The following is a 1,130,270-nucleotide window of genomic DNA, read 5'->3' as shown; positions in this document are numbered from 1 at the left end:
CGGATTCGCTGGAAGGTTCCAAAGTGTCGTTTTAACGGTGCTCGCGCGAATCGTTCGGCTGCAGGAAGACGAGGAAAGAGAAGATTATCAAGATCGGACGGCAAGAAACGTTAATCATCGCCGAGAAAACGGAAGGTTTTGCTTTCTCTGAAGCGTTTACTTCGAGTTTTATTAATGCCGAAAGCAAGCACCTCGGCTCGTTGCAGCGTGGTCAAGAGCAATTGTAGTTTCTTTTCCCAGAGTCGCGCGAGGGTTGCAGATCGCATTCCGAGAAGCAATTTTAGTCCGAAGTCCGAGAATTTTCTTCTTTCGATTTGTTTTGCTCTGACTCTCGGACTTTTTCGTTTCTTTCCCGTGCAAATGCAATTTAAGACACGGATCAATATTGCTGGAGCAAACCGTCAAATGTTGCATTTGACACGACTAGTTTTCCAAATAATTTCATTTATTTACGAGTGGTGTTTCGTATCGAGAGTCTGGAGCTCGGCCCAGGCCTCCGATTCGGATCAACTGTGAGAGAAAGGGTCCTCTCGAGTTCTACAATGTTGGGTTCCACGTAACCCGTCCCTCTTCCTTTACGTCAACGGTTTCGAAGTCGTTTTTTCCCGGCCCTTAGAGCAGCACTGTTTAGGCTCGAAAACCGGATTGGACGGGTAGCAATACGGAAATTCTTTGGTGTAAGAATTTCCAACCAAGCGTGCCTTCGTGGGATCGTATTTCTATCCGGTCCTACCCACTACAATATTATTCACATTATTTATACATTGTTGCATCGCTTTCGAACACACTGCCCTCGCACGGTTCGCGTATTAATTCGGTGCTCGTGTTCCTTTATACCCAAACGAGAAAACAAGAAGTAACGTTGCACCGAGAACGGGCCCAAAAGTTTTTAAAGCCACGTTTCTTGCCGCTAGTTTTAAAGAAGCTGCTCGAAGCACAGCGAAGGAAAGAAATACTCGTCGGAATTTTTTTTTTAGGGATCCTCGGTATAGGGTGAAACTTCCAAATTGTTAGCTACTTGGTGAGCTATGCGTGTACGCGCCAGGGAAACGTTTTCCTCCCCAGCAACTCTGCCTGTGTGGGTTCAACGGCCGACGAATGACCTGCATCGTTGTAAAGCTAGTATCCTCGAGTGTCCTTGGTTTCCTACAAAGTTTCTACATTCGACTAGGGTTGCCAGGTCATAAATTTGTGCTTGAATTGGAAGTCGGACTATAGGACCATGCAGTTTGCGTTGTTGTATAAGATTTACAGTTATATCTTTGCTTCAAGATATAATTATGTAAATCCAACCGACGTTGGTTTTTTTCTGTTATTTTTCCGTCCTGGCAGCTTCGTGATTTCGCGTACGAAAAAGTTGTTATATTAATTGTTTGCTTCCTGTCCGTTCGATCGGGTGGGAAATGGCCCTCCTCCCGACCGCAATAAGTCCGTGAACCGTAAACCGAATGGTTGCGTGGAGTGACGGTAATTTTCCTCGATCACGGAGCAGTTCCCGCGACGGTAAAGTTATTTCCCCCATTCGATCGCGGATAAGAGCATCACGAACTACCGGAGAACGGGACAAACAGGAGTCCGTAGGAGCCAATTCGTGATTTTTCATCTTCGTTGACCGATGCATCACCTTCTCTCCGGCAAGTGGAGCACGTATACGTTTATTCGCCGGTGCTGCCCTCTACAGTTTCCTTTCATTGGCCCCTTATCTCCGAGTGATGGTGAATCACCGCGGCCAACACGATGCCGAGAGAGCGAGGAAACCAGAAGAGGAAGAGGGAAAGAGGACCACGATGATGCTTAGCACGTGTGTGTGGTGGTCATGAAATAACCGAGGTACAACCAGAGACAGAGGGAGGGGGGACAAGGTGGAGCGGGGGAGGAGAACCAGGAGAAAAGAGTGGAAGAATCGTGGAGCGAGGGAGAAGAAGAGTGGGAGAAAGAACCATGGGCATGGTGTTGACCGGGCTTTGAACCCTGATCCCACTGGAGTACTACGCCGTAGTACGGACTCCGTCGGGATTGGTTAGCCCGCTCTTCTTGGCTCACCACACTATCAACCCTGCTTCTCTCCCGTTCCACCCTTCCCTTTTCTGCCGCGTTAACAACAACCCTTTCCTCTCGAGACTCTCTATCTCTGGCCATTTTGTACCCGCGAGGCGGCCAACTACCGAGAATATCCTCGAGCACACCATCGACTCCGATGCGCTCCTCGCGGAACATTGCGAATGTTTACAAACACTTTGCCTACATGCAACCACTCTCTAGAACTGCACCTTCTACGAGCGTGCGTTGCGCGTTGCTGACGCGACGCACGTTTCCGCCATTCTACGCGCACACGGGACGCGGATTTTTTGTTTTTATTTCATCGTTTTAATCGTTTTCTTTTTGTTTCGCGGGGGTAGAGGATGACGCGATTGAAAAAGATCGAGTATCCCTCGTTCATCGAACGCGCGTCGAAAGATCCAAACGTGGAAACGATTCGTAGGAAATAAAAATATATTCGCGGGCCAGCGTAAAGAAGAAGCGAACCACGGTCGGAAGGTTCGAAGGACGGACGCCGTATATATTTTACGAAGAGACATAAGCGAGCTTCTCGTCTTGCGCATCCTCGAAGACATCGAACCACAGGCGACTACCGCTTTGTCCTTACTTGAAGAGGCCGACGGTAGTGGATGGGATGATCTTCATCGATGGTGGGGCAAGAAAGATGAGCAGGGTAGAGGAAGGCAGAGAAGGTGGAGGACCGTTGCACTGACCGGGCTTTGAACCCGCTATGTGGTAAACAACAGGTACGTTGCACCCATGGCGCAATTTGTAAGAGCCCAGTCCAAAGAAGACTTCTTCAGGAAGCCACGGTCCGAAAATAATACCAAAGACCACTTCGAATAACGGCTACCTGCCCTACTACCTCCGCTCGGTTTCTTCCTTCCTTGGCAAATCGCAAAGAAAAAACTACAGATCGTGTCCTGTGATTGGGAGCTACGCGGAAATGCGTACAGGAAAGTAGAACTGTCCGAGGCGTGTTCGAAACACGCTCGAGAAACTCGAAATTCGAAACGGGATTTTATTCAAGTCCAGAGACGTTCCTAAGGAAATCAAATAGCTACCAATTACTTTATACGTTTCAAAATTATAAGACGATCCCTGCTGCCTCGAAACTGTTTTCGAGCGGGTTTAATCGCAGCGATTATTAATGCTTCTTTGTTTTGATGATGTACTGTGAACATTCTCTAACGAGGAAGTGGACTATCGGTTCTAATCGGAGGCAAATGGTATCTGGATGGCACAGCGCCGTCGACTTCCGCTTTACAAAGGCAGCTGGAGCCTTGGATATCAAATCTCGTCGCTCATTTTACGAGATGTCGTAACATTTGCCGTTAAACGCGCAATAATTCCGATTGCTTTGCATTAATAACCGATAATTCTGCTAAACCCGTTTTAATGCTACGCAAATCAACGCGGTATATAATTGGAAACTGTTTACACAACAATTTGAATTACTGAGTAGCAAAATGTCGCGGTAAGTAAGTATTAAAAAGCGAAGTAACAGTAAAAACAGGATCTCTTTTGTAATAACGTATCAACGACTACCTTCTCGTGTATAAAATACTGCTCGAATACGACGTTTCGACACGCTACCAGAAAATAAATCTATGCCAGTTTACGTAATTTCATGCAAATTCGAATCTGGGTTTGTCGTGAATCGATATCTCTACCAATGGGCCTAGTTACCGACATTTCCAGTTCCTCTTGCGACCACTAACCGTCGCTACTGTCGCAAAATTCCCAACAACTGTTTCTACCTAACACATATGTTTTTCCTTTTTTAATGTTTAAACAACAAAGTGTCTACCAGACGTATTATTCGTTTCAAATTGTTCGTCGATTACAGTTTAAATTCGTCTTTCGATACATGTATCTCTCCTAAAATGATTTATAAAACACAAACAATGATGATAAATAAAAGGTTTCTGCTGTTTTTCTGAAAGAAGGTGTGGCAAAATTAAAGTTACAAACGTTTTCGAAAATATTGCTTATCTTCATACGCGTGGATTCTCACGGTAATAAGCCGACAACAAAATCGAGGTCACTTCCGGTTTTCGTCACGGAGGCATCTTTCTTAAATATAACGCGTAATTCTATATAAAATTTAATGTCTGATGCTCTTGTCTTCGTAAATTATTCATTTATATTATTCCCTCAATGAATAATGAATATTTATCAATGAAATACCAAAATTCTGCCCTTGTGCTATATTTTTAATCCCTTTTTCCGATGCCAATCGTTCGCGTAATAGAGGCATTTAAAAAGTGTCATTGAAAAGCAAACAGCTGTTGAAAATGTTGAATGCAGGGACGTATAATTTACGATATTTCTTCGATAACGCGTGCATCTTGTATTGTTATTACAGACAACGGGTTTCCCTTTGTTTTTATACAAAATTGATATCGGAATTCGAAGAATTCCTGTGATCGTGTTGGCCGAGGCTACGGACGGGGAACTCTCATTCAAGAATGAACGTCGAAATGTGAGCGTATCGTCTAAAAATACTGGCGGTGGGCCGAGGTGCGCCTAGCAACAGAGATTGCATAGAAGCATAACTATAGTGAACGTGCGTGTTTATACGACGAGGCACAACGAGGACACAAGTTACGAAAAAACGGAGCCTGAGCGACGAACGCGTTGCCATACGTTAAAATTACTTTTAACATTTCGACGTCCGATTCTCGATCGTTTCGAAACTTTGATTTACATTGTTTCGAAAAATAATAATATTCAGTAGATTGGTCAGTTACGGAAGGGTCGTTTCAATCGAAATCAAACAATTTTTACAGGAACACTTTTATCAAATAGTGGTTGATCCTTGTTTTTTTTTTGTCTCGAAATTTCTTTAGTCTCACCTGCTTCCCCAAAATGGTTTTAATTCATACAAAAATAATACCGCTATAATACCTCTTTCCTAATGTCGCACTACTTTTCTATACATATATGTATATTTCTACGTCCAAAAGCATCAGAGATATTTCAAATAGACATGTTTGCTATACCATTTAGAATAATAAATGCAGTTTTACTCGCGTATCGAGCTTATATTTTGTAGGAATTATTTTCTTGCGTGTAAGAACCATTCAGGGTTCGAGACCAACAAAATTAACAAAAAAAAAATGTTCATTTACGGTTAAGGATCACGCCAGTGTATATCGACGAACATTGAAAAGAGCACAGATTGCAGAGAGACACGTGCACCGTCTTTTGGAGAAGAGTTGCTTGAATACAGGGGCCACGTGGCTTTCTAAGTGAAAACGAGATTCTTTCTTTACATCCCCCCTTTCTATTCCCTTCAGAATACCATGACATATACCTCTGGCTAAATCGCTATCCGAATATGAAAATGAAATTCGACCTCACGATTATTTTAAACCGCTTACTCAGTCCGTTTCACTGAAGTAATTCTTGCATAATTTTCTGACCTCGATTTTGAATTCGCATAGAGATTAATAAATAATTATGAATGCCATTAAAAAAAAAAAATGATGCATCCGCGGATCTTTCGAACGTAGAATGCATTGTACTTTATATTCAAGATGTAAAGCTTTGTGTCTGATCGCAATAACCAAGAAGTCGGTTCTTGGAGCAAGAAAAAGAAACGTGGGAAGTAAATTCGAAGCGTAACTTACCGAAGGAACACCTGCCTCTTAGCCGACTTAGAGTTACTCTCTCCTGGGCACAGCTTCCGTTGCACCTGTTTGAATCTTCAAGAAAACAAATTCTGCGAGCTTTTCGTTCAGCGCAAGGAGTTTGTACTGGGATTCAAGGAGTACTAGGGTGGTGTCTGCTGTAACAAGGTAACATTTGGATTAGAAAAATGATAGGATAAAATGATGATTAGAAAAATGATAGGATAGGTGGTCAAAACAACCTACAAAGTGATTGAATTATCAAGGATGAGATCATGGATGATGCATACCACAAACCATATTATTCTCTTTAAAATAAATTCTACCATCGATGGGAAATCAAATACGTGTACCAGGATTAACACCTACGAGGAACCAAGTACACGGGAATAATACATATGTATAGGTTTCAGGCACCCAGGACTCGTAAAAAATGAATACAGGTTTTTTTTGTAGATAATTCTTTTTTTTAATAAACATAGGTATTCACTTATGTAGGTTAGTTTTTTTAGACTCTCTTACGATTATGGTTTACATAATAATATTGTCGTTACACATATAATTCTTAGACGAATACCAACTGGAAGTGAGACACTGGGGTACTTCTGCTCTCCCTTTTCCATTTTTTCCTTGTCAACATTCACCCTCGCAAACAAACATCATGCACACGTGCTCAAGCATATGCAAATCTCCTTTCACACACTATTTACCGGGGCCTTACGTCACGTTTGGAACGTACATACACATCTACTTATTACAAATAAGAAGTACACGCTAAGTTATGTTTACTGAGATCATACTAATACATCACAGGGTTACATAGATATACGATTTATATATTCTCTTTTACTATTTTTTTTCGTTTGTTTCCCGACGGCAGACTCTTTGTATCGTAACCTTTGCAGATCTAACGAGATTCCATAGTCGTTCGACGCGTTCCTTGTTTTTTAATTGTTTTCTTCGTAAAGGCAGGGAGAAATAATGTTTAGCAGTCTGCCGTTGACTATCAGTTTCTTCCGAAAGTATCGTCGAACCGTCCGATCGTGCGATCGTAATCGTCGAATCAGAATTTCGTCGAAAAAGGAAAAGAAAGAATATATAATATTATATGTTCGACAAATTCTTTGTACGGAAATTTTGATTTCAATTTAATTTCTTATCGCGAAGCTCTCGCTGTACGCGTATCGCTGCCATGAAAGCGCCATTGAAACTTCGAATACAACGCGACCGGTATGAAAAACGACCACTAGAATTCCTCAACGAATCGATTCATCCGCTCATAGCGCACTCCGCGAGTGAACTACGAAAAAAATAGCTTTGTAACCACCAGTCGTATTTTTGAATTATAATCTCAAAGAGGGGGAGGGAGGAATGATAAACGGAAAGAAGTGTACCAAGGAGCAGGGTGCGAGATAAAAAAAAAAAAAAATAGAGTTGTTCCAGAAGACGGCTTTAACCAAATTATTATAAACAAAAACTTGTAATAAACAGCTACCATTATAAAATCAATATACCATTTAAAGAGATATATAATTACATTTACATTAATGTTACGGTTTTGCGTAAATTCATCTCCAAATCCACGATGAAAAAAGTAACGAAGGAAGCTTTGGTTCCTTTTCCAAAATAGCGTGTTGGGCACTTTGAACCTACGTACTTTCGTTAACAGGATATAAAATCATTCGGATACAGATGCACCCTCGCATAATTTAAACAACCGTTCAAAGACCTCCAGAAGCAACGATTTCTACTCGCCGAATGGTACTAAAAGGAACCCACTACACGTTTGCTCGGTTAATGGAAATCGCGCAAATTTCAGCCTGATAATACCTCCACGAAAGGTGAACTTTCTCGTTAAACCAAGGAGAACTTTCAACGGTTTTTACACTGCACCACCAATGTCTAGGGTCTGATCGTAAAACGTTAAAATCAGAGGGGAGGGGGAGATCCTTCGCCACAATTTGTACAAGAAAATGCAATGAGATAACAAATGCAAATTCATGACGAGCTAAATGAAGATTGCATCGCACCGGCCGGCCAGATCAATGAGGATTATAATTCTGATTACTACACGACTGATCATTGTACTATAACTTCTACCTTCCAGAACATTTAATACGCAATACCAATTCTGAATTCTGCAATCTTCGTGAAGCTTCGATACTCTATATACAATATACTTGATGCAAATCAGGGCAACGAGAGATGAAAGAAGAGGAGGAGGGTGGGGAGTAGAATACGATCAAGGTTCCTTCTCTGAAGAGATATAAGAAAAAAATCGCGGGGTGATTTGGCATCGGCTGTACTTTCTTTAAGTCGTACAGGAGATCAATGCTTGAACATGGGTAACCAGCTACGTATCTAAATCATATCTTTCTCCAAAATTACTGTCCTCGAGAGACTGATCTCTCCTTCCGGCCACGAAATCGTGATTGCGTTTCCTTTGTTTTCTCAAACGTTTCACAGAGGTTCACTTTCCCCTCTGTATAATTTTTTTTGTTTGTTTTCAGATACCCTAAGAAAGAAATAATTTCGCGATCGTTTCAAGGACTCGGTCGATCGAAACCACCGCGAAAGTTCGTCCGGCGAGTCAAACTTTGTTTTCATTAGTACGTTAACAGAACATCCGCGAATCCTCGGCAAGCTGAAAGGTCGTCGAAGACTCGCGGAGGGTTCAAAATGGAAGCAACTTTTGCCTCCAGGGATTAAAACGGGTCTTCTATTTGCCGATGTTTCGATCAGAAACGCAATGCACTTGCCACTTAACACCTAAGATTCGCTTAAAATTTACGTGTTGTATCCTAAAAATATTAATATATTTTTTGTCTCCTTACACTCCCGTCTAAAGTGTACGCTGTGCAACGACACCATCATCGTCATCGTAATTCAACCCTCCCTTGCTTCATTCTTTAGAATCGAACAAACAAATATATATTACATTAATTAATTTCGTGAAATCATTACTCTCTCTGTCTGTCTCTCTATATATATATCCTAATTGTTACTCTGTGTTTAACCTAATGCAAAAAAAAAAGATAACGACACGATGAATTACATGTACATGTATTTAAAAAAAAAAAGAAAAAAAAAATTATAAAGAATAGAAAAAAATAGCAACAACCGTGGCGTATCGTACTTTCTTCCGTCGGTTTCCTCGTGCATGGTCGTCGTTGTTACTATTTTGCAATTTCCGTGGCATGGCTACGAAAAGTGTATGCGCGTACGTAACGAAAACTGGCGATGCTTCGTGGTTTCTTTTTTCCTCTGCCTACCGTTTTCGTCTACATTCATGGCGGATAAATCTACGTGAATGGCACAGCCAACGGACCTCGCGCCTCCTCTGTCGGAGCTTGCTTCTGCCGTTTTCGTTCCTCCTGGCAGTAACGCTTGCTTCGTGGTTCCGGTCCCTCTCGCGCGGACAAATGAAAGAAGGACAGCGAGGCTGAAGGAGGAAGCCGGGAAGGCTCTTTAGCTGCGTATCTGACCCGCGTTACGGGCGATCTTCTCCGGCGGCTCTATCATGCTCTTCGCGCTACCGTTTAAGCTACGTTTACGACTCTTCATGAAGTCTGAAAACATACAACAATCGAACATGTATACATCCGCAGAAACACGTAATTCGCTCACAAATACAAAAAACGTTCCGAGACCTTGCGTGATAAAAAAAAACACGACGAAGGAGACGGGTAATTTTAGCTCGTTAATCAACAAAGTTTCAACCGTTCGGCGAGCGTTATTCGAATCGAGTATTCTAAAATCGAGCGTCTTCCTAATCGCATGCAGCGTGAAGTTCGACCTTGTGCATCACTCGCGATAACCTTACGAATGTAATCGACTCACCGTGTCTGTTAATTATATATCGGTGGCAGATAAGATATCCGCGAGTCGTCGCGAACCTCGTTCGGAATTAAAACGCGCTAGACCGAAAGTACCTCGAAGAGAGAAAGAGAAAACGTCGCATAAATCGTGCAATCGTTCCGAAATAATAAGAAGCACGAAACATTGTTCCTCCTATGCGCGAGACGTTGTTTGCGAACCTTTAATGAGTCACGGTATAGGAAGCTCGGCACAAAAACGCAGCCTGCACCAAGCTGATCACTCGCGATCATGAGTCACGTCGGCGTCGCATTCAGCTCCGAACGAACCACAAAAACCCCTGTCGCCCCCTCGATCCCCTTCGGATCAACATTTGGCGAATTTCCACGGGGAAGCTCTACGCATCTGTTCAATTTTCCGAGCTAACCCTCCGTGACCTTTCCTAGTCTCGCTCGCAACGCCACGCGACAAAATTATGGATATTTCGGGGCTAAAGAACCGCGTGTGCCAACGGTCGCGAACCCCCTTTTCGATCACGCCAGATCGGACGCTCAAGTAACATTTTCAAGAATTCCAAAAGCATCGAAGAATCCACTTAGTGTCCCGTTTGTCGTGGAACGAGCCTATTGTAAAACACCCGATATAAGAACGTAAATCTCCGTTGTAACAAAAGCACGCGGTAGAGACAAGTACATTAGCATAGTCCTCGTCCAGTATTTCTTTTTTCTATGCCACCCTTTCGGCGAGTTCGCAAGCAGTTTCACGAAGCCGGAAAGAATCGATGCGTGCAATTTAAATGCCGGGATTGTGCGCGTATGCGGGTTAGAACGATCAGGATTTAAAATACGAATCGAGCCACCCCGCGTGGCTTGGGGCATCCACCCCGGTTTAGTCAGGGATGCGATCACGATGCTAGCACAGCTGATACCCCCATGGCTGGCAACGCGCAGGAGGCGCACGCTCGCACGAAGGTCGCACGCGTGAACAAAAGCTGATGACCGACAGGGGTACGCGGAAGAGAACGGGAACGGGGGTGCAGCAACCCCATATGGACTGTACAGCTGACCGCGTGGCTCATTAATAACGTACGTTAGGAAAATCAGTCGGCACCCCTATTGCACTTACAGCCAGACAGAACGGCGGTACGTTACGATCGTGTTCGTTATCCCGTATACTCGAAAACATGGGGAACAGAGGGAGGAGGTAGACGCGTCGAAACGGACCGTATCGGCAAATCAAAACGCGTCGTGCGGTGTATCGATCCGGTTAATCGAACAGCGAGCGTATCGTCACGATATTATCGTTAAATAATAACGGTTACCGTCGCGCGACGCACGCGACCACTGAAAGCCGAGCCGCAGAATAAACATCAAAGGTAAGACCAATTACGCGTAATCTCGCGCAATTAAGCCAATGTTTGAGCACGTCTCGGGTCGAAGACTCTGCTCTAACTTTGCAGAAATGCCTGTAACGCCGAGACCACACCGCGCGATTAGCGATCAGCGTTTTTCTAAAGAACCAATGGCGCGAGAAAATGATAAAACCAGGATTTACAGTCGACACAAGTCGGAGAGGGCTCCGGAAAAATCGCGTTCCTCGAGGGACAACTGTAATTAGTAAATTACCCAACGAATTCGGAATTTTTTAGTTGTGAAAGTGTCTTTAATTTGTTTTTAATTGCGTGACCACAATTTCTGTTTGATATGATACGAAAAGTATTATCTCGCAAACTCAACGGCGTGTAACGTAGTACCGATCAAGGTCTCGAGAGATAAGAAATGTAAAATATAGAGAGACCATATATAACAAACTTCACGAAACGTTTCGTACATCGGACGCGTACACATTTGCGTCGTTCCTCGTTAATAAAAAAAAAAAAAAAATCAGTCCTAACCGTAAGTATGCATTGCATTAAATAAGCTTAGCGTATTGGAGACGCGCCAGTTTAGCGTACTCCAAACACACGGTTTTTCAACAGTTTTATCGAACGAGCAAATCCGTCGTTGTGGATACAATGCGACGCATAAACAAATGAACGTCGTCGCGTGCTGCTGCGACGCAAAATGTGTTTACACCCGTGTAGATGCATGGCGTGCGGGACACATGACGAGTCACGTCCAGAAATAGTGGCGTCGCGTGGGTGGTGTGCACACCCGAATAATAAATAGGCGAAAAAAAGGGAACTAGACCGTGAGGTACCATCTGAACAAAATGGCCGTGTCCAAGATACAGATACAATACGGAAGGCCTCGCGTGAGAACACGTCCGAGGAAGCGATAATACACGGGGTGTCCGAAAATTGCACCCGATTTGGTCGAAAGGAACGTTGTTGCAGAAATTCGGTAATGCAGAAAAGATCGCGTGCCCCGCCGGGTATTCAAATAATCGATAGGCGAATTATTCTGTAATAATATTTATCGTTATGTCATTCTTGTTTACGCTCGCGCGCGTATAATTATCGAACGATGCTTATCCGTGCCAAAAATATATTTCTTCAATTTTATTTTGATTTTTATCGCTCAACTGTGAGTTTACATTAATTTTATCTAATTCGCATCCGTGGAAATACTTTCGTTATTCGACGAGCGTTCGTTGCCGAATCGGCCGATCGATTCATCGACGTAATGTACAAAGTCTCATTGTAATATAGATCTGGAAGTCAATGGTATTCTTTAATGCACGAAACATATATGCACAATGTGGTACACGGGTGCAATTCCTTCTTTTTATCAGGTGCTTACGTAATTACGCAAATTACAAAGACCTTGGCTGTCGGTCGACGTATTAGATTGACCTAGGCTGTACACACTTCCCGTATAAATAATACCAGTCAATTAACTGCGATAATGCGCGTTAATCAAACGGAATAATTCAAGAAATCTCGTGTTCGGCCTCCGAGTAATTGAAATATCAATTTTCCTTATGCATTATACCGGTCATTCATATTAGTTTGAAAGTTAATTCCTAACCTCATAGCTAATAGAGAATTGACGTCAAATTAAATATAGATGTTGAGGTTAACCCTTTAGCATTCAGTATATTTAAGTTAATTACGTGCTAGACGTGTTCTTTTTCGTAAAGGAAGGACTCTTTGAACATTGAAAAGGTTAACTCGAGCAAAGATTAGTAACTTTTTCGCAAATCTTGCACAGTGACCGACAGTCGTTTTACCCGCATGGGGGAAAAAACGCGCGTGTTTACGTCACTGTTTCGTTTTCAACGTACAATGGCAATTACGAGGTAGGAGAAAAAAGAACGTTATCGCTTACCGGTTATGGAGGACTGTTTCCTCGTCGTGGAGGTCGATAAAACAGGGGTGGTGGGTTCGACGATGTACACTTTCTTGTCCGACTCGAAGTCGAAAATTTCGTTCATGGTGACCTCGCCGATGTGCGGTACTCTTGGTTCTTGCGGCGGCGTCCTTTCCGATTTCTGGAGGATCGGAGTCGTCGGGGATTCTTTACGCAGTAATCTCGTGGTGGGCGAAGACTCCCGTGCCTTTCGTGGCGTGCTAGGCGCGTGTTTCCTTAAGTAGGGCATACCGCGTAGGGCATAGGGCTCGGGGACTACGTCTTGCGGCGTGACGAGTTCCCACTCGTACCTCGAATTCGCCCTCGGTATCTCCAAGTGAAAGTCAAATCCCCATCTCTCAGCGTCGAGTATGGACTGAGCGCGAAGCTCCCGCTCCGCCAATGCACGAGCCGCGGCATGATCGACAGGTCCGAACAGGTCTCTTCGAACACGGGCAAGGGCTGCTCTGCTGGGCACCGCTCGTCCTCCACCCAAATTCCTACTCATTTCCGTCATCATCACCGGATTCAACACTCGTGCGCTCATATTTCGTCAGTCTTTCGCGCCGACAACGTCGCCGTTCTCCTCGCACGGTTACCAATATCTAACTACGGTCACACGAAGAAACAGCTTCTGTTTCTTTTTTTGCGGTCACGATTCCTCTCTGTCTCTGATTTCAGAACGTGATCCGGCACCTGGCCAGCACCACTCTCTCCGAACTTCAACACGCGCACACCACTAAGTTAATAATCGTCCGTTTTTGCATAGGTTCGTTGCGTTCGCACACGTCCCATTTACGAAGATGATTCTTCCAGGAATCGTCCACGGAACGTTGAAATACTCGCGGCTCGCCAAGACGTGGCAACGTTGTCGTGGCGCGACCCACCGAATTTCGAATAATGGCCGTGCTCAGCGTCACCTCGCGACTACGCTGATCGTTGACTCGTCCATGGGCGCACAAAATAATCCGCAAAAATGATTTTCGCCAGCACACATTCGCAAATCGACGGATTATCGACGCAACGAGAATGTATTTCCACCGTAGAAACGTGCACGACCACTAACAAAGTTTGGCAACACGGTAAACACAGTACTGCGTATCACGAGCGAGTGAGACGCAAGATATCAAAACAGCAACACGGCTATCTCATATTTCCTGAGAGTCCGATACACGGTCCGACCGCCGAATTAATCGAAATAACGTCCAGGAATTGACGACAGAGTCCGTTCTCGATCTTTCCCTTTTCTTTTCTCATGAATTCGTCACTATAGCCTGCGGGAAGATAGAATCGGCAACGTTGCACGCACTTGCGCGTGAGCCTCCCAAAGAGACGGAGAGCGTGTTTCGACGTGTTCCCGCGAAGAATGTGACGATGTTGTTGAAATTTAAAATTTCCTGCTTATTCTGCTCAACCGATGTCGTAATTATCACGTTCGTGTACGATGACGCGCAACAAAGATATCACGTTCGGTCCATTATCCAACGGAAGAAAATTTCGCGGAAAACGTATTGCACACGGCCCGAAAGCACCAATATGCTGCTCGCTGGCACGATGAGGAATCACCAAATTGACTTCGTTGCTGTATAAAATCCAAAGAAGAACGCTTCCCGCCAAACACACGACTGTCAAGACACACGCGTGGTTCCAAGTTCGGCGGAAGGTCGTACACGATTGCGCAGTTATGTTGACGCCTGACGATGTGCGTGCGTACTCTGCAACTCACGGAGTTGCGCGAAGACACGTCCAACACGTGTAAAGCGCTCTCTAGCGACTGAAGCATGCGCCTCCCGTTGCAAGTGACCAAGCCTCTAAACTCGTCGGTCATCTTCGGCCATCGTCGGTCTCCCTCGGCGTCACCCCTTTTCCCTCTGCCGCTACGGGGAAGAAACGAAATAACCGCCATTTGCAGAATACAGTCCCTTCAACCTGAGCGCAGCACTTCAAGCTTTGAAAATACGCACGAGAAGGTTGTACAGTTATTGGCCCCTTCTCTACAGCACATAAACGAGCAGAATGCTGATGATAGTCATTGAACGTGTACCAGTATGCCAAGTTCTATGGTAAATACCCTTCAACTTCATTTTTCCTGTCGGGTCTATTTTACCCAAAACCTTGACAAACCGATAAACCATGATCGTGCATTTGTTCGCTACCTTTTAGTACAATATGCACAATTATGCTCAAACTGTGATAGTACCTGCTATTGATAAGAAAGAAACAAAACTTTGTTCCAAGTATGGCTAGTACAATCGAAAATTTGAAAGCTAGAGAACTATAAAAGTTGGGTTAATTTTACACGGTGAAAGTTTCGTAGTTGACGCTGACATAATGCTATTTAGAAACAAGTTGATCGACGAGAAATGTTAAGCACGTCGTGTATTGACAAAGGGACGAAAAATAAACAAGTCCAGCTTTCAAAACAACGGCTGTAATCTTATCACGGACACTCGTACGTACGTTTATTCGGCGGATTTCCATGTTTGCATGGCAATACGTTACGAACAGTGAATGTATTTGCATACTGTTCAGATTATCGTGGACATTTCGTTTTGACCGATAGAAGCTCCCATGGTTTAAACACCGTGCTGAGAATTAGAACACCATACTTGGACGAAATGGTCAAAAGACTTTATCTTTTTGCATTTTCGTCGAGACCAAATACGAAACAGTAAATTGGGTTAACTTGTATTTACGTCTACAAGTGTTTGGAATATATATTTAGATATGTCAATCGACTGTTTTACATTGACTATTGTTTGTATTTGTATAAAAAATCGTATATTTTATTGTGCACGTTTGAATTACGTTTATTTATTCGATTTCAGAGTTTAAGTAAGAATTTAAATTTATACGCCAGCCTAATGTACACGTATAAGTGCTTACGAGTTTTAGTTGAAAAATATTATGCATATGTAAAATATCAATTGACGATTGCTCGTTAATTTTCATGTATGTCTCGATGGTGATTGTTAGGCAGCAGATGTTTGTTGGGTCGTTGTTAGGAAAGTCACGAGATCAACGAGGCGAATCGACACTTTTCATTGATAATTGTCAATTTACTTCGTTGCTGTTCTCGTGGCCTAAATCGTTCGTATTTTCTGCAGAAGGCAACGGAGAAATGGTTTTGTGTCGCGTGGGACGCAACTCGCGTCGAGCAGACTGTGCACGAACGATCATCGTGACCAATCACGGCGCGCGTTGCCACGTAGCGTTGAGTAGTGTTAGTGGATATCCGTTCTATAAAGTATGGCCGACCAAATGGCGCCACTATAGGCGCGCGGGAAACTTTCAAACATTCAAACCGGGCACAGACGACAAAAACAATTTCCCAGTAAACATTTTGCACCGTAACCGTGATATCTTATGCAATTATGATTAGAATCGACGCCAAACTCTTACCGACGGCTCTAACCTCAATTTCGATCGTTTGTTATTTTCGAATCTACCTTCGGAATTCTGAAAGCGATATTCGGAAATGTTTTTAGCTACAAGGAAAATAAGAGAGAAACAAATAAAAAAAGCGAGAAAGACAATCGAGAGGAATAAATTCTCATGCAAAGATTGTAAAGCGTGTCGTTGGAAATGAAAATCCCACGCAACATCCAGGAAGTGGTGAGGGTGGCACCGGATGCATCTCAATGAGGGGAGAACGAGCGAATGAGTCGCGTAAAACAATCCTTTTTGCGTTTCACCGAGACTACCGTCTTTCTTTCATCTGTGGTTAGGTGGAGTACCCGTTTAGCAAGGTATTTCGTTGCACAGGTGTTCTCTCATGGTCCGCTCTAGACGAAGGATGGAAAATAAACACCGCTCGTGTGCTCCCTCCTCATCCTTGCCTCTTATTCCGTATAACGCCTACTGCATCTATCTTCCAGACGATGAGCTGTCCTAGATTATTTCTCGAGGAAGCTCGTGTTTATACATCCTGCATAGACGACCGGAAGACGCGTGGTTGCATCTGCATCGTGTGTTTACTATCGAGGTAGTCACCTGTTCCGTCAGAAAAGAGGATTTCGCTATCAAATCCGGGTTTGCCGTCCTTGTGCGTTATCTCGTTGCTTGTACGCTGCTTTAGAATGAAAATGTAACCGCGATAAATCATTTTTATCGAGCTCAAGGTGGTAGATTCTGGAACTCGAGGTTGAGAATGATGATACTCCTTCGTACGACGCGATAATAGATAATGCGGGTTTTTTTTTTTTTGTTTACGCCAGCGGAATTGCAAGATTTTAAAGATAGTAGATATCGATATCGATCGGTATTTAATAATCTGCTCGTCTCGGGATCGTTCATTAGCGATACGTGTTTGTGAAATTCTTGAGCACGGTATTGTCCAATGGTTCTTCGGAACAATGAAGGTGGTGCGCGTTATATGCGAACATCTTTTGTCGTAGTCGTGATTGTGCCCACTTCCGTGGGAATTCGCGGAACGGAAGTGCAATTTTTGGCAATGGGTACACCACCGTCAGCTTCCATGGCGCGAGCAACGTGAAAAAAAGCGATTCTTAAGAAGCAGTGCCAGGTGCATGGGCCGCCTTCTCACGAGAGCTCGCGATTAAATGTTAAGAAATCGTGATACTCGTGGAATTAGAGTTGACGTTCCTTTCAGAGAAAGTTAAGCGACTCTCGATATAATTGTGTACACACGCAACTGTAAATCTTCAGGGTTTAACTTTAACGTAGTGTAATTTGCACAATTTCGATGTTATATTCGTTAGCATAAGGTCTTTCGTAGAAAAGCGAAATGTTTCTGTGTCGTCGAAAGATGCATTTAACAGATGTGTCATCTCATTCTGATGCCTAGAAATTAGGTCGTGCATAACTCGAGCACCATATGCTTCAGAACGTCCAATCCTTTTGCACCAATCGCATATCACAACTGTTTTTTATTATTAAAAAGGAGAGAAAGTTTTTCAAGACATTGCCAGACAGTGATTTATAAATTTATAAAGAGATATATTATTTCGTTTGTCTATAAAAAGTACAGTCATTTTTTATAATTTATTCACAATATATAATATCATTCGTTCGTTAATCACGCGTATTGCACGCTGTTCTTCAATAAATATCTAATTAAATAATTATATACGGTCACTATAAAATTGGTATAAATAATACAATAACAAATATCACGGCAAACGACTTTCGATTTCCAAATTGCCATTAAAAGTCGAATTCTTTCGTTTATGTTGAAACTTGTAACTTTGGTTTACTAGCTCCTCGGACATTTGATTATGTCCATTCTGACTAGAGGTCAAATTTATGTTCTATTAGACGACGACTTTACAATTTCTACCTAAAATTTCATCGATCTCTCGGCCTCAGTATCACTCGTTTCGTTCGAATTGGAATAGCAATTCCTTCTTCAACAAAGAATCTCAAGATGAACGAATCGTCTCGTCACTATTCTCATGTACTGTCAGTCATGTTCTCATCGTCTTTGTCTTCCGGATGTTCCGCAATCGTAACGTGGTCGTCCTGCACGGCTTGCATATTTTCCACCCGATTGCACGACTCTAATTGATTACGAATTTCGTTTCGGTCCCTATCGAGTTTCACCCATTCGTAACGGCCGGGCAAAGGTTCTTCTTTCTCGAAATCGAAATTCCATCTCTGCTTAGCCTGCGTCCAAACAAAAACAGAAAGTACCAGTAATGCCGGGGGATATTAAACACCGTTGAGCGCGTATTTACTTTCGGATCAAGGTAATTTATGTTTTCTTCGTTACTCACGTTCTCTCGGTTCTTCCGTGCCTCTTCGAAAAAACAATTCGCCAGATTGTCTTCGACGCCGGATCGTCGTCCCGAGTCGCCCTCGTTATCGACCTCGTCGTCCTGGAAAAGTCTTCTACGCACGTTCCGAAGTCTTCTTCCCTCTTGCAAATCGATGTTCGGATATTGCATCGTAAGCCGGGCCCTAATAGATTCGAATTAACTTTAGACATTCGCGATACCTAAATCGACAGAATCGTACAATCTTAAGTGAGACGATGGAATCACGGAATTATCGCGCGTTATTAAAGCTACCGACTGTAGCCGCGATCGGTCGGTTTTGATTTGCGATGCATTCGAGAATAATAATGGAATAATTATACAGAAGGCCGTGGACGAACAGATGATACAACCATGCTGCGTATATTCAGACTTAAGAATATCAAATAGTGCAATGCAAGTTTAATTACTGACGCGCCACGCGCGATGTAACATACATAGTAGTTCGTTGTGGTTTGTAAACAGTATGATATGCATCGAGTGACTCGCTGCGTCGGAGAGCGCGCGAGTCTATGCACGTAGATTGGCAAAAGAGAAAGAGAGAACACAGAAGAGAAACCCGTAGCACTGTCGGCCAATGTGCCGTTGAACGGATGTATCGGAATGCATTTCACTTCCTGCATGAACGTATGGTCGCATACCGGCTAATAGTTATTATTCTACATACGTAAGCGCAGACGAGATAAATTTTTGCGGGCACAACAAAATCCTCGATTAACGAAAACGTTTCTTTCGCTGTGGAATCGGGGGAAAATTGTTAAGAAGTTTCGTAAAATTTGTCAGACAAACTGGTCTTTTCACCGTGAGAAAGCAATCGACACTAGATTGTGCTGCTACTGGGTTTCTTTAGTTGGTCAGAAACTGGTTTGTCTCGAAACTTTTGCTACCGTAATATGAATTTTCGTTTTGGGGTCGTCTAGACGGAGGTGAAACTCGAGGGTAGATTTAAAGCGTGTAACCGCGACTGCAAATAAATCTGAAAGCGTAATTTTATCGAGGTACACAATCAACGGGTGTGTAAGATCAAGGCACCTTGCGCGAAACAAAGAATCCGTACAGAGGAGCGTGCACCTGCCCAGACCTCGCATCCGCCGTTTATGGTCCCTGAATCTTTTAATATCGGTGTCGTGGCCTTTTCGACCCGCTGCAATAACAAACTCGGAATTATTTTTATTTGGTGAAATCAGGTGCACGTCCCCTTCCTGGCCCGATCGTTACGTTTAAACGAAAAGCTCTTTGATCGGAATACAAATCCATTCACGGTGTCCGTTAGTCTCCGGCGTTAATTAGAACACTTACATTTTCGACGTAACTTTCATTTTCCAACCGGCCGGAGGGCAGAATCGCGGACAGGATTATCGCGATTTTCTTTTATTACCGATCACAAGCACGTAAACACGTAACGCGATTCACTCCGGTTTCATTTTGGTATCGTGAAGGACTCGTGATTTCCTTCGATGGAAATGCGTCCCCTACGGTTTGCTGTCAGCTGGCGAAAAGTTCTTAGCTCGAATAGCAACGGGATCGATAATCCCATCGTTTTCGTCGGGGGTGTGGACTCGTACTAAAGTACGAGGGGGTATTTTAGTGCGCGCGCACATTGCAACGAGAGATGGTTCGTCAGTGCGCATTCGCACGGATATCGATATTCGACACTCTCGGTGTGCACCAACGTGCGACTCTATCTCTCTGTCATTGCACCGTGACCATTCGATTGCAACCATCGGACTGCGAGAAACGCTTTTTTCCCTCGATATTACGTATATTTTATTAGCTCGGGGTCTATAAAACGTCCTTTTCCCAAGCTTTTATCTTGCCATACGGTCACATAAGAGAAACTTGACTGTCAATTCTTGTACTTCATCGCCCCACGTTGATCTTTCCGTTCAGAGATGGACCCGCGTGGCAGAGTAAACGTTCAACTATATGTTTGTTAAAACGACTTGATAAAACTAAATTTATCGCTCGGTTCCATAACGCATCACAAACTCTACACCTTTTTCTCGATGACTATGGTTTTTAAACTATCATAAATATTGCATAGAAGCAAACCTATTAAACGCGATAGCGTGGGGCGCATACGACCTACGCGACTCGAATAGAAAGTAACTAAATATCGACTCAGCCCGGAACGAGACAAAGACCACTACAATTGCAAACAAATATTGCAAATAAAATGTAGATTTCGATGAAACTCCACAGACTTATAAAAGAGATTTCAACAAGTGTTACATACTCAAAGTTTCAAAACAGCTCTACGTATCGCAAGCATCGAATTGATAACTCTGCGGCACGCGTGCTTGGATCGTGGAATCGAATTTTAAACAGACTCGATAAATAACATGATTCTCAAATAACACTTAAACTAACCTCGAGTTCAGATTCCCGACGACTCGATTCTCGAGCATAATCTAATTCTAGATTGAATTCACCGGCTGGTTCTTGAGGCACTAATACCGAATCGGTCGTCCGAAAATCTTTAAGAAAATGGAGTACTCGCGTAAATGCAATTGCACAGTTAGAGGCAGAGGCACGAGGCTGCAGCCGGTGCAAGGCTCCAAGTGCGACTGACGGAAAGTTAGAATAGTCACTTGCATCCCAGGTGCAGCGGAATAGCCTAGATTCTCTTTGTAGACTATTAGTCACGAGCAACAGTGTAACAGACGCATGCGCGAATATTCATTAACCAAGTGATTCATTATGTTGTCGTTCGTCCCAGAATGTAATTGTTCGTGACTGCGATGTCCTTTCGCGGATAATTTCCGTTCGTTCTTCCATGACTCGATTTCGTTCGAGGAAGACTCGAAGAAATCGTTAGCGAATTATCGACGAGCTCCCTCGTCCGCGAATAATATCTATTTTCGGGGAATCGTCGAGGGCAATTACGAGCGGGAGGATCGTTTGACGGATGTTTGTCCTCGGAAGATCGATCGTTCGATCTGCAGTACTATATCGGTGTCGCGAAGCTCTGCCAGCGTATCGAATTCTAGTTGTCGGGCGATAAACCGATCGATCAATATTTGCGAGCCGGAATAAGATCGAACGCAATCGAGAGGCGAACTGTTACAGCCGAGGAAAGATAGGAAAGAGGCTTCTTCTTCGCGTTGCCAGGGAGAAAAACTGAAACGTTTCCGTGAGAGTGTGGCCGGTAGAATGGCGGGAAGTAGAACGGTAGGAAATTCTCACATATAGAGAGATACACGTATTCTCCGGAGAATTCTTCGTAGGCTGTAAAAAAGCGGCAGCTGGGAGTAACCTAGCAGCTAGATAGCTTCTCGGTTCTGCGCTTCTCGGACGTGCTTCTCTTCTGTTTTCCTTCACCTTACGCTTCCTTCGATCGTCCGACCTTCTTAACGGCTTCGTTACAACCGTCGTTTCGCACTATTCCGCGCCGGTGTTCCGCATCGTAACTTCCGAGAAAATTGCTGCAACTAGGTCGCCCATAATTTAGTTTCTTTTTTTTTTCTTCGCCGATCCGCGCAAGTCATTCTCGCGCCTTGCTCATCCATTTTCAACTAGTCAGCTGTCGATAGAATCTCTCTTTCGGAAAAAGGTCTATACGCTTCGATTCCTGACACGACGCGAACCGTTTGCATTTTTTAACCTCGGTTGATTCCGGGTTCGATTCCCATAATTACCCAGTCACGAGATCGCACGCGCTAACGTCGGGTAGAGAAATACTCGATCACTCGGTAGAGGAACTTGACCATTGGAAAGGATCCAGGTTGAAGTTCGCAACGTTCGCGATGTGCTCGAACGTTTACCGCGTGTGACCAGCATGAGCATCGCTTTTAAACGATCAAACGCGCCTGATTAATATTAACGCTAGAGAACCGAACCGTTACCATCCAAAATGAAGCGCAACAGTAAACCGTCGATGCTTTTTGCGCCGAGTCTCTCCGTTCGAATTAATTACGGGCGGTCGACGAATTTTGACGTAAACGATTTCTTATCGGCGCGAGGTCGGTGTACGGAATTTTTACGAGAACCTATTCATAGTTTCGACACCCGATTTCGTAAACCGGCTATGCGAAAGCCGACGCGTCTGACCGATATCGGAGTTGTTGCTTTTGCCTTGAACGCGTCCTTCGCTCGGTTTGTTATCGTAGTCGTGAAAATTACGTAGTTTTCTCTGCACCGTTCGCTCCTATCTGCCTTATCGCCAATTTGTTTCAAACACTTATTCCATATTAGATACGAACCGTTGCTAGATCTTTGAGCAAACGTTGTTCTCCTTTGCGGTAATTGAACGACGACGAACTCGTGGGGCGATTCGACCATTGCGTTTATTTAGTAACATATGTTCCCCGTCCCTCCTGCATTCCTTACTCGATCACATAAATACCGATCAAAGTACGTTGCATTAATTTCATTTCAAAGTTTCATATTAGGATACAGGTCGTTCCGGAGTGGGAATTTTGGTTGCTTTCCGATAGCTATATTTCAACCGGCGATTGCCACGATTGCGTACATTTCCCAACGAACCGTGCCCTTTTCGAATGATTGCTGACAACGAACTCCGAGCTCTTCCTATGAATGGAATGCATATTCATTCATTCTCCTTCACGGTATCGTCGCGTATACACGTGTTGCTCGCCGCGGATCCCGACATATGCTAAAATCTTTTGCGCCAACTGTCGCTTCCTGCGCGTATCCATTGACCTTGAAATATATTCCAGCGAAAAGGAATCACCCTGGTTGCGCTCCGTTTGACGAGGAAGCGCGTAAAAAGAAAATGGTTCTCGAATATAGGAAGGATACCGTCACTATCTTTCGCGTTTGTACCTATTCCTGCAACCGGGCTTTCTAACGAACGATTTCACGTACTCGAGGTTCGATATAAATAGCCACGAGTGCCGGAACAGCCGCGATTTGTTATACTTTCTGTATAACAGAAAAAAGAAATAAATGCAACGAGCCCCCCCATCAATTAGGGAGCAGAGACTGTTCAGCTTGACGACACTCCCTTTAAATCGTTCCCTTCTGCGGACGCGCGTGTGCCCTGCGTTATTTAAACGCAGCCTGGATCGTTACGGAGGGCTCATCCGATTCGGAACGCCCTCGGGAATGTTTCCTGTCAGACGTTTTCGTCGGATGTACGCGTTTTTAGGGGCGGAAAACCGTACGAGGAAACCGAACGACGCACGGAAACGCTACCAAAACGTTAAAAACTGCCCCGAAAGTACCTCGGATTGGGTTTCGGGGTGGACACGAACATCGAAGACCATATTAAATCCTACATGTTCGATCGACCATCAGCGAATGTACGTTTCTTCGAGAAAAAGTGACTTTTCCCCGGCAGAAATACACTGTGCGGCGTCTCTCACGTGCGGCCAATCTGTCTACGAGGCGTCGCGTCGCTCGTCGCCGGAGGCATTTATAGAAACGGGGCTGCGGAGACGCCGCGCGTAGGGCAAGAAAGAATGGAGGAACGCACGCAAAAAGCGAATCAGTCGGGCGCAATCGTTGAAATTAATTCAGTTCGCCTCTGCTATGCGAAACGGCTAATCGCATTCTCGCACCTGTTATGCTAAACGATTCGGTAGCTCGTACGTAATCGTTTTAAAATATGTGCATCTAGTGAACAGTACGCGTCTCCACGCAACGGATAACACGTTATTTTTGCAAATGAATAGGTCGGGATTATCGGTTGGCTGTAATCGACGTAATTATTTATGTTCGTTAGCGGAACAGTTTTCGTGACCGCTGGAAGATGCCTGGGAAAATTCTTCCATCTGTTCCGTAAACAAGAACCGCGCGAAGGGTTCGTTAACCGGCCACATCTCGCATTCCACGCTTAATAACAACGAGAAATCATTATAGGGATATATACCGTGTGCACGTGGTTGCACTCGCCACGCAGCAGGATCCACGATTCGCCCTCCCCGATGCGCCGTCGATGATCTTTATCGACTTAATTAATTTGGAATTCCGCGCGATACCGAGTATTCCGGGACGCGCGTGTGCGTATTGCGCGATGTTCAATCATCTTGGTGTATGTTTCGCACGGAATAATTAACGCGATACGGTAGAGTCCCTATTAACCGGCACGTTTCCCTCGACCAGGCTTCGATAAATGTCACGGAATACATTTCACGGTCGCGTGCATCCGTTTCTTCCAATAATCCGCCAAACGTACGTTCGGAAGAAGAAACGATCGCAGGTGTTGGGAAAAATGAACGGTGACACGATTCCGAGGAGGAGGGACCGCTCGCGGTCGTTTCCCATCGTTTTGATCATAAATTCGCGACAATGGTTCCTCCTCTCGAAATAGGTTAAACCACCCACACCTCGTCGCAAATCTACACACCCGTTCGGCTTTCCCGTCGATCCCATCGGACGGAAATAGATTCACGTAGGTCGTGGACACAGCTGCGGATTTCTATCTAGTATTTATTTTGTGTTCACGCACCGTTCGCCCATTTGCGGCAGGTCAGCGTCGTTCCTCGACCCACGTATCGGCCAACGAAACGACACTTTGCCGTCGAGTTTCCCTGGCAGAAAAAATTCCATGTCCTCGAAGGCGACGCGTCGCGTGGACTCGCTCGATTTTACGACCGTCGCTAGCCACCAAACAGACTCTCGCCTTTTTTATTTTCACCCGCTACGCCCTCGGATTTTCAAACGCGTACAGGGTGGCAGGCACGAGACCTTTTACGAGCGGTTTTTCCCAGAACCTAGCTCGATAAAAAGTAAACAGTCGATTCGCGATTCGCTCGAGATGGGCACGCCGTTTCCTCGCGAATATTCAAATTGGAGCGTTCACGGTGGCCGCGCGTGCAACTGCAAATTAGCCGAGGCAGAAGCGCGATTATCGGTTTGACGGTCCGACACGCGAGAAGAAAGCGAAAGCGTCGCGCTAAAAGAGTCTCTTGACCTACCAGACTTTCGACGCGATACGTACTCTCGTAAATTTCCGTCGACGGTCGGTTGGTCCTCCTCCGCGTCGCGAGTTTCGCGCGATAGGAACCGCGCGGTTCGGAAATTCGATACGGAAGCTCGCGAGAGTCCTCGTTGGCGTTGTTCCGGCGACAGTGACAAAGCCCATTGGATACTGTTTTACGCCGTGGTCGGCAGAATAAAGAGAAAGGTGTCTCCCGGTTGCTGTGGGTGCATTCAACCTGTCCGGAATTTAAAACCCTCGCACAATAACCTCCTCTTTCGTACGCAGAGAAATCCAAGACTCGCCTCGTGAACTCGAGGAGCACAGGAAAGGCCAAACCAACGATGTAACGTTACACTGTTAAATCCCGTATGTAACGCTAGTCTCGGCCAGCACTCTCTCCGCTCGTGAGTTACCGGATGCAGGACCGACCGCAACGCGACAGGATCCATGCTGTCAGGAGGGTTGCGTGTCTTATCGCGAGACAACCTCCTATATCAGAATCAAAGGTGTCAAACGTGCCATTAGGAAACAAGATGTCGAGACCTCGGCGACAAATCTACCGCCATTTTTTACCGAAACGAGAAACGACCATAGTAGATATTATTCAAAATGAAAGTCAAGAGAATTAGCTGTGTCGCGTACCTGTGTCTCGCAGCCAGCATGTTGACGGGAATTCCGGGCCTTGTAAAGAAACGCGATTCGCAAGAGGACCGTACTGTGCAAGTTTGCCGCAGTAACTGAAGCTCTTTGGCTTCGTTACGAGGTGCAGAACGCCGACAGCGCTTCCACGTTTTAAAGCCTCTCGTGCATCGAACTGCACTCCGAACGCTTAATCCATCTACGTGTGGTCTATTTATAAGTGGAAGCGTGTATGTCCCTCTATTCCCCGATACGCCGATGTGCCTGCATGTGTGCCGCGCATAGACGGTACGCAAAACGCTCGCACGCGTGCAGGCCGCGTAAGCTCGAGAAAGGGAGGCTATTTCCGGAAAAAAAGGGAGTCGGGCGAAAGCTGCCGTGCCGCCAGAGACACAGAGGTCGTCCGAAAATTCGGCTAAAAATAGTTAACCATTCCCCAGACTCGCGTGGGAGGATTTGTTCCGATAAGGAAATCACCGTGTTTCTTTCAAACCTCGCACACCGAATGCTGGGTTTTCAAATCTCGAGCGTCCGGTGTCCGAGGGTTAATTGAACGTTTCGAAGCGCACCCTGAACCGTTTGCCACTTGGGACGCATAACGGGTATCGCGAGCTGCATTAGCGGACTCGATGGGGGAACGTCTGGTCGTTTCGCGATAAATTTAAAACGGTCGAATCTGCGGTGGTCGTCTCCGCGTAGCACTTATCCGAAAGTGGATGCACTCTCGGACGAGCGATCGAAAACTGTCCCGAGGCTGGTCGCTTTCGCGCGGATAATGGACGGCGTAGGCCGTGAGTAGACTCGGAATTTTAAGTGCTTAGATGTCGCCGCGTGTCGCAAGCTCGCGCCGCTTTCTAGACATTGGCAATAAAAGGCGCGCCGTAAAATTCCACGGGAACAATATCCGCTATCCCCCGAAGCCCGTTCTCACGAGCGAAACTCCGACGCGTACCCGATTACTCGAATCGTTTTCGCGGAAAGCCGAGCACGATGCACGACCCAAGACCTCCGCGCGTACAGGGAAGAAGGCCAGCAGGCGCTTAACGATTTCCAAGGCAGTTCCGAAGGCGGTGGTACGGAACGACCGAAACACAAACGGACACTCGCTTTTTCGCTCTTTATATTCAGACTGGAAGTGATTTCACGGTTCGAAGGACCTCTCTTCGGCCTCCAGACAGGATCTAGGCGAGGCATCCTGCCAGCGATCCTCCCTCCATGTAGGCCTCACCTCCTGGCCAGGCGTCAACCGCGATAATGTTTCTATTTCTTTCTCCTTTTCTTTCCCCCCTTTCCTACAGCTATTTTCACGGACCGTGCATCAAATAACAGGTCTTTCCATGTTTTACAGATTTTACTGTTCTTAATCTAACGGACGATCCCGGAATAGACAATCTCGTAAGCAAGATCTCACAAACCATGAGAACGAACAGATTTCGATGCCTCTGTGGTTGTCGTCGCGATCGAATTCGCGACACCGATTCTCACAGGAAGGTTCTGTCCGTGAGAGACAAGACGGAGGACCATGGTCGATGGTTCGTCGATGGACATAACCCCGCGTGGTTCAATACGGTCGGTCAGTTTTTGCGGTGAGTCTTGGTCCAGCGAGCAAAGGAATCAGAGGAGAGTGGCCCGTGGGACATCTGCTCGTCGAACCGCACTCTCTGCAAACGTACTTGCATCCTGGTAACTAGAACTTACCTGATCGGACGATCCGTCGAAACTTCACGGGTGGGAGAAAACTGGCCCGGTTGAAATTTCATCGGGACCGACGCCGGCTCCTGCGCCACGGATTTCTACGTTAAAAGCATCATCGAGTAAGTCACCATTCTATTAATAATTGTGGTTAAATATGTTTTGACATAAGCACTGCATTTCTAACATTCGACGTGCCCATCGATAACGATTTGACTCGGTCGAGGACAGTGCTAGGCCTTTTTCCACCGAGTCAATGATTCCTCTGTCTTTCACGACGTGTGTACTTGTTTAACTCTCGAGCTCGGTTTGGACCCTTGACCAACCGACGGATTTATGTATCTCACGACGGTCTCGTTGCTCGAATCAGACAGAATTACTGTCCATCGTTTCGAATGCAGTTTCTTCGATGCAGCATCTGCCCCGTTAGGGCACACACTCCCAGTATCGACGGCCAGAAGATACACGCTTTGGTTCGAACATCTTTCTGGCACGTTCTTTTTTCTTCTTTTCCCCCGTGCAATTTCGACTTCCCTTCGACCATCGACACGTGTACTTTCTTCCACGCGTATCCGGCCCAGTCTTTCGTTCGCGTCCCTTAAAAAGAGCTAATTTTAGGCCCGCCTTTGACGAGGGTTGCACGGCATCGTGAACGACAAAATATTCTCCTCGCGTGTAAACATCGCGAACACAGTTCGGATCGAGGATCTTTAAAGCCAACGTTTTTATTTTTCTCCTCGCATTTACGATTTATTTTTGGCGACTAAATTATATATTTTTACGCCCTAAGGCAGTGTCTAGCGTCTCAACCGACTTCTCATTTTACGTTTACTTCTTTCAACTTGGTAATTCGTCCTATAGCCACAAAAATAATTCAAGCGACGAAAAATCATTGTCCTAGAACGCTACGATCCTGGACCACAATGGTTTTTAATGACTCTGCAGAATCGTGCAGGTTAAAAGGGCACGAAAAAAATGTCAAATGGTCCACGTGCGTAGAAACGGTCATCGGGACCAGTTTTCGCGAACTCGTGGTAAAGGGGTCGAAAGGACCGGCCACTCGATATGAATATCCTTTAATTACGACGGGCGGTTAGTCCCCTTTCGGAGCTCGTGTTTACAGGGTATTAGATAATATGGGGACCAACAGGGCCCGTGAAGCGAGGAAAACGAACGGGCGCGTGCTACCGTTGGAAAATAAAATGCCACTCGGTGAGTTCGTTAGTCCATTGTGGACATCATTTGGTGGCTCTCGATCGGACATTACCCCTCTCATTTACCATTCTTCGATCCGCTGAAAAGATCGTAATTTATCGCCGGTTACGTTGCTTTTTCTGACCCACGGTTGGGACGCGTTCGACAGTTAGACGGAATTTTTTAAATACCCAGGAACTCGTTCATTTTGGACGCTAAACAGGATTTTTCTGCCGCGTACGTTGCATCGAGTGTCTTTGAAAGATAGTCATCTTTTCAGAAATAACGGCTGCGTGCTACGTTGACTTTGAATCGGTGGTCATTAGGTATTTGATCGCTTAACCTGTATTTTACCGACGCAAACCGAAGCGTGTGAAAAAGGATAAAGAACACCAACAAAGGGAACGCCTTTCTGCCAATTGCAGAACCGTCCGATCGCATGGTACGTAAAAATACTATAAAACGAACAAAAAGACAGAATGATCCTGCATCAAACGATGGCTAATGAAACCGTTGGCGTATAAAAAGTGATCGATTAACTTCGGTTTCGTCGGAAGAAAAGAAGTTTGATCGATCGCGCACGGATCGGCGATCCATCAAAATCGTCCCGATGGAAGTTCGCCGGGGTCAGGTGGAATTTCAATGTAGGCTGCTTTCATGGCTAATTCAATCAATTAAGTCTGCGGTGGGGCTTGCTCTACACGTGTTCCAACGATAAACAGTCATTAAGCGCGCCTTTGACGACGCACCTGGATTTCACGTTCGTCGACGGCCAATTCCGAAAAGAGAAAATTTGATCTACGGAAGGGCGTCTGCTTCGTATCTGCCATAACGCGTTGGCGTTCTTTTTCTTCCGTACTCCGAACTGTCTCTCTTTTCTCGAGTAATTGGATATCGCAACGACGAGGTCCTTAACGATCTTGGATACAATAACGCCGATGAGGTCACATCCTGTTTTAGGTTTCCAATTATACTCCGCTAGCTAAAACGTAAGATTCGAACGCAACCTCTCCTTCGATATTCGCCGGTAGAGGCAGCAATATGATTTCGATAAGAATCGATTTGTTTAAATGAAATATGAGAGAAACTTTAGTCGGTTAACGGTTTCTTGCGTAAACGTTAGCGACGCGAACGTTTGGTCGTAACGGTTTGAAAATCATTACCATGAGTAGGGTGTTTAGTCCATATTCGATTTAACACGATCGTACAGGCCACGAAAACCAGCCGTATTAGTTACCATTATCGAAATGACCAGCTAGGATGACAGCCATTAAAACCATGAACCAGCTGCTTCCCTTCGTTGGGCTCCCCCATGGTAGAAGACCCTGCGGTGCATCACGCATTATAATTAACCGTCTATATACCATATTCGGCCACCCCCATATTCGTACCTCGCCGAAGATAAGTAAATGCTCGGACACGCGTCTACACAGGGTGTGCTAATAAAAATCTACTAAGTAACGTTGCTGTATTAACTTAATGTTTCTCTCTAAGAATGTTTGTTTATGAACATTCATATTCATAACACTTAATACAAGACGTAATCCTTGGGAAAAGTTTCAGGACGATAACCTTTTTATACCCTTTTGATAGTATTTCCTTCAGTTTACTGTTCGAACTACCTTTCTGAAATACATCATCTTCTTCAAATATCTTATGGTTATGCAGTTTAACAATTCGTGGCTCACGTTACAAACATATTAAGAAATCCTATACGAATACATAATGCAATTTAAAGTTTTCTTTTTCTGGCTGCCTAATAGGTAAAATAATAAAATAGGGAACTAACAGATGTAGGAGTTAATTCTCTTGATCCACCCTATAGTGTACCCCACGCGTATACCACGGACCTCCATGGCTTCAGTCCAGGTGGATATTACAAAATGTTCGTTACAAATAGTAGCCATATTCTTCAGCTGCCTAATTTTCAACTATCCCAGTCGAGACCCTCGTGTCGTGTGTCTAACGAACTTTCAATTTGTTCTCGAATCAGCTGGACAGTTCGTCCAATCTTTATCGCGTTACAAATATCTACATATGTATATTCTATCATCGTATGGTCGTATCTGATGCCTAACAATTTATTTTTCTAACGTTAACTATCTATGCTATATGCTATACAGGTCGAGGGATGAAGGAATTTGTAGACAGCACGCGGTTGCGTATGAAAGCACGATCGTTTATTATTCGATTTCCCTTAAATTACTAGTTGACTAGAGTTTTTCATAATCCTAAGTTTTCGGATATACATAGGACATTTTCCAACATCTCCAAAGACAAGACCAAGGAGAGAGGACGTTTCATCTTCGTATTCGATTATTCTTTGGAGGCGCTGCATACGATGTTGGTTCATCGAAGAACCAACCGATTCAGGCTTTCGACGGCTCACTGGTATTTTACAAGACCTTTGTCCATCGCAAACCCCCATTGAAACTCGTTAAGCGGTAACCTTGTGTTTTGACCACGGCGAAAGGATTTTTTCTCTTCTCGTCGAGGTCAAAACGATTTCCCTTTTATCTACTTCGCTGATTGTGGAAACTAGGCGACGCTAATTATGCTACTCGTGACAGTGAGCTCGTCCAAACCTCCATAAATCACTCAGTGCGGTATTTACAGGAACATTATAATTAACAGTTCGCAATTAACGCTAACGAGGACGTCCTCAACGATTGTCTAGCTCGGAACGACGATGGATATCACGAAAAAACGGCGACGAATAAATATACAGAGTTCTATAACGCGATACAGCAGTCGTAAACACATGCGATTGGTTGTTTTCTCAGTTTTGCGACGCCTTTTTCGATGACTTCATCGTCGTCGTCGTCGTCGCTGCCTTCGTTGTTTTCGACACTTCGATCTGCTGCTTCGAGGCATCCAACGATGATGTAAGGGGCTTCTTATTCACTTCGCACACCTTTCGGGCTCGCCAGTAATCTGCACAAGCGGAAAATAAACCAGGTTTCAGATTAGTATGCACATTTAAAGTGAAAGTTGACAATTAACAAGTTCGAGGTTTAATTTTTTTAAAGAGGATATGAAAGAAACAAGATATTAAATCGATAGTATGGGTTATAATCACGAGTGTACCGTAGAATACCCCTTCGAATTGGTCGTAGCCAGCGTTGGTTGGAAAAGGAAAGCAGAAGAAATTTCAAGGAAAACCGTTGCGAAATCTTTGTTCGCAGAAGCATGTTGTACGGTTTCATTGGGCAAGAGGTAGGACGACACTTGCAAAAGTCGGAGGGGTCGACTTATTGCGACGCAGTTTAACCTGTATGGGGAACCACGCCACGCGAGAAACACGAAATTTCCACAACAAAAGCCACGGACGGACAAAACGTCTTGCGGACACCCTATTTTCGATCAGGTAGTCACCTGAGCGCCCTCGCTGCTTTCCTTTTTTTTTCTCTCTCTCTCGATTTCTTGTCCTTTCCCTGGCCGGCAGGTGCGATTTCGCGTTAGCAACTTCTTGTTTACATTGTTCGAGATCCACGCAACGAACACGAACGTAGCGAAATTAAAGAAACCGGGATCGCGGTATCGAGCACCATTTTTCTAGAGCAGCTCCCGATATTGACAAGTGCATAGACTTAAACAAATCAGAGGAGAAACAGAAGCGGTCAAGCAACGACCATATGTCGAGGACGCGTTGATCCTTTCTTCCTATCTCCCGTTCTCCCTTTTCGCACTGGTTTGCCATATGGCGCGCGAAACCGAGCTTTCTTAACTAACGTCCTCTGGTTTCCCCTGCTGGCTTGAATTCCGTCGAGGATTTCGTCTGTCAACATCTGTTTCCTCGCCTAGTCGCGCCACAAAATATCTCGAAGCGCGACGGTTCTCGAGGGGTCCGACGTCTACCTGTCCATATGCTTCGAGCGAGATTTGGGCACAAAGATCGAGATTACCTTTGTCCATAGAGCATCGCGGAGGCCCCTCGTTCTCAAGCGTTTTTCAATCAAACGAAGGATTTCCACCCAAGGAGCCTGAAAGGAGGTCAGTTTCTTTTCGTTTCTTTAAAGAACACGCGCAAAGAACCCGAATCTCCCTTCGTTTCATCCCCAACAAACTAGACGTTTCCAAGACTCGACAGAAATTTTGATTTTCGAGGATCCATAGCTTTCTGTTTCGGTATTTTAGGGCGAAAGTTCAAATATACGTTTTCAGCGTCATTACCGATCGATTAGAGTGCAATTATAGGAATCTGTGTTTGTCTAGTCGTATGCGGGTCGGTGGTGTGGCGAAACGCGAGCAGGTACGAGGGGGCTGAAGGTAACTGCCGGCTAAATGTAAATGCAAATGCGGTTATAAGAAAGCACCTATTGCGACAGGTGGTGCACGACCTTCTGAAGGTCCCGTTGACGGTATCGCGTGCTCGCGAACCTGATTTAATCGTGGGAAAAAGACTCTGTAGTTCTTACAGTTCCGCAGCGGGGGCGACAGGTGTCGGTGGAAAAGGGCTGGTTGCGATGTCTCGCTCCGTTGACTTTTCACGGATCTCCGTACGCTTCAGCCCGAAGAACCAACACAGCTGCGTATTATCAAGGCATATCACCTCGCTCTTATGAAATATCCGACTAAACGCTCCGTTTTTGCGCCGGTCGGGCGTAAATACTGCGCGTACGCGCCTCGACGAAACAATGCAACTTGCATTGCGCCGGTGCATATGATACAACTCCAGGAAATTCTTCGAGAGTGGCGGATAAAGGATGAATTTATGTATTTTAAAGTACAACGATTCAAAGATCAACAAACGTGATCTTGCTTCAGGGTAAGACAAGGTCTCATGCATCAAGGATAAAGATATAAAAGCTTAGTGAATTTTGGTCAAAATGGACCTGAAGTCTGATCGTGAGTTAGGTTCCATGCACGTGAACTAAACGAAACAATGGCTAGTCGGAGAGACGCCTTCTATTATCACTGGCAAGCTAACGAAGACGTTAATGGCAATTGAAATATTATTCGCGAACGGTCGCATGCGAAGTGTGCACTTGGTCGACATAATGTGATATCCATTGTGCAATTTGTGACCGTTGGGGTACATTGGCTCCGGTGCGCGAGCGTGTAAAGAAGTTAGGCCCGAGGAATGCAAGGAATGCGATCGTAAGACCGTCTTATTCCATGAAAACTAGGGCCCTTCGATGAGTCACAGGACCCTTCAGGTATTTCGTCCGTCTTGAAACATGCATGACTCATCGGCGTGATTCATGCGACGACCTATGGGTACACTTTCTAGACCTTCCCGGTTCCCGTCGTCCAAACTTCTACGTCAATTCTCAGCTATGCGATTGGAAAATACCATTCGTGTGCCGTTCGATCGTAAGAAAAATCGACAAGAAAGCCGTAACTCGTGCTTAGGTGGTTCGCTAGGTAGAGGCGCGCGTAGAAGAAGGAAGCGGGATGGCCTACAACGGGTTTGTAATTTTGGAAAGCGATAGTGGCCAGAGTGGAGAGGGCCCGTCAGAAAGTTTCTGGATAGTCGCGTAAAACCAGAAGCTGGGAACTGGCAACGAAAGAGGGAGAAAGAAACGAGGCGGAAGAGGCGCGGAGGAGCGAGGCTAGACTAAGAAAACAGGTCGGAGCCACGCGACCGGCCTACGCTGCGCCTGCGCCTACGGTGCCTTCCCTTTCCTCGCCAAACGCCATCGCTTTCCCGCCAAAAAGCTACGATGCTCTTTACCACGACGCTACGCTTATCAAATTTATTTATACTTCGTGCACTCTTCCCATTCCGTTTCTCCGAGCATATTTCCGATACAGAGACACGATTTAACTCGCTGTTACTCAAAACCGCGTTCACTCGAAACTTCGCAATCGCTTTCTCGACGGAGGTATTTCTTCGTAAGATTTCGTACCACGCTATAACCTCAAAACGAAATTCTTGTCGAAAATACTCGATAAAAAAAATGGAGGATAGTCGTAATAACCATTCTCGGAACCTGCCACCATGGGCAGGAAGCTTCTAAAGTTCCATGGTAAGAGCTTTCCGAGTAGTGCTGAGTCACATGCGACGTATCGCGGATACTTGTACACCCAGGAAACCATACGCTCCATTATCTTTTAAGGCTTCGCGTAGAAATCCGTAACTTCACTCGCGAGGGTAAGCAAAGGGAAAGATAGGAAAAATGTGTACTCACCGTGAATACTGGTCTGCCTCGAGTACGGGTTGCTCCGTTTTTTCGGCGACGGTTCGTACTTGTCATGGTGTTTTCTCTGATAATTGTTCTCCTTATCCTCGGAACGCGGATCGACGCCCCATCGTTTCGCGAACTTGCTCCTTTCCATGTCCAGCGCCTCTTGGAGCATTTCCACGGTCTCCCTGGAGTTTGGCTTGCCGAACAGGCAACGTGGTACGCGCGAGGCCATGGTCGTGCTGGACAACACCGTGAAGTGAACCTCGCGACAGATCGAAGCTGCCAGCATCTCGAAAACTTCTTCTGTTTCGGCAAATTGAGCGAGCAACGTGGCGGAAAAAAACAAATTCCCAAATTTGTTCTTCGTGCGACGGGTTTCCTTCGTACGATTCTTCCGAGCACGCTGCGTCGAAAACGAAAGGTGCGAGGCTCCGATTTCTTCGTGTCGGCGCGTTCTGTGTCCCTTTAAGAGCCGTTCGGCAGGTATTTCGATCGATTTCCCTCGACTTTTCTGTCAAGTTTCCTCGAGAATTCCTCACCGAGCCACAAGAACCGAACTAGATAACTGGATTCAAGTCTCTGGTCTTCACCGCTCGACGGCCAGACTCCTTCTGGTTGAATCTTCAAGGCAGCGAAGCTTGGTTTCGAGTCCACCGTTTCGTCGAGCCACGAGGTCCGATGTGACCCTTCCACCGGCCTCACCAATTCAAATCTGATTGGTGCGCCGCCATGGTTGCGCAGTAAAAATGGCGCGCACTCACAGTCGTTCTGTTTCCCTTCAACGATAGGGTCCTTTCCTTTTCTAACTTATCGAGCACGTTTCTCTCCTCGTTTTATCGTCCTTTTCTCTCTTTTGCGCCACGAACCGTCCAACGGATTATGCTAAGCGATTTTGGTCAGAGAAGGGAAGAAGAGGCTCGCGCCATAAAGCCTACCTTTTATTTTTTTCTAAGTAGCACCACGTATAGAGCGATCACGATCGCGCGAACGTTCTCCTATTCGAGAACGTGTTCCGTGGTTCCTCTCCTCGAAATCGCTTCTTCTTCCCTTCCTTTATCGTCGTCATTTTTCGCGGTTCGCAGACTAGAAAACAACGTCACTCGGTCAGCTTTGTTTATAGAGGGTGTCCCAGAATGCGCGCTCATTCTTATAGGATAAATATATTAGAGTAGACGAAACAATTTATTCCTCAAGATCGTCTTAACGTGAAAGAAAAATTCTAAACGCCGATATTTTTACGTTTGATTTCCTCGTGCATCCCCATAATTGTATGCCGTGCGCCCATATTGATTCTAAGGCTGGGACAGAGCACGGGGCTTAAGATGGTTTAAGGGAAAGGATTCGGAGAAACGAATTTTAAAAGAAGTCGTGTCAGGTGACGGATTGTCGAACGTCCAGAATCGTCCGGAATTACCGATACATCGTGACCGAGGGGTGGTTAGACCGATTGTCGTGAATAAGTGCCACGTACGTATTTTTGCGGGAAGGGCAGCGTTTTACGACGAAGAATAAAAAAGAACGATCGCCCGAGAGCAGGTGGACCAGACCGAGAAAGAGGGAGAGACGGCGTAAGAACAAGTTTCGCGCCGAAAATTTACCGGTGTCGCAAGTATTTTTACAACAAATCAGAAAATTACATTGTCAGGTTTGATACGCGATACGCTCGATCGTCGTTCGGTTTTTGAACAAGGGGATCCCAATTTTCGTTTTCTCGTCGCGTCTTGTTTTTGTACACGATCATTATAATCGAACGACTTTGGTGGTAGTGTTACGTTGCGATACGCAACACGATAGGGGTTCGTGTTTTCTATGGCGCATTGTGAATGTCAGCGAGCGAAATCATCCAAGGTCAGGGTTTAATTTTAGTACAAGGCCTTGCGCTTGATACTCCAAACCGGACGGTTGCAAATCGTTCTTTCTATTAACACTTCGGAGGCGCGTACGACTAATCGCTGTCGACATTTCGGATAAAACGGATTAGCATCTCGAATTCTCGGACTTTTTCGAGCGAAATACTTGCTTACGTATCTGTGCGTAACTAAAATGCTGACGCTAAAATGCAAATCGAAACAACTTGATGAATCGCGGCCCAAGGACTCGGACGAGGTTCGTTCTAGAACGATGGGGGTAAATTCGACCGTTACAGAAAGCGAGCTGAAAAACACCATACACTGTAGATCATGCGGGCACGCGAGCATATGCGTTTCGTATATGTGCAGGACGGCCTCAAGTGTGATCAAAGCACGGGCAGGTGAACATCGTGACCACGATGGTCAGCCGCCGTAACGATTATTACCGAGGTTTGTGATTGTTTTAAGAGATTTTTCTCCAACCATTTCACTCGTTAGATACCGTATCTCTTACTCTTATCTCCCAACCCCTCGCCGTACGACTTAATTTGTCAGACGTATACTACTTAATTTATATCTCGTGGTAAAAAAATCCATTGTTTATTTTTATATTTCTCGCGTAGAAAGGAAGACCGATTCCATCGGGCGTCGTAAAAGAGCGGTTTCCGTATTTTAATTCATGATCGTTTCTAAAAGCAACCGTTGGATCCTCGAGGGAATATCGACTTCCTCCTCGTTCGTCGTTTAAACGCGGGAACATCGATATCCGTGGGGGATTTTCAGTTTGAAGGCTCGGGAGCTCCCCAACGAGTTCGTTGTTTCCGGTCCCGAGCACCCAGACCGGAATACACTCGGGGAACACGGTGACGTCAGTGCATCGTCGAAAATTAGAGAGAAACCGATCCGCAGGGGTTCTGTGTCAGGATGTAGTTAATACCCGCGACTTTAACTCGAACCGAAGACGATTACCGGTATCCGATCACTTTCCACGCTTCTGAACACTGTAATGGACAAAACGGTTCTTCGAACGTTCGATTTTCAACGAATTTTTCGTCTCCGTACCAGTTTCGGTTCACCTTTGCATTTGAAAGCGAATAACCGTGAAAATAATTGTTAGAAGTAAATATTTTTTGGGGGGAAACGATACCGATCGCCGCAGAAAATTGTCAGAAAGATAGAATAGGAGTACAGAAGGAAATCGCGTAGAATGGAATTTAAAAATTTGAAACTGAACCCTTTAGCCAGCGGTCCGAGCAGCTGGCAGCATATGTTCGGTGCGAATGAAAGAAACGAAACGTCTTTTTGTCGCTGAGAATACCCTGTCCGGCGTTGTTCTTTTTCTTTTTCCTTGCAAATTCTCCCTGGGTCAAGGGAAGCTGTTTAACATCATCGACGTAACGTACACCGATCGGCATGTTAGAAACTTCAAAGCGATATCCTAGTGTGCAGCCAACAATAAGAATCCGATTATTGCTGACCGAGCGTGTCGGTATTATTACTGGAAGCACGTGCTTCTCTTTTTTGGAAACTCCGAAACACGTTTCGAATAAAGCGTGGTTGCATTTATATTTGTAAACCATATGAATTGGAGACGGTTTGGAAGCAAGTCCATCGATCGCAGGATATTTACCTTACGTATTTCCGGAAGCTGTTGATAGCGTTATCAAAGTACGATGATTCAGGGACAAAGGAACGAAGGGACGAGCAGAGGAAAAGAGAGGATGAAACAAAAGAGGACGTGTTCGCAATCACCTGTACGCTCAGGTATCCCGGAGCGTAAGAAAACAAAGCTGGCTTTCCACGTGCACGTTTACCACGAGGAAGCCGACAAACAAACAGAATCCTCCTAGGCGCGGGCGTCTAAGGGAATTCGATCCTTTCCGTGGTGTTTTGTCATCCGGCTGCAGCCACGAGTTGCAACGATCCTCCTCTCGATTTTTCTGAATTTTCCTCGATGCTCGTCGACTACAATCCTTTCTCGTTGGGCTACCTGGCCCCGGAAAATGGTTCTCGATGAAACGCTCGTCTCCCCCATATTCCTACTCACGGTTCCGTTAAGCGGATGTCTATTTTCCCTCGCCAGATGGAAATTTCTCGTTTATGCGTCGCGCGCGTCATGGACCCAGAGGATAAGTGTCGGCGGGGGTGGCCAGCTGCCTCGATGCAGATGCTCGAAAAATTCTGGAATTTCGACGGCACACGCCGAGGAAAAAAACAAATGTATTAAACAAACTTTTCGACCGAGAATGCTGTTTGGAACCGGGGGATGTATCTTGACGTCGTGACCGAGAAAGAAAATACTCGAACCCGGAATCCACTTACAGAGCGACCCGCTCGCAAACGCTACGCTAGACCCTCTTGTAACACGGCATTCTGGAAACACTACCCAAAAATTGCGACAGCTCTCCTATAACATCGTTTAACGCGTTGAGCATTTCGGTAAAATACAATCTACAAAACTATTGTTACTTTCAATTCAATTTACGAGAAGTTTAATTGGCAGTGCAGAACTTGTGTGTTCGGTCCAATCGTTGGATACCGCGCAAATGAAACGGAGTGCACTCTCTCCGGATGGTGTCTTTTAACGGCAGAAATTATTTGTCGACAAGGTAACGTTTAATATACGTGCAAATAAACGCATTTAATGCGAGCAGTTACACGTACACGATGGGAAGAGTGTATGGGAACTGTTGCGAGCAATCGAGCTAGTTTATTCGTGGCAGAAAATCGTGCGTGCGAGCGAACCTGAGCGGGAGGGAGAGGAGGAAGCGTTTAACACAGGATGTGTTTCTCTCCACTCTGTAGCCGTGCGTGCAACGTTGGATTTCGTTCGTTTCCCGGCTTTAACCATCCGTACAATAAACTGAAACGATAGAGAAAAGACCGCCTCTCCGACGAACTGTCTCGTCTTTGACAATTTGCTGGACACATACTCGTTAATTTCTTTAACGATGTAAACGTTCGATCGGCCAAAGTGACAGAGAGAGAGAGAGAGGTGATTTTGAGGGTAAAAAGGAGCTGCATTAGATACGAACAATGCGGGAGTAAGGCGTGACAGAGTTTTTGGAGTCTTGGGCGATCCAGCTGCTCGTACCTACCTTCGCCGTTGCCCTCTCGAAACCTCCTCCGCACGATAGTTCCTTCAGATAGACTGAATACCAGCAGATCTCCCGAAGAGACGCCCCGGAGGGGGTGGAACAGCTGTTCTCCGCATAGAAACAGAACCTTCGTGTCCGAGCGCTTCCAGATAGCTTTTACCACGCTTTGCGATCTCCTAATGGCCTCGAATTTGGCATCGTGAATCTTCCGAGGCCGTACAATCCTTTTTCTTACCCTATGTTTTATAGGTTTCACGAAATAATGCGGATATCGGCAGCTGTTCACTCGCGAGAAATTATTAGACTGTTGCACGTTAAAACGAAACGCGAAGTAATTTCGAAGCGTATCAGTTTGGTGGTCACCGACATTTCATGGACAAGAACCCAATATGTGGGAGTAAATGATTTATCGAGATACGATGGTAATCGAAGTCTAGCTTGGAGCGCGCGGTCGAAGCTCGTGGGTGGACAAGGAGAGAAAAAGAAGTTCAGGAAACGCAGGATCGCCAGATGCGAAGGGTAATTAAATCGCCGCAAACAGGAGCAGGACCTTTCACGTTGTTTGACGGATGGCAGCCCTCGAGGCTGCTACCATCTTCGAGAACCAGATTCAGCGCTCGTCGTGCGGTACGCGAGCGAAAGATGAACGGAAACTCGGGTCCGTTGGCTATAAATTGAATATGCTCCGGCTCTCGATGCGCACCTGCGACTCGTTGCTCGCTATTTTTCACCGTGATTATTTATTCTCGACTTCCATGGAACTGGTCGCCAGTTACACGCTCGGTATTTAAGTGTACGGCTTCGTCTTTTTATTTCGCGCGCCGCTCGGTGCTCGCGACGATCGTTAAACGTTACATCGTAAACAGATGTCGATGTCAATTAAATCGCTGACTGAACTTCCGTTCGATCCGGCATTAGGTGGGCTCTCGTGTTTCTTTGGACGAGAAGCAGGAAGGAGGACATCCGTTCGAGAACAAAAAACCGATACGTCGGCGAGCACTCTGCCCAATACAAAGAAATTCGATCTGCGAGCGTTCGACCGGTCCATTTGCTCTCCTACCGAACGAAACGATTATTTTCTCGATCGAGTAATCCGTTGCCAGCATTTCAAGGACAGTGTTGCAAATATCGAGACTGCTTGGGAACAAGGTTCCCGCCAATATCTTAAAGTCCGCTCGAGGCAGTGTAACGGCCGTTCGTCCGAGATGCCTCGAAAGTGGCAGGTGCAACTCGGGCCAAACTTCATTAAACACAATCCCATCTGCGCCCTCATACTTCCAAAACGTCTTGCGGCCGACGTTGCTGCCCGAGACGAGGAAAAAGGAAGAAGGACGGAAAGCCTGGAAGCTCCAAAACCGTCGACAAACGCGTTTCGAACTTCTGTTTCTTTTCCACGCAAGATGGATCGAAAGAAACAACGCTTCGCATTCAAGCAAAGATAACAATCCATCGACTCAACGTTGCAAAGTATTAAAACTTCTCCTTCAGTTTCTTTTTGTAATGGAAACGATCGGATGGACCACCCTGAGGAAGAACACAATTTTTTAACCGTTGGAGTAGAATTTCTGACGATGTGGAAACATCAAACGCCCAGCCCCGAATACTTTCGGCGCCGAGAGAAACTCCAACCGAAGATCTGTTTCGGTTAAAACAGAAATCGTTTCCTGGAAGGAAGATGTGGCCACGTGGCCGATCCTTCTGGCACGCGTGCCTGGTCCTTCGGGCCTCTAAAATTTATTGATATTCGGATACTGTCCGACGACCAAAAACGAAACAGGAATCCAAATTGAACCATTATCCATGCTAGTCGACGAGTTTTTAGTAATTATTCGTCCCGGTCGCTAAAATGTTTGTAAACGTATCTGGAACTTGATCGACGAACCCGAACCTGTGTATAATTATTTAACCGTTTAACGTATCGTGTAATTCTGCACCAGTCGACACGGTTTTCGAAATTGCCCCTGACGCTCGAACGGTTAAATAATTGGAAGCTCAACGACCGTCGTTTCGTTTAAAAACGTACGGTTATTGGTTCTTTTTGCGATAGAGGGAGTGGAATATTTATATAAAGTCCGGGTAGAGCGGGCAATAATAATTGAAGCGTGCACCGTAGCTCTCGTGTAGGCACCTCGTGCACCAAGCTGGCTAAGAATGCAATGAAAGGAACACTTGCTGAGCTGCGAAGGACCTTGGAAAAATCCTCCCCTATTTTCCCATGAACTTGCCGTCTTAGGAAAAGGTGCTGCTTAGGTATTTTCCGTAGCTTACGATCCGCAGGACATCGTAAAAGGGAACCCAGCGAGGGAAGAACGAGGTGTATAATAGGGCTTCCAGGACCTTTAAACTTTTAAAGGGACGACCCTTGAACAGCTGACGCGTTCTAAGGTGTTCAGGTATTCTGTTTGATAAATTCTGAACATCTTCAATAGGTTTTAGACGACAGAGACGAAGACGCTCCGCGGGAAACGCGCGGCAAATTGGCGGGAAATCCGCATTTCCGGTAAAACGCTTCCACGTTTTACGTTGCATTTAATTTGAGTCAAGTTTAAAAGCAACACGATAATAATAGAATAATTATTCGATCGCGTCGTACGTGTCCCTTTAAATTTTGAAATTACCAGGTTCGAGTGTTCCTTCCGAGTTCTTAGAGTTCGTAAATCTCGCTATTGTTGGAATGGTTAGGTTTCCCTTGGTTTTGGAGGATCGGAGAACCTCGTAGCTTTGCCTCAGGTAATCCGAAACGTTGGAAATTTAAATTTTATTGAAGTTTCGGTGTTTGCTGAAACCTGAATAGTGCTTTGATTGATTATCTTCCGTACGAAAATGAATTCGATGATTCACGATTAATTGCTGGACGTGGGAAAGCGGAAATTAGCGTCGATATATTTGCGAGGGTGCATATGAGAAACAAACTGGGGTACATAATTCGAACAGCGTAAGAGATTTATTCTAATCGTAGCCTAGTTCCCACGGGAACCAGAAATTATGTTCTATCCATAGTTTCCCCGGACGATCGTGAACATTCTAGCGCAACAATTAACACTGATAATCTATTGCGGCATCTGCTGTCCATGATACGATATCCAGGTGCTAAATGGGGGGTGTGTCCAGCGTTTGATATTGCTTCAACCGGAAACTCTATGAAATACGATATTTTTCCGGTTACGCTTTCCATCATCTACTCTTGATCAAAGTAGTTTCTTTCAAGTTAAACTAACGAACGAATAAATAAATATGTTCAATTCGGTTGTTCCCTGATTTCGAGCGCGCACGTTTCCCATCGAATTTTACGATTTTCCATTCAAATCGATTTCCGGTTCACACGGCCACGGTCATGATGTAACGCGTATCGGAGTTTGGCAAGTAATAAGATAATTGGGGTGGGCGGTACCGTGACGAAACACGAAGGGTAGTCGATGGGGATCGTCAAATTGTTTCCTAAAGCGGGATAATTGACGAATTTACTTTCCCAGTGCCATATGTGAGCGTACAGATACGTTATTCGAGAAAATATTATAATTTGAGTGTACGAGCTTAAAAATATCAACGTTAAAACTCACGTTGACGATCGTTTCGCGTTGGAACGCATCGTTTCCGGTCCACCGACGTAATTTCTCGTTTCTGCTGACTCTTTTGTTAACGATTCTGCCTCGACTACCGGTCAACGCATAATGCGTCGGGTTTGGTTCCCTTTGATTTTCGTGGCTCGTGGGTGGTTGCGATTTTCGATTAATACTCACGCTGAACGTGGGCGTAAGAAGCGAGGGGAGAGGAAAAAACCGTGACGAGCGTGACAAAAATTGCACAGGATGTGGTTGCACGCGCCCACGAAAATCGACATTAACCGTGCATTAAACGAACGCAACCCTTCGCTCTCTTTTCGTTCGCCATTGTTCCCGGCAGCTGCTTAATTCACGGTTTCGCCCGATTTTCTTCCGTCTCTCTCGGCTACTGGTTTCTGCAAACCCGTGCTTCCTCGAAGCTTCGTTAGCAACGATCAGTCGACCAATCGATAATAGTTGCTAAATAGAACAAAATAGAATAGACGGTCGAATGTTTGCCTTATTTAGAGACGCCCGGACAATGTACGGAGTTTCGTTGCAGCTTTTCCAACGAACAACACACTGACTGTAACTGGTCGGCTGCGTAACGAGCACCCCCGCAAAGCGGCGGTTTCTCGGCGAATTTGGCAAATCGCTGAAACGAGAATTACGGCCGCGATACAATGGCGAGGGTCGCGCTGCGGCTCGACAATGAGATCGTTCTGTTTGCCGGCCTCCTCTGCTATTATTTCCAGACGGCAAGGTACGCGTCGTTTATGGACGGACAAACATCGTCGTCGAAGGGACTCGCGACTTGTTTGTGTCGACGAATAAAAACGAAATTACTTTGGATTGTACGCGGGAAGAACCAGACGCGTCCATCTATCGAATATCGAATGTGCAACGTGGGGTACGTTGAACGATATTGATACATCTGCTCGATAGCAACGATAGCAATCGTCTCCTCCCGCGGAGACACAGCCATCTCGACGGATCGATCGGTCTCGATCGATATTGCTCGATCGACCATCTGCCAAAGACGCGTTTCAAGGGTTAGCAAACCCTTCCTGGACCACTGGTGGACTTTTACGGACGAGCGGTTGGCCACAATAGACGCGAAAGGTGCACGAACAAAAGGGGATGAACGGATACGCCGATTGTTCAACGCGTGACACGAATTTCCTCTATCGACTCTGGAAGGAGACATATTTTTCGTGCTTAGGCCGAGTTTCAAGTTGCTTTTCCCTAAATCGCATCGCTAGAGTGGCGGATAGTTGTAACAAATTGGTCAGAAAAATGATGGACATAATGTAATAGCATTATTTGATGCGGCTTTCGTTCCGGTAAATTTCGCCGGGAATCCATGCACGGTAATACGCGGCATTAAAACGTTATTATGAATTTGCATATTCCAGATACGCGCGGTCTGCTTCCCTCCTGCAACAAACTCCGCTTCGTGCCTACGCTCGTTAATTTAACTTCCTCTCGCGTCCTCGACTGTACGTGTGTCCACGAGTTAGAGCCAAAGGCAAACGTATCGCGGCGAGCATCCAATCGTCGCGATTAAAGGATTACCTTCCATAATCTTGCGCTTCGACAAAGACGAAAGGGTGAACGTCGCACGTTAGCCTGAGACACCACGTGGCCGACCACAAAACGAGCAAATTACGCGAGACGAACAATGTCGTCGCCAGTTTCACGCGCGAACTTTATGTTCCGTGAACGAGAATCACCCTTGCAGAACTCCTCCAATCGATGGACGTGTGCAAACGACCAACGACTATCGCGCAAAGACACACGGTCGTTTTTCGCGCGTACGTTCGAAAATATTCGGCCATCCGCCAGGAAACTATCCAGAGAATCCTTTGAACGCGATTTCCTCCGGCATTCGCTTCCGGATTAAGCGACGAACGATAGGCACGTGTCTTCTCCGTCCGCAAAAGGGTTTCGGATGCTCGGGTTTTTACGATCGAGATACACCCGATAACACCGGATATATAATTTTCTAGTTATTTACACGCAACATGGACCAAGTTCTGATTGTTCGACACGTTTGTTTCTCGTTAATTCCTTAGGTATCTAGCGACTTATGGACTAGTTCGATATCCCAAATTATATACCAACGTCGTTCCAAATATGCTGCACTTCCTCGACTATCGTTATTGTCACGAAAAGAGAGGACAAAGTGGAAAAGGAGGAACGCGTCGACAGGGTCTTCTTTGTGTAACCGTGACCCATTACTTCCATGCTGGGGGCACGTGAACCATATGGTCCACGTGGCCGGCGATGCACGCGTTCTCGATGCCCGATCGAGCTATCGAATTCACGAAATTTAAACTTTGCACGCGCGATCGGTTCCCCGTCCGCGCTTCGCTGGCTTCATGGGAAACAGCGTTCGTCGTGTCGTGTTCCTGCGCCCTCGCTTTTTTATTCTTTCCCTCTTTCCTGCAAACCCGCAACCCTTCCCTAAATTATATTCGGGTTTCAGACTCGCGGAATTCTGGTCCCAGCAACATCGAACTCTCGCCCCATGATCGAACGCGCGATTGACATTCAAATCACCCGCGATTGTTTCGCGCAATTTAATGTATACCGTGTTGTGGTCGTCAACGCGTTGCAATTAGCCGGGGGTTCACCGACCCGTGGCGTTGAATATTAATATGCGACGGACCTCGCTGATCCGAGAACTTGAACTCGGTGTTTCTTTTTGCCGTTTGTCGGCCCGAGAAAATTTGAAACGCAAGATTCGCGTTAAGGGGAATTAATCTGGATAGCACCCACGAATTTCGATGGAGCTAGAACAGTAAATACCGCGACAAATTTTAGATCGATTAACATCCGATCGCGAATTTGATCTGATGCGTTTTCCAACCGCTTCGTAGTGTTTCTCGAAGATTGCATTTTATTCTTGTTTTTGTTTGTCGTCGAATTTGTCGAGTTCGACCGTTACAGGAACGGCAATCGTGCGAGGCGTTCCGCGCATTGTTCATTGTGCAACGACGTGCACCTGCGCTTTACGATTGCTGAAAGCGGAAGAACCCCCCCGTGTACATGCTTCACCTGTGCTTTCCTGTACTCTCACGCATGCACCGTGTCTAATAAAACCTGTTAACGCGCACTATGAGTAACATGTGTTAAGAAACAGGTCTCTGGACAGTTTCTCTCTAAATTTTCAAACGAAAAAATGCATGTATCTTCGATCTAAAGCCCATCTATCCTACCATGCGGTATAATGCACGTAAATCTATGATAGTTTCTTGCTTTTAGTATTACGTAAAACCTTCTTTCCCCTAGAAGCTCGACTCCAATTCGTCCAGGGAAAAATACAATGTATTTGCTATGTTAACAAAATATTCGTCACCAGAGAACAATCTTGTTAGTTGAAAATATTTTATCGACGGTTGGTACTGCCCTGTGGCGCTTTAATCACAGACGAGGTATACGAGTAGACCTTTTACCTTATCGACTTTCGTAGCCCAATCTGACTGCCATACCGACCTGAAAATTCGGAGGTGATTTTAGCGGCCTCTTCTCATGGATGGTGGTCAGTTGACAAACTATTCTCTGAATTAGTGTTGATGGGCTGACAGCTGTAGTGTGTGCATAAATACATGCGAGTTGACTATGCAGGGATTGAAATTCATTTCTAAATCTGTTGGTAATATTGCAAATGACATGGAAATGGTAATGGGGTTTTAAGACCTCATAAAAATGGGCCGAAAAAATACATTGGGTGAAAAGTCTACAGCTAGCAAACATAGAAAATGTTTTCCTCTCTATTATTAACAATTGTCAATAATAGTAACCCTGTAAACTATGTAAATGAATGAAATTTCATTCGATATTTATAGAAACTCTTTTAAATTCAGTCATGTCCAGAGCCCATCCATCGATATGTTATCCACGTATTCGCAAACATAGCGCTAGACAGATGGCGCCAATATTCAAGTTTCTGGTACGGACGAAACCATGATCGATCGCAGCTTGTAAAATCCTATAATTATCAATTTAAACCGCAGATTAGTAATATTGCACGAAAACGATATTATCGTAAAGCTATGCTCAACAACCCCTAGTTTCTACAAAATATCGAATGCGAAACGTTTCGTTAAAAATAAATTCAATGCGTTAGAACTATACTGTTTTCTGGGAAACGTACGAATCGTGCTGTAGTTCCTTTCAAGGACCTCGGTTTGGTTAGTGATACGGTTGGCCATATCGATTACTTTATAAAAAGATTCAAGGAGCGCCGTCGAAGAAACAATCGCACGAAACAGGCAATAACGCCCGTCCGCGTATCAGGAAAAATACCAACGAATATATCGGTCGCGTTTGATCGATAGACGTCCGAGTCGAGTCGTAAATCCGAGCGACGAATGCGTGAACTTGGTAATTCCTTATTACCAAAATGCGCTTAGAGAAAGCGATTTCTTCTACGAAATTGCTAGGCTACTCATGAAAACGAAGAAGCAGAAAGCCTATGGACGACAAGGCAGCGCGCCTCGGCAGCTCTACCGCCGATAAATTTATCATTCGTGTCTATTTACATCCGAATCGATAATCGATACCTTGGGCGCACCTCGCACCTAGCGTACATCCACGCACGCACACATTCGCTGGCCATCGCGTTAGCACGATCGAGATTGGGTCCGTTCGTGCACTTACACGGCGATTCGAAGCTAAGGATCGATTTCGATTTTCATGTAATAAGTTCCTGAAAAAGGAAGGATCAAAGCATTTTAAAATATTAACTTTAAATTATCTTTCAAGTTTGCAAACAAAACGAAGTACATACGTGCTGTTACTAAAAACGACGCGAGTCGAGGAAACGTATAGAATTCAAGATACGACCGTGTACCTGCCACACCGGGCGAAAGGGTGAAGTTGAGAGAAAATGGCCGTTATACAAACCCGACAGTCTCGGTTTGTCTGCGAATTCGAATCCAAAAGGAGAAAGGCTCGATAAATTGTAACAAATTCTGGTCGAGTAAGATAATTTATTGCTAGCGGAATGGTACGAAAACAGTTTTATAGAAAAAAGGAACAAGTTAGTTCGTTCCGAGGACACACCGGTTGTCGTGGGGCCGCCTGGTGCCGTCATCCGGAGAGTTATCATTCCACTCGCGCTCGTTCCACGACCTCACGAAACATCCCCTTGCCCTTCGACCTCCGCCGCCATTCCCTGCCTCTCCGCGACCCGAGCGGTTTCCAAGCTTTTTCCGTCTTCTCTTCTCCAGACGGCCAACAAACGCCGTCGTACGGCCTGCTTTCTTCTCGAGCCGTTCGACGAAACCGAGAGAATTTCCCCACGACGGAGATTACCGAGGCTGAATCGACGCGTCAGGAAGGAAAACTCAGATTAAACAAGCGGTCCCCGGGATTCCCCAAACCTGCCAATACTCTCTTTAGGCCCCTCGTCGCTCCATCCATGTCCGAAGGTTCTTTGTCGACTGTAAACAACCGACGAATCGTTATCGCTGCCTGGGCAATTATCGTCTATCGAATCGAATGATTTACAAAACTATTTTTATGACCTTTTTAGCCAACTAAATAATACAGAGCTGATTGATAACGGTTCAAAATTTCAACGTTCGGTACAATAGCGATAGAAAAATGAACTGGTAACGACGTAGGATTTGAGTGTCTCTTTGAAAGAGTAGATGGGGTTTCTAGGGGCTTTGGAGTAGAAGCGAGGATAATAGAACAGAGTTTGGGACGTAACGTTTCGGAGCATAAATCAAGACACTGTGAAGCAGGAGCGAAAATGGCGAACGTAGACTTTTGGATGGCGCAGGCAATAAACATATTAAGCTACAGGAGTTGGTACATTACAATTGATTCACGCTATTCCGCTGGGCGACCGTCCATAGAACCTTCTATAGCTTTACCTACGAAGGTGTTCACACCCGTGAGTTAGCATGCCGCCTGGCGATCCCTTTGAAACAGCATCGGGCAACCTTCTTTGCAGCGGGTCGAAATTGAATCCGAAATAATCCATGCGGGCCGCTGTAACCACAGCCTTCGGGAACCTAATTCAAAAATTTATAGCTTGGAATGTTTTATTTTTCAACGTGAATAACAACGACTACGATCGAAGCCTCTGTATTTTCTACGTTCGTTTTTCAATATCGCATGGAGTCTGCTCGGAATTGCAAAGAATCGGTTGCTCGTAGTCGAAGGATTTTTTGACAGAAGGTTACCCGTAGCCATTCGATTGCTGGAGACTATAACACGAAACGCATGCCGCCTGCGGAAGTACTTTTTCACGCGCTGACTACATCGGCGCACGTTACGAAAAGTAGCACGCAGGAGCGTAGCTATGGGGGGAGTTTTATTTCTCAAATATAGATATTTCACCTTTACCAAGATTCGTATATAAAAAAAAACAACTGGGACATACGTGTTCCAATACAACTTCCAAGTTTGTTATAATCGATGTTAAAATCCAAAGAGAAAAATGTGGCCTGAAACTCTATGACGTTTAGACGGTTCAATGATCGTGTGTAGCAACGTTTCCCGATTCTACGACGATATTGCAACAGAGTAGCGATAGGTGACGCAATATTGCGCCGAAATCCCGAGTTTCCTGGTCTCGTGGCGTTTCGAGTCGAGTCGTACGGTGACCGAGGTGAGTTCATAAACCTGAAGCGCGAGTAGTGTCGCAACCCCGAAACGACTAGGTATTCCAGGTCCTGGAAGCCAGCAGTCTACGAGGTGCTCGTATCGCCGCACGTTCGGAGGTAGCTTATCGTCGCTGGTTGTAAAACAACAGATAAATGGTACGTGGAGCGCACGCGGCCGACTTTGAGATCGCGGTCGACTCGGTCAAGCAGGGTCACCGCTTCCGTGACTGTCCTATCTGCGAACGTGTTCGTCGGCGTCCATGAGCGCCGCGTGACCGTGCGCACGTACGCGTTAATACACGGGCAAACGTGGAATAATAGGTGCGCGCACGCACGGGGCGTTTGCTATTCGCGACCACCCCGTTCCTCGACTAGGATTGTTCGGAATTTCATTCGCACAATAGGGTATTTCGCCAAAATTATTATCGTTATTTCGCTGCTTTATGGTACTTTAACTCTTCGTAGGTTACGCAGGCCGTCAGGGGCTAATTCCCATTTTTCCCTGACTTTCGCGCGAGGGATGGTCCCCGAGACTTGACGCTTGCTTATTGTTCAGGTTTCCTTAGGTGATCAAACTACCCCGTACGGTAATGAGTCGATTAGGTTAGTTCTATGCGATCTGTATCGAAAAAACGGTGTGCTAAGCGAAGGCCTCCGACAATAATTAAAGTCGATTAAACTCGAGATACGAGCAACGTTGATTAAAGCATGCCTGAATTCTTGATTCCACGCTTGATGATATGCCAGTGATACAGACCATTATTAACCTTGAACGGAAAAATTTCATCGGCGAGAACCGAACGATCGTGAATAGTTAGTAGGTTAAACGATTCAAAATGGAAGCGTAACCGTGATACTGTCCGTTCCACCTGGATCTTTCATTTTTCGAGATTCGGGAGTCCGAAGTCTTCCTTTCTGGTCTCTCTTATTGATCTTCGTTAACAGCTACGCGTAATAAAAAGAATTCATTATCCATACGAGATTGGAAACGGTGAGAAATATTAGTGTTGTCTCGAAGAAATTGATAAGGTCCATTTCCGTTTGAACGCGTCGCCTCGATAGATTGGCGGTCGTTGCAAATTCGGAAGAACCTGACCGGGTGAACTCGCGTCGGTTTTATCCGTAATAAAATTATATGCTCGTACGATAACGCGATTAACTTCCTATCGATCGACGATACGCGTCGTGCGTAGCGATGGACGTTCGAATCTTTCCTAATCCCCCACAGTCCTAATTATGTTTGGCTTCTGAAAACGATTATACGATATGACCATTGCTAGACACTAATATAAATTGAGAAAAAGCGAACGAACGTATCTGCAAAGTATGAAAATGATCTGAACAATCGAGGAAAAAAAAGTTACCAAGTATGACCTATTTCGTCGGCCATCGGAGTGGAAAGCTCCCTTAAAGTCGCGCGGCAAAGCGAAAAAAGCGACGCTCCCGCTACCTAAATAGAAGTTTCGTTCGTATCGAGATTAACGTCGTTCCCATCGGAGAACGAGGCGAGACACGAAATTCGATTTGAGCCCGACCACGCGACGTCTCGAAACTGTTCGTCGCACGGTATACACCGAGCGACGTTTCCTCGTCGATCGTGGGTGATTCAATTAGAAAGGACACGGACGATGAAAAAGCGTCTCGCGACGAACATTAGGGAATTCTGAAATTATTACCTTGTATAAAAACATATTCCGTTCGGATAATACAGCGTTGGGATAGTAGAACGATCGGATGGTTGAACATTCGGGTAACAAAGGTTCGTATAGTGGAGGTTCTACTTTACTTTGGCTCTATACATAATTGAAAACATTGAAACGAAAATGTTCTGGCACTCAACGCGCGAAGATGGATGGTATATACCGATACTTGAGTTTTCAAAATTCGGCCATAAAACCCCCGGATAATTCATTTAATGAAGCGAAGGAAACCTTCGAACTTCTTTCGCGCTTGCGTTCGAAAAGAAACTATTGTCGGCGTATTGTAGCCACTTCGAAGTCATAGAATTTTTACGACCACCGCTATTATGCGAAATAACAAAGATATTACCGTAGCCTGTTCTAGCGAAACCTGGTGCAATTAAGGTATCGGTAAGTCAGCAGGTATCCGACACGTTCGTGGATGTTTAGTCTCGATGAATTTAGTATCGAGTAGCGAAAAAAGGGTTATACCTGAGAGCGAAGAGCAAATCGAGAGTAACGGTGGCGAAGGGATTAACCCGTTGTAAGCGGAGCGTAGAAAGCGCGGGCCCTATTCGGGCTGGCAAACGGCGTACGGCTCGGAGCGCGATTTTATTCGGGGCCCCGGTCACGATTTCCACGAGCGTCGTTAACGGTTAACCGAAAGTTCGAGGCGTTTCGGTATTCCCCTTTGATTTTTCATCGGTGCTCGCCTCGTCCTCACTCGGGATTCTTTTCTCGACGAACGGTCCAGGGCCGCCGCTCGAGAGGCGAACCTTCGAGCAAAACGACTTTCAGAGCCCGCAGTAATGTACTTTCACATTTGCAAGACCGAGGCATTGAATCGCTGGAAACTCGTTTCTTATTGCGAGGAGGAAAAGGAGCGGGAGAGACGGGGCAGACGGAGAACCGCCTTCAGCGGGAATGATTTTTCGCAACGATGCACCGCGAAGCACCGCCGCGCGTGGCTTCTCGCGAAAATGATAGCCGCTCGGCTTCGAGGTTCGTTTCGAGAGCTAAACGGCACGATGCTTGGTCGACGTTCGGATCGGTATCGTGCACGTGATGGATTCGTTAAAAAGAAATTGTTGGATAACGACGAACGATGTCCGTCGGCGAATTTCGAAGCTACGTCGCGTACGACGTTTCTGGCCTGCACTTTAGAAGGTGGCCGGCCGGTGTGTACGGAGTCCACGGTACTCTGATATTTAGAGAGCGATCTGTATTCACGTTCTCGGGCAGAACGGCAAGTGCAGTGACCCAGTGACACGTGGAAAATCTGGTCCGTGGCACGGCGCACGCCGAGAAGATTCGAATTCGACGGATCGAGCAGTCTAATATCGACGATGACGGCCGACGCGGAGGCACGCGGCTTTGCTTTTGGCAAGGAAAAAAACCGCCTGGCCGTGGTCGTCAGCCGCTAGGCGCCACGAACGGGGCATAACCAGAGACCATTTTAATTTACATCCCACCTGCCAGCCGCGCGAGAACTCGCGTGCTCGTCTACGGATTCGTTCGCTCGACTTTCCAATCCGCGACACTCTACCTTCGACGCCGTGAGCTTCTGCCCGATCGAATTACTCCTCTCCGTCGCACGTTGCGATACGAAAAGAACAAAAGTCAACAAACTGATCGTATAGACGCGACGGCCCCGTCTTGCACTTGGCAAACCTAACAGGACTCACGAAATTAGCGCGTAATTATGTAAGAAATGAAACGCTATCATCGATGTACAGAATGTTAAAACAAATATTTTTGCTCGAAACGCGAAAGTTTTCGCGCGAAACACGCGGCCGTCGAAGTGTTAATAAACGAGGCATCCGACGCTGTTAAAAGTATAAATAACAATACTGAAATAACGGACGGGATTGTATTTATTGCGTTTCCAGGTCCCCGAGAGAAGGAACGCGTGAATTTTCGTATGAAAAACGGCTGCCCGCAGGCTTTTGGACCCGTCTCCTCGCCTCTCTCTCTCTCTCTCTTTTTGTCCATTTTCGAAAGGCTCTTCCCATGGAACCGTTGAGGGATTTTAAGTAGGGTGCAAAACGAGGGCTTGGGTGGGGTCGGGCGGGGCGTACCGACGGTTCTGGCTCTCTTTATTGCACCCTCCTCTGGGTCGGTGCCGTGGACCCAATTCGCTCCAAGACCTCGACGTCGTTATTGCGTGTACCGTAACGCGTCTTCGCTCGGGGATTTTCTGATTCGAATTATAGAATCCGATGGCCGACAACTGCTTGTCGTTTAATGGTCACTGACGTCACGCCGAAGACGCGATTAGAACGGGCTGGGTCTCTAATGGTTTCGTGACGTTTCGCGTTACACCGGGTTCATTATTCTTATTGTTATTAACGGATGCGGTCTCTCTTCGGTACATTGACGATACACAATGCGAACAAATTTACGAAAGTCCGATCCACAAGACCACGGACCGAAACGAACGTCCACTCTTCGAATGGAAAGTGCTAAATACGAACAGAGTCGTTCTTATTTTTTTCCCCCAACGAATTATTAGTCTCGGATTGCCCTACATATCACTCGTATATCGGAAAGAGCAAACTTTTGTACGGTAGAACGTCGATTATCGAAGCCCCGATTGTTCGATTATTTATCGGAATACAAGTGGAACATATATGTACATAAGTACAGCACCACTAGCTATCGCTATTTATACTTCGAAATCTGTATTTGCCTGGCAAATACTAGACGTTAACACATAATTAAAATTAGATGTTTCGTTTACGCTGTGAATAATAGAAAAAAAAGAACAGCGGTTAAAATTGAAAACGATGAGGCAGTTTCCGTCATTTTCAGGGGAGAAAGTTTCCGATTCTTCTTCGGAGACGATGCTCGTTTCCTTGGGCGTTTTTTGCCATGCCGATGGAAGCTTTTCACCGATATTAATAATTATCCTTCGCGACGCGCATCGAGGCGATCGGACGGCATTTCGCGTTAATGCGAGAAAAAGCGCGGCTGTATCTTTAGACGGTGACTGACGCAGAAAGATCCGGTTTCACTTGGCTCGAACGCAACCAGACTATCTTCTAATCTAGAGGCCGAAATTTCTCGCCACGTTATCGCCTACTTTCGCAAAGACCGCTCTAAAACAAGACCGGGTAAACTGTCGATCGATCGACCAAAGCGATTCTGCGATCCCTCCTTAAGATCACGTGTATTCTAGCGAATGGGCGCAGCTCCCGGATACGGGCGGATCGGCAATATGCGAGGCACCGGGCTATTTTTATGTATTTACAAAAAGACTGCCCGCCACTGTTATTAATACTCCATCACTCCAACGAAGTAGTCGTAAAGATATCGCCCTCTTCGACGCACGATCCTCGGGATCTTCGAGACGCGTCCCTCGCTCGGATGCACGCTAAATCGTCGCAGGGTTGCGTAAAAAGGTGAAATTGCCTTCGAACGTTTCAATGTTCAAGTTCGTCGAAACGTTTTCGTCGTCCTTTCAACGACGAGTTATTTTTGTTGGATTCTTTTCTTTCTTTTTATTGGATACCGTCACGGACAACGATCGACACTTTGCACGAAAAGGAGGACTTTCGAACGCTTTGCTGACCGATTAAATTTAACGATTAAACGTAACGCGTGTTCGTTCTCATCGATGTCGAACGCGGCACGGCCGTGAAAGTGCTTAGATCGTTTCAAGTTTTACTGCGTTTCCGTGGTCTCACCGCGATGGTTACAAATCGCTAGTTCGACCACCCGTATACCATTGCCTTGTCTCTTTTTTTTTTCTACGCCGGAAACCGGCGTATCGTTGTAAAGCGGTACAACGAGAAATCGATGGTGAAAACGATTGCGCGAAACGTTTATTTCGAACCATGAAACGTTAACGTTCAGAGAATTAACGAACAACGCGCGTCTGAACGCGTTTTGCGTACGCATGATTTGCGGCATAGATCTCTCTAACCGACAAACAAAATTCTCTTCTGGATCGTTTGCTCAGCATTGAAAAAGTATTAACGGCCGCGTCATTCGTCAACGTCAGCGCGATCCCGCTCAAACGACGCACGAAAAATGTATCGGAGCGACAAAATATGAAACACGCGTTAAAATTCAAAACTAAAGCTCGTAAATAGACATATATCGGTAAAAAAAATCGATATAAAGATGTTTGAAATTTTGGTCGTAAAATCCCGGTTTGCAGAGGATTGTGCGCCGTATGGGCCGGAGATTTGTGCGATAAACGGGTTGCGGAGATGCGGGGGACGTCGTGGCGAACAGTGTATATACGTCAGTGTCTGGCACACATGAGTCATTCTGGGAGGAAACGGTGACGGGGCGCCTGATGCGCCCACGATATGGTCGTCCCTGCGCGGAAAGTGAGCGTAAATCGCCGAGGCGTTCCGAAGATGGCCGAAGCGAGGCCGTCGTGCGGCAGTCGAGCCCGAGCGATCCCCCGATCGCGGTCGTGCGTGGTGGTGCGGCAGGTACGGCAGTCAGTAGTGGATTAGCAGCAACGGGAGCAGCAGCAGCGACGACGGTGGCGTAGCGCTAACACGAAACGAGCAAGGGAAGGAGGAGGAGGTATGATCGCACGAATGATCGACGACGGGAGGAGACATCGTCGAACGGGTAAATAACGGATCGTCGTATTTACCCAATGCTGCGAGAGAAACCGTCGTGAAACGAAGGTGTCCTGGATGCAAACGCTGGCTGCTCCACGGAATATGTACGTGGCGGAGGTGGGCGCGGGCCGTGCGAAAAAGTGGCGAAAACTGTGAGAGAGGTGCAGTGGTGGTCGTGGCGGTGGTGGTGGTGGCGGTGGCGGCGGTGTGGCGTTGCTGGTGCTACTTCGGTGTGTATGCGCGCGTGTATTGGTGGGACACGCACTTCGCCGGGGCCGTGGTTTTACGCTCTCTCTTTCGCTCCTGTTCCGTCGTCCGTTCCCTCTTTCTCTCGCCCGTACCCCTCTATTCACCGCCGACTATCCACCTCTTTGTCGCTCGTACGGAGGCCATCGTACCGAAAGCGACCGAGCCAGGCCAGCCACTACGCAAGATGGCTGTGTGTCGCTAACGAGAGGCCGACAAACCAGACGGGGAAAAGGCAACCCGGGGATAAACGGAACATGCTGCTACGTGAACGTCGGGCCCGTCCCTGAAGAGAGAGACACTGGCCAAGAAGCGAGAGGTAAGTTTCTCTATTACGAATTTTCATTTTTATCCGTCGCTCTGTTTCGCTTTCTTTCCGTTTTTCGCTCTTTATCCGCAACACCGATCGTGTTTCCATCCCCCTTGCTTGTATCCCAGAGACGACGCCTTCTGGAATTTTTCTCGTGGTTGACAGGTCGCCGAACGTAACGCGACTCGCGTGTTTTTTCCATTCCCTAATCCTCCGAGTGTACGTGGACTCTACCATCTCGCGTACGCGTACATCGATACACGCATGTTCCGTACACGAAAACGTAAACAAGTTAAAGCTCTGCCCTGACGAATAGTTTCCTGGACATCGAAACCCGATCCCTGGCGTGCTCGTCCATCGAAAACTCGTCGTCGGAGCGAGACGCTCGATCGGACGTGGTTCGATCTTTTAATTTGTTCGCAACGATAGCTTGTCAGTTTACGTCTTTACTCCAATTCACGACTAGACGACGACTATGCGATAGTGCGAGCCGAAAAACCGAAACGAAAACATCTGTTGCCGAAAGGCTGCGAACTCTGAACATAACCTCAAAATGGGTCGTTTCTTGTACCGTCGCGCGTACAAGATACGTGCCAAGTTGCGTCTCTCGTCGATCTGCGCTTTCATCGACGAGATACGACCGCGGATGAGTACGTGCGTGCACGCTCGAACCTAATAAACAACTTTCATCACTAATTTTGCATAAACTTTTCCAATCGTTTCGTGTGTGAGTTCTCAAGATACTTTGCGCCGGAGCGACGAAGAACTTGAAGAAAACATGTTGCGCCACGAAAATTCCAGTACCGACGAGCAAGATCCGCCGACGGAGTGGAAAAGTTTCTGCGTCCGAATACGCGCAACCGTCGGACGAGAAACATCTGTCAGTCGAAGAGCGACCGACTGCGTCTACGCCAGCTGCTGGAAGTCACCGAGTTGAAACTTCTCTTGATTGCGATTTCGGACTGTCAGACGATATTGCACTACTGCAATCGTCGGTTATAGTACGTATATACAGTGCTCGCCACTGACGCGAGTATTGTTGGTTTCGTTGGCTTCGTCGACGCTTGATTCGCATAAGTTAGCGTGGAAACTTTCCATACAGCGCGTCGACGTGTTCGTTTCAGACCACGTCCCGACGTACCTGACCATTTACCAATACAGCCAAACTTGTTCTGAATTTTACGCATTCAGCATTTTGTCCAACGTTCCGTCCAATGGAGAACGACGGATTTTTAGCTGGATACCAATATTTGGTGTCGCGTTACGGTACTTTTATTGAACGGAGACGATACGACTCGATTCGTTATAAAATTTCGTAAGCCTGGTCGCATTATCGCGTACCGATATAGCTACTGCGTACTCTACTGTCGCTAAAAAGTGTTGTCACGGTTACGAACGATATTTCATTACTGTCTCGATACAAATGTACGTACGTCATCGGATCGAACGTTATAAAAGAGTTCCACGAAAAACAGAAAAGCCTTGTCTTGAACTCGATTGTGCTTAAACTCGTGTTTGTACTTCACCGGCTGCCAGGGGGCAACGGAACATAATTCGATCGTCGTAGACCCCGGGACTCTACGAAATTGAAGGGAATATACTAGTGCTCGTACTCCGTATTACGTATTCATTTTGGAGTAACCTATTAAAGTAAAATTGAAAGTCGAGAATACTTTTTTAATACGATGTAGAACAGTTGTCAATTGTTATTTCATAATGTTTCAATGTACTGGGTTCAAAGTTTTAAATTAAAGGAAAACATTTCGTATGAATTACCCTAATGCAAGAGCGACTCGCGAAGTCATTTCCTTTTGCACGGCGGAACGAGGAAAAGCAATTTCGAGAAAGAAAAAAAAGTAATCCACGAGTCGAATCGTTTTCCTGCGGAACTACGACTCAAAATCCAATTAGTTTCATCCGTTTCCCCTTCCTCCCTGGAAGCCCAATCGATCGATGCTCTATATTTTCGCGTCTGATTATCGTTTTCTAATTATTGCTCAACGTCTGGGAGTCCGCGTTAAGTGCGGAATGTATAATCTGGAAAGCTAACACGATCGAGGGGGTGGAGTCCCTACTCGATTTTGGAGTTTCTCGAACGCTTGACCTTTCGACCGCCCTTTCCAACAGAATCTTGCGTACTCGTTTCGCTTTTAAACTTTGTTCTAGTTATGCGTGTATTTTACATGTGCTCCGTTTTCTTTCTAGGTGTCTAAGATGAAGAAAAATCATTCGATGGTCCGATTTAATTAGTACATAGATACGAGGCATGGATTTGAAACAAAGAATCGCTCGAACACAAGTTCGATAACCCAAAATAATCATTGCGATCAGGGTGTATTCGTCACTACCGGCGTTGATGTTAATAAAAACGCAAAATCATTCGCGTGCGATACATTGACCTTCGAACGACATCGAATAGAGGAAAGGCGATTATTCAGGAATATCCATAGAATCCGAGGTGCGTTCTATTATGAAAGAAGGTCGAATCTCATATCCGAATGCTCGGAAAGCATCAGCCGATCCAATCGCTGGGTCAATATTCGAACCCGTACTGTACCGAAGATTCTCATCAATTGAGTTGTCCAAACCCAAAGATCTCTTTTCTTCGAGCCGGGTATTCGAAAAATGGCCACTGTCGTCTAGGATACGTTTCTATCTAAGGTCGAAGAGGAGAGAAAGGAATTTTTTGTTCGCGTTGTGCTTCGTATTGCATGCGGTCCACGAACAAACGGCCCCCTTTGGGCAGGAATAAACGATCCGCGTTGCGTCCGTAAAAATTTTTCGTCCGTTGGAAACTTTGCACGGTTCGTAGCGTTCTATTTAAGGAATATAAGCTCGACTCGTCGGACCTCTACCTCCGCTGGAAAACAGTTTCGCTTCCGGTGAAAGCTTCGCCATGGTTCTCCTTGTGCTATCCAATTACTGGTCCATCCATCGTTCACCGCAGGAGTTTGTTGTTATTGCGAGACCACTTTGCCGATGTTTTCGAAGCGACTTTGCAATTTAATTTGACGAATTTGTTTGTTTTTACGAATGCACGTGTCGCGGCGGGAACACGACAGGCGTAACGTTCGATCGATAGAAATATCGTTGCATCTCGTTACGGTGTTTCTTCGGATGGATTAAGAGAAACTCGTATAAACTATAACAGTTATTATGAAAGTGGTCCAAACTTAGAAACTATTCTTCTAAGATCGTTAAATTTTACGGTCTAACGCCGTAACAGAAAAATGTATTGAAAATATGACAGTTATTCTGTCACCACGCATTGGGAAAAATGATTTACGCCACTGTCAAAGTAAACACAACATACAGCAGATAACAATGGAAATGACAACTTCATTTCATTGCATACTTCGTGACAACTTGGCAAACATTCTTCGATAATAATGGAATATACTAGATGATACGATGTAATATTAAATGAAAATCGAAATTTTTTTTATGCCACTTTCATAATAACTGGCTCGTATGTATATCGAAATATACGCTTTGTACCAGATATTTTATACTTCAACGAACGCTTTGCGTAAACGCAGGAATTCACCTTTCGATTTCTTCGACACGACCAATTTCGTACGTACCTCTCGATGCACGTATCAGCTTTCAGACGAAGTCCCATAAGTACTTTGGTGATCCCACGAGGATCTACGATTACGATAATCAAATCCATGTTCGCGTTTCTCCCGGATCTTGATCTTTTTTCGCTTTAACCGCTAGAAGGCTCGAACAGTTTCAAATTACACGTTTGCAACTTTACAGGAGGGTGCGACCTTTTGTAAATTTCGACTCTACATAGATTAAAAACCATTAACATAACAGATGGAGCGATTGTTTGAAAAAATTATAGGCAACGAACAAAATTGGCGTAGATCAAAATGACCCGAATAGTTTTTCTTTTAGATAAGCAGAAAGTAGTCCTTGTTGCGCCGAGATTACCATAATTGGAAGCAAATCGACGTTACATCCATAATATCGTGATTTTTTTTTTTCGTTTTGCCATGATTATAGTAATCCTCGATTCTTGGCCAATAGGATACCTTTATTCGCACGCGTAAACGTCGCACAGTAGTTTTAAATTGGCATAATCACCGAAGCCGCAAGTTTACGCAGCTGAAACCCGTTTAGTTATGTATTTTAAGGTCTAACGAATAACTAGAATTAAATCCGGCATTGACGCAAGCTGTTGCAACAAAGTTACACCTAATCGAAGCTCGATTCATCGAAACTTCGCTTTTCTAAAACTAAAAGACACATATACTACAACGATTTATATCATTGTGTACATATTATACATGGAAAATACACTTTAAGGGTAATAAAAAGACTAGGATCCATATTTGCTTTATCAAATCGTTGCCTCGTCAAAATGACGGTACAGAAAACTCGTCGTTGCGATTCCTCGAACAAAAAATCGAACCGTGTACGAGCATTTTTTAGCACAACGAAAACGCAAAGCGTGTTAATTGGAAAATTCCGTGGTCTTTATTATCACGTTACCGGGAAAAGCACGGAATTTTACTGAGAACAAGCCGAGGAAACGTATAATGTATTTATTGCGTGGTATAATCTCGACTATCGATCGCGGGTTTCTACGATTCCGTGAAAAGCCCCGTACGCGTTGCTCGAAAACACCTCTTACATAATGTTGAGCAACAACGTATTGCAACTCGGTCTGTCGCTTATTTGCACGACTCCGGATTTACGTAAAAATTATAATTAGATCTCGACGGACACAATGATAGTCTCGTATCGCCGGTCAGAGGTAACCGATTGAAACACGCGCGTGCAGCGGGAAAACTCGAACGTCGCGCGGAAAATGCACGCGGCTCGCATCCAAGATAGCGAAAATCCGTTCTCGTCGGAAATAGCTTTCTCGAAACGAGCATGAACGCGTGGAGAGTCGTGGAAAATCGAAAGATAGCACCGATTCTTTGGTGAACGAAGATCCATAGACCAAATTCTAGTCTTGGATTATCGGTTTCTCGGCGCCTATTGCGATTCAACCGAGAACAAATAGACGCGTTTGTTCGATGTACGGTACAGAGATTAGTTATTACTCGGGCTTACGATTATCCTGCTCCTTGGATTGTTAGTATTGCCGTTCCACGCGGCACGTTACAAATGAAGCTTAACGCGTGATCATCCAATTTGTCGGCGAACTTTTGTGCGCGCGATTGCGGGTTATAAATACAGGACGTAACAGCAGACGTTTATGATCGCGATACTAGACGGTTAATTTACGACAACAGACGCGTTGGAAACCCTTTGTAGGCTGCTCGGACTGGAGAACTGGTACGATGTTGTTCCACAGTATCCTAAGATGACTGTCTCGTGGTCTCATCCGTTGTTAGAATGCGACTAGATTCGGAAAGATTCGAACGCGGTCCAGCATTTCAATGTGTTCGAGTTTGAAAGAGGCCGTGGAAAATTCTCCGTCAGTTATCGTTGGCACTTCTGGGCTTTTCCGTTTGACGCATACACACCGATCGAAACTGTACCGTCGATATTAAATCGCGACCGACTGTAAAGTTCAATTCTGGTCCACGGTGCAACTTTGCGGGAATTCTGTGTGCCTTGCACCAACTTTCGTTGCTGCCTTCGTATAACCACGTCGAATGAGTCATCGAACAGTACCGAGCAACAAGGCTCTCCCATTGCAATGGAAACAATTGCTGTGTTCGTGTTTAGAAAGTCATGGTGGCGAATCGTTCGCAAAGCTCGTCGTAAAGAGTCACTCGCGGATAATGAACAGAGGAGACAACAACGTAGTCGACACGAGGCATCCTTTTTTACTCGAGTCGTATAAAGATCTCTTACTAGACGAAGGACTATCTTCTAACAAACCTATTAGTTTTCGGGGAGACGACAAGACCGTCTTTTGTTCTTTGGGATATTTTTCAACATCCTCGCGAACTCTGACCGACGCGCAGAAGAAGCTGCGACGCGTCGTTTGCCACTCGACCGCCGACTCCGTCGTTATTCGTGACTTTGAAACGATCATACGAGTCGCGGAGATAACTCGAGATCGGGCTGTCGCGCGTCAGCAATCGACGCGACTTTGCATTGCAAAGTTTTGCCCGTTGGCTCCCTTGAGCTTATCGTCGAGCGTGCACGACCGATCGCCGATCCAGCGACTGACACGCTCAGCCAACGTCGTACGGTGTTTTTTCGTTCGATACGGACGAAGTCGAGACACGATGATAAAGGTCGACTGGTTGCGAGTAAACTGAAACTCTTCGATCTGCCATCTCAGGCGTAAGACACTGTTACGTAAAAGTTGCTCCTTTTATTACGACGTTACGTCTCGTGGATAGCTCTACGTTCAAAAGACGCCTCGATAACGACACGCATTATTCCGCTTTTCCGTCGTTCGGCACGTGGAAGGCTCGACGCGGCTTAAAAATTCTCCAGAATTCCATGTAACATTGTTTACTATAAATACCATATTAACCCTTTGCACTTCGATACCTACGACAACATACGTAGTATTTACAACTCAAATTGCACGGAAACGCTGGAATTGTGTATCGTAGCGAAGCTAGCTCGACGCCTCCGATCTAGAAAAGATCTCTGTCGTCGAAAGCGAACGAGAAACACTGGCACACCGAGCTGCGCGACAGTGACGAATTTGGTTGGAGCTTAGCTTCAGTTTCGCCTTAAACGAAACGCAAATTCGTGGATTTGATCGCGAATTCCGCAGCTGGTCGTCTCGATCAGCGTTTCGATGGACCCCTTCGATCCTCTGCGAAGCAATTTCGAATCCATTAGAACGATATCGGGTTATCCGCACGTACCAGTTTAGCAGAACTCTCTCTCTCCCTGTCTCTCTGTCTCTGTTCTGCTGAGCGTCGGGACGGTTAGCATAAACGTAACTGTACTTCGTGGTACCGTAGATCGTTCATAATACCGAGCAACACTATTTCTAACAAGCAGCACTATAATTAGAGCACGTCGTGCACGCGGTTATACGAAGTTGGAACGAAGGGAGAAGATATAGGAAAAGAGAAGGAGATACATGGATGACGAGTGACGCGCGGGGGCGGAACCGATTTGGAGCTATCGAAAGTTTCCAAAACGCCTGGTCGCGCGGGATCGATCATCGCACGCGCGATTGATCCCCTGACGATATTTTCTCGCGTTTTCGGTGTCCGCGAGTACGCGAATTTCGTGTTTTTTCGCGATCGATAAGAACGAAGACACGGCCGCTATCTTATCGGTAGCTTAATTTCGTAAACGCGGCGTTGCGTTGGCGTGCTAAACCTCTCGGAGATTAGGTACCGTCGACTTTCGAAACCAACAGGACACTTTGTGCGTGTCCAGTATCCAGTCGTTATCCAGCGTTGGACGGAAACCGCCGAAAATCTGTCGCGGAGCTATTTCGATCGTCAACGCGCGGAAACCCGATATTCCGGCGGTTCCCTTTCGAGTGCAGAGCTCGAATATTCCGAACCGAGTGTACCGAAATATTTCAAGTGGCTCGGAAAACTGCGAGCGGAGGGCAAAATGTATGTATCGCTCGATAGGATCGAGTGTGCTTCGTCGCGAGTCGGGACGAAACGAGTTCTCGAGCGCTCGAACAGAGTTCTGTTTTTGAGAGCCACTGTCCCGAATTACCGTGGTACCATACAAAGGCACACGCGTACGCGAACGAGACTCTAAAATATTCATAGTCGTCGTCGCTCTTCGCGTGTACTTTTTATATATCGCGCGACGATAGCTGGCCGTGGGTTCTCCGTTCGCCTAAATCAGAATAACACGACGGTGGTCCCTGCGTGTCCCCTCTGCTCCATCGACGACGCTCCTTTTGCTCGCGATAAAAAGTATTCTCATCTATAGAATAGCTGATTCACGCGTGCTTTCTCCGTTTTATTTCGTTCTTCTTCTCTTGCCTTCTTTTTCCGTTGTTTACCGCCTAGTCCAACTCCCACTAGCAGTTTTTTGGCTCTCGTGGAAACAGGGTTTCTGGATCGCGATCGTTTCGTTCCAAAACGAACAACACCACCCAGCTGGCAGTAATTTTCAAGCGTTAGACGCGGGAAGACAGTCCGCAGACGTTGAAAGCAATGCTAGCCACGCAATTTTTAGACCTTCTGTTGTTTTTTAAAACGATAAGCAAGCTTTCGAACCTCTCTGGATCCAAGTTGGAATATTCGTTCGACGATCGAGCTATGGGCGAAGTCTGCGATAGAATCGACTTGGGAGACCTCCCACCAGTTATTCTTCGAGGGGAACTCTTCTTCTTACTGCCTTAGCCCGGTGGCTTGGATACCCCCTGTTCGGTAGTATTCGATGAAAGCGGCGATAGGATCGAGAATATCGCGCGTATCTTTATTCCTATAGAAACTAGATCTACGAAAAGATACGTAACTATCGAATATTAGTCGATATTCGTAAACGATAGGATAATATTAGGCGTACGAACCCACTACTCTTTACCAAATTTCTTGTTTATTATTGGAAATGTCTAGGACCACAAAGGGCTTGAGGCAAACTACAGATACCTAGCTCGATTTCTTTAATGTTCTGTATACTGTTGTCCTCCGTAAGAAATTTCGATCGAGGTGGCGACGAACGGAGGGATCCAGTAATAAGCGTTGTATCCCTTTCTAATTGCAGGGAATGTGTGACATGTTCATCCAAACACAGCAGACGAGTAGCGTCAACGGCAGCAGCAGCAGCAGCAGCAGCGGCAGCAGCAGTAACAACACCGTTCACCACCATAGCAAAAAACGCAAGTTGGAGTACAACGTGAGCCAGCCGGTGATCCAGCACGCTTTGGTTCAATCGACCGGCGACTACCAATTAGACAATACCGGGCTGCAACAACGGTACTCCGTGAACGGTGCTAATACCGCGTTTAGCTCGCTGCACAACAATAATGCGCTGCAGAAGAGTAGCCCGAACCAACAGACTCTGGTACGAGCCTCGACGATCAAGCTCGTAGACACGTACCAACGCTGTAGCCAGAAGGTTGGTGCCGCTTCCCGCGATCTCATCGCGCCGATAAAGCTCATTTTTCTATTCCCGACCCACGGCGCGATCCTGATCGCTCGATCGCGTCGAGGAAAGTCTCGGACCGCCGTGTCTCTTTCCCCGTCCAGGGACCCACCGACGTTAACGCTCTGCCTGCTCGTCTAATCGAGATAGATGCTCGAGATACGCTTCGCCTGCGATTAGAATTTCGTAATCGCGATCTATTAACTCTAGAACTTCATTCTGTCCCTTTTCTCTCGGAAACTTTACCATTTGTTCGTTTAACAAACCGTACCAGCGTTGTTTCTACGTCGAGATGCGATGAGCTAGAAATCCTAGAGGCTTCTTCGCCTCTTGTGTCATTCGTTTATCGATGTTTCTTCGCAATTGCACCGGACGCGTTCGATTCTCCACTGCGCATTTTGAAATTCATTTGGCGTTCAGCGCGATAACGAACCTCGTCGTCCTCGGCTGCGTTTGTCTCCGCTTGTTTCTTTCCGTTGCTGTCGCTCGTTTCCGCGACTCGTCGCAGCACGACGTTCTGGTTACTAAAAATAGTGCGTGCTTTTTACTTCCGCAAGCGGATACGGTCGTTCCATTGTCCGCCGTTTCTTCTCCTTGTTCCCATTTGGATAATTTTAACAGAAATCCTAGTTCCGATGTTGTGGACGCGAGATTTAATTCGGATTTTAACTGTATTTTAGGAAGGTGAACGCATACTCTGAAGAATCCCAAGTGGTACACGACAGAATTTCCGTTTCAGTCACGCTTTCCCCGCGTATCGATGTTTTCTAAATTGGATTTTCCAAACCAGATACCACGAATGCATTGTATCTACAGGATGATAGTCATCCACGTCCGACAGCTAGGGATTGCCATCGTTGATGGAGAAACTTTCACAAAAGTAGCCTTGTGTTTTGCAAAGTCGTAAAGCATCCATGCTCGCTTGCATTGCTTAACGACCTCGTGTGTCCACGTTCGCTAATTCTGGAGAGTAATTACGGACCATGGAGGAGGTTTTCGTTGCTCGTCGATCAAAAGAGAGATGTATCGCGGGCACGGATTGAACGGTCGTTTGCCAGGTAATTTCTCCGTGTGGCGTAGTTACATATCGATTGAACTTCAAGGCTTCCATTTCATATTTCATACCGGTCATCGCGACGTATGTACTTCCGCCGGGCGAGCGTTTCAGAACGCCCGGTACGAGTATTCTATATCGATCGATGTATCGCGGAAAGAGCGTTTATCGTCTGATTATGAAAGACACACCGTTGCCTCCGTGATCTTTTTCGTTTCAAGCGGTGTCTGTCCACGTTTCGCATTTTGCCACCCACGTATACGTGCTAGTTCGATTAAATTTCAACAACCGCGCACACACGTGACCGATGAGATATTGCATCGACTGGATGGACACGTGTTCCGGAACTTCCAGGGCTTATGTTTGCTCGCGCGCGTGCATATGTATGTGTCTTGTGGCTGTCTTTCTCGAACATTGGGTTCGAAACCCTTGTGTGCTCCTTCGTACGTTCGTCGCTTATTCGTCCCCTTCCAACCAAAGCTACCGAAGCTACTGTCTACGATTTCTTAACGTACAAAAATTTTTGTATAAGGTATATTCCTCCTACAGAGAAAAACTTGGTCGAGGGAGGGTAATGGTGACGGTCTGGCAGTCCATTCCGCCAACGCGACGAACGCAGTGGGTAGTACTGTAGTGTCGCAACACCATACTCAACAGCAACAGCAGCTGCAACAACAACAGCAGCAGCAGCAACAACAACAGCAGCAGCAGCAGCAACAACAGCAGCAGCAGCAGCAACACAAGCAAACAGGCATGACGGCGCACAGCAAACAAGTAACCAACGCTGCCAATGGAGGCGGTGGCAGCAATCCCCAGGGCGATGGGGATTATCAGTTGGTTCAGCACGAAGTCCTATACTCGATGACCAATCAGTACGAGGTCCTCGAGTTTCTGGGCAGAGGTACTTTTGGACAGGTACGTTTCCTCTTCCACTTGTCCGGAGATAGGATATTGTTCCCCGAAGATCAAAGACGCATCGTTTGCTCCTCGACAGGTTGTGAAATGCTGGAAAAAAGGAACCAATGAAATAGTGGCCATCAAAATTTTGAAGAACCATCCATCGTATGCGCGCCAAGGTCAGATTGAGGTGAGTCAACAGGATGTTTAGTTAGGGTCATTGAACGGAAAAGTCGAACTACGTTCAAATGCGATTTCGATTTCACGCAGGTCTCCATCCTGTCTCGACTTAGTCAGGAAAACGCGGATGAGTTCAATTTTGTGCGTGCTTATGAGTGTTTCCAGCACAAATCCCACACCTGCTTGGTCTTTGAGATGCTAGAGCAGAATCTATATGATTTTCTGAAACAGAATAAATTTTCACCATTACCGCTCAAATACATCAGACCGATTCTCCAGCAAGTGCTCACTGCTCTTTTGAAACTAAAGGTGAGTCATGTTTCGTTGTAATAATGGCGTGTTGTCGCTCGCGACTATCGATCGGAGATTATCACAAGAATATACGTTTGTAGCAATTGGGGTTGATTCACGCGGATCTTAAGCCAGAGAACATCATGTTGGTGGATCCAGTACGTCAGCCTTACCGTGTGAAAGTTATTGATTTTGGTTCAGCCTCTCATGTGTCAAAAGCTGTCTGCAACACGTATTTGCAATCGCGATACTATCGTGCGCCTGAAATTATTCTTGGACTTCCGTATTGTGAAGCGATAGATATGTGGTCACTCGGCTGTGTGGTTGCAGAATTGTTTCTAGGATGGCCCCTGTACCCTGGTAGTTCGGAATACGATCAAATTCGATACATAAGTCAAACGCAAGGCCTACCGACAGAGCACATGTTAAACAACGCTAGCAAAACAACTAAATTTTTTTATAGAGACATGGACAGTAAGTTTAGGCAACTTTAAACCAAGTTGATACCGTGTTGCGTCGAAAGGATATTACTCAAAGTCGAATCGTTTGTAGGCACGTATCCATTTTGGCGATTAAAGACACCGGAGGAGCACGAGGCCGAAACGGGTATCAAATCCAAGGAGGCAAGAAAGTATATTTTTAACTGTCTCGATGATATTGGTCAAGTTAATGTTCCAACCGATTTGGAGGGTGGTCAACTTTTGGCTGAAAAAGCAGATAGGAGGGAGTTCATTGACCTCTTGAAGAGGATGCTCACGATGGACCAGGTAGTAATATCTAATTCATGTTTCGATTGTGCCAGGAGACAAAATTATAGCGATTCGTTTGCATTATATAGAGGAGGTATCCTTTATGGAGAGTTTATTGTTGGTTTCGCAGGAGCGCCGAATAACACCCGGAGAGGCTCTGAACCACGCTTTTGTCACTCTGGCCCATTTAGTTGATTATGCACATTGCAACAACGTAAAAGCTTCCGTCCAAATGATGGAGGTTTGCCGACGAGCTGGTGATTTCACAGCAAGTCCGGCGCATCATCAAGCTCCTCCAGCACCTCAACCACCTCCGCCAACGTCGTTGGTAGCAAACTTTGTGCCGACGACGAACGGCAGTGCTGTTACTTTCACCTTTAACAATCAATTGACCAATCAAGTACAGCGATTGGTTAGAGAGCATCGCACGGCGCAAACAGGATACGACAATCTGGTTCGTAAACGAATTTTCTTCTTTTCTCCTCTATCGACGATGCGCGTTCGTTGTTTTCATTTGTTACACGATGGCTTCTTTTTATCGTGCTGTATCTTCTCTTTTTAGTATCAAATATACAGTAACAGTAGCCGTCGTGCGACTCAATACAGTAGCTCATCCAGCGGATCGAATAGTGGCCGAAGCGGAGTGCACGATTTTCCACATCAATTGGTGCCTGGTCTACTTTGTCATCCACCCAGTTATCAGACGATGCCAAGTCCTGCGAAGCACGTAGTTGTTGCCCAAGTAAATGCAATACCGTTTTTCTCGTTCTCGTAAGTTTCTCAGCGATCGTTTAATCATGCTTCGCGTTCTCTACAGCCTCCGCAAGCACAACAGGGACCGCTGCAAATTCAACCATCTATCATATCGCAGCAGGCTGTTGCTGCGGCAGCTGCGGCTGCTCAGCAACAGTACGCAGCAGTACCCGTGTCTATGGTGGAAACTGGACGTCAAATGTTGCTAACGGTACGTATGGTTCGCCGTGAACAAGTTTCGAATTGTTCGCGAGCGATCGGACGATAGTATGTTCGTTTGTCTTCTTACAGAACGCTGTACAAACATCATGGCCCGGTGGTAGTCGTCAAATGGCCGCCATCGTGCCGTCGTGGCAACAATTGCCGCCGCAACACGCAGCCATACAACAGCCGCTGCTGAGCGACGCTGGAGATTGGGGACGACCTCTTATCGTGGACAGTTCTGCCATCTTGCAGGTAGGTCTGGTAGAAAAGATCGTTTTGGTACACAGACCGAACAGTTTTTCAACTAATCTCCCTTGTTTTGGGGAAGGATCAGCGGCCAGTATTTCCTGTCACGGAAGTTTACAACACCAGTGCCCTTGTTGAACATCCGTCTCAGAGTTGGGGTAAACGTGGCGGAACGAAACATCATCAGCATCACGTGACGGTACCACAGCAGTCCCAACATAGGCACGAACACAAGAAAGAGACGCAACAGTTGAGTCCGGTAAAAAAGAGGGTAAAAGAGAGCACACCACCGAGCAATATGAGAAGGCATTCGCCTACCGGTGGTCATTGGCAACAACAAACGATGCAACAGCATCATCACGGCAGCAAACACAACAGCAGCCACAATGTAGAGCATCATCAGGTTACATCCGGTCGGCAGCAAACCATCACTATCCACGATACACCATCTCCGGCAGTCTCCGTTATCACGATTAGCGATAGCGAAGACGAAACACCTGGCAAATGGTAAGCTACCATACATTGCTCGCATTTACAGTAGAATATTCGAACGTAGTTAGAAGAAAGTATAATCTGTAGTCATAAAATTGACCGGAGGAGACGACTTCGTATTTGTTATGAACGTAACAAATCGTTACAATTAGCCAAGAATTATAGAACGCTATTATTTTTTGCTTTGTTGAAATTTTTGTACGGCTTTGTTGATATAGAAGTATGATCATCTCGATGTATCATCTACAGATTGTAATTATCCTGTATATATCGAGTTGCGTAAACAGGAGTCTCGTCTATAAACGTAACCAACCGTAGCATATGTATATTTACTAGAATTTTATCAGTAGAATAGAAAGTAGTGGAATCATGCATGAATATCATTGACAGCTGTGGAGATCGCCAATGTGGAACCTGTCAAAATTTGGCGACTCGCCTGTCTGGCGATGGGCGTCCAGTCCGCGAGGAAGTCATACGAAGGTACATTACCGTAATGTAATAATTGCAACACATACGATAGATATAGTACATATCGATCGATCGGTTAACAATCTCTAAGATTACGACGTAACACACGTGACGCTGCACACATTTCGCTAAGTTTACATTTTAAGCACTAACACGTTTGGGGTTGTTTGGTAGTTACGATGGAAATATTTTCAGGAACGCGTGCACGGTATCCATTATCTCGTCCACGACCCTAACAATCCCATGACTTACAGCTCTAGCGTTTAATACAATTTTGTCGCGTTCGATGCAATCTCTAACCTCTAAATTCTGGCTGGAGTTATTCAACGTTCGATCTATTTTACGCGCAATTGAACGTATTCGTTTTTAATTTCAGTACGCAGTCGACGCCGCGCGTAGTCCAACCAATGCAACAGACTCATTCGAGTAGTCAGTCCCATACCAACGGACATGTTGTAGCGCATAGTACTTCTCAGAGAGCTCAGCGGAAAAATATTATTAGTTGCGTGACAGTCGGTGACAGCGACGGTGAAGCTAGTCCAGGCCGAGCACATACTCACCTGTACCAACATTTACCGCAACATCCTCAGCATCAGCAGACCACACAGTTAATTAAACACGAACCCCAGCAACAGCATCACGTTAGCAGGTAATCAGCTTGTCCGATTAAAGTCGTAATACCCAACCGATACGTGCTCGATACGTGACGTAAATCTATTGTTCGTTGCAGCAGCAGCTCCGGATATTCTTCTCAATCGCAAAAGAAACGATTATTGGCAAAAGTACAGTCCGAATGCAATATGGTAAATGTTGCGACCAAACCGGAACCCGGTGTCGAGTACCTCGCTCCACATCCGTGTCACGCGCCAGCCTGCAAAGAGCCACCGACCTACCAGGTTAATTTACAACTTAAATTTCAATCTATATGATTTTATTTTCAACTGCATTCTTTTTGTTACGCAATTTTTCCATATGATCCTAGTTTGTTTATTTTTATTGGTAATCAACTGCTCCGTTTGCGGGCGTATCGAAGAGAACAACAACGATCCTGCTCTACACTTATTGGTTCATATCCCCTTCCCGTTTTTTAGTAATCTTTCGTTTGAAAATGTTTTTCTAGGATGATGCCTATGACATGCATGACTACTTCTTGCAGTATGTGACCACGAGTAGCGCGCATCCGCATCTTCAAGAGCAGCACATCGTGTATACGACCGGCACGGACAAGCGGGTATCATGGCCTGGAAAGAGAACCGAGTACAAACACGAGTACGTTCAACCGCCGGCTGCTCATTCGAGAGACCACCAAAAGTGGGCAGTCGCCAACACTGTGCATCAGTATAGGTGAGCGGTTCTATCACATTTTACACTCAAAACACACTCGAAGCATGCAATACGGCACATAGATGTAAACAAGAATCTAGCAATAAAGAATAGACCCCTAGATACGAGTAAGAATTCGTGTGCACGTAGTTTGACAGAATCAAAAGTTCGTTGATTCTCTCGGTTTGGTCTCTGGTAGTCCGTTTAGAAGACAGACGTATCTTACAGTAAGTAAAAGACGCATGGGAATTGCATAACAAAGGGTTGGATTTTGTTTTGGGTTTTGTAGGCAGAGCCAGGTGGTGGGTTCGGCAGCCCATCCGGGTCATACCCACAGTCATCATGGGCATCCGGCCCACCTCAGTCCTGGGGGCGGTGGCGGGGGCAGAAGTCCTGCAGGGGGGCCTGTAATAGGAAGTACCCAACATCTGGGACAACCCCTGTACCAGGAGTACGCTCATGTGCGTTCAAGGGCCCATGCCGTGCCACCCCCGGTGTACGTTACCGCCGCGCCTTCTCAGGCTCCTACTGCTATCCAGCAGCAACAAGTGCCCACCTATCAGGGATTCACACCCGGGTGGGTACCTAGACACCTAGTTGATGCATGCATGTGTGTACCATTTATTATATTTTCGTTCTAGTAATAGTATCAGTTCAGTACGTTATAATCCTGTGATCGTACGTAGTTGTTGCAACTATTAGAGCAACATGTTCCCGTGCCACTGTTTTACTAATTTTTCTCTATGGCATGCTACGAGATTCGATCGGATAATCGATACCGTTTTTTTTTTTTCGAGGTACACGTACCGGTGTTACACCTTTAAATTGCTTAGTTTGTACAAGATGCAACGTCGATTGCCTGCTTATGTACAGGCTGATTCTCCCGCGAGTAAACGCGAAAGGAATGTCGCCGCTTCGATATCGCTGTCGCATCGACGATCATTACTTTCGAGTCTACTGACGGAAGACTTGCCCTCTATATCTATTCTTGATAAAACCATGAGTGCGTGTAGAACGAAAAAATTATCATATAAGAAAACAAAATATTTCATTTACCCTTTTTTTAGAGCTTTATGGAGAGTTTCTAACATTGATTATCCCGTTTTTTACAGCTCGTCTCCATTAACGTTGTATGATTCTAGTCGAGCGTTGCCACCACCAGCTCATCACAGCTCGGCCAGGCCGTTGCTCGCGAGTCATGCAGCGCACCCACTGCCTGCACACATGCAGCCAACGGCCGTATACGGATTGGCTCCGCTTTCGCCGGCCAAACATCAATATCAACCTTCTGGTTTGTGGTTCACCGAGTAAATTGTACCTCTGTCTAGCTCAAGATAAGGGATACTGAATGGCGCGCGAAAATTTACGCGATACCAGATTACAAGAAAACTATCGAACGAAAAGAAAAAGACAACCAACCAGGTATTACAACATCCTATGCATTCATTCTTTATAAACTTTCTACTAGCGAACGAAGGGAGCTCTTCGCGATGCTGCTGCTGCTGCTATTGATTATGAAAACGCAATGAAAACACACACACACACTAAGGCTTAACGAGAAAATTCATGACTGAAGGTGACTCGACCGAGTCCCGAAGCAACACAGAAGTCGCTCTACAACATTTCAGTTTCTGACAATCCGTCCTAAGCAGCGATTGATTGCTCCTTTCAAAACTGCCCGTCTGTTAATGAATGGAGATTATCTACGATTCGAATCGTAGCAAAGGCAGATGAACAAACATGATCCGAGTGTTGGATTAACTATCGATCGGCATGCGTTGTACACAATTAACGTAACGCTTCCCTTAATGTTTCATCCTGCCCATCGATAGTAGGTGAGTTGTCTTTTTCATTTCGTTCGATGAGACGAGGTTGCGTGTCGATGAAATGTACAAAATAAGAAAACGACACAAAGAGAGGAGGCTTTTTTACGCTTCCCGTCGCGCAACACTGTTTCCTCAGTGAACCATTTGCTACGGTGATTTGTATTATTTGTATTATTTGTTCGAACTGTTACTTTGGTAATACACTGGTCGACGTACAATTTTGTCCGACTTAGGCGGCGCATATGTTGTACACGTGACACGGTACATATACAGTTACAGTATTTTCTGACGAGTTGTCACGATTTTTACCTAAGAGATTGTCGTAAAGTTATTCCCAACGCTTCCTGAAATTGCCCACACCGTGTTAACTGTATATCTCGCTCGTTCTCGTTCCCGATACATACAAAGGCTGAGCAAACCAGAAAGATAACAGCAAGCAAATGTCACCAGCCTATTTAAGAAGTTGTCGTAGCTCGCAGGTCTCAAGCCCCGGACAACTTTTCAGAAAATACTGTACGTATGTATTATATGTATACTAAACGTTTCGTGACTTTTGGGAGAGTGAATGTTGTTGTCGCGCCAAAGAAAATTTTACGGGGACGTTGTGAAAAGATTGTCGGACAGGCGATTTCGTTGGAATTCGCAGAAACGAGAGAAATTTATGCGCAGTTTAAGCAGATAAAACCAGAGATGTTTGGGTGGATCCGGTGAAGTTGTGTCGCTTCACCGTGAAACAGCAAGCGTATTTTATCGAACCACGGCGTTACAGCGGGGATATAAGTTTGCATTTCTTTTACGATGATACTTCAGATCCGTATCATGCATAATTGTTTTTAATACTCGGTGACAAAAGTTATCTTTGGTCCGGCAGAATTCCCGATCATTTGGCGACGACGATATATCGCATTGTTTTCGCCCGGTTGAATTTCGACCCAGCCAAAAGATTTTTATCGTCGAGTGCAGCGACACGCTTGAACGTTTCAAACGTTCCCTTTTCAAAACGTAGGCTCCCTTCCCGTTTCTTCTAGGGAAAAAAGGGGGCCGATCTATTGCACGCGTTCACAAGAACATATATACACAACGCTACTATACGCGACATATTGATTAATTGTAAAAATGTGTTTTGAGTTTTATCGTCCTAGATTTATTTCATGCTGTTTCAAGTATACTTATGCATCCTAGTAATTGGGTGTCCTTTAGAGGATGTCGTTATTACGATATGGAAGCAACGCGCGTGGTTGAGTTTGAAATCGAATACTTCTCGTGTTTCGATTCGAATGGTGAAGAGGGTAATCGCGCACGATAACTTGTATTTGACAAAAGCTGTGCCTCCTCGCAGCAGCCTCACTATTTATTTGTTTCGCGTAATTAATCTTATTGTCCCCTCGTCGTAACTATTAATGGTTACTATTACTATCGTTACTACTACTATTATTATTACTATTATTGCAATTAGGCATCATCGTATTTAAGGTAATTACCAGGAGTTCGAAGTTTTGCCTCTTTTTTTTTTTTTTTAGATATCGCGTTTTAAATAGATTTGCGCGTTAGGATTGTTCGATAATGAGATTCACATTAGCGTTATTGCAGATTCACATTAATGTTCGACATGCTTCTTCATCAATGATCATATGCATCTTCTCTTTTCTATATCGTGTTTCAACGTTTTGCATTTCACCGAGGGTTGTAGTTTAAGAATGTACCCGTCGAGTACATTGCACAAATCAGCGGTACACAATTAATTAGTATGATACAACACGATGAATTAGAACGCATAGAATTGCAAAGCTGCGTTTCGGGAGAGACGAGAATCGATCCACGGGACATATTTTCGAATACGATTTCTATCGAAAAGAAACCTTCGTTGCAGATGTTATTATGTCGGATTGTACACACATACACGTACATACACACACGAGTAAAGAAACTTTCTTCAGCGTAGATTCTATATATTCTGTCGCGACAAACGCATCGACGCAAGGTTTTAGTTATTTCTTTCAGTTCCCCTCGTTGAATCATGTTCTTCCTTCTCGCACTTTTCCACGACAGTATGAAGAAAGCGATATTTCTAATGTCTCTTTATAACGTGCATTCGTAACGCCGAACAAACTGCATCCGGTATACACATGTGAATGTCCAAAATGTGGAATTGTACATAATTATTACGAGTAGCTCTCTTCCTACATTTCGATGTTCAGCAGCTGTAAAAGTGTAGATCGCGCACATCGTTCTTCTACTCGCGACACTTTTAAGGATAAAAAAAAAAAAAGGGAGGATAGAGGTTTTTCCGCGTGCTGACGTATATTTCGTGGTTTTTAATGGAATGACGCTTAGGCATTGTTTTGCTAATTATTTTATATACATAGCTGTATGATAAACGTGTACGGGAATATTAGCTATGGTACGTTGATTAGAGTGATCCATGTCCAGAGTTTAATTAGGAGTATTTTACACGTAGAGCGAGAGTGTGAGTGAATGATAGGGTGATACATAGAGGCAGAAATATAAACAAAGGATGCTACGTAGGGAGAATGACGAAGTAAAATTTTAGATAACATTATCACGATTCCGCGAAACTAAAAGAAAATTTTCAAAGTTTTAATAAATACAACACGAGGACGCTGCTGATTCGCTACTTTCAGTCGATAGAATCGTAGATGTTGATATCGTTATACAGAGACCACGGTTTCGTTTAAAAAGTTTCTAAACAATAGTTGTTTCTTTCGGTACTATCAAATTCATTGCGACGCGTCTATCAACACGAAACGATAAAAAAATTACATATAACCAAGTCGATGTGCCTGTTTAATCATACTTACGATTAATCATACTTAACGTTTGTATATTTACTGGAAACAAGGGGGAAAAAAGTGACGACGATAGAAGGAGGGGTTGCGGGGGTGCGTCACGAAAGGGTTGCAGTATAGAGAGGGAGAGATAAATAGTTAGAATCAGCATGAGTGCTGTACGTTCTATCAGTCACACGATACGAACGTACGATTAATTAACATACAAGCACGTTCGCGCGCATACATGTGTATATATATGTATGTATGCTTCCATGTAGAACGTAGAGGGTTGTATAGCATAGAAGAAAACCTACCTTCTCTTCTCGCAATTCGCGAGATAAAGTCATATCCTTAGATTTCACACATTCTACTACCGTAAAGGAAACCGTTGTTAATAATAATAATAATAATAATATATATGTGTATATATATATACGCGCAGGTGTATCTATAGAAACATTTTTTTGTTTATTCCTTCGCGAATCGGTATATGCACAAATACACATTATACGGTGTACACGCGACAGTCGTACGCATATAGTCATTTTCACATGCTTCATTTTCGCCTCTGTATACGTGTTTGGACGTATATGTAGATATATACGTGTCACTAGATCGTAGGTGGAACTTTTTTTCAGTCAGGTTTTTCGTTTCTTTCACCCAAAGAGCAAGTTTTGACTGACGATGCGAGGATTCTGTAAAACGTTTAGTATTAAGATCGTAATTATCGCACCGTGGATTCGGATTAACCGTCGTTTAGATTATTTTATTATTACATTCATCGTTGTTAATAGCGTGCTGTGGGCATACAAAGTATTCGCGTGGATGTAGAGTTTTATTCTAAGTAGTAGGATATTTTGGAGTCAGATATCGATTATTCTCTAACAAGTAGAAAATATTGTGGTCGATGTGTTACTAATAACAGCTTTTGGGTTTACAAAACGTGGTGTATACGCTATTCGCGCATGATCCTATGTTATAATAATAGTAGCTTCTCTCTTAGATGTAGATCGTCAGTCAGTACAAGCTCAAGAGTCATATGTTCAGTCATCATTACTTTTAACACACATTTTTCACCGTATAGTTTAGGAGTAAGCGCGTCGCTGCAACGGAGAGTATCTAATTAACAAAAAATAGAAGCTATTACTATACACACACACAAACACAAACACACACATATATATATATATATATGTACTATACGCGGGAAAAGAAATTGAGTAAAAAAAGAAAAAAGTATACCATAAACTGTATCGATGGTTCTAGTTGTGATATTTTATTAATTATTATACATCATAAATATTCGCGTGGCGAATATTATTTTGGTCAGGCTTTTTTGAATGGCCAAGCGTGTACACGGGGCGAGATGTAACCACATATGGAACCGTATAATCTTTAAATTAACGGGATTCATATGGTTACACGTTATCGTCAACTCTCGTCACTTCCGATCGGACGATAGGACGCATTACCTTGGCTGCTCGCCAACATCCGCACGATTAATCTTGCGTATCGGAATATTCTCGTTAACGTGGCGTTGATCTTTCTGCCGGCGAATTTTCCATTCGTTCGCGGTTTTTCGCGAACCATAATAACACGACATTTTAGAGACTGTTTGCGATAGGTTCTCGCTTCCATGTGCCACTCTAAAGCCTGCTAGAGCAAACAGATATTTCCATCCGATACCATTGATTGTACGCGTCGTTGAGCGCAAATGTAACGGTCGCTTCTTCCTTTCGGGTGACACGAGACGATACACGAAACATACACATACACGCATACCCATACTGAAAGCTATTATAGAGATAGGATTATTTTAATCGTTTTTAAATTTGTACATACGTTTCTTATCGCATCAGGGCAAGGGGAGGAGCAAAGTGATTTATTAGTCTAGGTGTAGTGCCTAAAATGTTGTAATGAGATTGTGTCCAATAGTGAATTTATTTAGCGTTGAATCTCTAACGATCGGTCGGGGCGTTCGTACAAAAGGATACGTGAAATTTCCTCGAATCGCGAACGAACGAGATACGAAAGGGCATATATAAAAAAAAAAGAAAACGTTGAAAGATGTTGTACATACGCCCCGAATCGCGAAACGAATAGACGTTCGACGAACGAGTTTAGTACTGTTGGAAACGTCAGATACTCGCGTTGAAATGGCCAGAAACGAAGAAAAAGAACACATACACATACACAGGAATCAAAGGGACGGATCCACGAGAAAAAGATCGTTTCTTCGTGGGCTTGGGATTTAACGTTCGATCGCGTTGTATGGGAAAGTTTGTATGAAATTATTATATATTGTCACTGTAAACAAAGTAACTGACTTTTTGCGAGGAATAGATAATTTAAGTAGTTATAAATATAGGAAGAGAATAACATATTTTTGGAGTTACTACTAGAGAATTGATATCGTATTGTGCTCTGTGAGGTCTTAAGCGTCTGTCTTCTTGCGTTCTTTGGACTTTAATCGTCGGTAATTGCTCATCACGATCGGACCACATTTACACTACAATAAAAAAGAAAATTAAGCAGCCGTGCAACACTGAGATCGCATGATCAACACGATTGTCCTAAACTTTTCGGTAGAACTTTGCTCACGATCTCGTAGACTTAACTGACAACTGCGCCAGCGCGAGACAAATTACAATAGTCCATAGTTGTTTTTTAACAAAAAAAAAAAAAAAAGAAAATAAAAGAAAACGTAACGCAACATTTTCGAAATTTTAAGACGATACGACGAACCTGTCTGCTCGTTCTCCGTACAACGGCTCGATAGTTTTCTCGCTGTACATAAACGAAAAGAGTAAATGAAGTCCGATTAGGGGAAGCAAGATCGTAAATGATAAATTGCGCGAGTAAATTAGGATAGAATCGACGATTCACCTATTTGACTGTTCTTCGATGTTCTTAATGTTCACTATTACACTATGGTAATGTCGCAAATTAATATTAACGGTATTACTTGTATTATATATACGTTCGTCGACTTACGCATAATGCTATACAAGTAAGTGATTAAACGATAAATTAAACATGGAGGTGAACATTCGTGTACAAAAAATAACACATACACAACATCACCGCTTAGACGTTGTTAATCGTTAACAGTTTTTCATCTTTATGGGTGACGGATTTTTTAGATCGATAATTAGACACGCCTTGGCATATAGTTAGAAACAGTCTCTTCGATGTAGAAGAAAATAGAAAAAAAATTTGATGTTTCGACGTTCGTACGGTTTACAATTAGTATTCTTCTTCGTTTTTTTCGTCTTGTTCTTGACGATACACGCAAACTTTTCGAGCGTTTCGTTCGTGCCACGTAAATACCTATATATTACCTGCTACGAGATATAGGGTTGTTCGATTTTTAGAAAAATGGTTCGTTTAGGAAAGGAATTTTTCTACGCGTCGTTCCAAGAACATTGGTTATTTGTTCGCTTGGTCTTCGAGGTGTTTTTAGTTTCGAAGATTACGGAATTATTTCAGTAAAAGTTTTATTTCACTATGCTCTGTATAGTTTCTTTGTGTACGCCGTCGTTGACGCTAGTTTTCGCGACGGTCGTTCGATGTAGCCGAGAAAAGGGAATAGATATGCTTGATGATAAGGAAAACTAGAGAAAGAAAAATCGTAACGAAGTTAACACAGGTCTATATAACAGCTCCGTGTAATTTAGAAGTTTATGCGATCGTACGAATAAGCCGAACTTGCTATTACTGACTACACCTATCGTTATATGGCTATTCTATATATTTGTACCATATATGAATGTTCGTCTTTTGTGTATTTTGATTATACTATGATAGGAGTAGCGCCATTTATACTATTATTATTAATAATCATTCTAATATCGTTGTGATTACGAATACTATTGTATTATTTTTCATCGATGCCGTGCGGGATATTACAATTGATTCTAAATACGCGACTTTGTTAACACGTTCGATTTTTATTGCGTCTCTTAGTCTGAAATCGGTCGTTGGAAATTTTTATACATCGTACAGTTTGAACTTGAACACCTCGACAAATCCGTCGATCAAATCTATGGAGCACCTCGATCTTTTCATCTTCCACGACGACAATGATTTAATCTGTTGTTCTTAGAAGGCACTCCGCCTCTATTTTGTTCTTCGATTAAAAATTTAGAAATGGTTGGTATTGGCGCTAAACTTTTGGCGATTTCGGCCAACTTAGTTTTCCTTCTACTGAATTTTCAAAACGTCTTTCTGCGAAACATTTTCGTAGCATTGCCTTACTGGTATATTATTATAGATATGTATGATAATTACACACCTACACACATAGCACACGTGACACCCTTCGAGTGGGTAAGTCATTCGTGCCGTCGATTAATGTACTGTTTGCCAAACTTCTTTATCCCATTATACGTACGGACCCAGTTGTGTAAATGTATAAATTGTAATTACCGCGTGCGCTCGAATTTAGCGTCATTTAACTGCGTCTTTCGAGCTTAAAGTTCTCGTTGAATCGGTACTCGATAAGGAATAATTTATAACATAAAGACGATTCTATTTTAATCCCAGACATATTACGTTCGATAACAATTGCTAATTTGTTTGAACTTTAATCCGTTTATAGCTGGAAATAACGTTGATATTCAATACGTTTAAAAATTGTAAGGATACCGGTCTCGCCACTATCGATCGACGAACACTAATGTATATATTTTATACTTAAACAATTTCTTAAACAGCATTGGCCAGGAACCGTAGTCGATCCATAGTTGAAGGACACGTCAATGTATATTTTGCCGCGAGGCTCAACAATATTTTATAGATTTATTATTACCGACAGGACATCGATCGTTAGACGCGTTTCAGTAGCATAAATTCGAGCGTAGGCGGACCCTTCGTACGACCATGCATCTAGCAACATATAGTAACCCCGATTGATCGCCGGTCGAGGCGATGCGAGAATAACGCAAAGTTTCTAAAAGGCGGTATTTAGCGTAAGAAAAGAAACACAAAACGAGAGAAATGAAATGAAAAACTGTTTTTTAAGCTTTCGCAGGAAGTCTGTCTCAAAGTATTATTAAAACTCTCAGGCTGCGCCGATTGTCTTTGCCGCGTCGCATGACGTGCGCGTAGGCGCACTGTCGCGAGGTCGTCGAATGAAAGAATGATGGTGTTCAACGACATATCCGGGTATCGAATCGCCGAAGCGCAATTACGTACCTAACTTTCCATTTGATTCTCGTCGAGAAACGGTTTGCTTGTTAGAATTATTTAACGACAGGGGCTCACGCGAGTCCGTAACGATAATAATTGCTGTCGCAACGGAACTACCAGCCGACGATCAATTTGTTTAACAGTAGAGCGTGCCTTATATCGACGATCCGACCAGAATCCTTTTTAGAATTTCGTTCGACCGGACTAATCGTTTTCCCAAAGCATGATCGTCTCGCGTTCGTGCCCGGCTGTCCCTTTGAACACCGCTTCTATATATGCATATACAAATATTATGTAATAGGATAAAAACAATGAAATATCCATTGCTTGCGCGTGCGACGAATTATTTCAGAGGTCGACCAGAGTACAAAGCGTAGGTTTAGTTTGGTCTTTGGAAATAGTTTGCGCACGCGATCCGGAATCGATGTCGTCGTCGAACGTTCGAAAACCGATTGAAATAACGCGTTAACGAGACAAAGAAAGAGAGAGAGACAGAGAAAAAAAAACCAATAAGGATAGGGTAAAATGAAAAAAAGATAAAAAAAAAAAAGTAGCTTTGAAAATACGTAGCGGAAAACGCTGTTACCGTTTCACGGCGTTGCGTCGACCGAATGTATCCGACTCCCGTTGTTTGGGTTCTTTTGTATCCGACAATAAAAAGAAACGAAAGAAACGCGCGAACCAAGGGACGAGAGAGCGAAGCGCTTGGCGCTCTTCGACGCCCACCGCGAATCAATTACCAGAGACAAATCAAAAGTACTTAGGCTTAAATCGCTTCGCGACCGAGCGTGTGACCCGAATCGCTCCAAACGCTATCGAGTCAACCGCTGAATATCGCGAAATACAATCGATCTACCAAGGCTCGTCGCTCGGTCGACGCAACGTTTCTCAGGGCATTTGCGGACGAGATACCGTAGCTTGATCGATTAGTATTGTTAAATGCTTGCTCGTTACACCCCGTGCGTGGTCTTGTTAATCTTTAAAAGAGGAAATAATTGTTCGCGTAAATGTTTTAATAACATCGATTTCAAGCTTCTGGACGCGGGCCGCGTACTGACATCACTGGTGTACAGTGTTAAAATATATACAATTTGAATCAAAATTTTGTAAATTAGCCGTTTTTCAAATGTTACCATAAAGGTCGATCGATATTGTCGGACGCGATTCGGTTCGAACAGAAGTATCTCGTATTTGTACCATCAATCATCGATCAGCCATCGGTATGTTTGAACTGAATCGCAACGCTATAGTGTATAAACATTCGTATATTATTGCCTATAAGAATATTTGAACCGGTTCGTGTCTGAACGAATAACATGTATCGACCTTTATACTTTACAATTGTGTTCGTACACTTTGAACTTGAACCCTTTGACTACGGAAGGCGTATTTGTACGATCGATAAATATCTTTCACTACATTTTCTGTTTTATTAAACTAATATAGCATTAGGATTGTTATTACACGTTGCATAGCATTCGATTAAATAGCTGGGTATTAAAATGTACTTTAGTCTCAATTTAGTTGCTGAAAGCACAAAAGTAATGGTTCTGAACTAAAGTGTGCCGCAGTCAAAGGGTTAAGAATCAGTGTCTCGACAACTACGGTCGGACCAGTTGCAAATTAGAGCCACTAGCCGAACGGCGAATTTGTTTCGGTCCGACCGTAGAAAAGTGTCGAATCGGTGTCTCGTCCGTAACGACCCTCGCCTAACAGACAACGCGCAGAACACGTTTACGTCTAGGCAACCAAAAAAAATTCTAATCTCATCGCGGCGCAGCTTGCGACTACTGCAAACCGATTCCCGGTCGGGTTTGGTAGTGGCAAGCTCCGCAATTCTTCCGACAACAGGGGTCTTACAAAACTAATCGGTGACGACTTACTTAACGAAACGTCTCTCAATTTTTAAGTCGCGCACCGGCATTTAGGTGGTGCATATATCCTTGGGGGCAAGAAGTCTATTTGATATTTATATTTTAATATACACGGGCCGATTATATTTAGTGTATTGTAATTATTGAATATATTAACTGATAGCCCCGGGGTCTGCTCGTCCAGCGACACGGAAACGAACTTGTCGCGACTGTGCGTGGAGAATCAGAATTGCACGCGGATGGAAAATTGCGTGGGACAGGTATGCATCGATGGACGAGCAGCCCGCCGGTGTGAAGAACCACGATTTTCTGTATATTACTGTAGTATAATAATCAAACACTAAAGACTAATGCTTAAGGTGATCGACGAGAGCTACGACGCTCTTCGAAACCGCGTAAGTGTATTCGAGATATTACTATATGCAACCTGAAAGATCGAATACGAGACAAAGTGCGAATGCGAAATAAAAAATTTGGTACGAAACGAAAGAGAGCGAGCGAGAGAGAGAGAGAGAGAGAGAGAGAGAGAGAGAGAGAAATAGGTACACGCAGCGGTACAGACGTCTCACTGTGTTTTAAATGGTTAATAAATGCAAATGTCCGTGTATTCGCTCGGACACTTCATGAACTGAGTTCGCTGTGTCACGACTGTATTCTTTATCAAACGTTGTCCTTTTTTTTCTCGCTTTTACGCACCGTTTCGCGTCCTATTCGATGCTACTGTCGTTTCGTCCGTTTGAATTCGATTTATCGTTCGCTTTTTATTCTACAAACCTTGAGAAGAGTCGTATCTTCTGTTTCGTCGAAGATAGACGAGCGCGACGTCGCTTTTTCCATAAGTGCAACTGGGGCGAGTGCATCGTTGCATTTATGGGAAAAGCGGAGGTCACAGAAAGATTGAAGCTTTCCTCTGTTACTTTTGTCTTCGACGAAACGCAGGATGTACGATCCGTTTCAATCGTGTGACGCGTAACTTCGTTGGAAAACGTTCTTTACGGACAACCTGTAACGTGTTTCATTCCCGAAGGAAAATTCTGTCAGTTTTGAGGAGCACGAGAAGTGTGTTGTATTGCTACTTTGACGCGCGAAAACTTCGCGACAGTTCCATCGGCGGTAACAATTTGAAGGGAAAAGAGATTGTAACGTAAAAAATTACTTCTTGTATTCTGTGCTTTCTGCTGTCGGAACACTTTCACGATGCGTCGTCGATACGATATCTGGCATCACAGCAGAGAAAGATTGCGATCCGTCGTATCGTTTAGAGAGATCGAGGAATTTCCCCGTCGATAATCGCTACGATACAGTAGAATTTCAATAATCGCGTGAGAAACGGCTGAAGATCCCTGCAAGTATCGGGTCTCGTGCAATTAACGAGACAATCGATTCCTTCCACTCGCAACTTCGCTCGTTCCTAAGCGACCATCCCTTCCAATTCTCGTTGCGTTTATCAAACTTCTACTGTACCTCGTTCGATCGACGATGGATCCTTTCGACAATACGCAGACCGAACCGTTCCAAACACGCAGGTCCGAAGAGAAGCTTCCGAAAGAGTTAACTAATTAATCACTGTACCTGTTATATTTACTACTTAAGCCCGCAATCAAAGGAACCGAAGTTTGATCGCAGCGACGAAACGCGATTGTCGCGAGACATTGATCAAAAAGAGCCTCGCCGTTTTATGAACCGACAGATCAGACGCGATTAGAAGCGGAGGCTCAAACGAAACACGTCCCTTTTTATAACTACGCGAGTGCAGATTTTAGCGATGCACGCTGTGCATACCGATTCTTCTCTCGAGCGAGCAAAGAATACTTTAACGCGTCTCGTTCGTGTCTGTTTCTTCTCTGATCTAACATGCTTTTAGCGCGACACGTTCTAGATACAGATATTTCACGGTCGACCCGTCGCGATGGGGGACAGAATAAAAACGTAGATTTTTACGATGCTCGTAGGACACGTTTAGAGAGTTGTTGTAAACTGTATTGTAATTAGAGCGACGGATTCGTAGCGCGGAAACGCCGAACACTTGTACCATAATCGTGTATTCTCTGTAGTTTTTCATCGTTAGACGCTAAGGATAATTCTCCTGTTTTAAATAATCGACCAAACGGACTAACGTTATCTTCCAGAAAGCTTATGGTAAGACGACCGGCAATTTTCAATAAAGAGGCCTCGATACGACGAGACTTGCATCCAGGCATGTCTCGCGACAAGCGATCTGTAAATAGTCTCAAACCCATCGCTTATCGCAAAACACTTCAATGCAAGTCTCACCGTGTAGAGAGCATCTTAAAATTATATCGAGTACCGGAAACGCGATGAATCACATGCTTATTTAACACTTTGCAAACTGGAATTTCAAAAATTCTCCGGGATCCTGCACACCTTCAGTTTCGGCACATTGAGTTCAATTTTACGCCGCTAATTAAAAGTAAACGTAATTCGGAAACCACATTCGTTTCGAGCAATCGAAGAAGATTCAAAAATGAAAATTGCAAAGCTCTCCTGTGAGAAAAGAAAACACATATCGGTGTGGTTACGCGAAATTCTCGATGGCTATAATATTCTTCTCAGGCCAATTTCCGAAGGAATGGGCGCTGGAAACATCAAGAACCGCGATTTCCGGATCAAACGATACTTGACTTTCTATTCATACTTGTTCTCGATTTCTCGTGAAACGTACCGTTCACCTAGATAGTACAACAAGAGTAGAAGTTCCTCGCAAACGTTATTAAGAAGCGAGACTGTTCTTTCGATTGCAAAAAGACATCCAATTCAACCGAATAGAGAATTTAAACAGTTAGATGTAGCGCGACCGCGTCTGATAGAAACGACCGGAGCAGTTGCAAAACGATTTTAGAAACTTTTCAAAATTCACGCTTCCTACAGCTTGCGACGTGTGGCGATTTTTTCATGATGCCCTTCGATAAACTGGCACGATACGAAAGTATTCTCTGAAAACGGGAAATCGTAAACAGAGAAGCGTGAAGTAAACGTAGGAAACTGCGAAATACAATAAATACGGTTGCAACAGTCTTGGAAAAGCTAATAGAAAGAGAAAAGTAACGCTTGTGTTTCCGTGTCTGTCGTTTAAATTGTTTCGTTTTTCACCGGCCGGCGATATCGTCGAGATATCAATTAAATTCATACGACGAACAGTAATCTCGTCAACCTTTATTATTATCGCGATACTGTAACTTTGAAGCTAACAAGTTCGAAATAGAAAACGGATCATGTACTGTCTAAGCATGCGACTGAATAATCACCTGAAATTATTGTATATCGCGTAATACGGTAGAAGACGATAGTCAACGATTGTATAAAGTCTACGACATTTTCGAGCATTTGTTATATACATATATATACATACATGCATATATACATATAATATATACCTGTACACACACACCACAAACCAGGGTATATAAAAACGATTGCACAAACCAAATCGTGCAAATTCTTCTTGCAAAAAGAAATCGAAAAATCGCTTACCATTTAGCAATCTGAGACTTTGTTTTCGAGATATTAACAACATTTAAAATTTTTGTGTGCAAAGTGTCACGAACACGAGTTTCCCGTGTGTGAGTGGCGACAGTCTGATTGGGATATAGATAGCGCCTGTCGAGAATTACGTTAGTAAACATTAATTGCTTACATTTCGAAAACGAAGCCTCCGATCGTGAAGTGGCAAAAGATTTTTCGCATAAGGAATTTGTATGTTTCGGCTTGTCCTATCATTTATAAACACTATGTATGTATATATACGTATGTATGTATATGAATATGTATATGTATATGTGTATATATATATATGTATACTTGTAATAATTGATAAAACCAGGGTAAATATTACTATTATCTGTGTGTAATATTTAAATGCCACGTACGTATTTTCCATTCGTACGTCTCTGTAATAGCAATGCGTGTTTGCACTAACGAGATAGAAGAGGAAAATGTGTATTAAATGATAACGATAATAATAATAATAATAACAATAACGACAGACACGCCCGGCGACGCATTTATTGTAAATAACGGTAATAAAAACTATTATATTTAACAGACCCTCGATTCGTTTAGCAGGCTCGAACACATTTATGCAAATGCGTTGAGAGGATCAAGACTAAAAGAAGAAGAAAATTGTAAAGCATGTAACTCCGTAAACTGTCATAGATTTATATTACTCGTTATCGCTCCTGCCTATTCGCAATTTTTAACTGTAATATCTTATAAACTCGTTGGACCAAGTCGTTGTGAGCACTAGTCCATGAATTTAGACACGTTTCTAGACGGTTTCTGATCGTTGTCAAAACGCTCGCCGGTTTTCGCGCTCGAGCAGAAATTTTCTGGTAGCTTGTGTCGCGAATACCGATTCTTCTAACGACTGAAATTACGCTGCATGAAGAATTTTTGTGTTTCATGGTAATCCGATTACCAAAATTGTATTGTTTAAACATTCTTTGAAATACGTTACAGTTGCCTAATATTTGGATAGCATACTGCTATATTTGTTGTATTAAATGTTATTGAAACAATAGATCGATTCTTTTTATATCGTATCGAGTTATTTATTTTAATTTATAAAAAAAGAAATTACAAAGATATCGTGATCGATTAATACTATGATTATTTACGATAACCGGTCTCATGATTTGTAAATAACGACGGAATGCAGGCTACTAGAGACGCGCTCGACTCATCGATGGTGGACGCGACGCTCACATCGACAAGGCTTGTAAAACGGAAGACTATTTCGTAGACGTCGAAATGTTTCTTGAATTTGACTGTCGTTGCGTCTCGCGAATCGCTCCGATAAGATCGTGGAAAAAAAGGCAAATTGCAATCAGTTTCGAACACGAGACCGTGACACAATGAATTTTCTTAACGAATGTAGTATTTTTCAATGCACCCGTTTAATTTCTATAACATAAGCGCCTACGGAAACCTCGAATTAATTGAAATACGTATATTCGCCAACACGCCAATGGTTGCACTCTTTGTACATATAATAACGTTGAACGGCGAGCAAGTTACTATTGTCATATGGTACATGTACATATTCATATATACTGATAGATCGACGATAATAACGTTACGATTACTACAAAGTGAATGTTGCCTTTTGTCACGTTGGTTAATTGTAACCAAGAGACAAAAACAAAAAAAAAAAAGAACAAATATTGATGAACTATGTACGATTGTATTAACAACTAATAACAATTACTATCTATTGTATTACGAGTACTAATTAACAATTACTGCGTACAATATGGAGATTCGTATGATTGTAAATGATATGTGTTGCGTTGATATGTATCGCGTCCCTGGATTGAATTGGGGGCTGTGAAAATAAATCAACCAGACACTTTGTTGGCCTTCTATATTGCCCTGACACACAGGAATATTAATATATGGGTCGACCGAGTGATGTCTTTTTAATAAACACTAGTGCCTGATGTTTCACAAATTTCAGTTATCTTCATTTATTTTTCATTCACAGATATGGTATAAATACTAATTCTATTTTCACGGAGACGGAATTAGTGGTCAGCGAGCATGTATGATTCGATTCCATCAGCCAGTCTTTACTGAAACAGATACATTAGCCGACGAGACAACTTCTTTCGACGGTTTACAAGCGAACAGCGAACGGGTTCGAGATATCGTTCGAATCGGTTCGAGATATCGTTACTCTGTAGTGCTGATAGAATGAATTTCTTCCGCGTGCGCAATGGTTGGCACAATTTTTATCGCGGAAGAAACAATGGTGTTTGACGGTCCGTGAAAGAAGTACATCCTAAATCCAGCTGCTAGCAAAAGATGCATCCCAAGAATTACCGCTATATATATCATTCTATATTTCCCTAAAAATTGACCAGTTCTCTATCAGGTAATTTCATCATCATAGCCATTTCATTAATAGTTTCCTACACGAGCAATATTTCGATATATTGGACTACAATTTCGGAAGAATACTGCGATTTTTTACCTTCTATTACAGGCATCAAAGATCTTAATAAAACTCCACCAGACAAAGCAGTTGCTATTACTACTAAACTCCATTGTAACCATCCAATTTGTATTGTCCAGAGAAAGGCTACAGGGACATAGATGGCTAGAGAGTAACCATAAAGACACAGGAGTTCTAAGAGGCCTGGTGTTGTGTAAGACTGAAATAAAAGCATCTTTTTGTAGATTATTACAAGTATTATCTGTAAATACAAAAGAACAACATCAAACCTCGATTAATTCTTCTTCTGTGTCTCTTGTGCTAGTGGTCCATTTCAAGGCACCCCATAATGTCATTGGTAACAGCCAAGCATACAAAAATATACAAGTAGCAGCATATGATACAATGTGAAATTCATACCTCCAGTGATATTTCCCTGAATTGGCAGTTTGCAAGTAATCAGCCAAATTGCCACTAACTGCTATAGAAAATACCAATGTGACACAAATCCAGAATGGACCATAGAGATCAGGATTAGGTCTTATGTGAGAAATTAAATAGTTTTCACTGCCATGTGGAATCATAGATCTTTTGATTCTTTCTACAACATCATTTGTGTTCACATTAAAGAATTTCTGATAATACTCTATTGTCCAAAAGCTACGTTGCAATGCATCTGAGGAAGGAAAAACACGACTCGGAAAAAATGTACAAATGTCTTCTACCTTAAATTTATATCTTCAAAATATCATTGTCAAATTGTCAAACCTTCGCTTTTATCGGGCATCCCTTGCAGATCCTCGATAATGCCGATGCCCGTCGCGTCATTGGATAGGTTATTAAATGTTTGATGACTGGATGCATGGACATTTAATTGTGCCTGACCAATGTTCCCTTCGTGATGTATCGAAGGAAAATCTTGAAAGGAAATGAACTGTTGCTCGTTAGCTTGCGTTTGACTTCCATCCATAGCTACTATTTTACACCTTTTCTCGTCAATTTGACAACTGGCAGACACACATAACACATAACAACTACTTACGTGTTATCATACTCGGTTGATAATCATCCAGTCATCAACAGCACCATCTAGAAATCATCGCTAGTATCGCAGACGAGCCATAGAATAAATCGAACCATCTTGGTTCCCGCAAACCGAGAACAGAAAAACGCATTGAATGTCCGGTTTGCATATTTTGTACTCTTTATAAATGCAAAAGTGCAATTGTAGCTATGTTTAAAATAATTAATGATCGCCAAACTCAATTATAATTACTGCCATTCTCTTTGCACTGTGATCGTATTCTTTTCTGGATTGGTAACGTCGACTGTGACACGAAAATGCATTGGATGATAGATCTATATTGTATCTGATTCATGATTTATCAAATTATGGTATATACTATCCTATATCAGATCACGTATACGTGAACTTGTAGAGTTTCTCGGAGAGTCGACAAAGACAAACTGACACTCGTCCTCTTCCTCGATTCTCCGAAGCTCACTGTCCTATACCCTTCGTATGTAGTTATGTGGTAGCGGTAGCAGTTGATCGACTCGGATTGACAGTTCGAACAACACAAACGCAAGAATTATTTTAAACACAGTCTAATACCGAGCCAGTCTTTCATTATAACATTTATTAACAATGTATTCCATTTTGTAAGATCAGTAGATTTATAAAAAAAGGTAAAGTATACTTTTGAAATTGTTTGCTTTTAGGCGCGTACTTTTCCTGGAAGTATACAAACTTTCGTTGCTTTAGTTTTGTATATTGACAATAAAATTATTAATCGCGGTGTTACATATGAGAATAATTGTTATTTGTAAAGGTAGCTGAGTATTATTTATTGTTTAACAGGTTAGGTGATACTGGTCTCGCGAAATTGTGTTGGCGGCGACCACGTATTGGAACAATGATACAACGATCTACCAAACTACTGAGACTCCTTTATAATACTAGCCGCTATAATAACGATTGTTTGTACATTTTTCAAGTAGGATATGCTAAGAGGTGTGCCAGTACTTTGTTAACACACAATCATAATACAAAATGCAAGTTAAGCATTATTACGTACGGTCAGGAGATTTTTGGTACCAAAATAAGGGGGCATTCAGAAGAATGGAAATGGATACTAATTACAATGACAAGGTCAATTTCTGTTGTTGCAAAGATGCAGAAAGACAAATCTGGGAACCTGGTTAAAAAGCCAGAGGATCAATCACAACATACAATAATAGAATTAAAAGAAGAGAATTTAGGTCAATTGAAAGAAAGAAAATTAGATGTCAAACCTGTTTCTACTGTAGATAATCAAAGTAATAAACAGAAACAACAAGATCATACAGTAGAAGGTATAACAAATGTTTATATAAAGGATGACCTTTTTTATTAAGTCTTTTGTTTCTTTGATTTCTATTCAAATTGTCCTTTGTATTAAATCGTTTTTTTTAGTAAAAAAGAAAATGAAAGTTGACAGAGGTACACAGTCTTTAGAGCGTAACTTTATCACACCAGTTAGAGCTATGTCTGATTTTTTATTGAAGCCTTCAGATCTTGAAAATTTACCAAAGACAAAACGAAGATCGCCATACGAATTTGAACCACCAATAACTGTTTATTGGAGAAAAGATGTTGAAGCCAAGTAAAATGATGTTAATACTAATTTTAAGATTATACAAATTTCGTATTAATATTCAGTAAACTTGGTTTATTTTTAGAGCATTGGAAGTGTGGGGATCACGTGAAGCCTTAACAAAGAAGCTACTAAAAAAGGAACTTGAACAAAAAACGTATCAGCAAAGTAAGGATAATGTATCTATTTGTACTACATAATTTTCGAAATACTTTAAATTGAGATTGAAAATAAATTTTACAGGAATAATTGTTGCATATTTTATTATCATGAATATCTTCTTCATAAACTAACTGGTATAAACATTGCAACCTGCTTTTCGTCCTAGATATATTTACCGTCAAACGAAGACTGAGAGATTATAGGCGAGAAATGGGCAGCAAAACAACCGAATTCATTCAAGAACAAGAAGGTCTTTTTGGAAGATCTGGTAAAGTGGTTTTAACTGCAATTGTAATGTAAGTTTTGTCGTCTTACCAGCGTTTAATGAAATTTCGTTATTTAACTAATAAATTATTTCTTTATCCAGCAATGCTTGTAATTTCTTGTGCAAACTATGCGCATGTGTCTTTACTGGCTCGCATAGTATGTTTGCGGAATGCGTACATTCGGCTGCAGATACTTGTAATCAATTAATATTGGCATATGGAATTTATAAATCTGTACAAGTAAGTGTATGCACGAATTCGTACTACATACATGCAGTTAAGATAAAAAATGCCTGAATATTTAATTTATGTAAAATATTTCAGAATCCTAATCCTGATCATCCATATGGATACACAAACATGAAATACGTTTCGTCTTTAATATCCGGTGTTGGTATCTTCTGCGTTGGTGCTGGTTTATCAATTTATCACGGAATTCATGGCCTAATAAATCCGTCACTGGTAGAACCATTCTACTGGGCATATTGTGTCCTAGGTGGTTCTTTAGTATCTGAGGGAGCGACGTTATTAGTGGCAATTCAATCGATAAAAAAAGGAGCAGAAGAAAAGCAGCGAACATTTAAAGAATACGTATTAGGAGGACAAGATCCTTCTGTAAATGTCGTGCTTCTGGAAGATTTTGCATCTGTAAATATTTAGTAACTAAAGCAAACTCAACGCGAACGAATACAGTAGCGCCCACTTAAGTACCCGCATTTTTGCCCACTTAAACGTCCGCGGTTATTCTTGGAAGCCAAGCGGCGTGTCGAGCATAACTTGACGCCGGTCGTTATCGATACATTGTACATATGGTTTCGGGTGCCAACTATTGTATCTCACTCGCACTTATCCTCTTTCCTTATCTCCGTTGAATTCTGAGAAACCGGCCCCGAGCACGGACGCTTAAGTGGGTACTACTGTATTTCGCTATAAATGTTATTTTAAAAATAATAGGTGGTCGGTATTACTACCGCAACAGTCTGCATGAGTTTAACTTCTTACACGGGAAATTCAATGTATGATGCTATCGGGTCCATATTGGGTGGTTTTCTTCTTGGTGGAGTAGCAGCGTTTATAATTAAGACAAATACTGCTGCTTTAATCGGGAGAAGTATATCTCAAGAAGATCTTGATAAGATAAACACAGAATTAGAATCAGACATAATGGTAATATTCCCTTATTTGTATTACTATGAATATAGAAATAAAAAGTTTTCTACTGATTAACTGCCTATCAGGTTCGAGCTATTTACGATGTTAAAGGTATCGATATGGGCAATAATTTAGTTCGATACAAGGCCGAAATCGATTTTGATGGAAAAGAATTAACGAGGTGCTACCTTGATAAAAACGATATTGTTGCAATGTTGGAGGTACAGAAGCTTTTGTGAAACCTTTATGAATCGGCACGCTATTCTGAAAATTGTTGCACTTCCAGGAAGTACGAACTATGGAAAATATCGACGAGGTGGAGACATTTCTTCTAAAACATGGTGAAGGTATCGTGGATATGGTTGGTGGAGAGATAGATAGGATGGAATTAAAATTAAAGGTATTTTGCAAAGATCCCATCGATATTTTTTGTTATGAGGTTATAATTTCTTATCACTTAGTGCTAATTTGTAACGTTTTTTGTATTTTAATGGTATTTATAGAAGAAACATCCAGAGATTCGACATTGCGACCTGGAGATCTTGTAAACGCTTTTGTACTGGAACACAAAAGCATACATGGAACAAATTTTAATGTAAATAATGTGTATTAATAATCATGACGCAATTTGCGTTGCATTAACAGCGTTATTTATATAGAGATAGTACAGGGGTCTACGTTGATGAACAGAAAAAAAAAATAAAGCGAATAAGTTCGAATCTCATGTTTCATAATTGTACAGTTGGTGAAACTCATTCGTATCGCATGAGGGAACAGTTACAAAGTCCGTCTACCCTTTCTCCTTTACAATACTTTATAATGATTTATCTATCCAATAAACAGATTATTATTTATTGAGTACCTTAATATACCTTAATAAATAAAAGAATAATATCAACATGTGGCGCAATCTATCACTAACCCAGACCTAACCCATGACAACAAAGCATCAAACAATTTGAAATTGATCGGACAGGCTACCTAAATGTAAACAACATGGCAGATTAGATGAATATACTATTGCACGTAAAAAATACCGCCTTATGAATCGATACTTTGACAATGCGTCATTGCAACATTTGTACAGAAAGTTAGGCGATTAGCCTTTTCTATTAGTCTTAAAATACCTTCATTTTAAAAGATGTCAACTGAAAAGGTAGGTTATGCGTTAACATACTTCTTATTGGAATCTTTATTCACCTTTTTATCACATTATTAGGAAGAGTTATCATTCCAGACTATTATTATCCAAATACTTTACGTATTTACGTTTTTACAAAGTACATAATAGAGGAATTTTCTTGTTTGAAATATGTACTAAACTGTCAAATTTTTTAATGTAGGTCCTTTATCAGTTATATCAACCTCATGGTACTGGTACTGTGTTTATTACTTGGCGTCCTGGTAATAGTACTCATTTAGCAACAACTGGTTATGATTCTTCAGTTGCTATTTTTGATAGACAAGGAGATTTACAAGAACGTATTCAGATTTCTGGTTTGTGTACTGGTTTTGGATGGGATTCTGATGGTGATTTATTGGCTATTATATCACAAAATTCTTTTACCATCACATTATGGGATGCAACAACTGGGAAAAAGTCACAAATAGATGCTGGTGTAAGAGATGGCTTGACATGTATAATGTGGGCAAAGAGAAATTGCTTATTAGCTGTTGGAACACAGAAAGGAAATTTGGTACTTTACGATCATATAAATGCTAAGTATGATATTGTACTTCTTTAGTAATTAGCATAGAATATTTTTACATATTATCATGCACGAAAATATATTGATTTTTTGGTTAATAAACAGGAGAATACCAATTTTGGGAAAGCATAAAAAACGTATAACTTGTGGTGCTTGGTCTTATGAGGGTCTTCTTGCTTTGGCAAGTGAAGACAAGGTTTTAACTATTAGTACTAGCGACGGCGATACACGACGCGAAATATCGCTACAGGGTGATCCATCTGAAATTCAGTTTAATGAAATGAAGATGGATCATAGGATTGGGGGTGAAAATACAGTATGAATCGTTTTTTAACTATTATCAAACATACTATTATCGCGCTTATGTATTTAAAATATTAATTTTATGCTACCTAATAGGTATCTCTTATTATTAGTAAAACCACATTGTTCCTGTATAATATTTTGGATCCAGAGAATCCTATTGAATTAGCTTTTCAAAAACGTTATGGTCCCATTATAACTTATAAATGGTAAGGTATATTATACAAATGAATTTAAGTACAATAATTATTATATTTATCAATAATTAAAATTTCTACGGAAATTCAGGTACGGCGACGGTTATATATTAGTTGGTTTTGAAACTGGGCATTTTACTGCAATATCTACACATATTAAAGAGGTTGGACAAGAACTATTTCAAGTTAAGAATCATAAAGATTCTTTAACTGACTTAGCAATAAGTCAGGTCATAGGAAAAATTGCTACATGCGGAGATACTACTATAAAAATACATAGTCTGCAAAATTTAGAAGAAACTGAACAATTAATCACAATAAGCGGCGAAACTGGAATTAGTAAAATAGAATGGTCGACGGATGGATCAATGATAGCAGCCGTGACTTACACTGGCAACGTTTTTGTCTATTTAATACAAATTCCGAAATTATTTAGCGTTTGTGGAAATAAAATAGCTTTACTTACTAGTTTAACAGAAGTTGCAGTACATCTCTATATGTTAGACAAGGTACAGTAGTGTCCACTTAAGTGACCGTACTTTTGCCCACTTAAATGTCCGCGGTTATCCCCACTTGATACTTGACGCCGGTCGTTATCGATACATTGTATATATGGTTTCGGGTGCCAGCTATTGTATCTCACTCGCATTTATCCTTTTCTTATCTCCGTTGAATTCTGAAAAGTAACTATGCCCACTTAAACGACCGCGGCCGGTCCCGAGCGCGAACATTTAAGTGGGCACTACTGTATATCAAATATTAAAGACAGCAAAAAAAGCAACAGACTACATAAAGCTATGTACATAAATTTAAAACTACTTCCCAGGTGAAACCAGAACCAATAATGATTAATACTATAATAGAACCATCGGTATTAGCAGTGGGACCTATGCATGTGGCAGTGGGTTTAAATAATAGAGCATTGTTTTGGGACTTATCTGAGAATCCTTATAATACTACTGTACACTTCGAACGAGATTATTTAGCAACAATAGATAGTATACGATTGAATGAAACCTATGTCTCAGTTTTATTTGATGGAAAATTGCAGTTGCATATGGTAGCAAATTAAATAAAAAACAATTAGAAGTTTATGTCAAAATATATTAATAATTTTATTATATGTATATTATTATAGATTAAAGTTGATCAATCTTTAACAAAAGACGGAAAAGACACAAAAATGTTTCCAGACTTAAATGCTTCAGATTTTAGAATAACGTGCCATGCCCTTAGTACAGATTTTCTTATCTATGCTAGCGATGTAAGTTATTTAAAATGTATAAAAGTCTAAACATATAATGAACAGACTAATCTACATTTATGGTATATTTAGATGGGTCACATAATCTACTTTTGCCTTGAAGTTTTCAATCAGTCTATAGAACATATACACAATACGGGTATAAACGAAATCTATTTAGATGCAAATGGGACACAATTATGTTTTATAGATAATAAATCTGATGCTTATGTATATAATCCTATGCAAGAAATTGTGTTACAAATACCCGATTGCCCGGATTGCATACAGGGTATAATTTGGGATCAGAATATTTTGGAACGTAATATATTTGCCGTATACAATAAAAATATTATTGTTACGTACATATTTGTAAAATATTTTATCGAAGGTGGGTCAAAAATGAAAAATAAAATAATTACGGTAAATATGTTAAAAATGGTTTGCAAACAGGTACAAAAGTCGTTAGGATAAATACAACAAAACTACCGTCTGAAACACTACCGTTATTAATGTATTCCGGAGAATTAACATTAAGCTCAATAAATAATAAATTTATTCAAATTACATTATCTTCGCACGAAGATATTGGGAATATTGTGGAATCTACAAAAAAGAAAGAAATTTTGGAGAATCAGATTTTGTGTAGAAGGTAAATATTCGAGTTTTCTATTAATTTGATGAAAATAAAATACATATTTATTGTATCTCAGATTTCAACAAGCATGGAACACTTGCGAGAAAATTAATGAAAAAGAATCATGGTTAAAGTTAGGGGAAAGTGCCATTGTAAACTTAAACATTGATTTCGGTAAATTTCGTTATTATTATACACTATAAAAAATATATAGATTATATAAATATTTTATTCCTGAGTAATTATTTTTTATTATAGCCATTCGCGTCTATCGTTATATAGAAGATGCTTCGATGGTTTGGGCATTACAAAACATGGAAAATATAGATGAGTTATCACTATTATGTGGTCATGCATGTATCTTACTTGGTGACTATAATCAAGCAGAACAATTTTTTTTGCAATCTTCGGAACCAGTGCAAGCACTGTATTTAAGGAGAGACTTGATGCAATGGGAACAAGCGCTGAATTTAGCGCAGAAACTAAAAGCTGATGAAATTCCTTACATCGCTAGAGAATATGCTCAGCAGTTGGAATTTATGTAAAAGTTTTATATACAATGTATAAATTGTGTATGTTTGAAAAATATGAAAGATTGCATTTTGTTTTTTCAGAGGTAATTATCCAAAAGCTTTAACAAACTATGAACGTGGATTGGTAGATAATAATACTTCGTCTAACAACTCCGTACATAATCCACACCATCGTAATCTGTGTCTTGCCGGAATTGCAAGAATGTCTATAAGATGTGGTGACAGTAGAAGAGGAGTGAGCTTAGCAATGGACAACGAAAGTTCGAGGCAATTGCGAAAAGAATGTGCAGAAATATTAGAATCAATGAAGGTATGTGTAATCATACATACACAATCTATATATGTGCTTTTACAATTTACATACTTTTACAGCAATTTAACGAAGCTGCATTATTATATGAAAAAACTGAATACTTTGACAAAGCAGCATCTGCATATATAAAATTAAAGAATTGGCAGAAAGTTGGACAACTTTTGCCACAAGTATCATCTTCCAAAATTAGTATACAATATGCAAAAGCCAAAGAAGCTGAAGGCAGATATGAAGAAGCAGCTAAAGCATACGAGACGGCAAAAGATTACGAAAATATAATAAGAATTAATCTGGAATATTTAAACAATCCTGGTAATTTAATTATTGTTAAAACATTTTATATAGTACATTTAATTCAATCACGTTTTAAGTATGTACTATAATTGTATATTTATAGCGCGAAGTGTGGAAGTGGTACAGCAAACTAAAAGTATAGAAGGAGCCAAAATGGTTGCAAAATATTTTCAAAAAATGAACGATTATAATTCAGCGATCAAGTTTTTAATCTTATCGACTTGTCACGACGAAGCTTTTCAGTTAGCCAATCAACATGGGAAAATGGAATTGTATGGAGAAATTTTGATAAATACAGTTGACGATAGCAACGCACGGAAGGAAGACTTTAGAAGTCTTGCAATGCATTTCGAGTCTCAAAAAAATAATCTTTTGGCAGGAAAATATTATTTTCACGCTAAAGAATATCAAAAGGCATTACGACATTTATTGAAAGCTGCTCAATTAATGGCAGACGAAAATGAGGTTTTCACACTAGCTATCGATACAGTCGCTTCCTCAAAAGACGATAAACTAGCGAATCAACTAATAGATTTCTTATTGGATGGAGACGGATTACCAAAGGTAGCATTACGACCTTGTAACAATATATAACAAGGTAATAATTTTTTATTACATATTTATATTTTCATAGGATCCAAAATATCTATTTCGACTCTATATGGCCAGAAAACAATATAGAGAAGCTGCAAAGACAGCAATCATAATTGCAAACGAAGAACAAACGAATGGTTTGTTTTTATGGTGTATTTATTTATCATATCATTTTCAAGAACAGCGTGTATCGTGTAATAAATTATTTTCAGGAAATTACAGAAATGCTCACGATGTTCTGTTTAGTATGTATCAAGAATTAAAGAGAAATAAGATCAATATACCATTAGAGATGCAAAATAACTTAAGACTTTTGCATTCGTATATCCTTGTACGACTTCATGTAAAAAAAAATGATCATTTGCGCGGTGCTCGCATGTTAATTAGAGTAGCCAACAATATTTCGAAATTTCCATCACGTTAGTAAACAAAAAATGAAGTAGTTTGCAATAACATGAAAAGTGGTATAGACTTATTGCAATAAAAATATTATTTTAGATATTGTTCCAATTTTGACTTCTACTGTAATAGAATGTCAAAGAGCTGGATTAAAAAATGCGGCGTTTAATTTTGCTGCTATGTTAATGCGTCCAGAATACAGAAATCAAATTGATGCTAAGTACAGTAAAAAAATTGAAGCAATTGTGAGGAAACCACCAAAATCAAAAGATAACGAAATTGAAGATGAACCTTTAACTCCATGTCCTTATTGCAAAAGTAAACTACTTGAAACAGAGATTACTTGTGATAAGTGCAAAAATGCGATACCTTTTTGTATAGCTACAGTTAGTTTTCATCAATACTTCTATATCTATTATGAAATATAATGTATTCCTTTTTAAATATGGGATAACTTTTAGGGACGACATATTGTTGAAGATGATTTCACAACATGTCCCCAATGTGATTTTCCTGCCATAAGAAGTGAATTTATACGGTATATACATATATATATATGTGTGTCATTTTATATTAAATATAAGTCTATTAAATAATATATAATTTTATCATACTTCATTACATCAGGATCGTCGAGTATGAAGGAACATGTCCAATGTGTTCGGAAAAAGTAGACGTGAACACAATTTCGTCAACTCTTAACATTCATCCTTATCTTGATTTTCAAGATGAAAAAGTTTCAGGGAAGGCTTAATCATTTTTATTTATACGTGTATATCGATTTCGAATTTGAACCAATATTTTCATTTAATTACGAAAATGTATTATACGATATGGATAAGCATACTTCGTTACAAATGCAAAGTATAATTATCGAATTATTCTTATGAAACGGTGCCGTCCAATATGAGTACAATGCAACTAAGTACAAGTAGTTTAGTCATAGAGCATCTATGAAACTTGTGCACGAGTCAAACAATGCTCACGTATAGAAATATAATATGTAGTATTGTCTTAAATAAACTAGTCTCAAGTAATTATTGATTCACTCAATTCTATCATCGCTGTCGCATTTGCGACACTTTTTATTATTATCATTCTTTATATTGGAATCATTTGTCTACTAGATATGAACGTTTGCACGTTATATAACTTATAAAAATTCCTTTGCGTACAATTTCGGGAAAGCTAATTGAATCATAAATATCGTGAAAATATAATGCGAAGTAAAAGCGACACCTAACATAGTACGCTTCACTTAAAACTCGCATATCAATTCTTGCACAAACACATCATAACTGATCGCAACACGTACAGGAAGAATGACAACACGGCATGACTTTGAAAAATTGAAACTAAATAATGACACATTAAATTTTACGACTTAATATTTAAACAAATGATCTAGATTTCTTTTAAAATGTTACTGATTAACGCAATTCTTTCGCGATCGTTTAATTCGCATTAATTTCAATATATTGATTTTGTTAAAATAAATTCAATTCGTGCGAGTACGAGATTGGAATCTGTAATAGTTTCACGTTTATAACCATTGAGAACCATTCGTTTGAAGAAATAAACTGAATTAATTGATAAACAATTAGTAACATGTGTCGTCTTACATTACAATAAAACAATTTTCATACCATTTTTATTCATACCGATCTTTCATTAAGGTTTATGCATATCGCACGACGAATTTTGTTCGAATTACGATCAAATACGTTACTATTATCAACGTTCAGAAGTACTTATGACGTAAATGTAGTTTTTATTTTAATAGTAACAATAATATTAAAGTTTGTTCAATACGTACATACTTACGACTATCACTTCTTTCACATATGATGTAACCGAAGAATGTCAAAGTTATCAATGTTTTTAGATTACATTTTTTACTTGCAAAGTATTGCATCAAACATACAAAACAACACACTCCAGTCTAGGTAACTTATAAGAACAGTTCAGCAACCCCATAATTCAAAAAGAGAAATTTTGAGTTATTTTTATTATCGGTCACACAGATCGTTCCTTCAGGGTGAAAACACCCTTTATGTGAAGATAAATAATTCCTCATTTATCTATACCTATATCTTTAGATCCACAGTAGATACACAAAAATGGTTAGAATACGAATTTAATAGATTGTTTGCTTTCTAAAGAGACACTATTAAAAGGAAACGATTTTAGGTTTAAATAAAGCGATTCCCCACTATCGACGCGTAAAATAATTAGAATATTTCATCTCGTTGAAACCTCATTATAAATGAAGATGGTATGTTAACCTTATCAAACAACATGGTTTGTAAATAACTTTAACTGGTATGTGCATCTTGCACATCCCTGTTGCACTTCGAACGATGCGTCATCTGTTATTTTATGCATTATCAATTATATCATGTAGATATAATTGTTCTCAAGAGGGAATCTTTTTATTTCAATCAAAAATTCGTATTGTTTTAATAGCATTTTCTTAGAAAACATAAAAAAGTATTAAGCTTTTATTTTAACCTTTTGTTTATCGTTACTATAGTTTTAAAGATATACAGATAAAAAGAGAAACACCTATTTACGCATGGAGGTGTAATTATGACCGATAATAAAAATAGTTAAAAACTTCTCATAAGGTTCTCAACAAACTTACACAGTTTTTAAAAAAATGGAATTTTCGAATTGTCGAAGTTCTCTTGTTAGTAGTAGGATATGTAATTTGCATCGACATATATGTATGTATAAAAAATAAGAACTACAATGCAAAAAGATTCCAATGTTCTAAATCTTTAGTAGTTTTGGCAAGAAAATAATGCATTTAGTTAAAATATTACTATCTCTACATATTGTAAATATATTTAGTATGCGTTTCAAACATAATCCATTGAACTGAAAAGTTGAGTTTACGAATACTGTTTCTGTTGTCAAGGCAAAGCATTATATAACAGAGTTTTATTGTATGTTTTTGAATTATTTTTTTTATGAGTATCACCTCTTTTCGATTTTATCACCCATTTTGAGGCAGCCTATATAATCCCATCGTTGTAAAATCTACAATACAGATGCCACTGATGCCAGTACGATGCGAGTAGTGCGAGTAGCGCGATCAGTGCCGGTAAGTCAGTAGTACGCGTTTTAAGTTGTACACAAGTTAATTCAATAATTTAATTTATTTTTTTGAAAAATTGTTTCGAGGTTCTTTTTAAACGTTTGGTAACGCGCATCAAACGAAGCTGATCGACGGTAAACAGAAAACATTTTATTCCTTGACACGCTCGCAAACTGCTGGTCAAAATGGCGGAAAAGAATGACTTGCCGGGTTCAACCTCGACTTCTACCGGGCAAGAAAGCCAACAACTGATTCTAAGTTTCGTTGGGGAAATCGTAAAGAGTCCGATAAATCTGATTCTAGTAGCCGTAATCGCCTTGTTGGTTTACAAAATCGTTAAAAGTAAGACAAAGACGGAGAAACCTATGGAAGAAATAAAGAGATTGCCGAAACTACGACGTGACTTTACAGTGCAAGAATTGAAAAAATACAATGGCACAGAATCAGACGGACGAATATTGGTTGCTGTCAACGGTAGCGTTTACGATTGTACCCGTGGTGCCAGATTTTATGGACCCGGTAAGGTTTCAATCTTTTTCCTATGACATTTTTTTACGCGACCGTCGGACGTATTTTCTTCATTGCACGCACGATTATTTCACAATTACTACTACATTGTCCTTACCTCGGTGAATTCAATATCATTCTTAATTATTTCGCGCTGCCTTCCATCGAACGTCGCTTATCTAAAACCCGGCAATTATGCAAAAATAAACTCACAATCACGAGATCGTGATAATGAATTCTTAAAAGTTGTGATATAACAGTATGTCGATAAATTTGACATTTTAATTACGCGTGTAGTTTTATGCGTATTACGCGTAAGTTTATTACGCGTGTATGTAATACATAATCGTGAGAAATGCTGTGTAACTACTCCAAAGTGGATAATGTGTTTAAATAAACTAGTCAATTACGATTATATTTATCGCTTATTACGTGTTACAAATTTAATCTTAGTTTTGCAACTACATGGTCTTTAGTACTTACTATGACATTACTATGGATTTTAAATTAATTTTAATTAATTTTGTTGTAGGTGCTCCATATGCAGCATTTGGTGGACGTGATGCTAGTAGATGCTTAGCAACATTTTCCATAGAGGTACCAAAAGATGAATATGATGACCTAAGTGACTTGAATACTACAGAAATGAATTCTGTGATAGAATGGGAGGAGCAATTTAAAGGTAAGTTATACATATTTCAGCAATTATACATATTAAAACTTTCATTAAATAAAATGTTACAATAAACATTATTCTAATATAACATACATGTAATAGATCTATGCATATTGAATTGTAATCTACATGATTTAAAATTACAGTTATAAGTTTTGAATGTAATTGACAATAAAACATAGAATAATTACTAAATTATTAAACAAATTATTTTTCATTTCAGAGAAGTATGATTATGTTGGAAAACTGCTGAAACCTGGTGAAGCTCCTACCAGTTATACTGATGAAGAAGATGAAGGTAGTCAGCAAGAGACTGAATCAAAATCTGAACAACCAGAAAGTGAAACAAAGTCTGATCATCAAGCAACTAATGCAAAAACCAAGGATGATTGACCACTTGATTATGTATCAAATGCCAAACAATTTCAAAAGAATATTGCGCACATACCATTGTTAAAGAAACTTTTAAAATCATGGCTCATGGAAATATTTCTGGATATTCAACTAGATATTTTGCTACATAACAATGATATTAAAATAAAAAGTAAAGTGGTATCTTTCGATCAAGTTAGAAGTATGTAAATGTTCAAAACTGGTATTAAATGCAAAGCCTTTTTTTAAATATGTAATTTTCCAAACAATAAGAACACTTGTATGGTAAAATGTTTTTATATGTGTACAAAAGATTTCGTAATGATCCTTAAAACTGGCACTAGGCTTAAGACATAACTTTTCAACTATATTCCATTATTAAAGATCTTTGTTTATATTGTCATTCATAGTTTGCCACATAATATTGAATACATACAATATATGTATTGATATCTATAAATTTTAATAGAATGGTGTTATATTTAAAATTAATGCAGGACTCTGCATACTTACAGTAGTGCCCGCTCAAGTGTCCACGCTCGGGACCGGCCGTGGTCGATTAAGTGGGCATGGTTACTTCTCAGAATTCAACGAAGGTAAGGAAAGATGATAAGTGCGAGTGAGATACAATAGCTGGCACTCGAAACCATATATACAATGTATCGATAATGACCGGCGTCAAGTTACGCTCGATGTTCGAAGCGCTTGGATTCCAAGAATTTATGGAGATAACCGCGGACACTTAAGTGGGCAAAAATGCGGTCACTTAAGTGGGCACTACTCTATATGAAAAAAGCATACAATAATTCTTGGCATAAAAATACTTTTTGAAAAGAAAAAATGATACAATCTATTAAACAAGTAAAAACTCTAATTCATACTTATTTTATATCTTGGGCAATTTCATCAAAAAATCATACCGAAATCATTGTATAAAGATATGGATGAAGTATGAAAGTACTAATTTTGAAAATGCTTCTTTAATACAAAATTACATTAAAATTCAATCTGAAAGTTTATAGAGATAAACGTTTACACTAGTCTTGTTTACATGATTAAAAATGGTGGTATATTTTGTAATCTTATTGAAAATTTTAACATGCTCGTGTAAATTATTATTTAAAAATGGGGATTTCTTGATAATTGCTAACATTTGTAGTAATAGTAAGATTAAAGCCCATTTATTACCATATGGTTATTTATCGAAATCTTTTTAAAATTGTAGAAAGTAACAGAGCTTGCATTTATTTGGTTACTTGTAAACATGCGTTACATAACTTTAATATGCATGCATTCTTTAAGTGTTTTAATTATTTTGTGCAATTATTTCAATTTTAATAATAATTTAATTACATACAATTTTTGTAATAAATTGATATTTATAGTTCGTTTCAATTTGAACTAAGTTATTAATTCGATTTCTTCCAAAATGCGTATTTTTAAACTGTGTTGAAGAGAGTAACATTTATTGTATAATAAAAACTGTTTTCATCAATTTGTGAGTTACTATAAAAAATAAGAACCATTTTATTGTAATTTATATGAAAATTTGCATGTAGTTTGTCAAATTTTAATATGTGTATGATTTTAACTACATGGAAATATTTTCAGTTTAGATAAGTCAGATTGATTCTGTATCATTCCTGTTAAACTGAAATATTTATAATCTATTTTATGATTATTTCAAGTAATTAATATGTCCTATTTATCTATAATGATACTTTAATGAATTTTAAATTTCAACAAGCGATATCGTTGAAGAGAAATATGCATTTCTTTTTACAATATCTATCATTCACTCAATCTCGTTCATTGATACAATCAACATATAACAAGAGACTGAGTCCTTTGCAAGCATTTGCATTGTCAATTCTATTCATTTTCTAATCTTGAATAATAAAATTAACAAATATTTTTTATATATTTATTGCACTGAATTATATAAAAAAAACTGCTCAGATTAAAGTTAAGATCAAATAGTTGATCAAACATAACAAATTTTACATCGTATAATTTCAAGATATTTAACATTTATATTATATGAAAAATATTATTTTATGTCAAAGCATATTGTTGCATTTCCTTTGTTAAATGAAATGATTCAAATTTTACATCATTCTATGTTAATTATTACATATATTGGTTAGTAGGAATCTCATATAAGATTATTTGTAAAAAGTGTTATGTATTGTTATTCAATTGTACTTTTTGTTATTACAGAAGAGCGAGTGGACAGTTTGTAAGGTGAAGGTTTTGGGTACTCTGTTATTAGATATCATGATACCAAAAGATAATAATAATTTTTGTTCATATTAAAATGTTCCTTTCAAACAAGTCCTTTCACTCATTTGTACTTAGTTTGTCCCATCCTCCTTGTAAGTATAATACCCGCGTATTTCTAAATATTGAAAATACGTGATTGATCTATAAAATATCGATGATAATTCATACAAGAATCTATTAAATAACAATTTTGATTTCGTATCTACCGTTAGAAATTGTTTCTATTAAAATCAAATCTCGGTTTTATTTTATTAGTTTGTATGTTGTACAATGCTGTTAAATGTCCATTATTAAATAATCAATAGTTTGCTACAATCTTAAGTTCAGGTATAGCCGTTGAAATTGACAATGAATAAACATTTTTGTACGATACAAGTTATTTTGTGAAGCATGTAAATATAAACATATGTCTGTACTAATGCGTAAAAGTTGCGTGGCGTTTGATTAGTTCTTTGAGAAAATCTGAGAGAATATTTCCTCATTCGATAAATATAAAATCGTAAATGTGTTGTTAAAAATTATACATTAGGAAAGAAAACCAATTAAAATCTATACAAAAATTCGGAACAAAACTTTTGAAAGGGATAAAAATTTAACTATATTATTTTGTTGCTAAAATGTTAATTTCCTTTAACAATCATTATTAATGTTTAATTTATCTGTTTTATAACAACATTACTATGAGAGATTATCATGAAATGAAACAGAAATTCATAAATCGAAACATAATGTGAATTTGTGTCCCTTCGAAATTAAGGTCCACTTTAGTTATACATCAGTGTATTCGTGTATTGCTTCGTACAGGATAATTGTTTCACTTAAACGTGAAAACCTGTACAGTATAAGAAACTAAATTTCTTTCCAAATGTCATTTATACATGCTTGAACAAAATAAAAGATTTATAATTATTGCAACTATTGAATTTTAACGAAATATATATAATGAGGCATATTCTTCTATTACCTTCAAAATAAGGTATATGTATAATGTTTGCCATTTATAAAAAACATTAGTTAAAATTAACTTGGATAAGATAATCATTTTAAGTTTGCATGCTTTTTATAGACAATTGTATCATATTGGTTTCGATAAGTACGATTATATCGAAGTTACGAGTGTGAACCTATGTTCTTTCGAAACATACTAAGGCGGATATTGGAACAGAACTAGGGTCGTTGATATAATGTATAATTGTGAGTCGCTAAAACGTTTATCTCCGTTGTTATATAGTTATCTTTTTGGCATGAACGATGCTGAAAACAGTTCGATCATAATCACCCAACCACTCTAACTCATGGTAATTGTTGAGTTAAAGTTTTACGATTTGTATCTTTTCCTGTAATTTTAGTGATACTACAATAATATCGTAGTATTTTGAAGTGATTACAATTTAAAATTGAAATCATTTACGATTCATACTTTCGGTTCATTGCCATTATTATGTTATTAAGAATTATTGTTACTATTATGAATTAGTTAGTATTGTAACCGGCGAGATAAATGGTCTTCGTACATTAAGGGAGACATGAATTATGAACAATAGCAGTTATCGTAATTTAAGGCATGACCTTGCTTCTTTAACCCATTATAATTATTTTGTTACATGAGTACGTATTCGATAAATTGGCATTAAATAACCAAGACATTTTTCATTGATTTATATGAAACAATATATACTTGAGTTTTCTTTAATGACCAATTAAAATTCAATATTTGTCTTATATCTTTGATTTTTTATTACTATTTATAATAAAATGAATAATGAATCGAACTAATAATTATAACAAATAATATAGAATGGAATCATATCGTATCGACAGGCGAGATTACGAAAACTGCGTTCGTTATCATGGCAGACACCAACAGTGATAACAATGACTCAAAGGCTGCGTGAAAATAGCTTGTTCGGTTTTGTAATAATCGAAATGCAAAACGAATATGCGGTAATTCGTGTTTCAAACTTCGAACAAGTTTTTAAGCAGATTAATGTATTGGCCTGTGTTAGAGATCGGTCAATGCACCCTTCGTGGATATTTTTATTTCCACTCGGTCATAGAAATATACACGATCGGTGCGCAGTTTCGTTAGATACCGCAATCTTGTAGTCAACGACTATTTTCACGCGATATGAAATAATAACAAAAAGATATTACGAGTCAGCTGTCAATCGAACAAAAATCGAACCAAATGAATTGTAAGTGAACAAACTTGATTACTACTGTGTCGTTGTAACACTTTAAAACATTTTGGTTAATCAGTAGTTACGTAACACTTGGTTAGAGATTATCAACAGATTTTCGTGATTTCTTTCCCCCTATTGCAATTTAGTTTTTTCTCTTCGGGTTTACATCACTTACACGATGAATCCTTTAATAACCGTGCTCAATTTGAAAACAAATAATACCCCTAAAAGAATGTTGACAAACCGAGAAAATATTTGGATAACCGTAAGATTAAAGATGTATCTGTTAGCATCGAAACAAAAGATCTTGATCAAAAGATTCGAGAATGTAAATATCAAGGTATCGTAATAATTCCTATAAAGACTCATTCATTATACGTATACGTTTTGTTAACAGCTCCTCGAATGAATCGAGATCACATTGTTGAAGAAAACAACGCGAGACAAGAGACTAGCAACAATCTACAAAGAGCCGCTGTCACTGAGATGGCTAGGTGGCTGCTGTCACGCCGTTATCCAGTTCCCGTCCCATTTCCAATACTCCCTCTTCTCTCACGTTCACGTTCACCTCTTTCTTTACACAATTCTCTGTATCTGACACTATCGTGCGCGCGCGCACGCATAAACGCATGACCGAGAGAAAGAATAAGTGTAGCAAAGAGTGACAAAGAAAGGTGTAGGAAAAGGGAGATGGAAGCAAGTTCACGCACAATATATGCGTGTGACGGGTCGCGTGCCGTTCGCACCTATCCACACGAGTCAGATTCTCTTTCTCGAAGAGAGGACGTTCTGCGCAACGCATTCTCCCCACCTTGCGTGCATTCTTCCTTTTAACCTGTCGATCGAGAAATCCCTGGCCATCTTGTAACAACATCCCCTTTTGACACTCTTAAATTTGTAAATACATTATCGAACAAAACCCTTGATGTTTGTTGTTGCACGCGAAATGGTGAATACAGATCTTTGTTAAAAAAGAGATACATTATGTACGAACTCAACAAGTTAATTATAAATCTAACCGAGTAATGTAATAAATCTTTCATCGCGATTAAAAAGAGAAAGTGCTCATTCGTGTGACGAATAGACGTCCGCAATTTATAAAATTTAGTTAACGAAATAGTAGGGAAACATAGTAAGAGAGTAAAGTGATTACTGTCTGCCTTAAATAATATCAAACGTAAGCCATTTTGGTAACATTACTTCATTTATCTACGATCATTAACGTCTTTAATAAATTTTGATTACTATACGGTAAAATAGTGTAATGGACTACTATTAATTCTAAGAGGCATTAAATTTAACAATTAAAAGTACTATTTTTTAATTTACTACGAATTTACTTATCAAACGTGATTTTTTATATAAAATTCTTTAAATGTAATTAATATTAATAATAATAATAGAACTATCAAAAATACTTTATATAATTTTTTAATTTTGATACTATTTCAATAGCATTACATAATAATGGCGGACATTTTAACGATCATATTTGATGTATATAATTTTATAATACAATGTAAATAAATTATAAAAAATTTAACTTTTATAATAATGTTACCATAATTTACTTTTACTTTCATCAAACGACTTCTAATGCTTCTATACAAACTATTAAGAGCTTTATAAGTACAATACATAAACGTAAAGTAAAGATTTATAACATGTGTATACAATAAGATGTTACATAAAAATCCATTTTTGAAATGCATAGAGGTAGATCGCGTGAATCACTATTCCAGTATTTTACGTTATAAGAAACAAATAAAACTAGGATATTTTGCGTATTTCGCAGGTTATGAAAATCACCATTGTAGACAGTATCGTGACTGGTTATTATAAAAATATCTTGTAGATAATTCAAGTCGTTAAACTTTGATGTAAAAGTGTTGTGAAACTAATAATAATGAGTCTGATTTAAAAAGCGTCATACAACCACCGTGCGAGACCGGCCATCATCAAATGGCGGCAGAGGAATAAACGAAATTCTCGTAGCTGTTGGACCGGCGGCGTGAACGTAATCACGGCGTTCGTGGCCTCGCAGCAATTCGACCAATCACGACTAAACGCTAGGTCACGTGAACGGTCGAACCAATCAGGCGGCCGGTCTAACGTCACGGTAACCATACGGAGCCAGTCGGACATTTTCTGACAAGCGTAGAAAAACTTCTCGTCAACAGCAGCCGCCATTTTACGTTAGCCGATACTCGTGCAGTGCGGAACTCTCGCGATCGCTTTTCTCGAGCGAATTTCTGTGGCGCGCGGTGGCCGCCCCGGAGCCGATTCATTTCATCGTCCTCGCCTCCTGGCGTCTGTGATTGCCTCGAATGTGCGGGGAAAGCGAGCCGCGTCCGCGGTGATCGTTCGCGCGCCCCGTGTCGCAGTGTGCCAAGGCGAGAGAAGAGGAGAGGAAGATGGTGCCAGCGGGCCTTGAGAGCGATATCGTTGCTGCGAGATAGCGCCGTGCGCGCAGCCAGTCCGCCACACTCGAGTGTTTGACGAGAGTCGTGTGCGACCGACTACTAAACGAATTAAACGCGAGGACCTCGTTCAGTAGTGTGTGCATTTAATATCACCGTAGTGATCCTCGCGATTAGTAATACTCAATAGTCCTGGTAACTTCTCGGTCTGTCCCGTGCCTCGCGCGAGTGGTCCGTGCGCCTGTCGACAAAATTTACTGTGTGTGCGTGTGTGGGCTTTAGCGCGGGGTTCGACGTACCCCCCGACGATGCCCAATGGTTGATCGTGTAACGAAGCGTGCTCGGGGACGCTCTATGCGCCGCGGTTCTCATTGTTATTGTCATGCCTGCGAATACGCTAAAAGCTTGGTGAATTTTCACGGCTTCACCGACAAGGAGGAAGAAGTAGCAACAGTGACCAGCATCAGCAACAGCGGTCTTCTATTGGCGTAGTGCAGCGTTTCGCTCGCCAGTGTGTGTTACCCGTGTATACGTGCCTGCGTGCGTGCTGCCTGTCTGCCTGCTGCCTGCCTGCCTGCGTGCGTGCGTGCGTGCGGTCGACTCGACGACTCGCTGCCGCCGCCGCCGCTGCTTACTTGCTACCGAGAGTAAACAGCCTGAAAGAAGAAATAATTAACCCTGAAAAGAAACCATGGCCGACCACCTGGTGGACGGCCCGCCGAACAAGCGGCCGAAGCTTGGAGATCCTTTTCAAGGGACTTCGGACTCCGCGGGTAAGTTTTCACTTTTAATTCTTCTGTTAAGAAACTGGTGAATTAGTCCAAGTCGCATCGCGCGACTAACCTTTCAGGGATTAATTAGTCGCACGAAGTGACACATAAGCGTTCTTCTGGTTATATGCGATGTGCTGCACGCATCTTTCTCGTTTCATTGAGAAATATATGTCCGTCGATTAGATTTCGAAGGTATACTGTCAGTCTGTTGATGGATTCAACCTTTGAGCAAAATTACCTACCTCATGCTCGTCGATGCTTCGAGTTTTTACTCTTAAAGTCATCTTCGTATTTTGTTTCTATAGATGTGATGATTGTCCTCGTGCGAACGCCGATATTTTCAGATTGTATTCTCTTTTCCATAGTTATTTTGTATTTCTTGATATCTCGCAAGAAAGCGTTGTGGTTGTAGCTGATTGTTTAATTTTATGTTACGAGTGTCACTCTTTGACAGGGCCCTGTACTCGAAGTATTTCGAGACCGTCAAAAATTAGCTTTTCTTACTTTATTGATATTTGTAACGATCGAAATCAGTACTGGTTGTTAGTTAACTGTTTGTAAACTAACCTAAACTGTTCAAGAAATGCCGTCGTGAAAAGTACACTATATTACGAATTGTGCATCGTGTTTCTACCGGTATAATAAATCGTCCGAAGCCGTTTTTTAATATTTTTTGACATTTATCAAATCTATAGTAAAGTTTATTTTACAAAAACAACAAATTACGTTCGAGAATCATTGATACCACGTTATGACAGTGTTATCATTGATGTAAGTGAATGATAGAAATTTATGGACATAGTTAATTACAGATTATGGTTGTCTAAGATTTAGTGTTAATCAATTACAGTTTAAATATAAATTATATTTTCTTGTTCTATAATTCTGAAGGAATGCACACATTGAAGTTGTTTTATGTTCAATGACAAGTAATTTGCATATTGTGTATAAATTTTGCTCAGAGGTTACAGGAATACTCCATGTTTCAAACATAATTATTTGTATCTAAACAATCTACAACTTCTGTCTTGTTGCACATTCTTTCTCTTATTTCAGTTTAATGCTAAGAAATAATAGTATGTTGTAAGTTTTTTTTTAGTTGTCTTTAGACTTAGTTCTTATTTTACTTTTGTAGTGCATGGCAGATGCATGTAAATTTAAATAATGATTAAAAAGACAATTTGCTGGCATGATTAAATACCTTAACCATCTCCTTATTCTTATTTTCTTTAAATGCTATCTTATCACCTTAACAGTTTCTGAACTCAATAATATTTCATATAATCCCATATTGAATCAAGAACGACCGTGTCACTTAAATATTTGATGTATAAATTGCAAAATTTAGTCAGGTTTACGCAAAGTAAGTAGCAGACATAGTCTTTGTTACTTGCGATTATATTACTATTAGTTCAGTTATAAGTATTGGTATTATTTTAAACAAAATTTAGGCTGTTTCTGCTGCTTAAAAGCTGCAATCCAGAGCATAGGCAATTTTCCACAGTCTGAAATATAAACTGTGATATATGTAGTGGGTATGGCGCCTCTAATGATGCACCATACTTATACAACCTATGGGGGAGGTGGCAGTGGTAACATGCAACAAATGCAGGGCCCGCCACAACAGCTACATCTGCCACAGCATCAGCTGCAGCCACATTGGAACAACCATACCGTCCAGAAAAGAAGTAAATATTATTACAAAACCCAGCAAAAAGTTCAAAAATATTAAGTCCAGCACTACAGAATTTGTTTGTCTGTCCATTCATCTCATTTATTAATACCATAAAATTATAAACTCATTTGATTACTTCCAGTTTATGTCATGATTTACCAGTTAGAAATTTCATAAATTTTTGTATTCAAAAAAGTGTGTATAGTTTTAGCATATTGTCACTATGGTTCAATAAAGTTAGTTTATTATTATTACTTAAAAAAGTTAAAATGAAAGAGAGGATTACATTGATTACCTGTGTAATAGAGCATAACTACGAATTTATATAGCAGATATGCTTAATACTACAGTCAGATTGATTTCTTTTATAAGATACTGGAGAAAAATTGGATCACTCTTTATAATATAGGAGAAGTTACATGTATAAAGGGATATTTTGGTTTGACACACAATATAGAAATTTAAATACATATGCTGTCAGTTTTAAATGCATTTAGAGATAATAAATGTAATATGGACATGCGACACACATGCACAGAGCTCTAAATTTTTACACTAGGAGGGAAATATGTTAAATAATATATATGTATATATATATATTACCAAGAATAAAATAAAAAGCATTCCTATTTATTGAGCTAAAGTTATACTAGGTTCCTAGGTGGGTAAATGTGGTCTTTTATATTGATACATTTTTACACTATACAGGTAATTGGTACCAAAGTTTAAATAAAACAATAAAATGATTTACATTATTTTGTACGAGTTTCAGAAACTTTATTTTGCTTTTTTTTCAATGTTACAGCATTAAAGATTATTCCATTTGCAAACAATTGTAAATACTCTTTAGAGTGACTATGATTTCTTCGCATGACTGTCTACTCTAAAGTTTGCCATCAGTAGCTTTGCTGCTTTTGTAGTTCAGCACGGCGTTATTGCGAATAAATTTTTACTCCACTGTAGTATGATCTCCTTTAAGTTATGCTCATGCAGTGTATGTCTCATGTCTTATTTATATATGTATTTGTTTGTTTATATTTACATGTAGTTTGTTGTAGTATCTTTTCATTATTTTAATTTCTTTTTTTTTCGTTTTTTTTATTTTTTATTTTTTTTTTTGATATTTGCATTTGACCCGTTTTTTCTCCGTTGATGTATGGTCAATCACGGATAATCAAGTAAGTTAAAAGATACACTCGCGCAACAAATATATTTCAATACTCTAGGTTAATTTAATTTGAATAAATACAAGTTATCTGTAATTTAAAACATGATATGTATATAAGTGTTACAAAGTGTGTGCATGTGTGCATATATGTGCATGTATACTTACATGCAGGTATATTATACAACACACATCAAATGTTACACGGTAGTATGAAGATCCTACTATTGAAACATTGGATAAAAGCTATGGTGACGGTGCTGAATCTTATCTTTATAATGTTACTAATGGTTTTTTGGTTTCTATGGTACATGTTACATCTAATATCATAATCTGATCTCAATTTTTCAAACTGGTTATCTAGAAAAGTAATTTTTCTTTCTTGTAATATCAAACCTGCTTATAAGTTCCATAATTTGATAGGAATTTAATTTAACATTGTAACATGCTTACTATCAAAGTATTCCTATGATGATTATACATTTCAAAATTTTACTTTTGTAGTAACCAGTATTTTTTTACAGCACTGCAGATATTAGCAAACTATTACTAATGTAAATGTCTATTCTCAGATTACATAACAAACACAGATATGTTTGATCTTGAAAATGATCTACCCGACGATCTATTATCATCGGGGTCTTGGGGTTCCGCAACCGAGAGCGCTAAACCACCAGCAACAGGCCCAGGTCCAGGGCAGCAAAATGGTGCCCTTGACTCGGAACTTCGACAGCATGTACAGCAACAACAACAACAACTTTCGCATCATCTAATACAACAACAAGTTCGTAGTAAAAAAAGATATATGTATATGTATATATATTTTATGGAAACAATCATATTTCGTGTCATTTGACCTTAGTGTCTTTTGAAACAGGGTAACAAGAATTTGGTTGCTAACTCTTTAGTAATGGCTGCTGGAACCTTGGGTAACAAAAGTCCAAATATGCAATCTCCGCCGAATGTTTCTGTCTCTAAAGTAGTTGATCCACAAATGGTTGTGAGTCTGGGAAATTTACCAAGTAGCATAGCCAGTTCTTTGGCAAACAATCAAATGTCTATTGCAAATTCTATGGGAGGCCTTCAATCGTCGATGAGCATGGCAGGTAGTAATCCTACCATGTCAATGTCAGGTGGAATGAATTCTGGCCTAGTTATGACCAGCACTGCTAGTGGAAATAATAATATGGGTGGAATGGCAGGTGGAAGTTTAATTGTGACCAACAGTTTAAATAAACAGTCTTTAAATACTGTAAGTTTTATTCATATGTGTGGCTTGTATAAAAATATGAAATATTCAATCTGGGATTTTGGTATTCTAGGTAACCATGATGAGCTCTAATACTCAAGGAATTCATCATCCTAGCGGGCCGCATAGCGTTGCTCAAATGCAGAATGGACCTGGAATAATGAACACCAGAGCTGTAGCAATGCAACAACAACAAGCGCATATGGTTAGTGCTGCAGCAAGAGGTCAAAGTCCGCATCAACAAGTACATCAAGTTGGTATTGGTCCTGGGCAAGGAGGTCCACGAATGCAGGCTCCTCCAAACATGGCAAATATGCCAAATATGGGACAAATCGGCGCATCCAGTCCCTATAGTTACGGTAATAATATTAACTATACATGTTACTAACACATTTTAAAACCACGTTTAAAAAAATATGTAATTTTCGGACAGCATCTCCAGGTAGTGGACCAGGGCCTGGTGTTACCGTATGTACTAATAGTCCTGTTGGAGTTGTCGCGCCACAACAAAAAGGAGTAGGGACAAACATGACTGCCATGCAAGCTGGTAGATTTGGAACTACAGGACCCATTGGTTCTGCTACTGTTGTGGGTGGTCCAGAAGGTGGTATGGCGCAACAAGCTCAACCTCCTGCTCCAAGTCCAGCTCAATCTCAATCCGGTGCACCAACAGGAGTGCAATCTGGTCCACAACAAGCTACTCAGGGCCAAATATCTGGTACCGGTGCTCCAGCTGGTAAATATTAATTTTTATGTTTCGATAAAATTACTATGAAAAATGAATTCGGTTGTATGAGATTTTTGTATTGCTAGGTGCTACAAAATCAACCGCCGATCCAGAAAAACGTAAACTTATTCAACAACAATTAGTTCTTTTGCTTCATGCGCATAAGTGTCAACGTCGAGAAAGCCAAGCTAACGGCGACGTTTGGCAATGTACATTGCCAGATTGTAAAACAATGAAGAACGTGTTGAACCATATGACTGCTTGTCAAGCAGGGAAAAATTGTACAGTGCCACACTGTAGTTCTTCGAGACAAATTATTAGTCATTGGAAACATTGTAACCGCAACGACTGTCCTGTGTGCTTACCCTTGAAACAAGCTAATAAAAATAAAACTACAAACGCTGCTGCGGCATCTACGTCACAACCAAATAGTCAACCAAATCCGAGTGCAACCGAGATGAGAAGAGCATATGATGCTTTGGGTATTCAATGCCCTACGACAACGCCTGGTTTAGGACCTGGTCAGTGTGTTACTAGAAGAATACCTGCACCAGGTATGCAAGGAGCAACCGGGACAATGGGAAACGTCAGGCTAGCTCAACCTCAAACTCAAGCTGCTTCGGGTCAATCTGTGGTTGGTGCCGGGCAGCAAGTAGTTGCACCAAATGTATCTCTTCCTTTAAGTTCTGATTCTAATACTGTCGGGGTAGCTGGTAATCAGGCCGCGTCCACTAGTGGAGTTACACCTGCTGCAGCAGCGGCTGCTGTAAACATACAGCAATCGGTTAATGTGCATCAATTATTTGGTTTAAACGATTCAGGGCAGCTCAATGTTGCGGCTGAAAATAGGCTAGCTAGCCCTCAACTTCCAGTTGGAGCTCAACAAAGTCAAGTAACAGCAACGCCGATGCCAGGAACGAAGGAGTGGCATCAATCCGTAACTCCAGATCTTAGAAATCATCTTGTTCATAAATTGGTTCAAGCAATATTTCCAACTCCCGATCCAAATGCTATGCTTGATAAAAGGATGCATAATTTGGTTGCGTATGCAAGGAAAGTTGAAGGTGATATGTATGAGATGGCTAATTCTAGATCAGAGTATTACCATTTACTTGCTGAAAAAATATATAAGATTCAAAAGGAATTAGAGGAGAAGCGTCAAAAGCGGAAAGAACAGCAACAGTTACAGGCGCAACAGCAACAGCAACAACCTCAACCTGGGTCGTCCGGAACAGCTGGTCCGGGTTTGAGGCCGTGTGCTCCACCTGGCGTCGGAACTGTTCCACCATCGCGACCAGTTGGAACAGTTACTCCTAGTTTGCGTAGTCATTCACCGGGCATGGCTCAACTTGGAACTTTACCTACAATGGGCATTCCGCACAATAGAATGCAATTTTCTCAACAACAAGCCCAACAACAACAACAACAGGTGCAGGGTCAGGCCCAAACCAAAGTCCAAGTTCAGCAACAAATGCAGCAGCAGCAGCAGCAACAACAACAACAGCAGCAGCAGCAGCAGCAGCAACAAGGAATTTTAGTTGGTCCACCGGGCCCTAGTCCAAACGGACAAACATCTTCTAACCCTAACGTCGTTCCAAATCCTGGTCTCAGCCCTTTCGGACAACCACAAATGTCACAAGCAAATTTAACAACTACTACCACATCTGCAACAACTAGTCAATTTCCAACCTCGAATGGCACTTCCGGTTTACCTAACAGTTCTCCTGTACAAAGTCAACATCAATTTCCCGACCTAATGAAAGTTAGAATGGCACAAGCTCAAGCAGCAATCGCGCATAAACATCAACAACAACAGCAGCAGCAGCAGCAACAGCAACAGCAGCAGCAGCAGCAGCAGCCACCACCACAACCACAGCAACAGCAAAATCAGTCACAGCCACAACAACCGACAAGCACTTCTAATCAAAGCTCTGCGGCAACATCAATGCCTCAAGCACCATCACCGTTCAATAATATGCAGCAACAAAGTAATCAACAACAAAGTCAACAATTCAACAATAATCGGCCTCTACCATCCGTTTCAACGTCCAATGATAGCGGTATCAGCACGTCAACACCTCAAACAATACCACCTCCTGCGTCTAGCGGGCCTAGTCCCGGTCCAGTGACAACAAACGGACCTCAATCTACAACTTCCACACCTAATACACCGCTAGTTCCTTCATTGATGACTCCAAATCAAACAGTTTCTTCCGCCAACCAAACACCACCTCATCCTGGCACTACACCATCCCCCGCTGGTCTCGCAAGCCTAGGAAAAGGGATGACATCTCAGGAGAGGGCTGCACTAAATGCGCCGAGAGCTTCGTCTATGTCTTCGCAAATGGCCGCTATTACGGCTGCTTTAGATCGTGATAATTCTCCTAGTCCACCGATGAATAACAATAAAGGAAAACTGGATTCTATTAAAGAGGAGAGTATGAAAATGGAAATCAAACAAGAGGATGGTTCTGAGAATCATAGAATGGATGGTGGTAAAAGTGTAAACAACGATATGTCTATTAAAACTGAAATCAAAACAGAAGCAATGGAAGAAGGATCTGGGGAGGGTATCACGAAAGAAGAATCTTCCGGTATCAAGGAAGAGCCAGTGACACCGATGTCCAGTCAGGACACAACACCGGACATCAAACCATTAGTTCCTGAGCCGATACAGTCGAGCGGAACATCGACGGACAAGAAACGGTTGTGTTTGTTTAAACCCGACGAATTGCGTCAAGCACTGATGCCAACATTAGAAAAACTTTACCGTCAGGATCCGGATTCTATACCGTTTAGACAACCGGTTGACCCGCAAGCATTAGGAATCCCAGATTACTTTGACATCGTTAAAAAACCAATGGATCTTTCGACGATCAAAAGAAAATTAGATACGGGACAATACAGTGATCCATGGGAATATGTCGATGATGTGTGGATGATGTTTGACAATGCGTGGCTTTACAATCGTAAAACCTCGCGTGTTTACAGATATTGCACAAAGGTAACGTTGATTCTTGGATTTTGCAATTACTGTGCAGTTTTGATGTTAGTCTTGTGCAACGAAGTCACGAATATTTCTCTTGGGTTTTAGCTTTCGGAAGTTTTTGAACAAGAGATAGATCCTGTAATGCAGGCTCTAGGATATTGTTGCGGAAGGAAATACACGTTCAATCCGCAAGTTTTATGCTGTTACGGGAAACAGCTCTGTACAATACCGAGAGACGCAAAGTACTACTCCTATCAGAATAGGTCAGTATATTAATGAATCTTAGATGAATAATTATGTGTAACAAGAGAATTTACTCAATAACTGACAAAGAAATAGTCTGCATGATGGGAACACATTAGAAGGTTTTATTTTATCTTCATTTTGTCCTTTAGCAACTTCTCTATCTAGATAATTAGATATCTTGTCAATGATTTCTCTTGCTCCCGGCTGTCCGCAAAGAACATTGACGTTAGATTTATTCTATTCAATTTGAGAAATTCAAATTGTCCAATAGGCGGCGTATTCGATTATACTATAGTGCATTTTTATGAAAGGGAAATGTTCTACGACCGAGTACGCTAAATTAAATTGGCAGGCTAATTAACCTGTTTCGGTGATATCAGTCGTTACAGGCCAGTCCCCTGACCTACACGTTTGTTTCTTTATTATATATATATTTTGTAATTACAGTATGTTTACCGATGTGAAGATCGCACACATGAAATTTTAAATTTTATTACGCATATACTTAAGGGATATATAGTTTCGTGCATAGGAATATTTAAGAGGCAAATGTTTTTACCAAATATATTTTGTATTGTGGGTAGTTTAGCAATGCGCGCGTTCATTTATTGTGAAGAGATACGGTTGTAACCCTTGGGTATATGTAATTAAGTAATTTATGTATATAATATATTGTGTCTAACAATGGCACTCTTCTCTTCTTTGTATGTTACCTTCGCTCTACCCATGGGTTGCGCACGCACACACAAAATCCTTGTTTGCTGCTTGCTTCTTGTGTTGCCCGCGCCCCTTGCTTCTTTCCGACTCTACTACTTCATGCCACGAAAATTGATACTTGGAAATTGGACGATCGAAATTGGATACCTGGCGTAATAATAAACCTAAAACAAATTGTATCTACAATAAATGACAAAAATGACGACTCTCTACAATTTTTGGAATACAAAATGAAACGGATCCAAACATATATAAATAAATAAACATACATATAAATAAATAAATATATATATACATACATACATATACATATATATGTATGTATATATATAAAATTGGATATTCGACATTTGGAAACATCTGTTGGGGCGTGGAAATAAAATATTGATCTCCGTATGATGCACGCATGACATTGACCAATTGAAATTTGGATCTAAATACTATTGGAACGAATAGTCTAAAGGCATATGGTCTTGTTTCCGACAGATACACCTTCTGTCAGAAATGTTTCAACGACATTCCTGGTGACACTGTGACGTTAGGAGACGATCCAACGCAACCTCAGACGTAAGTTTCAAAACGGTAGAAATCTTTCGTGAAACTGTACTCCACCGACTACATCGAATACGAAATATCTTTTTTTATTACAGTGCCATTAAAAAGGAACAGTTCCAGGAAATGAAGAACGATCATTTGGAATTGGAGCCTTTTGTTGTGTGTACAGATTGCGGTAGGAAAGTGCATCAAATCTGCGTGCTTCACATGGAATCAATTTGGCCGCTAGGGTAAGTAAAAATATTTCCCGCCGCTGGGGTAAGTAAAAATATTATATTAAATACTGATTTATTATTGTTTTCGCAGGTTTACTTGTGATAATTGTTTAAAAAAGAAAGGACAGAAACGCAAAGAGAATAAATTTAATGCTAAACGTTTACCAGTTACAAAATTGGGCACTTATATCGAAACACGAGTAAATAACTTCTTAAAGAAAAAGGAAGCTGGTGCCGGCGAAGTCGCGATTAGAGTCGTAGCGTCAAGCGATAAAGTGGTCGAAGTAAAGCCTGGAATGAGAAGTAGATTTGTAGAAAACGGTGATATGCCTGGCGAATTTCCGTATAGAGCGAAAGCGCTGTTTGCATTTGAAGAGGTTGACGGCACCGATGTATGTTTTTTCGGCATGCATGTGCAAGAGTATGGCAGTGAATGTACACCACCTAATACCAGAAGAGTCTATATCGCGTACTTGGATTCCGTACACTTTTTCCGGCCTAGACAATTCCGAACAGCAGTCTATCACGAAATACTTCTTGGATATTTGGATTACGCGAAGCAACTCGGGTAAGTTCGAAGTGATTTACCATGTATGTTTCAGAAGGTAATATCGATGTTAAAAAACATTTATCTGGAACTTTTGTGTATTATAGATACACCATGGCTCATATCTGGGCTTGCCCACCTTCTGAAGGAGATGATTATATTTTTCACTGCCACCCCCAAGAACAAAAGATTCCAAAGCCTAAGAGATTACAGGAATGGTACAAGAAAATGTTAGATAAAGGCATGGTCGAGAGGATCGTACTTGATTACAAAGTTAGTATCATGAATTTAATTTAATATAATTCCCTGATACAGTCTGAAGTGTTACCTAAGATTTGACTGTTAATCTTGGGTGTCAAAGAAGACTAAAAGTAATGTCTCAAAAAGCTAATGTTCTTATTGAATTTATAAATTGGAACATAGGATCGGTAGACGACAATTGAGAAGAAAATTTATCATTGGCTTAATTTTTTATTTTTAAACATGATCGAATAGTAAAATAAATGTGTATTGTTCATTAATTCTAGGATATTTTGAAACAAGCAATGGAAGACAAATTGTCGTCAGCTGCCGATTTACCATATTTTGAGGGTGATTTTTGGCCCAATGTTTTAGAAGAAAGTATCAAGGAATTAGATCAAGAAGAGGAAGAAAAACGTAAACAAGCTGAAGCTGCCGAAGCCGCCGCCGCCAATGCGGTATGTAGATTTAGTAATAAATTATTTAAGATGAAAAATACAATTTCCGATGTTGTGAAGATACTGATCATAGCATATATTATATCGAACAATTCATTTCAGATTTTCTCGTTATCGGAAGATTCTGAAACAGGTCCGGATGGAAAAAAGAAAGGACAGAAAAAGGCCAAAAAGTCTAACAAATCCAAAGCGAATCAAAGAAAAAACAGTAAAAAATCTAATACTCCTCAAACAGGAAATGACCTTTCGGCAAAAATTTTTGCGACCATGGAGAAACATAAGGAAGTGTTTTTTGTTATCAGGTTGCATAGTGCTCAAAGTGCAGCCAGTTTAGCAGTAAGTGTACAAAACTTTTTTTTTTCTTTACTATTTACAGTAGTACCCACTTAAGTGACCGCACTTTTGTCCACTTAATTGTCCGTGGTTATTCCCACCAATTCTTGGAAGCCAAGCGGCTTCGAACATCGAGCGTGTCGAGCGTAACTTGACACCGGTCGTTATCGATACATTGTATGTATGGTGTCAGCTGCCAGCTATGGCATCCCATTCGTGCTTATCTTGTTTCCTTATCTCCGTTGAATTTTGAGAAGTAACCATGGCCACTTAAACGACCACGGTCGGTCCCGAGCGCGGACACTTAAGTGGGCACTACTGTATTTTATGCACGAAATAATGTCATCGAATACTCGCATTCAACAACAATGTTATTTCAGCCCATTCAGGATCCTGATCCCGTTATTAATTGTGACCTTATGGATGGTCGTGATGCTTTTCTTACAATGGCTAGAGAAAGACATTACGAATTCTCTTCTTTGAGACGTGCGAAATTTAGTTCTATGTCCATGTTGTATGAATTGCACAACCAAGGCCAAGATAAATTTGTCTATACTTGTAATAACTGTAAGAGTCATGTAGAAACAAGATATCACTGTACGGTTTGTGATGTGAGTGTCAAAGTAACTATTTTTATGAATATATTTCGTTTCCTTTATCAATGGATTTAATGGTATCGTTTATCCTAACAGGACTTTGACCTGTGTATAAGTTGTAAAGAGAAAGATGGTCATCCTCATCATATGGAGAAACTTGGTTTAGATTTAGATGATGGTTCATCGCCGGCCGATGCAAAGCAAGCAAATCCACAGGTAAAATATTTTTCATGCGCATCAAATCTTAGGTTAGGTTCCACGTCAAGTGTTCCATTAGCAGCATTATATCGAACGTATACAATGAGTGTTTTTATGTATTTTTCAATAGGAGGCTCGTAAACTGTCGATACAAAGATGTATTCAATCGTTGGTACATGCGTGCCAGTGCAGAGATGCTAACTGTCGCCTACCCAGCTGTCAAAAGATGAAGAGAGTAGTAACGCATACAAAGGTTTGCAAGCGAAAGACGAATGGTGGCTGTCCAATATGTAAACAATTGATAGCGCTATGCTGTTACCATGCTAAACACTGCCAGGAGACTAAATGTCTAGTCCCGTTCTGCTCGAACATCAAACACAAGTTGAAGCAACAACAGCTTCAACAACGGTTACAGCAAGCGCAATTGTTGAGGTAAAGAGATGGATAATAACGCTAGCAAAATTAAATCGGATGAAATATTTAAGATGGATTTTCAACCGATGTATTCTTTTCTCATTACAGAAGAAGAATGGCTGTGATGAATACCCGACCAACGGGTCCTGTAGGAGCAATGCAAACTGGACAGCAAACTTCGAATGTTACTATGCCAACTGGTGTTGCTATGAAACCAGGAGTTAGCCCCACTAATTTACCTTCGCCGCACCAACCTGGAATAGGGCTGAAACCTGGCACACAAACACCACCTGCGCATGTTCTTCAGGTTGTTAAACAGGTACAAGAAGAAGCTGCAAGACAACAGGCGCCGCACGTAGGTTATGGCAAAGTAACGCCAGGCGGTGGTGTCGGTGTTGGAGTTGGCGTGGGAGGACAAACAGGTGGAGTGATGCCTCCACCACAAATGCAACGGCCGATGCCCGTCCAAATGGCAAATCCCAGTGGTACTCATCTCATTCCAATGGATCAGTGGACACCAAGGTATTATTTTGTTTGCAAAAATGAACATACGTCGAAAGGATTTGATGAATGTCCATATGTATTAGAACCAATGTTTTCATGTGTAGCAGGTATCAAACGAGTGCGGTGATGCAACAAAATCCTGGTTTAAGGCAACAAACTCCGCAGCAATTAATGCAGCAACAACAGCAACACCAGGGACAACCAGGAATGGGAATGGGAGGACAAATGCCGAGACAACCAGGCGTTATCGGTGGTCCGGTTAGTCAGGTTGGGCCGCAGGCTCAAAATAACATGCACAAGCATGTATTGCAGCAACTTATGCAGACTCTTAAGAATCCCCATACTCCCGAGCAACAAAACCAAATACTTCAAATACTCAAAAGTAATCCACCGATAATGGCCGCTTTCATCAAGCAACGGGTATGATGATAATGATTTCACATGTACATTTTATTGTACTGTTATTTATTGTTCTCACTCTCGGTTTTGACGATTTCTATTATCATATGATTTTTTAAATAAAAAGGCGCTTGCCCTTCAGCAACAAAGTGGTCAGTACGGCGGTGGAGTTGGGGGACCTCTGGGTCCTAATCAGCCGCAACAACAACCTGGTTTGCAGCATATGATGTCTCAACAGCAACAGCAGCAGCAGCAGCAACAACAACACCAGCAGCAGCAGCAGCAGCAGCAACAACATCAGCAGCAGCAGCAGCAGCAGCAAGGTAGAATGCAGATACAAGCGATGCTGAATCAACAGCAGCAGCAGCAGCAGCAGCAACAACAACAGCAGCAGCAGCAGCAGCCTGTTCAGCAGCAACCGCAGTGGTACAAACAGCAAATGCTGGTGATGCAGCAGAGACAGCAGCAGGCTCAACAACAACAGCAGCAGCAGCAACAACAACAACAGCAGCAACCGTTCACACAACCACCGGCGCCTCCTTATGGTCAACAGCGACCAATAAGGCCGTCCCTTCTCGGTAAGAGTCATTTGATTCCCGACAAAATGAGATTCGTCGAGCCGCTTGGTTCGTGGTCTAACGTTTGCCACGATTCCGCGTATTCTTCCTCAGGTTACAGTGGCTTTAGTGAACAAGGCTACGGTCAACCCGGTTTAAAACCAACTCCACCTCCGATACCTTCTCCGCAAGGTGTGATGGGACCTCCAGGGATCTCTGTACAGCAACAGCTCATGCAGTCCGTTCGATCTCCGCCACCTATTCGATCTCCTCAACCAAATCCTTCTCCGCGACCGGTTCCATCCCCGCGTAATCAACCAGTTCCTTCGCCTCGATCAGGGCCGGTACCATCACCTCATCATCATCCACCTCATGGTACGCCGACGCATTCACCGGCTCATGAACTCGGCGGTCCAAGCGAAATGATGCTCTCACAGTTGAACGGCGGCACGGGCACGCCAACAGGTCATCCGGGGACCATGCCTCATCACCCATCTCCGGCTCCACCGCCTACTAGTGGCACAGACTCCAGTGAAGTGACGCCTATGACGCCACAAGACCAACTCTCGAAATTTGTCGAAGGATTGTAGTGACTGTTAGTGAAGTCGGTCGATACGAGTGACTACGTTAATGGACGGGCGACGATGGTCTCGCATCGTACGTCAACCGTTTAAAGGACGGTCCGCTGTTCCAGCTCTCTGTCATGAGGCAGAGAGCGTAACCTCCATCCGTTCTGCGTTCCTAGCTTCGTGGAGATCAGGTACAACTACTTACGTCCGGTACACTGGCACGTGGAGTGCTGCTGATGTTGAACCACGACGATGAGTTAAGAAGTACCGCTGATGGTGCGATCAAATTAATCCGGATGGCGCGTGTTCCATATTTCTATCTCCGAGTTAAGGTGCAGGAGCGATACAGCGTGATGTGGTGCTGTTTTAGAAATGCTCCGCAAAAAGATACTACAGCTGGCTCAATGGACACTTTGAACTTCTTACGTTACTCTGTACAGTCGTACCTCAACCTCGGCTCCTTTTCCGATCGAGGATCGGCGGAACGACGCGAAAAATTATTCGAAACTACAGTAAATCAAGAGAGAGACTATTAATACGCCCCAACCCTAAAAAAAAAAACACGCGCATACGCATGACAGACAGACAAACACACACATCATGCCCCTACCTTACCATTTGCCCTCCCTCCCCTCCTTTCACACACACGATCTTTTTCATCTTTACCACCTTCCCTCCGCTGCTGCTCGTGCAGGCTGAGTGAAATCGTACAAATGTGTTGTGTATACTTAACGTTAATTAATAATTAATAGTTCAAATACTATTAGCGTAGCGATTATATGCAGTTATTATATACCACTATTATTATTATCGTGACGAGATGCAAAGTATATAACAAAAAGAAAAAAATAAGGACTGTGTATGAAATGGGAAGATATAAAGAACGAAAGAAAACCGATGACATTGTATGTAAGGAAGGGAGAACAGAAATTTAGTGGAAAAGTTAAGTAATGTTAACTTAGGATAATTTGTTATTAAGAAATCGCTATGGCTGCCGAAGGTTGTACCTTAGCAGCATTAAATTTTATGGATCATTCTGAAATTAATCCTCGGATAATCTGCTGGATACGAGTCGTCCTCATGAGAGAGAGAGAGAGAGAAAAAAAATATGAGGACGATTCTCTTCTCTTGATAGGACAGGCGAGACAACGCGGATTAACGGTGTCGCAACCAAAAAGTAGAAATTCACGACAAGCTGCTATTTGCTAGTACGGGAGGATTTATATGAATCGTGTTAATTTTTGAAAGGCAAAAAGTAGCTTTTCATTTACGGGGGTCCGATATGTACAGTTCAATCAAAATGTAGCTACGAAGCGTAACCGAAACTGGACCTCCGTATGAAAAGCGTTCTGTACATACTATACTATTATTACGATAATAATAACGATTATTATTAATTTCCCTGTCTCTTATGAATTTATTATTATTATTATTATTATTATTATTATTACTGATTATTATTAATTATCATTATTATTATCATTATTACTATTATTAATATTATTGCAAGAGATCGAAAACGTATAGAGGTATAGTGTATTGTTCGGGAAAACAAAAAGCGAAAAAGAGTTCCACACGCACACACGTATACGCGCGCGCGTTATGAATGGGCTACACCCGTCGTGCACGAAAGAGAGAGAGAGAAAGAAAGAAAGAAAGAGCGCGCAAGAGAGAGAGAGATATATATATATAACAACAACAACAAACAAAAACAGATACACGTAACACGTAAATTACCGACACTACGTGACTATGCCAGTGCTGTATCATAGTAAATTGTAAGTGTCATTTTTCATCCCACTGTTTTCTTCGATACCTATTTAAATGATTAGCTGATAAAACGGATGATGATGACGATGTGTGCAAGGTATGGTTCGAGAGTCCGTATCGTCGTGAATTTTATTTGAAATACACGGTGTACAATGTAGCCCATTATGTAATTATACTGTAGCCGATTTAGTCGTAACGAAGAAGAATTTTACACTCGAGATGCGAATATATCGGTGTAAAATAGTCCTTGCGCGTAAAACTTTGACGTTACCGTCAACGAGAAAGAACTCTGTAAGAAAACTTCAAAAAAAACGAACCGAAAGAAATTAATCTACTCGGAAGAAAAACTTTACCGTGATGTATTTAGTACGTTGAACACACTTATGACTGGATATACAACATATACACGCGACATCGTACACCGTAACACGTGCTCCACGTGTGCTTAACTATTATTATTATTATTATCATCATTATTGTTATACGTTGGTACATCGATGCCCTTCGAATTCGTTCGAAGAACAAAAGATAACTTCATTCACACAGGGAAAGAAATTTTAACGTGAAGATAAATATATGATCGCCGATGTTTCAAACAAATTCGATCATAGGCGCGGTGTTACGTAGAATCGATTCTCAGTATAGTTCCCCACGAAAATACGTAACTTACGTCAAGTATTATTAATATCAAAGTCAGTAATTGCGTTTTTCTAAGTTTGTTTTTATCGTATTTGCGGCATGGACCATCTATCGAAAAATCATCGACATCAGAACATTCCTTTTTTTGTACATTCATTCTTCTCCGCTTTTCCCCCTGTCTTTGCATCTTCATTTTCTTCCTCGGTACGTGTAGATTCGAGTTTCCAATGATGGAAAAAGGAGAATTTAAGGACGATTTAAGTATCGAACGGTTTAGCCTGATCGATCTATAAATCTGGAATGGAGTCGTAGGTGCATCTCGTGTACACGCGCAATTTTTAACAGTGAGTTGAACAGCGTTAGAACAAAAAGAGACGAAAAGTGAGGATCAACCGGAAACTCTTTAAGTGTCACAAACGACGAAGCACGGACGGTAATTGAGACTATAGATTTAAATAAACGATTTTACCTAACGGAAGGAGAATTAATCGTAAACGACAAAAACCCAAAAGTATTTGGCTTAGTATGGCTGTGTTTAGGGCAGTGTTGTAAATCTGAAAGTGGTATACCTTTTGTGGTAGACGTTCGAACGCTGTCGGCGTGCCACTCCGATGATCGCGATCTATCATCTATTTTATTCATTGATTCTATTAAATTAATTAATATTATTAAAAAGAAGAATGATCGCGATAAAGTTCGTTTGCGAACGAACGGATCGCGGACGCTTCGCTAGTGAAAAAGGATTTCTCTATCTTGAACGTGTTCGTGGAACAAATTGCGAGTGTAAAAATGGTTCTTAAGCGCATTTGAACATAGGGAGAGAAAGAGAGAGAGAGAGAGAGTGTGACTGAGTGAGTAAGAGAGAAAAGGGAAAGATCTTGCAGCGTTCGGAAGTTCGCAGATTGTTTCCGAATAAATACAAAAAGAAAGGCAATGGCGAAGCGGAAGCGGTTTTGGCTCGTCGGACCTTTGTTGGTACGTCGGCGTTCGGGGCAATTTATTGTAACGAGAAGCGAATGATACAACGCTATATATAAATATATATTATACGATTTTGTTTTCTTTTTTATATTAACGGAACACAATATAGGTCGCGGTTATATCATGAGATGAAGATAAACAATAATTAATTAATTAATCAATTAATTAATTATCCAATAGACGATAATCACAGGCAAAATTATGAAACATAATAATAATGATTATTATTATTACGCTATTATTATTGAAATACCAACTATAGAGTACTACTTTTTCTTATGACATTTCGTAAATAGTAAATTGACGATGATGATGATGATGATGATGATGATGATGATGATGATGATGATGATGATGATGATGATTGTCTAATTAAACGACTAATGAGACGCAAATGTAACATTTATCCCCCAGGTGGAAAAAAGATAGAAATGAAAAACACACCATTTTCGATCCCGGTCTCCTGTTTTTCTTCTCCCAGGAAAGAGTCGAATAGGATGGATGGAAACGTTCAAGTTTTTCCCATTTTCTCTCAATCCAGTCTCAAATTCCTGATCCAACACTGCATCGGTCACGATAAATATTGTACAATACTTCGACGACGCGCGTTCCTTTATTTATTTTCTACCGGTGGGATTCTCATCGTTCTCGCTAAACGAGACGTATGTACACATACACATGCATACACACACACTCACGCACTCACGCGCGCGCGAATGGAGAAAAGGACACATTATCAGTCACTCGCCATTCAGATTATATACCTTTTTGTAATATGTCCTGCTGTAAAGACCGCTCGCAGAGTGACTTAGGAAAAACTTTAGTTGCTATTTCTTTTCTTTCGCCTCGTTGTTTTTCCTCTATTTCTTTTATAAAACGGCGTTTTTTGTAACATAAGTTCGGTTTATAAAAGCGCGAAAGTTAGCCTCGCGACCCGCTCGGAGAGGGAAAAGTGAATTTAGGTTTTTTGCTACAGTTTTATACTCTTGGACGTGAACAAAAGAAAAAAAAAAAAAGACTTCGTTTTTCCTCTTTGACGATTTGTAAACGTAGATAAGGACACCTGTATGTTGATGTTCAATGAATATTTAACCCGACTATTGTTACATTATTATTAAAAAAGAAGTTTTAAAAATACATTCCAATTTTTATTTTTTTCTCAGTTCTGATTCTCTACATGTTGTACATACGTGTATCGAAATACCAAAATCCTCAAAGAAAGATGTATCTCTTATCGATAATATTTATATAATCACGAAGAAGAGAGTATTAAGAAGCGAAGAACGAATTATTTTTATCTTATCTTCCGGGGACATAGCAGAGCGATCTCTTGTTATCCGTGTACATCGACAGCACACTTTCATTTTTTGTCATTGCGCGTGTACTCTATAATAAACGATTTAAATTTATAGCGTGTGAAAAACTAAAGTTTTTCTGTTAACTCTGTTGTATACAGTGGCGCCTCGCTTGCTTACTCATGCACCCGTGAATTCTGATTCGAAGATTGTTTCCACTTTTTGTAATTTTATTTCTAACGTTTTATTTCTTGCCGTAGAAAATGGTCTCTTTCTTACGACTCTTTTTTTTTCTGTTTTACGCATATTTTACACGAATATTTGTATATGAACGTCGACGATGATTTTCCTTTTTTTCTTATCCGGACGAGAAGAGCATTGAATCGAACCGATTTATCAGTAAGATCCAGCATTTGAACGCGAGCGTGTATGTACCATTGTCTCGGACCGTCGACAAAATGTATAAATTCACGATTAACGAGGACTTCGTGTCCGAATGCGAGACAGTCGATCTGTTTCAATGATCTTCGTTCATATTTTAGTACCTGTTCTTGTTCACTCTTATACGAGCTTGTTCAACCTACCCCCAACGACAAAAAGATGTAACGAGAAAGAAAAAAAACTCTTTGCGTTACACGATGGTCCAAAATCTTGGTTTGCTAAGTACTTTCCGGTACTTATTGCCTCGATACACCATCCTCGTCGAAACAGTGATCCAAAAAAACGAGTCGGGACTAAAATATGCAACGAACGTAGCCGCGTCTCGTTTCCGTTTTCGTCCCTCTATTTATTCCGGTTGTGTCACCGTGCCCCCTTTCCTTAGGCGTAAGAAAACTAATCCCTTATCCGATTGCAGCTTGTAATGTAACAACGTAAACGAATAACCGACACGTAAGAGTTATACATATATGTGTATATATTTATACATACCGTACCATTAACGCAACACGAGAAATCTAACGAAATAAAGTTTACGTATGAACATTTGAATTATCTGGACGTTGTTACCTGTACGCTATTGGACAACCTCGTTCACAACTGTAGCCGATGTTTCGCGCTCAGAACTATTCCCAACAATAATGTCGATCCTTCGATTAACCATCCTCTTGTAAAGCATTTTATTTATTTTATGGGTCTCGTTGTCGTGTGCTGGAAACAAACGCTAGCGAGGATTCGTTTAAAAAATTGTCGCTCGCGATGCGATCGCGTGATCGATAAAATGTATTACCAAGAGATTTCCGTGAATTTTCCTGCTAGATTCCTCTTTCTTTTCCCGTGGAAAACCGATATTCGAAGAGACCGACACGTTTTACCTTTATTTTTCGTAGCGACGAATCCTCGTCGGACGAGATATATCGGACTGATGACAAGGAGGAAGTTCAGAGTCCCCCGTTCACTTACACGCACGTTTATATGAACATTTATACATGCATACGTATATTCTATATACATATTGTACACGCGTGTACTAGACAATGTACCAACACTATTATTATCGTGACGCCAGGACCATGGTGAATTAAAGCTCAATGTATAGATATGTATAGATTATTGTAGTAAACGCCGAGCTGTGAAGAGAGGAAATTTTCCAAGTGCAGAGAAAGGTGCGCTTATTACATACTTGGAAACTGCGCTTGCACCGATCAAGCGCGACGAGGAATGTTTCAAGTACGTTAAGCAGAACAATATTCGTCCAATGGAGTAAATAACGGGTTCCCGATGATACGTATTATAACCAAAGAAGGCTTGGTGGTTTTCTAATCCAAAAATAAGTCGAAAATGTATGGCGAAAGAAAATCGATTCCGATGATTACGCGCGTGCTACCGACTATTTACATTTTCGACTTACTTTTAATTACGAGCCATCTTTTCTTCGACTGTACCAAAAATTACGGGATTCCCTGTTGTATATCGATGCAAAATTGTAACTAACAATTATAAGATCCCACGCGTTACGCGACCTTTTCATTTTATACACGCGCTCGAGTAAGAATTGTAATCGTCCTGTAAAGTACATATATCGCGGCTCCTTTTGTACTATGTCGATGCGACATCGATAGTGATACATTCCATTTTGAACGCGTCGCATTATTTACGTAAAATGGACCTTGATTTCCACGGGATCGTGTCCGCCCCGTGACCACAAGATTCGTTTTCATCTTTGTAACGACCCTTTTACGCGTTTCATTTCAGCGATTGGTTTGCGACACCGATATTACCCTCGTAACGGAATTGTATAGAAAACAAAAAAAAAAATATACAAACAAAAATATTTAATAAACAATTTATTGGTCATTCAAGTTTCGAGTGTCTACGAAATCACTGGTTCTTCTCGCGTCGAGGTATAAACTCGCATCGTAAAAAACCATCGCTTATCGTGAACGGAGGCTAGGTTTAAATATCGATTGGCGTCTACCGCGTTAAGCATTGAATTGCAAATTAACCGCCGTACGTCTCGACACGCGTATTTTTTGTCGTCTCGCCAAGATTGCAATTGAAATTGATAAAACGAGAATGTACTGCGTGCCCGTAACCGTCGACGCAAATATGTTTGATCAATACGGAAACATGCACGGTTTGTCTTGGTTGCCCATTCTTTTTAACCTCTTAACGCTGTCTAATTTTTCGGTTGATTCTAGTTGAATCAGGCATTTGAAAGTATAACCCTATAAAAATTACCAAAAAGACAAAAGTAAACGTTAAGCGGTTAACTTAACGTTCAAGTTGTTCATTCAAGATTCAGTATGCGATTGCTGTTCGAAATGCAATGTCTCGAATATCGAAGACTGCGTAACCTGGACACTATCAGTAGTAATTTGCGAAAAAAACAATAGCTTATGATTTGCCTTGAAACAATTACGATCACACGAATCGCTCAATAATCTCTAAAGCCGTGTTACGTTGTTATATTCGTTACATTGTTCGCGTAGAAAAGACATTATTTATACAAAAACTACACTTAACATCGATCTTAGATACTCGCTCAGGAATTTCTTTGTTCGCGTTAAACTGGAATACTTTCGATTCGTACACGCCGTTGCTCCGTTCGCTCAGATCGCGAGCGAACGATGCGTCATTGAATTCGCTTTTAATCGAAAGAATTCAGACAGAATATTATAATAAAAGCGACAACTTAATTATGAACAATGATTTAGGTTTTGATAGGGATAGTGGTGCGTCATTAGACGATTATCAATGGTCGCAGATCGAGAGAATCGTGTGTCATCCGTGATGTTTGACATGGCTTGGCACGCGTTGTCAAGATGGTGGTGGTAATGGAGGCACGACGACGATAGTCGGACCTTTACGTATCATCGTCTCGTTTCGGTGTTCCTCTTTAATTCTTCCCTATCTCTTCAGAGGGTGTTTGGCTTTGATCATGCACATTAATGGTAGGAAGCCGTTGGCGATGTGTTAGTTGGTGTATCATCGTGAAGAGATTACTAGACGGTCGGTATATCTGTGAGATTGCTGGTGTGCCGTCCAAAAATAGACAAATGAACGACGAGCGTGCCATCCTTGTCGGTGGTTCCACGCACTTCGTAACAATGCACGATTATTAAAAGGTTCGTGATCAAAACCAAATAGGAATGGAGGTACTAAAAACCAGCCAGGAGATAGTGCACGAAGGGTGGCTTATTAAATCACCACCCACAAAACTTTGGCGAGCGGTTAGTATTTTATAGAATCATGACAAACACGGAATTCTTTTCGCTCGTAAACTTTTCATTGTTTACGTTCTTGAACGCTTGTCAAAACCACCGTGCCCAGATCCCGTCGATGAACTCCGAATTCTAACCTCAAACTATCGGAATGCTTCTATTGACTTTTTCTCTATCGAGTAAATCGTATGACTCTTAATTCGTTTGCTACGTTTGTTTAATTCCAGCGATGGAGGAAAAGGTGGTTTGCTCTTCGACATAGTGGAGAGTTACCTGGACAATACTTTTTAGAGTACTATACAGATAGACCTTGTAGAAAATTGAAAGGTCGTATCGATCTTGATCAATGTGAACAGGTAGGTTTCCAATTTGTAAAATTCATTAGGTTTCAGCGATTCATAATTGAAATTTATCTATGTCTGTTTGCAGGTAGATGCAGGACTAAGATTTGAGAATCGAAAGCAGAAGTATCAGTACATGTTCAATGTTAAAACACCCAAAAGGACATATTATTTAGTAGCAGAAAGTGAAGCAGATATGAACAAATGGGTGGATGCGGTTTGTCAAGTGTGCGGTTTGAAAGCATACACGCAAGATGAGGAGCAGCAGTGTCAAAGTATATACTGTTGTTATTTATGTTATTTAAGATCTAATGCATTTTCAGTTTCATCTGAAATTACTCTCTTACAGTGTTCCAGTTTGAAACCCAAGAATCCCCACCAATTTCGCCTACTAGCACTATTTCTGGTCCTTATATTCCTATTAGCGAATGCATTTCTGGACGTCGTTTAAACGATACCAGTTCTCTTAATTCAGCTCTTGGTCAAGGACCTGAACATTATGATGCCCCCAGACGATTGGCTCCTTCTCCTCCAAGATCCCCGACGACTACTGACGCGGAAAGTGTCTTCACCGACGACGAGTGGACTGCTCCTGTGCCTAGCGTTAACTGGGAAACGTTTCCTTCCTCGGGTAATTATTTATTACTAATGTTTGTTTTGTTTCATCCAAGTACGTAACTTGAATCGTTCACGGTAGGTGAAACCAAACAACCGCAAGGTTCGAACGACGCCGAAATTGGTTCTTGGAGCGTTAGAAAACGATTTGGAAAGTTGAGGATCGTTGATTCTGCTGTACCGCCTTCCGTAGAGAAGTTACCAGCACCTCCTAGGCCACCAAAACCTCCGCACATGTTACCTGAAAATCCTGGTCATAATTATTTAAATTTAGATGGTGCTACCGAAAGCTCAAAACCTACTACTCCGGCCACCCCCGCACCATCGACACCTGCGACTATAACCGTGACGGATGAATCCTATGATTTTCCGAGATCTCACCAACCGGGACAAACAATCGATACAACTCCGATCGATCAATCGTCTAAACATTTTTACTCGAACGCCGCCCCTAGTACCGTCGAAGAAACGCGTGTGTTTCGATACGATTTTCAAGAAGACGAACCATCGAGTCCACGTTCCGAAAGTTCAACAACTGCTACGTATTCAAATTTACCCAGTCCACTTGTTCGAGATAATTCGACTTCTGTACCCACGACAATGGCACCTCCACCACCAGTTGTTTACCGAGAATTAAAACCGGGCAGAAAAACTAGCGACTCTACGTCAATTATTAGTAATGAACCTTCACCCGGACCAATAGCACCAGTCGTAGAAATGAGTTCTGCGGAACATTCGCCTGCCGAACCGCCGAGTATTAATAGAAAGCTCAAACCACCATTAAATAAATCTCCGGTGGAAGGCACAGGTATTTACATCTTCGTTTCTGCATTAAATCCAAATTTGAACAGAAGAGTTTAAAGAAAAATTCAATGTTCCAGGACCTCTACAACTAGCTTCTCCGCCTGGAAGAGGAAGAATTAGAGCAGCCCCTAGTCCAACGCCCCCGTCTCATGTACACTCAAATCGGAATCAGTCAACATCGGACGAAGATAACAATGCTTTCGATGATAAAGAAGAGGTTCGTAAGAATAAATGATTTTTATATCGTGTATACCAATACTATAACGACGATATTATTTTATTTTGTTACAATTTTTTCCAGATATACTACTACCAGGATCAAAATACGTTCATTCCCGCTTCGAATCGACGTCTTGTTGTTTTGCAATATTTAGATCTTGATTTAGAGGCGACAGAAAGTTTTACCTCTTCAAGCTTACCTCCAACTCAGTCTCCACCAAATACGACGGTATACAAAACAGTGGATTTCTTAAAAACCGAAGCATTTAATCGTACCCGCCAACGAGTCGAGGAGGAAAGGAAACAATGCACGGACGAACTTGCTTAGCGTGAGCTTTTGTTTTTCTTTTAAATTTTGTTGACTAAATTCTTGAATACATCAAAGAGAAAGGGCGGGAGATTCGCGAACATTTTTAAGTTGTGTATAGTATTGTTACTATTTTACTAGCACTCTATGACATTACAAAACTGCGATACTCACGCAGTACTTAGCGACTCTTCCGATGCTTTTTTAAATCGTTATGTTTGTTATTAAGTCGAAGATGATTTCAAATCTTCGTTATCAATGATATACGACTAGTTGGAAACCGAAGAGATAGCAATATTCAATGGACCAAAAATGTAATGTTAAAGTTAAGGGAAAACGATAAAGAGACGATAAAAGAACGCGCTTTTGCGGGACTTGATGTATCACAATTTGTTAAAGAATTTTTAATTAGAAGAGTAAGTATTATTACATTTAGGTACGGTCACTGTTTTTATATAGGTTTTACATACATTTAATACAAGAGAGAGGCATTTTTATTATCGACCATGCAACGAATTAAATGTGTATGGTATTGCTGAAATTTTTTAGATATCCTAATTTTAACTATTAAACAAATAATATGTAATATATTTTCGATGTGCCTGAATTTATTGTTTATTTTCTTTTTTTTTATTTGCTGAGGTGATGAGTTGTTTGTTAGGGTATATCATGGACGGACAATGGAGTATCATATTTATGGATGTAGATACGGTAGATGTACAATTATTTCACAACTATTCTTCGCAAAATTAATGTCGCGCAAATTTATTTTCGTCTATATTGGTTTTAATAGTTTTAAACGAAAACCGTTGATATAATTATTTATATCTTACGCTATTTCGATTAAATTATACTTTTGTTGTTATCTATATTCTCTTTTCTCTCATGACGTTATAGGACAGGTTTTTAAAATGTATAATTTATATTTAATTACTGACAGTGTGTTCACTGTACCTGCTGACACGAGTTAATAACGTATGGTAATCAGAAATCATGGCCATAAAATCACAATAAACGAAAGACATACGCATATTTTTTAATAACGATTTACATCTGTTGGCCTTAGATATAAGGTCGTCGAGCAATATGTAGTGAGACAGTCTGCTTTTCGCATCAGCAAATTAAATAAATCGATGGCCCTGTTCGTTATGTTCCACGAGCTCTTCCCCAATCGCTCCTTTATTAAATGTCAGCTTTCCATCTTCGCCTACCTTCTTCGGCTCGTTTCTTGGCCTACACGTAAAATACGTTTCACCATTTTCACTTTTTCCTGCATGAATTTCTTATGTTGCAACCCAATTTTACTAAAGATCCAGCATCCATATGTCCAGGATCTACATCTAGTCTCTTGAAATCCAACTTGCTATAATCCATCTCAAACCCTTAGATGTGACTAATTCCTTGAGTGACATTTCATCTTTAGCACAATTGTTTTCTAATCTATCCTTAGCTCTGATTCCATGGATAGGTTATCCTCACGTTTCATGAGCCTGTATATTGCCTCTTTTTAATGGGCTCAATCAATCGTGAATAATAAATCAATTCAATTATCGAATTGATCGTATGTTGCGTTCTGTAGAATGGGATAGACCTGGTCTATAACCTTGCTAACACATAAAATTCTTCACTACTACTATATTACTATCTATGTAGTTCAGGATCTATTATTGGCATCTGTAACTCTACTGTCGTTATGTCTATCCCAGAGTGCTTCTATTACACTTCCCTGTCTCATTACAGGTGTTCCATTAATGGTTTGTTCCCTTTGTAAGTTTTATGTCTATTAGGTATAAGGATTTTTTAATAACCATTACAATACAGAATCACATGCCATAGCTAGATGTGTATACATATATACGCACTAAAAGTACGTGAAAATATATTTTAACTATGAAAAAAATGTATACATATACAACAATACATATATGTATACAGTTTTATTTTTATAATGGCTGTATTGTAATTTCCTCTCCATAAAGGAAATTTGTACATTATTGGAAAATTATTTGCCTTATTATTTGTGCGAGATAAAATAATTACTGATCGATAATATTTTTAATTGCCGGGGTTTCAAGGTAGCCTTTATTAAACATAATTTTAGTTTCTTATAAGTACGTGTGATCGTAGAAGAAATCGTAACTCAATAATGCACACTGGTACGGAATCTCAAAAAGCTAGTCCGATATATAATGAGTTTTCAAATTTGTATGAAAATTTGTATGCAATAGAGTCGTGTTATTTCGTCTCCCGATATATCGCTGTGGTCGATTTATTCGCACGCATTTCCACTCTTTCCTTCGTGTATGCGTTTCTGTTCGCGTGGAAAGGATGTTTGGTATACCGATTAGATTCACAGCTAATTTTGTTTGCCCCGATTCCGTATGATCTACGCTTTAAATTGAGACCAAAGTACTAGTGGTAGTAACTCTTTTATTAGGGACTCTGTTCCACTGTGCAACGTGAGACGTTGGTTTTCCAAATTATATTTATGCGTTAATGTATTTTATTCGTAGTAATGCATGTACAGTATGCATGACTCGTATAAAGAAAGCAACGTACAAACACGGCATTAACATATTTATATTTCTGCAAAGATTTGTATATTATTCGAAATAAGTTTAAATAATTTTTTTGATCATTAACGGTTAACGAAATTGAATTATAGAGCAACAATCGGAACACTAGTGCGATCGAATGAAATTTAATTTTCGTATAAGTAACTGGAAGCATCGTGCATTACATCTGCTTTTGCTTGATCTCTCACGATACATTAATGTTACGTTTAAATGGACATCGTCCAAATTCGTGTTTTCTAAACGGCAGAAATCTGCAAATATTTGATTGAAAAATGTGAAATAAGAGTTTTCGAAAGTAAGAAAGAAGCACCTGTCTTTATTCACCGTTACCACAGAGATAAAAGATAAATAACTCTTTATTCGTTACTTGTTACATAGAAATAAAAATGTCAGCTATAAAATGAAATGTTTTGGAACGAACGAAGAAAGATTTAATTGTTCGATCGAATAAATGTTACGAATAAATTGTTATATTCATGTTGGTCTTATTGGTTATCTATTAATTGAATAAAATAAATAGGAATGTCGAACGATGCGAACGAAAAGACCTAGAGTGGAGTATATGCGAGCCACACGGCGTCGAAAGCATTTACAAGTTTCGAGTATCATTATCTTTAGTCGATATAGCATGCTGTTTTATCGACGCCGTAGTTGCAAGGTCGTTAGAATGTTCATGCAAATGCTGCCAGGTTATTGGCCTGCGTGACGGTTGGTGGTGGGATCGACGGAAAACAGAGCCTCATTCGCTCGCTAACCGTCGAGCGGGCGTTAGTTATTTTTGTTCGTGTTTGTCGTTTACATTGTTTTCTTTCGTCGTGAAACCGAATTGCATCGCGTAAAGAGCATCCCGCGTCGCGGTAAAGAATACACGAGGTGCTTCCTTCTATTTTTTGTGTTGAACCTGTGAACCATTGTATTTTTGTGTTTTACTTGTCGACTGTTTAACTGAAAAAGTGTGCTCGTCTTTGTGCAGTTATCCTGTTTCATTAAGGGACAGGAATCCAACCAGACGAACTGGACAACGTCGAAAACAATTGCAGCAGCATTTCCAGTTTCGCTTTCAAGGTAAGCACGTTACACGCAACGTATGTCGAAATTCGAGTTCCACGTGATGATCGATCCGCAGCCACTTGTTAGCTGATGAGATACACACGAACCGACGATGACTAGATTTTAACGTTGACGTAATTTTACGTGTATTTTCTATACTCGAATAATGTGACTCTACATTCGGTTCCGTTAGCTCGAAGTCCGTTTACATAAGAAACGATCTTTCGAAACGTTGGATCGCGACATGTGTAGCGTACCTGTTACGCACTACTCTCGTACGAATTTAATATATCCGAACAGTTTTCTCGTTACGTTGCTTACGTAAAGCTAGGTTTCTCCATTTTGTCGAGAAATGAAATTTGTCTAATAGTCGCGTGCATGCGAACGTTGCCGTAGCCACTTGTGGATTTTCCAACTATTTAGCCAACTGAATCAACGTACATGGTTATTCGCGTTACCGTTCCTGACCCCTCTCGGCGTTGCAGCGTGACATTCGTTACAAATATCTGAATTAATGTCAGTCGATTCCGTGTTTGATCCGAAACGCTTCGCGCTCGATGTTCGTTGAACACTTTGAACGTGTTTCTAGTGTCACGTCCGATCGTGAGACGGTTTGTTACCACTTTATGGGGAGCGGGAGTATTTTTTCTTTCTCTATCGCGAACTGTCAACGAAGTATCTTCACCGAGTCGGCTTCTTTCTCAAGATAGTTCCAGCGTTTCGTCAGTCAAACAATGTTTATGGTTTCCCTTGTACATGCAACGCCAGCTCGTTATGCATCCACATTGTTGTTGCGTTATTGGCGGTTATTGCGAAGCGCGCCGTAGCAAGTGAGAAATTCTCATGCACAATAACGATCATTATCGGTAACGTTCTTCGGGCAAGCGTAATATATACGACGCGTGCATTCTTTCGCGAGCTTTCGTAATACCGCCATGATGGAAAAATTGAACTTCGATCGCCGCGGAACAGAACCAAATGCAGGTTAGAGCTTGTTTACATCCTTATTGCTCGCGTAACGAAGTTGTTGAATATCTTAGTTTCCAATCGTCTCTCGTATTTACTTTCCTTCCTTCTGAAATGAACGTACTAACCAGGATCAGTGAAACGTCCATTTTGTTTACAAAAGTCGCTATTTACGATTCAACTTTATCGATACCGAATGGAAACGTGCAAGATTTACAATTACTATTCCTCTGTTTACGGTGGATAGAGTCGAGAATAAATATTTTAATTAAATAACGGACCATACGACATGTATTTAATTTGTAATTTTATGTCTACAGAAAAACCAGCGGTCAGAATTTAGACGAAAGCCTCGTAGAGTCAGATTTTCTTCTTTGATGTTTGCTAAAATCGATCGAGCTGTTTCGAAAACATTTTAAGAACCAGATCAAAGATTCGGTTTTAGTTATCGGCGCAAGCACGCGGGGCGCTCTTTGATCTCGATCAAGTAGAACGGGAGAACGAATTTGAACGCCACGATGAAGAAATCTCTGAAAATAGATAGGCGCCGATAGCAGCCGCACCTTTGAATCCCACATTAGCAGTTCGACAACCGAAGTCCATTCGAACGAAAAAGCGACTTCATTCGATATTGGTTTCCTTTCGGTGGGTCCCGCGACTCGTTGGTGTATCTCGGCATATATCGGCAGATCTTTTTGTCCGAGAAATACAAAGTTCAGCATTTTCTTTATTCTACTGCAGAATAAACCGTCGACACATTATTCCGCGTTCTATTCAGTATGGGAGTATCTCTCAGGTTTTTCGCAATAAAGAACTTGGAAGACCGATCCTTTGTGTCTCTCGAGTTCATTTGGACTTTGCCACAAAGAACTGTTCCGAATTGCCCGTGAGCTATTATTCTCGATCCTTTTAGAATTTAATTAAAAAGCTATAAATCCCTCGACTACGCAGCAACTGTATTCGATGCTAAACGTAATAACTTACAACTTTGTTTTGATATACATATTCTTACTTTTATATAAATCTTTTTAGCTTAAACGTAAAATCAAACTTAATTGATTCACCCATCGTTATTGCAGTGTGAAGAAATAAGAAAAGCGATTGATACAGTTGAGATCATAGTAGGAACGTTCTATATTATTTTCCTAAGGTATAGATCTTCGGTCCCATAACATTGTCATTATAATCTAGACGAAACAGTCCTGACACGACCACGCAGACGTAAGAGTATCTGAAACGGTCATAAACACTAGACTCGAACTTCTTTACGACGTTTTCTTTTTCTGGTCTCTGCTCGAAAGACAGAGACACAGGAAGACCACCTGACGCGCAGTTCCCTGGTACGAGACTTGCTCCCTGGAATCGGTGTGGAGCTTTTCTTTGCTTTTCCGGCGCATTCCAGCCTTTGTGCCGCGTTTTCTTAGGACCGGTTTACGCGCGTCTTACGGAGCTGCAGGTACATCGACCCGTAAAAACCACCACCCACGCTACAAGCGGGATTTATCTCTGGTATTCTCCCTCGTAACGTTCTCGAAAGAGAGATTTCTTAATTTCCATTCACGCCTAAGCGAACCCGAATCCTCCGCGGACTTTAGAAGCACGAACGCCAGGGAAATAACCAGGGATCCCCAATTCACGTGTATTTTAAATTATTTTCATACAGGGTGCTCGGCCACTCCTGGGAAAAATTTTAATGGGGGACTCTAGAGGCCAAAATAAGACGAAAATCAGGAATACTTATTTGTTGATGGAGGTTTCGTTACAAAGTTATTGACAATTAAATTTAAAAATTTCACATCGTTCTGGAAAAATTATTTTCGGCTGCGGGGGTCAATTTCAATCATTTTTGGTCATTACACATACCTTCGAAATCCTATCCACTTTCAAGAAAAAAATTCGAGAAGGTGTGAAATTTTTCGACGGAAAAAAAAAATTTCAAATCGTTCTAAAAAAATTATTTTCGGCTGCGGGGGTCAATTACAATCATTTTTGGTCATTACACATACCTTCGAAATCCTATCCACTTTCGAGAAAAAAATTCGAGAAGGTGTGAAATTTTTCGACGGAAAGAAAAAATTTCAAATCGTTCTAAAAAAATTATTTTCGGCTGCGGGGGTCAATTGCAATCATTTTTGGTCATTACACATACCTTCGAAATCCTATCCACTTTCGAGAAAAAAATTCGAGAAGGTGTGAAATTTTACGACGGAAAAAAAAAATTTCAAATCGTTCTAAAAAAATTATTTTCGGCTGCGTGGGTCAATTACAATCATTTTTGGTCATTACACATACCTTCGAAATCCTATCCACTTTCGAGAAAAAAATTCGAGAAGGTGTGAAATTTTTCGACGGAAAGAAAAAATTTCAAATCGTTCTAAAAAAATTATTTTCGGCTGGGGGGGTCAATTACAATCATTTTTGGTCATTACACATACCTTCGAAATCCTATCCACTTTCGAGAAAAAAATTCGAGAAGGTGTGAAATTTTACGACGGAAAAAAAAAATTTCAAATCGTTCTAAAAAAATTATTTTCGGCTGCGGGGGTCAATTACAATCATTTTTGGTCATTACACATACCTTCGAAATCCTATCCATTTTCGAGAAAAAAAATTGAGAAGGTGTGAAATTTTACGACGGAAAAAAAAAATTTCAAATCGTTCTAAAAAAATTATTTTCGGCTGCGGGGGTCAATTACAATCATTTTTGGTCATTACATATACCCCTAAAATCCTACGCATTTTCGAGAAAAAAATTCAGTACGGGCGGAACTTTAAACGTTAATAACTTCGTAACAAAGCCTCCATCAACAAATTAGTATTCTTGATTTTCGTTTTATTTGGGCCTCTAGAATCTCCCATTAAAATTTTTACCAGGGGTGCCGACCACCTTGTATAGATAGAGATAGTATATCTTTATACGTTTCTTCGTCTTTAGGAACCTCCTTTGCAAACTATTTCGATTAACTTGCTCGATGATTCTGAATATCCCGTTTAGTCAAAACGGGCACGATAATCAGCGGATTTCACGATGGCGTAGATGCCGTATCTGGCTTTGGTTCCTGTCATTTTAAAGCGGGTTCGGCTCTTTCACTCTCTTTGCAGATCCGAGGCGCCTGTAGGGCGCGCCTAAACCAGGTCGACCCGCGATATAACTCTTCTCTCGGTTTCCTGTCTAACGCAATAAACCGCACGCGTGTTGTGTGTGTTCGCGTAATAGTGTCAGGGCACGGGACACGTCTGCCGGAAAGAGGGAGAAACGAACGAAAACACCGCTTTCGTTTCACCGAGCACGGGGAATCTGCGCGTGATTCCTGCCGTACGACTGTGCGCTTAATTATTCGGGAACAAAATCACGCGGAAGGATGATAATTGTTGCTCGAGCAACGAGGGAGAAAACTTGGCCTTTCGTTTTTAACGATTTTTGGCCGGAAATGTTTCTATAGCTTTTTAACGAGGCCTCGATCGTCAAATTAGTATTTTTGATTTTCGTCTTCTTTTGTCCTCTAGAATCTCCCATTAAAATTTTTCAAAGGGGTGGCCGAACACCCTGTAGAATCTATCATGCCCGCAGAGAGCGGGATATTTCATATCTGTCCGATAAAACCGGCGATATAGTTTCGTTTCCCCGCGGTGTTCGTCTATTCCAAGGGGTCAGTGTTTTATATTTTCTAACAACGAAGCGAAACAGGCATCAGTCGCGTGCGTGATAACGGTCACGAGCGGTGTCCTATCTCTATCATTCGATCGAAAGTTGACGTCGTAAAATTTCGTAAAAGCTCGGATAATTCGATCCCGCTAGACATCGTTTACTGACCACCCACGCGATCCTTGGACACGGCTGTTCGGCACGAAAGTACCGAGAGAGCGTGCAATGGCCGATAGACGTCCCGACGATCGTTACGAAATCGAGCGAACAGACGCGGAAAAGACGCTCTCGCCTAGCTGTTCTACCGTAATTAGCTTACTGTAACGATTCGAAGCTCAGGACTCTTAGGGTCTCTACAGATTCGATAGAAACATCGTTTTAATCGTGTTGGAAAATATTTTCTTCAACGTTCTTAGATCTAAGATCTAAAGATTTCATAAATGGCGTCAACTGCGTTAATTTACTACGATGTAAAGGTCCCGAAGCAGTTTTGACTGAAATACGAGTTCGTCGCGTATACATGGCGAGCGTAACTTGGCGGATTCGCACTCACGCGATTAGCCGGCAAGCGGTACGTTGGTTTCTGAAAGTTGCCTTCGAAAACTAATTCGCTGCGGGCTGGAAAGTTCAGCGACCTCGGTCGACGAATCATCGCCACGGCGGGCGATTGAATTCAAACGTGCGGTTTTTCCAACATAAATTTCGCCTGGCAACAGAAGTTTCCTTTCGATCCCGGGCAAAACGAACCGAAACCCCGTACAACACCTACGTCCGTGCGCGACGATCATTAGCGACATTCCGGAGTGTCGGTCGCCTAGGCCTGCCTACCTGTCCGTGGGTCGGCCCGTGATAAATTTCTCAAAGCGGCCAGCACGCGACCGCCCTTAATCCTTGTTTCGTTTTTCGATCGGCGCCTCCCGACATTCCCCTCGCGCACACGTGTACACAAATATTTGCGCGACGAGCGCGATAAACCTGTTCCGACACGTTCGTTCTTGTTCTTAACCGGCATCGGAACCACCATTCCGCTCTCCATAGAAATCTGTTAACCTAGCTCCTATATACGGTGTTTAGACCTAGAGTTAGACGCTTCTTCGGAACCTAGTATCGAAGGGAAACGGCTTCTGTCTTGGGTAGTGGATAATTCGCAATTTAACGCGACCGACCCCGTAGCCATTTATCCGAGGTGAAAAGCGATCAGTTATCCGGGGATTGCGAATGCAGCAAAGAGGACGCGAGATGCGCCGCAACCGGTCGCCGTGGCTGCGAGCAAAATAGAGCGTGGCACGCTCGAAGGAGTTTATCCGTCGGATCGTGGCCGAGCGGATTCGACGATCCGCGAGAGCCAGAGCGACGTATCCACACGTGCATAACCGGTGCACGGTCGACGTTCGTCTCCGCGGCGGGTTTTCTCCGATCGAAACTGGTTCGCGGATAAGGTCTTTAACCTTCCCAGCTTCGTCGTTCGCAGTCGGATCGGTCTAGGAACGACAGCGCAAAAAGAAGCGCTGGTAACGAAGCTGTTCCTGGAGAAAAGCCGCGCACGTGCTTCTGCCACGTTCCTCGTACTCCTCGACGAGCATTACGAACACTCGTGGAACGCCGTATGCTCGGTGTACTCGCGGACCAAGGTCCATTTGCGGGTCGACCATCGAAACATCGACGAGTTATACCTCGTGTCGTATACCCTAGAATCCTAAATAGACTTTCGTCACGTTCTCCTAACGTAGCTGCGAGGAAGTTCGCTTTAGGATCTTTGACCATACGTGTCGCGTAGACACGGTTCCCATCGCCCTAATCAGCGCATCCGCGTGGCCGCACTTGGCCACGGACTATCGGTACGATACCGGATTGCAAGCCTCCAAGCGTCCACGAGGCCTTTCTAAATCTCTACCTATCTCTTTCTGGTTGCAACAGTCAGCGAGTTGACATATTGAAACCGCAACTCCCACGGCAGGCTTTGGCTCTAGCCCGCGATACGAGGTTACCGCTGCCACTGCGATGGTCGAACCCACCGGTCAGCGCAGGTGAAACGGGGCCATCCTCCCCCTTCGCCTAGGGCTCCGGGAATTGCACCGGGAGGCAAGCCCCAGCCGGTGCACACTTCCATCGTCGACCCTCGTAGTACCGTTTTTACCACGGTGGAGCTTTTCTGCTATCGGTTACCTCGCAATTCGACGCTTCTAGCACGTGGAGACACCCGTCGCGTCGACGAGCAACGCGATAATTGTTTGCGAACACCTTTGTACGCGATGAATCCGATTCAATCGCGACCCCGTTGAAACTTTTCTCGCGTAGTTAGAGTTCTCCTTCGATCGAGACAAAGGAGTCTTTCTCCACCCGCAGACGAAGAGTCTTGAAACTTGTGCCTCGTCCTGTCAGGTCTCGCGGCAACTTCTTGCGTTTACTTATTAACGAAGCACAAAAGTGTTCTTCGAGCCGATACAAATCTCGTGCCTCGAAATGCTGGGAAGTTATCCACGTAATTTCCTAGAATCGCATCCATTTTCGGTCCCCATAACCGCAACGAACGTGATTCGTATGCGAAATAGGGATGCGTGCGTGTGTTCTGCACGAAGAATGGCTGCGATTAGGTTGTATTCGCCGTCGACATAGATCGTAACGGGGGTAAGCGTGTGAAATTTGTTTTGATTCCGGTACGTGCTTTCGCGTCGTCACGAGAGAATTCCTTCTTCCGGCGTAAGAGGCGCGTGCCATTCGTGTTTGTACCGTTACCGAGCGTGGACGTACGAGACCGTAATCGATAGTCGAATCTTCGTTTCGCGTATCAGAAACACGCTACGATTTTTCAGTTTACTCGTGTCTTGGAGCATCGATTTAGTTTCCTTTCTTTCTCGTGCGAATAAGAGGCCTCGTTTCGTAACACGTCTATAAATCTAAAATAAGTCTAAAAACGTCTAGCAAGAGTGTCCAGCTCCGTGGTTAAACGCTTGGAATGAAACTAAATAACGAGAATTGTTCAAGAACGAGTCGCTAGTCTAGAACGATTTCCTGAAGTTGCACAGCTCGACGAGTAGAACCGTTCGTTGTCGCAATCGGGAGAAAGTTTCGAACGATAAGTCAGCAACGCCGGAAACGGTAGTCGTTCCCGAGTTTTCAGAGATCAGCCTTAGTTTTCACTGATGGAATACGCCCCGTGTCGCTGGTCCCATCGATGCTCGAGAAGCATTGTTGGTCGCGTTCTTGGTGAAATCGCGCCCATTTAGTAAATATTACGACACGTTCTGCTCGCCGCTAGAGAAGCTTGGCTCCTTTCGAATCGAGCACACGTGATTCACGACGCTTCCTCGTGCGCGGTAGATCCGCGCGTCGACGCTAGCCTCGGAAGTTTCGTAGCTCTTAATACTCCCAGATCTATAAAGATCTGGGAAATTTTCAAGAGATCTAAGCTTCGAATTTCTTGTACATAAATTTGAATCGATTCGAGGCGTTCGAAATCCCATCAGAGAGCAACTTGAAGTTACTTCCGCGGTATCGACAGGTAGCTGCTAAAAATGGCGGTACGGCGGTAACGTTTGGCCCAGTTTAGCTAGTTTCCTTCCCATTGTCGAGAACCGCGCGTTTCTAGAATTGGATATCCCGATGAATGGGCTTGCACGAACCGAGAGCTGGGTTATTTTCATGGCGTCTTCCATTCATTCTCGCGTTAACAACGAACGCTAATACTCCCGCGACAAAGGCAGACGGTACGAAACGGTCCGACGGAGCAACGCGCATCGTATCGATCACCGTCGAACAAAAAGAAATACATCGCCCTATTCCTTGAACCGTCTCGTATAAAACACTTACCTTGAACGCGGTACGACGTCGGAAATAGAGCTTGAACAAATTAATTCCGGTCGCAAGGATACTGGACTATAGGATCGCAAAGGGTTGAATGCTACTCGTTGGACAGTTTTCCGGCGCCAGTGGCGTCCCGAGAAGAGTATCGAGTTCGACAGGCCGAACGTTTCGCACGACGTTGCTCGAAATCGTTACGTTTAACGAGAATAACTCAGTGCACTTGCGAGTGACCATGGTTCCGTGACGAGCCCGTCGATCGGCCTAAATGATAATACACCGGGTGTTCGTTTCTTTTTTTCTCTCCAGCCGCTCACGGTCCGACGATCTATCATTGTAACGCAAGAGGGAAGCGGACAAATGCACGATAAGATCGTTGATACGCGTCCAACGTGATTTATTATCGTACGTTTGTTCCAATTTATCCGCCGTGCCACCAAAATGGAGCAGAACCTAACGAGCGCATCGCTTTCGTCCCTTTCCATCGTCGAGATTCTAGAGGCAGTTCCGATACGAATCATCGTTCGACTAAGAACGCTAGATGGGCAGAATAATCGTCAAAAGTTTGACGCGTTCACCAAATTTCGATCAGCCGTCAAACTTGACGCATTAGAAACCATATTTAAGACCACTTATGCTACCAGTTTTTTCCGAATTTTCTAGGGAATCGTGTAGGATGGTTATCGAACTGTAGAAAAGGGATCTAGACAAAATAGCTGCATCTTCGACATAATGGGCAACATCGAGGATTATTCCGCAGATGTTCCTCGCGTCGCGATCGGTTCTGCGAGTTCGATCGTACGAGTCCCATCGCGAAACCCGAGTGTATTTCATTAGCGGATTTCATTAAGCTAATTAGGGCCTCTCGTTACCGACTCGTTCCGTAATTACAGTCGCGGAAACGCTTCGCGGAATCCGTGCGAGCCAGAAAATCTATGTACACATTCTGATCTCGACGTTCCAATTTTTTTTTTTCCTTTTTCTTCTTTTTTTCGACGCGTTTCTTTCGCGAGCTTTGGATTCCCGCGACGGAACTCGATCCCTCGTTAGCAAGAAAACGAGAACAAAACGACAGGGACATTTTCAGGCTGATTTTTATTACGTCGAGGACGCGACGCCTCGAACGACGTCAAAATTATTTTGACCCTTTGACGAGCTCTAGTTAAATCATACTAGACAGCGTTATGCCCGTAACTACGGTTCAAGTTAAGTTATTGCAGCTATGGATCTTCATTTCGAATTTTATTATACACGTATATATTTTCATACATATGGCGTCATTCACCGATATAACTATCAAAGCATGCAATCAAACATAAATATGTAATAACAACTTGCGAACGCTACAAAACGAAGATTACTCTCCGTCCGTGTGCATTTTCCAAGAAAATATACTCGTCAAAGGGTTAAATTAACCGCGGTGCCGATTATCGGGACGCAGCCTTGGCTTTTTGCTCGCGGATGTATGTCCAGGTGACGCGGACAGGTGTAAACAGCAGACAGGTGCGGGAAAAGTGGTATAACACCGATTTCCTGTTCTCCTGGCTATGGCGTTTCCACCGTGACTCGAGATTTCCCTCTCGTCCGTAAATATGTTGAAAGGATTAGAACCATGGTGAAAGAAACCTCGATCTTTCTCGTTCATAATTGCCGCAAAGAGGATATTCGAGCGTGAAGCTCGTGCTTTTGGGCGTCGCTGGAAAATAACATTACGACTTTCCATTGTATTCAATGCCCGCTCGAATCATAGTACCCCTTGCACTCTTTTTTAATATTAAATCCCGCGGATTCGTTGATACGATCGTTGTTGGCGCATCGAGACCGGGGCCAGTTTGATTTCGGTACGAACAACGATGAGATCTCGTGTCCGGCGATGTTTAGAAAGCGATTCGCGTATTCCCCTTCAGTTTCTCCGCGATTGTAAATTGCTCCGGAGTGGCAGCTCTCCTGGCTGTGTTCACCGAACATCCGAACGCGTTTCTCGGGGCCTGCGAAAACGCTGCAACGCAGTTTCTATTTAAATATCACTCGAACCCGTGCACGTCGACGGATCCCGGCCGAATTCCGTCTATCGACCACGAGCGAACCTCCATTAACGAGAACTCTTTCTCGGTCGCCTGCTCGCCGAGTATGAAATCCGTGCAAACGAACCGCGCCGTCGAATTCCGAGGGTCCTTCGTCGGAATCTAATAATTTGCCCATTTTTTCTTAGAAAGAACGTTCCAAAGTCGATATTGATTGCAAAAGTGGGCGATCCTCGAGCGTTCCGAGTATTGACAAATTTGCGAATTACCCCGCAATTAGTCGTATTCGAAATGGTTTCGACTATGTACCGAGTGTCGCTTCGTGCGTCGAGATTACCAGCGCACAGATACCACGTCGCGCGTGTGTGTTTATGTGTCTTTGTCCGATAAACGCGACCGCGTTTTTGTTGCATTTATTCTGTCGCTGGTTGGTTCGCTCTCTCGCACACAGCGCGTGTAAGACGCATCGACGAGATCGCGGCCATGAATGCAATGTGCACTGGCCCGCTCGGCCACGCTCTGCTTGTCCTTGCGAACGCGACTCATTACGATGCATCTTTCCCCGTCTCTCTCTCTCTTTGCTTCCCCGGCATCCTCTATTACTTGTTCCATTCTACACCTATCTCTTTGCCTGCATCGTTTCATTCTTTTCGTTCTCTTTCAGCGGTTCGTCCTCCTCCAGATCGCGAGTACGATTATAATCGCTCGTGTCGCCGGCTGGTAATCTTATTCTACCGGTTTTTCTTTCGTTCGATCGTTCCTTCCACGCGCGAATTATCCTCGAATGACGCGTACGTTTGCGCAAACGTGTTTCTCCCCCTGGGCGAAAGGCGTGCGCGCCATTAAGACTTTATTAACCCTTGGCCTGGACGAATCCGACTCGTCGTTAGTTCCTTGTGCCAAGTTCCAAGAGTTTGAGAGTTTTTAACATAAAATTACACGGCTGAGCGTCAACGATTAAAGTTTACGGATTGCCACATAGTCCAGAGGTTGTATTCAAAGGATTAAGGGTCACCGATCTCGACGTTCGACTCGTCCTTGTTGTCTCTACGTGATTTCTTGCCATTCCGCGAAGGAAGTCCTTGAATAGGATCGTGAACACCGGCGCGAATCTAGCACGAATACAAATATCCAAGCGGTGCCGAGGATTCTCGTAATCTGAGACCGCCCACATCCTTTCGACGGCGTACTACCGGTTCTCACGTGCGCCGGTAGAAAAGGCTCGAAAGGGTTATTCCGTGGCTTGTATCTTGGTCGAAAGTTTTTCGCGCGCCGCGCGTAACGGAGTGGTTCGCTTCCGTTTCGCCGATTTCTCGAAACGGGTCGCGGCTAGGACGAAACGCGATCGATCGTTCGCCGTGTGATTTTTGGATCCTGTCGACGGGCTCTCGATATCGAGGTCTAGTTTGTCGGGGATCGCGGCATCCGTGAACTGGAACACCCGGCTTCGTCGATCACGACTCGCGGTTTCGAGGTTCACCGCAAATTCGATCTCGGCCTGGTATCGTTTTTCATCGGCGCGCCATAACACGACGAGAGGACGGCTGTTGTGAAAGAGGCGTCGATGAATTCGACCAGGCGAGTCGATACATCCTGTAAAAGACACTCGAGAAAAAGCTGTTGGTTCGCGGGGGAAAAGAGCTGTTTACCGAGCATCGAATCGGTATATATATAATAGCATCGATATGCAGTTTCCAATTGTCCGAAACCAAAGTTTTGGCCCTACGGTCAACCGTTAAGAGACTCGTTGCTTCGTCCTTCAACGATCTCGGAAACTTTGCTCTTCTCCGGCCCGTTTTGTCTCTTTCCCTTCTCGGAAGTTGTTGGACTTGGTCGAATTTCCCCGGAGAATCGATCGTTCTAAACTAGGGACTGTTCCAGGAGGCACCGACTCCCTAATACAGTCAAACGATGCGATCGTTTCTGTTTCTCGTTTTTTTTTCGTCGCTCGGGTAGGAACGCCTCGTTTCCCTTTTTGCCCTCTCTGCTCCTCTCTGTCCCTTATAAATTCTGACGCGTGCACGATCGTTAAGCTGTAAGAAGAAACGGGTTTTGTTGGTCCGTAGGAGGAAGCCTGCTAGAGGCTTCCATTACCGTTGTAAGACTACGGCTCAGGGCCGTGTTACGCAAGAGGCGGTCCGACGAACTCGACCAAAACCGTGTGTTCCCCCCGTTGGCTCCGATCCGGACGACCCTTTCTCTCCGGTTGAACGCGTTCCTCGGAACTAGCGAGCACTATGCGCGCCACCATGCGATTTATCACTGGTTACACCACGAGCAATCTCAATTTTAATGCCATGCGAAACGCTCGTACCGTGGGACGACTTCGAAGGAAAGGATCGTACTTGAAAAAGTCATTTTCGAACCTTCGACTGTTTGCCAAAAATCCAAGATGACTGACGAAAGATTTCTCGATCGCGTATAGTCGGGCAACACGGTGACGAATAGTCGTACACTTTCGCCCGGTGAAAGTGCACGCAAGCTTCGTAATGTTGCGTCGATGGTATGGTAATCGTATATTCCATCCGGTGGTATTAATCGCGCAAAGATGCCAGGCGGGGTGACGCAACCGGTGCCGCAATTAATGATCCTATTCGTCGACGAAACAAAGAGCGGAAGACGCGCGACGGAGCGAACAATCGCGTTAAGGAAAAACCGCGATAGCCCGGCGAGAAGAGCGAGCGAAAGCGAAGGAAAGAAAAATGAGAAGTGCGTATATCAGCAATTCGGTCGACTCGTTTCCCGGACACTGCAGCCTGCGTTTCCCTTGCATATACAGACGCTGCACGCCCACATTCCATCCTGTCTGCGGATCCCTCCGCTAATTCTCTCTCTCCCGTGGCAGCGTTAATGTTTACCGAGTACTCGACACGTGCTTTTTCGTGGCGACGCGCGCTAAAAACTCGCCCCAAAGAGCAAAGAACCGCAGGAGCAACGCGAGAAGGAAGCAAAATGGAATCTTCGAACGTCGAACGTATCGTAAAACATTCGTACGGATCGGAAGGAAACCGGTACCAGAGAGACTCGTAAATGTTTTCATCTTCGAGTCGCAAAGGCCTCGGCTGTTTAATAGATGAGCCACGTTGAATAATTGGGCAGAACTCGCGCGACGGTAGAAGAGTTCGCGTTATCGACAACTCGCGTGTAACTGGAAAGGACGACGACCTCAAAACACCGACAGTACCTTGGGAGTTCAGAAACGATCGATAGTTCCCCCAGTATGCACGTCTATGCTGCTTTTCGAGCACCTGTGTTTACATATTTCCGGTACGAAAACCGAAATCGTGCCTGAGGGCATTGTTTCCGGGCTATTCTTATCGGTCTGCTTTTGTGGTCGCAACTGTACGCTGTTGTTTTAGCACACTTGTATCGTTCGCGACGTCGTTAGCATTTTTTTTCGTAAATCGCGTTAGAAGAAGGAAAGAACGAATCGAAACTTGAACGGCGTCGAGAAGATATCCGATCCTAGGCGATTGGAAAGTCGGTGTCCGGCTGTATAGGATGTCCCGCGGAAAAAGAAAACGTCGAGACTGTAAAGTAAGCTTGTCGGAGGGAAAAATGGCGCACCTAGAAGGGTCGGAGCGGTATCGCGTGAAACGCGGCAAGGACATCGTAGACTCTCGGAGCCGGCTGTGGAATGTCGTCCTTCAAGATAGTCGGGAAGGTGTCGTTGCCTCGCAGCCGTGTCGCGGTTGCAGCACGGTAACATCCTTTTGCACGGGCCGAAGATAGCTGCCGGGAGTCACGGTAGATTAATGACTTCCTTATGGCATTTACGTTCCCTCGTGTATGCTTTGGCGCGCACGTGCGGTCGGCCGTGTGTGCGCGCCAGGATCAGGAACGATAGGAATTTCGAGCGAGAGTGCATCGCGCCACCAAAAAATGCCTACTCGAGGCGCGGAGCCGACTTCCATGGGCTTGGACGGTGACGTTATTTCACGCGCGAATCGTCCGGTTCCACGATTCGCTAGAGATACGTCGTTGCCGAGTCCGGAGGAACTTGCTATCGAACGCGAGCGATCCTCGATACGAACGCTTATTGTCGTCGACTCAATGTTGCTTCAGGCTCGATTCGCATTACGTGTCTGCTTGCGGTACGTCAGCCTTCCGATATCTGCCCGACACGAATGTTAGACAATATACGCGCCGGTGCTTGTTGAAACTGCAGTACCAGGGTACGAAGGCTGATAGACGTTCGAAACAATGACGAAGAGTCGTTGTAAAGGGATACCAACTTGGTCGATCCCCGTCGATTGGTTCTCGAGGCAGATTACTTTCACCCTTTGGGAGCGACGGAACGTTTCCACGGAGAACGCGTCGAGCCGCGACTCGGTGAACTTACAACGCGAATTATGCGATGGAGCAATCTCGTAGATGCCGCTCGAAATGCATATTTCAGTCGATACGAAACGGTAGGCCAATAATGTCGCGTGTAGAAAGAACGTAACAGGATATAGAGGAGGCGAACTTTTCGCTCCTCGAAGTTCCGAGCGCGAGTCGCGGCGGGCACGTGTAACGTTCTAAATCGCTGTCGGTTAGGCCGCGTCGAAACGAAGAAGAACAAGATGAACGGCTATTCGTGTCGAGGCAATCGTTATCGTTCCCAGCCGAGGCTATATCGGCCATGTCCACGGACAAGATAAAGGGGCCACGTAAACGCGGATTTGCGCTCGGGTTACGGAAGATAGAGAGAGGAGCTCGAGAGACCGCGTCGGAGTGGAGGTTGCCGTTTTACACGGAGAACCGTAATGATCGCGGCTTGTGTAGGGTGGATACGTCGAGAGGACGATAGCGAAACTTGTATTATCCAATCGTCGGGAGTGCTCACGGATGGCGTTTATGGCGACCCTAAGTCGTGACCGATCCTTTGGTGGGAATCCGCCCTGAGATCGACTCTCATACGCCTCGAGAAGGAGTTTCCACGTCTTTCTCTCTCGGTACCCTGTCCTTTCTCCTCGTCGATCTTCCTCTCGTGGGCTTTCTCGCGTCGATCCATCGCCTCCGCGTTCCTCTCCCTTTCTCTCGACTCGATATTCTCTCGGTGGGTTAGCTCGCCTCGCCCGTTGTCTCCGTTTCCCGTAATCTTTGCCGTCTACTAATGGCTCATCGGTTCGCACACAGACGTTCCTCGCGATCAGTGGCATGTTCCTCTTGCGTGCTGCACGGAATCGAGCCCAACAGAAACCCTAGTTTCCAAAGCTTCGTCTCGGAATCGTTCTACGCCGCATCGATCAGTCTTACTCTGTTCGAATCAAAGTATCTTGCGATTTTAAATAGAAATGCGTTCGATCGGTTTGGTAACGCGTTGATCGCGAGTTCGGCTGGCAGAGTCGGCAGCAATCTCGCGCGCGATTAGCCCGTTGCACGGGAGAGGAATTTTCTATTCGCGGCGCTGGCCCTAATGGCACGTTTTCGCGACGAGACGCTGGCACGTTGCGCCAATTCTCCGTGGAATTTCGAAACTGAGTAGCAGAACGTTCCATTCGCCGTCTCTCCCGGCTTCCTCGAAGTCCAGACGGATTCGTACGGGGCCTGGTCGCCCTTTCGACCGTATAACTTCTTAAAATAGCCCTGGGTCACAGCCGGGAAAAAGGAGGTGGAAATCGTGAGTCGTCGGTATCCTTGTTTTTGGATCATCTCGCGGCGCCAACGGCTCGACCGAAATATTTGGCTCGTCCCTTTCTCTCTCCCGCTGCAACTTGCTTTCTAATCGTTTGCCCAAACGGTTTCTTCTAATTTATTCTCTCGATTCAATTCGCGTTATCGTAAATGGAACTTAAACAGAATTGTGGAGCGTATCGTGCGTGTCGCCGTGACGGCGCCCAGTGCAGTGGAAAGAGTCGTTATCGTTTTAGATATCGTACCGTAGTTGTTAACGTCCATCCGGTCCAGACAGACGCGCTAGAAAAAAGTATCGCGCGGCGAACTACCGTCAGTTTTGACGTACGAGACAAGGAAAGGGTTAAAAGCTCTCTTTCGTCGCTGCATCGCTCCGCGGGGCGTTTATCGCTGAAGGCAGCGACTGTTGATAACTTTTATGTTCTCTGCAAGCTCGTGTCACTTCCTGTCAGGCTATTAGAGCCCGCTTTTTGACGCGCGGAGCATCCCTTTCGCAATCGTTTGCGGCCACGTTTTTTTAAACCTTTGTCCGTTTTGACGCGTCGACGGAATTTCTGAAATCTTCACTCGGAAACATTCCCGGCACGGTTCAGCAAATTCCGTAACGGGAGAACCACTCTAAACGCTACCGATACAGTTCCTCTTAGACACACGACATCGGCAATTTGTCCGCGATTTCTCAAAACGAACAAATTACGCGTGTTCCCGGAATAGCTTTGCAAACACGCGAGCAGATACAGTTCTCGTCCAGCATGAAACGAGCCGCAAGAATTCGCGTTGGAAGCTACCGAGCGACGCACGGAATTTCGCTCGACGCAGAGACTGCATAATGACGGCGCATTCGAAATTATGAAGCGAGTCGGCGGAAGCTCGCAGCTGTTTCCACGTCCTAAATAGTAAAGGGCTTTCGTCCTGGTAATCCCGATCGTGTTACCTGCAGTATTAGCGGTCTGCGGGGAAAGGGGGCCATACATCGACGAGAGCAATTAACGTGCCAATTAGCCGAGCGAGAGACCGAGGCGTTTGCGGCAATTAATTCGAAATTGAACGCGTCGACAGCACCGGAAGTCACGTCGATGGCCGTTTCGTCGCGCGGCTCGCCTCGTCGTGTCTGCAACCCCCTAGCTCCTGAAATGTATCGGGAAAAATTGCGCGAGATTCACTTTCCAGAATTAATAAACCGTTTTTTCGTCCTCCGGTTGAGTACTTGCGAGAGAGGCATAGGTTGAGCGTGTCCCTCTGCTGTCGAGTGCCGGGAAGCGATGAAACTTTGCATGATAAAAGTAAGGAAAAATGATAAAAGGGTCAGGCGGTCGCGTGTTCGACACGCTTGGTCTAGGGATTTGTTCGAACGACTCGTGGGTGTAGACGGTTCGATTGTATCGGTGTGGAAAGCATATAGTCGATATACCGGTAGTCAATTACCCTCCTACCGGTTTTCTGGATGGCCATAGCTACGTAACGGTTCAAGCGGGCGGGGAAGCCTCGCAAGGTTCGGTCAGCTGGACCGGTTCGCCGTTTCTCGGTAACCCGTTCCTCGTACCTTTATGGAACAAAGAGCAGGTGCGCCCGACGATTTTCGCACCAAATTTACCCCCCACCCCCTAGGTTATTTATTGCTTCTCCTTCGACGAGTGAGACTGATTTTGAACAGCAGCGAGGAAACTGGCGGAAGATACTGCGTTTGTTATGGAGATATCAGCGTTATCTCAACCCTAGATTTATGGACGTCGGTGCTGACCGTTTAATTAAAAGAAGGGGTTTCTTTTAACACGTTGACTGCCAGATCATTTTGTTTTTAGACAATTGGAAACTAGCATACCAAGAATTTGTCATGGAATTTATTTTCACTTATTTCAACTCCTCGGTGAAAAGTTGTGTCACCGAATTCTGGTTGATATCGTACGCTAATGGGTGTTATCGCAATACCAGTAATACAATAAAGAATTATGCTAGGAAGCAGATTTTCCACAGATAGGGTCCATCTTTATTTTCAATATTTTCGATTCGCTTTAGGAGGAAAGTTCGATCCGCGACGCGGCACAGCGTCCATCGCGAAGTCAATTTCCGGTGAAGTTTTCTAGCCGAGGACGGGAAAGAAGCTAGGAACGATGGAATGCTTAAGGAGCAAAGTTAAGCGCATAAAATGTGGGTTGAGCGAGCAATATCTTCCGAACGAAATGCTCGCCGACCTCGAAACTTTTTCCACGGGCCGGTGCGTCTTCTGCTCGCTCCGCGTTCCCGTAGCCGCTTCCAAGTTCAACATATCGTTCATCGTAGACTTGCAAGTTTCTCCAGAGAACCACGGTATACAAATTCCTCCGTTCTTCGATACTCGGATCAACTTTAAGTTTCAAAGGATTAATTGTAGTTATTTTTCGTTGAAAACGTCGCGTAACTTGCGGTCCGCCTCGCATTCTGCAAATTAGGCGCAGGGAAACGAGAGAGGAGAACCGACTTTCCCGTTTCGCGGTTTTCCAACCAAGTGCTCGCCTCTCGTGCGTTCAAAGAGCGTCTCGCGTTCTTTAATTTCCGTCCATTAGAGCAGTTTAGAGACGCGGGGGAGGGGAACCAGCGCGAGCGAACATTTTTCCAAAGAGCACACGCGGTAGGAATGCTTCATCGACGAAAATGCCAGTTGAAACGAGGCAAGATAGGTGCCCGCGTATTTGCGTAACAAGGATCTGTGTCGACGTTCTATTAGGTCAGTCGCAAGTTATTACGCGGGCTTTCCAAGAGACGTTGCCATCGACGCAATAGTGGCGAACGCTGAACGGCGTACTCGATCGAACTTCCACGACGATTTCACGTTTAAAGCTCGTAAAGCTATTTCCGACAAGTGAGACTTTTTCCTGAACGCGTGATCGGACTAAATACCATCAGCTTACTTGGTGTCTTTTCGCTCCAGTCAGTTTATACTGTTCCCTCGAGCATTCCTTTATCTTGTATTTTCTAATTGCATTTCGTCGCGTCGGGTTTCTTGGCGACACGGAAAATTCCGCGCGAGTCCGAGCCGCTTGCTCTCGAAGGGAAGCACGTAGACGGAAGTTGAAAAACGCGGGAAATTGTCAAACTCGCCGGTCGGAAGAAGGTTTTGCCGGCACGATTCCTCATTAAAGACGGCGAACGGTCGGATCCGTCGGCCTTAAACGAGCGCAGAGAGAAGTCGTTCGCGAAGCACGTCTTGCGGACGAACCGACGACAGAATAATTTCATGTATTATTTATCGCACATTCCGCGCGACTCCCTGGGCCCGGCGTTGCACGGAGTGCTCCGCAATTTACGTCCGGCAGCCCCAAGGTGCTTCTTATGAAGAACACGTACGCAGGAGCCTCGCGGTTTCCGCGGAGCCGCAAAGCGACCGGGATATAAATTCAGGAAAGCGACCGTTTAATCGCGACGCTCCCGTATAGCAGGAAACACGCTCCGCGAATTTTCCCGTACACCTCCGGTGCAATATTTCTGCCGTAATATCGATGGTATGCAAACGATTGACGCCGTTCTAATCGAATAACACGATCTCTTTGGTTAGTATTCGAACGCCTGGGACAGGAATCGTGTCGAACAAGAATTTTAACTCGTACCACGCGAATAATATTGAAGCAACGTGTTTGGAATGATTTACTCTCGCGCCACGAAAGCTCGCATCTACCGATTCAAAGAAAAGTTCTCGAACACGGTGAACGTTCTTGCCTGAGGTTTCTTCTCTCGCCGCGTATAGAGAGACGTAAACGGTTAAAAAATAATTACTCGTAGCAGCGACGACGTAATTACTCTGTTGCCGGTGCACCACCGACGGTGAACATAACTCGAACCGCGACCTCGCAATAGTAATTCGCGGTTGCTCGCGGTTCGCTCGAGAGTACCGTAACGGCGAAACGATTGTTACTGTTCGAATTGTCGCTCGCGGTGAACGGGCAACCAGGTGGGAATCAATCGATCGAAGCAGCCTCGATTTTCGTCGTTGTTCGATCTAGGATCGGCGAATATCCGGGTCACCCGGTAGAGACACGGTATGCACCGACATGCAACACGGTTTCATCGCGTGGGAATACGAACTTGCCTAGTAGCCGTCTGCTACTCCGTTTCGATGTACTTTGACGGCTAGCTGAGAGAGTCGAGAGACAGAAAAATTCACCGACAGGCGAGATCCCTAGCAATAAAATCTTTTAACGGTACATTTCTGGGGCACCGACGGCTTCGAGAGTCCGTCTCTTACCCACGATCGATCCCGCCCACCGTGGAAACACTTTTCACAGCCATTTTTCTCCGTCGATGAACGTTCCCTGTCGAATCGCGCCGTATTCTCGCCGCTGGAGACGTACAGGGTGATTTTTACAAAGATCTTCCGTCGAGCGAGCACTGTAGTCGTCAACTGTATGCCAACGGGTTACATTGAAAGTGAATCTTCGTAGGACAGAATTGTCACTCTAGGTCTTAGAGTTATTTTTTCACGTACATTCAACCCTGTTCCGGGTCTCACCGGCATTTCGGAGGCGCTCTGTGCAACGTGGTCTTGTAAAAAGGTCGTCGGTGAAAAACAACTGGACGTTTGAATGGCTCCGTCGCGGTTAATAGCCAGGTTTTAGCCGCGCTTCTCATCCGCGTGGGTCGCCGGCGAAGAAAGAAAACGTGCGCCCGGTGTCCCTTTAACGCGTGTCATCGACCCGGTGGAAAGGTCAGGAACCAACGAGAGCCTGCTTTTTCGCACAACACGTCTACGCGCGCTTCGTCGATCCAGAAAAACGTGCGACCGCAGCAGTCGAGCACGCGATACCGGTTGTTTTTCCGGGTTACACGTGACTTATCGTTCCGCGATCGAATCCAGCGAGCGGGACGTGTCGTTCCGTGGATCCCAACTGTGTTTCGATGATTCTCGAGTGACCCAAGTTTTAAAATCGGCCCACTTTTAGAAGGACGATCGGCGGACGAGAATTTCGGACTCGGGCGAACGCCCCAGCCTCGTCGATCGATCGGTAATTCCGTGCATTTAAATACCGTTAGTCTCGAGGCTAATGGCGGTGCGGTTCTTTCGCCTCGTTTCGAGCCCAGAACCGTTACAACACTTTCGCTGAACGTCCCGCGCGGTTTTTGCCAGCGCCGGCAACGCGCCGATGATCGGCGATGATTCGCGAGGCTTCCAACGCGCACTTTCCTCGCTCGATCTCCCTGCGCCAGCCTCGTTTTCCATTTTCATCTCGGTCCCAGCAGCGATTCGCGATTCGTCGCGCGTCTTTTCCATCCCGGAAGCAAGTTCCTTCTCGACGCAGCGCGATCCATTAGGTCCCAGCGTCGCCCAAAGGAAATCTTCGCGAGCTTTCAGTTAGTTACGGATCGTTCAAGTGGAAAGGTAATTAACGCGCGTGGCATTCCTTTTAACAGCCTTCGACAGGAGAACCAGATCGTTCCTTTCTCGCTTCTCGTTATCGAAGCGTGTACCTATCGATCGTCGAAAGCAAAAATTGATACTGTTGGAAGTTCGCGCGTTGGAAAGTTTCGGATTGTCTCGCGCGAAAGCAAAATAATTTTACCACAGACGTGTGACATGATAAACGACAAGAAAGCGGTCAAAAGAACTCCGTGGACGTTCACGGGTAACCGACCCCGTTCAGGCGTGAATTTTTTCTTTAGAAAACGTCGCGATCGTTTTTCAGATAAAACTCGTAACGTCGTAGCAGTCGGAGGGTCAGGCTCCCGATGTAAATCTCCCTCGTTACGAGTTGCGTCATGAATTCATTGCTCGAGGACTCGTCTACGAGGAAACAATTTCGCGTCAGGCTACTCCCCGGGACGTTGATCTAATTTCCGCGGCCATTTTCTCATTAACTCGAGAAAGGCTGCGCGGCTCTTTTATATCGGTGACTTCGAGCGGGATGGAGAATCTAATTTTCGTTGATTGATACAAAGGACGGTTACGAGTCGCGATAACTTGAGACACTCCCGATACATCGTCGTCGCTTAGGCGTGCGCTGGAACCATGCGACACGACGTCGCTGAGTCATCCGACGATGATCCCGAGTCAACGAAAATTCCGTCGACGCGACGCGCGCTCCTTAAATTATTATATCACCCGATAGATCTTTCGATCCCTCTATTGAGTCATCCTGGATGGTTCCGTGGCTTTGAATCGTTCGTGAACTATGCACTCTAACTAATAACTGGGTTTTTTCTTTTATTTATGTTGCACTGTGGTATACGAAGATATAAAGATAGACTGTCTAATTGAGAATTCTCGAGAATGTTAATTCAGACTCTGGGTGTTATACTGCGAAGTAACAGCGTATTTCTACGTCTCGACTAGCACGGCGACGGAAAATTCCGCTTGAAACGCGTTGAACTGGAGGTCAAAGCAATTAACAGTGGCTGTCCAGGTCTGCCGAACACTCGACGGATCGTTTCTGGAACGATTCGCTCGCGTATAAAGGAAACGGCTGGTCGGCCAGTGAGTCACGTATATTGTTCATCGTTTAGCAACCCACGACGCCTTTCTCCGTCTGAATTAACGGCTCCCCGGCTTTTTGTCGTCGAGAAAGACAACGAACGCGTCGCACACGCGCAGCAATCGCATCGTCGGAGATGCAAAGATGACTCCGACTGGTAGTACTTTGTGAAATCTGATATTTACACAGCCGTGTCTTTAAATAAGTAATTGCAACGTTTACTGGAGAAGAAACGGTGGTCAGAACGTTTGAAACCGATGCGCGGCGATGGAATCCCGCGAGCTAGACAAATTTGCTGGATCGTGGGTGGCTGGTCGATTTGCATAAAGCTCCGAGACGCGTCTGGTGCGTGGGCGGTCTCCGGAACGCTCGAATTTGATCGAAAGAGAATGCCTCCGTAGACTTCTGAGCCGTGTCGCAATTGCACGATCGGCCAATGATGTTAAATAGAAGCGTGCGTCTCAGTCCGGAGTGGCAACGTTTCTGGAACAATTGGCCGATAAATTTCCGAGCGGTCAGAGAGTCGCCTCGTTTCATTTTCTAAACAGCCGTCGTCGTTGTACGATCGTACGGTCGGATTTACTTTCGATCGGTGGCCTACGGTTTCCATATCGTACCGTCTGTCGACGATACGTGTATAATCTGGAAATAATTCTTCGCCACGTGGTCGCGTTCGATCGGAGGTCAACGCTCCGCACATCACTCGAAGTAAAAGCGCACCGAATACTTCCCGCTCGAAGACGATAGCGGCTCTAATTTAATTTGCTCTTATCGTCGTTCGTCCCTCGTCGCTCTGGGGGGGATCGAATTACTCGCCAGACTGCGGCAGGTCGATTTCCAAAATGACTCCTTTTTTTCAGGACGCGTGCACGCACGGAATCGGTGCGCCGGTGAGTCATTTTTCTCCATACGCGTTTCTGTAATCTCTGAAAACGCAGGGGGAAATTGACTGGAAGAAAGGAGGGACAGGGATTAAAAAGAACAGGGAAAAAGGTCTTCCACGGTGACTCAGAATTCGTTCGCGTAGTTCCATGCTCAAAGAAATATGGTATCTTTCTTCAACGTGATCTTGGGATATAAACATCGCGATTGCCACATCTGTGTAGATTGTACGAAGCCCTCCATTACGGTTCTTGCGTGTGCATACAGTACTGGGACAGAAGTATTGACACGTTCGTTTAAAATGAAGCGATGAGATTTTATTTAGTAGTTAGCCAATTATCTCGATGGATTATAGCAATATCGATTCGGTGATGTACGAGTCGCCGACAAAGTCAACGCATCGAATTGTCCCAAGGGAGTGGTGGGAACAGAGGAACAATACGCCAGTAATTGCCGAAAGAGAGAAAAATTTAAAACTAGAGGCCGGCGTTAATCCCGTTCCAGCGGGAAAAGAACGCATCGGGAAATGAGAAAAGTCGGGTGGGGCAGAGCAATTGCTTCCTGGTTTTTCACGGTATTCGTGATTATTCGCCGGAAGGAAACAAAAGGAGAGGCAATACGACGATGTTCCTCCGGGGTCTCGTGTTCCTCTAGCGTGAATCCTCCTCTTGTTTCGCTACAACGGCTGACATATTTCTTTCACCGGGCACAGAGGCCAGGAAAACGAGAAGTCTGGACGGAGTCTGTCCCATTCTTTCTCTAGTTTTCTAGCCTGGGTCGTTACCGATGCCGCCATTGTCCGGATGCATTTTCGCGATGCACGCGACAGTGCTCGCTGAAACGCGGCTTAATTGCATCTATCGTTTTCTAAAGCGCTACGAATTAACCCAATTCGTGACGGGACGATCGCCGAGCAATTTCTCGTCCAATTTATCGTGACTTACGATTGTTACCGTTGTTGGAACATATACTTAGTCAATGTCGGGAGCGCCAGTTGTTTACGAGCTTTGCTATTGCCTTTTACGTTAACTATAAAACTGGGCATCCAATGATTTCCTGTGAAAAGAAGCTATCGATTCTCCGTTAACAAAGCGAAGGAGGATAACCGGAAGAGAGAAAGGGGTGCGAGAGGGTTGGACGTTGTCTCCCGTTTCGATCGAAGAGCCCTTCGAGCGTAGAAGAGCCACCGTTACTATTTTCTACCTCTGTTTCTTACTATGGGACGAAAATACACTCGATGGTACTCGTTTCGGAGCAGACGTTTCTTAAATAAGCAGCAGCTTGCCGGTCCGGAAAGTCCCTTCGAAAAAGAGGAGTGCACGGAACGAGGCGCGCTTCTCTCATCCGCTACTTCCGGGACTACCCCTGACGCCTGTGCATCATCGTGTTTCTCCTAGCTCCTGGTTTAGAAACTGCTGGAAAAACGAGCCATACGCAGTTTCCAGGACGGAGCTTTACAAAACGAGTCGAAGCTCGAAAACTGTTTGCGCCTAGTTTTTTTTTTTTTTTTTTTTTTGGAGCACCACTTCCTCGAGGCCGGGGAAATTTTCGCGAGCCGACGAGTGCTCAGCGTCCCAAAAACAAAGCTGTTCTCGACCCTTTAGAACCATCCGCGCTAAAATATTGCGTTTCACCGTGGATAGTTGGCGCGTCCGGTTTTTCTGTTTTCCACAGAGATATTTATAGTCGCGAATATGAGAGGCACGGACGCGAATTACGTCGCGCGGTTCCCTGTTTATTCCCCCCCTTTTGTTTCGTTTTTCTACCACCCCAGAATTAACCGGATCAACGGCGTACGCGCGTGCATATCGCAGCGTTTCTGACCCGATGTGCGTTTCGAGCCGGCTGCTTCCACGCCGTTCGTTCACTCCTTATAAATAGACGCTTGAAATTCTGTCGCGTACTGGCGTGGCGGCTCGAAGATCCACGAGAGGATCCTAGGACGCGGAATAGATCACTCGTCGACGGCCATTCATTAGACGCGAAAGCGTCTGCACGGTCCTCCGATGTTTTCCTTGGGCTCTCCGGCGGCTGCTTCTTTTTAAAAGCGATTTCCACGAAGCTTGTTGACACTCTGTGAAACGGGACCGCGTTTGAAACCAAGTACGATCTGCCCGTAAAGACGGTTTTACAAAACCGCGAGCTCGAAAGACCCCGGTCGGATGTTGGAAACCACCGAAGTAAACGGAAGCCATTTCGAATCGCGCTTCTCGACGTTTTCGGAGGAAATTGAGCGTAAATTCTCGAATATCAGCTTTGATATAGTTTTTAAGCCCACGAAGATTCGAATCGTGTTCTCGATAGACCTGGGAGCGTTAATAGTTTCGATAGCAGTTGCGATACATCGTACACATACATCGGTACGGAATAATCGAACAAAGAAGGCTCGTACATTACTATTTCATCCATTAAAAAGGAATGTACCTTGCTCCAATTATAGGCTTTGTCGGGCGTATCTAAATTTACTAATCTGTTTTCCGTTTTGTTTGCAGATATTCGGGGCACGGCAACACGAACCACATCTATCATGTCGGTTCCTATTTAAGGTGAGCATCGCGTATTCAATAACGATGTTTCTACGATATTATCTCGCTTCCACGAACAACGAAACCTTGTTTGTGCCGGCGTTGCTCGATCGTGGTACAGTCACGGTTCGATTGAATTATACTCGGTGCTCTTGAAACGGATTCGATGTTCGTGTTTATAGCGTTTCGAAGTTTCAACATTGGGTTCAAGGCCCTTCGAGTTGTTCGAAAGTATACTTCCAAGTTAAAAATTGTTCAACGTCGATCGTAACCGTATCACGATTGAAATTATATACCAATGGTGGCCAAACCTTGTCAAGATAGGAGATACGTATCGCCTGTCAGAAATACTCGAGAGTCGTATCTTCTTATTCCATGTAAAACTTATCTCTGTACAATTATATTATAGCCATCTAAAAAAATACTTTCTGGAAATGGTTACTGTCAATCTATTAACAAAGGAATATCATGTTTTATTCAAAGTCGTAGTCTAGAGGAGCAGCAGTTTGGCCACCATTGCTATACAGACCGAGTTTCCTTGAATGCATCCGTAATTCGATGTAACTGTGCGCGTTGCCAGCCGTTTGACAATAGAATTTACGCAACACGATCCTCCTCGAAGCGAGAATCGATTGGTCGTAATCGTGCGTTGCATAATCGAGAATATCGGTCACGATCAGAGTCGAGTAAATTTCATTCGTAAATAACGAATACAAATTTCATATTCTCTTGTAAACAAGCTGATATATGTAGGTGTCAGTTTAAAAAATCCTCTAACAGTTTAATTTATTCTAAACTTTGTAGTCATCACTCGACAATTAAATTTGCCCGACTTATCGATTCGCTTTTATCCGAAGTCTCGACGCAACGTCTCTTGTAATTGTTCGTTCGTCAGGGACCAAAAGGGACAAAAGAAGGTGGCGGAAGGGAAAAACGTAATATTACGGGTACATTGTGTCCTCGGAGGCGATAAAAGGTATCGGAGAAGGAGATGGTGCTTTGCATCGGATCCTGGATATTCGAGGAACGAGAGAATCGATGCCTCGTTATAAACGGATTGTAATTATTCTGCAGAACCGGAAGTGTGCAATTCCGCGGCCGTTCGACGGACGAGTCGCTCGGCTTCGAAATTCCGAGATCTCGTCAATTTTTCAGCTCTTCCGAACTCCATCCATCGATCGTAGAAACGGCTTCTGAGTTGGGAGATACAGATATACTCCATAAATCGCATAACAATCAAAGTTAAATCTTTCTCGCTCCGAGAATTTTCTTTAATATATGCAACCAGCAACTTTGTACATCGTCTCGTTGGTTTATATAGTATTTTATATTTGTATAGACGGGAAATCGGACCCGTGTCGTAATTATACGGTAAAAGTAGAAGTAAATTCGAGGATCGCAAAGTTGGTAGCAGCTATAAGTGAGCCTTCATTTCACTTTTCGAGTTTGACGATTAAGCCTCCGGACAATGAAACTTGGACACGTGGTGTATAAGCGCGCTTTCTCCTCGAATGTGGGGAGAAGTTCTTTAAAGCGGCGTTAATTGCGCTACTCGGGTGCCCCATCATCCGCTCTGCGTACACGCGACGAAGAATATGACCGGGAACGACGTTATGCGCGACGTTTTAATGGACGGTTCGACGCGTTGTGAAAGTTGCGTTAGGGTCAATGAAAAAGAATTAATAACAGAGAACTCCTCGAGGAGTTCCTTAGTCGAGAGATTAAAGCAGAATACTACGTATTATTAAACAACAGAGAAATGTTTCGTACACACAAATTTCATAATGAAACGCTTTCACGATCGATGACGGCAAGAACAAAGGTACTCTAAAAAAAAAACGCGACCGACGACGACAAGGAGCTTTGAGAAGGATCATCTGGTACTTAAGACCTCTACAGACGAATTACCGAGAAATATCATCGACATAACTTCCAGATGAGCCAGCGGTCGATCGAGAAATTCGAGAGAACTCGACTTAGGAAAAACATCGATTCCTCGCAGCTGGCGTGAAAAACGACTGCCTCTATTTACATTTGAAAAATCGTACGAACTTTTTGGCCAACCTACCAGCTTCTTTTCGAAGACGGAACACACCTGGAATGTTCAGTATTTTATCTTGTAAAATGGAGATGTAGGAGATAGGATATTTTTAGTGAGAACGGCTTGCTAACTCTCGAGGAAGGGAAAAGCATCAGAGACCCGAATTCCGGTGTGGGTTGCGTTAGAACGAGAGTGGGAGACGCTAATGCGTGTGTACCGTGTGGGGCAACGTCATCCCATCAGCAGGATAGCTTATGGCAGCTATGTCAAGGCCGCAGCAATCTCTCGACTTTATCTAACGAACTTAGCTCGATTAGTGCTCGCACGCATTTACTGCTCATTCGTCGAGAATGCTTGCATAAAATTGCCGCCGGCACTTTCACCTCGTTTGCTGGTTGCAAACTCGTTGCAACGAAGGCGACCGTTTCCTCCGAAAAGAGACAACGACGTTTGCTTAAGAGCATTGCAGCGATTACGATTGGAAAGGCGGTTTCGATATCGAAGTGTCATGGAACCAACGAGGAAGAAATTCCGTGGAATATTACACGTTCGCAGAGTCGTTTCTCGGCGTACTTTTATTCGTTTAACGTCTTTATCGCGTCGTAACAGAACAGGACTCGGGACAGCGTTTGAAACAAACGCGTAGGAGTCTCGGAACGAAGGCATCGGAGATGCATGATGCATCTCTGTCGCAGAGTCAACCAGCCGGAACATCGAAACAGTGGTTACATGATCAAAGTTACGAGCATAGTAGGAAGAACGAAATCACAAGTTGCGAATACGCTAAGACACAAGGATTATAAACCACATTGCAGTAATAAAAAAACATGACGCGAAGAGTATATACGAGGGACGTAAGCGAGAAAAATCATAGTGCCATGGCAAAACGATGGTCAGGCCAGCAAGGAGAATCGAATATTATACCAAGAGATATCGTACATACGTATACACGCGCGGTTAAAAATGTAGGAAGATGATTTAACGCCTCTTGCCGCTTGAGAAAACGGCGTTACAACATAAGTTATACTAATGTAAATATTATTGTACGTGACAAGAACAAATTACGCGTTGAGCCGTCTTTTATGGATAACAGGTGTATGCTTTAACGTCAGCTTGTTTTAGCGAACGTTCGACCCTGAGAGTCGCATGCAACTACATAAGATCTAACAGCGGGAGTCTGGACTATGTTGCATCAGAAATTGTTTAACTTTCGGAAACCTATACTCTATAATTTTAGATCTCGTCAGAGTTAAAGTCATCGTCGTTCTGCGCTACCCCAGATGTGTCCATGGGACGGAAGGGTTGAACCGGAAAAAGGGCTCTTGTTCCGGGTCACCGTGACGTCTTCTCTCCGGTGCTCTTTAACGTAAACAGTTCGGCTGGCCGTAGGGATAGGAGGCGGCGGAGAGACGCGGATACGCGAAGCGGTTAAAAACAGGGGGGATTTAAAAGGTGTAACGCGAGCCGGTGACGATACCTTAACGAGAACCGGCAGCGTTAATTTCGCCATCCCGGCAACCTTGCGCGTCCCGCTGCGCCGCACGCGGAGTCGACGTGGTCGTCAGCTGTGCGAAGGTCAGGGTCGTCCGGCAGCCGAGGGTGCAATCGATGCGCGATACCGCCTCTCTCTTGCACCCCTCGTTCGGTGCAGTTACCATGGAGACCATCTCCTGACCCATTGCTACAGAGCGGAGCCCGTCGACACGGAGAGAGGAGGCTGGCTGCATCGGGTGACCGTCTTCCGGCGAGAGCGTGCCGCAGACAAGGAACAGGAACACGCGGAAGAGACGGACGACCACCACCGCTTCCGCGACTCGACGCGCCTCGCTCTTTTCCGCGTATCGCGCACCGGACGAATTCCACGCGTTTTCCTTCCTCGGCCTGCATTTCCCACGTCGTTCGTTCCAGTGTTTCTTTTCTTCTCTTAACCATCGGTGGAGATGCTACGAGTGACCTTGCCCTCCGGCGAGAGAATTCGAGAACGAGGGTAGGAAGCGACACGGCGAACGGGACTTGGGATAAGCCGTGTAATCGTCGATCGAGCATAAGTGGTACAACGACGTAGTGTGTACGAAGTAACAACGAATTTACTCGAATTTACCCCGGTCGTCGTAAATTGTCGCGAGATCCGCGAACACGATCCCGGGTCGTACAACGAATTCGGTCGTCGGGGTTCTTGGAGAACCGGTCGTACAGACAGGAACAACCGGAGGCATTGTGCAAGGTCGGTACGAACGGAGACTAAGGTCAGCTGGTGCGGATCGATATCGCCGAATTCTCCCGACGTAGTTGCCGCTCGTATGTTTCGCTCGTGATTCGCGGAGGTCGAAACGTCGGCGGGAAGGATACCGCGAACAGGAACGTGAACGCGTAGCGAAAGGATGGAGGGCTGGAAGAGCTGGAAAAGGGCCGAGAATTCATTTCTCGCGGCATGGTACCAACGCGTCAGAGAGTCTTACGTCGCGGCCTGGTTCTTCGGGGTGTTTCAGACCAGCAGGATGTCGACGAGCACCGCCACCAGCGGCGGGGGCGGCGGCGGAGGAGGTGGAGGAGGAGTTGGAGGTGCCTTGACACTGATGAGCTGCGTCAGAGAGGCATCGCCTCCTCCACAGATCCATTATCATCATCAGCAGCAACAGCAGCAGCAGCTGCATCGAAGCCTCGGCCTCGGAGAGTTCTCCGCGCAGAATAGCGTCGATCCGCTTCCAAAAGGTTCGTATTTCGTTTCTTTTTACCCTCGAAGTCGTGTCTATCTCTAAAAGAAATTATAAAAGCAGAGATACCGTAATGAACGTATGACATAAGACTCGGTGAACTCACGTACGTTGAAAAGTACAAAGTAACATTTTTTGAAAATTTTATTTCTACCTTGTGAATAGTCAAGGATGAATGTCCACCCTTTAAGCAAATTTCCGCAGCAAAAATTGCTTAATACAAATCCCCGAAGTGTCCGATCGTTTTGAATTTCCGGGTTGGGGATCGTCCCTTGTTAGTCGTATGCGTGGGTCGTGTAACTGAAAGGTATTCGATGCGAGGAAATAATGGGGCATTGTGCACGAGCTTCGATGTGTGCCGATCATGAAGGTCTTCGGCGGTGTGCGTTAAAAATATCGAGTAGAATCGCGTGTCCACGGCGACGGTCTAGACCGTGCACCGTTGAAGAGCGACGTTTCGCTCGAGGATCGCATTTTCAAGGTCTCAGCCGTAGATTACAGCGTCGCGGGTAAACGAGCCGTGCTATGAAAGACGGATTTACGTAAACGGCGCGTTCCTCGCGAATCGTTCGCGTACTCTATCGATTCCGCAATTTTCGAGCCATTTCAGCGAGCATATTTCATCGGAAGCATCGTAGAATCCACGCTACGCGTTGTCTTCGATGCATCGTCCAGGCGGCGTTCTATCGTGGAAAAATGGTAACGGTAATTATATTCGATCGCGTGCACGGCTGTTTAGAAAACGCGTTAAAATGTTTTTTGCCCGAGAGCCAGGAATTAAGGTGAAAGTTTTTCCCGGTGCGACTCGCTACGAATTCCCGTTCTCCCGTGCGACGAGAACGGGAATAATGGACGTCGCCGCAGCGAGTTATTAAAGGGTAATCCGGCGGAGTGCCCTTTATTCATTGTCGTCGTAGGAACGTGACTTCGTTGCCGTTACTCGCGGGACGTTGCGTTTCCGAGAGGGTACAACGACCTCTTTATTTTCATTAGCCTCCGGTAGATTACGAGACTCCGGGCTGGATTAGCTCTCGTAAGTTAATATCTGAATCGGCCGGATGATTAGCAATTAACTCGTGCCGCGCTTTCGAGACGCTGCGGGCTCGCGATGGAAATGGTTCGTTTCTCCGTAACCTCGAGCTTCTTTGCTCTTGGCATTTAACTCGAGAACGTCTAGAATCAGATTTAACGTTCGGTATTGGCTAATAAGCGCAGACTATAATCGACGAAGCAATCACCGTGTCACGTGGAAGCGAAACTGTCCAACGCGGGAGAAAACATCCTCGTTCTTTCGTTCTAGTATTATATTTTTGGTATCGGACGGTGCATACCAAATGGGAGTTGACGTACCCTCGATTGCATAATGTTAACGACACCGCGAGGCTCCGTTTGTTTCGAGGACGTGGTAACAGATGTTTTTGTTGCTTTCGGACAGGCAGACCAGAACGATTCACGCGTAACGTTATTTTGTACGCTCGAGCGATGTCGCAGGTTGCTGATGCGTGAAAAGCACACTCGCGGAGAGTATCGGGCACACGTGAAACAATCTTTTTTGTTCCAACATCGACACTCTTCGCAGAGCGTTCCACGAAAATGTCGACGGAAAATTCAAGCCGAAAGTCTCTGAGAATAGGATCCTCGACGGGCTCTTTTTCGACGGAGGTACTCGCGATTGTCTTTGATTTAAGGTGGGAGGATCGAGTGGAATTTTGGTAAGGAAAGGTGGAGCCCACGCGTTATTGAGCAAGAACACACGGCTATTAACAGAAACGGCGAAACTAGGCCATGGCCAATCGTGGAATGAATGGCCACTCGAATGCGCGTATTCAGTTACCATCGGCGTCGGAACTTACGTGGAATTGCAAGATTTTCAGCCATCGCTGGGATATACCGTACGTTTCCCCCCTCGCGATACAAACGAAAACGCACCGTGAAAGCGTTAAAAAGAGTACAGCTCGAATCGAAATGTCGCGTGTGACGGGAGAGAAACTTGCTGATATTTAAGTCGGAAGTTTTCTATGATCAAAGAGAAACGTTTACCTGCCCGTTGCATCGACAGTCAGGAAACGAAAATTCTGAACGTATTAAGTGCCTGTAGGAAATCGGGACGAAGGAAAACAGGATTTTTTATTTATTTCCACTTAAATACCGAGGATGGAATAACTGAAACGCGTAACGGAATTTTTTTAGTTTTCGAATTAATTGAAAATGTATTGCAAAGAAAGCGGTTTGTTTCATAATTGAAGAATCCTCGTGGAAAGTAGCTTAACTGCTAAATGGAAAACACCGTTTTCTTCAAACACCGTTAAACAAGATTATATTTTCCAACTTTCGAATTAAAGCTGAAACCAGATTGATCACGATCGTCTTATTAACTAATTAGATATCGATTGAAGCGACAATGCAATCGCGTTTTAAACGTCATTAAATACAAATACAATTTTCAAGATAGGAAGATTTCACAGGAAATTCTCGCGAGTGGAAAGTTTCAATCGTCGAGAACTCTTTCTCGAAAGATAGGTTTGTTTATTGTTATTCATAAGCATGATTATAAGATTCGATTCCTTCGTAGATTTGTTACTGTCGAGTATTATATATAAATCGAATTATAATGTCGAAGTGACCTTTACTCGAAAGGTGATTTTTCCCACCACGTTATTTATTTTATTTTTAGATATTCCTTTTTTCAAAAACAAATTTATAGCCCCTATATACTACAAGCAACTGATATAGATAATTTACTTTACATTGCGAATAGAATTTTTATAATTATTCCTATTATTTAAAATAGCGAAGATATCGATACAACCTGTTTCTAGGGGGACATCCTGTGCTCAGTATCGCTCGCGAGATTGGACGAAACAATTATCAGTCTTTGTACATTTTTACCATATAAGACATACCGGACCGATAATAGGGTTATCGTGTCTCCGCTGCGTAATCTTATCGGGATCGTTTTCTGCGTTATCACACCACAAAGTCTGTCACTTGCAAGTAATGTGTGCATTCACAAATGTACGCGGAAAGTTCAGCAAAATACTCTCTGCCTGATTTCCAGGACTTTTTCGGTAACGTGTGGTCATCGTTTACATGTGTCGTCCAGTTCGCTTAATCGCTATGTTTTACATCAATTGCATCGTCGATTAATGAGCGTGTCGTTAAATGTTGAACGTCAAAATAAGTAGTTCGATTTCGGGAACGTTACCCTGTTATTTGCGTACGAATAATGGGACCCTCGGTGCAAATAAAAATGTCTTGTCGCTCCGAAACGAACTTGACATCGAATAAGTTGGTACTGAAGTGCATACAGGATCTGGTTTCAAAGGTGTTATCTTCTACGCTAGAAAGATTACGGGTTCAAAGGAAGGTACGTGACTCGGTACCGCGGGGAACGTCGAGTGAATCGGTCTCGAAGAGAAAAGGAAAAGTAACCCTTTCGGAAACTATAGCCCCGAAGAACACAGACCATCGAGCTTTTTTCGCGAGTTTCGCAGCTTCAATCGTGCCTAAGGACGAGCCGAGGGTGTCGTTTCTACCCTCTGAATCGTTCCCTTCGCTTTTGCCCTCTCTGTTCTCCGTACCTTTTCGACGATTGAAAGCGTCGAGGCGCTTTGCGCCGTCGCGACCCTCGTTCTTCGGGATTTTCCTTTCACCTTGGACCGCTTTGTTGGAACCCTTTCTTTCGATACGCCGCAATTAAAAGGCATCCGTGCGTTAACGAGTGCTACGTCGGTCTCGAGGGCTCGTGTTATTTGCTTATCCCGCACCCTCGGGTGTCTCCCGCCTTCCGATAACGCGGCATTGTTGTTCTCCCCGTCGCTAGAACTCGGAAAAATTGCTGTTGCACGCGTTTCGCCAGGCAGACGATGCTCTTTCGGCGTTCCTCTCGTCGCGCGAACAGATAAGCTTTATCCGTTGGTCCTGGAGCCGAGGATGAAATTGCCTCGACGGAAAGTGGGTCGGTCGAGGGAACTCGAAATCATTCTCCCTCGTGGAAATTCGATTTTCCCTCGGCCGAGCGTCGAAACCGAGGCCGTCGCGAACTGGGACACTCGGGGAAACAAGTTTCCTATCAGCGTCGCTTAGAAAGGTGTCGAAAATAATTGGGGAGTGTTCGTAGAAAACAGTGCAAGGACCAGTTGCATACTGTAGTCCGAAATTTAGGTTTTTCGTAATGGTTATTCGGAGTAAACGTTTTTCGTGAACCTACGTTACGAACAGTTGTCCCTGCTTTCTAAACGAGATTATCCGCTGGACAGATACCAATCCTGCGATCGATAGACGCGCGTTTGATGATCAAACCAGGAGTATGCTTAGGTATTATCTATTTGGCCGCGATCAGCCTGTTTCACTAATCGTTTCGAAAGCCTTTTATGGTTCTGTTTATCTAACCTCGTCTGCTTAGAAACTCGTTTGTTGCTCGTTGTTCTTAAGAAAGCAGTTATCTATGGGGATTATGTATTCATTATTTCTATCATTTTCCACGTGTGGTTATCTTGGTTTTCCCATTAAATTTCCAATAACTAATCATCTATATTATCACGTTTATAATATCTGAAACGTCAGACTCTACTAGTTATTGTATGTTGGGAATCGCATCATGGTAGGATTAGGGTTAAAACGCAAACGAAGATGCGGAATCAAAGCCCGTATTCCATCGTCGAGAGATCAAACTATCGACACGTTTCTCTGTCCAATTTCACTTGTGATTTTCAGTCGCGAGAGAAAATTCCGTCCTGCGGGGATTCGTTTCGAGCAGGTTTCTCCCGATGAAATCGAGTTTTCATTTCCTACCGATATCGAGTTCCCGAGGACTTTGCCGTCGGCGTCGAATCCGCTCGGGTAGGGTAGAAACGTCGCGCGAGCAACCGCGTTACGCAATTCGAGGAGAAAGTCACGCTAAGATACGTTCGTTTAATTGTCTCGTTCGGATTGCACGGAAGCTGTACCAACTACTCGTGCCATTCGAGCAGATTGCGCTTGAAGTTTTCTATCATCCCCGAATAACTGGTTTTGATTTCTGGCGCCCCCACAGAGCCGAAGAAGCGGCGCTTTCATCCACTCCGCGGCCTACGGAAGATTTTTCGACGAAAGAGTCGGGGTGCTGCGGATATCAGACAAGTCTCCAGCCACGTCGACAAGGATGCGGACATCGTGCGACTGCCGCGGGAGGACATCACCGACCGACATCCCGCAGGACGTCCTGAAGAGGCTCGCAGTCGAAGCGCCAGCGAGCTCCTTACCGACTCCTGCGATCGGGAAAGGTACGCACTCGTGCTAACGATTAAAAGAAAATCTATTTTATAACAAGAAGAGGTGTCTGCTATAAACAAACAGTTCGTGATTTATCCCGTACAGCACGGCGCGAAGCTTGCGTAAAGCACGCACGTACGATATATGTAGCTGACCTACTGTCCTTTATTTTCGTAATTCGGTTGCGACCATTCGCCAATAAGTCGGCCAGTCGTTTCCCCACCAGATCAAGTCACTCGATAGACCTGTCGATTTTCTGTTTCACAACCCGGCAATAGAGCGGCCAAATAAGTACGAAAAAGTAGGGGAAGGGTGTCGGTGCGGACGCCATTTTCGATGTACCATTGTACCTTTCGACCCGCGGAACAATACAGTCGTAAAACGACCCTGGTCGAACGATCATCGCGGTCGGTTCTAGAAATTTGTGTTTTTAATTAACGCCAATCGGTCATCGAAAAGCAGGTAGTCGTTACCTAAAGGCATTCAGCTTTTCATCCTACTAGAATTTAAGACTATGAATTTAATTGACCGAACGCATCGAATAAGTAACGTTTCCTTTCTGTTTATTGCCTCAGCGTATTCCTTAGGAGGACTGGCATGGAAGAGTCCTTCGTGAAACTACGAGGAGGAGCCGGGAAATTGTCTGTGTCGCACGACAGCGTTTTCCCCGGGGAGGTTCCTCACACTCGGCCTCTCTCGTCGTTGGCCAGCCTGGCAACCCTCGAGGTCAGTATCTCCTTTATTTACTAGCGAATCCACGGAGCGTCGAGATTCCTCCGGGACGTCGTGGACGTTCGACGAAATTTTTCAAACGAGCCACGAATTTCGTGCCAGCTCTCTCTCCGGCTCGAAATTTCGATCACGTTCGATGTTACACCGAGACGGAGCTTGTCTCGGATTACATCGAACTCAAACCGACAAACGTGGAACCAAAACGACCCGGGGATCTGCTCGACGCGCGTTTAACCGTCGCGATCGATGCGATTTCGCACGTCTCCGGCGTGGAATGATAAACAGAGGCGCGACGAAGACGATTATTCTCATTATCCAATGAGCGTAATGTCGGCCGAGGCATTCTAAGCACGCGTGAATCGAGTTAAGGCGGTTACACGTGTCCAGGATCGGCTCGTGACTCGTCTTCCAATTTCCTCGTTCGCTTGCATCCGCGCCAATGAAGCGTCAGAGTTCCCTGTAATCCAATTAACCCCTCAGGTACGATGCAACTTTCAATCTCGAGCGATGCGACGAGGCTCGACGCTACAAACAGAGACGTCGCGTCTCCCACACGGTCTTTTGGCGATCAGATTTGATTCGTAAACGTAGAAGAATTGCGATTTTTCTATGAACCGATACGCGACTAATTTGCCCGATATACAACGGGAGAACGAAACGGACTCGCGGAGCAAGATAATATCAACCGTGAACTTCGTCGCCGAAATCGAGCCACGATTGGCAAAAACGGTCGTTGAATTATTTATGGACGGAACCACGCGACGGAGTGCACGAAAAAGAGAGAAGTTGGCGGACCCGGTCAAGTATAGCGACGGTTTAATCCTTCTCTTCTTTTTCTTGGCGAGCACAGGCCAGCGAACCGAGGCGCGCGAATTTGCAAACAAATGATCTATTGTCACGGCGCCGCGGCGCTCCGTCGATCGACCAAGATTCCGCGGGACGATTTACAACGCGTCGACTGTCCGCTTTGTTCGCTAATTGTCGTCGCGTGCTCGATGTTATGCAAATCACGAGACTCGCTCTCCCGCCGAGGCAGCTTTTTACAGACCCGTTTTTCGAACGAATCGACCGCCCTCCGCGTCCGAACAAACTTCCTTTCTATTAGGCGTACGCGTAAGCTTCGGTCGCTTTGCGAGCGTTCGAGCACAATTATTTGTTTGGTCGGCAGTCATTCATCCGAAACATCGCGAGATATAAAAGGCCAAAACTTTCGATAAACGAATAATAAATGAATATTCCACCGGCGAGATCGAAAAGAGATTCGACGATTCGGTCAAGCAGAATCTCTCGTTCGGAACAAACGAAAGCTAGGTTTCGCTGGGAATTACCGTATCGCGAGCGGATTTGTATCTCGTTCGAAAGCGAAGGAGTCGTTGTTTTGCTACGAGACCGAGGTTCGCGTTCGAATCTCGCGAACAAACGAAGAAACGGCGAGCACAGGTCCTTTCTATTCGCGGTCCGAGTGGGAATAAAAAAGAACCGACACACGTTCCGTTCTGATACTCGAGGAAAGTCAGGAATTGTTTTCACGTTCGTGGAAAATGACGTGACAGTAGGCGTCGTGACCGTTCCATTTCTTCCTTCATTTTCCAGCGGAGGCAGACGAGAAAAAGCAACGAGATCGAGCACAAGGAGTACAATCAACACGTTGTTCAGAGGCGCAGGATATCTCTTCGGGTAACCTTTCAGAGTATCTTAAAGCCATGCTAGCGAGGAACGCGCTCGACACGCCTTCCCTTCTGCGCCGTCTTTGAAAAGCTATTTTTTTAACAATATTTTCGAACGCGTGTCTGCGCCACCCACGCTCCTCCACGCTCGGTAAAACGACGCTTAACGATGCACGCGCGACAGTCGACGAGCGCGCGAAATTTTTCGCTCGGTAATTTCGACGCTGCCGCGCGCGTTTATCGGCGGAACGCCTTGCAGCGAGACCGAAAAAGAAGAACGAGGAGAGAACATTCCGTAAGAGTTCTTTGAAACGGAAATCGTCGGCTTGGAAACGAATTTTTTCAAACTACCGTTTTAATAGTGCCGACGAAGCTGAAATCTAGGGCACGTGGTTTTACAGAAACTATAATTACGGGTAGCATTGTGGATAATTGTCGAGCGTACGTTCGTTTGCAGGTGCTCGAGCAAATAAAGACGGTCATAGAGAACCGGAACCAACTAGCCGCTGCGACCTCGTCGGATACCACGAACACTGTGCACGTAAGTATCGAGACGAATCGGACCGTTTTTCCTTTTTTTATTTCACCTCTTCGTTACGCAATCCGTGAAAATATGATTACAGTCGAGCCTCGATTCAACAGATTTAAAATGGATCGTCTTAGCGACCGGAAGACCGAACTCCGGGTCCATTTTTTAATTAATTCGAGTTTGTAAATTCTTTATTTGCGTAGAAAAAAGAATCGCGGTAGGGACTTTTACTCGGCCATCGACCTCTTCCCGGCGAGACACCAGTCCAATTTTTCTCCCGGCTTTTATCTCGATACGAAAGTAAGGCCTGAAGTAAAGTCGTCGCGGTAAAAGACGAGAACGAGGCAAACGGAAAAAATTTATTAAGACGTTCATCCTTGGAAACCAGACTGATTTTTTTATGCTCCGTTGCAATCGTCCATCGTAGTCCGGACACACTTTTCACGTTCTTCCTCATTCTTTGGCGCCTTTCGTAACGTTGCCTATCGACGATAACTGTTTACGGTTGGAACATTAGCGATACAATAATAATCTAATTTACTATATAACAAAGTACTATCTAACATTCCATTCTTCCAATATTCACGACTCTTTAAACATTATTAGAAACAAAGATATACGGGGCGAACGATCGTTTAAATGTCTTCGGTCCGGTTTGCGTTAGAAGAGGGGATGGTCGAGGAAAAAAGTCGACGACACGGCAAATGAATAGATTTCACGCCTCACCTTCCAGAACTATTTAATTATGTCTGATGTCACTGTTCGTTTTTGCGTTTCAGGCTGTCGGTGAACGTTATCAGCAGGAAACCGCCGAGGTAAGATAGCACGACGAGTTTTCATTCCGAGTGTCGATGCGGTTGCGCTGCGCTCTGCGATTCGGGCGAATAGTCGCGCTCGCGACGCGTACTTGTCCAGTCGTTTCACGCTGTCCAGTGTCTTTGATCCTCGCGAGTCGTTTATAGTTCACGGACGATCGTTTCAATGCATCGAAAAAACGTTTTAAATTCAGTTGACGGAATCGAACGACACCCGAATCGGGAATACAAGACAATCATGAACGCGTTCGACGGTGAAGTCTGTTAAAAAAGAAAACGAAACAACAAAGATGGCCGACGAAGCCACGAATCGCAGACCGTTTGGAATAATGTTGAACAGGGTTCTATTTCTGGCTTCGATCGTCTCGAATTTTCGGAGAAACAGATTAAGGGTAAGAGGGAAGCGTCTCTTATTCGTTCGTGTAACTTTCTCTCTCGTTTGACAGTTCGATACATTCGCGGGTCCGGCGACTCGTTTATTAACTACTTTCATTCGTTGCGTCACCTGCATTTACAAGCCTGCTGGTATATTTAGATCGACAGCGAAGGAAAATCGACCAATTTGTCCGTTATCTTTGTAGTTTAAAACGTGCAACTTTATCGTTTCAAGACGTGTCAACGCGAGTGCAGTGCTTGGCCGAAAGAAAGGAAACTGATATTAGTTCTGTTTTTATGCCAGTAATTCGAAAATGCTTCGAGCACTTGTACCAGACACTGTCGCCCAAATATTAAATCATAAATCTAACAGTTTAGGGTGACAGTAACTGGAGTATTTGTCCTGCATCCGATCGTTCGTCAACCCCGAAGTTTAATCCGGACTTCCTTCGATTTTCAGAACCGTTTCTTCGGCTTTGAGAAGCAGGAGAGGGGCGGGGAGGAGAACCAAGCGAAGGTGAGTCCTTAATCCTGAAGATCTCGGTCGGTCCCGCCATTCGTCTTAACGCAATAACGGGGAGAAAAACGAGCCGCGGACGTTTCGCTAATAGGCGTCTCGTAAATCAGTATCAGCCGGGCGAATTTCTGCGAGCAACAGGTGGCGAATGGCGAACCGACAGAGACTCGTTAATTTTCCTCGCGCGGTGTTTCGTTTACGTTGCCAACCAGTCGGAAAAACGGTATTGTCGATCGCACGGAACCACGGACGACCGAATGGAAACGTCGAAAGCAGCTGGTCCGCGGCTGCTCGTCTCGAGATTTTATGGCAAAAAAAATTAGAAGAAAATCGAGAAATAGCGGAATACGCAATTTATACGAAGAAGTCTCTGCGCGTTTTGCCCGAGACGAAATAAAATCGTTCTCGAGACAGTGGTTTCAGCGCCGACAGAATGTTTTACGTCCCTTTTACGGCGTTCTCGTTGTTCTGCTTCTCTCGCGATGGGCTTGCCTCGCTTCTGCACCGCGGCACGTCGCTATTATTTCCAGCCATCGCGAATCTCTGCTCGCTACTTTTATTGTGCCCGTCTCGCGACACGCGACAACCGTTAAAACAATGTCGCGAGGAAAACGCTTCCACGAACTTGCAGCCGCTGAAAAAGTGGGTTACGCTTTATCCGATTCGGCCGTTTGCTTTTGCGCTGGTAAAACTCACCCGCGTCTAAAAGTGCGTTCACGTAGCGTTATCGAAAGTTAATCTCATCGAACGAGAAGGAGAATTGTTGGATTCGATGTGTCCGAAAGTCGCGGGGATTTAATATTGTCGGAGCGTCGGAGTGGAGGTGTTGTAGGGCACGATAAACAACTGTTCAAAATAGACGGGGAAAAAACGTTCGAGAGTGAGCGCACAGTGAATAGGACACTGTAAGAACGACGCGATATGGAGTTTACCGTTACTTGGCCTGAAGACTCGTTACAGCGGGGATCAAGCCGTCGAATGCTTCGAGCAGGAGACTTTCGAGGCGGCTTGCTTTCGGTTCATTGGGAAAGGAGGGATATCAGGGACGCTACATCGCAGCTGGTAAAGTTGTTTTCGGTCGGTCAGTTCATCAATCGGATATATGCGTGTATCACAGACGAGATATACGAGTAGACTTTACACCTCATGGACTTTTGTGGCCCAATCTGACGGTCATACCGACATGAAAATTCAAAGGTGATTCTAGCGCCTTGAAAAAATTATTTTCAGTTGGGAGAGTCAATTACAACCATTTTTGGTCAACAGACATACCCCCGAAATCCCAACCATTTTCGAGAAAAAAATTCATTACCGAAAATATGATGCGAGGTCAGAAATGTTTCTAGGATTTGCTTATTTTTAAAAATATGTTATAAAATTCCAGGTTTGGGGAATCGTGACACCAAGTTTTTACGTCTGTGTGGTGAACGTCCAGTTAAATTCATTGTTTTCATATTATCGAAAGAGTTTGTTTACCGGTAGAAGCGCTTTCAATAGTGGCGCTCGAGTAGATACGGTCGGTAATACACAGACAAGGGGAACGAGACTACTGCCGGTAGAGATCTCTGCCTCCGAGCGTGTCGATAAAACGGAACAGTCAGTGGTAGAGCTTATTAACAAACAGTTTGCAGGTACCTGTAACACGACACCCGTTACAATCACCCGAGTGATTAATAATACTCATTAACGGAACACTATCGGTGACGCCAGCGTCCAACTATTCGCATTTAGCACAGTATGAAAGTCGGAATTTCTTGGTTTTATCAATGCCTACAAATTTCTTATTAAACTTTCAACTTACCGACGAATCACCGTGCCATAAATAGACTTTAACGAACAGAAATTAGTATTCGCTCGAGCGGGCAAAGACGAATTGGAACATCAAACGTTGGAAACTGCCACGAGACTTTCTTTTGCCATTACGTAAAAATGCTTACAAGAGCACGACGCTCGCGGCACCGTTTAAGCGAGAAAACGTTCGGTTTTATGATCAACTTTTTACCCCGATCGATAGGTTGCACGCTCGGATGTAATCTCGATGCGATCCGGTCGAACGTTTCGAAATTTCTTTACAAATCTTTGAACCATTTTCAAATGCAAAAGTATTGCACTGATAGAAAATCCTTTTCGGGAATTAATTATGTTCTAATTAACTCTGTTATAACTTGGATTTCTAGCAGGATCATAACGTTTAAACAATTCAAAAACATCCGGGTTTGTAACGAAATTGCACAACACCACGTCTACGAACAAAATATCGAGCATCGCTTTCCATTTCTTCAATCATTAAATGTAACCGTGATCAGACGAATTCATGATTATTATTACAGTAAAATTGATCAACTCTTACGGAAAGTAATAAAGACGTAGGAATGCGTTGCACTTTCTCAATAAGAGAGTTATCAGAGTCGGACAAGATTTTATTCAAACAATAATTAGCCTATAGCAATTAAATTCGGAGAAAAAAACCATTGCTATCGCCTATAAGTGACGAAATATTACAAAACAACTAGATTATTTCCGGGGGGGGCATAATAATGCACGATGCAATAGAACCAGCCATAATATTCGAACGTACGATAAGAAAGGAGGCATAGGTCATTTTGTTTGACAGAAAAGAATCGAACGGTGGCTTGCAACTCGCAGGGATCTCGATTATTAATTTCCCGTTGGATCGTTCGCGTATCGAGCGACGAGATAATCGCCGGAAGATTTACAAGAGGTTGTTGCGCCTGTCTGTGTGTACAGCTTTTGACATTTGCACGCGAGCATGTCCCAGCGGAGGGTCCGTAAGCCAGTTTGGTATTTGCGTGGCATTTATTGCACTGCGTTGCTTTCGTCGCGGAATGCCAACAAGGCCAGCAGAATCCTTGCAGATCCTTGCTGGAGGACTGTACCGTTAGCGCGGCGAATAAAACCTTCTCTCCTCTGTTTATCCAATAAATTGGTACGCCTGGCCGCGCGTCGCGTGCTCCAACGGCGAAAGGTCAACGAATACGCGCGGTTCCTTCGAAATTTAAACGTTCCCGTCGTGCTCGCTAGCCGCGAACGCTCGTTTCCTTCTCGTTCGATGTTCCACGTCAGAATTTTACGTAGGCTCGTCACGATCCGCCGTTGCGACAGGATATTCCGAAATTCGCCGCGGTTTCACCGACAATGCGGTGCGCCTGGCGTATTACGGAACCTATCCTCGCAACCCCAGCCTAACCGACGAAGGCCTCGTTTCAACAAATAAAAAGAATAATCCGAGGAAAGTTTTGAAATTGAGGAATCGGTTTTTGGCGATTTTTAAGATAGAAATCGCACAGAGACGTAGCTTTGCACATTTCACAAGCCAAGGCCTCCACTTTTGCAATCTCTGTCGAGTGCCCGAAACTCGGAACGATCGAGTACGAAGGTCTGCCCGTTTACCGGATGTCGAAAAAGCAGAGAAGATCCATGGTCGCGTGCACGCACGAGCGGTTTTCCGTTGCGTCGCGACACTCTGCGGATTACGAAAGGAAAAGAGGACGACTAAAATGGAGGTGGGGATGGTTACGGATAGGTCAGCGACGATACGAGAGGTACTCGGAGGAATATAGAGCGGACCAAGATATCCTGATCGAGCGTGAACGGGCTCAAGAAGCGTCGATCGCCGGCGAAAGACCCGGTTTTTAGAAAGCAACGCGTTCTCGCTGGTTCTGCTACGTTTTCGCGGTGTCGAAACGTTTTGTCAGAACGAAGCGAATGTCTAGGTAACAGGCCATGGAGGAGGGGAACGGGGGAGTATTCGCGGTGGTGCTCGAACGAACAGCTGGCAGCCAACAAGATTGGTAGCACCGTTACCGCTGCTTGTCCGATTCCTCGTAGATCAGTCTCCTCGATCGTACGTCGTCCCTGTCTTTCTCTTGTCAGGGGTCATTAGTCTTCAGTGGCGTATCAGGACAGGATTTGCCTCGCGTTCCTGCGTACTTGCAGCCTGATCCTTCGACTCCTTGCGGTTAGAAGCTTGCTCGAAACAACCGCGAGACGCCGGAGGCATTTGAAACCTCGACAACTTGGCGAAATTTACACGAACGAAACGGTAGCACGGTAGTCCCTCGTTAATATTCGCTACCGTTTCATCCCCGCCAATTCCTGGAACTGCATCGATAAGGGTAACGAAGGTGCAACCGAAAAATACGGATAAAACGGTGGTTTGAGCGTCGGGTTTCCAGATTGGCACAGATCGAGGCGGGGAAGTTGTCACGCGAGAGTTTCGTTTTAACGAAGTTACGGAAGCCCGCGGAATCGACGATTTCCCGGATTGGTGGAACGCGTTATCGGGTCGTTCGTGTGGCTCCCGATCCCGCGATTACGTCCCTGTCACCTGCGCGCTGCCATTGCCACTTCTACCCGCCGAAAGTCAACCAGCCGAGGAGAAAGAATCGCCCGTTGCGACCGGCCAGTACGACGACGCGTTTTCCGCACGCGACACGCGTACGCGCGCCTCCGTCCTCGTTGTTCTCCGGTTCGCGCGAAAGGGCTTCCCTCGCCAAGTCGACCCGTACGCGCGTACTTTTCGATCGATCACCGCCAGCGAAGGTCGAGGCGGCTAGCACTCGAAGCTAGCGGTTTCTAGCGGATCCTAAGCTTCTTCTCCGACAGTCGTACGAGCCGATTCTTCGCGCGAACAGTGAACATCGTGTGCTCTGTGCGGATCCGTTGCATCGTTCTACCGGAAGTCGGAGTCCTCCAGGGTGTTTCGATCGTGGCAAGTTCGACGTTTCGAAAGCAGTGATCGCGTGTGCTCGCGAGCGGTGTCGGCACGGAAGTTTCGCGAAAAGTATTCGTTCCTCGTCGGGCCACGGGTGCATATTTACGAGTCCAGTGAATTTTATTCGTGATTAAATCCGCGAGGAAACGCCGCCAGAAAGCTCGCTATGGATACGGAATATTTCGCACTCGAGCGTTATCAAACGAAAGTTGCAACCTTTGGGCAGAAGATTGGTCTCCTCGAGGAATAAGTACTTTTCCGTTACGAGTGTCCGCTGAGACAAAATAAATTTCGAGTAAATAACTAAATCTTCGATACGCATACTCGAAGGACGATAAGAATAGGAAATTATCTGTTAATTATCTCTATAAGAAATGGTTTGCAATTGGTTGGTTGCCGTTGGAATAGCCAAGCTTTATGCGTGCGTGTCTCCGTATCGTTTACAGAATCAAACGGCTGCGGTTGGTTCGAGATGGAAATAGAGTTCGACTCGCGTTCACGTTCGTGCGAGACGCAACGATCGGGTTCCAAGATCGTTAAATCGAGAGCGAAGGATTCACCGCGTTTGGCAATCAGACCGAGTCGATCGGTCAATTCCGAGACAGATAAACGACTCTCGATGTCGGTACGAGCTGACGTTGGAAATTAGCATGCTTCCTCCATTCGTTGTACTTCCTCTTCCCTCGCTTCAGTACACGCACGCATTCGACGTAACGGCTCTTGCTCCTTTTTCCTACCCGCTCGTACAAACAACAAACATTTTCTACGTTTAATCGATCGACGTTTTGCACTTTTATCAATTTCTGTCAGGGCAATCCTTCCCGAGAACGATGTTTCGTCGTTTATGGTCGCTCTTTCGCGGTTTCTTGCTCGACGGGCCGCGAAATTTTCTTCTTCCGGGTCGTGGAAACCGCGAAATCGACCAGATCTCCGATCGCGTTGGCGATTGTCATTCGTTTGTTGCGTTGTTTCCGAAACGGATACCAACGGAATCGACGAAACGACCGTGTTCCCGATCTCTTTTGCCCCGGTGTCGTTGACTCCGCGGTGTGTTACCGCGTTTTATCGAATCTACGTGCTCCGTTCAGCGGCCATTTAAATATTTATAAGGCTGGATCATACGAATTCGTTCTACGTCTGCGATCGCCTGAATTTTTTCGCGCGACACCGAGTTTTAAGAATCTTAAGTGGCGTACGGTGAAATATTGTCTCTGAAACAAAGGCAAGCACGATTCAATAGGAATCGTTGAAAAGTCGTCGATGCGATTCGGAAAAATGAGACGATCGTTGCTTCGGCTCGAGGTTGAAACCCAAGACTGGTCAGATTGGATTTTTCATCCGGCGGAACAACAACGAATCTCACGTTACGTCGTCGCGATCGATCGTCCTGCGAAAGAAATCCATCGTCCAGCTTGGTTTTCCTTTCGTATTCGCTTTCTTCGCGTTCCACGCGATCGAAATTGATCGAAAGAGAACAGCTCGAAAACGAAGTTGATTTCCCGTTTCTTCCCCGTGATTCGACAAAGTCCGCCCAGAAACCAACGCGTAAAAAGAGGATAACGAGAACGAGATTTGGCGATGTTTATCGGCGTTTGGCGCGCTCGCTCGCGCCGATAAAATCCGGTCTTGGGCCGCGCAATTAGCCGCGCGATCTGACGAAACGTTCACCGTGAGAACTAGGCGAACCTCAAATCGTACGCCGTCTGTGTCGCTTCGCGAAACGAGTTCTCTTTCGCTCGAAACGAGTTCTTGAGGACGCGTTAGCAGCGTGACCGAGGTTGCAGATGAAAGAGAAGAAAACGTAATCGCAGTATTCTCGCGATATACTGACGCCCGTGAATTTAACCCATTTCTTTCGTACTGTTCTCGCGACGTTGCGCACTTCCGTTTCGTTCCTACGTTGTGGTCCAATAACTCTGCCCCGAGTCTCTTTGCGTTAAAAGACTTACGTGTAATTCCTCGTGCACGAAACGACCATGATGGGTCTGTAATTAGCTTCAATTTTCCGTGTTGCCCCGATCGGTTCGTATAAGGTATTAAAAGTCGACAAGTTATTGGGTCTAGAAATTAATACCGCGGTGTCGGTTGTTTAATTGGACCCTACACCACGCTCCTATTTTTAGCTCTTAGTGAAAACTGGTCGTGTCGTACAACTAAATGTTAGAAATATTCTGCCCGAGCGGCTTTCGAGATTTATTTTTTTCTCTATTAGTAAACGAGTTAACCCTCTTATTGCAATCGCGTTAGCGAAAGTATATAAATAAAAAAGAGAACGCATTTAGCAAATACGGCGAATACGGTTGTGCAATATCAGATCCTAAAGTTGAATTATACAATTTCTATTTGTATTACTATCATTGAATTATATAATTTCTGTTTGTGCTATCGGTCTTTTCTAAGAGTTGAAATCTCGGTTCCAGCGCATTTTCGAATCGGTAACAGTTTCAAAGGGAAACAACGACGAAGCAATCTCGGTGAAAACATCGCTTGGCGTCCGAGTTCCCGATCCGTTGCGGTGGATGCATTTTCACGCGACCCGTGGATCATTTTCGTCCTCCCGCCTCTCTCTCTTCCGCGTATTTTTTTCCTCTATCCGTGTTTTACGACAATGCCACGGAAACGCGAGCACGCCAGTCGGTATGGCGTGCCAGATTTCCAACATCCTGCTGACACGCAACTCGCTCGTGTCTCGTCGCCGACGGAACCATAGTTCGATCGACATCGTTTACCCAGGGGCGTGTAACTGGAAACGAAACTGTTCGGAGACATTCATAACACATACGAAACGAACTCATTTCCACTAATAGAAAGCAAAGTTCATCGTCAATGAAACACTTGTAACAACAGGATCGTCGTAACGATCTCGGTTTCAGTTTCTATCTTGTAATTTGCACAATTTGCTTTGCTTTCCATGCCCGTGAAAGTGTCCGATCCGCGCGGTCGTAAACCGGACGGCGCGAATTAACTCGTTCGGATCGGTGCGCGTGAAAATCGATACGTCCATCGATCTGGCGTACAAAGTAAAACGGTATCGAACGATCGACAAATAATCCCTAGGTAGACTAGGTAGAATAAGGGAAACGTTGAACGCGTGGGGATTCGTGTCGCGTGAACAAAACTAACGGTGAATGCGAGAAACAGTCGAGCAATAAAGCAAATTGAGTATGATGGCACAATAAGATACAATGAACCGACTGGCCAACTGCCAGGGAAACGGACGACAGGCGGACTTTGCCCCCGTATCGCGGGCAACGTGGAAATCGATCTTGATCGCGTTCACGGTGCTCGATCGGATCTTCGCGAGGAGATGTGGGCCACCGATACGTCCAGAGACCGATCTAATCGTGACTACAGCCTGTTAACTGTTTTTATCCGCTTCGCGTTAAACGTTGCGACGTATCGTTGATTCCAACTCGGAGCGTAATCTTCGATCGCGAACTGTTCCGTACTCTGTGATTTTCTGCCTCTGGCTGCTCCTCGACCATCTTTACTTACAAGTGGGCGGCCACGGATGTGGGAATCGATTTTTAATCGACGCTAACGCATCTCATGTTGCTTTCCATGTGCACCGAAAACAGTACACGCTGCAAGGTTTACAAAATCTGCAAACTTTGCCTATTCTTTTCCATTTGCGTATTGATTATGTATTCGTTTATCTCTTAATGAGATCGTTTGACGTAGAAATGAGTTTCAGCGTGTACCGTTTCCGGTACACGTGACACGGGAACGTGTTAAGGGGATATTCGTGTCTAGCATACGTGTAAACTGCACGAAAGTTTGATCGATAAAGCCGTAAAGAAGATTGTTTGGCTCCGGGTCCGTGTGTGGGTAGCGAGGTAAACGTGGCCACGAAAACGAGGCGGCTGATTCATCCGATTTGCGAAAAAGGTAACACGCTTTGTCGATTCGTTCCGTCGGCTGATTCATGAACGTTACGGACCTGCTTACTGTTTTTTATTTAGTGCAACTGACGTTGTACGCAGTTTCTTATCAAAGGTCGATTACCCGTAAATAAATATATCAACGAACCGGGGAACCGGTGAATAATTTCCCGATCGAGTCCGTTCGTAAATCGGCTCGGTGATCCCGTTCGACTGGTCGAGACGTCGCCGGTTGCGCAATCCTGTTCGAGTTTTCTTCTCCTCCACGGTGTGTCGACGTCACTTTCTCTTCTCTCGTGGAAAATTATTATGTTCCGCAATTTCCGCCGGGTATCCTACGTACGTATCCGGTTGGAATGCAAGCGGACAGATCGCGTACAGGTGGTAACATAGGTGTGACCGACTGCAGAAACAGCGCCCAGGGATTTTGCAATAATCGAAGGTGTTGCGCGCGCACTCGTAGCCGAGCGTCGGAATATTCCTGTCTATACCTGTAACTTTTAGTCGGTAAAAGACCGATTAATAGGCTACCGTTCGGTAAAGAATATTCTTTGATCTTGACGATTACTCGTCGTAGCTGGTTGACCGTCCACGCACGGTTCGCGACCGAGTTTGCCGCTAAGGGGAACACTCGCATCTCTTGATCGCGAAGGATTGGTATTGAGTAAACATCGTGGGCGAGCGACGTGGGCACGTCTTTGGCCTGGTTGTTGCTTGAGAAACGTTCGCTGGCTCCAGCGTTAACATTAAACAAACGGTCCTGATCGTACCAATCGACCGTTCCTCCAGTTTGTTGTCGATTCGCGGAGGGAAAGTGCAGAAAATTTCTCGCGAATTCGAAATCCCCACACAGGCGGCGGATCTTATCGACCGTTTCCGCGAAACGACGCGAAAGAACGTCGTTTCTTCGCCGTCGCGATACAGATTCCGCGCATTGTGTCCGTGACAGTTGCTCGAGGCCGCTTATCGCACGCGAACGAAATCGAGCCCGCGATTTCGTCGAAAGGATGGAAGGTCGCGTGAGAAGCGGTTGGGATCTCGAAGATCTGCCTCTGCTGTGAAATCCTGAGAAAAACGACAGACGTTAAACGCGAAAACTAAGCAAGCGAGATTAGCAATTAGGAGCGAGCGCGATTGTTCGTCGATCGAACCTCGGAGATAGCCTCTGACCCGTGCAAAACATTTCTTTCGGAGTTATGAGCTCCTGGTTTTTAATAAATCGTAATACAATACTGTAGTAAAAGAGTTACGAAATTCGAAGCCACGAAAGCTGGTTTTAATCTCGTTACGAGACCCAGCTGTTGGCTGCTTTGACGAATTGGTATCCAGCAGAATAATTTCCAGACTTCTTAAAGTCCAGACGTTAAGCGACCCTCGACGATCGTGGGATTCGTTGGTTGAATTCTCTGTGAAACGCTTGCAGGGGCTTCGCGACCGGTAATTCGAGTTCCCGGTGCCCTATGACGTTGATCTCGCGACCGTTCGAAAATCCCTGCACTGAAGGGAGAACGGATCGATCGTCGTTGTAGCGTGTATTTCGCGTCGAGATCGAGGGGAGAGGATCCGAGCATCATGGTGGTGTCTCACCGCGAGGGCAGCATCTCGTCGAACATACGCGCGATAATCGAGCAGCTGAACCTGAACCCGGTGGAGAGGAGACGATTGATCGACCGGACCAAGCAGGACACGACGCGATGCAAGAGCTTCCCGAGCGTTCAGACCACGGCGAAGATCAGCATCGGCGTCTACGGTTGCAAGGAGCAGGTCGAATACAAGATCCCGGCGCCGATCAGGCGGATGTACAAGCTCGAGGATCGCTCGAAACCCAAACCGGAAACCGGGCAAAAGATCGCGATTAGAAGAGAGGCAAAGGACGACGCGATCGAGGTAATCGATCACGAGGGATTTGGCAATCCTCGATTGTCGCGTAATCACGCTCGATTTATCGTTGTTCCATTCGCGAGTCCGTGAGCATTTTCACGCGTGTAATTTGTCGCTTTGGTCTGGTGGATTATCCGTGTCGACTCGAACGGGATTTAATGCTGAAATACTGGTTAAGCTACGTTTAAGAAAAGTCATTTTTACTGTCCAAATGTTCGATTCGACGCGTACTCACCTTGCAATAATTCCTCGCGTAACGAGCTTTGCGGGAGAAAATGCTCACGGATTGGCGAACCATCCCCAATGCTGTAATAAAGTGTTACGTGAATCTGGACGAAAGGACAAGGCCAGCGTGGACAAGACGTTCGGATCGATAAGATCGGCGCGTAAAATGGAGGATCGGTCGAGGCCGAAGCCAGAAAACAGACGGATGATCCTTCAGGCTAAGAAAGAGCAACCCGTACGTGCCGAGGATACGATCGAGGTAATCGATCAGATCCCGCAACTTTGACGCTAATAGATACGAGATAGAATCGTTCGCTTTGATTTGTAACGCAAACACGCGTCGCGGTCGCCGATTTAATAAAGACACGCGGCTGCTTTTAATCGCCCCCGCGACATGCTATCAGTTGTTTACGACCACTATTCGATTCGATGTGTCCGTCAAATGATAGGATAAAGCGGAGGATCAGTCGCCGGGATCCGTTAGGGCTCCGTGCAGGATCGAGGATCGACCACGCTTGAAGCCGGAAGCGAGGCAGAGGATCCCACCGGTCATCAAAGAGGCTGCTCCACGGATCGAGGAGACGATCGAGGTAATCGATCGACCATCGAACGAGACACAGTACTCCAATTGCTTCGTAATACGTATAAAAATAGTTGTAAGACCGTTAAATCCGTCCCCTTTCCTATATTCAAACGCTCTGTCAAGCGATCATCAATGTTAATCATCGTGCAAGATTGATTGTATTTGTTTGGCAGAGCATTCCAACGGTGGAACTGGGGCCGTTTGTTGCCCGGTTACGTTTCGAGCGATAATAAGGACCGGTTGCAGGTCGCGGAGTGCACGGTAGCACAAACGAAACCTTTTCTCGGTGAAGAAGTGTCTTTCGAGACGGCACCTGCAACCGGTTCCGAACGATCGCGGTTAACTGGCTGCACTCGCTCGCCCCGATAGCGGTTAATACCGTTATGGTCGGCGCTTTGCACGCGCGAGCCGAAAGGCGAGAAACAATGTCGCGAATAATTCGTTCGATGTTCCCGTAAATCGGAAAGGCTCGTTGGCAACGTAACACCGATCTAAAATAGTTCAAACCGGTTTAATCCGGTCAAAACTGGACTTTTAATAAACTGGGTCAACGTTAATGTGCCTTGTCTCTTTTTCCAGAACTCAACGTCGTCGAAGGACGCGATCGATCGAGTTATACCTGTGGCCAAAGAAGACTTACGTGAGTATCGCGTCGACATCTTTTAACGGGATGTTTGTCGATCGAACGAACTTGGTTGCAATAAGATAAATGTCATTAGTCTACATATAATAAGAGAATAGTACGTTTATAAAGCGCAATCGATAACAGTATTTTAAAGTGTGTCGTCACGATGTTCATTTCGTTTCGAAAGGCAAGAACGACTAATAGACTAATCGAACGCAGCTTTCGTTTGCCAAACAGCGGAATTAGAGAGCGCGAGCTTGAACCATACAGCGGCCCATCACCGAATCTCGGTGAGGCCAAAGAACCGGAGGCCTCCGAGACGCACAACTTCGCAGGCCGCGAACACGTCTACGTCGACGATTACAACCATCGCGGAGGACTCGTTGGATAGTTTGGAGCCACATCCGGCCAGCGTGAGCAGCGCCGCGTCATCGCCCACGGAGCCTAAGAACATAACCGTCGCGAGGAAATCGTCGAGTCGATTATCGCGCACGTCGGACATATTCGAGGAACTGGAGTCGAAACTGCCGAGGAAGCCGTCGAGCAGCGTGGCCTCCTTGTCTCCGGACAGTCTGGACGCCATGAACACGTCGAGGACGAGCGTGGAGACGAACGAGGAACAGCCGGAGGCCCGGCCGATCGTCAGGAAATCCTCGAATCGGACGCCCAAGAGCTCGGAAATGTTCGAGGAGCTGGAATCGAAGTTACCTCGCAGGAGATCCTCCAACCGATTGTCGAAATCCCCGGACAGCCTGGAAGTGACGTCCTGCTGGTTCTCCAAGTCGACCGAGGGCTTCGACAAGCTGATGGAGTACGAGGAATCAAAGCCAGTCGTCCGAAGGTTGCTCAACCCGATCTCGAAGTCGTCCGATCGCGTCTCTAAATCCTCCGACAGCCTGGAGGCCATCGAGGCGTTGACCAGCGACGAGTCCATCGAGCGTAGGAGAAGCAGCTTCGAGTTCCGCGCGCGCAGAACGTCGAAAAATATTTCCAAGTCCTCGGAGAACTTCGAAGCCCTGGAACAAGCTCAGGCCGGCACGGACACCATCGTGCAGGAGCTGCAGAAACGGAGCAGCATCTCGGACATCAACTTGTCCAGGGGGAGGCGATTGTCGAAGAGCATCTCTAAATCGTCGGAGAGCTTCGAAAGGATCGAGATCAGTGAAACGAAGGACACGGAGGAGGATAGAGACAGTTTTGGTAAATGCTGCAGGAGATCGTCGAAGAGGATGTCCTTCGAGAGCTCCGACAATTTGGAACTGGACGACCGACTGGAGAACAGAAGGATCAGGAGGACACCGAAAAGAATACCGAGCACCAGTTTCGTGGACATCGTGCCCGCGGACGATCAGGAGGAAGAGAAGAGACCGATGCCGGTCAGGAAATCGTCCAGGCTACAAAAATCGTCCGAGAGCTCGGAACTCGGTAGCACCGACACCCTGGACTCGGAGAGAAGAAACAAATCCTCCGAGAGTACAGAGACCCTCGACAGTTTGGAGAGAGACCTGGACCAGGACAGGAAGCAAGAGGAACTTGCGGACGGTGTTATGGACAAACGCGAAAAGAACGTGAGTAGTTTTATCAGTGTTATAGAAAGGGTTATTCCAAGACACGCGAAAGATAATGGTGCATTTCTTTTCGTAGGACTCTTGGATCAACAAGAATATACTGTCGACCGATTCGGAAGAAATCTCTGTTGCTGACGGATCCGAAGACTCGAAATCGCTAATCTCGCCGGACAAGTTCTATTGGCGACAGTCGTCCGAGTCGAAGGAAAACATCGACATCCACCAGCTTCTAGCCATCACGATAGTTACCAGAATGACCGATAACGGCAACAACCAACGAAGCTCTGTGATTTATCCGAAAAAGAAGCAGCAGATGACCGGCTCGCAACCCACTTCGCCGGTCGCCAAGCAGGAAGATAACAAGATGATCTTCGACAATCTCCTCGTCAGCAAAAACGACGAAGACCTGCAAAATATGCTTAACGGGAATATATCGGAGGTGTCTACCGACACTAAAAGCTTCAAGGAGAAGCTGATCATGTTCGAGAAACTTGGGAAATGAGCTGTACGTTAAGCAAGGTACGCGCTCGCGCGCGCGTCAATTATATGCAAAACAAACCGCCACATACGCTCGTTTAACTGATCTTCGGTTATCGAGATACGCTTTGAACGATCGAATTTGAGAGGAAGAACTGAAAGAAAACGAGACGAAATTGTACGAAAATATCGATCTTCTGTTTAAACACCGAAACGACACAACGCCTTTATTCAGCGAACTATTTTATATACATTTTATTTGTAGATGAGAACAAGCTGGGGGTGATGAAGATACAAAGATCGAAACTGTTCGTCTGGTCAAGAGGAGACAATAACGTAATTTTCTGAAACTTTTTTATAATATTTTTTCATACGAAATTTGTTCGTTTCATCGTCGTAAGATAAAAGCGTGAGAAGGAAATCGATATTGCGAAAAGGTTTTAAGTTCGTAACTGGTTATAAACCGGGTTCGAACCGTTACGTTGTAATTAATTATTGAAAATCGTAATTTTATTTAATTTCTTCCATTGCCGTATTTGTTTCTTTTTGTTCGTAACAAAAGTCGCGTAGAACGAGAGATCACCGGATTGTATCCGGATCCAGTATTAGATGGTCGCACTTACGAATTCGTAAAAACAGTTTGTAAGCGTTGTCGCGCTTACATGAATTCTTCTAGCGTAGGAGCGTAGCGTTTCGTGAAACTTGTTGTACAGTAGTTTAGGGGTGCGAGTAAATGTGTTTCATTCCATTGTGTAAATATACAAAGTGGACCCCCGTTGCAGAGTTAACGCGATCGTGAACGAGAGAAATTATCAAAGAAAGAGGCACGAATTATCGTTCGATGTCTATGAAACGAACACAGGGTACGTTACAAATTAAAAACGTTGTTCGAAATCGATCATATCTAGAGACCTTTGAGGTTATCTATGGAAAGCGTTGACTTTCCGTGCCGATTCACTTACTTCCTGTTTATCGACGTTCGCGACACGCGAAATCGACAGAGAAACTCTACTATCTATTGTTCGGAAACGACGTAAACGTTTCTTGTTTATTTTCACGAATATACACGATACGTACGAGTCGGTTGCGCTTGAAAGCGTCGGAAGCAGCCTAATCTAAGCTGGTGCCCTTTTGTAACATTATCATCGGGCCTTTGATATAAAAGTTCACTATGACACGCCGTGAACGCGGTAATACGAACGCAAAGGGAAACTCGCTTACGTCCGTGAAGCATCCGACATTTTCAACCACGAAAGCCGAGCTCGTCTTTTTTGATCTTTCAACACGAATGTTCGAGGCGATACATTCCATGTTGAAATCAAACGAATTGTGGAGCTCTTCGTTGCGTAAGTTGCAGGGAGAAAGCAGGATCATCATAGGGTGGAAAAAGACTACAGAGCGTGTCGTCTCTGTCACGCGGCAACCTCGTGGCAGACGAGATACTTCTTTTCAGTCTTTTAAGTGCCTTAACGAAGTAATGAGAATGTAATCGACTGGATGTAATGCTGAATAAGCAGCTCAGAAACGTAATATCACCTCTATCCCCCCACCTTTACTTTTTTAGTTCTCTAGTTGATTGTAAACGTCTCAGACTCCAAAAGATACCGTGTAGATCGTTAGATTAAAGAGATAAATAGAGAATCGAGTTAACCGTCGCTATAACGTTGTAAGAACTCGCATAATTGAGAAGATATATATACATATATATACAAATATGTATATATGTATGTATGTCCTGTATCACACGTAATACAGGAAGAGCAAATCGCCCGTTATTAATGTAAATAAAGCTGCCATCGTGAATTACAGTTCGACAACAGATTTTTCTTTCTCTTTATTGAACCCGCATACCAACACACCAGTACACCCGGCGCATCTTTAAACAGTTACAAAATACCTCGCTGATTGATGATCGACAGTATTAATACGTCTCTACATTACACACATACACACATGCGCGCACACGCAGATGGTATTTAAATATTCCAAAAAAGAAATGCTTCCTTCAACAGGATTTATATCAACACGCGTAGATCACGTAGATTGATTGTGTCGTTCGAATTGCTTCATAAAAATTTGTTTGGTACAAAAAGATCAGGAATGTATATAACTGTGACACAATATTGGCAATGACGGCGTAACAACGATTTTAATGTACGTATCACGGATATTAAATTGTCTTTCAACGATCTTCTCTACTGTTCGAAGCAAACAACGAGTTCGTCGCTAGCTGTTGCCAACATGTTATCGGCGGCGAATTCCATTTGCTTAATTACTCCAAGGACGAATAACCGATCGCAGTACGTCGTTCGATGAAACTCTGTCTTTATGTAACACGCAAGGGATGGCCAGGCTCTCGCTGAGGCTTTATCAGTTGTGCTTATCGTTGACGGTAAAACAAACATGACGTTAATCTCGACCATGCAACTCCTTAAATTAACCGTAACGTGTTAAGCGTTCGCAAAATCTTACAATTTTATCTTAAGAATTAAATGTCTACCGTGTTAAATTTCTTTGTCGTGCATTGCATTATGATCGAAGTGCAGCAGTGACACGCGGAAAGTATTGGAAAGCTTGAAATGAAAAAAATTATAATGAACAAGATATAGAAGTTACACCGATAGTCTACAAATATTATTACAGTCAAACTATAATGCGATCACCGGGATTATATTGAACAAATTTGACGAGACTCTGGCAACGTGGCTGTACGCGCTATCGGTATGTATCTTGTTCATTACGAGCATTCAAATATTTGCTTGCAAACGTTGAAAACGAGTAAGTGGAAACAAGCCTGACGTTGAATGAATGTACGCAGCCGTTATTAATCCTTGCAACTTTTACGCTTTATGTTTCGATATCACACACTGTCTCGTGTATCTCGCCTGACGAGATTTACAATTCGTCGTGTGTGTCAACGGACTCCGTGCTGAGATTGCATAGGGCAGGTGTAGAAAACTCCATGCTGTACTCGCATCGGCTAGGTTCAGTCACTGAGACTAGTTTGTTTTCTTTACCACAACTTAGATCAATGATTGTGGAACGCGCCGGGCCGTTCCAACAGGTGAGCCCCCTTTGGTACTTCATCTTGGAGTACTTTTGATCTTTAGGACCGATCCAGTCGTACCAATGACCCAAGGTGATATCGTTGCCACCGGATTTAGACCTCTGCGTCGTTTTATCGAACATGCACAGCGTGTAGACGTACTCCAAGTCCGTGTACTCGAAGCATTCTCCGTCCAGAGGCGCGAATTCCTGATCAGGACCGTAGTCGCGATCTAGTTTCTCTTCGAGCTTCCTAATCTCTAATAGCAAATCGTTCACGGATCTCTCTGCCGCCTGGAAATTCTCTCGAGCACTCGTGGCTTCATCGACCAAGGCTTGGGTTTCTTCGTCGTACTGAACGGCTGGTTCCTCGACTTTTCCCTCCTCGTCGCCCGTTGCCTCTTCTCGCTCGCCACCGTCGTCTTCCCCTTTATCGTGCTCCGCTAGTTCCTCCGCAGGTTCGTGTGCCTCTTCTTCGTCCTCGTTAGATTCGCCCGGTTTGAACATACCTAAAATAACGTGTTAATTGAAATAAACAATCTGGAATAAAAACAGTAATCTACTCGTTTCTGCTAACCTTGTTCCAACATTAAGAAAGGCTTGACGTTTGCCCAAACAGAGTCGATAAACTCTCTAAGATTAACTTCCTTCTGGTTGTTCAAGAAATACAGTGCCTCTTCCTCGGTCACAACTCCATCCTTGTCTTTGTCGAATGTTACTCTGGTTCTGAGTTCTATGATCGTTACAGTATTACTGTTATCAGAGTCCAAAAGTTTAAAGTAATCTTCTGCTTCTGATTCTTGCAGTTCTTCCTCCTCCTCTCCTTCTTCCACAGCAGGTTGTTCCGGTTCTGCTGGTTTGTATTTCTCTAGAGCAGCTGTTTCTCGTTCCTCCGCTTGAGTCTTTAACAGTTCTTTCTCCTTCTTCACAAGCTCTGCTTCTTCGTAATCGGCTCTGAGTGCCACCAGACGACTCTGATAATCGTTCTTTAGTTGTTTGCCCTTGGCGATCAACTCTGCCCTTATTTTGTTACCTTCTCTGATCAGATCCTCTGCTTTCTGCTGTTTTATTCTGGCTTCTCTACCAAGCTCGTTGCAATTATTTGGGCATTCCTTGTTCGAACGATATTCGTCGCTGCCGTCGCAACAATCGCACACGCCATCGTTTATCCAGGTAGAGGGTATATAATGGGGTTTGTGACCGGTGTTTTCGCAGTAAAAGGAGCCATTGCTGCAAGCGGGTGTACCTGGCTCGTCGCTGCCGTCAGCACAATCGCAATAATTATCGTTGACGCGCGTAAACGGTATCAACAGGCTTCCGTCGAGACACTGGAAGTCGCGGTCCGGCGAGTACAACGAACTTTCCGTGTTAGGTATGCCACGAATTTGCAGCACTTTAGTACCGGCTACGTGGCCCAATAGAATCAACAGATTGACCGACAGAATAAGTACCAGGCATACCCCGTGATCGTTCATCATCGTTCTCCTCGATAAGTTACTGCTACTATTGGAGAATGTTTTCACCCGCGAAAAACTGTCCGATACTCTTTCGGCGAAAACTAGCAATTTTTGAGGTTCGAAACGGTAGGACACGAGCCAGAACACGCACGCACACTCGTGCACGCCTACACCTACTCCGTAGGCACGATATGCGTTTTGCGTTACAACGAGGTAGATGTACTTCACTATGCCGACAAAACGATACAACCTGTGGCGCTACGTTTGCACACGAGGCGGTTCTTTCGGTTGCGTAGTCATCACATTCTTTCGACAATAAACGATCAATGTGTAGCTATGTCTGTCCGTATACCGTACTCTAGTCTGTATATATTACACAGCTTTATGTTACAATACGGACAACTGTGCCGTGCGTATCATCAAGTTATCAAGTAATGAACGTATAATTATTAAAAAATGCACGATAATCGTCACAGTAGTCGAAACAGCAGTAGCAGCAGCAGTACTTGTTAACAGGAGGTGTACATTCTACAAGGTACAGGACAATAATTGGTCATATCATTAGTGCAATCCATATGCACTGATCATGTTACGGAAGCTCGATAAAATCGAAGCATTTCAAATTTGTATTGTTCCGACCTCAAGTCATAGACTATATTGAGTTACGCAGAGTGTTTGCTTAGACGTAATAAGCCAAACTTGGCGCTATTCGTGGTGTGGCTCACAAACAAGGTGCGATAGCATATTTTGTTCAGAGATCCCAGGTCTTGCATGCGTCAATTTCTCTACCTACAGTAAGAGATGCAGGATTCAGCACCCGGTGTACTACTCACACATGCCAGATCACGCGTACATGAGCTCCTGAAGTTTTGGAAAGCCGACAAAGGCAAACTGGCACATGCTCTCTCTCTCTCTCGATTCTTGAGTAGCAGTCGAGAGAGCCGCCCAAGTTGCGTGGAATAGTTCGTTACTTTCAACGATAGATGGCGCTTATTTTTCGACCTCAAACCCCCTGGTGCTAAAACGCCCAAGTTTGTCGTGGAATAGTTCGGTACTTTCAACGCTAGATGGCGCTTATTTACCGACCTCCAGCCCCCTGGTGCTAAAACGCCCAAGTTTGTCGTGGAATAGTTCGATACTTTCAACGCTAGATGGCGCTTATTTACCGACCTCCAGCCCCCTGGTGCTAAAACGCCCAAGTTTGTAGTGGAATAGTTCGTTACCATCAACGCTAGATGGCGCTTATTTCTCGACCTCAAACCCTCTGGTGCTAAAACGCCCAAGTTTGTCGTGGAATAGTTCGTTACCATCAACGCTAGATGGCGCTTATTTCTCGACCTCAAACCCTCTGGTGTTAAAACGCCCAAGTTTGTCGTGGAATAGTTCGTTTCGTCCACGCTAGATGGATTTCTCGACAAACTTGGACGTTTTAGCACCAGAGGGTTTGACGTCGAGAAATAGGCGCCATCTAGTATTGAAGGTAACGAACTATTCCACGACTAACTTGGGCGTTTTACCATCCGGATTTTCCAGTTGTTCAAGAGCGAGAAGGCAAATGTTAGCCTTTCTCTCTCTACTCCCACGAGACTCTGGCACCTCTGCCTATAGTTTGAGACATCATGTATAAAATTTATATATTTTGCGTGGGTAGATAGGTATGCACAAGCGACGCGTGCTTTCAAGGTTAAATGCGTTTCTAGTGAGCGTCGTGGCGCGATATTATGAGAGAGACGATAACTCGAATGATTCTCTTGAATTTGAAAATTGATCGTGTTACTGTGGTCGCGTCAACCTGTCCGTTAGTGGGCAGGCACGCTACTGCGTAAAAAACAGCAGTGTACGTCTCCGCAGTTTGACATGTGACCGGTTTAAAGTTTCACACGTAACAATAATAATTCGCTCCTCGCCCTACTACTAGATGCAGTTTCGAGGCTGCCGTGCTTTAGGTTATGTTGTGTTTATATCGTAGCCCGTGCAAACCGATTCTTAGTCATTTTTATTACGTCGCGGACATCTCTCTCAGGAGAGGTTCGGTACGGGCGCCGTGCTACGAAATATGAGAAAGCATACAAACAGTTCGTGCGTCGTGGACCAATTAGAATACCATTTGATGATACTCTGTCGTTACGTTCTGTTGCACTAATTTGATACACGGGCCAAGGTTTGCATTTTTTTTTTTTAGTAATTGTATGCACGTACAGCAACATATATGGTACATATGCATATGTAGGTGCGCTGTGTATATGCAATCGCATATTGTCTAGATTTATTCACTTTCGATATTTCGTAATTCCGAGAATCGAAATGCATTGCCGTTTTCGAATTGATTATATCATCGAATTTATATTAGTAACTGAATTCATTAGACGATATATAATCAATTAATACTCGTTCTTTTAATTAAAGCACCTGTGTTACAAAACCTTGTCCTATTTTTGTAAACTGTTGTATATATCTGTATTCAACCACCAAAGCCCTGCATTCCTGTTGCTTTTAGACATATGTTGTGTAGCACAGAATTGGGCAAATGTAATCAGATTACATTTTGTCCGACTCTGGTATAGTAACACTTGTACAATCATTTTAACATCTTGCTGATCATTTGCTAATTACAGAACAGTAAATTTGAGTAAAGCTGTTGTATTACAGGTACCATAAGGCAAGGTAATGAACCTAGGACTATCGCCGTACGATGGTTTGGAGAAAGAGTCAACTTCTAATAATGCATTGGAAAATGGAGGTGGTGCTACAAAAAAATTGGCTAGAGGTATATCTAGAGCAACAGAAAATGCAGCTATTGTCTCTTATGCCCGTTCTCAGTTAGCTACTATAGGGTCGTTAGATACCCCAGAGTTCACATTTTCGCTTCCTGACCTAACTGTATATCCAGGTAATTCATTTGGTAATTCACTACACTGATCATGAAAGTGTTTACTTTGTTTCATTGTAATGATTTATTAAAAAATTATATTTAGATTCATTTCGTCAATTTTTGGAGAAAGATCTGATAGAAGGTGGGTGTTTGACTTCTCTGGAAGCTGCTGGTCGTTTAAATTGGTGGTGTGGAGGTAAACATGGAAGTAACAGAGTTCTATGGCCTTTGGCAACATCTGGGGATGGCAACTGCCTCTTACATGCAGCTTCCCTTGGCATGTGGGGCTTTCATGATAGGCTTCTTACATTAAGAGAAGCATTGCATAATACTTTAGCTAAAGGAGAGTACAGACATGCATTGTTTAGACGATGGAAATGGCGACAAATGGGTTTAAATGCAGCTGCAGGATTATCCTATACGGACGCGGAATGGTTAACAGAATGGCAAACCATTGTAGATATGGCTTCTCCTATCTTTAGAAATCAAACTGCTACATCTTATCAAAGTCTCGAAGAAGTTCGTAAAATTTTTATATTTTATTTTAGAAGATACTGGTTTCGAAATATTAACGATGACTACATTTTTACAGGTGCACGTATTAGCTTTAGCTCATGCTTTAAAGAGGCCTATATTAGTTATAGCTGAAACTATGTTAAAGGATGCTGAAGGTGTAGCTTTAGCTCCGATTCCGTTTGGTGGAGTGTATTTGCCGTTAGAAGTACTACCATCTTACTGTCATAGAACACCATTGATTCTAGCATATCATTCAGCACACTTTTCGCCGCTCGTCATTGTCGACGGGGCAAGCGATTTTGGAGATGGTTCTAGCGAAGGTGTTAGCATACCTCTAGTAGACCCAGACACAGGTCAATTATTACCAGTTTTATTCGCGGTAGATCCCGGTCCCGACTGGGATTGGCAAGAAGGATCTCGAGACTTATTGCCTTGTCAGCAAGATACGGTACCTAGTTCAGCAATTTGGAACACAATTCTACCATGTATTCAAATACAATTACGTGTATTTATGTTTAGATGGAAATTTTATTACGAGAGTATTTGGACTGTGAATACCAAAATTTCACGTCCGAAGAAATGGAGAGGCTATCCGACACTGACGGTTCGCTGTCTAAAACGGCAAAGCAATTATTAGGCGTTGCTAAACAATTTGGATCGATTGGCAAATCCGTTAGTAAAAGACTGTGGTCTATGGCAAAGAGACCAAAAAGCCCACCACCCACGGCGGGCGGACTTTCCACGGAAGGTTTATTATGTGTAAAAATCAGAAGTAGACGTCATCAGTACGTGGATCAGATGCTTCAAAATTATCTTCAATGTGCTCACGCAAGGTTTTACGGCTTTTTAAATACATTTGTTCCCGTTTCAGCTACAGAAAATAATAACTTATTGATTATATAATATTGTATAGGTACCTGCAGGATCATAAGGTTGACGAGACTGGTAGTGAAATGAATTACGGCGCTGGTAAATCCAAATTTTATGCTGCTAGCGACAGCGGAAGTCACGCAAGCGTCAGCAAATTGTTACCTATTAATCCAAATAAAGATCGTACTCTTTATCTTTCGAGGTATATTTTACAAAGCACAGCGTATTTTTACTAATTATTGCTAATAAGTGGTTTCAAGCGATTGTTTCTTACAGATCTACCTTTTACAATGACCAAGTATCGTCCGAAAAATTGGAGCCAGAACCATGGAATGATAGCAGTGGTAGTCTCGGGGTACGTGTTAATACATCGTTCGTTACAAGTTACGAAAGTTAATTATTTGAAAAATTTTTCAGGCTATTGTTAAGGAATGTCGCAACGAGCAATGTCGATTCTATGGTTCGGCGGAAAATGATTACTATTGTTCTCAGTGTTGGGCGAATCGACGTTACCGCTGAAGAATTAGTCACAGTGGGGCATGACAATAATAATACTTTACTATTGTTCGTATTAAATTATGTATAATCAGATTTAGACGTAACACTAGCCATTTTACCGTGAAGCTTAAGAAAAATAATCGACCCGCCAGATTTTCTTCTTCCTGCAATATCGAGTAATCCTGTAACATTATTTTTGTATTTAATGGCATTCATCTATTTCAAAAGCATATCAGATATACAGGGTTCGATTTTCATCGATATATATATATACACTATATGCCTTTCGTGTGTAGCTTATGAACCAGCCGTTCCAAAGAAGAAGTTATATTTTCAAATAGCAGTAAATCAGTATTTTCAGGACGGACGAATAAAAAATAATTCACGACTTCTTTGCACGTGCCTTCTGTCGCGTATGTTATGTAAATGACAAAAAAAAAAAGATGAAAAAACAAACACAACGATAATACTCGATTTTCAAATGCTGCGACGGGAAATTCGTTTTCCCCGCAATAATCTATCGCTTTTAATATAATGCTTTGTACTTATGAACTGATCGCGTCTCTCTCGTACATTGGCTCGTCGAGCGAGATTATTTAGAAAACCGTGATCCCGAGATGTTAAAGTGATATCCAAATCGTTCTTTATATTTAATCTCGTTGCCTGTTGGCAATTACTACTCGTGTAAAGCTGTGTGAAAAATAAAACATATTTTTATATTCTGTGTACCTCCCGATCACTTCCCGTCGTTAACGAAATATATTTCGTTCCATACTATTGTACAAATCAGAATTATGTAACCTCTAAACTGTACCTTATATTTATATTAATAAACGATAAAAATCAAAATACATATTTTCCATTAATTCCATTAATTCCTTAATTTCTATAAATTCGAAAGTTAAAAGTATTATTTGAATCTAATGAAGTTATTCAACCATTTCTCTATGCATTATTTAATGTAGTTAATAAGTTATAAACGATTACTTGTGATTACTGGAAGCGATTCTTATGCCAAAATAGTGTCGCCATCTAATATCAGGGATTCGTGCTGCTAAAATCATGCCAGGATCACAGAATGTTATAGAAGGTATCCGGAGTACAGGTTCCCCTACTCCTGGTACTTCTGCTACGCAGTACCTTGATTATTTACTAATGACTCTTTTTCTGGAATTAAAATATGAATTTTTAGAATCGAAGAATGTAGCATAGACCCTTGGCAACATTCAAGGATACTTTCTATAACCACTCCGCCCGTAATTAACAAGTTATTAACGATTATCGGAAGTCGGAACATCTACGGCTTGTATTACTGTCCGCTTTAATCGATGAATTTATCAACTTTTCAACAATAACACACATATTTTCGCTATCAGAGAACCAAGTAGACATCCCTTGCAGCATTCAAGGATCGATTTTGTAACGATCCTCGCTCTAATTAATTAGTTATTAGCGATAGATCCGTAAGGTGTCGCGTTAAAAGGTTAGAAACAGCGTGCCGACTTCCGATATTCGTTAATAACTATTTAATAACACATGCCATGGTTAGAATAGATATCCTTGAATCTTGCAAAAGGTCTACACTATATTCTTCAATTTCAAAAGTTCACATTTTAATCACAGGAAAGGCGTAATTAGTAAATTAAGGAGCAGTGGTTATATGATACTGCCAATAATATTAACTATCAATCTAAATTTTTATCAATTTCTTACCTAAATATTCCTTTTCTGCATACTGTATTTTCTAGAGTTGTTTGTTTTAATTTTCACTAGATTTAATTAAGATGCCTTTGGTACAGGCATAAACAAAGTATGGGATAGATGTCACAAGCTATATTTTTTCGTAACACATGGATTAAGGGCACAGACAATGCATAGTGAAGATGCGTAAAGCAATCTTTTTTCGTGTGACACAGACAAGGAATGCATGAGTTCAGCTCCAAGGTGAAGACGAGAGACCGCGGTTTAAGATATAAAGACAGCGTGTCCGAGCTTTCAAAACACATCAGTATCAGATTACTTCTTCTGGCTCAGGAATGCCAGCAATGGTAAGAATAAAATCACTTTCGAAAAATATTCTAGAATACACAATAAATAGGTACAGACGTATAATAGACTTGGACAGTATTTATATAAATTAAAAATTCATACCAAAAGCATTGACTAAAATTTCGATTAAAAATTAATATACTTCAATCGATCTAGTTACTTGTGTGTCGATTAACAGATCGATATTGCATCTTGAAACAGCGCCTGTGATTGGCTGTCATTCATTCTGACGTCACAAGGATATAAAGACAATAAATCATTAATTAATCGTTTATCTGATATCTTTTTGTATTTATTATATTTATTTTATATATTTCTTTTATTTATTATGAGTTTTATTATGAGTTTAATCTTTCGAAGATACTACGTGACTCCTTCATCCCACTCCCCACCCCTCGCGCGGGAGATGCGTCCGATCCTGTCCGTTAGTCTTCGTCTGGAAAGTGGTGTGATAAGTGCGTTAACGGTTTCGCGTCTAATTAGATACGAATTTTTTATTTTTAACGGTTTTTATTCACTTCGTCGTTCTCCATCGATGCATTTATACAATATTAATAAGTGTCTGTTAGCAAATTTGTGTTTTATTTCTGTGAGAGCCCGTAATTACAATTGAAGCACATGGGACGCTCAAGCGTGGTCAAACTACGGTCACGCAGTCGACGCGACGCCATAATGCTTTGAGAATTTGTGACCACGTTTCGACAGGAAACCTGTATTTATGCGAAAAAGAATACTTGGCGATGCCCACGTGCGAAAAATGTAAGTAACCTTCGTATTTTGTTCCGAGTACGCTTAAAAATAATTGTTTGATCGAAATTTTCCTACATCAAGTTTTCGAGTACGGTCGAAACCTTTTCGTTAAAACATTTACTCTTTCTTTCGACAGGATCCTAACATCTCATCGTCGTAGTTGTGGATCTAGAGAAAGTCGACGATGATTTTGCTGCTGACATTGATGCTGACTTCGTTACTGACTTCGCGATGACTCCTACTAGCAGACATCGTCGTCCGGATGCTTGTATTCTACAATTGGTGAGTCGCACGCCATTTTATTTCCTCTGGTCCCCAACCATGTTGTAGGATGAAATATCCGAATTAACACGGGTGACCAGTTATATACTTAGTATTTTTACGCGTTTACTTCTCAGAATAGTGTCTGGGAATTACAATGCAGTTGTATTAGCTGCATCAGCTGCTAGTCTTCAAAGCTAGAAACAGCTGTTCCTGGTTATCAATCGCAATTTACTTTTGACTATTGAATTTTCAATCGATTGGTTTCTTCAATGAAATTAATCGATTGATGTCTAACCGTGGACCGTGCAGCATTAAAAAACCGACGTATCCCTGTAATTTCATTTCCTGCCACAATAAGCGCTACGATCGTTTTCCATAGCTTGTTGGTAACGTTGTGGGTGCGAGTTCTGAAATATCGACCGTCATTCGTCCTTTTTAGCTGTTGGTAATATCTGGTTTGTCGAAACACAGATAAGGTATATGAGTAGACTTTTTACCTTATGGACTTTCGCGGTTGAATCTGACTACCATACCGACCTGAAAATTCGGAGCTGATTTTAGCGGTCTCTTCTCATGGATGGCGGTCAGTTGAAAAACTATTCACTGAATTAGCATTGATGGGTAGACAGCTGTAATGTGAGCGCAAATACATGTGAGTTGACTATGGAAGGGATTAAAATTTATTTTTTTCGACACCATCGTCGAGTACGTACTCTGTATGGAGTTCACATGCAGCGATTGGTATTCTGATTAATGATTAATACCATTACCATCGCGACATCGCGTTTTACGGGCAAAAAGACAGATTTCTCTCGCATCGCGAACGTCACCTCGTCGGTGGTCGCAGAACGTTTTTACCACGAATAAGATAGATATGTTTTACTCTAAGTAGGTAATGTCGTTTTTCAAAGAGCTTAATCAACTGATGATTTTATGGTTTTTTACCGACTGTTTGGAATCAGTCTTCTCGACAGATGGCGGGGTAACAGAGGTTTTAATCGTAGAACTATTTTTATAGTAGACAATGTACAGAGTTTCGGAAAGTAGTGCTTCATCTCGATGGATTTTCCATAATTATAAATTCTTTGGATTCTCTCGAATTTACGTTCGACTACGCTTTTAATTCTATTTACCCCCTCGACAGATAAAAAGAAGTTGCTTAAAAATAAGTAAAAGTCATCCATTGCAGCTGTAGGTATTCTACATTATGTCGATTGCCATTTACACGATTGACACTCGAGTTAGACGTACAATAAATCTTACTCCGTTGTTTGCTTTTATACAGCCTCGGCGCGGAGCTATTGGTTGATTGACTTTCCCTGATCGATGGTCATCGCAGATTTATTGCCGAACATGGGGGAACTGTGTTAAAATTCCCTCTATGCGATAAATTTTACCTACGTATGAATTCTGTAGAAAAAGTGACGAACGATATTGACGGGCGTGTCTACACAATTCGAATAAAATAAAATCCATTGAATCCTATCATACTATAGACTCTACAGGGAACATGTTTCGTTCAATTTTCTTCCGGAACGTATTCGTGTCAGGAAGTAGACACGTAGAGAGGCAGGAAGTTGAGTCCTTGATCATTTCGTTTATCAATTTTCGTAAAATAATGTCTCTTATTCCGTTAGTGGAAAATTGTAATGGAAGATTCTAGAGGCTAAAATAAGACGAAAATCAAGAATACCAATTTGTTGATGAAGGCTTCCGTACTGAATTTTTTTCTAGAAAGGGAGTAGGATTTCGGGGGTAGGTCTATTCACCAAAAATTATTGTAATTGATCCCCGCAACCCAAAATAATTTTTCTAGAACGATTTGAAATTTTTTAATTTTGTCGAAAAATTTCACACCTTGAATTTTTTTCTAGAAAGTGGCAGGATTTCGGGGGTAGGTTTATTCAACAAAAATGATTGTAGTTGACCCCCGCAACCGAAAATAATTTTTCTAGAACGATTTGATATTTTTTTTTTTCACCGAAAAATTTAGGCACCCTGTCGATTTTTCTTAAAAATGCGTTATTCATTTTTAATAATTTTGTTTGACGCCGTACAGAAAAGTTGTTTAATACTTTTTTTGTAGGTAGCTATGAACTCTACTTCAGAAAAAAGTTTCATTGAAATATATTCACTATCGTAGGAGTTATGGCTGTTTGAAAATTGGACCATTTTTATGGGGTTTTTCTCATTTTTCGGGGTCAAGGACCAACTTTTCAAATATTTTTACGATTTGTACATATTCTCCACCAAAATACGCGTAGTTTGCTTTTTTAAACATTAAAATCGTCCAATCCGTTCAGAAGTTATGACGTTTTAAAGATTCGCATGAAAATTCAGGGAAACATATCAATGGATGGTCAGACATGGCATTTTCGGTTCGGAATTTTTTTCTCGAAACTGAGTAGGATTTCGGGGGTATGTATCATGAACAAAAATGATTGTAATTGTCCACTGTAATTAAATATAATTTTTTTAATATGATTTGAAATTTTTTAATTTCGTCAAAAAATTTCAGTACCTATTCGAATTTTTTTCTCGAAAGTGAGTAGGATTTCAGGGGTATGTGTATTCACCAAAAATGATTGTAAATCAGCCCCGCAACCAAAAATAATTTTTCCAAAACGATTTGAAGTTTTTTTTCCCCGTCGAAAAATTTCACACCTCGAATTTTTTTCTAGAAAGTGGGCAGGATTTCGGGGGTAGGTTTATTCAACAAAAATTATTATAATTGACCCCCGCAAGCGAAAATAATTTTTAAAAGTTATGAATAGTGTTAAAATTTACGTTCCTTTGTCAACACTTTGTGATATAAGAATTTATAAAACGTAGACTTCAGTTTTTTTACTTTTTTCCATTACTGGACACACTGTGGATAAAATCGTTCGATAGGAAATGAAATTAAATCTCGTAAAATATTTTTGACGACCACCTTAAGTATCGCGATTCGTCAGTGAGGCAATAAACCGCGCATCAAAGTCGAGAAATTATTGACTTTATCTGTCTCCCATCTCGACCCCCTTTCTCTAGCTTGCGGCGGGCAAATACGCGGTAGCTTTTCGTATTTTTTTTTCTTTTGCTTTTTTGATCGACAATGGCAAACTTACTTGGACTATAAATCGCCTTAACCCGACGCGAGTGATCCCTTTATTGCCAGCCCTTCGAAACTGGGGAAGGCCGGTTCACTCTTTCGTGCTACTTCGCGCAAATAAATTTGCACGATCGTTCCACCCTGCACGCGCTGGATTCTGTCGGGGAGAACGTAATTTATTTTCGCCCGTCTGCACCGAAGGCAATTGCATCATTTATATACGGACGCGACCAGCCGGCCCAGGGGTGAAAATTTGAAATTAAAACCCGCGTTACCCCCGCTGAAAAGTCCCGTTACGCGGCGTTCGCTTTCTTCGTATTGCGCCTTTGCACGCGTCGGGCACGCGAGGAATTATCCGTCGACGATCAGGGGCTTCGATAACACCGTGGATTCTGCAATAGTCACACGGATAAATAATAGAATCTACGGATTAGAAGTTTTTCTAAATGTACACGAGGTATACTTTCCTGGAAACGGCTCAGAATATTCCACTAAAATCACTAGAAAGTAACGTGAAAATTAATTTCTCGTGCCTTCATTATTTTGTCAATCTTTATCGAGAATGCATATTTTCGTGTAATAAACGAGTATTATTCGAGAAAATTAGCTTCCATACTCTCCTGTTACGAATTTCTTATTGTTGTTACTGGGCATCGATTATTGGCCAATTTATTTATCGGACATGTTTTGTGCCCCTATTTTTTCCGATAATCAACGTTCTGCTATAATTGACGTTGATGAGTCGTCGATTTAAAAATGAATATTACTTTGAATCTTTTGACAATTTTTTTTTATTTAATTTTTACTGTTGCATCAATCCATTAGGTTAAATTAAATGATAAATTTCATACTCTTAACATAGAAATATAAGGTATACTAGACTAGACAGAGATTAAGTTAAATTAAATGAAATATGTTTATATGTTTAAGAGATTTTAATACTCTTGAGCAAGAATCTGCAGTCCTGGTTACTTCTTTGGAGTTTCCATCCATTGGTATTTCGGGCAATATTTCGACAATTTAAATTATTCTTATTCAAAGAACGCAGAACGGATATTTCATGTATCACCGCCTCGCGCGAATGTTCTCTCGTCGAACGCATCTCAAACACCTTTCAGATTTTCCTCTCAGCTAGCATCGTCGCGTCTCTCCCTTTCTCCAATGCGTTTATTAATTTTATTTACCCGCGAAGAAAGCGTGCCCGTTTTCGAAGCGACGCGATCAAATGTAAACGAATAAACGAGAAACGCATAAATTTCGTTTCCTCGCTTTTGCCGCGGTCACTGTACAAGCCCCGCGGAGCTTCATATTTTATTCGTCGCATTTTTCGGAATTGATATTCCACCGGCGGCGCAACGAAGTGTTTACCTATTTTCAAAGTTAATATTTCAGCGTGTAATTGTTGTCGATTCGACGTTAAAACCGCGAACGTGAAAACGGTCGAAAGAAAGATAAAAAAAAAAAAAAAAAAAATATAAAAAAAAAAGGTATACGCCAAAAATTTACGACTATCGCGAGGAATGGAATATTCAGTTTACATTTAATTTGCCGGCAGCGCATTATTATTTTCGAACGAGCCGAAACAAAATTGGAATTATTTATGAAACGTATTCGTCGGTGTCGCGTTGAAATTCTGCTGCGTGCTTTCGATTAAATATCATACAGTTAAATAAAACATCGTTCGCCCGATGGAAAACAATACGCCGGTAGATACGAAACGGGGCGTATTTACACAGAAGTAATTTCCCGATTGTTTCGCTCTTTTTTTTTTGTTTTTTTCGAAATACCAAGCGTTTCGTGTTTCAAGGACCCGCGAAAAGAGGATAGGGGAACGAAAGTGATTTACGATTCCACCGGAATATCGGTACCATTCCGCTCGAAAGGGAAGCCAAGATACTTTGGGCTCGCGATAAAATTTCTATGTGAGCCTGTTTCCACGGCACATCAATGGTTTACCGACCGAGGCCGCGACATCGTTCTCGCCGACCTTAATTTTCGACGCCCTGGAACTCCTGCAGGCTGGCGGAAACAATGCGACTGCAACTTCCTCGCCCGATACGAGCCTGCACTCGTAGCTTGCGCCGCGAAACGACCTGCAGTGAACTTTTTTACAATCGTTTCCTTCTGTTAAATTCCGCGCAGAAGGGTCTGCGATTATGCGCCGTTACGGGCGATCAAATTTTTCCAGCTGTTCGTACGCTGGCAAGGAACAAAGTCCCCAGACGCACGGAATTAGAAAACGTTATCTCAAATAGAAAAAAGGGACAGGGTTCGAACGATTCAAATAAAAATTGAAATTGATACCTATGGTAATTTTTGTGGAAACCTTCATTTTTTACTCGTCGTGTATAAACGTTTGTTCAACCCTCGCGAGTCGTTCGTTCCGTTTTAATAACTCTAATTTCGAACAGAGTCTTTTGTTAAGAGCAGTGCGTACCGGAAACTTCTTGTAACGTTGCCTGCAAAACCAGGTGAACAATTACGATATTAAAATTGCTGTAGCTTTAAAATAAAGTTAACATAAACATTCTTCTTGTTTCCACGTACTAGCTTTATCTCCGGACGCGTAACCATACTTCACGAACATCCTGCGAAAAAGTTGCTTTCGCAATGAAGGATCTAAACTCTGAAATATGTTTTACCTTTACCGGGGACAAAGAGAAAAGGCTGCCTTTCTTGTTAACAGAGATGGATTCAAAGGAACTGTGAAAAATAGCCCCGAGCGACCTCCCGTTTATATCGCATAAAATATCATAGGTATCGCGAAAAAAAATTAAAAATTATAAAAATAACGGCTGCAGGGGGCGTTTAGACGTTTGTAACATATTTCTGTCTGAATCATTGTTACGCGTTTCGAGGGTGCTCTTATTCAAACTGTGGAGGAGATTGATAACGCCGATGGTTATCTTAACAAATCACTTACAGCTTCTGTTGAACGTCTTCGACCAACAATTTGTAGTCTAGTTCATAAAAGAGGAAAGCATAAATTACCGAGGAACCATCGATCACGGAAAGTGCGTGTTTAGATATGTAAAGAAATCGAAATTTACTTTAAAATGCTGAAGAGAATGAAATTTCTTTTAGAATCTTTTGAGGGCGAATTCCACTGATTAATCCGGGATCCGAATTAACTGTACGAGGATCAGCTAGGGTCCAGCGTGTTTAATCGTCGACAATGATCGCGCCCTGGTCGTCGAGAACTCTGTAACCCGCAACACGGCGCGTTCAAAGACACTTCGTCGATCGAGAACGCGAAGCTGTCGCGACCAGCGAACTGTAGGATTTACCGCCGGATCGATCGAAACTTTCCCGTTAAAAAATATCTTCGGACGCGGTTCGATAGATTTCGTGGCCGCGGTCGGGCTTCCGGGTCAGATTCGTCGAATCCGCAGCGAACTTTCCAACGACGGAATAATGTTTCTGTCATTTCGTTGCGGCAGAAATGAAGCGACCCAACCGAGTTTCGCCGAGTGGAATTGGAGAAAACAAAGTCCGGGGGTAGGCCAGGCCGGGGCGACTGCTAACTAGAGGACGAAGTTAATCTCAGACTCGTCAACCGCACCGGGATTAGCATATAAATTTGCCAAAATGCTATTCGTAGCGCGTACATATGTAGGCGACCGCGCGCGTGTCGGGCTGTATATCGCGACCGTTTTATGATGTCGCGCGGACACCCGATTATTTTACCTTTGTCGACCCGTCACGGTTCTCGTCGACCGCCCGTACAATTTACTTCCCGTGGATTGCGCGACGGTTCGGTTACACGCTCGCAGGCATCGCGCGAAGAAAGTTGCCGTACGAATGGAAACAAGCACGGCTGACGACTAACACAGCCCCCGTATCTCCTCGGCGAAGCACAGCCGAGCAAATAGCTTCGCGGGTTGCTCGTAATAACAGGAAGTTGCGCGTCACCGAATATATTGCGCGAATTCCCCTCGAGTCGAATACGTTTGTCCCGGACGAAATGGTAATCGGCCCCGTTGTTACATCGAGCGGAGAATGCGCGGAACGTCGACGACGAACGACGAAACGTCGTCGAAAGCGAGTCCATTATCGACAACGGGGTACTTAGGCCCCCCGTATCAGCTACTTAATACCCTCCCCCTCCCGGTCGCAAGTACGCGGGGAATTTCGTTGCATCGAGGGGGGTGGTGGCAGACGTCCCAGATACCATCGGCCCACCCGCAGACGCGAGGGATTGAATTATTTAACCACGGTTCCCACGACCGGCCGCAAGCCTAATTACGAATGGAGGCGAGTTTAGAAACTGCTAGACTGCCGGTGGTCCAATTAAATTGTTATTCGTCTCTCTCGGGTTCCGTTACTTCCGACCGTGCGAACGAAGATTTCCTGGGAGCATCTATTGGGACGCGCCCCAAGCCAAGTGGTCCAGTCACCCGAATGATTAATCTGCCCGGCAAAATAGCGAGCGCGTAATGAAGTTCCAAATTCGCTGCGAAGTTACCGAATCCGGCGCGAAATTCCAACCGGATCATCCGATAAATAGCTCCGTTCTCCTTCGCCTTTGGTCCGTCTTACAGCGAAACTTTATTGCTCGTCGGGAGTAGAAGGATTTACTTCTGTCGTGGATCAACGGTCAGAATACGGCGCGCAGCGTAGGTCTTATCGTACGAAAATACGATTGATTTTAAACTACCAACTCGACGATAGTCCGCACAAATGTAAGAGGGTACGCGGCGTTGGCGGGCGGTGTTTCAAGGCCGGGGGGTTGCGAATTAATGGAAAAAATCTGGGATTCGTGACGTAAAGAAAAACAGAGGATCAGGGCGCGGAGCCAAGAGATGGAGCGAGAAGGCTGGATGGAATCAGTTTCCTCGCTGGGTCTATTTAGTTTCGCGGAGGATCTCTAAATCGCCGGTGTTTGTTCCGCAAGCAAAGAAACGCCGGCGTGCATCGAAAATGCTCGATAGCGGCGGCGAACGACCGTCTAATATACCGAGGAATCCTCTTTCGTGCTGATCGTGACCCGTCCGGCCGATGTTGATCCGTTGCGTTCCTGGCTAAAAGCTTCTCGGCCAATGGTCGAAGGAACGAGGAAGACAAAACCCGGGACAACATTAAGGGGAGATATTTCCATTAAGAACGTTCAAAAAATTGATTCCCTTTCGTTGATATTTATCGCAGAAATTATGTAAGAAAATAGGAATAGACGTCATTCATAATTAGTATCTAAGGATTAAGATATGATCGAAAGGTTTGACCTACTTTTTGAAAAGCTCCTCCATCTTTTATGGCCCCTAAAAGTTCATTAAAATTGAGAGAATATCAAGTGATTTTACGCAATTATATTTTTTCTTTCTTTCGGTACGGTCGATATCCACGTTCATCCATTTTAATAATCAGCTTCCCTCGTACGTTTTCTATTTGTGAAACGGCGTCAGTGGTATTAATAATAAAGATGTTTTTATTTGAACACCGCAGCTTCAAGCGGATCAAATATTTATTACCACTGGTGGAAAAAGATTTCGGAACAGTATTAATGATAATGAATTAACTGTGGGTGGATGAATAGAACGTATTTATTATAATTGTACAACGTTGGATGAAACTATTTTACAAGAAATCGATACAATAACAACGATTTGCCTCGCATGTCTTTCCGCTCTCAATGACCAGTTTCACACACGTCGCTCTTTCATTCTCTCTTCAATCATAAAGTATACAAATTATTTAGACCATCCCTCATACAAAGCATCACTCACTTCGTATCTATGAAACAAACTCCGTTTGAAAGAAATCGCGAAGTATATCAAAACGATCGCTTCTCTGACAAAAATCTTCTCCCAAAACTTACATTGTGAAAACTGTTTCGCCACCGAGCGCGGTAAATTATCGCCGCGAGATCTCTGGACGTAGGCGGCCGCTTTTACAATTTCGTGACAAACAACGCCGTAAATAATTGCACGGAAATTGCTTGCCCGGTTTCCGGGTGTTGTCACCGTAATCGTCGCGTCCGTGAAGCATGGGTAGCACTTCTCCGGTATGCATCGGCGTCCTTACATCGGCCATTTCGTATGCACGCGCTTTTTACACGGTCGCGATAGTCTCGCGTTGAGAAATAAATAAAAAAAAAAAGTAACGCCAAAGGGATTTTCGCGCACGATGGGGCTTTAATCGACGAGGTTTCATTTCGAAATCGACGTCCGGATCGAAAATGAACGAGAGAAAGGACCGATCCGAGCGCGGATTTCGGAAGTTCAATTTTCCAGCGGGAATGCCACCTGTAACGGCAAATCCGTATGATCTTTTTGTTTCGATTCCATGGGAACTTCAATTCTCCCGTTGCTGAATATTCATGCGATTTTATTAACCACGTTCCGAACATTGCACCCCGTACGGCCCCTAAAACGTCCTTTATCTTCTTAGACCTCCGATTTTGTCCCCCGTCGATTGTTCGCGTCACAGCTATGGAATCGTCCGGCGAAATTAAATTTCGCTCGATCGTATTGTTATGACGGATTTACACGCGCGTCACGTTAACGCGTCGCGATCAATTTCGCGAGTGGAGTGACGATTCGCGTAACAAACTGCAAATAATATCTGTCAAACGTCGTCCCGTGCATTTATCGTGTTCTATTAGGTCGCGGGGAAATAAATGATCGTTCAGCGCTCGTGTGTTTGATTCGTTGTACTCCAAACATAATTTACACGCATCGATCAAGGTATCTTCTACCGCGATACAAGCTCGTTCAATCCCATTTTAAAGACTTTCACAATTTTACTTACCTTCTGTTTTTATCCGTTCGTATGGCAAATAAGGCGAAACAGCGATCTCCGTTAATCATCGAAACGCATCTCGCGTATTCGTATACCCGTTTGAATTTCAGAGACTGTTGCGGTTAAAGTATGAATATCAGAGTCTATCTGTAATTACAGAGCCCCGTGAGTATTCCCATGAACGACGTCGATTGCGAATAGTTGGAAGGACTTTGGCAAAGGGTAAAGTTGTTAATTGCTCTCCGATTTACAGAAGCACCACGCAGTCGCTGCGTTCTACGCGTAATTCAATCGCGAAGCCACCGAATTAAAGATCGAATCGCGTTCGGATATTACTGACCGTCAAACGTTTAGCCTGACCCTTATTAAATTTCCTGTTCATCCACGGGGAATATCCTCCGGTTCTCCCGTTACGATTTGCCTAATTGTAAGTCTTCTTGGTTCCAACCTAAAAGCCATGCCTCGCCTAGGACTGCTCGATCAATTTAATAGTCGAATATTGTACGGGCGTTCGAATAACGATATTCAAATATTATTATTAAACTGTGAAATAGTCTATTTAAATTTTACCTCGCGATAAGGGACGAAGTAATTTTCGTCAATATCCGACGGAGAATGGTCGAGTGGCGATCGCCTTAAAAATAGTTGAAGACATTTATAGACGGGCGGCAAAGAAATAGAGACTACGGATAGAAAGGTTACCTGGGGGGTGGACTTGGGGGCCTTGGCACCGACTTGCTCGTTCGGCTGTGTAATAAGGATATTCCGCATGGCGCGTACATAACGTGTAACAGTGGTTTCTAAGCTCTCGTCGGGTTCAGAAACTACCCTCGGCCCGGTTACGTCCTCGATCGGGCGAAAACTTTCCCCCGAGTCGCGTTAAAAAGTATACTTGCAAAGCGAACGCGGTGGGCAACGATACACGGGTTTTATTTACGCCGATGTGGACGATTTCCAAGAACGTTCCCTCTGATCGTTGGATAAAGCAAAATCTGTATCGGTATTATTTCGAAATTAATAATAGTTTGCGAGAGGCTACAATTTTCCGATTGTCGACAGGAACATCGCGAACGTGTCATTTGTGCACGTTTCATGGTACGTAGGCTGTCTATTTTATATTGATTTTATTTTACTGGCTTCTAGTAGGGCACCGTAGAATTCAAGATAAGGAAATAAAATACACTGCACGATTTGCTATCTGGCGCACGTAAAGGTTACAAGGCAAACTGATTTCATTTATTATCACTCTACGAAAAGCTGGATAGAAGTTCTCGCAGCGAAGCAATCGCATTTTCGGCCTTGTTCGTTTCGTCTTTTTGATAATTTTATCGCACGCTCGCCGCCCTATAATTTATTAGTTATTTCGCGTCTTATTTTCACTGCTAGCGCTACGGGCATTCGTCAAAATTATCCGCGTATTGTAACGTTATTAAATCACTGCTCACACGTTGATAACGCTACCAACTTCCAAAATACATTCCAATTTGCTCACCCAGCGAAGCAATCTCAACGAAGTTGCCTCTCAAATCTCGTCGTCGAATGTATTCCCGACGAAGATATTATGAATAACAACATTTAGGAGTATTCAGAATTTCGCTGCGCTTGTGCACGCAATTACGATCCTACGAGATCGCAAGTGCATTACCCTCGGAACGTAATATATCCAAGAAAACGAATCGAAAGCGAAAAATGGCGTCAAATTAGCCCTAGCGAGGACCCAGGGTAAGGGGCTCGACAAGTCGACCAATCGCAGAATTCTAAAAATATTAGTTCCGTCGCGTAAAGTGCTTCTAAAATATTTTGCATCCACGTTCGTCGCGCCTTAAATTCTTTTTCATTTTTCGACTTTTATCGTGTTCGAAACGTTCGAAAGGACATCTTTGTTTAGCAAGTTTTTCGCGCTGTAGGCGGTTTGCCGTGAGATACAAAGTTTCTCGCGACGACAGCTCGACGGTTCTCTCACGCGATGCTCGACCTTTTCTTTGGTTTTCGAAAGTCGGGGCGGCGAAAATAGTGTACGGGGGTGGATCGTGGGGTCATCGGTGCATCCCTCGGCCCTTCGATCCGTTTCGTTCGAGCCGTGGGGCCGGGGAATTTTTCCCACGCCGCGCGAGAAAATTTTCCTCGCGGTATTCGCTAGCGCGAGCACGCATATTAGCGCGCATTCATCCTTCGGAATAGCGATAGCCTCCGACCCGAGAACAATTTATCAGTCCGCGAACCGGAGTACCCATCGCCGAGCCTCGGCTTACTTATTTGCACGTTTTCGCAGTTTACATCGTTTTAGAGCTCTCCTAACGCCTGGATCCTCCGTGGTTACGCGATCCGCGGCAATGAATTGGCAATACGAGCCGAAACGCTTTTACTCCGCTTCGAGATCGCGGCCATAACGCTCGTATACGCTCCGAGAGGTCGAGAGCCCGGTCGAAGAATAAGAAATACATCAGCTTAGTCTTCTCGGTTTTTTAAACAAACTTTCAATACACATGTATGCGCACAGGGTGTTTCGAAACGATGAGACAAACCGAAACGTGTAAAAAGAAATCGAGAAGTCGAGAAGTCGTTCACCATTTTGCAATCCGAAGCTTCGACTTCGAGTTAGGAGGATTTAAATTTTTTATCTGGAAGAACGTAAGATTTCTTACAAAGTGTAGATAGTAGAATTATTCTATCAATTTAATGTAATCTAGTCTATAAGTCCCGTAGTCCCAGGAAATACTCTGATTCTATGCGTTTTCGTAGTTTGACGTTAAAATAGATGGAACTTGGAATACAAGAGCAAGAATAAACGAAATTTTGAATAATTTAGCAAGTTTCCAGGATAAACGGTACCGAGAATTTTCAAAGTTTCGCCTAGCATCCTTATGAAAATGTTTTCAACTCGACGGGTTCTTCAGATTCTGTTCCTTCCGTGTTTGCTCCAAATTGCTTCCATTATTTGTTAGTTAATATTAAAATAAGCGTGTGCTGATTGTATGTAAATAGATAAAATTTGAACAGCAACGAGTTCACGGAGTACATGCTTCATTGAATTAATGTTTGTATCTCGTTAGTGAACAAGCATGTAATCAACGGATTAGCGAGCGCACAGTCTTATGTACGTATAACTAACAAACATTACTATCGAAAAACCCAGTGAGTTCAACAGGCTTGTGTAAATTTCAGTGTCTATTAGAAGTTGAATAACGTCTGGCATGAATCAGAATCTGAGTAAATTTTTTACACAAATTTAAAGATTTTCAGAAATTATACAATTTTTATTTAAATTATTTTGTTATACCTTCGCACCATAACGATTTACAAGCGCTTAAATAGAAGGGATGGCTTGGATAAAGGGATTGATTTCTTTCGTAAAACGAAATAGTAATACGGAATAATTACGGTTAAGTTGTTAAGTATGCCTAATAAACATTTGTGCAAAGTTTTATTTAAATATTGGTTTACCTTTTCTGTCGAATCGATAAATTGTAATTAGATGTGTCGAGCAGAATTTTTATTTATGCATTCGAGTTTTTCACAGAATGCTCGTTTCATCCGCATATATTTACTTTTAACCATTTCCCATTACTCTGAAATTTTCGTTTTCATGCAGCATTTTCCAATTAAACGTATTTCATTCATTCAACGAGATGCTTTTCTATCCCGGTACATCGTTTTAATTTTATAAACTGTTTCGGAAATATTTATTGATAAAACATCAATATCTCATTAATTTATATTTCAGAAGATGCTATAATTTGGTAAAATCCGGTATACCGCGAAAGTTAATATTTTCCTCCAAGATATTAAAAAATATTGAAATATTTTAATCAGTCAATTTGGTAAAAGTCGATTTTAAATATTTGATTCGATTTGTTACATTATCTATGCTTGTGAAAATTGTATGTTATTATATTAATGGGGCGGAAACGTGCTTATTCAGAATTAATTACAGATTTTGATTTATGCCCGATTGGAGGGCTCGAATAGCTCTCTAATACTTCAGGCTGATCATAAAATCGCATGATTTATGCAATTGTTGCAGAAGTTGCGCGAAATGTAAATTTAATATTAAGCGAATATACAACAAAATAGAGAGATCTTTTCATGTCACGATTCTTTCATTTATAGTCGTCGAACGCAGTAAAATCAAAGAGCAAACAATAGTAAAGGTCGTACAATCGCGTAAGATAACGCGTTTTAAAAAATGCTTGAAAACAGAAGTCAAGTATAGAATCAATAATGATATAATACCCTCTGAAATTCGCAGATTTTATTTAAAAAAAACTATGCCAAGTGTCTGGCAACTGGGGCGTGTCCAATTACTTGGACAGCTGCCTTAATTTGCATGGATGTAAATTATCGAATCGAAAAGTGCCGTGCCGTATGAATATTAAAGCGAGTAATCATAAGCGTACCGAATCATCGATCGTTGATGTACTTAGAAATTAAACGATCCCCCCTAACCCCCCTGCCCCCCGGTCTTCCTTTTGTCCGAAAGGAGAGATATTACGTGTTCCCGGCGAGGAGACGCGAAACTTCGTTCTCGGGGAACCGAGAAGCAGGTAAGCGTTTATTCGCGTGATTCCAAAGCGAGCAGAGAATGGACAAGAACAACGGGGATCGGAAAGTTGGGGCAAGTAGTTTTTCCGTCTCAGCGGTTAGCAATCTAGAGTTTTGAGCCCCGAGTTAACTGCTCTTGTCCGATCCGCGAGCGATTCTTAACCCGCCGGGCATTGTAGACCAAACGGAATTCCGTGTCGACGCCGATTCCCTCCCTCCTTGTCTCATAACATCGCGAACGCAGCAGGAATGCGGCTAGGACACCCGGAGAATTCCATGTTTTCCAATATTTGTAATGAACGTTCGACGGCGAAGAAAGCTTTCCGGCAACGAGTCCTCTCGGCCAAGAGAAGCCCCAGCGTTATTTTACGAGAAATCTTTTAAACCGAAGACAGGGACGGTCGGGGTTGCGGCGTGGATCGTGGAATTTCACGACGTTGTCTCAAAAATGAAATCGTTCGCTTTACTTAAGTAAGAAGAGAGGGGGGCGACGGACAGGGAGAAGATCGAAAAGTTGGCGAAAGTAGATTTTCTGCTTTCGTCGTTCGCAAAGCGAAGCTTTGAGCGCCGGGTTAACTGCCCGAGTTCTGGAACGACGATGTCCGTTGTGCCCGCGGTACTTAACCCTTGGGGCATTGTAGTCAAAGCAGAATTTCGTGCAGACATCGGGTTTCTCCGTTTCCAAGGCTGATGCCACGGAAACTAACGGCACTCCGTTTCCAATAGACCACGATAACCGAAATTCGTTTTTCATGAATAATTCCCACAATCGCGACCTGTCGATTTCTCTTTACCGTTCTCTCCGATCGTTCGGACGAGATTCAATTTTAAAATTGAAGGATCGTCGATCCTTCCGGATAATTCGAAACGTAACAAGTTATATATAAAATTGCGTTCTCTGTGGCGAGAAATTTTAGCTTTACAGTAACAAAGTTTCGTGCTAAAAAAATTCTATCGGATATTTTCGAATTATTTTCTCGTGCAGAATAACCATGTTAATGTTTGCGTCGTCAGTTATCGTTTGTATTATCGGGAATATGGTGATTCTATGTAAAAAATGGATGGAAAGTATAAAATAAAACGTTTTCATGCGAGACATTTGCTTGTGATTCGACAGATGTTTCTCCGTTCGGATGAATTCTATTCAGTAATCAGACGTATCAAATCAGGACGTTGAGTTTGGAAGCAGGTCGTTTTACCGATTTACTTTTCATATCGTGTAAAAAATTAGATAAATCGTGCTCATCTTAATAACTTTTGAAAATTGAAAGAACATTCTCCAATTTAACGGTTAGACGATTGAAATATAAAACGTGCAACGAAAGCATGGAATTCGTTGAAAACAAAGTTCGCGGTTTCGACTTTAACTTTATAGTCACGCGCGGGAACTGTAAACCAAAACTCATAAATTGTTGCCCGTTAACAAACAACTATCCGCATGAAATAAATAAGAGAATCGGTGCCGCGAATAATGGATGTTCCCGGATCTCTCATTTGTCCTGAAACTAAGCTGATGGCCAATAAATTAGACGGCGCTCGGATTACGACTGCAGGGTCAACAAAAGGCTAGAATTATAACGAACGAAATTATTTAAAAACGGTGCTTCAACGTCCGAGGGTGGAAAAAGCAAAGGATTTTTAGGAGTTTCTCTAGAAATTTGGCACGGCTATTCTCGATTTAAAAAAAGTGCAAAATGCGAGAAGGTCGATTTGAAAGCGTTCGACGAACCGTAATGGAAGAATCGAACTTGATGAAGGTTCGTGTAATTCGTGATTCCGACGCACCAGCCCACAACGTTTTGTCCGTGAAGCAGTTTTTAGCTAATAAAAACATCGGTGTGCTTCAACACCCACCCTATTCGCCAGACCTCGGTTTCTGCGACATCTACCTCTTCCCAAAGACCAAGTCGGTGCTCAAAGGAACCCTATTTCTTGTCGGTAGAAGATGTGACGGCAAAAACGTCGGAGATTCTCAATGGCCTTGCAAAACATGACCCGCGGAATTGCTTTGAACGTTGGCAGTATCGTACGTAGCCGCGCGTCAACTCAAAAGGGAACTTACTTCGTTATAACTATTTTAAAGGTGACCGTAGTTGATTCTCCGAAGTTTTAAAATAAAAAGCATTAGAATCAAGGACTTAGTTTTATGCGTCAGACATCGTGGATTATTTTTTCTCTCCTAGGTTTGATACCGTTCGGTCTAAGGGTCGCGTTTAATATTTCAAACAGAGTAACGCGTTCCATCTTTTTATTCCTTCTTCTCCCCCAAGTATTCAGTTTTACCTTTTATTACGGTCTACATTATTCTAAACATTTTTCGCTTAGAAATGTTTTAGACGCGTGCACGAGCAACGACGCCCTCGCTGTTCTCCATATCTTCGCATTTTTGCTTATTCTTCCAACGGCAACGTACACGCGAAAATTTTACGATCGACTCAATTATTTGCAGTTCTTTTTTTTCTGGTAGAGCCAGTCGACTGCCATTTATATCGCTGAATATTTGCTACAGAAAAATAAGGGAGAAGACATCAATTTCGTTTCAGAAGAATCGTTTACGATTAATTAAGCTAATCTATTTGTTAGCTAGATGTGATTATTATTTACGGTCGTAGGACGCCAGAAACACAAAATACTGGTAGTCGTAAATATGATAACGTAGTTAAAGAATTAACCGCGCAAGCTGGAAGGTTGACCCGAATAGAATGCACAACCGTAGAAAATCACTGGCATCGCGAAACGACTATTAAACCGTCATTGCGGGCGTGGATAATTGGCAATTATTTACAAACTAAATGGTTATTACAGTTCTTCGTTAGCTCTATATCAAAAGGTAACGCGAAGGAAGGTGGTTTCGGACTTACGTTGGTGTGTACGCGAGATTTTCGCTTTCTTGATTTACATGCGAGTAACAAACACGAAGCCGAACGAGGCAAAAACCATAAACGAGAATGCGATGATGCCGCAGGGATAGATGCCCTGGATGTGGGTTAATGAGATAACAACTTTACAGGTAATTCGCCCTTTTACGGATTATCGATCGGTCGGGTTCAGGATCCCCCGGAAATCGCGATATGTTAGGCTATCCCAGAAAATATTGTGTATTTCCGACTCTTCGCTTCCTGATTAGTTTTAAACCGTCCGTGGAAACGAAAAGGTTGAAGCATATTCGTTAGCACATCGTTGGGAAGCTATTTTTCCGCTGATTGCAAAGATATATTTGTCACTTGTTCGCGTTTTCATTGCTCCCATTCTCTTTTGTAAAGCCTCGGTAACTCGAAAATAAACAGAACACGGTTCGTCCGCGCGATTCGAATTTATAAAAAATTTGCTTCTACAGTACGTTTCGTAAAATGATGTTATTCTAGTAGAAAACTGTTCCTTTTCGTTATTCCCTGTAGGTTTCTAGTTTACCGAAACATCTAGCCTAAACGAAGTTCCAAAGAATTTTTTTTAAAATAGAAGGCGATTCGACGATTATGGCGACGTAATACGTGGACGTGCATATATTTTTATATCCATGGCGTTGCAGGAGCATGAAAATGCTTTCAGAACCGAGACAGTAGGTCATCGTGCTCGAAATTATGTTTTGTCGCGGAGATTACTTAATAAATTAAGGTTTTGATGCGTCCGCTATTTTCTGGGAGAAACCTAATATTTCTGTTATTCGACGAGATACAACCGAACCGTCGTCGCTGGGATCGTATAAATAATCCTCGGTGTGTCGCGACGGAATTCCCTACGTCGAGGCTCGAACGGGCAAAATTTTTCCGATCTGCTCGACAATTCGATTTCAGAAGCGACGGGGGAGCGGACGTACTTGAATGCCGGACAAAGTTTTCGAAAGTACAAGTTTCGGATCGACCACCGCGAATATATTCCGTGACGTTTCGCCGGAATACCGTGTTTGCCCAAAGTTGTAAATCTCCCGCCGTACCAAATATTGTTCTTTTACCGGAATACTTTCGTCGATTTCCTCCTCTCCTGCGTTGTAATGGCTAAATGAATTCCGTATGGAACGCTCCCAGTCGAAATCTTGCTTACTGTTTGTTTCGGGAGTTCGGGTTTTAGCATCGGTAGTCGACACTTTTAGGAAGGAAGCTCGAAAATAAGAACGCCAACGGTCTTTTCCGCGCTCGAAGAAACGAGAATAAACTGTGTTTTCTTGCTGGTATAGCCAAAGAATGTTTACTCTTTAAATATTTTCTGAGTAGGTTAAAATAAAGATACGGTAAGATTGGAAAGACAAAGGGGAATTGAAGAGAAAGAGAAAACCAACAAAGCAAAGGAAGAGGAAATAATAATGAGAGAAACTGAACAAAAAAAAATCACGAGTAGGAAAAGTCAAGAAGGTGTTTTTCTCATTTCCGGGGAGTTCAAATTTTGACGCTAGGAACGTGCTTCCAAGAATCCTCTGTAAATGAGTGGGAGGAGCGGTCAGAGAGCAGCGTCGAAAAATTCCTACGGTCGAAAATACGGGAATGTCGTAGAAAGAAAATAGCAACGAATATCTTGTTTTCATTTTTTTTTTATTTTATTCAAAATTATTCCATTATAATAGAAGTAGCTCTTATATTATATATTTTTAAAATACGTCGAAGCGAATAGTCTCAGAAAATCGTGTGGACGGGAAATGTTTTAACCGCGGTCTTAATTCTCTTTCTCCCATCTTTGTACTCTTTCCTAATGGAGCAAAGCTGTTTATTTTTATTTCATCGCTTTCTTGGCGACGTTAATCGCTACGCTTGGGGAAGGGAACCAGTAAACGACCGAATTCGTTCAAGACCGTAAACGTGGCGGCCCTACGAACTTGACTCGTGTACAAATGCGTCGATTTAGAAACTATTTCCCCGTATTGCGCAAAAATAATTCCGTCCCGGGACAGAGCGATGCTCGACACGATGATGCCGCGCTATCGTTTATTACGAATCGTTCGACCGCGACGCCGTTACATCGAACTGCAGACACTCGAAAAAAAAACCAGAATCCCTTCTGGAATCCTCGTTCCTGCAGCAGCTGGCAAAATTGGTTATCGATCCCGAGAACGGTCTAGTTTCCGCGGCGTCGAAACGGTCGGGAAATTAATAAAATCAACGATAATGTTAATGAGACCATTTAGTAACATTTCATTTATTCCCCCCGATTGCGTTTTATCGTGTTTTTACGAAATCCCACGGCCACCGGCGGGTGGTGGCTGTTTCCCTGGCTGGTTTATCGGTCGAAAGCTGAGTCGAAGCTTTCCCCGTCGAGCCACTCGACTTGTTAACGGCGGCTCGAACTTAGGGATTACGACACGTCGAACCGTAAATTCATTTACGATCCGCGTAACCGCGGATATTGAAAAGGAACCGGGCGCCGCATTATCTGGCTGCTTTTACGACAGAACGAACACCGCGACGCGATGTATTCGAATCGAGAGATGAGAGCTCCAGTTGCGTGATTAAAACACACCCCGACTTTAACGTCCTTGCACATTTGCGTCGCACCGTGTCGGTCTAAGGAACAATAAAAGAAGAGGGGTAGAAACTTATTGGTCACCACCGGGTCGTTTCGTTCCCGTCGTTACTGCTCGCCAAAGTTCCAGGTACGAATGATTTTTAAATTGAAATACAATAGATTTACGTTGATCGAGCCGACAGTTGATTAATTCAAAATCGTGAAATATCAGTGCCGTCGTTGCGAGAGGGTAGTTTGAGTCAGCCGCTGTCCGGCATAGAAATCATAGAGATTCATTAGCTGGCCCCGGAATATAATTACACCTGAGGGTTTAAACACGGAACGACCAGTCCTCTTATCATACGAATGATACACAAACGACATCATCTTGGCTCCGAGTGTATTTAATCGTAAGGACGTTTCCTTCTGGATCCTCCTCTTCGAATTATCTATTTTTTATCTTCGATCCTGCGAGTCGCGATGGCGGGAACAAAGTCACGGTCGTTGGCATTCCGGTTAATTGAAGAGCCAGGTAATAACGTGCGTGCGGTAATTCGCGCCTCCGTCTGGGAACTACGCGAGTTGGCGTAATTAATGTTACGGAACCACGGGAATGAAACAGAACCTTAATGCCCTCGGTGTGCTCGCGAAAGCAAATGAAAAGATGAAAGAAAATTTCTTTTATTCCGGCGGGATATTGCGCGTCGGTTTACGACATTGCTAACGAACAACTTACACGTTCGCGGGGCAGACGAGATTATAGGAGACGCATCTTTTGTGGGGGGGGCTCGAGCTTAATGGATGAAAACTACCCTTCAGAATTTCATTCCTCTTACGTTACCTTGAAAACTCGCCGAGGTACGAAATACTTTTTAAAGAAACTCTTTTGAAGATGTTTCCGTTTCCGCGGCCGCCGAGGACGGCATACTTTCCCGTGTCTTCTTCCGGCTATTTGGTATCGCGTTTCGCAGAATCTTTTCCTACAAATGATTTAACCGTGTTCGAATACGTTGCGCGTTTCTCGATGAATGCCCTCGGATGTCGAGGACTTTGTGCACGTGCTGACCCAGAGATAAGTGGCGAAACTTTTGGAGCTTGTCCCATTCGTTTCGAGGATGAATAGGGATCACGGGATCGTATGAATAGGAAAAATGTTTTTACGCGATCCAACTAAATACGTGGGCCGTCGCCGAAGCTGACAATGTCACGAAACTTTTCTGCTATTTGCTTTAGAACGTGTCAAATTTTCTCGCTCTTAGTAGCCATGTTACTGCTCGAAAATATCCTAGGTTCTAAATTTAATTTAGTTTGCTTCGAGAGAAAGATTCGGAAGCTGTTGACTAGCGCTTTTTGTTAAGGTTTGAAACCCCTATGGATATTGTGGAGATTTCTGTCAACGTTTATAGGCAACTTGCTATTTACAAATAGAGTCGATACGAAGAGCGATAGTCGTCTCGCAGTACAGTCCACCAGATTGATTCCAGAGCACAGGGAGCACGTAACTCCGAAAGGCGATACTCTGTCTGACCTTCCACTGGCAGCCGCTTATTTGATTCCACCGTATGTAAACTTATCGTTTGTGCACTACGAGGGTGTCCTTTATGGAGGGAAGTACACACTAGACGCTAAACATTATAGGTTCTGAACGACCCAGCAGGGCGCTCTATTGGGATTTAACTTCATTTCACATTCAAGGGAACGTAAGCCGGTCTGGTGCGCCGGTGACAATCGTCTTAGTAGGTGTACGCCACTTCAAACTCGGTCTCAAGATCCCAACGCGACGTGCTGCGTGGCATTGATGCGCCGTTGCTGGGATCTTCGTTATAAATTACTACGCGAGTCTGTCGACGGATTATTTCCACAAGGAAGACCGAAGGACTCGTAATGTTTAATTAAGTCGTCTCGGAAAATATCGCGAGTCTCGAAATGATGTTGCAGAGTGGACGACAAAGTATCCTGGGACAAAAATTTCACGTAGTTCGGTGACACGACTTTTCTCCCTAAATTCATACGCGAAATTTTCTACATACATCGACTTTAATTCTTTAAGACGCAGAGGATCGTACGCGTAATTTACGGTTCAAAAGTAATAGAAAGCAAGGTGCCTAGTGCGCGCAATATTTTCTGGGCCATCCTAATATTTCATAGTCGCGATAACGAAATATTCTCCGACTGGAATCGCGATCAACTCTCGAGGCACCGAAACTGGGTCGGTATTTTCCGCGAGAGGACTCTGCGCGAAAGGAGTTCGCTCGTCGCTTCGTGTTTGTACAAAGTAGTCTCTCGTTTACTGTGTTTCTGAAATGAAATGTAGTATTTGACATTACTTCGTTCGCCTCCTCCTTTGACGCAGCACATTTCGGTAGCTTTTCTTTTCGATCAATTCTGACCTAGTTGCCGTGCTCCGTGCCTCGTTAATGTTCCAGGGAATCTAGAGTGAAAGTGACTGTTCGCCAAATAGCTCCTCGTGTGCATCGAATGAAATTAGTCGCTCGGGATTGCAGGCCAGGAACGTCCTCCGATCGATCGGATATTTTATTCGCGGCTGTGGAATGTTACGTCATTAAATTTATCGCGGAGATATAATTTATCGACGAGAGAACGAATAGCTGAGACGCCTGTAAATATTCTCCACTTGTAAAAATCGAAGACGATTATCAGAACTGTTCGAAAATTCTTCTATCTTTGAAAGAATCTTTGGCGTTTGTCTAATTCGTCGTCCATTATTCGAATAATGGTTTGCCTCAGCGAGAAAACGTTGCGCGGAGCGCGAATAAATCAGAAGTAAGCCTGTGTAAACATCGCGAGTTTAGCTGGCCATTTCTTAACGTACAAGCGAGGGAAAGGCTTACATTCTGTCCCAGGAATTATGACGTCTTTGCGAGGACGTCGTAAAAAATTTCCCTCGCAGCTCGGCCCTGAAACGTTTCAGGGAAAACCGATACACGCCCTGCGCGGAACGTTATTTTCGTTTAACTCCCGCAATAACAGCGGCATCACGAGCTGTTAAACTACTATTACGGCAATTTAACGCCATGCGTCGCGGACGAGGCCCGCATCATGATTTAATCCGAACAACGTGATAGCGTGTATCTTGATGTCTACGTTCCGTGGAACGCGATGTGCTCGCATCTGCGGGGAATGTTTTAGCACGTGATCGCTTCCGGTGCTTGCACCGATGCCGGACGTGTCCGAGACGGGGCTCGTTTCATTGATAATTGCAGAAGTCTAATATCGACAATCGAGTTTAATTATGAACAGGAACGTATCTATACTTAAAGTATGCAGGATATTCTTAACGAGATGCTCGACTTATGATCGAAATGTGATTTATTTATAATCGATCTTCAACGATACATTGAAAATAGAAGAGGGATAAATTTCGAATGCGGGAGTTTAAATTACCAAGTCTGTTCGATTTTTAAAATCTTATTAGTCGAGTTTAATTAATTTTATTGCACAAAAGATAAGCAGATTCGTATTGCAGTTGGTGTTTGTAGAGTGCAGGTTAGAGCTTCCTGACCCAACGCGTCGTATTCGGTCGGTTTTCATCAATCGGGAGGAGGTTCGGAAGTCAGAGTTAAAAATAAGAAGTTAACCATTTGTCTTCATCAACTTACAGCGTTCTCCTTGTCCGTCGCAGAGGGCTCTTCCCCTTAATCGATAGCAGGGACATCCGTGAAGCTGGCCTTCTATCCGACCATCCATCTATCCATCCATCTGTCTGTCCGACCATGAAACTAACGCAGCGTGCAACGCGATGCAAGAAGCGTCCATTATCACTGTACAGTTTTTTGCCGTTCGCGCCGCGGGACTTTTTCATTGATTTTAATTTGTCGAAATGAAATTCCGTCATCTGCCGTTCGCTGAGTATTCGCGGAACGTTCGCGAATTCTAAGAGCCTATAACGTCATGGCTCGCTTAATGATCGCTCGACGATGAATTAATCGAGAAACTACCAACGGGAAAAGGATCAATCCTGTTTAATTTTAATTTGTAAATTCTACTTCTTGCAACGTCGTATCGATATTAGACGCATTTACCCAAAACTTTCAGTGACTCACACAGAAGTTGGGGTCTTCCATTTTTCACGTCCTCCACATAGAGAATTCCTAATTAATATTAATAAACGTTCCGCTAAAAGAAGAATCGTATACTGACCGAAGCAAGAAATCTTGCCACACTGCACAGTTTTCGTCGCGTATGGTTGAAACACGGTACGGTTTACATTGGAAAAGATAGAATTCAAAATCTATTCGATTTGCCTCTCAGCAGAGTTTCATGGCTACCACCCACCAGGATCAACCCGTATCCGAACAGAATCGACATTCGTCTACATGCATTTCATTTCCTTCGCATACTTTGCTCGCACACAAAACCGTATCTAGGGCATGGCCTCGGTCCATAGGTGCTTCTACTTCAAGAACGCGCTTTCGTATCGTTATTTACTACTATTTATTGGTTAGAGCCGCTCCTCGCAACATTTTCGAATCCTCGAAACATTCCCAATTTACTTGGATTATTTAGGCCTTTCTATATTCTCCGATAAGTACTTAAATGACCATCTTTTGCAAATAAGGACGTTTACCCTCGAGTCTATAACGTTTCGCCAACGTAAAAATTCGTTTGATCGATATCTTGCACCGGTGAGCACTGGTTGTATTACCCGCGGGTGTTTTCTTCCGACGCGTTGGACGTGTTTCGATCCGTGGCACGTGTTATCAGCGACGTTCCATAAAACCGTGGCCATCGGGGATTCCGGGCGTCGAAGGAGAAACGACGCGTCAGAGAGATCTCTGCGGCCGTTGGAGACGGAATGAAATGAAAACGACGCGGGGTATCAACGGCTCGCGTTAACGGCGCATTCTGGACGACCGTGTCCGTAGTGTCCAGCAGGTCGGAAATCAAAAGGGGGTGAGACGAGGTTAGCGCCCGTGGATGGACGCAGCCAGGTACGACGGGCCAGAGATAGGGATAGATTTAAAGGTCTGTTTTCATTGCTATTCCGAATCGTGCGGGCTTCCGCACGGCTTCTGTCGTCCTGTACGAAGGCATCGGACTGATTGGTAAATCTACGGCTGCTCAATGATGCGTTTATTTGCCGGAGAATTAGGGCAGGAAGCGAGACAGAACGACGACGACCGGGGAACGAGCAGAGAGACACGGACCGGGGAGTTAGGAAACGGAAAAGAGCGGCCTCCAGGGAGGGGGCTTGGCGGGGTGGAATCCACCCTTTCCTCTGGAGGGCCGGCGTACTCCACCGCAATCAGTAAACCTGTAAAACATTGGATTAGGTGGCCTAACTCGACCTTACCCCGGCTTCGCTGTACGAGCGAACTTCCAATTTCCAGCCACGGCTTGCCTATACGGTCTTTGTTCCAGCGTCGCGATATGTTATCCAATCGCGTCCGAATTATTCGTCTTTTATTTCCCCGATCGGCCCCAAAGTCTCGGTCGACGCTCCGCCATCTTCCTCTCGAAGGACTCCCGTTAGTCTTTGTATTTACAACGAGCCACCGAAAGTACTCGAACGAAGAATATCGCTCGTCGAGGAACAGTTTTTTACGATACTAATATCGGGGTCATTTTTTATTCCACAAACGCGGAATCTGTATTCAGTTTCCGGTGTCCGAAAGGACCGGGTGTTCTGATTTTTTCGGGGCTCGTATTATTCATTTTGATGTATGTTTAAAATCGTAGATGAGAAAACAAATATCCCATTTCCCTGAAATATTCGTACAGGAGCAAATTAACGAATTGTCCATGCGGAAGCGAGTACGTTCGCTCGAAAAATTTGTATTTTACACTCCATTTTTCCATCGATATTACATTCCTAGCATATTCGTTGTTAAAACAGACCCCTCCTTAATAGAACCATTTCCATATTTTATGATCGGTGTAACAAAAACAGGTTTAACGACATCTCCCATTCTTCTTCATTTTCTCTTTTCATTTCATTTCTATTCAAACGTTGATTCCTGATGAGGATTGGAAAATCCTATTACGCGTAGATAAAGATAGAAACGAAAAGATCAACAAAAAGTAATAGTTTCTGTCATAGCTTGGCAGGAATTTGTGCAACATTGTTTTTTTTCTGGTACCATGCGGTGAATTCTAAAAAAAAAACTACACTGAATTTCGCGAACTAAGCTTCTTTTATGGCCAACATTTCTAGGCAATGTGTTGAGTTTGGGAAATAGTTCGTGTTACTTGATATCGGATTTATCATGGGACTGCTGTGCTATACAGAAATTAACTGGAGCGCGCGGTTATCAGTCGTTATTGTTATTTCGTTTTATTACACGCAGTTATTCACTGTTTGCGCAGTTTTTTGTTTGTCGTTGTTCCGAAAATCCGACACGGTGTTTGTTGCTGATGCTTCGTTTGTTCGAGTTTTGCATGCTGTTTACCTTTAATAATCCCGAACGCAGTTTGATATTTCCGCGGGAAAATAACGCTTTGTCGCGAAACGTTCCACCGGATAATAGACAAATTCATATAAGGAAATATGATTTTTCGCGGACTGATGCGTCGCGATGCTCCTCTGGACTCTACGTTTTCAAACTGTCTGGAATATGCCTTCCAAAGGAACAAAAAAGAACTTGCGTTCTACGTTATTTCATTTATTAAACATTACGTTGCTTGTATTGACTTTTATTGATAGTATTATTCATTCGTAAACAAGGTTATTTAACCTTTAATTATTATAGTAGATTATTCGATGGATATTTACTAAATCGTGTAATAAAATCATGAAAAACATTATGTTGATATAATATTACATGAGGATTCAAGTTTAATTATTAGTTTGTGTGAAAATTTCGTTAAAAGAAACGCTTTTGAATCGACAAATTATATTTGCTACATTATATACCCTAAATAATTTGAAGTAATAAATTCATAATTTATAGCGACACAGCATGGCAATATTTTTATTTTAGTTTCCCCTGTACAAAGCTATTCTCTTCTTTGAAGTGGTTGAAACAATACAAGAAAAACGTATTTCTAAAGTCGTTAAACATTAATGATCGTTATATTAATACAATGGCTAAGTCGTTTAGGTTTTCTGCATTATAATTTTTTCTCACGAATCATTTGGTTGTGCAATTCTTTACCAGTGTCCTGTTTAGGGAAACATTGCTGTAAACATTCCGATTAAAAATTCGATCGACTACGCTATCGATGTGCTAGATTGAGTTACTTTTGGTCGGTCGCCGTGAAAATTTAACGACGTTCAACAATGAAAAACCTCTTCTGCAACGACGCGCTCTTTGCCGATGAAAATTCTCCTTTGTACCTGGCACCACCGTTTGCACGTGTACTCGAAACCGTGTATCGTTCAAAGGATCGTCGGGTAATTTTTTAACGTCGGAGCGTTAGCTTCAGAAGGTCGTACCGAGCCAGTTTCGTCGTTAGAACGCGGAGGCGTGTTTCGAACGAAATTATTATAATACAACGTAACAGAATGCGATTAGCGCACACTAGGTCACGCGACCGTTGCACACTAGCTCGTTCCTTAGTTACAGTGAATATTCGTGTGAAAAATTTAAAGTTACCTTAATTAAACTTTACAATATCTGGAAGTTGTATGTAGGCGCGTATGCGTTCAAAAATGTCCTAAATTCGCTTATTTTTGTTCGTACTCGTTTTGTTTAACAGTGGACAATTCTCCGATAACGGTTGAATTTAATAAAATTCTCAATTTAAATTTAGTAAAACATTGATCGTCGACGTGTTTGTTGATGAAAAAGCACGGAGGTTCCTACGTTCTTGTTTGTTTGTCTTCAATATTTATATTTTGCGACATATAATAACAAAAAGTAGAGGAAAACACACTATACTGTTTAACAAAAAAAAAAAAGAAAAATACAAAAAAAGAGCTGCAGAGCACAGGAATAAACGTTACGCCTAACGAATAGAAATAAAATAAAAATGAGATAGTTGATTGCATAAATAGTTAATATCCGATGATCTCAGGAAAAAGGAGGTCGATCAATTTTTATATTCTTGCGATATTCATACCTCTGTCGCTAGTTCGAATTGTATAACGAAATTATCCATCTACCTAGTCACTATATCTTCTCTTTCATCTACCAGAATAAATATAATCTTTTAATACCTCTTCGGGTGAATTCGATTACAATAGTTTTTGAAACCGTGTTACCCGAAACTCGAACACGGTGGACGATCGTGTATATCGAGAAATGATTTAAATTCTTTTGTGAACCTTTTATCTCACCTTCCGGAATAGTGTATATTCATAAAAAAATGAATCGATGTAAAATTTTAGATCGATCGGATAATGTAAAACCGTGAACCGTGGTTCCGGATCTTCTGTACACTCGTTCGGTCTTTATTCCAAGTTTTTTTAAAACAGTACGGTGAAAAATCAGATTTACTTAGAGTACTGTGATACATATTCGCCTTGTTAATTTTTCTTTTCCTTCGCAGTATTAAAAAATATATTTTAACGAGCTGGTAATAGACATCTTTAAAGTTTGAAATAGATTTTATGGGGGTGTAGAGAGGTATTTACGCAAATCATGTATTATTGCACAAACTTTCTTTTACGTCGTACAATCGTTCTGGGGAGAGGGGGTGTACGAGTAAAAAAATTCCGAGGTCAAGGAATAAGGACCACTCCGGTGCACATGTTCGGATACGTCGGAATATTTCGTCTGCGAAGATAACCCGCCGCGCGCATCCGGCATCGTGTTGGCATACGCGGGATGATTCGCAATCCCTCCATATAAATCGAAATTGTAGCGCGTATTTGGAAACTTCCGATTTCAATTTCGATCTACAAACAGCCGTCGAACGTAGACAAATTCTTTTTGAATCGATTTTGCATTTTCGTCGCGCGAAATCGCCTTGAATATACGAGACTATTCTCGCGTCAAACGCAAGACCCGTTTTCTTAATAAACGACGAGGCGTTGCATAATTGTCGCGAATTAATTGGAAAATATTAGAGTCCCCTGTTCGAGATTATTCCATAATTAAATCAAGAACGTAGAAGAAGGTAAAGAAAATCGCACGACCGTACAATGCCAGTCGTAGTGACCCGTGAATTAATTAGTCAAGAACATTAAATCTAAGAATCTTCGCGATGGGTTTGTTTAGCGCGCGAAAACAGAAGAGACATTCCCGTGTTTAATTTAATCGCGCGCTTTTACCCTCTTCCGGATCTAGTTAAGTTGCAGAGGAGTGGCATTTATAAGTAACGGTAACGAACAACAGCGCTAAAGAATTAAAAAGAAGCAGTATTAATTAAGAAACGATGTTGACATCGCTTATTGGGACTAACACATTTTAATTATGCATCAGCTGGCAAGAAACCGTACTCCCGTTTGTCGTCGACAATCGTATCGAACGAAGACAGTAGTAGTTAATTAGAAACATTTAAATTGAATTAAATAGAAAGAAATTTATGGACCCGGACGCCTAGCAATAATAACCGTCGACGCTTTTGTTCGAAAATCTGTTCGCAATTTGAACAAATTAATTTTATATTTAACGTTTTCCACCGTTAATTTTATATTTCTTTTTCTACTATCCTCATTTTTAATTCTCGTTTATTGGAAAGTGAGTTAAGGCAAAATGAAAAGCCTTAACAAGATCTCAGACGTTCGTGAAAATACATATTTAATAGAAAACGTATATAAAATTAGATTTCTGCCTGTTACATACATTTTTTTCGTCGGAACTAGGTTTTAAGACTGTATTTTCTATTTTGCATATTTTACGTAATACATATGTTTTGCATATTTTGGCTGAGTGACGCCTACGTGTACGAAAGTATTATATATGCTGTGTGTATTCTGTTTCTCATTGAATTTTCACACGATAACGTTCGCGAATATCGACGTATCAATGATATACGAGTAGATTATACCGATTGCGAGAAACGTATTTAAAATATTCAGCACGTAGCGACAAGTAGCGCACCTTAAGGGAGGATTTCCATCAGAAATTAGTAAAGATAGGAAATAAGTAAGTTATTTTCGATCGTGGTTATAATAGGATTTCAATATCGTCGCAAAAAGTATATTTAAATGTATCGACATAAATTTGATAGGGGCGATAAACAGACAGCTTCCTATGGAGTTGAAATTTCAGGTCAATCGATTTAGTTATTCCCGATACATACCACCGATGGTCCAGAAATACATTTTTAGTAAAACCTGTTGAATCCTTGGAAGGAGTGCATACGAGCAACACAATTCAAAGTAAAATTAAGAATATATGTTTAGGTTGTTTAAATATTAAAAAATATAAATAACAATTTTGACAGCACGGATTTATACCTGTTTCTCTGTCAGCGTGTTATTCCTTTCGAAGGTAACTTCGTTAATCGGTATAAAAAGAAATATTTTCAAGAATACATATTTTCAGAAAATCCAATAAAAGGAAGATATTTCGAACGGTCGCGATAGAAATTTACCCTTAAACGTTAGACGTGGTAAAAGAAATCGTTCCAGTATTGGATTTAAACCACAATTTTAATCGTAAACCACTTATCGACTTTATTCATTTTAACGAGGGAAATGATACAAAATGAAGATGCAAGTGCATAAACAGAAAAAAAGCAAAGTACTAATGGCGAAGTTCCGTGAAATTTTGTTTCGTGAATCTCTTGACTTTTAAAATTACGACGTCGATATCGAACAAAATCTAAATTTACTCTCGGTACGTTCGCGAAGCGTAGATGATCTGTTAGTGATATTTGAGATACAAGATACTAATGGATTTGATACTACTTCCGATCGAACCAGTGAAAATTTATCAAACATACAAGTGATGAGGGAATTAAATGTAGGAAGTTCGGAATCACTGGCAGAGCAGTTAAATACAGATTCCCAATCAGTTTGCTCCGCAGGAGTACGGAACTGTCCCTCAGGTATGCTCTGCATATCACGAATACGAAGAGTATATCAGAGAGTGATCACTAATGTGACTTATACGTGTCTGGTGGACCAGTACTCGGATCGCAATTGATTAATATTAATTGCGTCGGGGTTATTCGAATAGCATTTCCTACTTTGGCTAGGTCTGGTAATAATTGCTAGGTACAGGAACGACGAATAAAATTTTCTATCGCAAAATATCGTTTGGAATATTATAATTCCATCGGTGCCCTTTCGAAGGAACTGAAACTTTCTAACTCGACGGAATCAGGAAAATCGATTTCGTTTCGTCGTGCACAGCTCAGGAACGACCGAAAATCAAAACGATCTCCAAACCAAAGCATTACGCGAACACGTAGACGTAAATCCTTCAAACGATGGACCAGATATCGGTACTCGACGTTTCCACCCCCTCCGGGGTTCCGACCGCAACTCCATCCGCTTTTGCACGCAACGATCGCACGGATTCGCGGCGGGCGCGCGCTGTCTTCTTCGAAACGCTCTCAGGATCCTCGAGACTCGAGGTCTCGAGCAACCACTCGACAATGTTTTCGTCCGAAATCGTCATGCAGTGTGGTGTAATCCGAATGTGGTTAGACCCAGAGGGTGGAGGGAGGGAGGGGGGGTTTGTAGAGCGAGAAGCGAAGGGAACTAGGTACGAGCAAAGGGAGAAAAAAGACAGAAAGAAAAGAAACGAAAACGCGAAAAAAAAATTGGAAAAAGATGTGGAAGGGCGGAAGGAAGACGGCGAAGAAAAACCGAGGGAGGGGGAGGGGTATAAAATCGAGAAAGCCGGTAGGGGGTGAGCGGTACCTGGTGCGCTCGCGCACACGGACGACGCGGAGTAGAGGCTGATAGCAGCGTGCGCGCAAAGTTCGCCACTGGAGAACCGAAGGGTGGTGCTGGTATGCGTCTCCAACACATCCTTCGACGCCCGTAGCCATTGGGGTAGCCTGGGTAGTGGTAGCAACGACACTGAGCGCCGGTGGTGGAAAACGGTAGTGGTGGTGGCGGTGGGCGATAGTGGGGGAAGGATGTCGGAGGGTTGCTGAAGTTTCCCTAACGCTCGATGGCGTACCAGTGCGGATCGTGATTCTGTGGGACGTGCAGCGTCGCGGCGCCCAGCTCTGTCGGCCTGTCTCAGTCGGTCCGCCAACGGTCGACGAAACACGCACGTCGTAACGGATCGCGATCGGTTAACGGGGGCGGTAATGTCATCGGGATAGAAGGCCACGACGGGTCATCGTGACGAACGCGACGGGTCATCGACGGCTCGCGTCGTCGGCGTGTCGCGTGAAATTACGTTGGCTCCGTAGAAGGAGGAAAAGGCGTAAAAAGAACTCACCGAGGATCTTTCGCGACCGACAGTCGTTGCGCGCGTGTTTCATATTCTTCAACGTCTGTCTGTTCCTTTCACTGTACTTATCCGTCTTCGCGCCGGAAACGGGACAGGGACCGGAAGGTACGGGGCCGCAGATGCCGAGGAAGAATCTTTGGAGGAGGGAAAGAGGTTCTCTGCGTTTCGTATTCGGCGACGAGATCATTCTTTGCACGGTCCCATGGAAAAGCTCCCTTCTCGGATACGTTTTCTATATATTCGTAAGGGAGAAAGAGGACCGGAGCGAGCCAGGAGAAAATTGCACAATGACAAACGGAGCGAGCCTTTTTCATTTCTCTGCCTTCTCTCTCTCTCTCTCTCTCTTTTCTCTGCTGTCTTTTTGTCTTTTTTTTATATGTCCCATTGGAAAGCACCTCTCATTTTACCCGGGCGTAATTTTCTGCCCGCTAAAAGTGCGAATGCCCAGGCCGCATTGTTCGACCTTTCACCCGCTAAATTAATCATTCGAACGTGTCCACCGGCCCGGTCGGCACGGTTTATAATCGCTCGAAATGCGCGCGGCCCGAACCCCCTCCCTATGATCTCGATCGACGAACTCTGAATCCGATTCGATGATTTTTTCACTTAACGCGATAAACGCTCGCTATGGCCGTAGCTTCGTCGATGCGTATCGAGCCGCACTACTTAATACCGATCCGCTCTAATCTAATTGACCAATCTCGTTCGCGTGGAAATCCGCGTCCCGCGGGAGAACAAAAAAAGCGGAGAAAAATATATTCGCTCGTCATACGCCCCACGGTACACGTATATATATATATATATTTTTTTTCCCCTCCTAGAACCGTTCCCGGAGGACGATGCAAATTATTAATCGGTCCACGGGCGATGTTTATTAATCAGTCGGCAATACTTGCCACCGAGAACATCAATAATACTGTCGCTGTTTATGCGGCGGTCGTTAATCGTGGCCGCGATGCAATATTTCCCAACGAGCGCGGTCAACGAGACGAATCGGGACGGGAAAGGAAAAAAAAATGGAAAATTTATGCGTCGACCCGCGTCGTTTCAAATCGAAAATTGGACAGCGCCGCGACGCGGTATCGACTCTGTTCGTCCCGCGGGCGATTCCTCGCGGGAAAAACGGTAAATGCCACCGGTACTTGTCGCGCGAACGTTCGTGAAAAATGTATTCACGTTTCGGGCGTCGATCGAACCTCCGAGAACTCGTTCGATCGGCGGCGGACTTCCCCCGCGCTAGAAATTATTAACTCGCGTCGAGGCTGCGGTATCGCCCTCGATCTTCGTCCGCTCGGTAGTCTTTACCCTCTTTATCAATTTTCGGATGTCGATTCGAGCGTTATCTTCATCGACGGGGCAGCTGTGTTTCCTCCGCTGACGATCTTGAGCGTCGTGGAACGATCGCGACCGGACAAAATAGTCGATGGAACTAGTCACCGCCGGCGATCGTCACGGATCTAGACTCTCGATCTCTTTCGGTAGATCGTAAATAGGCCGACCGACGGTGGACTCATTGTCAGTGGTATTTCCAATTGGCCCGTCGCGATCTCTTGCGAGGAAACCGGTTCGACGACCGGCTCTCTGACTCGGTTCTCTCGCTCCTCGTTCCTCCTTCTGATTCCAGTTCGTGGGGTCGTCCCTCGTCCCCTCGTTTTACTCCTCCGCGTCGCGAGTTCTCTTCGTTTATCCTCTCTCTTCGTCGATGGACGGTTCGCGGTCCAGCTTCCTCGGCGGTGGCTACTAGTCTCTACCTTGCGTTTCAGTGTTTACGCGGCGGACGTATTGCTGCTCCGATCGAAGGTCGGTCGAGCGCAAGATCCTGCCGCCGGTCGGTGTACGTGGACTCCGGTGGACCGCGGGCAGGTATCACGAATCGTCTTGCGGCCGAACCGGGCAGCCAGGGAACGGAAAATCATCGGCGGTCGCGAGACGGGAGGCGACCTTCTCGAGATCTTGCGGAGAAATACGGGTGACCTTGCATCGTTCTGGAAGACGGAGGGGCTCGTTGGATTCCTCGAGGCGTAAAAATTTTGATTATGTTCCATCTTTGAGGCAGAACGGAAACTTCGGCCACGGAAGAGCGCTGCGGGACAAGGTTGTCCGCCATCGGTCGATTTACAAACTTTTCGACGGTGCGCGAGCAGTCGTAACGTACACCAACCCGAGGAGCTCGCGGAGAACCTTTTCTGGGTTTTAAAGAAGGATGGCACGAGGGATCGACGAACCGTAAACCGAGCTCGTCCTTTGTTCCTCGCGTCTTCTACCGTATGTCGTGGAACGACTATCGACGTTATCTTTTAATCCGATTGGCCGAGGCGTGGTGTCGCCGATAAAGATTTCGATTCAGTGCGCGTGCAAACAGTACTCGTGACTTGACGATTCAGTGTTCTCGACGAACAACAACACAGTGCGAAGACTAGTGAAACCCGTGATCGTTTGTTTTGCAAACGCCTCGCTCGGAGATTCTCCATTATCCTTCTCGAACGTTCCAAGGTTTACGTGGGTTCGAAGGAGCATCCTCGCGCGGCGGTAGCTCCTTTGGATCGGCACGCTGCCGGCGCAAGAAACTGCTTAAAAGCTTGATTAATTGACCTCTGCTGGCCGGCTATGCATCGCTGGGGCTGCGCGGCTCTCTGTTAGAAACAGTGGCTCGAACGTTGTTTTCCGCGAAACAACGGACTTCTAGCTACAGCGTGGTTTGGTATAGAACATCGTGGACATTGGTGTTATCCGAAGGAACGCAAACGTGTACGAGTGATAGCAACACGGGACCAGCCGGGAGTGAAAACTCGTGGTTGCGTCGTGAGGGTGGGGGAGGAGTGTAGAGCGAAGCCAGGTACACCGCCAGTGTTTGATCCGTCGCGATTCAGACAACACGTATAGCAAGCGCGTTGCGGTCGACGAGTGTCGTTCGAGAGTACAAAACACGATCTTTGCTCGGTCGGTGAACGCTCAAGGCCCCGGAAACACCGCGTATTCCGTCGAGGATCGCGTGCGCGGTTGGCTTCGTGCTCGATAGTCGTCGTCATTAGGCGTTTAACCGTAAGTGTAACGAAACTTCCCGTGTGCCCCTGGTTATCGTCAGGTCATCGTGTCGGCCGTCAAATCGCCAACGGTTCGTCCGCGCGCGTGTCCGCGAGTGGTGGTTTTCGATGATTTTTAACGAATCGTTGCTGTCCGCGAGAAACTGGCAAAGCGCGAGTGGGAAATCGAACATTCCGTGAACTGATAAGTGAATACATCCTTGGAATCGTGTGTCCAGTATCAACGACGATCGAATTAGATTAGAATCGACGACGGGCCGCCTGCTACGGGCGGACAAAGATCGCCTACACCATGATCCCAGATTGGTGGCTACGGGGACGGATTATCTACGCCTACCTCTTATGGGTCGTCTTCAAGGTGGCTGCTGCTGGCGGCTTTTTCGGTGAGTCTTACAATACTGTTAGTTATGGGACGTTGAACTTTATCGAAGCTTCGCGAGCCAAGGTACGAAACGCGAAGGTTGCGCAAAAGATGGCTTGCTTTAGGAAGCTGGTTCGAGAGGTGAAATCGAGTACAAAAATTCTATTAAGTTCAAGGGTGGCAAAGATTACAGTGAAACTTCCAAATTTTATGTATTTTCCGATGTTGTATTGGATCGTCTAACTCGAAAAATGTTATCGAAGCTATTACGAAAAATATCGATATAATTTCAGCCAATAGATTAACGAATAACACGGATATAGTTCGCACGTAAGAACGAAAGTGAACGTCTTATCTACTTCGTAGATTGTTTACATACTCGACGCTACGTCGTATCTAACAGCGAAGGTTACTTTTAAGGAAAGTAATGCCAGGCATGTCTTTGATGGCTTTTATCTCTATAAAACAATATTTATAAGATATTTTTACTCACTTTCACCGCTTGAAACAGCTCTTTCAAGAAGACAAGTATAGAGATATCACATATTTTATAGATGGCGTTTCACGAGATACTCGACATACCTTTCTACGAGAATTTTGCGATATTACGTAGCTGATACTTTCAGTTGGTTTACTTTAGATATACGGTTCTAGATTTGTTACAAAATAGTGGTGATTTAATCAAAACGAATTATATTGGCACACTACTGTAAACTTGGTACGTGGAATACGAATTTCCACTCTGTACACCGACCATAAACGCTTTGACTTTTCGAGAATGGCGCTCTTTTTTGCACACGAAAGGGATCCGCGACGCGTTAATCCTTCATTGCTCGACGCGCCATTGCGGACAGGAGATTGCATTGTGTTTCGTAGACTTTGTTCCCCTGTACCGGGTGCGACGTATTGTGGACACCGTGTTTTTCCACAGTCCCGCGGGAAGATCGCGATGTTCGAGGTCGAGCCTCGTCTACGCGACACGAATCGCCGGGCTGCCAGGATTTTTAATTACTCGTCGCGAGCGACCTTTCCTTTTACATACGCTGGGCTTTCTCCAGGGAAACTAATTTCAATCCGAACGCGAACGCTGTTGCGACGTCGTCGAGACCTTGTCGTTCTCCAATGCGAACTAGAGTCGACGTCCGGAGAACAGATTTAACGACGATCATTATTTTCCAATGCGATCGTTTCGGGTATTACGACGATAATACGTTTGCATTGTTGCGTCCAATTGGTTCGAAATTGGAGCCTAATGCTTTCCCGATAATTGAAAAAGCCGTACTTTTCTGAAAAACCGTAAACAAGCGGAGACGCATGAAACGCGACGAGGAATTACTTTAACCTTTTCATCGAGGCGTGCAAGAACAAAAGGCAGAGTACGATGGTCGACAACTTCGACGATGCATACGCGGGCCACGGTTAAATCGAACGCCTGCTGGTTTTTTTTTTCTTCTTTTTTTATCGATTACTTCCGGCACATTCTTTACGTCGCAAAACAGAACCGTCGTATTGCGAGTATAATTCACTGTTAGCGGTGGCGCCGCTGTATATAAGGGAGCTAGCCCGAACGTAAATAAAAGCAGCCTTTTGTCGAAACGTGAAAACGTGCTCGAGAACACCCTTTCGCGGGATTTAGAGTTATTTCCGCGGCGCGACATTTTTCCACGGTTTTCGAAAGGTAATGGACCGAGTCACAGAGCACAATGTGGGCAATTTCTCAAAGCCGTTCGATCCTACCGATGAATGGACGATTAAACAGTTGTTCCCCCCAGTGCTTCAAATTTTCGTTTCAGTCATCCTAATCCAGCCATGTCAAACACGTTTGCACCCTGTTTGTTGTTCTTGTAAATCTTTTTATTATGTTTCTATGTAATTTATATTCGAATCAGTAGCCCCGATGGAACGAAGTAATAATTTTACTCGCATCATAATATATTTTTTAATTCGTTCGGTCTTTTAAAAATAATACCCTCTGATAGCCGATGTGGAGCACGTATTATCTTCAATGAGCACGAACGAACTGATGTGGTACGTGCATTGCTTGATACGATCGCATACCGTCCGATACGACAGTATGTTATCTAATACGATTATGTATTGCCTTTCGTCGCCAATTTTTGTACTCGATAATACACGCGAATACTTTTTTCAGTCGGTAAATGAAATTGTTTCAACCCTGGTATTTCGTTTTATCGGATTCACTAGTACCAAAAGACAGATACACGGATTCGTGGAATTTTTCGGGAACCCGAACCGACCTCAATTTCGAGTGGCCAACTTTGCAGATACCCTAACTTGGCGAACTTTCGGGAAATTTTACGTCGAGCCGGGCTCGGGACGCGGGACTGTTAAGGGTTAATTCGATGATTTGCGAGCGGGAGGGGGTGGTCGCGCGTCGGGATTTTTGAACGAAGAGAAACGTTCCTCAAATTAACAGGAGGTAATGAAGTTTGCAACACGTCGCCGCGGCCGAAACTATTGAAATTGTTGGCAAAGTAGGAGTTGCCTCGTCGAATCTCCGATGCAATAATCTATTATCGCGCGGGCCACGTGCATGCTTGCACCTCGCCGAGAGGGCAGCTTTTAGCGCAGCAAACTATCGCTTAACTTTTCGCGAGCCCGTCACGTTCGCCTGATTGCGCATATTTGTCAATCCGTAGCCGTTCGCGGTGCGCGGCCCACGAGATCATATTACCCGCCGAGTTAATCGCCAGCTTACCGCTCGAAATTAATTAGTAACCGCGGTAAACCGCGTTTCGTATGCTTCTAAATGCCTGTTGCCGGTTTCGAGGGACGATACACCGCAACACTGGCCGCGCTATCTCTGCGTATCATTGACGCATGACGAACGTGTGTACACAGGACGGAGAAAACATTTCCAGCGTTTCGGCAAACATGGATCACGATAACGCGTCGGCCGGAGAATTTTCATGGTCTAATCAAAGTAATTTTCGATTAATTACTCCTCTTCGGAGTCGAACGGTCCTTCCGTTTGAAAGACACCCTTTGATTCGCTTTAACGCGTCGACATGTTTCCCGACACTATAAAAAGGGTACAAGGAGACATAGTTACAGATTATATATCTATTTAAATAACATCTACCTTTGTAATCGTTAAATTGTTAAGCTACTTCGATTTAGACGCGTAGCGTGTTGGGGTATCTAAACCGAATTACGTTTTTAGAATCTTTGTCGACCTTTCTGTTTGTTTGTTCGAGTGTTTGCTTGTTGGATCAGGGTTAACGCAAAATTTACTAAACTAATTTTGATTAAACAACCACTATTCTGTTGCGTACACATCGGTGAACACGATAGGCTATTTATCATCCCACTTATACCTAACAGAGGCAAATACGGAACATTTACAATTTAGCGTCGCGATTAAATTTAGTATTTGCATTTAATATCCATAAACTAATCCGACCTATTAAATATTAGCTGTACTGAGCCAGTTTTTTGATTTCCAAAACTATTAAACACTTTACTTTTTGCTTCACTTTACATTTAAACCCCTATTTTTGTTTAAAATGTTTTGCTAAAATCAATGGAAAACATATGCAGGGTGTTCGGCCACCCCTGCGAAAAATTTTAATAGAGGATTCTAGAGGCTAAAATAAGACGAAAATCAAGAATACCAATTTGTTGATGGAGGCTTCGTTAAAAAGTTATTAACAATTAAATTCAAAAATTTCAAATCGTTCTGGAAAAATCATTTTCGGTTGCGGGGGTCAATTACAATCATTTTTGGTGAATAGACATACCCCCGAAATCCTACCCACTTTCTAGAAAAAAATTAGAGAGGTGTGAAATTTTTCGACGAAATTAAAATATTTCAAATCGTTCTGAAAAAAATATTGTTAGCTGTGGGGATCAATTACAATCATTTTTGGTGAATAGACATACCCCCGAAATCTTGCGCATTTTCGAGAAAAAAATTCAGTACGGTCGGAACTTTAAACGTTAATAACTGTTTAACGAGGCCTTCATCAAGAAATTGGTATTCTTGATTTTCGTCTTATTTTGGCCTCTAGAATCCTCCATTAAAATTTTTCCCAGGGGTGGCCAAACACCCTCTATAAAGTATACCTTTCAGTGTTATATCAGTTATAAAGTACTATTTTTAAAAATTTGATACTATCAGTCCACCAGGGACCGTTAACGTCTACAAGGAAAGTTTAATGTTCATCTCCTGGGATCGACGTAGCGTTTAACGTGTTAATAGAAGCTATACTTATCACTTTCAACGATGTTTTAAGTAGTAAACTCGTCGTGGAATATTTATCAATATATTATGACTGCGAATTCGGTATTTTTTATTCATTATAAGTATTGACGAGACTGTATAATTAACTTCTATACCTAGCATGACAAAACAGAAGCATGTCAGGGAGACGAGGTTTTCGCGAAGAAAAACTTGGAGCCTCGGTTACATTTTGTTAATGGAATTTTCATCCTTACGCAGCACATAAACGACGGTCCGGTTTCTAGTTAGCAAGTCCGCGAAGCAAGTGATTTAAAAGTATGTTTCGATTAAAATACAATTAAGCCAAGAATCATAGCGAGGAAAATTAAATTAACATAAATTAGCATGGTGAACGTGCGCACGCGCTTCTCGTACGCTCACGCGTATTAAATTTTATGTAAATGGAAGACTCGGAAATAATGTCTACAAACGGTGTTTACAATTAATACGCGTAATACTGCTTCCGTTCGTCGTTATTCTCGTAATTAACCTGTCGAAATGTGAATTTGTTGCGTTAACTAGGAAGCGTTTTAAAACTGAAACTTTTCAAGGAACAAACGTTGATTCAACAAGAGGACTCTTACGATACAGGGTCGAAATATTTCGGATTAAATTTGTTCAAAAACGTAGCATTCACGCAGAGATTAAGAATAGCTATAAAATGACCCGAACAGTTCCGTGGAAACTTCGATTTTTCTAGCGTCAAATTCGTTCGATTCAAAACGTGGCTCAGTTTAGTTTCATTTCGATATCAATTGATATTAATTCGGAGGCGCTCTGCTCGCCCCCTTTATTAAACGGTTTAGTATCGACTGCGGGGATCGTAATGCGAAAGGATGGTCCCTCCTTCGCGGTGAGTCGCGATTTCTGTCGTTTTTTCATGAATAAAGAATTTTCAATTTGCACGAGGAGGGAATTGCTGAACTCTGGCGGTGGCCGCATATTCTACACGATAATAAAAGCATGAATAGTGAAGGGAGGCCCGCGGAAAGCGAAGTTCGATGAAGAAGTCGCGCCGCGACCTACCCGAATCGATAACCGGGTGCGTTCTTCTTCCGACACATTAATCTTCGGCGTCCCGATCGATTCCGTCCAGGTAAATCGGGAGTTATTAAAATACAGTGATTTTTTGCCAGCCGCGTGGCCGCTGCGCGAAACTGTTTGTGCAGATAAGCGTGACCAATCGAGGATCGAAACTGTCGATTGTGTAATATTCGCGAATCTACGGGAATCATTATTACGTTGCCGCGTCATCGTGCTAACACAGCTTACAGCGTATCGTGGAACCGTTCCGCCAACGAATATAAAAATTATTAGGCAAAACAGTAGTTCATAACCCTAGAACCCTAAAAAAATCAAAAACCTTCGTAAGACTAGTCTGTATTTAATTTAAAATATCGACGAGCAACTATTATTGACTCTTCTGGTCCGTTGCCCTCTGTTAACCAAATTGGCATATATTTTTCCTTCATCACGGAAAACGTTTAACAATAAATTGATACTACACTATACTTTGGGGGCCCTTTAATTATTTTCGTACGGCGATCGCAACGCGTTACCTCTCGAATTTCATCGGATGAATTTGTCAACTCATTCGTCCGTGATTAATTAAAATATCTCTTCTCTCGTTAAATCGAGTCGTTAATTTGTATGTCTCGTCGAGTCTGTGACACCAAAATGGTTGACCGGCGCGCCCGAACTAACGACGCTTGGGGCACGCGATTAACTTACAAATTCGCAAGCCGCGATCGATCGACGATGCCGGATAAACTATTTTCGATACCAGCCGTATTCCGGGAGAGGGATGCTCGTTTCCAGTAGACACTGTTCCCGACCTAACGCAGGAGGGGGGGAAAAAATGCCTTTGCGTGCTGCAAATACGTACGTCGCGAGGAGATCGCGACACGAAATAGAAAACGTGCTCGAGAGTCGGACAGAGTACACATTTAAATCCGGCAATCGATGCGATCGTCATTCGAGAAGCTGCACATAGGTCCGTTTTGTTCTCCAGCTTACCCGGACGCATAAATGAAACCGGGCCGTAAATATACGCGAACGTCGTATTCAAAGAGAGGTCCGCCGTGCAAAGTAATAATAAATTAACATTCAACAATCTTCAAAAGGAAAATAATTGAAACTACAGTACAATTTTTTGATGCGTTTTTTTCTGAGATAACTTGTAGTGCTTCCCACGCACACTTTTCAATTTGTATTACGAGGAGCCATTCTTCGGCGGGAGTTATGGTTCTTTAAGAATTTCAAGCGCGAATATCGACGACCGTCGTGATTTATCGGAGATTAACGAGTAATTCATAGATCCCGATATAGCTCGTTACATTCTGGCCACATTAGCCTGTCCCATTGGAAGGGATACTAATCATTATTGATTATGTCATCGAAGCGGATAGAGAAGGACGTTGGCTCGTTCAGCTTGTCTAGACGTCAGATAATTATTTAACATATAGGGCGTTATAGGTCAATGTATTCCGTGTCAACTCGATTTTATGCAAATTTTCTTGAAGGATATTGCACTTTTCCATAATTTATTCCATTCCTGCGACGACACAATATTTGTTCCAAACTTTTTACGCTTTCATATTTAAAATTTAAACGCGACTTCGAATGTCAATTAAAATTCAGATTTTATCTTTGTTAGTCTACGCTTTCGATCCTCTTCTTTAGTACGGATGCGATACGTTTCCATTCTTGCGATGCCATTTCTCACGATCATTAATCTGTCGCTACGGAAAAGTTTGCCTTCGTTTATACTAGGTTTAATTCGTTTAATATCAAAGAATGTTGCTACGTAGAATTTTAAAAGTTCGCAACAGAAGTATTAAAAAGAAACAATGTTGAAAGCAACACGTATCCGTTGGAAGTTGCAAATAGTGAAAGTCTGCACGGTCTTTTCGCAAGAATGTTCGCGTGGGATGGAATCCTGTTGCTCCTCCGATTTCGCGCGTGGGCGGAGGCGTGCAACATCTTGGAGTTTACATCCAGCGCGAGCAAATGAAGTGCATCTCTCTGATTAGGTCCGTGTTCCATTCGTTTCGTAGGAACTTGTCGAACGGCTTTCGACTTTGAGGTGGCGTTTCATCGATCGGTTCGCAAGTTCGTTTGCATCGTACGAAAGCGAAAGAGCGCGCGACCTCTTGCACAACCTGTTAGACAAACTTCATCGCGACGAGGGACCGCGGCTGACTTGGCAGTGAATCCGAGGAGCATTAACTCACGCCCGCCAAGAATTACGACGTCTAGTTTGCGCGTAGAATGCGCTCGAAATAACTGAATTTCCACGCGACGCCGGACACTTATCGCCCGTTATTATCGGTAGAAGTGATTCTAGAAAGGAACGAATCGCGTCGTATCTGTCTCTCTTTATATCGACTCGGACAAAAGCTCAGACGGTCGTATGTCTGATACTCCTCACATAATAGCGACAAAACACCCGTCTCTCTTTCATTCGATGAACTCCGAGCACTTACGACGAGAGGAGGCTTCTTCAGCCATTCTCTTTCAGATCGCCGGATGCGGTTGATCAAACTCAGCCTGACTCGTTCTCAACAGATTAACGTGTTTGCTTCGTAGCCTGTCCTTTTTCGTTGCAAATTGCCTTTGATTAGCTGCTTGTCGACTCTTTTTTAGCAAAATTCGACACAGCAACGAATTCCTAGTTTATAAGCAGCGAAATATATCTATCCTAAATTTAATAGCTTCAAGGAAATTCGGCTACGAAGACATTTGAATCTTTGGCCGGTGTCTATGATGAACTATAGAACAGTAGACTGATACTCCAGCAAAAGTTGTGCCACTTCGATATATTTGCCTGGATATATTAGGGATTTCTTTGAGTTTCTAAAACTATCCGGCTGGAATGTTTTACACGTATGCCAGTGAAAATATGTTGCTTATCTGCTTCTTCGAAATGTTCTAATACGGCCGGCTTCGTTTCATCATGTGGAAATTTCCTGCCCCGAAGGCGGAACTTCGATTCTGGAAATAGATAACACTCGCTCGGAGGTAAATCTACGTTGTAAGGTGAATAACTCGGCTGGATAAAATCCGCGTTTTTTTTTTTTGTTTTCTCCAAACGCAACATGAACCATATGAACCGATGCATCGTCAGTGAGGATTCGCGAGGCTTTACACAGTTTTTTATATTTGTTTTCTTCGATACGCGAACGCAGTTGTCGCAGTATTCGCAATATTCGGCGTATTTTTTTCTTCGAAACGAACGAAGGGTATATATCCCTATTAACCCTAAAAAATATTAAACGTTGGCGTCATCGATTTATCCAGTTTGCTCTTTTTTTTCAGAAGCCTCGTACAAAGGCTTCGATCTTGCTAGATCGACGCCGTTCCATAGACTTTAGTTTTGAAAGAGGATCATAATAAAGAACCCAGGTTTTGTCCTCCGGTCACAATCGACTCTAAACTTTCAGTTTGCTAGCTTTTGCGGAGCTTTAAAGATTCTTTAGCGAAGTCGAATCGCTGCGTATTTTTCACAGAAAAATGAATGCTCCGCACTCCGCCCTGCTCTTGCTTTATTCAGATGTTGATGTTTGCGAAGAATCTTCGGAGCTGTTGTTTAAAACAGAGCGATCCTCTCGGCATTATCCTCGACAATAAAACATCAACTCTGCGGTGTTTTGTCTTTTGTTATCGGAGATCGGACGATTGTTTCAACGTGAGACATAAAATTGAAGGAATTCTATAACCATGGTCGAAACGTTGTTTGATTTAGTCGGTGTATTTTATTCCTGCAATCTGTTTCCCCCAAACAATATATTTTCCTCGATCGAGCGAAGACAAACAGTTTACTATTATTAATACACGATACGTGTTTATCCCGGAAATCGTCGAATTGCCAAGCGTGCATTTAACGTCACGAAGGAGGAAAATACGCGCCCAATGAGGGGTATCGTTCCCGGCTGTTAATCATCGCGCTGGTCCACGCTCGTAGAAATATAACTGGTTCCGCTCGAGAGATATCTCGTTAACGCCCTTCTAATATCATTTTAATTATTCGTCACCTACTTCTTTTCTGCGGAACGTCGAAAGGCTGAAATTCGTTAAAGGAGGGCTGAATTCAAGCCACGTCAGAACGCGTCTCAATTAAGACGGATGGTCGGATTCACAGAATATCTGGAACGCTGTCGAATGTGTCGCGCGTAATTCGAAAAAAGCGGGCGGGCAACGGAGGCATATTGAGGAGCGTTACGACACGTATGTCACGGAAGGTTGGCGAAATTTTTCACGTTGCAAATCTGGCTCAAGTGATTCGGCTCTAACGACGACGGGCACCGATCAATTGTCGAAAACCGGGGACCCGTGAAAAGTACTTTAATCGCGGCCCCGATCCCGAAAGCGCGGAAATATGTCAAAACTTCTAGTGGGTACCTCGACCCGTAAAATAGATAAGTATTTATCGATGGATAAGGCAATAGTATTAACCATTAGCAGCACGGTCTTCTTCAGTTACTGTTGTGAATTCGCAAGACCATAATCCGGAGGGTATAGATGGTGAAAAACAAGGAAAACGAGCCACTTCTGTTATACGCGTGCTTTGATGGAATTAGGTCCTGTAGAGAACAGGGAGAGAAAGATCAAGCCAGTTCTAACACACACGATTTTTATTGGTAGGCGATCTCGTCCCGTACGGTCCAAGGAATTGGAATAAAAGATTACAAGTTCTGAAATTTTTTCTGAAAACGGAGGGTGTCTCGTGTGACCTCCTTGCGCCCCTCGCGATCCAACCCTCTCTCCGAGCACCGGCATATACGTCTTCGCGCTATTATTAAACACTCGCAGAGGCAGAATGTCGCGTTTAATGAACACTTAGCAGTGAATATCGCCTTGAATGTAACGCCCTCGCGATTCAGTACGTACGAATGGGGTAAGTGAACCGTGCAGGAAGAAAGGTCGCATTCCGGAGATAGCGGTACGCGCCCTCTGAATTAGACCTAAGGTATGCGCGTATAAACGCGTGCAGATGTGCACCCACACACACACGGGCTCGTATAGAGGTTGTGCATACGAAGAATGCGCGCACCTGTCTCTCTCTCTGTGCGAGCGTTGGATTTGCATACGTGTGTGGGTGTACTTGACGATAACAACTCGACTGCACCTGACCGGTATATACACGCGTCCGTAGACAGATGTAACAGTCGAACAATGAAAAAGTGCGACGTCTGCCGCGATGCCGCTATTTAAAAAAACATGTGCCTCCACTCGATGGAACAAGCTTTGCTTCTGAATCTTTGAATCAACGCCGTTTGGAAATATATCGTTCGATCTCTACCGAGATGTATAACCGATGCCGTGAAACATTTACGGGGATCCGTTCTTGTTCGTAGCGAGCGCAAAAACAAGAGGTGGATGCATTTGAGCAAACGCGTTAAAATTCACTGTTCTTTGTATTATTTCAATAGCCATTTATCGGAGATAAAATTCCGAATCTACGTATCGAATTTGCGTTCGTTGTTCGATGGTTCGACGAGGAAGATCGTTAGAAACCATTTGCTCGTGGAAAGTCTGTTTTTTTGCGATACGTCTCATCCATTTCGGGATTGCTTTTCGATTCGAAGTTCTTTCCACCGGATACTCCGGTTTCTCGCGGAGAAATCGATACTCCGCGAGCGTTTAGCGAGAAAACGAAGGTGAATCGAAGGTGTCAGGAATCACCGTTAGATAACCACGGTCGTTCGCGAGCGGGACCGACTGAAACGAGCAACGAAGCTGTAATTACGTACGTGCCTACCCGATACCGGCGTTAATACCTACTCCGCACAGACGCACGTACACACGCAGGGCCTAACACGAACCGAACAGATCTCTGCAAGTGCCTAACACTGGTAAGTACTTACCGAGAAAACGGCGGCGAGGCAGAGTGAAACGCAGGAGGTCGCGATCCATGAGAGATTCGTAATTGCGAGCAAATCGCGCGGAACGCACGCAAAATGGACTGAAAGAACTCGTATTCGTCAAAGGTTTTGTCAAATGCTATTATCGACAACTCCTACGCTGAAAGACTGGTATGGAATCTCGCCTGGGAACAATTGTATCGATTCCATGGTGTTCGCCAGTGTTTAGCAAAAGTTATTTAGAATAAATTCAATTTATCGGTAAACGTAAATGGAGAGTAAATTTTTCGATATGGGAACGTTTCGTGTTAACGATCCATTAGCGAAGTGTGTGGTCCAATGTGATCAATTATGATATACCAAACCTTCAGATTCCATCAATGTCGATGATCTATTTCACGTTTCGCGTTTTGTTTTATTTTTATTCCATTTTGCATGAAATTTTTAAACTGCTAGCAGTTACACTCGTGTAATTAATGTCGATTCTAATTTTCGTATCTCGCGCGAATAACGTTGCATCACAATCCGAACGTTATTACGCTCATTTTTATCGGAGGTTTTTGTAAAAAGCACAGCGTGTTCGTAGCCCTTCCGTTACGATTGCTGTCATGGAAGTTAAAATTAAAATTAGTTGCACGAGCGTAACTACTACGCAACTCGAAAATGTGATGGAAAGTGTAAAGGAGCGAGTAATAAAATATTTTAACGTCCGTGGCGGTGCGTTTGAACACCTGCCGCGATGAAATAATTCCTAATATAAAATATGAAATATCTCGTGAAATGTTACGTTTTCGATGGTCGAGCCATAATAAGTTTACGCGTTGAATGACAAAAATCGATTTACGTAAAAACATTGGTTTTGTTTGAAGGCTGTATATTGCACTTCCACCTTTGTAACAAACATAATTACATCGTGAAACGATACTCCTCGTTGGGGGAATTCAACTTTTTCCTGTATCAATTTTTTGTATCTTCGTTTGGAAAAGAGCTACAGCTTGACCCAGTTTCTAGAATCACCCTGTATATACGTATATTCTTAGTCGATACAAACAGGTCTTTATTTCGTTCAAAGCTTTCAACTACCCAATTTTGTTCTCCAGAGTGAAAGTCGATAGAAATGACTATCAAGTAAAGACGAACTAAAAAATCCACGAAAATTGTCTCGTGTCACACAACACTCCTTACACTTTACGTATAGAGAATTTTATTTTAAACGAATTTTTATCTTTACCCGATTGAAATCGACCAGCGATTCGGTTTGCATTAATGATTTTGTACGCATTAGTTTAATTACTATTCTGATTACGTTCTTGCCCGGTGACCTACAAACTAGCGATAAGTTCAGAAGCTAAAGTTGAGACAGTCAGAAAACAAACTCGACGGCGGAACTTGTCGGGCAAGATTCCGTGACGCGTGTTCATATTTTATGACTTAAGTGTCGCGGCGACAAAATTAGGATCATAATTCGCGCGGGAACGCGACGCTTGAGTAACGAGACAATTTTAGGGACATTTCTTGGAGGAAGTTGTACAAATTCTGAGCAGGCTGATATACTCTGCCACCGATAAGTCTGGATCCCTTTGAATCTCTAAGACAGATAAACATTGAAGTTACGCTTTTCTGAGATTATTATCATTGAACAGGAATTTGGCATTCTTCATAATTTGGTGAAATATTGAAGATCGTTTACAACTGCGTCGTCCGTGATAAATTGATCCTTCTGCTAGGAATAGAAAGAACGAGATAAGTTGCACGATTCAAGCCCAACCCTGTCGTGTACGAAGCGTTCCCTTTTTCAACGCCGCTGTTTCCGGTTTAAAAAATAGATTATTCCTCGCCTTGGGCGGCGTTCTATTTTCAAAGCTCCGACGACACGGAGTCGAGAAGATTACTCGAAACGTCGGTTGTCAAACATTTGTCCAACGTAATGGCGTATCACGAGCAAACGAGACAGCGAGCCTCTCAAAAGTATATCATACGGCCATAACTCACGCTCGATCACTGGAAAGGAATCCCGATCGAGGTTGTTCGGATCCTCGATGCGTTCACGAAGAGAGAGGAGCGTCCTGGAACGCGTGGATACATCGATCCTGGAGGTGCATCCCCTCGGTGCACCATAGACGGAGGAAGACTGGAAGCATGAAAAGGGGTGGGGCCACGATTCTGGGCCGGATGCCAGTGCGTCTGAAATAGAAAGAGAGAGAGAGAGGGAACGATAGGAGAGAGTTAGGCCAGTCATCAGTATCGTCGAAATTGAATTTCTCGAGGGCGATTAGACGCGGGTCGCGTATGTAGAGTAAAATGGGCGAAGGGATGGTTAACGGAGGGAACGAAGACAGGCCAGATGGGGAAGAGGGATAAACGGAAGCGCAAAACTTCCTTTCAAAACTGGAGAGCCTTTTCTGCGCGATTTCGCGGTTATCGCGTTCAAACGGTTTAACACCGACGCGTCCATTATGCCCTCGCGTTGCTTGCAAGGGTAGTTCGGAAACTCGGAAAATCCGATACTTTTCGAAACTATGCGGGTTTGATACTGAGAGAAGTTTACAGATATTTTTATCATTAACCACGATTCGTTCTTTTGGGGTGAAAACGTCCCTTATACGCACGCCGTTGCTCGTAAGCGTAAGATCACTCCTACTGCTTCTTCTACTCTACTTTGAAATGTTTGAATCGAATTTTCTTCTATCGAGAAAAAGATAAGGGAGTCGTCGAAATTGAATTCCACGGGGGCGATTAGACGCGTCCTCGTACGTAGGGTAAAACGCGAGAAAGGGTGGTTGTCCGAGGGAAACGAATACAGAGAGGCTGAATGGAGTCTAGGAAAAGGGAAGAAGGATGGGAACCGGTGGGAGGACTTTGAAGCGTGAGTAACGAGTCCGAAGAAGTTGGAAAGCGAAAATACGCCAAGCGGGGGAAAAACAGTCGCGGCGGGAGCGTCGAGAATAGCGGAAATGAGTTGGTAATGGTCGAAATATGTCGAGTTTCGTGACAGTGAAGTATCGATTTGCGGTCATCCCGCATCGACGTGTGTATGTATATTGATCCGTAGGTGGTCCGAGCGCGGTATTGCCCGTACGGTCAGCTTTTTACTCGCGTGGGTTCGATTTCACCTACCCTCGGATATGTTCGAGTTTATATGCGCGCGTACGACCGTTCGAACGCACCTTTAGACGATCCGCAGTTCCCATTTGCACAGAGGGAAATCGAATCGGTGCAACGCGTAGTATCGGTGCCGTGCATGTACCTATTGTGATCCCATTGTGATCATTTGATCAATAGACGCCAACATCGCTGCGTCGTTTTACAAGGCGTCCCTGATATCGACAGAACACGATATCGTTCCCGATCTTTGGATCGATCGAGCCATTTTTTTCGTTCGAATAGGCGGAACGTCGTCGCATTCAAGCGTTTCGATATACAGTGTGTTCGGCCACCCTTGGGAAGAATTTTAATGGGAGATTCCAGAGGCCAAAATAAGACGAAAATGAAGGATACTAATTTGTTGATGGAGGCTTCGTTAAAAAGTTATAGAAACATTTCCGGCCACACAGTATATTTTCGGTAAAGAATTTTTTCTCTCGAAAGTACGTAGGATTTCGGGGGTATGTGTGTTCACAAAAAATGATTGTAATTGATCCCCGCAACCCTAAATAATTTTTCTAGAACGATTTGAAAAAATTGTTTTTCGTTGAAAAATTTAAGCAGCTACCCCCTGTCGATTTTTCTTAAAAACTCGTTTTTGATTTTTAATACATTTGTTTGACGCTGTACAGAAATGCTGTTTAATACTTTTTTGTAGGTATCCATGAGCTCTACTTCATCACTAAATTTCAATTAAATCCATTGACTATTTTAGGAGTTATGTACGTTTGAAGATTGTACCATTTTTTATGGGGGTTTTTTCATTTTATGGGGTCAAGGAACAACTTTTGCAATATTTTTCGAATTTCTACATATTCTTCACCAAAGTACGCGTTGTTTGCCTCTTCAAACATTAAAATCCTCCAATCCGTTTAGAAGTTATGATGTTTTAAACATACGAATGAAATTTCAGTGAAACATATCAATGTATGGTCAGACATTATATTTTTCGTAAAGAATTTTTTTCTCGAAAGTGCGTAAGATTTCGGGGGTATGTGTAATGACCAACAATGATTGTAATTTACCCCCGCAACCGAAAATAATTTTTCCGTGAATGATTTAAAATTTTTAATTTAATTTTTTAATAACTTTTTAACGAAGCCTCAATCAAGAAATTGATATTCTTGATTTTCGTCTTATTTTAGTCTCTAGAATCTCCCATTAAATTTTTTCCAGGGGTGGGAACACCCTGTATACCCTTTGAATAGAAATATTTAATACGGGAGAAGGTTTAGCCGAGCGAGTAAAAATTTTCAAGAAACGTACATGGCTTACGAAGGTCAATATTTAAATTTAATACTGTAGCGGATCGTTTTCTTTCGAAACTCTTCCGTGTTCGGAGTCCGGTTGTACGTTTTGGGGTAGTCAAAATCTGAATATTCTTATTTTACGGCGTTGTCTCTTGTATCGTGTTTCCATTGCAGTCGAGGGATCCAATATCAAAACTATGTCGGGAACGTTTGGATAATATGCTGTCGAAATCCATGTTTGTAAAATATCTTGGTAATATTTCCTGATACTGATGCACGGCTTATTGAACTGTCAGGTTCGAACATTGTACTATTGACCACAATGTTCCAATGACTTCTATTAAAATAATAAATAATCGTAAAGATTATTTCCTACTGTCCACTGCATCGTATAATCTATGTATTAATAGAACAAAATATTCCAATTATCCAGACGGATACCAAATAATTTCGTGAATAAAATCGAAACAGAATTCGCGCAACAAAGTTTGCAAAATCCTCCGTGTCTAAATCGAACTTGCGAAATTCGGCGTCCAATGAAACTTTCGTTTCCGCGCGTCCAATCTGTGGGATTGGCCGAATCAATCGCGAGGATTCGTCGCCTATCATTTTGCACGGTTCGCGTTACTTTCCTTGTCGCGTTTGCCAAGAACTTTCTTGGCGTCTTTCCCTGCCGATGATTTGCACAGTTTACGAAGGTCTGCGTGCAAGATGGCTAATTTGCATTCAGCGGGGCAACGTACTTGTCGAATTCCTATTAACACCGACGCCGGGGTTACGCGGTTACGCGGGAAAACGTACACCCGCGCGAGCTCACCGCGTCTAGAATTTATGCGAGGATGGTAACGAACTCTGCCTATTATTGCGCGACACACTCGCAGATATCTGCTAACAGAGTACAGTTTAACCACTTAACGCTTCTATCTGAGCATAGCCGAGTGCGCGCATATTGCATTCTTTCGCTAACCAGAGTTACGTCAGCCGTTTCGAATTGCAACCGATAGAAAATAACTGACAGAAACCTAAATAAGGAAGTTCGAGAAAGTGAAAAATATTTATTACGTTTCCCAATCTATTTCCAAACACGGTATCTGAATATTTCAAATAATTCCTAACGTTGATCGTCGAGTGATTCGATCGATTTTCCCATTCAAGTTGACAAAATTTAATAACCGCGTCAAAAACGCCACTCGAATCTAACGAGCCACGCGAAAGAGCCGCAAAAAGTCGAAGTACGAGCAGACGCGTCACTTTCGAAGCCCCCTACTCGTCATTAGTTTCGTTCGTTGTTCGTTTAAACATTCTCGCAGCGATTCGCGCGGGATTTAAGAGCAATTCGCACGAGCGACGTAGCGGGGGTGGAATAAAGCGCGAAATTGATGTACATTCCGTTGCCGACAGTCGTGTTTCTGTAACATTTTATTCGCAGCGACGGCCGCGGAGCGCACAAATCATCTCTGAAGCTCGGAATTGGGACGCGTTCTTTCTGATTTACACGCATCGTGTCCTCTCGTTTTTTTGTTATACTCTCCTTTTTTTAGTACCCGTTCGGAGTAAAATGATCGTCGATTATCGGAAGTTTATTGAAACGTTGCACGCGTCGCGCGACCGTTACATTTCGGCGGTGCTTGCCCGTGAAAAGTCTTTGCCAGAGTCGTTTGTTCAACCCCGTTCTCTCGATGAAACAGCTCGCATAATAACTCTGTAATTATCACGAAGGCCATTGTTGGTTACGCCGCACACTTCAGATGAGGAAGAACGATAGCAACTGTATTATTTATAGCGTGTAAGGCCGTGTATCACCGTGTTTCCCCTTAAAAGCTATAATTGAGCTGACCACGGATGCTTGATCTCCGCCTCGCGGATACAAACAGCGTCGTGCTTCCTTCGCGCAACTCCGCCATTATCGCGCTGACATGATTTACATCTGCTCTTGTGTTTTTACCCTAGTCGTGCTTAATCGAATGATATAGTAGGCTGAAAAAGCGACTATTTATTCCGACGAGTATCCCCTAACCGGTATCGCGGGGTAGTTTTCCTCGTAATTGCTTCTGCTAATCGTACGTCAATAAAAATATTTGTCTTCCAGTAATACGTAAAATCGAACTTAGAAAATTTGTAACAAGACATTATTATTTAAATTAATTAATGATAGTAATTGAATACTGAAAGCGTATTCATTGAATCGGAAGTTGGATAAACGAACCCATTGCTCGCTAAGCAGGCTGGTACTTTCGTAACACTGCATTCGAGTTCGAATTGTTCGGGCAGAAAAGTTGGCTTAAGCCAGACATTCGTTCGTTACCCCGATAAGGTAATTTCTGATCCGATTCTACCATTTCCAGCCGTTTCCCATTAAAATTTTTCATAAATTCGCCGATATGCTCATCGAACAAAGGATACTTTATCAAATCTGCGAAGATGCATCGCCATACCGCAACATGGGCGGATAAATTGACACGTTGCGAGTCTGCAGGTGCACAGCAGTCTCGAACAACGCGATATTCGTGTTTACTTGGAAACTTCGATGCACCTTGAATAATTTGCCAACTTCGAATCGCTTATGCGTGGCTAAACTGCAAATAGAAGGTCGTTCGTAACGACGAAACGTACTACGACGTTAAGTCGAAAAGTTACCGTTAATCGTTGCCGCGGGACCGCATTTAAAGAGGGTCGTCCGTTCGCTCGACCATGGATTTTACTGCTTTTGTCTTGAAGCTGAAAAAGTTCTTTCCTGTTAAACTTTGGCGAATATAGCGTTCGACTTCGTTCCTCTGAACAGTCACTGTCAGTAGTTTGCTCCACGTCATCCGCCACCCAGAAGCGATCTTTTATTCGTGACGTTCAATCTTCGCTTGCTCTCCGTGAAATATTCCATTCTATAATTAAAATATAAATCCTTCGGTTATCGTTAGGTGCTTCGACTGGCGTCGCTCCGACAGCAACACGGCGCTAAAACGTTCCGTTCCCTGCCGTTGTCTAATCTTTCATGCAAAGTGCAGAGACAGCACTGGAAGCTTTCCGCAATCATAATGCCTTCGAAATGGTCCTGCAACGCACGACGCCCGGTTCCTCGACACCGAGCAAGCTGTGGCCACAATAGAAACTTTGCCTATCGTGGACGCGGTATCGAAAGGCGGACGGGAAATGCTCAGCGATTCGAGCCTTTCTGGTAAATTGCAGGCCGCGTCTGGCTCGAAAGTACTCCGGGAAATCTTTCCTGTCCGAAACAGGGTGCACGAACGCCACCCGGGCGTAATGCTATTTACGTTTTGGTACGTCGCGACTTCCGTGAACGATTAAGTTTCTCGACTTCGATCGGGCCCGTTTGTTTGTTCGTCCCGGCTATTCTTTGCGCGAAAACGAAGTCACCTGACTCCGCGATTGAAAATTTTATGCTGCGCTTCCGGGAGAAGTTTCTTCCTTAATGGATCTGTAGATCAGTGTTTCTCAAATTGTCGTCTGCGAATTCCCGGAAGTAAACAGAATAAAGAATAAAGAAAAACTTGTTCCTGTAGTGTTTTATTGTTATTAGAGGCACCCATTAGAAAGTTTCGCGAATGGTAAAAACGTCGAGAAAGAAATTGGGGATTGAAAAGCTCGGGAGCTGAAAGTTTTCGCACGGGTTTCCAGCGTCACATTATTTTTAAATACGTAAAGCAATTTTTATCCGTAACATTTTTGTCGGATCGTCGAAAGTCAATTGTGTACAAATGAAAATTTCATTCTGCTTTCCGTCGATAGCTTCCATTGTTTAGGAGGTTCCCGGTCTGGTGTAGTTTGAGAAACACTGTTGCAGGAAACTTTGGAAAACGGTAGACCGCAATCGAAGCTTGCAGAAACGAAAGGCGAAGTTTCAAATATTCGTTACTTCCCGCGAGGATTTTTCATCGTGTCGGTGTTATTAATGGTTCCGTCGGAGATTTCAGGCAACGGTCAATTATATTTTTATCCATGGAAAATCATCAAATACGGTCTTTACCGCTAACGAACTTTAAGCTTTCCGCGCGTCTGTAACTATAATTACCGAGATACTGTCCTCGGAGCGCTATTAGTTAGCCCTTATCATGCAATTTTCGCGTGAGCCAAATCTTCTCGATAAATCAGATGCTTTTTTGCGATCTTTTAAAACGATCCTGTAGTCCGATCGACGGACGCGCTAATCCCGCTCGTATTTTTTTCCTCGAGTCGAATAAAAATAACGACCTGGAAGTTGATTCGCGTGTAACGGTCCGCGACGAAGGGAGAACGGATAACGGAAAAGGACATCGCGTCTTCCAACGATATTCAGCCCGGTAGCGTGTTGATCGGCGTTACAATTTGCACGGGCGAAAAAACGTAGAGCAAACTTAAAATGCTAACGAAGCGTTCTGAATTGATTTGATTACTTCCGTTGGAGCTGGTGATTTTAATCAGCGCCAGTCAATTTTTCCGCCGGTCCTGAAATATTTGAAGAATTGCAATTAATCGTGATAGGCAACGATTCATTTAGTCTCACGCTGTATGTTCTGTATTTCATGGCAAAGGCGGCTGCCTGTAGCTCCGATGGAATATCCGAGAGCGATATTGCGATTGTTGCAGTTATTTAAATTACAAATGCACTCATCCACTGTCCACCTCTCACTCTCTCTCTCTCTCTCTCTTTCTCTCTTGTGACTTCTAACTATGTATAATACTTTATTGCACGACACCCGGGCAACCTATTTGCTCGCGCCGGGGTGAATTTAATATTTTTCAGCGATCCGCGTTAGTTTATTGAATTGTTATTTCATTCGCAGGGATCGAAAATATTTACCCAATCTCCTCGCGCAAAGACTCGCAATCAAGCTCGCTGGTACGCTAATTAATATCGACGAAGCGCGTACGATAATTAAACGCGCTTCGTTAATCGTTCACACGCTGTACTTGTTACTCGCGCGACCTTTTTGCAGCGAAAGCTCAAAATTCTGATACCGACGATTAAAATATGACTTTTTCAGCCTCGAAATTATAGATCATCGTTTTAAACGATTTCACGGTACTCGATGAAAGACATTGTTCGTCCATCTGCTCCTGTTCGTTGTATTACTTTCGGTTCGAATTTCTCGAAAATTCCTTCAATACAATTGATTTTTAAAACTTTCCTGATATCTGCAGGTGAACCGACATGTCCTGTCATTCTTAAAATACTTCAATCAAATCCATATACTACTAATGATTCGGATATCTGCCTCACTGTCGTTCGGAGGAATTTCGAGCTCGCTTTTAAAGCCACGTTACATTTTCGACCGTCCACTGTTTGTTGCATCGATAGAAGTGGTCGACCTTAATTGGAGTTGATAGAAATATATTTCTTTCTAAATTTTCTAAATTTAACCAACTAATGAATTCAATGCGTGCGAAAATATTTTGCTTATAGGGACGAGTTTTGCGCATTTAGACGGCTATTCGTGGTCAAAGTATTAATTAATTCACGTACGTATAAGCATCCGAGTGACAATATTTCTTTCGAAGTAGAAAATAAAACGTCGAACGCGAGAAAACCGATATAGAAGTTCGATTTTCAGAGCATTCTGCATAATTAATCGCACGCTTTTAGCATCCGTACGCTTTCCTGGTTCCTGCGTCGCGTTTGATAAGGAGCGACCCTAATGTTTATTTCGATTTACCAATACCCTCAGCTTTTCCGCTTCGTTCGGCTGATACGGAGCGACGGTCGGCTCCGTTCTCTTTGTCGAAACATTGAACCACGTAGAAAAGGACCGATACTTCGCCAGAGAGCCAGAGAGAAAGAGAGAGAGAAAGAGAGCGTAACCAGTAATTGGTTTCAAGTCCTATACTCGCGAGAGCCGCATTCCCCGTTTGGCTGCAGTTTTCCGTTCGTGTGGGAAAAGCTCGTGAGCATTATAACTTTCCCAGGGCCCATTCGAGATCTCCTTTAGACAAGCTCGTAATTCGCCCACTTCAATTTTATTCTTTGTTGCAACTTAACTCGTTGTTTAGCCCGGACCAATGCTTGGAGGGGCCTTTTGGCATTGGGAAACAGCAAGGCTTAACATAGTTCATTTTTCTGAATACAAATCAATGCCTTGAAAAACTAGGAGAGGTTTTCTCAATTATTAAATTAACTTTCGAGAATGTCTAATTAACAAATGACGCGGATACAAAATTACCAAAATGTTCGAGGAAGACTTTACTTTACAAATTCATTTTGTAACGATTTTCTATAATGGGTTTTTATCCTTCATTTGCTGTACCTTTTGACGAAATTTTCGATCAGTAATACGACATGAATAATTGAGTTTAATGTAAAAACGTTCACAGATGATGTCCATTGATGAATAATTCTGGGAAAAATCATCGAAGCAAGATCATTGAACAAAGCTTTTCTTTTCAAACTGAAAAAAGAGCAATTCATAGTAGATATTAAAAAGTTAGTCAATATTGCAACTATATATAACTAAAATAATTGGAGGGATACGTGAAAACTGTAGGTCACGAATGGTTCGCAGGCCGTATGTTACCAACCCCTGTTATATACCAATAAAAATTTTATTTTCATCAAATTCATGGGTCACTGCGATTCACCTCCTATTAGCTTCTTCGTTAAACATTTCCTACTCCAATAGATTGTCCTCGAGCAAGACACGGAATTCAACTCCGAGTCCTCGCGTTTATCAAAACAATTACTATCGTACATTATTCAGCTGTGCAAAGCATGCTTCGCTGCGTAGGATTTTGCGAACGATGTAAAACAATTGCACATTGTCGCGTGTCTCATGCGACGCAACAGTAACTAACGCAGAAATTCCACGGATCTTGTCGAGTTTTATCGTTCGTTTTCTACGGTCAACGCACTTCGTGAATCTTGATTTGCCCCAAAATACAGTTCAGATTTATCAAACGGTAAATTTAACTCGTTAGTTACGAAAGGAGTTCGTAATGTATTTTTGAAAAATGATCTTCGCGAGACCCGAGAGGGGAAAAGCGAAGAACCACTGACATAAGCATAGACGCGCCTAACCTTACAGTCGCGTGATAACCGCGAAGGCGGCGGGTAACCCGCTCAGACGCATAATAAAATTTCACGGAGAGAGATACACGGCGCAAACCGATGGAACTATTCCACCGGGTGGCACGCGATGTGACGTGACTCGCGGATGGACAAGAATTTTCTTGGTTCGCATCGGTTCCGACGGTTTATCTTTTACACCTATCGCGTCTCCCCGCGGGTTTGTCGACGGGCGGGAGCATCGTGGCAACGATCGAACGCGAAGGAACGCGGAGGCAATCGCGACACGGGCTACGGGCAAATAAATATGTTGCTTCTTCCGTGTCGATGCAATCGCGCGGCGCTCTTAACGCCAACAAGCCGATCGTTAATCGTGACCAGCAATTGGCCGCGCAACGTTTCGCTGAAACTCTCGCGACACCGACATCCATTCCGACGATTAATAGCGTTCGTACCGACGCAAACGTTTTTCCCCAACTTCGCAACTATCCGCCATGTTAAACGCAATTGTTTCGGTGACTTGTTGATCGCGTGCTTCGCGAATAACCACGGTTTCGTCGTTGCAACAAGATTCTACGCGAGAAGGTACGTCGAAAGTGCGGGGTAACATTTTTTCGTAGTCTCTGAGATAATTGAATTTGAAAATTAGTCGAACGCGATTTACGCGACGCGTCTGTCCATTGCTCGTTGGTTCTACTTGCGCCGGCGTTCGAGTTCGTACTTTATTGCACGCGACCTCCGTAGAGCTTTCATTTTCTAGAAAAAGGAGAATAAATGTATCGGAATATTTTTTATTCGCAACGTTCCTCGAGACACGAAATTCTACGTTTAACGACGCTTCCGAGCAGACCACGCACCGATGAATACGCAACGTTCGAGGGAGCGGTTACGAACGGTATTCGGTGTAAAAAGGTGGGAAAGAAAGGCACGCTGTTGGGATCCCGGAGCAGAAGACAACCTGGAAGGTGACAAAAAACCGTGCTCGAAGCGGACAGATAAATGGAGAGACGGACACGGCGAGGGAAAGGGAGAGAGAGAGACGGATGATATCTCGGTGTTATCGGCTGTTTTCTGGCTCGCGAAACATCCCCGTGTCGACCGATATGCGTTTTTTCTTAAGCGGTGCAGAATCGCTCGACTGCGCTGTCTGCGCGAGAGCTTTGTTGCGATTGTTCGGGGCACAACGACCGTTTGATTAAAAAGAGATTCGTCGCGGTGAATCGTCGAACGCGAACGTGCGGCTTTGTGCACCTCGTATTCGTCAGGATTACAGTCATATGCGGCGCGAGAACTTGGCAAACACGTCTGTCAAAACGCTTTTTTTCCCGAGCTTTTATTGAACGAGCCCGGCCGCATTGCAATTGGCGGCCAGGCCGATGCGACTCTCCATATCCTGCACCGCCGTACACCCCCTGGACGCCCGTTGGCTCGCAAGCTAGCCTCAATCTCGGCCGTTCTTGCTCGCCGATCCGACCGAAATACACTCAGATTTCGCCGAGAGACGGTCAAATCGCCGGGTCTTGAAAATTTAACGATCTCGTAAAACTCGACCGCGGTCGGGATCCTCGAACGTCCGTGGTACGAGCCGAGCATTATGTTATACCCGTGTTTAAGTAAATTTTATTGCTGCGGACGTCGTGGCCGCGAATCGACCAAACCCTCGTCAGAGTTCGTAAATCGCGAGAGATTCGTCCACGACCACTTCGATGTACGAGACAACTGTTGGGGAATCGTTTAAAATCGCAACCGAATTCGTTCGTTCGAACAAATCTGAAATTTTAGATCTCTGAGTTCGGTGTGATATATTCCAATGTTACGCGTGTGTTAATAAAGTATAGGTGGCTTCGATGAGAGGGTTGGTTTTTCCCTTAAAGTTGAATAGTAGCAGCAGAAAAATTCAACGCGGCTCGTAGGTTTGACCAAGGAAGTGTATTATTAAAATCGACTGTAGAACGGTGTTTTAAATTTCAAAGTACTTGAAATTTAAAGTTCCAGAACCACCATGGCAATTTCTTGAATTTTAACAATCCAGCGAATGTAAATTAAATTCGAAGAAAACGTGGAAAACTAACATCGACCTTTTCGAAACTCTAGACCATACTACCCCCTCGATAACTATACATATTTCATCCTCGGCCGTGTTCCGCTGTAATTTGCATAGAAGACGAAGGGAATGTTTCATGTAGACAAGACTAGAGCGAGAACGGTTTTTCGTCTAGAGAAACATGCGCGAGCCGTGGAATGAAATCTCGCGCCTAAATTGCATCTCAAGACCACGAGATTCGCGGCGATTGCCAGGAATTTTCAGCCAAGTGCTAGTTAATGATGTACAAAGCGTCCCACGAAACGCAAAAATCGTTTTACGACTCAGAAGTGAGTAACTGCAACGCTAAAGCCACGTATCTAGAAATAATTAGGGTTATGAAAAATCAAGGATAGTAGTTACTTTGTATTTTCTTGCACTTCCGTATTTAATTTTGCGTTAATTTACATTGCTCCATTTGTATTCAGGTTGGAAGATTGTCTTGCTCGTTTCAATAAATTAACATACTACTCGTCGAAACTTTCTGATGAATTTCTAACTACACACAGGTCGTGAGCTTTGGATCATTGTTCACGTGGTAACAGTCTGTTACAGGCTGAAGTAGTTAACTTCAATGTGTCAAATTGCATGTAAAGTGGTTTATTCTGGCAAGTATAACTACATTTTTGAACTTGAAACGTTATCGAATCGATTGCAACGATCAGCAATTCATTCGTTTATTCAAGTTACTAATGAATATTTCTATAAAGCAATACCGAGTGTTCATGTGTACAGAAATATCAATTAATACACTCGATATGTTTTTCACCCCAGACTTTGGGCCCAGGTGCAGTTTTCAGCCCTTTTGTATGCAAACGCGTCGAACATTTTTGACTACTCTGCAATCTCTCATAAAGTTTAATAAAAATTGGTAATTCTCATTTTTGGTAGTTCTATTGCGGTATAAATCAATATCTAGTAAAACGAATGAAATCGCTAGCAGATTAAAATTCCGGGCGAACCGAACGCGATTCGATCGCGGAACGAAACGGTTGATCATCCCCCCGTGCACTGAAAGACGTCCAAAGCGATCGACGGGAATGATTAAATGGATTCATGAACGCATACATATTTACTATAGTCCAGTGATTTCTCGATAATTCGATTACACGTATGATTTATTTTGCTACGCGGATTCAAACGAAAAAAACAGATCCCAACGGAATAGTTAATTTATGTGGCGAAACCGCGGCTGCGTATACTATCGTTACACGTTATCGATCATTTATCGATACCCGGCGTTCCCGTTTACAATTTTCTAGTAAAATAAATTTAACGAGAAAAAGAAGGGGGACGAGTCGCGGGACGCGGAGCGAGAAAAATCGTTTCGCGGGATGCGCATTGTTGGAAAAAATCACGCGAACCGTGATGTTTATTAAATATTCACGAAATGAACAAGCGGAGCCACGGAAATTGAGGGAACGCGCGAGAAACAACGCAACGGGATGTATTCGACGCAACGTTTCGAGCGTTTCGGTTTTTTCTCGCGTCGGCCATGGTTTCACGCAAGCAGTTTCGTAGTCGCGATAGATTTTTTTACGAGTTACGGTGTAACGCTGCTGGGGACGCGAAAGTAGTTTATGGGTAATCAAAACTCGCTGTTTAAACTCCACGAAATTTGCGAAGCTGCTCCGCGAATTTCTCGAGGACAGTGCGGGATGCATCAACGAATAAGGTCGACGCTCGATGAAAATACGCGCGTCGTTTCATTCGTTTCTTCGTCGCGTAATATGCTCTTTTATACCGTTCTTCAGGATAAACTGAAAGATGGATGACTTTTATTTCTAAAGGTAATAAATTCAAGAATGCTCGAAATGCTATCCAGTTTCTGTGAATCCTTTCAAAGCGTCGCGTATTCTTCTTGAAACTGTTAGACTGGAGCAAACATCATTTTCTATATAACTGACTGTATCCGATTCGCTTTCACTCATTCTCGCAAGAAACGTCAGAGGTGTCTCTTGTTCTCGATTTTGATGAAACTTCGCGAGTTTGTAGAGCGGAAAACGACAGACAGCGTCGTAAAAATAAGGGTTACGTCTTCTCTTTTAGCGACGAAAAGCCAAGTTTCGGAGGTGAAACTACTCTTCAAGATTTCAGCTTCGCGATGTTATCTTCGAAACTATCGGACGTGCAAGGAAGTCTTTTAAACAGATTCCGTGCGGTATTCGAAGGAATATCACAGTAAAAAATAGTTAATTAGTTTCTAAGATTATCTTAGTCGACAAGAGATACTTCTGCCTTTCTTTTGGGCGTTCTAAAAACCTGCGATGTTTCATCAAAATCGGAGACAGTCGTTCTTACTGTTCTCACTCTTGTTCCCAATGTGTATAAAAGCGAGCGAGCCTCGAGCGCCGAGGGAAAATAAGAACGATCAAATTTGGCATACCTTCTCTTTCATTGTGTCGTGGTTCGGTCGCGAGTCAGTGACAATTTAAGAGAAATCACTGTAGTTCTAAATTCCAATCCACTTCGTCTCGCTGAATAATTCGCGAATCCTGTTCCATTCCCGGCCCCGCGTGACAAAGTTTTATACGACTCGTGGAAAATTCTCGGCGCAATTTCGCGCGACCGATCGCTTCAGTCAGGAAAACAATTAACTCTTCCAAATCATCGAAACGCAGGAATTCATGACGCTGACTGTTATCTGCGCGATTGCCAGGTACCGTGAAGGATTCCAGGCTCTAATGAACTCGACAATCGCTGCCTCGTCCTGGCAATTAACGATCTAATTTCCGGATAAGCGTGCTCTCTCGATTGCCGTTTTCGATCGAGTCGCCCCTGCGCGATGGTCCTTTCGATACAGTCGATCGGACTGGCTTGATTTTTCGGAGAAAGACTGTTACTCTGCAAAAAATTAGGACTCAACGTAGTTTGTACCAATAGTTAACATAAATTGCTTTTAAATATTCTACCCTTTTGGCATGGAAACCTGGTGAACAGCTTGCACTTTAATAGTAATAGAAATAGTAAAATTATTAAAGGGATCGAGGCCACTTTAGACGTAAAAGGTAGTATAGAATATTAATGATAGCGTTGTGTTTATAAAAAGAGTTCAGTTTAAAAGTTCCGAGTTTCAGTGGTATCATTTATTACAGACAGTAATTCGAGATAATTCGCGTAAAGTAAAGGTTTAGCTTCGCTGAGCGCAGTAGCGAAGTTATTAATGAATATGATGAATAGTAATGATCCAGGGCGTGATCCATGCGATACGCCAGAACCCACCATGATCATATACGAGATAATTGATTCCTAATTCCCGCTTCTTGTTAAGTGGATTTCCTCATATCTTAGACGAACAAAATCAAGCGTTTTCTTTCCGCGCTCGGGCTTCTTTTCACACGTTTCATTTACCAAGACACATACGCTGTTTCTCACGCGGTTCTTTTATTTTACACGGTCCTCTTTTTGCGCGTTTCCTTTTTACGCGGTACGCATCTTCCCTGCAAAAAGAGACCCAGGTGTGCGGTCTTAAAGTTCAACGTTCCAAAAGTACATTTCTAAAATCGCAAAATTCGAATACTATTCGGAGACTTGTCTATTTGAATACTTTTTTCTCCAGATGCGTTGATAAAATATTCTGCGTAAGATGTTCGAAAATGGATTCCACGTTCTAATAAATTCCACCTCGAGGAGGGGGTCGGAGAAAGATTCCTCGATTAAATCTTGTTACCGCAGGAACCGTCGCACGCCGCGACGTTGCTCCTCGAAGTCAGTTTTTCGATGTCCATTAAGTAAATTGAAACGTTCGTTTTCATTCTCTCTGGCTGCTCGTTTCTCCCTTTTTCGACGGCGGATTATTACGGGACTTGGCTCGTTTCTTTTTTAGCCCGGTGTACGGGATTTTTGTCCGCGCGACCGGGTGAAAATATCCGAGTCGGTGGAAAAGGCGGAGAGAGAAAAACGGTGGAAAGCCAGAGGGAGATCCGACTATCGGGGAAAAAGCGCGCGTCCCTTTTCTCGAGCGTATGGCGATGTATCGCGTAATCCCGCGGATCAGCCGGTTCCCTCACTGCGTCGCCGCTTAACGCCGCCATTAATATTTATACGATTCGGAAAGCATTTGATATTACCGATGGCGGACCCGCGCGGACAATAATTTAATATCCCGACGCAATAACGCGACAGGGCCGAGACACCGCGTCGTCGAGAAAAAGGGGGGGGAGTTTTTGCCGCGGAAGGATGGGGCAGAAAAGGGAGCCGCGACTACTGCGAAGCTCCACGGACCCCCGGGCATTAAGAGATTAGTCCTGTCCACTGGCACAATAACTTGGGATGAACACTTCTTAGGGGCTGCGCCCGTATGAATTTCCCTTTTGATCTCTCCGCGGTTACTCTTGCCCGCAAGCATTTGCATTAGCGGGTTTGTTTTCTATTGGTTTCGTAGTCGGAGGGGGATGAGATCTCGTCGAGTGCTTTGACTGAGCGACCATGAATAATTTTTGGGGGAATCTTTGAATTAATTGCTGGTAAATCATAATAAAAATTAATGCTATTGGCTCCCGTTTATCGATCCCTTTGAAGGTACAAATTGTTATTGGGGCACCACGAGAATTCTCGATACGTTTTATTATTAAAAGTATTTGTGCTTGCCAAATAACAACATAGATGCATTGGAAACTAACAATCGGGTTGATATAGTCTTTATTGATTTGAAGAATGCATTCGATATCAGTTACGACTGTATTAATTAGCAAATTATTGGAAATTTAAATGTATGGTAATCAGTTGGGCAATGAGTATTTGGATAAACATATTCAAATTGTCAAGTTCAATGGCCGCTTTATGCTTCGTATGTAGATTCGTTATTGGGTGCTTTATTTATTAATTATGTTGCATGTTTGTGAATGATTTTAAAGTACTCAACGTAGCGGGCTCTGAAAAAAGCACGACTGTTACAGATAGATCTGGACAGTTTAATCTCTTGGCGTCGAAAGAACGAGCTTGCATTCAACATTGATAAATGTGATGTAATCTGGCGCGCAAGAAAGAATACATAATGCAATTTTCTTTATAGAAATAATGGTCAGCTATTTGAAAAACCATAGTCTTGTCGAGAAAGAGGGTTGCACGTAACGTTTTCGGTAACTTGGTTTTTCGCCATCATCAGAACCATTTATTATTTAATTGAACGTACGTACATGTTAATATTTTGAAAATATGTACTTTGGAGACATAAATGCAGCCCTATATTATTTAAACTTAATTTGAAAACCGTCGAACAGCGTAGATTATTTACTATGTAGCTAACATTACAATTTTTCCTCTTTACTTTTAATTAAAGGTTTTACCTCGCATCGACTGCTAGGTAATTAGCGACCTTACATTTTTATTTTCAGTAATAAATGGTATAATATAGTGCGCACTCTCTTTAGAGTTAATTAAATTTTATGTTCCATCCAGTCCGTTCAAGAGGTTACTTGCGCTTTACAAAGATTTTTATCTTTTCATGGACCTCGTGATCCAATTAATCGCATTATTGAATCACTGGATCATAATCATTTATATTTAATCTATGTAGCGACATAAATTCCGAAGTATATTATTACGAAAATAATTTTAACTGGCTATAGTACGAGTGCATTTTAAAAATTTTCACAAACCATTTTTCATTTGTGCCATAATACGGTTCGAGTGAACGATACCGCCCTTACGATACGGCATATTTTTTTCTCCCGAAATATTTCTAGAACGGATGGGAAACATGAAAAAAATTTCATTCACGGAATTGCTCGCGTATAGTTATCGAAAAAACAATTCGAAAAAGCCGAATTTGTCAATAATTATTTGTATACGATTTTGTGGAGATTTAAAAAGGGACGCAATTTTTGTTAAAATTTTGTTCGATATCTCCTACGATTCTGAAAATATTCCACGAGACAAAAAGAAATATTTTTTTATGTTTAAAAGTGCGATTAAAATGGTTTCGTTTCATGGATGAACTGGTTTGCTTGCGCAGAGTGTTTGAAAATTTTAGGAATTTCTCGCTCCGCGAACGTCTCTCGTCGGCAGTTGTTTTTTTTCGATAAATTAAAAGTGTGAAATTCATCGGTTACAAAATGGCTCTCAATTTCAGAAAAATTCCCCTGAAATTGAGAGTGTTTTTAAAGTCGATAAATGTCGCACTTTCGATTCGTCGCACGAAAGTTAAGAGGAAAAATAAAAGTAACGTTTAAATTAATTAGCCTATTTCGTTGCAAAATTATTAGTTTCTCTGATGACAGAAAATTGCATTCCGACTGGCAAGAGCAAATATAACGTGAGCAAGGTTTGATGAATATACTAATGATGTAAAACATGAAAAGGTACTGAAATTCCATACTGTTGTCCATAATTTAACTTTCTATCGTACAAAGGATTGTTGTCTAGTATATTAAATTTAAAGAGCGACTCGTAGGAGAATATGTGACTTAAACAAGAACGAGTGTAACAAGACGAGTATGCCTGACGAGTATAACAAGAGTGCAAAACATGAAACGGTAGAGATGTTTCGCTTAAAAGCCTTGAGGAATTTAGATTCGCTAGAGTGCTCAACGACGAATATCCTTTCTGCTCCCGTTTATTGCATTCTCAATAATTATACATTCCAACATTTCCATCCACGCAAATCGACCGATACTTTCGACGGAACGAGGACGCGTAATTGAGAATCTCTTGTTACTTTCGGTTCAGGGAACAAATTTTTGTTCAAAACGTCTCTGGAAGCGATACCGTTGTGGGTCCCTGGATTCGATGGCGCAAGAAGAGGGGCAGCGCCGTAAAACGGTTTCACAATTCCTGTTTGTATAAAATATTCCGTCGGTACCATGAATCTTTTCTGCAAAATAAATCTGAACACGGTTCGCGGAACGCGACGACAAAGCCGCGCGAAAAACGTCTCGTTGTAACAATGCAATGAAATACGGAACGAATCGAATTTGCGCGCGTCGTTCGGCCGTCGAATGAAATCGACGCGCCGGCTATAAAAACACAATGGCGCAGATGTATCCGAGTCGGCGAGGGTGGCGCGTAAACGCGGAAGTGTCCGTCTTAGAGGCGCGTTGAAGCGCGAGGCGCTTTGGGGTGAATAATTTGTTTCGTTTATGCGTCGTTTCGGTACAGATACCATCGGTTTGCCCCGTCACGAGTGGCCGGCTCTTATATTTATTCAGAAGGTCTGAGGAGCACCGATGGGGACCGATCGCCTAGGGAAGATGCCCGGGAAGTCGGCAATTGATTTTCCGTGCCATGTAGCCTGCTCCCGATCCTCCTCGGTATTTCCGAAACGACCGGCCACGTCGATAGAGGCGATTTGTAGCAGGTTCCGCACGATGCTTCCGAAATTGACTTATGGCACCTCAAACGCGCCTTTCCATTCCGCTGATCGTACGCAACTCCGCGCCCTCCGATCATTGTCAGACATAAGTTACACCGATCCTCCATACAGACCACGATTCGGTCATCGTTTAGAAAATCAACCACCCGCGCTTTTGATTAGATCGAACCACACATAGTAATTCTAACCACTCGAATTTTTACCAAGTATCAGTACGGTCGTTCATGACTGAACCCTCTATTGCATATTTTCTGTCAATGGAATTATTTCGTAGCTATTTGTATACCGAGTAATACTAAAAATTTGCAATGATTCCATGGAATTTCGAGGGAAATAACCGCGACGAGAAAGTATCGTGAATCGATCGAGGCTCGTTTTCACGTGGCGAGGCGCGCAATTTCGGCCACGCTAATCGATATCTTATTTCCGAAAGTTCGTCCCGGTATCGCATCGCGTCGAATTCGATTCCGCGCGTAGCGAAGAAGTCGCTATAACGAGTCTCGTGATGGCAGCTCGTAACCATTTGCCTTGTCTCGGACGCGTGCATCCGGGATCCGGGGAATCGTACGCGTCGTATAAACCACTCCCCGCGCTCGCGTTAGAATAGATTCTGTCAAATCAATCCGATTCCTGGACGAGTATTCGCAGAGCCGCGGCGATCAAGGTTTCGGCGGTTATCTCGTAAAATCCACGCAAATCGTACGCCCCCGGCGCGTTTACAGTCAGATGCAGCCGCACAGAACGCGTATATTCGCGAACCGATGTGAAATTGAAGAGCGTACGCGCGGCCACGACATACATGTATTCTCCTAGCTGCGTTACACTCGAAACGCACGGAACTGTTTACATTCGTATTATAGAACATTCCGTTAATTGCCGCTCGTAACCTGGCTCCTCGATATAAACTACCGACCTCCGTGCAGCAGGCAAATCCGTTTTAACCGGAAGATACGACTGGAACAACGTTGTGCGTTTCCCCGTGGCTGGAGGCATTTTCGCGCCACCTTATGGAATCTCGTTTTTTAAATTTAAATTTTTAATATCGCGTGCAGAATTTGGGACTAGAAACAGCAGGTTATCGAAAGAATTACTCGTACCGTGAGAGATCTGGTTGTACCGTGTATTCTCCTGGTCATAGAACACGGCGAGAACATGTAACCAAACAATAGCACGAACAATGTACGATCGGTCGAATCAGCGATTAGCAGTACCATCAAACATCTCTGGAGCTATGTTAAACAGAGGCGGGGTATAGACCAGTCCCACTTCGGTGGAACATGGAGATCAAATAGTTAATTAGGAAGCCGAAATTACTAACTTGTTTGCTTACAATTTTGAGGCAATATATCAGTCACGTATTAACTTATCAACTCCACCGCGGCAGACCAGCACCGTAATCATTGAAGTTAATACGATAATATACAGGGCCAAACACCCTGTATACAGGATACACCTATTCAAATCGATCTATCTTCGAAGCTATCAATTATAAAATTTTAATTATTCGATGATCTACAATTTCATCCGACGGTTAATTATTTAATGGATCGTATCTAGTCGTAAAATTACCTCGACGAATATAAGTTCTTGGTGTCTAGAGAACCGGCTTTCATTTAACGCGGATAGCTGCGATGCAGCGGGGCGCGTGAGAAGGAATGCCACATTTATATTTCCCTGTAGAATTAAGGGCGCAATATTATCCATCGTAAACCGACTGCGAGCCTGGAAGTTATTTACGATTTCTCGTCGTGCTTCAAACTACACCGTAGTCACATCGCGCGAGGGGCTGTTAAAACATTAGGTTCTAAAAGAGCATCGGGGCTTGAAAAATCCATGGTACGTCTGGCCTTTGTTTCGGAGAATGTTCAGGAATAAGGTTAAAATTCGCGTAGCCGGCATCCGGAGGCTATAAAGCTTGGCCCTCCGTATCGACAAGACACACTGTTCGATCGTTGAGGCGCGCGTGCTGTTGTTCAGTGAGTTTAGATTGAAACTGTCTGGGACCGATCGTCGTTTTATATCGATAAAACGTACAGGTGCACGGCAATCTTGCCGCGCCATATCTCCGTCGCTAATGATCAATTTACCTTTACCGACTTTAGCCGGAAGACGAATTTGACTCGGGAACTCACGGACGGGGGAGGGGAAATTGAAATCGTTTAATCCGAAGTATATTCTCATCCGGCCCCCGTGCGTCTTGTAACTATCTCCGCTCGTTCTCTCAACTTTGAACCGTCGAAGTTCGTCCGTCGACGCTCCCTGTGACGCGACGCCGGATTTCGTAACTCCCGGAGAAAATTTTGCATTATACTTGACGAGACTTTCCGGCACTTTTATTAGCTGAACCGGCGGTAACGCCCAGACGGTAACTAATTAAGAATCAGCCGGGGATCGTTCTGATTAAAGGAGCCGACGACGGACTCGTTTCTTGTTGCCGTGAAAGAAACGCAAGTCGCTTTCGGTGATGCAATTAAATCTCTTCGCCGAATACGGAACGAGCGTCGGTCCGGCCGCGGAGAAATCGATTCTCGTCGAAGGGAAAGGCGAAACGATTCCTTACTAGCTTGAAACGTTCGAAGTGTGTTTCCTAATTTATTGGCAACAGTTGAAAAATCCGCGCGTGTTCGAAAAGATCCACGAACTCAACTCCGAAGTTATTTAGAAATAATAACGCTTGTTCTGTAAAAATTACGGATCCTACGAGAAACAGATCGGAATTGACGATCGGGTTAACACGATCCATCGTTACGAAGTTATCCGCGAGGAACTACGTCGAAACAGAAAAATTACGTTACAAACTAGTATTTCCGGGTCGGGTTTCTCGCCGCCAATCACATACCAGAAGTATATCGGGAGCTTCTTCCCTCTTGAAAGTTCTCGTCGGTATCCCGTTCGAGTTCCAGTTTCAGAGGTAGCAGTTTCACCTCTCGTGAAAGTATGCTGGCCAGAGGGGAGAGGCTATAATATTAGTTTCGACCGACGTAGGGAAGAGTAACAGAGGGGTAGAGATCGTCGTTTCGGCGGAACGAGAAACACGAAGACGCCGAGAGTTGCTGGGGCCGTCTAGGAACAGAGACGACGAAAGGGTGGAAGAGGGTCGAAAAGGCAACGAGGGCGGTAGAATGGGGGAGGGGGATGGAAAAGAATGGGTGACTGAGCGGAAGCAAGGCAGGCGAGGGGGCCAGAAGGAAGCAAAAGAGGAGGTTCCGTACGTGACGGCGGTGCTCGCAGTAAGGTGTCTCAGAAGTCGCAGATGTCTCTTGATTTATTGGCGCGACAGCTTCCGGAGACGAGCGGCATTCCGAAAATGGCGCCGGTGCGGCAACCTCGTAGCGAGCACTCATCCCTCTTCCGTGGCAAACTTCCGCGTTACCTGCACGGAGGGAGGATCGGGTCCGAGCTCGGCTCCGGTAATTTTCATTTCTGATCGGCTGGGATTCGGATTCGCATTCGAAGGGCGAAGGGTGGAATCGTCCCCAGGAATTAAGTCCTGGTATAATTGACGAAGGGAACGACTCGTTAGTTACGGCACGTCAGCTTTGCCTCTCGAATCGCATCCGCCGAACACGCTAATTAGAGTGATTCACGAGGCCTGTTTCCTCGTCCGCGACAACGAATAAATAGATGTCGTTTAACGAACGCTGGAACGGGATTATCCTAAATCTCGACGGTGGCTGTCATCGCGAGACAACAGAGATTTCCTTCCGGGAATTTGCTCCTTTCTATCAAACGCGACGACCGATATAAGGAACGCTCAAATTGCGGTCTGAGCAAGCACAGTTTATTCAACGTCCCCGCTCCCACTTCGCTAGGTCATGCCCAAATAATTTGTAACATTCGTAATGACAGCCATGTTATCTAACAATTTATTCTGTATAATATTTAATCTGATTCGTAGTACTTTGGAATAATCTACTTACTGTAAACATCCTCCCGTGTCGCTTCTGACACGGAGTTGGCGTTTCAGAATGTACGTCGTCTGAAAATTAATTCCACGATATTTAATAGAAGCTCGCGATTTCCCCGCGAGAAGGGACGACAGGCGTGTAAACAGCGCGCGAAGAACGAATGGATATCCGGCGTCGAAAGGGAACAATTCTCGCGCGCTCTGCAAGCATCGAGGGGGATGAAAAATGCAGGGCGATGTTTCCGTCAGGACGACCGCGAAAGTCGAGGGAATTAATCGTTTCGTAAGTGAAAAATCGAACGTTCGGGTATCGAACGGTCATGGTAGGAGAAAAAGCATCGCGTCCCGGAAGCTGGTCTCTTAACCACTCTCTCGATAATGTTCGCGCGAGCGTGAAACGAGTTCCCTCGCCCCTTCGGTATCTCCCTTTCTAACGGACGCATCTGTACACAGAGTTAAACAAATACAAAGGGCCCGGTGCACGCGTCGCACACACACGTACGCGGGGCGTACAGGTATTATTCGGTCGCCGTTTTACGAAACAGAGCACGAAGGGACGGTCCGAGGACCGCGGGGAATGGAGGGGAAAATTGACTCGGTCGTGAAATCGGAATTGCAGGGAAATGAACAGCTAGCCCCGGCGTTGGCCGAGATTAGATATTCGAGAGTAGCGCGGAATGCCGCGCGATCGACACCGACGTGAGAGAAACTCTCGGCGTCCTCGGGATCGATGTTTCAGGATCAGGACGCCTCCGAACGACGTCCCCGAGGGTGTGGCGACGTTTAATTTATTACGCTCGTTCCGGGATGCCCTTCGCCCCGGGACCAATTTAAATAATTGATTCCCAAGAACAACGCGATCTTGGGAGTTTTGCTCTTCTCGACGGGCCGCAAGTTCGACGCCGAGTTTCCATAGTGATTTCCGCAAACATCCGATAGCGCGAACGAACCGTGCACCACGGAATTTCGATGAACCCTCGTCCCTCGCAGATGGTTTGCCTCATGACGGGGTTCCGAAATGTTTGTCGTTTCCGGGTGCGGGTATTTTGGACAAAATTAAGGAGGACGCGGTTTACGATGTCAGTCGTAAAAGCGAACGTATATTCTTCGCGTTACGACCGAAGGGTTTTGGGGTCATTTCAAAAATTAAAACGTCTTCATTATTGATATAAAATATCAAATACGATAACTCGATAATAAGTAATTTAACATACTTTCTATACGTTTGCTATATATATATTAATTTGCATCGTCGAAGTAGCTCTGGTAGCACGTTTGCTACGAAAGGACAATTTATCTGCTCGGTGACGCGGGTTCAATTTCCGTCCACAGAGTATTTTTTGTTTAATTGGTTTTCTTTGTCACCGTAACAATCATACGTATGATGTCGAACTGTAATCATGCACGTATTAAAAGCACAGAAACAGTCAGTACCATCGATGTACACGTTGCTACATGGACCAAATGTATTGTTTGTCCCACACGAGCTGGAAAATGCCTTTGGCAGCAGTTTTTCACATGCCATTATTAAATACCGCGTAAAAATGTTTTATTTTGTATTTTTCCCATGGATTTTTCGCTCCAGACTTCTAAAGCCTGCCGAAGAATAATTGCTTTGCAATTAGTGTGGTCGGTATTAGTCGCAATACCTTGGACCAATATTCTTCTATAAATTCTATTGTCCATTTTCGAAATAATTGTTTCGTTACATTTATTTTACAAAATTAATTATGTTCCGGGATATATTTTGTAACATTGACGAATTTTCTCGATTCACATTGCGCATCGTTAATGAAATAGTAAATGAAAGTAATTAAACTGAAACAACGTTCGACGAACAGGATTCCAACCTACAATATTCGATCATCGGTCGAAATAATTAGAACTTCAAGTTTTTCAATTTTATTTTTCGCCTTGACTTTCTGTAAGTTTATAATATCGCGATGCATCCCTGTTTTTCACCGGAGCGACTCAATTTCGAACGAACGCAGGGTAAATAAACTTTTCGAACGAGTGCATCGGGCGACCGTAGTCGTGAATGAAGAATGTTTGAGACTAAGCGACGGAGAATGTTTACGTTTGGCTATCGGTTTCGAAAGCAAAGTGAATGAGTTCCGAGGATACACGCGGAGCTTTTGGACGCTCGATGATATATACACAAAATGTTTGTGTGGTTTATGTATAGAAGCAAAAGAATACAGTGCGATTGGAAACCGAGGGTCGGTCAGAGAATCACAGTCCATCCGGAAGCTTCGGTTGCGTTGAAAGTCTAAATGAAAACAGCGAGGCTACTATATTGTTTAATGTCACCGTTTCGTTTTGATAAACTTTATTTATAAGAAAAGTGGCGTGCAATAATAGTCATACTGTTTCTGAAAAATTCATGAAAAGCGCAACTGTGCTTCGTGATTGTTGGAACCGTTCATTGACGATACCCTGAATAGACGACCTGATAACCCAAGATAACGAAGATAGCATTTTCTTGACGACTGACAGATATCGAAATTAATACTTGAGATTATCGAAATTAAATTAATATTCTCAAAAGGTACTCCAGTTTTCCTAGATCGAATTACGGAGTAGAATCTGACAGTTCTAAATTACTGTGCGCGAGCGAACATTTCCGTCCTTGGTGTTCCGGAAAAAGAACGTCAACGGCAGGTTGGGAGTTCCTTAGATAGAGAGTTCTAGGTCTCTAAGAAGATCGACTCGACGAGTTCGGCCGGAGTCGTTATATTCCCGAGGTATTTCCAGTTCGTATCGGAAGCTATGGCCCAGAGTGGATTCAACCTCCAAACGGGGACTGACCGTTCGTTGAAAAGAATGGAGCAACCGGACGATAGATTGACGTGGAATTGCGAGCGATTGGGACGTAGGTGGCGGGATGGACGTCCTGGAGGAAAAAAAAAGGAGGAAGAGAGCGCAGGAAGCCGAGAAAGCTTATCAAACGAGTTTTCAAATTACAGAAGTGATCCTCTTCGTAATAGACTCTCCTATTGCGACTTATAGGATCTACCTTGGCTCGAGTTGAGGGAAGAAAATTATAAAAGAGAAGAGATTCGCGTCGGAGGCAGAGGAAATGAGAACTGAGAAGAGTGGAAAGTGGAGAGGAGTAAACGAGCAGGAAGAAAGGGACAGCGAGAAATGGACGGGTTAAAAGTGGTCGGAAACAAAAGTGTGTTGTGGACGATGTAGACGGCCGAGGACAGAGGAAACTGTCGCACTTTTGAAATAACTTTATTGCGCCCGATACCATAATCTGGGATTCTTGAACAGCTGCTCACCTCGTGAAGGCCAAGATTCGTTTAACAATTGCCTGCCACAGACCGATCTGAATATCCTAGGACAGTCAGAAACTGTCTCCAAACTGTTCTCTTTGAAATCATTGGTATTGCGAAATGTTTCATTCTGTACAGTATGGTTTGGCAAGTACGTTGCCCTGAAAAATGAAATTTTGCGGTTATATGCGATACAATCAGCCGAGAGCTATCGTGGAAAAAACTGTTGATCAGTGCGGGTTGGTTTTGGGATCGATTTGCTGAAAATATAATGCCGCTATTATTGTTTGATTTGGTTTTAAAAGAGAGTAGTAAATTATGCTTTTGACGTGCAGTTATCAGAACATCACGTTTCCACATTTGAGATTTTCAGGATCATATTCCTGTCTCTAACACGCCTGTTTTTGAACCCCAAAACCAGCGTTTCTATTTATCTCAACCATACTATATTTTAGTTTAAATTCATTTGAAAAAAAGCATTTGATCGTTTCTGTCAGTGGCATATTATTTTCTTCCATAAAGAGAAATAACAGTGACAGAAACGACTCGATAAACGAATAAAATTGACCGATACACATTTTATTTAATATTTATTTTATTCGAACGGAGTCTTCCCAATTGCCGTCAAATATTTCAATCTTGAATATTCATTTGCAAATTCGGAGCAGCTGGAGAAAGTAGTTGGACCGACTTGAGAGACAAGATTTATAGCAACTTTAGGGACGTTACTATACGCGTCTCGGTGCCAGATGCGAGAACGCAGCAGGGCGTTTTAGTACACTCAGCCCCCGTTACAACGGATGTAAATCGCGTACACATACAAGACATTGAATCTCGCTTTATCCCAGCCGGCTGTTAAGATATCTATTTGTCGCGATGAGGCCATGATAGTTTCCCTCGCGATCACGTTCCGCGACAGGACGGGACGAGCTTCGTTTACCAATCGTCGTCGAATTCTCCTCATTAGAGAGTTTAATGGACGGTTCGTCGTTGCGTAATCCGGATTGTTAAAACGCAAATACGTCTCCCGTTGCATGAAATCAGGATTTAAAGGGATTATTTCGATCGCGATCGAAACGTCACATAACGCGACAGTGGAATTGTTTTCGTACCGAGTACGGGCACGCTCGTCAACCCGTACGTCGGAATTACCATTTTTCCCTCGTTCGCGATCGGTCCCGACGGCGTATCGATCTTCGAACGAAGCCCAGCAATTACGCGCGAATCGCGTCTGAAACGCGCGTTCTCGACGGTGCTCGCGCGTTTGGAAACAGATTTGCCCGCGGATGCACTGGAACAATAACTCTCCTCGTCGACGCGTTAAAACGACATTAAGGGCGTCTACGTGCGCGGTGTCGCGGACGAAATTTGCCTTCGTCCTGGCTGATAACAGCCGCGGCCGCCGAGTTTTCCGCGAAGCGGAGACGCGGAAAAGTAAGCCACCGGCGCGGAAAGCCTGCCAAACGGAGGCTAATTTTACAAGGTACTACTACGCTCCGCTGCCTTCCCGCATTTTACGCCCAGACTGGCACTCCAACGTCCCTCGACTTGCTAAAACTCTCGTCTTTCATGCAGTAAAGAATCCTGTCTCTCAAGTTACTACAAATCTTGTCCCTTACATTGTTACAAATATTGTCTATCAAGTTTATAAAGATCTTCGAAAGATAATTATGCATAATGCAGCGTACTATTATACAGAAATTAATAGACTTGATCTTACGTACCGATGCACGAACGTGGAAAGCATATGCAAAACGTATGTAGAATATATGCTGTCGTGTAAAATAAATTATTATTATTATTGTCATTATTACGTTAATTCATGAAATATTTATGTGCATCCATTTTTTATACGTTCCCCAGATTAGTATTCGGCATACATGCATAAAATTCGCGGTCTAGTCGTTAGTAACGATTAGGTTAGAGAAGCCTGACATGTGTCCATTAAGCTTGAAACATTATTTGTAACTCTGTACCAGTATTGATTTTAAAATAACGTTTACAAATAAAAAACACGGTCTTCGTTCGATCACCGAATTTAACTGGCAAACGATGATTCGCTTAATTATCTATTGCTTAATGCACGAATTCTTTTTACGCGGATAAAATAAAATTCAGGAACATGGAAGTAATTATTTAATGCAGAAAAGTATCGATTACTCCAAAACATATTTTTTATATTAATATACTTATCATCGGAGTTCGATAACTCTGGAGATATTCTTTTTTCTTATTGGAAAGCGTTTTTTTTTTTAGCGCATGCACGCGAATGATCGACGCAGGTACAATAAAATTAATATAAGAAATGGCAGGAAAAATTTAATCTTCGTCGGAGCGATGCTCACGGCTCCCAGGCTGGAACAAATTGCGCGCACTCGATCGAGTGCCTCGGTTCAGTTCGATGAAGCTAGTTTTACTCGACTCGGTTTCCGAGTGCCTGAATATTTCGCACGCGTGTTGGTTGACGGACCGTCGAAACGAGCGGCGCCATTGAACGGGTCGTGAAAGACCACCTTTTATGACGAAACTGCCCGATTAATGGACAAGAGCAATTACCAACGTATTCTCGGGTCAGAAGCTCCGTCGTACGCAGACCCCTCTTTTATTTGCCTTCCAGCTACTCTTTGTCTTTCGCGACGCTTCGATAAATCGATTACAAAATATTTTACGGCTACGCCGACGTTGGAAACGATCGGCTGTATCGTTCGCTGCAATTACTGTAATGCCGTTACCGGAAACGGGTTCGCGCAGTTATCGATAATTTTGTTAAATTGCATCGCGAACATCCGCGGACGCGTCGATGCGCTAAAAGCTGTACAATGTCGTGCACGAAAGTCTCGTTTCCACGGGCAGCGTCGAATAATTTTTCCGATCGACGGTCGCATTAATTGCTGGAAGTCGACGCAGTCGCTAATGACGGGCTCGATTAAATGCATCGCGAGTCGAAATATGTCCCGTCGGCCTTTCGACAAAGATCGAAATAATCAAGGGATTGTACGGAATTTCCTTGCTGGGTCGCGTTAAGGGATCACGCCATATTTGCGACGAAGAATCGTTAAAATATAGATCTTATAAATTATAGTACAGGGCGAAAAGACTTTCCACTTATTTTGATGCTCAAAGGAATTGGATTTTTGTGAAATTGTTGGTCTGGTTCTTCGTCCTTAAGTGGCCCGAATTCTCGCGTTTAATGTCAAAGCGCGGACGGAACGACGCGTCTCGACGCTAATCATTCCGAAAGATACCGGACGTGTTTCGAGTAAAAGCGAGTGCTCGGCCGCTCGGCGCGATTTAATGCAATTTACGGGGCCGTTCCTTCATCGAGCGACGTTAAATCGAATGACACAAACGATTGCACTCGTCGGCGCGAGTTCGCTGAAGCGACTGTTCGAAGAGAGTGCTTTGCTCTATGCAGTCACCTTCGCGGTCTTAACGTGTCGCAATTAAGCACGCGCCACTGAACGATGCCATATACGTATTATGAAACGACGTTACGGATGTTTGAAGTCTGTGGGTTGGTGGGCTCCACACGTATCGAGACGCGTATTACGAAACACGGATTCTTAAGAAACGCTCCCCGTTTATTGCATCGGTACACGTCGGATTTATGAACCGAGATAAATGACTTAACGTGACTCGTTTTGCCGGTAATTTATTCATGGAACGAGGCTCGAAAAAGTCGCGTCTGGTTTCGAGATCTAGAACGTATTTACCGGAGATATGCAAAATTCTATCGGAATAATAGAATACCAAGATAAACGTCGAATAATTTAGTAGCAACGATTACTCGTTCGTACGGTTAAATTTTCTCATTCCCGTGGGGCTTGTTTAGAACGCGTCGAGTAATTTTGTGCACTATCGAATTTTGTAACAACTTCGTCGATAAAACAAGGACTATCGGGAAGACGATGCAAAAAGATGAATAATAACCTCGTAATTACTGTTAACGATTGAAGTGCGGAGAGATAGCGTACATAGTTGCGTGTCGACACATGTAAAAACATATTCCGCGAGGCAACGGTAAGCACTTTTATCAGTTACATGGAAAGTTCTATCTGCGGGAGAACTTTTCCATTACAGTCCGGGATAAAAATTACCGCAATAATAGCCGCTATAATAGTCGTCGTGTAACGCATGCACCCACACACGATACAACGACACGACCGAGGCCCTGTATGAAAAGTCACCAACGGTAGGGGTTGGATTCGCGACAGAACCTAGAGGGTGGGGAAATAGGGGAATAAAATTGCGGTCGAGCGTGCACGTTGCATCCGATAAACCATCATCGGAGACCTTTAATCGTATCGAGGAGCGTGGCCCTTTATTTATTCATCCCTCACGGACATCCGCGCCACGTGTCCTTCGGCATGTTCTTTTGTGCATAATTAATCGCAAGTTAGAGCAACGCCATGGAAGTATACCGAGGCGAAATTTAAAGTGCTTTTTCGATCCATAAATGATTCAGCCCCGCTACCAGAGAGTCACGAGCCCGGGAGAACATGCACAGTTTCTCTCCCGTCTTTGGTCGGAAAATACGCGTGGCCCTTCGCGAACGCGCACAAGGGTGCACGCGTACGATTGGTCGACGGATAGTCGAGAGTAACGAACAGCTAAGGGAAAAGTAACTCGCTAATAGATTGATCTTTTAAGTGCTTGGATATTCAAAACTCGGGAGTTAAACTCCGGTATCGTTGACTACTTGGCGCAAGAAATTTCGCGTAACTTACGGCTCGTTACCGGGGGGTAGCTGGAAATTTGTTACATCCAGGACCCGACCGCTCGCGCGCGTGCTCTCTTCCGCTGCGTTGCAATTATCAGCCTCTAATGAGAAATTCCGCAGCAACCGCGTCAGCTTGCTTTCCTAAATCGTCCCGGGGTGCCCTAAAACGGTTTAATTGAAAGATTGCGGACACTTGGAACCGTCGGGGCGGTACATTTAGAACTCCTTTTCGAAACATTCTCTGGACCACTTGCAGCGTTTTACGATATCATACACTACTCTCGCGTTACGATTGCACTCTGTGCTTCGATTCCATTTTAATGTAAACAATCGTAATAAAATTTGTCGAGGGATAGTGTTTCGGATGGGCTGATTTGGTCTACGGTGAGAGACAGCTGGAGGATCAGTGGATGGGTATCGATGGTCTGTTAGGAAATGATGCTTCATCATCCGGGTATCGCCACTATCGATATTAGACCCATCACTGGCGATCGTGATTCCTTTTCTATCTCGCGATACATGGCCGGAAGCGAGTCCAATTTCCACGGTCATGGTTCTCCTCGACACGTCCCGTGTAATTGCTATAAATACACCGAGATACGTCCCGCGGCTGGACAGATCGATCTCTGATGCTCCGGACGAGTCGGGCGCGTCGTAAGTCATGTAGATCAATCTCGTGGCGGAAGTTAGCCCGCCCACCCTTCGTCGGGTACGCGTGTCTCTCCGGGGTGCGTCGTGATCGCGCCATCGCGAGTTTTTCAATTCCGGGTAAAATATCGTTCCGGTGGCAATATCGGAAGTAAATCACGAAGACCGCAGCGGTTCCGGGCGACGAGAAAAAGGGGGGAAAACCGCTTGCCTCGCGGTTTAATCGAGTTAAGTGAAATTGTGCGACTCATGCAACGGCGGGAAGAAAGATGGGAAGAGACGGACGGCGAAACGATTGCGGGAGGAGGATATCTCGCTTTCCCGCGTTATCCCGAACGACCCGCACTCCGCACAAATTACACCCAATTCCACGTGCTCGAAAACGTAACGCTCCGCGCGTCGGATTTCTGTTAAGAATTGCATTAACGTCTCGTCGCTGGGTTCTCGCCCCGTTCGAGAGTGATCGCCGTCATTTTCTAGACATTTGCCAGCGGGTTACGCGATCGGTTATTTTCTTCTGCCTTCCGGTTCCCAAATTATCGAACAGCAGACGGAATTAATTCGAAGGTTATTATTTTAGACGAATTTCACGTGAAGCAAATTCACAATAAAACGTTAGGGCGGGACCGTGCGAGGGAAGCAATTTTGCAATTAGTCAAGTAGATAATTCCTGAAACGAACCACTAATACGGGAAGAATACATGTCAAGCGGATATTTGCATCGACTTTCACGAGTGTCGGAGTTTCCATTCTCCGACTAATTAAATCGATTACTGTCCAGAAGCTGAAAAGAGTCGTCGATTAAATCGGAATTTGATAAATTACCCCGGGCATCGGCCGCACTTGGAAAATATTATTTGCATACTATCGACGAGTACAACGCGATAAATGCAGAGTTTCGTGAAAGCGCGAGGCGTCGGTCGCCGAATAAATTTCCGAGTTGCATGCATTATTCGTTATCATTTAATAACGGACGTGTCGCGCGATTTTCATTATCGGCCGCGTGATACCTTGCGTTATTGTACCGTTTTTCACACCGCTTGGATTGTTAATTGTTATCGGCGAGGCCGTGTTAACGCGTCAAGCGACGTGTCGGTCACGGATGTCCTGTCCAAGAAAATTTTCTTTTCCACTCGAATCGAGCTCGAACTGTCCTCGTTTAGAATTCCATAATTTCCTCAATTATCTAGAAATAACTTGGAAGTTTTCTTAGAATACCGCCAAGTCTCTATATTTTATACGTATTCAAATAAAAGCAAATGTTCAATTTAAAAAGATCAGATTGAGAAGATATTTTGATCAAAACTATCGGATTTTTAATTTTTCACACTCTAGTATACAATTTATTCTCGCTTAAACGTGTCACGCGAGTTTTCTAAAGTTATTGAAGAAATTAATTTCTTTCGTCGATGCTTCGAATCAAAAAATTTGAGGACACAGAGACTGTTCTGGAGAGTCGAGGGTATGAAAAAGGGGTGAAGGAAGATGGATCTCTGTTAACGGGAAGATCGTAAGGTTGGGTGCATCGAACCTGACGAGAGTCAGCGAGGGTACGAGATATTTGGAATCTGACAGAAATAATAACCGGGTTGGCTTTTAGCCAAATAGAAGACAGGGGTAGCTGGGTGACGAGGACACGGTGTGTGGGTGTGTGCGGTTCCCGTTTCTGACTGATGGATTTGTTTGTCCCGTCGATTCAGCGCCGCAAGTTTACCAGCACAGTGGACTGGCGTAACATCGTTCGTACACACGCGCGAAACCGTGTTCGCCTACGTGTGCACGCGTATGACAGGCCGAAATACAGTGTCAATAACCACGGAGCTAAATGCACAGGACGGGCTGCGGCGATACCCATCGTGGAGGGGTGCCGATGCGGTGTCAGCCCTATTATGTCTACAATAATTCAACGTTACAGGAACGGGCGGAAACTCTCCGCGAACCGAGGTACGGGAACCTCGGGCTCGATATCGACGGGGGGGATCCACGCGCGGTCATCATCGCGGTGTCCCGTATCTTTCTTTCCCATCCCCTGCGACCTTTGACCCCTCCTTTCGCCCTCGTCCACGTTGCGGCACAATCGTTCGCGGACGTCGCGTCGGGCCGTCGTTTTGTCCCGGTATCAGAAACCGCAATCTACATCAATCTCGACGCCGATGGGTTCGGAGTTCCCTTAATTGGATAACCGTCGCGTTTTTCAATTTTATCGCGAGCAAAGCGAAATCCTTTTGACGATGGTACCCTATCTCGCGACCGTTCGATGTGATTTCAATCAAACAGGAGATAAAAGCAACACTTCCACCTACCCGTCCTTTGTCTTCCTGTTCGTTTTAGCCTGTTTTCGTGCTCGCGCCCGTGCCTCTTGTCCCGCGCATCGGTTTGCTTTTGTCCGTCGTTCGGATCCCATAAAACGTATCAAATATGCAACGAACGACACGCCCAGAGAGATCGTCGCGCGTACAATAACGCGTCGCGTGTCGACCGTTTATCGAAGTGTTCGATCGACGGACACGAATCGTGTTTCCGTTACAGTTTTCGGGCAATGTTACCGGCCACCGTGCTGGCATTTCGCGCTTTCGAAGCTCAGATTTTACAGTTCTATGTTGCGATCTTTGGCCAACGTTTCGCGCAGAATGCTCTTCCTCGCTAGCCTTTGTAACAGAATACAGCGAACTTTTTGTGTAACTTATACCTCAGAGCTACGGACTTTGGTTACGCGTAACAGTCGTCTGAAGTTTCTGCTCGTTAACACGTGCCTTGGACCATGTACGAAACTTTACATTATTGCAGGACTGCGTGTTGTAAGCATACACTTGTCCCTCGCTGATAGATACGTATCGTTTAGGACATGGTTATTGTAATGGGTACAGATAGTTACTCGCGACCCGCAGTAAAGTTTCTTTGGCATACATTGCAAAATGTTATCTATTATATTTGTTTCTTTCAATGTCTATGTTCTCAGAATACAGTCCGTTTTTCAAATTTTCGGAACAGTTTCATAGAGGTATGGATTTCCCGAGTTTTTGCCAGGCGTATCACGAGAACACTGTACGCTGTAATGTCAACAAAATTAGAATAATCGATAAGGTTCAGTGTCCAGTGACCCTTCTGCACCAATGTCCTCCCAGTAACTTGTCTGGAATGTCCATTTTTTATCTAAAGGAGACAGAGTCAACACATGGGTGACAAATGACATAGCGCCCGTCGACGGGGTGAACTTTTTCCCTTAACCCTCTGTTGTTCTTTCATATCATCCTTCATAAAAGCAATTACTTTTCGGTTATTTATACATTCATGATGGATCAAGGATCACGAATGTTATTCGTATTATTCTCTAAACTATAAAGTTTAGATTAAGAATATTGACAACTTGTGGACGAAGCATTTACCTACGGACACCTGACGAACAATAACTAGAATATTTATTTATATCTAGTGACAAAGCGTTACGTTTATTTTACGACTAGCCTACACACTAGCAAATAGAAGCAACAGTAACGTTCGCATTCCTTTTATAGCGTACAAGCCGTAAAAAGACAAGTTACGTTTCGACGCGTGCGAAGTCTGAACCCACAAGAAGCACTCAAAAATGGTCACTGTTAAAAGCCACTCGAGGAAGAAGCTTCTCAAGTGTGTTCTTCGACGAGCGTTCCACACGCGTGGAAGTGGCTTTACGTTACCACGTAATAGTACGTGTATTGGCTCCCCTCGGCAGAGGGTGAAACGTGGATACGCGAAGCGACGTCGTCCCTTGGCCAAGGTCAGGCACGTTTGACGGGAACCGGGAGTCAGCACTTTTTTCCTCTGTTTACTACCCCCGTGACGTATAGCCCTAGATTTCCAGGAGACCCATCAATAGACGGGTTGCACATTTATTTATATTATCGACGTGCACCCCTTAACACGTAACGACCATATAATTTAGGGAGATTTAAACATTTTTTTACTTAAATTTTACGTGCCTTTTCAAGACTTTTTATGGTTGTGCTTAAGATCTCAGTCTCCATGTTAATATTGCATTCGTCATACGAGTCTACGCGGTACTGATGACTGTGATTCCGCTCGTGATTTGCGTCTTGCGTGCCCTTGCGTTTCAAACTTTGCTCGTTAACTGTGCTAGATCGAATCTGTTACGAACGAATCGAAGCAGGTTTCACTTACAACGATAAAGTTAGTAAAGCGCAGCAAAAGTAAGAAGAACGCTGCAGGGATGTGTCGTGACGAGCACAGATAATTTCATCGAGTCGCAGAGTCTGACCGCGATTAAAGCGACGCTCTTTCACAGCGTCGTTAACTTTGCGCCCGTTTCGTTGCACGGAATCATCCCCGAGTAAGTGCATCGTTCGCGTCGCGTCGTATTAATTCACAATTGATACGTATTAACGCGAACCCATATCGCCGGTTAATTTGCAGCAATGTTAATGGTCGACGATACCCGGTCCGATTTAATTACATTCGCACCAACCGGATATTCCCTTCGCTCGGGTTTTCCATTGGACCGTCCTCGAATCGACCCAAAACTCTGCTCGTCCTCCGGCTAGACCCAAAACTCGCCCCTGCCCTTCGATCTGTCGCGCGTTCGTCCCTTGCCCTCGGTGCATTTACCGAGGAAGGGTGGTCCCACGGCGACGCCCCTTTCGTCGCGATTTTCCTGCCTCCACCCCAGCTACTGTCGAAAATAACCCCTAGATCGTTGCCACGCGACATCCTCGCCCAGATTTGTCACGGTCGAGTGTCCTGGTGATCCTCCGACCCACTCGTTACGGCAATCTAACAAAGGTCTATTTGTGTCGTATAATTCGGATATACGAGTTGTTAATTTTTCTTTTAAACGAGTCACATCGTATTCTAGGATGATAATTCTAGATAAATCACGAGATGTCAAGTGCTTAGACTATTAAAAATTCTCTATTATATTTAATAAAATTTCAAACTGTACAATTATGAATATAAATACTATTAAGTGGTGACCAATACTCCAGTTCACAATAAATAATAATGTATTCTAACAACGGTTGTCGATTCGAAGAGTTCGTTAACTTTCCTCTCGGAATCTGGAAACTCGCGGGTTACATAAATCGCGCGGTTGTTTTTTCCTTTCGCTTTGTTTATAACCAGGCTCGTTTTTTTTTTTTTTTACGCGGGAAGTCAGCATTTATAAATGGTGATTTTATGCGCATAAATTTGGCGCGCAGGACGGGACAGAAGGACTTGTATATTTCTGGGCGCGAGCCGTCGAGTGGCGGGAGCTGTATTTTCGTTTAGCGAACGGCGAGCGTTTGTTTAAACGGGCGCGTGAATTATTCCGCGACTCGATGACGCAGCGATAATCGACGGTAAACGAGGAAGACTCTCGCGGAGTTTCGTTTTTAACGAGAGGCTCGATCGTATCTAGCCCGAAGATTCCATATTTATCGTACGGGCGGAAGAAAGGGGGGAAAAAGAAGCGTGGGTCCGTCGTTCCGTGGCGGAGGGGCGAAAAGTTCTAGTCACGATGCAAAATACGATCCCAAACGATCCAAGTTCGCGCCGATCGGCCGACGCAATCTCCGTAAATGACTCCATTGCGTGATCCACGCAGAAATTCCCGGGCCGTTGTCTTCCAAAGCGTTCGTAGCACGGGGACCTCGACGAGCAACCGAACTTTCTTTTCCGTCATCGGTCGGACGATCCATAATTACTGTATCGCGTGATCGATCGATCAGCCAACGGAGAGTATAATCGCTCGCGATAACGAAGGGAGCGCTGTGTGCCGTTTAAGCGCGCCGCCGACGAGTCTCGTTTACGACGCGATGAATGACGAAGTTATCGATCATCGAGCAGGGCTGCCAATCTTGGTGCCATCGTATCGAATCTGACACGTTTTCGAACCGGCATTATCTACGAGATACTTGAATTTATTACGCATTTGGACGAATTCATGGTTTCGAACGCGCGTCGAAATACACGCGTCTGCGGCGGCGCATTTTTTGAAGGGTATGTGATTCGACAATAATGGCGACATTAAAGGCGGATGTGTGGAGTCGTTTGCATCGAAAGTAGTAGCGCGGTGTTGCCGAGGAATGCAATAGCTTTCGGTTCGATATCGGAAGACCATAAATCATCGCGCTTGAAATTATATTTTAAAGCAAAGTATTCGCTCGGTGGCAGTGTCAAAGGAATCCTAGGAAATTTTCTTCGAAGGGAAGCATTAAAATGTAAAAAACTTGTAGGAGATTAATGTCAATATCGCTTCGTCGTACATCCTCGTTAACGAAGTTTATTCTGGAGCAAAGGTAGAAACTATTTATTTACGAAACTCTTCCAAGTTCGCAACGTTGAATTTATTGAATTTGCCATGTTGAAACTTGGAATTTTTATGTGTGCACTTTTTTGAAACGCTTTCCCGCGTTTACTTTTCGTAAGCATCTCGAGTAATTGAATGTAGAAATTTGCAGAAACGAATAATTTTCTTACGTTACCTTGCAACGTAGAGTTTCGCTCGGGATTGGATAGAAAAGGGATTCTTTCACGACCGAGAGGTTGTACAAAAAACATCGCTGAAACGTTCGATCCGAGTCACCGTGCGCCATAACGCGAAATGGTCAACAGCTTTCAGGCGTAACGAAAAATATAGAATTTTTGCTTGGTCCAGAAAGGATCGCTGTTGTTTCGCGAAGAATGAGTGATGCCCGAAGGAATCTCAGGAGGAAAGTTTTCAGGTTGAACTCGACGTCGAGGGCAAAATACCCGGTAATGTGTATATCGTAAACATTCGCTGGGACTTCGCGAACAGCAGTTAATTCCACATCAATCAAACGGTGCCGGGCCCACAATAAAAAGAGAACCTCGGGGTTTAACCATGCGAAACTAACGTTTCCCCGGATCGAAGTATCGCAAGAACTGCACGGGGTCGCGCGTGAGTCATCGGTATCTGGCAGAAGCGAAAGTTGAACGTTTCCATCGCGTCGATTCATAATTCACGAATCGTTAACGAGCTTTGCTATTTCTCTCTTTCCGACCGGCCAGAGTCGTTCGTTTCTCCCAAGATCCAGGAGATTAGCTCCGGGTCGCTGGAACATCGTCGAACGACGTAACTTTTCCCGTGTCGTTCGCTCGATCCCCGGGACGTCCAAGTTTCTTTTCAAGATTACGGTCCGCCTCGCGCCGGCCTCGCTCTCCCAAAGGAAATACAAATTCCTGATTGGCGAAGTCCAGTTGTCGTTCCCCAGATAATTGGCTTAAATTGGACCGGCGACCGACTCGAAAGTCGTGGAGCGCGCACTCGACGGGAGAAACAGTTAGGGAAGTAGCGGAATTAGACAAATCAAGTTACACCATTAACTTCGCATGCATAGCCGCGTAGAAGCGTGCAATTATGCGTCCGCGGGAACTTGGTAAAGTCTTGTCGTTTTCCTGTTTTCCCATGCGACACCCGAGATTAGGTTAACCATCAATGACAAATGCAGAGGATTCAGTTTATAACTTTTCCCCGGGAAATCGTTCGCTACGGAGTTACCGAGTTCGCGTGTCTCGCTGAAACTTAACCCATTAATTATACAACGTTGCTTACTGATTTTTATTCGCGGTACTTTCTAAATTTAAATAAACTCAAGAACATCTACAAAGTAAATTCGAGTAACCCAGTTTCGTCGTTAGATATACATATTTCCATTTCCAAAATATGCAATGAGAATATTCTTCAGTGGCTACAAAGAACAATTTCTCTAGTAAGAAAATACAGTTCATTCGCTGATCTTTTCTATCGTCGTAGATCGAGAGAGAGAGGGTTTCGAGAAACTGCATTGCCGAGGAATTTTGATTCGAGAAACGCGAACTGGCGTCAGAACGGCTAGGTGACAACTAAGAGTGCTTGTGTTTCTGCATGTTTGGGGGTGAATGTTCTTAAGGGCGGTCAGTGTGCCGTGAGAGTGGAGCTTAGAGCGAGAGCTGAGAAAGGAGATCAAGTTGAGCGACTTTAGAGCGCCAGCAAAGAGTTCCAGCGAGAGACAAAGGGCAAAAGAGAATTGCTCTGTTTGAATTTTTCCTTGCCTGTTCCCAATGCGTCTATTTCAACGGAGCTAAAAGTACCTTTCGAAACAGCAAAGATTGGGGTTTCCGAATCGAGGGGTCTTCGTACTCGTCATAACAATCCTTGCAACTCTTATTATATGAGTTAAACACATCGATTCTTTATTAATATAAAATCCTCTTCGAGATGGATCGTGAACGAGGTAGCTCGAATTTTCTAGTTCGAATCAATCGACACCCAATCGATTCTTGCTCTTCCTAGTGAAATCGCTGATTTATTAAAGAGCACGGGTAACGCGATGCTACGCGATTGGAAGTGGCATCGTGTGCGCGAGAATATATCGCGAGAAAGAGGGAAGAGGGGCCAGTGTAAAATACACAGAACTCGCGGAATACCAATCTCGAATTATCCGTGGACTTATCGCGTTTCGTCAAGTCGCGCGAAGTTGAAAGCTGCTCGGGGAATATTTTCATTCGCTGTGAAACCGGACGCCCGGGCTGATGGCGCGGGATATCGGGGCCTGTAGTCGAGCATAGCGTGTAAAATTTCGCAGAAGAATTCGAATTAAAGCGGCAAATCGGATTTCCGGCACTGTACGCAGGTGTTAACGTGTGCTCGTGCCCGTGTGTGCGACGCCTAGCTCGAGGAGAGTGCGTCCATTTTCTTTCGACGCTTTGTTTCGCAAATACGATGGTGGTTCGTACTCGAACGAGACCCTTCCTTTCCAGATACGTGCATCGAACGATTTGTTTTCGCGAACGTACGAAGTCGGGTAATTTTTACCTACGAGGTTTCACACTCGACTTTGACGTTAGAATTTTTAAAATATTTCTTAACACCGTAAATGGAAAATCCAGCACGTTTTTACGAAACTTTCCTCCGAACGGACACTTTCGTCCTTTCGTTGAAACTTCGTCTCTCGTAAGAAGTACAAGTATGAGAAGAACGCAAAGCTTCGTCGCCCTTTCGACAACGATGCACGCGTCTAGCATTTAGTATCTGGCCCTCGGGATTTCGCCAGATAATTTTCTCTGGAATTTTGGGAAATTTATAAATCTCGAATTCCGGGAATTCCGCGAATCCTTGCAGGGATCAAATCTTTTTTCTTCTAATAACTGCAAATGAATATTATTCGTACCACCATTTGATGATATTTTCATTTCGGGCAACTGAGAACAGCAGTCGATTAAAATTTAAAAAAGCATCAAACGAGAGATAAGTGGAAATGAAGCGGCATTTAAAAATTTCAGAGACGAAGAATTGGAATTTGTATCTGTAGTATAAAATCAGTTAAGTTCGCAGGATTCTCTAATAAATTAAAACATTCTTCCATACCTTTCGAATAAATAATTTTTAATTAGTTTTCGTGGAATTCATTTTATAGTGAACAGGACTCAGCTTCCACGCTCGTAATTCACAGAAATAATTTTAATACCATTGCTCAGTTAAGTTAATAAATTGTAAAATCATAGTCGTGCCATGTGTAAAATATGTATTTAACACTTTTATTTTATAATTGTTTTGCAAATAATGCTCGTTATGAGCATAGCTTAAAAGGAAATATCGAATACATTGATTTTAATCGGCTTATCAAACTGTTACGTACACATACTACTTTCGTAGCTGAAATTTAATAGGCTGTGCAATTACGTCACTGTGAAAGTCAGTTCAAACAATTGACTAATACCGTTAACGAGGACCACTAACAAGGAATTTGCTAATTATCATGATGAATACAGCTCAACAAGTTTAATATGATCCCTGAGGCTCTCAGCGTGGGGAAGTAACTGGTTGGCATGTAATCGGGCGATTAGAGCAGTTTACGCTCGCAGCCTAACTAGCTAGTGTTAATTAAAGAGTCGCATAATTTATTTTTGGTATCGTAGGAACACGTTGAACAGAAACAATCATCGGATGTTGCTCAAAAGAAGTAGGACTACGGAAGATTAACAAGAACTGGCGTCGAAACGAGTTCAGGGATTTTACTTCACTTGTCGGGCTAGACTTTCTATACTTAAGAATAAAGTAAAGCGCGGACACTGCTACCGTAAACGACTCGGTATCGCTTAAGGCTATATCGATTGCAGTAATTCGATAATAGTTCGTCGGTAATTAATCGAGTTCCGCGATACTCCCCGAAGGAAGAATTGCAAAAGTCTGGGAACGTATTTCGCGAACAAAAGGAAGTCATTATCGATAAAACTAAGCAAGTAATTGTTGCCTGAATACATAAGCAAGTTTCGGTCATTATTTTTCAGAGGGTCCACGGCGCGCCCGAAGCGAACGAAAATTGCGCGCGGTAAATTTGAAATGCAGATCTCGCGCGCACTTCGCTCATTATTTTATCGAAACTTCGTAATCGGTTACGCGCGTTTTCAATACGCTCGATTCAAAGTTTTCGACGATCGGGTAATCGATTTCCGTCGTCGCGACCTCCCGTTCCCTGTTTTATTACAGGAATCGAATTTTCTAAATCGACACGAGTCCGTTATCGTGAACGTTCGACGCGCAATTAAACCGAAATCGCCGTGGAAAGTCAATTACGTTCACTCGACGCAAAGAACTCGCGAGGACAGAATGGAATTGTTAAACTAGAATTCGACCATGTTTTGAAGTTTGGGTAACGTAAAGTTGAAAGTGGGCTTTAGAACATTACGGACGCTTAGTATCGAACGACAGCCACGTTTCTGGAAGAAAATTTAAGTCGTCAGAATCCCTTATGTTTGTTTAGATTCGACTATCGTTTCCCCCATATCTGTTTTACGGCGAAATAAAATTGTTAAAGTAGAGAAAAGAAGTTTCGCTTGAGATTGACTACTTGTCTGACCATACCTCGACATTTCTACTTGCGTTGGTTACATTGATAGTGGCATAATTAGGAATTGATACCATTGACGGAAAACTGATAATGCAGTGTCAACGTCAATGTTTACAAATATCAAACAAGTAGAAGTATCGAATATTTGTCAGACAAGTAAACCGAGATTTACTCGGTCGCCAGCGGACCACCATTAATTTTGATCGGAGAATGTCGAAAACTAAGTCTAACATCGAAGTCTAATTATTAATAAATTTGATTTTTTTTCCTTTTATCAAGCTATTCAGCTGTTCTTTCTTTTTTCGCCTTTGCGTTGGCAATTTTACAGCGAATTAACGACGATGCGGTCGACGGAATAAAACTCGGTGCGCGGCGAACGACTTCGAATTCGACGAAGGGGAAAGGAGAACGACGCAAAAACTGTAATTAGCCGAATCGTTTCGCGTCCTCTTGGTTGTTCGTACGAAGGGCTTAGGCGACATCGCGGGAAACGATACGCGATCGGGGGAATCCTGAGAGAGGAAAATCTTTTCGTTCCCTAGGTTGGTACCCGCGTCTGCATCGGGAAATGATTTTATAGCAAATGGACCTTTAAGCGACGATCGTTCCGTCGGCGATTATCCGGTTTCGCGTTATGGAAGTTCATTGAAAATTTCCACTCGAAATGGCTGCACCCTCGACTGCGGTCCTCGAGCGTCGAATAAGCATTCGAGGCGGATGCGCGCCGAGCTTTTCTCTCTTTCCCTGTAAACGGTTTTTCGCCGTAAACAGGCGAGAGAAACGACTACGCCCAACCGCCTCTTCTATATCTGGAATATATAATTCCGAGCGTGAAGGCTCCTCGAACTTGTTTCCTCGTTTACTCGCACTCCGCGCGATTGAACGTACCGCGTCGAGGAGATCGATCGTAACGCGCCAGCGGAACGGAAATAAGCGGACAAGTTTTATCGAAAGTTTCTACCCGGCGAGAAGATTAATAACCCCGTGTCGCGGGGGCGAGACCACTTAACTGCTATGCCTGCAACAGTTGTAAATAAGACGTATGAAATGTCACGGGCTCTTAGGAGCGAAGTCGAGAATGCGTCGTGGGTGATTACGGAACCGAACCAACGACGTGCTCATTAATACCGATACGTTTCAATTCTCAAGCATCCCTCGAGCTATCAAAGACAACCTAAATGTTACAGTTTTAATATATATATTTTTATTCGCGATGAATAGAGGCGAGAAGTTGGCTGAAATATGTAGCTTTGATACGGGGGTAACGATGCATAGTATCTGGAAAAGAAAGTGCAATTTTCATTAATCTTTGAGTCGTATTCGTGACAGTAAGTAGGGACAGTTAGTGTGTTGGCGAGTCCTTTGTTTAGCGTTCGTTGGCCGCCATAAGGAAGAGCACCCGTTTCCTTCATAGCCCCTATCTCGCTCGGTGGAATTAATGGAGTCTCCTGACACCTTAAATTGCAATTATGCACCTTTCGTTTACGGTGTCTGTCCGTGACGTTCGGCCAACTTCCTTCGGGCGTCCGTAAAACAACGGAGATCGAAATAATGGCGTCGGTAGTTGGAAATGCGCCGTTAGAGAACACAATCTACGAGCTCGCCGAACTATGCGGAACTAAGAATTCGCCGGCGTGGCTGGCTGACAGAGAAACTTAAGCTGAACGTAATATCTGTATAAATGTTTGATACATAAGGAATCCCGAACGGAATGCAAATTTCGCGTTTCGCGTCGGCCGAATAGCGAAGGTGGACTTCCCGTCAAGGCAGTCTATGGGCTCGAATGTATATTATTGTTGAAATTGTGCAATTATATTCTTGCACCCCGACCCTGCGAAAGCAGCCAATTTATACGCAGAGTTTCTAATGCGCTTAATACGTTCAAAGTCTTCTTAGATCTTAAAACAATTTGCAGGAATTTCTCGTCACAGATATTTATTATACTTACCCATAGCTAATGAGAAGTATTTCGATGAGATTGCAAAAGAATTTCAGCAAACTTCGGATTAAATCATTTCCAATTGTCTGGAATCAAAATATTGACCCTCGTAGAATAAGTCATCCGTTTGGTCTGAAAGTTAACGCGATAGTAAAAATCATTGTTTCTCGTTATTACGATGCATACTAATAAAAAATACATGAAAACTTATTGAGCCGTGAATTTAATAGTACTAAAACTGTGAATCGCCTGACGACAAAAGCAATTTCCAATTTATATGCTCCGTGATAACAGATTATTATCCATGTTTACTATCGTCATGATCATCCAACAATGCTATACAGGATGTTTCATGACAATGATAAAATTCATATACGTGTGTCGTATTTAATCATATTTCAAAGTTATGGCCATTTCTATATTGCGACATCTCGTAATCACAAACTGAGCTCGTATGATTGATTTTACTATTTTTTATACACTCCTCGAAAATTTGTTTTATTTATATATTTAATTAGGTTACGTAAAATAACTTTCCTCGTTTACAGGAATGCCACTGTACGCATTCAAAATTTCATTAGTTAGTTCTGCTATCAGATATCAGTGAATACAATTGCCCACTGATACTTAGAAGTTCCCGTTTTTCCAGTCCCGTATCGCGGCCGAAAGCATCCTTACCAGACAATGGAACAACTCTCTTCTCATTACAGAACTCATTCTCGCGACAGAAGAGTTAATTAAACGCCACGTTTTCAAAAGCTCACTCCCAGGGTAGTCAGTTTCGTTAATGTTTACGCGAACACCTAATGACAACGTTTCACAGGAACGTTTCAACCGATCATTACACGGAGAGCAGCGATAGAAAGTTTCATTCCAATTTGAAAGCACAAGACAAACACAAGCACCTAGGTGCACGGAAGTTCTCCCAAAGGTTAACATCGAAACGTATTGTCGTTTACATTCGATTGATTCACGTCGTCTCTGTAGCACCAAAGTTAACAAGTTTATGGTTTCGAGAGTTTCGTTCGATCACCGCCGACAATTTATCGCCTTCGAGTTGCCATTAGCCAATCATTTTTATCTCTCGATCGTCGAAATTTCCGCCCGTCAGCGGTTGAACGCGATTTAATAACACCGTATGGTTCGCTAAGTAATTAGGCCACCTAAACGACCGCGATAAGAGGAAGTCGCGTGAACATCGACGTGCACCAATCACCACTAAGTTAACTGATCCGAAAGTAAAGCCTCTGGAATTTCAGCATGTTAATACTGTTATACTTTTCGTCGATAGATTCAAATTTTCTCGTCGTATTCTTTAATTAACCATGTTTTACTTCTACACGGGTTCTACAAATATTGTTACACTTTTCGCTAAAAACAAACAATGTACTGTTATTTCGTGTAGTCACTTCAATTCCATGTAGTTTTTCCTTAGCAATCTTTGCATGATAGATTGAGTGCCGAGATCGAAGGCAAGGCACTCGTTGTTCGGCTAGAAAATAACATACATATTTGCATGCTTGCGTCGCATTTACTCCGTTCGGTACTCGCAGGCGATTTGTCGCACTGCTAAACACGAAGACGAATTAAGCATCGTGGCGTATCACTGTTTGTACCATTTTTCAGGTCTTTTATGGTACACTAATTGCGTCAAACATGGTCGTTCGTGTCCTGCGCATTTTTCAGCGGGTAATAAATCTAAAAAAAGAATCGAACAAATTCGTAATTCTATCTTCAAACGTTCTGAATTAAAGTGATTAAGAGTTAAAAACACATTTAAATCTTTATTTTGAATTGGACGTCAAATATCACCTCGTTCTGAGAGAGATCTGCGTTGAAATATTCAACAGTATTAATCACATTAAATTTCAAATTCCCTTTTTGTTACGTCCACAGACCAATAGATTAAAGTTAATTATACTCTTTTCTAAATTGCAGTAATGAATAAAAAATTCAACCATTTGCGAGTAGAATGACAACCTTTCACGTTACTGGATTAAAGTTTACTCTGTCGTTTGATATCTAAATTCATCTTGTTCATTCGATTCTTCGACGGAATTATTTTCGATTATGCGGAAGGAAACTTTATGCCCTGGGGCATTCGCTTATCAAACGCGGACACTTTCCGTTGTAGACTATAATGCACGTTTTGAAGCATTCAGCTCCACAGCTTCGCGACCCTAGTTCTCCCGTTAGTAGTTTGTCACCGTGTTGCCTTCTCTTTCAGAGCGTATCCGTCAAAATCAACCAACAAAGGTTACCCATGTAGTCATACAATCGAGGCGAAATTCACAATTTCGCTAACTTTGCTTCACCCACCGTGTATAGAAAGTTGTAGTCTTGCAAGGATGTGTAGGTCGTACATGGAAACTAACGTGAGACTATCGCCAGTTTACCTTACAGTCGGCTTTATCGAGTACTAGTTACAACCATTTAATTCTACTTCTCATCCGTTCCAAGCATTCTACGTTGCCCATTAATTATTTCACGTGAGAGGAGTCAACGGGAACGCATAACAGTTTACGTAGGTGCATTAGTTTTGGATCTGCGGTACCACAAATTCACTGGAAATTGTCAATCAGCTTGTGCATCCAACCGCATTCTGCTAATCGGAAGTCGTCGTGGTCCAACTAATATACCCAGTTAATATACAATAATTTTGAGATTACCTTCCAAATAATATAGAACCATTTGGAGAAGCTCAAAGTCGTTACTCTCGTCAAATGCTCATCTGATCAAATTGATTTCATCCTTGAAAGTGTCTCCTCGGATAGTTAGGTAGTGCCAAATATTGAAATTAATCGACGTAAGTGCATCCACGATGTATATTTGGCTTGGCCAAATGAACGCAGCTCCGTGGTTACCGGGAGCGGTAATTTCGCGATTCTGGTGAGAAATTCGTTTAAAAATTATTCGTAGCTCGCGAACCATAGTTTGCTGACCTCTGACCCAGAACATCGTAATATACCACTAGCGGTTACGCGCAGCACAATTTCGGAAACCCTGATTTACATGATTTCATGATGCCAGTTCGTTCTCGTTCCTCGTTCATCGAACGTAACCGGTTTGCGCTATGATATCGCGAGCAAGGAATTCGCGCTGTCAAAATAGCGGCTTGCCGTACCGAAAACCATGACAAACGGTGAAGTCATTAGACGTGCGCGCGGTCTGCGAGCCTACGATAATTCCTTAACTAATAGAATTAGCAATATCGATCAGCAAACAGCCTTCTGCATGGATGGATAACCGCAGGAGCCGCAGATGCCGCAAACGCATCAAATAGGCGCACATATTAATCGAGCTGATAGACGCACTGCATCGTGCACAACGGACTGGAATATTTTCGTCAAAGTAGGAATTCCATGCCAAATCGATCAATTTTTGTTCACGATGCGAATGCACCTCGATGAAATGTAACGCTGTGCGGAGTTGGAGGAAGCTTAAGTAATTGTTTCGCGGATTTTAAATTTAGACACGTAGTATCAAATTCTTTGTAGCGTGAAAGTTGCAAGAAAATTCTTCCTCTAGAAAATAATTGGCGCAACGAGCAGAGAGGCTTGTTTCGCGCGCTTTCGCCATAACTTGTTTCACGAGTATGCGTTCACCGGGGTTTCCGTACAAAGTCCACTGTTATCGGTGGCCCTGATACCGTTTCGATCGCTTCCATCCAGCGCCACAGTCTTTTTTATCGCGCGATCGGGGACTTCAATTTTTCTTGAATGCCGCGGCCGCTTAGCGAACGATTCGCGAAATGTCTCGGGCCGGAAGCCTTTTAGCTGGCAAACGATTATCGTCAATTTCAATCTCATCGCGTCGAAGATTTATCCAGGAGACGGTGAATTTTCAAACATTTACCCCGACGCTGATATATTTTAAAACGCTCCTGGAACTACAAGCTTGAATCCAAAAATAAAGACAACTCGGGGAAAGAAAGTGACAGCACATTTTTAGCAGTTTGCAAATTACCGAACACTATTGAATCGTTTAATTCTGATACCAAATTCTGAACTCTGTTTTCTTAAAAACGGGGTCTCAAATTTTATCGTTTATTTTCAAGAGTACTTTGTACGAGGAATCATCCGGCATAATATCATGAAAAGGAAGTTTCTAAATAATGTGCAGAGACAGAAAAGGGAAATAAATGGTAGCTCCGGAATATATTATGAGAAAAGAAATTAGAGAAAGGCAAGAATGGAGACAGAGACCAGGTAAATGTTAAAGGAACAAACTATTATTATATTCACAGTCGAGTTTTGAACGATGGGACGAGAAATATGCATCAATGATATTTGTATGTTTTCCGTTCTTCTAACATAGAACGTGAATAAATGAGATGAGAAATAGCCTCGATTGGAAGGAAAACAGCACACATTGTTACAATTTACAGTCGAGATGTTCATTATATTGAAAGCTGCTAAAAAGTGGGTTTTAACGTTTCGAAATTTTATATTCTTTTGTCTTCGTGGTTATTCCCTTTTAAATGCATAATAAAGTGCACTGATGCACGTAGTCCGAGGGTGGCGTTGGGTCGAAAAAGCTTGGTCCACGCTGCACTGGATCAAAACCAATAGCGATACTGTTACATGGGTCAATTGTATGTGCATGTGGGTCATGTTCCATCGAGGTGCAGGTGTTACCATCGAACCGTAGAAGAAATTAAAAGTTTGTATCCCCTGTACATTTCGTTTTATCATGGATCAATACGTATCGAAGGGGGCTAAAAATACAATCGAAAATTATCGGATCCCTAGCTTGCATAGACTAAAAATATATTTCATAAAAAATTAAAAATTTCTCTCCACTTGTCGACAGGGTTTGGAAAAATTGTATTCGCGAGAAACTAGCACAAATAGATTTATTTACATTTTAAAATCCATTGATGGATCATAAATATAAACGTAAATGTAAAACGTTCGTTAATTTACGAATAAATTCAAAATTTTGATTCGTTTATGAAGTTTACACGATCCTGTGTTTTTTTTTTTTAATTGAATGTCCGATGATAAAAATAGTTAACAGATATTAGTATTATCAAACGCTCCTACTGGCTGGCGGTGTTATGAACAGCGAAGTTGAGCTTGAAATACTAACGCCAGTGATTATGGTTTTGTAGGAGCATGGTTAATGGTTTATGAGTTATTTAATGTTAAAGTTTTGGCGGCCTCTTCGTCTTGTAAAGTACGGGAACGGTTCCTAAGTAAGGGCATAAGTAGGATACTTGGTAATACGTTTGTCTTCTACCACGACTTAGTAATTTTTTCTGCGCAGTTTCGAACCTCGTAGGAGCTTTCCCCGGTAATATACAGTTTCTATTTCCTCGAGCTTTTTTTCTTTATAAATAATGCGACTCTTACCATAGTTACATTTTAATATCGAATTCTTTTTTATATTTATTTCGCTGAATTAATACGCGTAGGAAAACTGAAACTTTGCCATGCATAAGTATGAATTACAGTTATAAATATTACATAAGATACGCGTCCAGATACAAACTGTACAAAATATATTTTACGTGGCGATGAAGCTCACGTGGCATAATTCGTTCTTGTGCTTCAGCGGACGAACAGGCTGTCAAAACTTTAACATTAAATATTCCTTTAGCTAGTCAGTTTATTAGAAAATATACACGACTTTGGTTTTCTTGGTTAATTAAACCAAATTTACATCTGGAAGACTCACGAGACGAGGTTTCTTGCAATCCAGGTTAAGTTCTAGGCAACATATTGGCCACTGGCTGACTTATCCGACAGTCTTCCATGTTATTACAATGGAAAATGATACAAGAAACGAAAGACAGGTGCGTTAAGCTCGCGAAGACTTCGATAATATAAATCTTAATCGACACGGGAAATGTCTATCAGAATGAAATATTTGATCCGTCGAAATATCGTAAAAATCAGTGGTGGGCGCAGCTGTGGGCCAGTTGTTGGTAATTTTTCCATCGCGGCAACGACGCCGCGAAGTTTACGGCGACGTAATTTAATTCGGGGCCGGGCACGCACGACGGACGATCCTTCTTCAGTTACTTTAGTACCTAATCGATCTTATCTTGGCTGCCGGAGGACACCTGCACCGACGAACTTTCCGAGACGCAGTTCCTGTGGACTGAACTCATAAGCCACGTTAACGAACCACCGCGACGTTTCGTAGTTGTTCGCGTCATAAGTTAGCCAATTAGCCCCTGACAAGATTACGGGGCGATGTATAAACGTCTCATTTCTATTTACATACGAGGTCAGTACTTCAAGTCGCCTGGGCTGTCTGGATCCGGCAGCCGGCGTGTAGACGTTTCCGACTGTAGGCGGAGGAACGTGCCCGTACACCCTAATTACAAACGACGCTACGTGTACGTCTCCGTGGATAATAAAAATCCCAAGAACATAATTCGAGGTCAGAGGTCGACGATGAATAATGCACCGGACGTATTCGGAATCGCGTCGCGGCCGTGATTAAGTTTTTATCGAAGTAAGCTTGAATAATGATAACGCGGATTTGCATTCAGCACGACACCGCGGCCTAGTTGCGAACCGATAGTCACGTTTTCTGTACGGGCGCGTATCCGGTCGGGAATAAGCATTATCGACCTAATGGATTTTTGCAAAAATACCACGGCGTCAACAATTTCGACGGTACTTCTAATCGCAACGGCGAACGTTTTTGTCGTTGCTGGATTTAGGGAACGGGTAGTTATTAGAAACGATACAGTTAGACTCCAACAGGTGGTTATTCTTCCAACGGCGTGTTAGTTTCTTTTTGCACACGTAGGCAAGGGGTTAAAGTCGATCACTCGTACACGTTTCGTTCCATCGATGTATCTTCGGACGCGTGATGACAAATTTGTCGCGCTATCGGAACAGAGACGAACGGGACGCGCGGTGGAAACGAAAAACGTCGATTCGTTGTCCGACGTTGCCTCGAAATGCCGGGAAATATTCGAAATCCTATTTATTCCCTGGAAATCTTTATTTCCGAGACGAGGTTCAACGCTCTCGTCGATTCCGAGTGGCATTGGAATATTCTCCGGCATAACGCGGCGCGCATGGGTTGAGCATCCTCGAAGGGACTAATAAGCCCAAGCTCCGCTGGCTTCCTGAAAAGCCACAATTGCGGAGCTTTGGAAACGGAGTTCGTTTTTGCAACCTTGCACGATCGAAGGAACGAGACCGCAGGAATAGTACAGCACGCTTCCGGTGTCTAGAAATTTCGCGAGAAGCAACGTCGATGATCGTGGACCGACAGAGACGTGGGGTGGCTTCATTGTTCATCCGATTGTGGGTACACATTCCCATGCCAGTTTCGCGTCTGTTTTGAAACTGCCTCGTTATCGGTAGAATTCCTTCCGGGTTCGTTACTTGCCTGATTTCTTGCCCCATCGATCACCCTATCTTCGTTTAATTGCTACGTTTTGTATACTCGTTTATTTATATTGTCACGCGTAGGAAACGTAGAGTAAAATTCCATCGCATGATGCTTGAAAAGTTGCCCGCCACGACCAAGAACACGATTTAGTCGGCGCGTCAGACCATTACGCGTCGTTTCTACTTGGTCGTCGTTTTCCCACTCTGAGGTATCGTGTATACACAGATAGATATTACTGAGTTTAAATTCGTCGATTGCAAGGCCATTCTTCGAAGAAATGCGAACCCAGTATCGATTAGCAATGTTGTATACGCGTGTACCGGGGATCAATATCTGCGAGATGTACAGTCTCAGTTCGTTCTGAGGGAATTTTCTTAATGTTCTCCGTGGTGGACGTAACTATAGAAAATCAATCTGACTGTTGGAAATGTTGTGTAAATACATAATGTCGGGAACGGTTGTACGGATCGTTGAGAGTCGCCATCTTCTGCAACGATACAATTGGTTCGCAATTGCGATTGTCAATTAAATCGTATTGACACGTGTTCACAGGGTAAAGAATACAAAGAAATTTAATTAGGAAAAGTTCAACTAAATATCCAAATAAAAAATACCCACGCGAGATACGAAAATCAGATGACCGACGAATAATTTGAGTAACGACGAGTGGTTTGCGCATTTATCGGACTTTAAGCCCGTTAGAAATCGATAGACCGTTTACCGTATAGGCGCATTCCGGCAGGAAAAGAGCCGCGTTCTGTGCAAGGTTCAATGTCTCTATAAATTGATGCACAGGGACGGGAAATATATGTACATCCGACTATATATATTTGAGCTATATATAGATGGGTTGGCACTCAGTCGGGTACATACACAGTTATGCATTACGTTTCATTATCTCCGGCGTCGACTGGCGTCGTTCCTTTATGCAATACGTTACGCTCGCGTATCGCGTGTTTGCGCATTCTTCGCGAACGAGGGCTGCCACGTAAATTTTGTGAATTATATTGCACGCTCGAGTCTACGTGTAAACATTGCTCGCTAATCTGCTTTGGTCCATCCGCGCGTCGAGCAAACTCTGCTTTATCGATTCTTCGTCGATCGGGAATGAATAAATCCCCGACTGTTCGATGCTAATGGACATGACATCGGGATTAACTGTACGCGCGGCTTAATCGTACTTTGGCGAAGGATGCTCGTGCCATCCACTCGTCGATAGAGAAAAAGTACTCGCGTTGTTTATGAGACCAAGATTCGATTTCGAATGCTTCGTTCCGTTAAATCGGATCGTTTTAGCCATGCAGATCGTCGAACCTAATACGTGCTTGAAAACGGTCGCTACTTACGCGGAGCTTGATCGACTCGCCAGATACCGACATAACGCGGGAAACGGAGCGTAAAGTCGCGAGAACGTTCGCTGCTTTTTAAAACCAATATCGATTTAACGGCACGAGACATTCGCGGATCAAATAAAAGAAAAAGTTATAGAAGTTCACCCTTACACGCTATTCGATATCTAACCGTGAATGGCAAGAATGATTTTAGAATTATATACAGCTTAGGCTCGTAGACGTATTAATTTTAATCTCGTTCATCGGTTGCCTGTTCCCCGTCTTCCCGTTGTTCGCTTCTTTATCTTGATCATTGTTCTCGGTTGAAACGCACCACTAGTACAGAGGAAAAGGATCGACGATCCACGGTTTACCGTGCCAGGATTCGAACTCGGGGTCTTTCGTTTACCGAACTATTGCTCCGACCACTCGAGCTAGCCAGACATCCTCAGATTCTTTCATTCAATTCCAAGGAAAGGGCACGACATGGTCTGGAGTGCTCGATCCTTCGTTATCCCTCCGTTGGACCGTGCAAGGGTTGCTTGCGTTCGAGGAAGAAGCAAAACACTTGACGCGAAATAACGCTCCGCCGGACGAGTACGTAGCATTTAATTCCTGTGTGCCCATTTGTAGGTCCCAGGCTTTGCAAGTATTCAAAAGAATACGATCCCTAGCACTAACTTAATTCACTTACAGTCTGCGATAATTTATAACGCGTTTCAAAGCTCTTATCCGCGATAGAAATTATATTTTCGAACCTTTCTTGATAGTTAAATTCAAATGTCGCCGCGGTTGATGCTGAGCGAAGCAGCGTCTCTATTTTTACGAATATCTTCACGAATTTCAACTTCGTCGATCCATCCCTAAACTACCCCATTACCTTCCTGTTCAGTTATAGACAGTCGAAACGTACCTGAACTCGAGGCTCGTCTTCCCTCCGGTCTGCTTCTCGCAACACCTTCGCTTTCGAGTTAAACCTTCCTCGAGGGCGTCAGTTGCGCCGTCACAATCAGTCGAATCATCGCAATTAAAGGAGCAATTAGTAGCGCGACGAGCAACGCGTGAAATTTTCAACCGTTTAAACAACTGGCGAACGTTTATGAACACATAATCGTAGCAACCATCCGCGGTAAAAGAGGTCGTCGCGCGCTCGTTGCCTTTGCAAACGCCAGGATAATGCACGGTATATACTGACGAGCCCAATTACAAGCCGGCTTGTATTTCGCAAAGGTGTGCATTAATTAACACAAAGTTTCCCTTTTTCTCCTGTTCGTTTCGCTTACCGTCCGACGTCTATTGCCCTCGCGGCTAAACATTTTTCGCCGAGATTGTTTCGTTTTCGGGAAACCTGCACACGCTAGCCTGCACGTGTTTGCGCGTTCCCTGTGCTCGGTTTCGTACGAACAAACGTAGTTGTTGTTGCCTCGGTATTTGCTCCGGCAAGTGAAACGTTCGCAACTAACAAACGTTCGTTTATTTTCCGTGAAACATGCGAGACCGCGCGTGTCCGATCGTCGGGGAAACGCCGAGGGAACTTGGAGTCGCTCCGCGGAATTGTTTGGTCCTTTTTGCAGGGACGTACGTATAATAAAACGAAAGATAAGTTGCCTCGTGGTTCTGATTTCACGGCAAAACATCGCGTCCGTGCACGAAACCCTGCTCAAACTCAAACAAGTTCGACCGATTAAGATACATCGCCAGACCGTACTTTTTCCACCTGAGAAACTCGATGTAAAATCATACTTCGTCATTTATCGTTGCGAAATCGTTGGGTTCGTTTGTGAAATTCTACTAAGGACTAACGATAATACTTAGTATTCCACGTTCCTATCGTCAATCTCGTCGATGTTCGTTCGAACGATCATCGTTCACGGTTACGGAGCGAACGTTAATTTTCCTTTCGCGAGACGGTCGATGTTCGTCTATTTGTAAAATTGTTAATTGTCTTGGCTAATGAAATCCCCAGGGCGAGAATAGACTACCTTAATAATGGCTGCCGCGGAACTTTCGAACGGCGCACGGGGGCCGTCCAACTTTCGCGGAGTTCTCGGATTCGATGGTATTCGGGTTCCGTGATGTGTAATTTAAAAATTAAATAACTCCCTCGTGCCGGTGGAAACTCTTTCGAAGCGAAAGTAACGCTGAAATTTTAGGGCTTTCCTCGAGGATCCTATCCGGAAGCGTTTCCCGCTTTGAGCGCCGAACCGCCCGGAAAACGCGCTTCAAGTTTGCGTTCCAAACGCTCGGGGAACGGGGAAAGAGTACAACGTACCCCTTTATGCGTATCAAACGAGCGGTTCGCGACGACGGCCGATACCGAAGGGGTTGTTTAACGCGAAATTAAAAGCGTTGCTCGAACGTTGCTTTTTCGTTGCGCGAAACACGTTAACCGTAGATTTCACGGCGATAACGAGACGACGCAGCTGCGTGTTCGCCTACCCGGTAACGCTGACCGTGATTTGTAATTAAATCGATCGGTGGACAACGTCGAAGAGCGACTGAGAGGAAAGGGTGACAAAAAATGTTCGTTGGACGCGATTGTGCGTCGGAAATTTGCAAAGAAACGGTCTCACAGAGGAACGGGACCGAAGGGGCGACGAACGTCGAATATAATTGCGAGCAAATATCGCTGGTATTTCTGGCCGGTGATCGATTTCCGATCTTTGATTTGGGATTCGCCTGAGAGCATCCCACGGGAGATTGCTCTACAGCAAATACTCGACGCTCGATCGCGCGATGCGTACACACATCGGCGTCGGGATATTGCCGTCGACCGATCGACTACGAAACCCGTACGATCTGTACGCTCAAAAACTCGAGAGAGCTGCGATCTTTCCGAAGGTTCGCGCGATAACCTTGATCCGGATCTATTTACCTTGCGTAAACGAAATAATCTTTGCTCGTCTCGAGTAACTTGAGGGTTCTCTCTAATTTTCTACGAAACCCTAATCACGTTTTACGGACCATTTGGAGAACACAGTTTGCTATATTTAATATCTGCAAAATGTTTCCACGATGGCAGGCAGAAAATCGCGATAATTCAAACGACGCGTTTGTACAATTTCCTCGAGCAGGAATTTAGAAAGACATTTATTAAATGGTAAATACCACATTCCATACAATATTGCATAACCTCTTCAAGAGTACTGACGCACATAGTGCGAAATATTCCAGACAACCGCTTGTCAAGCTCTGTTTTAAAGAGAGGAAACGCACATGTAATTTTAAATAACATAGAATCAACGTGTAACGAGGTAGAGTAGAATAAAATGAGCTAGAAGGCTGAACCATATAATACAAACATTCGTTTCACTGTTCTCTCTACGAAATGGATAAAAAAGTAATTTTTGTACACATAATAATATTTCATGGGTCCATATCAGTTAGAATTTTACTTTACTGCACAGAAAATAATTCTCTAGTCTGCAAAGGTAAAATGATAAAAGCAAAGTTTATTTCAGTCGAACTCCGATAATTTGTTACTATAAGTAGATGTTCAATCCATGTTTCTCAGTAGTGAAAACACTGGTATTAAGAGTAATTCTGGAAACTGGGACGAGCCGTAGCTGTATTCCAGCGTAAGTGTAAAAAATTGACAAAGAAACGAGTCAAATCCCGCAACGAGGAGTGTCTTTTGATGATATAATTTTTCTGGTGCAACCGTGCAACATGCACTTCCACTTCTTTTCTTTTTAATGCAACCACGCATTTTCTCTACACGAATCTATTCCTTTCATCATTCTGCAATACATACGAAGGTACTGACTATTAAAACTTGATGTTTTACCGAGATGCTTTACACCGTTACATTTGTAGTTTACTACACAATTTTTAATCGCATACTTTGACATTCTCCATTACAAAAATTGCGTTAAAATATACCTTCCACTTCGAATAATTATACTTAGCTCTTCATTTTTCAAGAAACCGACGCGACAGAGGAATCTGGTTGCCAGATTCGGATTCAACGCATCACAGTTTATAAAACGCGTCGGAAGTTTCGCAAGGGGGCGAAAAAGAAAATGTTCTTCGTCTAGTGGCGCTATTAACGATCTCGGTTCGAAGGGAGAACGGGGGTGGAGAACGAAACGTGGCGAAAGAAAAATAAAGCGAACAAAGTGAACAGGAACATGACACACCGAGGAAACGAAGCCGCGGCGCTCTACAAAATATCGATTAGTCGGTTCAAGATGTTACACGGTACGCTGAGTTTAACTCGCGAGAAGTAAACTCCCTTTGAGAGCACGCATAAACGTATTGGCATCTGGAGCAGAAAAATTCTGGCGGATATTTGAATAACCCGATTACATGTACGTGTGCCGTGACCTTATTCCTCAGGGAGGTACACTCGAATATGCAGTTTCGTCGAAATACTCGAGAAACTTTGTCGATTGTTGCTTTTATCGCCTGTCTGGACTTTGTTACGTGTTTCGCGGAATCGTCCACCTTCTCTCTCTCTCTCTCCGGAAAATTAAATTATCGATAGTTGCTACGAGATTATCCGTTTGAGGTGGAACCTCGTCGAGTCTCTTATCTCGAAGAAGACGTAAACCCTTAAGAACCCTTGTCCAATTTTAGGATGTGCTTGCAGCAGGGCATAAAAGGAGCAGCTTGTAGCTCGACATTGTAGTTACTTCGATTAGTGGATAATAAAATGTTTATTGGATTATTCGGTAGAGACGGATCTCTTCCCGGTGTAAACAACGTTTCTTGAAATCTGATTTCAAATTCTATATCTCGAAATCTATTTGACGAACGAAGGAAGAAACGTGGTTCAGTTTACAATAGAACTGTGGAAGAATAATTGCTAAAAGACCCAGATAAACTTCCATAGACAAACGTTGTTGTGCTCTTCGGAAAATCTATGCACACCGTATCAGTTTATCGGCTGCGAGTACGGGGATCAACGTCGTTAAATGGAAAAGTAAATGGAATACGTACAACGTAGCAAAGAGGACTCATTTTACACGACGCTCGTATCAATTTTATTCCCCAGTCGATCGATCGACGTTGTTCGCGATCGTCTACGTTCACGCGCGCACCGAAGAAGCCTCGAAATCGAGGGACACGCTGCGAGCGAGGCATCGTTCCGGAAAAACGAGCAGAGAAAAGCTTCGGCTCCTTTCGCCCGGTAGCTTTATTGGATTTTTCGAGAGGCGTCGATCGACGAAGTCGCGATTTTAAAGGGCACCGAACGTCCCCATAACCAAAGCGAGGGGAATTAATTGCTCGATCCCGCCTAATTTCGAGGCCCCCGGTTTCGTTTTCGCGCGTTTCGAAACCCAATTTTCACGTTCGCCTCGGAGGAACAACGTATTTGCAACCCTTCGATCCCAGAACTGCCCTCGGGCCATCGATCCGTATCGCCCAAACCCAGCCCCGTCGTCTCCTCGATGCTGCAGGATCGAAATCTTCCTTCGTTGTTCGCGCACAGAGCCGCGTAATTGCCGTAGACGGTCCTTTGCCTCCGCCTTTTTATCCGGCCGTCTGATACTCGCAGTTGCTTTCCGTTAGCCACTCTTCGTTTTTATCCTCTTTCTTTTCTCATCGCGACAACTTGTTTCGCAGCTGTGCCGCCTTCAGCGACACAGCCGAGCGTCTTAATCGGACGCAGATATTGGGTCTGGATATTGCAACGATTGCCGACAGCCTCGGGGAATTTTTGCGGCCCGGTGTCCGTCGGTCGAAAAAATTTACTTTGCAATTTACCGCCGCGTACGACGAGCCGTCGACAGACTCCGCGCCGCTACCGGGAACGATATACAAACGCGCGATATTAAAGTTGCCCTGATGCGACGATCCTTGGCCCTGCTTCGTCTCCTGAATAATGCACCGGGTCGAGTAATAAGCTTCGAGACGGAGCGACGCGCGGGAAATTCATCGAATCCACGGCCAAAATCCGAAACCTCGCTTTGCATGGAAAATTCACACTTCCGAACGATACACAATCATTCTTTCCATTTACGTTATTATTACTTTCTGGACGGGGTCCAAAATAAAATAGACTCGACTCTTTGCAACGTCTCTAGTTAAAGCGTTTCGAAGCGTTTGCAGAGCACGAACGAAGACACCAGAAGGCGCGAAAATGCCTCACGCGATCGGTCGAGGGTTAAATCGCGGCAGTTGTTGGTTGTCCAGAAGGCAATTTCCCCGGAACAAAACCGTACCGGTTTGATTGAAATATTAACGCGTGAAGCACACGCGACCGCAAATTCGCCAAGTTTCGCGTGTCTGACGCGTGTACGTTCGCGCAACGAGCATACACCGGCGATAAACGCAACGGTTCGCGATCTCTTGACTTTCTCGAAATTATTCCATCGATCCCGATACGAGCGCGCGTTATAACGCGTCGGGACGCCCGGCAGGATCGACGCTACGGCGTGGCTCTTTGATTAAAATACAGGATCGACGCGTCGGTGGAGGTTTTCGCATTCAACGAAATTCGGAGTGCGCCCCGTTTCGAAGAGCAACCGGTGTAGCATAGTCGCGTTTATAAACACGATTTCGGTCGAATCGTTCCCGTTTAATTCCGCGATCGTGAATATTTAACGTCGACGAGAGTGCATTAAACGCCTGGGACGCATTATCAATTAGCTCGTAACGTTTTCGAACGCGTTTCGATTGTCTGGCCGTCCAAGAATCGGCGTCGTTTTCTGCTTTGTCGAGCATTGTTCAGTCGCTTGAAGGAGAATTGATCCGGCGCTGGTCAGACGTCGCTTTGATGCATTATTTAGCGCGCTCGTTCAATCGTTGATCGAAATTTTACGAATGCTTTTGAGAGCTATGCGGAGTGCTCGGCCACCCCTGGGAAAAATTTTAATGATAGATTCTAGAAACCAAAATAAGACAAAAATCGAGAATACCAATTTGTCGATTGAGTCTTCGTTGAAAAGTTATTAATAAAATTATTTTTTTTCGTCGAAAAATTTTCCGGTCGATATGGAACTTTCTAATAACTTGTTAACGAAACCTCAATCAACAAATTGGTAGTCTTGATTTTCGTCTCAGTTTGGCCTCTAGAATCATCCATTCAAATTTTTCCCAGAGGTGGTCGAACAACCTGTATATTTACTGTTGCGTCGCTGAACAAAAAGTCCCGAGCACTCTGTAATTTACATATTGGTCGAGTGGTCAATAGGAAATCATAGACCATTTGCATATATTCCTGTCTCGTATATCTTCTTCGCGAAAGTAGTATTCGACGACTCGTACGGGATTCTTTTTTCTTACTTTTTACACTCTGTGTTTTAAGAAGTTTGAAAGAGAGCACGATACATTTGAGTATACGATGTGCGTTCATTTGGTACACGGTGAAAAATCGAACGGCGGTTAGCGGTATTCGGTACGTGACTGAATTGTTGGCGCGAGCTTTCTATTTCCTGTAAATATTGATTCCGTTGCGAGGTACCAGCGGGCAAAAAGAAATATTTGCCGAACTTTCTCAGCCGTGCAGATCAGAAGAAATAATCTAAACTTCTATCAGAGGCATAGGAGTCCGGAGACGTTTCTGAAATATTACGCTGTCAACGAACCAAGTTTGGCAGAATTGTACGGCGAATATTTCCAAAAATGAGGGATCGAATATAAAGTGTCGGTTGCTTCTTTCTTCCTATACATATAGCCTCTCTTGCACTTTGAGTTTCCCCACGTTTGGATTCGAAATAAAATGTCTCCTTCGATATCGATAGCTTCAGAATGCCAAATGGCTGCAGTAGAGGTATCGGTCAGGATAATCGAAGAAGCGTGTAAATTTTGCAATTGCTAATTACGGGTGTCCGTGATCGATAGCGGTGGCGAATTCATCCGCGTCCCATACTCGGGGCTAATAACTTTTCCACTGTGATTTCCACAGCTGCGCGACCGCAAACTGGATTCTATTCTCGCGGCGATGGACAAAGGGATCGCGGCAAAGTGGAACAAAAGAGCAGACCTTTCGCGCGAAGGGACGCCGTTTCTCGTTTGGAGCTTCATCGTCGAAGACAATACGACGCGCGATTTAGAGAGACGCCCGGTAATTTGTAGTAATTTTTGAGCCGGTTGTACCGGGTTGGTTGGTAGGCCGAGAGCTGTACGTGGCAAAGAAGGAGAGCCCGCTCTCTGCCGTTGACGTTTGGCCAAGACACACGACTGGTCCGGTTGGTAATGCCTGGCGAGCGTCTGTCTAATTTAAATTGCATCCCGGTGGTTGCATACACACGGCCATTTTCTGTGCGGCCAGAGCCACGGTCGCTTGTGAAACCACCCCCTCGGATGCTTCATTTAATACGTAAGCCGCTGCATTCCAGTTCGCGTTTTGAGCTTCGCAGCGAAAGTCCCGATACGGTCGATCGGTTCCGGAATGTTGCGAATTAGCTTGATTTTCCCGAGGAAAACTTCTGCCGTGGAATCTTCGCCCGGAAGCGATTAAATTGCCGCTGGCTATCGATTGGCTCTTGCTCCCTCGATTTTTGGCTGCCGTGAAATTTCTGGAGCCGAGAGAATTTTCTACGTTTCGTAACTTTCAACATGTTTTGTCGGCGAATCTCGTATTTTGCGTACAGCATAGATATTAACGCGCCATTCTTTTAATAAGATATCGTTAATACCGTTTCTGAAATCTAAAAGTACGACTGTGTCGGAGAGCCGCGCGAGCAGTTACTTTGGTCACGTAACAATTTATTTCTCACTTTACCGTTAGTCATGGTTTCGCGTTCACAAAGACACGCTATCCGTTCTACTATACGGTATGGTCAGCAAAGTGTTCGGAACTGTGTTAATTGCATGACGTTGCTAACGATAACGAAGCCTTTCTGTCTGGGTTTCATTAGTCTTTTATTAGTCACGTATTAGTTTGCTCGCCCAATGGCCTTTGAGGGTTGACTTCGCTTCACTTGCCAAGTAACAACGTGTTTCTTGGACGCACAATATATCGCGACACTCGAGACGAGATTACGGTACTTTGCGATAAATTTCATTATGCAATGACAAAAAGCAATTCGTTGCGAACTCAATGAAATCGTGGAGAAACGAAACGAATTAATATTTGCTAAGTCTTCGATGGTCGTGCGAATTTCGTATCAAAATATTACGTGTGCTGAATATCATTGACCTGTATCCGCTAATAAAATATTTCTCCTTCAATATGTGACTATAAAACAAGGATCTGAATATCGTAATTCCGGGAAAAATAAAATTGAAAAAACCATTTCTCGGGATCCCGGTCTCGCTACGCGCGGGCATCGGATGATTAAATATATTTAAGCACGTTTCCCGGTATTGCTTTTCCTTTGTTCAACCCTGCGTTCCATATTTGTTTAATCATTACATTGAAATTATTTAGTATCGTACGATTCTCATATTTTCCGAGGATTCAATTTTTCATTGACCCGTCTGGTTGTTGTGTATTGAATTCCCGTGTGCGAAGAAATAATCGTTGGACAAAAGCAACGGTCCGAATGTTCGAATATCTGCAAACCAATTAATCATAACTAAATTTAAAATACGCAGTGCGTGGTGCACGCCGATATAATTGTACGATAAACTGCGGAATATTACAATACAATTCATATTTTGTCGTTTTGTATTAACGATCGTACGAGCACTGAACGTGTCGGTGGTTCGTCTCAATTTTTACGAAGAATATTCAAATATTCTTGGCGCGGGGAAAATGATGGAGAAAGCAACGATGTAATTACAATTTAAGGCAACCATCGGTACGAAAGTGGATCGATATTTCGAGCACTCTCTCGTTTGTATCGTACGTTAGGAGGACCGAACTAGGCAACCTCGTATCTCTAGTAGTTCATCATCAGTACGTAATTAACGCTCGCTATGTTCGCGTAGTTACTTACGTGCCAGAGAAAAGTTTCGCCTTATTGTTGATCATCGTTGCTCGTCGTTCGACCCGTGGAAATTAATCGGATCACGGGAAATTGCTGTGCCGCGGAACACGCGATTTTTTCGCGGGAACTCCAAAGCTTCGTCTCGCCCGACGAAATTTATAATAACATCCGACACTTTGTAAATTCCTTCAGAAGCAGCCAGAATAAAGTTCGTATAACGTAACATTTATTCAATAACTTTTAACGAATTGCAACCTGTTGGTTAGAAAAATCAAACACGAATTACGAATCGTTACGACCACATTAAATATTATGGCTGGAGATATTAAGTCGTTTATAAAAGCAACTCTCGATCGCCGTGTCGCGAATCGGCGGAAACAGGGCGAATCAATCGTCGAGTGTAAACGATATTGTTTGACCAGCCGCGAATTAGACGGAACATTTGCGATCTCGTTGCAATGTTTGCCCGAATCGACGGGGATGAACTGCAAACCCCAGAAACGAATAAACACGATTAATAGCGTATTCTCGTTGACACTCGTCGTTGAAATCTGCCCCGGGATGTGGGGAAGAAGTTCACGCGCCCATACCGACCAACGAACCGACACGGGACACGTACGCGCCATCTTGAACTTGTCCCTGCAGAGTTATCCGCTAGACAAGCACGAAAATCTGCCGTTTTCCCGTGAAATCGCTTCTCGTGTCTTTTAAATCTCACATGATCGTACGATTTTATTCTACGCGGAGTCCTGTGGGACGACTAACGAAATCATGCACTGAATTTTGGCAAATTTTGGATATCGCGTTATTTAAGAATATAATTTTTAATTTCGATTTCTGGAGCCTACGGTAGATTAAATATTTAAAGCACTGGATCAAAGTTATTCAATTTTAGTCAAGTCAAGGTAGTTTAGAAGCATGTAACCACGGGTTAGGATTAAACTGGATTAACTAACATAGCGAGTATTAATTCAATTAAGTCGAAGAGTCATTAACGCGAAGTAATGAGGTTTCGCTTAGGAAAAGTTAACACTTTAACAAGTTTGAAACCCTGTGATTTTTAAATTACGAACACTCATTTTAAATAATCGAAATTGGTGGAGCTTTTCCGAAGGAAAATATTCAACTTTGAACAGAATTGTACGCATCATTAAGCTATAACTACAGGAGTCTTCAACATATAACAATAATTCCAGTTTAAATTTTAATTTTTCTGCTTACAGTGTTAGAGCGTACGACTCTGTTCAGAGTCCTATAATTTGTCAATTTTTCCAATTACGATGAATCCTTGGCCGATTTGTATTCTCTGCAATAGTTAAAGAAAATGCAGTGTTCTGGATCGAACTACCCCTTTAATCGGGTGAAAAATCAGCGACAAATTTAAGGACCCCGCTCTGGTTAAATATGATTCTGCGAGTGAAATGAATCGAATGGGAGCACATCGTATCGTTCGGATTTTGCCTATCGAAGAGGAACAGATCAAATCTCCCGCTGGAGAAAATGTATTCCCTATTACGGAATCAGCGACATCGCGCATTATCGGCACTGTATCGGATTTATTGAATCATCGGGGAACTGTGATTTCTATCGGAGACCTTAATTATCCGTGACTGAATTTCGTCTTTCGGATATTACCGGATACTTGCACCTAATGTACCGACTAATACCTTGTCGAGGGATCAACCCCTTCGAGAAAAGCAAAGAGAAGAATAGAAGTGAAGCGAAGAGAATTCTTCACAGAGGAACCATACTCAGGGCCTTAATTTCTGAATTGTTCGATCGCGATTACATATTCTCGACAGACATTGCTCCGATCGTTCTGCACTACGCACTCTGTGTTTTCAATGTCTTAACGCGAATTAAACATTCATTTCCAGTGAATTTATCGTGGTTATAAATTAGCGTAGAAACCGCTTCTTCGAACTTCTGACGAGAGCAGCTGGTAGCGTGTAACCGATGCGGCTTATACCAGGAAGTCTCTGACAACTTTTCCTTTGAATAGAAAGGTAATACTACTTTACAAATAAAGTATCGTGCGATACACGTTTACGCCGATCCATACATACCAGGGTTACATATTGCAACACGCGATGGGCTATAGATCATACAAGGAATCGGCTTGCATTCTTCGCAGTGCTCTGAGTCACGTGATGCATATCAATCTGTCATTCGGTTTACAACTAATAGGATTTTAAATTCAATTAGCCAGCCAGAGAATTCTTTCGATTATAGTCAAATGATCCTGGAACCTGATTGGGGCCCACGTTACCCACATATTTTTACAGTATCGTGTTTTAATTAAGTAGATTCTGGCAAATAAATATAAACGACGAACTGCGACGTAACGACGGAAAATTTATGATACAACGTATCATGAATATTATTTAAATATCGAGCACACTTTCAGTTTTATTCACGAGCCACTAAAATTTATGCTAGAGGTGGTAACTGGCATATTCCCTAGGTTCAAAAATGTTCAAACACGGTATTTACTTGTTGACAGATTGGCATATTAAATCCACATCGTTAGACAGATATGTAAATCACCGTTCAAACTGTCCCGCTATGCAAACCTCGTGCACTGTTTATAATTCGGTGGATGAAATAATTTCACTCTCCGATCGGTCGGGCGACGATAAAAATATTTGCATTAGTAATGGGTTTCTCGGTAAAAACGACTTTCCTGTACGCGTTATAGAATACCGTGTAATTTTTTGTTCACCCTCGCTTAGCATTAGTCTACGTCCAATAAAATATAAGGGAATGATTAGACCCCGGAATTACCCCCTGAAAACTTATTATTATCGAGGAAAGTTGCTCGAATTACATCTTATTGACTCGAACTACTCTCTCACTCTCTCTCGGGACTTTTCTTTCCAGTTCGAGTCTATATTACGAGGGTTAGACTCGAACATTTCTTAATACAGCGACGTCAGGGACACGATAGACTAAGAATTTCCGCATCGACGCGGAGCACTTTAACGTTCCTCGCTCGAATGCCACGGATCGTGAATTTCATGACATTCGCCGTATTAAAGGAGCGGTTCTCGCATTTCGAGATCCGGCTGACACCCTCTGGTTCTCTCGGTCTCAATGTATGCGCTACGGTAAAGCGAAGTGGTTTCCACTACAACGTCGTCTCTCATCCGTCTGTCTCTCTTTCGCCGCGTCCTTCAGTGTTCTTAACCCGAATAGAGTCGCACACGCTCGCCAGCTCCATTGTGAAGATCTCACCCTCCTCTGTGCGTCCGCCCACGCGAACAACCGATGAAAAACTGTCGCGGTTCTTTGCGTCGACGTTAAACTCGTAACAAGCATCCCCCTCGTGTTTTTGTCCACGCTCGGATCCGTCGAGCGCGAAAATTGACCCGAGTACGCGCCGGAACACGCACGCCGGAGCCAGCTTCCGGCGAACGGTGTTTATCTCGAGAAACGAAACACAACAACGCGTTAAAGATTACGTCGTTGTAACTTTACGCGCCAGATAACGAAACGAACTTCCTTTCATGGGTCGTGTATCGTGAAAAACATAATATTTTTTAATTGAACGCGCTGTCGGGCTGTAAAACCGAGGGTGCGCTGTAAATTTAACGAGCAAGTTAACAGCGACAATGGTGCATCGATATTAATAATATTAATATGCAGATGCACCGTAGGAGGATTTGTCAACGAAATGAAGAATCTAATATCAGTAGGGCGAAGTTCGATTTAAATCCCGGTTCTAAAGTTGCGGAGATAATCCTAATTTAAATCACGGGTAGCCCGTGTAACGCGACGGGGATTATTACAGAAGGTGCTTACGGAAAATCGGAGACTGTACGTACAGGGTAGACGAGAGCGAATGGCTGCGCCGAAATTTCGGTAATTCCTCGTGCAGAAATAAACTTCAAACGCGGGATAACGTTTTTCGACGCGAATTTGGTTCCCAAAAGTGTTAGGAAAACTCGTCCAGCACGCGCGAGCAAACGCGTCTGTCGATTTTTTTTTTTTTTTACCGTGGCCAAAATTACAATTTTCAAATTCACATCGGGGACTCAAATTAAAATTTTACGTTCCTTTTTTCCATCGATTCTTCAAAATAAAACGGTAAAGTGACTCTATTGGGGTTAAACTCTCAAATAAATATCGTCGGTGGTTTCGAGTAGAAGCGATTGGCCCGCGTCGAAGCGTCGCGACGTCTAATCGGCCGGCACGCCGATGCACCTCCGTTGCCCCGTGCAAGAAAAAGCGAGACTCCGTATCGCTCACCGAGAACGACACTATTCGCAGCTGTTCGGCTCGTTAGATCTGCCTCTCCTCGAGATCGCTGGTTGCGTTTAATGTATGCACGAGCGTAGAACGTGTCGCAACAGTGCTCCCTCCGGGCTTCTATTACCCTCTCTTTCTCGCGATTCACAACACGAACAGGGTCGCATACCTGTACGGCGAGCACGCGACCAATAAGCTCGACCAACAAAACATGTACGCGTTGCTAAAAGGAGTCTCTACAAGAGCTCGACGGAGGTCGCGAGGGGGGGTGTGGAGAAACGAGGGTGGGTTTGTTCGTGGAAGAAGGAGGTGTCTCACGCGTTAGTGGAATACGTACGTGCATTGCACGTGGGAGCAGTGGGAGCACCGCCACATTGAATATAAATAAGCTGAATTTGTTGAATTACAAAGCCGGAACGGCGTCGTCGTCGTCGACTGCGACGGTGGCTACAGAGTAGGAAGAGTGTGCCAGAAAAGGGTGAAACGGAGGTCGGAAGAAAGAACCCGAATGGTTGCCTCGAGCCTTTCGGGCTTTGTATACTTTCGACGCTTTGTACGTGTCGCAAAGTGGGTGGGACTGATCGCTTTAAACTGAGAAGGGTTCGTCGCGACGCGTTCCCGCGTCTCTATAGGGCGACACGGCCCTACGAATAGGAGGATATTGCGGGTGGGAGACGGTCCGCGAGCACCGATGATGCATCCTCTACGCGATCGTCTTCGGGGTTGCACGCGCACGATCGTTCCATCTTGCTCCTTCGTATGCTTCTTTTATGCGCGAAAGCAGCGGACGCGGGAGGCGCCGATCCCTCTGCTCGGCGGATCGGTGAGAATCGCGAGTTCACGGATCCGCTGAAAGGATGGAAAGAAGCTGGTACTTTGGAAAGCTTTCAGGGAAACATGAGGGGATATTCTGGAGCCCGCTCGAGGACACGACGCGCCGTGTTCGAACACGCGGGACCCGATCTGCGCCCCGTCTGATCTACACGCGATATCCGGAGATTTGGCTTGCGATACAAACAAGAATACGGCGGAAGGATCGCTTCTCGACGCCGCAGACGCCCAGAAAATTAGCTACGAGTTCTAGAATTATCGCGACACGTTTCACTTTGACGATGCGTGCCCCAAAAAATGGGAGGATTAAATGTTTTTATCGTTCAATCGGTTAAAATAACTGGAACCATTGTCAGTCTATTTAGAAAAATTATTTTAGCTTAGTCTGAGGACTAAATTCACAGACACGGTCAAGCGCAACCTGGTTTGTTTTAATATTGGAAAGTGCAATAACAACGTTTGCACCAGCTCTGGTGAACATTTTGTGTTAGCGTAAACAAATGAAGTGTAAATTCTAATGCAACGCATTATTCGGGATATTAAGTTTTGCACATTTAATGCGCACGTGCAGCGAAACATCGATTATCGGAATACCGATTAATGGAATAATCGGTTATCGAAACACCAATTAACGGAACGTTCGATTATCCAAATAGTGGTCTCCGACGAGGACGGAAGGGAAATACAATGTTTCCATCTTTTATCGTGCACGATGCCTTCGCGGCATTATTTAACATTTATAGGTCAGATTTTATGAGTGATGTCTGTGCTTCTTACATCAACCTGTTCGTGAAAATAAAACAGACGGTCGTAACGTTGGAAAAGAATAGATCGAATTCCAACGAAGTTATACTTCACGTTTGCGTGAGAGTTGATTTTTAAACATATGTTAGAATATGAAAAATCGACTGACGGGTCTGACTAGTTATGGGTATATTCTCCTTTCTATAAATCGAACAGTCTCTATGATTCTTTAAAACTATCAATTACTTGTACTGGTACACTCTTGACTTATTTACTAGTCCTCGTGATAAGACCGTAATGAATCCAGCCGTAATGAAAGACTTTGGGAGCTTCCTTTGCGAGCACTCGTGCAGAACTCTTCACTGAAAAATTCGAAACGCGTCAAAGTAGTCGCGATAAAAGGTGTCCAGATGGGTCCGCGTTCCCCAACGCAAAACGAGCGAAGCGGTGAAATTTCACCGTTGCGTGTCTCATCCGATTAAAGAAGCCTCGCGACAGGCCAACTGAAAAATGTCGCGCGCGCAGGGAGTTGCCAGGGAACGAACAAAGCCTAACAATCAGCTGTGCCCGGTATAAACAGGCAGCCAACTCTCGTCGAAGGGTCCAGGACAAGGCGGATCCAGAGGGCTAAGAGAAATCATATAGAATCGGGGTCCCTCGGGTATCCGGTGATATAAAAGGAGACAAAATACACAGAGGCCGCGGGCACACGAGAGATATGGGTCTCGTGGAAGAATGAAAACGAGATTTCCCTCCGCGACGTGGAATCGCTCGAGCTTCCTCTTATTTTTCTTCGGAATGTTTCAGCTTCCTCTCGCGGTCCAAGGAATGACCCTCTCTCCGGCCAATCGCGGTCTTTCAACGTCGAACATGCTTCGAATGACAAGAACAATGGGCTTTTACCCTTATTAACGAGATATGACAACATGGAGAAAGTTGCGAGAGTAGAGGGACGATTCATAGACGTTTCGAGAGATCCTTGGGTATATTTTTCGCTTCGATGCCGTCGTTGCAGTTGCATATTTCATTCGACGGTTAATTAAATTCGTTCTGCTCGAGCCGGAGCGTCATTAAGCGAATGTGAAATTAATGACTGCGTTGAGCACCGACGGACGGGGCAAGAGAGGGTAGGGGCTTTTGTTCGCTGCTGTATCGTTTAGCCGGGGCCCTTTATTCGATGGACCGACGAAACGCGGGATCAAGCGGATACGGATCTTTCACAAAATGCGACAACGTGGTTTCTAATAATTTATGCCGGGGAATTTCGGTATGGTCGCGACGATGCATCGATCCCTTCAAAAATGCAACCGCGCGTTTACGATGCGATTGATCTCGAGATGCATCGCCAGCTTTTGCTCGAATATGAATGGACGATGTTTCTGGATCGTTTCGTTCGGCTTTCGAGTCGAAACGGTGGGAAATAATTCATCAAAATGCGGCTGAAGTGGTCACGTTTGTGAAAAATGCGAGCCTCGCGGCGCAACCACGCGGATTTGTCAACGCGTTCTAGCAATCTTACATCTCCGGGGACGATGATTTAGTTTATTCTCCAAGGTAAAAAGAAAATTAAGAAGCAAAGTGGAAGCGGTTGGGAGACGTAAAATTTGTTTTATGCGTTATTTACTGTAGCGTATCGCGCGTATAACATTCGTTTCCATTGTGGTCGAGCCTAGTTCGGTCAAAATTTAATAGACCACGCTATTATAACTAATCGGGTTTGCATAGATGAGCAAATAAGAGTAGTTATTATTGCATATTCCGTTAAATTTTGACTAGGGTCAGCTTCAATGGAAATGAAGAATGGCTTGCTGGAACGCCAGATAGATTACGATTAAACGCAACGTACGAGATTTGTAACCAAATAACGCGTAGATAACGGTGATGTTAATTTTATCGGTAGATTTCAAAGTGCGTTCTGTTCTGTGTAGTCTGGACACTATTATGGTTGCAATTCCGAGCGGATGTTCTTCTAATGAAATGTAATCTAGCAATCCCGTTAATATTGTTGGAATATCGATTATCTCTTAACGAGTCAGTGATATCTAACGGGAATTTATTGTTCCATGGAAGAACTGTTCTGTGTCTACTCAAATTATTCTATCTTACGATATTTTAATGTTTCACAACATTTCATGAAAATCGAAACGCGAACGTAAAGATATATTTTCTCAAATGAATGCGCAGTTTTATGCAGCAATATTTCCGTACGGGTCCATGACGTTTTAAAGGGACGCAGTTAGTAAAAAAATAAGCTGCCATAAAAGGGGCGGATAGCAAACCGTTTTAGAAGGGAACTTCGTTCTTCTAATCTTTTTACGCAGCCCTGCGCGACATGAATTTTTCAGCCGAACGGTGCGTTCTCGTTTCATCGCGCGTAACGTTGAAACAGGGGAACAATCGCCGCCACGATCTAACCCGACGAGTAACAGGAGCAACTTTCCCGATAAAAAGTCCATCGAGGGGTTTACTAGCCGCGCGAGCTTTTAAGGGTTAATTTTTACAGCGGGTCGCGGAACCGGCCGAATCAACGGGTGCCATACGTTGTAACTGTTTTACAGTGATTTCATGGCCGCCGCGCAACATCCGAAGACCTTTAATCGATTATAGTTATCACGATTGAAACCTGTGCTCGACTGGGTGCCCGTAGTCCCTGCACGGACTGTATCGAGCCGGAGAATTCGATCAAAATTCAGGGAAAAACGGCAGCGTATGAATAAAAAATGAATTCCTGAAAGAACAACACACGTGTTCCCGGTGAACGTTCTGCAGACCTTTATCGTATTTCACAGTCATGCGCGATCGACATACCGACGATATAGCGGGCATAACGTCGTTGGCAAACATGAAATAAAAATTCAAATCAAACTCAATGGTTTGCGATCGAATAACAAAACGATCGAGAGTCTTCATGCTCGCGCGAGCAAATTTATAAATTCAATTTGAACGTTTCGTTTCTTTCTCGATAGCGCAAACAAAGACGTTTCTATTTGTTATAGACGTAAAATATAGTAATTTGTACGAGGGATATATTAAACTAAAACGAAGTTAATTTACCGAAATAAAATTTCTTGCTCGACTGGAAATACGGAACGATGCTCGAGAGAAGTACAATTAGGTTTTGCGTACTTCTCAATGCTTTCTGAGAAAATTTCGCGTAATTCCTGCGAACAGAACATAAAGAATCGGCGAATTTAAGGGTTCTCGGGCCAATAGTCTCGTCGGTCGATATTCTCGCTAATATAGGAAGTGGTATTGATGTAAACGTTGCGTAATTTTCCAGGGGGAAATTCGAGATTATTCAGTCCAGGCGAGATCGGGACCTGGTTTGCAACAGGGTTCGATAATAAGTGCATCGATATCCAATACGACTGATTACGCAGTTCACTGAACACCGTGACTGACGTCGCTGAGATAATCGAATGCAAAGGAGTTCGGTGCAAGGAATCGGGATAAAGGACCTCTCTCTTTCTCTCTGAAACAGTACTCATCCGGATGCCAACATTTTCCATGCCGATACATTCCCGACGAGCTTCGCGCGGATTGTCTCATCGAGTTTCCGTGTAATTATAACGTCTCATTAACTGTCAAATAAAACAGGAAACGCGCGAGATATATCGTCCTCTATAAATTGAAATAACTACCAATAACGTCTGTCCGCGTATTACTAATGTTAGGTGCCTGATCGATCAGACTCACTGTTAATACGTCGGCGGTACTTTGCACTTTAAGGTGTTTCCACTAATTTCGGGGAAAACGTTAGCAATTTATTTTGTAATTTCTACGATGAACCGTCGAGTTAATCAGCATCGTTGAATGAGAAATTCTAGGCCAAGGAAAGACCTGGAATAAAATAAACGCTAGAAGACACACACGGGCGAATTGAACTCCGCGGCAGCGAGCCCTTGTGTAGCTCTCGACCCATATCGCCGATTTCTATTCAATTTAATTTCCCCGGCTTGTAATTCATAACGGCGAAGGGAACAACGGCGTCGGATGCAAATTCATCGGGCGAGTCCGCTCGAAATCTTGCGTGAAAACTTGGCCGCGAGCTCTCGAAGCCATCGAGCGAACGAGAGGCGAGCAACCGCGGTTCTTTCCCTTGCAAATAGACCCCGCTCGGTCGCGGACCCTTAAAAAGAAAAGCACGGAACGAGAGACAGAGAGAAGGAACGATTGAAAGCGGCGAAGCTTTTCATCCCCCCGGCTACTCGAGCCGATGAGTTCGGGATACCACCCTCGTTGAGATGCATCGTAGAGTGCGTCGATGACACAGCGTGACGTCGGCTAGCGTGTACGTGGGCCACGTAGGTACGTACGCAGCCTTCGTACACACTCGACGATACTCGACGATACTCTCGAGCGCACGTGTGCGGAGCGTCGGCGTCGGTGGTGGGTTGGGGTCGATCGGTGGATGTCCGTGTACCTGTACGGGTTGCTGGTCCACGTTGCGAAGGCCCTAGACTCGCAGCTAGGCAGAGTATATCGTTTGGGACGTGCCTGGATTAACGAATGAGTAATAACCGGAATGGTTGCTCCGCTGGTATTCGTATCCACCGGTAAGAGAGACGACGAGAGGCTACAACCGGAGAAGGGAAACGTGCAAGGGGCCAAGAGACCATCGTTGGAAACTTTACTACCAAACTCCTAGACCGAGCAGATATCGTCGCGGAAACCTCGACCGCCATGTCCTGACAATTAATATGCGGATTATGAGGTATCCTTTAAACGGGTAGCCGGAGACGCGCGTAAACGCTCGACCTCTGATCTATCTTGGTCCGTTCGCGCAGCCTCCGAGAACCGGATAGTGCGGTTGTTACCGGACCGGGGAGGCTACGTGGCCACCATTTTACGCGCCTCTGCATTATACTGAGTGCTCCTGGATTGCACGTAACTCGATGCACGACCTCGGGGGCTTCCAAGCGGAAGGATTTTCCAAACAATTGTTACGTAGACATTGAGAAACGTCAGTTAATATTTACGTTAGGAAGATGTCAACTACCCCCAATTATAATTTCGACCGAGACTGATTTTCACGGAGGATTTAGGCAAGTTTGCTCCGGGGGACTTTTGATTTCGACAAAAATTTGTTAGCTCATGGCAGAAGTTGGAACGTAACGAGTACGAAGTCGTATCTGGCTGGATCTGACCGTGATCCTTCTCAGCTTGATCCTTCCACCCACGAAGTTCGTTTCCAACGACGCTGGCGTTGTCGTGGGCGCGTGGATTTTCGTTTAAGCTGAAATTTCCATGCGCCCGGGAATTTACGGGTGTAGTTTACGGTCGTTACGAGCCGCACGGGCGTTAATACGCGGAATGTAACGCCGCGAACGAACTGTTTATAAAATCTGGAACATCCAGGGGCGGGCGAGACTTTGGAGATTAACGGTAACGTGGGCTGTCACGGCTCGTTGATCTTGCTTTCCCATCGTGGCTCGTGATTCTCGTTGGAAGTAAATGCATTTCGAGTCATTCTTTCGGCCCTCCGAAGAAATCTTTTTGATCGGAGCCGTCGAGTTTGTAAAACACGCTAATAAAAATCTGGAAATGTTAACTCTGAAATCACGCCCGATATATTTAGTTGAATCGAATTAAAACATATTTGGCGAACCCGATGTTGAGGTATATTATATTTCATAATGGATAGAATCTAATTTGCTGCCTCTGGTGCCCGAAATAAAGCCTTAGACGAGGTTCTAAATTTAGCGAGACATTTTATTCGTACCGAAAAAAACGGCGGAAGGACGTAATTCCAGCTGACGGAAATAAATGCAGCATCCTTCATTTAGACGGATATACCGCGATGGACCGTAAACGAAGCACGGAACTAAACGAGGCGACCTTACGACGCAATCTTAAGCGCGCCAGAGAAAACGTTTGTCTTGTTTTGATTACGTTTCTCATCGAGGAGCATCTACGTAAACCTCGAAAGAGCTCTAATAAAAAACGATGTTTCCTCTCGAAGGCGGGGTAAAAATTGATCGTAAAGGACAATTACCGAACTTTCCCCTGGAGACTTGAATCTCGATCGTCGAGGATCCTCGCGAGCCTAAATTCAACGACGCGGTAACCGGGGGCCGCGGTTGCTCGATAAGCGGTTCGCGGACGCTAAACGGGCGGAGGAAAAAAGCTGTGGAAAGTTTGAACCTCGAAGATGGGGTGGTGGGAGGGGATCAAAAGAACACAAAGTTTTGGCCCGCTTAATAGTTTCCGGACGAGATGCTCGATAGCGGATAATAATAAATAGCGGCAACGAGGCGGAGGACGGACAGAGGTGGGGGTGGCAGTGCGAGGCGAACGAGCGAGGACAATGGGCGGCCGCAAATAATTTCCAAACTCGAGAAGAGCAGCAGCCAGGTTCGGTTAAGTTCTCTCTGTCGTGGGGCCGGATAAAAGGGAAAAGGCGAGAGGAGATAGGGCGTACGGCGAGCAAAGACGGGCGGACGATGGTAGCCTGAAGGGGGTGGACATAAATTCAAGCATTTTTCGCGAAGTTTTGGCCCCCGGGACACAGTAATGGCGTGCAGCGAGGCGAGCGCGATCGTTTACGTCGCAATATGAGGGAGGGCCTTCGGCAGGTGGGGAGTGCTCGAACGGGCCACGGTCGGATAGATGGCCAGAAACGAACGGAACGTCTATCTAGGCCGTGGTTAGGATCCGTTCTTTGTCCCTGGCGGTATTACGAAAATCCCTCGCGGCATTCGAATCTGGTTTCATCCCCCTTTTCACGGCGCACGTGGCGCGGATTTATTTAATCGGTACGCGTCGCGAGCTCCTTCCCGTCTACGACGCCTGACATCGATACAGGGTCCTCGGTGACCTGTGAAGGGATTGCGTCGCTCGAACAGGGTCGCACGGATCATGGAACTTCACGCAGGTTATACGCGCGCGTGCTGCAACTTCGTCGCAACGATAAACAACGCGAATATAAATAGCTCGGACGGGCACCGTTTAATGGACGCTTTTCGATCGTCGGCTGTGGTCCTCGCTAAACGCGAACTTTAGATATAAATATTATTTGGGACTTAAATTATTCCACTTGCCAAGTAAACTCGACGCGCACGAAGGTATCCGATAAAAAAAAATTGAACTCGTACCGTTCGATGAACGAGAATTAAATTAATTTTAAGGTGTGCGATATTTTCGTCCTTCAAAGTGCTTTCATGACTCACTCCGGGGGCAGAGGGTCAGGCGACGCTTAGGCGACAGAACGGCCTTAGCGTTGCACGTGCGTAGAGCCGTCATTGCGTTTATTCCGCCTGACAGCCAATAATTGACGGTGTAACGTCGACGTTACCGAGAGAACGTCGCCGCCTCGACCAGCAATGAATAATAGATCCGCGGACGTCGCAAGGTAACGCCTGGACGATCGGGGGTGTTCCCCGGCGACGTAGACAAACGTGTCGTAAAAGCAGCTGGCTAAAGTTTCGCTTTAATGCCGCGGTGGTCGTCGTTAAACGAGAGGAAACCGGTAGCACACCCCGGGTATACTCTGTTATGGAAAATAATACGTCCATCCGGACGGACCGGGATTCCCCCGGAAATAGCGTCTCGGACAAAAGTAATCTGCGCGCTAAACACGGGGATAAAAGTTGTAATGAGATCGAGTCACTGATTTTTCCCGGAACTAACGGAAGAACAAGAGGTTATTACGGAAGTTTACGAGCGATACGGAAATCTGCCGGCGGAATGTACTCGACACCGGGTAACGGGGATTCGAAACTGTAATGTACCCGCTCCCCAACGTCTGGTTCAATATTTTCCTTTAATTCTGTACTGCTTGAACGGGGTCAAACGAGCCCCGGTGTTCTTTTACGCAATGTCGTCTCTTCGGTTATAGCAGCTCGCGCGATATTGCCTCGTACCATCGGTCTCTTGTTGAACTTTGACTCGTTAAAAATAATGCGTGGAATTCCACGATCGCTGGGAAACTACTCGCGTCGACTTCGATGTTTTTTTAGGCTTCCGAGACCAAGTTTCCAACCCAAACGTAACAACTTAACTAAAAATTTTACTATCAAAATCGCAGTCAGACCTATTTCGCGTTCCTCGAGAGCAACGAACGAAAAGTACGTCGTTTCGAGACATCGTATTCCGCGGAGCTGGTGATGTATCGTTTTCTTGCGTTTTCCGATGAAAATGTACGAGTACACGGAAGTCGAATCCTTCGCGATCCAACGGCGTCGTTACTAATGTTGCAGGCGACTGTACGCGCGAGCTTTACGATCTCCTACGAGCCGATAAATATTTGGCGCGGAATAAACCTGGTAGCAGCTGTTCGCGCGCGTTTATAAAGAATCGCGAAGCTGGCTCATTCATCGACTTGCGGCGTGGAAACCGTGCACGGCTGACGCTGCGGTCCTTCGAGTTTAATTAAAGAGATCTTCCGTTTTAGAACGCTGAAAAGGGACGCTTTGTAACGTATTTATTTTGTCACCGTCGACGAGAGCTTTTTAAACTTTTGCCCATTTCTTCGTACACATTTCAAGAAGACTAACTTTTTTTTATGGAAGGGATGTAGGTTTGTTACATTTAACGTGTCTCTTTTAATCTGGTTTAAGCATCGCTTTATTTGGTACGTAAAATACGAAACGAATTATTTTCGTTACACGTCACCGCATACGTTTTGCAATCTGTCGCGGTTGCTTTCAATCAATACGGATTCGACGACTGCTCGATGCTACCAAGCAATATCAAATAAATTTCTATATATGGATATAAATAGTCGTTTTGGATTCACGTTCGATCGATCTTGTATTGCAGGGATTTTCGATAGTACTCTCCTCTCGCGATCAAACCGGAATCGCTATATTTTATACGGAGAATTTTCAACAAGATTTTGTTTATGGAACTGGAAGGAACTGAACTGTATCCATAAATTGTCATATTGGAAACGTACTAGAAAGCCTTCTCATAGCTGTAAAAATTTTATGTAGACGCTTGCGAGAATGTCTCACCAGTGTGGTCAGATCGGGCATAATTGAGTGCATCGGAATCGACAATAGTGACGACGAACTTTCTTAGCGTCTAACAGAGTGGTGAGGATAGCAAGCATATGCTACCGCACGGAAGTTCGTCGTCACTATTGTCGATTTCGGTGCACTCAATTATGCCCGATCTGACCACACTGTGTCTTACAATATTCTCCACTGTCGATATCTCTTCTGTTTTTGAAGGAACAGTAAATAAAAATGATAATAATTTGGTTCGCAGGGGGTAAACTTCGACACCGATCTTGTCTCAAATATTTCATATCGTTCGCACGATAATAGATTCGTTTCATTTATTTACTAGGATCAATTCAGCTTATGATTCATGCCGCGGCGCACGCACTGTTCGCACAAAGTCCATTTTAAATCCCTGAGAACGCTGCACGCGATCCCGCGAGGAAACGACGTTCCCATCGCGCAACCCCCGTCCGGAAGAAGTGGAAACAATGGCGGCGCAAAGTATCCCCCATTGAAAAATGTCCGGTGGCTCGGGGCGCACAGTTTTCCGTTATATACGTAGATCTATTACTTTAAATAACGACGTCCATAAAGTACCTTGTCGGCTGAGCCACGATAATTTCCCTCGCTCGGAGTGGTTCTATGCCGCTGGCAAAAAGAAATCACAGGACCCTTCGGGATGTTAAATAATATTAAGCAGGTTAGAATTAGCCTCGAAACGCTGTCTCACCGTCGTTCGCTGTACGGTAAATTTTATTCGTTATAAGATCGTCGCTATTCCAGCGAACAAATCTTATTGTACGTTATCGATTTATTTTTTTTTTGCGAAATCGGTGTGTATAGGATTCTAGCCGGTCCCGAGTGGCGACCTTATAACGGAGATTTATTATACCGAGGAATTCGTCTACCTCGTCACCTGGAGGAGAATCGAACGCGGGAGGAGTTCGACGACAAAGCAAAGAGAAAATAAGAGGTCAAAATTGGAGGGTTGTCCCTTGTAAAAGGACCGACGACCGGCGCGTCCCGTCTTTGTCTGTATCGTATCCGGTCCCGTTTTTCGTTCCCCGGCGCACTGATTCCTTCGACATCCAGCTCGTGACACGAATTCGGGATCCGAGGACGAGAGAGACTCCGTGGAAAGTAGGTAGTGGAACGCTGGAACGAATGGTTCCGTTTCTGGTTAGACAAACGACTTCGTTCAACGTCGATGCATCCTTAATCTTAGAGTACACCGTTGGGGCATGACAAATCCCAACCGACAAATATTCCTTCGCGTGTGGTAAACTTATTATTCACAAACGAAACAACTCGTCGATCTTTCAACCGTTGTGTAACAATTTTATATTAACATCCTCGGTCGTGTTTGGCAAACGATAGAAAATACTTTCGCCGCAGTACCAACGCAGGGCGAAAGTTTCTTTTTACATTTCCACAATAACTGTGCTTTCTGTTATTTTAAAAAATTGCGTCGCCCGCTTGTCATGCATAGTCGAAAAGGACAGAAGCGTCGCGCGTCCGATTTTCGAACGTTTTTCCCTCGGATATGAATCCCCCGATTTTCGCCAATGTTTGCATGAAATTTTTCGATGTTTTCCGTAAATAAACACGAGAAAATTAATTGCCCGGTCGTTGGAAATCGGTCGCAGTCCCGGATGGGATTCTGTTTTCCTTTTGATTTTTATGGAAACGCGCGACATATCGCGGTAAACGCGAGAATATTTCCAACTCGTTTTTTTCCATAGAATATATTCAGCCTCCCGGCAGGATATTTGGACACGAATGTAGCAATTTTTTTAAAAATCTCGATTCTACATTACGCGATGACCGAGCTTCGGAACGTCATATTCAGATTAATGGAATAGGAACTTAATCGAATGGATAAAAAACGTTTACGAATACGCGGGTTTCGTGCTAGGCAATAGAAACACGATTTAATGCAACGCATTGCAATATCGTTTACTCATTAACTGCCAATCTTTTACCAGAAATTTTTGCAAAATTCTATAAAGTTGTCGATGAAATTAATCAAAATACCAACGTTCGCAAATTCGATAGACTACCATTTATAAAAGCCCAGTATCTCGTTAGGAATTTCGATGGCGGACATGTTAACGAGAAAGTCGAGATAGTTTGGTGGAATTATATCTTCTCTAGATTCTGAGCTTTATTTCCCGTAATCTGAGAAAGAAAGGTAAGCTCGAGTCGCGAAAATGGCGAATTCGAATTATACGATTTGGTGGAAATGGGAATTTGGAATTGGAAGAAATGTGTAACGATTGTATATTTGATAGCAGAGCGGTTGGTACCGAAAGAGGGGAGGGAGTTAGTTTCTAACGGTGGCTCGGATTGGAACTCTGAGTAGTGAGTTATTGGTTATTGGAATTTCCCAGGTTTTAAGGTATCTACAATGAAAGAAATTGCAACCAATACCGCGCCGTTCAACTGTGTCTGCTATTTCACATACAACAGCTAAATGAATGTCGTAAGGCGACTGCAGCGGCTCTTAACAATCGTATCGAGTCGCAATCTGGTAGATCTGGACAGCTGAGCTTCGTTTCTAAGGCTGCTAAAGTCCTCCTAAGCTTTCTGCCGTTGAATAAAATACGATATCCACGATCAAAGTCAATCTCGTATAAATACTCGCGATTCTATGCGAATGAATGCGATCAAAACATAGATTGTACGCAAATTATCAGACATGAATAAGCTGCAATATTCTTTGTTTCGCAAAATTTAATTAATTTCGTTAATATTTATACCGACCGTTGCGAGAACATTATTGAAATTTAATTCAGTTTTATAATTACCTCCTGTTGAACGCAACGAAGGCACTTGTTCGGTTGCCCGTAAACAAATTTTAATGATTAAAATTGGATATTCGTAGCTCAGAGGGCACAATTGCTCCCTTGTGCTCCTTTGTGCGCGTCTCTGGATGCATCGTTTCGACTCGCGTGCTTTGCCATTGGCGCACGTTCGCGAATTTCAATTGCGCGGGGTTTGGACCTTTTTCGTTTCGTTGTTTGCAGTCGCGTGGATTAAACGATGCTTTCATCCAAATCGCACGCCCGTGGACGGCTTAACGAGCAAACGACTTAATGAAAACTGATTTTCGTCGCGCGAGCTTGGCCACCGGTGTTCCTCCTTCTGTTTTCACGGGAAATTATACGCTCGGCGGGACGCGCGCTGGCCGTGGAAACGACCGAAGGAAAAACGAATATCCACGAGAAGCCATCGCGAAATAAGCTTTCTTGGATGTTCTTACTTCGTCGACGCGAACGATTACACCGAGCACTATTAGGCGTACAAAAAAATTTCCTTCTTTTTCGTCGATCAGATGCACGTTAAAAACTCCACTAGACTGTTTATCAAAATATTACATCCAGCAAGTAAATTATTCGTTTCGACGAAGAGAAACTGGGTAGAATGCAGGCCAGTATCGTTGGTAGCGGGATCAAGTTCCAAAATGGAAGGATATTCCCTGCCAGAAGAATTTCCGGGAACGCATAAGCAAATTACTCGACCGAGTGCGCCGGTGCAGACTTTAAGCTCGGTCGTCACGGTGAGCTACGTCTCCAACGCCGATTTCTTCCCCGTCCTTCCGGTCTAAGCGGCTTCTTACGCGCCGGAACACGAACTCACAAAGGACGTCGCCCACCTCTCGACTTTTTTCCCCCTCCTCTGCTGCGCTTCGAAGTCATTCTTACGGGTCGTGCTCCCTTGACCCGTTGAGCGATTTTAATTAATTCGGCAGGAAAAAGGAGTTCAACAAGAAGCTTTCTATTCCGGCTCACAAAATTGTCTCACGTCAAGCGTTCCTTTCATATTTTTTCGATAAGATCCCCCGCCCCCTCCATTCGTCTCGCCGTAGATCCTATCTCCTTTTCGTATCCTCTTTTCTTATACCTTCTACCCATTTCTTCTTTATTCCGTTACACTCTGGCCTGTCTGTAACTAATTGAATTGCAATCGCGAGTTTGGTAGAAGTGACTCCTTTCGTTTATTACTTTAATAACTCGAGGCAATCGGTTCAGGTTATGAATTAAATTCTCTTAAATTATTTACAAATTTGTATACTCTATATATTGGACACGATTCGTTGGCAATTTTTTGAACCTCAGCGAAGTCGGTGCTCGGTAATAATAACGTTCAATTATGTCGGTGCATCGGGCAGTTCGGCGACAAAGCTGCGTGGAGCAGCGGCCTCTTTGTCGCGGCGCAAAACGGGTAGTTACTCGGGGAGCTCGCGAGGAAAGGCGTGCCCCCTGAATAGCGAAAGGAAAACGTCTGAATTATTCTTTTCATTCGGTTCAAGACCACTTCTCGGTGTTGCCACTCGCGGCGAATTCGAGGCGCGACAAGGCGAAACGACCAGTCGCGCGAAACAAACAGGCGCCGCGTGAGTTACGACCGGTACGATTGTCTTTCGACGATCGTCTTCGTCGCTAATTCGCCCGAATGCGTTGGCTCGCATTACGTATGCACATTAATATGTTATGCTTTCTCCGGGCCCTTCGAGTTATTCAAGTTATTCTCCCCCGGCAACTTCCTAATTCCACGCAACGCTCGGGAGCCCCGCGGCTCGCGATAATTGATTTTCATGCAGCGTTGAAACTTATCAATTTTAGCAGTCGCGAGAGCGTTACCGCCTTAAGTAGTTGCGCGCGTTAATTCCGCCCGTCTAAATTTCGAGGCACGGGGAAGAATACCCGCTACGTGTACTTTATTACGATGATTATGCAAACGTCAGGGGGAGGGAGGGAGGGAAAAAAAACGACGCCCCGTTATACAGCAACTTGATGCTTCTGTTCCCGAAATTGTTGTGCATTATCCGCCAATTTTCGTGGAACGACGTTTCCCCAAAGTTTCCGCGGAATTCCCCGACGAAGGAATATTGTACACAGAGCGTAACTGTAATTTTATTCGAATCTAAACGGTATCGTATTTTTCAATTTAAATCGGGGTCTAGTTCAACAGCGAGTTCTTCGTGTAAATAATAGAAAGGGATAATCGAGCAGCTACGATAACCCGCAGAGTTTGAATGGCGGTGTAATTGAGAGTGACAAGTAATTTTCGTACGACTGCGTGTCGTACGATAGAATTCTCCGAGCGATGCAGCAGAGACGAAGTACTTAATGCTGTTAGGTATTTAACCGAGTAAGAGGATGTGTTTGAACTTACAGACGCCATAAGATAAACGAGGACGATTGTTTAGAGTGCGTGGTGTACGCGAAGATACGGCGACGCGTCGCGAACCTAATCCGCTATAAGTGTCAGCTCCGGCAGATAAATTAAACGCCAGAAGTAACTCGAAGACAAATGCGTGACGCGTGCGGAGCAGGGTGGACCGTATTTGTAGCCCGGAGAAAATTCTGGTCGTGCGACCTCCGCAAGTTTCGCCATTTCGTGATGAATTATTATCTGCGAAAGGGAAAACTCATCGAACGATCGGAACACGTGCCGCGAGCGACTCTGGCTTACGAACGAGTCCACCGAAAATGGAAAAACACGCGGTAGATATTGATAAAACAAGAATCCCAAGACTTTGAGGACAGACTTATCGTTGTTTTGGCGGTAAAATAAACAGTGATGGGTCAGAAAACTTTTAGAGACACTGGAGAAGCGGTTCTCTTAGGATCGTCGAGAAGGTCCTTAGGCGACGGGTTAACTCCAAAGCTCGAGCAGTGACCGGAGTCAACCGACACTCATGAATACCATTCGAGCGTTCTCGTTCCTTTCTCGACGCCTCTGACGAATTACGGTTACGCTCACGTGGCGTGACGGCGTCGCTTAAAGGGACAACGCTAAACAAGTTTACGTTGACGGCGCTTTGAGCAAATTAAAACGCGGTTGTCGAAGGTTTCTGGCCCCCGTGATTCGGTTGGCGTTTCGTTCGTCTTCCGCCGGGGTGTAAAAAAGGGAATACGAGAGGCGAAGAAACAAAACGGACGGCGCGGAGAAATGGAGCGAACCGGGCACGCTGTTGCGTTCGCACACACGCTCGGTGTAAACAGCGCTAAAAAGAATTTAGTGGCGCGAGCGAACCGTGCCGTTAACGGTCCGCCGAACGCCATATTCCGAGTTGCACTGTTCTATTTTTTTTTTGTTTTTTCTTTTTAACCGATTCCTTCCATTTTCCCCGCTGTTTTCCCTCGCTGCGAGAAACTCTGGGCAGCGCCGAAACGATTCCCGCGGACGCTCGACGCCGCGAATTGTTCTCGTCGTTCGCGTTCCCCGCGGACGGATGAAAAGGCACCAGCCCCATCGTTCCGGTTATTTGTCAGTCGGATGACTCGAGTTTACGTACCGACGCCCGGGGAATTGAAGACACTCGCGTCGGGGAATGTGTCGCGCGTTGATGGGTATTTAAACGCGTTGTTCGTTTCGCGCGGCGGCGTCGCCTCGATGCGCCATTGTCGTTTATTTGAAACGGATAGAGGAAGAGTTTTAAACGAGCGGCGTTACAATTGCAATCGATACAGGCACGGGAAATATCGTTTCGCCGATGAGAAGTCCGTTCTTACCACTAAACCTACCGCAACCGATCAAATAACCGGTTGAATGCTTTATATTCGAACTAGACAAAATTTGGTATCAAATTCTGATTAACTTCCGATGCAAATAGGAAATATATGTATAGAAAAAATGAAAGAAGAGAATCTTCAGTTTCCACTGTCTTAGACAAGTCTACAACGCGTATTAAAAGTAGTGAAACTTTAGACGCGTGCAGTTCCGAAATTACTAGTGCTTTATCCATTATTGAGCCACTGTTAGCGGCGGCAAGGTCTCCCCTTTAAAATGGCTTTTGGTTTTTGTCGATACGACTTCTCGTCTTCGAGATATCGTAATTTATGTAAAAGGTAGTTTTTTAAATTTCACAGTCCACACGCTCTTCGCCTTACGAGAGCTCATTAACGCGTATTAAAAATAGTAAAACTTTAGACGCGTGCAGTTCCGAAACTACTAGTGGTTTAATAATTATTGAGCCACTGTTAGCGGCGGCAAGGCCTCCCCTTTAAAATGGCTTTTGGTTTTTGTCGATCCGACTTTTCGTTTTCGAGATATCGTAATTTATGTAAAAGGTAATTTTTCTTAATCCGACCGTCTCACTGTCCGTCGCATGTACAATAGCCTATTCACGCGTATTAAAAATACCAAAACTTTAGACGCGTGCAGTTCCGAAACTACTAGTGTTTTGTTAATTATTAAGGCATTGTTAGCGGCGGCAAACCTTCCTCTTTAAAATGGCTTTTGGTTTTTGTCGATCCGACTTTTCGTTTTCGAGATATCGTAATTTATGTAAAAGGTAATTTTTCTTAATTCGACTATCGCTGTCTTCGTCTAGCGCGTCGGACCTCTCGCTCGCTCGTGCGTCGCGCTGACCTACCTCGCGTACGTGACTGTCGTGACCTAGTTCCGAGTAGTGTTTCCAAGAATTTACTACGCGCTACTACTTACGCGCGCGCGGTCATTCATCACGCGTCAATGAAACGTAAACAAACGCTCGGACGCTCGTATCTCCGTAACTAGCCACCGCATCGACTTGAAACTAAAATCCTCATATCTCGGGAACTAATTACGCTATCGGCTCGTACAAACGCTCATTTTAAAGGGCATTTCATCCTCTATCCGATGACTATAACAACTGTTTTTAATTATGCTGTCTACTTTATTTATTTTAACATTTACTTTGACGTTACATACCCAAAGTAGTTTTAGCACTTCCTACTGATCGTACGACTATTGTACGGTAAAACTGGATCATAAATTGTTTATTTAATTGAAAATTAATTAAAATTTGTATACAGTGTGTTTGCATAATTACTATGCCATTTTTCGGAACAAAATTCGTTTTCAAGGGTGTTCTATTTTTTATCCGATGAAAATTAAAAAATTTTTTTGACATAAAAGAGAATGATGTCTTATGAATAAACATCGAAACAACTTTTTATATATATAATGCAAAAATGATAAGTACGATGCCTCGTAAAAGAGAAAAAGAAAGATTGGTCGCTTGACCGGTTATGGTAGGAATGGGTATACATGGAGTGTCGGTAGGCTTAGTGTAAAGGATCGATTGATACAGCGATCACGCGCTTTGAATTTATATTTATTCGCAACTGCCGTGGATGGTTTTACGCTGGTTTTTTACAGCATTACTCACCCGGGCATTTAGAATCGGCAATAATGACTTTTACACCAGCCGTGGCGTGTTTTCAAAGTCGTAAAACGTAATTGCTCTATAAAATTCCCCAACCTAATAAGAAAATATAAGCAACATCGCCTTCACCCTATTATTCACACCATTATATACACGATACTAAAACGAGGATCTAAAGCTTCGGGAACTTATAGTACTCAGCGAGGGGAGTAAAATATATGTTAAAATTAATTCTGTCCGTGTAAAACATGAACACTTTTTTTTACGTTCGAGTATACAGGGTGTTCGGCCACCCCTGGGAGAAATTTTAATGAGGGATTCTAGAGGCCAAAATAAGACGAAAATCAAGAATACCAATTTGTTGATTGAGGCTTTGTTAAACAGTTATTAAAGTTTGAAGTTCCGACCGTACTGAATTTTTTTCTCGAAAATGCGCTAGATTTCGAGGGTATGTCTATTCACCAAAAATGATTGTAATTGAGCCCCACAGCTAACAATATTTTTTTCAGAACGATTTGAAATATTTTAATTTCGTCGAAAAATTTCACACCTATTCGAATTTTTTTCTAGGAAGTAGGTAGGATTTCGGGGGTATGTCTATTGACCAAAAATGCTTGCAATTGACCCCTGCAACTAAAAATAATTTTTTGAGAACGATTTGAAATATTTTAATTTCGTCGAAAAATTTCACACCTATTCGAATTTTTTTCTAGGAAGTAGGTAGGATTTCGGGGGTATGTCTATTGACCAAAAATGCTTGCAATTGACCCCTGCAACTAAAAATAATTTTTCCAGAACGATTTGAAATTTTTGAATTTCGTCGAAAAATTTCACACCTATTCGAATTTTTTTCTCGAAACTGAGTAGGATTTCGGGGGTATGTCTGTTGACCAAAAATGCTTGCAATTGACCACTGCAACTAAAAATAATTTTTTCAAAACGATTTGAAATTTTTGAATTTAATTGTTAATAACTTTTTAACGAAGCCTCAGTCAAGAAATTTATATTCTTGATTTTCGTCTTATTTTGGCCTCTAGTATCTCCCATTAAAATTTTTCCCAGTGGTGGCCGAACAACACCCTGTATAGAAGAAGAAATTAAAGGTCAGAAACAAAATTAGCCTTTCCAATACCAGAATTGTGCAACTCCGTTGAATCATAGATGCGCCAGTCTACCAGAGTGCATTCGATACCGATAAAAGGCTGGATCCTTGCAGCTATAACTGCTCGGTACTCGGCGATTTCAAGGAATAATCTGTCTAAACTACCAGAGGGAATACCCCAACCAATTACGTCTCAAAAGTGGTGAACGTTGATGGCATCCTCTCCATATCTGGATACAACTTAGTTGTGAAGTAGTTACTCTTCTGATCATCGAAGTTGAAGTACGGCTGGGCACGGTTAGCACCTGAACGAGTGATCAGATGGTATCCCTCGTGTGCCGTTAGCGAATCAGAAGTTTGAATCTATCTAAAACTATAGGTCCCATGCTAATGATAAATATTGATGTCGGTCTGGAGCCAAATAGAAATGGCAACTTGCTGCGTGTCCAGCGTTGTACCCAGTTAGCAAACCTTAACGATAGTTAACGATCGCTAATAACCGCATCGGCGGTGTCTAAATCCACCGACGTACTGTTTGGAACACTCTGTCGACTCTTCTTCCGTGGCAGTGTCGCGTCGATAGTTCTTGTTGCTCGAAAAGTCTCGAAGTTTAGCAACGATCGAAGCTGCTAGGTCTATTAATCGGCCCTCTGCATCCCTGTTTCCTATCCCGAAGCCCTGGAACGGTTCTCGCCCTATTTCCATGATCGTCAGAACTTCGATATCCCTCGGTGAGTTGTTCCTGACAAAGACCGAATTGACGCACATATGGGAAGATGACGAGGCCCGTGAGACGCAGACGCGAACGCTCCGCCTCTGAGGCGCACCGAGCGATCTGTCGTCGATCCTTTGTACTCAAAGAGATCGTTCCATTATCTGGCCAGAAACATCGTCGCAAGGCGGAAGTAATTGCAGATGTTTGAGGCTCCCACGGCTAAGGTTCTTACAGCTGATACTGCTCGAGGCTCTGCCGGATATAAGCCATATGTAAAGACGACCTCAAGAATGTATTAATTACGCGCGATATTAATCCAATGAGCTCTGGAACTGGTTCCATTTAGATTATTGTGATTTCAAACGTCCCAGGCTCTTTTTAGACGAAATTAATTCCGTGATACCGGTTTTAATTTTTATTCGGCGAATTAGTTGTTTATCTTCCGTTTGATATTCGAAATTTTCGCGTACGGCGCGTCGCTGTCACTAACAAATACATTTCATTCCGCGCTGCATTTTCCACGGTTCCTTACGCATTTAGCAGCGATAGACAAAAACTACGCGCAACGCTGACGGACATCGGGGGTTTCTTTTTAAACCAATGCCGAAATTATATCCGGGAAGTCAGAAGCAGTTTCAACTGGAATTAGTTGCAGCTCGATGATTCTTGACAACCCGTTTCGTGTTTTTTTCGGCTTTTTCAATGTCCACGTCACTTCAACTTCGTTGCATGTTTGGAAAGCCACTTCCTATCCAATCCAATCTAGTAGCCCTTTGAAACTCGAGATTCGTGACTGTCAAAAAAAAAAAAGGGAGTGCTGTCACCCAATACTGATGCACCTTCTAACGCAATATCGCTGGATGGAACAATCAACGTAATGACTGCGAGCTCTGTCATTGATTCTTGGTCGGACCCTTCTCTGGGTCGGTTAATTCCTTTAAACGCGCTGTTCAGGAAGCCATTTCATTTATTACATTAACTTGTATATTTGTTTACATTTGAAACTATATTTTGTCTCTGAATTTCTAGTTTTTTAAAGCCTCAACTTATCGATCATTTTAATAATGGATATTGAAGATACTTTCCATTGAAACTCGTACAAGAATTTTCCTAAACACTCGACGTTCACAAAATTTTTTTATTTAAAAATTTTTTCATTTTCCCCGTTCGATGGAAGAAAAAATCCAATTGAAACTGAAAATCACGACTCCCATTGTTGCTACCTCGACGATGAAAATAGATGTTTGTAATTCTAGGAAAAATTGCTTCCCTTTCTTTTTTTTTCGATCAAACTAACATTTTGTTCATATTTAGATTGACAGTTTTTACGTTTTATTGACATTTATTACGCCCATATTGCTTCCGCGCGAGTCTCGGAACAGCTCTATTATCCCACCCACGACGTTCTCCATCAGCTCCCAAGGCGTTATTCGGAAACGACCTCGACGCTGGATGGCAACCTCGTAATTTTTACGATAATGTTTCGCGTTTACTTTACTGATCTAAAAGCCGTAAGAGGAACTATTAGCCGGTCAAGACGTACAACCAGTTCGGTTCCTTCTCGGCGTGCTCGTTCGTGTCGTCGTTACGCTCATCGTCGTCGCCATCTCTTCGTGGACGACGGAACAGGAAATAGGAGCATTTTGGTTCGCGAGCGTGGTCGTAAGTGGAACTCGCGAAACAGTTAGGTCCGAATGGGCCATTCAGCCCGTCGAAGGGACATAGAGTCAACCGAAAAAGCCTCGATCGTTCGCACGTTCGTGGTTAGTTTTTATTTTGCAGCCTCCTCCCTTCCAACTTTTCGTTTCCTTTCGATAGGGCCTTCGTATCTCTATAATTTTAGAGTTTTAATATCGACTCGTGAATCTGGGCCCTGTCTGAACGTGGTTCTGTTCCATTAATTTACAATAGATAATTTCTATTCGATACACGCGTACACGAACAACGTCGGAATTCGCAACTTCGATGAATGAGATTGATGAAGATTGATACTCGCGGTACAGTTTAATTACATATTTTAAATCGTCGAGTCACGGGTAGCATTTTGCGTACACCCAGGAGGTGTAATCTACCATGCAGTGAAAATACGTTAAAATCGAAAGCAGACGATTTCCGCTTTTCCCTCGGCGAGAGTGAAATAAGGGGAGGCGAAACGGATCGATGCGTCTTCGTCGAGCGTAATCGGCGAACGCACCGTATGGCCGGCTGGCTACGTGACCGAGGGCTTCGATGCTGATAGAAAGTAATCGAGTTAGCCGTTACTCATACTTTACGGGCCCTCCTGACAAATTGAAAACGGAAGACCGACGCTTGTGTCGCAAGAGTCGTCATTCTCGCCTCTGGCCAGCTAGGAGGACGTCGAGATTAATTCCGGGCGACGATACGCGTTTGGAGATCTTCGTCGATAAAGGGGCGAAAGTATTAGCTCGAACGGAAGATGAGAAAGTCAGTTATTAGTATCTGTCATTTACGAGCGTTTCGAGAAATTCTCAAAACTTCCAGACGGAATTTAACCTAGACTAAACTTTCATCCGACGCCCACGCACACCTGTAGCTTTTAATCGGTTATTGAAGAGGAGGCAGGGAAAATCCTCCCTCGACCTTCCCATACACAATTGCTTCATTTCCTGCGGGGGTGGATGGTCGATTAATTATCCACAGTTGAATTTCTCCTATCGAATATTACAGGGTTCTCGAGAACCGTGGCAGAAATCAAGTCGTTTTCTATTCTGTGCAATACAATTCCCAATTTTAATTCTCAGCTCTGAAAGTAAGTTTAAAAATAGTTTCGGCAATTTTTAACCACCGTCGAGTACCAAACCCTGTACAGTGATTGACCATCAACGTTTTGATTCGGTCCACGCTTTCGTTGTTTTTTTCTTTCGCGTTGGCTGCGAGTGTCATTTGTTTAGCAGCCGTCGAAACGGTATCGAAGCGCCCGTACGGAGCATCGCGTTGCCTTCGAGACAATAATGGGGTTATCGATAGTTATTGGAGTGCACTCTCGGGTTGCGCGCAGGGTGGATACGTGGCTGCCATTGCTCGCCTCTTTTCGGGGCATTCTCGCGGAATAAGTCCGCCATTTGTCAAAGCTCCACTTTGGAAGCTTTCGGTGGCGAGTAAGCTCGCCTGATTGAGTAAATCACAGCCGTTTCCACCCTCTCTCTGGCTCTTTTTCTTCCCCCCGTTCGCCTCGTTCCCTCTCTGTTTCTTGTTCGAGAGTCTCTCGCTCGGTGTACGCGTCTCCATTCGAAAATTCTTTCCCTCGCTTTTCCTCTGCCCGCGTCGGACCAACGTCGTCTTTTTTCCGCCCTCGGGCTTACCCTTCCCGTTCTCGCCGCTGATTGAAATTCAGCATACGTTTTCGCAGGTAGCCAGGACGTCGATCCGAATCCAGGCGCCACGGATTCTCGCGAAACTGACCAAATCGCCCGTATATACGGCGAGCTTCACGATTCTCGCACGAACGGCAGCTGGAAATAGGCTCTGACGATTTCTTCCAGCGCTTTTCGTCGAGCACGTGACGAGGTATACGTGTACCTTTTCCGAATGACCGGCGAGAAACTGCCTGCGCTCGGGATCCATTGTCTTCCTAAATCGGTTCACACTTTGGTGCAAGGTTTCTCAAACATCACGCTCCCGCGGACCCTCCTAATACAAAATACATTATCGACAGACTTCGTAGAATTAGATTTTTATTCTAATTACAAGCTGGGTTTAAATATATCGGTAAAACTACTGGAAATGAAATCAGAAGGTTTTAACGAACAGAAGCAGAGTGGAATTGTTTTGCCTCGGAGGTTGTAAATAGCCTTAAACGAAGCTCGAATTCGGACCGCTGTCTCTTATATTCTCGATGGCGACCAAATGTCGCTTGGACGTATCGGCCACCAAATGTTGGAAAAACATTTTTCAGAGGGACCCGCAGTCCGTGTATCGAATCGCGCTTCAACGGACACGCGGACCATTTTTTAGTTTTTATCAGCAGACTGACTGCCGTGCTAAAGCGAACGAGAGAGACGAGCGACGAATGAAATTAATGCGGAAGGTTATTCACGTTTCCGGGCGCTCTCAACAAGTATCGCGTTTGGAGGGTAGCCAATAGCTTAATCAAACAAACGATGCCCAGAAAATTCAATAAATGAAGTAACTGCGCGAAATAGGGAATCGTTTGTTCGAGATTGATTTACATAGCGAGAATAACAGCTTCCAGTGGATTTACCGTGACAACTATTGCGTCATGATTAATTCCCGTGACATCGAAGATCAATCGTATCGTCACTTCGGGACGACCGTTGGGGACGCAGAATTATTTATTTCGAACGTACGAGAATTCGACGTACGTCGGTACAATATTGCTTTTATCGTTACTATAAATAATTCGTAGCATCGCTTTGTCGCGTTAATTGGATAGCCGTACGAAAGGAGTAAATTTATGCATCGTTTGCGTTATTGATTAGACCCGAAGAAATAGACTTATCGATATAAATCTTCGCTCGCGTGTTTCTACAATTGTTGTCCACTTTATCGAGCACGAACCATCGATCATTTTTCAGATAGATAGGTACCATTGTGTCGAAGCACGTGAAAGAGTTTGATGGCGTCCATGACTCAAGAAATTGTCATTCGAACAAAACCGAAATCATGCAAAAACTTATACAGGGTATTCGGCCACCCCCGGAGAAAATTTTAACGGGAGATTCTAGCGGCCAGAATAAGACAAAAATCAAGATTATCAATTTGTTGATATTTCAATTGTCTCGTCCATAGACTATTAATTTTTTCAAAGTAAAAATTTTAATGGAACGTTCTCCAATTCTGATGGAGGTTTAAGTTTCCTCCTCCGGCGCGTTTAAATTATATATCGCCGTCCGTTCGCGAGCAGTCTTGATTGGCAAAGGGTCGGTTAGGTGGAAGACCAGCGGAAAACGGTTTCGCGGATTTCTTCGCGGGTCTCTGGACGGAAGAAGTTGCCGCTGCGATCCCGAATGACTTTTTACAAATGTAAATTCCTTATCAAACTCCAAGTCGGATTACAAATTCGGAACGGGGCAAAGTTTTCCCTCCGTCGGCCGCGGGTGTCGTTTCACTCTTAAGAGGGCTGCTTTACGAATGCTGGAAGAACGACCTGCTGGTGGAGGGGGCGAGAGGGGGTCAATCGGAGAGCGAAGATGGTCTAACCGAGAAACTTATGAGAGGAAAATTACGACCGTGGCTACCTAATATGCATAATAACATCTGATTTGGAATTTGCATTCATACCTGGCTACGGAATCGCGACACTCGCCAACGTCGGGCGTATCGAATGCGTGTAAAACAACCCCTCGCGGCCAAAAAACATTCCCTGGACAGCGTGGGAATTAATTCCCTCTTCGAAAGACGTTTACGGGTCTTCGTACGATTATTTAAAACGGTTCTATCGCGACGGGAAGAAATCTAATTAAAAATTTAAAAGATCCAGAGTCCTGGGACAATTAGCAATATCTAGGATGGTCCGACGGTTTCCTGGTTTCGTTGGACGCGCGCGGAACGTTCTACGTAATTCCAGTTTTCGAAATTGCGTTTCCTTGCCTTCTCGCCTGGCTCGCCTAAATTCTATTTAATAAGGGACAAAGATCGCCGGGTCTGTGCGCACATTTTAACCGGTTTACGCGATTCTGCGACGATCCACGCAGCGGCTGGCCATTTCGGCAACTTTCCACCTTCGCGGACACACGGACGCGCCGGAGGTTCGGTGCAGCAATTATGCAGCGGCTGGATAAAGGGATGCACTCATATCTGGTTATAGAACGAAATGGTGGCGAGTCCAGTACCGGAGTTTCTGACGCAAATTCTGGCGTCGTTGCCATTTCCCGCCCTCTTCCGCCGTTGGTCTGCCTTTCGGTCTTGCCCCACATACACTGGGTGATACTCCAAACCTAAGCAAAATCTTCTTCAAGACCCGTTCACAGGCATCCTTCACAGATCCTTCTGTCTGGAAAAAATTGGGTATTTCTAACGCGCGATAGAGATCGTATCTTGTTTTGATGAAGAGAAAATAAAGAAAAGATCTATATTTGGTAAACCAACGTATTTCGAAGCGACGTTTGCTCGATTCTGTTAGCGTGGAATCGTGACGTTACGCGAGGACCACCCTGTACATCCGTTTCTGCTTCGGTTTCTCCTGGTTTCCCCCTTTCCCTAGTTCTCGTCCGTTCGCCATCCTATCTTCGCTGGCCTCGAGCACAGGACGACGTTTGTGGTCGCGACACTCACACGCTCGGCTCAAGTTGACAACAAGCAGTCGCTCGCCGACAGTTAAGCCACTTCGTCTGATAACGAAGCGGGACCGCCTGCCTCGTTATTTATTGAAATGCATGCGTGCGAGCAAAGTGGCGCAATTGCATTCTCGCATAGGGCAGACCGGGCTGAGAGACCGCGCGACGATGTCGTATACCGACGGGACGATTTATTCGAGGGCACCGGTTAATGGCGACCGGTCGCGTGCTTTTGATTACACGTTAAACTCGCCGCCCGGTAATTGAGATACGCGGACGCTTCAGATATTGAATAAATAAACAAATGGACGATCGCGTGGCGTCCCACCTCCACGGAGACAGGCGTTATGGACGGCTCTAGCGATTCCTGACGCCCTATAGTCAACGTCCTCCCTCATCCCCATTTTGACATAGTTAAATAATCGCAAAAATTTCGCAAGGTTATCGAATTATCTCGACGCTTAAGATTACAAAATTTTCCTAAAGCTAAGGGAAAGAGTATATTTAAATTATCCGTTTTGTCAAGCGATTTGCGTGGCAATCAGGGCGTTAAATATTCCCGTGGTCGAATGGTCTTTGCAGAGCGATTGTCGCGCAACAGTCCCGTGGCGGTCGAGCCGTTTGCCCGAATCTCTTCCCGCGCATCGGTCCGCGGCGCATAAAGGACCCGGTACGTCGAAAGTTAAGCGCCCCGGTTATAGAAATTACAATATATCGAGTACAATGTATGCCGGTGACACGTGTCGCGTATTCCGTACTGTTGACAAACGTACACGCGAAATTCTATTACGAGCTGCTTGTAGCTTTCACGTCGGCTACATGGCCGCGCAAACAAAACGAATGTCGTGCCAGGTTGGAAAGACAAAGGATTAGCGAGGACCGTAATTCACGAAACCGTCGCTGCCCCGTAAAGCCCCCGGAAAGCCCGGGAAAAGTGTGCTTTACTTTTCCCCGGCTATTGTGCCCGTTTCACGAGCGATCCAGACGTTTCCTTTATTCGGACCGTGTGTCCCGGTTCAATTAGTTTTCCTCGAAATCGCGACCTAGCTGTAATAACGCCGTCGGGGTCGAGCTATCCGGCGGCAATCAAAACGCCAATGGGAATCGACTACGGTCTTCCCCGAAGCCCCGGAGTTGGTCATTGCGTGGCCATTGTTCCTGGGAATAATTTCTCGTATTGAAACCAAGCCGTGTCCCACATGTCGCCGCGGTGCTAGTCGATACGTCGCGTCGACGCCGACTTCGTAATTTTCTTCGCCGTCGTTTCGCGCGGTTTCCGGGAAGTCGACGTATCAGGCGCGAACGTACGCAAAAACGTCGTCGAGGAAGCGCGACACACTAGCTAGACGGTACTGCGTACAGCTATGCATGTTTAATACTCGAAGAGCCGGGTTCGACCGATGCAACGTGCTCGTTACACGTGTACGATCCTTAATGCAAACGGAGTGCATCGATTCCCACCCACGTTGACGCTTTGTGTGTCGTACGAGTCCGGGTTTCTATTTCTGACGACTTTTAGGAATTTATAGGGAGACCCTAGAGTTTACGGAACAGTGACAGCGATTATTAAATCGTTCGTTCGATCGAACGCGCGCGAGAACTGTTTGGACGTTTCGTTCAGTAGTGTCGGTCGAGTTGGGTCAGACACACGAGAGATTCTTCGACGGCGAATGAAACGAATACCACTCGATATAAAAATTTCATTAATATATTAATAATTTCAATGTATTTTTTATAAAATTTTAGAGTCGATATTAAGTTAGAATTTAAATTAACTTGTATACATTTGATTCTATTAATCCGACAAAGTAGAAGCCTCCTTAAATGCATGTGGGTGTCTGATCAATATTTGAGTCGTGCATTATGGAAGTGGCGCGAACCTATTAATCTCTGTTTCGTAATGCAGTATGTTTTGCATTTTAATCGGCAGAAAAATATTCATAAGTGTTAATTGGTTGGCTGTATGCTTCTGGTGACAATCGATAACTAAATTAACAGATACGAAAATATAATACACATTACCCGACGAATTATATGCATTATTTCCGGAATTATCTAATTCCAGTAGCCTCTCCCTAGCGTCAGATGCTTAACTAGTTATGTCCTTCGAGTGGAATATTTTTTTTTAACAAAAGTAACATTTTTATATAAATAGAATGACGTTTTTATCACGTGAAAAATAGTACTAACAAAACTGTGAAATGGAACTCGAGAGGGCAAATAAAAGGTTTGGAATATAATAGTCGCTGCACACCCACGCAATTGCGCAGCCTAGAAGTCATATTGACCAAGAGAACTTACTTATAATTTACAATTTTCCGGTGAGATAACCATGACAGTACATTTTATCGATATTTCTCGTTGCATACTTTGCAGTTTCAACCACAAAGTTGAAAACTATTAGCAGTTCGCAGCCCGCGTGCATGCACTATGGTTCGTTACAGTGAAGAACGACCGTGCAATCATTATGCACTACGTTTGACCGTATAGTGGATACATTCGGTCGCGAGACACCAACTTCAACGTTTCCATTGAAAGACATTAAAATTAAATTACCAGGCATTAAATACACGTGCGGTGGAATGACCGAATGCAGTCGACGTTTCACTAAATTATATATACGGGGACGTTAAGAAAATCATGTCACGATGGAATTGTTCCATTGTTTAGTAATCTCTATTTTATTAATAGAAAAGGAAAGGATAATTAAACAACGCAAGGCTCGAAAGCATTGTGCTCGCGCTTTAACATCGATATCGATATTAAAGTTCTTTACACATTCGTCCGTGTGTATTAGATCGACACATAGTTTACACGCGAATCTAGCGTGGTAGGGAACGCGTTAAGGAACAAAGTGATGGAGAAACTTTTTACCGTCTCCGGAATATCGTCCATAACGTAGGTTATTAATCCGTGCCAAGGATACTGATAAAAATTGACCATTACGTCGCGACGTGCCGCGGTGGCAATATAGTTGTCCAGGATTACTTAGGAACCTTTTAAATACCATATGCCCGTCCTTTTATGTATCGTAAAAAGGAGTCGTAAAGAACGTACTATGTTTTTGTTGCAGGTAAGCGTCCCATAAACGAGACTCGCTGCAAGACGATGATTCAATTTCGTCTTGGCGTGCGGTAATGCGTAAGTTTCAATGCACGCGATTATGTAGCTCTAAGAAATTGCTGCGTTAATACTTTGCCTCCATTTGGTTCAATTGCAATTGCCCGTAACGATTCTATCGTAAAGCCTACCGGGTGGGAGCAGAACGGAATCGTTAAAGGTAAGATACATTCGCAGAATCGGATGATGTTCTCTCATACGAGTCTCGATAACGAGACGGATATTGCTTTTAAGAGCTTCGTCTCTTCTTCGAGAATAATCGACTTGCCAACGCTCTAATTAACGTTTATTAAGAACCACGTTTGTCCGCGATATTCTCTCATTCAACTTGCAAAGTTTTATTCCGAACTCTTAGAGCTACATACTTTATTTGTGCTGTACAAAAGACGAGTCAATATTTTTTTTAGAAGTTTTTGTGGCAAAGGGGATAGAAGGTTCTGCCTTTTTAAAATTAGCGCAAACCTGGTATATTTGTTGTAGAGTCCTCTTCTCCGCCCACGTTGCACGATACAAATATTTAAATCAATAAACTTTTGCAAGTATTGTGAATTTATTCGGTTCGGTTTACGAAAAAAAAAAAGAAAACACGATGCATGAACCGGCCAAATATATACGCAACAGAATCGAATCCAACAGAAAACAAAAAATATTTCAATCCGACAAATCAAAATCTATCGAACGTAGTTTCGTTTAGAAAAATATTTCTCAGTAGTCCCATTTTCCCCCGTATCATCTTTTCTATCGAAAATAACTACTTTCCTTGTATCTTGCGATATTCTCGTAAGGTGAATAGAAAGGATCGAATCCTTCCGGAGAATATTCAAGATGAATACGGTTCCCTTCTTTTCGGTTGATAAAATTTTTGGCGGAACTTCTTAACGATCTCCGGTCGGGAAGAATATGTTCCTCGATACCGAACGCGTTCAGCAAAATACCGAAAACGGAAAAGGGATCGTCGACGGGACTTTTTCTCGAGGAGATCCGGAGCCGAAGTTTCGATCCGCGGTAAACAAAAATCCTTTCGCTGCAGGGAGAAATGGGTGACCCAAAATCGGAAGTTGTTAGCCCATGTTCGGGGAGCTCGAGCCGGCCAATAACTCGGCGAACAATCACGACTGATTCTGCATCTCGATGAAGTTGGCCAAGACCGCGTTCGTAGTCGTTGTCCCGCAGGAAGAAAGGAGAAAGACTAAGGGGGGGGAAGGAAAGAGGGAACACGGAGTAACAGGGATTCATTCGGAGATGAGGGGACGACGGGTGTGTACTTCGGGGACGACCACTGGTTGAGTTTCCTCAGACGGCTCAAACGAAACTTACTTGGCAAGTTTCCATGGCGCGGCCCGCGGAATAACAATCAATTAAATTTCCGGAAATTCGCTAGACGAGGACGCGTCCCGACGGATCTTCGTCGCTTTCGTCGACTTCGATTCGCGAACCAGACAAATCTCTTTCTATTTTTCAACCGTACGTAAAAATAACGTTAACAGATACGTCACTCCGATTTTTTGATAAATACTCTAGGTTTCGAAAACTATCGGTGAAAATTCTGGTGTAAAAATATAGATTTAGAACGAGATTACAATCGGTATCTGGGAAGCGTCTGTTCCGAGTTCGGAACTGGGTTATCTGTAATAAAAAGTTGCAGAAAATTTAGTTATCAGATTAGTTTTCTCAGCTTTCGACGCTTTCCCGTTACACGAAATTTATTTGCGACCGTACGACAGTCGCTTACGGCGAAGTTAAGAAGAGCCTGAACGATTTGAAATTACAACGTTGCTTTCTTTTTCGAAATACTTCTTCCTTCGAATTGTAAAGAATTTAAAATAGCATTTGAAATATTTAAATTGTATCCAGCTCTGTGCACAGCTCGACGTGAACTTCTCTCCGAGTTTCGTTAGCTCGAAAGTCCTTTGAATATCCTCCTACACAGTTGCACGAGATCTTTCGTATATACCTTATCAAGATTCAATAGAGTACTTACGAGCAGGTAGAAAAAAAACCCTGCGTCGTATATTTAAAGTTGCGCACCTCCAACAAATTGAAAATAATTCCAAAATCTTCTATCCTTGATATTTTGATTCCTTTTTAAATCAAGAGCTTGAGAATCTATAACCTTTCGAAGTAAATTATATAGAAGAAAGCTACGATAAACACATTCTTTTCAAACTCCGTGTAGAGCAATCGTTTACATATTCAATCTCTACGCCTCAAGTGGAAAAATTGCTCTGTTACTCTACGTGAAATTTATGCGTATTGCGCGATAGATTACGATCGATTTGTTACTCGGTTAATTCACACCGTGGAAAAAGCTGTGGAAGTTCGATATTTTATATTTCATATAGCCAGGCATTCTTCAACGCTTCGCTGTTCGGTTTTCTCTGCGATAAATGAGAATCCGATTGTTCGGCAATCTGGAGTATTTATTGGCTCGAAACTTCTATTGTACAGACCACTTCTAACTTCAGCTTTTTTCGGAATAAAAAGTGAATTCTTCGATTAATCTCTCGTTTCGTTTGGAAGCCATTAAAAGACAATCGCAGCTTTTTACGTAACTAAAGAATACAGACGATTTTGTATTAATTTTCTACGTGGTTGATAATTGCATCAAGTTTTCATTCGATCCAAAAAATTGTAAATTGGGTTTTACGCGGTAGTGGCTGGTTATTCTTGCGCGATAAACTCTCGCGTGAACATCGCCGAGGGGCAATTTTTGCAGCCCCGTGCCAATACAAACCTCCAAGGAACATTCGATTTTTCATAACGCCGAGTAGAGTGGAATTTGGAAAAGCGACAACTCCCCCTTTTCCCTCAGTAGCGGAAGAACATAAGTGTGCCGTCCGGGCAATTTATATTAGAGTAGTCAGTACTCCGATATCGAAGAAGCAAAGCAAATAAGAACAGACGAGAAGGAAAAGAGCGAACTCCTTCGCAGCCTCCCACCTTTTACCCCCTGTCAGGCCCTTTTCCGTTTCCGACCCGAAGAATGGTAAGTCTTCCAGTAATATAACATTAACCCCTATCGACGATCCGTGACCTGAATCGGACTTCTTCGGAATCGTCTTCCTTTCAACGAGTGTAACTTTCTTACGAACATCATCGATCGAACGAATATGCCAGCTGTCGTTCAGCGATATTCCGGAGAAACGATAATTTCTCAGCGATGGACGCTGCTCGCAGAGTTAAATAAAATGTGATTGAAATCGAAAATTAAATTCTACAGTTGCTGGAAATAAATTGCAGGTAGCAATCGACGATCAACCGACAAGAAAACTTTGAACAAATGTTCGTTAGACCTACCTGAGAATTATACCGTAATTGGTTCGAGTCACTATTTTAGTTTAAGGGAGATATCAACCCTGTCGTCGATAAAATAAAAGTTGTACGTTATTTTCTTTCCCTTACAATCGCAAGAAAAGCTTCAGAAACAATTTTTTAAGGCGTCACCAATTTTTCCTATTTTTTATTTTGCAAATGTTTTATAGCGTTTTCGACCTATGTGCGCACGGATGAGACCCAAATACTTGCTATCGTTCAACCTTTTTAGATATTGGAACTCCAAACACGATGTTATTAGGATCTGAAATTTGTTTTTGGCTCTGAAACCACCCTCCTTATTGTTGATTCGTCCTACTTTTTAGGTAGACCGCCTCTAGTTTTTCTTTCCATAAATTTTCATACCATCCATCCAGCTTCAACGACTTGGACTCTGTCTCGACTCTACATGGAGTTTCCATTTCCATCATTTTTCGAGTACTACATTTTCGAGATATACCATCTACATACGACCACGTATCTTCTATTCTTCCCATAGACACATATTTTTCCTCCCACTCGGAAACTCTAGCTCTCGTTATATTCTTAATGGATTATCGTGACGTCGTATATAGTTCTTGCCTCTCTCAGATCCTGGTTTATAATGACCCTATGTTTTCTGTTTCTTCGTACACATATTTCTGAAATAAGCTTTGGAAACAATATTTAGCTGCATCTTGCCTCTGTGCAAACTTTATTCTTCTTGCGTTTCATCTCTTGCGGCAAATGGATGTTTACTTTACATGCATGATGCCGCTATACACGTTAGTAACGTGGACAATAACGACGGTACGCGGAAGGACCGATGGAAAGGGTGGTTTTTTTTTGCAAAACGAACGCAATCGTGTCAATTCGTTTCGATTTACATCGATCGCGAGACACGTAACGACATTCCAGCCGCGTTGTCCGCGATCTAATTACACGCTTTTGCTTTAATTGGACGCACCTGCACTTGATCGCGTTCAAACATACCGGACCAATCGATTCCAGCTCTTTTTCCTGCGTCTACGTCCAGCTCGGCGTCCCTATCGCCGGAAACGACGCAAAACACCGAATAATCAAACCGAACAAACCGAAATTCCAGCGTTCCCTTCGTTATTGTTTCTTGCGTTCGAATTATACGTTTGTTGGTTCTGTAGAATTTTTACATCGATGCAATTTCCATTCGTCGTTAAAGAATTTATTTCTTATCTCTTGCGCAAAAATGTTTGATAAAATTAATCGGATTTGTAGTTTAATGCACGCAGTTCCGGAAATAAAATTTCTGAAATGAGATAAAGTTCAAATTGACCATGAATCATTTTCGAGCTGTTCGAAATTTTTCACCCGATCGTTTCGCATTCTACACCCTTCGAATTCCAAACGTTCCTGTCGATTCAAGAGACATACAAGTGTCTAGGTCGACACCGTCTTCGTGAAGTCTCTTGACAACGCCATTCTTGTCTACGTCGATTCGAGCGACGCTGACGGTGGCACGAATCGACGAAACTATTTACGCGCGAGTACTGCTCGCCGAGAATTCCGCATCGATCGTCCACCGTCTATAATTTCATTAAATCCATCTGCCGCGTTAATCCAGTTCTTGATCTTTTTCTCGTCGCCGTGGACGAAAGAATTTCACCTAGGTAGGAGAATCGGGGACTAATAATTCTTAATTATTCGCCGATGGAGCTTCATTAATACTGACGTACCCGTGAAACGAAACGACCCTCCCAGCCTACGGATCGGTTCCATTTTTCCCGCGGAACGGAAACTCCCGCCATGAATTCTGTAACTAGCAAATAAGCATTTCAATATTCGCTTATTCTGAATTTTAAGTCGTCAACTGATGTTATGCATATTAACTTTCGATCGATAGGTTCCATCGCGTTTATATTAATTCCATTACGGATATGGATTCGTGAATTTATTATATACTTCGTCTGTTGGGATTTCTGCTTCCAGTTTGCTATTAAATATGATGTGTCTGTTTTATTTACACATATGGCCGTAAGATCTTTCGAGAAAGTGTTTCTGTTGCGATAGTCCAATATACTTGTAATGGAACCTACGGCAGGAAGGGTATATATATCATCGAAACGACGCCGACGAAGGGGTTTTACGATCGCATTTTCGCAACGACGATCACTCGAAGGGATTCCGAAAAGCGTTCGAGGCCGGAAAAGACTTCTTCGTTCAGTTCTACAAGCTGGGAGTGGTCCTACAAGCCGGAAAAGAGGATGAAGGGCGAAACCGAGAACGGTGGACGGACGAGGGGATGCGTTGCTGGAGAACGGATTACTTAAATTGTAGAAGGCTCGAAAGAAGAAACCAGCTTCGTGCTGCTGGACCCCGGCTACGAGATGATGGATGAAGGTATCACTCCAGGAAGTAACAAACATCTTTATTGAGAAATCTGCTAGTAATGGGTTGGGTTCAACGAGACCATCGTGGAATTGATTCAGAAACGTCCAACAGTATATCGTCCAGCTCCTCGAAACCTTTGACTGTGTCCGTTGCTGTGGTACGTCTTCTCGACCTCCGTTTTCCTTGGAATTGTAGAAAGTCCCGTATTCTTCCGAATCGGGCACACTTCGGTCCACGGTGATTCTGTTCAAGCATAGAATTTAATAAAGGAATATCAAGAATTAACAAATTGTGAAATTAACAATTCCAATTTTGTCGCTCATCAGTCGTATAATCAATAGGAATTGCTGAAACTTCTTTGGGTATATAACGTCAAAGTAAATGACAAAATAAACGTAGAAGGAAACATAATTAATTATAGTTGATATGTTCATTGGATAGAGGATGAAATGCCCTTTAAAATGAGCGTTTGTGAGAGTCGATAGCGTTATTAGTTCCGGAGATATGAGGATTTTAGTTTCGAGTCGATCGGATGGGACCGAAGCGCTTGTTTACGTCACGAGATGAATGAACTTTCTTACTACGGCCTAGCAAGGTCGTTGACCGCGCGCGCGTGTAGTAAATAGTAAACGTGACGTCACTCGGTCACTCGGTTAGTGGGTCAACGTGCGACAAGGAGGTCCGACGCGTCAGACGGAGACAGAGAGAGTCGAATTAAGAAAAATTACCTTTTACATAACTTACGATATCTCCGAAACGGGAAGTCCGATCGACAAAAACCAAAAGCCATTTTAAAGAGGAAGCTTCACCGCCGCCAACAATGGTCCAATTATTAATAAAACACTAGTAGTTTCGGAACTGCACGCGTCTAAAGTTTTAGTATTTTTAACGCGCGTTAATAGCCTTCTCTAAGGCGGAACGCGGAATTTAAAAAATTACTTTTTACATAAATTACGATATCTCCGAAACGGAAAGTCCGATCGACAAAAACCAATAGCCATTTTAAAGGGGAAGGTTTACCGCTTCTAACAATGCCTCGATAATTAATAAAACACTAGTAATTTCGGAACTGCACGCGTCTAAAGTTTTACTATTTTTAATACGCGTCAGTAGACTTTTCTAAGACGGAGAGAGCGTGGATAATTTATGTCGACGATGAAGAAAGTTTCATACGTCCAATAAAATAAAATATAATAGAATATTCTCGTTCGAATGAAAGAGTTTCTGGGTTTTCAATCGGTAGTACATTGCCCTGGGGATTTCTTGAAATCAGTCTGCGACACTTTGTTCGAGCGACCCATTATCGGATCCACGAGACGTACAGCTGTTCAGGAATCCTGCGTTATGTTGTCGCCATTGGTAAAGTAATTTCAAAGACGAGAAGGTCTCCCACTTGGCAGCAAATACGCGTCGCTTGCCTTGTCCTGGGCGCTTCTTGGTTCTCCTTTGTCTGTTCTTTCATCTTCAACGTCCTCTATCTATTGTACAGATCTTGCACGATAGACGGAAGCGTGAAATGGACAATACCACTGTGCATGTTGGGTCCGCGATCAATTGTCGCGTTCAATTTCCTAGACGACGGGAGGGTCTCGGGGAGTATTGTTCCTATCGCTGAAGCGAGTTGCCTCGAAAGCGATGTACAGACAGGGAAAGAATTTCTAAGAAATACATGCAAAAGATAGATGTTTTTTAAACGATCAAAACAATACTCGGTCTATTTAACTATCTCTAAAGTTTGGGAACGGACGATCGAGGATGTTTAAACGAAGAGAGATTCCCCACGCGTGCCTCCGCGTTCGATTTAATGAGAAAAATTTTCGTGACTGTCGCGGAAATCAAGACGCTGGAACTTTGGTTGTCCGTGGTCTTTCTTTCCTCGATCTTTCTAGTCGTCTTTGCTCAATTCGTTGGCGAGTTTCGGGCTCTGTCCTTTCCCGTCTTCGACGCGATATCGTACGCTCCTCGAAACCATTCCCCGACTCGGGCTCTCGATCCATTAAAACTCGGCGCTGAGTGGACGACGGGGCATTCAATATTTTCACGATGCTTCCCGAGGAACTCGATTTAACAGGAACGAAGTAAGAAGTCCAGGCGCTCGCTTCTTCCACGGAGTTTCGCATTATTTCGGCGGCCAGCTGCCTTTCTTGTCGTTAACGAGCTGTTTTTAGTTCGAATTATCTGTTAGACAGAGTTCGAACTTAATTCCCCCCACCCTATCCCCGTTCAATTCTTGCCGCTTCGAGTTTCAAGAGGATCGTTATACCGGCGTCGACGGATTACGCCCGGTGAAATTCAATCGACGCACGATCTCCTGCAAATCTTCCGACTCTTTTATCGTTCGTCGCCACTTGACGCGTTTTCCATCGCGGAAAAAATCAAACCGCTTTCGAGTATTCGAGAATTGAACGTTGCAAAACAGGCCCCTCACGATTGAAAATCCGTGATGGTGATTCACACTCGACAACTTTCTCCTGCAATAACGGCGGTAGGCAGTGATACAGCGACTGAGCAAAGATATAGAAACGAAGAGGTAATGATACAGCGAAGTTCGTAGAAATTATTTGGATTTTAAGGATCCCCGTAGTGGAGCCGAGGGTGAAACTAGAGCGAAGTTTAGAGTACATAAGCAAAGTTTGAGTTCGAAAGAAAATATTTAGTTTGAAGGCTTCGTACGTTACAATCCCCGGGTAGCGAGAACGTTTCCAATTAAAACGATCCTAAAGTGGTACCATCCTAGAAATCAAAACAAGGGGAACATTCTCAGCCAGAAAGATGTCTCTGTCGAGAGGTGTTCGGTGTTATCAATTCTCCCCGATGTTTGGAACTGTACTCTATACAGAGTGTCTCGTTTGATCCAAAGTGAATTTTCAACGCTTTTGGGGTAACGTAAAATTCGCGGGAAAAGTGGTAAGCACGGTCATGCGAGTAAATAGTAACGCGAGTTGTAAAGGGGTGTTCGCTGATAAGCCGAACGACGGTCGATGGCCGATTCCGCTGATTAGCATTTTTAATTTAGTCCGGTCGGTGTTCCTGGCGGAGAATAGGCGAGTCGTAAACGAGCCAGCGAAAAAACAGCGGGGTGTGGGAACGTCCCGGGCGGAAACGTACGTCCGGAAAGTTGCTCGAGGCGCGGCTCGTTCGTTTCCCGTTATCCGGGCCGAGCCTCTTTCGCGTAATTGTTTTGAAAAGTTGCGTGTTAATCGCCGCGGCTAATATTACACGTACAAGATTTCGCGTAATTCTTCGCTTGTGCACGGTCGGTATCCGCCTCGGAAAGCCCCCGGGCGCATTTGCATGCTCGTAACTTGGCCCGCGCGCCGGCGATAACGTACTTAGACGGCGATGTCGGGGCGCCCAGCGTCCCCGCGCGATGATAATAGTTATAAACGCTGCCCGACCAGCGGAAAATAAAGCGACCGTCCGATCGGATCGTTCAGAATTGCAAAGTGGAAGATCGACCTCTCGCGGAGCCGATAACGCGCTTGGAAAGTCGTCCGCCGCGTCGGTTGATTAGTTCTCAGGTATCACAAGTACTCTTCCAACCTTTCCTTTCGTTGCTCATTTATTCGTGCAAGCTACCACGCGTTATTAAGGATAACAGTTCTGCTTATGACATGGAATTAAAATTGTTTCGAGTGGTAATTTTGCATATTTGCGTCAGGGTGCTCGAAATGCCAAACGTAACGTTTGGAGGTCGCAGAGAGGGTCCCAGAGCTGGATAGAGAAGGACGGATGGCAAAATGACAAGTTAGTTTCGGTGTATGGCGACGCTCTACTTACGGTGAACCGTAAATGATGTAGTCCAGGTAGGCGGGATCAATTTCATGCTCAGGCGCACATACTGATTTCATCGAATTATTCGCCGCGTGAATCACACAGATAATTCCCTTGCAATCTCTTCTTCGCGAATCCTCGGTTTTGCTGACAGACCTACACGCGTCTCGCGACTGCTCGGTGATCAACCGCTGCTGGTAAATAGGCGGTATCCATCGCACGAAACGTCTCTGAGCTGTCTTTAAAACACTGCTAAACACGGTACGCATCGATTCGAATTTATCGATTTTGCTGGAAGTAATAACCCTGAAGAATATACTGTAGGAGGAAAGGTTTTTCTCTCGTATTATCCCACGATTATTAACGTTTGTTCTTAAATGAATACAACGACCGCGGAGCATAGGAATGAAATTACATTTTGGCCATTGAAATTGTTTAATGTTTGGTAATTAGGTATCCATTAATACCACTAATTTCGAGAGCGGAACTTTGTCGCAAGACCTGTTTACGTCGTATATTTGTACGACATTAAACTCCTACGCTCGGATAGGCAGCATAATCTGTCTCAGACGACATCAGCATTGTTTACACGTGACGCGTCGGAGTCTCGAAATATAAACAGCTTTAGCTATACATCAGCCGAGTTATACGCCCCCGAAGTGAAGTATTAACGCACTCGAGTGAAACGCCCACAATTTTTGGTCAAATTAAAGGTAAAACTAAACTCTTTCTTTAGAAACACTTCAGTTTGTAGTACTCAAGAAGAGCCAATCTTTTCTTAATTTTAAACAGTATCAAATGACACTCGATAGCTACGGGACGTCAAGTCTCATCATCCAGTCTCATCCCCGTCGCGCTGAGGCCAGTCCCTCAGGGATCTTTTCTAAGTTGTTGAGCTATATACGTTCATAGAAGGTCCTCGGGATCTGCTTCGCCGTGTCTCGTCTTTTCTTCGCTCCATTTTCGTCCCTCTCTCTCTGCTCTCTCTGTGGGCCGAATTCTCACTGGTTCCTTTCTACCTCGCTAGTTCCTCTTTTATACGATCTTGTGAAAACTTCTGCACTATCACGTCTTGTATCTCGCCTTCCCTCCAGAGAGCTTTCCTTCGTCATCTGTCTTCTGGTAGTCGCGTTCAACGGTGCTCCGCGTTTGCGGCTCGAAGAAGTCTGCCCCGTTGAACTTCGACTCCCGGCGACAATAAAAGGAATTCGACGCGAGTCCGAAGTTTCGATGAAAACCGACCTGGATTACCGCAGACTTTAATTTTACACGCTACGCGACATCCAAACGTCTCGAATAACCGTGTATGATCGATTTCAAAGCTCAGGTGAGAAGCTATAAAATTCGAGTGGGACTTAGGAAGCATCCCCCGTCGTTTCTGGGCCCGAAAAAATTCATTTCAACGCGTCAGAATATACTTTATAATTGTGTTCGATGGCTTCTCTGGTTTCAGCGATCGATCGAAACAACGGTCGAAAAGGGCGTTCCGTTTTGCACGGAGATTCTACAATTTCTTGGCAAGCTTGTCAGCCGCTCGTTACCCGTCCACCACCGCGTTATCAATAGCCGTTAGCAGTTTTGGCTTACGTTGGCCGACCCTTTCTTTGCTTTTGTTATTCCTCCCGAAGGTGTCGCGCGCGGCTACCTGGTTAAACACTGCGGACGGGGACGGTAACGACGTAACGAGCCGCTGGACGGAAAATCGTTATCGGATGCTTCGATCAGGAATGCCAGGGAAAGCGAGAAAGTGTTCGAAAATATGAGGGAAAGCGAGCGTCGAGTCGACACGTCGGCGAATCGGAAATCAATTTGCCGTGCTCCGGCACCGCGGACCCGGATCCTTGTCCAAGTTTCGCCGCGAGAACTATTCCCCGAAACGGACAATTAAAACCTGCCTCCGGTATAAATACCATACGCACACCTGGACACGCTCCTACGCTCCAATAGAATACAATATACGCGCCTCTATATCGCCCTGAATCGATAGCAAAGTAAAAACAGATCCAGAGGTATAAAGTTAAACATTTTTCCAGGCAAATTGAACACGTTCTTTTCTAATTCGTTAAAAAGAAATGGCCTTTACGAATACAAATTCTTTATATCATTTCGTAACTTCGTTGTTCGACTTTGCTCTGAATATAATAAAACTCACTTACGAATGAAAGCTATCCAGACGCCATGTCTGGTTTCTTAGGCAGAACCCATGAATTTCATCGACGATATAAAGCGTTCGTTATGGCGCCGCGGCGAGAAATTGAATGAATAAAAGAAATGGCTGTTACACCACGGTACATCGTACAGATGAAATCGAGTATTATTTGGACGCTTACCGGGGCCCCAATGATCCACGCGAATATTACACGATCTACCTTCTCGATCGAGGTGGTCGAGGCAGAAGCGTACTGTAACTTTGTTTTCGGATAATTGCTGGACTTCTTTGACATTTCGTTTTCGGAATCAGTTCATTTAGTCCTGTTAGCCACATTTGGGCGACGTAGGAACGTATTAAAACGTCAGGACCAGACTATATCTTCTTCCCCTTTGTATTTTGATTTCTCGATGGGCGAATATGTCGAGGTCGACGCGTTCTGTCGTTCCGGCATCCCAGGGTTATTCTCCTTTAGCGGGCAGCGGAGGAAAACGGCGGGGGGAACTCGTAGTCACGAAAATGGAAAATCAACCAGCCGCGGTGTAATCGGACTCCGCCTTTTCACCGCGCTCAAAGCCCGTGACATCGCAATAATGAGAACTTCGCCGTTCCGCGAAAACCAAAGGCGACGATACAACGAGCTAGCTAGCCGGCTAACGGCCGCGTCAAAGCGACGACGACAACGGGAAATTGTTTTATCCGTTTTCTGCCGACGATATTAAAACAAAAATGAGCGGACGCGTCATCGCGTTAACGTTTCCCGGGCGAGTTTGGAATTAGAACTGGGACAACGTACGGAAAGGCTTGAAAGCGTCGTATTCGGGGACGATTCTTTGACGAGCATCCCGATTTCGGGACGAAAATAAAAGTACCGTGGGAATGGCACCGAAGGGACGTTTCACTTTGGGGTTTTGATTCTGGGAAATGCTGAAAATAAATCAGTTTTAATTTCCAAAAGTACTTTAGTGGGAATACAATTTTTTTGTGCTACAGTAATCAGAATTCGAAAATCGTGCATATTTGCAATAAAGTACGACTTGGACGAGGATGCAAGTAGAAATAGTGAATATTGGTCAGACACACGCAAGGTCTTGCGTTAAAAATTTGTATTTATATGAGGAATGCGTTTGTTGTGAAGGCACGAAACACAAGAAATACCGCTGGTCGTCGGTATATTGTTAGCGCGAATACGTGCAACAGCGACGTGCTTCCCACGCATTAATTAATTAGCTTCGAAACGTGAAAGCACGAGGCTGCGAAGATAACACTGAGAACGCGCGGAAGAAATTCCAAAAATACTTTGACGATGTTGATGAAATATGTTCCGTTTCACCGAGGAAAATTAACGTTCCTCTAATGGACGGTGTGTAATCGTAAATAAATGAACGGAAGCATTCCGTTATTATTTATCTAAAAAATTAAAAATTAGAAACGGTGAAATGGAATTGAAAGCGGTTACGTGTTCCGTCATCTTTCGATTTAAGGACCACGGTACAAAATATAAACGGTTGCGTGTAATTTAATAAAAAATGAATCGTCCCTCGTTCTGGTTCGCGAACGATTCGAGAAAAATGGCTCGTGCGCGGTTTTGTCCTCGCCTCTTTGTGTATTTTCAAAGTTTTTCCTTTCCGTCCAGATTTCGGAGTGACCTAAACAAATAGTACCCCGGAGCAAATTCACGTTGAAGTTCTTTCGCCGTTCTATCAAGATAGCGCTCGCTTTTTCGTTGCAACGGGGGCACCGCGGAAACGGGAAGAATCGCAACACGGGCTCCGAGCGTACCGTGTAAGAGTTCATCGATGGAAAAAACCAAAAAATTAACGTAAAACTTTTTCTCGTTCGATAGACGTCGGTACGAAAGAAGCTTCCATCCGACGAAGAGGAAAATGGAATGCAAAGATCGATGAAAGGTCGGGGACAATACTGCATAAAATATCCGTTACAGATCTTTCTGGCATATTTTGATTAACTCGATCTTTGGAAATATATTTCGTGTCTTATTTTTAGGCCAAGAATTCTGATTTATTTTCAATCTCAAGATTATTTGAGACGTTAATCGAAATTCAACGTGTCACTAATTTTGCACCTGTTCTTCTTCTTTGACGTATCGTTGTTTCGCGAACGAAAATATCTCGTTCGGGAACATTATTTTTACGTTACGTGAATTTATATGCGAAAGCTGTGTTGACTTACAAGCGGATTACTTAAGATAGGATTAAAGTTCAAACATACTGGACGTTTGTGCACGCATGCACGACGGATGTCCGGTGGAAAAAGTTGTTTTGCATTTCTAGGAAAAATACTCGATTCCCGTCACGTTTCGAACAAATGCGTGCATTTTATTTTGTAATGTGTCGGACGTTACAAAATAATCAGACGCTATTTACATTCAAATTACCGGTTGCCAAGTTTATTGGAAGCTTCTCCTCCCTTTCGAAAAGAATTAAAATTTCTATTCGTATGATATACAAAACTATGAGCCTGTAACCAATGAACGGTTCGACAAGGGGCTTGATTTACGAGTTTACGATTTCAAGGACCAAGTTCAGAGACACTATTCTGTATTTACGTGAGAGTTAATTAGGTAAACCGAGCGCGTTTCAGTATTACAGTAACTGATGATCGTCGCCCTATTCGACCCAACGGTATTTATCCCCGTTCTCGGTAAATAACATTCCCTCGTCATCGTAGAGGTCTTAAATTTTCATACCAAAGTCAGTCGTACGTAAGACGTAGAATCGGTACGAGCGCGTTTACATTCGCGACAGAGATTCCGTAAGAATCCAAGTGTTTCGTAATTTTTATATTTATATTCGCGTGTTGGAATCTTCTATCATCAAATTTCCTGTGTCTGGCTATTTTCAACGTGTGATTGGACGTAACCTAACAGCTGGAGTGTGAACACAGAGAGCAGAGACAGGTAGAATATAAAATTTTGATAAATTTTCCGACTTCAGAGTGATCTACGAAATATTCTGTACAGTATATCAATAAAATAGGAATAAAACGTGGAGATCACGCAGCGAATTCCAGCGTGTCGCCTCGATGGCGTGACATTTGCCAGAGATTCGGTCGGGTAGAGACGCGACAAAGGGCGAGGATGGCGATAACGCGGAATAAATTGAAAGTTCACCGGGAATATCAGCGACGATGGGCGAAAATGTCGACGATAACGTTTCACCGTAATTTTCCCCGAACAAGTCCGTTCTTTGTTCCGCGGTCGACTTCCGGTATTATCAGTTTCGCAGTTTGCAACATTTCGGCCGATTCTCTGGCATCCAGCGAGCAATGGGATTTTAACGAACGTTTCGTCGCTCCTCTTCCCGCTTTCGCGAAGACGCGACGGAGTGCATTAAAATATTTTCCGTTCCTCCTGTTTCCACGTCGCGTTTCCGAATTTTTTCCCGACTTTTTGCGACGTCTGTCGACCGGGACGACGCGTCGAAACGCGACCCAAGATCCCGATCGATCGTCGTCGCGATCAGCCTGTCCTTGCATATCCTAGCGCGAAAGAAATCACATTTCCCGTGTACGTATAACTCCGTGTACGTCGGAGCCGTCGAAATATTAGAAAAAGGACGAGGGAGACTGCGATATAACGAAAACCGTGTTTCGTCGTAAAATCGAAACGAGCCGGCAAGACGGAGTCCACTTTGCGGAAGGTCGCAAAAAAACCCCACCGAACGTTTTTATCGGCTCGAATTTTCGTTCGATTCCCCTCCCGTCGAGTTTCCACTAGCGACAACAGCGTATAGGTATCGCTCGACGCGGAAAGAGTAGACAAGCTGTTTGCAGGTATTGTCTCTTTTACTTTTCCCGTTTAAGCAATTTCTCGATCGCGAACGCTTATGGGCCGGGGGATGAAAACGAAACGGGTTTGATATTTCGTTCCAGGCTGGATTATAGCTTTTGCGGTTTATATCCAACACGAAGGCTTGCAAAGTCATTCGTTGCTTTCTTGAAGAATTGTAAAAAAATAACTTTCGACTTTGTTCCCATACACCAGAGGAATGAATACGTTTGAAAGAGGGGGTGGAATTAAGAAAGCGAGGGTTTGGTCGCAGTCGGGGGAAACGATCGCGTTGCAGGTGCGCCGAAACTCTTGACCGATAGCGTGGCGCGTCTGTGTTTGCGATTGGTGGGCGCAGGTGACACACAGGATACACCCGGGGGTGGGCCACAAATCATCGTGCATTTCAAGTCGTCGGATAGAGCACCGAACTTCGTACGTCACGGGGTACGGCGGTACACGTAGCCGCGGACGTCAACTGAAATATTATGAGATTACGTATAACGAATACGCTTGGCCTGCAATCCACTCGAGAGGCTCTCTCGCGCCCTTTCTAGCAGACGACGCCCACACAACGGACGCGTGCACACGACGGGCACGCCACGGTTACGAAACACCACCGTTCACGGGCGCACGCATCGCACGCGAGATTTACGAGGGCCGATCTTTCTTTGGCCGCCGGAATTAAAACGACGCCCGGGTTTATGATTTTCAATTTACCGGATGGTGGACACGCTTTTAAGCTGCCACTGGGAAATTGAATACCGAGCCGTTTTTTGCTACCCCTTACAGCTTACCGGGCCCGGGACGTTAAAAACATCCGACGGATTAAATACGCTGGCCCCCCCCCGGAGGAGAGAGAAAAATTAACCGAAAGAACATCCATGCACGGTCGAGCTTCGATCCGGATTCTTAAATATCTTCAAAGACCGATATTAGTTCCGAGAACCGCCATGGTAGATTCGTTGTTAGGATTCTCCGACAGTCCCCATTTTATCGAGCTTAGAAATCTGGACTGGTTAGTTCCAATTTAAACCTCTATGGGCCCCTGTAACTTTCAGGTCACATGTTAATATGTCGACATTTTACTAAATAATTTTAGTTTTCTCACGAGATGACATGTACGTATTAATTATTTAATGTTTCTGAGATAACTAATAACTAGACTGCGGATATTTATGCATTTGTGGGAAATGTAAATTTTCAAAAAACTACAGAATGCATTTAATATGCTAAAATATAAGAGATGTTTCAAGTAAGATACGAATTATTATATTTAGGGGTTGAGACAACCCTCTGTAAAGTTTCCATTTCATTAATTCTATTAATAAAAATACGAATTTGCATAAAGATCCGCAGTCTACTAATAACAATATTGATGACGGTTGTTTATATTCAAGAAACAAATTCGGTCCGTAGAGGGTTGACGAAATTGCAAATTTCCATAAATCAAGAGTTCTCCAACGAGCAGCGGGATAGATTGCAGATAATTCGAAGACTGAAAGCATCGATTCCTTGTTCGCGAGCACGGGTAATATTCGCGAATTCGTGGTCGCGATGTGTTTCCTCGCCTCGTCGTTCGCGGCGATTTGTCACTCTCCCGTATTGGCAAGTTGACCATTTTTCATTCGCCCGGACCGCAGGGGGGGTGACTTTTGCGCGTTAAAGTATTTACGTCACCGGGAAGGAAACGGCGGGCCGCGAAGTCAATCCGAGGCCGCGACAACGTAAATTCGGCGAAATTTATTCCGCGCTGACGCACTGCATTTTTCACGCTCGCCGGGAATAAATTCTCCCAGCCGGCCAACCTCGGTCCCCCGATCGGTTTAGATTCCGCGAGACCCGTACGCGGGAACAACGAGCACGGAGGCAACGAACCGTGGCAGGGAACGCTCGAAGAGGCGATAAGGGAATAAGGGACCCTCCACCCCCTCTTTAATTCATTCCTTTCCGAACAAGCGGCGAACTGCGCGCGAGTAAACATCGCGATGAGTGGTCCCGCGGGTGAAAAAGGAATTTTAACCGGCGCGCGATGCATTTTCCCGCCGTTTCCACCCATCCGGTGGTTCCCGGCGCCGTTCTAAACTGGTTTTCAACCTGTCGGAAAATATTTCCTCGAGGTACCCCGCTCTCTCTCTTCGTCGTGGTCGCTGGACTCTCGTGAAAACGAATTTTTATGAATCAAACGCCTTCCCTGGCTTTGTTTACCCTGCGCGGGGACCGACGCGAAATTACTTTACGCGCGAATTCCGCGACGGAGTAATTACGTGCGTAATTAACCCTTTTGTGTTACAATCTGTTGCTTCTTCCGCGCCCAGGCTGGAAACTGAACGAACGGCTGTCGTTTCTGTACCGTGCTTGGGGGAAATTGAAAATCCTCCTCGACGATAATTTTTGAATGAAAACTTTTAAACGGACTGAGATCAAAGTTTTCGCTCGTCAATGCGTTGGGCAGTAGTCCGTAAAGAAAATCGAAGCTTTGCGATTCTGAAATAAACGGTTTCCATAAATCAAAGCGAACCCTGGTGCGAGGGTTAAATTTCAAATCGTATTCATTCGAACCCGAGACGATCGATGGCGTAAGAATGTTCTCGCCCCCACTGTTCGGTGGCGTAAGTGCGAGGGCACGAGAGGTTAGGAGAACCAGCAGGAGGACGAGTGCGAGATAGCTTCGGAATGATTTATACGGGCCATGATAATCCATCACGCCCGCCCAGTGGTGACCAGGCTTCTTCGTTCCCCGGGATCGGGATGGAATCATCCCTGCGATTTAGCAAACTGCGTAGCGATACGTTTGCTCCTTTATGGGCAATATCGTAGGTATTCCGAGGAAAGGGGGGGTTTGAATCGATGTCAAGGAACCTGCGTAAATTTTGCGCGAACGCGATCCTACACGCCGTTCCACGGCGGCTCGCGACCGCAAATTTATTTGTAGATAAATCATCCGGAATCCTCAGACGGAGGGAACAACGACGATCCGTCCGCCCGGAGAATTATCGCGCGACAAGAGGGAAGGATTTCTAATAGAAAAGTTAAAAACACGATAATGTCGTCGTTGACATTATTACGCGCCTTCCAGTGTTTACGTTCGCTTGGTTCCTTTCGATTTAAAAGAGATTTGCGTTCGAGGAATGTGCAGCCCGTGGACGAAAATATTAAGTTTAGGGAAACCGCGAGTGCTCGTGTTCGGAACTGCGTATTAATATCGGGGACAAATGAGCGAGTACTGTTTCGAAAGTAAGACGAGGATGGGGAGTACCGTGTCGTGTTCAGGATGATTTTACATAGACAGGACGCGGCCGTGTCTCGTAATTCGCCCTCGAACAAGGAACGTCGGTGTATGCATTTTTAGCCCTTCCGCAGAGACTCGTTGAACATGTCGGACGGTTCGCATAGAATGTTTACCTACAACTTCTGAAACTGAAAGTTACGGTAACAGTGATCCGGAATTAGCATTCTCCGTGTTCGTAAGCCGGCTTGCGAAGTTGCGCTTCTGAATATTCCTTGCAATACTGGCTGAGTCGCGATAAAGTATCGGATTAGCGAACTTCCGTATCCTTGATTAAGCGAGAAAGGGAAACGTTATAATTTTAATCGTATTTAGACGGCTCGAAACGTTCGAGGAATCAACCGTACGCGTGGGAACTAGCTTATCCATCGTTCGAGGAATAAATCTGCCGTTTAGTGGGCGATAACCTTGAAAGGGAGCTCAATAATATTCGTAACGAAAAACTTGGCCAACATTTTGCGGAACGTACGAAGATTGCTTTCTTCTCTATTGTCTATCTCATAGGCAATAATTTTGAGGGGAAAAAGCAAAGACTGACGCAAACTCCCCTGCTCGGAGCTGAGGAATACAAAAATAGGGCGTCGATATATTTTTTTGTCCTGGTAGATACAGAGGTCGCGTAGAACATTATCCAACCTATTGTCACGTGCGTTTGAATAATGTATGGTCTTGTACATTTTTGGGATTTCTTCAGGAACGTTTGATCAGTGAAACAACCGCATAAAATGATAGACGCAAGTATGGTTGTCAAATTGTAAAATTGTCAGGACGTTATCGTCAGTTGCAGGGAAAATCGATTTGCCTCGATACCTTGAAGAGCAACTGTCGTGGCAGTTTTTAATCCCGAGAAGTAAAGAAACTGTCCGAGAAGTTGCAGCGTAAGTAGTATATAGAGTCCACTCGCGTGGCATCGACACTGACCAAGGCACAACTGGGACTAATCCCTCGAAAACTGGGGCTCGACGTGCTAGCGAGCGAACGCTTCTTGCGTTTGAAAACAGGTCTCTCGCGTTTAAACGTGTCAGCCAAGTGGAGCACTGGGATCTCGTAGTTTCAGAACGGAAGAAAACGACTGGTATACAGGGTGTCGTGCTACAAACCCTTTTCTTTATTTCAAACAACACGGAACAGTATTTTAGACAGTATAAATAAAATAAATTTAACATTCTTCGTGACTTTAGTCACCACCAACTTCGGAACAATTATTACGCGAAGTTTATTATATACAGGGTATTCAGCCACCCCTGGGAAAAATTTTAATGGGAGATTCTAGAGGCCAAAATAAGACGAAAATCAAGAATACCAATTTGTTGATGGAGATTTCCTTAAAAAGTTATTAACGTTTAATGTTCCACCCATACTGAATTTTTTTCTAACATGTGGATAGGATTTCGAGGGTATGTCTATTAACCAAAAATGGTTGTAATTAACCTCTGCAACAGAAAATAATTTTTTTAGAACGATTTGAAACTTTTCAATTTCGCCGAAAAATTTAAGCACCTACCTCCTGTCGATTTTCCTTAAAAATTCGTTTTAGATTGTTAGTAATTTTATTTGACACCCTATAGAAAAGTTGTCTAATACTTTTTTGTGGATACCCATGAGCTCTACTTCAGAAAAAAGTTTCATTGAAATATATTCACTATTGTAGGAGCTATGGCCGCTTGAAAATTGGACCATTTTTATGGGGGTTTTCTCATTTTGTAGGGTGAAAAACCAACTTTTCGAATATTTTTGCGATTTGTACATATTCTCCATTAAAATACGCGTAGTTTGCTTTTTTAAACATTAAAATCGTCCAATCCGTTCAGAAGTTATGATGTTTTAAAGATACGCATGAAATTTCAGTGAAACATGTCGACGCTATGGTCAGACATAAAATTTTCGGTGATGAATTTTTTTCTCGAAACTGAGTAGGATTTCGGAGGTATGTCTAATGACCAAAAATGATTGCAATTAACTCCTGCAACTAAAAATAATTTTTTCAGAACGATGTGAAAAATTTTTTTTTTGCCAACAAATTTCAGCACCTATCCGAATTTTTTTCTCGAAAGTGGGTAGGATTTTAGGGATATGTCTATTCACCAAAAATGCTTATAATTGACCCTTGCAATCAAAAATAATTTTTCCAGAACTATTTGAAATTTTTTAATAACTTTTTAATGAAGCCTCAGTCAAGAAATTGATATTCTTGATTTTCGCCTTATTTTGGCCTCCAGAATTTCCCATTAAAATTTTTTCCAGGGGTGGCCGAATACCCTGTATACAGGGAAAAATTTCAATGTGAGATTTAATAACTGGAAATGTTTCCATAACTTTTTAATGAAGTCTCAATCTACAAATTAGTATCCTTGATTTTCGTTTTATTTTGGAGAATAAAACTCCAGAATCTCTCATTAAAAGTTTTTCCAGGGTTGGTCGAACACCCTGTACATAAAGGTAGATTGCATGGAAAACTATTTAAAAAATAGAACCGGTAGCCTGTTTTATCGCGAAGAGAAAGTATCATCTATCCCAGAACCGAATGTTTCTAAAATATCGTGCAAGTTTTGTTTCGTCCCGTTCGAAACAGAGAAGATATTTAGGTTTGTTTCCAGATAGCGTGTATTTGTTGGGGAACACGTACACACGGACCGTGCATTTTTTACTCGACCGCGATAGTGCTAAGGAGATCACGTAGCATCGTGGATCGTCGTACTTACATTTCATTACGACTCCTGTTCGACCCTTTTTCTTTATCCCCAACGGTTGGAATACTTCGGGGTGCTGTTACAGTCGCACGAACGAAGGGCTGTACGAACGTTTCGCCGGCATTACGAGTACCCCGTTTGAATTTATTCAAACTAGCCGCGTTTCTATGCACATATGTTCACATAAACATCGCGCGATACGCGTTGCTTCGTTTAATCGAGTAAATCCTCGGGGCAGAGAGATGCTTCTCGATTTTCGGGGGAGGATTCGAAGGACTTTCAAGAAGCATCCAGTGTTCTCAATTTTAAATACAACGGGACATTCGTCTCCACTGCGCTTCGATTCCTTAGAATCAAATCAATTTCAATGTTCGTACAATTTTGCACGAATTTAAATTTCGATCGTGCAACGTACGAAACTTGCATTATTTTTCGAATCCCGTGCGTTTCGCGATCCGTCGGGTTTCGAGGTCCGGCCAAAAGCGGCACTTGGCTGGAAAATCGTTAAGGTTTCGCTCGACACCAATTTTAGTCGGCAATCAGGCCAGCCCTTATTGCGGCAGGGAAAAAGCTTCTTTCCCCGGCGAGAGCTTTCTCCTCGGCGTCCCGTGGCGAAATTAAATATTCTCGAAGCTATTTGCGGTGGCGCGCTCCGTAATCGATGATGGCACTTAGTGCCTTTTATCGATACATGGGAGAAATTAGGGGTGGAAATAGGCTCTTTATATTCGTATTAACCTCGCCGATGGCCAAAGAGGATCCCCGTGGCGCCAGTAAGTACATTCAATTTGACTGATCGCATCTGTGGAGCGGAAAGAGAGGGATGCCAACCTTTAGAGTGTTTACTCGCGGCTCCGGGAGTGGGTGGTGGCTCTCGATACTCGTAATTAAAAAGATATCGTCGCTGCGTTTGCCCCGGGGCAGACGGTAAACATCCATAGAGAAAGAAGTTTGCGTTTCCGCGGGGGAACGAACCAAGTCTGAACTTTGTTACCCTTCTCGAGGGTATTAGCCACGATCCTCCCAGGAATCAAATGCTCCTTGTAGATGTCCTCGAGTTTGTCGTTACGTTAAACGACTTATTATTTACCTACCCCTTCAGGGAAGAACGAATTGCCGTCGTAAATGCTACAATGCGCAATGGTCGAACAGAACAACGCACAGTTTTGATCGTACCTCTGTAAACGTTAAACAGTTTCGTGTAACGCTAAAACTTACTTGCGTAACTGAAATCGCGTTTAGAGAAAAACTTCTTTAATTGGAATTTACACTATTTTTCATCCTTGTATGAAATTCGAATGTAAAATTTAACGAAGGATGGTTTTTCCAGGTTTCAAAAATTTACCTTGCTCCAATCAATATTCATATTTCACGAGCGAACTACAAATGTTGATTTATGCAGTTTTGTTTAAAATGGTATCGTTCGATTTTTCGCTCTTCGGTTATTAAACTTTTTATTGAAGCTTTTCAACGGCCTCGACCGTTGTCCATTTATTTTTAACAACTTTCGTTACTTTCGTACGAGGATTCCCAACCGTTCCCCCGTACATTTCATTTCACCTCGGTTAACCGTAACGGACCGGTAACGTTGAGGTTCTAATTCCGGAATTGGATCCAAGATCATTTGTCGTAACAAACCGACGATCGTCCAGAGAAGTTTCCAGCCTCGACAGGCGACAAGTCGCCGCGAATAATTTTACAAATCGTAGTAACGAGGCTTTCCTTGTCTCGCCTCCGTCGGGATGGCGTTAAAGCCGTCGCAAATGAAGGATCACGCCGGTGCCGCGGCGCAGCTAAAAAGAAAAGAAGTCCCTCTCGGTCTCCGGAGTCGGAGTTGAAAAATTCTCCGTCTTAGACGTGGAATGAGTGACCTTTGAAAATGAGCTTCATTAGCGCCCGCTGTTCCCGTCTTCTGTTCTATCCTTTATCCCGTTCCTTAACGCTTCGATTTTGATAGGCTAATTAACTGCGCTGTACCCGACTTTCGTCCTAGGTCAAGAGTCATTACCGAGGAGTGCTTACGTAATACAACAGAGCGTTAAAAAAAAAAGAAAAATTCTAGGATGTACGTGTCAAGTGCACAGAAACTTTGCTACGGGATGCCTGAAAACACTTGGTTAACGAAACTCTGAGGAAACGGAGGTTCCTCTAAAATTCAAGCATTTTCTTGACTTTGGTAAAATTCCGTCGAGACAGATCGAGCGATTTTTAGCCCTCCCGAGCATTTGTATTCAGAGATGAAAGTTCGTTTCGTAACGTAATTTCCTGACGGTGGTTCTTTGTTAATCGAGCCGTGTTTGACGAATTTCACCGAGCACCCTCTGTCAAGCTCCTCAACCCGTTTTTTCAATTTCGTGTGTATAAATATTGCCCGCGAGGGGGGGTTGGCCACGCACGACACAGATTACAGAGGCAGAAAATAAAGTGCACGGAGACGTTTCAGGGTCTCGTTTAAACTGTCGCGAACCCGAGACTGAAGTGGATCTACTCAACAATCCCTCGGTATCGTCTTCTTTATTTCTTTTTTTTTTTTTCTCTCACTCTTCGTCTCTTCTTTCGCGTTCGCTACACTTACGGCGGCCTGGCCAATTACCGAGGCACCGGAACAACCAGACACTGCAAATTGTGATTAATTGCAACGGCGTGGCCGCGAGCCTTCGTAATTAATAAAGGGCGGTAATGTCGAGTCACGTCCACGGCTACGTGGACGATGTACATTCCAGACGATGGCTCCGATCTCTATTTAAGCGGCTCGATAAGGTGACATAGGCGGTAGAAGATAGGGAAAGAGTGTTGGTCACGACGTAGTCTCCGAAATAAATTAACGACACCTGCACAGAGCTGGTGAACCCTTTACCCACGTTGTTTAATCGTGTGTTCGATTCAGAGAGGGAAATAACAATTTGCGCCGGTATATAAAATAAAAATCTATTTCATAATTAAAACGAAATATCGCGCCGCGTTTTTACTCTCTGAGAGGGAAATAACAATTGGCACCGGTGTACAAAATAAATATCTATTCCCTAATTAAAGCGAAATATTGTACCGTGTTTTTACGAGGAAATTGATTAATAAATACTCCGCTAAATGAAGTATTTTTTTAAAGCGATATCGACTAGCCTGGAGGATTCGAGATTAGAAATCTGTTCCCGCTGAAATTTTTCCCACGTGGAATCTAGTCGTCCAGCTTCGATCGCAAGAAGATAGCAGGCAGGATAGAATGCAATGATCAGCTTAGGGAGAACCGTACGAGCCTATTCCGCTCTCTAAACTTGTGCATTCATTAACCGACTATGCTTTTGATTCCAACCGAATACCAAATGGGAGTCAGAGCGATGCTGACAGTTCTCCCTGATCAACTGCTGATTTCGAATCGAGAGTCTGAGTGCTTCTGTGATCTCTCGCTGACGACTGATAACCAACTGACTGACAACTTGATGCTAACAAGTATCTTCGTAAGGTACTATGAACTCCCTTCCGTTATGCGCTCGATGCGCTATCCCTCGAGAGGGTACGCGATACACGAAGCATCCTGATGGACAAAACTTTGCCAATGACGCGGAATTTCATACTCCGAGGCTCGCGTCTGCTTCCCGCGGTGTGCAAGCAACAATTCTATAACGTAACCTAAAATTCTCTAGTTCGGTTCCGCTAACCGTGCGGCGATAAAGTTTCTATAGACGATTCGGCGAAACGGTCGCGGCTTGGCGGTACAAGTTCCGCGAATCGAAAGCCACCGCTCTTTTATTCCTCCAGTATCGGACGCTCGAGCTAAAGTATTCAACAGATTTTACGATTTCATAGTCCTCAAACATCGTGGCCATCGATTCTCTCGGACATCTTATTAATAATAATTTAAACCGTTTTCTCTTGGTTTCCTATGCGTATTTATACACTCCAACGAAAACGTTAAGTTCGCTTTATCCGTTGTGGATTCTCGATTCGATAAATTTGTTTCGCTTATCTCGTTAATCGACAGGTCGTAGCTCTATTCTGCCTGCGACTGGCAACGAATAGCGAACACGACACGAGTTCTATCTAATCGATCCTCTCGTTCGACGTGTGTAATAGAATCCTCGATCTCGAAAATAGCAAAATATTCGCGACCCGTCACGGGTCCTGTCAGCGTCCTGTTCCTCGGTTTCCGGCCCAGGAGAAGCGATCGAGCACACGCGAGACTTCGACATGATTCCCGACGTTCGAAGGAGAAAAACGTGTCAGTCGCGGATAATCAATGGCGGTGATTCCGAATGGCGGCCCGTTATCGGATGCATCGAGCCGTCCTCCGTCGAGATGACGGGCGTAACGACGCTCTTTGTTGCCATTGTCAATTTTTATCGGGACAGAACGAAACTGTCGCGCGTACCGCGCCCCTTCGCGGACCCGAATTTATCGAAATAACGTTCCGAAGGCTTTCGTGCCGGGTCGCTGAAAGCGGGAGTCGGGTCTTTGTAAGCGACACGTGACTTTGCAATCGGTCGCCGATGTCAGTATTAAATCGAACCACAGGGCGGAAAGGGGGAGGGCGGGTGGGAGGGACAGGTCAATTAGCGACGTAGAGCTGCGAAGCGCCTTGATTTTTTCCCAGAGGGTCACACCGGGGCTCCCCTGTCAACCGACTTTGTGCACGTTGCCATAAAATATTAATATCCCCTCCCTGCGGAACTTAAAAGGCTCAAAGGATCGCCTAGCGTTGAAAGGTAGAACCGCGAAAAATCGCTCGCGATCACGGGACGCGTCTCTTTGAACGGCATTATTCCGCTGAAGGTTTCGCGACCGGATGAGAAACGGGAAAAAGGAAAATTGTTTGGAAAAACGGTGTAAAAAATGGAACGGATACGTTAATATGCGCGATAGCTGCCAAACGGTTCGCCTGACGTCTTTGCCACCTGAATCGAACCGTGTCGCGCGTTTGAACGGAGATTTAATCACGGATTAATTAATACGTCACGGAAAACTGCTCGTTTCGATCGCACGAACTACTTTTGGGAAAGATCAAAGGCAACGATCGCGGGTTTACAAATGAAAACGAATCAAAAGCTACGTTCTAATATTATTCCATCGACTTCGAACGGAAACGGCTCGCCGATTTTTCGCGAAAGGCTCCGAATGTTATGCAAATCTATGCTGACTGGAGTCCCCGAAGAGAAAGAGTTCCCCTCGATCTGTAACTTTTTTTTTTTTCTTCCTCCGATCCGATCGCAGGGTATCGCGGGTAACGGGACAAAGAGGAGGCAGTCAAAGGCGCGAAACGAAACGCAAAGGGTCGCGAAGGAAGGAAAAAGCAGTTTCTCGGTGTATCCCGGTTCTTCGTACGGAAACTTAGAAAGGTTTCGTCTTAGTTGTCTGACGTGATCCAGGGTGTCTGAGGAAAATCGAGGCGGTAGTGAAAATCTTGAGTCGGTTCCGAACGACCGGCTTGGGACTCGTATCGAGCATCGCTGTCCGACATTTGATCGTAACGAGGTCATCCTTCAAAGAGAACGAATTCCTTTGATATTGTATTCTGTAATGCATTCCCGTCGAACGAGAAAAGTTGCATGGGAGACGTCTACTTCCGTGCACCGTCGCTTATTATTTTTGTAAATGTTTGTGCACGTTGGTTACGAGACAAGTCGATACCGTGAAATGGAATTTATTATCCTTTCGTACAATTCCTCTACTATGATTATTTAAGAAAACAAGGCGCATCGTACGTTTCCCTTAATTCGATCCTCGAGTGGATTTTTACAGGCAATTGTATCGACGATGGTAAAGTTTGGCGATTCGAAAACCCTATACGTGGCCATTTACGTAATGGAGCAGCGTTCCATTAAACGTTTACAATTATTTCTAAGCGTTCGGTAACGAAGTATTGTCTTACGTAATACGATTAAACCGAGCGATTGCATCGGTGACCGTTGGAGCGCGAAAATTCATTCCATCGATTACAACGAGAATTTATAGAACGGGCGAAACCCGGGGCGAATGCCTGTTTTAAAATAGAAAAATATCCGATCGAAGCGTCGGGAACGAGTACGATGAATTTCGTTACGAAGACGCGGGGATGCACTTTGACTCGTCCGGGCGTTAGAGCCGAATACCTCGTCGATTTCCAAATACGCGCGATAATTAATGGCCTAATAGAGGATTACGTTCGGTTAATTTACAGTGAAAGTCACGGCCGGTGAGCCGCTGATCTATGGGAAAAGTTCGGCCGCGAAATTTCTCCGCGCGGAAGCAACAGCCGCCGTTGCAAGACGCGTTAAATCAACCCGCGAAAATTATTACCGAAGGAAAAAAGCGCGGGGGGGCCGGACTCGCGGCCGTTTCTCATTAACGCGTCATTAACTCTGAAAGGCCAGTGGGCCGGGAAACAAAGAGAGAAACAACCTGAGCCCGAAACCGGGCGTGAATTATCGTAAATTGGCAAAGACACGAGTAATCGCGCGAATTGCGCTCACCGTATTCGCGGTGTAATCTGCGTTCCCCGAGAGCCGGGCCAATTTTTAGGAATTCCAGCCCCGTGACACCGTGGAAACATTTTCCCCCCCCGTAGACGGCAAAAGAAATTACGATGTTTGGTTTCCACGATTCTTTCGAGACCATCGATCCGACTGGAGTATTCCCGACGAATCGTTGGCGGTTTCGAAAGATAAAATGCACGTCTTTCGATAATATTCCCAACGCAGGTTCTCAATGTAATTACCGTGCTTCCTGGTTGTTTCCACCGAACGTCGAGAGTCTATTAAATCTGCAAGCATTTCCGATCGACCTCGATATCCTGCGTGCTTTTCCGTATTGTGCTCGTGTTTCTATGGTTCGTTGTACGTTTCGACGTTGAATGCCGATACAAAAACGGATCGCGTCAACAAGAAGAGCAATTTCATTGCGGCCGTTCTTTGGAAAGCGAAACGATAAATGTCGCGCAACGTAGATTCGACCCCGTTTATTAATTCATTTGTCATTCCGCCGATGAAGCAATTGTGTGTCGGGTTTACGAAGACAACTTAATTAGTAGGGAATTAATTAGTTTCCATATATTCGGCCGGGATAATGCGAATTTCATATACATCGCCCCGTTGGTTCTCCCGGCGTTTTGTGCGGTTCTTTGACGGAATGTATTAATCGCATCCGCATAGAATGGAACGACGAGTAAATGTCGGTGCACCGGTGCACGGGAAGATGAGAAGACTATAATTTCATCGCGTGATCATCCACCGTGAGTCACATTATCAGAAACGCATTCCTCTCTGTTATTATACGTCTGCTCGAAACAACAAACGCAGATCTTCGAACAATTAAGTACCCTTCAAAAAGGTTTTCAATGGTTCCGACGTTGAATTCTTGAATACAGAAGGACGCTTGTATACCGTACAATTGACAAACGTTAATATTTCTCTGGAAATTTTGACGATTGTTCCGTCGAAAAAGCGACGTAGCCATCCAGTCACAGAGAATCAAACGTAATAGCGTTTAATTCAAGGGTCCGCGTTTCCAAGTCTGTGTACGGACCATGTCGAGTGTTATTTCTAACATTAGGAAAAGCAATTATTCTCCGAAGTTCTCATCGCGTCGAGCTCGTTGTTCTGCATGCCCCAGAGCTTCATTGATCGCGATTACAGAGAAACACGGGTGCTTCATTCACCACGTACCTCATCGTAAATTCATTCGCGTTCTAGTTCGTAGTAGATCCATCGCCCAAAACACCCTTCCTCGAACCGACGCACAAGAACCGAGCTTTACATTCGAACGCCGACGGAGATAGGGACTTCTTGGTAGCTCTAAACGTGCTGTTAAACCTCGCTTCGAATATTAACATTCATCCCAGGGGCGTTGAGTTAGATATTACAAAATAAACGTGGCTAGATCTTGTTTAAAAAAGCTTCCAAAATTCTATATTTACTCTTGGACTAATTCGCGTTAAAAGTTTACGATTAAAATTCGCTCAAGTCTGACCGCTGGAGGCAATAATTGGTATCGCGTCGTTTGAAGATCGTCGCCAGAATGGATCGCTGGTTGAGCATGATTTCGTTCGTCGCGTTTGAATTACGCGATAACGAGGTAAAATCGCGGCAACGCGCAGTGCCCTCGTGCAAGCGACCGAAAAGAAAGAGTAGAGACACAACCAAACATCCGCAGTAGGTGGATTACGGAAATACGAGTATTTCAGCGACGAAGGAACAAGCATTCCCTGCTCACCCTTGTTAACGAATCCGTTCGAGCAATAGAACGTCCTTTATCGCGGCTTTGATCTTGCACGATATTTGCGAATAATATCGGCCGCCTTTTCTCCAGCCGGGAAAGAAAATTCTATTCTTTGTGGCGCTGCCTTTCTTTCCGCTTTGTGCTCGCGCTCGTGTACCCGCGAACGAGCAACCCCATGAATAAAGGGGTTGTTGCACGATGACACAACGTTCTGAAGTAAGAGTCCATTTTGTGCTTCGATTTTCGCAACGATCGAAACCTCCGCGATTCCTCGTATCCAGAGTATCCCAAGATAAACGTAGTTCGATGGAATTATTAAATTCTATAATAATTCGCTTGAGCGAGCTCTTTGACTTTACAATTACAAGCTCGAGGGATGTCGAGGGTAGATTATTATTCAACGATCGACCAGCGAATCCGTGGCTGGTTCACGACTTGGGGCGTAAACCCGGAACTTCCCTCTTCTCTAGCACACTTTTTGACCCAGTTGACAACTTTCGAAAGACTCCGCGCGGCTGTTTAAACCTGTAAACAGCCACGTACGCTCTTTAAGCCAGAGTATGATGGTCGTTCGTAGCACAGGCTGGGTTCCGTTGTCGTAAAATGGCGCGTGCACCGAGCCAACGGATACCATTCGCCTTCTGACAGGAGCTGTTGCATCACGTTTTGCATACGGCTTTGTGTACAGGCTGCACCAAGCAACTAGGTCAGGCCACAACTCTCTTCTTACTAATAATACAAGAAGACCCGAGAGGAAAATTTCGCTGAGCCCAATCACACTGTTTTCTTAAATCGTACGCGCTAATCTTTTTACAGGGAATTCTTTGGGAAGTATCGCTATTCCAAGGTTACTCGAATTAGTCGTGTATTTATTCTTGTCGCGCTAATTAATGTTATTATTGCGCGTTAAATAAAACTCATAGCGACGTCTAGGAACGCATCGGGCTGCAGAGGGTGGACGAGACCCATTCTTGTTTCGCTCGTCGGAGGCCAGGGCGGGTTTTTGTTCCTCGACAGCGACGAGTCCGACCTTTTCTCGCGATTATATCCTCCGCGCGTGTTTTAATAACGCAGACGAGACGGCTTATTATGTAACACGACGCCGTAAAGTTTTAATATTTCGCGTCTTTATCCACCATCGGGCGGTTCCCCTGCCCCCCGCCGCCGCGCGTCGTTGCTTTAATCCTCCGGGGCCCGTTAACTATCGAATCGACGAGAGTTTTTAATTTCATCGTCGTCCCGCAATTTCGTCGGTAATGATCGAAATTTCCACGCACCGGTTCGACGGTTCGAGGACCGCGCGCGAAGGGGCAATTACGCCGCGCGATTGGCCGCGGAGCGAGAAGGCGTAATGGAGTTTCCTGGGAAACCGATTTAAACTTATTTCGCGGCATGAAATTTTGAGGCGAACGCCGGTGAAACGCCCGGAGATTTACGACAAAGACGCCAGCGCGACACGGAGTCTCGAGAATTTGAAAAAAGCAGCCACCGCGGCGGTAATTAATAATTCAAAAGTATTCTAGGAAGATTACGACTTACATAAAAGAAGTTTTTAATTTATCTTTGGACCATCCTTCTCGAAGTAGGAAAAATCGAATCTACGAAAGCGTTGTTTTAGGATTAAGAATTTTCCCGCGCGGGCCAAATAACGTACAAAGTGATTTTTTTATCATTTCTCGGGGATTGGTAGCTGTGCACGGAAGAGGGCGAATTATCGAGCCGATTTCCCGTAGAGTTGTACGATTCTAGAACCGGCAGATAAAACGCCGACATATCTCGTCTTCCCTTCTGGGCGGGCACGCGTTAAGTTCGCCTTTTTCGCAGCCATTTTCTTCCCGACCGCCTGCAGCCCTCTCGTCCATCTTCCAGCACCATTCCGTGCGCTTAGCCACGGTTTCTTTCCTCCGTCTTACACCCTCCCGCGCCGAGTACCGAACCCGACTGGCTTTCCTACGAAAACGCTCGCTTTATCCGCGAAGTGGCCGCCATTTCGGACCCGCGTTCCTCGCCTGTTTCTCAAAACGTTGACGACTCTTACGAGCCCCGTTTCCCCCGGCATTCGTCTTTCTTTTCGCGCCGTCGAAAGAAGTCCTGACGACCTACGTGTTCCCACGTACCTCCGCAGCCACTCTTGCCGTTCAGCTTCATTGCTGTTGCAGCTGAGAAGCTCGAGCTGGCGAACGAGGCTCTCGACAAGAAATTGAGAAACAGGGGGAGGGGAGGGGCGTACACGAGAATTGGCTTGTGCCTAAAGGGACGCTCGAAGTAACTGTTCTCGACTTTCGTCTGGAAGAAATCTTGTAATGGGAGGAGGAATCATCGTTGTTGTTTCTTTGCTCTTCAAAGTTCGCGAATGAATATCTCGGGGATACTTAAGAGCGAAAGAATAGATGGGAGTAATAATAAAATACATAGTACTTCAAAATTAAATGTAATAAAAAATTTGGAGCCAGACTTAAACGGTTGGAACGAAACTAACGACGACACTGGCGGTAAAGGATAGACAAGTTAATCTTTCACTTAATCGAAACTGACGTTCCCGTATGTTCCCTCGAAGTAATGTCTGACGACTCTTCCGGGGAACGATGCAGCGACCGATACTGAATTTGAAAGGAAAAAGATCGCGTTGTGTAGTAAAGTGTTCCGTACGTCTCCGAACTTTTCGACTTCGCCAGTCTCTAACTTCTTTCGTGAAATACGACGTGTCCATCTTGCGATTGTGTTTCTAGACGTTCCATTGGCTGCCGTGTGTCGGCCAAGAGTGGCAGTTTCTACGACTGTACTTACCGTGGTTCGAAACGATCTATCCTTCGTGCCTCTTCCATCGAGTTACTAAATATCCTTGATCAAAATAGTATTTGTAAAAATAGTTTATCGAATATTACAGTTTCGACACCGTGAAATTGTGGATTCAACAGAATGGTCGAGCCTCCTAATTTATGGATCCTTTGATCCTCCCTCCAAGACTCCAATTAGTGTACACTGGCCTACAAATCGAAACCTCGTTTTCCCCAAGTGAGAGCTTGCACTATTTCCCACAGAAAGATATAATCGAGTCATAATTTTGTTTAACTTTGACAGGAATCGATATAGTATAAGGGTTGGTTGAACTCGAAGAAAGTCGAATTGCGTTCGTGGAATAAATGTGGAGAAACGATGGTACTGGCGAGCGTGGTTAAATTTTTCAGGGAATCGTGTCCAACGACAAAGGATTTCGAATGCGTCCTCGAGGAACGGGTCGAGCGTGGGTGGAAGCTGTTGTAGCGATCGCGTGGGTTAGCCGCGCGACTTAATAGAGTGGCGGGGTAAAAATAAATTGCCCCTCTACGGGAAAAAGATTTCCCCCGCGGCGAGAAGCGGTTCCGTAGACTGCCAGCAGACAGGGGTTCGAAGCGTATCGGGGTCGAAGGGGGTCTCTTTCACCGTAAGGATCCCGGAGAAAGGGAAATTGTTTGCACTTTTAAGAGGTTGCGATGTTTCAGCGTCGCTGGTATCGTTTGAACGGAATTTCAGCCAAAGCGACCGCCCGCTCTATCGATCTCACTTTCTCGTTCCCGTTTTATTTCGCCCTCTCGGGGAATCGAGCGCGCGAAACGGAGCCGAAATTCGCAACCCTTCCGCGCCGAAGGACTAGCCGAAGTTCGGCGTTGAATAAACACGACGATGTCGGAGGAACTCGGAGTTCTCGTAGTAAGAAACGGGACCGAGGGACGGTAATGAAAATATTAGTGTTCGCCGTTGTTCCCAAGAAAGATAAGTTGAGGAAAAAGGGCTTTAATGGTAAAGGAGATAAGTACGTGTTTGTCTTTCTGGCCATCCCTTAAACTCCCCGGGAGTTAAAGGTTCTGAGTGGCAGGCCTCGTTGCCCGGTAGGAGGATCGTTTGCTCGCGCCGTACATAAATCAAAAGTGTAAAGTCTTTAATTATTATTTCTTCTTGTCTCTTTATTCGTAACGGTAGTCAAATATTAGCGTTCGTCGTTGCTTCGAGAAAAGTACGAGGAATAAAATTTGTTCGAGGACTCGCAGGGTCGGCGTTTTAGTAGCGCGTCCGACCATCGGTCGATATTACTACTTGATTCTTTGTTCCCGGACGTAAGAGGATTATCTGTGCGTTTACGTGGAATAAAATCACATACACGTCAAGAGTAGCACCAAATCTCACGCGTTCCCAAAGAATTTTCAAACTAATTTTCGTGGAAAACGGGAAATACTTGGTCGTAAGGCTCTCGGAGCGTCCAGCAAATTATTTAGTTGTCCTTTTAAGCACGTCCGCCGGTTCTCCGCGTTCTCGATGCGCCGTATAAGCGCGTTTACGGTGATTCGGACGGTAGAAAGATTAACGCAGCTCCAGTTGTCATTCGCAGAAGCCTCCTCGGTCGTCTTTCGCAATCTCTTTCTCGGCGGGATCCACCCTCTGAAGATTCAGCTCGGTGAGCACGACTCTATCTTCTCTGTAATTACTTTCTGACTCGTTCGCGCTTTTCAGGATCCCGGCGCTCGCGCCGTCTTTTTTCTCCTCGAATGATCATTCTGTGCTCCGCAACGAACAAAGCCGCGTACCCCGTCGCCCAGGGAACTGAATTCGGTTTTCCTCGCGACGGACGAATTCAGTATCCAGTTTGCCCTCCCGACGCGTTTCTTTTCCTACCCGGTTACAATCGAGCCACCGTCGCTGCACTTCGCTTATCGCCCCTCTCCCCCTGTGTCCGTCTTAATTGAATCGTTTAAACACAAAGGCGTTTAATGCGTCCGTCCAATCTTGAAAATATGATAGCGCGAATCCACCTTTCGCCCGGGCCTGGCGAGAACAGATTGAAGGTTCGTAACTCCATTAGCGCTTCGTAGACGCTATTTTCTGTCTTTAGCCATCCTGGAATTAAATCGGGAATTCTTTTCGTTGTTTCGAGCAAATATGGATTGGCTTTTCCTGCTCGACGTCCAACAAAGCTGTAACATTTGTCAGGCTGTTGGTAATGGACGTGGTCGTCCGGTAACTTTGTATTGTTAAACGACGACCGTGGTGAAATGTGTAGTCGCTTTCTATATTGGCCGGGCAAAGGGAACGTAGCCAGAAACAACGAGGACGCTAACGGATCTCATTATACGGTTAATAATGGCAAACGTTGGTTTTCATTAACGCGCCTTTCATAACGCTGTATCTTAGCGCCGTGCTCTGTTCGTTTCTCCGCTCCGTCGGTGCTCGTTCCCCCGTTTGTTCCGACATATTTATTTGTTTGGGAAAACCGACGGCGAGTTCGCCGCTGCACTCGTTTCCATAATTAATTGTGAAACTGACACGAACCCGTCCCTGTCGACGTTCATTTCCCAGCCATCGAACGAAATATCCCCCCTCCCCCGATCGCTGGATGAAACGCGTGTAATTATTGAGTCGAGTTGCAGGGAATGTAAGGGGGCGTTTTACGGTTCACGGTACGGTGGTTCTGAAAAGAGGACTAGTCGCCGGAATAATGCCAAACAAGCTTTTAATTGTGGGCTAAATTGTTTTCCGTGTTCGTATGAATCCGACGGTCGCGCACGAAAATTCCATCGGGGCGAACAATTATGCCCGATTTCGAGGATCAAACGGCATTAATCGAGCGTACCTGTAACGACAGCTATTTCGACTTGAAAGCGAAACAAAGTCGCGAAAAGCATTGTCCGTCGACTGCGCCGTGACAGCAATTTTCAAGGAATTTTTACGTCGAAATTTAAATTACGAAAATCGAATCGTTCGTTCGCAAATATCGCCGCGAACGCGCGTTTAATTTGGTCCGGTTGCATTCCGATAATTTGGTTATTTAAATCCTGAAATCCGTAGACGTCCGCGGAGGCTCGGTTCTTTTGACGCGTTTTTTTTTTATTTTATCGGATTTTATTAATTAAAATTTTACAGGACGGGAAAGCTGGTATAAATCCCAGCTTCGTAACTGTAATCACTAACCACGCAGAATTTTAAGCGTACCAACGGTGTAATCTATTCCGATGATGAAGTTCGTCCAAATATTTTCGTAATTCATTATCCGTGGTCGATGGTTCGGCGGATATTATTACTCCTTTTGTCTGGCGATGCTGCGGTTCGAGTTTTCTACGTGTAACTTATTTTCATCGTATCATTTTCCAACGGTCAACCTATTCGTTACCGTAACAGGATATTTAATTAAAGTTAACTTCTAATGTCGCGGCGTTCCGTGCATTTCCAACGACGACGGATATTCCTGTAGCGAGCTTTACGACTGTGTAATATACGATCGATTAAAATAGTTAACATTTAAAAAAACATAGGAACACCGACTGGACTTTTATTCTAAAGTTAGCGAGGGTTGGAGCATTTAAAATGCAACGATCGATATTCTGCACGCGCGGCGATCGTTTTAAAGGATCGATCCGGTCGGCAGAATGTGCGTAGAGTGCGTGTACGTCCGTGTGGAAGGAATATGGTAATCTCTCGGTAGCCAGTTACGCCGCGGGCCACCGGTACGGGAAGATTCTCCTCGAGTATCTAAATAGAGCCATCAAATATAGATCACGAACACGATACGTGCGAAAGCATTATCTATACGGCCGATATCCGTGGTTCGGTGTGGTTCATGCGACCTTAGACGGCCTCCCTGCCATATTGCGCGCAGGAAAATTATGGCCAGATCAGGATTCTACGCTTCCGTTCCCGTTTACCCTGAATCCTTCCGCCCGCAGCGTGATCCTCGCGGCTGTTGTTACGGCGTCAAATTAAGCGCCAGGTTGGGAAGACCTCGGTACATCAGAAATTGCTTTATTTTACGACGGAGACCGGGGCCAACTGCATTCGATGGTAAAATGTTAACCAAACTGTACGTATTTTACAAAAGGTTAACCCGTGGGTTTGGTCTTCGAAGAGTCGAAAAGAGTCGTAAATTTATTCTGTCATCGATCGAATAAAAAATTAACCTCGTTGGATTAAAACCAGCAATTTGAAAGAGCCTTCAGGCCCATAAAGTTATCGCGATCACTTTCGTATCGTTATATTCTGTATCGCATAAACGAAGAGTATAAATCTAGGCGGATATTGGAAGCCCCCTAGGGAACGAATCATCCACGATCGAAAAGCGCAACCGGACGGTCAAACGTTTTACAATCGCGTTAAGCTCGCTTAATTTCCAGTTTGGAACTATTCGTGATCGATTGCATTCGCAGCTAATGAGATAAATGTTTCAATTATCGACGCGTTTTGGAACAATCGGAACGTAGCCGTTGTACCGTGGCGCAGGATCACGTATAGCTCTTATATTGACAATTAAGTTGATGCGGCGTTGAATAGTTTTCGACGAGCGTCGGCGTTACCTAGATTAAATCATATAAATATTGAAACACTGACCGTCCGCTGATCCACTTGTGGATCCAAACAGTTTTCATCCGGGAGCCATTCGAATTCAAAACATACGTGTATACGCGATACGAACGAAATATCGAGTGTTTCGTAATCGTCATTGAATATCGATAACTTATAAAAATGACAGAATCGTACACGTCTGAGGAAAGAACTCCAGTTTTTTATTTTCTTTTTAACGACACTCTTCGATAACTTTGTGATTTTCTATCTCAGCCCTCCGCAGAACTTTCAGTCGATATCGTTGGTCCTCGAGCTCCCTTTAAAGGGCTAATAAAATGCAAGACTTTGTGGAACGACGGGAAATACCTTCGTTGTACGAGAACAATCTTATCGCGTCGTTTCAATTGAAAACGACGAGAAGGTAGGATACGTGGCCTACCTCTGCTGGCTGAAGCAATTTTCATACGTTTCTCCGAGAATTTTACGATCCGAATTTCGGTCAAACTCCGGGCGACGAACGGCTACGAAGCAGCAGAAATTTGTTTGTTCTCGATCCTCCGATTTCACGACTTTTATTACACCCCAACGAGAAAGGAATTATTTACTTATTGCTCGAACCGAAGAAAAATTTAACCGTGCTCGTTTGCGATATTTAAACAAACGCCTTGAGCTATTTCTGATTTTACATTCTTGGCGATATTTTTGCTCGCGACCAAAGTTCTTCCCCGCCACGTTCCGTGGCGCATAGCGGATCTTTGCTAACTTTATCCCTTCCGAAAATCTCTCGTGAACCGCTACGGGCGATTCTTATTCCACGAATTGTCTTTCCACCCTCTCGAGAAACGACGATACGTGCGTCGTTTTCCCCCAGATAAATGGCCCCTATAATAATGGCCGATTCGAAAGTTCCGTGTGGTCTCCATTCTCGCTCGACGAGGGCGATTTTTCGCGCCAGTTTCCCCCGAATCGGAATTCTCCACTTATTTCAGCGTATAAATTCACCCTTTGAATCGCTCCGCAAACGAGAATGACGGGGTAAAAGTATTTCCTTCTCGCCACAGATTAAACGGTTTAGTCGACGAATCGAGACTCCGCGGGGGCGTAGGTGCCTCGAAAGATGAGCGACGATGGCCGCTGGGAACGTTCAAGGCCACTCCGGGCCAAGCAACGATGAAAAAGTACCCGTCTTCGTTATGCATTCGTTATGGGCGCGGGCTTTATTCGCTTTACGGAAGTGGCGCGATGAAACAAGCACTCCATCGCAAATGAAGTGGATTCCGCGCGCGAATAAGGCCGCCGGATGTGTTTATAGAATTCATTTCTGCGCCGCGGGCGCTCGGGAACGTAAAGTGGCGTGCTTTAGATACGAGTCGTTCGCAAACGTTACACGTACCATGTAATTTTCTACTTTCATTTCCTTCTCTTTTTTCTATTCTTGCCGCCACTCTTAACCGGCGTATCGTAGCTACTTCCACGCCCCTCCCGTCAACCCTCCGCGCGTTTGGACCGAGCACAAGCGAGCCAAATATTACGTTTCTCATACGACGAATTAACCTTTAATATTTCTTTGCAATGGCTATTTTTAAACTGTATCGAACCCCAAGCGCGATAGAACCGCTATGATTACGGTATTTTCGTTCGTCGACGAAATACCGGGAAGAAGCTTTTATAAATCAGAGGCAGGATCGAGTCTATCATACGTTTACCAGAGCTTTTATTGCTTTTGACGCTGACTGTGCTCCCCAAGTTCCGGGCAATAAAGAAAAATGCTGTATAAACTGGTGGAAGCAATCTCCTCGGAGCGAAGCTAAACATAAAACGTTCTCGCAGACAAAATACCGTTGCCGCGACGGTCACGCGGGAATTCAGTCATTTCAAGACGTCGACAACGAGATTTCGTCGTGTTATTGGGAAAACTGGATTTCGCGGGGTCCGGGCGAGTCGTATTTCACGTCGACTAAGCGGTCCGCCCGCGCACAACAGATAAATTCGTAGAACAGCGGCACCTCGATGGGGAACAATAAATGGCCACTAGGCTCGAATAAACAACGACAGGTTGGAGGGCTTATTTACATTCTATATGAGCTTTCGGATAATCGATACTCTACCGGCCAAGCGGCGCCGTGATAATTCAAACGCATGGTGTTTCGATAATCTCGGCGCTCTGGTGTAATTGACGTTTCAATCTTTCGGGCGGGTCACGATCTCGCCGATTTCCCCCATTTACGCTGCTACTTTGACCCTCGTCGACCCATAATTTACACGCGATAGTCCGTAACGCGTCGGAATATAATACCAAGCGCGAACGTTCGTCGATATCGAGCTGCCCTTTCGCGAAATATTATCTGTCGGACAGAACGATAAAAATGCGATATCGCCCAGCCGCGCGAGATTCGTTCGATGGTCTTAAAAATTCCTTACTTTGAGCACGGATAAGTACCACGGGGTGGGCTTGAATACTGTCTGGGGGTTGACCGCTTTTAACCAGTCGGATTTCCCCCGGATGAAAACGGGAACAGGAAGGAAACGCCGTGGCAGAGAGACGTCGGAGGGTGACAGGGAAAACGAGCTGACGTTCGGGGCGAGACGGTATCCGAATCCTTTAAAAGAAACCGGCGTATTTTCATCACGATCTTAATCTTTTCAAAGACCCCGAGTTTCCGGGAAACGCAATTTCGCGAGGCCGGGGCAACGATCGGTCGATTCGGGGTCGTAAGGTCGCGCCCGTTACTCGAGGTTATGCACGCATAACGCGAAAGTTTTAACATCGTCCCCCGGATAGACGAGGGAAAAGAGTTACGGGGCTGCCTTTTCAGCCTTTCGATGAAGCTGTTCTCAGCGTACGCCGGCACTGCGGTTAATAATTTGCGGAAGCCGCAATGATAAGTATAACGCCGCGACGCGCGATCCGGCACGTTCAGGCATCGCGTGAGGCGCCTTAGAAATGAATTAAGTTCCAAACTTTGCATATCTTCCGCTCCACTCATCGTCGTGCAGCGTGAACCCCGACGGTACCTGTCCACCCCTATTACTACGTGTACGGACGAGTAATGCGCCATTACCGTACACCGATTTTCATTTTCTTCGCTACGTTTCAATCCGCGACACTCAGAGGACGAGACAATTGAGTCTGATAACGATCGTTTCGAAATTTTTATTGTTTATCGAATTACAAGTCGAAGGACTTGGAGATTTCAGTTTAGAAAAGGGTGGAAGTTCGATGAGGCACTGTTGGATATAGAAAAATAATTCATATACAATTTTGTATTGGCCAGTTCTTTATTTTAGTTTTACACATATTTATACTGATATTTCCGCTGCCAATAAATGCGACTAGTAGAAGTTCGATTGAGGACATTTTTAAGTAGAGCATCTTCGTTTTGAGTGGACTTTGTAGCGTGTGTAGGCGATTGTTTCAAGCGATGATGTCCTCAGAAAGTGGAGACTGGACATTTTGAAAACTGAGCTAGTGAAATGCTCAGTTTGTGAGTAGTAGCGTTTGGTATCCTAAAAGGAGGTCGGTTTTCGAACGTAGTGTCTTCATCTTGGAACCAACAGGACACGTTGGAATAGTGGACGACGTTATTAAATGCAGTACACATATTGGTTGTGGCAAACCTTGCTGAGAGGAACTAATAACCTGTAGATACACTTGGTCCATGGAAACTCTGATTGCTCGAATTCGTAGAAGCTTTAGGAACATTCTACCATACTCTAAGGTAGAAGCCATGCAGAAGAATTGAAATTAAGTCCATTATAAATCACGAGAAATAGTGAAATTTGTTTGTTCTTTAGTGTTGACCATACTCTAAGGTAGAAGCCATGCAGAAGAATTGAAATTAAATCCATTATAAATCACGAGAAATAGTGAAATTTGTTTGTTCTTTAGTGTTGACCATACTCTAAGGTAGAAGCCATGCAGAAGAATTGAAATTAAATCCATTATAAATCACGAGAAATAGTGAAATTTGTTTGTTCTTTAGTGTCGATTTATCTTCCTATTAATATTCTCTTGCAACAAATTACAGTGAAACTAGTTACTTTTTCATACGATTCACGTTCAGTAAATTAAGCTTGCTGAAACGGAAGCAATACTTTCTCACTTAACAGCCTCGATTGTCAGGTGGTCCCTCGGTTCTCTCCAGATTTCTGTTTTTACTTCACGGTGTCCGTTTTCTTTCCAATTTTCTTTCTTCCTCGTTTACCTTCTATTTTCCTAGTTTAATTTTCTCCAGCTGTTTTTGCGCCACCAGCGGTGCCTCGAACGTTTCGCGTAGCCTCGTTCGAGCGACCTTATCTTTAAAATATTCCAGCATTGTGCAGGCACAAAGTTGGCCAAAGAACGTCAACGCTCGTTCCTCTCTGACACGTTATTAAAACGGACGTTACGCTCGCCAGTCCGCCAGGAGACCTTCGACCCCGAGGATGCCAGGATGCTCCCGGTTCGAGGAAACGACGCGACCTGGAGATCCTCGAAACGTTACATTCCGAACGGTTTATTTGGAACCGGCCACGAAACTCGACGCTTTTACGAGCTCTCTGCCTTTGCAACTCCCTCGTCAGGGCCTCTCGAACGAAACTGACCAGCTGACGGATGACGGTGCTACACGTAAATTCAAAGACATTCCTCGGAAAAAGACAGTTACAAATGGCCACGTTTAAGAATCGTTTAGGTAGAGCCCAACTAAATTCCATCGATTCTTGGAACGAACCATCTTCGAAATTTTTCTATTATAAATATAATATTCTACGGTTACGATACTCGGGAATTAAAAATTTTGCAACCTAACGCTGCGTGGTACGACGCAAGAAATTGTTTCGCTCCAACGGGGGACCAAAAAATTGGCCATTTTCGTGCATCGTCCTTTTCGCGTTAAGCGAGAACGATGACGTGTTTACGGATCGTCGGGAAACGCAAGAACCAGTGCCATTCTCCGGGATCTAAGAGAGACGTGCGTTAACGTTCCCACGGAACGAAAGTAGATTTATCGCAAAGTGTATGGTAATGATGCGGGGATCGCTGAAGTGTGTTTGCGGCGGTTATGGATCGCGTGAACCGGGAGTGGTCTTTTGGTGAAAAGTTGCTGGAAGCGGCGTCGAAATTTGAGCGACGCCTGCACGCGTTTGCGTGCTCGCTCGGTTTGCGGGGATCGTAAAAAGATTGAAAAGCAAGAGTCGCAGTCAAAGCGCCCGCGAAGAGGATCAACGTTAAAGGGTTGCATCGAGATAGGGGTAAATCAGCGGAGAACCGGAATCGGGGAACGAAATTTTCGGCCAGCAATCAGGCAGAGCGTGTTCGCAACAACTCGTAACCGATTTGTAAACGGTCTATTGTCATTCTTTCGTCCAGATTGACGCCTCTTTGAAAATGTACTTTGAAAGTGTCTGAACGCGATTGCGAGCGCGTTAAAAATCGAAATGTCAAACGACTATGCCGGGAAACGTCATCGATTTTTCGTCGTTCGGCTCTCGAACGGCATTCAGCGCGCTGTCGCGGCCAGAACGATTGGGCGGCACGGTTTATGAAGCTTTCGGAGGGGAGAATTTTCCATAATTTCTGCTGCAAAATTGCGCCGCGATTCGCGACGATGCCGCAAAAACTCATTAACCGAATCAACGGCCGAATAACATCGGTACGTTTCGAAACGGTTAACGTTCCTCGCGACAAAACGACCGGTCGTTTCTCCAACGGTGTCGAAACAATTGACTCGTCGTTTCGATACCCCGATAAAGCGGAGCTTTCCATAGATAAAAACCGTCCGATCGCTGTTTCGACGGAACGTGAGAGCACCGGGAACAGAGGCGCGCTTGATCGGTTCAAAGTAAGTGCAGTTTCAGCCGATTCAAAATAATGAACGATATTTTAACGAGAGATTCTAGAAGCCAAAATAAGACGAAAATCAAGATTACAGATTTTTTGATGGAGGCTTCGTTAAAAAGTTATTGATAATTAAATTCAAAAATTTCAAATCGTTCTGGAAAAATTATTTTTAGTTGTAAGGGTCAATTACAATCATTTTTGGTCATTATACATACCCTCGAAATCCTACCCACTTTCGAGAAAAAAATTCGAATAGGTGCTGAAATTTTTTGGCAAAAAAAAAAATTTTCAAATCGTTCTGAAAAAATTATTTTTAGTTGCAGGGGTCAATTGCAAGCATTTTTGGTCAACAGACATACCCCCGAAATCCTACTCAGTTTCGAGAAAAAAATTCATCACCGAAAATTTCATGTCTGACCATAGCGTCGATATGTTTCACTGAAATTTTATGTGTATCTTTAAAACATCATAACTTCTGAACGGATTGGACGATTTTAATGTTTAAAAAAGCAAACGACGCGTATTTTAGTGTAGAATATGTACAAATTGCAAAAATATTCGAAAAGTTGGTTCTTGACCCCGCAAAATGAGAAAAACCCCATAAAAATGATCCAAGTTTCAAACAGTCATAACTCCAACAATTGTGAATATATTTCAATGAAACTTTTCTCTGAAGTAGAGCTCATGGGTACCTACAAAAACGTACTAAACAACTTTTCTGTAGGGCGTCAAACAAAACTACTAAAACTGAAAAAGTAATTTTTAAGAAAAATCGACAGGGGTGCTAAATTTCTCGGCGAAAAAAAAAAATTTCAAATCGCTCTGAAAAAATTATTTCTATATTCTGGGGTCAATTGCAATCATTTTTGGTGAATAGACATACCCCCGAAATCCTACCCACTTTCTAGAAAAAAATTCGGTACGGGCGAAACTTCAAACGTTAATAACTTTTTAACGAAGCCTCCATCAACGAATTAGTATACTTGATTTTCGTCTTATTTTAGCCTCTAGAATCCGCCATTAAAATTTTTAGAACCGCCGTAAACGTTAATAGAGAATAATTATTAGAAAAATCTTCCCGTAAGAAAGTTGCTCTGTTTAAAGGAGCGCACGAAGACCGCTCGTACCGTTAGTTTACCATGCTGCGTAACGATCAAACAAATAAAAATGGAGAAGTACGTGCCGAAGAGGTTAACGAGGCTCGTCAGTCGGCTCCCTCCAATTTGTTTCATCGCGTATTCCGAAATTGGACGCTCGAGATACCGCTTGTCCCCGATCGCGAGACGAAAGAGAGGAACAAAGGACGGATGATATTTCGCTATCCGGTGGAATCGCGGGTATCTGTGGTTGCGCGTGTCTTCTCGTGGCTGCTCCGTATCAACCCGCGCCACCCTTCGCCGCGCTTAAGACGCCGATAAGCCGTTCGGGTTCTCCCACAAAGGTCAATCATTCGTTAAAGGGACGTAGCCTCCCTAGGAATCGGTTCTCGATCACCAAAGGCGGATTTACGAGGAGCAGGAGTGGCAAGACGGGATCCAGGGCTCTCGGGGAGCGTCGAGTGAATAACTAAAAACGTTTAACATAATATCTGATCTCGCGTAAAGGCCCCGGGGGCGCCCTTTTGCGCTACGCCGTATCTTACTCGGAGCCCAAAGGCTGTCGGGGACAAATGCAATTTTTCCACCGGCGTGGAATCAAATGAAAGATCCGACCGCCATTGGTAACTACCCTCATTTTTATTCCAGTTTCTGTCTTCCCCTCCGACCCGCTTCTCTTTTTCTCTATCGTCGTTTTTATTCCCCTTTTTCTCCCCCCGTCGCCCTGTTCCCTCCTTCTCGGCTGCTGTTTTCCCCGTCGTTCCTTTTTCCCTCGACGATCCCTCGCACTCGATATCTCCTTGGACGTATCAGTGCTCGTTATTTAAGCCAGTGAACTCGCACGTGACACAGTGCAGATTACCTGGCCCATGACCCGGGATCGCGCCACTGGCCGCACTCTGCGGTTTTCGGCTACGTACTCAGCTTTCCTTAACCGTTAAGTAGACTCTCGACGGTTTATTAAGTACGTACGAGGCGTTCGGTAATTGTCGCTACGGTGATTCCGCGCGAGAAAGTAAATTAGAGAACGGGGGGAGGGCGTCCAGGTAAATCAACTTTATTTTAATACTCTGATGGCAACTATCTGGGACTGGACTCGACTTCGCTCGATTTTTATCTACGGAGTTGCATTTAATTAATCGTGTACCTTGTAGAAATTACGAGTGTCGAGCAATGGAAAGAAAATAATTAATTATGAGAAGAAATTTAATTAAGAGATAAGAATTGTGTGTTTGGCGGGACGGACAACATTGTTAAGATTCAACGAAAATAATAAAATTTACCGTTTTATCGTGTACTCTTCATTACTCGGTACAATAAATACCAGGATGGCAATTTGCTTTTCTCGTAACTCGAACCTCGAATCTTATTCTACGTGAACGTTTGGAAAACTGAACGCAGACTGATAAATACATATTGGACCGACGAGTTCGTGGGAATCTGGAAACGCCATTTTGTTAAATAGCAATCTCCCGTGAAATCGAACGGTATTCGTGGCTCGTTTGTTGCGCGCGGCGTTAAAAAACGCGAAGTCGACGGTTCCCGTTTCGACCGAGCTTAGTATCGCGGAGTACCCGTTGTGCCGATTACGTTACTGAACGCGAAAAAATGAAACCCACGGCGCGTAATTATCCGGTCGCTTCGCATCCGATCGAAAACGTTCCATACATACAATTTCCTCGGAAGCGTAGTACTTTTAAAGCAACGATGCGCCGTAACAGTGGGAGGACGCGAAACGATAGAGAGAGAGAGAGAGAAAAAATAACGCCAGCACTTTTGCCGCGATTAAAGCACGGCCGATGCTTTTCTGGGACGAGCGCGATTTAACGCTGAATCCGAAGGTACACGAAGGGTTGCGCGAGATGCATTTACGATATAGTTCCCGTGTATTTGTCTCCCGGAGCGTTCGCGCGGCCATGAGATTTGTTTGTTCCACTTTACTGATATTTCCTGCCGGATCAGCTGTCCCGGAAATGCGCCGGATTTATAGCCTTTCGTGTGATTTAACGTTGGCCCCCGGTGTAAAATGCGAGGCAGAAAAAAGGCGGCGAATAGAGGTAAACTGGGGTGTCTCGGGAAAGGAGATCGGAAAAAGCTTCGTGGAGGCCGAAAGGCGAGCGGTGAAGTCGGGATCGGGAGGTCGGGAATAAACAAAAATAGAAAGTCCACGTCGATGGCGCCGTGGGTTGTCGATTTTTCAGGATCTACCTCCAAATTTGTACCGCGCGGGAACGACGCCTACGAACGGAGACAAAATAGCGGATGCCCGGGGAACGGGAACGAAATGGATACACGGGCGTACCGAATCCGTGGAAAGGAAGATCGAGGAGAAGCGTGATAGCCGGGCGCAAAGTAAATGGAACGGGACGCGTGGAGACGCGGAAGAATCGAACCCTACAGGACGTTTCATAACGCTTGGCACTCTCACCAGTCGCGAACAATGCGGGGGAAAAATTCATAGAAACTGTAAACGTTTTCTTAATTAGAGGAAAATCTTGGCATTTTGAATTTGGACGTAGAACTAGGTTCGCTTCTGTGAATGTGAAAACAATATTTGTTTGTTGGAAAGATTCTGCGTCGAAGCAAGCCTCGTTTATATTTATTATCTTTCACAGTGGTGGTTCCTCTATAAACAACTTCGTAACTCTGTGAATTTGTCAAATAACAAATATGCAGCAGATACGACTCGAGTCTTTCGTAAGTGTGAATTAAAATAAATACGAGTACGGTAATTTTCGGTAGCATTGATCGAAATAAATTCTGTCTCGATACCGGGTGTAGAATATCCCGTTTTACGAATTCTCGTTCCGCGAATCCCCAACTTTACGCATTTTAAGTCCCAGCTTTGCGAATTTTGTCGCGCCTAGCTGTATTTCTGCGCGCCCGCGTTTATGCAGATTCCAATTTACGTTACGCAGTTAGTCGGTACGTCGACGCTGTTGAGAGTAACTGCGTAACAGCGTTATACAATATTTCAAATTTACAGGTACTTCCTTTCCCGCGAGTTTCCGCTCGTATTGGTTCGTTATTTACTCAATTTTTCGAAAAATCATTAACTATAAACCGTACAGCTCGCGATTCGTTCCTATAGTCTTTTATAAAATTTCCCTTCGAGGTCCTTCGTTCGAATTTCACGTTTGGCCATTCGATCTACGTGAAAACACGTTATGGGCCAGTCTTGTAGATCGCGAGAAGAGAAATCGAGAGGGGAAAGGGGGAATACGGGGCAACGGATACGCGGGGAACGTGGAAAAAGGGATTTCTATGACAAGTTGGTATCGAGTATCGCGCGGAAAAAGGATCAAAGGGAAAAGGAGGAAGTTGCTTGGTAGGGAAGTTTATTTAAATGCAGTTCTTTCACTGTGCAGACGCGTTGGGCGTCGTGTGGCGAGGCCTGCTAGAGTGGCGAGACCGTCACGGGCAAAGTCCAAAGGATTAACAGGATACGGATTCAGGTTGTCGCAATGATAGTCCGGGAGCCAGCGTTCGTGTACGTTACCGTGAAACCTATGCAAATTGCCTTTCCAAGCCCGCATTAACGGATTTAAAAGCGATATACGCTTAACGTTTTGGTTTCACCCTACGACATACCATTAGTCGCGCCATCGTTCAACTTACGACGCGACCGGATTTCCCAATAAAATGCGACCGTTGATGGAAAATCGGCCAAACGATGGCGGGGGGATCAGCCCACCGGGAATATTTCGTTCGATAGTGCCAATCCAGACTCGTTCGTTTAACGTTTCGTTGTTCGAATATCGTTCGTTCCGCTTCGATTGAAATACACGTTCCTTTAGAGGCAGTAAACAGATAATTAAATCGACGAGGTTTTTAGCATACTCGTACGCGAATATTATTCCCGCGAATAAAGGGATAGTAGACAAGTGATCTCAACATTCCGGCTCCCATTCGATCCTGATTATAAATAATCCTCCTCGCCAATTTGTCGGAGATGGTATAACGAGTGCGCACAAAGTGGGTATTATACGCGTATATTGTTGAAATATTCCCGGGCATCGTACTTTCGATCCAGCGATAGAATAAAACGGGTTGTTGCTACTGTTTCGTTACGAAGGCTGGGATTGAATTATTAAAAATTCGTCGTTCTCCAGACGCTAGAAAATACTTTTTAAATATGATAAGCTCTTTAGACGTTCGATCGTTAAGTATACGATTTTAATTGCAATTTCATCGAACACTTCGTATTCGGGATTAGACTGTTGCGGGAGAAAGCCGCTCAATTAGCGAATTTCCGTTTGACGTTGATACGAACCGAGAAAATCGACGGGGCTCAGACGAAGGTGCGGTATTGAATCTGGTTGGAAACAGTCTACGCGTAACAAAATAATTAAATGTCGGTATGCACGAGCGCGACCCACATTGTTGAATTTCGAGAGCTAAACATTTCGCGTGCTAATAAGCATTAGAGAGACCGGCGCATGCAGCTATGCATCGTTACGGATTCTATGGTATTAGCGGAATCGTCTTTATCAAGATTTTCCAGTCCCGAGGATTGCTTAGTCGCGTTAATTGCGATCTAATAATAGCTAATCGCGTCTCGGGGTTCTTGGTATCTTTAACAATGCCGGTCCACATATGCGCGGATTATTCTGAGAATCGTGGCGTTTCCGCGCCGTATGCGATCAATTTCTGACCGATTAAGGCTAACGGGACTCATCCACGGCATTGCTCTCGTTTATACAGCCAATACTATGCGCAGAATTTAACGTAAACGAATGGGAATCTTTCACAAAAGTGATAATTTCCCTCATCCGATTTGGTGACCAGAAACGTCGACTAAATCTCGTTACAACGGATGTTCCGTATTTTAAAAGAAAATTCCCACCGGTCGCGTTAAAATATTCCGTACGCTTGTAATTGCATTTTCACGGGAGTGTTAACGATGGACTCGCGAGGATTAGCCAATGAAAATGAGCCGGGCGCGTCGTTGTTTGCGCTCCTTTTGATAATGCACAGTTGGAATTTTTTCCCCTCCCCCCCCGGAATTAAAACAACGTGCAATTAAAAGTAATCCGAACGAGCTCGCGTTCGGACTTACTTTTGTCGGGAGAGCCTTGTCTATTCATTAGTATCGCTCCGACGTGGAAATAACGAACGGTTTCCGTACGGATGAGAGTTCTGCTCGATCACATTTCCTCCCCCCCAGAAAGGTATTCACGAACTCCGGAGCAAGTCGCGGGCGTAACCGAGCAAACAAATAAAAAGGTACTTGTTTTCGTTCGATATCGAAATTGATTTACGGTAGAGAAATTCGACGAAAAATGGAGTTCATCGCGGGATTTTAGGGAGGCGATCCGGAGTTTGCTCACCCTTTGGAAACCCCGTAGGTCTCGGTTCTCCGGTTAAACTATTTCGTCGAACGATAGAGTTACGCGCGTAACGTACCGGGACCCTCTCGCGATCGTTAGTTTTCATTAACGCGATATATCGCTAATAGGGGCAGCCCGGCGCGAGGCACGGGGACGCTGCGGAACGGTATAATTAAGGATACGTGATCGAGGCGATGGGGGGGGGGGGAGTGTGTTTAAGTGGCGGTCGCGTACCACGAAGCCCGAGCGTTTGTGTGTTTTAAGGTGAACGGAATTAGGAAGCCACAATGACGTGCCCGAAATTCTGTTGACCTCGCGGCGCTCAGCGCAGAAATTGGATTATTCGTGTTTACCTGGGGACCCCTTAACTGGCTCTGCCACTTGCCCTTTCCTCTCGTCGAACGTCGTTGGTTATTCCAAGATGAGGTGTTCGATGGAGATCGACCTTTCCGCAGTCAGTAGGGTGGCAATCGCGGGAAGAGCGACGTTGGGGGGGCGAGAACGGTTTGCTAGTTTGATTAATTCGACCCAACCGAATTAAGATTTGTCTGTCGGTGTGCGCGGGGCAAACGTTAAGGTGCTCGTGACCGTGGATGGAAAGAGAAATTCGAGCGAAACGCGGCGACCACCTTCCAGCGTTCGTCGGTTGGACGGACCGTTTCCTTGGACGATACTTTCGGTGTCTGGCGGTGATAAATGCGCGGCCGTTCCCAAGAAACGAACGAAGAAAGCACTCTTAAAAGTTGGCAATCGAGGCCGGGGCTTATTGTTCGTTTTAATTACGTCGCCGTGCAACGTCGTTCGTCGATTCGAAAGCGCCGCGGAATTAGCTAAGCCATTGTTTACTCGCGTTAAAGTTACCTTTACGATATAATTAGACACTCGATCGAGATCTAGTTTAGCGTTCGACGAGGGAAATTTCTCGAGGGATCGGCTATTTAACCCTCTATGGGCCAGTGTAACTTTCAGGTCACATGTTAATATGTCGACATTTTACTAAATAATTTTAGTTTTCTCACGAGATGACGTGTACGTATTAATTATTTAATGTTTCTGAGATAATTAATAACTAGACTGCGGATATTTATGCATTTATGGGAAATTTAAATTTTCAAAAAACTACAGAATGCATTTACTATGCTAAAATATAAGAAATGTTTCAAGTAAGATACGAATTATTATATTTAGGGGTTGAGACAACCCTCTACAAAGTTCCCATTTCATTAATTCTATTAATAAAAATACGAATTTGCATAAAGATCCGCAGTCTATTAATAACAATATTGATGACGGTTGGCAGCATCAAATATCAAAGTGGTTCGTAAGTTTATATTCAAGAAAAAAATTCGGCCCATAGAGGGTTAACGTAATCTGTTAAATGCACTGGCATGAACGAATTAAGTATTGTTTTAGAGTTTCGATAGGAGGAACCGTGAACCGGAGATGTATTTAAAGGTCGATTCTATAGTTGAGCACGTCAAATGTTCTAAGTTTTATTCGCTGGGATTGCCACCACACAAATACGTGTCAGTCGTTCTCTGGTAATTTTCTCGTTGTAAATCGGTTCTAGTTCCTCCGTAATCAAATTATCCGCGAATAATCTTTGAATCTTTGCGAATAATACTGTTTTGCTCGTTGCAGTCAGTCAAATACTAATTAATTTTCTTCAGATTCGCGGATTGAAACTTGATAATTGACGTCAGACTGCTCCATAGTTTCGTCCGACAATCTGCCGTTGGTTTTCGCGCGGGAGACCGCTCGAGCCTTTAATCCACTCACGCGTTAATTCGAAATGAATGATTTATTAATGCGGGAATCTGGATTAATTTGCGTTTTTAATCGGTTACACAGATGTCGCAATAACGCCTGCGGTCCGCGTGTGCTCATAAATCGCACTGGATTCAATAAAATCGCATGAATTTAACAATTCGATAAATCGCGCCGACTGAATCAAGCGCGCACCGGTAATAGGATTGCAAATAACATTTTAGCGCGATTCAACGACGCTCCTTGAATTATTTCCTCCGGCATTTATTCCGTGCGCTGGATCAGCGTTTCTCAAATTATGGCCCACGGTCCCCTGGAGGACCAACGAGTTCGCCAATGGAGCTCTGCAGGCTCTCTCAAGAACGTCTTCGTACTTTTTAGAACAAAAAGTAGTAATAATAAGGTCGCGAATCTCGTTAAAATTAAATCTGTTCGATACTTTGTATAGAATTTTTTGCCTCTCGTTTCTCCACTGTTAAAAGTAACACAGTATTTTAACGAAAGCTTTAAATAAATTAAAATGTTTTATATTTCGAAAACACAGAGTGACTGCAGTGGAACAACAAGAATTAATATTAAATAAACTTCAACGCACCGCGCGAACCTTCTAGCTTAGTAAACGGTAGAAAAAAGAAGATCGCTCAAGTTAAATTAAAATTCTTTTAAGGTAAACGTTTGATTATCGGAGAATTTAATTTTACTTCGGACGGTTTGTTAAAAAGTTCGAGTAACGCTGCTCGAATACCGTTTCGTGTTTTCAAAAAATCGATCATACCCCCGCTAACCAGCGAGCAATCGATGCTATTTCGACGCAGTAATTGCTTCGTAAGCGATACTCGCAGAGGAAGTCGGTCCGTCGCTACAATTCCGTGGCTAATTTTCCATCGATAAGCCAGTCGACGACGAAACACGGAAATTTGACTTCAGGACGCGTTACCAGCCGCGGAATTAATGGTATCGATAAATTTGTAAATTATATCCGTTCCCCTTTCCCGCCCACCGTGTCTCAGGGGGCGCATTTCCTTTCGTTACATCCCCCTCGCGACGCTCGATTAACTGGTCTTAATAGCCTCGCGAATCCCCGAGGATCTCGACGCGGCATTTTTTTGCGCGCCAGCATTTCGAAATCAGTTTATTAAAGAGTTCTTCTCGGATAGCCGCGTCGCATCGTGGGAGGATAGCGTTAGGTAGCACCTAGGCGGCTCTTGTTCTCGGGCCCTCGTCCCTGGGAGGGTTGTAAAACATAAAAAATAGAGTCTATTCGGAAGAGGAAGACCCAAGAGGAAGGCGTCGTTGCAATCAAGTGTACTCGGAGTCAAGCAGAGACGTTTAAGTATCTTTCTTCTGTGATTCGAAAGGATGAGACGGCCGGTCGTTCTGAGTCACTGCCCCCTGGAGGTGGTCGTCGCCAGGGGGTAGGAAAATTTCTCGGCGAAAAAAAAATTTCAAATCGTTCTGGAAAAAATATTTTCAGCTGCAAGAGGCATTTACGAACATTTTCGGTCGAGAGACGTACCCACGAATTCCTACGCACTTTCGAGAAAAAAATTCGAGTAGGTGCCTAAATTTTTCGCCGAAATTGAAAAGTCTCAAATCGTTTTAAAAAAATTATTATTAGTTGCAAGGGTCAATTGCAACCATTTTTGGTGAATAGATATACCCTCGAAATCCTAACCATTTTCGAGAAAAAAATTCATTACTGGAAATGTCACGTCTGACCATAGCGTCGATATATTTCACTGAAATTTCATGCGTATGTTTAAAACGTCATAACTTCTGAACGGATTGGACGATTTTAATGTTTAAAAAGGCAAACGACGCGTATTTTAGTATAGAATATGTAGCAATTATAAAAATATTCAAAAAGTTGTTCCCTAACCTTGTAATGTTGAAAAAAACCCCATAAAAGTGGTTTAATTTTCAAATGGCCATAACTCCTATAATAGTGAATATATTTCAATGAAACTTTTTTCTGAAGTAGAGCTCATGGGTATTCACAAAAAAGTATTAGACAACTTTTCTATAGGGTGTCAAATAAAATTACTAACAATCTAAAACGAATTTATAAGAAAATTCGACAAGGTATAGGTGCCTAAATTTTTCGACGAAAAAAAAAATTTCAAATCGTTCTGGAAAAATTATTTTTAGGTTCTGGGGTGAAATATAACCACTTTTGGTGAATACACATACCCCCGAAATCCTACACGCTTTCGAGAAAAAAATTCATGTAGGTGGACAAATTTGATTAATAATTTTTGTTAATAACTTTTCAACGAATACTCAATCAACAAATTGATATTCTTGATTATCGTCTTATTTTGGTCTCTAGAATCTCTCATTAAGATTTTTCCCAGATATCCATTAAAACATTCTTTAGAATTTAGATCCTTTGCGTTCCTCCTCTAAGCGCTCTCGTCTCTAGATGTATTCTGAACTTTCCATTGATTCGATCGTGGACGCTGTCTTTCGTTGTTGATAAAAGTTTATAATCAGATAAACCGAATGTGTTAGTCCCCGCGATTGACCCGAGTATCGATTCGCGTGCCCGAGTGCGTCGCGTCGCGACGCAGGATGGGAAAGCATCGAGCTTCTGTCAGCTGCGAACCCGTAAGAAGTTTGCGAATTCTCGCTGAAGTTTAACCTCAATCACTTATGTAACAGAGTTACCGTCGGTACATACGTTCTCCTATCCGGACAAGCTTTGATTCTCCCCCTCGTTGCAGCGTCTGAATCCGCCATGTTTCTTCGCCCCATGCTTTCCGACGTTCTTGTCTGCTCTGCCCCAGGCGATCACTTCCTCCGTCGCGCGAGTCCTTCGGCTCCATAAAACGACGGAATTACAATAATCGCTCTGCGCTCGTTTTTCCTCCCCTTCGACGTTTATACTTAACAATTACGAATCTCGAGGCGCTCGTGCAGACATTCTGAAGCCAACCTGAGACGGAACTGCGAAAAGGAAAAGTGTTCGGAGGCAAAGTAGGTCGGGAAATGAAGGATTTTTTTAATGAAGGGAATCGTAATGAGGAAATATGGCGAGGTTGAGTGGGAGCAGATAACTGTGAGCTGGAGGATCGTGTAAGACGGTAGATCGGTGTTAAGGGTCTCGTAGATGTGGCAACAGAGGCCGAAGATTCATTCGTGGTTCGTGTGGAGGCAGCCAGAGTTCTCGAAGATGGCCGAGATGAGCTTGTCTCATACTGATGCGGGCGGCGCGTGAAAAACTTAGGGTCCGCACGAGATAAGAATGTGGTCGTCGCGGGATTAACCGAACGTTCGATATTCCTGTCGTCCTGTATCGCGTGTTTCCGAAATTTTCGATTCGAAACGCGATGCTGTTTCTGCCATTCCCTTTCCTCGCTTTCAGCCTCCACTTTTACGTTGCCGCTAAACACTAAACCGAATTGGGGGATCCTTGAATATTTAACGTAATGCGCGACGATAACTTTGACAAATAACTTCGTTCACGATTAAAAGAGACTGTCGGATGCAAATGGGAAAACATCGTTTGTCGTTACAGGATTTGCTCGAATGAAATTAACAGGTTCCCCCGAGTAATATGCAAAACAGGAGGAACGAAATTTTTAATAGAATTTCAGCTGCCTCTGTAAATTACTGCGTATTTTTGGTAGAGTTCAATTAAAATGACATTCATCAAAAATTGATCGGGAGGTATCAAGTGGACGTCGCCCAAATTTTCTATTCAGTTCTAATTCCCCTGACGAATTCGTGTCGGAGTTTCCGCGGTACCCTCGCACGCGACGTTCGCCTTTGTGAAACCTGTAAAAAGCCTACTTAAAAGCTGAAAGACGGAAGAGCTAATTATTTTTGAGTGCGTTCGCTGCTTCAACCGAGTTTCACGCTTCTCCGCTCGCGAACATATCGAATCGTCGACGCCCTCGTTCGTGTGTTTTCATTGTCGACGACGACCTAATGAAAAATGCACAGATGACGTACTCGACCGACACTTTCGTTTCCTCGTCCCCCGTGTGCTTAATTCTCGATGCACATCGGTAACCGCCTCCCACGCGAATCGATCGTTCGAGAAACGGGGAGACGTCTCGCTCGAAACGTTTAATAGTGTCATTCGTCGATTTCGTCTGCTACTTCTCTATGTAAATCGAGCCACTTCGACACCGGTTATTTTCACTTATTCCTCCCTCAGGGGGGGAAAACACGAAAAATACCGCTACTCTGTGTACAACCGATACTTTCGGACGCGAAAGTGGCATATAAATCCATTAGAGCGGGCGTGTGTCAACGAACAGACGAAAAAAAGAGGGGAAAACACGCGTTTCCCGTGCGCGTATCGTTTTTCAGGCGGCTGCGAGCAGAATACGAACAATCGTCGGTCGAGCCCCGTCATCAGAGGGGATGGAAATCTCGATAAACGACGGAACTTCCTGGATGATTCGTTTTGACGCAATCGAAAAACGGGATCAGCGAGTCGTTATCGGGGTGGCGTTGAAACGATGCTTTCTGTGCTCGTCGCGGGGCCAGCGATCGTCCCAGCTCGCACGGTCTGTTGACACGAGATTCGCCGTGCTCGGAACGTCAAATAATTACGACTGCGACTGTTTCCCAGCTGACTAGAAAAAAAAAATCGTACCTCCCGTAGTACACCGTGTACATATCGAGCTTCAATTTTACTTGCATCGCATTTCGTTGTCATTAATCGTCCACAGCCTGAAATACAAAAATTTAGGGAAATAGATACCGTGGATATTCGCAGAGAACATGTTAGAATTAATTGTTCTTTTGATATTGTTCCCCCGTCACGCGTCGCGCAAGAGGGAAAATTTATTTCTGTATAATTTTATGCAAATCCGTTTCCCGTGCTTTTTCCGACCCGGAACACGTTTCATAAACGTACGTGGAACTCTCGAAATCAGCAGCTTTGTTGTCCACGCGTGCACTTCCGATGCGATGAGCGATTAAAGATTGCAACAGACCCTATGAAAAGTTAGTCTTCCGTCTTGTAGATTATAGTGATTTAATGGATTCTCGTGTGAACTTATCGGGGAGAATAGTCGAAGAGACTCGTGTCATTATAATCGCTAAAATATTCAAATTATCCGGAGAACACGGGATATGAAATTTTCCTGGCGCATTTATTCAACCAGCTTGAAACGCGGTGGTTTATAATAATATACAGGGTGTTCGGCCACCCCTGTGAAAAATTTTAATAGAGGATTCTAGAGGCCAAAATAAGACGAAAATCAAGAATACCAATTTGTTGGTGGAGGCTTCGATAAAAAGTGATTAACAATTAAATTTAAAAATTTCAAATCCTTCTGGAAAAATTATTTTCGGTTGCGGGGGTCAATTACAATCATTTTTGGTGAATACACATACCCCCGAAATCCTAACCAGTTTCGAGAAAAAAATTCGAGTAAGTGCTGAAAGTTTTGGGTGAAAAAAAAGAATTTCGAATCGTCTTGGAAAAATTATTTTTAGTTGCGGGGGTTAATTGCAATCATTTTTGGTCACTAGACATACCCTCGAAATCCTAACCAGTTTCGAGAAAAAAATTCGAGGTGTAAAATTTTTCGACAAAATTAAAAAATTTCAAATCGTTCTAAAAAAATTATTCTTGGCTAGGGGAGTCAATTCCAATCATTTTCGGTGAATACACATACCCCTGAAATCCTATCCACTTTCGAGAAAAAAATTCTAGTAAGTGCTGAAAGTTTTGGGTGAAAAAAAAGAATTTCGAATCGTCTTGGAAAAATTATTTTTAGTTGCGGGGGTTAATTGCAATCATTTTTGGTCATTAGACATACCCTCGAAATCCTAACCAGTTTCGAGAAAAAAATTCGAGGTGTAAAATTTTTCGAGAAAATTAAAAAATTTCAAATCGTTCTAAAAAAATTATTCTTAGCTAGGGGAGTCAATTCCAATCATTTTCGGTGAATACACATACCCCCGAAATCCTATCCACTTTCGAGAAAAAAATTCTAGTAAGTGCTGAAAGTTTTGGGAGAAAAAAAAGACTTTCGAATCGTCTTGGAAAAATTATTCTTAGTTGCGGGGGTTAATTGCAATCATTGTTGGTCACTAGACATACCCTCGAAATCCTAACCAGTTTCGAGAAAAAAATTCGAGATGTAAAATTTTTCGACAAAATTAAAAAATTTCAAATCGTTCCAAAAAAATTATTCTTAGCTAGGGGAGTCAATTCCAATCATTTTTGGTGAATACACATACCCCCAAAATTCTACGCATTTCGGAGAAAAAAATTCATAACTGAAAATATAATGTCTGACCATACCATTGATTGATTCCCCTGAAGTTTCATAAAACTTTCAAATCGTTTTGAAAAAATTATTTTCGGGTGCGGGGGTCAATTACAATAATTTTCGGTGAATAGACGTACCCCCAAAATCCTGCGCATTTTCGAGAAAAAAATTCAGTAGTGTCGGAACTTTAAACGTTAATAACTGTTTAACGAAGCCTTCATCGTCAAATTGGTATTCTTGATTTTCGTCTTATTTTGGCCTCTAGAATTTAAAATTTTTCTCAGGCGTGGCCGAACACCCTGTATAATATACAACGCTCCGCGAACTTGTATTTGTAATGTTGAAAAAGTTGTCCTCCCTCGCCAAAGACGATTACAGTTACCCGAAACAACCTTGAACGCTAGCAGCGTCCTGCCAGTGACTGTAGTTACCCAACAAAGTTCGCATTAGTTCGCAACTCCTGTTAAGCGTGGTATAACTTGATGTTTCAATTGCATATTTCCGCGTTGGGTTAATCGGTGAAATTCCGAGGACGCGTTACCAAAGAAAATGACGGTTTTTTACGAAACATCGAACGACCAGGAGGGTCGAGGTGGGCGCCGCGAATGCTCGAGGATCAGAGGTCACGGGGAACGAGAAAATCATGGAGAACAGGACGTTTCTATGACAAAAGACGGACGAAAACGATATTAGTCGGACTACCGGGGGCCGTTTGCGGGCGTGATTCATGTGGCAATTTCCTAAGTCGGGGTAATAGTTTCGCGTAAAATTGCCCGGTGAAAGCCGCGTGCCCGGTTCCCAAGACAAATCTAGGAGATGGTTAGACACGAAGGCATCGGTGCAACCTCCATTTGTACGAAACGAAGAGGGTGGTTCCATTTGTTTTGTCTCTACCGAATGATCCATTAGCGAGGAGCGTCGGCTATCGGTATCTCGCGCCGTTACGCGGCCGTCTACCGATTTTAGTTTCGTTTTTCACCGGCACCGACGAGTCCGAGGAGATACGGGACCGAACGTTGGCCCCCTGCGGTAATTTCTTGATTATCATCGGGCGATAATGCCTGTCAACGCCTTCCATTTACGGAGATGAACGAGCCCCGGATGACGCGTGATAATACAAAACGTTAGCGACGATGAGTCGAAGGTTCCCGCCAAATATTAGTCATCGAGACAGTGGCCATTGTCTTTTTCCCGCGTTTCATCCTTGGAGTGCGAACGAAAAACGTCCTTTGTATCGGCGTAAAACGATTTTTCGGTGCAACCGTGTCTCTCGAAACTCCGCGCAACACGGATCACGCCCTTTTCGTTGTACACCGGTCGTTCTCGAGTACTTTTCATGTTCGCGTCTACTCGTTCACTTGGCCGCTGACAGCTATTTGCCTTGTTTCTAAATATCTCAACGACACTCTGGAACAGTTTCCCGCAGTAGCTTAATATAAACCCATATTGGTAGGTTTGCATTTGTAGTATCAACCCTCCGACATTCGCAGAACGAAAGTTTGCAAATTTAATCATTTTACATTGAAACGCGCGTTGGAGAGAACGAATAGTGGCTGTTTAACTTGACTTTTATTTGACAGAATATTATTTCGTATGATTTCGTTTGACAAATTATATTATATAAATGTATAACCAGATAGACGCCAGTATTAAAAACGTAAATTGTATTAAACGTAATAAAGGTACGTGGAAATAAAACTGTGGGAAATTTAATTAGTGGAAATGAGGGTTCGTTGCGTATGTCTGCTGTCGTTATAAGTAAAATCTAACGTTTATTCTTCAGTTTCGAAAAATCCTTTCGTGAGAGTGGATTCTTAATCCAGGAAATGTAGAAGTTGCAACGTACGTTTTAAAGGGAGACTTAATACTTGCGGAACGATATTACAACGAAACATAATGTAATTAATTACCTGAAATGAAAGTTGAGACCATTCGCTAATGAAACTCCGAGCTCTCTTGCGAAGACCACTGTGCGTGCAAACGTTAACTAGTTTCAAAAAATCGCGTTTCAAAAGCAAATCAAGAATACCTGATTCTTGCGCATCGCGGAGCCCGCGTCCCCTTAAGCTGAAATAGACTAGAGAATCTCGGGAGTTTCGAAAGTTTAAAAACTCTCTTGAGATTCCCAGAATAATACTGTTTGTCGTTATCGTTAAGGTACCAGAGAATTCTCTTGCGTTCGTCTTCCGCAAGTACCGTTGTTTCCCTATTCCGTGTTTACTTGCATAATCGCGAGCAACTTCGTAAATATTTTGTACTTCCGTTTACCTCGCCACCGAGACCATTCAGATTGTTCGGAGATCTCGCGGAAAAAACCTCGCGGAACGTGCAATGCGTACAAGGTTGTTCGCGATTTTCAAAAAATTCCACCCTCCGCCAGGAATGTTTTTGCTCGACAACATCTTCCGACCGCGAAACCCCACGTAAACGTGAATCGTTTCGAAATAAATATTTCTCGAGTTTTTCACTCGCAATTGCGCGAGGATAAATGGAAAAATTTGCTTGAAAATCAGCCGCGATGGTCGACGGAATGAAACAACGTTTCTCGAGTTAGTCTCTGGCGGAGTTACTCGCGGACTTCCGGGAAAATATACGTGCTCGAGCTGGAGGAACATAGTAATCCGCCCCGTTCCGTCTGGTTCCTCGAGAGGAGCCCAGAGACGGAAGCGTATCGAATCGCTGGAGCATCCAAAGTCAGTGATTTACATCGCGCGCGAGCGTGGCTCCAGCTACGCTTTAAGAGCTAATTAAATGGGACGTAATTAACGAGGCAGCCTGACCGAGCGGCCAATTAAACCGGGTGAACTTTACGTATTGCCGTGCACGGACGAATCGAGAATCGCTCATAGACCCAACTCGTGCCTGGAAACTCCTAGGAACTTGGGCACGGATATGGATCATTTTTACGATCGATTAGAACGTTCGGTTGGGGCTGATCGCTGGTTCTGAGAGTCTTCGCAATTTTAGGGGCATTTTATTTATAATAGAATTTCGTCCCGTTCTTTCTTGCGACAGTCAAAAAGCTGATGATCCGTTTCAAACGAAGGAGCGTCGTGGCGAAGGACAGTGACTGAGTAAAGGTGGGAGGCACTTAGGTAATAAGATGGGTAAGCAGGGGAAGATAGATCATTTATTGCGTGCTCTGGAACAGAGCCTTCTTAAGAGAACATTATTCAAAACACCATTCGGCGTTAATTTGGCCGAAGGGGACCGATAAAAATTGTTAGCGATCCGTGGCGCGACAATGGCGAATCGCGAGCAGTCGGCCACGGAGAAAGGGCAGATGCGACGGGGGGATGGTCGAGAGAGAAAAGAAAAGGTTCTGCCCAATTTTGCGGTCGTCTAGTTGGAGATAGCGACCGAAGGAATATAACGAGGAGAGCTCCGGGGGGGGATGAAAGGAGGAAAAAAAGGAAATTCTGGTTTCTCGGAGTGTCACGGGTCGCGACAGCTTTAACGAATTTCGTGGGGCGGGGAATTTTTAAAAAATCATTCCTTCGGAAAGGTGAGTCGGTGCAACGATAGTCGGATACCCTCGTTCCCGGAGTTTCGAGTGTAAACACTTCGGCGTGAAGAAGTCGGGGGCCTCGAGTCGCGAGTAACAAACGCTTTTCCTGAAATAATGACATTCTGGAAACTGCCGCGAGAGCGTGGCACACTCGGTTGAACCGACGAGATCGCTTTAGGCACAAAACCGAGCACCGTCGAATGCGACCGAAGGCAAAGAAGGGGTAAAAAGAAGCACGAAAATCTTGCTCTCGTTGCTCTCTTTTTTTTTTTCGCCGCGCGAACGCGAGCCCCCCTTTCTCGTTGCTCGGGTTTTTCGAGGTCACCCGGTGTTCGAGAAGCCCTCCGGTTCGACGTATCGCGGAACCGCTAAATCCGCGATAGCTTGACCCATATTAGCTTTGAATGAAATTTCCTATAAGTCTGTCTGGGAACGTCGGAAATAGGCAGGGGATGGGTTATCGATTTGTGGTCGTGGCAGCGGAACATTTATCGATTCGCGGGTTAAGCGGTATTCCTGTATTTCCGTCGCGAAAATAGCAGATACAGGCGACATTTTTTTTTAAGAAACTACGAGGTCATTTTGTTCGTAAATACTCGTTCATCCTCGAAGAATCTAGGTACGCAAACAAGCGAATTATATATGACGCGGAGCTGACTTTAATTTCGAGAAAACCATGGACCAAGAAGTTCTAAAACTAGAGCATCCCGTTTTCCTCTCACATTTTTAGAAATTCGAGTAATTTTATGCCACGTATAATTTAGATCGTGTTTTACTACAACACCATTAACATAATTCTGTTCCGCGTTATGGTGAATTAAATTTAAATTACACTGCAAATAATATTTATTTTCGAACGAATATTTCATCAACGGATCTTACTTCGTTGCAAGATATAAAATTGTAAAGGATTTCGTCGATCCTCCTACTGAAAAAATTTTCAAAGAACACCTTCCTTTTGCCGTTTTTCGACCCACGGGACAAAGCTCGCGATTACAATGCCCTTTCGGTCCCGGGCAGCTCGTATCTCTGGCAATTACCGATCCCTGGTTAACCCTCGCGCGTCGTGCTGGCCCTCATTCAGCGGATTTTTCTAAGCGGAATAATGAGGAACCTAACAGCGTGAAAATTGGCGGAACGGGGCCCGTTTCGTTCGAAACTCCCTCGGGATGATCGTCGCGCAGCCGCGTGACGCGAACGATCCGGCGTGTTATCGTCGGCGAGAAACGGTCGTGTAATCGTGGCACGGGTGAACGTGGACAAAGCAAAAAGTGTATGGGGCGAGAAGGGGGTGGCGAGAAAAAATCGCGGACGAACGGGTTTAAACGAAGTCGCGACCCGTGAAAAGGATAAACAACGATAGCTGGGGGAAGCAGGACGACGGGACGCGGTAGACAAAACGAGGAGAATCCAGAAGCGAGGTCGGAGTGTTAGAACCGTATCCAGAGCCAGAAAAGCGAAAGCAATTAAGATAGTTACTTGGTTATGAGACAAAAAGGCTGGGCAGAACGAAGGTAGGAAGGTAATTACCGTGGTAACGGCTTGCCACGGCCGTGCGACTGTATCCCGTGGAGCGTGCTGGCTTCTGGGGAAATTAGTGCTGGAAAAATTCATGCCCGCGGAAGATTTGCGTAAATTAATTTACGGCGCCAAGCCGGTCGCCAGCGCGACGAGAGGAGGACGAAATTCAATTTCTAGGCGAGGGATGGACCTCGTCGCGGTCGAGAGCGACTCGAGGGGGTGGAAATCGTCGTTCAAAGTATCGCGAGGATCTAGCGAACGGAGTTAATTCGCGAAGGAATTTCGTCGCCTTTGCGCCGCCGCGGGGAGGGAATAAAAACAGAAAAACATAAAACTACCCTCGACGGGTTCTACGGGGGGTCTTTCGTCGAGGCTGCCGTGAAATCGAGCGAATAATCGTCGCGAGACATCGATATCGGGCCACTTTCCAGATGCAATTACAGCGGGGACCGGATTAATCGTAACGACAGCTCGAAAGGAAAACACGAACAACTCTTTTCCGCTGTTTCGTTGGGGCTTCTCGGTCGCCTGTTTATTCGCGGTCGAAGATCCCTGATCCCGTGCAAGGGAACAGGCGATACACGGTATTATGGAGAGTGTCCTGCGCGGTATAATTCACGCGACCAGATGGCGATTCTTTATGAAATAGCAAATTGAAAATGTGGAATAAATTTTTTTGCGCGACGCCTCGTTTCCGGGGAAATTGGTTTTCAAAATTGATGGCGTCGATTGGGTTCGATTACGGCTCGCTTGTCCGACCATCGCGCGGTGTTTCTACTTGCGTTTCTAAATATCGAGGCTTCCCCCGTTACAAATTAAACAATAAAATAGGGATTTTTCCCCTGCTATTATAAAAAGTTAAGTCTTTCGACTTCGAAGGAGTACAGGAACGATTAACGTCGGCTATTTTTCGGAACGCGTTCATAAATTACAAGCTCCCGAGCAACAAATTAAGGAGAATCGAAAAAAGACTCGTTAAAGCGACCCTCCGTTGTATCGCGTACGTTCGCTTCGAGGAGCCGTGGTGAGTTCGTTAGTCTGTCTAGCGACGGAAGGGAACGCGTTGTTGTTTTTCTATCGAGGCTATTAGCCGCGCAAGTAACTTTATCGCGGCCGCAGCCCCGCGAGCGACGAATTACGCCCCGAGACGCGTTAACTTCGGAACAACAATTTTAATTGCGTTTAATTACACACCGCGCGTACCAGCGTTCGTTTCCCGTCGAAACGTGCAATCCGAGCGCTCCTCGTTTCATCGCGGTTGAATTTCAATCTAAGCCGCCGTGGGGCCCGTGGTCTAAAAATGCCGGTTTCATCTATTCAATTAAACCACCGAGCTTGTTAAGGGGCTGACGTTTCCTTGGCGTGCATTTGCATAACGTCGTGCCTCCGTTGGCCCGAGATTATACGAATTGCCGTGGTCAGGCGGCTCCGCGAAACGGTACGTTTTGCAGACACGGTCTAATTAGCTGGTACAGATCGCGCCGCGACAATGAAACCGTCTCGAACTCTCTCGTTCGAGATCTCCAGGCTGTTCCTTCGTCTTCCCTTTCTTGTTCTTTCGCCGATATCCGCCACGATTCGCCCTCGTTTCGCGTCCCGTTTCAGAAACAGAAGCCAAGATAATGGCGAATCCTTTTCCTGGACTACGGACCGAAAGGGCCAACTCGTCCGTAGTTCCTGTTTCCGGGAGCTCCGAGTCCTAATAATATTCTATAAGAATCCCACTACCGTGTAGAAGCGCTTACTTTCGAACGATTTCGTCTAATTTTTCTTCGAAATCGACTCTGGAATACTTTTTTTAAATTTCTACGATCGACGAATAAAAAATAGTGAACGCGATGGGGTTTATGGATTCTAGTTTTCGGGAAAACCCCACTTCGAAAATTAATCGCGCGGTAGAGTTGCAAGTGGAAACATCGATTAATGGTCAGACGCTCCAGGCAAATCAATTACCTCGAAAACGGAGCATTACACGAAAAAGTTTATTCTACATTTTCCGTCTGTTTTTGCGTATACAATCGCCCCTTGTGCCACTTATCCTTGGAAAATTACAATTTAGCGATAGCGAGTAGAAAGAAGTAATATTAGTCGGACTCGATGCATGTTACTGGAGCGTCAGTGTAGAAATAACGTAGAAAATGTAAAATGATACGTAATGGCAGTAAAGTGAAAAATAAATCAACGATTCTAACATATTTTCTAACAGAGGAAAATATGAAAATACGAGCGAACAATTTACGCAACTTTTTCTTCCCGTTCGTCCACTGGTTTCGCGCCATTGCTCGACGGCGACGCGAAACTATTTTTGCGAGCGTTTTACAGCGCCGCGGCGAAGTTCAAAGAGTAATGAGCCGCGTTAACGCTCGAGCTGCTCGCGGGGGAAGTTCATAAAGCGTTTCTTTGCCGTGGCTGGTATCGTGTATAGAATCCCGAACGTTCGAACGATCGAGGATCACGCTGACGGACGCGCGTGTTTCGCAGTTAAGGCTGAGAGTCGCGCGTTATCAACTACCGGGGACGAAACTTTTTACATTATGTTAACTTGCGCGCGAAATGGCCTCCTACCGACCGTGAAGTGGATGAGCGCGACGGTGACAGAAACTTTGCCCGCCCGCTTCCGAAGAAGCTGCTCCACTCCAGTGACGCGTCGATCATTCGCTGGGCCCAGGACCGGAGAAAATTTTCGGAGCCCAATAAAAAATATTTACACTCGACTATGGGTTAATTTAGGGGATCATTTACTCTGTGCTAATTCGCTAGTAGCGAGTTACAGTGGTTAACACGAGTAACGTAAGGTTTAAATATGTAAAAAGTTTTGGAAACGCTGGGCTATGACACGCCACTGGGTCCTTATTTATTCCACGGCGTTCCAGCCCCGTTCCATCTTCACAGTTGAAATACGTCTCGTGGAGCAAGGTGCTCGACTCTCCTGATAACGGAGGCACAGTCTCGATCCACTCGGAACGTTTAAATATATTTCTTTGTCGCTTGGTTATCGTCTCCATTCGTTTCAGCCGGGAGTGTTGCGACACAGACGTTCGAATCTTACAGATTTTATTCTCTCAAGGGGAGGAAGCTTCTTTACGCGTTGCAATTTTTTATGAAGTAAACAAGAGCGTCGAGGGGTTCGAGGATATCGCTGAAGAGAAATCCCCGGCTCTCTGCTTTCGTGGGTGATATTTTAATTGTTGCGTTGGCGTTAGTCGGCTCGAATGTCTTTCTCCTCGATGCTATAGTTTACGTTCTTTTGTTTAGATTGGTACCCATTTTTCTCCAGTCATGTGACGTTCGTGATATTGTCAGATCGAATTAGAGGTAGTTGTGAGCGAGAGAAAAACAAGGGGTGCTGTGTGCCTGGTCCTCGAAACAGGCTCCCGCTGGACGTTGGTATATTCCGCTCGTTTTACGATCAGCAGAACTGGCGAGCCGATGGTTGTACCGAAGTTATAATGCAGGCGATGAAATTATGGTAAGGTCCCTGGGAAATTTCCATCGTAACTTCCGTCCAGGGCTAGGGGAATCGATGCAGAATGTCGAATGATCAAAGTTCAACGCCGCAGAAGCGTGGATGGCCACTGATCGACGCTGCGCTGGCGAAAATCGGTCCGCGCCTCTGGGAAAGAGAATTGAACGGACGGTAACCGGGAGAGAGAGAGAGTAAGAGAGAGGATTTGAGAGGACGGACAGTAGCGAACTTGCACTTTATGCACGTATGAATACGTACGCGTGAACTGAATGCTCGGCGCAGTACACACGCGCGACGGAGTTTACCAGAGATTGGAGATCAAATCACTCGGTGAATCACGTCACGAGGACCTTTCGTTTCGAAGAACGCGATTTACCGAGGATCAAAACCGATCGCAGCTGCTCTATCAGACTCGAGCGTCTCTGCGTTGACCGGGACGCTCTATTTTTGTTTCTTCATTTTCTTTTTCGTGAAAAAGACCGCTGATCGACGGAGTTCGCGAAAAAATGTACAAACGTCGGTGAAAAATATGGACAACGCGTGCGTGGGCGACGCGAATGGCCGGAATTATGGGTCGCTATCGAGAGGAAAGGTTTTTAATGGCCGAGTAATAGGGAACGCAGACGTTACGACCGATCGTATAATAATTTCGTTACGCGAAAGACAATTATTTTATAACGGTCTGTGTTGTTATGCAATACGTTGTACGACGGGGCAGCGTCGACGGTCAAGTTTCGTTTCCAAATAAAGAACAAATATTTCGTTAAGTTCTCGACGTTTAGAGCTCCAAACTGGGTGAATCGCTTAATAATCTCCATAGCGGTGGCGATCAATGAAATTTGTTAGCAATGACCTCCGTGGCAGTCAAAGTGTTAATGATAGCCGGCGATTGGCGCTTCGAAACTCCAGAAATACGAGAACCGCCGTTAGAGCGCCGATAATCGCCAGTGCCTTAGCAGAAATCAAGCGTCCGCGGCCGGATAAACCGCAGACAGGAATAATAGACGCCCCGACGCTGTTACAGCGGTTAATTGAAGCGTACGCAGCCTCGGGCAGCTTATGTTTACTCAACCGGTAATCATGAACGAAAGCTAAGGCCAGCAGGATATTATTTGCGAGACAAGGAGCGTCGGAACCAAGTTCTCTCGACCAACTTATCCGGCTAAAGACCGATTCCAGCTATCGTTAACGCTGTAATCGAATCGTCAGCTCTTAAAAATACTTGGTATTCGCATAAGCAGAGTCATGTACAGCGCTTCTGAAACTTTTAAAAACTTTAAATACGAAGAGGAATCGTTCAAATATCCTCTGTAAAATTAGTAGATACTTGTCGTTACTTTAACGTTTCCTATAATGCAAAGTAGAATTAAAGCTGGTAATAATTAAACTCGTTGCTGTTTTATTTAGTCGTCAATTAGTTAACAAGGACCACCATGTACCTTGAATGCAGTTATTCCGAGGCTTCGTTCGAGTCGTGCAGTAACAACAGAATTCTCTATTTTACAGGTCGATCGTTGATACGATAGAAACGTATATCCTTTTATCGTCCTCGAGAAATGAAACTGCTCGAGCTTTCATTGCTGAAACGATAACGATCTCCATTGTCAGTTAACTCTCGGAACGCTGATAACGCTCGGGTTAACGATAATAACTTTACCGTTTATACTACCCGAATCTATGACGCGACGCAGTTGACACGAGAGTAACTGTAACCGCGCGAAAGACGAGAGATACATTTGCGAAATGTAAATAGCTGCCAAATTGATTTTATCTAGTATTTACCTTCGGCGCACTTAAAACAAGAGCTAAACTTGGAACAACGTTCGAAGTGTTATCGGGTTAATTGAAACTAATTGCGGAACCGAGACGTATTTTGATACTCTTGATACATTTATGGGAGAATGGAGACGATCATTTACCGAAAATTATTAAACTATCTACGTAGTTGTCTCGTTAAAGTCTGAACTATGCTCGGTATTTGGACTATATCGATTGTACAAGAGATGTCATCGACCTTAACGAGCGCAATAAGAGCCTCGAGGGCGGAGACTCGAGCGGCGATAAGTGAGTGATAAAGATGAGACGAAGCGATTAGGCTATCGCCGAGACCTATAGCCTAGAAGTAGCTACCTGGTACTATTAAAAACAAGTAAAACAGCGGAGAGTGGCGAGAACCGACGTCGAGTTTAGAAAACCCCCATCCAAAAGGAAGCGAATAAACATTAAATAGTGATTCTAACTCCATACGTCTCGGTACTAGTAATTACGTGATTGCATTGGTCACGGCATTAATTGTAATTCTGTATAATTCTTCTTGCGTGGGTGTCATATAATTTGACCCATATACGTCTCCCCTTTCATGATCTCGATAAGTAATGGCCGTTCGATATCCGCGTTCCGTCTTCTTCTCTCAGACAATGGGTCTCGGGACTCCTAGGGTTAACTCCTTCGTAAACGAAAGTCTCTCGGAGTTCGTTTTTTATTCAGAAGCATTAATCCGCCCCACAGAGTCGGTACCGACGATTCGATTGGTTCGCCGACCCTTGGACCCTTTTCTCAAGAGTTTGATTCAGAATTGTCCCGTAACGCGAGGCTGCGAGCGGAAGTGCACTTTGCTCCTCCGAGCAGCTTCATGGTACTGGAGTCGTTGGATTCGTCCCATTGCATTTAATCGCCACCAGTGTCCCCGGTTACGCATCGCCGCTAACGAACGGTCAGCAAATCGCCCGAGAGCTCAGAATTCTTCCAACGATGCTGGAAATTCGTCCTCTTTATACGTAAACTGCTTACTTAGTGCGTTGCCGGTGTTCGCGGTTCAATGTCTTCGTTACGACTTCGTGAGAATATGCACGTGAGTTATAAACTAATTTGCCTCTCCAAGTACTATTCCTTCCGGAAACTAACATATAACAGTTGATTTAACCCTTATATCAATACCGGAGTACTTAGATACCCCTCTCAGCTTTGCTTCCAAAATTTCGGTAGCTTCTCGTTCGTGCTTCGTTAAACGATGTGCATTACAAAGAGATGAGATGATGTAAATCTGCCTTCTTGTAACTTTAGTACTAAAAACGAACAGCACAGGTTATCGGATTAACAAATCTATCTTATAAACGTCTCTTAAAAATAGGTGAACTTTGGACGCGTGCAGTTCCGAAACTACTAGTGTTTTATTAATAATTGGACCATTGTTGGCGGCGGTGAAGCTTCCTCTTTAAAATGGCGTTTGGTTTTTGACGATCGGACTTCCCGTTTCGGAGATATCGTAATTTATGTAAAAGGTAATTTTTAAAATTTCGCGTTCCGCCTTAGAAAAGGCTATTAGCGCGCATTGAAAATACTAAAACTTTAGACGCGTGCAGTTCCGAAACTACTAGTGTTTTATTAATAATTGGACCATTGTTGGCGGCGGTGAAGCTTCCTCTTTAAAATGGCTTTTGGTTTTTGACGATCCGACTTCCCGTTTCGGAGATATCGTAATTTATGTAAAAGGTAATTTTTAAAATTTCGCGTTCCGCCTTAGAAAAGGCTATTAGCGCGCATTGAAAATACTAAAACTTTAGACGCGTGCAGTTCCGAAGCTACTAGTGTTTTATTAATAATTGGACCACTGTTGGCGGCGGTGAAGCTTCCTCTTTAAAATGGCTTTTGGTTTTTGATGATCGGACTTCCCGTTTCGGAGATATCGTAATTTATGTAAAAGGTAATTTTTAAAATTTCGCGTTCCGCCTTAGAAAAGGCTATTAGCGCGCATTGAAAATACTAAAACTTTAGACGCGTGCAGTTCCGAAACTACTAGTGTTTTATTAATAATTGGACCATTGTTGGCGGCGGTGAAGCTTCCTCTTTAAAATGGCTTTTGGTTTTTGATGATCGGACTTCCCGTTTCGGAGATATCGTAAGTTATGTAAAAGGTAATTTTTCTTAATTCGACTATCTCTGTCTCCGTCTGACGCGTCGGACCTCCTTGTCGCACGTTGACCCACTAACCGAGTGACCGAGTGACGTCACGTTTACTATTTACTACACGCGCGCGCGGTCAACGACCTTGCTAGGCCGTAGTAAGAAAGTTCATTCATCTCGCGACGTAAAAAAAGCGCTTCGGTCTCATCCGATCGACTCGAAATTAAAATCCTCATATCTCCGGAACTAATAAAGCTATCGACACTCACAAACGCTCATTTTAAAGGGCATTTCATCCTCTATCCAATGAACATATCAACTATAATTATTTATGCTATCTTCCATGTTTATTGTGAAGTTTTCCTTAACCCTATCCACCCAACGAAGTTTCAGCGATTCCGTTTATCTACAAGCCCAACATAGAGGCTTGTAAAATTATTTTCTTAGTTTCAAATACTTAATAAACTTGAATATGGACTGATCCCACCGGACCAGTTGGATTACCATTTGCGTTTTTGTTTTTTCGTTGGGCGTAAAAGAAGGATATTTTGTTTTCCGTGGGACCGACGCGCGAGTGTAGGAAGATTAACATCGCGAAATGTAACGCATCAGGGTCGTAAGAATGAGTGGTTTCGGTTGAAAATCGTGGAGCTGGTTTTATCTGGCCTGGAGCGAAATGGTCCTGACGCAGGCAGATCGTGCGGATCTCCGTGTCCAACGCGAGAGCCCGTTCGGTTTTTTATTCGCGCGATAACGGCCCCGACGTGACGAATGTAACGACGAACGATCTCTCTCTCTGTTTCCAGACACCGTGGTGGACGAGATGGTGGTTGAGGCAGGCAAGAACGTGACGCTCAATTGTCCCGGTGTGACGGAGAACTCGCTGATACTGATGCTGGAATGGCGGGCCAACGGCAGGCAGCTGTTGCAGTATACCGGAAGTACCACCACCGTTTGGAATCCCCAGAACAGGATATCCCTGTCCCGGGATAAATACGCCCTACAGTTTAATCCCGTCATCGCGAAGGACAGTGGAGTCTACACGTGTTTGGTGAACAGTCGCAGCAAGCCGGAAACTGATATTCAGCTGGTAGTGCAAGGTCAGTGTCCTCTATTCTTCCATGGTTCTTCCAAGTTTCCGATTTCGACACAATTATGCAATACAGTACGAACAGTTTTGTATCACGCGAAATTATTCGTGTAATATTATTATAATTTTCAACTCTTTCGTACGTGGAATTTAAACGAGGCTCGATAATAATTATCGAAGCAGATAACAAATTAACATTAACGCTGCGTTGTTATCGAGGCAGAATACGATGGATGCAACTTCATCGATAGCGGTACGTTTTAAATTCTGGCGAGCGACTCGAGCCAGTGGAAGTAATGTTCATCCTGTTTCTGATAGTCGCAATGACTGTCACCCAACTTCCAGTATTTGTGTTTAATTCAGTGTGCACTGATATATTCTGTTATTTTGGTTACTTACCAAGGTTGGTTAATTGCTTCTGGAAGTTTGCCACATTCTGATTACTCGCTGAGATGTGTATCTCGAGGAGGGTTGTGCGTGGGAGGAGCAGTATAACGTCTTCCGATTTTTTATAGCCGGGGCTGCTAATGGCTTAGAACTTTACCGGAGGATTAATAGTAAGAAATTGCTGCACAGAGTGTTCTAGTGATCATTGTATCGCGGGGGTGACGCTTTGCACAAAAAAAGAAAAAACAAAAGATACAATAATATTATAAAAGAAAGATATATTTTTGAGGACACGAGTGAAGTCCTTAATATTCTAGCGAGTGCATCTCATTCAAACGACGGTCTGTTTTCGAGTTACTTATTTAATAAATCATTCAGAAAGCTTTTGGAGAGTTAGTTAAACACAGAAATCATAAAACTGTTTACACGGCGGGGCAGAAGCCAAGAAACTGTTCATCAAGGATACATCCGCGCGCGCAGTGGTGGAAAATGACTGCTACAGGTACTCTTCCTGAAAGTAAACTTGTTATGAGATGCATTGGTTGTTGGTTCTCTGTAACAGCAGCGTTGCTATTTCTCCTTTCGTAGATTTTTCAAGCTACTTCCAGAATAATTAAATGACTCTTGAGCGTGCTCGTAGAAACTTCCGGTTTTAATTTGGTTTTGGAGGTAACAGATTTGTGCGCGATTGCAAGAAAACGCGTCAGTATTTAACAACCCAAGATACGAACGGTATTAAATCCGATTTGCCTCGAGAAGGTGCATTCATTTATTCAGAGCTAGTCATTCGGCTCGGTACACTCGATAACAGAAGAATCCATTTATGTTATTCATTAAGTAGAAGTCATTCAACGAGTGGAGCAAGAAATAATATTCCAAGCTGGCTGTACACAGGAATAATTAATTAAATTACTGTGAAACTTACGAGAGGCCGTAAGCGTCGATCACAGGTTTTTACGAAACGTGTATTTTTTACAAACTACTAAAATATATATAAAATATGAACTTCTAAAATAAAATTCAAATAAGGAAAAGGATTGACGCGAATATATTTGCAATTATCTGCGCTCGTGTTCACGATCGTATGAATAATATAGAAAATTGAATCTGACGAGACTCCATCGGGATCGCGAAAAGCACGTAGCTTTCGTTCGACGCGACGATCGGAGCGATTCAAATGTAAATTATCGATAATTGGCCGAATCGGTACGTCGTAAAAATAATTACAGCCAATCCGGGCAAGGTCGTATGATTTCTCGTCGGGATGGTCCGACTCGAGGGTGAATTAAAAATTAACCCCGGCCCGGTTGGCGCCGCTCCAATGGACCAAAGGGGTCAGGTGTATTTGCGTTTTAACCTTGGCGATCCATAATTCTTCGAACTCGCTTAAAACGCGGCGAATACATTCGACGAACGTTAACGAACTCTTAATTAAGGCCGATCGCGAAATCTCGTCGGCGAAAAAACACGCAATTTTTTCACCCGCGTTCTCGCGCGAACGTAACACGGTCGAACGCGTTGTAAAGCTCCCGGAGTCGCTTCGGGAAATGAACGGTGTCGTTTATTAGGTAGCAAGAAACGCATCGATGATTTTAATCGCGTCGATCCGCTGCTCTCGCGATAACTTAACGTCGGGAGGACTAGTTGGCGAGCTGATGAGAAAAATGAACGACCCACTGGCTTCGAAATAACAACACGGTGTACTTTTCGATTTAAACAAAATTTCTGATCGATTCTCCACCGTAAAATGGGGGTGAACAGATGGAACGAAGTACTCCGTCATCCCTTTGCCTTACAAGCACGTGTGAGACAGGTGTTCGTGGTCAGGCGTTCGAACCAAATGTAAATAAACACCACGTGCCGCCGTAGAATGGGCAGGGGGTTAATTGTAATTACGAATATATTCCCCTATGCCTCGAGAACATTTGTCTGAAGCGGGAGCAAACGAGTTCTCACCACGCTCGACGCAAAACATGTTATGCAACGGGGCCAATCCTGGCGGGCCACGCGCCTCGGAGCATTTTGCTGGTCTTATTATTTTAAAGAGGCCTTCGAAGGGTGCCTTCCCAACTAACGAAGGCAATTTCCGTGTTTCGTCGAAGCGGCTCAAACATACGAGCTTAAAGCAACTCACTATTCGCCGCATCGCGAGTTCCGCTGGATCAAACTTTATTTCTCGTCAGCGATTCGAATCGGTGATTCGCGCCTCCGCTGCGAGGCAAACGCAACTTCCGTCTGGTCGGTCTGGGAATCGCTGTAGAGACGCTCAAGTTCGAATGCGCTTCTTCTGTTCGCCGTGTTGTTAAAAATGAAGCAAACTTCTCCGCGTGCACCTGCATCGCTTTTAGCCGGTGGCTATGTACGGAGGAGTCTCCGTACCTATGGGAATTCGTTACGCGTTAGGCGACCTGTTCTCCGTTTCAATCCGTGGAAAAATCTTTGTAGTTAGGTAGAGTGTGTTGTAAGTTCACTCTCGAAAGGCTGCCCGTAAAATTCGCCTATTTTCCAGTGCTTCGAGCGGATCGTTTCAAAAAAACGCAGAAGCGTAATGCTAATTTTTTGGTGAGATTTTTAAAATTCTATCCCCTTTTAGGGGTAGTTTAATACCGCATGTAACTTTCTTTTCAATATTTAATTCTTAATATCGCTTCACGACAGTCCAGAACCCATCCTGTCGTAACTACGAGGCACACCGGTATTACATTGTCGATAAAAGGTTAAAACCACTATTGGAAGTTTGGTTCTTATTAATTTTATCGTCACAGACGACCACAGCCACGTCAGCGTTCTTTGAAATATTTTATCTCGACGAGTCTCCATCCGAATATTCAAATATTGTTTTAATATCGTTTGAATATTTATCTATTCGTCCGAGCGTGCGAGTTCGATGCCCCAATAAAAATTAGTCGTTCCGTTTGCATCGAAATGTGGCTAACGGGCATTCTTTCGCCCCCCTCCCTCCCTCCGTTCATCGAGCAAGCGTAATTTGTGTTCGTTGAACCGTTTGGCGACAAAAGTTGCTCGAGTTCGCGCAGAGTTCGCCGACGGGAAGTTCGCGTCGCCGACAAAGGAGAGGAACGAAGCGACTAGGATGGCACGACTCGACGCCCTTCCTAACTACCTCGTTGTCCGCCAGCCTTCTAATGCTTTATTTTACGGTGGAGTTTCTCCGCGTGCTCGTCGGAGTGTTTGCTCGAGGTATTTACGGCTGATTTGAATTCGTCACGTGCAACCCGCCGCGTCAAAAGCCAACTTTTCCGAGCCGTCCCATAGGCGCCGGAATCGCGGGAGTTCTCGTTAAAACTTCACCTCGCATAACTTGGCCCCCGGAAGTTTGGGGTAGGGGGGGGCGCGTTCACGCGAACACCGGCTACACGTTCGCGGCGAAGAGAGAAAAAGGGAAATCGAAACCCCCTATCGCGTTATGTCGCCGGTCATTTGCATTCAATGCACGCACCGCGACTCGATTTGAATAAGAAGTTTCCGCGCGGCTGAGACGAACCCGGCCCGCAAAAATAAATTTAATATATTCACCGGGAGATTCCTTCTTTCCTTCCAAGAGACGGCGAGAAACAAACGACGGTTTCGTGGACGATTAAGAGGGAAACGAATGGTCTTTCGCGTCGATTTACTCGCCAGGGCATTTTAATTCCCATTTATCTGCGCAACAGCACGTCCCGCACTTCGAGACCTTGCTAATTCATATTTTCATCAATATTGATTACCTCCTAATGGATGGCCGCGAAACCCAGCGTAATTCCAACTGTTAGCGACGCCGTTAACGTTGCGGGAGCTATTAAAATAACGAGACATTAGTACCACCCTGGTAATCGTGCCCCCAAAAAGAAACGAAGACTAAATCACAGGCGTTGATGGTTTTTTAAAATATTCCGTGGCCCGTGAAACGGATGGCGGACGAGTACCGAGGGGGTCAATCGCTCCAAAGGTGAACGTAACCGAGCGGGAAGTTGAGTTCCCCGTGTTCGCGAGGTTTCGAATAACGAATCTCTCGTCCTCTCGTATTGTATATTCCGCGTGGCGCGTGATGGCATCCGGTATTCGGGACACGTAGCGTTTCAGCGGTAACCAATACCCGCGTTATATCAACCATTAAAATGAATATTTCTCGAGTCTGAGGCGAGATTTCACGCGTCGCGGGGGCTGCTGCGTCTTTCAACGAAAAAAAACTTCCGTTCCTCCCTGATTTCTTCGACGGAAGTTCGTGTTCTCGCGACGACGCGGATTTCAATTCGACGTATCCTCGCGAGGGTTTTTAAAAATAAATTTCACGAGTCACGGCTGAACGATTAAGTCGAACGCGCCTTCCCCCGGATCGATAATCCGTTTCCATTAGTCGGACAATCATTTGGACTGCGTAAGCGACAGATCAGCCCCTTTGAGGCGTCGCGAGACGGAACGGTTTTCTGTGATTTTTCAAGCAGATTTCCACAAGGCTGAATCAAATTCGTCAAAGCGAGGCAGCGCGCGGCAGAGATGATTTCAGGGCTTTAGAAAATTTCTCGCGCGAAACGTCTCGTCCTCGTTTTTTCAGTTTTTCCTTTTCCGAGGACGCTCGCTATTCGTCTGTCTGCACTCTTTTTTTCCGCGACGGTGACTTCCCGTCGCGGCATACTGGGTGTTCCTCTTGACTTGACCACCTTAAACGTCTCGGTTTCGATGAAACATCGAAATCGTAAACGTTCCGAGCGATATACGCCTCGCATCTCGCGGAATGAAAATATTTTCTTTTTTTTTTTGAATTTACGACTTCGCCTGTTCCGTAAATGTCACCGGTTCTTTATACTCTTCTTCGTTGCGCTTATCTCTTCTTTCAAGACGTTTTACAACCGAAGAGGAAAATCCATTCGAAGCATTCCATTTTATCTTGCTACGTTTTCCAACTAGGAATTTATCTTATTAATATTGAAATGGAATTCCCGGATTGCAAGGGAATAATACGGACATTTTCGACACGCTCGATATTTCCGACTTTCTACAACTTCTCGAACGGTGTTCTCTGTATGACAAAGACTAGGCTCGTTCATCTTTGAGGTTCGTTTCCCAGAAGAAATTAACGAAGGGAATGGCGCGTCAAAGGAAAGAAGAAAAAAAAAAAAGCGATCGACGCAAGAACGAGGGGGAGCAAAGACGTCCGTTCGATAACGATCGCCGCTTTTGTTTCCCCCGTTTCGACCCCTTTTATTTCCCTGAATAGCAAGCACCCTTCATCGGCGCGCGAAACCCACCGGGGATAACTACGTTTTCCAGGAAAATGGCTCGCGTTCGGTCGGATGTGGTCTCGAAGCGCGAACAGTGGGAAAGAAAGGAGTCCGATTGAATATGGAAGGGGCCACTGGGTCGGTCTCGTTAATCTTCAAAGGGTCACGCTCGCATGGCCAACGTCGAAATTGAATAAATGTTTTCGCCTTTTGTCAATGGCCGCGGGCCACGCACGAAGGAAGCTGCTGACGAGGAGCCCTCGCCCTACAAAGGGCGAAAGTTCATCCGATTCGGCCACAGCGAACGAAACTAAGCCACTTTCGCTCGGTTTTGCTACTCGAATTGCGATCGTAAATAAAATTGCTCCGCGTCGGTTTCCTCAACCGATACTGGAAACAATTGTCTTCGTTCTAAGACACATTTGCAAATAATTTCAGTCTCATTCAAATGCTTCGTATCAATGTTTAATAGTTGCTCTTTCTCTCACTCTAAACGTTTGGAACGTTCAGACTAATTTCACAATTATTTGATTATAGAGTATCCCTGATTAGAATGTTAAATCCTTCTCGAGCCATGATAGAACAATAATAAGAATCACTCTGATATTTTGAACATTATTACCAGGCCTGCCTTTCTATACTATAATTTTGTAGCAATTGGTATCAACGTTATTAGAGGCCAAGGATTTGCAAAGAATAGTTTTTCATCACAAAGCCAGTTTCGAAGGACTCGAAACGGAAAGAAATCATTCTCGAGACTTAAGGATTAAGACGATCGTTCGACGTTCGCTGGAAATGACAAGAGTGAACGGATGTCCCGAAAGTACCGTAGCGAATAACCGACGGTGAAACTTCGCCGAAAGTGGCGAGCCCGTTCCCGCCTATTTATCGCTTTTTACGAGACCGCGTGTGCGCGACCCGATTCCGATGCACTTTGTTTCTGCGTTTACGACTCCCCAGCAGCGATAGCAACGACGCTCGACAATGGAAGAAAAACGGCCGCCGGGTCGAAAAAGGAAGCGTCGTCTGTCGTGCAGCGTCGCGGTTCGAAACTCGACTTCTCTTTTCCCGTTGGACGTTTTTCGGTTGCCGCGACGATGAGACTTCCATTAAATCAACCGGAACGACGATATCGATGCCCGTCGCTCGTAAATCACGCCCGCTCGAGAATCGCGCCCGTGATTGAGAGAGCCTCGATAAAGGAGCGAGGCTTCGCGGGAATATCGAATTTGATGGCTGAAACGTCGCCGTAATGAAGTTACCGCGCCCGGGAGTTCTTCGACCAGCGAAGCGTGATTTCCCCGACTTCTCCACGGAGAAGTTGAAAAAGTGGAATCTCCATTCTAACCATTCGTCGACGATCGTATCCAGCTGTCTCCTCGGAACGTGCACCCCGCGACCAGAAACCCGACAAAATTTTATCAAATAATAGAAATGCAGATTACGCGTAGTTCTTTTTACCGTTCGAGCTAGTCGAGATCTTCTTGTCGATACCTGCAATTTTATAACGCGTCTATAGATTGTAAATGAATTCCAATCATTTCTCTATACATTCTCGTACGTGTATCGTATACCTATCGTCTATTGTTTGCGCGTCCCCTTTCTCTCTTTTCAAATTTCTCCATCCACAGTTTCGGTGTATAAAACACACCGAAATTGATTGAAAAATGTTTAAATTAAACGCAATTCAATTTCAGCAATCAAGCCCGGGCGCTCCATAAAACAGCTTGACCCGTCGCAGAATTTTCCCCCGTGAAACTTATTGTCTTCTCGACCCGAACTCCCATCGGAGGCTATCGACAAACTCGAACGATCTGATTCCGCTTTTGAACTGGGTGTTCTAGTATCCACCCTCGCGAGTCCTCGATTCCAAAATTACCAAACGTTTCTTTGACACGATAATCCAAGTATCATTTACGAAAACCGCTGCCGGATGAGAAATTAATTGGAAAGGTGGGACACTCGGGGAATCCGCGTTCCTTGGGTCTTGTAGCGGCCGCGTAAAGGAAACGGTCGAGGCGGGGGAGGTGGAGGAATTATCGCGGAGGGTGGTTTACAGCGTCGGAATCTGGCGTTCGCCGTCCCGGGGGCCATGAATAAGCGCGGAGTCGTTTAACAGCGCGCCGGTTTTTTCGACTCGCGGCGAAATCATTTCATTCATATGCATGACAGAATATGCAAGGAGCACGGGAGAGGAGAGTAATAGAGACAGACGGACCGAGCCCGGCTCGGAACACAGGACAAAAGGAGAAGCAGGGAGAAACGGGGGAAAGAAACCACCGCGAAATCTCGGTGCCGCCTAACGAGCCACGATTATTCTTCGGATAACGACCACCGCCAGCAGCGGACGATCCCTGCATGCTGAACGGTGCCTACGGTATTGTTTGTGTCAATTCCTCCCCCGTCCCCCGACAATCTACTACTCTTTCGATCCGAGCGATTCCTTGGGGTGCGTTGCAACGAGAATCCCACCGACGCAACGACAAATAACAATCCCCGATAACTGTTTAGAATTTTCACTATCCGTTCATCCCCAATTTTTGCATTATTATAGACAGGCGTTTGTGCTAGATATAACCACCCTCAAGTGACTGAAAATGAGCACAATTCTTTTTTTCACAAGGTGATATTCGTTTGGGACTCTGGGGAGAATCGAATCGTCAGAAATTTACTTTAACAATGATAGAACACTAATCGTAGTACCACGAACGAGCGAACGTGTTTTCTCGAAGCTCTCAAACCCCGTAATCGGTATCTCCATTAGTTCCGCGAGTTCCGGGGAAGTCTGGTTTCGAGGAAAACGGTTTCAAAGTTTCCTATCGCCGGTTTTTTCGTTGCAACGGTCCGTCTTCGTCAAAGTCGCCCGTAACTTTATCAATTCGTCAAATTTCAGCGCGGGCAGGCTCTCGCGACTAGGAGAAAAAGAATTCGAAAATAAATCGCTGCCCTTAGAAATCGTATCGCAATTTTTGTGTCACATTCTACGAAGCACCAGATCGCACGACCGTTTAAACGAGATCTGACACGTATCGATTGACCGCGTTCCTTAATCGCGATAAACCGACTATGTTCGAGGGACGCGAACGAAATACTTAACTCGCAGAAGGCACAATAGGGAGCTGTAATTCCGGAACATAATCGTAGAAAATATTGCGAAGTTCCACGTACGTGAATACAGTTCTAAAGAGTCGCGGATGACAATGCTTGAAATTATTTTTCAACTCTGCTTGTTACGAGTTACGTCTACTTCGAAACTCTTCGTAGCCACGCGATCAGCGAATATGATAATGTTGGCAGTTCTGCGTCCAAAGATTTTAACCGAGGATGGTTACTTACGATGCGGAAGCGTGTACTGCAAGGAGGTCCCGGTTGAGAAACTTTCTAGGAAAGAACGTCTACGGTAAAAAGTAACGCCTCGTTCGCGGATGTTGCGCCAGAGGTTGGACGTCGATACGGTAACCTAAGCGGAAACGAAGGATTTAGAGATTGCGGTGGCGGCTTGAAACACCACTGAACGCGGCTGAGTACCTTGTCAGACACGGTGATGAGCCAGACTGGAACACACTTTATGAATTTTCTAAACGCGATAGCGTAGAAAGAGTCGAGAGGAAAATCGTAGTCGCATTAAATAGAGATTTCGTTATTTGAAGCACTCTTTCAATAAAACCTCGCTAAACCGCTTCGAGAGGATTGAACATAATTATTTGGCCATTAATGGCCTTAGAACGTGCGGCAATATTTTTCGAGACATCTTATCAGCACTACTTTAAACCAATTCTATTTTAATTCTTAAAAATTTGAACAAATAACAAACGTACAGGGACGATCTTGGTAGAGGGTGATTCTATGTATAAATACAAGTAAAAAATGAAGAGTAAATGTTTTTCGTTCGAGGCTTCGTTTTCGAGAAAATCGAAAATACATTTCGAACTCCAATTTAAGTAGAACGTATCGAGAACTGATCAGACGCGTCCGACATGTCGTACTGATTTTCCCTTGTTTCCAAAATATCTTCATACCATCTCGAAAACGAAGAAATTTTCGTCGATGACGATACTTTTCATCTACGTTTGCCCAAAAATAAGAGGACTTTTGCTTTCAATACCACATTTATTCGCCGGAGCCACGCTCTCCATTAATCTTCCGCAATAATCAGGGTCTGACTTTATTCCATTCTTCCTTAACTCTGTTCTAAAGGTTATTGATGGATGTCGGTAGAACGTGATACTCGCAATGCAACTTTTTCCTCCGATCCATAAATTTTCAATGGAGTTTAAGTCAGGGCTTTGCGCGGGTTTGGAAACGCAACCAATGTTTAATTGATATTTCCGTCTTCCGGTAAATAATTCAAGGGAACAATATTGTTCTTCGCAGCTACGAGCTTAAAGCAAGATTTATTCATGGCATTTTTGTCCATAGTCAAAAGTAAACGAGTCGTTGGGGGACCTCGCCCTGTGTAATTACAGTAAATGATAAAATCTGCGAGGAATATTCTCGAGTTGGTGGTAGACCCAGACAGGGAGGAATCTCGTCGTTGTAAACTGAAGGGGGAGGGGCAAAGCGACGAAAGAAATCCTTCTCGTCCGTCGCGAAGTAAGTGGAACAGTCGCGGTCGAGGAGGAGAGGAAGAAGCAGTTGGAAGAGGCACCCGTTGGAACGAATACCACCATGACGAGGAAGAGGGATTGCGTCCTTCCGCGGCGGGCCAAATAAAATGTCTCTTTGTATCTTGCCAGAAAAGCCCTTCCATCGTTCCGTACGACCATCTTTTTCCATCCGCGACGTCCCGACGTCTTTGTAGTCATCGGCTAGGGAATCGAGTTGCACTCGACACGATTCCTAGCCGTGTCGGACGGAAATTGCACGGTGAGTCTGTAATCAAAGCGGTCGGGCTTTAGCGATCGAGTTAATGACATGTACGCTGCGATTGAGTTAATGACATGCACGCTCCGTGTCGGCGGTTTAAGGGAACGGGGGAAGGTGCTTATCGTTGATTTCATCTGCTGTCGCGCTTTGATAGGCGACTCCCATTACGCGGCCGGTTATTTAGCTAACTATCGAAACTTTCTTTAACGCGACGCTTTAGAAATGTGCGCGTGTTAATCCCCCCAAACGCGTTTACTCGATTGCAAATGAAATACTTGAGCAGCTTTTAATAAAATTCAATCGAATCAGGGCTATTTCTGCGTCGATCTATTTCTCGTGCAAAATTTTGTTTCCCCAACAAGGGAAAATCATATTTATCGCGGAAATAAATTGCTCCGGAATAATTGATGGCTCGTAAATTAAATTTAACCTCGTCGTTACAAGCAATGGCGTTAATTGACACTGAATGCATTCTACAGGCATTGATTAAGGACTCTGTTATTTTAGGAGAAGACGCTGCTAATAAAATTGATTTTTATTAGTTGTAATTCGAAATGTTTGTACCCTGAGCGCGCTACGGGGTGCGAATAATGAAACGCGTTCGTGTAAGTGGATCGGTCAGGCGAGTCGAGCGACGAGTTCGTGAGGAATAAAGCAGAAAAGGGGCAGAGTCTCCCAGAGGGGTAAATAAAATTTCTCTTCCTCGAGATTACTTTGTTACTTGTCTGTCGAGGGTTATTGTCAGCTCGGGGAGACGTCTTCGATCCCTTTTCTTCGCATACCTTTATCAACGAATCGTGGAATTAATCGCGACTCGAACGACCGAAACATCGTCAGCTTCCAACCTCCGCTTTGGATCTTAACCTCTGAATAGCACATTTCTGTCGGCACTTCTCCTCAGTAGTTAGAGCACAATAGAGGAAACCGTCGTGCTGCTTGGAGAATCGCTTGTAATGTAATAGAGCCTGCCGTCTGGAGAGAGAACCGAACAAACAATGACGACGTCATCATTGTTGGCGTTCAGGGGAATGCTTGACACCGGGGCCTCGTCGTTGTGACGAGAATTGAGCATGAGAGGTCAAGCATGCCTCGACGCATCGGGAATCATCGTGAATTGGGACGTGTTTGCCTGGCTTCGACCTAAGATCTTGTAATCTTTCCCTCCCTGTGGGTTAACTGTCGACAATTTGACGAGCTAATTGAGCGTACAAACAGGTACACTCTATCTTAAGATTAAATAAGCTTTCCGTTTTCTAATTATTCGTAGATATTTATCTATAGAACGAAGTATAGAAAATGACCTTTTTCGAAACATCGCGTTAATGCTACTTTAATTTAATTTAATTTTAATTTCTCAATATTTGAACAAACAACAAACGCAGAGGGTGGTTCCGGATAGGGGATGATTCTATGCGTAAATACAAGTAAAAAACGAAGAGTAAAAGTTTTTCGTTCGAGGCTTCGTTTTCGAGAGAACCGAAAATACAATTCAAGTAGAACATATCGAAAACTAGTCAGACGCGTCCGACATATCGTACTGATTTCCACTTGTTTTCAACATATCTTCATATTATCTCGAAAACGAAGAGATCTTCGTCGATGACAGTACTTTCCTTCTGCGTTTGTACAAAAATAGAAAGTCCAACACTGTCGAGTTGATCGATTAGGCCAATCGAAGTCTCGGTCTCGCGAAATTCTCTTTCGTAATATCTGCCTTGGGAGCTCCATTGTGGGTTTGGTTGTACAGGCTATGGGTCCATCTTATTGCCATCGAGGGACAAACATAATTTTCCCGGGATTTTTCAATATCAATCCCCCTCGACTACGGATTACTCCGACGAACATGTTCGATGTTTTCGTATGTACCTATCAGACATGTGCATTCGAACTCTTTCTTCGATACTGATACATAGTCCAGTGTCCCGCAGTTCGTGCATGAGTAATTAGCCCAACGTTGCTCGCCCGTGACGGAAAAGAAAAGGCCGGTTCGTATCGCAGCTCCTCGCATCGCAACAAATCTTACTGCCGCAGGATTGTGGCTATCGAATTTCGGTAATTCGAGCCGCGCGAGAATTCCCAGCCGCAGACCATAAAGATCAGCGGGGCTGCTTGTAAATTTCCTCGTGGAAATTCCATACCTCGCTGGTAGGCCGCGTCGCAACTTCGAAGATACGCTCGTACGAGCGAGTACTTGGAAAAAGTGTTAACTATCATATAGTATTCATATTTTAAGATATTTTCACGTTGGGAGTTGCTAATGCCTTCTTAAGAGACCACACATTCGAGATCTCATTTTCACAGGTTCACAGAAAGTTCCAATATTTTTTAAAATACAAACACGTTCAACCTAGCCCTGTCCTATGAAGTACTTCTCGAGCATTTATTTAAATCAGAGTAATCAAAATTGAGAAAAGTCACGGAATCGTAGAATTACCAACGGTGTGAAATTACACCAGCGGGTTGAAGCCAGAGTGTACACGCGAGTTCAGTGTCCAGAGTGTAGCCAATGGTTGTCGGGAAGAAAGTGGGGATCTAAAAGCTAGGTGAAATTTCAGCGTAGGTAAAAGTGGAGCTGCCCGAGGATCCCACTTCGACTGTACAACTGTCGCCTGCACGCTGGTGCTTGAATACACTTCGGGTACATCGGGAACGAAGTCGCCGAGATTCTCGTCTCCCTTATCGAGTTTCCACGAATAATAAAACGACGTTGACCGTGCCAATCGCGGCTCTATTTTCCCACTTCCCGAGCGACACACGGCTCGTTAGACTCGCGAAACGACGCATTCTGCGTTCGTCAGGCGAATCCTTGCCACGTTCAAACGGAAAAATTCACGGGAACAAGCAGGGGATCCGTCACTTCCCGTTGCGAGTTTGGAACGGGGCCAAACAGTTCGCCCTCCCCATCCCCGCGTGTCGTCTCGTCTCTCGTATTATTACGTCTGCGGAACGGACCGACGGTTGGAAGAATAAGAACACCGTGTATTACATCCTCCCGCGTAGTAGAATGTTTCCTACATCCCTCTAGCGGAAACCGGGGATTCGGTTTAGTCCTCGACCTTTCGTGGGAACGAAAGTTACTGGTACACCCCTTGCATCTTGCATCGATCCGCGTCGTCTCGATTACCAGCGGCCAGTGTTCCTGGGGGACGATCGTGAAGTAATTTTCATGACGCGAAACCGTTTCGTTTGTCGCGTTTCAGCCAGACAAAAATGCTGTTTCTGGAAAACCAATTACCCCTCTTTCTCTCGCGCGCGCGCTTTGTTTCGTATGCATAGGGCGTGTTCGCGATACCGTGATAATATCAAGAGCGTATCGAGGCCGTTGAATCTCTTCCTTCGTTTCGTTGGTTCCGAAAATCGGGTCGGAAAAATTTAAAACAACGTGGCTATTAATGTTACGAAATATTTTTCTCGTTCGCGATATTTGTTTATTAGATTAAAACGAATATTTTCGCGCGAAGTTGGAGCTAAAACGATGGCAGATAAAAACAAATTGTATTAAAAAGAAATTGATGGTTATTTTTTTAGCGATCTACATCCGTTGAATAACTTGTTCCGTTATTGAGAGGGGCTCTGGCAAATATTATGCATCGGATCTAGTAACAGTTTTGTAATAGACCGGTGTGCGCGGGCGATAGAATGTTTATAAAAACTGTGGACAGGATGAAAGGGCACCCAGAGTGTTGTCGAAGCGATAATAAACCATGGCCGTGTTCCATAATACAATATCGCGGATGAGGAATACGGCGAGCGAATCGAAAGAGAAAAAGCGACGGGTGGAATTTGCGCTAAATTTTTCTCGATCGTGTTACATCGGTATTCGCAAAAAGAAGATATTCGACAAAGGACTCTTGCAACCCGGTTTCGTGTAATCACCAGTCCGAATTGCGTTTCGACGTGCCTTCGATTTCCCGTGGAAAGCATGGCAGAGCGAAATTATCAGAGGGAACGACGCTCGGTTAAACGAAGAGAGGACGTGGCCCAGTTGTCGAGAGCGCGATAAGCTCGCAACGCTGACGCGAAATTAAAAGTGTCGCGAGCTGCTCGTTGGGAACAATCAACGGGCGAAATCGGATGATCAGCCGATATAGGATTTCGACTATTGACCGGGAGGAGTCGATGCATGTTGCATCGTAAGCCTCCGGTGGTGAGAATTCATTTATTTACACTCGAGAGAAAATACTTTCGAGCCACCTAATAATTCGACCGTTTAAACCGCGCTTTACACCTGTTAATTATATTGCAAGAAGCGTATATGTGTTTAGGTCTGAGGAGGCGTTATCGTGGGCGTCGATAGAAGTGTTTAGACTAAGATTAAGTGCGTGTCGATGACCCCATTTGTTTAGAATATGTAGATAGGAATCGAGAGGGTTCGACATCGACAGCAGAAAGTCACTCTGCATCGAACTCTGGTCGGGAGTAGTCACTTTTGATTTCTACGCTCACGTTTCATGTTAAATAGTTACAGTAGTATTAAATAATATAGTTTATACATAGAAAATTTTAATGCAAGATTCTAGAGGCCAAAATAAGATGAAAATCAAGAATACTAATTTGCTGATGGAGATTTCGTTAAAAAGTTACTAACGTTCAATGTTCCGCCCATACTGAATTTTTTTCTAGAAAGTGGATAGGATTTCGGGGGTAGGTCTATTCGTAAAAAATGATTATAATTGACCCCTACAGCTAACAATATTTTTTTCAGACCGATTTGAAATATTTTAATTTCGTCGAAAAATTTCACACCTTCTCGAATTTTTTTCTAGAAAGTGGGTAGGATTTCGGGGATAGGTCTATTCACCAAAAATTATTGTAATTGACCCCCGCACCCGAAAATAATTTTTTCAAAACGATTTGAAAGTTTTATGAAACTTCAGTGGAATCAATCGATGGTATGGTCAGACATTATATTTTCAGTTATGAATTTTTTTCTCGGAAATGCGTAGGATTTCGGGGGTATGTGTATTCACCAAAAATGATTGAAATTGACTCCCCTAGCTAAGAATAATTTTTTTAGAACGATTTGAAATTTTTTAATTTTCTCGAAAAATTTTACACCTTCTCGAATTTGTTTTTCGAAACTGGTTAGGATTTCGAGGGTATGTGTAATGACCAAAAATGATTGCGATCGACTCTAGCAACCGAAAATAATTTTTTCAAAACGATTTGAAAAATTTTTTTTCTGCCAAAAAATTTCAACACCTACCCGATTTTTTTTCTCGAAAGTGGGTAGAATTTCAGGGATATGTCTGTTCACCAAAAATGCTTATACTTGACCCCTGCAACCAAAAATAATTTTTCCAGAACGATTTGAAATTCTTTAATTTAACTGTTAATAACTTTCACTAACGGAGCCTCCATCAACAAATTGATATTCTTGATTTTCGTCTTATTTTGGCCCCCATAATCCCCCATTAAAATTTTTCCCAAGGGTGGCCGAACACCCTGTATAGTTACGTTTAAAATATTTGAATCCAGTTAACCATTCCTGACACCCTCGCAATATTGATAGACGTTTCACAGAGTAAACTCCTACATATCGTACGATTTTGCATGGGTCGCGCCTTCGTTGTCCAATGCATGCGAACGAACACGGAAAGGAATAGGAAGATCTGGTCGAACGACAGTCGGGATTAATGGCCGAGCGTCGGACCGCGCGAATAAGAAATAAATGCAGATGTTGCGTCAAAGACTGGCGGAAGCTCGATTCTCACGAAAGTCGATGGAACAGGGCCAGGAGGATCGCCTGCGTTTTTTCCTTCGCGCGGTTCGGTAGCTGGCCTTTTAATTGAGGCATTAACCAGGCAGCGGCAATTTATTCCAATCGATCAGCAATTAACTACCGTCCCGGAACCAGAGACGGCGTCGTGCAAACGCCTGCCACGTTGGATCGCGCCGCCTTACTTAACGTCCGTTCGGATCAACGTGACGTCGCAAACAAACTAATCAACCGCCACGTCCTTCGAAACGGGCGTTCATGTTCGTTATTGGCCAGGTTGATCGACGTTCACCTGTTACTCTCGTTCGACCGCCGCAACTTCCCGGCGCAGATCGTAATAAGTCATCGGTTACGCCGCGGCTTCAGGCTAATTTCTGAACTTCCACGGTATAATTTATACCGGGCAGCGCCGCACGTACGGCCGGTATAATTATTTTCTCAACTATTCCCATTACGCGTCACTGGCACGGCACACGGTGTAATTTAGTTTCGATTTTGCAAACTGGTCGGTCGAATGCTCGGATCCCCCGGTACCAGGGCGAAACCGGATGTAACGGGTTGTCGGATTTATCGTCGAAATGGCTCGTTTCGCGGGCAAACTTCCTCGCGCCAAGGTCCCCCTTTCGCGAAGCTTTTACATTTTATTTACCCCTTTTTCAGAAGATACGTACTACGATTCGATTTTTCAAACCTTCAATTCGAGGTTCAAAAACGTAGAAATAATTAGTCGATACACACCACTATAGTTTTGACTATTATAGTCCGTACTTCAGAAATGTAAACAAAGGGAACGAAAAGAGGTTTCACGTATGTTACTATGCAATGTGTTTAGAAATATTTGTTTACGATACGTGATTCTGTCAGTTTGGAATATAACGAGTATTACACGAATAATAAATTTCCACCTCCCACGAGTCCTCGTTCGAGTTCTGCCAGAATCGACTGGACGAGGTCAACGGAGACTGTTATTGCGAGGTGTATAAAATCGCTCGCGTAGATTAATCGTAGGAAGTTGGGAGTGTTAAACCGAAGGACAGATAACATTGAACGGGGTAAAAGTTGAACCTAGTGACCTAATTAAGGAGAGGGAGACAGAGTTAAATGGGAGTAGATCGAGACAATAGTCGCGGGTTTAGCAGTATGTGGAGGAGGGGATAAACAAGACACGGATTTAGTAATGGAGCGAACGCAGAAGAGGAGAGAACAATATGAATAACAACGATAGGAGCTTTGGAACGAGACAAAGACGCGAACGTAACCCGTGTGGCCTTAAATTAGAATCACAATAACCTGGCGCAGTCGTAGATCGATTTTTTAAACTCCAAATATGAAGAATCTCTATTCGTTTCATAATACAAAAATATCCAATCGAGGGAAATCTCATCGCAAAGCAACCAGGGGGTTCATTCCAAAGGATGTAGCGAGAATCAGTCTCCAGATTGCACGTTCGAAAGCAAATTGGTCAGCGTTCCTCAAAGCGTTCGAAAGCATCGACGTTGTAACCAATCAATCCGAGTCTCCCGCGAGGCATCGTCTTCGAATTCGGTGACAGCTTTATAATGGGGAATCTAATTCTGGAGAAGAGCTTGTTGCATGCTCGCTGAGAGACGCGACCGGAAGAATTACGGTATAATACCGAAAATTCAACCGGTACCGTGAAAGTGCAGCGCGGTTTAGCGGCTTATTTGAGGAAAGTCGCTATTTTTCAGCTGGCGATTCATTATCTTAGTAACCGGAGCACTTTCCGGCCACCGAGGGTGCATTTATATCGTGGCATGCTCGCCGCTCACATGTTAAATCGCTCCTTTTATTCAAACGGGCGGCACGTGAGTCGTCGTAGTTTGTCTCGTGGAATCGAGCGTCGGGGTTCTAGAGCCGCGCGGAATCCAGGCCGAGTTCGCCGCCGTAAGACGATTACTCGACTAATCGCGCTTTACTTTCAACGATCGTGCTTCCGATACAGTCCCGCTTCATACGTAGTCCGCGTGTTTCACTCGGATAATAAATACGGATAACGGCGTTCTTTCTTCCGCGCGACAGCTCGTTAAGGGCCCGGTTACACCCTCGAAACCCGTATCATAAAGGTTGCTAACGAGCCTTGGAATTTAAGGGACAACCACCTGTCTGGCGATCGAAATTTCGCATGGAACCTTCAGTACTATAATACTAAATTTTTTAAAGTTCCGGAGGCTTCGATAGGAAAGAGTTTATCAAAGTTTCAGAAACGCGAAAACTCGAAACACGTACGGTTTTAATCTGTAATAAATAAAACCCAATGCACATTCTGGCCATCGAATCTGGCTGTGGTTTAGTCGTGGATGGCGATCCAAGATATTAGACCGGCTCCGGAAACGTGTATCGTTCTATTTTAACGATACTTATCGAGGCATCAGTTTCCATTTGGGATCTGGAAATAATCCAAGCATCGTTCTCCGTAATCTGTACATAAACTGTTAGGAATCAATTTATTTACAGCGAGCCCCCGACTTGGGCGATTAAATCGAATTGCACATACAGGGTGTACGGCCACCCCTGGAAAAAATTTTAATAGGGGATTCTAGAGGCCAAAATAAGACGAAAATCAAAAATACTAATTTGTAGATGGAGGCTTCGTTAAAAAGTTATTAACAATTATATTAAAAAATTTCAAATCGTTCTGGAAAAATTATTTTTGGTTGCAGGGGTCAATTATAAGCATTTTTGATGAATAGACATACCTCCGAAATCCTATCCACTTTCGAGAAAAAAAATCGGGTAGATGCTGATATTTTTCGATGAAAAAAAAATTTTTCAAATCGTTCTAAAAAAATTATTTTCGATTGCGGGGGCCAATTACAATCGTTTTTGGTCATTACACATACCCCCGAAATCCTACTCAGTATCGAGAAAAAAATTCCTTACCGAAAACTTCATGTCTGATTATAGCGTTGATATGTTTCACTGAAATTTCATGCGTATCTTTAAAACATCATAACTTCTGAACGGATTGGACGATTTTAATGTTTAAAAAAGCAAACTACACGTATTTTGGTGGAGAATATGTACAAATCGCAAAAATATGCAAAAAGTTGATCCTTGACCCCGTAAACTGAGAAAAACCCCATAAAAATGGTCCAATTTTCAAACAGCCATAACTCCTACAATTGTGAATATATTTCAATGAAACTTTTTCTTGAAGTAGAGCTTATAGGTACCTATAAAAGAGTATTAGACAACTTTTCTGTAGGGCGTCAAATAAAATTACTAGAAATCAAAAACGAATTTTTAAGAAAAATCGACAGGGTGCCTAAATTTTTCGACGAAAATGAAAAGTTTCAAATCGTTCTAAAAAAAATATTTTTGGCTGTAGGGGTCAATTACAATAATTTTTGGTGAAGAGTCATATCCCCGAATTCTTACCCACTATCGAGAAAAAAATTCGAGAAGGTGTAAAATTTTTCGACAAAATTAAAAAATTTCAAATCGTTCTAAAAAAATTATTCTTAGCTAGGGGAGTCAATTTCAATCATTTTTGGTGAATACACATACCCCCAAAATTCTACGCATTTTCGAGAAAAAAATTCATTACGGTCGGAACTTTAAACGTTAATAACTGTTTAACGAAGCCTTTATCGACAAATTGGTATTCTTGATTTTCGTCTTATTTTGGCCTCTAGATTCCCCATTAAAATTTTTCCCAGTATATGACTCGAATATTCACTGTATTTTGATACGACTCGTTAATATTAGAGAAGTAAAATGAGTTATACGGAGAATTCTTCTTGCATCGTTTAAAAATTTATCGGAGGAATCCGTGGTCAGAGATCTGATGATCGACGAGGATCGAGAACATGGTACGTGGCTGGAAAGAACGACGGTCCCTGCGTCGGGGATTGTATTTCGGCGCGAATACCGACGAGTACGCATGCAAATGGACGCACGGATCCCCTGCTACAGGTATATCCATAAAACTCAGCTGGATATCGCGTTTTAAAAGATTCACTCTCCTTCGATAGCTGGGCGACCGTTTCTATTCTGTGGATTTTACGAGCACTCCGTGAGCTTTGCTTCCTGGCGTTCGCTTGGCATAATTTTATTCGCGCAACTGCCGGTTCGACTGCCTGATGGATTGTGCACCGCGGGTATATCCGGGATTTATGGTTTCAAGAGCAAACGTAATCGATGCTAACTCGTAAAATAAATACGCACGGATTCGCAAAGCGCATACCGCCTAATTTTACTGCCTTAAATACCTTACTTCCTCCTACAAATTGTTCCATGTCGTATAAACGAACCGTTCTCCGTCGTAATCGACTCCAACAACGGCGAATATTTCAGCAAATTGTGCGTTCGTTCTTTCAATTATAACCATGAATTCTTTTACATAAATCGATTCCTCCCGTCATTCCGCGTACGAACGTATTAAATTTGGCTATCGAAAGCGCGGCGCTTCCACCGAGGCAATTCATATTTTATGTTGGAAAATTATTTTGTTCCAACAGGTGTTCGGAACACGCGCCGGTCCTGAGCGTTTGAAAATTTTATTAAATCGCTTCCTTGCACTTTTTGCTATCGATCGACGCCGGCTATCGAAGGATTAAAACGTTACGGTTTATCTTCCATTTATAAATCGACGGTTCGAGTCGCTAAATTTGATTCTTTCGAAATTGAACGCACGAGTGTACTTTCCCGTGGAAGCCATCAGGAAAGATAGCAAAGCGAGAGTCTCTCGCTGCACTGATTACGAAGGATTTAAGTTGGTCGTCCGACGCTATAGAAACAGCGGAAACATTGCAAACTTGCTGTTTACCCACGTGACGAAAGTGTTTTGCCAGCCGTGTAATCCGATAAAATATGAAAGAGAATACCTTTTCTGAGCTTCCTCGATAATCCATTATTTACGCGCCCTTTTCTGGTCTACCGTAGACATCTGGCTCCAACCGCTTCTGGCATTCCAGCCGCTAAATATTCATGAAAGAGTACGCCCGTGTAAACGATACGCGATCCATCGTCCTTAACGTTGAGCACTCGCATAAGCAGTGACAATAACGAGGAATTAACTTTCAAGGGAATCCAGAATTCCCCGTCCAAAGAAAAAAAGACACCATCCGTGTTCAAGATTTACCGCCCTCCGCGCAGAGGGGATCAACTCTCAACATTTTCATTCCTAGATTATTGAAACAATCCTTAAATCGAATTTCCATACGTCGTATCAAGCATGCATTCGCGTATTTGCATTCTACATTATTCACAAAGTTGGGCTTCGACGTTAATCATTGAACAATATCACGCAGAGTTGGCAGTCGCGAAACCAACCGGTAAATACTTCAACAGTAAACGTTGACGTTGATCAATTCAACTGTGTTTGTATAATTAAACAAACTTCCGGTTCGTGAAACCCGGGGAGTTGTAAATCTAGGTAAAAATTTCCTTCCAACAATTCTGGAGGAACACGCGGTGAAGAAACGTATGTTGAAGCATTTTTTAAGCCCCTGTCGCAAAAAGATGGCCGAATATGTTTATCTGGTGTTCCCAGAAAGCGTGGCGCATCGTTTATTCGTATCATAAAGCTGAGCAGCGGCCATTCCCAGCGTCCCGTTCATTTAATCCCCCCCCGGGGGAGGGTGGAATAATTACAAAAGCAGCAGCGAATTTTAAGAGCAGATAACCGCTATCGGCCCTGCCTTTTCGTCGAGATAATGAAGCAGACGCTTTCGAAGCCGACGGTGACAGCCGGGAACTCGGTCGAACTCCGTCGGCGGGATTTCCTTCTTCTTCGGCCAAGAATCTGGCGTAAACTTTTCCCTCAGAAATTAATTTCCATCCGGATGTCGGACGAACCAAACTGGCTGACGGATCGCGCATTCTCGCGACGAAGCGTTTGCCAGCGTCAAAATGAACGTCAAAAAACCTGGTTGGATTAAAACGAATGTTGCGTTGTACCGAAGTCGTGTATTTCGCGGTGACTGATGGAATTTGATTTTCCGAGCTGTGTTTTACGCGAGCATTTAATTTTATTGCAAATACGTTCCATGAATTTGTCCGTAGTTGCTATTAAAGTTTTTTGTATATTACGTGCTAAAAATGCCCTTCATTGTAGAAACAGGGGAAGCGTAAAAGCGAGTGCAAAAATAGTACACTTATCAGAGAGGGAGAAATATTAAAATGCAGGGCATATTATTATGCGCGTAACTGATATTTATCATAAAAGCGGGGCACGCGTAAATAAGAGGAATACCTTGCGCATCGAATAAAACGGAGGTCCATTGTACGAGCATTGTTTTTTATTGCTTCCATTGGGAAGCAAAGTCGGTTGACATTTTCGAAAATTTCTCTTTCCTTGCAGAGTTCGGGCTGCATGCCGCGCATAAATATCGAACGACGCCGAATTTGCTTCCCAATGGAAGTAATAAAAAGCGAATGCTCGCGCAACGAACCTGCGCCCGTTCGAGGCGCAAGATATTCCTATTTATGCTTTCGCGATAAATATCGTTACTCGTAATGTGACTAGCCCTCTATTTCTATATTTCCTGTAGAACAAACAGGTTAGAAAACTAAGTCCTCCGTTATCCTAAACTTCCGAAATTGTCGCCGTTCCATATTAGTTCGCATATTGAAGGATCTACCGTGCTTCGCTTAGTTGACAGAACGGTGGAACAGTCGAACGGTGGAATCGTTGAATATTCAAGCAGTGGAGTTTCGTAGAACGGAGGTTCTACCGTAATCTTGAACATGATTGAGTAGCGCGTCACGCCTGCTTCACTGTTTCCTCGTTATCTTCAAACAGTGATCGTCAGCGTTCGATCGGAAACGGAAAACAGTCACGCGATTATTTTTATGTTTCGACGAGTAACGTTCTCGCGCGTCCAGCATAATTTTTATCGCCATCTTTATTCAATAGAAATTCATAGCGATCGTTGCTACGTTCGGGAGCTCGTTAATAACCGTATTTCCCCGACGGGAGGACCGGGAGTCCCCTGTCGGTTGGCTCGTTTAAATTTCGTTCGAAGACCAAACGGACGCGAAACTTTTCCGAGAGTCCCTTAATTGCATATCTTCTCATTTTTCTGTGTACTTTTCGAGTTCGATATCGCGGGGGAATTCTCGGCAGTTTGAGTTACGCGAGGAGACAGAAGTTAACTTCGACAAGATTCCCCGCGGAAGATCGTTCGAGGGAAAAAAAGAGACGGCTGGAGGGAAAACGCGGCTGTCGAAAACGTCGATGGGGGGAAATTCGATGGCGTTTTGCCTTCCTGCGCGCGGGCGGACGCAACTTTACGGGGCTGGGGCGGTTCGACGAGGAAATCGGGCGAATTGGACGATACCACCGGTACCGAGAGCTTTACATTGACACGCGTGTTCCATTTCCAAACGACGAGCCGCGTTCCACGACCTTTCAGCCAACTACGAGCCCTCCGCACGATTACGAATCGTACACCAATTCGATTCGGAGAAATTTATGGTCATCGAAGGTAGACTGTGGCACCACGAGACGAGTGATTGATACAGAGAAGGAATTAAATACAAGGGTATAAGATTTTAGTGGTTCACGTCTGACCATTATCGGTCTCTTCTACTTAATCTGAAATTCATACACGTTTATAGTAACATCTATCGAAAATGACACTAAGAATTTACAAGGCAACAAAACATAGAAAGAACAGATTATATTATTCCGTAGTCAACGTTCAAGCTCAATTTTAATCTTTCACGTCCAACCATTATCGGTCTCTTCCACTTAATCCGACATTTATACACGTTTATAGTAGTATCTCTTGCAATTGTCTCTGACAATTTACTAGATAGTAGAATATAAAAAAGAACAGATAGTATTATTCCATAGTCAACGTTCTAGAACGCCAGCGTAAGTGGAATCGATCAATATCGATCGGACGCGCCAGGCAAATCGTCTTCGTTGTCAGTCTCGCGCATTCTCCGGGAACATTGTAACATCACTCAACAAACACACATTACGAAGCCTCCTACAGAAATATTTCGTACTTTAAAGCAAGTATAATAATTGTCATCGCGCGGGTGAACGATTTGCAGGAAAGAAACAAGGTTCTAGACAGAGTTTCTATTATCAAAAGCAATTGTACGTTAATTTTTTCGTGAATACAATTTTCTAAGCGTATTAGATGTTCGAAACGACTGTTTGGCCTCACGTTGCTACGTAAACAGCAAAATTCTCCACGGAGATCGAGATTCGGAAATTTCTGGGTCCAATTTGACGAGCTTGCGAGACATCTGCTCCCTCGAGGTAAGCTCCGGGTCCAGCGTACACCTCGGGCAGTCGATTTCGTCGCGTGGCGTACGAGACACGCGTATAACCGTTCCAGAATCTCGCATATTTCCCTCGTACGTAGTTTCCCGGCACGGAGGAAGCATTCTTCATAATACGATCGCCGCGTGTTCCTGGATTCCCGTACGCGAACGACACGGGCCCCCGCGACCGACGAGCAAACAAGCTTATCCGTCGGAGAATTTTTGAAACGCAAAGAAACGGGTAAACCCAACGACGCTACGGTCGTCGTTGTGCAACCGCAGGGAAAGAAGACAGAACGCGCTGATAGTGAATGATATATACATCGCGATATCGCCGGGAACGGTTACGTCGTTTTCGCGGAGGCCGCGCGGCTGATAATTTATGAACTCGGCTTCGTGAGTTCGCGTTACGTCGCGATAAGCCGCTCCTAAAACTTATTTAATTTTAAACATTCCACGGGTAACGACCCACCGCGAGTCTCGAAATAATGTTTACAGAAAGAGGAGGAACGTCGGATAAATATTTCAGTCGCCGAAAATACTCCCGTTCGAACGAGAAACAATCGATCCCATTTTAATCCTATCGAACATTCATTCCCGCGATACCTTATTCATCGACGACCCGAATAACAAGCAATTATTCTCCGGTGTAAGTTTCCACCGCGATAAAAATTTTAGCACGATTACCGCTGGGCGAGCGTTTGCTCAAAATTATCGGAATAATTTCTGCGTTTGAACCGATGCGGAGGCAGGCGCGAGATTTAATGGTAGGATGCGTCACTCACGAAACCGCCGGAAGCATTTTTGCATCGTTCTCGTAATTACCGCCTCGGTTTCAGCGGAACAACGATTAGTCTGCATCAAGGCACCATATTACGGCCGGGACTCATGCGATGTCTACGCTGGCATAAATGAAAAGGGCATTCGCGTAATGACTTTTCCGTTCGCCGTGCGTGCCTCTTGCCAGGGAAACCCGTCGACTTTGATGTTCGGGAAACGCTCGACGCGTTACGATTTAAAATTTTTACGTTTACAGGGCTCTTCGTTTTAACAAATACGTTTCTACCTCGCGAGTATTTCCCGTGGTAGCGATTTATTGCCGGTTCGAGATCATTAATCGAGTCGCGGGCAAACGAACAAAAACTTTCGAGTTCCATTCGTGATTGAATTACGTGGGAGTGTTTCCTATCGCGGTTTGGAAGTATCTTCATCGAGGACGTTTACGATGTCAATTGACAAGAGTACCGTGGAACGGAAGCGACGTTTCCCCGCACACTGGCTCGCCTTGAACGCGTGGGTGTTCCCCGGTACCAGATAATATCCAACGATCTCGGGCCGCGCATAGGTATCTCTCTATCGCAAACCGCAGGTCTCGATGTTTTGATGAAACCGCTGCTCGACAAAGGGGACTTTCATTTCCTTTGTGTACGGGGAGCCCGAACCACGCCTACGCACGGTCCTTGCTAGGGCGGTCTGTTTGGTCCGCGGCTAATTGCGAATCGGCTATCGATCTAGGACCATCGAGATTCGCATTCATTTTACGGGGCACCTGGCAGGATCGATTAAGCGTGTCCGACCGCTGGGAAAATTCAGGTGTCCTCGAACGATCACGAAATTGCGTCGCGCGATGGCGTACACGAATCGGCTGTGTCCGATGGCCCCGGCCCTGGGTCCTCTTTGCGTGGGCGACGCCGTCGATGAAACGACCACGAAACAGAGTCGATGACTCTCGTTTCCTTTGTGCGTGGAAAGTCATCGCCACGCCCACCGAGTGTCGTGCTTATACCGATGAAAGAGCCGTGTTCTCGCGGCGTGCGCCGGAACAATCATCGAGAGGAGAGCCTGGTGGCTTCTGTTATACTCGATCCTACCGCTGGCGACCTAGGTTGTTTGCGGCACGTTTGTCGAGCTGCCGCCATTTAATCGCCGCTGGACGCGAACGGTACGGTCAGGTTTACGAAATGTGACGGGCAGCCGCGACAATTCCGGATCAAACGGAATTTACGAGCGGAATTGACCGCGAACGATCGCGTAGAAAAATTTAACGGAAAGTTTGAATTTATTTGCCTGGTATCGTCGCGGTTCCGACCGTCGTGCGAATTATTCTGGCTTTCCGGGGGGAAGCGATCGTGGAACCGTGGCGCCAGACACGCAACGCCACTGTCGCTCGTGGAGGACTAATTGCAGCCGACAACCGACCAACGGGGAGCTGGAACAGACGTTGTCCAGGATGGGTTCGCGGTATCGATACCGATTGGCTACCAAAACCTCTCACAGTTGATTCCGTGGGTTGCGGGCTGCGGCAGGGGCAGAAATGAATAATGCAACGCATCGCGTCGACCGAACCGCGCTGCAAATCTCACCCTTCGAACGATACAGGGAGCCAGTCCTCGGTGGACCGACCCAGAGAACTCGTCCGTTGTCCTCCGGGCTGCTCATTTTCCGCCTTCTTTTCTTGCCATCTCGCCATTTCCGGTAACCCCGTCATTTCCTTTCCGCCACTCTCGTCTTATATCTTTTCGTATTATCTTCTTTCGACCTCTGCTCGTACCATTCACGCCACGCTTCTTGTTGCCCTTCTTCCTCCCTCTTGACCTCCCTTCCGGTAACCAAACCACCCCCTCGATCGCCCCGGCGCTATTATCCTTCCAACTGCACCCCGGTTCCGCGCCCCTTCAGCCAGGACGTCCGTTAATTGGTTTACGATCGCACGACTATTAATGGGCTGTTCGTTATACGTCCGACTGTCCGTGCTAGCGAAGCCAACGACGAACAATGGCTACCCACCGATGTTTCAGGATCGACGATCGGACACAACTCGAGCCATTCCGGCGCGGAATGGTCTGTTCACGAGTCGAATCGCCCTGGCGGCTTGTAAAGGATGACGACTTAAATGCACCACCGTAAAATGGCACAAATTATCTCGTAGCCGACTGTTTCCTCGGTCTACCGCGCGCAATCGATCCTTCGACTGTCCTCAAGAAATTTCGGTCCTCCACTGGGGCGACTTCGAGCCTGACTTACGGATGTTTAAATTACTCAATTATATTCAGAAATATCTTTACCTCCGTCTGTACAATCCTCTTAGAAGTAATATAATCTCACAAGTGAATCGTAACTCGAAAGTTGCAACTCTGTTCCTGTCTTTTGAAGAATTGTGCAGAATCGGAAGCCACGGGCGTTTGCTTTTAATAAACAGAAAATTCTCTAGAAGATACCGGAATTTTGGAAGTCGAGTGAATATTTTATCGGCGCGATTGTTCCGCGTCGTACGACAGTACATCGTGGGAGATACGTAGCGCGTCGGTTTGTCGAGCGGCAATGAGAAATGCTAACTCGACGTCACATCACTCCTCTCCAGCTGGCATCGCATCTGATTTCGAATTCAATTATTCTCCTCGACTATGAGTAGTGCAAGTTGCAGCGACGGTCGGGCTTCCAGCGCGCGAAAATTTCTCGATAAGCTTCGAATTTCATAGTCGCCGCGAGAACACCACCGCGCGCTCGTCCTCGCCTCTGCACGATCGCGGAGCACACCTACGCCATTTTGCCGGCTTCAGGCGTAAACTCAACGACAAATACCGGGCCATCGCGCTTCAATTTTCGAACTGAGATACTTGCGGAGCTTCTGTTTCGTATTTGGAAACAGCGTTTGAACGATCGAAACCTTAAGTACACCAAACTAGACGGTTTCATATTTCCATCGAAACAAATTAATACGTAAATTTTCTATCTCAAAGAATTGCAAGTAGAAACTAGAATGCTCTTTCAGAATGGCTTCATATTTCCATCGAAACAATACGTAAATTTTCTATCTCAAAGAATTGCAAGTAGAAACTAGAACTAGAATGCTCTTTCAGAACGGTTTCATGTTTCCATCGAAGCAACTTAATACGTAAATTTTCTAAATATCTCAAAGAATTGCAAGTAGAAACTAGAATGCTCTTTCAGAATGGCTTCATATTTCCATCGAAGCAACTTAATACGTAAATTTTCTATCTCAAAGAATTGTAAATAGAAACTAGAACTAGAATGCTCTTTCAGAACGGTTTCATATTTCCATCGGAACAATACGTAAATTTTCTATCTCAAAGAATTGCAAGTAGAAACTAGAACTAGAATGCTCTTTCAGAACGGTTTCATATTTCCATAGAAGCAACTTAATACGTAAATTTTCTAAATATCTCAAAGAATTGCAAGTAGAAACTAGAATGCTCTTTCAGAATGGCTTCATATTTCCATCGAAACAACTTAATACGTAAATTTTCTATCTCAAAGAATTGCAAGTAGAAACTAAAACTAGAATGCTCCTTCAGAACGGTTTCATATTTCCATCGAAGCAACTTAATACGTAAATTTTCTATCTCAAAGAATTGTAGAAACTAGAACTAGAATGCTCTTTCAGAACGTTTTCATATTTCCATCGAAACAACTTAATACGTAAATTTTCTATCTCAAAGAATTGCAAGTAGAAACTAGAATGCTCTTTCAGAACGGTTTCATGTTTCCATCGAAGCAACTTAATACGTAAATTTTCTAAATATCTCAAAAAATTGCAAGTAAAAACTAGAATGCTCTTTCAGAACGTTTTCATATTTCCATCGAAGCAACTTAATACGTAAATTTTCTATCTCAAAGAATTGCAAGCAGAAACTAGAACTAGAATATTCTTTCAGAAGATATTCCAGAGTATATGAAATTAATTTCCACGGCAGAGGGTTTCGAATAGGGCGAGGTCGCACCTGCTCGGATGGGCCATCGTGCCGTATCTATTCGTAGGTGAAAGATCTTGGCGTGGTAATTCTTTGGTTCTCGATCTGACGAGGTCGGTGAAACGGCGGAGGAAAAGAGCTGTTTACCGGATCGTTCGTATACTGGCCTCTCGAGCGTTCTTCGCGCCTCCCCTCGCACTTCGCGGAGCTCCTCGAGTTCCATTGCTCCGCTTTGATACGCGCTTATAAGCACGCGCGTGCCTCGCTGTCAATGGGCCGATTCTTTCTGGCGCGCTTCTATTAACCGTGCACCTTTCAATACGAAGAATGGACGTCGGTGGCGTCTAGGCGTGCATCGTCGAATAACTCGCTCGTCGAGCTTAGGAACGACGGCTGAAAGGCGATTTCGCGCCTCGTGCCGCGCGTTTCTTCAAATCGCGGTGCATTTAAACGCATCCCGGACGGGCACAGATTGATTCTCAAACGAGAATTTCTCGACGGTTCCTTCGTTATCGCGAGACGGCGAGAAATGGCCCCGAACGGGTGCACGGAGACTCCTATAAACGAAAGGAAGTCGTATAAATTCTTGAAATAAGAATTTTAGATTCGACCTGTCGTTCGTCCCTCGAAAATTAAAACCGTACAAAATTCACGTCTAAAATCACATAGCTCGTTGCTCGCTTCCAACGAGACCAACGCCACGCGTTCCGCCTTGCTTCGCCAACAGTTTAAACGAAACGCAGAGCCGCGTTGAATTATTTAAATACGACCGTTATTTCGTTGTTTACATCGCCGGTCCGGTTGTTTGACAGGCTGTGTGTAATCGTCGAAATTAAGGGTCCCGGTACTTTTTATTTTCCAACGTGTTCCCGTTGGCCGCGAGATGTCTGCCCAAGAACGACCGGGCTCGAGGATAGGGCGAACGAAAGCTCTGAAGGGGACTGCAAATGGAAGCCAAGGAGGGTTGGTGGTAACATCCAGCGCTCCTGGAGAGCATATAATTTCTTAAAAAGCCATGGGCGAGTCTTACTTCGGTCAGCGGAGCCACGGAGAACCGCGAGACGTACCAACCTTTTCCATTATCAAATTACTGCGCCGCGAAAAAACAGTCTCCACCCTTCGTGCCGCAATCTGGACCGCGGAACACGCCCTTCGAGTGGCCGGTCGATTTGTCTTTCAACGATCAACGACGATGGGTATCTAATTCGCTAAATTAAATAATTTCGGTGTCGTATCCGTCCGGATATTGGTGAATTAATTTCTAACGGAATAGGTCCCGAGGGAGGCGAAGGTCGGCGTAAACCGCTTGGAAAAAGCGTCCAGGTACCGCGTAGCTCCGCGATACAGTTTAAAAATACAATTACACCGACCGCCGTCTACCTTATCGCGATAACGAAGCAAATGACCATCGTGTTAATGTTCGGGGCCGGAAGGGGTAGGAGTTAACGGGCGAACGGGTGAACGAGACGGCGGGAGGACGGACCGGGGGGTTGGGTTAATTTCACAGGCGGGAGACAAAAGTTCCGACGATGGTGAACTTTTAAAGCATTCGACATAAAGGGAGAAGATACGTCCTTCGTTCCTGACGAAGCGCCGGGCGCGAAAGTGGGAGGGGAGTGAATGGGACGAGTAGATTGCCCCGGGGGTAGTTCGGAACTTCTAAAAGAAAAATTGTACGAAGGGCCGCCGCGGGAAAAAGGAAATTTCCATATAATAATTAGATCCCCAAATTACTCTAATAAAAGAGTATGATTAACTCGGATATCTGGCTACCTTTCCTTTCTCGCTGGCGCTTCCTTCGCTTTACGTCTCGATGCGGTTTCGCCGGCTGGATTCCCTGGCAGTTTTTCTTACCGCCCTCGTAATATCCCTGGGTCCTGTTCGACGCGTAATTCTCCGACGTGAAATTTCATTTCGCGAATCGTGGACGGTTAATGCACGGAATCGATTCGTCGAGGAATTGACCGCTCAACCGTCGGAATAGGATCGACTGTCATTGTCGAAACAACGGAAAATAGAAATCATCGAAATAGAGAAGACTTTAAACATTGCAACGCGTTCCTCGGCGTCGTAAATTCCGGGCACGTGCATCAAAAAGGAAGCATAGGGTGTAATTGAAAAGTGTCGTAAGTACGGATCGTTGTAAGACGGATCGACTTAAAGCGTGGCACGCCTGTAATTACTTATACTATGAAACTTTAACTAATGTACTTAGAATAGTTGAGGACTCCTTATTGGTCGTAGCAAAACAGAAAGAAGATTAATTAGCTCTGTGTACGGCGGAGGCCTTCCTCAGGATTTTAATATTGTTAAAACAGTAATTTCTTGAAACATCGCGATAGTGTATAATAATAGTTTACCAGACGATGTTAAATATTATTGCTGAAATGACCACGAGGGCGTGTGCTGTTTAATTTTTCGCAGCAGCAATTTTGTAACCGTGGGCCGGAAATTCAATCGACGAACATTAATTAATCGATTGTTCCCGCGGCATTGTTCCCTGGCAGTATAAATCGCCCGATCCGCGAGAATCGAAATAAAGAACAACGAAAAAAAAAAAAAAATAACGAAAGGACAGGGGCTGGACACGTGTCGTTTGTAATTTATTTAACAGAGCCAACAGGGGGTAATGGGGAGCGATAAAAGGGACGATGCCATTACTGCACGGATCGTCAACATAATTCACCGGGCACGGTGCACATGAAAAAAGCACGGCGAAATTATTCGACGCTGATCGAGCTTGGAATGCTGGCTACATTTTCGTGTTTAATTGGCATACGTCAAGCGAATAATCACCTGGACGGATACAGTATATTTGAACGCTTTATGAGCAGACCTTCCATTCGTATGGACGCGTCGGAGTAATGAGAGACGAGCACCAAGAATGTACAGCGAAATAATGCGGGAAGTAAATTTTTAAAAAACACTGTGCCATGCAATTCGGTACACGCGGAAACGGGAATTAAAAATTTCGCTGCCCGTTGATTTGAAAATTGCAGCCGTATGAACGTAATTTTGGAACTGGACGTTTCCAAGGTATTAATTAAAATTTGCTAACGACTGCGCCCGTCGAATAAAAATGAAACGCAAAATGGACGGGGAGACTGTACCGAGTTTTGATTCCCAGACAACAGTCGGAATAATCATTTTATTAATAACATCGTTATCATCGGGGCAGTTTCGACTAAATCATTTGTTCTTTATCGCACATATTATTTTTGGCAAGGTAAATTCACGTACAGGGGGTTGAAATCGCCCTTCAAACTTGGGAATCGGGAATTATGGTCGAATAATTCGAACGCGACCGGGGCTAGCGAAAACCGCTAAACAGAAAAGTTTCATGGTTTTTTACAAAGACCGTTCCGACGAATAAGTTTCCACCCCACAACTTTGAAGGGTAATTTCGTGCCCACGAACGCGAATTTTCGCCGCCAAAAACAAAATAGATCGACGCTTTGTGCCAAGACCGTTGCCTTTTGCATTTTTGTCGGCGATTTTTTCAACGATCGGTGAACAAAACACGATCGACGTGCGTTTGACGTTTAACGCGACGACGACGGGCACTGTTTCGCGCGGGAAAGCGTAACACTTTCCATGCGACGCGTGTTTCCTCTCTGTTGGATTGTTTTTTCCATCCCGTGACTTCTCTCGTGGCTCGAGCTCCCGCTAATTGGCCGGTATTCTTGCGCAACGACCCGGATTATGCCAGTTAAAACGTACGTCCCGTTGCCGAAGTTAAAGCATCCCCGTGACGGGACACTAGAACTCTAATTAAGCGGCGTTCTCACGTGTGCAGACCGCAAACACTGTACATACTTGAAACGCCTTTTTGGCGACTTTTAAAAACGACCATTTTTGACACCGTCGACAAGTTTAACGCGTAGAAAGCACTAGTTTCGCACCTGTCACCGAACTTGTCTCGTTCGTTCCGCGTGTTTTCGAGCTGTCGCGTGCTCTGCCCATTTTAACGTCGATGCTGTTGCAAAAGTTATTATCACACTGCCTGTAACGCAATCATATACAAACTATGTTGTTACAAAGTTCGTGGGATGTTTATTACATTTTTATCTCGCGTAAACCTTTTCAGACAAGCTGAATTTAAACCAAACCCCTTTTATCTCTCTATTTTGCATTGTGTGGTATAATCAAAGAAAATGTTACTTTGATTTCTAACAAGAATGAAGCCATTATATTATTATCCAGTACGCCTCTACATACAGGTTTAGCCATCACACGTCACGTGCACTGAACCACCATTGACACAATAATCTATCGAGCATATAATAGACAAATGTATACACGCTAGATATCCAATTAATACACGACAATTATACATTTGAGGACGTTGAGATTTCAGAATTACTGTTCTCCTTCTAGGTAACACGTGCTTAAAACTCCGACATTATCGCTTCGATTATTACTAACATTTACCCTATCGCATATTACTTATCATATTCGAACTGAGTGACCGGATATTGCTCGCAGCGCGTGTAGTACGCGGGCCGTGTTAACTGGGATACATGAGCGAACGCGTTAAATTACGCTGGGCACAGACTGCGCTCGGATGGGTCCATCCAGAAGCTCTCGCGTGACGTGGATAAAATCGATGATACGTCCCTCGGTTAAAGCCATGTATCCTCCGCTAATGATACTAATCGATTACAATTCGGTGCAAGAACGAACCTGGGACCGTTGCTCGAGCACGATCTTTATTTTCAAAATTAACGCACGTATAACCTCCGCTATCCAAAAAGCTACGTATATTAATTTTTTAGATATTTCGAAAACAACGGTGCTGGCATTCACAGCCATACGAACGTCTACGAAATGACGCGGAACGACGTTCTCGAGAATTCGCGACAAAAGGAACACGATTCTTGTTGCATTCCTCGAATCGTCGGTCCCTTAAAGCGACGCGAAGAAACACGTCGACCTAGAGAAACTGGAACGCAGTCGGAGGCATAAGCGAAAGCGAAATAATAAATGCCAGTGGGTGGTTACGCAGCTGAATAATGCAACCGAGCGACGACGTTTCCATCCACTTCGTGCCATAAAGTTTTCACCTCAAACGTTCCCTCGCGTGTGCAATAGAACGACTAATGTGCTTTGTATCTGCGTAAAGCCACTTTGCTCGAGGAAAACGGTTTCGGGGGGGAAAAAGACGCGACGCTCGCGGACAAGTTTCTCCTCTTCCTCTTTGGCGGTCGAGTCGCGTTTGTCAAAGTTTGATGGATCCCCGAGCCGCGACGGAACTGCACGGAACCCGCGAAAACAACTGCAAAAGGTTACAACCGCGTCGCGTAGGTTCACGAAATCACGCGGGGGGTCGAGGCGATTCGAGCCGATATTTGCTCCCCCAGGAGTTCCTAAGAAACTGTCGCGCGTAATGGAGCCGAACGGGAGCAGATGCTTTCTCGGCCGTTTCCACGATCCCCGGGAACTTCGGTTTCGCGCGGCGCGTTCGCACGGTTCCGCGTCGCGGCGTTTCCTCTCGATTTACGACGAATGGGCCGCGCTGAGATATGAAGGGAATTATTCTTCGGCGGTATCTTGATAGGAGATTCCGCGGGGACCAGTATTTTTCGGGAAGTGCTTCCCCGACTGGTTGTTACAGGGAAAGAATAAGAGGGATCGCTCGAAACCTAAAAAATCTTCGTTCCATCTGTGCGAACGATCTTTCGTATTTCTGCTAATTCGAGGAACATAATTGTCCTGTTTGAATAGATGTATTACAGAAATACTGTGGCTACGCTCGACTATTCAATGCCCCAACATTTTAGGCACTCTTTTCCCCACAACAGTTGTCAGAATATGTAAGGATGTTAGGGATGATTACAGACGCGTGGACAAAAAAATTTTAAATCGATATAAAAAAATTATTTTCAGTTGCAGGGGTCAATTACAACCATTTTTGGTCGAGAGACATACCCTCGAAATCCTACGCACTTTCGAGAAAAAAATTCGAGTGGGTGTAAAATTTTTCGGCGAAAAAAAAATTTTAAATCGATATAAAAAAATTATTTTCAGTTGCAGGGGTCAATTATAACCAGTTTTGGTCAAGAGACATACCCTCGAAATCCTACGTAGTTTCGAGAAAAAAATTCATTACCGAAAACACGATGTCTGACCATATCTCTGGTCGTTTCCCTGAAATTTAATGCACATGTTCAAAACGTCATAACTTCTGAACGGATTGGAGGATTTCAATGTTTCGAAGTGCAAACTACGCGTATTTTAGTGTGGAATATATAGAAATTCTATACGCAATTGATCTTAGCCTAACTACTTCCATCATCGACACGAGCGATAATGTTTCCTTCTAATCTCAACGTTTCTCGGTTAAAACATTTGCTACAAATGTAAGTAGCGAAACGATCCCATCGTGTCTCCAGGTAGATTCCCCAACCGTAAGAACGTTTTCTCTCGAGTCTAAGTTTAGTTTTCATTATGCAACGCGTCTCGGAGACTCGCAGATCTGGCCTATCGGGCGATTCGTGTCCGTTCGAACGAAAATCGCTCGCCGATAAGACAAGCCTCGCCGCTTAAACTCCCGTGGCAATTGCTCCGCGAGCATTGATCCGAAGTTTAAGCCCGAGTTCTCCACGCGAACAGAGAAATCCAGAGTTCACGGCTGGGCTTTGGTCCCCCCTCGATTCGAACGGCGAAAGGGTCCAATGTAGGCGTCCTGGTTCGGAGAAGAGAGCTTTGTAGCCCCTGCCCCGTTCCCCTCCTCGCGACTCGACCGTTGCAAAACGATCGCGTGTGAATATCTGGACCGTTCCCGTCGGTTGGTCCTCTGGCAATCCTCCAGCCAGCCTCTCTTTGCTCTGCGTTCGTCGACCGATCGAAAATTCGAGCCAACTTGGAGCTTCTTCCAGATTGTGTTCACTCACCTCAAAAATGCCCTCGCGCCGCGGGCCAAATAATCGGCCTAACCCCGGGGGGCATATTCGTCCTCTGGCATTCTTCGTCCCACGGGAACTTTTCCTCGACCTTTCCCGAATCCCAGGACCTTCGTCAAGGTCCTTCGTTACGCACGCGACGCGTGGTTTCGTGAAAAGGGTTGGATATAACTGGATAATCTCGATTGGGAAAGTTCTTGGAATAGATTGGAATAGTTTGCGTGGACAACCGTCCTTTCTAAAAGAAGCTTGTTTGTTCACTGATCGATCAGCGCGTTGACCGTTAATGCAGAGAGACCATTTTAGCATAGCTCGGTTTCGTCGATCAGACTTTGCCTTCCAATATAATAGAAATCTTAATTTCTGTTTCCGTATATGTAAGAAAACGATCGTTTTTCAGCGCGAACTTCGAACGTCCCGTCCATTCACAGTGTTTCAAGCGGTTCCGCGCCTCCCGAGAGCCAAGTTTACATATCTAACGATGAGCCAATAGACCGTAACTAACGTTTAACTCGTCGGTTAAAATCAAGCCTGCAGCCGGCCGGCGCTTCGTTTCAGTAATTTCGAAAGATGAGGAGTCCTGAATATATCCCTCTAAACTCTCTTTAAGAACGAAGGGGGCGCGCAAATAATTGCACAAAGCATAATGCGAAACGGAGGAATAAAGGGCCCCCTCCCCTCTCCCGTTAAAAATGCAATTTGCAAGGCGAAAACTACTTGGCCGTCTCGCGGAGGCTGCATTAGGCCCTCCCCCTAGCCCCGGTAACTGCCAAACTAAATTTGCGACTGTATTTTAAGTTACAACGGGTCCCTCGAAGGGAGGGATAGGAGGTAATTGCAGCGGCGAAGTAGAGAACCGTGTAAGCAGAACTATTTCGTTATTTAAATCTATTCTTCTAATAGTCTGACGATAATGCGCTGAATTAATCATAAGGGCTCCACCCCCCCTCACTCTCTCGGTCGTTGCATCTCATTCTGACTTTCCTGGCCGGAAACGAAGCGGCGATTAAAGTTTTCGCCGTCTCCTCGAAGGACCTCGATGGGTCCTCCAGCTTTCAAACTCACGGACGGACGTCCGCCAACTTTTCAGATTCGCCGAGCAGCCAATAATAAGGGACACGTATCCTTTTCAGCTGCGGCGGCGAGGGTTTATTTCGCGAAAACTGTCGGTTGGATGCCAGCAACTTCTCCCAAAGAAACTTTCTCTGCTTTTTTCTCGAAGACGATACGCTGTAAACAGAGTTGCAGCAGTCACTCTCGCTATCTAGTCTAGAAATGGTCCGCGTGATTTTTCCAAATGTTCACCCCGATTTCGACACACAGTCCTTGGTCCCTCCGGGAGTTTATCCGTAGTTAGTCGATGACTCTTGGGAAGTTCGCGACGCAACGGCAGCTTTACGGAACTATAAGACCGCCGATCAAGTTCGCGAGCAGATTCCGCCTGATCCGATATGCTGTTCGAAGTTTTCCCGACTTCGCGAGGCCCGTCATGAATATTGGATGAATGCTATTCGTCGGTAGAAAAATAGCCGACGGACGTTATTCCCGGTTGCATCCAGGCGTTTCGTGCGTCGATTACAGCGCGATCGTTAAAAACGGGCGAAATAATTAACGATGGCTGGGTACTGGTACGGTGGATTACGATGCGTTTTTCCGATGGCGTTTCCCGTATCCGTTACGTTCGTGCGTTTCCAAAATAGCCGCATATATACTTCACAGTCCTATTACTCGGCTACCTCAGAAATATTCCGCGTTACCCCTTATTTCCATGTTCTCAAACATTCTACGTTCCCGTTTCTATAATATTATTCTACCGGGGCTCCGTGTTTCTCAAATATTCCCAGCGCCGGTTCCGTGTTTCCCCGGCCATTTATCCGACGGCTCCGTTTCCCGACGAGCTCTCGGATATCAAATAGTTGCTTAACAATCGTCGACGCCGTTACAACCAGATATTACCGGATAATCTTTTTAAGAACGCCGAGGGGCCCCGCGTCTAATATCCGCGATGCGTTTCCCTGTTGCAGGTACGTACGATCCGCGGCGAACTTTCACCCCCTATCGGCGACGATCCGCGCGTAAGTGGTCCCGGTCCGCGCTAATCGCGACCTAATTGAAGCCATTATCGCCGATTATGGGACGTAACGCGATTACAGGGCCAGGTCAGTTGGAAATATTCTAATTTCACGGCTCTTCGATTACGGTTCGACTCGATTAACACGCTTTTTAGATTTTTTTAATCCGCTGTTCGATATCCGTGGGCGGTAGAGACACCAGGTATTCACGAACCGCGATGGAGCCGGGGAAAAATTGAACAGATACTTTACGATACTTTGGAAACTATCGATTAAGAGAATATCCGCTCCCGTTACACGAGAAATTGTATTTATTACGAAGTTATAACGTGGAAGCTTTTATTGCGGAAGTTAAAATCTATTTTAATCGATTCGTTGCGTCGCGTCGTTTTCTGTCCACGCGTCTACTTCGAAGGAAGGGAATCGGGTACACGCCAAGAGCGATTTCGTACGGCAGCGGCGAAATGAAAATCAACCGGTGTCCTGTCGTCACGGAGTTCCTATGAATATCGATTTTCTATCCTTCGCGGAGTACTGGATATAACCGGGGACCGTGTCCTTGCCACCCGTTGTCGTCTAACCGTAGGACGAACGTAAATTTGCACGGATTACCAGGACTGCTCATTTTTCGAATGGCCTCTAATCTTCGGGATCGTTGCTCCCTGGCTTGCAGAGCCCCCCTGATAAGCCGAAGCTCCCTCGGAACACGGCCCCGTTTCGCGCGATGTTTATATCGTCCATTTCTCGACACTGTAAATAGATTTCCGGTCTCTCTTTTTAGGGCCACAAATTCCTCCCAGATTTCTCCGCGCGTGCACGGAATCCGCGAGCTCGATCGAGCCCCTCCTCGCTATAATAGAACCGAGGGCTCGTCGAATTTTTCTCGAATATTCGAATTAAAAGGGAAAAATGTTCGAATGATGGAATCTTTCTGATATTAAATTTCGTTTAAGAAACTACCTCTTCAAATGGCTAGTTCCTCGACGCAAGAAAGCACATCTTCGTCATCAATTTCGTTTGCTACCTTCGTCGCTATTATCGTTCTTATCGCGGTAACGTGATTCCATTACATTTCGTATAGAATCATTCGATTACTTCCACTTTTGCTCCTTCCTCGCTAATTCCTTCAACTTCGTTCGATAGAAATGTACCGCCACGTAACAATAACCTTTCTAATTTATTGTATAAAGAACTGATACCGAATTTCATTTAAACCTACTCTAAATTACCACGATTTGAAATTTTTCTTTTCGTCGAAAAATTTAGGTACCCTGTCGATTTTTCTTAAAAATTCGTTTTTGATTTTTAGTAATTTTATTTGACGCCCTACAGAAATGTTGTCTAATACTTTTTTGTAGGTACTCGTAAGCTCTACTTCAGAAAACAGTTTCACTGAAATATATTCACAATTGTAGGAGTTATGGTTGTTTGAAAATTGGACCATTTTTATGGGGTTTTTCTCATTTTGCGAGGTCAAGGACCAACTTTTCGAATATTTTTGCGATTTCTACATATTCTCCGTCAAAATACGCGTAGTTTGCTTTTTTAAACATTAAAATCGTCCAATCCGTTCAGAAGTTATGACGTTTCAAAGATTCGCACGAAATTTCAGTGAAACATATCAACGCTATAATCAGACATGAAGTTTTCGGTAAGGAATTTTTTTCTCGAAACTGAGTAGGATTTCGGGGGTATATGTAATGACCAAAAATGATTGAAATTACCCCCTGCAACTAAATATAATTTTTTTAGTATGATTTGGCATTTTTTAATTTCGTCTAAAAATTTCAGTATCTACTCGAATTTTTTTCTAGAAATTGGGTACGATTTCGGGGTTATGTCTATTTACCAAAAATGATTATAATTAACCCCCACACCCAAAAATAATTTTTCCAGAACGATTTGAAATTGGTATTCTTGATTTTCGTCTTATTTTGGCCTCTAGAATCCCCTATTAAATTTTTTCCCAGGGTTGGCCGAACACCCTGTATAATTTTACAAGCAATAAGCCGAGAACCATAAAACGAACGTTTCGTGCTTGGCAATCGACTCGACCAACGTACAGAACTATTTCGCCGACGAATGACATAATTCGTAGAAGGCGATGTGTAATTATTGTACCGTGATCAATATTTACTCAGTCCAGCGACGGATTAAATTTTTATTCCAGATAATTCCGTTTCCGAGTTATTATTCACGAAGTTCCCCTAATGGCACTGAATAACAGAACGCTGTCTCCGTATATTAGCGGCTTAGGTCCGATCAATTTTCGCTTAATGTAATTTAATGTTCAATTAACTGAGCTTCGCCTTGGGAAACCGCAGACGTTCCAGGATCGCGCATTGTACGCGAAAATCGGACACGAATTTCTCGATAATATAACTACCGTTTAACTCGCGGTGTTTCAGTACTGCTGCAGCTAATTTAACGTGTTCATTGCCATAATTGCAATTGGTAATCAACGCTCTATACAGCTAATAGGAGACAATTAATCAAACTCTCAAATAGTCCGCGAAATCGAGATAGTACGTACGTTAACGAGACCAGCGTAAATTATCGTTAAAAATGCAAAATTAACGTAGAACGAGAAGCAACCGTCGTATTCGAGCGCGCGATTATGTGTTCCCGTGGCCATTCGTTACGTTCAGCCTCAGTATCGATGGCATTCGCGTCGAAGAACTCGTGTTCCGGCGTTCCATCGACATACGCGAAATTTCTTGCCGCAGGGGCAGGGAGGCGATGAATATTGTATGAATTGGAAAATCAGAATGCACCGCGTCGCATTTGCAGTAGCTATTTATGCCGTCGTATGTACGCGCTCGCTTTCAAAGCAATTATTTTGTCTACGTAAAAGCGACGAACGGTGTCCCAATTAATAGATCCAATCTTCGTTAATCTGCTTATGTCGAAATTGGCTTTAAGCGAAAATTAAATTCGAACAGGCCGTACGTAACGGGCGGAATAAAATTGCATTCAGGTCGGAGTCGTTAAAGTATCACGGGCTATTAGGATCTTCGTTCCTTAATCTTCCCAATCTCGGCGTTCTCCTTCTCCTCCCCCGCCAAGAAGCACGCGTGCAGCCGAGCTCCAAACATAATCGAAAATTGAAGTTTCCGCGTTATATTCGTCGTCACCATTAAACGTTCATCGATTACTACAGCGGAATAAATTTAACGTAAAGTAAAGAAACTTCGATTTTTCAACGTCGTGACAAAGTTGCTAGGTTCCTAAATACTAGATTATTTCTGAGCAGTACGAAAGTAGCAAAGAAAGGAGCCGTCTTGGAGCAATAGGAACTCGCAGAAGAGGACGGTTTGAAACCGTGAGAATAAAGTTCTTTGCTACGTGGCTTATATTATTTACAGGATGTGCTCGAAATTTCCGCCTCTTTTCCGTGACGTCTCTACTCTTTCGTGGCGCCAAGACGAAAATACAGGGTGTTAGGCCACCCCTGGGAAAAGTTTTAATAGAGGATTCTAGAGGCCAAAATAAGACGAAAATTAAGAATACCAATTTCTTGATGGAGTTTTCGTTAAAAAGTTATTAACGATTAAATTCAAAACTTTCAAATCGTTTTGACAAAATTATTTTCGGTTGCGAGGGTTAATTGCAGTCATTTTTGGTCATTAGACATACCCTCGAAATCCTAACCAGTTTCGAGAAAAAAATTCGAGAAGGTGTGAAATTTTTCGAGAAAATTAAAAAATTTCAAATCGTTCTAAAAAAATTATTCTTAGCTTGGGGAGTCAATTTCAATCATTTTTGGTGGATACACATACCCCCAAAATTCTACGCATTTCGGAGAAAAAAATTCATAACTGAAAATATAATGGCTGACCATACCATTGATCGATTCCCCTGAAGTTTCATAAAACTTTCAAATCGTTTTGAAAAATTTATTTTCGGTTGCGAGGGTTAATTGCAATCATTTTCGGTGAATAGACATACTCCCGAAATCTTGCGCATTTTCGAGAAAAAAATTCAGTACGGTCGGAACTTTAAACGTTAATAACTGTTTAACGAAGCCTCCATCGACAAATTGGTATTCTCGATTTTCGTCTTATTTTGGCCTCTAAAATCCTCCATTAAAATTTTTCCCAGGGGTGGCAGAACACCTTGTATATGTGAAGATATAAAGCTCTGTAATGACAATAGGCACTACAGATGTAGATTAATTTTTCACGCAAATAAATAAAGTTGAAGACGACGGTTCAATGTTCTGGAGTCTACTCATCTCTTATTTCTAGAGCAACAAGCCCTCTCAGAGTCACTGTTTACTTAATATATCGGAGAAGACTTCACCCAACTGACCGATCTCTAGAGTATGCTCTGACTGTACTCGGACACTTGCCTTTCTATAGTTGACAGTCTCGAAAGTGAAACAGTTATAGCTCGAAGCATACTAGAGGCGACCCCTTAGCCTTATCCCGATGCAGATAGGTGTTGCGACCGTGCCGAGATAATTCCTATCAGTCAAATTCCGAAGACAACCCGGCTCGTCGTGGATCTCGTAACAAATCGCGACCACGTTACTAAGCAATTTCTCGCGTGGAACGCGATGGTCTCCCCGGCAATCGCCCGAGATAGAAACAGACGTTCCAGATAATGCATTCGCACGGAAGGTGCGTGCACGCGAGGCGGGCTCACGCGACGACGCTTTTGTGCGCCCCGCTGCTCGCCGGAACAATGGACGGAAAAGCTTCTGATATCCACGCCTCGTAGACTTACGGGGATGACGACAAAGAGCGGGGCTTTCCAGACATAAAGGACACCACCGGGGGCCCCGGGTCTCCGTAGGATCGCGACGTAAATCATTGTTATACGGTGGTACTAGCCTTTAAAAGCTCGCCGGTGAGCCCACAATTAGAATGCGGGGGCGGGTGAATTTTGACGAGGCTGCCTGTTTCATGCTCCGGTCCGGCCGCGAGCGAATGCCAAGTAACGATCGGGACGGTGAAGGAAGCGAACCTGGGCGCAGCTCGCGCATCCAGCAGGTAATTCCGAGCGCAGCGCAAGGATTCTGTAAACGGTGACGTCTCACCGCAACCCCTTAGTCCTGGACAAGACCAAGTCACGGGGGCCAATTTGCACTTTGACGTCGCGTTAACAGACAACGATGCGTCATTATACGAGACGAAATTATAATCATAGACATACATAAAAGTAAGAGTACATTAGGCATCCGAGAAAAGCACGACAGTACCAAGGAACGTAAATAGAATGAGAATTTTTTAAATCCGTAACCGGTCAACCCTGGGAAAAATTTTAATGGGGGATTCTAGAGGCCAAAATAAGACGAAAATCAAGAATACCAATTTGTCGATGAAGGCTTCGTTAAGCAGTTATTAACGTTTAAAGTTCCGACCGTACTGAATTTTTTTCTCGAAACTGGTTAGGATTTCGAGGGTATGTCTAATGACCAAAAATGATTGCAATTAACCCTCGCAACCGAAAATAATTTTTTCAAAACGATTTGAAAGCTTTATGAAACTTCAGGGGAATCGATCAATGGTATGGTCAGACATTATATTTTCAGTATGAATTTTTTTCTCGGAAACGCGTAGAATTTTGGGGGTACGTGTATTCACCAAAAATGATTGAAATTGACTCCCCTAGCTAAGAATAATTTTTTTAGAACGATTTGAAATTTTTTAATTTTCTCGAAAAATTTCACACCTTCTCGAATTTTTTTCTCGAAACTGGTTAGGATTTCGAGGGTATGTCTAATGACCAAAAGTGATTGCAATTAACCCTCGCAACCGAAAATAATTTTTTTAAAACGATTTGAAAGCTTTATGAAACTTCAGGGGAATCGATCGATGGTATGGTCAGACATTATATTTTCAGTTATGAATTTTTTTCTCGGAAACGCGTAGAATTTTGGGGGTACGTGTATTCACCAAAAATGATTGAAATTGTCTCCCCTAGCTAAGAATAATTTTTTTAGAACGATTTGAAATTTTTTAATTTTCTCGAAAAATTTCACACCTTCTCGAATTTTTTTCTCGAAACTGGTTAGGATTTCGAGGGTATGTCTAATGACCAAAAATGATTGCAATTGACCCCCGTAACCGAAAATAATTTTTCCAGAACTTGTTAATGACCTTTTAACGCGGCCTCTATCATAAAATTAATATTCTAGATTTTCATCTTATTTTGGCTTCTAGAATCTCCCATTAAAATTTTCCCCAGGGGTGGCCGAACACCCTGTATATAACTTGAAAACCCAGACTGCGAGTTTCACCTTTCTACTTTGAATTAGAAACAGAGAGTCTATTACGTATGACGCAACGAAAGCAACACCGTTGATGGCGATATCACGCGCGGCGCACAATTTTTGTGTTAATCATAATTCAGGGTGAAAGCAGCCGGTTCGCCCGGCGTGCGTGTTCAGGTATCGCCGTCCCCCTGGCGCGATTAACACATCAGCCGCGACCGGGGGTCTGAAAACTCCCATTAAGTTCTTCGTGATCGTAATTACGCGGCGGATCGCGGCGTAAAGTTTACACACGGGATCACGACGGGGTTAGAATATTTCGTTTATCGTCGCAGCGTGCACGCGCCGCCGCGTCCATCGAAGAGTAATAGGCGTTTCTCGTGCTATAAGAGCACAGTTTGATGCGGAATTCGAGTAAATTGCCGCGATCAATCGCGCCCGGCTAAATTGCCGGGTAATTAATTGGCACGCGCGCGGGACACTTCGCAGCGAATCGATCAGTGCCGTCAAATTGGCCGGTCGTTGCAACGCGCTGATAATTCGCGTTCTTCTGGCCGCCATTAGAACGCTCCGGCTGGACAACGTTATTATATGAATCGATCAGCTCCGTTCTTCTACGTGTTGATTCACGTACAGGTCGATGGAACGTATGCTTTCAGGATACATTCTCTGGATGAACGTATTGTAAAACATACCAACCATCGTTTTCTCGTGAAAGAATTCACAGATTCTTTGTACGAAGCAACGAAGAGTGATGCGGAATAATTTAGGAAGCATACGTTTGGAAGCTCTAAAGTGATTGTAAATTAACGTAAAACGCGGGGGGTCGAAATACATGAAAGGAGCGATAGTCATCGCAATCGTGGTACAATTAATTAATTTATGATCTGCGTATCAATCTCCGAATCGTGCGTGGTAAGGCCACATTGAGTTCTGATGTAGCTCATGGAAATGCAAAAGAGGGTTTCACATGGTACTGAACACGGACTATGGCGTGACTATTAAATTCGGATGAACATAATATATGTAATCGGTTTACGTTACAGTAGAGCACAGTTCTTATTAATGAAGCAATTTTATCCTGTAGGAACGTGTCACTGAATATAGGAATAACTCGAAACAGTAAATGATTAAGGATGAGACAAATCGAGATACCGACAAATTTTTCAACAGGAATATAAGCACGCTTCTGACTTCTAAAATAAATCGTATACAACTGTCGCGTGCTCCCTGTAATTTAATATCAAGCGTCACTGTTAAATCGTTAAATATAAGCAATGCACGGTAGAATGAGACTGGTAACTAACAGTTTGCGTGTACGGAAGTCCAAGTTTTCTTTTATTGATCTTAAGCTGATAAAGGGTGTAATTAATCCTATTGCAGATATCGTTAATACAATCGTTGCAAGATAATATTTTACTCGATATAACACCGACACATTGTATAAGAATAAGAAGGTACTTATCTTCCAATGGAAAATTTATTTAAATTGTCAGAATCTTTTCCTATTATTATACGTTTTAAACGCGATTCAAGCATCCCAGAAGTCTCAATAGTTTTAGTCAAACGCTTCGTAGAAATCGAGTGTCACGAGTTGTTTATTATCACTTGCTTGTCCGCTATCATTCGCGATCTTTAAAAGAGCAGTTCGCGTGCTGCGGATCGACTAACACATTTGCATTCAGGTGTGAGACCAATTGATCGCAAGATAGATACAGGTTCGAAATTTCCAAGGAAAGGATCGTTCGGTTATCGCACGATATTCGTCGACGGCGTTATTCTCTCGGTGCGTTAAATAAATTCAGTCCGTTCCGCGGGACGATTATACTCGTCATTCCGTACTTTTAATTCCACGCAGGGGGCGATTCGATCAATAAATGACCCACTTAACCAGCTAACGAGATTTCCGCTGAATTCATTAGCAATTTTTACTAGGCGGCAATTCAAATTATTCGCGAGGCGTACGAAGTGCTCTTCAGCCGTATTATATCTTCGTTATAAACCTCTCGAAAAAATTTGTTGAATCGTTGTTTTGTTCGTACGCTTTTGTTGTTCCGTCCTTTGTTAATATTATTTTCAGATCCCCCCCCAAGGAAAGTTAATGTCCCGAGGCGTTTACTTGTCCAGAAGTGCTTTCCCTTGCAATACTCATCGTATTTCGAAGCAACTCCGAAAAAATTGCACCCGAAAATCGAGCACGTACGGTTCGAGGAGCCTTTCGTTACATTTTTCGGAGCGTTCTTGATTACGTAGTTCGATCGTGGCGTTCGCCAAGGAACATCGATTTTTGACATCAGGAGGGGTGGTTCGCAGTCTTGGAAGCCCTTTGATTTCCATTCATACGGTTTCAACGTTCGTTGGCACGTGTATTGGTCAAGAATTTCCGAGCGTAGCCGACCGCCGGGACGCTCGGCACGTTTTCCACGTTTGCAACTTCGTTACGGTTTATGTTGCGGCTTTTCCGCGACGCGACCGCAACACACACGGCCCACGGAATGGCTGGCAACTTTTATCGCGAATCTTTCGCGGCCAGCGAACGTCTCCGCAGAACGCGGCCCCGGCTTTATCGAATTGAAAACTCGAAAAGGGCGCAAAGTGGCCAGCAACCACGTTCCGCGATCTTTATTACGGTCTTTGCTTTCTCGATGTATCGGAATTCCCCGTATAACAAACCAACGCACAATTTACAAGCTATTCGCGACGGGAATATTAACATAATGGTAACTTAATTTTACTCCAAAGTGCTCGGCCAAAGTTTCTTCTCCGCGAAGTTCGCGGAGCACGGCGATTTAGCACTAACAAACGCGTCTGCTGAAGATTCGTCGACGCGGAAGTTACACCGAATCCGTCGCGGTGTTTTCGTTCCTCGGGCAATCCGTGTATCGCCGGAAAGAAATCCCGAGGAAAAGTCGAGAAAGTCGCGGACGGTAAATCATGAATATTAAGGGAAGCGCGAACGGATTTCCCCCGGCCAGTCCCGCTGATAAGATTATATTGAAAGGGAGAAAGGGCGCGGATCACTGAACGGGATTCGCCGTGCAGATAAATTAAAGCCCGTCCGCGCGAGTGGACGTCCCATAATTTAAATGCAAATCAGTTTTTAGTAAATCGACAAAGTGCCGTTCCGTTTAGCGAGCAAACGTTCCGCGAGCGATTCTTTCGACTATCGTCCATTTGCATACTGCAATTTCGATCGTGGTCGCGCGGTGGAAAAGTGCAATTAAGGGTGCTTGATGAGTCTCGAATCGACCGAGGAATGTTTATTATTTGGGAAAGGGTTCAAAGTGGAATCGAGCGTCGTTCGAGCAAAGAATTCGTCCATAAAGGGAGGGTCGCCGGGGTTTAACCGCCGGAGGGTTGATATCACGATCGATTCGAAGGTGGTTCGCAGCCCTTGAGAGTCCTGTTAACATCTTTTACGCGGTCTACGCCCAGGTCTGGTACTCCGGGTTCCTCGAAGGGCTGAACGCATCCGAAACACAGACGCTAAGCACGCCCATCGCGGACGTGGCTAGAGGCTCGCGTGGAATTGCTTATTTCACTCGAGCCTCCGTCCACGGGTCGTTTCATCTGCTAAGAGAGCACCGGACGTCGAGATTCACGGGAATCGATAAAGAAAGGGACGGTAAAGGGCTGAGGGACCTCGAGAGGAACCTCTCTCGGACGTCCATCGGATCTCCGAGGCTAGCAATCTTCCCGAGATACAGAATCCGGGGAATCAAAACGAGTCCTAGGAAAGCGGTTGGGCACGGATCCTCGCGATGGCCCTACGGAAATTCTGACGAGACGAGAAAAGGGTGGACGGGCGGATGGAGAAATGGTGCTGGCTGGGAAACGGGAATGGAAAATCGAATTGATTGCTGGGCGTGTGCAACCTGTCGCGGAACTTTTGCCCTCCGTTTTTCTCTCTTTCTTTCTTTCCTCTCTGTTTATCCTCGCTGTACCGTATTTGTTTCCCGCCCTACGTACGTAGCCATGACTCTCGGGGAGCTGTGCAGTTCAGTCGGCGGCGGGTAGGCACGATTAAGCAGAACGTCGGGCGTACACGCTAATAATTAAGTGACACACAGTGGGCCGTGGCTGGCCGATGGCACTGTTTATTCTTGCATGCGAAACGAGGAGGTTTGCTTGCCACGGCCCGGAGACGTCGCCCACGTTGTGTTTAAACGCGAAACATCCTCGACGGGTATCCAGGAGTCGCGAGCGTTTCTGCTTAATTAAATTCGAGCCGCGTCGCACGAAGAACGAGGGATCGGTTTCGACGTGGACCAGTTCCAATAAACGGAACAAATATTTTCTTAAAAATATCGCAAAGAGCTCGGTACCTGGTCGTTTGAACAGTCGTTTTACTTCAACGCGCGTACGTCGAGCGTATCTGCGTAGGTGGATATTCTTCTCTATTGCAAATTGTTACAATGGTAGTCGAGTAATGGAATTACGCCCCCGGGTGAGCCTTTGCAGCGGTTGGCAGGTGCTTCGTTCTTCGCTGGAGAATGTAAGGATCGAGGGGGGGGGGTGGTGTACTCTAGTCGCCGCTCGCTTTGAAACGTACGAATCTTAGCGCGAGATCTGGCCGTGTTTAAAACGGTTTAAAAATGAAAGCCAGCCGGGTTGGTAATGGCCGATAAAAAGCGGGGAATTTCGCGGGCGGGAGCAATGGTTGGTCGATTCCTTGCGGGGCCGGTGTCGAATCGCGTTTAAAAATAAATCCGCGCCGCGAGTCGCCAAACAGACCAGAACGAAAACATCGTATTATGAGATTGAAGCGCTAAAAACAGATCGATCCCGAAATCACCGTACGAATTCCAGCCGATCGGATCACGGCCCGCTTATAAAACGTTGCCCGCGGACGTTCAATTGATCGGCCGATTAAATGTCTGATCGGATATGCATCGATTATCAGTCGGAGCGTGACGGGACTCGACAATTTCGATACGTGTGCGTGTCGATTGCCTCACCGGTCTTGGCCGTTTCCAGGGCGCACGCGTGCGTGGAATAACGCCGCTTAAATCTGTACGCTTTTCAATATTTCCCCCTCCTACGAATCGAGAACAGACGCGCGCGCCAAAAGGGCTCCCGGTTCGTAAATTTAATTCCATCCCGCATAATAACCGGGCGGTGGACGCGACCACTCTGCTGCTGTCTGCAAGTTTTTCAATTCCACCCTCGCGGAAACGTGATGCTCTCCGCGTTAAACAATAAAGGGAAAGAGAAGACGGGGAAAGTTCGGCTGCAACCTGATAGTTAACTTTAATTCCTTTGACCCGAAACTTCCAAATGCTACCTTCTTTTTCAAGTGCGCGCTCTACCAATTTCTAAATAGATTTTTTCGCCCCCCTCGAGACCCAGTTCCAAGATCCCCGGACGTATTTTTAACGTTACCGTCCCGGACCAGGTCGAGCATTGTTATCGAATTTTCACGAGTTTCCCGGCAACGGAAAATCGAAGTACAGCCCCCGGAATATAATCTGCGTAGACGGATTTGATTAATATCGGATAGATACTGGGAAGGAATAGAATTCTTTTTTTTTAAACCTGTAGAAGAATGATACACCAGAGCCCACCGCGAGGAAATTGGATTTGTTAAAAACTTTATTCGCCCGTCGTCGCTAGCCTACGATCCTATTTATATTATGCGAACTATTTCGATGCTTTACGAAGGGAATATAAAGCGTACGGATTTAAAATTTCGCGACGGCGTATATTTTCGAAGACACTTGCGAAATTCTTCGCGGAAATTCGGGGGTTATTCGAGAGTTACGTGACCCGGCTATGGCCCGATGCAGCGTCTCGCTCTTCGGAAGAATCGAATCCGAATGAACCCGCCCTTCGTGGCTGTTTCATCCACCTGTCAGGGTTGAAACGTTATTTTCGGTCGCGACCAGAATTCAATATACTCTCGATCGTGATATTTTCGATCACGGTGCCGTGCGGTTTTTCTTTTTCGAGCGTGTTTCGACAATGGGACCCGCGCTGGAACCTCGGTTGATCGGTTCAAGTGAATCGCGTTGGAAGATTGTCGCGCTGGCCGGCAAAAATCGAATATTCCCGGAGTTAGGCACGAGTCTGCAGTTTCACGCGACTGCACACAGCACTGGACGCGCGTTTCGGGTCGCGCCGGTCGGATGGTCGTCCGGTTCGTTTGTATTTTTCGTATTCCTTTTTCCACCCCCTGACGCGTTACACGGCGCAAGAATGGACCTACCAAAGGTACTCGATTCGATAGACGTAACAGCGTCGAGCTAGAACCGTAAAAAGAGAACGAATTCGTTGCATCGCTCTTTCGCGTGCGCAACGAATCCTTCGGCTGTGTATTAGAACCAACAAAAATAAGCACGACGAATTTACTTAACACTGACCCTACCGCGACCGGTCAAATGACCGATTGAATGATTTCTATTTGTTTGTAAAAGACTGGACAAAATTTGGTACCAAATTCTGGTTAGCTTCCGACATAAATAGGAAATAAATGTATAGCAATGATGAAAGGAGAGAATCTTCAGTTTCCACTGTCTTAAAACAGCCTAGCAACGCGTATTAAAAATAGTTAAACTTCAGACGCGTGCAGTTCCGAAACTACTAGTGTTTTATTAATAATTGGACCACTATTGGCGGCGGTGAAGCTTCCTCTTTAAAATGGCGTTTGGTTTTTGTCGATCGGACTTCCCGTTCCGGAAATATCGTAATTTATGTAAAAGGTCATTTTTAAAATTTCACTGTCCACGCGTTCCCCGGCTTGCGAGAGCCCATTAACGCGTATTAAAAATAGTTAAACTTCAGACGCGTGCAGTTCCGAAACTACTAGTGTTTTATTAATAATTGGACCACTATTGGCGGCGGTGAAGCTTCCTCTTTAAAATGGCGTTTGGTTTCTGTCGATCGGACATCCCGTTCCGGAGATATCGTAATTTCTGTAAAAGGTCATTTTTAAAATTTCACTGTCCACGCGTTCCCCGGCTTGCGAGAGCCCATTAACGCGTATTAAAAATACTAAAAGTTTAGACGCGTGCAGTTCCGAAACTACTAGTGTTTTATTAATAATTGGACCACTGTTGGCGGCGGTGAAGCTTCCTCTTTAAAATGGCGTTTGGTTTTTGTCGATCGGACTTCCCGTTTCGGAGATATCGTAATTTATGTAAAAGGTAATTTTTCTTAATTCGACTATCGCTGTCTTCGTCTGACGCGTCGCGCCGGACCTCTCCTTCTCGTACGTGACTCGTGACCGTCTGGCCGAGTGACCTACTTTCAATGTGCGCGCGCGGTCAACGGCCTTGACAAGGCCGCAGTAAGAATGTAAACAAACGCTTCCGGTCCGTCGTATCTCCGGAACTAGCCACCGCATCGACTTGAAATTAAAATCGCTATATCTCCGGAACTAATAAAGCTATCGACTCGTACAAACGCTCATTTTAAAGGGCATTTCATCCCCTATCCAACGACTATACCAGCTACTATAATTTTTGCTGTCTTCTACGTTTATTTTTACATTTACTTTGACACTACATCCTCGAAGTAGTTTCAGCACTTCCTATTAATCATACGACTGATGTAGGATCAAACTGGACTATAAATTGTTTATTTGACAATGAATTTAAATTTATATACAAGGTGTTTGCATCACCATACCATTTTTTCGTAAATAATTGTTTTCTCTGGAATTAACTATGATGTCGACTCGAAAGAAAGTTTGTTTTTAACGACTGGTCATTTGACTGGGCATGGTAGGAATGGGTATACACGAAGTGCCTGTAGGTTTTGTATTAAAGGCTCGCGAGTAAGGAAACGCACGAAAAGTTTTAATAACATTTCGCTGCACCGCCGTTTGATCCGCCGTGAAATTGCTTGCGATATTTGTACGATCTCGTTAGACGTTCGTTCGACTACAGTTTTAATGAGTTTTTAATTCGGAGTCTGACAGGCGAATATTAAAATGCCGTGTCTCTCGCGGAGAGGGATCTCCGTTCGTCTCGAAACGACAAAGGCGAGAACTTTTCGAGCGTAACTTCTCCGCTCGAACGGCGGATGAATGGCACTTTGCTCGTTGCTTGGAAACGATTCTCTCTTTCTCCCATCTCGAGTCGAATACGACGAAAATATGGAAGGATGAGGCTATTATTACGTCCCCGGCGATAAGTTTCTTTTCCCTCGAGTGCAACGATATTGCCGCGACCGAATCGGTCGCGAACACGCGTAACGTCCGCGCGGTTTCGACTTGGCGCTCTGGTTTATACCAGCGTGGACACGTCTCATGAGAGTTACGAGAGGCAGGCTCACATTTGCCTTCTCGCTCTTGAACAACTGAAATCCGACCTCGCGTCAACGGCATACGATTCGGAATCTCGACTGCCCAGGTATTTTTACTTGCCTCTCCTAGAGTTCATTACTGACCTCTGCAAATTACTCCAGGTTTCTATTCGCCTCTGACGACCTCTGATGACCAGTGCTGACAAAAGTACAGAACTCCCGACAACTTTTCACACCATACAGCGACTGTTACTGACTGCTCCTGATTACTGCTTGCCTCTGCTGGACTCTGCTGACCATCGCTTATATTTCTGACAACCTATAACGATTACTACTGACTTCTGCTAACCTCTGTTGGTCTTTGCTGATCTCAGTCAGCGTGTGCTTGTCTCTGCTGAACTTTCCTGGCCTCTGCCGAACGCTACTGACCACTGTAGGTATTTCTGATAATGTATAACGATTAATACTTACTACTGCATGCCCCTACAAGTCTCTGCTTGCCTTTGCAGGTTTCTGCTTGCCTCTGCATGCCTTTGCTGGCCTCTGCTGAACACTGCTGACCACCCCTGATGCTTCTGACATCGTATAACAATTACTACATGCTAATGTTCGCCCCTGCTGATCTCTGCTTGCCACTGCATGCCTCTGCTCGTCTCTGCTGACCGCTGCTGACCACCTCTGATGCTTCTGACAACATACAACGCTTACTACTTGCTACTATTCGCCCCTGGTGATCTCTGCTTGCCACTGCTGGCCTCTGCTGACCACCGCTTATATTTCTGGCAACGTACAACGACTACTACGACTCCTACCTTCCTCTGTTAACCTCTGCCAGCGTCCCCTGGCCTCTGCTGACCGCTGCTGACCACTCCTGACCACCGTTTATATTTCTGGCAACGTACAACGATTACTACTGGCTACTGCCACCCTCTGCTGACCTCTGCCAACATCTCCAGACGTCAGATGACCAACGCTGACCAACGATGACCAACGCTGACACGACGTAATATAATATAATATGTTTATATGTATTAAAGTGTTGTATAATGTAAATCTATGGCAATAAATGATATAATTTCAAAGAATTCTATGCGTTCTCGTCATTTTTACCCTTCTTTTCCTATCGAAATCATTCCCTTAGTTATAAGACACTCCGAATCTTTTAAAATTTAAGTTCCCCTGAAAGATTTCAAATTTCGGAATCCCTGGAACTTACCGGCGTCCCTGAAACTTCTCGGAATCCCTGAAATTTCCAAGAATTTTCAGGCAAAGGCAAAACATTCCGGCCTGAACTTTTCGGCAAAAATTTTAAAAAGCCGTTACGTAATATTACGTAATATTACATAATGTTACGTAATATTACGTAATTTTTGCCGAAAAATTCCGGCCGCGAGAAATTTTCAAGAGCTGTTACGTAATGTTACGTAACATTACGTAATGTTACGTAATATTACGTAATTTTTGCCGAAAAATTCCGGCCGCGAGAAATTTTCAAGAGCTGTTACATAATGTTACGTAATGTTACGTAATATTACGTAATATTACGTAATTTTTGCCGAAAAATTCCGGCCGCGAGAAATTTTCAAGAGCTATTACGTAATGTTACGTAATATTACGTAACGGCTTTTTAAAATTTTTGCCGAAAAATTCAGGCCGGAATTTTAGCCGCTGCCTGAAACTTCTTGGAAATTTCAGGGATTCCGCGAAGTTTCAGGGACGCCGGCAAGTTTCAGGGATCCGAGAATTTTCAGGAAATCTTAGAAATGGCGTTATTTCTATTTGGAGAGGGAAAGAGGGGTAAAAAATGATGAGAATACATAGAATTCTTCGAAATTATATCATTTATTGCCATAGATTTACATTATACAACACTTTAATGCATATAAACATATTATATTATATTACATCGCGTCACAATTTGTCAGCAACGGTCAGCAGTGGTCAGCGATGGTCAGCTGACGTCGGGAGATGTTGTCAGAGGCCAGCTTAGGTCTGGAGATGCTAGCAGAGGTCAGCAGAGGGTGGCAGTAGCCAGTAGTAATCGTTGTACGTTGCCAGAAATATAAGCAGTGGTCAGCAGTGGTCAGCAGTGGTCAGCAGAGGCCAACGGAGGCCAGTAGAGGCGTGCAGAGGCAAGTAGAGTCCAGCAGGGGCAAGCAGTAACAAGTTGTAATTGTTATACGTTGTCAGAAGTATCAGGAGTGGTCAGCTGTGGTCAGCAGAGGCTAGCAGAGTCTAGCAGGGGCAAGCAGTAGCAAGTTGTAATCGTTATACGTTGTCAGAAGTATCAGGAGTGGTCAGTAGTGGTCAGCAGAGTCCAGCAGAGGCAGGCAGAAGTCAGTAGTAATCGTTATACGTTGTCAGAAATATAAACGGTGGTCAGCAGGGGCAAGCAGTAGCAAGTTGTAATCGTTATACGTTGTCAGAAGTATCAGGAGTGGTCAGTAGTGGTCAGCAGAGTCCAGTGGAGGCAGGCAGAAGTCAGTAGTAATCGTTATACGTTGTCAGAAATATAAACGGTGGTCAGCAGAGGCCAGCAGAGGCTGGGAGAGGCTAACAGTAGCCAGTCGTAATCGTTATACGTTGTCAGAAATTCCAGGAGTGGTCAGCAGCGGTCAGCAGGGGCCAGTGGAGGCTGGCAGACGTCAGTAGTAATCGTTATACGTTGTCAGAAATTCCAGAAGTGGTCAGCAGGGGCCAGTGGAGACCTGTTGACGAGAGGTCGGATATTAGTTGTTCAAGAGCGAGAAGGGAAGTGTGAGCCTTTCTCTCTGGACTCCCACGAGGCGGTCCGTAATTACTTCGGGCAACTTCGGAGAATCGAGAAAGAGGGCATGCGTCATTTTGCCTTTGTCAGGTTTCCGAAACTCCACGAGCTCACGTACGCGTGATCTGACATAGTGTGAGAGAGCACCTTCGGTGCCTTTCCGGCATCTCTGGAGCCGCTGCTATACCGCGGAACACCGTCCAGCTATTTCGAGAGTGCAAAACTTTGTTGAGGAGTTTCTTTCTGGGAGACGCTTTTGCTTTCTAGCATCGGGGCTCTGGGACCCGGGGAAGCCGCGCGAAATTAGTTTCCAGTATCTGCGAAGGGAATTTATGTCCTCGAACATCTGCTCGACCAGCTCGCGCGTCGCGTTCTGCTTGGAAAAAATTTATCACGACCGGGGAACCTCGTTCGTATGGCTGAATATAACTTTAATTATGCAAATATAGCGGAGGAAAGAACGGCGGACGAGTTTTTTCTCCCCGCGAACAGGACTTCGCGAAGTCGAAACGGAAATGAGAGATCGAGCGAGCTTGCGGTTCCGTCTCATCGAGCCGTTGGAAATCCTCTCGGTTGTCATCCGGGCGTATTTTCTTCTAATTCGCGGCGGACGGGGCTTTCGTTGTCAAAGCGCGGGAAATTTATGGATTCGGAGGATGGCAAAGAGTTCGCGGGCACGAAATGGTACCGTTTGTTGTATCCGAAACGAGAGAGAAACGGGGCGAACATCAAAGAGGAGAACCGTCGGAACTGGCTGGCGTTTCCCTTTTGTTTCTGGTCTCTTGCGTTTTCAAAACTATATAACCGTAATTTTATACTCTTGCTTCCTAAAATTTCGACTCGTCGCTTCCCCTGCTGTCGTAACCACGCGTAACAGCGCGATAGGTTTGACGAAGCAGACGATTTTTAATTTGTAGATAATAATGCAATCGTTTTAAAATGTGAAATGTGAAATCTAGGACGAGAACAAAGCGCTAAATGTATCTTGGATCGTTTTTAAAGGTATTTGCAAAGGGGTGAGCTTTCGTTCCTTGTTCGATTTCATAATCGAGAAGATTTATCAACCGGTCGTCCGATTTAATTTATGTCCGCGCGGACAAATGGATGTCGAGGATCGAAAGCGACGCGAACAGATCGTCGCGGGACCGGAACACGTGTACCCCGATTACATCGTTACGCGGCTTCTTCGTTTAATCATCGCCTTTGGAGACACCGAGGCGCGCGTGAAACGATCCCCAGGAACGCGGCCGATGACGCGCTGAGCTTTTTCCCTCGAGCTTGAACGCTTCTCAATCTTCGTCGACGGCCTCGAGCGACGGTGATTTACGAGCCGCTATTTAAATAAATTAACAGGCGACGCGACGAGCACACTGTTATAAACACTATCGCGGCGACTCGTATGCATGGGAAACGTGGAGGAAATCGCGATGGAAAATAAAACACTCGGAAATCATTTTATCCTGTTAGAAATCGTTCGTAAAATCAAACGACTATACAGGGTGTTAGGCCACCCCTGGGAAAAGTTTTAATACAGGATTCTAGAGGCCAAAATAAGACGAAAATCAAGAATACCAATTTCTTGATGGAGTTTTCGTTAAAAAGTTATTAACGATTAAATTGAAAAATTTCAAATCGTTCTGAAAAAATTATTTTCGGTTGCGGGGGTTAATTGCAATCATTTTTCGTCATTAGACATACCCTCGAAATCCTAACCACTTTCGAGAAAAAAATTCGAGAAGGTGTAAAATTTTTCGACAAAATTAAAAAATTTCAAATCGTTCTAAAAAAATTATTCTTAGCTAGGGGAGTCAATTTCAATCATTTTTGGTGAATACACATACCCCCAAAATTCTACGCATTTCCGAGAAAAAAATTCATAACTGAAAATATAATGTCTGACCATACCATTGATTGATTCCCCTGAAGTTTCATAAAACTTTCAAATCGTTCTGAAAAAATTATTTTCGGTTGCGGAAGTCAATTACAATTATTTTTGGTGAATAAAGATACCCCCGAATTCCTACCCACTTTCGAGAAAAAAAATCGAGAAGGTATGAAATTTTTTGACGAGGGAAAAAAATTTCAAATCGTTCTGAAAAAATTATTTTCAGTTGCGAGCGTCAATTACAATCATTTTTGGTCATTACACATACCCTCGAATTCCTACTCAGTTTCGAGAAAAAAATTCTTTACTGAAAATGTCATGTCTGACCATTCCTTGATCCGTTTCCCTGAAATTTCATGCATATCTTTAAAACGCCATAACTTCTGAACAGATTGGACGATTTTAATGTTCGAAAAGGCAAACGACGCGTATTTTAATATAGAATATGTAGAAATTCCAAGAATATCGGAAAACTAGTTCTTTAACACCGGAAAATGAGAAAAACCCCATAAAAGTGGTCCAATTTTCAAGCGGCCATAACTCCTATAACAGTGAATGTATTTCAATGAAACTTTTTTCTGAAGTAGAGCTCATGAGTACCTACAAAAAAGTATTAGACAAAATTTCCGTAGCACATCAAGCAAATTTATTAAAAATGAAAATCAAATTTCTAGGAAAAACCGACAGTGGGTAGGTGCCTAAATTTTTCGACGAAAAAAAAAATTTCAGATCGTTCTGGAAAAATTATTTTCGGTTGCGGGGATCAATTACAGTCGCTTACTTTCGTATTTACACCATCGACGTGCTGTCGATATGTCCTTTGATATCCATTTAACCAAGATCCTATGCATCCTTCCATATTTACACGATGTATCGTATCTCTTGACAGGAATATCACCTGTTGATAGGACATATTGGCACCTGTTATACAAATATCAGGCACCACCGACGTTGGCGCGTCTTTTGACGCCGACTCGGTCGACTCCTGGACGTCTACGTCTTGTATTTCGCGAGCTCTCTCGACCCAGATGCGAGGAACGCGCGTCCCAGGTGGACGTGAGCGTCGGCTGGCGTCGTTCGTGAGTTTTCCAACCGGTCCCTGGAACATGTTCCCGCGACGTTAATTTTCTCCGCGGAAAAGTATGTTACGACGAGGCTGGGTGTATCAAGGGAGGGGGGCTCGCCACGCGCAAGAAAGGAAATATGAAGCGTACACACGGTCCCGGCCTGAAATTGATGAACCCGAGCGTGAAAAAGATAGCTCGGCGCGCACGCGCCCCCGCCGTATCCTTGTTCTACTCTTTGTCCACCGTTGGATCACTTATCTCCACTCCCGTAACCAATGAAAACGTCGTTTCAATCTACCGCGAGGAAGAAGAATTACGTTGCCGGGAGGAGAGCATTTCTATTATCTCAACGGTGGCTCGTTTTACGGGCGTGTGCACCGTATCAGACGAAATTATCGTGAACGCTGACGACGGCGTTCCTCGTGCGTGGGGCTGATCCTTTCGAAAACTTCAGACAGCTTTCAGCAACGTTCCCAGACGTTGCGTTGCCAGTCACGCTGATCGCGTTCGCCGCTGTGCAGTTTGATAATTAAACGACGAGATTTTTCCCCCTTGTTGGAATATGCGACATCTTCTATCGCTTAAGGAAGACAATTAGTCAGTGTCAGTGTCGATGAAGTAGATTATGACAATATACATATAATGTGATGTACCAATGCCCTTCTTCTTCTTCTTGTAAAAGTGTTTATATATGTTTACATTGTTTAACTTCTCCTAATATTTTATATCATCAATAAAGTGAATCATTCAAGTGAATCACGGTACAGTTTTGGATTTAATTTGCAACACCCCTTAAACTTCGCTAAATAGTACCGCAAACGTGACAACGAATAGTCTTTGCGGATCGTCGTCCGCGTAAAAATGGTGGCGGCCATTTCGAGTACCAGGTTAAGGCAGAAGGATTTCTCGAATTGCCAGAGTACTCCGGATAGGGGGAGACCCGGGGTACAGTTTTTCCCTTTCCGCAACACAAACTTAGCGAAGCTATCGTCAGAGTACAAAACTAAATAAAGAACAATCCTCGAGACTAAACACCTGCAATAGAAAGCTCGTTATCGAAGTAGACTGTCCCGGTAAGTACTGGGTACTTCGTGGAAAGAACTTTGCAATTTCTTGTCCGGACCGGAGATGCCAGACGGAGCCCCGCGTGCACCGGGGACACCTCATTCTACTTTCTCACACTATACCAGATCAGTAGTTTCGGAGAGTCGACGAAGGCAAACTGACCACTCCTGATACTTCTGACAACGTATAACGATTATGCGTGCCTACATAGGTCGGGAAATAATCGATCGAGTAAATCTGTACTGGAATAGGTAGGGTCGTGGGACGTATGATCGATTAAAAACACAATAATTACTGGTGGAATTATTAATGCTCTTTATTAAATACGCTAAGGTATATCTCAGAGTTTGTTAAGAGATCTGAGAGTTTCTCTACGAGATCTGTTTCTAGACTGTGACTTCACCCGCAGAAGAAAGGCGAGAGCTCTTATCTTCGTATAATAAACACCATGAGTTCGTAGAACCCATGGCCAAAACTAAAGGAAACTCCAGACATGTACAATCGTCACTGGAGATGATTTTTGTAACAAGACGGTTAGGAAATCCAACAACCTGATTGATTTTTCGGAGCTTCAATGCTGAATATTGCATCATCCGATAACGAAACGGGGGCGTGTATCGGCCCAGAGATCGGTTATTCGTCTCGTTACGCGCGGGTAAATTAGATTCCCCTTATCGCCGGTTATATTAACGATCCGGCCAGGGATGTGCATACGTTAACCCTCTCACGACACCGTGTCACGTACTTTAAATGCAAGGAGGTTTGTTGGCCGCGACACGCGGCGAAACACAACCGCCGCGAGTCGTATAATTCCGTCACGTTTCCCCCAGTAGCCAGGAATTTGATTTTCATGATATATCGCGTCGGTGTTTACGTTAACACGTATCTTATTCTCGCAACCAGCGATTATCAAACGTCTTAAATTCCGTGCCTCGTATTTAAGACAATTTCACGTTAAAATACAGGGCACCCTCTTCGACCAGACGGTAATCAAACGTCCGATTCTTCTTTTCATCCAAAAAATCGACGCGTCCAGAATGTCGTTATGTTTACGGATTTTATCGAGGTACGTAACGCGTCGATTCGAAATGGAACACTGTGAATCGCGCCTGTAAGGGGACCGGCTATTCAATTAGCGAAGTTAGGGCACACGGAGTCCTCTGTCGCGTGAGGAATATTCGACTGTGGGCGTCTGAACGTCTGAAGCGTCGCCGGGGGAACGCGATAGATCAAAGAAGAACGAGAAACGCCTCAAAGGGAGGCTCTCAGAACGATCGAATCTGCCCTAAACTCCGTTGCGTCGTGGGGAGAACGACTTTCCGTCGTTAATACAACGGTAAATGATTTAATTAACGCGTTGTGTGCGGGACGATCCCGTCGCGTGTCGAGAGTTTTCGTGAAAATCTTAGGAAATGGCATAATTAATCAGGACCCGGAATTATGAAAGCGCTCGACGGCACGGAGATCCGTTGCACCTGGCCGGATGGAAAATTCACGGACATGAAAATTCAGTTACTTTCAATTAACGGAGTTAGAGACTATCTTCTTTCCCCGTTATCAAGGGGGGCTCTCTTTCTCCGCGCGGGCGCGGAATAAGGCCGGATGTTTAAGCGCAAAAGCTGCGAAATATCTTCGAAATCTTCGACGTGCTTCCGGCGCCGGGACGCTAAACTGATTCCAGCGAGAATATTAAAATCGACGCTCGCAAAAACACAAAATCCGACGAGAAAGTCCCGGGAACTCTGGATAACTTTGGCTCGTTATTTAATTATTTTCCAGCGTCAACGTTCTTTTGTACAGAGCACGAAGAAAGGATACGATCGAGTGGTAGTCTCGGTGTTGTAAAATGTCTAATGAACGAACAGTCTTGCGAGTATCCAAAGTATTTTTTCACGCGTTCAAAGCTGGTCCACGCGTAATGAAGATTCGCAGGGAGAGCGCCTAAGACGCAACCATATCTGGAGCTGAGTATTCGCCTGACCTTTTCCCATCGGACTTCGTGAGAAATGCAGTCATCAATTTTTGCTCGACCAGAAACATTCTTAAAAATAATTCTATGGCTCGTAGAGAACTACCGTTTGCTCGAGTCGTGGTGCACAGTCTATTCGTAATAATATTCCGGGCAAATGGAAATTCGATGCACCGTAAAATACGATTTCGAAAATTTCTGTACGCCGCTCGAAATGTAAAAATCGTGCTGAATTTTTTCGTACGTGTTCCCGAAAATACCCGTCGCTATAGAAAGTAGTGAAATTCGACGCGACGGTGGCCAACGTTGGGTGTCTTGCTTCCGGTTCGCGTGAATGCATCGACGTTATCCAGATTTTTGTTCGCGATGCGCGGAGTGAACGGTGCAACGACGCGGAGTGTCGTTCGATTAATAAATAATCCAGATTCCGACGATGACGGCGGTATTTTACGCGAATAATGCGACGTATTGTATACCCCGTGGAAAAAATTCAGAACCCTCTCGAAACTTCTATTTCGCTCCATTTTACGGAACGTGCCCTCCCCGTATTGTGCAGCCGGGCGCTTTTGTGCTCCAGGCACGCATATATTAAAATCAAGACAGGATTCGCGTCGTGCCCGATTATACAGTCCTTCGTGCCTAAATGCCATTGTCTCGAACAATACATGGAATTCCACGACATCGCGGCGTCCTTTCGTCACGTATAATCGGAAGGAAATTCTGACATGATATCGTAGTGTCTGGGCGAGTTTGATCCCGGAAGCGGGCGTGTGTTATATTGAATCGAACGTGAACCGAGCCGTGAATAAATCCACACTCGAACGGAACTCAATAGAGAATGCCGATTGGAAGAATCCGTCAATGGGAACGCTTTGTCGATTCAATAAACCCCCTTTATGCTGCAGCGTTTTACATTCTTTCGATCGAGAATGGCGCAATGGCGACGGATATATTTAACCTTTCACATTTTGTTTGCTCCCTTCCGTGCCTACGCGTGACATCGCTGAAATTTCTTTGCTGATTTCGTGGTCGTAGCGATTAATTCGATTAGATTCTCCATTAAAAATCTTCCACGCCATTGCGGAGCGTTATTCTTCGCGGAATTCTTGACGGTAACGCTCGTCGAAGCGGAGCGTTAACAGACCTCGATTAACGAGATTGGACAGGGCTCCCGCGTACCGTTTGATCTCGCAGAATCCGCGACAGGCAATATTCGCTGGGAAAAAGGTTGAAATTGGGTTAGTTATCGCTGGCCTCTTACGTTTTCCTTCGTTCCCCGCGGTTTTATTTGTGGCTCCCATTGAATCCGTGTCCCGTTTAATTCCGATCGAACGGACGTTCCATCGCTGAACAGTTCTTCGGGAGGGAGTGTTTCACGCAAAGGCGGAAAAGAGTCTTCAAAGGAATTACCAAGATCAGCCAGACGACCACGTATTATTTCTTGCCGCGGCTTTCTCTCGGTGAGAGAACAAAGCGTAGGAGAGACGGGAGACGGAACAGAAGGATGGACGATCGAATTCGAAAGAAGTATAGATCTGATATTCCGAATCGAGCACATTCTCGTCTCACGCGGTTAATTCGCTCAGTAGCTTTTCACGGAGGTTGAATTATTATTCACGACCTTAAATATTGCAGCTCTTAACGCGTTGAAAATTTCTACGCGGTCAAAACTCTGTTCCTGAAGTCGTAATAGTCGACGATACGTTTCATTTCTCTTCCTTTCAAAAGGAGATAAAAAAGTGTGTTTCCCTTGACGCGACCGTAGATTTGTATTCATGGAAACATCTTATATGCAATGGTGGAATTAAGAGCTGTTTAAGGTGGTTCAACTTGTATAGGAAGAAAGAAAACTCAGCCCCGAGCGAATAATAATACAGTATCATCAGGTGAGAGGGATGTGGACAGTATGTAATAACGTTTGCTTAGTCGTGGACTTTTCGAAAGGATAAAATGTCTGAGTACGACTATGAATCCCTACGAATCGTTCTCTTCTTTTTAGAATACATTTAAAATACAAGCTTCCTGAATTTGATAACGCTATTTGTTAACACTAGGTTTACGGTACGCATTCAGATTCTAAACTTAACGTTATAGGACTCATAAATATTATTATGTTGAATTGATGTAACGATGTGGATGTATACTCTAATTAAAAGAAAAAACTGCATTTCGATGCAACTGTCAACGTAGCGAATTATAATAAAAATATGCGCAACGAGTGTCCGTAAATCTAGTGTTAAAAAGAAGCTATCATTGGGCAAACATGAATTTAATATACTTACTAGAGCGAGAACATAAGCAGCTCATCAGTCTGACAGGTCGAGTTATGTAGGATCGAAGTACACTCATTCAACGATTCGTGCAATCAATCGAGCTTGTCCAGATTGTCGATTCCCTGTATAATATTACACGCACGGTAAATTCGGTTATACTAATTATGCGAACGTTCGTGCTAATGGGTTTGAGTACTGAATCGATTAACTCGTTAGCCAGTATCGTTGCTTTTCTTTATTAACTGTTACGTTGCGAGTAATATCAAGTAACCCTTCAAGTATCGTTTACGTTTCACCGTACTATTATTTATTCTATACAGGGTGTTCGACCACCCTTGGGAAAAATTTTAATGGGAGACTGTGGAGGCCAAAATAAGACGAAAATCAAGAATATCAAACGCTTTGATATTCCCGCCCAAACTGAATTTTTTTCTCGAAACTGCGTAGGAATTCGAGGGTATGTCTATTCACCAAATATGATTGTAATTGACCTTTGCATCTAAAAATATTTTTTTCAGAACGATTTGAAATATTTTAATTTCGTCGAAAAATTCCACACCTTCTCGAATTTTTTTCTCAAAAATGCGTAGGATTTCGGGGGTATGTCTATTCACCAAAAATTACTGTAATTGACCCCCGCAACCGAAAGTAATTTTTCCAAAACGATTTGAAATTTTTTTTTTTCGTCGAAAAATTTAGGCACCCACTGCCGATTTTTCCTAGAAATTTGTTCCTCATTTTTAATAAATTTATTTCACGTCCTACAGAAAAGTTGTTTAATACTTTTTTGTAGGTACCTATGGACTCTACCTCAGAAAAAAGTTTCATTGAAATACATTCACTATTGTAGGAGTTATGGCCGTTTGAAAATTGGACCACTTTTATGGGGTTTTTCTTATTTTCCGGTGTTAAAGAACTAGTTTTCCGATATTTTTAGAATTTCTACATATTCTTCACTAAAATACGCGTCGTTTGGCTTTTTGAACATTAAAATCGTCCAATCCGTTCAGAAATTATGACGTTTTAAAGATATGCATGAAATTTCAGGGAAACGGATCAAGGAATGGTCAGACATGACATTTTCGGTAAGGAATTTTTTTCTCGAAACTGCGAAGGAATTCGAGGGTATGTCTATTCACCAAATATGATTGTAATTGACCCTTGCATCTAAAAATATTTTTTTTAGAACGATTTGAAAAATTTTTTTTTCGCCGAAAAATTTCACCACCTACCCGATTTTTTTTCTCGAAAATGGGTAGGATTTCGAGGGTATGTCTATTCACCAAATATGATTGTAATTGACCCTTGCATCTAAAAATATTTTTTTTAGAACGATTTGAAAAATTTTTTTTTCGCCGAAAAATTTCACCACCTACCCGATTTTTTTTCTCGAAAATGGGTAGGATTTCGAGGGTATGTGTAATAACCAAAAATGATTGCAATTGACCCCCGCACCCGAAAATAATTTTTCCAGAACGATTTGAAATTTTTGAATTTAATTGTTATTCAACGAAGCCTCAGTCAAGAAATTAGTATTCTTGATTTTCGTCTTATTTTGACCTCTAAAATTTCTCATTAAAATTTTTCCTAGGGGTGGCCAAACACCCTGTACATAGAGTTGCAATTTAGAATTTTTCAATTAATTCTTACCAGTCAACGTTCGACTAATAAATCTTTTCGTTCGATCGTAAGGCACATGCTTCTATCTAATGGCAAGAAGAGATGCCATAATTCAAACATCAAGGAAAGAATTTATTCCACAGCAATAATTCCTAAAATGAACATTTCTCGGCACAATTTTTCCGTGCAGGCGTATTGTTTCACTCGACGAGCGAAGTCGTAAAAGAACGCTGAAGAAATCATCCGGTGGAGCTGTTTGAAACGGTCCGCGCGGCATAATACCCAGGGCGCCGGGGCTGTTCGTTTAAAATACATACATAAATAAATACCAGCGTCGGGTCTGAGCAATCGAGGAGTCCCTGGACCGAAAGGAAGTTCCCGGGGCTGGCTGTAACTTTCGTCTCTGGCGTTAAATTGGGTCAACGAGAGGACCCGGACGAGCGAGCGTGGCACAAGCTCGTTCCGCTACTCGTTTTTCTTCGCCGCGATTTCCCGGCGTGTTTCGATCCCTTCGTGGCTGGCCGTTATTGCGTTCATTAGCGCGCTGGTGCGGCTCTCTCCCGCGGAGTTTCGAATCGCGCGTAATTAACCGTGTTACGCTGTAATTAATAGTCGCGGCCTTGTTACACTGGATTCGGATGCGCGCCTGTCGCAACGTCTGTAACAACGGATCGGTGGCGTAATGAAATTGCGTTCCCGCGCCGGGCTTAAATCTGGCCCGAACAATTAAAACCCTTCGCTGAACACCGAGGGGGGGCGAGGCGATTAATTCGGGGAAGAACGAGGAAAATGCGAAATCAAGTGGTATGCCCTTTATTTAATCCTCGGGAGGCCTTGGCGGTCTCTGGATCGCGTTTCGCGCGTGATAATTGAATTTAAAAATTTCTTGCACGACCATTAATCACCGGCGAGCTACGCGGTAAGCTGATCGCTTCCGGCGCTCGCCGGCAGAGGGCTACGCTCAACGTAGCTTTCTCACAAGTGCTCGACCGTTCAGTGTCAAAACAGCAGTTGAATGCTTCGAAAATCGGCAACAATCGGAGGGGAAACACACGGAAAATTCGACAGAGACGAGCGAAACAGGGACGAAACGGAGGATTGGGAAGGAAAGGGGGAAGTATTACGAGGCTCCGCGGCAAAAAGGCGAATCAAACAGGCCGTGATGATAGCAGGGGTGCTCTAATCGCATTAAACGGACTCCCGACGGTTCTCGATGCCCAGAGAGAGATGGCCCCTTTTTCCCCGGGACGCGTGCTCGCTCGAATTGTCTGCAAACGAGCGAGGCAGCGGACGAAATTGTGGGAAACTCGACAGATGCGTGGAAACCCAGCCCGTAGAGCCAACAAACCTCCCCGTAAGAGCTATCTTCATCGGAGCATCAAGCCGGGCAGTTAACGTTACCAAAAGTAATTTAACCCGGCCGGGCTTTCATAATCACCTCTGCGGGATCGTCGATGGAGGGGGGCGGAGGTACAAAAAGAAAATAGAAAGGAAGGAAAAAGAGACACTACGGAGGAGGAGGTGCGGTGTGGCGCGCGCTTGGAAAAAGCTTGGAATTACGCGCGGTTATTGCCGAGGAGGTTTCAATCGACGAGAGGGTCGGTCCCGTGTGTTATTCTATAGTCTTCTTCCCCCCGTGTTTTTCCGTCGGTGATTATTTAAATGAAGCATTTGGCGCGCGAACGAGCCTTCCTACGCCACCGCCTGTAATTGAATTAATAGGTGACCGTGGGATTTTCCACCGAGAGAGATCGGTCCACCGGTAATCTCGGAGCAGAAAAAAAAAAGATCGATCCTTTTCGGCTTTGTTCGTTCGCCGATATCCGGCGGGCTTCTCCGAGCGTCGCGTGTCAAATTCCCGTCGCTGGGAACGTTCTCAATTTCGTGAGTAGTCGCTTCGAGGAATCGTTCGGGAAATAAAGATCCATAAAAGACAGACAAAGGGTAAATAATTTTGCGAGAATTTCTAAGCCTGTTCGGCGAACTGGGGGGGGGGGGGGGCTGGATATCGGCCCTTCGGAACGAACAGGTGGAATTTCCTCGACAAAGGACCGAAGGATAGAGTCAACGTGCTCGCTGGAAACGTTCACCTTCCTTCTGGATCAATGCGGAACGATATTCGTTACGTAACAGTTCATCGAACCTATCGAGAAAGTTATTATGCGACTGTGCCCGACCTACGGGCATTCATTAGTCAACGAGGTTCTCATTAATGATTGAATCGTCGATGGGCACGCGTTTGACGTAGATTGAAATCATTAGCCATCAATGGATTAATTAGAAAAGAGGCGAGGTTGCGAGCCGGCATGGAAGAGGAATCGGAGCCCCGGAATTGCAACGTGCTTACGCGTTCGCGGATCCCCGCCATTCTATCGCCCGTATTATTTATACGATCGATAAATGGCCGAATCGAATCGAAATGCGGGACCGTAAGATTCGAATTGGCCGATTTTACGGCAACGACCGTTTCCACCGTTGTTCCGCCGCCGCCGAGCTATTAGTTAAAAACAATTAATGCCCCCCAGGAGTATTTTTATGGCAACAACGCCCATTAGGCCGCTCATATTCGATACACGAGCGCTGTGCAGCTATTCCCGAACCGATCGGGTTTCGAAACCATTCGAAAAGAAGCAAGATGAAAATCGTTATTCGATTTGCAATATCTGACGATTCTGTCATTTAATAACGAAGACAATCTCGAATAACGAATGAATGATAACTGCTCGTCGGTTCCTCGTTCGACGAAAATATAAATTTCAATTACAGATTGATATATTCCCCAACGAACGTATAGAAATTTAATTGCTCGATCAACGGCACAAACTTCCGTACATTGGTTTTATCGGTTATCTATTATTCCAATTAAATTTTTGTTTCGTCTCTGCTTAATAACGCGACGATGGAAATCGAGAGTTTATTTAGCGGGAAACATTAAAATAATACGGGGCATTTATGTATAATAATTTCAGTTTCTCGTTCCTTTTAAATAATAAATTCATGTCAATTCGTGAATCGATCGAATATGAGAAAAGGTCGCCGTTCGTCTCTGGTTGAACTTTCTCCGGCGTTTCTGATGGAAATGTCCGCGGTCGAAAATGGCTGTCAAATCGAGTAAGTTCAAATCGACGCTGGGCCATTTTAATCGACCGGCGGAATAAACAATGGCTCATCAATGCGACAACAGGGCTGGAACGCTTTCATTTTGATAAGCGCCGCCGGTGCTTGGGCAACGTTATCGCCTCGCAATTACCAGCGAACTGATCAGACATTAGTACCATTTCGAGCGTTCGTGTAACTATTTCCACGGTATTATTTCATCGCCGCTATTGCCTTCGAAACTGGGCCAGAATCGCGCGTCGCGTTAATTTAACATTCAGACAATTAGTTGGCTCTTCCAACTTAATTCGCCGAGACAATGGCAATTTGCTCGACCGATGCAATGTTTATCGCTAAAAGACTCGAAACTCGAATTTCGTTCTTACAGGGAACAGAAGTCGCCCCGATCGATCGTGGGGAACACGAATAACGGGAAAACGACGATGCTTTTTCATTCTCGTAATATCTGGCGAGTTATCGGGTGATCGTAGAAACGACGATACACGGTTTTTCTCCATTTAAACTTCCCCAATGCCTCGTCCCGACCATTTTCAGTGGAACGCGCGAAATATTCTTTCCCTTCCCGGTAAAGTTTCGCAGGTATTTTTTAAAAAATCATGCGGATATCGGGAACACGTCCGCGAGGAGTTGCCGGGAACGAAGTTACCGAAACACCCAGTGTACAGCCACGGACAGCGTTCCCCGAATAAGTTCAGCTCACGGCGAACTTTGAAACGGCAAGCGAATTGCTGTCCCTTTTTATCAAGCCTGGCCAGAGTTCCCTCAATGCACCGGGCGAACCGAAGTGCACGATAAGAAAACTCTCGCCCACAATATGGCGCGGTGCATTCCACTTAAATCCTCGCGATTCTTACCGCCGCGTTCGTTCCTCGGACCCCGCGGTCGCATGAATTCTTTGTCGAAGCCTTTCATCCTCGTCGGCTTATTTATTCGCCATTTACGGCGCCCCAACTTTCTTCGACCGGCTTTCTTTCGGTAAATCGCCCCGTCTCTCAAAATTCGACGCGAAACTAAAAGGTTAAATAACATCCCCCTAATTTTCGAGGAATAAAAGCGGTTGCAATCGTGAAATCCATCGTTTCACTGTGGAATTAAACTCAATTTGACGTGATACTGTCCCGAAAGGATGTACTAGCTACGAGTTTATGGTGGTTCCCGAAATGTGCAACGCCTACTAGCCTCGATGACTTCACCCCGTACGTTTCCAGAGACGTTGCAATCCTGAAGGGACTCGACCATACATCACTGTCTCATTTCTGCTGCCTGCGGCTTCGCGATGCATCAATTGCCATTGAGAGTCCTACGACTTTCCTATAGAAAGTTATCTGACGTTTTCGGGACCCCAAGAAGTCTAAAAATGGCACTGCTTTTCTCGAACCAATCCTGCGTCCTCAACACAGGTAGATACAATAAAAATTCACGGCCCTTTTTGTGATTTTTTTTTTAATGATAGATAGTTCGTTTTGTACTGAGACTTTGTGGATATATTTATTCATCTTCTAAGCATGTACAATATTTTTTTCATGGAAAAATAGTAAAAATCGTGGGAATTATAGCTTCTTATTTAATGGCTCTTTTGGAAAAGGTGCTCCAATGGCTTCCAGGATTCCAGATAATTTGAAACAGAGGGGGTTAAAGTATCTTCGTAAGGAGGGTCGTAGTTATAGCAGGAACTAGGGAGAAGTCAAAATCCTGATAAATAAAGAAATGACAACGCTTCAAGTTTCGAATTTCTTAGCGTATCAAAAAAAATAGTAAAAATATTTTTTTAAATCTCTAGTTCCAGCTATAAAGGCGTGTCTGCTGAATATTCTCTCCAAATTTGAAGTAAATCGGTTTGCTAGATCTTGAAATATCATGTAAGCCAGTTTAAATGCGTTTTTTTTAAACAAGAAGCTACAACTCTCGCAATTTTTAATATTTTTTGATGAAAAAAATACTACACATACCTATAAGACAAACAAATATATCTGCAAAATGTCATTACAAAACAACCTACCTGTCGTTAAAAAAAAAAATCACGAAAAAAGGTCGAAGAAATGACAGCCTTAAAGCGTGAACAGGACTATCTAAACCGTAAGTAGTAGAATTTCGCGTACGATGTATATCGAGTGGCGATACGAGGCTGATGTACGGTTATCGTTGCAACGAGACACCGTGCAATAAATAATTACGTCTGCGGCCCCTATAATGTAAGCTTTAACGCCTTCGTCCGTGCAGTGCTAATGTTTCAAACGTAGCGACGTTAGCAAATTGCAGTATCTTATTGCCGAAATTCACGACAGTATTACAGAACGTTACGGCCGGAAGTCGACGCGAAACGGAACACACGCGTAGGGCCGTCGAATGCAAAATTGCCCCCGCAAGCCAGAACGTCGAACAGGCACCAATAAACGCGTGGCTCGGTCTGGCCTGGTCGACGAATTAACTCGTTTCTCCCGAGAATCGACTGCCTTCGACCGGCGGTTGCGGTTTCCGGCCGCTTTGTACGTAGTCAGTAACCCGTGTTCGGGATACTCCCTGGTGTCTGACCGCGTCGCCATTGCACAGAGTGGTCAAAGCTCGTGTTTTTTTAAATTGACAGACTAGTTTGAACGGTTATTGAAATTGAAACTTCTCCTCCATAGATTGCACATTGACTTTTAATGTGATAATTTAATACCAAACAGCGTTGGTGTTTGATATTTAAAAAAGCGTTTTAACATCGTCGAGTTTCCGCAGCCACGACGGCCCGGGCGCGACGTACGTAAACTTGGCGCAACTTCGTCGATTTACAAAACGCAGACGTTAGTTTCGGGGGGCACAGTGGCGGGGGACGCGACACTCGCGGAAGAGAGTCGCTGAGGAACGAGCTGGGAGGGGGCGGGAAACAGAGGCCGCGCGTAAGAGACGCGAAAGAAGCTACAAACGTGCTCGCGGAGACGCATTGTTCGCGGAGATGTAGCCCGAGTATGCGAGCAATAGCTCCCCACCGTAGGCAACGCGGTAGAAAGCGTCGCTCGGTGTTTGCTTCCTAGCCTAGCAGCTCCCTTTCTACCCTTCCTTCATCCCTTAGTTACGGAAAGAGCCACCAGACACTTTTGTGCGGATCGCACAAAAGCACGCCCGACCGGCGACACGCGCCGCGCGAACACCGGGAACCTGCGAAATTGCGATGAATTAACGCGTTCGGCGCCCCGACGACGCCGAAATTTTCTTAATGACTACTCCCCCGACCCACGGGGGCCGCCATTCTTCGCGACTCGCTTGACTGGGACCTGCAAAGTGCGTGAAAGCTTCTGCGTTTTATCGCAGTCGTCGTCATTCGACTTTACAACACTGTCGTTCACCGTTTTATTAATTAGCAGATAGATTCTCGAGGATAAATGCGTGATCATTTTGCGTATCAAGGATATTTAAGGTCAACAAACTGCAACGAAATGCATTCCAGAAGGATACTGTCGACAGACTATAAGATCAGTGGAGGATACACAAAATTCGATGTTCGATTTTCGGTGAGGAATTTTTTTCTCGAAAGTGGGTAGGATTTCGGGGGTATGTATAATGACCAAAAATGATTGTAATTGACTTCTACAAACGGAAATAATTTTTTTAGAACGATTTGAAATTTTTTTTTTCGACGAAAAATTTAGGCACCCTGTCGATTTTTCCTAGAAATTTGTTTTTCATTTTTAGGAAATTTGTTTGACGCGCTACGGAAAAGTTGTCTAATATTTTTTAGTAGATACTCGTAAGCTCTACTTCAGAAAAAAGTTTCATTGAAATATATTCACTATTATAGGAGTTATGGCCGCTTGAAAATTGGACCACTCTTATGGGGTTTTTCTCATTTTACGGGACCAAGGATCAACTTTTCCAATATTTTTAGAATTTCTACATATTCTTCACTAAAATACGCGTTGATTGCTTTTTTAAACATTGAAATCGTCCAATCCGTTCGGAAGTTATGACGTTTTAAAGATATGCATGAAATTTCAGTGAAACATATCAATGGTATGGTCAGACATCATATTTTCGGTAAAGAATTTTTTTCTCCAAAGTGCGTAGGATTTCGAGGGTATGTCTATTGACCAAAAATTATTGTAATTGACCCCTGCAACTGAAAATAATTTTTCCAGATCGATTTGAAAAAATTTTTTTTCACTGAAATATTTAGGCACATATTTCAATTTTTTTCTCGGAAATGCGTAGGATTTCGAGGGTATGTCGATTGACCAAAAATGATTGTAATTGACCCCCACAACCGAAAATAATTTTTCCAGAACGATTTGAAATTTTTTTTTTCGCCGAAATATCTCGTCTCTTGAAAATTCGAATACGCCCAGCAGGAATCGTAGTCTCATCCTGTTCAGCCTGAGAGGCTCGCGAACCGGTAAAGAAGAGGCGTATTTACTCATTCAGTACCGCCGATCCGAGTTCCCTAGCCTTATTATCAGACAAATTCCACGCGCGAACTTCTCGTTGCGATCTTTGATCGATCAGAGTTCGAAGTTCATCGTTGCAATTGATTAAAAATGAGTGAGATTGATTTACAACGAAGTTTCACGACCAGTGAATGAAACACCCACGTAAACGCAAGATAATCTCTACTGCAGAGTTGCATTTAACAGTACTCAGTGATCAAAGTGTAACAATTGCAACGCAGGAAATTTGAACGAAAATCAACAAAAGTAAACTTAATTTATCCACTCCCGTGAGTACCCACCCACCGAACCTGGGAGCACAAATTACAACGTTTCGTTCTACGTTTGGTATAATGCTCTCCGGTTAATTCATTCTAGGAGATCCCTGCTTTGGACGCGTCCCGCCAGTCGCTGAGAAACTGTCTCGTATAAGATCGTTGTAATTTGTCTCCGTTTAATTGGTTGTTACCCGCCACGGATACGTAATTAGTAGAGTCGTTGCAACGGGTTACCCATTTGCTTGGTTCAGTCAAAACACGATAAGTCAAAGGCTTATCGATACAGGCGATTAATCTTCTCGGGACCGCGATGTTTGTCGCGTTACGGGAACAGAGGGTCCCCGACGGCACCAGGATTCCACGGCGTGTCCATTTCCATTGCTATACTTGATTACGTCCGCGTTGATTCATCCGCGTGCACACAACTAACGTCATCGGTAGTTACGCGAGACTTGGCGCATGAATGGAATCGCGGCCGAGTGGTCTGGTCGTCAGGAAGCCCACGATCGGGTCCGTCCAATGACGATTGACGTGTCTCCGCCTACGGGATCGGAATTACCTAAAGGCGTCAGAGTCACAATTACCTCATTGTTCAGGGTCCCGTGCGTTCGATCGATTCGTACGATACGCGATCGAAGGGACAGAGAGAGGCGACAGCGCCATTCACGCTTTGTGCAAATATTAACTTGATATTAAAGGCAATGAGTCAATGGCTGGCCACCTCTGAATTCTGATGCCGACATCATTGTCGCCTGGCGCTGTTTCAACCACCGGACCGATTAGTCCGTGGAAAATCCACCCGACAAATTTACGCAAATAGCAAACCACGTAGATAATGCATATTATTGTGGTGTCTAACTTAAAAAAGGTTTTAATTGATATGATATAATATAATACAGTACAACGGCTAGAAACTACGGATTATTTACATCTTAAGACAACTTAGAATAACGACTCAAACAACTTGATCGATTTTGCACCCGACTCGATTCTTAAACCCAGGAAAATTACTGGAACAGTCTTTCTGATACCACATTATTACAAAAAAAATATGGTTCTACGAACGTAGCGGTCTACGATGAATTTTCCTTTGTCGAAGTTCCCTAACTGCAGCGGTAGCGGAGTCGGACCATCCCCCGGTGGACGAGTCTAATTTTATTAATTCGGTATTAAACGCGACCGTTCGTACGGATCGCGATACCCGGCGAACAGGGGCGTTAACTCCCATTGCTCGTCCGACGTGTCGGGTGAATTACAACCTAAAGGAATGGCTAAGTATCCAGGTCAACGCGATAAACTGATTTACTGCAAAACCGGAACATTATCTCCGCGACGGAAGTTGAACGCCCCTTTCTGTCTCTGTTCAATGAGCAATGGGGGTATTTTTCGCGTCGGAGGTCTCGAAGCCGGTCGCCCTATCGGCCCCCGAGCCTCCAAAGTTTGGACGATCGGCGGGGGGCGTTCGCGGACGGGGCTCGCCCGTTCAAAATTATTCAGAACGGAACGGAAAACACCTTGGCGTCCGGATAACCAGTATGTTTTTGACTCCGCGTAAGAAAGAGGCGGCCCCCGGGATACGGCGAGGCTGCCGACATTTTTCTACGATCGAGCACCGGGAATCGCGTCGACATGCAACGTCGATCCATTATGCATGCCCTCCCCGAATTCGCCTTTGCCCTCCGCCCCTCGTACGATTTCACCGCGGCGAGGAGTGCACCGTGTCCGACTATTCTCGAAGGCGGTCGCCTAACCGTAAATCGACCAAAAAGCTCGCTAAGAGGGGGCATAAAATTTTTAGCAGCCTCGCGTGCAACGACGCGGACCCGTTTCCGGTCGTCTCGACGGTCCAATAGTCGTCGATTCCGCATTTACACGCGAGGATTTTTTAATCGATGTTATTTTATTTTTTCACCCCAGGTATAAAGCGGTTACAATCTCGACACGAGTTGGATTTTGATAAGGAATCGAAAGAGACTCTCGATATAACCGAAACTGTGGCGAGACACGAGGGGGAGGGAAAGTTTCTTCGCTTTTCCACGGCGAAACGGCAATCGGGGTCGGAAAGTTGGCGAGCCCGGTATCGAACTTCGTACTCCGATTCCGCGTTTTCGAACGAAATTAAACGAAAGCCGTTCCTGCGGCAATATTTTTCGGAATTCCTCCCGATTCGCCCTTCCGGGCCCGCGGGGAACAATTTCGTAATGTCGGGGGCAATTTTATCGCGACGATCGGTCGGTTCGACCAGCGTCCACCGATCTTTTCTGTATTCGACGACCGTCCCCGATCGGTGCCGTGCAGGGATCACCGAATAATTCCCAATTATTTTGCGAGTATAAACCGGTAAGCCGTTCGATCGCATCGGCTGCTCCGGAGGTTTATGGCAGAGATAAGCCAAGCGCACCGTGGTTGATCTTTCGCCTCGTTCCGAAGCACCCGTGTGACTTTATGCTATCGTAAAAGCACCGAGATACATCGGGATGGTCCTCGCGTCGCGACGGGGTTTGATCATTCGCGACGACGCCCGTGTTCGCCCCGATACGGTCGGATCTCTGCTCGAATTAAACAGCGAACTTAACGCCCACGTTCCAAATTCGGAGAGTAACTGTTGAGAATAGATATATTTTGAATCTCTAAATTGCGATTTTTAATGGGGGATTCTAGAAACCAAAATAAGACGAAAATCAAGAATACCAATTTGTTGATTGAGGCTTCGTTAAGAAGTTATTAACGTTTACAGTTTCACGCGTACTGAATTTTTTTCTCGAAAGTGCGTAGGATTTCGGGGGTATGTGTATTGACCAAAAATGATAGTAATTGACACCTGCATCTAAAAATAATTTTTTCAGAACGATTTGAAAAATTTTTTTTTCGTTGAAAAATTGAAGCACCTACCCGCGGTCGATTTTTCTTAGAAATTTGTTTTTCATTTTTAGTAAATTTATTTGACGCGCTACGGAAATTTTGTCTAATACTTTTTCGTAGGTACTTGTAAGCTCTACTTCAGAAAAAAGGTTCATTAAAATACATTCACTATTATAGGAGTTATGGTCATTTGAAAATTAACCACTTTTATGGGTTTTATTTTAACATTACGGGGTTAGGGAACAACTTTTTGAATATTTTTAGAATTGCTACATATTCTATACTAAAATACGCGTTGTTTGCCTTTTTGAACATTAAAATTGTCCAATCCGTTCAGAAGTTATGACGTTTTAAACATACGCATGAAATTTCAGGGAAACGGGTCAACGATATGGTCAGACATGACATTTTCGGAGATGAATTTTTTTCTCGAAAGTGCGTAGGATTTCGAGGGTACGTCTATTCACCAAAAATGATTGTAATTGACCCCTTCATCTAAAAATAATTTTTTCAGAACGATTTGAAATTTTTTTTTTTCGTCGAAAAATTGAAGCACCTACCCGCGGTCGATTTTTCCTAGAAATTTGTTTTCCATTTTTAATAAATTTGTTTGACGCGCTACGGAAATTTTGTCTAATACTGTTTTGTAGGTACTCGTAAGCTCTACTTCAGAAAAAAGTTTCATTGAAATACATTCACTATTACAGGAGTTATGGCCATTTGAAAATTAAACCACTTTTATGGGGTTTTTTTAACATTACGGGGTTAGGGAACAACTTTTTGAATATTTTTATAATTGCTACATATTCTATACTAAAATACGCGTTGTTTGCCTTTTTGAACATTAAAATTGTCCAATCCGTTCAGAAGTTATGACGTTTTAAAGATATGAATGAAATTTCAGGGAAACTGATCAAGGAATGACATTTTCAGTAAAGAATTTTTTTCTCGAAACTGAGTAGGAATTCGAGGGTACGTCTATTCACCAAATATGATTGTAATTGACCCTTGCATCTAAAAATAATTTTTTCAGAACGATTTGAAATTTTTTTTTTTCGTCGAAAAATTGAAACACCTACCCGCGGTCGATTTTTCTTAGAAATTTGTTTTTCATTTTTAATAAATTTGTTTGACGCGCTACGGAAATTTTGTCTAATACTGTTTTGTAGGTACTCGTAAGCTCTACTTCAGAAAAAAGTTTCATTGAAATACATTCACTATTATAGGAGTTATGGCCATTTGAAAATTAAACCACTTTTATGGGGTTTTTTTTGACATTACGGGGTTAGGGAACAACTTTTTGAATATTTTTAGAATTGCTACATATTCTATACTAAAATACGCGTTGTTTGCCTTTTTGAACATTAAAATTGTCCAATCCGTTCAGAAGTTATGACGTTTTAAAGATATGAATGAAATTTCAGGGAAACGGATCAAGGAATGACATTTTCAGTAAAGAATTTTTTTCTCGAAACTGAGTAGGAATTCGAGGGTATGTGTATTCACCAAAAATGATAGTAATTGACACCTGCATCTAAAAATAATTTTTTCAGAACGATTTGAAATTTTTTTTTTTCGTCGAAAAATTGAAACACCTACCCGCGGTCGATTTTTCCTAGAAATTTGTTTTTCATTTTTAATAAATTTGTTTGACGCGCTACGGAAATTTGGCTAATACTTTTTTGTAGGTACTCGTAAGCTCTACTTCAGAAAAAAGTTTCATTGAAATACATTCACTATTATAGGAGTTATGGCCGTTTGAAAATTGGATCACTTTTATGGGGGTTTTCTCATTTTCCGGTGTTAAAGAACTAGTTTTCCCATATTCTTGAAATTTCTACATATTCTATACTAAAATACGCGTCGTTTGCCTTTTCGAACATTAAAATCGTCCAATCCGTTCAGAAGTTATGACGTTTTAAAGATATGCATGACATTTCAGGGAAACGGGTCGACGATATGGTCAGACATGACATTTTCGGAGAGGAATTTTTTTCTCGAAAGTGCGTAGGATTTCGGGGGTATGTGTATTCACCAAAAATGATTGTAATTGACCCCCGCAACCGAGAATAATTTTTTCAGAACGATTTGAAAAATTTTTTTTTCGCCGAAAAATTTCACCACCTACCCGATTTTTTTTCTCGAAAATGGATAAGATTTCGAAGGTATGTGTATTCATCAAAAATGGTTGTAATTGACCCCTGCAACCAAAAATAATTTTTTCAGAACAATTTGAAATTTCTGAATGTAATGTCATCAACAAATTGGTATTCTTGTACTATACCTTGTTATACCGTTTTCAATAAACTATTTTTCCCTTCTGCATGTAAGCGATTCAGTTAAATCTTTCACAACGATAGATCCTCCACAGTAACCACGAATTAATGTGCGTTCCGACTCGTGAACTACCCACTTTCATAATATAAAAAATTGGTATCGACGAAACTCGAAAACTGAAGAAATATATTTCTGCCCGAATTGTGCTCGTCCCGTTGCCAACAACTATCGAAGCATAGAGTCAATAAAAATCCGCTGGCGCTGAAAAAGTTTCCCTTTTCATTTGCCAGTGTGGCTCAGAACAGATTTTTCCCCCCGCAGAAAGTCGATGCTCGAGATACGTTAGAACATCAGCGAACGGGGGAGCGTGGGTGATTCGTCCGAACATCGGGGCCGACGGTTTCGCTGTCCCGGGCGGCGTTTTTGCCGCGGACGAGTTCCGAGATCGCGGAAATTCGGTGTTTTTATGCAGCCCCAGTGTGAAACCGGGTCGGCGCGGCATATTAATATCGGAACGAATAAAAAATTCATTCCCCGCGACGGCGTATTTGACTTTCGACGCCGAGCACTTTGATGTCGACCGAAATGGAACGGGATTGATTTCCACGGGACCGCCGCCATGCGCGGGATTAAAATTAATGATCGGCCCGCGCGAAAGTTCCAGCGAAATATGACGGATCGTAAGGAGCCCCCTTCGTTGGCTAACAGAATCGAGAAGGTTAATTGGTAACGTGAATTTTTCACATTATATTTATCTTGACCACTGGGACAAAACAAATGTTTTCCGGTATAAATAAAAGCAACGATGACAGAGAGTCGCTATAACAGCCTGAATTTTACTGGGAATTTGGGACGTATGACGAATGTGGCGAATGAAAGTGGTCCTAACGTGAATCCTCGTGGTGCACCGCATGTGATGGAACGTATGGTTGAAAATTGAGGTTTATAGATATTCGCGGTGACCTGTTGGGTGCGGTTAGAGAGACAGGAACGTTTCCATGGGATAGAGAGAGCTGGATAAGTGGATGGCACAAAGTTCAGCGACCAGCAGGTCGCGATTCAGCGTGTCGAATGCTTCGGAGAAGAATGATAAATGTTACATAATTTAGTAAATCCGTTAAATAGAGAAATTATTAGATCGCTGATATTCCCAAGAAGCTAGATCTCGTTTCATTTTCCACCAATGACGTTTTTGTCCCGGCATCGAACGTTCCCAGCTTCGAACTATAACTTCCTCGGGCAGCGCGATTGTTTCTTGCGCGGAGGACTCGAGGTTGAAACTCCGTTACGCCCACCGCTCGAGCGGAAAGAAATGCCCCGGAAGACGGGTTATAAAGAGTTACGGGATTTTAAGGGAAATCTCCCCGGAAATCGGTCGTTCGTGGAACAATCCACGCACGGAAGCAAACTGGAGGGAATCGTGGAATTTGTAATCGATCGATTCGGTCTCGGTTCCACGAAAATTCAGACCGCGTCGAAGAAGAAACTGATTTCAAGAGCTGAGATTTCAAATCTCGTTCTTTATTCTGTTTCGCAATAATGTGGACACACACTTTGCGTTCGTTTCGATCCTCGGAGCCAAAGATTCCGGGGATCGCGTAGCTTCGCAGAAAGAAATCTCCGCGAAACACGAAGTCCAAAAACCGTCCTCGAGCCGAAGGGAAATTAGGGGAGATTTTGAGGGACGGGGACGCGAATTCGGGCAAAAAAATTCGTGGCTTTTTCCCGCGGTCGAATATAAAATGCGAGGCGCATCGAGCCGCGGTTGTGTGCATGTAAATGGAAACGGGGTTGAAAAAGTTGTTGAGTTCGCGGGGGCTCGAGTAGGGGCTCGGACGGCGGTCGGGGATGATGCATTGGGCTGGTACGTGAGGATTCGCGCGCGAGATCGCCGGTATTTCTTCTATCTCATATATTATATGTGTTTTACGCGCTCGCCCCGTCGGAACATTTATTTGTTCGGCTTGCTCGCGAGAAAGCCAACTTTCTCCGTTCGTTCTCCGCCTTGGAGCCACCCTCTTGGGCCGCCCTCGACCGCGGCCGCCACGGAACTTCACAATTATCGTGGATTTCGGTATCGCGACGCATGTCCGGGCAGATAAGCCGCACCTCCCAGGAATAAATAATAACACGGCCGAATCGCGATCGTCACGCGAGGTAATTAATTCTCCTTTAGCCGGGTACATGAACGCGACAATGCTACGCATAATTCCTCGCGGTTGGCTGTCGCGGAACGGCGTCGCGTTACGAGGCTTTCTGGGGAGCGTATTTAACGTAAACTTTTAACACTCCGAGACACGCGAGTGCAACGTGTCGATGGCCAGGACGAAACGACGCTGAAATCACGAGCTCGTCGACAGATCAGAGTAGTCGAAGAGCCGGTGGGGGCAGTCGAAAGAGAAACGAGGCGTAAAGGGCCGCGAACAGCAATATCGCTGGGCGTAATGGCGGACGAGGTTAGAGCATGGTCGAGGTTTTAGGTCGGTAATAAGGGAGGTCGGAGAGCCACTATCGCGAATGCCTGTTCTGTATCGCAGCGGTGGCGTGTACGTCGTGTAATTTATTAAAAGAAGTGTGTCACCGAGTTCCGTCGTTCTTTCTTCCGAGGATTGGCTACTTTCGTATAACGGTCGAGCCTGGAGGAAAAAAAAACACGAGTTCGTAGTCTGTAATCAGCCGAACCCGGCGTTCCTTTCAAACTGCACCTCGTAATTAAAACACCGCGTCCGGGTTTAACTTAAAATCGCGACGGAATTTCGTTCCGCTAAACTCTCGACTTCCTTTCGTTCCCTGCGATCAGAAAACGACGGGGGAGGAAAAGTATTCGAACAAAGAGCATCGCTCGCGCCTCCGAGATTTATCTTTAAGTCGTAACTCGGCCAGCAACCCTTCCTCTTCATGCATATTCGAGCCCACGATTCTATGAATATTAAATATTATTCGATGATTCGCGGGGCCAGCGAAAGAAATTCAGGTCCATTCAGAAGGGTTCGCAGAGGGTCGACAGTTAAGGATCTAGGATACGCGCGATACGTGTGGATGAAAACGTATCAGTCAGTGTCAATGACTGCGTACGGGGGAAACGTCCCTGTTACGCCCACGATGTAAATAGCTGATAGCCTCCGTGAAAGGGTCCAGGTACCTCGTCGTCCTTAGTCTGCTTTTGGGTAAACATTGCGAGACCCCGCCCCGATAGCATCTCGAGCCATCGAGGCTACGCCAAGTGCTCGGGGCCACTGGTTCTTTTGAGACCTTATGGAAGCTTTTAGATAGCGGACGATAACAAAGCATCGCCTCGGTCCGTGCAACAAAGTCTCCTGGCAACAACTCCTGGACTGGCGCGCCCGGACGGCGTCAAAGACGCTCTTTGATCGCGAACGCTGTGATTCGAGCACTGGGCTCGCGATTGCGCTTAATCGCGTTCTAAAGTCTATTATAACTATTCACAAGCCCCTTATATCGCCCACGATCGCCAGCAGAGGGTCGCCACCTGTCAAATGTCTGCTAGGGTTGCTTAATCCAACAAAGAAAAATTTCGAAGGTGGAAAAGTGGTTTCTCGGATTGCCGAAATCAATGTTTCGTAGTATAGTCACAGAACAACCGAGTAGCCAAACACTTTCACGGCGGTTTCGCGTTGCATACAGCTCGAGATCCCGCGGAGCCGTGAAACACACCGCATTGTTTGCGCGTAGGCGTTGTCCAGGAGAGATCATCATTAACGGCGGAAATTGAAATCCCGAGTCGCGTTCCCGTGATAAAAACAATAACGACGCCTCATTATAACGCCTTGGGAAACGCGACGCGGATTACCGCCGACGTCTGTTTCAGTCGTCGTGGCGTTTGGTTCGCGCGAGGGGCCTGCAGCGGCTGCGTCGTCGGCGTCGTCTTTCCCTCCCTAATTCGAGCTCGTGCTTAATCCTCGCCGCCGCCGCTGGACGCGATCATATTTCGCGGATCCCGGGGGTTGGAAAGGAAGCAGCCGTGAAAAGCTTATCGCCGTGGGTTGGAACGAGGTGCAGCTCGCGCGTCGCGAGTTTAAGACGTGGAAAGGGGTTGCATAAAACAGTTTTAGCCCAGGTACCCGGCGAAGGTGCGAGCGTATCGCGAGACGGATGGGGGGGGGGGAACGTGCTATAAAGTGTGCCAAGGAGGGAGAGGGAATAAAGGCGAGCAGCTTTGGGGAGAAATAGATTAAAGGGATGAAAAGAGGAAGGCGTTGACGAGACAGAGACAACAACCCCCCGCGCGAGGGACAGGGCACGGAAAGAAGTACGGGAGAGAAGAAACTTGAAAACTCCCGGGTCTCAACAGCAATTAAAGTAAAATTATACGAAAGTGCATCCAGAGTGGCGCGTCTCGCGCGCGTCAGGCAGCCGAGGAACAACTGCAAGAGGCTTACACTCTTTCCCGACCCTCTTCGGTTGTTGCGCTTCCACCCTCGGGCTCCTCTCTCCTCTTCTGGCCCGCGGTCCCTTCTTTTTTTTTCCTCTCCTCTGCGTGTACCGGCGCGAGAGTCTCTGCAACGAGATCTCTCATATTTAATGACCCAGTTGGACTGCCTCCGGCGGCGAGCTGAACGCGCTGAATTGTAACACCATCGCCGCGCGACTGCCGCCGGGGAAAGGACTCCCGGATTATGGGGATCCTTGCGGTGCACGCGTAACGAACTCGTCGACTTTGAACTTGATTTTCGCCCCCCCCCTACCCAGCCCGGATACCTACGTTCCAAACGGAACCATGGAAAATTGTCGTTGGAATGTCTTTATCTCACAGGTGTGGGGGACTCTTTTCTAGCGCATACTTGAATTATCGCAAATTTTGCCCCCGCGTATTAGTTATGCAAACGTGCAATCCCCTCGGGGCAACAAATAGCAGACAAAGGATTCGCCGGGGAGCTAATGATCCAAAACGCGTTTCTAAATTATGCAAAGCACATTTAGCCGAGGTACAACTAAAAGCCGCTTTCTAAAACTGCCCCTAAAATAGATTTGACAGCAGGTTGTAATCACTAGATCAGAGAAAAGTATAATGGACGCTCGAAGCGTCGGCGCACGTCGAAGCATAAAACACGGCTAGATCGAGTTTTTACGCGGCATAAAGCGCCGCCTGTCTTTTCCCCCGTCCGCGAAATTAATTGTCATTGTCGCGGCGGCGCTTAACAAACCGCCGTAAAACACCGCGGGAAGAGCTGCACTCGTTGTTGACCGTCTTCGCGAAGCTCCGGCCATCGCGTTACGCTCGGCGAGCTTCGACACTTGGACTCTCAGGATCTCCTCGCGCCCCACAATTGTTTGCTCGTTCTCTCGATTCGTCTGTTCGCGTAAACTGCGGCTTCGTTGTCGTTTGGACGCCCAACGTCGACAACGGACTTTAAGCGAGTCTTTTTCCGCTCGTATCGCGGCTCCTTTCACAATTTCCTCTTCGTCCGCGGGACGCAACGATCCGTTAACGGGGTCTTCCGGGGCAGAAAATGCGAGGAATATATTTCTCCTACGATTTACATCGAGCACAAAGAGTCCATAGATACGAGTTTTGTCAAGATTAATTCCAAATTGAAGCGAACAAATTTCTTGCTCGCGTTTAAGCGAGAAATTCGGTAAAAATTGCGTTTTCTTAAGGCTACGGGGCGAAGGAGACTCCGCAGGCGTCTCGATTTTTATTTACGACCCCGACGAAGGGTCGGTCGACTCTGAGAAAATTGCACGACGCGGCGAATTCGCGAGACACCGGGCGTCGCATGAATAAAAATTCTATTAGCGCGGACGTAATCAATTTCCGGCTTTATGGATACCGGATGCGCTAAATCTCGCGGAATTGGCAAAGATTTTAGACCGCGTCGGATCTACGTCTATGTTCGTGTTCACCTACACGTACAGGTGCACGTACGTATAATGTATGTAGTATATATCACCGGTTCGCTGGCGAAAATGAAAAACTGGAAGCACGTCGAACGACAGAGCCTTCGCATTGTCACGCTCGTCGCTTCGCTGGCTTTTTACCGGTTCCTGGATTTTTATCGTGCTCCCGCTGATTACGTCGAGCCCTGCGAACAGAGATTCGTTCTATTTTTCCGCGCGTTAGCGTCGAATCGGTGCCCGCGGAAATCTCAGGAACCCTTCACCTTTCGATTTGCGACACGTCGACGTGTATTTCCGCGTTTCCCTGGCCGCCATTCGACACCGCGACTCGTCGATAGCGAACTGTACCAATTTGTAGATAATTAATAATTCCGGCGGCCAGTGGACCGAAACAGTTGAAAGTCACGATAACTTCTTCACGCGGGTCATTAACGATAATCAAATTTCGAAAAATATCGCGTATAAACGTAATATTGTGCTAGAAAATTAATATTTCGATCGAAGATTTGTAAATTCTTCTGTGAACGAAATTGCATGCTTTGTAACATTATTCGGGTAAGTGAAAAGAACCACGTGTGTCGAAACCATTTGAAACGTATGATTAATATATTTCTAGAATAATTACAATAATACTGAGTTAGTTAAATGGACAGGTTCTACGTTGGCCATTTTCGATTGTTTATAGGAGTTTTCTACGGCGGTAAAATTCATTACAAAATGTAAACCAAGCAAATATTTTTAATCAATATAATAGTAGACTTGTCCCCCTTTTTTCTCAACGCCTCGTTAATGAATATCTGATATCGAAGCTCGTTTCAGCAACGTCAGCGGGTTTAAATATACGAACTGAAGCTGATTGGTTTCAGGGGTGAAAAAAGTAGCTAAATTAAAAAATCAACGAATACGGTAGCTCTCGGTGTCCCCCTCCCACGCACAGACCTGAATCGAAGCTTCATTAACTGAACAGTACATACGTACGTCCACGTTCAGCAATGAAACCTTGATCTTTCGCTGATTAATCATTTCCACGCAGAGATGGCATCGCAACTGGTAAATTCGTTGAAATGATTTCGTACATCTCTCATTTCCATTGTAAATCCCGGGCGCGAGTGACGTGTTCGTACGCGGTTTCCCATTCATTTGGAAAATTACGAATCGCTGTTACCGCTGGAAAATGTATCGTTTCGCGCGATATTCTTTGCTCGATTAATGCGCGTATATCTTATTAATCTGAGCGTGCTTTTAAACCGACGTGCAATTTTGCGGCATTCGGGCCGGGCTGGGATTTAAAGCTTTATCGTGGACATAACAATTGCCGCGAGTGAAATAATTATTTGTATCGATCCCGCGTACTCGTAAATGACGAAAACACGATGCAATTTTACCGTCGTCTTATTCGAGTGATTAATCGGGCGGTGTAATGCGACAGAACGAGAATAGACATCGTTTATATGCTCTCTCATGGTCTCCAGATAATCAAATATCATTAGTGTAAAAATACGTTTAAAGTCACATTTGAATCGAAATGTTTCCAGCAGGGATTGCAAAACTATAAAACTGCAGACGTTCAAATAAAAAATTTATACAGATATTCCATGTTTCATCCAAAAAAAAAGCGATCACGTTCGTTTCACTGCCGCGTAAAGTGCAAGAGAACTGACCCCCCCGAGGAACAGAATGCTCGCGAAGTTAAAGCGGAGAAAATTTTATTCGAACGGTAAATGACGAGTAAAAATACTATAAATGGATCGCGACGTTTATTCGTTCGGTCAGTTATTCGGTTAAGCTCTCGTTCGTCTTATATAAAAAATTGTCTCATTCGATTCGTACGTCGAGCAGTGAGCATAAATCTTACTTACCATTACTATTTACGGATATCTTTATTACTTTATCACTTCCTTCATCTATACGACGCCACCGTTCTAACTCGATTTTTGCTTTTTGTTTCAGGTATGTCATAAGAGTTAGACATGCTCGAACCCTCGGCTGAATTCCAAAGACATTTCTCACCACAGGTATTTATAATTTCTCATAGTTAACAAGGAAGTTTCTGGAAACTGACAATGTTAAGCTATGTAAAAGATACGATATTTATATTCCAACTATCAGTGAATATTATAAAAACAAATTTCAAGATTCATTGGAGAAAGAGGAGTCATCGAGCGGGGGAGTAGGTAAGAATAAAAAAAAGCAGTAACTCTGTATTTTACCGTATCAGTCGTCACCCAGGATTCGACCTTAACTCGAATGGACGCGACCCGGCGTTGAGTAGTAAACTGGTAATAAATTCCTGGTATTTGTAGAGCAATTATCGTCTGGCGAACGGTGCACTTAATCACGGGGATTTCCGAGGTGGCTGCTACTGGCGCGGCACCCGCAGATTTCGTCCCTCGTCGGGCGCAATTCCTATAACAAATAAGGCGCATTATTTATTTGGACGCTCGAGGTGTCAGCGGTAAAGTTGAGGCTCGTTGGGTGTCCTCCTCGCCGAGGGTGAGCTCGCATACGGGCTGGAACGCGAAATAAGGGGGTGGAAAAGCGTCCCTCCCAGGATAATATATTTCACGGGCTTCCCGGTATCTTCCCCGTCGCGAATGTACACCGTGTCCCGCGAAAAGAACAGCCCCGGCAGCGATGCTCGTCACGTTTCAAAGGTAAATTTCGCGGCCGGGCGGGAAAATGTGCGGCCATTTAATCCCGCGACGGGGCTTCGCGAAAAATGTGGGACGCCCGAGTACTTGTTTAACCGCGAAAGGTACGTTCGAGGAGGCGAATTCGACAAAGGCGCGTTCGCTCTCTGAGCAATTCGTAGAATTATAATTAATATCGCAGTCCATTACAGGGAATTACGTCTAGTTGTATTTTCTTCTCGGAAGCAGTTCTTTGATAAACGTTGCTTCCATTGCGGTTCTGCGTACTCGCTCATGGCTTAGCCGGAATTTTGATTAACGTATGTGAAAATATTCAAGGAAGGAAGAACAGCGCAGATGCTTTGAAACGCCATAAAAATGTTGGTGTTTCAAATTAAACGGAGACTCGCCCCGACGTCGTGCGGAGTTTGCTTACGCGAATTTAGCTCGCGAAAATACCGCGATCCCGGAGACACGGTGAAACGGATGGGACGCTCGCCAGGGAATACCGCGCGATGATTGTTTTATCGTAACGGAAAATGGCAAGTTCGCGTTAAACGGCGTGCCTGAGGAACAAAAGTCAATTGGGTACGACAACGGCGCATCGTTCCCTTTGAAATATTTATACGCTTTTTTCCCCGCGTTATCGCGCCCGTAACAGACGGATCCGAATTTAATAATTTTCCAGCGAGAATGAAATCCCGCCGCGCGTTTAAACTTCCATCGCGCGCGTTCCTTTTTCGTTCGTCGTCGCGGATCCGCGATCCGCCCGTTCCTCGTCGAGGCGGCTACACGATTTCACGGCAAATAAAAAGCGGCCCCCAGTGTTTCGATGAAAAGCTCGCGAATCCACTACCGGTCCCGGAGTGCTCCGGGAGTTCGACATGCCGTGAAAATAAGATAGACGAACGAGAACATCCCTCGGACGAGCGGCCATTCGGATCGATCGCGGAATTACAAATCATTCCTTCCCCCGTGGCCGTCCGTTCTCGATCGTTTAACGCTTACCGATTCCTCGTCAGGGTTTCAAGGCTAAGGCGAAATTTATTTTATTCGCGAACCCAACACAGAGGCTCATAAATTATTTTCGCAACGCTCTGTACGATTACGCAGTCGCGAAAGCTGTCGAAAAACAATATGATTAATCGACGATTGTTCAAGGGTGGGGGGAGGGTGGGTGCAAAACGCGCTGGAACCGTGGACGGCCTCATCAGCGCCCGCGTCGCGACGCAACAGCCCACGCGGTTCGCAAACGGGTCGCAGATTCAGCAAAACTCGCGGTGAGTTATTATCTCTCGTCGCAAGTAAGCTCGGTGAAGCGTCCCTGTTGGCTGGCGGGGGCCGCTGACAAAACAGATTAAATTACCTCGTTAAGTTCCCGACTTTTTCCCTCCCGCGATGCACGCGTTCGCGCGCTTGTTTCCGGTTCTTCCTCCCCCCCACGCCCAGCGCGTTACATTTGTTACGTCTAACGACGCGTGCGGGCCGATTCCTCCGCGACGAGCTAACCGGAAGCTTCTTGTCCCGAATTTCTTCCGCGCCCCCTCGCGCGGACCCGCAGGAGCTTCCCGTAAGCTTTCCAAAGTCTGCTCGCGTTCAGAAACGCGGCAAGCAAATCCGTTACAAGGCCTTTAACAGCGTCGCGCGACGAATCTTCTTGTTCGAGATGTTCCAAACGTTTTCCTGCGCCCAACAATGGCTGCCTCCAAACCGTTTCGAGCCTTAAACGAACTTCGAATCGCGCACGATTATAGGACAGCTCGACAACTCGATGCACAGAAAGTACATACGTAGAACGTCGTTTCTCGAAAAGATTTTTCATTTAGTAGTTTTTCTTGAATTTAAAGCCTTCTTCTGCAAACTTCATTTCGTACAAAAGCGCACGTCGAATCTTTTATCGCGACGAGATGAAAAATCGTCGGTTCACGTGCTCGAACATGTTCGAGACGTTGCAACGATGCCTGAAAGATGATCGATTTGATAAATACCGAGGTCGTCACGCTCGTAATAAAGATAGTAGGACTCCGTGGAACGCCTTTCGCCCCGGTCAACGATCCGAGTCGATATCCTTCTTTTATCGATTCCTCCACGCAGACACTTCCCCGCCCTTTCGCGCTCCGGGCGATATTAATTTTTGTCATTTCTTCCACGGAGTGCACTCGTACCGTAAATATTTATGAGAGTATTTGAATTTTAATTCGCTTTTTTTCCGCGAATCCTCCCTCCCCCGCAACAAGTTCGCAGCGATACTCGTCCTCTGCGCCCGGGAGTATCGGTAAATTAAGTCGCTCGCGGTGCTGGAAAGCACACAGGACGATGCTCTTCGCGTTCTACGGTAGGGTTGAATACCGCCAGTCAGCCACCAGTCGTAACTTTGCAAACATCGTCGTGGAAACGTAGCTTTTCAAAACCTGTTTGCCGTACGCGAATACAGAACGTAAAATGTTCGCCTCTGTTTCCTTATCCCCAGAGCGATTTATGAGAGAATCATAACATTTGATACGGTTACTCCGACAACATATGGTTTTGCAGTCTTAAGGGGTAGTTCCACGAGCCGGAATGAGAAACGGAAAACGACGATAACGCTTTTCTGTGCCAATATTGCAGTTATAAGGGGCGTCTTAAAAACCCCCGCTTACCTTGCTCCTCGTTTTCATTTTATTTTGCTATTTAGTATCGATCGTTAAATATTTCAGACGCTTTTTTAATCCTTGAAATTATCGACGCGTGTCGTATTTGGTTTCGTCGCGAACGTATTCAGCCTCTGTACGAAGTCTCGACGTTAAAAGCGAGAAAATTCAATACTCTCCGAACTGGCGCAGGCAAAGTTCCGCAACAACGTAGCCAACTTTGTTTCGACCGAAAGAAATACGAACGGGGGTTGAATTTCAGGGTTGGTCCGAGTGGAACGCAGCCAGTCACGGGTTGACGCGTGAACGTCGACGATCGTGATACTCGGTGAAATAGAAAGACCCGGTGGATTCTGTTTGGGAAACTTGTACGCGATTCTAAACGCTCGTGCATTCGGTCATTTTGTTCGTTCCATGTCGCACTTTGTCTAGCTCCTTTACGCTCAATTTCCCCCTTTCATTATTCCTTTCGTTATCCTCCTCTACGTGCCCAGACGCTCCAACGACGTGCTTACTTATCTAGATCACGGTTCTGATCAGGATATCGAGCGCCATTGCTTTTCTTCTTCTTACGTCCTGTACAATAAAGTCTCGTACACTTCCGGTTACCGTGATCAGCTATACAAATTTAAAAGAAATTTTTGCATAACGTAACACGTCGACTGCCAGACCAAACCCCTCAAATTAAAAGGAAAATTAAATTTTGTTTTTAGACAATTGAACACTAGCATACCAAGAATTTATTTTCACAGACTACCTAGCTTTATTTTCTTTTACATCTAATCTTGAGAATTAATTCTTTTAACTCCATATGCGAGTGACGTGGCAGTCACTTAACAAACGTGTTGATTTTTTAAAATTAGGTTTTAAAAATGATATTTATTGGAATATTCTGTCGATTGCAACGGAGTTAGAGCGAGGCGTCGAAAAGTGTTCCGTCTCGTCACGGTTAATTTTCTTGCTTAACGCAAATTAATTCGCCCAGCCAAGTTTAGTTAGTAATTTCTCGTCGCGTAGCGCGAACGTTGGGAATCCCTTCCCCACAGAGACACACTCCGACGGGATAATGGAACAATGGAATAGTAAAGCGTCGGAATTGCAGAACATTTACAGAACGTTTAGATCACAGAGAGTTCGAATAATGAAGGTTCCGGCGGGAAACAATTGGAGCCCACTCGTTCCAATTCCTCTCCATCTTGGCGTTAATCGTCAATTTGACGTCGTAGGAGCAACGAATACGCGCAAGAGCGGATACTGTGCACGCCTCGCGTTCGTTCCATCGCGAGAGGGACGCCCGAACAATCACGGCCGACTCAAACATTTATCGACAACACGCATCGAGCAGGGCAAACACTCAACGACGCGTACCTCCCCCCCCCCCCCCCCCCCTGTTCGAAGCACGCGTGCTCGCTGACATAATACCGACATTTATTCGGTGTTTGACAATGCACCGGGCACGCTGGAGCGATCAATCACAATAGAGTTTCATTAGACTTTGTCAGATGACATCCTACTTACACCGGCTCTTTATTAATTTACAGCAAGACCGACGTGCCGCGTCGCGATGAGGGATCGACCAACATCCATTCGCGACGTCGCGACGCTATACCGACGCGTTGAAAAATACGTACTCTCGGTACGAGGCTCCCCCTTGCACGGTCAGTTAAAAAATTGCCAATTCCGCGGGACGTTCTGGTTTCCACGAGGATAATCTGATCGTCGCTAATTTCCTGCCGGGGGGCTCGCCTCGTTAAAAATAATTCCACCCGGAGGACCGCCCCCAGGGGGTGAGTCTTTTTCGTTTCACTTTTACGAAAGTTTCAGATTCGCGGCGAAGGGACCCATTTTATAAATTTACCCGAATACGAGCGGGAGAGTAACTCTACTGATATTCCCCCCATATAGTTCGGTCCGAGCGTTTCAGGTTCCCGGATCGAGAGGGTCGTTTATCGCCTGGCGGGATGCGTCGGCCGTCGCTCAGATTTCCTTGTATCGTTTCCTACCCTCTTTACCCGACGTTTCGAACTTACGGACAGACGATTATCTGTCGGGCACGTAATTTACGATACGCGCGGCTACACGGGTGTTACGAGCAGCGGGAGCCGTCGGTCAGAGGGCCAACACCGACAGGAGGGTTTCGGTGGTTACAGGTGGGAATGGGTCGAGGGGTTTGAGGGGCGATGGGTAGACAGAGAGAGGACTAGACAACTCATTACCGGGGGCTGGCAAACAGAAAACTAGGTTATGCAAGCTCATACGTCATCGGAATTAGAACCGTAGTCCGCTCGCTGTATCTCAAATGTACACTATCGCGCGAAACATGTTCCACGCGTTTCCCTCTCCCTCTCCTCGAACCCCACCCCTAAATCTCATCCCTCCGTCTTTCTCTCTCACTCTCTGTCCCGGTCTCTGTTCGTCCTGGTTGTATGAATTTATGTAATGCGCGCGGGTTCTAGATTGCGAGGGAAATACGCCCGGTTGGATGTGTGTTCCGCAACTCCGGGAGCGTGCACGCGGCTCGTACGCGAAGATAATGCAAGGCGCCCGGCCGCAATCGATACGTTGCGGAAATTTCGCGCGCTGTCCTTGCCAGACCTAACTCTTCCCGGTCGCAGCGGGTTAGGTCCCAGGGTGCAGCCACGGGCGATAGTCGCAGCTGGACTTTCCTGGGCGTGTTCCTTGGAAGGCTGCTGTCCCGGAGCGCCGCGGATTCCAAGTAGTTTGTCCGACGACGCCAGGGCTACGCTTCTGGACACCTCCCGGGGCAATTACGCGCGACATCGTGGCCACGAGTAACGGGTTGGATTAACTAACCGGATCGATTTTTAATCCCTTAACCGACCAAAATTGTTCACGGTTGTTCCGACCTACGGAGCATCCCTGTTGCGATGCATGTGGCCTCTTCGATTGGGTGGGATCTTCAATTTTCACTTAATTTCGCAGCAGACTGGTTGGCAACTGAACCGATTGTTTTTTTAAATAGTTAATATTCGACACCGTCTCGAGAACATTATTTTGAGAAGGTGCAATCCCACGGATCTCGATGAAATTGAATCGAGGATGTTAACTTTTCTTTACACAGGGTGTTCGGGTACCACTGGGGGAAATTTTAATGGGGGATTCTAGAAGCCAAAATAAGACGAAAATCAAGAATACCAATTTGTTGATGGAAGCTTCCTTAAAAAGTTATTAACGTTTAAAGTTTCACCCGTACTGAATTTTTTTTCTAGGAAGTGGGTAAGATTTCGGGGGTATGTCTATTCACCAAAAATGATTGTAATTGACCCCCGCAGCTAACAATATTTTTTTCAGAACGATTTGAAATATTTTAATTTCGTCGAAAAATTTCACACCTTCTCGAATTTTTTTCTAGAGAGTGGGTAGGATTTCGAGGGTATGTCTATTCACCAAAAATGCTTGTAATTGACCCCTGCATCTAAAAATAATTTCTTTAGAACGATTTGAAAAATTTTTTTTTCGCCGAAAAATTTCACCACCTACCCGATTTTTTTTCTCGAAAATGGGTAGAATTTCGAAGGTATGTGTATTCACCAAAAATGATTGTAATTGACTCCCACAGCTAACAATATTTTTTTCAGAACGATTTGAAAGTTTTTTTTTTCGTCGAAAAATTTAGGCAGCCACTGTCGATTTTTCCTAGAAATTTGTTTTTCATTTTTAATAAATTTGTTTGACGCGCTACGGAAATTTTGTCTAATACTGTTTTGTAGGTACTCGTAAGCTCTACTTCAGAAAAAAGTTTCATTGAAATACATTCACTATTATAGGAGTTATGGCCGTTTGAAAATTGGATCACTTTTATGGGGGTTTTCTCATTTTCCGGTGTTAAAGAACCAGTTTTCCAATATTTTTAGAATTTCTACATATTCTTCACTAAAATACGCGTCGTTTGGCTTTTTAAACATTAAAATCGTCCAATCCGTTCAGAAGTTATGACGTTTTAAACATACGCATGAAATTTCAGGGAAACGGATCAACGATATGGTCAGACATGACATTTTCGGTAATGAATTTTTTTCTCGAAACTACGTAGGAATTCGAGGGTACGTCTATCCACCAAAAATGATTGTAATTGACCCCTGCATCTACAAATTATTTTTTTAGAACGATTTGAAAAATTTTTTTTTCGCTGAAAAATTTCACCACCTACCCGATTTTTTTTCTCGAAAATGGGTAGGATTTCGAGGGTATGTGTATTCACCAAAAATGATTGTAATTGTCCCCCGCAACCAAAAATAATTTTTTCAGAACGATTTGGAATTTTTGAATTTAATTCTTAATAACTTTTCAACGAAGCCTCCAACAACGAATTGGTATTCTTGATTTTTGTGTTATTTTGGCCTCCAGAATCCCCCACTAAAATTTTTCCCAGAAGTATCCGAACACCCTGTATACAATTTCCATCTTATCAGTAACAATGGGGGTTTGTATACTGAAAATGAATTCTCAGCCACCCCTGCTCTTATCGAAATCGAGGATGCAGAGAAATTTTGTAAATTAAATTAATTTCGTTTGTTTACATTTGTGCTTGGACTCCCTGGAAAATCAGAATTTCACGCTGAAACTAATAGCGTCCGAGGTATTTAGCTGACGGTGCAGCCGGGCGTATTGCGGTCTCGAATAATCTCTGGATAGCGCATTTTTCTCGCTGAGAACTGCTCTATAAAATTACACACGGCCGTTCGAGCACCGTGGCAAATTCCATCGACGCGTAAACCGTGCAGGGGGGGTGTACAGCGGGCATGGCCGGCGGAACGCGGATTTCGACTCGCTCGAAATTAAGCTCAAGGACGGGGAACGGAGGCGTGACGAGTAACGTTTACGTTGGTGTCTTTACCCTCTGCGCCAGGGTAGAATACACCACGACCCGTAATTCGCCCCAGATTGCGCGACATTATCGCCGACGCAACCACCCTTGTTTATCCTTTGACGGTGGCCGCGCCGCAATACGCTCGAGGGGGACGATTCCACGTCGAAAATTTATTCGACGAAACTGACGAGTTCCGATAATAGGTTGTTGTCGCCGACACGGTCCGCTGAATGCTGAGAGTTGCCGGGAGGACCGGGAGTTACAAGACGGGATAAATTATCCTTTGTCGACGCGGTAACGAGATAAATTTCACGGTAGCGAGATGCGATTGTAGCTTCATGGCGCGGCGGTTAATGAGGCTGAGAGCGCGAAATCGCTCGAAACCTCTTTGGAGACATCGGAGCGTTATCATTGAAACGGCTGAACGGGCGAATTCGGACCAAGTTTCTGCGAGAACGAATTATCGGTGATCGATCCGTTGCGTCGACGGTTGTTACGATCTGAGAGCAAAGTGTTTAGGTCTGGAACGATCGACGTTCCTTAAAAGTTTCCAAGGAGGCGACGTTCGCGCTAATTCCCGAGACGTTCCACGGCACGTGTGGCGGCGCGTCGAAAATTGAAAATCAATGGTTCGGTCGTTAGGTATGCTTTATACCCGTCGACGATTTTCTTCCCGACTGCGCGTCAGCCGGGGCGGACTTTCTTCCCGGCTCATGAATGTCCGCTTTAACATTCTTCGAGCGACGATCGGATTCCCGCGCTCAGCCCGGATGGAAAACTCGTTTCTTTCGGTCCCGCGATCTTGTCGAGGTCGATCCACGGGCGACTGTCATGAACGTGGGAGACAAATGAGCGCCGCTATTGAAAATCTATCGGAGCCCCCTGTAGCCGACTGTTTTGTACCGCGCGTGCCAACGAAATCCGGATTTCAGGGGCCCGTAATGTACGAACGAATCAACGCGATTGCGGGAGCTTTCCGATTCTTAAAGTATCGCGATCCAACCCGGTGTAATTTCGTTCGAATTATTATTTATATCGGAAGAGATATAAATGGTCTTCGCGAGTGCCTTCGGGAAAAATATATCGACGTTGCTCTGTTTTTACGGAGTCCAGCATCCGAACGCAACGAGGTTATCGTGCAGTGGTATCGCGAAACCCGGGTAACCAGCTTGTTGAGCTATAAAACAGCGAATTCCTGGAATAACGACAGGCAGAACCAGAATTTCTGACGCGGAAAATTGTTCCAATGCGTGACTGGGCGGGTGAACGCTTTGTCCAGAGATCTTTCGCGAACCCAATTTGCTATCCGCTTTAACCTAATAAAGCCCAAGCGTTCGCTGTGCTATAAAAGGGTATATTACTCTTCGAGGAACAGCTTTGAGGAATATTTTAAAAGGAGGTAGAGTCTCGTGAATCGAATACGACTTTAATAACTCGATTTTCCAACGGCCCGACCCCCGAAGAACGATTTATTTTCGACGTCTTAGCGACAACTTCGTATCGCGTCGGCAACCAACGCGGGAACCGACGGGAAATAATAATTTCGAGTTTCGTCGCGCAGTTTATCGCCGTGGAATCGACGCGTTTCGGGATTTGTCACGTACGAACAATAAAACGTTCCGTTCGGCGATTCGCACGCCAGGCATTGTAATTACCGAGCGACGAACAGCAACTTCGCGGTTACGTTGGTCGAGCCATTCGATGGAATAACTCGATAATGGCCCCCCTCTTCGTCGAGAATCCGGCTCCCGGCTGTTCCCTTTGCCCCTTCAAGCTTTTAATTACAGAGGCAGAGTTTGCTCCGGCCCGCCGTATGAAATAATTTCGCAAACATGCCCCGGCAAGCTTTCGGAAATATTAGTAACGCGCGTTCGTCGCTTTCGTCCCTATTAAAAAAGGAATAAAATGGTGAAAATAAAAGAAGGGAAGAATTCTCGCGGTTTTTTCGTGCGATAACGTCCCGGGTAAAATGCGCTTCGAATTCCGAACTACAATATACATTTCCAACGAGAGAACCCCCGGTAGTTTTATTCGACGCATATGAAAACCAACTTTTCCCTCGTACCCACATCCGGGTGCTTGTAATTGTTTAATCGTCCCGCGCTGACGGTCAAATATTTGCCCACCGTTCCTCGCGTGGACGTTCTGGAATACGCGAAACGAACCGCGACTACGATTCTTTGTCCATTCACTTATTTCCGAACGGGGAAATCTTTTGCACGGAAGCTTCGAATAGTTTACGACCCTCTTTCGATGCCGTAATTTTATCTCTTTCAATTTTTTACGCTGTAAATTCTTGTCTCTTGTATTACTAAAATTGCTGTAATATGATTCGAAAGATCGAAAGATTCTGTGTTTTCGTATTCGTCGTAGGATTCCGCGGAGAATCGCGGCGATAAATCAGGGCTGTCAGAGTCAGCTGTCCGTACGGGTGTTATTGTCGTTGTTACAGCTTCTTTATCGGCGGCCCGCGTCGCTAAACTCGTCTCGACAGGGCGCAGTAGAGTGACGCTAAGTGCACGCGATACTCGCCGTTACGCGGCCACGGGCTCTATGAATTCGTGGAACTTTCGCATGCAGGGGTCCGCGGGGGTGTTGCACGGAAACGTCCATTAAAAAGCTATCTATAACCTTGGCAATTTTCCTCGGCGTCGAGGTCGCAGCGTTTAATGGGTATAATGTCTGAGCGGGCGCCCGCTATCGGGCCAATATATCAGACCCGTGAGCCGTGGCTGTCTTCTGACGAACGAACGGCCCGGAAGAAAACCGAATTTCGTGAAAAAGCACCCCCGGGAAAAGTTTCGTCGAATCGACGAAATCATTCGACCGAGACGAACTACGGTCACCCAGTCGAGAGGACGTTTTCTCCCTCTTCCGCTGCCTCGAGGATCAAGCCAGTTCTTTCGTCTCTGATAAGTGGATCCCGGTTTATTTTAAGCCGGAGTTTAACTCATGCCAGACCGGAGAAATGAATCGATCGGTCGGGAGGACCCGTATCTCCCTGAAAACAGGACCACTCCGACTTGGTGCTTTATTGTGTGCGAAAAAAACATCGTCACCCCCTCCCCGGGAGATCCAATTTTTCGAACGGACCGTTACCTTGAATCATCGATTTCATTAAAATCGAGGGTTCAATTTGGGGCGCTGAAATTTCTGAAATTTCGTTATTTCGATTCGACGTGAATGATCGACGAATGTACGTAGGGTGAACATAAGTGGCGAGACGATTGGTTCGCCACGTGGAACCGATTCGCGAACGCGATCTCCATCGGGACCAGCGAGGATAGGCTTACGAGCACGCTTCCGCCTGAAAAGTTTAGCCAAGTTTCGGGCTCGAACGTCTAATTGCGCAAGTTTCCCGCCGCGGAGTAGCGAAATATGCGACCGAAAGTTTTCGAGAAAATTAAGTACCGTGCTCTCGGGTTCGCTTAACGGTTGAATGACGTGCGACCGCGCTTCTGGACCGCAACCGTCTCCACCGGGCAAACTTTTACGACAAAATTCGATTTCATCTCGGATTGGTACCCCCGAACGCTTCCAGCTGCCATTCCGTCGCGTGTCTTTGTTGCAAGCGCGTTGGATTTTTTAATATCTTTGCAGCCTGTTTCTCCTAAACGGGAACCAAAGTTCGATTAACCCGTTAAAAAATTCTGAAACTTTACCAAAGTCGTGCAAAATCGAGTTCCAATAACGATCGAATTTTAAATGCCAAAACAGTATCTGAGATTTCTTCTTCACACGTAACTTTATAAATTTAACACTAGATTTACGGAAGCCATCAATTTGACGGATGTCAGATTCCATATTTAAAATTGCAGAACGCGTGAATATTATTTTTTAACAACTTATGTTGAATTTGATTGATGCAATGGCATGAATGCATATTCTAATTAAAAGAAAAATCGTATTTTAAGGTAATCGTCAATACGAAAAGTATCGATAAAATCTAGTGTTAATAACCGTAGCCTCCCTCCGTGAGCCGATAGATCATGTAATGAACAACGGCAGTCTAGACGCGATACTCCATTCGTCCTTGTTGTCGGAAGGTGCACAAATAAAAGTAATGGCTGATCCATGCAGTGTGTAGCCACTCATCTAGACAGAGTACGTATCAACGGTTTGCACGTAGATTCCTCTCCGTGCTCGAAACAGGTTAATTGATATCGATCGATCGGAGTCACGGGGCCGTGTATAGGGTGTTGGACGTCGCCAATACTGACTTATCGTTCTTACAATTAGCGTCTCGACGCCGATCCATCGTAACTAGCCTTTCAAAAAAAAGAAGTATTTAAAACCGTAAGACAGCAAGGTAAAAACTTTTCTCGAAATAAACGTGGGATCCCCTTCTGAGGCGTCGAATCATTGCTTCGTCATCGAAACTAGGGAACGATTAACCAACTGCTTCGGAGGCACTCTCATCGTCCAGGTTCCCGTTAAATTTCCCAGACGAGGAGGTCGGCTTACAGGACATTAAGATCGCGAGGAACTGGAGAAATTCGGGAAACCGGATTGACGAAACGGACGAGAGCCGGTACGAGCGTGGCTCTCGAGGGAAATTTCGCAGGCGTCGAACTTCCGAGGCAGAAGTTGCCAGCCGGATTATTATGACATTTTAATCTGTTCCGTCCCCGAGTGTCGTCGATTTTTCCAGCGCAGGCTCTCGCGGGCCGAAATTTCGACGCGACAGCTGGCGCGACAAACTAAACCAGTCCTAGCGTCGGGGACTTTGAACTTTTGCGTCCTGTCCCCCCTCCTCGTTCCCGCTCTCGCCGACCTAACGCCCGTCTAATTAAGACTAAATAGATAATTAGAGTGTTGGTCACGTGCGGTGACGGTGTAATTGAACGGTCAGCTCCTGTGTCGCCTCCGCGAGGCAAACACGTACCGTGCAGTCAGCACGGTTGGATTTTAAGTTTCGACGATCGCGTGGCTCCCCTCCTTCCCCGCCTTTATTTGGACCCGAGCCTAGCCTCGCCCCCCTCGCTCGTAATCTCGCAAATTTTCGGATATCCGCGGAGATTAAAGTCCCTTAATCAAAGGGAACCGCCGACTCCAATCAATTATACGAACAGCATTGTCTCCGGTCTCCGGTCTCCGGTCTCTGGCTGTCGTTCGATTTTAATTCTTCCCCGTCGAGACGCTGGATTACACGTTTTATAATTGTCGCAGTGATTCGTCTCCGATCGCTTTTTCCCGCCACGAGGAAACGAACCGGGGGAAATTCTGTCCGGCGACGGGGGCAGTTTAACCAGTTAACTGTGTTTGACGAGTATACTCGTCATCGGTCGATTTTCGTGACACACAGAAATTCGCACTTTCAACACGGAGCATACGACGTCTGTATTTATTTATGAAACTATTCCTGAGTGTATTTTAATATTGTCTTCTAATGGCCATTTACAACGAGGGTTCTTAGTTCTTTCAAAAATATATTCTTCGTTTGTAATACGACTTGGAGAACATATAGAACAATAGAAGAATCAATAAGCTCGAGCTTCAGCTGGCAGTTGATAGTTTGATACCTGGTTTTACGTTTTACATTCTCTAAACGTGAGTATTTCTTTCAGTACATCGTAAACGAGTGCTCCGATATATACCTTTACAAGAATGTAACTTAATAAGGAAACGAACGTCTGGTAGCGCGGGGGAAATTCAATCAGGCGATAGGGAATTTAATTAGTCTCCGATACGATGATTGCATTTATTTACAGAAGCGTTTCTCGAACTCTCCCATGAAACCTCCATGGTAGAATTAAATCCTTCATTCTTTGATATACGTATATATAAACTGTTTTTTTTTTTTAGGAAAATGTATTAGCCTTTTTGGGAATTTACGAAGGGATATTCCACAGTTTCGAGCTTCTTCGTTACCTGTCTTTTTCTGTGTTTTTAACGAGAATAAAATACTGCGAAAAGCAGTTTCTTCTATTGTAGTATATAATGTGCTTTCTTTTTCCTTTGAGAGCTCGCGGGACCTCCAAGGGTTGGCAGACTATAGTTTCAGAAACACTGAGAGACTTAAACAATGTCTATACATAATTCTGTCTCTCTGAATTATTTCCTTTGTTCCCGGAATTGCAAAAAGACAATTCGATGAAAGACCATTCAATGAAAGTGTTTTTACTTTATACGGGGACTAAGATATTCAGATTGCCTTTGTTTTACGAGTAGAATGAGGCGTTCTGCTTTTCTCATCAATACAGAGTAGCCCATAAGATAAAATCAACGACCTATGATACCGAATCGCCTTTTCAAAGATACGACAAAAATAAAAAATTCTAAAATATTTTATTCATAAGAGGTTGTAGCTATTGTCAGAGGGTAAAAAAAAAAAAAAATAGCAAACGATGAGAAACGCCAAACAGGGTTATCTTATCGATTAATACAAAATTAAGTGGAAAAATCGTATACAAGTCAGACGGATCGAACGGTTCAATCTCGACAGAATTAAGCAAACAATTTCGAACATTGATAGCATTGAAACACCCTAAGTTGTGCAAGTAAGGATGACCTTAACACGTCTTGCAGCGAGGAAATTGTTGCGGTTTCGCGTGTTAAAGTCACGCGGAGCACTTCGTATAGCCTCTCTCCACCGTTCGCCAAGTTTCTCAATGGAAAGCTTGTCTGAATACGTTCGAGTCAAGGACAAGTAAAATGGCGAAGCATTATCGCTTCATCCAGACACACACGCACTCTGAACGAACGATACATTCTTCGTAACTTCTATCTCCGTTTAATATAGAATTATATCTTTCTCGACTGAATTTTTTAACGAATATCCAGGCTAAACGGAGCACAGCCGCGGGCAAGAGGTGCTTCAGAAACGAATATAAAATTTTTCCTTCTCCGTTGGAAACCAGAGTCTGCCCAATTCTGGATAGGAGGACGATCGCTTGACGGTTTGGCTCGAAATAAAATTACGGTCGCGTCGTTTAGCCCACACTTTCGCATTGAATTCGCGGAGACGATCAGCCACGAGCATAAGGAACTGCTTGCCGACGCTACGACACCGTGGAATTCGCTTAAGAGCGGCGTCTGTGGCCGTATTCAGCCCCGTATATATTCGAAACTATCCGCTCGTGTTCTCGAAACAGCGTTTGTCTTACCCGAGTTGTGCGGTTCGCGTCTACCTGGCGCCAGTTTCCTCTAATTTACGTTTTCCCAAATTCCGCGAATACCTCGTCGATGAAGCAGCTCGCGCCAATTCTTTGATTGAGCCTTGAACGTTTCTGAGCCGCGAGTTCCCGCTGAAATTTATCCGACTACGCCGTCGGGACGCCTCGTAAACGTCAGCGCTAACGTGGTCGTAATTTTATGTGGTTACGATGGTAATTGCGCGTGGAAAAAATTTGCGACTGATTTCTACGCCAAATTGCTAGTTTTCCCCCCAAGGATACGGTAACGTGCAATTTTCATTAGTAAATAACTTCATCGAACTGAGAACTCCTTTTCGTCGTATAATGTTCGCTTCGAATAAGTTCTGAATTCCTGTTAAATGAAATGTTCTGTCCCGCGGTAATCACGATCAGGATTTCACCCTCGTCGAGTACTGTCTTAGATAATTCAACTACACGCCCTGCGCTGAGCATCTTATCGAATCGATCATACCACTTAAGTGCGGTAAGCGCCGTCTAGTAACAGCTCGCGGCGCTGCTTAGCGCTAATACGCATAATCATACTTAATTAACCTGTATCGGATCAGTCTGGCCCGGTATTCGGTGATAACCTCTTATCGGCGTTCTGCCCGCGATTCGACGAATCACGAGTGAGCTGCCGAAATTCCTTTGGAAATCTTACCTCCTCTACTCCCATACCCTTTCGTTTTCACGTAAAATACTTGGGGTACCGCAGGACCACTAATAGTAGTATAGAGATTTTCTAAATTTTAATGGTTTGTCGATCGTTCTTCCGTATAAACAGGAACGACAAAGAGGAGAAAAATTTTAATTTCTACCTCTGATTTTCAATCTTCTGAAATTTTTAATTTATATTAGGCGTGTCTGACTTCTTTGGAGATGTGATTTCATCGCATCCTGGCGTTTAATAAACTGATTTCCGGCCGTTAATTGCCGCTGAACGTCTCCGTTCACCGCTAATGTCTCCAGGTGGACTCGGCGTCGCAGTGGCTCGGGACACGCGGCACGCCGCGCTTAGGCACGAACTTAATTAGTATAATTACCGTTATTGGTCATTGGTCACGGGGACACGTGTGCACGCGTTGTAGCCGCAAATTAATTACGGCCTATTCGGCGGGAACGACGGCTCTGCGATCGGGCGCCAGACTTTTCCCCGAGACCGTTAACGATTTCGCAGCCTCTCCTGTCGCGTCGATCGATCGAGTCTCCCTGGAGGACCAAGTCGTGTCGAGAACCCCGCTAACACCTACCACGATCACCACAGATGGACAGAATTCTTACCTGGATAACATCCCTGTACATCGTATGCAAATATGGGACACCAAATAGTAGCTTCGCACTTTAAATACATTCTAAAGAAAATTTTGTCCTACACTAGACTTTCCAAAAATCTACGGTCACCTTGACTTACGATGTAATTTCAGATGATTTGTCGAACGTATACTGTACAATTTTGTGTAGTTCAATGGCCGCGAAAAAGAATAGATTTGTTTTACGAATATCTTGTAAATATAAAAATGTGATTTTAATATACAGGGTGTTCCGCCACCACTGGGAAAAATATTAATGGGAGATTCTAGAGGCCAAAATAAGACATAAATCAAGAGTACTAATTTGTTGATGGTGGCTTCGTTAGGAAGTTATTAACGTTTAAAGTTCCGACCGTACTGAATTTTTTTCTCGAAAGTGGGTAGGATATCGGGGGTATGTCTATTGACCAAAAATGATTATAATTGACCCCCGCAATCGGAAATAATTTTTTTAGAACAATTTGAAATTTTTCAATTTCGCCGAAAAATTTAGGCACCTACCCACGGTCGATTTTTCCTAGAAATTTGTTTGACGCGCTACGGAAATTTTGTCTAATACTTTTTTGTAGGTACCCATGAGCTCTACTTCAGAAAAAAGTTTCATTGAAATATATTCACTATTATAGGAGTTATGGCCGTTTGAAAATTGGACCACTTTTATGGGGTTTTTCTCATTTTCCGGTATTGAAGAACTAGTTTTCCGATATTCTTGGAATTTCTACATATTCTATACTAAAATACGCGTCGTTTGCCTTTTTGAACATTAAAATCGTCCAATCCGTTCGGAAGTTATGACGTTTTAAAGATATGCATGAAATTTCAGGGAAACGGGTCAACAATATGGTCAGACATGACATTTTCGGAGAGGAATTTTTTTCTCGAAAGTGCGTAGAATTTCGAGGGTATGTCTAGTGACCAAAAATTATTGTAATTGACCCCCGAAACCGAAAATATTTTTTTTAGAACGATTTGAAATTTTTTTTTTTCGCCGAAAAATTTAGGCACCTTCTCGAATTTTTTTCTCGAAACTGGGTAGGATTTCGGGGGTATATCTATTCATAAAAAATGATTATAATTGACCCCCGCAACCGAAAATAATTTTTTTAGAACAATTTGAAATTTTTCAATTTCGCTGAAAAATTTAGGCACCTACCCACGGTCGATTTTTCCTAGAAATTTGTTTGACGCTCTACGGAAATTTTGTCTAATACTTTTTTATAGGTACCCATGAGCTCTACTTCAGAAAAAAGTTTCATTGAAAAATATTCACTATTATAGGAGTTATGGCCGTTTGAAAATTGGACCACTTTTATGGGGTTTTTCTCATTTTCCGGTATTGAAGAACTAGTTTTCCGATATTCTTGGAATTTCTACATATTCTATACTAAAATACGCGTCGTTTGCCTTTTTGAACATTAAAATCGTCCAATCCGTTCGGAAGTTATGACGTTTTAAATATATGCATGAAATTTCAGGGAAACGGGTCGACGATATGGTCAGACATGACATTTTCGGTAATGAATTTTTTTCTCGAAAGTGGGTAGAATTTCGAGGATATGTCTAATGACCAAAAATGATTATGATTGATCCCTGCAATCAAAAATAATTTTTCCAGAACGATTTGAAATTTTCTAATTTTGTGGAAAAATTTCTCACCTTCTCGAATTTTTTTCTCGAAACTGGGTAGGATTTCGAGGGTATGTCTAATGACCAAAAATGATTATGATTGATCCCTGCAATCAAAAATAATTTTTCCAGAACGATTTGAAATTTTCTAATTTTGTGGAAAAATTTCTCACCTTCTCGAATTTTTTTCTCGAAAGTGGGTAGGATTTCGAGGGTATGTCTAATGACCAAAAATGATTATGATTAATCCCTGCAATCAAAAATAATTTTTCCAGAACGATTTGAAATTTTCTAATTTTGTGGAAAAATTTCTCACCTTCTCGAATTTTTTTCTCGAAACTGGGTAGGATTTCGGGGGTATATCTATTCATAAAAAATGATTACAATCGACCCTTGCGATTGAAAATAATTTTTTTAGAATGATTTGAAATGTTTTAATAACTTTTTAACGAAGCCCCAGTCAAAAAATTGATATTCTTCATTTTCGTTTTATTTTGGCCACTAGAATCCCCCATTAGAATTTTTCCCAGGGGTAGTCGAATACCTGTAAGTGTTGATGACGAGTGAGTGGACCCATAATTATGAAACTTAACACCAAAAACTTGTAACGAGTCAAACTCGTCATTGAACGCCAAAGGGTTAACAGACTCCGTGAATCGAGTGACTCGAAAAACGTCGAACAATAAAACGAAATTGTTTGCTACAGGTTGAGCCTCGATTATGCGCGCGTTTAAATATATCGACGAGACAAAATTGTACGAATTTCCCGATACCGGGGGCGCATATTTCCCGAAGCGTTTTGCATATACTTTGCATACTCGCCGGCGCATCGTGCTCGCGTAAACTTCCGTGGGGGCCAGGCGACTAAACTGCGCCCGGGCCCTCGGTTTCCGGTTGGACGCGGTGCAATTTATTTTCATTCTTTCCGGACACACGCCGGTTATTGGTAGAGCCCCGGGAAGCGATCGGCCGCTCGCCGTGGGCGCAATATCGTCGCGTTAAGCTCGAGCACGTGGTAAGCTGCGAAACCAACGCCCGCCGCCATTGTAAATCATCGTTTTTTTTTTTTTCGTCCGAGCGATACAGTCGGGGCGGGACGAAGGGGGGGGGGCGCGGGCAGGCTCCGTGACCCGAGCAACGACAAAAGTCATAACCCGCGACGTGGCGGCCAAAGGGAAGTTGCGACGCGGCTAAATAACGATAATGTTCCGGCTGGCTACGGTTTACAACCGTTCCTGGAGGGGGAAAAAATGTGACCGGTGGTCCCCGGCGGTCACGATAAGCGTGAACGCCGGCATCTACGTCGATATATATCACCCGTTGTAATTAGGTGTATTGTTAAGTGCGGTTAAGGGGGAATCTCGGCCCGGCTAGCTTCCAGCAACAACTGTTGCGTAACTGTCGCGACTCTCTCGATATCATCGCCGCACGTACGAGCGTGTTCGCGGAGTGGAAGTTGCCCGCGCGGCGTGTACGGCAGCGCAGAGTTATCGTTCAAATTTAGAGTTTCTGCAACGATACGGGGGATTTAAACAAAAGGGGAAAAAACGGACGGTAGAAAGGTGGGAGGCACCGGGAATAAATTAACCGGTACGAGAGATTGCGTTATGCGGGAGATCCACTTGTTTCGCTAATTGCATTTTTCAATCGAGAATCGTGCTCGTACGATTTAGAAACTCGCGTTCACCTCGAAGCTGGCGCGAAAGGTTCTACGTTCTCGTAGCACCGCGTTCCCTTCAATAAAGGACTCCCTTCTTCCTGCGCAGTAGTCTATACACGCGCTAAGGCAGACAGGAATTTCTCTATTGCAACGACGAAGATTCCCTTCCGTTAGATTGGCTTGTTGCGACTACGCAAAGTTGCATTTAACCCGAGCCAATTCCCATCCCAAAGGAAATCAATAAACACCCGCTTTAAGGGGTCGTGGCAATCCAAATGAAGCCCCGTTCGCACATTCTAACATGATTGTTATCGACTGTGTTGTGAATCGTACGATAAATCCGTGTGGGGGGCAGTGATTAAGCGAACAAAACGTGTACATCGAGTAATTTCGCTCCGCGGAGGCTGAACAAGCCCTTTCTTTCGGTAAAATAGTAATGGGACCAGTGAATCATGCAATGAACGTCGCGTAAATCTGTTCCATGACGCGTAGTCTTGGAACTGTTGACACAGTAAAAGTTTTATGTCACTCGTTCTCCGCAGCTTTCTATTCGCTCTGACAGTTTCCGCGGTTCCTCTGCCTGTTTCGTGCTCTCTTCCATAGTATAAACATAGTTCGAGCGAGCCCCGCTCCCAGGGGAAATAAGATCTATCGAATTTTTCTTTCCCCGGTTTATTTATCGTTCTCATTGCGCTTGTTGCAACATAATATAGAAAAGAATCGAGACTTGAGAGCCTGACCTTCTAAGATATCGGATCCCCTCGTCCTTTGAGCGTCGCGGTTCGAGTTACGCGACATTTATGGAAGATTAGTCGGTATTTTTCTTACGTAACCGGACGTCTCTCTAGGATTTTGATCGGAATCGGAACACGGGAAGAGCTCTTTACCGTGAAAAGGCATTTGCCAGACGAACGTCGCTTTCGTATTAGGGCTCGAGGAGGAATCGGAGCTCGTAGTCGACCCAAATAGAAGCTTCGATAGACAATACTGACCGATTTCTCTGGAAGGGAAACGCTTCTTCCTAGCAACGTCGACCTTATTCCGTGGATCGGCGTTTCTCTGTATAAAAATCGCGACTCAACGTTCCGACGGGAAGGAGACTGTTTGGTTACCATCGATGCTTAATCCCCGTCGCTGGTACGTTCGTTCGACAGAACGTCTACGCCATTAACCGGTCCGAAGATAAGCCAAGATCCGCACGTAAGCGATCGCCGGACAGACGCGTTAATCGTCGAGGGGGAACCAGTCGTCGACTGGTCAGGGAGCAATTTGACGACGCGTCGTCGAAAGTTCGATCGGGCAATTTGACCACGAGCGCTTTAAAAGACGTTAATCGGATTAGCTGGTCGAACGTGGGCGACGAGACGGAACCGGTAAAGGAGAATCGAAAGACTCCGGTCGACGGACGGGAATTTAAATCTATCGAGGAGGCGAACGAGGTCCGGCGTGTAAAAGGAAAATCATCAAGGGAAATGGCGCGGGAAAGGGGGTTCGTGAAAAACAACGAGCCGTTCATCGGATTTATTGACGAAAAGCGTCGGAGGGTTTTTGCACGGGGACGCCGAGCGAGATATCGCGCGGTCTACGCTCGCGGATAAGTACGACGTCCAGGCTTAGCGGCAATATGCGGGCGACTGGCTGCTCCACGACCAATTTGATTACCCCGAGCGCACTCCATTCTATCGGTGGCTGCAGCGATGGCCTCTTTACATCCGCCCTCGCCTCGCCGCGCCGCCGTTCCATCGGTACCTGGGCTGATCCCTCTTGCTTCTCGATTTATAATTTCCGAACAGTTGCCGCTCGATGCGCCTCGCTCTACAGATATTCGTAAACATTGCCTCTCGACGCGAACCGAGCGCACAAATCCACCCCCGGTACAATTCCACGAAATATCGCGTCCCGAACCTCCCTGTTGCCGTGCAATATCGACGAGTCTCCTAATCCTTCAAGATTCCTACGCTTCGACGAGCATTACTTCGCTGGTTTGCGTCGCGATTACTCTTAACTAGGCTGCAGCCTACGCCTTCTAAAAAATAATTTCTTTAGAACCATTGGAAATTTTCTTTTTTCGCTGAAAAATTCAGGCAACTACTTGAATTTTTTCCTCGAAAACGTGTAAGATTTCGGGGGTACGTGTATCGCAACCGAAAATAATTTTTACAGAACGATTTGAAATTTTTTTTTTCGTCAAAATATTTCGACACCTATCTCCTGTCGAGTTTTCCTAGAAATTTGTTTGACGGGCTACGGAAATATTGTCTAATACTTTTTTGTAAGTACTAGTAAGCTCTACTTTACGACCTTCGAAAGTGCTTCGACCATGAAATCGAGCGTATTAATAAACGTTCTACCGACCATATGGCTTGGTTTCGCTTGCTCAGCAATTCTTCAAACGAGCTCATTGTCGTTAAGTTGTAATTTCCTTTCGGTTGACGGTTGGCCGGCTTTCTTCCTCGAAGGACCAATGTTACGTTTTGACCCTTTCTATAAAAAGGGCGACTCTCGAGGAAGCCTTTGTTGGTTCTTAAGCAATGAAGAATTATCAGGTTGAATTAGGTTTCTTCTTTTTGTACACTCACACTAAACCATACGCTAGTATACAATTACGAATTTCGATCCGATGTCGACTTTGTTACACAAATACGCGACTGACCTCGCGGCTGGTTTAGGTCTGGATGTGTACGAGTCGCGGTTCAAAACGAAACTGGCATTAACGAACCGCGACTGATGACTCGTTATGTTGACGCAAGAGTCCGCTGGTTTGATCAGAGACGCGGTTCATTCGAAACACTGTTGAACCATATTGTGAAACCTTTAATGGCAAAAATACGTTTTCCCGGAAGATAACCGATTTCAAGCTCTGTATAAAGATCGATATAAATATGGAACCCATTAGGGAAGTGGCGTTGTAGGAATGTCTCGAGAGTTTATCGCCGCGGTGGCCGCAAGGTTTGATTCCGGCGACATGCAACGATCTAATTCCGCGGAGTTCCCATTAACCCGGGCCAGCATCCCGGGTTTCATTGAAACGAATCGAAAGTGAGACACGCCGGGGCGTCGAAACGCCGCAGCATCGATACCTGATCGTTTAATTCCCGGTCAAAGCCGCCGCTGTGCCCGACACTTGGAATCCTTTCAGCCGTTTCCTCGTTCCCAGCGGTTTGCGCCGTCCAATTGCGTTTCGGCCGATTGCAGCCCGGGCCCCGGGGTGCGACGAAATAAAACAGACGCCCGTGTGCACACCCCGGGACCCTCGACAGCTTTTCGACGGTCGATCGACCGTTTCCGGCTGAACTTTCACACCGCAAGCTTAAATATCGCCCGGGCCGAAGGCACACGCTAGAACGCAATCAAACCTCGACGCCGATCGTTTCCACCGTGAGCTATATAACTGAGACGCCACGGTATCCCGTGTACAGGTATCCGCCGGTTTTGCGGCTCGATTGAAGGCTGGCATCGGTACCGGAAGCGTGGCCGATATAGGGGCCAGTTTATTGTGGCAATACGAACAACGCCTGACCCGGGATATCGAAGCGATTTTAGGTCGCTCGCAAACCTAACGGAAGTATCGAGCTCTTTCGACGATGAAAGAAAATAATTCCAACATGCTCCACTTAACGCATTCACTGCCCGTGACCTGCATACAGGTCATGGCGATGGCCTATCGGAGAAGTCAAACAGTTAACCTTGTTCTTCCCGAATTGTTGGAATTCTTGTACTCCGACAGTAGCCTCTATCGTTGTACAGGGTGTTCAACTAACCCTGGGAAAAATTTTAATGGGGGATTCTAGAGGCCAAAATAAGACGAAAATGAAGAATATCAATTTGTTCATGGAGGCTTCGTTAAAAAGTTATTAACGTTTAAAGTTCTGTTCGTTCTGAATTTTTTTCTCGAAACTCAGTAGGATTTCGGGGATATGTCTGTTCACCAAAAATGATTGTAATTGACCCCCACAACCGAAAATAATTTTTTTAGAGCGATTTGAAAAAATTGTTTTTCGTCGAAAAATCTAGACACACCCCCTTGTCGATTTTCCTTAAAAATTCGTTTTTGATTTTTAATAATTTCGTTTGATGTCCTACAGCAATGTTGTCTAATACTTTTTTCTAGGTATTTGTAAGCTCTACTTCAGAAAAAAGTTTCATTGAAATATATTCACTATTGTAGGAATTATGGCTGTTTGAATATTGAACCACTTTTATGGGGTTTTTTCTTATTTTACGGGATCAAGGACCAACTTTTCGAATATTTTTATAATTTCTACATATTCTATACTAAAATACGCGTCGTTTGCCTTTTTGAACATTAAAATCGTCCAATCCGTTCAGAAGTTATGACATTTTAAAGATTCGCATTACATTTCAGAGAAGCACTTCTGGCCTGAAATTATATTTTTGGTAAGGAATTTTTTTCTCGAAAGTGGATAGGATTTCGAGGATATGTCTATTGACCAAAAATGATTATAATTGATCCCTGCAATCAAAAGTAATTTTTCCAAAACGATTTGAAATCTTTTTTTTCCGTCGAAAAATTTCACACCTTCTCGAATTTTTTTCTAGAAAGTGGATAGGATTTCGGGGGTACGTCTATTCACCAAAAATAATTATAATTAACCCCCACATCCGAAAATAATTTTTCCAGAACGATTTGAAATTTTCTTTTTTCATCGAAAGGTACCTAATTAGATTTTCGGTAAGGAATTTTTTTCTCGAAAATACATAGGATTTCGGGGGTATGCGTAATGACAAAAAATGATTGTAATTGACCCCTGCAATCAAAAGTAATTTTTCCAAAACGATTTGAAATTTTTTTTTTCCGTCGAAAAATTTCACACCTTCTCGAATTTTTTTCTAGAAAGTGGATAGGATTTCGGGGGTACGTCTATTCACCAAAAATAATTATAATTAACCCCCACATCCGAGAATAATTTTTCCAGAACGATTTGAAATTTTTTTTTTTCATCGAAAGGTACCTAATTAGATTTTCGGTAAGGAATTTTTTTCTCGAAAGTGGATAGGATTTCGGGGGTATGCGTAATGACCAAAAATGATTGTAATTGACCCCCGCAACCGAAAATAATTTTTCCAAAACGATTTGAAATTTTTTTTTTCCGTCGAAAAATTTCACACCTTCTCGAATTTTTTTCTAGAAAGTGGATAGGATTTCGGGGGTACGTCTATTCACCAAAAATAATTATAATTAACCCCCACATCCGAAAATAATTTTTCCAGAACGATTTGAAATTTTTTTTTTTCATCGAAAGGTACCTAATTAGATTTTCGGTAAGGAATTTTTTTCTCGAAAATACATAGGATTTCGGGGGTATGCGTAATGACCAAAGATGATTGTAATTGACCCCCGCAACCGAAAATAATTTTTCCAAAACGAGTTGAAATTTTTTTTTTCCGTCGAAAAATTTCACACCTTCTCGAATTTTTGTCTAGAAAGTGGATAGGATTTCGGGGGTACGTCTATTCACCAAAAATGATTATAATTAACCCCCATACCCGAAAATAATTTTTCCAGAACGATTTGAAATTTTTGAATTAATTGTTAATAACTTTTTACCGAAGTCTCAATCAAAAAATTGATATTCTTGATTTTCGTCTTATTTTGGTCTCTAGTATATCCCATTTTCCCCCCAGGAGTGGCTGAACACCTTGTATATTTAATAACTATTATTAGAGTGGATGGTTTGTCAAGAATTTAACGAAGCATCGAACAGTTTCTAATAAAACTCCGAGCCCAAATAATACTCGTTTCGATCATCCACTCGATATCGTTCTCATCTACCTACACAACGCGTGTATCGCGAACTTAAACAGACGCAGCGTCTCCGTCCACTCTGTTTCCGAGCACTCGTCGTTCACGCCTAACATATCGCGCGGTTCGTTTATTAATTTACTCGTTCCCGCAGTATCGATGCTTTCACGAAATGGCTTTCGAGGGGCCAGCGATATTCTAGAGCCGACTTCCCGACGGCTATCAGTTTTCCAATTAGTCGAAATGGGTGCCGTTCTATCGGCGACGTAACTTTGCACTTTAGAGTTTCCCGGTCCAACGAACCGCGGTATAAATTGCGATATTCTAACTTTCTTATTTCGCGTGTGCTTAGGATCCGGGCGTTTCGAGGGTTTTAACGTTCGACGTCGAATCCGTCGTACCGTCGAAATATTGTCGACTGTTCGATTCGTTACCATATTGAAAAATCAACGACCGCCTATCGCTTTCCTCGATGATTCCGCGGAACGCGCCCGCGCGGCGCTCGTTTATCACGCGCGATACCGAAATTACGAAACACAATCCCAAGCAGCAACGATCATAAATAACGCATGAAAATTCCGCGGAGACCCGCGAAAAACAGGAACGCGAAGTTTCAACGTGCCTCTATCGCATCATCTAAACTGCTACAAATTTCTGTGCATATCATGCCGCGGAACGGTTAATGTTCTCAACCACGGGAACAGGGCTGATTCTATTTCTGTTTGCTATCGGTTCGTTCCAGATAACCAACGGGACTGAATTATTCGAGAATCGCGTATTCATCGTAGTTCCCAAGTATCCGCGAGACTCTTCGTCTGGCGATCGTGGACGCGAGCGTTCCTTCCGGCGTGCTGATCATCGATATTTATCAGCGAATTCTTCCGTGGCAATGATCCGCTTACACTTCCTCTGTCTCCGGCTTCTTCCTGTTTCTCTCGCGTGATCGATGCATCGATTACGCTCCAGCGATCTTGCGTCAGTGACCTCTCAGCTCGGAGCTATCCAGAGTTATGATTAAAATGAAAACATCCTGGAAGAAATAGCGTTCCAGATGTGTTGATGAGTTTGAGTGGGGAGGGAACAATTTTAGAAATTGAATGCTACCCAATTTCGAATCGTTCGATTTCGTTTCGTTCCTTCGATGGTACTACGCACCCGGAAGCCTCGAATAGCTCGTCTGCGTGTATCCTAAATTCCTCGTAGCAGAGATCGTGGCTCGAAATGGTAGAGGAAAGCGCCATAGTAACGCCGACTGGACGTGAACTGACGCGGACAGGTTGAGCCTGATAAAACGACCGTAAATACGACCGCGTGTACCTGGCGAACGTGAAACATTCCCCGCCACATTTCTCGATACGTCAACGCGACGGGCGGGCCACGTGGCCCACACGAGGAGAGATACTCGCCGCCGTAGGCGGAGTTGGATGCAATTTTTCACTTAACCATCGCTGCCGCTTTAACGCCCGCGAGTGACTATTTTTCTTGTCGTCGACGCGAGGGTGGTTATTAGGCCCGACACGCGCCACGGTGGTAGCCTCCGTTTATATTTGCGCTCGCCCGCGCATCGTGGCAAGTCATTACGAGGCGATCGCGCGGCTTCCGCGTCGCTCTTAAAATAGAAATAGAAAATATCGACTTCTACGCGCTTCGAAACTTTCGATGCAGAAGCTTGCACCGGTTCTACGATTTCATTACTCGGATTTCTTCCGTTTCGAAATTATATTACGTCTGTTATTAAACGTGGTTATAATGAATTTTAGGTTTTACTAAACACTCTTTGTTTGACACGTGTAGGTCTCACATCGACTTTATTACAAGGACTCTCTCACGGAACAAAACAACAGTATTTATACAGGGTGTTCGGTGATCCCTGGGGAAAATTGTAATGGGGGATTCTAGAGGGCAAAATAAGACGAAAATCAAGAATATCAATTTGTTGATGGAAGCTTTGTTAAAAGGTTATTAACGTTTAAAGTTCCGACCGTACTGAATTTTTTTCTAGAAAGGGAGTAGGATTTCGGGGGTATGTATATTCATCAAAAATGATTGTAATTGACCCCTACAGCTAACAATATTTTTTTCAGAACGATTTGAAATATTTTAATATCGTCGAAAAATTTCACACCTTCTCGAATTTTTTTCTAGAAAGTGGGTAGGATTTCGAGGGTATGTCTATTCACCAAAAATGCTTGTAATTGACCCCTGCATCTAAAAATAATTTTTTTAGAACGATTTGAAAAATTTTTTTTTCGCCGAAAAATTTCACCACCTACCCGATTTTTTTTCTCGAAAATGGGTAGGATTTCGAAGGTATGTGTATTCACCAAAAATGATTGTAATTGACTCCCACAGCTAACAATATTTTTTTCAGAACGATTTGAAATTTTTTTTTTTCGTCGAAAAATTTACGCAGCCACTGTCGATTTTTCCTAGAAATTTGTTTTTCATTTTTAATAAATTTGTTTGACGCGCTACGGAAATTTTGTCTAATACTGTTTCGTAGGTACTCGTAAGCTCTACTTCAGAAAAAAGTTTCATTGAAATACATTCACTATTATAGGAGTTATGGCCGTTTGAAAATTGGATCACTTTTATGGGGGTTTTCTCATTTTCCGGTGTTAAAGAACCAGTTTTCCAATATTTTTGGAATTTCTACATATTCTTCACTAAAATACGCGTCGTTTGGCTTTTTAAACATTAAAATCGTTCAATCCGGTCAGAAGTTATGTCGTTTTAAAGATTCGCATGAAATTTCAGTGAAACATATCAACGCTATGATCAGACATGAAATTTGACCGTACTGAATTTTTTTTTCGAAAATGCGCAAGATTTCGGGGGTATGTTTATTCATCAAAAATTATTGTAATTGACCCCCGCAACTAAAAATAATTTTTCCAGAACGATTTGAAATTTTTTTTTTTCCATCGAAAGGTACCTAATTAGATTTTCGGTAAGGAATTTTTTTCTCGAAAGTTCGTAAAATTTCGGGGGTATGTGTAATGACCAAAAATAATTGTAATTGATCCCCGCAGCCGAAAATAATTTTTCCAGAACGATTTGAAATCTTTTTTTTTCCATCGAAAGGTACCTAATTAGATTTTCGGTAAGGAATTTTTTTCTCGAAAGTGGATAGGATTTCGGAGGTATATGTAATGACCAAAAATAATTGTAATTAACCCCTGCAGCCGAAAATAATTTTTCCAGAACGATTTGAAATTGTTCATATAATCAACTTTTGTACTCGAATAAGAGTAAGTTAATTTCCAAATTTCCATTGCACCTGCTAGTCTTCCGACGTGATTATCAAGTGTTCCAAAGTACGATCGTAATATATAATGTGTTGTGCGTCAGGAACACTTTTTTCGTCGGTCCTCACCCCCTATTTTTGGCGCCCCGTCGACGTTAGCGTCGAGCGTTCTGCGACGATATTCGTCGACAGCTTTCAGTGGCACGCGACGCGGCGTATGAAAGAGGCAAAATCGCAGCGGGAGTAAATGAAATGCAACGGGACGGAGGCACGAGGGTGTTTTCGAAATAAGAATTTTCACGTCAGCCGTGATAGGAGGCCGGTGAACAACCGTAAATGCGAACGGCACTTCGCCCAATGATTTTCGCCTTTTCGTTTTTCGGCAATGTCGCGCTCGGATCCGCGGAGTTCGCAAAAATCATGCGAGCTTCTTGACTGAACGATATCACTTTGTCGAGTTCCGGAGCAATTGAAAGAATAGACAGACAATTTTTGAACGTTTTGAACTGCGCTTGCTTCGTAACACCGAAGTTGCTGAGCTTTCAGCGACCCTATTCAACGGTATATTCAGCTCCCGCGACAATTCGAAGTTTCGAACGGGACACTTCGTACGGATACTTCGCATAAACTTCACGGAGAACAGTTCAACCAAGAACAATAACCTATATTCGTGCAAGATGATATCTCTGCGGATTACGGGCATCCAGCGAACTTTGCGACATAGTCGAATGCAATGAGGAAAATACTCTGTCGACGATCAGAAAAATTTCCCAAGCCCGTAACTATCACGAACAATTACGCTGCAAGATCCCGGGATCCATTACGAAGAGAATAGTCGCAGTACTTCGAATTAATAAGCCCGACCGCCCACGAGGCTGCACGGCCGAATAATTCGGACCAGCAAATAGAGCAACGCGAGCAAAGTTCCCTCGAGTGCATTCCGGGATGAATCCAGCCTGGATCTCAATAAAGATGCAACAACCGCGTGCACGAAACACGTACAGGGGCGAATCGAGACGATAGGGAGAACGGAGGGAGGGGAGGGTGAAAGAGGCGAGCATCCCCTGTAGAGATAGACAGCCAGAAGGAGGGGAAAAGAAGGGTGGAAGCATGCTCGGGTGAATATTCACCGTAGCCTCGTAAATTGCGAAGCGTAAATAGAGAAATACGCGCGGTATCGTTATACCGTAGTAAAGAAAAGTGGCCCGATGGGGGGCGGCGGCGGGAGAAAAGGGGTGGTTCGAAGTAAAACTCTATACGCCTCGCCGTATTCTTCGTGGAAGTTTTTAAGGAGAAACTACGTTTCGATAGAAATGTCAGTTCCGCGGGAATGGATGGGCCTCCCAAGGCAGAGGGTTGCACCGTTCCTCCTATCGTTACATTATATCCGCTTTGTCAAATAAAGAAGTGGGTTACTGACGCGTCTATGCAAGGCCCTACGGAGCTCTCGCCCCCTCGAAGGGGGCAATGCACTCGCGGGGGGGTCGAGCCAAGCAACGGACCGCGACAGGTGGCGATTGATTTTTTTATCGAGCAATCTCGCGAGCGTTGCCTCCGCCGTCTCGTCGAGAGACTTCTATTATCCGAGATCAAAGGATCCACGGGAACCGACGCGACGCGATCAAAGAGAAATTTCGCCCGTGAACATTGGGCGACGATCCGTGACGTTATTATCGAATACAACGCTTGTTTCTCGACAGCTTTCGGCCCGTGCACCTTCCGTCTTATTCTCCCGCCCGGACTCCCGTTCCATTTTAAATTTGATCAAAGGTAATCTCCACTGGAAGACCTCGACGATTTTTAGGTGTTTTCAGATCGACGAGTTCAGTTGACGTCTTAGCAGCGTCTCAACAACGAGCACGAATCCTCGACGCGGGGGAGCGGCGTACGATAAAACCGAGACACGTTCCGTAGTGGAAAATTCAGTTCGCTCGCGGGGCCGTGTGTTCGTGAAAATTCCCCGCAGGCGATTAAATTGCGATCGAACCGTAACCTCGATGTATTTCCGGCGTCGTGGGCCCCAGGATCGCCGCGAGGAAAGATATAATCTTGATAACGGCGGGCGTCGCTGGATCCACGGCTTTGGTCGAAGCTCGCGGGAGATTCCGACGGGACAGAATTGCGTTTCCTGGTACACGGGGCTGGTCGTCTTCGGAAACAACTATCCGGAGGGTCTAAAAAATTTAGTCTAATTCGGTACAGGTCCCAGGCACCGCTCACGGAATTCCCCACGGGTTTGGAGGTACGATCGACCGCGGCCAGGCAATATCTCCTCGACGGACGTGCACTTCGTCGAAGAAGAGATATAATCCGATACGTAACTACGGATAGAGAAAAAGGAGGATAACAGGGTGGAATGGCGGTGCCCGGGAACCGGTAGATGTTGGTACAAGGGAAGACCATTCCTTGGACAGGTTAGCATCCCCTAGAGTGAACCGACCGATAGATCTAAAGCTTCTAACGCCCGAGTGCGCCGACGCTGTACCAGTTGGCCAGGCACCCGAACTACGAAATGGACCCAGGAGTAACGCGACCGATAAATTTACAGACCGTCCGTTCGAACCATTCGAAAATACAGTCTTATTCCGGCATCGAAAAAAGTTACGCCCACTTATCGCGAACTCGTCTAATCGCGGTTTAATCTTACGCCTGAATTTATTTATTTATTTCTTTTTGTCACTTTGATATAGTAGTTTTCACTCTGTTATCCGAAAACACGAGACCTCAGCGATAGTTTCACATTAATACAAGTTTACTGGTGCTCGTGTTCCATCTGCCAGTACACGCCTCGAATTCTCTCATACTTCAATTTCCATTCTACGGTGGCTACGAATTTACAACTCTCGTTTCCGAGTAGCAAACCACTCTCTAGATTGTGTCTAAGAACCGCGGCGTTTCCGCGAGTTCGCGAGAATTTTTCGGCACTAATTAAGATAATGCAGCTGTTTTTAACAACGAGTTTTCAGCTTCTGCACCTGACTCTTAACGTCCTGACGTTCCAGTCTCCAGCTTTCCGCGTTACGTTTGCAACGCGCTAGTTTTTCACCGATGTCTTAGGACGATGCAAATGTCCCAAAAATGCTCCCGCAAGTATCAGTCACCATTACGAACTCCGTGAAAATTCAACCCCGATCCCGATGTCTGTCGAGCAATCCGTCAAACGACGTCGAAGTGCTCAGGCTCGAACACTGTGTACGTAGCTCTGTGCACATTTCCAGGCTCCTTCGACGGGCGTAAATTCAATAACGCGGGTGACGTAAATCGAACTGCTGCTAATTGACGATTCTGATGAAGAGGTGTCTCTCCATCGATCTCTGGGGCCCCCAGAAAATTCCAAACAATATTTCCCCTCGACCATGTTCTTGGACCCGGTGGAAACGATACGAGATCTAAAATACTTCGACCCAACTTTTACAGGGCACAGAATTTCATCCTCGTTCGTGCAAAGCAACCGCAAATTACAGGAACCGAAGAAATATAAATTTCCTTTCAAGTAAAAGAAAAATCGTCGAAATGTTTCGATAAAAGTACGAGAGATCGATGCGCGTAAATCCAGCGTCAAGGAACATTCCGTGCATCGTCGGAATTACGAAGAGCAAGAAAACCTTCCGCGAGGCTGGAGCGTAAGAGCGTCTCGACAAAGGGAAAGTAATTTTTTTGCCGCAGTATTTTCTCGCTACCCTCGTCGCAGTCTGGTCCGGCGATATTTTCTACGGTGGAACGTTCGGTATAATCCCGGTCTTAATTGCTGCGGGGCCATCCCGTTTTCGGTCCTCGTACCCCCTTTCCCCCCCCGTATAACATTAATTAACCGCGGCGAGCGCTATTAATAACTCAGAAACGGCGACTCCGTTTCCACGGGGGTAGTTTAAATCTTCTCGCGAAGTCGATAACCGCTACCGGAGGCCTTCCTTAACCGTGGGATTCCATTACGTTTGACGACGGGACGATGGTCGGGAAATGGAAAAGAAACAAACGGCATATTTACCCGGCATAAATGGCCGCGAGTTTCTGGAAACGCCGGGAAATTTACTTAGTTCCCCGTTTGCCAGCCGAACCAATTGCATAATTCTTGGAAACGAACCGGAACGGTCTCAGGATTGCCGGAAGTACAAGTGGCTGTACCTTTTCCCTCTGTTTCGGTCGTTCTTACCGCCGTCTTCGCCGACCCCTTTTGTTTTTCTCTCGTTACGACGGTCCCACCCCCCGGATTCGACCACCATTCGGATTGTTCTCTTTGAATCTGTTTGTTCCTTGAATTTCCCCCGCCAAACCCCGCGCGAGACCGTGGCCCTTTTCGGGACAGGGAACTTCTAATTCCGCTCGTGGAATTTAATTCGCGACGGTACTTCGTAAGTACCGTTTTCCGCGCGGTTTTTTAACGGCTCCATCGACTCGTCTGCACGAGTGTTTTTAAGCTTGGGGTTCGCTGAACCTCACAGAAGAGATTGTATTACAATTTACTTAAACGTCTTTCGAATCTGTGAATAACTCGAGACTGGAGAGAGTGAATTACTGCGGATCAAAGTGTTCTTCGTATTTATAATTGTTTTCGCGAGAACGGGACCAACAACGTTAATGAGAATTAATTTGCTGTTAAATCGACGATTAAAGAGCGAGTCTCGTCTGAAATCGGCGCCGGGCAATGAAGTACAAGCTTATTAATAATGCTCCGTCCCGATGGGGATAACTTTTTATCGCGCTTTCTTTGCCAGCCGCTCGAATACTTTTCAATTACCGCTTTTTACCGCTAACACTCGCCTGGAGGACGATTACCCGGCGGTAAACTTAATTAAACATTTAACCAAACATAACGAGTTTGCGTACCGCAACAGTTTAATTGTAATAAAAAACATCTGAAAAATTATATCGATTTTAATCGTGTAACATTCTTGAATTTATACCTCTTTCATTAAGAATCTCCGATCCTACATTTTATTTTTACCGCTTCAAAGATTTTCCATGAACTAGTATGGGCTCCAGTATTTTTCCACGTCGATTGAAAGTCGATAGTATGGTGTGGGGAATCTAGCAGTGAGAATTGGATCGCGCATAATGATTGATAGCCTCCATCTCGTGAATGGCAATCGACAAACAACAGATGCGTTAAACGATCGACATTGTATTGCCAGAATCTTCGCGGATGATTGGGTACGATAAAGGTAATAACGTTCTATGGCCTTTCTTTCCAGCACGAAGACGAATGTCTTTGAATCCCAGGAGATATTGCATCTCGGTTGGCACGTGCCAAGCGACTGGAATTGCCAGTATCTCGGATGAAATGGTTGACGAATTCGCTTGGTAACGATTCCACGTCTGTCTACACTGTCCATACATTTAAATTTCGTCCATTTAATTTTGTTCTCCGGTACTAAGCGTTCAGACAGACAGAACCCACCGTGCAAACTTCTCCTGTCTCCAACAGGTCTACCAAAGTGCAAACAGCCAATCTTCGAGCGGTATTGGACCGAATCGCGCAGTTAATACACCCCGGAACTTTTGCACCCGAATGTAACAGGTACACTCGATAACCCAGTTTGCAAACAAAATTGCATTATATCGGATTTGGTCAACATCCATTGAAACCGTACCGACTGACTCTCGCGACCGGAAGAACGGATACTGACCTGTCCCTGCAGATATTCCAGATACCGAAATTCATTCGAAACCGTCATCTCTGTTGCAGAACTCTCCGATACGGCATCGAATGTATGCGCACGCAAAAAATATCCGAACATGACGCGAGTCAACTTCTAGACGGGCAGCCATTTCGATCAAAATCAGTTCCAACTATCGTAATTTTAAAATTTGTAACCAACTGACGGAATATAAGAAACGATATCAGCAGACGGAGGTTTTACATCGAAGTTCAAATGTCACTTTCGACGCACTGGGAATTATGACGGATAACTGTTCGGTGCAGGATAGAATCGCGTCTGTTTCGACAAGACAATGGCTATCGTGCGTGTTGCCTATCGTGATTGGACAGGGAGATTTGTCGCGTACGTGTGCACACACTGGCAACAGGAGCTCGAGAAACAGAGCTAAGCCTAGGGGATCGAATCCGATGGAATCGAGGGGCTCACGGCGTCGAGGCGCGTCGACGTCCGTGACGTCGCGCGGATAGGTGTCACCCACGCCAGAAAGAGTCTAAACCTGTTCGATCCCCCAGATTCGTGACACTTGTTTACCGCGCCCGATACAGCGATCTACGAATGCGGGACGCCCGGTGAGTAGCGCGTTTCAAACAACGGACGATCGTATCGCAAAGGCTAGTTTCCCGATAACTCGGCCAACCGAGTAATTATGCAGGTCTAAGCTCTATCACGTATCCTTGCCCGCGGATTGGACACGATCGAGCTTACGATTGCGATCTGCACGCATCGCGGCACGTTTCTCGATCGAATCGACCCCCTCCGGGAATCGATCCCACGGGCGTCGTCATTGTCTTAGAACGGGGGTGTGACAATTGGCAATTTTCGTCGTCAAAGAACGTTGTCAGAGTTCTAAACGGCTCGGGGTCCCGGGATAAGCGCCGTAAGAGAGGATTACTCCGAGGCTCGGTGCGCGTTGCTTTGTCTTCGAGCGTTGAAAGGGTTTATTGAAACTCGATCGTACCGGGGATGTTGCGAAAAGAGTACCTCGGGGCGTATAAACTGCGGTGCACGTTAACACGGCGCCTGTCGTTGTTAATCCGGGATTAGGTTGTTACTGTATTAGACTCAGATTAAGACTATTGGATGATTCGCTAACCGTTGAACAAACGATAATTGTCCGACGTCGATTTCGAGGGACGCTGATGACCGTCGGAGGAATGGAAATAAAAATTTTACCCTTGAACCCTTGAGAAAATTGCAAGGTCCTACTGGTCGATGCGTTTAAGTTTGTTTGCCCGCGTCACGGCTTCCCTGCGTCTCTGAAATTCCACGAAAGCGCATTAAACCGTCTGGGTCAGGTCCTGCATCGTGCGTTTCGCGAACGACGAAAACACGACGCGTCAGCGGGGACGCCGAAAGCGTTAAGCGGCGTCGAAATGCCGTCGAATGAAATTTCGCGGCCAACTCGCCGCGGATCGCGCGTACGAACGTGATCGGATTATCGAGAGGCGTCCGTGGCCAACGAGTGTTCGGTGAATGAGAGCACACAGCGACTGGAGTTCGAAGCAGACCCGAGATTTCTTCTCGAATTTTCACCCACTCCAATATTCCGACGCTCCGACTGCTCAACGTAATTCGAATATTGTTAAAACACTTGTCATTTTTAACTAATCTCTTACCTGGACGCAGGGAAACATCTAAAGAAAAAATTACGATTGAACTTTTCATTTTGGAGACGTCCAAAAGTCTATTAGCGCGTATTAAAATTAGTTAAACTTTAGACGTGTGCAGTTCCGAAACTACTAGTGTTTTATTAATAATTGGACCACTGTTGGCGGCGGTGAAGCTTCTCCTTTAAAATGGTTTTTGGTTTTTGACGATCAGACTTCCCGTTTCGGAGATATCGTAATTTATGTAAAAGATAATTTTTAAAATTTCGCGTTCCGCCTTAGAGAAGGCTATTAACGCGCGTTAAAAATACTAAAACTTTGGACGCGTGCAGTTCCGAAACTACTAGTGATTTATTAATTATTGATGCATTGTTAGAAGCGGTGAAGCTTCCTCTTTAAAATGGCTTTTGGTTTTTGACGATCGGACTTCCCGTTCCGGAGATATCGTAAGTTATGTAAAAGGTAATTTTTAAAATATCGCGTTCCGCCTTAGAAACGGCTATTAGCGCGCATTAAAAATACTAAAACTTTAAACGCGTGCAGTTCCGAAACTATTAGTGTTTTATTAATAATTGGACCACTGTTGGCGACGGTGAAGCTTCCTTTTTAAAATGGTGTTTGGTTTTTGACGATCGGACTTCCCGTTTCGGAGATATCGTAAGTTATGTAAAAGGTAATTTTTCTTAATTCGACTATCTCTGTCTCCGTCTGACGCGTCGGACCTCCTTGTCGCACGTTGACCCACAAACCGAGTGACCGAGTGACGTCACGTTTACTATTTACTACACGCGCGCGCGGTCAACGACCTTGCTAGGCCGTAGTAAGAAAGTTCATTCATCTCGTGACGTAAAAAAGCGCTTCGGTCTCATCCGATCGACTCGAAATTAAAATCCTCATATCTCCGGAACTAATAGAGCTATCGACTCTCACAAACGCTCATTTTAAAGGGCATTTCATCCCCTATCCAATGAACATATCAACCACTATTAATTATGTTTCCTTCTATGTTTATTTTGAAATTTATTTTTACGCTATATACCTAAGAAACTTTCAACACTTCCTATTGATTATACGACCGAAATACGATAAAATTAGGCTATAATTTGTTCGTAAATAATACATCATAAAAGGGAAAGATCGTTATACACGAAGTGTCCGGTCGGTTTAGCGTTAAAATTCATTCCCCAACAGATTACAGCACTCCGTGCAACGATCGCGCAAATAACGAATTGGAATTCTCCAAAGAATACATTTATTCCGCGATAACGAACAACGTTGAATAATTCAAATATCGTCAGATCACTCGTAGCATTCGGTAACCCGTACGAATGTCCGATTATTAATTTATTCGAACCCGGGATCCGGTTCAAAGTTTCGTGGCCACTTAATAGTTCGGGTCATCGTCGTGAAACTCGAATAAAGTACGGCCAGTACGGGGTCAGGAGGTTTCGATCGTCGAAGTAAAATATTGAAATGCGTGGAGTGGCTCCTCGGTGACACGGGGTTCGGGGACGGAGGAGGGGGCCAGTCGGAGTACGGCATAAAAATAATTACGCTGATAGAACTGTGGCAGGCTGCCAGCCGCAGTATCGCCAGCCTTGCCAAAATCAGATACCGCGTTGTTGCGTCCGGATGCATTATTCGAGGGAAAAGGGACGCCTAGCTAGGAGAAAGACGCGCGGTTTACCCAAGACGAATGCGTCGCGCAAGATGCGCTTGGAATATGACGAATCATCGTTTTTGCCCGTCCTGTAATCCGTGTCCACCGGTTTTATCCGCCGGGGATCTCGTTGGCTCGTCCGGTCCTCTCGCGAGTATAATGAAACGAACGACCGAGACGTTGTTCCGTTCTTTCAACCCTTTGCGCTTACGCGTTATCCCCGACGTCGTGAAATATTGCTCGAGCTTTGCAGCGTGTATCGCGGCACGGGGAATTTATTATACGAGCCGTGTAGAGCAGCCAAGGAATTTCTTGCGCGACGCGGACAAGCAAACACTCTTTTCGCCAGTTCGCCACCTACGTATCGGTTAAAACGAGCAATTATTCACGGCGCCCCGACGGTCAGCCACGATCGAGATTAACCCCTCCGGGGAATTGAGATCCCCGTTGAACTTAATTTCAAAATATTAGCGCGTTAAGTGTGGCAATGGAGCGCTACAGCCGGGTTCCAGGTCGAGAAGAAACACGATAAGGTACTTGTGATCGCGCGATACCGTCGGTAATCAGCGCTCGAGACGCAAATACCCGGCTGGAGGAGTCAATCGAGACGTAGACAAACCACGAAAAGCAATCCTCGGCAACGAGTCACGACGGCTGTTAACTAAAACTTGGGAGCGCAACCGTCTTCCTGGAGTTGAAATTACGCCGCAAAGAAACATGAAAGGAAGCGGCCCCCGCGTGCTCGTTCACCTCTAATTGCGACTGTATACTTCATTCGATTTCTATTCACTGCAAGTTGTAATCGGAACGCTTATTTCTCGACGGCTGGGGTCCCTCGCGCGGCACGTAACTCGTTTCGAACGACACAACGCTAGCCCTCGTTCACAGGCGAACGTTCGATTAAAAAATTCGTTATAAAATAGATCACGACAAGAGCTTCCTTTTAATTTCGACGCTCGACTTTGAAGGCCCTGCTGGCGAAGCGTTGCTCGTCCAGCAACGTCCCTGCATCTCTTAAGGGTACCGTCTGCCACGAAATCGTTTGCAGTTTGGATGCCGTTTTATTACCTGCACACGTCATAAACCGAGTTCCCTGGATTGGAAGTCCAGATCACTTCCATGTCAGCAGAGTTTTATATAGATCCCTAGACTCGTCGTCGAAAGGGAAAAGTAAAGGTCCTTTTCTTACAGCGTACGCGTACCATCCTGTATACTTCGCCGAGAACGTTCAGAATTAAGTGATCGTACACAATCGCCGAGCGTAAGCGCAGAGCCGCCAAATTAATTTAGAAAATCCAGATGTAATGTAAACCGACGGCGTGTGTTCGTAATTTCAACATTATTTACCTATCCACTAGCTAATTTGGCGACTCTGTACACTCGCCGGCGATTACGTGTAATTGCAGATTTTCTACTTTCACGGTAACGCGCGAACTATGTTTGAATTTACTCTACCGCGCAATTTACTCGATGATTACATCGCGAGCTAATAATTTCTTGAGCAAATTTGCGTGAATGTGCTAGGGAAATGGTTGAGGCATTTTCGTTCGTTTAATCTGTAATTTTATACCTCGATACGACCGGATCGCGCCGCTTGGATTATGGAATTTGGCAAATAATTATTGGCGGTAGGCTGAATGTGGCGGATCTGTTGCTTTATTTTAAATACAGATATTTCGAATACTATGAAATTACGTGTACACTGTCGAACTATCGGATTTTTCTATTTCTAAAAACTCTGGACACGGTAAACTAACTTGACGAACAAATAAATATATTAAATTTCAATACGTTTCGCGTTTCTTGCCCAGGAACACGTCTCGAATTGTTTAAAAAATTTAATTCCGTGGAACGTAATTCAACGTTAAAATAAAAGAAATATATTACTGGAAACTTACAATTAACTGTACAGACGTGACTCCAGTTTGCATTTCATTTCATTATTTTTTAACCTTTCGCGAGCAAACATTTTTTACCACGAACGTGACGTAAACATAGAAGAATAACGTGCATCCGACAATTACTTTATTCGACGTGTATATTTTATTTTAATTTAATAAATTGTAACATGTACAATGAGGTAATTATTTTCGGTTGATTTACGTCGACGGATTTCGCTGTGAATTTTCCAACGCGTATCAAACATGGCAAAAATACATATTTTCTCCGTTGCGTGGGAATACTGTTCGAAGGGGAATTATTTTCTATTTTCTAATCGAGTAATCGCTGTATCGTACTATTAGAAAATAATCACAAGGGAGCTCTAGAATGATAATTCCGTGGATTTAATCGACGACCTAAAACATTGAAAGATCGTTGAACGCGGCAAAGACCATTTTCGCGAATAAAATTGCACTGATTAAAAAGCGTGATACTTTATTATTCCGCCCGCCCCTTTAAGAGATGCAAAAAGTTTCTGCGGGGTCTGATGGTTGTCCGCTGATGGAATAGAGCGCTAGATCGTAAATACGATTCCGCTCGAGTTCGTTTCGCTGTACTTTCAGCGGACGCGCGGTATCATCGCGCTCCTCCTTTCCATTTGGACTTCCGGCTGGAATGATTACAGCGGGACGCAGGCGTTGCAAAGTACCGGGAGGCCCGAGCTGGCTTTACACGGAGAACCTGCTCGCGTCTGAAAGCTTTTTTGGATGTGAAACGAACGAATTTGCCTATCGATCGGACCACCTGGTTTGCTCCCGCACACCTGCCGCGGTGCGTCGATTATCCGGAAGAAGCTTTTTCTCGGAATATCGAATGTCCAAACTTGATATAAATTATTCCGCGCGGTCAGTGCGATCGATTGGCACGAATGTCTCGATAAATCCCCACGCGTCTCGCTTTTCTACTACCGTTCCCTCCGCCCCTCGAACCGCCAACAAATCGGGCACGCACGAAAATTACCCCGATTCCCCAGAAAATATTTCGAAACCTTTAATTTATGAAATATCTTCTCCAAAAGACTCAGATTTTTTTATCAAATTTCCGCGTCACTTTCAAAGGGATGCCTGCACCTTTCAAACTATTATTTTTGTTGAGAATAGATATATTTTGAATCAAAAAAAAATTTAGAAATTTGTTTTTCATTTTTAGTAATTTTGTTTGACGCCCTACAGAAAAGTTGTCTAATACTTTTTTGTAGGCACCCATGAGCTCTACTTCAGAAAAAAGTTTCATGGAAATATATTCACAATTGTAGGAGTTATGACTGTTTGAATATTGGATCATTTTTATGGGGTTTTTCTCATTTTGCGGGGTCAAGGAACAACTTTTCGAATATTTTTGCGATTTGTACATATTCTCCATCAAAATACGCGTAGTTTGCTTTTTTAAACATTAAAATCGTCCAATCCGTTCAGAAGTTATGACGTTTTAAAGATATGCATGAAATTTCAGGGAAACGGATCAACGATATGGTCAGACCTGACATTTTCGGTAATGAATTTTTTTCTCGAAACTGCGTAGGATTTCGGAGATATGTGTAATGAGCAAAAGTGATTGTAATGGACCCCCACAACCGAAAATAATTTTTTTAGAACGATTTGAAAAATTTTTTTTTCGCCGAAAAATTTCACCACCTACCCGATTTTTTTTCTCGAAAATGGATAAGATTTCGAAGGTATGTGTATTCATCAAAAATAGTTGTAATTGACCCCTGCAACCGAAAATAATTTTTCCAGAACAATTAAAAATTTTTGAATTTAATTGTCAGTAACTTTTTAACAAAGCTTCAATCAAGAAAGTCTTCCAAGTATTTTGTCGCCTCCGTGTCTCATACCTTCTCATACCGTTTTCAACAAATTATCGAGATAAATCTGTCACAACGATAGATCCTCAATAATTTTAAATCTGATTTCCGTATCTTCGGTCACCGAATCCCATCAAGGTCTCGAGGAGCCCGATTCTTCGTCAAGTAGCGAGGGACTACTATTGTGGGGGGGCCAGAAAATCGGCAAGAACGTTTGGTGAAATGCCTCCGATAAATTTAACGCGTCGTTGGATCGCGATACCGAGGTACGAACCGGTGTGTCCCCTAATTACCCGGCGCATAAAAATTAATCGGCAACGCGACGAGGCGGAACGACTGTGTTCGCGAAAAAAGGAGCGGTCGGGAGTCGGGGGGGCCGCGCAGTTCCCGGGCATCGATGGGCAGCTGGCGATGATTAATTGCTCGTAATTAGCCGGTTCGGGCGTCGATAAGCGTCGACGCGGCGCGGTCTACGCCGAACGGCCACTTCGACCGGCAATTTATCAACGATTTATCCTATTTTCAGCGCCGCGGTCGGGGCGACGCCTTGGAATACGAGCCGTAAGAAAGATACACGGGGTCCGGGGGATATCGCGTGCGTAATGCCCCGGAATATAAATTATGAATAATTGCGCGGCGCCGTCTGGCCAGGGAGCAACCGGCGGCCGTGTCTGCGTCCCGCCAAGTGAATAGTTTCGTTTGGGATCATAATAAATCGTTACTACCCCGCGGCGCGGCTCCGTCTATCATCCAAATTTTCGCCGCACGAAGAGTACGTTGAAAATTGTCGCGAGAAGGGGCCGTCAGTGCGCTAAGAAACGGCTGAAATCAGTATCGTTCGTTGACAAGGACACTCAACGACAGCTATGATGACTTCTGGCTCAGGAAAGAGTTACCAAAATATTCTGTTTCTACGTGGTGTAGTAAGTGTAATAAATGAGGAAATGACGAGAGAAAGAGGATCGAGGAACACTGGCCCATGAGACACTTCCAAAGACGGGCGTTGACAAGAGTAGACGAGGGCGGAAAATAAGCAATACACCTTGGAAAATTGGACGGAGACGGTGTTATGAATACAGAATTATACGACGTGACGCGTGGTGCTGTCAAACGGCGAAGAGGAAAACAGGGCAACGGCGATAACTGACTGAATCAACGAGAACGCGTGTCTGTTCCCCGAAGAGAAGATGGAGAATGTTTGAGGGGTTGAAAGGATTTTTTGGAATTTGATTCCTGGCGGTCCAAATCATTGTATCGCTTGTTACGAATTCACGAAGTATTTCCAAGCACCGCCTGCCGGCGACGAGCGATCAAATGTCTCTGAACAACGGCGTGCGAGCGTGCGACTTAAAGTCGATGCAACGTTCGCATAAATACACGTCCGACTTTGCCCCGTTTCCAAGTTACGGCGAGCTTTGTGCTCCAGAAATACTTCCTGGAATTCTAATTCTAGTTCTAGTGTTTATAAGCAACGCTCGATATCGCATGCATGGCCTTGTTGACTATTCTCCAAACACTGTCTCTTATGCTGTTCCGCGAACAACTTCGGTTCGTTCTCTTGGAAACTGCGTGTTGGCAATTTGTATTAACGTTTCTACTGATTCCTCCTGACTGCTGGGAAACTTTGTCGCTAAACTCCGACGCTACCTTAACTTGACTGATAAGCAAAGGATGACGGAAGTCAGATACAGAAATGTATTTAAAAGAAAAAATCTAGCAGCTAAACTGAATCATAACTCTGTCGTAACATTGTACACGCTTGTTGAATTGGTAAATTGAACGTACAGGGAAAAGAATCCACTTTTCACTGATTTTCCTGATTTTTCGAGGCATATACTATTGCGTGCACAAAGTTCCAGCAACCGTTTAAACTTTCATCGGTTGGTTTTTGCCGCTCAAACGCGTTTGCAAATAAGTAGGGTGTTTCAATTATATAACATGGCCGTCCCAACGATCCCCTAACTAACGAACATTAAATTAGCGCGCGCGTTGAAGCCTCGCGTCGCTCGGGAACGAATATGCGACGCGACGCGGGGCACAAGAGACGCGTCGAGAAGTTTTTGGGGGGGGTGGAAAGGTGGGGGAGGGCGAATGGCGTGGCCACCGGCGGTGGACGTGGACAAATTTCCTAGAGCAAGTTGAAAGCGAACGGCAGCTTAATAGAGAAACTTTGGGCACGGGACGCGGCGTCGAGTGCTTTGATCTACGCGGCGAGAGCAGAATATAATGTATCAGGATCAGCAATTGGATTTTCTGATCAATTAGCAGTTAAAGCCAAACTAAGTGTCTGTCGCGGCGAGTTAAAGTTTCCGTCGGACGAAGTTGCGTCGCTCGCGATTGGCTAAGCCTCGCCATCGATATCGTATCGACTGAAATCCAACCCTACAACTCACCCCTCCCGCGCCATCGATATCGCACGGACTGAAATCCACCCCCACAATTCACCCACTCGTCGGGCGGTTCTGGAATTCCCTCCTTATTTCGAAATCTGAATCCAAATCGAAGCTTCGAATACCGTATTACCGTGGCAAGAATTCGTTTATATTTATCCAAGGCAGTCGCGAGTAATTTAAACTGAAAATCACCTCTTCGTTTCGAATCCGGAAATACGATCGCGAATCGCAGTGTCGTCCCGATACGCGTACGTTGCATCGAAGGGGTCAGCGGGTCAGTACTTTTGTTTCACCCCAGCCCTCCCGCGTGCCTCGACATTTTTTCCATTTTATCCTCTTTTTGTTTGGTTTCGTCGCATCCGTCAAACGGGACTCGTAACTTTGCGTCGAATCGATACAAGATAGATAGATACAGGCTCTGATCCCCGGCGTGGCCGAGAAGCCTGACACGTTGGATTTATTTATGATTTTGTTGACACGGAAACGGGCGCCGATGACGAGCGACGCGAAAAATCTCGTTTCAGGCCGCCCGCGGGGACCGTTACTATTATTTCTTTGACAATGGGAGGCACGAGTATCGACGAAATATACAGTAAAACGATTTTATGTTACGTATAATGCTAAATCTACTGCGTGAAACGGATTAGAAATAACGAAACAAAGGTCAAGAACGAACGACGCGTTCGGTGAACCAGTTCTTCCACGAAACGATCGATATTTGAAAGGAGAGAAACAAGAATAGGGGCGTTTAATTATTTATAACTTTGGTGGTTACGCGAATTAACAAACGTAGATTCTCAGACTTTATAAAAGTTTCAAGTTTCAATCCAGCGAAACCTCTTTTTGACCTCTCGCATAAATGTTTGATATAAGGGGCATCGAATGTCGAAAAATGTGGGGAAGGCTACCCTTGTGTTACAGTATTTTCTGTCTCTCGCTGGTGGGAATAGCGCATAATGCAGCGAGCAATGGCGCGCGCGGTCTGCCCATCGCTTTTGCCTCGCCTAATGCTTCGTCGAGACTCGTTCGACCGTGATCGTGTCCCGCAGAAAATGCGCGAATCCGTTCGATTGATCCATCCGTAGCACGCTGGTCGCGATAGAATTCGATATTATTTTATTGCCTCCCGCGTTGTGAATAATTCATAATCCGCCAATTACCCGACATCGATTTCGTACGAGCCTCTTCTTGGGACTCGTGTTCCTCGATGTTTCAAAACAGAGACGATCGAACCTACATACGTACTTTGCAACAATATCTGGCGCGCGGGAAACAAGGCTGACGCGAAGTGACGATCCGTGTTCCGAAACGCGACGATCCGGACGAGATCACCAACCTGGGCGTTATGTCTGGCTACAAACGATCTCTACTACTGATTTCTCTTCTGCAGTCCCGCGTATACCAAACAGAAAACGGTAAAATTATCGTAGAACAGATAACACGATTGCAACCCTTAATAGTTACGATCCCAAATCCAAGTAGAAATGAGATTTCCCTGAGAATGAGGGCTCGTGTCCCAAAGTTTCCATAATTTAAATTCTTATTCGCGTCTGACCATTGCTCGATATTTCTACTTGCATTTGGCAACATCAAGACAGTGTACTATTAACAAATCTTCCACGGTAATTTCTTCTTGCACTTGTTAATGACGATTGCTCAGCCTTCGTTCGTCGATTTCCAATCGCGGTGGATCGAAATCGAACGACCAAGTTCCCGGCGTAGACTGTTGCTCTTCAATTTGAACGTTTAATAACGACTCGGGGGAGGAGGGATCGCGGGGCCAGAAAATTAGCAAGCGCAAACTATCGATTCGAACGGGTGGCGAACGAGGTAACAAAAATACGCGGGAACGGGAGCAGAGGGAAATTGAATGCCGCGTTTCTGCATACGCCGCACTCCGCGATCACTTGATTTACTTTGGCCGGGAAAATATTTGAAAATTTACGATCCCTGCCGAGCACCCCGCCCCCTCCCCCCTCCGGGCCCGCGAACTACGCAGATGGTCGCGCGATGCGGCGACTGTTCGTCCTTCCTGCTTTTACATCCACCCCCTCGACGGTCGTGCTCTTTTTTTTTTTGCTCTTTCCGTCGTCCCGGTGCTGAGTCGACTGGAACAACTCGGCAATTACTTTTGGAGGATCGTTACACCCTGGGAAACAATCCTTGCAGTCTGTACGACGGAAACCGCTGCCAGGGAAACGCGATCCTCCGATGAGAATCGTCCGAACACCACTTTTGCCCGACCGTCGACTTTTCGCTTTCCTCTCGGTGGTAATTGATACGGAACTTGTGTAAAATTTAAGAATACCAGTGGATTCGACATCGAGAAAGAGGAATTATCGAGCCCTGGACCAAAAAAAAAATATAATCTTTCCTTTTTTTTGCACAAAATATAACGTAAAAGCGACGACGAGAGCCATCGAACCCGATAAGCCGGATGTATGCGGACTGCCAAACGTGTAGCGGAAGTTTTAAGTTTCAGGCTTTCAGTGCCTCGAGTCCCTTTCTCGCAGAGGCTGTTAAAGATAGGGAATACGACGGCAAGATACTAACTCTAGAAATTATACATATAATTTGGTCTTTATTAGTTCCAAAGCTGCTTACAACATTGAAGTCGTCTTAAGAGCCACTATAAGGTCTTTATGAAAAGAGCTCGATACTTTATGTAAGATGGCAAAGCCAAGAAAACGGAGGCGATACAGGACTGTCGGCAAAAGTCCCTTCGACGCGTTAAGTACTCCGCAAAGCCCCGTCGTTATTGTACTAATTGCGTTTTATATGTAATTAAAAGACGATTATCGAAACCGATAGGAGGTCGAAACGTTTTGTGAAATTTTTTAGCGCTGGAATATCGAAGTTCAATATTTATTCCGTAATAAAATACTGACAGACTGTTTATTTCCTTCGATGCCTTTGGCCGTTTTAATGCGGCGTATAATGCATTTTTATCTTCAAGGCTTTGTGCGATAATGGGATAAATATTAAAATATTACCCTACCGCATCATCGTTATATAGAATTAATGAAATTCGATCGTCAAAGAAATATCTTATTTCGATAAATTTCCGCAACGATAGTAGATTATGATATTATACGAATATTTATTTCAATATCGCGCAAAGCCTGAAGCTAAAAATATGCAATATTTCCGCGTCTCATTTGAATTACCGTTGTATTTATCGAAGAGAGTATCGAAATATATTCCAATTCCATCCAAAACTTTCACTGTCGAATATTTCGGAATCATAAATTTATATCGACTGACTTGTAATACTTCGCGTTAGTTTAACCTAATAATTATCTGCGAAACTGTTTCTTTTTTGCTACGCCATACCGGACGTTATGAAAATCTGGACGAAATGCCTTCGGATTGAATTCTCGCAATAATTAGCAAAGTATTCCCCAACAAAGTTTCACTCGGTGATTGTATTAATTTGCCCACGTCACTTCGTCGTCGTTTCAGCTTAAAATGAAAGCCCACTTCGTACTTTTAATGATTCGTTATTATCGATCGCGACGGTTGCATAAGAGTGCACGTCGCAATTATTCGACGTAGCCATCGGTGCAGATCAATTAAGTCACGTTGTCGGGGCAAGTAGGGCATCCTGACTTCGATAGAATCAAGTTAAATATTACATACCGTCTCCAAGCATTCCTGAAAAATTCTCGACCCTTTGCGACTCAAAGTTATTAAATTTAAATATTCATCAGTGTATATATCATTAATTGTTTCTATTTAATTGGTGATGTTACGTCTTAAATGAGAAGGAACAGCCAAGTTAGCAAGTAGAAATATCGAGGACTGGTCAGACGCGGCGTCGAACCAATCTCACTACATACTACTTGAATCCGATGAAATTTCGATTTTCTCGAATACGAAGCACGGAACGACAAAATATCATTCTACATTTTTGACTTGTTTTTCCACGTAAAATAATCTCCATCTCGTCGATACCATGATTTTCGATACGTACCGTGTTTGACGAAAACAGAACTGCGCAAATATGTATGTATATCGGGGAACAGCTTGAAACAGAATATTTTTGTTTTCCGTTCACTTTACCGTTTTCTAACTAGGTCGAACTAGTTGAAACAAACGATGCCGTTTCAGCATCGATGCTTGCAAACAGCAATATAAGTAGAAACAACGAGTAATGGACAAACGTGTTCTCCAAAGTGGGTGGTAGCAACCCCTGGGGAACATTAGAGTCTTTTCAAAGGGCTTCAAATCGATAGTATACTTGAAGGGTGTCTCGATATTACAGGTAGAATGACATATATTAATAATATTACAAGCAAATTTCCTTGCTACCCTCGTTTCTGAAAACTCTTTTCTGCTGATGGATAACTGTTAAATCGGATTTTAAAAGTATGGATAACGGGGGTGCTCGACTTCAGAGACACGCGTACTTACACGGGGGGGGGGGGTTAAGTAAATCGCGTTCGCGTAGCTTGGTTATTGATACTCCCGGATCGAGCCGGCCGGAATATCAAATTCGCCTTTTAAGTGGAAAACCTGTAATATATTTTCTCGTAGCGGGGGTCGTGATGGTCGCTGGAGCTCGTGCATGGGCCCGTGTGTTATCCTGCATACTGCGAGACGTACGTGACGGCGCAGAAAACATCTCCCGGCGATATTTGAAAGGCGAACGACGCGGTATCTGGCCAGACATCAGGCGGTCTCCTATTGAACCATGCATCGAGTACGATCTCCGAATTTTGACGCACACGCGACTCCCTGAATGGAATTTGAATTCCTCCCATCGATCGAGGCTCGGACAACGCCTCGACCGGGAGCGTTTAAATTCACCACGATCCACCGTCCGCCAATATCACAGCGCAACGAGTACTCCTAACGCGTCAAAAATCCGCTCGAATCTCCATAAACAAAGCGTTCGATCGGTTCAAAAGAACCCTGTACGTAGAATAATAGTAAAATTTTATCTTTCGGTAGAATAGCTAATGTTTGTATCGCTTGTAATATCAATATAATTGTATAAATTGTTAGAGAAGCGTTTAAATTTACCACGATTCACCGTCTGTCAATATCACGGCGCAATGAATATTTCTAATGCGTTAAAAATTCGCTCGAATTTCCATAAACAAAGGTTCCAAAGAACACTGTGCGTAGAATAATAGTAATTTCATCTTTCGATGGAATAGCTAAAGTTTGTATTGCTTGTAATATCAATATAATTGTATAAATTGTTAGAGAAGCGTTTAAATTTACCACGATCCACCGTCTGTCAATATCACAGCGCAATGAATATTCCTAATGCGTCAAAAATCCGCTCGAATCTCCATAAACAAAGGTTCCAAAGAACACTGTGCGTAGAATAATAGTAATTTCATCTTTCGGTGGAATAGCTAATGTTTGTATCGCTTGTAATATCAATATAATTGTATAAATTGTTAGAGAAGCGTTTAAATTTACCACGATCCACCGTCTGTCAATATCACAGCGTAATGAATATTCCTAATGCGTCAAAAATCCGCTCGAATCTCCATAAACAAAGGTTCCAAAGAACACTGTGCGTAGAATAATAGTAATTTCATCTTTCGATGGAATAGCTAAAGTTTGTATTGCTTGTAATATCAATATAATTGTATAAATTGTTAGAAAAGCGTTTAAATTTACCACGATCCACCGTCTGTCAATATCACAGCGCAATGAATATTTCTAATGCGTCAAAAATCCGCTCGAATCTCCATAAACAAAGGTTCCAAAGAACACTGTGCGTAGAATAATAGTAATTTCATCTTTCGATGGAATAGCTAAAGTTTGTATTGCTTGTAATATCAATATAATTGTATAAATTGTTAGAGAAGCGTTTAAATTTACCACGATTCACCGTCTGTCAATATCACAGCGCAATGAATATTCCTAATGCGTCAAAAATCCGCTCGAATCTCCATAAACAAAGGTTCCAAAGAACACTGTGCGTAGAATAATAGTAATTTCATCTTTCGGTGGAATCGCTGGTGTTCATATTACAATATCAATATGATTTTATGAATTTGTCGAGAAAAATAAACTAGCAGAGGATTTTGTTAGCAAGGAACGTGTTAGGGAAAGGAAATATTAATCTGTTCGTAGGTGCTAAGCAAGCATAGCCAAACATTTGCTACAATCCTCCGACCGTATCCGTTCCGGCGGGCGTAATTGTAGCTAATAGCTGTTATAAACAGATCGTTTGATAGCGGTGCTACTGGCCCCGGGTCTCAACGGTACGGAATAGTAAGAACGTGGAGGCAGACTTGGCAAATATAGACATACGGTTATGTGATCTCAAAATCACACGTAGATACAAAGTGTTAAGGGCGGGAGCAAACAGTCCGACCGAGGGCGCGATAAATTCCTGTGATCGGAGCACCGAGCTCTTCTAAGTACTCGTTACGACGTCGATGCATTAACAAAGACTATTCGACTGAATGGGAAATCGCGAAATAGTCACGAGTAATGTCAATGGTACGTCGACAAATTCTACGGTCATGTTTCACCATACGTATCGTCGATTGCATAGACTGGAATTATTTGGAATTATTCTTTCTCTAACAATCTTTTTATATTGTCTGAAACTACGATCTTTTTGCAAACTTAAAGAATTTTTAAATTTAGGAACTGATATCCATGACACGCGAAATAGTCACGAGTAATGTTAATGGTACGTCGACAAATTCTACGGTCATGTTTCACCACACGTATCGTCGATTGCATAGGCTGGAATTATTTGGAATTATTCTTTCTCTAACAATCTTTTCATATTGTCTGAAACTACGATCTTTTTGCAAACTTAAAGAATTTTTAAATTTAGGAACTGATATCCATGACACGCGAAATAGTCACGAGTAATGTCAATGGTACGTCGACAAATTCTACGGTCATGTTTCACTACACGTATCGTCGATTGCATAGGCTGGAATTATTTGGAATTATTCTTTCTCTAACAATCTTTTTATATTGTCTGAAACTACGTTCTGAGCTTCTTGCAAACTTAAAGAATTTTTAAATTTAGGAATTAGTATCCATGACACGCGAAATAGTCATGAGTAATGTCAATGGTACGTCGACAAATTCTACGGTCATGTTTCACCACACGTATCGTCGATTGCATAGGCTGGAATTATTTGGAATTATTCTTTCTCTAACAATCTTTTTATATTGTCTGAGACTACGATCTGTTTGCAAACTTAAAGAATTTTTAAATTTAAGAATTAGTATCCATGACACGCGAAATAGTCACGAGTAATGTCAATGGTACGTCGACAAATTCTACGGTCATGTTTCACTACACGTATCGTCGATTGCATAGGCTGGAATTATTTGGAATTATTCTTTCTATTGTCTGAAACTACGTTCTGAGCTTCTTGCAAACTTAAAGAATGTTTAAATTTAGGAACTGGTATCCCATGACACGTGGAAAAAAGATACGTATCGATGATTTCCCGAAATTAGATTATATTAAAAACTAATTTCAACGTCTATGGGAATTGCGATGCGCGTGCAGGTATGTGGCAAGAACAACCAAAAAAGTTGATCGAACATCGAGTATCCAGGATCGAGCTGCGCGTCGCGTTGATTACAATGGAACGGGATATGCATATGCACTCGAAACATCTACGCATCCGCGGTGTAGTTTGAAATCCAATATCGGCGGCCACTGTTATAATCGAGTAGTATAACCGATAGGAACGGGGATGGGCCAGTAACGAGGTAATAACCCTCTAGCTTACCATCCGCGAAACGCTATGAAATTAGCATAGATTCTCGTGCCGCGAAGATCAGCTGCATGTGCACGACGTGTTTCTGCTAATGCAGCCAAGGAAAATCCGACGCCGGTGTCTGGCGTCGCATAAACGCGCATTTGCTCTCGTATAACAACCGTTCGCGTATTCCTGGAATTTACCGGCGATCATCGACGACACACCGACGCCCACGCCTGCTGTAACGCCGGAATCGCGCTCGGACGATCGTTCGTCGAACGCTTCGCGCCAATGCGGATCCCCTTATCGATTACACTGTCGATAAACATGGATAATACCGAAACGTTCCATACATCGATCGTTGCAATATTTTTTAAAATTAAGCTTACCATTCTCTACATTCTCCTGGGCGTGCTCTTTATTACTAGAATTATCAAAGAAAATAAATATGTACACGTTTCTGCCTTCTGCGATTCTAACGAAACAGTTTCCCGTGTTTACCTACGATATTTTTCGTGAGAATTCTGTCAACTGCCAGGATCTTTTCGTTCGCGAAGTATGTCAGTGCCGATTCAAACTTTTTATAGCGTTCTATAATTTTTTAAGTAAATCAAAAGCGAACGTCGTACGCACGTTTCGGTCGTCCGATTTCTCTCTGTAGGAATTTCATTAAAATATTAAACCGGGCTGTCTACGAGTCGTGTTTAGAATTTCGTTCGTGCACCGTGGCTAGAAATTGAAGGGATACGTCGCGGAGTTCCACGTCCGTCGTTCTGTACGCAGACGGAGTTTGAAACGACATGAAAAATTTCGAGAAATTCGAACGAAACGAAATAACGCCGGACCACGGCGTCCCCGGGCAATTTGTTTAACCTGCCTTATTATTGCGACGGAAATATCGTGGCTCGAAACTTCGGGACAAACTTGCAACACGAGTGGCCCGAAAGTCGGCCATGAAATATTAAACGTGCACAGGTTCGAAACGGTCCCGGGGGACGTGTTCGAAGATAGCGAGGAACACGATTTATAGCTTTCTTTGGATACATAAAAAATGGAAAATACTCTTATATATAGAATTACCATTCTATATAGTATTATATTGCAACGTGAGACCTGCTTCTATTAATTTCATGCTCGAACAACCTCACTGACCAGGATTATCTTCAACGCGAATATAACGCTCCTGTTTTAGCCTGCTTGCCTCTACTCGAGATTTTAGAGGGATCCAATTTTGAATTGAATTCTGAATCGGGCGTCTTTCGCGCGGCGCGTAGTTCGATCTGGCGGGACTAACATTTCGCGTTCGGAATTTATCGACCCGGTCCATGGGGATTCGCCACGGTCCGCGACAACTTTGCTTCCCGTCGTTTGCGAGTTTGCCTTTTCGTATCTATTACGCCGATGGCCTCCGACGACCACCACGAAAACGACCGTGGGAGCAACTTCGGCTCGCAGCGAGCGTCCCGCGGGGACCAAAGACACGGACGTGGCCAGCCAGCCAGCGGGAGGAAACCTCGATTAACGTTGCAACGCTCCGCGAACGGCACCAACTTCTGACGAATTCACGACACCACGGACCGACGAACGGTGCATCGACGTCGCGACGCGTCACCGCGACGACACTCGTCCCGACAAGCGCGAGACAGCCGTCCCGTTCGTCGAACGTTTCATCAGGAAATCGCCTGGGGACTGTGTCGACGTGCTGATTGGTGTCGCCGTGCGAATTTCGACTTTAATTGCACCGCGCGTACGACGCCACAGACTTGAACGGACTGCTTCAGACGATCTGTGCTATTTATCTTTACCCTGCTTCTGCCATTTTCTACGGGGTTAAGGAACAACTTTTCGAACATTCTTGGAATGTCAACATATTCTATACTAAAATACGCGTCGTTTGGCTTTTTGAACATTAAAATCGTCCAATCCGTTCGGAAGTTATGACGTTTTAAAGATATGCATGAAATTTCAGGGAAACGGGTCAACGATATGGTCAGACATGATATTTTCGGTAATGAATTTTTTTCTCGAAAGTGCGTAGGATTTCGAGGGTATGTCTATCGACCAAAAATGGTTGTAATTGATCCCTGCAACTGGACATAATTTTTTTAAAACGATTTGAGACTTTTCAATTTTGACGAAAAATTTAGACACCTACTCGAATTTTTTTCTCGAAAGTGCGTAGGATTTCGAGGGTATGTCTATCGACCAAAAATGGTTGTAATTGATCCCTGCAACTGGAAATAATTTTTTTAAAACGATCTGAAACTTTTCAATTTTGACGAAAAATTTAGACACCTACTCGAATTTTTTTCTCGAAAGTGCGTAGGATTTCGAGGGTATGTCTATCGACCAAAAATGGTTGTAATTGATCCCTGCAACTGGACATAATTTTTTTAAAACGATCTGAGACTTTTCAATTTTGACGAAAAATTTAGACACCTACTCGAATTTTTTTCTCGAAAATGCGTAGGATTTCGAGGGTATGTCTACCGACCAAAAATGGTTGTAATTGATCCCTGCAACTGGAAATAATTTTTTTAAAACGATCTGAAACTTTTCAATTTTGACGAAAAATTTAGACACCTACTCGAATTTTTTTCTCGAAAGTGCGTAGGATTTCGAGGGTATGTCTATCGACCAAAAATAATTGAAATTGACCCCTGCAGCTAAAAATATTTTTTTTAGAACGATTTGGAAATTTTTCTTTTCGTCGAAAAATTTAGACACCTCAGGTTGTATGACCTGTCCATAAAGTGTAAGGTTTACTTCTATACCTCGTGGTTAAAGATACCAGAAATCGTAAATATCGTTTGTCTGCTATTCAAGTCGACTGTCAATATGGCAGATTTCGATAGAATATAAATAATGTCCATAAATCTAGTGTCGAAAGCTACAGTGTTTTATTTTTATATCATCAATACCAATATTCGGTTGGATTTATTTTCATTCTCGAAACACTTATTCTTGGGAATCAGAAAATTCGTGAAAGCGGGTAATAAAGAACACGGTTGAGGAGAGGAATTATTTTGCTGGTCCGTGTTTTATCAATAAGAAACAGAAAATCCCAACGAGCAGCATAGTCGGGACAACAATAGATTTTATGCCTTCTTCGTACACCCCCGCAACTTTCGCGAACCCATAAAATGCACATTTTATGCACGGGGCCATGTTTTCTGTACGTGCTTCGCGGCTACATGCGTGATAGCGAACACGTGTAGCATGAGTTCGTACATTATATCAGGACCATTTCGGTATAAACCTTGTTACGATTCAGGGACCTCGATCACTTTCATATCAAACATTTAACCTTTCTAATAATCATAATATAAAACGTCTTTATTAGCTGTTCCTTCAAACGCGACGGAGCTCTTCCCTCGAGAAAAATAAAATTTCCGTACGTTTCACTGAAAACGATGCCAAGTACGGTTGCGTTTGAACGATTTCGAGGCTCCTCGTTCTTTTATAAGATAGAAAATACAGGGCCGCGAACCTAACGAAACACTTCCTTTTCCACGTCGTATTTCGAGTCTGTCGTTTTATAAAAATTCGCTCCTCGGACGCCCGAGCACCGTTATCATTTTCTTCGTGCTCGCAATAAGCAATGCGTATTTGTTGCGATCAAATAGAACGGGGCTAGAGGCGAAAGCGAACGAAAGAGCAATACTCACCGTCGGGATGAAATCGCTATGAATGTTCCCGGCGTATTTGCGAAACTCTTTTATAAAGCGGGCTTCTAACTGGCAGGGAAAATGTCTCCCCCGATCTCGAAAACCGACCAAAATGTCCGGGGAGCTCGGTCGCTTATTTCCAGGACGTCTTGCGTAATTACCGCGAGGACACCGTGTTTGAAGGACCGTTCTCTCGTTCGTTGAACGTGCACACGTTGTTATTAAAATAAACTGAAGTGTTCCTCGGTAACCTGCGCCAGCGTTTCCGTAATTCCTCGACCCGGAGACGGATCGACCGGCGCGTAATTCGCTAATGGTTTCATCGCGTTATTGGCCGGTCGATAAGCCTCGTAATTAAAAGGGCGGGACAATCGGAGCGTCAACGGACGAACAAAGGCGTGGGAGCGGCCACGGCGGGGCGAGACGGAACGATCGTTGCGAATCGGATAGAGATGCGAACGATCGTATGGATACAACCGCCGCGGCGCACGCAATAGAACAGATAGAATGCAGCTCATTAACGTTGCACAGCGATAGCACCTGCTCGCAGCTGATAAGTTCGCATATGCTCGACCGCGACCCGAATATACTCCCACTCTTTAGTTAGGCGTCGGTTTAATCTCGTCTTCTGTGATTAAGCGACTTGTTTCTCGAATTTCCTACGCCATCCAAGGCGGCAAATCTTCTCCTGCGATCTCACAATTGGCTGGTTCATTATATTTACGGAGAATCACAACAAATTTACTACGAATGATCTTTCAACTTTAACCCCTTACCGTACAATGACGAACCTGACTCGTGACAAAGTTCTTGATATCAAGTTTTACAAAGGCTACTCATTTATCGTTACGTCTTATACAGGGTGTTCGACCTTGGGAAAAATTTTTGGGAGATTCTAGAGGTCAAAATAAGACGAAAATCAAGAATACTAATTTGTCGATGGAGGCTTCGTTAAAAAGTTATTAACTTTTAAGGTTCCGACGGTTCTGAATTTTTTTCTCGAAAATGGGTAGGATTTCGAGGGTATGTCCATCGACCAAAAATGGTTGTAATTGATCCCTGCAACTGGAAATAATTTTTTTAAAACGATTTGAGACTTTTCAATTTCGACGAAAAATTTAGACACCTACTCGAATTTTTTTCTCGAAAGTGGGTAGGATTTTGAGGGTATGTCCAATGACCAAAAATGATTACAATTGACCGCAGAACCTAGAAATAATTTTTTTAGAACGATTTGAAATTTTTTTTTTTCGCCGAGAAATTTAGGCACCTACCCCTTGTCGATTTTTCCTAGAAATCCGTTTTTCATTTTTAATAAATTTGTCTGACGCGCTACGGAAATTTTGTCTAATACTTTTTTGTAGGTACCCATGAGCTCCACTTCAGAAAAAAGTTTCATTGAAATATACTCACTATTATAAGAGTTATGGCCGTTTGAAAATTGGACCACTTTTATGGAGCTTTTCTCATTTTGCGATGTCAAGGACCAACTTTTCGAATAATTTTGTGATTTGTACATATTCTCCATCAAAATACGCGTAGTTTGCTTTTTTAAACATTAAAGATTCGCACAAAATTAAATAGTATAGGTTTGGAAAATTATTTGTAATCGAATCGTACGTTAAGGGGTTACAACCGAAATATTGTTCAATGGCGTCGATTAGTGTGACATGACTATACGGAGTCCTGCACCGCGACGTTTCGTCCAAAATCTGTGTCGAACGTTTGCTATTAGCGCCTCGCATTAGGACGTTCGACGGCATTCAACGAACGTCCAGGGCAGAGGTACGGGAACGACGACGATCTCGGCTGTCTCGTGTTTCTACAATTACCTCCGGCGCCTGTGGCAGCTTCCTAATCTAAACATCAAAACGCACGATCCACTAGTCAACGTGAATAGGGGTTAGTTGTCAGCCCGTTCGCCCTGTCGTGTCCTCCCCGTGGCGCGTCTACGTGACATTTGCGCTGACAGGGCCGATATTATTAATTCGCATGTATCGCCCATGATTCGATGCCAGCCATCGACGTAACGACCAAATCACCGACCGTGATCGAAAGAACTGTATTCGACACTTGCCCTTTAAGGGTGAATATTGCAAAGTACTTCTCGGAATGCACGGTAGATTTTATTTGCAGGACCCCGTTCGTCGAGCTCGAAAGACACGGAAATAAATGAAGCAATTTTTTAGCGGCGTATGATACGAAGAAACACGTTTGAAGTTTACTGTTTTTACTTTTGAAAAGAGGCTATTCTCGCCTTTGTCCGTCAGCCGGCGACGCTAAGTGGAAATTAGATAATCAACAGATTGAATGATCGCGTCGACGAGCGTCCGCGCTATATCGCCGACGGATCGCAGTCATGAGAGTAATTGACGTCAATTAAAACCGGACAATAATTGCAAATTCGAACGCTCCGCGCATTCTCTGCCTATTATCGGTAACGAATATTATGACATTAATTAGAACGACGGTTGCTGCGCGGATAATTCATCCGATTAGCGATAAAACAGTCAAATTTAGACCTGCTCGTTTCAATCTGGAACAGGTGGATCGTGGATATATAGAACTCTCCTAAAAAATCGTGAAGGAAAAGAATATTCTGACAAAAGTTCTCCCTTATATATTTGATGGAACGAATGTTATTATTATTTTCAAGTATCCCTTATTGAAAGACTGAAATACAGTCTCACTAACCAGTGCATTCCAGACAAATTATGCTGCAACTACGTGAACCCCTGTCGATTTTTCCTAGAAATCCGTTTTTCATTTTTAATAAATTTGTCTGACGCGCTACGAAAATTTTGTATAATACTTTTTTGTAGGTACCCATGAGCTCCACTTCAGAAAAAAGTTTCATTGAAATATAGTCACTATTATAGGAGTTATGGCCGTTTGAAAATTGGACCATTTTTATGGGGGTTTTCTGATTTTGCGGGGTCAAGGACCAACTTTTCGAATATTTTTGCGATTTGTATATATTCTCCATCAAAATACGCGTAGTTTGCTTTTTTAAACATTAAAATATTCCAATCCGTTCAGAAGTTATGATGTTTTAAAGATATGCATGAAATTTCAGGGGAACGGGTCAACGAATGGTCAGACATAACATTTTCGGTAATGAATTTTTTTCTCGAAACTGAGTAGGATTTCGATGGTATGCCTATTGACCAAAAATGCTTGCAATTGACCTCTGCAACTAACAATATTTTTTTCAGAACGATTTGAAATATTTTAATTTCGTCGAAAAATTTCACACCTTCTCGAATTTTTTTCTCGTAAGTGGGTAGGATTTCGAGGGCATGTCTAATGACCAAAAATGATTAAAATTGACCCCTGCAACTAAAAATAATTTTTCCAGAACGATTTGAAATATTTAAATTTAATTGTTAATAACTTCTTAACGAAGTCTCCATCAACAAATTGGTATTCTCGATGAATCTCTTTGTATACTCATCGCAAAAACTTCGATTCCAGAATATTTCACAGCGAACGGCCCCACGAATATATCGCTCGAGTATAGTTAGAAGCAAGGCGCGTGTCTGATTTCGAACGCAACGTTAATTAGCGGAATAAAATTCGTGTCTCGGTAACGGTTAACACCGGGACGGGTAATGGAGTGCCGCGAATGATAGTGATCCGTCGTTTACCGGGAGATCTGACCGCCGTACGTACACGGCAATCTCCCCGTAACACTTCCGAGCACAATTATCTCGAGGCCTCGTGTCTCTAATTATCCTGGTCGCAGCGTCTGCGGAAGGTGTCGAGTCGCGGCACAAAGCTGCGCCATAATCAAAATCATCGCGGATGACACTGTATCTGTTAACGAAGGGTTAGACGAAGGTAACTCGGTCGGGCAAAGGGAAACGCGCTACGTCGACGCTCTGCACGGGAATCTCGGGGATCGGTTGCAATCCGGGCCGCGACATCCATTCAATTAAGCAGTTGCAAAGCGAGTGCTCGCAACACCGGTGCCCGTTGAAATATTCCCGGGCTTCTTTGCCGCGCCACATATCACGCGCCCCTCGCCGCCCGTACCGCGTAACGCGGCGTAACACATATTACGCCGCCACGAGTTATAAATTGGATCGCGGCGTTGCATTATTCATGGTTCCGAAGGGCGTCAAAGCTCTTTGATTCATTTCGTATCCACCCGCCAGGCAGGTGGTAACGCATACCGCCTTGCAAGATCCGCGGCTGACAGACGCGTCCTCATCGACGCCGCATCCCTATCGCGCGACGAGGCGCCCGAGAACGCCAGGAACCCGACCAAAACGCGACTAAAAATGGACCTTAGATAAAGAATATTAGTTACAGGATCGATGGAGACCGATTGAACCTAGCGCCCAACTTTCACGAAAACGAGGGTGGTACAAAGGGGTGCAAACGTCAAGAAGATTCGAAAAATATTGAAAAATAACGATGTTACCCCCTTGACGATTTTTCAAAGCGTGGCCCAAAGAACCCTTTGGGGTACAAACGACGTAGAATTAGATGCAATTGAAGAAGATTTAACTTTTTGAATGTCGGGCTCAGGTAGGTGACTGATTGCACCCGAGCGACGGCAGAGGGCTACGCTGAACGTACCTTTCTCGCGAGTGCTCGACCATCGAGCGACGAAACACTCCAGTCTTGCTTGCCTCGCGAGACATTTGTGGTTAAATAGTAAGACGACGACGTTAGCGTCACGGAGCTTAAATTATACCTAACCCGGGGAACCGGGTCTGCAGGATTTTTGTGTGAGTTTAGCGAGCGACAGTGGCTCGGAGCTGCCGTCGTCTGCGCGGAAGGGAAAGACGGGCTCGGTTAAAGTGTCTTTAGATAAACGACCCTGCGGCCGTCTAAAATCTACATTCGGTGTAAACAGCGTTGCACTCTCGAGCGGAGGAGCTCGACGTCGAGATAGAGAGAGAGAGAGAGAGGGGTTGATGCTCATAATTCTCTCGTTTGAAAACAGGGCGGCCCGTTTAAACTTCGCCCGAAAAGCGACGGCGAAGCACATTGTGCCGGGGCCCCGCTGTAAATCTACATTCAAAAAGGGAATATAGAAAATGCCCGGCATAATTGCGTTCCGGATTAAAAGAGTATATGTACGTGTCTATATAGCGTGCTCAATTTCGCCGGGGCAATAAATTTCGAGCCTCCTGTCGCCCCCTCCCCCTGCCCCTGTCCCTCGAACCCTCGCCTCAATGTCGGTGCAAGCTCGAATAAAATCGTCGCTCTCTCGTTGGTTACCTTGACTCGACGACCGACGTGATCCGTCGTTTTTCGTCCCCCCCGTAAAAAAGGCTGAAATTAATCTGGAAAGTTTGCCCATCGCGCTGCCGGAATAATGAAAATGCTAAACTTTCCGCCAAAGGCGCGGGACAACCGGGACCAAAATGGCCGGCTGTGCCGCGTCCACCGCGAAAGGAGATCGAACATCGCAATTTCGAGGATCATTTCGAACCAGCCCCGTGTCCCGATGGAGCTCATTAATGCGGATACCCGTCGATCGACGTTGCCACGGTTGAATTGCGATCAGTATTCGTCTCTGTGGATGACGGTGGACGTATGCACCGTACGCGCGTAATGTTCCCGTAACCGTTACTTTATGGATTTCAGTTACTGATCATTAGTCTCTGTTACGTAACACTGCGGTTCCACGACGAGAAGAAGAATGGACCGATGGAGTTACCGGTCCGTGATTCAAATTTTCAGTCCTACCGGTCGTCGACAACGCCCCGACTGATTTGAATATTCGGAAATGGTTGGTGTTTATGGGTGGCGTGTTTACCTTGCAAATAATCCATGCACGAGTGGAACGGGACGCTCAACAGGCGCAACGATATCAGACGAAAGGGTCGCTGTACCTATAAATAATTTAATTATTATTCGAATAAATCGTTTTCTATCGGTAATAATCCCCCCATCGGGAGATCCGTTCTGCTCGGAAAAGTTTACCAACTTCGAAAGTATGATAAAATGTCCCGGTACGTATCCGTAAAGAAACTCGTGCCGGCACACCGCGTTACGACCTCGATTAAAGATCGCGTTGCAAAAGTTTCGCCATCGATTGACTGGCGTTTATTTCCCGTTTCAAGCAACGGAGCTCGACTAGACTTCAGCATCTGATCGATCAAACGACATAAACGTTGGACTCGGTGTCGTTTCGCGAACCGATCCAGCGTGAAGCGGATCGTCTCAATTAGAAGTTCGTAACCATCCGCTCTGTCTCTTCGCCCTGCCACTTGTCGTTTTCCTCCGTTGCAGGAAATTTGTCGTGTTTTGTTCCCCGCAGGTTACAGAGAAATTTATAAAAAATGTACCATTTAATTTGCTAGAGAGCTTTCTTCGATCAATTCGCCATATTCAACCAAATTGAATGAAAATAATTCAATTTCACGTGCGTTAAAGCATTAAAAATGTTTCCCTAGTTAAATTAGAGTCCTCTAAAAAGTTAGAAAATCTCCGATTTAACGTTTAATCCACATTTAGCGTTTTCTGCAGGCATTTTTGCTTACCCTCGCGTTTCAACGAAAGTGCCAAGTCAGCAGAATGTTTATCAAGCGGATTTTGGTACATGTATCACGCTTTAACGATGACCTAAATATAAATACACAAGTTTCGCCTTCGCAGTATCTAAATACTGGCTCTAAAACTTTCCCTATATTCTCCCTGCCGGCTTCGTCAACTCTTACGCTAAACTCCCAGATCCTCTCCGACGCTTTGCTGAAACAAAGTTGACTGTCGCCACGCACCGAGCATCCAGAAGGACTCTTATCTTCGCGAGACACGCACGCTTGCTCGTAGCCAAGCCTCTGACACACCCACGCATTCCTGAGAACCATATTCTCCAAACATCTCGCTGGCGTTTGACTCTCAAAGAACTTTCACTCCACGTGTTCCTCCAATTCTGCCTCTATCTCACTTCTATGGTATCGCAATGGATTTGGAAAAATCAGTCTCGAAACAATTACGATAAAACGCGAACAGTATCGAGCCAATACGGGTTGGAATTCCATCCGAGGCCAACCAAAGCTTGGTTCGCCCGGCGGTCGTTGGGAATTTTCTCGATACCATAATATCTCGTCATTTCGGTGCAAATATCCGATCGCGGACCGCGTCTATCTCCGCGGTTCGTATTTCTGGCCAGCAGTTTCGTACATTGTTTCGCGGGGCGCGGGATTTCAGGGAAGTTGCGAAAGTAAAAACGCTCCTTCGTGCAGGAGTCACGCGAACTCGCGCTATTCGTTTCGCCTCCTCCTCGCGCGATCCCGCCCCGCGCTCGAGACGCTGAATGGCCTCTTAAAGTCCCGTGGAAGAATAGACAGATCGAGATGGGGCCGGCTGACAGGAAAATTGTCTGCGGGACAGCAATCGCTGCTCGATAAAAGTTGGAAATCCCGGACGATTCGCCGCGCGGGACTTGGAACTTTTCAACGTCCGCCCGGTTGGCTGACGCTGGGAAAACTCATCCTTGTTTCCAACTATAAGCTTACGCATTTCTGGAATTCAATCTCGGGCGACCTTATCGATATCGTTTCCCTCCACGAGAAATTCGGATTGCATCGACATCGCGGCCACACAGATTGCGGGGGATAAGGCGGTCTTCTATATTTCAGCAAAAACTTCGACCCGGGGAATTTTCTTAATTCCCTTTCGACCGTTGACTAACGATGGTAAACGCTGGAGTGGCATTCTATTATTTTTTCCGACTAATATTTGCTCGTCCAACATTTACCAACTTTCGTCTTATACTACTACTCTTCCGGGAAAGCATGGAAATTGAAAGAATTCTCTTGGCTCGAAATTCTGCTCGCGGACCTTGCAAGCTGGATGCAAGATTTAATATTTATCAGTGGTATGTTTTACCAGTATTGTTTCACATTTCTAAGATATTCGTCAGTGTTGAGTGGAACTTATTTTCGAGTATTTCCAAGGAAAATTTATATTCTAATCTGCGTGCTGGAACTGGACACTTTCCCTCGCCGATAATATATCTGTACGTGTCTTAGCCTCCTGGTTTATGACCTGGCGATTCTCGCGAGACGCACAGTGTCAGCGTTTCAACACCCTGTTGTCCTCTCCTCCAGGACACGTCTGCAAGGACTTCGAGAACGAGTATAATTTAAAGAGCGACTCGATTCAGAGGAAAAACGTATAAAGTTTCCTACGTAGCCTTAAAAGTGCTTTTAATTAAAAAATTAAAGGAACGAAATTATTTTCTCGTCTCTTCCGTGTACTGTTTCCCTTAATAAACTCGTTGCTAGAGTCCGGGGCTATTTTCCGCGTAAAATATGAACCGTTTAAGTAATTCAGTATTTTTCGAAAACTGTTCGAAAGTCGCCGGAAGCTTCCAAGATCCATATCCTACTAAAAGCCGTTCGAAATTTAAAAATACCGCTTACGGTAGCAGTTACTCATGCAAAATGCAGCCCGCTGCGTTTCAGCAACATATTGTTATAGTTTAATAAGCACCGTCTGCGCTTCCGTGCACGGATTAACGAAAGAAATTTATTACGGGCTCCCGGGCACTGGAGAAAATGCTAGCCATCCATTCCTCTCAAGCGGAGTGAAAGCTTAATGAACAGTAGCCATTCAGTTATCGTTACGCCCATGGAAGAGGAATGTCGAAAATAGGAGTTACCCGGTCTAGTCTTCATAATTCAAGATTCGGTCTGAACGACCGCTGGCCCCTTTTAGCCGCCATCGGCGAGGATGGAACGTTAATTTGCATTAATTATATTCCGGTGTTGCGCAGCTAACGAAGACGTTGCGTGTATCCGCCTCGTTTCCAAGATTCTCCGACCGCTCCTTCGTGATCCGTGCGCTTCTTCCTCTTCCTGTTTGTTCGAACATTGTAAATTTAAGCTATCTGCGTCTAATCGTATTTTTCAACCGTTCCGACAACGATGCACGATCATTTCTATATTATTACTCCGACATAAAATATCACCGAGCAGTAATATTACTGTTGGTTTTTTTTTCTTTATGTAACAAAAACCAGCTTGTTTAGACAAAGTGTAGGACCGATTGGGCCTTAGGGTACGGGACTGACCTATTCATTCTGTATGTTCCTTTCAAAGCGTTGAGACGTGCCTTCCTAGTGTTTCCAATAAAAGCTAAGTTAAAAGTTATTCCTTCTATAATCGTTTTTTTATTCCACCACCTGTTTCCAATAATTACAAACATCGCGTGTAAGATTGCACCTGTTCGTAACGTGGATTACGATTGTAAGTTTTGCCTCTCGAGTCGAGACGTTAGTTTAGATTGCTAACGATATGGTCAAAGCAGAAGAATAAAACTTCGCGTCTCTGTTAGGAAATGTTTACGGCGAATTCAAACGCAAACGCGTGCGTATGATTTCAAGTTAGACGATGGGAATTTAACTGGCCATTTCGATTGGAAGATCGAATGAAACTATGATAGCTCCTGACAGATTACGATTCGGCTGGGAGCTGGCTGTTGCAACCTGCCATGGAGGGAAACCCGGAATTTATCTCTGTGATATTTCGGCTCGCTGGCTGTCTATTAGATAGCTGTAAAAGCAGCATTACGGCGCACGAAGTTGTATTTCGAACCAATTAAATACGCATACCGATTAATTCAATCGACGAGAAGCGTTAACGAATAACATTTATTTAAATCGTCGATCATCGTGAACGATTAATTTAATTGCCAATGACCGCGAGTGATCAACCATTAATTCACCTGTCAGTCATAAATTATTTGTGACAATCGACGGTCACGATCGACCGCCGATTCGTTTGCAACCAAGGATCAACATAAGTTATTGCATAGTTGACTTTTTCTGGTATTACGTTTACCAAATGATCGCTTCCATCGAGCATCACGAGCGATCGGTGCAATAGTTTGTTTAATATCTCGAGTGCGTCGGATTATGTATCAGAATAACTGCAATTAAACGAACCGTTTCTGAAACGTTCTGTTCCCAGATATAATGAGATGCTGGTCCGTGTGCGGGAATAATTATGCCACTAATATCGCTGTACCGGTTCTTTGCATTCGCTATTACGCAGTATAATGGTTTATTAGCATCGTTAGTTGGCCGTTCTCCGCCCCCCCCCCGCGGTTCGATGTAATTATTATTACGAAAACGCACCACTGATATTTTACCAGTGCGTTTCGCGTCGGATTATTTCGAATAAATCCACGGTATTATGCGTTCCCGGATATTTCGCCGTTTTTCGGGCACGTAGTAATTCCGCGATTCGTACAATTTAGAACCGATTGCTAAACAGAACAGCGTTAATTTCCCAACGCCGACAGGTCCCACGAAGCGTGTTCGCGTTGTCTGATATTTCAAATTTTCTATCAGACACGCGACCGTACAAATTTTACGCGCGTATTTGCTTCGACGAGGGCGAGGATGCCCGGACGCGGGCCACATAAATTTTTCGAATTCGCCGCTGTCGGCATAAATTTGCGACCGGACCGCGAACGAAAAAGCGGTTGTATTTTCTCGTCGACGCCGCCGTCGAACAGCTTGGCGGATCGTAGAACCGGAAGGGGCGCTATCGCGCCGATAGGATGCTCATCCTGTTCCCGCCAACGTACTTAAAACGGGATTTGTTCACCCGCGGAAGAGTTATCCGCACTTTTTATTTTTAACGAGCCGCCGCTGTCAAATATTCGTTCGCGGTAAAAATTGCCAGGCGACGTTCGAAACAATGCTCGTTCGCTCTGTCAAATAAAACTAACCACGGTGACAACAAACTTTCACGCGGTCCACGCTGCCGTTTGATTACGCGAAAATATCGTTTCGCTGTTCGCCGCTCGAAACAGCTTCGAAATTATTTTCCAACCGAATCAGCATGATTTTTCGTCCCACTAACAACACTAGGTAATATTCTGTTCCGACGAGGACGCTTGTTTTGGTGTTCGTGTAGCTATCGCGAAACAGCCCGTGTTGCAACTCGCCCTCGTACGTGGTCGATAACTGACGCGTTAAACGACGACGCGTCGCATTCGAAAATCGCGGAAACACGACCACCATTTCGATCTGATAGCGCGTACGATTGATTTTTAATCGATGTTAAATTAATTTTGTAAAGTTCCAACTCTTTTGCCTCGAAGACCTCGCTTTTTAAATTTGCCACCCTTGAATTATTCTCGTTTAAATCTCCCCTCGTCGAGGTGCGTTTGGAAGGGCGTGAAAGCGTTTGAACGATCCTGCGATCCGATTTTCACGTAGAGAAACTCGCGTAGCCGCCCTTGACACCGTTCGACGATTCTCACGGCCGCAAGGCGCGAGCGCGGAATAATCGCGTTAGAAATCGCGGTAATTTCGTTAAAACGGAAACGGTTGGTAGCTCTCTCCGTGCAGGGACGACGATTAATCGTTCGAACGAGCGCAGCCGTTGACCGAGGCAACGCTTTGATACCATAAATCGCGGTTTCGAGCGACATGGCCGGCGAATCCGCGCCGCGTAAGTAGATTACTCGACGCGAAACAGATTATGAAAGTCCGTCGATGCTCCTTCCTCTCGCGGTTTAATCCGTATGATCGATGGTTGCGCCAAGGTCCGTCCAGTGACTCGCCAAAAGTGTCCCGAGCAAATGTTCTCGAGTTTGCGGGATTTAAAAATATACTTTCCCTTAATACGTTCTCTCTGTTTACAGCCTCCTGAAACTTATTTTAACATAAAAATGGTCCAATTTTTAAACGGCCATAACTCCTACAATTGTGAATATATTTCAATGAAACTTTTTTCTAAAGTGGAGCTCATGGGCTCCTACAGAAAAGTATTAGACAACTTTTCTGTAGGGTGTCAAACAAAATTACTAAAAATAAAAAAGGAACTTTTAAGAAAAATCGACAAGGCGAAAAAACAAAATTTCAAATCGTTTTGGAAAAATTATTTTCGGTTACGGGAGTTAATAACAATAATTTCTGGTGAATAAACCTACCCCCGAAATCCTACCCAGTTTCGAGAAAAAAATTGTATAAGATTGACGAGGAGTGAGATGAGTCATTGTATGGCAAAGGGTTGACGTTCAGAACAGTGTTATTCACATTATACGATTTGTATGGTAGCTCGTATTTACCTGCAGCCTATGAATCCATCTTTCCAAGTGTTCCGTATAATTTCAAGTACTGTACTCGCGCGGAAAGAAAGCTAGCAGCGCGCTACGTAGACGTACGAGATAAATAATGAAATGTTTGAACCCGGCTTCAATATTGCGTTGATCCACGATCCAGCTCAGTCTCGACGAGTTGAAGCGTACGGGGAACGATCCCCGGGAATTATTTAAATCCTTCGACGCCGCGCGGCGGAAGTTTCGCGCGAGTCGTCATTGTTCCCTTCGCTGCCGCCTTAATAAGATCCATTCAGCAGCGGGGGAATCAAATTCGAGGAGGCTGCGCGCCCGTTCCCCGTCTGCGACCAATTTCATTCGCGCGGCGCTTAGAAGGAAAATTGAAACAGAGAGGCGGGCGTCGTCGTCGTCGCTGTAAGCGTCGGAACCGTCCTTACCGCGTCGAGCAAAAATACACCCCCGAGATCTTCGGATCGCAGATCGGCCACCGTGTCGCCCCAGCGATGAGTTTCAAAGGGTTGAGGTGAAACAGAAAGTTTGCAATCGTGTCCTGGGAACGAGCTTCTCTCGGAAGGTGACTCCAGAAACCCTGACGGGTCCAGAAGAAGAGCGTCGAAGCGTGTTACGAGACCCGCCATAAACCTGGAGGCTAAGACGCTGAAACGCGTAGTATATTGTCCGCGACGGGAACCGTCCAGTTCTGGCAGATGCCGTGGGACATAAATTTTCCACGCAGATGTACGAAAATAAGCTCGTTTCAGAACGGAAGATAGATGTTGTCCCGGGAACTGTATCTTCTCGAAGCAACACTTAACCTCTTACTTCGAAAGATAAACATCCGATCCTAAATCGTCTCGCGCTGTCCGTGAATTATTTCCCCCCCTACCTGGACGTTTTCCCGTAGTTTTTCTATTTTATCCGAAAAAAAAACGAGAGACAAAGAGGCCCCGCGGCGACGATTCGCGTCCGTTCGTTACTCTTCCATCGCGGTACGTTTAAGACACGGTCGCGGAGAGTGCATATTTACGCGAGGCGCGGAGCCCTGCGCTCTTATTCCGTCTCTATTAGATTATCGAGTCTCTCCTACGGAAAGATCAGAGAGGACCTGAAAGCTCTTTGTGTCCCCGGCGCGCCGTGGAACAGAATGCAATTCTGTCGGTCCGTTTTTACTTCTGGTCCGTTTGACGCGCGGGAAAGCACCGCGCCGACAAAACGCAACCGGCTGCTAACCTACATTCCTCCTCTCCGACCTCCCTGCATTATTGAATTTCGAAGCGCAGCCAAATTCCCCTCCCTCTGCCCGCCCCCCGGCGAAATTTACATTTAATTCTGGCCGCATAAAACCTGGGTAAATGAATAAATAACTGTCGATGCTGGCAGCGGGGCGAAAGGGGGGGAGGGGCTTACATTTTGATGAATATCGAGGATCCCTTGTTTCAACAACGCCCGCATTCTTTCTTCGAAGACTCCTCGGCCGTATTCTATTAATAACATTTAGGAAAAATGGAGACCGAGACAAGAAAATTGTGGGAATTGAATTTGAAATTTAAATTCGATTCGAATGTCTCCGCTTCGAGATATTAAAGATTAATTTTAAATCGCTCTGCCTGCCAGGAGAGCAAGCGAACAATGGGCGAACGCGTCTATGGAGACTCCGTTTTAAGAATTATTAAATTTCCAAATCCATTTGCAGTGTTATTTTCCTCCGGAAACAATCGTCGGAAACGATTCAGCTCCGCTCTAAATTAATATCCGATGAACGCAGCCTGGCGACACTTTCGAGCCATAAAATTCTAGGAAACATCACGCGTTTATGAGATCGGTCGTTTCAGGCGCTGCGAAGCATTAACGAGAGAGGTTTCATATTCTCAGCCGGGGTATCTGCGTACGCGGCGATGTCGGTAGTCTCCGAAACGACGAAGTAGAAGGCAATTGTAACGGATCTGGGGCACGACGGTGTTAAGCAACCCAGAGCTTAGGGGGTATACCACTTTGTCGCTAGACTTCCGTTTACCATTGAAACAATACGAGCGCTTTTGTAACCATCTGTCCCGGCGCCGAGCGTAATATAAAGAAAACATGGTTCCCCGTAGACGCGGTTCCCGAAACTTACAGTCGGCTCAACCGTTTGAGTAAATCATTCAAGCCCGTGCAAATTAGTTCTCAGTCGACGTTTAGTCAGTTAACGCTTCCTGGAGGGCTTAAGCTCGGTGGGTCAATGTTTAATCGGCCTTCAACACTCGACCGACGCTCGAGGCGATCGGGCGTTCCCAAGTTGCGTCTCTGTCAACTTCAACATGCACAGTTTTCGTCTCGCTACCCAAGTAACCGTGCTTCCCCGTAGATTAATCAACGACTCTATCGAGAAAAAGGAATTAGAATCCGATACGAGCACTGAAAGGACTCGAGAAGGGTCAATTAAAACTAGGTTTTCACTTAGGGGGAAAGCAATGGTCATTTCTTGGTCAAAAGGCTATCCTGTTTTCACTTGTGTTACCTCGAAACGACAATGAAATTTCTTAAAATTTCCAGAAGACTGAAGGGCTTAAGAAATCTAAATACGTGTCTCTAGTCAGATGAAAGAAAGTGACTCGGAAATTCGGAGTAAAAAAATCTAAATGTGTCAATTAAAACTAGATTTTCACTTGGGGGGAAAGCAATGAACATTTCTTGGTCAAAAGGCTATCCTGTTTTCACTTGTATTACCTCGAAACGACGATGAAATTTCTTAAAATTTCCAGGAGACTGAAGGGCTTAAGAAATCTAAATACGTGTCTCTAGTCAGATGAAAGAAAATGACTCGGAAATTCGAGGCAAAAAAATCTAAACGTGTCAATTAAAACTAGATTTTCACTTGGGGGGAAAGCAATGAACATTTCTTGGTCAAAAGGCTACCATGTTTTCACTTGTGTTACCTCGAAACGACAATGAAATTTCTTAAAATTTCCAGGAGACTGAAGGGCTTGAAAAATCTAAATACGTGTCTCTAGAGTCTCCTACTGTAATTTTCTCCATTTCAGGCATGCAGATGAAAGAAAATGACTCGAAAATTCGAAACAAAAAAATCTAAACGTGTCAATTGAAATTAGGTTTTCACTTGGGGGGAAAGCAATGAACATTTCTTGGTCAAAAGGCTATCCTATTTTCACTTGTGTTATCTCAAAACGACAATGAAATTTCTTAAAATTTCCAGGAGACTGAAGGGCTTGAAAAATCTAAATACGTGTCTCTAGAGTCTCCTACTGTAATTTTCTCCATTTCAGGCATGCGGATGAAAGAAAATGACTCGGAAATTCGAAGCAAAAAAATCTAAACGTGTCAATTAAAACTAGATTTTCACTTAGGGGGAAAGCAATGAACATTTCTTGGTCAAAAGACTATCCTGTTTTCACTTGTATTACCTCGAAACGACGATGAAATTTCTTAAAATTTCCAGAAGACTGAAGGGCTTGAAAAATCTAAATACGTGTCTCTAGAGTCTCCTACTGTAATTTTCTCCATTTCAGGCACCCAGACGGACAAAACGGGGGGAGACGAAGATCGAGTCGAGGTAAAATGCAGGCACGAACGGTAGAATAAACGTTCGCGGGAGAGAATGCATCGGAGATTCGGGTTGAAACGTTGACTGGCGTTTCCCTCGCGCTCTGGCAGCCCGTCGAATTCAATACGGCCACGTGGATCCGACACGCATGCATATATTCATAGCCGCGACCGATACGTGTACGGTTCTCGTACGTAAGTGTCGGGCCGTGCACGCGTGCAGATGCAACGCGCGAGATGCGACGCGAATTTATGGTCGCGTGTCAAAATACACGGGTCTCGGGGCGGGCGCGTGCATGTAAGCGCGGTTCGCGCGCGTTCCACGCCGGTTACGCGATCGGTTGACAGCGCGAGTCTCTGGTTCGATCGATCAACCAGCTCTCTCTCTCGATCTCTCGAGACGTATGTACGACGCTCAAACCCGAAGAAGTTCCTGGCAAGTCTGTGTTCTCGCCCCTCCCCCCCCCAGTCCCTGACACCGGAATAAAGAAGGATCCCTTTTCGATGCGCTCCCCTGTATCCGGGATTCTACGTGTCCGTTGCAGTTCATACCACGGTTATCCCTTTTCGACTTCTGAGAAGCTGAGAACAGTTGTTGAAGTTTACTATTTATAATTAAAGTCTCTCGATATCACTTCTATTTTGTTCTATGCGTTTATCTGAAAGCACTGCTCTCTGTCTCGACTCGAAGGGTATTTTAAAAAATCGGTATAACCTAACCCAGACCTCGGTTTATTCCTGAAACTGATAGGCCTAGACGCAAAGACACATCGAATGTCGAAGTTATCGAGGCTCCCGATTGACGCAATAGTCGCGCACGAATGAAGAAATAGTAAGTAGAATCCGAAATCGATGATGATTAAGACTGCGTCGGACAACCTGGATACGCGGGAAGTATCTGGAATCGGATCGCGTATGTACCTTCGAGTCCTTGTATTTACGGTGCGACTCATGGTTGAACGAACCGAGTCGTTGCACCGTAAACACAAACGATCGCGATCTGCCTGTTGTGGCTGTCGTTGCATCTTCCCTCCGTGTGTTCAGGCTCTTTCCGAGCCTTTAAAGGGAGGGTAGATTGCATTCTGCGCGAAACAACGGGCGGAAAGCCTCCCTTTCGCCGTGTTCCCCGTGTTACACAACAGATACCTTTGATGCGGCATGGTCCTTTAGAGGCCAGTGGATATCATTTATTGCCTCTCGGCTCTCGTCGATAACCGAGGCTTGTTCGGTCCATTCGGGGCGTGGAGCTGCGCAAACAAACGCCCGGCTCGTTAATTTAGCGTCGTCTAAACCGAAATGTTCGATATTTCGGATTTTATAAATAAATTCATACATAATCAAACTATCCTCGAACACGCTCGACAATCGCCTGTTAATAGTGCTACGGTAGCTCACTCTGCGCCCTAATGTTCACAAAGGCAAACGTGGTGGAGCAATAACAGCAATCTCGCCTAGGACCCTCTCTTTATGTCACAGCTCTGTGCCAGGTCTGTGACATAATGCTATGCAATTCCGTATTGGCGAAGCATGATATTCGTTCTGGGTTTGCTAATGAACTCATGAATAAGCCTATCCGGCGATACAGCGTGTCTGATATACGGGGACGTTTGATGTTAGGACAAAGGATCTTACATGAAGGGTTCAATGGTTATGTGGCGGCGCCTGCCCATTCGCCGCTAAAGAGCTTTCCAGCAATCTAATTTGCATAGGATCTTGCTCAGCCATCGATTTCTACGTGAACATCATACGGATCCTCCTAACATCAAATGACCCTATCTAGAACCTCGGGGTACGCTTAGTACCCTTCCCGATGACTTGGCTACGAGAAGACTCGTTTTCTCCCTTTCATCCTTCCGTTTCTCTTTCAATCAACCTTTTGCCCCCCCCCCCGTGCAATCCTTAATCTCTGGGCCTCGGGGGAATCTGATTGGTCTTAATACGTTCGAGCCATTTGAAATTGATCGATCGTATCCGGGTATGCAAACGTTAGGTTTTCCTAATTGGAGTCCCCTCAGACAATGTGCTTGTCTTTTACCAAAACAGGCTCATTAACCTCTCGCGTTGCTTGTTATATGCTTCTAAAGTGGAAACGCCAATTAATTCCCAGGATTCCACGACACAATAATCTATTTAGCATTGTTAAAACCCTATCAAATGCTGTGTAAAGATCTCCAAGAGTCAAACGAGTCTGTACCTCAAGTTCCAAGAATCTTCGCGACTCTTGACTGCTTAATTAGTTCCGTGAACTAAAATTTAACCAGAGATCAAACAAAGTTCCTTTTCCCTCAATAATAACAGCGTCTTTGCGCTGTGAAACGCGTGATTATGTCGTATCTCATCCTTCCCTTTCAAGCTGGGAATTTTATTCTCGTCACGAACATGTCGACTTAATTGGCGAACCATGCGACTCGTCCGTTGTCTCTGTCATCGGGGGTGGGATCAAACGGGGCGCTTGTATCAAAACATGCACGGACTCCAACGACGAACGGTAAATGAAACGCACGGGGGCGGGATGTTCGAAAGAACCGACGAGCGCGTGAAATTGATCCGCCCAAAGGGACCGGGGGGGCTGTTTAGAGACTAAATCGTTTATTTCTCGGGGCTTCTGACGCGGCTGCGAGTCCCTTTGTTCGCGGGGATCGCGATCGAAAAGCGAGGCAACGATTCAATTCCCAACTACTCTTTGGCTCGAATAAATTGAATGCTGAGCGCAGTTGGGGACATGTTAATTATCCCATCTTTGGGAAACGAACGCGCGACAGAGACAGACGTACGTTACGTACGGCCGCGGATACAATCGCGCGTTCATTATCCCTGTTATCGCACAATCTGACAGACAATATGCATTATGAGGCAACAATGGGCGCGAGTACATCGGCATCCCTGGCATTCGAGACCGGGAAACCGAGCAAGAAAGGGGTTTCGCGAAATTATTCGGTTTTTCGCGAAAAGTACAATCGTGTAGTCGTTGGGGCACAATTCCGCGCGAGATGTTATTTAAAATATCATTTTGAGACTTTGCACGGATATTTGAGCATATTTCTGGCTGAAGAGAAATCGACGAAAACTCGACAGTAATTTCATGAGGTAAGTGCTCGGTGATGGAAAAGCTATTATGGGGATCAAGAAGTCGTGACTTTGTAAAGGCTTGTATAAACGGGTAAAAGCTTAAATATTTCAGTGTAAAATCACCTTAAATGGAAATATAAAACGAAACTGTTTCTTATTAACGTCGAGCTATTGAATGCACGAGCTCCCGCCGCCTTCGTTTTTCTGTCGCCGGGCTTTAAGTCGCGATTTCTTAACGGTATTTCGCATAATACGCTGGTCGAGCGAATTTTCGAGGCGCAACGCGGGGAAAAGAAACAAAATGAAACGATTATTCGAAAGGAACGACAGTTTTATGGAGACTATCGCGATTTCGTTCGCGATTCTTGATCGTGGAATATCGATTTACCTCGATCCGTAGGGTTTGTATTTTACGCCGATCGCGGCGATGGAAAAATGGTAATCCCTCGTTGTCATAAATTAAACGAAATATCCAATTGTGTGTTACGCCGGTGAACCGAGTGTATTGAAAATTTCATGTATTTTATTTAGTTCCGTTCGATGGTAGCGATGAAAAAATTAACGAGCGTTGTGCTTCCGCTTGTATCGTAAAATAATCAACGGACGAAACGTGCTCGGGGCAAAATAGCCTCCTATCGAAAACGTTGTTCCGTTGTTCCGTTTCTCACGATGTTCCGTGATCGCATATTTTATCGGTTGGAAATCGTGGTCGGTCGCGCTTACCTCGAGCGAACTGCAAAACGGCGCGAAAATTCCGATACAAAGTTTCCCGGGCCCCGTTACGGCCATAGTGTCGGAACAAAAATAACGGACGAACGTCGGAGATTAGCCGGGAATCGTTTTAAACGGGAGCTTATTTCACATGGAAAGCCACTCGAGATTATTAAGCTCCGTGTAATTTCGATGGAAGATAAATCGACGCTCAGCCCCGATCGATTCGTAATTGTTACCGGTCCTCGTTGTTCCCTGCGATCGACCCAGACCACTCCCCTAACGCGAATCATGCCAAGGACTTCTGCTCTCGCGATGGCATTCGAACGTAAGAAAACAACCACACAACGCGTTCGATAACAAAATTAAAACATAAAAAATTGTGTCGATATAGCGTTAACGAAATTACGTTGAACTGACCAACCTGGATGAAAATGGTAGCGTTTCGTAGTTTTGGAGAGCTCGTTTTCGGTGAATGTTTAATAAATTTCTCGACGTTCCATATGGTAACTCTCTCGAGGAACATAATTTATCCACCTACTTACGCAACGATGCTAAATAATGTCTACGAAGCCTTTTCGTTCCGGTTTTCCGGCGGGAACAGACGATCCTCCGAGAATCAACTAATTAGTTATGATTTAACAAACACAGAGCTCATAGTTCACTCGGTTTCTGGTTGTTGCCTTGAGCGGTAGATTTATTTCAGAATCATCGATAAGGCTTCTAGGAAAACCGAAGCCACATCGACAAACAGGCCACCCCTGTGCTGCCACTTTTATCTGATCAGTCCTAATTACCATATTCTCTTTATGGCGTGCCACTTCCTCCCACACGAGGACGCCCCTTCGATAATTTATACCGTTCGTGGAAAGAAAAACGTGTGTGTTGGCGCGTAGTTTCCTCGAACGTTTACATTATCGAGTAACGCTGGGGGAACGTTTAGCGAGTAAACAAACGAACAACACGGTTTTCCATTTTAACCCCTTCCCGTGGCATTTAGCTCGACGAAAACTCCTTCGTGACAGAGATTATAAGAATCGCGATCGACTCTTGTACCGATAGAAACTAAAACTCAATCACAATCTCTCTGTCCACGAGCCTGGCACGTGACGTCCATGTTTGGGCCAAAATCTTCGTCACGAGTCAGACTTAACACTAGGTTTGATACTTTGTATTTGCATTAAAATACAGTTTTTCTTTTAATTAGAGGATACGTCAATTCAATTCAACATAAATTGCTAACAAATAATATTTATGAGTTCTATAACGTTAAGTTTAGAATCTGATCGACGCGTATCGTAAACCTAGTGTTAAGAGTCGCGAATAAATCGACGACGAAAATGGAACACGTTGCCCCGGTATAGCATTTCCTGTCGTCTCGGGGTTAAATTAGGTTAGAACAGAATTGTCCCCGTCGCGTCGCCGAGTCACTTTCTTCCGGGGCCAAAGCGTTCGCGAGCGGAGTTGAATTTCTTTTTTATCAGGGTACGCCGATCTTCGACGTTGAATCTAAATTTTATGGCGCCTGCACGGGCGAGCCGCGCGCTTCGTCGCAGCGCAGAAATTTGAACGTGAGGGGAAAAAGGAATCGAGCGATTCGACTGCTAAACTAAGCCTGGGACCGGGAACTTTTGTCCCGGGTGGTATCAAGAGATTCCGCCCCCGTAAGCCTAGCATTTCGGAGTCATGGTTGCGCGCGCGCGTGCAACGCGAATGTTGCATACGAATTAAATTTTATTCCCTGCCGCGGGCCTCGCCTTCACAGTAAATTAATAAAATACCGCCTGTATCGGAACTTGGAATTCGACCTCGAACGATTCGTCGCGAACTGTACCGTATATTATAGCAAAAACGAAGACTATACTTTCAGTGTTTCGTTTTTACCCGGCAGCCAATACGGAAGATATTTGCCGGGGAAGCCCTTGAATTCGCCGGATAGAGCTAGAACGAGTGAATTTGCGAATATACTCGCAAAAATTCGATAAGGAACAGACCGTTTTTTGTTCCCCACGGTATTCTCCGGGGGGAGGGAGAAGAATCTCGAGGAAATTAAAAGTAGCGGCGCGTCGCGAATTCCGAACTGTGGTCCGTTACAGGCATTATTAGAGTCTCTATTTTCGATACTTTCGAATATGAAAATTCCATACTGCGAAGTCTGTACTCGGTATTCTTCGGTTCCTCGATTCCCCCCTCCGGTCCCCCGGGGATACGGAATGCGGACGGGGAAACGTCTAACCGTATCGAGAAGAAGTATAGCCTTCGGAACGTGTTCGACAGCCGGTGCATCGATCGTCTTTATTTCCGCGTAACTGCAAGATATCGTTTCGTCCGCTCATTACAGCGGTAATTAACTTGTCCGATGCAATTACGAACTTTCGTGGTCAAAATGCGCCCCGGCTGTTTTAACCGCTCGCGCCATCCCGTTAAACGCATTACCGGCGCGGAGTTCCATCACTTTACGGTAATTAACGTCAGGACGCGGCAATAATTTCATTTGTACGTGATTATTGTGACCGCCGTGACGTACCGGGCGGTCGATCGGATCACGGGCGACCTTAATATCCGTTCGAATCGCCCGAGAAACGCGATCGAATGATTATCACGAAGTTTCGAAAAATACGCGTGTCAACTTGGGCCCGTAAATTTGGCGGGGCGAAAGGTTTCGGTGGTCTTAATTGCGTCTGGCGCGTGTGTTACACGCGATGCAGTAACGACGAAGTAAACGCAGATACACAAGTTCTCTCTTTACGCTGTCTCTGAATGTTCCCTCTGAAACTTTCCGCTCGCTATAGTCTCTTAACTCTCGCCCTAAAGCACCAACTCCACCGAACACTCTGCTGCAACTAAACTGGCTCCCGCCACGCACTGGCCATCCTTATGGACTCTGGCATTCTACACAACCACGCGGACAGGAACAACTACTCGGCCATTACGATAGTCGCGCGCGTTCGTCGAATCATTAATTTCGAACATCGCGGTTTCGCTCCGTTCTCGCGAAATTATCTCGTCCCGGCGATATTCTGAAAATTGAATGAAAATAAACATTTATCGGGGACGGCTAAAACTAGTCGATGAAAGCGATTTTTCGAATCAACGCCTCCTACGTGTGAAACGGAATAATTTAAATCTCGTAAAAATGTTATTTATGCTTTCATATTTTTCCAGACGAAATCAAGTGAATTTAACTTTAAACTGCGTTGACCTTCGAGAGTTACAGCGTGCAAAGAAATGAAAGAACCGAGGGAAAACGTAGTCACCTTGACATTTCGTTGTTCGTTAGGAGCACCCCTAAATTCGACCTCGTTCGAAGGTTCCGTCGACTGCAGGTGACATTAGAGGAAATGTCAACGAGTTTCCGTGCACCGAATCGATAAAAGAATCATATCCAGGAAGGTCCAACGACAATTGCCCGCCGAGACGTTTCTAGATTCCCACTTAACGGACGCCGTGACTCGTTTAATTAAGTTCCCCGGGAAAGCTTAGATGGCCGAAGGTTAAGCAAGAGGGACGACGCCTCGTTAAATACGAAGTCTGGAGGGCGAATACGAGTTTCCTTTCTTACGTAGAGGAGGGTATTAAGAGCGAACACCATTCACGGGGCGAATCCGCGATTACCATTCGAGAATGGGAAGTTAGACGCTTCGCGTTCGTTGGCGGACTAAACCTGGGTGTCCAAGACACGAAATTCCTTGCCCCTCTCCGCGGCGAAAATTGGATTGCGGTGGGGCGAATTTAATGATCTACTTCGGAACGTATCGGAGAAATTCGATTTCGAAATTCCCGTGACTCGAGGCTTCCGGTTGTTTCGCGGTTTACTGTTCGTGTCGATTTAAATCAGAATTCGAAGAATTACCCCACCATCAAGGTTCGTTCCTTTTCGTAAATCCTCTTTGGACGATCCTATCCGTGGACTCCAAGGTTTCTCAGGAAAATTGTAAGTCTTCGCAAGATACGAGACATTTTTTTTCAGGAAGAAGAAAATAATTTTACGAGCCTTCGTGTTTGTCAGTATACAGGGTGTTCGGCCACCCCTGGGGAAAATTTTAATGGGGGATTCTAGAGGCCAAAATAAGACGAAAATCAAGAATACCAATTTGTTGATGGAGGCTTCGTTAAAAAGTTGTTAACGTTTAAAGTTCTGGCTGTTCTGCATTTTTTTCTCGAAAATGCGCAAGATTTCGGGGATATGTCTATTCACCACAAATAATTGTAATTGCCCCCCGGAATCGAAAATAATTTTTCCAGAACGATTTGAAATTTTTTAATTTTCTCGAAAGATTTGTCCATCTTCCTGAATTTTTTTCTCAAAAATGCGCAAGATTTCGGGGATATGTCTATTCACCACAAATAATTGTAATTGCCCCCCGGAACCGAAAATAATTTTTCTAGAACGATTTGAAATTTTTTAATTTTCTCGAAAGATTTGTCCATCTTCCTGAATTTTTTTCTCAAAAATGCGTAGGATTTCGGAGGTATGTGTAATGACCAAAAATGATTATAATTGACCCCTGCAGCCAAAAGTATTTTTTTAGAACGATTTGAAACTTTTCATTTTCGCCGAAAAATTTAGGCACCTACCCCCTGTCAATTTTTCTTAAAAACTCCTTTCTGATTTTTGGTAATTTTGTTTGCACCCTACAGAAAAGTTGTCTAATACTTTTAGTAGGTACCCATGAGCTCCACTTCAGAAAAAAGTTTCATTGAAAAATATTCACAATTGTAGGAGTTATGGCTATTTGAAAATTGGATCATTTTTATGGGGGTTTTCTGATTTTGCGGGGTCAAGGACCAACTTTTTGAATATTTTTACGATTTATACATATTCTACAGTAAAATGCGCGTAATTTGCTTTTTTAAACATTAAAATCGTCCCATCCGTTCAGAAGTTATGACATTTTAAAGATTCGCATGCAATTTCAGGGAAATATATCAATGGTATGGTCAGACATTATATTTTCAGTAAGGAATTTTTTTCTCGAAACTGAGTAGGATTTCGGGGGTATATCTGTTGACCAAAAATGCTTGCAATTGACCCCCGCAACTAAAAATAATTTTTCCAAGACGATTCGAAAGTTTTTTTTTTCACCCAAAACCTTCAGCAGTTACTCGAATTTTTTTCTCGAAAGTGGGCAGGATTTCGTAGGTATGTGTATTCACCAAAAATGATCGTAATTGACCCCCGTAACCGAAAATAATTTTTCCAGAACGATTTGAAATTTTGGAATTTAATTGTTAATAACTTTTTTAATTAGTATTCTTGATTTTCGTCTTATTGTGGCCTCTAGAATCCCCCATTAAAATTTTTCCCAGGAATGGCCGAACACCCTGTATATTAATTTAGAATTATATGTAAGGGACGTTTCGTTTCTCTGTTGTCGGGACAACGGAATCGCAAACGTGAAATAATGGAACTGTTGTATAGAAATGCTAGGAACGGGACGGTAGAGAGGAAGATAATCAGTCTGTCTTCCCAGAGCCAAGATCGAATAAATTTCATCTCCAGGGAAACGTACTTGTTCCATTGACTCGACGACCCATATAATCTTCAGCGCAGACAGTAATACAATGCAACTTCGACGGAACTCATCGTTTATTGTACTCCATACGTGATTCAACGCCAGAGTTGCGTCAAAGATTCCGAGGATCCGGTGCCCCTGGCGCGGGGTAACTTTGCTACTTCGACGGGAAATCCAGACCAAAGACGGAGGGGGGAAATTCTTATACGGATACAAATTTCCAGCAACGAATAAAACATAAACCGCCGTTTATCCGTTGCTCGTCGAATGGAATTACGCGTTTCAGGATGAACGAGTTTAACCTTTTGGCGGAAGTTTAATTTCGAAAACCGAATTACCGTTCGAGTACACGAAATGTCTGGAAAAATACGACTCGACGATAGAAAATAATTCGATCGACCGTACGCGCCCCGCGCACGGTCCATTTCATCCAAGTGCGATAAATTTTGCAATAATTTCCAACAAACGGACCAAGAGCGATCCTCTTTCGCGACAGAAATTTCGGTTTAATAACATTCCGCTACAACTGGTTGCAAATTATTATCCGGAGTACGAGGTACTGAACTAGTTATTAACATTTCAGCCGGCCGCGAAAAAGTCGTGTACAGTCAGCGACGAAATTTCGCTTTTAAATTAATCGTGCAAGGAACGTCGAAATCACGTTCATCTAAATTTTTCGTCGTTAACGATTAATATTTTTATTTCGTATTGCAATGTCCACGGTTTCGAATGTTCTACTTTGCACCGTGGAAGTCTGAATTCGTAGTTCGACGAAAGGTCGACGGGAAGATCGAGCCCAAACGGCCTGGGAATCAATACCTCCGACTGACATTTTCCTGCGGAAGCTTCGATACGCGTACCATCGTCCAGATAATCACAGGCGAAAGTCGATCGCCCTAGTATCCGACGGCTGATCAATTTCTGATCATTGCTGTCACGACCAGGAGTGCACAAAACACAAAGAAGCCATTAATTACGGACGAAAGTCGGAGACGCGAGGGGTCGAGTTATCGTTTTCGGTGAAATTATTATAAGGAATCTGTGGCGGAATAGACTGAATAATCCAGCGAGCTACGTAATAGTCTCCTCGGTGGCTGATAAAGAGCGGTAAGTCAGAGGAAAAAATGGAGAGAGTAAGGTCGTGGGTTTGAAAAATCGAAACAGAGTCGCATTAATTTTCCCGCCTCGACGTTCGCCGGGCTCTGCCCCGCGAAAATCGTCTTTTTCGGTTCGCCGCGGAGCTGCTCGGCCCTCGGGAAAATGGATTAGACGCTGGCGTAGACTGGCTCGGTGTATTAAGCGCCGGGAAGTTCGTGAAAATTCGGTTAAACTCGATACCCGATACACTCCATAAAAGGAAGATTAACGACGCGGACGGGGAAAAGCTCCGACGGATGCGCGATCGTGTGTATTCGTTAGAGACATCCGAAAACGTTAACAAGAGATTCAGGACCCGTGGACTTTGCCCAATGGAACCCAACGGGGCCCTCTGCGGGCGTCAAACCTCGCGAGATTCGAATTTTATCGCACGAAAAATGATTGTTTTCAATTTAAAATAGATCCACGCGCACGGTTCGCGAAACATTAATACGTAATAGCAGATATTTTATATTCGACAAATCCACGAGAATGAATTTTGCCTGCTTTTAGTCGCACTATGCCCATAATAATGGGAATAATACGATTTGAACGGGTTGCCAAACAATCATCGTAACTTTTAGCGAAGGGAGGATATTTCGAATTTTTTTCAAAATCTCGATAAACTCTTTGACTCCTTATATCGTGAATTACACGAATTCAGACTTTGAAAATACCTCAGAAGCACGTAATATTCGATTTTTATTTATTTGTTTGGATTTTAATATGGATTACACTTAAACATTTCTGGTTAAACGCAGGGCAAAGGAAAAATATAACACGTACACGAGTTTGCTCGAGAGGCAGAGTTAAGTGGTTGAGCGATCAATAATTCACGTACATATTATCGTATGAACAAACAAGTAGTGTAGAATCACATAATAGTCGAAACGATTATTTAATGACAATAACTTGGGTGTCGAGAAATTAGACATTTTGAGATAATTGCTCAAGCCAGATAATTACTATGAACGTCGAGATAAAACTACGTTCAATTGCTCTTTAAGGTTACATAATTTTCGGAAATATGTGAAAGTAACGATCATACCCATGATCAACATTTTCGATAACAAAATGACCAAATTTGTAACGAAATAATCTCCATTCATGACGCTAAATAGCATCACTAAAATTCTGTATACCAACATTGCTAGTCTGTGTATTTATGATTTCCCTTTACACGTACAGTTTATAGGATCGAATTACACGTTTTTACATTACACGATTTACGAGTTGTCAAATAGAAACACTTTGCATAAACGGATGGTATCGCGATAAAGCTAATTCAGCAAGCAATTTTCATTCGTGTTCAATTTACGCGCGATTGAAAATGACTCCTGTATAGAAGTCAACTATTTAATGAACATGTGGGGACGGGTTATAAGCGAGCAACCCCCTAGCGGTGTCGGCAAGTGACTCGAGTTTATCCGTGGCTTTCGTCGAGATTAAAATTTCGATAATTTCGTTGACGGGTAAACTGTCTGAATTTAATATTAACGAATATGACGGATAACCTCGAGCCTTGAGATAACGCCACTGGAGAGCTATTCGTTTAAAACTTGATCTCGCGGGTTCATTAAATGAATGAATACTGTATAGACATTTTCATTCACGCATAAATTGCGTCTCGGATAATGGGTCGTCGAGTCAGCTTTATAGATGAACTCTCCGACGAAACGGCTATTTATTGGGAACCACCTGTTTCCACATATATCTTCCGTTCGACGCATCGCGAAATAAATAATCCGGCAGATACTATTAAATTGCAAAACGTTAACTCTCGGAGCATTCATACTTTTTCCACCACTGCGCTTCGTATACTCGATTTATAGAATTACACTCGATAGAATAAACTTCGGTGCTAAACGTGGACATTGAAAAAGGGGAGAAAGCTCAAATTTATTTGTTATTTTTTACGGAGAGCAGGCGTTTAAGCTGAATTGATGGAGTGTACTCGACTCGTGGGAGAACCAACGACAGGCTGAATTAACTTGCGCCGCCCACGGAAACGGAGGAAGAATTTGCTACCTTCGATTCGACGTACGGAAGCCCTCGGCGTTAGCGATCGAGGGGATGAAACACGGGGTTAGCGAAACGAGGGAGGACGCAGATATTCTGTTTTCGCGTCGATAACGCGTGACAGAGTATTTTTCCCCGGAGGTCGACGGAGACGGTTTCGCCAGCTCGAACCTGGCGCGGCCATTGAATTTCAAGATCGCCCGGATAGCGACGAGCTACGGCAGACGTTGGCCGCCCAGGGAAACAGATCGTTAGTGCCTTCACAAGGCGTCGTGCGTGAATAATTTGCCGACTCGATTCCGTCGTCGTAATGACGGTCGGACAGGCACGATTCGCATCAGCGTGGATTATCGTTGCGCGATTGCGGCACTCTGGAGAAAAAAGCGACCCAGTTGGGATAAATTGGCCCCGAACAGTCGTCTAAACGCACGACATCGCGACGATATCTGCTTTTTAACGCTTGGATCTATCGCGACAGTCAAAACAACTGGCTTCGAGCTTCTATAACACTAAACCTACCTGTCCTCCCCCTTATCACTCATTAAACATCCTGTATACAAATTTAAATTCATTTTCAATTAAATAAACAATTTATGATTCAGTCGTATAATCAATAGGAAGTGTTGAAAATTTTTTAGGTATATAGTGTCAAAATAAATGACAAAATAAACATAGAAGACAGCATAAATTATTGCAGCTGATATGTTCATAGGATAGGGGATAAAATGCCCTTTAAAATGAGCGTTTGTGAGAGTCGATAGCTCTATTAGTTCCGGAGATATGAGGATTTTAATTTCGAGTCGATCGGATGAGACCGAAGCGCTTTTTTTACGTCACGAGATGAATGAACTTTCTTACTACGGCCTAGCAAGGTCGTTGACCGCGCGCGCGTGTAGTAAATAGTAAACGTGACGTCACTCGGTCACTCGGTTAGTGGGTCAACGTGCGACAAGGAGGTCCGACGCGTCAGACGCAGACAGAGATAGTCGAATTAAGAAAAATTACCTTTTACATAACTCACGATATCTCCGAAACGGGAAGTCCGATCGTCAAAAACAAAAAGCCATTTTAAAGGGGAAGCTTCACCGCCGCCAACAGTGGTCCAATTATTAATAAAACATTAGTAGTTTCAGAACTGCACGCGTCTAAAGTTTTAGTATTTTTAATGCGCGCTAATAGCCGTTTCTAAGGCGAAACGCGATATTTTAAAAATTACCTTTTACATAACTTACGATATCTCCGGAACGGGAAGTCCGATCGTCAAAAACGAAAAGCCATTTTAAAGAGGAAGCTTCACCGCTTCTAACAATGCATCAATAATTAATAAATCACTAGTAGTTTCGGAACTGCACGCATCTAAAGTTTGAGTACTTTTAATGCGCGTTAATAGCCTTCTCCAAGGCGGAACGCGAAATTTTAAAAATTATCTTTTACATAACTTACGATATCTCCGGAACGGGAAGTCCGATCGTCAAAAACCAAAAGCCATTTTAAAGAGGAAGGTTTACCGCTTCTAATAATGCATCAATAATTAATAAAACACTAGTAGTTTCGAAACTGCACGCATCTAAAGTTTGAGTACTTTTAATGCGCGTTAATAGCCTTTTTTAAGGCGGAACGCGAAATTTGAAAAATTATCTTTTACATAAATTACGATATCTCCGGAACGGGAAGTCGGATCGTCAAAAACCAAAAGCCATTTTAAAGAGGAAGCTTCACCGCCGCCAACAATGGTTCAATTATTAATAAAACACTAGTAGTTTCGGAACTGCACGCGTCTAAAGTTTTAGTATTTTTAATATGCGTTAATAGGCTTTTCAGGAGAGACAGTAGATCGTGAAATTTAAATGTGGAATAACCGCGATGCTTAGAATATTTCATTCGATAATGCCCGTGCAAAGATTTAAAAGTTGCATCGCGAAACGTTTAACATTTCAGCGATGGTTGGAGATAATAATTGCCATCGATGTTATAATTAGCGAGCCACTTCCCCTGCAATGATTAATAACGAAAGCGGATAATTAATACGGACACGTAGAAGCGCGTAACAAGTTTTCAATATAATTGGATCAATCGTCCGGCCCCCAAATATTAATTCTTAATGAACGACGCAAAGTTTATTCCGAAAGATTCATTAATAACAGGCACTCCACGCTCGGATCCTATTGAGCGTTAAGTAGAACGGAAATGATATTCATAATTATTATCGACGATATATAAACAAATGCTTATAATTCGAGCGCTCGAGCCTGGTTTTGGTTTCTCGATGTAATTGTTAATCGTTGAGCAATCTTGACAGGGGAGAAACGACAGATTGCCCGTTATATAAATGAAAAATTAAATCTTCGAATCGAGAAAGCAAAGAATTCTGTAATTTTTTTTTTAAACTCAAACGATTTCGAACTTTTCGCGAGAGTCTGCCATTCTTCGCCACTGTAATAAGACCGAATGCATCGGTACTGGCAGAGCGTTGCGTGCACGGCGATCTCGAATTGCTCGGTCAAGGCTCGGACGATATTTCTCGAGTAACAACGGAACAACGATCCCTGGACAAACGAATTTTTTATAAAGGAAACCGAACAAAGGTCTTAATGAAGATTTCCTCCGAGGCGTTCTATCCCGAGAATTCTTTTGTCTTTCCGCGAGCGGAGGGAAGCTTCCCTGTAATTAATCCAGAAACCTCCTATCGGCGCGGCCACCCGAAGGGAAGAACGGGAACGGCGAATCGACGAATCGATGAATCCATTAGAGCCGATTTGAAATTAGTCGGAAATTATGTGGCGCGGAGATAGCGTGAAATACGGTATCGCGTGGACGCGAAACGGGAGCGCGGGTGACAACGTTGGACGCACGGAAAGCAGGGAATAATCGAGAAATCAAATGGATAAGTAACGTTCCACCGAGCGGGACCGACTGCTGCGCCAATGGTCTGACAAACTGCCTCGCATTGTTATCGAATAATACAAGTGTAACGTAAATTCCGCGCCGTGCATGCAAAACACGAACGAACGAAATGAATTCGTAATGCACGGTGACGTGTATGATCGGTCGAACGTCACATTTCCCTGTTCCCCCGGCTCCCAAAACATCGCTTTCCGCTATCGAATTACAAATTGTAAAAATTTACCTCGTTTTTTTCAATCGCGGAATATTTCCACCGTGACGAGATACTTTCCGACAGAACTTGTAGCTTTCCACAGGGGGAAGGTGATTTTTAAAAGCGAATAATCGCGCGATATCGACTCAAAAACGGGGGGGAATTTAAAACAACAGCTGTATCGGGCTTCGAATAAATTATCGCGGTCGCGAGAAAGCCTTGGGGCGAGGGGAAGAGCGAAGGCCGGGTGGGCAGGGAAACGAGAACGCAGTAATGCGCGGTCGGGTCGCGATTTATGGGTTCGCCGAGGTAGATCGCGAAACACTTGGGGGATCCAAGTTCTAAACCGACTTCGTAGTTGTTTCGTAGCCGGGGTGCAACAACAACGGCTCCCAAATGGCATAGGTAACCGACCTACCAGCCCCTAACGTCCCTCGAAGCGGTTCGGCGCGTTTAAATCGCTCGCGAGGACCCAACCCCCGTAGATAAGCCAATGATCCAGCAACGATGCTGAGGACGCGAGCGGGGATCGAACTAATTCCATCTGTACATTTTACTTTTCTGCGAGCGCTGCAACGATTCCCGTAAAACTCCATTCGTTGCACCAAATTATCTGGTCATCCATCGACGCGTCAGAATTGCGTAAATACAGCTATTAAACGGATGGAAGCAAGTAAAATTAATTTACAGTGTTTTGATGATTTGAAGGACCTGCTGTGCAATACTTAATCATAGTTTTACTCTTTGACTGAATAAAAAACCTTCTAAATATCCTCAGAAGTCATTTCTAATTGCTCCTGAACTTCGTCGAGGACTCTCGTTATTAACAGTTGGCAAATCTGTGTTCGACGACCACTGAAAGTCGATTTCGCCGAAGCTGTGCGTCTTTCATCGATTTCTATGCACGTTGTTCTTGTTTTATGACTGTATACGCCATTATACAGGGGGATAATTTGGTGCAACGATTTCTGTAAAACTCCATTCGTTGCACCAAATTATCTGGTCATCCATCGACGCGTCAGAATTGCGTAAATACAGCTATTAAACGGATGGAAGCAAGTAAAATTAATTTACAGTGTTTTGATGATTTGAAGGACCTGCTATGTAATGCTTAATTATAGTTTTACTCTTTGACTGAATAAAAAACCTTCTAAATATCCTCAGAAGTCATTTCTAATTGCTCCTGAACTTTGTCGAGGACTCTCGTTATTAACAGTTGGCAAATCTGTGTTCGACGACCACTGAAAGTCGATTTCGCCGAAGCTGTGTGTCTTTCATCGATTTCCCTGCACGTTGTTCTTGTTTTACGATGCCTGTTTTGGTCCCTCGAATTGCAGGCCTGCCCTGTATACGCCATTATCGTTTTCAGCTGCTGGCATTATTCGTAGACCTAAGCTTTACGATCGACCGTAACAAGGTTTCAGCCATTTGGAAATCTGCCGTCATGCTCCGTCCAGCCACGAAGGGTCGTCATTTACGCCACGCCGTATATAATTTGTTCGTTGCGTGGATCGAAAAATCAACATCGCCTTAGCGTTGCGTGCGCCCCCGCGATAATAGCAATATCGCGCGGCTCGCTTTCTTTGGTACATTGTTGACGAGCTACAATCTAACGGTCGTAATGAACCACTTCCGGCTTCGACGATTCAATGGGAAATAATCTTACGAAAAATGCAGATTAAGGAATATTATTAATAGAAAAATACTACCCTTAGAGAAACATTTTCTTTACTGTCGTTCAGTCTATTATTTCACTACTAGTTTATTAAGCCATTATGGATTATTTTATATCTTGTAAATCTTGCATGCAAATTACCAGAGTTGCGAAACCTTCCAGTTCGACAGGTGAACTCTTTGAATTTCCTTAGACCAAGTCGGTAACTGTTGGTTGCGATATGGCGAAATTCTAAACCTCCTCGTTCAAAACTAATTAAAAATCCCTTTTGTGGATAATAATTTATATCAAGCGCCGAATAAGCCCCGAAACTTTGCGAGATATTTGACAGCCTCGTTAAATAAGTATTACGAAACGTTGTAAGACGCTTTAATTGGATCCACCTCCCTCACAGAAAATTTAATAAATAATTATGTAACGTGGGTAATTAGAAAAAGTACCTTTTGAACGCGACTGACAGCTAATTTTCGAAATAAACGAACCTGCTACTCGAGACGTTCTTAACCGCTTTCGAAGCACCGCGGTCTTCGAAAGACTACCGGTACGCGTTTAAATAATTATTCAACGTTCGTCGATGATTCGAACCGTGGTTTAGCGGGCTTGAAAAGAAACCTGGCTTGTTGAAATTGATTTCCCCTAATGGCATTGTACCACACCGGCCCTCCTTTTATTCTACACTTCGAACAAGTTTCCGGTACCTTACGGACGGAAGTTGGAAAATTAAACCGTTATCGTCGGCGGCCGAGTAAACAGAAAGCGAATCGCGAAAAGTGATACTTAATTGAATCCCGTTATGATGTTTATAGAGCGAAAGGCGGGGGATATTGGAAACGGCCCCAGGGAATAATAGACAGCGAGTTTGACATATAATTGGGTTAATCGATAGCAATTGCCGCGAAGCCACGTACACCTTGCAGACGCATCCGTTTTCCAAGTTCTCGCGCACCGGGATCCCGTCTGGACGATCCCTCTGACCCCGGGCGCAACTTCGAATTATTTCCATTGTACGTGGTTGGCCGTAGATAGGGACGAATCGATTCTGTCCTTAAATTATATTCGAACGAAGCGCGATGCCTGATCCTTCGAACGACTGCGTCGAAATCGCCGATATTCCGGCCGACTCTTTAACGAGCATTCGCGGGACACGCTTTATTATTAAAAGGAAAGCCACGCACGGTAAATAACGGCCCGTAAATTTCACCGTCGCCGTCAATGACATTTTCATCGCTGTCTTCTCTCCCATTATCTAAGTTTACTCTTCGTCGACGCGTACGGAAGCCCTGTCGTCGGGAGTCCCATTAAATCGTCGCGCGAAAATCGTGATCACCCGCTGAATGCGACGATGATTGCCAAACGCGGAAGTAAACACCACGGGGAACCGTCTTCGTCCACCGTTATTGCAGCACTCTGTTATTCGTATAAAACACGTGGAATAGTTTCCTATTTTATAGAGGTTGCAATCTGATATTTATATTAACCCTTAAGTGGATTATTGACTAGTTTAAACTAGTTTTATTATTTTTTAATTTATGTAATTCTCCATTGGTTCATTATTTTTTAAGTTGATTTCCATTTACCAAGTAAAATAAATCAGTCGAGATTGAAAGTCCACTCTCTCGAAGAATCATTGCTACAAAAAATATTTTAATTTTAACGTTCTTGAAATACGCGATAACTCACCCCGAGTAATCGAGCATTCTTTAATCGTGAAATAGAAATACGTGGAACCTCCTGTCACCGAGGACCGTTCGATCTGGAAGGAGGTCCAAGGAAATCAGTTATTCTCGAGTCCCGATGTCGACGACCCCGACTGGCCGTTTACCGATTCATCGAAAAATTCCCTGACGCCAAATATTCCGTTGCCATCGACCCTTCTTTCTCGTCGTTCGCGGTGCATCTCGAAACGGAGACAAACGAAAACAAACGAACGGCTCTCGATCGCTGGCGCTCGAACGTGATTTCCACGAGCGTGCTCGCGTTTCGAGATGCGGAAACCGCCGGGTGAATAAGAACCGCGTTTGTCTGCGGGAGTATAAGGGCTGCTGACGGATCCCGTAACGCGAGCCACGCAACTCCAAGTTTCCCCGGGAACCGCAGAACGCGGATTTCTTTCGCGAAGTTTTGCGCCGTTCCGCGGCATAATCCGCGGAGTACGCCGACCGGGCTCCGTGGAAACGAGACTGTAAAGACGTCAACGGGACGACGAGGGCGGGGGAGGGAGAACGAGGGTGTTTGTTGCCGACGAACCTTCCGCGATTTGCGTAACAATCATCGGAGCTATCGAGTGAAATCGCTTTCTTTCTCGTACCGTCCTCTCTGTCTCGTATTTGGAGAAGAAAGAGTCGAGCACACGGTTCGTTGAACCAGAATCGGAGGCTGGGACGTGTTTCGTTTGACGGACGACTGCCTCGACCGATTGCCGGGTGCGATTGACGAGGATTTCGAAGAGCGTGAAAGGATCGAGCAACCGGCTGCGAGCGTACGAGATAATACCGTGGTCTATTCCGGAAACGTGCCATTTTGTTCTCCGAGCACCGTGTAATTTTCAAATATTCTTACATTTTTTTAGTAGGAGTTTAAGCAGTTGGTCTCTTTGTTGGAGTCTTGGGAAACGATCGTTTCTTGGGGCTGGCACTCCCGTGGACCGCCACGAACCGAAATCGTCCTCCATTCCCGTCCGTCGTGGCTGTGTCTTGGCAACTAGCGGCACGATAACTTCATAGTTTCGCCAGTAATGGATTTCAAGGTGGCCAAATGGTTATGTCGACGAGACTCTTCCGCCTGCTCTCCCGTTCCTGCGATTCCCTGCTACGTCTACCGAATAAATAGCAATTTTACGGTTCGAAATATTCGCGAAGAGCCCGTATGACATATTATACGTGGAATTCCATCTTCGTGACAATGCCAGGAGCAAAAGGAACGGTAGCACATTCATCGTGCTTCCGTTCGGCAGATAATATTCGATATTTTCCATGTATTTCACTCCGCTGGAAACTCTTCAGATGTCCTCTATTCACGAGTTCCTTAAAGATCCGTCGCGGAGAGGAACACGGATATTCCAGAGAACTCGCTAACGTTGACCCTCCGTGACCCGAATTATACTCGAACATTTAGGATACGATTTGTACGAGGATTACGTTTGCCCGGGAGAGTCGAATATACCGAATAAATGTGTATGTCGAACGACGTGTCGGGGGTAAAATGACACGTAAAATAAAAAGGACGTATATGTGATGTGAAATACTGACACGTATGTTCAGCTTTCTAACGTGAATAATATCAATTTCAAACGGAATAATTTTCATATCCTGTAGATATAATACGATAAAATAGTATGGTTTATAGTTTTTCGATCCAGACTATAGCTGCACGAACGGGAATGACCCACTGCCGACGGTTTTAACGAGTCTGTCAATCCTTTTCATAGAACTGCGTTTTCGTTCAAAAATTCAATCTCTGCTACTACGGGAGGCCGGCACCACCGTCGATCGCGAATTGTTTATTAGATTCCAAATGGTTTAGATGCCAAAGCCTTTAGTTCCGTGAATAAATAACTGAACAAATATCCCGATAACTACTGCGAATCAATCTCACTCGAATATGTCGAACCGGTTGGCAGCGATAGTCAAAATATTGACCCTACGATGGGTCAAAAATTGAAAGAGAGTTAGCGCGGTGGAAAATTCTTCAGCTGGACAGCGCTATCCGGATTCGCTTGCCAACGAGGAAGATCCGTTTCCGCCACCGAATCCATCTGGTCGTTCCCCTCGCAGCTGGAAACGAGTCTCTCGCGATGTAAACTATTTCGCTCAGAAAAAAACCCATCTTTCTTGCAATTTTTCATGGAACGTTACAGCCAATTTATATTCCACGAACTAGTGGTTCTCTTTTACAGTGTCGCACTGCGGAGCAATATTTGATCAAAACAGCGACCGACAGTTACGATTGAAATGGATCGTGACTAATTCCTAACCATTCGCGATGATCGACGAGCGAATTCATCGTGAATTTCAAGTCCTTTGACGAAACAAAGTAACTTCCCAACGATAGAAACTAAAATTTCAAGTCGACTCGACGCAGGGATCAGCAAAAGGGAACGCGTCGAGAACACTCGATCGACAGTCCCCGTCGCTGGTAAATCGAGAAACTGTTCCGCGCCGAGTCGACTGAAATCGGAGCTTTAAATCTGCAGCTTTGCTCGGTTCAGCTGCGACTGGCAAAACGGATACAGCAGCGAGGAAATACAAAATCTCTCGCGAAGAGTGTCGCAACACGATTCCTGAATGGGATCTGTACTCGTATTCGTTACATTCACGCTGCTCGCGTTTATTGGACGCACAAGTTTCCGTCCACAACGTTTTCGGTTCGAGCAAATTTTCTAACTCTAAAACAAAGCGTCGAAGAATTACATCCCCAGTTTTTTGACTCCCCTTTCAACCCGAGTCACCCTTAAATAACAGTAACAGACTCCACGATCAACGAGTTAGCGAAAGACTAGAAATTAGGAATCTAGTAAATAGTTATAATAAATAGACATAGATTGTACCAAGCGTCATTACGATCATTCGTCCCCATCGCATGAGTGAACTTACGCCTCACTTCACCCCTCGACCTACGATTTAATTCCAAATAATTATTCAAACTTGTACTATTTAATTTTGTCTGAATTTGTGAGCACGAAAAATATAGATTTACGAATACCTCGTGAACGTAAAAGTGTATTGATTTGAATTTATAAGGCTTGGTGACCCGCGAGTGGCCTCGTAATTGTGAAACTTGACATCAAGAACTCCCGACAAGTCAGCCACGTAATTGTATAGCAAGGGGTTAATTTAAAATTGCGATTGTTTCGAATTGCTAGCCCAGAAGTTGGGGGAAAATTGATCCGAGCGCGACTTTGAATTAAAATTTAAAGTAGACCCGCCGCGGACCGGAACAGCCCGGAGCGGTCGCTGGCGAGCCGGAAGTCTCGCGATAGCATTGTCGGAGGCGGCGTAGGGCCGTGTCTCGAAACGGTTCCATCGATACCGAGCGACGTCGCGGATGGCGTAGAAGAGTGGAAGCCACCCCCGGAGCCATTTGCAGAGTTCGCGATCTTGATTGATGCGTCTCCGGCCGACCCCACGGCGAACGTAGCAAAGTGTTTTCGAGCGCGGAGAGGCGCCAACGGCGTCGTTCGCTCGAGCACCGGTCAACCGTGGTTCAAAGAGCTCTTTGAACGCCGGGCGTCGAATATCGAATATCGACGATACACAGAAACCGGGTCCAACGGGCTACCAGCAATCCGATAAGTATCGAGCGTCTTCGTGACGCGACCTACGCGATCCTCTTCCTGCGAACACGTTCGCCCGTGAGGTTGATTAAGCGCGCCGTTAAACACCGGCCAATTATCGGGTTACACCGACTCGATTAATTATTGCTCCACCCCCCCCCCCCCCCCCCCCTCCCGGTGATTGAATCGAGCAACGCGCGAACGGTTCGAAACGCTTCTGTCGTCCGCGAATTCGACTATTCGAGCAAAGTTAAACTCAAATCGTAAAAACGTTTCGGAACTTTGATTTCGGTGCGCCCTACGAAATTAACCGCCGCGATACTCCTGTGGCAATTTGGCTTCAGTTCGAGCGTGTGATGTAATATATACTTCAAACGATCGGGGCGCAAACTTTTGTCAAAGGATAGAAATTAATTTCGCGTCGCGCACCGCGTCGAGTCTCTTTAAGGATAAAGGCTCTCTTTGGTATTTGTTTATGAAGAAACTATGCAAGTGCTTGCGTTGATATTTGGTATGTATATTTATTACCCTTTCGGTAATATTCACAAATTTTTACGACGAGAAATAGTCAAAATTAGTGGCAATACAGAGCCTCGAGAAAGTGTTCTAGTGGCTTCCATGATTCTAAGTGTTCTGTTTGAGAAAGATTCTTAATTAGGATACATTTTTCTATAATCGACACTAGAAGGACAGAGAAATATTGATATTTAAAGAAATGGCGGCATTTTGAACTTGAAATATCGATTCTTTTCTTGTTTCTAACTAAAAAGACATAGAATGAATAATGATTTTGACTTCATTCTAGTACGGACCATAGCTACACTTGTACACGCCAAATTTGAACGAAATCTAAGCAGAAACCAAATTTGAGCAATACCTAATAATGTACCTTAGTTAATTTTAAGAGTTCTAAGACTAAATTGCAGAAAGTAAAGATCGAATTTTCCGACGGTTTACAGTAGAAGACCCTCTTAAGCCCTCGATAACAGTTCAAACCGATATTCGTTGCACGCTCGATAAATATCTTTCGTGAAAGGATCATTTTTGAGGCATCTTCGTTGCAAATTTCGTGGAATCGAGATAACTTGCTACGTCAATTCGTACAGCTTGCCCCAGCGAGGGCCGAAAGCGGCTCGCGGAAGTTGACTGGCGAGTTCTAGGTTCCGTGGTCGCGGAACACGACACGTCCTACATTGTTCTAGCGTCTAGTACGGCATTAGCGCGATAATCTGATTCTCTCTAATGCAAGCGTGTAATACGATACCGGTAGCGGTCAAGGGAACTTGATACTTCGTTACCGAATGCCCCGTTTCAAAAGTTTTAGCGACGGCGAAATTAAGTTCGAACCAATGCAGGTCCAACCGAGCTCCGATGGACCGCGATCCAGACCACGGTCCCCCCTGTATTGTGGAAATTTTAAACTTGCATTAAACCCGCTACGGATAATTATATTCACGCGCAAACTACGGCGTAATCAAGTTTAACGACGATTCGCGGAGATCGGGTTTAATCCACTTGGACCCGTGGAATCACCGACGTATGATCCACGCCGATATTTCACGAGCCTGGGAATCCCAGAAAGCGTCACGTCAAAATCAACGTTTGCTCATTGCTGAATTTACGGGGGGGCGTCATAAATTTCTGCCAAGAGTTTTTACGGTCGTGGATCGAAAGACTGTAAAACCGTCGTTCGAAGGAAATCGAAACAAATGTCCTGATTTTGAATCGTTAAAGTTTGTATACAATGCTCGCGGAACAAATGCTTTTCGGTATGATAATGTTCGTCATCTATTTCTATGATTTATACGAATTGTTTTCCAATTCGTTTGAACAAAATTCAACTCGTATATCAGAGAATTTGATAAAAAAAACCGTTTCAATTATATTTTGCTCGATGGTTTTTCAGGTAACGTATGTTGCATGGGACAGTTTATGGTTTATGAGATGCAATTAAATTCGTGCCGCAGTTTTATGCTCGCGGTGAAATATATGCTTTCAATGCTATCGTCGAAATAGTAAATCAAAACTATCGTCGCGTTTCGCTTGGAATCGAATTTTTCGTAATTCGTGTTCTCGTTAACATCGTTTCCATTGGTTCCAACTAATTTCGAAACGTTCGAAACGAATAAAAACACAAATTAGGTAGAAATAACGAGTTAGTTACAATTAAGATATTTTCTTCAAACGTCAATTCGAGATATACGGGGTCGCTATTTTGAATAGAAAACAAAGTTTCGAATAAAATGAAAATATTATCGAGCTCCTTGAATAATGCATATCCCACTACCGGTACAATCTTCTCTCAACGCACGGTTCCGATGCAATAAATTTGTCAACGACCATGAATATTTTACGTCCCCGATCCGGTGTAAACCCTTAAACGAACCACCGCCAGTGGCTCGATTTCCGTTTATCAGCTTCCCAATCAGACGGCTCGATAACAGCTTTATTGTTAAAGCGCAATTAGTAGTCACGGCGAGGTGCTTGCTCGAAAACAGAATGTAAAGAAAAAAAACAACAAAGAGTAACACAGGGCGAAGAAACGTGGCGGAGGTCGAGCACGAGCGAATCCGGTTTATCTACCGCGCAATTTCCACTCGCGATTGTCGCAAGAAAAGGGACCCCGCCCAGCAATGAAATCCTGCGCTGCAGGTACCCATCTGGCGCGATTTAAATTGCTGTACAGGATCTCTCCCCGGCGGCCTTTCGATCCACGTCCTATCCTTTTTCCTCTCCCGTTCGCGTCGGAACGCGTAACGGCACTTTTGCAATTCGAATGAGTGACCACTCTGGATTCTCATTACGCTCATTAGTCGTCGGGTAGTCTCGAACAATAGCGCCTTCCAGTGGCCCGCGCCCCGGAACCTCGTGTGTTTTACCATTAATGGAAAGACTCTCCTACGCCCGTGTCGCTGCGAATCCAGTACCCCGTACTCGAGACTTCCTTCTCTATTTCCCTCTCGACGATGCTGGGAATCAAGTGGCCCGGGGAACAATCGCGCATCGCGCCGGTAATTTATCAATCGCTATACGCGTTAATTCACACCCCCCCCCCCCCGCGTCGAAACATTACGTACGAATCGCGCCCCTGGGTTGAAATCTAACGAACAACGATCGATGTCTCTGTACTTTTATATTACACAGTAGAATGAAATTGGTCCACGACGATATTGCCAAGTTTTCTAATTGAGAATAAGAGTTTTTCGAGGTGATAAATAATACTCCCCGGAATATCGTTCGTTGAAGTGCTTGGGAACCCGATTCAGTTCGCCATAAATATATCGAATCCCTTCGTTCGAGACCCCCGGCTCGAAGGGCTCTCCGGCACTCGTGGGATTCCCAGTTCAGTGAACTCGCGGTAGAGATCGATAAACTGGCGAAAAAGCTGGCCCGGATGGGGCAGAAGCTGGCGAAAATATCGGCCGCGCCACGCTCCGGCGTTCCAATCTCGAAAAACAGTTTTTCACTCGACATTGTTCGGCGAAAGCTCGCGCGCTGTGCGGTTCGCCGTCCAACAGGTAATCGGATTCGGGTTATCTTTGGTCACCCGCGACTAGTCCACCGTCCGTTGGGATTCCGCTGCTTCCGCGTGTCTGCGCTTGCTTCCGCTCCACGTGACGCTGAACGCGCCGTGGAATCGTCGACGTCGCCGCCCGGTACGCCTGAGGTGCGACCAAACACGGCCGACTCTCGACCCTCGGAACGCATCGTCGATCTGTCAATACACCAGGAATTTTGGCAAACGTCCACAGACGCGACTAAACAAACTTCCGTTCGAAGTCTCGTCGCCAAAGGATCGTAATAACATCAAAAAGAATATCAATCTTACTAAAATTATAATCACCAGAACATGTATTGTTAATTATAACGCGATGCGTAAAGTTTTTCGTTTACTTCAACGAAGATATCTCGAGATTGGTTGAAAATAAGTCGAAAATAACGAATAACATTTTTTCGTTCGAGCTTTCCTTCTCGAAATAATCGAACTTGAACACGCGTCTGACCATTCGTATAGTTTTCTACTTGCAGAATAGATTATCCTACTTTTCTCAGACGGAAAATGATTGTTCTTTTTCCTCGTTTATTTTTACTACTGTGTGCACCGTTTTTGATATTTTGTACGCAAGTTTGAGTATCTGCTAATGATTTAGCTGGCGCGTCTGATCATTCATCTAGTTTTCTACTTGCAAAGTGGATCGATCTACTTCTCTCATCCTGTAGTCCTATCGAAAGACGATCCAGACGAGGCGGATGGTTACGTGCGAATGATCACGGGTCGCAAACGTTGCCTCTGATTCGGCGTCGGTTGACATTCGATGGCGTCAGAAAACAGGGTGTCGCGTTGGTTCAGCGATCGATCGGTTTGAATCGAGTTACTTGGCTCTCGAATAAGTCTGCAGGCGAGTCACCGATGTCAGGAAAAGGTAAATATCACCGGTCGACTATGAACCAGAGATGCAGACGACCCTCGGTTTCGATCGATACCACCCGGTATTGACTGTTGCGTCAATAAGCAAAATTTTTAAGTGATAGAAAGCGTAGCTGCAATTTTAACATAATTTGCGACTGAAGTCGATCAAAAGATATTGACCGAGTAAACGAAAAGTAGAAATGGTAGCATCGAAGCAATTTCGCAAGAATATTAAGATTTTTAAACGGAATGTGGTAGAGAGTGTCTGGTTATTGACGTAAAGGTTAAAGTATCTCGCGATACAAGACTGTAGTCACCAGGGGATACGAACTACCATTTGCTAAGATTACTCAATAATTTGTTGCGCCTGGAAGTATAATCCCGTGCTCGGATTCTTTGGTCGTGTTAGAAATCTTCCGGGATTTACTAATTGCTACCTCCCTGCAAGGGATTGTCCGGGATAAGAAATAATAGTCACCGTAAATTGACCGAAACAGAATACAGGCTTACCCGGGATAAAATGCCCACTATTATGAAGCAATAAAGCACTTTATGTGGCCCATAGACAAAATGTTCGTACGATAATTTATACAATTATCGTTGATACGAATGTTCCACCGGTAATTGTGAAATATTTTCTCGCATAATCTGCTGTACGAATTATTCCTTCAGAAACCACGCTTAATCTATTTTATGAACTTCTGCTATCGTTCTGGAAACAATTACGTTCCTCTGAAACAACACGCTAATCCCATCGAAATAGAAAATAATGGTATTTAATAAATCGTTGTTGACTTTGCAACGTTGTACAAAGATGATCCTTGATTAAACCATAAGGATAACAAAGAACTCCTTTATTAAGGAACACCACTGCTGCAACCAGGTTAACAAGTCATAAACTCGCATTCGTGCTTAAGTTGCTAGTTTACGTGAATTTAGAACCGATGTAAATGAAACGTCGGTTAACAAAGGATCGTCTTCATCCGTCACCGTTCATTATTAATCGTTACTAAATCTGTATCATTCTTCTCGATTTAATAAGCTCGATAGTACCTCCTGCTTATTCATTCAGAAAGCACAAAATTCTATAATCACCCAACTATAATTTAGAATTCTCGTTTCGGAATAACATCCTTCGGATCCTCATAATTAAAACACGTATCTACCAGACGATCTCATTTATGGAACAATCTGCATTCTAATATTGTCAGCGGATAACCGAATTAATCAACGATTCGTCGCGTTAAACCGTACAATTTTCCGGGTTCGCCCGGGACCAAGCACCCCGGGAGCATGCAATCGACTACGCAATTTCGTGCACGCAGGTCGCTGCCTGCACACGCCACAGGCCACGAACAACTGTTAAGGAAGACGTCCCAGGAGATAGGACGGAGCCCCGGAACGCCGGGGATAACATCTGAGTTAAGAGGAAACGTATGAAACTCCCGGCGTCGAGGAACGACGTCGCCCCTTGGAACTCGGACGCTGGAAAATTCCTCGTGGGTACGCTTGTTGCCTAATCCTCCGTCCCCTGTGCGCCCACATGAATTTCATTCCAAAGGGATTCGATACGTGCACGCGTTCCCACAGTCGCGTGGAGTGCCAGCTGCGATCTAACAGATAAAGCACGAGCTCCTGAGCATACCTCGCCTAAGCAGCGGTAAATTTCCCGTGGAAAATATTCGCGTCGAAATAGGACGAAACGTTGATACCGTCTCCGCGTCGGTTAATTAATTGAAACGACTAGCAGCACGAAACGTGGATTTTAAAATATAAATCATCGAGTGTCCCCGGTAGAGAGGGAAAATCGACAGTCTCCGAGCGATGGGGACGTTAACGAAGAAATTTAATTGCGGTTAGTCGACCGTGGGTCCGAGTCCGGAAGGGCGCTCCTCCGTTTCCGTTCCCCCGCGTGCTGCGTCTGACGAGTGCAGCAAGTTCCGGCGAACTGCTGGGCTGTCCGGTTTTGATCTGTTGCGATCGACTTCGGGCGACCGCGCACTCACCGGCAAGGATGTATGAAACTCGAGTGTCAGAAGCATTCTCCGCGACTTCTTGGCAACTTAACCCCGAAACTCCCCTCTCGACGGAGAGGCGAGCACTCGAAGCCCCGACGTGTTACGGCGCAACGTTGGGGGCTCCTCGAGCCTCGAATCGATGCTTTACATCGTCCGAAGCAGTCCCCGCGGATTACATAAACGGCTGCGGGGAAAACTATGTTGCACGGCGAGTCGAAATCACCGGAATGTGGTTCAAATTGTGTAATTAAGAACGCTGACTACGATTTACGGAAAGGAATATACAGGATTTTCGACCACCCTTGGGAAAAATTTTAATGGGGGATTCTGGAGGCCAAAATAAGACGAACATCAAGAATACCAATTTGTTCATGAAGGCTTCGTTAAACAGTTATTAACGTTTAAAGTTTCGACCGTACTGAATTTTTTTCTCGAAAATGCGGAGGATTTCGGGGGTATGTGTAATGACCAAAAATGATTGTAATTGACCCCTTCAACTGAAAATAATTTTTTTAGGACGATTTGAAATTTTTTTTTTTCGTCGAAAAATTTAGCCAGCTACCCCCTGTCGATTTTTCTTAAAAATTCGTTCTTATTTTTAGTAATTTTGTTTGACGCCCTAAAGAAAAGTTGTCTCATACTTTTTTGTACGTACCCATGTGCTCTACTTCAGAGAAAAGTTTCATTGAAATATATTCACTATTGTAGGAGTTATGGCTGTTTGAAAATTGGATCATTTTTATGGGATTTTTCTGATTTTGCGGGGTCAAGGACCAACTTTTCGAATATTCTTACGATTTGTACATATTCTCCATTAAAATACGCGTAGTTTGCTTTTTTAAACATTAAAATCGTCCAATCCGTTCAGAAGTTATGACATTTTAAAGATTCGCATGAAATTTCAGGGAAACATATCAATGGTATGGTCAGACATTATATTTTCGGTAAGGAATTTTTTTCTCGAAACTGAGTAGGATTTCGGGTGTATGTCTGTTGACCAAAAATGCTTGCAATTGACTCCCGCAACTAAAAATAATTTTTTCAGAACGATTCGAAAGTCTTTTTTTTCACCCAAAACTTTCAGCACCTACCCGATTTTTTTTCTCGAAAATGGATAGGATTTCGGAGGTATGTGTATTCACCAAAAATGATTGTAATTAACCCCTGTAACTAAATATAATTTTTTTAGTATGATTTGAAATTTTTTCATTTTGTCGAAAAATTTGTTCATCTTCCTGAATTTTTTTCTCGAAAGTGGGTAGGATTTCGAAAGTATGTGTATTCACCAAAAATGATTGTAATCGACCCTTGCAACTAAAAATAATTTTTCCAGAACGATTTGAAATTTTTTACTTTAAGTGTTAATAACTTTATAACGAAGCCTCCATCAGCAAATTAGTATTCTTGATTTTCGTTTTATTTTGGCCTCTAGAATCCTGTATTAAAATTTTTCCCAGGGGTGATCGAACACCCTGTATAGTTTGTTTAGACTCGTGTAACAAATTCGCGGTTCCTAAAACGACTAGGTAAAATAATCGACCGTCACAGTACTTGATTATATTTCATCTCTTCAGATACGTGGCTTACGCCGAGTAATAGCAGCGTAAGCGTCCGTGAATATTAAACGTTTCGGGTTGAATTATGCTGCTGGAGTTCGCGAATTTGCATAATATTGCAATCGGGGAAAGGTGTATGCATCATTCGGTCTATACCAGTATTAGGTAAAATCAGTTTCTATTCTTCCGGTTGCTTTCTTTGCATACTTTCGACTCGAAGAGCACCTTTGCCCTTGCGTCTAAATTACATTTTTAAATATTCTTCCGAATCACATCAGGTAGCTGTAAAACATTTACTATCGAACTTGCTCTTGCTTCTAATGTTTCGATTACCAGAGTCCTCCGTGCGCAGTGTCTTACCGGAATTCTAAACCAGCGACGATAAAACTAACAAATAGCGGTCCAACGCGTGGGCGGGCACGCTCGAGGATCTTTATGACGTTTTTAATTTCGCTGGGGAACCGTTCCGCGGTCTGTCCCGGTCCTCGAACATATTTCCCCGATGTTTCGAGAATTAAATGCCTCGCATCTGATCGTTCGCGGAACCTTCTGCGACGCTCGTTGGCCCGTCCCGTCGCGCCCTTATCGCGGCCAAGGAGCAACGAAGAGGGAGAAACGACGCCGGATAACACGATGTCTTTTTACGTCTTGGCCGGGAGGCGCGACCATAAATTATTCTAATGTACTCCCAGGGCAGGTCACCGATTACACTGATTTACAGGTGCCGCCCTCCTTTTTTGACGATACCTCATCCGCGGCCCTGGGGATGCATACAAGACGTGGTCTGACGCTTTAATGCCCTCCGTCTTTTCACTAACACCACCGTGCCCGTACTTAAACTACCCTCCTCCACGTCCACCGTCTCCATCTGCATCACTTTGTTCTCCGTATTTTTCTCTTCGTTCCGCTGTCACCTATTTTATTTTATCTGCCTCCTCGCGTTCCGCTCCGTCGATTCCTACCCCCCCCCCCCTTTTCCTCCTTCCGTCTTACCCATTTTTCACGCACACGTATACGCGCGCGAAACGTTTTCACCGCCGTTCCCGGGGACGGCTTCCCGCGTTCCTACGGGAAAAGTTACGTTCGCCTGAGTTATAACGGACAATTAAAGCGAGCCGGTATCTGCCCGGAGCATTAATGGACCACCGAGCCGCGGGATGTAACGAGCGTGGTACGCGTGAAAGATCAACGGAACAAAGGGGCCACTTCTTCCGGCGGACCGTTCAAAAAAGACGGAAAACGCCCGGTCTCGATGATATACTCGGGAATTATACATTACGCTATTACGCTGAGTCTATGGACAGAGAGGCTGCGTTGTCCTCGCCAGGACGGTGATCCTACGCTGCGAACAAAATCGACTGGCCACTCGAGACCACCCACCACTCACGCCCTCGTCATACTGATTGTCCATCTCTCTATTGGGTTTATCATACCACCAGTCTAAGCGAGGTGCAACGATCTATCCAGTGTTACCTTCTTTCCCTCTGCAGACTTAACCTGGGAACGTCAGTTTTCCAAAGATTGAACGTTTGTTCAAATTATAGAAATATTCGACAATTCGATGGCGAGTTTGTTGTTATACAGGGTGTTCCGCCACCCCTGTGGAAAAATTTTAATGGGGGATTCTAGAAGCCAAAATAAGACGAAAATCAAGAATACCAATTTGTTGATGGTGGCTTCGTTAAGAAGTTATTAACGTTTAAAGTTCCGCCAGTACTGAATTTTTTTCTCGAAAATGCGCAAGATTTCGGGGGTATGTCTATTCACCAAAAATGATTACAATTGACCGCAGAACCTAGAAATAATTTTTTTAGAACGATTTGAATTTTTTTTTCGCCGAGAAATTAAGGCACCTACCTACCCCCTGTCGATTTTTCTTAAAAATTCGTTTTTATTTTTAGTAATTTTGTTTGACGCCCTAAAGAAAAGTTGTTTAATACTTTTTTGTAGGTACCCATGAACTCTACTTCAGAAAAAAGTTTCATTGAAATATATTCACTATTGTAGGAGTTATGGCTGTTTGAAAATTGGACTATTTTTATAGGGTTTTTTCTTATTTTACGGGGTCAAGGACCAACTTTTCGAATATTTTTATAATTTCTACATATTCTGTACTAAAATACGCGGCGTTTGGCTTTTTGAACTTCAAAATCGTTCAATTCGTTTAGAAGTTATGGTGTTTTAAAGATTCGCATGAAAATTCAGGCAGACATTTCTGGCCAAAAATTATATTTTCGTTGAGGAATTTTTTTCTCGAAAATGGTTAGGATTTCGAGGGTATGTATATTGACCAAAAATGATTATAATTGGTCCCTGCAGTCAAAAATAATTTTTTTTAGAATGATTTGAAATTTTTTAATTTTGTCGAAAAATTTCACACCTTCTCGAATTTTTTTCTAGAAACTGGGTAGGATTTCTAGGGTATATCTATTCATAAAAAATGATTATAATCGACCCTTGCAATCGAAAATAATTTTTCTAGAACGATTTGAAATTTTTTAATTTAATTTTACTAGTATTAGGGTTCTTCTAAAATTTTACCGAAACGGTTGCTTCGGATATTTATGGAGTTACAATTAGAGTGTTTTACAAAGTGTGGAATTTCGTGAGTCATTCGTTCCGCGAGGACGTTGCAGAAGGGTCCCTTGTCTAGGAGGAACTCATATTTCACTGTCCCGAGAAAAATCCGTCTTTAGAATTATGGTTGAAGGATATGAACGCTCGTAGCCTGCCATGAAGAAGTACCAAAAAAGAAATGCATTTTATTAACATTTGAATGTTCCCCAGTTCATCTGAAAAATCCTTACACTGTACTTCGCTAATATAATACTAAAAAATACAAAACTATGGTCTTCGAACGAACGTTGTATTTTTATAGATTTTTGCGCATCGAGCTATAATTATATTTAATTCCGTGGTTTTCCCCGATAGGTTTGCGATTCCGGAAAATTATATTAAAAGGCATGCCCGCGTTTAGTGTCGATTTCTATTACCGCGTTCGCAGGGTCCATTCAACTGACCGTTTCCACTATTTAAACGCGAAAGGGTCGAAAGACCAATTTCATTTCAGAGCAGTATAAAGTATAAATTTGCAGGTTTTATTCGCGAATCCGTGGCCGCGAACGAGCGTGGTGTATTTCGGTTGATCGATCATCGAGAAAAGTATTGGTATCGTCGGTGAATTCGGCGGCGTTCAATCGTTCGACCTGATTTGATTAAACGATCGTTCGCGTCGATTAATCGAGGATCACTTCCCTGTCAATTTTTGATCGCTAATTGGACACCATTTGCATTAGGAACGTTAGAATCTACCCTCTCTGTCTTCTAAAAAGTTTCGTCAGAAATTAAATTTAAACAATTTTTAAATCACAGATAATAGTAATAAAAAGCTACAAGTGGGAATACGGGGTTTGTTCCACGATCCACGTTTATCCGCGTTTATTAAAAATGGATACCATTTGTACGACGATTCTTACCAAACGTTTCGTTCAATTGACCAACGGGAAACAAAATTAAACCATTCGACGGTATTCCGGATAACGAGGATAATGAGAAAACGATACCGCGTGCGTTTCAACGGTACTGTAAATTACTGTTCGCCGGGCAAATAAAAACGTCGGAAATGATTCGAGCATCGTCGATGGCGGCGCGTCGTCAAAATAACCAACGAATTCCGCTCGCGGGTATTAATTACCGATTGGTTCAATTACGGTATTGCCCGATGTTATTTATTTGCCTCGAAATCGCATCAGAAAACAGGGTACACGTTAAATTTTCCACTCTTTTCCGCGATCAAAGATCATTCCAGAGGGACGGGCGCGCGAAACGCGTTGCATATTCGCCATTAAATTACCGTTGCGCAGGGTGCACCGCGGCCCAATGAAAAGAGGGTCCGTTGCAGGGTGAAACATACCGGAAAGAGCCGGCTTTTCCATTTAAATTTTGGAAACGACCGATTAAATCGAGCGCGCAAAGGCGGAATCGAACCGATCGGCCGCTTCGGAAACAAAGGAAACAATTTTAGGATCGAAAATAACAAGGATAAATTTGCACGAAAATGTACGAAAAAAGCGGACAGTGTTTTTTGCATTTTGAAAATTGTTGCAAAGCGTAAAATCATCACGCTGGATGTTGACACTGACTCAAATATCCTCGCGAAATTTTTTATTAAAGTTTCAAATTTACGTAATACGAATACACCAAAGAAATCTTTACTCGTCGTTAACACTATGCGCAGTTTTTTCTTTTAATTAGAGTATACATCCATATCGTTACATCAATTCAACATAAATTGCTAACAAATAATATTTATGAGTCCTATAACGTTAAGTTTAGAATCTGAATGCGTCAAATTGACGCGTACCGTACACCTAGTGTAAATAGTAACTCCGTCATAGGGTTAGTTCTGTTTTCTCCAAGTGCTTAAATTTCTATGAAATTTCGCGCCATTAGACTTCCAGCTATTTCCAGACGTAACATCCCCATTTCCCCGTGCCAGGCGGGTCCCTCGGCCCCCTTAACGAGGGCTAATAATGAGAAAAAGATAATGAACGGGGTTTGAAATATCCACTGGTTGCTCGATCGTCGAGAACTAATTCGATTTCGTTCGCGCGGAAATTATGAACGAATAAACAGTTCGTTCCGTGTCGCGCGATAACGTTCCAACCAAAATTGTAAGACGAGGTGGGGGGAGGGGGGAGGAACAAATGAAAAAGAAAAATTCGAGCGAGAAGAAACGCGTGAAACGGTATAATTGCGAAACGCGTTCGACTGACGGACCACCGTGAAATTGGATGATCGCGTTCGTCCATGGACGATTTCCCACCCGCCCCTCCTCCCTCCCCCGAAAAAGGCGAACAGGCTTCGATTCTCGATAGGAATAAATTATAGTTCAATAAATCGGCGACAGGATCGCGCTAGGATCCCCATCCACGACGTATTCTCTATTCAATCTCCTGTGCCTTTTGGCTTCGCGGTCGTCTCTCGATCGCGTCTCCTTTTCGCGGGTTTCAGCGTGGCGTTAAAACTCAATTTGACCCAGTCGAGAAAGGCGAGCCTTTGATACTGGGAACGGAGAGGGGAACGGAAAAAAAAAGAAGGATGTACGATACGTACGCGAGATGGGATCGTGCACGAAACGCGCACATGTCTCTTATTTGATCGCCAGCCGGGTACGGAAATGTCGTGATGCGTTTAGGCGAGATAGGTTACACGTATAGTCGACTAGAACGTACGCCGGGGCGAGGAATACTTTAAGGAGGCATTCTATTTCGGAAGTATCGCAAAGATCCAATTTTATATTTCTGCATTTTACGTAAAGGTTGCCCGGCTCGCGATTACATTGTCACGAATAATATGAAAGGGTACTCCGGGAGATTTTAATCCTGGCCTTCGCCGGGAGGTTGGCCAAGCGTATCGGCATCGGAATTTCAGAAATTCCGTCGACCCGGATACTGGCTGCACACACCCAAAATATAGAGCATGCGTGGCCAGTGTTCCGGGTTTCGGAACTCGCGAGGAACGTTATTCTGAATATACAAGGTGGCCCACGCGTTTAAGAGCCTCGAATATTAAGCGAAAGGCAGAGGGAAGCTCCAACGGAACAGTGTCCAGTTTTCCACGACTTAATAGGCGCGCAAAAAATATGTTGAAAGACTGAACATGTGGTTGCCCGAATAAATAACGCTCGCGATAGCGCTTGAAAGAAACTAGTCTCGTTTCTACTTCGAAAATAGTAATTTTTGTAATATGAAAAAGTTGCTGGCCAGGGTGGCATCCACGAATGTACTCTGCACGAGCGCGGAAGTTTCTCGAGCCATACGCGCGTCGCGTGTGCCTCCTTTAATCCTTTATTAGCTCGCAAAATGTCACGAATTTTGTCGTTATTTTTAATAAAATAATTATTTTCTTTGACCGTGACTTCGCATTGCAACCTGGAGACCCCAGGGAACTCGATCGTTCGAGAGAGATATGGTTCCCCGCGAATTAGAATAATCCCAGAGCAACCAGCTGCTAACATTCCTACGCTCGACGTTGAATACCGCCAGGAAGTATTTCGTGTCCTTTCGATACAGATTCTGCCTCGAGAGATCTTCGCTGCAAAGCCCGTACGCTTTGACATAGAACGACGAACTCAACCGTCTCGAAGGATGGCGGATTTCCGGAAGTATTCGAAAAAAGGAACGATTACGATTCATGAAAGGCTGGCTTTGAACAAATATCGGGCCAACCTCTGAAAATGAAATTCAAGCGTCCCGATCGGAGCACTGACCGCGAGAAACAAGATCCACGAAGTTTCGCGACGATGTGGTCCCTCCTTTCCGAAACATTCCCCCCCTGACCGTTATTACTTTCTTTCTCCAATTTCCGATTTCGTTCGTCGAATCGGCGATTTCGAGCTGGGCTCTTTCGCCGCGAAGATACGAGGCACTTATTATCAAAATTAAATTTTGCGTGGCCCCCGAGGGACTCGCATGTGACCGCGGCGTGCTTATGTACTCCGCGAGAGGAAGAGAGAGAATCACGAGAAGGTACTCCGCCCCGTATGTATACATGCTCCGAGGACACGTATGTAATTCCTACAAGGGCAAAAGGTTCAGAACGATAACAAGCCCGGATAAAGGAGGGTGAGCACTGTTCATGGCGATCCAAGCTGTGACCCCGCCATAAATTTCCCCGGGAAGCCTGACGTCTGAAAATTCCCGCCGTAAGAACGGGCCGCGCCGTGGCTTTAGGTCCTCCGACGTCGTTCCCCTTTCTCTACGGCCCCCGTAATCCCGCCCGAGGACCATCATCGATCCGAAAAAGGGCTCATTTGCTCCCGGTGACGCTATTTTGTCACCGCTGACAACCCCCGGGCGCAATATCCACCAACGACTCAACACTCGCGTACCTTCAGCGCGACAAATTTTTACTCGATGACTGGAGAACTGTCGCGACCACTCGCCTCTCTTCCACGACTACATTAAATCGCGAGTTTCTCGAAAAATCACCGACACGAAATTAACCTTTCTCTGTGAACGTTTAGGATTTTGGTACGGCTTTTTACTCTGTTATGAAATTGACGGCACGAAAGGATTTTTGAAAAACGTCTATTCGCTCCTGTCGAGAACGTCATCGAGAAATAGAGCGGGATCACGCGTCATTGATAGGTTCGCTAAAAATTCTGACAACCGTGATTAGTTTTAGCCGTTAGAAAAATATTGTTCGAACATTTGGGCTGAAAGGTTCTGGGTGCAGCAATACGGGGGACTTTCGAACTCGTTCTCGGTTTCAGTCGGTTTCCCGGGGATTTCGGGGTCGAAAATGGCGCTCGAAAGAGTTCCTCCGGGGGGGGGAGGTAACGCGGAAGAAACGTCAGCGGGAACGGTGCGCTCCGATCCTGGCGGATCGTTCCGAGCGACTAATTAAATCCTCCAATGCCAAAGGCGTGCCTGGAACGGCATCGCGCTGCCAAAAAAGCGTCGGTAGTTAAGCGTTTAATCACGAGTTGTTGATTGCAACGGTCGCGCTGCGTCGCTCCGCTTCTAGTTTTTCAGGCTTGCTGTTTCAGTGACCCGTCAAAGGCCGTCGTTTAATTTCGTCCAGTTTACCGTTGCGCGGACGAAAACTGTGTCACGACGCCGGGCCAGCCTGTGCGTCATTTTTTACCCCGTACAGAAAATGCTACGACTAACAACGACGCTTCGTAAACACAGTAAATATTTGATAAAATAGAACAGTGGATTATTAGTCTCCGGACAGAGCTAAGTTCTGCCTGCACTGTCCATCTTGACGGTTTTTTAATTTGAATACGAGAGCCTGGTGATCGTCGACGAAGGTATCATTCGAACGATAGAACGTTATGTACGTTCGATCTGTTTCGAAATTAACGGACGCAGCTCGAACAGGCAAATCGATCGACTAATCTTCTAATATCGGTTAGTATTCCTCTTTGACCATACGCGCGAGAGGCGCAGCCGGAAGGACAGTCGTTCGTATCCGCGAATAATCGTCGCATTGAATCCACGCCGAATGTTTCATGGCAATTTCGATTCGGTCTAAGCGGCCACCTCTGTCATTTGCCGAATAATTGCGGACCACGGCAGGGTTCGTTGCTTCCTTAGCGGTATATGCAACGGACTTGGACGCGTTCATTAGTTGGTGGGCCGGCAACACGGACACGCGTCACGGCGTTTTGCATAGTGGGAATCGGCCCAGCCAGCCGGCTGTTGTAATTGGCAAAGTAGCAGCGGCGGTTAATTGGCAAAGTAGATGTGTTTGCGCGACGAAACGGTTTATTGGGGAGGTCTGATTACCCACGGCTTGAAATGCGTTGTTATTGGACGGGTTGCGGGTGCTTTGGTCGCCTGTTCGTCGAATAAGGCGTACAATGGATGTCTTCCACTCCGCGTGCATAGCTTCATACCGAGGCACCGCGATTGCGGCAGCGACGACAAGTTATTCGAATTACACGGTCTTTGCTTACCAGCTCCAGTGTCGGCAGATTAATCCCCCGCAATTTATTATCCGCTCGATAGAACAGACAGATTCAGCCTTAAATACACTCTTATATTCTATCGAAATGCAACTGTAAACAAGCTTGTAAAGCTGAGTGTCTTTAATGAAAATTGAATATAAAATAGTCTGTAAACCCCAGTGTTGGCAGAGTGGTCTTCGACAATTTATTATGGTTCGATAGAATAGACGGATACAGCCTTAAATACACTCTTATATTGTATCGAAATGCAATTGTAAACAAGCTTGTAAAGCTGAGTGTGTTTAATGAAAATTGAATATAAAATAGTCTGTGAATCCCAGTGTTGGCAGATTAATCCTCCACAATTTATTATCCGGTCGATAGAACAGACAGATTCAGCCTTGAATACACTCTTATATTGTATCGAAATGCAACTATAAACAAGCTTGTAAGGCTGAGTGTGTTTAATGAAAATTGAATATAAAATAGTCTGTGAACCCCAGTGTTGGTAGAGTGGTCTTCGACAATTTATTATGGTTCGATAGAATAAACGGATTCAGCCTTAAATACACTCTTATATTGTATCGAAATGCAATTGTAAACAAGCTTGTAAAGCTGAGTGTGTTTAATGAAAATTGAATATAAAATAGTCTGTAAACCCCAGTGTTGGCAGAGTAGTCTTCGACAATTTATTATCCGGTCGATAGAACAGACAGATTCAACCTTAAATACACTCTTATATTGTATCGAAATGCAACTATAAACAAGCTTGTAAGGCTGAGTGTCTTTAATAAAAATTGAATATAAAATAGTCTGTGAACCCTAGTGTTGGCAGATTAATCCTCCGCAATTTATTATCCGCTCGATAGAACATACAGATTCAGCCTTAAATACACTCTTATATTGTGTCGAAATGCAATTGTAAACAAGCTTGTAAAGCTGAGTGTCTTTAATGAAAATTGAATATAAAATAGTCTGTAAACCCCAGTGTTGGCAGAGTGGTCTTCGACAATTTATTATGGTTCGATAGAATAGACGAATACAGCCTTAAATACACTCTTATATTGTATCGAAATGCAACTATAAACAAGCTTGTGAGGCTGAGTGTGTTCAATGAAAATTGAATATAAAATAGTCTGTGAACCCCAGTGTTGGCAGAGTGGTCTTTGACAATTTATTATGGTTCGATAGAACAAACAAATTCAGCCTTAAATACACTCTTATATTGTATCGAAATGCAACTATAAACAAGCTTGTGAGGCTGAGTGTGTTTAATGAAAATTGAATATAAAATAGTCAGTGAACCCCAGTGTTGGCAGAGTAGTCTTCGACAATTTATTATGGTTCGATAGAACAGACAGATTCAGCCTTAAATACACTCTTATATTGTATCGAAATGCAATTGTAAACAAGCTTGTAAAGCTGAGTGTCTTTAATGAAAATTGAATATAAAATAGTCTGTGAACCCCAGTGTTGGCAGAGTAGTCTTCGACAATTTATTATCGTTCGATAGAACAAACAAATTCAGCCTTAAATACACTCTTATATTGTATCGAAATGCAACTATAAACAAACTTGTGAGGCTGAGTGTGTTTAATGAAAATTGAATATAAAATACCCTGTTAAACACACTCTTATAGTGTATCGAAATGCAGCAATAAACAAGCTTGTATTTAAGGCTGAGTCTGTTTATCTTATCGTGTGGAGCCTAATGAAAATTGAATATAAAATAGTCTGGGAAGCAACGAGAGTCAAAGGTTAGACTCCTAGTCCCGACCTTGGTCACCCGTTTCGCCGTTGGAACAGTAACCGCCCACGCTGGTAATTTTCCGTGTCACTAGGAAAACTTCCTGATTGCGGTGAAGAAAATTCGATGGCGGAACGAGGTCGTACCCCGATACGTCCACGTGGACCTGGGGAACGAAGGGACATCCAATTTCGAGAGGAAGCGGGTTAGACATAGTAAGAATTGTCCGAGAATAATGGTTTCCTGGCATCGGGTTTCTTTTGTGAAATAGCAGAGCGACATTTTTCTGGTGGCATGGATATTGAGTTCCCCCCTCCCGCCTTGGCCGGCCGACGTTCGAAGCCTTTGTGCCGTCGCGAGGATCGATCGTTACCACGCGATGTATCACGCCAGTTGACACGTTGATTTTCGACGATAAATTATAGTTAAGCAGCCGTCGTCTCCGCGAAGGTATCCTCCTGGTCGCTCGGCGGTCACGAGCGACCCGGTCCGTGGGAAACCTGTCGCCCATCGTGATAAAAATATACTCCGGAATGGCGTTGGCGGGGTCCACGATTTGATAAATGTTAAAATAGCACCGACGTATGACGCGAGCCCAGTAACGCCGTAAACATCGCCACTGTGATTCTATTATTATTTACGTTTCTCGGTTTATTTGTTCCCTAACAGTCCCCGAATTCAATTCCACCCATGTTTATGGAACACTGTATTTTCGTTTTTAAATTCTGCCGCACGCGTCCAATGTTGTTCGTAAATAATTGTTTAGCCAACTGGCGCAGGAATTATTTTCCTGCGCCCGGGAAACAATTTGACGCGCTAAATGCCATTCGCGTTCAACGGGGGACGCGAGCACGTGTTATTTTTTCGTTGCTCGGACAAACACTGACGGCCAAATGTGTTTTTCCCGACCTCGATGTTCCCCGTATTACGATCGACGATATTATTATATGAATGATAATCACGGCCGTGGAAATTGTTTTTCAGATCACGACACTTTTCAAAATGAAAGCTGTTCGAGAGCGATTCACCCCCATTTCGGGGCACCGGAGAATATTTAATCGCTCGTGGTACGTTTCTCGAGGCGTCTCGAGTCTCTTCGCGCCGGATACGTCGGAGCGGAGGCGAGCAGATATCCGAAAGAATGGAATTTCGTGCCATAAATCGGCCCGGGGAAGGCCCTGCCAGGAGGTATTCGCGCGTTCGCGCCCATTGGAACAATCCGGCGCGCGGCAGAAGTGATGCTCGTGTATCCGCAACTTCCGCGGCGCGGCGTAAATCAAACGCGGGACATTCCTTGGAGGGGGCCGCCCCCCCGACGCCAGAAATAAGCCACTTCTGTTTGCGTGCCCGAGCCCCGCGAAACGTCTCGGTATATATTATCTTTCGTATAAATTCTCCGCGCGTCCTTCCTGCGTGGCTCTCGCATTCCGCGTCCGAAAAGAACGCGAGCAGCTTTTGCGCCGGCCGCGATATTTTCGTCGGGAGCCACTAAATCCGTCGCCGGGCCTCGATCCACGCAGATCGTCGTTAGTTTCACGACGGAATTAAAACGGCCGTTCCGTCGAGCGTACGAGAAATTGGCCGATCGATTTACCCTTGAAACGTTTTAAACGTGTCGTCTAATTATCCCTGCGCGTTTAATAATCGTCTGGACCGGTCGTTCGGCGCGCGAGACTCGAAGCGGCGGTTTTAAAAGTGCCTCGACCGACGCCCGGAGATTATTAGCTCGCTAGAGCGCCGTAAAAGGTTTATGGATCGTTAATGACTACGACTTTTTGCGGTAATGGAAATTGTAGAGCTGTCGCGGCCCGCGGTGAGTTAAATGGTAATGCGTTACATTATCGCGAACGACTATTGTTCGCGCGCTCGTCGTATCTCCTTTTTTCTTTCTCGTATTATTCGTTCTCTTATTTTTTCATTAAACGCGCGGCCAACGGGCCGAAATTCAAGTTTCCATCGGGCAGAGATTTTGTTGGAAATCGCGTGTCCCCCCCGGGGGCCACGTGGACGAGGGTAGAAATAAAAATTGATTGCTCCGTTATCGCTGTTGCTCGCCTCCGGGCCTCACGGGGGACGGGGTCCCAAAATTAACGGGGGGGAAAAATTATTATTTCGACACGGAAATATCGCGAAAGGGATTCTTGGTTATCGTGTAATAATTTGCACAGGCAACGAGGCGAACGTTCGTAAATTTTGGGATCGTAAAACCACCCGGAAAGGTACAATTTTTAACGAGACGTACGTTCCATCAACCCCTTTCCTAATTACTATTTTCCGTAGCCACGACACGCGCTCGTTCTCGTGTAATTTTTTAATTACGATACGCTACTTCGTGCTAAAACTACGCGATATTAAAAAACTTTCTACGCAAAATAAACGTTAAAAATTCCCCATTCAGCTTTATTCGATAGAGGCTTCGAACACCCGCTGCAGTGAACTTTTCTATGGAATGAAAGGTAATAATTTCCCGTGTCTACCGTATTAATTCCAGGGCAGCGTGTTGCGAAATCGAAATCTCCTATCGGTTCCTCCCCCCGTCCCGGACAGTAAACACACCATAAACGGTTAACTGCGTCGAGTTTATTTCGAGCACGTTTCCACCGTATTCAATTTCCCGCCAAATAAATTCCAACGATAGCGTCGCGATTGTTTCGCGAGCTGGAAACGTCTCAGCGGCTAGCGAGGCGAATCTCCCGCTATCCCGCGAGTGTGTTAGACGCTAAGGGGGACGAATGGCAACCCGATGGGCCGCGGGAGGGGCGTCGCGGCAGACTTGACACTTTTGGCAAATTTCCACGCCGCGGCGCGCGTTATCTTTTGTCTCGGAGTAATTGTTTCCCCGCTGGCGGGGAGCGCAACGACGACGACAACGATGACGACGGGCCACGACCACCATCAACGCCGCGACGACGACGTCGTGTACCCGGCGGGAAACACGGTGCAGGACTATCTCAGATATGGACGCGGACATTTATGTCGTAATGAAACGTCAGCCAGTTCCGCCCAACCGAATTTTGGGAACTCTCTGTCCCCGCTTGTAGATGCTAATTCGTATCCGGTCGTATTTCCAGCTGGAAATCTCGCCACGCCGCGTCTGCCGGCAAATTTCACCGCCCTCCGTTTCGTTATCGTTCGTTTCAACACGGAAGATTTCACTCCCGTCGATCAATTTTTTCCGTTACTCGAAACACCATCCGACGATCACGTTTCAACCAGCAAAACGGAACTTCGGATGATATTTTTGAATTTCAGAAATAATATTAGGTGAAATTCTCATCCACGGTTCAATTTTTTACACGCTGACTTCCGTGTTGGTTGTTTCGAGGGCGCAAACGTAGACAGACGAGAGGGTAGATACACCCGAGCGACGTTTCGAATTGAACGTTTATTTCTTGGAAAAGAATCGTCCCGCGTATTTCGCGGTCTTCCAGCCGCGGCGTTTCACGAACGAATAAATCAGGGAAACGGGGGAACAGATGATATAATAGAATAACGACCAGGGAACAGAAAGAGGATTACGTCGTTACGAACTGAAATTCGGCAACAAACTCCGCCGTGAAGCTTGCAGCGAAAGCACGAGCGAATTCGCCGCGATGGTGGACTGTTTAGACTTGCCGTCTCCGTTCGGTAATAAATTTTATTCCGCGTTGCGTTGTAAATCGGCGTGAAGATCGAGAAAAGTTACGCGCAGAATGGGTCTGTCGCGCGATTAGATTTATCGCGTACGATTACGTTTCTCTTGGGGCTTAACGGTATCGTTGAAGTCGGTAGAGCGGCGATTCGAGGAATAAAGATCGTGGGAACGCCACTGGGAAAAAGTCACTGATAGTTTCGAGCGCGGCCTGTGAATAATAAACACGAAACCGCGAGCGATTCGTGCCCCGATCGCGGCTTCTTCGAAACTTGTTGTTGCGGCTCAATCGCCGCGGAACACGCGTCGTTTTTCCGTCGACACGCGACCAGCGAAAATAGAAGGTAAATAAATTGAACGACGCGGTGGATAACTATCGCCCGAACGGCGGCTCGGTATCGCGCGACCGTGATGGCGGGGGCGAAACATCGATATCGGGTTTGTTAGCAGCCAGTATTTAAAACCGCGGAAAATCGAGCGACAAACGCTTCGACGACCTGTCAATGGTCCCCTGGAAAACGATGACGGCGCGTGGACGTAGAAAAAAAAAAAGGTTCCGAATCGTGAAACGCCAACGCTGCCCGAACGTTCCCCCGGAAACGTCGATAATTATCGATCATAATCGTCCCCGGTACCTCTGGCCAGCAAGACGAAATTATTAACGCTCCCAAATTGCATACGATCTATAGATACTGGACCATCGCGTGCGACCACCGTTTTAAAAATTAACGGCGAACTAACATCGTTCTTCGCCGGCATACTAATTTACTTCCTGGTAATATTTACTTTGCGAGGATATTATTCGTAGGCAAAATACTCTAAAAATAATTAAATGTTTTTCAGTTTTCGACTTCAAATATCACGGTTTAGTTAGAATATTATGAAACTGGTAAAAGATACAATTATTTCGAAATTATGATTTTAGAAATCCTCTTGATTCCCTCGAAGCTGTTTAACCCATCCCCGCGGCGTTCGTTTCTCCCATTCTAACCGGAAAAGAAAGCCCGAGCCCGCTATTTATCTTCGGATCCTTTCGACAAACAACATCCGTTCCGTCGTCTCGTAAATGAAGCTTATGCTAAACCTCGATTCGCCGCAACGGCGATAAAAACCGCGATGGCGAACAGTGGAATTTTTCTGGACTCGTTTCCTCGAGTCGACGAACGAAATCCTTCGACTACTTTTCTCTCCGCCTCGTCCTCTCCCGTTCTCTAATGTGATTTCGCGCAGTCGAGGTTTTTGCGCGCGTCGCGACGACGAGCGTCGCGATACATGCCATTAACGTTTTTCGTTCTGTCCGCCTAAGCGCGCGGTCGGACGAAAGATATTCGAATAATGCATAGTCCACGCTATAGTCCAGTCACATCCATATCGAAATAATAAATACGAACCGAATCAATCCTCCGTGTTAGACCTCCATTTCTTCTTCCAAATGAAAGTTCTGAAAGGCAGAGAATCAGAAGTTAAGAATCACTTCAGAAATTAAATATAGATATTTTGAAAATCTCTGGTCAGCTTAAAAAAAATAAGTGGAAAATAAAGAATACATTTTTGTCGCGGCTGGACGAAAGATAGTCCAGTCAAATCCATATTGAAATAATAAATACGAACCGAACAATGGTTTAATCATTCCTCTGTGTAAGATCTCCATTTCTTCTTCCATATAAAAGCTTTGAAAGGCAGAAAATCAGAAGTTAAGAATCACTTTAGAAATTAAATATAGGTATTTTGAAAATCTCTTGCTAGCTTAAAAAAAATAAGTGGAAAATAAAGAATGCATTTTTGACGCGGCTGGACGAAAGATAGTCCAGTCAAATACATATCGAAATAATAAATGCGAACCGAACGATTGTTTAACCAAATAAAAGTTTCGAAAGGCAGAATCAGAAGTTAAGAATCACTTCAGAAATTAAATACAGCTTCAATGTATTTTGAAAATATCTTGTCAGCTTAAAAAAAATAAGTGGAAAATAAAGAATACATTTTTGACGCGGCTGTACGAAAGATAGTCCAGTCAAATCCATATTGAAATAATAAATACGAACCGAATCAATCCTCCGTGTTAGACCTCCATTTCTTCTTCCAAATGAAAGTTCTGAAAGGCAGAGAATCAGAAGTTAAGAATCACTTCAGAAATTAAATATAGATATATTGAAAATCTCTTGCTAGCTTAAAAAAAATAAGTGGAAAATAAAGAATGCATTTTTGACGCGGCTGTACGAAAGATAGTCCAGTTAAATCCATATCGAAATAATAAATACGAACCGAATCAATCCTCCGTGTTAGACCTCCATTTCTTCTTGCAAATAAAAGTTTCGAAAGGCAGAGAATCAGAAGTTACGAATCACTTCAGAAATTAAATACAGCTTCAATGTATTTTGAAAATATCTTGTTAACTCAAAAAAAATAAGTGGAAAATAAAGAATACATTTTTGACGCGGCTGGACGAAAGATAGTCCAGTCAAATCCATATTGAAATAATATATACGAACCGAATCAATCCTCCGTGTTAGACCTCCATTTCTTCTTGCAAATAAAAGTTCTGAAAGGCAGAGAATCAGAAGTTAAGAATCACTTCAAAAATTAAATATAGGTATTTTGAAAATCTCTTGTCAGCTTAAAAAAAATAAGTGGAAAATAAAGAATACATTTTTGACGCGGCTGGACGAAAGATAGTCCAGTCAAATCCATATTGAAATAATAAATACGAACCGAATCAATCCTCCGTGTTAGACCTCCATTTCTTCTTCCAAATGAAAGTTCTGAAAGGCAGAGAATCAGAAGTTACGAATCACTTCAGAAATTAAATACAGCTTCAATGTATTTTGAAAATATCTTGTCAGCTTAAAAAAAATAAGTGGAAAATAAAGAATACATTTTTGACGCGGCTGGACGAAAGATAGTCCAGTCAAATCCATATTGAAATAATAAATACGAACCGAATCAATCCTCCGTGTTAGACCTCCATTTCTTCTTGCAAATAAAAGTTTCGAAAGACAGGATCAGAAGTTACGAATCACTTCAGAAATTAAATACAGCTTCAATGTATTTTGAAAATATCTTGTCAGCTTAAAAAAAATAAGTGGAAAATAAAGAATACATTTTTGACGCGGCTGGACGAAAGATAGTCCAGTCAAATCCATATTGAAATAATAAATACGAACCGAATCAATCCTCCGTGGTAGGCCTCCATTTCTTCTTCCAAATAAAAGTTTTGAAAGGCAGAGAATCAGAAGTTAAGAATCACTTCAGAAATTAAATATAGATATTTTGAAAATCTCTGGTCAGCTTAAAAAAAATAAGTGGAAACTACAGAATAAATTTTTGTTGTATTACGATTTCCCTGTCGCGTCTGTCTATGACTCGGTGTTTCTACTTCGACCGGCGCGAGTCGGGTTCGAGGCAATATTTCAGGTTCGTTTCTCGGAGCTTTCGTGCAACGTATCGAGGATGCTCGATAACAAGTCCACGCCTATAATTCTATCTACTGGCACTCCACTTTATCGCGATGTGGGGACTATCAGTGCCGGCGAAGCTTCCACGTAAAATGTAGCCTACGAATTCTTTGACGGAGATGGCTGTAATTTGGCGAAAGTGCTCGTCAAAGAAGGAGGCACGCGTTTCTTTGTTAATGAAGTCGTTCCTTGGCCAGAACATTCCTCTGTACGCCCGGAATAAGTAGAGACGAGTCGGACTCGCTTCCCCACCGACAAATCCCAGCGCTCTGTAATTTATTTCTAAAGGAAACAGAACGACGAATGAACGTACGCGTTCAACGATCGTTGATTTCCTCGAAAACAAACTCTAATATAAAATTGAATGGTATTGTTATCGAGGCTTCCTGCATACTGTTGAGTCTATGACTCACATTGTCTGCTCCGTTGGAAAAATATACGGGAATTTCGCGGGAATAAATAGCGAGCGATATTAATATTTCATAATTAAACGTCGAGAATGCCGCGTCGACGAGAAACGTATAGACTACAACGCGCGGTATAAAGTGCTCGAAGGAAAATAATCTTGCTTCAATATTTATAACATGGCGTCGTTCCATTCAGGGGCGAAAATCGTTTACCCTTCATTTTGCAACATTTTGCAGCGTCGTTTGCCGTCGTCGCGGCGCGCCATTATTTCATCGAAGCTCTTCCACCGCCGCCCCCGCGCACCAAGTATTACGTCGCTCCAAACAAATGGTTTGTTCGCCCCCCCCCCCCCCCGACATTTGTCTTTGTACCACGGCCCAACGTACTTAAAACACCCAAGAAGTAGGTAAAATATTTGCCGAACGCGGACGCACCGAACTCCCTTTTTCGCTTCTGCTTTTTATCGGCTGCCCTTGACTGTTCCCCGTCTTAATCCACCGTCGGCCTAAATCCGGCCGACATGTATTTCTACGCTCGAGGGAAGGATCGCAAATCCTATCCGTAATTCTGTCCAAACTATTTGCCCGAGGAACGGTCTGGCCGACGTGCAAACAATTCGCTGAAACGAACGACCGCTTCTTTGTTATACCTCCCTTCTTTGGTTCCGCGTGCCATCGTCGCGGTCGAATCAACGTGTCCCCTGCGCCCCTACAGTCCTACGCGGGGGCGTTCGTCCACAGGTGGGCAACTTTTTAAGGTCCGGCTACGAAACGAAAATGAAGGATCACGGGAATTTTTTATTTATATTTGGAAGCAGGATGACTTTATTCGCGTTCATTATTTAATTGCAACTGGAGGGAAACGTAATTCTCTTTGTACTCGTTTTCGAATAGACGCTACGGTGTAGAGAGATTTCGTTAATTTCCAGCCACGGATTGCTGCAAATTGCACGTGGCTCCCGGTTTTAGGTCGCGCGCCAGGAAACCGGGCGAAAGTGTTAATACATTTTATTTATACGTAGTTAAAAGCATGCACTACCTTAAATCAAATTACTGCAAATGCAACGCGGTTTGCGGCGGACGGTTTTCCAACCGAACAATGGCAGCGGGCATGTTGAGAGCTTATATGCCGCCTTCGGGGCGAAAAAGTATCGATTTTCTTCCCGTAAAATGTTCGGAAAATCTGATAAAAATTTGTTACGAATACACCGACTTCTACGATTCACCCTGCATATTTTTTAGACAATACAGAGTTATAGATATGGAGAGAGATATGGATTTGATCGAGGGTGGTTAGGGCCGTGGCGCGTTTCCTAAATGAACGACCGTCGAATTTACTTCCGTCGTCGCGGCGCATTCCACGACCTTTCGCGTCGACTCGAAACGCAGAACCGTCGCGTCGGATTACGGCAAAGCCATCGACGGGACGCTTGAAAATTAATCGCCTCCGGCGGCGTCCGCGTTTCGAAATTCAACGGTGGCCGTCGAACAATGAAATATTCACGATCGGACCCCCGCGTGGTCCGTGGCACTCGTCCCCAATGCACTGTTTTATATTCGATTAATTCCGTTCGGTTTCACGCGACGATCCGTGGCTGCCTCGAGAGGTCCACGCTGGGAAAAATTTCGAATTCAGATCGAGTCGAAGGTCCGCGTCACGGCTGAACAGGAACCACTCTTTCTCCTTCGATTCCCACCGACTCCCGGACGTTTTCTTGGAACGCGTCGCGTGCAGAATTACTGGGAGAAATTCCCACCGACACTAGGAAACGCCATTTTTCAATCATCGCGATTTTTCTACGAGCGACCAGACAGGATCGGTTAAAAATATTTCGTGTTTAGCAGACCACCGAGTTTCTCGCATTTAATTCCGTGTTTCGTATCGAGCAGTTGTATTCGTTATTTATCGGTCGAATAAAATTTCGCCTGGAACGCATCGAACGGGCGAGTGCAACGTCGTAAATAGGGCGACGAAATCATACACTGGCAAACAGACCCACGGACAGGTGAACAAATATCGCGCGTGCATGCGATCGCGGCTTGTCAATACAGTGAAAATACCTCGGAGGAAGTTCTTGCTGCGGGGGAGTTTGAAACTTCAAGGAATTAGGGAAATTAAATTGGAAGGGCCGTAAGATAATTTTCAACCCTGTAAAATTCAGATATTTTCCAAATTTACGTGAGTTTTACAATTCCAGGGGTGACGTAGATTTATAGACGTGGAAAGTTTTTCGCTGGGAATTATCCAGAGATTCGTGACCCCTCGGATATTTAGAATCCCTGTTCGATATCTTAAAATGTCATCCAGTTTCCGAAAGAGTCTTTATCAACTATTAAAGCAATTCATAAATCTTGGTTATAATTACTCAAACCGGTGAATTTCTGCCTGAAGGTGAACGTTACTGAAAGATTCATAGAGATTCATAATGCATTCGTGCCCCAGAAAGAACTTTTAGAGCGACTTACAGTCGTCGTCCGATATCTTGACGTTGCCCAGGCGTTCAAAAATTGAAAACCCCATTTTCTTTGCTTTAAAATTTTAAATTTATACATAAATAAAGCTGACATTTACGGTTCGAATCTTGTCGACCCTCCGGGGGCCACTTTGCACCGTCTTTCCCTAATTTCTCGCCCCATGGCTGACCCGAACTCTATACAGACATGGTAGAATCAAAAACGATTCGATACGAAAGGATAAATCGAAAGTATGAAATAAAGTTTGTTTCCTCGAGACCTCGCTTTCGAGGAAATCGGTTTTGAAGAGTCTTAGCTTGTGTACGCAGACAACTACGTTTCTGCTTCGAGAATTTCTCCGCAGTCTCGTTTCTGTGTGAAAATTCGCGACACGAGGGACAAGACTTTCTTGTTTAAAGAACGAATAAAAGCTGTGGGACGTTTTCTTATATTTATTATATGTTATTTTCATCTTTCAAGGTAAAAATAATCCCGTCCATTTCACGCTCTATTAATAATTTCACTTAGTACTTGAAAATACGTGCTTCGTACTATGTACCAGAATATTGATCATAAACTACAAGGACCAATTTGCTTAACGAAGCTGGTCTGAGAAGGATGGCTCGAGCGAGGTGGAACAGACGATTGTTAACGGTTAACAATCTACGAGAGATTCGTACCGGTATTTGCTGTAAAAGTTAAAAATTATAAACGTAAGAAAATAAAATCTCCAAACTTTACTCCCACAAGAATTTAATTCGTTTGAAGTGCTTCGAGAAATATCTCGTGTTTCGAGGCTCATGATCATCTTCCATGAAAGGGAAGCCCCGGTGTACACCGATCTTTTGTTCCGCGTTTTCTGCTCATTTCCTCGCGCAGAATCAACGCCTATTCTTTCGTTTATTCCGTGTATTGGATCTGGCTGAAATTGTTTCGAAAAAACAACGGCGTATGCACGACAACGTACGAGCACGAGAACTCAGCGACCGGTTTTCGCTGGAAGAATGGCGGCACAGAGGGGTACGCAACTCACTAATTTCGCGGTGTTTTTGATGGGACGTATCTCCGTGTCCCCGAGTGGAGAGCCAACGAAGCCGTGCAACCAAGCCCAGCATTTTTTGTTTCATGTTTTATCCGGTTGCACGACTCTCGTCCAGGGAGTTGGGAGCGACGGGGAAGGGTGACCAGTTAGGAAAAGCCACGGAGAGAGCTCATATTTCCGCGTTACGATATGCTCGCCACAAAAATTCGAACGGGAAAGCACCCTCTTCCTTTCGCCCTGTAACCGACGACCCTCTTCAGAGCCCCTTTTCGTACGATCTCTGCTCCGAAATACGCTGAATCCGACCGAGGTAAAATTTAAACAGGAATTTCGGTAATGCCCCGGTCACCTCCGATGCACGCACGGCATCGTGCAAACGTCCAGCCGAAAATTAACCGGAAATCCGTCGTTTCTCTCGTTAAACGCGTTTGTACGACGGTCCGCGTTGTCGATCGTTAATCCCCGCGACGCGAAATACTTCCCCAAAAATTGTAATCACCGAATCTGCATTTCCGTCCGAAGGCAATCTCCGCGACAACACGGCACGATTCGAGGGAGTCCGATCGAAGATTTAACAAGGGAACCGCTCAACTTCTCCTCCTCCGATTTTAAATTACTTCTGCGGGATGGTAGATTACGTGTCCCTTGTCGCTACGTGTAAAATATTAGGGACGATGTCTCGGTAATGAAACAGATGTAAAGGGTGTACTACGTGAATCGATCAGTCATTTCCGTTAATAGAATTGTTTCTTCTTAGGATCAGTGGAGTACGTATATTTTATATAATCGCTCGTTCTATGTTTAGGCGACGACTTTATTTTTCCGATTTGGGTCGAACCAATTCCAGCGTGGCAATTATTCCAATTTTACATACAGGGTGTTCTGCCAGCCCTAGGAAAAATTTTAATGGGAGATTCTAGAGGCCAAAATAAGACGAAAATCAAGAATACCAATTTGCTGGTTGAGGCTTTGTAAAGAAGTTAACAATTTGTTAATAAAATTTGACGCTGTACAGAAATGTTGTCTAATACTTTTTTACAGGTATCCATGAGCTCTACTTCCATACTAAATTTCATTGGAATATATTCACTATTGTAGGAGTTATGGTTGTTTGAAATTTCTATCACGTTTATGGGAGCTTTCTAATTTTATGGTATTAAGGAACAAATTATTGAATATTTTTGGCATTTCTACATATTCTATACTAAAATACGCGTAGTTTGCATTTTTAAACATTAAAATCCTTCGATCCGTTCAGAAGTTATGACGTTTTGAACATACGCATGAAATTTCAGTGAAACATCTCAATGTATGGTCAGACATTATATTTTCAGTTAAGAATTTTTTTCTCGAAAGTGCGTAGGATTTCGGTGGTATGTCTACTCACCAAAAATAATTGTAATTGACCCCCGGACCCGAAAATATTTTTTCCAGATCGATTTAAAATTTTTTAATTTTGTCGAAAGATTTGTCCATCTTCAAGAATTTTTTTCTCAAAAATGCGTAGGATTTCGGGGGTATGTGTATTCACCAAAAATGATTATAAATGATCCCCGGACCCAAAAATATTTTTTCCAGAACGATTTGAAATTTTTTAATTTTGTCGAAAAATTTGTCCATCTTCCTGAATTTTTTTCTCAAAAATGCGTAGGATTTCGGGGGTATGTCTGTTGACCAAAAATGCTTGCAATTGACCCCTGGACCCAAAAATATTTTTTCCAGAACGATTTGAAATTTTTTAATTTTGTCGAAAGATTTGTCCATCTTCCTGAATTTTTTTCTCAAAAATGCGTAGGATTTCGGAAGTATGTGTATTCACCAAAAATGATTATAAATGATCCCCGCAACCGAAAATAATTTTTCTAGAACGATTTGAAATTTTTTAATTTTGTCGAAAGATTTGTCCATCTTCCTGAATTTTTTTCTCAAAAATGCGTAGGATTTCGGAAGTATGTGTATTCACCAAAAATGATTATAAATGATCCCCGGAACCGAAAATATTTTTTCCAGAACGATTTGAAATTTTTTAATTTTGTCGAAAAATTTGTCCATCTTCCTGAATTTTTTTCTCAAAAATACGTAGGATTTCGGAAGTATGTGTATTCACCAAAAATGATTATAAATGATCCCCGGACCCAAAAATATTTTTTCCAGAATGATTTGAAATTTTTTAATTTTGTCGAAAGATTTGTCCATCTTCCTGAATTTTTTTCTTAAAAATGCGTAGGATTTCAGGGGTATGTGTATTCACCAAAAATGATTATAAATGATCCCCGGAACCAAAAATATTTTTTCCAGAACGATTTGAAATTTTTTAATTTTGTCGAAAAATTTGTCCATCTTCAAGAATTTTTTTCTCAAAAATGCGTAGGATTTCGGGGGTATATCTGTTGACCAAAAATGCTTGCAATTGACCCTCGGACCCAAAAATATTTTTTCCAGAACGATTTGAAATTTTTTAATTTTGTCGAAAGATTTGTCCATCTTCCTGAATTTTTTTCTCAAAAATGCGTAGGATTTCGGAAGTATGTGTATTCACCAAAAATGATTATAAATGATCCCCGCAACCGAAAATAATTTTTCTAGAACGATTTGAAATTTTTTAATTTTGTCGAAAGATCTGTCCATCTTCCTGAATTTTTTTCTCAAAAATGCGTAGGATTTCGGAAGTATGTGTATTCACCAAAAATGATTATAAATGATCCCCGGAACCGAAAATAATTTTTCTAGAACGATTTGAAATTTTTTAATAATTATTTTGGTCTCAAAGATCCCCGATTAAAATTTTTCCCAGGGGTGATCAAACACCCTGTATAACAACAGCGGTGCCATCGATCCACCGTGCTGGCAAAGTAGGTTGGAATCAGAGGGGGACAGATCGAGTCCTTCCCTTACAAGAACCGTGCCGGCCAACTTTTTCGTCCGAGCGAAATTACCGAGGGAATTATCGCGCTCGGCGGCGCCTAACTTTTATAACGAGCACGCGCTCCCGATCGTCGAACGGGGCGGGAATATTTCGATGAAATTCGTCGCGTTTCCCTCGCAAATACGCCGACGATTGTTTGCGTTTAATGGCGGTAATTAAGGTATCGCGATTTTTTGGTCGATCGGATTCGTTGTTATTAATAATCGCGCGTGAAACCGTACGCCGGCACACGGGCCTGTAAACTTCGGGACAGCGGCGGCGTGATAAATTCGCGGTTGCATCGAGTATCAAAAGCCCAAACATGCAAACACGCGCTGAAATGTGTACGCTACGGCCATCGGCCGGCGACGTATTATGTTTCGTCGACGCGTGAATATGAAAATATTCGTTCCGGCGTTAATGAGGCGCGATCGCGGGGAACGAATTATTGGAAAGAAAACAGTTACAAGCGGCGAGCTTCGGTGTGTAATCGCTATTAGAGGACCGCCGGGCAGCGGGCCTGGGGGCTAACGAAATATTTACAATCCGAGAACGGTCCGGTTACGAGTTCGATTCGGCCGCGAGTACGAAAATTCGCGTTCGACAGTTTTTTTAATTGAAGCCGCAGTCAAACGCGTTTCCACCGACGCGTTATGCGTTTATTTATTAGCGTAACCGCGAGAGATCCTCGTCGGTATGGAACGGATTATTGGAAACGTTACTGAACATTCTCATTCAATTTTAATACGAATATTTACTCGACGCTTCTGCACGTAAAAATTTTTGGAATTAGATCTCTCGCGCTAATTGGACACCGATCCGACGAGAAATATTGAAAACAAGAATGCTACGGCGAGAAGACGAGGGAAATCCTTCCTTCGAAGTGTTTCGAAACGCACTTCGCGAAAACTGGCTTCCATTACAGCTCGTCGCTCGACACCTGGGTTCCTGGGTCCTCGCGACGATCCACGTAAATCCTGGACGAATCGAATCGATATCCCGGGACGGAAACACCGGCCAAGAATGGACCACGGGCCAATTTCCTCGGGACACTTTGCGATTTTTCACTTTGCACGTCGGTCCGCCGTAATCCTCGTCCCCCCTTGTGAAGATAGGGGAGGGGTCTCGCGATCGGGAAACGCGTCAACTTATATCCCGACAGAAGGAAAATGCCATCGCGCGTTCACGGGAAAGCGATATAAACGCGACGGGGGTGTGACTGTATTTATCAATCGGAAATACCGAAAGGGAGGAACGTTTATAGCTCGTACGCCGAGCTCGATGCGTTTATACCAGACGTATCGTTGCATCGTCTGTTCGAAAACACGTTTCTGCGTTCGGTTTATCACTGCGCCGAGCTCTCCTCTGCGTAGCTTCCGGTCGAGTCGTAAACCAAACTTTCAGGCGAACGTATCTGGCCAGAAATACTCCAACGATGCCAATCGTTAGGACTGAACGAGCACAGTCAAATTGTCGAGCGTGTAAATTCTCAATTTTAATCTACGTTGTTATACCTTTAGCGTTCCAGCCATTTTGGCTTTTTATTAAATATCGGTGTACATCGTAAACCACGAATTCATTTTTGCAATATTTGACTTCGAACAAGCTCCATCGTACTTCCTGCATATTCTCGATGTTTTTCCATTTCGAAACTCGATTATTATTTTTCATTTCGACGATCTTTGCAACGATATATCAAATAAACTCAAATCAAATAAACATCGGAGGTTCTGTTATTTTTGTACGAAGACTCTATTATTGTTTATGGCGAGAAATCCTTTTTGACGTCACATATTTTCACCGATGGATCTTCATTCTGAATTTGACAGTAACATTAATTTCCAAAGTCTTCGATCTTTTCCAACTTTTCAATCTTTTACCCCGTGATGTACGATCCCTCACGGCCTCTAATATAATTACAATGTCGCTCGCGAAGGCTTTGGCGATTTTCCAGTCGTACAATGGTGTTTTCCTTTTTCCAGATACCCTTATTATTTCAAGTTCGAGACCCGAAAACGACCGGCTCGTATTTCCAATATCTCGAACCCTGGGAGACAGTTTATCCTTTAAAGTTTATCCCTCGTGCGTTTCCTGATAAGAAACGGCGCTTCTCCTTCGATACTTCTCTCCCGCGGAAGAATGGAATCGATTCGATGCACTCTGTTTCCAGCAATTTAAATATTCCCCGTTAAAGAACATTTAAATATCGAGCCACGAAAGTATTTCGCGACTTTCGAGGCCGACAGCAACCCGGAAAAAGCCGTATCTTCGTCTTGATTACGCTAAGCTCTTCATTATAATTCGAAAACAATTCCAAGTTACTTTGCAACTATTTTTCTTCGGGTTTCTCAGTAAATCTTCACGCGGGATTCAAGTAAATAGATATAGCGTGTTTCGGTGATAGAGTTTTCCATCCGCGAACAATAGTTGCGTATCTGTTTGCCGAGAATTTGAGCGTGTTTCGGGAGGAACGTTTAGAGAAACGATCCAAGATACTGCCAAGTATCAGCGTCGCGTCGACTAATGCCGCGCGTTATTGCAACGGGGCTCAAGTAAACGTAAACATTCGGCGAAACATCGAGGGCTGAGGAATGCAGCGAGACGCGCAAACAATTTCCAGGGAATATGTCATGCGGAAACGTAGAACGTAACAGAGACTCGGGATGGCACGGTAACGTTTTCAATAAAGCTCGATCGAACGCTCCCCGGCGCCGAGTCACTGCTTTATCCGATCGAGCGATCGCCTTGGAAGAAGTCCTCCTCGAGTTAAACGAAAAAAGAAAACTAACGATAAGGGATCCAGCAGGCAATAATACTTGCATGGGAATGCGATTGACGCTCGGCAGATTCAATATTGAATGAGATACTCCTCGACAAATACACTCGTTCCGATGTGCTTACGCGCGACGCTGAACCGGATGGATCTTTTTACATTGCAACAGGTCGGAACCCCTGTAATTAAACAGGAATATATTCCGCTTCCCTTGGCAATTGGGAGAAGTTGTATCTTGTAAAAATATCGTTAGGAGGATTCAACGATCCGGAACCGGTGCACAGGTTGCATAAAATTCAGTTGCACCTTATTTTAGAATGTAAAACGAGTTACTTTGTTGTATCTACAGGTGTCATGGGATATTTGGTAGTGAACGATCGAGTCGCGATTTTTTTCGTCGTTGGTGGCTGGACGAAGGAAAAAGGGTGGAAACAGAGAGCACGGTTAATGGCTAAACGCTGAGCTCTAACGACAGAACGGAGTGAGAGATATTTACGTGGCAGCCGTATGGTTGAGCAAGGCAAAACAGTTCTTAAAATGACGCTCATAAATTTCGGTAAACGGCCTCGCTGGAATTTATATTCCGCGTACAGTAAAGGACGGCGGAACGGGCGTCCCTCCGTGTGCAGTTACGTCGGTATGCAGCGTGACCTATATAACTTCCGGTATCAGGCATCCGCGGATGCTCGTTACCCGGCCAGAAGACGCATTTTGCAGCCGAGTTCCGGTTACGTGGTTGACTCTAATTGAGAAAAATTGTTGAAAAATTGCGCGAACGAAGAACACCGCGAAGAAGGGCGTTTTCGTTAACAAACTTCGCGACGCGTACTCGCAATTAAAGCGACTTGAGTTCTGAATTAAATTCGCGGCCACGTAAATGTACGCGTGCTCGCTTTCCTCTCGCCGTCTAACTGGCTGAATAACCGCGTAATTCGCGCGGGGGTATTATATTCCGGGACCGGTTCGTCGAAAAATTGTCGGTAAACGGGATCTTTTGTCGTCGAAACGTATTTGTTTCCGTTCTGGCCCCGACCGCCATTAAATTGCCGGCGTCCCGCGGCGATTCCGAATACGCCGTTTCCGTAGAATTAAAACACCAAACATCGCACGGTTGATTCAGTCGTTTATTATAGATTGCAAAATTCATCGCTCGCTGCGAACGTAAATTTTGTTCGCGTTATGGCGAACTGATTGAATTAATTATGTAAAGTCGATCGGGGAATTCGTAAATTTCTCTGTGCTTTGCTTGGCAATTTTAATTAATTATCCCGGTGTGTAATTAGAATTTCGATATTCGAGTTTTTTTTTTTTTTTTAAATCGTTGGAAACCAGTTTCGAAGGCAATTATAAAATTTTATTTGCGAAATTTCGCGATATTCGGGTGATATTACGAATGTAGTAAATTGGGTGAATAATTGTGTATGGTTGGAAGAAAATTCGTCAAATATTCCTACGTTCAATTCGGATCCTCTTAGCCATGCTATGAAATTGTAACATGTTGCGCGTGTACGCGCGCCTTTGCTCAATGCGCGTGATTTGGTGGTGGGGCGCGGCTGGGCTCGCGAAATCTCGCGTTGAACGGCTCTCTTTCGCTACGGATCCGTCATAGTGTAAACATCACCGTCTAAGGACAGGAAAGGACTCGTCAAAAGGCTACGACAGGACTCGGAAAGGATCTTCCAAATCCAGCTACATGGCCTCTGCTCCAGTAATCAGAGCCACCACCTTCTTCTTAAAGAGAGTAAGATCAATTTTATTTTTTTCGATTCGACCGACAATATACCATCCTACGATTCGATCATTCTCTCTTGAATGGAGACACACAAAATAAATCAGAAGCTAAATAGTAAATTCGTGGTTCTTTTCATATTCCCGAATAATGTTACGAAATGTTATTCACTGTACATATTCGTTTTATCGAAGTCTGATTCGGATTATCACGGTTTAATAATAAGCTTCCTGGAAATACTGTTTTATTAAAAATACGAACCCAGAATTCTTGGCGACACTTCAATATATTCCGAATATATTTCATCCGAGCGCCGTCGTAACTCCGATACTACGTTCGTGCATCACTTTTTCCTTATACGCCATAATCTACATTCGTTGCCTTAAATATTGACATTCTGTGACACGACCTGTGCGTTCCGGGTTCGGGAAATGCTCCCATGCATACAAATTCCGACTCGTAATTTGAAAACACAGATTTTGCAAAGATTCGTTTATCTAAGAGAGATCGAAGGCCATGAAACTAAAAATATACGACACAATCGTGATGGAGGACCGAGCAGCAAAATATTACGCGGGATATGTAAACTACGTCGAGTAAATTGCCTCGAACCCTAACGAGCTGCAGGATATTAAGTCGAATACGAATTTTTAAACCGTCGTTTCGCGGAATTTTTCTGTCTATGAAATATCGGGTCGCTGGCGGAATCCTGCTTTTAAATACAACCTGACGGTGCAGCGAGGTCAACCAATAAGTCTGAGAGGATTCGATCGCTTCCCGGTTCGCATTTCCGCATCTGCCCAATAAGATTGCGCGAACGAGCCCGCATCGTTTCCGTTCGATCCCGAAGATCGTTTTTCCGCCGACGAGATCCGTTAAGCGCCCGCGACGCGGTTCATTTCCGTTTTCTTGTCCGTCCTCGCGGCTAAAAAAAAAAACATTACGGAGTTCAACGGTAACAAAATTCTCCGAAACTTAACGAAAAGAAACCCTATATTAGCATTAGAATCGATTCAGGACCATCAAATTTCACGCGAAGGGCTTTGACGGATGTCAGATTCCATATTTAAAATTGGAGAACGCGTAAATATTACTTTTTAACAACTTACGTTGAATTTGATTGATGCAATGGCATGAATATTCTAATTAAATGAAAAATCGTATTTTAAGGTAATCGTCAACACGAAAAGTATTAAAATATACAGAGTGTTTCGGCCACCTCTGGAAAAAATTTTAATTGGGGATTCTAGAGGCCAAAATAACACGAAAATCAAGAATACTAAATTGTTGATGGAGTCTTCGTTAAAAAGTTATTAACGTTTAAAGTTCCGGTCTTACTGAATTTTTTTCTCGAAAATGCGCAAGATTTCGGGGGTATGTCTATTCACCAAAAATGATTGTAATTAACCCCCGCAAGCGAAAATAATTTTTCCAGAACGATTTGAAATTTTTTTTTCCATCGAAAAATTTCACACCTTTTCGAATTTTTTTCTAAAAAGTGGGTAGGAATTCAGGGGTATGTCTCTTCACCAAAAATGATTGTAATTAACCCCTGTAACTAAATATAATTTTTTTAGTATGATTTAAAATTTTTTTTTTCCATCGAAAAATTTCACACCTTCTCGAATTTTTTTCTAAAAAGTGGGTAGGATTTTGGGGGTATATGTATTCACCAAAAGTGATTGTAATTGATCCTCGCAATCGAAAATAATTTTTCCAGAACGATTTGAAATTTTTTTTTTTCGTCGAAAAATTTCACACCTTTTCGAATTTTTTTCTAAAAAGTGGATAGAATTTCGGGGGTATGTCTATTCACCAAAAATGATTGTAATTAACCCCTGTAACTAAATATAATTTTTTTAGTATGATTTAAAATTTTTTTTTTCCATCGAAAAATTTCACACCTTCTCGAATTTTTTTCTAAAAAGTGGATAGGATTTCGGGGGTATGTCTATTCACCAAAAATGATTGTAATTAACCCTTGTAACTAAATATAATTTTTTTAGTATGATTTAAAATTTTTTAATTTTGTCGAAAAATTTCACACCTTTTCGAATTTTTTTCTAAAAAGTGGATAGGATTTCGGGGGTATATGTATTCACCAAAAATGATTGTAATTGACCCCTGTAACTAAATATAATTTTTTTAGTATGATTTAAAATTTTTTAATTTTGTCGAAAAATTTCACACCTTTTCGAATTTTTTTCTAAAAAGTGGGTAGGAATTCAGGGGTATGTTTCTTCACCAAAAATGATTGTAAGTAACCCCTGTAACTAAATATAATTTTTTTAGTATGATTTAAAATTTTTTAATTTTGTCGAAAAATTTCACACCTTCTCGAATTTTTTTCTAAAAAGTGGGTAGGAATTCAGGGGTATGTCTATTCACCAAAAATGATTGTAAGTAACCCCTGTAACTAAATATAATTTTTTTAGTATGATTTAAAATTTTTTAATTTTGTCGAAAAATTTCACACCTTTTCGAATTTTTTTCTAAAAAGTGGGTAGGATTTCGGGGGTATATGTATTCACCAAAAGTGATTATAATTGATCCTCGCAATCGAAAATAATTTTTCCAGAACGATTCGGAATTTTTGAATTTAATTGTTAATAACTTTTTAACAAAGCTTCAGATAAGCAATTTATATTCTTGATTTTCGTCTTATTTTGGCCTCCAAAATCCCCCATTAAAATTTTTCCTAGGGGGTGGCCCGAACACCCTCTATGTACGATCAATGCTCGTAAATCTAGTGTTAATAGCAGCCACGAAGAAACATAAACAGTAATGGAGTAATTCCATAATGGAGTGCCCATAGTGAAAATTGATACAAGAAGCAGAGGGTTTCGTAGTGAAAGAAGCTTCTCGCGAATAATAAGAATCGCACTTGTTCGATTTTTTCAATTTTACAACCGTGAATTGCAGTCAAATCGCAAGTTAAAAGGAAAGCCTGGAAAGTTCTCGCTCAAGTTTCGCACGGAGAAGTTCAAGATACGGACGAGTATCTGCTACGTAGCATGTGCTCTTTATTTCATTAGACTTTAGCATAAGCATTTTACGCTTCCCTTCGCGCACTGTGAAAAGTAACTTTCCCTCCGAGACGAATGTACCTTTTAATCAGTTTCAGCGAACGACCAATCAAGAAGTAGGAATAAATTTCTTCGCCCGTAAAGAAAAACTCCGTTATAAGTGAAATTTGTTATACCTGCGATCATTAACATACAAAACAGTGGGGTCTCTTAATTCCTGATGAAGTTCTAAACCTGTTGATGCGTTTTAAAATTCTAAAATCGTTTACGAGACCAAAACTTTGATTTTGGACAATTGCAAACCATCCAATTTAAAACCTGTCGTAATACTTACTTCCGTAACTAAAATTTACGAAGCTCATTCATTCAAATTTATTCTCGTTTACATTTCAACTTGAGAATTAATTGTTTTAGTTCCGTGGTTAAGAGTTCTGTCACCCATACATGGATGACATGGCAGTTGTTAAATATTCGGAAAAAGGTCTCTGACATCTCAAGAATGTATCACAATGAAATCTACGGATTCTAGTAAACTAATTATTCGAGAAAATCAACCATATACGAATTTTAGAATTAATTTGTAATTTAATTACGTTCCTGTCGAGAGCATCGACGAATCTTGAACGTGTGTGTTCCATTGTGCGGCGATTTGGCGTAAAGAGGCGCTAACAGTTTCATAAATAAACCCAGGGCGCTTATCCGCTCTGATCCGTCTTGTGCTCTGCCACCAATTATTGGGAGGGTACGTCGAGTAGCTGATATCGTTTCGTGGCGAATGGAGAAGCGAGCGCGAACCGAGGTCGGGAAAGAAAGTCGAGCCCGGCGTCAGCGGGATAATTTAATGGCATTTTTATTGATTTCCCGCGGGCCGTCTGGAAAAAGAGTAACGATAAGCCGCGGACCTGACTTCCCCCTTTTTTTTTCTTTTCACCCCCCCACGATTCAAACTATTTTTATATTTCTCGGATTCTGTTGCGTCCCCTCGAGCTCCGGTCGATACCGCGCTGATGACTGAACGGAATCTAATAGTCGTTTATGGCGGTAATGAAAAAGAGAGCCGAGGGCAATTGGAAATGCTGCAAAAATTCACCGACGAAACGGCCTGCTCTCTCGCGCGTATACAGAGTAATGCACGAAAAGCACGGATAATCGTTCGATTATTTAATGTATCCACGTGTCGATCGCTAGAATTTAATTGTACGTTAATTCGAGACACCTCGTGAAGTTATCGACAGGCTAAAAATAATTTCTACCCTGGTCGTTTAACGACTTAACGATTCGGGACGCCTCGAAAATGTCGATCAAGGATAATTATACGGGAGATTAGAGAATAAAAGGTTGACAGAATCCCGCTTACAATGGAGCGAAATCTCGAGAGTTTACAGTTTCGAAGTTGCAATCTGGGTTATCCTTGGCAGGTTAAACACATTTATATCATTACCGTTAGACAACTGCGAGCCAACCAACCTGGCCTCCGTTTCTGTAATCTTAATTAGCGAGGTTTAAACGACGTCGAATTAAAAGCTGAAACGGGACGCGGAGCAGTAGCAGGAGCAAGATGTGACGAAGCTTGTCGCAACAGGCTGCGCTTACAATGGACGATTAATTGCTCGGTGTTAACTGCGACCAGCTTCGTCTACCATCGCGAGACGGGTTCTCTGTGAAACGTTACGACGCTGATAGGACGGTGTACGACACCGACAACTGGAACCGTTCGCCACGAAACGGCACGGAGGAGGATGACGAATCCCGTCCAGGGCTGCGCGATGGTCCCCGTTCTCATTTACGATCTTATGCAACGCGAGTGCAACGTTGTATCTGCACGGTTGCATCGCGGTGCATATCAAACGCCGCGGTCTTATCCGATGCAACCGCCGGGAACGACTGCGATCGGTATTTCCGCGGTGAAACTTCGCCGAAGATTCTTCGACTTCCCCTCCCTACGTGCTACGAAACGCTTTAATTGGCCTGGAGAGTGAAGTTCCACGCACTTCCGGAATTATTCTCGAACGACCCCATCCGGTCTACGATGTCGTCAAAGTTATGCACGACAGTCTCGGATGCTGTTGGAATTTATTGCCAGTTTCGAGAAGATCTCCGACTGTAACTTGGAGCTTGCTTAACCCTGACTCCGAGGCATTTTTACGGCATTTAATATAAGTAATACTGATATGAAAACTTGTAGACGTAATGCTGATATAACTTACGCGTGTTTCTGATTTTTTCCTTGCGATTTGCGACCGAGGTGCCCTGTATTTATTTCAGGAGCGTGGAGTAACTGTTGCTGGTCAGAAGAGTTTCTACCTGATTTATGCAGAGTGTTCGCTGGGGGAAATTTTAATGGGAGATTCTAGAGGCTAAAATAGAACGAAAATAAAGAATACCAATTTATTGATTGAGGCTTCGTTAAAAAGTTATTAACGTTTGAAGTTCATTACCGACCCGGAAAATTTTTCGTGAAAAAAAAAAATTTCAAATCGTTCTGGAAAAAATATTTTTGGCTGCGGGGGTCAATTACAACCATTTTTGGTTAATAGACATACCACCGAAATCCTACGCACTTTCGAGAAAAAAATTCTTTACCGAAAATATAATGTCTGACCATACATTGAGATGTTTCACTGAAATTTCATGCGTATGTTCAAAACGTCATAACTTCTGAACGGATCGAAGGATCTTAATGTTTGGAAATGCAAACGACGCGTATTTTAGTGTAGAATATGTAGAAATGCCAAAAATATTCGAAAAGTTGTTCTCTAATACCATAAATTTAGAAAACCCCCATAAACGTGATAGAAACTTCAAACAACCATAACTCCTACAATAGTGAATATATTCCAATGAAATTTAGTATGGAAGTGGAGCTCATGGATACCTGTAAAAAAGTATTAGACAACATTTCTGTACAGCGTCAAATTTTATCCTCAGCCTCATTCTTGATTTTCGTCTTATTTTGGTCTCCATCACAGGGTGGTATAACGAACCCTGACGAAATAATTACGTCGATGTTTGATGTCGGTAGAAAATAAGTACGATTCTGTATTTTCGTATGTATGACGTATAAAACATGGAAAATTTGCTTTCAGATGTACCCGATCCGCCAGAGCGTCCAATGATAATAAACTTTACGACGAGATCCGTGAATCTGTCCTGGGCGCCGAACGTTAATTCGCATTACAACCCGATTTGGCACTACGTCATCGAGACTAAGTAAGTCCTTTAAATATTGATTCTGCCCGTTTCGCTCGATGTAAATTCGGTTTCCAATTACACTCTCGCTTTGTGATGAAAATTCGACTCTCGGGGGCCGGCGGAGCCGAGGCTCCAGAAGTGAATTAATCTAGCGTGCTACGGGGTGGATTAAAACGTCCTTCACTCGCGTCCTCCCGGTCCGTCTACGAGAATTTTCCTATCCTCCATTGTCTTTCCGGTTGGCTCTCAGCAATATTTCCGTGGGTTCTTAATTCGAGGGGAACGAGAGGCGGGACGAGACCCGAAAATAGCCGTCTACGTTCGAGTACGTCTCGTCGCTGATTATCTTTCGGATACAAGGTACCCGGGGGTTCGAGGCTTCAGCCCCCCCTCCCCCTCGAAGTCTTCGAGAACGGAAACGGATAAAATAAAAGGAGTTACCAGGGATAAGAACTGCGGTGTCGATAAGCACCCTTTGTTCTCCCTCGCTTCTTCGGGACCCGTTATCTTCTCCCGTGCTTCCCTCTGTCCGTTTCTTTTTCTGTCCCTTGCTCTTATCCGACCCCCCTCCCTCGCCTCCCGTTACGTACGGGGAAACTCCGGGAGACTCGCGATCGCACTTATCCCTCGGCAGTCCGCCTCCCACGGATTTTCCACGAAGAAATTCGCTATCGACGTTTTCGAGTGGCACGTATATCGAATGACCACTCGCGTAGTTGCAGAGATGCAGGAGAACGTGCATTGGGACCCGGCCTGGGCGGTGGAAATTGTCGGAAAAGGCGTGGAAAATTCTCCCCCTCGGTTTCTTCGTCTCTCCTTCCGTCCGCTAACTCGTTCGAGTTCAGTCGATAGCTTTTGTCGTGCCAACTGCGAGAAGGGAACGCTCCCGGTCGTTACCATAACTTTCATCGAACCGCGCGTAAATCGAGACGACTCGGGAAGCATTGTAAATAACGTCGGGTTTAATTCAATTTGCAGCACGCGCCACGGTCCGCTCCGTACGCCGTGCCTCGACTTCCGCACCGTTCCCTTACGGAACAATTTTTACACGACTCGATTGTCAACCGGACAAATTTCGCCCGCGAAAAAGCGTCGACCTTTACCCTTGAAGTCTCAAACTTCGCGAGCTACTGAACAGCCTAATCTTTTCGCTTTTACTGAGTCTTTAAATGTTACCAGCGTAAATATTTAGCAGACAGATTTGTAACTTCTAAGATCTAGTAAAATTATTTTCTCCTTCCTCAAAGGATGTAGATTACAAATTTAATAAGAAATTAGAAGACTGTAATTGAAAATCGATTTTAAAATATTTGAGAATTGACCGTAGCGTCATTTATGAATTTCTCGCGCGACTTCGTCGACCTTCACATTCGAATTCTCAAACCTCACGAACTATTAAACAGTCCAATCCTTTCGCTGTTACTGAGTTCTTAATTGCCACTGTTAATTTAGCAGACAGACGTGTAACTTCTAAGGTCTTGTAAAATTATTCTCAAAGAATGTAAATTACAAATATAATAAGAAACTGGAGAGCTGTAATTGACAATCGATTCTAAAATATTTGAGAATCTTGCTCGAAAGGTAAACTGATCACCTGGAAGAGAATAATTGACCGTAGCGTCACTTATGAATTTCTCGCGCGACTTCGTCGACCTCCATCCTTGAATTCTCAAACCTCACGAACTATTAAACAGTTCAATCCTTTTGCTTTTACTGAGTTCTTAATTGCCACTGTTAATTTAGCAGACAGACGTGTAACTTCTAAGGTCTTGTAAAATTATTTTCTCCTTCCTCAAACGATGTAAATTACAAATGTAATGAGAAACTGGAGAGCTGTAATTGACAATCGATTCTAAAATATTTGAGAATCTTGCTCGAAAGATAAACTGATCACCTGGAAGAGAATAATTGACCGTAGCGTCACTTATGAATTTCTCGCGCGACTTCGTCGACTTTCACCGTCGAATTCTCAAACCTCACGAACTATTAAACAGTCCAATCCTTTCGCTTTTACTGAGTTCTTAATTGCCACTGTTAATTTAGCAGACAGACATGTAACTTCTAAAATCTTGTAAAATTATTTTCTCCTTCCTCAAACGATGTAAATTACAAATGTAATGAGAAACTGGAGAGCTGTAATTGGCAATCGATTTTAAAATATTTGAGAATCTTGCTCGAAAGATAAACTAATTACCCACGAGAGAATAATTGACCGTAGCGTCATTTATGAATTTCTCGCGCGGCTTCGTCGACCTTCACATTCGAATTCTCAAACTTTACGAACTATTAAACAGTCGAATCCTTTCGCTATTACTGAGTTCTTAATTGCCACTGTTAATTTAGCAGACAGATGTGTGACTTCTAAAATCTTGTAAAATTATTCTCAAAGAATGTACATTACAAATGTAATAAGAAACTGGAGAGCTGTAATTGACAATCGATTCTAAAATATATGAGAATCTTGCTCGAAAGATAAACTGATCACCTGGGAGAGAATAATCGACCGTAGCGTTATTTATGAATTTCTCGCGCGACTAAGACGTTTGGCATCCCCCGCGTTATTAGGGTGTAGTTGGCGTTTTTTATTGCGCGCCACGCTGCCAAATGAAGCCAGCGAATTGAAGCGAAGGAAACCGAGGGGAACGTCGAGGAATCGAAAGAAAACGACGTAGAGGGAGGAGGGGGTGGAAGAACGGAAAATTAGTTGGAGTCTTTGAGAAAGAAAGACAATGGGGAGCTCTTCCGCGGCGCGAAAAGTAGATCTTCAATTTTCATCTCCGGCTCCTTTAAAGCGTGGTCGATATAATACCCGGCCGGCATCGCGGCAACGTAAATAGTTTTAAATTACAGCGGCTCGTAAATCAGTCTTCTAATAAGATTCCCCCGTCTGAATCCGCTTTGCCGTTTGAACGCTCCCGTTTCGCGGGAATAATCGCTTTCGCGCTCGAATCGGTGTCGAGTCGTTTCCTTTCCACCCCCGTCGCGAGACAGTCGAGCCAATCGATGGACAATGCAGTAATAACTCGATTAAAGCAGCTTACACGCGAGGCAGATTATCTTTTCTGCTACTCGAGGTCTTCCATTCACGCGCTGTGCCACAAAGGGTTAAACTTTAGTAAGCAACTTGGTAAGCAGCTTCAATTTCGAATTTTATATTTTCTTAAGTAAACAACCCAATAATTAACCTCGATTCAACGATGACGATTCATTTCGCGGGGGTGGCGTAAATGGCAGCCGCGTCCAAGGGGGGTTGGAAAGTGCCGCGAAAGCAACCGGAGGCAACGGAATTCTTAATCAAGTTTCGTTTTCGATCTTCTTATTCTCCGCCCGGCGGCCAGACAAAGCCGCGAGGCCAGGAGAAGTTATAGGAAATAATATATCAACCGGTGTCGTTATGGTCGCCGAATATTGAAGTTTCGCCCGCGAACCATTTCGCCTTGCCGGTCTACTGGCAGGCCCTTTCAGAAAACTATCGTAATACCTCATAGAACTTGGAAAATATTAGTTTTATAATAAAGTTCCTGCAAACTTTCGTCCCCATCCCCTCTCGCTGCTTTCCTCCTCTTTACGTCCACGCGGAGGGTTACGGTACGAACGGTCCGCAGTCATTTCGAAGATTATTAATCTTCGCGGCAATCAAGCGTCGTTTTGACGGGGAGCTTCTCACAATGGCGTGCCCCTGCGATTCCCTGGACAGTCGCCGCGTCGAAACTTTCCGCGAACGACTCGCACTTCGAACGCCGAATTAAAAATTCAACGTCCCCTGAAAGGATTACGACTCGGATGGCTGAGTCACGGTTTTCTTGGATTTCACAACCGTCGAGGAATCGCCTTAGTAAATTTTAATTAGCTCCCTTCGACGATTTTTGAACTCGATTTAATTCATCGCGACGATCGCGGAAAACTCCCCTGGGCCAGGAAGTTTCTTCTTTATTTTGTTGAATTCACGCGGAGACGACGACGTGGGGGGGGGGGGGGGCAGCCATTTTATTTTCAGACGCGCCGAATCCGAGTGCAACAAAACAAATTTGTGTACGCCGTAGAGAAGCTCTTCGAACTTTTATCGAGTAAACAGAATTTAAAGAAGTGTCGATAGGACGATCGACAACCGCCGTGCTTGTCCGACCAGACAGACTATCGATCTTCCTGTTTCCGCGGGGGGAGGATCGATCAATTTCTGGAACAATACATCTCCGGGCCCTCCATGCAACCGAGGCGATTTCGTTACATCCATTAAAATGAATGTCCAATTTCAAGTTTCAACGCCGCAGGCTTAATTCAGAACTAATTATACAGTTAGAAATTTCAATTACTCCGCGCCAGCGCGGCCGAATGCCTCCGACGAGAATTCAATTTTTTTCGTACGAAGACGCTAATTGAACCGAACAGTTGATAGCCGTCGAAACAAAGAGAAATTAAACGTGTTATTTCGAATTTACACCGAATTTACACTGTATTCCATTCTCACGCGGTTTCGGTTTTACACCGTCCGGCAAAAGAGAATCGATTTTATCTCGCTGGACAAATCTTTTCCTGTAACGACGTTTCAAGATTCGATCGTTTCGAAACATCACGCATGTATTACGTACTTCGTAACGAATTCATTATTTTGCATTCTGTAATTTTAGAATTTCTCATTCGTGTTTCTAACCAAGCGAATCGAGGCAATTTTCTTTGGCGCGTTTTTCAGTTTCGCAAGATGTATCCGATTTATTTCTGCGGAGGATCGTTCAGTCCGCCAATGGCGCCGGAATTACCCGAGCACAGTTTTGCGTCCCTCAGTAATGAAGTCACGAAGCCAATGTTCGATCGCAGGAAAGTAGCTATTCCGATGTGCGGGACATCGATTAGACTTAAGCCCTTCCAACTCCAGCCACGATATTCGATTACGGATACACGTGTGTCCCCTGTATCCGCGATTCGAAGACCCGGATTGTGTTTTCAGTCGCTCTACACACAGCATTTAAGACCGATCGGATTGTCTTCGGAACAGGGTCGTATTATCAGGCTGCTTCCTCCGATTCCCACAAAAAGACGTACCCTAAACGATAAACGCCTCGATCCTCGGAGACCACTGTGGATACAGCTCAGCTATCTGTCCGATAATCGTTAACAGCTGTCTCTCAACACACACAGACAGTGGATCTTCCGGATATTAACCTACTTTTAAATCGACGAGAAATCCATAAATGTCCTGTAATTTTCCAACATTCCCTGGTTATTTTTGCCTATTTACGGTCCACGTCGTTCGTTGAGTATCCAATTCGCGGATCGATCGTTTCGAGGGCATAACGCTAATTTAATTTAGACAAAACGGGACAATGGCGAATCGCAGGAAATACCATAATCGTTCCACAGCGGCCGTATATTATTTATACGCGGCCCGATCGAACAATGCGCGGAGGAACAATAGGCGAGGACGACTCTCGCGGGAGCAACATCGAGAATTTTCACAGGCACGATCACCTTTCGGGTCTCGAATCGAAATCGAGTGGTCCTCGTTCGCGGAAAATATTTGGCGCCCGCGTTCCCGATATTGGATCGTTTTAATAACTCGTCGTGTAAAAGCATTTTCGAATCGAGGACAGCCGCGGTTGTTTCACGAAGAAGGTTCGCCGGACACTCGCGGCAAACTTTTTCCTCTCCGCCCCGGTCGCAACTTTTCTCGAACGTTTTCGCGCCGTTGCTGCGACCGGGACTCTTCCCAGGCGAAGTTCGCCAAGTCGATTATTCGCCGACTAGAAAACGCTGCTCGCAATCGCGATGAGTTTCTTTCGCGGTAACGACGATACGATGCTAACTCGAGTATAAGTGTTTACACGGTGAGCTAACCCAAATTCATTGTTCTTTCAACGCTTAGGATCTCTTTATTTCCTATTTACGCGTGGAATATACGGGGTGTTCGTCCACCAAGACGAAAATCAAGAATATCAATTCCTTGACTGAGGCTTCGTTAAAAGGTTATTAACAACTAAATTAAAAAATTTTAAATCGTTCTGGAAAAATCATTTTCGGTTGCGGGGGTCAACTACGATCATTTTTGGTGAATACACATACCTCCGAAATCCTATCCATTTTCGAGAAAAAAAATCGGGTAGGTGCTGAAATTTTTGGATGAAAAAAAGATCTTCGAATCGTCTTGGAAAAATTATTTTTAGTTGCAGGGGTCAATTGCAAGCATTTTTGGTCAACAGACATACCCCCGAAATCCTACTCAGTTTCGAGAAAAAAATTCCTTACCGAAAATATAATGTCTGACCATACCATTGATACGTTTCCCTGAAATTTCATGCGAATCTTTAAAACATCATAACTTCTGAACGGATTGGACGATTTTAATGTTTAAAAAAGCAAATTACGCGTATTTTGGTGGAGAATATGTACAAATCGCAAAAATATTCGAAAAGTTGGTCCTTGACTCCGAAAAATGAGGAAAACCCCATAAAAATGGTCCAATTTTCAAACAGCCATAATTCTTACAATTGTGAATATATTTCAATGAAACATGGGTACCTACAAAAAAGTATTAGAGAACTGTTCTGTAGAGCGTCAAACAAAATTACTAAAAATCAAAAACGAATTTTTAAGAAAAATCGACAGGGGGTAGCTGGCTAAATTTTTCGACGAAAAACAATTTTTTCAAATCGTTCTAAAAAAATTATTTTCGGTTGCGGGGGTCAATTACGATCATTTTTGGTGAATACACATACCTCCGAAATCCTATCCACTTTCGAGAAAAAAATTCAGGAAGATGGTCAAATTTTTCGACGAAATTAAAAAATTTCAAATCATACTAAAAAAATTATATTTAGTTACAGGGGTTAATTACAATCATTTTTGGTGAATAGACCTACCCCCGAAATCCTACCCACTTCCTAGAAAATAATTCAGTACGGGCGGAACTTTAAACGTTAATAACTTTTTAACGAAGCCTCCATCAAGAAATTGATATTCTTGATTTTCGTCTTATTTTGGCCTCTAGAATCCCCAATTAAAATGTTTCCCAGGGGTGGCCGTACACCCTGTATATACATATGTGTTCAAAACGAAGAATGAAAACCAGATTAACATTTACAGATCGAACCACGGAACGATGTCTTCACGTTCACGTTCGTCATTCTTTTACAGATAGAAACTAAATTCACTCTCGTTTCAACAGTTTCACTTTAGAATCATACTCTGTTATAAATAACACTGTAACAGATGAGTAAGACAAACTTTAATTCGCGTAGTTTACGATTGTCTGTAATCAAAGTTTCGATCCCGCAACAAAGTTCACTTTCGCGAAATTCCCGATCGTCCAAGAGAACGAAGGTAAAGAATAACCGTGGTTACTTGGATCCCGCGAGCAGCGACGGTGGTTCCGGAAATTGAAGAAGCTGGCGCGGTTCCGGCGAGCGACACGGACCTCGAAGGACAAAGAAACGCCATCGAGGATACCTGGTTTCGGGCGAGGGATTCCCTCTCGAAACGGAAGACGTATCGGATGGGTGGAGGCGAACACGGATAAAGCGGGGAGAACGCAAAGAAAAAAGGACGAAAATAAGAAAAGGGAAACGGACGAACGTCCTGATCCTTGTCGGGGATCCCCGAGAGATTTGCCGCTTACATCCAGACGCTTGCCTGTGCGATACCTGGTCGACTTAATCCCAGAAATTGTACTATTGCCATGTTTATGGGCGAGGCGCGGAGTTCGAGTATCGTCGGTTAATCGGGCATCGCGAAGATTAGACGGAAAACTTAATTATAAAGATCCTGATTGGCTGGATCCTCCGGAGGCCCGCCGCCCCCGCGAAAGACAGACCTATTCCGCCGGGCTATCTTCGCGCTAACAAGTTCTGGAATTGCATACGGACGGCGGCCATGAATCTTTCTGTCTGCTGCTGACCAATTCCGCGCGCGTACGTGTGCACGAGCGCGCGTGTCTGTGGAAACGACCCTTACGTCGACCGTTGTCTTCGCGGTCGAAGGATACAAGAAATATTCGACCGGCTTTTCTGTAATTAACTCGCGGGGTTTACGATGTTCTTGCTGCAAATTGGAGCCTTGGAAGATCGACTCCCGGTACCGCGCAAAAAGTGACACTGCCTGTGACGGGTCTCTTTTCTTATCGACGCGCCATAATGGTCACTCTGATAACAACCGGGTCGATTGCACGGAACGAATACTTGATATTCGTAATTTGAGAAAAGTGAACTGTGGTACCAAATATTGTGCATGGAAGTTATATATATTTTAATCGCCGACTGTGTTCGGTACTGTCAACTGTCAACAATGCCACGTGGTCGAAATTTCACGCAAGCAACAGCGGATTCTGGACCTGAGACGCTGGAAGGATGCCAGGATAAAATGCAAGTCTCTTAGAGAGGTTCAAAAATGTCACAAGCAGCGTTCTAAGGGTTGGAATACTAAGTAAAAATGTATCTTAAAGGGGTCTTCTACTGTATCCCGTTTTTTTGTAAGGATAAGTGACTAAGTACGAGACTCTGTACTGCTACTAATTTTGACTATTTCTCGTTGTAAAAATTTGTGAATATCACCGAAAGATCAACTAATATATTTACGAAACGTCGAGGCAAGAACTGGCATAGTTTCTTTATAAAAAAATACCAAAAACATGCGTGTTACAGTAGAAGAACCCCTTAATATCGAATGACTTTAGATAAAGTCGGCGTTCGAAGTAATCCAATTTAAGAAATTTAAATAAGTAGCCTATTGTTCTCGGATGCATCGTGAGTCGGAGGAATGATCGCGGCCTACCATAAATTTATTAATACGAGATTTATATGCCGAGCCCGGACGCGGCCCGTCCGCTCTGATCTCCGTTGAGTAAACGAGAACTTTTAATTACGCGCGCTGTCGCGGCCCTTGCACGCGCCTCGACGCCTTCGGAGATGATTTAAAAGACTGGCGGGAACGCGAAGAAGAGGGTGGCGAGCACCGTAGAGGAGACCCGGGCTCGCTGGCGTGGGACAAGCAATTTCACGGTCGACGGAAATAAGAGAAAAAAGAATGAATGGCGATGAGAGGGAGACGCGAGGGATGGAATATATTCGCGCACGACGCTGTTACCGTGAGAGGGATGGTTGGGAAAAGGTAACCAGGCGAGGTCTTAACGGTGAAACGTAGGAGGGCTGCGAAAGCGACGAGAGAATCGCTCGAAACTCGCCGCGATCGGCCAAGGCTGACGTCGGAAGATTTATTGGGCCTGGCGCGATTTATTCGACGCGTTTAAATGCCTACTTTATAGACGCGCTCTGTTCAAAGCGCGGGCGCGGAATCAATTTTCCGCGCGGTGAGAACCATAATCTAACGTGCTGCTTGAGAAATTTCGGGGTTATGAATTCGACTGGAGCACGATTGAACCCGCGATTACTTTTATGAATCGAGGGACCGTTCTCGAGCTTGTTTGAAGGCTATTGTAGGGATCGTTGCACGTTGGATCGTAGTAGAATCGAATGCAAGGTACGATTCGAGTTCCCGCGGTCCGTCGAAGGAACGAGAACGAAATTTATTGGAACGAACACGCGCCGAAAGTCGCTTTTCCGAGCGTCGATCTGGCGAGTTTATTGCCGGCAGCTGGCACTAAACACGCGCCGAAAATCGATAAGCGCGTGATAAGCGGGCCGCGGGGCTCGTTTGCATATCTGCATTACGGGCACGGTAACGCGCCCGAGCCTTTATGGATAGATTAATCCTCGGCTCAACGACACTTTCCCAGATTTCGCGTTTTAAATTCACCCCTGGGGGTGGTTCCTTTACGCGGTCTCTCTCCCTCCGCTGGACTTTCGGTTCCTTCGCCCGCGACGCTGGAAAACGTACGATTCGTTTGGGATCGTTCTTCTAACGCGCGAAATTTTGACGCGAAAGCACGAGGGGAACGACGCAGTAGAGGGGGGCACGCTGTAATTTACAGATTTGTAGCGGGGGCGTATTTGAAATCCTGCTTTCCGGAGGCATTATCGCCGTCGGGGTAATTACGGCTTTTCGATGAATCGCTAATTCGCCGGCTTTCTACGCTCAATCCAGTTATTAGTGGCCCGTTTGGTTGGCAGATAACTAATTACCGACGATCGAATTAAATCTTTATTTTCGCCCGGGGCACAGACTGGCCACGCGCATATTGAAAAGTGCCGATTAGAGCTGCTGATTAGAGGACGAGAATCTGTTCGTTTGGATTATGATTATACGTACTACTATTTAATTGTTATATTAAATTTCAGTCAAAGCTCTCGTAAAAAATAGACTCGCGTGGCTGCCCCTTTGAATGTACGTAGGATAGTTTTTGCGAGGATAGTTAAGGATTAACGTTGTTCAGGGTTGACGGTACCGATACTCGAGGGTAGAAAATATTCCGTGGACCGTTTCGCGCCATCGGTGAGTTCAATTTTCGAGGCCACAAATCTACAGACACACCCAACCCCCGTCGGTTCCGTGGATTCTAATCTCTGGGCGACTAAAGCGAGGAAAAGGGCGAAGGGGAAAGGAAAAAGCCGCTGAACTCGGCTCATCGAGGAATCCCGGGTAAGCGTCTGACGAATCTTTATTGCGGCCTCGTTGAAATTCGAGACGATCGTCGACGTCGATACCGTTTCACGTGGATATAGAGGTGCCTCACGGTGATTATCCCTGACTGGTTAAGCTTCGTGGCAGGAACCTCTCTCGGGGATTATCTCTCTGTCTCGACCTCTATACACCCTTCAGCCGCTGTCGATATTTCAAAGGTCTTATCTACTCCTTCGGGATACCCATTGGGCTCGCGTGCGCGCGTCCCGTGCGCACCGTTTATCCGTTGTTGGCTAAATTAGGTTACATTACACCGCCGAACACCGTCGACACCTACACGCATTGTTCGCGTGGACGTTTAATGAAAAGGGTCCACGTAATTGTTTGTCACGATCGTCGGTCAAATTTTCGCTAGAACCGTCACGACAAAATTCTCATCGCAATTCAGAATTTATTAACGCTAAACCGGTGAAACGACCAATCTTTATAATCCAGTTTTATCGCACACCAGTCGTATAATCAATAGGAATTGCTGAAATTTCTTTGGGTATATAACGTCAAAGTGAATGACAAAATAAACATAGAAGGAAACATAATTAATAGTAGTTGATATGTTCATTGGATAGGGGATGAAATGCCCTTTAAAATGAGCGTTTGTGAGAGTCGATAGCTCTATTAGTTCCGGAGATATGAGGATTTTAATTTCGAGTCGATCGGATGAGACCGAAGCGCTTTTTTACGTCACGAGATGAATGAACTTTCTTACTACGGCCTAGCAAGGTCGTTGACCGCGCGCGCGTGTAGTAAATAGTAAACGTGACGTCACTCGGTCACTCGGTTAGTGGGTCAACGTGCGACAAGGAGGTCCGACGCGTCAGACGGAGACAGAGATAGTCGAATTAAGAAAAATTACCTTTTACATAACTTACGATATCTCCGAAACGGGAAGTCCCATCGTCAAAAACCAAAAGCCATTTTAAAGAGGAAGCTTCACCGCCGCCAACAGTGGTCCAATTATTAATAAAACACTAGTAGTTTCGAAACTGCACGCGTCTAAAGTTTTAGTATTTTTAATGCGCGCTAATAGCCGTTTCTAAGGCGGAACGCGATATTTTAAAAATTACCTTTTACATAACTTACGATATCTCCGGAACGGGAAGTCCGATCGTCAAAAACCAAAAGCCATTTTAAAGAGGAAGGTTTACCGCTTCTAACAATGCATCAATAATTAATAAAACACTAGTAGTTTCGGAACTGCACGCGTCTAAAGTTTTGGTATTTTTAACGCGCGTTAATAGCCTTCTCTAAGGCGGAACGCGGAATTTAAAAAATTACTTTTTACATAAATTACGATATCTCCGAAACGGGAAGTCTGATCGTGAAAAACCAAAAGCCATTTTAAAGAGGAAGCTTCACCGCCGCCAACAGTGGTCCAATTATTAATAAAACACTAGTAGTTTCGGAACTGCACGCGTCTAAAGTTTTAGTATTTTTAACGCGCGTTAATAGCCTTCTCTAAGGCGGACCGCGGAATTTTAAAAATTACTTTTTACATAAATTACGATATCTCCGAAACGGAAAGTCTGGTCGACAAAAACCAAAAGCCATTTTTAAGGGGAGGCCTTGCCGCCTCTAACGGTGGTTCAATAATGCATAGAACAGTAGCAGTTTCGGAACTACACGTATGTAAAGTTGTTTTGTCTCTTCTATTCTATTGCTAGATGGATTGCAAATGCATTTCGATCGGGACAAAATGTTTTATGACTGCAATTGCGTCTTCGACGTATTGACGGTGTAGAATGTCACGAATCGTCAAGCAGGAGGAAGTACATAACAATTGACGATAATGCGATTAATGCATCGACTGTAGCTATTGCAAATCCAGGGGTCGGTGTTCGCCAAATAGCAAGAGATAACGGAATCAATCGCGGTTCAGTTCATCGAACATTACAACTACACCAATGTCATTCATATCACATATCATAGCTGAATCAGTAGTTAATAGGAAACGATTTTGAATATTCAACTAAGCAAATTTTATTTGTGGGAGAACTTTTACGAATGTTACGTTGCAATTGTACATCTGTAATTATTACACAGAATCGAATATTTCTGCGACTCTTTTTGGACTAATAGGCGAGAACATTGCAAAAGTTCAAAATGCAATATCCCTGTGATTTATTGTCAGGGACCTCAGCGTCTACCATTCTCCTCAATTTTTCTGCTGATGCTCCAAAATAACTTTTATCATTCTTCCATAGATCGATTTTCTCAAAATACTCTTTTTCGTAGATTTCTAGTGCCAGAAGAAATGATATAGACTTTCTATCTATTCTTCCCTCACTGATAGAATATAACGTTATTAAAAGGCAAAGTTGGAAACGTTTGAACGTTACCTGTCCATTGAACGCGCGCAGGGAGCCCAGAAAAGGCATACTGCCATAAATTGGGGCCACTTTTATCTCGAATCCGGCGAAACGGTCGGTCGACTGAAACTCACAGACCGAGAATTATCTATCGCGCGGATCATCGTCTAAAGAACAGTCAAATAGCCAGCGAGTTCGTTCGCACGATTTCAATGGGAATTAAGCTAACAATAGACGGAATCTGATAGTATTATTTCATCTCACGGCCGACCACGAAAAGAATAATAAATCACGGAACCGCGGACGAAATTTCGCGTGACACGTGGAGAGCGTAAAACGCCGGGCTGTGTCCATTGAGTGCCATGCGGTACGATAATTCCTTGTTCAAAGGTAAAATTTTATAGTCGGAAGAAATCCAAATCGCCCTCGATATTTGACTAAACCCTTCGTTTAAAGCTGGTATTATTCGAATCGATTTTAATAAAAATTTCGAACCGGTACTAAACTTTCCATCGATCCTCGATGAAGGAACGCCGACGTACCCAATTTTTGTTCATTAAGCGAGGCACTACTGTACATCCAGCGCGATGGTTCGCTTCCCAGCGAGTCGTTACGAATGATCAGTGGCTGGTTCGCGTTTTCGGTGGCGCGGAAACGGCGAAAAAGCCAGTCGTTTTACGAAAAGAGCTACCGGGTCTGCCCCGCCCCCGCCCGCCATATAAATAATGCAATTATCTGGGAGAACCGCGGCCGCCCAGACAGCGGCGCATGTCCGGTACGGATAATAATTGTCATTAACCTGAAAATATGTGCTGGAAGTAACCCGCGGAATTGCGGCCGACCGAATTCCCACTCTTTTTCTCTTTCTCTTACTTTTAGTTTCCAGTCGACGTCTACTCCCGTGGTCCGCGCTTTCCCGTTCGTTTCTTCTTTCCGTTTTTACCCCCGGTTCGCCGTTTTCTTGACGCTCGCCCTATCCCTCTTCCCGAAGCGCCTACCAAATTCACGCCCCCGCGGCTCCCTAGCGCGGAGTTATGCGTTTTTAACGAGGCTCCGTCGACCGCCATTTCTCTGCCTTTGATCTCTCACGGCGATCGATGTTCGGCGAAAAGATAATGGAGCAATCAAATTGGGATCGCGAGTGTACAAATAATGTTGCAATATGAAAATTCTGTTATCGTACAATAGATATTGTATTGGTGCCATCTAGGCTTTATAAAAGCGCTGTGCACGTTATCGACTTCTCTGTACAGTTAAAGCGAACACGTCTTTCTTTGTACATAAAGAGTTGTGAATAGACAATTGTGATCTTGTCAATCGTTTTATCAATAAATTTTAGCGTAGAGGAGCTAGGTAATATTCCGATCCCCAGGTCAATGAGCTCTATCCTGCTCTGTATCGATATGTTTTGTCCCCGATAGAATTGCAGTCATGATCGACTCAACCAATAATGACAATGCGTGTAGAGATGTCGCCATTACGCTAGAACCAATCAGTCAGCCTAGCCAACAAGTCATCTCTGCGTAGTAACAGTGGACTCGGCATTACTGCCTCGGGGCTGCCAGCAGCGGATCCTGCCTTCGACACCCGTTATCGTTTGAACGCTCCCTAATTCCGATAATTCGGAACAAACTTATCAGCGGGCAAGACAGCCGTCGATCGTCGAAATTATAATCAAAGACGGAACCTATGCGATTCTCTACGACGCTTTTCGTAGACGTATTAACAGCTTTCGAAACTGCAATTAGAAAGCTGCCTCCGTACACGCGGTACAATAGCACTTGTTGCGAGGAGCGTGGTAAATCGTGTTTGTATCGCAGTAATTCTTGCCATAAAAGGTTCTCGACTCCAGGCAGTCCTCCCCTGGCGCCACGTTTAAAAAGAATCAGAATAATTTGCGCCTGGGTTCCCCTCCAGCGGCCTGAAAATTGCTCACTTAATTCGTTCGGGAAAGACGTGGCAAGAAAACGGTCGTAAAAACGTGGAAGCCCGTTCGAGTGCAGAACCTCCGTCACCCGTGGCCCCGATCGCCCATGCAAAAACCTAACCACGGATTTACGACGGCGTTGAAAGTTCGGGACGCGCGTTTCCGGACGGACGTCGGCCGATACGTCAACGGCGCCGCGTTCGCCGGATATTCATTCTTCAGGTTTTTATCGCGCTACGGTGATCGATCGCGGCCAAGCAAGCCGGGCAAAAACGCTCGGGAAACACCGGGAACGTTTAATCATCCGGGGGACAAGTCAGAAGTAGCGTTCAGATTAGAGCGGCTTAGAATTAAAGCGATCTTCCAAGAATTCCGTATGCTGGACTCACGCTTTACGCTTCGACGATGCTTGAATATTTCCAGTTTTCTGGGAGAAATAGTTTGAGAAAGAGATTTTGAATGCTTGGAAACGCATGTTTAAATAATTCTGAATAAGCAATATGATTGTGGTGATAGTAGCGTTCAGATTAGAGCGATTTTTCAAGAATTCCGTATGCTGGACTCGAGCCTCACGCTTCGGGGATGTTTGAATATTTCCAGTTTTCTGGGAGAAATAGTTTGAGAAAGAGATTTCGAAAGCTTGGAAACGCATGTTTAAATAATTCTGAATAAGCAATATGATTGTGGTGATAGTAGCGTTCAGATTAGAGCGATTTTTCAAGAATTCCGTATGCTGGACTCGAGCCTTACGCTTCGAGGATACTTAGATATTTCCAGTTTTCTGGGAGAGATAGTTTGAGAAAGAGATTTCGAAAGCTTGGAAACGCGTGTTTAAATAATTCTGAATAAGCAATCGTACGATTGTGGTGATAGCGTTCAGATTAGAGCGATTTTTCAAGAATTCCGTATGCTGGACTCGAGCCTTACGCTTCGAGGATGCTTAGATATTTTCAGTTTTCTGGGAGAGATGCTTCGAGAAAGAGATTTCGAATGCTTGGAAACGTGTGTTTAAACAATTCTGAGTAAGCAATCGTGCGATTGTGGTGATAGCGCTCAGATTAGAGCGATTTTTCAAGAATTCCGTATGCTCGACTCGAGCCTTATACTTCGACGATGCTTGAATATTTTCAGTTTTCTGGGAGAGATAGTTTGAGAAAGAGATTTCGAAAGCTTGGAAACGCGTGTTTAAACAATTCTGAATAAGCAATCGTACGATTGTGGTGATAGCGCTCAGATTAGAGCGATTTTTCAAGAATTCCGTATGCTCGAGTCGAGCTTTACGCTTCGACGATGCTTGAATATTTTCAGTTTTCTGGGAGAAATACTTCGAGAAAGAGATTTCAAAAGCTTGGAAATGTGTGTTTAAATAATTCTGAATAAGAAATCGTACGATTGTGGTGATAGCGCTCAGATTAGAGCGATTTTTCAAGAATTCCGTATGCTCGAGTCGAGCCTTATACTTCGACGATGCTTGAATATTTTCAGTTTTCTGGGAGAGATAGTTTGAGAAAGAGATTTCGAAAGCTTGGAAACGTGTGTTTAAACAATTCTGAATAAGTAATCATACGATTGTGGTGATAGTAGCGTTCAGATTAGAGCGATTTTTCAAGAATTCCGTATGCTGGACTCGAGCCTTACGCTTCGAGGATGCTTAAATATTTTCAGTTTCCTGGGAGAGATACTTCGAGAAAGAGATTTCGCAAGCTTGGAAACGCGTGTTTAAACAATTCTAAATACGGAATATGATTATGGTAATAGTAGCGTTCAGATTAGAGCGTCATAGAATTAAACGAAGAATTTCGAATAAAATATTTTCAATTTTCTAGCTGAGACTCTTCGAGAAAGGGAAAGTTTTTGAAAGCTTGGAAACGGGTGTTCAAATAATTCTAAACACGCAACCATACGATTGCGGTGATAATTAGAAATGGTAGAAAGTAAGAGTCGTTAAAGTAGTCTGAGCTTTCAGCGTTGGCGAAATCAGGTCCGACTTGTCGCCTAGCAACCGGAAACGGACCCAGCGCCGCCTGTCCTCCGCGATTAATTCATTCCAGGCGCAGATTACACCGTCGGGTTACTTTCCATTGTTCGGCCGCGCGATTAATTGTCAACGTCGCGGTGTCCTTCGAAGGCGAAGATAAACCGGCGCTAGGTCTCCATTGAGTCGACGATCAGAATGCGCGGGATATATCTGCCTGTGCTGGACAGATCCAGGCAAAATTAATCTCCTTCACTCTCTCGAGTCGAGACTGATCACCGAGAAGATCGCGGTTTCTTCCAAACTTTACCCAGCCACGGTCTGCGAATTTCCGATGTTTATTCCGGCTTCGTTCGAGTACCAAACTAATTATTGGCAGACTATTTATAGGTTTGACGAAATTTTAACTAGATTGCTTCGTTTTTAGAATTTTAAGGCGTGGCAATTTTAAATGTGGCGATCAGAACTTATTGGAGTTTGTGAAAATATTTTCACACCGTTCCAACGGTAATTAAATTGTGGGGGTGTGACTGTTCAGTATTATTTTTTGATTAACTGTCTACGTCGAGATGACCTTCCCTGGAAGCTAAGATAAGCCTTTGGCGAACGCCAGACCGAATGGAATACAAGGGAATATCTGCTTCGGGCAGGCCTTAGTGAAATTGATCCCCTTCCTCTTCTTCTTCTCCTTTTGGAGCCGGTTCAAGAGCGGTCACGGCGAAGATTTTCGCGGTTCCTTCAGGGTTTTGCAATATTTCCCGGAAGCAGTTGGGAGTCCCAGGAAGACGATCGATGGAACGCCGGCTGACTCGTCCACGGCGATGCATCAGCCGTAATTAAAAAATACCGTGCACTGCTTAAGTATTCCCAGCGTAATCAGCGCGAGATGGAATTAAACGTAATGAAAGACGTCGGGCAGACATGTTAACCGGAGAGTAATGCCTCCACCTTGAAAATCGTCGTTGCGCGGCGTTATTATTCAACGGCAAACATTCTCGTCGGTCCTTCGAACCATCTTTTCAACGTGGAATACATTTTAAAGACATTCTTGCGTAATTAAAACTCGCCTTAATCAGGAATCGGTCACGTACATTTCTAAATTTTAGATAATATCGCACGAAATAACTCGTTCGATTAAAAATTAAAGTGGACGTATTTCGAATTCAATTTAAGGTTTCAAGAATACGAAGTACTTAATACCGCATAAGAAATTAAGAAATAATATTTGTGGTTGGCAGGGCATAAATATTGTAGCATTTCCGCCTGGATTTCGATATACAGGGTGTTCGGTCACCCCTGGGAAAAATTTTAATGGGAGATTCTAGAGAATATCAATTTCTTGACTGAGGCTTCGTTAAAAAGTTATTAAAAAATTTCAAATCATTCTGAAAAAATTATTTTCGATTGTGACGTTCTGTTACAATCATTTTTGGTGAACACACATACCTCTGAAATTCTACCCACTTTCGAGAAAAAAATTCGAGAATGTGTGAAATTTTTCGACAAAATTAAAAAATTTTAAATCATACTAAAAAAATTATATTTAGTTACAGGGGTTAATTACAATCATTTTTGGTGAATAGACATACCCCTGAATTCCTACCCATTTTCGAGAAAAAAATTCGAGAATGTGTGAAATTTTTAGGAGAAATTAAAAAATTTCAAATCATACTAAAAAAATTATATTTAGTTACAGGGGTTAATTACAATCATTTTTGGTGAATAGACATACCCCAGAATTCCTACTCATTTTCGAGAAAAAAATTCGAGAATGTGTGAAATTTTTAGACGAAATTAAAAAATTTTAAATCATACTAAAAAAATTATATTTAGTGACAGGGGTTAATTACAATCATTTTTGGTGAATAGACACACCCCTGAATTCCTACCCATTTTCGAGAAAAAAATTCGAGAAGGTGTGAAATTTTTCGACAAAATTAAAAAATTTTAAATCATATTAAAAAAATTATATTTAGTTACAGAGGTTAATTACAATTATTTTTGGTGAATAGACATACCCCAGAATTCCTACCCATTTTCGAGAAAAAAATTCGAGAAGGTGTGAAATTTTTGGGAGAAATTAAAAAATTTTAAATCATACTAAAAAAATTATATTTAGTTACAGGGGTTAATTACAATCATTTTTGGTGAATAGACATACCCCAGAATTCTTACCCACTTTCGAGAAAAAAATTCGAGAATGTGTGAAATTTTTCGACAAAATTAAAAAAATTTAAATCATACTAAAAAAATTATATTTAGTTACAGGTGTTAATGACAATCATTTTTGGTGAATAGACATACCCCTGAATTCCTACCCATTTTCGAGAAAAAAATTCAGTACGAGGGGAACTTTAAACGTTAATAACTTTTCAACGATGCCTCCATCAACAAATTAGTATTCTTGATTTTCGTGTTATTTTGGCCTCTAGAATTTCCCATTAAAATTATTCCCATGGTTGGTCGAACACCCCTGTATACAATATCGTTGAAGATCTACATACACGTAAGAAAACAGTCTTGCACGAAAATTACATTCCTTCCTACATTTCTGACGTTTCAAGTATTTAATCACGCTTCCAATTAAATTTGAATTTAACGAGAAGAGACTTCCTGAATCTCTGCTTTCCCCCATCCGGAATAAAGCGGGAAATATCTTGGAAACGTAGAGGGAGGGGAAAATAAAAAAAAAAAAAATGTGAAAATCGTCGAACACCAAGTGGATCACCGTGACAATTACTAATTTACAAATCCACTCGCGAATTACTACTCGAATCCATTTCGAGCCAAACGTTACACCCGAGTTCCAATGTTTTCCGCGAGTCTACAACTCGAATCGTCCGGGATTATGATAGCAAGAGGTTAAGATACCTGAAAACCATCGAACCATAGATGGCTCTAATGAAAAGGTTCGCTCAGTCTCTGTCGATGCAACGAACGCGCACGGTTCGCCTCGAATGTGCTCGAGTTTGAATTCATTTTTTTTTTTCTCCTTTTTTTACCCCCTTTAAGCAAAGAATCAATAGACGAACGAACAGGGGCCGCGCTGAATGCCGATTGAAATTTTTAATCGTGCTAAATGCGGCTCGATGCGACGTTTCTTTTTTTCCCCCCCGTCCCCCTTTCCACCCGTGGAATCCTTTTTTCCATCTCCTGACGGCTGAACACGCCGATTGCCGCTTCGTTGGCAACCATCGAATATATATATATATAATACATATATATATATGTATCGATTATAGGCTGGAAGGTCGGGTCGTCGCGGGTATTTCTCTTTCGAATTTGAATTTCAAGCTCCGGCGCGCAAATAGATTCGATTTTTAACGAGCCGCGTTGTCCGTCGCGCGCTTCCTACCCGGCTGAATAATGTTACAGCTCGCGGGCCCGTATCCCCTATAAATATAAATGGCCGCTGTCCGGGGATTTATCGATCGCGGTCGCGGATTAGAGCGGAAGATCCACGAAAACGATCCTCCGACGGTACCCCGGGCGGCGGGTTAACGGAAAAAAGGAGGCCGGAAATCGAATGGTAAATCGTCCGGGGGAAATTGCTGGCGTTTCGCGAGAAACGAACGTATCGCGTCGTACAATGTATGCGCGATTTTTGATCGATCAGGAGGAAAAATCCACGCGTACCGCGGATTTTCGTCCGCGCGATCTATTTTCGCCGCGAGTAAAACGCCGCCGCGCAAAAAGGCAAAGTCGAACGCGTTAATACCTCGCCTTGGAATTTTCCGCGCGCTGGACTCTCTCACGGCGGAAGAAACGTACAATCCACCTTTGCAAATCCTACCGCGGGGACAATGGGGTCGCGCGACACAAAAGGCTTTAAATTTTATTCTTTTAACTCTAATTCTATCGAGACGTGACTTTGGGTCGTGCGGTGAAACGTCGAGTCTCCCGTAAGTAAAATACAGCGGAGACATTTTGTCGTTGTTCCGTGACCATCGCTTAATAATCGACCCTTAGAATCGCTCGACTCAAAGTCATAGCCCCTATGTACGATACCTGCAAGCTTTCGAGCAATAATATGATATTTCGCTAATTTCCAACGCAGTGGAAATTATCAATAAAACTGCAATAGTATCGATTTCCTTTCATTATTCTCGCACATTACCGTTCGAAAGTTCGCAGCAGTCACAGATCCGAACTTTTAATCGCCAGAAAGATTATTAGAGGCCACGGAGCGAACGAGAATTTCGCACAAAAGCTATCGAGCGTTAAATAAAAAGAACATACGATTCGTCGATTAATATCCCCCGTTCCGCGTAGCCATCCGTGTGATTGCGAATCAGAGGAATCGGGAAATACCATTTCTGCTAATTAATTCCCCGCGACGTAAAGTAATTTTAATCGCGTGGAATTTAACGGACCGGGACGTATCAAAGGGGAGGAGGTGGGGGTTCGAAAAACAAAAGGAAAACGTGGTAGAATAGCGAAGAAGACCGAGTAAGTCAGCAACCCGGTACACAGTATAATTGTAACTGCGTCTAAGTTATTATGCAAGATCGATAACGGCGGTCACGTTAAATTCTATTGTTCGCCGGCGGGGGACTTAATGCGAAACGGAAATGAAAAAGGGGGCGGTCATGGGGGGGCGTAGGGAAAAGAAAGGGTCGGTTGGAAATGGAAAAATGCCGGTGGAATTCGCGAGAACGGAATGAGCAGGCTGGGTTAGAATTAAGGTAAAAGGAAGGCGGGAACATTATCGGGCGGGTCCATAAATTCTAGAAGATTAGTCCGCCGCGAATCTTTCTCGTCCCGGCGGTCTCGACCGGTATTATAAGCCTTCTGATACTTAAAACCTTTTAAACCGCCTGGCGTAATGGCCGCCGCTGAAACCGCGTCGATTTAGATTTTATTTTGTCCGTCGCGACGTACAAATTTCTTACTTCGTTCGTTCTTTTTTTTTTTTTTTGCCCCCCACCCCCTCCTCCTGGTTTCAGTTTGTTTTACAGCCCGTGATCGCGAATAGCTCGCTCAAGGTAACCGTCGTAAGTTAATTAAAACGCACCCCCCCGGAAATTGCTCGCTTGGCGCGTTCCTAAGTCGCGTGTACCTCGACCGGGGGAAATTAATTAGCAATTAATTTCGCGTAAATATCGTTCGCCCGTTAGAATGGGTTCGAAGGTGTTACGTAGGTAGAAAGCCTCGGATTGGACGTTGCCAAGTAGAACGTGGGCGTATCCGAATATCATCGAGACCGGTTAATTTTTTAATCAGGGTTCGCGGTGGATAATAGGATTCGTCGTAATAGAAGAATCCCCTTCCGTCCAGTTAACTCCCGCGTTCTTATTAATTATTGTTAACGCTCTTAAACACCGCCGGCGGACCGGGTAATTTCGACCGCTATTTATACACTATTTTTCGCAACTTGCAATCTGCTCGGTTATCCCGCGGAAATGTTCCCTCCCGCGTTGATGTCTACGCTTACGAATGCGTTCGGATTAAAAAATTAGAAATTCGTTAGCCGCGTAATTGGGAGAGATATTTATTCGGAACGCCCGCGTCGCTCGGATATCCGCTTATACTTTCCCCGCATTATTATAATAATATTAAGCAGCCGCGATAATTTATTTAGTTGTTTGTTCGCACATTTATCGGGCGGAGAACTAATTCCGTGCTGAATAATAACACAGGGAAATTTTAATTGGATGCACGAGAGCGTTGAAAAATTGAGACTTTCAGCTGTCTGTACGATTTTACGTAAAATGCAATTTCACTATGAAGATACTCGACGAAGGGCGGACAAAGTACGCGATAGAAATTCGATCGAGAACCTCCGCGAAGCGATTCGCCATTACGTCGAACAACGTAAGCCATTAAGCGCAAAGAGAAAGCGAAAGAGGGTGGATCGAAGCCAGAGAGAGATTGGTCGCGCGAGTAGATAACCAGATAATCCACCGAATTAGCGATTAGTACACATTGGAATAATTACCGCCGGATCTCCCTATAAACCTCGATCTCGCCTTCCGCAACGATTCTCAATTACACAGACCGATTGTTTACCCGCCCCTGACAGCAGATGTTTGCACGGCTCCTTAAGAATGAAATCGCCCCGGATTAAACGCGACCACCGGCGAACATAATCGCGTTACTTCGAAACTTTATAATAACAGCGGCGAAGTCAATCCACCGATTGGCCGTTTATATCGATCCTAGGCTTGTACCGACAAACACGAGTAAATCCCCACTAATCCCTGTCTTGATTTCTCCGCGACCTTCGGCGGAGTTGAAATACACGAGCAACATTTTTCGCGTTCTTTCCTCTCGTCAATTACGTAATTAGTAACTGGTAACTGTGCTCGAAATAGTTTGAGCTGTCTTTGGGAATTAATAATCGAAAACGATGGTTCTCGAAAAGTAATGGAACGTATGAAATTACCAATAAAAGTCCAATGATATTCGAATGCTTTTTGAATTTATAATACAGTGTGTACATGGTCGAATGATTCTCTAATTTTTTCTGGGTTTACTGCTGTCGCGATCGCGAGTTTGAAAAGTTTCGGTGGAGGAGGCGGCTTCACGGTTCGTTCGTCCAGCGATAGCCCGACACGTCGCCGAGCATTGTTTGGTGAACAGCCATTTATTAGCAAATGGCCGGCGTATATAGAGACGAACGGGGACCGCGTTCCACGGGATTGAATCGGGCGTGACCCGTTCGTTCCTTTTTCCCCCGGCGGGTCGCGGGCATTATGGAAGTTTTAGCGTAACTTCCGCGACAGAGCCACGCTTTGCGAGCACAGTCGTTGCTTTTAACGGTCTATCGAGCACACTTAACCCCACCGGATTACGCACTTTCGCCGACCCGACGTCCCGACGCCCCCGGAATACCCGGCGGGAAAAGTCACCCGACGAATGGCTGTTTTGAATTTGTTCAACGTCCCCCCTCCCGCGGACTGGTTAAGTGGATTCGCGAGAATTTCGAAATTGGTGTTCACAAACAGTTTTGCCATTTAATTATAACACGGAAACGTGATTTTGGAATATTAATTGACGATTAACCGATTCGTCTATGATTTTAATAATTCTTCTGCAGTTCGAGGATTCGTAAACAATTGTACGTGCAGTTTTTTTGGGGGGAAATGAAATACGCTGGGGAATGGCAGTGATACGTTTAAGTTTCACGCGAGCGTATCGTACACGCGCCGTGAAATGTTTATAGAACAGTCCACTAATCGATCTTCTTTGGAGAAACGGTATCTAGAGAGACAAGTAGAATGGAACAGCGTCGGATAGGACAAGTAAAATACGACGGTACGTGCTTAGACGCGTAGAACAGTTCTAACGCAGACCGGTTGAGCACAGAGCCCATTCGAACAAGTAGAATCAGTCGGCGCATGACCTGACAAGTAGAACAGGTCAGCGCTTAGTCAGACTAGCGGGACAGTAACGTCCACGGTTCGATCAAAGTAGCCATACGCGCACTGAAAAACATTTGAGAGCTAATAACAGCGTTCTTTAGCTTCCCCAAAGCGTCTTTTCAGGAATTATTAAATTTATTCAACCCCCAATTAGCGCGATAGAGCTTTACTTATTAAATTAATCCCCATCAGTGAAGGTGTTATAACTATTTACTGCTTTTAATATCTCGTAGATAAAATTACCTCGTTATTAAACAGGAATGTATATGTAGAAAACTTCGGATATATGCAGTGAGGTAAATATTGCAGGCCTTTTAGTAATTCCGTAAATACGATTAGCCTTAATTGTATGAAAAACGTGGTCTCGTTAGTTTTGACACCTTCGAGTAAATAATTAATAAATTCTGATCTTTATCGTTGACTACGGATTTCCATTAGTTGCGTGCTAAAATAGCATCGTTGCTTGCCAAATTTCCTATCGATCCGCACGCAGTAACTGTTTGGCAAGCATATATAATAGCTGTTCAGAAACAATTCCAAAAGACGCAGTGAAAAAGCAACGTTGCTTGCCAAATTTGTAATCGACCCATATGTAGTAGCTGTCGCGCAAGAATATATAATAGCTATTCGGAAACAATTTGAAATGATACATCTGCGCTGAAAACCAAGGTGTAATTTTCAATGATATATTATTCGGGCCGAATATAGAGCATGTAACAAATTTTTGGAAAATCCTTCCCGACACAATCGCTACGATATATCGTGCATTCGAAGTTTAACTGCTTTTAATTTATTGCTGGAAAACAAACTATAATTCTAACTACGTATCCATTAGCGGATCGTTAATATAAAATAAAGTTCGTACTTCTTAACATACCCCCGTGAAATAAAAGTTTGTTTCGATAAAGAATTTAGTAATGTACGGTAATTTAATATTGCACGTTCGACACGACAGACATTTATGAATAATCTACGAAAATTGATGCATCGATATATTATCTATTCAGCGTGTATTAAATCGTGTTTAATAATTGGGCTCGCCGTGCCGCCGCCACACTGTTTGCGTTATAATTTCGACATTCCGCCGACCGAGCGTTAATTACATCTGCTGCAAAAGAACCGTACCGTATTTCCGGGCCGTCTGGTGTCTTCTCGCCGTCTCAGTATTGTTTTTTTGCGAGCTGGTAACGCATTAGCTTATGACCGCGCCTCGTAATTTTTAACTTACCGCCCCGCTGACTTTTTCAACGTTTCTTCCGCATGGACGGTCGCCAGTTCCGCTTTCGCCAAGTCGCCAAAACCACGAGACTCCGCGGGCTTCCTTAATTATGGTAAAATTACCGCCAGCCAATTAATGCGAATACATCATCCTGCTGAATTAACGCTAATGCCTCCGGCGACCCCCCTCGCGAGCGATAAGACTAATCCGCAGGCGGCTCGATCGAATTCCTTAAACCGTGTCCGCTGAAACGCGAAAGACACCCAGGTTCGCGATATCTCGCGCGTAAAAAGAGAGATCGACTTTCAAACGACCGGTGTATTATCCTTTAAGTCAAGACGGAAAGATGAAATTTAATCCCTTTTAATTTCGAAGCGAAACACGATCGAGGAAGACAATTGGAAACATATTTCTCGTTCGTACTCCCAGGCATTTAAATATGCTCGCGATCGCGTTTATCGTAAGGATCTCATGAATTCCATTAACCCAAAAATACCAAAGGGGGCTCGCTGAATCCACTGATAAAGAATTTATACAAACGTACTGTTTATACCGCGGAAAGTATTGCAATCGTTATTTTATCAGAAAACGGTACCGTCGGCTCCTTTTCCACGGATCCCGAATCCGAGCGAGCTTCAGCGGCTTAAGTCGGTCCCGAGTGCCGCGTAACCTTTAATATGAAAACACCGCGTGTTATAATAGCGTCAGATTAGGGGGAACTCGTACGCGAGCCGGTTTCGTTCGAGCAACGATAATTTCCGTACGCGATTATTCGGCAAATCATCGCTGAATCATCAACCGACGCGATTAACGCGCGTCGAACCGCGAAATTCAGCGACAAATAATTTTCAATAGTGCATTCTCGCGTACGGCCAACTCGAGACTCCTCTTTTCATCTTCGTGCAACCAATCGCGAGAGGTCGTTCGACGGAGGAGAAAAAGGAGGGAACGTTTCCTCGCGATGTGTTTCTTGAAAGGAAACTCAATTGGAAGTCTGCCTATAGGTCGAGATCAAGCGGAATACGAACTCCAAGTATTTCCCTTCCGCTTCTTCCCTTGTATACCTTTGCATTAGTTTAATTAACCACTCCTTCGCGAGCTTTTTCCACGGTTAGCGACCTAAAACTTCGAGGACCGTTCTCGAGGGAAACGCCACTCCCCACCCGGACGATCCTCTCAAGGGGTTGTTCTAGTCCAGCACTTTGGCAAAATCGATTCTTTCCATTTTCATATAGATTATCTTGGTACCGTGCTTCCCGTGGATTTTATTAAAATTCCTGTAACAAATGGACCCATAAGCGTCTTGCCGTCGGACCTGTATAATGTTCGTACTATAAGGCTCTTCGGGGATTGGTTCCAGATTTTTAACCCCCTACGATACAACGACGTATCTGACTATGTCTGACGTGTCATGAAGCTACTCGTCACCGAGCCTTATGTTCGTAAAACAAATCTATTTTTCCGTGACCATTTCTTGTACGAACAAATTTAAAGAAAATTAAACAGTACACGTTTGAAAAATTACTTGGAATTAAATCAAAAGTCAAGGGGTTAACTCACGCAGCCATCGAAATATCTGACCATGATTAGAGACTTCTCGATCGCAAATTAAGATGCCACGAGCGACTCTCGCGCAGGAAATTAATAATGCTTGAAAAATTCGTTCCGACGGTTTTGTCGTCGACACTAACGTATTCAGAATTTCGTCGCATTAAAAGTCCGTCTTTAAAACAGTGTCCCGCAGTTTCCCTCGTTCTCTTTCCTGCCGTCTTCCCCCGTCCCCGTCTCGGTCCGCCCTTTTGTGACGCGACCTCATTTTCAAATTCCGCATCATCGCGCAACAACGTGTAGTAGGTCCTTTAGCGGTGGCCCGCGCGCCGTCTGTGCAGTCGGATTCCTTTCAAACGCGAACAATTGCATTTGCTCGCGCGCGGCCCGAGGAATGCGCCGAGCAGAAATTTTTCCGTGCTCGCGAGCAGCGTCAAACACGATTAGCCCGTGGCAATTGTGGCCCCTACCGAAAAGTCTTGCGCGAATATCAAGGTTCCAACGACGGAACCTTTTCCGAGCCACCTGGAACCGGCTTAATCGCCGTCGTTTTAAATTACCGTGGAGTTTACTATTTTCGCGGGAAATTCTTAGAGTGTCTCGTAACTCTTGCTAAAATGAAATCGACTCGTTTGATGTTTCGGTGATCAATGGTGACGAAGATCGCTCGGTTGCTTGGAGATCGCGTGGCGTACGGGAAATCGTGGCAAATGGCGACGGTGCATTATCATAAATCAATCTCGCCCCAGCGTCACTCGACACCGCGACTCCCTACGGACGAATGCTAATTACGGAGGCCCGCCACGGAAATATCAAGCCGGGGACACGCGCGCTGTCTCGATGGAAATAGGTGATTTTTCCGCCAGAACGTTAATTTGCACGTTTCCCTGAGTCGCTGGAATACCATTAACATATGAACGGGACCGTTGTAGCGTTCATTAACGCGTAATATTCATATGGAGATTTTACTTGAAGAGTATTATGTATCTAACAACCCGTGGATAAGCAATTTACATAAATGCCGGCATCCGCTCCATTTTGTTAAAACGTTTCCATTCCGAATCGAGCGTCGTCCCTTCGTTTCGCGAAGATCGAGGAAGAGAATGATCGATATTTAGGGGTATCCTTATCTCCCGTCGTTTTGGCCCTCGGGGCTCCATTCCCGTGGTGCAATCGAGGAACGTCAGCTGTTGATTCTCGACGTCGCTTTGGCAAACGACCGTTCGATTATCGTCCTGGCTCGCATAGTCGCGGGGTGCAGTCATGTTCGCGTTCGCCTTTCTCCACGCGATCCTCTCCGCTCCATTTGCGCCGACACTTCCTCCTCCGAAGGCGCGAAATTCCAGGGGAACGACTTCCGGGCGGCTCTGCACTCTCAGCTGCGAGTCATCAGGGAGTAATTGTACCGGGAGCACCTCCAACCCCCCTTTGTTGTTAAATAATGCCGCCAAGGATCTGCCAAGTGCCTCGACGCCGCCACCGAACCGATCTCGCGACGATCGATCTCCTCCGGTGACCCCACGGTGCTTTTAACTCCGACCTCGGTGCACCGGGGATTAATCCGACGATGGAATTTTCTGCCCCGGAGGCGTCCACGAATTACTCGAACACCCTTCGATACGCCAAATGCGAGAAACGCCCGAATTCTTGCCAGAACAAACCCCACTCTGGGGTTCATTCGAATACAATTTCCCGTTCGTCGAAACGTGACGTAACGGCTGGAATTGCCTCGTATAATACAATTTCATGCCGTAAGGGCAACTATCGGTGATGCAATTATCGAGTGATTAATTTGATGCATCGAACGCGTGAGATACTTCTCAAATGTTCCATGTAAATATACTTATCGAACTGTGTCGGTCCATGTTGTGTACGAGGGATGTTGACTTGCTCCCGTGATCTACGTGCTTCCCCCGAATGTTTGTTCGATATTCTCTGCCTGGCGTATTTTATGCTGAAGTTCGCTGGTAGCCAGTTCGCGTAAATTACGATACACTAATCTTCGGTAAGACAAACTTGTTTGCGAATGAAATTTCAAGTCGATTTTCCGAAACGTTCCGCTCGAGGTTCTCGATCCGTTTGATGGAAGACGTCAGAGCGAACGTGGCGAAACGCACGATTGACAGACCGACGCGAAACAGTTAAATAACGAGGTTTCCAGCCGGGGGCGGTGTTTATTTTCCGCGACCGGTCTGTCGAAAACGCCAATAATATTTTTCACCTCTCCCGCCGCCGTTGCGTCTGTAAAGCGTCAAAATCACGGCCCGCGTGACAGCTGTTTTGCCAATTAACTTTCACGGCACGGCGAAACGTGAAATTGCAGCGCAACACGCTCGAGGCCAACGCTCAAAGCCGGTTACCCTTTGTAATTCTATTACTTCGCGTCGCAGTTTGACAACGTTTCCGACAACGTTCTCGCGTTCCATATACGGAACACGCCGATCGACTCGACGAAGCGTGAACTTAAAAAAGAGATTGGAAACGTTCGATAATCGGTAACCGAAACGTCTTGCCCTAAGAAAGGTAGCTTGGAGGTCTCGGAGACTCATGAAAGTGTAATCGATGTAACTGAAAACTGACTGGAGTTCCGAGGGGACGTTTCGTACCCCTAAATCTTAAAACTCTCCAATAATAAATAAGCTTTCTTGACGTCTCCCCCAGACTTACAGAAGTCGATCTACAGTCAAAAACAAGTTACTGCACGAAGAGATGTTTCATTATACGTACGTTGTCCGAGTCGCGGTGTTATTAAGGATCGAGGCTCGTTTATCGACGCGATAAAAATGTAGCCGTAAAAAGTTTTCGGGATCGGGAAACTTTTATTCGTTTCCCCGACCTCGAACTCCCGACACCTCAACAACCGTGGACTTTCTCTGTTCCAGGTTCCATCTTCCACTATTCTCTCTCTTTCGCGGATGATCTCCCTGATCCCAATTCTCATTCGACGGAATATCATATTTGATACTGGCAAATTGGGAATCAGCTCCCACTTTAAACCGCGAACTTCGCCCCTTCTCTTCCGAGCGTACGAAATGAAAGAGAAAAATCGTCGAGCCCTCTCTAGCGTCGGCTCTTTGATTCTTTCTTCCGTTCACAGATCCTGCCACCGATCGAGGGTGGTTAAACCCTCGTCCACCCTACGAAAATTCAACGAAGCTTCTCCAAAAATAATAATAGCCGCATATTTTATCCTCAAAGCAAGGATTATTGGTTTCGAGGACACTTCGAAGCTCGATGCACTTTATTTCGTCTCCCCGAATCTTTCGACAGGCTACGTTATTGCATTCTGCATGACCAGCTTCCATCTTGTCCACCCACGACGTCCGACAGTGACACAAGGTAAATACATTGCAGTCGCAATCGAGGCAGCCTGCGTTCCAATTCCCTTGCTTTCTCGAGGCGCCAAAGGAAAGGTGTCAGGTGTGTCTCGTCGGACAATTTGGTCACGAGCTTATTATTCGGCTCTTATTCAATCTCGTTGGCCCCGTGGCTGAATAAATCGACGTCATTTCCTCGCGAATCGCCGACTCTATATCTTTTCCTTCTTCCCATTTCACGGCTCTGCCCTTTCCCCTTATCCCCCACTCCGCACTGCAGAATGCAGTCGATTCAATTCGAAGTGGCTTCCGAGAGTGGGAAGTAGCTCCCCGAGATATATTAAGAACCTTCGAGGAAGTTGATCGAATTCCTTCCTGCGACTGCTTAAAACCATCCGCGAGAGAGTCAAAGCCGAACGCGCAACTTGCCTGCGAGGTGGTTCAAAGGCGAGAAATTGCCTCGCTATTCTCATCCTCCGAGCAGACTTTCGCGCGTCCCTCGTCGAGGATTTGCCAGTTAAGTATCGTCGAATTATACAGAGTATTCGGCTACTAATAGTAATCCTCTTAGGGACTCGTCCCGCGGACCAAAATAAGAGAAATTATCAACGAAAGGCTTCCATTTGAATTGTTATTTTTTTTCTATTTTATCATACTGTAAAATTCTCTAACGAAGGGGGCTTCGTTTCAGAAAATTTACACCAAACGAGGATTTTAAAAACCGCGTATCCTGTCGAACGCATAATTACTCGGGCAACAATGGGAAATTTTCCGATTCGCTCGCGATTTTGATGGAAAGGAACAAAGAGTCCTACCGTCGAACAACGAGAAATACAATAATGAAAACGCCTCGCAAGGCAAACGTAATTACACGTTTGTTTCCAATCCCTTTGAGCCCGCGAGTCGACACACGATAAACAGAAATAACGCGTTGGAAATTGAAAATTCAAACGTCGGTACTTACGAAACGAACGTGGCTGAATGTGCTTTCGCGGCAGCGCGTTAAATCTGAATTCTGTATTTAACGGAAGGTATATTTCCAGTCAGACTGGCAAACGCGCAAGTTTCATTTCCATTTTGTTATTTCGTCCGCGTAATACGAGTCCGCTGAGTGGCAACCGCTCGATCCTGAAAAGACCGCCTTCCGTGTGCGCCTTCGAATATCATACAAACGCAGAAACAAGGTAATTTCATTAATCTCTTCTTTCACGATTCATAGTTCAAATTTTATCTAATATTCCCGAGTGTTTCAAATATTTTGGCGGATCTGTTCCCGGTAATCAAAATTATATTTCGTATAATCCAAATGGCTTTGAGCGGTCGTTGGAAATTGACCGTTAACACCGTCAAACGCATTCTTTCGTCCAGTTGGAAATAAAGTTGCACGAAAATACAGGGTGTTCGACCACCCCTTGGAAAAATTTTAATGGGAGAAATAAGACGAAAATCAAGAATACTAATTTGTTGATGAAGGCTTTGTTAAACAGTTATTAACGTTTTAAGTTCCGACAGTACTGAATTTTTTTCTCGAAAGTGGCTAGGATTTCGGGGGTATGTCTATTGACCAAAAATGATTGTAATTGACCCCCGCAACCGAAAATAATTTTTCCAAAACGATTGGAAATTTTTTTTTCCCGACGAAAAATTTCACACCTTTTCGAATTTTTTTTCTAGAAAGTGGGTAGGATTTCGGGGGTATGTGTATTCACCAAGAATGATTGTAATTGACCCCCGCAACCGAAAATAATTTTTCCAGAATTAATTAAAAATTTCTTTTTTCGTCGAAAAATTTAGGCACCTATCCACGGTCGATTTTTCCTAGAAATGACTTTTTCATTTTTAATAAATTTGTCTGACGCGCTACGGAAATTTTCTCTAATACTTTTTTGTAGGTATCCATGAGCTCTAGTTCAGAAAAAAGTTTCATTGAAATATATTCACAATTGTAGGAGTTGTGGCTGTTTGAAAATTGGACCATTTTTATGGGGTTTTTCTCATTTTGCGGGGTCAAGGACCAACTTTTCGAATATTTTTGCGATTTGTACATATTCTACACTAAAATACGCAGCGTTTAGCTTTTTGAACATTAAAATCGTCCAATCCGTTCAGAAGTTATGACGTTTTAAAGATTCGCATGAAAATTCAGGGAAACATATCAATGGTATGGTCAGACATTATATTTTCGATAAGAAATTTTTTTCTCGAAAAGGGGTAGGATTTCGGGGATATGTCTAATGACCAAAAATGATTGCAATTGACCCCTGCAACTAAAAATAATTTTTCCAAAATGATTGGAAATTTTTTTTTTCCGTCGAAAAATTTCACACCTTCTCGAATTTTTTTGTCGAAACTGAGCAGGATTTCGAGGGTATATATAATGACCAAAAATGATTGCAATTGACCCCCGCAATCGAAAATAATTTTTCCAGCACGATTTAAAATTTTTTTATTTAATTGTTAATAACCTTTTAACGAAGCCTCAGTCAAGAAATTGATATTCTTGATTTTCGTCTTATTTTGGCCTCTAGAATCCCCCATTAAAATTTTTCCCAGGGGTGGTCAAACACCCTGTATGCTAAGCGATGAACGAAACGAGAGAACCGAACGCGCCCGGAAACGGAATCGCGTCGCTAACCGGACGTGTCGCGCTTTGCCCTGACGTTCGTCGGTTTTTTTTCGCGTCGACCAGACCGGGGAAAAATGGGTGCTGCATCGTCGCTGCCATTCGTTGACATATTACCGTCCGGAGGACGGTAAATCATGTCGCAACGCTCATGTAAATACGAGCGAGCGGAAGACGGGCCTGTGTACACGCGTCCCCACGCTTGGTTGTACGTTGTTAGAGCAGATGCGAAACGGTGCTTCTGATAGCGCCGACCGAGATCGCTCTGTGTTTGGACTGGTTATGGTACGCGTCCAGTCCAAATTTGATATGGCGTCGTGTGTGCCTCCCAGTCAGACGATAACAACGAGAAACACGTCCCCGACCCGTACACGAACGGTGCAACGAGACGCGAGCGATCGTTGCGTATAGCGCTGCTCAAATAAACTGGACGAGAACACCTTAACCCTTTTCCTCGAGTTTCGAATCTACGAAGAGTAAGCAAGAAACCACGTTGACGGATTTCTGCTCTCCACGAAAGTATATTATCTTAGTTTCATACAAGGGGGCAAACTTAATATCTGTCGAGCAATTTCGGTTTGAGATTTGAAAATATTTCTCTAAGATTTTCGTCGACTATAACTCGTCCGATTTCGATAATTCGAATAAGAAAATCCCAGCAGTGAAAGAGCGAAATTTGTAAAGAATCGTGGTCGCCGTGCAGCATTGTGCTCGTTTTGTTCAAACGTACAAGAACGAACAAGCGTAACGCGGAGAGCGGAATTGTGCTGGGCGCGATTCACAGCGGGGTGGAAAAAGCGACCTCATTGGCCCGGAGATTTCGGTGCACGGTCTCCGCAAAAATTTTCCACGTCGGATTCGAATTGGACCGTCGGTCGTTGCGGGAAAAGGGGGGGGACGCGATACTGCAGAAAGCCACGTGCACCGGGTGCATTTCGTGTAAATTCATAGCTTTCCATTATCTTTTCCGCACCCGCGGCATTTATTGACACTGCGACGAGACGAACTCCCGCGGAATTGTAACCCCGTTCGCGTGGAAACGGACCCCCCCGATGCCGCGAAAAGTAGCTCCCGTTGTTTAACGGTAAATAGTAGAAAATCTGACCCACCCTCGAATAGAGGTAATTCGCGAAACTAGTTAATCAACGCGCGACGATAATACGATATGCATGGAAATTATTCAAATTATGCAGAACTGCGTAATTTGATGTCCTCGCAAAATGAGTTTCGTTAAAATTTTAGCGAGTAGAATTCGATATCAATCTACCCGTATTTGTCTATTATCAACAGTAACGAATCTGTCCCCGTTTCATCGTGCATACTAACGATGCATTAATCAATCAGCGATCCTCGGTTAAACAGATATTATTGTAACAACAATAACCCAGTTATTCCAAAGTTACGATATTGCTTTGAATTACAGCAGTTTGTTTCTGTAAAATAATAGACTCGCTGGACGATAGCACGCAAAGAATACGTGTGTTTATAACAGCTGATTTGTAGAAATAAAAATTCATAAAAGTGTCGCAATTTACGGGTTACGAAATGACAAATTGCTGCCTTAAAAGCAAACTATCACAGCGATTCACGTTTCGCGTATCGACTGGTATCTCCAATCTAGTTGTCGCGCGCCCTTTTTTCGGACTATTCGGGCCGTTTTTGCAGAACACAGGGAAGCTTCATTCCGCGAAACGTTCGGTCCAACAACTCGAAACTAGACACGAACAATTACCGCGGTCACAGTTGCCCGTGAAAAGAACCAATCGACACGCGCGAAAGAATACGCGGAATAATCGGATGGGTGAGAAGAAATGCGATCTACGGGGATTTCCCATCGACGCGTCACTCGTTTTCGAAACGGTCAGAAAGCAAGATTCACGAAATAGCTACCAATCGTTAAAAAATATCGGAAAACTACTTTTTAGTGGAATATTTCTTATTTCTGTTTTATCGCTTCCATATACAGAGTGTTCCGCCACCCCTGGGAAAAATTTTAATGGGGGATTCTAGAGGCCAAATTAAGACGAAAATTAAGAATAACAATTTGTTGATGAAGGCTTTGTTAAACAGTTATTAACGTTTAAAGTTCCGACCGTACTGAATTTTTTTCTCGAAAATGCGCAAGATTTCGAGGGTATGTCTATTGACCAAAAATACTTGCAATTGACCCCCGGAACCGAAAATAATTTTTTTAGAATTAATTAAAAATTTTTTTTTTCGTCGAAAAATTTAAGCACCCACCTACGGTCGATTTTTCCTAGAAACTTGTTTTTTATTTTTAATAAATTTGTCTGACGCGCTACGGAAATTTTGTCTAACACTTTTTTGTAGATATCCATGAGCTCTACTTCAGAAAAAAGTTTCATTGAAATATATTCACAATTGTAGGACTTATGGCTGTTTGAAAATTGGATCATTTTTATCGGATTTTTCTGATTTTGCGGGGTCAAAGACCAACTTTTCGAATATTTTTGCAATTTGTACGTATTCTCCACCAAAATACGCGTAGTTTGCTTTTTTAAACATGAAAATCGTCCAATCCGTTCAGAAGTTATGACGTTTTAAAGATTCACATGAAAATTCAGGGAAACATATCAATGGTATGGTCAGACATTATATTTTCGGTCAGGAATTTTTTTCTCGAATCTGAGTAGGATTTCGGGGGTATGTCTATTGACCAAAAATGCTTGAAATTAACCCCTGTAACTAAAAATAATTTTTCCAAGACGATTCGAAAGTCTTTTTTTTCACCCAAAACTTTCAGCACATAATAGAATTTTTTTCTCGAAAGTGGGTAGAATTTCGGGGGTATGTCTAATGACCAAAAATGCTTGCAATTGACTCCCGCAACCGAAAATAATTTTTCCAGAACGATTGGAAATTTTTTAATTTAATCGTTAATAACCTTTTAACGAAGCCTCCATCAACAAATTGGTATTCGTGATTTTCGTCTTATTTTGGCCTCTAGAATCCTCTACTAAAATTTTTCCCAGGTGTGGCCGAACACCCTGTATATTTTCCAACGATGTTACGACCAAGAAAAGTGTTTTTCAAAATATTTCCGACTGAAATAATTGTACAATCGTGGTTCGCAATGCCACAGCGAAGTGCAAATTGGCCCTCCAGCAGCAATCAGTTCGACGTGCCCACTTCAGGCTACGTGCCGTACTATAAATCAATTTGGTAAGTGTTTCTATCAATGTTTCATCAAATATTTTCAATTCCATTCTAGCGATACCGATGGGTTCGCAGTCTTTCGCGTCACTTTCATCTTCTGATAAAAAATATCAATATTCGTGAGATGTTTACCGCGGAAAGAAGGGGGTGAAATCGTAAATTTAAACTAAAAGGTCTCTCAGAATTCAGCACCATTGGCTCCACTGTTTCCAAGTCTCCTAACAAAGGTTCGTGGAGGAGTAAACGTCGCATTTCGAGACTTTTCCTTGCGATCGACGATTATCCCGACCACAGTGGCCCGTGAAAAAAAAATAAATCGCTGGATAACTCGATGGGAATGAAAAAAGCAGGATCTACGGGGGCGGACCTTGCATCGATGGGTCTCTTCTTTGTGAATCGATCGAACGGGGGGGTTAGTAGCGTTCTGTACGCGTCGGTGTACCTGACCGGACGAGCTTTACAAATTCAACAATTTTTCCCCCCCCTGCCCTCGTCCCGTCAGCGAACGGGGGGAAAAAGCGTATCTTTGTCAGGAGCGTTCTATGGCGGCGATCACGGGTCAATGGGTTTCGAACGGACGCAATAGGAAACGCCTAACGTTATTTCCCACACGGGAAATCCCCTTTCTCACGGGGAGGGTGAAAAAAAAAATAAAGCTCGACGCGAAAATAATTGCACGGATCACCGGCGAATTTATTCCACGGCCGCTGCTCGTCCCTCTCCCCCTTTCTCTCGTTCCCTTTTGTTTTTTTATTTCGGGAAATTTCGTCGGGACGAGAAACGTCCCTTATCGAAGATCGCGGTCAGCCGTGGGACGACCATTTGAAAACGTTCAGCAGCCCGGAAAATTAATTGTTTTCCCCATAACGCCGACACAGGATTTGCAAAATTAATTTGCAAAAAGTGACGCAGTTTCGAGAAGTAAGTTTCTTCGATCGTTGTTTCGCTTTTGGCCGCCGGAATCAGACTGCTGTCTGCGAACTCTTTGACCGTGTATTGCGCCAATTGTAAGGCATAAGTCCTCGTAACCGCTGTGCTTCAGAACTTCCCTCCCGGGTATTTAAATAAAGAATAAATAAGAAACGCTCTATGGAAATAATTATGTCTTTCGATAAAAAGAATTTCTGGATGTAAAAATGTACACGCCAGCGACAGTTTATCGAGGATATTTCTGAAGCGTCGCATTATTTTTAATTCGCGGCTATGCATCGTATCTGGGGGGGGAGAGAAATTTATGTTGATTGCCATTGGGGATGAAAAAAAAGGTACGATAAATTCGCGACCCTTCGACGATTCCGGGCCGTTGGATCCGTTGAACGAGTCTCTTTCGAAAAATGAGGGATGTTCGAGCGTCTGAGAATCGAAATCGAAATCCTCGAAAGCACAATGGGCTTGTATGGTAGATTTTGTCCATTTTTCGATCAGATTCCGTCTGGAATTCCGGTGGTTCGCGAGAGGGGCGGATGGGTGGGAAGTGCAAACGGCAGTCCCAAACAGCAGACAGGAAATTGTTCGGGGGCCAATTGCAAACTCGGTGTGCAGATTCAGTCGCTCGGAGACAAGGACAAACGCGGCGGCGTTCATCACTCAAAATTAGAACGTGCAGCAGGATTATCATTGACGTTCCGCCGATTCGTTCGAGCCGTAGAAACGCGATACACAGGCGAGCAGATAATACAGAGCAATTTACCATTTCGAGCCAGCATAAACAGCGGCCGTGCTCGCAGTGGATACAGCCGACTGCCTATCTCTCTGTACGTTTGCCACGTACCGTCGACAAGATCCACAAATCCCTGACGGGAATCGCGACGAGCCCAGATCGAACTCGTGCGGCAGATTCCGTGCTCCCTCTCGAACAACGGATAATTCTTGCGTCAACAAAGAGACTCGTCGAGACCTCGTCGCTCGCCGAGCGCCCAGGAAAAATCTACCGTTGTTACAGCTGCCCCATTAAAGCGAAACCTATTTAGTAGGCGTCGTCACCGCGGCCGGGAAATATTTTTAAACGCCACAATAAAATACAATCCCTCAATTGCTTCGCAAACTCAACATTTATTGTCTTTCAATTTACGAAATGCCACCCTTCGAACTACCGTGGTTTGTTAACAATTTCGTTGACTTACGAATGTCCTGGAAAGTCGCGAAATAATATCGCGGTTCGATCGTTGCATGGCAGATTGAAAGATTTGCAAAATGTGGTCCGTTTAAATAACGCAACAATTAGCAGAGAGGAACGAGAGACAGCCACGTATAAAATCATGAAGAGGCCACTGGAGCGTCCTCTCGGCGAAAGGGAAAATCTCGCGTTTACCTTTCGACCGTGATATTTCCCGTCCGTTACGTCGAGGCTCGTGATTTTAATACCGCGCCGTTCGGTGTAACTAACGAGATGTCGCGCTTTTAAACAGTTCCCCGTGCTCGACGTTTGACGGAAATAATTATTCGACGCGTGCATCCGCGGAAAAACCAGACGCGACTGGCGAAAACATCGCTCCGGACGCTTCGATTACGGACGATATTTAATAAAGCGTTATTAACAGAGGTCATCCGATGCATCGAAAGCATTTTACCGAATTGTTTATCGAGAGCCAAAGAGCTCTTAACCGCTCTTTGGAGCCCAACGACAGGAAATTTTTTTTATTATAATCATCGCCGATAATATTAATTTTAATATTAATTATCGTCTGACCCCCCGTTCCTCCGGGGCTGAATGTGTTTCGATCCGTAGACGCCATTTAACGTCGAATCTTGTGCTCGTTCGTTGCGTTTCCGGCCATAAATTAATCCTCTTGCTCCAAGCATTCGAATCTAGATCTCTTGCCTAGATTGTTTCCATTAACCTCCAGAATCGTTCGTTGTTTAGAGGGATTGAAAGAAGCTTGGAAATTGCTGACGTTGACAATTCTTTTGAAAGTCTTTCACGGATGAATTTACCTGGAACAGGGTTAGAGAATTTGACTCTGATCTAACGGATCGTCGAAACGTGTAGCTAAACCAGTGACCTGTGGTTAAGAGCCCAGACTCGAGGTCGATTGACTATAGCTGAGAGCTAGGGCGATGGTCGTAGGATCATGGGGAACGTAATACCATTGTAGGAAGGTGACACATGCATGGATCCCGTGACTGAGTGCAAATGGCAAGCGTTTAGACCCGAGTATCGGTTCCGGAGCGATGTGCACGCGAGATCTTAGAATCTAATCGAGCGAATCGGTCCTGATTTATAGGCTCGATATACGGTTATTAAATTAGCGTGGACGAAAATTTCGGAGACTCGAGAGTTCCTTCCTTCCGGACTCCGTTAAGTAGACACTTTGAATTTTCCACGCGGAACGTTCGAAAGCAATTTCACCGGGGACTAAGTGGAAAAGTATCCCAAGGGTTTGCCGCAGTAAGGAACCGCCTGTAGCCGGAGCGAGGCTCGCGAGGGGGCGAAATTCACGAACTGCCCCTGCGGAGCAGACGGCGGGAAGAGCAACAGAACGCCGGATAAAGCAACGCGACATCGATCGAGAGTTAATTCACTCGATAACAAAGGATCCCTCGGCGGCCACCGCCGTCGAGTAACACCGAAACCGGGCGCGGAAATATAGCCCGGGCTGGCTGGTCGAAAGCTCTCGTTCCCGGTTAACTAAGAATATAATTGAGATCATTTAGGGAGCTCTCTATCTCCAGGACGACCCAGTTTCCCGGTGTGGTCTCTTTGTTTCACGGGATCGCTGGATACCGGTGGGGCGGCGGCAGCCGGGGAGCAGAAGCCGGAAATAAGTGCGGGGGTGAAATTCGGGGCCGCGCGGAGGAGCGGGCCAATCAAAGAGATAACTAGATCCCCATTAAACCGCTTGTAACTTAATTAATTGAGGGGGCGCGAGCTAATGTAGCACGGCTAACGCCGTAGATAGTGTTCTCAGAACGCGATATCACGTGTAACGTGATTTGCTCGTTAACCGAACTTCGGCAAGTGGAATACGTTCGCGACGCCCCCGCGTCGGTCCGCTTCCGGGGCCATAATCGCGAATTTTCAGCGTCCCTCGACGCGTCGCGCGGCACCAGCCGCCTGGCATTCGATACTGAAAATACGATGGAAAGTACGATAAACTGTTTGTTTTAGGCAGAGAGTTTCCCGTGGAAATTATCTTCGGAGTTTGTTCTCAAACAGGCGATATACTCTATCAACGATGGTGTAATATGTAATAATATTGTCGCAACGCCTCGAGTCCTCTAACGTAACTGATTGGTTGTCTGAGAGTCGCGCGCGACAGCTGACAGCCTCCCACAGCCTCGACGTCTGCCGCGTGTCGATGCAAATGCTCCTTAAAGAGGATTTTAAACGACCGGCGAGAAAATTAAAAAGAAATTATTTCTCTGTCGGTTAAAATTTTCTATCGAGCACGCGTAGCATTAAATAAAAATCGATGGACGGACCGGAGGGGGTGACTCGTCACCAGAGTCAGGCGGTTCGTATCTCTCCGATGAACTGACGTTTCATTCATTTGAATCCACGGACCTCCAATTTGCCTATCCTTACGATTAGTAATTGAGATCGTCCATTGATATCGAAACTTCTCGCGAAACCAAATATTGAGATTCCCAATTGGCAAGCTATCAGAGATTTAATTGCATCGAAAAATGAAACTGGAAATGCCCCGATGCTGCACGCACGCGTACGATGCATTATTTCAAGTGGAAACCGAAACGTAATAAAACTATTTTTCGCGAATGTTTTCCCACGGTATACGCGAACGACAGAGTCGAATCGATTCGTTGAAACCTTTTAAATTTTGCTTGCACGATTCTATGTCGAACGTATTTACAATTATCGGTCCTTCGGGTTTAAAGAAACGAACAGATTGAAATTGGCGTGTTCGATGGACAGCTCGCGTCGAAACGAATCGATACGACTGCGATTTCCTTTCGAAGGAGTACAAACACCGTTTTGTTCTTAATATCCGTGTCGACAATCACGAGACGCCCTTTCCCGCCGTCGAGTTACGCGAACCGATTCAATATCGTCGAGCAACGTGAAAAAAGCTCGTCGTGCGAGGGAATCAAACAGGTTGCAGAGCACGTCGTTATGATAATCAGGGTGGAAGCCCGGTCACGGTGTTATTCTTGCCGTTCCAGGGGTCGACGATTTCACAAAGCTCCCTGCACACGCAACGCGTCGCGGTAAGAACTATAAAGAGCCCGGTATTCGATAACGCGACTGGTTATGCGGAACGAACCTGAAACAAAGCCCGATACCGACAGATGGAAACGTATTAAGTTACTGTATGCAGAGAAGTAACGCAATAGTATCGATTCTCCGTTCGACGGAGGAGGAATCCGAACCTCCGATGGTAATTCGAGCGAAACGGTTCGCCCATCGCGAATATAAAAACGGCAAATTCGCGGCGCCGATCGAGATCACAGGGCGTTGAAATGAACAGGAAAAATTGCTCGAGCGAAAAAAGATACACCATTAACTTCCTGTCAAATATATAGTCGGAGTTCCTGGCAATTTCGAGCACGGTGCTCGTCAAACTCTATTTCGAATCCACTTTGTACCTTTTTCGACTACAGTTTTTAGAGTGTATACGGTAATTTTGTTTCAATATTTCGACAGTTCAATCACAAAGACGATAGAGAAACGTGAATTAAAATGAAACTTCAAAAGGAGTTTGTTTGAAACATTCACTTTCGAATTACTTAATCGATCGGTACGAAAATTAAATATGTTCCGTCGAAGTGATACGTTCGAACCGATATTAAAATAAGATTAAACTCCCTTTTAATTTCGTTTTAAAACTGTTCGTTTAATTCTCCCCGCGGTCGAAGAGGATAAAAGCTGTCAAGGGTTTCCAGGAGCGTGGATCTCCGTCCTCGAAGACGAATGCCCTCTATTTCCTTGGACGACAGTTTTCTTACGGGCGTCGGCCATTGATCGAAAAGTTAGAGACGATTTATTTCGACCGTACGATGGGAACCGCATTGTGAATCAAAATTTCTGATACGACGTTCCCAACGTTCACTCGGATCCTGTCTTTATTCCTTCGAGGGTGAAACTTTTCGCCCCGAGACCTCGCGATGTACTCTCGCGCGTTGTCCTATCGCGGCTGAGTGAAAAGAAACTTTCGGACACCGCGATTTTAACCACGCCTATCGAGCGAGAAATATTTTCGGTTCCCCCTCGAATGGAAAATAAAAGGAAGTACAGAGAAACGAGATCGTATTTTTATTTTAATCGATCGTATATTACGATTCTAGGAAAAGTTATGTTTTGTTTTAAATTTTTAGAAGCTGATGTACGTCTTTGGCATGCTTCGAGTTATTTTTGGTAGATGAGAAATTAATATTAACGCGACGAGTGCCATACTGTTGCTGGGGGAAATTACTTTCCACGCAATTCTTCCTATACGAGCTGACGACTTTATTTTATTTTTGTGCGAATGAATATTCAACGAAGATTTAGGTGATCAACGATAGAAATGACATGCTTGACGTGTGCAATAAAAATTAGTTCGTGAAATCAAGTGTTCTAGAATCAAATTTAACGAAACGCTAAAAAAATTTTTTATTTAATAACTATGGAATTAACAGTTACTCTGTATGCAACGAAAAGGGCTGTAATAAATATGAATCACCGTGTATAAGCTATGTCGTTGAATTACTGTGGTTTAGGATTAGCATGAGGTTCGTTCGTAGATAGAAAATAATTACTGCAATAGTAATTTACTCGAATTATTAATCTCAGTATGTGTCTATTTCACTCATTGAGCAAATCTAATTTAAACATTTTTTACAGTGTAGAAGAAGTGTAGGTTTTCGAAATTATAGTTAAGTAGAAATGAAAGGCCCCTAAATAATGGAAAATTAATCCGCCATAAATTTATATTTCTAGCCAGATCGTGATTAACGATCATAATGACATACATCGAAACAATTCTTTCGTACACTCGATATCGGAAACTGTTTTTAATTATAATTAGCGAACGCCGAATTACGCAATAATTCAACGCTGCGGCTTTGCAGATAATTATTACAACAAATGAAATTTATTCCATTATGAATGTTTAAGTATTCGTCAAACAATAACGCCCATCCGCGATACAAACCGCTAACCGTTATATTGAAATATTCATTAATTACTTCGCGTAACACTGCGTTTCCCAAATTGTGTTTTATGAAATATCCACCTGCGAAAGTAAACAACAGTTTCGTACAAGACCACGGTGATAATTAGTAAAATAAAATACATAAATTTTTCATATTTAAAGCGTACACCTCTCTCGTATTATTATAATATTAAACGTAAAATGTTGGCAGAAAATAACGTTCCCTCTCGTGTTCCAACGGATCGAGAAGATACTTAAATCATTGCACGAAACCCATAAAATCCGGTGACTAAAACTGTTCGCGAAACAGTGTTGCAGCATGTCAGCGCACGGTACATGACTTGTATCGTTAAACCTCTTGGAAACAATCGAGCATCTAGGCAAACGACCGTGAACGGGTCTAAATGCGGTTACACCGTTAACGGGGCGATTTGCACCGAACGAAACGACGCAGAAAACATTTTACGGGATAAAACACCGAGCAATTCCTTCCAATTCAACTTGTTCTAGACAACGGGGCGATAATAGATTCGGAACCGATACAGTTCGATCGGTAAACGGGGATCTAATAATGATCCCGGGGATGGATCGCGAACGGAGTCGACGTGGAAAATGGTGCGAGTTTCGAGGCACGCGTAACAACGATATCGATTTCGCGGCGCGTCGGAAAAGCCCGGCGAAACGATCGTGTTCCGAGCGTGACCAAAATTGAAATGATCTGCTTATACAAACGATAAGCAAATCGAAGAGCCGGGTAAACTGCGAGCGAGCGACGGTTAATTGGAAACGAGTTATCTGCTTTATTTTTGCTGGCACGGTTCCGTGGGAACGAGAGCACCGCGACCGTCGAAAATCATTTTTATGCTCGAATATTGTTTTACGTTACATTATACCGGGGGTCTCGTCGCGCGATTCGAACGGGGCCTCCCATCGCGATAATTGATTTCAATCAACACGATTTCGCGTTTTAGAAAACGTCACGAACAAATATTTGCTCTCCCCTCGATGACGCTTTTTTCGAGATTTAACATCGATGTTTCCGTTGCAGCAAAATTTTAATTTAATTTCATCGTTTCGAGGATTGGACAGATAACAGTCACCGGGAGTCTTTTGTCCTTTTGTTTTGTTTTTCTTTTTTTTTAATCGTATTTCACGTCACGACCGTCGCGTATGTTTGCGCTATGAAAGCGTATTATTATTATTTTTTCATACAACCCCCACCCCGTCGTGCTCGGAGAAACAATAGGGAAGAAACGAGGGAATTAAAATACACACGGTGCTTAAAATCCTGGTTCTCCTCTCGTTCGCCATTCCTTCGGTAAACAAGTTTCGAACGTAACAGATAATCGAACACGTTGTTATTAAATCTGCTGCGAAAACAGTTAGCCGCCGCGGGTCGTTTAAATAACATGTCCGAATCGTGCAAAATAAAAGCGTCCGTTATTTTCCTTGAAAGCAACAACGAAAATTGGCCGTACAAACTCGCGGACCGATTAGAAGTTTCACAGGCTCCGTGGAAACGATTTGCCCAACGTCGATGCGCGTGATCGCGACCATTCCTTCGATTTTTCACTCCGTTTTGCGTTCGTGTTGCGCGAAAGGAGCCCCGCGAAATTGCAGGCCTCGAAAATAAAACGTGCTGGCGATTTCGTTCGTTACAGAAGTTCCGTTGTCTAGGAAATTCCCTGGCTTTGATTCGTCTGCTTTGGAACGTTCGAAAAATCGACAGTTTTATCGTAGCTATTCTTTTTTTCTTGCTTTTTCACAGTCATTATTTGTACGACGACGTGTATGCGCTGTGCTCGCGTACGTGGAAAACAAAGACGCGTAATTGCAGCGGAGCGTATCTGTATTCGTTAAATATGAAATTACGTGGTGAAACGAGTACGGGTGCTCGGGCAATTCTCTCCTCAAACGCACGCGATTCCGCTTTCCATTTTTGCGCGCGGTAAGTTGGAACGATATATCGCATTACACGCCCCGGGAGAAACAGAACCGTCGAACAACGGAACGTAATCACGTTCGTAACAAGCGTATCAAAATCGTGAAGTGCACGAAACAATTTTTTTCTTTTCCTTTCCCTACCCCCCCCTTCCGTCTCTTTGAAACCACTCGTTTAGTATCGGGGCTCGAACGAGCCGCGGGAATAAATTTCCGTAGCGGTTTCGAAATATCCCGGAGAAACGGAGGAGCGGCAACGAAACATTTGCGGGAACTGAAACGAAACCGACGCGCACTTAAAAATTCTGTAATTTTAACCGCCTCCGGCCAGCTAACCGAGTTTCGGAAGAAATGAAAGGAAAACTGCGAAGAAGGAAAAGCACGCGGTTCGTTATGAAATTTTTAAAAACCCCGAATGGGAGCACTGATTTTACGAAAACGCTACCAGCCGCGCCGGAATTTAATGGCGTACGCGTTTCGGGAAATGGAAGGAACCATTCGCTGATCGTTCGAAAGAACAACCTTTCGAATTCTATTTTAATTGGCGGAAAAATGCTTCGAATATTAAAGGCTTGGTTTTCTAAGAAACTGTAATGGTCATCTTTGAAATTAATATATTTGGGAGCTTCTTCTTAATAATCCAATCGAAGATTCGAGCGGACACGCGATCGCTAGGTTGAATCAAGGGAACGCAAACTGCAGCAATTATCTGAAACGCAGCTGCGCCAGAACTTTCCCGTGACGGATCGCGTTGGCGATTAATAACCGGTATTAATTAGGGCGAAACGGGTCCCGTGGAATCGGTAAAATTTCACGGAACGTCTTTGGCCACTCGTTACCCAACTTTGACGCGCAAAACCCTATTGTTCGCGACGTCGAGGAAATAATTAATCGCGCTTGTTCGATCGACGTATGGGCATTCGAGTCGCCAATGATCCGTCGATGCCATTAACATTTAAACACGGCCATCCGCTGCTTATCGACGAGCCATTGTTGCCCCTTCCGATTAATTTCGGAATTCGTAACACGCTTCCGTCGCAACGCGATTGTAAATGTGCTTGATAATCGGTTAATGTTTTCTTTGGATGAGAAACTTACGAGAATTGTTTACGCGATTGTTTTCAGGATCGGCGAGGATGGACCCTGGAACGCAACGAAGGAGATCATGACACCGAACAATGACACCTACTACTCCATCGAGAAATTGCAGCCATTTACGGTCTACAGCTTCCGGGTGTCGGCAGTGAACGCCATGGGACGGAGCAGGCCCAGTCTGGAATCTTATTACATCGTCACACTCCGTGAACGTATGTTTTTCCAATTGCAATCGCCATTGTTCCTCTTATCGCGCTCTCGAGTCTAAACTCCTGCGAGTACTATCGAAAATTTGACATTTTTTAGCAAAAAGGGGCGTTGTTGGATATGCCAATTATAGCACATACGTAGGAGCGTTTATAAAATAATTTGTATTCTCACGAATTATCTTTGAAGCATCTGGTGAGTTTTACGATCGAACGAAGCGTATCATAATTGTAATGGGAGATTCTAGAGGCTAAAATAAGACGAAAATCAAGAATATGGATATCAAGTTATTACAAAATTGTATTAAAAAATTTCAAATCGTTCTGGAAAAATTATTTTTAGTTGCGAGGGTCAATTACGATCAGTTTTGGTCAATAGACATACCCCCGAAAACCTACGAACTTTCAAGAAAAAAATTGAAGTAGGTAACTAAATATTTCGGCGAAAAAAAATTTTTTCAAATCGTTCTGGAAAAATTATTTTTAGCTGCGGGGGTCAATTACGATCATTTTTGATCAATAGACATACCCCCGAAATCCTACGCATTTTCGAGAAAAAAATTGGTGTAGATGCCTAAATATTTCGGCGAAAAAAAATTTTTTCAAATCGTTCTGGAAAAATTACTTTTAGTTGCGAGGGTCAATTACGATCATTTTTGGTCAATAGACATACCCCCGAAATCCTACGCATTTTCGAGAAAAAAATTGGTGTAGGTGCCTAAATATTTCGGCGAAAAAAAATTTTTTCAAATCGTTCTGGAAAAATTATTTTTAGTTGCGAGGGTCAATTACGATCATTTTTGGTCATTACACATACCCCCGAAAACCTACACACTTTCAAGAAAAAAATTGGAGTAGGTGCCTAAATATTTTGGCGAAAAAAAATTTTTTCAAATCGTTCTGGAAAAATTATTTTTAGCTGCGGGGGTCAATTACGATCATTTTTGGTCAATAGATATACCCTCGAAAACCTACGCACTTTCAAGAAAAAAATTGAAGTAGGTGCCTAAATATTTCGGCGAAAAAAAATTTTTTCAAATCGTTCTGGAAAAATTATTTTTAGTTGCGAGGGTCAATTACGATCATTTTTGGTCAATAGATATACCCTCGAAAACCTACGAACTTTCAAGAAAAAAATTGAAGTAGGTGCCTAAATATTTCGGCGAAAAAAAATTTTTTCAAATCGTTCTGGAAAAATTATTTTTAGTTGCGGGGGTCAATTACGATCAGTTTTGGTCAATAGACATACCCCCGAAAACCTACGAACTTTCAAGAAAAAAATAGAAGTAGGTAACTAAATATTTCGGCGAAAAAAAATTTTTTCAAATCGTTCTGGAAAAATTATTTTTAGCTGCGGGGGTCAATTACAATCATTTTTGGTCAATAGACATACCCCCGAAATCCTACGCATTTTCGAGAAAAAAATTCCTTACCGAAAATCTCATGTCTGACCATATCGCTGATCCGTTTCCCTGAAATTTCAAGCGTATGTTTAAAACGTCATAACTTTTGAACGGATTGGAGGATTTTAATTTTTCAAAATTCAAACAATGCGTATCAAGGGAGCTCTAGAGCCCCAGAAAAATGGGCCAGAAGAGGTAAGGTCTACTCGTATAATAACTTTTTAACAAAGCCTCAAACAAATTAGTATTCTTGATTTTCGTCTTATTTTGAAAATTTCGAAAATTTTTCCCAGCGGTGGCCGAGCACCCTGTATGTCAGTCGTGTCGAGACAACTGGTGGCCTGGTGGGAGTCGTTCGACGCGTTAAGAGTAACGATACGTCGCGAAAATCGCGATTCGCGAATCCGTGCAGCGGGAAGATCGTATTGGCAGTTCCTTTGGGAAACCATAACTCCCCGGAAAACGCCCCGGTGGAAGCTTTGAGTCACGAGGAACGGAACCCCCTCTGGGACGATGGTCGACGTATAATCGGGTCAGAGGTATCCGACGGAACGAGTCCCTTCGGGGCGATCTTTGGGGCCGCAAAACAAACGCCCCGTGTCCGGAAAGAAAGATGGACGCGCTGGCTTTTGGGCTGGTCGAGGATCGGTTAATTAGTATTTTACGTAATATATAAACTCTGTGATAATCCAACGCCGGTACTTATTATCAAGTCATATGTTTACGTTCACGAGGTATTCGTAAAACAAATTCTTGTAAGCAAAATTAAATATTATACGTTTGACGAATTATTTGAAATTAAATCGTACGTCGAGGGGTGAACAAATTGTGCCTACCAAGTGTACAAAAATCGACTAATTTGCAAGACATTTTGCACTTGTTGGGGAACATCGTCCAAGGGTAGAAGAGGGTGGAATGCACAGGTGCCCTTAGCTCGAGGGGTCCGGCTCGTTTTCCAGCGCAAAGGGCTGCCGGAAGCCTCCGTTTGTCTTTCTGGTTCGAGAAGTAGGTTGAGCAGCCTAAACCCTATAAATTCTGTCGACGCCGCTGGATTGGCCGAGGCCCGCTGTATACCCACGACCGTGCTCGACAAACTTTGCGTCGCGAAGACAACTACGACGACAAAGACGCCGTCCAGGCACCGTCGACCTGGATTCCCGTGCGTATCGTGTCAGCAATTAGCACGTTACTCGGAAACGGCTCGTGGATGGGATTACCTGACGGAGATTTCCGCGAGTGAATATTTCATGGGGGTCGAAGAAGAGGCTGGTTTAGTTTAGTATACATAGAATTTGTTAGTCTGCGTTCTTAGCGACCGGGTGCTCAGAGACAATCAGGAAGTCGTAAAAAATGAGAGAGAGAGAGAGACGACGGTGGACAGCTTGCGGCAGAGACGATGCTTTTAGTATACATGGAATTTGTTACGGGCTTCTGTGTTACCCCCGCGACACAGGGATGAGTTCCTTCGGTCGCTGTTTAAGGGTGTCTTTGCCTGGCTCGAGTGGAAATCGATTTCTGCCTTTGGCGATTCGAGGGGGTCTAACGTGGGTTAAAAAATCAATTTAATGGAATTCGTGAAACTAGCAACAGTCGTTTGTAAACTGAAAATAATGATAAACTATTGAGTGGTGTATTTTCTTGGGATCTAAATTCGTTATCGTGGTTACGAATGCTTAAAATACGGGAAGAATACCAGCGGTCGCGACGCGAATCGAGATATTTGTTTTTTGGGAAGTCAATATCGTTTGATCGAGTCGATTTACACTAGTAATCAGGTTCCCGTCGATGTTCGAGGTGCGAAATAAATTTTCAGATATTCCAGTTCGACGATTCATTTCCCGCAGTTTGCCCTGTCAGACCTTTGAACACGATAAATACGCGCAATTGATTAATTCTGCATTTTGCCGCGCATGTTATTAATATTCCTCTATTGTCAACGCGGAAAATGAATTTCGTGTATTGTCGAAACGTTCGACACAAAAATTCGTGGAAATTTGCCCGCGTTTCCGGAAAGTCTCGCTCGATCGCGTCAACATTACGGTAATCATTAATATTACATTTCTGCGCTAACGATTACCTAAACATGTAAATTAATTAAACCAGGCCGCTGTAGAACGGGAGATTAAATGTGTGAAAACTGATGTGTTTAAACAATATATTCCATGTCAAGTAAACACCGTGTTACACCGTCAGAATCGAATAAATGATTGATATCGTATTGCTCGATTAATTCGCTCGTGGGCGTACAAATAATTCCGATAAAATGGAGAAAAAAAAAAAATTGCTGAAATATCGCATTACGAATCTCGATTCCCGGAACATAATGAAATTTAAACACGACGAGCCACTCGAAACGGATCGTGCAATCATCTGCTCTGGTTGCGATGCGAGAAAAATATTTGATAAACAATTCCAATGGTTTTAAGGGTTGTGTACATTGCAAAAAACAATTATAACGAATGCACTGGACAGCTTGCGCGTTGAATTAAAAAAAAAAAGAAGATAATCCATTTTATTTACGTATGGTCCCCGTTAAATTATAACAGAAACTATTACGATAACCAGCAACGGTGTAAAACGCGATATTCCAGTGACTTACGTTTATCGCGCAATTGTTTCGCGTTCACACTTGATATGCACGATTCCCCGATTTACATATTAGAATGATAATAAGCTAATATTGATAATAAACTCACTGCTCAAACTTAGTAATTGGCGAAACGTTGATTGCCATTGTCGCGAAACGAATTTGTATCGACGATTAACATTATGTCTCTGCTCTGCTAAATCTATATCTAAATCTCCGGAATATCAAAGTTTTGCCATTCGAACGAATTCGAATTGTTTAACCCGAAACGTCGTTTCATTTTTGAAGGATCTATTTGCGGGCGAGTACTGCGAATCATCCAGGGACGCGTGCAATATCGATCACGCTAATAGACCGTCTAAACAACCGGAATTAATCGTACACTGTCCACAAAACAAGCGTCGGATCGAAAGCGAAAAAATCCCAACGCGTTTGACTCCACGCCAAATGCGGGCGAGAATTGTCCCGATTGGAAATCTCTGGCGTGTTTTCGGTGCTTGGTCGAATCGAAACAGGGCCAATTGCGGGGCGATCGTTGCCGAAGGGAGCAACGGGGAATCGGTGCTATTAAATACATAAACTGGCAACGCACGGCCAGCGGCGGGTTCATTATGGCAGCACGTGAGATAGGAATAATTATCCAGTTATCAAGACCGGCCCGCATCGGGGAACGATTGCATGGCCGCCGCGAACTCGTGTCAATAGCTAATTTAAATGTCGGCCAAACCGTGCTCGAGCACGCGGAAACAACAACGAGTGGAAAAGAAAGCAAATCGGGACTGTCGAGGGATCCTTAAAAATGAAATATCATGGACTTCCTACTGGAAGCGTAAATACAGAATCATCACGCGTGAAAAATGTTTCAGAGTGACACGTGAAAATTAAAATATCTTCCAAACTAATCATTCTCTGAAATAGGTCATTTTAAATGCGGGAGAAATGTTCTCCGTGTGTTGTTTTCGAGCAAGTCAATTTAAAAAATGGAATAAAATTTTGAAGCGCGAGTAGGAACATCGAATAATGGACGGACGCGACGGATGAATTATACTTGTTTTAAAATTCGCTTAAAGTTTTCGCGTTATAGCGCTCTAGGTATATCGTATTTTCCCCCGTGTCCAGACAGAACCACCCCCTTCCATCGAACGCAATTATATTCGTTTCGCGATATTGCTACGCGGCGACTCGGTGTTTTTCCCCCGTCTGTGTATTTTCCTTTGGCCATCCCGGGATATATTCACGACCGAAAGCGACGTTCGAGCCGCGTTTTCAACGGTAACCGTCAACAATAACGTGATCGTGCAAACCATTGACGCGATCAGAGTGCCGCCGTCGAAGAATATTGCCGGGAATCACGGCGTACCGGCTCCTTTTAATAAACACGCGTGTTTTGGAACATCGAGAGAAAAATATTTCGACGGACTGTTTACCAGGGGCCGCGAATTTCATTCGATTGCTAGAAAATTGCTTTGGGCTAACCTCTTTCTGATAAACACGAAACAGTCGTAGTCTCGATGTTATTTCGAATAACGGAATAACATTCGTCTTTTCAATTATCCGATTCCTCCCAATCGAGCTACCCGATGCACGTAACGAGTACGATAATTCAGCGATAAAAATCACCCTTCGAACGAGTGCATCGAAAGAAGTTTCGAGCGTCGTCCCAGTCGGATCGTGTTTACTTCGAGTGGCTTTAATATTTGAAACGGGTGTCAATCACGCGGCTAATTTGAAACTGTAATTCGACTGCTCCTTTCGCGACTGACGTGACACCGTATCGCTGAGATCGATCAAGCCTGTCTGAAGCATGGTAAACCCGCACTTGAAACGGTACGACGAACCTTTGCTCGATAGCGAGCGACGAGTAATACGTCAACCGTGACAGCGCGCGTTCCCCGTGACGGAGTCGGATGAATTTGTCAAAAAAATGGCTCAGACCCGACAAAAATCCATGATACTGCGCCTGCCTCTGCGCAATGAAATCGCGATACCGTATCGACCGAGCAATAAGTGAGCCACGCGATTTTTGAACCACTCTCCGCGTCGAAATTCGGCTCGTTCGACCGCCTAAACGAGATCCGACTTTGGATTTTTCGTTCTAAAGCGACGCACGTCCGCCAGCGTCGATGAAATCGTACAGATAGAACGACTATCAATGTACAGCGTTATTTAAATTATCATTGCGCAATCAGTGTACGAAAGAGTGTCTCGAAACGGTTCTCTTATAATCGATATTTCCGTTAATCGACGTTCCACTGTAATTGCGTCGGTACCGAGAAGCTCCTCTTTTTTCTCGTACTTAAAGTTCAAAGTCTTGGAAAGATAATTGCGAAGTATTACGGTGAAATTCAAAGTATTTGCAAAGTTATAAAACTACGAGCCGAACTCTCTATACATTCTGACACTGTCCGCGGAACTTTAAAGCCGTTTCTCTCGTGCCGCCATTTTTCAAGCCCGTCGACGTAATATCTCTGGCACAAATGGACCGATTAGCTTAGAAATTTCACGCGTGAAATGAACGTGCGTGCGTCCTCGAACGTTCGTCCAAAGTCTTCCTACTATTTTCAACTTGATTGTCTCTAAAAATTGCCCATCATCGAAATTGCCCGTTTTCTATTATTATCTTACCGAGTACGAAGCTTAGCGTACGCGAGAAACGAAAAAGCTCGGATCAGCGGCAATAATTCCGCCGTAATACCGAGATAATGGCAGCTATCAGGGTAATAAACAGGTAATTAACGGGCACGTGTGTGCTTAACACTGTCAATGCGAGCCGCTTGCCCGTCGATGAACGTGAAACGGTAAACAGAGGTATTTAATAGAAATATGGAAACTAAATAGAACGACGAACATCGACGTTAATAATAATCTTGTCGGGGGCACCTTGCTCGATTCAGTTTTTCCCTTTTTTAAACAACGTTCGATAAATGTATTCATATTTTCGTGCTTCGTTTTTTTAATTACATTTCCGCGAGTCTGCTTAAAGCCTCTTTGATCTTCGGCCTGGCTACAATCTCACCGCGCAAATAGATACGCCTTCAGAGAATAATTAATTTTGCAGCACGGTAAACGTTCCATCCCTTTGTAGCAGTTAATGAGATGCTGCAAACCTTTTTTCCCTCCCCCTCAGCTTAACTCGACGCAGAGCAAGCAGGTGCGAGCACTTTTAATCGTTTCACGGAGCTTCCGTCGAACGACGAACGTCTTGAATCGAGCCCTTTGCACGCGTATCGAAAATAAACCCTTACAACCCCCCGTTAGTGGACGCAATATATCGATCGTCTATCGTTCCAAGTATATTTGGATATTTGTAAGTTCGCTGTAGCTTGCCTTTTAACCCCCATTTTCTCTTCGCGATCTCTCTCTCGCTCTGCTTGCAACCCTTCTTCCGTGTTTTCTCTGTCTATCCCAGATCAATAGGGCACCAACAAAACTTCTACCAGTTCGAGCCGAGCCAATACGTGCAACCGACTCTCGGTCCTGTTTCCGGCGGTCGTTCGCCTGTCCCGCCATAAATATATGGCGTAACAGAGCCACCAATTAGCCATTGGGACAGCCGTGTAGGCGTACGCCCGTACAGACCGGATGGCTGGTAAGTTCAGTTCGTTCGGGCAACTCCGCGCGAAAATTGGAGGATTTCGTGGCTCGTCGCGGCGCTAATTTCGATAACATCGCGCTGAGTTACGAACTTGAAGAGGGTGGAAGGATCTTCCGCGACACGTCGACTTTATTTCCCTCCGGAGTTGATAAGGATGTCACTCGAAAATTGATACGATTGGAAAATGTAAAAAGAGTTAGTCGTTATTTTTTACATGGAATCCCGTAGGTCGAAATTAGCTACAAAATGGTTAAAGACAATTAAATTGATCGAGGTCCCAGAACCTGTTTCGTTGCAGCGAACTTCAGACGCTCCCGGCGACCACGTGCACTTGTAAAGTCTCAAAGCCTTTTCCCCAATAGCGTTTGACGTATCGTAAACCCACGGCTCCACGCTTGCACTCGGTGGCTTTGCCAGATGTGCAACCCTCCAGGTCCAATTTTCTTACGTCCCGCCACATCGCAGATCGACAAGCGAGCAGCGAGATGGGCGGGATTTGGCACATTTTGAAAGACAGCCCATCCCGTAGTACGTCAATATAGTTTCTAACTTCGACTTACTAACGCTGATGCTGTAACTTCCACTTAACCCATTAACTACATAACAAACCCTGCGGTTGTAGAATCGTAAACTACCGCAGTACACGTCGTACTTAATAATTGGTTACAAATTTCGTCTCAACGAACGAAGATTACTTGTTCATTATCGTGTTTGTAATTAAAGCTAGCGATGCAAACATCGCGACAAAATTAAAAAGTTACACTCTAGCGATTCCTCGTGCATAAGTGAATCGAAAATGTAGAACGAAATTTTTTCCTATCGGGCTTCGATTTCGAGAAAATTGAAATTTTCATATTCAAGTAGTACGAACAAAATCAAGGCCGACGTGTCTGACCAGTGCTTGGTATTTCTACTTAAATCGACACTTGTGAAGATATTGATGGTAAATAATTAGAAAATCTCCTGTTACACGCAAGTTATGATTGTATGAAACTATAATAAACGATAATAAATTACAAACAGGTCCAATAAATATTCGACGTTTTTATCGCGAGGCTACACCGTGTCTATTTAGTTTATACTATCTCTCGAGAAGAAAAGTGTCGAATTAGGGCGTATATCGAATCATTCTTCTCCTCTGTTTACATAATTGAACGGGGGCGCACCTTTGTATCAAAGTTCGTGACGAATCTCATCGCGTAGGGGCGCGCCCGAAAGAAATCGGTGCTTGGTAAGTTTATCGCGCGAGCATAAAAGCGGACTAGTGGCCATCATAAACGCGTCGACCCTCGGTGGATCGTAATAACTTCACGCAGATTTAGCACCGCTAAAAAAGCGCAGCTCGCATTTATTACGGAGTTAAATTGCCCGGCGAAGTGGCCTGGCCGGAATCGCCCGAAAGACTTATCGCGTCCAACGTATTCTCATAATGCCTGACCCACCGCAATGGCTCTAACCGTGCGTTAATAACGCTGACCGTTGCGTTAATTGACCGACGTAGCGGACGACGTAACGATCCCGGAAGATGGACGAACGTAAGACGCGAATTGGCCGCGAATGACGGACACATTTTTTTCAAAATAATTCCGACGGACAACGCGTATCGAATAGAATTTTTTGACAGTAGCTGTCGATACTTCATACTCCGGATTACGTACGTATCTGGTTCGTACAGAATCTTTAAAATCGCGGAAACGTTTTAAAAATTCTTTCCACGTAATTTTCATTGAACAACATTTTCGTAGACAGTCTCGCGTTAAACGATCCGGTGTGTTCTCGCGTCGCGCGGAACACGGTATTCATTAACTTTTCCCAACGTTTAATAAGCAGATTATATTTTACAATTTTCGAGCAACAGTTAGAAATCACCGCGGTCGGAAAATTCGAGGACCGTTTTATGCGAGCGCGGCGAGTTATTAATGCCCCGCGCGAGATGTTAATTGCACCATGAAGATAACAAGCCGCCCCGGCGAAAAAGGGAAAAAGAAATCCGCACGCCCGTGAACGGAAGTTAACGGCCGCGTAATTAATATCCGCGCGAGACGCTGAAACGGTACATTGTCCAGAGGCTTATGAATAATTGCGCGACAGAGGGACATCGAAATAAAAAGAGACAACGGTCCGCTAACCGGAAAAATTACTCGGGCTCTCCGTGTGCAGTTTGCGTGTAAATAGAAGGTAAGCCGGCCGCGCTTTAGAAAGTTTACTCGCCGACCAAATTAAGCGTTGGAAAATAATCGCGAACTTGGCGCGTTTAAGCGCGACTTTCTGGCATCGCGTTCTCTCGTGTTTCTGTCGTGTAATCACCGAAGACGGACACTATTTTCAAAACGAACGACAAATCTATGGCTAAATTTCCGTTGTGAAATTTTCATTGTAGGAAGAGTGGCGTTTATAATATTCTACGATTCCCTCTGGCCCGAATAACTGAAACGATAACTCTATATGCGATTTGCTCGAGCAATTTGCCCGGTTCTCCGTCAATCTGCCGGATAATCGCTTCGTCGCGAGCCAATTATTCGCGCGGACGACTGTTTCGAGTTTCGTTCGCGATGCTCTGGACATTAATTAACCGTCGACTTTCATTCGCGACGGCGCTCGCCAGCACGCTCGAATGGTTTATTTTCGCGGCGGTCATCCTCCATCCAGCTGTTCGTGGCCATCAACGAGCAAAACCCTCTGACGCGATCACATGTGTACGCGCAATTAAGGTTGTACGCGTTTCAACCGCGAGATATTGTTTCGCCTGATATAAATACACGGTTACACGTGTTTTAACTACCGCGCCTTATTACACCTATATTTAATAGAGCGCGAGTATTTATGGTTGAACGTATTTCGACACGCAACACGTTTGTCGAGTCTCTTGTATTTCGTTTACAAGATTTTCCAGACGAGTTACGATTATCTGCTGTTTTATTGTTCCTTAAATATTTTATATTTTACATCGTGATTTATTTGCCAGGGGTCGAGCGAATTTTCTCTGAATCATCCAAGATCGTTGGCGGAATTTACAGGGATTAAACGCGCGATTGTAGTTTGTTAACTGACGGGGGTTCGCGTTGTTCGAAGTTGTTCGTCGGGGCGCATTGTACATCTTGAAATTATTTCTCTAACAATTGCTCCTTTCTTTACGCGCCTCCACCCGGGGAGTTTACAAAGTTTCCGCGAGAATATTGACGCGCGATAACACGGAGTTTCGTAAGCGACGTGGTCGCTAATTACTCGGGACAGAGGCTTTCTGACGGAGACTTCGCCTTCGTTGATAGCGATAAGGGAACGTAAATCCTTAGGAGGAAATTGAGCGGTCGGTTAGTCGCATATAAAGCGAACCACGAAATTCTTCAGGAACATGAAAAATATTCGTGAGCTTTTGGAAAACTAATATTGCTCGTTACATCGATAATACTACACGGAAAAAGTTCTTGTTAAAAAATAGTGGGAGTTTTCGATCAGGAAACTCCAACGAATATTACGCAGTAATTAAGTGATGAAAACAGCGTTGAATGGTAGCACGATAATCGATACACATCTCTCATAAACTGATCCATTAACACGAAACACTCTACGTAATTGTAGAAATTCCTTGTAAAATGTTGCGTTTAAAAATTTTCGCCACTTAATAAAAGCGAACGAAATGCAGAAATTAAACGAAACGTTATTTTTTTTTTTTTTTGCATAAAACATCGCCGGGAACAAACGGTGAACAAGCTCGAGGGTGTTGTTTTCTTTCAGTAGGAAAATTATCGGAATATTTTTTACGGTATGGACGGGGATCCGGCCGCGTTCGAGCGAATTGAATTACACGCGTGCAACGTTTCAAACGAATCGAAAGCTATTAATTGTCGAAAATATTACGGAGATCCTATTGAAACCGTGGGTGCAGGATCGGGGAGCCGGATAATGGAAACGCGATTAAGCGTACTTGTTCGATCAGCGTATGTCATTCGACGATCGTACGGTGAAAAACAAATACGATCGACGATTCGAAAAAGAAAAATAAAAAAGGAAAAAAATAACAAATGCGATCGACGGTGAAAAACAAATGCGATCGTCTGATATTTATTGCGAGTGGATCGTTGAACAATCGTCGGGAATATGTTTTCACCCGGTAGAAATGAAATTTCAATGGTGCTCGAGTTAATCCGGCTCGTTTCGATACTTTCGATACATTTCGCGTTTGTATGATTTTGTTCAGCGCGTTGTAGCGTCGAGTATTGCATCCACAGCGTAATCGATAATCGTAAACTTCCTATCGTGAAAGGTTTGTAATCAGAGAAGGTTCGATGAGATTACAAGAAATTGACAATTTTATTAAGACTTTTTTAAACGCGATAGAAAATTCTGTAAAACCTATTTGAGCATACTAAAAATTCATCCAGCGAGCAATGCAAAATTATTACGTAATTTCTGTTTAGATTTGTGGGGTAACGATGTTTGTTTCCTAGAGTTTATATTTAAGGAAGGCTCCTGTGTGTAAGCTCAGGCTTTCCTGTTACTGCACAGCCCTTAAGAAACTTATCAAACCTCCTCAAACCGCCCCTTGGCAACGATCTTTAATCCCTGGCGACGAGGCATTTCGCTAACGTGATGCATACCTGCTCGACTGTAAACTGGCAACGAAAGCTCGAAACAAAGAGACAGCCCTAGGGTTGAAGGACTCTCGTTACCATTTGCTCATCCCGAAGGCGTCTCGCGCGTGACCGCTGACACGGAAGTGAGCACGGAATAGGCGGAAGAAAATTTTCAACGAAACCAATTAAGGGATCCACTAGAAGGCTCGTACACGCGTGACTATCTGGCTGTGTTATTAACCCCTTACGATTTATTTTCAATATCAATTTCTATTCGATTTCCCAACCTGTTCTCAAACATGGTATCCAAATACTTTGAATATCTTTTCGTTTTCACTCAAGGGATTAAGTAATTTATTATTCGCAACTTCAGAAGTATTTCTCTGAGCAATAACAGAAGAGACTCGACAAAATCGCTATGTACTCCATCCTCTTTCAAAATTTTTGCCGAAAAATTCAGGCCGGAATTTTAGCCGCTGCCTGAAACTTCTTGGAAATTTCAGGAATTCCGAGAAGTTTCAGGAAATCTTAGAAATGGCGTTATTTCTATTTGGAGAGGGAAAGAGGGGTAAGAAAGGGGTGTGAGCCCTTCTTTCTCGACTCCCACGAGACGGTCCGAACTTGCTTTGGGCAGCTACGGTGAATCGAGAAAGAGGGCATATGTCATTTTGTCTTTGTCGACCCCCCGAGGGCTTTGAAAGGATCGAGAAAAACGACGATTAAGACTCGGGTTTGAAAACAGCGATTCCCCGGAACCTCGCCCACTCGTATTATTTTTTTCGCTCCCCTGGCCGCGGTATTAAAATGTAGTTAAACGAATAAAGAAAAAAAGAATGTACAGTGGTAGACGCAAATTAACGAGGCTCCAGGCGTACGCAAAAAATTGCGTTGAAAATATTTTTTCGCGAATCGAAGGGCAGCGATGGGGTGATGGTGGGGAGGGGGAGGGGGGAGGCAGGAACCGAGCCGTCCGCGTAAACACCGCGTTAGCGAAAAATACGAATTAATGAAAAGCGCAGAACGGTAAATATCCGTTCGGGGGGGGGGTGAATGTTTTTCTGATACTCGATATGAAACGCCGATAGAATCTCGAGAGCTCTCCGACTATATGTTTACGGTACGAACGTACTGACTCGTTTGCGTTTCGATTTTGTTCCCCGCAGCTCCGGAAGCGAAGCCGCCAATTACCGCCGCCTACAATACCTCGGCCACGTCTATCTATTTGGCATGGAACCCGCCCAGCAGGGATACCATCCACGGCGAGTTTCTCGGCTATTTAATCGGATACAAGCCCCGGAACAGAACGCACGCTGAAGAGAAAAACATATACATACGCGATCCAACGGTTAACGTAAGTTACGTAAAAATACGATTCAATCTTTCTTTTCGCTGTCACGTTGCGTTTCGTAACGTTCGCCGTTTATTTCTCGTTGCAGAATCACAGCATAAACAATCTGGAAACATACACGCAGTACCTAGTGTCGTTGCAAGTCTTCAATCCGGCGGGACATGGACCTGCATCGACGGTCTGCGTGATGACCGACGAAGGGGGTGAGTTTCTTCAATATTTTCATCTTACCATAGTTGAAACATAGTAAAAACGGATTGGTATACGGTGAGAACTAGCATTAAGGTGCGTTTTTATGATTCAGCGTGCCCTCAAGGGGATTTCAATGGGTTTTTACGACAGAATCGAGCGATAGAAACGGTCGATTCGACGATAGAAACTCTGGTACGCGTCGTTCGAAACACTAAGCGCGTTCATGGTCGGGCGCCTTAAGGCCGATAAAACAGAGCTCTTCCTAAGCTTTCCTTGTATCTTCAGTCGATAAAGGCGACTGTTAGAGCGTCTACCTTAACAGGAACCATGATGGAAGGTTCCTACAAGATTCTCTATTTGACGATAGCTGGTACGCTTACCAGCGATCGCTGAGGAATTCTGGAACAAGTTTTTAAAACAACGACCGGTTCTGGCTACCCGAAAGAATCTTTTAACACGCGAAAATTGATAGGAAAGGGGAAATAGAACCACAGACGAGGCACACGAGTAGAACTTACATCCAATGTATTTATTTGGCCCATTTTTATGAGACTCTAGGGCCCTAATAATGCACATTGTTTGCATTTTGAAATATTAAAGTTCTTCAATCCGTTCAGAAGTTATGACGTTTTAAACATACGCATGAAATTTCAGTAGAATATACCTGTGGTCAGACATGACGTTTTCGGTAATGAATTTTTTTCTCGAAAGTGCGTAGGATTTCAAGGGTATGTCTATTAACCAAAAATGATTGCAATTAACCCCCACAACCGAAAATAATTTTTTTAGAACAATTTGAAATCTTTTTCTCGGCGAAAAGTTTAGGCACCTGGTCGGTATGGCAGTCAATTTGGGCCACGAAAGTCCATAAGGTGAAAGGTCTACTCGTATACCTCGTTTGCGATAGAACTGTTCGGACCGCGGTCGACGAAAGATAAAATCGTAGACAAGCGTGGGACGAGAACGTCGTTAAATTTGATTGGTATTTCGCTAGATGTCATCCAGCACTTGGTTTACGGCCGAATGATAAGAATTTATCAACTCTCGCGCGTGTAGTTTTACGAGGCTCGTATCCAGATCATGGCTTTTTTATCATCGCCGCGTAAAAGTGTGCCCAAGGAAAGGATGTTCCGCGAATCGCTTTAAAAGACTCTTAAAACGCGGAGCCAAGGTCTGAATTAATTTAATTATACGCCTAGTACGTAACGCTATATGCTTAATCGTATGTACCGGACAAATACGACGATTACACGACCAGATAGCGTCCGCGACGTAACGTCCATGAGGCGACCATACGATCTTGCCATAACTGGCGCAGACAATGATATCATTTAAATTCGTGGTACGTCAGTGGCGGTGCCTCGTTCGCGAGGCACGATAAAGACGAACGCTCGCGGTTTAGAAACTTCGTGTAAAATCTCCGCCACTACGGCTCCAGGTTTTCAAACTTCGCGATTAAATTTATTTCCGTTGGTTCAAACTTGTATCGTGTTTACTTTAATCGATTGACCTCGTGTAAATTAAAATTATACTCGTGCTTGGAACAGTTAAAGCGATGTGATAAAAATATGGCCTCGAAAAGGAAAGCGTCCCCTTATTCGTAATCTAATACGAGCAGCCGTTTCGAGGACGAACCTTATCAATTTCACCTGCTATCGTATCCTCGGATACGTAATTACCGAACGTCGTATCACGATCCCGCCGACTCGGAGCATTGCTTTGTTCCTCGTTGTTCCCCATTGTTCGCGCGACCGACGTGAGAACACGGAACAAAGAGTCAGGAAGCGAGCTACCACCTTACGGCTCGTAAAATTCGATTGCCTGAAACTTCGCGGATATGAAATCTCCTTCGTTCGGCTGATTCGTCGTTGTCGATCTACTTAACCGTGTAACGACAGATCGCGTGCAAGAAACTGGCGTTCACGGACCGATCTGGACCGTTTAAAACACGCTGTCGGTCGTACTAGCGTTTTCAGTTGAGGAACGAGGCAAGTAAAAATCAAGTTACGACCGTCTCGAGCCGCGGGAAATATCGAATCGCCGAGACGACTGCTTCGTAAAGAGAAGCAGCGAAATTTCAAAGGGGAACGTGTTTTAAATAGAAAATGGTTGCCGTTGGTCGTAGTCTCGATTATTAAGATGCTGCATATGTGTGCCAAATTTCGTGGGAATTGGTTCATTGGTGTCAAACTGGTTTAACTGGTGTTAAAGTTGGACATCGCGACACGCGACGGTTTCGTTCGTGCAAGCAACATGTACTTGGATAAATTTTGCGGTTGAAATTCGGTCGTCACTTAAATCACATCACGTTGTACGCTAAATAGCAACGAGGATATCAAAATATAAACAGAGTCAAGTTTGTATCAAGCGAGCGTTACTTTTCAATTTTGGATATCACTGAAATTTAAATACCCCGTGATTTTCAAATTTAGAAAATTGTTAATTGTATGGTTTCCGTATAACGAATATAAACTATACAAGAAAACACCGTTAGCAGACCACTTTTAGAGTATTATTGTATCTGGCCCGCGCATCCTGTTGACTGTTCATTATAAGCGGATGTATTATCAGATTTTTCCGTAGTCGAGTACAAAACATACCAAGTGTCCAATTATATCAGTGAAATTCTGTCGTGAATGCTCTGCTTTTGTTATAATAAAGTGCAAGAACGAAGTACACGTTTTTAGGAATAAATTGGCGTTTAAAAAATCTAAGAAAATTGATCGAGGAGGAACTTGTTACGTGAAAAGGTAAAGAAGATGTAAACGAAATTCTGAACAAAGACGAGGGTGATCTAGAAGCCGAAGCCATAAATGGAACCGACCATAACAGCTGTTCCCAAATAAGCGGTGATGAACATAAAATTGGTTTTGGTGCTACGGACGTATTTTATCGGCGGTATAAAATAACTGAGTGGCAAAAACAAGCCTGCAGGAAATGTTTGCAAAAAGTAAAGCTTCTAATTTGCTCGAAATAGTGGCTGGGTTTGAGAAACTGCCTATAAACTGAGGATAAAAGATTCGATGCTTTTTCTAGAAACGTTTCCCGTGGAAATTGTTCATAAAATAGTCTTGTATACAAATGTACGAGTTTTAAAAGAAAGAGGGATACCAAATGAAAGGATTTCTTAGACTGTTCATTTTACCTGGAATAAAAAGAGTTAACCGTAAAGTCATTTTTAGAACTATGGGCACCGATGAAACAGAAATAGACATGTTTTGAACTTCTATGAGTTAAAACAGATTTCTCTAGCATATACCATGTGGACCGAATAAACTGTTGCAAGCTGTTTTCTTAGAAACCAACGAAGACGGTTTCATTTTTTCTTTTAATTAAATGGGCCCTCTGGACTTTTTTAAAATGCATTATCTATACGTATTTATATCTGTCTAATAGGAATTGTGTTGTAATCTTAGGAATGCATCCAAGCAAAGAGGTCGTGAGATTACTTTCACGCGAACAGTTCGATCACGAAACTAAAAAGAAGCCGCAGCGTTGGCTGGCGCAGCGTGAAAATTGATGAAAGAAGGAAAACCTAAAACCCGAAGGGTTTGCTGGCAATTTCTCATCAGAGTCGAATCTTCCTCGATCGATCGATTATTAATAAATAACGCATGCGATGACTGATAATCTGAAATAAGCTGTTGCTTTTCATAGCGAATGATAAATCACGCGAAATAATATTGCCTTTTAACGATTCGTCTAAAATAACTGATCGTGCACGAGGCAGGTAATTGAAGGAACTATATAATCCGTACTTTATTACTAATAAATAAACTGCAATTTATTATCGCGGTATTACCCACAACTTCAGAAACTAATAACTGTATTTAACGATTTGCATAAATATATTTTCCGTCAATTATTATCGTTTTACAATTACGGTTCGACTTGGGTAACTTGAGTACTCTGTACCGTTAAATTTTAATATTGTCCATGAATCTTCATTGCTCGAGGAGTATTGCTGTTTCCTGATTCATCTATTTCCTTTCGAGTTTGAAACGAGCATCGTCGTGATTATTCAATTCTGTCCAAAACTCGATTTCGGATACCAAAGTCCAATATTCGGTTGGTTGAATCTAATTAAGAAACAGCAAATAATTGATTGTTCAAAGTATGTTTCGACTAATTGCAACAGTGTACGAGACTCGTAGTCGAGATTATGTGGGGCTAATTATGGTTTAAAAGGAACTCGTGGCGGGGCGTCATCTGCTCCGAAATCGACGGTAGCGCCGACGACGTCTCTAATGACATCGTTTCGAGATCACGCGAGAGATAGGGATCGAGCGTACAAAGATCGCGATTATACTCGGCACTCGAATCACGTTTCCGGCAATGACAGTTACGGGCCACGTGGTACGAAGATCGACTGCTACGTCCCTGAAAGCCCCGGTTGCCAGCAGGTTTCCAGCTGCTCTTCGACGCGTCCGTGTGGCGGCCGTCACTTGTGTGTCTGTCGTCGTCGTGGTCGGTTCGATCTCGGGGTAGGGCACGGTCGGGGATTTTCATGGCCGGTTGCGGGTTCTTTTCAGCGTCCCAACGTCCGTCGTTCGCGCTAGCCTGTACGAGGCGTACGCCTCCTCGTTCCCGTCGATCCTCCTCGGTCGTCGTTGGTTCGCGATCGCGTAATAATCGCGCCGAATTTCCCTTCTTGGGACTCCCTGAAAATCCATACGTTGGCACAGGGCAGGGACCGTGGCGAACGGAGACAGCGGGTGGAGAATCGAGCGAGCGACGAGGATCGAAGAGGAGACAGCGAACGAGAAATAGGGACGACGAGGTCTGTCGGCGAGGGAAAGAACGGGAAAGTACAGGGGGGGGGGGGAAAAATAAAGAGCGAGGGAGAAAGACGGACGGAAACGTGGGTACATAGACAGAGAAGGGTGGGTAAAGAACGACGGAGACATAGATATAGAAAGAGTAACGCGACCAAGGGAGAAAGAGTAGATGACAGAGAAACGTGGAGAGGGAGGGCAAGCCACGGCGTTTCGGTCGTCGCCACCGGCGCTCCGCCTCGCCCCACGGTCGATTTTCCACGATTTTTCACTACGGCGTGCGGTGCCTCCTCGAGAAGAGTGGCGTTGTGAACGCGACACGACAAAGTCTCTCTCGTCCAGGCGCGAAGAAGAAGCGATAAGCGGGGAGAGAACCGACCAGAGGGAAACGCGTTACGAACACAAGCGAGCGAAAAGCGAACCCACACACGTGCGCGCGCGCTCGCGTTCGCGGTGCCGTTCCTCTCAGTGTGTGACCCGTGCACAACCATTGCGCCGTAGCTTCTCTTCTGCGCCCCTCGTTGGTTCGTTCCCACTCCCCCTGACCGTTCGGTCTTTCTCTGACGCACATTTTCTACCGCGGGTACACGTGTGTACGCCGGCTTTTCAGGGGAAACGTGTGCGAGCTTACCGTCGGTGTACGCTCGCGCGTGCTCTTCCATACACATTCTCCCCCCTCTCCTCTCTTTCGGTTTCTCGTTATCTCTCTCTTTCTCTCTGGTTATCCCCTTCCCACGTACTGGTTACCAACACGCGAAAGCACCCGGTTTCTCTCCCTCTCCGTGTGCCCCCGTCCGTCCGACTGTCTGTCTGTTCCCGACTGGAGGCAAGCGGAGTAAGCGAGTGTGCAGACCCACCAAGTCACGGTTTACAGTACGCGCGACGAACGTTTGCGGCCGTGGGAGCGGGTCCTGTGCGTGCCAGTGTTCGTGTACCTCGCCGGTGGACCAGTGCGTCGTGTCGCTTTCGCAGGATCGCGACGCTCCTCCGCGGCTCCGTTCCACCCGTCGCGATCGTGATCCGGTGATCGACGATCCGTCGCGTTTCGCGAACTCCCAGCAGCCCTCGTGGATCCTGCCCGGCGGTGCCTCGACTCGAAATGGCGTTTAATTCGTCGCGCGAACGACGCTTATCCATCGTCGACCAGTGAGGACGCCTCCGTGTGTGAGAAAGTTTTCCAAGTGATCCACTGGCCCCCGAGACCGGTTCCGATCGCTTTTCACGAATCTGCCACGGATATACGCAACGATTCGCGTGGTAATGATCCCGGAGCCGGTGCGTGCTCCCCGGTACGAGAGTTCGACGTGGGCGGAATCGTGGCTCGAGGTTCAAGGGTCGATATGGCGTGAAGGGTTCTCCGCGCGGTGCCAAAATGACACTGAAACCTGCCCCCCTTTCGGGGGGATCGAATTATGCCCAGACGCGTCCTTTCTCTACCTTTTCGTCATTTAAAACGCGTCGATTGCTCGGGATACGTGTCAATGTCGTTCCTACCGACGATGCGTTTCTTATCCTTAATCGTAACGTATGCGCGGTCTGGTGTGTCGTCTCTCGTCGATGACGATTAGGATTGGAACGCAACCTCGGACGATTCTCCTCCCACGAGAGAATTCGATCGAAAAGCACCCGGTGTGGCGTGCATCTGCTCGAAACGTAGCGACAACAAGAGCGGCCGGCTTCGACAAAGGGCAACACCCTTAGCCGTCGAATCCGTCTGCCAAAAGAGCGAATCGATTAGTCTTCTGGCCGTCGATCGTCGCGATCCCACGCGACACGGTGTCACCGGTTCGAGCGACCTATGCAAATGCACCGATGCATAGCACGAGTCGATCCGAGTTCGTCCGCTTTCCAACGACTCGTCGCGGAATTGGATATTTCTCGTCGCGAGGGATATTGGAATCGGAAACAGCCTCTCTCTCTCTCTCTCTCTATCTCTCTGCACCACGCTATCTCCGTGTTCTCTTGCTCTTTCTATCTTCCTCTCTCTCGCTCTGGTCGTTCAACGTCCTTCTGAAACGGAAGTTGCCAGGAAATCGTCGATAGGTCGTCGCCAGTCGCAACGTTTCTCGCGCAACGTGGATTTAATGGATGTGTACGCTCGAAACCGGATGTATCGCGGACCAGAGGAACCGGACTCGTCCGAAAATAACAGAAGAAATTCGCATAAACCCGATGCTCCGTTTGATTTCGTCCGACCGTTTGTCCGTGTGCCGCTTGGTAACTCAGCCACGGCCTCGATAACGATTCTGTAAACAGTATTTGAATATTCTCCTAGGTCAGTTTAAACTCGTAGACAAACGTTACCGTTTCGACTCGAATACGCGGTTCCATCGAACGCGGCTTGTAACTCGAACAAAGGAATCAAACGGAGCATACACGAACGCCAAAAAGTTTCGAGCACCCTTCCGTCATCCCTGAATTATGGTCTTGTACTACTAAAATTGCTTCTTTCGTTCTGGAAAGCATATTATCTGGGTGTTACGTAAGACGTTTCTTCGGAGTATCGTGAAAATTGTACAAACTTTTCAGAAAATTCTGAACACTAAATGTTTACTAAAAGTCTAATCTTCATTTGAGAAATAAAAGATGCGAAGTTGCCCGTATAATTTCTGTTAAACGTTGAAGGGTGCTCCGAAATTTTGCGAACAACTTTTTAACGACACGATAATCGCGAATAAAGTAGCTTGGACTCGAACAGAACGATTCCGACGTTCGAGTGGTAATTTTTCGATTTCTTGGCACCTTTCGGTGATTTCTGTGTGTCGGTGCCGATGGTTAAATCACGGTACACCTTGTATAGGTGCACGCGTTGGAGCGTCGCACGCGAGTGAGTCATCCTTTATTGCAGAACTTGAATTTTCATCCTCCGATCGACGGAAGCGTTTTTCTGCGTTCGTCCTCGCCGACTCGTTGTCGAAACGAGTCGACAGACGTCTTCCTTCCCGTCCAACTTTCTGGGTACACAACTAGGATGAACGTAGGCACCAAAGAGTTTCTCCGTGACGTATAAATGTCAAGGCTCGCCGGCGATCGTGCACGCGTGCAGCGCAGTTGCGGCCGGTTCTCGGTTAACTTGCGGTTAATATCGCAATCGTTGAGTCATAATTGCGAGTCGTCCATCCGTTTGCTCGCCCCGTCTATTCAATCGCAGGTAAACAATTCGTCTTTGTTTCGAACCGCTCTTCCCAACACCTGGAATAATTTAAACGGTTTCCCGTCGACTATCGTACCCGAACCCCCCTGGTTCTCTTATGGTAATTCACCGTGGCTACGCGAAATGGATCTGCATAGATCTGCATCTATAAACTCTTTCCCCGATAATTGCCCATCGCGATTATGATTCTTTTCGGCAAAGTGGCTCCCAACGTTTCGTTTACATTTGTCTTCCAACTCGACAGAATCTTGTTCAGATATTTTTCATTTTTATTTACGAGTAACGGACGATCGAGAAGGATGAATGAAACGGAATGTAAATTCGCTCAGACCTTGGAGTTGCTAAAAATCGATGTCTGATCCAAAGTCGTATCCTGTTGGGATTAGAGTTAAATGACCACGCGATGCAATTCGAACGATGGCTTTTAGTATGTTGGAGAGCCAGAGAGAAATGCCCCTGGATGGAATTCTGATTTGGCGAACAGAATTTTCGAAACTGGTTATTTCGCTATCGATCAGCATTTCGTGTATTGGAAACCAGTGTTTCTCAAACTTCGACTCCTCGCAGACCTCCTTAACACTTTCACAGCCGACGATTCTAGCGCGTGACCTAAAACTGGGATCCGCGTGCAATTTACACATATCTACGATTGCTGCAGGATTCTGCTATTAGAATGTGAATTATTCGATAGAATAATAATACGAAAACATTTACAAATTACAAGTTATCGTTTTGCACGAGACAAAAGCAGGCTGAAAAGCTTCGAGTATATTATAAGTACAACGCGACGTTTATAAAACTATACACGAGATTTCAGTTGTTTCGAACTGCCAAGCTCTCCCAGATTTTAATAGAAATAAAATGCTACGAGAAAAATGTTGTTTTTATTCTTCTAATAATACACGAACTGCCACGACCATGTTTGCGGTCCTCCAGGGATCAACAGATCACAGTTTGAGAAACGTTGGCATAAACTAATAGGATTGCTATCGTGAAAACGTAATTTATATGCGAGAAGACAAGTTTCTCTCGCATCGTGAACGCTGCTCGAAGGCATTCTTTATATAAACTCGTACAAGATGGAATTGCCGTTTACGTAGATAAAAATAAAAATGTCGTGTACCCGGGAGTACAAATTTTACGGGGGAAAAAATACTTTATTTCAGAAATAGATGCTGCATACCAAGAATTAACTTCTCCATGACGTTTCAAAAATTTAATTCTCGTCTAATGCTCCATCTTTTTCGATTGTCGATACCTCGCGAGGTACACTTGTTGTTCCAGTGTCCCCCACATACAGAAGTCCATAGGTGTCAAACCTCGTGGCACGTGCGAGACACTTTTGGTATCCTGAGCGAGCAATCCAATTATTATTCAACTTTCTACTCACGTTTGTTGTAATTATGCGTGCCGAATGTGCATGGCATCCGCCGTGTTGATACCGCTTGAATTATAGAACACTCGATATACTATCTTCTAAACACACGGTCAAATTTCTGTTAAAAATTGCGCAAACTATCGATTGTTCGACCATCGAACAAAAAATAGGAAACGATTATTCGATTGTGCAAAATTTTGCACCAAACTTTGGTGGAGAGATTTCTGCTTTCATTGTAAAGAACCTTGAACTTGCAGGTCATTGTTCTTACAAATCTCTGGTAGAAGATAAGTAAACGAAAAATAAACGACCCTGAAGTAAAGAATCAACTAATTTCAGGGCCCGCGCGTCCCAGTTAACCGGTATGGACAGAATCGTTCAGCGTTCAATTTATAAATCGCGATTAATCTTCGCCCGTTCGAACGTCCATAATTTCGTATGACCTAGTGGCTCGCGGGGCCATCGGAACGAGTCCAATCAGCCTTTTCGAGGTCGCGAAGGACCAGTTTGGCAACCCCTATTCCGACGAACGTCCGGCAGGAACAGTTTTCGACAGCTCTTCCCCCGGTAGAACCGAATGTCGCTCGTTCTCCGGACACGTCGCGCCGCGGCGGTGTCCCGCGTGTCCCCTCGGTCTTCGGGTACTAAAAATACAAGGGGAAGCCGCTTTAAAACGTTCCAGAGGGGCCGTGTAATTATTGCTGGTTGGGCTGCGAACCTGATGCGCTCGTTGCTGCCGGCAACAGCGGCAGAAGCAGCCTTTCGTTGTTGCTACCGGCGGCGACGCTGCCCGGTGTGTATTCTCGACGAGAAACAATCGAGGCCATAATTCCGACTAATTGAGGCACTCGACGACGCAATTAGGACAACGCCAGATAGAGAGAGAGGGGGAACTGTGTCCGTACGAGGGTCGAATTTATTCTTCTGCCGTGGATTCCCGTTCCGCGGTTGGGGAACAACGAACGATCGGCCCGAAACGCGGCGGGGGCGAGTATCTGTCGGGACGAGACCAAATTGGGCGTTCGATCTCGAGCCACGCGTTGATATTCCGGCCACGTTGCGCGTACGCGAGGATGCAGCGCGAATGCAATCGACGACCACGAGTCCGCGTTGCTCGATACGCTTCGACGATTTCCCATTCCTTCAGACGGCCGAGGTACGCGATGTCGACCGATCGACGATAGCTTCCTTCGTAACGATCGTTCGCTGGTGAACCTTTCCGGAGAACGGCGTGACCAACGGGTGAAAAGGTAGAACGATCGTCTGGTGGTGGTTTGTTGTTCGTTTCGGTCACCGGCGCGCCATGAGGCGACGCAAACACCTGGTTCCCGTGGACCACGGGCCCGCGATGTAACGCGTGGCGAAACGGTGTGGACGATCGCGGGGACTCCTGTTCCGTCGCCGTAATCCGTGTCTGCGTTCCCCGGGGGTTGAAACGAACGCGATGAGAACGCCGCCAAGAGCAACGAGGATGGACGAATTCGTGAAATAGCCCGGAGAAGCGAGCGAGCCACGCCACGCCGCGCCGAGCCGCGCCGAGCCGAGCCGCTTCACAGCCGCAGCTGCAAAACGAAAATGTTGTGGGCCAGGATAGTCAGTGCCGCTCAACTGGCGGCCGCGGTGGCTATCATCCTGCGGATCCTATTCGCGTCCGCTGATCCGATCGCGTATACCGAGGACCAGTCGTACGAACAAACCACTGAGAACAACAGCGACGTTTATATAGGTAAATCGTATCCGCCTTCTATATCACTCGTTTATTAAGGTGATGGGGATGTCGAAAAGTTTGCATTTCTCGCCTGGAAAATGTTACGAGTTTTTAAATCTCTATTATCTTTGTAACAGATGAAAAGGCTCTTTGGAGTTAATTTATGCGTAGATGTTAGAAATTATCAACTGTACGGTTGTCGAGTCTGAGCGCTAAACAGGAGAGCCTTTGACTCCCCACTATGCTTCGATAAACCCCACTTTTCACGCTGCACGGTGGACTGACGTACGGGAAAGCGATCTATTTAGAAAATTGCTTCAGATTCCAAAAGTGGTATCCGCCGAATTTTATTTCTGACTTTATAAAATTTTCAATTCGTGTCGCGCGTAAAGGTGCAGAAGACGCGTGCAATTTATCCGATTAATTGCCAGCATCGCTGATCCAGCGACGTTCCTCGGCAGAGCGATAAATAAACGAGGACAAAGTAATACCTCGGCGAATAAAATCCTTCTATAGAAGCTTTCATTATCCGCGACTTTTTAACGAACCTCGCCTTCCACCGCGTGTCCCGTTCGACGTATCGGCAGAAGGAGAAATATATGGATACGATTAACGCTCGAGAATTTATCGATCCAGCATCGCGAACGAAATACGAGCGATAAATTTAATATTCGCGGGAAACAATCGCCGTTTCCCCTGGAGATCTTAACTTTTTCCACTGGGGGCATTCCGCGGTACCATCGAAAGGGTGGAATCTACACGGAGAAACGAACTGAAAATTCGAGGCATCGTGTTTGAGATAACTGAATTTGAAAATGTATTGTTTTCACTGTTTCTACTTACGCTCGCGCGCGAATTTGAAGTCGACTTTCTGAGAGACGAATCCTCAAATGTAGATTCCTTTGTATAAATTTTATTTTAATTCAACTGTTATTCGAGGAATTTTCGTCGATTTGTGGAGGAGTATTCGAAGTCCCAGATAGCATTGTCGGTCTCGCTTCACGAAATATCGTTTTAATCTATAAATTGCCATTATCAGCGTTACGATAATACATATGTGTCCGGCTAACCGTATTATTCGTGCACCGGAGAACCAACCAGTTTGACACCAAACGGTTAATCGGATATTTCGATACCCGATAAAACTAGTTAAACCAAGAGCGTCGGTTAACCCCGAAATATTTCATCTTCACGAATTGATACTGATTTTGAAGCTCGTCCAAATCATAGATTATGCTTAATATTTGCATGTTTGCGAGACGAGCATGGATTAACGAATTACACAATTTATAATTATTATACGTTTCCATGAAAGTTTCGCCAAATTACAGAGTGCATTTATTGACGTCTATAAAGAACATTTTGTGGGCCAAAGGAACCATATCAACGCTCGGATTTTAATGAAACTTTGTAGGTGGATGGAGGACCGTAAGTCTTTGACCCATGCGCCGTCGTATGCGTGGGCGGCTAATCAGTTAGGAGATATTTAACAATAAAGATCGTAATCGTCCGCTGCTGCGTTAAGAAAACTTGCTTCTATCATGTTTTCAAGTGAATGAGTAGCCTTGCGGTTACGGTTACAATTCCCAACCGTCCGGCCAGGGTCGAGACCCGCTGCGGTAAAATTGTTTGTGTCTTGCGCTGTCTTTGAATTTATACAGGAAATAACGTAATCGTTTTTCTTCGCGCCAATTAATTCATTGGAATTTCTTCAGAAAAACTGTAGACACGAGTATAAATTTCCTTTGTTCTTGGGTCAACAACGGACAGTCGCAATCTTTGTTGTTAAATATCTCACGATTGGCCACCTACACTTATACGTGTCGAATACTTACGACGCTCCATTCACACAGAAACTTTATTACATTCCGAGCACTACGCTTAATGTGGTTCCTTTGTAAGCTATAACCATAAACAGTATCACCTATTGACCCTTGACCAGAGATGGGCAGAATTTTATTAGATCAATAAATGGTGAACGTATAACTCTCTTCAGCGATTTATTCGCAACGTTCATTCGATTGAACGGTTATGTGAATTTAGAACACGAAACGTACAGAGGCCAGCGAACTTTCCCCGTTCCCGTGCAAGTTTTTTCGTTCCTCCTAATTTTATACTTATTTCTTTGCGATCCAAAAACTGTAACCGTTCGTGAGAAAAGTCTTCCGCGCGATCGAGTATTTATAGCCGTATCTCGCGTCCACGTTGCCCGCAGTGAAAGGGTTAACGCGATCGTTGCACCGTCTCGCCTCGATCTACCGGAAATCGATCGTGAAGAAAATTCCCCGCGGATCGTTCTACCTGTAATCGCAACGCGCGCCTGCCAGATAGATTTTCCAGTAGCGTGCAACCGAGTCGCGCGACTCATTTCCTTTTCCGTCTCGATTTCGTGGAACGCGCCGCGGCTCGCGTATTACATTTCTCCCGCGGTATGTACCCGCCACACGGACACGCCTCTGTGTCCACCCAACGCGCAGGTTCCTTTTATCTCATTCTCGATCCTCGTCCACCCAGTTTCGCCTGAAACGCAACCGCGAGCGCGTTGCGTAAGCGACCGATCGCGGATTCACGGGTGCACGCGTTATCATAATGGCGCGAAAACGACGCGTCGCGTTTCTTCTACGGTCGCGATCTAGTTCCGAAACGTTAACCGGTTCCCGCCCCGAGGAAACGAGATGTCACGCGATCCTACTGAAATCCCTAGATCTCAAAAAAGTCTATCGAAATTAGTCTGTAGATCCACCAGAAGCTAACGAGACTTCAACAAATTTTTAAAATAAGAGTATTTATTAACACACGAATGTGGTCTGTTAAGTGCAACCCCTCTCGATGCACGACCCCCTTTACGTACGTTTCCCCAAATTGAATAGCAATAGATCTCCATCTCTATCAGCAGACATTCAGACCAATTTCTTGAAAGACTCACACCCCAAACCTCAACACCAGGCAATAAAAAGACCAATCTTCTTAACAAGATAATTTCCCATTTGAAACGTATGGTTCTCTTTCGTTCCTGTTTTGTATTTTGGTCCTTGTTAGGAGGAAGCAGATCCCGTTTCCGGAGGAACGATCAGCCGTGGACGTTCCTTCGTCCAGTCTCTGGTCCAGTTTCGCAATGGTCCTCGAACGACCAGTCATTCGCGGTATGCGTGATCCGCCTGCAAACGCTTCTCTTCTCTGCATCGTTGCAGCAACAATCGTGTACCGGCTGACCTTACGGTGCTGTGTCGGCCTACGTATTATAACTATGGAAATACGGTCGTGTCGCGCGTTTTTGCTCGTCCCTATCTTATTCGTTTTTCTGGTTGCAATTTTGAAAGTCAAAGCACGTTATCTTCCGCCCGCCATCCAGACGTTCTATTTATACGGTTGGGCGGGAGGATAGGAGTACGCCGACAAGGTCGCGACTCTAATTCGCATGAAATGTCTAGCCAGGGGCCTTTTTGTACGATTGCTAATGCCCATCGTCGGAGTACGTGTATCACGAATTAATGGCGACTTACGCGGCCACCTTCGTCGTCGCGAGGCTGGGAGAGACGCGCCTGTCGGTGGCGATAAACTGTGATCGACTGTAGGCGTTGATGTCGCTGCAGAATCTTTGTACATACGTGACTCGATGATTGGTCGAAATGAATCTGATCGATCTTTGCGTCGTGTATCGTTGGTCCCCCGTTGGTCAGAGCGACGAAAATGGAAGATTGTTTATATTATAGTTTCTAGTTGGTACTGGTTTTATTTACATTGCGACGGAGCACGTATGGGAAACGTGATCTAGTGCATAGAACGCGTATAATGAGTTCATGGAAGCTATGGAGCAGGCATGCTAAACAATGGCTACTCTATTAGAGTTTGCAACCTGCTTGGCCTTTCTGTTATTTTTATCTACTTTTCGTTTTTCAAGATCCCTAAGAACGATGGCCTGTTAATAGCGAAATTCTTAAAATAAACCCAATTACAAGCGACGAAGATTATCATTGAAAACGCGGTCACCTAAAACAAGTGACTCTTAATGGTCTATTGTAGTTCGTCTCCTTCGATATATAGGTTACACCGAGCAATAGCAGCGTAAGCGTCCGTGAATACTAAGTGCTCGACTTGGATTGTGCTTGTTCGGTTGATGAAATTTCAGAATGTCGCGATTAGAGTGAGGCACGTAGGCTGTGGAGATCTACGGCGGTTCTGCCTCCTTCTTCGCGCAATGAAATCGCGATCGTGCTCGATAACGTTAAATAGCACAGTCCGGCGCCGATTCGATCGATTGGAAAAATGCACTGAAAGGATTTCAAGTTCAGAAACCTGCCTCAACCAGGAAGTGGGAACCGTTTAACGCGAAGCGGGTAACCGACGATCGGTCTGTTTCTTATCACACGATTCCTTTCACTCGCACACGGCTGCTCATTGCGAACCAATCCTAATAAAGGCACTTTCGCCTATTTCTCATATCCTCGACGAACGCCTCTTTTATGCATCGCGGTAGCGTGCAGAAATGCCTCGGTTACGACTCTACTGGGTGGTCCGTTTCGACGAACGAACGTCACGGAAGATGATAATCACTTTTTTCATTACACGATATAACAGAGGATAATCATCGTTCTCGATGTTCCTGATACGTACAATTATACGTGCACTATGGGTTTATAAATTTCACTGAGAACGAAATGCACAAGTCGATGAAACCTAACCTCAGTAAATATGAGAAGAAAGTGAAAGTGTAGGGGTCTAAGGAGGTCGAGGAAGATATTAGAATTTGTCGATAGAAGATTCGAAGGTCAGGTTGGCTTTTTAAACGAATTCTGGATTCCTGTAATATGGGCGAAAAGAGTCTAGGCGTGTGCGATAGGTCAGTAAATCATAGCTTTCCAATAGGCGTGGCGCGTCTAGCCAGAAATTACCTCGTTTGAAAATGGTTTCTTCGCGTCGATCGAGTCGTTGCACATTGTTCGACGATAAGTTCGATCTGAGAAGTCCGAAGCCACACGAACAGAACAAACCGAAGGCTTCGATGCGTCAGGGTTCGCGAAAAAAAGCTTTGACGCGCGTGAAATGGAATCGAGTGGAAACGACAACGCGCGAAAACAGTCATCGAAAATCGTTTCGTTCCAGAGTATAAGATTAGTCACCTGTCAGGAACGTTACGTTCTAATTCACGGTAACTTCGCGACGAACAATTACCAGCCTCTGAAGCGCAATTTCCGCGCATTCATTCGCGACGGTGCTGAAATTCAGAGTCACCGGCTACACTAGCGTTCGATGCTCGTACAAATTTCAATTTCTCATTTGCATCGTGACAAGTCGCGCGAAAGATGTGTCGCGAGATAACGGAGACGGGGGATTCGAGGACAACGCATAACGGGCAAGACCCTCGGTCTAGATATTAAATAAAACTAACGGTTACGAAACCTAGTGGTCGCGACAGATTATTTCTATATGCTAGTAAAAACAAAATTTTTACTCCGTGATTACTTTCACGTGATAACTGTATTCTTAATTTCGTCGCTGATAACTTCTGTGCCTGCCTAGGAAGAAAAAGACGAGAGATTGTAAATTTCACGAGCGTTAAACGTGAGAAGTTACGATTCTATAGGTCTTTAAGGGGCAATCTGGTCTATAGAACTCTTCCATTTTACGGAGAAAAAGAGACCTTCTGCGAGAGTCGTATTGGGTCAGACGTTATAGTCAGCCCTCGTAAGGCGAAATTATTCGACGCTGTCCACATTCTACTTACTCGTAGTACCACATTCCCCTTAATCCGGGACAGTTCTTTCTTTCTGCAATACTGCGCGGAGCTAGGATTGCCCCTGAGTGCCACGTTCACGTTGCTAGAGAAATCCGACTTTTCGCGTAATTTTTCGAGCCAAAAAGTATTTTTATTTCCTTCGAATAATTCTGGACGCGTTACACCTATCGACTCTTTGTTGGAAATTTGTCGATCAAAATCGGTGGTGAATTTAGAGGAGCTCAAAGGTGGGGGCTAACAAAAATATTTAAAATTTCAAAGATTCGAGATTTCGAGAGAATAAACTTACGAAGGGGGAATGACACGAGCTCGTAGGTCGATCTAATACGTTATGCAAGAGCCTTTGACCCGGATAAAGGCAACGAATGCTAGGAGGGAATGTTTCGGTTTTTCCTGTGGCAGCCAGCAACCCGGAAAACTCTGAGGCTAAAAGGCACGAGTCCTCGATGTAATCGACGGCTCGTTCTCTCCTTTCTCTTCCCTTTTTCTGCGGCCAGCACTCCGCCACGGCGGAGAACGAGTTGCACGCTCGACCTTGCCTATTCACGTCGTAATCGTATTCATTTTTCAGGCTGTGCGTGCACGTATACTCGATATAACGTCGTCCGGTCGCGGATTCTAAAGGTTGTGCGACCGATCGTCGCGGCTCGCCTCTTCGTTTTCATCGCTAATGCGTCGTGAATACGAAACGAAACGTTGCCCGGTCGGATGTTTCGCGGTCGGGAAAAGTTTTGCACGAAGGGAGACACGCCGTGGAGTATCCGGGATTCGCAAAAGCTGCTCCCGTCGCTGTAACTCGCTCACAAAAGGAGCAGATGTATGCGAAACGTGGGAAACCGAAAGGATATATACGGCTTTCGCGATCCTTTTAAACTTCCAAACGTCGTTTTTCGCTGGTTATCGCGTTAAAAGTGAGAGTTGGGTTATCGGGTTAAATATCGCGTATTCAGGAATTTATTTTTCGAATGAAACGTTACGTAAATCTGAATCCCCGTCAACGAGAAATTTCCTTAACCGAGCAATCGTCCGTTCGTATAACGGAGATCCTATCGCGAGCAAATTAAAACGGAGAGATAAAGTATCCGTGTCAAAGTGCTACGAGCTATTTTTTTTTTTTTTTATCACGTAACTCGTTTATACGAATACGATGACTCCGCGGATAAATTTCCAGCGCGCGATTTGTCGTCGAAACGTATCGATATCTCGATGTAACCGGAGAAACAGAAATTTTCGCTGGTAACCTTTTATCCAGAGGCCACGAATCAATTTTCACGTTCAATTGCTACCTGACGCGCGTGTTCGGTGTCGCTCGTTAAGCTCCGTTCTCACGAGGGTTCAGCAACTACTCAATGACGGCGTATTAACCCTTCGACTGTGTACACACGCGCCCTCTGTAAGTGGACGACCGTTTACGGAGAGATTATGCATTTAATTTATTTATTTACTCGTTTATTTAGAGGTATTATTAGAAAGAAATGGACACCAAAAATAACAGATTTTCGGAGTTGTATTTCTCGATAATGGAGAATCGTACGTAAAGGTTTTAATTTTGGCTGAACAGCCTCGTTTCTTGCATCAATCTACCTTAAGGATACTTGCGACAGAATTACCCCTACCATTTTTTTCCGTTTACGTCTCTTCAGCTCGAGCGACCATCGACTCGAGTGGTCGACAACTGTGCAATTAAAAACCCATTTGTTGAATAGCTCGTTCGGGCCCCACTAGATACGAGAAACAAGTCTACTAAATCCGTTGAAAAATTCACCTCTCCCAATTCGATCGCTCCGTACAACGGATTTAAAATCCACAAATTATCTTTAGCGCTCGGTCTACCCAACATCGAAATTTCCAAAGCATTCGAAACATTTCGCAGGTGCTATATCGTTTCGTAACCGGGCGTAGAACACTATGTAACTGTCTAATTCTATAAGACGCGGGAGCTTTTAATATCTAGCGCGTCGTTGTCAGCCTCTGCACAGAGATCCGTGCTCGAGATCCACAATTAGCCAAGTGCGAGCGTGACCAACGGATTTTCCAAAGTTATTTCACTCGATAACGTCCTACGGAAAAATATAATTCTGCATTTTCCGCGCGTAGAGTACAGAATGCCCGGTGCGTCGACTGGTCGATGCAAAAATAGAACAAAAAGTCGAGTTCGTTGCCCGTCGCCCTCCGCGATGGCTCAATTTCGTATTTAAATGTTATTCGTGACCAAATATGCGGCAAATAGATGACGCTTGACGCCAGTTGCGCACGGTGCCTAACGTTTAATTCCCGTTCGCTGGCGTAGGAGTATCGCGTTACACAGAAGCACCGGAGATACACGGTGCGTTATTGAAGTCCGTTTGGTGCGCGTGGGATATCAGTTTGTACAGGGTATCGTTTGAAATAGGAAACACGGGCCGCCGCACAGGTCGAATATTTCGATAAAGAGCCCATCGACGATATCCCTAGAATCTGATCGCGAGATTCGTACTCGGTTCTCTCGCGTGCCATTCGACGATCGTAGATAACGTGGCGCGAACCTTCAACGCCGCCCCTATCGCAGCCCTGTTGCTAAAACGCCGCGAAATTCAATCGCGAAGCCCTACGGACGATAGAATGTTTCGTGCGTCCCCTTTCGTGTTCAACCCTCCGCATTAGGGGTGCGTCTCGTTAAAACACACATCGACGATCGTCAGACACGTCTGGACGGTTCTTTTAGACGCTAGAAACGTCTACGACATTTTGCATTTTCGGGGCTCTGAAAAAGATCCTTTTAGAAAGAGAAAACTATGAAAATTTTAGTTTACACCGTTTTTATGAATCTCGATTTAAAACACCACTGGCGATGAAAATATTCTAAGGTACCCAGAAAATTGTCTCGACTTTTAGTAGAGAATTTCTGTAAAATGTTTGTGGGGAATGCTCGATACAGTCAACCAGAATCATTGGGTGGGGTTTTAAAAATACTGCATACCAACGCGTGTCTGAAAGTCCACTTCTAAACGGTGGATCTCTGTTCAACTATTTTATTAGCCGGCTATCTAGAAATTATATACTAGTAACTGGACAGACGACCTATCCTAAGTGTGCAATCCAGTTTTCCAAACGAAGTTCTACGGTAGCTAAACGGTGGACCCGTTTTGTCACATATTTAAGCTTTTCCCTTTTGCCTGTCATTTAGCGTAGTTGGCGGAGCATTAAATGTCCCCGCGACAACTATTTTTATTGGACTCGAAACTCTCGCCTCTGCCGATAGTTGGCCGTCAGAACTTCGAATAAAATCGGAACTTTAATACGAATAATCAAGCTTGATTGAACCGGTATTGAAATTGGATGCCACGACTTTATCTTCGATATGTCGCTATTATTCTTAACTTGTTTCGAGGTCTAAACCCACATTCGTACGTGTGCAACTCACGGCGCGGAACGCACTTGAAGCACTTAACCTCTCAACCCCCACGCGTGTACGGTGCACTGATCCACGAATCTCTGTCTACGGTCAGCACGCTGTACTTTTATATAACTTTATCGTTTTAAATTTAAATTCAATCTTAAAATCAAATAAACTGCATTGCATTTATACGGGGTGTTCGGCCACCCCTGGGAAAAATTTTAATGGGGGATTCTAGTGGCCAAAATAAGATGAAAATCAAGAATATCAATTTCATGATTGCAAGTTATTAACAATCAAATTCAAAAATTTCAAATCGTTCTGGAAAAATTATTTTTGGTTGCAGGGGTCAATTATAAGCATTTTTGGTGAGTAGACATATCCCCGAAATCCTACCCAATTTCGAGAAAAAAAATCGGGTAGGTGTTGAAATTTTTTGGCAGAAAAAAAAATTTTTCAAATCGTTTTAAAAAAATTATTTTTAGATACAGATGTCAATTACAAGCATTTTTGGTGAATACACATACCCCCGAAATCTTGCGCATTTTCGAGAAAAAAATTCTGTACGGACGGAACTTTAAACGTTAATAACTTTTAAACGAAATCTCCATCAACAAATTAGTATTCTTGGTTTTCGTCTGATTTTGGCCTCTAGAATCTTCCATTAAAATTTTCCCCAGGGGTGGCTGAACAGTTCTGTATACACCGAAAGAATCCTATGTGTCTAAAGAATTGAGTAGCTCTCGTGGAAAGTTCGTGGCTGAAAGTTCGATCCCAACTTCTCCTAAGCTATTAGACCCTATTAGACGGGCGTATGTCGCAATAGGCTATTTCTGGTAAAAGTAAACGCTGGCGAGTCGTCTGGAAAGGGCGACGACATCAAAGTCAGTGTTTATAACGCCCTGACCACCCTCGTAATCTTAACTCCCGACTCGCGGGGGGTGTTTCTCCATACAAAGCGGGGTTCCTTCGTCCGCGAACATCCCCGTTTTCCTACGTGATCGATAACGAAATTCGTCGGGATTCGATCCGTCGTAATCGTATCTCTGCACACTTGCTCAAAGAGCATTTTGGATCGCCGGGTAGAATGCAACCGCGATTTTAGAGGCTGCGGTCGTTGGTACGAAACGCGAGGACGGTGTCTATAGAGTTACTCGTCGGCGCGAGGGGTCTGAGAAGACACTCGAGGCGAAATTAATTATTCAGACTTCGGCCGTCGCAAGCTCGCTCTCGTCTTTGTGCGCGGGAAATTGGAAAGCCACCTTGGAAGATGATGAGCGGCTGACGAAAGAGGAAAAATGAAAAAGTGGCGCGCCCGTCAAGTGCATCGACCGAAAAATAGTTTACGGAGCCGCGAATATCTTCTCGAGGATATCTGCTCGAAAATTAAATCATCACGAAGCTCCACAGAAGGGACAATAATTCAAGTTTCGATCGTAGAGACGAGAAAATATACGACATTATAAATTTTATCGCTTCCATCTGGAGCCATGAAAACGTCATCGAGTTAGATCCCTCGTGAAATTAAGCAGTTTCTGCCGCAAAGGTTCTATCGCTATTTTTAAAAATGAACGAGTTATCTGGGTGACCTATCTCGAATGCCCCACCCTGTAGATCTAATGGTCTCATCGCCTGCTAATAGTTATTAACGATCAGACCCGGCTCTGCGGCAGCTTGTTTAGCGGATTAATATTTATAAGGAATTTAGTAACCCCTCCCATTGCCCTTCGACGTGGTTACTATGTAATTCCTTCGTGCTTGGGCTCGATCCATGGATCGACCTCTGTACACTTCCTGCATTCAATCGGTATAGGTTGAATCGCGAGTTGGATTCCGCGTGTTTCACAATCGCATACGCGAATCCGTTCCCTAATTTGTTATATCTAACGGTTGAAATTATCAATTTCAAAATTCCCCACCAAAATACCCAGTTGGATAAACAAATTTTCGAAATTAAATTAAAACTGCACCGAGGAGGAAAGTGATAAAATGTGAAACAATTTTCGATCGTTCGACGCTAATTTTACATAATTATTTCGTTTTTGCAGTGCCAACGAAACCGCTAAATCTCTCGTCTCACGGCATCACGTCCACCACCATCGAGTTATCATGGTCCGAGCCGGAGAACGCCAATGGGATCATTTCCGGTTATCGTGTTTACTATATGCATTCCAACTACACCGACGTCCAGATGTACAAAACCAACGAAAGCGATGGCCCCGTCATCGAGTTTGTCTTGAAACAACTGAGTGAGTACCCTCCCGGGAAACCGTGGCTATCCCCTTGATTAGACCAGCGTTAATAGAAACTGCAACGGCGATATCTGTTTCGAGAATTTGTCTGGCAAACAAATAAGAGAGTGTACAAAGTAGGCTCGTCGATAAGCTGAAACTCTTATCAGACCGCGTTACGTGTTCCAGCTAGATGGCCGTTGCATTCCTAGATAACAAATTGGAATTGGGAATTCGACTAACGGAAGCGTTCGATCTTTATCTTTCGACTTAGAAATTACTTTCCTGTACGCTAAAAGTCTCTCGATAGGAAATCTTTTCTAGCGATTCGATAAATCCTAGTTCCATCGGAGTGTCCCGAAAATTCTAGCTTTTCTCAGACTGACCGAGATTCCTTTACAGATCCCGATACGGAGTACGAAATATGGGTGAAGGTCCACACCTGGAAATTCGAGGGCGAACCATCAGACCACATCACTCGTCGTACGGACATTTCAGGACCAAGCCCGCCGTCGATCTTGAACGTCACTTGCCAAACCGACGACTCGATTTACATCCAATGGGCCAGACCGAACACCTTCTCAGGCTCCATCGACTATTATTTTATCAACTACCGCGTCGAAAACAGCGACCATTACGAGAAAATTGAAGTGCAGGCCGAGAAGAATCACCTGGAGAGCGCGGTACGTTTCCCCCCCTTGTTCCGTCGCGGTGGCTGAGCGTCCAGCTATTACGAACGTGCCCAGCCACGACAGTCATTTTCCACTTTCCGCGTTTTTTTATCTTTTCACTCTGGTTATCTCCCGCCGGAGGAAAGGAATCGGCTTGGAAATATCGCTGGACTTGGGAACTCGAACGCGGAACCTTTCGTTTTCTCGACCAGTCGAGCTTCTCTGGCCTTAGGCGGATCGACTTCCTTCTAATCCGATACCGATACGAGGGAAAGTAGGGTAAAATCGGATAGCAAGTCACAACCGGATACCATTGTTTTTCTAACGTCAGCGATTAGCGGGTTGCTCGTGGCGCTACGACTCTAACAGCTCGCAGAACGTATTCGTTATCGCGTTGAAAAATGTCGAAAATTTCTAACGAAACGATTAGCTTGTTCTAGAAAATATTCCCCTAGGGACCAAATAATTTGCATCATAATCTGTTAGTACCCGGTACTTACTCCTAATCGTTGCTGTTACCAGGAACATTTGATAAATTTGCAGATGATTATACCGAATCTGACAACGAACACCGTCTACGAGATTAAAGTTCGCGGAGGCACGCGAAGCACCATTGACGATCGTGTTATCATCCACGGAGAGAATTCCATTCCCTGCAAAGTACGAGTCACCCGCAACTGCGACAAAATTCCACCATTGTTGCCACACGTCACCAAAGAGTTCAACAGCGGAGTGGTCGCCGGAATGATTTGCGCCTGTCTGGCTGTGATGCTGATCATCACGTCCTTCGTCTTATGGAAGTGAGCATCCGATCATATTTGTTTTTCTCCATTCGTTTTGGTCCTGCATGATACCATTCCCTTTTTTTTTTCGCGATTGACTCGTCAAGACTTTCGACGATCGGTACCAAACTTTCGACAAACAGAATTCGAGCAGAGAGATCAGAATTCTGTAACTTTATCGAGTTATTTTTAATTTCGAAATTACTAGTTTCTAATTTCGTAAATTTAGAGTTTCGCTCGCGGATGTCACTTACACGTGAGAACAGGCATGTCAAACTTATTTTTAACCGAGGACAATTTGCACTTTGCTGTCATGTCGACGGCTGTAGACAGAAATCCATTAAAAGCCACTTTTCAGTGAGTCACACCAGTCGTTAATCGTCGATTACGTGTACAGGCGCGTAGGATTCCGACGAAAATAATAATTTATATGGAAACGAGCAAAGTGATAAAGTATATAATAAAATAATGTTACTGTTCGGTGCAGAAATGGCTCGCGATCGTTTCTAGTCAAATATTTCTTCTTCGAATATATAAAGGGCAGCGTTTGGTATGCGCGAACCTAGCAAAAATCCTAAAAGACCGGACTCTTCGAATTAAATTGACAAAGTCGATCGTCCTCGGGTAATTACGGATCCGCGTAGCAGTCACGAACGAGGTATTAAAAAGCACTCGGCCGGTGCATCGTACGTGCTCAATCTTCTCGGAAGTCATCGCGTGGAGTTCCTTCCAACGGTCTGGTTTCGCGATATTTAGCCTGGCTACGCCCCGTTCGTCGCTAATGGGACAGGAAAACAATAACACGGATGGCAAACAGTCGTTCTAGGTGCTTCTCCGATCCTGGTTCCCCCTCAACCCTTGCCTCCTCCTTCTCCTACGCTAGCGGGAGGCTTATCAGACCCGATAACAGCTGGGGAACGGCGTCGAGGCGCGACATATCTCAGTTGACCGACGGCGTATTCGCGAAGCAGATCGACACGGCGTCTCCGTTCGTCGAAACACGCGTGTCTCGATCTCGAATCTTTTCGAATAGGAGAATACTTTTGGAAGACCAGTGATTAGATCTCTCGAAGGAAACTTGTCGATTCGCGGGTACCGATCGTCGTGGCTTCGTAGATCATGGAACGGACGATGGAAATAGCGTGACGACGGGATGAAGAAGTTCAGCGAATCGTGAGTTCAGGAAATACGTTGTAGAACGCGCAGTCGTGTGTTCCTCGAATTCGTTTATTGCGTTTGCGTTCGGTTTCGACAACGCGAGACGTTGATAAGGAACGTTCGAGTGACTGCGCGTATCGTTGCCCCGCCGCGATAAACGTTTCCCCCCTCCTCTCCTCTGTTACGTTCTCCTTAAGTTTTTTCGTTAAAATGCATGCTTATAGTGAAACTGATCAGGCCTTGCCTGAGGCCAATTTTCAGAAAATGCTTCCACACCGCCTATTACTGTTTGGGCTACCCGCCGCGGAGCGTGCCGACCCTCCAGGAATGGGAGAACACCGAGCAAGATGGAGAACGGACGGCCGTCGTAATTCAGAACTTCGTCGAGCACGTCACCAGCCTCCACGCGGACGGTGACTTCAGATTCAGCAAGGAGTACGATCTGATTCAATCGGAGTCCGGAAAGTTCGCCACGGAGAACTCGGAATGCGTCGAGAACAAAGCGAAGAACCGATATCTGAACGTATTGGCCTGTAAGTACCTCCCGATTCGCTCAACGTTTACAAAGAGAATATTAAAATAAATTTCTATATACTGGAACAATCGCCGCGATTTTCCTTTTCTTCGTCGAGCTTCAACGCGTGGACTTCGGTTAACATTAAACATTCGCTCCGTTTGACCCTGTTTCCGAGTTGCAGCCATTTTCGTAGCCCGACAGTTCTTAATTACAAACTGACAATGAGCCAGTATTCCTAATGGAAGATTAACAAGTCAATCTTATGTCAATTTCTTGAGTAGACAATTGTATGAATTATTGGAGGAAGTTCCATTAGATGCGCGTTGCATGTGGTTTATGCATGACGGTGCATCGGCACGTTTCGGTATCCAAACGGTTCTTGAACGAATTTGCAACAGATGGACAGGTCGTATTATAGTAATTTGTCTTTTTTTTCTTAAACTTGGGCGTGACAGAAAATACGTCTACTTTAATTATTTTACGTTCTGCTATTTTTAGCACACAGAACGAGAGCATACTTAGTACTTTGAGGGCAATACAGTTACAGTTATCGTGTAATAAATTAATATCTTGAGACGCGCGATATTTTCTGACAGAATGGTCTCTTGGCCTGAAACTCTCGTACGCCCAATTACCACGAAGTATTACAGCGTCGAAGTAATTGGATATCAGAATACGAAAATATCGCAGCGGCGGAATACCGAAATAATTTATTTCGATCGGTTTTAAGCTTCGACAGGTCCGCGGTACCGCGCAGCCTCTGTTTTTCTTTCTGTCGGCCCACCGACGCTGGATTCTATTTTAACCAGCACGAGTTTCCCTTTTATCCTCGCGATATACACCGCGTTTTGTTCAATCGGATCTTACGATCCAAATTTCTCATCTACAGCCTAAGAATAAATTTTATTTAGATATTCTCCGGGACACATTTTTCAACGAAGCATTAATTTTTCTCGGTCCTCGCCAACTGTCGCGGAAACAGCGAGCCATCTTCCGCCGAGTCACGATCGAAGCACGCCTCGGTTGAATCGATTATCTTCGCGTAATAAAGCGTGGATTTTTACTCCCCTCCGTCGAGGAGTAACTGGATCGTCTCCGTCGATCTTTCGTCGGTTCGTCATCGCGCGTTTCACCTTCGCCGAGACGGAAACGGAGCTGACACAATGCGACAATTGTAATCGCGCGTATCGGAAGTCTGCAATCGTCGCAACGTCGGCCAAACCTCGCGTGGAAACGGGCCGCCGATGGAGCAGAAATTACGCTAGCGCTCGCTTTCTACTCCGAATGGCACTCGGGGCTTTCGTTTGATTCATGAAACTGGCTGGACCTAAACGATCCTCGAGTCTCGTGAAACTCCGCGCGCCGCGAATCGGGCAAAGTCGTTTCTCGTTTGCCAAGATGAACGTCCCCGGAATCGTAATCGAGAATAAAACGAACGAAAGTAATTACGAAAAAGAAATCTTTTAAATATTTCTATGTAAATATATAATTAACGCAATTCTGCAATTCAACGTATTACGTCGGTGCACTTTCTTTTTCATTTACTCGGTCAAGCGTGTGAACGCAGCTGGTGACTGGAGAAGCGACCAATGAATGCACAATGAGGGTACTCGTGTACTAGTAAATAAACGCAATGGTCTCTATAGTAAAGCAAATGTGGAAGTTCGATGGAATAGAAACGATTAAAATCTGTAAACATTAAAGGGGATAAAATCTGTACACAACGAAAGGTCAACACCAGGAAGTTGAGCTATAGGAAAAGTTATGAACCACACCCAGCATTGTTTGATGCTGTAGGAAATTTAGCTGACATTAAATCGATCACGATCGAGATAGATGAACTGCACGGGACAATATTTTACCATTATACAGGGTGTTCGGCCAACCCTGGGAAAAATTTTAATGGGGGATTCTAGAGGCCAAAATAAGACGAAAATCAAGAATACCAATTTGTTAATGGAGGCGTCGTTAAACAGTTATTAACGTTTAAAGCTCCGACCGTACTGAATTTTTTTCTAGAAAATGCGTAAGATTTCAGGGGTATGTATAATGATCAAAAATGCTTGTAATTGACACCTGCATCTAAAAATAATTTTTTTAGAACGATTTGAAAAATTTTTTTTTCGCCGAAAAATTTCAACACCTATCCGATTTTTTTTCTCGAAAGTGGGTAGGATTTCAGGGGTATGTGTAATGACCAAAAATGATTGCAATTGACCCCCGCGATTGAAAATAATTTTTTTAGAATGATTTGAAATTTTTTTTTTCGTCGAAAAATTAGACACCTTTTCGAATTTTTTTCTAGAAAGTGGGTAGGATTTCGGGGGTATGTCTATTCACCAAAAATGCTTATAATTGACCCCCGCAACCGAAAATAATTTTTTCTGAACGGTTTGAAATTTTTGAATTTAATTGTTAATAACTTTTTAACGAAGCCTCCATGAACAAATTGGTATTCTTGATTTTCGTCTTATTTTGACCTCTAGAATCCTGTATTAAAATTTTTCCCAGGGGTGGCCAAACACCCTGTATAATCGTTTTCGAATACCGAAAGAGGACGATGCAACTAGATGAGTCTAAAAAGACTCGAGAAACTTTAATATTCAAAAAGAGCTCGATATTACAGAGAAAGAAGCCCAATATTGGAAAGTTAATCGCTTCAAATTGTTCTTTAATGGATGTTTACAATGGCTTAGTTAAACATTTCTTTCTAATTTTGTCAAAATTGGTTCTACGTGACGCTTGACCTTACAAGGAATTCGCGAAGAGTTCAACCTTTGAATTTCAATAAGTTCCCCACTTCTGTACTGTAGAATCGGAATATTAGAATTCCATAATACCGGAGCACTGTAATGCTAGATAGCAGACATTCTAGAATACCAGAATACAGGAACCTGTCTCCGTTGACATATTTTAAGTCGACTTTCATTCCACTTTGCATGAGTCATGCTCAAACGGCGCGCGAAAAGTAAACCATATCGAATGAAACGCAGTAATGACGAATTAGCGTTTAGAGTCGCGATAAATCCTCTATTCACTTTCCTAAAATCGACTGTTCAAAATTGCAAGCAAAATAAAAACGTAAAATAAGAAATCAGATAATCAGTCTATCGTGCGTAACTTAAAAAAGAAATAAATGGCTTGAATCGATACAAATTCGAACAACAGATTTCGTTTGTCGATGGAAGGGGGTGGCTTAATTTCTTACAACCCCTTCCCCATTTTGTTCGCCACCGACAAAGGTTTGGATAACGAAATTTCTACCGTATTATCCTGCAACATGTTCGATTTTACAGACTGCATGTAAGCGCGGGCTCCGATGCAATTTATCAGCTGGCTCGTCCAGAGACGAGAAAAGATACTGCTTGACGATTTTCTACCGATAAGATATCGCGAACCGTGGCGATAAGAAGCATCGTAGCCGCGAATTCGACGAACTCGGCTCGAAGTTCGCGATTCTGCGAGCATTCGTCTCGAGCGTTCGCAATGTTATCGGATTAACGAGCAGTTCTCGTTCGTTTTTAATGTGAGTGACCGGCAGCACTCGACAACGAGGTCACAGATGCTTCGTGGCACTGCTCGTTAATGCCTATCAGCGAGAGAAGGAAGAAGGGGAGAGAGAGAGAAAGAGAGATACGCGATCACCTGGTCGAACGAAAAATCTACAATGTCGATCGGTGAATTTTCAAAATTTAATTAATCCCATGAGATACCATCTACCTTGCTCGTAATTAACTTCGTGAAACTTTTATTTATTTTACCAGCAATAATCGTTTAATAACTCGAGAAAGGAATAATGCGAACGAAAAAGTATATACTTGTTTTTCACTCAATTTCCCTTATGGGGAGAATTAACTCTGTTGTAACGATACTGTATAAAATTGAGACAATCTTATCGTAGTACCCACACTACACCGCTAATCGAGTGCTATTCGATAAATAGAATTTTATTCTGTTACATTCTCTGCTATCGTTTATTCCTGCAGTTTTTACTTCGAGTGCGTTTTATCTTGCGTCGAAATTATAAATATCGACGTGTTAATTCGAAGTTGATCGACGAAGAAGTTTAGGGTTTCAGCATCGGCGTTAAAAACACGTGTAAACGATTTCAGCCCGCAGACGGTGATAATGCCAATCGTCTAAAGTTAAGCAAATGTTTTGATGCATACCACGAGCCTCGCAATATTATTTCTGCGAAACGTCTTCGCGGTTTGATCAAAATATTTCGAAAGGTAACAAAATTGACGGTGTTTTTTGAACCTTTTATACTTGTCCAGACATCAGTGTGCGTCGAAAACTCACCCACCCACGATATTTGCTCGCTCCAACCATTGCTTACATCCCTAATTATAAGAAAAGCTTATTTCTACGCCATCTTGAGGAAGCCGTATCGCAAACGTTTCAAGAGCTACAGACAAATCCCTGAATTTACAAACAGAGTATAAAGACTGACACTAATCGACGCTAAGTACTAAGTACCAAACGACTCGATAGCGAGAACGTTTTTTTATCGACCAAAGAGACTCGGTCTTTTCACCAGGCAGTCAGAACAAAAAGTTATCGGTTGAACAGATATAGAACGATGTATATTAAATAACTGATAATTAAATTAAATGACAAAGTGTACGTAAGGTTTAATGCGAGCCAAGAAAGTTTTATGACGGTGCATATCGCAACTACATGTGCTCGGCCTCGTCGACTGGCCTTTTTACATATTTTCAAACCACGAGCAAACATTTGATATATCATTTTACATTGGTACCGAAGTAAATCCTTGATTCGTTCAATTCGAAAGTTGTCGAGCTATTTCGATCGCGTATCACGCAATGCGGATGGTCGCGAAACGAGAACACGTGGCGAGGCGTTAGGATAAAAATCTCTTTCCTTCTGCGTTCGCAGACGACCATACTCGTGTACAGTTACTGGCATGCGGCGGTGGTCCGTCCAAAAAGGGACACGATTACGTGAACGCGAATTACATCGACGGATGGCAGCGTACGCGGGCCTACATCGGCACTCAGGGCCCGCTTCCACCGACATTCGACGGATTCTGGCGCATGGTGTGGGAGCAAAAAGTATCGATCGTCGTGATGATCACTAATCTCGTCGAACGTGGACGCGTAAGTATCGTTTGTCCTTTAAATCTACGCGGGGACTTGATGTTATCTCGTCCCTATCGCTATCGATTGCGCGCGATTAGAACGGGGAACGAGGCGTCGAGGATGAAACTTTTCTTTACTTTGCAGAAAAAATGTGATATGTACTGGCCTAGGACGGGGACCGAGATTTACGGCTACATTCAGGTGACTCTGCTGCGGGAGGACATTATGGCAACGTACACCATTCGTACCCTCCAAATTCGTCATCTGAAGGTTGGTTAATCCACGACAATGGCAATTTTAATTACAGAGAATCATGTGAATAAATTGTGGTACAGTGGGTGTATCTGGATGGCCATAAAAATTGCATTTACAGAATATTTCAGCATGCCATTTTGTATGAAAATGGTTCTATCATCGTCTACAATTTGATATGGTACCGGTAAAAAAAATACTCGTCGAAATTGTCAACAGTCCTCTTAGCTTTCTTTCGATGAATTCTCGAATTAAATAATACCATAGAAAACCGTCTGTCTTAACACAAGCAGGTCAAGAAGAGGAAGAACGGAGTGAACATGGATGAACGCACCGTATGGCAGTATCATTATACCGGTTGGCCCGATCATGGAGTGCCAGAACATCCTTTGCCAGTATTGAGTTTTATCCGAAAATCTTCTAATGCCAATCCTCCGGACGCAGGACCGATCGTTGTTCATTGTAGGTAAGAAAATATGTCGAACTATTTCAATGGTTTACTACGCTACCCCAAAATATGGAAAGTCCCTGCCCTGTTCGAAACACGCATATTGAAACCGATTTTCTTTCAGTGCTGGCGTTGGACGCACCGGTACCTACATCGTCATCGACGCCATGTTGAAGCAAGCCAAGTACAAGAACGAAGTGAACGTATTCGGGTTTCTCAAGCACATCCGTACCCAGCGAAACTTGTTGGTTCAGACCGAGGAGCAGTACGTGTTCATCCATCACGCTTTGCAAGAGGCTATCGAGAGCGGCGAAACGAACATCGACACGAACAAACTGATCACGTATGTCCAGGACATGTTGAATCCCAACAACAAGAACACCGACGCTTGGAACAACCTCGAAGCGCAGTACAAGGTATCTAAGCTACAATTCCATCAGAAAGATGCTTCTTGTCCGTTTTATCGACATTCGAAATCGAATCTCTAGTTGGTGACATCCTGGAAGCCCAAGGAATTTCATCTGGTGTCAGCGATGAAACCGTACAACCTCCACAAGAACCGTAACCAAGATGTGATTTCGGTGGACACTGCTCGCGTCCATTTGACGCCGAAAGCTGGAATCGACGGTAGCGACTACATCAACGCAACATGGATCGCTGGTAAACGATCTGCTCGGTTTCTGATCATCGTTAGATCGACGGTATCGGAGACACAGAACGTAGACGCAAATTCTGATTTTCAGGCTTCCACCGCAATCGCGAATTCATCATCACGCAACACCCAACAGAAGGCACGATCATGGAATTCTGGCACATGATGTGGAACTACAACGCTCAGACTGTGGTCATGTTAACCGAATGCAACGAGGCGAGTATAATACGCTCGATCTTGGCGCGTTAAAATTTTATTTGCCAGCTCTATTCATTTTTCGCGATTTCGTCGTTTTTAGGAGTACCCGGAATTTTGGCCGACCGAGGGCAAAGATCTAGAATCGGAGACGTTCTGCGTACGTTCTTGCGGGATCAAGGAAACCGCCAACGAACTGATCCTGCGCGAGGTGACAGTCCGATCTCTGCAAGACGATTACGAACTGAGTGCCAAAATCGTTCAAGGACAGCGATCACATCCCGGTTTCTGGCCGCACAACACCAATCCGGGATTTCTCGTCAACCAGATCCACGAATTACACAAGGAATATCAAAACGGTCCGATCGTCGTGATGGACAGGTAATTTTACGCGGACTGATGGAATTTCTTTCGACGGAAATGACGTTAATTTTAATTGGATTCAGGCATGGCGGAGTGGAGGCTGCGGTATTCATCTTGCTCACGACTTTGACCAAACAACTTGAATTCGAGAGGAGTGCGGATATCTACATGTTTGCGAAGCTGCTGTACATGAAACGTCCTGGAGTCTTCAGATCGAAGGTTCGATTCGAAATTTTCATTCGATAGCAGTGCAAGGGTTGAGCAAATTTTATTTCTTTCTAGAGTCGTTCTTGGCAAATAAAATTAGCCCACCTCTGTGTCCATTAGTATGCCGAGTTTTCTCAACGTTTCTGTCCTTTGCAGGAGGATTACGCACTGTTATACTATTGTCTGGAATCCATGTTGAAATGGAACAAAAATCACGACAAACCGGATCTGAATTCCATGGCCAACGGCCACGTATCCACGATCATGGATCCGATCGACGTACCGACCTCGTCAATGAAACACATGCAAATGGATTGCGCGCAGAACATAATACGCGAAAACGCTACCGTAGAAGTGAACTCGATGCCCGATTATTCGATTCCGATCCTAATGGACCATACTATGGAGCCGTGCAGCAGCAGAAGCGTCGAGAGTTGCTCCACCCACGTGGGGATCGATCACGAGAAAAACATTGTCGCGAGGCACCGGAACGTCAGCTATCATAACCACCCGGGCAGTGTCTCTGTCATTGTTGACGCAAACGGATACGTCACTAACGGCAACATGCGCGTGCCACCAGAAGGTATGGAGACGAGCTGCAAGATGTTACCTCAATGATGCCTGCTGATGTTCAGTTGCAGTGATTCCTCGAGCCGGCCCGAGCCGCTGTAATCGACCGAGCTCTGGACTGCCCGAAGGGTAAAGCGGATTCTGTGAGTAGTTTGCCCGTTTCACACTAATCTCCCCACGAATTCGATTTCGCTTCAAGGGCTGCAACGAATTTTGTAAACGCAAGTCGACAAAACTGAACGAAAACTGTTCGGTTCGATGGGGGAGGTTCTTTCGAGTCGAACGCTATCTTCTGCTTTGCACGATACCGATTAAATTAGACACGTCAAGCTCAATTTATTCAGAGGATCAATTGTCTACCATCATTTTCTCATGCAGATACGTACAGGTTTCGAAAAAACTAATTTCTACGGGAACAAGTAAATACGGCTAGAAGAGAACCCCGAGAACCCAACGTTTTTCGAGCAGTTTTTCCAAATACACGCCATCAGACTCAACAGACTAAACGTTACGAGGATAGTTTCGAAAACACGCAGCTTCCTCGACACCGACATGGAAAATGATAGACGCGCGATCGCAGATGCCGAAGGACCGAAACACGTAGCTTGACGTTAGATTTAAGAAATTTTGTTCGTCGTCGATATCGCAGCCAGAAGCTGGAGAGTGTTTACTAGCGAACCTTTTTCTCTCTGTATCACCCACACAGGCAACACCGCGAGAAGCTGTAGAATGGACACGTCTTCGCACTAACGGACGATCGGCGACTCGATTCTAGGATCGGCCAGAGAAGGATGCTCTCCCCAGCACGTTCAGTGTAAATATTAATCATTCGTGTTTAATAGCGCGTGCGCGAGAAAAATTCGCGAGAATCGTACGCGTGCACGCGCGCCATTTACGAAATCGCCCGAGGGCCTCGTTCTTAGCGTCGCGCTGGGTGGCAAAAAAAGAAGAAAAGAAATGAGAAAAATGAAGGAGAAAGGAAACAAATAGCAAGAACACTTGTGCTAAGGCACGCCGCCTAAGAGGCCCTCGTTAACGTTGTTTCATCGTGAAAACTGTACGCTCTTCTTCGTTACTTGTATATACACGTGCAAACACACACGTACATAATCACGTATACACGCAAAACAATCTCCACGCACGGCCATACATGGATATATATACATATTACGCGTAATACGTTTTTATAAGTTGGTTCGACCACTTATTTACCAAAGAATCGCTTAATATTCGCTCTCGTTTCGTTTTTAAGTTTCTCTTTTTTTTCTGTGATTATTCGAGCCGCGGATCGATCGATCGAATTCGCGCCGTTCGATCACCCGGATTTAGACGTACGTTCCGGTTGCCGTTTCGAGGCCACCCCCTTTGTTTCTTACCGACGTTCGCGGATACGCGATGTCACCAGGAATTGAAGATCCGTAAGGTCGAGCTCGACCGAACACGACTTTGATAACGAACGAAACCGAAAGTGAAAACGTATAACAAAGTCGTGCGACGTAGACGCTTAACGATTAAATGTAAATCACTGAATGGCTAACTAAAGGAAATCATAAACTCGATCGCTACCAAGTAAAATCTGTGAAAAACTAATAACCGATATAAATGTAAACTTACGTATAATGTCTGTATATGGTTATGCTTCGCGTCTGGGAAATAAGACGTAGAATTTAAATAATTAAATATCTTAATCGATTAATAACAGGTAAGGATTAATTAAGGGAACGCATAACGTCCTAATCGAACGTAAGACGCTCGCGTAACATTCTCATAAACAATTTTTCATGATAAATCACGGTAGTATTCGTATTCCCGCGCGACTTTCGATCCACACCGATCGACCATCGAAGCGCGACAACGAACAAAAACACTAACGGCGACGACAATCTTGAGCGTTCGATAATTAACAGTTATCCGAGCGCGCTCGCGATCGCGCACGATGACGTCGATCGAGCAGCTCAACGGCGAACGCTGTACGAAATTATGTGATCAAACAAAACCTTAATTGTGATACAAAAAAAAAAAAAAAAAAACAGACAAAAGGGAAAATCGACGAAATTAACAAATTCGACGATCGTTCGTACCCCATTTCTTCTGGCCAACGAGTTCCTTTTGCCGCGCGATCATTTTCTATCGACAACATCTTTACGAAGACTGCTCTCATCTAGGATTTTTACGAATATATACGCTAAGTTACAAATTACGTGATAATGGAAACGATAACTGCCTATGAACGCGCACCGGGACAGCTTTAAGAAAAAAAAAAAAACAAACCAACCCACCACGTGTTTTTTACGAGATATTTGTGATCCATGGAACCGTTTTACTGCCATTTACGTATCAACGACGCGACGGGAAACGAATGAATATTTAAAAATCAAAATAAAATACAAAAAAAAAAAAAAGAATATGTGTGTGTGCATGCGTGTAAAAAAAAAAAATAAAAAATACATACGTAAGAAGACGATCTCGACTCGTCCGTTTTAACTCGTATAACGTAATCCTCCTAAACATAATCGCGCGTCTTTCGTCGGGGCCGATCAGCGCGAGGGAACGTACGCGAGCCAGCGATCGGTCGACGTCCTCGACAAATATCAGGATGTTCGACAACGCGCTCGAGTCGGAGGCCCGAACGTCGATTGGCATTTCGCAGGAGCCCGTCGAAACCCGATAAAAGACTCGCCTAAAATTTAAGACTACAATCTAAAATATACTAGGATATTATTGCTCGCGCGTCGAAAAGATAGGAGGCGAATACCGCGCGTATTTCTTGCTAACTTTTGGGAGCGTCGACGAACGTAAGAAACAAAACGACGAGCGCAGGCGGAGACGAAGGGGGTCCTCGAAAAAGACAACGAAAATCGAAGTAAAGATGTTTAGACACGCGTGAGTTCGGTAGAACGGGCGAATGGCGATTCCTCGATCCGAGGCTTCTTCGCTGATCGAGTCGTTAAAAGATCGTGTTTGTTTCCGCGCGGTTTGGATGGAATTTTTATCGGTACGCTTATTCCCTTCGTTTTAAATGTTCGATTTAATAACGAAGCGAACCCCGTTCGGACCCGCGTCCGACGGGTGCTTCTGGCGAATCAGAGAAACCGAGCCGACACGTCCGGCGTCGAGCGTACACCGTCGACGATCGAAACAAAAATCATGTCTTCGATGGCCGCGTCGCTCCTGCCCCGGACGATAATCGCCGAATTGGACGAACCTCGCGGTCAAAGAACAAGCATAATCGACAAACGATCGTCGAGTAAAGAAGCGCGGATACCGTCGTGAAGATCGACGGGACCGCGAAATGCTCGCGCCGGACAGAAACGAAACGATGTTTTCCTTCTCGTGGACAACGAGAGGGTGGGTGCATCTTTAAAGTAGATAATTCCTTTGAACCGATCGAGCCATCGACTCCCTCCCCTTATGAAAAAGAAAGCTAAAGGTGTCTTGTATCGTATATTATATATTATCATGCGTGTACTATCGGTTCCGATGTAATTAGGAATAAATAGGCGCGAATTAAATGACTCGAGAAATCCTATCGTTCGTACAAATTTGCACGCCAAACGTGCGAAGACGTGTCTCTGTCTACACACGAGCCGCAAGTATACGTACATTCACGAATTCATTAACACACACACACACACACACACACCCGTACATAGACACATACGCGCATACACATATACGCACACACGTACACATATGCATACATATATACGTACATATACACGTACCGATACCGACCAGAAAACCTATGGAAAGAAATCAACGACGACGAGCGTTCACGCTCTAGTACAATTCTAGTACCGTTGCGTACGAACTGACTCTTACAGTTTAAGCGAACGATAACGAAATGGTAAAAAAGAAAAATCGCGCGCGAATAATAAAGCATCGTACGCATGATAACAAAATTGAAAAGTATATAAATATAAATACGAAATATAAATATACATATAAATATATATATACATATATATATATATATATATATATATAAATATATAAATATAACTATGAATGCAAATATAAATATAGATATATTATATTCGGGGAGAAAGGAAAATCAGTGTCCGCGGATGGCGGTGATGGATATTTGATTTGATGAGATCTTGGACACGCGAATTCTCTCTGCAGACGGTTTACTTCCGGGGCCTCGATCTTTCTTTCTCCCTGCGATAAACACGACCGAAAATTGTAATCGGCGGCGCTTCGATAAAACACCACTGCGAGATATCGTAACGGGCATGCTTGTACACGCGCACATTTTCGCGAGTTTTCATCGGGCGTCGCGTCGAAATGGACGCCGTGTGATAGTTTGGTGGACAATATGCATGCACCACCATTCCAATCCCTCCTAACGCGCCTTTCAGGCGCAACGAATTTAAAGAAGTTAACGAAAGACGGAGAAAACAACCCTTTCCTCACGCATGCCACGGTACGCCGTGGCGCATGAATGCGATCTGTATTGTATTTCACGATAAGTATATCCGTAAACTCTAAATGTACCTATACGAATATAAGACAGACAAAAAAGTAAAAAAAAAAAAAAATTGAAGATGAACGCGATTCAAGCAGCTGAAGAAAGCCGATCGGTTCTCGAATCCAAGGACCGACTCGGCGCATCGTTTAATAGATGTATAAAATATTATATATAATTAATTCGAGAAGATAACCGATAGGTGTGTATAGAATGATAATTTAGAGTCTAGTCAAAAATAACACAATCGTAATCGAGGACGCACACGTTTCTCGTTTCGTTTATTCATTTGTTTTGCGTTCGACGCGCGACAAACGTCTGTTTCTCGTCGCTCGGCCATCTTGTTGTTTCTCTGTATTCGATGCGTTTGGGTTTTACACGCGTGGACGGGCGAACGCGTGGCTGCGTTTACGGCTGTTCGTTTGCACGGGGGTGCGTTTACAAAAAAGAAAAAAAAGATAATAGAAAATGTCCCGGGTGTGTCGCGCGTTTCTAAGGCGAGTCGCTGTATGCGCGGGTCTGGAACGCGAGCGAGACGATCCCTCTGCGAAGAAATCGAAAGCATCGCACCAACTTTTGTTACGAATAACTCGATTTAGAAATATTCAGTTTAGTGGTTTACTTTTGCGCGAGGGAAATCGCGTCTCGCGCGCGTTTGGTACCAGGTTTGCAGTCGCGCCTCTACAGATAACATACACAGCATCTCCTCTGACTTACTCCCCCTTTTTCGTTACTCCCTTTCCCGTCGAACGCGTATCAATTATCGAGCTCGTGATTGTTGCGTTGCACGTTACACTTCTCCCATACGAATCTTCCGCGTGCTATCGTTGCTCGTTTTCTCGCGAACGGACAGAGAATTTCTTAAAGCTTCGCGATGAACTGACTTGCAGACGCAGCCATCGAGAGTTTAGTTAGCGAACAATTGCTCGACGAGGCCTACACGAGCTGCGCCAATCCGCGAAACGTTCGGGAACAACGAATAACAAAAGAAACGAACAACAGTCGAACGAAATATCATCGGGAAATCGGTACCATCGTTAGCGCGATAGAGTAAACATTTGATCGGGAAATTATCAAAGAAAGTAGCGAGCATATAACGGAAAATGAACGAAAAAAAAAAAAAAAAAGAAGTGACGGAACGATAGTTCGTACTGTTATACGAATATCAACGATTGCTCCGTTCACACGTGGTCGTCTTCGAGTTGAATTTCGTTTTGGACGTGTTTGAGTTTCATTTTTCGAAATGCAAGTATTCGCACAGGCCTACGATAAGAATTCATGTAACGTATCCATGATGTTTTACGTGTACGATTAAATATCGTGTTAATTGTCATTCAATCTAATCAAATCCGATCGCGTAGCGCTCTCGAAACAAGATTATACGTCTTGGTATTAACAACGAGAAGCTTTTTGCGCCCCCCTTTCGAGTGGCGGAACGACTCTCTCGACGCGTTTCGATTCTTCGATTGGCCTAATCTAACGGAACCTACGGGCGTCTCTGATCTCCATCGTGCATCGGAAGCTTCGGATGTCACGCTACTTCCGCCCAGCACAGCGGCATCGTAAACGGAAATGCATCGCATCGCGCGCGAAGAGAGAAACACGAACGAAGAAGATAAAGCGAACAAAAGCGACAGATATATCGTCCGATGCTGAATACGAATCACGCGAATCTCCTTGTTCGCTTCGTGCACAAGTTCCTCCCTCGACTGCTCAGCAACGCAATCGGTCTTTCAATCGAAATGTTACGTGTATACCGATCCTATAGCCCGAACAAATAAGCTGGTCGTTCACGGTCGACGCAACGACTCTGGCTGATTTCAGCTAGAGTGCTGATACGGTACGTTGACCCCGAGCGAACCAGCTAATTTCATCCTCAACGTCGCTGTGTGTATGTGTGTTATCGATGGAAAATATATAGTGTGTGTAATTTATTGTACTTTCTTCGTGGCTACTGGCGAACGTTGCTCGTCAACGTTCTTAGGCCTCTTTAAACTTGTTTATTCTCTCCTGCCTACGATTGCCAAACCCGTAGATCGGTCAACGTTTCGGAAAATGATTCGAGGGAAGCGTGTCGAGTATTCGAAAACGTCAGGTACAACGTGTCGGGGACATAGCGCGTTTTTGGATTACGTTCGCCAGACAGTCTTTCGCTTTGAGAGCTCTCGAGAGTAGGAATCCAGCTGCGAAGTTGCCGCAACCGCGGTTGCGTTACGATCACTATGCGACGTTACAATTCGATGTATAGTACAAAGTATTCGGCGAATCATTGGAAGAACGTAACAGAAACAGGGAACAACCGACGCGTCTCGAGCGATATCGAACTCGCGCGTCGCGGATAGAAAGAATTCGTACGCGCGCCTCGAGATCGATCAGTTGTTGTTGTCACGGGATCCTTTAATCGGAAAGAAAGAAATACGTATGCCCTTTCAGAATTACAGTATCTTGACCAATTAAATACTAAGCTAGCATGGATGTATACACACTGAGATAAATGTTAACCAGTTACCTGCGTAATACTCAATGTTAAGTGTCGAACTAACCCTCGTTCAGGTTTCTTGACGATTGTCCTCGCTCGTGAAACTTCACGGTTTTCTTTCTTCCAATTACGCGAAACGAAACATTGCCAACCGACCGTCTGCCAATCGTTCGAGCGTACTTTTCTTCGTTTATTTTTTTCCGAATTTTTTTTTTTTTCTTTTTTTTTTTTTTTACCGAGAACAAACGAAGTACGAATAATCAAAAGCTAAAAAAAAGGTGCAAAACTTAGAGGAAACGAAGATGATAAACGCAAAAAGGCGAAAAAAAGTTCAGAGACATTCCATTTCTTCTTTTTTAGACGATCAACGAAACGACATTGTTTGACTGCCATACGATGATGCTATTTTACGATAATTTTATAGACGAGAAAACGGGGTTGTCATTTCACGCGACTACCCCGCGTTCGATGCGATTTACACACCACGATTCGATGGAATAATTTCCGTTCTTCTTCTCTCGAAACGAATCCTTACAATCTGTCCTGATAATGCGACTGCATGATACGTATCGATATGCAAAAAAAAAAAAAAAAAAAAAAAAAAAAAAACTATTGTCACAACTAAATATATGTGTGTCTTTTCTTTGTTGTATACGTATCCGCTGTGTAGAAAAGTAGCGAAACCTCGCCCTCCGAATCCACCCCCAAACCCCTCTTTTTCCGATGCGATCAATGTTGCAATCGATATCCAACAAATATGTTGTAGTAATATACTCTTCTTATTATCCAAAAAACTATGACTAGTTATTGCCTCTATCGTGGCACTCACGTCACGATTAAAAGTATTTATTTTATTTTCCTTCCTGTATTTCTTTTCTATCCTCGATGCCCGTCAAAGTTTAGAGGTAAATGTATTAATTGATTTACTACAACTCGATTAGCGGTGAGAGCAGAAACTAAGTATAAATGCACCTTCTCTCTTACAATCTATTTACGTTTCAAGCTCTTTTCGATCTTTATAAATTGGAGCTTGTTTACGTTGTGTACTCGCTTCAGTAAAATTTGTATTTTTCCCTATGGAAGGGACATTGCATAAGTATAATTCTGCAAGATAAGAGAATGATAGAAAAGTTTACAAACTGCCTTTTCGCAAAACACGAACAAGTTTGATAATTTGCCAGAATATGTCTCTTCTGGCAATGAATAGTTGGTTTGACTCCCAGGCTGTTTCACAGATAAGTAACACCAGTCTTCCATTATTAAGCAACAATTTGTATCGATAAATTGTCACTTCTTTCGAAAAGTTCGCGAAAAAAGATTGTTAGGAATTCAAAATTATTCTTATGAAATGTCCAAATCCAAGTATAATAAAAAGTGATATGACTCACCGATCGTTGAACGTGATCGAGAAGTACCTTGATGATGTTGCCCAATGGATGACACTGCGGAAGTCCTCGAAGAAGTCCTCGAAGATGGTCTCTGAATTCATAAATAAAACGATGTAAATATTCTGATCCATTTGACATTAAAGAACACTTTCTGATAATTTTCAAAATTTGATTCTATAAATATTAAGTACGAAGATACTTGCATGTTTCGGTTGTGCAGCATAACCCGATGTTTCTCTTCCGTGATGCACTGACACTAATACCAAAAACAAGCACTTTTCAAATGGAAAAATAAGACTAAAACAAAAACTTCCGACACCACCGAAGATTATAGCTTTTATAATTTACAATTTACGATAAAACACTGACTCTACAGTATGCCCTAAATCTGAATAAGACTCTATTTGAAACCACTGTAATTTGAAAAACAATACAAATATTCTACACAAAAAACTGACTCTAGTGACCGCATTGCACGCGGTTATCAAAATGTCTACACGAAGAGATGATGAAGCTGCAGACGAGTGCTGATGTTTCTTGAATATCTGTAAAAGAAACAGTGTTTTGTTTTAAAGTAAGTATAATTGTTGCACAATAGTTGGGATAAATATACAATTTATCTGAATGGCGAAAGAAATAATTGTTTTGTTACTCTTAAGATTTAGCAGAAATTCGCATCTTTCAAGCAAAGTTTCGACTCATGCGAGCGTCGAGTTGCCTGTTGTTAGGGGTGTTTCAATGAGAAGCATGATTAGATAATTACAACTTATTTTCAAATTAACATTATTTATTCGTCGTTATTGTTCTATAAACCGAACTAGATGAGCTCAGAGATTGGGATCGAAGTCAAAATAAGGTCTAAATTAATCATTTTTCTAATGGATCTTCGAACTGAGTGACTGTAAAGTCATGTATATTTCCGAACCAACAAACAACAATCAATTTAAAGACAGTAAAGATAAAATATATGTACCCATGTCGACTCTGCTCCAGTTGGATGATGTTACCAACAGCCCGTAAACTTTCACGACGCGTTATGGTATCGATAGAACGACGCTGGCGCTCTAATTTCAATCTCCAGCAGAAGCAACGTTTGTTTAAACAAATATGCCCATGTTATAATCAAACGGAAGCTGAACTCGAAATATCTTGCGTAAAATTGATATCAAACCCGAAGATACAGACTCGTAACGATTTACTAGTTTCCCCGATATCGATTGAATTTATAACCAAACGAATAGCAAAGTACTGATACATAGTATTCGTACTCCCAAATCTGCGAATATCGCGATACCTCGCGAAGCCTCAATTAACAAATTGATATTCTTGATTTTCGTCTTATTTTGGCTGTTAGAGTCTCCCATTAAAATTTTTCCCAGAGGTGGCCAAACACCCTGTACATACTGATTAGTACACCTAATTCATCGATTATCGATTTTTCCCTAAATAGTTTCCGTAGATTGGAATGTACAGAATCGAAAAACCCTCCTGTGGGGTTTATTGGTTTCTTCTTTTTTGTGGGCGAACAAAAATCAGGGAGAAGCGTTCACCAAACGCGAGGTCCACTCTAATGGTCACTTTATAAATGGTCCCACCGTGGAACGAGTACCAACGTCGAGTCTTTCGTCTGCTACGCGTCGCGCGAGGAGAGCCAACGCGGGCTCGGCTCGAGGCTGAAAATAGCCGCGTAGAGCCGCTCGCTCGCTCCATTCCGCTCGGCTCCGCGCTCCGGCAGAACCGCTCGAGCCTCGATACGAATTTCGTCGGAGGGGCCCCGATAGAGAAACCGAGAGATCCAGAGCCACCCCGAACGAACTCTCCCCTGGCCCGATCGAGGTCGAACCCGAAAGAATCGAATCGCAAGTGAGTGCGCCGACAGTGAAGAGTCAGTTCCTCCCACGCAAGGTGAATTTCAAACGTGTTACTTGGCCACTTCTCGTTATCATTCGCGCGGAAACAGTGTGTCGCAGTGGTTGGAAACCGTGAAGTTCGAAGTTGCAGTCGACCTCGATGCGTTTGCGTTTGCGATAGGTGTGTGTAGACGTGCGTGCGCGTGGGCGGTTTCTCGAAACTTAGTGGCTGTTTAATTACGGACACGGTCGAGCAGTTTTTTCTCGGCCGCCAGCTGTATCCAATCAAGGTGCTCGATACCGTGCACTTCAATTTTCAGACGTGGAAATTGCTTCCAACGAGGACACCACCGTCGTACTCTTTTTAACACACTTTGCGGTCGACGCTAATACAGGTGACACTACTCGACTCTTTCCTAGCAATTGGAGATCTTGTTCCAGGGGACCAATTATTCAGGTTGCAGAAGCATCGTCAAATTAATATCTTGGGTTAATTTTCTATCGAAATGTACCTCGTTCAGTCTCTCGAACGACAAGATGCATCGTCAGTAATGGCTAATTGAACGCGTCGCGAAGCAAACGATCTTTTCTTTTCCCCCCATTCAACTTTCTTCCGTCGATCGACCGCAAAGTGTTGAATTCCCGTCGATCGATTTACGCAACCAGGTAGGAAGACCAATTTTTCGCGATGGTTCGTACAGTCTGGCAGCGAATTTTCGAAATTGCGAAATCGGGATCGAGCGTCGCGCACATTGACGCTTCGCGCCGATGACAAAGTGTGTATTCTAGCTGGTAGCCGTGAGAATCGCCCCGAGGAAATATTTAGCGCGCGAACAATATTTACTGTTGATTCGTTGCCAGTCGTTTCGCCAGTGAACGATTTATCGCCGCGGCGCGGCCCGCGATCCAGGACGGTCCTCGATCGCCGGGGGGGTCCTGGATCGGCGTGTATCGGTGACGATCTCGATTATCCTTAACCTTCGACGCGTTACCCGCTTCTAATTCGAGCGGAAACACGGCCAAGCACGTACGGCGATCGCGTACGAGTGTTCGTAAATGCATCTATTTCTGACCGGTTGCTGGAAATAGACGCGAGAATGAAATAGGTCCGGCTCGGCGTGTCTGTCCGCGTCGTTGCTCGCCGCGTTGTCATCATTATTATTTAATTAACCGACCAACGCTCGAACGGTTCCTCGTTCTCGGATATCGATCGAGAAACGAAGCCCGCGTAACTGAAACGTTCGCGCGACGACGCCGCCGGGCGTGTTGGGCTCGATTTTTCGAATCTATGAATGCGACAGGGAAGCTCTGTTCGGTGAGTCACGGACGTTACGCCTGAAATTACTCCGGAAGTAACGTGGGGGATGGGTGGGCGCTCTAAAACTATTTTTACTTGAACCCAACGAGCGGTGGATTATTACTAAATACAGCGGAACTATCTTTACCCGATCTAATGGAGTGTTTAAAGGGGTTTCTTTTTGTCGATGCCAGTAATAATCAATTTCTATCGTCGTGGAACGATGCTTCGATAAGAAAAGGGACACGAGCACACGCGCTTGGAATATTATTTCGTTTGGATAATAGAACGAATAGAATGGTCGAGCATTGAAATGTCGAAGGTATAACGGAGATTTTACTTAATTTAGATTTCTATACGCGAGCCATTTTCGTATTAATGAACGTACGCGTCAGAATGACGACTACGGAATTAAAATGGATAGCCTTGTTAATAAACGCGAATCGATCTCGGTGGAATTAATATCGCGAGAGTAATCGCGCCTCTGATAATTCTATAAGCAAATAACTTTTCCGGTAAAGACTCTCTGCGGATATAAGAGATTTTCAATCCGATCGAATTTCGCGTAAATATACACGGTATTCTGGTCTCAAAATATACGAGAAATAGATTGCGATTTCAGGTTACCGTACTTGCTTTCGGTCGGCATCTAAGCAAGCATCGCCAGACCGAAAACTTTTCTACTCGTTAGATGCAGTTTCTGTATCCCTCCATATTGATCTTCAGAATCAGAACTCGACGCAATATTTCCCGCTCCTCCCATCAGCAGGGATCCGCTTTCTCGCTTGTTCGCCCTTACTAGACGAAACTATACTCGGAGAAACTATCAGGATTGAGTAAAGTGTGTTTTGAAAAGTCTCGAAAGTGATACGGGTAAAATATTGTTGCGTGTTTGAATATTTTTATAGGCAGTAAAGTATCCAATACATGGATAATATATTATTTGCTTCTATTATGCTTGAATCGATCGGTGGTATTATATTTATTGATATTCATCGTGTCACGCAACCTATTGAAAGAGTCTAGGACATATTTCTTCTACTATAATTTAATATTTCTACGTTTATCTGCCTACGTTCTTGGTATAATTTTATTTTAAGAAATTCTAGCGAATATTACATATTTAATATCGTCAGACTGTTCGAGAATGGGAGCTCGTTAATCTCGTTCGAGAATCGCGATCCTTGAAGATCCTTTAATCTGTACTAATAATAAAATTGAGCAGATGTTTGCAACAGCTTAAAGCCACAAAGTCCCCAGAAGGATCTCTGCAGAGTCTAATATAGATCTAATAACGCCCCTAAGCGTTGACGACTTCTCGCGCGAGAGATCGTACGATTCCAGATACGACGGAACGAGAGATTTTAATTTCAAAAGCGTCCCTATTTTTCGAATTCTTCCTAGATTCTCTAGCAACCGTACAGAAACTCGGGCAGTCGTCGTTGGTTCTTGTACCACTTCTCGTGCGGGAAAAATCAACGAGTATGGGGTTGTTCAAGGAGGTTAAAAAGCGTGGAACAATAGGGGTGTACACACGAGGGGGTGGTGGGAGGGAGCAGTAACGGCATCGCGGTCGTAACGACGGAATTTCGAGCATGCGGAATTTGATTGAAGGGAACGGGCGCTTGCGCAGGAGCTGGTCGAGTTAGCGCGAGGCAACCTCTGGCCAGTAGTGGCTGATCGTCGGTGCACCATCGGAGGTTAGGACGTCGTCGACACCGTGGTGGTCGTCGTCGTCGTCGTCGTCGACGTGACGAAACGTTCTGCACCGCGCCGAGAGAGCTACCGGAGCGAGGCGGGGCGAGGCGCGGAGGGCAAAACATGTCGAACCGTGACCGCGTGTGACCATCCGCGCCCTATCGACTACGAGGTGGGCTCGGTCGACCAGCGAGAAGAGGTGCAGACACGAACGAGGAAAACACCAGCGAACGAGGCGGCGAAGGAGCTCGTCCAGGTCACGTGAAAACGTACCGAAGGGATGGCTGACAGCGAGGGTGGCTCCGAGCAGGATGACGTATCCTTCCTCCGCACGGTGAGTTTTTCCGTTTCTTCTGTCAAACTTGGAACGAGCCACGAGAGCGTTTCAACCCCCCCCCATAACCCAAATTGCATTTACCTTCTAGGTACGATCGACGCGATAAACTGTATCCATTTTGATGCAGGAAACAATAGCAGGCCAATGCACTATTGATAGAATCGAACTAAAAATATCGTCGCGTTGCAGGGGATTAATTTTTCGCAAGCACCGATCCGTCGAAAAACGAGCATCGCGCGGGTAAACTCGATCGAAAGTTACCACGTCGAGGAATCACGTGGGGGAAAGCGCGCGTTGTTATTAAAGGATTTCAACGACGAAGGAGCGCGCGGTTGTCGAAAAGGCCAAGCAGCCGTTCGAGCTCGAGGGCGTTTCGACGGGAAATGCGCACCGCGGCGCGAGGGGGGTTAAACCGTCTTAGTTGGGTTTAAAGTTAGCTCCCCTCGAGCGGTGTTTTTACGGTGTTCTTGGGAGCCTCAGTCTTGCGTAAAATCGTGACATTCGCCGCGGCAAAGGATACGCTGCACGCATTTGCACATCGGGGGATGAATTCAATGAATCGTGGAAGCACTTAAAGTTCTCGCACCGAACGACCTTGACCCCGTTCGACCCGCAAGGATCAAGCAGTAGCATGGTGACCGAGAGGGTAGCTGCAGCCTTGAGCTTCCGTAAGCTGCACGCGCTTGATGCTCGACTCTTTAATACCCGGCCCTAATAAAAATACATCCCCCGATGCACGCGGTTCCGTTACACGCGCGTGTGTCTATCGATCTTTCTTTCCCTCTGTTTTTCTTTCTTTTTTCCTCCAACAAAAACATGTATATTTGTACCCACGTATAAAGCACAAGATTCGTTTGGTCAATAGTTAAAGCACGACACGAAAAATATTAGGGGTAGCGATTATTAAAATTAGACGACTCGTTCGCTTCCGGTGCCCGCTTCTCATCGTTCTCGACTTCTTCACCGCTTCTTCTAGCGTCGATCTTCGCTAGTCTTCCGACATCGTTTCGCGTGAAACCACTGGTTTATCTCCTGCGCCTTCTGCACCTGCATTTCACGCGATTCGCGAGTCGTATGTACCTCTCCTTCTGTTTCTCCGGCAAGGCGCACCATTTCCTGCCAGCCTCGCGGGCCACCTTCGTCACGGGCCTTCCAGGCGATTTGAAATACATCTCCAAATAAAAGATGAGGAAGGGATTGCTCGACAGTCGCAGCTTCCTTCGTTTCCTGCGGGACTTGCAAATGCACTTTCGTCTCAGGGATCGTCGTCTACGAGGCCGACACCCCCTTCGAGATCTGTGCCCCCTCTCGACCGCCGGACCCATCGAGACGTTGCCGGGTTCCTGGTCGTCCCGCGGTTCCACTTTCCTGAGGAGACGTCGATAAACGTTAATTTTGAAATCTCTCAGAAAAGAACCTCGTCGCGCGTTGGAAACCAACTTTCGATCTGAAATCCCCTGAGGATTTTGTTTAAATTGATATTTTTTAACATCAAATTAGCGTTAGCGAAGCGTAGCGGTTTAGGGTGTGAATCCCCAACTTTTCTGCGTGTAAATATCACCTGACCCGAATAGGTAGCGTACCTTCGAGCGGGAGGTAATTAAATAACTATGTCGACATCAAACGTGCACGTGCGTAGTCGTAATACGGTGTTGCAGAAAACTAAAAACCTCGTGATACTTGTGATTTAGAGAAAAGTCAATTTGAGAAATAAACGATGAAACCTATTCGCGACCTAGCAATTTCACGATAGAATCCTTCAGGAACCGTGCATTGTTTTTCCTAGAAAGGACTCGTCGAGGCTCCAAGGCCTCGCAGGAAATTACTATGCCGTGGAGTGCCTGAACGCGGCAGTCAATGCGATCGTGCCACTCAATAATCGACAATCGTTACTGCGTATCTCTGTCGTTCGTACAAACGCATACGCGATTGTTATTCGGGGCCAATCGAGGCGAAGAACGGTGAAAATTGCTCGCTAATGAAACCGTAAGGTAACGTGTATCGCTGTTTCTGTTAGTTACAACGTGCTAAACGGTAGCCAGAGCCGTTCGTGACGCGGAAACATAACGCATACTCTCGGGGAAAATAATGTTATCGATCCCCATTTTAAATTTCGCGCTCTCTTAGGACCGACGAAGGAAACGTTTACGAGCGAGCAACGCTTTTGACGAGCGAAATTCTAACGCGTAAAAATTTAGTGCCTCGTAAAGGAGTATACAGATGACGTGAAAAAGAAAATGAATAATGAATAGATACAAAAGTTTCATTCGACGAATTGAAGGTAACTTGATCCGTTAATTGTCGAATAAAAATTCTACTCTAAATCGAACGATCCAATTACGTTTCACGTTGAACGAGTAGCTATTCGATCAAATAAACGTGGAGAATAAATCGTTATAAGGTATAAGCACCAGTAGTGGGCGGCTTTAAGGCTTTTTCCCGAGGGGAGACTGCAACATTTCCTTTGCTTCTTATTGGATTAACGTACTAAATCACTGATCTCTACGGTGATTTCCCTTTTGTCTGAGCGAATAAAATCAAATGGAAACCCTGCAATCGAGCGTTGTAATCACCTTAGAGAGTTTCTAGAGACGTGTGCAATTTCTGACCCAAGTTTGACACAGTGAGCAGTGGGCTAATCGATTCTGTGGCCGAAGAATATGTATTATCGAGTAGATATCTGCTAGTTGACCTGCTGTATGCAGGGTTAAACCCGACGGACACGGAATCTGCGATCGATTCGCTGTTTGCGGTATCGCGTGAGTAATTGTGCCTCTGTTAGATCCGCGTCCCGATAAAATTCGATCTGACTTCCGGAAGGAGGCTTGCAAAGGAAGGACGCGGCTGATCCATCGATAGTTACGGGCTTTTGCACGGTGAATTTAAATCGAGAAATAAGTGTTCACGCCAATGAACCTTATCGTTACTCCGAATTTCAACGCTCGAAATTAAGAGTAACGACTATCATAGTCATTGGAGTTATTCTTTTCTGCAATATTACATTTTTATTATTGCAACGAAACGTTTTTGTGCAGTGAAAAGGAACGATCTTGAAGAGTATTTTTACCGGTGACACTGTTATGCCTTCAGAATTTTATTATAGAACTTCGCGAGCTCCAATTTCGTTCCGGAAATGGACGAAAATAAATTGCCAATTTTTCCAGAGTTTGCTAGTAAACAATTGCACGATATTCTGTCATTCATTTTTCCCGTGACGGTATAAGGGTTAGAATCAAAATTGAGATGCAATGTTCAAAAATACTGATTGTCACAAAAGCTCGAACACGTGTCGACTAATTTTTTATGCAAATTCAGAATACTGTCGAAATCGGTGTATATTCAACCGTGTCCGCCCTTTGTCAGTCCAGTTTCGCAGGAACGGTCGCGTCGAGTTACAGATGAACGATGTTTTCCCCGGTCGAATATAATCCACTCGTTAATCGAGTCATGCGATCTCACCTGTCCTCCGGATCATGCCCATAACTGTACATCCCTTCCATGTCCTGTTGCTGTAATTTAATGTTAAATTTCACTTGAGAATTTGATGGGTGTGTCAGAGAACCAAAATGTCCGAACGACCGAGAACAAGTGAAGATTCCATCGGCTGATTTCGCACGGTATCTCGATCGTGAATGCTCGATTCCCATCGAGAATACGCGATCGATACGTCGACGTAGACATTTTTCACGCACGTTTCACTTTATCGCCGGGATTCGCTTCACTCTTACTTTCGAAACTTTGAAAACGTATAGCGCTCGCGACCGTATGGAAATTTACAACGATGGTTTTATCCCTTGGTGTCGATGAAAATCGATAAGCTCTTTTTAAAGTTCGCGTTAACCTTGCTCTATATGAGCAGCTGGAAATGGAAGTAAGTCAATTTTATCTCATTTTAAAAAGAGAAAGAGTGTCGACTCGTTTTCCCGCCTTTTTTTTTTCATACACGCCAATCTCGATCTCTGGAGCTCGTACGCTACGAACAATCGACACGAACGAACGCGACGTTAAATGTGTACATTGTTTTAAATATAATCGCTTCGTATATTCGAGAACGAAACGCCTCGCGTATCACAATGTTGCGTAGGAAATTGCTTCGTAATGATCCTTGATTAAGTCAACAACTGTTGGCATCGTATCTCGCCACTCAAAGTTACCGTCCGCTTTCGCTCGCCGCGTCTTGCCCGAGTGCAAGTAAATGGACGTCGGTAATTAAAAATAATTATTAATTGCATACGAAACCTATACGCGCGGTTCTCGCGGCGCTACCTGGCGCTCTTCTTTAAGAGCGTGGCGACAGTTAATTTTAGCAATCGACGTTGCATTATTCCGTATGATCAATAATATAGCATGCGGGTAGGCAACTCTTCATTAAAGATTCCGCGTCGAAAAGCGGTCGTGCGAGTTAAACGGCCCATACACGTTACGATTCCTCGTTCGAGAAGTAGTACAAGAAGTCTTACCAACTTTTCAGACGAGCACATAACCACGTAGGAAATTGCCCACGCTTGTTACGGTTTATCGTACGAATAATCCACAGTATGTTTACTTTGTAACTATCAGAAAATAACTTCACACGAAACAGAAATGTTTTCACGTATAAAGAATTAAAATAGACATCAGGAAACGCGCGAGAAAATATTCAGAATGCAATGAAGAACTCAGACATATATCTTTCGAGGTAATAAGTTTTCTGTTGACTGCACGGAATAGTTCTTTGTTACGGAGAATTACAGAAATCGGACAGTACCACTAAAACAAAAAGTGTAATTGGACTTTGTAAGTGTATTAATGGACTTGGGCGAGAAGTCGTGTCATAGGATAATTGAGGTTATTAAACCATAGAAAATTCTGTACGATTTGTTGTATCTTGATATAAAATAGAACTATAGCATGGCCCAGTTACTAGAAGCACGTTGCACGTTGCGTGCGAGTGTTAGAATTCACTGTTTGTTGGGAAACGTGTATTTTTTAATGTGATACGTGTTTGGAACGTTTTATAAGACGTTAGTCGTTGAATAAACATACACCGACCGTTTATTGGTCTTCAATTTCGTACAGTTTTTTCGTTTAGTATGTTGTATTAAGCAGAAATTCTCTTAGGAGAAATCGTAACGTGTAAAGAGCCTATTAGTGACACGGTGACTCCGTGAGTGGTTGCGCGTCATAGTTGTAACGTAGGCAGCAACTGACGCACTTGCTTTAGCAAGCACTAAAAGCTCGCTAAGGTAATATAGATATCGATCGGCAATTAGCATCGTCGATAGATTCGAATCACGTAATTTATGCGTTTGCTTCCGAAGCCAGACAATGAAACTCGCCACCAGACGAGACTTGTAAGTTTATTTTCGTACGAGCGTTGCATCGTTCCGTAATAGTGCCGCCGAACATCAACGAGAGATGCAGATTTATTATCGTGTATCAAGCGTACACACCTCCGTTCTATAAAAAAAATTTTAAATTATCGTTTACTACTTTCCGAGAATATTTTTCAAAGTAGGTTGCGTCTCGATATTGCTTTGTTAAGTAATCGGGAAGATCGAACGCGGAAAATTGAGGAAGGTCAGGGTCGCGCTTTGTCGATAAAAAAAAATCTGACCCATTTTTCAGATCGTTGACGTGAGAAGACCCCTTAATCAAACTTTTCAGAAAACAGGTCACGTGGAGTTTAGCTCCTCGACGCGGATGCAGAAGTCCAGATGATTTATGTTTACGTTGGGACAAAATTGCACCGGATTATCCGGTAAGAAAATATAGATGCACCCTTGACCTATACCGCAACACGTTGCAGCTTCGATCGCGCTTGATTCCGCAGACGGCGGAAATAATCGGTTTGTTGGTTCGTTACGCGTGAGAGTAGCTCTCGTCGCGTATCGTTTACAAACGTTCGTGTGCAGCGAAACGTCGCTGAAAGTTTCGACTACGGTTACCCCATAAACGATGCCCATCGCGGGGATTATTGGTCGCCCGATTCGACCGGAAATTGCGCGCCGCTTCGACGAACGGGGGTGGAAGGTAAAAATAGAGAGAATCTGTGATCTCGTCTAGCGATTACTCATTCCCCGGGACTTTTTTTGCTTCTCGGTGTTCGAGTTTCTCGTTTTGCTCCTGGGAATTCGAGGATCGTAGTTGAAAACTCTCGAAAAACAATTCGTGTCCAAATAGAAAATTTACATCTTCTAAAGTCCGTCGACAGAAATTAGTTTCTCGAGAAACGGGAATGGAAATTTCGTTAAAAAATCTCGAGAATCCTCGAGAGGTCTCGAGCACAATCACCAGTCTCCTCGAGAAAATTTCTAAAGACTTCGGACGCCTAGAATGGCAGAATTACGAATATACCCGGTGCACAAAAATGAAATTGCTTCGCGATTTCTATGTACTGCCAATGACAATTATTTTTTTACTATTTGTGCAGTCGATGAAAGTACGAAAGTTGTTTGATCGATGATTTGAAACGCTGTGCGTTGCACGGATGAGTCGCGTGCCTTTTCGTACGACGCACCACCGTGGCTCATGTTAATTTGTCCTTTAAGAGGCATTATTTATGCAACTCGGCGTACTCGTTACTTCCAGTGCGTTTAGGAACGGACACGCGCGTGCCGGGTTTATCCGCGTGAAAGTATGCAAAGCGAAGAGGCGGAAATGGCGTTTTGCGACGGTGCGAATTGTAAATTGAGAAACGACACGGAACTTCGCGAGCTATATGCTGCATTAGAGTTCTCCGCTGATAGAAACAACCTTGTTACGTTTACGCTGTTCACCAGACCCATTGCAATTACATTTGCAAGCGGATAATCGCGTTATCACGCGTATCATCCCCCTTCCGTCCGACAGAGCGCATGTGATGCGCTAATTTTGAATACTCGTGAGAATCCGTACCTCGAAATTGAAATCCCGAATCCGTAATGCAATGAATATAATATCCCTGAAGTAAACGAAGCTCCAATTTATATTATTTTCTAATCTGATATCTTTAGATAGGGTTAATTTTATTCCGAAGAAAGCATGTCGAAAACTATTTTTGCAACAGTGTACTTCTGTCGGTCGATACAGTGCTGCCTCGATACTTGCAACGATTCGCCCTCATCGCTGTTTACGTTTCCTCGAGTCGAGTGGCCAGCAGTAATTAAAAATGCATTTAAACGTTTGAGCTCGACCAGTGCCAAGAACAAAGTCTTAAACCTCTCCGTACGAAATCTGGCTGTCCCAATTTCGTTTCAAGAGAAGGGATAGTATTGTGTTAAGATAAATTGTCCCGATTCGGACACGGACTGAGAACAATGGCAAGCGTGGACGTAATTGTACGCTTAACAGCTGTTCATGAAAAATTTCGACGTAAACAAAAGCTGTTTACGTCACGAAACGCTTGGGTTGACAAGCATATATTTACCCGACCTTTTTTTCACCCTTGGAGGAAGTATAATATGCTACTAAAGCGAGACCACCTATTTCGGTATCACTCTGTATGCAATGTGATTCTAAAAACTGGGACAATGAGTAGCTGTTTTCTCCCAACGAAGATACAAAAAAATTGACCGGAGGGGAACAGTTGAATACCGCGATGGGAACTGTCTTTTAATGGAATTGCAATGTCTCGTTTCGCAATATGCACTTGTACTTGTGTTTTAACTGGAACAATGCTTGGTTTTTTGCATGTATCGATTTTCTCATCGTTACGCAGGAGAATTGAAGCACGGACATTGAAAACATAATACAGGGTACTCGAAAGGTTACCTATTTTGAGGATTAATAGAGGTTTTTTAGAATATTCGATTAGAACCATATGGAATCGCTAACTTTTGGCGTCGCAGTACCAAATATAAACTTCTCGATAGTCCCACTTGACATCATTAACGTTTGAAGATACGATATACAGTAACATTTGGCAACTTAACAGAGAGTCATTAGTTACATTATTATAACAGTTGAAAACAAGATGTCAGTGACATGACGTAAAGACAGTGAAAGACTTTAAACTTGCACTTTCCAATTGTCTAGTGCTTATACTTGCGGATAACATATTTTTCTTAACAAGATAGGAAGGGAGATAGAAGAAATCGATGTGAAACTTAACTTCACGTCGCTTCTAAGCCTGGTCTGACTCATAGTCTTCGTCTACTTCGAACAGTGGTATTGCAGCCTCTTAAGTAACGCGTCTCGGTCGTCTGCGTAGCAAAAGCCGTCTCTCTGACAGTCCACGTCTAAAATCTAGAGAAACGTTTCCCAGTATGCTTGTGTAAACCCGTTCACGCATTCCTAAGCGCGTCCAAATTGGTTCTGGCACTGTGCGTAGCGTTTGCCGTTTGGCTCACATCATATTTCGACGTTTCGCAAAGGTCGTCGTCGAAGCTCCCCGTGCTTCCAACGCATCAATGAATCGTATCTTCGACGATAATTCCTAATTCTTAATTTAAAAAAAAATCAGAGAAATAACCTACTCCGAATAGATCGTCCGTGGATGCGTATTTACTTCATACAAACTATGAGATTGCTGCTAGAAATGGCTCGAAAGTCTTTGGGTGAGTTCAAGGTAACAAACTTTTCGTAAGAAAGGAATAAAAATGTCTGCGCGAGAGTTAAGGAACTAATATTCCCCGGTGCCCGTCCGGAAATTTCGTTCCGCGGCAATTTTGGGAGACGGATCAGTGTTTGCCGAGAAGCAATTTTGTAAAATTGAATCAGATTGCGGGACGTCGTGACCAGAATGAAAAGAAGAGATAAAACTGAACGTTGAAATGAAATTTTCAGGAGGATATGGTGTGTCTGTCCTGCACCGCAACGGGCGAAAGGGTTTGCCTCGCGGCCGAGGGTTTCGGTAACAGGCACTGCTTCCTCGAGAACATCGCAGACAAGGTAATCGCTCTTCATTGTTTCCATCCACGCGTCGACTGACCAAATAATCACTGACTGGGGAAACGTTAGACCTCGGAACGCCAAGAAGGTTTTAAAGCTCAAGTAGCCAATTAAAATCCTACGAATCCGACATTCGATCGAAACTTTCCGTAATTAACGCATTGACTCCCATCGCAACTTACATCCACATTTTAATTCGCTAAAATATTTTAGTTCAAATTCTATCCTCGTTTACCGATAATGTTCTAAACTTCAGACTCTGTCTAAATCTTTCTGTAACTAAGTTCGATCAATTCATTTCCTGCGGGTTTGTCAAAGTTGGTATCCACTATTATAACTCTCCCCTAATCAACGTACGATCCACAGATTCCTACACCCTCTTTAATCGTGCAGTTCGATTTTATTCCTGCCAATTTCCTATAATAAAATTTTCGTCTTCGTGTAAATAACAGCATCCTTTCGTTCATCTTACGTTTAAGTTAGATCATAAGTTTAGAATTGAGCTCATTTATCCTGCTAACTTCTTCCTCTAACGACCTATACAGGGTGTTTGGCCTCTAGAATCTCTCATTAAAATTTTTCCTAGGGGTGGTCGAACATCCTGTATATTTTCTAGGTATAGAATCACATATATCTTTAATTATACGATCGAATATTAAAGCTTCTCTCGAGTAATCATTGCTTTCAACGTTTCAATTTTAAAGATACTATTTCGTAGTTAAAATGAAATTATTCTCGACAGTCAATGCGTTAAATGAGAGGTATATTAGATCGTTTAACGCGAAATTGTGAACTTTGAGACCATTCTGAGTAGCAGAATCCGTGAAAATAGGGACGAGTAATCGTTCGTTAACTGCTGGGAATCATGTGGTTTAATATTGGTCTGTTTTATGGTTGTAGAATATACCTCCGGATCTGTCGCAATGCGTATTCGTGATAGAACAAGCTCTCTCGGTGAGAGCGCTGCAGGAATTGGTTACTGCCGCCGGTTCCGAGACGGTAACGTACCACTTCTTTATCGCCCTACACTCTACGAAGATTCTCATACATTGTCGACTTAATCAGCGAGACACTGTGAAACGATTCAGCGAATCTGTTACTCGTTATTCTAGCGAATATCACCGGCACTGCGTTGTTTTTCCTGTGCAAACGTTCGTGCTCTGTTTTTACTCAAATTTTTCTCTCTGGTCCGCTGAGACGACCAGACGAAAAGCAAACGATTTTACAGGATTTTTACACGCGATCCTAATCACGCGACGAACAGGACTCCTCCTTTGCATCATTCGTTTGATGTTGAAAGAAAGATAAATCACCGTACGTAGATCACCTGCATAGGAGTGGGCCATAAAGTCTTGTCGAACGCAGGAGAGATTAATCAACAAAGCCGCTGTCCTCTTTTTTTGTACAGATTTATCCACTAAACTTGAACGATGCACTTAGAAAGTAGACGCTCGCGGTACAATTTTTTTCCTGGCGATACGGTTCGCAAAAACGATTTTTTTGTGAGAGGGGGGGGGGAAGAAAAACGGCGTAAGAACGATTTTCTGAATGCATCCGCACGCAAACCCTGTTCCAATAATTGTGGCATGCGTCCATGTAGCCGTGTAACAGTCACGAATTATGTTCATCATTATTCGCATTGTCTTTGTCCCATTTTGTCCAATTTTGTTCGTTCACTTTTTTTTTCTTTTTTTTTTTATTTATTTTCGTTGCGCTAAATCGAAGCGTACGCAACTCGCATAAACGGGAATCGTCCGCAAAGCGATTCTTTACCTATCGAACGACATCGTAGGCGTGTTTTACCATTCTCCACCATTCTCTACACTCACGATTGGCAAAGAACGAGATTTACAACTCTTATGTTTCTCTTTGCAGCAGCAAGAAAGTTTAGTAAGTATACCTTCCGTTATCACTTCAGGACACCGTTTATGTTCGTGCTTAGGTAACATCATTCGCTTGCGTTCTCTGTATATTTACTTTACTTCCTTCCTTTTTCTTCTTTATTTTGAACGTTAGTTTTTCAGTTCGATTGTGTTCTTGTGCTTTTTATGTTGACGCTGACAGATTGTATGATTATATGATTACATGCATTCGCAACTGCGTATTTTACGTTTCATTCGTTTAACAATTTTAACACGCTCGACATTTGTCACTTGAGCGGGCAGTCTGGTGTTTTGGATACGAAAAAGAACAAACTTCGAGAAGAACGCAAGAAACGATGATTCGATCCTGAAACGACCAAACTGTCCCTTTAAGATTATTCGTTAGCGATCGTTATTTATGGCCTCCTCTTATCAGTACGCTTATTGACTTTTATTTTTCTTTTTTTTCTCTTCTTTTAATCGATTTTCGATCTATGAACATCTCAGGCCAACCGTGGGCGGATTACTGTTTTTACAACGAATCGTTACATTTTTAGGGGAAAGGCACCGGATCCGGGCACAGAACGTTATTGTACGGCAATGCTATTCTGTTGAGGCATCAGAACAGCGACATGGTAAAATATTTGTTAACAGAAGATATTCAACATTTTTTACAAGACTGAGTATCCCCGTTCTCGTTACAGTATTTGGCTTGTCTATCGACTAGTTCGTCCAACGACAAGTTGGCTTTCGACGTCGGTCTGCAACAACATTCTCAAGGTTGGCTAAAGAAATATTATTTACTCAAAATTCGCATTAGCTCTCGCTTGTAATTTCAAACACACTATCGCTCGTTTAGGGGAGGCATGCTGGTGGACGGTGCATCCAGCGTCGAAACAAAGGTCTGAGGGTGAAAAGGTCCGAGTCGGTGACGACCTCATTCTAGTATCCGTGGCCACTGAGAGATACTTGGTAAACGATCGTTTAAAATATCGTAACTAACTAATATTACTTCAAACTAAAGAAAGAAAGGAGAGAGACCTGATCAGGCTTTTCTATTACGTTTATCTATTTATTATCTATTAGTTTCACCGATCGCAAGGGCCCATCCACTCCCTTTTATGATCCTGGCATATAAATCGTAGAAAATTCATTGACGATAATCTCTCTCTACGCTTTAATGAAAAGAATCGATATATTTCATTGGCTCTCTGCCCGCACGTAACCACTTCTCCGCTTGATCCATCAAAGTTCCCGCCGTGCCAGAAATTTCGTACCATCGATCATACCTGGTTTCTTTCAGCACACTACGAAAGAGAACGATCTGTCGGTGGTGAACGCCTCGTTCCACGTGACCCATTGGTCGGTGCAACCGTACGGTACTGGAATTAGCCGAATGAAGTACGTCGGTTATGTTTTCGGCGGCGATGTTCTCCGATTTTTCCACGGTGGTGACGAGTGCCTCACCATACCGTCGTCTTGGAACACATCGACCAGTCAAAAGTAAATTTTAAAGCGGTTCGAAATACTTTGAGAGATCGTACGTAAACGTTGTTCAAGAATCACAGAGAAAACTTGGCGTATTATAAGAGATTGAAATCTGTCTTCCTTTGATCACGAAGCGTTCCTTTCCATTTAATTACCGAAGATCAAAGAACTTTTTTCAAGCTAAACTTTGAGCCTTCCCTGTGTGCAAAATCTCGGTAAACAGTCAGGGATATCGCTGTTTTCATCATCAGTCGAGATAGCCGTTTTTGCCAATAATTCGATTAGAACGGCTCGAGACCCGTAAGGCTTCCAATACTTAATGTACACTGTTTACAGTATAGTGATCTACGAAGGAGGAAGCGTAATGAGCCAGGCGCGATCTTTGTGGAGGCTGGAGCTGGCGAGGACAAAATGGGCGGGCGGGTTTATAAATTGGCTACACCCGATGAGGATCAGGCACCTCACCACCGGACGTTATCTAGGCGTGAAAGAAAACAACGAACTATATCTGGTCGATAGGTGAACGCTTATTTTTAATAAAGTTCAAGGGTGACGGCGAATGTCTGGCCTAATCGCGAACAATTTTCATTTTCCGTTCGAAGGAACGAGGCGACGATCGAAACGTCGACGTTCTGGCTGCGTCAGGAGAAGGATGACCAGAAGATCATTCTCGAGGACAAGGACCTCGAAGTCATCGGTATGCCGATTATCAAGTATGGCGACTCGACTGTTATCATGCAGCACGCTACTACTTGTCTCTGGGTCTCGTACAAGGTGAGGGTTCATCCATCGGTAGAGTCAAACGAACGAAGGAGCAATTTAATATTGCGGGCTTTAAACAAACGGGGTAAAAAGAGTCTTTGAAAAGATTATATTTAATTTTGGACGACGATGACAGTCGTACGAGACGAAGAAGAAGGGCGTGGGCAAAGTGGAGGAGAAGCAAGCAGTGCTCCACGAGGAAGGAAAGATGGACGACGGTCTGGACTTCTCCCGGTCGCAAGAAGAGGAGTCACGCACGGCGCGAGTAATTCGAAAGTGCAGCAGCTTGTTCACGCAGTTCATCACGTGAGTGTCTATCGATCAGGCGTAGTGGATTCGTCTATATTAAAATACGAAATTAAAAATGGTAGAGGCTTGGATGGAACCGTACAGTGCCGTTACAAACCGAATGATAAATTAACGTGGACAGGGAGATCGCTAAAAGGACCGAATATGTTTTAGAGGCCTAGAGACGCTGCAAGTAGATAGAAGAGCGTCTATGTTCTTCCAAAATGTCAATCTGAACGAAATGGTGATGTGTCTGGAAGACTTGATTAATTATTTTGCTCAACCCGAGGACGACATGGGTAAGGAAGACGTACCAAATCTAAAATGCTAATCTAAATCTTTCGACGAAGTCGTAAACGGTGAAACGCGTCGGCTCTTTCAGAACACGAGGAGAAACAGAATAGGTTCCGTGCTCTGAGGAATCGCCAGGACCTGTTCCAAGAGGAGGGTATACTGAATCTCATTCTGGAGGCCATCGACAAGATCAACGTGATCACATCGCAAGGTTTCCTCGTGGCGCTTTCTGGGGACGAGAGCGGCCAGGCTTGGGACCAAATATCCGGATACCTGTATCAGCTGCTAGCCGCCATCATCAAGGGAAATCACACGAACTGCGCGCAATTCGCCAACAGCAATCGTCTGAACTGGCTGTTCAGTCGACTGGGTTCGCAGGCCTCCAGCGAGGGCACCGGGATGCTGGACGTCCTCCACTGCGTCCTCATCGACTCGCCAGAGGCTCTGAACATGATGAGGGTAAGCAGAAAATTATTCTAGGCTCGAATCGCGTTTCTGTGATGCTCGCCTCTGCAGGACGAACACATCAAAGTCATCATCTCGCTGCTGGAGAAGCACGGAAGGGACCCGAAAGTCCTGGACGTCCTTTGCTCGCTGTGCGTGGGTAACGGCGTCGCGGTTCGATCGTCGCAGAACAACATATGCGACTTCCTGCTGCCAGGGAAGAATCTTCTCCTTCAAACCCAACTGGTGGACCACGTGGCCAGCATCAGACCGAACATATTCGTCGGCAGAGTCGAGGGATCGGCGCTTTATCAGAAGTGGTACTTCGAAGTCACCGTCGACCACATCGAGCAGACGACGCACATGATGCCTCATTTGAGAATAGGCTGGGCGAACACGGCAGGGTACGTTTGTACGTTCGTTTTTGAGCAACAAAAATACATCGTTTGCTGTCTCCGATTAGGTACATGCCGTATCCAGGCGGCGGCGAAAAGTGGGGTGGCAACGGCGTAGGCGACGATCTGTACTCCTTCGGTTTCGATGGCGCGCACCTGTGGACTGGTGGCAGGAAAACCCAGGTGGTCCTCAACGCCACGGAGCCTTACATCAGGAAGAGCGACGTGATCGGGTGCGCTTTGGATCTGACGGTTCCGATCATCACGTTCACCTTCAACGGAGCGCCCATCCTTGGATCGTTTAGAAACTTCAACCTGGACGGGATGTTCTTCCCCTCGATCAGTTGCTCCTCGAAGCTGTCCTGCAGATTCCTCCTAGGAGGCGACCACGGTCGTCTAAAGTTCCAACCGCCCGAAGAATTTTCGCCCTTGGTGGAGAGTCTGTTGCCCCAGCAGATCCTGTCGCTGGACCCTTGCTTCTACTTCGGGAACATGAACAAGGTGGTGTTGGCTGGCCCGTGGCTGGTCGAGGACGACACTGCCTTCGTTCCCGCGCCGGTCGACACGTCCATGATCAACCTGCCGTCCTACGTCGAACAGATCAGGGACAAACTGGCGGAAAACATCCACGAGATGTGGGCGATGAACAAGATCGAGGCCGGATGGATCTACGGGGAGCACAGGGACGACCTGAGGAAGATCCATCCCTGCATCGTGCAGTTCGAGAGGCTGCCGGCTGCGGAGAAACGCTACGACACCCAACTGGCCGTGCAGACGCTGAAGACCATCTTGGCACTGGGATATTACATAACCATGGACAAGCCACCGTCCAGAATAAAGACCTTGAGGCTTCCGAACGAACCCTTCATGCAGAGCAGCGGTTACAAGCCGGCTCCTCTGGATCTCACCGCCATCTCGCTCACTCCCAAGATGGAGGAACTGGTGGATCAGCTGGCAGAGAACACACACAATTTGTGGGCGAAGGAGAGGATCAGCCAAGGCTGGACCTACGCGCTGAACGAAGACTCCGAGATGCGGAGGAGCCCTCACCTGGTGCCCTATCCGAAAGTCGACGAAGCCATCAAGAAAGCTAATCGCGACACCGCCAGCGAAACCGTCAGGACGCTGTTAGTTTACGGGTACATGCTGGAACCGCCCACAGGGGAGCAGCACGAAGGTGAGAGTTTGCTGAGAGAATTATTTCTAGTCCCGACTCATCGTGGAATCGTTCGTTAAATTTCAGCGCTACTGCTAGAGGCGAGCAGACTACGGCAATCGTCCTTCAGGACCTATCGAGTCGAGAAACACTACGCTGTCAACAGCGGAAAGTGGTACTTCGAGTTCGAGGTTCTGACCGCTGGTCCAATGCGCGTAGGTTGGGCCAAGGCTGAGTGTATGCCTGGAAGCATGCTGGGAAGCGACGAAAACACTTGGGCTTTCGACGGCTACAACGTAAGTCCTTAAATGTTGCCCTTTGAAACCGCGATGAACATTAAATTCGCGACAACGTTAGCTTCTGGACAGCGAGTTTCTCGACGCGAGTAGAATTAATTGTACGCATTTACGATCAACAGCGTCCACGGTAAGATAAAATTGTCAGTAAACATAGATCGTTTCGCGTTATCTGACGACGGTTTGCGTGAAAAAGTGATGAATAATTGATATCCATCGTGAACATCAGGTGACTAAAGTACACGCTGGTAGCCACGAGTCGTTTGGCCACAAATATCAAGTGGGCGACATTGTTGGATGTTTCATTGACGTCGCGGACAGAACGATCAGTAAGAGTCCAATATTTTCAATAGCCGATCTAGAAGGTCCACTATTTTTTGAGTTTTCACGTCTACTACTATTGTCTTTGTCTCTATATGTTTATTTCATGTTGACTTGGTTGTTTATTTTTTTCTGCATCCTTGTCCCCGATGTGAATGAAATCGATGGGAATTTCATTCGAACGTGTGGCTTGATTTCTATCGATGTCGCCGGATTCTGCGGAGATCGTTTCTCAAAGCTACATTTGTACAGTGTACCGATCAAGTGTGTATGTCTACCCCCGCCCCTTTTTGTTCGAGTCTCGATGTTTATCGCGATGGCGCACAAACGAAATCGACGTTGAATGGAGTAGTTTATCGTTATATGGCTGCCACGGTTCGCGTCACGTAACGAATGAAGAAGTGTTGAATTGGTGAAATTTTATTTTAAAGGAGGAAAAAGTATACTCGGGCACAGCCGAAACATTTGGCAAACAATGGCAAGTTGGAGACGTTGTCGGGGTATTCCTGGATCTAATTGACCGAACGATTAGTAAGACGGAATCTTTAAGCGAACGCTTCAGCTGCCATTTCAAGCTATTATACACGTATAATTTGAGTACAGAGATAGACTACTGGATACAGACATTCTAAACATAGAGCCAGAAACTTGTAAACGAAGATTCAAGATCGGACAAATCCATTATCGACGCACTATAGTAGCTTCCATTCGACAAAATCTCCTTCTCTCATCCCGTATTGATTGGTTTATCGTGTTTTGTACAGTCGACGCGAATGTTGTTCGCTTGATCGTCCAAACTTAGCAGCAAGTCCGCAAGGAAAGAATAAAATAGACTCTGAGAATTGCTTTCGCGAAACGAGCAAAGTACTCATTGTTATCAATTTTTATTTCACCCTTTCGCTGCAGCTGCGCTTACGTTTAAGTCTCACAGCACAATCAACCTGTTAATCCTGGTGTTACCATTGTTAATAAAATCATGTCCTATCGACGTAGCTTGATGTCAGTTATTGTCTTTTTTTGGTATCCAGTATTCTACTCATTGTCAGTGTTGTACAGTCAGCGACAACAGCGCTTTCGTAATCCATACTGATCATACTCACTAACCACAAGGGTGACCCCGAATTACTGTAAAATTGCCACGCTTGCTTGCTCCAAAACAATATTAAAATTAAGAAACAACAGCGAATAATATATAGCGACGAATCTAATTCGTGGAAAAATAATCCCACTCTGAATAAACATTAACCACCCTTCTACTTCTTCGTTATATCTTCTTCTGAAAATTTTATTGTTATTTTTTTTATTACACATCTCGATAACGGAGCCTTACTTTTATATTTTTTTTTATTATTTCAAACCAGTATTCTCTGCATGCCTAACATTCTAGTCGACTAATTTTTGCACTTGCTTTGCATAGTTTTGTGTAGTTCTTTTATATCTATGTGTCAACGATGCTTCAGTGACATTTTTAGTCAGAATTCTCTTAATTAAAACATTCTCTTGCTATCGATTATTCTCCATAGTTTATCAACGTTAACGTCAATATAATATAATCTCGTCTAGGCTTTTCTCTGAACGGAGAATTGTTGATGGACGCGCTCGGTGGTGAAACGTCTTTCGCCGACGTGCAGGGCGACTGTTTCGTCCCGGCTTTCACGCTGGGGGTTGGCCAAAAGGCGAAATTAACATTCGGACAGGACGTCAACACTCTCAAGTTCTTCACAACTTGCGGTTTGCAAGAAGGATACGAGCCATTTTGCGTGTAAGTGATTCGTTATTTCTCACAAAGCACAAAGTTTACTTCTATTAATTTGCAAGGTACTCAATAGTGTTATCATCTTCCAGAAACATGAATCGTCCGGTAACATTTTGGTTCACGAAGGATCAGCCGATCTTCGAGAACACGGACGACATGGCCGACACGAGGATAGACGTCGCCAGAATACCAGCTGGTTCCGACACCCCGCCATGCCTGAAGATCTCCCACAACACCTTCGAGACCATGGAAAAAGCGAACTGGGAGTTCCTACGATTGTCGTTGCCAGTCATCTGTCAGTCGACGTTCGTCTCCGAGAGTGAGAAATTACGAAGATGGCAGGAGATCAAGATGCGCCAGAACAGACTGCTGTCCGAGCAAGTGGAACAAGCGCAGCAAGCCGCGCCATCGGCTCACATGGAGCAGATCATGAAATCTGGCTTCAGCATGAGTGACATTAAAGGTAGGATTTATTTTCAGCACAGTCGATCCCTCCAGATTTAAACGAGTTTGAGTAATGTCTATTCTGAACGCGTGAAAGTGTATATTTATCCGTCGTTTGACCCTCCTCAGAGGTATACAATAACAGAAGATAATCAGAAAGAATCCATGGATACGAAGATTAAAAAAAGAAGAAATTTCTAATTCTAAAATTGATGAAATCTTGGTCGTTTCAGGATTGCAGAGGAACTATTCGGAGGATGCAGTGGAAGCTGACGAAATGATGAAGGAGTCTCCATTGCCCATGCAGAGGAACAAACCCGCCAGACCTCCTAGGAAAGGTTCTCTTTATGGTTCGAGGGTTGGGAACATGGAGAACGCCATCAGCGAGACCGAAATGAACGGATACGGGGACATGAACGGGGACGTGAAGGACGACAAGAAAAAGCGTGGGCGTTCGCCGTTCCGGTTAGTATAAGCAAAACGAATATTTCTGGCAAACTTTTGCGACGAATTCTGATATTTGAACCTTCCTAGCAAACTTAGCAAAGAGATGGAGGATGCCCCGTAAGTCAAATTAGAAGTTTTCCATTATTAGAATTTCAGAGATGTTCCCCTTGCTAGCTCGATTCTCTGTGCATGAATTTTATGTGAAATTATCTAGAAGGACAGAGGATAATTATGAAATTTCCTAGGTTCTTCTCGCGCAAAGCGAAGTCCCCGGACGCGAAATCGAAAACGCCCGAACCACCGGTGCGCTCCGACGTCTCCGACAAAAGCACCAAAACTCTGCAGATGAACAAAGCAAGTAGCCGGCCACCTCAAGTTCGCATATCAAACGTAAAAACATTTATTTTATTTATTTTTGCAATCCAGCCAGAACTAAATCTTCAGAGCGAAACTGAACAAAAATTGAAGTACTCGTTTCGAAATTTCGATTAAACCGTTCGATTCTTCCATAGACGGACTTGAAGGTGATACCACCGCAGATCCCAGAACGCAACGCTCCGAAAGCGATGTCCGTTTTGAGCGGATCTGGCGTCGAGGCGATTGGGAACGAGATATACGATACAGAGTGTCTGAAGCTGATGAACGAGTACTTCTACGGGGTGAGGATCTTCCCTGGACAGGACCCAACTCACGTTTACGTTGGTTGGGTCACGTCTCAATACCACCTACACACCAAGGACTTCAATTTGTCTCGCGTGAGGAAGGGATCGGTGGTCATCACCGACGACTACGAACGTCCCGTGGAACAGTACGTTAAAACCACTTGGTTCACGCCTGAAGAGCTATCTGATAAACAAATATAATATCCCCGTTTGCGTTATAGAGTGGACAGACAGAGTTGTTACATGGTGAGAGCAGACGAGCTCTACAACGAAGTCACGCAGGATGCTTCCGGTAAAGGAGCGTCCCAGGGAATGTTCGTCGGTTGTTTCGTGGACACAGCTACCGGTTGGGTATCCTTCACCTGCGAGGGCAAGGAGACCAGCCACAAGTTCAAAATGGAGCCCGACACGAAGCTGTTCCCCGCCATCTTCGTGGAGGCCACTAGCAAAGAGATACTACAAATCGAGCTAGGCAGAACCTCGACGACGCTGCCGTTGTCCGCGGCCGTTTTGCAGAACTCTGAACGCCACGTTATCCCTCAGTTCCCGCCCAGGTTGAAGGTGCAATGCTTGAAACCCCACCAGTGGGCCAGAGTGCCCAATCAGTCGCTCCAGGTGCACGCTTTGAAGCTCTCCGACATCAGAGGCTGGTCCATGCTGTGCGAGGACGCGATATCGATGCTGGCCCTGCACATCCCCGAGGAGGACAGGTGCATCGATATTTTGGAGCTCATCGAAATGGACAAATTACTCAGGTAATACGAAAAGACACGATCTTTGATACCGTTCGACGACGCTCTAACGTTTCGATTGCAACAGTTTCCACGCGCACACCTTGACGCTGTATGCAGCTCTGTGCTACCAGTCGAACTACAGAGCAGCCCACGCTCTGTGCCAACACGTCGACCAGAAACAACTGTTGTACGCTATCCGAGCAGAGTACATGTCCGGGCCCCTACGACAAGGATTCTACGACCTGCTGATCGCTCTGCACCTCGAGTCGCACGCAACGACGATGGAAGTGTGCAAGAACGAGTACATCATTCCTCTAGGTAAGAGTTTTATTATCTGTTCGATAAATATTTCCATACGTCTAACCGAAACCGTTTCCAGGTCAGGAATTAAAGGACTTATACGAAAACGAAGAAATGAGGCACAGCCTCAGGTACCTGGAGACCGAGTCCGTTCGTCCGCAGATGAAAATGACGGACATCAGGTAAGTGTATTTAATCGAAAACTAGATGTGAACCCCGTGACTAATAGTCGACATCAAGGGAAATTCCTTCCAGCGACCAAACGATCGAGAACATAAGGAGCCTCTACAGTCCGCACTTCCCGCTGGACGTGGTGCGAGATTACGTGATGCAGGCTTTAAACGAAGCCGTCGAGGTCAATCAAGTACACAATCGAGACCCGATCGGCGGCAGCAATGAGAATCTTTTCCTGTATGTACGATTCTGTACGCGCGCACGCCTGGGCTATGTTCTGCATGATTAAACTCGACGATATCGCGACAAGAAGAAGACGCTTTCAGGATAATTTGCGCTGCTTACTGCTACAGGCTCAAACCTTGTTCGTATACCTTTCACTGATACAATCGTTTTGCTTTACAGGCCGCTTTTGAAACTCGTTGATAGACTACTCCTAGTTGGAATGCTTAGGAACGAGGATATCATGAAGCTTCTCATCATGATTCATCCTGAAACTTGGGACCCTACGTTCGACAAAGGTAGACACTCGACCGTGCCTTAATCCCCAAACGAAAGATATCCAATATCCAATAATACTTCGTTAAAAACGAATTTCAGAGGGGAAAGACGAGCACAAGAAGGGACTGCTCCACATGAAAATGGCGGAGGGAGCGAAGCTACAGATGTGCTACCTGCTTCATCATCTGAACGACATCCAGCTACGACATCGCGTCGAGTCCATCATCGCCTTCAGCCACGACTTCGTCGGCGACCTGCAGTCCGATCAGCTTCGTCGTTACATCGAGATCAAGCAGTCCGATTTGCCGTCGGCGGTGGCCGCCAAGAAGACCAAGGAGTTTCGGTGCCCTCCTCGCGAGCAGATGAACTCGATTCTGAGTTTCAAGAACATGGACTTCGCGGACGATCCGGACAACGTGCCCTGCGGGGAGGATCTGATAGGCAGGATGAACGAATTCCACACCAATCTGATGTCTTACGTGTCCCTGCACGCGCTTCAAGACGCTGCTGACGCCGCCAACGAACCGGAAGAGGACGTTCAGAAGCCTGGCGCCATGAAGAAACTGTTCAACTTCATCAACGCTGTGAAAGAGTTGGAGGAGGAGCCCAAGCCAGAACCTGAACCGGAAAGGAAGACTCCGGAAGGTGAGTAGATTAAAATTGTGGCGGTCCCCATTCTCGAACTGTGCTCATACTCTTTTGCAGAGGTGTTCCGTAAAGTCCTCATATCGACCATCGTCAGCTGGGCCGAGGAATCCCAAATCGAGACTCCAAAGCTGGTTCGAGAGATGTTCAGTCTATTGGTGCGTCAGTACGACACCGTGGGCGAACTGATCAGAGCTCTGGAGAAAACGTACGTGATCAACAGTAAAACGAGAGACGACGCTGCCTTGATGTGGGTCGGTCTGAGCCAGATTCGCGCGTTGCTGCCTGTCCAAATGTCGCAGGAGGAAGAGGAGCTGGTCAGAGAGCGACTCTGGAAGTTGGTCAACAATCACACCTTCTTCCAGCATCCGGATCTGATCAGAGTGCTGAGGATTCACGAGAACGTGATGGCGATCATGATGAACACGCTGGGCAGACGCGCGCAGGCTCAGTCGGACGCTCAGACGCAGCCTCAAACTACGGAAGGCGAACCAGCTTCCAAGGAAAAGGACACGTCTCACGAGATGGTGGTAGCCTGCTGCAGGTTCCTTTGCTACTTCTGTCGCACGTCCAGGCAGAACCAGAAGGCGATGTTCGATCATTTCGACTTCCTCTTAGAGAACAGTAATATTCTGCTGTCGAGGCCGTCTTTGAGAGGATCCACGCCCTTGGACGTGGCTTACTCCTCGCTTATGGAGAACACGGAACTCGCGTTGGCGCTCAGGGAACACTATCTCGAGAAAATCGCCATCTATTTGTCCCGTTGTGGATTGCAATCGAACTCTGAACTCGTGGAGAAAGGTTACCCTGATCTGGGATGGGATCCAGTGGAGGGTGAACGATATTTGGACTTCTTGAGATTCTGCGTTTGGGTTAACGGTGAGTCTCGAGTGTAACAACTCTTCTAGCTAAGATATCTAAATTGTTTATTTATCTTTTCAGGCGAAAGCGTCGAGGAAAACGCAAACCTGGTGATACGTTTGCTGATCAGAAGACCAGAATGTTTGGGACCAGCCCTTCGAGGTGAGGGCGAAGGTTTATTGAGAGCCATCATAGACGCCAACAAAATGTCCGAACGCATCGCTGATCGACGAAAAGTAAGTTGCAACGTGTTATCGTTAACGAGTGATACGATATCGAATTAATTGATAAAACAGGTGCACGACGAAGCGGAAGGCACATCAATGGTACAGTTCGAGCATCCCCTTCCAGAATCAGACGATGACGAAGACTACATAGACACTGGAGCAGCGATCTTGAACTTCTACTGTACCCTGGTAGATCTATTAGGACGCTGTGCTCCTGATTCTTCCGTTATCGAACAAGGTAAGTCAAAATTGGGACTACGAGCACCTCTCGACCATACTCTCATGGATTTACTGTTTGTAATATAAGCATGGTGGTGATATCTGCACTATGTGTCGTGGTCGTAGCACTTGCTTCGTCATTTTACACAAATTCAGAACCTCGGAAGCGATAGACGCGATTATTTTCATTTTCGAATCGTGGCCCAGTGTATCACGAACTCCTTCATGTTTCCACAAAAAATTCGTTATTGAGAAGAACTATCTAACAAGAGTGTTTATTTTTTTATCGAGCTACAGAGGCTTCTACAGAATCCGTCGGTAATATATACGTAATAAAAATTTTCTTTTCGTTGCGATCGCGTTCTGAGAACGACACTGAGGTCGAGCACGCATTTCAGGGAAGAACGAGTCTCTAAGAGCGAGGGCTATTTTACGTTCTCTGGTGCCCCTCGACGACCTGCAGGGTGTCCTGTCTCTGAGGTTCACCCTGCTGAATCCAGCGGCTGGCGAAGAAAAGCCGAAGAGCGACATGCCGTCAGGTTTAATACCAGGACACAAGCAAAGCATCGTACTGTTTTTGGAACGCGTTTACGGCATCGAAACGCAGGAGCTGTTCTTCAAGATACTCGAGGAAGCTTTCTTACCCGATCTGAGAGCCGCCACTATGCTCGACAGAGTGAGTACACATCTGGATGTTTGGAAATTATGTTTGTTCTCAAACGAAGGATGGTTGAAAATTATTATCGTTGGTACAGAACGATGGTTACGAATCCGACATGGCCCTGGCGATGAACCGTTACATAGGAAACAGTATTCTGCCTCTGCTGATCAAGCATTCCAAATTCTACAACGAGGCGGACAATTACGCCAGCTTGCTGGACGCCACGCTACACACCGTCTATAGATTGAGCAAGAACAGAATGCTAACGAAGGGTCAGCGAGAAGCTGTGTCGGACTTCCTCGTGGCTCTGACCAGGTAAACACGAGCTTCTTTGACACATGATTAAAATAATTAACGGAATCGTTTTGTTGCTTAACAAGAGAAGTCCACGAGTTAAATGTCTCGTAAGTTCTACTAACATTATTTTAAACCGCTTATCCCCGCCTACGATAAACGTCACAGATAATAAGCTATGAGAGCGGTCAGCGCTTATAGCATTCTTTATTATCAACGCAATCCGTCGACGAATCGTTCCTAATTTACCCGGTTCTTTTTAGCCAAATGCAACCCAGCATGCTGTTGAAGCTACTTCGAAAGTTGACCGTGGACGTGTCCAAACTCTCGGAATACACTACGGTCGCTCTACGGGTGAGGATTTCGTTCTAAAAGATTCACTTCTCTAATTCGAGCAACGAGTAAATTATTCTTTGTGACAGTTGCTGACTCTGCATTACGATCGTTGCGCAAAATACTACGGATCGACCGGTGGTCAAGGCGCGTACGGTGCATCGAGCGACGAAGAGAAACGTTTGACCATGGTCCTCTTCAGCAACATATTCGACTCGCTGTCCAAGATGGACTACGATCCCGAATTGTTTGGAAAGGCTCTGCCTTGTCTCACGGCCATTGGTTGTGCTCTACCGCCCGATTATTCCTTATCTAAGAACTACGACGACGAGTGGTACGGAAGCAAATCCGCGTCCACGCAATCGCCCGATGGACCCTACAATCCGCAACCAATCAACACATCTAGGTATTATACTTTTTAAACGCGCGGAAGATAACGATCAACTTTGAGTAACGCTTAAATTTCCTCTACTTTCGACAGCGTGGTTCTCAACAACGATCTTAATCAAATCGTACAAAAGTTCTCCGAGCATTATCACGACGCTTGGGCCAGTCGTAAGCTAGAAAACGGTTGGACTTATGGCGAACAGTGGTCAGATGCAAATAAAACTCATCCCAGACTGAAACCGTACAACATGCTGAACGATTACGAGAGGGAGCGCTACAAAGAACCGGTCAGGGAGAGCTTGAAGGCTTTGTTGGCCATAGGATGGAGCGTTGAACACGCCGAGGTGGACGTACCTTCGACCAATCGTAGTTCTATGAGACGATCATCGAAAAGTCAAGTGAGTCGACGCTTCGTTTAAAAATATTTATCTCGACGCATTGATTTTCGCGCCACCGTAAAATTTTAGGGCGATGCTGCAAATCCGTTTAATTACAATCCTCATCCGGTCGATATGACGAACCTGACGCTGAGCAGAGAGATGCAGAACATGGCCGAACGTCTCGCAGACAACGCACACGACATCTGGGCCAAGAAGAAGAAGGAAGAACTCATCACTTGCGGTTCGTGTCGATAGAAAATCGAAAATAACTTCTTCGAATAAATATCTGTTGTCTTTCGTAGGAGGTGGCATCCACCCTCAGTTGGTACCGTACGATCTGCTCACCGACAAAGAGAAACGAAAGGATCGCGAACGTTCCCAGGAGTTCCTCAAGTATTTGCAGTACCAAGGATACAAGCTTCACAAGCCTAATCGAGGCGGTGAGTCCGAGGTTACCACCGCCGGTGCCTCCGTGGAACTACGATTCGCCTACTCGTTGTTGGAGAAACTGATAGCTTATTTGGACAAGGCGACGATCAACATGAAGCTCTTGAAACCGTCCGACACGTTCAGCCGACGCAACAGCTTCAAGACGTCCACGCGGGACATAAAGTTCTTCAGCAAGGTGGTCCTGCCGTTGATGGAGAAGTATTTCAGCACGCACAGGAATTATTTCATCGCCGTGGCCACGGCTACCAACAACGTCGGGGCGGCGTCCTTGAAGGAGAAGGAAATGGTGGCAGCCCTTTTCTGCAAATTGGCCAGCTTGCTCAGGTCCAGACTCGCTGCTTTCGGGCCTGACGTTAGGATCACCGTCCGTTGTCTTCAAGTGCTGGTCAAGGGCATAGACGCGAAGAGCTTGGTGAAGAACTGCCCCGAGTTCATTCGAACGTCCATGTTGACCTTCTTCAACAACACCGCTGACGATCTGGGGCACACGATCCTGAATCTTCAAGAGGGCAAATACAGCCACCTCAGAGGCACGCACTTGAAAACCTCGACGTCCTTGTCGTACATCAACAGCGTCGTCTTACCGGTACTCACAGCCATGTTCGATCATCTGGCTGCGTGCGAGTATGGCAGCGACCTGTTACGTAAGTATTCATCTTCGTGTTAAATCGACACGCGTTAATTCGTTCGCTTTTTATTGGCAGTGGACGAAATTCAAGTGGCGTCCTACAAAATGCTGGCGTCCCTGTACACCCTGGGCGTGGATTCGTCCCTGACGCACGACAGAAAGTACTTGAAGACGGAGATCGAACGCCACAAGCCTAACTTGGGCTCCTGTCTGGGCGCGTTTTCGAGTTGCTTCCCCGTAGCCTTCCTGGAGCCGCATCTGAACAAGCACAATCAGTTTTCCCTTCTGAATCGTATCGCCGACCATTCCTTGGAAGCTCAGGACATAATGACGAAGATGGAGTCGAGCATGCCAACGCTGGAAACGATCCTGGGAGAGGTTGATCAGTTCGTCGAGTCCGATAAGACCTACAACGATCTTCCATATGTAGTCGACGTTATTCTGCCTCTGCTTTGCTCCTATTTGCCCTTCTGGTGGTCACAGGGTCCCGACAACGTGAATCCAACGGAGGGAACGTACGTTAGCATGGTCACCAGCGATCACATGAACCAGCTTCTGAAGAATGTTTTGAAATTGACCAAGAAGAACATTGGCAACGAGAACGCTCCGTGGATGACTCGTATCGCCGCGTACACTCAACAGATCATCATCAACTCGTCGGAGGAGCTGCTGAAGGATCCCTTCTTGCCACTCGCTGAACGCGTCAGGAAACGCACCGATAACATGTTCCACAAAGAAGAGTCTTTACGAGGTTTTATCAAATCGTCCACCGACGATACGTCGCAGGTCGAGGCTCAGATTCAGGAGGACTGGCAACTCTTGGTTCGCGACATCTATTCGTTCTATCCTCTTCTGATCAAGTACGTCGATCTACAGAGGAACCACTGGCTGAGGAATAACATCTCCGAGGCCGAGGACCTTTACAATCACGTGGCGGCGATATTCAACATTTGGTCCAAGTCGCAGTACTTCTTGCGCGAGGAACAGAACTTTATATCCGCGAACGAGATCGACAACATGGTGCTCATTATGCCAACAGCGACCAGGAGGCCTGCCGCTATTTCCGATGGAACTGCACCGTCCGGCGGAGGCAAGGTCGGTGACGAGATTTTATTTGAGAGAGAAGTTATTTTAACTTGCAATATTATTTGGTCCACAGAAAAAGAAGAAACACCGTGACAAGAAGAGGGACAAGGACAAAGAGGTGCAAGCTTCCTTGATGGTAGCCTGCTTGAAGAGGCTGCTACCAGTCGGTTTGAACTTGTTCGCTGGACGCGAACAGGAGCTGGTGCAGCACTGCAAGGACAGGTTTCTGAAGAAGATGCCGGAATACGACATCGCCGAGTTCGCCAAGACGCAGCTGACGTTGCCGGACAAGATCGATCCAGCCGACGAGATGTCCTGGCAGCATTATTTGTATTCCAAGTTGGGTCAGAAGAAGGACTCCATGGAACCGGTTAAGGCGCAGCAATTAGAGGACGTCGTTGCAAGGATCACCGACATGGCCAAAGTTCTTTACGGTCTTCACATGGTGAGTGGAGATTCGATGTTCCTTCTGGTAGCTGAACATAATGTATTCCATGATCACTGTTTCTCAAATAGTTGAAGCTGCTTCGTTGAAGACCTCGATCGATTCATTTAGTAATTTTGTGTTCTCGAGTAGATAGATCATCCGCAACAGCAGAGCAAGGGTCAATATCGATCCGTGGTGTCGATACAACGTAAACGAGCGGTGATCGCTTGTTTCCGTCAAACTTCCCTACATTCCTTGCCCAGGTATCCTCTTTTGGTTCGATCGCGTTACTGGTGTTCCGCGAGACTTGCGTTTGCTTCGATCGTGATCGACGAGAAATCGAATTCACCGTTCGCTCCTTATGCCTTTGTTGCATCTTAGGAACTTACCGTTTTTGTTTTACGTTTGGTTCTGTTTGCGTTGCGTTTTACTTTTATGGAAACCAGTAACCAAGTACTTCGGTTGGTTTTCGTACTTTTCACGCGAGCTTGCGTAAGAGTAGCAATGGGTAACGTTGATCGTCGACGACGTATCCTTCGATTATTTGCTAGTGATCTAACAACTATAGTTGTGTGTGCATGCTGCTAAAAGGCAACGAAACCTCCACCATCTCGAGATGGATGGAAGCGCGTGTTGTGTGCGGCCAGAAAGAGGGCAGCAATTGCATGTCTGCGTAGCGAGCCGCTTTACAAGTTAAGAAGGTAAAGTAACTGTTTAATCCTGATACTACGCTTTACTGTAAACAATAATCGCTGGGTTTGGTATTCCAGGCATCGGGCTATAAACATTTTTGCGAGAACGTACTACGAGCTCTGGTTGCAGGATGAGAACGTCGGTCAAGAAGTTATGATTGAAGACCTTACGGTATTTCTAATTAATTCTGCCCAAAACAATCTTTGTACGCTTTGATACAGAACCGTAGAACCGATCCCTTCGTGTTCCCGTAGCAATCTTTCGAGGACGCAGAACTGAAGAAGATGGACAAAGCCGAGGATGAGGGAAAACCAGATCCTCTGACGCAACTCGTAACAACATTCTGCCGTGGCGCCATGACAGAACGGTCCGGTGCACTTCAAGAGGATCCCTTGTACATGAGTTACGCCCAAATTATATCGAAATCTTGCGGCGAAGAGGAAGAGGAAGGCGAAGACGAAGGTGGGGGAGGTGAAGAGGAAGGGGGTGCCTCGATCCACGTAAGTATTCGAAACGCTTCCGTCGCGGTTTTTGCTAACGAGACTCTCGAAAGTCATAAACGATACGTAAACTTAATTACATGATGCTTAAGAAAAAATGAAAATTACGGAAAATTGTCCGCTATGCGTCAAACTTATTAACAACTTCCTGTCTTTTTCTCACGTACTAACCCTGTAGAAGGCGGCACATAAGCTACTTATGGTAAGAATAAGTAGTTATCGCGGAGATTCATTCGCATCCATGTGTACGCTCCTTAATTCAGACTTGAAAATGCTACCATTGCTAAGTGCAAAGCAACCTTCATCGTATAAATTACCCACTCAAAATTAACTTGTCTACGGTCATAGGTGTTTAACGATACGTAATTATGCTTGCATCGATGATGTTCGAATCCCTGATCACACTCCTCTTTGATTGCCTTCATTTCACCCGACCCTCGATCTGTTGCTAACGTCATTAACCAACACTATGATGCTTTTTTAATGCTTTCCCGAAGCGACCAATGTACAAACTCATGGTAAGACACTTTCATACGTGCTTAAACCTGAAAACTCGAGAACGCATTCGCGATCCTTCGATTCGCGTTGTTTTTCCAGGAACAAGAAATGGAGAAGCAGAAGCTTCTCTTCCACCAAACGCGTCTGGCGAATCGCGGTGTGGCGGAGATGGTGTTGCTTCATATATCAGCCTGTAAAGGATTGCCCAGCGAGATGGTTATGAAGACCTTGGAACTGGGAATCTCCATTCTACGCGGCGGTAACATAGAGATCCAACGGGGAATGCTGAACCACTTGAAGGAGAAGAAGGACGTGGGATTCTTCACCTCGATCGCTGGTTTGATGAATTCTTGCAGCGTCCTGGACCTGGACGCGTTCGAGAGGAACACGAAAGCCGAAGGACTCGGGGTCGGTTCTGAGGGCGCAGCTGGCGAGAAGAACATGCACGACGCAGAGTTCACGTGTGCCCTGTTTCGATTCATCCAACTGACTTGCGAGGGTCACAATCTTGGTACGTTGCATTATATTGAGATTTCGTGCAATAACAAAACCATAGGACACGATCACTGAGGATGTTCGATGTTGATAGACTGGCAGAACTATCTGAGAACGCAGGCTGGTAACACGACAACCGTGAACGTGGTCATTTGTACCGTCGATTACCTTCTGCGACTTCAAGAGTCCATCATGGACTTTTATTGGCACTACTCCAGCAAGGAGCTCATCGACCCTGCTGGCAAGGCCAACTTCTTCAAAGCCATAGGCGTTGCCAGTCAAGTCTTCAATACCCTCACCGAGGTGATTCAGGGACCTTGTGCACAGAATCAACAGGCACTGGCTCACTCTCGATTGTGGGACGCCGTTGGTGGATTCCTCTTCCTGTTCTCTCATATGCAAGACAAACTATCCAAGCACTCGAGTCAAGTGGATCTTCTGAAGGAGTTGTTGAACTTGCAGAAAGACATGATCACCATGATGCTGTCTATGCTGGAAGGTATTCCTCCTAGATTCTAAATTGCACTCGATGACTTCTAAGGTACTTCGATTCTTACAACATTTTTCGTCGCAGGTAACGTTGTAAATGGAACGATCGGAAAGCAGATGGTGGATACGCTGGTAGAGTCTGCGGGCAACGTGGAATTAATTCTCAAGTACTTCGACATGTTCCTGAAGCTGAAGGACCTGGTATCGTCTCCCAGCTTCTTGGAAGTGGACCTCAACAGCGATGGCTGGGTATACCCCAAGGATTTCAAGGAGAAAATGGAACAACAGAAGAGTTACACAGAGTAAGTTCTTCGGATCGTTGGATAGACGAACATGGCTTGTAATAAAATTCTTTTAGCGAGGAGATCGAGTTTCTGTTGGCCTGTTGCGAGACGAACCACGACGGCAAGATCGACTACGTGGCCTTCATGGACCGTTTCCACGAGCCAGCGAAAGAGATCGGCTTCAATCTTGCCGTTTTGCTCACCAACTTGTCCGAGCACATGCCCAACGAGCCCAGACTGGCGAGGTTCCTCGAAACAGCTGGCTCCGTATTGAATTACTTCGAGCCTTTCCTCGGCAGGATCGAGATTTTGGGTGGCAACAAGAAGATCGAGCGTGTCTACTTCGAGATCAAGGAGTCGAACATCGAGCAATGGGAGAAGCCCCAGATCAAAGAGTCGAAACGAACCTACTTCTACAACACCGTCGTGGAGGCAGGCGAGAAGGAGAAGCTGGAGACCTTCATCAACTTCTGCGAGGACGCCATCTTTGAGATGCAACACGCGAGCGCGTTGATGGCCGTGGAGGAGAGCGGAGGAATCGGAAAAGCGAGAGAGTCGTCCTACACTTACATGACGGACGACGACGAGGAGAGGAACAAGGATCCTATCAGAAGAGGCATCCAGACCTTCAAGGACAGTATTTACTTCTTCTTCTCTATATTCTCGCCCAGCAACATCAAGAACAAGATCGCCGAGATGCAACAGATGACGATATTGGAACTCTTCATCGGATTCTTCAAAATGATATTCTACGCGTTTTACTATTCCGGGTTCGGGTTTGGCTGCATACTTGGGTACTTTATGAGGCTGCTATTGGCATTGATGAAGGGACCGCACGTGGAGGAGCCTGTCGTCGAGGTGAAGGAAGAGGAAGAGAAACCCTCGAGGCATCTACCCGCCTTGCCACCCACGCCGGACGAGTCTAATTTACAGGTACGATCGTTGGATTATCTCGATGTATAAGGTAGGATTTTAACGATACGTTGCACAGGTGCAAGCCTTCGGAATGGACATAACGAAAGAGGAAGGTGGGCAAATAAAGATCGCGCCGCACGAATCGACAGCTTCGACACCGCAATCGAGCATCGAGGAAACTGGAGAGAGCACGCCGGAAGAGGCTGCTGGAGAAGAAGGTGCGAGGGCGGAAGCTGGTACCGGAGACTCGGAAGCTCCCGTTTCCTTGGCCGATTTGCTAGGGTACGATAAGTATTTTATAACTTCCTGCACCAACGTTGAACGTGGATTTAAATATTCTTGATCGTCAACAGTGGCGAGCAGGCTAGAGCTCAGGCTGCAGCAGCTGCCGAAGCAGCAGCCGCGCAACAAGCAGCAATGGCCGCTGTCGAAGCTGAGGCGAAACAGGAAACGACCACGGAGACATCGTCCTCTAGCATCGACTTCTCCGAGTACACGCATCGTATCGTATCCTTCTTGGCTAGGAACTTCTACAACCTGAAATACGTCGCTCTGGTCCTCGCTTTCTGCATCAATTTCATGTTGCTGTTCTACAAGGCAAGGACGATTCTATACACGCGGAACCTTGGCGCGGCTGAAATTCTCGTTACGCCACAAATTGTTTCACAGGTGTCGTCTTTGGCTGGCGATTCGGACGAGGAGGGCAGTGGTCAAGCGATGGCGGACATATTGGCAGAGATGTCTGGCGAGGGTCCATCTGGTTCCGGAAGTGGCAGCGGGGTGGAAATGGGAAGCGGCAGCGGGGAGGACGAATCGGAGGAAGAGGAGGACGCGTACGCGTTGGAATACGTGGAAGTGTCCGAGGATTTCTATTACATGGCTCACGTTATGAGGCTCATGGCGTGTCTACATTCGATCGTCTCGCTTGCTATGCTTGTCGCCTACTATCACCTCAAGGTAAGAATACCAAGGTGTTCGAGAAACGCCGCGTTGGAGCCTCGAATTACGAAAATACGTCTTCAGGTGCCGCTAGCCATCTTTAAACGGGAAAAGGAAATTGCGCGAAGAGTGGAATTCGACGGTCTGTACATCGCCGAGACACCGGAAGAGGACGACATCAAGGCACACTGGGACAAGATGGTGATATCGGCGAAAACGTTCCCCGTGAATTACTGGGACAAATTCGTGAAGAAGAAAGTTCGACAGAAGTACAGCGAGACCTACGACTTCGACTACATCAGCAATCTGCTTGGTATGGAGAAGACTTCGTTCAGCCAACAGGAAGAGGAGGGTTCCGGTTTGATACACTTGTAAGTGGAACTATCGTGATAATTTGGACGCGCTAATTTCAATTTCTATAAAACGTCGATTGATTTCAGCATTGTAAATATCGACTGGAGGTATCAGGTTTGGAAGGCCGGTGTCACCATCACGGACAATGTGAGTGTCGTTTAACTAAGATTATAAACAATATCGCGTCGTGACTTCTCCGTTACATCGTATGTTGGTGTTTCCTCAGGCATTTTTGTACAGTTTGTGGTACTTTATCTTCTCAATCCTCGGGAATTACAACAACTTCTTCTTCGCGGCCCACTTGCTGGACGTGGCGGTTGGATTCAAGACGCTACGAACGATCTTGCAATCCGTTACACACAACGGCAAACAATTGGTGCTGACGGTGATGTTGCTGACTATCGTGGTCTACATATACACGGTCATAGCGTTTAACTTCTTCAGGAAATTTTATATCCAAGAGGAAGACGACGAGGTGGACAAGAAGTGTCACGACATGTTAACGGTACGAATTGGAAGAAACTGTTCGTGTGTCTTCGTCCTTTGCGGATATTTAAGTAATATTTTTGTCGCAGTGCTTCGTGTTCCACTTGTACAAAGGCGTCAGAGCTGGTGGTGGTATCGGTGACGAGATTGGAGAGCCCGATGGCGATGACTACGAAGTCTATCGTATCATGTTCGACATCACTTTCTTCTTCTTCGTAATTGTTATTCTGCTGGCTATTATTCAAGGTAAGTCGGATACGTGATTCCTTCAGGATATCTGAAATTTTATCCCTTCGTTTCCCACTCAGGTTTGATTATCGACGCGTTCGGTGAGCTTCGAGACCAGCTCGAGAACGTTAAAACAAACATGGAGAGCAACTGCTTCATCTGTGGCTTAGGAAAGGAATATTTCGACACGGTTCCCCATGGGTTCGATACGCACGTTCAACAGGAGCATAATCTTGCTAATTATATGTGAGTCGTCGATCCAAAAATTTCGTTTACGATCGATCTCGTCACGTTCAAACGTTCGACTGCTACGATTTATATTTACAGGTTCTTCCTCATGCACTTAATCAACAAACCAGACACCGAGTACACCGGTCAAGAGACGTACGTGTGGAACATGTATCAGCAAAGGTGTTGGGACTTCTTCCCGGTCGGTGATTGCTTCCGCAAACAGAACGAAGCGGTAGAGGACGAGGCCAAGAAGAAATAAAATTCTTTAGCTCGTGTAGTTGTACACGCGTCTGGACGACCAATCGATGAGGAAGATTTCTTTCCCTGAAACGTCTTCGATAATCGTAGTCTCTAACTTCTTCACGCAAAATGGGATGCATTAATAACATTTGACTACCTAAGATCGAACTTTAGGGAGCTACGTTCTCGCTCGTACGCTGCTTAGATAGACCGGAACGTTTTGCATTCGACATTTATCGTTACTTCGAGTCTTACGCCAAGTTTTTAAGCCGCGCGTAGAGCGCGTTATCATTAAAAAAAAAAAATCTTACGAGTCGCGCGCGCGCGTACGAGCGAACAAGCTGGGAGACTGGTGAAATATTTTTCCAACCTATTTTTCCAACTTTGTAAGGGTGACTGGATCGTATAACCAACAGTTTCCTCCTTAGATAGGTAATTGCAAAATGTTGTTAATCATTGATCACGGGAACCGACTGCACAAATTCTTACATTATCATAAACGTTACGATTGCCTTCTTTTCATACGTCGGGCGACCACACTTGTGCATAAATAATTTAACTCATTAACGTAATGTTTGAGATATACATACATAAGATAATTACGTAAGTTGAAGGTGTTTAAAGTTTATATAAATTGCGGAAAGAATCTCTACGATCACATCGTGGGGAACTTTTTAAATGATCATTGACGACTGAAATTACGATATAATCAAAGATGTCAATACGTTGTAAATAACGATCTACGACGAGATTACCTGAGAATAAAGAAAGACATACTTCTTTACTCTGTCCTGAGATTCTATCGATCGACCGTTTCTAACAACTTCCAGTTTAAATATACACGATCGCCAAAAAATCGCTAGTATGTCCCAGTCCTATGACTACACATATTTTATTTAGCTATTACATCACTTAGGTATTGTTTTTCCTTTTTATAGTCTTAGTAAATCGCCTCTCTCGTTACCAATCCTCCCCTAACGATGATACTATCGCTGCCTGTGGCAAACGAGGCCAAGCTATCGATTAACGCTCGAAACGAAATCAACTCATTTTCAAAACATTCTCTTTCAAGAAAAAAAAAATGCCTCGAACCGTCGAAAACTCAAAGTCAAGATTTATCGCGTGACACTGTCCACGGAATGGACGGAAGTTGCTTGTCGTCAACGATCGATCGATCTAAGGGGCGCGGAGCTTTAATAGCGGAATAGGACGCGTGTGCTGGTTGCACCGTCGAACATCCATCGATCTTCCTTCCGGTGACGCGCGTCTCGCGATCGATGCGAACTCGAGAATAACGAGAAGACGTCGCGAAGCAACACGGCAGTGATGTGTTCTCGGTCGCGTACGCAGTTTCTCGTCGCGTTTGGGAAAACGAAAAACCCGAGGTCCCTCCTTGCTGGAAGACCCGATAGAGGGAAAGAGGTCGCGCAAGCGCCCCTATTCTAGCGCCGGTGGTTAAGAGCCTCAGGGCGAAAATGCACCATGCCATGGGAGTGTCAACGGGCGATCGTTGTTGCGGTCAAAATACGGCGATGCAGGCGAGGAATGGGATCTGCGACAAAATCGAAAATTACATATCCGAGCTCGGACAGTGGTACGTAAGTGCGGGATCGTCGGCCTGCGAGGAGGATCTTGGAAGGAAACCGTCGATCCGCCCACGAACCGGCTACACGGCGGCAACCAGGGGGCGGGAGGGGGTGAATTCGAGGATGAAAGTGGCGGGTGTTCGCGACGAATTTTCACGCGTACTCCGACTACCCGTACGAACGATTTAATCATACGTTCGCAGTGTTAATTTTTATTTTTCGCTGTACGTGATTCTTCGTTTTCGAAAATTTCCGCCCGAATCCATCGATTCCGTCGGTCGATCGACGTCTCGTTTATGTAAACGCGTTTCCGTTTAAATTGTCGGCCGCAAGTGTGTACCCTCGGCTGTTTACTCGATCGTCCAGTACATTTTCATTTGTTTGCTCGTAGAAAATAAACGATGTCGTCCGGTGTAGCCAATTCACCGTGCGGTGAAAAATACGCCGCGGTTACGGATTATGTAAATAGTCCGCGAAACCGTTGGAACGAATTTTGTTTCGATGTTTTCTCTCTGTATTCGCAGGGCGATATGGAGAACGATAATAATGGGACAATTTTTGTCCCTGGTGATGTGTTTCATGACGCTCGTAAATCATCACATCAACACCTCGCTGCAGCTTTTGCTTCCGACCGGTAAGTGAGTAACGAGCGATCGTTCGCGCGAAATTATTGTTGTACGAGCAGGGATCGGGCGCTATGTCGCGGTATCATGAGCTGGTAAATGCTTTCTGCGAGACAGGACAAAACATTCCGCATTACGTTATGATGAGCCTTGTGTACACAACCTGGATGTCCTGCAGAGGAGTGGGGAACGGCCTAATTTCAGTCATAAGGGCCCGCGGATGGAGGTACTTGTTGTTGGCACTCATTGACGTCGAAGCATGCACACTTGTAACATACTCGCATCAATTCACCAGCCTAGCTAGTATACAGGTATGCGCTAATGATGTCACGCGTGACTTCAGCGTTGCACCTCGCTAAAAAAACGATGACGAAGTTCTTGATTTTCGTAAAGTATTCGTGCCAGCACGCACGACCGTGACTTTAGTGTCCCCCGGGTGAATATTTCAAGCAAAAATTTACGCGCACGAATTACTACTTTCGTTTCTTCGATTTCTAACTAAAAATCAGCTTTCGACTGTTTAATGAAAAGTATCTTCCAAGTAAACACTAGCACGAAACGATCCATTCTGGAGAAAATTAAAAGACGATAAGGGGATTTTCATCCTCGTGAAATGACATGCATAGGTTTCGCGTAGACTTTTGTCGTTTAGCCGTCAATCGGAGAGCTGTAGTATTCGTGGGTGTGATGAATGGCGCGAAACATCCATTGTATCGAATATACAGGGTGTTCGGCCACCCCTGGGAGAAATTTTAATAGAGGATTCTACAGGCCAAAATAATACGAAAATCAAGAATACCAATTTGTAATCCTACCCACTTTCGAGAAAAATATTCAAGAAAGTGCTGAAAGTTTTGGGTGAAAAAAAAGACTTTCGAATCGTCTTGGAAAAATTATTTTTAGTTGCAGGGGTCAATTGCAAGCATTTTTGGTCAATAGACATACCCCCGAAATCCTACCCACTTTTTAGAAAAAAATTCGTGAAGATGTGAAATTTTTCGACGGAAAAAAAAAATTTCAAATCGTTTTGGAAAAATTATTTTCGGTTGTGGGGGTCAATTACAATAATTTTCGGTGAATAGACGTACCCCCGAAATCTTGCGCGTTTGCGAGAAAAAAATTCAGTACGGTCGGAATTTGAAACGTTAATAACTGTTTAACGAAGCCTTCATCGACAAATTGGTATTCTTGATTTTCGTCTTATTTTAGCCTCTAGAATCTCCCATTAAAATTTTTCCCAAGGATGGCCGAACACCCTGTATACTACCACCGATGAAAGGAGGACGCCGGGTCTTCGACCCGATACACTCACCCCGCGGCGGGCTATTCTTGATCGAACGAGATGCAGCCCTCACAGACTTCGTCATTGTCATCCGCACAGCATTGAAGTTTTAATGATGTAAACGTCCGTCGATAGTTGACGTTGGAAAATTTGTTTCAGCTGCTCGACTGTGTAGCCATACCAGTCGCGTTGGCACTCTCGTGCTTGGTCCTCGGTGTGAGGTACAGAATGGTGCACATCGTCGGCGTTTCCGTTTGCTTGATGGGGGTGGGATGTTTGGTTTGGGCGGGGATCGACGACAATAAAGATCCTGCATCCACAGGTGATCATTTAACCGCCGTTCCACGGATAGAATATTTAAAATAGCTAAGCGACGTCCGTCGAAATTGCGCGATGGCGTTTTGAAATGTCCAACTCTCTCTGCGAAGGAAAAAATCAGCTTGTCGGCGACATGCTGTGCCTCGGTGGAGCGGTGTTGTTCTCGGTGACGACGGTGCTGCAAGAATTGGCTGTCAAGACAGTCGACATCATCGAGTATCTGGGCATGATCGGTTTCTTCGGCATGATATTGAGCTGTCTCCAAACGTAAGTCCGTTGAAAGATGTCGAAGATGGGCAAACTTCTATTCGAGATGAGTTAATATTTGGATACCATGGTACTCCGTATATTATTATTTTGTACAGAGAACATTTCCAAACCGATGGTACCACCCAAAAAGGGTTGAATCAATGTGACAGAAATGTTCCATGGTGTCTGAATATTGTACAACATAGATAATGTTTCATGGTCGCTGTCGATGTTTCAGGGCCGTGCTGGAAAGTCTAAAATTGGAGTCGTTCCATTGGAACAACGCGCCCGTGATTACGTTCTTGGTGGTTTACTGCATCATGCAATTCGTGTTTTTCTCTTTGGTGCCTGTTATATTGTTCGAGTCGGGCGCGACGGCGTTGCAGCTGGCATTGCTGACGGCAGACTCTTTCAACGTTTTATCCGGCATGTTGATCCACGAATACAAGGTACATCTTCAATTTGAGCTTCCTTCGAACGTTCCATCGCATGGAAAAATCCTCGGTTTTCCTTTCTCAATTTAAAAACAAATTCTGCAAAACTGTCTGCATCGAGCGTGACGCACAATGCCCGTATATCTACATATGCTAATGTGCTCCCTCGATCTCTGTTCCAGTTTCACGCATTGTACTTCGTCTCGTACACGCTTACTATGACTGGCATATACATTTACGCGATAAAGAGAACGCCGATGTCTTCGAACCCGCGGAGACAGCACATCGAACTCCCTGCTCCGGATTACAGGTAATACTTTTTCATATCGAAAATAAATTTTGCTCCAAACGTGCCTCTAAACTGAACGAATTAAATACGAAGGGGATGACGGAGTCGAAGGAGGTCGAAAGTGTTTTTACTCGAAGGTCGAAAAGTATTGAACTTAAAAAATGAATGGTTGTTATGTATCGTGTCGACGACCTTACGATATAACAAAAAGTAATACTCTAGGTTGAAAATAAATTGCAAGTTATTATTTTCTTCTTCGTGCTTCCTATTAAGATTTTCCTAGTTTGAGATATTCCGAATCATACTATAACTCAAGTTTTTCTAATAATTACAGTTGTCCCTCGAATAACGCAGGGATTCGGAACGTCGACGTACCGCGTAGTTGACAATCCGCGCAACTTTGAAACTCCCCTCCACACTCCTTCCACAAATCTTTATTACATACATAGCTACTGTTGACCCGAAACCTTATTATATACGCTGTATATGCATATCTATATATGTACTATATTCTTAGAATAAAATAGGTTAGGGAAAGGAAAGTGTTCTTCAGGGAATCATAGATAAGGACGAGAATATACATTGTGTATGATATATACTTATATTATTTACTATAATGTACATTATGTATATGTATTATTTACACTTTTCGAAAATACACTGTAACTTTTGTCTGACTTATTTCGTTTGCATTTCTTTAAAAATATTTCTTTTATCGAACCAACCCCTCTTCCACCGTTTCTTCTAATTTCTGATCCGTTTGTATGTATACGTATGAGTGTGTATGTATGAAAACCACGAATACCGACAGCCGTAGAGATCACTAGCGTCATCTAATAAAGATATCCCGCAAACCTAATTTTCGTTTCAACTTCTAAACACTCAGTGACTTCTCCCTTCAATATATTTCAAGTTGAAATCGTTGGGGTTGTCGACACAGTACACAATCACCGAAAACCATAGTTGACTTTGGAATGTCATCAACGCAGCCATCATCCTCCCTCCATGACATTCTAGCGACCCCTTTAACATTCTGCGACTTTCATATGTTGAATTTATTGCAGCGTAAGCGCAAGTTTGATCAAATTTTCTACTAATACGCAGTCTTCGGATCCGTTGCACGTTTCAGAAATAGTTTCTCCCCTACCTAACTCCCACTACCATTAACGGTCCTCTACGGCTGACAAGAAATTAACAAAGAATTGACTGTGAATTAAAGTGACGTCATTTTAAGAGACATGTATCGTCCCGACGTGGAAGAAGTGGAAATGGCGACGAGTTCAGGGATGTCCGGTGTAAGCGGCACCCTGGACGTAAGGGCGTCGACGGTCGGGAGCGAGAGGGAAACTATGGACGCGACGAGTTTACCACCGAGCGTAAGCTCTGACACGGAATTCACCTCCTTCTACGGAAGCTACTACGATTGAAGCACCGTGAGAAACGTGCAGAGCGGCCAACAGTTCGTCCCTGTTAAAGTTTTACACGAAATTTTAAAGCGGTGACGGCGGAAAAGCGCCGCACCGCGTATACGATGTTACCCCAAATAACGACAACAAATAGATAATATCTTCGTCGCGGAAGTTTGTAACGCGCGTTATCGCGTACCGATTAATCAAAACGTTTTTCTAAGAATGTAACCGTTTTACTATCGATCAGTGATATAAATGCGATATTTATTGCTAATTTGAATATTTATCGTGATATAAGTATTATATATCCTTGTTGCTCAAGATAGTTTGTAAAGTATAAGAGTAACGCAACAGATTGTTATTGAATTTATATACTAGATTCAGAGACGAACTGATTTCTCGTTATGAAATAATAAGAATCGATGACGATTACTTTTTATGATTCTCTCGATCGGTTTTGTTCGCGAGCACGTCGCGCTTGACTTAAATTGTATCGTCCATTCGCGTGACAAAACGTTAATTCATGTATTGTGTATATTTTTTTGAAATAAACTAATAAACATACTTCAAAACAGATTCAATTTCTGCCTCGACGGAAACTTCAACATAGTTCTAGGCTGCGAGAAATCACTGTTTCTTAATTATTTGTACTTGAAATCATACCTTTAGTCCTAAAGCAGACTATACTTAAAATATCAGTATAGCCTTATAATTTCAAATCGACCGCGTGTTCGACGTGTTTACCTGTGGGAAAATGTCAACATGGCTGCTGCCCCCACTCTCATAAATAGAGTGAGAGGGATCATATCATTCATTTAATGGGACATCTGTTGGCCACGCTACGTAACGCTACGTGAAAATCAGTGACGATGCCGCAATGGCGGGTTCCATAGAGATTCCACTTCGTGATACAGACGAGGTGAATATTTTTTGTTTTTGAGCACTATATTTGTTATTATTAAGGCCCTAGGAGAAACTTGAACGTGTCCTGTTACGTGTTTATTAATTGCAACTTAAAATTTGTTCTACAGTCCTGAAAAGAAGACCTTTTAACGAACCTAACCTCTATCAGGGATACTTGTGCAATAAAGCGTACACATACAACGTAGCTGTACATACATAGAATGTTGATCGAATACATCAGAATTTATTCTATAATGCGACACATATATGGCTATCATTTTACGTAGTCTGATTAAATTATTTTTATCTTGTTAGTTTTATTTTGTTCATGTTCTTTTCAGTATGTCTGGTTTATTAATGTATGATAAAATATTGGACACTAGCCATTTGTTAATTAAAAGTTTCGAATAAATTGAATGTTTTCTCTACTCTTTGTGTGATTAAATGCCTCACCATGCCATTGCATTAATGTATTTTGCATAGGATACTCTTTTTAACTTGCAAATTGCATTCTATTAGGTAATAGAACTCTACCTTGATCAATTACCAGAAGGAGATGAAGTTCTTGGAATTTTACGCCAAGAACATGCCCAACTTAATATCTGGGTCAATTTGGCCGTATGTATTGAATGTATAAAGTTATGATAGTCATAATCAAACAGCAGAGAAAGTAAAATATTACCTTTCTTTGCAGCTTGAATACTATAAACAACATAAAATTGAAGACTTTATTAAAATACTTGAATCTTCTCGGATTGATGCAAATATTGATTACCGTGACTATGAGAAAGATCAAATGCGTGCATTGGACATGTTGGCTGCTTACTATGTCCAAGAAGCCAACAGAGAAAAAAATAAAGATAAAAAAAGAGATCTGTTTACAAAAGCCACATTATTGTATACAACTGCTGATAAGATCATTATGTATGACCAGGTATATCTTGTTCATACTAATTCCATTAATGTTCCTAAATGTTCAAGTGACTTATATAAACATGATTTATGTTAAAGAATCATTTGCTTGGCCGAGCTTACTTTTGCCTCTTGGAAGGTGATAAAATGGATCAAGCTGATGCCCAATTCAATTTTGTACTGAATCAGTCTCCAAATAATATTCCTTCTTTACTTGGTAAAGCGTGTATAGCATTCAATAAAAAAGATTACCGTGGTGCCCTTGCATTTTATAAAAAAGCTTTAAGAACAAATCCAAACTGCCCAGCTGCTGTTAGATTGGGAATGGGGCACTGTTTTATGAAATTAAATAACCAAGAAAAAGCGCGTCTAGCCTTTGAAAGAGCTTTACAATTAGATGGCCAATGTGTTGGAGCATTGGTTGGGCTTTCAGTTTTAAAACTGAATCAACAACAGCCTGATAGTATCAAAACTGGAGTACAAATGTTGTCTAAAGCTTATACAATTGATTCAACGAATCCCATGGTGTTAAACCATTTGGCAAATCATTTTTTCTTTAAAAAAGATTACAATAAAGTGCAACACTTGGCACTTCATGCATTTCACAATACTGAAAACGAAGCTATGCGCGCGGAGAGTTGCTACCAGCTAGCCAGGGCATTTCATGTTCAAGTAAGTATGCTTTCGCATAAACTGAATTCGGAAATTCTGAGCGTTTTCGTTTTACAAAAAATCAAATTTTTTTAGGGCGACTATGATCAAGCTTTTCAGTACTATTACCAGGCAACTCAATTTGCACCTCCAGTTTTTGTATTACCACACTTTGGCTTAGGTCAAATGTACGTTTATCGTGGCGATGCCGAAAATGTAGGTTTCACGTATTATTTTTCGCAATTAAATAAAGAAAATGTATAATCAGATTTATAAAATTTGTATTTTCTTCTAGGCGGCACAATGTTTCGAAAAAGTGTTGAAAGCTCAACCAGGAAACTACGAAACAATGAAAATTCTTGGATCATTATATGCTAACTCAAGTTCTCAGTCGAAACGTGATATTGCCAAAAATCATCTCCGAAAAGTAACAGAACAATTTCCTGATGATGTTGAGGCGTGGATTGAGCTTGCACAAATATTAGAACAAAGTGACCTTAATGCAGCCTTAAACGCATATGGTACTGCAACTAGAATTTTAAAAGAAAAAGTTCAAGCGGATATTCCACCCGAAATTTTAAATAATGTTGGAGCTCTACACTATAGGTAAGTTGTTCTGTTTTCTAAATTTTACTTTTATTTTTTATTTAAATTCAACGTTTACCGTCATGCTTAAGGCTTGGAAATTTAGAGGAAGCTAGAAAAAATTTGGAAGAATCTCTGGCACGTTCCAAAGCAGATGCCTTACATGATTCTGTGTATTATAATTCAATTGCCGTTACAACAACGTATAATTTGGCGCGTCTGAACGAAGCTTTATGTATCTTTGATAAAGCAGAAAAGTTGTACAAAGACATTTTAAAGGAGCATCCAAATTATGTAGATTGTTATTTACGACTTGGCTGCATGGCTAGAGATAAAGGACAAATTTATGAAGCATCTGATTGGTTTAAAGACGCTTTGAGAATCAACAACGAACATCCAGATGCGTGGTCTCTTCTGGGTAATTTGCATTTGGCGAAGATGGAATGGGGCCCTGGTCAAAAGAAATTCGAGAGAATTCTCAAAAATCCAACAACAAGTACAGATGCTTATTCATTGATTGCACTGGGCAACATTTGGTTGCAAACTCTACATCAAAGCGGAAAAGATAAGGACCGAGAGAAACGTCATCAAGACAGAGCATTAGCTATGTATAAACAGGTATTGCAATATGAAATATTACAAAATTTATGTTGAGCTGTTCACACGTATACCACTGTGTATATGAAATTTATAGGTTTTACGAAATGATCCTAAAAATATTTGGGCAGCGAACGGCATTGGAGCGGTATTAGCACATAAAGGATGTGTGAATGAAGCCAGAGATATTTTCGCTCAAGTTCGAGAAGCAACGGCGGAGTTTTGCGATGTTTGGTTAAATATTGCACACATTTATGTGGAACAAAAACAATTTGTTAGCGCTATTCAAATGGTAATTCATTATCTCATAATCGGTATTACAAACTGATTCGTAGTGATGATAGCATACTATAAAATAAATGTGCTTTTACAGTACGAGAATTGCCTTCGCAAATTCTATAAATATCACCACGTTGAAGTTCTGCAATACCTTGGAAGGGCATACTTTAAGGCTGGTAAATTAAAGGAAGCAAAATTAACATTATTGAAGGTAAGTAAAGGAGATTCCATCAATATTCATGCCTATTGAAGAAGTTAAATAACTAATCTTATTACTTAGGCACGGAGGGTAGCTCCACAGGATACCGTATTGTTGTACAATATTGCACTTGTACTCCAACGTTTAGCAACGTACATTTTGAAAGACGAGAAATCGACTCTAACAACTGTACTGCAGGCAGTTCACGAATTGGGACTTTCACATAAATATTTTCAATATTTGTCAACGCATGGAGACAGGATGGAACAGTTGGCAGAAGGGGAAGCCAGAAGATGTCAAGATTTATTGTCGCAAGCACAATATCATGTTGCTCGAGCTAGAAGATTGGACGAAGAAGAAAAGATGCTCAGAAGGAAACAAGAAGAAGAAAGGTAATAACGCGAATCTAATCAAATAATTCTAGTAATCAATCTAACGTAATCGACAACCTTAAAATATTTTATAGACAAGCGTTCAAAATGCGCCAGACAGAAGAACAACGGAAGCTTGAAGAAATGCGACGCCAGAAAGAAGAAGAAATGTTACAAAAACGACAAGAGTACGTTGAAAAGACTAAAAATGCTTTGGTCTTTGGTGGTATGCCTTCGGAGAAGGTAGGAAAGAAAGGAAAGAAGGTACGTACAGACCAGTACATCAGCGACAGCGGTGGTTCAGGACGAGATGAAGGAAGAGAGGAAGCTCCAAGAGAACGGAAATCACGCAAAAGGAAAGCAAGCGGCGAACGCAAAGAAAGAAAAGGCAAGGGTAAAGGGAAACGCAAGAAGGATTTGTCGAGTGGTGAAAGTGGTAAGATAAACCAATATTTGTCCCATCTACTAGTCAGTGTTCAAAGGATTGAATTAAACATTTTTCAATTCGGTATTCAGGTTCAGAAAGTGATCGACCTAAACCAAAACGTGGAAGAAAGATTGGAAGTACTAAAAGGGACAAAGGTTCTCGAAAGAATAAATCCGAGCCTTCAAAAGGTAAAACTAGTTTCCTGTCCAAGGAAACGATATCGACCAGTGAATCCGACAGTGATTCGGGTGGTCTTAAAATTGCTAGCGGGTAAATATGATTCTGAGAAAGAAATTATATTGAACTATATACCGAAGAGATCATTTGATTTATTTTAATTTATTTTCAGGGGCGAGAGCGGCAACGAAAGTCGTCCGCATGGAAGCAGAAAAATTACATCCGATTCCGAAGGTTCACGTGCATCGCGTTCTAGGTCTCGTTCTAGATCAAAGTCTAGAAGTCGTTCTAGAAGTAGTTCGCGATCACGATCACGATCGCAGTCCAGATCACAGTCTCGCTCGCGGTCCAGGTCTCGATCGGGATCGAAATCTAGAAGCCCCTCGCGATCAAGAAGTCGGTCTGGATCGAGGTCGGGCTCGGCGAAGAGTGGGTCACGTTCAAGGTCGGGTTCTAGATCAAGATCAGGGTCGAGGAAGAGCGTATCACGGTCAAGATCGCGTAGTGGTTCAAGAAAAAGTGGGCCAAGATCAAGATCAGGGTCTAGGCACAGTGGATCAAGGTCGCCTAGTGGTTCCAGAAAGGCAATGTCGAGGTCTAGGTCAAGATCGAAGTCGAGATCAAGGTCAAGGAGTGGTTCACAATCAGGCAGAGAGGAACATAGATCCAGAAGCAAAAGTCGATCAAAATCTAAATCTGTTTCGCGGTCGCGGTCTCGTTCGGGTTCAAGGTCAAAGAGTGGATCTCGAAGTCGCAGTCCCAGTGGATCAGCCAGGTAAATAATATTTGTCTCATTCCCCCCTGCCCTTTACCCCTTACACGAGAGCAAAGAAAGTTTTCGAATTCGAGAAATGGAGATAACGTTAGTGTACATAACCATACCCCGTTGAATGCAGCATCTCCGACGACGACGGTCCATTCCCTGAATCGCGGCAATCGTAACTTGTTCGTTCCAGATCTGCTACTCCAGAATCCAGAAAATCAGTTTCTGGAAGTGATGTCGGCTCCCGCCATTCGAGTTCAGAGAGGGCTGGCGGTGGAAGCGAAAGTGAATAAATCCATCATTCGGTCAAAGATAACTGTCGATACGCGTGAGAGATACACTGTCGGCGAATCACATATATACTTTTTTGTAAGAGTGAATTTACATATGAAATATACAATTTTCCCGATATTTCTCAACGGACGTTTCGAACACTCGCCGGAGAAAGTCCGTTACAAAAAGATGGCGTGCGAGAGCTATTGGCTAACCGTTCGATATCGCGCGTCTATTTCGATTATCGAAGCGCGCGCCTTGAACGCGCTAAAATGATCTCGAAATCGATTTATTTAAATATGGTATTATACATTGCTGCATAGATGCGCATCAAAATAATTTTTATTTCATACGCAATCTGACAAGGTATTATTTAGTTTCAGTTGTTAACGGCGGAAATATGAAGACCGTATTTATTGTGTTCACAATGATTCGTACGGACTATTATTTTTTGATATGCGAATCATAATTTTCCTAAAAATTACTACGATTTCATATGTAAATGAATTTAATTTGTAAACAGACGTTACTCTTCCTCATCATTAGTCTATTGATACTTTGTACAATAAACAGATAGTTTTAATCGATATTATACGTTGAAGTTGATTATTATTAAACAAAGAGCAAAAAATATAGTAAAACCATCCTTTCGATTACGTTAGCCATCGTTGTGCAAGTAAAGTGTAACAAGGTTGTGTTAACAACGAACGAATCGTTTTATATTGAAAAATCACAAATAAAAAAATATTAAAATTGATTCGTCGTTGCGTTCGTTTTGACCGTGTTGACATGTACGATTAAGGTATTCCGTGTACATATAGTATATGCTTCTTGTATGCTGTATATTTGCGTATTGATCGTAACGGTCATACAAAATAAATTATGAACGTTCTCTGGAGGTGAGTGACACGCCTACAGCGTCACTTTGCACAATTCCAATAACGCGTTCATGTTGCTTTTAACATCAATTTTCCAGTGTCTATACGCGTAATGACCTCTCACTTTATTTCGCTCGTACGTTGTCTGTTTATCGTAGTTTTTACAGGCATAACACCCGACACTGCGACGCAATTGTGTCATAATTTGTCGCAGCGTCTCTTAGAAAATGCAAATTATTCAATAATTTACAATTTCTATTAGTAATCGTCGAATTCAATCAACAATTACTAGAAAAGTACAAATATACAATACAATACACATATTTTGCATTTCGAGGTTATGCAGAGTATATCTGCTTGGGTTATACTTGGTCAAATTTATCGTGCCCCATTAGTTTGGCGGGAAGATTCAAATATATTTTCTGGAATAAAAGAAAAATTCCAATATTTCGTATCATTGTATTTATCACAATTATTTATCGATAAATTGTAGAAGGAAAAGTGAGAATAATATTCAGTTGTAGAATCCTTTCGAACACGAAGCTGTTTAAAACTTCATCCTTTGAGAACATCAAAGTCAAAGTGTGAAACAGTTTCGTTGCTCGCGTTGTACGCCAGCTCGAGCCCCGTTTTCAGTGAAATGACCTTTTCTCACCCCTTTGTATTCCTGTTAAACAATTTCATCGAGCATACGCTCAGACTTGGTTGCGCTTTATTTGCTGGCAAAATTCCTAACTGGGTGTAGTTTATCGCGGCTGCTTTAATCCCGACCGTGCACAAACCTCGGCAAATCTCGCTCTGTATTCCATGCAAGATTATACTTTGCACAAACATAACAAAATTGTCCAGCGGTAGGATCAATTCTCCGTGAACAATTTAGAGCTATTCGGACTCGTCTACCAACAAAATTGACGTTGAAACTTTCTTCGTATTCTTTCTCCTCGGAACTTAAATTTTTGATAAATAATCGTCGTGCATCGATCCACGTTATTTTTACTTTATCCTCAGGAGCGATATTGTACATTCTGGATACAGAACTATAACATTTGAAAAATCGGTACGCGGTAGATATCACCTTGGAACTAACACTCATCGTTCTGTTATAACGTTTGAGCCTTTGGGTATACATCATTCGTATAGTACACGTTGTACACACGACGAAATCTTAAGCCAGTTTGCTGAGAAAGCAACAGAGAAAAGAGTAAAAGGGAATATAAGGACACGGAGAAAGGAATACCAGCTCTATCTAAACTACGAAGATTCGCAGCTCGAAATGTTTACTCTTCCGATCCGACTCCAAAGAGTGTGGAGTTATTTCCCCATTCTTCCTGTTCGCCTACTAAACCCTCGATCCTCGTTCCTCATTGAATGATGCTCCCCGTTTACCATGTTCTTGTATTTCTATTCCATCGCATCGCTCAATTACCGTAATTTACTGCTCTCGTCACCCACGTTCCGCCTCCTCGTTGCATGATAATTTTCACAGAGCATAACGAAGACCTTTGTTAATTTACAGATTTTTTTTTCTTTCCTCGAATACTATATTTCCCATTGTTGTCCACGAATGGATTCTCATCTTTCTTAATTAAGCTAGTTTCGTCGAAGTTCACATTTTACATTAAAACGAGAAACATTATTTATGGGGTAGCACGGAAATAGTACTTTTATCCCATTTATCGCATGATTTTTCAATTCAGCCCGCCGCTATGTTAATTATTATTGTAAAGCGTCCCCTGTTAAACTGCTCGGAGTATACATATAGAAAGAAACAGAAGTTTTTAATTGGTCTTCCTAAATTTTCACGCGATAACTCATAATGTATGACGGATATTTGGGCATTATTACCTTCGTTGGTAAGTTTGAAACTTCCGGAAGAGAATTATTTACTATCTCGGGTACCTTGAAACTGGATAACAGAATAGTTTCGCGACTGCGAGTTTGGTTACGCTTGCTCGTTTGCATGTTCAACTCTCTACCTACTTATGTTTCGAAAAGATTTCAGCAAATAGAAGAGAACGTGGAGAAATTTTTTTATTATAATTGAACCTTCGTTTCCGCGGAACAGAGTATTTAATTAATTCGTTAATTACTGATACAGCGATACGATTTTTACGGATGTTACTGCATCGTTTTTAGGTCAGAATTAAGTCGGGGTTATTTTCACTCTGAAAATATGCAACTAATCCCATTCGTTGTTGTAAACATAACTGTTTTCATCCCTGTCTTCTCGAAAAAAGTGAAATTCAGTAAACGTAACCACAGCAAAAAAATTTTGTTATTTTCACCGGGAACCTTCCGAAAATATGGGTCAGCCGTGTATAAAAGCGTATGAGCAATCGACGAAGACCAGGAAGTATCGTTAATTAATTCGAGTCGCTAATTAATATTTTTTCTACCATCACTAGTCCGGATGATACCGATTTCTTTTTGATCCTCAGTGATACAGCTACATTCTTCGACTTTCTCTCTCGCGAGAAACGTTACGTGTACGCGAAACTTTTCCCTCGAAAAAACAGAAGCCCCGTCCATTATTCACGGAACACGGTGTTCCATTACGTATCCGCGAGATAACAATGAGTGCACGAAATCCAGGGAACCTACGCCTTCTATAACTTTCGAGCTTACGTTCGACCCCGTTTTAAAAAGATGCGGAATGCAATATTTCTTCTGCACAGAGGGAATCGGACGATATTATGCAGACACCAGTGACCCACTTATACAGTGAAGGGATGTGAAAAATGGACGTTTTCCCGAACGATCCCTTCGAATCGGCACTGCCTCTCGCATTATACTGCACCGTACAGTCGGAAAATTTCCAGCGTTTATCATTGAAATTCGATGCAGTTCTCGTATCATTGCCCGACAAGCACAAGTTAAATACGTTCTGCGAATTATCGGTAAGGGGAATGCGCTTACAATTAGTCAGACTAACCCAGTACGACAAATAACTACTGCCAGGACTAATATTTCTTTCCCTCTGCAATATATTTAATATACAATTTCCATTTCAAACGTTAATTAAAGTTAAACAGTTCCATGCTCTTTTACGAGAGGGAAACTTTTTTAATATTTGAATACGCGTACACGTAAAAAGGCACAAGCGGAGACGCAATCGTATATTTGTATATTCTGTGAAAATCGAACGATTCGAGGCACAGTGTAGATTTTACGCAAATTGATATATGCGGTTGACATTGAATCAGCTTCGCGACGGAGGATAAAAGTCTCGAGCGCGATTGATGGTCGCGTGGGATATGAAAATACGACCGTGAAAAAGCTGATAGCTCGCATATTACGGCGCAATAACGGACAAAGAGAAGATAAGAGTCCCGTAGCAAAGTGGTAACGACATCTTTTCGCGAAAGTAAGAGATACTCCGTCCGTGGCAGGGGAATTTCGCTGGATCTCGAAAAGGCTGACGAAAAGTCGAAGATAAAAAGTGCCTTGCGGTACTTCCTTTGCTCGCGGAAGCTGAAGCGCGCCTAGCATGGAATACGAATTTAATTATATTGGAACCAAACGTACACAGGGCTCCCGGAAACTGTAGCATGAAAGTAATGAGAGTTAAATTGGAATTGCTGGAGCACCGATGCCAAGAACGATACCGATTCTTCTTGTCCCGAAGGCCATGTATTAAGCGATATTGCAACGTTTTGCAAAGATATTGGTCTCGAAATACGAGACTCTTATTACGTTTATAGAGGGCAAGTAGCTGAAATTAATCTTACCTTCCTCCGTCTTTATCCTCGTTTCGCAATTTGCTTAACGAATCGCTAATTATTAATATTAGTTTTTGCTCGAAACCCTCGACTTTTTTTCTCCCCGCTTTTTTCTCCCCTCTTTTGTCTCCCCGACGAACCACAAAACGCGAAATATTTCGTTCCCGTGAAACGAGCACGGCGCTTTAAATCTGCTAAATGAGTTCCATATCTGGATTATTCCGCGGAATGTTTCTATCTCGAAAACCGCGAACGGCCTCCAACTTTCTGAAAAGGATCAAATTACCGCCGACATGGGGATTTGAAAAAACTAACGGAAAAAACGGAACCATTTGAATAACCGTGACATAATTCGCTTACAAAAGGTTCCACGCAATACTCGTGGAGCGGAAAGGGTAAACTCGAGTTACATGGCACCGGCGAGAACAGGATTATGTTCATCCCACCGTACCAATCTGGCAATTACAAGTTTCCACGCAAGTCGACGGTCTGTTTTCTTCCCTTAATCCGCATTGTCGTCTGCATGCACAACGAAATCGTCAGCGACCCAGATCGATTATGCACTTTGCGAAACAGACAGCATTTATCTACTTCGAAGCGATCCCCTTTCATTAAACTGATTTTGTGTTAATTGTTTCGATAGTTGGAGTAGCGACTAAAGTCAGGCATTTTAAAATGAAAATGTTAATGGAAGCTTTCGGTAGAACTCGTTTTAATAATCAATCGAGCCTACTAAAATACTGTTCGCAGTAGAACAGGCCGTTATTGATCGGACAGGGTCGGAGAGAAGTTTCAGGATCGTTTAATTTGATTTGAATGTTTTACACGAATGACTTACCAACGACACGAATTGAACTTGGAACGAACTTGATTTGCTTTATTATTAGATCCATCGACGCCGTGCAACGTGATGTCGCCGACAGGTAAATATGTATATGTTTGTTTTTAGTAACAGATTTTATTCGTGGGCGTCCGGGACGGCGTAATAGCAATCTTGTCGGTCTTGAATTTTCTTCAATGGGTGAGAAACATATTCTTCGCGTGCCTCGAATTATACGGAATTTAATAAACGTTGTCGATAAGAAAAAATGTTCTATCATACTATTTCAAGAAATTATTATGTATCGAAAAATGAAATCCACGTACAGTGTAACGTAGAGCAGTCATTAAGAAGTTAAATCTGTAATCGGACTATCCTTACGAAACCTGTCTTGTCTTCGGTTGAGTAATTAGCGCGCTTAATCAATAGCGACTTACAGTTCTAAATCTAGCTCGGTAGCCCGATATTAAGCTAGTAAAATTAATGTCCACGCGACAGAACTCGCAATATTGCCACGAAAATACTATTTAACTCGCCCCAGTAAATAATTTTTATTTTAAACACATATCATTTTTATCCATTTTATTTATACAATCGTTTTCAGAGATACAGTTTTGCACCTATGTTGATATCGATATTGGTTTTTACGCTGCAGCACTAATGGTAGCAGACATGCACTAGAACGATATAATGTCTCTGTAACGTGTTCGCAGTAGTAAGTGCCATTATTCGTCAGACGACGTAACTCGTTCTATTACGCATTTTACTCGAAATATTACAGGGTCGATAGATCTATTGTACTGACATTTCTGTGTGCATACATACGTACAATATACAATTATAAATACTAATGGCGATGATTAACTTTAAAGCAGCTTTTAATTCTTTACCTAGATCACATCGTACGACCAAAAGCTTTTAAGTACGATTTATAAATTGTTTATCTCGGTTCGTCTGTCGTATTGATCTTCGCGTCGCGCGCGATTACTCGAGAAATTAATTGTCCCCACCAATTCCTGCAAGCTCCACTAGACGGTAGAAATAAACGATCGCAAATTGAAAGTTACGGTGCAGCCTGAATAGTACGAAAAATGCTTTCGATCCAAAGATTTCGAGGCCAGTGACCGTCTCGTGCATATCGAAAGGTTTAAGGTTACGGAAAACACTTGTCTTCAATTTCGAGCCGCGCTACCAGAACAGCCGACGATATTTCACCCTTTATCTCGTGTCCGCAAACGTATCTAGCTACCGTCGTGACCCAATTCGATACTCATCTTATCGTTTTCCCGGTAGGAAGACCGCGAGATAGTAATACCACCGTTTCGTTCGATATTGTAACGCGGATCGTGAGAAAAAAAGCGTCGACGAGCCCGAACCACCCCTGAATCGCCTTCGTTTGGCTTTTCGGTGGATCGTTGTTTCTTCATAAAACACTCGAGTTAACTCCACGTCGTGAAAACGAGGAATTTCCTCGAGGCTCGTTTTTCCTCAGCTTCCAGCCACTTCAATTTCACGGCGATTATTTCTGCTGGGAGCTATACCGCCCGTCAAAAGGGTTTCATTAAAAAATTCGAGGAAGAGGTATTTTTTTACGGGGAAAGAAATTATCTCCGCGTCGTCCGGGCGTGCGAGTTGCTTTATTAAAATTTCTCTTCGACTAGCTAGAGCTTGTTTGGAATTTGCATTCTAAACCGTGTAAAGTATACGCGGAGCGTATTTTTATAACCAGTGTAACGACAACGCCCCGTGTATGAGTTATAGAGATTCTTTTTTTTTATTCCCTTTTCTCACAGTTCTTTAGCGGAGACGGGAAAGATTGGAATCGACAAACGAACAAAGAGATATCCGTTTTCTGCTCGAGATTGGTTTCAATGTCGACTAGCAATGCTAGTAAAAATTCCAGCTGGTTTAAGTCGTCTTCCGTTCTTCTGTCTCTGCGAGGACAGTGACACGGTTTCGGAAGACGCTAAGTTTCGTACCGAGACACGCGAGGATCGTTATTAATTTCTTAAAAGACATGAATATTCATGTGCTCGGATTGTTTACGTTTGGATTTACATACGCGAACATTTCCGATAGTAAGGGGAAGTTACCGCGATCCACAATACAATGCGCGTCCGCGTTCATTAATATTTATGGCGTAGCCCACTATGCGACACTTCTGCCATTCACCTTCCTAAAAAATTCGCGGATTAACTTCGAAGAGCTGCTTAAACGAACGTTCATCGTGTTCGGGGTAAAAGTACAACGCTATTTGTATTATTCGTGAATGTTACTGCAACGTAAGAAACTAGGATTGATTATCGAACGTAAACTTAAAAATTTAACGATAGGAGATCGAAAGAGACAGAGTCTTTAAACTCGTGGAAGACGAAACGAGACAAGTTCGCCCTTCCTGTATGATGTACGAGTTTCCTGAAGAATTATGAAATAAAGTAACGAAACTGATCTCATCGTTCAAGCATGCTGTCTCGTGCGCCAATACAGATATATTTGCTCCCGTATCTGCCACAACGACTAAAGATGACATTTCTTTCTGATCTCCGAATATCGAGCTCTGGCAAATAACGACTTTGCCGTTACAAATTGTATGGTCTTCTGTCAGAATATCTAAATGGGTAATTATTTCAATTTTTGCAAGAATGGGACAATAGTAAGGTTAATATTGCAAACGTATAATTTATCTCTGTACCGTTGAATATTGGATTTTGGATTTTCGAAACCTCGAACGGTGGTCACCTTGAACAGAGTGTTAGTTCGCCAAGGCCAGTCTCTGCCGCCTGGTTGTTTCCAGCTTTGAAATTTAATCACCAAAGCAGGGAAATCTACTAACAAAATGCTTTCGCGCGGAAAACAGTAACGAAGGATTAACGTTATTCAATTGAGGTCTGTGGTTCTCAGTACGTGCGTTTCCGACCGATCGCCAAACGGAACGCGAAGTCCGCTCGCCTCGCATGCAAATCATAGAATCAACTGGTTTTGATAGTTTAGTTCACGGCAGAGCGAGTCTTCCGGGACGCGGGAACGACGATACAGACAACAGGCGAGAGAAAGAAGAATAATACGGATCACGAACTAATTAGTAGTTAGTAGACTCGCTGGGAAATTGGTGGTCCGTAAATTTAAATTAAGCAAGACTTACGACACGGCGATGCGCCGAGCTTTTTTCTCTCGCCGTCTGGAATACCGTTAAATTTATGATTGTCTAGAATTAAATTTCGGTTTTCAAGCCTCGAACTTGGAACGAAATAGTCTGCGAGAATACCGAACTATTTGGTCAGTCTATTTTTAGAAAATCTGGGGCTCTGTACGCGACGTTAATATTTTATTTGGAAATGAAAGGGTTAGACAAATCAGTGGCGTAAAGCAGTCATTTAAATCAAAATTCCAGGGCGTGATTACAGGGTTGGAAAGCAAAGCCGTAGAACCGTGTCTTCTTCGTGTCCTTTCCTCTTTAATATCTCGCCCTTATGGTGTTTCGACCCTCATATCCAGAAACAAATATTTTCGCGACCTCTGACAGAACACATCAGTGTTCTACGAAGCACCCATTATGCCATGAAACGACAGCTTACGAATATGATGCGTCTTGCGACTCCTCGACAGATCCGTCTTCGATCCGACATGCTTATTTGTAATTGTTTCACATTCTCTCGTATCGGGAACAGAGGAAATCGTGATTTACGTGTATTCAATTTTTTCAATCGAATCGTTGAAGTGAATACTATGGTAAGAAAATTTTGTCGAAGAACAGGGTGACATTATTTATACAGTTAACGTTTCCTTCTATTCGGAGATCGGAATCGGGTGCCTTAGTTTCATCTCCAAACGTAGGACACCGCGAGCGCGGTTTGGAATCTTTGAATAAAGGCTCCAAATAGTATTTGCATCGGAAAGCAAAGTGGAAGTGATCTTCCCGAGGTCAGCGAGATCTGTTTCAGAGGGAATCGTAGGAATGCGTTGGAAATAGGTCGGGGGGGAATGTCTCTCGCTCCCTCAGGAATATCGAGTGTGTTGGCCTGGAGATAAGATGCTCGTTACAGGAGTTGGCAAGTCACCTTCTTTCTTACGTTCGCGACATTTCGAGATCGGCTCAACGATCGTCCTTGACATTCGATTCCCTTGGAATTACCAGGGTCTCTTGCTCTTGTATCATAAACAGGCAACGCACGAAATTCCTAAAACGTGAAACGTATTTCTAATATTAATATAATTTTAAATTGTACGATGCCTGTGGTCGTGAATCATCGAGAAAAGAAGACTGGAAAAAGACATTTTTTCGTTAAATGTAGTGTCGCAGAAAATACAGAAAATAACACCCAAGTGGATTTATTTGGAACGAACGAAGAATACGACTGCAGATATTACTGAAACTGACTGACTATTATTCCTTGTCAGTCGCTGAAAGATATTTGCCATTTCGGTACCCCAAAAAGGACCACAATTCAACAACGATAAATATGAGGAGACTTTCCTCGCGATAAAATACAACAACGAGGAAAAGAAGCACTTTGAGGAAAGGAATAAAAGAACTGCATGGAACGACACATTTTTAATGATATTTATTCGTCGGGGTATCGAGTAATTTGTAAGGAAACTATCGGAACGACGACTTGTCAAATAGCACCGAGTCGATTCTTCCGAGAAGTTCATTAATACAGTTTGTAAATTGATTGCCCGCTCCCGACGAACGGAATTTAATTACGAAGCTCATTTTCATGGCAAATATCTCGACGGTGGGCAGCGTCGTTTTGATTGGAACCGAAATTCGATTACGATGAGAATGAAAGTCTCACGATCGCTCAACAAAAGATTCATTCTTCCGCGTCATTCCTCGCACGTCGGATTCCATTACTCGCAATATGTATGGTAATTCGAGTCTCGAAGAAAGTCCAATGGACCGCAGACGATCTAGAAGAGAAACGTTTTAGAATTAAGTTTGTCACAGTTGAGGGCGTGATGAGGATTTTTATCGTTTCCGTACGGAACACCACAAATGGCTTAGTTGATCCAAGAACATTAGACGAACAAAGAACTCGGTATACGAGGCAGGAAGAAGGAAAGAACTGGAAGAAGGTAGCAGCTTTTGTATCGCGTTGAATGGTGTGTCGCACGAATATGGGTGACACGTAAAATCCACGAGGAGCCCCATCACCCGAATACGGGTCACGCTCATATTTTATCATGTCACAAACGATATTAATTCGTATTCTTGTCAAAACGTGACAGAATTAATAAGTTGATGTTTGCGAAAGTGACAGGTACGATTTATTAAGAACATTTCGATACTCTTTCGCGTCGTCCATTTCTGAATTCTGTGTTTCTTTTACTCTTCCTTTGGAGTCCAGCGCAATAACGTTGTACAATCGCACAGAAGAAGAACGCTGCTATTCTTAGCCGGCTTCTCGAGTGCCTTTTAAGCGGTATTTATCGCTTCGTTGCCCTCCAACGCGGATAACGTAAGAACAAGAAAGTGCCTCGAACCCCTGGAAAAATATTTATTACGGAAGTCTCGTGTTTTTCCACGGCAGCCGCAAATCCTGATCGCGTGATCGCCCGCCGTCGAAGCGCGTTTCTGCAGGATAACCAGCGATCCCGTGTCACTGCGAAGAATACGTCCGCGGAACTTAGTGGTGCTCGCGATAATTCAGTTTATTCGGCTTTGTTTAAAATTTAAATCCCATCGAGACCGAGGAGAAAATTGAAACATCGCGACAAGGCCGACTTGGCTGCTCCGCGCGACAATAAACGTCAGGAACAAGGCGACTGTGCACGACGATAGTTTTAATTAATTTCATTACGACTGATGGCACTAATTCTTAACGCGACGATCTTCAAAGGATGACTTTCGAGGCTTACACGCTGAGACGATACCGGGAAAACATGGCCAAAACCTTGAAATATAAGATAAATTTTAGATCTCGTCACACTTTCTGTCAATTATGTTCAACTTCCATACTATGCGATAAGATACACTCCTTCAAGGTAAAACAAAATGTTAAAAAGATCGTGCATCAAATTGTAAGGGTGTCATTGTAAGAAGCCTTTAATCTTTGACTTCGTGGCGATTTTAATGCGTCATTGGTTATTCGATGGTCAACAGTGGTTAGCTTATGGTCATCGATAGTCCACAAGAAGGTCAACAGCATGGTCAGCGGTCCAGTGAAGACCCAGGAATGACCAAGAGATGAGACCAATCGAAATAATTTATTTGCATACCTGACCTTAGCCTTGACTTCGCATTTGACTGTGAGTCTCCCCACCCTCCCGTCATCTTAGTTGGGGGGTCCCCGTTATGCGTATGGTCACCGCTGAGTAAGCCTTCAGTCGCGTCGCGATTTCGGGAGCGTGCAAGTGACCAGAAGTGAACTGCTGGGGACTGCTGACCGCTGCTGACCACTGCTGACCACTGCTGACCGCTGCTGACCAGTGCTGACCGCTGCTGACCACTACTGACCACTACTGGCCGCTGCTGACCACTACTGACCAGTGCCGGACAGTGATGACCAATGGTAAGAACTGTTCAAAAATCCCATCCCCACTTCTATTTTATTGTCTGTTCTCAATTTGGCTTGATTGAACTGCCGGAGTGGACGTATTATAATAGAAATGTTTCTTTACTTTACAGATGACCCAGTGGTAACTATGTACTGACAACAAGTCGTAAGTCCGTTCCATTTATTTATATTATTGCCACAAAATTTACTTGTTTATTTTATTTGATTGTTTAATGTCTATTTAATTTCGTTTGTCTATCTGGATTTATTTGATTATCATGAATGTTTCTTTCCTCTATTTCGATATCGATATGGTTGTTTCGATATTGATAACATTCGTGGTTTTTGTTTTTACGTTGTTGCTCCAATTCTCGTAACATTTACTGGCACACTTCGTTCAATTCTTTGGTGTGCACACTTACTCGAGTTTTGTTTCTCTTTGTCTCTGAAATTCGTATGGTCCTTCCAAAATTGCATCTCTCTTTGCACAGATATAGGTAGAATATCTTGTTCAAAGATTTCTTGATATTCGTGTAATACTGTTCGATGGAATTGTACTTTTATTTTTATTGTATATTATATTAGGTGTTTTGTAATGTGATATTTTATTTAATTCTGTTTCGTATAATTAACCTTGTAGTTTCAGTTTCAGTTTAGATGCAGGTTACTTTCGGATTCATCGAGGGACCATCCACAGGACAACGTCGTCGACTTTAGGCTAACTTAGAATTAAGTCTTTAATGTACGCGTCCTACCAAGTAATTGTTTAACAAATAGCTTCTCTCATCTCGTTCTCTCGTTTCTCGCTTCGGTCACCACTGTTTCGTCGAACGAAACATGTGATCGGCCGTCCAGTTTGTCCGAAAGATCTAGTCGCCTGCCCATGATAGATCGATTTCTAGAAATAGAAATCAATCTACCAAGGGTAGTGTCGATTCGATCCGAAGATCTGCTGCACGGTTCAGCGTCGCGTCGCGTCGCGTCTCCAACAATTTAGCTTCATCCCTTTTTAAACAAAATAATTACTTGGTATTTAGTCTTAAGTCCCTAGTGTAGCCGCGTGTCCTGCCAAGTAATTATGTAACAAGTAGCTTCTCTTTCACTCGTCCCTCGTCCCCTCCGATCACCACTGCTTCCATGTAGAAAGCAAGTGATCGGCCGATTAGCTGGTCCGAAGGGTCAGTTGCCGTCCTCTAGTGAGACGATCCAAGGGAAAGGGTATTTCGGCCGCAGAGGGGATCAGGGACTGTTCCTGTCTACGGTAGCCCCAACTCAGGATCCCTCTCTCTGTCAGACATCCCGAGTTGGGTCCATTTGGCTCCCAACAGGCTGCTTGGGGGAAATGGGGAACCTGTGTCGGGTGCGTCGATTCCCTTCCCCTTCGATCGGACTTGCCAAGAGGCAACGAGCTGACCCTTTTGACCTCGCTATTCGGTTCGCGTCTCTCGTTCCTTGCACTATTGCATGGTGCATCGCGTCGTATCGCGTCGCGTCACCCACGATTTAGCTTCGTCCCTCTTTTAAACAAAATAATTACTTGGCACGACTAATCTAGTTTCTAAGGATGTAAAAGGGAGATCGATGGAACTTGGATTCCATCTATCTCCTTTCGGGTCTCCACTCGCAGCAACCTCCTCGTGGTGAGACCTGGTAATCGGTGTTACCCACGATAAAAAAGCTTTTCTATCGTGGGTAACACCGAGCTAATGGCTGCGAATTTAGAATCACGGTCCCGTTCATTCGAATTTCCATTAAAAAATTGTAGTCACAGTTTTCAAACGAAGTAGATACGCGTGTCACGTAACCCGATTTCACGAAACGATCGACCTTCGAAGAAAAGTAACTCGACCGACGTTGGATCTGATGAAAGACTAAGGGCGAGTCGTTTCAAGGGAAGTGTCAGGTGTTATTTTTTCTCCTCTCCCTAGCCTCTTATTGTCTTACCATTTGCTTCGTAGAATGCCTCGGAGGGTTAACATTTCCGATTCCAATTCGATGGAATCAAATTCACGTTGTGTTACGTGTTCCACATACTGCAAAGAAGGCTGGTAGAAAACCTTGAAATTTTCTGGTGCCTAAGATATTAACAAGGCACATTCTATAGATCCCACAGAAATTATTGTAAGAAATTGGAAATTGTTGATTTCAAAGGGTAATTTTTCTTTGACATCGCACGTCGTTCGCTTCATCTGCTTTTTTCTAGACCTACCCACCTCGTTTTCTATAAATAATTATTTCTATACAGAAATCTCGGGACTATAGAATACCTTATTAAACCTTCAGGTGTCTATCATCTTCCTTGGTAAAATAGTTCGTTTGATTCTTTAACAGCCATACATTACAGCAACGTATCAGGAGCAGAATTGATTCTGCTAAAAGCGTGCTTTATTAACTAGCCCATTATCCAGGATTATCGGGACGCATTTGTGAAGTTACAAAAGGGCACTCTTTTTTCAATCTGATAGTATTTTATCCGTTTATCTCGCGATGTCGGCGCTGGAAATTGCACCCAGTCGAGCGCGTTTTATTCCATTTATCTTATTATCGAAGATTGTTGTTTTAACGTGGACCGATTTCATTATAGATTATTTCCTAGACGTACATTTATTTATACCCTTTCGTTGTTTCTCGGATCTCTTGACACAGAGAGTTTGCATCCACAGTTTATTTATACAGCGTGTACATCGTACGCTCGTAGAATTGGAATCTCCTGTCTTGTCATGCACCTACTTTGGTTATCAAATCATGAAACTCTTAATGAAAGATAACGGTTTAACTGCATTCACCCTCGAAGCAGACGAACTATGTCAACATGCTTAGGTGCCAGACTTCACGAACTGTTTGGTACAAGCCGAGCGGTTTCATGGAATCCAATTACAATAGTTGGATTGACGATGAACTATTGTTGTCTGTCTAACTTCGAAGCGAATTTAGATTAAGAGTGGTGCAAGTGACTGTGTCCAGTTCTCTGCTGAAAATGGATCGTTCAGTCAACCCGGTAATTTGTTTCTTTCCAGCAATCGATATAATATTTACGCCACCCAAATACGTATATACCCATTGTTCATAGTCGAACAAGTTCTTTTCTAAAAACAGCGTGTAAAAGACGGGGTATTATTCATTCCACAACTTTCAAAATCCCATGTAAAAAGAATAGCTACTTATAGTGAGAAAGATTTCAATAAGTCGTGTAAACAAATTTCTCTGAAAAGTCAAACGTAAAAGATTTTTAACACGTGCATATACAGGGTGTTCGGCCACCCCTGGGAAAAATTTTAATAGAGGATTCTATAAAATCAAGAATACCAATTAGTTGATGGCGGCTTCGTTAAAAAGTTATTAACAATTAAATTCAAAAATTTCAAATCATTCTGGAAAAATTATTTTCGGTTGCGGGGGTCAATTACAATCATTTTTGGTGAAGAGACATACCCCTGAAATCCTACCCACTTTCGAGAAAAATATTCGAGTAAGTGCTGAAAGTTTTGGGTGAAAAAAAAGACTTTCGAATCGTCTTGGAAAAATTATTTTTAGTTGCAGGGGTCAATTGCAAGCATTTTTGGTCGATAGACATACCCCCGAAATCCTACTCAGTTTCGAGAAAAAAATTCCTCACCGAAAATATAATTCTATCAATTATATTCTATAATTCAAATCTTACATTCATCGTTCTAAAAATTGGAGAAATTATTTATTGAATATTTTTTGAAGCGTACAATTTCGTTCGACTTGATATCCACGTCTGACCAATATCGACTATTTCTACTCGCGTTGGCGTTTGGAAACATTGACGGTGACACGGTATTATCTGCTTTAACTGATCCTAACTAGCTTTCAGGTAGCAAGATGGACAGAAACCGGATAATATCATACCAGTATTAATATTTACAGAAGTTAAAACAAGTAGTAACAGCGAGAAATGGTCAGCCACGCATCCATGGACTTTTTAGAGTCAATTTTCTCGAACGAAAGAATTTCACCCCGCATTTTTCTGCGATATTTAAAATCGTTCGATGCTCCCTAAACCTGTCATGAAATTTCAGTCGGTCGTTAGAACGTTGCCTCTATCGCGCGTGAGTTGCAGTATTCAAATTGAGCAGTTCCATGCGATTTCCTTCAAACGCAAAGTAGGTGCTGTGTGAAGCTATAAAGACAGCTCATGTACGATGTTCATGATGTAAAAGGAATCCCTCTTTTCGCCCATAAAACGCGTTTTCATGATAGTAATAAAGGGGTATTGCTAATGCCTATTAGCATATCGGTTGTTAACACGTATCGATCTCGTAAAATCCAATGTCTTTGCTATTTCTGAATAACAGTATAAATAATGGAGAATATAGAACAAAAATTGATACGTCACGTTTTGTTTTACGGGTATTGTAAACCGGTTGATATAATTTTCGATCGTATTTATGCAGCTTCCATCTCCAGTTTAAGCTTCGATTGCGTTTCGATGATACGGAGCGAGTCTGGGCTTGTTAAGTGGGCGGAGAACGCAGAAACGAAAGACTTGATCCGTCCTAAGGACGAGACGAGTTATAAAATCTGACCTTGTCTATGAAATCCTTCATCGTTATGCGTCTCGACGTCGTGGAAACGATAAATGCGTTCCAGCGATGCGAGTACGTGAAGAGAGACTCGTTTAAAGATAACCTTGTCGAACCATTTTCTAAAAATGCAGGGGAAAGGAGTAAACCGAGCTCTAATCGATTCAATTAAGATGGATTTCGAGCATCGTACAATGCATATTTATGTTTCCCGGCATCCTAAAAGAATTTAAATATTCAACGTTTCGGTGTTGTTCGCTGTTTGCTGACGCTGTTCTTTTAGCAATTTTCAATGATGGAAAGCTCATTGTGTCGGTAAATATGGTGTATTTATGCAACATCGCAGGTGCAAATATTTTCTCCTCACCACGGGCGTTTTCGTTGCATCTTTAATCCTTGAGTTTAAGAATTCGTATTCGAGATAATTGATTTTTAATATCGTTTAGATAGACTGGAATTAATTTAAGTAACCTGACCATGGATGGTTCTGAAACATTACTTTTGTAAACATCGATATCATCAGTATTTATACCCTCCTTTGTCAGACTCTTACATTAAACTGTTTTAATATCAAAATGAATTTATAGAATGTTGTATTTCATTTGACCCATCAAACGAAAATTCTGGGGAAATTCTATGGCTCGAAGTGAACGTTTCATACTTGCACAGTTTTAAAAACTGCCAGAATCCGGGAAGCCGCTACGGTGGAATAAACATTATAATTTGGGGATGTTCCTTTGCTCGAGAAGTTAGTCCATTTGGAGGGATTAAAAGGATACAGAAGTATCTTAAGTAAAAATATACTCCACGCTCAAAGGAAAATGTAAAAGGCGGATATTTGGCACGACGTTATTTTACAGAGTCGCGATGGTCTCTAAAGATTCATTCAGCATCGACGTTTATTCAACAACGTTATAAGATTCTCGATTTTAATCAGTCCAAGACGAGAACAGCCAAAAGCATGTTTCAAGAAATGTTTAAATCTATCTTTAAGCTTCCGTTGCACGCATAAATAATACACAATAGCTACCAGAGGGTGTATTCGTTAACCGAGATTTAAAAAACGAGAAAAAAAGATTCTTTCGCTCGGGTCACAGTCGCGATACGCGAAGAGCGCGCAGATGCAAAAATTCTCTGGGCAATGAGAATTTTTTAGCGGCTTCTTTACAGCGAAATCCCGGCGATAAATTTTGTAGGACTTTGAGCCAGTCGCTGTGAGAAAATGGATCGTGGCATTATCGCGTGAAAACGCGTGTACGCGTTCCTTTCTTTCCGAGTTCGCGTAAACGCCGGTGATCGTTTCGTGTTCGCGTTTCGTTAGGGTGTAATGGCAGGAAAGATAAAAAATAACACCGTGGCTAACATTATCGAGTTTCTATACGTCTGATGCTAAATAAAAGCTAAATGAAGTTATGCCTGCATATAGCCAAGGTCAACATTCTGAACAACTATTTCCTATGCATCTAACCAACGACAGCTTTAATGTTCAAGTTTTACGCGAAAGTATCTACATCGTGTGTTCGATTCGTGGCGAGGCCTGTTCAAGTTACGTGCAAGGCGATGACGTGACGTGTCGTGAAAATACTCGTAAAATGGGATAATTTGCTTTGGAAAAAGTTTGTGCACGAAACAAACGAATACTTGTCCGGAGCGGGAAACAGTATCGGGATATTTAAAACCTCTCGTCAGCGACGGACGATATTTTTGGTGTTGCATGAATTTTTCGTGATGAATTCCCCCGTGGAACTCTCGCGTGCGGATTTCGTCTCGAAATTGTGGGGACAGGAACACGCCGGGTATAGGAACCTTGGTGTGGTCGATGTGTTTTTTTAACGCGTTTGTTATCGGTTTTCTAACGAGGCATCGCGATCGAGCAATCCCGAATACGCGAATGCCTCGAACGTCTACAACTTCTACTTCGGAAATCGTGCCACGAGAGAATTATTTTTAAGCAACTTGCTGTTATATACATGGAATGTTATAAATTCGATCGCTTAATTGCACTAAATTATTCCGATCTAGATGTGCCCCAATTAATCCAAATTAACTGCGTTTGCATAATGTGATGGGGACTATGAATCGAGCACAGCACCGTTGAAAAATCGATGTTTCTCTTATGTAATTACCCACTACTTGATAAAAAGATATTGTTAGAACCTGTCAAAACAACGGAGGTATTTATCGTGGCGTTCGGGCGTCTATAAAATATTGTAATAATCGCCCCCATTCGAAAGAAGCTCGACAAGGCGGATCGATGCGCTTTTGCAAAGTACAATAGGAAATTACAGAAAAGTTGCATAGAGAAAGGAACTAATGGCACGATCGATCATTGCTGGGAACGATTTAAATTCTGCTTGAAATTTTAACGTGCACCGGTTGCATTTTTAGTTAGTGTACATTTACTTGCCTATGGTTTTCTTAATCTCGGTGTCGATATGTAAATAACTTATGGGTAACCCTTAACCAATCTTTATTATTACAAATTCGGTATCTTGTTGCTTCGAAGATACATTGATCTTCAGGAAAGGAATGTCTTTTGTTCCACACTCGATGTGAAAAATATTCAGTAAATTTCTCGTTGGAAAATAGGACCCACCTTGAAAGGGATGATCGTAAGTTTTAAGTAGTAGTTTTAGTTTTAGTTTTTTTAAAAAGGAACATCTTGTGTTCCACACTCGATGTAACAAATATTCAGTACATAGTTTCTCGTTGGAAAATAAGACTCAGGTTGGAAGGGATGATCGTAAGTTTTAGAGTGGACGAAAGTCTGGAACGAGATGGACCACGAAGAGGAACGATTGATAACATTTCCGGGGCGATCGTGGGCGAATCACGCCTAAGGTCGATCAAGGCCACAATCACGGGCGTATCGGTGAGAGCGTGCGTCTTCGTACTGCGCGTCGCGTTATATCTCGAGCCGAGCTGCGGGGCACGCTCAGTCTGCTTCGAGCCGCGACTGCGACCACTTGCATCGCGATTCCACGTAACCGAACGAAAACAAAACTTATCTCGAAACAATCCGCCGTCAGGATCCAGCGAGGTCTAGATTCTTGTCGAGGACTCGTCGATCTCGTTCGACCGGGTACACCACGAGTTGGAAAAACAACAACAGCACGCGTACGCCGCGCGCACCGTTTCGAGAGACCGCGTCCAAGCCCGGTTTAACATATGATCCCCACGGAAAGGCGGGAAATCTCGCGACCGTACATTTTGACGGACTTTGTGGTGGTAAGTCGACTTGGAACATTTTCGTCGTTTTATCCCCCGTGCATGCAGTCGTCCATAGGCGAGAAATCGGTTTAAACTCATTCACCTTACCTCGAACTTGACAATGAGACCCTTCATGTAAATTTCGATCGATTTACCCTGTTGGAACTCTTGCAAGATTCCGTGGACTGGTGTTGATTTTTTAAAAGTTTCACTGTATTACACAGGTCTCCTGGTAATTATGGTACGATTAAGATAGAATTGATTCTACGTGTAATGTAGTACAATTTTGGATGCCGGCGCAAGTAGAAATAGTGAGTATTGGACACATATCTAAACCTTTTGATTCACTTATCTCGAAAACGAAACTCCGTAAAGAACATTTTTGTCCTAGAGTTTCGAGTGTTCTATTTGCGATTAACGAGACGTACAATATACGTATGCATTGTAGATAGAATCGTATTCTTTAGAAATAAGGATATTGCCCAGTAAAGGTTTGTACTGTTAGATCTCCCAGATATAAATCGATGTAGAGAATCGGTTACGTACATATTCACGAGGGAATTTAGTCAGGGATGATTTGTTTGAACAAGAAAACGAGACGTTTTCGCTCATTGGACGTCGAATGGCCAACTTACGACATAGAACGATGGATCGATGGTGGCAGTGGTTATCGCGACGCGTAATGTTGACTTTACGTGTGAATGTTATTGACATGAGAACAGAAATAGAAAGGGGTAAATAATTGAGGCGAACTCGTCGAGCAGCCCCCGGGGCGCTCGAGCCACCCGACACGATTAAAGTCACCCCTTTTTCGGGTCGTCCGCGAAAGGGCTCCGGGGACATGTTGAAGCAACTGCGCGAAAAGAGCTAAATGCACGCTGTATAATTATCCTCCGTGTACGCGTTCGCTCTTTGCAAAAGACATTTGTAAACAGGGAAACAGCTTGGACATTGACCCTCTTCTTGGTAAGCTCTCGAATGTCACGCTCCAATTGCGCTAATTTTCGTACGAAGGATTTTAATTAAAGCGTGTGCCAGGCTTTTTCGAGCCCGTAAAAGATTTTGTCCAGCCAGGTCACGGGTCACACGACTGAAACAAAATGCCGGATTTGAACTAAATCGCTACGTGTATAGATCGAGTTAAACGAGTTAAAATTGGAGAGGAATTGAATTTAATGACGAATTATAAATAATTCACTATATGAACGAGCAGATCTAATTAATATTTTAATAAGACAGGTGGTAGTTGTTTTTTTATTCAACAGACTTCTGATTAAAGATCGACTTGACCCGCAAGTGGGTCAACAGACAATCAATGTCTTAAGCTACTTAGGCCAAGAGCAAATAGTACACGTTTTATTCTAATCAAAACGACACTTTGATCGATAGGCACACGGTTGTCTTTAGATAAATCAATACTGTAGAATATATAAATATGAATAAAAGAAAATAATTATCTCCAAATATCGATACTTGAAAAATTAAACGGATTTGTAAAGAAAAGTTCAAAGACGAATGACACGGTTCTATTTACGAAATAAATACTTTCGTCGCGTGGGAGTCAAACGTAAGCCTAAAAATATAAGGTGAAACGGAAACACGTTGATGGGATAGAAAAAGGGAAAGAAAATTCTTTACGTCAAAGGAACTCCGAGGAAAAATACCAATGTAAGAAGATTTGATGGGTCAAAGGAATATAAAGTTTTTGTGTACAAAAATAGCTTTCCGAACTCCGAGCATCCACAGGGCAATATTGTATTTATTTTCATTGGCATAGCTTCAGTTTCGATAGCGAAATAAGACTTCGCCATGGCAGAAAGCGATACTCCGGCGCAAGTGGGTCAAGATCGTAAATATTTCACGAATTTTAGGGCGGTCAGTCTATAGAACGTCTCAAATTAAATTTCACAAGTTAAAAGGACAATTGGGTGTGAAAGCGTATAGTAAATTAGTAATTTACAGCGACGGACACCTCTCGCCGCTGTGTAAAGAAACATTGCAGCCAACCATACGTAAAACTTCACGTGTCTTTATCGATGCAGGTCGTACGATTGTCTTAAGGGTGTACCAATATAATTCTAACAGGGACTATATAGATACGTATAGTTCAAAGTTAATCGGTGCATTAGTTGGCGAGATTTCATGTCGAACAGTTTGAAAACGGTAATTTCGAGAAAAACGCGTTTAAGGTATCGTTTCAGGTCATCTTCTGTCCGCACGCAACCTACTTCACTAAACCTCTGTAACTCCTGTTTCGAATTTCGTTATAACATTTAACACGGAGCTTACAAGCTAAGTAAAAGGGTCTCGACTTTCTTCCAGCCCCTCGAAAGAAACGTGTATCGTTTTAAACGTTCGATTTTATATTCTACGATTGTATCGTGAACGCTAACGAAGATAATTAGTAAGCCTTTCCACGGATTAATCTCTATGGATTTATCGCATGAATTGCTTAATCGTGGGTGGAAATTTCTACAGCTCCCGGCAGAATTGAAAGGGCAGACATGCTTCTACCGTTTGTAGTTTTCATGTTGCAGCGAGTAATTGTATTTAATGAGTCGAGCTGCGCAAAACACGTACAATGCTGGGCGAATAAAATTTGATTAGCAGCGCGGACAGAAAACTATGGAGCGACAGATATATGCGTTTTATTATAATTTAATGCAGAAAACGTTTATTCTTAGAGTAGAGTCGAAGTTGGTCTGCCAAAATTTATTTCCACTCGTAAGTAAAATATTTTGCACCTTCGCGAAAGCTTTGATCGAATCTCTCGTGTACTTTGTTATTAAACTTTTAGACTTCACGCACATTAATATCGTCCGATAGACCTTCGCTATTACAACGTTGTAGACGTCCCACGCAATTATTTATCACAGTTAGAAATCTGATTTCCCTAATGAAACCGTTAAGGATATTTGCGAATGATCTTCCTTCAATCGTAGCAATTTGTGAAAAGCAAATTAATTAGTCCTTCGCGAAAACTTTATTTCTCTTAATATCGATGTACCTTACGAACGAAGTTTTCGTTGGTAAATATACGTTTAAAATTCAGTGCAATTACTTAAGAGACGACGAACTACGAAATTCCTGAAAGGGCGGTATTACTTCTATATGTATTCGTTACGCGATACGCTTTTAGGTGGCTGAATTAAAATAATTTTCCATCCTGTCCGTGGAAAAAAACGGGACGAAAAATGTGAATTTCGACGCATCGGTGTACGGACACCTTGGCACAGATATAATATCGCGAGACGTATATTCGCCGACCATGATGAATTACGTCAAAAAGGTTTTTCCGCCGCCGTGTTCGTTCATAGCGAGTTGCTTAATGTTGCCTTTGCCACCTGAACCGTATTTTCGAAATATTTATTCTCGATCCCCCGTTTTCGGACAAACGACCGCGAGGCTAATACCGAGGGAAATTCAGTCGTTAAAAATTTACGAAAGTTTCGCTAATTTTTAGGTACTCGTTGCCCCTCGGGTCAAAGCATTTGGCTCCCTAGTCGTTGAAATTTTCCTAAATTACGAACGTATTTATAATGTCAACATACTCGAGTGAAACGTAGTAATTCCACTCGACTGGGCAACTTGTTTGGGCGCTTTAACTCTTCACAGGGTTCTGTTTATAATTTTAAATTATTACAGTGACAAAGTTAAAAGCATATTATTGATAATACGTAAATTTCGAACGTTTAATAAAATAATAAATTGCCCGTAGAACGTAGCCTTGTCGTGCAATTTTATTTTCGAGATAACTGAAACTTTAGTCGCTCAATTGAATATGACTCGTCCAACGTGTCCGACTATTACTCGTTGCTTCTACTTGGCACGGTATCGTGTGTTTCAACTGGTTTCAACTAGTTGGAATACGATAAAATCGATGGAAAATAGATGATACCATACCGGCGAGCGATGTTTCAAGTGAAGATAACGAGTATAGTCAGACACATTAGCCAAGTCGTGACGCGTACTCGACGAGCTTTCGAAATCAATTTTCTCGAGAACGAAGCGTTGCATGGAAATTTTTATTTCATGTATTCGACTTATACTCTCGCGTAGAACGACTAGATCGACGCACGTATCACCAGCTCCTAGATAATAGATAATTAGAGAACGTTTATAGAATACAAAGTGTTTAATTTTATTCGATGAACAAGCTAATCGAGTCTATTTTATTTCACTCGTCCATTCGTCGAACTTACCTCTATTTAAACATCGATTCCTGAATTTCCATATTCCGTTCTCGAGATTCTCGCGAAGCGTCGAGAAATTTTTTATGTAAACGTCGTTTTCTCCCGTTTCCGCGCTACAAAGCCAAAAGGCGCGCGTTTCATAGCATTTTAAGTAGAAGGCGTTGTATATTCGAGGAGAAAACGACCATAAGCCGTGGAATCTTATGCGCTAGCTCGTCTAAATCTAAATGATATCGGGGTTCCTTTTGCATCGCGCCCTCCAAGCACGCCAGCTGACTCGCGAAACGGTTTAACTACCACGGCCATATCCTTTTCGAAACGTTTTCATCGCATCTGGCCGCATCCGGATGAAATAAGCGCACTATGTTCTATTTTTGCCTGCGACCTATCGATCGTAGAACACGAAGTCGTACAGTGTCAGTCACGTATCGCATTTATAGACGTTAAACGCGATTGCGGACCGGTGTTCCCGCGTTTTAGAAATTACCGCGTTTCAACCCTGTCAGGGGTAAAATTCCAGCCATCGGTGCATGAAACGGATTGAAACTCTCCAAGTGAGCCAACCCGATGCGTTGAACGTCGTTTTATATTATTATGCGTTTCGTAGTGGGAGTACGTGGACTTATTTTAATTACGTACAATTACGAAACCATCCAAACTTTGGATGCCCCTTAAGAATAAAAGGAAGTCGAGAAAATGGGAACACTTCTTGATGAATCGAAAACAAAATTTTTTCACGTTCTGCGCTCGACACTTCGAAAAATGAGTCTCTCTAAATTATAAATCGACGAATTTCCCTCGGGTCCAGAATTATGTTCATCTATCGGAAAACCACGCATTTACGAAATTGAATGTAACTCTCGCGATTATTAACATTTTCAAACGACGTTTTGACGAATCACTGACCGAGCAGCAAACACTAAACTTACATTTTTCACCACTTTGAGATTAATACTTTAGAAAAAAACTGTGACGTGCTCTATTTCCATAATAAAATCTAATAATAGATCGTTTGACAGACTCTACTGAATAAATAGAATTTCGAATCTCGACTTGGGTATATTTCTCAAAATACATGTTGGTAGGCACGCTATGCTCCAATTCTAAAACGTAGGTAGTGTCTTCGAGTGCTATCCAAATTGCAGAGAACCTTCTGTATTTGCCACAAGGACGCGAACGTGATACTTATTCCAGTGTGGTACCTTCTCTGCAGAACCTTCCACGTAATTGTTTTCGACTATGGAGAAAACGAAAGGTTCTCGTTGCAATTCCTCGCTGACGTAAGATAAATTATCTTGTATCGTGTCTCCTGCCTTTTATCGTTGTCGAAACACTAAAAGAAGGCATCTCTTGAATTTTTTCTCAAAACTCTGCCGATAACAAATATTTTTTCTTACAATGAAATACCGATACATAGAAATAATAAGGTTCTCCAGTGAAAAAGAATCACCTATGAAACTTTTTTGTTTTCTATTATAATATATGTCTCCAAACAAATTTTCCAAAATCCTTATTTTATAGTCTGTCATCCTAATCTCCTAGCACCATAGGTTGGCCAGCACCTCTCCGTTATCTGCTACGACCAACCGTTGAGAAACTTTGGTCCCTGCGTGTATCCGAAGTGGCGCGTTCTCGAAATTCCGAGAACCCCGGAACATTATTATGCAAACTTCGTGAAATAAGGGGACCAGGACGAGTTTCCTCTTATACGATTACATTGTCCGTTTATCCGGGACGTTATTAACATAATTGTGTTTGTCAACACGTTACCGGAGCCCCTATCGTTTCCAATCTCGCTCACCCTCGTTTGTCCCAGCTGTAATAAAAGGCTGCTCGAGTGTATGGTTTAAGATACAAGCATAATTCTTAGCTAATCGTAGAGTACGTATGAAAGTAATGCAAACGATAATACAGCACGATACACGCTACGGCGATATGGGTCAGATCACGCTACTGTTTTCGACGCTTGCAACTTTGAGGGATTCGTTGAAGGGATCTGTCACTGCGACAGTTTCGAAAAATTCGAGAAATTGTTTCCCATTTTATTAAAGTTTCACGCGCGTAGAATATTGTGTGGAATAAATTTTTTGAAACTCGAATAATTGGCGTAATTGCTGCATTGAATGTCACTGTGTATCGCGTCGGACTGACGGCTTCAATATAACGTTTTTAAAGAAGTTTTTTCACGTTAATACGGTTATTTAATATATTTGTTTCTTTTTCTTTCAATATGTGATTACTCCATAAAAACTCTCTCTTAAATGTTCAACCACTGGCCGGGGTTTTCTTATTATAGTTCGCTTTTTCACGCGCTCACAATGGAAAATTAAATGCCAGGGGATTATTTTTAGCGAGCAAGCATTTAGCGAAAAATGGACGGAAGCCACGCATTATTCTTTCCTTAATGTATTGTTACCATTATCCCACGGACGACGATGTTTGCTATATGAATATTCAGCGAGTATTAAAGTTTGTTTCGCATGCCCCGTATACTAGTTTAAATAAACTACGACCATGGAATTATTTGTACACCATTAGACCAAAGACGAGCGTATTAATCGTCGGCCACGAGTTATGAATTTTCAGTAGCTTCGGAACGAACAATCGAACGGTTCTGAAGTCGGGTCGAGTTTAACTTTTCTCGTGAAACAATCTTCGCAAGTTCAGTACGACGGAAAATATGAAAATAAGAAACGATAGATGGACGAAGATATTTCTTTTCGATGCATTCGTCGATCGAGATGAAACAAAGTTTGAACAAAAATGTTGATTTACTCCGGCAAGGTTGGCTCGGAATTCTATTCTAATAAAGGGAGAATTTCGATCACTGTTCGAAGGCAACGTATGGGAGGGCTTTTCCGCGTAAAAAACGTTGGAATCAAAGGGAAGCTCGATTCGACACATTCGATTTTGTTATAAATGGGAAAGCTAAGGAGATCTCGAGTTCTACTTTTGTCTTTCGCGAAGTGTCACATTTTTTACTGCTCACCCGGAGACGTTCGTGTAACTTTTTAACTGGATAATTTATCTCGTAAAAGTATAATACTTTTTCTATTCGAAGCACCACCCCGAACATTGTTTAATTTCGATCAATTCAAGATAATACAGAAGCATATAACCACGGTGTAAAATTAAAGGGAATAATGTGGGAATTACCTAAAACGGTAAGCATTGATTCGATTAAGTAAATGAGTTATTCGCGAAATAATGAGTCTGGGGTCGTCGATAAACCCGACACGGTTGTCGGAGGATTGAAACAATTCACAATTACGATCGTTCAACGTTACGGACTCGTGTGGTAGAATATGTGTCGATTTTTAAATAAATAAACATTTTTAGTATACAAAAATTTTATTGAAAATACTATCACTGGAGTTTAAATATTTTTAAAATCCCCCTCTGGTATAATTTCGAGCATGCTAGCGATTTCTCGATTATCTCTAATTTAATGTAAATGTTTTCCATCTTTAATCGAATTCAAAACAGAAGACAGAGGAGGTCGTAGGATATTTTTTAAAATTCCGTCTTGTTCCTACGGTTTGAAGTATACGTTGCACAGCTTAGAAATATATTTGGGAACACTGTCTCGTTGCATAATGCATCCTTTACCGGCTAATCGTTGCCTCGAGGGGATCGCATGTTCGCGTAGAATCCGTTTGAGCTCTACTTTTTGCGGAATAGGATCGATTCTGATCAAATCCCCTACCTCAGATGCTGCAAAACATCCCCACACAATTATTGAACATCCTTCCTTCGAACGTGACACGTAAATTCGACGTCTCTGTACACCTAGACTCATCGATCCATGGAACTTTATGCCATTCGTTTAACGACCGCTGCTCGTTTAGTTTAGCATACCAGAAACAAGTCGATCGATCTCCTTCCATCAGGAACTTCTTTTCTTGGCAATTCGACCGCGAAGACCAGCTCGTATCAAGCACCTCTTTATCGTTCCAATATTAAATGAATTTCGACGACCTTCATTCGGCTCAAAACTTTCATACAGCGGTCCCTTTGACTTCTCTCGTTTAAACTTCAAAATTTCCATATCGAATTTTTCTACGTACGAGAATATCGGTAGTTACCGCAGTTATTCCATTTCATTTTATTCAATTCGATAAACACAATACGTTTTTCAGTCTCCTGTCGTTTTTATTTTCCCTAAAGCGATTGCTTTCGCCGCAGGATGCATTCCCACCTGCCCTGGCAGGCTTTGAAAATAACCTTCGTCGACCGCTTTATACGATTCAGCCTGTATTTGACGCGGACCCCGGCTTTCGAACGTGATGGAAATAAATAAATGGAGTTTGCATCGCGATAGGCATCTCTCATCGTTTCAGGGGATTAAAACTCTCGGCGTAAAATTAAATGAACGCGTCCCGATGACTTTGTAAGGGAATCTCGGCCCTCCGACGGCCACCCATTTAACAGAGAGAATGGCATTTGGACGTTTAACAGATGAAGCGCTTGAAGCTTTGGTCGATTGCCTGTAGCCTTGAGTTTCGCGAACAGCTTTCGACGCGACAGGTACGGTTTTCCACGAGCATCGTCTCTTTTTTCCGGAAATATGTCCGAGAACAACGCCACCGACACGTCCCCCTTCCTCTCTCTCCGTTTTCTTTTAATATCGTTTACGACCATCTTCCTTTCCCATTGCATTCAGTAAGTCCGACGGTTATGGCAGTGATTCTCACCTATTCAATCCCGTAGCACCGACGAAGAAAATACCGTGCAGAGCTTAAAAGACGAGGAACGGAAGGAACGAGTCACGCCTTTCGTTTATTATTGGCCAGAGCTCGACTCCACCCATTAGCTCCACTTTTTAGATTCTCAGTCCTACACTAAGATTTCCATATCTTATAAAAATTACTGTACTTTAAACGATAGATTTACGACGAAGTGAAACGCTTTCGTTTTTGTAGAATCTGTCGTCCGGTTGATCGATCGCGAGAAACCCATTAAGGCAATTGGCGTTCGAACGCTGCGTTTTGGTTCGTTGTCCTCGATTTTTTTCTGTTTTTAATTGTCACGAAGTATCGTCGAAAGAATGGACATCCATAGTTCGGATTACCTTTTCCCGCGAGAGGAAAGTTTCCGAACCCTTCGTGAAAGCTTCGTTGTCATTAATCAACTTCCCTTTCTTTCGCCAAAGAAACTGGGAATTACACGGTTCGGTGAAATAGAATTTATTAGCTCCGATCGAAAGTATTTCTCGTGACTTTTCCACGCTTCTCTGTCCTGTTTCCATGGGATGAAAGAAGGATTTAAATAACGATGAAATCGTGTCCTTGTTTAATTAAAAAATTCTATTGTACCAGTGGTTAATTTTATGGACTTTGGACTCTCGTACATGGCTTTGATCTTACAGCGTACACACGAAGCAACGTGACTTGGGTTAATTTATAAAACAACCTCATACGCTGAACCTCGTCTTCTCAACCTGTTTAATATGGTTCTTTTATACTTTTTTGTTTTAGTTTTATACGATGAATAAAGCCAGTAAATGGCGTAAAAAGTGAATGAATGTTGATTAATTTTAAAAGTCTTTTGTGAAGTTTTTCTAATTTAAAAAATAATACCCTCGCCAAAGAGTCAAGAAATATCTGTCAACGTAACAGGACGAAAACCTGATGTTATCTACTTGAAAAATGAATTCCTCGAAGTCACCAATTCGAAAAACGATGGCATAAAGATTGAATTTCAACTGACAACGCTCATTTCCGCCGAACCATTGGAATAAATTTCCTATCCGATAGAAGTAATCATCCCACCACGCTTCCTGGACGAGTGTCCTCGTCGCTCGAGTTCTATTTCTCCAGTAATTTCCTCGAGAACAGACAACGAAGAATATCCTTGACACCGTGAAATAGCCAATCCTTTGCTAATTATCGTCTCGATTCTAGTGCTCGTCTTGCGTAGGAGGATTAGGAAAATCAATTGTCACGATTGCTTCTCGATCGGGCATAATTCACGCCTTGGGCGTTCGTCTCGAGCTTCTCGTCGAATATCCTAAAATATAGAGCTTTCGATAACCTTACACCTTTTACGCGCCTCGTTTTACGATAAAAGTATAATTGCCTTCCGCGAGTGCACTGACGCAATTAGAAGAGAAGTCGTATCATGAGATAATAGGGGAATAATAAAAGTCATTAAGCAACGCGAAACTCTTTTCTACGGTTTTTCTTCTGTCTCCGTTTAGTATAGAATTATTCAGGTATTAACCAGGTATTATTGGAGTATAATTCAGTAAAATTCTCTAATTAAAAATAAAGTACAAGCAATCGTACTGTCTTTTTATCGTTGCACAATCTCGTACACAAGTGGACCGGTAAATGGAAAATAAAATTACTAGCGTAAAATATCTAGGTACGTGCCACGACAAACGACTCCGCTAGAAACACCATCTTACGACGAAAAGAAAACAATTTGATATCGGAATGAGAAACATGGTTGCTTGGAGAGATTCCAGCTATGAAATAAAGGATGCGTAATAAAGGACTTTTATACAGCATCGTTCTGACATTCTGGACGTACGGAATTCATGCGCCAAGAAATTAAATACAGAAATAATTCAGAGAATTCAGAACGATAAACGTTCCTCGGATCATTGCAAATAAATTTCAATAGCGAAGAAAAGCAGTATCAAAAGGCTAATTGCGAATAAACTGGGAATCCTGGCTTAGGGAATATTTCATCGACGATAAAACACACTTATCTCGGGCTGAGAGACAAAGGTTGGAGGAATTCGTCTTCCAGAATAATCCCGTCAGGGTGGAAATTGAGAAGAATCGTGGCAGGGCAGCCGAAACCGGGGCTATTTCCCAAAATTGGCCACAATTCCGTCCAATTCCACTCAACGCGGCGTTTCCCTCGTCAAGCCGCCACGGGATGGAAACAAATGGATTTTGGGGGGAAATGATGGAGGGAACCGTCTGTGGAACAGCAACAAGAGAGGCTGGAAGATCGAAATGGGACGGCCGCTGATTCTTCTACGGGTTAACCGACTCTTTCTCGTGAAACAATTGTATATGGGTTTCCTAAAAGGTTGGTCAACAGTTGGTGTGTCGAAATGGAAGCAGGTATCGTGCACGCGTGGGCGTCCTCGGAAGTTACACGATAACAACAGAAAAAAGAAACGACACGATCGATTAGAATGGTCGTAAATTAATCTGAGATTTTATTTCTTATAAATTGTCCTCGCCTGATTACATCCTGAGGAATCCATCAAAATCCCCCGTTCCCTTCGAGAGTAACGAAGGGCTAAAACGATCCCTGGATCCAATTTCTTACTCTGATCCTGAGATACAACTCGCTTTTCGGCGAGCGAAGAAAGTAATTCTATATCCGTCGTCTGGTGTCCTGATTATTTTTCCTCACAAATGAAAATATTCTCCATTCTCTGTCTTCTTGTTCCATTATCCTCAATATCCAGAGCTACACAAATACAATTTCATCCTCAAATTAATCGTGTCCAGACTTCTACAAAGTGAAAATTAATAATAGGAGGATTCTATTATTAATGTCAATTTTCATATTGCAAACCGGATAAACTCGCGTGCACAAAGTGGCGATAAATTGATCTATCTATGAATCTAACCTCGCGGCTTTTATCGAAGACGTCCGCGTTATCCGCGTCGTTTATCTTCGAGCAGCCTTATTAATTTCGATCTGGCAGCTTTATCGATGGGTAGAATTTTCTGAAACTCCTAACGCCGTCGATACGCGCGTCCATGAAACTCAACGACGCATCCCCCCGGTGCTACGCCGACTATTTACTTATTAATACAATTCTTCGGCAAGCAACGTACGGCCAAGGTGACGTTATATATCATCCTTGAGGCAACAGCTTGCACGGGGAACTTTTGATTTAAGATCTTGACAAACTTTCTCTCAAGGTGCTCGTTGACTTACCTCCTCGCAACTCTTGCTCCGTCGTTTCCCGTTCGCAGGAAACCGTTTTACCTCGCAACTTCGCTAGTCGTCGGATTAATTAGCGGCGTTCGAATCGCTCTGGAGATGTTGTTGAACGTTTCCCTCGTCACGCAGCTAACTACTCGAAAGCTGCGGAAAATCTTGAACCGTTGCACCGCCGACGTAGGCGACAGAGCGATCCTTTAACCCGTTCTGTACCGACGATTCCATACGCGACGTCCATAACTCGGAGTTTCAGAATTTCGTAGATGAACTTTTCCATGATTTCACTCGACGTCGACAGGCTGCTTCGGTCCAAAGGGATTAATTAGCGTTGTTGGAACAGCTGACGAGAAGATGTAAATATCGTACAATCAGCGTGTATTTTTAAGTTTAATTTCTGGTATCGAATTAAATTAGAAAGAGGACGGATGTATAAATCGTTTTCGGAATGGTTCGGAGTTATAGAAAACCCTAATGAGTTTCGTCAGGATAAGCCTCCGTTTCCCAGACTTTAATTAAAAGTTTCGTGTTTGTAGTAGTTCGGTAGCGTCAGTATGCTCGTCAGTATAATGGCAGAGCAGTCGACTACGACAATGCGGGTCGCTTTATATTTAAGTTTCGCGTTTCAAGATCTTATTAAACGAACAAAGTCTGTCCACGAATATAGATGGTTCCCAAATATTTAAAGAAATATTCAACGTTTTATTTCCTTTATTTATAAAGTTTCTGGATCTTCAGAAATCTATCTGGGCTCGCTCGATGACTATTAAAAATCACTGAGCCAGAGGATACGTTTATAGAGACGAAATTATATATGGTACAGTATATTTTAACACATATAGAAATTATTATAAAATTTAGTCTCGAGGTCGGCTCGATATGGAACCTAGCATAAAACGCAACGTCGAGTCCGCCTCGACATTGGACTGCAAAAGCTTAATTACGACTGACCGCGCATCCTCTGCGAAGCTTAATGCTGTCTCTCCGTTCCGCTATTAAAAATCCGATGGCCGCGACGAAATGCAATTTTCCAGGGAGAAAAAAGCTTCGTTGTTACGCGCGTGTCTTCCGTTCGCCCGGTAACGGAATTTCGACAAGAACAAAAACAGTACGGACGGGAAAAGAGCGGCTCGCGTTCCGTTCGTTCGAAAAAAGCTCATGTTTGCCGAGAAATTTATCCTGGCGCGGAATTCGCGCAAAAACTCAACGTATCTGCGGACGAAACACACGAATTTTGTCTCGTTAGGTCGCCAAATTATCAGTTACACGTGTTAAAAGTGACTATTATTCTTAAATTTAAAATAAAACTGTGAACGTAATTGAAATTACAATATACGACGATTGATTAGAATGTAAAGAGTTATCTAGAAATAATTTTACGTTCCCCTGTAATTTACGTAGTTCAAATGTCGCACTGAAAATTGTGAGTCGCCAAATTATTAGTTGAAAGTAACTATCGAGGTGGAACGCCGCGATAAAGGTTCGAGAAATAGAGGTTGCTTTTTAAATTTGTATAATATTAAAATTATAAGAATTTGCATCGGGCAATCGATCGAAATGTAGAGTTATCTGGGAGCTAAGAATAATGTGTAACTAATAATTTGGCCCTCCACTGTAATTTACGTGGCTAAAATGTCGCGATGAGAATCGTTGGTCGATTTCCTCGCAACATAGTTGCTGGTTATATAATAATTTCGCGCCGAGAAAATGTAAGGGAGAAAGTAATCGCGATCGCGTTGAAATCAAATTAAAATCCTGTTGCTCGTTAAACGTCGACTCTCGCTAATTAATGAATCGTTTTTATTTCCTTGGCCAGTGACGTTGGTAATATTAATCGCGTTTCCGCGAAGATATTCGTTGGAATCGCCGAGAAAACTGAACTAATGGTAGCCGATGCGCACCTATTTAGGCCATCTTTGTGGAAGGTAGTTTATCACGTGGCTGACGCGTCCTGTGCCTCGCGGGAAATTGATTCGATACTGTTGGTTATCTTGTCGAAGCTAAAGGCACATACAGGATCGCGTTTCGTGCCCGTGGACACTTTGCATGGCGGTCGAGTAAAAATATTGTAGAAAGAAAGGAAGCACGCCAATCGTTTTTGCTGCTGGTACGCAATTCGTGGTTCCTTTTCGTGCCTGCTGTTCGAACGACGATTAGAAACTTCCGTGGCTCGCTAATAACCGTCCGATTTCACAAAGTACAAAAAGAATTGGGAATATTTAAGTGTACGGTTAATATCTGTGCCAGGAAAGAGTTCTATTTAAATTTTTTTCAAGGATTTATTGCTGTGTTTCGCTTGCAAACGCTTGGGAGATGCAAGCATTGTGTACGGAACTTCTCAGCGTAGATTATATGGTTTCTTAAATTAACTGTATTACTACTTTTATCGACGCGAATAAAAAGTGTTCGCGTTTATAGACGAATAAATATGTATATCGAATCGTATTGTGCAATTTTCTTAAGTTTTCTCTTAAAATAGATATAATATAAAATCGTGTGAAACAAATTGAACGTATGTAGTCATATACGAATAAATATGAATCAGATTCGCGTTAGACACCAACATGTACAAGTGAATATGGTCCATAAGTCCTAAGGTACTCTATCCAGTGCCACATCTATTACACGAATTTTTTCTCCAAAGTGTCGATTTTTCTTAAAAATTACTTTTTCATTTTTACTAATTTTGTTTGACGCCCTACAGAAAAGTTGTCTAATACTTTTCTGTAGGTACCCATGAGCTCTACTTCAAAAAAAAGTTTCATTTAAATATATTCACAATTGTAGGAGTTGTGGCTGTTTGAAAATTGGACCATTTTTATGGGGTTTTTCTCATTTTGCGGGGTCAAGGACCAACTTTTCGAATATTTTTATAATTGCTACATATTCTACACTAAAATACGCGGCGTTTGGCTTTTCGAACATTAAAATCCTCCAATCCGATCAAAAGTTATGATATTTTAAAGATTCGCATGAAATTTCAGGGAAACGGATCAACGCATGGTCAGACATGGAATTTTCAGTAACGAATTTTTTTCTCGAAAATGCGTAGGAATTCGAGGGTATGTCTATTCACCAAAAAGGATTGTAATTGACCCCTGCAACTAAAAATAATTTTTCCAGAACGATATGAAATTTTTTTTTTCGCCAAAAAATTTTCCGGTCGGTTGGCCGAACACCCTGCATACATATTTAATTGCGTCGTTCATAATCGTATAGAATTATATCTGATTATACGCCATGCTATATTCGACAATATATGGAATCGTAAATTATCGGATATCATATACAAGCATCCATTATCGCCCACGATTGTGCGAAATCATTTTTCTCGAAAACGAAGCTTCCAACGCAATTTCGTTTCGCGTCGAGTCATAAAATCTCCCTAACCTCAGTTCGTGCCACGAGTTACGAACCACCCACGATATTTTCAAGACGTTCAAGAGTTCCAAGGCTGCCAAGAATTTCCCAACATTTTCGATCGCGAGTCGTTTTGAAATTTCTTCCTCCGCTATTGTCGCAAGATCGAGTTCCCGGGGCTGTTTCAGAACTTCTCGCTTCTATGTTTCAGGGATGAGAATATGCCCCAGTGATGTTGCATCGAAGCACATCGTCACGACGCTGTAGGGGTGCGACGGCGGTCGCAGGGCCAAGAGGACGACGCGCCAGCGTCGCTACCGACAGACCAGTGGATATGCCGCAAACGAGTCCTAGATCAACCATGGAGCGGCAACGATCTCCTCGAGGCAGTTTCGTTCCAGATATTGCTCTGGACCCCGAAACAGACTCCTCCGACGAGGTTATTAACGACAATTTCCCTTAAATTTCGTCGCTCTGCGAAACGTCGCGCTTTAATCTCGAAACGAGCATTCCAAAATACATTTTTCTCCAAGAAATTTTTCTCACCGACTCCAAAAGCAACTGTCCAAACGTATAATTCGAGCACACGCAGCGTAAAATAAGCCATTACCGAAACGTTGCGTTCAACGAAACAATTTCCGGCCCGTCGAGAAACTTCCCTGCGTTTAATTGCTAAAAGTTTCCCTCCGCAGAGATTCACTGTGCAACGTTTGCTGCGGTTCCCATTCGCCAAATTAAAATCCCTTTCAGGTCATGGACCACAGGATGCCACCGGAGCGAGACCAGTATGGCGGATCTAGGAGCATGATCAACCAAAGAATGAGCAGGAGTCCACGGAACTCTTTGGTTCCGGACGACTACTACAGGTATCCGCGTAACGGACGTAACTTGGTCGCGCCTGACATGCAGATGCACGGATCGCGACACTCGTTGGTCCCCGAGGTGACCATGAGTCCCAGAAACTCGTTGGTCCCGGATATGCCGTACGACAGAAGCCCGAGGAACAGCCTGGTGCCTCTAACCGGCTCGAGGACGTCTCTGATGTCGGAGAACGGTAAACCCATGGTGAGTCGCAGCCCCAGGCCGTCTTTGATACCGAATTCGTCGAGGAGTCCGCACGGCAGCATCACCAACATGGAGCTGATCGATCGAAGCCCCCAGAGGAGTCCGCGGTGTTCAATAGCCTCGGAGTGCCTGAATCAAAGCCCGAGGAACTCGATTGCTCCTTACGAGCAGCAACCGGGCAGGTCATCGCGCGGAAGCATCGGCGTCAACGACGTTCCCCGGGGATCCATCGGGGCTAACGAGGAAGAAATGAGAAGCCCGCGACGCACCATCGATCCGGACATCATCGACAGGACTCCGAGGGGCAGCCTCGGCGGTCTGCCGGAAACCAGGACCATGAAAGCCAGCCTCATGGCGCAGGATCCGAGGAGGGCTTCCGCCGATCAGGGTGAGAAACTATTTTGAACTTTACTGGTAACGTTGTTTCCATTTTTTATCGTTTTCTTTCGCGACTGGAACGAGGCTTGGTCTTCTCTTTCTTCCTTGAGACTCCAAGCGCCGGAGAAAAGTTCCGAGTGATTTTAATAACAAATAGACGTGATTCGAAATGAAAAAGATGCAAGAAACAATGTACTTAGAAACAAGTATCGTTGTGATGGAAGACCCAGAATCGCTTCTGAGCCGTAGGTCCGTAATTTTGGGACGACCAGGGAATAGACAACAAGTGTCTGTGATATTCGAATCAAGTGGTTATGTAGGCTAGTCGCCTAGATAGACTAAACATCGCCACGTAGAACAACACTCGATGTCTATGGGCGAATAGACATACTACAGACCACGAGTAATCGCACGTCAATCAGACTGTTGGACAATATGTAATCTGATTAAGGACTAATCCTGTCCCTGTGAGTGCGTTATACCCGATGATGTATCCTAACACGTGAAATCCATTTTGATATTCTACCATCCTAAGTTGGAAAGGTGTACTTTTAGTTTACCAGCAACCTGTAATAACAAAGAGCCGTGGAATTAAATCCGATGAGATAGGGAGCTAAAATTTTCTTAGCAAGTTTCAGTAAGAATTAATTATATGATTTTGTGAAAATATACTTTAAAAACGTGGGAGTCTTTACGAATGCCAATTAGGAAAAAGTAATTTCGAGAGAAACCTCGTCAACGTTGGTTACATCGTCGGTTCCATTCCGCTGTAACGAAGTTCGCTATTGAAATTCAGTGATTAGTTTAATCGTATTACATCCTACGCTAACCGAGTCAGCTTTGTGTCAAACATTTAATCAAGCCCTTTGTGTGCGCTCAGCGATTTGATATTTACCTGAACAAGGTTTCGATAATTTTTCAAACCTTAAATTTGAAAAAAATGCAAGGATAAAATCGATTTCTTTTTCAACGTTTAAAGTAGGCCACTTTAAAACCACGCGCGCGTTCTAACTCACATTTCTGACATCGATACGGACCACCGTTCGACGATATAATTATATTAACCCAGTTATTACTATCATCCTCTTAAAATAGAGGTACAAAATTCCCTGTAATGCCTGAATATAGGTAATATAATTTGGATAACATAACCGTGCAGCGTTTCAGTAGCTTTTTGCCCGTGAAAAACGAATTTATTCGAAAAATTCAGAACGCTGGTTTCCCGTTTGTTCCTAGTAACGAAAACAAATGGAGGTATTTAGTAGTTGGATGGTGGCCAAGTTTATTTGGCATTCGAACAATCATTTTGTTTTATCTCGATGAAATGTCCGAGATTGGAATAAAAATGGAATAAAAATTTTTCGGAATCCAGTACAAAATAAACGTGTATTCTATTGAATCACCGACTACCTTCGATCGAATGGACTATTCCTTTGACTAAAAATGACAATATGTACTTGACTAATATCTGGATTAATTCTCCTGGCTCGTTGAAGCGCGGGCGTTGTGTCTGCGCGAAATTGGCGAGCGGTGAATACGATTTAATTGCGTTTACCCGTATCGAGAACTTAATGGCAATTCGATGCTCATTACAGTACAGCTTGACGCGATGTCTCAAGTGTGTTGTGAATTTCTCTCGTTCCAACGGCGAATTTCAGATACCGCGCTCGACACCTTCGCGTGTAATTCGAGCGAGGGGAATTGAACCCGAGAACGCGTCGAGTGGTGTTGCATCGAATTTAAAAACGACGCGTTACAAACAGTCGCGTAACTTGAATATTTTCTGAGGCATTCTAGGCTATGAAATATACCAAAAATCGCAGAACCTTCGCAAATCCAAAATGAATAGTTTTTCGTTGATGAAATGAATTCCCAAGGCCTACGATGACGTTTATTTCGTTAAAATCTGCATTCCCGGGAGGCTAATAATCTCACGTGATTACCGGAGCTATTACCGCTGAATGTATCACAGATAATGGCAGGACCAGGATATCCTTCCATAGCATCGTCGTTGTTGATGCTACCGCATTAAGCTGGCTAAGCCAATCTTGCGAACGTATTCGTTACATTCCTGTTCAACGACACACGCTTTCACACATAAGCGACGTACACGCGCAAATACAGGATTGATTCGAAAGCCTAGTAGGATCCCATCGGACCATATTCAGAACCAACCATCGTAGAACCACGCAAATTTTGATAAAATGACCCTGTCAAGGAGCTAATGTTCCTCGAAATGAGCACGCTTCGCTGCAACGTGTTCCTAACGAAGTGTCAATGTTATACTTGAAACTGCTTCCTCGGAAACCATTAAACGAAAAGAAGTTGTCCCAGAGTTTTTAAAATATAAAGTGTCGAGTTTTCTTTTATTACGCGTAGTTACAGAGCTAAGACGAAAAATTGAACGTTCTACGAGTAGATTTAGGGACAAGCGTTCAAAGAAAAATATTCTATCTTCCCTATTCCATTGTACGTTTCCCTGATATTTCTTGTCTCCTCGGAAGCTGCGATTTGTCCTGGTTTCTAAAATCATTCCGTGCACACACTCGTCGATAAACACAATGTCGACGAAAGCATTGGCGTTAGAGCGTATAAAGCCTTCGGAAGTCTAAAAAATTATTGGGATGGAAAGGAGACGAGAATGAAAGGGAACGACGTCGAACGTTCAACAAAGGAACTTCGCGAAACGAAATAAGTTTCCTAACTGGGGGATGGAGAACGTACGGCCAGAAGACGAGAAAGAAACCCGGGAAACAGAGAATCGTTTATTTTCGCCTTGAACGCGTTGCTTATAGAACGACACGATAAATTGAAAGATTGCGGTCACAATGCGAGACAACGTTTACTTGCTGGAAGGCAGTCGATAAATTGCCGATGCGTTAAGAATTACTTGCTGCGACACCCACACTTTTCGTTCTCTAGACTCTCCTCCGTCCGGATCTGGCGAGAAAAAACGAGACAACGGGAAAACTCGAGGGGGACAAAAATTATTAACTGGTTTTTGTTGACGCACGAGTGAAGGTGTTCCCGTAATAAATACGTAGCATCAGTTTTGTTTCTCGTATCGAGACTGTCTCCTGGATTGTTCAGAGACGCGTGGGACGAAAGAGAAGAAGGGAAGAGCAACGCGAGTCAACGAAATTTATTTCTTTCAATTTGTCTGTCTAGACAGCCAGAGGGCGATTGTCCGCCCAGCAGCGACACGACGTATGTCTGAATCGGGTATCGTTTTCTTCGTGGAGTTATAGCAACTGGTGCTTTTATTACTCGCTACGTTGCAATGTTTAATAACGATGCAATAGTTCGTAATGATCAGGTCTCAAAATTGATAACACGCTGAAAAATGTCAAGGATTATTTTTTATTACCGAGTGAGAAATTAATGAAGTGCAATATTTGAATGTCCAATATTTTTATCAGTGCATGAAATTTTATTTTGATATTTCATGGATGGATATTAAACAGTAATGAACAATTTTATTATTTAACTCCACATTAATAAACGATACCCCGAAGAACGAGTGTGAAAATGAAGTTACTGCCACGTTCCTGTTCTTTATACCGAACGCTGCGCATTGAACATTAATTTCTCGGAACGAGATAAATGTGATTCGCGCCAGAGATGGGAGAAATTCTCGTCCGTATATAAATTTCGAGCACGGAATCGGAGGTAATAAATTTCGTATTCGTTGCTCGTTGACTAGAAATAATAATTTTAATTAGAGAAGAAAATAAAATTAAATCCCGACCAGATAAAAGCTGAATAATTGCTCGGCCACGTGTAAGTGGTTGTAACACGCGTATAATGTATCGGAGAAAAACTTTTATCCACTCGATTCGACGATCCGGGATAAATGTTACGCTCTTGTTTTGCTCAGGTTTGAGCGGAAGCAGAAACTCTTCGCCTTACCGAACGAACGAAGTGAATTCTGGAAGCGTGAAGTCTGGCGGAAGTACGATCCAGATCAATCTGGAATATGGACAGAATGTTGTGGAGGATTCAAGACGAGCCAGCAGTTCTGTGTCTCAGGCAAGGAATATTAATCTATTAAATTAAAAATACACCATCTTTCTCGAACGAAAGTTCGACGAGTCGCCTTTTCGAAGGAACCGAAAGCTCCTTTCCGTATCCTCCGGAGCAAATTTCGTTAAGCAAAGTGCAGGAAGATCCTGCAATTTCCAAAATGCGTTCACCTCATTTCTTCGTATTTTGTTCTTTCCCATTTTGTCGAAAAAAATAGCGACGGTTTACAGAAAATCATCGACGAGCGTGCAAAGCGTGCAATTTCAGCGAGCCCGTCGTTTAAACGTCAACCCTTTTGCTACCACAATCACGCTCGCGCGTTTCGACGGAATATTCCGCGGGGAAAAAGTAATTTACGACCGTCTGAAATTGTTTTCCTTCGCGTCATCGACACGGTTATTGAATTTTCGCCAGCTGTAACGTTGAAAACGTTGCACGGCGCAGAAGGGTAACGATGCGTTCAGCAATTTCGCCGTCAGCTCGCGCGCTTATTCTTCACCCTGTCGCGTATTCCGCAGACCTACCCTCTATCCAATCCCGTGTCTTGCTCGCCGTGAAATTTACGTAGCATCTGCAACAACGCCCGACAAATACACAGAGAAGGACCTTTCCGTAGCCAAAATCGCCAAAAACTTCGTTCGAAACCCTCGAGTTTCACGAGGGTCTCGTAACGAGCGTTCGACGTTCCTCATTTTGAAACAAAAGTGGCCATTATCGAAACGTACTTTAGCATTTTGCATCTTATTATTCGAGTAAAATTTGTGTCTTATCATGAATGTAAAGCATTAGTTTTCAAATTTGATAATGTCCCCGTTAATATACAGCGTTAAACTTGTTAAAATTGGAAGTTCAGAGGGTCGATTTGTCGCGCTCGACCTAATAACACGAGACCGCGTTAATTTTCAGTTTTCAGGCGACGAGTCACGCAGACTGTTCAACAGCGTGGCCAAAGTGCCGCAGAACACTTTGGAAAACGGAAACCTGGGCGTGATAACGTACGGCTCGGTGGTGTTCCAGCTGAAGGATGCAAATTTGGAAGCGAACAGCACCTGCGATTTCGTGTTTCGCGCGCTGAAAGTCGTCTTTAAAACGCGAGTAGTGACAGTGTCTCTAGTGTGTCTGTTCGCGTTCCCGCTATTGATGCTGATCTTCGGTGAGTGAAGTTCCGATTTGCACGTTATTATTCCTCCTCGTACCCGTAAAGTCGAAAAGCGCCGGAATTAGAACCACCCCCAGAAAGCAAACGTCGACCGTGCAATTAGTTCTTCCCTGTTTGCATTGTTATTCTTTCTTTTTTTCGGGCACGGACGGATCCTCGGGGCAAGAAATTTGCGTAATTTGGACCGTGGAACGTAGGCGGCGGGCAAAATTAGTTCAACTTGACGCGCAACTGCGAACAACTCCGATTAAAGACAAGCGCTCGCGGGTCTATATTTATCCACGCAATTAGTAAAACACGTTTGCCTAGTTTCTACCAAATATATTTCACCGGCTGTCCAAATGTTCGTCGAATCGATACTTTGCTCGGTACTGGACTCACCGATAATTAGCGAAACCATGGTCAAATGTCGTTTATCCTGACTTCCAATTCCATTAGTCCTGAGTTGATCGCGACAGCCTGGAAATCCTGCGAGAATTTGTTCGCGGCGACATGATTAACGAAAAGAATTAATTTTTGATGTACCACGAATCTCGTTCGAGATACGCGTCCCAAATTAGCTCGAAATATGCAGTTCCTTCATCAACGACCTTGTCGCAGGAATGCATCTTTAATCGACCTGACGCGATATAACGTACAGGTTGTTCCATTAATCGTGGTACAACCAATAAATCGAAAACGTAGGCTTTGTTTTCGAGAAAATTGTCCCAACAAAATTAAGTCGATTAGCTTGTACGAAGCGACGAGTTTGTATAGATGATTTCTCGTATCGACACGATCGTTTTCTTTGCACGAAACGTTTTTCTTTCCACGAACGTTCCATTTTGTAGGCTGTTTACACAGGAAAACAATGTGTGAAGTGCACGCAGGTGCAATTTGCATGCGCTTCAACGTCAATGCGACGAAAGTGTTCCGGCAATATTGAAGCAGCTTGTTAACGCGAGTCACATTAATTACTTTCGTAGACTGTTCGTATGCATAGTCTGTTGACCGCATAATCTGAAACGTAAAAAGGAAAAATTGTCCCTAAAGAATCTTTTGACTGACATACATTCTTCCGAGAATTCTGTTTAGTTAAAACGCTCCGAAGTGATATTTTCTCTTTACGACTGCAATTGCTTTCAGAACGATGGCAGAATAGCATAGGTCGTCGCGCTTGATATTATGTTCCATCGTGGGTGCCGTTTAATAAAAGTTCTGAAACGAACGCTTTAATATATGACGAGCAATGCTTAATAACGCGTGTGATGGTGTCTCAAAAGTCATCGTTTATTTTAAAACATAGGAATATATAATAATTCCAATGTTTGTTTTACATGTACGAAGGCTTTAATTTCCACCCTCTGTTTTCCCCTACCAAGCTTTAACGTCCAATGATATTCGATCGATCCTTGTTCGAATGCGTTAGGCGACCCTGTAGGTCCGTTTCTCGAATCCCCGTTTCGAGATCTCGTCGAAACACGGGCATCGTTTCCGAACTAATTGACGAGTTTATGACACGCGAACCGGTGGCGTGCGCTACTTACGACATGCAAGCCTATTTAGTTTTTAGCTCATGCCCGCTGCTCGCTCCTGCGAAGCATAGATTCGCCAGGACGGCGCATTCACCTCTCCTTCGAGCACCCGTCGCGTATAGAACCCTCTCTAGATCGATACAGAGTATGTGGACGTGGAAATTAGAATTACCCTCGGTGAACGCTCGCGCGGGCTTCGTTGCACGATTGATCGTTTCGCGGCCTACCTGGAACACAAAAATTCTATTTCATACGATCATGAACACATATTATTTGGCTCCAATGTCTATTATGGAGATAACGATTTTTTTACATTGAGAAATAACGAAAATCATTTCCTCAATAGATACGTAACTATCTATCGACTTAAGATTTATTGGGTGTAGTAATTTTCAGACAGTTTTCTGCGTTTCTATAACGATCGTGCGTGGGTTTGATATTGTTTAGGATCGGAATATAATCTTAGACTACAGTGTAAATGTTCCAGCAAACTTCCTGTTCTTTGCAAGACAAATATAACTTGGTACTTCCTAACCTCGTTAACACTATATCGGGGTGCTGTTTACCCCAGTCTTCGAAATAAATAAAAGTTTGGAGGGTTGACAACACACCGTTTACTGACACGACATTACATGTTATTATAATTAGGATAAACATTCTATCTCAGTAATTAACAGTGATTGTGATTTTAAAACAATAGTATGACTCACTCGAGAGTGGGTGCAGTTGAATATAGTTGATATTGAAAAGTAGAAGCACCGAAATGCAGTATAGTTCTTAAGTTGGGGGGCAACGATTCGTGGAAAGTTTGATCTAAATCGGTGAATCGTGTAATCGATAGAATGTTTTATCGAGGCACAACGGAATTAATCGTATCGATCGAACGAGCGACACTGTCACGGTGAACGCGTCGACGAAGGAGGACAATCGTAATAAGTCGGTCGACGATACTTTAAAAAATAATCCGACGTTTGTTAATAAATGATCGTTAGAACGCCCCTGAAAGGGCTTGCATGCCGCGTTACCCGATCGAGTATCTAAATAGGACTTGACACGGTGGGTGGAAGTCAGGCAACGTCGTTAGCTTTATATTATTCAAAGCAATTCGAAAACTATTGTTACGGATCGACACAGAACCAACCGATGGGTCTATATTCCTGAATATATCGCGTTAAGCGTTCGATACACTTATAAAGATTAGAAAAATTCTGTTCCAGGCTGGAAGTACTCGAACGACTGTCCGAAGGAGGAAAATTTACCGATTTACATGATCATCGGCGGGGCGTGTGGCATGATATTGATGGTGTTAATGATATACTCGCAGATACGATCAAGAAGGGCGAAGGTTATGTCGGTTATATCGCAGAGACCTAAAGTAACCCTTTCCAAAGTGATCATCGTTATTTTATCTCTGTTTCTGATGTGCTGGTTCGTAGCGGGTGAGTAAAAATGGGAACTCGATGCACGGAGGCGACAACAGGAGAGAAATACTGGGTATTTACGTCTTCTCTTGGCGTCCGGGTTGACTTCTATATCACGAAAAATAAATTTTGTAGAATTTCTCGATTATAACGTGCTCCACGATTCGTCGATACTTTATCTATCGTGTAACTGTAAAAATAAAATTGCTCCTACATTTCGTGGATAAACGTTTGTTACGAGATGCATTGTGTATTGTAAAAAATCGACTGCTTAGGGGATGGAAAAAAATTTCATTTTCGGGTCACTCTGTTTAAAAGGTATATTTCTACCTAGATTTTTGATCGTTAGCGTACATACGTGCTCGAATGTCCGATACACCGAGCATTCAGCCTCGATTGGGACGTCATTCAACCGTGAAATGTCGATTTTTGTATAAAACTTTGCACGCAGATAGAGCGTCGAAAAATATGAAAAGCGTGGGTGTGTTTTTTTGTCGGTTAATGTTCGCGTTCAAAGAGTGTCCCTTTCTCGTCCGCCGTATTGTTACCGATAGTTTTATTTAAAGGGCTCGTCTCATTTATTGTACATAATTTAAATGGTCTTTCGACATTTTTTGCGTTTGTAAACGTCTCTTACGAGCAGTAGTTTAATGTCCGCAGTAAAATTCCTGAGGATCCGGTGAGCGGATCATTCGGTATGAAAAAAAAAGAAAACAAGAATGAAGAATTTTAAAGTGGTATATCGACGCAAACTGCATTCGTTCCGAAAACTACTCGAACCAATATTACCTCCAAGTCTCGACGCGATTCCGGAATGTATGCATCGGAAGCCATCGATCGCTTCGTCCGCGAGCAATTGCTCGACGTGGGTTGTAAATTGTTTCGATACAACCTAATTTTCGTTCGCGATCGTGCCTAGTTACAAGCGTACCTTTTTACATTTCCAACGTAATTGCATCGGTTTGGATACGAGGTATCTTTCTACCTTTAGTTTTTTACCGATGAACGACGCCCACGTTTGGAGCACGATATAATACGGACTCGTTGCCATGATCCTTCGTGTTTCAGGAGTTCGTACGATTACGAAACTACGTCAGATAATTCAAATTTTGATAACCATCCATAAATTCTTAGTTATTTTTCATTTTATTGTCAAAGAAAACTAAAACAAGCGGTGGAAGATGTTGCGATAAAAACGAAGCTCTGGAAGAGTAATTATTTTGAAGTTTATCGTTCACAGCAAGCTAAAATTAACGATCCGTCTTCGAGTTGAAGGTACGATTCGTCTTTCCTCAGCTTCGATCTCTAATTTTCTGTCGTAGGAAATTACTGGATACTCAGCATCCTGTGGCCGTCCTTTAGCCGCCCTACTTACTCCCCGGACGACTATTGCAACGAGCTTCTGTACAAATTCTCGTTGTTTCATCTAGTAGTGATATACACGATTGTCGCTATCACGCTGCTGGTAATGATAGTCCTGGCGTCTTTCAGAATTTTAGCGTGCCCGTTACCGCAAAGGTAAGTGACTCAATTCACGCCGAAGAGCCGAAATGCACCTGAAAATAACCAGCTATAGTTAGAACCGTGGCACAACAAAATAACGGAAAATAATATCACCGTCTGTTCCTAGTCGGTTAAAAAAAAAATCAGCGGAAATTATTTTACGAGCTCCGTATAACGAGCAAAGCCCTATACAAAATAGTTTATTCTTCAAATTCAAAAGCTTCCAAACACACTGTATCGAAATACGATGAGCCATTTTCAGGATACAGTGGAATAAACATTGAAACAGACGAGGAAATATACGAAAGTTCTAAAAATACATTTGCAGGAAAGTTACAAAAGTGTCTGCGTTACAGATTTATTAACACACGTAGGTTTCAGGTGTATTTCGGTAAAATCATTTGAATGTGCCCATCCTTGCGATACATTTCATCGGGAATCATTGAATCACGTAACCGCGGAATTCAGCCGATGCGATTCCCAGGTAAAATGCAGTACGTTGCGGTGATCCACATTCACCGCAAATTCCTGCGTGTACAGAGTGTTTCCGAAAAGTGAACTTCAAAATTCGACGATGAATTTTATTCGAAAAGGAAAAGACTAATTTTAGTTACCTCTCGTTCTTCGTTTCCAAACGAACTTCGCAAGAGATTCTATTTATAAAGAAAACGAATGGTAGAATGATGTCACTCACGTAGGCGAAAATAAATGTAATGTTTTCCATTTAGATGGAGGGATAACAAAATTATAATGGATGAAAAATGAATATTAGTAACCCAGAGGTATGCAATTATTTTCTTGCCTTTTTCCTGGGCGTGCCGCTATATTTCTACGAACTTCTTTTTTTTTACAGTTTTTTATATTCTTGGACACAGAATACCTCGAAATAAAAATGCAATCTCCATTTTGCGTTATTATTCGATTCGCGGAATTTACACGAAAACGTCAAACTAATTTCAACGATTAAATAACTCGTTTATTCGGCAATATCGAAATACACGCATGCATAAGCAACTGAAACGATGTTCTCTGCCAAAAGAGCAAACGAAAGTATGCTTTTGATGTACGCGTACGCGTAGAGAATGTGGGAAAACGTAAAATAACGTGGAAACTTGTTTTCAACGCTGTTTTAAAACGCACAAAATTCAACGCGCTAAATTTCACGCGTCACGGGCGAAACTGTTACACCGAATATAAAAACAAAAAGAAAAGGAACTAAAAATATCGCGTATCGAAACTGTTGAAGGGGGATTAAACCATCCGATATGTCAACAAATTCTTTTGCGCTAAGCCTGCCGATACTCGAAACGATTGCCGCTTCCACGGAAACGCTCTGCACCCGTTCGCGAGGGTATTGGGTCACCGTTCATCGCCGCGAATATTCCGCGTACGCCAACGAAGCTAAATATTCCGTACTCGGAAAGCAATCACCCGGCGTACGTGTACGTGCATACTCGGTCGGCGTTAACTGGATCTACGTGCAAAATAGTAGGTCAACGAATTTGGTCGCGTGTCGGCGAGAAAGGCTCATAAATACCGAGGAGCCCGCTCGACGCGTATCGCCGGGCCGCGACGATGAACGAAACACGCTTCCCGTCTCGCGTGCAACTAGAAAATAGGTTGGTCCTTAACTATAGACGGCTGAAATTTATTTCCGAGGTTTTTCAGTTTTCTTCCTAGATTGGTTCCAGTACGAACAAAAATTAAAACAATATTAACGCTAAACCTATCGAGACTTCGTGTATACCTACTCCTAACATGATCTGTCTTTCTTTTTCAATTTAATTTTCATCGGATAGTAGACAAAACATTCCTTGAAATTTTGTTTCAAGTCGATACCGTAGTTAGTTCCAGGGAAAACCATTATTTATGTAAGAATGCTGACTAGTGATTACGCGAACACCCTGTATACAAATTTAAATTCATTTTCAATTGAATAAACAATTTATGATTAATAGGAATTGCTGAAACTTATTTGGGTGCATAGAGTCAAAGTAAATGTGAAAATAAACCGAGAAGACAGCATAATTAATAATAGCTGGTATAGTTATTGGATAGGGAATGAAATGCCCTTTAAAATGAGAGTTTGTACGAATCGATAGCTTCATTAGTTCCGGAGATATAGCGATTTTGGTTTCAAGTCGATGCGGTGGCCAGTTACGGAGATATAAGGGTCCGAAGCGTTTGTTTACTACGGCCTTGTCAAGGCCGTTGACCGCACGTGACTCGTAGTAACTAGGTCACTCGGTCACGAGTCACGTACGAGAAAGAGAGGTCCGGCGCGACGCGTCAGACGGAGACAGAGACAGTCGAATTAAGAAAATTACCTCTTACATAAATTACGATATCTCCGAAACGGGAAGTCGGATCGACAAAAATCAAAAACCAGTTTAAAGGGGAAGGTTTGCTGCCGCTAACAGTGGCTCGATAATTAATAAAACACTAGGAGTTTCGGAACTGCACGCATCTAAAGTTATAGTACTTTTAATGCGCGTTGTTAGACTGTTCTAAGACGAACAGAAAGATAGTGGAGAATTTTTATATACTTATAGAAAGTAATGTAATGTACGAGCTCAATTGCGTAACGGGAAACTGTTCCTAGTGGACCTTGAAGTTTTTTCAACCCTGGAAACAATTCTGAATGGCAAGACTGGATAAAATTCTGGGGTTAAAATCTCTCGTTCACTCTTTTCTCGTTTCTTCCTATCTTCGCGTTCAGCGACTCGCGTGATTGACGGAAAATGACCGGAGGTAGGATCACGCGATCGCCGGTTTTCTTTCGTGGCGTTTGTTACAGGGTCACGTGCAACACGGGGCACGTTCTTTTTTTTATCTTAATGTTCGTGAACGGGGATAGCTTGGCCGGGAAAAGGGCAAGCTTTTATCTCGCCCAGATAGGGGAAACGTCTATCCTCGGAACCCGGCTGGCTATCGTTGACTCTTACTACTTCGATATCAGGCGTTTTGGGAAAAGCGAGTAGAAAGACCCTACCTTTAGATCAACAGAATCTTTTACGCGGTCCAGAGCTGTCCATTATTCCTTTTCAAAGCTGAAGCCGGTAAATGTTCGACGACTGACCGTCGTCGCGTCTCGTTTCGTTTATTCCAGATACAAATAACCACGACGATCCGCACGAGTACGAGAAGTGACAACCGTGAGGAGTTGGAACATCGACGCGGGGGACAAGGAAATTTGTTACATCCAAGGACAGAGTTTAAAGACCGTCGTGGAGCAGAACGAGGACAGCGAGTATCTGAAAAGCTCCGCGAGCGTTTCCGACGACGAGGCCATGCGAAACTGCCCCATCGAGATGCGATTATACCTATCCGAGCACCAGGACATAGACGTCGAAACGAAAAAGAGACTGGAAAATAACAGAGAGGCTTGCGATCCCGCGGGATACGACTAATTCGATGTTGATCAGAAACTACTACGAAGATCGTGACTTACCAATTTTCAAGAAAATGACGTTCCACCGTTGAAGAGACAAACGCAGATAAAGATTCCCCGTCAACATGATGCGACACTACGAGTTACATTACACCAGGAGCATGACCGGGAGCGTCGTCGAAAGACGATTAATCTCGATAAAGCTCGATCGAAAAAAACCCAGACAGTTCTTTCGATGAAGCCAGAGAGGATAATCGCGACGATTGTTGCAACGAGCTTTCGATCCCATACGGGTGTGAATCCCTGAAACCAGGGGTTCTTAGGAACCATTATCGAAAACGTGGCTGATACCGCGTAGGAATGGACGACACTTCGCCAAGAGGATTTCGTGCAGACATAGAGGCAAGGAGAAATGGAGAAAAGCTTATGTTGGATCTCGAGGCCCCTTTCGGACATCTTGCAAGGTAGTAAATCCGTTTCTTCTTAGTACGTTCCTTCCTTTGGGTCGTGCACTCTCTTAAGCTATACACAATTACAATTAAAAATCGTATTTGCTCATCGATACGTCCGAAAGAGGCCCCTTCGTCGTCGATCTGCCAGTCGATCGGCCGAATCTACTTCACCGAATTGAATCCTACGACGCAAGGCTGCCAATACGGATCTGTTCGAAACACTTTCGCCAACCTTCCTTTACAGGTTGCATTTTCGACGATACCGTGCTAACAGCTTTAAAAATTAACGAACCAAACGCGTTAGAGAAGTTTCGAGTTCTTTCTGTTAAGAACTTGGCGAATTTTGTCGGGCTAAGTGCATCTAAGGAAACGGATTTAAAGATTTCACATTAATGGATGAACGGCTCGGTAGTAAAGGTTGCGAAAGAAGAAGAGAATACTTCGCATTGAGGGAGGAGGAATTAAAGATATGAAGGCACATGTCTCAAGAATTCGCGAAGAAAATTGATTTTATAAGCGACTGGTTAATTTGAGGACTTGAACGTAAAAAGGTTGTTGAGGACTTCGCGAAGTATATTGAATACTTCGCAAGAGAAGCACATTTCTAAGGATTGGAAAGGGAGAGAATATATTAGGGAATCCACGAAAGTCGAAAACCTTATGAGCAGATTCTGGGAATTTCAAATAGAAGATTGAACACCTCGTGTATGAGGCAAGAATATATTTCACGAATGTTACGAAAGAAAGAGAACGTAAGAAGGGTTTGACGAAACGTAAGCACATTTTGCGAGAAAGAATATCAAAGAATAAAACACTATGGAAAGGGAAGGCTTGGTGACTTCGTCTCGCGTAAAATATACAGGGTGTTCGGCCACCCCTGGGAAAAATTTTAATAGAGGATTCTAGAGGCCAAAATAAGACGAAAATCAAGAATACCAATTTGTTGATGGAGGCTTCGTTAAAAAGTTATTAACGATTAAATTAAAAAATTTCAAATCGTTTTGGAAAAATTATTTTTAGTTGAGAGGGTCAATTACGATCATATTTGGTCAATAGATATACCCCCGAAATCCTACTCAGTTTCGAGAAAAAAATTCATCACCGAAAATTTCATGTCTGACCATAGCGTCGATATGTTTCACTGAAATTTCATGCGTATCTTTAAAACGTCATAACTTCTGAACGGATTGGACGATTTTAATGTTTAAAAAAGCAAACTACGCGTATTTTTGTGGAGAATATGTACAAATTGCGAAAATATTCGAAAAGTTGTTCCTTGACCTCGCAAAATGAGAAAAACCCCATAAAAATGGTCCAATTTTCAAACAGTCATAACTCCTACAATTGTGAATATATTTAAATGAAACTTTTTCTGAAGTAGAGCTCATGGGTACCTACAGAAAAGTATTAGACAACTTTTCTGTAGAGCGTCAAACAAAATTACTAAAAATGAAAAAGGAATTTTTAAGAAAAATCGACAGGGTAGGTGCCTAAATTTTTCGGCGAAATTGAAAAGTTTCAAATCGTTCTGGAAAAATTATTTTCGGTTGCAGGAGTCAATTATAATCATTTTTGGTGAATTGACATACCCCCGAAATCCTACTCAGTTTCGAGAAAAAAATTCAGTATTGGCGGAACTTTAAACGTTAATAACTTCTTAACGAAGCCACCATCAACAAATTGGTATTCTTGATTTTCGTCTTATTTTGGCCTCTAGAATCTCTCATTAAAATTTTTCACCCTGTATATCATGAATGAGAATCTTAAAGATTTCGTAAAACGATTATAATAGTTTGCGAAGATCATACGTCGCAAAGAATACCAAAGGATACCGAATGCTTGGCAAGGAAAGAAGATGCAAAATTACCTCTGAATTGTATTTGTAGAAAATCGAATCGAACATCAAGAATTTCACGCAACATTCGTCTCATAAGAAACGAATGGAGATGTTTAATGTTTGTTGGAGGAATCAGGGGTAAGTGCTTTTATTGCTTCTTTCCACGCTTTCGAGGCTTGAATCGAATCGGTAAATAATGGAACGAACGATAACTTTCGTCCAAATGGATTGACGAGCTTCTCGCGACTATCAACCAGCCAACGTTTAATTGCGTTGACGAGACTTCGTTGGCGGGAATTTTTGTTGTACGTGTTACTTTTTATAAGTGTTTTTATCGGCGGTTATGGGGTTTCATTCATATTGTCCGTTACGCGAAGCGCAGTTCAAACCAAATCCTTTTAACTGTTAACCGATAGCTTCGACGCACTCGCGTTTCCAATTCTTTTTCTCATTTATTTGAATTGCATCCGAGCTCGGCGTCGCGACGCTCGTGTATTTATTTGCATTCTAAACGAGCGTTCGACCCGTTTCCGTTAACTAACCTTTTAATTACGGTCGCCGTGAAACCGAATCTTTTCGTTACCAGCAAACAGAAAACGAACCGGACGATATTTTATATTTCTTATTCGTCGATAACTGTTTTTCTTTTCTCGATATAATCATCTTTAAGATTGATATATACTTGATTATTTGCTATCCTTCGACATTACTTAAAGCGTATTTGATCGAATATAACTTTTACAGCGAGCAGGGCTAATCGGTTAACGGTTAAAGCGAAATAATTCGCGATCGAAGTAAAATATGGCGCTTGGTGTTTAGTCGAACCTCGATCCGTATCCATCTTCGGATCTAGGTGACGAGATAAGCGCCCCAAGTGTTGGTGTTAAACAACGATGTATTCCTGTTTTGTGTCTGTTTGTCAAGCCGTTACTAGCCGTGAAGATTCAAGTATGATAACCAACTCGATACAATTATACAGCCTAACTAGAGAACCATTGTCTGTTTACTACTTTAAGACGCATGGTAGCGTGTCGTTCCTCTTAAATGGAGACCACGCGAACGCGCGGTGGTATAACTTTCCGTTTAAACTAATCTCCTAGAGCATTTCTCTAGGAACTCGGATCTTGTCTATCTAGGGTAACACGCAAACAACTAATATCGCTCGGAACGGGCCAAGGAAAAGATCAGTAAGTGTCAATTAAACCAACGCATCCAAAAATTTTATTCTACGCCGTACTCTGCAAACGGTCGACGACAATTTACTGTACACATATATACACGTACATTCTATATATGTAAATATATAAATACATGTACACTTGTGTGTTAAATAATCGCTATCAAAGAATCGACCAAAGGAGAGATCGATAGTTTAAGGGGTACACGTACCGGAACGCGTTCAGAATGCTCGGTCTGTCGCTGAACCAACTTCTCAAAACTTCGTAAAATTCCTCCAAAGACTTCGTTTTAAACTGTTCCTAGCAACAGGGTCTCTCGACTGCGTTCTCCTATTTTTAAGAAGTTCGTTTACTTCCGCGACAGACCGTGTATGTGTTGTTTTCGCTTGACGCGAGCCAACGAATTCAGGTTCGTTTTCACGCGACGCACAGTCGCGACTTTCGACGCGGTAACTCTACACGTAAAACTGAAAGATGACGTTAACAGGCACCGCATAAAACTTCTGAATGTTTGTATGGAACAATAAAAGTGAAAATTTCACCGCGTTGAATGTCGCGACTCGGCGCGAAAACGAAGCTCCACGATCGTGTGATGATTCGAACACGGGTCCATACATAATCGTCCGTACGAGTTAACATTATATTAATCTGTATCGTGAGTGTACACTTTTGTCGATGTAAACGTCCCCGAACCGTCTTTGTCGGGTAACTATCGCTGATGATCGCTCGAGATGGCGAGTGGAACCGTCGGGGGTGTAAAACGGGGTCGAAGAGGTCGGACCTTTCGCGTATTTCGAGTCGAAACGTCCATTCTCCGCGCCAAATTTCGCGTCAAAATGCCCCCCCACCTTCTGCCTCTTCTCCGAACGACACGGAACAATCGCAAGAACAAAGCGTCCACTTTGTTCGGCTGATGGGTAAAATTGGCGAATTCTGTAAACGAAACGATTTTCCGCGAACTGTCAGGAGTCGAGCGAAAAATCAACAACGTAATAACGAAGCGAACGAGAGTTCGCAAAACTACTGGGGGGCAAAAGTGCTATGTGTGTGCACAACGAAGTACAAATACGAAAGAAGGGCCAACAAAATAAAGAGAAACACACTGGGAGAACACACGCGCGACAACGCTTTCGTGCAATTCTCGCGCGACACACACACATACACACACACACACACACACGTACACAGAAACAATATTGCGTGAATGGGAACGAAGATAGCGGACTCGCAATTATTCGAAATTAGGGCACACGAACGAAAAAGGGACCTGAACATGCAGTTACGCTTGACCGACGCTGGTCGCGCGATTCAAAGGTTTCGCTGGGAAGCATAGTGACTTTTCAGGGAGATCTTGCGCGATGCGCGAATTACTAGGATAAGAAAAACAAAATGGATAACGTTAGATATCTCGATGGCAGCTAAGTTCAAGCGCTTGTTCACCGTAGACTCGCGAAAATCGAATGCTCAAACCTCTCTGCGAACCAACTTGCGCGAAACAGAATCTTCCTTTGCCATTTCGCATTGTTTTCCGTCTTCCCTGGCGTTGACTTTTCCACTGCTGGATCAATCGGTGATAAAAAGAGCCTCTGTAATTATATTTGTGAACAATTCCAACTCGTTCTACGTTAGAATCGAACGAAGAAGCTTAAGTTTGCTTATCCAATGTTTAATTTAACTATCTCGGAGACTACTGTTGAAGCAGTTGAAAGGTTTACGACGCGACGGAATAAATCACGGACGCTGTCGCATCGGTGAATCCTCATTTAGCTGATAATCGCGTCGAAGGATCAACGAAACGTACATTTACGGGGTTAATTATATAGTTGCATGCATTTAAGTTCTTAGTTGCGGATGAACTTCTTCGTGTCTATCCTTCAACCCAGTGAATATTATTTATTTAAATGCGTATCGGTCCAATTTATCGCAAATACAAGCTGTCGAGAGAAATATTAACGCGTTCGTTGTTGGAAGAAAATGGGCAATTTAAAACGGTGGACACGAAGGGTTTAACTACTTATTTGGATTATCGTTAGAACCGTACACTAATGAATGGATGTGTAAACGATACGCGTGAGCGTGTTTGCAACGTTCGCTGGACTTTCGAAATGTGTCGATTTTAATGGAAAATACTAGCGAGGAATCGTGGAAACGTTAATTACTCGATCAAAATACTGGACCAGATTTTTCAAGCTTTTCAATTAACCTTTTTCCTCCCTCTCTCTCTTCGTCTCCGTCTCGTTTGCTTCATTTTTTATTTCGATTCGCTTGGGAACAGTCGACCGAGCCAAGAGACCGACAAAGCAGTGGTTTAAATGAAAGAAGAATTTCTGTACCTGACTTATTTTTCGTACAGATATCACCAATAATCACGAAAAACGCTTAAACAGGGATCAATAACGCATCGATTGTTTTAAGTAACGTATTATTTTCCATGAAGGAATAAAATTACAATAATTCAATATTTAGCGATTCAAGGCATCCTATACTTTGGGACACTGTCCCAAAGGAAGCACACGAAATATAATTACAAGAAAATCGTGGACGTTTTGCTAGCCATTTTGCTATCGACAGGCGTAAATAAATGCAACGTCTCGATATCCTCTCTTGTAACTGAAACCGGATATAGGGCATAGAGGGAGATGGGACTTTGAAATCTTAATTAAAATGTTGAGAAACATAGCATTAACCGACCAAATTCATTCTCGATTCGATTTAACGTTTCCACGGTCCGAACGGTCCACTAGCCGTCGCTTATAAATTACTGGCTCACTTTATCGTGAATGTAATATACGTGTATACATAGACTTCTATATACGAGACGAAAAAGGGAAACAGAGATTTTTCGTTGGCTGACGATTCGTCGAAATCGACGATCGATTGCTGTTTCCCTATCTCGACACTTCTCATCCCTAGCGTGTAAGAATTAACAAATTCTGTTGAATATATCTACTGTTAACATGTCGTTGGATTTATATAGAATAGAGAGCTTATTTATTTTTATACTGAATGGTTTGATAGCGTCCGACATATATTTAATTGAAGAACGTGTAACGGCGTGAGAGGCTACTTATTGTATCATTATTGCCCCGGGGTGTTTCTTCGTTCCAAAATTTTCGATGCTCGAACCAACGGATCAGTTATTGATTTTACCGATAATTACCGATCGTTACATGGCTAATTATTCGCATACGTGTACATGTACATATTATACGTATCTATAATTATATGTGTCTCATACGTAGAATTACGTTATTTCCGTCAGATTTTAGAGACGCGTGGAAGTGCGTTTAGTCGTGTCGTATCTATTCAGTAGTGGGTTAGAATTATTTGCACGCGCTACGTCGCGAACTTGTGGTCCAGGCTTTAACGTAGCATTCACCGTCGTAACTCGAGTGTTGCCCTCCTTCCATCCGGAAATAGCGATGGGAATCGTAACGGAAATACGAGCTCGTATCTCCTTTTGGAACAGATTGTTAGCCCGACGATCCGTAATTTCAAAATTAAGCGATCAAATTTTAACCTGACGATATTAATGACTACCGAATAATAATTGGCTCGCTCGAATACACGTGAATCGTCCTCTGAGAAGATTTAACAGACGCTCTTTGACGGAAACTATTGGTTTCATAGAAAATGCGTCTCGTCCTATGCTATTGGAGGATTCTAGGTCCAGTAACTCATGCCTTAAATGGAATTTGCGCTTGCTACGTATGGAGTCGTTTGCTTGATAAAGAAACAAATGAAGCATTCAGCTATCTAGAGGTACTGTCTAGAGCAAGGAAAGATACGTCGTACCATTTATAATCAGATAGCATGACAGAGACAAAATATCGCAACGTTAAAAAACCTCAGAGGATTTTTAGCGACCGCCAGTCACAGATTGTTCCGTAACTTTTTCCTTCCGTTAATATATATACCCTTTTTCTTTTAGTTTTATGTTATTACTCCGAGGTCGAAACGGCCGAGTTAAATAACGCAGAGTGGGTGGGTACGCGGTCGAAAAAGTTTGGGAACTCCTGAGCCGTAAGCTCCTAACCCGTAAGCCGAATAACGGAAACTCAGTCTGTTCTAAATTAATAAGTACAACATAGTCACCGAAATCGTACTCTCTGCGTTATGGCTTGAACACGTATACCTACAGACCAATTTCGAAGCTTGGTATAAACGAAAGAAAACATAAGTATTCGAAATAGAAAATAATAAATAGAATGGAATCGTGCACGTGAATGAAATTATTTGAAACATCTTGAAATGACCATGCTTCGTCTCAATTTAATGCTCCACGTAGTTACTTTCGTAGCAAATTGTGTTTCGAGTGTTCTGTTTGGTAAATCTCGTGCATATCGTTATTATTTCGACACTGTTCTCTTTATTTCACATTAGTTCGCGTAACGAGGCAATTTTTAGGAGGCAAACTTTATCAGGCAATGCCCGTACCGCGCTTTTAAAAATGTTGTTCGTTTCTGTTAGAAGATAAAGGTTCCCAGCGCTATTCACGGAGCGGATCGGGCTATCGCAGACATCGATTACATTTTTCTACACCATTTGCACCATTCCACCGCGAACGATCGCCATTCGCGAACGTTCCGGTATATACATCACGGTCGTCTGCGTGCTGAATGAAAGAAAAGATAGATCGTGCGCGAAAAACCGACATCAAAAAGAGTACATTTTGGAACGGAGCTCGCTGAAACGTCACGCGTTAATTGAACCAAGAAACCGAATATAGCAGGGCTTCGATAAACGCAGGAGAAATTTCCGAAAGTTGCTGCTAGCTTCGAGACTCGTGCAATTATAGGGTTAACCAAATTTATTCCCGCTATCTATGGCTACATATTTGACCTTTTGCGCAATTGTTGGTCTCTTACCAACGACCTGGTCCACCGATGGGTCCAATCCAAACGACACGCTCGCTGAAGCCGACTATCGACTCCCAAGCGTTGCGTCTAGGTATCGAAATGAGTTGTCTTACGATTTATTTTCAAGCAAATCTATTGTGAAAAACTAACTTTGGTTGCGATTAAATTCTCCAAACTCTTCGCTTCCACGAGATTAAGGATCAAGTTTGAAAACTTTAATATTAAATACTCACGAAACCATAATTGGCTTCAGTGTTTCATGCTGTATCTCTGTGATAGATTACTGATAAAAGAGATGTTAAATATTTTTCTAAAAATTGTCTCTAATATTTAAACTCCATTACGATCGGTGTGTTACATTTAAGCGACGTTTCTAGTGAATCCACACCGTTGGAACCCGTATGTGGGTCAACGCGTTGAAGCTCTACACATAACGTTTGCAAATCTCAGTCGACTTCTTGTTGTCCCACCAGAATTCGAGATTTCGAACACATGGTTCTCTGGCCGCGCCTCCAGTAGTTGTAGCATATTGTAGATGTACATCGATAACAGTTCCTACCCGTGTTACGTGTCGTTGTAACGTGCAGTTACATCGAGGGTAATGTCGCGGCAACATGCCATGACTCGAGCGTGTAAAACGGTCTCTCGGAATGTATTAGAGGTTTCAGCTTGGAACGTATCCCGAAGAGGGATGTGCGCAATTCTTTCCTCCGACGTCTCTTCGGGCATTCCTTAAACTCATCGATCCGTTGCAAGGGTTGCTCCCTTATTGTATAATACTCGGTGATCCAAACGCCAAGAAACGAGGCTACTGCAAAGTTTATCCGATAGATCGCTAATAATTACATTTAACGACTCGTTGTTTCGTTGAGATTTCGTGCATTTAAAGATTCGTTGTTTCGAGTGCAGAGCGCTGGATAGAGTAAACTTTTCTGGGTTTATTTCGACGTGTCGCGTATTAAATGGAGAACAGTTCTACGCGCAGGTTAGTCGGAGCTGATGACGTGGGTTGGGAGACCCCTGCAGTCTTCCGACAGTAGAATTTATCCTCTCTTCGTGACGCTGAGCCGGGGATAAAGAGTTATCCATTAAATATTTCAGTAAGTCAGTGCAGCTTATGGGACTTCGAAGGTGAAACGACTTTTGATGCACCTTGATGCGCAAAATAAAGGGTTATCCGTAGATATTTGAATCTTTTGCTACAGGAACTAAGTATGTAGATGTCCAATGTTCTAACATCTCGTCTCTGGCAGCAACGATAAAATTTTCGCATTTATCTACCTAGGACCGTGACAGCTAAAATTGGTTGCCTCTATCATTGCACGAACCTCGATCATCGCAAGAACCCTGTTTTTTCCGCGATAATCTTTGCTCGAATGCATTTGTTTCCCTCCACGACGATGATATCGCGAACTGTCGAACCGTCGAGGACAAATTTTCAGCCTCTGGTCGAAACGAGAGACCAAAACGGCCAACTTTCTGTCGCTGTCTCGTCGATGGACGTCCCGCGATCGCGTTAAAAATAAATTCGCCGACGAATTATCTGCACGTAGCCAGGCTGCGAGGCTCCGTGCAACCCGGTACAATGCGGGGGCTTATCGCGCGACATGTTTTGTTAAATTAAATTACCTTCGAACCGGTGAACCCGGCTGTTTCTGTGCCAACGCCTACGCGAGCGTCGACACCCCTAATCAAAGGCGAACGCGATAAGATCTTTTGCGCGCATTCCATTTACATGGCGCGCGAGATCCATACGGGGGCGTCCGAACCAGCCGAGTGAACGCTCGTTTCGATCAACCTTCCAGAAAAATTCTCGTCTCGTCTAAGCCATCGTCGAACGAACCTGATAGCTGTTACTGTATCACGTGAAATTAATGAACCGAGCAGTTGCAAGCTTCGTAGATTTTTCTGGAGCGAAGATCGAAACGCCTCGAAGTTGATTACAAAGGATAAAAGAGTTTAATTTCGGTCAAGTAAACGAGATATTAGTGAAATAGCGAGGTTGGATCTAACTTTCTTTTCTTCGGGCACGCATTGTACGATTCCTACCGATCAACATTTCCTTTACAGAACCCGAAATTTGGGTCGAAACACTGGTTTATACTGTCCGTCCCGACACACGTTTAATACGAGTGCAAAACTGGAATAAGTACGATGAAATTTATAGGCGATAGAATTGGTATCCAATACATATGACGATTATCGTGTTAAGCCAAAATGATTTACCTCGACGCTTTCGATGATCAGTTCTTACCGATAATTGGATTTCCTAAGATCAACACTTCGGTTGATCGACTATCACAGATCCCCTTTAACGCGTAGCGATTCATCCTCGTTGAGAGTGTCTGACCCAATACGGGCTAAATCTACTGAAACGCGGACGAACTCTAGATACAATATTCTAACAACGATTAAAAAACATTTAAATGAAGACATTAACGATAAAAGTTTGCTGAGAAGAGGCGTTGAAAATAATTTCGTAGATCTAATTCGGTTACATGCAGGAACAAACTATGTCTTTCGTTTTCTCAAACTCGATCACTTAAGAAAATCGTTCGAATCGCATGGATATTCAACTTCTGAATAGTTTTGTTACGCCGTTGCCAAGAAATAAACACTGTGAGTCTTTGGTAGCCACAGGTACAAGCACCAAGCACATACGTCTGACCCTAAGCGTTCCTGTTCTACTTCGTGTCGGGACATATAGTATAAATCAACGTTCAAATGTGCAACGCCAGTACGCGCGCACTCCATCGTGGACTCGAACGAACGATAGTTACAAAATGATCTATTTACTGTACGCATCCGTATGTACGTTATTACATTCCGCTGTTAGGGGAAAAAGAATGATTGTAAACGAGCATGTTGGACTCGTATTGTGACCCATTTACAACGTAACCGCCGAGTACTGAAAATAAAAAAGTGTCTACGTGGTATATACGTTCCGGTGTGTCTCATTTTTAGTCCCGAAACCGCAACCTTTTTCATCCCTTTTTCCGTCAACCTTTCGACCTAATAGTTATTACTCGCCGGTGCAAAAAGGATGGGAAGATCGAAGGTAGGTAGTCATCTTTCTCTAACGCGTATGGAAAAATATTTCCCTTCACCGAGAGTCGTGATTATATGGTAGAATTAATTCGCGGTACCAGGAAATATAAATAAATTTAACGAACGAGATCTGTGTTGTGTGATAAAATATGCATATTTAAGTTTGAAGGATGAGATATGATAATTATTCTGCACCTCTAACGTTGATAAATGGCGCACAGCAGATTATTACCTTTCCTAATTAAAAACAGCATGAATCTTAATTACGTTTCGTTGTATCTCACAAACTTCGTTCGTTTAATACGCGTTTAAATGTATTTTATCGTACTGTTCCACGGACGTTTATACTCTTCTCAAATTATTCTGTGGATTGTTTCGTACTTCTCTTGCATTGTATTCCAACGACGGTTTGTTAGACTCCATAAAAACGGGAACGTCATAAAACTGTTGCCGTGGGGAGGGAACAACTGCGCCCTGTTCGCCAAGAACGCTCGCAATGGAGGCAAATAACTGCTTTAGGTACGTTTCTGAGAAGCAAAATTGTTATGGACCGCGATGTTTGGACATAACAGTAACCGAAACTGTCCACATATCGTATCGCGTTGTAGGAGCAACTCCAAATATAACTGCGCCCAGAGATTTCCGTTTCTGTAAATATTCCGATAAGAAAACGTGCATTTTCATGCAGACATTTCGTGATATTGCCTCGATACAAGTTATCGAATTCAATTTCATTTTAAAATGGCACAAAGCAATCGTTCAGAAATTATTCACGAACCTACGTATAGCCTAAATATCGTTTCTGCATTATTGAAATTTTGCGAGCTTTTCGAACTGAAAAATTGTAGATTTTAAATCAATAACGTTGTAATCGTAACAAGCCATTTATTATACATCAATTAATCATTTTCGACCATCAGTTTGCAACATAAAATAGTAATTTATTCTGGTGCTGATCCATTGTATCAAAGTTAGAGAGACACTGCTTTGGAGACCCTTCGAAGGGCCTCATGGGTCTTTGAAACTTGAATTTAGTCAGAGATCATGTTAGTCAAGCAACGGTTGCGTGGTTGTTCCGGCGAATACGGGTTTCAATCTAAATGTAAATACGCGCCGGGACATATTGCCGGAAGTACTCGCGCGTGAGAAACAGGGGTGGCGGAAACAACGGACGCGGAAGCTCCTCCGCGAGGGCGTCGTTGATTTCTTGCAGGTGATCCCTCGTGGATCGTTTTCGAAAAATGCTAACCGTACGCGAAAATGTGTTGTCGTTCGACGAAAAGGGAATCGAGACGGGATCGCGTGTAAGCGAACACGTGAAAGTAATTCTTGGGAGTCGTGGAATTCTTCGTAGCCGGAGAAGCTCCATCGCAAACGTTTTTGAATTCTTGCAGACCCATCGTAAGACGCTTAAATTCCACTGGCAACGAGAGGATCGTCGTCGGCGTTTTACCGTGGCGAGTAAGAAGATTACCAAGCCCGAATGGCGATGGCTGCTGGGGAAATACGCGAGGGAACCTCGTCGTTCGCCAACGACCCTTATCGCCCTTAAGGACCGCGTTTTTAGATGCGGCGATGCAACGGAGATAATTAAGAGAAGTCACAGTTTGTTACCTTTGTAGAACAGAACGTGATTTTTGCGACGTGTAATAAAATAATTTTGAAATATCACAAAATGTGGTTTTCAGATTCGATTAAAAGAGCGAATCTAAATTGTATAATGCATCGGGGCGTCGCGACGCGTCGGGTGAATCTATCTTCAGCACTGTCCGGGGCTTTACAGTAACTTAGGTGTCTGTTGAGTAAAAGTTCGACCGCCGGGGAGCAATCGCCGACGCTAAAGAAGTCTGCCAGCTCTGTTCCTTGGGAGTCATATTTCCCTTTCGAGTAACTCGAGTGGCTGCACTTTGGGGTTGACATTTGACGACGCGACGATTTCGTTCGAGCAATTCTACTCTCGTCGCGTGACACATGACCTAGAAAAAAAAAGGACTCCGACAAAGGATCCCGGGGCAGGAGAAAGCCTGAAAGAGGCGGCGTTAATTGTCGGTCGATGGAGGTACGCCGTGACAGCCGTTTAATCGTCGTGCCTAATGTTATTGCGACGGGATCAATTAAAATTATGGTGAACCGATCGAATGGATGCCAAGTAATTTCGACGCGTAATTATTCGTTCCAGATACGCGACAACTATCATGGAAATCGTGCCGCAGGATTTGACGTCAGAAATTATTATTGTTGTCACCGCAAATGGAACAAGCTTTTCGAATGAAACGCGTCTTTCCTTTTCTTTGCAACGCATCGGTTAACATTAAGAAGATAATATTAGCCTTAGTTCGACCACGGAAAAACTAGGGCACCTTTGGAATTTTATGGAACGGAAAGTATTTAATATCTTGGTTGGAAACTTTGCATCGTTATCGACGCATATCTTAGCAAGTTATTGAAACTTTTCCGTATGAAAATATATAATAGTTTTAAAGATGCACAGTTTCGTTCGCGCGACATTGCAAAATTGCTGGATTATTTGTTGAAATTGCTCGATCGTTTATTTTTACGTTACAGTCGTCGCGGAAACGCGAGTTAATCGAACGAAACAACGGACCCTTTAATATCCCATGGAATTTCGAATTGAACCCGATAAAACAGCTTATGGAAATTTGTTCCATGCCGTTTGGAAGGAGGCCAAGGCCGCCGGAAGTCGAGAACTGCTTTAAACGATTCGGATGTAGGATCGTTTGCACGCTTAATCGCTGGGATCTCCGTCGTCCGTGTCCGTGCCCGGGAAGTAATGTTGGAGCATTATTAACTAGCAACATTGCAAACCGAAATTCCTATATTTCCTCCCTCGGTTGCGTGTCGTCGCCGAGCTGAGATTTCGTAAATACCTGCACATAAAATTTCGAAGCTTCGAATTTTTGATATTTTCAATCTCTTGCAGGAGGTTTGTACCACGATACTAGATAATCGATTAACTTTAATCAAGGTCCGCTTCGAGCTACGTATTGTAAATTATTCCAGCGTCCTCGTCTGTGTTAATTTTTAATCCCGTCTATCGCTACGTGACGAAGACGCGATATAAATAAGAAAAAAGATCTATCGGAGCAGCGATAATTCCACGTGACTTTGCCGAGATTCCAGCAGAAGCTTCGCGCTTTAATGCTCACAGTTACGAGATAAATCGATCGAGAAGTATCGTACAGCTGGTGCACGGTCTCTCGCCAAGGAAGTTCGTCCGTTGACGTTTAAAGGTGAATAATCGCCAACGAAGTTGCTCGACAAAAAAGAATCCGACGCTCGATGGCGCAGGGATGTAATCAGTATCAAATGGTTTCCGTCCAGAGTGGCGCAGAGTCTGTGCTCGCCAGTGGGGAGATCTTATCGACGGAAGTTAATATTCTCCTCAGCGCGGAGATTACATACGTTGGAGCTTATGATTAAAGAGGTAACGCAGCCCGGTGTCGCGTTACCGCCATATTGGCCAACGCGTAACAAACGGTGCGATCTCGAGGCTGGACCGCTAGATAAACTCGCATTGTGCTCGAAGTTTTTCTATTATAGGTCACTTAACGGACCATTAACTTCCTTATTCGACCCTCTGTTCTCTACTTGACTCCGAGAACACGCGCAATTTCGTAACGAATAAGTTATTTTTCAGATACTTTACATGAGAATATTCGAATAGAAATAAATATATTGCAATAGTACGGACATACGCTCTGTTCCAGAGTCCGAGCTTTTTCATATCGGAGCGTTTCAATGAAAAATATAAATTCAATTCTCTGTGTCGTGCAGAGATTCAATATTGAATAATAGGAAAAATGAAATGAATATTCCGCGGATTTTAACGAGGGATTAAAGTCCAGTACGTCGACCCCCAGCTATTAGAGCTATTGAAATTCGCGCTGGTTCGAAGAGACAACCAGCAACAAAAAATTTAATGCTCCTGGTAAGCTACAGATCCGAAAATTAAAAATTTTCCTGTTCCTGTCGTCGAGATCTACAATCTCGAATAAAATGAGGTTCGACTCGGTGTATTACACATTTTAATTTCCCAATTTTTACAAAATATTGTGGATTTAAGGTCGCAGGTAAAATTAAAATACTTAATCGCGCTCAAGCGTTCAAAACGTTCGATCGGTTGATAGAACCGCGCAAAGTGAATCGCGTGCTAGGAGCGTTCGATTTGCGGCAGTTTCTCGTTCATTCCAGCCGTAATCTCTTCGAATCCCTTATCACTCGACGCGGAAGCCTTGCAGATTGGAAGGGCAAACTTCCCGCGGACAGATTGAAAGTTTCTGCGGCTCTTTCTCTTTCGGGAGTCACGTACTGCGATCGACGTTCCCGTAAGACGAAAAAACGAAGCTCGAAAGAAACACCTTATAGAGCGTACGACAATTTTTAATTTAAAAACTTTCAAGTAAATCTCGGTCTTTTGATTTCGACTGGACTGCGTCGCGTTGCTCGAGACAACGATGAATGATACTTGGTCAGAGGAGGTACGATCGATTGGTAAACGGGATTAAGTCGAGTTATCGTAGTAAATTGGTTCTCTCTGGTAGGCGAACTCCATTCGAGGTTTATCGTCAGATCTAGCATCTGCCAAAGTGCGCAACACTGTGTATAACTCGGTTACCGAATCGCAGAGACGTCGAGGAGGGTTAAGCGTTGTCGAAACGAATTAAGTCTCTCCGGGATGGATCCACCGATGTCGAGCACCGACACTTTCAATCCGAAACCTCGGACCCGTAGATCATTGCAGATAGGCTCTCCCGATTGCTCTCGGTGATCCGCCGTTTAACCTCTTCGATACGTCGATGAAGGGCCCCCGGTACGTATCGAGAGTCTCGAGGAGACGGATCGAGGTTTGAAAGGGCGCATTGTAAGGAACAGGTAAACCTAGGAAACGACAATGCGTACAGTGTTCTGATATTGTGGCCGAGCTCCGCTGGATCTCTCATTGTTCGCGTCGATGAATCGCTGGCGACAGCAACGGTGTATCGAGATCGATTGGCTTCGATAGTTTGCCACTGTGTGCCAAACGCAGCACGTATCGTTCGCAGCTTCCGTTAGCCGGACGCTCGTTAACGTTCGTTAGCGAGTAATTTCACTTCGATGCACCCTTTTCGCCGGGCAACCGTGCAAACGAGAACAAACGAACGCTGCAATTTTTTTTATAAATTCTACTGGAAGAAGGTGTGAACTTTTATGCGAGGTTCTCGACTTGCATTTGCACAGAGTCCATGTTCCGTTGCGAAACCTGTTGCGAAGGCGACGCTAGCGTTCGCGGAACTATGCGTGCGCATACGGAGGGTCGACAAAAAACTATATTTATGGTTCCAACCCCTTGTTTCCACGACGTTCCGTCCTCGACGTCGTTGCTTCTATTCGAAATCGCTCAGGCATACATCGAAAGATGATTTGCCGTGCGCGGCACGCCTACCGTGAACGAGGCACGCATGTGGACGATTCGCGACGCAACCGGAAAACCGGATCCCGATGCCACCGGAACTTTTCACGTGGGGTTTGCCTTCAGACCGCAACATCCCCTCTATTGTCGCACCCCGTGTCAGAGGAACTGTGATCACGGTTAACGCGATGCCAGCGGTCAGCTATGGCGCGCGTGAAGGGATCGTTTTGAATACGATATAGAATTTTGTTTTAAAAACTACTTATTCCAGTGATTTTTAAGAAAACGAATAAGAATTTTAATTTAATTTGATTTTCAAGAGCTCCCTTACGAGTAGACTGTTTGTTAATTATTCTCCTTCATAATCTCGCGTACGTGATTTTAAATTATTTAATTCGTCACTTTCGGCCTGTTACCTGTTGCCTTTGATCAGCGAGGTATTATCGTTAATCAGAAATTGGCAAAATTTAATTCGAATAATATGCAACCGATAAAACCAACGTATAACAGTTCATCGTAACGTTTACTCGATCAAACCGTTGAACGTTTATTTGCCCAATGGGAAATATTTCATTCCGTAATTGGGAATTTAAGATTTATTCGACGAACGAGGGGTAATCGATCGTCTTTATTCGACACTTTTATGTGGATGAGAATTTTGTCTAGCTCTTAGATCGTTAATTCCGATACGCCGATGCTGGAAACGACGGAAATAAATAACGTTGGACAATATTCGCGATTGCACTCGCATCCGCATCGATGCAATTTCGTTCTGTCGCGCGCAGTGCCGGCGGTGCGCTCGTTTACGTTCCGGCAAAATGCGGTTTACGCTCGTGTGAATTATTCCGAAATAGATTTATCGCCGCTCCAGCAAAGATTCGCTTTAATGTTCAATTTAATTATCATGTTCGCGCTCATGCGTGGCCCCAGACAATTCTGTACGCGACCGATCATTTTCACGCTTCGTGATAGTTTTGCCCGAAGCTGACCGTATTTTTAGCGATCAGTTCCCCCCGACGTTGCACAAACGGTAAAATATTGATGCCAGTCGTATGAGAATTATTATAAACGCAGCGGAGGCATACGAAACTATAACGTCATCAAAATATTAAATATTTAAACATTGAACGCCTCTAAAGATCAACAACATTTCGTCCAGCTCAGCAATTACATCCCAAGCTGCATTTCACAGAGTTGAAACCAATCAAAATTTCACCAAACTTTCGACGTACTACTTAAATATCACATTGTTTAATGTCGTGCACGCGATGGAATTAATTAACTCTCCTAAATATCATCGTACAATACCCAACTGTTTCCCGCGATATTAGACACGTTGGCATTACATACGCTTGAAAATAGATGAACGTTCGCCATTGCCAGTTATGAATCGACGCCAAGAAAATTGTACGCAACGTTGATCAACAGAAAGCACGGAAAATTGCACTGGAGAATCATATTTCATTCTGACGATCTCCCCGCTCGTTCTTTAAGAGTTGCAACAAAATTTTGCGAGAATTCAAACGAGAGTTTCCACCTCATATATTCCTGGCTTAACTTCTGACTTCTATCGAATTTTAAAGAAATCCTGACTTTTACAGGCGGATATTAGAAAGTCGACGACGTTAAAATGTATTTCCCACCTTGATTTCTTCGGACTTCCAATTCTACCGGAAGATTTCGAAACAATATTATCTAATACAAACTTGAATCCGTTCACTGTGAAATATTTAATTCTATGATTGAGATTTTCATTTTTATTCAACCAGTAATCGATGAATGAAGAATTTTTCCCGTCTCTGTAGGAGGACAGAGGTGTGTAGTTCGTGCACCAAACAACGAAACGCGAAACAGCAAGGATGGAGGAGAAGGTTATCAGGATGACAGAGTGAAAAATTTAAAAGAAACGAAGAACCTGGGAGCGAAACAGGTCCAGGAGAAGTGGCCGCTTTATTGATTTCGTTCTTCCGGCGACGGAGGGTGGCTATCATTGAGCATTAGTTTCCTTTCTTGAGGGTTGCTTGGATGGATGCCAAGATGATTGCCAGGACCAAGAGACTTCTGATATCCAGCCTCGACGGTCGAACCGCAATTTCTCGCGTGCGGGGGGTAGTGAAGATTCACCCTCGAAACAGTTTCCTGGGGATTTCGCGCGGTCGTTTGCCCTGGGCCATCTCCGTCTCGTCTCGCGGAACTTTTCAGGGGCCACGGCCGTTTAGATCGCGTCTAAAACTCTCAGGAAATGACCATTCCTCCGCGAGGAGTATCGTAAAACGCAGGCTTCCGTGTAAATCGCTGCCACGGGAACAGCCACGGTTGCAAACGAACGCCACTCAGCGCGATTGTTCCCGGAAAAGACTCTCTTCTTCTTAGGGTTTAGGGGGATGGATAATTGGATACGGAATATCCAATCGCTGGAACGTATCGGACGTTCCTCGTTACCGAAGAAGAGAATCCACCTTTCCCGATTGAAACAGAAAGGATGAAGTTTCGGATAAAGAATTCACAAATATATCGAAGAGGGTTGGAGACAGTTTGGATACGAAATTAGAAATTGGTGGATTTCCAGAGCAGAAAACTCCCTTAATTTTCACGAAAAACTGTAACTGTCTTGCAGGTGGACTGATCGCAAAAACGATCCGAGAACAGTTTGCTTAGAAACGTAAACATGTTGCACCGTCTGCGTGGGTGACGTCAATGGTGTAATTTTGTGAAGGGCGAATTGCTCGTGCCCGCGACGCTCCGGTAGACAAAGGAGATTTACTCCCGGGAATGTTCAGATTAATCCTTCGAGGAGAGGAGAGGCGAGGCAGGATCCGGTAATACAGGGCGAGGTTATTTGTCCAATTAACGTTGTCCGATGCAGAAGCCCTGTCACGCGTAGCCGGAGAATTTCGTACTGTCCCGTACTTGCCAGTCTTCCGCCATATGTAGGGGTGGCGGTCGGCCCGATTGTAGAAACCGTACGGCGACATTCCGCTTGGACGGAAACTTTTACGAACCGGCTTACGCGATCGGATTTTTTCGGGGGCGGTTTTTGCGCCGGTTTCGTAAAGCCCCGCTCGGTTTAATTGCGATCGGTCGCTCGGAACGCGAGATCCCAAGCCACGAGATTAACCCTAGATCCTCTAATGAAGATTAGGCGGTCGTCGAACCCGCCAGTCGAGCAATGTTTAACCGTTCGGTTCGCCTGACCCTCCTTTTACACTGTGAAACTGCGTAAAAGTCACGCAAATACCGATTAACAACGCGAAGCGTGCAAGAAGTAATTTTAAATATGGAAATCGTTGAGGCATTTTATTTCGGTACGCATTATTATCGAATAAAGAGTGGTACGGATGGGATCGACAGGGTAAAAAATGTGAACCCGTGTTAAATGTCTCGCAGACGACAAAGGTGGAAGGCCCAGACTTCTCGAATAGGGGTGAGATCCGATCAATTTACCAGCATTGTGCGCGATAGAGGGAATTTTCGACACGTAGGAGTCGGTAGGAAAGACAAACTACGTACAATAATCGAAGAGAGATATTACGAAAGACCGGGAATTTCTGCGGAACGAATAGAACACGACGAGATGAATATAAACTAAGGAGACACGGTGTTCAAAATTCCAACCCGGTCCCAGATGCTGACTTTTCGAGGACTTGGACTTGATTAATGGCGGTGGAATTAACGAAGACGGAAATGGGAACATTCTCTAATAATAAAGCGGAACCGACAACTCCGTCTATTAAGGTTGAAATTGGTTGCACAAAGGGTGAAACTAAAATAGTGCGACGTTAATTCCCCGGAAACTATCTCGACGATAAAGTTGCACGCTCGTATCGTAACTGCTGCGTCTTTGTTTCGTTTCGAAATTAGAGTACCCCTTCGGTTTAAATCGCGAAACACGGACCGACGACGCTGTATCTTCCCAAAATCCAATTCCGTTTCTTGCATTGCTGTTCCCGGAAGATTCGGGACATTCACGCCAGAGATTCCGATAATTCGAGGTAAATGGGACAGCGGGCAGGCTCGATTTGCAGTACCATCGACGCAGTTTCCCAGTTGCTTTTCGCGCGAGCTGTCCTCGATCGCGCTGAATATAAATGGAGGAGGTTGCACGCGGGTTGTAAACACCGGCGTGCAACCTTTTCCAGGATGCAATCTCCGATCGGGGGAAGTAGCAGGCAGATGGAACTCAAATCGATCGACATACGAATCGGAAACTCGAACAGTGCTGGTATTGAATGACGTTCGACGAGTTCCATTCGTTTCGTGGGTTACAGTGTGGAGGACACTGCGTGAGAACTATCGACTCGGTGGTCTTAGTATCCACCAAAGTCCTGGGATTAATTTGTTCTATGTTTTCTCAAAATTAGACCACAGTGTCATAAAAATTTCATGTTTCGGTATAAATACGTGCAAAGGCACAGAATTTATTTACTGTTCCTGAAAATACATACGCAAAAATTTTACTAAAATTGTTAATATTGTTTTCGAGATAATAAGTAACGCGTAATGTCGACGCGAGCGAAGCTTCGAGCAAAAACTAATGCGCTTATGATGCCTCTTGCGAATAGAATTTCCGTGAAAATTTCGTCCTCGACCGACAGGAGTTTTCGCGTAAAATCGTAAAAGCGACACGTGTCGGCAAATGTTAAAATATCCTGATCCGTTCGCGGACCCGGACCGTGAGTCGTCGCTGATTTAAGCGGATTCGGAACCGTTCGCGCGAGAATTCGCGTCACGAAGCTCCGAGGACAAGGACGCGGAGGAACAAATGTTTGTGGGAGACGCGCGACACTGCGAGCAGGGGGGAAAAAAAGGACTGCAAACAATTGGCGTTTCTCTCCTCGAATATCGCTCCGACGAGCCACCATCGATCCGCCGCAACGCGTAAAAGCACGAAAGCCGCAAAACCAAAAGGGAAAAAATCAGGAAAAGAAATCGGTTCACCTAATAGTACGAACAGCAGTGAATTTTTTTTAGTAGATGAAATTTTGGATGAAAATATCTAGTCTAAATAATTTTTGTTAAATACTGTCGTTTTCAAACAGACTATGATTTTATGAGAATTCGAATTCCCTCGACATTCGTCCAACGTAATTAACCAACTCGCAATATCTGAACGATGATCGCAGGAATCTAGATTTCCATTCTTAATTGGAACACGGTGATTTCAAAAATCGCACGAGGAAATGTAAATAGAAATGTACTACGCTGAAAGTACTGTTAAAACCCTGGAACTTTCTTCCAGTTAATAGAATGCACTTTTGAAAATAGAAGGAGCAACTCGGCACAGTTCACAGTATCTTGGATAAAACCTCGTTCGTACGATTTAATTAGATAACCAGAGTGTAAAATAAAATTACTAAATTTCAAAATTAAAGTATAGTCTCGTTTCAAGTGGACAAAATTCAACGGCCTGTATTTCTTCAATGAATTCAAAACCACTCGACTGAAGATCAGATAAATTACAATTCATTAAAAACGAACGGATTCCAAATTAATCTTCGCAGCTACCACTTATCGGAATCGATCGTTTCGAAGTCACCGTGTTCGAACAACCTTTTCACATTCGATTACTTTAATTAAGCTACCTTTAATGCATTGACTCCAAACAGCAACCCAATTGCCGAAGAAACGAGACCCGTGGACGGGCGTGGATCATCGACACGATCGAACACGCGCCAATGATCGCGTCGAAGAGGTCCAAAGAGGGTGTCCAAAGGGACGAAGCGGCTGGAAAAAAATCGTAGGGGGTGCGGCAAAGAGAAAATCTTCAGGATCTCGCAACAAAGGATCGACATATGTTCTTGGAGCGTGCTGCCCGGGTCCGGCGATCGAGGATCCACAGAAAATATCCCGTGACGGTCCAGAATGGACTGATCGACAAATAGGTGTTAAACTAACCCGACTTCCTACGACTTCCACGAAGTTCGCGTTGTGGAGACCCAATGTCCCGGAAAATTGCCAGATTACTTACACTACCAGCGCGGTAGAAAGCTCCGGGTGATGTGCATGCTTCAGCCCAGCTCTTCCCTAAACTTTCGCCCATCTTTGACCTCTTTAAAGCTAGCCCATTAACTTTTTAGACACGCGATCGCGTCAACGTTATAGCAGAAGTTGCAGCATCGTTCGGGACAAAATACCTCCAAAGGCAAAACATTTGTGGATTGTTCTGGCTCGTAGGAATGTTTCAGGAAGCGACGAAACGTTGGAAATACTTGGAGGAGTCAACCCCTCAAACGCAACGCAACTTTAACCCTCCGAAGGGACAATGAATTTGGATACACACTCTAAGTAAACACAACGATATTATTGTTTTAAAGTAAAGTAAGAGAATGTAAAAAAAAGATATGTTTACTTGGATATTTACTATCTATCTCGTAAGAAAGTGTGTTTGAGTAAGTAGTACCCCCTAACTTTTACCGCGTCCATCGAGTTAATCAGCAAGTAGCCCAAATCGAAGCAACGTAAACACCAATGGCGTAGCAAGCATCGAGAGGGGTAGCAGTTAATTGCCCGCGCTTTTAATTATCCAATTGCGTGCGTTAGAGTTGCTCAGTGAGTCGCGAATTTGCTTGGCCGTTCGCGCACTTAAATCAGAAAGCAGGGTTCCCCCGGTTTTCCCACCAATAATCAGCCAGACAGGCCAGCGTGTCGAGCGAATCGATCCCACCCGGTGTATTCCACGATACATTAAATCACACGGTCGAGCGAACGGCCATCGACAATATGCTACTTGTTTACTAAATCACTTCCCATTGACTACTTTGCCAGACAAATAACCGCTAACAATAATGAGGGACACTTGATTGTGCAGCAAAGCCGAAGACGCGTGCACCGACTGTGTTCCTCGGTCCCCGGTTGCGGCCGATTGTGCGGCCTCGCGTGTGTACGTTCGCGTTACCACCAGTGCGTGTGTTTGGACACAGTCCCACGGGGAACCACGGGCAAGAACTATGTGTGTTTTGACGATGATCGTGATCCCTGAACGCTGACAACTCGAGAGATAACGAGTAGCAAACAGAGGAGGAGGTGGGACCGTTTTAAAAGGATTACAGGATTAACTCGATATCAAAGATGAATACTGGCTTCAAAGGAACGAGTTCGCTACCAGGATCTCTCGGAGATCGAGAGAGTACTTTCTGTTCTCGATATAGTGTCAAACTCATTTACCCTTTGCTACATGTTTTTTAATTGTATCGACTGCAAAAAGAGTTCACAGAAACGTATTGCAACAATCAGATATTTCTAATTATACCGCGAGTATTCGATTCCACTCCTCTTGTGATTTCAAAAAAGCCTACAATGTGATAAAAAAATATCTTGGCTGATCAGAAAAGTGATAGAGTGAGAGATTATTGCCCCGAGCCAATAATAACGTTTCCAATGAAGGGGTCAAACCCTAGGGTCAATCCTAGAGATCGTGCACTATGGATAATTGTTGTGTGTCACAACATTCGCGCACAGTGATTCGGTTTACACGCGGCATAAGCAACAATATCACGCATCGACGCGATAATCGTATCAATAGGGCATTTGTAATTTCCCCGGGCAACTAATGAGCCATTGTTTCCATCGTACACCGAAGAAGTGCTATACTAATTGTCATTTATGAAGAGGTAACGTCATGATCGCGCATTATACTTCGTACCATTCCCTGATAATATCTCCACGTGCGTGATTTAATTCGCTCGTCGACTCATCGATTCTATTCGATATTATTAACGAGTGGACTATCCAGAACATAAGAGATTATAATGTTTGATCAACTTGTCAACGGGACTATAACGTTGTAACAAAACAAGAGGACGAGGCCATTGTATTATAAAATAACGAAAATTATTTGCAAATAAAATTATGCAAACTACATTGTATTTGTAATTGATGCCAACGTTATTTACACTTTCATCGTAACGTCAGAAAATTTGTTATGAGTGCAATTACACAGTCGGTCGATTTTATGTACATTGTGTTGCAAATACAAGTGCATGTATTTTTATGAAATATAAAAGTGGTCTTCTTTTATAAAAGTGTTTCTATTCGACCCATTTTCCGGTATATTTAATGAAATATTAAACTCTTTTAACGACTCTAATTCTCATTCCAATGCTAGACCTTCCAATTTTGGGTCGCGCGCCAGAATCGTCGACTGTGAAATTGTTAATTGAAGAGCGAACTCGATTTACAGTGAATAATTTGACCCTTAGAACGAAGCGTAACACCGTAATCGGAGCCTCGATTAACTGGACAAAGTTTCGTCGACGGATTCTGGGAACAATTTATCGCTTCGTCACGATTTCTCCGAATAAAATTTTGATTCGACGAAAGGAAAACTCGATACTGTTTTCTTTGAAACGGAGCACTTCTCTATTTATTCATAGTACTGTCCGAACAGCTTCAGGGTTTTATTCGCAACATTGAAAATCGATACAGCATTCGAATCTACATTCGTGGGCAACGGTCGAGCACCTGCCTTTGATTTTTACAGTCTATAAGACTAATTAGCTGACTGCGAATACCGTCCGCGATTTATGACTATTTATTTTATCGATGGAAAGAAAGGGTAAAAAATTCCTTTGCTCTTCCAACACGGTCAACGATAAGACTTAAGCTTCTTTGCACGATCGTGCGATAAAAACATTCTTATAAAGTACGGTATGAAAATATTAAAAGTGTCGAATTCAATTCGATCTCGATCAGTTTTTTTTTTACCAGTTTCGTGGACAGTTCTGTTTCCACGAAGTCCCGATATTGTTGGAATTGCAAAATTGTTTACGCGTCGTTGAAAAATCATAGACAGGCACGCATCGCTGTCATCTGGGCTGAGAGCGTGGCTGTGCAAAGTCGAGGTGCAGCTACGCGCTATTATTAAACTACTCCCGGCGGCAAATTAATTATACCGAGCAGACGGTGTCATGTCGCGTTTATCGAGCCGTATGCCATCGTAGACGTTGACGAAATCTGCATGACAGACGCGCAACGTGCCTCCTCGTAGCTCCTCCGACATATGATCTCCGACCGTATCGGAAATCGACAATAAAAGAAACTCTGGATCGCCGAACGATCACTAGGCCCAACTGTTACGTCACATTGTGCCAGGGATGAGTATGCAAAAAGTCGAAAGGAAAGTTGCCTGGTCATTAATACGAATTTGTCGTACCGGCTACCATCGAACGTAATCGATGACGACTCCATTTCCGTCGCGACGGAGGCACGCGGTCATCCACGAACACTGAAGGATCATTAATTTTTTCTGCCACGTTTTCTATACCCCCTCCACGAGTAAACATATTTTTTCCCCACATCGCAGCAGCGTTGGACAAACATCGAAACCTTCGAGTTTTTTTCCATTTCTTGCGCGATCCGTCGACTATTCTGGTCCTGATATTTGTGCGAAGCGATATCTTTTAACTGGTATCCAATATAAACACTGTCTCCGATATATAACGCACATTAACGCGTATTAACGCGCGTTATTGTAGGACGCATTGGAAACCAGGACCATGACGAATTCTACGAGCGCGCACGTGCGCCATTGCGCATAGCGCTCGATGGGGTGCGAGAACAACCCCGAGTTACGGTGTTCCAGATCCAGTGGCGTCGCCACGAACCGATCGAACGAAATATCCTCGACCAAATGCTCGTCTAGATCGATAAAAAACAAACTGTTTCTCTATCACTAGTTAAACGACAGTTAAATATTTCGTAATAAAAATAAATTGTTGTAGGTTAGTTTCGTTATCTTCTGTAATAAATATGATACGATATTTCCCGTCTCTGGGATAAACGCGAGGTCGCAATAAAATGTTTCGAGTACCGCGCCACTGCGCCATCGAAGAGGTGTACATAGATTGAACGCGTCGCCTCATCTTTTTCAACTCGACGATTTAGGGTCGAGGACACATATTGCCTACGCATGGAGGACTTGTCCCGGGTGATGCGTATTTGTTTTCGACGCTTTAATGTTCTACGGATTCCACGTGGCGACGTGGAATGGCGCGAGCGTGCAGGTGCGCTCGAAAACCGAAGAGGGTGGCTCCCGTCGTCGGCGCGTAACGAATCGAACTTTCGTTTCGTACTTTAATTAAGAATTAAGTTCGACAGCAGACCGACGTTGTAACTGGCGTAATCTCATCGATGGGAAAAATTTTATTCGTACAAATAACCGACCTCAACTAGGTCTTGGGAGACCCGTAGAAAATCATACATAAATTTTAATATGCACTAATATTTTTGGTTCCTACGCTTTAATTTTAGTCTCATTGCAACAGTTATTTCAATACACGATTCACAAGGGTTAATTTAGCGAGAGACTGATAAATGACGAAACAAATTTGGGACGCGTTCGACGACGATTCCGTGTGCGAAATAATTGCGTTTCCAGCGTCCTATTTGCGCGAGGGAAGGCCAAATTACTGGACGGATAAAAAACCATCGAGCTTGAATTTTCCATGTTTGTTACACGACTTCCCGTTGGCCGCACGGTAATTTGTATCGTGTGTATTTCGTTTCCAATTACTATTTCGTGAAATTATAACCACCAGAGGTTTAATCCGTCTCGCGTCAATTGGGATTTATTTAATCATCGATTGCATTTCATATTAAACCGAGAATTTTCAATTATTGGCGACGGAAATGAACAAACATACGGGGATAGCCTGCTTCATCCATCGAGTTTTCTACGTATTGTAATTTCCGTTTCGATGCAACCAAGTTTCGTGATTCTTTCGAACCGAATATTCGAGCAGCTTCTATTCTCTCTTCAGCTTTTGGCGCGCCAATATTACCCGTTTCTGCGAATTCTGGTAAAATTTATCGTTTTTCGTTTGACTTTCCAGCGTAATTAAACTAGAGATTCCTACGCCCCTTTTTACGCGTTCGACAATATTTAATGTCCTTTTCAAATTTCAGCATCGATTTTCCTTTTTCGTACTCCCACGGTATCTGTGATTTATAATACGTATTTGCACGTGATATGTGCAAAACACTGAAGTGGAGGATTTGAATCATAGATATTAGTAAAATTGTTTACGTATAACGGATATTGGTTTCAAAGTGTAAACAGTACAGCCTCTGATCCTGCAGATACACCTATGTGTCAGTGTGTAATCGACACTCTATCGTATTTACAAATAGTGCTAAACGTGTATTTGCTATGTGCGACCTGGTTATCTATTCACCAAACACTATCCGGTAGCTATCATCTGTTGATTTAACTCGTTCTCTTAATGATAGTACGCTTTGAAAGTTTACGTTTTGACACGTATTTGATGCAAAAATGGACAAAACTCTCCAACGAATAGAAGATAAAAACAAAAACATCAATAACGGAATGATACATTTTCAAACGAACGGGTAATAATGTAGCTATTGCATCGAATAAACGTCACGAGTCAATTGTTATACCCTGGCTTTATTGGTTGTTATTCGAATAAAATTCTGCCCAACTCTGATTCGAGTCTCTACTGAATGCAATGCACTTGCAACACGACGTTCGTATATTTTCCCTATTAAACGTTCACGAAAGAATAAATTGTTCCGGAGAATAAATAAATGTTTAAAATGCTTCGAATTCGTTATACTCAAACATTTTCCGGTATGTCTAAATTCTTCCGCGCGAGTAACATTTTTTACTTCATTCTTGCAGATGTATGTCAACGATCTGCATTTTATATTCGTCTGCTGCATTTACCAGAGATAGAATAATAAATTTTCATAACGTACATCATTGAATCGAGAAAAATCCTCGTAAAGACGAGACCTACAGAATTTTCTCTAAAAATTGAAACAATTTCGTTCGGGGCAACACCATCGACTTTGAAACGTTGTTTCTATTATAAGTTCCTCTTCGATTAAAATTGTACGATGATCGGTGTACTTTGTTATCCGCCCGATCGCGGGGATTTGTTGCAAAAGTACGCGAAGCACGTTCCGGAGTGTCGTCGAATCCTTGGACGGTCGAAAGTACCTTGTTATCGGTACATATCCGTCAAACGATTTCATCCCAGAACGAGGAACTCGGTCGCCCTCGTTCGCAGGACCATCAATAACGTTCAACGGATCCTGAAACGACCTATAGGTGCCAGCTCCACCCAGTTTCTCGCTTCGCTGCTCCCATCTAACAAGGCAGGTTCAAGTGTCCATTGTCGGGTTATGAATACACGAAACATATTCAATTTTGCCCCCGGTACCCGGCTCCCCCTCTCTTCTCTTCTTTTTTACGGACCAGTTACAAAATTATGATATATCGCGCGTCATCCGGACAGGCCACGGTCCTACTTAAAAACCCGCGATTTTCACGACGACCGATCAGCTGCAACTACAACGAAATTACACGATTTTTTTCTGCTCTGTTTGCCCATGCAAACGCGACCATGCGATATCGTATGACAGTGAAGGATGAGAATTTTTTCTGAAATTCGAACGCTAGAACGACTATAAAACACCAGTTACAGGGAACGAAAAGGTACACGGACGTCAACTTTCTTAAAACGAGAAACAAAATAATTTATTCGTACCTTAATTGGCCCGTTTCTGCGATCAAAATAACTCGGAAAAGTGTATTTTGACGGAAACCTTTTATTCCATTAACGTTTTGGCAATGTTTCAACTCTAATTTCGGATCTGCTTTGTCGTTAAGTGCATTCCCCTGTACCTCCAATTTGGATTTAAGGTTCCATTAATACTTTTGACCATTAGCGACTGGTTACCATTAATCAAGTGGTTATCCACGGATACTTTCACCAGATATAGAAATTTTCAAGCGGTTATCTTTAGATCGAACGTTCGTTTCTTCTTAACATGGTTCGAAAACGTCGGTTTCGTGCAGAAACTCGCATCAAACCTCCTGAAACTTTGGTTCTACGTTATACGGCGAACCGTTCGTAGAATCATTCCAAGTTCAGTCGTTCGGAGTTGTACGTTCGGGCCACTGGTTCGTAAACGTACTGATCGAAACCTCTGCTACGAAGAGAGACGACTCGTAGAGTTAAATGTAACGAGGTCCTCCACGAAGGATGTCTCACAATAGATCTGCCCCGTAACGTCGAAACTGTCATATCACGCGTTTATTAAGGCTACGAAGTTTGGCTGCAAGATTAATGCGACCACCAACTGGGGCTGCTGGCTACCTCACGGTATAACGATCGTGGAATTATTAGTTTTCGACTCTCCATGAATATGTAACGAACCGGTGGCAACCGATGAATCTTCTTTCTCAGCGTAATGAATCTGCGATGATGCGATATTAATTCCCCCGAATCCAGTTTAAACGACTCCCTGGCGCTCGAATTTGTCGCTAAAGATTCCCCCGGCCATCCGTTTCGCGGTCGATGTTCGAGATGATCGCGATAATAAGCAATTACGCTTTACAAAAATTTATTAGATAGTTAATTTAATTTGACGTATTTACTTGTGCAACATTTTCGGTGCTGTCATGAGGACGATACGTCGTCGATAGAAATATTTTTAGCGTACTCGATGCTTCATTTCGAATTTCGAAATAGAACGGCACCTCTGCGACACAGAGGATTCCACACGTATTCGCGAAGGCTTCACTTTATCGAAACTCGTCGCAAAGATTCCACGCCACGTAGTCCGGATGTTTCTGGCCCCAGCTGTATTCGAGCTAGTTGCATCCACCGTATTGCTCCCTTCGGTTCTAATTTAATAAACGTCGTCTACTGAAAGGAAGCGACGCGAGGGCTGCGGTTTGTCCCTGAGAACGATGGAGGTGGCGCGGGGAGGAAATTATTTTCCCACCTACACCTATGTCGCAACCGATCAATTTCCCCGCGACCAAACCTACGCCAGGATATTTGTTACGAATAATTTCGTTTCGACGTCGGAGCTGAAAGTTCTGCGCGAATAATTCGATTCGACGGTAACCGAAGCCACGTCGGATGAAACGGATTTCTAGAAACGCGATTTATCGGTACCCCACAGCGCGAACGTGACTCGTTACTGAGAAAAGTATATTAAAAACTTAATAAATTCCTCGTTGCAAGAATTTTCGCTGTTTGCGACGCCGCTTAATTAAAGCTCCGTTCGAACGACACGTTTATGAAAGCAGAGTAGCCGTTAGAGTTAATTATTATTAAATCTACGCCTCGGGAATAGCTAACTGGCCATGCGAGAATAATAGAGGTAAAATGAATTCGAAACCAACGTCTCGATTTAACTTGGCGTACAAATTATTTTAACCGACTGTATTTCGAACGACGAACCTTTGTCCTTTTTTAAAAGAAAATCCTAGACATCGTGCCGGCGGAATTTTCCAAACACCGGCTCGAAAAGTCTGCGGAGGCGTTCGTGCATGAAACATCAAACACAAAGTGTGTCGATGCCAGGCTTCGAGATTGGCGCCTCCCCCGTGCATTCGAGCGTATTTCCGTCAGCTAGCGCGACTTTTCGACGCCGCGATCTAAGAAAGCCCAACGGGTTTCCGGGGCCTCGGAAAAATAAAAATTTATGAGGAAGCCCGCACCGATTTCTCGTAGTATTTTGGCTACTAGTCATTGGCGGGAAAGCGTAAAGAACCAACATTAGTACCGACGTACTGGCGCGTTACGTGACATGCATAGAAATCGAAGTTGCAAGTGGGCACGTTTCCAAAGTGTTGAGGGTAGCCTTCGTCGACTCACGGTGCTGAATTTTTCATTCCTACGAACCCCTAGAACTGTGGTTTTGTAGCACTATGAACTGTCCTCGAAAAATGATACTGGGACTACGTGCACGAAATGAAGAAGTCTACGTTGATTACAAAGAAAACTATAGGAATAGAAAATGTTGTTTTATTAAGAAGCTCTGGACTTATCTCTAGCCATTTTAAAATATTTTACCCTCACACGTTCGAACTAGACCGCCTTTTTTCGCGATATTCGTGGACACTAGCTCCGCCTAGAGTCCTCTTTCATATTCTACGTTCCTGATCCTGGACGCTTCCAGCTTCCGGTCGACACCGTGTGTTCGTGCGTCGAATTTTACAGCTAGGTTATCTCTGCTCATTCAGGGCTGCAATGTACGTCACCGACGATATCAGTTTCTGATGCAAGGACGATTGAACCCCGACCAGAAAACGAGAATTTGCGATTTTTCAGATTCTCTGAAAGTCGTGGACAACCAGCGGAGCGCGTAACAAAGAATCACCCGCAAGGCTTAAGAAGGGGTTGACAAATAAATCCCCCTGAGTTATGTTTCTGATAAGATTAAAACGTCGTAACCCGATTGGTTTTAATTCGTATTTAATAATACTACGCTATTTTCAACGTTTACGTAAATATTGAAAGGCAAACGTGGATGATACCCTGTGTTTTCGTTCGTTATCTCGGATAGGGTTTTACCAGAAATTTATGCAGTCGATGTTCCCGTAAATGGGGTCAAACCGCGTTCCGTCCTATCAGGATATCTCAATTAGGATCCGTTGACCTATAGAGCACGAGGGTAAACTTAACGCTTGGCGGTGAAGCTTGCGGATTCGAAGGCTCGTTTTGCGCTTAATTTACTTAACGATGCGCTACGTCCCGCCAATGGATTCGGCCAACGAGTGACTGATTGTGGAAGACGTCGTTAACGACCTCGATTCCATGCACAATTTCACCCCCAGGTTGCTGAAAGCTATTACGTAATACGCTCGAAAACCTTTGACCCCTTCGTGTCCATCGATCTCGATTCGCGATACAATTCGATTCTAAATTCCAAAAGAAAGAACTGATACTGGTGTGTACCATCGAGAGGTTATTACAATGAAGATTGCTCGTCCTCCAATATGTTCATATTTCGATCCATTGACCACCAATCATATTACCTTTTAATTGCTCGGCTGAGAAATTAAAAAACTGCGAGGAGCGCCTGATTGGGTTCACCTAGTGACCTGTATTCTTGAAATTGACGTTATTAGAATATCCTACGTTGTTTCGGAAACTACTCTTCGGTAAAAATGGTGACTCGAATGCTTCAAACCATTTTTGTCGTTATTTACCGTCCAGCTATGGTCTCTGATACGCATAAACCCCAAATAACCCGAAGCACATGACGTTATTTTTAGCCGAAGAGAAAAATAATTCCCACTGGGATTAAGTCGCGACACCCACGTTATATATCCGCCAGGGACGACGAGGAAGGTGAAAAAGCATCATTGCTCGGCCTTCGTGGCGCAAACGCGAGGTACGGTGTCACAGGTGCGAAATAACGATGTACCCACGCGTCTAGTAAGTGATTATACGTCATTATCGTCTCTGAGACCGTGATGGAACATTTCGCTAGCGAACGCACGGAAAAATACAAGCCTTTCGCGTCGCTGATCCCACAGAACGGCGCCCACCACTTCCCGTTGCGTTTCCCGCTACGCGATCCCTCCCCCGCGACTTGTTTCTCATCTTTTCCGAAGGCTTCAAGGATCAGAACCTGAAAGCAGCGTCCCCGTCGATTTCCTCGACTCATTTCCTCTCCACGTTTTTCGAGAAGACTTATCAATCGCGTTAAAATCCATTTTCCCCTTTTATTTCCGCAACGTTCGCGCATCGAATTGGCTTAACTTTCGGACCGACGGCGTAACGGAATTTTATAAAATATCCCTCGCTTCCGGCGGCGAAAAAAGAAATGACAGACGGTCGTTCGACGGGCGACCGATGCAATTAATGAAAATAGAAAAGTACAGAATTTTTAGTAGAACCGCGATTTCGCTTTAGTCGAGTCAATATTGGTAAAATTAATTAAAATCGCAACAAATACAAGCGATCCAGATTTCTCGCAGGCGACCTTGCGTCCCGTTCGTTCCACCCCTTCGTCGGAGGATCGACTTCTTGGACAGCCACGAAAGACGTCCTGCGGAGACGAGCGTTTCACGAATGACATTACTCCATCCAACGCCTACTAGTGGACCGTTCGGTTCCCATTCATCCTGGCAACGCTGAATGAAGCTGGAAGAGGGCACTTGGCTTTCGCGCGAGGATTGCACGGAAGAAAACACCCTGGAGAGCGAGAGAGCGAGATAAACGAAGGGCTCCATCGTGTTTTTACTGAATGGCCGGCGTAAGGATATCCTTTCGTTTCGTCTCCGTTGCACCAGCTTCGACTTCTTCCTTCCGTTTGTTCGTCGTCGCCTCGAGGCGTTTCATACAACGCGGTGTTTCTCAATGAGCGTCCAGGATCCTTTCTAAATGCCACCTCCCGCGCAGGAAATTTGAATTTTACGTTCCTCTCGGTACGCACCGAGCGAGAACGCGACAGAGAAGATCCTCCGGGGTCTTCTAGGTTACAGGTACTCGAAGTCACAATGGAACGACTCGAGGATCTTGTGAATGAAATCCATACTGGCCGGAGAAGAAGTCGAAGACGAACGGGAGAGTCTTAACATCTGGTCAGCCCGACTTACTACGAGGATAATAATGGCCTCTCGGGGATCATTGAGCCTCGAAGAACCTCGAGGATCGTTCTCTTCTTCTTTATGGCGGTTTATGGCACCCTGCGAAAAATCCCCGTATCGCTTGACCTGGACAAGGATGGCACGGACACGCGTTCAATGGAAAATCGCGTCTACCGGGTTCCGGAGGATCTACGAGCCCCTCCTCCTCCCGTTTCCCTTTCCCACTCCTTCCCGAGCTCTGGACGCCTCGCACTATCGATTTCGTATTAGCGGCCGAACAGGTGAGAATTTCTCAGAAATGCTGTACGCGTCATTGGATCAACTGATATTCCTTTCCCTTCCGCTCTATTCCTCCGCCATTGTCGTAGGAGGCGTATCATCGAAGGGCCTATCGTCGCTTATCAGAGCTAGAATAATGCCTCGCCTCGATTCGAGGGCCTCGACGACGCTTTTATTCCATTCTGCGCGTGGCATCTTGAAAGGAAGCCAAGAGGTCAGCGATCCAAGTGCCATCGAGCGAATATTTTGACGCTCGCTGAAAAATCCTGTCCCCGCGTTCTCTTTGACCCCGATTTTCCCGCCTCTGGTCGAATTCCGACATCGATCCTCCGACTATTATCTAGTTGACGATTCAATAACGGTTTCTGATGAAACTTTGATAGTCATTCGTTAATAATAAGTGAATTTTTGGCCTGTCATTGAAAGGCACATTGTTCTTGAAAGACCATTTTGCCATTTTCCAAACGATATCGATGAAAGCGTTTGTTTCGAGCGCCACGGGTGCAAATTTTTGGCATTTGAATATGATTTCCGGTGGAATGGATCGCGTTCACTAGGTTCGTGGAATGAAATTAACGATAGGATCGGGAGTAAGTCGAATTTATCGTGTCTGAAACGTCGGGCGGTGAAGTCCCGACCGAAACGGGTGCGATTTACGAGCCGTTGCTCCTGGGCACCATTTACGAGAGATTTGAAATTCGCGAAACGATGTCGAGGGAAATTGAAACTTACAAACTACGGAATAATTCGTTCTTCTATCGCGGCTAGCCCCCTGCAAACCAATTGGCTGTTGGGAACTTGGTAATCGGATTCGAGCGCCCAAAAGCATCGCAAATATTAACGCCGACAACTTCTTGCGTCCCGAGACGTCGGTGTTTACAAATTATATTATAAAATACGAATGCACGGCAAAGAAACTACGGGAGATGATTTACATTAAACGATCGAGGTAATTGCTTCCGAAGTTCAAGGATAGATAGCACTATAAATCGTGCGAAACGTATTCTGGTCAGGGAGGAGATAATGGACGACGGATACTGACAAATTGCAAATCGATGCGTCTTAAGAAACGTTTATTTTGTCTTACGAACACTGGTGTTCCGCGGGATTAAAAGACGACGAGCGTATCGATTTTCCAATTACGCGTTTGGAAGCATTTAAGAAGCGCCAATGCTTGTAGATGCTTCGCGACTAGAAAAAGTTGTACGATGCAGACGTTTCCCGCGAGGATTCGCGAATCAATTTGCTCGGCGGTTCCTCGGCGCATCGAGCAAACAGAAGGCAAATTCCATGGTCGTCGATCGGATTTCTTCGAACGGACGAGCATCGACGATGGAAAATGGGAAATACCGACGGAAGTTTCAATAATTTCCATCCTTTCTGCCACGTTGATTCACGATATAATTGCGATTGATTTCACCGTTGTTAAAACTTGACGGTCTTCGACAAACTGGTCGCGTTACACGGAATACTGCGATCAAGGACTCCGACGAGTAAATGGTTCGAATATTTGTATTCGAGCGGAAGGTAGAAAAATATTTGACACGTATTTTTAATTTTAGCTCGTTTTATTATTTAGAGCTCCTAACCCTGTAAAAAGCTGTAATTTTATTTGTACAGATTGCTGGTGGTTTCAAAAAGAACGCAGGATAGGCTATTCCGAACTGTCCTTGGGACATCGCAACGACTTGAGAGGATTTGACGCGTCCATTCTGGATGGGCACGGTTTGAATATCGAGCCGCATCGGTCTGCAGAGTGACAGTATTTTGATAAGGGCACTCCGGACCGCCGTGATAAACGGAAATTGTCGGTTCTGCGCGAGGAAATGGAACCAGCCAGCGTGCATCTTCCGCTTTAACGTGCCTTTAACCTTTTCTCCGCAGCGACGTTTCGGTTCGTGAGCCGCGATTACGTCGGGCTCGTTCTGGATTTAGCGACATTTTGAAACGACCGTACGGTTTCCACCAAACGTTTCCTGACTAACTCCCTCTCGCTAATTGTCCGCTTCGAGCGCTCCTCCGAGACTGTTGCTGATCCAACAACGACGTAAGAGCGCGTACTAAGCCGTTAATGGCCCTCGACGAAATACGTTCACGCGTCGCTGTACTTAAAAGGACTTCTTCCTGTTTTCCACCAGAAAAAAGTATCAACTCAAAAATTACGACCGCATAATTGACGAAAACGTGATCAAATTTTGTTTCGCGAAATTCCGGATTTCGGATATCGTTGCCTGGCGTCGAAGAAGCAGACGAGAGAGAGAAAGAGAAATTCCGGAAACGTGGTATCGCTGTATAGAACGAAACGACGAGCGTGACGTTGCCTAGATCCTCGAAAAGGGTATCCAGAAAATGTTACCGCGACGTCCCGGGGGATGACGTCGATACTCTATCACCGTTACCGGGATCAAAATGTCATATTGTAGTTGAAAAGAGTTGTAATCGATGCCGGATTCGGAGCATCGTGCCGCGAAACGATATTAAAGCTCGATACGAAAGTGGCCGGATATAAAAGGGATGGAGAAGCGCGGTAAAAGAGTAACGAGGGAGCTACAGTCTGCGGTTCGTCGTAAATTCTTCACGGTTTCGCGCGTTCCCCGCGAGAAGTGCCGGAATTCTAAAGTGCGTTCACGGATTTAAAACTTCCATGGACGCCTGCTATTCATTCACACGTATACAAGGCGTTCGGCACCCCTGGGAAAAATTTTAATGGGAGATTCTAAAGGCCAAAATAAGACGAACATTAAGAATATCAATTTGTCGATTGAGGCTTCGTTAAAGTTATTAAAAAATTAAATTAAAAAATTTCAAATCGTTCTAAAAAAATTATTTTCAGTTGCGGGGGTCAATTACAATAATTTTTGGTGAATAGATATACCCCCGAAATCCTACGTACTTTCGAGAAAAAAATTCTTTACTGAAAATATACTGTGTGGCCGGAAATGTTTCTATACCTTTTTAACGAAGCCTCGATCAACAAATTAGTATCCTTGATTTTCGCCTTATTTTGGCCTCTAGAATCTCCCATTAAAATTTTTCCCAAGGATGACCGAACACCCTGTATTCGAGCACGTGAGCATTCGTCTTCCCTCGACGTTGATTCCGCGTAGATGATCCGACGGAGAAGCGTTCGGCAGTATTCCTCGAGAGGCGTGAAATCCTTCCGTGCCCGGGTTCCTTCCAAGATCCAGCGTATCAAATCCAAAATGGGGGCCCACTGCGTTCTCGACAAATCGTTCGGTCCCCGAAATCGGTGTGCAATGAGTCTCGAGATCCAGCAGCTGCCGCAAGTCGTTTTGACCGAACGGTTCCTCGAGAGTTTTCTTTCACCGCGACAATGAGGACAGCGTGCCGTGTAAATACGAGAATCGTCGGCACTCGAGATCACGGGTGGCACGGTTTGCCAACAATCGCCTTCCAAAAGCGGACGTGGCTACGATTCTTTTTTAATAATTTTTACTTTGCGCAGACTGCTTGGTCGCTAGTATCAGTTTACCTTTATGTGATTAAATATTGCAGTATTTCCAAATGAACTCGTCGATTAAGTGGCTGAAACGAATAGATCGTGCGAAGATCGAGCGTTTCGTCAAGATTTATGCCCCGAAGGACAACCGGATCGCGTCGTTCCGCGTTGAGTGATCAAGACATAGATGCAATTGGTATCGAGAGTAGTCGACACGATTAATCGAATGCCGACATTACGAGTTTGTAGGTGGGCATTGGAAATTGTAGTACGGGTGCACGATCCATCACTGGCCGCGCGGAGACAAATTTGTTTTCACTCTGTTACCGGCGACCCTCGACTCCCCCAATTTGTCAGAAGACCAACGAGGCACCGTGTCGCCGACAAAGACGAACTGTTAGAAACGAGCAACTTTGCTCTTCACACTGTGGCAAAACATAGCCTGGAACTCTAACGCGGAAAGAGGGGGCGCTTAGAGGAGAGACGTTTTCGAGGACCGTAGGAATTCGAATGGTTAATGGTTCTACGGGCAGGGTCTGGGTGACACCTGGTGGATACCTGGACACCGCGGGGTGTGACGTAATTTACCTGGTCGTCAGTCACGAGCACAAAACCCCTCTTGATCCTCACCTCTTTTTCGTTTAAGCGGCAAAGTCGTTTACGGAGCCCCGAACACGCTGGACAGTATCGAAAATGAATATTATACGAATTTTCTATTATTCGGAATATGTCCTTCCAAAGTGGTGCTTCGATCATAAAAAATGTAAAGCAATCGTCCGTGGAGTTACAGAATGAGAATCATCGTAAAACGATTAAAGCTTAATTTTCTATTTGAATGTTTGATGGGAACCGTAGGGGATGATTACGTACTGACGCAGGCAAAGAGAAAATAAGGTCAGTAACTTATGACCCAGATGGCACGACGTCTCCTTTCTCGCCGTGTAATTACATTAGCAAGACCTGATCCCCGGCTAATAGCTGGCCATAAACATCATCAGTATTCTGCATCTTGATAAATCTGTACCTGACAAAATTTAATCCTACTGGCCACCGGGTGCACCTGTGCAGACCTATAAACCGGGTATTACGTTCGCCCGGTTTCTTCGGTTTTACGACTCTCGTAGCCGATGTGGCAGCTGACCTGACCTAGTTAATTATTCGTACGCTTGTAAATCCGTGATCCTAAGCGTAATGCGGCAAATACCTGACGTGCGGATCGCTGGTCACGAAACGAGTGTTCCGGGCGTGATCTCGACTCTCTCCGAGGCTGATCGAAAATTTCTAAACGAAATTTAATCGATTCTGGTACTTTGCATGCGAGAATATCGTCTTTGGAGTTACATTTCCCGGGTAGATATTTCGCGTACCGAGCACCCTCGCGACACGATCGCCAACAAAGCTAGCGACGCCTTAATTTAGGCAATTACGGGATCACGAATCAAAAGTAGGGACCGAGTCGAGGGGTAGTCGGTGGTCTATGCTTATTAATTTACGTTCCCGTCGGAAGGAAATCTCGTTGGGACGGGGTTAGGCTGTGTGCCGAGCAAAGAACACGGGCCATCGAGTTCCCGATGGTATCTTTATAGTGCATTATTGCATTAAGCACTTCTGTACACAGCCGAGGGTAGCATCGTCGAGGGCAACAATGGCGGCACCCACGGGCCCCATGGATTCGGCCCGTTCGACCATCCTGGCACGTATTATCGGCGCACAATAGGTCGTGCCTCGATCAAACGCGCACCGAGCGTTTTCGCCAACGATACACACGTAACCGTATCCACTCGGCTAGCTTTCACCGACCGGCAACTCGACGATCGCGTCCGTTTGCTCAAGTCCCTTCGTGGGTATCGCGGATCATCCGTGTTATTTGTCTGTTTATCGAACGGAGAATTATTATAACTGCAGCCCTACGGGGCGAATATAATTAAATCGGACTGTAGAAGCCGTTAAAACGATACTTGCATCGCCGTACGCGACAGTCGGACGAAAACGCAAGATTGGGCTAAACATCGAGGCTTCTTTAAAATAAATCAGAAACTTATAATTAGTTCTATTAGAGCACGAACGAACGCTTTGACAGCCTGGCAGGACGAATTTAATATATTTTAATACCCATTGCGTATAATGTGGGCGCTGGAAATCCGTTCGTAATGTACCAGAAATGACATTTCAACTGCGTTTCAGTTTTAATGAATGCTACCCGATGAAAAGTTTGAGTTGTACGTCCGGCGAAAAGTTCCAGGCTCGTCCACCGACCGAAAGTTTTGATTCCGATTTTACGGACTAATATAATATGGTGCTGGTACGTTCGAGCGTTCTAAATTGTGGATCGCGAGCAGAATAGAAAATTCCTTTAATTGAGAGTATCAGGAGAAATTGGAAAAGTTTCTGACACTGAATGTTATTCTCTCGACTTCGGTTCGTTAGGTCGAACGATCACGAAGGGATTCGAATTTTTTGCCTAATAAAATACAACTGACGTTTAAACGATCCAGGATACCGTTTACTTAGGCCCGTTCAAAGCACTCTGGATCATTCCGCTCTTTATGGGCAAGGAAAAATTATAACCAACCGCCCGGAGCGATGCCTGTCATAACTTTGATCTGTGTTTGCCCAACGTATGAGCCTCTCGTATAATGCTCGCACGTTTAACGAGCCATTAACACTAAACCTACCACGACCGGTCATCCGACCGGTTGAATATATATTTTATATTTTTTTGTACAAAACTGGACAAAATTCTGTACCAAATTCTGGTTAGCTTCCGATGTAAATAGGAAATATATGTATAGCAAAGACGAAAGGAGAGAATCTTCGGTTAAAACAGTCTAACAACGCGCATTAAAAATACTAAAACTTTAGACGCGTGCAGTTCCAAAACTACTAGTGTTTTATTAATTATTAAGGCACTGTTAGCGGCGGCAAACCTTCCTCTTTAAAATGGCTTTTGGTTTTTGTCGATTCGACTTTTCGTTTCGGAGATATCGCAATTTATGTAAAAGGTAATTTTTTAGATTCCGCTATCCACGCTCTCTCCGCCTTACGAAGGCCTATTGACGCGCATTAAAAATACTAAAAGTTTAGACGCGTGCAGTTTCGAAACTACTAGTGCTTTTGCCATAATTAAGCCATTGTTGGCGGCGGCAAATCTTCCTCTTTAAAACGGTTTTTGGTTTTTGTCGATCCGACTTTCCGTTTTCGAGATATCGCAATTTATGTAAAAGGTAATTTTTCTAATTCGATTATCTCTGTCTTCGTCTAGCGGAGTCGGGCCTCTTCGTCGCACGTGCGTGGTGTTGACCTACCTCGCGTACGTGACTGTCGTGACCTAGTTTCGGGCGTAGTATTTCCAAGAATTTACTACGCACTGTTTACTATTCACGCGCGCGGGCGCGGTCATTGACTGCGCGCTTCCGTAACTAGCCACCGCATCGACTTGAAATTAAAATCGCTATATCTCCGGAACTAATAAAGCTATCGACTCGTACAAACGCTCATTTTAAAGGGCATTTCATCCCCTATCCGTTGACTATAACAACTACTATAATTTATGCCGTTTTCTATGTTTATTTGTATGTATATAATCCTATTGATTATATACGATTGGTGTGCGATAAAACTGGTCCATTTATGAAACAAAATTCGTTTTTATGGGCATTTTATCCCCTATCCGATGAAAATTATTAATTTACTAATATTAATGCTTTAAGATAAAATATGCGATATAAAAGAGATATCTTACGACTAAACTTCAAAATACAACTTTCTATACATATAATAATGCAAATATTAGAAGTACGTTGTCTCGTAAAAGAGAAAAAGAAAGACTGGTCATTTGAAGTACCGGTTTAGTGTTAAACGATCGTTCTCGAGTTCTTGAAAGACGTGAAACGTTTCCAAGCGACCGGTTCTCGCCTGACTATCCGCGAAATGCCAAAAAGGGCCACATATGTTCGCAAACCGGAGGGAACGCCTCTGGTTTGGAATTCTGATTTACTAATCGGGTATCTCCGGAAGAGGTTATTTCACTAATGCCCTGGATTTCGTATCGCATAAACTATTTACTAATCCACGAAGGTCTTCCAAGCATACGCGTATTCATGGAAATTCAAATTATACTTCGTACGCAAATGCAAATCTTCGCAAACGATTAAAAGCGACCGCCGACTGATAACGTGAAAGATCCGGCTTCTCTGAATTTTCGAATTATATCTAATTTATATTCAACGAGCCGAAATTTGTCAAACGAATTGCAAATTCGTCGAGTTCTCATTTCTGCATGCGATTAAGAACGCGCATACGTGAACGTATCAACCTATCGCGGCGCAGAACAATTCTCGCGTGTTCCCACGCGATTTTTCCTCGCTGACAGTTTCACCACTTCCGAACAAATTTTTCAATTGGACGCGGACGCATTTGTATTCTTTACGCTAACGAGGCGGAGCGTCGGCTATTTTTAACGACGTTCTCGTGCGCAGAAAAAGGTCCTCTTATTTTAATTAAAAGCAGTCAAGAAAGGAACGCTTATTTTTAGGGTCGAATGTTACGCGAATATTAAACTCAAGAGAACCTTTCGACGTCGCTAATTGATTATGTTCAATGTGTGATACTCCACAAAGACCTCCTTTCTAAAAAAACTATTAGAATCGTCGACCTGGTTATCAAATACAAATTCTTGCTATATCACGTTAAGCTATCTGCAAACAAACTTGTCGGTAGTTTATAAATCGTGTTTATTCCCTTCTAAATAAGAAATAAAGCGTTGTTCCGATAAATCTCGTTCGTGGAGAGCTACAGCTTTATTAATGTCCCAATAAAATCGTTATTCTTCGGTCGTGAATGAGTCGGTGGAAGCGTTCTCGCGCATAGAAGAACGTTCGCCCTCGATTCAAAGGATTTGTAAAGAAGCAGTAATATTTATAGTCCCAACAGCTGTTAAATTCGCCCAAGTTGATGTTCGCGGAGGAAGACGTACGTGTATGAAAACGAAACCGTGGGATCCCTCCCCGCTCCCGAACGGAATAAATCTTTTCAGGATCTGCCCAGGGGCGTGCAATTCTCTCGACTGCCAATCCCACTATCCCTTTTACCGAGAGAAAAGGCGGTGTGCGCTCGGTGCACTCTGAAATTGGCCAGTCGTTTCAATCCGTCGCGAAATCTTCGATAAAAGCGTCGTGCCGAGCAACGGTGGAACCGTGTCAGGCGACGTGGAAGCCGGTACACGCTAGCTCGCCGGATCCACGGTGCATTTAATAAACAATTTTCGTGTCCCACGGGAAAAAACCGAGAAGCTTATCGCAACGAGTTACGTCTACATTTTATTGTTTCCGACGTGACTCGCGATTAAATCCAAGGTAAACGTAAACACATGCGAGAGCTCCGTATTTCGTGAACGTCTGATTTATGACTGCGACAGTTTTTTAGCACAAGCATTTTTCAGTAACATCGGTGGCTTGTTTCTCGTGCCCGCCGTGTTTACCTTCGATTCGCTTATTCCCTTCTGCTGAAACGCTGAAAGATTCATCGTGGCCCGAGGAAATGCGGTTGTACGCCGCGACACGGTAAAACCGACGGTCGCACAAAGCTTGCACGCAGCCTCCGCAAAGCATCGTCTAATCGCCGAGTCAAAACGCAACGCGGTTTGTCGTGTACCCCCTTCTAATCCGTTTAACGATCGGACGACACTGCACACACGGAACTGCAAACACGAGCGGCAAGAAAGGATCTCTGAAACCGATGTCAAATAACTACGGGGCGTGAACCCGAGTAGAATGCGTTGCACGCGAGCCTAGGGGAATAATAGAAACGTTTGACCCTCGTCGCGGAGGAATTTATTGGGTCGGGCCTAACGCTCGTCGACCAAAACTTTATAAACTATACTACGGAGGGTGTATATTTAAAAATAAATATATTTGCGTCGAAAGAACGCAGCGTCTCGAGCGTAATCGATGGCGAAGTCGAACGAAACGAACAAACGAAGTCAGTGGACCGACGTTAAGCGGGTTCGAAGGATTCTCGAGGACTAGAATCCATTGTCGTAGACGTCAGGAGTTGCTAGCAGTTCCGGTGGTATCGCGTCTGTTTTCTTAGGAAACGTCTCGGATGGAGGATGCTCGAGCACGATTCGATTGCGCTTGATTTCGCATAACGCGGTCAGAGTGGCGCTTTGCGTTGCTTTAACGGTTCACTTGCCAGGCCGAATCGTCGACTGGAACGTCAAACGACCGGCTACGTGCCCGATCCGCAAACACACGGGACGTAACAATGCGGTAACAATGCTATTAAGCAAAAGGGGTGACCGCAGAACGGGTCGGCCATTAATTAAGTGCGCTCCTCCGCTCCAGTAGATCCAAGTGAAAAGAAGCCAACGAGACCCGTCCAACGTTCTACGTTACTGTTTGCCCGGGAGGAACTTGGCTCGCGTTAATCCATTCCGTCGACGTTCGCCATAATTTACGAGTACCTCTCGCACGCGATGCGGAAGAAATCGAGCCACGAATTTCGGTACCCAGCTGTCCCACCCTGCCTTTGTCGAAGAAAATTTATTTAATAATATTGCATTTAGAGAGCCTCAAGAGTAAAGACATTTCGATAAAAGTACAAAATTTCCCCTTTCGGTCGCTGGACGACTGGTCGTGCCAATATTATCCTAGTCGCAGAGTTCGATCAAAAGGCTCCGCAAATAGGAAACTATTTCCAACTAATAAGCGCGTCTAAGGCCGTATTCGTTAAAATAGCCCCACTGCAGAGACCTAGGATGAAACGTTTCACGATTGTTAAGGTAAATGGAATTTTACTTGAAACGTTCTGTGTTTCTTTATCCCTCTTGCAATTAGAATGCATTTCCAGCTGCGCTGTTTATGCCAAACAATTCAGAAAACGAAGCCTGGCTTCGCAAAGAAACTCAATATTTAATTTCGTGAACAAAGGCTGCTGGCGTTGAACCTTGAGCGTCCTTGTCAGGCAACCTTTCGACCCCTCGAACGGAGGAAAATAGGTCGACTTGTGCCACGACGGTGGACCCAGTCTCGTCTTAGTTACGCGATAAGCTATCGGAGATTACGCAATCTACATAGACAGTTCACAACGGAACATGCAAAAAACAGCACGTGATTTTCTTTTTTTTATTTTTACAAACGTTTCGAGCCTCGAGTAAAGTATGATAAAAAGCCAGAACGTCAAACGCAGCGTAACCTGTTAAGCATTCGTTAAGAAAGCGAAATAAAAAGTTGCCGGGAAACAAAGAATGTTAAAGGCATTGATCATGGGCGGAGCAATTAACAGCGTCGAGAAAGTATTCTCGTTTAAGAAACAGCGGGTATTTAGAAGTTCCGAGAGCTCTTAAGGATGCAATCCACCCACCGGCCGTAATTACAAGGATCATTTTAATCGTTGGATTCTCGTACTCGCGGGTATCGTTCCGGCTGATAAAATTTCCGACTCGTGCCGCGAATCGTAATAAATTTACGGGCTTTCGAAAACTATCGGGTCATACCATGTCCAGCAAATAACAAAGTTGCGAGCAATTAATTAAACGTTCGTTCGCTCCCGAAATAAAAATTCATTTCTGGTACAAATTTAATTGGCAGACGTCGAATTACGTGTTCGCGAAGTTCGGAGTGGAAGTGGCGGCGTACTAGTTTAATAAGGAAAATGGTTCGAGAAGTTTCGATCGGACCAGCCTCGAGCCTGGGGACCGATAAAGCTCTACGCGGAACATTTTATTGGCTGCTGGTGAACGAAATCCAATTGTAACTGCGGAGGAATTAACTGAACAACTTAATTCGACTCTTTTCAACGATTCCTCGGCGGTCGGAAACTACAGGGCGGAATTGCGAGTATGAACAGATTTAGTTAACGCTTCTGTTCCAGCAGGATAACTCGAAGTCGCTGAGCAACCATTAACAGAAACAAATTTACTTCATACTTTGCTAGACGAGAACCAAGTGGAATGCCCATTAAACGATGCGTTGATCTTTGGAAAGCTCGTTACGGAATGTTTGTGCATCGAAAATTCAATATTTAATAAAATATTTCGTTTTACTTTCATCCCCATCGATCGATTATGTAAAACTTCCGTTTAGCGAAAACGTTCCGTCTCTCTATTATTCCCGATAAGCCACGCTTCGCTGTACTTACAAGATGACCCAACGCCCCGCCACAAATGCCTAATGAGTTGATGCAGCGTGCACGTAACGAGGGAACCCGTAGTTTTCGCTCGGCTGCTCCTCGCCGTCTCCAGAGTTTCGCTCGCGTGGCCTCAAGCCGATACCATCGTGAAGTCACGCGTCCATCCCCGGGGAAATCATAAAGTTTTACAGTCTCTGGCATCCCGTGTATAAAGTATCAACTTCCGAAAGGCCAGCGCCGATTTATCGCGGAACTATTAATCATTATCGTCGGTGGTCGAAGCTTCTGCCAAAACAATCGCGTGGAAGTCGAGTTCTGCTATAAATCACGGGACTGGCAACTTTCGCGGAGCGTTAACCCCTTTTGGCCAACAAATGATCGACGATACAACAGTGTCGGGCGTAATTAATACGCGCGTTCGGCCACCGTCCGTTCCCGAAATGGCAGAATTTAGGGCAACGCGATCCGAGATTACCGGGCACCTATAATCCATTCGAGTTACGAAAAGTAATCATGGTCTCGTTTAGAGAAGAACAAAAGAGTTACTAGAACTTTTTCTAAAACAGATTGACACATCTTCCAGCAACCCTGCCTTGTACATGACGTCGAACGCGCGTGTCGCTTGGTAAACAAAATAAACGCACGTTCGGGACACAGATTTTCAATTTAAAGTTAATTAAACTTCGAGAACGGCGTTCACGAGAAATTCGCGTGGACGACCGTAGGTTTCATTCCGACAATTCGTACAGTAATTTTAAATGCGTTTGTCGCGTGACGATGTAGGCCAGAAACGAGAAAAGTAATACGTATACTCTTCTTGGTATTCAATTTATTCAATTATGTGATCACTCGTCTCTTTACGACTTTGGTAAAATTAAGTATCGCAAACGCGCGATCTTACGAGGTTCCAAAAGGTTTCCCTGGCTTCTGGGCCGACAAAGTTTCAGATGTGTTCAAGGAAAGGAGCTTACAAAGTACAGGCACGAGAGAAGTCATTATCTGGAATTTATCAGCGGCGGCACCGAGTCGAAAGGGAGAAGAAAAGAATAAGACGAATTCAAGGGGAACCGTAATTGCATGGCCGTCGTTACGTTAGTAAGTCTCGTTTTATTTTCGAGAAGATGAATTCAGCGGAAAATCCCAAGCTAATTAAATTACTCTCTCGTCCACGGGAAAAAATTCAACGAAAATAAATGTCGAACGAGTAGTGCTTCCCGTCGAAGCTCGGCAGCGATTCGGAATAACAGTCAATGCGCTCGAAGAAATTGCAGCGAAACCAACGTAATCAATGTTATTACGATAACAAGAGATCTCCTTCAACGAAACCTCATCCTTGCTTCGATTTATTCTTACCCATTACTCCGTTTCATTAGTACGTGGAAAAAAATTAGTGTAACTTTTATTGCTGCGTTTAATATGCTTATTAAATATTTATTCGAGCTTTATTTCTACGAAGATCCAAGATTGTTCCAAACTTTTTGAGCAACGGTATGTATCCGGTGTTACGAGAGGGGGCTAATTAACGCTCGTTCCACGAATCGCTGCGGGCCGATTTAATGGCTCGATTGGTCTCGGTAGAAAATAAAATTAGCATAAACATAAGTGGGCACGATTTTTTATAGCCGGTTAAGGCGTCGTTCCCCGACCGGTGCTCATTGTCCCGCCATTATGTCGTCGACGGGGAAGGGACATTAATTCGCCGACGAAGGGTGGCTAATGTTATGCAAATTCCTCATTAGCGGCCCTGCACTTGAAACGACGAGTTTGTCGCGTGTAGCGACGTTCATTCGGCGATGTCAACGTTACGCGCGGCTCTTCTAATTAATCTTGAAACGTCAACGATTTTCGTCGCCGTGAATAATTACAATCGTGCCTTCGTTAACCTTTGTCGTCCCTCCGTTCGTTTCGAACGTCTAAGCGAACGCACTTCCATTTATGAAAATTAATTAATCTTCGACGTCTGTGAAGCATCCCCAGGGCAATTAAATAATTCACTTTTTACACAATGCATCGTATCGATAGCTCGTTTTTTATTCGTCTGGTTAAGGAGGAATGAAGCCCATCGATTGGCAATTTTTATATCGTTGCGTTACAATAATATTTGCAAAAGTATAAACTTCGTAAAAAGCTGCGCCTTTTCTTAGCCTGTGTAAACTTTCTTGCCACACAGTGCTCGCTGTTTGAAACTTAACCCAATGCGCACAGTTTGAAACTCGAACCTACGAGAAACTTCGTACCTTGATTAACGATTCTTGTTTCAGTTGCAGAAGCCGAGCACGTCGATGTATGGCATATTTGAAACCAAACTAGACATTCCGCGCAGTAACCCTTATATATACTAACCCTTATCGCTGCATTTTGAACAAGGCGGAAGATCTTAATATCGATGCATTACACTGTGCACTGCGTCAAATAAGCGTCGCATAACAGGATCGTTACATCGATCTTGCCTTCGTAAATTGAATATTTTTAAATACATCGTACCGATAGATGGGAGTTTAAAAATAAAGATTGTATCGATACCCAAAATTTTGTACGATACACGTTAAACGACGTTAATTAATGATCGGACAGCAACATGCTCGAGATATCTTCGATCCGATATCTCCGCTGATAACGATCATTATTATCGCATTGTCTAAGCACCGGCGGCTTGTCAGGCGTGTCGCCACTAATTGTCGCTTTCGTAGCCCCGGTGTCCCTGCTAATTGCATTCCTTACTCAATTTCCATTACGGAACGGCCACCGCTGACACGTACCACGACGAGGACTGACAACTTTCCTTGCGTCCGTCGATCAAGATACCGCCAGGAACGAAGAGGTCCCCCGCGTTAAGTGGTGTCTTCTCGTGCGCCCCATTGTTGTCCAGACGGTTAAGTTAATCCCGCCGTTCGATCCTGCCGATAGACTCGGGGTTAAATAAGGATTATCGCGATGACTCGGCGATACTCGAGGACCCTGACCGGTCGATCGACGGCGCAGCTTCGCCGAAGAAAGCCAATCGCGGCCAGATCGGATTTTTACCGAGCAAAGTGTACCCCCGATGGAGGGACGATCGGTATCGGGACCTGTTAAAGCGACGTTAAAAGGCGAACTTCGTCACGGAGGATCGTAAGATCGAGACGACTCGGTCTTCGCTGACCTTTGATCTTCGCGTATTGAATTAGACAGACAGACTGTTTCTCTAAATTTTAATAATTTAGATAGCATTGTGAGATTGAGAAGGGGAATCTCGGAAGATCGAGGCTGGTAGAGCTTCGGGGAAAGAATGTCCCGCCACCGGAGGTATTCTATTGACGAGCAACTATGGACAAAGTAGTTGGATCACGAAACATCAAGACGACAACGAATCGCCTCGAGCAAACGGGAGAACATTCGTCCCGCGACTCAAAGCACTCCGTTGGTTGAACCTTTCGGTTGGTTGTGTCCACTTCTCTGGATCGCCTCGAGGCTGGGAGCGAGAGACCGAGCCTGGCGCGTCGATAGTAGATTAAGTTTTGCTAGGATCCGGCAGACGAGCAATCGTGAAACGGCTACAAATCTCTCGGACCCTTCGTGACCAGCTGAACCCTGCTCCACGATTGCGTTTCGTGACCGGTTCAAAGGGTGACGCCATGCACTCTCGCTGAGACACAATGAACGCTTTTTTGCGACCTCGTGACGAACGACCAGCACTTTGTATCCTGAGGGTAGCTCGAAATTAACCATTTCATGGCACTAATTGTGATAAATACCACCTTCCTTCCTTGTTCTAAACGGTGCATACAGTTCACCAGCCTTTCACATAGTCTTTGGAACGTTATTCTTCATGTTGTCTCCGCAGAAAATTTGTTAAGGAATTGATCGGAGGTCTAAGACGGCGAAGGCGTACTGTACAGTCATAGTGTACGTATATCTTATTACGCGTCAGGTAATTTCCACGACACTTGCGTGGCGAATTTCAATGAAAATCGTTCGCCCTGCTATAAGCGTGACACTTTCTGGAGACGTCATCGCGTAGAACATACGTCGTGACAGTCTCGTGTTTAGAAGCTGTTTCGACTTTCGCGAGCTTGCTCGTTACATGTCGGAACTTAACCAACGAAAATGTCAAATTACAAACACCGTCGAGATCTCTCTAAGGAGTTCGGAATAAATATTTCCTCCGACGTATACCGAGAAACTGGCGAAATTTTTGGCGACATCGAGTCATTAAAGTCAGCATCCAACTGCAATTGATTATTATTTTTCTCTCGTAAATCAGAAATTTGTAATCATTCCTAACAAGATAGTATATCATAGAATAAGGATCGTCTCTAGAAATTCTGTACGAAGGTACGGAACCATGGAGTAACCTTAAAATATTTTTCCTTCTTTTTCGATTCAATGTACTTCTATGGACAAATCCATTTCTAGAAAGTGGGTCACACTGTGCACAGAATGTAGCAGTTGTTCGCCTACTTTCGACGAAAGTACTATTACAAATCTGTTATGTGCACTGTCGTTGAAATAAAGGACGTCATGGAAGTTTTCGCGAAGCGACAGTCTACAAGATTATGTACAATATCAACCGCAGACGCTGATTACATAAGCGGAATATTTAATATAAGATTGTGACATACAACTGACTAAAATTAGATACAATATCGAATGAAACACAAATGCGAATTATAGTTTTAATTCTCAATTTTGTTATCTTCAAGCTTCTAGAGCGAGCTGAGAATTTCAAATATGAAGAGAGAGAGAGAGCCGATAATCTCGTTAGAAATATTAAAAAGTTTGTTCCGACGCACGAGATAAGAAGGCACGAATATTTTACACGAGGTCATTACACGTTACTCTTGTTAGTAAGAGTTTAAGAATATCTTCACCGCACGAAAGTGAAGGCAAACACACGCATTCCTCTTCCGTTTGAATGTGTCTGTGCGGATACTTTCGCTCGCGTACGAGAGGATTTGCTAACCAGAATGAAACCACACAATCAATTTCGTTGCATTCGATACATTATAATTTTCACTCTAAACATCAATCAATTATCATAACTCCATTGACAATTCTCTTTGTTCTCTGCGATAGGTATGATGAATTACACACTAAATAATTTTAATCATAGAGCCTGATGCGTCTGCCGTTCGGATAATTGATGTCGTGCCGCGACGCAATCTCGAAACGTAGTAATTAATTTCATATCTATATAATTGCAAATGTGCTACGATAATCAGTGGTATACAACAATAACTCGGTATTCCTTCAACCGGCTCAGTGGTCTAGGGGTATGATTCTCGCTTTGGGTGCGAGAGGTCCCGGGTTCAAATCCCGGCTGAGCCCAATTTTTTTTATTCAACCAAAAAAGTGTTACACTATTGTCCGTATCGTGTCTTCCGTAATGCTTTATGAAATTACTTGGTATGTTTAAAACTATAATCTTCTACAGCGAAAAATTATATTCAAGAAACGTACACTAGAGTGATTCGCATTTAGAGTTTCACTATTTATCTAATTTCAATTGCAGAATACAATTTTCAGAGGAGAACTCAAAAATTGAAGCCGAAATTCGACGATGGATAAAAGCTACTTTACCTTTTCACTGCTTTATACGCTTCGATAAATTCTCGTCTAATAACAGAGATAATAAAAGTTCGAGCAAATACGAAAGCAAATAAATTTCCAACGAAAGTGTAAATATCTCGACGAAATTTCTGTAGTTTTATGGGAGCACGGAAAAAATAGAGTGCTGAATAAAATTGATACATAAGTAAATATGTTTGCAGAGGCCGGGTGTGTGTTATATATAACAGTTTGATGAATCGAATAGTTGCGAGTATCTTTCGCGTTGAAGTTTTTACATATCATCGTGTACCTACACGTGCAGGGCTGTAATAGAAACATCCGACTCGTAAATCAATCTCTGCCGCAGATGCGGCAGATGCTCATTTGCATTTCTGTATTTTATTACTACGCGACAGAACAGCGTCGAATGTTCTATCTCCTGCTACATTTAAAACACGCCGAGTTATAAAAATAACATTAGAAGCACACGAATATATACTATTTTTTATGATTCCGAAAATGCAATCCGCAGCCTTTCCATATCTGTTGGAGGAAAGTAATCAGACGAATAAAAGATGCATTTATCATTTATGGGAACCCCTAAATAACTGGAAATACGAACCCAGTCACGCATGAAAAGCGTATAATAAACAGAATTAGACGACGTATCGATTTCATGCGCCGGAAAGTAGGTGAAATTGTAACGTCGAATCTAACCCGACATTATTGCAACGGCTTCCTTCTTCGTTCGATTATTAACCCTTCGTAGACCCCGTTCAAGTATCCCGATCGTCACGGTTGGCCAACCTTTCGGTTGAAACGAACCGATGGTCCCCGGAGTAATTTCCTGAAAGTTGCGAGCACAGAATTAGACGGACACGCTTCCATCGCTGATGCGTGGAACACGCGTGTTTCACGGTGCAATACGAAAATCAAACAACGCTCAGGTAAACGCTACACACGCTGGACATGCACCTGCCGCGCATAATGATCGCCTAATGACTCATCGAAACTCTATCTTTATCGTTCTATCGAGGAAACTCACGAAAATCGGGGTCATTACACGGCGGAAGCAGCCATTGTTTCGAATTCTGAAACATGGAGAACCGTTCCTTCGAGTTTAAGAACTTTCTTCACGGCTGGAACCTGCTTATTTCGAGTTAATCGACTCCCTACATTTTATAATTAGTTAGGAAGCCTGTATGCATAGGGTGTCTTATATATTCGGTATTTGAAACCTAGATTTTAATAATTTTATCGAAGATCCAACATTTTAATTTTAGTTACCATCGATGACAAGTTCTTGCGTTCACAAGTTTAAATCGAATTCCGTCGAAAGGTTCGTGTGTTTGTGGGCGGTTCAGCGAAATTATTCTCGCGTCATTGGTCGAATACAGTGCGCGTAGCTGTAGTGGCTAACCGGTCGTCGACGAAATCGGCAACGCACACGATCTTGGTACAATGAGCCCCGTCCAACAATGCGAAAGCTGCTCCGTGAATTTTCACGTTTTCGAAAAGCAGCCGGGGTTTTGTGCGTCGTCATTGGGAGGCGGCAGGCGTCGAGACGCTAAAGGATCGACAAAATGGAACGAGCGCGCGAGCTCGCCAACGGACCGTAATAATTCGCTCTTTATGAAGAACGACATTATACGTCGAGCCTGTTTGTTGAATACCAACGAAAGGTACAAAGTTCGAATCTGATTGTACATTCTCATTGAAGAGTCGTGATACGCCGTAAACGAATACAATCGGTCGAATAAGTGACAAGTTAAACATTTTTAAACGTCTCGTGGACACTCGCAAAGAATATAGTTTTTAAAGTAATATTTCGTACGAGTTTATGTGCGACGCATTAAATATACATTAAAAATCGATTTGCAAAGTAGATTACCTCGGGGTGAATATAGTATTCGAGGGTCAACGGATTTCAGTTTCCAGCAGGAAATGTCCGAACTCTAAAATTTACAGACAGGTAACAGTATTTGTAGACGCGTGTCATGTCGTTGGAAGTAAATGTCAAAAGAAATATATTTCACGGCTGGACACGCTAGCTCGGCCACCATCCATCATAACAAGAAACAAACACAAATTAGTTTAATATTGTATGTACATCCAATTTGAAATAGTTCATAGATCAGCACCAGGGAATCAAAATTTACTCGTGACAATTACTTATAAATATGCCTCCTATCATTCTCAATAATTTAATAAACAGATACGACGAAAGAAAAAGATTTTGCAACAAAATCACAGCGCTTAAATCGAAATCGTTATAGCCAGTTGCTTGTCACGGCCGTGATCTCGTTACATTCGAGTTCGTTATAACAGAATTCGATTGTATTTTATTCGCGACCCGATTTCGCCGGTCGAAGGTTTAGAAGCAATGGTCTCGCGCCCGGTTGGACAAAAATTGCATTCCGAAATTACGCAGTAACACGTTTTTTTTCAGTTTGCCGTGCGACCGCAAACCGCGATTCGATACGGTGAACGAAAAATTCGATTCGTTCCCGTGTAAATCGAATAAATTCCACAAACGCAACTTTAATCGCGAACACTTATTCCGCCTCGTTGTCCGTGTTTCAATTTACTCTTCGCGTGATCGTTACGAAAATTAGTTTACACGAAATATTTCACATTGTTTGAGAATAAAATTCACGTGTAATTTATTTTATCCTATTGAAAAGCCCCGTTTCAATTATATTTTCACGAAAACGTGTATTCTGACAAAATTCGATTGTTTATTTAAGGGGGTCAGAACTCGTCTTGAACGAGTTGCAAGATTTGACGCGTAGAGAAATTTTTGATCGCAGAAAGGAGGCTAAAAGGGATTCTCAACGTTGACGTTGAAACCGCGCGTCGCCATTGCTCTTGGTGCAAACAGGAGCAAACGGTTTCAACTTTCGAGTACCCGCACCATGTCCTGTTGGTTCTCTATCGTCTTGTCACTGTTCCCCTTCGACAGCCACGAGTGGCCGGGACGTCCCCCGCCATTCTGCGAGTACTCGAGTGCTGTCGCGCTGACTCTTTTCACCTCTGATGGAGCGGCTCTTCAGTGCGCATAAGATGAAATGAATTAGCAGCTCCGGAACCGGAAAGCTCGATTCACCGTCTCTCTCTCTCATTTCTTCCATTTCGCTCGATCGTTCTGTCTCCCTTCGTTCGGCTTCCTCCCCCTTTTACTACGTTTGTTTCCAGGCGCGAGAACCGTTGCGGTTTCCTCCCCAGGCTCTGCGACCACAGTTTTTCTCGAGTGTCGCGAGTCGCTGAAACTCATTAATACCACTCCACAGGACCTCCCCTCTAGCAGTTCCACCTTTTCGAACGGAACACCGATTGAAAACAGTTAAGACTTCCACCGTCGTGTGAAATTCACGGGCTGGTTTGTCTGCGTTTAAGCCGCTTCGTCGTCATTTCACTGGACCGTGTGACCTGCCCAGGCGGATGGAACGCGTTCCGCTCGAAGACCAAACGATTGATATCGTCGAGGATAACGTAGACAAACAATGCATCATAATTCAACGTAAATTTAATCCCAAACTTACGTGTTTCATGATTATTGCATCAAGAATATGTACACCATTAATGGTAAAATTGTACATCAGAGAGGAAATGCGGTGAGAGCCGTCATTATCGAATACAATCAAAATAACTAAATCATACAGTGTCAACGTTTCGTTCCCGTCCAACCATACAAAATTCGTTCGTATTAATCCTAATGGCGATCCTCGATTCGCCGATACCGCCGGGGCTAACGGTGATCACCGTATCGCCACGTAATTACAATTCCAATAGGTGTTACGGTAATATAATCGACGATGCGTTTCCATACCATAACCATTCCATTATGTCTGAAATTGTCGAGGTTGCAGGGCCACGGGTTTCCAAAGTTTCGCGCGAAACATCACGGCGTACGATTCAACGCTCGCAACCGCGACCGTGAGGACTGCTCGTCTAACGAGATTAGTATGCCGTCAGCGAGTCGACCCGACCACCCCCGGGTCCAGTTTAATTCGCTTTCGCCAAAGTTACCAGTGACACAAAGTCGAAACGTGCCTAATTATCTGACTCCTCGTTAGCCGGTGATCGCGGTAATTCTCCGTCTCTCTCACGGCTCTAATGCTAATAGATTTGTAAAGGAGCCGGGTTCCCGGGATCTGCATATCACTCGCCTAGCCAGAGATCGGATTGAATTCGAGGCGTCACGAGAGTGAGCACGCGAGGGCCTGGAAAATTGAATTCCAGCTGAACCATCGGCGACGTTCACTCGCAGAATCATTTAGGTCGATACAGGATTTACGGGATCGGGAATCGGACAGCGCGATAGCTACACGGCAACGACAGTTTGAAACGTATCCGATCGGTCTACTCGACCAGCGAAATTCCAACGAAACTCGTACTACTCGAGGAGGCCGCATATAAGCTAAAGGACCGCGAAATTCGCAGTAACTCGGCCCTCCCAGCACCGCTAAACGTCCTTTAAAGTTGTGAATCGAGGCGGTCGTCAAAAGTACCGACCGCCCTTCCCTTTAACGCGAAACGTCTCTCAAAGAACGAAGGGACGAAAGAAAGCGAGCGGGAGGGTGACAATTTTTTGATTCGGACTTTTCCTGGAGCCTGGTCATTCATCGGTCCTCGGTCTCTCTTCCTCGAGACGTAGCTGAATGAACCGAAGAGGCCAGACGAACGGACTCCGGAGGACCTCGGAAACGTCAATGGGGCCCCGACGACTCCGGGGACCGAAAAAAAGACAGCCGGTTTTCACGTTCGGTCGCCCGCTGCGCGAACCAAGTCGACACAAGTGTTCCATTGTCGATCGACGAGGATACGAGAGTGCCTCCGTGCATTGTAGCCTCGCTCCTTAACACCATTAACTACGTTTTACCTTAAATTTAACCCAAAGTGGGGGCCCTCTTGACAAATTTCAAGAATTTACGGCATCACGGCCGATTTCTCGACGACAATGCCTCCGTTCCCGTGACCGCGACTCCGCGTTTCCGAGATCCTCCCTGTCCGTCGGTGTTCATCGTCCGCACCCTCCTGTCGGCTCGCTCTCGTTTCTCTTTCATCCGTAATTGGCAGTAAAACTTGCGGTCGTGATAAAGAAAACAAATTTTAACGAAACCTCATCGAGCAGTCTTCAAAAATACAATTGTTTATCCAAACATTTGATAGTCGTGTATTCGAAAACAAAATTGAAGTAAAATAATAATAGGTGCTTTATTAAACTGTCGAATTTATCTCCTTTCTAATCCATTTCAATGTCGATCCTGATTTGAGTAATTATCTCCTCGGAAACGAGTACAGTACGATAACTAGTTTATGTCAAATCGTGTCAGTGGTCGCAAAAACCGGTGGAATTAACCCTTTACGCGGGGACACTTTAAAATAGGCATATTAAGGAAATGTAGCAAAACGACATAAAATTACAGTATCGAATTTATAAATTTCATATCACTTTAAAGAATCGTTACACTTGCATTAAAGCAATGATTTATTACCACCGACTGTGCATGTAATATACCTGATAATCTTTTATCTTTTACAATTTTAAAAACTGTCACTATAATTCTAGAATGGAAAAAATTTAATTCGAAACGAGTATCAAATTTAACTCTGTACTGCATACATTCTATTTTAAATTCCAAAGAATATATTATATCCTGATTACTTATACATTCGAGAATTAATTAATATTCTAACTAAACGATGATTGGCAGAACCTGAAGGGCTATTAGCCTTTATCGAGTCCCTGATCGAGCATATTATGCAGCAGAGGGTTGAATATAAATATATTTTAAACCCTGAACACTCCGAGGTTTTCTATCGAAAGAAATTAAAATAGTAGACGGATTCCTCAAATTTACTATCGACGTGTCAACGTACAGAAAGATTTATACAACACCTAGCGGTAGAAGTATTCTCGATGTGTGAAAATAAATCGACGAGGAGTAAATTAAACAAATAAATTTCGTCAGTTGTCGATGCAAGGATCATGTAAACAAAGCAACAACGTTGAAAAACCCATCTCTACCGTGTATTCAGCCAACCATAACGTTGAAGCAGAGGCGTGTTGCGATCGAATTTACGAGGACAGCAGGAAACAACGTTGTTTCCATGATTTTTTTAGGACGCGCCAAACGTTCTCCTTTTTAATAGACAAATTAAAAAAAAGTATTTAATTTTCAAAATTTCATTTGATTTGCATTCTTTTTTAATTTAATAACATCGATGCCCTGTGTACGGAAACCACCGCATCAAACACGACTTTTTCATAAACCACGCCCGAGGTCTAAAAACAACCAGAGATCACCGCGCATAGGTACAGCATCTGGTGATCAATTTCTTGTATTTTTCGATTCAAAATATGACAACTCGTCGAACAAATTTTATTTAAAGAGCAAGCGATGTAGGAGCCGTTCGAATTTTTAATATCTACGCTTCGCGGATAACTTTTTAACATTTCTGCCGTATCTACGTGGGAGAAAGATATTTTCCCGTGGAGATTTGCGAGCAATAAATTTGTCGGTACGCTTCGACGTAGATAAAATTAATGTTTTTATTTCTTCGACGAACTGTCCGCGCATAAATAATCCAAAACGGTGAATGTAACGTTCGCGCGGGCGTCAGCAATAACTATCATCCCACAGGAGTGTCTGCGAAAATCAATAACAAGGCTCTATCAGTATTTCGCCTCGTGAATATCAGCGAACGTTCGTTCAAACGTATCGCGAGACCAGGATAGAGGGTTCTCCTATTTTAACTAATAAAATGTTTATCGACCGGACCATATAATTTAACGTGTGATTTTCGCCAAGCCCGGGAATTAATTAATATCTTGTATAAATACGGCGAGGAAGGCCGTCGTAGCTAAATCATCAAACTGTCAAATTGTCGTTGCCAGTAGAATCTGCTTCAGCGAAACAATACGTTTGCACAAGCAAATATAATTAAATAACATATTCGGGTAAACGTTTAAAAACAAAATAGGTAAACGCTTCGATATCTATCATATAACCAACCGTGAAAGGGCAATAAATTTGTCATGGAAGGTATTTAGATAAATTCAAACGATCCATTTTATTCCCCTTAAATTAATATTAAAAATATACAGTGTCATCTTTCCCTCCGTGTTCCTTCGAATCGTACAAAAATATATCTACAAAAATTTACAAAGCGCTAGTTTATTTACAACAATATCCGATCGCCGTAAAATCTATAATCCGGATCGTTCTTTTCTACGATCCATACACGTTTTATTCCCTACGAATTAACGATTCTTTCGACGGTGTGCTTGGTGCACTCTACGTTCCTAAACACAGGACTGACGACGCCATTCTGAATCGTGTTCCGATAAACGTACGTCCCATCGATTCGTCTCCTTTTGTCGTCCGTCGGGTCTCTAGCGTCCCCGTTGGACCTTTTCGAGACCCTGGACAAATTGTGCGCATCCCTCTTGTAACCAGGACGATTTAATTTCTCCTCGGCTTCCCAGCGGAACTGCGAGCTGTCCGACTGATACGCGATCGATTGCTCGAAACGATCCACCGGCGGATTCGAGGATTCCTCGTGGCCGATCGTATCGACGGGCTTCTCGAGAGCTTCGATCTTCTCGTTCTTCAACGACTTTCCAGCGTCTTCCTCTCGATCGCATTTTCTGGACGAGTCGTCGTAGCAGCCCTCCTTCTTCTTGCCGCACGTTCTCAGACAGCAACACTTCTGATTCTGCCCCGAGGGCAGATCCTCTTTCTTGTACTTCACTCTGCGATTCTGGAACCAAATTTTCACTTGCTTCTCGGACAACCTCAGGTTCGTCGCGATCTCGATCCGCCTCAGTCGGGACAGGTACATGTTCGACGAGAACTCTCGCTCCAGCTCCAGCAGCTGAGTGCTCGTGAACGCCGTTCTAATCCTCTTTGAGCTGCTGTTCGTGGAGTTCGGGGACTTCGGGGGTGGCGTCGGGGTGCTGTTGCGCGACGGCGACTCGCTCGGCGCAGAAACGTCTGAAAAATCACGAGTCAGTAACACGGTACTCGCGATCAGCGACTATATTGTATTTAATATTTACCTGATAGTCTACTGGCGGAGGTGTTCAAAGGCGACGGAGGGCTCTGTCCAGGAGCAGGCAAGGCTCCGAAAGCCGGAGGGCTGATGGGAACCGGTACAGGCATGCTGGGTGGCCTGGGTACAGGCCTGATCGGTTGGTAGCCCAATCCCAAATTGAAGAAGTTGAACATGTAACTGGGTAATTGGTTCCCGTAGTAGGGCAACGGGTACGCGGGGGGCGAATTGTTGCCGATCAGGGAGTCCACCAGGAAGCTACGCGACATGTTCGTCACGTGTTAACTTTGTGTTTACAGTCCTCGCTTAGCGTGCACACTGGTCTCGAAACACTAAACAGTCCCGCGATCACTGAAGCATCGACGCGCAGATTATCCCATCGATTCACTGGATTTCACTTTTCAACGACGCAAAATGGCTCCTCCGAGAGACGAACGGACGCGCGAGATCTTCGCGACACGATGATACACCGTGCTCTACACCCTGCAGGACCACGACTCAAGAATATATACGGGGTGCTAACTCCACCCAGGGGTTGGTTTCTTTCGGGGCCCCTTTTGTACAGGGCCCCGCCCTTTTCCAAGGGTGCCCCCTTTCAGTTCACCCCAACGGAACCGGGGACCAAGCGGCTCGCTTCCCCTGGGATCGACACCGAGTAGGGCATTTTCTCGCAACGCTAATTCGACGGGTGGCTAATACGTCCGGAAACTTTATACTACGCCGCGACTACCCATCCTTCCACTATTATTGGCCCGCGGGCCAACCCCTACGACGTTTGCTCATTATTTTCAGGCCTCTTCTTCTCGAAACACGACTTCAAATCGATGGAAACAAACCTCGGATTCTTTTAGAAAAAATAAAGACTACAAAAGATACTCTGATGATTATTATTATCTCATTGATAACACGAGTGATGTATGCTTTGAGATCGTCAACAGTTCGTGGTCTGTTAGAATTGATAAGAAAAAGTCTAATAGTTCATAATGTTGGGTAATGGATTTACTGTATCTTTTGACAGAAAAAACGATAAAGTTTCAGTGTAAATTCAACTAATTCTTATTCCCTATCAGTCTGAATCCCTAGATGCTGATTTTCAGAAGATAGAACGCCATTTTCGTCAACTGAGGAGAGGAACGATGGGGTACGCTTTTCCGTCGTCGACGATAATCGCCTAGATTTCTGCGGAACGTGCTGAAGAATCTGCGCGGTCAATCAAGATAAGCTTCTGAGAGGAGTTGATACAGGTTTCCAAGGCGGTTAAAGAAAGTGTCGCGAAATTAAATGACTTTCTCTGCTGATCCGTCGGCTTCGAGTATAAAATCTACCAGCTTTGTAAATAAATTTTCAAACGTCCACTACCAAGTCGATGATGAATGAACGAATGCATAGAAGAAGAAACAAGAACAGTTGAAGATATAAAATCAAACAGAATGTAATTTTTATTATAAACTGACTAGTGTTCGTGACATGGAATTTGCGTTTCCTCGAAAATATCAAACAAAAATATAATTCACGGTAAAGAAGTACCTCTCTTTACTGTTTTAAAAGCTTGCACAAAACGACAGTGTACCGAAGTCGTTTGAGAGGTAATTTCGTTTCCCTCTCGCATCGATATTCAACAGCTCAGGAGATCCAAATTGAATCTCCAGTCTACCTGAGGGGCGGCCGCTCTTTTCTTTCCTTTCCATTCGACGATTTGCATTCGTGGAAAATGTACCGCTCGGCCTCCGCGTACTTTTCTAACGAGATTTTGAAGCACTAATCTCTCAAATCGGGAAATACAAATCGAATTATTCGTCGATTTAACAACAAAACTGTTAAACAGTGTTCCGTTCAAATACTCCCACGATTAATAACTCCAACGTTCATAGTTAAGGGATAATAGACAAATATTGACTCAAAGTTATCGAAGCTCGTCTAACGGAACCTCACCCACGCTGTAAAGTTCGTAGCTTATTCAACGAGAGTTATAGATTTGTCGCGAAAATCGCGTGATTCTACGCAATCTGTGGGACTTTTTCGCGATGGAGAATTCAAACGATCCCAGTTATGCGAACTCGTAAACGCGCGGGAGCGACGGATAGAGGTGGTCTGCGTTCAATCGTCGCCATCGGGAGAGACACATGCTCCGGGAACTTATTGTCAAATGTCCCTCGATTACATAGTTCTGAAACTATGCCCGCGGATATTAAATATTTCCTCGAAAGACACTCGCCTTGGAAATTGCCGATGCATCCGCGTGTCGTTTCCCAACCGAGTCCATAAAACAAACTACTCGCCGGCGCACAAGTTATACCGAACCCTGTATGGACTTATGAAATGCAAGTTTGAAACGCGGACTGCAACTTCGATATTGAATCCTTGAAACATTTTGGTTCGAGAGCAGCGAGGCTTACCGGTAAAGCTCTTTGGCATAGACGGGACGATATAATACTGCATGATCTAAAGACGTCAGCAGCGTCGTATTTAACAAACCGCAAGCATCGTACCGAGCCTCCTAAATGCCAATAATTGTAGTAATTGAACCACGTTTAAACGATTTATCGACAGACTAAATTTATCACCGACAAATTCTTGCACCTCAAATGTAAAACTCAGGAAAACGCAGAGAAATACTAATAACTCGAAATTAATTAAAACTGGCGTCCCCCCTTTTTTGCGAGGACCCTCCATGTATTATGTATTAAAGAAACGTATGGGTTTTGATCAAATTTTAATTCGTTACTTTTCATCGTGCGCCACGCGAGAGACGGAACATAAAACGGGCCATAAAACGACAGCATTTTGGTATTAAACGATTTAACCTAGTGCCCGGTGCAGCCGAAATGTGGCTGCATATGCGCGCACTGGTGCAAGTTGCAACAGTGCCGCGGTCTAATTTCTTGATTATTCGTAGGTGCTTTATCGAGCGTGTCGCGAACGGCGCCCACGGTGCTCACAAAGCGGAAAATTAATATTTAACGTGAAACGTCCATTCAAGCCGGCCAGTATCGCTATCGTCCACGGTTTCCACTTCGTCATTCGTGTTAAATTTTCGTGCGAATGGACTCCCGGCCCCCTTTCGCACCTGCTGCGCGACCGACGAAAGCAGTTACAAACTCGCACGAATTGTTCCGTTCCACGGCCATAGTTGCAGTCACTTCTATGTCATTAACGAGGTTTCCCTCGAGTGGTATATTTACTTCCTGAACTACAACTTTCGACTATTAATAACCGCGCGATGACCGTGCAAACGATTGATTCTCGGTGAAAATGACCTACGGTTCGTCGACTCTTCTAGGAAACGATAAACACTTGTTTCCAGAAACACCAGTTGTGAACGGGTGAAAGTCGCATGTTAATCGCCCTACGATGCTTCGGTAGCACGCGAAAGATCAGCGAAAACACAGCCGTGATTTTAAACCCCTAATAACGCGACTAATCCCATTACAATGTTACCAAGGCAGCGCGAGGAGGAGCGTGGCCAGACCCTCGTATTAAAAATCGGGGTAACGTTATCTCACGAGCGGCTCGTGAATAATACAATGCGCATCTCTCTCTCTTTCAGCATATGTCCGGCGTATCTGGCTGATTCGAAGGGTTGCCGCACCCTCCACGAGGGGTTGGAACCACCCTTGGTACGCTCACGGAACGCCACAGACACACTCGCGTCGGACCGCGCTCGTACGTTCACGTGCATCGTTACCAAAGTATCTCGAATGATCACCAGCGAAGGATATTTTAATTTCGCGCACGACCCCTCCTTGGACCACCCCATTGGCTGGCCCTTTTATTTGGGGCGTGTCTTTCCACAAACGGAACTTCGAGGACACCGCGACTCCCGGTACAGTGTGGAGCACAACTTAACAAATACCTACGCGTTTCTAAAACTCATTATTCTCGTGAAAAGTAACAATTCGGTGGTTGTATTTTTCATACTTCAAACGTTCGTTACATCCGTAATGATGGAAACTTAGAAGCTCGTGGACCGTGTATACAATAGTGAATTGAAAATCGAGGGATATTCTTCATTGGATCGAATATTAATATTGCACTCGGAATTCGCGAAGGAAGTTTCTCACGTAAAAGAGTACAATTTACGAAGAGCGAACAAGGGATGAAAATTCGAAGTCAATATAATTGGAAAACTTGCTTCAAAGCGAAACGCCAGTAAGCCAAGTAACTGGATCGCATTTTATGTTGTTTCTTCTTTGAAGAGAATTTTCTATGCTGGTCCCGGCACTGTTTCAATTTTCCCGTCCGTCATATTCGTATGCCTTCGAAGTTTCGAGGATGCCTAGTCTCGGATAACGAACAGTTAAGTAGCAGGGTTTCCAATTTTCTCGATTCGGGAAACTTTCGACTCGTCGTTCGTCGGAACAAACGATCCCGATAAAATTTCGTCAAATACACCGCGGACTGAAAGAATGCCGGAAGATAGTTTTCATTTCAAGTTTCTGAACACCGCGACCGCGTAACGGAACTCGTAACCAGCGCAATTTTCCCCTCAAACAAGTTTTCTTCGCTGAATCGCTGAAGCCTGCGATTGCATGTACCATATTAATCAAATAAATTTAACGCGTCGCCGAGCTAACGTCGAAACTAAGCGCATCCCTGCTTGTACCAGGTAAAAATAAAATGAATTTGTTTGATGAAAACATCCAATAGAGTCGATAGAAAATGTCGCCGGTAGCGTACACGTGGATCCTTGGAGATGAACGCGATAAAGCGTAACGAATAATGACGCAAGCAGACAATAACCCTTATGATTCGACAAGGAACGTAATCGTGTTCGAGGAAGCTTGGGTGCCTTCGTCTAGACAGATATACACGAAGCAGAAGGAGAACGTCATTCGGGTTTATTCCGCGATGATCGATCCCGTGGATCGATCGAGTTTCCCCGATTGGTGCGCGGTGAAAAGGGAATTGCGAGATCGATGTCGTCTTCGGTAAACTTACTCCTTTCTGCCCCATTATTCAGGCTGGTTTCGTTCCCTTGGTCCCGCGCTCGATCTCGAGGCAACGAACCGAAATTAGCTCGGCTCATTTCACCCGAGCAGAAAAGTGCATTCTTAGGGCAGAATGCAACGGTCCCAAAGGAGCATCCCATTCAAGCCAGACACAACCCACGCTATTGGTCATCCATAAAAGGGCCTCGGTGAAGGATGAAGGGGAAAAAAAGTTGGGAAAAGGACGAAAGAAAGAAACGGTGCCGGGGCTCGGACCAAATAATCATGGGAATGGCAAATACGATTTCGGATCTTTGCTGTCGCTGCCACGCGGAGCAAATAATTCGACCATAGTCGAGAAAGCGAACTTTTGCCAAAATCCTTTATTCCTCCTTTAACCCCTTCATTGTCGAGGATGTATCCGAACGAGCCATCGCTCGCAACAATTTTCTCTTTTATTTTTTTTTTTTAAACTCCGATCGTCGGAACCCTTCGCCCGAGATGATCGCGAATGGGTTTAAATAAAAACTCGTCGATCCATCGAACCGATTCGTCGGAACGAGACACGGCGATGTTTTATCGATTCGTCGATCGCGAATGTTCCGTTGCAAATGTTCGAAACTCGAACGTCGCTTTTTAGAACACGTTCGTCTCGCAAAAAAGATCAATAGAAACGTAATTAGAATTCAGCTACTTTTCAAAAGTACCCGAGAGAGTGTATCGAGTAAACTTAATAAGCCATCATTGTTTTCTCCGAATAAGCATGAAATACTTGATGTAAATTACCTCGTTAGCCCTCTGACCAAGGCGCGCTGGAAATTAAACGCACTCACGGAAGCTGGGACAATTACTATTCTACGTTAGTTTACGGAACTTTCTACCATTTTATGTAAAAGTTAATTAAAATAAATAATGTTTGTATGTTAAAAATTTCGAAACATGGTACGACGCATAAAGCATTATATTTACTATGGTACTTTTTACGTTCTCCTCTACCATGTTTTCTGGAAACAACACGTTGCAGAAATAAAAATATTATACACTATACTCTATAGGGTGCCCCATTTATCGTGACCTAAAAAGATATTGTTTCTTCCATGTTTATAAAAAGGAAGAAGATCGTCTTTATATCGTTTAGCCAGCGAAGGGGTTTATGCGACCGCGAAACCAGTTTGGTATTCGTCTGGCCATGGAACACACTCGTAAGTTCAAAGCGTGTTACGTACTTAGCAATCCCCAACTCTCCTCGAACTCGAGAGTCCACAACTCAATAATCCAGCTGATAGGGCACATTCGTGTGGGAGCTTCTGTTTCCAGAGGAAAAGGCTCGATGTCCAAACTCGCGTATATTCCGCGCAAGAAATAACATGGTCCGCGAAACGGATCGTTCTTTTATAACTCTGCAAAGTTTCCATTGGAAACTTCGGAAAAAGAAGGATCAATTTGTCTAATTAACACCGCGTGTAATAAACGATTGAAGTTACCACGAGCCCTTCGAGGACCTCGATAATTACAGTAGAGACTTCCATAGAACGTTAATGTAATTCGATCGAAAAAATGTAGAAATTAATTTTGTTTTAATATTTTCTGTTGGCAGAGCACGTTCCAAAATAGCACCGATAAAATTCTACAATGCGTAGCGAGCTTTTGTTGCGAGTATTGAAAAAAAATCCCTGTTTCAGCGTATTGTCTAAAAAATACACAGCGATGATCGATACAATTGTTTTCCGATTCTTTTTCCAGGAATATCGCGCTGGAGAAAAATGTCAAAGGTTCTATTTACCATAGGGGGACCAAAAGGGTTCGCGATGTTAATAAACTTCGTAGATTAGCTTGTGATGGCGTTTCGGAACTCGGAAACTATGTATTTGGCCCGAATCCAGCGCGAGCGTGCATCGTTGACCTTTTTGTCGGCGGCCAGAGTATTGTTTCGCGCGCTATTGTCGACAACAATAACCGTTCCCGAATCGCGATGATCATCCTAGCGTGAGTTATTCGATAATTTCGCTGGGTTACGCGTCCTCTTTCCCTCCAGTTTGGTTCGTTCGTTCGCTCTTGTTCCGCCAACGATCATCGTCTTTTGGCTATTTCCGTTCTTGGTACTGGTGTTTTGACACGCGCCAAGGAGTCTTCAGGAATAACGCAGTCAGATTCGGATTTGTCGAACGGTTCATGGATACAGCACGGTTTCCTGCACACGGTGAATCGGCCACGATCTTCTTGTTCGCTTCATAATTTCTCAACGGCCGGTGAGAGTATCATGAGACGTAATGATCGGCCCGTCAGAAGGTTAAGAGACTCCCTGTACCTTTTAGTTCACGGATAAAGGAACGCTAAGCGCATTTTCCCTTCGAGCTGTGACTGAGAGAGCGAAAAATTCACCAGAGGATCTCTTCGCGCGTACGTTTCTATTTTTCAAAAATGACTTATTTATAAATTTCACAGTCCAGAGAATTACGAATTAAAATTCGCTGTTTTTAACAAAGATTAATATACTTTCGTTATCGTAGTATAACTATTCACGATTGTTATCGTACTCTACGCATATTTTATGCGCCTAACTTTTCAGTTAAAGGTATAACGATGGAATAATAATCCGCCCCGTCGTGTTCTTTGATGTTTAAAATCTGAGATGAGAGAATGGAACGAGAGAATCGCTAATATCGCTCAGACTTCTTTTAAATTATTCATGGACGTTCGGTTAAATCTCGCTGTTTGCGCCGAGGAACAAGGTAAAAGTAAGTATTCAGTGCCGCTTGCGTGCTTTTTTCAATCCATCGTGAACGCAATAAAAAGAGTTAATGCAGTTTTGCTTTACGATTCATCGTGAAACGGAATTTTTAAGGAGATTCGAAAAGGACAGTTAACTCTTCTTGTTTTTAAATACAGAAACGTTTCTGTTCTCGCGATACTTCTATGGGAAAACTTCTGAGAACTTTCTTAGTAAATTCTTTAAAATATAATAAAAGTTCTGTGAAAACAATTTCTTCGGAACTTTAATTAGCGAACTTTCGCAAGGTAAATAAAACTTCATATTTGTAATAAATTGTAGATAAAAATTTAAATGATTTACAACTACTTTTATCAACGTATTGAAAAACTTGCTTGTTTGGAAAGGGATGATTAGATTGAAACGAAAGCGAATTTGGTAGATCGTATTCCGTCGGCATGAACGACACGAAACCAGGGCGGGATGTCGGAAGCTATTTGCAAACGAGGAAGACCGATGGCAAAGTTTACGGAACAATGTAAGATTTAGAGCAGCGTTCGGGGACCAAAGGGCTCGTATTTTATTCAATGTATCGCGACCCGGCTGCCTGAAAGTTTGCCATTTTCCCCTTCCCTTAAGTAACAACTCGAAAAATGAACTTTCGATGACAAGGCGATACGAGAACTATTCTTCCTCGTCGATGTTTCGTCCCGCGCCCTTCAACGTCTACCATTTTATAAATTCATCAGGGTTGCCTGGGAAAAGGGTGATCCCAAGATCTTCCCTCGTTATGAATGTCTGATCGTCGCATTGTGTCCGATGCTTATTTAGAAAATTCTTTGTCGCTTTCCTTTTTATTCGATCGTCAAACGAGCTCTATTATAAAATAAGTGTAAAAGCCTCTCGCAACGCTGACTGCAATGTTAAGGAAATTGCAGAGAACTTTTCGAAAATCCTAATTCTACGCAATTAACTGTTGAAAATCGTGGAAAGTTTCCGCCGGAAACCGCGAGGATATCGTCTCTTTAACTGCCACGTGGCGCAAAAGTTGGACCAACGGCGACAATACGACGATGATTGCGCCGCGAACTCCGTCGTTTCGACGACGATGGAACCTCGATAATTGCAGAAAATCGTGGCTGAAAGTTCGCGTAAATACCGAGGTAACCAATCCGATAAGAAATATCCCCGAGACTCTATTGTACGCAAAGCACAATTGCACCCTCGTCTCTTCCAATAAATAATCATACTCTCCTTTATTTATTTTAATACGTTTTATCAGACGATTCGAATGCGGGAGTGAAAACCTGGGTAGGGTCAATCCGTTCCGGGGCTGTTTCGCGAAACTTCGTTCGTTGACTCTCGTGCGCGGCACAATAAACGATAGATTGCGTTGTAACTTCGTTTCGATTCGTGCCGCGGGAGCCCGCTTCCGATCACGTGCCGCATAATAAGCGCGTGCCAGGATAATCATTCCTGAAGACACCTCCTGATGAAGGCTACCGTTCTAGCGCTAACGGGCGCATTGTCATGTCGCGTCAATCCCATGATTAATCCCATTATCATGGCCAGGCGCGGGTTCCCCGGCCGCTCGTGCCACCACCGGAACCCAATAAAGCCCTCGAGGCCGCCGTGGCGCGTCTTTTCGAATCGCGAAACGTGCTTCAAAACGCGAAATCACCAATGCGATTAACCCTTTCTGGTACCAGACCGTTAATCCCGGTGGCCAAAGTGTAAATCAACAAGAAAGGAACTTGTCATCGCTGTGTTACACAACGTAAAATAAATTATCGTGCAAACCATTGCAGCTTAATTTCAGAAATAATAGATTTAATAGCGACGTTTTGCGACGCTCGCTTGGAATCACCCTGTACATTTTCCGATCATCGTATCGATCATGCGTATTATCTTAAGAACAATGCTCCCTGTGGATGAAGCGCGTCGTGACGTGGGTGACAAGCGTCGAGCAAATATTGATGAACCCTCCCGAAACGCTATCAAGAATGTAAAATAATGGAGAGACAGGAGCGTGTAGAAATAATTATTGTCCTTGACACCGAGTTGGCCCGGAACCAGCCAGGTGCGCATGGCTCGCGTTGGTCCATAGATTCCTCCCCCTCGGCGACATCGAATAAGGGAGACGGCACGACACGAGTCCATAAAATCCCATAAACATCCCCAAGAATCTACCCGACGCGGTTGGTAAATCGAGCCACTGAATGGAATAAAATATCGCTTTTTGCGGCAATTTTACGGCAATTTTCCGATCGGATGAAACCGCTCCGGCGCCAGGTGTCGGGAAAATCTCTGTCCTTTGCCTTCCTCCTCCCATTTGTGGAAGACGCCGATATTTTCTGTTTGTCGGTCCGTTCTCCTCGTTCTCCCTCTAACCAACGCCTCTGCTCGATTAACAGTCGACATCGACGGATGAGCAGTCTACGTGGTTTCCACAAAAACAGGTACGAACGACAATGGAGGGAACGCGTGTCTCGATTGTACGGCCAATGGTCCGTAATCGCATTCATCGAAAAAGGCAAGGACATTTTTGATACGTCGGGGTTCATATGAATGTGCATTAAGCAGCTCTGTGAGTCACCATCGAAAAACACTCATAATTCTCGAGACTACATGCGTTCGCAATATTATTATAAACACGATTGCAGCGGCGGACGTAAAAATTTCGCAAGGGGGATGATTATATGTAGCTCTACGGATGTCTCGTGAAAATGTACCACGGAAAAATAAAAAAAAGTACATTTAAAAGGATTAAAAATGTAATTTGGATTAACGAATACGTGGAATGGGAACGTATTGCCAACGACAGACTTGGTGCATCGAGAATAACAACAGAAATACGTGATAGAGGTAAAACACGAATTCTTCTCTAAATCATTTCCCTCGATATTTCACTAATGGACTTTAAATATTGTTCGAGCCTTGAACTATATCCGCGAAACAATTCCCGTCCTACAATGCATGTAATATTTAATAAAACCAAACGTTGCAAAAAATATCGCATGGAAAGCGTTTCATCCGTGAAACGACTGATTTATTTGATTTTTAATTACAGAATCCATCGGCACGATACAATTCGAAGAAGCAACTTGATCTCTCGATAAAGAAGTGTGCTCGTTTTAACGCTCCTGAATCGTTCCGGTGCAATTTTAAACCATAAAGCGTTTTGGACGTCGCTAAACCGTTGCACGATTTATTGGACCAATTTCGCCCCCAACGAAGGAGCACAGACGCTAAGAGGAAGGAGCAAATCGATAACAAAGAGTTGGTAGGATTTTGCCGTTTCTAAAACACGGACGGAGATTTAATTTGGCCCCGTTACCAGACAGCCTGGGGATAGAAGGTTGCAAACAACCGGGCCACGGTTAGCCTAGATGAAATTTGGCGGAGACGTTTGTCGAACCGTACTACGAACTACTGATTTTATGGAAAAATAATTATCGTTCGAATTCATTCGCATTTTGGACAACTACGATATTTTGCAAGATCAATGGTTCTGAAAATTTACCGAGAAGATGGTGTAGTCTATGCTCAGAGAGCTGAAGGCAGCTTTACAGGCAAATGGAGGCCCAATAAAATATTAATATGACACGGTGTAACCTGCAACGTTAAATAATAAAACCGGTACGCTATCTTTTATGACGTGCGACGATCTATCATAGCTCCCACGACTACGGAAATAATTCTTGCGAGCTTTCGTTCGCTGTTATTAAAATTATTATGTCGCTACGTCTCGAAGCTTCTCGAATCGTCGAAATTTTTATGGAACGAGAGACAATAAAGGATCTGTTATAAAATACAGGGTGTTCGGTCACCCCTGGGAAAAATTTTAATGGGAGATTCTAGAAACCAAAATAAGACGAAAATCAATAATACCAATTCGTTGATGGAGGCTTCGTTAAAAAGTTATCAACGTTTAAAGTTCCGCTCGTACTGAATTTTTTTCTCGAAAGTGTGTAGGATTTCGGGGGTATGTCTGTCGACCAAAAATGATTGTAATTGGTCCCTGCAACCGAAAATAATTTTTCCAAAACGATTTGAAATTTTTTAATTTTGTCGAAAAATTTCACAACTTCTCGAATTTTTTTCTCGAAAGTGGGTAAGATTTCGGGGGTATGTCTATTCACCAAAAATGATTGCAATTGACCCCCGTAAGTAAAAATAATGTTTTCAGAATGATTTGAAATTTTTGAATTTAATTTTTTAATAACTTTTTAACGAAGCATCAATCAAGAAATTCTCTAGAATCTCCCATTAAAAATTTTCCCAGGAGTGGCCGAACACCCTGTATAGTAAAACGGGGCTCGTTCGACATTTATTTATTAATTGTCGCTCGTGAACAGGGAACCGCTTGAATGGCGACTTGGAAAGAAAAATAATTCGGTCGACGGTAGAGGGATTTAACGACGCCGGGGGCGAAAATTCGTACAAAGGAACTGAAATTAAATCGCGGTCATCAAGATCTCTCGGATTCGTCGCTAAAAAGGAACGGGGGCGAAAAGTTCGCGCGAGTCCGTTAATTTGCGGAAATCCCTGTCGAAAAGCTTTCCCCCGTCGGACGGTGTTTCCTTTGTAGCGTTTAATTTTCTTTCATTTAGCCGGAGCACTGGTAAAAATAGGAGGCACCCCGAGCAAGCGACTACTTAACGTTTCTCCCCGGTGCCGTTAACGCGGATCGAATCGCTCGTAACATTGACAGCGCTCGAGCCCCTTTTACCAACGTAAACTCGAATGACAGAGAGACACCGTTTCAGCAAAAGCATCTCGATATTGTGCTCGAGTGGCGTCGAGTGCCGGCAGGGCTCGTCTTTAGTTATGGCGTGTTAGTTACGCAATGCTTACTTGGCGATAAATTATGTCCCGCTGCATAGAGACGCGGATGCTCCTCACGCAACGTCGAGGATCGATCGAAATTATTCTCACGATCGCGTGAATTGGCAGACGATGCTAACGATGACATCGGTATTTTAAGCAGAAACTCGATATCGGTGAAAGTTATTCAAAAATAGATATTATATTTCTATAATACTCCTATTCTGGATTGCATTACACGTTTCTTCGAGTATCTATCGTTTTAATTTCTCAATAAAAGATATGAGTTTCTATATTTTAGTTCGCCCCAGTGCGTTAAGGTGAAGTTTGAACATTGACCGGCCTTTCTGCGATTTCGAACGAGAGTTCGAAAAATCGCCATGGGCGGGAATTCGTCAAAGCGAGCCTAAAATAACAGGTTCGTGGAGAAGAGTAACGAAATATTGGGTTTTTTGGTCGAGAAAGTCAGTTTGGGGGAGTGCATTGTATCGAGCGTACTTTTGCGTGAAATATTGGCATCGCGTGGCGTGGCGACTTAGACGTTCTGCGGTAACGAAATCGTCTACCGAAAAGTATGACTGATAATTCGATTTATCGAAACGCTACGATCCCGTCGGCCGGCTGGGGATTTGATTGAACGAAGAGCAATCGCGCAAAAGCGTTAACCATATATCTTTTGGTCCGTGACAGGCGTCGCTGCATTTTCGATATCCTTCCATTTCCTGATAACCGTCGTTATTTATGTTTAAAACTGCGTACACCCGTGACTATCATACGGTAGAGCCTCCATTATCAATCCTAACAGAGAGACAAAACTATCGGGGTGAAAGAATTGTCCGACAATAGCTTCGAATATTCGCTTTTCTAGCGAGACCGAGCGTTCTGTGTTTCGAGCAAATTAGCGTGAATATCGGCAACGAGGATGGAAAAATAATATTTAGGAACGATTTTGCTTTTATGGTAGAATAAAGTAGATTTCAGCCACGAGCTTAAATGCAAAAAAGAATCGGGCAATTTGGAGGAGCGAAAGAGAAAAATGGAAAGAAAGGATTCCGAGAGAGTTGATGGCACCGAAATTCAAAATTCAAATTCTCTGTGTTGCAGAGATAGGGTGGTCTGATAAATAAAGCGAAGAATTTTATGCATGAGGCAATAGAGGTGTAAAGTCCACCTTTGTGTCATGTTGAGCCAACCGGATTCAATGAGAAACGAAGTGATATGGTCGCATGTATAAACGAGAAAAAAAGTAGTATATATTATACTCGAAACCAAAAATTTAAAAGTTTTTGAAGAAAGATATTTGGGATGTAATAATTACGAGAATCGAAGTATCGTATTTTGAAAAATTATTGTGCCGCAATGATGTTTGCTTGAGAAGGCAGGAGACGTATCGCGACATTATAGAGTATCAGGCAAAGAGAAGATTGTAAAGGATTTAGGTGTATAGTCCGTGAGAAACCGACCATTCGTGAATGTTCAAAAGATTCGATTCAACTTTGGATATTGCATAGACGGTACATGCAGTATCAAATACTACAAAGATGCGTATATCATCGATGTACGTATAAGCAGCACAATTTATAGCGACGTGGGATAACTTAGCGATGCATGGATAACTCAGTGTCGTATTTATAGAACGGATAGAATTCATTCACTAACATTAAAGTTTATTCGAATATCACAAGATTGATAATGGAAGATTCGGCCGTGCTTATAGATCGCGATACATCGATCTCTCGCCAACGAAGCCACTTAATTAAAAAAAAATCTTGTTCTCCGGTTACTTTTCGTTCGACCAATAAATCCGTGAGCTTAGCAAATCGACAGCCCTCCAATAATTAATTTCTCCCGGGCGCGTTTACTCTGGGTCTGCTTGCCGGACGACAAAGTCTTCGGATGAAAGATAATACCGGTGAAAATAATCGATACGTATTTCTTTGCGTTATCCCGTCGGAAATCTTAATTATAAGTTCTTAATTAAAGGCTGGATATTAGTTTCCAGTTAATAACGGCGCGTTATCTCGCGTCATTGTTTAACGAATCGAGTATTCGGCGAACTATTTGCTCGAGGAATCGAAAAATCAAAGAAGCATCGAACCTTGTTCTTTACGCGTCGAAAAAGAAGTGAAAAAGTAACGCGTTGAGTTTTGTGACGGGACTCGGCGTAAACGGTGCTCTAAATTTATCCTTTCTGAACCATCCACACGCAATCTAGAATCAGGCTGAATACGTAACGGTGTCTATTACGAGAATGGAAGAGGCGCAATATCGTCTGCCAGTGAGCGAAGCTTTTATGGCACGTTGCCAAACCGATCACGGACCGATCCTTTCGGAAATGACATTCCCGTGAATTATGCGATTGCCTTCTCAGACATATGCCACGGGTTTCCCTGTATTAGCACACGAACCAACCGCGATACGCGGCCTGCCCGTTTAAGTTAATTCTATTGGCAATCTGGCCGCGCCAAGGTACACGTATTACCATTCGCCTTATTTGTTCAGGCCGTACGGTTCTCCTTTCAATTCCGCGTCGTAATCCTCCGATATATGAGTCTCGTTTGTAACTTGTAATCTCGCTCGAAACGTTCGACATAATTCAGAATTAGCCCTGCACCGTTTCGATCTTCAGGTCGTCGTTGCATTCGAACAAAGAATTCAACGAAAATGATCGACCGATTTCAACGAGAAGCTATGCGTAGGATAATACTCGGGAGGATACCATATTTGGAAATTTAAAACAATTATACAGGGTGTTCAGCCACCCTCGGGCAAAATTTTAATGAGAGATCCTAGAGACCAAAATAAGACGAAAATCAAGAATACCAATTTGTTGATGGAAGCTTCGTTAAAAAGTTATTAACGTTTAAAGTTCCGCCCGTACTGAATTTTTTTCTCGAAAATACGCAGGATTTCGGGGGTATGTGTATTCACCAAAAATGATTATCATTGACCCCAGCAACCAAAAATATTTTTTCCAGAATGATTTGAAATTTTTAATTGAATTTTTCAATAACTTTTTAACGAAGCCTCAATCAAGAAATTGATATTCTTAATTTTCGTTTTATTTTGACCTCTGAAATCTCACATTGAAATTTTTCCCAGGGGTGGCCAAACACCCTGTACAGTCTGCGTAAGTTTGCTTAAAAACGAGATCCGACGGATAGCCAAAGCCGCCATGGAGAATAACTAAAAACGTATTTTCTGGGTTAGACGTTTCTCTAGCAGTACGTAAAATACTCGTAATTTATTTCTTTGTCCCCAAATTCCATTCTCGGGTGCCACGAACGGTATTTTAGCCGCAAAAGTAATGAATTCTGGTCCACTCTGCATCGTTCCCCAAATGTAGAATACACACCGCCAACGCTAGTTCCTAGGTTACGAATGGTGCAATAATTATTCGCGTTAGAACTTTAAGCAACCGCGAAACGCGCGTCTCTGATGTTTCGTCGAGGAACCGGTGTATTTTCAGTTAATCGCGACTGCCGTCGGTGATCGCAACAATGCAAGCGCCATACTGCAGCTCATTGTTTGCCTGGCTTTTCACGATAGGCAAATTAGGATACACAAAAGTGAACTACAGCGTGATGCAACGAAGTCTGTTGTTGGACGAAACCGCGGAATTTCTTGCATTTAATGCATGACCCGTCGCTTTCGTTGCAAAAGTTTACTTTTTACGTTCCAGGTACTATTGCTCTCGCGACTGCTCAATTTCCGCATGCAAATATATGTGTGCAAACGACGTACCCCGAAGGCTTTTTGTTCGCCCCTCGACCCCTCCACCCGAATCAATTATCGTTTCATTCCGTCGAAATTACCGATAATTCCAACGCCTGTCGGATTAAGGATCGATATTTCCAAAAAAGCGCAAAAATTTTGGTGAGTTGACATAAGCGGCTTAGCGACGTGTGTCTATGGGGCAGCTGTACCGTCGATCTATCGAAAACCCATCTCTTTATATATATTGTTCATAGCACGAGCATTAATCCCGTAAATACCGAAATTATCCGGGAAGGGCTCTTTCCGAAAGGCAGAAAAGGGCGCAAAATCACGGTAACGTGTAATCATTCGTCCAGGTAGAGATCGTGCACGAATACAAGGGCCATTTTGCAAATTCGAAAAGTATGCGAAGCATCGTTGAACCCGTTCGCGATTTCATAGATAATTTCACGCGTACTACCGTAACAATTTTCTATTAAACTCCTCGTTTTGTTGTGATAAACAAATTTGTTAACGTTCGATCGATTTTCTTCGTCGCGCTAGGATAGTTGATGGTGCCGTTTCAATAACGTTGAATAATTAAAATGACGCGCGAAAGTTTCCTTTCCGGAAAATAAAACCTAAAGGAGCTATTTGATTTCAATGGGATGTATTCGGGATTAGAAATGTTTCCGAATCTAACCACAGAATCGGAATCCTAAGTGGGATCAGCCCAATCAAAATCTGATCGGCAAACTGTTGCACTTCTAAATGAGATCAGACTAAATTGCACGATCAAATCCTAATCAGAGCATGAGAATCGAAACCGATCTCGATTAGAACCCAAAGACTTTACCACGCTATATGCTATCGTATCGTCTATTGAAAAATTTAGAGTAAACGATATAATTAAAGCGTTTACGGTTCTTTTTTGTTTCCAGAATATACTTGTTCCAGTATCTGTCTGTGGAGTTGTTCAAAATGAGAATGACATTCAGTACGTTTCAACAAATAATAAATCACTTTTCAGAAAAACCCTAAATCATTTAAATCAAAAGAAATTTGCAAAAAACATGGGCAATGAAATGGTATAGCCATCTAGCGGAAAACATATTTCTGTATATCGACACCGTAGATATCTGCTGATGATACATAAAATAGATTTTGCAAACAAAGTTTTCTCATGTTGGAAAATCTAGGGTATGGACAAGGTATAGAATAAACGTTGCAACAAATTATTTATCGTATCACATAGATTGGAGACCCCTTATAATTTCTGTGTCAATTGCAACGTTATCGGTGCACACTGGAATTTGAACTTAGCACTCATGGTGTTTAGAATTAAGACTAAATATTGGGAGAATTTAATTATTTTGGAAGCAATCAAAGTTAGGTCACAGACAAAGTATACGAGTAGACCTTTCACCCAATGTAAAACAGCTAAAATCCGATTTGTGTCAACCTGCATACGATTTTCAGTCTCAACTGCCCAGGCAGTTTTATTTTCCGATCTATGTATACCTATTACACATAAACGATGTAAAGAATAGACCTATCGTTAGTGGGATGAACGCTGTCGCTGTACCACGAGTGTCTTATAACATGAGATACATTCTTCCAAAGTGGAACGAAATGTTAAAAAGATCATACATCAAATTGTAAGAGGATCCTCGTAAGAAGGCTTTAATCTTCGTAATAGTTTTAATGGGTCGATGATCAACAATGACTAGCTTATGGTCACTGGTGGTCAACAGTGAGGTGGACATCAAGATCAGCGGTCCAGTTAAGATCCAGAAATGGTCAAGAGATGGGACCAATCGAAATAGTATTGTTCTCTAGACCAAGCGGTTCTTAACTCTTCACGTTGACATTGTCTCCCCACTCTTCGACTTCCCCACTCGAAGACTACCGCTGGACAAATTCTTCAGTACCCCTGGAGCATCCAGGGGGATCGGGTCTCGCGGGCCTAACTCAGGCCATTCGTGGAGTGCTGACCACTGGAGGGACCAGGAGTGACCAGGAGTGACCAGGACTGACCAGGACTGACCAGAACTGACCACTACTGACCAGTGCAGATCCGACTACTGACCACTACTGACCACTACTGACCAGTGCCGGACCGTGATGACCACTGGTAAGAACTATTTAAAATTGCTCTCCCCACTTCTATTTTGTCGTTTGATACCAATTCAACGTTATGGAACTGTCTAACGCTTTTGCTAAATTACGAATCGTTTCTTATGTTACAGCTGGACCTCTGGTGCTGCTTCCTCGGTAATGGTAACTAATGCTCAACAAGTAGTAAGTTCACTTTACTTGTTTATATTATTATCACAAAATTGACCGGTTTATTTTATTTGTTTGGTCATAATTCGGTGTTGTATTACTGTCCGGTTTTATCTGGTTATTATGTTTTCCTTCTCTATTTCTACTTCTGACTTATTTTTTGAATTGATATAATTGTGTTGGATCATGTACCATTTTTGTTTCCATATTATTTGATGTATTTTGTTTGTATATTATTTCATGAATTTCGATGTCACTAATTAGAATAAGATTTTTATTCTTATTCTATTTCGCTAAGATATTTTGTTTGATTCTTGGGTATTTTTATTCTTTGATTTCATCGTTGGATTTTCAATACTGCGTTGGATTTTCAATCTTTGTTTCTGTTCGTCTTTGAAGTTTGTATGGTTCTTCGGACAATTTTTGTAATCATTCGCAATTTTACTTTGACTTTATACTCTCGTTACGCAAGTATAGGTAGAATACTTTGTTCGTAACATGTGTAAATTTTGTACATTTCCTTAGGTAGGTCTAGCATCGAGAATCTTATAGATTCTCACTTTTAGGTACATCAGCACAACAAATTATTCCATCGCTACGTCTAGTTTGCATGGTGGTTATTAAATTTCCTTTCGTATGTCACTAATATACGTATCAATTTTAGTTTCAGATTATTTGTAGGGGCATCGAGGGAGTACGCCACATCCGCCGAGGGACATTTAATTCTAAGTCGGTTAGATTTAAGCTTCGTCGCGAATCTTAAAATTAACGTCGAAGATTTCTTTATTGTACATATTTTCGCGTCTGTACCAAGCAATTATTCAATAAGTAGCTTCTCGTTTTCTCGTTCCCTCGTTCCTAGCTTCGGTCACCGCTGTTTCATCGATTGAAACACGTGATCGGCCGTGTATCTGGTCCGAAAGATCTAATCGCCTTCCCTTGGTAAGCTTGATTGAGGGAAAACGGCACTTCGCTGGAAGGTGTGGAGTTTCCGTATTCTGCGGAAACGCATACCTTCCAGCGGAAGTCGACACCGTCTCAGGTACTCTCTCTTTGTCAGACAGCCTAAGTCGGGTCCTTCGGGCTCCCGGCGGGTTGCGTTGGAGAAATGGAGACCTCGATTCGGAGTTGCAGTTCTCTGTTTTCTTGTTGAGATCGAGTTAGCAAGGGCAGTAGGTTCGATCCTCGGATCCGCTGCACGGTACAGCATCGCGTCGCGTCGCGTCGCGTATCCCACGATTTAGCTTCATCCCTCTTTTTAACCACATAATTGCTTGGTACAAGGAACTTTGTTTCCTTCTATCGTCCGAATTTTAGCTTCAACTTGACTAGACTTGAGCTTCGACGTTAATTTTAAGTCCCTATTGTATGCGTCTCCCAATATTGCCAAGTAATTATTTAACAAGTAGCTTCTCTCGACTCGTTCTCTCGTTTCTTGCTTCGGTCACCACTGTTTCGTCGAACGAAACATGTGATCGGCCGTCTAGTTTGTCCGAAAGATCTAGTCGCCTGCCAATGATAGATCGATTTCTAGAAATAGAAATCAATCTACCAAGGGTAGTGTCGATCGATCCGAAGATCTGCTGCACGGTTCAGCATCGCGTCGCGTCGCGTCTCCCATAATTTAACTTCATCCCTTTTTAAACGAAATAATTACTTGGCACAACTAAACTAGAAGATCGAAGGAACATTGCTTCCTCCTATCTCTCTAGTTTAGTAATCTAGCTTGTAAGAATGTAAAAGGGAGATCGATGGAACTTTGATTCCATCTATCTCCCTTCGGGTCTCCACTCGCAGCAACCTCCTCGTGGTGAGACCTGGGTAATATTATTTACCGTTTAATTAATAATCGTATCGTTCTTAGCTGAGTAATGCAATTATTAATTAAAAACTAAATAATATTAGCAAATTGGCTGCGATCCGCCTTGCATAGGTCATCGTAAATATAGACCTTCTTCACTAGGTTAGTTTCGATTCTCATTGATTCATCAAAGATACTAGAGTATTGTCTCAGACGAGGTATACGAGTAAATCTTTCACCCAGTGTATTTTTCCGACCCATTTTTATGGGGTCTCGAAACCCCATTACCATTTTCGCGTCATTCGCAACGTTACCAACAGATTTAGAAATGAATTTTAATCCCTTACATAGTCAACTAACATGTATTTATGCAAACACTACAGCTGTTTGCCTATCAATACTAATTCAGTGAATAGTTTCTCAACTGACCGTCATCCATGAGAAGAGGACGCTAAAATCACCACCGAATTTTCAGGTCGGTATGGCAGTCAGATTAGGCCACGAAAGTCCACAAGGTGCAAGGTCTACTCGTATACCTGGTCTGTGCTAGAACCCCATTATCATTTCCGTGTCACTCGCAATGTTACCAACAGATTTAGAAATAAACACAAGAGGAAGTGAGACAGTAAATTTTAATATTTTTTAACGGAATGGAAGCACTACGATCCAGAATTGGGCATCAACGCGATAACATATATATTTCTAATACAATTACTAATGCAATCCGAAATTAGTTTGTAAACGCAACACTACCCTGAAAAAAAACGCGAAAATATTCATCGTCCGCAACGCTAAAAGTAATCACGATAAATCCAAATTATGCGCAACGCTATTTTCAAAACAAACGCGATCATTTGAGTTCCGCAACACTAAAGCAAACCACGATTTGCCCCAAAATACTGGCTGTTGATCTGAAAAACTACAAGTACTACAACTACAGGCGACAATAGTGACATAATAGGAACATGGAATGACTCTCCATCCTCATCCGAAGATGAAGATGAAGAACCATTTGTTGCAGCCCACTCTTGCGACAGTTTGTCAGGGCCTCTTCGACTCCCGAGAGTCTCTTCTTTCTTCGGCGGTCCTGCCAGAGCCTGAAACTTAAACCTACGCTCGAGATTCCGTGTAACACACAGTCCTCCAACGATTCTACGAATCGTTATCGGACCAGGTGTCGAGAAACTCGAGCGGGACGAGCGTTTCGGGGATCCTACCGCGAACGAACGCGACCGCGAAGAGCGACTGTAAAGTCGCGCGATTCCAAGAACCGAAAGTGCAAGCAACACAAACGGTACAATCCGTTTGGATCGGCTAACATTTCGATTCTCCAAATCGATCTACAGGTACAGAACCTGTGGCAGTCCTGCCCCGACCCTACCTACTTATATCTAACACACATACCAGAAAGTAAGTTACCTACCTACCTAACCCTATATTTAAAAAATTGCAAAACTCATTCTCGCAAATATACGCTCCACGGTTCTCACACATAATGTCCGGGCGCAAAGACCTACACTAGAGAGGACACCCCGGGGGTCCTCCGACACCCGAACTTTTCACACAACATTCACACTCTAATGTTTACGTACCAATGCCTGAAATCAACTGACAAAGACTAATGATCATTGCGTATTTCAAGTAACTTTCAAATAATAGAAGCTTTGGTAAAATGATTTTCTACATTCTGCTATTTAAAATCAAGAAATTAATTGTATCTACGTTTCGTTATTGTCTTTGAACATGCAAAAAGTATGAGCCAGATGAAATAGAATTTTATTTGCGAATTATATTAAAGTTTTAAAACGACGCAATTCCACAGCCTAACCACACACACACACACACACATGTGAAATTACGTCGCGCACGATACACTAACTCAATGTCAGTCGCAAATAAATATTATTAGGAATTCTTAGAAACTAAGTCATCGTGCTCGTTGCCTTCGCTCACGCAAATAGCACCTGGGCACTTGGGTGAGTTTCGGCAATAAACACGGAATGGTATCCTGAAAATCCTGAACTAGAAAAAATGGTTACTGTAAATGCTAGCGAAATAGTATTTATATATTCTTTCTTATTTTATTTCTTTTACGGGACTTTATATTTCTGATAAATAAAGAGAAAAATTTTAATATACAATAATTATAGGAAATTATTCTGAATAAAATTGAATTTTCTGAGACAAAAGGCTTTACAATAAAATAATTTACTTTGAAAATGTAAGGAAAAATTATTGAAGCAAACTGATGAAAATTTTTAACCCTTGAGCAATTCTGTTGTCAAAGCGTATTTTTTAAAGATGAAAGTAGTAGTACATAATGCATGTTACTTTGACTCAAGAATTTACCCATCGCGAAACGTCTTTTTGTGCATGAATTGTAACATCTAATTTTTGAGTAAGAAAAGACTTTAATGCCTTCGATAGTAAATCATCAAATTATATTTTCATATGAAGCACGTGCAATATAAAAAACAATCAATACTACAAGTCAAAGAATTTATTTTCATGTTCCAATAAATTTCACGTTATATAAAAAATCGCGGAGCACAAAAAGACCCTAGCCTGATCTATAAAATAAAGCAATATATATATGTTCCTATTCATGAGTATAAAAAATACCCATGGTCACTACTCGCCAAGAATGCTACGTATACAACCGGGCACCCGTGTTGCTTCGGACCTTTCGCCCTACAACATGATTGGGGACCGGAGGGACAAAATCACATGCGACTCACCAATGCGACGATGCTGACCAATGGAATACATCAGACCAAGGTATCTGCATGGACCTGCTGCTGGTCTCCAGGATGTAAGGATGAAATCCATAGTCTGTAAAGCACAAGAAAACAATCATAATCTACAGTACAAATTATATATGTACATTTAATAAATTAATATAAAAAGTACTACGTTCAAAACTAGTTACAGGTTTTTGATCATTTAAAAAATTTTAAATCGATAGCAAAATTTGAAAATATTATTTTTTTCTAAAGGCGCGTAGAATAAAATAGAATGATACTTACGTTTTTTATTCGTAGACTTTCGCTCGATATACATATATTTCTCTTTGGTGATGCACTGATTCTAACACCGGCGTTGTGTAATTTTAATTTTTAAAGGAAAAGTGAAAAGAAAATATTAAAAAAATGATAAAGTAACGCGACCGAAAATCAACGTCGGCGAACAAGAGGCTCCTACTGTCGCGATTTAGAAAGCAAAGAGCCACGACGCTCTGGAAAAAGTATAAAAATGCGTAATATACACTGACTCGACCCTCGCTTGTGCCTAAAGTATAAACGAAACTCTACTCGAAGCAACTGTGCTTCGAAAAACAATCAACTAATCTGCGCAACAAACACTGCTTCTACCGACCGCATTGCGCGCGGTCACTAAAATTTCTGAAAAAAATGCTGAAATAAAAAATAAGAAATAATTAAGTAATCACTCAGACATGTCTATTTATAGATTTAGTATTAAATTTGACCGATAAAAACACAAAAATATGTGAACATATATAGGTACAAACTCACTTGTTGTAACGAAGTTGATTCCCCCAATATTCAATTTCGCATTCCTTCCATTATCGGTTTCCACGTTTAATGGCGTCGATTGCATGTCCTAGCGTCCCTTCCAGTCGAACTCGACAATCAAAATCTGTAACTGCAATAAAACACATATTTCGATTCAATCCGTTAAAATAAATGTACCTATAACTTAATTAAACATCGACTGAACCCGAAATATGGTTCATAAATTGTTAATTATGTTTACAGACTTCATAATTGACGACGATTATGTATAGGAAGAGCACGTACGAAACACATCAAACAATTTTCGCGATTCCGATTGACTTGAATGTCAGAAACGTGTTAATATTAAATGAAAGCACTAACAGACAGTAAAGGAAAGTACTACGAGCGATTTTGAACATTAAGATGACAATAATTAAAAATTACGTACCTCATTAGACGCAAAGCCTGTCACTGTACCCGTCTCCCGCGGGGGGTAAGGGGTGGGGAGCAGGGTGAGATGGTCACGTAGTTCAACATCTCGACTCTTAATACGTATTTCGAAAGAAGAGGTTAAACCTTATATCTAGAATAACTGAAAATAAATGACGTAAATGAATGAAATAAATACAAACAGATATCAGATTAACAATTAATTAATGATTTATTGTCTTTATATCCTAGTGACGTCACAATGAGTAACAACCAATCACAGGCGCTGCTTGAACATCGTATATCGATCTGTTAATCGACACACAAGTAACTAGATCGATTGAAATACATTCATTATCACTATTTTAATTAATGCTTTTTATACAAATTTTGTAAATGCAACAACAATAGGCAAGTAATATATGTAGAATATGGAAAGACATTTTCACGATGTTTATCCTTTGCGTCATAGGACTCTGTCTCCCACTAAATACTGTCCTAGTCTATTACTTATCTGTATCAATTTCTTTTGTATTCTACAGTATTTTGTAAAAGTAATTTTATTCCTACCGTTGCTAGCATTCATAAGCCAAGGATAGTAATCCGATACACTCACACTCTTTTAACTTGGTTAGGTTCTGTTTATATTCGCGACCGCGGCTTCTCGACTTCACCTTACAGCTGGACTAACGAATTCCTTGTCCGTGCGACACGAAGAAAAAGTTGCTTTACACATCTTCACTATGCATTGCCTGTCCCTTAATCCGTGTGTTACGAAAAAATGTTCGTCTGCGACATCTATTTCGCACTTCGCTTATGTCTGTACTACCAACTTCTTACCATAAAACAAGCCCAATGTTATCGACCCAGAATCAAGATAGATTTTTATGTGAATCTAGTGAAAACTGAAATAAATAATTTTCGGAAATATACTATACACAAAAGGAATATTTATATGAAAATCCGATTGCAATTTCGATTAGAAGTTAATATTTACACGTTACATGTTTCTATAGTTATAATTAATATATTTGAATCGATCTAGTTACCTACGAGTCACTTAACAGATCGATATTACATTTTGAAACAGCGTCTGTGATTGGCTGCTACTCATTCTGACGTCACAAGGATATAAAGACAATAAATCATTAATTAATTGTTAATCTGATATCTGTTTGTATTTATTTCATTCATTTACATCATTTATTTTCAGTTATTCTAGATATAAGGTTTAACCTTTTCTTCCGAAATACGGATTAAAAGTCGAGACGTTGGACTACGTGACCATCTCACCCTGCTCCCCACCCCTTGCCCCCTGTGGGAGACGCGACCGTTACTGTCGGTCTTTCGTCCTCTGGACACTCGTGTGATGAGATGCTGTGACAGGCTTTGCGTCTAATGAGGTACGTAATTTTTAATTATTAACATCTTAATGTTTCAAATCACTTCTAGTACTTTCCTTTACTGTCTGTTAGTGCTTTCATTTAATATTAACACGTCTCTGACGTTCAAATCAATCGGAATCGCGAAAAATGTTTGATCTATTGCGTGCGTGCTCTTCTCATACATAATCGTCGTCAATTATGAAGTCTGTAAACATAATTAACAATTCAGGGCCCATATTTCAGGTTCAGTAGATGTTTAATTAAGTTATAGGTACATTTATTTTAACGCATTGAATCGAAATATGTGTTTTATTGCTGTTACAGATTTTGATTGTCGAGTTCGACTGGAAGGGACGCTAGCGACATGCAATCGACGCCATTAAGCGTGGAAACCGTTAATGGAAGGAATGCGAAATTGAATATTGGGGGAATCAACTTCGTTACAACAAGTGAGTTTGTACCTATATATGTTCACATATTTTTGTGTTTTTATCGGTCAAATTTAATACTAAATCTATAAATAGACATGTTTGAGTGATTACTTAATTATTTTTTATTTTTTATTTCAGCATTTTTTTCAGAAATTTTAGTGACCGCGCGCAATGCGGTCGGTAGAATCAGTGTTTGTTGCGTAGATTAGTTGATTGTTTTTCGAAGCACAGTTGCTTCGAGTAGAGTTTCGTTTATACTTTAGGCACACGCGACGGTCGAGTCAGTGTATATTGCGCATTTTTATATTTTTCCAGAGCGTCGTGGCTTTGGAAAAAATATGGCTCGGTGTTAGAATCAGTGCATCACTAAAGAGAAATATACAGGGTGTTCGGCCACCCCTGGGAAAAATTTTAATAGGGGATTCTAGCGGCCAAAATAAGACGAAAATCAAATATACCAATTTGTTGATGGAGACTTTGTTAAAAAATTATTAACGATTAAAATTGCGCCCCTACTGAATTTTTTTCTCGAAAATTCAGAGGCCGAAAATAATTTTTCCAAAATGATTTGAAATTTTTTTTTCCGTCAAAAAATTTCATACCTTCTCGATTTTTTTTCTAGAAAGTGGGTAGGATTTCGGGGATATGTCTAATCACCAAAAATAATTGTAATTGACCATCGCAACCGAAAATAATTTTTCCAGAACGATATGAAAAATTTTTGTTCCGTCGAAGAATTTTATACCTTCTCGATTGTTTTTCTAGAAAGTGGGTAGGATTTCGGGGTTATGTCTATTCACCAAAAATGATTGTAATTGGCCCCCGCAGCCGAAAATAATTTTTCCAGAATAATTTGAAATTTTTTAATTTAATTATTAATAACTTTTTAACGAAGCCTCCATCAACAAATTGGTATTCTTCATTTTCGTCTTATTTTGGTCTCTAGAATCTCCCATTAAAATTTTTTTAATGGTCTACAAATAAAAAACGTAAGTATCATTTTATTTTATTCTATTGACCTTTAAAAAAAAATAATATTTAAAAATTTTGCTATCGATTTAAAATTTTTTAAATGATCAAAAACCTGTAACTAGTTTTGAACGTAGTATCTTTTATATTAATTTATTAAATGTACATATATAATTTGTACTGTAGATTATGATTGATTTCTTGTGCTTTACAGACTATGGATTTCATCCTTACATCCTGGAGACCAGCAGCAGGTCCATGCAGATACCTTGGGCTGATGTATTCCATTGGTCAGCATCGTCGCATTGGTGAGTCGCATGTGATTTTGTCCCTCCGGTCCCTAATCATGTTGTAGGGCGAAAGGTCCAAAGCAACACGGGTGCCCGGTTGTATACGTAGCTTTCTTGGCGAGTAGTGACCATGGGTATTTTTTATACCCATGAATAGGAACATATGTATATTGTTTTATTTTATAGATCAGGTTAGGGTCTTTTTGTGCTCCGCGATTTTTTATATAACGTGAAATTTATTGGAACATGAAAATAAATTCTTTAACTTGTAGTATTGATTGTTTTTTATATTGCTCGTGACTTTTAAGTCTTTTCTTATTAAAAAATTAGATGTTACAATTCATGCACAAAAAGACGTTTCGCGATGGGTAAATTCTTGAGTCAAAGTAACATGCATTATGTACTACTACTTTCATCTTTAAAAAATACGCTTTGACAACAGAAATGCTCAAGGGTTAAAAATTTTCATTAGTTTGCTTCAATAATTTTTCCTTACATTTTCAAAGTAAATTATTTTATTGTAAAGCCTTTTGTCTTAGAAAATTCAATTTTATTCAGAATAATTACCTATAATTATTGTATATTAACATTTTTCTCTTTATTTATCAGAAATATAAAGTCCCGTAAAAGAAATAAAATAAGAAAGAATATATAAATACTTTTTCGCTAGCATTTACAGTAACCATTTTTTCTAGTTCAGGATTTTCAGGGTACCATTCCGTGTTTATTGCCTAAACTCACCCAAGTGCCCAGGTGCTATTTGCGTGAGCGAAGGCAACGAGCACGATGACTTAGTTTCTAAGAATTCCTAATAATATTTATTTGCGACTGACATTGAGTTAGTGTATCGTGCGCGACGTAATTTCACATGTGTGTGTGCGTGTGTGGTTAGGCTGTGGAATTGCGTCGTTTTAAAACTTTAATATAATTCGCAAATAAAATTCTATTTCATCTGGTTCATACTTTTTGCATGTTCAAAGACAATAACGAAACGTAGATACAATTAATTTCTTAATTTTAAACAACAGAATGTAGAAAATCATTTTACCAAAGCTTCTATTATTTGAAAGTTACTTGAAATACGCAATGATCATTAGTCTTTGTCAGTTGATTTCAGGCATTGGTACGTAAACATTAGAGTGTGAATGTTGTGTGGAAAGTTCGAGTGTCGGAGGACCCCCGGGGTGTCCTCTCTAGTGTAGGCCTTTGCGCCCGGACATTATGTGTGAGAACCGTGGAGCGTATGTTTGCGAGAATGAGTTTTGCAATTTTTTAAATATAGGGTTAGGTAGGTAGGTAACTTACTTTCTGGTATGTGTGTTAGATATAAGTAGGTAGGGTCGGGGCAGGACTGCCACAGGTCCTGTACCTGTAGTTCGATTTGGAGAATCGAAATGTTAGCCGATCCAAACGGATTGTACCGTTTGTGTTGCTTGCACTTTCGGTTCTTGGAATCGCGCGACTTTACAGTCGCTCTTCGCGGTCGCGTTCGTTCGCGGTAGGATCCCCGAAACGCTCGTCCCGCTCGAGTTTCTCGACACCTGGTCCGATAACGATTCGTAGAATCGTTGGAGGACTGTGTGTTACACGGAATCTCGAGCGTAGGTTTAAGTTTCAGGCTCTGGCAGGACCGCCGAAGAAAGAAGAGACTCTCGGGAGTCGAAGAGGCCCTGACAAACTGTCGCAAGAGTGGGCTGCAACAAATGGTTCTTCATCTTCATCTTCGGATGAGGATGGAGAGTCATTCCATGTTCCTATTATGTCACTGTTGTCGCTTGTAGTTGTAGTACTTGTAGTTTTTCAGATCAACTGCCAGTATTTTGGGGCAAATCGTGGTTTGCTTTAGTGTTGCGGAACTCAAATGATCGCGTTTGTTTTGAAAATAGCGTTGCGCATAATTTGGATTTATCGTGATTACTTTTAGCGTTGCGGACGATGAATATTTTCGCGTTTTTTTTCAGGGTAGTGTTGCGTTTACAAACTAATTTCGGATTGCATTAGTAATTGCATTAGAAATATAGATGTTATCGCGTTGATGCTCAATTCTGGATCGTAGAGCTTCCATTCCGTTAAAAAATACTAAAATTTTCTGTCTCACTTCCTCTTGTGTTTATTTCTAAATCTGTTGGTAACATTGCCAGTGACACGGAAATGGTAATGGGGCTCTAGAGCCCCAGAAAAACAGACCGAAAAAATACATTAGGTGAAAGGTCTACTCATATACTTCGTCTGTGATAGTAGGATTCCTCGCCAAAGAAGGGTGGTTGGGGCGATAATGGGGCGGGTCTCCATTCGCAGCAACCTCCGCGCTAAGACCTGGGTCATTATTATTTAGAATGTAATTAATTTTATCGCTTGTTATTGGTATAATATAATTATTAATTACATAGCAAATAATATGAACTAATGGTTGCGTTCTTCTTATAGTTTCACATACGTTCTTCAGAAACTATTCCATTTGTCGTAACAATTGCAAAAGTATTTCATTGTGTGCTAAATTCCCACAAAAATTCACATACATTCGTCGAATACAAATCGATTCATGTTTAGATCACTTTCAACTCTCGGCATACTTAGTTTTATTTCTCACCGTGAACGGCGTTGAATTCTTATTCCATATTGAATCAATAACGTTGAAATGGCAAAGGAGTTTTCTACAGTTCCTAGAGTCTTTGAATAGGTTTCATCGAACATATCCTGTTTACCCTATGCTTCGTTCGTAATTTTATTACTATTAGTAATATTAATTCTTGCACAGAAGTTTCTATGGAAGATCTATGGATCATTTTGCGGTCGGTAACATGGATCCGTCGCTTTGGTCAAAAATTAGATGTTCTTGTCTAAATTATATTTATCTGTTTCTGTAGATTCATTGGAAATCATTAATTTGTTAAATTTACACATCGAACGTGTCAGGAATCATAGTGCAATCGATATTCATAAATAGGTCGTATGTTGTCAGGTTTGCTGAAACAAATTTTAATGGGAAAATTTGTCACGTTTTGCACATTTGTATGATTAAAAGTATAGACAAGTGAGGTAATCGACCATTTCACCAACAGCTCTATAATCGACGTGTGTGCCAAGTGGGTGATGTCTTCCCCTCATAATATACTCTTCAAACAAAACGATTCAATCGAGCAGTCTATACTCTGTGAATACGAGAGGAAAGATTTTAGGCGTAAATGATTTCTTAAAATAAATCTGTAATTCGCGAAACCTTCGAGAAATGTTTTTCAAACGCCGAGGAAAAGTTTGTTATTTCAGTTACATTCGTGCACGAGAATATATTCAATTCTTGTGAATAAAACACTTTCAATCCCGCCTGTTATGCAACCGCGTTAACCAATGGAAACACAGCATTGCCAACAACCGTAAACTACGCGAAGAGACCTCGAGCTCATTGTAACCATTTCAAAATCATATTTAAAGTAGGATCATCCTTCAAAAATACTTTTAAATGCTTGAGTCAGATACTAACATAAGTGCAATAAATTTCCATGTGTGGGTCGATTGTTGGAAATAAAAGTTGGTGGGGATTTGAAGAAACAGACTAAACGGAGCGACGATGACCGAACGTTGCCGATTCAACGTTCGAGTGTATTCGGCTTGCAACACGAAGTTCAGGTCTGAATCGGGATTTCCGAACTACATTCGTCGTTCGTCTCGAGAAGTGTTAAGATCGTGTCCGTTCTATGGTGCTATTCTATTTTTCTTTACATCGCGTGATCAAACTGCACATATTTTTATACACTCCCCAATTTAGTATAAAAAATCGGCTCTAAGAAAGATTAAGTATGGCGTTAACAAGTGGTGCTATGTATAACGCGCGAACCGTCGTTCCATCGTTCATGTCGTCAAATACATATTACGGTTACGTGCCGCCTTATAGAAAAGAAAATCAACCTAACGCTGTGCTCGAGCATGCGGAAGTTACTGAATCGTCGGTATTTGATCGCTGTTCTTACGATACAGCTATGGAAACTGACGATGACGGATGTGATTATTCTATGGCATCTCGCTATATGAATAACGCTTCCGTGATTCTAGCTGCGTCGGCACAGAGTCGGTTGAAAACTAACGATCAGCAACAACACCGTCAACAACAGGCGGCCCACGGCGACGCGGATACGCTTCGACGCCGGAACCGGAAGCGGTGCAACGATGATCTCAGTCCTACCACCGAGCTGAAAAAGTTTCGTGAAGGTAGGAGAGAATTCATAATTTCATTCTTTCGAATATTTTTACACGAAGGATGAAGAGAGACGTCTGAAATTTCCATTTACGTGGACGTTACACAAAACTGCGACCTCATCAAATTCATATTCGTACGTGATTCAAATAATCTTGTTAGAGGTCGTTGTTTCCTTCCCCTCTCTACATTTAAGCGGGAAAATTTTTGAGCGCGGGAAAACATTTATTATAATAAAAATATATAAACCGCTACCAATGAAAATGAATAAATGATGCTATCATTTAATGTCACTTTGATATTATGTTTGCATAATTAAGATATTAAAATGTATGAATATCCGATTTTCCCTCCTGAGGGGACAAGGATTGTATATTTACATGTGACCACAGAGATTTTCATCCGATCCTGGCATTAAATTTATTTTGAAGCTTAATGCATCCTGTCATCTTCTGTACCATGGATAATGGTATGCAATGGAAAGCACAGGTGCTAATATTTTTTCATAAACTAATGACACTTAGTAAGTTTGGTCTTTTTTTGATGGTAAGGACATAATTTGCTGACAAAATGGAAGACATATAGGATGTATCCAACTAAATTAGTTTTGTTAACTCATCTGGTTTTCTTTCAGAGGCGGTGGTAACCACCACACACACTATGGTACAGGGAATACAAAAAACAATGGATTGGCCAAGGTGTCATATGAGTCTGAACTACTGCATCTAAATACAAATGGTGATGAGAGCTGGGAGCAATCCACTATCATAAACAAGGGCTGCTGTTGGGCAGCAGGTAATGATAATCTATTAAATAATTCAGATTGTAAACATTTATTGTCAAGCAATGAATTTAAATCGATTGAAAATAATGTTGAATATGAGAAAATTTTATTTGAAACTCATGGGTGCTCTATATATCACCTTCATCGGTTACAACTGCTTGATAATGACTGCACAGAGACAGAATTTTAAATAGAATATTTGACAATCAATTTTTAATGTTTATATTTTTTGTATTTGTAATGCAAAGTGTATATTCATTATGCATACGTATGTCATTGCACTGTATTGTATGATTAAAAATAAATATTTACTTTTCTAAATTACATTCTTTTTATTATGATCTAAATAATACATGTTACGAGTAAAAAAGTTTTTTGTCACAACTTTTAGTTATAATTAAATTATTAACGCTTTAAAAATTACTTGAAACAATAGAAGTACAATACTTAACACGTTCGTCGCCGCGTCACCCATATCTGGGTGACAAGTATACTTCCGTGGAGCGGTAGCCCAAATACGGGCAACGAACGTGTTAAGGGAATAAAGGTTGGATTCCGACCAATGTAAATACGAATGTGAAGCTTTGAAATTCACAAAAAAAGTATGAAAACCTGTATGATACATTGGCTCATTGAGTTTCCCTTAAGCACTAAATTGAAATATTTTATCAAACAATCCATCAGAATATCATTGCACTGATTTTCGTTCCTCTTTCTTCCGCTTTTGCAGTCAGACTTTGAAATTCTTTCTTCAAACAATGCAGCAGTATTTAATATGCATTAAACTAATCTACATCTATTTCACCAAATGCTACTTGAGTAGGTACTACTGGTCCAGCAGCCTCCTCTTGACCTTGGTCATTTTCTTCTTCATTATTAGAAGGCTATGAAAATACAATTCAATTGTATTTTCTACTAGTCACTTTAATTCTCATTTAATTGTATTAACTTTGAAATACCTGTTGATTACCAGATGATTCAGGTCTTGATTGATCAGCTTCTGCCAAATCTTCATTGCAGCCTGGTTTAATAGCAGGTCTCAATCCCTGTACGAAAAATATTAAATATTAAATAAGATTGTTTCTACTATACTAAATAATATTTTGTTATTAAAACAACTTACTGGTATATCCCAATGATCTATCCACGGTAGATGTATAGTAGGAGATGATGAACTTCCTGCTTGAGATGAAACAATTAATTCTGCTACAGATGACTGATTTTCTGTACTCGCACCTAATACTGCGTCTATTTCAGAATCTTCATCGCTAGATTGACAACTTTCACTTGCTGTTTGATCGATCGTTTCATTCTATAAAAAGTTTAATGAGTAAATGTGATTCATAAATGTATGTGTATATGCGTGTTTTCACACACATACAATAGGTTTTTTGTAACTGGGGGTGTAAAGGAAATGCAACGGTCAATCTTTTTTTTTTAATGAAACTACTAGTTTTCTATGGTAGAATTACTAATAAATTCTGAGTATGAAAATATTACGACATGTCTATTCTAAAGCTAATATTTTTCGAGTGATTTGGCTACTAAAGTATTACTATTTGACCTTGAATGACCTTAAATATCATAGTTGAATTCGTCCTCTGAATCATAAACAGTATGCTGTTCTTTGAAATTGCAAATAGTGAAATGCATATCCTGTAAAATTTAATTTTTTTTAGTTATACCATTACAAATGTCAAAAATATCTCTATATCTTCTTTACACTCTCCTTTACAAAATTTATTCAATGTATTTTTGTATACCATCAAAAGTGAATTACTCAGGTGATCCATCTTATGTGCATCACCCTGTATATGCATATAAATAAACATGAGAAATGTACAAACCAATGGATTGCTTGGAGGTTGCATATCTTGTAAAGCACGCAGTAATCTTAATAAACGAGGTCGTAATCTATGATCTTCGCTTATAGTCTTGATTTCCCTTAATACAGTAATTAAATAATCTGGTTGTTTCTTATTCACTATAACAAGTGAACTTAAAACTTCTTTCATTTCAGAGCTATATAATACATTTAATAATATATATACTTAGTTATAATATTATTTTCAGATTAATGTAATTAAAAGATAATTCTTTAAAAAAACTAAACCTTAAAGTTTGAAATGGATGTTCATCATTTATTATAGATGGGAGACGAAATGATGAATGTGCTTCTTCCCAAAGATTATCAACTTGTGGTTGGGATACTTCATTTGTTAGAATATTACTACGTGTAACAGCATTCTCCCTTTCCTGCTGTTGTAAGTTCGATTGTAATTGCAAATTCAAAGAATACTGTGCTTCCGCTCCATTTAACGAAGGCAAAGGTATATTATCAGCTCCTTGTTCCCGATTACGTTTGTCCTTTCTGCGGTTAAAGTTCATAATGTAGGAAAATAGAATTTCATTTATATATGCTTACTGAATAATTTATGTAAATTACATACATAAGAGAGCTATTAACACTTGCTATAGCATTTCCAGACGATGTTGAATTTGCAATGACTCCCGAAGTTGCATCCGTCATAGTTTTTACACTTCCTGATAGTAGATTTTGTCTGGAGTAACTGAAAATTTAAAAAATAAACATATAATTATCAATTTTATTACACAATTATTTTTCAAATATGCATACCATGCTTAAGTAAATGTCTGGTAGAACAAAAAACATAACAAAGGGTACAAAATAGAAACACATTGGTAACACAAAAAGAAAGGGAAGCTGATTATTTTTGTTTTAGCATGTATTGTTAGTTGAGATCAAAATATTTTAGAAGTATTTATCCTTGAACACATTGTATTACATACCCATAGTTTACGTACCACATATACTATCCTCATTTAGTTTCATATTCATTACCAATTGGACTATAGAATCAAAATCAATAGTTTTTACTTGCGATATGGTTTAAACGAGGGTAGTAATAAGTAAGAAGTACAAGTCAAAAAGTGCACAGATAGACCGTGAAGTTTATTACTTTATGTAATGATACATTAGGTTTACACAAAGATGGAAGATGGATGTGCACGATCTAATAGTTATAAAATACCTAAACTCATAAAAAATCGTATTTTTTAATAATATTCAATCGAAAAAAAAGAACATTGTTTATTTCATATAATAAAAGATCTGTAAAACTCAACTTCATAAATCGGAAAATAAATCTTCTATTAAATGATTACATAATTGAAAAATCTTAGTTTCGTATATGATACTATTGTATCAATGTCGATAACACTTCCACAGCACTAGGACAAATGATAAAATTTATATCAGCATACATATATATTCTATTACCTTCTGAAATTATCCCAATAGTTGTTTGCTCTGTTCCCCGGTGGTACTTGATTATTCAGTTGCTGTTGTTGTTGTTGGGAATTTGCAGAAGTCACAGCAGCATTATGAGATAATGCGGGAGAAGAATTTGGTAATGACACCAAATTCGGTAGAGACGAACTTGGTGGCAATGTAGAATCTAATGTTTCGCCGAGATGATGAACATTACGGCTTAAGTTAGAATATTCATCATTATTCTCGCTATTATTGCTTCGTTGTTGTGATTGGCTTTGTCTCAGTTGCACTTGTAACTGAGTAACAGCTACACGCATAGCTTGTAATTCACGTTGCTGAGACCACAATAATTGACAACATTGTTGTAATGTTGTTCCCATCATTTGAAGTTGTTGAGATTGAGACCCTAACAATAACCGCTGATAATAATCTGTCGAAGCTAGAAAGAAACATCAAATGTATCGCATCTCGCAATTATCGTGTTTAGTTTCTTACTATCTTGCTACTATTTATATATTTTACCAATTTGTGACTGATTTAACGGGGGTGGTATCCACCAATTCCCATTGAATCCATTTTCAATTACTGCCGTTTGAGGACCTATATCCATTAAATTTTCTGTGGATATGCCATCTACACTTTGATCATTAGACCCTCCTGCATGCCAAAAGGTAATTTTGAAATTAATGACATAGTAAATATAAAACAGTAGATTTTATTTACCTGTTGCTGCAGAAGGGGGCCAAACGTTAGCTGGAGTACTTGTATGACTGATATGGGAACTGGAACTTCGGTGACTACTTAAATCAGTTGGTCCTCCCATGTCGCGATTGATGCTAGATGATTGAGATGAATCCTATTTTTTTATGAAACATAAATCATATAAACGTTAAATACTAAATAATTTATGTAAAAATAATCACAGTTTCGAAAATAGATACCTTCCGCATAAGATCTTCGATTTGACGTCTTTTTCCTTGAATTGGTTGGATCTCTGAATTGCTATTATTATCTTGTTTTTTATCAGAAGAGGTTGATGTAATTGATGGGGGAGGGGTTGAAGTCGGAAAGACAGATGTGGAATTAGAATGAATTGTTGATGCAGCTGCTAATGGTCGTTTCAATCGTTGTATTTCTGCTCTAGTTGTTTGTAACAAAGCAGATTGTTCTCGAAGTTCTTGTGTAACGGCCTGAAATATAAATTGTATATAGTTGTAACGTATAGCAAACTATTTATGTTTCATGATTTTACCTCAATGTCTTCAACTGTTGGTCTATCTCCAATGTTTCTAATTTTTTCATGATTTATCTCATCAATATCACTTTGTCGTTCGAACGAAATATTCGTCCCATTTTCTTCTTCATTCGTGTCCATAGTAACTGCAGTTTCCCCATTTATATCTACTTCTGGTTCAGGGTCAGAATTAGAATCGAGACAATCGCGAGCTCTTGTTATTTCTTTCATTAATGCTTTCAAATGAGCAAGTTGTGCTTTCATACTTTCTAATTCAGCAACTTTGTCTCTTCCAACATTTCTTAAACCTTCAGAACTCTGAAATATAAAAATAGTGTCATTTATAACTGTAGGAGAGAACCGCATAACGATGAGAACGTAATATGAAACATCTTATAATCTAATAATTTCTTTTTATATTATCTATATCAAATTAATACAAAGAGTAATATACTAACACAACTACCCCTATCAGACATCTCTACAGCTTGCAATTCGGCTACGAGGTGGTCCATATGTCTCTTTTTTGTTTGAAGTTGAGCCAGTTTTGCAGTTTCAGATTCAAGTTGTTCAACATTCACGGGCAATGATTGACTTAAACTAACTGTATTTTGATTTTCCTGTTGTAAAAGTGCTTGTTGAGCTTGACGGGCTTCGCTTAATGTTTCCGACACACGTAATTGCATTCCAACTACACTAGCCTGATGTTTTAATAAGTGTGCAAGCTTCCTCTGTAATTCCTCCATCTTCCGTAGTTTTACTTCCCTACTTGATTCACCATTCTCATCTTCATTGTCACCATTCTGAAAGAAAGATAATCAATGAGTTTCATTTTCAATGAATGTTGAAAATTTTAATGGGGGATTCTAGAGGTCAAAATAAGACGAAAGTCAAGAATACCAATTTGTTGATGAAAGCTTCGTTAAACAGTTATTAACGTTTAAAGTTCCGACCGTACTGAATTTTTTTCTCGAAAATACGCACGATTTCGGGGGTATGTCTATTGACCAAAAATGATTGTAATTGACCCCCGCAATCGAAAATAATTTTTCCAGAACGATTTGAAATTTTTGAATTTAATTGTTAATAACTTTTTAACGAAGTCTCAATCAACAAATTGATATTTTTGATTTTCGTCTTATTTTGGCCTCCAGAATCTCCCATTAAAATTTTTCCCAGGGGTGGCCGAACACCCTGTATATAGACAGTAACCTCGCAGAATATTCCGTGATTTTGATATTGCTCCAATAGTCTGGACAATTTCCTTTCACTGTCATGAAGATCCTCCAGCATTGTACCCAACTTTTCATTTTGAGCTTGTGCACGCTGTACAGTAATTATACAAAAACGTAAATATGGAGAGTATGTAATACGCGAGGGAAAAAATTTCGTGCGCTTGATCATTTTCTATACAATTACCGAATCGCTAGATTGATTAAGTGAATCCATCATTGCTGATGTAACTCTGATACACTCTCTAATCTCATTTAAACGAGATTCTACTTGACTTCGGTCAGGCTGTAATAAATTCATTAAGAAAAAATTATACTCTCATTTTATCTTAAAAAATATCAACTACTTAAGCAAAATAAGGGTGTTGTATTACCATTTTATCAACATTAGAAGGTTTTGTTCCTTGAAATCTTGGAGGTGATTGAGTTTGAGAATCTGTGGGTGGAACCATTTTTTGCCTATATGTGATTTCTTCTGCTCTGTAATTGTATGGCCATCCACAAGTATACGATGCTATTGCAATAATATTTAGAAGATATTAGTTAAGAAATTATGAAAGCACAAAGAAAAACAGAATATTTAAATGTTTACCAAATTCGGGTATATCTTGATAAGATGTTGATGGTACTGAAGAATCTGATCTTGTGTTACTATTCTTCTTTATCCCTAAATGTTCCCTTTCACTAACTGGTTTCCAATCAAGTTGATACTGTTTGATAATTTGGAAAATAGAAGAAACTGATTGAATATATAGAGAAATGACTATAATTTCTAGAAATGGTGAGTGAAACACTGTAACTCTACTGCTTCGAGGTAGAATTGTATCTGGATATGTATTCTTAGAGAGAACTTCCCCACTATTCAGCTATCTATTAATAGATTATCTTTTGAACTGCTATATACAGATGCTGCATAAAGTTTTCATTTACAAAGTTCAAATTACATTAAATTTAGAAATTATGTTATTTTTAATTACGTAAAATGTTTAACACCATACAATGATAAAATGTCTTTTACACTTCTGAATAGCAATATACAAATTAAACTACAACAGAAGTATTTAAACTTACACAAAAAAGATCATTATTTACCTTGTTACCTTAACTTAAAAGTAATTAATATATAATACATTGAATTATATATTTTAATAAATAATTAACAAATAACTTGCAATAACAAGTAAAGATAGCATACATATTTTTTAATCAGTTTACCAAATTGTTAGAGTGCTGTGCATGTCCATGATAAGTAGAATGGTTTGCAAATTGATTAGCAGCTGACCGTTCTCTGTTTCTATCATTTCTCCTATTGCTTTTTGGTAGAGTACCCGTGTTGCGTGGACCATGATTAATACCCGATGACATTCTTTTTGTTTAAATATTCTTACACTGTTGTAAAAATCCCTTTGTTCGTTGGCTTTTCACGATTAACCTTGTTGCACAACTTTTATCGCGACATCGTTTTAGGAAAACGTAACTTTATACGAATATGAGGATGTCATTTACCTGTAACTATTACAGAGTCGATTATACGAGAAGGTGCATTTCGAACATGTAATAAATAACTGAATCGGTGTTCGTCCTAACAAATGTTATAAGACGGTAGTATAAAAGTATGAATTGGTATTCACGAGACTCTTACGTCAAAATACTTGGCAGACTAATAAAAAGAATTGGATACTATAAATAAGTTAGGCCATTGACGCATTTACCGCGATGATTATAAGAATATATCGATTGTAGTATACAAATCACTCTCGGTTACTCATGGTTACTTGTGGCTACGGCCATTTTTAAATACTTATTTGACATGTTTGGTTGCTAAATACAACATCTATTAACAGTACGATTACATTGCAATTATTCATGTAAAAGTAGTATACTTTAATAACTACTCATTACAATAGTTGGAATAAGAAATGGATATTATTCCGAATGGCATCCATGGCTGATCAACATAAAATTTGGAGGGAAAAAGGAGAGGGAACAGATGCTAAATATAATATTTTAGCTTCGGGAATTAAATAGTTTTCAAGATATTAATAAAGAAATGTTAGAAATTATATGTATCTTCGTTGTGTAGTAGCCCTCGTTTAACAGATTCCCGCTAATAGACATACAATGTTTCAGCAGCGATACGTATTTGAATCTTCTAACAAATAAATCTGTATTCCACAGAAAATGGGCTTGCCTTTTTCAACTATAATTTTAATTTTATTAGTCGAAAAATGTTAGTGTACAATATGTTATTCTAACCCAACCTAAATTTGTATAGTGTCGCTGTCGTTCCAGGCTGCAAGCAGCCCTTCGGTCGGCGACGAGATAAAAAATAGTCAAACCTAACCTAGTATCTCAGAAACTATTGAAGCTAAAATTTTATATTTGGTATCCATTCCCTCTCCTCTCTGATCCCTCTAAATATCATATCGATCGGTCACGAGTGCTATTCGGAAGAACAACCAAAGAAATTTCTCTATTAAATCTCATATTATTCGATAATTATCAATACTGTTATCAATAAAGTATGGTTATAATACATAATTTTTGGGGTATTTCTTTATTTTTAATATTATAAACAATTTTGTAGCTAATTTCATGTGTGTTACTGACTGTTTAATGTACATATCAATTTAGGAAAACACACACGAAATCCATAATACCGATGCATTAAAATCCGCGGTGCACGCTAGTTACACGAATATTCCGCGTTGCTACAGATAGCGCTCATATTAGTACGTGGCGGCATCTGCCCATAGAAAGAAACATTAAACTGAGCGCATCGCGCCATGACACTTGCAGAGGGACGCTGTGTTTCGCGCCCATGGCCCGAGGGGTTAATAATAAATAACCGATTCCGTCACATGTACGCTACTCCTACGTGCTTTACATCCAGTCTTTAGAACCTAGGCAGCGCCTATGACAGACGACGTAAGCCTCGATGGTGTCGCACACGCGGCTTTTTGCGTTTCTTCGAAGTATCGTTCGCGAGCAACTGATACACGCAGATCTCTGAAGCGTTTCAAAAAGAAAGAGAGAGTCAAATAGAGATCGAAAGTAAGCACAATAACACTTTGTATCGACGTCGACGATCAGTCGATCGTCGATCAGTTCACCGTATGTTCTTGTTGCATCGAACGTGATACTATACAGTTTCGTTCGAAACCAGTTTACCCGGGTATAGAACGGATATGTACTAGTGATTTCATTTCGCGTGTGAGTGTATGCTGTGCAGCTCCCTTAGAGTTTACTTGGATTTATCTCTTGACGCTGTGAAATGCTGACAAGCTGGCAACATGAATACGGCAGTATAGTTCATACGGACACACGGCTCTGTACCTGTAAGTACTAGTTTTCTCAGATATTTCATTGTCCTGCTGCGACAAATGCGTACGCAAAACGTTAGAGGTTATATCGCGTATGGTCACATTTAAAGTACACGCAGAACGACAGGACAGGTAGAACATAAAGCCGCACTATTGCAAAGATAACGTTATGTTTACACATGTTTATGTCACAAGGATCGTTCGTACGCGTATAACGAAATAATTTATTACAGTTCTATTTTTTTCAATTATTGAATTCGACATTACACATCTATCAACATAAGTATTTGAGAAATTCGTATTATCATCTTATACCTCCTTTCACGATACTAAATAGGACAAGTATGAATCATTAAGTATGTTTATACGTTCTTCTTTATTCTATAGTAAATGATACATCGATCTTTGAAAGTTATATATATTTACAACGCAATGGTAACTTTCATTCAATCCACGTTGTAGCAAGTTTCTTTTCAATCACGTACTTTTGAACCATGCAACCTCCAGTGAAAATGTCAAACGTGAAACGTCGACGACTCGCGTGCCCTGTATTACAAATACAGTAACACAAATTCAAAACATTTGATCTTGACACGAATTAAAGCCTCTTCTTTTCGTAGTTGAATCTTCGTCCTTGCGATGTTCGCATGTTGCCTTTAATTTCTACGATGATCGTATAAGGACATACTCGACTTGGATCACATGGAATAATTTTGCCCGGCGAGTCGTTGAACGTCATCGACTACGATATCACGATAGTACTAATGTCATCTATATTTATGGAATATCCGCGTGACTGCGGTATACCCGTTGCACTTAAACTTGACTACTTGTTGCATAATGCACCGACCACGATGACCTAACTCGACTACCTCTGCAACGTCTTCGTGCGTTTCCTTCTCTCGTACGCGTATCGTAAGTCAACGTCGGTGGTCAGACAGGTGTATGAAACACCCGGTATACATACGTTTCGTTACGAATGTACGAAAAGTCGATACCTTTCGTTTCTTTCATTCAACAATATGAGCTTGCTGGCCTTGTGGCAATTTCACCTGGAATGATCGATAAACACGGTGGCGTGTTAATACTAAATACTAGGGTCGATTCAAACTATCGTATGTTCACTTTTCGCTCGAACAAGTTGCAAAAATAGCTGATTCGTCTCTTCGTTAAATGCGAAGACGCTCTTAACCTAAAAGGGGGGTTCGAGGTAAATGTCCTCCCGAGGGCCCTCTTGCGCCCAATTGAGAAGCAGAATAACAATTTGATGAGAAGGCAACTTTACATTGCACTAAATCGAAAATCCATCGATATATCGCTAAAATCCATTAAATAGTAAACTGCCTAGTTACCTCAAAACAACCAATCAAATATAATGTTACAGCATCTTCGTATTTTTTAATTACTAGAATTCTCTTGTGCTCGTAAGATGACGCTCGCACACTCACGCTCTTGTAGACACGTATCATCCTATTCAGTTGCAATTTTGTATCCACAATAGGCAACATTCATAGAGGTAATTTTTGAAAAGCAACAAGACTTGTATCCAATAGTTATTATTGTATATAATCTCTAGAGATCTTTCGTTCTCTCTACTTTACAGTTTGTTACACGAATATATTATAGTGATACATCTTATTTGAGAGTTTTCAGAGATCGTTCGTTACAGTTCCGGAGTTGAAAATGGCAAATTTAAAATAGAGGACGGAACATTCAAAATCAACCAAAGTTGTTTGAAACTTGCTATTTGAAGCATCGTCTGGAGTATATTTAGACTGAAAATCGGTTGTAAGATACTGTTTTAGCGGAGCATAAGTAAGTTTCCATTTCGTTCATTTATTTTTTCGTACATCCTCTTCCATTAAAAGGGTTTTCTACTTTAGATATTTAAAACAATTTTTTTTATTTTCATTTTCTTAAAATTTTAGGCGTTAAAAATATATTTTAAGTTATTGGAGAATTTTGAGGTAACCGCGTTTAAAAATCAGGACGATCAGCACGCGCAAAGGTGATTCAGTTTATTTTTTGGTATCCCTATTTGCATTTAATGAAGGACGCGATGTGATTAAACCAATCACTGAATTTGAATACCGAACTTTGTTGCAGTATACATAATTAAACTACCTGCTCCTAGCTGACGTTCCGAAAAATTCCACCAATAAACTAATCTTTATAAAATTTGGTACACGTAAAATAAGTCTATCTTATTGGTTGAGACTAAAATCAAGGTTGTGTTATTTTTTAAATTCGAAGAAAATACTTTAGACGACATCTTTTAACACTGAATTATCATTATCGATAGTGTTTAAGTAAAAAGACCAGAAATAAATGTCTTTTTTTACAATTCTACAGATCTTGACAAAATATCACGCAGAAGTAAGAGTATAGCTTTAGATGGCTCAAATCCGGATCAGCTTTAATAGATAGCACTAGAATTCTGTGGCTTTGTTCCTGACTATCTGCACACCGTATTGTGTTTGTATCGAGTATGCACACATAACGCAGCAACAGTTAGAGTTACTTGTAACACGGGACCTGTTCTCTACTAACAGACACAAAGTGAGGGGAAGCATCCCTAAGCTCCGGGGCTTATGTTGAACAGGAATGTAGTAGAACGTTCTAACAGTGGAACACGCAGGTAATGGGAGATTCAACTGTATTTTTAAGCTCGTGTTAGGGATTAGACCGAATCGCGTTTGTCGAATGGAATTGCCTCGACGTTGATTAAAGTACGCGTTGTTTAGACAACGACGCAATACGGAACGAATTTTCTCTCACGTGAGCCGCATATGTCGCTGAACGTTAGCCAGCTTTTCATTTCGTTTGTTCCAATTTCATAAAGTTATTTCTGTGAAGAATGGGGACGGCTTTTGTTTCAGCCCCTCCCCTTCCCCCATTCTAGCAGATTTATGCCGATGTCATAAAAATCCGGTTGGCAAAAAGTTCCACCTTCGATCTTAAAGTTGCTTTTCGCGGAGGTACTTAAGAAATCGTGCCAACCGATGTTATCGCGGACTACTTCGAATAGCTTCGACTAACGTTATCAAATAACGATGAAATTTGGTGGCACTAATCCATCGTTTGTACATAGTGTGTGCAATCTTGGTTTTAACCTTAACTCGATTTATATACGCGAACAGGTAGTTCGATGTTTAAGGGAATGCCGTTTGGAACTGATTAACTCACGTGTGGACGACAGATGCGTCGAAATGCAACCTGTTTCCAAGTGGTTCGCAGATGCACGTCTCTGCCGACAACCGAAAGCTTAGGGACGTTGCCAATTACGAAAACGTGATTTGGAAGCTTGCCTGTGTGCGTAATTAAAATGAAATTCACCAGCATCGTTTGTTTCTGGACATTGTATTTATTGTTGATGGAGTGCCCGTCGTTTCTTGGAACCTGTCGTTACGAAAGAAAGATAAAGATTTAGGCTAACCGTTGATCTTATTTCATCGCACGTTATCCGAAAAGATAAATTTTTTAGAAACGACAGGGCACTATTGTAACGTAAAATATTTAAAAAACAATATTCTACGATACATAAATTAGTTTCTTGCAATTAAATTGGTCGTTCTAGGTCATTTGAAATTTCATTATCATATTGCGTGTGGAAATTTTTTTGCACCGAGCATTACAATTACAGCATAATAAATTCCTTTTATCTAAGAAATTATACTTTGAATTCAACGTCGCAATTAGTAGCAGTTAGTAAATTTATTTCCAGCGTAACGTTGCGTTTTTTCTTTTCGTCTTGTTTAAGTAACTCTGATACGCTGATAGGAAAGCGTATAAACCCTTATTTTCAGAAGGGTGCGGCATCACGTGTATCCTATCGACAGATCTACGTCGTTCTCGATCGCAAACACGAAACCTAGCCCGTACACTGTATACACATAACCCACACACCTGTTCCTATACGCACCCACAAGGGCCGCTCCTCCTTACCACACGATTCTCCTAAGTTATCTGCTTTCACTCCCGATTCGAAGAATAGTTTCGTCCACGAACCAATTACAGGGATCACGCGACTTCCTCATAACTTGCTATTTCACTCTAATTCGCTAACATCAATGTTTTAAGCATTGATTTCGTACGCTAGGTTTTTATCAATCAGGCGAAATTTCCAATGTGAAGTACGTATCGTAGGATAGCTCAGAAGTATGGATCGTGTAAATAGTTTCGTAACTTTATTCAGTGAAACATTTAGAGGATTGACGTATTATAATTATGTCGAATTATTTTGTCGTTGGTCAGTCTGATCTACTATTTACGTAATATTTTATTTCTACTGCTCGATATTCCGTGAGGGTCGCGTGACAGTCAGTGCGTTGAAATGTTATAAATAATTCATGTTTATCATTTTCATAATTATCATTGTATTAGTTCTCTCACAGTCTGACAGAAATACGAACTAATATCATGCATGACATGGTAATATATGAACGTCGCCCGTATTTCGATGACGCGACCCTCTATGGATGTTACGCGTCACCCATATCTAACAAGTGACACGTTAGTCAACGTATTAACCCTCTGTAATTCCATGTGATTCTCAGGTCACATATTCGTATGTTTATCAGGTGCAAGAAAGAGTTCTGTAATTTTTACAGCGAAGTTCCATCCACACTTTATCGCATAACAAGTTCGAGTAAACGAAGGGACTATAAATAAATTTATATATTAACGGCATTTTATGCATTATAAAGTTATAAAATACATCATCGATATATAAATTTATTACAGACCCTTCAGTCATTCAACTTATTAGGGTCAACCTTAGAAAGACCAAAGGGGTAGGGTTTAAATATACTATTTACAAATGTATGCAAGAAGCGTTCGTGACAAAGTCGAGCAAATTTTATTCGCGTACCACGAATACAAATGTTCGATTCGTCGGTAAACTGACTTCTGCTCGCGTTTCAAACATATATTCACTCGTAAATTAGAATTCATTAGCGGATTTCTTAAACCAACGTCTAAGGGAACGAAACCATGGGCAAAGGCTAATTTTCGAATGAATCTAAAATTTATATTCATTATTCATGAATAAAATTTGCCCGATTCTAACCCCAGCTGAAGATGACGTCCTTCGTCGCCTCAGCAACGCGTGGTCGAGCGTTATCATGCAGCAGTATGACCTGACGGTTTCCTTGACCAGTAAACGGTCTCTTTCGCTCCAATTCATCGCTGAAATTGATCAATCGGCGCTGATAACGAATCGCCGTAACTGTTTCACCTGGTTTGAGAGGCTCATAATAAAGCACGCGTCTCGCGTCCTAACAGATCCAACGTAAAACTTTTGTTCAGTTACAGAAGTAACCAGTAATTTTTTTCGCGATTAAAGAGATCAGTCACGGCCCATAAATGCGAAAGTGATTTTCAGACACGCGTTCGTTAAGTCATTTTTACTTAATCAGACGCGTACTGTGAGTTTTTTTCTCGGAAACACGCTGTAGATATTCCGGGTTAGGTACTATCAAGCCCTGAATAAAATATAGCCCTCTTCTCAATCCGCCTTATATCTCTTACCGTCTAATTTCAACCCTCGAAGGTTAATGAACGTAAATTCGTTTCCGTCGCGACGGAAGATGAACTCATTACCGTGGCTGTAATAATATCAGATGGAAGACGAAACTCGACGATAAAAGTGTACAGACACCAAGCACGAAAAATCGATGGATACGATGGCACCCCAGAGAATTGACATTTCCACCGATAGGTCTGACGCGTAATGTCCTTAACAAGTCCAACCAACACGTTTTCGTTAAAGGGCGACTTCCGCTAATAAAGGTTCTGACATAGAGGTCGGCTATATTTTTCTTCGATCATGATTCCAAAAGAGAGGTGCCTTATTATCCAGAATCGATAAGATTCAATTACTCGGAGACTCTTTGATCATTCCTACAACGTCTTTTAATCGATTTATTTTCATTATAGATACCCTCTTGCATTCTCTGCCATTATCTTTTTTTTTGTGAAAGAAAGCTGCTTATATCGTACTGCTCGTCGATAATCTCTGCGAATGTTCTAGATTTTACGTACATTCGGTGAATGGTTCGATCAAAATATTCCTCTTTTTTTCATTCTTTGTTTAAAATATATTGAAACAATTTGTCGGTGTTAATAAAAAATATACGGTAAAGTTGCTATAATACTACTACCACTGGTGAATATTATTGTTTTCGCTCTGCAATTTCGTGCTGTTATTTCAAGTTTGTATTTATTTTGCGTTCCGTGTTTTCATTCCGTGTTTACTTTTCTCGTCGTTGAAAATATTAAAAAGTATCAAAATACAGTATGGTAATTCACGGTCGCGTATTGCGCGTTATTGAAATGAATCGTGTGTGCTGCTCGAAATAATTAACGAGAGCTCCGTGCTCGGGAATTAATCGAATCAGGAATTAAAGGAGCACTGCATCTCTGTGAATTTTTCTAAGAGAAAACTAAATTCGAGATTAAATCAAAATGTGTTGTATCGATTTGTCGTCGTATGTAATATGAAATCTAAAAATAAGTAAATATGGTGCAAATCAATGCTCCTTTCAAGCGGAAAAAGGTGTTCCGTATAGAATTTTCTGCAAGAAAGGTACAAGGTCGAATAGTTTGAAATTTGAAGTTCACTAGTGATCAGCAGAAACATGTACTTCTTTGGATAATATTTATAACATCAAAAATTCTTTTTGTTTTAGGAAAGGATCTTTTCTAAAAAGTTTGGAACCACTGCCTTACGTAATAATCTTTCAATCATCTTCTCATATTCTGCTAAATTTAGCGCAACTTGTAACTGCCAAATGGTCCAACGCAAGAACCGGAGCGCAACGTTAACAAATTTGCAATAATTCAATACGCTTATGCGTTAAAAATCAAACGATTATTTTGAAAAATGAAGAGAAGTACATTAAAGTCGGGATCCGACCCCTATGTCAGAACTAAAATAGATTACATTGCCAGTGCGTTTAGTCGTTAAATAATACAAAATTGCGCTCCGCGAAAGAATTTGTTAAATGTGTGCATAAGATCTTAAGATAGTATCAATATTTGACTAACGGATTATATCTTGAATTTCAGTTTACCAGCGTGTAATAAATATAAATAATTTCCATGATTTATGGAACTTGAAACGTTCCATTTTGTTCGGCGCCTCTGAGCGGCTGCCTAGGTTTGCCTGTGCCTAATTCCGGCACTGTACCATGCACGATAAATATTTGCACACGTGTGCTATGCATACACATGTTATTACGAAACAATGCAACGTTCATTCTCAGTATATTTTGCATTCAAAACTAGCCTGGAACTACTCAAAAATAATTAATGAGCGAAACCGGACGATGAAAAATAATTACAAGGTTCCATGTAAAAGCTCGAGCGTAACCTTGAAAATGTCCATGAAGAGAACCGACTGGTACGAGATTTGCCATAATAAACCTCTACGACCGACTGAACCAAATAATCGGACACAAGAAATGTAAATCGGTCCGCTAGCGACAGAAATACACAAGACGATCATGTTACGTGGTTAACCCCACGTGTTGGACGAGAAAGTATACAAGACATTCTACGGGATACATATTACGACAGTTAATGAATAGCCTAGCCGGTGTAACGAACCGTGATCGGTTACATCCATTTTGTCCAGTTGTTCGTAATCGTCGTCAGCACGTGTTTCGTCCATATGCGATTAAGTATACGCGGAACGCGTAACGGTTGAAATCACGTTGCGGTCTAATTTGTCGAATCAATCGCGGCGATGTCGGAGCTGGCAAGTGGCACGCGCAAAAGTTTGCTGGTGGTTTATATCGCGAAGAGAAGAGAGAGAGTCGACGCGTCTGTCAGGTAATAACGTACATGCGTCGTCCCGTCGACATGGAAACCCGCGTCCAGGAAGGGAGACAAAGGACTATAGTGCATGTGCACGTGTGACGAACGAAGGAACGCCACGAAAGATGACTGAAGTCGATAAATAATCGCTGGGACGCGAGTTCGACGTTTCGACGGTATCTCGTCGTTCCTGGAACCGGAAATCCACTTTCTGCAATCTAATCACGAATTAATCACCGTTATCCGGTACCGTATTCGCCGTGAAATAATTTCGAGAGATAATTTCGTGCGTGACACACTTCACGACGTTCTCTTTCGTAACTCTTCGACGATCAAGCAATCGCGAAAAGATGATGTTAATCGTACCGCGCCGCGGGTGATTTTTTTAAAACAGTGCGCGATGCATTGTAGGGAAGAAAGAAAGTTCTATCGCCTGATCGAAGGGATTTGGTTACCATGAATAAGTAGATTGCGGGACAGTGTGACTTACTAACCAACGCATCCGACCTAGGAATAATATTTATAGCGTATACGATCCAAACGATTTACGTCCTCTTCTTGTAAGAATATAGAACTGATTATAGGACTGATCTTTCTTTCTCCTACAAGTTCGTCGTGCCATGGAAAGCGTACGAGATTCTTTACGCGACGAAGTGTTTCACGGTTTCCGCGTAGAAAATAGATTAGATGCATAAAACAAAGTTGCCGCGTCACGTGAACCTTATCGGCGTAAAATTTTATAATACACAACGGGAACACCCGTGGCCACTGATTTCTATCTGAAACGAGATTTTTATGAGAAAGGCCCACGCCACGGGCAGCGTGTGTTCCCCTCGACCATCGTCCTTCGGGAAATCTTGTTCAGTTTTTGCGCCGCGACTTCGCCACGTCGAACCGCGTCCCCGTTTCCCGGTGTATTGTTTGAAAAAATAAATAGAGGCCTCCTCGAAAACGTAATTTTACTTCTGATCTCAATTCCGTGCACGCGTGCACTATTCGCGATTGTCTCGCCCTAGCCTCGATTGCATTAGTTCCACGTTTCATCCTACGTGATCAATTACTTCATTCATTATGTGTAATGAGCCCTGATAGATGCTACTCGCGGCCAACGCAACCGCGAAAAAGTGTCTCGTGATCGTAGTAAATTATCGAGTTCGTTTTCTCTCGCTGTAACGTCCGTGTCCCAATCACGTTTTCTGTAACTCGTAAGAATTTTACCACGAATCGCGTGACGGCATCGATACCCGATGAATCAATGAAATCGGGCTGTATCGATCGCGGTGAATGGTTGCTTTTCTCCATTGATCTAGTCTTTGGTGTGCGGTCGGTTGTGAACGTCTACGGCGTCGAAGTGCGTACATACCTACGACTTGTAACACTCCTTGTAAAAAGAGCAGCACGTTGATTAGAACGTTATCGGCGTCAATTTTCATTGGTCAGTTACGTTGCCAACTTTTAACACACTCTAGTCCTCGGTGCATGTATCACGATCCGGTAATATTATCGCGGCGATTGATCGTTGCACAGGGAAGAATCGAATTCTCGCGTGGAGGAGACTTCGTGGAGTGCAAACGTGTTTTGTACACAGTGCTCGCCACGACGCGTCATTGACAAGAGGCTCTTCCCACTGTTGAGTAGATCGTTTCTTTCCTTACGTATGTTAACTCGTTACAAAATATATAGTTACAGTGTTGCTCTGCGCGCGACCACGAATCAGATCTATTTCAGCCTTGAATCGGACACTCGTGAAACGTATTTCGAACATTTTTACTCGTACACGGAGTTGCAATACCTGTCCTGCGACTCGCCGGAGTAGAAATGTGCGTTCACTGTTGAATATCCGCGTTACCATCGTCGAACGATTTATAGTGAATGATCCGAATTTCAATTTTGAAGCTTGTCGCGTGAATCGACAAGTTTCATGATTTTTATTTCGTTGGAGGGGGGATGTGTGTTGGTTTCCGCGTTCGCCGTGACATCAAAAGTGCTTTCGTGAAGAGTAGTCGAGGAAGTGACTACGTGCCGGTAGGCTGGCAGGTGTTTCGCGTCTGGGAGCTCTGGCATAGATTAGGTGGAATGAACTATTTTCGAACGCACACGTCACTGGGAGCCTGATAGCGCGACAATAATTTTCGACGAGCAGGATCTTAAAAACCGATTGCAAGACGGCCACCAAAAATCCGCCTTGGCCGACCCGATTAAAAGTAGTGAGTAGTTGCACGTTGATCTTGTTCCACCTTTGAAAGTAATGCTCGATAACAAAAAAATATTTCACAACATTTGTAGCAGGATTGTCTTGTATTTCTAGAACCGTGGCGGCAGAATTGTCTCGTGCTTTGGAATTTCTTTTCTTTGACCGTATTACCGATTCTGCGTAACCAATGGAACAAATTATTGGAACTGCGGTGTTTGAATTTGCATAGCGCCTCTGTTCTAATGAAAATAGGACTCGAGAGACAGTTGGTATTGGTGTCAAGGCAACTTTTACGCAAATTAACACACTTGCACCAGTCCGTCAACGATTCAATTTACTGACATCCGTTCTAAAAATAATTTTTTTATTCCCTTCGTTAGTTCTTCTTTGAACATGAGAGGGATTGCCCTGTCTGTCGCTGAAACTATCGACTTTTATTACTTGAACGGTGTTTTTCTCCCCCGATGGGCTTTTACGTTAACGCGAACGTACACACGACACACGTACACATTACCCATACAAACATAATGATTTATCGTCGTTCAACCGTTAATTGTCACACAGTCTAACAGTGTTCATGCTATGAATCGTGACTGTACACGCCCAGAGCATCAATATTTACCTGCGATATTAATGATATCGCTGAATCAACCGAGTTACCATTCCTAGATAATCCGAGAAGAACGTTCAAACAATGACCCAAGTATTTTTTTATGTTTCGTCATTCCATCTAGCTACGATACATCTGTCTATCTTCATTTTCATCTAAATGAACACTGTGTTGCGTAATTCACTGGTTACGAAAGTATTTACGACCATTGAAAAGTTACTTTTTGAATTTTCAAAACGAAACTTCAGGAACATATTTTGAAATAGTTAAACTATTCAAAAATTTAAAAATAAATGTCAATATTTATCAATTCTGCACCATTGTTATACTTTTATCTTCAACGTTATGTAATTGTCGTTCTGCATTCTTCGTATCACCGATATACTGGTAAAGTATTGTACTTTACTGCTTGGCTGTTGCTACGGGCACAAATTTTTTTATGCAGGTGTGCATATCTTCCACGAGCAGCCTGTACAATATCGCACATTTGCTCACATTATCACTATACGATTACAATTGCGTGTCTAAGCAACTAATGTTTCAATGATAAAATGAAATATTTCCTAACGAACAGATCAAAATTTAACTGTTCGATCAAATAAACGCCAGGAATAAATTAGTATACGTCAGCCTTAGTGGTTATCGATTATTCGAATGGAATTTTGCCCATCTTTGTTATAAACCAAACAGTTATACTTCTGTTTGTATAAAAACGTACGATGTGGTATTGATCGAGATCATAAGTCACATCTACTTTCTATGCTAATAAGAAATAGGAGGCGGAATATCAGAAGTTTTCAACTTTCACGAAGGAAGCTTTGATCCAAGTTCAAAGAAAAGAAATATTCAATAAAATAAATTGTATGATAGCTTCTTTCTTCACTTACGTTTTACCTCACAATATTACGAAGAAATAACTTGTTACAGGGAAATAAAATAATAAGGCTAAGATAACATGTAATATGATACTAAGATAACATGTGATAAAATATTGATTATTTGATAATGAAAGAGTGGGAGGCTTAGTTCGTAATACATCCCTTCTATATCTCGACTGCGAACATTTCTGACCGTACGAGCAAATAACCGTAATTCACGCAGTTCGGATAACCACCGCTGGAAAAATGGCTGCCGCATAGAGTACGACTATCCAGGCGACCGTGACCGTACTCGGTCACGCACGCTTAAAATTCAAAACACGATATACCGATCCTCGAAACCTCTGTAGAGAGAAAAAGATTCAAACTGGATTATTTAACTGGGCTTTGAACCTGAACCGTATCAACGACTGGATAACCGGTCTATTAATTGATCTATTCAGACTGTTCGCAGATTCTATCTCCTTAAATCTAATATCCATTATGCCCGCGGTCTGCATTAACCAATTTTAACTGCTTTTAGGCCCCGCTGCATTCAATGCAACCAACTGCCAGGGGGAGCCCCCGGGTTCCCAGTCCTGGCTCGTTGCGTCCTTTCACACCTCCGGATCTCTCTTCCATACCTCATATGGACGGTACACCCCCGCAAGGCAGCGGTGTTCGTAGCAGTTTCTCATCCGCCAGTGGCCGTGCCAACGACGGAAAGCAAGAACAGCCCGGGCCTTATATAATTGGTAGTCCCATCGATCTGGGGAGTATCGACAACGTTGACAATATCGGCCTACGAATAGACCCTCTATCGAGCGGACGACGAAGGACACGCGAGCACATCGAGTTGCAGGAGGCTGGACCGCCCGAGTTGAGTTCCGAAGGTGAGATATCATCCTATGTATTAATAATGCTTTCTGTACTCGATGCCTGCAAACTGTTTCTATGGTCGATAGTAGTGGCTGCACAGCAAGAATTAAAAACGAGGTAGAAACTATCATTGGATACAGAGTCGAAGTAGTGATCGTTATTAAACTAAAGACGCATAGGTCAGGGAAATATTGAGGTGGTCTATAAATGGATTATTGTACTGCGGTTGGTCAATATTATCAAGATAAAACATTTTTCACTATCATGACAATGTTGTGAAAGTGATAGATAGACATCGATGGAATTAATGATCGCAATATCTACACGCGCGACGTTAAAAGTTAAAGGTTTAATATTAAGATACATTTTTTTGTGTTAAAATGCGTTTTTCTTGTTTGATAATAATTACTTCCAAAGAATGGGATAGACATCAACTCAATCCGAAAAGGAATTTGAGATATTCATGAGTTTGTATCGCATTGATGCTAGTTTCATAGCTTTCCTATATGCGTCGCGCTTTGCGAACGCATCGAAGCGCTGCACCTCTATCAAAGTAGCGTGAGCGGATTGTCCAATAAGGTTTGATATCCCTCGTGTGGAGCCACCCCAGCGGAGTTGTCCTTGGCCCGTAGTCTACAGACATCGTGGTTGTTTATTGACGCAACCTTACCGTACACGTTCCCGTATACGCGGCAAGTGCCAGTGGAGTACAGCACGGTGCTGACATCAACTTGTTGCCGGCTGCAAGCGCATGCGTTTTCGGGGTAGCACGTGTGCAGGGCTGTCGCATTTTGTGGACACCCCCTCTTCAGTGTTGTATCAAATAATTACGAAACCCGTGTCTTCTACAAATCTCATTTCCAGTATTGCAATCACGTTGATCCAACGTGTAAAATTTTTACGTCGACGACATTGATGTATTTAATCACATTATTACGTTTCCGTAAATTTTTGTAAACACTTTATTCATAGCTGCAACAACATATTCGACTTTTTCCATCCATTTACGGCAGTAGAAACGCATTAATGCCGAATGTTAAAGTTTATTAGAAAGATACGCCTAAAATAAGTATCGTATGAGTATCGTAAATAGCATCCATGAATTATTCGATTGTCGACGATCTATGAGGGTCACATATACCACGGCGGAGAAGTCACTGTATATCCAGTGCCACCTACGGGCTCGAATCAGTGTATCGCGAGCAAATTTGCAAGAGGGATATGAGCAGAGGAATCTTTGGTTTCAGAACTTACACGAATGTTTAATTTCGGTTGACGTTGTTCCGTGTGCATTGATCTATAAGTCTGTATTTACTCATATTCGTGCTTTTGTGAGTCAACAGGGGTGTGGCGAGAGACACGAAGCTCACTCCGGCACAATGACGCAGATATGTAGTTTGTTTAACCGATCGTTATCTCGGGCGGAAAAAGCGTACTATTAATGTACGTTAACTACTGTTTCGTGGTGACAGTGCGTATGTACGTGTTTCGCAGGAACGTTGACCATCTATATAAGTTGATTTCTATGAGCTAGGAGGAAAGATACGAAATCGTTTATGAGATGTCAAAATAATATCGGAGATTAATTTCGATCGTTACTAACTGATCAATAGCGAATGAAGATGCATATCTGAGGAGACTCGTACAACTGATTTTTGCCATTTAAATTTAGTATAGGTCGTTACTTCCTGTTTTTCCGTTCAATTCCATTTAATTGTTATTTTCCTTGTTTGAGCAGGCTGTTGTCTCACTTCCAATTTCGTTCGTGTACTTGTTACACAACTTGTTTCAGTAGTGGTGACGTACAGATAGATAATATATCGCCGGAAGTTATTATACAATGATTGGCGTTGAGAAACTATGAGATACACAAGCACAAACATTTTGCTTGGATTCGTGTCGCGAAATGATGTATGCATAGCATTGTAATTGGTCGGTTTATATTGAAATTTTTGACGTTTTTGTTCCCTGTAATGTGATCCAGCGTATAGTATATCGTATCAGTAACAATGTGTAACTCGTGATTATAACGAAGTGATAATATTTATGTTAGCACATGTTTGTAGTAACATACCCATGACCTTGAGAGACCATCGATTTTAAAAATGTGTAATTTGGCATGGTCTCTAATTAAGTTAATTCGAAATTGGACTTTTTCACAGTATTGTGTGTGCGCGCGTGGTTAAACATTCTCTGCTAATACAATCAACTTGCATTACTTATACGAATATAATTTTATGTGATGACATAAACGGTTTTCTTTTTGCAGTCGTAACGTACGCAAATATAGTCGCATCAAAAGTATTTTAAACCGGTGCAACATACTAAGATATACGGGGATTATTTTCACCAAGTATTTTTCCCGGATGATGTGATTCCCACTGATCGCAATAGACCATTTTATTTTAATGGAACCTTCCTTAAATACACAGCTATAACCTCGAAGATGATAACACGTTTTCGAATCATGTCAAATATGTCATTTTGTTCTTGGATAACGTAACAAAATGTTTCTTGGCGTGGTTGATAGAGTTGACTCGCGTAATTTGTCGGTCGATGCAATTTGTTCGGAACGAATTCTAAAATCTCTATCTCTGCAACCTTGAAATCACCAGATTGTATGTATTGTCGTCAATGCTTTATCAACATTGTACTGCGCTAGTATATCTTTGTACAGTATTTTCTTATCGTTGGTTAAGTATGATTCGAATCGACAAAGTGATGTGAGAGACGTTTAATTTAGCAAACACCAATATGGAAATAGCGCGTACTAAGGTGATACAATGGTACAACGAACTCAGATCCCGCATTCAACTTTATTTGCACGCTCAAAATCGTAAGTTAATGTATTAAAAAAATAATATACTTAGACAAGTGATCGGGTTAGACGTGTAACGTGTACATGACTACTGTAATCAAATAAAAAAAGCAAAGTTCCGAGAAGAAATATAACGTTGTTTTTTTAGATAACAATTTTGATCAAATATTAGCACAGTTCTTCGAATCGTTTGAACGTTTACGAAAGCTTTCGAATTATCTATATCGAATTAATATTACAAAGACATTGAAATTTTAAGAAAGCAATAATAGCAAACAGTGACAAATTATATTTGTATAATGAAAATCATTATTTTTTTTATGTAGTTGGCCCAATAAGAACGGAAAATGGCGGGTCTCAAGGTGGCGATCAACGCTCCTCACGGCAACACGATAGCAATGAAGAAAGGGTGGTTTTTATTAATGCCCCTCATCAACCCGCGAAATATAAAAACAATCGCATTTCCACTGCGAAATATTCATTTCTTTCGTTCATACCTATGTTCCTTTTTGAACAATTTCGGCGATACAGTAATTGCTTCTTCCTGTTCATTGCTCTTATGCAGGTACTTTTAAAATACAGATACATTTCCCTATTTTATATAATACAAATATTTTGATCGAATTATCGAATGTTTTTATATTTACTTATTTTAAATTTAGCAAATACCAGATGTGTCACCAACAGGACGATATACAACTTTAGTTCCATTAATTTTTATTCTTAGTGTATCTGCATTGAAAGAGATAGTTGAAGACATTGTAAGTATTCTATATTGTAACATTCCTTTTATTTAATAAAATATGTTGCAATAGTATTCCCTATTATAGAAAAGGCACAGAGCAGATGATGAAATAAACATGAGAGAAGTGGAAGTTTTGAGAAATGGTCAATGGCAATGGATTCAGTGGAGACATGTTGCAGTTGGTGATGTGGTTAAGGTTGTACTCTAGTTTTACTAGATCTATTAATGCGATAATGATTAATACATTTTTGCTAGAATTGTTTTTTTTTTTTTTTAATTTATGTAGGTCCACAACAATAATTTCTTCCCTGCTGATTTGATCTTATTATCATCATCAGAACCACAGGGTATGTCTTTCATAGAGACTGCCAATTTGGATGGGGAGACAAATTTGAAAATTCGGCAAGCCCATCCTGATACTGCCAGTTATTTGGATACTGCAGAATTAATGAATCTTCATGCAAATGTCCAATGTGAAGCACCAAACAGGCACCTATATGAATTTAATGGAGTGTTACGGGAAACTAATAAACAGTATGATTTTTTTTCTTATACAAATTTAAAAATATTATCATTTCGTAAGGTAATATATGTATACAATTGTAGAAGCGTAGCTTTGGGACCCGATCAAGTACTGCTTCGCGGTGCAATGCTACGGAATACACGTTGGGTATTTGGTGTGGTAATTTATACAGGACATGATACAAAACTTATGCAGAATAATACTACAACTGCGCCATTAAAAAGATCGACCTTAGACAGACTGACCAATACACAAATACTCATGCTATTCTTTATACTTCTTTTGCTATGTGTTCTATCTGCCGTGTTTAATGTTTTGTGGACAAAAGCTAACAAGGACGGATTATGGTATTTAGGTTTAAAAGGTGTGAAATTAATTAATTTATTTAGGTTTTTCTTTGGATTATAGTTACAAAATTAAATAATCATTTATTTATTTCAGAGGAAATGACTAAGAACTTTGCTTTTAATTTGTTAACATTTATTATTTTATTTAACAATTTGATACCAATTTCATTGCAAGTCACGTTGGAAGTTGTGAGATTTGTTCAAGCTACATTTATTAATATGGACATTGAAATGTATCATTCAGAAACAGATACTCCCGCAATGGCTCGTACCAGTAATCTTAATGAAGAACTTGGTATGGTTAATTATGTATTCACTGATAAAACCGGAACACTTACAAAAAATGTAATGGAATTTAAACGATGTTCAATTGGTGGTAAAATATACGAGTATGTTTTTTAAATTATATCGCTTACCTTATCACGTACTTAACCTCGTAGTATTGTTTCAAACGGTTATATCTTGCAGTTTGCCAAATCCTTTAAATGATGATGAAGGTGGTAGTAGTATTAACAATGAACTAATTAAAGATATACTTGAAGGAAGATCTGTACAAGATTCTTCTCGTCCCGGTGATAAGAAAATTGCAAACCATGCAACAGTAGTGCATGAGTTTATGATTCTGCTATCAGTATGTCATACTGTTATTCCCGAAAAGATAGATGATACTATAATTTATCATGCTGCATCTCCAGGTTATTTATTAATTTATAATTAAGCATTTTATAAAATACTATTCGTGTTTTAATTTTGTATGTATTATTTTTGTCTCATTTCATAGATGAAAGAGCATTAGTAGATGGAGCGCGTAAATTTAATTATGTATTCGATACTAGAACGCCAAGTTATGTGGAAATAGTAACTTTGGGCGAAAGACTTCGATATGACGTGTTGAATGTAATAGAATTCACGTCGGCTAGAAAAAGAATGTCGTTGATTGTAAAAACGCCAGAAGGAAAAATCAAACTTTTTTGCAAAGGAGCTGATTCCGTTATTTACGAAAGACTATGTCCGGCTCCTGTGGAAAATAGTGATCCGGATCAGGTTAGCTTAGACGATTTCCGAGATGCAACATTGGAACATTTAGAATTGTTTGCAACTGAAGGTTTAAGAACACTTTGTTTTGCTGTCGCCGATATACCCGACAATTTTTATCAAGTATGTGTTACTTATTTCTATTTTGTTATTTAGTTTTACTGTATTAAATCGTGAATGACATGATGAATTGCTTTTTTTCTGTAATAGTGGTGGCGTGAAACATATCATACGGCAACAATCAGTTTGGGGAATCGTGAGAAAATGATCGATAATGCAGCAAATCTTATTGAAACAAAATTAAGATTATTAGGAGCCACTGCGATTGAAGATCAATTACAGGATCAGGTATATAATTTTTATTGAATACACATGTTCTTAAAAATAAATAATTATTTATTTAAGGTACCAGAAACAATACAATCACTTTTACAAGCTGATATCAATGTTTGGGTATTAACTGGGGATAAGCAGGAGACTGCCATTAATATTGGCTACTCCTGTAGATTGATTACACATGGAATGCCATTGTATATTATTAATGAGTCGTCATTAGATGTAAGACATAATGAGATTACATTCGTTCATATAAATTTACTTTGCAAATATTATTGAAATCGGGATACACTTTTAGAAAACGAGAGAGGTTATAATACAACGCTGCCTCGATTTCGGGATCGATTTAAAATGTCAGAATGAAGTAGCCCTTATTATAGATGGAAATACATTAGATTATGCATTATCCTGTGATATTAGAATGGACTTTCTGGATTTATGTTCATCTTGCAAAGTTGTTATTTGTTGCAGAGTTTCACCAATGCAGAAAGCTGAGGTGATTTTTGTAATTTTTAAAAGTCGCAATGTACATATTATGTACTGTGTCCTTAACATAGAAATTATTTTTAGGTAGTTGATTTAATTACAAGTAATAAAAAAGCTGTGACACTTGCGATCGGAGATGGTGCAAACGATGTTGCAATGATTCAGAAAGCCCATATTGGTGTTGGTAAGATTCATAGTATATTACCTTTGTTAGAAATAAAAAGGAATATATACCATAAATTTTGTGGTTTTGCATCTTTAGGAATTTCTGGCGTTGAAGGTCTTCAAGCAGCTTGTGCTTCTGACTATTCTATCGCACAGTTTCGTTTTCTGAAACGCCTATTGTTTGTTCATGGTTCTTGGAACTATAGTAGAATGTGTAAACTGATATTATACTCATTTTACAAAAATATTTGTCTGTATGTCATTGAATTGTGGTTTGCTATGTATTCCGGCTGGTCCGGGCAAATCCTTTTTGAAAGATGGTCTATCGGTCTTTACAATGTTGTAAGTCGCGATGTAATTTTAGCTCATTCTAATACAATTTTTATAGTACAACAAATAAATGACGGTACATCGTTTACATTAGGTCTTTACAGCAGCACCTCCATTAGCTATGGGACTTTTTGATAAAGTATGTTCCGCAGAAACTCATTTAGCTCATCCGGGATTATATGCTACTAAGAATACTGGAGAATCGTCATTTAATATTAAGGTATTATACTATTTCTTCGATGATATTTAATTGGACGTGAAATGCTGTATTGTATAAAATGTAAGTATTGCTTACTTGTTTAGGTATTTTGGGTATGGATCATAAACGCTTTAATACATTCATCTCTGCTTTATTGGTTATCACTAATGGCTCTAAAAGAGGATGTAATATGGGGAAACGGTAGAGAGGGTGGTTACATCGTCTTGGGAAATTTTGTGTATACCGTACGTTTCAAATTACACGATAGTATTGGTACACTATCGATTTTTAATGAAACCGATTTTTTTAAAGGATGAGTAATAACATTCATGTTTGTTAATAGTATGTTGTAGTGACAGTGTGCGGAAAGGCAGGTTTAATAATAAATTCCTGGACGTGGGTCACTCATTTAGCAACATGGGGATCTATTTTGCTTTGGTTCTTATTTATTCTTATATATAGGTAAATTTCACGACTTATTTTTATTACGTTATTTGTGTTAAAGATACTCAAAGATATCCTTAAAAATTTGTGTGATTTCAGTAACTTTTGGCCTACATTAAATGTGGGTGCCGTAATGCTAGGCAATGATAGAATGCTGTTTTCTTCGCCTGTCTTTTGGCTGGGTTTGGTACTTATACCGTTAGCAGTATTGCTTTTGGATGTTACAGTTAAAGCGTAAGTATATATCTATTATGATATAATATTATCTAACCAATTTAAATCTCTTAGGTGTTCTATAAAAGTATGCCAAATATACCCTGTTCCAGAGTGAAGAATACAGTGTGGAAGTCTGTAACCGCGGCAGCTAGAGAAAATGAAATCCGAAAATCCGACCCTGGAGACATATTTAACAGCCATGATTATAGAAGCTCGTAAGTGTTCTTTTATTATTATTATATATAATCTATCAGTATTACACAAACGGTTATCATTCAAAGATCAAATTCCATCATAGAAACGCATTAGGTTCTAATATTTAATGAATGTTGTACATGCAGGATCGAGAAAGTGCACTTACTAATTAATATCGACAAATTACCAGTCGTACTTTTTGGAAATGTTACAAATTGACAAATAACAAACACGCGACAAAGTACACATTGCATGATGTATTGACAGATTAACAAAAAATACATTCATTATTTTTTAACATGCATGGCTTATTGGGTGTAGTTTTTAGCAATTTATGTTTGTAGAAAAAGAAAATTCATTTTTCTGAGCATTAATATCAGGATGCAATAGCAGACTTCTATTAAATTTTCAAAATTCATTGTTAATAAGACGAACACTTAGGTGCATGTACATCGCAGTGTATCGTTTTAACTTTAGTAAAAGTGATATTTATGATTTGTTTTTGTAGCAATTTTTTATCAGGCGATAAACTCACAGCTAAGAACGCTGCTGAAGTTCTTAATAATAACAGTTAATGTTTATCGCATTCTCATTGAGTAGAGAAATAAATATTACAACAGGAGATCGAAGTCACGTTCGAGGAGGCGATGGTTAATTTGGCGTTGGTTCTCGATTTGGTCGCCACGAAGGCGAAATAAGATCAGAATCTTCCCACTTGCGTTCGTTTGGCGTGATTTATGGCCCACCCATCATACTGAGCATGCTTCGTCTGCACCATTCCGTATTCCAAGACCCTAAAGAATTTCTACAAATTCCCACCTAATCTGGATCCAGTAAGCATTCCAACATATTACCTCTTTACCTGTCCTTAAAGTTTTTCTACTGTTTCGCAATTGTACGTGTACTATATATGTACTACAAAGTCTATTATATATTTATATACAAAATAAGGCAAATAATGTTTTCTTCTGCTTCTACCTACTAGAAATAAAATCAGTTTCTAAGGTTAAGGAATCGTTTTAGGCTACCACATATCATTTATATCATTAATAATGATAGTTTCCATGTTGTTTCTTACTCGATTCAACGTTTCACTTTGTTAGTAATTAATTCTATCACAACGTTGTGCACATACCTAGTTATCCATAATTTGTTTACAATTATTTGTTGTAGGAATTAATAAGTGACATTTATATTTGTAAATAGCAGTGCAGATACTCAAGCTTTCATAAAAGAAAAAGTAGAAAAAAATACTACGCGTACATACGTAGTGATGATTTTGTTTACATAATTACTTTTTTTTCGTTTAACCCGTGCACGTTAATTTACATTTCGTTTAATACACGTAGGCTTCTGTAGAATAAGGCGTAATCAGAAACAATGTAAATAGTACAGATTTTATATTGGGAAAAAACCGATTCTCTGTTGGGGATCACTAACTACTTGTTGGCATAAAAGGAAGTACTGTTTGTTAATGCGGTTTTCTGGTATGTTTTATTCGCGGTATCCCGTGAAGGCCTGTGCATGCCATCGCCGACCTCGCGAGGTGTAAGTACCCCTAGTAGTACGTAACTCGTAGCACTCCTATAATTTTGCACTTTCCGGCGAAAGCACTGCTAGTTAATCAAACCGCATGATCGTGTTCAGCGTTTTGCTAGCGAGTGCACCACGGGTATGCGCAACTGCTATTCCACTCACAGTCTTTATTACTCTTCACGCTTCTTTAATACTCTTTCTGTATCAAGGTGTGCACGTCGATTAGATTAAAACTGGGAGCTTCCAGGTGTAAAGTGTTAGCTACGACCACGTGGAAAATAATGTTGCTGAATGATGTTTCATTCCGAGGACATAAGTGTGGGCACAGTCTACGAATTTGCGTAACTTAACACCGCGTAATCGAAGGATTCATGGTATTTATTGTACGCATACATAGATCACGGATACCATATTGGGTCTTTCAAGATTACTCAGAGTACACTAAGGCTAAAAGAAACGCATCGAGACTGTTTGTCTTTAAACTATGTTCTTAGACTCTGAGAACACATTTAGGTTCTTCAGAATGTAAATATTCCACGGTATTCTCAAACATTTGGTAACGTCGTCCGTGACGTTGGCCGCGATGTCGAAATCCTCTTTCCGAAAGGACAGGGTTATTTCGAATAGTTTGTAACTGCAAGAATGCAAGCCGTGAAATCCTCAAGAATCTGAACAGAATCTCGGTATGATTATTTTCCATGGAAGGTCGAAGGAGGCATTAGGAACAGAAAGTTGCGCACCGCAAATTATTCAGCAACAAATGCACCGCATGAAACACTATAGATAATTAATCATCAGATAGATTGTCAAGAGAAGGCAACGCGCGACAGTTAACGATCATCGATTCGAAAGATTCTCGAGGCAAAATAATATTCGATAATACGATTTAAATTGCGAACGAGGACGACCAATGGTCAGTCGAGGGTTTCTAAAACGATTTTTGAATGCACGGCTTTGCAGATTGACGGAGACGGCACGGCTACTGAAAAACGTAAAAAGTGTTTTCACCAGGCGATCGAACACCGCCTCCAGAGTTAATGTCGAGGTGGAACTATCACGTAAGTTGTTTTGTCTACACGATAGGCTGATATTGAGATGGAAAATTAACAGCAAACATGAAATACTTTCAAGCGAATCAGATTGTACAGATTCTTTGTTTTCTAAGCTCGTCGTACGGTACCTTCTTTTTCTTTCTAACAAACATATTCAAAGGCACGCGCTTCAATCTTCCACGGCTTTCGTTCAATTCTAGATAAAAGGCAATCTTTCGATAAATAAATAATATTCAACGATAAACGCACTTGCACTAGTTTCTACCACACGTCTAAACAGTGTACATATATGTTATTAGATCTTAGCGTATACTAACAATCCCTTCTCAAAGAATCTTTCGTGCAGAGATGGGCAACGTTTTATTATAAAATTCAGGTAACGAATAAAAAGTTGTCTGTCTTTTATTTGTCATTTGTAATTTTTAATCTTCTAGACGAAGTTTGCCCATTTCTGCCTTTGTGAAACTAATTCTTTATGAGTGACTATCAAGGAATATCGTTCTAGCGTCAAAACTAACAATTCTGTAGATCTTGCATGTATGTTGACAAATTTGGTGTTATGACAACAGAGACTAATAGGTTGCGATCTTTATTATTGCACATGCTACACCATGCAGATGGATTTGCATTCTCTCAAGAGGAAGGAGGCTCGGTGACTCAGACGGATGTGATCAGAGCTTACGACACAAATCTTCCAAAACCAGGCGGCATGTGATCTTAATAATAGCGAAAAATCTATACAGATGTATATTATAAACAAGGTACCTCTTCTCAAGCCGATCAAAAAACAACAAATTAGAAGCATTTAGGGAAATACGGTATTCGCGAAGCCCTACGTAACGCCTGTCTACGTTTCACGATTGACTCGATGTTTCCCTCGTTCACCTCTGATCGAGAGCTTACTGTTTTTGATCGACGATGGGCCTCAAAACAAATAGTATTATCAAGACTATCAAAACGACGATCGAATCGTTTTTTGAAATTATAACACGATTACGCGCGTGAACATTACATTAGAAACTCCGACGATATCCTAGATACTTCTTTTTGATACTCTACGAGATTTATTGTATTTATAGCGTACCTCGAACTTGGTCTTGTAAAACCTTATATACTCGTTCGTGATAATCCTTGTTGCTATCGTGCATTTTCGATGCAGTGCATTTGTAAGTGCATTTCACTTTCATTCGAAATTTTAGGGATGTCGTCTCTCACCGGGACACACGCTTGGATTTTTCGTTTTTCGTAGCGCAACGGGAACGTACGGTTATCGAATAAATTAAATGGATAAAAAAATAAAAATAAAAAAAAAAATGAAAGATCGCGAGGATCGCGTAACGGTTGGCAATAAATCGTTGGTGCGATCGGAGTATACGTAAGGCGGCAACAGAGTTAAATTTTCGATCGTGAACGCAAACGTTTGTTCCAAAACATGTACTGTACTACAGAAACTAAGAAACGAACAAAATGGCGTTAGAACAGTCATCGTACGACAATCTGTCGTCGAGCACATTTTCGAACACAGACTCTTCTTGGAAAGTAATAGATTATATTTTTTAACGAAACAGAGTATTTTACCGCTCCTATAGATCGTGATCGACGATCGTAGGAGGACCACGTTTAACATCGTGCCAGAAAAAGACTGTTCCCACTTGTTCTACGTACTTCGATAATTTCTGTAGTCGTTTCCCTTTATTTTTTACCGCCGATTATGAATGTTTTATTACTGTACATACGATGATTGCGTTGTTATCTAGTCAAGAATTTGATATGGATCTTTCCATTCGGGACTCACTCTTCCGCCCATCGCGAACACTCATTTTTTAAGTTTACGACTGATTGAATTTTAATAGAAAGATTATACGTACATATGTATAGCAACAATTATATAAACATATATTATGTTCGGAATAAAGTGATGATGAAGAAATCTGTTACCTTTTTGCAAATTGTTTGGTATCCGGTCAGGATCGTTCGAAAAAGATTTCGAGAAAATCTTGTACAAGTGAATCAGAAATTTTTATTAAAACGATAATAAGTATGCAAGTACAAAGCACATGTAGATACACTGTTCCAGTAAGCGATTGATGTATATAAAATGTGTGTGTATATATATACATATATACATATATATATATATATATATATATATTTATATTTATAATTTATTTAATTTCTACAATTCTTTTACGTCTCTTTTATTTGCTCATCGTTTGTACGTTTTACTTAATGCATTGTTGTATTATAGAACACAGTGTACCTCTCATCGTCGTTGACGAAATTAACGATGCCAATGGATTGTCCGGGGAGTACGCTGAAGTCCATTACGTTGAAAATACCTGAACATTCGTACAGAAGATTTAATTATTAATATGGATGAAATTTTTATATAATATTTTTTTTTTATACATGTTAACGATTCTACTTAGAAGATTAATAATTACGTAAGAATCCACTTCATTGTCTTCCTCTTCCTTTCCATTAATGATAATGTATTGCCAATTTATTTAAGTACTCTCGTTCAAGTTATCTTCGATGGTTCCAGTTTGAGGCTAATGAAGAAGTTCTCTCGATCCTCTCTGTATCGAGTTTTCAACAGAAATTCGCGCGTAAACGAGTGTCCTGGGAAATCGTATCCACGAGCGCGTTTCTGGCAATCCGTCAGCCAGGACACGACATCAAGGACCAGTTTCATCCTTGGCTCCATATCCCTCAATCGTTCCTGTTCCTTCGCAAGAGCCCTGCGTTTCAGGACAATGTTATTCCAACGGTAAAAATACTTCCATGCTAAATCCTGCTGTCTCGACGTCCACAACAAATCACTTTCCTCCTCGTAGATGGTCGTCTGATTTTTTTTATATTTCATTTTGGCGAAAACAGACACCAGGATACGTTTACCTAAACCATGCTTCTGTTCTAAATCCTCGTTACTTTTCAGACTTACAGCATCCTTGTTTACGTTAACCGAGTTTGTATATTTTGAACGTTCCTGAAATGCTTTGTCCGGTACTGCGTACAAGCGATCATTGTCTTGATGGCACTCCATGCATCTCAAGCCAAGAATTTGATCTATTAGGTCACCAACGTATGGCATAGAAGGTGCTTTGCTTTCTGCCTTAGTCCAAGCTCGTCGATACGCCAGGCTACATGGACTTTTGTAAATCTTGCAGAGCCTTTCCATGGTGTCGTACCTATAAGCGTGAAAATAATTTGTACGAGAAAATGTGTATCTACAATATTTGGTTGAAGTTTATCATAGTGAGATTTCAAAAATATTAGAAGACGAAGGTGGTAGCTTGTATGCGTACTTTGAGAACAAAGTTATCTATTTAAAGGACATCATACCTATTGGCATGATGGACGCGTAAGTAAGACCAACTGCTTCTCAGCCTATAAATCGGAGGCGCTTGCAGCCCGGCTAGAATAGACCTGCACGAATGAAAATTTCCCATGGCGAAACACTTGCTGGCCGCGTTCACGAGTCTCGCGATCATTCTAGTTCTGACGCCTAACTTTTTGATCGCGAGAATCTCGCTGACAGCGAGACAAGAAATCCTGTGGCTGAACGCTATCCACGCGGCCAAGTTGCAAGCGTTCTTGGAGCTTCTTTGGAATACCAAGATCTCGATCTCTTCCGGAGGAATTCGAACGAAGAGATCGCGATCGATCAGGGTGAGCTGGTTGGCCAGAGTTGAGCTGTCTATGTCCCAAATGGTGATTCTGAAATCCATTCTCAGCAATCTTCTCAACTGATCCGTGGTACTGTTCTCCTGATTCTCGTATTTCCTTTTCTTTTTGCCAGATCCGTTCCCAGAGAAGATTCGTTCCAGGAAACTGGGTTTCTCTTCGGCCACGATGATGGGGTCCTCGCATTGGCATTTTCTCCTCTTACAGAATAACTTCCGTTTCGTCGGTCGTTCCTTCTCCTGTTGATAATTTCTCAGGTGGCTCAGGTGCTGCCTCAGTTCCCTGTTGCAATACAATTGGTAAGGTTCGATCGCGATCCGGATATCATCTTTGGTTACTACCTGTAGGCAGCAGAGGCAGGTCTGGGTCTGTACCAGTATTCCGGTGTCCAGAATAGTACTACGCGTCTTCTCGCCGTAGATCCGATGGACCCAAACCTACCTGATTGAAGAGCGGTGTAGGAAATACTGGCTGCTAGTTGGCGCCGCGACACCGGAAGCCTTAGTTCGATATCGCTTGGCTGTCGACGGATGGTGACCAGGCTGAAGGATCTGCGTCCTTGGAGGCAGCTTCGTTCGCCAGGTTGAACGGTCCAAGGTCCCAACGAGCGAAGAAAATGCGCTGTCGCGCAAAGGCCATATCTCCTGAAATGTCTGGGACGCTTCGTGGATCTGCAACGTCCTTTTTCCTCGCCCTCCCACACTTTCACGCCTTCCTCCATGAGAACGTAGAAATTCTGCGCTCTCTTTGCCTCCGATTTCACGCGGCTGCAATCTCTGAGGACCAGCCCCGAATGACACTTCTCCGGTACTCCGAATCCAAAACGCGATATCCTTCCTGCCAAACATCTCGTAGCACCTTTCGACTTTTCACGACGGTCGTCCGTGTCCTTTTTCGTCGAAGTAATTTCCAGCGCCTCGTCCTTGTACCATACGTTCCGTTTCTCGTTACATTTGTCGTCGTTCGCGCGATTGCGAGGGCAACTCTGGCAGATAGCAAAGAACTTGCTCGTGTTATAGTATTTACGATTGTGGTCCCTGATGAACAACACGTCGCACAGGCCGTCGTTTTGGTCCTTCTTCTCGAAACACTGGCACGTCGGCCAGCTGCGGCTGACTTTCTCGATTTTGCTCGGCGAGAAATCCTCCAGTTCGTTTTTTATGTCCTCCAAGCTGGCGCCAGCGAATCGCACGGGAACTGGAGCGTACATGCCACTGGACAACTCGTTGTAAGAGTGCCCGAGGTACAGATCCTTTCGAGTCCAAGTCGGAGACGAGTGATCGCCAGCTCCGCCGTAGTGTGTCCACACTCTGTACGTATTAAACGTTTAGTACCTTAAAGTAAGTTTATATACCGCTACCCTGAAGCAAATAATAAATAATATAACCTGCACACTGCCATTTTCCCGTCAGTTTTAGCCTCCTTCCGAATCTCGATCTCCGAGGAGAGAACGTACAACGTCGTGGAGCTGGAAGAACTCGCAGCCGTGGTTTCCGACAACGAGCTCCTGTCCATCCTTCTGGCCAGCAAGCTTTCCACTTCCTCGCGCCATTTCTTCCAGAAAATCTGTCTCCTTTGTACACCGCCTAGCTCGTAATAGTTGGTCCTTCCATTCACGAATCTAATCGCGTCAACGTCGGTCAGAGATAAAATAATAATCCGCGCGACTAAGTAGTTACTGTTAAACATTGCGTACCGGGCCGTATTTATTAACGAACTGTCTACCTTGCCTTTAATGTTTTGCGGTGTCTCCTGCTGAACACGCTCAGGGTAACGTACTGCAAAGGATACACCGAGATCAGCTCGAAACTCTCGATGCTGGGATCGAGGCCACGCGGACAGAAGTACTCGGTGTTGCCTTTGAAAACGTCCGCGGCTACGATCAATTTGGACGGCGTGAGACCGAGAGAAACCTGACGGATTCCGCGTCCGTTTCTGGTGGTCTCCGCGAACGGAGATTCCACGAGAACGATATCCGAGAAGTCGGAGTACTCGGAGGACAGCAGCTTCCGAATTCTGTTATGCTCCGTTTCTCGACGCGTCGTTCGACGTCTGGGAGTCTGAGCTTTGCGCGACGTATGCATAAAGTACAATTTTCCTTCGACGTGCAGAGAGTAGGATCGTTTGGACGAGTCGTGTACGAGATTCAACGCGACCGGAGAATTTTTCAAAAGCCCCGAACCGACCGATGCTCGCTCGTGAGAGGTTAACGAGTTTCGAATAAATATATACGATCTGCGAAAATTAATAATCGAACAACTTCTCGACGGATTAATGATAGAGGGTGTTTCAAAACTTTTAAGATTGTTTGACGCGATTCACAGTAAGGGGATCTACTCTCTACGTTAATGGGAATAAATTAAAATGCAGAATCTTTATATCAGTGTCTTTATTTTTCAGTTCGATGCCTCTATCGAGTATCACGACTCGTACAGAAAGTCAGCGACAGAGGGGACTAAGTTTAAAGATCCGGTCCTACGTGGTAAAAGTTTCCGCAGTGCCTTGTCTCGGTTAATAAGGATTATTAGCCGGTTTTTTTAAGGTTCTCCTTAATCACTATAATACGATAATAAATAACATGTAAAAAAAGACGTACGGGTAAAAGACGTAAAAAAGAAGCTCACCAATAGGGGGAGCGCTCTTTCGTCTAGAATATAATCGATGTAGGTTTCAAAAGAGCGTGCAAAAATGTACATTGTGGCAGAGGTACAAGGTGGACTTTCCTAATCGATTTGTCCGACTTAAACGAAAGCTAGGTACTTTATCGATTATTATGATCCGGATTTACTTTGATGGTGACTTTGTTGCTCAGAGCAGACGCGAGCTTCTCGATGTTGCTTTGCGGCAACTTGCCAGGTTGCGGCAACTCCGAATTCGTTGTTTCGTTGTTGGTCGTTGCTGCGTTCTCGGGGATCGACTTGATGCCTGGTTGTGCTTCCTAACAACAAATTTGAACAAAAGTTAGAAAATTTCGAGCCATAAACACGAGCTGTCTACGCGTCATCTATCTTGCATACACGACTATTATCTGCATTACAATCGCATTGTTCCCCAACAAGTGTACTATTAACTTAATTTCCAGTGCCTCCGTTTCCTTTCAAAGACGCGGTTCCCCACTCAAGTGTTTACGTATGTTCGAGAACAAGCTACCGTTTTGTAAGTTCACGATATTTGTTATGGAAATTACAGAAGACATCTGCATAATGCACGAAACATTTCAATTGTAAGTAACTAAAATTATAGACTCGTTTTTATATTTAATCATTAACCCACCATATTGTTTGATTACAGTAAATCCTCGAGTTACGCAGTTACGTTGCCACATAGGCACACAGAGGTGATTTCAACCGGTGAGTTCAATTCGATACAACTACAATATAAATGAGAACAGCTTACCCCGTCAGTCTTTCTTCTTAGGTTCGATCTCTGCAGCGTAGCAGCTAGTTCGTTTTGCAGCCTGGACACCACTGGACCGTTCGCCAGTTCGCTGGTCCCGTTTCTGTCGACGCGAGTCTGCTGGGACAGGAATTCCAGCTTAGACGGCTGCTTGGCTTCACCCTCGTACGCCCCTATCCTGATGGCGACCTTCCCTCCCGCTGGCTTCAAGTTTTGTGCGTTCACAGCGAGAGGAGGCGGAGGCGGCACGATCGACTTGGGCGTCTCCGACACGGGACTCGTCGAGGGCTCTTTACCGTTCACTTGTGGTTTGTTTCCGGTCCCAGTGTGTCGGGGACTTCCGTTCACGGTCGTCGTTGAGTTTTGTATGGGGAAGTAGGTTGGCGGTGGCTTTGGAATCACTGGATTTGGCGTTTCTTTCAGCTTGAAGGACTCGATGCTCTGCATCTCTACAGAGTCCTCGTTGCTCTTGGTCTTCGCGAGAAGAGGAAGTGGTGGCGGTGCTGGTGGTGCAGGAGGCGCGGGAGGGGTTGGTTGTACGACAGGTGGTGCTGGGGGCGCCGGTGGAATGTTGTTCGAGGTCGTCGATGCGTTCAAAACCCTCTTTTCTTGTTCCTGCAGGTGACATAACGAGATTCAGGTAATGGGGAAAATTCTTTTGGGACAGTGTTTTTCAAAGTGGGAAGTGTTGACCCTAGAGGTAATGTAAAATGAAATGGAATTGTATAGACGAAGGTTAGTACATGTACGAAGTTATACATATAGATATCGCGTATTTGCTAATGATATACGGATCGTAGCCTCGTAAGTTACGATACAGAGAACAGTAATAAAATGAAAGGAATGTACTTCTTTACGATGCTGAAAACCGTCAGAGATAAGATTCAAAAAAGGAGAGAATATTCCTTCAACAATGTGAATAAAGTACTGTAATAAATGTGATTCGTTTATGATATGCGGATCATTACTTTGTAAACGCGTTATATTACAGGAAACGATAAAATGAAAGTAATTTAAAAGTCGGTCATTCGCGATTGACAAATCGCTGATTAAAAAATGCTATGTCACTTAAGTTTTATTTGCATTTTGGATCGACTAGACGGCGGTTAGAAACCCGCGTCAGAAACAAATATGGCTTAGTTAATGTAGTGCAATAGTAGATAGGAAGCCTATCTTATTGCATGATAACGCGAGGCCTTGTGCACCAAGGATGACGATGAAAATACTTAATGAAGTAGAATATTCTTTCCATACTTTGTCAACAGATTAGATTACTTTTATAAAATAGGTCATTGAAAAACGCAAAATTTGTAGCAAGTAATACCGAATCATTTTCAATTTCTCGTTCGTCGGAAGGAAAAGCGGATTATGATTAATGATTTGTATTCACCGCAAATTTTCCACGCGCCCAAAGGTTAAACCAGTCTCTATAACTACTAATAAATACGTATTCTATAATTTTCACCAATCTACAAATTATGCTAAAACTTTAGTTAAAAAAACTGGCATGAACGTTCTTATCGGCACTTTTCGTTTCACGATGTTAATTATTCTCGGATCGTATGTGAATTACACGCGATCATAGACGTTAACTATCAAGCAAACTGATTGGGTCGATAACTAACATCGTAAGGCGTGATGGTGACCAAGATGCGGCTCCTTCTCCGTTCACCGTTGCTCATTAAATTGTTCATCGTCTGAGTTTCAAAGCGTTATCATTCTCCGATTAACTTTCCATTCTGCCGGCGATGCGATCTTCTTTTTAATGGATCGATAACGGTTAATTTCGACCGTGTTTTTGCGCTGATGAATTTGTATAAATTATACCAGGCGCGTCAATTAACGGTTCAAGGAAATGTTCGCGGCGATCGAAACCGATTGCGATTCACTGTTGTCGATGACGGATCACTCGGTGCACGAGATTCGAGGACGCGAGACGTTTGTTTTTTTACGAATTACGCGGACACTTTGCAGCGTTTCACGAACGATGAACGCGACCTAGCGTTTTCGTTAATCATAGTCGCGCGAGGTCCTCCGCAGTTTTGCGGTATCCTGACGCGACCGCCTTGAAACCGATCGCACGACGCGACTCGAGTCGACTGAAAACAGTCACGAGCGTTGCTCGCGGTCTTATGTAACCTCCTATTATTTTGCACGTCTGCCGCAATTTGCAAGAAGAAGTGGAATCGACAAACGACCGCACGCACGTGTACTTAAGGGGGCAGTCTGGTACATCGGTCCGAAAATTACTCTTCCTTCGTTATTTTTTTTTTTTTCATCAGTAGGAATAAGTGGATCGAAATGACCGTCGCCAGCCATGCAGTTCTTTTATAGTAACTTAATTCTAATCGTATCTGTACAGGATGTCCCACGCGACTGGGACAAATTGTATTTTCAATGTGGTTAGAGATAGACAAAAAAGATCTTACGTCTGATGTTTACTTCAAGAGTTATTATAGTTAACATTTTACTACAGTAGTTACATTTCTGCTACTGCGGATTGTAAATTGGGTATTACAGTATTTGTAAACATGAAGCCAATATCATTATCAATGAGTGTAAGATTAATTTAATTATCGATAAAGGTTCATACAGTAACTTCCAATTTAAATATTTCAGATAATGTTCTGCTTTCGTATCCGGTACTATTTACAATTTTAAAGAAGGTATTTAGTAGCGAATAAGAATATAAACAAAACCAGGAACTAATTGAAAGATAGCAATCTAAATTCTATTATGCAATTTTCTACAACCTTATTAAGGCCAAGTGTTAAACTTATTCTGCAGAATCTATGCCATTCTTCGTACACTTCTTGTTCACACATTTCGTTTAAGATACTGTTTCATTTTGTTTGGCCCAGTAATTGAACAGATTGTGTGCCACTGATATAGAATTCTGTTCAAAGTCCTATAACATCTGTTCTTTGATCTGAATTCTCCAGACTGCTCCCTTAAGGCGAACCAGGGTGACGTTCTACGAAAATTGATGGTTCAAATTTTGGATACGTATATCGAATACTTTGTTGTCTATTTTGATGAATACTGTACTCATTCACTGAATATATGTAAATCTCGACACATCTATTGAAATAGGCGGAAGACGTTTCTGACACCTGCTGTGATGAAATCGTATTTTCCTTTATAGCTCGGTAACCGTTGATTTCTAGATCAATGTTCACGTTTTTCTTTACTCTCAGTGATGGATCTAGAAGTGCTAAAACGATTGGGAGAAGGCTTTCTCCTCTGCTTACTTTGATGACATTACACGTACCCAAAGTTTGAACCATCAGTTTTCACACACTCTGTATAATGACTCATCGAATTCACGATTATGTCTATCTTTCCGTAGAACATCGAACACCTTAGAAACAATTCAGTTCCGATTATTCTGACGCGAAGTCACGAACGATAAATCACTGATAGTCGCCCGATCGAATGGCTCGTTGATATACAGGGTATTTCATAATATGTGTTTCTACTTTAATGGTTTACAAGGGACATAAAAGCAGTGAAAAAAGTTCACATAAACGTATGCTGTATTTTACCTTGTTCTCACTTTATAACCATTTTTGTGCTCCGCTAATTCTTAATCAGTTTCTACCAAACTGTTTGCACAAAACTGTCAACAATTTCTCGTTATCTCTCGATCTTTTTACATTGCTTTTTTGCCCCCTCTGCACTATTGGAATAGACAACACGTGCTATGAAATAGCCTGTATAAACGGTTCGATTTAGAAAGTCTTCGCTGTCCTCAGCGCGCGCAGTTAATGTATTGTAATCACTTAATTACGTCTCAATTAAAGGAGTGATTTAGTGCTTTCAGCGACTGAACGACCGTCGATGCTTTCTATCGCGCGGAGATTGAGATACTGAGACAAAACGGTGAAATGTACGTGACTATAACCGGCAGATCGCTCTCTATCTCGTTCCAACGATCCGCGTACGTGTGTATAACAGTTAATAACACGCTTCTACATAAATTCAGGTGCACTTGAGCGTGTGCACCAACACACGGAAGCGCAGTTCGTTCGCGCCGCGCAGACAATAACCGCACCGAAGGCTTCGTAATTTCGAGGCCTTATCTGTTTACTTTGGCAGATCTTCGTGGTTGTGTAATTAACAGAGTAAGAATGTTCGTGTATTATCCGACGAAGTCCCGCCTCTTTTTGCCATTTTATACACCGTGTTTGACTATAGGTAGCTCCCCAAACTTTAAGGGATGATTAACCAATATAAAAATAGTAAGCATCGCAACATACAAATAAATAGTATTGTATAAGCCAACCGAATGTTTTGAATAGTTTGTCTCACATAATGTAACACTTGTCTATAGTTCTTATTTCGTTTGTTTATACCAGCGTAAAATAGAAAATTATTACTGTGCGACGTTGGTCTCCCACGGGTATGCGATGCGTGATAGCGAACGTGTTAATTATTTTGTTTATTAAAGCTGCCAGGAAAATTTTATCGACGTTTTCACATAAAATTTGATTAAAACATTCCTTCACACTTGAAGGTTTCAAACACCCTGTATATCAATACATAATTGGTCTCGGTTGCTAAGCGTAATCTCAATCGAAAAAGCTTCTTAGCCGCAGAGTCGCAATTCCGAGTGTGCTGCTAATAGGATTTTTTAATTGCTCGCTTACGTATCCTTAGTTCCGCTTTTTCCATCACGCGCGCGCGTATCGTTCCGTAATCTAAAGAGGAATTTTACCTTCGTTTGCGGGGATCTTTTCAGTGATCAGAAGCTGTAACGTCTTCGTTGGCGAAAGAAAGAAACGGTGAAAGTCGTAAGCGGCGAAATTGCAATCGGAAAAAGTGCATCGTTGCTCGCTAATTTAATAAGTTCCGCGAAATTTTAATTTAGTAGCTCGAACGGCAATGTTGCAATCGTCACGCGGAGGTACCGGATTCGATAATGGGCTTTCGATCGATCGAAGAGGCACGTTTTCGGAAACACGTCGCACTTTGTTTTCGACACGATGATAAGCTTATCGTTTTCTTACCTGCTCGGACGGCTGATCGGAGAAATGAACTTTCTGCTGCGCGGAATTGAACATCTTTCGGTGAGCACGTTTGAACTCCTCCATCAGCTGCAAACAATTTAATTATCGAATCGATTTAACGGACGTTTAAACAAGGCTCTTCGTTGGCCACTCGAGCATTTATTAACAATTCGGTATTTAATTCTTTAAAACTGCGAATTATAAAATAATACCAAGAAACGATATTTAATTTTATTAGGTAATTTGCTAGGTAAACATTCTTATCGTATTTTCTCGCGTTTTTTTATATTTTATTTTCGCCCCTCCCTAGCAAATTAAATTCAATTCACTCACATCCAAAGGAGAAAAAACAATTCAGGACCAAGGTTAAACACTTTGTTGAACAGTTTTTAATAAATGCTTGAGTAACCAACGAAGAGCTTTGTTCTGCACCGAAGTCGAAGCGACTGTATCAGTCGCAAACTTTTCTCCGCGTGAAAGTTTCGATGTTATTACTCTGTAACTGCACTTTTACTTCTGTAATTGGAAATAGAAGCGAAACGTATCGAAAACGGAGCAAAGAAGACGACGAATTTGCGAGTGCGCCGCTCGCTTCATCCGCGTACGGTTATAAACTGCGCAAGGATACTCGAGCGAGCGCTGCGCCTGTGAATATCGTCGTTTGAACGTTCACCCACGAAAGTTCAATCGTTTGCAACATCGTGCAATAATTTTTAATTAGATCGACTCTCTACTCATTATTGCCACGGATCTTTTCAGCAGTCGTTCACGTTTAATGACGTTTGCGTTTTTCGTGAGCGTTGTTTTCCCCAGTTAAAAATCTATACTACGCTTCATCGATTAAAAATCTATCGAAGTCGCTCGTTATTTACACGATCGTAAGCGTGCGTAATCACGCGACGCGATTGCGCTTTTAGTTGTTTTAAAGATCATAGATATAGTCATTCACACGAGTCCACGTACGCCTATCTATAATAGTACACGATTAAAAATCAAAATAAACCGGGTGTGAATGACTTTAATGTAAAAATCTATGACGATCAAAACCTTGATTTATCTACGATACACGCGTGTGCGTTTCTATTGCATTCTACTTTGTATTTACCAATGTTTTCTCGGTCTGCAATTATAACTGACAAACAAATTAACGCACCGATAAAAAGTGTTATTGCGCGAATAGAAAATTTCGAAAGATCGAGCGAAATATTAGGCAAGAAAGAACCGTACGTTTAATCCTCGATTATATTATTCCGGATCGATGTAAACCAGAGTCTATGGAAAAAGATATTTCCTCGAGCAAACAGTAATCTTTTCCAACGACTTGCTTCATTTGTGTATTGCTTTTTGCCAGCCACTTTACCGTCGTAATTGCTTTCTTTCGACGCTCAGCATACTATATACGCGGAATCTTTCTAGTTTCTTCTAGCATTTCCGTAGTTAATTTTAGAATACTCGATCCACGATCTTTCCTTACCTTTCTCGCGATCTTACAAGCTTTAGGCTTCCTATGGTACCATGGTGTTTCAATACAAAGCGACTCTCTTACCTTGTCGTGTGTGACTTTGTGCTCCTGCGCCCTCAGAGCTTCCGGATTTTGTGGCTTTCGCGTCTCCGGCGTCCTTTCCTTAGCACCTTCCATTTTGGCAGCGTTGTTCATGCTCCTCTGGAATGGGATGTCGATAGGTACGTGACACGTGTCGATAATCAATTATCTCGCGGAAGAATGAAACGATTAGGCACGGCTACCAGTAGACACGGAAACGTTTAAATGACTTAATTGCTACTTCAGATATTGTTAAGGACAGATCGCTGTCTCGCCTTCGATTTTTGCGTAATCGTAAAAAACGGTTTTTGGTTAGTCATTGTTATCAAGTACTGACACCGTAACGCACATAGCGTCGACGTAAGTCATCGGTTATTGTTAACGCCAGGACTAGATTCTCAGAAAATATTATCTCTAGTGCGAAATGTTATCTTCAAAGGTGACGCACAAGGTATTAGTAAAGAAACGTTTTAAGCATTATAGAATTATTTGCAAATTATTGTAATATTACATTGCACTAGATTATATGCTTGAGTTTAGAAGGTTAATTTCATTAAATTTCAGTTTATTTTATTAAATTTCAGAAATTACGAACGTTATACTAAACTATTGTGGTCAGTAATAAGTATTCATTCAACATATGCAATATTCAAGATATGCAATGTACACATGACATTTATGCACGAAAAATGTAATAGATATGGAAGTAACACGTATAAGATACATATACTGCGTAGAACATTGTCAAAAGTATTCTTATATTTAAGAAAAAATGAGCAACTTGATTTTACTTTGCCGAGTATCAATAACGATCGATGTTCTTTCCTTTATAAATATTGAAAAAACATATAAAGAGGAGACGGTGCACGAAAACGCAAGAAAGCGTGACTGACACTGTGCCCGACTGAAATTTTTGCTTTTCCAACTACTATTCTAAATTCAGACTACGTTAATAAAATTTATATCTGGTATCTACGATAAAATTAAACTTTACTCTCGGATCAATGTGCATATTTCCGTAGTTCAAAGATCTAAATTACTTTTAAAATTGTCTCGACGACCTTCTTTCGGGTCCCCTTCAGGAACAAGTCCATCCAGTATAATAACGTAAATCGAATGTTCGAAATACGAGAATTTATGCATTGTTCTTAAGCACGAAAGAATGTACTTTATCCGCATCTAACGTTGGTTTAAACCTCGATACGCCCCAGAGATAAACTCTGATCACAATGTCTTGCCCGAGGCGCGCTTGCTGGTACGCCCGGGCACAGATAGGATGAAATAAAATGTAAAGGATCTCCGACAACATGGAAACGTATCGAAAATTAAAATTCCAGTATCGCGTATAAACTTCCAGATAATGCTAGAAACACGTACGGTGCACCGACGCGGCATACCATTCGGTATCGCGAAAGAAAAATGCGTTGCTCCTACCTGCTGCGCTCGCCTCTGCAATTCTTGCGTTATGGCAGTGCTTAGGTCGGTGCAGGCGATCGGCGACGTCCTTGTGGCGCAATTGCGGGGTGTCGCGTGTACGGTGGTCGCCGTGTCGTTGGTTTTATTGGTCCCGGTCGAGGCTGCCGTCACCGAACCGTAGGAAACCGTCGACGGTGGTTCGCAGGAGGACGTCGACAAGGACGAAGAGGTGGACGCGGAGTCCTTGCTGCAGGACGACTCCAGACTCGACTCCGTCTCCGTCGAGCCTGTGCTGCCCATCGACATCGTGCTACCCATTTGCATACCCATGGCGTTCATTGGCTTGGTCTCTGCGTGAATATCACCGGGTGCTCGTGTCACTTTACGATCAGCGTTTCGGAAGTCGCCGGGGCAGTCGGGGCATGAAATTTTCAATTGACCGTACAACGAGCCGGAATCTTCCAATAAGCGGAAAATCCGTGTACGGTTGGCTGCCGGGATTGGGGAAATTTTATATCGCGAACGACGATCGAAATTTTAGATTCGTTCGTAAATTAGCTTCCGATCGGCCGTACGTTGCTCTAAAAAATTCGTTTACGGGTTATTATTGCCGAAGGAATTTGCTAATGAAGCTGGTTTACGAGCGAAAAAATTTGTATTCGTTGTTGGCGAATAATATTTGCCCGATTCTGTTATTTAAATGTACTTTTTGTTTGTCCATAGTATATGTTACTAATATATCTTATATTTTATTAATAGAATAATTCTCGTTGGTTTTTCTAGTAGCAGAATGATCTGGAAAAAGATGATCTCAACAAGGAAGAGGATTCCGATTGTGGAATAGAGTTCAAGTACCTTTATAAACATATGGTAGAAGGTATAGATTTAATTAGATGAACGCTATCAAAGAAACAGTTATAATCATCGACGTTTAGCGTTATTACATTACGCTAAGGACTTGTATCGCACTTAACGGAGCAGATAATCGTTTTATTTTCTACGCGACTTACGGAAGAGTTTCTCTGGCAACGCACACACACACACAGAGCTTTATCTATGTTGTTGGTAAATCAATCAGCAGTGATTACGTTAGTAGCGTTAAACAATTGTTGTTCGTGGAAATTTCTTTGATAACGTCCATCAATTTATGTAGTGTCGGTACTACGTTGGTAAGACTTTTTTGAGTCCATTCCACTCGAGTCTTATCTGCGTCGTTGATGAGTCGACTAACAATGGTTATTAAACTTTGTTTCACCGTTTCGATCCAGACCATCTTTTTCAGGGTCGTTCTGTACATGTAGCGAATTGTTTCAGGAGAGTTTTTGACAAACCTGCCGGCCATTTGTAAGAAAGAGGTGGCGGAGGTGCCGGTGGGCACACAGTCTGATGCACCTCCACGGTGGTCACCGTTTTCCTGTCTCCCTCGATCGGTTTTTGCATCATCTGCAAGTCGGAGAGCCGATTGCCGTCCTGCGAACCGTTTTCCTACAGCACACAAGTTCCAGGAAGAGGGCATTAAACCTACCCGTTTAAGGGGGTAGTTTGATCCAGAGCACGCGAACTTAGGCTCTCTTAATTTTAAAAACAGTTCTATCGATCAGATCTATCGATTTCAAATCTTGTAAGCGTTCATATATCCAATGCCTACATTTTCTCAATTATTAATAAGGTTTTCAATACCAGAGTTAAAAAGTTTAATATCGACAATTCGTTCGTTAACAGCTATTTTCTAAAGAAACCAATTTTTCAAAGTTCTGGATCACACCACCCTCTTACAAGTCTCGAAATGCAGACAGTTTCTCTTTTTAACGAAGTCGCGTCGAAGGTGCACCGTTCATCGGTCGTCACGCTAATTCGATCAGACGATCGGCACGATTACGAGGGTGCTCGATGGTAGAAAGCGCGCGCGTCGAAGACTCGTTAATTATTAAACAAGTTTCTTTTTCATTTCACTGGGAATTCCACGAGGTTTGTTTACGTTCCAGTGGAATAAGTTAACGACCGAAAGACTGCCGGCGTTTAGAAAGCGGCCGTTTCCTTACTTTGGATCCGTGATAGGGGAGAACATCGTCCGCCGGTCCGTCGTACATGTAGTCCTGCTGTCTGCAGTTGTCACGTCGATAAGCTAATCGACGATTCGCCTCGTCGCGCGGATTCGCGTCGAAATCGTGGACCTCGTAGTCGATCCTGGGCGCCACCGGATCGTAAAGAGGCTCGTTGTCGATGTCGTCCTCGTAGCTGCCGCGCGAATTCGGATGACCCGGCCCGCCAATGAGCCTGTGATTTTGGTTCTGGTTCTGATTTATACGGATTACAGTGGTGTTATTTGGCTTGCGGGTCCATTCTTGAGCCTGAAAGTCGGAACAAGACGATTTAAAAAAAGTAAACAATGGTTAGGAAGGATAACCACTGTGAAAATGCAAAGTGGTGGAGCAAGTTGTCACCGAAGCTAACCACTGTACATTTTCTGGTGGTTACCCGAGTTAGCAACCGTGCTGTAAACGATCAGATAGGATGCTCGTCGAGATCTAAACGTATCTGCGATCTTCCTCCTCGCGATGTGAATTCTTTTCCATTATATTTGATAGACACCGGCTGTTAATCCAGGAGGCTTCTATTTTATTGTGCTTGTTTTCTACACGAGCATCGAAATTTCGTGGAAGATCGTGGGATGAGTGACGTATGAAGGCCGAAGGATCCAACAATGGGACAAGCGAGGTAGGTTGCGTCGGAATTGGGTTCAAATGTCAGCGAAATCAGTCTGAGAGAGAGAAAGAATGCGCTAGTAGACGGCAAACAGGTGGCACGCGAGAAGACGGTAATAGTAATTAGCGAGCTGGGAAAGAGAGCAGAGCGCATGAAGAATACAGAGAGGATTTTCTGCAGTTTCATCCGGTCGTTATTTCCGTTTCTTCCAGAAGTAGACTTTTCTTTGAAAAAACATCAGCTCCTCTTGTACCCTTCGCATCCGACGAAAGAAGATCGCAGAAGACGTGTAACGTTAAAGTTTACATTCTTACGTTACGCGTAATTTACTTTTGCAAGCGAAGTCGCAGGTAATTTTGATTTAAGGGGAATGCGTTTACCTGATCCACGTGAGCCCATTCCGTGGAGCTGCAACTGCTGGTGGACAAGGCCAATGGACAGCAGATCCTAGAAAAAATTCAATGACACGTGGTGGAGTGATTTTTCATCGTCGATTGCACTTCGCTGGTACTTTCTAATTCCCAATTAAACGACGTCGTGAGGAAGCTCGACCAGCCGAGCTGGGTTAAGAGCAGGATGAACGTTCGTGTGGCAGCTAGGAATTCGTCGTGCTTAGCACCGCGATCATTATCGCGAAATGTCCTATTAATAGAACGACTTTCTCCCGTTGTAAATTCATCGATGCCATTCGATAACGGTTCGTAACGACAGAGATATGTATCCGGTGCCGTAAAACGCGCAACCGATACTTTGTGCAGATCGTACGACTCGATTCTCTGTAGACGGTATGCTCGAAACGATCGTTGTTAATTGGAATTACGTACAATAATCCCAGGTTCGACGATGCTGTAACAGTGCAGCGCGTTCGCGATTGCGTCACGCGATTTATGCAATTAATCGCTGACGTTTCGCGAATGTCAAGGAACTTTTATTCGAAGGAATCTAGGATAATCGTATTGGAACGTCGTAATCGGTCTTCACCGGCTGTTCCAACCTGGAATCTTGTTTTACGTTACTTAATTGTACGGTAGGACTCTAAGACAAGGGAATCCATCTTTCAGAGTGGATTTCGAAACTTAGGACAGTGTATTAAACATCAATCGGTTCAAGATTTCAGGGTGCCGACACCTTGGTGTACCTGAAGCTACCACTTACATCACTACACCAGACCTCTTCACGTTCTTTGTGTCGTCCAGGAAGCGTACGACAGTCTTTTCTATTCGATTAGAGACTACATTATTCCAGCAACAGTATAAAAAGATAAGAGCTTTTTGTAACATATGTAAAACCGTAAATGCAACGTAAGATATTATATCCGCCACAGTCGACAGGATATATACCACACTAACCTTCCGTTTCGATTACAGGCGTCGTCGCGGGGATATCGATGGTTCATCCTGGCGTCGTGGTGATGCTGCGGCGAATAAGAAGGATTCTGTTGAGGTTGAGGACTGGCTGCAGCCACGCTCGACGTTTCGGAGTCGTAGCCACTCGATCCTCGGGTCCAGAGTGGTTCGGGGCAGTCGTAAAGGTGATTGGGTGCGGATCGTTGCACTATTAAATCGAGAACGGCGGAGCTTCTCATTACCTCGATAGCTCTTTCGAACGGAAGATCGGTGAGTCGCTGCCCGTTGCACCAGACGATCACGTCGCCAGCTTTCAAGCCTGCTGCTCTCGCTGGCCCATCGTCTCTGGTGCCCTGTTTAATTTTCATCCGATCAGTTCTCGCGGTCACTTTGCGTAACACCGATTTAACGATCCATCGATTATTGAATCCGGAATTGTTAATAGAGTCTTTGTTAACCTGAACAGTCAGGCCAGGCACAATGCCCCTGCAAACGCCGCATCCCAGTCGACCCTTCTCCCCAACGAGGATCCGAATCCTGACCTCGGTGCTCGGTACAACTCCCACGCCAGTCTCGTTGTACTGCAATTGCTGTTGCTGCTGTTGGACCATGTGCCAGGTGACCGGGTCGTTCGGATTGCTTTGCGAATCATAAGGTAATCTTTAAAACGAGAAAACGCTCCTCGTGTGAACGCGGATTGTCTTGCGGAAGGTTTAATGACCGATCGGTACTTACTCTTTCACTGGTATCATTCCCACGCCTGAAAGAAAAACAGGGTTAATGAGTTCGCAACGTCGATAACAAAGACAGGATCGAGGGGTTTTTTTACTTCGGGGGTCTCAACAAAATTTGCGTTTTCCGAAAGTGTGGAATGATCACTTCAAGTTCCTCAATTATTTATATTCAGTAATAAAATTCTGCCAATCTTTAATTTTCTTCAAAAAAGAACGACTCCAGACATAATACTGGTCGTAGCCCCAGTAAAAAATATGTTTGCTTTAAACGTGTGCCAAATTCCACAAAGATCGGTCCGTTAGTATTGGAATTTTTAGGAACATCGTCTCGGAGAAAGTAGTTTTGAGAAAAACAGCGTTAAAATTGGACACAGCGGCGCGTGTCCGTGCAAATAACTGTAAAGACTATAACGATCTTCGCCACAGATATTCAGCGATCGGTTTAAGCTTGGAAAAAATTTAGTACGATATAAAATGTAATAATTCAGAACCGCGTTTCCGATGCTTGGAATCGACAAGCGAATACGTCGAAAAAGTCGGTGTTTTTGAACGTCCGGAGTAGAAAAACCCCTTGGCGAGATAACGGATGACATCTGGCGTTGCTCGAGGAATCTGAGAAACGTGGTAATTACTTCGAATCTTGAGGACGAGCACTTGCTGGTTTTTTGCCAGAAGCGCGACTTCCTGATGGACGGCGTCCTCCACAGGATACCCGTTCACCCTTATGATCTGATCGCCGACCTGAAAGCAACAAGCGTCGAGTGAAACTACATAAAACGTGCCCGACGAAATAGAGCAGAAACCCGTTGCTTAATTGCAAAATCGATTCGTGCCGGTTAACGCCAATTTCACAGATTTAACCAGACCGAGTCTTGGCTAGGGATTTGTCAAAATCGAACGGCTTCGAACGTTTTGTTTTACACTTTCTAGTTTGTACGCAAATTAATATTGGAAATCGTAACTGGATCCTTGCGACATTTATCGTTATCCCTATTATTACGGTATATTTTTAAGACACGCGCTAAGGAATTTTGTAATACAAGCGATCTTTACCCTTAGTCCGTTTCTGTGTGCCTCCCCTCCAGGCTGAACGTCGCTGACGTAAAATCCAGCCGCGTATTCCCGACCACCGCGCAGAGAAAAGCCGAATCCCGACGCTCCGCGTCGTCTGAGCCTCACGTTTCTGGTTACACCGATGACGGCCATCCTGCCGCCTCCTGTCGGGTTTCCAGGACCTCCACCGGTCGATGGAACCATGCCAGCACTGGGCGTGCTGGACGAACCACCGGACCTACAACAATTAAACGCGACGTCAACACAACTTCGTTCGTATGTAATCGAGTATCCAGTCAACGTCGTTCTGGTATAGAGCTTATCCAGTGAACGGAACGATTAACAAAGAGACTTATACTTTTAAACCTGGAATACAGTAGAGCTCCATTTATCTAATCCGCCCGGGGGCCAAGCAATTCGTATAACTGGATCGTTCGTAATAGAATTGCGATAACACAGGCAAAAATTGTTTTATTAACTCCGGTTCCTTCTCGAAAAGATCGACATTTTTATAAGACAGGATGTATATTATGAAATAATAATCGACCTCTTAAAGGAAAGTGATACTACACGCGTATCTATTCCGAGCAAAGGATACCGTGTGCCGTTATCGCTCCGGGCACCAAAATACTTAGATACGTTCGTATAATAGGAAGTCGCTAATTCCGCCCACTGTCTGCTGATTGTTCAAATCGTATATTAATTTAATGGTCAGTCGTAGTCCGTAAATCAATGATAATAAATAATAGAAGGCTGGACAGGTGCAAAAGGAAAGCAAGAAATTTTCTCTTCAAAGTTCCGACCCTTTGTGCGGTTTCGCGTCGGAAATAGTTTTATTCTCGTAACAATGATAAAATGAGGCGTAGGTCAACACACACTTAAGAGTAATCTATTGTTCGAATATCTCAAGCGTGTATTGACCTACGCCTTATTTTACCGTCGAAACGGCGAAGGAAAATTTCTTGCTTTCATTTTTGCACCTGCCAACAGGCTATTATTTATTGTCCGTAATCTATTAACTTTTTTGTTCAAACAAACCGAGTCTACGTATATACGAGTGGATTCAATTGTACTAGAATTCAATTAATCGAACACCGACAAGAGAAGCTATCAAAGTATTATTTTGTTTAAATTAATTTAATGAATAAAATGGAGTTCCACCGTAGATCGTCGTTATTGCACGTATTGTTTCGCGGTTCGCGTTACCACTCGGCGCAGAAAGTGGAGCGCGATTCATTTGCCCGAATGATTCCGTGAAGTACACATACTCGCAATAATAATGTTACCCCGGATTTAACCGCGTTAATAAGCCTCTTCTTTTCGTTACGTAAAGCGAGCAACGTTACTTTCTCGCCGTTATTCCCGCGCGTTCTGCGAAATCATACAAAATCGTGGCTACCGCTAATAATGACAATAATTATTTTTACAGCTGAAAATCGTTGTCGCGGTCTCGTTCGGCGTATTGCAACGCTGGAAATTCTCGATCCCGTCTAGCCTGCGGTATGTATACACACGTGTTTCGGTATATAATATAACGTAACTCGCGTGCCGGTGGCGAGACAGTCGCGTGGCCCCGAATACCTTGCGGGGGTGGCGGTAATGGTAGTGGATCGAACGTTTCCGATTGATTTCCGCCTTCTCCCGAGTTCATTGCTACCCGGCTAATTATAAGGAGCGATTGCGTTTCGTATACACTAACCGGATTAATCCGTATATCTAAATTCCAAGCCTCGTTTTCTCGCTCGCGTTCCCATTATTACCTTTTCCGAACATTCGTAATCTTTCACGCTTCTCTGACTTCAAACGCAGCGCCAAATTAGGGATGAAACTGCTCGTTAAAGTTCTCTGTGCTCGATTCGAGTACTCGATTTTACGCAATTCAAAATAATAATTTTCTCGTATGGTTTCAGGTACCATCGCTCGCATCGATCGCGTGGATCTTCTTTCAGGAGGTGAGTAACGTTCGAAAAAATTTAGAAACCGGTAGTTTCTTGCGTATCTTCGGAAAACTCGAACGGGTTCGGGTCGACGATGAATTACAGTAATTCCGCGTGTCTACGTGGCTCACCTTCGCGAATAATTGTACCGCAAAAATCCTGGTTTCAGCCTCCGGTCGGGGCGGCGAGCGAACGCCGCTCGGTTACCTTTGTTCGGTTCCCCGCGAACTTTTTCCAGCTCGCTGCGAAATTAATGACCACACCTGACGCACCATTGCCAACGGTGAGTAAGGAACGCCGCGCAGAGGCGGTTACGAGAGGGCCAGGGGCGGAGGAGTCGAGGCAAATTCCACGGACAGACGGAAAAGACGGAAAGGGGGGGGGGTTGGAACGGGGGCAAGGAAAGAAAGACACTTTATGCTCCCTAATGACGCCGGGAATCCATCTTGCCCCGGACATTGAAAAGATTACGTGCAGTATGAGGGCCCGTCGCGGATTGTCGGATGCTGCAGGACACGAGGACGACACCAGGTAAATGACAGTCATTAGAAAGAACGAGAGACGCTAGTTTTAGAATGACTCCGCCTAGCCCGAGGGCTCGACGTCTTGAACCAAACCCCCTCTGCCCTCCGTCTCTTGTCCCTGGTGGCCTTTGCGTCGCTCTTTTTACTCGTCGAACGTTACCGAAGGCAAAAGGGAATTCCATCGTCTGCTCTTTCCTACGGTGCCCCCGGGTGGGGTTTGTCTTTTTAGAGTGCTCGCCTTCTGGGGCAGACGTCTGTACGGACGCCTCGCGCCGCGAAGGCCAGAAACTTTCTATTCGAAGGTACTTTACATGCGACTATTTACGGGCGTAATTACCGTTTTACGTTAACCGCGAACCCCGAGAGCTTGTACGCAATTATCGGAAAATTGCAAAGTTCCTTATCGGGCATCGGCGACGCGGAGCGAAAAAAAAGAATGTATAAAAGAATTAGCCAGGTATCGAGAGTAACGAAACCGTTTCGCGTACGACGGGCTCAGCTTCTGCTCGGGCGCGCACAACCTTGTATGCACACGTTCGGTTCGATCTTGAAAGACTAGTCTCTCTGGATCGTCGATCCGGGCAGATAAGAGAAAAGCACCACAAAGAAGAAGCTCGCCTCTCGGCGCGAAGGTGAAATACCTGTCGACGACACCTACCGAGACGTCCAAGATTTCTCGGCCAGGGATCACTGACACGAAAGGCACTCGTTACAAGCTGTTAACGCATTTTTAACGCGTACCTCGTGACGTTCTTAAGGAAGTCGTTGTTGCTGCGACGAAGAGCCACCTTTTCAGACGCGTTGGAAAATAGTCGCGACGCCGTGCGTTTTCAACAACTCCTGACACTTGTACCACTTCTCGACAGCTCGGTAAACGCGCTCTGTACCCTCGTCCGTAAGAATCTCTCTGGGAAACGTTCACCCAACGGTCTTCGAAACTCGAACATTTCGTTCATGATCGTTAATTCTATGGCTAGGAGTAAAAATCGTTTATTTAATTTCCATCGATCAATTACGCGTACGACTTACGCAATTTCTGTCGTCATAGATTCCCGCGCGTGGCATTAAACAGTGTCGTTTTCCTGGTTGCAACGTTTCCGCGTATGCTTCTCGAAACGAGGCCAAAGATTGTTTTCCTTGTACGCGATTACGTTTTTTAAATTTCTGCACCGTGACTGGATTAATACCGAAACGAGTATGGCAAAGTACAATATTCAGTCTCGACGCGAACTCGGCCGCAGAGGTTGATTAAAAACTCTTTTTTAGAATAATCGTATTCTGATTGTAGTATGAGAAGTGGAGCAGCGAATAAAATTTCGATTTATATTTTGTTCGTCTCTGACGCTGTTGGATGTCGATGTTACGGATCGATTCATGACCGAAATCTGTTATGTAATCTCGCGGGCAATGGACGCGCGTAGATTTTTGAGAAGGTTTGGCCGACGAGGAGCCAGTTCATCGATATAGAATGACATACCGTTACTGTCGTCGATATCGCTGTTTAACGATCATGCCACGAAAGTGTTACAACTGTTACGATCCTCTTTCACACCTTCGCGGCTATTCTACTACTTTCTGTCTAAAACTCATCATCGTCAGCCGTCATCGCGCGTACCGACACGCCGTCGAGCAGGTTTCATAGAAAATTCCTCTTTGTATATTCTATTAATTCGCTGCGGTCTTTACCGTGGAACGCTACTTTCAATCAAAACTTTCATACGTAGAAATTTAAATGTCCCATTTATCGGCGAGAAAAAGTCTGGAATCTCAAGCAAAATGGGCACTCGAGATATCTGGCTCGCGATATTATAGCTTGTAACTTGTAAATTATTGAATTCTAGACCACTGTTTCCTAACACTTTTCTGCTTATTTTTCTAAGTACTGTGTACGCATTCTCGAGCGTCTGTAAATCTCAACGACACGTATCGGGGCGTGAGTCGAAATGGAGGGAGGATGAACACCTGCTGCTACGAAATAAAATACTTCGTTAGAACTCGCGAACGGTTTCTAAATTTATGTTCGCCAGCGCTTCTGTGCTTATTTTGATAAGGTACGCACTCCCGAGCGCCTGTAATCCTCTATGAGAACACGTACCTATCGAGGCGTGTATCAAAATGGAAGGAAGTCGCTATGAACACCTGCTGCGACGAAGTAAAACTCTTCGTTAGAACTCGTAAACTGTTGGATCCTAAACTTGTTTACTAACAGTTCTTTTTACTTATTTTGATAAATAATGTACGCATTCTCGAGTGTCTGTGAACCTTAATGAGGATCGAGGCGCGTATCAAAATAGAGGGTAGACGACTACTTTGAATAACACTGATTTAATGAGAAATATCACTATATTCTGTGCTAAAAGTCGTGGTAAGAAGGCCTTCCATAAAGAATGCGAAAGATTCGAAGAACTGGTATTCGAAAACAAGCACGTCCACCGACGAGTTAATGAGAAACAGGAATAACACGACAACGTTAACTAGAAACTCTATTAATAAATTCTATTATTTTATGCTAATTGTATAGCTCGTCTCCGGGGAACGAGGGTCAACAAGGTAGAGCCAAAGTTTCTCGTTCGGGCTACCGCAATTCTGTCTGTTTTCGGAGGGAAAGTAGAGAACCCTCGTTGCTGTGCAATTAACAAACACCACGCGTTTCGTTAAAATTATTTTGTTTCTTAATATGCCGCTTGTTGTAACGACGCGTGTGAAGCAACCACGTTGTTTCAATGCGTCCGAGGAAGTCACGCGAGAAGCATCGTCGAAAGAAATCGAAATTCTTCGCTCGCGCGTTTAATTTGATACGAGATCTTCGTTAAAGAAAAAAAAAAAAAACGAATCGGAAATATAAAAGAATAAAGTCTAAGCTAATCAGGATGCAACGCGTCGACCCGACGGAACAGCTGTAATCGCGAACCAATTACGATGCTCGGGACACACCGTGCTCGAATGCCGATCATTCGTGCGCGCGTTAACGTAATGAATCTAACAGGATGCTCGAATGAACGAATCGGGATTCCGTTCACGCTTTACGATGATTGTGGGCCGTTCGAAGGGACACAAAAACACCGCACGTGTGATGACACAGAAAAGGGATACATTAGTCCAGGTACGGGGAACCTAAGGTCTTGCGAGGCGCGTACTTAACTTGGATATTTAGTTTAATTCATCAAAATTTAACTTACTTTTTAATCAGGGTCAAATGAACTTAGGAAAAGTGTTTGGTCTATAATATCTCTGGCGCAAGAATGCCCGCCATTTTTTGTAGGTTTGCGCTTTCCAGACGTTTGGCAACCATTGGTCTAAGTGGCGCGTGAAAATTAACGAGACTTAATAAGAGTGAGCATCTAATAGCGTTCTACATTCCGCCAATGTTGCGATGTTAATCGCGTTCGATATCGAAGTTGTAATTTAAATAGGGCCATGTATTATGCATTTTGTACGATGCGAATCTGAGAAATTCACGTTGGACTCTCTCCAGGATTACTTCATACTTAAAATATGTAGGAAACCAAATAATAAAAGCGCGTTCCATCGGTCTGATCGATGTTTCGTAATAGACAGTAGCGTGGAAAGCCTAATAATTCCATCGACGACGTATCGTTCTCGCAAAATGCAGCGTACGCGAGGCGTGTGGCCTCATGGAGAATTTATAAAGAAACAGGGGGTCCCCTAATGCAAAAAGGTTCCCCGACACCTGCATTAGCCCTTCTCAGCGAGCGGGCCTTGGTCTTTATTCGTCCTTCGCGTCGAGGCGCTTGCAAGTAATCGCCGGTGCAGTTATTGACTCGTTTAAGGTTTCACTTTTCTTTTTCCTCGTTCTGTGCTCGTGACACGGGTTTCTCGAATAATTATTCGAGCTCGCGTTGCCCGCGTTCGAAGGGATGCCCGGGGAACGTCCAGCTCGCTAACAATGCAGAGAAAGTCGATGCTGGCTGCAGGGAACACGGAAAGACACGCCCTGACGAGTATTCTCGTCCTTTCGAGTCTCGTTCCGTGCTTCGCGCAGATCCCGAATAGAAGACATCGGGTCACGATCGTGCTCGAATGCTGGAGCACTTTCCTTTTTCTCAACGATCGCTGATGGAAGCATATTTAAAAAATAGTCATTCGGATCCACGATTCTTAACTATTTCTTTCCGCGAACTTCGTACGAACGATAGCAGGGGGAAAAACACGACGCGAGATATTTACGATTCGCTGTTAAACACCGCGGAGGAAGTGTCTGTGATTTATTACGTGTACAAAAAATTTAATAGATGAAAAATGAAAAATTTATTGCACACCGAGGGGGATGTAATCGCTCCGTTTCATCCTCCCCGGTCGCATCGCTGGTCAAATACATTAATTATGACGCGAACAAGGCAGACGGTAATAGGAATAATAATTACGACGCGAACAAACGGTACTTTCGTGGCTCGACCGTAGGTCGTGTTTCGTTGCCAGCAGAAGGAAACAGTTATAATTCTACGAATCGAATAAGCCCCGTGAATCGACCGTGGCATATTAAAGCCACGACTTTGTCGTAGGCCAGGCCAACGCGAAGTTTTTTCCAGCCGCGGTATTGCTTGTAAACCGGCGATAAAACCGATATCGGTGTTCCTCAAAAGAATTCCTTTCCACCGCGAAACTGTTTTGTGAATGAAGAAGTTTATTATGCAACCGGTCGGACGAACGTCGCGTAAAAGATGGGGCAATGCTCGATACCAAGCAATCACGAGAATATTCTATGGCCGCTAATTGATGTTTCGTGTTCTCCAATGAGTTATCTCGTTTACAAGAATTTTATGCGACGTCCTCGTTCGTTACGGATTCGCATCGAGCTCGGTATCGTGTATACGCGTATAATTAACGGTGAACGGCAATTAGAGGGTGCGACCAGTCGATCTCGCGTTTCAGAAAAGATTAACGCGGCAATTAATATTCGAAATTTTTATTTCATCTTTAAAAGACACGATTGAAATACATTTGTTTTAATAGTTGGTACATCCGATCCACGTTTCTCTTCGGTTTCATCGAGGGTTCTTGTTCGGAGAAACGCTCGAGAAGCAGACACGATAAATCGCTAGGGAGGGCTATGTGTTTACGATCTTGGCAGAAGAATAAATAATTCCAAAGTTGCTCGATTGTGGTCGCTAATTGCCGGTCAACGATATCCGTGTATCATCGGCGAACGTCGTAATTGATATCGCGGAGCATATTCAGGACGAAATTGCGATCGTTTCGACGTCGTACGAAGAACCTGTTATCGTGGATCACGCGTCGCGTTACCATTTCTAAAGTAAAATTCGTTTTCGTCACGGCCGAATTGCCGCCTTAACTATGCCGGAGACTCGTGATGCATGGCTAGAACGAGTTACTATGGCGGGAAGAGGGAGAGAAAAGGGCAACGCTATGGAATCGGGCGTGTTTCGCGTTTCTTCCCTTCACGCGCGACCGATCTCGTTCCATTCGATCTCGAGAATCCGCGCCATTTGATCGATCAATCCTCTCGCACGAGGTCGTTGATCCACGTACCGGTCGCATTTTTCCTGAATTCCTCATATGCTAGATTTAATTTGTTAAACATCGTATTTTTCAGAACAAGTTCCGACGTTAAGGTCAACGGGTGAAAAATAATATTCGCTAAGTACGAATTAAATCTCTCTTTAGATGCTTTTTTGTGATTGTATATACTTAAGTATTTAATAGAGAGAGGATGACCTTCGATAGCCTTCAGTCATTAGGTGAAATGGAAGCCAGACTGTCGTGAAATCAACCTTTGAACTAGAAAACGCACCGTGTCAAGTGTCGTGTTTTGCTAATTTCTAGCGATTCTATCTGTTCCGTGGTATAATCTTACACCTTCAAACTATTTAAACTTTATTCCTACCGAGATGCAACTATACCAAATTTGATCTACTGCAGGGTCTGTACATAAATGTATAAATCGCATAACATTTCTTATCGTTCCTAGGTGCGTTTTCCAATTTAAATCGGAGCCTCGCGTTTAAACGGTTCGTCATTTGCGTCAGTGTTAAATGAACACTAAAAGTTGGGCGATTCGCGCGCCGTACGGTATCATCGCGGGCAATTTCTTTATTCGTGTTTTTTTTACTATTCGTCCGAGTGGTGAGTGAAAAATTATATAGCGCCTCGGCCAGTCGGCAATGCCGATAAACCGGATATCGCTGATCAAAGAATGGAATTACTGTAATCAAGTTTCCCCTGCATCCTTTTATTTGCCATTAACTCGATATTGAACAGCCGGTGCTGGCCTTGAGATATTTCCGATATTCTCGTTTATTGGATGTACCCGGCCAACCTGGGAGAGAAACGAGGCGCGGAAAAGTACGATCGCGAGCGTTTTAAAGTTCACTGGATCATTGTTCCGGCGAATGACTTTAACGAACGCGAACGCCATGTTCTACGAATAATGGCGCGTTATGTTTTTCCGGGACTTGAAATAAAATGCAATTCGGGGGTCAAAAACGCATATAGATCATTTTTAAACGATATACACTACCGGTTATAAGTATTAGTACTTCGTTGCATTCGGTCAGAACTTTCTATTCCTTAGTAAAATTAATTATGTTTGAAACTAATTCAACCTAGCACAATTAATAGACCTTTCCGAGGTCTGGAAAGTAAGAGCACTCAGGATGTAGATCCATCACGAACCGAATAAAGCGTGTTTATAAATTACGCTATTTACTTAGCGCTCGTAATCACGGTCATCAGCGTTACGTGATAGTATGATGAATCATGTGATTATAGTTTCAACGCGAACGTTGACCCATTCGATTCCAACACGAAGTATGAAATATATTGTTAATCGTTAGCAGATGGCCGCAAAGAGGTCCGCCATGTTTGTTTTACGAATATTAAAATCGACCACGATCAGTTCGACGTTATTAACGTTCATTTTCCGCGCAAGGCAACAAGAGTAAAAAGAGAGTACGTGACGGCAACGATCGAGCATTCGAAACGCGACCAGCGTCCGATCGTGATAAACGACGCCTGGCGTATCGATCGAAACTCTCTCCGGCGAGCGAAAGAAGAATGCACCTGGTCGTTTTGTTTCCGCGATTCTTTTGGAACGTTCGCGATTTACGGGCCTCGTTACCGGTTTCTTTTCGTCGTTCAGGGGACAAAAAGAAAACGGAGAGAAAAAAACATCAAGCAGCGTCGAAAGACGCCGGATGGACGAACCGCGACAACGCTGGTCGCCGTGTTTGCGGTGAACGGCAACGGTGATCATCTTTCGAAGGCTTTGGTTCGTCCCTAGGCGTCCAATTATGGACTTTAATGCCGCGCAATGCCGATAGAATGGTAAATAATTTCCACCGTCGCGTCTAACGGGAACGCTCGCCGGGTCCGGGGCCGATAATTTTGCGAGCCTCGGTTCGTGGTACCTCTTCTGCCTCCTCGAAACTTCGTAAAATGCAAATGTATTCCGGGCGCAGGGCAAATATTCCCTCGTTAATATCGAGCTTCGTTCTTAACCAATTTGTGCTCGTTACGTGAAAAGCGTGCGCAGCTCGAGTAGCTTTCGTAGACGCTAGTGGAGCTTGTTAGGAGAACTGCGCTGCGCGAAAGTATTGGCATAGCATAGTTTTCAGAATAAGAATGCTAGGAATCATGAAAAGAATTCGACTGGAGAGTCCACGGTTCCATAAATCCTTATTTTTTATATCGTTGTTTATCGTAAATAAAAGAGAGCCGGTTTGCAATTTTTTAATTAGTGCAACTTCGTAACAGAAGTTTCAAATTCTACGGTAATATAGTTTAGATATTTTCGCAAGCTTTCCAAGTATGCACCGTTCAGAAATTAAAATACGATAGGTAAATGGCCGCCACTGTACATACATTAAGGGTACCTAATACAGCTTGTGCTCCTAATATGGCCTCACTTAACGTCTCGCGACGCAAGCACTAAAATTTATCGCTCATGAACTGAATTAGTCCTTGCGTGTGTAGGAAGACATACCGTAATTACGGCGTCCTTTGATCAACAATCAACGCAGAGGCAGAATTCCAATGAATCTTCCTAGGGAAAAATTTATTGGATCGCAACAATTTTACGTCACATTCGAAGGCAAAAAGTTTGAACGATGGTGCACGCAATTAATTCTGAGCTCGAGCAGTTTAATCGATTCGAAGGAAACGTTTCTATTTTTCCCCGATTCCTAAGAATCAAACAAAATTTTTTTTAATTTGAAATCGTTCGAATCTCGAGGTGGAAAAAATTCCCGAGCATTCGTTATCGTCCAACACCATATTTTCGCGATCCCGTTCCGCATTCCGTAATCGACATATTTCATCGTGGAAAAGCAAACAAGGATTCGAATAACGTCCGCGTGTCGCGTATGTCCGTATATTTTATACGCGTCGTAAAGCACAATCAGGAATGAAGTCGTGGTAATTAACACGAAACTCAAGGGTGACGCAACGATTCGACGGGTTTGCAAAATTGTTCGTTCTTTATCGCGGCGTCTCGACGAAAGAAACGGGCGTTTCGCGGTTTCGATTAAAATGCAGAAGATCGAATCGATTTCCCTTCGTTTCACGTCGAAACGAGGCGCGGCGAAAATCTCTGGTTTTTTGCTCGTTTCTGCGTCTTTTCCCCTCCCGACACGGTCGATTCGTTTCCACGGGGAGAAAGAATCGCGACGTAATCGTTTCACCGTGTCACTGACCATTCGCGTCTTTTCGACTTGCGAAACGGATGTGTTCACTTTCACGCGATGGAAAGTGACGCGTTGCGGCTGATCGTATCTCTGACTTAATTTTTTATTACGCGATTCGTGCCGAGTAATTAAGGACAAGAGTCTCGAGAGCGGTGTCAAAACGATGGTACGCGAGACCCACTCGTTTCTTCGAGCAATTCGCGCTCGTTTTCCTAATTTACCGTTTTTTTTTTAATTATGGAAAAAAGGTGGAAAATTCTTGCACCTAAGATAAATCGTTCGAAAAAAAAATAATAGAGAAATGAGTTACGGTTATTTCGTAGTAGAGCATCGCGTTTCTTTTATCAAGATTTGCTTGCACTAGCGAGAAATTACAATTACAAATTATCGAAGGAATGTTATATAATATAGCGAAGCGTTTAAGTTACCCACATTTTTTTTCTCCATTATAAACTTTCTTCCGTGCTGAAATATGGCCTGTTACGGTATCGTCGAGCGTTGTAAAATATTTGTACATCTGGCCCGAGAACAAACACGAGTTTGACATGCTTGTCTCTGGAAAACAAGACTATTCCTAGGGTGGGCGTTTTATAATTGGCTTCATAATGAGCTGTTAAAAGCCGCCGTGCGGTCGTAAATTGCGTTGTCATAATAGTAATGCTGTTAACCATTAGTTTATGTCAGCCATGTCAAACTCGCAATCACTTTGGCCTCCGAGCCACGATTTGCATTTTACTATCGTGTCTCGGATGTACGATTGTTTTACAATTGTCAGAAATAATGTGAAATTACAGTTCCACGATATTTAAACAAATATAATAATTACACTTTCGATAAAAGAGGTCAGTTGCTCGAATCATTTTTGTCGGATATCAGCTGCGTTGACCTACTGTGCCAAGGATGACCACGGTAATGACTAAATCGCATGTAACGTCGTTTACATCTAATGCTACGAATTTTCACAAATTGACACAACGTTCATTTTCCGTAATTCTCAGTTATTCCAGACCATGAACATGTAGTTTATATAAGCTACATTAATTATCCAACTTCCTGATGCGGACCTAAATATGTAACAAGGCCGAAACGTTGAAGAACCAACATTACACTAATCTCGTTGTGGAAAGTCTAAAGAAAATACGAATATATTGCTACTCGTGGGCAGCAGCCATCGTCCAGCCAGTATAATGGCAACTGCATACTCTGCAACGGTAACGGTTCAATTCCGTTAAACTACAGAAAATTTTGCTCGCGAGATAGATATCACGATAGATCTTCTCGTTCTGTTTCGACTACCGATCAAGTGCAGCAGATATCGTCAAAAGTGATGAATCTTCGGGTGCGGAATCGTACGCCCCCGTATTTATATTTTATTACGTCAGGAGGAATCATACGTATCGAATACAGATAAGATCGGCCACGGCCGCGCGTGATCGATGGGACCAGAAAACCAATAAATCCTTCAACTGGATCCTCCGGGCTAGAAATTCTTCTCTTTCCCCCCTTCCCAGCCATCGGCTATCGGGGATACGGATCGACAGACGCACGATCGTTGACATATGGTGGTCTACTATAAAAGTATCCGCGAGGAAGCACGCAAGCGGGCAAGAAACGTGCGTGCAGTTCGGGGAGGACGATGTGTGTCAGCGGGTCAGTGACACCCATTAGCGGCCAGCAAACTTGGATGTTTAGCTGCTGGTTATCGGCCTTGTAACGTTCACCTAATTGGAGTATAGCTGAACCGTGAAACGAACTATCCTTCGTCGATTATTACGAGCCATCGATTAAAATCATCTACCCAAACGTTCCCTTGGAAAATCGGTCTACGACGTTTAACTTCACGGACCGTTTCACGTTGAATCGAAAACCTTTCGTGCTTGGGGACCGTGAATTTTTGCAATATCGAAATATGTACTGGTCCATAGAAGATCAAAGTTAGCTTCAGTCATAGTTCCTCTGTTTTCGTAATCGTTTAAAAAATACAAACCCTCAAAGTTCGCAGTTTATACCAATCTCTACGAAACCTACCATGTTCGGGCTAGAATATCTCTTTACCGATTAGGCCAACTCCGCGAGATACACTTTCGGTCGCAAACGTTACTAATCGTCTAATGCAACCACTTTCGTTTAAACATGGTCCACGCACGCTTTCGCAATGCATATGGCGGTTCGAGACCACCGATGCAGCTGAAACGAACAACTTTCCACGTTAATGACGTGTAATTTAGAAAACCGTCCGCCAGAAGTTGCACCCTCCCCTCTATGGACGCTGTTCTCCGACGAGTTCGATAAATTAAACGCGAAAAAATCGCTCGATCGCTTTCGTCCAATTTTAACGCGCAATCGGGATATCTTGACTTGGTCTGCTGCACCGTCGCGCTACTAATTGCAATCGTTTTGCTCCAAGTCGATCCGTGTCTAAGGCGCTTTCTAAATCGACGTTCAGCATTGGAAACGTCGCATCTCGTGGCCGATTGGCAAATTGCGGACAATCACGGACAAAACGATCGCGAAACCGGCGATCGAGGATCTTCACCGACGATCAGGGACTTCCAGCGAATCGTTTACAGATACGAAGATAATAGTAATGTCCTTGTTACGACATAAAAAAGATACGTCTACTGGAATGACGCAAAAGGCGAGGCTCGCGTTGCTATGATAAATTGGAAATTATTAATCATCGTCAGAACATTGTACGTCTTTTTCTTCTCGCTTGAAGAGGATCGAAACGTTAAAAATAAGTACACTGGAAGAACGCCAAGACCCTGGATTACTACTCTCTCTACGAACATAACTGCAGAAGATTGCTTTTACAACAAAATTTCCTGGTTTGCGTTCCAGTCTCTAACGACATCCTAGAAGATACGATTCCTTCTAACGCGATCGATTTACCAGCTTCGCAAAAGAGACGCTCTATTTATTATTTACAAAAGAATCTAAATTTTTTTATGTTTCGATCGTTCGTCAAGATAAATGGAAACCACAATATGGAAAATTGAAGAGTAATAGAAACCAGGGGAACAAAAATATTCTGTTAATGTAAAGAGAGACGATTCAGGATGAAAGTTTCGACCGAGCCATCCTTGCAGATCCATCTGGAATGTCACCAACGGGTCAGGCACTATAGTTTGGATTGTGGGATTCGTCCGCAAGGTTTTCCACAAAACCGCAAACTCCGCCATTACGCTTTCTATCGCTATTCGTGCTCTCTCGTCTGGCTATCAAACAATGGTTCCTATTATCATTTTCACCAGACGACGAGTTCTTGCAGGGTGAAAGTTGAATCCCGACGAAGAACGTTCCGTCCAATTTTAACGACCACCAAAGGAGCATCTCGCGATAATCGTTGTTATCCTCGAGCCAGAGTCTGCATCGAACACCACGGCAACCAGGGATCTTTTATTTTTGTTCGACATATTATACGTGCTGGTTCGATGCGCACGGCGCATTTGCCGCAGCCGGAGATGCGCGCAAAAATTAATTGTTTGGAACTACAGTTACGCGTGGAATCTGTGTCAGGACGCGGAATCATTTTTTAATGCTCTAATATGGATCCTCGAATTTCGTAGGTGGAACATTCTTGGTCTGTTCAAACTAAGCAAAGACTCGCAAACTAGAACGAATATATAGATGAATGGGGGTTCCATTTAATCGAGAGTTAAATCGCCAATTAAATCGCGTTTGGTCGTTAAATTTCAATTCCACTTTCCATTTTTATTTGCTATTTTTCTAACACGACCGGTCGTTACGCTTAATTAAAGCAACGTCGCGAACGCGGTTGATGAAAGATATTTGCCAACAGATCGAATCGCTGGTAATCCTGGACGATGTTATAAGATCGACGAGAACCAGAGTCTCCTTTTACGTCTACGGCAGACGGAACTTAATTTAAGTACGGGCAGCTCGGTTTTCTCCGGTCCGTCTTATAAGGAAAGGAAAGTTCCAGGCGTCAATTCGTTAATTCCAAGTTCTTCGGGCTAGAATGTACACACGTAACCCTTCGGGCAGATATGCACGTACCCTGGCAGCGGTTACGTAACGCGGCGCGTTACTCTCAGCGATGGCCGTTCGTTATAATCGCGGTGCATAACGCGCGATGCAATCGCGAGAATTCGATTCAAACGTTGTGTTTCTGGTCCGTTCTCAAGATCATCGACCCCATTCCGTGACATAACATCGCCTTGATAGTTCGTGCTTCGCGGTTATACGTTCAAATGGCGATGATCGTTCGGATCGATCTATTTTTCGTACGCGATTTTCCGTACTGCTCGTAAAAACGAGACCGTTAGCGGTTCGCTTAAGATGCTAATGGTGCGACGCCATTGACACTTAAAGATCGCGATTACCGGGGCGGCTTTCTCGCGTAAAAGAGAACACGACTGTTTACACTCGTGGATCATAAACAGTTACCGTAGAAAAGGTGCGAGCCGACCTTTACCGACGTTGATTGCCACGGAAACATTGCACTCCACTTCGGCAAATTCACCGAACCGTGTGACTGTCGACCTCCTTTTCCCTTGCTTTAATTACCGAATGCCTATAACTCGTCCGCAATAAGATCGCTCCAATTTTTCAATCCGCTCTGCCGTAAACAAAGAGAACGCGAGAATCCTCGTGACGGACCCAGCCCTGTTAGCTTTCTACTCGATTTTACGAACCATCTTTCACGATTGGGCAACTCCAATCGGGACGTTATCGTCGGAAGATTGGCCCACCGATGAGATAACTGCCAACCAGCCTCATCCGTACCCGAGTAACAATTCTATTCTGCTAATGCTGCCGCGCTAACGTAACGAGCGAGCGAACATTTTTACGTGACCTTTCCCATGACACAAGTGCGCGCACCTTGCTTCAACCTGCGGATAAACGATCGTCGAAGTGTAGTTCCCAGTATGTGTGCCCCCACATGCTCGTAAACTATACGCCAATGGCATCGATCAAGATTCTATTGCTTTCCATCGGTGGCTTTCAAAAATGGACCCATTATTACGTCATAAATTTGGACCAGACATACGTGGAAAATGAAATTAAATATCTGTGAAAACGAGACACAATAATTCATCGATACGAGGAAACTGTTTATTGTGTAAATTACTCACGTAATTGCTCGTGGCGATAATGTTGAGTCTCCTGACCCAAGAAATAAAATGTAGACTGTGCGTCGATTGCAGAGGTTTTATTGTACATGTATAGAGAGTAGTATAAAAGAGGAGAGGCTGCTATTAAGCCTAACCTATAGAAGCACAGACGCGTTGAAGATTCACGATCAGATGTATGTAATTAAAGATACGTTAAAATAAAAGGGGATGATTCAGGATGAAGCTTTTAGCCACATGCTTAAAGTAAAAGGCAGCGAGCAGCGAGTGGATACGTTCGTGTAAGAGATTGTAATAGCGAGATGCTGCACACGATAAGGAACCAGAAAATTCGGTACAACGAAAGGGAGGAAGGAAAGAAGAGACTCGTAGGCTGAAAGAGTTGATGGCATGTAATTCAGTGTTGAAGTTTTGCTCGAAATTCCTAGCCATTTGCAAGCTATTTAGCACTCGGGTGCAATTTCTGCAGTTAGGAAAAATGCTATTTTTCTCCTTGGTAAACGCTTCCGGTTGTACGATGCGTCCGTGCAATCAAATCGGCCATTCTCCCTGTGTACATGTCAGAAGTGGGTCCTTGATACTATTGCGTCTCATTTCTGAATCGTAAATGATCCTAGAATGCCAGTCGCACGATTAACATGTCACGATACGCGCTGAGAAGTAAAAGTACCAAGAAACCCCCATTTCTAAAGAGCGTAGGAAGAAGTGATCGTTCAGATTTCTCGATTATTACTTGCAGAGATCACTGGTCTACGCCAGCGGTTCTTAACCTATTTTTGCTATGCAATATTTCTCAGAATACCGTCCTTAAATATTAGTTAAATGTTCTTTAATCGGTGTTGGAAATGAATGGAAACTTGCACAGATCTCTCTAGAAAACCTGGATAATTTATGATGGTCAGGAAAAGACTGCGAACATTGTTAGAGATTTCTTGGAGCAGTTCAGTCAAGGAAGCTTGTAATTTCTTTGTACAACACATAGTGTTGAGTCCAGGACATTAAATCGAATGATTTATTTTAGTCCAACAACTATCGTAATGTCAAAGAATTCCACAGATAAATATTTAAAACGTTTACGTGCAAGTTCGTGAACCCCTAAACATCTATCTACCCCTTTTGATTCGCGGATCCACGGGTTAAGAACCACTGGTCTCCACCATCGAACCATTCAACCATTCGACAGATTTCTTCTCTCCAAGTGCAACGTGCGAAAATTGCTGTTGCCTGTCGAGGGAATTTTTTTGCGCGAGGGTGCCGGATAATACCGAATCAGATTGCAAAAGAAAACGACGCTGATAGAGATCGAGGAATTGACGACTATATTGTGGACGGGCGCGAAACGAAAAAATCTTGTGGCATTCGCTTGGGAATCTCTGATAGAGACGTGTGCACGCGGGGGAGAAAGACGCGTGTAGAAAGGACGATAGCAGAGAAGGGGCGCGTGTATTTTGCTTCACTTCCACGAGAGGTTAGCCGCGACGTAACCGGCATCGCAATCCCTAATTATGCAACCTTCTTCTTCTTCTTCTTCTTTTCTCATCCAGCCGCGACTCAGCCCGATACTCTCTCGCTTTGCTCGTCAAGGCAGCGTGAGTTTTCTCACGCACCTGAGTTTCCGAATGCCGAACTCCACCGATTGCCGTTGCCGCGGCATTTTCAACGTTTTGCGCGCTATTTAACGCCCCGTTCCTGCATCAGGTGCAATCCAGTCACGAAGGACGGTATTTTTCTTCTCGGTAAGCGTTTCCGATTGCGTGATGCATCTGCATTCCGCCTCTACTACCGCAAGAAAGTGGATCGAGTAGGAAGCGTTTTCGCTTCTCGTCGTGAAATATTTTATTATGTTCCTGAAGCTGCTTTTATAGGCTTTTACTATTATTCGTTCGCGTTGCGTACACGACGTACCGATTTGGCTTGCAAATTTCCCTATAAATAAAGTTTATTATACTTAAACCGTAGAATAATCGCGCCACTATCGCGCAAAGCATCATGGGAAGGGGGTTCTTGATCTTTCTAGAGTTAGTCATAGATTATTTAAGGGGTTTCACGACCATAGAATATTTTATAACGATATCGTATAGTTATAATTCCAGGGTTGCACGAATACCTCATTTTGTAATGAACGAAATTTCGATTCTCTTCCGTCATTCTTAAGTCGCGTTTTCTCTTTTGAAAACAAAGCCAGCGATATAATTGTTCGGAAGCCGTAGGCGTACGCGCCCGAAGGTTCATTGTATCGCGCATGCGCGCCAGGCAAATTTTCTCACACCTAACCTTTATTAAGACATCGGTTTACGACCTTTGATTTGTCGTTCGTGGATTTGTCGATGGTTTTCCGGCATTCAGTTACGTGTCAACTTTTGAGCGTGTTGGAACGCGTACGATAGCGATCGCGAGCGTGTCTCTCGGGTTTCCACGTCTCGATCGACATTGAAACGCGTACAAGGACGACGACGCGGTCTTCGGAATTTCCTTCGACGCGCGTTCACGTTTCTTTGATCGTGTTACCGGGTATTTCGTTTCGATTTATGCGTACAGGTTATGCATGCTCGCGTATCATCGACACGCGAGGAGCAAGTTGTACGTTTCACCAAAGTGCAGTGTGCCTAGAAAGAGATGCGAAGAGACGCAGAAGCGAGAAGAATCGTCTCGTTAACGCGTACGGACCGTCCCACGTTGCGCAACAGGAGTTTACGAAATAATCGTCCGATGGTGTCTTCGTGAAAGTACGTAACATCGATAGGGTGAGTCGAAAATGACAAAAGTACCGGGATACTTATAATTTAAGCGATAAATTGTGCCAGGAAAAGAGCATACGTTGCGGTGGGAAAGCCGCGAGCAAAGTTTTCACGCGAGTCGACGTTGGCACGGCACATATTTTGCAACCGTCTTAAATATTCGCGATATTTATTGCTTACTTAAATGGTCAACCGTCGGTTGAAAGTTACGCTCGCGGTTACAAATTACCCGGGGCAATGAATCAATATTTATGAATGCTTTATTGGACGGTCTCGTGGTCGCGTTTCCCAGAAAAAGATTTCCCTTTATCGTTACTTGTTCTTACACGCCGAGAACAATCTCAAACGCATAGGTTAAACGAAAACGTGGCGTTCTCGTTGTTTTTGCCGTGCCACTTCTCCCGGAGTAAGTGGTTCAGCCTTGAGTAGGTAATTGTAAACAAATGGGGTGATCGACCTCGGTGAGAGCCTTGAGAGTTTACTCTCGGAATTCTTGATATTGAGAAGCGCTCCGAATGCGCGATATAAACGACGCGCGTGAAGTACGCAACGTATTTACGTACCCATGTATCGTTGGCGGGCGGACAGCGATTTATCTCGTTCGATACTCGTTTCACGCGCTACGCGCCTCCATTACGATCTAGGCTCGTTATTCAAAATGGAGACAATGGTCTCGTTGCGCAACCGACACGATTGCCGGAAAAATTTCGTGACAGAAAAGTATACTCTGGAAGCTAACTCGTAACTAGAATCCCAGAATTGTCCTGGCTCGAGAATCCTGCTGTGAAAACTGAGAACAGATGTTCCTCGCGTTAGCAATCGGTTTGGTGGTCACTGGTGACCGGCCTGGTAAATAATGCTGTTCTTATTAGAAACGCTATGGAAAGTGTACCGTTAAATTATTCGATATTTTTCACATTACAGTTTGAACAAATGTCGAGAGAATTCTTATTTGAATTCGTAAGAACATTTGTATTTACCTTGTCGTTTCAGTTTTAAATAGTATTCAAGGCTGCGTTATCGAGTATCAATTTACCTCCGACAGCTAAGTAAACATTATCATGCACGCGAGTTATAATTTATTTTTATCTCACGGTCAGACTAGACCGAGCGTCGTCGTAGCATCGAAAATTTATTGCGTCCAATTGGAATACCATAACAATCGTATAAGCCTGTCGTTTGCAATTTATAAGGGGAAGGATCGCGTCATAAATCGTGTGTGCGATTCTACCGAGCGGCGCAAACGAGAAAGCTGTCCTTGGAATAGTGTTTGCTTACGATAAGCCCGGATAAACTCGTTCGGTAGGAATCTGCACAAAATCCGAGATCCAGCAAATCCACCTTGGATAGAAATCGACAGTACTCGGCGACCCGACACCGCGTATAACTTCGCGTAGTCATCGTTGCGTGTTCCCGCGAAATGCATCTCACTTTCGATAATCGTCGTTGTAAAATTGGAATTGTTTTTCCGCGCCGATCGAACGAACGTTTTAACAGTGCAAATACGAAAGAGAAATTGCGCGTTCGGCCAGGTCTTCGTAATTCGTGACAGTAAACTATAACTTTCACTCGGACTTTCATTGCTTCTTTGAAATATACGCGAACCATTATTGTCATCCGCGAAGCAAAAGCGAGAGTCGTATCGTAATTACCTGCGTAAAACTTACGTGGCTCTTTTCTTCGGACGCGCGTGCGTTTGCCGAAGAAACACGGTTATAAAACCAGTTGAAAACCGTTGTCGTGATTCTAACCCTTGTAATGATCTCGTAAAACTGATGGCTGATGTTTAACCGTGACTCGTTATGTTATTACAGATTCGCGCAAAAAAAGCGCGAGATGCGATCCTGGACAATTTCAATCTTACAGGTTCTGCACAGATTTTTAATAATGATTTTTTATTCGATAAACCTTTCGCCAGATGGTAGCAGGTGGCTCGAACTTTTTTCACGTAAATTGGCTAACCTTTTTCGTAAATCAGGATTAAACGTTGTTCGGTTCGCGGAAATATTCGGCGAGACGGTGGGAATAGGCGTTAAAAAAAAAGCACCGTTTAACGGATAGGAGTTGTCGTCGTAAGAAAAATATATTCGGCTGGAATAAATTGTCGTCGATCGTCTGTTATGTTCCGGAGGATTTTGCCCGTCTCCGGATATAACATTCCTGAATATTCAGCTCCGAATGTCGAAGGGAATGCTCGATCGAATAACACGATGTCTCGGACCGCGCATACCGGTACGAGCTCGCGCATCTTTGTACAAGCGCATCAAGAGCGGCCGAGATAATCGCGCGGCGAGTTCTTAAAGGACGACGTATCTCTATACTAAGCCAATTTAAATACCTTTCCGCGGTATAGTGGCTTCTTTTCCTAGCCCTGGCTGGAAGCCCGCTTCGGCGGGGCTGTATAATTATACGCGGGTTAATAATGACTTACGAACTGCAACAGGCCTTCGTTCGTTTGTTTAGTGCCACCGATACGTATGCACCGAGGCTGCGACGTTGTTGCATTAAATTGCATCGGGCTAATCTAACCGGCGTTCTCCGCGCGCCGCAATTCCATCGTCGATTTTTAAGAACCGCGAAACGTTCTCACGTCACGAACGGTGAACGTTCGTCCTGGGTCAACTTGGACCCGTGCGAACTACTGAATTTTACAGCGAGCTTGTAAAATTCACCTCGAAAAATATCGTACGCGTATATGGAAACGTGTTGATTTTAACGTATTGGATCTCTCGACGAGCGTAGCCTCGTTATTGTGAAACTTGGCGCAAAGAACTTATGACGAGTCAGACTCGTATATGCCAAAGGGTTAACGACACTAGTACGCATCATTTGCGTGTTATAATGATGCACGAGTTCCGTAGAGAAACCGTGCATTATGTGTTTTGGAAATAGGGAATCGCGTAACAGAAGTCGTAATACTTTTATATAATGTATTTCTTCTGTTACGTAGTGGTGGAAGATTTCTGTGGTCGAGACATTAATTATTTAGGTTCAAATTCAGTAATTATATAGCAGTCTCGCTGATTGCACGCTGTCGACAAGTATAGGGGACGTTCGCTAAGGTACAAGTGAAGTTGAGCATACTAATGGGGATAGTTTGCGCATCGGTTGCCTCGATAATCGTAAACAATACTTAGATTTAATACGAGAGTCGTAGTGTGCAAACGTCGTTGCAGTATATTTAGCATTTTTCCATAGTTTTCTCTGCAAAGTGTCCGTAGTCGATACTCAAACGTGACGCGTAATTCGCATTCGGTTAACGAGATATGCAAATGCACATTGTGGCCAATAACGAGACTCGGTTGCAACCGATCGCATCGTGCCAGCGCACTTATTCCGAAGTTCGTGCAACCGCGCATTACGGAAGTATTACAGGCGGCCATCGACGAATATCGACGACGAAGACTGGTCGTCGGAAACACGTTCCTTTAAAAAGAAATTGCGGATGTCGGTATAAACGTCGTTAAACACCCAGCAATTTGAAGCTTGTAATATCAAGTATTAATACCGAGAATCGTTACGGGGAAGAGAGTTATTAAGAAAGCCGTCTCATCTTTCGCGTCGATGTCTGTTCGAGTTTTTCCACGAAAACGACGGAAACCGGGTTCTCCAGATATTCGTCGCGTGTAGACACGGGAAATCGCGTCCATCATTTATATCCTTTCCCATTTCTACGAATAGAATGCTCCCGAGGATATCTGTCTCTGCGAAATCTCTATTCAGCGCGTTCGTCGTCTCGGAACATAGAAGACAAAGAGGAGAAAACGCCCCCGAAAATCGTCGATGCAATCCTCGTACGTGCGCTCGAGGGGCCCGGGCCTCGAAAATTCAACGCGAGAGAACCGTCCGACTTTGGCTCTCGCCAAAGGCGAAATTAAGGTCGTCTCGAATTCGTACCGTCGTCCGTGGAAGGAAGCTCTGCCTCCACGGCGCGTACGAGCCTCCTCTCATTATCATCTCCCACAATGCATGACGCTATGGTTAATGCACTGTTATTGCCGTGTATCGCATACACGCTCTCGGCGTAATGACTGTGCTCGGCGCATAATCCCGTGCTCCTCCCTTTGTCGTCGTACGCCTCGAAACACCGGGGTACTTGAATCGATGAATGTTAATCCGCATCAAAGACCGCTCAGCGCGGAAGCGTCCGGATAGTTCGCGGGACCGACGCCACGACGCTTCGTCCTTCGCGACAGGCGTTTCCGTTGTCACGGATAATTGCATCGATGATAGATTTATCGCGTTTGCGACACGCAGTATGCAACCATAGTACACGGAGGGTCATTCCGCGTCGTATCGATCGTCCGAGCCCAGGGATCTCAACGAGATTTATGTATGCTCCGGTCCACGCGAAATCAGGAAAGCTTTAAGTCATCGTTTCGAGGGTTTCGAGCTCGTTTGGAAAATACCAGGCGTCAAAGTTTGCGATTTTTACTTTTAAGTCGAGAGAATCGCAAGTACGAGGAAGATGGGTAATAAAAGGAGGATAAATGCACGTCGACGATAGGCTATTTAAATTCCTGCTTTATGCATGGTCGTTTCGATTTTTACTTAATAGAAATATTAAGTTTTTTAATTCGTAGAGTTTACGTAAATAGTAATTCTACGGTATCGCCTCTCTGGCTGCAAATTCGGGATCGCTAGATTTCACATAGAGAGATTTCCGACGAAATGTTGAGACTTTTTCTTGAACACGGTTGAACTGAAACGAATTGCTCAAATAGGTTTTTAATTACACGGCTATCGGCTGCTGGGAGTTGATGGTCGCTGGAGCCGAGGAAACATAAACAATTGTAGAGTAATTTCGTTGCAAATATCCCTAACGCAAATTTACGCAAGAAGCGAGGCAGTACTGTATTCAGTAATTGAGAGTATGCAAGAAGCGGATCGTTCAGTTTCTGAAGAGTTTATTTTAGTAGTTTTCTTTGAGCTGTTTTTCTTAATAGTCGAATATTGACAATAGTAGAACAAGTTCGTCTACAGCAATATCCCGAGAACAGGGATTCGTACGAGAAAATTGCATTACATATTTTCGATTAATCTTTCCGTACAGAGTTATTATGTTGTCGCGTGTACCATCGTTGGACACCCAGTATATGCAAAGATTAAGATTTCCTCTTGTTGCGAGCGAAGAAGAAATAAAAGGCTGGCGGCATGTCGAAAAATGGCGATCTTCGTGATCGATCGCCGACGTGTTAAGAGCGATTGCAGAAGAAACAACGCGATTAAATATGCACAGTACGGAACATCGCAAGGTGGGCGAGGATGAGGAGAAAAAGGAGCGTGTGGAACGAGCGTAGCGAGAGATGGAGTAGTGGGTGGCCATGGGCTGTTGTGAGAACTACTAAAAAGATGGTTACGGGTTGCAAGAAAGTAATATTTTTGCTTGTAAAGAGTATATATTAGTAACGAAAGTTTCTTCTTTGTATTTGAAAATAATAAGCACGCGTGGTACGAGTAAAAGGACGACTCGTCCCATCGTGATTTAGTAAGAACGAGAAGCGTAGCAGTAACTACCCGTGGAAGACAAAAAGCTACGTGGAATATATTAGCCGCGTTAAAGGATGAAGAAATAAATTTGCATCGAATATTAATAAACGCCAATCTCTCCGATAACACAAGAAGCGAATATCCTTCGTGACGTCGATAATCCTCCGAGCGATTGATGCTCGCGCTCGTAAAATTTTATCTTCCCGCCATTCCCGTGCTCTTTCGCGTCGCGTGTTCGCTGTGCAACTCGCTTCTGAACAGGCTCGCAACCCTTTGCATTGGCTCGATAAATAAAAACGATTATTTCTGAGAGTTTTCGAGAGAACAGCTTGTAAAGTCGTTCGAACCACACGACGGTACATTTAGATACACGTTCGTCTTCAAAGGGTTGAATTTTCGTCTACGTCGCGGGTTTCTAACCGCTTTGTTCCAAAGAGTCGCTCTAGAAAGGGACGATTTCCGCGGGAGACGACCGCTGAATGGCTGAAAACGCTGTTCGACTTCGGGCCCGCGATTAATCAGTTCCACGAAAACGAGCGCCGCGATTTCTATAGAGTAGCCCGAGGAAGGAGTTCGAGAAGTGGTAAGAACGCTTATGAAAAAAAGGGGAGCAAGCGGGCTTTAATGCACGAGAACGACTTCCTCTCGATCGATCTTCCGGGTACGTACGGTAAATGCTCGTAACCGATATCGTTTCCCCGAGTAAAGCCAGCCCCGGACTCTCTATTGTGCGCGGAACGTGCCCTCGTATGCAAGAGGAGATACGTGCCGCGTGCTCGAACTTAAAACGCGGTTTAATTCCATCGATCGTAAGAGATTGCCTTCCACTTCGCGGCAAGCCGTACGAAACGGACCGTAAAAAGCAAATTTCAGAAATTGTTTTCACGGCGAACCGTTTCCGTCGTTGTTGCCCGCAGACTCGTAAAACCGAGACGCCGCGAGTCACCTTTCGTCGAAGTTTTTACAACGTCGTGGATCTTCCGAGGTCTCTCGAACGAACGACTAGAAACGTCGAACACGAACACGAACACGAACACGGATAGCCCCGTTTTACGACCGAGCGAATGTTGACCATATTATTCAGACTTTCTTCTGGTTACTGCGAATGAAACCGATAGAAAACACTTTAGCTCTGGGCGACTTTGCTTCCCCGAACCGACTCTCGACTTTCAGAGATGCGTCGTGCTGGTTTTCTACGCGTATCCTTCCGGGTTCTTTAAACCAGTCGCCAGAACACTTTGTAACCGCGATAATAAACGAAGTAGACGTTCTATCGCGAAACATATTTTCCATGCTTGAGATTTGGAGCAACTTGAAGAGCTATTTAATCGAAATGCATGAAATTCCTATCTAAGTACACCCATTAATACACTAAAATGTTCAAATTAGTAATGGGTGAGAAGATAAGAACTTGTTAGTTGGTAGAGCAAAACACAGAATTTTTCGACCCATGATCCTCCTCAGGCTCAAACTTCTCATCAAAAATTTCTATAATAGCAAATTAAAATTAATATTACATAACAGACGTATAGTCTTTAAAGGTAAAATACGTTTACGACATTTTGGCCACGCGAGCTGACCTACTTCGCGATAATTGCGTATCGGGAGTACTGTTTCCGACAACAGAATGCACAAATTAACGCATTTCGACTATTCAACTAATACACGTTAAACTGGTAATTAACTGCTCGACTTACGTAATCGTTTTGAAACTCGATTATACCTTATACTGGTTGTTTACGTTGAAATCGGAAACTGGTAGGTTGCGAGCAACGCCGTACACTTCAAAGCAAAGAGCTCCGCGCTTGACGTAATTAATTACTGTCCCGCGTTTATGAGAATCGGGTTCGATGTTACACGCACCACTTCCGTCCAATCGATCTTCCGGGTTCCACGTAAGTAGCGAACGGCTCGATTCACCGGTATTCCACAACGACCGACTAGTAAAACGAGTTTCGATTCTGCGTGCCGCAAAACCGAGTAACTGCTAAGCGTCCTCTCTCTCGGATAGCCGAGCGAACATTATCGAAAAAGTCTCGTCTACGAGAGCATCCCGTTCATGCCTGGCCATTCATAAAACAGTATCCAATTCATAATAATAAGGAATACTTTCCTGGACCATAGTAATTCTCGACAAAATTTTTCTCGTCATTATTACATCGAAGATAGAGCAGAAGTTCGATTTTTTATCCATAAATCGGTAGTTGAAGTCCATGGGGTGAGTCGTCATTTTATTGGGGAAGTCGAAAAATTATGAAAATTACGAAGGTTCGAAGAATATAAAGGGGAACAGGTATTTCTAGCACACTTAGATGATCAGACTTTAATCGCGTCTCTCTCGGGGAACCACCATTTTCGAAATAATGGGAAGATTAACTCTGATATTAATAGCTCGATCGACTTCGTCTTCGAATAGAAAATAGATAAACGCTAGAATGAATACTTCAACGAAGGCATAAATATTATGGATATTTTCCTTGGTGATCGCATAACCGTAAATTTTATCGTTTTCTCTCAAGTGTATAGGCTCTACCCCATATCTTATGTATATTCATCCATTCTCTATGAACATGTAAGCATTTGCACTTCGTAAATGTCGTCTGGATCCATTCTTAGTTGATGCACTGGCGTTTCGACTTAAGAATACCATCCGATCTGTCCAATATGAAAGAAAATGTAAGAATAACCGCTATAAATCATTTCGTATCATGCAACGTTTCATTAACAACGCCACCGCAGCTACGATAATAATATCCACTGATTTAAATATACGCTTGGAAAAAGAATCGTACTTAAGAGTGGCCGAATACCAATCATTAGAATGACTGAAGGAGGTCGTGTAAACAAGTAGAACTGGAAACGAACTCCACCGGGTTAGAACTAGTTTCCGTGTAATTGACTTGGCTGCTTTTACTTTGATATCTTTGTTCAAACAAGTTTCGTACCGCTTTAACTATGCCTAGATCGATGTACGCTATCTTGCGTGCATTCCTACCTACTTTGGCGAATCGTGTGTCGCCAAAGGATCTCACGGAAATTTCGGTCAGCGTGGATCGTTCGAGTCCCTCCACTTTCGGTGATTTCAACGCCTCGAGTTTCGGGAAGACGGTGCTACGAACGGTTCGCGCGACGCGACTCAAGTTCGTGGGCCACTTCCGTTCGATCGATCTTCCGGGTTCCACGCGAGTAATAAATGCTCGACTTGCCGGTAACCGATATCGTCCGACGAGTAAAACTCGTTTCGGTACGGCATAAAGGGGGCAGGGCAGAGGCACTCTCTCATGGATGGCCGTGTAACCCTATAGGAAACCTTCAGCGAGTTTCACTTTGCAGCTCTCCGTTACCGGGGCTCGTCCCGTGGCTCCTTGTCACGGATCCAAACGGGTTGCAACTATCCTCGACGGACGCTACTATCGTCCATACCCGATTTTTAACCCCCTTTCTCGTCAGCTCCCTCTTAGCGATCTTGCAAAGTTCGTGGAAGTTGAAATTAACACATAAGAGCTTGTAGTACGTAATCAAATTTAATTCGCATCAAAAGTACTAGAAATAGAGTAATACAGGACCAGGAACAAAGTAAGAATATTTCAACTTTACGTAGTAGCAATCTCGTATATCATATTTTATCCCATTAGTGACATTGATATTCGGTTCCTGACTTTCCTGTGGTGTAACGAAAGCCGTCTAGATCACGTTCGAACGCGGTACACGTTGCGGATGAAAGTACGTTCGATGGCAATGCGCTCCAAAAGTAATCTAAACATATAGTAAAGTGTTTGTAAATTTTTTTCTTGATTGATTTCGCGAGTTGTCGCGATCGGTCTCTAGATTATTCAGCCCTGCCCAGAAAAAGTTTGCCGACCCCTGGTTTACACGCACCTATCGAGCGCATCTTGCGAGCTAGTAGCTTCGTTTGGCCGGTTGCACAGCCGCGTGTGAATGCACTTCGAACAACGCGAGCAACGCGCGCCGTCCTAATACGACTATTCCACGGCTATGGCCTTATTCTTTCTCCATCGTCGCGAAGTGTCACGCTTATCTTGGAAAAGTAGAGAGGACGACCGGTTGGTCGCCGAGTTATTCTCGTTCCCTTTTCTTTTTTTTTTTCTTCCATCGGCTGCTCCAGTTAGACAATGTTCTCGTCCGTGAACGCGATTCGAAGCAACTCGATTTTTAAGAAAATTGGAAAACAAAACATTATAATTCGACCGTGAGTTCAAGAGTTGCAAGTCGCAGGGTCTTCGACCTAGAATATATTTCATTTTTGGGGTTCACGGTTTGGAGAAAACGTACAATGCTTAGACAGGAGTGGTTATAGTAGAAATGTTAGAAAGAACAGTTAAAAATAAATATTTAACAGAACATCGGATGATGAAGTGTGTAGCTGGTTTCGCAGCCATGGTGGTATGCCACGGTACAGCGGTTAAGAATTTCTGACGAAGGCGAAGAAAATAGAGACACCTTATTATGTTACGTACTAGGAACAGTGTCCGCGTATACCTGCCGTGGAATCGGTCGACTTCGATTATAAACGAAAACCCGTGGAATATTGAGATAACGGTAAAGCCTAGCGCCTTAAATTAGAATCCGTTCTGGATTCAACACGGTAAGGTTTAATAGCTATTGCCTGGGTGGGCAGTACGAATTGAATCACTTTAATAGCACGTTAATTGAAGAAAATAATTGGTTCGACGAAACGACACTCACACTGATACATTAATTAAAACGCTTATAATGTACAAGTTACAATAAAGAAGATAATCAAATTGTAGGTCGGTATATTGCAAATACACGTTTGCAGAATTTATGGAAGGAAATAAATCTAAAATATATGTGCATAATATGAACCTTAAATGGTGAATTTACTTTTATTGAAAATTAGTGTTGAACACGTACAGCTAGATATCACGTGCGAATGAAAGTCGGAAGATCCATTAACAAGAGTACTTATACAAGTAGAAGATTTAAGGTCTCGTTACAGTACATTTTTAGTTTAAACGAGGCAGTGTATTGTACAGAACAGACCTGCTAATGCGTTCGACTAGGATCAAAGTGGCTTCAATCTTAAAATACACTGCGGAAGATCATTAGCAATAGAAAGAACGAAAACAATAGAAGGAAAAGTTCAATGGGTATCATCAACAACGCACAGTTATGCTATTCAACTGACAGTCTCCGACGATGGAAAATTACTTTCACCTTTCCTTACCGTCCTAAAGGAACCAAGTGCAATAATATACGCTTAGCTTTGGGTCCCGTAAGTTCGAGTAACTGTAGGGTATTTAATCAAATTTATAAAACGCATAACGAGTCACGTCGTAGGATGGTTATGGTTAAAGTAAGAAATATTGTATCAGGTAAACAGTCGAAGGTTTGTCTTTTAATTGTTACGACACTGTTATGCAACGAAGCTACACAGGAAACTGAAACTTTGCACGTTGAAATAAACTCTCGAGGTTATCAGACGCAGGATAGAATTTGTTTAAACGCTCGCACAATGGCGTTGTCGGAAACGTAAGTCGTCGATCAACCCTCGTAGCTTCTTTCGAGCAGAGAAACATATGGCATTATCATGATGAAAACACCGACGAGTGTCTTCTAGCGACTGCCTTCGCTTCTAAATTGATAGTTTCGTTTGGTGGATATCCGTCCAACACCACCAGATGGACAGCAGACCTTTTTTCGAACGAAGCAACAGGTAAAGGGCCCTTCTGTCGACTCGACCACGATCCTTTGCGTTCCACCGGTGACTAATTTCTTCTAAAAAAGTTCCCCTAAATTCAGCAGACACTCGATCCAACTTTGAGGAACCCATGCTAAGATTAATCAAACGATTGCGGACCGTTGTTCGCGAAATATCGCTGAACTCTCGATAGCATCTCGATGGTTCGAATTGTCACGAATCTCGTCAACGGTTTCCTCCAGTTTTCATACTTCGCCCTAGGGGACCATCTAACTTCGAGAAAAGTCGGACCTTCGTCGCGTGTTTCTCCAGAAGTCCATAAAAGTCGTGGGTGCGAATTACGGGAAGGGACTTATGGGACAACCTAATACGCGCAGGGCCCCGTCGTATGTTTTACGTCTTCTTCGCCTGCGATGGAACGAGCAACAGTGGCAGCTTTAGGCGCGATCGAGCCGGTCGATACGTTTCTCGCCGGTCGCTGGTATTCCAGTCGAACCGGCGAAAAAGTAGATGGCCGATACCAGGCGGCGCGAACACCTATAGAAAACGCGATTACGTGGAATTTATCGACTTTCGTTCGCGCCTTCCAACGCGTATCGCCGCCGCGCGATCGTGTGTCGCCTCGAATTCTGTGTACGTCGACAGCTGACGCCAAATGCCCGAGACCCCAAGGTATGCATTGTACACCCGGGAAAAGTGTATTCCCCGGTACCGACCATCTGGAGAAACAGTTACCTTTTCGACGACAATAGATTTCAAGCGGACTCGGCTCGTTCCATGGCTCGTTCGCGTCCTATATCCGACATCCCCGGCTAATGAATCATACATGAGCACCGTTTTCAAGACTCAATTGAGAACCAACCGGCGTCTTTATTTTTATCTCCGAACGAAAATCAAAGGAACAGAATTCTATCAGGTTTCGCAAATCGAACAAGAAACCCCCGTCGTATCGGTTTGAAATTTACCGTCAGCGAACGAAAATCGTAGCAGTTTTAGCCGCGCGTTTACAAGCAGATCGCAAACGAGAGAAAGCCAGGAGTAATCGTTAAGTCGAGTGAAAAAGTCCCTCCGCGCGAGTCGTATTGGGTCAGACGTTACAAGTCAGCCTTCGTAAGGCAAAATTGCACGACGGTGTCCACATTCTATTTACCGGTGGTACCACGTTCCCCTTAATCCCGGGACTATTCTCTCCTTCTCGCTATAGTTTCATTATACGTACATCCGTTGTTATCCTCGGAAATATCGCTGCCCGGCTCCTATCGTGAATTATGATCGCAACCTTCGCTCGTCCCGACTGTAATACGAAATGATCGGGGAAGGCTGGCCGGCGAATTTTTCCGATCGCCAGTCAGGATCGTAATCGGATAGCATCTCGCGAGCCGGACGCGAGCGTATCCTGGCCTGATGTATCGATTCCGCGTTTCGCTTTTAAACGCGGCACGCAACGGGTACGCGACACGAGGGCCGATCCTAACACGGGGATGCACTTTGCGTATACGCCGCGAAGGGGTCAAAGATAGGAGGGTAACGCGGCTGGAATTAATGCGGAATGACTAAGCGGCCGGTTGTCGGCCGGAACCAAGGAACGAGCGTTCCGCGCGCGTGCTATTGATAAAATACTACTCGCCGGTGCGTGTACCCAACCGATGGGAGTCGATATCGATACTATTTACGATATTCGATCGGCTCGATACGCGTCGATATTTTTGTAAAATCGAACTTTCGCGAAAGCTCGTCGTTTGGCGCGAGCATCGATCAATTCGCGAACGTATATATAACCAGGAAACAAAATAACATTCGCTGCAACAGAGGTTCCGGGCGTCTCGAAATGCACGCGATCCGAGGCGAGCCGACGAGGGCGTGTTCTCTTGGCTCGCGGGCAAAGAAGTTCGCAGTCTGCAGAGGCTACTAATACGTGTTGCAATTCTTCTCTTCGTTAGGCGTCGCGTTTTATCCAAGCGTACAACTTTCATTAGTGAAAGTATGCCTCTGCCAGCGTGATTCCCGATCGAAAAATCTATTTTTGGGGATCCTTGGTAAATCCCTTTCCGGGAGTCGTCGAAACTTTTTAAACGGCGATCCGGCAGAGCGCGGTTCGACGAAACTTCGTGGTCCAATTATTGAAATTTTGTTCAAAGTTCGCTTCGAATTTTTCTCCACTCGGACGGCTGAACGTGTAACTTTTGTTTAAGTTGCTGAGAACTTCTACGTAGATAGCACATCGTGTGCCGAGAGCAGTTCGGTGAATAAGGCGGACGAGGAAGAAGTTCGTAGCCCAATTGTTAGAATTTTGTCGGGGCTCTTTATTGCTACATGCTGTGTATTGTGCGATCGCGGAACAAAGTTGGCCTTTTACCATTCATCGAAGTTGGTTGCTTCGCAAACTGTTTCGAGTTTACAATGTTATATTACCGTTTATTATTCATTGGTCGTTGCAGTATGCTTCCGTCCTAATATTTAAAACATTCGTTTACGAACGCTATTTGAATTTGAATTTACATAGAAAGCCACGATGAAAATTTGTATGAAAAGACACTAGGCGCGCGAAGAAAAGAACCAAGATGGTAATAATTCGGGCTTACGTAAGAGACTCGTAACAGACTATTTCGATTCCGAGTCAAAGATCAAGCTTCTATTTTAGTCGTTTTATAGAATACGGTGGGTCCTCGATGTGACCTCGCTTGTACTTTTATACGTATGTCTCTCCTCGCCATATTGGATTAAAAATGAGAAATACATGTAATAAAAATTTCACGTACGAAAAACCGTCGTGGCAGTGAACGCGTTAATTTGGTTATCGGTGGGTAAGCGAGTTTTAAAAGCGCGATGGTTGCAATCGAAGCACTAAAAACAAGGTTCTTAGAGAGTATCGTGAATAATAGGAATTCCTGGTAAAAAGGAGATTGCAATAAACCACGACATTATCTGGGAGAGACTCCGGTAATAAGGGTAACCGATAATCTCGAAACATACGGGTTTCTCGGGCGTTGCTAGTAATAATTTTTCGTGGCCTTCGATAAATCGAGTGCGTCATTCTGATATTCAAATGAGACAGGGACACCAACGGTGAAGATAGGCACGAAGAGACACAGCCCAGGTAGAGCGAGAGGTACGAACGGAGTGGAAAAGAGACAGAGAAGAGAGGAATAGAGAATGACTGCACTTAGGTCCTTTCGTTACGGAGCGGAGCTGCGGTCAATGGCTGCGGTATCCGCAGGTTCAAGGAAAGCGGGCTGGTCTGATTCGACATCGTGTCGTTCTGGGGGAACTGAACAGGTGACGCGCTCGTGAAAATGCAGGTTAATAGAATGCCGTCTAGAAAGAGTCTCGGAATTACTGGCACGCGTCCTCGTCCGAGGAAACGTTCCAGAACGTTCAAAATTTAATGTTTCCTCCATCGATGTTCGAACGGTCGCACCGACACGACTCGAAACAAATTCTATCGTTCGTAAATTAAATTTCAAGACGCGAAAATTAATTCGAAACGCGGGTTTAAAGTTTCAAAAATACGTAGACAAAATTCTTTCAGTAGAAATTAATCGACGATCGCCAGACACGCGTAGGATACGCGTCGTACGTTCCGTCAATCGGCTCCGAAACGGTCAAGGATGGTCGGTGGCCGTCGAAACGGGGCCGACAACCGCGGTACATGGAATCGTACTAGAAGCCAATTGTTTCGAAGCCACCGTCGGTATTGCGGCAACAAATCTCATTGTTACGAGCTCTTTCATAAGCGCGTAAAAAGCCATTCGCGCGTCGCACTTTGCCAGCCGTGGGTCTTATCGACCACCCGAAACGAGCGTGCAATTTTCCCCATGGTCGTCGACGGATTTCGAAGATTCGTCGCGGGCGCAACGCCCCGTGGAAACGTCGTTGGTCGCTCGATAAAAATACGTCCACACGGCATCGACTGGTTTTCCGCGGCGTCTTTTCCACGCCGCGGTACAGTTTCCGGCGACAAGCTCTCTCTCCCGTCGTGTTCGAGGGCAATTTTTCGAATCCGTGAAATCGATTCGCGGCACGGGAAGTGGGCGCGTTTCTTTGCCCGGCGCGGCAACCGTTCCGCGAGCAAACATTCGACAAAAACAGCGGTTATTCCGGCGTCCGTTTGGCCGATCGGGCACGATGCACGCGCCGCGACGTCGGTGTTCCCCGGAGTACGGTTCAACCGAACCCCGGGGTCTGCTGCATAGCAACAAACCGATCGATCGACACTGCGGGAGCGTTTTCGGGGAGCGAACTTTTCGGCAATCGACGAAAAGAAACCTCGGAATCGCGGGATACCGCGAGGCCCGAAACCCACGCCCGGGGACGAATATCGATCTTAAAAGTTTTTTTTCCCATACCGGTGCATGAAGGCGGCAGTCGACATGTTATTATCCATGGGGTGGTTCCATAAATCGCAGCCCTCCCAAGGCAGCACGGCTCTTTAACACTCGACCGTTTTCCCGCCGTGGTAAAAACCGTGACACCCTTTTCCGCGACGACGAAACCGCGAAACGACCGCGTTCCTTCTCGCGGACCCGCGATCGCCCGATATCCCGACGATAACTCGTCTCTCTGATCCCGAGGGAGGGGAATATCCGCGGTATCCGACGGTGGACGGGCGACAACGAACGTTCCTCGACACCTGCACGACTTGGCAGGTTGAAACCGACGGGTGAACTGAAGTCAGAATGCGCATTCGTCGGTTTCCATGGTAGTGGCCGATGATGATGGTGGTGGAGGCGGCGGTCGTGGTGGTGGCGACGGTGCAGGGGACGCTGTCGGTGTAGTAGTGCAACGGAGGAGCTCCGGTAGCTACGACGATGGTGGGGATTGACAGAACAGACCGTCTGCCCGGCTCTCTGGCGCGTTCACAACCAGGTGCTGCCAGGAAACCTAAGGTTCCATTCACATGGCGCGGGTCTCGGTCGATGAGCTTTCGGAGATCGATGCCACCTATGGGTTACTCGTCGTGGGCGTTTTTTTGGGGCAGTCCACCCTGCACGGTTCTTCGTAAAATTCTGCACACTTTTCTTAACCCTTTGCACTCTTCGACCACCTACTAACTCAAACTCAATAATAAATATCCAAGTAAACATATCTTTTTTTTGCATTCTCCGCTGATGTACTTTGTTCTACGTAATCATTTTAAAACAAGAATATCGTTGTATTTCCTTAGAAGGTACATCCAAATTCTTTGTTGGATATCCCTTCGGAGGAGACAGCCGAGTACAAAGGATTAATATGTCTTCAACTTAATAATAACATGTATTACGATACGTCCTTAACAACTCAGAAACAGCGATGGGGTTGAACGCGAGTATTCACTAATGGAGGCCATGATAGGTTAACACCTTTCGGTGTTCCTTTTCTCTAGCTACAGTGACGAATATACAGGGTGTTTAATGGACGATTCTAGAGGCCAAAATCAACAAATTGGTATTCTCGATTTTCGTCTTATTTTGGTCTCTAGAATCTTCCATTAAAATTTTTCCCAAAGGTGGCCGAACACTCTGTATACTTAGAACACTTCTTAACATTAAATTAAGTGGTAATATCACCGTAGAAAGCATATAAATATTTCTCATAACAGAATAGTGTATGCCAAAGTTTCTCATGTGTGCCAGGTTTCCATTCTTGAATTATCTAGATCTCGTAAGGACCAAAACCTGTCTTCGGAAGTTTGAGGAATGCCTAACTCTCGAGGACGTCGTGGAATCCATGCACCGTATCGACTCGATATATTGCTTAACACGACAATTGAAAGTTCTTACGATCGAATCGAAAAGCCCTACGGTTCGCATTTCAAACGTCAAGGTGTACATTTTGCAATATTTCACCGTGTTGAGTTCGGCCTTGAAACGAACCCCGCTAATAACACGCCGCGCATCGGTATTATTTACGACGCGCACTTTTAAATCGTTTCGAGCAATTTTTATCCGTCGTCCCCAGTCACGAAACCGATAGCGATTCCTCCGATCGTTGTTCCCCCGTTGTTTCCAATCGAAGATTTACGGCGGCATTTTATCGAACCGGGTAATTCTTATTTGCTTTCTCTTCTTTTTTTTCTCCAGCATCGCGGTCTCTCGTTTTGGAGACGAAGCGTGTGCGCTGAACTTTAATAACTTTCTTGTAGGCGTCCTGACGCGGTTACAGCATCGCGATAGCGAAACCACGCAAATATGTTTTCCTCCCGGCGTATCTGGCGTCTATCGTGTAATCAGTTATAAAACGATCCGCCCTTTTCCTCTGCCTTTTCACCTGTGCGGTAACTTGTACGCCAAGCGTGAGCCAACGATACGCGAGGCGTGCAGGACGCCCGTCGAATCGCTAAACGGATCTCGTAAAGTTGCAGTTAGCCGAATTTTTCATCCATGTATTTGTCGAAGATAAACGCGTAGATCGACGCGTTACGATCCTCGACCAAAGAGGATTTATCGTTCCTCGATGAGGAGGGGTTGTAAGTCTCTTCAAAGGGTCGCGCAAACTCTTCTTCGCCCACTTTTTAACCCTTTATGGCCCGTGTCAGTTTTGATATTTCGTTCCACGATTCAGCTGCTTCAGCTTGTACCCTAGGGCAGTAGGTTTTCACCTTTTCGAGTTCACGGCACGGTTTTCAACAGGGATAGGGAAAATGAATTTTCCTGGCACGAGGAGCATTCGTACGTTCGCTAAGTTACGACGTACGAAATCAATCACGAAGCAATTGTTAATTTCCTCCCCGTCCCTTTTATGCACTAGCACAAAGACTTTGAAAGCTCGAATCCAGTTTCGTTTCTTCCCCGTAACTGTGTCCTTTCGCTACCCTTCTTCATTATCTCCTCGAGCTAAGCATCCTCGAACTCGTCTTTGCACGAAAACGCTGGCGTTGCTTCGCGAAGCTCTATCGAGGGCATTTGTGCTCCTTCGTCGTACACGAACGATTCTAATTCCGCTACCGCGAATTTCACCCTCGTACAAATTTTCTGCTTCCGGATTCATCCATTGATTATTAGAGAACCTCCGAACGAAGCGATGCAGCGTCATGACTTTTGCTTGCTACTCTTTCTTCGGGGGTGGTTTTCACCCCTTCGAAATTCTCTCTAGCAAGCTACGTGGAACAAAAATTGTTGGACTTTACGGCTCGTAAAAATTTCGATTTTCTTTTCGTCGTAAAGGTGGCGTAACCCTTTAACTCGTCCAAGGGAGTCACCCTCGGTTACAGGCCACCCTTTCGTCTCGAAAAGAAGTTGAAGAGAAGAGAGGTCACGCGCTCGCGCGAGCGTTTCATCCGTGTCTTCGAGGCAGCTCGTTATTACTTCCTTTTCCATTTAATCCCACCCTCTTGCTCGTTCCTTAGTCTTGCTCCCTGTTTTCCCGACGCGCTTGTGTGCGCGCGAGACTCGCTCTGCTGCTCTACTTTCCGCCCCCGTGAGATTCCTCGTATTCGAACCGGGAATGCACCACCGCCGGACTCCAGGGGAGGCTCGGATGCACCCTTACAACGCGGATTCCACCGCCATTTTTCGCGGCGAAACGCAAATATTTGCCAAGACCCGCAAAAACATATCCCGGACGCGGCTGGTCGGATTATTCAAAGCGTCAAATAAACCGTGACCGAGAGCTGGTACGGTGAATTAAATATTATCGTAACGTTTGAGCAAACCGTTTGCAATCCCGATTCCCCCTTTTTTTTCACCATAGAACGCCTCGTGCCAAAATATAAAACGCGTATAAGCAACTGTTCAAAAGTGCATTCGTAACAAAGGACTGTTCCGCTCTTGTTACCGTGAATGGAAGTTGGTCCTTAATTACGTTTCTTTGTTTAACACCGGAGCTGTTTACGTTATTAGTCAACGGAGAAGTTCTGTTTAAGCTGTCTGGTCCGCCCATTCTCACATTATTACGATAGAGCGCCTCGATTCGTCGCATCGCCATCGTAAGTAAGAGCAGAACAGTGGCGTCGCCAACAATGGTCGCATGACGCAAACGCGACAATATTAGCTTGCATAATAGTTCGGTCTCGCGGCAATTGCATTGGCCTACTCGTAGCTCGCCTCCCGGGTTCGAGAACAATTTAATTTGCAACAGAGACGCCTCCCAAAGTGCCTACGACGGTTCTCTCGGTTTCACCTGGACGACTTCCGACCGTTTCCGGCCTATTCGGGATTTAATGCTCGAGACGAAATCAATACCTAGATAGATATCTCGACTACTCGGTGTTTCACCGAGCCCCGGTGTCTCTCGTTTTTCCTCCTCTTTCTACCGTTTCCGTCGGTGCAAGCCCAACGTCAGCAGGACGGAAAATGTCCCGATAAAGAGAAGGAAAATACCGTGGCAAGCCGGAAACCTCGAAAGGCTTACGAAATTCAATTTTCAAGGTACTCAGACATGCAAATGTCTCGTCGAGCCCCGCGGTCCAATTAAAAATTCCTATTCCTTTGTTCGCGATGCAGAAGGGTGGTTCTATGGTAGTAATTTTGATTTCTCCGCAATAATTACTAAAATTAAGCGATCGTTTGCGTGACGAGGGGTGGGACACGAGTATCGTCAGTCTCAATTTCGATCGTTTCTCGCGGCAAACGACTTACAGTTTTTCCGAAGTAGGATGGCGTGCAAGCATCGCGGAAAAGAATGGAGGTAAGTAGACTGTACTTGGGTACTCGTCGAGATCGGACCACGGGACGAGTGGCATTATCCCCGTAGTGTGTTGCGATTCATTCGTCATTGTCCGAGAGAACCCTTTGTGGGAACGGCTCACGGCGCGTATAGGCTTATTCGGTGGAGAATAGTAAACGCGCGAGAATCATGAGCGCACGCACAAGCGCGTGGGATTACGACGCGAGCTCACACTTACGGCGTGTTCCGCGTACACGCGATTCTTATTTTACCCCGTGGATAAGTCGCGAAAAACGAAATATTCGTCGCAATATTTTTGTAAGTACAGATCGTCCCAGTAAAATCGTAGTACGACCGGGTTAGAGGGTCCTCCATGTATCTATAGTTTTCAAGATGGCCTTGGGGGACGGACTCGGAGGGTAGTTTAACCCTTTAAACTCGAGCACCGTTGCTAGAATAAAACACGCGTCGTACTTTCACCAAAGGGGGATGCAATCGTGGTCGAAAGCGTTTCAAATAAAACCTGTTCTAAAACTAAACTGTATTTATAAACAGACGTAAACTCGTGAACGTAGTAACTGCAGAGGAAAGAGTACGGTTCTTTGTATCTGGTTTTTTGTTAAATCGAAGGCGTGAAATCGTGCGTGCACGTGGGCCGACGTGCCCGGAACGATACGAACTGCAGAAAATCATGGTGAAAGTAGAGTTTGAATAAAAAGCAGTCGACGAAAGAGAGGGATCGAGTCGCGTTGCTCCGATTTTCGGCACGTTCGAGCGCGTGATTTCGACGTTTGTTCGACTCGCTCGTACCGGTGTTCTTCGGGCTTTTTTCACCACTCGAACGAAGCACATAACTCCACCGAGTTGGGGTCCACCAGCCCTCCCTTTTCCAATAAATCATACTTTACTGTCGGAGGCGAACCTGCTAATACTTCGGGGCGGTATTGCTTTCCAGTCGTGCCATCTCTGAAATTCTCTATATTCGTTTTATCTCCATCCATCCTTTCGAAAAGACGTTTCTCCATCGAGAATTTACAGATTGCCACTACGGGATTAGAAACTGTTGCAAACAATGAGAAAGGTTTGTAAATAGAGGGAAAAACGTCTACGATGGATGGTGGAAAATCGTCCCGGCACGCACGAGTCGTTCGAACGCCTTTGGAATGGCAGCCAGTCACGCCTCGGCGCAAAGACGCGCGTAGGGTGACGCACGCTGGGGTGAATAAACCTAAAGGGAAGGAAGGACGTCGAGCCCCGCAACGACGATGACACACCGATGGAAAATTACGGACGCCCGCTGTGTATCGGGACACCCACGAACGGAATAATTAGAAACACGGTATAGAACCGAGGACCGAGTCTCGGGGAAATTCGATCAAACGCGACGGGGTGACTCGGGATCGCGAGCACGGGTCGTAGAAATTTTAAGGGTGGATTGTAGGCGACGCACGGGGCGCGAAAAGTTTCCTGACCGACTGTACCGCTTGCCCTCGAGGGGTTGGAAAATTTGGCAGGCACAGTGCTCTTTACACGCGTGTCCTCGTGAATCTTTTAACGCACCGCGATATGACGTGTCCCGACTGTGTATCGTAAGATCAGCAAAAGCACTTTGTCAGAAGAGCAGCTGAAAGCGTGTGATAAAAAATAATGGTTGAACACGTATATACACCGGCTCGAAAGGGGTGTAACTGTTTAAGAACGAAGCGACTTCAATTTGCGTTTAACCATTCGATAGTTTTATTTATTTAAAAAATTGTTTTTTATGTATTTTAAAAATCTGATAGAATTCTATGAAGCATATCTCGGTAATTGGAAACGCCTGTGACTTTTTTCAAAATTTTTCAACGTCGTGCCAAGCGACGAAAGTGTATTTTGGCGAGGCGCCTGAATTACGACAACCCGTCGTGCTTCGATGCGAGGAGGCGCGTAGTCTGACGACAAAGGGGTGAATAAGCTGTGGGCAAACATACAGCAAGGGTTATTATCAGACACGCACAGTTTGAAACGGTAAACTCAAGTTAGGGTATCGAACAATAGTACAATCAAGATACGATCTACGATTTCACATTTTCTGCCTCCAGTCGAGACCATTTGAATTTTTATTTTCGTATTCTTTTTTGGTACGGTTGAATTTAATAGCCAATTTTGTGATATCGTAGAGCGAAATGAGGAGACACTCGAATGTTTTTCGAGCGGATATTTCTTGCTTCCACTGTACCACCAATGACCGTCTGGAATATCGACGCGCAGCGTTCTCTCTATACGGCTCGGATTGGTCCATCGTGTCTTTGTATCGGAGGCTCGCAACGTGCTGGCTGTTTCCGAAACAAAAGCTATATACGCCCTCTCATTACCGAAGATTGTGGCCACGTTACTCGACTTTTGTTGCCTTTTTTCCATTCCCGGAGAAACACGAAACAACAACGAAGAAAGGACAAGTAATAAGAACGCTATTCTGCGCTTCTATTTCCGTCGAATAATTGGACTCGCGACTTTAATAAGCGCAATTCTGGAACGTAATGTTCCTTCCTCCATTTTTATCCGCGATTTCTATTCGCCATTATATACAATCCGTAGCTTCCGACAGAGTAGACAAATATTTAGCAGGGCGTGACAATATATTTTCTAGCCATTAATTTATATTTGAAGATTATTCGAAGTCTTAAATTCCTGGCGTCGTCTCGTTTGGAAAGAAGGTCGATGACTCGAAGATTTAAAAGAAAAATGGATCTTTTTGACGCAATAATTTGATATCGTGCATCGTGCCCCGCCCAGAGTTCACCGATAACAAATCGTTCCAGCCAAGCATTCCGTGCAAGCCTGTCTCGTCGTTGGACAGACGGATTACGTCGAATGCAAAAGGGTCGTTTGAATAGGATTTTCGGTGTGTAATCGTTCGGGGAACCTGAAGCACTCGCGTCCCGCTAACGAAATTAAAGAGCGCGATTGGATATCTGTCGAGGAAGTACAAACACTCGCGCGACGCTGAAATTCGATAAACCTCTCGTTATCGCGGTGGATTTCCATTCGTTAAGCGATCGATTGGTACGGAAAACGGAAAAGTCCCACCCTGGACCTTTGTACAGAGAGAGAGAAAGTCCGCCATTTCGTTTACTAGACACGGGTACAGGGTATCTCAAAGGTAGAAAATCACCGAGCGATGAATAATGTAGAAAACGAAGAAGGAGAGACGATGGCCAGTCGTGTATTAAAAAGTATCGATTTAGGTAGAATTCAGAGACTGTCCCAGACAGACGAGGTTCCAAGGACAAAGGACTCCCTTGGAACTGAAACAGCGAACTCCACGAATCGTTTTTCCTCCCCGGCGAAATACTTTTATACACGTTGTATTTATTACGCGTACAAGGTACATAATTTGTTATCGTAAGAATATAGTACAATGTAGAATTAAACAAGAACAGTTTAACATATTACTATACATTACAAAAAAAAGAGGGAGAGAGAGAGAGAGAAACGGTAAATAAAGATACATTAAGTAATGCTAAATGTAACAAAATGATGAGAACTGTACATGGGAAAGAAGATGCGCGTGGAGATGCATTTTGATTCTTGGTACTTCGGATAGGTACACTCAATGACGATGACGTTGATTATGAATTCATGCGAGTCGCTCGAGAACGGCTGTCATCCGCTTACTCTTCATTAGCTTGTCGCGAAGAACGGTGGTGTTTTTAAATCACACGACCCTCGCGTCATTCTATCATCTTGAAGAGCGCGCAGGAGAATATCATCCCGAAGAACTGCGAACAAAACGTTGAATAAGTAACATTGGGAACAGTATCACACTTCAAACATAATACAATTCGTACAATATAAAAAAAATATGTTCAAAGCGAAAGAAAATTAGCTCGTCGGTAGTGTCTCGCTTTGTGCAACAAAACCAGAACCGCCACATGTCATGTAGAGAGGTTTGGAGACGAACTCAAATACATATAGAAGATCGTTAAAATTGAAGTGGTGTAGTTGGTGTTCTCTTGTTAGAGACGCTTTTCTCGGTCGAGAATGTTATATAAATTCCAGAATCATCGCAATAAATAGGAATGTCCAGGAATTAGCAACACTCGAGGAGTATTTGTTAATGGATTTCAGTGGGCGTTATGTTCAATGAAAATGCAAATGGATACAGAGGAAGTGTTCACCTACCATCAGGCACGCGACTGCGATGCCGGCGCCGCCCATGATCGTCGCGTGCTTTTGCATGTAAATTTGCGTTCCATTGATGCAACCTTCGAGATAGGCATTCGAGGGATTCACGGTGTCTAGTCCGGCGTTGCAATTGAATCGCTGCAACAAATCGATGAGAAGCCGCATGAGAAACAATTCGGCCTGGGAAAGTCGATCGAACCCGGTGAAAGCGTGAGAGGCGAAACAGTGCCGAGGCCGGATCGAGAGATTGCAAATGACGGTTTTCTGCCAGTAATCGATAGGTCGCCGATGTTTCGAAATTTCGTGGCATCGGTTTGAACGCCTCGACCGAAACTTCGACTCGAATCGAGATCGATTCGAGACGAGTTTCATCCGCGGCGATATTATCGATTGTCGGTATCGAGAACTACCGAACCGACTGCAGGTATCGCGTTAATGATGCTCCATAAATTCGCCGAAACTTAATTATACGAAAGCAGAGATTACTCTTAATTCTCCGCTGTGCTCTCTTTTTTTAATCTATTTTACCTCGACATGGAACCGAGGGTGCTTCTATTTAGGCGACAATAAATGCCCTAGATACAAAAGCACAGACGAGGTATATAAGTAGACCTTACACCTTATGAACTTTCGTGACCCAATTTGATTGCCATACTGACTTGAGGAGCTGAAATTTTTCGGCGAAAAAAAAAAATTTCAAATCGTTCTAAAAAAATTATTGTTGGTTGCGTGGGGTAATTATAATTATTTTTGGTGAATAGACATACCCTCGAAATCCTACGCACTTTCGAGAAAAAAATTCATTATCGAAAATTGTATGTCTGACCATATCGTTGACCCGTTTCCCTGAAATTTCATGCGTATGTTTAAAACGTCATAACTTCTGAACGGATTGGACGATTTTAATGTTTCAAACGGCAAACAACGCGTATTTTGGTGGAGAATATGTAGGCATTCTAAGAATACTCGAAAAGTTGGTCCTTAACCCCGTAAAGTGAGCAAACCCCCATAAAAGTGATCCCATTTTCAAACGGCCATAACTCCTACAATAGTGAATATATTTCAATGAAATTTTTTTCCGAAGTAGTACTCATGGGTACCTACAAAAGAGTATTAAACAACATTTCCGTAGCTCGACAAAGAAATTTATTAAAAATCGACAGGGGGTAGGTGCCTAAATTTTTCGGCGAAAAAAAAAATTTTCAAATCGTTCTGAAAAAATTATTTTCGATAGCGGGGGTCAATTACAATCATTTTTGGTGAAAAAACATATCCCCGAAATCCTACGTACTTTCGAGAAAAAAATTCTTTACTGTAAAGATACATTAGATGTAAGATTTACTCGTATACCTCGTCTGTGACAAAAGGTCGGAGTATATTATCGATGTTATCCGTTCAACGTGCACTTTTGTTCAAGTTATATATTTAAAAATAAATTTGTTAGTTCGTTTTGATTCGATTGACAAACGAAAGAACAAAATGACACAAGTCACGTCCACAAAAATATTATGCATTTATTCATTAATAACGGAGACAGTAAAGTAGCGGTGCAATTTTTAAACTGATCATACTTTTAAATGATCGATTTAACTCTAATTGGTGGAAAAAATGCAATATGTATGTACCGCGAGTAAAGTCATTAAGCCGCGTTCTTTTCTGAATTACTTCATTAACTATTAATATCATCTATAAAGAAACGTGACTGTTCGCTCGAGATTTCACAATAACATTTAAACGATGCACTCGTAAGATTTACGAGCTAGAAATTCGGTTCATGAATATTTCTTTTAAACGTACGCTCGTCGCGATGAGTGATAGATAGTAAAAGCGGCAATCATAAATCAGAGGCAATTATTTCTGCGGTGAAATATTAATTTCACTCTCTCGGAATGTAATTAGACTTCGGAAGGATAATTATGTTAGAACGTATATATTCCCGATGAGTGGCGTGGTGGGTTACTAATTACTGCAATCCAGTATGCACGAGTTTGCGAACGGCTAACTATTCCATCTGCGAATACGAACTCGTTAACGAAATTAATCTTTACCTGGCCAGGTTGAATCTCGCGACAGCAACTCTGCGGCAAGTCCAGTCCCAGACCACTCCAATCTCTCCAGCCAGTCACGCCGCAGCAGTGAAGCTAAAAGTGATTAGAAAAAAATTAATTTAATTGCACCTTATACCTCCACTTAGTACTGATTTATACAGGGCGTTTGACTACGGTTATTTAAGACTTTAACGAGGCAGTCATCTTCTTTTCCATCTTTTGCAGGAATTTTTTGGGGATTTATTGCGAGCAAACGGCACGATAGACTCGACTGCTTTTGTAATACAATAAATATTTTATGCCATGCACTAGACTAGAAGTCATTTCGGACAAATAATGCCTGTTCGCGATATGACTTTTACAATCGAACGAATAACATTTAGCAAAGATCGTACAAGGTGCCTACACCCGTTGAAAATTAATTGTTCCCGATCGTCGATCAACATTCGACACACAACGGTCATCATTGTTTTATCGTCGTGCGTCAAAGGGGGGAAGAATCACGCGATACTTTACGCGAATTAAAGTACTTCCTGGCCAGGCGTGCTCACCGTGGATTGCGTCGTGTCCCAGGCATCTCTGACTGCTTTGCGACTATCGTAGACTCTCATCGAACTCGACATTTCCCTCTGGAGCGTGTTCACCAATTTCTCACGGAACACGTACGCGAGTACTCCTCCAATTAGCATCGTCACGAACAGCAGGAACACGATGATAAAGTACTGGAAAAATGATTCTCTCGCCGTTTAATCGACCCAATGATTCTCGTACCGGTTACGGCAAGCATGAACAGGGAATTTACCGTGAGAAGCATGCACTTGACTTCTCGCGACGCTCCGATGCAACCGAAAAACGATATGATGGCGACGATCACTCCACCGGCCAGCAGAACGTAGATCGCGCCTGTTAGCAAATCGTTACCCACGAGTTCGCCGATCCATGGCACCTTGTCCAACAACGCCCACACAGCCAATCCAACTATTGCAACTCCTCCAAACTGAAGATACATATTCGTAACGTCAGTCGAGAATTAAAATACCGCGAGATACCAGCGACATTGGGCGGTGTAAAAAATTAACTTTCCAACGAGTTATTAGGTGCATGATTGAAAGGATCGAAGAATTTTCTGCAAGATCGCAAATTTATAGGTAAGGAAATAATAAACGTGACTAGGTAAATGCAACGAGGTCGGAACAACGGTGTTTGAAATTCACGTCACTGTATTCTTTGCAAGTATTTTCACGTAACTCGCGTGACTGTATCGACAAAAGAAACAATAATATTATTCCATGGAAAAGTGTACATCCGGCTGATTCACTTAACTTACTCGTTAAGTAACGAAGGAATCCTTGACGAGTAAAGTTTTACTAGAATGATGGTCAGCAATTTATTGTGATAACATCGTTGGAAAATTAATTTTGGCGCCAGTCGATCGTTAGAACGTGTTCGTTGTGCTTACAAAGATCACGAAGTTGACGAAAAATAGGGAATACTTCATACAGCGGCCGCAGCCGTCCATCTCCGTCCCGTATCCCATTCTGCTTTATCCCTCGATCTATAAACAATAACAAACCGTAAGATTATTATTTTTTATTTTATGTAAATAAACTGTTTCTGCTCGGAAAACCAAAGAATTTAGGGAATAAAGTGCTAGTTATAATTGTTTCATTTTTTAAATCTCCAGGGGACATTCGATCGCACCAGGTACCGTACGCCCAGGTTTTGCAATCGAACATTAATCCCATAATTGGGCAGACATTCGTAACTGGCACTTTATTGCCCGCGACGACGTCTGTTGCGCAGTCGACTACGCGAAATAAAGTCAGATTACTGCTTCTGCATACACAGATAATGTCGGCGGTTCTCCCCTGCGCGGAGTCGCGAAATATCGTAAACTTGTTTTCGAGCGATGCCCTTGCGACTTTATTTTTCCTCGTAAATTAGCCCGGCGAGGTAATCGCACGACTCCGCGATTAACACTTCCACTGCCAGACCGAAACCGTAAAATTGCTCGCGACATCGAAACTGTGACTTTAGACTGCATAATTAAAAATTTGCCTTGGCACTTGTTTCTGAATCCTCTCCTTTCTTTCCTTTAACGTTTCGAGAATTGATTTTTTTTTAGTCCTGTCACCCATATGTGGTGGTCGAAGCGATAAGATAAACACGTTTAACAAATCGATTGTCACGTCACTTCATATATATGAGTCACAGGACATTTACTAGGAAGCTGATGAGAAATTCTTGAAATGTAATCTGAATATGGGTCACGAACTTAAATAATTTGGTCTAGCTATCGACGTGTCGAGGAATGAATTCTCTCGAGCAGCCAATCGCGTAATCGTTGTCGTCATTGCGATTCCCAAAGAGCAGACATTGCTTAGTCGGTTTAGTAATTGTTTCCGCGCTGATGTCACACCGCGTAGAAGACTTCTTCGTGTATTCTATGCACCTCGTGATCGTCCTCAATTTTTTCCTTCCGTCGGCCTACATTCTTGCGAGCAATTGGCGGCGGTTACGCCACTGTCTCGTCACTTTTAATTTCTAATCGCTGATCGGTGTCCGATCCCGTCGGGTCCTGATTAAGGGTACGCGGAATTAGAGGCCAAGAGATAGCGGTACGAGGCTTGGTTTAACAATCCGTTGAGCAACCGTCGAAACATTCTTGCGATTAACATTGAGATTAGGACAGTCCTCGATTAGAGGTGCTGCTATCCATATATTGATAAGTTGAAGAAATTACGAGGAACCTTCATCAGCTAAGCGGAGAAATTGCTGTATTGCAAAATGATACGTACAAGTTCTGGGACCATTTATCTTTGATTAGAGACTATCGAAGGAATATTTGACTTCCAGATACGGGTCATGGTCCCACAGAAAATTGTTCCTAGGCAGCTGCTAGTGTCGGTGTTTCAAGGACGCTGAGAGTAATGGGGCATATAAAGAGGGTGTTTCGTACTTGCGAGGGGTGGCTGTGATCGACGAGAACTCTTTTCGGACGGGGCCAGCTGCAGAACGCAGGGAACAATAGGCGTAGACAGATCCTAGAATGGATTTAGATCTTGAAATTAAAAATTGTTGGAATAAAGGGACGCCTGTAGTCGAATAACAAAAATTGTGAAAAATCGCGAGACCGTAGAAATTCCCAATTGGTTGCAACCATCGCGGAGAATCGCGATAAACGTAATCGGTGAACGTTGCAGCGTTAAAAGCGCGAAAAGGGAAAGGAACGCCGTATACGAATGGTGGAAAATAACAGAGAAGATCGAAACGATTCGCCATTCATGATTATATACGGAGCGCTGGGTATAGCGGTGGCTTGATTGTTCGCTATAGATCACGGTTGCAAGATCACCACGGCCAATGAGTAAGACAGGCTCGAGTGTCACGCGAATCACGTACACGTACATAACTCTTAACTAACTCACGGATCTGCGTGACGTAAGAAACAAGATCGATTCACTTTGCATGCCGCGGCCATTGAGAATGCTGGTGATTCCCGTTCGAGAGGCAGAACTCCGCGTTTGGGGCTGATTGTGCAGCATCTGACGGATACTTACGGTACGCCTTGCACCTGCCACGATGAACGATGACCTTCGCTAGATGGAGGCGTACCGACTAGACCTCTCCTCGAGGCCAACGAGAAGTAGGTCACTTCGGACCGCCAGACAATATACTGTTGTGTTTATCGACGTAGAAATCATATTTACGAACCGCCGATTGGTCTGCTCTGTGGTCGACCTGCCTTGAAACCCGCGCGGAGAATCAATTGCATTTGCAATATGCAGGCAGAATTGTATACTGCAACGAGCGCCTAGCTACCGATGGGATCTACATCGACGATGTCCTCCGCGCAGAGAAACAACACCGCAGAATTTTATTTCCCAAAAATTTTGCATTTTCTCCGCGACATTTGCATTTTGACCTCGAATTAAGAATCACCGATCTACGGTATTTTATTTGTTTACAGTGTGTACGGTAATCGTTGGAATACTTTCACGAGCAACTGTATCTCGACGTGGCTCGGTCGCTTCGTGGACTTGAATCATTAGACCGGACACGTCAAAGTCATCTTGACCTTCGGGGCAAATTTACACTTTGCTACCGAGTCGCGAATTATGTTAAAACAGCGAGAAACTCGATACTTTGAGATATTTGTCGGCCACAGAAATAAAATAAGCAGGAGAAACGATGCTTCGTAAAAAAAATCTCATTATACATTTACTCTCGAGGTAATTCCAAAGCAGATGCAATTGGAATATTAAGAAAATGACCAAAGTAAATTGATCGTTACGAAGTCTTTATTATTACCAACGTTACGTACTTGTACAATATTCTTAACTGTTAGATTGCTTGTCATGCTTGTCTCGTGCCGCGTATAATTGATTACATTCTAGAGAACATTATGATTTTTAATTTAACGTGACTAATACTTCGTTGGTATTCAAGTGGAAATCTCCTTCTGTAAAACGCATTACGCGTTCTTTTCTACAAAGAAAATTGAAACGAACGTGACGCTTTACTTCGTACGGGTTGTTCCAATTTACAATGAGGTTTTAAATTTAATTTTAATATTAGCACTCGTCGTGGACGCTTCACGTGTGAGTTATTAGTATTACGGGTACAGTCGACCGCCGTATAACACGGTACTTCTACAACACGATTTCGCTCTAACGCGGTTCGAGAATTCCGGGAATCCCCACTATAACACGGCACTCTTCCAACACGAATTTGCTTTAACACGGTTAAACAATCGAGGAACTCTCGTTATAACGCGACACGCCTTGATTATCTTTCGCGAACGTGTAACGTTTTTATTTTTATCGGTGCTGCGAATCTAAGAGAAGAGTACATTATAATTACTATCCGTTAAAATTCTGACTTTTTTTAATTTTGTCTACATTTAATATCACGTGACATATCCCCGTAGAATAAACGAATTATTGAAATTACTCTACAGTGCTGAGAAAGTATGTTCTTCACACGCATCTATAATAATAATTCACTTTCGTCTAATTCTGGTGCACCTAAAACGCGAACTCACATTCCTCGTTCTCAGCTGCTAGCACGCAGACCTTGTTCTCGCCTACGTTTTAGGAAATCGAAACAATGTTTTCTTTCATTATTAAACTTTGGCTCGATAGTAGATTTCGTAGCAACAGCTGCTGAAAATACACATGATTATTTATGGGACATTGACAGTGTTCTTGCGACACGTACAGAGATACCTGGAAATATTTGAAGACATAAGAGAATCTATGATCGGACTCATGCGGGTTCACACGTGACGTGTGTTAATCACTTTGAGCAATTGCCGCGAAGATACGTGAGTACGAGATGATCGAGCACAAAGCTGGCTATAATTAGAAAACATGGTTTAATGCGTCGTTCGTCTATGTCACGTTTTTTTTCTCTCCCAACGACGAATTCATTTTTATCGCGAATTTCATTTCGATTTTGTGCAGGCAATTTCGAATAGCAGGCATTACAATTTACTTTCACTTTATAAAATTAAAAGAACAAGATAATAAAATTATTTTCTCCTACGATCTCATCAGGTACAAACATCGCAACAGGAATATATTAAGTCTTAAACTTCACTTGCAGTAATCACAGATGTAACTTCCGTAGTCATTACCAGCACGTTCACAGTGTAACCACACTTCACACATTGAAACATTTCGCCCACTCTTCTCTTGTCACTCGCTTTGCAAGATAGCTACTCTTTAGAATATTCCTAATTATCTTTCTCGCATTCTTCTCGTCATGTTTCGTCAAGCAGCTCCAAACACATGCGTGAACAGTCTTCAATAATTTCCCTCTTTGATTACCGTGATGTAATCTTGGATCCCATATATTTATTTGATTTATTTCCATCCAATTTACGGTTTACGTACTATAAATAAGCTAGATTTCGTTTAAAACTTTCGCCTTCCAGTTGTGCCCTGCTATTTTAACTCCAGCCCTTTCGATATACAATTTTTAGATTCCCTCATCACTCTTCCTTTTCCCTTTAACTCTTGCACTTAGCAGCATCGAGACATCCGTTTTATTTTTAAGTTGCAAGTGTAGGACTACGATGCAACGCAGCTGTTGCTGGACTTTGCTCATTCATCGTGACATAACCAGCGTATATATAGTATCGGTTTTTACCGATACGTCAGTTTGTTTAAATAGAATAAAACAAATGTATTTGTCTTTCCAGTTTTCCGCGTGGACGACGCGTTCCCAAGATCTCGACCCCGTTAATCGCACGCGACATTATCCAATTGTCATCGCGTTATCTAATTCGCACGAGACGTGTAATTTTCTGCAAACCCGGTCTCGACCTAGATCTAGAACTTGGACCAGTTTTAAAAGCCCTCGCCTAACGGGGGGGAAAAGAATTACCATTCTTCGCGACGGTACAACGGCTTCCCGCGTCCTCGCGCGACCATTTTGTTCCCCCCGTTTCGTAATCGCGCGCCAATTTGCGATTTTTCCTTTATCCGTGCCCGAGTGTGAATCATCGACCATTCCACGCCGCGTTCCTCCGTTATTTTTTCCATCGACCGCGGTAACAAACAGATATTTGCATCGATGACCGTGACGCGACGAGCCGCGTTTCCGTTTCCGAAGACATACTTCATCGCGCGAAAATCGCGATCCTCGTAAATGGTTATGCAAGCGAAGACCAGTTTGATCGAGTAACTGCGCTTCAGCGAGAGTGAGTTCGATTCAGAAGATCTTCACGATAGATCCATTCGCCGTGACCTTTGGCCTCCATTGTTCGCTGAGCGAAATTCTCATCCAGATAGGATTTTCGAATAAAGAATAAAAGGTGGACAAGTTTTAATCGTAAATAATTGTTAATCAAACTAATATTATATTCGTTTAGAAATTTTTTGTCAATTTGGATGGGCCACTGGAATAATATAGACATAGGCCAGAAAGAAGGGACTCGAGGGAAAACGTCCTTGCAGGCAACGGTACTTGGAGTCAAGATGGTGTCGTTTTAAGTACCTCGATGGAACGGGAAATGTTGAGAGGACTGGTATTTCTGAGTCTAAAACACTTGTTGTGGGTTGCAAGCCACATTATTAGTGACTTGCTTATTATAGTATCCTAAATAAGCTCGTGTAGATTCGAAAAAAAAGAATAAAATCTACTCGTAGGAAATTGGACATGTGTAGAAACAGTGAGCAATGGACAGACGCGCCAGCCAAACTTTCAGATATCATTATTTAAAAAACGATACATTGAACACGCTTATTATGCTTACAAGAATCATTGAAACAATTGCACAGGTTACAAAAATAGAAATCAACGCATCGCTCGTTTAATAACAATTGAACTAACGTCGTTTAATTGTTTTAGGACATTATTCTGAATTGGTTGTCTCGGTCGTTGTTAGTCCGAGGTCCGAGTTTGAAGCATCCCCTTCACCATTTGACTGCGACCGTTTCGTGTTCCGCGGCCAGAAGGTCGTACGTTTAATTACCATGCGTGGTGCTCATTAACCTGGATTGCTCGAACTTACATCATAATTAATACACGCTTATTACCGGGCGAAAAAGTAACGACGAACATGACATTGCGTGTGTTTTCGTTGTTTCGTATCGATTTCTCTCGTCTCCACGGAACTGGCTTTGTATCGATCGTTCGAAAGAAACGTGACGCTGTTCATTAACTTTATTATTTTTATTTCATGAAACATTGATGAAGATGGATCTCCCCCTTTAGCCGGCTGTGATCCTCGTCTGATAATCGAGCGCGGTCGTAATCGATTTAATAAATATTTGAAAGCGCGCCCTATTTCGGAAAAAATCATTCTTTTTGGGGGCGTGTCGCGTGACTGGTTGAATTTTACTTTTGCCTTTGGCGACGAAATGACGAACGCCGGCTCGTCTGAATATTAAAACGCGCAATAACACGCTTTTTAATAACTTCGTCGCACGAGTATTTTTACGGGTCAGAGAAATTTATTCGGCAGAAAATTATATAGAATTCTACGATAAAGAAGGTTTAAATTATTCCTTACTTTTATCCACGTGTATTTATAGCAACCCGTGACACACTTAATACGATTGCTATGGCGGTCACCGATGGTCGACGCTACAAGCTCACAACCCTTCGAACGCTATGATGTCTGAATCCTAATACTTGAAAGTAGGTCGATTTGTCTGCGTAAAATGATTAACGCCAATTTCCATATTTCATCATATATCGTTTCTCGTGCCTTTTGCATTTATTTGTATAATTTCTGCCTTCCGTTACGCAACAACTTTCATTTTTATTTCTCATCGAATCCGCAAACTTTTATTGCAAAAGTTCCATTTCAACCCCTGGTAAATATTCATAGAATAGCGAAAGTCGAGAAATAAACAAACTTCGACGCCGATACCGATCTATGCAACGAAAGGTTGAATTAGATTTCATTGCAATGGATCAAGCGCAAGTTGAAACGTGTTTCTTTTTTTCTAATCGTCGTGCATATCAAATTGAGGAAAAATTAAATTGCCTCTGCGTGTACAATAGTATGTTAATAAATATAAATGGTGGCTGAAAAACGGGGGAATCTCTCGAGAAGAAGCTTACGAGTGCCTTTCGCGGCCTCGAAATAACTGGTCGACGTTCTCCGAGTAACCGATGGATCGGGCAACAATGACAACCGGAAGTCTTCTTACACTAGTTCGCGACGCCGTACACGAATTATCCTACGGTCTAGGCAAGGATATACCGGTTTTGCAACAAGCTGTAGAACGAAGTCCTCTCGAGGCTCAGTCACGCACCGACATACTGGCTTAAAGACACGTTATACGAGAGAGAAAGTGGCTTCTCCCCGTTCGCATTAAGTAATCCACAGGCAATGAAAAACGTAAAAATGATAGAGCATGGCTGGACCTGTGGCGCGTGACGTCATCGAGGAGCTTCCTTCCTCGTCCTGGCGCTTAATGGGCCTCCGGCCAGGGAACTTGGAGTAATGTAATTCCTCACCGCGACGTAATTGCGAGAGTCCAAGTCACTTCGACGTATCGATCACTTTAGCGGCCATCGTTAAGACTCTTATTACCGTCGTCGGGTAAAGTGATGGCTTTTTTCCCTTTTTCCCTGTTACGAGACGTTTATATCACCCGTTTCTCGCTATTCCGTCTGATCGTGTCGTAATTTCATAAAATCTATTTGCAAAAGGCACATCTACACCAAAGACGATTCGGTAGAAAATATTTCTCGGGCGTAGAAATTTATTCCACTCGATACTTTTAGTTTGTTGTCAAGTTGAGTACCGATTCAGCAAAGATGGCTTGGAAGTTTCTAATTAAAAAACATTAGTTAAAGAATATGGAACGTAACGGGTACAAGAAACTTGTTCGAAAGTGGTTGTTATTAGAATAACAATAACCACTCGAAGAAAGTGACAATTGAGCATATAGAAGACTGCGTAGTGTGTAAACAGCAACGAGTGCCAAAGGAAAGTTATCTGAATGCTAAAGCGTGGCTGGAATTCCGGGTCATCCTAATGTTGCATATGCATCTGAACGCTATAGATACTAATAGGAAGACAAGGCACGATTTATCAATCTTCAAAACAGCATTGCTTCAAGATCTAGATAGCACAATGAATCATGTCAGATGTATACAATCCGTTTTTCTGGCGCTTCGAGTGCTTCCAAGAAACTTGAAGGAAATGTTCACAATATCTTACGATACCTTCCAATTTAGAAATTACTGTGTCTTGTTTACGTCGTTAGTTCTACACGGATCAGCTTTGATGTCATTATTAGTAAACTTCTGATTTCTTCTGTTAACCAGTGTATTCTTATTATAATACTATCATGTCCATAAATAATAACAAAGGTGCAAAGAAAATTATTTTTCAAAATGTTATTTTATTAAATGGAACAATAATTTCTTCTCACGGGGAATAATATTTTGACGAATTACGACGTGTCCTACAAAGCACCCAGAAGTAGCTAATAATATCGAGACTCTTGTACGACGTACTCTGTAGATCACCAAAGTGATCCAGAAATGTCTACGAACATTTTCGTCTAGTTAGATTTTAAATAATAGCGTTTCGGAGATCGAAGGGGCTTTCACCATATTTCGAACGAACATAGTTCGAAAAATAAGAGGTGACCATGAGAAATAGCGAGGAGATTGTAACTTGCAACCTGTCTTTTAATATCTTGTTCCTTCTCGCGCGGGGCAGAGAATTGTTATTGCGTAAAAGTCGGATCGAGAGACACGGTCGTATCGAGCGGTGCATGATTCAGACATTCAAAACGAAAACAAACCAACTCGGTATTGACATCATCGAATATACCTGCATCATCGACGCATAGCGAGACGCGAGTTTCACGCTGCAGTCGTGACTTTGCGCACGAATCGTTTTCTCTCCGAGAGCCGCCGGTATTTGCGCAGCGTTTGTTCAACGCCCGTTGATTTATGTCGAAAAAAAAGCGAAACAACAAAGGAAATAAACGCGTGGAACGTCGGTGAAACCGTCGTATCGTTTCAACAGGTTCGAAGGTTAAGTTAACAATGAGGAAGATCGTCAAAAACGTATTTCTCGGTTCCTCTTGCGAACGTTATGTTGTCACAGACTGCAAATTTGTCAGTGTCTGGGCTCCGGGTTTCTCGTTTACAGGTCACGGTGGCTGAATTTTTTAACTTTACTCGGCCAGATCTCTGGGATTCGGTTGAACGAAACCTGAGCTAAGACTTTCTCATCTAAACATCGTGATATAGTAATCTTCGGTCGGTTGGGTCCACGTTAAGCCTCGTTTGTATAGTCTGGATGGATCACGATGTTTATTTTATTTTCTTCGATGAAAGATTCCAGGACTAAATAATTTGAAAAGATGAAAAATATTCAATTTCTAACAATAGAACTTCTGATTAAAGTGGAACCCAGAAGGGTTGGTTAAGTAGCTAAGACTACTACTCAGTTTCGCTGTTTCAGTACGCGACAGAGTTGATTCTAATGGTAATTTTGAGAAATCGATCAACCAGACGGTGATCAACTACTGGTGAGGTAATCCTGTTCTTGGTGAACTCGTAAGACCCAACATATCTTGCCTGGGGCGCGTACTATGATTCAACAGGTTCTGTTTCTAGAGCGTTCAAGTCGAATTATTAGCTTCGAGCTGATGTTATGTACGATGGTCGATAGCCACTTTTGAGAACGTTAAGTCATAGCTAATAATTCAACTTGAGTAATCCAATGGAGCTCGAAACAAATTTGGTAAAGGGGGAAATGCCGATATAAAACAACGAGTACACCGTTGAAAGTATATCTGTGCTTTAAAAAATGCATACACGTTCTTTGCACCTGGAATCTACTCCAGGTGAAATCTTGATGAAATCCTTCGACCCTTCGAGTACAATGTCGATATTTAACCGTGTACATCTATGTTTAGAGTCCATGTCTATTTTTGTTAGCATCTTGTCTATAAAGTAACCCCTTTGAAAGTCGCTAAAATTGAAATAACAAGCCTGAGATTGGGCGTAACGTCGTGCCTGGGGGGGTTAATTTGGTAGATGGTCGATACATCGAAACGTTACGTGTAGTCTGATCGAGAAGAAAGGAGGGGCGATACGGCGAAGAAACGAAAAAAGAACGATCGAGGAAAAAGTCGAAGGGAGGGATCCTTTCAGTCGGTCGAAAGTTACGGTTGCGGAGACCGAGGTCATCGAGTTTTACACACGATCCCCGTTGTACGATCGCCGAGGCAACGCGTTATGATGCTCGCCGTCTACTGTTACGTGCGCGTTTTCTTCCACGCCCGACGCCGCGCATAAACCAAACACGCGCGACAATGGTACATTCCGTAACAATATGGATGCTGGGAGATCCGTGGCGGTCGCGATCGACGATCTACGAGCCATCCGGGTTCTCGATATTCGATTTTAGCGAAATCGAGCGCGTTGCGCGAGCGTGTTATTTAATCGATTTTCGAAATCGAAATTATTGGCCTCCGTGTGGCAACGCAAACAAACTCGAACGAACCCCGTCGTTGCTTGCAACATATCTGACCACCGTGGCTCCGTGCTGCGTGGGCGTAAGTTAATACGCGCGTTATCGCCGTCAGATCGTACCTAATTGAACCTCCTTGCCGATTTACCGCGAAAAAATAGTCGACTTGTATCGAGCCTCGATTCGACACATCGTTCGAACCGTCGTTCGACCGCGTGCGTGAATCTGGATTTTTACTCCTACGCGCGGAACGATCGAGTATAACGGGTAAATCGGATCGACGAACGATCGTACTCACGGCGCTCCGTATGTCACAGCTGCCCTTTCGTCGTCGCCCGGTGGATAGAAACTTCTTTCGTCGATGAAACGCGACACCGTCCAGCGAACCACGCTCGTAACTGTGGCTTCCGTTGGAAAATCACTGCGTTACACCGATTTTCTGTTAATCACCGCGCGGTGGACGCGCCGAGCTGGTCGAACGGTCGGTTAAATTCAGGCACACGAGGCTGCGGGATCGAGTATCGGCGTGGACACGCGCGATTTCAGGCCGGGTCTGAGTGAAACTGAAATGGTAAAACCGTCGTGAGCTCTTTCGCGCTCTGTCCCAGTCCCTCCCTCTCGCTCCTTCTCTGCTTTACTCTGTTGCCCGGTCTCCCTGATTATTTCCCTCTCTCTCACGCGTTGCATTTTCCCTCTCCGTTTGTCCATCGAGCAACTCACGCTTCCCCTCTCCTTCTTATTCGAATCCCCCTTTTTCCACCGCGAGTCATCGTTTACCTTCGTACCTGTGTGTACTCAACGCAGTCGTGGGCTCCTATGTGCCGCGTGTGGGCATTGTGCGTTACAACGCACCAGGAATCCACGCTCTCATGAGACCTGCCGAAAGTGGGGTAACGAAACGTGACGTCGAGCGGTGAGATGAAATCAAAACGTGGCAAAAGCTACAAACTTACGTTGTTTTCTTTTAATCATTTTCACGGAAATGAGCGACAGGGATTCGAGCCTCCCCCTCGTTGACCTAGAAATCTATCAGAATCTTAATCTCTTCGAACTATTACTATTTATAACTTCTAGGGGTAGTATGCTCAAACTCAAATTTGTTCGTAATATTTTTTTAGGCCACCCCTTATCCTCTCGAGGAACGAAGCACGAAAGTTTCACGAATGATTACAGAGGCATTAGAATCTCTGCAATCTATAAATGATTCCTGCGAAAGAATCTTGAAGCGATAGAAAAAGTGCTTCAAACTCGTACAGAAGCTTTGAATGTTTGCGTTACCGTTGAAGATCATCATTTTTAACCCTTTGAACTCGGCTGTTCCCTCCGAGGGGACGTCGTGAATCTAGCAAACAACTCGATCATCCCCTCTGAGGGTACGCAAAGAGATTGTTGGTGAATATATAGTTACGTTGGTGAAATAATGTATACAGTATTAAATCTGTTGAATGTTGTTGCGACACGATGTTAAAAATAAAGTTTTAACTCTTGGGTAATCGATTTGGATGTAGCCTTATTGATTAGCTACCCTTGTACGGTGAACAACCTGCACAAGGTTGCCCTGACTACACTTAGAGTCACTCACAGTGAAAATCGTATGTAGAATGTGTATCGTCGGACATTTTGGCTAAGTTTAATAACAGTATTATTTAGCATTGATACCCTAAGCTACGATCTTTGAGTAGAAACGACATCGAGGCGACGTTTCACCGGCGTTTAAACCGTTAAATGAGAAAGATAATTCTAATCAATGCTTGTCACAGTTAGAAATGGTGGCTTTAGTCCGCGGAAACGCATAAAAGTCCGTCCTGTATTATTTATATCCCGTCCGACGCACCTTCGGCATCGTAATTATTTTTTCCCCGACAAGGCTGACCTAGTAATTCGAAGATCATTTTCTCCCACGTTTGTAATGCACAATTAAAGTGTACAAGACGACGTCCACGAGTAGAAAACAACATACCCCGGAGCTTTCTTTTTTTTAGAAAATACGATCTTTGCATTTCCAAAGTGTCGTAATGAATCCGAGCGACAAACAAGAACAATAAAACTATTTGTACGCTTTGCCCGTGCGGTTTCATTAACGAGGGGGATTTAATTCTTTATATAGAATTACAACGAGTGATTTATGATAATTGGCGTTCCGAGCACGTTCAATTTTTACGGATCGTCGGTGCAACGATATGGGTGGGTCTTCTTGTTCTTAACCATGCCTATACGCTTCCGTCATCTCCGAAGTTAGTTCCTATCTGATCTAATTTCATCGTTTATTCAAACGGGACTCCACCCGTGTAATAATCATCAACTCAAATTGGACCGATCAGCAGTTAATGCCTTTCTTATACCTCATCGGCATGGGGGTTGTTGGCGATAATGACCTCTGTGAACTTGGCGGCCATAATTGGCTCACGAACCGTGCGAGACACATTCCGCGTCCCTTTGGGAAAATTATCGTTTCTAATTCACAGAATTGAACATAACTATTTTTTTTTTTTTAATAATAATTAAGTAGATTATCTAAAAATAAAACTTTCGATCCATCGTTGGCTTTGATCGCGATAAAGAACGTTATATCGAAATATTATGGCCGACGATACATGTTGTTCCATTTACGTAAGTTGGGTAGAAAGAACGATCACGATCTAAAGAATTCCAAGCATTGAGAAACGTAGACTCTCACTCTTCACCGAAACTTGATTTTAGAACCTAACGCGCGAGACGCAAGGTCTGCGTGACCCATTTTTTGCGCATGTTACCGTTCGAGCATCATTTTCGGATAATGGTCCACTTATACGCTTGAACTCTTGCGTGCAATTTCTTCGGGAATTCACGCAAGGCTCGTTTCTGCACGTTTTTAATAAAATTACTTCGTAACTTTCTCACTACTATTCTCCTTATCGTTTATATCCAACAAGAATCAAGTGCCCTAATGATCAAGAAGTTGTGAAAACATAAAGGTCTTGTATAGTTACAAAAGCAAGAAATGATAACTTGTCAGACTTGTCCTGTGTAACAAGTGTTCACAACTTGATAATAAAACGTTTATAGCTAGAGAATTTTTCGTTTATAACGATAAAATGAAATGTTTTATAAAGTAATAGGCAAATAATTGCTCATTAATTAAATAGTCTCCCGTAGTGGTGTTATTTTTAAATATTCAACGATATATCGATACTGACGTTCGTGGAGTACCGATATATCGATCTTAAAATCACTGTGCACTAAACGTTCAAGATGGTGGCAGAGAATTTGAGGTCCAATAGGCGCGGTTCTTTTTATCCATTGTTTGGAAGAATTAAAAGGTATCAGAGCGTTTAGTGAACGATAATAAACACCTGCCAAAAGATCTGATTACGTTTCGCAATTATTGATGCTTCGAAAACCTGTTCCATATTGGTTTATACGTCAGCTGACACATGTTTATGTACGAGTTGAATACACGCATGTAACGCACATGAAATTTCTCCTGGAAAAACTGTCGAATTGAAGGAATTGGCCCGTTGAAAAATCTGGTTCGAGAACAAAATGACAACGAATATTATGGAAAAGTTAAAGGACAAGGGGTGGTGTGTATAAAAATTCATGTTCTTCTACTTACACGAATTTCATGTAAGATCAGATATCTCTTAGCAATAGAGCATATAAATATTCATGAACGTTTGAATTAGGTACATAACAGATCATGGTTATAATATTGCAAGTGACTATGGAAATGTTACAGAGGTCCACAAAATCATAAAGCGATTATTGGACGTAAGAATGGCTCGTTATATAATTTTATTCTAAGATAAGTGGGCATATAAATATTTTCAGTTCCTTATTTTCTCCATAGCTTGATTTAAGAGAGACTGGTAATGGTCAAGGAGATGTTACTCTGGGTAACATTGTATTGCAAGTACAAAAAGTACGTAATGTTTCTGCTGCTAAGAGCAACGAAGAATCTCGTGCAGCTCCACGTTTGTTGAAATTATCTTTAACAGATGGTAAAAATAACTATCAAGCTATAGAAGTTGAACACATCTCGTCATTGAGGTACAAAGCTAGATTGCGGTACTGTTACAAAGTTTGTACAAAGAACAGATTTGATCATTGTAACTGTATTTTAGTTTAAACACTCCTCCTGGTACAAAAATATTAATTGGTTCAGGAAATTTACCAATATCCCATGGGATTATCTTACTAAGACCGTCACATATAGCACAAGTACTTGGGGGAAAAGTAACAAATCTTGTGGAAAAATGGGAATTAAACAAAGTAAGTTGTATTTAAATCTAGTGTTCATGGAAATAAGACAATAGTTTACTTTGTAACAGAAATTGGCACTACATACAAGAGTGCGATCTGCCGAAGAAGGTGGACCTCCACCATGGATACCATTTGGTAAAAAAATTATAAAAGTTTCTGAACATGACAACAATTTTAAAGCATTGGCAGAAAAAGAAAAATCTACCAAAGAAAATACGGAATTCGAAACTCAACGGAAAGATGCGATAGCGGAAGCTGCTAAGCAAGGTAGCAAAAAGATTTTTGGTGGGGGAAATAAACAGGTATGTTGCGCGAAATGTCTAGTGATACATTTTCATTTAGAGCAATCTTATTGTCACTTGATGGATTTTAGCTTCTAGATCACAGTGTACAAAAAATAGTAGATCGAGGCTTTTCTATAGAACAAGCAGAATATGCATTGAAAGTTAATCGAAATATTGTCGACAAAGCCTTGAAAAGTTTGCTGAAAACAGATACTAAACACAAGTATGTCTGTTTTCTTTTATTTTAAACTGTCGCGTTACCGCAACTCGTTCCTTAATACTTTTGTTATACCTATTTTAGTACATTCAAAGAAACACGGAAACCCCGAACTAAACGATTCGATAAGAAAGCCGAAGAAAGTAAACCAAGTAGCGGGAATATATCACTTTTTGATTTTCTAGAGGATAAATTGCCTTTACAATCCGAGACTACTGAAACTAGAAATCCATCCCAGAATAGTTATACACTGAGTACAGAATCTAATTATGATAGAGTTGAATCTAAAAGTAACGAAGCACAAAGTGGAAAAAGTGGAAGGTATATTTTTTTAAACTAGTATGATGGCATAATTGTAGCAGTCGTCAAAAGTAAGTGTCTCTTTGCTTTCAATAGAGCTCAAAAAGGGGGGCGCGGATATCAAGTTCCTCCTAGACATTCGGAAGAAAATAGGAACAATAAAAAATCAAACTTTAATAGCCTTGTTACCCCTCAATATTCAGAGTATAATGGAGGAAGCAATTCTCAACAAAACAAACCACCGCGATTCCAACGAAATCAAGACGCTTATAATTATGGTCTGCAAGATACAGGAACCAAAATGTACCAAAAATCTCACTTGAATGATTCCCGAAATTCCGGTTTACAAACACGTACTGATGGAACAAACATTGCCGATACGGCTAACTATTATAAAGCTTCGCAGGATCAACAAGGAAAGAGTTTTGGTACCAGCAGGAATTATAATCATCACGAAACTGATGCCAGGAATAGGCAAAGTTACGATGTTTCTTACGGTAGGCATAATCGAGCACAAGAAGATGGATCGCATAGAGCTTATCCTGTAACCACAAATGATAAAAATGACAAAAACCAACCGAATAGATACCAACCAAATGATAGTTCTGGCGGGAAAGGGACTATTGGACCCAACAGCCAAAGAGGCCAAAATCACTTTAGTAACAATCAAAACGCAAATGTACCTATTGGCGGTACTTGGGTTTGGCGAGTAGGTGATAAATGTTTAGCTAAATATTGGGAAGATAATATGGTGAGTAATAAATAACATACACTGGTACAATATAATTAATATAATTGATACTTATGGCGTTTAGTATTACAATGCCAAAGTAACTGGGGTATCGGATAGAACGTGTGTCGTTCAGTTCAAAGGATTTGAAAATTATGAAGAAGTACTCCAAATGGACTGCTTACCTATAACAGAAGATGTATGTAAATTATTTATAGCTCCGTTAATTATAGAATAGTGACTACAACTAATAATCACTTCACATTTAATTATGTCAGCATCAAGTTCAAGATTATGTCATGGATCAAAAACACTCAGATCAACGGTTCGATAACAGACAACTTCGTTATGATCAAACACAGAATCATATAGCTGGTAAATTATAAATTTAATGAATCGTTCATCTATTTTAAATATATAAGAACACAATCCATTTTTAAAAATGGATTTTGCAGCGGGCATGGAATTTCGAAGAAGCGGAAGTGGAATCGTTCCTACAAATAAGGCTGGTTACAATAAGAAGCGTAGTCAACAAAGAAGCGCCCAGCCTATTTATCAGCCTCCCGCGCAACGATGTCAGAGCTCTACGCCTATGAATACTCAAAATAATTCCTTACTTTAATGTATTGTCAGTCTTTTATTTTAGTAAAAATACTGGACTTCGCTGAATTATTGATTGTAGTTGTGTTATTTTGGAAGACTGACCTCAGGAAAGAAGTTCTACATGCTCTCTGCGTATGATGGTTTAGATATCAAAAGGATAAAACGTAATATAAATGAGTCCTGTGCCACAAAATAATTTATATTCGTAAACGAAACTTGTAATAAGTGTACAATTATAGTACGAATTATTTCCTTACGCAGTGAAAGTGAAACTAACAATTAAAGACATTAATATAAGGTGTCTATTATGTTCTCTAATCATTAAATATTTATACTGTAGACCAGTCGCGTACTAATGTCTGATAATTGTGCAGCATTTTGATATTTCGTCCACTTCCGCTAACACTTAATCTAAACGCATAATGTAAATTATGCTGTATATTATTTGTAACTAATTTGTAATTATAGTTATTTAGAACGAATTACAACTGTGAAAATCGATAGCACATTTAAATTCACAAACAAAAATTGTAGTGCCTTTCTTAACCACCTACGTTCGACCTATTCACCCAACACGAATTTTATTTTGTAGTATGTATTGGATCGCTATTGCAGTTTTTCTAACACTCTCAGTTTTTAAAAAACAAATTTGTATAAAGACGTAAGATTTTTGGCGAAAATAAGGTATTACGTAAAAAATTAAGAACTTCAGAAATCGACACACGTACTTTTTACACGTTATTTTTACGAGTAGTTCTTCCGATTCGATATTCGATATTCTACATATCGAAACTTACGACTATTATAGGCATTCAGAATCACAAAACTTAATAAAATTATACACTTATGTATTTAGGATACCCTTGTGTCTTGCAAGACTAAACTTAACATTCTAATATTTTCAATTTTCGAGTCATACATACTTCATTTTTGCACAAAAACTGTAAAAATTGAGAATGATTGAACAATTCTGTTTCCGGAGTCGTGTTTGGGAGTTTGGTTTGAATACCTCTACTTGTATTGCCTAGATATTTTAGAACAAGAACAAAATGTTTATATATTGGATAGTATTATCAGTAATAGACAGATCGATGCTATGTGATAATATATCACCATTGATAAAAATATCTCACCTGTGTATCGTTAGTTTTTTGAACTACTTTTTTGATTATTGACAATTGAAACCTGTTCGCATAAGTCACGCCACCTATCGTAAACAGACACTGTACAGTATTTGTATATGGCGGCGGCGCCATGTCATTTCTATTTACAAATTTATTAATATATTTCCTAAATATATTTCCTTTCGAACGAATTTCATGCATGAGAACTATTAAAGTGCTACTTAGTGGCCTCGGTGATTGAAACAATTTTACCGTTTAATCATCCGGATGCCGGAGATGCCACCGTTGTCGGGTGGTTTCGGTGAACAAATAGAGGTTAGTATTTTGAATTTGTACGCTTACCTTCAATTCTCACATTTCAATTATTCACTTGCAACCTCAGGATTACGAGGTACTGAACTTACTTGGGAAAGGGGGCTTCGCCAGCGTCTATCGGGCAAAATGTCTTCGCAGTGGCATAGAAGTCGCGATAAAAATGGTAATTCACGCATTTCCTAAGGTTAAGTTATGCTTTCGTGGTTACAAATACCTGTTGCACCATCTCTGTAAATTTGAAATTGAGAAAAAAATGCACTACACAATTTTAGATCGACAAAAAATTGATGCAAGCTGCTGGGATGGTGGGTAGAGTACGTCAGGAAGTAGCAATTCATTCTAGATTAAAGCATCCAGCAATACTTGAATTGTACACATTCTTTGAAGATGCTAACTATGTTTATTTGGTATTGGAATTGTGTCACAATGGAGAATTACAACGTTTTCTTAAGATACAAGGCTCGAATGCATTACCTGAAGAACATGGTATAAATGTAGATAAATTCATAGTACTCACTGTTTCTAAGTTTTGCACACATTACACATACTTATTATTATAGCTGGTCGTATAATTAGACAAGTAGTACAAGGATTATTGTACTTACATTCCCATCAAATACTTCACAGGGATATGTCCTTGTCCAATTTGCTTTTAACTAGAGACATGCAAGTGGTGAGAAAAATAACATACTGTAAAATATACTTTTAATGTGGTATTCTAATTGGTAGTATTAATTACAAATAAATAATTGTAATATAGAAAATAGCAGATTTTGGGTTGGCCACTCAGTTGACAAGGCCAGATGAAAAACATTTAACTATGTGTGGTACTCCAAACTACATATCACCTGAGGTGTGTTGGAAGATTTATGAAAAATTATCAATGTTAATGATATATTCAGTATACTATTTTCTATATTACTATAGATAGCAACAAGATCATCGCATGGTTTAGAGGCAGATGTTTGGAGTTTAGGATGCATGTTGTACACCTTACTAGTTGGCAAACCACCATTTGATACAGATGCTGTTAAAAGTACTTTAACGCGTGTGGTTATGGCCGATTATGTAATGCCAGCTCATTTATCAGACAATGCTAAAGATTTGATAGATAAATTATTGAAAAAAAATCCGAAGGACCGAATTCGTTTGCGCGACATTCCGAAACATCCATTTATAACCAATGTAGATAGAAGCAAATTGCATAGTGTAAGTAACAGTTATGATAGATAGGTAATAATATTTTATTCTTAGTCCATCATAGATATTGTTACATTAATAGGAAAGAAATGGTACAAGCAAAGGACTATTAGGTGATGGCATGATTGATTCAGGGGTGGGAAGAACACTATCCTCTTATGGTCGACCAAGAATGCGTTCTAGATCCGAGGAACGAATGTCGACGATGCCTACAATGTCCAATGGTCTTGGACCAATGATTAGTACAAGAAGCGAAGCTTTATCCGAGCCTATCACAAAGACGCATTCGCGTAAAACTAATTCTAATCCGATAGATTATCGTTCAAAAGAAGCTTCCGTGTTAGTTGGAATACCACCACCACCCCAAAGCAAAATATTTTCGCAAAGTGAGCAGTATAGTAGTTGCGATGTATACGAGGAGACTGATAAACATAAAACTGATAAATATAGAAAAAGAGAAAAGATCGAGAACTGTTTTGAAGGTGCTGAAGATGGGGGGAAATTACAAGTTCCGCCCATATCTTCGGAAAGACTTCAACCTACTAGACATAGAACAAAGAATGCAATTCTTACCATTTTAGACCATGGAGAAGTTTGCATTGAATTTATCAAACGTAGGAGTGGAGTAGTAAGTATAAGGAGAATTTAAATTCTCTTCGAAATACCTAAAATTAATTGTTTTTTTACCATCAGGAAAGAGTAAGCGAAGTGTGCCGAATATCGAGCGATGGTTTAAGAGTCATTCTTTATAAACCGAATGTCCCGATGGAAATCGGGATACAACCGCCCCCGTTACCATCCCGTGGCGCAGATAGTATTTATTCGTATGAAAATTTACCGCCACGTCATCACAGAAAATATGTGTACGCGTCTCGCTTCATAAAGCTTGTAAGGGCTAAAACTCCGAAACTGACGCTCTACACGCAACGATCGAAATGTCTTTTTATGGAAAATGGGCCACATCCAGATTGTGAAGTTCATTTTTATAACGGGATCAAGGTACTGAAACGCGTTGTGGAAATTACACATAAATAAGGAACACGTCATGACCGTATCAACTATTGCAGGTTTTACGTGTTGATGGCGCTGTAAAGATAACCGAAAGAAGCGATGGGCCTATCTACATGGACGGTGAATTTCCACCACACTTCGACGATTATTATGAACATTATTTGGAATGTTATCAGCGCTGTTTATTGTTAGAATCTACTTTAACATCTTTGGAAGCAGCCACCGGCCATTCTTGTTTCCCAGTGATAATTGGACGTAGGCCAAGCGCGGCCTTAAATGATGCTCCTTGCTTACAAGGAAAAGAAAATGTTTCACAGGCAACAAATCATACACCCGTGGTATGTAACAAAATATATGCCCCATACGAATTATAATTTATAATTTTTACCCTCCGTATTTCAGATGCCGTCTTTCGATGCTACTTGTTCCGTTATTTCGACGGTAGCATCTCGATCGCGTAAAATGAACTCTATGCGAAATTCAAGTAACAATGCAAATAATGTAGTTATTCCGGGTGTGGGTACTGCCACACAATTATCGTCAGGAGATATTCGCCTCGATTATAAGGATGGTTCCGCTTTAACTGTTAGTATATTTTAAAATTAGAAATATTATCGAAATATGTAATTATGTACTTTAATCGAATTTATTATTATTAGGTAAGCCCTCAAAGCTACGGTGGTGGCATAATTTATGAGAGTAATAATGGTACTGTTACGAGATACAATCAACATTATCAGAATTCGGAAGTACCGCATATTGTTAGAGAAAAATTACGTCACCTGCCAACAGTTATCAAATGTCTCGTTCAACCGAAACATAAAAATATCCGATAGTACCAAAACATGCATTTAGAGAATCAATTATTTTGTATAGTAGATTTAAGTAGTCTAACTACAATAAGAGCAAAACTATTTTTATAGATGTATTAAATATATTGTATCCCTCTAATTAATTACGAAGTCATTGATATTTTAAATATAATAAGAGTAAGTTTTTAATATTACACTGATAGCAGGTAAGTACACTAAAATGTATAATTGTAAGATTGTAGAGAAATAATTTCAGGAAACATAACCAATCTTCGTAAGTCGATGCTACAAATTTCGCGAGAGATTTTATTTGTAAAGAAAAAGAGTCGCGTAATGCAGATTAAAGTAACAAATTTCAATAGACAAAAAAATGAATATAGTGGGGGGGTGTAACCACTCTTTTTGCATTATACCCCTAATCAAACAAAAAATTACACTACTGTGCAGCGAAGGTCGAAGAGCTCTGCTGGCTCCAGCTGACTACTGCTGACCGGCTGTATAATGTAAATCTATGGCAATAAATGATATAATTTCAAAGAATTCTATGTGTTCTCATCATGTATACCTTTCTTTGCCTCTCCCCATTATTCCCTTAGATATAAGATACATGCCACCTCTTCGCAAGGCCGCCAGTATTTTGGAAATGTTCCAGGCACTTTAGAACTCCGGATGGCAAAACGCCAAGTTTGTCGTGGAATAGTTCGTTACCTTCAACGCTAGATGGCGCTTATTTTCCGACCTCAAACCCCCTGGTGCTAAAACGCCCAAGTTTGTCGTGGAATAGTTCGTTATCTTCAACGCTAGATGGCGCTTATTTTCCGACCTCAAACCCCCTGGTGCTAAAACGCCCAAGTTTGTCGTGGAATAGTTCGTTATCTTCAACGCTAGATGGCGCCTATTTCCCGACCTCAAACCCCCTGGTGTTAAAACGCCCAAGTTTGTCGTGGAATAGTTCGTTATCTTCAACGCTAGATGATGCTTATTTATCGACCTCAAGCTCTCCAATGCTAAAACGCCCAAGTTTGGCGTGGAATAGATCGTATCGTCCACGCTAGATGTATTTCTCGACAAGCATGGGCTCTTGAGCACCAGAGAGCCTGAGGTCGATAAATAAGTGCGATCTAGTATTGAAGGTAACGAACTATTCCATGACAAACTTGGGCGTTTTAGCACCAGAGGCTTTGAGATCAGGAAATAAGCGCCATCTAACGTTGAAGATAACGAACTATTCCACGACAAACTTGGGCGTTTTAGCACCAGGGGGTTTGAGGTCGGAAAATAAGCGCCATCTAGCGTTGGAGATAACGAACTATTCCACGACAAACTTGGGCGTTTTAGCACCAGGGGGTTTGAGGTCGGAAAATAAGCGCCATCTAGCGTTGAAGGTAACGAACTATTCCACACCAAACTTGGGCCAAACAACTGAAATCCGACCTCCCGTCTACGGCATACGATTCGGAATCTCGACTGCCCAGGTATTTTTACTTGCCTTTCCTAGAGTGCATTACTGAACTCTGCAAATTACTCCTGGTTTCTATTTGCCTGTGATGACTTCTGATGACCAGTGCTGACAAAAATACAGAACTCCGGACAACTTTTGACACCATGCAGCGATTGTTACTGACTACTCCTGATTACTGCTTGCCTCTACTGGACTTTGCTGACCATCGCTTATATTTCTGACAACCTATAACGATTACTACTGACTTCTGTTGGTCTTTGCTGATCTCTGTCAGCGTGTGCTTGTCTCTGCTGAACTTTCCTGGCCTCTGCCGAACACTACTGACCACTGCAGGTATTTCTGATAATGTATAATGATTAATACTTACTACTGCATGCCCCTACAAGTCTCTGCTTGCCTTTGCAGGTTTCTGCTTGCCTATGCATGCCTTTGCTGGCCTCTGTTGAACACTACTGACCACCTCTGATGCTTCTGACAACATATAACGCTTACTACTTGCTACTGCTTGCCCCTGCTGGACTCTACTTGACTCTGCATGCCTCTGCTGACCACCACTTATATTTCTGGCAACGTACAACAATTACTACGACTCCTGCCTTCCTCTGTTAACCTCTGCCAGCATCCCCTGGCCTCAGCTGGCCTCTGCTGACCACTGCTGACCACCGTTTATATTTCTGGCAACGTACAACGATTACTACTGGCTACTACTACCCTCTGCTGACCTCTGCCAACATCTCCCGACGTCAGCTGACCATCGCTGACCAAGGCTGACCATCGCTGACCATCGCTGACCAACGCTGACCGTTGCTGACACGACGTAATATAATATAATATGTTTATATGTATTAAAGTGTTATATAATGTAAACCTATTGCAATAAATGATATAATTTCAAAGAATTCTATGTGTTCCCATCATTTTTACCCTTCTTTTCCTATCGAAATCATTCCCTTAGTTATAAGACACTCCGAATCTTTTAAAATTTTCTAAGTTCCCCGAAAAGATTTCAAATTTCGGAATCCCTGGAACTTACCGGCGTCCCTGAAACTTCTCGGAATCCCTGAAATTTCCAAGAAGTTTCAGGCGGCGGCTAAAATTCCGGCCTGAACTTTTCGGCAAAAATTTTAAAAAGCCGTTACGTAATATTACGTAATATTACATAATGTTACGTAATATTACGTAATTTTTGCCGAAAAATTTCGGCTGCGAGAAATTTTCAAGAGCTATTACGTAATGTTACGTAATATTACATAATGTTACGTAATATTACGTAATTTTTGCCGAAAAATTCCGGCCGCGAGAAATTTTGAAGAGCTATTACGTAATATTACGTAATATTACGTAACGGCTCTTTAAAATTTTTGCCGAAAAATTCAGGCCGGAATGTTTTGCCGCTGCCTGAAACTTCTTGGAAATTTCAGGGATTCCGAGAAGTTTCAGGGACGCCGGTAAGTTTCAGGGATCCAAGAATTTTCAAGAAATCTTAGAAATGACGTTATTTCCAAGAATTCGAAATTTGGAGAGGGAAAGAGGGGTAAAAAATGATGAGAATACATAGAATTCTTTGAAATTATATCATTTATTGCCATAGATTAACATTATACAAAACTTTAATACATATAAACATATTATATTGTATTACATTATGTCACAAGTTGTCAGCAACGGTCAGCAGTGGTCAGCGATGGTCAGCTGACGTCGGGAGATGTTAGCAGAGGCCAGCTTAGGTCGGGAGATGCTGGCAGAGGTCAGCAGAGGCTGGCAGTAGTCAGTAGTAATCGTTGTACGTTGCCAGAAATATAAGCGGTGGTCAGCTGTGGTCAGCTGTGGTCAGCAGAGGCCAGCAGAGGCTGGGAGAGGCTAACAGTAGTCAGTCGTAATCGTTATACGTTGTTAGAAATATAAGCGGTGGTCAGCAGCGGTCAGCAGAGGCCAGTGGAGACCTGTTGACGGGAGGTCGGATATTAGTTGTTCAAGAGCGAGAAGGCAAATGTGAGCCTTACTCTCTCGACTCCCACGAGGCGGTCCGAAATTACTTCGGGCAACTTCGAAGAATCGAGAAAGAGGGCATTCGTCATTTTGCCTTTGTCGGGTTTCCGCAACTCCACGAGCTCACGTACGCGTGATCTAACATAGTGTGAGAGAGCACCGTCGGTGCCTTTCTGACATCTCTGCTTCGGGTAGGTTCGGAGAATCGAGAAAAAGCCTTTGTACCGGGTGCTGAATCTAGCATCTCTGGGTCACATAGAGTTATTAACATTCTTTGCTAAAATGTAGTTAGTAATAAAAGAAACGTTATGTTGGATTTGCTACGCTACGGCATTCCCTACAAGTCTCGGGAGGTCAACGATCCCATTCTCTTTTACTTTCTGTCGCCATATTGACTAGCTTTAACGAATAATCGAAAAATATACATGTATAACGACATTCCCAAGCAATTGTTACCTTTAATTTGAAATATCTCGATCGTCATTCTGTTTCGTTGAGTTTTGTTTTATTCCTTCAAATTGTCTGCGCGAAGCATTGAGAAATATTTCGAAAAATATTTTGTGAGTAGTTAACAGCATCACTCGACATCTGCCTGTCCGAGGCAGATCCGAAGGACTCGTTGGTCTCCGTAAACAAGTGTGTGACGCGTCGATGTGTAATTACGAGAAGCGTGTGGGATGTCATTCACTAATACAGAAGAAAGACGTTCAATTGCCGCAGTAATTGGGAGAATTCTAGTATTATAATCTTGGAATTAACAACGGGCAGTGCCCACTTGTAGAGAGCCTAACCTCGAACAATAACAGACTGGAAACATGGGTAAGCAAATAAATTGTACAACATACTCTCGTTCCGCGTAAGAGAAGTCTTTTTCCGCGAACACAGAGTAATCTATTTCCTAGTAACGGTTCGATAGCATAAACCGTCGTGTACCGTACGTTTTATAATCTTATCTATAGTATATACGAGAAGATTACTCATTCATCGTTTCAGTCATCGCTTCACACCTCGTTCAAACAGGTTGTCGAAACTTTTTATAATTAGACATGAGAAATCAACAAGCAACTGACATTTTACCATTACGTAGACGGTTTGACAGTAATATTAGCATAGATAGATTTTCCGAAAAAAGTCTTCACGGACTTGACTATGAAAATCGATCCTGCAGTAAGTCTTTTCACGTAAATATATACGTTATTAAAAAAGACAAATTAATCTTATCTGCAATAACTGTGTTGAACCTGGCTTGTTGCAATGTGACTCTTAAGAGATTTGCACATTTGCAAGATGAAGGATCCATTGTATATTAAATTATAACTCTGCATGTAATATTTCTATAATTACAGGGAATCTGTGTAATGACTGTATGGCCAGAGTGCCATATGCAACTCTTATTGCAACCATAATGTGTTGTCTAGGAGTAGGCATATTCTGTGGTACAATGTATAGAGGTGTTACACTGGGTTCTTTAATGATGGACCAGGTGAAATATTATAATATTATTATATACCATATATAATGGTATGTATTATACATAGATCATGTATAATGTATATGTATAATGTATCAGGTGTTTCATTTACGGCTTGGATGGTTAGAAGCTGTACAATTGACTTTTGCAACAATTGGTGCTAGCATGGCAGCTTTGGGTTTTATGATATTGTGCGTTGGTTGTCTCGCAACTGGAGCCACAAGGCACAAAGTCTATCGTGCATGGAGGTCCAGAGTTGGTGGGCGTATCTCCTGTGCAGTTGTATGTATCTCTACAATCAAAGATTACAATTCCAGAAAAGATTAGTACAGGAAATACATGTACTGTATTTTTTAGTTTATGACAATCACATACATCCTACAATTAGGCTGGCTCTTGATATTTGCATTCTTAGTCATAATTACTTGGATATTCACTATATTCTGGGGACTATGCAGTAATCCTAGAGTTCAGTCTCTTGATCAATGCATTGATTTCACTCAATTCAGTGAGTTCTTCTAGTGTTTATAATAATTTAATATACAGTAGTGCCCGCTTAAGTGACCCCATTTTGCCCACTTAAGTGTCCGCGGTTATTCCCACCGATTTTTAGAAGCCAAGCGAACGTGTCGAGCGTAATTTGACGCCGGTCGTTATCGATATATTGTATATATGGTTTCGGATGTCAGCTCTTGTATCTCACTCGCACTTATCCTCTTTCCTTATCTCCGTTGAATTCTGAGAAGTAACCATGCCCACATAAATGATCGTGGCCGGTCCTAAGCGTGGTCATTTAAGTGGGCACTGCTGTATTTATATTTATTTCATTATACTCATATTTTATTTCATGTAGGTTTCATATTTCCAAACAATACTAGAGTTGAAGATATGAAGGTATGTGGACCACAAGAGGTGAAATTATTTTGTAAAGATTTTGTTGAAAAAGCAGAGGTGATGTTTATCTTGGCAACAGTGGCTGCAATGTTGGTTGTGTTAAGTCTTATACACTATTTAATGTGCCTATCCGCCAACTACGCGCATATTCGAGACCATGAAAAGTTCCAAGAATTACAGGAACTTCAATGTCTGCAAGATCCAGGAGATCCAGATTCTCCTCAACCTGGTATGGGAACTTTGAGCTCACATCGTGCCAAGGATAGATTCTAGGATACGGCCCGCGAGATCTTCGCCATGAATCCTTTATAAAATCTAGCACTCCTATTTACAGGAGTTGAAGATCTCTCTATAAGAATATTTTCTCTATAAGAACGGAAAACCTTTTGGTGTTATTATCTTCGTACCTAAACTCAGTATTTTACTAATTGATTACTGTTGCAGTAGTTTATTGACTGAGGATCTTGCGGGAACACTTTATGCCGTCCATTTTCTGCGACTGTCTTGTAAGCATTTACTTCATCTTAAAGTTACAAAGCAATTAGATGACGTTTAAACGTATATAAGGTTTCATCTATTCTAGCGTTGAGTAATTCGATTATTGTTAATATATATATATTATATACGTGTATAGCATACGACATATGACACATTCCATCATTTGTATGTATTCGAAAACAAAATGAATTTGATTTCAAACGACGATGTACAGTGAATACATACAAGACAAAGAATATAACGCACAGAGTATATATACTTTCTAAACTATTCGCTATATAAAAATATATATATATATATATTTATCATTGATGATATACACAAATATCTGCTGTGCACTAATGTGTTACTTGATATCGTAACTTCGCGATTACTAATGTTTTTAAATTATGTAAGACTGTTTATCAACAAAGACTGTATGTTAAGTATTGTTGATACCATTCGTATAATTTTTGTTTAAATAAAAAGTGCAGCTTTTTTATACCTTCGTAAAGCGAAGTAAGGAAACTATACTAATTGTACATTGCTACTCAAGTGTTCTAATTATGCTGACGGAAGAAGAAAAAATCGTTACTTTTTTTTTTTGTTACATTCATTTTTAATTTGTTATTTGTTACGCTTGTGTTAAAAAAAAAAGTTCATGCCACATATTAATTTACTAATTATATTTTCTTCCAGTATAAGTGATTAAGTATTACATTATAGATTTACTGCCATTGTACAATTATTCAAAGAGATCAAACTTTATTATAAAGTATCGGAAAGACAATAGAAATTTAAATCCAATTGCACTTTCAATGCACAGAACAGAATAGTGCCAAATTTACGCGATTTAAAACCACCAATAAAGCGTAATTACGTATATCGAAAGTTATCGCTGAGACAGATTCTAAAACGAATATACGAAAATTAATAAAGTATAGCTTGCAATAATTTTGTACTTGCTCAAATCTTTTAATAATAATTCGTAATTTTCTTGAATGCGTAATAAATGTCAAGGATGGGAAAATTTTATTTAGGACAAATAGATATGAATAATACTATATTACGCACACCTGATAAGTACATATCGAGATTACATGTTATTTATACAAGTTTGGAACAAGAGGATTGTACAAGAAAATTTAATGCGCGAATTGCGTATAATAAAAAGTCGATGTATTGTTACTTTTTGAAAACTATGCGCTACATTTTTTCGTTTAAATATTTGTATATTCCTGTAAGGTCGAATAAAAAGTACTTTCTATTAGAAATGTGTATGTGTATAATTTTTAAAAACAGTTTAAAAGTATTCCCAAAATCCTAGCTCTTTAATTGCATATTAATAGACAAATTTTATTTTATTATATACAAATAATTACAATTTGTACAAGCTTGTAAAAATCCGTACAAGTTAATCGTCGTCAAACTGGAGGTCCAATTCCAAATCGAGGGCGCTCATTTCTTGGAAGGTATTGATAAACGTATACCGTGAAAATATCATGTATAATTTACGGAACCAGACATACTGAGACTTGTGTGCAGTCATAGCATTCTATGAAGGCGAGAAACAATTATAAAATATTTACGTAAATAATATATGTTAACAAAACACTTACCTTTATGATCTTTTTTTGTTCATATGTTACCAAATACCAGTAGGAAGCAAATAATAAACTAATCGGTAAATCTAAAAGCTGCGCGTATTTTCTAATTATATTCACAGACTCTAATACGTACAGCTTACAGTCTGAAAAGAAATTAGACTTAGTACATTCTTAATATTAATTTAGCGTCGCGACGAATGATACTAACAAGGTGGTACTTTTTTTTCAATGCATAATGCAGCTATGGCAAAGTATAGCGAGATATGATTCTTGTGTCTGCTGATACCATGCTTGTCAAATGTTACAACTGCATTGATTTTGTAACATTCTACGTGTTGTAAAATACATTCCGCCACTACCTCTGTTGGCCATTGTACATTTTGGTCATCAGGTAACTCTGTACTCCTATACATGCATTTATTGAACTATGATAAGAAGATTAGAGGATAGAATTTAGCTGTATTCAAATCAAGGATAAAAAATTCTCTTGCATATTGATGAAACAAAATAATTCCTTACATTATTATAGTTACATTAGCTTCTGGAATCCCTAATATTTTTGTACAGTCCCATAACTCTTCTTTTCTCCTTCTATTTCCACCTATAGGAATATTAATTGATTCGTATATCTAACATATACTTTTGTTCGTAGGAATTGAGGAGATGGATTTGCCACATACCAGTGGTAAGACAAAGAAGGTAAATCTCAGTAGCTTTTGATCTTGTGACCCAGTATACCAGTGGACCAAAGAACATGACTTCATCATCAGGATGAGCAGTGACTAGCAATATTCGGGCAGGTGAACCTGGAAGCTGCCACGCTGTGTGGCTGACTCTTTTCAAGATTGAATAGAGACAAACGCAAACGCAAAGATACGCGGCAATAGCAATTAGCAATTGCCATGAAATTTCTCTGATATAATACCACCACCAACAAATTGCTTCATTAATTTGCAGACTAAGGTATTCTCTAATAAAATCGATATCTAGCATTTTGAACGATGATATACGAACTATTTTCACTTACGAATGTCACGGTCCTGTCATAGTTCCGGAAGAGCGTGTTATCCCTTCAAAGTACGGGATAAGATTTCTTTCATTAACAGAACATCATATGGTTATGTTATGCACCAACGAGATAATAGGATTGGACGCCATACTTGCGTAAGTCGATACAAAATTGGTATGGTAGCATTTGTATATACGTATATTTGCACTTCCGACATTTTTTAAACATTTGTCTAAATTCGCTTTCTGAATTATATTTTTCTTTGACTATAAGTTTCATACGATTTATATTTGGTTCATCTACAATATCTGTTCGGAGATGGGCATAATTTTATTCGAACAAAAGATGATAGATAAAAAATATCGTATGATTTATTTGCAGCCTTTATCCCATGGAACAGTTTTTCAAAGAAACTTTGTTTCATTTAACGCGATACATACTTTTATTTTAAAATTCATATTACAATTTTTATTGAACGAAAACGGATCAAAAGTTGTTTATCTCTTTCGTTATTTGAAGCTTTTATCTAGATGAGAGTTTTGCCCATCTTTGGAATGTTTACTATATCCGTCTATATTTGGTTTAAAGCAGAATTAAATGATTGAAGTAATAAATGTCAATTATGCATGTAATTTTTGATGGGATTTAATTTGATATCTAACTCTGACGAGTAAATTTTCGTCAAAAATGTATATGGTTGAAGAGCAAGCTTTAGCAGTGTTCATAAATTATGAACAGTCCTATTGCAATCTAAGTTTTGGCAATTCGATGTTTATTTCTAAATTTACGTTATTGATTTTTGAAAATTTCCTCATGTTTGTAAATAATTTGGTCGTATTTTAAATTATGTAATATCACAGGATGAACAACACCTGAAATTCCCTATACACGAAACTCGAGTAACATATATTCCAGGTCTATTAACAAGACGATAGGTATTTCGTTATACCTCATTTTTATAATTTCGTTAAAACGGTTGTCTGTTTTGAATAAGTTATACAATTTTAAGTCGATTGCCATAGAAATAAAATTTACGCGGGACTCGTTTTATAAGGAATCGATTTTACGCCAATGTACTAGGACAATTAATATAACATTGAATATTTCCGACGCCTTAGATCAGGTTGTTGTTCAACGTAAAACCATTGCAATAAACGAAAATTACATTATGAAAACAACCAAAGAAGACGTGGACATATACCGTGATACAGCTGTCAGATATCTGGGTAATACACAACAGATTATCAAGCATTGTTATTTAATTTCTCATTCATAGTTTCGATTTAATTGCAGTCATTGTTTTTGTACCAATGTTCTTAAAGTATGTTATGATTACTTAATAGACGATTTTTAACATTTGCATTTCTCATTTCATTAGTTCCAAATAGAAGTTATATTTTGCATGTTTTACATAATTTTTATTAATTGTTTTAGGCTATGCAAATGAGGTTGGAGAGGCTTTTAGGCCTATAGTTCCCAGGTCAGTTGTATGGTTCAGTTACATTGTATCCAGTGGATATGTTGTTGCAGACACCATCCACAAAGGTTTCAACGAATATAATGTAAGCAAAACCCAAAGGAAGATCACTTAAATATATTGATTAGATAATTTACTCTGAATGTATTGTGTTTTAGAACGATGCTACTCCATCAGGAACAAAGAATGCTTTATTTACTATGTCAGACACCTTATTGTGGCAGTCATTCGCATCTGTGATACTTCCTGGCTTTACAATTAATAGAATCTGTGCTGCTGTTCAATATTTACAACATAAAAGTAATAATGTGGCCTTAAAAAATCGGTGGATCTCCACCATTGTTGGTCTGACTTCTATACCTTTCATAATACATCCCATTGACAATATGGTAGAAGAAGCAATGAATGTTACATATAGAAAGTGGATAGGTTATCACCCTAAATTACCACCAACAGAAGACAGATAATTCTAGACAATAAACTCTAGATCTAATAGGCTTTTCAAAAAAATGAAAGTACTACCGCTTATGATATTATACAAAAAAAATAATAGTACAATTTACTCGGGAATTATGTATATTTTATTATATTGTACATATTAAATATTTTTATTTCAATATTTCGGGGACATGCCACCCTACGAATAAAAGAATACGTTACATTATTAATTTGTCTGCAGGTCATAGTTTTCTTTTTTACCGATTCGAAGAAAAGCTAATCATCAACACGCGCCAAGTAGAATTATCCGCGTATAGTCAGACACGGCAAAAATTTCTATAAACCGGGCTCTCGTTACTTTCACGTACAAATTCACATACGTTTATCGATATACTTTCTGCTCGTAACGCACGAAATAAGTTACAGCCCATTACGCGATGAACAAAAACATTGAAATTGGACTGTAAAATTACGAATCGCGGCTTAGATTTTTGATAGAGCGTTCCAATTACGGGATCACGACTTCCTAGTTCGATCTCGAGGGATGAATAAGCTACACGGGAATCGCTGGAAAACCAATAATAATTACCGTGCACGGAAGATCGTAACTCGTAGGCCGCGTTCATTTTTCCATTTATCGTCTTGTCGGGGCACGCGAGACTGGCCGCGGAACAATGGCTCGGTATTGCGTAGGAACGAATAGCCTGTCATACCTGTGACACATAATCTTTTTTTTTTTTTTGTCGCAGGTACAATCGTCACGTCAGTCAAGAAGAAAAACTGATCGTATTTCTTTCCACGCGTAACTAACTTGGCGATTATTCGCATAGGACGAACGCACGCGCTAGATATTGATAGAACATTACGTTCGATTCGCTATGATTTCGACCACCAACAGTGTCCATATACCCGGAGCGAATTCATGTCCCTCGATTATTGTGTTCTTTTATTTACCTTAATAAATTCCTGTTCCTCATAAAGTCGAGTAGGTACTTACCCTACTCGTTCGATCCGTTTGAACACGTTATAGACGAAATATTTAGAGGTTAAGTAGAATCTGATTTGCGCGTAGGCATCAATTCGTCGTTAATTAATTCTCGTACAGTTATTGCGTATTACCGCGTTTTATTGCCTTTTAACAGTTGGCGTAACACGATTTACTGCTGGTCGAGTTGCGAATAAACCGTGTAAAGAATTCGAGCCTCGAGGATTCTCGTGATTACGAAATGCCCGTGTATGTATCCTGCCTTCGTCGAAAAGATTTATGGCACAATAATAACGGGATGCACTGGGAGAAAAGTATTTCGATAACGATAATAATATAGGATCGAGTACAAGTAATCGTACGAATCGCAGAGAACACGATCACGGTAGCGCTCGATACAAATGAGCGAAATCTGACAATAAACTCTGAAAAGCGTGTTAATAACAGTTCTTATCACGAGTATCGTACGGGGGATCGAAACGATTTGCAGTGCAGTCGCGATGAAGCTGTTCGAACAATTTTGTAAATACGTTCAACGAGAACTTTGACAATAACCTTTGCGATAAACATTCTGCTACCTTAAGATTTTGATCGGAATTTTTGAGGTTAATTAAGGTCTGTTGGCGAAAGAGGGGGGAGGGAGCAATTCTAACGTACTAACGACCTTCAAATAAAACAATAAAGGCATTTGAAAAATTCGACACCTTTGGTGTTCTGTAAGCAATTTATTTATTTTACAATAAATGTTCCAAACGGTGTTCATCGCCTTCGAGATATTTTCTGTTGTAGTATAATTCGAAATAGAATTTACGAAACGTTAATTCCGTGTTTGTTTTGCGATCGATCTTTGATTTACAAAGAGGATAGGGGTTGGTTGATTTAAATACACGAATGGAACGAATGGCCCTTGAATTAAATATACAGTTATCGTTCGCGGAGGGAAGACAGAAGACGATGGTGAAGGACTATACTTATTCAGGCGCCCCGTTAGGTACGAATTGACACATCTAAGTGGCGGCCGATTTTTCACAGGACCCTATAATAATCTTGACAGCTTTTCAGTAGTCTATGGTCGACCCTCGTAATACGCTTAACCAGTCCACAGCGATGTAATTTATAGTGGCCACTTATTTACGGCTAATTATGGTGGCACGCGGGCAATCGTTAAATTTTTTTGCACGTCACGCGTTTCGAAGTGCATTTTATGCCCTATAGATTTTTCAAACGATTTGAAATACATTGCCCTGCGTAATTATAAATCAGGGCTGGGAACATCGGAGGCGGAAGAGACCGAGGTAGATTGTAACAGTGTTCGTTGTTTCCAAATTTTTTAACAGACGGTCTAGAATTCTTTTAGAGACATTACTTCGTTCCATCAAATTCGCCACCCATGAAAAATTCATGAACTAATAATTAGTATCTGAAATAATATTCGCGTAAGGTTTATAAAGAGAACGAATTTCGTTTCACAGCGTTTCAACCGAAAATTACAATATCGATCGATCTTATTTTATGTTCAGTCAACACGTTCCCCGATTTATGAATTAATAAACTTAATATAAATGTTATTATAACTTTGTTATTTGCATAATTAGTTATTTGCAAACAAAGTCGTTTCTCAATCGGACCAAAGTTTTAGATACCTTTTGTTTTCTATCCTCTTTTATAATTTTTTATTCGTTTTAAATAAACTAGTATTCCAGGTATGCTGCACTTCCTCTAAATCTTGTATGCAATGTGCTACTAGGGTTACCAACCTTTTCAGTTTGGCAGGTGAACTCCCGGAATTTTCTTAGACCAAGTTGGCGACCCTGTTCGTTACGGTACAACAAAATTGTGTTCCCCGTGTATGGTAATTTCAGAGGCTGCACTCTTTAAACATTAGCATGACAAGATTCTGACTGCTTTACCAATGTATCTATCGCATTATTCGTTTCAAAATGGAGTTGCCAATTTTTCTCAATAACAATGTTCATCTAAATTTTTCTAATCAGAAAACCAACGGTGTCACAGAGCATTTCGATCGTTATATTACTCGCGAAAGCAGTTTGTTACGAATTGTGGTTCGAGAAAATCACACTATGCGTACGTCGAACAATACGAAACGTACGCGCGTATTCCGGTCGGCCACGATCCGTTTCGCAGAAACAACGCTAATCGTTCATCAACTTACGATTTCCCTTCACTGCCCCCCGCCGAACACTGTCGACAGTAGCCCTCTCGGTTGGCCTCTCGCGCTTAAAAAAAGTCCACGACACCCGACCCTTAAAACCGTCGAACAATAGCGCGAAGAGGTCCTTAATCGATAGAAAGCAACGCGTCGCCTCGGTACACGCCTCCGTCACAAAACGAGCCTCGCGATAAGGTTATGTCTCGCGAGTCGAACAGAAGGCGCGTACATGCACGTACAAGGGCGCAGGTGTGTGCACGCGTGTACGTGTGTAGCGTGCTATCGGCGCGAGTAACGGAGCAAGAGAGAGAAAGGGAATCGAAGAACGTTGTCCGGGAAGAGGAAAAAGGACAGGGTAGAAAAAGAGAGAAGGAAAGAAAGTCGTAGTCCCTGCGGTCGAGAGTGGGATCCCCCGTGCGTGGCGGTACAGAAAGGGACACGCAAGGTGGGTTATGGTGGGATGGGTAAGAGGAGGAAGAGGAGCAGGAGGAGGAGGGGGAGGAATATTTCGCGGGCGTGAGAGGCAAAGATTCTCTGAAACCTGTGGCATTTCGCGAGGCACTCTTCCGTTCGGTATACGCCGAAGGGGGATCGATAGCGCGTCAGAGACGAGGAGAATCAGGCGGCAGGCTATTTCGAGCAACAACACACGGCAGCAGAAGCAGCCAGAGAAGCAGTAGCAGCGACAGAAGCGTCCCATCCGCCACCAGAGATCCGCAGCCATTCCACGGCCATGTCTGCCGGCGCACGGGGTTGGCTACGCCCGAGCGGGCTACGGTCGGCCAATCGGAGGGGAGCGCGGAAGGTCCCGCGCCGTGGTCGTGGCCAATGGGCGTAGCCCTTTCCAGCGAGGCGCGCGACGTCCCGTTGAGGTAGAGGGGGGACCCTCGCGGCTGTCACAGGTGCAGCCAGTTGGCTGGCGAACTCGAGGCGAGCGTGCTCGGGAATCGCCGCGTTCCTCGCCCGCTTATCGATAGCGCAACCGTTCGCCCCCGGTATATATTTCGATTATTCTCGCCGCCGACGCACGAGTTTCCGTGCCGTAGTCGCGGCGGACCACGAAAGTGTTATCCGTCAACGCAGACGATATTGGTACGCGTTAAGACGCGCGACCAACGCACGCCCGGTCCCCGGCAATCGGACAAGATTCCGGCGTCGAAGGCTACAAGGGCGCGCACGAGGGGCTCTTGATGAGGCCCGTCGCGCGGACGCGCACGTCGCGTCTCAGAGATCCGCCGCGATACCGGTCCCATCGGCGCCATGATCCGCCGCGGAGTGTCTAGAAACCAGCCGAAACGATCATGAGCCGCGATACCGGGGTCGCGATGTGCCGACGGTGCTGGCCCATCAGCTGAGAAACACGAGGGTGTAGAACGGCGCCGGGAGCATCGGGTCGCCCGATAGCAGTCGGCTCCCGATCAGTGATTATTGTTCGTTCGTACTCCACGAAGCATCCGGACGAGGAACTCGGCGAGAATAAACAAACGATAGTAACGATAAGAACAGAGAAAGACAGAGAGAGAGAGAGAGACAGAGAAGGGGTTGGAAAGCATCGAGTGAAAACGAAGAAACGTGTACAGAGGGAGACACGGAGGTAAAGTTGAGACAGACGGACAGATATAGAGAAACGGGACCGAATAGTCGAAATATCGAGTGTGTGCCAAAAAAAACTGGCAGCCGACGGGGGGAAGTGTGAGAAGTGCGATTTAACGGCCGCTGGGATAACACCGCAGTAAAAGTGGGTGCACTGGGGCCCTCGGGACCGTTCGGCCGATACGGGCCCGTCGAAGGTGGGCCTGGTGGTGGTCCCGGGCTCGGCGAGGGAGTGGGGGCAGGGGTGGCCGCAGTCGCGGCTGGGGAAGTGGAGGGCTACGGGGGCGCCGGGGGCGGGGGAGGGGGCCCCGGGGGGGTTGGAACCCCCCGGATAAGGGTCGCGACCCTCGGCGGGCCTTGCTGCGCACCCCTGCCCGTCACCCAAGCTTGTAACATAAGTAAGTGAAGCAATTATGAAATTCTCTATTTCTATGATCGGTTCACCATTCGACCCTCGAACAGCCGATGCCTTTAATACGCGTCTTTAATGTCCGTCCACGAACGTGGTCAGTGTTTTTCGCAATTAATCCCCCGCTTGGATCGGAAACGGGTGGCCGTCGGTCGTAGAAGCCAAAGATTCGTACGACATGGTCGAAAGTAAAGTTAAACAAACGATTCGTTTACTAGACGTGCAATGTTTTGGTAGAGGATCGGCTAAACGAGGGTTCACACCTAGTTGTTTACTCCATTTTATTTTCTACGTATGCGGATCACCCAATTTATGTAGGGTAAAATTAAGTAATACACCCCTGGAGTCTCTCGAACGATATTCTACGATCTCATAATTTTAGCGAACTTGCGTGTAAAATTTTTAAATGTCTAAATATTGTGCGGTCCACTATTGTGTCAAGGTTACAGACGACGCCTCTCTTAGTTGTAAACACTGAAAAATATTTTGTTTACTGATTTTATCTTAAAAGTGGGGGCGCACTGTCTAGTTTTACCGTACCAATGGTGGCCAAGTCTCGTCATTTTGGAGCACGCGCGGCAAAAAAGATATGGCAAACACGTACGGATAGACCTAAACACAAGCTTTGAGAAGAATGTGAATCATTGTAGTTCGAGTTTAAGTTCGCACAAATGCAGTTCGTAAAGAAATTCACATGTTAGCAGGCAGTGTTTGCACACATTCTAGAGATAAGTTTATTACTGACATACTTGGTATGAAAAGGAAGAGCAAAGATTTGTGACCTGCGTAGATGCTTAAGGAGAATATATAGGGAAACTAAACTCTGTAAAGATGGTACATACTATTCTGTAGTTGATAATCTTGTAGAGATATAATTTTACATCGTAAATTGCGCATGTGTGACGTGCACTCGAAGTTTATACAGAAGATTCCGACTTCTTTGAAGTATTAATTTTTTTTAAATCGTGTACGGGGGAAGATTAACCCCCCCGTGATCCATACGCGACATAGTCATTCGCTTCCTAACATTTATTATTCGGAGCTCAGACAACTGTTTCGAGATACGATACGCTAAGCTGGTTCATTAAGATACAGGACCATGAATATTCATGGGATTTACATACTTTTATAGCAACAATAATACGCCTTCTTTGCAACGGAGCTGTTCTGCATAAGGTGGGGCGAAACAGTCAATTTTTGATAATCGAGTTGGAATATACTCCGTAGTTGTACAGCACCTATGCAGAGAAGAGGCTCGAAGTAAAGATTTTTTTGCTAGCGTCTAGTGGTGTTTCGCACGTAAATAAGTTTAAAGTCGTTTCTGTTTACCGTGTGGAAGGAGAGAATTCGAATAAGTTAATTGCACGAGTTGAAACTCGGACATAGCGCGACTGAGGGAACGCGAGACATTAATACTGCTTTCGATGAAGGTACTATAAATGATCGGGACCACCCGGTGTCGCACACTTGTGTGTCGCGTATATTGGAATTCTGAACTACAATCATAACTTCCACGCTAATCAATTTTCGACTCGCTTTTTTTTGTTTCAAGAGAGAAAAATATTCATCGTGCATAAAAAAAAAAGAAATATATTTTCATTTTTTTTTTTTTTTAAATTAAATTTTTCCCATTGCAACATTCTGTTAATTGATTATCGATTAACTTTCGTTCGTTTAGCAGAAATGCCCGAAACATTAAAACATTCTTTTTTAATTAAAATATGAAGTCTGCGAAGAATTTATTATACAAAAAGGAACATTTTTTATTATGTTAATTCCAATTCGGAGGAGGAGAAGGATCGAGTCAACACTCGGAGTTTACTTAATTAATATTTACCGTGCACGTTCGATGTTACAAAAATCATTATCAGGCAATTTCTATTTTTCATCGCGCGAAATGACGTGCGTGCACACAATGAACTTTTGCACGCCAATCGCCAATCATCCATCGTGTCAAACTTCACTCTCCCGCTGCCAACTTTCACGTCTTTAATATTCTGAATTACACTTGTGCAATAAAAAACTACATACTTCGGGATGAGTCATCTGTTATCAAATACTGTGTTATATTGGCGTTGGTCTCTTTTCATCTTGAGCACCCACGATCGTATTCCCTTATAACTATCTATTAATTTTGTAATAATAATTCCTATAAAGTAACTGACACGCGATACCATTCGCAATTCGACAGATGTATTACTTTTATTTCTTCCATCATCCTTTCCAATTCGAAATGTCGGTTTATCGTAGAAATTCATCGTTTATTGACCCAATCAAATATTACAGAGCTTACCATCATGTATTGTTTCGGTCTAGAAAGAACTCTACGACCAATGTTCACCGAAAAATTCGATATGTGACTCCTGTCTAAGTTCTAAACTTAAAAGGAAGTGTTGGTAAAGAAATCGTTGAATCGCGGAATAAAAAAAATGTGTAACGTTGGCGTGAAAGCTCGATAAGTTGGTGACTGCGCGTGGAAGACGCCGAAGATCGCGAAGGGCTAAGGGTTTTTCAGTCCCACGGAATTTTCCGCGATACGAGTTCAGAGGAGCGGTTTCTTAAAGACTTTTTGTAGACAGCAAGAAACGCCGTTCGTTCCTTTATCGTGATTGATCGTACTGTAATTTGGATGTCATAAAGAATGCGTCTTCTTTTTTTCCATGTTGATGGATCGTCCCGCGGTTCGGATCTAACGAGGATGAATTCGCCTCGGACAGGGTTGAACACGCGTCGAAATACGCGTCATTGCGCGTAACGAACTAGCGATCCGAGGAAATCGTCATCTTCGCGGATGCGCGAACGCGGGTTCGGATTATGCACGGACCCGATTATCCGGCACACTTGTGGTCTTTTTGCCTCGAACGATGTACCGATCGGACAAGTACATATTACTCGGAACTCAACGTTTATGCATGGTTTTCATTAACGTGAAACAGAGGAACTGATTTGTAACGTAATAAAAGTAACCATTTCCACGTGGAACGTCCAATTCCCAACAATACGTCAATCCTATCGTCCCCGTTACGACCATATGGCCATTTTATTTCCCTACAACACTCGGAATCATCGAAATAAAACGTTCCTGTAGTCTGGGATTTTTTAACCGTATCAATTCCCCTCATTGATCTTTTAAAATACAATTATCGCCACAGTTTTCGTTTTCAGAGCGTTTCGATTGAACGCGAATTTCCTTTCGACGATTTTTTAGCATTTCGGGGGAGAAAAGGTTTGGAAAGCAGGGAATCGAGAATCGTAGCGACGGCACAGGACGAGTGTTTTACTTAGCGCGTCGATGGAAAATAGTAAAACATTCTATCGGGTTCAATGACTGCGTTTACGTGTCGTTGCCGGTTGTAAATCGCGAACGAGCCCCTCCGTTAAAACGTGTAACCGTTCGATTCGTTTTTACTCTTTTTCTCGTTAATTAGTCCGATCTACCTCTAAAATTCTTAAAGCGAGGGGAATTAAATCGCGCTTCCGGCATTCCACAGTGCCGCTTTGTTTTTGTTCTTTCCGTGACTCGACCGCGGCGGCGCGGAAATTCAAACCGGGAGAGTTTTAGGGAAGCGTCACCCTTTACACAGGGTCGAAGAAAAATAGAGTCGAGTAGAAATCTTCAACGACCGTTCGAACGAATCGAGACTTAATCGTTCGACAGAATCAGAGTCATCGTTAAATTGCTACGCGTGGCTCTCATTGATTATCTATTATACAAATAGAATTTTGTCCTAAATAGCATCCATTGTTCGTTCCTGGGTGAGTTATCGTCTTATCAATTAGAGGGTTCCGTCTCTTAAATGATTGATTTTCTTATTTTACTTCGAACGTCATCGTTTACCGTTAGGCAAATACGTCATTCAGATATATATATTAACGTTAACAAAGACTGTAACAGCGTCGATTTGTTCGATCCTTCGGACTCTCTATTATTAGATCGATCCGTTACGAGCGATATTTATTGCTTCAGAGCCCAACTTCAGATCGACGAGGCCCGAAACTAATAATTTATCGAGGCTCCCAGGACCGGGCGTGATTATATTTAAAAAAGAATGCAACTCGACTCTTAGTCATCCCCTAAGCTCATCAGATTCTTTTTCAATTCGCCCAGACAAACGAAACGATAATCAAAGAACGATATCGAGAGAGTCTGATTGAAAAATGGACAAAGTGCTCGAACTATGCCTTCGAAATTATCGGATTAGCGCGTTTCCAAATCAATTTAAACGCTTTGTTAAGTATCGCTATTCAATTTTCGTACTTTTCCGTTTAATTAGAAGGGAATGAACATTTTTGGGGGGGATAATTTCGAGCGTCGGACGCAAAGGGAATGAACATCAGCACGGTCAATCGAATTTCCCACGCGCGGTTCTACGCGAAATTATATTTTGCGAAACGCGCTTTGTGAAATTTTCGAATTGTTATTAAGTCGACAAAGTGGCGGTTCCGGTAAAGGGTGGCACGCGTCGCACGTTAAACAGAAATGAATCGGATTAATCGAACCGTTTTCGCCGGACAGTCCAGTCATTCGTCTCACGTAGACTTAATCCTAATCTGGTTTGGACGATTCAAGGAAATCTTACCCTCTGTTCCACTGTGTCTTCAGCACGCGCGTTTCGTCCGTGAAATCTGATTTCGGAAATGGAAGGTCAATCGCGCGTGGGAGTATATTTCTGATAACGTTCTCTTAGCCATCTACGGATCCACGGTGCAGATAGACGCATTTTTCGCTCCATATTTCCGCTGTTACAACTTTTCAATTGGACCTTTCTCGTGTTGTTCTCGAAAGACAACTTTTTTAAATCGTCAAAGCAGCGTTCGCGCCCCTTAAGACAGTTTGCAAGAGATTAGCAAAGTTACTGTTACGTATTTCTTTATTCGCCGATTTATTAGGCGAGTGAAACACTATTATTTTGCACAAGTTACCCCGCCTATGCAAACCACAGATGCATAAAATTATGCCAACATGTTGGTGAGATAATCTGTAATGGCGATGTAACGATCCTAATTAATCCTGATGCACGAAACATTTGCATTCATGTTTTCTACGGGCTTTGGCGTTTAATTATACAGGTAGAAGAGTTATACTAATAGAGAATGACAGATTCCGAAAGAAAAGAATCAAAGAAATATTTTCAAGTTCGATTTAACGAGTCGGGAAAAGAGACAAATGAAAGAGGAATATCTAATTTAATAAGCGTTTTTATTTATTTACACCGCGTGCTCTGTGATTGAGAAATTACCACTATATCATTTTCGATACAATTTATCCACAAATTGCTCGACTTTACTTCTCCAGGGGAATATCTAACATAATCTTTCACTTTTTTTTTCTTGCATTTCTTCTACCCATTAACCGTTTGACTGCGGACGATCGCGATATTCTTGCTCCGCTGACTTGCTTAACCATCGACTCGAAATCGAAATCGAAACCGAAACGGAAACCGAACGAACCCAATTTATAAAAGAATCTAAAAGAAATTTACTGTTTTTAAGGGTAGAAATAATTTCAAATTCTCGTGTTTCCTACAGATTTTTCGCAAAGGTCTCGATCGACGATTTTATTATCAGCGAACGGTGGTCGAGTTCCCAAAAATTGGCGAGCCGGTTCGACGCGTTGATTTTATTTTTTTCCCCTCCCCGTAACACCGAATTTTCGTTGGAAAGCCAATTTCGCCGGAGGAATTATAACTCGTAAGTCGATTTCCCGTGGAACGATTTAAATCTTGAGGTAACTGCGGGATGGTCGAGGTCGCGTTTCTCCTTTTTCTTCTCGCCCTCCCGCGGCACGGAGGGAGATGAGATGCGCAAGGTCAGACCTTAAGGGTGGGAGAAGGGTTGCTAGGTTGACAACCCTGCCAGCAGGGAGGAACTCCGCCCATTGGCGGAAACCGCGGAAAAAAGAGAGGAGTGAACCCTAGAGGATTCAGCAATGGCGAAAAAAGAAGTCAGAGGTCGAGTGAGAGAGAGAGAGAGAGACAAGAGCAAGCGCGTAGATAGAAAAAGGGAGAGAGACAGAGGGCAAGGAAAGCGTAATAAAGGGCAAACTCGGCCACGAATGTTAATCGACAATGAACTATAATCGCTGGAACAGCTCGTCGAACAGTATTGCGCCCCTTTCGGTCGAAAAGCGTTCGCGGAATCGTTGATTATCGACAATCAATTAATGGAACTATCGAGACCCGAGTACTATCGTTTAATTCGCTAGAATAAAATACTAAGTTTCTCCTTTAAACGACACTAGTTCGCGTATCGACGCCAGTATGTTTTTTATTCAACCCTTGCTTTGTTCGGGGGGTATCTTTGGCTAAAAATTTAGTCATTCTCTACTTTGGAGCAACGTTTCATTTTTCTTTGCATAGTTATGATAGAGTCAGTTAGAAATCGCGATTGAGTCGTCCAAAATCTTGGGCCAATGTAATCTCGAGGCATTAAGAATTCAACAGGAAAGACATTATCAAGGAAATTGAAGTTTAAATATTAATTACCCACCCTGTGCTCGCATAAGTATAAAAAGAAACGTATAGAGTCCAAGGAAATTATATTCCACGACCAGTACAGTGAGATCTGTTAGAAATAATCCCCAGAAAATTGACCTTGACCTAAATCTCCAAATCACTTGTAAATTCTCCAAAAGAAACTGTTGTTTCCTAAAATTCATTTTTCAACCCCCCCCTACGATACGTGAATATTTCCGTGTCTTCGAATAACGTCTGAAACCATGATTCTTGAGGTCACGTTAACGGAGGATAATCAATTTCGAAACGATTCGATATATTCTAATTCGGTCCAACATCTGAATACGAGTCTCCTACACAGTCCTGTCGTATAATTTTGTCCCGCAGTTAAATAATATTTAGGGCGTACAAAGGATTAAATGGAGTGGCCGTAGAACACCCGGGATTAAATTTAACTGTATCAGTGTTCGACACGTGGGAGTTCTATTTGTTTTTAATCGTTCGAAAAAGCCACCCCGTTTTTCCCCGATCAGGCTAGGACGCGGTTGCTTCGACACTAACAATGGGGAAGTCGCATTGTTGTGCACTTTTACGCTCGCGCCTCGGTTCCTCTGTTCCGTGTAGTTCGGTAGACTGCACGGTAATCAAACCGTTCGAATTACAAAAAGTTCCACCGGGCACAATGCGCGTGTTCGTTATGCACGTGCTCCGGCATGGCGAGCAACCGACGAGATTTTCTTTCAAATTGGAATCTGATCGATAATCGAGAAATGTTTCAATGTGGCCGAGCACGTGTTCCGTTTAACCGGCTTCTAATTGTTGCGCGCAGGGCGTCGCGACGCCCGTACTAATCACGTGTTCCCGACGAAGAATGAATTATATAATTTCCGTGGCTTCGACGACCACGGTCCCTAGAACGACAAAATTAGACGAGATGCTTATTAGAACGTACTACCTAAAATTAAGGGATCGATAATTTAACCCTCGAATAGAAGATTACATAAATTGTCAAGTAATTACATTGACGTATATTAAATAATTATTACTTTGAACTTAAGGGTTAAAATGACCGATCTGTGCTCGTTTTAACAAGCTAAGGACTTCCAAATTCAAACGACTCCACTGAATTTAATAAATTTTTCTCGCGATTCGTTTCGTAATCAATTCAAAGGGAGAAGTATTCCCTATGCAACTACCCCTTAAAAGTCGACGTACGATTTCTGTTCGTCGAGTTATGAAATTTTCAACGCGTTGTCTGTCAGTGTATCAGAGACTAAATATTTTTAATGCACTTTATAATTGAAATTACCAATTTTCCAAGTGTCGCGTTAAAGAGACCTTTTCATAGCCGGAAATGTGTCGCGAGTTCCGTGGAACAGCGAGAGCCGAATGTGGGACGATTCGAAAACGCTTCATCGTCGGTTTGGTCTGTCAAAACGATCGTGGTACGCGTGACAGAATTTTGTCCCGTTAACCGGTTCGTTTTTCGCGTTGTGACGCGCGTGCACGGTCGCGTTTGGACGCGCGGAAAATTAAAACGCCTCGTCGACCGCCTTTCCCGACGTTTCCGAGCTTCAACCGATATATTTTTCGACTGCATCGCGCGACGACCGTGGTCGGGGACGTATGATATTAAAATACGAATCGTAGCCGCCTCTCGATTATTCACGAATTGCTCTCTTTCTTCCCGCAGCAGGTAGACGCGGTTTGGCGATGCTCCTGTCATGTGCAGGATGCGAGAAACCAATTATGGATCAGTACCTGCTGAATGTTTTGGACCGAGCGTGGCACATCGAGTGCGTACGCTGCTTCGATTGCAGAATCACGTTGCAGGACAAGTGCTTCTCCAGGGAGGCCAAGCTCTTCTGCAGGGAGGACTTCTTCAGGTAGGTACTTGCCTCGTTTATTTTCTCTGCTCGAAAAAGAAAACTCGAATCAACCGCGGTCCCAGACGGAGCAGACCACGGAGGAGACACGGTTTTCAATTCTTGTAATTATCTGCTCGAGTTACGCGGCTCGTTCAATAAGTCCTTAGAAAATGGTTTGTTTTTAGTAAGCATCATGACTCACTAGACAACTGTCAAAGTTTCAGTTATATCCACCACGTGGTTTCATTTTTATCATCGATCGAAGCAAGGAACTTTTTCTTGCATCAAGACAATGCACGGGTGCACACCTGTGCTGTTTCGATGGCCAAAATCATGGAATTAGAGTTCGAATTATTACAACATTCACTGTATTCGCCCGATTTGGTCCCCAGTGGCCTTTTTTATTTTTAAACTTAAAAAAATGGCTCGGTTCACGTCGAACGAGGAGGTCACTGCCTAAACAAATGTCTATTCTGAAGACCTTCCGAAATCTTACTTTTTAGATGGCTTAAAACAGTTGGAGAAACGCTTGGAAAAGTCTACAGGGCCTAAAAGGGGATTACGTTGAAAAATAAAAAAAAATCTACCTAAAATAATTTGTTTCGAAGGACTTATCGAACGATCCTCGTATATTTGGAGACAAAAGGAACCGTACGGTCTGCAATGTTACACTAAAATAAGGATAGCAATTCACCGATCTCGCGAGTGACGCAATCGGTATCCCCAGCAGCGTATCTTGACCGATAAAATCGTTAGTCGGTTGTTTGTACGCGTAATTAGATCGTAGTGCAATCCCTGTTGAGACTATGGAAAAACGGTTCCACTCGAATAACCAAATCGGCATACTGTTGCCGATTTATCGGTTTGGCTTGTCGTGTTCCGCTTGTCCCGTCGTGGCTCGTTGACAGATAAAACTAGACGATAATTGATGGCTCGTTGTCGGACAAGACCGCGGTTACGATTTTTTCGTCGACGCTAAAAGCGGACAGCGCGTTTATATCATCGCAACGAATCGTTTCCCGGTGGCGTAATTAGATAAACTATCGGCGACACGCGGCCGCTACCCGGGGCCCCGTCGACACCGAGGGAAATCGAAAGATTTACGATCGATGCATTAGCAGACAATCGCCGCGACATTTGTCGTTTGATGGTGATTCTTTTTTTTTTTTTCTTCTCGCGCGCACGAGCACGGGTGGCTGTCGGGCGCGAGAGAAAAAGCATTTCGAATGGAAAGGAGGCCTTGACATTTTCCACGGCGACGTCCGTTTCGCTCGATAAGGTTTCCAGCAAAAATCCTCGTCGATTTCGTGTCGCGAAACGCCGCCGCCTTTATCCGGATGATTCCTCGCGCGATCCACGAACTGCAACCGATTTCTCGCGTCCCGTGACGACGACGAAGGCTTCTTACTATCGTCGAGCCCCGAAAAAAAGCAACAATCAACTGCTAACCGGTATTATTGCTACTTCCGGCCCTCTGGTCAGCAAAAAACGCCGCCTTTTACGATTGCTCTTATTTTATACGGTTGGTTATACATCGACACGGCTGTTAAAAATTAAAAAACCGAACGATTAACTTTTAACGAACGCGATGCAAGTATTTGCCTTGGATCAACGCGTAGAAGTGAAGTTGAAATGTGCAATTTTTGGGGATAACCACCATTTTTTGTTGCTACAATTATTTCTCTCAAAATAAAACTAATAAAGTCTGACAGAAGATGTCCTGAAATTAGGGGATTATAGTATCGATTATAATGTTGATTGCAAGGGCACGGTGTTTACGAAAACGCAGCGATTGGGACGTCAAAATACTTCACGATAGCAGTCAAAGATTATAAGTATTATAAGCATTTATATGTCGGTTCTGGGTTCCCGGACTTTTTAGCATAAGTCGTGCAAGAAACGGGACATTAATTAATGGAGCAACGACGAGAAAAAAAGTTGACCGTGCGGTGTGGCGCTTCCCTTGGCACCAGGATCACCAATCACGGAATCGTATACCTTCACAGACCTGTAAACTTTGATAAAAGAAAACGGCGTAAAACACCGAACGGAACCAATCGAGAAAAGATTGACTCTTATTTGCTTCTTGCGAATCGTCGAGACCGCGAAAAAACGGCGGATCCTCGCTAGGACCGATCGAGTAGATCGGAAGTTTAGCACGAATCCTGACGTAGCCGGTACGCGTGTAATTAATGCAAGGGGTTTTCGAAATTGAAAAATATTAATCTGCATCGACTTTGACGCACTTCCGTTGAACGCAAATCGGCAGAAAGGGAAGAGATTAATTTATTCGCGGGGATTATTCAATTGGAGTCGGGAATAAAATTAAACGGGAGCAACTTATTGGACATGGGAAATTAGCGATGAGAACGCATAACCTGCGCGGGTACGCGTACGTTGACGAGAAAAACAGAAAACTTGTTCGGTTGCTTGACAAATCTGCACGTATTGAATATGTATAATGCGGGGAAATTGATGGTCCCGGTTCGAAAAAGAGCCAGCGGCGGCTCGTTAAGTCGGTGTTGGTCGTACATAACGGATAAATGCGTGTGTGCAAATAAAAAATAAATCGAACAAAATATAGTGCGCGTGCAACCAGTTCTCAAAGTGTTTCTGGTCGTCGCGCGAAGAAAAAAAAATAGAAGCGAAGTCGTTGGCGCACGGTGGTTGGAAATACCAAAAAGTTGACCAAAATGCTAATCTCGATATTTATAATGTATGGTAAGTCCTCCACTTACGCGGTTGATTCGTTTCAAAGCGTTCCGCCTGATTTTAATCAAATTCAAATTTCTTTCTTTGCCCCGCTTCGGTAGCGACGATAAGATTGTTCGAGTGTCCGAAAAATTGTGAGACCCAAATTATGTTTGTCACGCTTGAAATAAATAACTCAACCCTTCTATAACATGGGCCCCATATAGACTCGATAATCCCATTGTTTTCGTTGAAATAAACAGAGAATTGTGTACTTGTTAGTGTTGTTAAAGTTTTGAATTTTTTAAATACTGTGGTTCCTTGATACCTCGAAAAATTGAAAAATGCAAGGTTGGAGAATAGTACGACGTCGTATTTTCTTTTACGGTGTCCTTTTATCTTCCGTCAAATTCGCGATAAAACCCGTCTCAATTTCCTCACGCGGTCTCCGTATAATTTAAGCCATTCACGCGGAAACTTTTCGTTGTCGCTTTCGCGGGAAATTCCCGAGCGTTTGGTACAATAACCCAAATCGCGGATCGTACGATGGGAGACCTTGACATTCGCGCAAGAAACCGATCCCCGGAGCGTGAAGATCGCCGACCAGAGGCTACGGTTCGATTTTTGCCGCGGATTTGCAAAAAGCGGCAGCGAGTCACTTAAATTAATTACGACCGCGGCGATCGAAGGAGCTGAAAACGCGCGAACGGGTGTGTTGTTCCCTCCTTCGGTTCCGCAGGCTGTGTTTCGCCATTTTTTTCCCTCCCCCTCGTCCCTCTTCTCGTCGCCCTTTTTTTTTCTCCACCGAGCACAAAGCGAACGACATTGTATCCGTTAACCAACGTGCAACGAACCGAGGAACGCGAAACCGTGTCGCAATGCCGCGATTCGGAACAAATCTGTAACGAACGCAACGAACCAAGAAAGAACGGATCTCAATGTCGACGGTGTGAGAAATCAACGTTCGACAGAGGAGCAACTTTGTTGATTCAACCCGCTACCATCGATCGTTTCGATCTAATTTTGCTTTGAACGAGATCTCTACAGTTTTCTATTCACGTTTGGAAAAATGGATCGTTGCACGTACTTGTTGTTTTCCACACACTTGGCGAACAAAGTAGGAGTTTATCAAATTAAATACGCGGTATACAGAGACGATAGACATGGAATGACACAATGATATAATACCATGGTGTTTCTCTCAGTAGACGACGATCGTTTGGACAGTGTTTGAGGATATTTGCCTCTCTTTCTAACAGTTAGCAAAGGAGTTAGTTGTCGAATTGGAGTATCAACGTTGGTCGTTGGTTCGTCGAAGCTGCGTTCTTCTTTCGCGACTTCTGGAAGCGATGAACGATCCCCTTTGTACTTAAGGACCGTGTACAAGCGGAAAGTGGGGTCTTTAAAGGGGGACTCTTTGATACTTACATGAGCGATCGTATAACGAACGAGTTGTATACTTTACGAGCCACTTTGCATTTCATCCCGATGAAAAATTCATTAAACGCAAGACGAGTGCGATGATGCTACGCTCGATCGGCGTGGAAAAGCTTTCGAGTCGGCAATAATTCTCGTCATGGCGTTTCGTTAATTAGCGCGATACTCATTGTTGACCGTTACTCGCCACGTGATCCCTATCTAGTGTATAATTACACCTATCGAGAGCTTTCTTCGGGAATAGACGATAATAATGTTGTAACATTGTGTATTTCACGTATAGAAAATTTAAAGTGGAGGGTACGTAAGCTTGAACCTCCCTAGTGAGTTCTAATCGTTCCACGCTATTTCTGTATTCATTGACGAATGGTGGCAATATTCTAAGGGTGGATTAATCGAATCCCTGAAATCTAGCCCCCCAAAAACGAGTACATATATCGTTAATAATACAAGTGCATTTCCTCTGATTTCGTATCGACTTGAAGGAGCGTTGTTTCGATTAAAATTCGCGATTCCCCCGGATGAATGGTTGAAAAAATTGAATCCGAGGCCCATCGAGGATCCGAAAAAATCCACGAGCGTAGAGGAACACTGGGTGGCGAGATGGCGATAACCCGAAATCTCGAATTCTGATCGGCGGAGCGAAACGAACGAGCCAAAACTGGCCGTAACGAAGCCCCGTTCGAAGCGTAGACGGAGAGTAGGCGGTCGAATCGATTCCCACGACGCAACGAATCTATCGATATCGTTTCACGAGTCCGAACGGGCAAGCTTCGAGTGTTCCCCCCCGCTCGTTCTTTCAACGAATCGCTGTTGGGAATACTGTAACACCTCCGGGAGGTCCGGAGGTATCGGCCGAAAGAGAACGGTACGCGCGGTTATGGTAACCGGCTCTACGAGTCGCAGCAAGGTCCTTAAAGGTCGATAATGGCCCGTGGGGGCCCCCGAAAGGGTCCAGGATCAAAAGGACCGATGTGTCCCCGTTTCAACGCCGCCTCGACTGCCGTTGCTTGCGGTCGATGGCCCGTTCGGTGCGCGCACCGAAAATTATTACCTTAAAATACGGGCCGCGCCGTCGTCGAAATACGCCGATGAAAACATTAACTTGCCGGCTAGGGGGATGACGACGATGTGTCACCGTGACGCGGGGACCCGGGGCTGGTGCTCTGCTACGCGTATTATGGTCGAGGCCCCGTATTAGGTGCTCGATCGTTCGATAAAGTACCATTCCTGGCCCGGGTGGAGACGATGACACCGAGTTACGAGAACGCTAATCGTTTCACGGTTTACTAACTCCCAGCATTACCGCGACGATTAGTCATAGATGAAGTTCGAGAGACCGTAGAGTCGAGGACAATGGCCAAGAATGGCACCTTTTGGCATTCGTTGCAAAAGAGCTTCTATTAGAATCTGTACAGGCTGATACACAGAGAAACAATGGCTATCTAACACTTAAGGGTGGAAAATTGTGTACAATTTTTTTTCATTACATTTTATCGACTTTGGATGAAATAATAAATGTTATTTCATGTGTCGATGGCGTTGATTGGCGTGCAATCGAACGACATTTTGTTTATAATAGTATTACGCGTCGTATGAACTAGAATCCTTAAAAAATGCAAAATTGTCACTGAACATAAAACAATGATTGTTGCAATAAATTTCTAATTTAACTTTTTATTCTAGATCAAAGGAAAAAAATGGTAGACTGCACGTAAGGAATAACATTTATTATTCCATCCAAAGTCGATAAAACGTAACGAAAAAAAGATATTTATATCTTGAAATGTTAAAGAATATACGTGGAAAGTGGCGAAAAGTTACATCAAACTCTCATGCTGCAAAAAAATTGTCTCAAATGCACAAACCTACTTCTTGCATGAATTTATGTTCCGTGAATGTTGTGTTATGGAAGATTGTGCGAAACAGTTATAAAAATAAAGTGACAGTTTGTTCTCCGGGTGTTGTTATTTGCAGTGGTCACGTGGTCGACACAGGAAGGGGCACGCGAATACCACCCACGCTCTTGTATCTCGCACTCTTGCTTCGCGTAGCAATTATTGACGAGAAACGCCAAATGTGCTTTTCACCCAATTGTTCGAATTTGGAGAGATCAGTCCCTGATTCCAGCGGACTTTCCGATAGACAATTAATCCCGGTTGAGTTTGCCATCGAGTGTTTCGTCCGACCAATCGATAGAAAGTTCGGATTAATTGCGAATCGCATTCAGCCGATCGTTTAGTGCGTCGAGAGCGTTCGTCGTAGAGGAGTGGAGCATCCGGATGGCTATGGAAAACAGAAACTAGGCCCAAGTGCCGCGGCAACGACCCCCAAATCAACGCTAAAACACGCATGTCTCGGTAGTTCTACGAAATTAAAATCTTGTCTCAAGTTCAAGATAATTCCATAATTCCTTAAATAAATATAATTTTGACTCTTGCACTCCCCTACAAGTGCAAGAGTCTTATCCTCCCAGTCCGTTAAGGGTTGAAATCTGTACTCGTTCGCGTATCGTAGTATTCTTTATCAATTACGTCCAATTAATCCCGGGGTAGAGGGAAAGTTGGGATTAATTAGGAACGGTGTCTAAGCACTCGTTTCTCGCGTAGAGCGTGTGGAAAACAGAGACCGGGGGCGCAGACTAGAGGGACACGGTACGGAAATCAAAGCGAAACGATCGAAGGCAATCATAGATCGGTGATGCTTTTCTCGGTGAGGCTCGAAAGGGCGCCGACGAGGGGTCCATTGTCCTTGCTTTCCACCCGCGGCGCTGGCCTCCTCGGGTGTAGACCCGTCGAAACTCGAACGTGGAAACATTATAAATGCGCCGTGACGCCCGCTACGAGCCGTAGGAGAAGTTTGTTGGGCGTGACGGGGCCGGCGCGGTCGTACAGAAAGAGAAACAGGGAACAAGGGGGATAGAGAGCGAGAGAGGCTTCGAGTTGTTTCCATTCCAGGAAGGTTCGGCAATAGTATGTATCGCGATGCGTATATTCTGACCGGGGAACGTTTTTGCCAACCACTGGCCCTCCATGTGCCGCGTGTCCTGCGTTGACGTATCTCTTCTCGGAGAATTTGTTTCCGTTTGGTTTTTTTCGCGAATTTATTACCCACTTCTGGCGACACCGAACCGTGCTAATTGCCATCGGGGGGCGCCCGGGCAGCTGACAACGTCCGTGCACCGTACTTTTATCGGGATTTTCGACCGAGATCGCGAAACGTTCGCGTCCGTGTCGGTTTGACGCGTCGCGAGGAACGTTCGTTGAAAATTGATGGGGAGATATCGCTAACGAGAAACACGGTAGACGTTGACCCTGCTGCTCCTCGGAGCCGACCTCTTAACGTACCCGTGACGTCCATTTTGCGTGAAACACGCGATAATCACGCTTTCGGTTTGTTTGCCTCAGCTGTTTACATCCACTAAACTATGATATCTCGTGGTAAAACATATATATTCTCTTCTTTTAACGCTATTCTTTGCGTATGGATCGAACTAACAGTAGTAATATCAGTCTTTGAGCGACCACTATTAAAATGGCATTAGGTACGCATTAAAGAGAATTTTATTTTCCGAACCTTTATATAATTCCAATTCGTTTCATTACGAATTGATAGCTACTATCGTTGCCTTATCTTTGGTTATTTAATTTTTCTTTTATCCAATTAAAAAATAGCCGGATCCGTATCTAGCATTCTCGCGGGAGAAGTACTACTCATGCGTTAACGTTTAAATAACGTTACTTTATTATTTCGAGGGTGGTTGGAACCGTTTTGCAGACATTAAAATTGCATAGTCCGATATCAAAATTTTAAATGGATATTATTTTCGTTCGGCCTCTTTTGCAGTATTTCGCACCCGGTCGCTCTCCGCGTATCTCGAGCTCGATCGGTGGCATTGGAACTAATAATTGCACCCATAATCTACGGCAAACCGCTGAAACCTTCGTTAAAAATTGTAGGCGATAACATACGCCATCGTTTCAAACTGTTTTTTAACGCGCAATTTTAAATTATCGCGTGTCGAGCTAATATTTTACATATACATAAAAACTAAACTCTTTAACTATCTTGACACTCTTATTCTTGCGATGTCCAGAGCGATTTCAATGATTTAACTTTCAGGTCAATACACTTCCCTTCGCAACACGAAATTAAGTAAGCTAAACCCTGCAACAATGAAAATCTTCTTTTCCTGCTAAGTACCGCGTGTGTCATTATGTTAATCCTCACCGGTGCGTACTTAGGATTAAAGAGGAATATTATCTGTTTAAATATAGACGTCGACGCAGAAACGTTTGATATTTTTAAGACTCCGGGTCGGTCGATTCACCGGGGAAAAGTTCGATTCTTTAAATCGTTCGACCTGGGTGCAATCCCTCGAGGCGATGTTTTTCCAAAGTAAGAATCCTGAACTTGAGAAACGATTAAATCCCTGGCACAGCGATCGCGCGGAATACGGATAGGGAAAAGGTAAAAATTTTTTCACAGACTTAATCTGTTCTAGATCGATCGATATCCGACTCGAGTCACACGCGTCTCGGTTAATCGGAGTTCAGCGTCGTGACACGTTCGGCGATCGTAGCCTTCTTGCTCTGATGTTCCTTATCCGTGTGCCCCGACACACGGGGAAAGTGATAATAAACGAGCGGTGGATATCGAGAAAGTTGGACGAAGAATGAGGGCGATGGCGAGAAAAGGTACGGTCCGAATTCGACGAATTCGTTCGTCGCTGTCACGGCTCCCAAAGATTTACAGAAAACTCTTGTCTCGTTTCCTCGCGGAGCTGGCAGCGTATTAGCATAACTGTTATGGATCGTTTCGCAAGCATGCGTTCACCTCCCGACCGTAATCGTCTATATTTCACGAATTAATCGACGCCCCGGTCGAAACTCGTCTCGATAACGAGCGAGCATTATGATCTCCGCGCGATCGAGCGAAAATCGCGCGTAGTCGCGGCTTGTTTCAAAACATGCGGTCGTTTTGACAGCTTTGATCCCTTTGGAAACCGGTCACGACCATAGTTCATTTTTCTATTCGTTACATTTTATTCGATAATCACTATGTTTGGACTCCTACGTGTCATGCCTTCCGATATATTTCGTTTCGACTCGTTAATTGGAATTGTACGGAGGGTCCAACTTGACAGAGAATTTCTTTAATAATCGTTCCATCGGTAATATAATGTATATTACGCTGTCAGTTAAAGCAAAACATAGTCATACACGCGTAACAGGCGAAAGATAGCCCCGGAGTGTTTCCAAGAATTTTATTTTACCATACAGTAATTAGAAACACTCGCATATCACGAAAGTTGCTTCGATTAGCATCGTTTCGTTCAGCTGTCTAAATTTCGAGCTGTCCTGAGCGTCAGCTGGAATTTTATTGTATTTTCTTTTGGAAAATTAGCAAACAGGAACGTAGAGAAGAACTCGAAATTTCGAAGAGCGATAAATCACGAGGAAACATTATTGCTAGCCATTATGCGTAGAGTAACCGGACGACCGCGAACTCTCGCGTTCCCCCTTGCTAATTGGATTCCGTTAATTAGACTCCCGTCTTGCGAATAATCTCGCGTGTGTTTATTTCCTCGATCGTCGTGTCCGAGACGTCGGCACATATGCGTCGATGGCAGCCAATAGGGAAAGGCGATAGGCGGTGGCGACAGTGGTGGTCGAGTGTTTACAGAGAAATAATGAATTGGACGGTAATTAAAGTTTCTGCAATAGGTCAAGGTGGACGTCACGGTCGCCGCGAGTTGACCCGCGAGCACAGTCATCGCGGTGAAACTTCCTCGAGGAACAATTGCACTCTCGACGACCGATATTCCACTTCTCTTTCGCTTATTTCATCGAGCTCGAGGGGTAACTCGCGTTCCAAGAGCGCTCAGACAGGGTTGGATCGAGGCTGGGACTACTTTAATTGTTTACCATTGGTATCTGGATATTTCACGAGCACTCGAACGACACGTAACACTTTTAAGTTTCTCGTAAGCACGATTCCACTTAATCCTGCTTTCTCCGTTGCTGCATAAACGCGTTCGTTCGACAGTTACTCGATGCCTGAGCCTCCATTTAATTCGACCGGTGGACAACAGGCAGATAACTCCGAAGCTGGAGGCGAAAACGCGTACAGTAAATAACTTTCACGTGAGCTTGACCGGGAGATATCAAAATTCCTTTAAAGCGTTTAAAAAATAACGAAGTAGCGGAGGATTACAAAAAGTTTCAAATAATTACATTTACATATATCGTACGATATTAGTTTAAACTCGTGGAAGGTCCCAATGATCCACTCGAGGGTTAAGATTACTAGTGGCCATATCCGGTGCAGTTTGTTTACATTGCTCGGGCGGGTCGTTCAGAAACTAGATTTGGGATTTTCTTTGATCAGGTCGTCCCAAGTAAGTTAACGACGCATTGGCGAGGCAGGTGCCGTTTCCGTCGAATCGATCGAGAAACCAGAAACGGCCGGCACCATCGAGGGGTATAACGATCAGCCGTCGCGACGGACAGGTTCACGGAGAGAGAGACGCGCGTCGGGGTCGTCTACGGGACCCCGTGGAACCAGCACGCACGCACCACGCACACATAAACTCCCAGGGTCCGTGGCAAATCGTGGCCCCGGACCCACCCCCTTTTTTTTCATCCGGGGCCGGCTGTCCTATATTTCTTGCTACACGGCCAGAATTCCTGCGTGGCTCTTTACGCTCTCCTCTTTAAGGGAGCCCGAAGCCCACACCCCCTTCTCGAGCCCCCTCCTCCTCCCGTGTAGCCCGCGGCCGTCGTTTTCTCACACACGAACCGAGCCACGAAAAGCACCACGTAAGCCTTTCTATTAATGATTTTTACGGGCCGGCCTCCGGTTTCTTTTTCTTCCATCGAGGAAGAAAGGACTGCTGCCCCTCGCGCGCTCCCTTAAAAAGAGAAAATCGCGGGGCCACGGAAAGAACGATCGAAGGGGGGGTCTAGAAGGGAACGAATCTCGTGCTGGAGAGACGTGTTCGGTGACGTATGCATTCGTGGAAGTTGACACGGGACCGACTAATTGCTATAATTAATTAAATAATTCTTGTAATTAGGCCAGAGGGATACGCGAGGCGATACCGTGCGGAGATCGACGACCAATGGGTGGGGAGGAGAGAAAGGGAGGCAGTGTAATGACCGTCGGTCAAGAAATATCTTCGGCTTCTGCTTCCGTGAGAAGATTGTTAGGAACACTGCGTGTACCACTGCTAATTTGGACAGGTTGATGAATAGTTTGAAAAAGTGTGCCGGTTGATTATAGGATGCCCCGCGTAAGTACTGCGCGTAATAGTTATAGATGACCGTGTCGATCGATAAAGGGAATTCGCGCGTAGTTTGTAGCGTATTTTATTTTCTCGTTTCTTTTTTTCTCCCTCCCCGCCGCTTTCGTTCTTTGTAGTCTCGAGTTTCTTTTTCGAGCAAACAGCCGGGACAATCGGCTATCGTACACTCGCCTCGACGCTGTCCATGCTGCCACTGATGCGCAGATGGTAAAATATGACCGGAATCATTTCTACCGAGTTGCACTCTTCGGGGGCATTCTTCTCGGCTGTCAGCGATACTTTGTTTTGCTCGTTAGGTCGCTTTTTTTTTCTTCCCCTTCACGGATTTTATATGCCTCCCGTGTTTTGTCAACCCACTCTAAACTCCTCGATCCTCTTTCAGCGTTCGCGTCTTCGTTATTTTTACTGTTCTCGTAAATTTGACCGCATCTCTCAAACTCTCGACCGACCACGCGACGGAGATGAATCCATCGAGTCCGGACTCTGATTTATGCCGTCATTGGTGATTTTTAAAACATTTTGAATAACGAAGTTAATAGAGAATCGTGACATCTATTTTTGGTTATTTGTTTGAAAAAGAGTTTAACTCGCTTTGCACTCGAAGACTTTTCTTTGATCTATTACTAACTCAAGCACACTTTCTTACGAAATAGATAGTAAATATAAATAATTTTTCCAAGACGATTCGAAAGTCTTTTTTTTCACCCAAAATTTTCAGCACTTACTCGAATTTTTTTCTCGAAAGTGCGTAGGATTTCGAGGGTATGTGTATTCACCAAAAATGGTTGTATTTGACCCCAGAACCTAGAAATAATTTTTTTAGAACGATTTGAAATTTTTTTTTTTCGCCGAGAAATTTTACACCTCGAATTTTTTTCTAGAAAATGGGTAGGATTTCGGGGGTATGTCTATTCACCAAAAATGATTGTAATTGACCCCCGTAACCAAAAATAATTTTTCCAGAACGATTTGAAATTTCTGAATTTAATTGTTAATAACTTTTTAACGAAGCCTCCATGAACAAATTGGTATTCTTGATTTTCGTCTTATTTTGGCCTCTAGAATCCTCTATTAAAATTTTTCCCAGGGCTGGCCGAACACCCTGTATTTTGTTCTATACATATAATCACTTTAAAACAATAATATCGTTGTATATCCCTTGGAGGGTGCATCCAAATTCTTCGTTGGATGTCCCTTCAGTTAATATTCCTAAAATACGCCGTCGTAAATAAAACTTATTTATTACTTACATTTATTTCAGCGGAGTAGAATATGCTACCAAGATTGGGACCACCTACTTCACCCTAAAAATAAAACACACGAGATACCATTAGTATAACATAGCAGGTGTCACATATTTTATAATTTCTCGACCCACTCAATTTCTGATAGAACCGTGAGGTAAAAATCGAAATCCGTGCACGCTAAATTTTGCAATCGAAGGGGGTCAAGTTTTATAACTGGGAAAGTAAAAATATTTGACGGACCGAGTGACGGGAGATAACAAGGTGTGCAGGGGGATGGTGAACGAGAAGTCGATTTTCCGGAGCCGTCGATGGGTCGTCGTTAAAACGGAAACGGGGGCGTGCTGGTCTCGACGTGGAAGTTTTTCCGGTCTTCGACGCAGCTTTCGATTCGCCGTCGAAGAATTTCGCGATGTGGGTCGCGGGTCACGTTGGACGCGCGTTTCCGTCGTCGACGCGATAGCAATAAAATAATAGCGTCCACGGGTCGGGAATCGGGTCAGCGGATACGCTCGAAAACGCTAGGCGGGTGGATCCTCCCCGGCGTAGCGTAGGTTCGCGCGCGTGCACGGGGAATTTGAATGCTCGTCGTCGACGTCGGAAGTGCAGCGAGAGAGAGAGAAAGGAAGGCCAGACATCAATTGAGATATATTTACTTTCGAAAGGCGGCAGCCCTAAGGGACCGCGGTAATTGCTATAATTAATCGCGTGATTCCTGTAATTAAAGCGATCGGGGATTGCTGGCCGGAGAAGTATACGGTCCCGATGCTTCCGTAATAATACAGCCGCGGGAGGATCGGACAGACGAATCGTTTTGGTCAGATTTATTAGCACGCGAGTGCCGCGCCGAGGAACCGGATGCGTACGCAGATTTTTCTTCGGGGAATTTACGAGCGAATCGGATCGGACGCCATCGGAGAAAGAGTACGTTCCTCTTCCACCTGTGCTCCAATGTTCATCGAAATGGTTAATTTTTTATTCTCAATCCCCAAACTGTGTTAAACGGATTTATCTAAATACTGAAACCCTTGCTCAAGAAATCTCTGGCGAAGCTCGCTACGGTGTTCCAGAAGCGAATTTCTTCAAAGCCAATCATCCCTCTCTCCGCGATTCGGTATTCCACCACTCGTTCCTTCGGGAATCGGGGCACTTTACGACAAAGTAAGCAAGAAGGTCGGAAAGAAGGAGCGGCTGATACAAAATTAACAAGTGTGACACAGCCAGAAAGACGTCGAACGAGCAACCGCGAGACGAGCCGTTACGGCACCAAAGGGTTTAAACTTTTTATGCTCTATCGAGACGTTAAAGTCTCGTCTCTTTAAAACCGCTGTATTTCTTTTATCGACGTTTGCGAGTTGCGCGGCTTAATGACAGAACCTGTAAGTTCCGAGGCCAATAAACGTCGTCGTCGTACAACATTGACTTTCCTTTTCGTCTCGTGCGCGTACCCACGCGTTAGCGATCGTTTGCGACAAATAAAAAGGTTCGATTCACCGATGATTCGAAGAATTAAATTCCCAGCTTAGTTTTGTTTTTTCAATTTTTCATCTTCCTATAAGGTTTCGAATTTCACAAGCTACTCTAAAAGTTGCCTAAAAGCGTCCTGTGTATTTTTTATTTTAAAAGTTTCGACCACTTCTCGGCGGTGACGCGATTATGGTTCCACGATTCGAGAAGAAAACACCAAGACCGTTTCGAGAATCGTCCTTCGCGAGATTACATAAGCTACGTTAGGCGTTGAATTTGGGTGCAACATGAGGATGGCGCAATTTATGGTTTACGAGATATAACGTTTAATTCGTGTTGCGTTTTATGCTCGTGGTAACGATCTTGACGCAAATGCCGCGACACAAGGATAATGTTGCAATCATTCTTAACACGATTTGTCCAGTATTCGCAAGGTTCGTTAAATAGGACATTATATAAATCTATTCGCGTACTTGGCAGATTCGAGGATACGGAATTATTTCCAAGTTTTCGCTCGAACGAATGCCGATGGAAGCATTTTTAATCGACGAAGGTTTAAACATTCAACAGGTATACGAATATCCATATAATAATACGCGAGCATAGCGACTGTCCTATTACTCTTGTTTCGATTGACACGAGCATTTTAAAAACGTTCTGCCCGGCTATTTCATTCCCTCCCATTTCCCATAATTCTTAATTTTCGACTTCTACTCGTACTCGGCAGCATTTTATCGTCCAGAGTTAGGTTGTAAAATAGCAATTCGCTGAACCTCACCCGTTCACCGTCGCCTAACCAATGTCTATATTCTCGTTTTTCTGCCTCTTCTATGTTACGTTTCCAGGAACTTGTATTATGTTATTTCGTTTTGTCACGGCGAATGAAGTCGTTAAACGAAAAAAAAGAGAGAATAAATAGCCGAGCGTCCCCCGTCTTATCCCTTTCAGAGATTTTTTCCCAATGTCGCCGAGCTATAAAGGGTGTTTCGTAACACAGGATCAACAGGAGGGGGACATAAAATCGATGGAAAAGTTATAGCAATTTTTCTGCTACGAAACTGGTGCTATTACATTTTTCCAAAACGAAATAAACCCTATCTTAATGACAAAGCTCGATTCATCTCGAATCGTGTTTGTTCTCCTCAAAAGCCTCGCGGTAGCAAGTGTTTCACCGTAACTACAATATCTACAATTCCACGGAGAAGTTTCGCTTCGAATCTCCGGTAATCATCAAATATGCGTTTCATCCTTGTTCTATTTATTATTGCCACCGTGTCATATTTCTCGCTTCAGCCTCGATGTATGAACGTTTGTCTGGTAAGCATCTATCGAGGAAACGATCAGACATATGTATTCGCGTTTGGAAACGCGTCAGGGAAAATCGACGGATCTCGAATTTTAAAGACGTTCATCGAGGACGGAGGAAAATTATTCTCGAAAGTTTATTGTCACACCTCGTAGGCAGGGTTACGAAAGACCCTGTGCAGGCGCGGGCTGGTTACGCAACGCGACGCCGAGGCGAAAGAAACGCTCGGCGAAGGTGGTCTCGAGAAGCTAGGAATCCAGGAGGCGCGGAACACTCGCGGCGGGAAAACCTCGTCGGCACGATTAATCACGAGACGTTCGAAAGCCCCCGTGGAGAGCCCGGGTGCTCGTTATGCTGCCTTTCGGCGCAGCCGCGGATAAATCTAAAAACTCCGCCGTCCTGGCCGGTTTCTCGTTTGTTCACGGTTGTTGTTGGTCGGTTGCAGGCGATACGGCACCAAGTGCGGCGGTTGCCTCCAAGGGATAAGCCCTCAGGATCTCGTGAGGAAGGCGAGGGACAAGGTTTTCCACCTGAATTGCTTCACCTGCGTGGTGTGTCGGAAGCAGATGAGCACCGGAGAGGAGCTCTACGTCCTGGACGACAACAAGTTCGTCTGCAAGCAGGACTACCTGTCGGGCAAGCCGCTGCCGGACACGCATCACGTGCACGGTCATCATGGTGAGTTACAAGTGTCATTGCCCCTCGTTATCCACCGCGGGGACTATAGCCACGGCTAGAGAAAGGGACGATTCCTCGTTGGTGTTTCGTTTTTTCAGATTTTGGGGAACGCTAGCTCGCGACACGATATCGATCCCAAGTATTTATTTCGATAGAAGCTACTAGCGATTATTAGGGAATTAAAATATGCTTGTGATGTAAAATTTATTTCGTTCGTTTCGTACAAGTTCGCGTTATCGTGCGTCTTGAATCGCGTCGCGATGGATATTGCCCGGAAATAGCGGAAAAGTAGAGCAATAGGCTGTTTTTCTGGTTTTATAGAAGGCTTTCGAGCGTAAATAGCGTCTTAGCATGTAACGAGGGTTGAATAAAATACGGCTCGCGCGAAACGAGGGTACGATACGAGGTATAATGTCCAGCGCCGCGGCGAACGCATTAAAACGGTCGTAATTTCGCGGAGGAACGCGCGAAAAACTCCCGAAGACGACGATACGCGGCGGAAAGCCTCCTGCAGGATCGACGGTATTCGTTACGACGCGAGTAAATTAGATCCCGATCGTTTGGCTCTTAATTATCGAGCTTTTTCGGTAACTTCGTCTTCTCTCGATTTAATACCGTTTTTGCGGAACGATAGAGTATTCCGTTGGAATATGTAACGGACGAGATGCGAGCAATTAAGGACCGCGTACCGTGGATTATACGCAGTATGCAAAACGCGGGATGTTGTCATTCGATAATTTTCGAGATAATTAAGGTTACCGGTGCCCTAAGTTATACAGAACCGTCTCGGTACTTGCGTCAATCCGCGTCAGGCGTGTTTCGATGGAATCAACTCCTAACGCTGTGTTTCTTCGGCTCGAACGGTCGTCGATTCGACTGGCCGAGAGCTGCGTAATTAAAAACCCATTTGAATTCGATCAGTTCCGTCTCGCCTACAGTTCTCCGCGCGAAGTCTGCTCGATTTCGTTGCGGGAAAAGAGACAGTACCGCGCAGGGTGGGTCAGAGTCGATTAACTCGAGTTTCACGCTTACAGGAGCCTCGAACGTACGTGAGAAAGAGTATCGAACGTAGAATAAAGAAGTAGAGGCTCTGCTCTTTGAAACGAACAAAGGTGCACCTCCGTACGATTTTATTTCACGACCTCAACTTTGTCGCCCAGTGTATTTGAAAGGTATTACGTCGTGCAGGTATAATTAGAGATTCTGCACCGTCGCGATAACATCTACCCTGACTATTCCGCGTGTACCATATCGCAGAAGTTGAAATCGTGGAGGGACAGGTTGCTCTTCCTCCCCTGTCGGAGTCCCCCCGTGACTCTCGCGGCTCGGAATAATTTCTGGCGCGCCGGTAAAGAAAAACAAACCCCAAACGTCGGGATTTTTCATTGTTTCGGAGCGTTGCGGGCCAAGGGTGGGGGGCTGGAGGTAGCGTTGGACGGCTAGGAGAGTCCGGGGGATCACAGTTCAACGCGTCCGACGCCCGAGATTTCACGGAGTCAGGATCGCTCTAAAAAAGAGGGGGATGGACGGGGGTTTTCACGGGGTTTTTACCCCCGGTTGAACGACAAGCTGTGAAAACACTGTGTACCCGCACCCGTCAGCCACCGGTCGAGAGAGACGAACGACGAAGGAAAAAATGGTGGATGAAGAGAGAGACGAGGAGGCGAGCTCGGTTTCACGAGGATCTCGTTCGTGCGTAAGCCGTGAAACGAAAACCGAAAGGTCGTTAGGCAGGGGCGAACCTTTTGTCGCTTCGATGCCGACGTCGAAACCGCAAAACGTCCGACAACTCGTTTCCTTTTTCGTTTTCTCCATCGAGGAGGGGACGGGGGGAGAGCCTTCGCCTTCGAGACGCGAGCTCCACGCGCGTCAGACCATCACGGACAGGACGGAGGCGTCATAATCGTTCTGACGTCTCGATGGCTGAACTCGCGATTAACTTCGGGAGGAGAGCCTTGCCTGGGACGATCGCGCTTTACGGAATATCAATATTCCTCCGAAATTGTCTGATTCGAGACAGGGTTCTGGTTCGTTGAGCCCCGAAACGCGGTCGTGTTCGGGAACTTGCCTCTTTGGAAACAAATCATTTGGTTGTTGCAGGCGTAATGGCGGATTTAAGTCGTCCTCTGCTATTAAACTTTATTCATTCGTACGAGAGTTCGAATTTGGTAGGTTGAAAGCTATGGGAGTCTCGAGTAAATAAATACAATGATAGGAAATTGATTTAAAAAATTATCAGTGTCAGAGGTCGTAAATAACTTTGGATAGTATACAATGGAGATTATCAAATATTTTGCACTGTTAAGACCAGCTCAGAATACTTAATAGCCGTCTAAGAGAGTCTGTAACACATCCATGGCGTTAGAACGTGGGCAATCAGTGCCGTATTGTCCTTTCGATATTTTCGAGAAGGGTTAGCCAATTCGTGCGAAGGACATTGAAATATCAATCCTCGATAAAGCCACTTTTCACGAAACCGTCCACGCTGACATCCTTAATGCTCCGTAGACGGTTTACACTCATCGATCACTGCAATTTGAACGGAGTCCCGTTCAGGAAACGCTCGTCTAAACCACGAAGTTCTCCAGTCGGTATCAGCGTCGTAATCAGCGCGTTCCGAGACTCTCGACGAAGCTAACTGTAATGTCGGCGAAACGTCAATATCGTTTCCCAAGATGACACGACTTACACCCCGGAAACTTCTAGCAGTTTCAACTGCGTCGCGGGCTCTTACGCAAAAGCGTGCACCTAGAGGACGACGATTACTCGACGATCAGATATCCCCAAGCGTCTGGGATACTCTGCGCGTTTCCGACATTAATCTCTATCGTCGTTGCCGCCATTTGTCAGTCGTCGAATTTACAGCGCGGCAATTACGCGGCGTCGATTAATCAGTAACGCGTTTATCGATAACTTTTAGCATCTTTTGTCGCCGCGATATTACGATGCAAATTCCGCCACCGTGCGCCGCATAATTTTCTACTTTCGAAAAAACGTAATGAACCCCGTGGATCGTGGCGCGCACGGCCGCGCTCAAAAGCGAAATAATTGTAGTCGCGTTTAATTGCTAATTTCGTACGGAACACCGACAAATTTCCTCGCGGCCGCTGATAAATTACGTTCCGATCGCCATGGAGGCGCTACGACGCTTTGCGCGTCCAAACTCGACGTTGATCGACGTAATTATTCCGCGGTAAAAAATTTTTTCAACGTCGTCTTGTGAATAATATATCGATAACGGTTGCAACTTTGTACGACGTTGTACGTGTTGTCGATGCCCGCGTCGAGGAATTGGCGAGCCTGCCGACGGGTAAACGCGAATTTCGTTAAGTATACGCTGGACGGGAATCTCGTGTTCCTTTCGACAGCCAAACTGTGTTTTAAGTAGGATCAGCCATTTTTGTAAGAATTATTATTATAAAATTGTGGGTCTTCTATTGATACGGATAAAACATCTTACAGTGTCATATAGAATCGCTCTGAAAGATCGATTATCGTTAAATAATCCGAATGTCGCGAATACGTTAAAATTATGAAACGCGGGACAAATGTTCGGGTTCGAATTATACCGTACACGGATCGTTGAACGGGAAAAGTGATTGGCGGGCTTTTCCAAGACAATGATTCGATGATTGATGTGATTAAAACGCACGGTTCGAATCGTTCACGAGCAGAATCGTCCAACCTTTCGGCAGGAGGCGACTCGCTGATGGGTTCGGGATCGGAAGACGAGGACGAGGACGGTAGCGCTCATCATCACCACAGCGGCGTCGGAGGATCTCACCTGGGGCCTCACAATCTGGGCCCGGCCGGTCCTGGTGACCAAACGGTTGGCCACACTGGCGATCTACCTCTTGGAAGCGATCCTTGCAAGCAGGAAGACTCGGAGGATCAAGGTGAGTTCTACATATTCTACGGGAACCTGTTTCGGAGCCTCCATTTTCTACGAACTGCTATAATTTGTAGAATACCTATTTCGCGAGGCACGAATTGACACTTAAATGGCAAAACCCTTTATTTATTACCGGTTTAAGGTACCACATTAATTATATAACAGACATTCCACCCCGCGAGGATTCCAGATTCGTTCGTAAATTAAAGTCCGGCAATTAAAATTCTTTCGATCGAAGGTAGTTTCGCTACGATAGAAGTCGAGCTACCCCTAACATTATTCTTTGAAAAAACGACGGAAAAAATGAGACTCAATTTGTAAAACGATCGAGGTCGCCTAACGACATAATCGCGGAGTCCTCGAGGGCGGAAAATTCGTCGGCTTGACCCTGAGAGCGCGTCTCTTCGAATTACTAAGCGCGTCAGGTCTTCCGGGGTCTATTATTCGCTTCTGCTCTTTTATCGCGAGCGCAACAATGACCCCTCCGCTTCTGCCTCACTCGAACCACGCTATACACCCGGTACAACCATCTCCTGCGCCACCAGTGGGAGGGGGGAATCGGGGTGTCTTCGCGAAGGGTGGCCCCTGCAGCGCGGTGTGACACTGTCCAAACATTTTCTTTGTCCCGTGGTTAAGACCTCCCCGGGTATATAGATTATCGTGAAGAGTTGGGGCCCTATTCTGCGCTCGTGTGCGTGCGTACGCGTTTATTCATTGTGCGTGCACACGCAGACGCGTACGCACGGTGTAGAGTATAGCTTTCAACCGAGGAGCAGCCACGGTAATCCGATGGGGGTTTCGCATCGCTTCCGGGGGATTGGCTCCGATTGTTGTTACCTCGATACCAGCCGATCAAGATTCTGAGATATGTATATTATGTGCGCGTACATGTATACGTTATTAAGAAACCGTTCGACGGAAAAAAATGTTATTGTTTGTTCAGCCGATAACTCTCGTTGTCGCTGGAAATCCCCTTACCGGACCGATGGGACGAGGAATATCTAAACGATTCGAGATCGAAATAGTATCGATAAACAATTACTTTTTAAAACCTGGATAAAAATCAGTTTCGCGATAATATAATCAAAGATTGGGGCGTATTGCAATCTTCGTTTTGACTTCTTGCCTTTAACGATTCTGTGTTGTCAACCATCGATACCCAATTCCTTTCTAAAACCTGAATGAAATGAAAATTCTATCGAAGATATTAAAAATCGGTTTCACGATGATACGATCGAAGATTGGGAGGCATTGGTCGCCGGGGTTGTCTTGCAAGGGAATGAAAAAAGAGATCAAATAATTGGGTGGTAATGAAAAATTCAGCGAACGCTGAGAGGCGGGCCGATGGATCGAAAGTTTACACGCGTCACAGTGCCCAAAGGGTTAAATGGCTTTGTTTGCGTTGCTCGAAGGTTCCCTGGACGGAGATCCCGAGACGAGGGATAGCCAAACGGAGAACAAAAGTCCGGACGGCGGTGCTGGCGGTGGTAGCGGCGACGGCGGCGCCGGCTCGAAGAGACGAGGTCCGAGAACGACCATAAAGGCGAAACAGTTGGAGATCCTGAAGTCTGCCTTTTCGTCGACTCCGAAGCCCACCAGGCACATCAGGGAACAGTTGGCGAAAGAGACTGGCTTACCCATGAGAGTGATACAGGTTCATATTATTCACTTGTTTCCGTAAGCTTGCATCGCGTGGATTATGGGAAACGCGTTACTTCAAAGAATATACGATTCGTTTTACTCTTTCGCGCGTTCTTTGCTTCTTATTCCGACCCTTTCATCCCGCACGCTCCACTCTTTGACTCCTTTCGTTTTTAAATTTTTTATTCCAACGCGATACTAATTTGCCCTCGATAGAAATTTAAGTTTTGAAGGTAGCACGAATCGTAATTTTCGATTTAGAATTATCCCCTGTCCAACAGTAGTTCCACGCGGAACACACTGTATATAGATCGCTGATACTTCGTAATTCGATGAATAATGCACTAGCGGAAGCCATTATCTGCACCTTCGCGATACCCTTGCTAATAAAGTTCTTTCGTTTCTCTAACATTAACCAAGAGAATAACGATAATCACAGTTATTACGCTATTCTGTATAAAAAGAATTTCAATTTCAACCCCCCAAAGATCATCGCGAGTATAGAAATTAATTTCCCGACGTTGTTCGATTGAAATTCTCACTCTCGTTCGACGGGTGAAAAATTCTGCAGCCGCCTCGAGTACTCGTCCTTGCCTGCGAAACTCCTACGCGGATTCCTGGAACCGCGATCCGAAACGATCGCTTGATCTTTTCCGCGCTGTCCAAACACTTATCGCTCGCGCTAATTGTAACCGGAACGCGCGTATTTCATTCGCGGCTAACCGGCGATTCGTTTTTCTCGTTATCGTTACGACTGGGCAGTAAACGTAGCCCACTTTCCTGTCCACGATACTCGCGGGATAGCGCGATCGAACTTTCGCGGGTAACAGCAAGTTAGACGGTAATCCCTTTCAGGCCGGTGAATTCAATGAAAGCAGTCGGTCGTATCCGTTTTGCGCAGGTCTGGTTTCAAAATAAGAGGAGCAAGGAGCGTAGGTTAAAGCAACTGACGTCGATGGGCAGGAGCCCGTTCTTTGGCGGTTCCAGAAAAATGAGGGGCTTCCCCCTGAACCTGAATCCCGGTGCTCTGGGCGGCGAGGACGGACCGCCGCCCGGTTTCCCGTATTTCGGCGCGGACAAGTTCGAATTCGGTTACGGCGGGCCCGTGGCGTTTCATCACGAATACTTTGGTGCTCATCCGCCCCCTCATCCCCACGGACCGCCCTTCAGTGGACCGGGCAATCCTGGTGAGTCCCGGAATTCCATCTAAACTCGTCTCTTACGCGATTCTCTCGACGAATTTATATTAATAAAAATACGGTTCGTTTTCGGTCTAGCGAAGCGACAAAGAAAACAAGTCTATTTTAACGTTATCCGTTCCTATGGGGTCTTGTAACTTTCGAGGTAAATTTTTTCTTATTTTGATCGCGATTAAAGTGCACGCGTTACGCGTTAGTTTCGAAACTCAGCTCGCAATCTGCTCGGTTGGAATCGAACGAGCCTGGTCGGGATCCCATCGCGAGTATAATAAACATCGTAGCGGGTAGGTAGGTCGCGATAATTATGACAGCCCGGGTTCGGAGATAGCGAGCCGGATACGATCCTCTCTGAATAGTACGTAATCTGTTTCTGACAGGTTTGGACCCTGCGAGTTTAGCGGGTATGGCGGCCGCAGTGGCGGTGACAGGGGAATATCCACCTCCGGGTGCGGGAGGCGGCCCTCCGGAATTTCTCACGGGCCCTCCTGGACAGGGGCCCCCTGCACCTCCTGGCGGTAGCCCCGGAGAGTTCCTAGCACCTTCAGGTACGACCAGATCCTTTTGAAAGGCTATACTTACGAACGAACGCAGAATCTATTTTCGTAGTCGCGTGGGAAGTGTTCCTTTTGTTTTTCTCGTGGCCTCATTACGTACGTCAGTCATCGAAGATACGATGTAACGCGATTGGATTTCGATCGAAGCGCAGGATGTTCAGAGAAGTCACTTACGCGGCCAGTATGCCTAGTTGCATTCGATTAACTCGTACGCAACGGCACGACGTCGGTAGAGTTGTAATTAAAACGAGTACGCGTACGGTAAACTAAGGATCCATTTTACGATACTTTGTACTCCCGTATTTGGCATCGAGTTTGTAAATATTGTTAATATCGACTGCACCGTTCAAAGAGAACGAATACTTGGTTCACTGGCACGCATACTCGAATAATTTGATATTTGAGATGCGTTAAAAATCGTACACAGCCCATTAGAGAGGCGAATCTTTAAACGCGCGTTTCGAAGTGGAAACCAAAGACGTTGTAACCGTGTTTGGTTTAATAAACGCGCCGTGTAGGGATCTTGACTGCATCCTGCGGTTCGAAATAGAGCGCCCTACGAGGGAAGTGCTTTCTTTCTTTTGTACCTTCGGGATCCCACGTTTCTCGGTAGATCGAAGCTGCGAACGGAACCGATTCGATGGGTTTGATATTTCTCAGGTGGAGCACAGGGTAATCCCAGTGCCGGTGGGAATGGTGGCGGTCCAGGTGGCGGCGGCGGCGGGGGTGGGTTCCTGGAGCCGCACCAGATGCAGAGCGAAGGGCTGGCCTGGTAGTACGAGTTTTAATTAACGTTGTTTCGAAATTTCGTTGCTCTCCGTCGGTCAAGCGAAAACTCGATCGTGTTCTTGGCCCGACGGGGAGGCCTTCTGACTCTGTTCCGGTTCTCGAGAGACTTTTCCCCGGCGACGAGTGGCAAAAGTAATCGTCACCAGATCGACCTTGCATCTTGTACTGTTCGTTTTTGTAAGATATACGTACGATAAGACGATCGACCGTTTAACTTCGTTTTCGTCACGGTTATCATTGTCATTATTAACATTATTATCTCTATTATTATTTTTTTATCATTATTATGGTAGTTGGCGAACGCCGGCGCTACTATTATTATTATTATTATTACGAGAAAAAATTATTAAATATTATTATTAATATTATTGTGTATAAAATTTCGAATGTCCTATCGTGTAATATTATACCCTCCCTGTTGATTACTTTTCGACGTTAATTTTAAGAAACACCCTGTAGATATCTGCTGTTATACATTCGAAGATCGTACACACGGACACACAACGACGTACATACCAGCTGCGTACGGTATCACACACGCTGTAACAGTTACACACATACACACACATATTATATATATATACACGGTTCAGACAGGAACACACGCGTAATTCTACACTTAAAGACGCTGTACTAATTATCATTAAAGTATAAATATAAATAGGAATGTGTAACTCGTAACTGTTAAGGCGGCGATCGATGTAAATAAAACTGTCTTTTTGCGGAAAGCGGGCGAGCGAACGTCAGTGGTTGGGCTCTGTCACCGAATTAAGTCTGTAACAATTGTAATTGCAACGCAACAACACGCGATGGAAAGAGACACGCCGCCGCGATGCATATTGATTATAAATATTATTATAATAAACCACCTCGTATTTCCGTATACGTACAGTTGTGTCCATTTTTCTTTTCACCTAACTATACTGTTCACGTTCTCTTTACATTTTAGAATCGTACGCCGTGGATCGCCGGCAGATCTCTGAAGCTCCTCGAAAAAAGTAAGTTCACGTTTCACCTTTTCACCTAGATGGTATCGTTGTAATTTTGTCCCCCCAACTCATGCATGAAACAAGGGTTGGTGTCAAATATTTTTCTTAGAAGAGTTTCAACGTGTATATTTCATAAAAAGGAGCGTTTTGCGATAGTTGAAAGATAGTGGAGGGTAGAGAAAGGTATAACATTGGTAGATCGCGATCGATTGGTTGAGCAGGCTCCGGACTATGGTATTGTATCATAATTGTCTGTTGAAGGGTGCGAGTAATATCTGTGCGTTGCGGATCGTGTGGCTAGGTGTGAATGACAAGTGTCTGCAACAGAGAGGGAGAGATCGAGTGGATGTTTCAGCTAGAGTTCAGTTATTCAACAACAATATTGGTAATGTATCGAGCGCAGTGCGCGTCGAAATGAGTACTCGAAACGCATCGAGAGATTTCTGGCTCTAGGAGACACGTGACGCGTGTGAGTATGGTTGGAAGAGTGCTAGGCAAGAAAGAGGAGAATCAAAGTTAGTAAGGTAGGTGTTAAAACTACAGTTTGATACATTCTGGTGTAATGTACACCCGAATACCTGTATTTTCAAAGTCTAATTCCATATTCCTACTATTGTCCGTCATTGTGGCTTTAAAACAGTACTGTTTCTAGAAGATGTAACTAATTCGAGTCTCAGAGGGTTAATTTAGTCCAAATACAGGGCTAGTTGAAGTGGTATCATAGAAATCGAATAGATATTTGGGATAGGTTTAAAATCTTGTACAGCGTATATCAAGGATCAAGGTTACGGATAAGGTGCCCACTAATTTAAATAAGTATCACGAGAGACAAGAGTACACATTAACAATATATACCTCGAGATACGTTGTCAAGATCAACGTCCTGAGTGACTTGACTTTCGCATGAAACCACTGCTCGACCTTAGCTTCGAAGGTACACGCATTTTCACATATTCCTCACGATTTCAATATACCTGTGTGTGTGCGCCATATTAAAATCGCGAGGTGGTCCGCGTCTCTGCATAATTACTTTTGCATGCATCTCTGAAACTGAGGCCGAGCGACAGTTATAAGCATACCCGGAACGTTGACCTCAACAACGTTGAAATCGGCGGACCTCTTTCTGTATCGTAATCGTAAAGAAATCGACCCAGCAGATTTCGTTCACATCGAAAATCTCGGTTTCCATCGTCGATCCCAGCGGGCCAAACACCTGAGACCATCGACGCCCGTAGTCGAATCTTTCCACCCTCTAAATCGTCGCCCGCAAACGCATCTGCGCCTTGGGGGTGGTTGCGTGCCCTAACGTCGTTAGTCGGTGCAACGTCGTTTTCCACGAGGAAAGGAAAGGGGGTGATTCGTTTTCCTGGACATCTGGTGAATTCGATTTTGATGTGTTTCTGCCCTCCGGGGGTTGTTCGAGTTCTTCGGGGCTGCGTAGCGCCGTTCCCGGATCCCTGACAGTCCCGCTGGGGACAGAAACGATGCTGCTACATCCCCCGCGTCTGTTTCGCGCACAAGCCTGTGTACATACATGGTATCGACCCCCCGCAACCTCCTCGGCAAGCGTGTCTATCAAGTACGTGTGCACAGCTCGTGGCCCGCTGTCACAGTTTACCGTCGCATCCCCAGGTAGTCGTGTATTTTTCAGCACCGCGAAAACGTGACGCGCTAGACACTTTTAATATTGCAAACCCGTTGTTTCCCTTCTTGACACTGTTTCGGGACACACCTCTGTGTTTCCTCGATGGACAATTTTATAGCACGGTGGATATTCCGGATGATTGACGAGGCTAAACTTTCGTTGGCTAGGTAAATGGTTTTTGTCAGTATGGATGAAGAAGCTCAAAGGGTCGACGAAGATTTAGATTTTGTCGAGTACTATTTACACGCTATTTTAGTCAAGATTTTTTTTGAACGATTTATATAAAATAGAATAATTGCAAGGATAACGGTGGATCATCAACGGGGGTTTTTTGAAGCGATCGTTCGGAGCTTGGTCCCCCGATAGTTTGCGGGTCCTCGCGGGAGTTTATCGTGGAATTTAACTGGATCGAGTGGCGGGCTCGTACAGCGTGTGTACATTGTAACAGCGATTCGCAGGACGAAGGGCGTCAGCGTAGCGTGTAATGCGTGTTCTGCCAGGATCTCTTGCAGGAGATCCGTCGGGAGATTCGACAGATGCGTGCCCGCCTCCGCGCCCCAGGAACTACCGCGGGGGTCCCGCGGGAGCCATGCAGAGACAAACCGTCCCAGCGGGTACCGTATTCACCCTATCGTATCATTTCTTTGTTACCCTCCTGTTAACGTAAGGTGAAGGACATTCTTACACGTCGCGATCCTTCAAAAAATACTCCCCGACGCGCGTTTCGAAAAAGAACTAATTTACCGAAGAAAGACGTCCAGGTTTCGAGTACGAAAAGTATCCTCAATAAGCTCGCTAGGACTAAAACTATGTTAAATGTAGAGAATCACTGTAATTTTTGTTTCGATGTATATGGAAACGTGACGCGGCCATAGCCACTATTTACGTGTATTTCCATATTTAGCGCACGTATTTGTGTGGAAAGACATATTCAAGGGTGAATGACGCGATGCCACGCTACGAATGAGTCTTATTCGACGGTCATTTATAATTAGCTCTGTCCACTATCGTTATTAAAGTGATGGGAGATTCTTGACATACTCCAAATATAAGTACCACTCCATAAACCAGTATGAAACCCGTATTTCGAGCTTCGATACCACTATAATCGTTACTATAGCTGTCTTAAAAATATCACTCTCAACAATCAAGTATATTTGAGAATAATATTTGCTCGAATTTTCTTCGAAAAAGTTCGCGATCCCCCGTTTTAAACGCAAGACGATCAACGAGAAATTAAACAGGATCAATTATTTACCAGCAGAGAATTTTTTTGGAAGAACCCAGCCACGCTCCGGCGAGGTAGGCCGCCGAGGAGGGGTTGGAAAGATGTAGGGGCTGCTGCGTGTCACAGTCGAAAGCGTTTCGAACGCTCACGTGTCCGAGCACGTGTCGGGAAACAAACCCCTGTCGCGGCAAATCCTTCGTTCTTCTTCTGTCATTATGCAAGGAGCTCTTACAAATCACGCCCTGGTTACCGTGCACGTTCCAACCCTACCGATCGTCGCCGGATCGAATTAACGTACCAAAGCTTGGAAGGTAATTGGAATTAACCCTCGTTATTGCCGTTCGATTGCCACTATTTTCTCGGTATACCGCCTTTAGCGACGCGTTACGTCTGCCTCTTTCCGGTATACATTCTTGCCAACGACTTTGAAACTTCGATCGATCGCGCCCCTTCGCGACCACCGATTTTACAACCCTCTCGTCATGGAATCGTTGTTTGTATTTTTGGAATGGATTTGTATTTTCTAAACGATGGCTCAAACCTCTCTATTTTCACATAGACTACGAGATATTCCGATTCGAACGAAATTGATCGCAATTGCCTTATCGCCGAGCTCTTAGAAAATACATCTACGCGTCTCGAGAGATTCTTCCCCGAAGCTGGTGTTCCTGGAAGCGTATGAATCCGTCGTGTAAGATCGGGACGACGAGAGACACAATGGAAACGTCGAGTGGCCGTTGTCACCGATCGTGAACGAGGCGGATGAAACGTGCCTTTTCGTGGCGCGCAGACCGACTTATTTTCGTCTCGCTTCGAACCGGACAGACAGACGGCAAAAGTGTCCAGAACGACCTCCTGGTGTTCAGGCTGGCTTAGGCTAATCCGAAATCCGGATTACTCGTGCCTCGGCTGGTCCAGTCTTACGAGCAGCGTTCCTTTTTTCCATCCGCTGGCATTATGATGCGTGGGGCTCGATCGCGCTGCGTTACGAATTTCGTACGCGTCGGAAAAAATCGCCGTATCCCGACGTTTCCGAACTTATTCCTGCGGAGAACCGATCTGCATAAATATACTTATGCTAATTGCCCGGATTGTCCGCGGTGATCCGTAGATCTGCTGAATCACGTGCGCGTACGTGCATATACGCACACGCGTAAGCGTCGCTACGCGAACGTGTTCCTCCAGAACGGAAGTACTTATGGCGTTCTTATTACCGCGACACACGGCGACGTATGTAAATAAGCGTGTCGCTCGTAGATCGCTTTATTCCGCGTGTAAATTATACGCACTTTATTTTATGTACACGTCTTCGAGGATAAGGGTTCTCGCGTGAATTTTAAGCGAGGAATCCTCTGACGCGCGGAGAGCGAAATCCTTCGTCGACGATAACACCGGATCTACTTAATAAACGTAACACTACTTTCATCATTTTTATTTTTTATTTGTTCAGGACGGGGCAGCCTTTATTTACGCGTTTCTACACGCAAGCATCAAAGGGCCCTTACCGGAATAACAAGGATAATCAAAATTCACATTCTAGACTCGTGGTGGACCGAACTCTGTTTAAATAAAATGGTGCGCGTTGGTCGCCAATTATTCGAATAAAATGTTGTCTCTGGTTTCGGGCAGTATAATCCTTGCTCGCGACACGGTTCAAGGAACATCTCGCGCGATCTACGTCTTATATTTCCCGGTGGTGTCGCGTGTGTGTACGTATCTACCCTCTCGACCCGCTTATCGGTACTTCCCCCGGCAGCGAGATAAGTATTTGCTATTTAAAATACCAGTCCTCGTCGCGCGGGCCCCAAGATAAACTGTTCGTGCATCGTCGAGGGGTTGTGGAGCCGTGAAAGAGAAAGAGAACGGGCGAAAAGAGGGGTTGATTATAAACCGAAGGCACCGGACGGGGAGGAGGATGCCGGCAGAGGGTGGTGGAGTGTGCAGCAACAGCAACAGCAGCCACGGCGGTCCACCGTGAGGGTGGTTTATGGGGGGTTGTACCGGGTATTGTTGTATAAATAGGTTTGGCGAGTTAGGGGTTGCTACCCCCGAGGGAACTGCACATGTCCGCATCGATTATACCACCCCTTCCTGACCCCCCAACTGTGTTCCCATCTCGTTTCCCTGTTCGTTTCTCTCTCTCCTTACGGGCCTCTTCTCGATTCTCCGCCACCGGTGGGTGGTTTTCAACCCCCTCCCCCCCTCCTCTGTCGTACAATGTGCCTCTGTCCCTCTCTCACGACTCGTCTCTCTCCCTCCGCCACCCTCGTATATGCCCATCGAAAGCCTTCTCCCCGCGGAGCCCACGGGGCACGCCGCTCGGTTATTTTCAAGCCATTTGCTTTGTAAACGCACGCAATCTCGACCAGTCACCCTCTCCCCATGCTTCTTCTCCGGTTAGACTTTCGCCCCCACGTGCAAACCGACCCCCTCCCCCCTCGTCCCTCACCTTTCACGCGAAAACTTGAATATTCAACCAGCCGGTGCAGGTTCCTGGCGGATGGATTGGAACGAAAGCGAACAGGTGGCAAAGGATCGCGTCGTTCCGAGCCTTTCCTGTCCAGATTTTCCTGGAAAAAACGGCGCACGGTCGGCGATAGACGCGCAGGAATGCCGTGGATTAGAGGAGGCGCGGAAAAAGGGTTCACGTACGCGGAAAGAAGGATTTTTGGGGCTTATAAACTGCCACGCCGCTGACTTCGTTAGCTCCCGGACACGTTCTGTTCTATATAACAGGCGTATCGAACGACCATTTTGGGTTATTCTTTATTTATTATGCGAAGTCGTTCGTACAAAGTGCACCCTATAACTATAAGATCGACGAAGATTGTGCGATCAGAAGCGCGCGTTGGGTTTTCAAATTCCGAGCGTGTGAAAAAGGTTTGTTTAAGATCTCTGCGAAGGCTATTATATTCCTTTCAACGATACACGTGTTTCTTTACGATACGACGTTGTAACGGCTGGCGTTAATGCGACTGAGAAATTGCCCTTAAAATATTATTGACTGTAATAAAATAATTATATATCTGCCTGCGATGCAGTAGCAAAGTGCAAACTGACCCTCGGGCCAAAATGAGTTTGACAGGCCTGCTATATAACGTCCTTGCGCGTTCGCGATCGTAGTGTGCGTAGCATGAGCACCAGGTCAAATACTGGTTCTTATTAAGTAGACTTTAAGACAAATGTCTGTATCTTCCAAGCCCAAAAGGAGAAGTCCAGAGGAAAAACTTATTCATTTCTACTTTCTTCGAATTTTTAAATAAAATTCTGACCGTACGCGACAGAGCAGGAGACACGTAACAAAATTTTCCACGTCTAATTAAGGATTAACGAAACTGTTCCGGCAGCTTCTGGATCGCCTAGCTCCGCATGCCGCGTCCGGAATTATTTATTCGAGGCGCCGGTACGCGTTCCTGTTTACATATCGTTCGCATTAATATTACATTCTCGCGTCGCCGCTAAAACGTACGGGGGGGTTTCCTCGTTCTTTTCTTTATCGTCCGGACGCGTTCATAAAACATATCTCCATTCATATTTCTTCTTAAGTCCTTTCTGGCAGGCTCCCGGTCTCGATCCGGGGCGTCGCGGGCCACCAGTCGAATCCATCGGGCCAAAAGGGGTCGTGGTCGTAAACGGGGTGAGACTGGAAGCTTCGATGCCTGCACGGGGGACGCGGAGACGAGGGGTGGGTAACGGGCCTCGAAAATAACCGGCTCGGCACACCTCGATGTCTATGTAGCTACAAGTGGCGCGGCTCCCGACGAAAGCCCCACTTGACTCCTCGCGATCCACCGTGAACCTCGGCAACACCCGTTAGAAGTTCCACCGTCGCAATCAGCACCGCCCTCGGCGTTCCACCCCATGGACACGAGAATCCTCCGGCACCTGGCGCATGACAGAGTACACTCCAGTGAAATCGCACTCTGCCCCGAGCCCCCATCCCCCGGCCAGCCCCTCTGCCACCCTCGCCGATGATGTTACGGCACGTTTGACCTCGTGTTTTTATTAACAACAGGTACTATTACGGTCCATCGACGATGACGACGCGTTCCCGCGAACGGCCCGACGCCCTTAGGGCTCTCGATAGACAGCCGAAAATCACCGTCGCCAGGAAGGAGATTTCCAATCCACTCAATTTGTGTTCCTACCGTTTTCACTTTACAACCACTCCAAAATTACACGCTTTTTTTAAAGGGACCAGCAAAACCATTTGCTTCAAACCAAATGCTGACCAGAGAATTGTTAAAGTTACATCGGTACCTCTGTTCCGTGACAAATTTAAAATTAAGTGGTGACCAATCGTCCGAGCGATAGTTAAAAACTGGAAAAATCTCGTAACATGGCGATGCAAATTCCAGCATATCGTAGATAATATCCGTGTCTTTCGTTTCACTTTCCACGCGGGTTCGAGGCGTCAAGCAGGCGTCTATTAGTTGCCCGAAACGTGGGAAAATCTTACGCTTTGATATTCGTGGCGGAGTGGAAAGAATCGTCGGAGGAATGCGATATTTCAATCGGACGGATGGCCGTGAAATTGATGAAGTTTTCATAGACTGTGTAACATCGTCTTAGATTGCTGGATGGAATGTATTCTCTCCCTTCTCGCCACTTACTTTCTCATTTTCGCTTTCCCTTGTTCCCCCCGTGTTCCGTCGATTCGTAATTCCAGGACGTTGCGCCACGGGGTGACTCCGCCTGGGATAATTGTGTTTCGTGCTGTCCTAATTGTGTTAGCAGGTCTTACAGGGGGATTAACATAGTTTGCCAGAGTTTGGTATGCAGTTTTACGGTAGCTACCGGGGAAAAATATTCCATCATCGAACGACGGGATTTCAAAGAACACCGAAGAATTCGATTTTACCCGCCACCCTCTTTTCCAACTGTCCACCCGCGATAGTGGGATCTATTTTGACCCGTATTCGGAGGAATCAGAGTTTGCTTAAGAAAGTGACTCTTTTAAAGACTACCATGAGTAGATATAGAACCAAAAAACTACCCTTCGATATCCATTTCTAATAGTTTTTAACTAGAGTTAGTTAGGTGCTGTACTTATACGTTCTGAACGGTGGGCGTTGCGCAGTATTTCCATTTTCCATTCGATCGACGCGTTGCCAGTGCCGATCGTTCGCGGAGAGAATGTTGAAGCGGTGGCCGGAGCACACAATAAACCAATTTTTACGGCCGCAGCTCTCGTCGCGTTACAATAACAGCCAATACATCACCACCCTCCCAGTAAACGCAACATCGACTCGGTGACAATTACTCGTCGCGACACGATGCACCGGTTATTACTATAATTTTTCCCTTTAGCGACTCCCCTTTGACAAGGGGGCGGTGTTCGCAGGGCGCAAAACGAATCGTCACATAAGGAAGACACCGACGGTCATAGAGGCACTTACGACGCGGGTGAACCGAAGGGGGTGGTGGAAAAGCGTTGCACGGATACATGGACGGAGAGGCGTCCATGGAGATACGCCCCCCATCTGTCCACCCTACGCTGGTTCATCCCTCCGTCGAATATAACACCCTCCCTACCAGGCCTCTCGACGGTCGAAGGCACGCGATCAAAGAGGGTGAACGGGGTCACCGTGGGGGGTGTCGTCGCGGGTGCTCGTTTCTTTCAGATTTCTAACTCGTTTAACGCGACAGACCGCGCGTATGTTTGTTGGCGCGCGTCGTCTCGCGATAAGTAAAAAGAAACGAAACAGGTGTCACGGGGAAAGTGGGTGTTCCGTGGAGGGTGAATATCGTATCGCCACTTTTCAACGCGTTACGCTCAGGCGTCGCGTCGTCGTACGGAAGAGGGGGTTGAAACGCACCGCGAGGGTCTCGTCCTGGCGCTGCGGTCTAATCGCGTTTCTGCGTGGTAATTAATAGGAAGAGAACTGGCGATGGTACGAAAACTCGACGTAGAGTCTCGCGGGGGCGGGAACGCGGCAGCACCCGGTAGCCATAGGCAGAGTAACGCAATTTTGTTACCCGAGCGACGCAATCCACGTGAATAGGTAGATAAACTAATTTAGGTTCAACGTTTCCGTAGACGGGGAATCTTCTCCAAACGCGAGATAGGCTTTTGCAATCAGTTTTTAATGTATTTATATCGCCAAAATCCAAGTATACGCAATCGATTCTACACGATATCCATATCGATCTTCATTTATTTCCGATAAATTAAATTCTGTACTCGTTGTATCTTTACGAGCAACGACTCGCAGAGGATCGCGTGGTGCGATCCAACGAACTTTAAAGGCCTGGTGGCTCGCCTGGATATCCAGAGCCGCGAACAGATTATTGATATGTCTCTTTCGAGGGGATTTACTCGCGAGAGTCACGGGATCGTGGCTCGCGGGCTCGCCAAACGCTCGGGACTGAAAACTCGTATCCACGATAGCGAGCGAGAGGAAGAAGCCCGAGTCGTCGACGGGGGTTGGGGCGGGAGGGAAAACAAAAGGACGAGAGAAAGGGACGGAGTCTTCGAAGGGAGTATGTTATGCGATATCCCGCGTTGCAGTCGGAAAGGTGGGGTCGCGAAAGGTGTACGGAGCGAGAGGAAGAAAAAGTCTCTGGAAGGAAGAAGGGTGGAGGGAGGGGTGGGGCTGGGAAACGGGGGTCCCGGATGACCCCATGGCCCGGCACGTATGGGGCCCCCAGACTGCTGGGCCCGACTCCTGACTCCCAGCTCCTACCAGAAGGCTAACCCTGAAGAAGCGAAGTCTCGGGGTCCCTCTTTCTTCTCGTTTCTCCTTCGTCCACCTCAGCCCACTTGGCTTCTCACAGCCTATACTTATCCTCCTACTAATACCACCACCACCATCACCACCACCACCGCCGGGTTACCCCCCCTTCCCTCCTCACCTTCGGGTTACCTTATACTTATTGCCTCTGGTGGGCTCCGGGGCCTGCCCCTACAGGGTGTGTTATTATTATCTGACATTATCTATAATTCCGAAGCGGGCAGGAAGCCCACTTAGGGATTGTGATAGCCCCCGTGATTAAACCACCCTCCCCCGACCTTTACCCCCCACCTCTTTCTATCCGAGCGTACACCTACACGGCTAACCGACAGTGGACGCGGCTAGAAGCCGTGTACAGGGCCTTTCAAAGGGCTCGACGATTCTTTTATCCGCGTCGGGGAACACTGTCGTCGGACATGCCGTCGGTGTTGTTGGCAATTTGTTGCCCGCTGTCGGCCGGACCCGCGAACGCCTCCGGAGGATGAATGTATGCGATGCACCGGAGGACGGAATTTAATTCGACGAGGTTCGTTTGTTTTTAAAGTTATAGTTCAATTACCGCGGAGAACGCGTTCGTCGTTGCTCCTGCAACAAGAAGGGAATCCGTGTAAAGCCTCCGCGAGCCTCGATACGTATTCTTTGCCGTACGCTAGAGATTTACATAGTCTAGATAAATAATGGCGAATATCGGGGCGCGCCTTCGTAATATTTCTCTTTGATCGCCCTCGATTTGTCAGGGGCGATCTGTCGGAAGTGTCTTCGTACCAGAATGGAGATAAAGAATCAGGTGGGTGTCCAGGTACGCTCGTATCTGATCATCGTTGAAGGGCCCTGTATAGGAAAGCTACACCTCTAATCGTACACCCCCGTTGGGCCTCGGCCAGTCGGGGGACAGAGGAGGGAGAAGTCCAACAGTAGGCACCCAGGGACCGACCCCAGGACGCTACTTCGGTAATCGCTGGTCGATTATAAACCGAAAAAGCCGGAAACCACTTACGTCCGAAACCGTGTGGCGTTTATATGGCAGTTATGTCGGTGAAACCACACCTTGCGAACGTCGAAGGGATTGTCTCGCTCGGCGAAGAGTGGCGCTGCAACTATACGTGTCAATATCTTCGATAAAATTTGCAACAGAAGCAAATTTAAACTGTCGAACTTATCTTCGTTTAGATACTTCTCGTCTAGATCGACGACAAACTTTCTCTTTCCCTATTTTTTTATTTAATCCAAGCTATGCCCAAGTATCTATCGGTAATCATCCTTGGCAGAAAGTCCGTCGAATCGGTGAAACGGACTTCCTGGATATGGGGGTTATCGTCTATTTTTGTCCCGTCTGTCCTTGACTCATAAGAGGTGCTAATTTAGCAGACGATGTCTGATCCATAAAGATCATCGTTGGCGGGGCCGTGCACGGGAAAGAGCAACGGGTAATAATCGAACATCCCCTCGGGCCGAAAGGCTCAACAGTAGGCGGCCGGGTCCAGCCCTAGAACGCTACCTTGGGTAATCGTTCGCCGATTATAAATCGAAAAAAAGCCGGAAACCACTTAGGTCGGGACGCGGAGGCCGTTTATGCGGGCAGGTTGCGTCCCTGGAACCACACCTTGTCGCCACCGAGAGGACAAGTTCTTGGTGCCCGTTGGAAATTCGACTTGGTGTCGAAGGAGTGGGTGTCGATGCATATCTCGTGTCCTGGACCCCCGCGGTGCAGCGGGCCCCTGAATGTCTCGTTGAGGACCACTTATGGTGATCCTCCCGGAGCCCGAGGTGGTGCTACCGTGCATGTGTATATCGGCCAGGAATCTACGACGGGATATAATCGATCGTCCGCCGTATACAAACGGTCCTCTCGGCGTCCAAGGATTGACACAGTTCTCGCGACGGATCGATGCCTTCGCGAGAAACAACTTTTTCGCGTGCTACTCTTCCCAGAAGGCATATCTCGCGTACCCCTGTCACGGCGACGTACGACAAATCGTGTGAAATTTGTCTTCCAGACAGCCTTCGACGACACACGCGCGGCACTCTGCGGAAAATGAGCGTTCTTGCCGGGTTATGTCAATAATCAACTTCTCCTTCGCTGTTTAATAACCGGGTTCCCAACTTCCGGGTACCGCGAGCCTTTCTGCTTAGCTAGATTCAGTATAAGACGACGATTTTGCTTCTACGCTTTCTCCGTGCTGCTGTACGAGAAAAATCGAGGGCGAATATGTAAAATGTCTTGCTAGTAGGAGCTTCGAATTACTGGTTCAACGAGTTCGGAAATTTCTCAGAAATTTGACGAGTCTAAGACGCGTCGTGGCAGAGCAGCCGCGGAAGAAGGAAGCAAAGGGAGAAAGAACGCGGTCGCGAGGGTAGGAGGGGGATGAAAGGAAGGGTGGGATCGAAATCATCGAGGTAACGTCGAAAACACGCGAGCCTCGCGGGTACCCATGTGGAAACATCATCGGCAGCTGGGATCGCGGGGGCCCTTTCGGGGTGTATTTTTGGCGAAGTTAGAAAGGGGGATGGAAGGGAGTAACGGCAGTCAGTCGTTCCAGGCGAGTGTGTAGGCGCCCCTAAGCCGCCCCAAAGCGCGACCACCAAAACCCTGCGGAGCTTATTTCACGAACGACCGGCCACCCTACTCGACTCTGTGTCTCTGCACACACTTTCTCTGCCCTCCCGCCCGCCAGCAACCCCCTCACGCGAGAAAAAGAGACGGAGAAGGCGGCTTATCTTGGACCCGCCAGCATCGAAGACTCGCTACAGAAGCGAAACTCGATCATTCTATACTGGGTGTGCTGCACCCGGTGAAAGTTAACGATATCAAGAGGATTGCTACGACGACGTTGACAACTGCCCCGTCTGCAGTCGCGGAATCACGGCGATTCCTCCTGCCTTCCGTATCGAATTTCGCGACTAGGTGTACAGCAACTGGAAGCAACGTTTTCACGGCGACTGCCTCCCATGAAACGGGATTTTATCCCTGGGAGAGTCGTGCGAACACAGACCTTGCCCAGAAAGAAAACGTACGATCGAAAGTGTTTGGTGTTCGGGAGAAAAAGGTAAGAAAGTCGTTGTAAGTCCTGCCCTTTCAGGGTTAGAAGACTTTTTGCAATAATTGCAATCAATGTCTCTTAAAGTAACAGTAATCCTATCCTTTGGAACGTGGATTTTCACGGTTCCTTTTGCCATGGCCTCGAATCTTCTCGTTTCGATATTTCTTGCCGGGATCCACGCGAGCTGGTTCTTTCTCCGTTTTTCGCGCAGTCGGTTCGACGACTTCGACACCCAGTATAGGGCAGGGGTGTAGCACGGAACCGGGGGAACGTTATCTGCCGGGTCCCAGGCTGACGGGGTTCGCCCTTCGGGAATAACGCGGAGATAAGCACCCCCGTAGCCCGCTCGAGCCCCCAACCCCTAGCCCCAGTCGTCCGCCTAGCAGAGATGCAAAGAGATCTTGATACGGGCTACATCGAGGCCCTCTTGCTCTTCGTCTCTCTTTTCCGCTCTTGCTCGGTATCCCCGTAGATAGGGCCACCCCTGGCCTACGGGAGCTCCCCGGTAACTTATGAGTCAGATTTATCTCGCCGACTGGTGACTGATCGCCCCCACGAATTTCCAAACTTCGACCGGGCCTCCACGGGTCGGGAAAGGGACAAGGAGTTTTGTGCAAGACGTCTCTGTGCCTCCGCGGCCGCGTTTTCCGCGAGATCACCGTTGCTGGCTGCACCTAATGGCGCACAACCCAGAAACGGGGGAACCTTCGACTCCCAAATCGACAGTCTAAAATGCACAATTATTTCCTTGCATTTCCAGCGACGTGCGAGCTTTTTACCAATTTTTGTCGAAATACCGAAGATCGTTGTTTCTTGTATAACTCGTTAATTTATGAATAATCGAGAAAAGGGCGTATATCGCAAATGTGATTTGTAGTTAACGAATACTTCTTAAAATGAAAAACGTAATCAAGTTACGCCGTGTACGAAGCGCGAGGCTTGGCGAGGAATCCGTGGTGTTTGGAAGCTGGTCGCGCTAAATCATGTCTCGATGACGTTCCCGTGACTCGGATGTTTTACTTTTCAGTGGGAGGAGTAGCGACGGTGATTTAGAGAACCCCCCCTTCCCTCGTTCCCGAACGTAAACTGCTTCGGAGGCAGCGAGGATCATCGAGAAATGCAAATGGGGAAGGCTGCTGGATTAATTATCGTGGACGAGAATTGTTTAGAGACAACGACTGCAGGAATGTAATCAGTTTTCTGGGAGGTGGGACTAATGATACAAATAGCAAATTCCGTTACAGGAAACGCACTTCCGGCGGTAATATTACTCCCGAGGTAATTTCTCGTTGAGATGCAACAACGGTCTCGGAGTTAGTGATGCAGATCAGTGAAACGAACTATGATACTCGTCGCGCTCGCGAGACTTTGAGAGTTCCTATCGATTCTTCGACGGAGGAAAATACACTTAATTATTTTCGCATTTCCATCAAAATAGTCCCAATAATAACTATGAACGCTAGCGTAGAAAGGTCTGTAACCTCGATACAGATTTTCTGCTCCTTATGAAGTATGTATTACCAAAGGGTTTCTACCCCTATAGTTACAGTAACTATAATACCAGCCATCTCCCCTAAGAATCGAATCCTCTCGAGGGACTACTCAAATATAAATCTAAAATATCTCTTACTCTGTACGACGAAGGTGGCCATAGCTTCTACGATACGACCGTTCGCTGTTAAATAATAACTATGTTGGGTTTCTTAGTTAAAATCTTACAATCAAACAGTATCAGTGTAACTTGCGAACGTAAAAGACAATGGTGATTGTTCGACTCTATCGTTGACGAATGGGCCTAAAAAGACCTAGCAAGTGTGCTTCTCTTTGCGGTTACGCGATAAAATACTTGCTTCCACCCTGTGTAAGGAGTCGGTGGAGGGGTAGACGGGTCAACCAGCAGGGAGAACAGATTGGAAGAAGTTTGGTGGAGTTCTGGTCTCGGTTACAACGAGCGTTGGATCACGTTCGGCGAGGATCCCTTTTGTTTTCGTAACACCCGGTGCGTATCGGTGGTCGGTCACCGGCAAACGAGCGTAAAACTCGCGCGGGACAATGCAGCGTGGTGCGTGGCGTATTTTGGCGGCACCGCCTCGTCGCGTACCCGTGTAAGTGTACATCATTTGCGCGCAACAGTGGTTTCGATCGGTGCATTATAGGGCGTAGAAGGCACGCCGGTCTACGTCGGCCCCGTTGCACGCATGAATCAGGTTAATCAAGTGGAACTGTCTGCCGGCCACGGCAAAGGGCGCAGAAGACACCAGTCCGGGGCTTCGTGAGCGACGGACAGCACCTACGCCGATAGTCGGGCAGGTGGCACCCGGGTTCCCCGTGTTTTCTTATTTCGTCGAGACCCGGTTGTAAAACTGGCTGCAATTATACCGACGATTCTCCCAAATACGGTAAAGTGCCAATTATGAATGGAGGTTTTACAAAAATTATAGTTCGAGGCCGTTCTTAATGGTAAAAACCTTACATGGAAGCAACGATAACCGATTTTGATGAAACTTTGCGCGGGCGTTAAACCTACCTAAGAATTTAGCCGTAATTGGTTCGTGCTACGTTTTTACTTTGAGAAATTACAGCCTTATCCGGGGGCGCCCTTTCTATTTAAGTGCTTATACGCGATAGAAGATACGAAAGATATAAGTGACCCATAAATATGGACGAAAACTTTGATCGACCCTCTCCTTTGAGAAATTTTAACTTTTTCCTGTTAAAATTGTCAAGAAAGTCGTGTAATAAATGCCACACCGCAGAGACGTCGAGTTTGTGTCGACACGGACGAACGACATTTTGTAAATGAGAAATTACGAGTGAATAATCGTTCATTACGATCATCGTTATTAATTATATTAACTGCCAGTCATATTGAATCGTTTCAAGACAACAAATATCGTGCGAAAACACAGATAAAACAAACACGATCGATTATTCAAACTCTGTTGCGTTCAATGTTTGCTTGTATCTTTGTAAACAAAGCGTTTACAGCAGATTTCCATATAATATTTGTTTCACGTTTCTACCGGCAGAATATGGCAGAACAGTTTCACGATAAAAATGAACTGTAGCGTCGCTTACAATCCCTTTGCGTAAAGTGCAAGGAATGGAATTTGTTGAAAAATATTAACAACGTTGATTATATTTCTTTTAAATAGAGTGCTTGAAAAGATTAGGAGCCACTGCTGTAGGAAGGGACGAAGCCTGCTCTGAATCCTCACCCTGTTGGTACGAAGTAAAGTGTTTACCTTCCAAATTGTACACTCGATCACTTCGATATTCGACCGCAACCCCGTCGAATTAAATGATTTGTAAACGATTAGGCTCTGACTTCGTGCAAGGTCTGCTTTACGATCGAAAAGGGAGATCGGTCGCTGAACAGGAACCATAAAGGGACCATGAATTTCTAAACCTCCCCTTCCACTGGCAATTTCTTCGGGAAGTCGATATGTACAAAAACTATTTCTGCATTCTTTCGCAGTATTAATCGTTAAACCATTGTTCAGAAGCTGCTGGAAATCCACCCTCGCTAGACAAGACTATTCTTTCCGAATGCACAAAGATTCTATGCTTCATTCCCGAAGAAGACCACATGCTAACGATTGAAACGTCGTATTAAAGAAGAATAGACCGTAGTTCCTCGCTGATGCAACCAAATATACGCTCAGTTTTTCGGGGATCTCCGACGCGGAACGTCATCTGCGTCGTAGGTCTCCCTTCCTAGGACGAGATCTCTCTGTTAGCCGAGCACCGGAGTCCTTTACAACCAGGAAGCGGGAAAATTACCGCAGACTGTCGATACTCGCGAATGAAGACAGATGGTGGAGCGGGAGGGTGTGCCGAGGGTGTTCCAGCAAGGGCTATTCGGCGTGTGCCGCCTTGGATCGTAGAAACCACCGAGAAGGGTCTCCGGGCAAACCAGAAGAAAGAACGGAGCCGTCGGCCACCAGATGACAGAGCCATGACCTAGGAAATCCCACGAAAATGAGGACGGAGAGAGAGAGGGGAGAGGCCGTACGTCGGACGAGGCACTGAAAAATTGATGTTCCCGCGTCGGTTCCACCCCTCGAGCGAGAGAGACGGAGGGACGAGGAAGGGGTGGCGGGCGGCAGAGGGCAGACCAGCCGCAGAGGAAAAGAGGAACGGAGGTGATGGTGAAACACGATGACTGGCGATCCGTTTTTTCGAGATCAGGGCGGCGAAACTTCAAGGACCTTCACGAAGGCCAGAAACACTCGCTTGGCCCCCTAATTATCACTACGGGGGTTCCCCTTTCGGGCGCAGGGCCTCTTCTGGTACAAAACTGCGCGGCAGGGGTCCCAGCGCGAGGGCCCCCCTCTAACCACCTTCTACTCCCTTCTTGCTCGTCGATCGACCCACAAAATGTTCTTCCTCTCTTTCCCGCCGGTCGGCCGCGATCTTTGCCCGTTTACTAATATTTTCATTGCCGCGGAGCGGCAAGTGCAGCCCCGGCAAGCGGCCGTCGCGATAATTGAGAGCACGTTGCTCTCGCTGATACGGAGGGAGTCGAAAGACCCTGTCGATTGATCGTCGACCCGTGGAACTCTACTTTCGGATCGAGTGCGCGCCCACTTGTTGGCGCAAACTACTTTATTAACGATCAAAACACCCGGGCGACTCGAGGGTAGTTCGCGCCATTACGGACAAAGCTGGGCGAACTTCGCGCTTCAAGAAGGCATTCGTGCCGTTAATGCTCTTAAATACTCAAGAAGCTATAAACAAATGCCCTGTATATCCTACTTCTAGAGTTAATCCGTGGGGAGGAATCGTTTATTATAATTCGCTTTGCGTTTGCTTAGTTTTGTCGAGGAATTCTGCATAACAGTACGTCTTCTGTTTCGATGTTGTTATTATTTAGTTTGCAATTTTATGGGTTTACCGGTTGTTACGGAAACAGAATTCACGGTCTGGTACAATTTTACCCATTATTAGGAGCAGGATAGGTCTGTATAGGAGCCACATTGTTCGATAGTTCGGTTCCGAAACTGTAATTATTTGTGCAAACTTCGGAACCGACCAATGCGCATAGCGCAGCTATACCATTGTAAATAACAGTCAGAAACATGCAGCTGCATGTGAAATATCTTCTGATATTTACAAACGAAAGAAACTACTCCTGAAGTTTTATGAATTCTCTATAGATCGGTACGTAGTATAAAATCGTAACTCGATTAAGGGCGGGAGTAGCTCCGAGCACGCCGCAAGCATAGTTTTTCATCGTGATCGTACACGCGAGCGACTTAATTAGGATCCCATCGAGAGTGAATCTACTCGATCCACGTCCCGATCGGAGTTCTTTTCCGTCTAGCGTCCGGATCGTCGACGCCACGTCCCGAAAACGCACTTCACGTCGCGATTACGAAGGGTGGAAGTTGGCGAAGGGCCATCGGCAAACACCGTAAGACCATTCCTGCGGCCCCGGGAGCAACCCCACAGCAGACCAGGAATGCGTCCTGTCCCGTGCACGCATCCACCACCGATCCACCCCCGATCCGACACTTGGCCGGCTCGCAGAGCAGTTACACGCTTCTGCTCGTTCCTCGTGCCGAGGGGTGGCCCGCGTTCGCTTAGGGTGGTTAGCTTGATCGTTGATGTTTTGCCCTCGTGAACGCGGAAGGAGAAGAACACGAAGTATGGAAGAACGCATGCGAGGAGCGAGAAAGATGGGAAACACGAGGGAACAGTGGGGGCGAAAGGGACATCGACGAGGAGGAAGGGAGGCGTAGAAGGAACGAAGGGGGGAGGGGGGTTGGACGAGCCGCACACTTCGTGTTTCCCACGTGCTGCTCGGTGCAAACGTCGTGCATCGCGTGCTCACCTATACGTGCAACCGTCACTCTGAAAAGGGAATGGGATTAGTCAGGGGGTTGGCTACAATGGGGAGAAGAGGGCGATAGCGACGGGGGTGGTGGATCCGTGGATGATTGCAGGGACGACCGCGTGACGGTAACTACTGGGGCTTGCCGTGACGGACAGCCCCCGACGGCACACGGCTGCACACCACGGTCACGCGCCCCGTCTCTTTCGAAAACTTTCCTTCCCGTTCCATCTTCTTCCAGCTCTACGGGATAACCACCTACTGTCGTGCGATCGTTTTGTGACGTGACACCTTACACGCTCGATGCTATTTGTTTGCGTGTCGTTGGGGCGGGCCATGCCCGTGGCCGGCTCGGATTTACATGCTCGCCGAGCATTAGCGCGTTCTCGGTTCTTTACGTCCGACGGAAACACGGCCCGCGGCCGCTCGGAATCGCCCAACGCAGTTAACGACGCGGATTTATACAAGTCGTTCCGTCCAAACACCTCCGA

At 43.4% G+C, this 1,130,270-nt stretch overlaps 31 protein-coding genes, 3 long non-coding RNA genes and 1 other non-coding gene across 131 annotated transcripts; 23 read left to right on the top strand and 12 right to left on the bottom strand.

Annotated features, from left to right (window-relative positions):
- Window positions 1-6,119: 6,119 nt before the first annotated feature.
- Dap (cyclin-dependent kinase inhibitor dacapo) lies at window positions 6,120-14,563 on the bottom strand. Of its 2 annotated transcripts, XR_013079556.1 has the most exons (3): window positions 12,761-14,563; window positions 8,812-9,244; window positions 6,120-8,582 (listed from the first exon to the last, which is right to left on the bottom strand). XR_013079556.1 is itself a non-coding variant. In XM_076763578.1 (2 exons), the coding sequence occupies exons 1-2, from the start codon at window positions 13,326-13,328 to the stop codon at window positions 9,144-9,146; spliced, it is 669 nt and encodes a 222-aa protein (XP_076619693.1). In that variant the 5' UTR covers window positions 13,329-14,563; the 3' UTR covers window positions 6,120-9,143. The 2 variants fall into 2 exon arrangements, 1 of the variants encoding a protein (XP_076619693.1); XM_076763578.1 differs by having other exon boundaries at window positions 6,120-9,244.
- Window positions 14,564-17,571: 3,008 nt separating this feature from the next.
- Window positions 17,572-26,188, bottom strand: LOC143340841 (uncharacterized). Of its 5 annotated transcripts, none has more exons than XM_076763188.1 (3): window positions 18,811-19,284; window positions 18,517-18,700; window positions 17,572-18,406 (listed from the first exon to the last, which is right to left on the bottom strand). In XM_076763188.1, exons 1-3 carry the CDS (start codon window positions 18,849-18,851, stop codon window positions 18,194-18,196), a joined length of 438 nt encoding a protein of 145 aa, XP_076619303.1. In that variant the 5' UTR covers window positions 18,852-19,284; the 3' UTR covers window positions 17,572-18,193. The 5 variants fall into 5 exon arrangements, with proteins under 5 accessions (XP_076619303.1, XP_076619307.1, XP_076619308.1 ...); XM_076763192.1 differs by lacking the exon at window positions 18,811-19,284 and adding an exon at window positions 26,084-26,188 and having other exon boundaries at window positions 17,574-18,406; XM_076763193.1 differs by lacking the exon at window positions 18,811-19,284 and adding an exon at window positions 19,357-19,799 and having other exon boundaries at window positions 17,576-18,406.
- A 4,937-nt stretch (window positions 26,189-31,125) lies between these two features.
- LOC143340950 (uncharacterized) lies at window positions 31,126-35,860 on the bottom strand. Its single transcript, XM_076763398.1, has 2 exons — window positions 35,101-35,860; window positions 31,126-31,900 (listed from the first exon to the last, which is right to left on the bottom strand). The coding sequence occupies exons 1-2, from the start codon at window positions 35,384-35,386 to the stop codon at window positions 31,746-31,748; spliced, it is 441 nt and encodes a 146-aa protein (XP_076619513.1). The 5' UTR covers window positions 35,387-35,860; the 3' UTR covers window positions 31,126-31,745.
- Window positions 35,861-55,217: 19,357 nt separating this feature from the next.
- Hipk (Homeodomain interacting protein kinase) lies at window positions 55,218-84,996 on the top strand. 5 transcript variants are annotated; one of them, XM_076763246.1, is made up of 19 exons: window positions 55,218-55,290; window positions 56,052-57,037; window positions 65,648-66,001; window positions 67,632-67,997; window positions 68,077-68,169; window positions 68,250-68,468; window positions 68,552-68,924; window positions 69,003-69,220; window positions 69,330-69,653; window positions 69,762-69,941; window positions 70,017-70,163; window positions 70,244-70,408; window positions 70,485-70,909; window positions 71,285-71,374; window positions 71,739-72,011; window positions 72,096-72,258; window positions 72,483-72,706; window positions 72,975-73,262; window positions 73,798-84,996. In XM_076763246.1, exons 3-19 carry the CDS (start codon window positions 65,651-65,653, stop codon window positions 73,994-73,996), a joined length of 4,098 nt encoding a protein of 1,365 aa, XP_076619361.1. In that variant the 5' UTR covers window positions 55,218-55,290; window positions 56,052-57,037; window positions 65,648-65,650; the 3' UTR covers window positions 73,997-84,996. The 5 variants fall into 5 exon arrangements, with proteins under 5 accessions (XP_076619361.1, XP_076619362.1, XP_076619358.1 ...); XM_076763243.1 differs by having other exon boundaries at window positions 55,220-55,290; window positions 72,093-72,258; window positions 72,975-73,295; XM_076763244.1 differs by having other exon boundaries at window positions 55,221-55,290; window positions 69,003-69,217; window positions 72,093-72,258; window positions 72,975-73,295.
- Window positions 84,997-89,817: 4,821 nt separating this feature from the next.
- On the bottom strand, window positions 89,818-91,593 carry LOC143340878 (protein YIPF1). Its single transcript, XM_076763262.1, has 4 exons — window positions 91,083-91,593; window positions 90,605-90,990; window positions 90,354-90,534; window positions 89,818-90,228 (listed from the first exon to the last, which is right to left on the bottom strand). Exons 1-4 carry the CDS (start codon window positions 91,282-91,284, stop codon window positions 90,053-90,055), a joined length of 945 nt encoding a protein of 314 aa, XP_076619377.1. The 5' UTR covers window positions 91,285-91,593; the 3' UTR covers window positions 89,818-90,052.
- Window positions 91,594-91,765: 172 nt separating this feature from the next.
- On the top strand, window positions 91,766-95,430 carry Znt49b (solute carrier family 30 member 9). The gene is made up of 11 exons (XM_076763254.1): window positions 91,766-92,003; window positions 92,176-92,669; window positions 92,770-92,959; window positions 93,036-93,118; window positions 93,279-93,408; window positions 93,480-93,618; window positions 93,703-94,026; window positions 94,333-94,545; window positions 94,617-94,751; window positions 94,817-94,930; window positions 95,034-95,430. The coding sequence occupies exons 2-11, from the start codon at window positions 92,231-92,233 to the stop codon at window positions 95,076-95,078; spliced, it is 1,812 nt and encodes a 603-aa protein (XP_076619369.1). The 5' UTR covers window positions 91,766-92,003; window positions 92,176-92,230; the 3' UTR covers window positions 95,079-95,430.
- Window positions 95,431-95,548: 118 nt separating this feature from the next.
- Window positions 95,549-103,092, top strand: Oseg6 (intraflagellar transport protein Oseg6). Of its 3 annotated transcripts, XM_076763241.1 has the most exons (19): window positions 95,549-95,686; window positions 95,874-96,253; window positions 96,345-96,555; window positions 96,639-96,751; window positions 96,831-97,248; window positions 97,566-97,799; window positions 97,878-98,003; window positions 98,076-98,373; window positions 98,436-98,634; window positions 98,696-98,793; window positions 98,878-99,160; window positions 99,234-99,462; window positions 99,525-99,777; window positions 99,863-100,323; window positions 100,394-100,490; window positions 100,566-100,772; window positions 100,852-101,138; window positions 101,214-101,290; window positions 101,380-103,092. In XM_076763241.1, the coding sequence occupies exons 1-19, from the start codon at window positions 95,672-95,674 to the stop codon at window positions 101,504-101,506; spliced, it is 4,113 nt and encodes a 1,370-aa protein (XP_076619356.1). In that variant the 5' UTR covers window positions 95,549-95,671; the 3' UTR covers window positions 101,507-103,092. The 3 variants fall into 3 exon arrangements, with proteins under 3 accessions (XP_076619356.1, XP_076619355.1, XP_076619357.1); XM_076763240.1 differs by having other exon boundaries at window positions 100,394-100,772; XM_076763242.1 differs by lacking the exon at window positions 95,549-95,686 and having other exon boundaries at window positions 96,120-96,227; window positions 100,394-100,772.
- A 609-nt stretch (window positions 103,093-103,701) lies between these two features.
- On the top strand, window positions 103,702-106,902 carry Msbp (membrane steroid binding protein). Its single transcript, XM_076763395.1, has 4 exons — window positions 103,702-103,858; window positions 103,939-104,371; window positions 104,892-105,041; window positions 105,259-106,902. The coding sequence occupies exons 2-4, from the start codon at window positions 104,038-104,040 to the stop codon at window positions 105,426-105,428; spliced, it is 654 nt and encodes a 217-aa protein (XP_076619510.1). The 5' UTR covers window positions 103,702-103,858; window positions 103,939-104,037; the 3' UTR covers window positions 105,429-106,902.
- A 4,958-nt stretch (window positions 106,903-111,860) lies between these two features.
- On the top strand, window positions 111,861-129,080 carry LOC143341427 (CREB-binding protein). 10 transcript variants are annotated; one of them, XM_076764381.1, is made up of 21 exons: window positions 111,861-113,066; window positions 114,599-114,754; window positions 116,479-116,690; window positions 116,784-117,158; window positions 117,229-117,514; window positions 117,589-117,891; window positions 117,969-120,886; window positions 120,977-121,134; window positions 122,291-122,401; window positions 122,485-122,619; window positions 122,696-123,172; window positions 123,259-123,424; window positions 123,679-123,849; window positions 123,952-124,185; window positions 124,563-124,793; window positions 124,875-124,994; window positions 125,107-125,408; window positions 125,499-125,912; window positions 126,002-126,314; window positions 126,436-126,871; window positions 126,965-129,080. In XM_076764381.1, the coding sequence occupies exons 1-21, from the start codon at window positions 112,985-112,987 to the stop codon at window positions 127,438-127,440; spliced, it is 8,076 nt and encodes a 2,691-aa protein (XP_076620496.1). In that variant the 5' UTR covers window positions 111,861-112,984; the 3' UTR covers window positions 127,441-129,080. The 10 variants fall into 10 exon arrangements, with proteins under 10 accessions (XP_076620496.1, XP_076620495.1, XP_076620492.1 ...); XM_076764380.1 differs by having other exon boundaries at window positions 116,769-117,158; window positions 125,999-126,314; window positions 126,421-126,871; XM_076764377.1 differs by having other exon boundaries at window positions 125,999-126,314; window positions 126,421-129,080.
- Window positions 129,081-135,122: 6,042 nt separating this feature from the next.
- On the top strand, window positions 135,123-167,602 carry Dos (daughter of sevenless). 2 transcript variants are annotated; one of them, XR_013079515.1, is made up of 9 exons: window positions 135,123-135,775; window positions 135,994-136,126; window positions 136,200-136,382; window positions 136,457-136,738; window positions 136,805-137,530; window positions 137,604-137,743; window positions 137,828-138,074; window positions 141,602-141,693; window positions 167,549-167,602. XR_013079515.1 is itself a non-coding variant. In XM_076763255.1 (7 exons), exons 1-7 carry the CDS (start codon window positions 135,695-135,697, stop codon window positions 138,071-138,073), a joined length of 1,791 nt encoding a protein of 596 aa, XP_076619370.1. In that variant the 5' UTR covers window positions 135,123-135,694; the 3' UTR covers window positions 138,074-141,054. The 2 variants fall into 2 exon arrangements, 1 of the variants encoding a protein (XP_076619370.1); XM_076763255.1 differs by lacking the exons at window positions 141,602-141,693; window positions 167,549-167,602 and having other exon boundaries at window positions 137,828-141,054.
- Window positions 167,603-171,267: 3,665 nt separating this feature from the next.
- Window positions 171,268-196,810, top strand: LOC143340872 (uncharacterized). 6 transcript variants are annotated; one of them, XR_013079514.1, is made up of 11 exons: window positions 171,268-172,334; window positions 177,372-177,600; window positions 178,165-178,315; window positions 179,915-179,998; window positions 180,446-180,529; window positions 181,297-181,332; window positions 182,168-182,224; window positions 194,109-194,169; window positions 194,392-195,722; window positions 195,799-196,377; window positions 196,465-196,810. XR_013079514.1 is itself a non-coding variant. In XM_076763248.1 (10 exons), the coding sequence occupies exons 1-10, from the start codon at window positions 172,004-172,006 to the stop codon at window positions 196,222-196,224; spliced, it is 2,790 nt and encodes a 929-aa protein (XP_076619363.1). In that variant the 5' UTR covers window positions 171,268-172,003; the 3' UTR covers window positions 196,225-196,810. The 6 variants fall into 6 exon arrangements, 5 of the variants coding, with proteins under 5 accessions (XP_076619363.1, XP_076619365.1, XP_076619367.1 ...); XM_076763248.1 differs by having other exon boundaries at window positions 195,799-196,810; XM_076763250.1 differs by lacking the exon at window positions 179,915-179,998 and having other exon boundaries at window positions 171,270-172,334; window positions 195,799-196,810.
- Window positions 196,811-197,654: 844 nt separating this feature from the next.
- Gcs2beta (glucosidase 2 subunit beta) lies at window positions 197,655-200,942 on the bottom strand. The gene is made up of 2 exons (XM_076763260.1): window positions 199,822-200,942; window positions 197,655-199,753 (listed from the first exon to the last, which is right to left on the bottom strand). Exons 1-2 carry the CDS (start codon window positions 200,720-200,722, stop codon window positions 199,095-199,097), a joined length of 1,560 nt encoding a protein of 519 aa, XP_076619375.1. The 5' UTR covers window positions 200,723-200,942; the 3' UTR covers window positions 197,655-199,094.
- Window positions 200,943-202,377: 1,435 nt separating this feature from the next.
- LOC143340875 (OTU domain-containing protein 7B) lies at window positions 202,378-206,185 on the top strand. 4 transcript variants are annotated; one of them, XM_076763257.1, is made up of 8 exons: window positions 202,378-202,538; window positions 203,351-203,591; window positions 203,677-204,092; window positions 204,166-204,537; window positions 204,609-204,922; window positions 205,003-205,161; window positions 205,236-205,314; window positions 205,377-206,185. In XM_076763257.1, the coding sequence occupies exons 2-8, from the start codon at window positions 203,369-203,371 to the stop codon at window positions 205,476-205,478; spliced, it is 1,665 nt and encodes a 554-aa protein (XP_076619372.1). In that variant the 5' UTR covers window positions 202,378-202,538; window positions 203,351-203,368; the 3' UTR covers window positions 205,479-206,185. The 4 variants fall into 4 exon arrangements, with proteins under 4 accessions (XP_076619372.1, XP_076619371.1, XP_076619373.1 ...); XM_076763256.1 differs by lacking the exon at window positions 202,378-202,538 and adding an exon at window positions 202,545-202,862; XM_076763258.1 differs by lacking the exon at window positions 202,378-202,538 and adding an exon at window positions 202,547-202,647.
- A 34,164-nt stretch (window positions 206,186-240,349) lies between these two features.
- On the top strand, window positions 240,350-747,487 carry LOC143340958 (putative receptor-type tyrosine-protein phosphatase mosPTP-1). 4 transcript variants are annotated; one of them, XM_076763412.1, is made up of 22 exons: window positions 240,350-240,692; window positions 242,351-244,014; window positions 424,128-424,421; window positions 646,479-646,602; window positions 692,764-692,945; window positions 706,262-706,449; window positions 706,535-706,649; window positions 728,815-729,015; window positions 729,400-729,680; window positions 730,212-730,468; window positions 731,870-732,141; window positions 737,025-737,245; window positions 737,372-737,497; window positions 737,773-737,945; window positions 738,052-738,343; window positions 738,416-738,587; window positions 738,671-738,795; window positions 738,878-739,155; window positions 739,221-739,356; window positions 739,501-739,927; window positions 739,980-740,057; window positions 740,621-747,487. In XM_076763412.1, the coding sequence occupies exons 2-21, from the start codon at window positions 243,924-243,926 to the stop codon at window positions 740,045-740,047; spliced, it is 4,023 nt and encodes a 1,340-aa protein (XP_076619527.1). In that variant the 5' UTR covers window positions 240,350-240,692; window positions 242,351-243,923; the 3' UTR covers window positions 740,048-740,057; window positions 740,621-747,487. The 4 variants fall into 4 exon arrangements, with proteins under 4 accessions (XP_076619527.1, XP_076619526.1, XP_076619525.1 ...); XM_076763411.1 differs by having other exon boundaries at window positions 737,770-737,945; XM_076763410.1 differs by having other exon boundaries at window positions 731,846-732,141.
- Window positions 747,488-749,964: 2,477 nt separating this feature from the next.
- Window positions 749,965-788,339, top strand: Ryr (Ryanodine receptor). Of its 35 annotated transcripts, none has more exons than XM_076763777.1 (62): window positions 749,965-750,154; window positions 753,030-753,428; window positions 762,177-762,281; window positions 763,182-763,280; window positions 764,157-764,171; window positions 764,701-764,778; window positions 764,848-764,923; window positions 765,003-765,115; window positions 765,447-765,646; window positions 765,968-766,150; window positions 766,234-766,405; window positions 766,530-766,699; window positions 766,856-766,980; window positions 767,064-767,434; window positions 767,492-767,823; window positions 767,883-768,991; window positions 769,058-769,266; window positions 770,019-770,118; window positions 771,151-771,349; window positions 771,433-771,806; window positions 772,021-772,252; window positions 772,331-772,351; window positions 772,480-772,588; window positions 772,747-773,042; window positions 773,118-773,651; window positions 773,716-773,948; window positions 774,010-774,112; window positions 774,171-774,341; window positions 774,510-774,625; window positions 774,705-775,250; window positions 775,311-776,129; window positions 776,193-776,347; window positions 776,408-776,576; window positions 776,855-776,875; window positions 776,956-777,233; window positions 777,313-777,533; window positions 777,599-777,622; window positions 777,776-777,866; window positions 777,935-778,251; window positions 778,327-778,630; window positions 778,700-778,853; window positions 778,915-779,706; window positions 779,767-780,785; window positions 780,850-781,221; window positions 781,354-781,466; window positions 781,974-782,067; window positions 782,151-782,396; window positions 782,575-782,598; window positions 782,894-782,914; window positions 782,994-783,405; window positions 783,484-783,888; window positions 783,964-784,180; window positions 784,237-785,095; window positions 785,154-785,359; window positions 785,431-785,674; window positions 785,747-786,034; window positions 786,101-786,387; window positions 786,457-786,517; window positions 786,597-786,875; window positions 786,946-787,102; window positions 787,165-787,330; window positions 787,412-788,339. In XM_076763777.1, the coding sequence occupies exons 2-62, from the start codon at window positions 753,375-753,377 to the stop codon at window positions 787,572-787,574; spliced, it is 15,423 nt and encodes a 5,140-aa protein (XP_076619892.1). In that variant the 5' UTR covers window positions 749,965-750,154; window positions 753,030-753,374; the 3' UTR covers window positions 787,575-788,339. The 35 variants fall into 35 exon arrangements, with proteins under 35 accessions (XP_076619892.1, XP_076619879.1, XP_076619889.1 ...); XM_076763764.1 differs by having other exon boundaries at window positions 772,480-772,624; XM_076763774.1 differs by having other exon boundaries at window positions 772,322-772,351.
- A 210-nt stretch (window positions 788,340-788,549) lies between these two features.
- On the top strand, window positions 788,550-794,125 carry LOC143341128 (solute carrier family 35 member F1). 5 transcript variants are annotated; one of them, XM_076763794.1, is made up of 8 exons: window positions 788,550-789,149; window positions 789,666-789,775; window positions 789,882-790,075; window positions 791,206-791,368; window positions 791,475-791,631; window positions 791,852-792,062; window positions 792,230-792,357; window positions 793,571-794,125. In XM_076763794.1, exons 1-8 carry the CDS (start codon window positions 789,031-789,033, stop codon window positions 793,761-793,763), a joined length of 1,275 nt encoding a protein of 424 aa, XP_076619909.1. In that variant the 5' UTR covers window positions 788,550-789,030; the 3' UTR covers window positions 793,764-794,125. The 5 variants fall into 5 exon arrangements, with proteins under 5 accessions (XP_076619909.1, XP_076619908.1, XP_076619910.1 ...); XM_076763793.1 differs by having other exon boundaries at window positions 788,550-789,315; window positions 789,882-789,990; XM_076763795.1 differs by lacking the exon at window positions 793,571-794,125 and adding an exon at window positions 792,671-792,989 and having other exon boundaries at window positions 788,550-789,315; window positions 789,882-789,990.
- Window positions 794,126-794,550: 425 nt separating this feature from the next.
- Ctr9 (RNA polymerase-associated protein Ctr9) lies at window positions 794,551-800,051 on the top strand. The gene is made up of 14 exons (XM_076763688.1): window positions 794,551-794,664; window positions 795,168-795,266; window positions 795,343-795,582; window positions 795,660-796,232; window positions 796,308-796,427; window positions 796,507-796,817; window positions 796,889-797,414; window positions 797,491-797,685; window positions 797,767-797,883; window positions 797,953-798,263; window positions 798,338-798,678; window positions 798,759-798,939; window positions 799,019-799,621; window positions 799,803-800,051. Exons 1-14 carry the CDS (start codon window positions 794,623-794,625, stop codon window positions 799,900-799,902), a joined length of 3,759 nt encoding a protein of 1,252 aa, XP_076619803.1. The 5' UTR covers window positions 794,551-794,622; the 3' UTR covers window positions 799,903-800,051.
- A 19,254-nt stretch (window positions 800,052-819,305) lies between these two features.
- Window positions 819,306-850,747, top strand: LOC143340867 (uncharacterized). Its single transcript, XM_076763236.1, has 8 exons — window positions 819,306-819,571; window positions 835,232-835,459; window positions 835,771-836,473; window positions 840,341-840,492; window positions 841,393-841,639; window positions 844,377-844,598; window positions 845,903-846,098; window positions 849,193-850,747. The coding sequence occupies exons 2-8, from the start codon at window positions 835,253-835,255 to the stop codon at window positions 849,200-849,202; spliced, it is 1,737 nt and encodes a 578-aa protein (XP_076619351.1). The 5' UTR covers window positions 819,306-819,571; window positions 835,232-835,252; the 3' UTR covers window positions 849,203-850,747.
- Window positions 850,748-900,718: 49,971 nt separating this feature from the next.
- Window positions 900,719-900,790, top strand: Trnap-ugg (transfer RNA proline (anticodon UGG)). Its single transcript has one exon. It is a non-coding gene; the product is annotated as a tRNA-Pro (tRNA).
- A 7,482-nt stretch (window positions 900,791-908,272) lies between these two features.
- LOC143341131 (uncharacterized) lies at window positions 908,273-909,339 on the bottom strand. The gene is made up of 2 exons (XM_076763801.1): window positions 909,078-909,339; window positions 908,273-909,012 (listed from the first exon to the last, which is right to left on the bottom strand). Exons 1-2 carry the CDS (start codon window positions 909,337-909,339, stop codon window positions 908,273-908,275), a joined length of 1,002 nt encoding a protein of 333 aa, XP_076619916.1.
- Window positions 909,340-936,279: 26,940 nt separating this feature from the next.
- On the top strand, window positions 936,280-941,634 carry LOC143340989 (uncharacterized). 3 transcript variants are annotated; one of them, XM_076763477.1, is made up of 3 exons: window positions 936,280-936,355; window positions 940,388-940,543; window positions 941,166-941,634. In XM_076763477.1, the coding sequence occupies exons 1-3, from the start codon at window positions 936,325-936,327 to the stop codon at window positions 941,501-941,503; spliced, it is 525 nt and encodes a 174-aa protein (XP_076619592.1). In that variant the 5' UTR covers window positions 936,280-936,324; the 3' UTR covers window positions 941,504-941,634. The 3 variants fall into 3 exon arrangements, with proteins under 3 accessions (XP_076619592.1, XP_076619593.1, XP_076619591.1); XM_076763478.1 differs by lacking the exon at window positions 936,280-936,355 and adding an exon at window positions 939,973-940,280; XM_076763476.1 differs by lacking the exon at window positions 936,280-936,355 and having other exon boundaries at window positions 939,973-940,543.
- Cmb (combover) lies at window positions 941,347-948,967 on the bottom strand. Of its 9 annotated transcripts, XM_076763470.1 has the most exons (18): window positions 948,290-948,967; window positions 947,667-947,784; window positions 947,449-947,588; window positions 947,262-947,360; window positions 947,055-947,168; window positions 946,544-946,645; window positions 946,301-946,462; window positions 945,861-946,160; window positions 945,550-945,798; window positions 945,332-945,464; window positions 945,131-945,265; window positions 944,615-945,047; window positions 943,764-943,883; window positions 943,427-943,684; window positions 943,161-943,335; window positions 942,437-942,625; window positions 942,273-942,359; window positions 941,347-942,197 (listed from the first exon to the last, which is right to left on the bottom strand). In XM_076763470.1, the coding sequence occupies exons 1-18, from the start codon at window positions 948,437-948,439 to the stop codon at window positions 942,099-942,101; spliced, it is 3,063 nt and encodes a 1,020-aa protein (XP_076619585.1). In that variant the 5' UTR covers window positions 948,440-948,967; the 3' UTR covers window positions 941,347-942,098. The 9 variants fall into 9 exon arrangements, with proteins under 9 accessions (XP_076619585.1, XP_076619584.1, XP_076619583.1 ...); XM_076763469.1 differs by having other exon boundaries at window positions 946,301-946,645; window positions 947,449-947,549; window positions 948,290-948,966; XM_076763468.1 differs by having other exon boundaries at window positions 946,301-946,645; window positions 947,449-947,552; window positions 948,290-948,964.
- Window positions 948,968-949,939: 972 nt separating this feature from the next.
- On the top strand, window positions 949,940-975,255 carry Atp8a (ATPase phospholipid transporting 8A1). Of its 8 annotated transcripts, XM_076763415.1 has the most exons (24): window positions 952,089-952,212; window positions 952,750-953,035; window positions 962,421-962,769; window positions 965,499-965,591; window positions 965,900-966,138; window positions 966,236-966,334; window positions 966,404-966,514; window positions 966,605-966,852; window positions 966,925-967,205; window positions 967,283-967,577; window positions 967,657-967,883; window positions 967,970-968,346; window positions 968,434-968,571; window positions 968,629-968,781; window positions 968,858-969,055; window positions 969,130-969,229; window positions 969,308-969,552; window positions 969,635-969,760; window positions 969,844-969,984; window positions 970,083-970,201; window positions 970,283-970,417; window positions 970,510-970,614; window positions 973,091-973,188; window positions 973,800-975,255. In XM_076763415.1, the coding sequence occupies exons 3-24, from the start codon at window positions 962,436-962,438 to the stop codon at window positions 973,895-973,897; spliced, it is 3,960 nt and encodes a 1,319-aa protein (XP_076619530.1). In that variant the 5' UTR covers window positions 952,089-952,212; window positions 952,750-953,035; window positions 962,421-962,435; the 3' UTR covers window positions 973,898-975,255. The 8 variants fall into 8 exon arrangements, with proteins under 8 accessions (XP_076619531.1, XP_076619533.1, XP_076619532.1 ...); XM_076763418.1 differs by lacking the exons at window positions 952,089-952,212; window positions 952,750-953,035; window positions 973,091-973,188 and adding exons at window positions 949,941-950,412; window positions 972,111-972,142; XM_076763413.1 differs by lacking the exons at window positions 952,089-952,212; window positions 952,750-953,035 and adding an exon at window positions 949,946-950,412.
- Window positions 975,180-979,593, bottom strand: LOC143340961 (uncharacterized). Its single transcript, XM_076763426.1, has 6 exons — window positions 979,494-979,593; window positions 978,257-978,490; window positions 977,211-978,179; window positions 976,528-977,151; window positions 975,627-976,373; window positions 975,180-975,521 (listed from the first exon to the last, which is right to left on the bottom strand). Exons 2-5 carry the CDS (start codon window positions 978,382-978,384, stop codon window positions 975,704-975,706), a joined length of 2,391 nt encoding a protein of 796 aa, XP_076619541.1. The 5' UTR covers window positions 978,385-978,490; window positions 979,494-979,593; the 3' UTR covers window positions 975,180-975,521; window positions 975,627-975,703.
- LOC143340960 (uncharacterized) lies at window positions 979,244-1,028,872 on the bottom strand. Of its 4 annotated transcripts, none has more exons than XM_076763425.1 (14): window positions 1,028,550-1,028,872; window positions 994,073-994,310; window positions 993,652-993,760; window positions 993,021-993,045; window positions 992,744-992,945; window positions 992,289-992,638; window positions 991,320-991,386; window positions 990,276-990,584; window positions 989,565-989,718; window positions 988,252-988,583; window positions 986,821-986,937; window positions 985,275-985,361; window positions 980,266-980,880; window positions 979,244-979,807 (listed from the first exon to the last, which is right to left on the bottom strand). In XM_076763425.1, exons 1-14 carry the CDS (start codon window positions 1,028,585-1,028,587, stop codon window positions 979,631-979,633), a joined length of 2,820 nt encoding a protein of 939 aa, XP_076619540.1. In that variant the 5' UTR covers window positions 1,028,588-1,028,872; the 3' UTR covers window positions 979,244-979,630. The 4 variants fall into 4 exon arrangements, with proteins under 4 accessions (XP_076619540.1, XP_076619537.1, XP_076619538.1 ...); XM_076763422.1 differs by lacking the exon at window positions 1,028,550-1,028,872 and adding an exon at window positions 1,005,625-1,005,758; XM_076763423.1 differs by lacking the exon at window positions 1,028,550-1,028,872 and adding an exon at window positions 1,005,625-1,005,758 and having other exon boundaries at window positions 989,565-989,703.
- On the top strand, window positions 992,419-996,016 carry LOC143340966 (uncharacterized). Its single transcript, XR_013079533.1, has 5 exons — window positions 992,419-992,555; window positions 992,752-992,940; window positions 994,105-994,348; window positions 995,502-995,572; window positions 995,983-996,016. It is a non-coding gene; the product is annotated as an uncharacterized LOC143340966 (long non-coding RNA).
- A 7,245-nt stretch (window positions 1,028,873-1,036,117) lies between the features above and the next one.
- Window positions 1,036,118-1,051,550, bottom strand: Tsp74f (Tetraspanin 74F). 2 transcript variants are annotated; one of them, XM_076763431.1, is made up of 7 exons: window positions 1,051,255-1,051,550; window positions 1,040,461-1,040,556; window positions 1,039,804-1,039,998; window positions 1,039,553-1,039,723; window positions 1,039,002-1,039,094; window positions 1,036,951-1,037,091; window positions 1,036,118-1,036,547 (listed from the first exon to the last, which is right to left on the bottom strand). In XM_076763431.1, the coding sequence occupies exons 2-7, from the start codon at window positions 1,040,536-1,040,538 to the stop codon at window positions 1,036,500-1,036,502; spliced, it is 726 nt and encodes a 241-aa protein (XP_076619546.1). In that variant the 5' UTR covers window positions 1,040,539-1,040,556; window positions 1,051,255-1,051,550; the 3' UTR covers window positions 1,036,118-1,036,499. The 2 variants fall into 2 exon arrangements, with proteins under 2 accessions (XP_076619546.1, XP_076619545.1); XM_076763430.1 differs by having other exon boundaries at window positions 1,051,259-1,051,548.
- A 595-nt stretch (window positions 1,051,551-1,052,145) lies between these two features.
- Tdrd3 (Tudor domain containing 3) lies at window positions 1,052,146-1,057,864 on the top strand. Its single transcript, XM_076763429.1, has 12 exons — window positions 1,052,146-1,054,259; window positions 1,054,367-1,054,523; window positions 1,054,626-1,054,710; window positions 1,054,790-1,054,989; window positions 1,055,064-1,055,211; window positions 1,055,271-1,055,504; window positions 1,055,576-1,055,709; window positions 1,055,788-1,056,024; window positions 1,056,100-1,056,754; window positions 1,056,819-1,056,932; window positions 1,057,012-1,057,108; window positions 1,057,189-1,057,864. Exons 2-12 carry the CDS (start codon window positions 1,054,483-1,054,485, stop codon window positions 1,057,353-1,057,355), a joined length of 2,112 nt encoding a protein of 703 aa, XP_076619544.1. The 5' UTR covers window positions 1,052,146-1,054,259; window positions 1,054,367-1,054,482; the 3' UTR covers window positions 1,057,356-1,057,864.
- A 452-nt stretch (window positions 1,057,865-1,058,316) lies between these two features.
- On the top strand, window positions 1,058,317-1,061,941 carry Sak (polo like kinase SAK). Of its 2 annotated transcripts, XM_076763427.1 has the most exons (11): window positions 1,058,317-1,058,775; window positions 1,058,843-1,058,938; window positions 1,059,048-1,059,261; window positions 1,059,336-1,059,448; window positions 1,059,536-1,059,628; window positions 1,059,703-1,059,984; window positions 1,060,058-1,060,603; window positions 1,060,669-1,060,974; window positions 1,061,043-1,061,324; window positions 1,061,389-1,061,571; window positions 1,061,646-1,061,941. In XM_076763427.1, exons 1-11 carry the CDS (start codon window positions 1,058,728-1,058,730, stop codon window positions 1,061,820-1,061,822), a joined length of 2,340 nt encoding a protein of 779 aa, XP_076619542.1. In that variant the 5' UTR covers window positions 1,058,317-1,058,727; the 3' UTR covers window positions 1,061,823-1,061,941. The 2 variants fall into 2 exon arrangements, with proteins under 2 accessions (XP_076619542.1, XP_076619543.1); XM_076763428.1 differs by having other exon boundaries at window positions 1,058,317-1,059,269.
- A 1,261-nt stretch (window positions 1,061,942-1,063,202) lies between these two features.
- On the top strand, window positions 1,063,203-1,064,064 carry LOC143341234 (uncharacterized). Its single transcript, XR_013079574.1, has 3 exons — window positions 1,063,203-1,063,273; window positions 1,063,364-1,063,593; window positions 1,063,880-1,064,064. It is a non-coding gene; the product is annotated as an uncharacterized LOC143341234 (long non-coding RNA).
- Window positions 1,064,065-1,064,993: 929 nt separating this feature from the next.
- Window positions 1,064,994-1,065,797, bottom strand: LOC143341028 (uncharacterized). Its single transcript, XR_013079552.1, has 3 exons — window positions 1,065,706-1,065,797; window positions 1,065,381-1,065,495; window positions 1,064,994-1,065,203 (listed from the first exon to the last, which is right to left on the bottom strand). It is a non-coding gene; the product is annotated as an uncharacterized LOC143341028 (long non-coding RNA).
- Window positions 1,065,292-1,069,353, top strand: M6 (neuronal membrane glycoprotein M6). Of its 2 annotated transcripts, XM_076763531.1 has the most exons (6): window positions 1,065,292-1,065,440; window positions 1,065,818-1,066,068; window positions 1,066,596-1,066,732; window positions 1,066,820-1,067,002; window positions 1,067,078-1,067,228; window positions 1,067,574-1,069,353. In XM_076763531.1, the coding sequence occupies exons 2-6, from the start codon at window positions 1,066,065-1,066,067 to the stop codon at window positions 1,067,885-1,067,887; spliced, it is 789 nt and encodes a 262-aa protein (XP_076619646.1). In that variant the 5' UTR covers window positions 1,065,292-1,065,440; window positions 1,065,818-1,066,064; the 3' UTR covers window positions 1,067,888-1,069,353. The 2 variants fall into 2 exon arrangements, with proteins under 2 accessions (XP_076619646.1, XP_076619645.1); XM_076763530.1 differs by lacking the exons at window positions 1,065,292-1,065,440; window positions 1,065,818-1,066,068 and adding an exon at window positions 1,066,147-1,066,416.
- Window positions 1,069,354-1,069,421: 68 nt separating this feature from the next.
- Window positions 1,069,422-1,071,177, bottom strand: Pig-l (phosphatidylinositol glycan anchor biosynthesis class L). Its single transcript, XM_076763532.1, has 5 exons — window positions 1,070,379-1,071,177; window positions 1,070,218-1,070,299; window positions 1,069,907-1,070,103; window positions 1,069,711-1,069,841; window positions 1,069,422-1,069,646 (listed from the first exon to the last, which is right to left on the bottom strand). The coding sequence occupies exons 1-5, from the start codon at window positions 1,070,689-1,070,691 to the stop codon at window positions 1,069,506-1,069,508; spliced, it is 864 nt and encodes a 287-aa protein (XP_076619647.1). The 5' UTR covers window positions 1,070,692-1,071,177; the 3' UTR covers window positions 1,069,422-1,069,505.
- Window positions 1,070,524-1,072,820, top strand: LOC143341027 (mitochondrial fission process protein 1). Of its 2 annotated transcripts, XM_076763535.1 has the most exons (5): window positions 1,070,524-1,070,661; window positions 1,070,748-1,070,862; window positions 1,071,826-1,071,933; window positions 1,072,142-1,072,269; window positions 1,072,343-1,072,820. In XM_076763535.1, the coding sequence occupies exons 3-5, from the start codon at window positions 1,071,876-1,071,878 to the stop codon at window positions 1,072,649-1,072,651; spliced, it is 495 nt and encodes a 164-aa protein (XP_076619650.1). In that variant the 5' UTR covers window positions 1,070,524-1,070,661; window positions 1,070,748-1,070,862; window positions 1,071,826-1,071,875; the 3' UTR covers window positions 1,072,652-1,072,820. The 2 variants fall into 2 exon arrangements, with proteins under 2 accessions (XP_076619650.1, XP_076619649.1); XM_076763534.1 differs by lacking the exons at window positions 1,070,524-1,070,661; window positions 1,070,748-1,070,862 and having other exon boundaries at window positions 1,071,270-1,071,933.
- A 4,854-nt stretch (window positions 1,072,821-1,077,674) lies between these two features.
- On the top strand, window positions 1,077,675-1,111,176 carry Lim1 (LIM homeobox 1). 3 transcript variants are annotated; one of them, XM_076763171.1, is made up of 8 exons: window positions 1,077,675-1,077,768; window positions 1,085,928-1,086,120; window positions 1,101,999-1,102,231; window positions 1,105,927-1,106,127; window positions 1,107,536-1,107,777; window positions 1,108,666-1,108,951; window positions 1,109,320-1,109,508; window positions 1,110,178-1,111,176. In XM_076763171.1, the coding sequence occupies exons 2-8, from the start codon at window positions 1,085,948-1,085,950 to the stop codon at window positions 1,110,291-1,110,293; spliced, it is 1,440 nt and encodes a 479-aa protein (XP_076619286.1). In that variant the 5' UTR covers window positions 1,077,675-1,077,768; window positions 1,085,928-1,085,947; the 3' UTR covers window positions 1,110,294-1,111,176. The 3 variants fall into 3 exon arrangements, with proteins under 3 accessions (XP_076619286.1, XP_076619285.1, XP_076619284.1); XM_076763170.1 differs by having other exon boundaries at window positions 1,105,906-1,106,127; window positions 1,109,341-1,109,508; XM_076763169.1 differs by having other exon boundaries at window positions 1,105,906-1,106,127.
- Window positions 1,111,177-1,130,270: the final 19,094 nt, after the last annotated feature.

This window comes from Colletes latitarsis, chromosome 4, assembly GCF_051014445.1.
Source record: "Colletes latitarsis isolate SP2378_abdomen chromosome 4, iyColLati1, whole genome shotgun sequence".
NCBI lineage: Eukaryota > Metazoa > Arthropoda > Insecta > Hymenoptera > Colletidae > Colletes > Colletes latitarsis.
This window is presented reverse-complemented; position numbering and strand designations above follow the sequence as displayed.

Coding starts and splice junctions, on each gene's coding strand:
- Dap (XM_076763578.1), bottom strand. CDS start 13,328: ATGAGCGCACGAGTGTTGAATCCGGTGATGATGACGGAAATGAGTAGG. Junction 9,245..12,760: donor GAAACAGTCCTCCATAACCG/GTAAGCGATAAC, acceptor GTATGTTTTCAG/ACTTCATGAAGAGTCGTAAA.
- LOC143340841 (XM_076763188.1), bottom strand. CDS start 18,851: ATGCATCGCAAATCAAAACCGACCGATCGCGGCTACAGTCG. Junction 18,701..18,810: donor ACCGATCGCGGCTACAGTCG/GTAGCTTTAATA, acceptor CGAATCTATTAG/GGCCCGGCTTACGATGCAAT. Junction 18,407..18,516: donor CACGGAAGAACCGAGAGAAC/GTGAGTAACGAA, acceptor GTTTGGACGCAG/GCTAAGCAGAGATGGAATTT.
- LOC143340950 (XM_076763398.1), bottom strand. CDS start 35,386: ATGCTGGCAGCTTCGATCTGTCGCGAGGTTCACTTCACGGTGTTGTCC. Junction 31,901..35,100: donor GAGGCAGACCAGTATTCACG/GTGAGTACACAT, acceptor CCGCTTGTGCAG/ATTACTGGCGAGCCCGAAAG.
- Hipk (XM_076763243.1), top strand. CDS start 65,651: ATGTGTGACATGTTCATCCAAACACAGCAGACGAGTAGCGTCAACGGC. Junction 70,910..71,284: donor GACGAAACACCTGGCAAATG/GTAAGCTACCAT, acceptor TATCATTGACAG/CTGTGGAGATCGCCAATGTG. Junction 72,707..72,974: donor AACACTGTGCATCAGTATAG/GTGAGCGGTTCT, acceptor TGGGTTTTGTAG/GCAGAGCCAGGTGGTGGGTT.
- LOC143340878 (XM_076763262.1), bottom strand. CDS start 91,284: ATGGATGGAAGTCAAACGCAAGCTAACGAGCAACAGTTCATTTCCTTT. Junction 90,991..91,082: donor GATGCCCGATAAAAGCGAAG/GTTTGACAATTT, acceptor TTCCTTCCTCAG/ATGCATTGCAACGTAGCTTT. Junction 90,535..90,604: donor CAGAAGAAGAATTAATCGAG/GTTTGATGTTGT, acceptor CTTTTATTTCAG/TCTTACACAACACCAGGCCT.
- Znt49b (XM_076763254.1), top strand. CDS start 92,231: ATGATACAACGATCTACCAAACTACTGAGACTCCTTTATAATACTAGC. Junction 94,546..94,616: donor AATTAGAATCAGACATAATG/GTAATATTCCCT, acceptor ACTGCCTATCAG/GTTCGAGCTATTTACGATGT. Junction 94,752..94,816: donor ATATTGTTGCAATGTTGGAG/GTACAGAAGCTT, acceptor TTGCACTTCCAG/GAAGTACGAACTATGGAAAA.
- Oseg6 (XM_076763240.1), top strand. Junction 96,556..96,638: donor GGATTGGGGGTGAAAATACA/GTATGAATCGTT, acceptor GCTACCTAATAG/GTATCTCTTATTATTAGTAA. Junction 101,139..101,213: donor TACCTTTTTGTATAGCTACA/GTTAGTTTTCAT, acceptor GATAACTTTTAG/GGACGACATATTGTTGAAGA.
- Msbp (XM_076763395.1), top strand. CDS start 104,038: ATGGCGGAAAAGAATGACTTGCCGGGTTCAACCTCGACTTCTACCGGG. Junction 104,372..104,891: donor TGCCAGATTTTATGGACCCG/GTAAGGTTTCAA, acceptor ATTTTGTTGTAG/GTGCTCCATATGCAGCATTT. Junction 105,042..105,258: donor ATGGGAGGAGCAATTTAAAG/GTAAGTTATACA, acceptor TTTTCATTTCAG/AGAAGTATGATTATGTTGGA.
- LOC143341427 (XM_076764374.1), top strand. CDS start 112,985: ATGGCCGACCACCTGGTGGACGGCCCGCCGAACAAGCGGCCGAAGCTT. Junction 124,794..124,874: donor ATCACTGTACGGTTTGTGAT/GTGAGTGTCAAA, acceptor TTATCCTAACAG/GACTTTGACCTGTGTATAAG. Junction 125,913..125,998: donor ATGGATCAGTGGACACCAAG/GTATTATTTTGT, acceptor TTTCATGTGTAG/CAGGTATCAAACGAGTGCGG.
- Dos (XM_076763255.1), top strand. CDS start 135,695: ATGGAGGTACTAAAAACCAGCCAGGAGATAGTGCACGAAGGGTGGCTT. Junction 137,531..137,603: donor ATCTCCGGTGGAAGGCACAG/GTATTTACATCT, acceptor TCAATGTTCCAG/GACCTCTACAACTAGCTTCT. Junction 137,744..137,827: donor CTTTCGATGATAAAGAAGAG/GTTCGTAAGAAT, acceptor AATTTTTTCCAG/ATATACTACTACCAGGATCA.
- LOC143340872 (XM_076763248.1), top strand. CDS start 172,004: ATGGAGGGCTGGAAGAGCTGGAAAAGGGCCGAGAATTCATTTCTCGCG. Junction 178,316..179,914: donor CCAGCCTGGCAACCCTCGAG/GTCAGTATCTCC, acceptor TTCATTTTCCAG/CGGAGGCAGACGAGAAAAAG. Junction 181,333..182,167: donor ATCAGCAGGAAACCGCCGAG/GTAAGATAGCAC, acceptor TTCGATTTTCAG/AACCGTTTCTTCGGCTTTGA.
- Gcs2beta (XM_076763260.1), bottom strand. CDS start 200,722: ATGATGAACGATCACGGGGTATGCCTGGTACTTATTCTGTCGGTCAAT. Junction 199,754..199,821: donor TTTCTTAATGTTGGAACAAG/GTTAGCAGAAAC, acceptor ACGTTATTTTAG/GTATGTTCAAACCGGGCGAA.
- LOC143340875 (XM_076763257.1), top strand. CDS start 203,369: ATGAACCTAGGACTATCGCCGTACGATGGTTTGGAGAAAGAGTCAACT. Junction 204,923..205,002: donor CTTCAATGTGCTCACGCAAG/GTTTTACGGCTT, acceptor AATATTGTATAG/GTACCTGCAGGATCATAAGG. Junction 205,162..205,235: donor CGTACTCTTTATCTTTCGAG/GTATATTTTACA, acceptor TGTTTCTTACAG/ATCTACCTTTTACAATGACC.
- LOC143340958 (XM_076763408.1), top strand. CDS start 243,924: ATGATCCCAGATTGGTGGCTACGGGGACGGATTATCTACGCCTACCTC. Junction 706,450..706,534: donor TACGCGATCCAACGGTTAAC/GTAAGTTACGTA, acceptor TTCTCGTTGCAG/AATCACAGCATAAACAATCT. Junction 738,344..738,415: donor ACCTCGAAGCGCAGTACAAG/GTATCTAAGCTA, acceptor TCGAATCTCTAG/TTGGTGACATCCTGGAAGCC.
- Ryr (XM_076763756.1), top strand. CDS start 753,375: ATGGCTGACAGCGAGGGTGGCTCCGAGCAGGATGACGTATCCTTCCTC. Junction 778,631..778,699: donor GACGATCATCGAAAAGTCAA/GTGAGTCGACGC, acceptor GTAAAATTTTAG/GGCGATGCTGCAAATCCGTT. Junction 784,181..784,236: donor CAACAGAAGAGTTACACAGA/GTAAGTTCTTCG, acceptor AAATTCTTTTAG/CGAGGAGATCGAGTTTCTGT.
- LOC143341128 (XM_076763793.1), top strand. CDS start 789,031: ATGCACCATGCCATGGGAGTGTCAACGGGCGATCGTTGTTGCGGTCAA. Junction 789,991..791,205: donor ATAAGGGCCCGCGGATGGAG/GTACTTGTTGTT, acceptor AATTTGTTTCAG/CTGCTCGACTGTGTAGCCAT. Junction 791,632..791,851: donor ATATTGAGCTGTCTCCAAAC/GTAAGTCCGTTG, acceptor TCGATGTTTCAG/GGCCGTGCTGGAAAGTCTAA.
- Ctr9 (XM_076763688.1), top strand. CDS start 794,623: ATGGCGGGTTCCATAGAGATTCCACTTCGTGATACAGACGAG. Junction 794,665..795,167: donor CACTTCGTGATACAGACGAG/GTGAATATTTTT, acceptor GCATTCTATTAG/GTAATAGAACTCTACCTTGA. Junction 799,622..799,802: donor AGTCCCAGTGGATCAGCCAG/GTAAATAATATT, acceptor TGTTCGTTCCAG/ATCTGCTACTCCAGAATCCA.
- LOC143340867 (XM_076763236.1), top strand. CDS start 835,253: ATGTTGCATCGAAGCACATCGTCACGACGCTGTAGGGGTGCGACGGCG. Junction 836,474..840,340: donor GAGGGCTTCCGCCGATCAGG/GTGAGAAACTAT, acceptor TGTTTTGCTCAG/GTTTGAGCGGAAGCAGAAAC. Junction 841,640..844,376: donor GCTATTGATGCTGATCTTCG/GTGAGTGAAGTT, acceptor ATTCTGTTCCAG/GCTGGAAGTACTCGAACGAC.
- LOC143341131 (XM_076763801.1), bottom strand. CDS start 909,339: ATGTCGCGTAGCTTCCTGGTGGACTCCCTGATCGGCAACAATTCGCCC. Junction 909,013..909,077: donor CTCCGCCAGTAGACTATCAG/GTAAATATTAAA, acceptor GTGATTTTTCAG/ACGTTTCTGCGCCGAGCGAG.
- LOC143340989 (XM_076763476.1), top strand. CDS start 940,135: ATGGCGTTAACAAGTGGTGCTATGTATAACGCGCGAACCGTCGTTCCA. Junction 940,544..941,165: donor GCTGAAAAAGTTTCGTGAAG/GTAGGAGAGAAT, acceptor TTTCTTTCAGAG/GCGGTGGTAACCACCACACA.
- Cmb (XM_076763467.1), bottom strand. CDS start 948,439: ATGTCATCGGGTATTAATCATGGTCCACGCAACACGGGTACTCTACCA. Junction 945,799..945,860: donor CAACAGTTGAAGACATTGAG/GTAAAATCATGA, acceptor TTTATATTTCAG/GCCGTTACACAAGAACTTCG. Junction 945,465..945,549: donor TCGAAGATCTTATGCGGAAG/GTATCTATTTTC, acceptor ATAAAAAAATAG/GATTCATCTCAATCATCTAG.
- Atp8a (XM_076763413.1), top strand. CDS start 962,436: ATGCAACCAACTGCCAGGGGGAGCCCCCGGGTTCCCAGTCCTGGCTCG. Junction 968,782..968,857: donor TTAATGAGTCGTCATTAGAT/GTAAGACATAAT, acceptor ATACACTTTTAG/AAAACGAGAGAGGTTATAAT. Junction 969,985..970,082: donor TGGGAAATTTTGTGTATACC/GTACGTTTCAAA, acceptor GTTTGTTAATAG/TATGTTGTAGTGACAGTGTG.
- LOC143340961 (XM_076763426.1), bottom strand. CDS start 978,384: ATGGACAGGAGCTCGTTGTCGGAAACCACGGCTGCGAGTTCTTCCAGC. Junction 977,152..977,210: donor CCTGCCTCTGCTGCCTACAG/GTAGTAACCAAA, acceptor GTATTGCAACAG/GGAACTGAGGCAGCACCTGA. Junction 976,374..976,527: donor CGCGTCCATCATGCCAATAG/GTATGATGTCCT, acceptor TCACGCTTATAG/GTACGACACCATGGAAAGGC.
- LOC143340960 (XM_076763422.1), bottom strand. CDS start 1,005,743: ATGTCAAACTCGTGTTTGTTCTCGGGCCAGATGTACAAATATTTTACA. Junction 991,387..992,288: donor GCCTGTAATCGAAACGGAAG/GTTAGTGTGGTA, acceptor AATTTTTTCTAG/GATCTGCTGTCCATTGGCCT. Junction 990,585..991,319: donor AATGGGCTCACGTGGATCAG/GTAAACGCATTC, acceptor TCCGACTTTCAG/GCTCAAGAATGGACCCGCAA.
- Tsp74f (XM_076763431.1), bottom strand. CDS start 1,040,538: ATGGGATACGGGACGGAGATGGACGGCTGCGGCCGCTGTATGAAGTAT. Junction 1,039,999..1,040,460: donor TCGTCAACTTCGTGATCTTT/GTAAGCACAACG, acceptor ATGTATCTTCAG/TTTGGAGGAGTTGCAATAGT. Junction 1,039,095..1,039,552: donor GGGACACGACGCAATCCACG/GTGAGCACGCCT, acceptor AATCACTTTTAG/CTTCACTGCTGCGGCGTGAC.
- Tdrd3 (XM_076763429.1), top strand. CDS start 1,054,483: ATGACAACGAATATTATGGAAAAGTTAAAGGACAAGGGGTG. Junction 1,055,212..1,055,270: donor AAAAATGGGAATTAAACAAA/GTAAGTTGTATT, acceptor ACTTTGTAACAG/AAATTGGCACTACATACAAG. Junction 1,057,109..1,057,188: donor AACACAGAATCATATAGCTG/GTAAATTATAAA, acceptor TGGATTTTGCAG/CGGGCATGGAATTTCGAAGA.
- Sak (XM_076763427.1), top strand. CDS start 1,058,728: ATGCCGGAGATGCCACCGTTGTCGGGTGGTTTCGGTGAACAAATAGAG. Junction 1,059,449..1,059,535: donor TAACTAGAGACATGCAAGTG/GTGAGAAAAATA, acceptor ATTGTAATATAG/AAAATAGCAGATTTTGGGTT. Junction 1,060,975..1,061,042: donor ATTTTTATAACGGGATCAAG/GTACTGAAACGC, acceptor CAACTATTGCAG/GTTTTACGTGTTGATGGCGC.
- M6 (XM_076763530.1), top strand. CDS start 1,066,296: ATGAGAAATCAACAAGCAACTGACATTTTACCATTACGTAGACGGTTT. Junction 1,067,003..1,067,077: donor GGCGTATCTCCTGTGCAGTT/GTATGTATCTCT, acceptor TGTATTTTTTAG/TTTATGACAATCACATACAT. Junction 1,067,229..1,067,573: donor CATTGATTTCACTCAATTCA/GTGAGTTCTTCT, acceptor TATTTCATGTAG/GTTTCATATTTCCAAACAAT.
- Pig-l (XM_076763532.1), bottom strand. CDS start 1,070,691: ATGCTAGATATCGATTTTATTAGAGAATACCTTAGTCTGCAAATTAAT. Junction 1,070,104..1,070,217: donor GCTAATGTAACTATAATAAT/GTAAGGAATTAT, acceptor ATGCATGTATAG/GAGTACAGAGTTACCTGATG. Junction 1,069,647..1,069,710: donor AACAAAAAAAGATCATAAAG/GTAAGTGTTTTG, acceptor TCGCCTTCATAG/AATGCTATGACTGCACACAA.
- LOC143341027 (XM_076763535.1), top strand. CDS start 1,071,876: ATGAAAACAACCAAAGAAGACGTGGACATATACCGTGATACAGCTGTC. Junction 1,071,934..1,072,141: donor TACAGCTGTCAGATATCTGG/GTAATACACAAC, acceptor TAATTGTTTTAG/GCTATGCAAATGAGGTTGGA. Junction 1,072,270..1,072,342: donor AAGGTTTCAACGAATATAAT/GTAAGCAAAACC, acceptor ATTGTGTTTTAG/AACGATGCTACTCCATCAGG.
- Lim1 (XM_076763169.1), top strand. CDS start 1,085,948: ATGCTCCTGTCATGTGCAGGATGCGAGAAACCAATTATGGATCAGTAC. Junction 1,107,778..1,108,665: donor TACCCATGAGAGTGATACAG/GTTCATATTATT, acceptor CGTTTTGCGCAG/GTCTGGTTTCAAAATAAGAG. Junction 1,109,509..1,110,177: donor AGAGTTCCTAGCACCTTCAG/GTACGACCAGAT, acceptor GATATTTCTCAG/GTGGAGCACAGGGTAATCCC.